The sequence below is a fragment of the Lissotriton vulgaris genome, chromosome 1_1 (genome assembly GCF_964263255.1).
Source record: "Lissotriton vulgaris chromosome 1_1, aLisVul1.2, whole genome shotgun sequence".
Taxonomy (NCBI): domain Eukaryota; kingdom Metazoa; phylum Chordata; class Amphibia; order Caudata; family Salamandridae; genus Lissotriton; species Lissotriton vulgaris.
The window spans coordinates 855,487,625-856,641,057 of NC_141685.1; the positions used below are offsets into that span (position 1 = coordinate 855,487,625).

Here is a 1,153,433-nt window from a genome sequence, read left to right on the forward strand (position 1 = left end):
GATTCTATTCAGCCCTGTCCTACCCAAAACACAAAACCCTGTCTGGGGTGGTGCTCGCACCTCCCAAGGCAGGAAACCCTTTGTCCAGGCCACCATCTGCCGAGTTTCGGTCAGCAGCAGGAGGCCAGACTCGTGTCTGTGGTGGCAGCATCCATTTTGTGATGCTGAGGCTCTGGTTAACTTTAACCGGGGTTAAGGCTACACACATGTCGTGTCCCTCTAGAAGGGTGGAATGCTATCCCCGTCGACAGAACTGTCGAGGGGATAGTATTCCAATTCGTATGACACCTTACTCGGCATGTTTTGATAAAGCCAAACCAAAGATAGCATTTAACCGCGAGGATTATAATGCACTTAAGAGGATATGGTATGGCAATATCCCGGAACAGCTTAGGGAGTGGTTCCCGACAGCTGCAGACAGGCTCAGCTCATGCTAGAGCACCATCTCACATATTTCCAAGCACTCTGCCTCCAGGATTGAAGAGGCCTTCCATAGGAGTGGCTGATAGGAACATATGTGTCCAGTTTAAGGGTAGATATAGGGATACTATATCTAAGTAAGAGGTGATTACACCAACTTACCCCAGCTGAGTGATCAGCCAGTTGTGTCAAATATGGAGGCCAGGCCAGGGGTGGCACAATACATGCTGCAGCCCCTAGTAGGCCTTGGAAACACCTATGCCCTGGGTACCTATGGTACACTGTTACAGGGGCCTATAAGGTGAACCAGTTCCAATTGTGTATGCACCTAAGGTACATGGAGTCCATTTTAAGGAGAGAGCAATCAGCCTGGGGCCCTGAATAGCAGGATCCCAGGCCAACTATGTCAAAAACCAGCTAAACACCTGGCAAAAAGTTTGGGGGTAACCATAGTCAGATATCCACCTTCCTACACTGCCAACTTAGGGCGAGACAGTGATACAAAAGGGGATGATGGACGGAGCGTTTGAGCAAATCAAACACTCACCCCCATTCAACTGATCTGGGTTTAATCCATCACCATTCTTTAGCTCACTCAGCCATCCCAGTTCAGACATGGCCATATTTAAATCAGTCTGACCCTGTGCCTCATGAGAACAGTCCAGCCCGAACTGCCAAGCCATGTCTTCCCTGGACCGGAAACAAGCATCCTGGGACCGGTTTTGGATTCATAATCCTCATCAGCCAGGCTATCTTGAATCCAGTGGCCAAGTGATCAAGGGACTCACGTATGAGCATACCCTGCCAATTTAGGGTGAACAAAGCGATACAAAAGGGGATGATGGAAGGAGCGTTTAAGCAAATCAAACACTAACCCCCGTCAACTGATCTGCGTTTAATCCATCACCATTCTTTAGCTCACTCAGCCACCCCAGTTCAGACATAGCCATATGCAAATCAGTCTGACCCTGTTCCTCTTGGGAACAGTCCAGCCCGAACTGCCAAGCCATGTCTTCCCTGGACTGGAAACAAGCATCCTGGGACTGGTTTCGGATTCATAATCCTCATCAGCCAGGCTATCTTGAATCCAGTGGCCAAGTGAGCAAGGGACTCACGTCTGAGCATACCCTGCCAATTTAGGGCGAACACTGCGATACAAAAGGGGATGATGGACGGAGCGTTTGAGCAAATCAAACACTCACCCCCAGTCAACTGATCTGGGTTTAATCCATCACCATTCTTTAGCTCACTCAGCCACCCCAGTTCAGACATGGCCATATGCAAATCAGTCTGGCCCTGTGCCTCATGGGAACAGTCCAGCCCGAACTGCCAAGCCATGTCTTCCCTGGACCGGAAACAAGCATCCTGTGACCAGTTTCGGATTCATAATCCTCATCAGCCAGGCTATCTTGAATCCCGTGGCCAATTGAGCAAGGGACTCACGTCTGAGCATACCCTGCCAACTTGGGGCGAACAAAGCGATACAAAAGGGGATGATGGACGGAGCGTTTGAGCAAATTAAAACACTTACCCCAGTCAACTGATCTGGGTTTAATCCATCACCATTCTTTAGCTCACTCAGCCACCCCAGTTCAGACATGGCCATATGCAAATCAGTCTGACCCTGTGCCTCATAAGAACAGTCCAGCCGGAACTGCCAAGCCATGTCTTCCCTGGACCGGAAACAAGCATCCTGGGACTGGTTTCGGGTTCATAATCCTCATCAGCCAGTCTATCTTGAATCCAGTGGCCAAGTGATCAAGGGACTCACGTCTGAGCATACCCTGCCAACTTAGGGCGAACAAAGCGATACAAAAGGGGATGATGGACGGAGTGCTTAAGCAAATCAAACACTCACCCCGGTCAACTGATCTGGGTTGAATCCATCACCATTCTTTAGCTCACTCAGCCACCCCAGTTCCGACATGGCCATATGCAAATCAGTCTGACCCTGTGCCTCATGGGAACGGTCCAGCCCGAACTGCCAATCCATGTCTTTCCTGGACCAGAAACAAGCATCCTGGGACCGGTTTTGGATTCATAATCCTCATCAGCCAGGCTATCTTGAATCCAGTGGCCAAGTGAGCAAGGGACTCACGTCTGAGCATACCCTGCCAACTTAGGGCGAACAAAGCGATACAAAAGGGGATAATGGACGGAGCGTTTAAGCAAATCAAACACTAACCTCCGTCAACTGATCTGTGTTTAATCCATCACCATTCTTTAGCTCACTCAGCCACCCCAGTTCTGACATGGCCATATGCAAATCAGTCTGACCCTGTGCTTGTTGGGAACGGTCCAGCCCGAACTGCCAAGCCATGTCTTCCCTGGACCAGAAACAAGCATCCTGGGACCTATTTCAGATTAATAATCCTCATCAGCCAGGCTATCTTGAATCCCGTGGCCAGTGAGCAAGGGACTCACGTCTGAGCATACCCTGCCAACTTAGGGCGAACAAAGCGATACAAAAGGGTATCATGGACGGAGCGTTTAAGCAAATCAAACACTAACCCCCGTCAACTGATCTGCGTTTAATCCATCACCATTCTTTAGCTCACTCAGCCACCCCAGTTCAGACATAGCCATATGCAAATCAGTCTGACCCTGTGCCTCATGGGAATAGTCCAGCATGAACTGCCAAGCCATGTCTTCTCTGGACCGGAAACAAGCATCCTGGGACCGGTTTCGGATTCATAATCCTCATCAGCCAGGCTTTCTTGAATCCAGTGGCCAAGTGAGCAAGGGACTCACGTCTGAGCATACCCTGCCAACTTAGGGCAAACAAAGCGATACAAAAGTGGATGATGGACGGAGCGTTTGAGCAAATCAAACACTCACCCCCAGTTAACTGATCTGAGTTTAATCCATCACCATGCTTTAGCTCACTCAGCCACTTCAGTTCAGACATGGACATATACAAATCAGTCTGACCCTGTGCCTCATGGGAACAGTCCAGCCCGAACTGCCAAACCATGTCTTCCCTGGACCGGAAACAAGCATCCTGGGACCAGTTTCGGATTCATAATCCTCATCAGCCAGGCTATCTTGAATCCAGTGGCCAAGTGAGCAAGTGACTCACGTCTGAGCATACCCTGCCAACTTAGGGCGAACAAAGCGATACAAAAGTGGATGATGGACGGAGCGTTTGAGCAAATCAAACACTCACCCCCAGTCAACTGATATGGGTTTAATCCATCACCATTCTATAGCTCACTCAGCCACCCCAGTTCAGACATTGCCATATGCAAATCAGTCTGACCCTGTGCCTCAGGAGAACAGTCCAGCCCGAACTGCCAAGCCTTGTTTTCCCTGGACCGGAAACAAGCATCCAGGGACTGGTTTCAGATTCATAATCCTCATCAGCCAGGCTATCTTGAATCCAGTGGCCAAGTGAGCAAGGGACTCACGTCTGAGCATACCTGCCAAATTAGGGTGAACAAAGCTATACAAAAGGGGATGATGGATGGAGAGTTTTAGCAAATCAAACACTCAGCCCCAGTCAACTGATCTGGGTTTAATCACTCACCATTCTTAAGTTCACTCATCCACCCCAGTTCAGACATGGCCATATGCAAATCAGTCTGACCCTGTGCTTCATGGGAACAGTCCAGCCAGAACTGCCAAGACATGTCTTCCCTGGACCAGAAACAAGCATCCTGAGACCGGTTTCGGATTCAGATCCCTCATCAGCCAGTTTATCTTGAATCCCGTGGCCAAGTGATCAAGGGACTCACGTCTGAGCATACCCTGCCAACTTAGGGCGAACAAAGCGATACAAAAGGGGATGATGGACGGAGCGTTTTAGCAAATCAAACACTCACCCCCCGTCAACTGATCTGGGTTTAATCCATCGCCATTCTTTAGCTCACTCAGCCACCCCAGTTCCGACATGGCCATATGCAAATCAGTCTGACCCTCTGCCTCATGGGAAAGGTCCAGCACGAACTGCCAAGCCATGTCTTCCCTGGACGGGAAACAAGCATCCTGGGACTTCTTTCAGATTCATAATCCTCATCAGCCAGGCTATCTTGAATCCAGTGGCCAAGGGAGCAAGGGACTCACGTCTGAGCATACCCTGCCAACTTAGGGCGAGCACAGTGATACAAAAGGGGATGATGGACGGAGCGTTTGAGCAAATCAAGCACTCACCCCCATTCAACTGATCTGGGTTTAATCCATCACCATTCTTTAGCTCACTCAGCCATCCCAGTTCAGACATGGCCATATTTAAATCAGTCTGACCCTGTGCCTCATGAGAACAGTCCAGCCCGAACTGCCAAGCCATGTCTTCCCTGGACCGGAAACAAGCATCCTGGGACCGGTTTTGGATTCATAATCCTCATCAGCCAGGCTATCTTGAATCCAGTGGCCAAGTGATCAAGGGACTCACGTCTGAGCATACCCTGCCAACTTGGGGCGAACAAAGCGATACAAAAGGGGATGATGGATGGAGCGTTTGAGCAAATTAAAACAATTACCCCAGTCAACTGATCTGGGTTTAATCCATCACCATTCTTTAGCTCACTCAGCCACCCCAGTTCAGACATGGCCATATGCAAATCAGTCTGACCCTGTGCCTCATGAGAACAGTCCAGCCGGAACTGCCAAGCCATGTCTTCCCTGGACCGGAAACAAGCATCCTGGGACTGGTTTCGGATTCATAATCCTCATCAGCCAGTCTATCTTGAATCCAGTGGCCAAGTGATCAAGGGACTCACGTCTGAGCATACCCTGCCAACTTAGGGCGAACAAAGCGATACAAAAGGGGATGATGGACGGAGTGCTTAAGCAAATCAAACACTCACCCCGGTCAACTGATCTGGGTTTAATCCATCACCATTCTTTAGCTCACTCAGCCACCCCAGTTCCGACATGGCCATATGCAAATCAGTCTGACCCTGTGCCTCATGGGAACGGTCCAGCCTGAACTGCCAAGCCATGTCTTCCCTGGACCGGAAACAAGCATCCTGGGACCTATTTCAGATTCATAATCCTCATCAGCCAGGCTATCTTGAATCCCGTGGCCAGTGAGCAAGGGACTCACGTCTGAGCATACCCTGCCAACTTAGGGCAAACAAAGTGATACAAAAGGGGATGATGGACGGAGCGTTTGAGCAAATTAAAACACTCACCCCAGTCAACTGATCTGGGTTTAATCCATCACCATTCTTTAGCTCACTCAGCCACCCCAGTTCAGACATGGCCATATGCAAATCAGTCTGACCCTGTGCCTCATAAGAACAGTCCAGCCCGAACTGCCAAGCCATGTCTTCCCTGGACCGGAAACAAGCATCCTGGGACCGGTTTTGTATTCATAATCCTCATCAGCCAGGCGATCATGAATCCAGTGGCCAAGTGATCAAGGGACTCACGTCTGAGCATACCCTTCCAACTTAGGGCGAACAAAGCGATACAAAAGGGGATGATGGACGGAGCGTTTTAGCAAATCAAACACTCACCCCCCATCAACTGATCTGGGTTTAATCCATCACCATTCTTTAGCTCACTCAGCCACCCCATTTCAGACATGGCCATATGTAAATCAGTCTCACCCTGTGCCTCATGAGAACAGTCCAGCCCGAACTGCCAAGCCATGTCTTTCCTGGACCAGAAACAAGCATCCTGGGACCGGTTTTGGATTCATAATCCTCATCAGCCAGGCTATCTTGAATCCAGTGGCCAAGTGATCAAGGGACTCACGTCTGAGCATACCCTGCCAACTTAGGGCGAACAAAGCGATACAAAAGGGGATGATGGACGGAGCGTTTGAGCAAATCAAACACTCACCCCAGTCAACTGATTTGGGTTTATTCCATCACCATTCGTTAGCTCACTCAGCTACCCCAGTTCAGACATGGCCATATGCAAATCAGTCAGACCCTGTGCCTTATGGGAACAGTCCAGCCCGAACTGCCAAGCTATGTCTTCCCTGGACCGGAAACAAGCATCCTGGGACGGTTTTGATTTCATAATCCTCATCAGCCATACTATCTTGAATCCAGTGGCCAAGTGAGCAAGGGACTCACGTCTGAGCATACCCTGCCAACTTAGGGCAAACAAAGTGATAAAAAACGGGATGATGAACGGAGCATTTGAGCAAATCAAACACTCACTTCAAGATATGGCTTGGCAGTTCAGGCTGGTTCAGGATGCTTGTTTCCGGTCCAGGGAAGACATGGCTTGGCAGTTCGGGCTGGACTGTTTGTTCACCCGAAGATGGCAGGGGAAGCTCAGACGTGAGTCCCTTGCTCACTTGGCCACTGATTTCAGGATAGCCTGGCTGATGAGGATTATGAATCCGAAACCGGGCCCAGGATGCTTGTTTCCGGTCCAGGGAAGACATGGCTTGGCAGTTCGGGCTGGACTGTTCCCATGAGGCACAGGGTCAGACTGATTTTAATATGGCCAAGTCTGAACTGGGGTGGCAGAGTGGACCAAAGAATGGTGATGGATTAAACCCAGATCTGTTTACTGGGTGTGAGTGTTTGATTGGTTCGAATGCTCCGTCCATCACCACCCCCTTTTATACCTCTTTGTTTGCCATATGTTGGCAGGGTATACTTAGACGTGAGTCCCTTGCTGACTTTGCAACTGGATTCAAGTGAGCCTTGCTGAAGACAGCTGTAATGACAAAAACCGGTCCTAGGAAGCTTGTTTCCGGTCCAGGGAAGGCATGGCTTGGCAGTTCGAGCAGGACTGTTCCCATGAGGCGCAGGGTCAGACTGCTTTGCATATGGCCATGTCTGAACTGGGGTGGCAGAGTGGGCTAAAGAACGGTGATGGATTAAACCCAGATCTGTTGACTGGGTGTGAGTGTTTGATTGATTCAAATGCTCCGTCCATCACCACCCACTTTTGTACCACTTTGTTTGCCATAAGTTGGCAGGGTATGCTCAGACGTGAGTCCCTTGCTCACTTTGACACTGGATTCAAGCAAGCCTGGCTGAAGACGGCTGTAATGCCAGAAACTGGTCCTAGGAATCTTATTTCCGGTCCAGGGAAGTCATGGCTTCGCAGTTTGGGCTGGACTGTTCCCATGAGGCACAGGGTCAGACTTATTTGCATATGGCCAAGTCTGAACTGGGGTGGCAGAGTGGGCTAAAGAACGGTGACGGATTAAACCCAGATCTGTTGACTGGGTGTGAGTTTTTGATTGGTTCGAATGCTCCATCCATCACCACCCCCTTTTGTACCTCTTTGTTTGCCATATGTTGGCAGGGTATACTCAGACGTGAGTCCCTTGCTGACTTTGCAACTGGAATCAAGTGAGCCTTGCTGAAGACAGCTGTAATGACAAAAACCTGTCCTAGGAAGCTTGTTTCCGGTCCAGGGAAGGCATGGCTTGGCAGTTCGAGCAGGACTGTTCCCATGAGGCGCAGGGTCAAACTGATTTGCATATGGCCATGTCTGAACTGGGGTGGCAGAGTGGGCTAAAGAACCGTGATGGATTAAACCCAGATCTGTTGACTGGGTGTGAGTGTTTGATTGGTTCAAATGCTCTGTCCATCACCACCCCCTTTTGTACTGCTTTGTTCGCCATAAGTTGACAGGGTATGCTCAGATGTGAGTCCCTTGCTCACTTTGCCACTGGATTTAAGCAAGCCTGGCTGAAGACGGCTGTAATGCCAGAAACCGGGCCTAGGAAGCTTGTTTTCGGGCCAGAGAAGGCATGGCTTGGCAGTTCGGGCTGGACTGTTCCCATGAGGCACAGGGTCAGGCTGATTTGCATATGGCCATGTCTGAACTAGTGTGTGTGAGAAGTTGGCCTGGTATATAATGCTCACTAATTCTTAGTGATCACTTTGTACCATGCCAAGCAACCCTTATGATGATTGGTTGTAATTCAACCTTGTAGACCAGTTATCCTAGTGGTAACGTGGACAAAGCAGTCTTAGGCTAAACTCTGAAAGGCATGTGAAGCCAGCTGTATTACCATACACAACCCCCTTGAATACCAAATGAAAGGGACACCACACAGATATATATTGAAAATATATATTTAGATTTATTAACTACAAAATCCCCTGGACTCTTTATGAGCACAGAAGCACAGGCGTTAAATCTCAAGACAGTTTAAAATACACAAAAATTACACAATATGGATGAGCCCTAGGGGCCACCTAAACCATATACTAAGAAAGTGGTATAAGAGATACCAATCGGAAAGGGAACAGGCCTAGGGCCTTGGGAATCGCTGGAGCTATTCGAGACTAGCAGTGACTACGTCGGGAAAGGCCCGCGGGACTCGGGTGCAGTGTTCAAAGTGCGCACGCACTTTCCAATGTAAAGTCTATGGTGCGTAAAAAGTACAAAGTTAGTTAGTTCGGAACCTTCCGAGTGACCTAGAAAGCTGAAACTTGAGACACAGGCCCTAGAGATGTGTACCAGTGTAGGAACACCGGCAGAGCTGAGTTACCTCACCCACAGGAAGCGGGTGCACAGGGTCGAAGTAGTGTCGGGTTTCGTCACGCTGGTCGATGGTGCTTGGAGCTGAAGATGCTGCAGGCGGCTCGATGTGAAGAGTTCCGGTGGATCCAAGGGTGGATCTGAAGATGTGAAGACCTGAAAGCAGAGGGGACAATGTTCAAAGTCACTAGCCAGTGACTACCGTGGAACCAGATTGGAACCATGCGATGTCGGGTGCAAACAGGCGTTGAGGTGTAGCTTCTCTCTGCAGCCACGTGGACACCGGGGGTCGAGGACGTCCACGAGTCAGTCACGAGCTGTCCCACGTAGCCTTCTCGCTGTTGGCGGTGTCGGCAACTTGATTGTAGCAAACAGGCCTTGGCTAATGCAAGCCACGCAGGAATCAAAAGATGCTTAACACTCGGACCAGCAAGGTCATAGCGAGTGCTCCTTTTCACAGGAGCTTGGGCAAGTCTGGAGCAACTAGACCCGCTGTGTAGTTTGTCGGTTTCGTCGCCAAGATGGCCGCTGACCACATGGCTATTGGCCGGGATGGCGCGTCGAGTGGCACAATGCAAAAGGGCCCCACGCAGATCGTGGAGATGCTGGGGGGCTGATCTTCGGTGCAAGGGCTGCTCGGTGTTGGGGGTTCTAAGTCCGCAAAGCACAATGTCGAGGATGCCTAAGATGCTGCGCAGTCAGCTTTTCGATTGTCTTCAAAGAGGTCCGGTCCCACGTCACTCGGTGCCTCCACGGGTCCCTTCTTTGCAGAGACTGTGGATCTTGCTGTGAGAGGTCTGGGAGTCTGGTTTTGTCGGGCTCTGGGCTCAGGCTCCGGCGGGAGGCAGCGGCAAAGCAGACGTCGATTCGCTGGTTGGTACCTGCTTTCACAGGGTGGCCACTCCTAGGCCACAAGGGAGATTCTCTTCAGTCTTCTGAGCAGCAGAATGTCGAAGTCCAGTCTTCTTCTTCGTGTAAAGTTGATTCAGGATGATCTGCTGTGCAATGGCACTGCTCCCACTCTTATTCCCTATCTGAGGGGTGGATCACCTACTAGGTCCCTCCTCTGGGAGGATCCAGGAAGGGGGGCGGTTACACCCCCGTTCCTTTGTCCAGCTCCTCGCCAGGCCTGGGTCTGGAAAGTCCCAGGACTGGTTTGGACTGGCTTATGCACGGGGACACCTTGTGTGCCCCGGGCATGTCTGATTCTATTCATCCCTGTCCTACCCAATACACAAAACCCTGTCTGGGGTGGTGCTCGCACCTCCCAAGGCAGGAAACCCTTTGTCCAGGCCACCATCTGCCGAGTTTCGGTCAGCAGCAGGAGGCCAGACTCGTGTCTGTGGTGGCAGCATCCATTTTGTGATGCTGAGGCTCTGGTTAACTTAACCGGGGTTAAGGCTACACACATGTCGTGTCCCTCTAGAAGGGTGGAATGCTATCCCCGTCGACAGAACTGTCGAGGGGATAGTATTACAATTCGTATGACACCTTACTCGACATGTTTTGATAAAGCCAAACCAAAGATAGCATTTAACCGCGAGGATTATAATGCACTTAAGAGTATATGGTATGGCAATATCCCGGAACAGCTTAGGGAGTGGTTCCCGACAGCTGCAGGCAGGCTCAGCTCATGCTAGAGCACCATCTCACATATTTCCAAGCACTCTGCCTCCAGGATTGATGAGGCCTTCCATAGGAGTGGCTGATAGGAACATATGTGTCCAGTTTAAGGGTAGATATAGGGATACTATATCTAAGTAAGAGGTGATTACACCAACTTACCCCAGCTGAGTGATCAGCCAGTGGTGTCAAATATGGAGGCCAGGCCAGGGGTGGCACAATACATGCTGCAGCCCCTGGTAGGCCTTGGAAACACCTATGCCCTGGGTACCTAGGGTACACTGTTACAGGGGCCAATAAGGTGAACCAGTTCCAATTCGTAATGCACCTAAAGTGCATTGGCAGTAATTTAGAGAGAGAACAGCAGGCTGTGGGTCTGATTACAGGCCCACAGCCACATTAAGTCATAAACCAGTGAAGCAAAAAGCAAAAATTTGGGGTGACCATAGGATAGCAGACCCTACTCTCCTACAGTGTGGCAGAGTGGGCTACAGAACGGTGATGGATTAAACCCAGATCTGTTGACTGGGTGTGAGTGTTTGATTGGTTCAGATGCTCCGTCCATCACCACCCCCTTTTATACCGCTTTGTTCGCCATAAGTTGGCAGGGTATGCTCAGACGTGAGTCCCATGCTCACTTTGCCACTGGATTCAAGCAAGCCTGGCTGAAGACGTCTGTAATGCCAGAAACCGGTCCTATTAAGCTTGTTTCCGGTCCAGGGAAGGCGTGGCTTGGCAGTTCGGGTTGGACTGGTCCCTTGAGGCACAGGGTCAAACTTATTTGCATGTGGCCATGTCTGAACTGGGGTGGCAGAGTGGGCTAAAGAACGGTGATGGATTAAACCCAGATCTGTTGATTGGGTGTGAGTGTTTGATTGGTTCAGATGCTCCGTCCATCACCACCCCCTTTTGTACCGCTTTGTTCGCCATAAGTTGGCAGGGTATGCTCAGATATGAGTCCCTTGCACACTTTGCCACTGGATTCAAGCAAGCCTGGCTGAAGACGGCTGTAATGCCAGAAACCGGTCCTAGGAAGCTTGTTTCCAGTCCATGGAAGGCATGGCTTGGCAGTTCGGGCTGGACTGTTCCCATGAGGCACAAGGTCAGACTGATTTGCATATGGCCATGTCTAAACTGGGGTGACAGAGTGGGCTAAAGAACGGTGATGGATTAAACCCAGATCTGTTGACTGGGCGTGAGTGTTTGATTGGTTCAGATGCCATCACCACCACCTTTTGTACCCCATGGCGATGGTTGGTCAGGCCCACCAGGAGTTAACCCTCAGACCCCGATCTTCTGTACTCGTGTAAAATACCTTTCTTAGCACTGTAGGTTAGTCTGTGTCCTTATATCTTCCCCAGAGGTGCACCCGCTGTCCCACCTGTCAGTGCATTGTGTCTTTGCGGCCTACAGGGAGCACTGCATCACTTTGATAGATAAAGGGCTTGTACATAGCCCTCGGCATCGGCCCACATCCCTTTCAATGTTTGAGCTGTCTGAATACCTCCATGCCACCCCTTTGTTTGGGTTCAGTGTGGATGTGCATGAAACGGCCCCCGGTGCCACCACTCTCCTTCTTTATTGGGACTCCGTTGCTCAGCAGGAGTATTTGAAACTGCTCTGGGCCCCCTCAATAGCCACCTCCCAGTGGTGTGTTATCAACTATCTCACCACAAATGAGTTCAGTTGTAGGCCATGCACAGCATACACTTCTACCTAAGCAGGCGTTGTGTGTAATCTGGGTGGGATATGTCACCTGTGATTGTCCTATCCTGGGAGAACGGGCCTCGCTGTATCTTCTTTCTTCGGCTGTGTATGTCCCCAGCAGCTCTCCTGTCTCAGAGCCCAGCTTGTACCATGTAGGCTGCAGGGCCCTCTCGGTGTCGCTCCTCACCACCGCCACTAGACTTCGATCACAAGGCCTTTGTAGTGTGAGCAACCCAGCTTCACTTTGTGACCTCTGTTTTTCAGCGGTGCCGGTCCAGGGCATACCGCCCGTAGGTGGCCACTCCTAGCCTCAGCTCACCTCCGCTTTGTCACAGCCGCTGCCTTCTGACTGTTTGACACTGCTAGCCCACCAGTCGCGCCGGTCCCAGTCCACACTTCAGAACCGGTGCAGAGCCAGGCTGCCATCCCCAGAGACTCCGCCCAGAGCCAAGGCAGCTGCCCGTCTTGTTTCCCAGAATCCTGGAGGTGACCGGATCACCAATCTTGATGCCAGGGAGACTTTTCTTTACCCGCTCCAGTTCCCCAGCGAGGATCTCCAGAGGCAAGGATAATGGTGGATGTTAAGGACTTAGACGGAACCTCTGCTACTCTGTGGCCATCTTGTTCTGCGACCAAGCCACGCCCTCTTACAGTCAAAATTTTAAACATTTAAAAACATCACCATTTCTGGCCATTTGGAGAAAGTTTCTAAGGTCTGGGGTCATTGTTTTTCATCAGAAAATTTATTTTTTGGACTAAACAAAAAATTATTCAAAACGTCAATTGTATCGTGCCTCATGATGAATAACAACTTTTATGGTCTCACAATGACCAAAATTGCAATTTTCATAGACTCTTCCTCTTGTTCTGAAGCTTTTATTTTGTCCAGTTTTGAGCGTGAAAATGACTCTAAACATACTTATTTTAGTTCCTCAAGTGATGATTCACATATGACAGTCATTAACAGTCAAAAGATTAAACACTGAAAAAAACATTAATGACCATTTGTAGTATGTTCCTAAGGTCTGGAATCATTGTTTTTTTATCAGAAAATTGATTTTTTTGACTGTTCAAAAAACTATTCAAAATATCAGTTCTTTTGCGCTCATGTTGAATAATCATTTTTTAAGGCCTCACAGTGACAAAAATTGAGATTTTAATAAACTTTTCCTCCAACTCAGAAGCTTATTTTTTTGCCTGATTTTGACCATGAAAATGACTATAAACACGCTTATTTTAGTTCCTAGAGTGATGATTCACACCGACAGTCATTTAAAGACAAAAGATGAAACATTCAAAAACTCATATATGTCAACAAAAGGAGAGGTAGGGAGTGGTATGAAACACTCTTATTCCCCGGTTATGTTCAGTAAGCAAAAAAAGGGTGTCATATGGTTTCAATTGAACCACACGAAGGAGACTTTTCCTCCTACTCTGAAGCTTCTATTTTCTCAGATTTTGAGCGTGAAAATGACTCTAACACACTTATTTGAGTTGTTAAAGTGATGATTCACATCCGACAATCATTTACAGTCTAAAGATAAAAAACATTTCCAACATTACCATTACCGACCACTTGAAGAAAGTTTCTAAGGTCCGGGGTCACTGTTTTTCATCAGAAATAGATTTTTTGTACCGTACAAACAATGATAAAAATGTCAAATGTATCACGCCTCAAATTTTTAAGTCCTCACAGCACCCATACTTGCCATTTTTATAGACCTTTCCTTCTACTATGAGTGTGAAAATGACTATAAACACACTTATTTTAGTTTTATTAGGATTTATGAGGATTCACTCCAATAGTCACTTTTAGTCAAAGATTAAAAGTTTAAAAAAACATCATTGTTGACCATTTGGAGAAAGTTTCCAGGGATCTGGAGTCATCCTTTTTCATCAGAAAATTGATTTTATGGACAGTAAAAAAACATTTTCAAAATGTCTATGGTAACTCGTCTCATGTTGAATAACCTTTATTCAAGGACTTAGGGGCCAAAATGTTAATTTTGATAGACTTTTACTCCTTTGCAGAAGCTTTTGAGTGACATTGAGCATGAAAATGACCTTAAACACACTTATTTTAGTTCCAATAGTGATGATTCACATCCAACAGTCATTTTCAGTCAAATGAATAAACATTCAAAAACATCACCATTGTTGAATATTTGAAGAAACTATTTAAGGTCCAGGGTCATCATCTCTCATCACAAAATGTTTTTTTTGAATAGCACAAAAAACGATTCGAAATGTCAATCATAACTTGACTCATGTTGAATAACCACTTTACAAGGCCTAACAGTGACCAAAATAGCCATTTTTAAAGACTTTTCCTTCTACTCAGAAGCTTGTATTTTGCCTGCTTTGGAGAATGAAAGGGACTCTAAAAACATGTGTTTTACTTCCGAAAGTGATGATTCACATCCGACAGTCATTTACAGTGAAAAGATTAAACATCCAAAAAATCATTACTGACCATTTGGAGAAAGTTCCTAAGGTTCAAGGTCATCGTTTTTCATCAGAAAATTGCCATTTTTATAGACTTTTCCTCCTACTCAGAAAATTTTGACTGATTTTGAGCTTGAAAATTTCTATGAACACAAATATTTTGGATTCTCAAGTCATGATTCAAGTCCAACAGTCATTTATATCTCCAAGGGTCAGTTGACTGACCTCCTGTTCTGAGCTACAGGGACCAAAAAAGCTCCAAGGGCCTCCCTGCATCTGCCCAGCTGATCTACTGCCTGGACCTGCAACTGGAACTGCGGCTGTCCTCTGCTGGAGTGAGTTCCTGATCCCCAAGAGGTGCCCTTTCCTGCCCCTGCTGCCCCGCGGCCCTGTCCCCACTGACGCGTCCTTGTCCTGCCTCCGCTGTGCACTTTCCCTCCCCTCCCCTATTTAATGGAGGCTGCTGCGATGGTAGTGGAGCAAGACCTCTGACCTCCGAGTCAGGGACCTGCTCTCACCCCCGCAGCTCTGCTGGTGTGCGGCTTCTGCTGTGGTGATACTGCCCTGATTAGCAGAATTCAAGTCCGCTCTCTGCCGGTCCTATAAGTATTGTGCCCCTTGTTCTTTGAGCCCCTGTATTGTGCCTGACTTGTTGACTTATTTGACGTGTGCCTTTTTTCTTTTTTTTGTGCCCCTGTATTGTGTATTTGGCCATGCCTACTCCGCTGCCCTTTCCCTGCCGCTACTTTCCCAGCGGCCCTTCCCCCCTGCTGCTTCCCACTCCCAGCTGCGCTTTCCCTCTCCCCTCCCCTATTTAATGGCAGCTGCTGCGCCGAAGGCTCGCCAAAGGCAAGCCCGTCTACGATTGACCGCGACCAGCGCTAGGTACCCTGGACCTGCGACTTCTCACCGCTATGACTCAGCAGCCCTCTTTGCACTCAGCCCCAGAAGTAACAACTGCCAGCTGTCCATGCCAAGCACCACCCATGGGGCACCAGGGAAGGTTAGGGTCCTGTCTCTGACTGGCTTGGACCACTACAAACTGCCAAACAAAGAAATAGCCAATCAGGTTTTACTTGTTTCAAATTTGATCACACTCAGCCAGGGATAAAGAGGAAGGGTGCAACTAGGGATACAAACAATACCACACTTTCTGTCCCTAGCAGTGCAACCATATAAATATAGAATCACTGGCTCAGCAAGATTGGCAGGCAGTATTTACGAACTTTGTTGTCCGCCCGTCTTCTGTTTTATAATCTGAAGGAGTGGTGCCTACTTTGAAAATTGTTGTTAGGCATTGTATTAATGTAATTCACTTACTTTTCTGTTATGTATTTTTGGTGTGTTTGAAACTCAGTATTGATGATGTACATATTGAACACATGTATATATTGCGCACATTGTTTTCTGAATGCATTCTTTATTGTTTGATAAACTGTCTTTTTTTCTATGACATACAAAAAGAATATATAAAAAATTCTAGAAGAGAAAAAAACGTAAATAAAACTCTGACCGCTCAGGACTTGTAGGCTTAGTGTGATCAAATTTGAAACAAGTAAAACCTGATTGGCTATTTCTTTGTTAAGCACCACCCATGGACAGTTCTTCTGCCATCACTGCCGCCAGACCTTCACTACTAGCCGCTCCTCTAGGCCGTACCCCAACACCTCCGAAGTCCTGAGGTCCATCCTCCTCAACGTACGCTCCCTAAACAAACACACTGTAGAGATCTGGGAATTCCTCGACAACCTCTCACAAGACGTCACCTTCCTCACACAAACTTGGACCAACTTCACCTCTGCCACAACATCGCCACCGCCATCCCAGACGGATACACGATCCAGAGGAAAGACCACCCCAACCGCCCAAGAGGAGGACTTGCCATTGCACAGAAGAGCTCCCTCCAATGCACGATCTACAGCTCAAGCGACAGCCCACCCACCACTGAACACCTCCATTTCCAGATCCGGGCCAGCCCCAGAATGACCCTAAGAGGCACCCTCGCCTACAGACCTTCTGGACTTTGAACTGCATTCACCACCTCCATCGCCTTCCTCAATGCACCCCACGCCATCACCTCCATGGACTATATACTCATACGAGACTTCAACTTCCACCTTGACAACCTCAGCAACCACAACTCCACCACCCTTCTGGACAACCTCGCCAACCTCGGACTGAAACAACTCATCACCACCCCCACCCACAAGGCAGGACATACCCTCAATCCCATATTTGCAGGAGGTAACAGCATCTACTTCAGCCACACCACGCAACCCACATGGACGGACCACCACTGCATACACTTCCACGTCAACAAACCCACAGTGCCCAAACCGCACCCTGCCCTCCGTGAAGAAATTGGAGCATGATCACAGAGGAGGTGCTCAACTCTGCCTTCTGCCGTGGTGCCCTCGTCACCTCGACCGACGCCAACCTCCTAGCCAAGGAACTCCACAAATGGAACTCCAACTGCGCAGACAAGCTTGCAACTGACAGCGCCCAAGGACACCGACCTCCAAGACTCCAGGTGTACCTACAGACATCTCAAGAAGAACTGGAGAAACATCAAATCCCTGGAAGACTGGACAATCTACAAGAACACCATCACAGAATACCACCAATGCATCAGATCCACCAAAAGGACCTTTATTCAGAACAAATTCCTTGCCAACTCCAGAAGCTCCAAGGAACTTTTCAGCGTCATCCAGGAATTCCCCAAACCTCCCAGTAAAACCACAGACATACCCCCTCCCAGGATTTCTGCAACAAGCTTGGCTCCTACTTCCATCTGAAGATCAAGGGCCTCTAAGACAACTTCAATGACCAGACACCAGACTCCAAAACTGCTGCATCCTCCAGCAATGCCAGCAAGCCCACCATCTCCTCTTGGACCCCAGTTACCACTGAAGACACCGCATTGACCATGAAAGGCATAGGCATCCACTCAGGAGCCCACACATACCCCTGCCCTCGCACATCTTCCACGGAGCCACCGCAATCGCTCTGGAACTACGATGCACCATCAACGCCACCTTCAAAACCCGCATCTTCCCCGAGGACTGGAAATGCACAGAAGTCAGACCCCTGCTCAAGAAGCCATCAGCAGATCCCACGAACCTCATGAACTACCAACCCATCTACCTACTCCCCTTCGTGTCCAAAGTTTTTTTTTTTTCGGCGGCGTTCAATATCAATACAAAGCGATATGGTTCCAGATATGTTCAAGGTGAAATTGCAGTGGAATCCTCACAATATATGTGTCACCTTCCTATGTGTCGCTCACAGGCCCTGAACCCGTCTATCCCGAAAAAACTGTAGGCTATGTACACCCTTAGTTTGTAACAGTACCCCTAAAATACAACCCCAACAGCCCCTCCCTCCCGCAAACCACCTGCAATTCACCTACCTAAGTTACATCTCAAGGTAATGGTGTCAGACCTCCCACCTCCAAAAAAGGGGGGAGGGGAAGGGGGGAAATTTGCCTCGCCCATTCTCCTACTCTCCACCCCTAGCCTGCATGGTCCCCCAGATTGGGTCCCAGACTGCGTACCTCGTTCACTCCTAGAGTGGTCCCTGCGCCCCGGCCCCCCTCCTCCCGTGAAGACCCATCTCCTCTATCCTAGGTCCCCCTACTCCATGCCATCTCCAGACCGCGGTGCAGTTCCTCCATCATGTTCCTCTAGTGCATTCAGCTCGTCGGTGTCCCGCCCTGCTCTGTCTCATCCTCCACCTCATTAGCACTAATGTATGTCTGATACAATGTCCAGAAGTTCTTGGGGCGACTCTTGGGAGGGAGCAGTTCACTATATGCCTCAGATTGTGTGCAGCAGTACAGCATATCCCTAGCCCATCTTTTCTTTGTGGGTAGTGGGCCCCTCATCCAACAAGCGGCTACCACTCGCCTGGCTATCAACATGGCCATATCAGTCAATCGTCTCAGTGCTACTGGCAAGACTTTCGAATATCCCAGCAGTGCTAGGGCCAGGTCCACCGTGATCTCTTCACCTAGTATCAGACTAAGTTCCGAGAAGACTTCCCCCCAGAATTTGATGACGCCGGGACAGCTCCAGGCCATATGGAGAAAATCAGCTGTTGGCGTGCGGCAGCGTTCGCACTCCGGAGATTGCCGCAGCCCGTACCTGTGTAAGCTCTCCGGGGTATAGTAGACACGGTGCAGATATTTAAAATGCACTAATCTGTGCCTCCCATTCAATGACACCCATTTAGTGCTGAGGCAACAATACCTCCACATGTCGTCCTCTATTTGTATGCTCAGGTCGCGCTGCCAGGCCATCCCAGCTTTAGAGAACTGGGGTTTATTATGCCGGGCTCCCAGCTTGTTTGAGTTGGTCACTAACTTGCGTGAGGACACTGTTTTTAACACGTAGGTGAGTTCCGGTACTTCAGCCGGCTCCGCCAGGCCCGGGCCCAGAAGGTCCCGCAGTGCACCTCGGACATTATGATACTGGAAACGCGTTAAGAGTGACGTGTCCGCCTGCGGGGGGGGCTAACTGTTCCCATGTCTTCACCACCCCATCCTCGAACATGTCCTCTAGTATCGAGATTCCCAGCTTATTCAATGTTCTTGTGACTTCCCTCTCCGCCAGTAGTGGGAGCCACACCGCCCATTCAACACGCATTTGTGGTGAATACAGCAGGTCACAGTCCTGCGCACGCGCCAGCTCATGCCAAGCATGGTTCGTCGTCTTTATGGAGTCCAGTTTACCTACCCCACGGTCCACGGATAGGCAGATCGTGGCAGGCAATGGTGAAGGGTCCGCAAAGAGGCGCTCGAGGATGACATGCGGGATTTGCGGATTACCATGTATCCATGTATGCAGATGCGCTGCCTGTGCCACCCTATAATATCTTTCCATATCCGGAGCTCCTAAGCCCCCATCTCATATGGTAATGTCAGGATCCGCCACTGAATCCTAGGGTGTTTGCCCCCCCACGCAAGTCGTATGAGTGCCTGTGTCAGTTGTTTGAAAAACGCCTTCGAGAGGACCACCGGAATGTTTGTGAACAGAAACAAAAATCTCGGCAAAACTACTATTTTCATGATGGCTATCCTGCCCAACAGTGACAGGGGGAGTTTGCACCATTTGTCAATGTCGTCTAACAGCCTGGAATAGGCGGTACCGTAATTCTCCCGAATCAGTATCTCGGGATCCGTGTGCAGCTGTATCCCCAAGTATCGAACCGGGTCTGTGGTCCACTGCAGGGGGTATTCCATCTCAAATGGTTTGGGGACAGGGGTCAACGGGAACACTACCGATTTGGCCCAGTTGACTTTTTGCCCCGATAGTGCCCCAAACCGCACCACTTCCCTGAGCACTGACTTGAGGTTCGTCTCCGGATCTCTAACGTACAGCAGGGTGTCATCTGCATATGTGGAAATGCCTATCTTGTACATCGGAAAATTGATACCCTCAGTGGCATGATATTCTCTAATCGCGCAGGCCAGGGGTTCAGCCACTAGTGCGTACAACAATGGTGAAAGAGGGCATCCCTGTCTCGTTCGTTCCCCTGCTGATTTCAAAAGGGTCAGTGACTGTGTTTCCCATCCGCAATCTGGCCGTGGGTTTATAATACAGCGCCCCCAGCATTTGCAGGAAGGGTTCGCCCAGTCCCAGCTTCCGCAATACTCTCAGCATGAAGGGCCATTCCACTGAATCGAATGCTTTCTCCATGTCAAGGAATATAGCTAACGCCTTATTTTCCTGCCGGACATGCTGCATTGTTCCTAACACCGTTCTGATATTATACGTTAGGTTTCGTTCCGGGACGAAGCCAGCCTGCTCTGGCGCCACAAGGTCTGGGACGAGCAGTGCCAGCCGTGTGGCTAACACCTTGGCATACAGCTTTGCATCCACATATATTAGGGAAAGCAGTCTGTAGGAGCCGCAAGCGTCCGGAGGTTTCCCAGGCTTCAAGATAGTGATCAGTAGGACCTCGCTCATGGTGGGTGACATGTTCCCGTCCGCGCATATATCATCAAAGAGGGTGATCAGGTGTGGCATGAGCTTATCTATAAAGGTCTTGTAGAAGCCCACCGTGAGGCCATCTGCCCCCGGGGCACTACCCGCACGCATCCCTCCCAGAGCCTCCCGTATCTCATCCTCCTGTATTGGCGTTGCAAGGAATTCCCTCATCGCATCTGTCAGGAAGGGCATCCTGATGTAACTGAGGTAGTCCTCTATCTCCTCTCCCATATGGGAAGACTTTGATTTATAGAGAGTGGCATAATAACTTTTTAACTTAGCCACAATCTCTGTTTCATCCGTAAGAACTTCCCCAGAGGCTGATGTCAATTCGTCTATCACCAGAGGTTTCCTTTCCTGTCGCATTATTCTGGCTAGTAATGAGCTAGGTCTGTCTCCCTCCCCGTATACCCGTGCGGTAGCATACTTGCCCATATGTTGTACCTCCCTATCAGCCTCCCCATGGTATTCAGCTAGTAGTGTTTTGAGCTGATCAGAGGACTCCGCGTCCGGGCTGTCCCGCTTCTTTGCTTCAAGATCTTTCAGTTGGGCCTCGAGGTTTTTCAGCCGCTGTCTGATTACTTTGAGTACACTGGAGTGTTTGGCCATGGCCTTCCCTCTGATGTAAGCTTTGAACGCATCCCATAAGGTCAGGAAACTATCCACCGAGCCCATGTTGGTATCAAAGAAAGTGTCAATGTCTTCCCCTAGGTCCCCCCTGAACACTTCATCTAATAGAGAGTAGGGTGGAAACCGCCAAGTAAATGGGGGTATTCTTTTCGTCGGGGTCACCAGTGTCAGCAGCAGGGGGGAATGGTCCGAGAGCGTTCGGGGCAGCACCACACAATTCCTGACACTGGGGAGCACCGACTGTAAGGCCCAGAAGTAATCAATACGAGTGTGTATCTTGTGGTAGGCCGAATAGTGAGTGTACCCTCCCTGAGTGGGGTGTCTGGTGCACCAAACATCAGCAAGGTCTAGTCTCACCATTTCAGCCTGCATGAGGAGGGCGCAGCCGCTGGTTTGCGAGATGGCCCCCTCGATCTGTCTATATCAGGATTGAATACAAAATTAAAATCGCCTCCCCATAGCATTTTAGAAGTCTCAAAAGAACGGCAACGCGAGGACAGGCCCGCATAGAACTCGGGGTGATCGTAATTGGGCCCATAAACATTAACCACTATGAGGTTGTGCCCCTTACCGACACATCTTGCGATCAGATATCGCCCTTCCGAGTCCGCTTCAATCAATGTCAGCTTTAATTGTGATCGTGGGTTGACCCAAATGATTAGCCCTCTAGAGTGTGTGGTGAATCCAGCTGCTAGGCTAGTGTCCCTCATGCCTTTGGTGTTGAGCATGTTGCTCTGAGAGGGGAGGTGTGTCTCCTGTATGAGTGCGAGATCAATCTGGTGCCCATGCAGGTAGTTCAATACCTTCCGAATTTTGCGGTGGTCATTTAATCCCCTCACATTCCAGGTCAAGGCGTGCAGTGTGTCTGAGCCGCTGTCAGCAGCCGCTCTACTTATGTCAGCCGTCCTATCAGTGAAATCAGAGTGGCAGCCAATAGCATTTTTCCCCCATCTCCAGACAGTCTCTGCAAATCTACTCCAATCTCAATGTTACTTCTACATGTAAATTCAGGCAATACTCTGCATGGCGTAACTGTCAATCCCCCTTTAATACAACAACAACGTCCCACAACTTGCAGTACCCCCCTTCCCACAGCAGACCACCCCCAACCTGGCCTGGCAGGACCCAATCCCACCCTCCAGCAACATAGATCCGAAAAAGTGGTTTCCCCCTGAGTAGCTCACCTACGGGCGTTTGGAGCTATAAGCGCTAGGGCAGAGGTCGCCATAAGAATCACACAATAGGCCCACATCCGTGTACCGTGCGCCTTCGGCCCCAAGCGCCATCACCCCAGGTAATTTCTAGCAACGGTCAGTCAAACCAGAGCACAGCGTGCCACCATACAGGTCTACACCCATCCAATTCCCTTCACATTCCCATCATAAATCTCTGCAGACAATGTTCTATGGCTGTGAGGGAAGGTTACATAAAGAGCCATTGTTACATATCATAATGGAGTACTCTCACCCAGCCGCTTATCATCAGGAGACCACCTGCCGCATCCGCCTTTTCACTCCTGTTTGCCAGCACACCAAAGAGTCTCAGTAACGCAGCATTTCAGCAGCATGGCACAGCTTAGAGTCAGGCGTCTCCGAAGTCTGGGCACTCTACCGGTCACTGTGGTACTATTCCTGTTCATCCAGAGTGCTCCTTTCTGCTTGGTCTCTGGCCAGTCTGTGTGGACTGCTCCTCTGTTCCTTGGTCCATTCCTTTAGGGATTTCTGAAGTTCCTTAGGATCTGTGAAGAAATGCGAGTGCCCTTGTCGGTTAATCCGCAAGTTTGCCGGGTAAAGCATTGCGTAGTCGAGACCCAACTCTTGCATTTGTTTCTTGTACGGAGCAAAGTGTCGCCGCTCCTCCTGGACTTTTGCCGTGAAGTCGGGGTACAGGGAGACTTCCATACCTTCAAATTGCAGCTTCCCCTTGTCTCTGGCTACCCGCAGCGCTGTGTCTCGATTTCTGTAATTTAACAGTTTTGCTATTATCGGCCTTGGCAGCGCTCCAGGACGTGGTCGCGGGCCCAGTGTGCGGTGCGCTCTCTCCACGATGAACATCGGGGAAAAAACATCATCACCCAGCAGGGTGACTAGTAGTTTCTCTACAAACAGTTCCATCCTCCCCGTTTGCGTCGTCTCCGAAATCCCCGTGATGCGTATATTTGAACGCCGCGAGCGGGCTTCCAAGTCTTCGGACTTATCCTGAATCACTTGTAGGAGTCTGGAAAACTGTTTACGGTCCTTGTCCCACTCCATCTGCGCCTCCTCCACCTCTGTGATACGTCTTTCAGACATGTCGAGTCTCTCACCATGTTTGTCGACCCTCTCCGACATGCGATCCATGCGGTAGGTGAGCGCGTCTATCTTCGTGCTGATGGACGCCATGCTGTCCTGTAGACCCTTCTCCATAGACACAAGCATGTCTTTGATGTCGGTGTACAGTGTGTTTTCGGGGCCCGTACTCCTTGTAGGCAGGTCAGGTGCTGGCTCTTCGGGGGCCTTGGTTCTGCGTTGTTCAAACGTTAGTTTGGTCTGGGTTCTATCGCCTTTGCCCATATTTCGTTGTTAGGAGCGACCCGGGTCCCGCTTCTCAGTGTTGGTATTAACTCTGCGTCTGCAGCGACCAGGGGCAGTAGGTCCGCAGTGGCATTTTTTCCCCACCTTACAGGGTCCCCGCCTTCGCCAACGCAGCACTGCCGCAGGACTCACTTACAGCATTACACCGCTCCGTCACAGTCTGCTTCACTGCTCTGCTTCCAAGCGGCTCGTGGCCGCGGGTCTCGTGTAATGTGGATGAGGCCTGACCGCTCCTCTCGGAGAGCGCCCGCGCCCGTTACTGGTCTAGCTGGTATTCAGGTTCCCCCAGCTCTATTGGAGACACCCACCATGGGTATGTTTTTACTGGGGTCCAAGGGCAGCCCTGTACGTTTCGTAACCTCTCGCAGTGTGGTAGCTCCTGCCCCAGTGAACCTTGCAATTGCTAGGGCACCCCTCCAAGCTCGTACAGTAAGGTGCCCACTCCCTGAGGGCCACCGCTATTCAGTTCCAGCAGAGGGGGAGGGTCCCAAATCGCAGCACTGACCGCACTATCCAGGGTCCGGGGGTATGCACGTCAATGGGAGATCCCTTAATCAATTGCCCCCCTGTCCAGTGCAGCCCCCGCCGTTCCGCCTCTGCAGTGCTCTCGTGTTCCGACTCTGACGGGCCTCCAGACGCCAGGCACGTGGACAATGGGACAGTGCCTTCAGCACCAGGTTATACACAACGCGATCTGCAGGGGCGATCTCGCCAGCCGTCCCGGCCTCCGTCCGCCGGCCCTCACAATCCGGAGTAGGCACTCAGGGGCCAGGGACAATGACCTCAATGTGCAAAAAGGGGGGATCACCGCCGAGGTTTTCTTCCCCAGTCACCCCTCTCTGTCACCCTCGAAGACAGCAAAGGAAGATGAAGCCTCGGTCGCCGGTCACAGCAGGGCCTCCCTCTGTAGGTGTCGGCGTCCGCTCCTCCGCCCGTACCTGCTTGCTGTTACGGTAGGTGACAGGCGCAGTCTCTGCTTCCGGGGAGCCTCCACAGGTGCAGGCCGAAATCCTCCGATGTCGCGCTCCCTCACTGGCCGCACGCCGGAGCACACACACCGGCCAGGCTCATAGGCGAGTCCGCTGCTTCCAGGCCCTGGGTGGTTGCTGTTCGCGGGGCTCGTAATTTCTCCAATTTTCAGCTAAACTGCACCAGATTTTAGTCGGGTGCTCCGAATGGGCTTGAGCAGCGATGGCACGCACCGGTGAGACCGTGAGCCCGTCTGGTCAGGATACATTAGCTAATATTGCTGGTGATTGCGCGGAGCTCAGCGCTCACACGTCCGACATCAACTCCGGCAAGCTCCGCCCCCCTTCATGTCCAAAGTTACCAGAAGACAATCAACGTCCTAAATTCATAGAAGAGAACTCCATCCTCGACCCCTCCCAATCAACATTCTGCAGCAACCACAACATGGAGAACGCTCTACTTACTGCCACGGATGACATCCACACCCTCCATGAGCAAGGACACTCTGCAGCCCCGAGCCTTCTCGACCTCTCTGCAGCCCTCAACACCATCTTCCACTGCACACTCACCACCAGACTCCATGAAGCCAGCTTTTAGGGAATTGCCCTCGACTGGCTCTGCTCCTCGCCAACACCCTGCACATCTGCAGAGCAAGAACTTGTGGAAGAACCTTCTCCTACATCGCGGCCAAGACTTGGAACAAGCTGCCTATCAGCATCAGGTGTGCCCCCACACAGAACATCCTCAGGAAGACCCTCAAGACCTGGCCCTTCGACTGACCAGAGCTCGCCCCCCCTCCCACCAGCACATTGAGACCCTCACAGTGAGTAGTGTGCTTACAATTTCCTTGATTGATTGATAGACAAAAGGTTAAACATTAAAAAAAATCATCATTACTGACCATTTGGAGAAAGGTCATAAGGTAAGGGTTATCGTTTTCAATAACAAAGTATATTTTTTGGACTGAACAACAAATTATTCAGAATGTCAATTGTATCACACCTCATGATGAATAACCACTTTTAAGGCCCCAAAATCCCCAACATTTCCATTTTCATAGACTTTTTCTCCTACTCTGAAGCTTCTATTTTCTCAGATTTCAAGCGTGAAAATGACTCTAAAACACTTATTTTAAGATCCTAAAGTGATGATTCACATCTGAAAGTAATTTACAGTCTAAAGATTAAACACTTAAAAAATCACCATTACTGACCATTTGGAGAAAGTTTGTAAGGTCCGGGATCATCGTTTTTCAACATCAAATTTATTTTTTTGACCGTACGAACAATGATAAAAAATATCTATTGTATTGCGCAATCATGCTGAATAACCACTTTTTAAGGCCTCACAGTCCCCAAAATTGCCATTTTTATAGACTTTTCCTTCTACTCTTGTATTTTGACTGATTTCATGCATGAGAATTACTATAAAAACACTTATTTTCAGTTCCAATGTTGATTATTCACTCCAACAGTCACTTTCAGGTAATAAAGAAAACACTTAAGAAAAAACACCATTCTTGACCATTTGGAGTAAGTTCCTAAGGTTCAGGATAAACATTTTTCATCAGAAAATTGATTTTTTGGACTGGACAAAAAATGATTCAAAATGTCAATTGCATCCTGTCTCAAGTTGAATAACCTGTTTTTAAGGCTTCACAGTGACCACATTTGCCATTTTTATAGACTTTTCCTCCTACTTAGAAGCATGCATTTTGACTGATTTCGAGCATGAAAATGAATATAAACACAAATATTTTAGATTCTAAAGTAATGATTCAAATCCAGCAGTCATTTATAGTCAAAAGATTAAACATTCAAAAAATCATCATTATTGACCATTTGGAGAAAGTTTCTAAGGTCAGGCAGGGGTCATTGTTTTTCAGCAGGAAATCGATATTTTGGATTGTACAAAAAAAAATATTAAAAACGTCTCTTATAACTTGCCTCATGTTAAATAACCACTTTATAAGGCCTCTCAGTGTCCAAAATTGCCATTTCTATAGATTTTTCTCCCCCTTCAGAAGTTAGCATTTTGCCTGATTTTGAGCATGAAAATGACTCTAAACACATGTATTTTATTTCCAAAAGTGTTGAATCACATCGGACGGTCATTTACAGTGAAAAGATTAAACATCCAAAAAATCATAATTACTGACCATTTGGAGAGAGTTCCGAATGTTATGGTTCAACGTTTCTCATCAGAAAATTGATTTTTTGAATTGCACAAAAAATTATTCAAAAAGTCAATGGCATCCTGCCTCATGTTAAATAACCTGTTTTTAAAGTTTCACAGTGACCACATTTGCCATTTTTATAGACTTTTACTCCCACTCAGATTTACTCCACTCTACCTTTCATCAGTGTAGTTCCACTCTGCCACTGTTTCCTCAACCCAGTGTCTGCATCCTCAGGCTGACCAGGGGTCATGGGTGAGGCTCTCCTCCCCTACCCCTCCTTCTGGGGCTCAGAACCATCCTCCTAGGAGAGGTATCCTCAGAACCTAAAACTGTCAGGGTGCTATCAGCCCTCCCACAAAATTCTCCCACCAGGTCAGGATTTCTTCCCTGCAACTGGTCTACCAAGCCAGGGACCACACCCTCAGGTTGTGTGGAAAATGAGCCCGCATTGCTATCGATGCCCAGGCTGCTGGCGCAAGACGCCTCTTAGTTCCCATTCTGAATAGCTATCAAATAAAGAGACGGGCGCTGGATGCAGGAATCAAGAACAGAGTTTAATTCTCATGAGGAGAGCCAGTCATTTCAGACACGAAACAAGGTGTCATCGGGAGGTGCTCTAACAAGTGAGCTGAGACTCTGGCTTTTATATCTTACAAAACACTTGAGAGTACAATCAGGACAGTATGACGCAACGGAAAAGACATCCCTATAATCCTCGTGTCAATCCTACCCCACATGTGTTCACAATAGGGACCCTTGACCTGCTGATAAGAGGGGAGGGCAATCACGCAGCTGAGTGTTCCGTCAACTGTTTAGGATGTGTGCGTCTAATCATGGCCCGGGGGGGGGGGGGTGGCTAGGATCAATAGTGAGTCCTTTGGAGAGGAGTGACTTCATACAATAAGGGCAGTAAATGATATCTCCTGGTTTAGGCGATGGCCTCGGACATGTGTGGTCAGCTGGGCTCGGGGAAAGGGGGGTCATCAAAGGAGCGGCATTCATGCTGCGTGGACAATCGAGCGCGGAGGGAAGGCTTGTCAACAGAGGGGCATTCATGGAGGGAAAGGAGGTGTTGGTCAGGCGCGGTCGTGGTTCTCAAGGACAGGGTCTTGCAGAGGAAGAAGGTTTACGGCCTGCTCATGTGAGGAGAAGGGAGGGGGAGCCAGGGCGGACACGGGGGCAGAGTCACATAGAGAGAGAGAGATCTTATGACCCGTACGAGGGAGAGCGGGGGCAGTCAGGTGCAGCTGGGGAAGGCTATGTCAGCTGAGGCGAAGGATGCTTCTTCGAGAGGGAAATGGGGAATGCCTGGGTCAATGCAGGAGGGTTGCCTTTCACCTCAGGGTCGCGCAAAGGGAGAGGGTTTCATGGTCTATGCATGTGAGAGTGGGAGGGGGGGGGGTGCTCAAATGCGCGCAGGAGGGAAGCCGGGGAGTTTATAAAAACGGACAGTGAGGCCATGGCCTGAAATGGCTGTCATGTACATATGGGCACGGGCTTTCATTGGCAGAATGATGTGGTCAATATTTCAGGGTATACGTGGTGCCTACAGGGAGGGGGACGGGAGAGGGCAAATGAACACCGCTTAGGTACATTAATTTTTGCTAATTTCCACAGTCGCCGCTTTTAACATAAGCGCGTTCATTTTCCTATTCTTCCTAGTTGAGGGGCGGACATATAAACATGTAGTTGATGAAATAGCATTTGTCAATACTAACATATTTGCACAAAAATCATGAACAGTTGATGTGATGGGCAGAATGCAGCACATAGGAAATTGCATTTTCGTTGTGTTCCTGACAATTAAACGCACTACATAGCATAAATCTTCCTAACTTAAAAATGTGACCAATGAACATTTTTGACCAAGCGGTTGAGGGCGGAATTCAGTTCAATATACAAGATCTCTTCGTCACAGTGTCTTTTTATCATTGAGCCATCACTGGTAGGCTCTAGTCCGAGTACTGTCGTTGGCGCTGTTGAGCACCGGCGGTGGAGCTATAGGTCCAGCTCAGTTCTATCCTTTCGCGTTGCAGGGTGCGGTCCGTCCTCTGCTGTTAGACCACAGTCCTGTTCCCTAAACAATCCGTTTGGCGGCGCCTTATGCTCGGCACCTATAGTTCTGTGGCAACACCCTATTCCCATATGAATGCAGTTCTTTCCTTTGGCAAAAAGTCACGTGGGAAAGAGGGTGAATGTTGTTCAAATAGTCAATAGGAGAGAGAGAGCGGAGTTGGGTCAGAGTTCCTGGGACACACAAAAGGGACCAAGGGAGCAAAGGATAACAAGCAGGCAGGCCCATCAATCGGGCCCAAAGAAGGCGGACGGAGACTCCAGGCACACGTGGGTTAGCAGTCGGAGGGCTTCAAGGCGGCCCGTCATTTTTCATTTTCCACGTTGAAATTGCGGTCTCGTCCCGTATCTTGTTGCTCTGCAGCTCCACCTTTGGTCGAGGTCATACGTGTCCCAAGATCTGCAGTCAGGCTGTACGTCACATCTGACCCATCTCCTTCGGTGATCGTGAATCTCTGAATAGGTACAAGAAAACTTTTTAGAGAAATGGCAGAAGAAGATATCTACGCATGTGAATTCCTCCCTCAATTCTACGCATTTGGGAGATACGCTCACTGGTCACAGTCAGAGGTCCATTACCAAGCAGTGCATGTGTCAGCATTCCTACTGAGTTTATGGCAGGTTTATTCATCGTCCTATTTATAACTCAAGTGAGGATAAATGAGATTCCCATCAACTGTGCATTACATCATATTCAATATTACGGAGCATTTCCCTTCAGGACTGGCTAACCTTTTCAAACAGGGCGGGGGTGCCATCTTCGAGAGTCAGGCAAAACAAGGTTTTCTCGAGGGTCAACAGCTACTCATGGTCATCATGTTTATATCCGGGACAGCAGCTGGGGTCTATCAATGGGCGGGGACGCTTCGGGCATTCGCGCTTGGGTGCAAAAGGGGTGGGGTAATCTGGGCACTGGGGGTCAAGCTGGACGTTGGCGTTCGCCTCTGATGAACAAAAAATAGGGTGCCATTGACATACGGTTCCCCTATGAATGGCCAGATTTGGGGGACCTTAGCCGTCTTACCTGTCCTTTCCTTCTCAGCCAATTCAAGTTCATTCATTTCGCAGAAAGGAGAGGCAGTAATATGGCGAGATACAATCATTTTAGTTTTGGTCAATTTCGCTGAACACCTTCGCGTTCAATATGTATCAAATCAGACTGGTGCCGGTGGGGCACAATTTTATCAAAAAGAGGGAGAGAAAATAGGGAGACTCTCATAGAGAGTGAGAGTCGTCCGCAATCTAAACGAGCCATTCAGTACACGTATGACATGTAGAGAGAGAGAGAGAGAGAGAGAGAGAGAGAGAGAGAGATAAGGGGGTGGCGAGAGAGAGAGAGAGACGTGTACGAAAATAGGTCATTTAGTGCGCTCACAACACAGAACAGCAAAGGTCAGGTAACACGCAAATACAGACAGAGGGAAGACATAAATCCGTACATTACACACACACAAACTCAGACAGGGAAGACGGCACATGCATTACACATATATAAGACATTCACGACAGGACAGGAAACAACAGGTGGCCAACAAAATCCATATTATATCCTACGTATCTTTACTATCCTATTTATCTATGTGCTTAGCTCTTTCTACCCTTCCCTCCTTTTCCTTCTCGCTAGTTATGTCGGCCAGCGTTCTCAGTTGCCAATACTTACACCTCAGTTGGTCGGTCAGAAATTAGCCTGGTCGTGCTATTTACCCATGGTTGGATCTTAAACCATTTTTCAGTTCCTTCCTTTGGTGGGAAGTTCTCCAGGCTGAGGCAACGGCAAGTATTGATCGGGAGAACAGTCGGACAGCTTGGCTACATCTATAAGAGTGTGAAAAAGGGGGCAGTGCATTTTGAACACCAGCAACATTTCTAACTTCCCAGACGGGTGGTGCCGTGGTAACCCTTACCCGTATATTTTTCTTCGTCCTTTCCCTACCTAGTCAAACGTCCAGTTACATTATTTAACGCGTCATTTCTTGTCAATTTTTTCGTCATTTAGTACCTGTCAAGTCTCTATGTCAGTCCATTCTCCCAGTCACCATGTTCTGGGGAGATACAGTCATGTCAAATCTACATCCTTTTAGGAACTTATCGCTATGAGGACTATGCACATATTCCCTCCTTCCCTTTTTCGTCGGTGGTTCGACCATCGCTCTCCCACACTTCAGCTGACGTTCTGACGTGACCTGCAGAAGGGAGGGAAAAGAAGGGGTGGGGGGGGCAGCATTCAAAGTACATCAGCATGCAGTAGTCCGTAAATGTTTTTACCTACCACATACTCGACCTATCTCCACGTACTGCATTTCTTTACCATCTCGGCGTTTAAGCCCAGAGGGACCAGTAATGTCAGATAGATAATCATTGACGATCTGCGTATCTACATGAGTTACTCGGTCGTAACCCTCTTTGTCGGGTGCGAGGGTGACGGTCAGGTGGCATGTCTGTGGTGTCGTTTTAAGGGTGTCTAAAACACCTTTCTGGCTGCCTGTGATACATAATGTAGCTGCTAAATATCTGATCCTTTTGATCTACATCTTTCATCATACTTATTCTTCGCTCACAGTAGTAAGACATCCAAAACTCATTAATGCAACTGCTACAACCATGCTTTCTTTTTCAAAATACTTTTAATAAAAAGTGTTGAGGTACAAATACAGGCCTACAATCCCGTGGACCAGCCATGGAGCAGATTGGAACTGTACATAGGAAGAAAGAAGTTGATGGCAGTTCACTGCATAAAGTGCGGCAGTGCAATAAAATCGTATCGAACTTTACCACAGAGCAAGCATGATGCATGTCGAGTATTCAGTCAAAAATAAATTAATTCATTATCCAGATGCTCGTTCACTGTCTAAATTACACCAATTCATTGTTCCCATTCCCAATCAGTACCCACCCTAAATCAGTTCATTTTCAAAACACATGATCAATATCTGTATTGCTTTCTTCTCTAAGCACATAATCACTATCCATCTTATCGACTTTCATTTGTCCAAAAATACATACATATCTTAGAGCATCAATATTCGGGCAATCCGGGTGAACAGGGAGTTCGAAAGTTCCGTTTTCGTGTGTCGGCGCCATTTTGGGCGAGGTCAGGCAGGTTCCGGTATAGTCAGAATGTCTCCAATGACTCATGGCTGGACCAGAACCTTTCCGTTGGCAGTTTCAAAAAGTTGTTCGCAATATGGTAACAGCCTAACAAATGGACCACCAGTCAAAGAGTGGGGAGGGCAACAACAAGTTTCCTACCGGGTCATTCTGGAGTTCCACCGGAACTGAACAAGTCTGTACTTTGGCTGCGTTTTAGCCATTTCCAAACTGAGGCTGGCGCCGGCAGGAGTGTCGATGTCGCGGGTCCCAATGAGGGGGGACGGGGGCACCCATGCAGAGGGGTCGGGGGCCCCCCGGCTCTTATAGAATCTTCAAGGTCGAGGAGAGACGGTATGGAGCGTGTGCCCGCCCCGGGCAAAAGACCGCTTTTTGATGTGGACCCTCTTTAAGTAAGAGCGTTGGGGTGTCGCTGGAAGCCTCCACCTGGAGGGAGGTGGGGGAGGCTCGTTCGCGCCACCTCCCCCTTCCAGCGACCCCTCGCCGATCCTCGGCTCCGCCGTTTCGATATTGGCTGTGCCGGCTATTGAAGATGGGGGGGGGTGGTCGGTGGCTGAAGCAAGACAGCCCCCCCCCCCCTCTCTTGACATGTGGCGGGACTACCTGTAACTTCCAGGCGTGGACATGTGGTGGGACTACCTTCAACTCTCCAGGAATTTGAAATGTGGCGGGACTACCTGTAACTATCCAGGCGTCGGCATGTGGCGGGACTACTTGCACTTGTCCAGGCATTGACATGTGGCGGGACTACATGTAAGCGCCGCCGCTCTTGTTTGTGGCTTCGGCCTTCTTCGCGGGCCGGTCCAGGCGAGAGACAGAGGAGGGGGGGGGTGGTCGGTGGCTGAGGCAAGACAGCCCCCCCCCCCGTGGCCCGCAGGGCAGCAGAAGAAGAGAGAAGGAGAGGCCATCACCGTTTTCTGGGCCGTCCGCCCCACAACCTCCCCTTCCGACTGCGTCCAGGCGAGCCCCGCATGCCTCGAGGCCTCGCCTACCGGATGGGCGTAACCGCGGACCTGTGGCACTTCGGGAGTTTCCGGGTGCATGAGAGTAGGTACCTATTGATTTGTATCTATTTCATGTGACCGTTATTTGGGCGTGGTGGGCAATGAGGCAGACATGTTTTAGGGCAGGAATAGGCAACGGAACCTAGCTACCTCGTGGCTTGCCTTGGTGTCAAGCTTGTCTTCCCTCGCCATTTTTATGTTTCTTATTACGGGTTATTTCTAACGTTTCTTATTTTATTTTTAGCGAAGTTGATAACTCCTCAGTGGCCTACTGATTTCGCTCAACTCCTTTTCTTGTATTTTTATGCCATAACCTATTATAAGCTATAGCGACTAGTCCACACTTTAATGAACAGGTCCTTATTAGGTGTGTCCTCCAGTGGAGCTGGATGGTTCGACTCTAATAAGCGGTCCGGGCTAAACAGGCTACCAACCAATGGGGAGAAGATAGGCATGACGGATTACAACGGGGACAAAAGTCTGCATTACCTATCTTATCACGGCGGGCAAAGACTAGGCAGAATATTTCTATTCTCCGTTGTTTGGCGGCGGTGAATACCTCAAACAAACCAATACCGAATAATCGGCCAATCAAACAATCCAGTGGGGAGAATAAGTGGGCACGAAAAGTTATTGTTGCCCACTCTTTCTCTACCTGCAAAGCGAGACCTTGTTCTTCCCTGTTTGCAGACAAAGAATCTCCAGACAATAATCCACGAACGACAGTTCGGGAAACAGTGGGGGAGGAAGATAGGCACGACGGATTACAATGGGGACAAAAGTCTGCGTTACCTATCCTTCACTGCTTGCAAAGAGAGAGCCTGTTGTTTTCTCCGTTTGCAGACAGCGAATCTCCAGAGGGTTTCAACAAAGCGTAATACTAGTATTATCCAAAACAATCATTTCACAATTTGTCGCATTTACGCGACCTTACCCGGACCGGACCGTGTGGGCAGTTCTTCGCCTTCCTCCCTCCAGCGCCCGATCGTTCTCTTACTCCGTGTAGCATTCCTGTGGGATTCCAGTCAGGACAATAGGTCACTCAAGAGAGGTCCGTTCAGAATTGGCGAAGTTCTTTTGGTCGGCAGCCGGGCTAGGGCCCTCTCAAGGCAGGTATACTCCGATTATTTTAGATGTTCGCTTCTTCGTCTGGATCTCTCTTACCGAACCTTATGTCACTGATGGACCCCGCGTTGGGACGCCAATTGTGGAAAATGAGCCCGCATTGCTATCGATGCCCAGGCTGCTGTCGCAAGACGCCTCTTAGTTCCCATTCTGAATAGCTATCAAATAAAGAGACGGGCGCTGGATGCAGGAATCAAGAACAGAGTTTAATTCTCATGAGGAGAGCCAGTCATTTCAGACACGAAACAAGGTGTCATCGGGAGGTGCTCTAACAAGTGAGCTGAGACTCTGGCTTTTATATCTTACAAAACACTTGAGAGTACAATCAGGACAGTATGACGCAACGGAAAAGACATCCCTATAATCCTCGTGTCAATCCTACCCCACATGTGTTCACAATAGGGACCCTTGACCTGCTGATAAGAGGGGAGGGCAATCACGCAGCTGAGTGTTCCGTCAACTGTTTAGGATGTGTGCGTCTAATCATGGCCCGGGGGGGGGGGGGTGGCTAGGATCAATAGTGAGTCCTTTGGAGAGGAGTGACTTCATACAATAAGGGCAGTAAATGATATCTCCTGGTTTAGGCGATGGCCTCGGACATGTGTGGTCAGCTGGGCTCGGGGAAAGGGGGGTCATCAAAGGAGCGGCATTCATGCTGCGTGGACAATCGAGCGCGGAGGGAAGGCTTGTCAACAGAGGGGCATTCATGGAGGGAAAGGAGGTGTTGGTCAGGCGCGGTCGTGGTTCTCAAGGACAGGGTCTTGCAGAGGAAGAAGGTTTACGGCCTGCTCATGTGAGGAGAAGGGAGGGGGAGCCAGGGCGGACACGGGGGCAGAGTCACATAGAGAGAGAGAGATCTTATGACCCGTACGAGGGAGAGCGGGGGCAGTCAGGTGCAGCTGGGGAAGGCTATGTCAGCTGAGGCGAAGGATGCTTCTTCGAGAGGGAAATGGGGAATGCCTGGGTCAATGCAGGAGGGTTGCCTTTCACCTCAGGGTCGCGCAAAGGGAGAGGGTTTCATGGTCTATGCATGTGAGAGTGGGAGGGGGGGGGGTGCTCAAATGCGCGCAGGAGGGAAGCCGGGGAGTTTATAAAAACGGACAGTGAGGCCATGGCCTGAAATGGCTGTCATGTACATATGGGCACGGGCTTTCATTGGCAGAATGATGTGGTCAATATTTCAGGGTATACGTGGTGCCTACAGGGAGGGGGACGGGAGAGGGCAAATGAACGCCGCTTAGGTACATTAATTTTTGCTAATTTCCACAGTTGAACAGGGTCCAGAGGCAAATATTCCCTCCCCCTGTACCCCCTTTCAGAGTTCTGCAACCCCCCCACCACCACCTTGAGTGGAAAGGCCCAGAAGACAAAATGGTAGGGACACTGCTAGCAGATAACCTTCCCTCCTGGTCAGAATTTACATCCTGAACCTGGCCTCCCAACCCAGTGACTACACCCTGTGGCTGACCATTTGCCTGGAAAGCCAGGACTTCCTGGGGAGCGTGCATGCCCCCCTCAAGGCTAACAAATACCTCATGTGTTATGTGACGGACTGCCTGGCACTGATCTACCAACTCCTGCCCTTCTGACAGTGTGTGAAGACCCCCAAACTAGAAGCATTGTCGCCATGGTCATTCCCAGAGAGCTCTGCTCTCAGAGCTAGCCCCTGACCCACTGGTTCTCTCACTGGGGACCTCATCCCCCTCTCACCCCTCCATCTGGGCTTCTGCACACTCCACTCAGGAGTGGTGCTGCCAGACACTAGAACTGGGGGAGTGCTGCTTACATACTTCCCATTAAGTTTGCCTAACACTAGAAGATCCCCCTCAATGAATGGCCTTCCAGTACAGCCTTGTCTTCCTACCTGGTATTCCCAAGCCCTGGGACTGGTTTTCGGGCACCTTGAGAAACATCCCATTCTCACTCATTCTCCGCAGAGACCGGACGTGAGTCCCTACAGCCCTCCCATTACCTTGGGACCTATCTGGGCTACCACAAACATTTCCCACCACCCTTGGTTGGGAAATACCTGAGCCACTCCCTTTAGGGTCAAGCCCAAATGCCTTTCCAGACCCTCTGGCACTCACACAGGGATCTGCTTCCCATGCAAGTTCCCTCTGATCAGAGAACTCACACTCCAAAAGGTGTTGGCTCAGTCCTTGAAAACATTGGAACATAGGCTCTCTGACAATTAGATTGAACAGCCCTTCAAAATTGTCTGCTGTGCTATCCGTCACCCAATCTTCCAGTGCATCACACCATTCATCCACAAACTCCCCCCAGGACTGGTGAGACAGTTTCCTAATGCCCCTGAACTAAGTCTGGGCAGTGAACTCAACCCCACTCATGGAGTTTGCAGAGTTTCCCGCACTCCGCATTACGCGGAGCTGGTGGAGTTCCAAAAAACTCTGCTTTGCGTTGCAGAGAGTAGTTTTTTTCCTCGCTTGTGTTCGTCAACGTCAAGTTGGCAAGTGTGAGCCAGGAGAATCCACCTATTGGTGAGATTTTTCCTCTTTCGCAATCGTCAACATAAATTTGGTGAGCGCGAGCGTGGAAAATCTAACTCCTGACGAGATTCCTCAACGGGGGCAGTCAGATTTCTCATTGCGAGTGGTCACGTATGCTCGCAACCGATTGCGCTGAGAAAGCACACGCTCGCGTTGAGAAAGCTGCAGCTCAAGTTAAAATCTACTCGAGCGACAGAAAAGAAGCAGCGTCCATTTGTGCTGTGCATGGTGCCGTTCGGGATGATTGCACAGTGCGTACAAGCACCTGGCACTGACAATCACCGCAAACTGCATTTATCTAAAGAAACTCCGTCGCTCGCGGATCTCTACGTAGTGCAACAGAGTTTTTTGTGCACTTCGCGGAGTTCCACGTAGCGGTATTTGGCAAACTATGCCCAGGGTTACCCTGAACTGCAACCTATGCCCTTCAGATGTGACACCCTCTTCCTGCGAACTAGGTACCTTGATCCGGGGTCTGGGAGTGGAATTTTCTACACTGGACATATCGTTGCTGCCACCACTGGACTCCACTCTTTCTGGTGAATCCAGACCACTGAAATACACTCAAGGGACAACCTATCTTAAACAGCTAGTTTCTCTCTGGAGAAGGCCCTTTCTGCCTCCGCCATCCTATCCTGCGCTAGGATCATTTTAGTCTCTAGATTTTTCTCCTTCACCACTAGCTGCGCTTGCTCTGCACCCAGCTTGGCATGCTCCAATTTGAGCTTCTCTAACACCAGCTGGTGCTCCCTTCCCTTCTGCCTGTCCACCAACTCCTCTGGTGACCAAGAGAGGGATGGGGCACTACCCCGGCACTATACGCAGCAAGGGACTCCCTCTCTACAGGGTCCTCATTAACTACTGGCGTCCCTGACCTATAATTTCCTTCCTCCCCTTTAGACTCTTCAGGATTGTCCTCAAAACCACCACTTAGGTATGCGGAGGGGTAATCGTCAGGGTTCCCCAAGACCTCTCAGACTACTCCTCTGTGAGCTGCTTCAAAGAGGAAAAGTTTTCTGCTGAAGTTCTCTTCTATTGGTATTCACCTTTCTCTGCAGAAACCCTTTAACTCCTCCTCGGTGTACTCCATATTTCATCCTCATTATAGACTAAACCCATCCTTGCAAGATACCCAACCAACACTGCAAAACAAGAGACCTAGGAGTAAAACAATTCAAAATGACAATTTGAGGAGAGAAAAAAAATCAGGTGAAATCCAAAACTCGTGATTATCTAAAATGCAGAGTTTGTAGTGCAAAAATGCGTCACTGTGGTACTGCGCAAACGCAAGCCCTATCCTCAGCGCTGACAACCGATGTTAGAAATGGGATTTCTGGTTGGCTAGGATAAGAACCAAAATCAGGCAGAACCCACCACTCTAGTCAGGGCAAGGGAGTTACATACTGTAGGTAACCCATGCTCACCCACTTGGTAGCTTGGCAGATCAGTCAGGCTTATCCCAGAGGCAATGTGTAAAGCATTTGCGCGACATACTCACACAGCAGCAACACACTAGACACACCACAAAAGGAAACTCCACACAAGTTTATATAACAATAACCTTTGTTTTTTCCATAAAAACACAGTAGAACACAATCACTTATATATCACTGTGCCATTAGGCAATTGTCATGACTACACGGCGAATACATAACTCAATAAGCCAATCGGGCCATGGTCATAAAATTACATAAATCACAGTTAGTTAGGATTACCAGTAACTACTGGTAAAATTGCCAATAGCAAAACATGTTATATATACATCTAGTCAGTAGTGCATCTTAGTAAGCACTTGCAGTAGAAAACCTAGCATCTAATTACATCATGCCCACCTTGTAACCGCATCAGGCATTAGGCATAAACCTAATCTGCAGTGCACTGTAGCGACTACCTATAGAGTGCACACATACCAGAGTAATGTCACTGGCAATGTGGAACTCAAAGCATAAGCACATCAGGGCATAACACAGACCGTTGACCCCTGATACAGTGATTCTTCACACACAGTGGGGCACAGAGGCCTCTGTCAGTGGTCTTGCCATGACCTACACTAAGGTCTGGTGCGGCTCCTTCTCAGCGGTAACCCTCCACTACAGGGCTCGCCCCTCGAATACCAACAAAAATGCCGCCAAACATCTGATAAGGGTGCAGTTGCCCACGGCCATGCAGACCTCATTTCTAACACCTGCATATATACAATGTTTTAGCACCATGGTAGAAATGTGTCTACTATTTACGCTGGTTGTGATCACCTTTATCTGCTTCTCTCTACTAATCATTGCAGCATATGTATTCTATGCAAGAATAGCATTGGTTCAATAAATATTATTGAAAATGTCCCACTGTGTATTCTCTGAAGATTACACATCCCAAAAATCATAATTACTGACCATTTGGAGAGAGTTCCGAATGTCATGGGTCAATAGATTTTTTTGGATTGCACAAAAAATTATTCAAAATGTCAATAGCATCCTGCTTCATGTTAACCACATGGCTGCTGGGCGTTTTCCCCCCCCTGTGCTGGAAAATGCCATTTTGCTGTTTCCATGACGAGCTCAGCTCGTCATCAGCACATGACACCCGTGGGTGATGACGAGCTGAGCTCGTCATCAGCATCGAAAGGGTTAAATAACTGCCTTTCTGACAGTGTATGAAGACCCCCCAAACTAGCAGTATTGTCACCATGGACATTCCCAGAGAGTTCTGCTCTCAGAGCTAGCCCCTGACCCACTGGTTCTCTCACTGGGGACTGCATCCCCCTCTCACCACTGCACCTCGCACCTCACACAGCAGCAAATTCACACGTTATGGCATGGCTGGTAGGAAAAGTGGGGACCTCCAGCAGGGTACACACTGGATAATCGGGGTGAACAGCGGAGCTTGCCTAGAGTACATCAGTGTCAGACCTCTGGGTCACCTGGCACATGCAGTGTGTGCATTACTAAATCTAAGGCATTGGGTTAAAAGGAGAAATCGGCCTTTGAATAATAATTAAAAAATTGCAAACATTTGTGATAAGAATTTTCAATTCTATTAAGGACACGGAGGCGAGGATTATGCTTTCTCTATTTCTTTACTGAAAAACAGCAGCCAATAAGAATACAGTAAAGAAAAAAACAACTACAATACCCATGAGTACCTGGGCAACCATAGAGACTACATTGCTATATAAAGGACTATAGAGGGTATTACTTCCTCTTTCTTTGTCCAAAAACAGTAAATAATAAAAATCAAAGTCTTAATGAAAACTCAAGGATCCATGAAGAACATCACAGCAGAAAAACCATCCATAGGCGGAAGAGAAGAATGAGCAACAGAAGACTTCCACCACGAATCAAGGACCAGGAGACTGGAGAATCAGGAGCCAACCGAGCTAGGATCCGAACCGTTGAAGGCCAATGAAGGATCGAACAGAAGAAAACTCATTTCTGATCAGAGCATGAAAAGAAAAACAGAGTCATAATACACAATCCCAATACCATGGAAGAAATCCAAAGGCAACAAGGGAGGGTAACAATGCAAGAAACACTGTAGAATGATGCAATACACAAAGGTATAAGAGCATACATGAGAAATGCAGGTAAATAATTTGGGTGGGATAATCCTCGCCTCCGTGTACTTAATAGAATTGAAAATTCTTGTCACGAATGTTTGCAAATGTTTAATTCTATGGCAGGACAGGAGGCTCTGATTATGCTTGTTCAAAGCTGAGCCACCACAACAGAAGCAATATCTACAATAGGCTTGAAATAAAACATTTTGAACACTGAGTCGGAAGACCAATCAGCGGCCTTCATGATGTCATGCAGACTCACACCCACAGAAAAGGCCTTAGAAGCCATGGCTCCCCGAGCGGAGTGCACTCCAAAAATGGAAATATCAATGCCAGCCTCGGAGATGAGCCAATGCACCCAGCGCGCTAATGTAGCAGGAGTCAGAGGCTTAAAGGGCTTCTGTAAAGCAATCAACAATTGGCCAGACAAATTTTGTCTAAAAGGAGCCGTACTCACCTCGTAATCCTTAATGCACTGAACGACACACAACTGCGGGTGTTGAGGAAAAGCAGGATACGTCACAGAGGACGTATTACATTTGGTGCGTCTAGAAATGCAGAACGTGACCCCGTCCGGAGAGAACGTCCAACCAGCCAGGTCTAAAACCCGCACATCTGAAACTCGTTTGCAAGACACCAAACACAGCAACATTGTCAACTTTGCCGAAAGCTGTTTTTACGAGATATCAATGAGTTGGGAGGCCAAGATTCTAGAAAACGTAGAACAATCGAAATGTCCCAGAGAGCAACATACTTTGGGCAAGGCGGATTTCCCAGTCGAATGCCTCTAAGCAAGGGATGTTCCCCAACTGATTTCCCATCAACAGAGACGTGACCTGCAGAAAGAGCAGAATGAAAAGAATTGACGGTCCTATAAGCTGAACCAGAAGAAGCCAGGGAAGCCAGGAAATTAACAAATAAAGCAACATCCGCTGAAGTGGGATCCACTTCCCGTTCTGAACACCAACCACACCATCGGCACCAAGCCGAAGCATAACGTTTGTGTGTGTTGGGGGCCCAAGCTTCACCGATAAATCGTGCAGCGTCCCCAGATAAGCCTGGGACTTGCCAGCGTTACCCGAAATCCACCACGCAACCAACGGGAGCTGACCCAATTGAATCAAAGGATGCGGATTGAGCAGAGGGTCCAGCAACAGATTCCACTTCTGGGGAAGAAGGAGCAGCGTCGAACAACTCATCTCCAGAAGATCCGAGAACCAAGCCTGAGCCCTCCAAAGAGGAGCAATCAGAATGAGTTCCGACTGGAAGTGCTTTGTGCGAGCCAAAACCCTGGGAATCATCGCGAACGGGGGAACACATAGCAGAGATGTTGAGGCCAAACCTGAAGAAACGCATCCGTGGCAAGAGCCTCCGGATCCGGACGCCAACTGTAAAACTGGGGCAACTGGGCATTGAGGCGAGATGCGAACAGATCTATCCAACACCGCCCCAAAATCCGGGAGAGGCTCCGGAACACCCTGGGGTGAAGCCTCCAGTCGCTGAAGTCCATCAGATGCCGAGAGTTCCAATCGGCTACCTGATTGTTCCGACCCGGAAGATACTCTGCAATAAGAGTGATCTTCCGCTGAAGACAAAAGTGCCAAAAATCCTTTGCAATACCTGCCAGAAGCCTCGACCTCGTCCCTCTAAGTTTGTTGACATACCGAACTGCAGATATATTGTCCATGCGTAAGTTAAAAACATATAAAAAGAACATTTACAATACATAAACTATACAACACATAAAACATTAATATATTCACATATATAAAGTGTTTAGAAAACATTGAATAAACCACATATATACAAAAACTTTTCACATGAAATACAGACATATCCAACATATATATCAGACCATACCCAAGATCTAACACATATAAAAAGATTAATCAGACAATCATAATTCAGAAACATAAACAAATAGCAAAAACCTTCATAGCATTTATTCAGTTGCAACAGAACAGAGAGAAGGGAAAATAGACAGCACCTAAAACAGTGAGACTAAGCAAACAATATTGTGACCAAGATCAATGTTGGATATGTGTGTATTTCATGTGAACAGTTTTTGTATATATGTGGTTTATTTGATGTTTTTTAAAAACACTTTATATATGTATATATTAATGTTTTATGTGTTGTATAGTTTATGTATTATAAATGTCGTTTTTATATGTTTTTAAGTTACAGCCCTGAAGAAAGCTTATTCTACAGGACGAAACGCATTGGCTGTTGCTTTTTAAGAATGAAATAATAAAGAAGAAATTGTCTCAATCTGCGCCTTATTGAACAATAAATATTTGGATGGACTTGTTCACTTTAAAGTGGTGCAACTCTGATCTAATTTTTCTGCTTGTTGAAATAACGTGGTTAACAGACACTCGCTTTGGTGCCTGTATTAAGGGCTCTTACTCCAAGTTAATTTTCAACCCCGACATTTAGGGACAAGATAATGTTTAAACATGTGAGTTGAGGTACTATCCCAAAGCCCCACCATAAGGAGGGGTAAGAATGATTATGCAATGTCATCAAGAAGTATTGTTTTATCAGCATGTGGATATTTGTAAATTGCAGCATAGAGCTGAGTAGTGTGTGTGCAATACATGTACTTTTTCTTTTTCAAAAGAAAGAACACAGACTGGACAATAATTTATGGAGTGTTACTATTGTGGATCTGTGAATGGTGATTACAAGTCCACACCACCTCTCATGAGTAGGCATTGGACTGCTCAGCTTTGCTATCCTATGAGAGTCAAGCACTATAATGGGCCTTTGGCTCCCAGTGATGGACAAATGTAGACCCATTATTGCATATGCCACATGACTAATGATTAATTTTCTAACATATCATCACTCCCTGACTCCCTCACTTTTGGGCCAAATGCTGATGGGTCCGTACTATTTAATATATACCAGATACCCATAAGGTAGGCCTCCTGAGCCCAGGAGGCAGAATGTAGTATATTAAAGGTATAGAGTTATAAATACAAGGTTATATGTCCCTATAGTCGCCTCTTTCCATGACTATTAGTGATCAGGGGGCCATAGAATAACATTGGATTGCCCCTTGGCACCTCAAGGTTGCCAGTTCAGTTTTGGCCTCACTGAAATATGTCATGTTTGATATCATACAATTTGTCTCATCACCACTAACATGATTCCCATTTCGGATTTAATAATAATAATAGAATATAAGTCAAATAAAACCATAAATATGATCAAACATACAATTTAAAAGATTAAAAATGCATACAAGAAAGACTAAATGAATTGTCTACTTCAGCCATTGGGCATCTTGTTGCATGTCTTTCACATTTGTTTAACTTTCCTTCCTAAATATATAAGTAAAGAAGCCAAATGCAGATAATAAATGTATCAAAATGGCTGATCAGTGGCTGATCTTTTCCCTAATGTGTGAAATGTAAAATTACCATATGAGTGGCTGGAGTTCACATAAGTAAATCACTATAGATAATTAAGGTGCTTATATGTAAAACTGAAGCAGGTATATGTACGGTGCTAGAGGGACCATGGTTTTTCCCGCTGTGAAAGTGTAGGTGTGCAAAACTATGCGTCATTAAAGTGCCAAGTTAAACAAATTGTCACCCAAGCATAGCGGGAAAGGGAACAGGTATTATAGTGGTCCCAAGCAGCCTGCCCTTAGAGTTTGCCTACTCAATGGCAGTTTACCTTAGAAAGTAGGCATTTGTTACATCGGATTTAGGACCCCCCCCCCCCCCCAGATTACTCAGCACTCAACCTATATGCTGATCAATTTTTTGAAAATGTTCAAAAACTGGGCTAGTCTAATGTTCAACATTGCATTACTTGGGTTCATAGACTCCACTAGTGCAGACCTACATGACCTAATTCCCCGGTCAAGGAACTCCCGTCTTAATAGAGATCTTAGATGGTCCATCAATACTGGACAAATGGATACAATGTGGAGCAGTGTCTCATTCCCTGATGGCATAAGCTACAGGAACGAACTTCCCTCCAAATCTTAAGGCCAAAAATGACTGTTTGATCTTCTGGAGGAAAGGTGCTGCCAACAGGGGTGATTCTCTTAAAATGGAATATGATTTCAGCACCAGCCACCCATGACGACCTTTAGACAGGCTTTCCTTTTCTGCCAATCAGCTTTGCAATTTGGTTGATTTATTTACCAATTTCTTAAGAGTTTTCCCAGAGATATTGGAGTGCCACAGGTCACCCAGTTTGAGCATCCGAATGCTATTTTCAAGATATTGGTGGCCATTTCCACGTTGTAAGTTGATTTCCGTCCAGACTAAGTTAGCCAGAGTGTTTTCAGTTGCTGCACGCAGGTTATAACAAATCTTTACATATGCCACCGGCCTAGAAAGTGTCTGTTTTATAAGTAGAAATTGTAGCCAGCACTGTGCAGGTGATTCCGAACTGGGGAGCCTAAAGGTTTGTTTATAGGCTCTTATCAACAGTTTATCTAGCTGAGGAGTCCCATAACTTAACATTATCTCCAGTCAGTATGCAAGAGTTGGCATCAATTTAGATTTCATAATTGTTCCAAACGGTTTCAGCTCATGGCCTCAAATGGATCTGGCTAGTAACGAGAAGTCATAATTTCACCCTTATCGCCTTCTTCTGGGAAACAAAGGAGCCGAATGCATCTATTTTCACTTCTAAGTACACATAGAGTTTAACCTCAACAATTCTATTTCCCTTAACAAGCCATTTTTTATTTTTCTTAGGTGCACGATTACATACCATCACACTTGTTTTCATAAGATTTACTTCCAGGCCATTCTTTTTGGTGTAAGTCCCAAGGGAATTGAGCAGCCTTTGAAGGCCTATTTGAGTGTTACTAAACAGTACTAGATCATCAGCATAAAGGATGTGCGACATTTGTTGTCCTGCAACTTTTGGAGCAATCTGCTCGTGAAGCTCTGTAGAGAGATTAGTGCAAAAATAGATTAAAAAGAAGGGGGCTAGGACACAGCCCTGTTTTATGCTAGTAGTTGTTTGCACATTCTTTGATACACACAAGCCATCTCCAATTTTGATCTTGACCCATGTATCCGAGTATACCAGCCGAATTGCTGGTAAGATGTTGGGTGGGATACCCCATCGCTGAATTTTGACCCATAGTTTGTCTGAAGGACACAATCAAAAGCCACCTTAAAATCAACATGGCACATGTAAAGAGGTGTATCAGTTGCTTTTGCTCTATTTGTAATTAGACTCAGAGTCATGAGATTGGTTAAAGTGCCTTGGCTCCTTAGAAAGCCAGTTTGATTTAGTGGCAGCGTTCCATTGTCATGTGACCAAGATTCCAAATCATGTAATAACAACATTGAAAAATATTTTAGCTCAACATCCATCAATGTTATTAGTATATAGTTACTGGGTGAGCATGCCGAGCCTTTTTTGAAAATTGGATGGGGTATTGAGCCCCTCCAGCTGTCAGGAATAACGTTGTTTTCCAGAATGAAGTTAAAAATTGACGCTAGGAAGCCGGCTGATTGTGGGGTGAGGTGTTTAAACAATGCCTGAGGTAGCCCATTAGGGCCTGGGGCACAGTCTGCCCGAGAATTTTTGATAACCTTCTCTACCTCAGTCGCTGTGCTTATCCGCTGTGCCACACTGGCTTTATTGAGACTGTAGGGGCTAGTTGTGGGAGTCAAACCGCTCTTGAAGTGTGACTTCAAATAATGAGCCCTTTCCATCTCACTGATATTAGCATTGTGTTTGCAGCTGCAGTGCCTTTCTCGTTCAAGTTGATTATCCACCAGAATCTTTTTGAGTCATGAGTTTTACAGGTGTGAAGTAAATTGGGGAAAACCAAAGGAAATGATGGATGGAGCGTTGACAATACAAGCACTCAGCCCCAGGCAACTGATCTGGGTTTAATCCATCACTGTTCTTTAGCCAACTCTGCCAGCCCAGTCCAGACATGGCCATATGCAAATCAGTCTGACCCTGTGCCTCATGGGAACAGTCCAGCCCGAACTGCCAAGCCATGCCTTCCCTGGACCGGAAACAAGCTACAGAGGACCGGTTTCTGGCATTTCAGACGTCTTCAGCCCGGCTGCTGTAATCCAGTGGCAAAGTGAGCAAGGGACTCACGTCTGAGCATACCCTGCCAACTTATGGCGAACAAAGGAAAACCAAAGGAAATGATGGACGGAGCATTGACAATACAAGCACTCACCCCCAGTCAACTGATCTGGGTTTAATCCATCACCGTTCTTTAGCCCACTCTGCCACCCCAGTTCAGACATGGCGATATGCAAATCAGTCTGACCATGTGCCTCATGGGAACAGTCCAGCCCGAACTTCCAAGCCAAGCAGTCCCTGGACCGGAAACAAGCTACAGAGGACCGTTTTCTGGCATTTCAGCCGTCTTCAGCCCGGCTGCTTGAATCCAGTGGCAAAGTGAGCAAGGGACTCACGTCTGAGCATACCCTGCCAAATTATGGCGAACAAAAAAAAACCAAAGGAAATGATGGACGGAGAGTTAACAATACAAGCACTCACCCCCAGTCAACTGATCAGGGTTTAATCCATCACTGTTCTTTAGCCCACTCTGCCACCCCAATTTAGACATGGTCATATGCAAATCAGTCTGACCCTGTAAATCATGGGAACAGTCCAGCCCGAACTGCCAAGCCATGCCTTCCCTGGACCGGAAACAAGCTACGGAGGACCGGTTTCGGGCATTTCAGCCATCTTCAGCCCGGCTGCTTGAATCCAGTGGCAAAGTGAGCAAGGGACTCACGTCTCAGCATACCCTGCCAACTTATGGCTAACAAAGAAAAACCAAAGGAAATGATGGACGGAGCGTTGACAATACAAGCACTCCCCCCCAGTCAACTGATCTGGGTTTAATCCATAACCGTTCATTAGCCCACTCTGCCACCCCAGATCAGACATGGCCATATGCAAATCAGTCTGACCCTGTGCCTCATTGGAACAGTCAGGCCCGAACTGCCAAGCCATGCCTTCTCTGGACCGGAAAGAGTTACCGAGGTCCGGTTTCTGGCATTTCAGCCGTCTTCAGCCCGGCTGCTTGAATCCAGTGGCAAAGTGAGCAAGGGACTCACGTCTGAGCATACCCTGCCAACTTATGGCGAACAAAGAAAAACCAAAGGAAATGATGGACGGAGCATTGACAAAATACAAGCACTCACCCCCAGTCAACTGATCTGGGTTTAATCCATAACCGTTCTTTAGCCCACTCTGCCACCCCAGTTCAGACATGGCGATATGCAAATCAGTCTGACCCTGTGCCTCATGGGAACAGTCCAGCCCAAACTTCAAAGCCAAGCTGTCCCTGGACCGGAAACAAGCTACAGAGGACCGGTTTCTGGCATTTCAGCCGTCTTCAGCCCGGCTGCTTGAATCCAGTGGCAAAGTGAGAAAGGGACTCACGTTTCAGCATACCCTGCCAACTTATGCCGAACAAAGAAAACCCAAAGGAAATGATGGACGGAGCGATGACAATACAAGCACTCACCCCCAGTCAACTGATCTGGGTTTAATCCATCACCGTTCTTCAGCCCACTCTGCCACCCCAGTTCAGACATGGCCATATGCAAATTATTCTGACCCTGTGAATCATGGGAACCGTCCAGCCCCAACTGCCAAGCCATGCCTTCCCTGGACCAGAAACAAGATACTGAGGACCTGTTTCTGGCATTTCAGCAGTCTTTAGCCCGGCTGCTTGAATCCAGTGTCAAAGTGAGCAAGGGACTCACGTCTGAGCATACCCTGCCAACTTATGGCGAACAAAGAAAAACCAAAGGAAATGATGGACGGAGCATTGACAATACAAGCACTCACCCCCAGTCAACTGATCTGGGTTTAATCCATCACCGTTCTTTAGCCCAGTCTGGATCCCCAGTTCAGACATGGCTATATGCAAATCAGTCAGACCCTGTACCTCATGGGAACAGTCCAGCCCGAACTGCCAAGCCATGCCTTCCCTGGACCTGAAACAAGCTACCGGTGACCTGTTTCTGGCATTTCAGCCGTCTTCAGCTCAGTTGCTTGAATCCAGTGGCAAAGTGAGCAAGGGACTCACGTCTGAACATACCCTGCCAACTTATGGCAAACAAAGAAAAACCAAAGGAAATGATGAACAGAGCATTGGCAATACAAGCACTCACCCCCAGTCAACTGATCTGGGTTTCATCCATCACTGTTCTTTAGCTCACTCTGCCACCCCAGTGCAGACATGGCCATATGCAAATCAGTCTGACCCTGTGCCTCATGGGAACAGTCCAGACCGAACTACCAAGCCATGCCATCCCTGGACTGGAAACAAGCTACAGAGGACCGGTTTCTGGCATTTCAGCCATCTTTAGCCCGGCTGCTTGAATCCAGTGGCAAAGTGAGCAAGGGACTCACATCTGAGCATACCCTGCCAACTTATGGCGAACAAAGAAAAACCAAAGGAAATGATGGACAGAGCGTTGACTATACAAGCACTCACCCCAGTCAACTGATATGGGTTTAATCCATCACCGTTCTTTGGCCCACTCTGCCACCCCAGTTCAGACATGGCCATATGCAAATCAGTTTGACCCTGTGCCTCATGGGAACAGTCCAGCCCAAACTGCCAAGCCATGCCTTCCCTGGACCGGAAACGAGCTACCGAGGACCGGTTTCTGGCATTTCAGCCGTCTTCAGCCCGGCTGCTTGAATCCAGTGGCAAAGTGAGCAAGGGACTCAAGTCTGAGCATACCCTGCCAACTTATGGCGATCAAAGAAAAACCAAAGGAAATGATGGACGGCGCGTTAACAATACAAGCACTCACCCCCAGTCAACTGATCAGGGTTTAATCCATCACTGTTCTTTAGCCCACTCTGCCACTTCAATTTAGACATGACCATATGCAAATCAGTCTGACCCTGTGCCTCATGGGAGCAGTCCAGCCCGAACTGCCAAGCCAAGTCTTCCCTGGACCAGAAACAAGCTACGGAGGACCGGTTTCTGGCATTTCAGCCATCTTCAGCCCGGCTGCTTGAATCCAGTGGCAAAGTGAGCAAGGGACTCACGTCTCAGCATACCCTGCCAACTTATGGCGAGCAAAGAAAAACCAAAGTAAATGATGGACGGAGCATTGACAATACGAGCACTCACCCCCAGTCAACTGATCTGGGTTTAATCCATAACCGTTCTTTAGCCCACTCTGCCACCCCAGTTCAGACATGGCGATATGCAAATCAGTCTGACCCTGTGCCTCATGGGAACAGTCCAGCCCCAACTGTCAAGCCATGCCTTCTCTGGACCGGAAACAAGCTACCGAGGACCGGTTTCTAGCATTTCAGCCGTCTTCAGCCCGGCTGCTTGAACCCAGTGGCAAAGTGAGCAAGGGACTCACGTCTGAGCATACTCTGCCAACTTATGGCGAACAAAGAAAAACAACAGGAAATGATGGATGGAGCGTTTACAATAGCAGCACTCACCCCCAGTCAACTGATCAGGGTTTAATCCATCACTGTCCTTTAGCCCACTCTGCCACCCCAATTTAGACATGGCCATATGCAAATCAGTCTGACCCTGTGCCTCATGGGAACAGTCCAGCCCGAACTGCCAAGCCATGCCTTCCCTGGACGGGAAACAAGCTACTGAGTACCGGTTTCTGGCATTTCAGCCGCCTTCAGCCCGGCTGCTTGAATCCAGTGGCAAAGTGAGAAAGAGACTCACGTCTGAGCATACCATGCCAACTTATGGCGAACAAAGAAAAACAAAAGGAAATGATGGACGGAGCATTGACAATACAAGCACTCACCCCCAGTCAACTGATCTGGGTTTAATCCATCACCGTTCTTTAGCCCAGTCTGGAACCCCAGTTCAGACATGGCTATATGCAAATCAGTCTGATCCTGTGCCTCATGGGAACAGTCCAGCCCCAACTGCCAAGCCATGCCTTCCCTGGACCGGAAACAAGCTACCGAGGACCTGTTTCTGGCATTTCAGCCGTCTTCAGCTCAGCTGCTTGAATCCAGTGGCAAAGTGAGCAAGGGACTCACGTCTGAGCATACCCTGCCAACTTATGGCAAACAAAGAAAAACCAAAGGAAATGATGAACAGAGCATTGGCAATACAAGCACTCACCCCCAGTCAACTGATCTGGGTTTCATCCATCACTGTTCTTTAGCTCACTCTGCCACCCCAGTGCAGACATGGCCATATGCAAATCAGTCTGATCCTGTGCCTCATGGGAACAGTCCAGCCCGAACTGCCAAGCCATGCCTTCCCTGGACCGGAAACAAGCTGCGGAGGAGTGGTTTCTGGCATTTCAGCCATCTTCAGCCCGGCTGCTTGAATCCAGTGGCAAAGTGAGCAAGGGACTCACGTCTCAGCATACCCTGCCAACTTATTGCGAACAAAGAAAAACCAAAGGAAATGATGGACGGAGCGTTGACAATACAAACACTCACCCCCAGTCAACTGATCTGGGTTTAATCCATAACCGTTCATTAGCCCACTCTGCCACCGCAGATCAGACATGGCCATATGCACATCAGTCTGACCTTGTGCCTCATTGGAACAGTCCAGCCCGAATTGCCAAGCCATGCCTTCTCTGGACCGGAAAGAGTTACTGAGGACCGGTTTCTGGCATTTCAGCCGTCTTCAGCCCGGCTGCTTGAATCCAGTGTCAAAGTGAGCAAGGGACTCACGTCTGAGCATACCCTGCCAACTTATTACGAACAAAGGGAGGGGCGCTAGAGGGCGCACTGCGGAATGGCTGGCTGAACTGTCGGCTCCGCCGGATGGACGCCACCATAACGGCCCTTTCGCCCTTCTAAACCACCGACCCAGCTAAACAGAAGTCAGCTCCGGGTGTCGGAAGGTAAAGCCGACGAGATGCTCTGACTACGCACAGTGACCCACGCAGCAAGAAAGCAACCGAAAAGCGGGACGCCGCCGGGGAGCTTTCAAGATGGCCGCGCCTGACGGCTGCCGCTTTGGAGCGAACAACTGGCCAACGGAGCGATGAGGATGGCAACATCATGGCCCCAAGACGCGTCGGAGCAGCTGTAGGAGCAGCGAGGCGGCAGGACAACGGAGACCGGTTGATGCGGCGAGAAATGGAGTCGACAGAGGTGCGTTCCACTGAATCCAAGATGGCGGCGGTGCTGGAACGCATGAGACCGGCGATCTCGGCTGCCCCCGGGACAGGCGAAACGGGACCCCAGCGAGAGCGGAAATAGCGGCGGACGTGAGATCGAGGCATAACGAGGTGAGCCAGCCCAGCGCAAAGCACCGCATGACCAGAACGGCTGGCCCTCCAGATCAGCGAGGAGGTGCATGGGGTTTCCCTTGAAGCCACGGGCTCCAGCTCCTAAATCCACACCGGGCGAGCTCTAGGCCGGTAAGCGCCACTGAACGCTCCCCACAACGGACACTGTCACCAGTCCAATATAGAACAGCAGACTCTGCGACGTCCCTTTCCTGCCGCACCCGGGGGTCAATGAGCAGACGCACCCAGAGGTGGGGGGCCCAGGCACCAGCGGGAAAAAGCACACAGACGGCCGGAAGCCCAAGAACGCCTGAACACATCTCGCCACTGCCACAGCGGACTATGGGGAAGCCGGACAAACAACAGTCCAAGCTCCCCTTCGAAACAAGGAAGCAGCCCAAAACAGTAACGGCCACCCCTGAGACCGAGGGTGACGGTGACATGGCTGAGGGGTCTGCCATGGAATCGGTGCTACGCGCAATCCAACAGAGTTTGCAGGAAATGAACGGGAAACTGGACAGCGTGGTACAGAGGGTGGACAATATGGCGGCTAAAATAGAGAAACACGATGAGCGCCTGGATGAAGCAGAACAGAGGATCTCCAAGGTAGAAGACGAACATAAAACCACGTCGAAGGTATGCGGAGGATTGGAGAAAACTGTGGAGACCCTTCGCGCGAAGGTTGAGGATCAGGAAGCTAGGTCCAGGCGGAACAACATCCGAATTTCCGGCCTGCCGGAGTCCACCAACACAGGGAGGATGGAAACGTACGTCGAGAATCTCCTAACAGAAATATTTGGTGCCGACAAACTATCCTCAGTGTTCCTGATCGAGAGAGCGCACCGCTCCCTGGCGCCAGTTCCGAAACCAGGGGCCGCTCCACGAATGATCATAGCGCGAACCCTAAACTACAGGGACAGAGACTCAGTCCTCCGACTCGCCAGAGGCATGGGAAAAATCACTCACCAGGGTAACACGCTGGAATTCTACCCTGATCATACTATGGCGGTGCAGCAGGCGCGGAAGGAATTTGCGCCGGTGAAAAAGAAACTACGAGACCATGGCCTTGAATATGCCATGCTGTACCCGGCTAAACTTAAGATCACGAACCTGGGCAAACCGGTCATCTTGCAATCCGTACAGGCGGCACATGACTTTCTCAAGCAACAGGGGAAGCGACGGAAGGAGCAGAACAGAGCGGAATCGACCAGCGATGTGGAATGAACGGAGGAGTAGGACTGGAACCTCGATACACATGAAACGTCTCAGGGACCTCGCAGGGCTCTAGAAACATGTGGTCTGCACACATTGACTCACCACGAGACACTGGAACTGATGGTGCAGTACCGCAAAACCCCTTTTTTGAACATGGCGGCGGCGGACCTGTGATGACTGTCCTCGCAGTGAGTATTGGGGGAACTTGAGGCCAATGGCGGCCGCCCGGAGAGACATCATGGCCGGGGGGCTGTGAGGCTCCCCTGGAAGCATTATGTACTACAGGGATACAGACACTAGACCTAGGACCTGCCTTCATTGCTAGCACTGTAATGAACTACCACTACCAAGTGGCCCTGGGGTATATCGAATCTATGCTATGTGGAATTATTCACTGTTGCACTCTCACTATTGGTAGGTGTTTGGTGGGTGGAGGGTGAAGGACTTTGCACACGACAAAATAAGTCGACATAGGCGTCTGTCCACGTCCACTACGTGGATGGAGATGTGTGAACCTGGCGACACCCCCAAGCGGGTGCGCCCCACACTGAGTTTACAAGTTCGGATTCAGTTAATTCAGGGATGGCTTTGGCAAAGTTCGGGCGCTGAAGTGGGTGGGGGGAATGGGGGGGAACTGGGTTTGTTTAATTCATTAACTCTGTGTCTGAGAAGCATGGCAAACTCCATGACCATACATAACCATGCACATTGTCTTAACGGTTTCACCGATCCGGGGGGGATCGCACATCACGTACTCCAATGTTTACTGCCTGTTCGGAACTGTACAAGGCGGCCACACCTCAAAAAAGACGCCAGGATGAACACATATGGCAATGTCGAGAGTTGATACGTTAACCCTGCTCACATGGAATGTAAGAGGGCTGGGTAACCCGAAAAAGATCAGGCAGATGTTTGCTTACTTTGACAGATTACATGCAGATATAGTGTACTTACAAGAAACACACCAAGCCGCTACGCACACATCTACACTGGGGGCAAGATGGGCTGAATCAGTCACATGCTCTAACTACTCAACGTACTCCAGAGGGGTTTGTATCCTCATACGCAAAGGGACACACTTTGACATTACTAATGTGAACAGAGACTCAGAGGGCAGAAGTGTAATGATAGAGAGGAGGGTCAGGGGGCAGAGACTCCTGTTACTGAACACATATGGCCCTAATGTGGATGACCCGGGGTTTTACAGGAAAATCTGGCAGACGCTCGCAGATAAACATGTAGATCACATACTATGGGGGGGTGATTTCAATGTCACGCTGCAAGACCAGTTAGACCGGGCAGCACACACCACGGAGCACCATAGCAATGCAAGACATATGTTGCAGGACGCGATAGAAGACCTCCAACTGACTGACATTTGGAGGAATAGTAACGCTGGGGTCACCGCTGCGACTCACATTAACGCTGCAAACAACAGCTGGGCGCGACTAGATTATTGGCTAGGTACCCGAGAGACACTAACCTGGGTTCGTCATGTCTCACATCCACCCAGGACACTGTCAGATCACAATCCAGTCTTGCTACGATTAGAGGTCCCTACATATGAACCGCCGCCCTTCACTTGGCGTTTCAACGCGACTGCTCTGAAGGACCCGCTATATGTCACCACAATCCAGGCGGCAATAGTAGACTACTTTGACATAAACGGCCCGTCGACGGACGACCCAGGTCTCCAGTGGGAAGCGTTTAAGGTCACAATCAGGGGGGTATGCATTAGCACATCCTCAGGTATACTGAAGGACATCAGGTGACAACTACGCGCACGCGAAGCAACGATACAGGAGCTGGAACACAAATACACGCACACTGGGGACACTAAGATACTAGGAGATATACAAACCCTTCTAACAGAACACAGACAGTATGCCACAGACGAACTCAAGTACGTCACTAAACGGGCGACGGCCAGGCGCTACGGGGAAGGTGGTAGACCGGGTAAGGCTCTGGCAGATAAGATATGCACGGGGAGGGCCCCACAGAACATAACAGCCATCTGCAAGGCCACGGGTGAAAAGGTGACCGACATTAAGGGGATTATGACAGAATTTAGGACACACTATGGCGCCCTATACCAAGCTCGCCCCACGCCCACGCAGGAAGAGTTGCTAGCATACATGGAGGATGTGGAATTAGCCTGGCTGTCAGACGGGCACAGAGCATACCTGGCGCGCCCTGTCACGGTCGAGGAGGTTACGGACACAATCAAGCGACTGCCAAACAACAAAGCACCGGGGCCAGACGGGTACGTGACAGAGTTTTACAAAGAATATGCAGACCTGCTCGCACCTCACTTGGTGAGGCTCTATGGGGCGGCACACGAAGCTCAAACCCTACCAGGCTCCATGAGGGAAGCCTTGCTCATTGCACTCCTAAAACCGGGTAAGGAGGAAGATAAATGCGACTCATACCGTCCATTGTCCCTTTTAAACGTAGATACAAAAATAATCGCCAGCCTACTGGCAGACAGACTGAAACCACTCATGCCTCTTCTAATCAGGCCAGACCAATCTGGATTTATACCGGACAGAGCTACCACGCATAACACCCGCACACTCTTTGCCTTGGCCCATTACCTATCCCCAGATACGAAAGCAGTGGCAGTGCTACTGGACGCTGCCAAGGCGTTTGACACAATAGGTTGGTCCTTCATACAGGCAGTCCTGGTGCGCATGGGATTTCCCCTGATGTTCTTGGGCTGGATTTCTATGCTATATACCAATCTGTCAGCACGCATCAGAATAAACAAACATATCTCAGAACCCATCCCGATATGCAGAGGGACGAGACAGGGCTGCCCGCTTTCGCCGATGCTCTTTGCATTGATCCTGGAGCCACTAGCATGTAAAATTAGACAGCACCATCACTATTCAGCCATACAGATGCCATCGCGCCCCATCCACATATCATTATACGCAGATGACATGGTACTTTATGTCAAAAACCCAGCACAAAACCTAAATCCACTAATGAGGGAGTACATCAGGTTTGGGAGCCACTCCGGCTTACAAATTAACTGGGACAAATCGCTCATTCTAGCCCTGACGGATAGCACACGCCCCATACCCCTAGACTACCCGCTCGAATGGCAAGAGGAACCTACAAAATATTTAGGGATATGGTTTCACAGGGACCCAGAAATTGTTATACGCACCAACTATGGGCGAGCGATAGCGGCCCTGGAAGATAGAATAAAAAGATGGAATAAACTCCCATTATCCCTGGCGGACCGGACAGCAATTGTAAAGATGGTGATACTGCCCAAATTCCTGTATCTATTCAACAACATCCCAATAAAGCCGCCAGCGGCAGTGTTCCGCAATATCAACTCCTTAGTCCTTAGTCTGATATGGGCCGGTAAGCAAGCACGACTGGAACTACACACCATGACACTTCCATATGCCCAGGGGGGCTTCAAGGTGCCGGACTTCTATCTCTATTATTTGTGCGCTCAAGCGCAATTCGCGCATTACTGGCATCACGAAGTACCCTTCTTGACCCACGTGGCGGTAGAAGCGGGAGACGCAGACCCGATACCGCTGGCGAACATATTGCTACATAAGCGCCCCAGGCTGCATGACAAAGACATAAACACCGTGGACACCACCACAGAAGCATGGCGATTGATGGGCAAAGCGGCTAATGCACTACCATTGTACGCCCCGGCTCTACCTTTGGCACACAACCCCTATGTCTCAGTAACACAAGAACGGATAGGCATGGATCAGCTAAGGTGGGTGGGTATAGATAAAATGGGTGACTTGTATCCAAATGGGGTCTTTCAAACGTTAAACACAATGCAATACATTAGCAACCCGTCCCTACTATTCACATTTAACTATTATAGGCTCCAGAGGGCGCTTAAGGAGCATTACCCGACACACCCGGAGGAGCCGAAGCCGCTAGCACCCCTGCAACTCCTTCTCACAACGCCTACGGCATCACACCTGGTGTCCAAATTATACACTAGTTTACAGGGAGCGATAGGGGGTGGTACGGACAAAGCTAGGGTTAGGTGGAGCGAGGGACTAATGACACCCCTCACTGAGGAGGAATGGGCATCAGCATGCATGCTAACAGACATGCTGACGCCGAACGGTAACCTGCGAATCATACACTACAAATACCTACATCAAGTATACTACACACCGCAAAGATTACAGAAATATGGGCTACAAGAGGATTCAAAGTGCAAAAGATGTAAGCAGGAGGGGGCAGATTTCATGCACCTGGCGTGGCATTGTCGTAAGGTGGCGGGCTACTGGGAACAGGTGGTGCAAACGCTGAATGTCATGTTAGACTCTTCTTTGATATGCGATCCCAAACTGTGTCTCTTGGGTATTGAAGCGACATTGAGGGCGACGAGGCGAAAGTTCTGTGCAGTGGCGCTGTTACTGGCAAAGAGAAGGGTCTCCCTACATTGGAACGGTACACGAGGGCCAGAGGTTAAGAGATGGTTAGAAGATATGGTGTACTGCCGTGATACTCTGAACACTTATGAGGAGGAACTGCCTGCTAGGTCAAGGCCCAAGGACTATTGGGAATATCTCAGAACCTACTTATTGGAACAGGGGGCAGAAGAGGAGGTGAATACGGATAATTAAGAATGATACATGCAGGGTGAACAACAATTGTACGCTGAACACGTGGTATGGAAAGGGAGGGAGGATGCTGTGACACAGAGAATAAGTTTCTGATGGACACGCCGAGGTTAATTGAGGGGTGAGACCATCCAGTTAAAGTTGGGAGAAAAGTAACCAAAAAAGTAAGAACACTGGCAGGAGTATACATGGCTATAGCACTTAATTTTGTTATTCTTTTTGTGATTATGATTCCGATGTAAAGCGCCGCCGGTCCTATGGATGTCGGCTGATGGGCTGTGTACATAACCAGAAGAGCCCGTTCGGGCGCGCACTACTGTAGCCGGCCAATACTGGTTGTAGGCGAATCACATGTAATGCTTTTTCTAATGTGGTAAGTGCAAATAAACCTCTTACACCAAAAAAAAAAAAAAAAAAAAAAAACTTATTACGAACAAAGAAAAACCAAAGGAAATGATGGACGGAGCGTTGACAATACAAGCACTCGCCCCAGTCAACTGATCTGGGTTTAATCCATCACCGTTCTTTGGCCCACTCTGCCACCCCAGTTCAGACATGGCCATATGCAAATCAGTTAGACCCTGTGCCTCATGGCAACAGTCCAGCCCAAACTGCCAAGCCATGCCTTCCCTGGACCGGAAACAAGCTACCGAGGACCGGTTTCTGGCATTTCAGCCGTCTTCAGCCCGGCTGCTTGAATCCAGTGGCAAAGTGAGCAAGGGACTCAAGTCTGAGCATACCCTGCCAACTTATGGCGAACAAAGAAAAACCAAAGGAAATGATGGACGGCGCGTTAACAATACAAGCACTCACCCCCAGTCAACTGATCAGGGTTTATTCCATCACTGTTCTTTAGCCCACTCTGCCACCCCAATTTAGACATGGCCATATGCAAATCAGTCTGACCCTGTGCCTCATGGGAACAGTCCAGCCCGAACTGCCAAGCCATGCTTTCCCTGGACCAGAAACAAGCTACTGAGTACCGGTTTCTGGCATTTCAGCCGCCTTCAGCCCGGCTGCTTGAATCCAGTGGCAAAGTGAGCAAGGGACTCACGTCTGAGCATACCATGCCAACTTATGGCGAACAAAGAAAAACAAAAGGAAATGATGGACGGAGCATTGACAATACAAGCACTCACCCCCAGTCAACTGATCTGGGTTTAATCCATCACCGTTCTTTAGCCCACTTTGCCACCCCAGTTCAGACATGACCATATGCAAATCAGTCTGACCCTGTGCCTCATGGGAACAGTCCAGCCCGAACTGCCAAGCCATGCCTTCCCTGGACCAGAAAAAAGCTACGGAGGACCGGTTTCTGGCATTTCAGCCGTCTTCAGCCCGGCTTCTTGAATCCAGTGGCAAAGTGAGCAAGGGACTCACGTCTGAACATACCCTGCCAACTTATGGCGAACAAAGAAAAACCAAAGGAAATGATGGACGGAGCATTGACAATACAAGGACTCACCCCCAGTCAACTGATCTGGGTTTGATCCATCACTGTTCTTTAGCCCAGTCTGGAACCCCAGTTCAGACATGGCTATATGCAAATCAGTCTGATCCTGTGCCTCATGGGAACAGTCCAGCCCCAACTGCCAAGCCATGCCTTCCCTGGACCGGAAACAAGCTACCGAGGACCTGTTTCTGGCATTTCAGCCGTCTTCAGCTCAGCTGCTTGAATCCAGTGGCAAAGTGAGCAAGGGACTCACGTCTGAGCATACCCTGCCAACTTATGGCAAACAAAGAAAAACCAAAGGAAATGATGAACAGAGCATTGGCAATACAAGCACTCACCCCCAGTCAACTGATCTGGGTTTCATCCATCACTGTTCTTTAGCTCACTCTGCCACCCTAGTGCAGACATGGCCATATGTAAATCAGTTTGACCCTGTGCCTCATGGGAACAGTCCAGCCCAAACTGCCAAGCCATGCCTTCCCTGGACCGGAAGCAAGCTACCGAGGACCGGTTTCTGGCATTTCAGCCGTCTTCAGCCCTGCTGCTTGAATGCAGTGGCAAAGTGAGCAAGGAACTCACGTCTGAGCCTACCCTGCCAACTTATGGCGAACAAAGAAAAACAGAAGGAAATGATGGACGGAGCATTGACAATACAAGCACTCACCCCCAGTCAACTGATCTGGGTTTAATCCATCACTGTTCTTTAGCCCACTCTGCCACCCCAATTTAGACATGGTCATATGCAAATCAGTCTGACCCTGTAAATCATGGGAACAGTCCAGCCCGAACTGCCAAGCCATGCCTTCCCTGGACCGGAAACAAGCTACGGAGGACCGGTTTTTGGCATTTCAGCCATCTTCAGCCCGGCTGCTTGAATCCAGTGGCAAAGTGAGCAAGGGACTCACGTCTCAGCATACCCTGCCAACTTATGGCTAACAAAGAAAAACCAAAGGAAATGATGGACGGAGCGTTGACAATACAAGCACTCCCCCCCAGTCAACTGATCTGGGTTTAATCCATAACCGTTCATTAGCCCACTCTGCCACCCCAGATCAGACATGGCCTTATGCAAATCAGTCTGACCCTGTGCCTCATTGAAACAGTCAGGCCCGAACTGCCAAGCCATGCCTTCTCTGGACCGGAAAGAGTTACCGAGGTCCGGTTTCTGGCATTTCAGCCGTCTTCAGCCCGGCTGCTTGAATCCAGTGGCAAAGTGAGCAAGGGACTCACGTCTGAGCATACCCTGCCAACTTATGGCAAACAAAGAAAAACCAAAGGAAATGATGAACAGAGCATTGGCAATACAAGCACTCACCCCCAGTCAACTGATCTGGGTTTCATCCATCACTGTTCTTTAGCTCACTCTGCCACCCCAGTGCAGACATGGCCATATGCAAATCAGTCTGATCCTGTGCCTCATGGGAACAGTCCAGCCCGAACTGCCAAGCCATGCCTTCCCTGGACCGGAAACAAGCTGCGGAGGAGTGGTTTCTGGCATTTCAGCCATCTTCAGCCCGGCTGCTTGAATCCAGTGGCAAAGTGAGCAAGGGACTCACGTCTCAGCATACCCTGCCAACTTATTGCGAACAAAGAAAAACCAAAGGAAATGATGGACGGAGCGTTGACAATACAAACACTCACCCCCAGTCAACTGATCTGGGTTTAATCCATAACCGTTCATTAGCCCACTCTGCCACCGCAGATCAGACATGGCCATATGCACATCAGTCTGACCTTGTGCCTCATTGGAACAGTCCAGCCCGAATTGCCAAGCCATGCCTTCTCTGGACCGGAAAGAGTTACTGAGGACTCGTTTCTGGCATTTCAGCCGTCTTCAGCCCGGCTGCTTGAATCCAGTGTCAAAGTGAGCAAGGGACTCACGTCTGAGCATACCCTGCCAACTTATTACGAACAAAGAAAAACCAAAGGAAATGATGGACGGAGCGTTGACAATACAAGCACTCGCCCCAGTCAACTGATCTGGGTTTAATCCATCACCGTTCTTTGGCCCACTCTGCCACCCCAGTTCAGACATGGCCATATGCAAATCAGTTAGACCCTGTGCCTCATGGCAACAGTCCAGCCCAAACTGCCAAGCCATGCCTTCCCTGGACCGGAAACAAGCTACCGAGGACCGGTTTCTGGCATTTCAGCCGTCTTCAGCCCGGCTGCTTGAATCCAGTGGCAAAGTGAGCAAGGGACTCAAGTCTGAGCATACCCTGCCAACTTATGGCGAACAAAGAAAAACCAAAGGAAATGATGGACGGCGCGTTAACAATACAAGCACTCACCCCCAGTCAACTGATCAGGGTTTATTCCATCACTGTTCTTTAGCCCACTCTGCCACCCCAATTTAGACATGGCCATATGCAAATCAGTCTGACCCTGTGCCTCATGGGAACAGTCCAGCCCGAACTGCCAAGCCATGCCTTCCCTGGACCAGAAACAAGCTACTGAGTACCGGTTTCTGGCATTTCAGCCGCCTTCAGCCCGGCTGCTTGAATCCAGTGGCAAAGTGAGCAAGGGACTCACGTCTGAGCATACCATGCCAACTTATGGCGAACAAAGAAAAACAAAAGGAAATGATGGACGGAGCATTGACAATACAAGCACTCACCCCCAGTCAACTGATCTGGGTTTAATCCATCACCGTTCTTTAGCCCACTTTGCCACCCCAGTTCAGACATGACCATATGCAAATCAGTCTGACCCTGTGCCTCATGGGAACAGTCCAGCCCGAACTGCCAAGCCATGCCTTCCCTGGACCAGAAAAAAGCTACGGAGGACCGGTTTCTGGCATTTCAGCCGTCTTCAGCCCGGCTTCTTGAATCCAGTGGCAAAGTGAGCAAGGGACTCACGTCTGAGCATACCCTGCCAACTTATGGCGAACAAAGAAAAACCAAAGGAAATGATGGACGGAGCATTGACAATACAAGCACTCACCCCCAGTCAACTGATCTGGGTTTGATCCATCACTGTTCTTTAGCCCAGTCTGGAACCCCAGTTCAGACAAGGCTATATGCAAATCAGTCTGATCCTGTGCCTCATGGGAACAGTCCAGCCCCAACTGCCAAGCCATGCCTTCCCTGGACCGGAAACAAGCTACCGAGGACCTGTTTCTGGCATTTCAGCCGTCTTCAGCTCAGCTGCTTGAATCCAGTGGCAAAGTGAGCAAGGGACTCACGTCTGAGCATACCCTGCCAACTTATGGCAAACAAAGAAAAACCAAAGGAAATGATGAACAGAGCATTGGCAATACAAGCACTCACCCCCAGTCAACTGATCTGGGTTTCATCCATCACTGTTCTTTAGCTCACTCTGCCACCCTAGTGCAGACATGGCCATATGTAAATCAGTTTGACCATGTGCCTCATGGGAACAGTCCAGCCCAAACTGCCAAGCCATGCCTTCCCTGGACCGGTAGCAAGCTACCGAGGACCGGTTTCTGGCATTTCAGCCGTCTTCAGCCCCGCTGCTTGAATGCAGTGGCAAAGTGAGCAAGGAGCTCACGTCTGAGCCTACCCTGCCAACTTATGGCGAACAAAGAAAAACAGAAGGAAATGATGGACGGAGCATTGACAATACAAGCACTCACCCCCAGTCAACTGATCTGGGTTTAATCCATCACCGTTCTTTAGCCCAGTCTGGAACCCCAGTTCAGACATGGCTATATGCAAATCATTCTGATCCTGTGCCTCATGGGAACAGTCCAGCCCCAACTGCCAAGCCATGCCTTCCCTGGACCGGAAACAAGCTACCGAGGACCTGTTTCTGGCATTTCAGCCGTCTTCAGCCCGGCTGCTTGAATCCAGTGGCAAAGTGAGCAAGGGACTCACGTCTGAGCATACCCTGCCAAATTATGGCGAACAAAAAAAAAACAAAGGAAATGATGGACGGAGAGTTAACAATACAAGCACTCACCCCCAGTCAACTGATCAGGGTTTAATCCATCACTGTTCTTTAGCCCACTCTGCCACCCCAATTTAGACATGGTCATATGCAAATCAGTCTGACCCTGTAAATCATGGGAACAGTCCAGCCCGAACTGCCAAGCCATGCCTTCCCTGGACCGGAAACAAGCTACGGAGGACCGGTTTCTGGCATTTCAGCCATCTTCAGCCCGGCTGCTTGAATCCAGTGGCAAAGTGAGCAAGGGACTCACGTCTCAGCATACCCTGCCAACTTATGGCTAACAAAGAAAAACCAAAGGAAATGATGGACGGAGCGTTGACAATACAAGCACTCCCCCCCAGTCAACTGATCTGGGTTTAATCCATAACCGTTCATTAGCCCACTCTGCCACCCCAGATCAGACATGGCCTTATGCAAATCAGTCTGACCCTGTGCCTCATTGAAACAGTCAGGCCCGAACTGCCAAGCCATGCCTTCTCTGGACCGGAAAGAGTTACCAAGGTCCGGTTTCTGGCATTTCAGCCGTCTTCAGCCCGGCTGCTTGAATCCAGTGGCAAAGTGAGCAAGGGACTCACGTCTGAGCATACCCTGCCAACTTATGGCGAACAAAGAAAAACCAAAGGAAATGATGGACGGAGCATTGACAAAATACAAGCACTCACCCCCAGTCAACTGATCTGGGTTTAATCCATAACCGTACTTTAGCCCACTCTGCCACCCCAGTTCAGACATGGCGATATGCAAATCAGTCTGACCCTGTGCCTCATGGGAACAGTCCAGCCCAAACTTCAAAGCCAAGCTGTCCCTGGACCGGAAACAAGCTACCGAGGACCGGTTTCTGGCATTTCAGCCGTCTTCAGCCCGGCTGCTTGAATCCAGTGGCAAAGTGAGCAAGGGACTCACGTTTCAGCATACCCTGCCAACTTATGGCGAACAAAGAAAAACCAAAGGAAATGATGGACGGAGCGTTAACAATAGCAGCACTCTCCCCCAGTCAACTGATCAGGGTTTAATCCATCACTGTTCTTTAGCCCACTCTGCCACCCCAATTTAGACATGGCCATATGCAAATCAGTCTGACCCTGTGCCTCATGGGAACAGCCCTGCCCGAACTGCCAAGCCATGCCTTCCCTGGACCGGAAACAAGGTACGGAGGACCGGTTTCTGGCATTTCAGCCATCTTCAGCCCGGCTGCTTGAATCCAGTGGCAAAGTGAGAAAGGGACTCACGTTTCAGCATACCCTGACAACTTATGGCGAACAAAGAAAACCCAAAGGAAATGATGGACGGAGCGATGACAATACAAGCACTCACCCCCAGTCAACTGATCTGGGTTTAATCCATCACCGTTCTTCAGCCCACTCTGCCACCCCAGTTCAGACATGGCCATATGCAAATTATTCTGACCCTGTGAATCATGGGAACCGTCCAGCCCCAACTGCCAAGCCATGCCTTCCCTGGACCAGAAACAAGCTACTGAGGACCTGTTTCTGGCATTTCAGCAGTCTTTAGCCCGGCTGCTTGAATCCAGTGTCAAAGTGAGCAAGGGACTCACGTCTGAGCATACCCTGCCAACTTATGGCGAACAAAGAAAAACCAAAGGAAATGATGGACGGAGCATTGACAATACAAGCACTCACCCCCAGTCAACTGATCTGGGTTTAATCCATCACTGTTCTTTAGCCCAGTCTGGATCCCCAGTTCAGACATGGCTTAATGCAAATCAGTCAGACCCTGTACCTCATGGGAACAGTCCAGCCCGAACTGCCAAGCCATGCCTTCCCTGGACCTGAAACAAGCTACCGGTGACCTGTTTCTGGCATTTCAGCCGTCTTCAGCTCAGTTGCTTGAATCCAGTGGCAAAGTGAGCAAGGGACTCACGTCTGAACATACCCTGCCAACTTATGGCAAACAAAGAAAAACCAAAGGAAATGATGAACAGAGCATTGGCAATACAAGCACTCACCCCCAGTCAACTGATCTGGGTTTCATCCATCACTGTTCTTTAGCTCACTCTGCCACCCCAGTGCAGACATGGCCATATGCAAATCAGTCTGACCCTGTGCCTCATGGGAACAGTCCAGACCGAACTACCAAGCCATGCCATCCCTGGACTGGAAACAAGCTACAGAGGACCGGTTTCTTCCATTTCAGCCGTCTTTAGCCCGGCTGCTTGAATCCAGTGGCAAAGTGAGCAAGGGACTCACATCTGAGCATACCCTGCCAACTTATGGCGAACAAAGAAAAACCAAAGGAAATGATGGACGGAGCGTTGACAATACAAGCACTCACCCCAGTCAACTGATCTGGGTTTAATCCATCACCGTTCTTTGGCCCACTCTGCCACCCCAGTTCAGACATGGCCATATGCAAATCAGTTTGACCCTGTGCCTCATGGGAACAGTCCAGCCCAAACTGCCAAGCCATGCCTTCCCTGGACCAGAAACAAGCTACCGAGGACCGGTTTCTGGCATTTCAGCCGTCTTCAGCCCGGCTGCTTGAATCCAGTGGCAAAGTGAGCAAGGGACTCAAGTCTGAGCATACCCTGCCAACTTATGGCGATCAAAGAAAAACCAAAGGAAATGATGGACGGCGCGTTAACAATACAAGCACTCACCCCCAGTCAACTGATCAGGGTTTAATCCATCACTGTTCTTTAGCCCACTCTGCCACTTCAATTTAGACATGGCCATATGCAAATCAGTCTGATCCTGTGCCTCATGGGAGCAGTCCAGCCCGAACTGCCAAGCCACGTCTTCCCTGGACCGGAAACAAGCTACGGAGGACCGGTTTCTGGCATTTCAGCCATCTTCAGCCCGGCTGCTTGAATCCAGTGGCAAAGTGAGCAAGGGACTCACGTCTCAGCATACCCTGCCAACTTATGGCGAGCAAAGAAAAACCAAAGTAAATGATGGACGGAGCATTGACAATACGAGTACTCACCCCCAGTCAACTGATCTGAGTTTAATCCATAACCGTTCTTTAGCCCACTCTGCCACCCCAGTTCAGACATGGCGATATGCAAATCAGTCTGACCCTGTGCCTCATGGGAACAGTCCAGCCCCAACTGTCAAGCCATGCCTTCTCTGGACCGGAAACAAGCTACAGAGGACCGGTTTCTAGCATTTCAGCCGTCTTCAGCCCGGCTGTTTGAACCCAGTGGCAAAGTGAGCAAGGGACTCACGTCTGAGCATACTCTGCCAACTTATGGCGAACAAAGAAAAACAACAGGAAATGATGGACGGAGCGTTTACAATAGCAGCACTCACCCCCAGTCAACTGATCAGGGTTTAATCCATCACTGTCCTTTAGCCCACTCTGCCACCCCAATTTAGACATGGCCATATGCAAATCAGTCTGACCCTGTGCCTCATGGGAACAGTCCAGCCCGAACTGCCAAGCCATGCCTTCCCTGGACCGGAAACAAGCTACTGAGTTCCGGTTTCTGGCATTTCAGCCGCCTTCAGCCCGGCTGCTTGAATCCAGTGGCAAAGTGAGAAAGGGACTCACGTCTGAGCATACCATGCCAACTTATGGCGAACAAAGAAAAACAAAAGGAAATGATGGACGGAGCATTGACAATACAAGCACTCACCCCCAGTCAACTGATCTGGGTTTAATCCATCACCGTTCTTTAGCCCACTTTGACACCCCAGTTCAGACATGACCATATGCAAATCAGTCTGACCCTGTGCCTCATGGGAACAGTCCAGCCCGAACTGCCAAGCCATGCCTTCCCTGGACCAGAAAAAAGCTACGGAGGACCGGTTTCTGGCATTTCAGCCGTCTTCAGCCCGGCTTCTTGAATCCAGTGGCAAAGTGAGCAAGGGACTCACGTCTGAGCATACCCTGCCAACTTATGGCGAACAAAGAAAAACCAAAGGAAATGATGGACGGAGCATTGACAATACAAGCACTCACCCCCAGTCAACTGATCTGGGTTTAATCCATCACCGTTCTTTAGCCCAGTCTGGAACCCCAGTTCAGACATGGCTATATGCAAATCAGTCTGATCCTGTGCCTCATGGGAACAGTCCAGCCCCAACTGCCAAGCCATGCCTTCCCTGGACCGGAAACAAGCTACCTAGGACCTGTTTCTGGCATTTCAGCCGTCTTCAGCTCAGCTGCTTGAATCCAGTGGCAAAGTGAGCAAGGGACTCACGTCTGAGCATACCCTGCCAACTTATGGCAAACAAAGAAAAACCAAAGGAAATGATGAACAGAGCATTGGCAATACAAGCACTCACCCCCAGTCAACTGATCTGGGTTTCATCCATCACTGTTCTTTAGCTCACTCTGCCACCCCAGTGCAGACATGGCCATATGCAAAACAGTCTGATCCTGTGCCTCATGGGAACAGTCCAGCCCGAACTGCCAAGCCATGCCTTCCCTGGACCGGAAACAAGCTGCGGAGGACTGGTTTCTGGCATTTTAGCCATCTTCAGCCCGGCTGCTTGAATCCAGTGGCAAAGTGAGCAAGGGACTCACGTCTCAGCATACCCTGCCAACTTATTGCGAACAAAGAAAAACCAAAGGAAATGATGGACGGAGCGTTGACAATACAAGCACTCACCCCCAGTCAACTGATCTGGGTTTAATCCATAACCGTTCATTAGCCCACTCTGCCACCGCAGATCAGACATGGCCATATGCACATCAGTCTGACCTTGTGCCTCATTGGAACAGTCCAGCCCGAATTGCCAAGCCATGCCTTCTCTGGACCGGAAAGAGTTACTGAGGACCGGTTTCTGGCATTTCAGCCGTCTTCAGCCCGGCTGCTTGAATCCAGTGGCAAAGTGAGCAAGGGACTCACGTCTGAGCATACCCTGCCAACTTATTACGAACAAAGAAAAACCAAAGGAAATGATGGACGGAGCGTTGACAATACAAGCACTCACCCCAGTCAACTGATCTGGGTTTAATCCATCACCGTTCTTTGGCCCACTCTGCCACCCCAGTTCAGACATGGCTATATGCAAATCAGTTTGACCCTGTGCCTCATGGCAACAGTCCAGCCCAAACTGCCAAGCCATGCCTTCCCTGGACCGGAAACAAGCTACCGAGGACCGGTTTCTGGCATTTCAGCCGTCTTCAGCCCGGCTGCTTGAATCCAGTGGCAAAGTGAGCAAGGGACTCAAGTCTGAGCATACCCTGCCAACTTATGGCGAACAAAGAAAAACCAAAGGAAATGATGGACGGCGCGTTAACAATACAAGCACTCACCCCCAGTCAACTGATCAGGGTTTATTCCATCACTGTTCTTTAGCCCACTCTGCCACCCCAATTTAGACATGGCCATATGCAAATCAGTCTGACCCTGTGCCTCATGGGAACAGTCCAGCCCGAACTGCCAAGCCATGCCTTCCCTGGACCAGAAACAAGCTACTGAGTACCGGTTTCTGGCATTTCAGCCGCCTTCAGCCCGGCTGCTTGAATCCAGTGGCAAAGTGAGCAAGGGACTCACGTCTGAGCATACCATGCCAACTTATGGCGAACAAAGAAAAACAAAAGGAAATGATGGACGGAGCATTGACAATACAAGCACTCACCCCCAGTCAACTGATCTGGGTTTAATCCATCACTGTTCTTTAGCCCACTTTGCCACCCCAGTTCAGACATGACCATATGCAAATCAGTCTGACCCTGTGCCTCATGGGAACAGTCCAGCCCGAACTGCCAAGCCATGCCTTCCCTGGACCAGAAAAAAGCTACGGAGGACCGGTTTCTGGCATTTCAGCCGTCTTCAGCCCGGCTTCTTGAATCCAGTGGCAAAGTGAGCAAGGGACTCACGTCTGAGCATACCCTGCCAACTTATGGCGAACAAAGAAAAACCAAAGGAAATGATGGACGGAGCATTGACAATACAAGCACTCACCCCCAGTCAACTGATCTTGGTTTAATCCATCACTGTTCTTTAGCCCAGTCTGGAACCCCAGTTCAGACATGGCTATATGCAAATCAGTCTGATCCTGTGCCTCATGGGAACAGTCCAGCCCCAACTGCCAAGCCATGCCTTCCCTGGACCGGAAACAAGCTACCGAGGACCTGTTTCTGGCATTTCAGCCGTCTTCAGCTCAGCTGCTTGAATCCAGTGGCAAAGTGAGCAAGGGACTCACGTCTGAGCATACCCTGCCAACTTATGGCAAACAAAGAAAAACCAAAGGAAATGATGAACAGAGCATTGGCAATACAAGCACTCACCCCCAGTCAACTGATCTGGGTTTCATCCATCACTGTTCTTTAGCTCACTCTGCCACCCCAGTGCAGACATGGCCATATGTAAATCAGTTTGACCCTGTGCCTCATGGGAACAGTCCCGCCCAAACTGCCAAGCCATGCCTTCCCTGGACCGGAAGCAAGCTACCGAGGACCGGTTTCTGGCATTTCAGCCGTCTTCAGCCCGGCTGCTTGAATCCAGTGGCAAAGTGAGCAAGGAACTCACGTCTGAGCATACCCTGCCAACTTATGGCGAACAAAGAAAAACAAAAGGAAATGATGGACGGAGCATTGACAATACAAGCACTCACCCCCAGTCAACTGATCTGGGTTTAATCCATCACCGTTCTTTAGCCCACTCTGCCACCCCAGTTCAGACATGGCGATATGCAAATCAGTCTGACCCTGTGCCTCATGGGAACAGTTCAGCCCGAACTGCCAAGCCATGCCTTCCCTGGACCAGAAAAAAGCTACGGAGGACCGGTTTCTGGCATTTCAGCCGTCTTCAGCCCGGCTTCTTGAATCCAGTGGCAAAGTGAGCAAGGGACTCACGTCTGAGCATACCCTGCCAACTTATGGCGAACAAAGAAAAACTAAAGGAAATGATGGACGGAGCATTGACAATACAAGCACTCACCCCCAGTCAACTGATCTGGGTTTAATCCATCACCGTTCTTTAGCCCAGTCTGGAACCCCAGTTCAGACATGGCTATATGCAAATCAGTCTGATACTGTGCCTCATGGGAACAGTCCAGCCCCAACTGCCAAGCCATGCCTTCCCTGGACCGGAAACAAGCTACCGAGGACCTGTTTCTGGCATTTCAGCCATCTTCAGCTCAGCTGCTTGAATCCAGTGGCAAAGTGAGCAAGGGACTCACGTCTGAGCATACCCTGCCAACTTATGGCAAACAAAGAAAAACCAAAGGAAATGATGGACGGCGCGTTAACAATACAAGCACTCACCCCCAGTCAACTGATCAGGGTTTATTCCATCACTGTTCTTTAGCCCACTCTGCCACCCCAATTTAGACATGGCCATATGCAAATCAGGCTGACCCTGTGCCTCATGGGAGCAGTCCAGCCCGAACTGCCAAGCCACGTCTTCCCTGGACCGGAAACAAGCTACGGAGGACCGGTTTCTGGCATTTCAGCCATCTTCAGCCCGGCTGCTTGAATCCAGTGGCAAAGTGAGCAAGGGACTCACGTCTCAGCATACCCTGCCAACTTATGGCGAACAAAGAAAAACCAAAGTAAATGATGGACAGAGCATTGACAATACGAGCACTCACCCCCAGTCAACTGATCTGGGTTTAATCCATAACCGTTCTTTAGCCCACTCTGCCACCCCAGTGCAGACATGGCCATATGCAAATCAGTCTGACCCTGTGCCTCATGGGAACAGTCCAGACCGAACTACCAAGCCATGCCATCCCTGGACTGAAAACAAGCTACAGAGGACCGGTTTCTTCCATTTCAGCCGTCTTTAGCCCGGCTGCTTGAATCCAGTGGCAAAGTGAGCAAGGGACTCACATCTGAGCATACCCTGCCAACTTATGGCGAACAAAGAAAAACCAAAGGAAATGATGGACGGAGCGTTGACAATACAAGCACTCACCCCAGTCAACTGATCTGGGTTTAATCCATCACCGTTCTTTGGCCCACTCTGCCACCCCAGTTCAGACATGGCCATATGCAAATCAGTTTGACCCTGTGCCTCATGGGAACAGTCCAGCCCAAACTGCCAAGCCATGCCTTCCCTGGACCAGAAACAAGCTACCGAGGACCGGTTTCTGGCATTTCAGCCGTCTTCAGCCCGGCTGCTTGAATCCAGTGGCAAAGTGAGCAAGGGACTCAAGTCTGAGCATACCCTGCCAACTTATGGCGATCAAAGAAAAACCAAAGGAAATGATGGACGGCGCGTTAACAATACAAGCACTCACCCCCAGTCAACTGATCAGGGTTTAATCCATCACTGTTCTTTAGCCCACTCTGCCACTTCAATTTAGACATGGCCATATGCAAATCAGTCTGACCCTGTGCCTCATGGGAGCAGTCCAGCCCGAACTGCCAAGCCACGTCTTCCCTGGACCGGAAACAAGCTACGGAGGACCGGTTTCTGGCATTTCAGCCATCTTCAGCCCGGCTGCTTGAATCCAGTGGCAAAGTGAGCAAGGGACTCACGTCTCAGCATACCCTGCCAACTTATGGCGAGCAAAGAAAAACCAAAGTAAATGATGGACGGAGCATTGACAATATGAGCACTCACCCCCAGTCAACTGATCTGAGTTTAATCCATAACCGTTCTTTAGCCCACTCTGCCACCCCAGTTCAGACATGGCGATATGCAAATCAGTCTGACCCTGTGCCTCATGGGAACAGTCCAGCCCCAACTGTCAAGCCATGCCTTCTCTGGACCGGAAACAAGCTACAGAGGACCGGTTTCTAGCATTTCAGCCGTCTTCAGCCCGGCTGTTTGAACCCAGTGGCAAAGTGAGCAAGGGACTCACGTCTGAGCATACTCTGCCAACTTATGGCGAACAAAGAAAAACAACAGGAAATGATGGACGGAGCGTTTACAATAGCAGCACTCACCCCCAGTCAACTGATCAGGGTTTAATCCATCACTGTCCTTTAGCCCACTCTGCCACCCCAATTTAGACATGGCCATATGCAAATCAGTCTGACCCTGTGCCTCATGGGAACAGTCCAGCCCGAACTGCCAAGCCATGCCTTCCCTGGACCGGAAACAAGCTACTGAGTACCGGTTTCTGGCATTTCAGCCGCCTTCAGCCCGGCTGCTTGAATCCAGTGGCAAAGTGAGAAAGGGACTCACGTCTGAGCATACCATGCCAACTTATGGCGAACAAAGAAAATCAAAAGGAAATGATGGACGGAGCATTGACAATACAAGCACTCACCCCCAGTCAACTGATCTGGGTTTAATCCATCACCGTTCTTTAGCCCACTTTGACACCCCAGTTCAGACATGACCATATGCAAATCAGTCTGACCCTGTGCCTCATGGGAACAGTCCAGCCCGAACTGCCAAGCCATGCCTTCCCTGGACCAGAAAAAAGCTACGGAGGACCGGTTTCTGGCATTTCAGCCGTCTTCAGCCCGGCTTCTTGAATCCAGTGGCAAAGTGAGCAAGGGACTCACGTCTGAGCATACCCTGCCAACTTATGGCAAACAAAGAAAAACCAAAGGAAATGATGAACAGAGCATTGGCAATACAAGCACTCACCCCCAGTCAACTGATCTGGGTTTAATCCATCACCGTTCTTTAGCCCACTCTGCCACCCCAGTTCAGACATGGCGATATGCAAATCAGTCTGACCCTGTGCCTCATGGGAACAGTCCAGCCCGAACTGCCAAGCCATGCCTTCCCTGGACCAGAAAAAAGCTACGGAGGACCGGTTTCTGGCATTTCAGCCGTCTTCAGCCCGGCTTCTTGAATCCAGTGGCAAAGTGAGCAAGGGACTCACGTCTGAGCATACCCTGCCAACTTATGGCGAACAAAGAAAAACTAAAGGAAATGATGGACGGAGCATTGACAATACAAGCACTCACCCCCAGTCAACTGATCTGGGTTTAATCCATCACCGTTCTTTAGCCCAGTCTGGAACCCCAGTTCAGACATGGCTATATGCAAATCAGTCTGATACTGTGCCTCATGGGAACAGTCCAGCCCCAACTGCCAAGCCATGCCTTCCCTGGACCGGAAACAAGCTACCGAGGACCTGTTTCTGGCATTTCAGCCATCTTCAGCCCGGCTGCTTGAATCCAGTGGCAAAGTGAGCAAGGGACTCACGTCTCAGCATACCCTGCCAACTTATGGCGAGCAAAGAAAAACCAAAGTAAATGATGGACGGAGCATTGACAATATGAGCACTCACCCCCAGTCAACTGATCTGAGTTTAATCCATAACCGTTCTTTAGCCCACTCTGCCACCCCAGTTCAGACATGGCGATATGCAAATCAGTCTGACCCTGTGCCTCATGGGAACAGTCCAGCCCCAACTGTCAAGCCATGCCTTCTCTGGACCGGAAACAAGCTACAGAGGACCGGTTTCTAGCATTTCAGCCGTCTTCAGCCCGGCTGTTTGAACCCAGTGGCAAAGTGAGCAAGGGACTCACGTCTGAGCATACTCTGCCAACTTATGGCGAACAAAGAAAAACAACAGGAAATGATGGACGGAGCGTTTACAATAGCAGCACTCACCCCCAGTCAACTGATCAGGGTTTAATCCATCACTGTCCTTTAGCCCACTCTGCCACCCCAATTTAGACATGGCCATATGCAAATCAGTCTGACCCTGTGCCTCATGGGAACAGTCCAGCCCGAACTGCCAAGCCATGCCTTCCCTGGACCGGAAACAAGCTACTGAGTACCGGTTTCTGGCATTTCAGCCGCCTTCAGCCCGGCTGCTTGAATCCAGTGGCAAAGTGAGAAAGGGACTCACGTCTGAGCATACCATGCCAACTTATGGCGAACAAAGAAAATCAAAAGGAAATGATGGACGGAGCATTGACAATACAAGCACTCACCCCCAGTCAACTGATCTGGGTTTAATCCATCACCGTTCTTTAGCCCACTTTGACACCCCAGTTCAGACATGACCATATGCAAATCAGTCTGACCCTGTGCCTCATGGGAACAGTCCAGCCCGAACTGCCAAGCCATGCCTTCCCTGGACCAGAAAAAAGCTACGGAGGACCGGTTTCTGGCATTTCAGCCGTCTTCAGCCCGGCTTCTTGAATCCAGTGGCAAAGTGAGCAAGGGACTCACGTCTGAGCATACCCTGCCAACTTATGGCGAACAAAGAAAAACCAAAGGAAATGATGGACGGAGCATTGACAATACAAGCACTCACCCCCAGTCAACTGATCTGGGTTTAATCCATCACCGTTCTTTAGCCCAGTCTGGAACCCCAGTTCAGACATGGCTATATGCAAATCAGTCTGATCCTGTGCCTCATGGGAACAGTCCAGCCCCAACTGCCAAGCCATGCCTTCCCTGGACCGGAAACAAGCTACCTAGGACCTGTTTCTGGCATTTCAGCCGTCTTCAGCTCAGCTGCTTGAATCCAGTGGCAAAGTGAGCAAGGGACTCACGTCTGAGCATACCCTGCCAACTTATGGCAAACAAAGAAAAACTAAAGGAAATGATGAACAGAGCATTGGCAATACAAGCACTCACCCCCAGTCAACTGATCTGGGTTTCATCCATCACTGTTCTTTAGCTCACTCTGCCACCCCAGTGCAGACATGGCCATATGCAAAACAGTCTGATCCTGTGCCTCATGGGAACAGTCCAGCCCGAACTGCCAAGCCATGCCTTCCCTGGACCGGAAACAAGCTGCGGAGGACTGGTTTCTGGCATTTTAGCCATCTTCAGCCCGGCTGCTTGAATCCAGTGGCAAAGTGAGCAAGGGACTCACGTCTCAGCATACCCTGCCAACTTATTGCGAACAAAGAAAAACCAAAGGAAATGATGGACGGAGCGTTGACAATACAAGCACTCACCCCCAGTCAACTGATCTGGGTTTAATCCATAACCGTTCATTAGCCCACTCTGCCACCGCCGATCAGACATGGCCATATGCACATCAGTCTGACCTTGTGCCTCATTGGAACAGTCCAGCCCAAACTGCCAAGCCATGCCTTCCCTGGACCAGAAACAAGCTACCGAGGACCGGTTTCTGGCATTTCAGCCGTCTTCAGCCCGGCTGCTTGAATCCAGTGGCAAAGTGAGCAAGGGACTCACGTCTGAGCATACCCTGCCAACTTATTACGAACAAAGAAAAACCAAAGGAAATGATGGACGGAGCGTTGACAATACAAGCACTCACCCCAGTCAACTGATTTGGGTTTAATCCATCACCGTTCTTTGGCCCACTCTGCCACCCCAGTTCAGACATGGCCATATGCAAATCAGTTTGACCCTGTGCCTCATGGCAACAGTCCAGCCCAAACTGCCAAGCCATGCCTTCCCTGGACCGGAAACAAGCTACCGAGGACCGGTTTCTGGCATTTCAGCCGTCTTCAGCCCGGCTGCTTGAATCCAGTGGCAAAGTGAGCAAGGGACTCAAGTCTGAGCATACCCTGCCAACTTATGGCGAACAAAGAAAAACCAAAGGAAATGATGGACGGCGCGTTAACAATACAAGCACTCACCCCCAGTCAACTGATCAGGGTTTATTCCATCACTGTTCTTTAGCCCACTCTGCCACCCCAATTTAGACATGGCCATATGCAAATCAGTCTGACCCTGTGCCTCATGGGAACAGTCCAGCCCCAACTGCCAAGCCATGCCTTCCCTGGACCGGAAACAAGCTACCGAGGACCTGTTTCTGGCATTTCAGCCGTCTTCAGCTCAGCTGCTTGAATCCAGTGGCAAAGTGAGCAAGGGACTCACGTCTGAGCATACCCTGCCAACTTATGGCAAACAAAGAAAAACCAAAGGAAATGATGAACAGAGCATTGGCAATACAAGCACTCACCCCCAGTCAACTGATCTGGGTTTCATCCATCACTGTTCTTTAGCTCACTCTGCCACCCCAGTGCAGACATGGCCATATGTAAATCAGTTTGACCCTGTGCCTCATGGGAACAGTCCCGCCCAAACTGCCAAGCCATGCCTTCCCTGGACCGGAAGCAAGCTACCGAGGACCGGTTTCTGGCATTTCAGCCGTCTTCAGCCCGGCTGCTTGAATCCAGTGGCAAAGTGAGCAAGGAACTCACGTCTGAGCATACCCTGCCAACTTATGGCGAACAAAGAAAAACAAAAGGAAATGATGGACGGAGCATTGACAATACAAGCACTCACCCCCAGTCAACTGATCTGGGTTTAATCCATCACCGTTCTTTAGCCCACTCTGCCACCCCAGTTCAGACATGGCGATATGCAAATCAGTCTGACCCTGTGCCTCATGGGAACAGTCCAGCCCGAACTGCCAAGCCATGCCTTCCCTGGACCGGAAACAAGCTGCGGAGGACTGGTTTCTGGCATTTTAGCCATCTTCAGCCCGGCTGCTTGAATCCAGTGGCAAAGTGAGCAAGGGACTCACGTCTCAGCATACCCTGCCAACTTATTGCGAACAAAGAAAAACCAAAGGAAATGATGAACAGAGCATTGGCAATACAAGCACTCACCCCCAGTCAACTGATCTGGGTTTCATCCATCACTGTTCTTTAGCTCACTCTGCCACCCCAGTGCAGACATGGCCATATGCAAAACAGTCTGATCCTGTGCCTCATGGGAACAGTCCAGCCCGAACTGCCAAGCCATGCCTTCCCTGGACCGGAAACAAGCTGCGGAGGACTGGTTTCTGGCATTTTAGCCATCTTCAGCCCGGCTGCTTGAATCCAGTGGCAAAGTGAGCAAGGGACTCACGTCTCAGCATACCCTGCCAACTTATTGCGAACAAAGAAAAACCAAAGGAAATGATGGACGGAGCGTTGACAATACAAGCACTCACCCCCAGTCAACTGATCTGGGTTTAATCCATAACCGTTCATTAGCCCACTCTGCCACCGCAGATCAGACATGGCCATATGCACATCAGTCTGACCTTGTGCCTCATTGGAACAGTCCAGCCCAAACTGCCAAGCCATGCCTTCCCTGGACCAGAAACAAGCTACCGAGGACCGGTTTCTGGCATTTCAGCCGTCTTCAGCCCGGCTGCTTGAATCCAGTGGCAAAGTGAGCAAGGGACTCACGTCTGAGCATACCCTGCCAACTTATTACGAACAAAGAAAAACCAAAGGAAATGATGGACGGAGCGTTGACAATACAAGCACTCACCCCAGTCAACTGATCTGGGTTTAATCCATCACCGTTCTTTGGCCCACTCTGCCACCCCAGTTCAGACATGGCCATATGCAAATCAGTTAGACCCTGTGCCTCATGGCAACAGTCCAGCCCAAACTGCCAAGCCATGCCTTCCCTGGACCGGAAACAAGCTACCGAGGACCGGTTTCTGGCATTTCAGCCGTCTTCAGCCCGGCTGCTTGAATCCAGTGGCAAAGTGAGCAAGGGACTCAAGTCTGAGCATACCCTGCCAACTTATGGCGAACAAAGAAAAACCAAAGGAAATGATGGACGGCGCGTTAACAATACAAGCACTCACCCCCAGTCAACTGATCAGGGTTTATTCCATCACTGTTCTTTAGCCCACTCTGCCACCCCAATTTAGACATGGCCATATGCAAATCAGTCTGACCCTGTGCCTCATGGGAACAGTCCATCCCCAACTGCCAAGCCATGCCTTCCCTGGACCGGAAACAAGCTACCGAGGACCTGTTTCTGGCATTTCAGCCGTCTTCAGCTCAGCTGCTTGAATCCAGTGGCAAAGTGAGCAAGGGACTCACGTCTGAGCATACCCTGCCAACTTATGGCAAACAAAGAAAAACCAAAGGAAATGATGAACAGAGCATTGGCAATACAAGCACTCACCCCCAGTCAACTGATCTGGGTTTCATCCATCACTGTTCTTTAGCTCACTCTGCCACCCCAGTGCAGACATGGCCATATGTAAATCAGTTTGACCCTGTGCCTCATGGGAACAGTCCCGCCCAAACTGCCAAGCCATGCCTTCCCTGGACCGGAAGCAAGCTACCGAGGACCGGTTTCTGGCATTTCAGCCGTCTTCAGCCCGGCTGCTTGAATCCAGTGGCAAAGTGAGCAAGGAACTCACGTCTGAGCATACCCTGCCAACTTATGGCGAACAAAGAAAAACAAAAGGAAATGATGGACGGAGCATTGACAATACAAGCACTCACCCCCAGTCAACTGATCTGGGTTTAATCCATCACCGTTCTTTAGCCCACTCTGCCACCCCAGTTCAGACATGGCGATATGCAAATCAGTCTGACCCTGTGCCTCATGGGAACAGTCCAGCCCGAACTGCCAAGCCATGCCTTCCCTGGACCAGAAAAAAGCTACGGAGGACCGGTTTCTGGCATTTCAGCCGTCTTCAGCCCGGCTTCTTGAATCCAGTGGCAAAGTGAGCAAGGGACTCACGTCTGAGCATACCCTGCCAACTTATGGCGAACAAAGAAAAACTAAAGGAAATGATGGACGGAGCATTGACAATACAAGCACTCACCCCCAGTCAACTGATCTGGGTTTAATCCATCACCGTTCTTTAGCCCAGTCTGGAACCCCAGTTCAGACATGGCTATATGCAAATCAGTCTGATACTGTGCCTCATGGGAACAGTCCAGCCCCAACTGCCAAGCCATGCCTTCCCTGGACCGGAAACAAGCTACCGAGGACCTGTTTCTGGCATTTCAGCCATCTTCAGCTCAGCTGCTTGAATCCAGTGGCAAAGTGAGCAAGGGACTCACGTCTGAGCATACCCTGCCAACTTATGGCAAACAAAGAAAAACCAAAGGAAATGATGGACGGCGCGTTAACAATACAAGCACTCACCCCCAGTCAACTGATCAGGGTTTATTCCATCACTGTTCTTTAGCCCACTCTGCCACCCCAATTTAGACATGGCCATATGCAAATCAGGCTGACCCTGTGCCTCATGGGAGCAGTCCAGCCCGAACTGCCAAGCCACGTCTTCCCTGGACCGGAAACAAGCTACGGAGGACCGGTTTCTGGCATTTCAGCCATCTTCAGCCCGGCTGCTTGAATCCAGTGGCAAAGTGAGCAAGGGACTCACGTCTCAGCATACCCTGCCAACTTATGGCGAACAAAGAAAAACCAAAGTAAATGATGGACGGAGCATTGACAATACGAGCACTCACCCCCAGTCAACTGATCTGGGTTTAATCCATAACCGTTCTTTAGCCCACTCTGCCACCTCAGTTCAGACATGGCGATATGCAAATCAGTCTGACCCTGTGCCTCATGGGAACAGTCCAGCCCCAACTGTCAAGCCATGCCTTCTCTGGACCGGAAACAAGCTACAGAGGACCGGTTTCTAGCATTTCAGCCGTCTTCAGCCCGGCTGCTTGAACCCAGTGGCAAAGTGAGCAAGGGACTCACGTCTGAGCATACCCTGCCAACTTATGGCGAACAAAGAAAAACAAAAGGAAATGATAAACGGAGCGTTTACAATAGCAGCACTCACCCCCAGTCAACTGATCAGGGTTTAATCCATCACTGTTCTTTAGCCCACTCTGCCAACCCAATTTAGACATGGCCATATGCAAATCAGTCTGACCCTGTGCTTCATGGGAACAGTCCAGCCCGAACTGCCAAGCCATGCCTTCCCTGGACCAGAAACAAGCTACTGAGTACCGGTTTCTGGCATTTCAGCCGCCTTCAGCCCGGCTGCTTGAATCCAGTGGCAAAGTGAGCAAGGGACTCACGTCTGAGCATACCCTGCCAACTTATGGCGAACAAAGAAAAACAAAAGGAAATGATGGACGGAGCATTGACAATACAAGCACTCACCCCCAGTCAACTGATCTGGGTTTAATCCATCACCGTTCTTTAGCCCACTCTGCCACCCCAGTTCAGACATGGCGATATGCAAATCAGTCTGACCCTGTGCCTCATGGGAACAGTCCAGCCCCAACTGCCAAGCCATGCCTTCCCTGGACCGGAAACAAGCTACCTAGGACCTGTTTCTGGCATTTCAGCCGTCTTCAGCTCAGCTGCTTGAATCCAGTGGCAAAGTGAGCAAGGGACTCACGTCTGAGCATACCCTGCCAACTTATGGCAAACAAAGAAAAACCAAAGGAAATGATGAACAGAGCATTGGCAATACAAGCACTCACCCCCAGTCAACTGATCTGGGTTTCATCCATCACTGTTCTTTAGCTCACTCTGCCACCCCAGTGCAGACATGGCCATATGCAAAACAGTCTGATCCTGTGCCTCATGGGAACAGTCCAGCCCGAACTGCCAAGCCATGCCTTCCCTGGACCGGAAACAAGCTGCGGAGGACTGGTTTCTGGCATTTCAGCCATCTTCAGCCCGGCTGCTTGAATCCAGTGGCAAAGTGAGCAAGGGACTCACGTCTCAGCATACCCTGCCAACTTATTGCGAACAAAGAAAAACCAAAGGAAATGATGGACGGAGCGTTGACAATACAAGCACTCACCCCCAGTCAACTGATCTGGGTTTAATCCATAACCGTTCATTAGCCCACTCTGCCACCGCAGATCAGACATGGCCATATGCACATCAGTCTGACCTTGTGCCTCATTGGAACAGTCCAGCCCGAATTGCCAAGCCATGCCTTCTCTGGACCGGAAAGAGTTACTGAGGACCGGTTTCTGGCATTTCAGCCGTCTTCAGCCCGGCTGCTTGAATCCAGTGGCAAAGTGAGCAAGGGACTCACGTCTGAGCATACCCTGCCAACTTATTACGAACAAAGAAAAACCAAAGGAAATGATGGACGGAGCGTTGACAATACAAGCACTCACCCCAGTCAACTGATCTGGGTTTAATCCATCACCGTTCTTTGGCCCACTCTGCCACCCCAGTTCAGACATGGCCATATGCAAATCAGTTTGACCCTGTGCCTCATGGCAACAGTCCAGCCCAAACTGCCAAGCCATGCCTTCCCTGGACCGGAAACAAGCTATCGAGGACCGGTTTCTGGCATTTCAGCCGTCTTCAGCCCGGCTGCTTGAATCCAGTGGCAAAGTGAGCAAGGGACTCAAGTCTGAGCATACCCTGCCAACTTATGGCGAACAAAGAAAAACCAAAGGAAATGATGGACGGCGCGTTAACAATACAAGCACTCACCCCCAGTCAACTGATCAGGGTTTATTCCATCACTGTTCTTTAGCCCACTCTGCCACCCCAATTTAGACATGGCCATATGCAAATCAGTCTGACCCTGTGCCTCATGGGAACAGTCCAGCCCGAACTGCCAAGCCATGCCTTCCCTGGACCAGAAACAAGCTACTGAGTACCGGTTTCTGGCATTTCAGCCGCCTTCAGCCCGGCTGCTTGAATCCAGTGGCAAAGTGAGCAAGGGACTCACGTCTGAGCATACCATGCCAACTTATGGCGAACAAAGAAAAACAAAAGGAAATGATGGACGGAGCATTGACAATACAAGCACTCACCCCCAGTCAACTGATCTGGGTTTAATCCATCACTGTTCTTTAGCCCACTTTGCCACCCCAGTTCAGACATGACCATATGCAAATCAGTCTGACCCTGTGCCTCATGGGAACAGTCCAGCCCGAACTGCCAAGCCATGCCTTCCCTGGACCAGAAAAAAGCTACGGAGGACCGGTTTCTGGCACTTCAGCCGTCTTCAGCCCGGCTTCTTGAATCCAGTGGCAAAGTGAGCCAGGGACTCACGTCTGAGAATACCCTGCCAACTTATGGCGAACAAAGAAAAACCAAAGGAAATGATGGACGGAGCATTGACAATACAAGCACTCACCCTCAGTCAACTGATCTTGGTTTAATCCATCACTGTTCTTTAGCCCAGTCTGGAACCCCAGTTCAGACATGGCTATATGCAAATCAGTCTGATCCTGTGCCTCATGGGAACAGTCCAGCCCCAACTGCCAAGCCATGCCTTCCCTGGACCGGAAACAAGCTACAGAGGACCTGTTTCTGGCATTTCAGCCGTCTTCAGCTCAGCTGCTTGAATCCAGTGGCAAAGTGAGCAAGGGACTCACGTCTGAGCATACCCTGCCAACTTATGGCAAACAAAGAAAAACCAAAGGAAATGATGAACAGAGCATTGGCAATACAAGCACTCACCCCCAGTCAACTGATCTGGGTTTCATCCATCACTGTTCTTTAGCTCACTCTGCCACCCCAGTGCAGACATGGCCATATGTAAATCAGTTTGACCCTGTGCCTCATGGGAACAGTCCAGCCCAAACTGCCAAGCCATGCCTTCCCTGGACCGGAAGCAAGCTACCGAGGACCGGTTTCTGGCATTTCAGCCGTCTTCAGCCCGGCTGCTTGAATCCAGTGGCAAAGTGAGCAAGGAACTCACGTCTGAGCATACCCTGCCAACTTATGGCGAACAAAGAAAAACAAAAGGAAATGATGGACGGAGCATTGACAATACAAGCACTCACCCCCAGTCAACTGATCTGGGTTTAATCCATCACCGTTCTTTAGCCCACTCTGCCACCCCAGTTCAGACATGGCGATATGCAAATCAGTCTGACCCTGTGCCTCATGGGAACAGTCCAGCCCGAACTGCCAAGCCATGCCTTCCCTGGACCAGAAAAAAGCTACGGAGGACCGGTTTCTGGCATTTCAGCCATCTTCAGCCCGGCTTCTTGAATCCAGTGGCAAAGTGAGCAAGGGACTCACGTCTGAGCATACCCTACCAACTTATGGCGAACAAAGAAAAACTAAAGGAAATGATGGACGGAGCATTGACAATACAAGCACTCACCCCCAGTCAACTGATCTGGGTTTAATCCATCACCGTTCTTTAGCCCAGTCTGGAACCCCAGTTCAGACATGGCTATATGCAAATCAGTCTGATACTGTGCCTCATGGGAACAGTCCAGCCCCAACTGCCAAGCCATGCCTTCCCTGGACCGGAAACAAGCTACCGAGGACCTGTTTCTGGCATTTCAGCCATCTTCAGCTCAGCTGCTTGAATCCAGTGGCAAAGTGAGCAAGGGACTCACGTCTGAGCATACCCTGCCAACTTATGGCAAACAAAGAAAAACCAAAGGAAATGATGGACGGCGCGTTAACAATACAAGCACTCACCCCCAGTCAACTGATCAGGGTTTATTCCATCACTGTTCTTTAGCCCACTCTGCCACCCCAATTTAGACATGGCCATATGCAAATCAGGCTGACCCTGTGCCTCATGGGAGCAGTCCAGCCCGAACTGCCAAGCCACGTCTTCCCTGGACCGGAAACAAGCTACGGAGGACCGGTTTCTGGCATTTCAGCCATCTTCAGCCCGGCTGCTTGAATCCAGTGGCAAAGTGAGCAAGGGACTCACGTCTCAGCATACCCTGCCAACTTATGGCGAACAAAGAAAAACCAAAGTAAATGATGGACGGAGCATTGACAATACGAGCACTCACCCCCAGTCAACTGATCTGGGTTTAATCCATAACCGTTCTTTAGCCCACTCTGCCACCTCAGTTCAGACATGGCGATATGCAAATCAGTCTGACCCTGTGCCTCATGGGAACAGTCCAGCCCCAACTGTCAAGCCATGCCTTCTCTGGACCGGAAACAAGCTACCGAGGACCGGTTTCTAGCATTTCAGCCGTCTTCAGCCCGGCTGCTTGAACCCAGTGGCAAAGTGAGCAAGGGACTCACGTCTGAGCATACCCTGCCAACTTATGGCGAACAAAGAAAAACAAAAGGAAATGATAAACGGAGCGTTTACAATAGCAGCACTCACCCCCAGTCAACTGATCAGGGTTTAATCCATCACTGTTCTTTAGCCCACTCTGCCAACCCAATTTAGACATGGCCATATGCAAATCAGTCTGACCCTGTGCCTCATGGGAACAGTCCAGCCCGAACTGCCAAGCCATGCCTTCCCTGGACCAGAAACAAGCTACTGAGTACCGGTTTCTGGCATTTCAGCCGCCTTCAGCCCGGCTGCTTGAATCCAGTGGCAAAGTGAGCAAGGGACTCACGTCTGAGCATACCCTGCCAACTTATGGCGAACAAAGAAAAACAAAAGGAAATGATGGACGGAGCATTGACAATACAAGCACTCACCCCCAGTCAACTGATCTGGGTTTAATCCATCACCGTTCTTTAGCCCACTCTGCCACCCCAGTTCAGACATGGCGATATGCAAATCAGTCTGACCCTGTGCCTCATGGGAACAGTCCAGCCCCAACTGCCAAGCCATGCCTTCCCTGGACCGGAAACAAGCTACCTAGGACCTGTTTCTGGCATTTCAGCCGTCTTCAGCTCAGCTGCTTGAATCCAGTGGCAAAGTGAGCAAGGGACTCACGTCTGAGCATACCCTGCCAACTTATGGCAAACAAAGAAAAACCAAAGGAAATGATGAACAGAGCATTGGCAATACAAGCACTCACCCCCAGTCAACTGATCTGGGTTTCATCCATCACTGTTCTTTAGCTCACTCTGCCACCCCAGTGCAGACATGGCCATATGCAAAACAGTCTGATCCTGTGCCTCATGGGAACAGTCCAGCCCGAACTGCCAAGCCATGCCTTCCCTGGACCGGAAACAAGCTGCGGAGGACTGGTTTCTGGCATTTCAGCCATCTTCAGCCCGGCTGCTTGAATCCAGTGGCAAAGTGAGCAAGGGACTCACGTCTCAGCATACCCTGCCAACTTATTGCGAACAAAGAAAAACCAAAGGAAATGATGGACGGAGCGTTGACAATACAAGCACTCACCCCCAGTCAACTGATCTGGGTTTAATCCATCACTGTTCTTTAGCCCACTTTGCCACCCCAGTTCAGACATGACCATATGCAAATCAGTCTGACCCTGTGCCTCATGGGAACAGTCCAGCCCGAAGTGCCAAGCCATTCCTTCCCTGGACCAGAAAAAAGCTACGGAGGACCGGTTTCTGGCATTTCAGCCGTCTTCAGCCCGGCTTCTTGAATCCAGTGGCAAAGTGAGCAAGGGACTCACGTCTGAGCATACCCTGCCAACTTATGGCGAACAAAGAAAAACTAAAGGAAATGATGGACGGAGCATTGACAATACAAGCACTCACCCCCAGTCAACTGATCTGGGTTTAATCCATCACTGTTCTTTAGCCCAGTCTAGAACCCCAGTTCAGACATGGCTATATGCAAATCAGTCTGATCCTGTGCCTCATGGGAACAGTCCAGCCCCAACTGCCAAGCCATGCCTTCCCTGGACCGGAAACATACTACCGAGGACCTGTTTCTGGCATTTCAGCCGTCTTCAGCTCAGCTGCTTGAATCCAGTGGCAAAGTGAGCAAGGGACTCACGTCTGAGCATACCCTGTCAACTTATGGCAAACAAAGAAAAACCAAAGGAAATGATGAACAGAGCATTGGCAATACAAGCACTCACCCCCAGTCAACTGATCTGGGTTTCATCCATCACTGTTCTTTAGCTCACTCTGCCACCCCAGTGCAGACATGGCCATATGTAAATCAGTTTGACCCTGTGCCTCATGGGAACAGTCCAGCCCAAACTGCCAAGCCATGCCTTCCCTGGACCGGAAGCAAGCTACCGAGGACCGGTTTCTGGCATTTCAGCCGTCTTCAGCCCGGCTGCTTGAATCCAGTGGCAAAGTGAGCAAGGAACTCACGTCTGAGCATACCCTGCCAACTTATGGCGAACAAAGAAAAACAAAAGGAAATGATGGACGGAGCATTGACAATACAAGCACTCACCCCCAGTCAACTGATCTGGGTTTAATCCATCACCGTTCTTTAGCCCACTCTGCCACCCCAGTTCAGACATGGCGATATGCAAATCAGTCTGACCCTGTGCCTCATGGGAACAGTCCAGCCCGAACTGCCAAGCCATGCCTTCCCTGGACCAGAAAAAAGCTACGGAGGACCGGTTTCCGGCATTTCAGCCGTCTTCAGCCCGGCTTCTTGAATCCAGTGGCAAAGTGAGCAAGGGACTCACGTCTGAGCATACCCTGCCAACTTATGGCGAACAAAGAAAAACTAAAGGAAATGATGGACGGAGCATTGACAATACAAGCACTCACCCCCAGTCAACTGATCTGGGTTTAATCCATCACCGTTCTTTAGCCCAGTCTGGAACCCCAGTTCAGACATGGCTATATGCAAATCAGTCTGATCCTGTGCCTCATGGGAACAGTCCAGCCCCAACTGCCAAGCCATGCCTTCCCTGGACCGGAAACAAGCTACCGAGGACCTGTTTCTGGCATTTCAGCCGTCTTCAGCCTGGCTGCTTGAACCCAGTGGCAAAGTGAGCAAGGGACTCACGTCTGAGCATACCCTGCCAACTTATGGCGAACAAAGAAAAACCAAAGGAAATGATGGACGGAGCGTTAACAATAGCAGCACTCACCCCCAGTCAACTGATCAGGGTTTAATCCATCACTGTTCTTTAGCCCACTCTGCCACCCCAATTTAGACATGGCCATATGCAAATCAGTCTGACCCTGTGCCTCATGGGAACAGTCCAGCCCGAACTGCCAAGCCATGCCTTCCCTGGACCGGAAACAAGCTAAGGAGGACCGGTTTCTGGCATTTCAGCCATCTTCAGCCCGGCTGCTTGAATCCAGTGGCAAAGTGAGCAAGGGACTCACGTCTCAGCATACCATGCCAACTTATGGCGAACAAAGAAAACCCAAAGGAAATGATGGACGGAGCGTTGACAATACAAGCACTCACCTCCAGTCAACTGATCTGGGTTTAATCCATCACCGTTCTTTAGCCCACTCTGCCACCCCATTTCAGACATGGCCATATGCAAATTAGTCTGACCCTGTGAATCATGGGAACCGTCCAGCCCCAACTGCCAAGCCATGCCTTCCCTGGACCGGAAGCAAGCTACCGAGGACCTGTTTCTGGCATTTCAGCAGTCTTCAGCCCGGCTGCTTGAATCCAGTGTCAAAGTGAGCAAGGGACTCACGTCTGAGCATACCCTGCTAACTTATGGCGAACAAAGAAAAACCAAAGGAAATGATGGACGGAGCGTTGACAATACAAGCACTCACCCCCAGTCAACTGATCTGGGTTTAATCCATCACCGTTCCTTAGCCCACTCTGCCACCTGGAGTTCTGGACTAAATAAGGTCCAGAGGTGCCAGGGATTCAACACCCGAAGACCCCTGAGTTCTGCCTGTCTCGGTGCACAGATAAACAGAAACACGGGCTTCTCGATGGTGGCGTCAAAGACCAAACGTTTATTACTGCAGGGATACAGAAGTCACAGAAACTACACACGGGCAGGTTCTAGGAGCCTGTTCGATTTGTACTAAATGGGTTGCTTCTTAAATACACAATTTTTAGCTGTAGGCAACATTCTTCACATTATTCGTACATTTCTTAAACTTTGTATCCTAAACAATAAATATTTGGCGTCAAACAGGAACAGTCAACGAAGTTCTGATGTCAAACATTACAGATGAGGGGTTTCCACTGTTCAATCATAATCCTGTGTCATCTTCTGATTCAAGAGCCGGACCGCCTCATCGTAAATTTCGTTACCTCCCCATAGTAAAAGCCCAGAAGGAAAGGAGCAGAGCCAGGTGTAGGAGATAGGAAAGCAGGATAAGAGATGTTTGTGGGTCGTAAATGGGCAAGGCTACTGTCTTCGGCCGCCTAATCATGATCAGGCAACGAGCACCAGAACCAGTATAGCAGGACTGGCCTCAGGCAGAGGAGACAGCTTCTGTCGAGTCATGCAGCCACAGCGTTTCTGAACCAAGGTTTACGTGTCATTAACAAGGTGCATCGCCGGGCTAAAGCCTACGTGTCTTTTAGCGAAGTGAATTGATCAGAGGTCACTGTTTGTTCATTGACTATGTGAGGGCAAGAATACAAGATGGATGCCGTATTCTAAAATGGATACCATTGGTGTACCGGAAGTGTGCTCATAACATGAGTGATCTTGCTCATAGCATAGCGAAAACACCAGGATATACTATATGGATCATTTACGGTTCACTGGTACCGGAATTATAGGTTTACGACAATGTCGAAAACACGGGTTCGAATCGTCACGGAACCTCAGCCCCTCCTTTTGCCCTTACATAGGCAATTACTCACTCTATGTCAGGGTCTATCTCGATGTTCATCAGGTCGGTGATATGTAGCTGTAGCATTATTCTTTCTCGTACCTTGTCTCCCAACTCAGGCGGTTTCCTTAAACAAGTTGCAGCACAGAGGCTACACAAGGCAGGACAACACTGGATAACCAGACAACATGAGAACAGGAACACTAGGACAATACCGATGACCATCAGAACCTTCCATCCCCACGCTGATAACAGAGTCCAAAGCCATTCCATTAATGACCAATTTCCCTTGTCTACATGAATAGAGTCGGAGATCTTGTGTAGCTTAGAGATCGCTTCGTACACTGTTGGAGCATTATTAGGGATATAAACACAGCAGCTCGATTGGATCATTTTGCATACCCCACCTCGATCTGCAAGTATCACATCAAGAACCATACGATTCTGTAATGTCATGAGACGCTGGAGCTCAGCTGTTAAGTTACTAAGGGCACCAGCAGTTTCTGTAATAGTAGACTCAACTACCCGTGTTAGCTGACGTAAATTTCTACTATTGGCCATAGGCCCCCAGAACGGAAGGAAACCTTTGAAGAAGTCTCCTGCTTCCTGACCAGCAGTATCTTCCTTGTCAAAGACACCTCTTACAACTCTGGTTTTCTGATAATTTGGGGCAGCTGTGTATGTCGGAGGCAACAGTCGAGCAATATAACATGAACCTGAAAAGTCAGCAGGCAACCATGTATATGCTCTATCTCGACAGATGAAGTAGGTACCCTTAGCAGTTAGGAAGGCAGGGGAAGAGTTTGATGGATACACATAAGTTTCAACACAGTCACTCTTCCCTAGCCGAGCTCTTGGATTCCTCCCATTACCTTGCAAACAGACTTGACCTCGGTGAGGTACGACCCACACTGGAGTGGAGCTCTTACGCTTGTTTTCACCCAAACTAATGCTATACTCCGTAGCATTCCAACTCAAATAAACTCGTAGCTCATCCTTAGGAATAAATGGGGTGTTATTGACGTCTTTAATCATGTCAGTTATTCCCTTTATCAAGGCTTTATTAGCGAAGTTATACTTGGTGGAACGTGGAGGACGCGGGGATAGGTCTCGAGGGCATAGACAAATACAGTCTGAAAGGCCCGATGTGATCCATTGTAGCTAAAAGGCAAGACCAGGTAGGGGATGCCCTTATCCATGGTATGTGGTATCAAACCACACACCCAGCAGTCTGTTGTGTTAACTACCAGTTGGTGTTGGTGCAAGAGCAGTACAAAAGTGTTATTTATAAATTCTGAACGTCGAGCTTGCTCATGTTTAGGAAACGGATGAAAGGAATGGAGAGAAACAACAGTAGGAGAAACAGGGACATGGGGAGGTACTGTAGTCGTGATCGGTGCAAAAATTAAATGAATACCAAAGGCAATTCCACCCACCAACGTTATTAAAACAATCAAAAATGTAATTGCACATTGCATCAGAAAGCATTTGTTATGTAAAATTTTGTATAATCTATTCCTGCGAGCATAAATTACATTCTCTCGACGCAGCTCAGGAAGCTCCATCTTCTACAACCGCTCGTGACCACTGATGATTTGTACGTAGTTGAAAATGCCTCTATCAGCCCTGGGAGTTCCCAAAACCAACAGAAAGACCGACCTTGTGTCTGGCCCCCGCAAATTCAACTAGGCACAAAGCCACGACCCTACGGCGACCCAGACGGCAAGGTAACAGAAACAACAGAAATAAACAGAAAAATACAAAAAATGTTTAGTAAACTTCCTGGCCGGAGGTAATGTAATAGATCGAATATGAAAAATGCAGTTTCCTGCTTTTATTTGTCCTTAGAATGAGAAGGAAGGTTGTATCTCAGTCTTCCTGGCTCCGTTTGATCCGGGAATAGTCTATTTTCAGCAGGAGCAACAATGTTCGAATTCGCAGGTGGCAAATGTTCGTTCGATGCAATGTTCTGGTCAGTAATCAAAGAAACAGCTTCAGGGGGGAAGTCAGAGTTCGGTGAATCAGTTGTCAGTTCTCCATCACTAAAGGGAACATATCTAGGAACAGGTTCTGAATCAGAGGCACCAATTCCTTGTCTAACCCAATTGTCATAAGGGAGTGGAAGGGGTACACGCTTAGTGTGAGTGGCGTGGACCCAATTTTTTCGGCCAGCCACACGTACAGCAGTCCTTGTTGCCAAGAGCACCTGAAAGGGGCCCACAAACTTTGGTTGGAGATTCCTGGTCCGTCCGAAGTTCCGGATGAGGATGAAATCTCCGGGTTTCAGCTGGTGACCTGGACTTTCCGGAGGCTTTGGCAATGCATCGAAAACCTCTTGGTGAATGAGACTCAATTTAGCAGTCAAGTCAAAAAGGTAATCAATTAACATTGGGCACTCTAGCTGCTTAAATTCTCGTGGTCTTGGTACCCCCCAGACATTTGCAGGGCGACCGAACACAATCTCATATGGGCTAAGCCCTACTCGAGAGTGCACAGTCGCTCTAGTGGATAACAAAGCCAACGGCAGTGCGTCTGGCCAGGACAAACCCATGGAAGCTTGGATCTTAGCAAGTTTCAGTTTAAGAGTACCATTGTACCCTTCAACTAAACCTGCTGACTGGGGGTGGTTCGCACTGCGAAATTTTTGTTTAATCCCTAATCCTGCACACACACTCTGCATAACTTTCCCTACGAACTCACTCCCATTGTCTGACCATACAATCCGTGGCATTCCATACCTGGGGAAGTATTCTTTTAGGAGGATTTTAGCAGTGGACAAAGCAGTGTTATCCTTTAACGGATATGCTTCAATCCACCTCGAAAAAGCGCAGACTACCACTAGGACATATTTAAGGGTATTACATCGGTCCATGTGGATGAAATCCAACTGAATCACTTCGAAGGGACAAGAAGGAGGAGTGAAATGTCCAGCGGGTGTGGGGGTTCCCTTACCAGGATTATGCATTAGGCATACCATGCAGTTCCTAACCACTCTTTCTGCACACTTACTGATTCCATCATTCCTCCAGACTGGGGCCAACATTTTACAAATCCGTTTTGAACTGATGTGCGCTGCTCCATGCGCCATCGTTACCACCGCAAGCACATACGCATCAGGCAACATCCAACGCTGATGCTCCGACAAGTCAATCCAACATCCACTCGAGTCCAATTTACCCGTTTTCTCTTTCCATGCAATCTTTTCTTCTTCAGTCGCTTCTTTCTGTATTGCTTTCACACTTTCCACTGTGTCCTCACACATTCCCGATTCAGCAATCCATCTCGCAGACGTCGCAACGTACATCCCACTCATCGTATTTCTGGCTGTCTTTTTAGCTATCTCATCAGCAAAAGCATTTCCACGACCAATATCATCCGTAACCGCTCGATGAGCACTGCACTTTACAATCGCAACTTCAGTCGGTAAGGTTAGAGATTCCAACAAGTCATTGACTAACTGACCATGCTGGATCTTAGTCCCATGGGACGTAATAAAACCTCTTTCCTTCCACAGTCGACCAAAACTATGCGCTACGCTGAACGCATACTGACTATCTGTAAACACATTCACTCTCTTTCCCTTAGCTAAAACACACGCTCTAGTCAATGCAATTAATTCTGCAGCTTGGGCAGAATTCTGACTCACTCTTGCAGTCTCCACAATCGTACTCAAAGTCGTTACTGCGTAGGCAGCTGTCACATCAGCATTCTCCAATTTAAAACAAGACCCGTCAACGTATAACGTGCCATCTGGATTTAGTAACGGAGTGTCCTTAAGATCAATCCGTCCTTTTGTCTCCTCCTCGGTTCTAAAACAACAATCATGAGGTTCAGAATCACTCGACTCCTGGCTAGTCGGCAATAGTGTTGCTGGATTCAGTACGTTGCATCTTTTAATCTGAATGTGACTCGCTAGAAGTGTCAGCTCATAGCCTGATAATCTAGCACTGGTGAGGTGCTGAGTTTTTGTTCGGTTCATGAGTGTATCCACGGCATGTGGAACCATGACTACTAGCATATTGTTCATGACCAGACCAGCAGATTGTCGAATGGACACTGCAGCTGCTGCTGTAGCTCTTAAGCAACTCGGCAACGCTCTGGCTACCGGGTCTAATGTTGATGAAAAATACGCACAAGGACGTTGTTTATCACCAAATCGATGCGTCAAAACACTCAACACACAACCTTCTCTTTCATGAACATAGAGTGTAAATGGCTTGCTGTAGTCAGGTGTACCCAACACAGGAGCTGAACACAGTGCATTTCGTAACTCAGAGAAACTCTGCTGACATTCGTCAGACCATGACACCGGACTCGGAACACCTTTTCCAGTCAAGGCCACCAATGGTTTTGCCAAGAGGGAAAAATTTGGGATCCATTGCCTGCAGTATGAAGTAATGCCTAAAAACGCACGCACTTCTCTCTGTGTGCTAGGAACATTCATCTGCGTAATTGCTTTTATTCTCTCCGGGGTCAACCTTCTTCCCTCCTTTGACAAGAGATGACCTAAGTAGGTCACTTCTTGGCAACAATATTGCAGTTTGGAAGGTGACACCTTGTGATGTAAATCCGACAAATGATGCAGTAGGGAAATTGTAGCTGTTTTGCAAGTTTCCTCGTCATCAGCAGCCACTAGAAGGTCATCTACATATTGCACCAAGGCAGAACCAGGAGGAAGCACAAAAGAATCTAACTGACTTTTTAATGCCTGACTGTAAATGGATGGGCTTTCACAATAGCCTTGTGGAGCGCGCTTAAACCTAAAACTACGACCTCCTAGAGAGAAGCCGAAAATATCCCTGCTTTCCTCGGCTATCGGAATGCTGAAGAAGGCATTCTTCAAGTCGATCACTGAAAACCACGTGGCTGTAGCAGGAATCAACGTCAATAATGCAGTAATGTCTGGAACCACAGGAAACTGTGGAATCACAATTTTGTTAACCTCTCTAAGGTCAATCACGAATCTGTAGACTGGAGGTTTTGAAGGATCAGTGCGTTTCAGAATCGGCAGGACAGGACTGTTACAGATATTTCCTCTAGTTTCTTCTATTACGACTTTATGGATCAAATCTTGCACTATCAATAAAAGCGCACGTTCACCTTCGCTAGAGATCCTATATTGTGGAATTCGTGGGAATTTAACATTTGCTTTCAAACTTACTACATAAGGAGGAATTTCCAAAAGACCTACATCATTAGGACCAGTCGCCCAAAGAGTATCAGGGAGAGAACGCAGCTCCAGTGGGAGCGCATCCTTTGACAAGTACATTGGAGAGATGACTCTCTTACCCAACGTAAGCTGTACTCCTGAAGGAGAACAGTACAGTGTCGCATACAGACGTTTTAACAGATCTAAATCAAGCAGATTTTCATTGCAACCGGTCGTCAAAATCAGGGGTGCTTTTAATTGACAAGGCCCAACAGAAATAGACAAAGGACCAGAAACAGGATTGTGAACAGGGGCGCCTGAAAAACCTACTGAAACGTTTGTTAAGCCAGACAAAGGTGCGCCAGGGAGTTTTGCATGCATGATAGAGCTTTTTCCGCACCAGTATCCAACAGAAACTGTTCAATCACACCTGATGTAGCTACTGCGACATAAGGCCCACTCTGATCTACTGGAACTGATACTACTCCCTCTCTTTGTCCATGGCTGTCCTAGTACTCATTTTGTCGAATTTCCTCGCTAACCTCACAATAATCTTCAACATGGTACTGTTGAGATCTACCAGGCTGTACATATTGTCCGTTTCGCTGATCGAAATGATTAGAAGGACAATCATTAGTCTGCGGAGGCATAGTACCTCGTCCTCGTCCTCGGCCTCTAGGGGTTTGCGTAAAACCACCACGACCTCTCTGAGCTGGAACACCACTAGTTTGCGCATTTAGGACTGGACACTCATTCTTATAATGACCTTCCTTTTTGCAGTAAGCACACTGATTCCATTGTACCTGCTGTCTTTGGTAACCGTAATCAGTCCTCTGATATGGTCCTTGTTGTGAGTTTGTCTGATTCGTGCGAGGCGGATATGCCTGTTGCAAAAGGACTTTAGTTTTTAAATCTTTTGTTTTCTTTTCTGATTTTTCTTTCTCTTCTTTATCCCTATTTTCATAGTACTGAGCGGTTGCAAGGATTTGCGCAGTCGTAGAGACAGCCCACGCACTTTCAGAATCTTTTAATTTATTACTAAGCTCTGGTAACAAATTATGCACAAATTTATCGACAAACAATCTCTGGCCTCCCTCCGTGCTCATATCCTGACCACTGTGATCTACGAAAGTTTCTTCAAATCTAGTGAAGAAGTCGGAGACGCTTTCGTCTTTCTTCTGCTTACATGCGGACAGTTTGTCCCAATTAACGCGCAATGCTGGCATCAAAGTTTTCATTAAATCGATTATCCTGCCAGGTAAATTAGCAATCAGAGGTTCGGGCTTAGAACCACCAATTTGTTGACCATCTGCCGCTACTATAGCTGCCCAATCACCACCTAAGGCAACTTGATGATTTTCGTTACGAATTTTAGCCCAAATAGGTTGTGGCACTACATTGCCAAATAGCATGTCGATGTCTGCTAAGTTCATAACACAAGCTTGAACCGTCTGAGTCAGCTCTTTATAATATCCGGCTGGATTCTTACGCGGATCTGGCAAAGCCTGTTTTACTGCTAACACTTCAGCTCGTTTCCACGGAATGTGTATCCACACTCTCTGGAACTGTGCTGGAGCGGCTGCAATACCATTGACCGCATCAGCTTGAATGGCTTCGCGCCATATTGGCGGAACCTCCCTCATTGGGTACTGACGACCTTGTTTTGTGCTACGTTTCTCTAGGTCCCTTGGTGAGCGGAGAGAAGGATCAGACCTATAACCTAAAATCAGTTCCATCGCTTCTTTTACGTCCTGACCTACTATCATTCCTGCAGCGAATTTTTGCTGAACATGAATTAAATCATCCGGAACTGATTCAGAGTCGTCCTCATCCCAATCCTCACGCAAAAGGGAACACATTACATCGAACACATAGCGCTGTGTCGGTTCATTCCATTGCATAAATGTTTCCAATACATCTCGTACATCATACCTTCCAACTTTCGAAATCCACCTAAGGGCTGTAGAATCTAATATTCCTCGTTCTTCAACATTAGGAAGCTGACTACGTCTCTGAGTAGATTCAGAGGCAGGAGTCTTAATTAGAGTTTTGTAAAAAGGAGATAGAATATTAGTGACAGATTCGGTGATTTTCCGACGAACAGAAAGTGGAGACAAAAAGCTTGCAGAAGTCTTGAGTAGAGTAGTAGTTGGAACAGATGAAACAGTAAGAGTAGGGGTAGCAGGCAAAGCAACTTGCGAAACAACAGGTATAGGTGGAGCAGGCATAGGCAGAGGAGCAGGCAACCCTGGAAGAGGGGGTGCCGGAGGAACGTTGTTAACCACAGGGAGTGCAGGAACAGGATTCAAGGGAACAGGAGCAGGTATCCCAGGCTGTCCAGCAGCTGGTAACAAAACATGTGGCAAAGGTGGAGCCGTAGCACCCTGAGCATACGGTGGAGGTGACCTCAACAAATAAGACAACAGGGGATCCTTTTCAGGGTCCCCTACTGGCTTAGCGGCACATGATGGAAAGGCAGGGTAGCACTTGTCAATCGCCAAATTATGTTCTCTATCAGATATCTCTAACGCTTTCTCAGTTTCATTGAGTTGCAGCTGCCTAGCAGACTGCATTAAGGTCAACCCTTGCTCTTTTTGCTCTTTCTTTAATTTCCTAAGCTCTCTTTGTTTGGATTCTTTTCGCCAACAACGGAAAGAATCAAACATTGCCGGCCGGGCTTTCTTCTTAAACAGTTTTATTTCCAAATTATCAAGGATTTCAGGTTCAAAACTACCATGTAGTGGCCAACTAAGGACACCATCCTTTTTCGTGTAACGGACCCACACCGTGCTTGCAATAGAGCTCATATGTAGGAGTTCCAATCGGAGGAACCGGACACGAATCCTCCAACCGGGAATTCCTGTTGCAACCAAAACACGAAAACATACAGTTTTTCCGACTTACCATTTTGACAAACTGGAACACAGAACAAACACAAACAAAGATGCGCAATCGAACTTAGAACTTTAGGCCTACCAAATGAACAAATGTATCGATACCCAAACCAAACCAAAGATTATCGTAACGAAAACAACCAGTGATAATCTACAAAACCAAGTCAAGTCAGAGAACTGAAAGGATTATCCGAACAGAAGCAACCACTCGATAAATCCTTACAAAGTAACCAAAAAACAACTAGCAACCACTTAATACTTAACTGAGGCACTGAAGACGTCACCAAGGAGAAACCCGTCTACGTCTCGCCGTACTAAAGTCTGCACCTCGGGTCCAAGACAGGGCGACAGTCAAGGCAGCGGTCCTCTGCAGCCGTCTGAGCGGGAACCCTCGTGGAAGAGAACGTCGGGCCACTTTTGCGATATACCGGGATCGATGAAGTGGGGCGCCTCCCTCTGGAATCTTCACACGAAGCTTCTCGAAATCTTCAGGCTTTTGGACCGGTACCGAATGACGTCGCCCTACGTTGGGCGCCAATTGGAGTTCTGGACTAAATAAGGTCCAGAGGTGCCAGGGATTCAACACCCGAAGACCCCTGAGTTCTACCTGTCTCGGTGCACAGATAAACAGAAACACGGGCTTCTCGATGGTGGCGTCAAAGACCAAAGGTTTATTACTGCAGGGATACAGAAGTCACAGAAACTACACACGGGCAGGTTCTAGGAGCCTGTTCGATTTGTACTAAATGGGTTGCTTCCTAAATACACAATTTTTAGCTGTAGGCAACATTCTTCACATTATTCGTACATTTCTTAAACTTTGTATCCTAAACAATAAATATTTGGCGTCAAACAGGAACAGTCAACGAAGTTCTGATGTCAAACATTACAGATGAGGGGTTTCCACTGTTCAATCATAATCCCGTGTCATCTTCTGATTCAAGAGCCGGACCGCCTCATCGTAAATTTCGTTACCTCCCCATAGTAAAAGCCCAGAAGGAAAGGAGCAGAGCCAGGTGTAGGAGATAGGAAAGCAGGATAAGAGATGTTTGTGGGTCGTAAATGGGCAAGGCTACTGTCTTCGGCCGCCTAATCATGATCAGGCCAACGAGCACGAGAACCAGTATAGCAGGACTGGCCTCAGGCAGAGGAGACAGCTTCTGTCGAGTCATGCAGCCACAGCGTTTCTGAACTAAGGTTTACGTGTCATTAACAAGGTGCATCGCCGGGCTAAAGCCTACGTGTCTTTTAGCGAAGTGAATTGATCAGAGGTCACTGTTTGTTCATTGACTATGTGAGGGCAAGAATACAAGATGGATGCCGTATTCTAAAATGGATAGCATTGGTGTACCGGAAGTGTGCTCATAACAGAAGAAGAAGTGGAGAAGTGTGGCTCACTGGTTAGAGCAGGCAGACCCTGAAGCAGAGGTCAGACCCGGGACCAGGGTTCGATTCCCGACGCGGCAGGGTGTTGAGCTCAAATGTCCACGGACTCGATAATTCTCGCTTCGGTGCCTGACCTAATCATGGGTTCACACTATGCAACTCTGGGCATTAAGCTTGCTTAATCTCCACAACGGCCCCCCCGCGGCGGGATGCCTGGCTTTCACCTTGGGGATGCCCTGTAGGGGCTATCTCACAGGGAAAAACCAGGACGGGTTCCCAAGGCAAGCGCGGAGATACCCCTTCGGGGGTCGATTCTGGCGCTATATAAGAAATGCAATAATAATAACATGAGTGCTCTTGCTCATAGCATAGCGAAAACACCACGATATACAATATGGATCATTTACGGTTCACTGGTACCGGAATTATAGGTTTACGACAATGTCGAAAACATGGGTTCGAATCGTCACGGAACCTCACACCCCAGTTCAGACATTGCCAAATGCAAATCAGTCTGACCCTGTGCCTCATGGGAACAGTCCAGCCCGAACTGCCAAGCCATGCCTTCCCTGGACCGGAAACAAGCTACTGAGGACAGGTTTCTGGCATTTCAGCCGCCTTCAGCCCGGCTGCTTGAATCCAGTGGCAAAGTGAGCAAGGGACTCACGGCTGAGCATACCATGCCAACTTATGGCGAACAAAGAAAAACAAAAGGAAATGATGGACGGAGCATTGACAATACAAGCACTCACCCCCAGTCAACTGATCTGGGTTTAATCCATCACCATTCTTTAGCCCATTTTGCCACCCCAGTTCAGACATGACCATATGCAAATCAGTTTGACCCTGTGCCTCATGGGAACAGTCCAGACCGAACTGCCAAGCCATGCCTTCCATGGACCAGAAAAAAGCTACGGAGGACCGGTTTCTGGCATTTCAGCCATCTTCAGCCCGGCTGCTTGAATCCAGTGGCAAAGTGAGCAAGGGACTCACGTCTGAGCATACCCTGCCGACTTATGGCGAACAAAGAAAAACCAAAGGAAATGATAGACGGAGCATTGACAATACAAGCACTTACCCCCAGTCAACTGATCTGGGTTTAATCCATCACCGTTCTTTAGCCCAGTCTGGAACCCCAGTTCAGACATGGCTATATGCAAATCAGTCTGACCCTGTGCCTCATGGGAACAGTCCAGCCGCAACTGCCAAGCCATGCCTTCCCTGGACTGGAAACAAGCTACCTAGGACCTGTTTCTGGCATTTCAGCCGTCTTCAGCTCAGCTGCTTGAATCCAGTGGCAACGTGAGCAAGGGACTCACGTCTGAGCATACCCTGCCAACTTATGGCAAATAAAGAAAAACCAAAGGAAATGATGAACAGAGCATTGGCAATACAAGCACTCACCCCCAGTCAACTGATCTGGGTTTCATCCATCACTGTTCTTTAGCTCACTCTGCCACCCCAGTGCAGACATGGCCATATGCAAATCAGTCTGACCCTGTGCCTCGTAGGAACAGTCCAGACGGAACTACCAAGCCATGCCTTCCCTGGACTGGAAACAAGCTACAGAGGACCGGTTTCTGGCATTTCAGACGTCTTTAGCCCGGCTGCTTGAATCCAGTGGCAAAGTGAGCAAGGGACTCACATCTGAGCATACCCTGCCAACTTATGGCGAACAAAGAAAAACCAGAGGAAATGATGGATGGAGCGTTGACAATACAAGCACTCACCCCCAGTCAACTGATCTGGGTTTAATCCATCACCGTTCTTTGGCCCACTCTGCCACCCCAGTTCAGACATGGCCATATGCAAATCAGTTTGACCCTGTGCCTCATGGGAACAGTCCAGCCGAAACTGCCAAGCCATGCCTTCCCTGGACCGGAAACAAGCTAACGAGGACCGGTTTCTGGCATTTCTGCCGTCTTCAGCCCGGCTGCTTGAATCCAGTGGCAAAGTGAGCAAGGGACTCATGTCTGAGCATACCCTGCCAACTTATGGCAAACAAAGAAAAACCAAAGGAAATGATTGACGGAGCGTTGACAATACAAGCACTCACCCCCAGTCAACTGATCTGAGTTTAATCCATCACCGTTCTTTAGCCCACTCTGCCACCCCAGTTCAGACATGGCCATATGCAAATCAGTCTGACCCTGTGCCTCATGGGAACAGTCCAGCCCGAACTGCCAAGCCATGCCTTCCCTGGTGTTGGTGTTGCGGTGTTGTTGTAATAGATCTGGACCTCCTGGATATTGACAATTGCTGGAAAAGATTGCCTGTTTCCTTTTTTATTTTCCGAATATGGGGGGCATAATTGATGATTTACAACAGTCAAGTCGAGATCCGTTTTTGTGGCTGTTCTTGCTGTGGCTTTTAGTCATTTTATTGGTCAGAATTTCCCTAGTCATTATTGGATTGGGACCCATTCAAACGAGGACCTGTAGACTTGAAACTGCATCCTCTGCTATGGAGTTGATAGAACAGGAGGTCCACTTCAGGCGTTTCCGATTTTCTGAGCAAGTTTCCCCCAACAACGTATTATCTACCTTGAGTTTACACAGGGTAGCATTCACCATGATGACCTGAGGATTGTGATCACTCTCAACACAATGGAATATCCTAAAATAGCAAATCATTTTAGATTTAATGTGGCATGCACCCAGGTGGCTACCTTAGGAGTTTTCCACTTGGGTACCCTATCCTTTCCTCTATTCTGGCTGCAAGGCTGCAGCTGCTGCCACCAAGACAGGAATCTGACCCCCTGCCTGGAGGTGTAAACAACCCTAAGAGTCAGAAACAAAGGCCTGGAAGGGAAGGAGGTGACACCTCCATCCCTGACAGGATGACTAGTGATCTGGCACATGAAGGTGGTGAGCTTTAAAGCTTACACAACCTCTGATATGCATCCAGGCTACCTCCCAAGAGAGGAAATAGCCACCCCTTGCCCCAGGTGCATTTGCACCTGGTCAATCAGGAAAAGTATGTAGTCAAGAGGTGCACACACCCAGAGGGCTGGCTATATACCAGGGGGGGGGGGAGGTGTAACTATTCTGTATAGACAAAGGTTTCTGACATTTTTAAAGGTGACAGAATAGAATGCTCTGGGTAGCAAAGGTGGCACACATTTTCAGATGTGGTCATTCAGAGATGGATTAGCCGCTGGGGCTAGTAGGCAATTGGCAGATTGCACTGATTTATTTTTCCTACTAAAATCCAAAATTCCACTTGTTCTCATCCGATTGTTTTCGTTTTGGTGTCTATATTTTTTTAAAAATCTGCTTCATTTTTATGAATTGGTATAGGATTTCGTTCGAGTTGTGCCAATGACTCATCATCCATGTTGGCACTCTGAATTGCTTAGCGCATGTTTCTCTAGTAAAGCCTGACTGCTCTGTGACACACTACCAGGACTAAGCTAGTGATTTATTAGTGAGAATTCAAAGGGCTTATTTTGGGGTATGGTGAGAGTATTACACAGTGAAGCCTAACCAGCCTTACTGCATATTACTCCACTTTCCTACACAAATGTGCTTATATAAAATAATTACACTTTAGCTCACTCCAACAAGACATTGAGTGGTCACGCCCTTACAATGCCCATCCTTCGCAATGTACATACGTTTTCAGATAGATCCCTTGTCTCCAGAATCTACGGGCCCGATGCGCAAAGGCAGTCTGAGACAAAAGTCTAACTTTACGATTATGTTATTCACCGATGTTGTGTGGTTCCTATAAATCTATATAGAATCTGCATGTTTGACAACATAAACTGTGGGATTAGTGTCCAGATTGATTCCAGACACCCCCACTGGGTATGTACGCCTGTATATCTAGTTAACTCACAGTGCCACTGCAAATTCCTCTTACCAATGAGAGAATAGTTTCTGGCAACTATCGAACATTACAAACCTGTCAAGTCAAGTCAAGTCAAGTCAATTAATTTATATAGCGCGCTACATACCCAGAGGGTCTCAAGGCGCTTGAAGAAGGGTGGGGAATTACATGTCGAATATCCAGGTTTTAAGTTGCTTTCTGAATGCTAGGTGGTTCTGAGTGAGGCGAAGGTGAATGGGAAGTGAGTTCCAGGTTTTAGCTGCCAGGTAGGAGAAGGATCTTCCTCCCATGGTGGATTTGTTGATGCGAGGTACAGCAACAAGGGCTTGGTTGGAAGAGCGTAACTGGCGGGAGGGGGTGTAGAAGGAAAGTCGTGTGTTGAGGCATTCGGGTCCAATTTCGTAAAGTGCTTTGTGTGCGTGGGTCAGGAGGCGGAATGTTATCCTCTTATTGACGGGGAGCCAGTGGAGGTTTTTCAGGTGACCAGAAATGTGGTCTTTATGCGGGATGTCTAGTATGAGTCTGGCTGATGCGTTCTGGATGCGTTGGAGTTTTTTCTGAAGTTTTGCGGTGGTACCGGCGTAAAGGGTGTTTCCATAGTCCAGGCGGCTTGTAACCAGAGCGTGGGTGACCGTTTTTCTATTTTCGGTGGGGATCCAGCGAAATGTTTTTTTGAGCATGCGAAGAATGTTGAAGCAAGATGATGAAACGGCGTTGACTTGTCTGGTCATCGAGAGTGAGGAGTCCAGGATGACGCCCAGGTTCAGTGCATGGTCCGTCGGGATGGGTGCTTTTCCAAGGGCCACTGGCCACCAAGAGTCGTCCCAGGTGGAGGGGGAGGTACCTAAGATAAGGACTTCTGTTTTGTCTGAATTCAGTTTCAGACGGCTGTGCTTCATCCACTCGGCTACTTCTTTCATTCCTTCATGTAGGTTGGTTTTGGTGGTGTTAGGGTCTTTGGTGAGTGAGAGGATCAGTTGAGTGTCATCAGCGTAGGAGATGATGTTGAGGTTGTGATGGCGTGCGATGGCCGCGAGGGGGCTCATGTATACGTTGAAGAGGGTGGGGCTGAGTGAAGATCCTTGTGGCACGCCGCAAATGACTTCAGTGGCCTCTGACTTGAATGGTGGGAGGCGGACTCTCTGAGTTCTTCCGGCAAGGAACGAGGTGATCCATTCCAGTGCTTTTCCTTGGATTCCGATGTTTCTGAGGCGTTGTAACAGGGTGCTATGACAGACTGTGTCGAAGGCTGTGGAGAGGTCGAGGAGGATGAGGGCGACTGTGTCTCCATTGTCCAGTAGAGTTCGAATGTCGTCTGTTGCTGTGATGAGTGCGGTCTCAGTGCTGTGTTTGGCTCGGAAGCCAGACTGTGAGGAGTCGAGTGATTTGTTGGTTTCGAGGAAGGCGGCAAGCTGGTTGTTGACAGCTTTCTCTATGACTTTGGCCGGGAATGGAAGGAGCGAGATGGGGCGGTAGTTTTTGAGTTCGGTGGGGTCAGCTGTGGGTTTTTTCAGAAGGGCGCTGAGTTTGGCGTGTTTCCAGCTTTCCGGGAAGGTGGCGGAGTTGAGGGAGCAGTTGATGACGTCTCGGAGGTGTGGTGCTATGATGGAGTCTGCTTTGTTGAAGATGTGGTGAGGGCATGGGTCTGTTGGGGATCCTGAGTGGATGGAGTTCATCAGGCGGATGGTGTCCTCAGTGGAGATTGGGTTCCAGTCATTAAGGATGTTCAAGGGGGGTGAAGGTACGGCAGAAGGTTGGGTGGGTTGGTCTCCGGGTTGGTTGTCGAAGCTGTTGTGGATGTCTGCGATTTTGTCATGGAAGAACGAAGCTAGGGAGTCGCAAAGGGTTTGAGAGGGAGTGATGTCATAGGAGTTGGCAGTAGGGTTGGTAAACTCTTTGACGATGTTGAATAATTCCTTGCTGTTGTGGGCGTTGTTGTCTAGTCGGTCTTTGAATGCTGCTTTCTTGGCAGTCCGGATCAGTTGGTGGTGTATGCGGGTGGCGTTTTTGAAGGCGTCCCTGGTGCTGGTGTTTGGGTCTTTTTTCCAGGCCTTCTCAAGGGAGCGACAGAGTTTCTTGGATTTCTTAAGATCATCGTTGAACCAGGGGCGTTTTTGCTGCCTAGTTTGGTTTGACGTTTTTTCAAAGGTGCTAGGTTGTCGGCGCTGCTGGTTAGCCATTGAGTGAGGTTAATGGCTGCTTGGTTGGGGTTCGATGAGTGGGCAGGGGGGTTTTGAAGAAGCAATGAGGGGATCTGGTCGATGGTGATTTTGTTCCAGTTTCTTCGCAGAGTAGGTTGAGGATGGTTGTGTGTTGTGGTCTTTTTGTAGACAAAGTGAACGCAGCTGTGGTCCGTCCAAGGGAGAACTGTGGTGTGACTGAAGGAGATATGTTTGCTGGAGGTGAAGCTAGGGTCGAGTGTGTGACCTGCGCAGTGAGTGGGGGTATTAACAAGTTGTTTGAGTCCGAGGTTGGCGAGATTGTCCAGAAGGGTGGTGGCGTTGCTGTCGTTGCTCTTTTCCAGGTGAAAATTGAGGTCTCCCAATAGAATGTAGTCGTCGGAGGGGAGGGCGTGTGGGGTGATAAAGTCAGTGATGTCTTCACTGAATTGTGCACGGGGTCCTGGTGGCCTGTAGAGGAGGGTGCCTCTGAGGGTGGACTTGGGGTCGGTGTGGATCTGGAAGTGAAGGTGTTCGGCGCTAGCGAGGTTGACGTCTGAGCTGGTTGAGATGCGGATGGAATTCTTATGGACGATGGCGATGCCTCCTCCTGTTTGGTGGGTGCGGTCTTTTCGGATGATCTTGTAGCCTTCCGGGATGGCAATGGTGATGTCTGGGGCTGAAGAGGCGTTCATCCATGTTTCTGTTAGGAAGGCGACGTCCGGAGAGATGGTGTCTAGTAGATTCCAAAGGTCGATGGCGTGTCTGTGGACCGAGCGGGTGTTGAGCAGGATGCATTTTAGGTGGTTGGTGTCAGGTCTCTGTTTGGTGTTAGTGGATGAGGAGTTGGTCTTGGTGCCGTCATACTTGCAGGAGTTGCATGTGAAGGGTCCATGGGTGTGTCCAGGAGCGGCTTGGGCGCAGTTGGGGAGTCGACCGGGGTTTAGGGCTAAGAGGGTGGAGGCGTCGTATGTAATGCGGGAGGGGTTGGTGGGACGGACGCCAGGGGGTCTGGCGCTGGGCGCGGTCCAGGCGCGGACGGGCGTAGACGGGCTTACCTTTGGCGCACCTTCGGCGCGCATGGGGCGCGACTGCTGTGCGTGGACGCTGCACAACAATGCTTCTGACATATATGGATATAGGATAGGGAGGGGCGAGGGAGGAGCAGCTGGGAGGCGGGTGCGTGGTGGAGGGGGCGGGCTCCGGGCAAAACAACAACACTGATAATGGCGGTTAAAACGCGAGTGCAGACCGGGTTGGGGGAAAGTGATTAAGTTATTAGCAATAAATAGACCAACGATGCGGCAATGCGGGCTAAGCAACACAGGCAATCTGTCGAGCAAACAAGCAGGCACGTCTAAATAATGAGATAATGCTAATGCAAACAATAAAATAATGCTACAGGCACGTTCAAGCGCTAAATGAGGTCAGCAGCGCAATGCAGACAATACCAGGCAGATTTAGGCAGGAGCCAGCAAGGGCAGCAGGGAGCGACCGCTTCTAACAGTACAGTGCTTTTTGCTCAGTCTCTCGTGCTCACTTTGTCTCAAAGAGATACACAAAATAAACGGTGGGGACATATTTCAATAAGCTTTTATTGAACCTGCGTCACTCAAGACAGAAACAGATAGAAATGATTAAAAGCATCAACAGAATAAATGGATGGTAGATTCCTACCGTATTGCTAAAACAATTTAAGTACATGACAGTAGTAATGCATACTCCTGCGATGCAACCATAAGTAAATATACCTAAGAGTACCTAGCATGTATGTAGGTGTAAAACCAAGAATCCCCCTATCATGAAGCCAACTCTATTACCTGGTGTAAGAGAATGAAGGACCCCATCTTGGTCTTGAGATTTTCACCCAGAGAGGGATGTCAAACCACTGCCTGGTAGAGTGTCTGCATGCAGGTAACTCAGCGTCGCGAGTCAGTGTGTCAGCATGAAAGCCTTTCTACCCCAGAAAGATATGGTGTATATATACCCAAAAGGTACCCTCAGGCATTCTACCTTGCTGAGTCATGCCAACCGAGAATGAAAGAAGGTATGACCTTCGGACATAGTTATTATGAAGAAGATGGTAATCCTGCTGTGATTCTAAGAATCCTCATGCATAATAAATGAGGCTAGTTTACTGGTAAAACCACACAACATAGATGCAGCACCTAAATAGGTAAAAGGTTAATACCAAAAACCGTTATGTAGTACATGAATGGCAGGGAAATGTAGGTCAAAGGTTATGTGACTACCCAGATCTATATTGGGGTACATTACAATATATAACACCAAGTTCATTTATGAATTGTATCTTTATGTCTGTCGCCTGTCAGGTGGAATATCCAGCTTCGGCCCTACTCTCTGCACCCGGGTTGTACTCTGGCTCGGGCTGTACTCTATAGCTTAGGTACATGTAGTCTACAATTTGCGCTCCCAGAGGAGCGCAAATTGTGGACTACATGCACCATTGCCGAGTTGTTCCTAGGACCCCCACGACCTGTGCATTTTGGATGACCTAAACTGAGGGCTTGGTGTACAGACAGACTCTGGACACCCCCACAGGAGTCAGCCGTTAGACCAGCTAGCTATACAGTGCCACTACCACCCCCCGTACTTTACAGTGGTGTGTGTAGTTTCTGGCAACCACTGAACATGACAACCCTGATTCCTCAGGAATCGTGGAAAGAATACAGTGTTTTGTGCTCAGTCACTCATGTTTACTTATCTCAGATTACACATAGAATGACGATTAAACCAGTTTCAATAAGTATTTATTGGTCAATTGTCAGTTTACTGTGAAACATATTAGCTGCGACAATCAAAAGACAGGAACAGACAAATGTGATCGCTAGAACCAATATCATAAAAAGTAGATACATTTCTACCACAGTGCTAATCAGATGAATACAAACAGATTATATTAAAGAAAAGAATTGGCTAACCCCTCAACTGATGGTTCTGAATGAAGGACCATGTCTCCGCGTCGACTATGGTACCCCGCAAGGGGTGTCAGGTCTCTGCTTGTTGAAAGATCAGCCTGCAGAGTCTCAGTCCAGCCTGGAAGGAATTATCCTCTGTTCTGTAAGGGAGAGTGAGGGTCTTTTATACTAAAGTGGTCACTTCTAGAATTGATACGTTTTGAAAACATTCACTAATCCTCTGCTAATCCTTCTCTAAACAAACATGATCATGCACATCTGGCTGTTGGCCATGGATTAAAAAAGTGTTGACCCTTATACAGAATAAATCTGCCATGCCTGGGGACATGTTTATGTACGTTAGGTGCAGGGATTAAGATATTGTACCAAGTGCTTGCTGTTGGATGGACAGAAGTAAACTATTAGGTAAAAGGTCACCTGTGCAGAAACGTTATGTCGTTCGGATGGGACAACATTTATGCAATTGGTATGTACATGAAGGAACTAACCTTAAGGACATGACACCCACTCCTCATCAAAAGGTCAACAAGGTCAGCTAGGTAATGATATTAAATGCTAAAAAAGGCATAAAATCACTTATAATGAAAACATACTAAAAGCAATTTAAAAGCCAGAGAAAATGTCTATAAAGGTGAGGTCTGTATCGAAAGCATTCTTCCATAAAAAAAAACATTCATAAAAATTCCTCTATATTTTTGCATTGTTTCTCTGAGCACCTTGAAAGCCACTACACTCAGATAGAGCAGAGAAGAAAACAAAGTCAGTTTGACCTTCATCTTGGTAAATGTTTTTAAAACTTGCCAAATGGTTCCCTGCACAGCAGAGGCCAGATTATTTAAGAATCCTGAGCTGAAGACTCAACATCACTGTACATGTTATCCGCAGGAGGCAGTCCTTCTAGTACCTTCAGTATGAGATGCAATGTGCAGAAGTGGTCTTGACTATTTCCCACGGCAGCCATAGGGGAAGAATTAGATGCCTGTGTGACTGAGACTGATGCCTGCACATGCGTAGTGGAGGCGATCTCCGTTCAAACAAGAGCTGAAGCATCCCATGGAGGCTCTAGGAAAGCCATCATCAACATGGCAATACACTGTGGACAGATGTGCACATGGGTCCGCAAAGGTGCCAGGAGCATGTTTATGTCTGGCGGCGCAACTGATGGAAGTGTCAGACAGAGGTCCAACATGCGTCTGAATCTGCAAAAGAGGCAGCGGAATACTGGCAGAATGCAGTCAAGTCAGTCCGGTCTGAAAGACAGGAACCAATACTCATTCAGCTTTTGAAGTCAAGGATACAAAGGAAGAGCACCAATCACTCACAACAACTTCGCTCCAGTAGTGTTCTCTCCATGTCTTGAGTGATGTTGACATCCATTGCGAAGCAATAGGATTAATATCAGGATACCTGCCAATGAAAGCAGGACCAAGGAAAGCCCTCCAAAAATGCTTCCAAATACGGAATGTATAAATGATGGAATCACTCCGAAAATTGTTTAAAAGGTGTTTAACAGACCTGACCCAATGCTCTTAAATAGGTGTACAATCCCCGTCGTATAAGACATGTTAAAGATACGATGGACCATTTCTCCGAAATGGACCGGGAAGTTTGTACGGACCAGATCCTGAATCTCTGCTGAGGACCTTGCAACTTGGAGATCAAAGATCACTCAAGCTGAAGTAAAGATCACATTTTGCTGAAACTGAATGGCTTTCAGTCTGCTCAGAGAATCAAACCTTATGTTAGAAACATTCAGTGAAAGCCACAGTGGTGCCTCCATAACTGTACGAGTTGGGGGAAACAATACTTGCTTACAACAAACTGGATAAGCAATGCTTTGAACATTCAACATCAAGTAACTCCTGCTTGAAAGTAACTCGAAAACCCAACAAATTACTCCAGCTGGAAAACCCTTCAGGTAGCAGGACAAGTTTGCTATTGACCCATTACATGCGCTGTGCAGTAACACTTCCTTACACACTAAAGACCCACTTAAGGCCTTTTCTCAGGTTGAACCACTCAAGAAAACTTCCTTGTCCTTGTTCAAGCACCTATACGTGTAAGGCAACTCCTAGGTTTCTCGTATGTACCCTTCGCCCACCGACTCATACCTGCCAACTGGGTAATGCTTCAGGCTGTATTGGAATTGGAATGTCGTGATTGGCAGTGTGATATAGCCATGACACCTCCGGGTATTTCTACACTTTGTAAATCCCGTTAACATTAACATTCACAATAACATGAATTAGCCATTCCGTAGATGGTGACTCTGTTGCAGTAAAAGTTAACTACTCTAGTTTTTCAAGGAGCAGCATGGTGTACTTCGCATCTATGCGTGCCATGGTCATTTGTCTGTCCGTCAGATCGTAAGCTGAAAACTAAGCATGGGTGAATTTTGCGAATTCGCGATTCGCGAATTTGCGTATTCACGAATTTGCAATCCGCAAACTTTCACGAATTTGCGGATTTTTTCATTTTTTTGTGTTCGCAAGGGTTTCTGCCAGTTCGCGAACTTACTCGTCGGGTCGCAACGGTCGCGACCATGTTGTTTCTATGTCTGTTTCATCACAGCACCCACTGTTTCACCACTGCCACCCTCTGGTTCACCCATGCCACCCTCTGATACATCACTGCCACCCTCTGGTTCATCACTGTAGATTATGGGGGGAAAAGCACACCTGCTCTGCTTCAACTGACATGAATTAATTAGGGGCTGATTAATGTGTCACTGAATTTGAGCTGGCACCTCCTTCCTTAGCTGTAAGTGCTTCCTGAATAATGATGAGCTTGAACTTTTGCACCTGCTAAGTTCATTTTTGTTTTGCAAAATTTGTTAGCACACCTGCCCTGCCTCAACTGACATGAATGAATTAGGGGTTGATTAATGTGTCACTGAATTTGAACTTGCAGTCTACCACCTGCTTCCTTATGTGTAATTGCTTTCTTTTGCAGTGTAATTTTTTTTAACAAGACCTTTGTGGCATACTTTTAGTTATCCTCTGAGCCTGCTGTGAGGGTCTGAACAGGGTCATAGAATAGTTGCAAGTAGGCAACTGAACTCTTGTGGGGGCCCTCAGGAAGCACTACAGGGAATGGTTACTAATGATGAGCTTGAACTTTTGCACCTGCTGAGTGCTTTCAGTTTTGCAATTTCGCGGGATTCGCAGGGCGCGGATTTGAGCGAGATCGAATATGGAAGCCGCGAATTCGTGCGAATATGCAATTTGGTTTTTTGCGGCGTGTTAGTTTGTGTGTTTTTTTTCGTTTTTGCAAGCTGCTGGTAGCGCAACGATGCCAAGTTACCCTAGCGGTCGTACATGGGCACGGCCATCTTGTTTGCTTAACGTATTTCCGTTTCCGGGTGCTCTGTGTTATCCCGTAAAGTGTGCGGCTCGCTAGTACAAGTTCGCGTGTGATCGTGGGGGAAATCTCGCGTGCACTTACCCACGCGGTCCTGAACAGGCGCGGCCATCTTGTTTTTCATTCATTGCTATGGTTCTGGGCATGCTTTCTGTATCCTCTCTCAATCTCTGCCATCCTTTGCTTGTTTGAAGTTTTTTTTTGATCTATTTTACTTATTATCTATCCCTCTATTATTCTAGCTCTATATTTTTGTGTTTTCTGCTACTTTTGGTTAATTTTAAACTACTTTTTTAAACTCTTTTCTTTTCTTCTTCCCTATTCTATTTCTTATTTATTATTTACCTTCCTTTCTGCCCAGACCATGGTAAAGGGAGCCAGGAAGCAGCCCGAGAAGGGGAAGGGTCCAGCACCCCGTGCCCGGCTCCCGTGCTGGCGTTTGAGGGGAGAGCTAGTGATGCCACGGGAGATCTTTAGCACGGAGGAGGTGGCTGCACTAGTGTTCTATGTACAGCGCCGCCTCCCCAGGACCATCATGGCAGGCGGCAAGATTGCAAGCAGCTACAGGCTCCGGGAGCGCCGGAAGCAGTGGGAGAAGGTGTGCCGGGTCATGTATTCTCACTCTCGGGTCCGGCGCACCTACAACCAGGCCACCCACCGTTGGACGGATCTCCTGGACTGGGAACACGACTTGCTCGACCTGCTCGGCATCGAGATCCCCGGGCTTGGTGAGTAGTAGTAGCTATTTCATCACTACTCTGTTTTCTCCTGCTCTGTGTGTTATTATATTGCAAATTTTTGTTTTTTACCAAGAGCAATAATGCTGCCGATTACATTGTAGGTAAATTATATTTCAAAATCTTCTGTGCATTTCAGGTGCACTGCTCTCCTTCTCATTAGCGTTGCTACTATGATTATTTGTTTTCGATTTTGTGTTCATTTTATTGGCCTGAGAAATTATGTATGAGTGTAGTTTACAGAACTGCGTAATGCTGGACACTAAGGGGCAGATTTGCAATTACCGGCGCATCCCTGCAAAGTAGCAGGGATGCACCAGTAATTGTGCCCCACGCCATCACCACCCGTGGTGCGCCGTATTTACAATGCGGTGCACCACGGGCCCAAAACGTCACCGAAGCGTTACGCATCTGTGCCGTAAAGGCGGCGCATTGCTGGAGTTGCGTCGCAATGATGGCGCAGCTCCAGCAATGCTCTGGGGTGCCCTGTCTCCCCAATGCTGCGTCAAGCGGTACGTCTGCTTCAAGCAGGCGCAGGGTTTGAGTGACACATCATTGTCCTAAAAGTGACTGATTGAAATCTTGTAGATTTCCCTTAGCCACTTTTAGGAAGCGTTCCTGTGCCAGAACGCCCCCTGATGGCGCAGGGCTTTACAACGTGATGCATCTCTCATATGCGTCCCGTTGTTAATATACGCCGCACCATGGCGCCTCTTTTGTTCTGCCGCTGCGTCACAAAAGTCACGCAACAATGGAGCAAAAGAGCTGCAAGGGGCTTGTAAATCTGCCCCTACAGACTCAAGTCCAGTCCTTCCTTTGTACACCTGGCAATAAGAAGAAATAGTGGTGGTGGATTGATAGTTTGAGTATTTTAATGACTGGTTAATGTAGTAGGAAACATTTTAGGGTTGTCACTGATCTGCAATCACAATGGAGTTTGTCTGTCACTTTGCGTGCTGCGGACTGCTGCCTGCCAGTCCTAGGCGAACCTTTTTAGTAGTTTGTTTAGTGAGTTACATAACTTTCCAAGTCGACGGTCCGCAAATCAAGCAATACTAATATTGTAGTAGGCCACATGAGATAGGTCAGTATATCCCATGGAATAGTTGTCTATTTGCTATTTCGCCAAAATATTTTGTTATTGTTCTTTTGAAATGTTTCATTTGGTTGACAACAATCATCCATGTTTTCGGGTCTTTCTTTGTTTCATGTTGTACATCAGCTCCCCCCAGGGGCAAGAGGACAGAGGAGGAGGGGGTATCGGCTGCTGCTGCTGTAGAAGGCCAGGATCTGTCAGGCGAGGGTTCCTTTGCTGGCCCCGGTAAGTTTTAATTTTAATATAGAGTACCTATTTTTTCCTAGCGTTCCTCATTCGATTTTTTCTAAATCGTCTTTGATCTTCTTGTAGACTGTATCTAAATCCTTATCCTGCCTCTACGATGACTCCCTGTGGTATTACTAGATTATTCTTATTAGTCTGTCTGTGTAGCTAACTAAGATTGCTCATTTGGCAAAAGGTGTTAAACTAAACTCCCATTCTAGTCAGCAATAGCTCTATGCACTGAGTGCAGTCCTCTGGGATTGTCCATAATGTCTTTTCAAGTCTTCTAAATGTTTATGCTTTGACAATTACCATCAATAAAATGTGAATGACCACCAAGAAAGAATAAGATACTACTTCACTTTTGGTTTGGATAGGAGGACAATCCATACTACTACTGTTGTAGGGACAAATCTGCACAAACAGAACTATGGACACTGAATAGTGCATTGTTTATCAATTATAATAGGCGCAGGTAGTCCTTCCACATACCTCAGTGATATCAGTCTTTGAAGAACCCCCAATCTCCTTACTGACTAGATAGTGTGGCAGAGTCATTTAGCTCCCGAATTCATCAATGATTGATCCCCAATGATGATTATCCAACGCAGGACAAGAGTACGAAGTCAGAGTCCAGAATTGTCAGAGGCACGGACTCATGCTTGCAAATTGCAAAACCTTTTGCTCATTCACTCTTGCCAAAAACCACAGAGTCTATTTAAGTTTTAAAGCTTTATTAAAAGTAAAAATATTTATTAAAATCAAGCTTGTCATAAAACATAAACGGTTGATTAAAAATGGAAAAGTGCTTAGTGATTTATGTCACACATTTATTGTGGGTGAGCCGAGCCCTCACCTGGTTTGAACTTTCATTTTTCTTTTTGGTGCTGAATCGTTGGTCACTCCGTCCTATCGATGATGATTTGTTCTTAGAAATGAGGCTTCTGGCTGTTATGAGAAAAATGGTGCATGTTAAAAAGCAAGCATTCATCAGTTGTGCCAAAAAGTGCAGCAAGACAACACCCTTCCCTGGAAAAAGGGACATTTTTACTTCATAGTAAAGAGTCACAAATTATTAGATTGGTTTCTGTATTCACACTTCTTCATTCCTAGACACAATACTAGTGAGTGGTGTATGTCTATGACATCGAACATTCTTAAATGTACTATGTAGGTGGAACATCTGGTGCTGGGCCCAGCACGGAGGTGGAGGAGGACACTTCTGGGGAGCAGGCGGTGCAAGTGCCGGAGTAAACTGCTGTGCGGGTTGCCACGATGGTGGCGGGCAGTGGTAAGCTCTTATATTTCTTACTTATTGAGATTGCAGACTGCAGAGTGTGCTCTCTGCACAGGTGTAGTATATATGTCCTACAGTTAAGTTACAATACTGTAAAGCAGGCTTTTAATTTTAGAACAAAGTTTTTATCAACCAAGTAGTAGCCTCCTCTAAATTTACTTCAAGTCAGCTGTGAATATTTTTTCGAGAATCCAAATCAGATCTGAGATGAACTTGATGGATGGGATGAACGAAAAGCGAAAGAAGGGTGTAAGTAAGTGTGGAAGGATGAGCAAGTTAAAAGTAATGATGACTGACAAAGAAGAATGATACGTGTTTGATTGGTGCCCGAGGTGGCTGGGAAGGAATGTGATGCATGGCTGGGTGAAGGATACAGCAAGGATGGGTGGAAGAACAGCCTGGATGGGTGAAACAGAAACTGTATGTGTGCGCAATATATGCATTGGTTGAAATGCAAATGCGAGTCAAGCACGGATGTATGGCTTGCGGTAATAAAATGAAAAGGTTGTTTTCCCGTGAGAAAACGTAAAGTTTGTCCTGATGAGAGACATGAAGAAGAATGATTGACATATAGTTTGAATGGATGGATGCCTGGATCATGGTACTATCTGACTCTTAGATAGGATATGTGTATCTAGAGAGAGTAGACGGTCACTGGATGAACTAAGTGTTACTTTGAAGAGCATGTAACACCGCACCCGCACGTCCGTCCCAGTGTAGGGTAGGCAAGGAAAAGAAGTTGCAATTTTGTCCGAATACTACCATGAATAGTAGCAGTAGTTTGTATTGCATGCACAGCATATATCCGGCTATTACGATGGCCACTCACTACCTCTGTTAATAAGTTTAGTAGAACTCGGTCATTCATGTGTGGATGTATCACTGTTCACTCAATAAAAAGCAAAGCACCTAAAGTCATCCCATATGTAAGCAAATACATACCATGTGCAGTGATAGATAAACAGATTATTTATCTTCTTCATTATCCTTTTCTAGTATTCATTGGCACTGTAGGGTGAAAGTTAAATTAATTAAGCAGTAGCCCTTGTAACAGAGTATTCTCAGTGCCACCCGTAATAGAAAAGTAAGAGCATCACCACCTGCATGTACTGGACTGGTACTGTAACGCAAGTCTGTCTCACTCATCATAGCGGGCGTCTGTTTTTCTCAGGTGCAAGTTGACTGCGCTGGCATTATGCCGGCTTGCAGAAGTTAACGTACCAAATTTTGCTAAAAAAGAGAGAAGAATAAGACTGGTGTACTGTCATAGTCGGCTCTAATGGAGTGAGTCCATAGTGCTCGTAGAATTGATTCCTTAAACTCCCACTAATGTTAGAGCAAGGATGAAGAAGTGGGAGGTTAGATAGATACTGGCCACAAGAGTTATGTACTGCGCTTGCAAGTTGCTAGTTCTACTGTGACACAACATTCTGCTGAATCATTTTGTTTTAATCTTAAAGAGCATTGGTTACAGACTATGTCTTTCTTTCTTCATATAGATGCTCCTTCCAAACCAACACAGAAGGAGCTGGCTAAAAGGGCCTGGCAACGGAGGCTGGAGGCAACTGTCGCCGAAAATCTGTGGCTGGTGGCCGAGGAGGAGGGGGACACGCAGTCGATCACAACATCTACCGGGACTGCTGCATCCTCCTCCGCGCTCCCTGGGTCAGCCAGTCAGCGCAGCAGGTCTCCAGCGGTACAGAGCCGGGGTACCGCAGCCACCCGCCACCGCTGAGCAGCAAACAAATCAGCTGCCCCCCACAGCAGTACCAAAAAAAGGTTGCACCGCCTTTCACTTAGGGTGATCAACCAAGAGCAGGAGCTGTTGCACACCAAAACCTGCTCGAGACACTCCGCAAGGAGCATACCGACCTGGCCCGAAAAGTGAACAGCAGCCAGCAGTAGGAGGAGACTGTCCCTTGCCCCTTTTTTAAAGACTTCTGGGGGTGGGAATTGGGAGTTGGGTTTTTTGGACTTTTCACGAACATTCGTTGGGGTTAGGGATGGGGGTGGTTGGGTCTTGCGGGAGAATATTTATGTTAGGGATATAAATATACTTTAAACTTTATCTTAGCATACATGTTTTTTACTGCTTTTGAGGCTGGTGGGTGGGGGTTTAACAGTAAGTTTGTTTTCCTGAAAAGTAAGTGGCATCTTGATTCAAGTTGTGTAAGTAATTACTAATTGCCCAAATGTTTTCAAAACTAAGTGCCTCTCACAGAGTAAGTGAATTCAATAGTCCTAGGACTTTACTAGTACTACCGTCAGTCTCTCGTCTCTCCTAATACTCCATTATACTACCTCCCCCCAAACGCTTATCTTACCTGTAATTTGTGTTTGGAAATAGGGCTAGGCACAGGGCTGGCTGCACGGGAAATGGCGATTAAGTTTGCCAATCCTGGGTGGATGAAATTTCATCATTGCAGTGGTACTAGTGGGGTTACACAGTGGCAGTTGCAGCATATGAAAAAAAAGAAAATGAAACCTTGTTTGTCCTTACCGTAGCATTAGAACGGTACGATAGAGAATATAGCAGGTGACAGTAACCTAGAACAGTGCCACAATGTAGCCTAACAAATGGTAAAGTATTGAAAGTATAACTTGTACTTCCGTTACATTTCTTTGACATTGGCTACTACTACAAGAAATAGTACTGAAGGTGAAGGACACAGCAGCGTAATAATTTGCCACGTCTAGAAGGAGGATATTCTTGATGACCAATCAAGTTGATGGCGCACATGAAAATCTGCTTTCATTTGTCAATAGTGACTCTGTGTCAAGCTGAGTAAGAATATATCCTCGGATTCCTTCACCAGCCTGTTGCTATGAGCTTATCCTCCCCAGCAAGTGTGTGGAATTATTGCTGTCATTTAGTCACACATCAATCAAAACCACACAGCCCGGGGGAAGAGAGTTAGGGTTTCGAACATGGATGGGAATGGGGGTTTTTGGGAAAGTTTTGTTGAGAGAATAAAAAAAAGCACAGCATGGACAAACAATAATTGAAGAAAAACAAATCTTTGGGTACAAAGCTATCCATAAATCTTTTAAGTGACATAAAGGAAGTGCATGCACTACTGCATGCATGGTTACTGAAACGTAAGTAGTACTTTCGACAACCGTGAATGAAAGAATGCGACAGTACAGGGCTGCAGTAATAATTATGCATTTTCACTTGCCTATCTCTGCACTCAGAGAAACACTTCGTACATTAAATTAGGTTTGAAAAATAGCAGAAGTTAAACCTATACAATGGCTGTAGGGATGAATTTAGAAGCAGAGATCAAAGAAATGCAGAGTGACACTCATAGAAGTTCACAGCAATAACATTACTTAAAAGATAATTAGAAAAGAACGGATACTGTATCTGTATGTTGTTGTAGTTGTCCTGTTGAATTTGGTAAGTTGCATCCATCCAACCATTCCTCTTATTAGCGGGACGCCTCCATTCCATCTGACGCTCCGTCCCTCAATGTTGGTGACCAGAAGACACCCTGTCCACTGCCTGCCTGGCGGATGCTGAATTGCGGCTCGCTAATGTGAAGCCTGACTTCATCCTTTTTTCCAATTGCACAGGCTGAAACCCGGCCTGTAATTATTGCTGGAAAAACAGGAAGTGATATTACAACACCACTGACAAATAAATATAAGGTATGTACGCTGTGTAGTGCAAAAAGTCACCCTTTGAGTTTCCTAATAGACAGTACAATATTTTTGAAAGTGCGTACTCTGTATGAGTCTCCTTTTGAAGGATAAATAAGTATGGGCGAATTAATTTAGTGTATCTTTCCCCTCAAGCTAGGTGTACTGTAAACTGTGTTTTAGAACAAAATTAGACCTTCTCAGCAGTGCTCCCAGACCCTTACTAAACCCAGTCGCAAAAATGTAGAAGACCCCCAATCAGATCTCCAAAAACGAGGCCTAGTAGAAAATGGTGACAAAACGTACTTTGAAAGTAAAGCAGTCCCAACTCCCCCCTTACCCACCATGGATTGTATTCAAACCACTTGCAAGCAAGGAAAAGTATCTATACCCTGCATTGCTCCAAGACTCGCAAACCCCCCCACAAACACCAGGAACCCCCACAAACAGCCCCCCGAAAACGGTAGAGTGAGCGAAATCTCAGAAAATGCAAAAACTTTTTCCTCAGGGATTGTCTCCAAAACACTTTCTTTCGGGTATTAGACCTTCCCATCAATGGCCCCAGAACTGTCAACCCGGGCGAAATCTACCCTCACCTCTAACTGCAGCATCCCTATCTTAGCAACTGAAATCCCGGTTAAGTCTTACCCTCTTTTATGTTTCCCTCCCCCCTACTCCTGTAGGAGACGCCATTACCTCTCCCCCTGATCCCTTTGGGAACCCGTAGGGGAGTGAACATTTCACCCGCTGTCTCCAATCATCCCGACTTTGCTGCTCTCGACCGTGCCAACCCCGACGGCCCTAGAAAGCCCTCGTAGAGCCTTGCTCCGTTCCTCAAACAGGTAAGCTAGAAAAAACACACGCTGTTCATCCGCCCCAGACCCCCCTGAAGCCGTTCACCTTAGAAAGACCCACACTGAGCTATACATAATGTAGTAAATAGATAAGCCTAAAAACTCTACATAAATGCGCGCCCGCTATTTTCCTCTTCATCTGTCGATGCATTAGCCAAAAAAAAGCTCCACTTAAACACTTCCTGCTCGACCTTCTATCGGCCAGATACCTAATCCATCCAGGCCACGCTCTCATCGTAATTGATATCTATACCTTTGTTTTCAGAAATTCTAATTTCTCCAAAATGCGGGCAGTGAATACGAACTTACCCTGAGAACTGCCTCCTGTCTGACGTTTCACAGACCTATTTAGGTACGAGTATACCTTTTACATTCTCAGGAACTAGAATCTGAAGGGAACTCCCTAACTAACCTTCAGACCTTCATTTTCTACCCCCAGTTAAACTTCCCCTTGAATCTGATCCCCTAGCGAATTGAAAGATTCAGCTCGCCTTCCTACGGCTCCACCAAGGTATAACACTTGTTAGAAATGGGATCTCTATGTCCTATGAATGTGTGAATGTTTTATGTAAATGATACGCTGCTATGTTTGTCTTGGCCATACTGATCACTGGAACTCCTGGTTGTCTATGATAATATATTGTGTATTTTTTTGAAAATGTCCGTATTTGGAATCATGCAACTCTGAACCCCTCCCTGGATATCCTCTAAATAAATGCTATTTTAATATATCTTCCCTACAGAGAACTACCTTTCTCCTGTGGCCCCAGTTTCCCTCCTCTTCACCTCCGCCCTGATGAAGGTGTAGCCCAGCTTGGGCTACACACCGAAACACGCGTCGGCATTTGTTCCACCTTTGGAACCCACTAAAAAACCTGTCTGGGACTTTATGCCATCTGTCCCATACTCATCCATGGCAACTCTGGGAAGCAAAGTGTGAATGACTGAGAATGACTGTCTGTGTGTCTGGTGATATGTCTTGCGGAAATACGGGCCCTTTTTAGGAAATAACCCTAATGTTTTATTGTATATTTATATTTGTCATTGGTGCACAAGTTTACCTGTATCTAAAAAATACTAAAAAAAGAAAAAAATTAATTATAATAACCTATAATAAACTTTTTTGATACAATTCTAGTTGTGATGCATTTATGAGACATCACTTAGGGTTCAGAGTGACACTTAATTTGGACCTATTATAGGCCAACCTCTTAAACCTTTGGGCAGGTTCCTTTCCTGTTTTGATACTTTAATTTTCCCCATCTACCTGCCTTCTATTGATGTGGGGTCCCCCGTTCTTTTGAAGTTTCTTCACAGCCCTGTGCTGTGGGGGTGTTTTTTGCAATCCTTTGTATCTTATTGTCTTTTGACTCCAGAATTGTTCCTAGATCTTTTTGGCCTTTGTGTGTATGTATGTGTCTAGCATTTTATCTTACATCCTCTATTCTCTTTTTCTCCCTCTGAGTGAACACGTCCACATACCTGTTATTTGTTAGCTCTAAAAATCCCTGGCTACCTCCTGTGATCATGGAGAGCATTAAAACCTTTGGTTATTCAGAGGCAGAATTTGCCAATATGGTAGGTGTCCCCACCAGTAATGGCCCCACCCTTACTCTATCTAAAGGATTGGAAGGAGAATGAACCAAGTTACTCAACCTTAGAAAAAAATCTAAACGAACGGAATTCCATGCCAAGTTCATACTAGATTACCTCAGAGCAGGAACCATACCTATTGGATTGAGGGTACGCAACATCCCTGGCCTCTTTGTTGAGATCAGACAGTTCCTGGAAAAATGGGCCCTTATCTCCAACCGTTGCTCCAGGGACTGGATGATGCTCATCATTGAGACCGCCCGGGAGGTAATAGCCATCCTTAACAAAGAAATTGAGGCTCTTGAGGAAAAACGTAAATCTGATAACTCTGTAGAGCTTGGAAAGAAAAAACAGGAAGAGATTGAGGCCGATCTTGACTCCTTCTCTGAATATTTACTAAAAAGAAAAACAGAGAAATTCTGCAAAGATATCCGTTTTTTCTCCCAAGAAAAAGCATACCCCTACCTTACAAGCAATTTTTATAGCTCTCAAGAAGGTCCCAACCAACAAAATCCCAACCAGAGATGGGGCAACTGACGGGTAACCACATTTTCCGACACAACTGACTCGGATGGTGAAAACCCTCCTGATTTACACTATGATCCCAACTTTGACTATGGCCATCAACAACCTGCTAGGCAGGAAAACGTTGATCAATCCACTCACCCTAATCGTTTTTTAGGGAACCGCCGGGGGAACAACAGACCGAGGACGCAGAACCCCCAGGGAGGGAATTACCATCAGGGTCAACCTCAAATATATGTCCAAACCAGACAACGTCAATATTGGACAAGGTAAACAACATCCCAGTTTTTAACCTATCCAGCATTGAAATTGACCCCAACACTGTGGAATTACTATCCAGGGGATTGTCGTTTGTCCCCACATCTAACTTCAATAAATTTGAATTTTTGAGAGATCTGTACTTATTTTTCAGAAAAATAAGACTTAAAAAATTCTTCATGACCCGACAATCTATGGACACTACCACTAATAGATCTGGTCTAAAACCTCCCTCCTCATTTACCCCCAAGTTGGAGGAGATTGGAAATGAGGTTGACATATTTGAAAAAACTGTAACCCTAAAAATCAACAAAGTGTTGAAATTTGTCCCGATGGAACCGGCCAACCTAACCAGAACAGAAAAAGAGACTCTGAGATCTCTCAAGAATAACAATGCACTCACCATTAAACCGTGTGACAAAGGTGGGGGCATTGTTATCTTTGACTCCCCCACATATATCAAAAAGATGAACACCCTGCTAGCCTCCTCTAAATAGTATCAGAAAATCTCCAGAAACCCTGAACCGGCTTTAAAAAGTCGCATTCTTCGAATGGTTGGGAGAGCTGTTGAGGAGGGATACATTTGTGACAAGGAGGCCGAATTTTTGACCCCTACCTTCACTAGGATGCCCATCATATATGTGGTCTCCAAAACGCTTAAGGACCAACTTGACCCTCCGCTGAGACCTATCGTGTCCACAATAGGATCCGCTACTGAGCCCTTGTCGAAATATATCGACCAATTTCTAAAACCTCTGGTCTCCTCCTTGGACTCATTTATCAAAGACACTGGTCACTTTATAGCCAAAATTGAGGGAACCCCATACCACCCCAACAGAGAACTCCTGGTTACCTTGGATGTGGAGTCTTTATACTCTAACATCCCCCAGGATGGGGCTATTGAAGTCCTTCAGGAAGTGCTTACCTCTAACCCTGAAATTGACGATTCCAGATTTATCATGTAATGCCTGGAAATTGTCTTGTGAGAGAACTATTTCGAGTTCAATAATGAGTTTTTCCATAAGGTCGGAGGAGTCAGCATGGGCTCTGCCTGCGCCCCAGTATTGCCTGCCTATATATGGGTGAATTTGAGCGAACCCATATCTACAATGAAGTTGCCCCCTTCCAAGAAAATGTACGAGCTTGGTCTTGTTTCATCGATGACGTCTTTTTCATCTGGGAGGGGGACCCAATCACCTTGGTGGAATATGTAGCCTGGCTCAATGCAGCGGATCCGAACCTCAGATTCACCTGTCATTCTAGTAATGACAAAATTGCCTTTCTGGATATTTGGGTGGAACATCTCAATAATGAAATCCGTGTCTCCCTATTTACGAAACCCACCGCCCGGAACACCCTCCTCCAATACAGCAGCTACCATCCGCGCTGTCAAAGGGATAGCATCCCCTTCAGCCAATTCCTCTGCATTAGGAGGAATTGTACTGAAATGCGAGATTTTCTCACCCAGGGAGATATCCTTAAGGACAGACTAATACAACGGGGGTACCCTTACCGGCTGGTTAAGGATGCCTTCAAACGAGCCCGCTACTACAATCGGGAATCTATGTTCCAATCCAAGGAGAATAACACCAAGGAAAACATTGTCTGTATTATCAAACACTCCAGTATTAACAACAAACTACGACAGGCCATCAATTCTAGCTGGTTCTTACTCAATCTGAACCAACAACAGAACCCCCTACCTAAACCCATTTTTGCGTTTAGACAAAACAAAAATCTTAAAAACCACCTGGTCAAAGGTAAACTACCTGAGAAAGGACTCGCCATCCAAAGCTCCCTAACAGGACCCAACCGGGTGGTTGGTAACCACCAATGTGGTTCCTGCCAAGCCTGCCCTAATGCTATGATAGGCCCTACTTTCTCCATCCCTTCCCGTACCATCAACCTCAACAAAATGACTAATTGCCGCTCCTCCAATGTCGTGTACATCATCCTCTGTCCTTGCAACCTCCCGTATGTTGGAGAAACAGGTAGAGAGATTCAACTCCGCATTGGGGAACATAAGTCCAATATAAGAACTGGAAGGAGGGCTGCCCCACTGGTGGAACATTGGGTCACTAAGAATCATATGGATAAAGACCTCAGGTGGTCTATTCTGGAAAGAATATGAGTGGTTCCTGGGGTTAACCCCACCTCCCTATGGAAAAAAAAGGTATTCTGGATTGTCTATCTTGATAGCGTAACCAAGGGTCTGAATGAGGAATGCCCCTGGATTAATGCCCTCATGTAGACACCTGGTTCCCCCCACATTCTCCTGACCTTCCCATTCTGTCTCCTTTTAGAGCTGTGAGACGTTCTATCTGAGTCTAATTTGATTTATTTAACTTCTTTACCCCTCCTCTGTGAGGATTAATATTCCCCCCTTCCTTTGAGATGGACTAGACACCACTGTTCGATTGGATCCAGGGCCCTTCCGATCTTTATTTACTCTTTGTCCCCTTCTGCCCCGTCCATTACAGAAACCACATTTAATTTAGAATTGATCCGGTTTTAACTCGTGACCCTCGTCAATTTTTCACAATTCTGTGTGGCCGCGTCAATACTCATTTTTGTTGGTATTTTCAGCTGTTTGACGCTTATGCGCCTCTTATGTCCTACTTTGAGTTCAGCTTGTCTCATATGGGCCATACTTATAAACTACACCCCAATATGGCCGCCTCATTACCTATCCCCGTCAACACCCGCAGTCCCTAGCGCTTATCTGCCTATGATGACCTGCCTCCACCCCGCGATTCTTCGTCCGGGCCACACTTCCAGCAACCATATAAACAGTCCCCTTAAACCATTTCCAGTTACCTGTCCCACCCCGGGTGTTTGGGCCGCACATCGATTCGTAGAAACGCGCTTTATTACAACCTACAGGTAAGAGAATCTACCCTCACCTCTAACTGCAGCATCCCTATCTTAGCGTCTGATATCCCGGTTAAGTCTTACCTTCTTTTATGTTTCCCTCCCCCCTACCCCTGTAGGAGACGACATTACCTCTCCCCCTGATCCCTTTGGGAACCCATAGGGGAGTGAACATTTCACCCGCTGTCTCCAATCATCCCGACTTTGCTGCTCTCGACAGCGCCAACCCCGACGGCCCTAGAAAGCCCTCGTAGAGCCTTGCTCCGTTCCTCAAACAGGTAAGCTAGAAAAAATGCGCGCTGTTCATCCGCCCCAGACCCCCCTGAAGCTGTTCGCCTTAGAAAGACCCACTCTGAGCTATACATCGTGTAGTAAATAGATAAGCTTAAAAACTCTACATAAATGCGCGCCCGCTATTTTCCTCTTCATCTGTCGATGCATTAGCCAAAAAAAAGCTCCACTTAAACACTTCCTGCTCGACCTTCTATCGGCCAGATACCTAATCCATCCAGGCCACGCTCTCATCGTAATTGATATCTATACCTTTGTTTTCAGCAATTCTAATTTCTCCAAAATGCGGCAGTGAATACGAACTTACCCTGAGAACTGCCTCCTGTCTGAAGTTTCACAGACCTATTAAGGTACGAGTATACCTTTTACATTCTCAGGAACTAGAATCTGAAGGGAACTCCCTAACTAACCCGCAGACCTTCATTTTCTACCCCCAGTTAAACTTACCCTTGAATCTGATCCCCTAGCGAATTGGAAGATTCAGCTTGCCTCCTCCTGCTCCACCAATGTATAACACTTGTTAGAAATGGGATCTCTATGTCCTATGAATGTGTGAATGTTTTATGTGCATGATACGCTGCTATGTTTGTCCTGGCCATACTGATCACTGGATCTCCTGGTTGTCTAGGATATGATATTGTGTATTTTGTTGAAAATGTCCGTATTTGAAATCATGCAACTGTGAACCCCTCCCTGGATATCTTCTAAATAAATGCTATTTTATTATATCTTCCCTACAGAGAACTACCTTTCTCCTATGGCCCCAGTTTCCCTCCTCTTCACCTCCGCCCTGATGAAGGTGTAGCCCGGCCTGGGCTATACACCGAAACACGCGTCGACGTTTGTTCCACCTTTGGAACCCAATAAAAAAACCTGTCTGGGACTTTATGCCATCTGTACAATTCTCATCCATGGCAACTGTGTAAAGCAGAGTGTGAATGACTGAGAATGACTGTCTGTGTGTCTGGTGATATGTCTTGCGGAAATACGGGCCCTGTTTAGGAAATAACCCTAATGTTTTATTGTATATTTATATTTTTCATTGGTGCACATGTTTACCTGTATCTAAAAATACTAAAAAAGAAAAAAATGAATTATAATAACCTATAATAAACTTTTTTGATACAATTCTAGTTGTGATGCATTTATGAGATATCACTTAGAGTTCAGAGTGACACTTAATTTGGACCTATTATAGGCCAACCTCTTAAACCTTTGGGCAGGTTCCTTTCCTGTTTTGATACTTTAATTTTCCCCATCTACCTGCCTTCTATTGATGTGGGGTCCCCCGTTCTTTTGAAGTTTCTTCACAGCCCTGTGCTGTGGGGGTGTTTTTTGCAATCCTTTGTATCTTATTGTCTTTTGACTCCAGAATTGTTCCTAGATCTTTTTGGCCTTTGTGTGTATGTATGTGTCTAGCATTTTATCTTATATCCTCTATTCTCTTTTTCTCCCTCTGAGTGAACACGTCCACATACCTGTTATTTGTTAGCTCTAAAAATCCCTGGTTACCTCCTGTGATCATGGAGAGCATTAAAACCTTTGGTTATTCAGCGGAAGAATTTGCCAATATGGTAGGTGTCCCCACCAGTAATGGCCCCACCTTTACTCTATCTAAAGGATTGGAAGGAGAATGGACCAAGTTACTCAACCTTAGAAAAAAATCTAAACGATTGGAATTCCATGCCAAGTTCATACTAGATTACCTCAGAGCAGGAACCATACCTATTGGATTGAGGGTACGCAACATCCCCAGCCTCTTTGTTGAGATCAGACAGTTCCTGGAGAAATGGGCCCTTATCTCCAACCGTTGCTCCAGGGACTGGATGATGCTCATCATTGAGACCGCCCGGGAGGTAATAACCATCCTTAACAAAGAAATTGAGGCTCTTGAGGAAAAACGTAAATCTGATAACTCTGTAGAGCTTGGAAAGAAAAAACTGGAAGAGATTGATGCCGATCTTGACTCCTTCTCTGAATATTTACTAAAAAGAAAAACGGAGAAATTCCGCAAAGATATCCGTTTTTTCTCCTAAGAAAAAGCCTACCCCTAACTTACCAGCAATTTTTATAGCTCTCAAGAAGGTCCCAACCAACAAAATCCCAACCAGAGATGGGGCAACCGACGGGTAACCACATTTTCCGACACAACTGACTCGGATGGTGAAAACCCTCCTGATTTACACTATGATCCCAACTTTGACTATGGCCATCAACAACCTGCTAGGCAGGAAAACGTTGATCAATCCACTCACCCTAATCGTTTTTTAGGGAACCGCCGGGGGAACAACAGACCGAGGACGCGGAACCCCCAGGGAGGGAATTACCATCAGGGTCAACCTCAAATATATGTCCAAACCAGACAACGTCAATATTGGACAAGGTAAACAACATCCCAGTTTTTAACCTATCCAGCATTGAAATTGACCCCAACACTGTGGAATTACTATCCAGGGGATTGTCGTTTGTCCCCACATCTAACTTCAATAAATTTGAATTTTTGAGAGATCTGTAATTATTTTTCAGAAAAATAAAACTTAACAAATTCTTCATGACCCGACAATCTATGGACACTACCACTAATAGATCTGGTCTAAAACCTCCCTCCTCATTTACCCCCAAGTTGGAGGAGATTGGAAATGAGGTTGATATATTTGAAAAAACTGTAACCCTAAACATCAACAAAGTGTTGAAATTTGTCCCGATGGAACCGGCCAACCTAACCAGAACAGAAGAAGAGACGTCTGAGATCTCTCAAGAATAACAATGCACTCACCATTAAACCTTGTGACAAAGGTGGGGGCATTGTTATCTTTGACACCCCCACATAAATCAAAAAGATGAACACCCTGCTAGCCTCCTCTGAAAATTATCAGAAAATCTCCAGAAACCCTGAACCGGCTTTACAAAAGTCGCATTCTTCGAATGGTTGAGAGAGCTGTTGAGGAGGGATACATTTGTGACAAGGAGGCTGAATTTTTGACCCCTACCTTCACCAGGATGCCCATCATTTATGGGGTCCCCAAAACACATAAGGACCAACTTGACCCTCCGCTGAAACCTACTGTGTCCACAATAGGATCCGCTACTGAACCTTTGTCGAAATATATCGACCAATTTCTAAAACCTCTGGTCTCCTCCTTGGACTCATTTATCAAAGACACTGGTCACTTTATAGCCAAAATTGAGGGAACCCCATACCACCCCAACAGAGAACTCCTGGTTACCTTGGATGTGGAGTCTTTATACTCCAACATCCCCCAGGATGGGGCTATTGAAGTCCTTCAGGAAGTGCTTACCTCTAACCCTGAAATTGACAATTCCAGATTTATTATGTAATGCCTGGAAATTGTCTTACGAGAGAACTATTTCGAGTTCAATAATGAGCTCTTCCATCAGGTCGGAGGAGTCAGCATGGGCTCTGCCTGTGCCCCAGTATTGCTTGCCTATATATGGGTGCATTTGAGCGAACCCATATCTACAATGAAGTTGCCCCCTTCCAAGAAAATGTACGAGCTTGGTCTCGTTTCATCAATGACGTCTTTTTCATCTGGGAGGGGGACCCAATCACCTTGGTGGAATATGTAGCCTGGCTCAATGCAGCGGATCCGAACCTCAGATTCACCTGTCATTCTAGTGATAACAAAATTGCCTTTCTGGATATTTGGGTGGAACATCTCAATAATGAAATTCATGTCTCCCTATTTACAAAACCCACCGCCCGGAAAACCCTCCTCCAATACAGCAGCTACCATCCGCGCTGTCAAAGGGATAGCATCCCCTTCAGCCAATTCCTCCGCATTAGGAGGAATTGTACTGAAATGCGAGATTTTCTCACCCAGGGAGATATCCTTAAGGACACACTAATACAACGGGGGTACCCTTACCGGCTGGTTAAGGATGCCTTCAAACGAGCCCGCTACTACAATCGAGAATCTATGTTCCAATCCAAGGAGAATAACACCAAGGAAAACATTGTCTCTATTACCAAACCCTCCAGTATCAACAACAAACTACGACAGGCCATCAATTCTAGCTGGTTCTTACTCAATCTGAACCAACAACAGAACCCCCTACCTAAACCCATTTTTGCGTTTAGACAAAACAAAAATCTTAAAAACCACCTGGTCAAAGGTAAACTACCTGAGAAAGGACTCGCCATCCAAAGCTCCCTAACAGGACCTAACCCGGTGGTTGGTAACCACCAATGTGGTTCCTGCCAAGCCTGCCCTAATGCTATGATAGGCCCTACTATCTCCATCCCTTCCCGTACCATCAACCTCAACAAAATGACTAATTGCCGCTCCTCCAATGTCGTGTACATCATCCTCTGTCCTTGCAACCTCCAGTATGTTGGAGAAACAGGTAGAGAGATTCGACTCCGCATTGGGGAACATAAGTCCAATATAAGACCTGGAAGGAGGGCTGCACCACTGGTGGAACATTGGGTCACTAAGAATCATATGGAAAAAGACCTCAGGTGGTCTATTCTGGAAAGAATACGAGCGGATCCTGGGGTTAACCCCACCTCCCTATGGAAAAAAAGAGAGGTATTCTGGACTGTCTATCTTGATAGCGTAACCAAGGGTCTGAATCAGGAATTCCCCTGGATTAATGCCCTCATGTAGACACCTGGTTCCCCCCACATTCTCCTGACCTTCCCATTCTGTCTCCTTTTAGAGCTGTGAGACGTTCTATCAGACTCTAATTTGATTTATTTAACTTCTTTACCCCTCCTCTGTGAGGATTAATATTCCCCCCTTCCATTGAGATGGACTAGACACCACTGTTTGATTGGATCCAGGGCCCTTCCGATCTTTCTTATTTACTCTTTGTCCCCTTCTGCCCCGTCCACTCCAGAAACCACATTTAATTTAGAATTGATCCGGTTTTAACTCGTGACCCTCGTCAATTTTTCACAATTCTATGTGGCCGCGTCACTACTCATTTTTGTTGGTATTTTCAGCCGTTTGACGCTTATGCGCCTCTTATGTCCTACTTTGAGTTCAGCTTGTCTCATGTGGGCCATACTTATAAACTACACCCCAATATGGCCGCCTCATTACCTATCCCCGTCAACAACCGCAGTCCCTAGCGCTTATCTGCCTATTATGACCTGCCTCCATCCCGCGATTCTTCTTCTGGGCCACACTTCCAGCAACCATATAAACAGTCCCCTTAAACCATTTCCAGTTACCTATCCCGCCCCGGGTGTTTGGTCCGCACATCGATTCGAAGAAACACGCTTTATTACAACCTACAGGTAAGAGAATCTACCCTCACCTCTAACTGCAGCATCCCTATCTTAGCGTCTGATATCCCGGTTAAGTCTTACCCTCTTTTATGTTTCCCTCCCCCTACCCCTGTAGGAGACGCCATTACCTCTCCCCCTGATCCCTTTGGGAACCCATAGGGGAGTGAACATTTCACCCGCTGACTCCAATCATCCCGCTTTGCTGCTCTCGACCGCGCCAACCCCGATGGCCCTAGAAAGCCCTCATAGAGCCTTACTCCGTTCCTCAAACAGGTAAGCTAGAAAAAACGCGCGCTGTTCATCCGCCCCATACCCCCCTGAAGCTGTTCGCCTTAGAAAGATCCACGCTGAGCTATACATCATGTAGTAAATAGATAAGCTTAGAAACTCTACATAAATGCGCGCCCACTATTTTCCTCTTCATCTGTCGATGCATTAGCCGAAAAAAAGCTCCACTTATACACTTCCTGCTCGACCTTCTATCGGCCAGATACTTAATCCATCCAGGCCACGCTCTCATCGTAATTGATATCTATACCTTTGTTTTCAGCAATTCTAATTTCTCCAAAATGCGGGCAGTGAATACGAACTTACCCTGAGAACTGCCTCCTGTCTGAAGTTTCACAGACCTATTAAGGTACAAGTATATCTTTTACATTCTCAGGAACTAGAATCTGAAGGGAACTCCCTAACTAACCCGCATACCTTCATTTTCTACCCCCAGTTAAACTTACCCTTGAATCTGATCCCCTAGCGAATTGGAAGATTCAGCTTGCCTCCTCCTGCTCCACCAAGGTATAACACTTGTTAGAAATGGGATCTCTATGTTCGATGAATGTGTGAATGTTTTATGTAAATGATACGCTGCTATGTTTGTCTTGGCCATACTGATCACTGGAACTCCTGGTTGTCTTGGATATGATATTGTGTATTTTGTTGAAAATTTCCGTATTTGAAATCATGCAACTCTGAACCCCTCCCTGGATATCCTCTAAATAAATGCTATTTTAATATATCTTCCCTACAGAGAACTCCCTTTCTCCTGTGGCCCCAGTTTCCCTCCTCTTCACCTCTGCCCTGATGAAGGTGTAGCCCGCCCTGGGCTATAAACCGAAACGCGCGTCGGCGTTTGTTCCACCTTTGGAACCCACTAAAAAACCTGTCTGGGACTTTATGCCATCTGTCCCATATTCATCTATGGCAACTGTGTGAAGCAAAGTGTGAATGACTGAAAATGACTGTCTGTGTGTCTGGTGATATGTCTTGCGGAAATACGGGCCCTGTTTAGGAAATAACCCTAATGTTTTATTGTATATTTATATTTGTCATTGGTGCACATGTTTACCTGTATCTAAAAAACACTAAAAAAGAAAAAAATGAATTATATTAACCTATAATAAACTTTTTTGATACAATTCTCGTTGTGATACATTTATGAGATATCCACTTAGGGTTCAGAGTGACACTTAATTTGGACCTACTATAGGCCAACCTCTTAAACCTTTGGGCAGGTTCCTTTCCTGTTTTGATACTTCCTAGCAATGGCCCCAGAACTCTCAACCCGGGCGAAAACAAGTTTAACACCCCCAACAAGCCAAAAGGCAAAACCCGGGAAAGGCCACACTTAGAAAACTTTGGGCCTACCTGGAATTCAGTCCAAATGCGCTCTGCAGCTAGGCCCCAACTCCCCTTTTCCACCATGGATTTCCTGTAAAACAAATGCAATCAACATTAGACTGTGCCAGTAGCGCTCCCAGACCCCAAAACCCACCCACAAAAACCTGGAAGCCCCCCAAAGACAGACAAGTGAGCAAAAACGCAAAAACATTTTCACCATGGATTTGGTCCAAAACACTTGATTCCGATAATAGACCTTCTGAGCTATGCCCCCAGACCCCTGCAGCCACCCGCAAAAAAACAGGACACCCCCAAACAGGCAAAAAGCAAAAATGGGCCTACCTTCAATTCAGTCCAAATACGCTGTGCAGCTAGGCCCTAACTCCCCTTTTCCACCATGGATTTCCTGAAAAACAAATGCAACCAACATTAGACTGTGCCAGCAGTGCTCCCAGACCCCAAAACCCACCCACAATAAACCTGGAAGCCGCCCAAACAGCACCCCAAAAACAGACAAGTGAGCAAAAACGCAAAAACTGTTTCACCATGGATTTGGTCCAAAACACTTGATTCCGATATTAGACCTACTGAGCTATGCCCCCAGGCCCCTGCAGCCACCCGCAAATAAGCAGAACACCCCCAAACAGGAAAAAAGCAAAAATGGGCCTACCTTCAATTCAGTCCAAATACGCTCTGCAGCTAGGACCTAATTCCCCTTTTCCACCATGGATTTCCTGAAAAACAAATGCAATCAACATTAGACTGTGCCAGCAGTGCTCCCAGACCCCCAAAACACACCCCCAACAACCTAAAAGCCCCCCAAACAGCACCCCAAAGACAGGCAAGTGATCAAAAGAGCAAAACCTTTTTCTGCTTTGATTTTCTCCAAACCACTTTTATCCGGTATTAGACCTTCACAGCAATGCCCCAGACCCGTCAACTCACCCGCAAAGAAGTAGAACACCCCCACAAGTGCAGAGTCTTTCTTCATTGGGCGTAATCCAGCCATCTGCTTTGAGGGAAATAGGAGTCTGGAGGAGGAGGATAGAGGAGCATGTTCTTGTGAACTTGTGAACCTGAGGAATGCAGACTGCGGCACCTTCAAATCAATAAGCAAATAAGTGAAGACAGTTCTGCTGATGGGCTTGTTTTTGTGATTAAGTGATTAAAGTTTTTTTATATAGATTTTGCAAAACAAAGAAAGACAGACACACAGGAATAAAAGTGAATAAGCACGAAAAAGAAGGTTAGTGATTCATTGACTCACTTTCAGGGCTCGGTGTCAGGGAAGAAGAGCTCGTACTCAAACTCTGCGAATTCAGACGGGAGTTGGTCAGTTAACAGAGAAGAACTTCCCTCATCTAAGTTGGTGTCCTCCTTGTCTTCTTCCTGCGTGCATTCTCGTATTTTGTAATCTGGTGGTATGAGGTGCTGATTCATCTTGATCATTGTTAACCTCTCCACATTTCTGGGCGAGAGGCGGGTCCTTTTGGAAGTTACAATGCCACCAGCAGCACTGAAAACACGTTCAGAAGACACACTTGCGAGTGGGCAAGACAAGTCATTTATAGCCAGGTTGGTGATCTCTGGCCACACATCTATTTTCCCATGCCAAACCGCCAATGGGTCATCATGAACATAGACCTCTGTTGAGTCATTCAGATAGTCCTGCACCATCAACTCAAGGTTCTCCAGGGTTCCTCCACTTTGCTTACTTTTTTTCTGGGACCTTTTGAGAAGCAAACCCAAGCTAAGTTAGCCAATCCACTTCTTCACACAATGTTACTGTTGTGTCTGGTGCAGATGATACGGCTGCTGGTGTCGTTAACGGCTGAGAGGGAAAATCACTCACTTCTGCCACAGATGCAGAAGTGGATTTTTTTGATGGATGGCCTGCTGATGCTGATGTACTGCCTTTTCCTTCAATTTCCTGCTGTTCTCCTTCAAACTGACTGGCTGACACAGCTAGCCAATGTTTGTATTCTGTAACATCTGCGTCATCAAAAGGAAAGAATACTCTGCCTGCTACTGCCTTTTTGTACCGTGGATCCAGAATAGTAGCAGAAATTTAATGCTGTTCTGTGTGGATCTTTTGAAGACGTTCATCGCAAAGTAGGCGCTGTAATAACTTCTACGCCAACTCAAATGCTTCTTGCTTTCCATCTTTTTGAAACGTAGTAAACACCGCCTTCAGTTGGTGCTCTAGCATGCGCAACAATGGGATAGCTTTTCCCAAATTACAGTCCTCCCTGCTGACTGCACGTGTGAAGACCTCAAAAGGACGAAGCATGTCTGTCAGGCTTTTAACTAGCTGCCATTGCTCCATCTGTATCCTCAGGTCAATCATAGGGGTACCCAGTGTAAAGAAAAACTGATCGACTACCGCATACTGCTTATACAGATGCTCAAGCATGTAGAAAGTTGAGTTCCAACATGTTACCACCTCCTGGATGAGTGCTTTCACTGACACTTTGCATTCATATTGCAGGCACCTCAGCTGCTTCCAGGCCTTAAAAGAATGGTTGAAATGTGTGCACATTCTTCAGCAGGTGGTCAGTAACTCGCACACACTCAAGAATTTTTTAACAACCAGGTTTATACAGTGCGCCAAACACGGCACTCTGAAATAGTAACCCTTATCCATGGCCTTAACTACATTGGCGCCATTATCCGTGGAAACATAACCAATCATGCGTTTTCTTGGGGACAGCCATTGAAAGACCTTTGTGTTAAACTCATGCAAAATGTTTTCTCCTGTATGATTTTTCTCCATGGGAAACATGGCTAGTGTTGCATGTTTCCGAGCAGATTTATTAACTTTGTCCGTGTCAACACCTGCGGTTACCTTTGCTTTAACCCCTGAAAAAGAGACCCAGTGTGCAGTGATGCACATGTAATCAACGGCTCGGCAACTGGTCCACATGTCTGTTGCCAGATGTACAGTGTGAACAGCACTCTTCTGCAAAGCTGCCCCAATCACCTAAAACACATCTTCATGTAGTGCTGGAACCGCAACTCTGGCAAAATAGAACCGGCTAGGAACCTTCCATTTAGGGCAGAGCGTTGCCACTAATTCAAGAAAACCCACCCTTCCACAAAAGAAAAAGGGAGAAGGTCCAGCGCAAGCATTTTAGCCAGCTTAGTGTTATACAGATGCGCTGTTGGGTGGTTGCGTTCAAATGGCGCATCTGAAAGCAACATGGTGGGCTGGACCATTTTATGGGATGATGATGACTTCTTCGACCCAGTTACGCTCGGTGATGATGAACTTTTTCGCATTGGTGTCTCACTCTCTTCCACACTCTTAGGGTGGCTCATATATCTTGCAGGGGGTGTGCTGCTGACAGGGGTACTGGGTGTAAGTGAAGAAATGTTTGACGCTTCTTCCTCCTCGTCATCATCAGATGAAACATCAACGGATACAATTTGTTGACTTGCAATTCAGGCTGCCTTGATCTCCTTTAGGTGCGCATGCCATTTGACAGTGTGCTGTCTCTCAAGATGACGTCTCTGGCATACGGTACCATAGTTGGTACCAAGCTTACCACGACTAACTCAAACCTTACAAATGGTATAAATGGCTATGTTTTCCCTTGTTGGGCTAACACTAAAGAAGTCCCAAACTGCGGACTTCAAATGTCTGTGGGGGGCGGAGGAGGCAATACTGGGAATGCTAATGCCAGATGCAGTGGAGGATGTGTGTTGCCGAAATTTACTACGTTGTGCACTTACAGCACCACTAATTGAGGAAATGGAGGTCGAAGTGGATGGAGGTCCCTTCTGGCGATAAAATATGGTAGCGGTAGGTGGTGGTGTACTAGTTAACTGCATTGGTGGTGGTCCCATTGCCACGTCGCCAACATCACACTCAGCAGCATTTCGGGATAGGGTAAAAATGTCTGTTTGATGCATGCCCGCTGAGCCTGGAGTGACGTTTATGATTACTGCATCATCCTCGTGAGAGTCTTCATCAGCAGGAGTATACGCCACTTCTTATTCAGCGTCATCATCACACTCCATAACTATGAAACTTTCGGGACCTTCCTTTTACGCTTAGCTACCTTTGTCAGATCATGGTGTGCCTCACTCTCAGACAGCAGTGGTGGTTCCCAATTTTGATCCATATCATCAGAAGGAAGGGGGCTTGAAGAAGATGTAGACACCATCCTTGATCTTTTCCTTGCCGGTGGATCTGGAAGACAATGAATCATCAGGAGGAGTGGCTCCCTCAGATGATACCTCGGCTTGAATTTCGATTTCCTGATGTGCCCCTACTTCGGGAGGAACAACTATTGTGGGCACTTGTGCCGCTCCGTGTACCTCTGCTTGCGCCTCTACTTGCGCCGCCTCTCCTTCCACATATACTTGGGCTTGTACTTGCCGCACTTGTGGTTGTTGTTGCGGCTGTGGTTGTTGAACACTCGTCAGATGAGTTACAACAACCTGTGTTGATTGAGGGATGCTGCTACTTTCTTGTGATGAGCCAACATCACTGGTCGATGGTGATTGAACAACTATACTGGCTGCCTTTGCAGCACTCAAGGGCTTGGACCTAAGTTGGCGTGGTGGTGGTGGCACTGAGCCCAATGGAGCGGAGGTGCTGCTCCCAGCTTGGTCCCCAGCAGACCCCGCTGCTGCTGCAGGCGTACTTTTTTTTCCCAAAAAAATGCGGCGGTCGGCACACCAGTCTCCTTGGTAAGTGGCGCCACTTGCTTCTTCTGTTCCTTACTGGCAACTTTCTTGCTAGAGTAGCTACTGGCAACTTTTTTGGGGGCCATCTTCTTCAGATGTCAGAACAGCAGGCCGCAGTTGCACAAGTTGAAGAGTTGTCTGTGGCCACACGTGACATTGTGCAGCACACACCACAGCAGGACTTGATCCTGGCACTGATGAGGAACGATGAGGCAGATGATTTGTCTTTCTGTACCTAAAAGCAAACGAAGCCAGAGGAACATCAGTTAAATAAATGTTGAATATGTAGCGCTTCAATTAATAGTTTGCAAGTAAGCATTTTTATTATACCCACCCCCCAAAATGGAAAGACCAATAAAATGCACCACTGACAGAGTACCCCTGGACATAATGGATGAAAGCATGGCAGACTGGGTGCAGGCCTATGGCACAACAAAGCACACTGCCTGGCTTCAAAATGGCCCCTAGACCCCCACCCACATGGCCAGGCCCTGCCTGGACCAGGCCTCAAAATGGCCCCCACCCACATGCACAGGCCCCAACACCACCCCAAAAAAATCGAAAAACACATAAAAATCACCACAATCCAATGCCATCCATGCCCTCAATTATGTTTACATTCAAGACACCCCCCAGAAAGACTAGGCCCATGCACCACTGAGTAACCCTGGGCAAAAGGCCCCAACAACAGCCAAACAAATCGAAAAACACACAAAAATCACCATAATCCAATGCAATTCATGCCCTCCATGATGTTTACATTCAAGAGACCCCACAGAAAGACTCAGTCCATGCACCACTGAGTACTCCTGGGCAATTGTCCCCAACAACAGCCAAAAAATCGAAAAACACACAAAAATCACCACAATCCAATGCCATCCATGCCTTCAATCATGTTGAAATTCAAGACACCCCACAGAAAGACTTGGTCCATGCACCACTGAGTACCCCTGGGCATAATGGATGAAAGCATGGCAGACTGGGTGCAGGCCTGTGGCACAACAAAGCACACTGCCTGGCTTCAAAATGCCCCCTAGACCCCCACCCACATGGCCAGGCCCTGCCTGGACCAGGCCTCAAAATGGCCCCCACCCACATGGACAGGCCCCAACAACAGCCACAAAATTGGAAAACACACAAAAATCACCACAATCCAATGTCATCCATGCCCTCCATGATGTTTACATTAAAGAGACCCCACAGAAAGACTCCGTCCATGCACCACTGAGTACCCCTGGGCAATAGGCCCCAACAACAGCCAAAAAAATCGAAAAACACATAAAAATCACCACAATCCAATGCCATCCATGCCCTCAATCATGATGAAATTCAAGACACCCCACAGAAAGACTCGGTCCATGCACCACTGAGTATCCCTGGGCATAATAGATGAAAGCATGGCAGATTGGGTGCAGGCCTATGGCACAACAAAGCACACTGCCTGGCTTCAAAATCGCCCCTAGACCCCCACCCACATGGCCAGGCCCTGCCTGGACCAGGCCTCAAAATGGCCCCCACCCACATGGACAGGCCCCAACAACAGCTAAAAAAATTAAAAGCACACAAAAATCACCAAATCCAATGCCATCAATGCCCTCCATAAAGTTTACATTAAAGAGACCCCACAGAAAGACTCAGTCCATGCACCACTGAGTACCCCTGGGCAAAAGGCCCCAACAACAGCCCAAAAATCGAAAAACACACAAAAATCACCACAATCCAATGCCATCCATGCCCTCAATGATGTTTACATTAAAGAGACCCCACAGAAAGACTCAGTCCATGCACCATTGAGTACCCCTGGGCAAAAGGCCCCAAACAAAAGCCAAAAAAATTGAAAAACACACAAAAATCACCCCAATCTAATGCCATCCATGCCCTCAATCATGTTGAAATTCAAGACACCCCACAGAAAGACTCAGTCCATGCACCACTGAGTACCCCTGGGCAAAAGGCCCCAACAACAGCCAAAAAATCGAAAAACACACACAAATCACCCCAATCCAATGCCATCCATGCCCCCAAACAAACAACATCAACTTACTTGTGAAATTTCTAATCCAAAAGTGATCCAAAGAAAGTCAAAAAGGCCTCAAATCCAAATATCCAGCAGCATCCACAAAAAGTAATCCTTCCAGGTCAAGATCCAAATCAAAGTGACCAGGACATGAACAAAGCACTGGGAGGAGCCTGCTGGGCAGGAACAGGAAGTTGGAGACTGTGGGGCACTTCCTTCCTCCCACCCTCCCCCAAAATGGACTCCTTGCAAAAAAAAGTGCAGGCAAATGTCAACCTGAGAGTTATTCTGATAAAAATCATCATTTTCAGAAGGTTTATGCTGCCTGCTGGTGGATTTCATGTGTAGAATTGCAAATTTTGCAATTTCGCGAGTGCGAGATTGTTGCTGCCCGCCGCATCTACGAGTTCGCAATTGTTTACTCCCGCTATACGTGATCACGAGCCTTTATGACATACTCGCAATGACAAACTCTCGCTGTTCAAGGCGGCGAGCCGCGATAACGTAATCTCGGTCGACAAACTCCCGCGGGATCACGCAGCAAGATCCAAAATGGCGCAGCACACGCAAACATGGAGAAAAACAACTCTTCAAATGCTGAATGACGGTAAGTGAATGCCGCGCGCAGCAATATTGTATTTGTCAAGCGCGACCAAGCAAAAAAATCCGGTGTGCGCAAATTCGCGAATTGTCGGCAAATTCGCGAGAATTCGCTGATTGCGAATTTGCCAAAAATCCGCAAATTCCGCGAGCGGAACGGATTTTACGCTCATACCTACTGAAAACAAATTTGTGTCTTTAATGTATCTCCATAGAACGTGGCCAGAACGCAATGATTTAAGCGTCCAGCTCATAAGCATAATAGCGCGTAGCTGAGATTGCCCAATGTTTAGAATAGACAAATCTTGTTCCACTATGTCGATAGCTGAGGACACAATGTTTCTCAATGAATAAAAACGAGACGAGAGTGTGGTCATGCCGTAGTCTACCACAGCTAAGGCATTTTCTATGTTAATTCTATCAATCTTACAAAGTCTCTCTACAGCTTCCTGTTGAGAGATTTTCCATACCTCATTATGAATGGCATACAAAAAGCGTTTACTTCATGGTTTCTTGGGACCAAACAAGAAATCCCTAAAATCCATGTTGTCTGACAGAAGGGACAAGTGTTGTTTCACCTGTGATAGTGTTGAGGTCTTTAGCCAATCTAGGCACAAATTCCCAAAACTATAAGTAGTCACTTCCCCATGGTTTCCTGTGTGTACATAACGTGGGTCTGGTCTATGGATACTAAACCCTTTGGTGGCACCCTTGAATCTTGTATTACACATATTCATGTCTACATGCCAAACCAACCAACCCTTCCAATCGATAGATGATGAATTGTACGTACTTGTACCTTCTGTTCCTTCACTTATTAGTGTGTTATTTGTGAAACCCTAAATAGTGTTGGTGAAGGGCTGCTCAGTGTTTTCTGGTCAATGACTTTTACAAACCAGTAACAGGTAGTCTGTTGTACTGGTCTGTTCAGAAAAATCATCTGTAAAGGTATGAGGCAAACTCTGAATAAAGCCTCAGTTCCCTGAACCTGTCAATCTCTTGTCCCCCAGATGGCTTTTGTGTCAATGGTGTCTCTCCAGTAGTTGAAACCTGGAGATAAAAAGTGCTGAATATATCAGCTTTGTGTATGTTAGCATAATTTTCTACGCTGTTGCATTAGATTGTGCAGGTTTGTAGTAATACAATTCGGGGTCAGATGTATTGAAGCCTGAAAAGTATGCAAACTTCTGTGAAAATGTGGCAGAACTACCTTTTGGTGGTGTTGGGAAATGTTCCCATAGATGGTAAATGTTAGCAGTGCATGGTACACTTGCTCAATGCAAAAAATGATGACCATAATGCTGGTAACAAAACATGGTATTATAGTCGGTTGTATCCTCATCAAGCATGGGCGAATTTTGCGAATTTGCGATCCGCGAATTTGCAGATTTGCGAATTCGCGATCCGCAAAATTCGCGAATTTGTGCGAATTTGCGTATTTTTGGTTTTTCCGTGTTCGTGGGGTTTTTTGCGTGTTCGCGGGGTTTTTTGTGTGTTTGCGGGGCTTTTTGCGTCTTCGGAACCGCTTGCATAGCGAAGTTACCCATGCAGTCATTTATGGGAGAGGAGAGAGAGATAGATAGATAGATAGATAGATAGATAGATAGATAGATAGATAGATAGATAGATATATAGATAGATAGATAGAGAAAAAGAGGGAAAGAGAGAGGGAGAGAGAGATCGAGAGAAAGAAAGAGAGGCCGGATCTCTGAAGGGCCAGATTCCTGAGTTGCCCCTACGGAACATACAGCTTTTTATTTTTAGCAAAATGCATATGAAAATTGTGCTGTAAAGGTCTCTTTTAGTTTAACCCCTCCTGACAACTCAAAATGGGTGTATTTGCCATCCTCTCCCTTCTTCCTGTTTTTTATATCTGTAAGTGCTTCCTGATGAGGTTTAATTCCTTGGACAGGTGCCTCGTTGCCTACTTGTAACTATTCTCTGACCCTGCTTCAAGGGTCAGAGCAGGGTCAGAGAATAGTTGCAAGTAGGCAACGAGGCGCCGTGAAGCAATTAGCAGCAGGTGTCCAAGTTGAAGTTAATTTGTTTGTAACCCTTTTGTAAAAGGTTACAAAGAAATTAGGTTCAACTTTTGCACCTGCTGCTGTAACCCTTGCTTGACTGAAAATTCGTCCCCGCTGATTCGCGGATTTTACCGCGATTTCGCGAGATTCGCGGATCGCGAAATCGGGGAAAATCCGCAAATTCGCCCGCGAAACGGATTTTACGCCCACCCTTAGTCCTCATACAATTCCCTGTAAGAAAATGCAGCAGACTGTACTAAATCTGAAAGCATAGTATTCACAGTTTTAATGTCCCAATCATCAGAGAGTGTACGGGGGTAATGAAATTATTTAAAGAAATTTAAAACAAATGTTGAATTTTTAATGTTCAGTAGGGCCAAATACATCATATGAAACTTTATCCCAAACTATAGCATCAGGTATTTGAACTGCTGTAATGTTCACCAGGGACAAGTCTCTTTGTTCACCCTGTGATGAAATATGTGGTTTCAGGACCAAGTTCACTGATTGTACTGCAAAGCGTTTTGGGAGGTAATGTCCATTCAGAAGTAGAAAAAAGACAGTCACTGTGCCAATCCAAACTAATAGGTATACTACCCCTATTGCCAACCAAATATGTAGCCAAGGTGACACTAAGTTAGTCTTTTTGAGCAAAAGATAGAATGCAGAATGTTGCCTTTCTTTGAAATGGGTGGCGCGTGATAAGGTTCAATTGGATCTGAAGAGAAATCATCGAAGTTGATGAAGTAGCTAGACGCAGTTCGATCTATTTTTGGTAGCTTCGCAGGTTTTCTAGACCTGGCAGATGTGTTATTTGAAGGCACATTAATGTAGACATCATTGTTGGGCTGAATTATAACTTGCATTGTTGTTTCTTATTGATGTTTTTCAATTTCAACTGGTGTACTCCATTATTCGTTACTCCTTCACATTGTTAAGTGAAGTCTTGAATGGTTATTAGTCATTCCATCTGAATTTCCTGTATAGTAGCAAGTGGAAATCTGAGGCTACTCAGGACCCCACATGGCCTACTGTTGGTAATCACCCACAAGATGTGGTTTGATCCGATCAATGGAGACAAATCTTTTCTCTTTTTTGCCATCAAGAGGCGGAAGAAGTATTGTTCTTTTTCCCACAACTGTTAGGACAGGTACAGGTGTTCTGTAAGATGGCCCAAACTCTCTTCTGTCCACGTTCTTTTCCCTGACCAGGTCCCCAATCTGCGGAACCCAGGCAGGTTTTACGTCCCCAGTGGCGGTGCGTTTGACTTGCACATTGCTTGTAACACCTAGAATTCATTGAATTCCTGTAAAACAGGCAAAAGGTCATTCAGTTCAAATAGTTTTGCATCCACCACTGTGCTGGCACAATCAAGATCAAGTACCCACATTCTTGTCCCAAACAGGATTTCATAAGGTGTACGCCTCCCAAGGATTTTCTTGGCATATTATAGAGTGCCCTCTGGACTCCATATAGTTGATTGAACCAACTACCAGCCGTGCTTAATACCCGAGCTGTTAAGAATTGCTTTAGGTTCCAGTTTTTCCTCTCCACCACCGAATTTTCCTCAGGATGGTAGGGGAGGAGTACCGCAATGCCACACCCATACTTTCCATGGCTTATTTGTAAGCCCTAGAACTAAACGCAGGGTCACGGTCGGAATGTAACATTCCAATTGCATATGTCCCAATGAAGACTAAAAAATCCTTTATAACAGTTCAAGACCGTTGTGTGCAGCTAGAATTAAACCTAATTTGTTTGGTATTACTCTATCCCCCACTCCTTGAATTTGAGCATACGGTGTTTTGTGCGCACCTAACTTGTTGGAGTACTTAGTGGAAAGCCTTCTGACAGGACGGCAGAGCCATTCTTTGTAGCGTTGATAGCTACTAGTATATCTCCCTCTATTCTTGTGTGTGAACAAGTGATTGCAGTGATGGCAGCAGTTCGCACTGTTGCCTTGGCAGCTTCATCAGCCAGTGAATTCCCTTCACCTTGTATGCAGACACACTGATGACTCAAAGTGTGAATAACTTGAGCCCGTGGCAGGCATGCTTTCAGCTTTGCCAGTTGTTCCCATACCAATTAGTGTTTTATTGTGCCACCCGTGGCATCTTGAAAACCATTCTGGCTCCAGTAGTGAAGATGTTCATTGTAAGATTGCACACAACAAAATGAATCGCGCTCAATCAGTGTGGGGAATTCCTGATCCGTATACTGTAGTGCTAGCATCAGGGCTTTCAGTTCTGTCAGCTGCACTGTACAATCTCCTAGAGAGTGTAGTCATATTGCTGTGATGGAACTTACCATCCTGCATCCAACCCTTCAATATAGCACACGCAGTGCTATATTGCTGTTTACTTCCAATGGCAGGTTTAGCAGAACCATCAGCTTAAATGATGTGTTCATACTGATTTAGAGGCAAGATTTCATTTGCGAGAGGGTATTCTTGTTGTACTTCAGGAATACTTGAGTTCTCAGTGTAGGTTCGTATCTATATTCTACATCTGTTGCAGTGAGAGAATTAGGCTATTGTGTCCATCATGGATGCAGTGCCTTTTCATTTTGAATGCTGGCTTTGGTTATCGCTTCTAAAATGGGCATTGAGGTTAAAACAATAATGCGTTTTCCCTGTGCTAGTGCTCTTTCTTTCCCTACAGCAGTCTGAACTGCCGTCAGTATTTTTTCTGTTGCTGCAAATCGATTTTCAGCATTCGTGTACAAATGAGATTTATATTCGATTAGAACAGTCTCACCTTCATTGAACATGAAATAGGTGTACCCTGATAACCCGGGGACGACCCGTATAACCAGATTGCAGATGTTTACCCGTGTCTGCAGGTGTTTTGAAGCTATCATGTCGGCTTGAACTAAACGTAGATTGTCTGCATGTTTTTGAGTCCACTTGTTTGCTGTGAAAGCTGGTCTGATTGGATCGTAGAAAGGTTTGACTCTCACTGTGTAGTCTTGAATGTATGTTCTGCCGAAATGTAGAAAACCTAAAAAGGATTGCAAACCCTTCAGAGTTTTAGGAGGCCGGATTAGTGTGCACTTTTCTAAAAAGTTAGTGGCCAGGCTTTTGCCTTCACTTGACAGCTCATATCCCAAAAATAGGATGCTGAGATGGGCAATTTTTGATTTTTTGAAATACAATTTGTAGCCCAAATTGGTGAAACCAACAATTATGTTGTTCATCCTGCTCAAGTGTTCAAATAATTTGTCATCTGTCAGATATATATTATCTACGTAGGACACTGCCTCTTCATTGCAAGTTTGTTATAGCTCTGACACTCTTGCCGAGAATAAACTCGGGCTGCTCTTATAGCCCTGAGGCAGGCGACAAAACTGACTCTGAGTACCGAGGACAGAAAATTCCATCAAATATCTGCTTTCAGAAGGTATTTTGGCAGAAGAATCCATTCGAGGTATCTAGTGTTGTTTTGTATTGCTTCCGCACTATGTTATTCAGTAATGCAGCACTATGTGCGTTCTGAACTGCAAATGCTTTTGCGCATGTGTTCAAATGTCTGTAATCTAAAACCGAATGATATGTGTTGTCGGGTTTTATGATGAAGGGTTGTTCATTGAGGAGGTGCAAGTTTAAATAACACCTTGGTTTTCAAGTTGGTCTGAGATTTCTTTGACCTGTTTATTCACCTAATTTTTTCTGTGTTCAAAACTTTTTATTGGTTACTTTCATGAACAAGAGAATACATCAAGCACATACCTCAGTTTCAATGGGGTACTAACTCTGTGGAGTTGGAGTAGTTTTTAATGGGATTTCGGGGTGTTTGGACTCCACGTCCTCCCTACATGGTTGCGGTATAATGCCAGAGCTAGCGCTTGTGCCCACTCCTGCACGTATGAGTATTTTAAGGTAACAGGAGGGAGGTGAGAAAAAGCTGTCAAAATGACGATTTCGTTGTTTTGGGCGTGTGTTGGGAAAAATAAGTCGATTAGATCACCAGATTTGATTCTTAAATTCTTTTATTCTTTTATTTCGTATGCATGGGTAAGAAGTTCTTTACAGTCCAACCAACGCGTTTCGTTCTCTTACCGAGAACTTCATCAGGGCTTTAATGTATGATGAACCTCCAGAGTTTCCTTACTAGCTGCCTTCTGTGCAAGGAAAATTGTAAAGCGTGATTCAGACGTGTCCCAAGTAACTCTCCTATAGGCAACATCTGGTATGTCAAATATTTAGAGGTCGAACGTCCACGGTAGAATATCCAATTGTTTACCAGGGAAATTTCTTTTATAGGGAAAAATAACTTCAAACTGTGCGTCAGCGAAGGATAAGAAGCCTTTTTTGAGTTATATGAGTAAAACAATGATCCTCAGTGCCTCAACCAGACCTTGTCATGGTTGAATCAAGTTCAACAGATAAAAACACTGTTAATCAGTACTCCTTGTTTTGTCAGTGCATGTATCCCAGGGAACGTTCCCATAAGGCAGTGTAATGCCTATGCAATGATCCAAATTTCGTGCTCTGTGGGCGCCCACAACCAATAAGCACATGTCATACATCACTAATACTGTGCATGAATCATCCATCAACAGTGCTCTGATCTATCAATGCTATAGTACCATATGCACAAACAATGACCCATTGTTCAGCCATGGGGCAACTGGGAAGGCATCAGCACTCAACAATGTGTATGTAGGACTATGGACATGGCAATGCAATGGCAAGAAGGTATTGAAGTAACACACACAACAACATTGGTGTGGCATGGCAATGAAGGTGGTGAATGGGCTACATTCTCATGAAATATCACTTACTCTGTGTTGACACCCCCGAGACATAGAACAGACATACACATGAGTGAAGTGCTACAGGGAAACCAATAAGTACAGCAAAAACATGCAAGTAACATACAACCAATTACCCCAGGAATGAACATTGTATTTGGTGAGAAGGACATAAACAAAATTGCAGCACCATGAAGTTGCACCACCTATCCCTGGATGGTCACTACAAGTTTACTCATGTCAGTTGCATGTGTAAGTTACTAATGTATCACAACTACGCCAATCAAAACACCCACACATCTGCATTCACAGTTGAACACATAGACAAACATGCATCTAAAAAAATGTGTCAATGTCACATATTATTGTATCTCTCAAGGAATGCAAAACATAATCTGTAGAAAACATTGTTGTACAAGATGGCCAGCCATCATGTATGACACGTGTTGCAGTCCAGTGTTGATAACCAGCCCCTCATATCCAGTCATCTGTATGCTAGACCGAAACTATGTCTGGATAGAACAAAGGGAAATCCACCATAAACCCAAGAGATCCATAACATGTGTTGAGGAAAAGCAGCCCCACTTGGTTACCTTCTGGATGTCAACTTTGGCAAGCAGATAACATGTGAGACATACACCCTGTAAGTCTGGGTTTACAAGCAGTGTGCCTATGGTTTTTGGCAAGATAACATCCCTGGGCCTCATCCGCTCAAAAAACCATCTCACAACCTGGACAATGACACCAGGCCTCAAAACACATCACACTTTCCTAATCAGTGACTCACCCTGCTGAATCCTTGGTCAGCCTGGATTATGCAAGCCTGTGTACAGCAGGACACTCCGAGTATGCAGTGGAACCAACAGATGCTGGACATGTAAATGGCCCCTCTAAGTTCCCCGTTACAGCTCCCCTGCCAAATAAGATTTGTCTAGGTCAAGTGCCTCACCCTCCACAGCTAAAGGGCTGCACAAAATCCTCATTCATGGTGATGTTGAGAGGCGCTGTACATAATTGGATGTCTCCCCAGTCACCCCAGTGTAGTGTTGGTATGTGCCATGCAATGCAGACTACCCTTTCTACCTGATCAGGAGCACCTTGATAATTTACCCCTACAAGGTGCACCATGCGGGCTTATCGTGCCAGCATTGGGTCTACATCTGGCATTCCAGACTTTGCTAACAGCTATGGGTCATTGCTGACACAAATGTCCACTGCCAGGGCCCACAGGATTGTACATGAGGCAGGCCCAGCCTTCAGCATCATTTTGCAGTAACTCTGCAGTACCTGTGTCTACCACGATGGGTTGTATACTAAAACACAGTGTTGTTTCAAGTCAGTGGTGACTGTCTATGCTTCCCTGCATTGGACGCCAAGCTGTTACAAAGAGTGCACATTGTAAAGTGCTGCATTGCTGTTTCTAGCCAACAATGTCTTGTCTGGGACTTTGGGTCTACAACATGTTTTTAGAAGGCTTTGTTTGGATTGTTGACCTCTGCATATTTTGCACCAGGCTGCTCCATTCTGCAATCTGGCGCATACATTTCTGCAAACAACATCAGAGCTGCTACCACAAGCTCATGTCGCCTACAGAGGCTGAAAAATGACAACGTGCTTACTTGCATAAAATGTTTGGTCCTCTACCTGTCCAGCCATCATATTGTAACTCTCCTAGCTTCAAGCTGTGTATCGCTGTCACACTAGACTGCTGGCCAATTGTGCCTGACACAAGCTGTTATTTATGCCATGTGACAATGCATTGTACATATGTTGCTAACATGACGATGAATCTACCTGATATATACACTGTTTGCAAACATCTTCAGATTTGCTAAATCTCTATTGCGCCCCACAACCTCCTTGAATCATGCCTGTTGTAAATGTGCACATTTGCAATTACAGCAGAGCAAATACTCAAATGTGAATCTGTAGTGAAGCTTTTGCATTGTTTGCTGCTTCATAAATCTGTTTTTCAAGTACTGAATGCCTGATGTTCATGTCCATGTGTGTTGCAAGCCCATAAAACAGGTGCACACATCACAGTAATTTGTAATGTGACAGTCACATATGTGGTCACACATATAACCTATGCCAATTATAATGACTACCACTGATGAATGCATGTCTTATCATACATGAATCGATGTGGATAGGCATCAATGTGAGGACCAATAGCATGTTGACAGCTATGTATTACTAAAATCATGACATCAGAATGACTGAAGTCACCTACACCATACCGATCACATCCCATAGTCAAATGATGTCCTTAGTCATGCTATTTCATTAAATCTGGGACATCTGATGATCAACTTGCATTTAGCGTTAAAAAAAATTCCGCCTAAACACGTAGACGATATTTCTTTTCTTAAGCGCCATTGAAAAAAATCACAACATACATGTCACAACACCAGAATTACCAGAGTGTGGTGTTGAGCCAAGGAGGCTAATGCAACACTCCGGCACTTCTCTGGACAATATGCCCCTTTGCTTGTTAATGTAGCCCATAGTCATGAGACATATGAATGGTCAATTGTCTATATATTTACATTTACATTTATATGTGCATGTGTGCTGGATTACAAGTCATTCACAACACCATTATGTGTCTTTATATGTATTCGACAACTAAAGTGACATGTGGATATACCCCCAAGTACCTATGTATCCAGAATTTGATCTGCCCACAGTGTGGGTGGGCACTGAGACATATTTAGATGGACAGAGGCAACATTGGTCCCCACCCCCAACCCCCATCCCTGGTTGTTACTTACCCTGTTACTGATGTAGCTGGTCATATTCAGGACTATCCTGTCCCTCATCTCCAACCACCAACTCCTAGCAGATGACCGCGGACACCTGTTCCTCCAAATCATCCATCTGCTCCTGTGGTGCTGGCCCCAGCTCCGGTCTGCAGTGCTGCCTGCTGATTGTTGGACAGTTTCCGCTTTTATTTGCGCTTGGTATCATGCCAGCACTTCTTGCAATCGGCCACTGTCCTCTTAACCTCTGCTACTGCATTCACCTTGGCCACAATGGGCTGCTACATGGTATTTGTGGTCCCCAATAACACCCTGGAGGTAACAAACAGCTGGTTTCTCTGTCACCGCCGCATTCAGGATCTCATTTTCCTGCTGGCGGAATCTGGTTTTCCTCTTCGTCTTCCCCCAGGATTCTGGCTGGTTCTCTTGGCTGTTAGGAGAGTTAGGAGGGATGTGGTCTCCTGCTAAACTGGGTCCAGCCGGCTCCATTTTGCTTCCAGGTAAAAAAATGTTTTTCTTTTTTGGTGCTTTGCGGGCGTTTTGTTGTTTATTTTTCCGGCAAAGCATGAAACAAGTGACGTGACGCTAACTAACGTGAGTTTTCTGGCTGCCGACTGGCCAGCTGTCACTTTTTCCACGTTAACAGCAAGAATTTTATGGCTGTGACATTGGTGCTAATGACAACATTAGCCGCCGCGAGCAGATCCTATCGCCATGTAGCGACATATTGTAAATATGTCGGTACCATGGCAATAGTTTTCGGTGGTACACAGTGGTAAGAAATTGCTTCTAACTAACATTGGCCTTAGTTAGCAGCAGTTCTTGTAAATATACCCTTCTATGTCCTAGCTCCAAATCGTACGTCTTGTGAAAACACTCCCAGAATGAGCTTGCTTACGATTTTGTTTATGTTTATCTTCTGATCAACACTTTTGGCCAAAAACCAGGCCACAGATACAAAGCAAAGGGGTAGATGAAACATTTTCTATATTTTCAAAAGCAGAATGAAACAGTCACTTGTTACATTTAAAATGAAGCAGGTTGGCATATCACATTAAATAGTAGTAGTAGTAGTAAAGCTTTATTTCGATATAGGAACATATCATAAAAGCAAAACATGGCAACATAAAAACAATAGTCGAAACAAAGCAGTTTACAATTCATATTACCATTAAAAACATTTCATAATTACATGAGAGAATCTTAAAATTTATGAAAAATGAAAAAGGGACACTTTACTGTATCATCAGTTGTTTAGCAGATCTTATGCGCCAAGCCCAGCCTAGGAATTTAGCCAAACAAATGGCAAAAAAGGGTCTTGTATCTGAGAGCAGTATTCTTATAGCTTCCAGATGTGAGCGGGTTCCCAGGCTCCTACAAAGAGGCTTCAACCACCTCCGTCTAGGGGCCATATAGACTCGACACTCAAATAGAAAGTGTGCGACAGATTCAATTTTTAGCTCGCAGAATGGGCAATAGGGTGAAGTTTGCAGTGGTGGTTTCCAAGTACAGGTAAACTGACATAAAGGTAAGACCCCAACCCTGAATTTAAAATATAATGCCCTATCATGTGAACTGTGAATCAAATCCAAATATGGTTCTCTGGAGGGGATATCTTTAACCATCAAGAAATTGGCAACAGATCTTGGGTGATTTGATTTACCAAGTCTCTCGCTATCCACCCAAGACCAGTAAGCCTTCTTCAGTTCTTGTTTAGGAGGTGCTGTTTTATTTTCCCACGCAGCTCCTAGACCGAGCTTGTACAATGCCCTCTTAACCTCTCTGAGCCAGGCGATCTTATGCCAGCCAGGTAAGGACAGTACATCTTTTAGGGCGTCTGCATAGCTGTGGAGTTCGGGAACGTTCCAAATTCTAGACCATAATAGTAAGGGGCGTAATTTAGCTTGCTCGCAGATTGGACGAGTGCCTGCGTCGAGCAAGAGGGGGATTGTGGGGGTGCTCTGGGGTAGCCTCATCAGGTCTTTATGAAATTTGTTTTCTAGGTGGGCCAAAGTATCCACTCTCTGGGTACCCCAAAGTTCTGAGGTTCCGTGACGGTTCCGTGACGACTTGAACCCGTGTTTTCAAGTTTGTCGGAAATACATAAAATTAGTATCAGCGAACCGCAAATGATCCATTTAGTATATCCTAGTGTTTTCGCTACGCTACGAGCAAGAGCACTCCTTCCACTGACACATTTCTGATATACACACGGCATCCATCTTAGATCATGGCCGCCATTTTGTGGTTCCTTGCCCTCACATATGCAATAGCCTCTGATCATTTCATTCACTTCACTTTGATTAAAGACACGTAGCCTTAGCCGGAGATTCACCTCTTACATGACACGTGCATCTTAAACCAGATCACGCTGAAGCTGCATGACTCGACAAAGGCTGCCTCCTCTGCCCGAGGCCAGCCCACCTGAACTGGTTTTCCTGTCCATTGTACCTGATCATGATTAGGCGGCCGAAGCCGGTAGCCTTGCCCATTTACAACCCACAAACATCTCTTATCCCGCTTTTCTATCTTCTGCACCTGGCTCTGCTCCTTTCCTTCTGGGCCTTTATTAGGGGGAGGTAACGAACTTTACGATGAGGCGGTCCGGGTCTTGAATGCAATATTGACAAGGGATTGTGATGGACTGGTGGGAACCCCTCTTCGTGATGTTTGGTATCAGATATTATCGACAGTTCCTGTGTAACGCCAAATATTTATTGTTTAGAGACACAAAGGTTTGGGAATGTACCGACATGTGAAATATTTGCCTAGAGCACAATTTTTAGTATATAAGGAGCAACCCACTTTGTACAAATCGAACAGTCTCCTAGATTCTGCCCGTGTGTAGATTCTGTGACTTCTGTGTCCCTGCAGTAATAAACCTTTGGTCTTTGACGCCACCATCGAGAAGCCCGTGTTTCTGTTCATTTGTGCACCAAGGCAGGTGGGACTCCGGGGTCTTTGGGTGTTGTACCCTGACACCTCTGGACGGAACCAAAAAGTCCAGAACTCCAATTGGCGCCCAACGTGGGGCGACGTCATTCGGTACCGGTCCAAAAGCCTGAAGAGTTCGAGAAGCTTCGTGTGAAGATTCCTGAGGGAGGCGCCCCACTTCATCGATCCCGGCATATCGCAAAAGTGGCCCTGAAGTTCTCTTCCACGAGGGTTCCCGTTCAGGACGGCTGCAGTGGGCCGTTGCCTTGACCGTCGCCCTGTCTTGGACCCGAAGTGGTGCAGTCCTTAGTACGGCGAAACGTGACGGGTTTCTCCTTGGTGACGTCTTCAGTGCCTCAGTTAAGTATTTAGTGATAGCTAGCTGGTTACTTTTGTGAGGATTGTTAAAAATCCTTGATCGGTTCTTGGTTTGGTTTGGTTTTGTAAGATTATCACTAGTTGTTCTGGTTACGATAATCTATTTGGTTCAGTTTGGGTATCGATACATCAGTTCGTTTTGGTAGGCCTAAGTTCTTGGTTCAAGTGCACAATTTGTTTCGTGTTTTGTTTGTTTTGTGTTCCGGACTGAGAATGGTAAGTCGGAAAATGTTGTCTTGTTTTAGTTGCAACAGTGACTCACAATTAGAGGATTCCTGTCTGGTTCCTCCGATTGGGACTCCCCTATATGACCTATATTGTAAGTATGGTGTGGGTCCTATAACTTATAATGAGATATGGGTCCGTTATTGTAAGAAGGATGGTGTCCTTAGCTGGCCACTGCATGGTAGTTTTGAACAAGAGATTCTCGACAATTTAGAAGCGAAATTGTTTAGGAAGAAAGCCCGGCCGGCAATGTTTGACTCTTTTCGTTATTGGCGGAAAGAATCCAAACAGAGAGAAATGAAAAGGTTGAAAAAAAGAGCAAAAAGAACTAGAAGAGTTAACTCTAGAGCAAGCGACTAAGCAGTTGCAGGCTAACGAGTGTGAGAAAGCCATAGATGTAGCCATTAGAGAGCGTAACTTAGCGATTGACAAGTGCTATCCTGCCTTGCCATCGAAAATGGCTAAGATACTGGAGGATTCCGAAAACGATCCTCTGCTATCTTATCTGTTACGGTCGCCTCCACCGTACGCACAAGGTGCTGCGGCTCCACTTATACCGAATGTTCAATTGCCGGTTGCTGGACAACCTGGTGTTCTTGTTCCTCAGAATCAAGTTCCTATACCTCCTGTGGTGAATGTAAATGTTCCTACAGCTCCTCCTCTTCCTGCACTGCCCGCTCCTATACCTACCACTGTACCTATTGGTCCTCAAACTATTTTCCTCGATACTCCTACTGTTTCGTCATCTATTCCTACCTCTACTGCGTTCTCTATGTCTGCGAGTGTACTAACTCCACTTTCTGTTCGTCGAAGAATTACTGATTCTGTTACTAATATGCTGTCTCCTATATATAAAACCTTGATTAAGACTCCTACTCCTGACTCTGTTCAGAGACGGAGTCAGCTTCCAAGTACTGAGGAACGGGGAGTTTTAGACTCCACGGCTCTCAGATGGATTACAAAAGTTAGAAGATATAGTACGAAAGATGTGTTAGAGACATTTATGCAATGGGGAGAGCCAACACAGCGATACGTCTTCGACGAGATGTGCTCGTTGTTGCATGAGGAAATAGAAGAAGACGATGTCGAATCAGATTTGGAAGATTTAATTAAGATTCAAAAAGAGTTTGCTGCTGGAATGATAGTGGGCGATAATATAAAGGAAGCGATGGAACTCATTTTGAGTTTTAGGAATGATCCATCTCTTCGTTCGCCGAGAGATTTAGAAAGAGGTAAAATGAAGCTAAGTCGCCAATATCCTATGAGGGAAGTTCCTCCAATTTGGCGCGAAGCAGTACAACGTGATGATAATGCGGGTATTGCAGCTGCTCCAGCACAGTTCCAAAGAGTATGGATACATATTCCGTGGAAGCGAGCAGAAGTGTTAGCAGTGAAACAGGCCTTGCCAGATCCACGTAAGAATCCAGCCGGATATTACAAGGAATTGACACAGACAGTTGAGGCTTGTATAATGAACTTAGCCGACATTGATATGTTGTTTGGTAATGTAGTTCCACAACCAGTGTGGGCTAAAATTCGTAGAGAGGATCATCAGGCTGCTTTAGGTGGTGATTGGGCAGCTATCACTGCAGCAGATGCTCAACAAATAGGTGGTGCGAAACCCGAACCCCTAATTGCTAATCTTCCTGGCAGAATAATAGATTTAATGAAGACTCTGATGCCAGCATTGCGTGTTAATTGGGATAAATTATCCGCATGCAAGCAGAAGAAAGACGAAAGTGTCTCCGACTTCTTCACGAGGTTCGAAGAGACTTTTGTAGACCATAGTGGTCAGGATATGAGCACTGAAGGAGGACAGAGATTGTTTGTCGATAAATTTGTGCATAATTTGTTACCCGAATTATGCAATAAATTGAAAGACTCAGAAAGTGCGTGGGCTGTATCTACGACAGCGCAAATACTTGCGACTGCACAGTACTATGAAAATAGGGATAAAGAGGAAAAGGAGAAATCAGAGAAGAAAACGAAAGATTTAAAGACTAAAGTTCTTTTACAGCAGGCGTATCCGCCTCGCACGAATCAGACTAATATGCAACAGAATTCGTATCAAAAGACAGATTATAATTCGACCAGGCCTCAATATCAATGGAATCAGTGTGCGTACTGTAAGAAAGAGGGTCACTATAAAAATGATTGTCAGATTTTAGCGCAAAATAATGCGGCAGCAGCTCAGAGAGGTCGTGGTGGTTTTGCACAGAATTCTAGAGGTCGGGGACGAGGTGCTATGCCTCCACAAACTAATGATCGTCCTTCTAATCACTTTGATCAGCGAAATGTACAGTCAGCTCAACAGAATAGATCTCAGCAATATCTTGTTGAGGATTATTGTGAAGTTGAAGAGGGATTTCAACAAAATGGGTACTAGGACAGCCATAGACAGAGAGAGGGAGTAGTATCAGTTCCAGTGGATCAGAGTGGGCCTTATGTCGCAGTAGCAACATCAGGTGTAGTCGAACCGTTTCTGTTGGATACTGGTGCCGCAAAAAGTTCTATCATGCATGCGAAACTCCCTGGCGCACCTTTGTCTGGCTCAACAAATGTTTCCGTAGGTTTTTCAGGCGCCCCTGTGTACAACCCGATATCTGGTCCTTTGTCTATTTCTGTTGGACCGTGTCAATTGAAAGCACCCTTAATTTTGACGACAGGTTGTAATGAAAATCTGCTTGGTTTAGATTTGTTAAAACGACTATATGCGACATTGTACTGTTCTCCGGAAGGAGTACAGCTTACTTTGGGTAAAAGACTCACCTCTCCGATGTACTTGTCAATGGACAAACTCCCGCCGGAGCTACGTTCACTCCCTGATTCTCTTTGGGCGACTGGTCCCAACGATGTAGGTCTACTAGAGATTCCACCGTATGTAGTAACTTTGAAAGCGAATGTAAAATTTCCAAGAATTCCTCAATATAAAATATCGAATGAAGGTGAGCGTGCACTCTTATTGATTGTGCAAGATTTGATTAAAAAAGGTGTGGTTGAAGAAACGCGAGGAAATGTTTGTAATAGTCCTGTATTGCCGATTTTGAAACGAACAGATCCTACAAAGCCTCCAGTCTATAGGTTTGTCATAGACCTTAGAGAAGTTAATAAGATTGTAATTCCGCAGTTTCCTGTAGTGCCAGACATTACTGCTTTGTTAACATTGATTCCTGCTACAGCTACATGGTTCTCAGTCATCGACTTGAAGAATGCCTTTTTCAGCATTCCGATAGCCGAGGAAAGTAGGGATATTTTCGGCTTCTGTTTAGGAGGTCGCAGTTTCAGATTTAAACGCGCTCCACAAGGCTACTGTGAAAGTCCATCTATTTACAGTCAAGCTTTAAAAAGCCAGTTAGATTCTTTTGTCCTTCCTCCAGGTTCTGCCCTAGTACAATACGTAGATGATCTTTTGGTGGCTGCCGATGACAAGGAAACTTGCAAGGCAGCTACAATTTCACTATTGCATCATTTGTCTAATTTGAATCATAAGGTGTCACCTTCCAAAATGCAATATTGCTGCCAAGAAGTAACCTACTTAGGTCACCTCTTATCAAAGGAGGGAAGGAAGTTGACCCCAGAAAGAATAAAAGCAATTACGCAGATGAGTGTTCCACGCACACAGAGGGAAGTACGTGCCTTTCTAGGTATTACCTCTTACTGTAGGCAATGGATCCCAAATTTTTCACTTTTAGCAAAACCGTTGGTAGCTTTGACTGGGAAAAATGTTCCGAGTCCGGTGCCATGGTCTGATGAATGTCAAGAGAGTTTTGCTGAATTACGAAAAGCTTTGTGTTCAGCTCCTGTATTGGGCACACCTGATTACAGTAAGCCATTCACGCTCTACGTTCACGAAAGAGAAGGTTGCGCGTTGAGTGTCTTGACACAGAAGTTTGGTGATAAACAACGCCCTTGTGCGTATTTCTCATCAACATTAGATCCGGTAGCTAGAGCATTGCCTAGTTGTTTGAGGGCTACAGCGGCAGCTGCAGCTTCCATTCGACAATCTGCTGGTTTGGTGATGAACAGTATGCTAGTGGTCATGGTTCCTCATGCAGTGGACACACTCATGAACCGAACGAAGACTCAACACCTTACTAGTGCGAGATTATCTGGTTACGAGCTGACGTTATTAGCGAGTCATATTCAGATCAAAAGATGCAATGTATTGAACCCAGCAACATTGTTGCCGACTGATCAAGAGTCGAGTGATTCTGAGCCACATGACTGTTATTTCAAAACGGAGGAAGAGACAAAAGGTCGTATCGACTTGAGAGATACTCCTCTATCCGACCCAGATGGTACGCTGTATGTGGACGGGTCATGTTTTAAATTGGAGAATGGTGATGTGACTGCTGCCTACGCGGTAACGACTTTGAAGACGATTGTGGAGACTGCAAGAGTGAGTCAGAATTCTGCCCAAGCTGCAGAGTTAATAGCTCTTACGAGAGCGTGTGTTTTAGCTGAGGGAAAGAGAGTGAATGTGTTTACAGATAGTCAGTACGCATTTGGCGTGGCCCATAGTTTTGGCCGGTTGTGGAGAGAAAGGGGTTTCATTACGTCCCATGGGACTAAGATTCAACATGGTCAGCTAGTTAACGACTTGTTAGAATCTCTAACCTTACCGACTGAAGTTGCGATTGTGAAGTGCAGTGCTCATAAAGCAATCACGGATGATGTTGGTCGGGGAAATGCCTTTGCTGATGAAACCGCTAAACAGACAGCTAGAGACATGATGAGTAGAATGTATGTTGCTACGTCTGCAAGATGGATTGCTGAGTCTGGAATGTGTGAGGACACAATGGAAAGTGTGAAAGAGATTCAGAAAGAAGCGACTGAGGAAGAGAAACGCGTATGGAGAGAAAGTACGGGCAAATTGGACTCGAATGGATGTTGGATTGATTTGACAGAACAGCAGCGTTGGATGTTGCCTGATGCGTATGTGCTTGCAGTAGTGACGATGGCGCATGGAGTGGCGCACATAAGTTCTAAAGGGATATGTAAGATGTTAGCTCCGGTTTGGAAGAATGAGGGAATCAGTAAGTGTGCAGAGAGAGTGGTGAAAAATTGTATGGTGTGCTTGATGCATAATCCTGGCAAGGGAACTCCAACTCCAGCTGGTCATTTTGCTCCTCCTTCCTGTCCCTTTGAAGTAATACAGTTAGACTTCATTCACATGGAACGCTGCAACAATTTAAAATACGTCCTGGTGGTGGTTTGTGCTTTTTCCAGGTGGATAGAAGCATACCCACTAAAGGACAACACTGCTTTATCAACTGCCAAAATTCTTCTCAAAGAATTTTTCCCCAGGTATGGAATGCCACGGATTGTATGGTCAGATAACGGAAGTGAGTTTATAGGGAAAGTTATGCAGAGTGTGTGTGCTGGTCTAGGATTGAAACAAAAATTTCATAGTGCGAACCATCCCCAATCTGCTGGTTTAGTCGAGGGTTACAATGGCACCCTCAAGCTTAAAATAGCCAAAATTCAAGCATCCACAGGTTTGGCTTGGCCAGACGCACTTCCTTTGGCTTTGTTATCAACGAGAGCAACAGTGCATTCTAGAATAGGGCTTTCTCCATATGAGATTGTATTTGGCCGCCCGGCAAATGTCTGGGGTGTGCCAAGGCCTAAACAATTCTGCTCCATTGAATATCCTATGTTGATAGACTATCTTTACGACTTGACTGCTAAATTAAGTCTTATTCATCAACAGGTCTTTGATGCTTTGCCAAAACCTCCGGAGAGTCCAGGGCATCAGCTGAAACCCGGCGACCACGTGGTGGTCAGAAATTTTGCGAGGACAAAGAATCTTCAGCCTCGCTACATCGGCCCCTTCCAAATCCTGCTGGCAACGAGGACAGCTGTACGTGTTGCTGGTCGCAAGCACTGGATCCACGCTTCTCACGTAAAGCGTGTTCCACTGCCGCTGCCCTACGACGACTGGGTGAAGAAGGGAATTGGTGCCTCCGAATCTGAAATAACTCCAAAATTTGTCCCTTTCAGCGATGCCGATTTGATTTCTGACACTTTGAAACGTGACTCTCCTCTTGAAAAGACTACTTTGAACATTGAACATTTGTCTCCAGCATCAGAAGAAACTTTGCCATCTGCGAACGTAAACTCTGCAACAGCTGCTAGTGATACACTATTTTCCGATCAAACAGTACCAGCGAAGAAAAGATACCACCTTAGAAGCCATAAAAAGGACTAATAAAGCAGGCAACTGCATACTGTGATTTTGATATATATATATATATATTGAACTTTTGCCTTCAGCCAGGAAGTTTGTTATTGTTTATTGTTTTTAAAATTGCCTTGCCGTCTGGGTAGCCGTAGGGTCGTGGCTGTGTGCCTAGTTTGAATTTGCAGGGGTCTGACACAAGGTCGATCTTTCTGTTAGTACTGGGAACTCCCAGGGCTGACAGAGGCATTTTCATCTACGTACACATCATCAGTGGTCGCGAGCGGATTGTAGAAGATGGAACTTCCTGCGCTGCAACGAGAAAATGTGATTTACGTTCGCAGAAACAGACTAAATAGAATTCTTCATAGCAAAAGTTTCTTGATGCAATGTGCCGTTACATTTTTGATTGTTTTAGCAACATTGGTGGGTGGAATTGTCTTTAGCATAAATTTGATTTTTGTGCCAGTATCTACAGTACCTCCCCTTGATCCTGCTATTTCTACTGTTTCTTCTATACACTCTTTTCACTCGTTTCCGGAACATGAGCAAGCTCGACGCTCAGAATTCATTAATAATACTTTTGTACAGCTCTTGCACCAACACCAACTGGTAGTTAACACGACAGACTGTTGGGTGTGTGGCTTGATACCTCACACTATGGATAAAGGTATTCCCTATCTGGTTTTGCCTTTCAGCTACAATGGATCATTTCAGGCCCTTCAAACCATCTTTGCTTATGCTCTTGAGACCTATCCTCCACGTCCACCACGTTCCACTAAATATAACTCTGCCAACAAAGCTTTAGTCCAGGGAATTATTGACATGGTCAAAGACGTCAATAATACTCCATCATACCCTAGAGACGAATTGCGAGTATATTTAAGTTGGAATACTTCAGAGTATCGCCTTAGTTTAGGAGAAAGCAAGCGTAAAAGCTCAACTCCAATCTGGGTCGTACCTCACCGAGGTCAGGTCTGTTTGCAAGGTAATGGGAGAAATCCGAGAGCTCAGCTAGGGAGGAGTGAGTGCGTAGAGACTTATGTGTTTCCGGCTAACTCTTCCCCTGCCTTTCTTACTGCTAGGGGTACCTATTTCATTCGTCGAGACAGAGCTTATACATGGTTGCCTGCCGACTTCTCAGGATCATGTTATATTGCTCGATTATTGCCTCCGACATACACTGCTTCACCTGATTACCACAGAACAAGAGTAGCGAGAGGTGTCTTCAGCAAGGAAGATACCGCTGGTCAGGAAGCTGGAGACTTCTTCAAAGGCTTCCTTCCGTTCTGGGGGCCTATGGCCAATAGTAGAAACATACGTCAGCTAACACGGGTAGTTGAATCTACTATTACCGAAACTGCTGGTGCCCTTAGCAATCTGACAGCTGAGCTTCAGGCGGATAGGCTCATGACATTGCAGAACCGTATGGTTCTAGATGTTATACTTGCAGATCGAGGTGGGGTATGCAGAATGATCCAATCGAGCTGCTGTGTCTTTATTCCTAATAATGCTCCAACAGTTTACGAGGCGATCTCTAAGTTGCACAAGATTTCGGACTCCATACATGTAGATGAGGGAAACTGGTCCTTTATGGAGTGGGTTTGGACTCTGATCTCAGCGTGGGGATGGAAGGTTCTAATGGTCATTGGTGTCATCTTAATATTACTATTCTCATGTTGTCTGATTATCCAGTGTGGTCCTGCTCTGTGTAGTCTTTGTGCTACAACCTGTTTTAGGAAACCACCTGCATTTGGAGAAAAGACACGAGAAAGGATGATGATACAACAGCATGTCACTGACCTGATGAGCATAGAACTAGATTCAGACATAGATTGAGTAATTGCCTATGTAAGGGCAAAAGGAGGGTCTGAGGTTCCGTGACGGTTCCGTGACGACTTGAACCCGTGTTTTCAAGTTTGTCGGAAATACATAAAATTAGTATCAGCGAACCGCAAATGATCCATTTAGTATATCCTAGTGTTTTCGCTACGCTACGAGCAAGAGCACTCCTTCCACTGACACATTTCTGATATACACACGGCATCCATCTTAGATCATGGCCGCCATTTTGTGGTTCCTTGCCCTCACATATGCAATAGCCTCTGATCATTTCATTCACTTCACTTTGATTAAAGACACGTAGCCTTAGCCGGAGATTCACCTCTTACATGACACGTGCATCTTAAACCAGATCACGCTGAAGCTGCATGACTCGACAAAGGCTGCCTCCTCTGCCCGAGGCCAGCCCACCTGAACTGGTTTTCCTGTCCATTGTACCTGATCATGATTAGGCGGCCGAAGCCGGTAGCCTTGCCCATTTACAACCCACAAACATCTCTTATCCCGCTTTTCTATCTTCTGCACCTGGCTCTGCTCCTTTCCTTCTGGGCCTTTATTAGGGGGAGGTAACGAACTTTACGATGAGGCGGTCCGGGTCTTGAATGCAATATTGACAAGGGATTGTGATGGACTGGTGGGAACCCCTCTTCGTGATGTTTGGTATCAGATATTATCGACAGTTCCTGTGTAACGCCAAATATTTATTGTTTAGAGACACAAAGGTTTGGGAATGTACCGACATGTGAAATATTTGCCTAGAGCACAATTTTTAGTATATAAGGAGCAACCCACTTTGTACAAATCGAACAGTCTCCTAGATTCTGCCCGTGTGTAGATTCTGTGACTTCTGTGTCCCTGCAGTAATAAACCTTTGGTCTTTGACGCCACCATCGAGAAGCCCGTGTTTCTGTTCATTTGTGCACCAAGGCAGGTGGGACTCCGGGGTCTTTGGGTGTTGTACCCTGACACCTCTGGACGGAACCAAAAAGTCCAGAACTCCAGTTCTGCGCCATATAGTGCTGCACTCACAACCCTACCCCTATAAATATCAAGAAGTGCCCCAATAGGCTTTATGGAGGAAGCACGCTGCTCTTTAAGTAAAGCACCAACTACCCTCTTATGGGTTAGAAACACTTTTTGGTGGTGCGCCTTCCAACTCATACTATCACAAAGACGTATGCCTAGATAGTCAAATTCTTTGACTCGTTCTAATGTAACAGAGTCTAGAGTGGGGGGTTTAACAGATTTCTTAGGGGGGTTGAGGACAAGAAATGTGGTCTTGCCAATATTTATGGCCAGTCCCTTGGTGTCACAGAAGGCCTTGAAGCTGGAAAGTAGTGATTGTATGCCTGCAGGTGATTTCGAAATCAGGAGGGTGTCGTCCACAAACAGGAGCGTCGGGATTTTCCTTCCAGCCAGGGATGGTGCATCTGCAGGATGTTGAAGAAGGTGCTCCACCACTCCATTGACGTAAAGTGAAAACAGAGTGGGGGCAAGCACTCACCCCTGGCGGACGCCCCTGTCTACTGGAATACACGGGGTTTTTTCACCCTGGGCACCCCATCTGATTTGGGCAAAGTTGTTTTCATGGAATTTTATCAGCAAGGCCAACAAGTAGGGAGGTAGACCTAACTCGTCAAGGACCTTCCACAATAATGCTCTTGGAACCAGGTCGAAGGCTGTTTTTAAGTCTATAAAGACTAAGTATAAACTGCCCCCTCCTAGCACCACTACCTTCCAATAGAGCATTAAAAGGCGGAATGTCTGCTCGACGGTGCCTGTCCCTGATCTAAAACCCGCTTGGAAATCAGACAATATCTGATTTTCATCCACCCACTCCAGAATCCTGCCCAACACCACTTTCCCCGCTACCTTTTGCGTCGAATCCAGCAAACTGATGGGGCGGTAATTGGCTGGGTCTTCCCTGCTACCCTTCTTGAAAATGGGAACTACTTCAGCGCCCCTCCAAGAGTCAGGGAAAGACCCCCCCAACATAACCTCATTAAGAAGAGCAGCGATTAATCTGCTCCAAAATGGGGGATTATTTTTTATCAGGTCGCCCGGGACCCCGTCAGGTCCTGCCGCTTTGTTAGAAACAGTACACCTGATTGCCTTCTCTACTTCCAAGGAGGTAAATAGGACTTCATTTGGTGGGAAATCTGTGAAACTGAGCCTTGGGAGCGGGTCTGGTTGCGGAGGCCCTGGCTGAGCCGAATACAATTTCGAAAAATGGGCAAACCAGGCAACACCAGGGATATTACAAGTCAGTTGTTGATCAATGGGCTTGTCTCTTGATCTTAGCAAGTCCCAGAACCCCTTAGCATCTTTCCTTGTGCTCGCCTCCGTTAGGTCACGCCAAAAGTTAAAATCATATGTCCGCTTAGCCTCGGTCACGGTTTTCCTATAAAGTTTCCTTGCAGACCTAATGGTAACTTGGTCTTTTCCTTTTACTGCAGCAACAAGATCACCCTTAGCAAGTCGACACTTGGCTGTGAACCACTTTTCACTTGTTCTCAGGGCCCCCTTTGCAGCAGTTCTGGAGCTGGGTTTGGAAATGATGAACAGCCCACTTAGTGCCGTTACAGTCTCCGTGAATAGCGATAAAATCATCTTGCTATCGCTATTAGTGCTGTCAAGCCTAGATTCAGCCTCTAGTAAGATGGTTTCAGCTTGTGACATCCTAGCCTCATCCGCTGAGACTCTTGCCCATTTAAGACGTCTTCCACAGTTTGAGGGAAGAATCTCATGTGAAGCTTTCCATAGCTGATTGGTAGTTTCTTGAAACCCAGTTTGCCAGGGGACAGAGATGGTTAAAGCGAGAGGGTTGTGGTCGCTGTCACAGGTCTCTATATCCTCCATGTCTTGATGATATGGCCAGAGGTTATAGTTAAGCATAACAAAGTCAATTCTGGATGAGTGGCCCGTCCTATTGTATGTATGGGCACCCGTAGGATCTGATTTAGAACGCCCATTCGCTGCTCTCAAGTTATACTCCATACAAAGAGCATTTATATCGATCGCCATTTGAGTCCATTTAGGGATCGGTTCGAGATTCAAAATAGGGATGCCCCTCCTGTTATCCTCATCGTTGGTATCCAGAATATCTTCTTTGGCTAAGGGCTCAAAACAGCAATTAAAATTGCCTGCCAGCAGGACGAGAGAGTCGGCGTCACAAGCAGACAGATTGTTACTTAAGCCCAAAGAGTTCAGAGATCCTCCGTTCCTGTTGCCCCTTAAGTAGAGATTAAATAGTTCTAGTTTCCTTCCCCCTTTGTAGTGCAGTGTTAGCCATTGAAGGTCGGATGTTTCGGTGGTCCTTTGAGAAACACTGAGATCTAGTGCTATGTTGATCCAAATAAGAAGACCACCGGATGGGCGTCCTTTAGAACCTTGGTGACATACAGCCGGAACATAGAAGGTCGAAAACCCCACTCTATGTCTAGGTTCCTGGCACCATGTTTCCTGTAGCAAGCAAATGTCATAGGGTGCCAGGAAGGTGTTCCATTCCGGGTTATCAAAGTTACGTGCAAGGCCAGCCACATTCCAACTTAAGACCCTCAGTGAAGAATCGCCTGAGCAGGTATCAGGCAGGTCGATCTCCATTGGATTAGATTGTACAGGAGGAGGGGGGATCGGACAGGGGCTGTCTGGCCTTGTTTCCACTCTTTTGCAATCTAAAATAGCCGTTTTGATCGGTTCCATGGCCCGGGGCAAGAGAGTCAGAAGCCCGGCTTGGCTAGTTGAAGGGCCATTGGTTGGATTTCCAACTATGTCTGTAACCTGTGGAGACGATGCTTTTTCTAGTTGTGGACATGGTGGAAACATAGAAAGTCAATCGACCTCCTCCAGGCCTCCAAATCTATTATAGGTTGAAAGGCCATTCCAGTGTAAAGGAGTATTCTTTTGCCTCGTGGGATGGGTGTTCCATGGGTGGTGCTGCACCAAGGACCAGTTGTCCACTTGGGTATGCACTTGCCGTGGGGGATAAAAATAGGATAGCGGCCTTGGTATGACTAAAGAATCTTCACTAATTGGCCAGGAACAGATATGGTGCGCCGTTTGTGGGTCTTCAAAAGTTACAACTACACAGTCCCCTTGCTTAGATTTCTTGGTTGGGCCCACCCAAGGTATTCTACGGACCATCATTACTCGGCTTCTTTTGCCATTGGGAATCGGTCTGTTGACGTTAAGCCAGTACATAGTTTTATTTTTCAATGACCAGTGGTTTTCGTGTTGATCAGTGCCGATCACAGGGACGCCTGTCAACACGACCACGTAGTCATTGGCCTCTGGTGGAAGGTCTATATAGCCTCCTCTAAAATTTTCTTTTGGACGGGGACCCTGGATTTCGGCAGGATGGGGTCTGGCGGATGCTACCAGGTTTAGATTTACTTTTTCAGGCTTAGAGTTCCGTATGGGAATCTGCAGTTTGGTAGCCTGAGGTTTAGCGGTTATGGAAACTTGATCCACAGCCACAGTCCTCGGCTTAGGAACAGGCCTTACAGCAACAGGTACTGGTGGGGGGTGCTGCTCAGCTTGCAAAACAGAGGCTGGCGAATGTGGGTCAGATAAGGACACGCCCTGGTTTTCAAGACTTCTCAGGCCAAGAGTGGCCAGAGCAATAATGCTCTTCTCCATCTCGAGTAGATTGTTTTCTATCCTAGACAATCTTAAGTCGAGTGGTGAGAGAAGTTTTTTTAATGTTTCCCAGACTTGATCTATAAATTCCTTATCATTCCTTCCCTGGTTCTGTACCTGCGCCCCCTCGACTTCTGGGGTGGTGTTGACTGGACCCTCTCCCATACTATGGCATACTGGCTGTGTGCTCGAGGAACCCTCAGGTAAAACATTACATGCCTGAGCGTTGGTCATTGTGAGCTGGTGGGAGACTGCCACCTTTGCCTTTTTACGAGAATAGGCTGAGCGTGATTGGCGTTTTCTTTTGGGTTGTGCACCACTAACACGGGAAGTAGTTGGGAATACATGGGGAAGGGGATTAAGGGTGGGGGTCTGGGCGTGAGAAGGTGCGGGAAAGCTTTGCTCTTCTGTAATGCGTGATTGTTCTAGGGGGGGGAGTGAGGGTGGAAGTAATCGGGGGCTTGTGTAAATCAACCTGAGTAGTAATACTATTTGGGCGGGCGGGGCGTGCTGGAGTGACAGCAGAGGCTATATGTCCTAGGGATGATTTTTTCGAGAGGGCAAGTACCTCGGACAGCCTACGTGCAGCTACCAATTCTAGGGATACCCGGGTTTGAAGTTTGGATATTTCTTCATCGATGGCTATATTTGTGCGGGTGATGAAGTCGTCCATAGGGCCACAGATTTGTCAACCACCTTTGGAGGCTTTGCTACGTGTCATCCTAGTACTCATGGTGCTTACGATGAGATTCGGTTCGTCACTCGACTTACCAATTAGGGGGCTTCAGTTTCAGCTAACCTGTCTCAGCACGATGATACAATTAGAAGCAGGTTTAGGAGCAATAAGGGGGGGTGGGCCGGGCCGTCCTCTGCCGTCCTCGAACGGCCTCAAACGGCCCGCTCTTAGCCCGGTCTTTGCTCCGGGCTGCGTCCCGCGCTGCGGGAGGAGTAACCCCAGATATAGCAGGGTCTGAGGGCAGTGGGCGGGCCGGCAGGGAGAGCGGACCGGAAGTGGTCAGCGGTCTCTCAGGGACTCCTGGGAATTGGAGTCCCTGATACGCTCGCAGCCCTGCAGCCCTGCAGCCCTCTGTTGGCGTTTGTCTCCCACTCCACTCCTCCTCTCCTTAGCAGGCGAAGCGGCACCCACAGAGCGGGTGCGGCGAGCTTCAGGCCGAGTCCTCCTCCAGAAATCCAGGCACAAGTGGCAGTTAAGCGCGACCCAGCTAAGCGCTACACAGATAGGGTGTCCCAATGATGATGATGCTGGCGGGGCTTTAAGAATCCCTCCGGTGGGCAGTGGGCGGGCCGGCAGGGAGAGCGGACCGGAAGGTGTCAGCGGTCTCTCAGGGACTCCTGGGAATTGGAGTCCCTGATACGCTCGCAGCCCTGCAGCCCTCTGTTGGCGTTTGTCTCCCACTCCACTCCTCCTCTCCTTAGCAGGCGAAGCGGCACCCGCGGAGCGGGTGCGGCGAGCTTCAGGCCGAGTCCTCCTCCAGAAATCCAGGCACAAGTGGCAGTTAAGCGCGACCCAGCTAAGCGCTACACAGATAGCGTGAAATAGAGAAACAATGCTGCACAACGAATTGAACAAATGATTTTCCACACTTTTCAACAAAGTGCTTGTCTTTGGACATCATATGAAGCATAGATATATAGAGACATACATGTACACTACTTCTTTTACCGATCCTATCAAAAGCTATAAGAACTTTGATCGCAGGTATGATAATTCAGGCCTCAACTTACTCTGCAAAGCTTCACTATTGCTCATATATTGATTAGCTACCTCTGTATGAAAGCTAAGCAAAGTCTCTATTCTCATTGCAATAAATTGCCATTGTTAGCCCATAATATCAGAAGCAGCTACAATAATCTCTGATCTTAACCATTGCCCACTGTTTTTAATCAGAACTCTATTCATGAAAACTGAATGTTCGATTTGCAATCAGGGACCATCGTTAGCCCTATACTGGTGCAAGATTAAGAATGCTCGTACTTCTACAGCCATTAAAAAAACTCAAGAAAGCAAAACCTGCATTCCTTAAATCCCTGTATTCTTAAATCCATAGTTATATCCTTTTCGCTTTTTTCTACTAATAAGACTCAGACAGTAAAGCCCAGTAATGTGCAGGCTCCTTTCAATCAAAATGTCACTGTTTGAAAATACATATTGTTTTCATAATAACTGCACTGAGACATTAGAGATCATAATACATACATGTAGCAGAAAGTAGTTATTTTGATCATGTTCAAGACAAACGGTCAGCAGTTAGTTGAAGCAATAGTTGAAATGATGATTAAATATGTGATAGATCAACTCACAGATAAGGAGTACTTTCGATACTTGCAGGTCAGGCACGTACTAATGTCGAATCTCCCCACAGGTGCCCACCCCCGGACTCCTCAACGCTAGAGGACAGGCTGCTTGACGGTCCTCTACATGACAGAGTGAAATCCCGCACATATAAAAACTGGTTAACAACACCCCGATCCCTTGGGACTCCTTAGACAACGCTGGGAGGGTGATGGGCTAGTGATGGATGATGAAGAATAGCAGGAGACAGTGGCAGCCCCACGAGAGGTGGAGATCTCGTCCAGGTTACGTGTAGTCCAGCTGAAGGTCCTCCACAGAATCTATATTTCTGGACCCACTGTCAACAAAATGGGGAGGGCAGATGAGAGTAATTGTAGAAGAGGGTGCGGACTGGTGGGATCTTTCCTGCACATACCATAGGAATGCACGTGTATCGAGTCAGATTGGAAGAAGATACTCGATGATATGAGTGAAGTGTTAGAAATCAGCATCCAACCGAAGAACAAAAGGTGCCTCCTGAATATCTGGGAGCCAACTGATCTTGGCCAGAAAGACCAAATCTGGGCCATCCTAGGACTTATGGTGGCTAAAAGGAACATTGCACAATTGTGGGGAGCCAGAGAACCACCTAAAATAAAGGCCTGGAGGGCGGACATGGATTGGTGTATGTTCCAGGAAAAAAACTGTCTATTTAGCACATGGGTGCCCCCACAAATGTCCTCTATATAGGCCAAATGGAATGCTTATAGAGGTTACATATGTATCTGTTAGAAATGGGATCTCGGGTTGGCTAAGGCTTGTGCCAGAGCCAGGCAGAGAACACCACTCTAGTCAGGGCAAGGGAGTTACACGTCAAAGATAACCCTTGCTCACCCCCTTGGTAGCTTGGCACGAGCAGTCAGGCTAATTCCGGAGGCCATGTGTAAAGCATTTGCGCACGCACACAACAGCAGCAACATCCCAGGCACACTACAAAAGGAACTCCACACAAGGTTATATCAAAAATAGCCTTTGTATTCTCAATACACATTAGAATAGTAAACACATACTGTACACTGTGCCAACTGGCACTGGGCAATATTTACAAGGGATTATGTACACCTGACAGGGCCACATGGACCACTGTCAGAACCATGACAGAGCGAACTTGGTCAAAGTAAATTAGATCATAAAACGTACAACCAGTAAACACTGGTAATCACTGTACTTTGCATCAGTCTGTGACATAAACTACATTATGCACAGTATCAAACAAGTGTAAATACATTAGACCCTAACCACCTAAGTATAAATCACAATAGGAGCGTAAATCACACTGTGAAGTATAATCTCACTAACACAAACCAAAATAGGCAAAACAACCTCATAATCCTAAACATTATTTAGAGGTATCAAATAGGGTGCGTAAAACATACTACACACAATACATTTCATAGCACCAAAAGCATATTTTAGCACACAAATCACATTAGGGCCTGGCGCCCTATAAAAGTAACAATCCCCCATGGCCAACTGGCCATCTCAAATAGGGGGGCTCAAATGCCCTATGTCCACAAAGTCAAGGCTGCTGCCTAGGCAGCGAAGGTCAAGGGTGCGCCACTTCACAAAACTTAAACGTTGCAGCTGTCCACTACTTGCTGGGCTGCTGGGAACCTCAAAGGAAGGGCCTAAACGTAGCAGCTGGCACTAAGTGCTGCGCAGCTGTGGAAGGCCTGGCACCCCGGTGCCACTTCTGTCCCTCTCAAAAACTCTCTCAAGAATTGCGCCTAAACTGTGCAGCTGGCACTAATTGCTGTGCAGCTGTAAATATCAAGATGTGGGCAGGGACTACCACTGGCCCTGGCAATGACTGTGCCCATCGTTGGAGCCCTCCGGCTCTGCAAGACAAACATGTCTCATGGAGCACTCTGGCTTCTAAACTAACTATGTGCCCAACATAGACGAAGCACAGGCCCCAAAACACTGGCGCTTTAAATAACTGTGCCCCTGGGAGCTACTCAGGCTCTGGAGGTAATGCGGCCAAAAATGTGGGAGCCACTCGGGCTCTAGAAATCAAATATGCGGGGCGTTGGAACCATCTGGTTCTGGGAATAACTCGGCCCCTAAGGAGCGTACTGGCTCCGAAAGTAATACTGCCCCCAAATAAGGAAGAAGGACTTGCCCCCACTCTGGGGCACGGAACAAGGGGTCACGGGCCCCTCTGGCTCTCTATCATAGAAACAGGGGCCCCTCTGGGCCCTCGATTCGCCACTGGCAGCAAAGGTAGGGCGGCCCGCTCTCTGGCCGGACCGTTCGGGGTCAGGGCCTCGACCGGCACCACCCCGCCCCCCTCGAGCCCTCACTCACAGGCTCTGGGGGCAGGACTCGGGTCTCCTCTCGCAGGGGACTCCTCTATCCACGCGGTGGGGGCAGGCACCGGCAATGTGCCTCGAGCCCCCTCTGCTTCAAGCTGCAGTTGCTGGTGCCTGCGGGCTCTCCCTCCGCCATGGGAGCCCACACAGGCAGGCACCAGCTTCCTGACTCCCGGCAGCTTCTCTCCTTCCCTTGCGGCGACGGGCGCGGGACTTCGAAATCAGAAGTCCCACCTGCTGTCAGGCACTATGGTGCCTGACTTCCTGTTTGGCAGTGGGCTGCGGCGGTGATTTCCTTACTCCAGCCATAAGAGGGGCAGGCTCCCTCATAACTATAAATATACAGCGGGGTGGGCACCCGCTATGAGGCTCACACAAGCGGGGTCGGCACCCACATTAAGTATAAAATAATAAAATGGAGCAGGGTGGGCACCTGTGCACGATCACCACCAAATAGACGGGGTGGGCACTTGGAAGGCTCAAGAGGAGGGGTGAATCCCTATGAGGGAGATTCCCTAAGCCCGGGCTGCAGCTAATGGCTGCTTAGCCCCCAGGCTCTCCCTCACTGGGAAAATTAAATCAAAAGTGCGCCCAGTCTTCAAATAAGGCGCAGGAAGGCTGGAGCAAGCCTTGGTAAGAGCAAAACACAGAGCAATAGGTCCAAGAAGTCCTGGGCATCAGGAAGGGCAGTGTAGGGCCCAGGGGCCAGCACACAGGGCACTCCAGCAAGGAGACAGCCCCCATGGAGGTCCCTCCTGGGTGCCACCAGCAGCAAGCCCCCCTTGGTCAGGATCCAAAAGTAGAACATTTTCATGGGGTCACAGCCCTTTCTTTTATACACCATTTTCCCTTTGTGACACAGCACAGGGCTAGGAGAGAACTAGATACAACTGGTTCAGGAGCACTTGAGCACTTTGTTTTGATCAGCTCCTCTCCTCTATTCACAGGACAGGCCAGAGACATCATACGCACCACAGGGGGTGGACCCAGCTTTGTGGAGGGGAGGCCCAGCCCTATTCAGGTCCCAGGTGAAACTCCTCCCTCCCATCCACATGCAGATCTCCCTATTCACCACCGGGCAGACTCATCCTGACTCCTGGAGCCAAGCACACCAGCCAGCCGCTGTCAATCACAAGCCAGACATACAAATCACATCAGGCAGGCAGACACTGCACAAAGAAATGCCAACTTCTAAAAGTGGCCCTTCGCCACTAGTCACAATAAATCTGCGCACACCATTGCGCAGAATTTATTCTCACAAGTTTGCACATACCAAACTCGCCCCTGCCCTACTCTCACATCAGGAATTACCATGGACACTCATATACCCCATGCATTCCTATGGGAGGGCAGGCCTATCTCACCAGACGCACTCAGAGAGCGCACACACTTTACAATGGGCCACAGTGCGCAGGAGCCTAAAATTACTACCATCAAGTCATATTAAAAGGAAAAAAGTTCAGGGGTGAACCTGCCAAAAGAGCCAAGTCCAACAATATCCCTCCAGCTCCCCCGTCCGTAGAGGATCCATCTACAACATAGAAACTATGTTTTGCCTGTCTCAACCTGTGTAACTTTTGTGCATAAATGTATATCTTCGTTACCGGCATAATCCCTTTGTATGTACCTGAAATGTCGACTTACATTGTTAAATAAAAAGATTTACACAGAAAAAGAAAGAAATATAAGATAGATAACTTCTCTTGTGGTCCATGTAATGCCGAGAGACAAGCCTGGTAAAGAAATTCATATTTCCAAAAGTCATGGGTGAACTCTTCAAAAATAGGAGTAGGTCTTTGTCCTGGCCTTAAATCAAGGTCTGCAGTTTTTTAGTCGCTGAAAAACGGGCCCTAAATCATAATTTGCTGCATAAGAACTTCAGGTTTGCTTAGTTATTAAACCTTTTGAAAAAAAGCAAGGCTGTTATTTTCCAGGAGCCAGGCTAAGTTTTGTGCTTGGCACTATTTCTCTTCATATTTCTGGCCTGAATATAGTAAGTTATCCCTTTAACGAGTAAGGTGGACACCAAAATATCAGGGAATGGGCTTGGTTTCAATACTACACAAAATCTACTATTACCTTCATGCACCCTGACTTGGTCAAGATAAACAGAAGTTGTTTGCCACGATTATTAGATTATTTGGATGGGTGTCCTTGTTGTTTCTGATCTCCCAGCTAAGCGTAAATGTAATACAATTAATTTCTATATAATACAAACTGCAAAGCAGAAAGTGTGATCAGTATAACAACATGGCATACAGTGTTAGCATCAAATCCCTTCACGAAACAGTTGTTATTAATGAGAAGTAGGTTTTGGTGGAATGTCAGTGTGAAAAGCGAAACTCTAGAACTGCGCCCATTTTTCCAACCATGGAGCAGAATTGGACCCGATCTTCTACTTTGTTGGCAAAAATATCCATATATATTAAACTAGCAGCCCGTCCCGACGTTGTCCGGGTATGAAATAGAATGTGTGCAATGTGTGTAATAGGCAAGGGAAATGTATTTTAAAATCTTGCGGTAGACAACATTTTTAGCATGAAGTGTCACAATAGTTAGGCATGTGTGTGGAGATACTGTGTGTGCCTCTGAGTAAGAAGTATTAGCAGATGTCTCTAGTGTGTATGTACTCCACTTCTGTAGGTAAGCGTGTGTGAAAGTGCAATCAGTTGTGTCCCCGCAGGCACGCTGAATCGTGCCATCCCCCGCTTGAGGCCCGGCTCCAGTTTTGTTTGATGTTGTGCTTGTGGTGTAAAGTCGTTGATGCAGAGAGTTGAGTGGGTGACATCGCACGCTAGAGACGCTGCGCATGTGGGAAAGTGCAGTCAGTTCAAAGGTTAGTGTCCCAGCAGGCGCGCTTAGTCGCGTCATCCGCCGCCTGAGCCCGGCTCCAGCCCTGGTTGATGTTGTGCGCCTGGTGTCAATTCGTTTATGCAGAGTTGAGCGTGTGACAGCGCTGGAGATGCTGCATTTAGTGCCCCCGCAGGCACGGTCCTTTATGCAGAGAGTTGACTGGCTGACAGCGTGCAGTATACTGTGCAGTTATTGTCCCTGCAGGCACGATCAGTCGCATCTGCCCCCGCTTATGCCCCGGCAATTGCTGCGCCCATTGGCCACGCCCCTTGCTCCCACGCAATTGCCGCATCCATTGGCCTTGGCCACGCCCCCAGCCCAACGCACACATTTGTTTTATACACGCCCTCAAGGCATGTTTTTTTTTGTTGGGATGTGCCGCGCGAATGTTGCTGTTTGTCGCGCCCATTGGCCACACCCCTTGGTGCCGCGCAATTGCCGTGCCCATTGGCTTTTTTCATGCCCCCAGCACACGCCCCAAGCACAACGCACACGTTTAAGGAATGTTTTTGTTTTGTCGTCATGTCGCGCCCCGCCCACGCCCACAAGGGACTACTTTGCTGGTAAGGTTCTTTTACCTTTCAAAAGTATATGGTGGGCATCTGTATAGCCTATGTCCTTCTACTGCAACTGCTCTTTCCAATGCAGTATTGGGTGTTGTGATTGGTGCTGTGGTTCCTGAGATTACCCGCCTCAAAGGTTTGGGCTCTCTTTTTATAATATTAGAATGGATAAAAGAAGAATATTTGCTTTTTGATGCATGAGAAGTGGCTGGGCGATAGATAAACTTTAATGCTAACTACAATAAGGCAAATATATTCCATGAACCGCTCCCAGTACAGTTCAAAGAAACTTCCCCAGCAGCGAAATCGGTTTTCAGTACCTGATGCATAACCGTCGGGAATCCCCCCAATCGGTAATGAAGAACACGTTTTGGTCAGGGGGGGCATAATTGGGTTGTGACACTTCAGTCAGTAACAGCTTTATTCGATTTAAATTTTCAAATCATAAAAGCATAACAATCATAAAACATACATTGCAATAACACAAAATATTTACAAGTTAAAATATGAGCCCATCCTTTGGATGCAATTTCCTATCTAATTACGTTCATTTTATAGGATAAGCATTTGAGACAATACTGTTACAGCTAGTTGTCCCTTAATTAAAACAATTAATGACAAGCAAGGTGAATCTATTGAAAACTTTCCATATGTAAGTCAAGGATAGCTGTTATACAATGGTTCAAACGGTTAAAAGTGGAGATATTGCAGCCACTCAATGAGCGGACACTTTTGCCCATCTGCAGCAGGATCTGGTACTATCGAAGTTCACAAACTACAATCCATTGGGGAGGTCCGTAAGTAAGCATAAATGTAAAGTCCAAGGGGCAGATTTATGAGGCTCTTGCGCCACGTTTACGCCGCTGTTGCGTCACACAAGGCGGCGTAAACGTGGCGCATCCCTACGAACGATTTACAACGTGACGCATCTAGGCAGATGCGTCACGTTGTAAAGCCCTGCGCCGCTTGTGGGCGTTCCGGCGCAGGGTGGGCGTTCCGGGGCAGGTGCGCCTCGCAAAAGTGGCTGAGTAAAATCTATGAGATTTCACTCAGTCACTTTTAAGCCAATGCTGCGTCAAAAGCCTGCACCTGCTTGAAGCAGGCGTAGGTCTTGACACAGCATTGTTAAAATGGGGCACCCCGAGCCTTGCTGGAGCTGCGTCGCTCTTGCGACGCAACTCCAGCAATGCGCCACATTTCCGGCACAGATGCGTCACGCATCTGTGCCGTTTTTGCACCATGGTGCGCCGCATTATATATGCGGCGCACCATGGCTGGCGGAGCTGTGGCGCACTGTGGCGCATGTTAACTGGCGCATCCCTGGGGATGCGCCAGTTAACATAAATCTGCCCCCAAGTCTCTTTACCTCCTCTTTTTGAGGTGCCAAGGGGGTGGCCCGTCCCGTCCTCCTCGGGCCTTGCTTCGCTTGGCGTCCTGCTCATGTCCCGCGACGCGGTGCAGAGCGCAGTTTAAAGGCGCCTCCTGGCGCCCTCGTAGCGTGGCAAAGCAGCGCCGCCGCTGGGGCAGCTGGGTGATGTAGTCCCGGGGCGGGGGTGCTATCCTCAGCAGTTAGTGACTCCTGGCGGTGGCGGCTACAATGGAGGTCTTCCTCGCCTCCCCCCTCCGCTCCTGGTAAGTGTCCCAGTCATAAGTCTCTCTCTCAGTTTTTGAAAATAATAACGATTTGCCAACTCAATACCTTCAATAAAAGAAGCTGATATAGATTTTGTTTACAGGACTTGCAATTGCCTGCTCACTCCAGGATGGCTTCGCTCTTTCCACTTCTTTTAGTGAGCGTTGAAAAATACCCGTGTCCTTTTCCAGTCCTCACGCAGCCTGACTGGGCAAGCACCACCAAGAGTTCAACGAAATTTCGGCTGAACCGTGTACAATGCCTGTCCACCGCCGTCAAAGGTGTGACACTTGTTCTAATAATGTTCAAGATTAAAAACATTGTGGGGCAGATTTACAATAACTGGCGAATCCCTGCCTATCAGCAGGGATACACCAGTTAATGTGTGCCACAGCTCCGCCACCCTGGATGCGCCGCATTTACAATGCGGCGCACCATGGGGCAAAAACTTCACAGATGCGTGACAAATCTGTGACGTAAAGGTGGCGTATTGCTAGATTAACTTCGCAAGCGCGACACAGCTCCAGCAATGCTCTGGGGGGCCCCATCTCCACAATGCTGCGTCAATCCTTCGTCTGCTTCAAGCAGGCGCAGGGTTTTGACCCAATATGGGCTCAAAAGTGACTGAGTGAAATCTTGTAGATTTCACTCAGCTACTTTTAGGAGGCGTTCCTGCGCTGGAACGCCTACTTCTGGCGCAGGGCTTTACAACGTGACGCATCTGCCAGATGTGTCACGTTGTAAATACCCCGCACCATGGCGCATCTTTTGCGCCGCTGCTGCGTCAAAAAAGTGATGCAACGGCGGCGTAAAAGTGGTGCAAGGGGCTTGTAAATCTGCCCCGCAATTGTAACCCTGAGAAGGTGGGGGAAAATAAAATGCTGTTAGTTGACTGACCTTCCCCTTCACCTCTGACCAGCATCCTCACTTAAGGAATTCAGAAACGGATTCAAGACCTGGCTCTTCCACAGATCCCACCAAGTACCTAGCGCCTGGATACCCTATTGGGTGAATAGAAGCGCTCTATAAATCTGAGTTGATTGATTGAATAATTGCCTGATGTCAGGAAAGCCAAGTACTCAAAAACAGCATTATGCAGCACATATAGAAAGAGCAAAAAGCCATTGATGATTGTTTATGCGCTGGAAGGTATCCCTTTCGCTACAATGTGTACTTCACAAGGCAGCACACATCGAAGTAACAAGTGGCCATTATGAATTGCTTATGTGCAGGAAGGGACATCTTCTTGCACAACGCAGGCACCCGGGCAATTTGGTGAAAGGGTGCTTGCGTTAGCGTTGGCGTTGGCAGCTAAATTTGGCGTTAGCACTAGGGAAAACACAGGGGTGTGCTGTAATGTAGAAAATGTTGGAGCGCGCTGCTGCCAAATTTAAAGTAAGCATGGGCGGAAAATCCATTCAGCTTGCGGATTTTGCGGATTTTTGGTAAATTCCCCGCAAAATCCGCGAGCGGAACGGGTTGGGTCAAAAGTTCAAGCTGACTTTTGTAACTCTTTTAGAATGGCGCCGGCAAGCTGCCAGAGCCATTCTAAAATAGTTACAAAAGTCAGCTTCAACAGGAAGCTCTAATAGATAAAGTAAAGCAGGTGCTGCTCAAATACAGTTACACAATCATTAATCACCCCAAACGTGGGGTGATTAATGATTGTGTAACTTAATTTGATCTTCAACTCGAGCACCTGCTTTACTTTATTTATTAGTGCTTCCTGTTGAAGCTATTTGTAGTTATTTTAGAATGGCGCTGGCAGCTTGCCGGTGCCATTCTAAGTGGGGCTCAGGGCAGAAGGGCACAAAAGTGGGACAGATGGCAGAAGGGGATAAAAAATGAGTGGGGCAGAGGGCATAAGGGCACAGAAACGAGTGGTACGGAGGGCAGATAGGCATAAAAAACGAGAGGGTGGCAGTGATTAACCAAGCAAAAAAAAAAACCCAGCGAAAACGCAAAGCGCCTTGCGAACACCAGCGAACACGCAAAGTGCCCCGCAAACACCCACGAACTCGCAAAAATAAAAAAATCCGCAAATTCGTACGAATTCGCGAATTTTGAAGATTGCGGATTCGCAAATTCGCGAATTGCGAATTTGCAAAATTTGCCCATGCTTAATTTAAAGCAGCTCTGTGCTTCGACATTTTCTAGTAAATATGCCCCCTAATTTTTTGCCTTGGAGAAGAGGTTTATAATGGCTTACATTCAAAATAGTACTGCCTTTAAGGTTTGGACCAAACAGTTAGCTGCTAGTGACTCACCACAGTGGTTACCTCAACAATTGTTAAACAATAAATCTTGGTGGTGTATGTGCCTCTTAGCTGCTGCCAACCATAAAGCAAACAATGTTTATAAACTGGGACTCCAGGCCATTTATTTTATTTATTTATTTTATTTTTTGCATTTGTATGGCGCTCAGCTACCCAACCAGGGTTTCCCGGCGCCTTGACATTCAGCTGGTCAAAGGATTGGTCAAAGGATAATGCTGAGTTAGATGTTTAGCACAGTTGTTTCTGAAACAGCCAGGTTTTTACGTGTTTCCGGAATTTGGTGTAGCTATTCTCTTTCCGGATGTGAAGGGGGTGTGAGTTCCATAAAATAGGTCCTCTGACAGAAAAGGATCTCCCGCCAGTTCTTTGTAATTTAAATCAGGGTACGGCGAAGTTCGAGGCCGTTTGGGAGCGGAGGTTTCTTGTTGGCAGGTAGGGGAAGGCTAAGGCTTGTAGATAGGAGGGGGCCGTTTTATTTTTAATTTTGAACATGTAGCTCAGGGTTTTTTAAGCTGATCCGATGTTCGACCCTGAGCCAATGTAATTCGTTCAGATGTTTTGATACTCTTTCAGACTTATGAATCCTACACAAGAGTCTTGCAGCGGAATTCTGAATCATTTGGAGTCGCTTGATTACTGCTAAGTTAGAGCCAAGGTAGAGGATGTTTCCGTAGTCGATACGCGATGTTACTAGTGCGTTGACTACGGTTTTTTGCGTGTCAGGGGGCAGCATCCAAATGATTTTTTTTAACCATTTTATTATGGTGAAGCAGAGCCCTGCGACTTTATTTGCCTGCTGTTTCATAGACAGTGTATTGTCTATAATGACCCCTAGGTTTCTCACCTGAGTTGCTGGCAGGGGAATGTTACCCAGCTCAGGAGGCCAGTGGGATGGGTTCCAGAGTTCCTTGTTTCTTCCCAGTAGGAGTACCTCCGTTTTATCCCCGTTTAATTTCAACTGGATGGTAGTCATCCAGTTGAAAATTTTCTGGAGTCCGGTTTTGAGTAGGGAGGGGGCTAATGGGTTTGCCTCAGAGAGGGAAAAGATAATTTGTGAATCATCGGCGTAAGTCATTAAAGTCAGACCTACGCCATCTGCCAGGTCTGCCAGTGGTCTAAGGTACAAGTTAAAAAACAGCGGGCTCAGGATGGAACCTGAAAGGCCATGAAAAAATAGGTAAATAAAAGAAGCTTCAGAGTTGGTCCAGAACCTCAAGGAACCTTTAGGCGTAGGAAACATCCAGGAGGAGCAACTTGTAACCAGGCCAGTTGTGAAGAAGGAGGTATCCTTCTTTTACTGGTCTATAGACGAAGCTATAGGTGGAAATTTTAAACTTGCTGAAGAACTCTGGGGTACCCTTATGCCAAATGAACAGTGAGAAGAGCTGTGGCAAAACTCTTTCAAAACCTTTTACGCTACCGTCAAACCTGCCTGGCTTAAAAGGAATCACTATTTTACTATCCACAGCGCTTATCTGTCTCTGGCAAGGTTGTCAAAAATATGAAAGGGTCCCCCTGTCAGTTGCAAGAAGTGCGGTTAAGCAAATGCTTCGGACATTCATATGTTTAAAGACTGCCCTGCAATACCTGAATATTGGGGGGAAATAGGGACAACTATATCGGACATTCTGGGATTCCCTGTACATATATCTGTCCCATTGGGCATCTTTGGTATACCCGATGAAGTAATAGGGCCTGCTAGGGGGTTCCTTTTCTATGCTATACTGCTCGCCAGGAGAGAATATTGCAGGAAATGGGTAGATGTTACACCCCCCACACACACTGACTGGCTGACTTCCCTGTATAAGACTTCCAAGACTGATCTGGTCGGACTGAAGAGTAGCAGAAAAAAAGAAATATGGGATTGTTTATTAAAGTGGTCCTAGCTAAATTTATGGTTAATTTTCTGAAAACAACCTTCTCGGATCCTATGATTAAGCCTCTTGGATGCTATCTGGCTGCACTGGGCTACTCCCCCCTCGAAGCTTCAAAACAAGCAGGCCAGCACAAATAGCCTTCGGTCACAGGGTACCAGAGGAGAGCGTGACCAACCCCTTAACTTAGAAAGGGGGACAGTGACATCATGGGGGATTGTCGTTTACCGGTAGGCAGGTTAAGTCCCCCGTTTCCATTCTTGATGCCTACATCTCCTTAAAACCGAGTAACGGTAACAGACATCCTACTTTTTGTCAACTGACGTCTGAGGCAAATAAGGATAGAAGATAAAGAAAAAAAATAATAATAAAAAGAACGCCATGTATGAAAATCTCAGCTACTGCCTATTCATCGTGTCTAGTTCAATTTTAAACACTGGAAAAACCATTGTTCCATGATTCGTTTAATGAGGATTTTGATCATACACAAGCCCATAAATGTTATGTTCACAACCAGGAAATGTATAATTCAGTACGGAATTCAGAAACAATATGCTCACTAATCTATTGTTAAAATGTAATTTACAACTTTATATCCTTATAAAATAACATAATTTATTTTTTCTCAAGTGTGTTAAATACTCTCCTGTTTTATTGTCATTGCCAAATGTGCATGCTCTTTCTGCAATAACATAAAAAGGGGGGGTTTAAAGGGTGGATCTTTTAAATTCCAGCTATCATTTCCTGAAAGAACCACCAATTACTTCATTGCTTCAGATATCATCGTGGTGAGATGCATGCCAAGCAGGATGAATTTCCTTCATCTTACTTCGGCGCATAACTGGTAAGGCGTGGGAGCTCTCATGATACTACCGATGGTCTCCTCACTTGGCCTTGGCTGCTTCTTTGGAACAGAGAACGTGAACTGCTGAAGAAAATTGGTGAAGAAGAGGAAGAGCTCCATCCTGGCCAGCTGCTCCCCCAAACAGACGCGGCGTCCTGTGAGACAAGGGCAAAAGGGAAAAGAAATGTTTCAAAAAGTGGAACCAACCTGAAGCTTTTTAATATTTTTTTAAGATGATACCTTTCCACCATCCAATCAATCATCAGATCAGTGTATAATATGGTGATAATAACGTGTCCTAAATCTAATACTATTGATGTTTTAGAAAATTGGGTTTAATGTTCAAATTCTTTTCATTTTTGTCAGCATTTAATGTATGCTATTGCCTCTGAATACCAACAATAAAATAAGATTTTGAAGAAAAAAAGACTTGATGAAAATAAAGAGAATAATTGCAAAACATAGGGCTTAATTTAAACTTTGGCCAAGCTGGTGATTATTTCTAATGCATTGGCAGGAACAGCTGTCACAGCGGTTCATTTAAATACTGTTTAAAGTTTAGTGCAGGTATCCCATGGTGATGGAGGATTTAGCAGTTTTCACAGCCCCTTACCCCATGTACCTGAGAATCCTAGGTCAAAAAAGGTATCACTACACTGATTCTGGGCTCAAATCCCATCCGCCATGGGTGTGATCATCATTCCTGCTCTGCTTTGAGAAACAAAAGTAGGAGAAAGGTATTGTAAGCTTCAGTGTCTGAGCCAGTGGGCAATCAAAAAATGGTACTCTCACAATATTGACTGTGGGTGCTCTAACCAGCCAGATTGCTATAGGCCTTGACATGCATTTCAAATTACAAAGTTCGGCGTGGGATCATTCTCCTGGGTCTTTACTTATGTGTGGCTAAGCTACTCTGACTGTCCTGTTTGGTGGCTGAAGCATGTACTGACCTACTGATCTTTTATTTTTTTTTGTGCTATGCCGGATCACCTACAAATCACAAGACTGCTCTGGTACATCAGAGCAGAGTGGGAACAGACAGAGGCATCTACCCGCATCCCAATGAGGTCAACTGCTTTTCTGTCTTACTCTTTGATGCAATGGAAAAGGCCACAGTTCTGAAGAAACAATCTGGGCAGATGCACTCATTTCGTGGTAGCAGCAGAGGGCCTCTTTTCTAGCAATCAATGTTTTGACCAGAGAAATACTTCTCCTTGTGTAAAACCCAGGAACTCCCTCTCAGTCTCCAGACTAGGCTCTTTTACACCTTATACATTCTGGCATTCAGGCACTTCCAGGGAGTCCCATCTGTCCCTTTCTTGCCATCAAAAGTAGCAATTATTCTATAGGTCTGTTTGTAGCACTGCCATATATGGTGCGAATGGAAGGCATACAGGGCACCTTCACAATACTAGTCCACTTAATCGCCAGCTACTTTTCACTCATTCACTCCCTGATGGGATGCCCTTACAACGTTTTCTATGAACGGGTAGCACATGGACACAATTAAACATTTTTCAGCCTCAAATGATGCCCAGACTTCTAAGATGAGGGGTATAGCCCTTAAAGTACTCAAAGAGGTGGGGCTAGAGAATATATCTGCAAGTAATCGGTCCTCATTCTGTCATAAACTGCACAAACATTTACTAGTAATCATTTATATATAGTTTTGTGATTTATTTTTTAACTAGAATTACATTTTATGAAGGATATTCTAGAAGCTATCAGAGGATCTTGGATCTTTACCAAGTCAGATCCAGAGGGTGCCGATACTCTGCCCAAGGGGTGGCTATAAATAGGAGATAGCTTTTCGGACACACTTTTGTCATTATGATTACTTGGTCAGGGCCTTTGGAGTCAGCAATGCTCCTTTGGTATTCCATCAATCAATCAATCAATCAATCAATCAATCAATCAATCAATCATGACACTTGTATAGCGCACTACTCACCCGGAAGGGTCTGAAGGCGCTGGGGTGGGGAGGGGTACGTTACTGCTCGAAGAGCCAGGTCTTGAGTTGCTTCCCGAAGGAGAGATTGTCCTGGGTTAGCCGGAGGTGGATGGGAAGGGAGTTCCATGTCCTGGCTGCCAGGTAGGAGAAGGATCTTCCACCGGCGGTGGCTCTGCCGATGCGTGGAACGGCGGCGAGGGCGAGGCTGGTCGACCGTAGCTGGCGAGTGGGCGTGTAGAAGGTCAAGCGGTTGTTGAGGTACTTGGGGCCCAGGTTGTGGAGAGCCTTGTGTGCGTGGGTGAGGAGTCTGAACGTGATCCTCTTCCTGATGGGGAGCCAGTGCAGGTCTCTCAGGTGGTTGGAGATGTGGCTGTGTCGGGGGATGTCCAGGACGAGTCGTGCGGAGGCGTTCTGGATGTGTTGGAGTCTTTTCTGAAGTTTGGCTGTGGTTCCGGCGTAGAGGGTGTTTCCGTAGTCCAGTTGGCTGGTGACGAGCGCCTGGGTGACAGTCTTCCTGGTTTCATTGGGGATCCATCGGAAGATCTTTCGGAGCATGCGCAGGGTATTGAAGCACGATGATGAGACGGCGTTGTTTTGTCTGGTCATTGAGAGGGAGGAATCCAAGATGAAGCCCAGGTTATGTGCGTGGTCCGTTGGCTTGGGCGTGGTGCTTGGGAGTGGCAGGGGGCCACCAGGAGTCGTCTCAGGCGGAGGGAGATGATCCTAGGATGAGAACTTCCATCTTGTCTGAGTTCAGTTTCAGGCGGCTGTTCTTCATCCACTCGGCAACGTCTTTCATCCCTTTGTGTAGGCTGGCTCTGGCGGTGGCTGGGTCGTTGGTGAGGGAGAGGATCAGCTGTGTGTCGTTGGCGTAGGAGATGATGTTGAGGTTGTGTTTGCGTGCGATGGCTGCGAGGGGCATAGATTTATGGCCAGTGTATTCACGGATATGTTAAATATAATTGTCATCATACAACTTGATGATATGTTGATGTTGTTCAAGACTGCACCAGATCATTACAATCTTGTTCAAGAAGTTTTATGTCAATTTTGATTCAATCAATTACGTTGTAAACCCGAAAAGTTCCAATTCGAGGTTGAGGAAATTGAATATTTAGGGTATATTTTAACTCTTGAAGGACTAACAATGGACCCTAATAATTTCTTTGCTATTATGGAAAGACTATCACCATCTGTTATCAGCTTTCTAGAAATTGTAACTTTTTTTGTGGTGCTTAAAAACCTTACAAATAGAACATAATGGATTCTGCTGGTGTTCTCTAACAGAAAATACATTTAAGAAGTTAAAGGCTAACCTAACTGGGGCACCAGTTCTCTGGCATCCAAACACAACCAAGATATTTGTGGTTGAAACAGATACCTCAGAATTAATTAAAGGGCTGGACTTTTAGAAGAGTAGAATGAAGATAACCAAGAACACCCCATCTTTAACCTCCCCTACATACTTTCTTCAGCTGAATGCAATCACTACATGTTAGACAGAGAACATTTAGCAATGAAAGCAGCAGACATGGATTGGAGATATATACTGCTTTGTGGAAGACACCCCTTTAAGATCAGAATTGACCATAGGAACTTGAAAACCTTATCAACTGTAGGACTAGTCAGCAAGTTTATTATTCTTACTTCTTTTCCAATAAGATTTCACTAAAACCTACAGTTCGGAAAGCAGTTTGCGCATTTTTTTCCCAGGAGGTATTCAGCAGAGAAAGAATATGAGACTCAAGTCATCATTCTCATTGAATGAGTGATCTATGTAATCTGAACCATTCTTGAAAAAGTTTGTTGAACAAACCAAAATGTTAACAGTGAGTAGTTTAAACAATTGACTGAAAAACATGCACCAAATGGTTGGGTTGTATTTCTTCGTTCAACATTATGGGGCTGATTAGGATGTCGGTTGGGGTTTCCTCTGACCAAATTCCCTGCGATTTTGAGACCGACCGACCTCGGGTCAGCAGGTTTGAAACTGCAATTACCCATTACCCATTACCCTATGGAAGTTTGTGCATTGGTTGTAAAACAGCTGCAGCACATGCTCCCATAGAAAAATGGGAGTCACTGTAAATCCCTGCACCGTGTGCAGCCACCAAACTGTGCCTGCCACAGGGTGCAGGAGTTTACAGGGTGCCTCCTCCCCCACTCAGAGGCTGCAGAGATAGTGAAGCCCTGCCAGTGGCCCCTAAAGTCGCTTTCCAAAAGGCTTTCCATGTTGGAAAGCCCGACGTGGAAAGCCTGTCAGACCCAACATCATAGACACGACGGCAGAAAAGTAAGGGAATATGTTTCGGTTTCCAACTGGCCTACGGGCTCCTTGAGCTCGTCCGAAGCCAGTCAAAATGACCGGCCAGTTTGAATTCCAAACACCATAATCGTAATACAGGTGTTGGAATTCAAATGAAGGATGACAGTCAGCAGGTCGATGCCTTTCCCGACATGCTGACATCCTAATTAGGCCCTATTTGTTCCAACCACCTCTTTACAAATGAGTGCATTAAAGTTATGTCACTGATCCCATTGCGTAGGGCGCCGAGCAATTACGAACACCTTAGAGCTTGTCTCCAAATCCCTTTGGTGACTGGCTATGGTGGAAAGCTTTGAACATTATGTTAAGCTGTGCCCAAATAAGGACTACTCATAACTGACCTGAAAGACCCTTACAACCTCTTCCTTTGGCACACAGCCACAGACATCTATCATAGTGGTTTCATCTTCTGAAGAATTTACAAAGATCATGGTCATGCTGGACACATTTTCAAAGGTGGCCCATTTTTTGGTATTGCCTAGTTTATCAAATGCCAAGGAAGAAGCAAAGTACTTCAACATGGATTTCTTGTAACAACATATTCTGACACAGACCGCAGTTTATATAAAACATTTGGGAAGCATTTTGTTCTATTTTGTGAATTTTATTGGCTTTATCTGTGGAATTTCATCCCAATTGAATGGTTTTATGAAGATGATCAATCAAACTGTTTCTTTTATGTTGTTATGTTTATTTTAATTCACACAGAGAAAGACATAAAGAAGCATGACATTTATCAACATTCTTAAGATACCCTAACTAAACTTAGAGCTAAGACAATTCAACCTTTTGAGCAATATTTCAGGTGTTTTCACAAGATAACCTGCAACAACTACTACCTTACACCTAGTTTGCTTATAATGATGGAATTCATAGTGCCACAAATCTTACTCCTTTGTTTTGCAAGCAAGGGTTCCACCCAAGATATGTCTGTGAAATACTCAGATCACCAAATTTAGGATCAGCTGTATGTTTCAAAATCTGGCTGCATCTAGGGATCTAGGTAAGAAAACCTGCAAGCAGACTAAGACTATCAGAAAAAGAATTTAGATAAAGATAGATAACATTAATCTGATTTTGTAATTAGAGATACCATTTTATCACCATGATTTTTGCCACCTAGCTGTGGGCCCAGATGGAAAGATGCTGGTTGCAAAAAAGGTTTTTCTCACCCATTGATGATGGCAATCTATGAAAATGATCAATCTAAATCACTCAATTCAATCATTAATTACATATCTTGATCCTCATGATCATCTTGCGATGAACTAGCAAGATTCAGATGCATTCTAAAAGTTATTTGACAATATTAGGTTTCCCTATTTTGTTAATTAGGTAAAAGGGACTTAAAGAGTGTGTTTAGTTTCATTGCTCCCTCTTATGTGTTTCACCTATATAGGTGGTTCTCTTTAATATGACTAGTTTTCACCATCTTAACATTACTTCTCTTAATGTATACCATTTTTGACATTCAGTGAAAACAGAAATGTTTGCAATGTGTTTGTCAAGAGATACATCTGATATAGGCCTTTGGCAGGGAATCCATATAAATGGATATATGATTGGGTTGGTGACATGTCAACTAAAGGGCGGAAAATGGTATTACAATAACATTTTTAAAATGTTAAATGGTCAAATTTTACAACAATGAAGTTGTTCTGATGGGAGATGTGTTCATGCTAAAGAGAACATTGCTAAACATGTTCTTCATTTAATTAATGCATATGATTCGACTGTTGATAGTACTATTTCCTGGAGAGTACTATTTCCTGGAGAGACAAAACCTTAGAAATGATATGTTTTGGAAATGTACCACTTACAGTCTGTTTAGCTTCTAAGCTAATATATGAACCACTGCTAGACAGAAAGACATTTATTGAAGTCAGAATTGTAAAATTCTTTGAAAGCCTCAAACCTTTTTTCAAAAATCTTTAAACATTTCAAACCTTTTCTTCAAAATTGTAAAACGTATTGATGCCTCGCAATGGCCTACAGAGAAAGAATTTACTTTTTACTCTAATAAATACTCAATTTAATCTCGAATTTATTATATTTTCACAGCAAGAAATTTATGCCACTCCATGTCTACACTCAGAATTGAACTAAAAAAACAAGGGAAGGAGAAAGGGGTTTAGGACGCTGAGGACTCAGCCTCCTTAGGAAATTATGAAAAACAATGTCAGTCCACCCTTCATTCATGGAAAACCTTCTCTCAGGAAAAAACTGTCCTTCCAGTGATTGCTATAAGTATTACCAAGGAAAAATTGTAATTTTCCTGTAGGGAAAAATTACGAGTTTCCTTACAATAACCATCACACACCAAAAAGGGCATTTAAACATTTATGAATACAATACCCAATCAGTATAACTTTTTGAACCAGTTCGTCTGAGCCACGTGCAGGCAGTGAATGGGTGAGAGCGCAGCTTTGATGATTGTTTGACTACAAACGCCTCCCCCTTCCCATGAAAAGCTCATGGGGCTCTAGTTAAGCAACAAACATATTGCATAGAAAAGTTATACCGATTGAGTATTGTATCCAAGCATGTTTAGATGCACATTATACCTTGACAATAATCAGGGGGACCGATAAGGTTAACATGAAGACCAGGGAGAAATCCACTCATCATAGTGCATATTTCTCTACCCTCAATTTAAAGATACTAGTTACAGGAATTAATAAAGTGTAGGTTCCACGTAGCCAGGTATTTTTAGACTCAATCTTTCTTCTGACCCTGCCACCTTACCATAACACATAGCCTTACTTCACAAAAGTACTCCCACGTCTCCGTCGGTCGTAGCACGCCCCGTCCTGCATCAGGGAGGGAAGAACCCGATGATGAAGCATGCCACCAAGGGACCTTTTGGTGGGTGAGAGTTATTTTAAGAAAACTCATTGTTTTCCTAAGGAAACTTGCCATTTTTCCTTGGTAATACTTATAGCAATCACTGGAAGAACAGTTTTTTCATGAAAGAAGGATTTCCATGAACGAAGGAAGGACTTCCTTTGTTTTTGATGCACTCAGAGTTGAGCACATAGATATTCTATTTTTTTCACTGATCCCATACATATTAAACTGAAAGACATCAGAAATGGCCAAAGATGGAAACAAAATACTGATGTTAATGTCAAAGAAAAAAAATTCAAATAAACTAATGTCTGCTATTAATGATTAATTATTTCTCTCAAAATTCTCCTACTTATACTGCTAGAATAATTAATTGGTATATATTTAGTGCATGGGTATATAAATTATTTATTTCTACCATTGCATCTTTGGAGCAAATTATGACATTGGGAAGATTGTTCATTTATTCTAATATGCTTTTAAGTATAGTTACAAAACTTAATATGGATACAATATAATATTTATGAAAAGAGAACGTATACAACTGTTGACAGAAAAAGCTAAATGCTCTATTACTTACCAGTAATCTTTATTACTCCGGCTCCCGATGTCCTCGTCTCATTCATAGCAAAGTGGAGATGACCATCTCCCAACAGAAAAAAACAAGAGGAATGCTGGGACCCTAATATTGCCCCTCCCACCGGGAGTACATAAGCAGTACTTACCCAGCATCCCGCCTGTACAACCAAGCCCAGACAGGAAGGCTGGCCGTCAGGGAGGGAGGGAGGGGCGTATGAATGGGACGAGGACAACGGGACCCGGAGTAATAAAGATTACCGATAAGTAATAGAGCATTACCCCCAGCTCCCTTATGTTCTCGTCCCATTCATAGCAAAGTGGAGAATACCAACGCAGAAATCCAGCCTTCCGCACCCACAAGCACACCCAGGAAACCACAACAAAAGCAGCAACCCAAGAGAGCACCGAGAAGGAGGGAAAGGGTGACCGCAGAAAACAGCAGCCCGCAACCCAGAACAGGACAGCAGGGACAAGGATCAGAGACAAACAGAAGGCCAGGGCCCCAACAAGGAGGCCGCCAACCATAAAAACCAGAGACAGGGTAACAGGGACCAAGACCCAAAGGAAACGCTAAAGCAACCCAACGGACAAGGCCGCCTAGCCCAGAACCAACAGGAAGGCACACGGGACCGGGCAGCCACACAGACACAGAGCAAACCAAGACAGCCCGAAGAATGCCAAAGAAAAAAATGGCCAACAGACCGCAGGCACAAGCACCCAGACCAACAAGGAAGGAGAAAGCAGAGGCCAGAAACTGGCCCAACTCACCAAACTGAAAGACCCGGCTCCAGACAGTCCAGGAGGAAAACACACAAAACCCCGCTAAGGAGCCCCAGAAAGCAACAAGATCCCAGGAGCCGAACAGGACCGAAAACCGTACCAAACAGTAAGACAGGGAAGGGGAAAGATACCCAAAAACCCCAGGAGACCAAAAACCCCCACAGAAAACAGGCCAAAAACCAAACCAGGAAGGCCACCAACCCCAGAATCGCACGGACAGAGGAGGCCAACCCAAAGACCACCGGTCAGAGACGCCCCAGAAAGAACCAGCCGAAAGCCTACCAAGAAAGGAGAGGCCAACAAGACCGGAAACCAACAACAAACAAGCCCAACAAGGGCGGGGATAGAGCCACTGGCCACAACCCCTAGAAAAACCCCAACCCCAAAAGGGAGGTAATACAAGGCAGGAGCACAGAGCAACCGGGAAACCCCTGCTGCCCCCAAACCAGGCATAGAGGGCAGAAAAAAACAGGTGCCAACACGACAGAGGACCGCACAGGCACCCCACACCCAGGCCAAGCAAGCAGCAAGGGATGAGCAGCAGAAAAAAGAAACGCCCCAGGGCACACAGCACCCAGACCAAAAGACCACAAGGCCTGAACCCAGCAACGCCGGAGAGGAGCCAAGAAAACAGCACAAACCAGGGCAACAAAGGCCAAAGGAACCAGGAAACCAGGACCAGAGCCAAGCAACCCGACCACGCAGGAGGACCCGCAGGCCCCACCAAACCCCGGAAGGATCCCATGCAGCGCCCAGGCCAAAGCAAAGGGCAGGGAGGAACAGAGAACCACCAGCACACCACTGCCGGACCACACCGAAGGCCGGAAAAGAAACAGAGGAAACCCCCAAAGCAGAAGCTGGAGGAAGTAGAGAAGGCAGAGGGCCAAGCAGCAGAAAACCTCAGACAACCCACAGCCAGGAGGGAGGGCCCCACAGAGGTAAGAGCAACACAGAACTGCACCACAACCAGAGAGGAAGGTGGGGCACCCAAACAGACCCACACTGGGAACAACGCAGAGGGAAGCAAGGGAGGCAGTAGTGAGCCAGGACACCAGAACCAGGAAAGAACCAAGAAACGCCCAGCAAAACACTCCCAACAGCAGCCCAAAAAGGGGCAGCACAGCCAGAAAGCGCAGGAGGCACAGCCCAAGGCCAACCCGAACAAGCAGGAAGCGTACAGACCGGGAGCCACAGGACACCTTAAGGACCCACCAGGAGGCAGCCACAACAGCAGAGTACCCCACCAGGACCAAAAGGCGAACCGCCACCGGTATACAAACCGGGGTGAGGGGGAGAGGGGGGACGCCAAGGAAAAGAAGAGCCGGCGTCCAATCACACCAGCCAGAAAAACCTCCACCAGGCACCCCCACGAGGCCCCAGCCAGAAACAAACCAAGCAGGAACTATGACAGAACCAGGCGGGTGGTCAGGAAACACCAGAAGCAAGCCAAAGGCAAGCACAGGGAGAGCCAGGGCAGAAGAAGCCAGACCCCAGAAGGAACCCAAGCACACAGAAGACCCCGGGGTAAAAAACCCGAAGCCCCCAGCCGGAGCAAAGGAGAACCGAACAGCCGCACCCAAGGCAGCATGAGCCACCCAGGAGCAGGCAGAGGGGGCAGAGAGCACCAGGTATGACACCTGGAAGGAGCAAGAGGAACCAGGCGCAACCCAAGAGACGGGAGGAACAAAGCCAGGAACCAGGAGCCCCAAACGCCGACCAACCATGCAGAAGCCAGGAAGCGGAGGTGAATAACCAGTACACCCAAGCGGAGCAGGGGCCACAACACAACAGCCGGCCCACAGTGGAGGCAAGGTCACCAGAAAAAAGGGCGGACACAGCACACCCAAGGCCAGGCCACGATACCCGCGACACTCTGAGAAGCAGGGATGCAGAGGGGCAGCAAAGAAAAGCGGAGAAAACCGTGGCAGACCAACAGGAACCCAGGGGAGACAACAGGACCACCCCCCCCCCCACAGCCGCCCAAGGAGCAGGAACACCGACTCACCACCACCTGGGGGAAGGGAGCCGCAGAGGAGCCAGAAGCAGGGGGGTACAGACTCGCACCCCCAACAGGCCGCCGCCGAAGAAGCAAGAGGCGACCCAGACACAAGAGCAGCAGAGGGCAATTGGCGCAAGCAAGCAGGCAGGGAGACACCAACAACACAGCGAACCTCAGGAGTAAGCACAGGCAGAGACAGTGAAAAAAGGAATCAGCCACCACAGAAGCGACAAGAACCCATGCCAATCAGAGGCAGGTTTGGCCAGGAGCAGGGGCACCACCCGAAGAAGCGACCCAAAGGGAGAAGTCCCCTGTTACACCCTACCCCATAGAACAGACGAGAGCAGGGGCGAGCAGGAGCCAAGGCCGCAGTCAGAGTCAGAAACCCTAACCACTAAGACCAAGAGAGAGGAGCCCAGGAACCAGCGCTGACGACAAGCACAGAACCTGGAACCACAGCGCCCGACTGCAATATAAAAACCAGGACAGCAGCTCAATACATCAACACCTGCGTGCATTTACAAGAAGCACCCGGAGGTAGACGGTCAGTGCCAAGAAACGGGCAGTATGGCACTAGATAAACACACGCAGCTCCTACACGTAAGGAGACGGCCACCACACAACAATGCAGAGAATGTGTCTCCACCCAAACATATCCTGGGCCAGACATCCACGTTCCGAAGGAGGGGGCAGGGGCAGAGAGCACCAGGACGGAGAGCACGGAGGCCGCAGCAGGCAACCAGAGAGGAAGAAAGCTGCCCCCACAGGAAGCCCCCTGAGAGGAGCCAACAGAACGCGCACACACAGGAAGCACAGACCCAACCCAAAGCACACGCGACCAGAGCAACAAACTCCGGGAGCAGTGGGGGGTGCGGTGGCAGCAGCAGGACATGTAGATGATGACAGAAGCAGGGATGTAGCTCAGTGGCAGAGCGCTTGCAACGCATGCATGAGGCCCTGGGTTCAAACCCCGGCATCTCCAGGAGTCCCAGTTGTAGCGTGGCAAATACCAGGAGGCCAGCCCGCCATCAATCCAGGACCGGCACCAGCAGGCAAACAGAGGCGCCAGAAGAAAAACGAGTGAAAAACATCCAGGGCGGGGGCCAACAGCACAATAAGGCCCCCACCACCACCTGGAACAAGAACAGCCCATGTGCATTTATATTGTAAAACATCCTGAGAAAGACTGGAAACGAACACGCTACCCCAGCGCTCGTCACCATACATTTGCAAGAATGGCAAAAACCCTGCAAGCGGGACTCACCCGGAGTGGGGGCCAACCCCAGGAACAAGGCCCCCACTCCAATCTTCAACACATCCAGGAGAACGGCAGGAGCCCATCCAGCGCGGCACGTCTCAACCGGCCAAGCTCGGGAAGGCGAGCCCGCGACCCGGATGAAACCGGGAACTGCAGCCCCAGCCGCAAAGGACCGGGAGGACATGCAGATCAAGCAGGACTCCAGCTCCAACAGAGACAGACTCCCCAAGCCCGGCAGGCCAGGAGAAAGTCAAGGGAACCCCCCCACCCGCACAGCCAGGCAACCGGGCCGGGGGAGAAGAGAAGTACCACCACTCCAACCCAGCAGGTGCAGCACCAGCACACCATCCATTCTTTTTTTTTTAAATTGTTATAGAAGTCCTAAAATAACAAAGCATTAAATCCATTACAACCCATACATCCATCCAAAAAAACTACATTTAGGCAAGCATAAAATTTCCACAATAACCTAAATAGAACACAAAGCATTACATGATCAGGAACTGATAGACAGAAACCCAAAAAAGACAATTTTTTTAACCACATAAATAAGGTAATTCCCCGCTCAGTCTCAGTCAAAATAAGTGGCCCAGATTTTCCCAAATTTCCTAAGACCCCCCCACCCGCAGTACATAAGTACATTCACTTTTTCTAACTGCTTTCGTTTTATGGGCCCATTCCAGGAAGGAGGGAATCACAGCGGTGTGCCACCTTTGCAGTATAAGTGATCTAGCTACTGCCATTGCAATATATAAAAATGTAACCAAATGGTGAGAAAGAAAAAGGTCAGGATCATAACCAATAACTATTAACTATTAACAAATCACTTGCTGCTAATTGAGTGCCACATTCAATTTCCAAATAACAAAAGATATCCTTCCAGAATTTCTGGATCATAGGGCATTGCAACATTATATGTGACCAATTGGCTAAGGGAAAATTGACACAATGAAAGCAGTGCGATGATTGATTGGCATACATTTTCGACAAAGATAAAGGGGTTCAATAGAGTTGCCATTTACTAAAAAAAAAGCATCCTACGCTAGGTCTCACCTCTAAGCGTGTTAAAATGAATTAGCTGAGATTTCTAGGTCTTCACAATCCTTCCATCTTTTAATAGGCTTCTGCCCAAGATCTGGGGCCCTAACTGAGGCTAAGCGCTTTTTCCATGCCCCTGGTTTCCTCACAGATGGACCTTGTAAAAGTTAATTAGTTAGCTGATGTTGTTCACTAATTTGAGAGGCGTCTAGCTCAGCGAGGAATTTAAGGAAGATGTTAGATGACCCCAAAAGAATAAAGTCATTGGCTATTAAATGTGCCATTTCAATCATGGTCAGCCATTTTCCTTTCCTCAGGAAGTCTAAAACCTTACAAAATCCTACCGACGCCCACTTTAGGGTGAGTTCTGAGGATTGTGTGATCCCTGCTAATGGTAAAATATCAGCTAATTAAGTGGTTGAATTAATAACTGGAATAGATTATCTTTTATAGAGTGCCGGTCGTTTTTAAAAAAAACAGTGAAGGTACTTATAGCGAACCCGCTTAGGGGATCGGAAAATAAACAATGGGGAATGGATTTGACTTTCCTTACACAATAATTCCAAAAAGCAATTAATAAAAAGATTTGACTGAGGTTGAGATACTGAGCAAAATAAGCATAGTAATAAGCCCTGAGGTTCGGGAGGGTTAAACCTCCTTGCTCCTGTTCTTCATATAAAGTGCTGAGTGCGATACGTGATGATTTTTTTTCCCAAAGAAAAGATGTAAACATAGTCTTTACTTGGGAGAAAAATGTGCTTGACAAACAACAAGGGATAGTTGAGAACAAAACATTAAACAGAGGAAGAACTGGCCCAAAATAGATAACGGCAAAGAGTTCCAGTGTGAGAACAAAGCCTGGATTTTCCGCAAAAGCGGGAGAAGATGTAGATGATATAAATTGGAAACTCTTTCAGAGAAGTATACTCGAAGATATCTTTTAGGGTGGGAGTATGCGCAAGCAAGGATATCGGGGTGCAGATCCAAACCTGCACCCCCGCATTGTAAAATTTCGGTCTTCCTTTTATTAATGTGATATCCCCCAAGCGCCTCAAAGTATTCAAAAACCTGGAAGACTTTGGCCTGAACCTCTATTTCTGGTTTGATAATAAGCATGATATCAACGGCTTATAATTTCAATTTCTCCATAGATGGAATAGGGGGACGGATATCAGAGCAGTTTCTAATAGCCATTGCCAAAGGTTCGATGAAAAAGGCGAACAAAACCGGTGACAGAGGGCACCCTTGCCTTGTGCCCCGTTTTACTTTGATCCGTCCGACCACTACGTTGTTAACAATTACATTAGCTTCCGCATTATTGTACAATTTATGGATCAAGGCCGTAATCTTTGAGGAGATACCAAATTGATCTAAAATCTTAAACGGGGTTTCCCTGACAACAAGGTCAAAAGCCTTCTCGGCGTTTAGCACGAGGACTAATGCGGGTATCTTTTGAGTCTCTAAATAATCTAGCGCCTCTGATAGATAGTGTGTGTTAGATGCTAATTACCTCTTAGCGACAAAACCGTTCTGATCCAAATGTATCAATTGTGCCGCATGATGGTTAAACCGAAGTGACAGCAATTTAGTAATGATTTTATAGTCAGAGTTTAGCAACGTAATTGGCCGATAAGAACTCGGATCCTCGCTGTTCTTGCCTTTTTTCGGAAAGCTGACTATATTTCCTTGTCTAAAGGACTCTGGTTTTTCCCACCTTCAAGCATAGAGTTCGCCAAACGAAGAAAAATGTCCGCCACTGAGCTAAAGAAGACTTAAAGCAATTCAGACAGAAACCCACAGGCCTTCCCATTTAGTAGATTTTTAATACCGCCCTCCAACTCTTCCATAGTAAAGGGACTTGCCATAGAGAGTTTCTCAGAATCCTAAAGTGTTGGGGGGCTGTTGTTCTGCACATATTTGTTTAACAAAGCCATATCTACGGTCTGGTGTTGACCATAAATGGACTCATAATGTCGTAGCATTATTTCCCCACTTTTAACTGGGTCGTCTATGCATGAGGCAGTTGAGGGGCATTTCAGTGTCTTAATATGATTTAAGGCTGCTTGTTCCCTAGCCTGCCAAGCTAAGAAACTGCCCGTAAAACTGCTTTCCTCATAAGATTTTTGGCGATATTGTTGAAAGGAAGCATCGCTCTGAGCGTAATAATTGGCACTAAGAGCACGCTTAGCCTGATCCAACTGCTGCTGATTAAAGATGGAGGGGTTATTTAAAAAAACTCTTGGATCTTCTGCTCCAAAATTCTCTTATCTTCCTTAACGTTTTTAACAGTTTCTGCATCTTTACCAATAATTAACCCCCGAATGAAGGCCTTAAGTGTGTCCCATTCCACACTCAGAGGTGCATACATTTCGTATTAAAATCTCCTTAATCTCTATCCCCATAGAATTCACCCAGTCCTCTTCATTCGAATATTGTCTATTCAACGACCACCGTTTAGGGGACCTAAATAAGCATGGGCGTAAAATCCTTTCCGCTCGTGAATTTTGCGGATTTTCTGTAAATTCGTAATCCGCGAACTCTCGCGAATTTGCCGAAAATCCGCAAATTCGCACACGGCGGATTTTTTTGCTTGGTGATACAATATTGCGGCGCGCGGCGTTCACTTACCGTCATTCAGCGTTTGCCGAGTTGTTTTTCTCGATATTTTGCGAGTGCTGCACCATTTTGGATCTTGCTGCTGGATCCCGCGGGGTTTGGCGACCGCGATTACGTAATCGCGGCTTACCACCTTGCACAGCACTCATTGCGAGAGTTCGCAATTGCGAACACGTAGATGCGGCGGGCAGCAACAATCTCGCACTCGCGAAATACAGAATTTGCAATTCTGCACAAGAAATCCACCAGCAAGCAGCATAAACCTTCTGAAAATGATGATTTTTATCAGAATAACTCCTCAGGTTGACATTTGCCTGCACTTTTTTTTGCAAGGAGTCCATTTTGGTGGGGGGGGGTGGGAGGAAGGAAGTGCCCCACAGTCTCCAACTTCCTGTTCATGTCCAGCAGGCTCCTCCCAGTGCTTTCTTCATGTGCTGGTCACTTTCATTCGGATCTTGACCTGGAAGGATTACTTTTTGTGGATGCTGCTGGACATTTGGATTTGAGGCCTTTTTGACTTTCTTTGGATCACTTTTGGATTAGAAATTTCACAAGTAAGTTTGTTTGGGGCATTACAGTTGCTGCAACTACAATTTTGGAATTTTCGATTTTTGGGCTGTTGTTGGGGCCTTTTGCCCAGGGGTAGTGAGTGGTGCATGGACTGAGTCTTTCTGTGGGGTCTCTTTAATGAAAACATCATGGAGGGCATGGATGGCATGGGATTGTGCTGATTTTTGTGTGTTTTTCGATTCTTTTGGCTGCTGTTGGGGCCTTTTGCCCAAGGCTAGTGAGTGGTGCATGGGCCTAGACTTTCAGTGGGGTGTCTTGAATTTAAACATGATTCAGGGCATGGATGGCATGGGATTGTGGTGATTTTTTGTGTGTTTTTCGAATTTTGGGCTGTTTTTGGGGCCTTTTGACCAGGGCTAGTGAGTGGTGCATGGGCCTAGTCTTTCTGTGGGAAATCTTGAATTTAAACATCATTGAGGGCATGGAAGGCATGGGATTGTGGTGATTTTTGTGTGTTTTTTCTATTTTTTGGGGTGTTCATGGGCCTGTCCATGTGGGTGGGGGCCATTTTGAGGACTGGTGCAGGCCGGGCCTGTCCATGTGGTGGGGGTCTAAGGCCCATTTTGAAGCCAGGCAGTGTGCTTTGTTGCGCCATAGGCCTGCACCCAGTCTGCCATGCTTTCATCCATTATGCCCAGGGGTACTCAGGGGTGCATGGGCCTAGTCTTTCAGTGGGGTGTCTTGAATTTAGTTTTAAATATGTTTATTATGTGAAAGACAGTACAAGGCAGTACAATAAACAATTCGATCACGCCAGATACAGAAGATGAGTGCGGTAGAGGTGCAGCATTAAAGGCAATACTGGCAAGAGCTGCGACATTCAACTCGCTGGAGTTGGGAAAGGCATTACACTAAAAGGACAACAGAACTAGAAGAAGCTGTAACAATGCCCCCCCCTCAACCCAACCCCCCATCAAAAACTTGCATCCGTCCCCCCTCCCCCACCCAGTCCAGAGCTCCCAGCAGTCTCCTTACAGTTTATGCTTTCTACTTCTAAGTGTCTTATGCCTCAAGGACCATAGGATCCGCTGTCATGGGTGCTGTCAGGCGCAACAGTCTGAGATATTTAGGACAAGTTATCTCCGTGAATTCAGTTAGAAGTAGGGCCCTGAAAGGCTGCCAGAGTTCCTCATATTGATCACCCTTCCCTGCTGCAATGAGTGACAGCTTTTCCATACCTAACACATGCCACATCCGATGAAGCCAGCCGGTAGTGGTAGGGATGGTGGCGGTACGCCAGTGTGCCAGAATGTTCTGCAGAGCCAACCCAAGAGCTATGGCCATTTGATGGCCTCTGCGGGAGCGCAGCGGGTAAGTGAGTGCATTGGGGAGGCCTAGCAGTATGTAAGCAGGGAAACGAGGTATCTCTGTCTGGAAGTGCGTGTCAACTTCACCTAAAATATGTACCCAATATGAGCGGAGGAGTGGGCAGTCCCATAAGATGTGTATCAGAGTTCCGATGTGGCCGCAGCCCCTCCAGCAGAGCTTATCCTTGGAAGGGTCCATTTCGGATAGTCGCTCGGGGGTGTAGTACCAGTATAGGGATATTTTGGTGAGTGTCTCGGTGAGCCCCATGTGGTATGCTGAGTGTCTAGCTCTATATGCAATGTTCCCCCATTCTTTATGACTCAGGGACCTACCCAGCTCTCTTTCCCACCGCACCCTGCCCGGATTGTAGATGTGTGAAGTTGGGGTCTGAATCAATTTATAGAGGTCTGAGATGAGCTTGGTGTTGGAAGTGCGTGAGAAAAGCCATTTCTCGTACGGAGTGAATTTCCTATCAGCAGATTCTTTTATCTGCGGCTGCAATGCCCAGTGACGCACCTGTAGATATCTCATACGTTCCGTTTCGGGGAGGTTGTATTCTTGCTTAAAGTGCTGGAAAGGAATCACCCCCTCTGAGCTATACATATGGTCAGAAAGCGGCACCCCGCGGGTCTCCAATGCGTGAAGGCTCCTTTAGCCATTCTGGGGGTAAAGTCAGGGTTATCCACCAGAGGTGTAAGCGGAGAGGGGAATGTCGTCAAACCGTGGAGCGCGTTAGTCGCGTTCCAGACTTCCAGGGGGGCCCGAGTTATAGAGGACGCGTAGAGGTTGGCAGGTCTGTATGCTTTGGTCAAAAACGGAATCTCCTGCAACGGGCGCCCCGCCACCGCCTGGTCCTGAAAGAGCCAGTGCTTCTCGGACTCCCACTTACTCCATTCTACCAAATAGCGCAGTTGTGCCGCTTGGTGGTATTTATTCAGGTCAGGAATGCCCAAGCCCCCCTCTTCAGGAGCCAAAGTGGCGAGTGTCCTCTTTAGTCGGGGTTTCCGACCTTGCCAGATGAAATTAGCTAAATCCGATTGAGTTTGTCATATCCAGCCGGCTGGAGGCCGGAGGGGTAGGGCACGGAAGAGATACAAGACTTGTGGCAGGATGGTCATCTTAATCGCCGCAATGCGACCTAGCCAGGACAGGGGAAGATGTCTCCACCGGTCCAACTCCCCACGGATGCGGGTACGCAGAGACGCGTTGTTGACTGTGATCATCCTATCCAGGGTTGGGGCGAGCTGAATTCCCAGGTAGGGAACAGTATCCGTGGCCCAACGAACAGGCACGAGGGTCTGCAGATAAACCCGTGTTGAAGCTGTAAGAGACAGGTCTAACGCTATAGATTTGTCCGTATTCATCTTGAAGCCGGATACCATAGCAAATGCCTCAAGCTCAGCAACACTCGCCGGTAGCGCCGTCCGCGGATGGTCCAAGGCGAGCAGGACATCATCTGCGTAAAAGATAATTGTATGAAGATCACCACCGAATTTGATGCCAAGAGCGTCCTGACGCTGCCTAATTCGATAAGCGAGGGGTTCCATGTAGAGAGCGAAGAGAAGTGGCGACAGTGGACACCCCTGTCTCGTCCCTCTCTCGATGGGGAACGTAGTCGATGTGTAACCATTGACTCTCACCACTGCAGAGGGCGCACTGTAGCAATTGAAGATGAGGGTTCGGAATTTCTCCCCCACTCCAAACTTGGCTAGCACCAATTCTAGATAGGGCCAGTGAACACGGTCGAATGCCTTTTCGGCGTCAACCGCCAATATCATGAATTCCCCAGGTATTCGGGGAGCCTTTTCAATTAGATGGGTGACCCTTTTAGTATTGTCAACCGTTTGGCGGTCAGGGATGAAACCCGCCTGATCGGGGTCCACCAGGCCCGGTAGGTGCGCAGCCAGACGCGTGGCAAGGATACCGGTGTACAGTTTGAGGTCAACATTGAGGAGGGAAATTGGTCGATATGCCCCGCATTTAGTGCCATCCTTCCCCGGCTTTGGAATAACCGAGATAGAGGCACGCAGGAGATCCGGTGGGATGGCTCCTGAGTCTGCAAATGAATTGAATAAGCGAGTCAGTAACGGCGCCAGAGCGGTGCAGAAAGTCTTGTAAAAGGAAGGTGAATAGCCGTCCGGTCCAGGTGCCTTCCCCGCCCTAAGTTTAGCGATTGCAGCGATCACTTCCTCGATGCAGATGTCTCTCTCTAACCATGCCGACTGTTCCGGTGCTAAAGATGGGAATGTGACCGAGTTTAGAAATTTGGACGCGGCTGTGACATTCGGAAGCGTGCCCCTATAGAGATCCGCTTAAAAATCTCGGAATGTCTCCACTATTTGCGCATCATCTGTTACGACGGATCCATCCGTGCGGGTGATTTCTTTCACCTTCTGACGCTGTTGGGCTACCCTAAGCCGGTTGGCTAGTAACCGCCCGCATCTATCCCCGCCCGCGTAGTAGGTGGGTTTCAGTCTAAGTGCCGCATATTCCGCCCGGTCGTTATCTAGAGCTGCGAGGTGCCCAATTGCCACTTTGAGCTGCTTCCAGACTCTCGGGCCCCCGTCCGCTGGTGCATGTGCTCGAGTTCCTGCACTCTCTGAGTGAGTTCCTCTCTTTTCTCTGCTCTTAAGCGGTTGTCAGCTGATGAAATTGCTATGAATATTCCCCTAAGGACTGCTTTTAGCGCGGCCCATTGGGTTGCAAGCGTGGTATCCGAGTTTTCGTTATGTTGTAGGAAGTCCTGTATGGATTCCTGTATTTGTTTTACTACAGCCTGCCTATGTAGGAGTGTATCCCGGAGGCGCCACACTCTAGAAGGTGGTAGAGACGGCGGGGTGTTAACAGTCATGGAAATCGGGGCATGATCTGACAGGGATATGACTCCCATATCAACCGCCGACGTAATAGAACATACCGGGCTCGTCACCAGAAAGTTATCTATGCGGGCGTAAGACTTGTGTGCCGCAGAGTAGTGAGAATATTCTCTCTCTCCGGGGTGCCGTAGGCGCCATAGGTCATGTAGATCAAGGTCCCGTAGCCTGTCGGTGCAAGCGGCCGAGAGGCCTCAAGCATGAAAGGTGCGTGGGGAAGAGCGATCTAAGGTTGTGTCAAAGACGACATTCATGTCTCCGCCAAGTATAATGTGCCTATCTGCAGTAGCCGTTGTTTCTGTGACAGCAGTGTGTAGGAATTTCTCCTGACCCTCATTGGGACTATACAGAGAGCCTATTGTGAATGTCACCCCTCCCAAGGCCACTCGGTAAACCAGGAGTCTGCCCCTTATCTCTGCTAGTTTGTGGAGGACTTCCCCCTTGAAGTGTCGCGCTACAAGAAGTGCTACCCCGGCCGTTTTAGTGGCCCCACAGGAGAAGTATTCGCTCGGGAACGCCCGCGTGCGTAGCCTATGACAATCCCGGGGCAGCATATGCGTCTCCGGGAGGAGGCAGATGTCTGCACGTGTATTTTCCAGATAAGAGAGGATCACTCGTCTCTTAATTGGATTGTTGAGCCCCCGTACATTGAGTGTCAATACCGTAAAAGTGTTAGGCATCGTAATGTGGGAAGTTGTGAACCGAAGCTATGGCACCTTGTAGGCGGCCCTCAGCAGGGACGGAAGAGGATTCCCCCCAGATGGTAAATGCCTGGCACTGTTGAAGCGCAACAAATGTGTGTGTACAAGACTTGAGCTCTGGACTACCCTCCCCAACCCCCCCCCACTCCCAGTGGTATCCCTCCCTAGCCCCAACCGATAAACCCCCAAGGAACAAAAGAGTCCCGGACCAATCACAAGTTTGTGGAGGCCCATAGGTCAAGTCAGTAACGGGAAACGTAGCGCTGGCTGACTCGCAGCCCCGGATCTCAGATCAGCCAACGTATAGTCCAGATCCGTGGCAGGTCAATGTAGAGGAATGTGACAATAGCAGCCCTAGTGGCTCCCCGGCCCCTTCCTCCCCCACCTACATGAGTATAATGCGAAATCTCTACCCCCAAACCTCGATGCGTCAATCAGGACTCGATGTATCTTTCACCACCTCCTGGATAGCTGCTGCTTGTTCATGGGCCACTGTCTCTGGGTCGGGTTTGAGGCCTTTCTAGGGATGACGACGCCTTCGCCGTCCATTTGTGATGAAGAGGGCCCCTCGCGTGGTTTCCGTGGCGTTTGTCCTCCAGGTGAGTCTTTCTCCACTAATTCAATGTCCAGCAAGGTGCAGGTGACGCGGAGGGAGCGCATCTGATTTAGGGTTCCCTGCCATTTGAAGATAAGCCGAAACAGATGGCCCCAGGAGTATGGTATGCCTCTATCCTGGAGAAAGTCTGTAACTGCACGGAAGGACTTCCGTTTCTGGAGCGTGATGGCCGAAAGATCCTGAAATAATGCCACCGAATGGCCCCGGAGGCTGAGAGGCTGTTTCTGGCGTGCCTCCCGTAGGATGCGATCCTTCAAGGGGAAATCCGGAAGAAATGCCAAAATGTCCGGTGCGGGGGCTGAGGCCCGTCGTGGTAGTCCCACCCTGTGCGCACGGTCGATAAGGATCTCGAAGTCAGCTGGTACTCCGAGAATCTCTCTGAAGAGGTCTTGTAAATAGCAGGCCACGCTGTTCCCCTCGGCTTTCAAAGGAACACCCCGCACGTGGATGTTGTTTCTCCGGGAGTGGTTCTCAAGGTCCTCTGCGTGCGCTTGAAGGTCCACCTGCTGCTCCCGGAGCTGGAGTACCTCTTGCCGCAAAAATTCAACCTCCTCGCTGCGAGCCTGGTCCGCAGACTCCACCGACGCCACTCTCTCACCCAGTCCATCCACATCATTGCGCAGTTTCCGTTGCTCCCCAGCCAGGTCTTGCCTTAAAGCCGTGAAGTCATCGCGCAAGGTGTTAAATAGTGATTCCAGAAAGGCCTTGGTGATAGGGGCACTCCCATCATCCTGTGCCATGGCGTCGGTTGGGGCCGTAGGCGAGGGAGGCGTGCGGGTCTTGTCCCCCTTTGCAATACTTTTAGCTAGCATATCTGGTATTGTGCGACCAGTTCTGCGGTTGGTGTTAGCCATAGCCCCCGGCCGCCAACGGGTGTGAGGCGGGGTGGGGGTCCCTTCGTCAGACAACCAGGAAAAGTGAACAGCCTCTTGGGGTTCAAACGGCAGGGAGCGGATGGGTGCAGGGGGCCCCCCTGACGCAGCACCCCCGAGGCTCGTCTTGATAAGGACCAGATGGAGTCCGGCGGCGGGATGGGAAGAGAGGGGGTGTCACTCACCGCTCGTCTCAGTGTTTTGGAGAGTGGGGGCGCAGCGCGGGCAACAAGAGTCAGCTGCGGTAGGCACTGTCGGGGGCACACCACCCCCAGTGTCGGGCACCCCCTTTCGCCCACCCTTCAGGCCGCAGGAAAGGCAGGTAGAGCCACGTGGGTGGCTGGGCACGTCACCCGCGACGTCTCTAAGCAGGCCTCCTCGGGCGTGGGACCGGGCTGGGTGGGCTCAGTCAGGTAGGTTCAGTTCACTGGCACTGGGGTACTTGTATCTGTCCGGGGGTGTAGGGCAGAAGGCCCACTATCGGGGACTTGATCCTGAGGCAGCCGCCCCACTTGCTCTCAGTCTGGCCACAGGGGGACACCGGCACCAGCTAGGTGGGTCACGGTATAGGTGGGCTGTGACGGTCGAATCGGACACTCGGGCCTATCAAAGGGCAGCCCTGCCCGGCGTCGCTCGTGGGGTCCTCTCCCTCTCCTTACCGGCAATCAGCAGCAGGTCAAGTGTGGGTGTGCAGGCCATGTCTAGGCCCCCAGGTTCCACAGCGCTCCAGTCAACTGCCGCTCACCACAGGCCTCAAAGCAGGGGCCGCGAGTTTCGTGCTGGGTCTCTCACCGCAGGCCTGCTCCGCGTACCCGTTCACCAGAGCGACCCATCCACGGCAGCGCCAGTGTTGCCGGTGCGGGTGCGGCTCCGGACCCTCCAGACCGGGTCCCCCGCTCCCCGCAACCACAGTGCAGATGTCTGTTCCGCTCCGCCCAGGCCCGAGACCGGGGCCTCGATTTCCGCCACCAGCTGCGCAGCCGGAGCCGGTCCCTGTTGCCACCTCCGAGGTTGTCGCTATTGGCCCGCTGGCCTCGGCACGGGTCCGCTCCTAGCCGCCTTCGCTCACCAGTGTTCTCTGCGATTGGAGTCCCCCCCGGGGGGCCCGTTGCTGAATCGCTCTTCCCTGCCCGGGCGGGAAGGCGGCGCGGCCTCAGGCGGGGCTCGGCTTGCCCACAAGGCGGTTATTTGGGCAACGCCGGTGTCTGGAGCCCGTCTAAGCTAGGTCCGCCGATGGGAGCAGGAAGATGCTGGTTCGAAGGGGGAGACAAGACGGTGATTAGGAGCTAAATCGGGGTTCAGGGCCGGGGAGCCTCACGATCCTGCATCTTGCTATGTCGCCATCTTGGCCACACCCCCCTGTCTTGAATTTAAACATCATTGAGGGCATGGATGGCATGGGATTGTGGTGATTTTCGTGTGTTTTTTCGATTTTTTGGGGTGTTCATGGGCCTGTCCATGTGGGTGGGGGCCATTTTGAGGACTGGTGCAGGCCGGGCCTGTCCATGTGGTGGGGTCTAGGGGCCATTTTGAAGCCAGGCAGTGTGCTTTGTTGTGCCATAGACCTGCACCCAGTCTGCCATGCTTTCATCCATTATGCCCAGGGGTACTCAGGGGTGCATGGACCTAGTCTTTCTGTGGGGTGTCTTGAATTTGAACATGATTGAGGGCATGGATGGCATGGGATTGTGGTGATTTTTGTGTGTTTTTTGATTTTTGGGCTGTTGTTGGGGCCTTTTGACCAGGGCCAGTGAGTGGTGCATGGGCCTAGTCTTTCTGTGGGGTGTCTTGAATTTAAACATCATGGAGGGCATGGAAGGCATGGGAGTGTGCTAATTTTTGTGTGTTTTTCCAGTTTTTGGGGGTGTTCATGGGGACAGGCCATGTGGGTGGGGGCCATTTTGAATGCTGGTACAGGCAGGCCCTGGCCATGTGCTGGGAGGCAAGGGGCCATTTTGAATGCAGGCAGTGTTCTCAGGCCTGCACCCATTTTGCCTAGCTTTCATCCATTATGCCCAGGGGTAGTGAGTGGTGCATGGGCCTAGTCTTTCTGTGGGGTGTCTTGAATTTAAACATCATGTAGGGCATGGATGGCATGGGATTGTGCTGATTTTTGTGTGTTTTTTGATTTTTTGGGGTGTTCATGGGGACAGGCCATGTGGGTGGGGGCCATTTTGAGTGCTGGTACAAGCAGGCCCTGGCCATGTGCTGGGAGGCAAGGGGCCATTTTGAATGCAGGCAGTGTTCTCAGACCTGCATCCATTTTGCCTAGCTTTCATCCATTATGCCCAGGGGTAGTGAGTGGTGCATGGGCCTAGTCTTTCTGTGGGGTGTCTTGAATTTAAACATCATTGCGGGCTTGGATGGCATGGGATTGTGCTGATTTTCATGTGGTTTTCGAGTTTTTGGGGTGTATAACTGAACTGATTTTCCTCTGTCTTCCATTGCTTTTAGGTGCACAAGACTCAAGAGAACCACCAGTGCCAGGAAGAAGTCCTGCAGCGGTGTGTGTGTGCAGCATAACGTCACGCGACGTCACATCTGTCCACAGACAACTCTGCAACTCGTGCAACTGCGGCCTGCTGTTCGGACCTCTGAAGAAGATGGCCCCAAAAAAAGTTCCCCGTAGCTCCTCTAGCAAGAAAGTTGCCAGTAAGGAGCAGAAGAAGCAAGTTACCAAGGAGACTGGTGTGCCGCCCGACACAACTTTTGGGAATAAAAAAAAAAGTATGCCTGCAGCAGCAGCGGGATCTGCTGGGGACCAAGCTGGGAGCAGTACCCCCGCTCCATTGGGCTCAGTGCCACCACCACTACACCAACTTAAGTCCAAGCCCTTGAGTGCTGCAGAGGCACTTAGTCTAGTTGTTCTATCACCATCGACCAGTGATGTTGGCTCATCGCAAGAAAGTAGCAGCAATGTCCCTCAATCAACACAGGTTGTTGTAACTCATCTGACGAGTGTTCAACAACCACAGCCGCTACAACAACCACATGTGCAAGTACAAGCCCAAGTACATGTGGAAGGAGAGGCAGCGCAAGGAGATGCGCAAGCAGAGGTGCATGGAGGGGCACAAGTGCCCACAATAGTTGTTCCTCCCGAAGTAGGGGCACATCAGGAAATCGACAATCAAGCTGAGGTATCATTTGAGGAAGCCATTCCTCCTGATAATCATTCATTGTCTTCAACATCCCTAGCAAGGAAAAGATCAAGGATGGTGTCTACATCTTCTTCAAGCCCACCTCCTTCTGATGATACAGATCTAACTTGGGAACCACCACTGCCGTCTGAGAGTGAGGCACACTATGATCTGACAAAGGTAGCTAAGCGTAAAAGGAAGGTCGTCGAAACTCTCATAATTATGGAGTGTGATGACGCTCAACAAGAAGTGGCGTATACTCCTGCTGATGAAGACTCTCACGATGATGACGCAGTCATCATAGGTTTCACTCCAGCCTCAGCGGGCATGCAGCAAACAGACATTTTGACCCTAGCCCGAAAAGCTGCTGAGTGTGATGATGTTGTCGACGAGGAGGCAATGGGAACACCATCATTGGAGTTAACTAGTACACCACCACCTACCGCTTCCATATTTCTTCCTCGCCAGAAGGGACCTCCATCCACCTCAACCTCAATTAGTGGTGGTGAAAGTGCACAACGTAGTAAAGTTCGGCAATACACATCCTCCACTTCATCTGGCATTAGCAGCATGACCACCACCAGTATCGACTCCTCCGGCCCCCACAGACATTTCAAGTCCGCAGTTTGGGACTTCTTTAGTGTTTGCCCAAAAAAGGAAAACATAGCCATTTGTAGCATTTGTAAGCTTGCAGTTAGTCGTGGTAAGCTTGGTACCAACTATGGGACCGGAGGCCAGATAGGTCATCTTAAGAGACAGCACGCTGTCCAATGGTTTGCGCACCTAAAGGAGATCAAGGAAGCCCGAATTGCAAGTCAAGAAAACGTTGATGTTTCAGTGATGATGACGAGGAGGAAGAAGCGTCAAACACTTCACTTCGACCCAGTACCCCTGTCAGCACACCCCCTGTGAGCCACACTAAGAGTGTGGGAGAGAGTGAGAACCCAATGCGAAAAAGTTCATCAGCGAGCGTAACTGGGTCGAAGAAGTCATCATCATCATCCAGTTAAATGGTACAGGCCAACATTAGAACCATGTTGTTTTCAGAAGCGCCATATGAACGCAACCACCCACTGACGCATCTGTATAACACTAAGCTGGCTAAAATGCTAGCTCTGGACCTTCTCCCTTTTTCTTTTGTAGAAGGAGTTGGTTTTCTAGAATTAGTGGCAGCGCTCAGCCCTAAATGGAAGGTTCCTAGCTGGTTCTATTTTGCCAGAGTTGCGGTTCCAGCACTATATGAAGATGTGCTGGAGGTGATTGGGGCAGCTTTGCAGAAGAGTGCTGTTCACACTATACATCTGACAACAGACATGTGGACCAGTGGCGCAGGCACTGATTACATGTGCATCACTGCACACTGGGTCTCTTTTTCAGGGCTTAAAGCAAAGCTAAACGCAGGTGTTGACCCGGACCAAGTTTTTAAAGCTGCTCGGAAACATGCAACACTAGCCATGTTTGGCTTGGAGAAACATCATAGGGCAGAAAACATTTTGAATGAGTTTAACACAAAGGTCTTTCATTGGCTGTCCCCAAAAAAACGCAAGATTGGTTATGTTTCCACGGATAATGGCGCCAATGTAGTTAAGGCCATGGATCTGAGTAACTATTTCAGAGTGCCGTGTTTGGCGCACTGTATAAACCTGGTTGTTAAAAAATTCTTGAGTGAAGACAGTCCAGTGTGCGAGTTAGTGGCCACCTGCCGAAGAATGTGCAACCATTTCAGCCATTCTTTTAAGGCCCGGAAGCATCTGAGGGGCCTGCTACATGAACGTTGAATGCCAGTGAAAGCACTCATCCAGGAGGTGCCAACACGTTGGAACTCAACCTTCTACATGCTTGAGCGTCTGTATGAGCAGTTTACAGTACTCGATCAGTATTTCTTAACACTGGGTACAGCTCAGAAGGACCTGAGGCTAGATGCGTCGCAATGGAAGCTAGTTAAAAGCCTGACAGACATGCTTCGTCCTTTTGAGGTCTTCACGCGTGCAGTCAGCAGGGAGGACTGTAATTTGGGAAAAGCTATCCCATTGTTGCGCATGCTGGAGCACCAACTGAAGGCGGTGTCTTCTATGTTTCAAAAAGATGAAGAAAAGCAAGAAGCTTTTGTTTTGGTGGAGAAATTATTAGAGCGCCTACTTGGCGATGAACGTCTTCAAATGATCCACTCAGAACAGCATTACATTTGTGCTACTATTCTGGATCCACGCTGCAAAAAGGCGCTGGCAGGCAGAGCATTCTTTCCTTTTGGTGATGAAGATGTTACAAAGTACAAATGTTGGCTAGCCTTGTCAGCCATGAGGTTTTAAAGTGAACGGCAGAAAATTGAAGGAAAAGGCAGTACATCAGCATCAGCAGGCCATCCCCAGTCAAAAGAATCCACTTCTGCACCTGTGGCAGAAGTGACCTCTCAGCTGTTAAAGACACCGGCAACCGGATCATCTGCACCAGACACAACAGTAACATTGGGTGAAGAAGAGGATTGGCTAACTCAGCTTGGGTTTGGTTCTCAAAAGGTCCCAGCAAAAAGTAAGCAAAGTGGAGGAACCGCGGAGAACCTTCAGTCGATGGTGCAGGACTATCTGAATGACTCAACAGAGGTCTATGTTAATGCTGAACCATTGGCGTATTGGCATGGGAAAAAAGAATTGTGGGCAGAGATCTCCAACCTGGCTATAAACTACTTGTCTTGCCCACTCGCAAGCGTGTCTTCTGAACGTGTTTTCAGTGCTGCTGGTGGCATTGTAACTTGCAAACGGACCTGCCTCTCGCCCAAAAATGTGGAGAGGTTAACAATGATCAAGATGAATCAGCACCTCATACCACCAGATTACAAAGTACGAGAATACACGCCGGAAGTAGACTAGGAGGACAGCAACTTAGATGAGGGATTTCTTCTCTGTTAGGTGACACTGACCTACTCCTGCCTGAATTCGCAGAGTATGAGGACAAACTCTTATTCCCTGACACCGAGCCCTGAAAATGAGCCAATGAATCAATAACTTTCTTTTTCGTCCTTATTCACTTTTATTCCTGTGTGCCTGTCTTTCTATGTTTTGCACAGTTAATATAATTAAAACTTTAATCACCTAATCACAAAAACAAGCCCATCAGCAGAACTGTCTTCACTTATTTGCTTATTGATTTGAAGGTGCCGCAGTCTGCATTCCTCAGGTTCACAAGTTCACAAGAACATGCTCCACTATCCTGCTCCTCCAGACTCCTATTTCCCTCAAAGCAGAGGGCTGGAATACACCCAATGAAGAAAGACTCTGCACTTGTGGGGGTGTTCTACATCTTTGCGGGTGAGTTGGCGGGTCTTGGGGCATTGCTGGGAAGGTCTAATACCGGATAAAACTGGTTTTTGACTTTTTGCTCACTATCATGTTTTCAGGGGCCTGTTTGGGGGGCTTGCAGGTGTTTGTGGGTGGGTTTCGGGGTCTGGGAGCACTGCTGGGTATGGATACTTTTGATTGCAAGAGGTTTGAAGCAAATCCATGGTGGCAGAGGGGAGTTAGGGCCTAGCTGCAGAGCGCGCGCGGAGTGATTTTTGAAATTGCCATGAAAATGACTAAGTCCCCATTTTTGTACTTTTGCTTTTTGGCTGTTTGGGGGTTTTCTACTTGTTTTCGCCTGGGTTGACGGCTCTGGGACCGATGCTCTAATACCGGATAAAAGTGGTTTGGACCAAATCGGAGGCGAAATTCTTTTTGCGTTTTTGCTGACTTGCTTGTCTTTGAGGTGCTCTTTGGGGGGGTTCTGGGTGTTTGTGGGTGGGTTTTGGGGTCTGGGAGCACTGCTGGCACAGTCTAAGTTTGATTGCATTTGTTTTTCAGGAAATCCATGGTGGAAAACAGGAGTTATGACCTAGCTGCACAGCGCGTTTGGACAGAAGGCCAAAAAATAATGTAAGTATGAGATTTTCCATTTTGGCTGTTTGGGGGTGTTGTGCTTTTTCGCGGGTGGGTTGGCGGGTCTCTTGGGGCATTGCTGGGAAGGTCTAATACCGGATAGAAGTGGTTTGGACAATATCCATGAGGAAAAAGTTTTTGCTCTTTCTGACATTTCGCTCAATGTATTGTTTTTGGGGGCCTGTTTGGGGGGCTTCCTGGTGTTTGTGGGTGGGTTTCGGGGTCTGGGAGCACTGCTGGGTATGGATACTTTTGATTGCAAGAGGTTTGAAGCAAATCCATGGTGGCAGAGGGGAGTTGGGCCTAGCTGCAGAGTGCGCGCGGAGTGATTTTGGAAATTGCCATGAACATGACTAGTCCCCATTTTTGTACTTTTGCTTTTTGGCTGTCTGGGGGTCTTCTACTTGTTTTCGCCTGGGTTGACGGCTCTGGGGCCATTGCTGGGAAGCTCTAATACCGGATAAAAGTGGTTTGGACCAAATCGGAGGCGAAATTCTTTTTGCGTTTTTGCTGACTTGCTTGTCTTTGAGGTGCTCTTTGGGGGAGGTTCCGGGTGTTTGTGGGTGAGTTGTGGGGTCTGGAAGCACTGCTGGCACAGTCTAATTTTGATTGCATTTGCCGCTCGAGAGAAGCTGTTGAAATCGGATTCTCTTCGCTGCTACAGGAGTAGCTTGCTAAGGTCCTTGCTTCCTTCTGGACCCCTGGGGGAGTGTCGAACGCTTGTGGCCACAGAGGAGGTGAGAGGCGCTGCGAGCGGGACTGCAAGGACCAGCATTCCTGCTGACATCCACAGCTGGTTCCTCTTCCCGCCCGAGCCGCGCCCCCTCCCAGTGCCATGCCTCCCGCCAGACTGCTTTTACCTCTCGCAGCCCCCGCTCCGCGGGCGCTGCTCGAGAGAAGCTGTTGAAATCGGATTCTCTTCACTGCTACAGGAGTGGCTTGCTAAGGTCCTTGCTTCCTTCTGGACCCCTGGGTGAAGTGTTGAACGTTTGTGGCCGCAGAGGAGGTGAGAGGCACGGCGAGCGGGACTGCGAGGACCAGCATTCCTGCTGACATCGACAGCTGGTTCCTCTTCCCGCCCGAGCCGCGCCCCCTCCCAGTGCCACATCTCCCTGTACATCATAAGCAGGCCCGGTAACGCGCACCGCGGGACGTGCGCGGGGCGAAGACCGGGGAAAGAGCGGGCCCTCTACGGCCCTCCAAGGCCAGACAAGGCTCGGCTTGGCCATCCCTTCAACATCCTCGCCCTTGTACCTGGGATCAAGTTCTCCACTCTGACCGTTTAAAAATTCTCAGATATGTCTATGCTCCACTCGGACGATCTTCCATCTAGGGTAGGTGTGTCTATCTTGGGTCCTTTGGACAAATTTTTCTCGAGAGCCATTGCTGAAGCAGACAGAGACCTGGCTTTGGCAGAGCGCCGGGCCGCTCGTCGGCTTTCCATTGAGCAACTCAAAAATACTGCCATAGACGCCTTTACCAAACCTGTCCCTGAATCACAATCAACCAATCCGAATCTGGAAAATACAGACGCTGATCTGTTTAATACGGATTGCATTTGCTTTTCAGGAAATCCATGATGGAAAACGGGAGTTATGACCTACCTGCACAGCGCATTTGGACAGAAGGCCAAAAAATATTGTAAGTATGAGATTTTCCTTTTTGGCGGTTTGGGGGTGTTGTGCTTTTTTGCGGGTGGGTTAGCGGGTCTTGGGGCATTGCTGGGAAGGTGTAATGCCGGATAAAACTGGTTTGGAGAAAATCCATGCGGAAAAGCCTTTTGGCACTTTTTGTAACTTAGGGTTCGTTAGGGTTAGCCCTAGCAGCAGGATTGCATGTGTTTCGCGGTGTTCTAGATTTTTGCAACTGAGTTATGGGGTCTTAGAGCACTCGTGGGAATGTGTAATTTTGGTTGCAAGTGATTTGAAGAAAATCCATGGTGGGAAAGGGGGGATTTGGCATAGTTAAAGAAAGCGTTTGCCACTATTCTTATCTTAGGGCTCGTTAGGGTTAGCAGTATTTGTATTGCATGTGTTTGGGTGGGGGGCTGTTTGTGGGGGGGTTTGCAAGTCTTGGAGCGATGCTGGGTATGGATACTCTTGCTTGCTTGCAAGTGGTTTGAATACAATCGGTGGGTAAAGGGGGATTTGGGCCTACTTTTACTTTCAAAGTACGTTTTGTCACCAGTTTTCTACTAGGCCTCGTTTTGTGAGATCTGATTGGGGGTTTTCTACATTTTTGCGACCTGCTTTAGTAAGGGTCTGGGTGGGAGCACTGCTGGGAAGGTCTAGTTTTGTTCTAAAACACAGTTTACAGTACACCTAGCTTGAGCGGAAAGATCCACTAAATTAATTTGCCCATACTTATTTATCCTTCAAAAGGAGACTCAGACAGAGGACTCACTTTCAAAAATATTGTACTGTCTATTAGGAAACTCAAAGTGTGACTTTTTGCACTAGACAGCGTACATACCGTATATTTATTTGTCAGTGGTGTTTTAATATCACTTCCTGTTTTTCCATCAATAATTACAGGCCGGGTTTCAGTCTGTGCAATGGGAAAAAAAGGATGAAGTCAGGCTTCACATTAGCGAGCAATTCAGCATCCGCCAGGCAGGCAGTGGACAGGGTGTATTTTGGTCACCAACATTGATGGACGGAGCGTCAGCTGGAATGGAGGAGTGCCGCTAATAAGAGGAATGGTTTGATGCGTGCAACTTACTTACCAAATTCAAAAGGACAACTACAACAACATACAGATACAGTATCCGTTCTTTTCTAATTATTTTGTAAGTAATGTTATTGCTGTGAACTTCCATGAGTGTGACTGCATTTCTTGGATCTCTCTCTGCTTTTAAATTGATCCCTACAGCCATTCTATAGGTTTTACTTCGGCTATTTTGTAAACCTAACTTAATGTAAGAAGTGTTTCTCTGAGTGCAGAGATAGGCAAGTGAAAACGCTGCAGCCCTGTACTGTTGCATTCTGTCATTCATGGTTGTCGAAAGTACTACTTACTTTTCAGTAACCATGCATGCAGTAGTGCATGCACTTCCTTTATGTCACTTAAAAGATTTATGGTTAGCTTTGTACCCAAAGATTTCTTTATTTTCAATTATTGTTTGTCCATACTGTGCTTTTTTTTTCTTCTCTCAAAAAAACTTTCCCAAAATCCCCCATTCCCATCCATTTTACAAACCCTAACCCTCTTCCCCCGGGCTGTGTGGTTTTGATTGATGTGTGACTAAATCACAGCAATAATTCCACACACTTGCTGGGGAGGATAAGGTCATAGCAACAGGCTGGTGAAGGAATCCGAGGATATATTCTATACTTACTCAGCTTCACACTCAGTCACTATTGGCAAATGAAAGCAGATTTTCATGTGCGCCATGCCACCATCAACTTGACAGGTCATCAAGAACATCCTCCTCCTAGAAGTGGCAAATTATTACGCTGCTGTGTCCTTCACCTTCAGTACTATTTCTTGTAGTAGAAGCCAATGTTAAAGAAATTAAACGCAAGTACTAGTTATACTTTCAATACTTTACCATTTGTTAGGCTACATTGTGGCACTGTTCTAGTGTACTGTCACCTGCTATATTCTCTATCGTACAGTTCTAATGCTACGGTAAGGACAAACAAGGTTTAATTTTCTTTTTTTTCAGATGCTGCAACTGCCCCTGTGTAACACCACTAGTACTAACGCAATGATAACATTTCATCCGCCCAGGATTGCCAACCTTAATCGCCATTTGCCGTGCAGCCAGCCCTGTGCCTAGCCCTATTTCCAAACACACAGGTAAGATAAGCTTTTGGGGGGAGGAAGTATAATGGAGTATTAGGAGAGACGAGAGACTGACGCTAGTACTAGTAAAGTCCTAGGACTATTGAATTCACTTACTCTGTGAGAGGCACTTAGTTTTGAAAACATTTGGGCAATTAATTACACAACTTGAATCAAGATTCCACTTAAGTGTCAACAAAACAAAGTTACTGTTAAACCCCCACCCACCAGCCTCAAAAGCAGTAAAAAAAATATGTATGCTAAGATAAAGTTTAAAGTATATTTATATCCCTGACAAAAATATTCTCCCACAAGACCCAACCCACCCCCACTCCCTAACCCCAACGAATGTCCGTGAAAAGTCCAAAAATGTGAAAAAACCAAACTCCCACCCCCCAGAAGTCTTTAAAAAAGGGGCAAGGGACAGTCTCCTCCTAAAGCTGGCTGCTGCTGCTGCTGTTGAATTTCTGGGCCAGGTCGGAATGCTCCTTGCGGAGGGTCTAGAGCAGGGTTTTCGTGTTGAGCAGCTCCTGCTCGAGGTAGGAAACCCTCAGGGAAAGGCGGTGCATGCGTTTCTTGCAACTGCTGTGGGGGGCAGCTGATTTCTTTGCTCAGCGGTGGCGGGTGGCTGCGGTACCCCGGCTCCGTACCGCTGGAGACCTGCGCCGTCTGGGTGACCCAGGGAGCGCGGTGGAGGATGCAGCTGTCCCGGTAGATGTTGTGGTAGACTGCGTGTCCCCCTCCTCCTGGACCACCAGCCGGTGATATTCAGTGACAGTGGCCTCCAGCCTCCGTTGCCGGGCCCGTCTAGCCAGCTTCTTCCGGGTTGGTTTGGAAGGAGCATCTATATGAAGAAAGAAAGACATAGTCTGTAACAAATGCTCTTTAAGATTAACAAAAAATGATACAGCAGAAAGTTGTGTCACAGTAGAACTAGCAACTTGCAAGTGCAGTACATAACTCTTGTGGCCAGTATCTATCTAACCTCCCACTTCTTCACCCTTGCTCTAACATTAGTGGGAGTTTAAGGAATCAATTCTACGAGTACTATGGACTCACTCCATTAGAGTCGACTATGACAGTACACCAGTCTTATTCTTCTTCTTCTCTCTTGTTTAGCAAAATTGGTAAGTTAACTTCTGCAAGCCGGCATATTGCCAGCGCAGTCAACTTGCACCTGAGGAAAACAGACGCCCGCCATGATGAGTGAGACAGACTTGCGTTACTGTACCAGTCCAGTACATGCAGGTGGTGATGCTCTTACTTTTCTTTTACGGGTGGCACTGAGAATACTCTGTTACAAGGGCTACTGCTTAATTAATTTAACTTTCACCCTACAGTGCCAATGAATACTAGAAAAGGAAAATGAAGAAGATAAATAATCTGATTATCTATCACTGCAGATGGTATGTATTTACTTACATATGGGATGACTTTATATGCTTTGCTTTTTATTGAGTGAACAGTGATACATCCACACATGAATGACCGAGTTCTACTAAACTTATTAACAGAGGTAGTGAGTGGCCATCGTAATAGCCGGATATATGCTGCGCTTGTAATACAAACTACTGCTATTATTCATGGTAGTTATCGGACAAAATTACAACTTCTTTTCCTTGCCTTTCCTACACTGGGACGGACATGCGGGTGCGGTGTTACATGCTCTTCAAAGTAACACTTAGTTCATCCAGTGACCGTCTACTCTCTCTAGATACACATATGCTAATTAAGAGTCAGATAGTACCATGATCCAGGCATCCATCCATTCAAACTATGGGGCAGATTTGGATTGCGGATTTCCCGCATCCTCCGGGCCGGCGGAATCCACCGCCGGCCCGGAGGATGGGGGAAATCTGCAGCGGACTGAAAAAGACCCCCGCCAGATTAGGATGGCTGGGGGATCGCGCGGTGCCTGCCGCTTTGTGCATGCAAATGCACAACTTACATTTTTATCATTGTGGTGGGTGCTGCTTCAAGCAGCACCCACCGCAATGATAAAAATACAGGATGTGACTGCCAGGGTGGCGGTCACATCCTAACTACCACGGAGGGACCGCCACTACCCCTGCGGACGGTCCCTCCTACTCTATGGTGGCGGACGGACTCCGGTCCGTCCGCCATCATAATAGGCCCCTAAATGTCAATCATTCTTCTTTATGTCTCTCATCTGGACAAACCTTATGTTTTCTCGTGGGGAGCAGCACACTATGCAGTCTGCATTCTCAATAAGTAAGGAATATAAGAGCTTACCACTGCCCGCCACTACCGTGGCAACCCGCACAGCAGTTTGGTCCGGCACTTGCTCTGCCTCCTCCCCAGAGCTTCCCTCCACCTCCGCCCTGGGCCCAGCACCAGATGTTCCACCTACAAAGTACATTTAAGAATGTTAGATGTCATAGACATACACCACTCACTAGTATTTTGTCTAGGAATGAAGAAATGTGAATACAGAAACCAATCTACTAATTTGTGACTGTCTACTCTAAAGTAAAAATTTCCCTTTTTCCAGGGAAGGGTGTTGTCTTGCAGCATTATTTGGCAGTGGCACAACTGATGAATGCTTGCTTTTTAACACGCACCATTTTCCTCATAACAGACAGAAGCTTCACTTCTAAGAACAAATCATTAGGACAAAGGGACCAATGATTCCGCACCAAAAAGAAAAATGAAAGTTCAAACCAGGTGAGGGCTCGGCTCGCCCACAATAAATGTGTGAAATAAAAAATGAGTATAACACTTTTCCATTTTTAATCAACCGTTTATGTTTTATGACGAGCTTGATTTTCATAAATATTTTAACTTTTAATAAAGCTTTAAAACTTAAATAGACTCTGTGGTTTTTGGTCATGAGTGAATGAGCAAACGTTTTTGCAATTTGCAAGCATGAGTCCTTGCCTCTGACACTTCTGGACTCTGACTCCGTACTCTTGTCCTGCGTTGGATAATCATCATTGGGGATCAATCATCGATGAATTCAGGAGCTAGATGACTCTGCCACACTATCTAGTCAGTAAGGAGATTGGGGGTTCTTCAAAGTCTGATATCACTGAGGTATGTGGAAAGTCTACCTGCGCCTATTATAATTGATAAACAATGCACTATTAAGTGTCCATAGTTCTGTTTGTGCAGATTTGTCCCCGCAACAGTAGTAGAATGGATTGTCCTCCTATCCAAACCAAAAGTAAAGTAGTATCTTATTCTTTCTAGGTGGTCATTCACCTTTTTATTGTTGGCAATCGTCAAAGCATAAACATTTAGAAGACTTGAAAAGACATTATCGACAATCCCAGAGGACTGCACTCAGTGCATAGAGCTATTGCTGACTAGAAGGGGAGTCCAATGGAATTGCCAAATGTGCAATCTTACTTAGCTACACAGACAGACTAATAAGAATAATCCAGTAATACCACAGGGAGTCATAGTCGAGGCAGGATAAGAATTTAGATACAATCTACAAGAAGATCAAAGACGATTTAGAAAAAATCGAATGAGGAACGCTAGGAAAAATTAAGTACTCTATATTAAAATTAAAACTTACTGGGGCCAGCAAAGGAGCCCTCGCCTGACCGATCCTGGCCTTGTTCAGCAGCCGCCTCCAATGCCCTCTTGCCCCTGGGGGGAGCTGATGTACAACATGAAAGAAAGAAAGACCAGAAAACATGGATGATATTTGTCAACCAAATGAAACATTTCAAAAGAACAGTAACAAGATATTTTGGCGAAATAGCAAATGGACAAGTATTCCACAGGATATATTGACCTATCTCATGTGGTCTACTATGATATTAGTATTGCTTGATTTGCGGACCGTCGACTTGGAAAGTTATGTAACTCACTAAACAAACTACTAAAAAGGTTCGCCTAGGACTGGCAGGCAGCAGTCCGCAGCATGCCAAGTGACAGACAAAGTCCATCGTGATTGCAGATCAGCGACAACACTAAAAAGTTTCCTACTACATTAACCAGTCATTAAAATACTCAAACTATCAATCCACCACGACTATTTCTTCTTATTACCAGGTGTACAAAGGAAGGACTGATTTAGAAGCCCCTTGCGGCTCTTTTACTCCATTGTTGCGTGACTTTTGTGACGCAGCGGCAGAACAAAAGAGGCGCCATGGTGCGGCGTATATTAACAACGTGACGCATATGGGAGATGCATCACGTTGTAAAGCCCTGCGCCATCAGGGGGCGGTCCGGCGCAAGGGAGGGCGTTCCTGCGCAGGAACGCATCCTAAAAGTGGCTGAGGGAAATCTACAAGACTTCAATCAGTCACTTGGAGGACAATGATGCGTGACTCAAACCCTGCGCCTGCTTGAAGCAGACGTACGGCTTGATGCAGCATTGGGGAGATAGGGCACCCCAGAGCATTGCTGGAGCTGCGCCATCGTTGCGACGCAACTCCAGCAATGCGCCGCCTTTACGGCACAGAAGCGTAACGCTTCAGTGACGTTTTGGGCCCATGGTGCGCCGCATTGTAAATACGGCGCACCATGGGTGGTGGTGGCGTGGCGCACAATTACTGGCGCATCCCTGCTACTTTGCAGGGATGTGCCGGTAATTAAAAATCTGACCCTTAGTGTCTAGCATTACGCAGTTCTTTAAACTACACTCATGCATAATTTCACAGGCCAATGAAAGGAACACAAAATCGAAAACAAATAAGCATAGTAGCAGCGCTACTGAGAAGGAGAGCAGTGCACCTGAAATGCACAGAAGATTTTGAAATATAATTTAATTACAATGTAATCAGCAGCATTATTGCTCTTGGTAAAAAACAAAAAATTGCAAGATAATAACACACAGAGCAGGAGAAAACAGAGTAGTAAAGAAATAGCTACTACTACTCACCAAGCCCCGGATCTCGAGGCCGAGCAGGTCGAGCAGATCGCGTTCCCGGTCCAGGAGATCCGTCCAACGGTGGGTGGCCTGGTTGTAGGTGCGCCGGACCCAAGCGTGTTGGTACATGGCGCGGCATACCTTCTCCCACCGCTTCCGGCGCTCGCGGATCCCGTACCCGCTAGCGATCTTGCCGCCTGCCATGATGGTCCTGGGGAGGCGGCGCTGAACATAAAAAACTAGTGCGGCCACCTCCTCCGCGCTGAAGATCTCCCGGACTGTGACTGTCTCCCCCCTCAAACGCCCGCACGGGAGCCGGGCACGGGGTGCGGGACCCTTCCCCTTCTCAGGATGCTTCCCGGCTCCCTTTACCATTGTCTGGGCAGAAAGGAAGCTAAATAGTAAAGAAGAAATAGAATAGGGAAGAAGAAAAGAAAAGAGTTTAAAAAAGTAGTTTAAAATTAACCAAAAGTAGCAGAAAACACAAAAATATAGAGTTAGAAAAATAGAGGGATAGATAATAAGTAAAATAGATTAAAAAAAACCTCAAACAAGCAAAGGATGGCAGAGATTCAGAGAGGATACAGAAAGCATGCCCAGAACCACAGCAATGAATGAGAACCAAGATGGCCGCGCCCGTTCATGACCGCGTGGGTAAGTTCGCGCGATATTTTCCTCGCGATCACACGCAAAATTGTACTAGCGAGCCGGACACTTTGCGAGATTACACATCGTGCCCGGAAATGGAAATACGTCATGCAAACAAGATGGCCGCGCCCGTGAACGACCGTGAGGGTAACTTCGCGCCGTTGCGCTACAAGCAGCTCGCTAAAACACACAAAACCTTGCGAACTAACACGCCGCAAAAAAACAAATCGCATATTCGCACGAATTCGCGGCTTCCGAATTTGATCTCGCGCGAATTCGCGCCCCGCGAATCCCGCGAAATTGCAGAAAAACGAGTTTTGCAAAACTGAAAGCACTCAGCAGGTGCAAAAGTTCAAACTCATCATTAGTAACCATTCCCTGTAGTGCTTCCTGAGGGGCCCCTCCAGAGTTCAGTTGCCTACTTGCAACTATTCTATGACCCTGCTCTGACCCTCACAGCAGGCTCATAGAATAGCTACAAGTAGGCCACAAAGGTCCTGGGAAACGAAATTGCACTGCAACAGAAAGCAAATTACAGATAAGGAAGCAGGTGCCAGACTGGAAGTTTAAATTCAGTGACACATTAATAAATCAACCCCAAATTAATTCATGTCAGTTGAAGCAGGGCAGGTGTGCTTGCTTTCCCCCCCCCCATAAATCTACAGTGATGTACCAGAGGGTGGCATGGGTGAACTAGAGGGTGGCAGTGGTGAAACAGAGGGTGCTGTGAACCTGTGATGATGAACCAGACATAGAAACAACATAGTCGCGACCGTTGCGAGCTGACAAGTAAGTTCGTAATTGCGAACTGGTACAAAACCCTCGCAAACTGGCAGAAACCCTTGCGAACACACAAAAAAAATCTGCAAATTCGCGAAAGTTCGCGGATTTAGCGGATTGCGAATTCGCGAATACGCAAATTTGCGAACGCCAGATTCGCAAAATTCGCCCATGCTTAGACCTAATGCAGTTACCTAAAAATAACTCCGGAACCAACAAGGCATGGTCAGATAATCCATTATATAGAAATCTTTGCTGACTAAAGCTCAACTTACGTGAAACCAAGAAAAAATCAATGCGTGAGGAGGAGCGAAATCTTCCTGACAAACAGGTATATGCTGTTTTGGTAGGAAAAACCAAACTCCAAGGATCCTGACGATCCAAGGTTGCACCATAATGTTGCAGGGTTCTCAAGGATTTAGGTTTCAACTACTTTTTACCCTTCACTGACGAATCTATTTTGGGGTTCATTAAGATATTAAAATCGCCCACTACAACCAACTCCCCAGGTACCTGAATTAAGGACTGAAAAAGGACCTCATAGGGCTTATGATTATCCTCAACCGGGGAAAAAATACTAACAAACGTTAACAGTCTCTTGCTTTGTCTAAGAGAACAGGTAACCCAACACCAGCACCCGTACAGATCTTTATCAAAATTAACAACTTCTGATTGAATTTTTTTGCTTAAGAATATTGCTGTCCCTCTATGGGAGGCTGAGGACGAGGAAAATCTCCTATAGGCAGCCCAGGATCTGAACATCAAAAAATCGTGCAGCTTTACAACTGATATATGAGTCTCTTGTAACAAAATCAATGCCAGGTTTTCTGTTCTAATCCATGATTTGATTGCCCACATTTTCTTTTTGTTATTAAGACCGTTAACATTGAAATATGCCACTTTCAGCAGTTTTTTACTAGCTATAATCGAAACCTAATCCCGTTTTGAGCACCCTAAACATCCTACCAAGAGTAAAGCTATCAAAACAGGGGTATAGGACCTGAATGGAATCAACAAACAAAAAAAGGACTTCATTCATTAGCTCCTTATGCTCTCCACCCCACTTGTGACCCACCCCCTTGAAATGTGGAGCCCCCCCAACCACACCAACCACATTTCACCCCCCCTTAAACCTGGGTGTCATGTAATTACACCCTATGATATAGCCCCCGACTCCCCCAGCAAAAGTGTAAAAAAAAGCCAATTTGATATACAGACAAGCTGGCATGCACAATAAGAATACAGCATCTACTATAATCAGATAGTAGCTAAACAAACCACATAGCCTTAGCTGGGCCTACCAATGAGAGAGATGACGGGTAAGCATTGCTCAACCCACCTAACCCCCTGAGTCCATGCCCGTAGGGTTATCACAATAAACAGACTCTCCTCCTAGGCCCCAGAGCCCTGCGAGATCTCTTTTAATAATTCTTGGGCTTCATCCAAATCGGAAAACATGAACAATTTGCCCTTCACCAGGACCCTCAATTTGGACTGCTGGGCGATGGAAGCTTGTGCCCCATTAGCTTTAAATAAATAAAGCATCTTCACAAATTCTTTCCTCCTACGTGCTGCCGCAGCTGTTTTATCGGAGAAAATGCAACATTTTGCAGCCTCATTCACAGGAAATTGTCTCTGCTGGATTGCTTTAGACAATATCCTCTCTTTTATGCAATGCAAAATTTTACAGAATCGTCCATGGTAGCGTAGAATTTGGAAACGGGTGAGCAGGAACATGATGAGCCCTGGTGATGGTAAGATCACCTTCAAACTCTGGAATGACCTTTTGTTTAATAAACGAGTTAACCCACTGCAGGGTTTGGGAGCCCTCAATTCCTTCCGGAATTCCCACTACCCGAAGATTGGCCCTCCGAGAGTAGTTTTCTAACTACTCCAGTTTCTTCTCAAGGGCATGCTTGCTTTTAACCGTCGCTTTGGCCTCGCCCATTACGATGCTCATCTGGTCCTCTAAGGCTGAAATCCTGACTTCTGCCTCCTGCAACCTAACTGGGAGGGATGACATTGTGCCTTCAATTTTCTCTAGACGTTGATAAATAGAGGCAAGTTCGACTTTCTGGGTTCTTTTCAACTCAAAGATTTCTTCCAAGATTAGGTTTAGCATGTCTTTGACACCTATCTGAAATTCACCAATTGGTTCCAGATTAGGGCTAGAGATAACATGGACAGGGTCCATAGCCGAATAAGAGCACCCTTCCAAAGTCTTGTCAGGGGACCATACGTGAGTTGAGGGTAAAGTCTCTCGTAAAGGGGCCTGAGCCTGAGCTTGGATCTGAGGCTGTAAATTCATTTGAGGAGTCAAAGTTATACTGGGGGGAGGAGATGTGATCACGGTCAGATCTAGGACATCAGAATTTTCTGGAATCTCCACAGACTCTAAATGCCCCACTGTTCCCACTAGTCTCCCTTCCTCAATGAAGTTAAAGCTGTTGTCACGGACACATTGGGTGTTTGGCCCGGGTGTGGCTCAGTGGTTTTGGGGAGACCAGCTTTCGAATTCGCTTGGGATTGAACCAATCTCGAAGGGATCAAATCTGCTGCTGCTGATGTTGTTAGAGCCGATGGAAAGATGGCACCTGAAGGCTTCTTAGGGAGTTTACGGGCGGGACTTACGCCAGGAAGAGGAGACTGCAAAGTTGCCTTTTTCAGGAATAATGCGAATTGTTCTGCCTCTTTTGCCTCCTTTGTTGCTTTTGCCTTTTTGGGACCTTTGGACCCCAAGATCTCTTGTGGAGCTGATTTAGGCGTTGCTGTGTTCTTGACCGCCAAACCCGCTATTCTAGCTTGATCCAAAGACACAACAGAGGGTGGTTCCTAATCCTCTGAGCTTTCAAAAGTCGGGTCTAGGTCAAGCAGATTCTCCTTACAGGCCAGTTTGGCTGCCTCTTTAGCCGCCTTTGCCTTGGCTCGGCGGGTTTTGGTTTTAAGGCGGGCATTAAACAGCTTCCCCATACTGGCACCTCCTAGCCACTTCTCACAACACCTCAGGATAATGTAGAGAGAGCTTGTAGGATATTTACCCAGTAACACCCAATGGGGTACTTAATGTCCTTCTATGCACTACCTCTCCCAGAATGCAGCATAAGTTTAAATCAGGATACAGTCAGCATAAGCCAAACTGCTAGCGAACAGGAGAGGCACTTTGCAAAAAATATTTTGGGGTCAGTGTCTGTACTGTTTCCCGTCAAATCAAGGTGTGCCAAGGTATCTTATGGGAGCAGACAAACAATTGAGGCCAAATTCAAAACTGTTGCTGAACAAATGCAGAGATGTTACAAAAGTGTCTGTGCCAATTTCCTCCCCCAGCCAGCAGCCAGCAATGGTACAGCAAGGACTCAAGAACTCTGCACCTGCAGCGCAGCCAAGGAGCGAAACACCCAGTGCGCAAGCATCAAAATGCTGCTACCGCCGTCATAGCCTCTCTCGCCTGCCTCTCCTCACCTCCCTGGCAACGACCGCAGTTCGGGAAAGAAGCAGCTCCAAGACGTTCAAGAGGGGGCACAAATGCGCTCCTCTGCATTATTCCCGGGGCCAGGCTCATCCGCGATGCAACACAGATATCTCAACTTCAGAGGCCGAGAGGAGAAAACGCCAGCCTCCCGCACACATGCCAGGTACAATCCACCATTACTGGGGGGCGGGGCTCCGATCACCTGAGGCGACGCAGCGTGGTGTTCCGCAGCCATCCTCGAGGCACAGACCATGAGCAGGATAGCAAAAGGTTCTCTGATCCTTGGCAGAACACCATCCATTCTGTCGACAGACAGAAAAAAAGAACAGGCGGGAGGCTGGGTAAGTACTGCTTATGTACTCCCGGTGGGAGGGGCAGTGTTAGGGTCCCAGCATTCCTCTTGTTTTTTTCTGTCGGGAGATGGTCATCTCCACTGTGCTATGAATGGGTCGAGGACATAAGGGACCTGGGGGTAATAGTAGTTTAAAGCTAATGGATCTTGAAAGCTCTTAGATACTTATCTGTGCATAAAAAAATATTAAGAAATAAATATATGATACTAGATAATTATATGGTAATATTTTAATTTTTTCTTGGGATACATCTGATGAATTTATGAAATACTATGCTAAGATTTTGGATAAACCACAAGAAATTCACCCTGATGATATTGGTTTACTTCTAAAAGCTTGTAATTTATCTACAATTCATTCAGATGAGACATATATGCTAGCTGCTCTGATAAACTTGAATGAAACTGCCACAGCAAAAAGTACTTTTAAGTCAGGTAATTATGTGGTTCCTTTATGCCTGAACCATGTGTCCTCTAGTGTAACCTGTGAACAGCCTTTAGTTCATTCCATGGAGCCTTGAGATACCCCATTGGCTTTCTCCTTGTATAAGGTTATCAGAGAGGCAGATGGTCCAAGAACAATTGACCATATCCAAATCTGTTGCATTGTTGCATAGAAATAAACATTTAAGCTCCAGGTACATGCTTCCATGACTGGCATGACACTAACTTTGTATGTGGCCCACTGGTGGATTTTAAGATATTGTGCTGAAAATTAACTATTGCTCATGTGGTGAATACAGTGAATGTGCACTGGATTTAGTAATAGCCAACAATAGCCATTGGACTTGTCGACTCCTACAGTATTGTGCCTTGACACTGAGAAATAGACATTGTCTATTTCACCCCTTTGTTACTGTTGGTAAGTTAGGCTTTGCAGGGCTCTTCTGACTATTTTTGGGAGAGTTTGTGGGTATTGCATTGGCCTGAGCGATTTTATGGCAGGTATTAGAAACCTCATAAAAACATGGTAACTTCAAACAGTAGCACAAATTACGGACCGGTGGCCACATCCAACTATATCAAGAGGGTATGCACTGTACTATTTACTGCCAGAACTCATTCTTCTGAGCACATTCTAAAAATTGTCCACATTGCTTTCATGGGGCAATTATAAATTATCCTTGTACCATGCTCATAAAGTGAGCTTGGTTTAATTCCTAAAAAGTAAGAAACTGATCATAAACACATGAAAACCTAGCACTTGATGCTTTGGCATTATAGTACTGCTTGAGGTCAAAGTTCTGTTTTTGTTTTTGTAAAAGCCAAGCACTGAGCCTACATCTATGAAGGGGTATGCCAATGCTTTACTGTATTCTGATTGTCGACACTTTCATCACCTCCTTGAGTAAGCATTTGACTACTCTCTGCATTGTTATTAATAGGACGGTGTGCTAAAAGGGAGAACTTTGGGGCATATTATCAAGGGATTTATCTCCGCTTTTTTGGCTTTAAAAGCCAAGAAAGCGGAGATAAAATGATCTCCCTATCAGCAACAGGGTGCTAACACGCAAATTTGCATGTTAGCACCCTTTTTCTCTACGCTTCCCCTTGCATCTCTAATGAGATGCAAAGGGGGCGTTCCAGAGAAAAATAATAGGAGAAATGTTCTTAAGCGACATTTCTCCTATTATCAAGGATTTGGAAATATTTGCGCTAAGCGCGAATATCTCCAAAAGCTAACACCTGCCCTGAGCTGTTCTTAGCCATGTTATCCAATGGTAGGTGGATAACATGGCTAAGAGCATTAGCTCGGTAATGCATGAATATCGCTGATTTTTTAGCGATATTCATTGCGGCCGATTTTTATCGCTTTTGCGATAAACCTTGATAATAGCAAGGTTTATCTGCGATAATTTCTGGCGATGCTTAGCGTTATAAAATTCGTTGCTAAGCATGGTTAGCGACAAATATCGCTTAGCGTTGGTAATATGCCCCTAGGTTATTTAAATTGGTTGTAATAGAACATTGGGCCCATGACACTTGAGTAAATTTATCATAGTTCACCACTGGGTTCCATTTATTTCTGATAGCCCTGGTACCACCCAAATTCGCTCTCACAAGGAGTAAAAAAAATACTGGACATATGCATGACATAGGTGCTCATGGTGGTATTGGGTCTTCAATATCTTCAAGGATATTGCCAGAAAGGAGAGATGGGATGGAAGCTCCCGTTTATAATTCCTACCTGCATAACATATCTCAGCTGTTATTGTACCACAACATTGTCACCAAAATATTGTTAGATAGAACTAGCATGTTTTAAATATAATTTGCAAAAATATTGCACCATTAAAGGTATTAATAGAAAATCTGGACTCAAAGGGGCAATATTTTGGTAAACAATATATAGGATATACTATTTCTCTTAAATAATATTTTTTCTAACAATATTCTGACATGCTATGGCCACGGTAAAGCCTTATTTAGGGTTTATGCATGGGTTCTTGCAACCATATAGAGGTTCAGGCATGCATTTTATTCTTTATTCTTCTTTTTTTAACATGAGTGATTGTGGTAATATAGTGTGTTTATCAATGTACTGACTTACCCTGGCGACTGAAAAGAAAGTAACAATGGTAGGATTGTCAAAAATATTAAACTCAGAGCACTTTCCATCTTTCTTAAATTGAGTACTCTGTGTCGATGCCATCTTTTATATGCACATAATATTAGCATTATTGTCCTCATCTACAAGTAGATTTATGTTATGGTCACCTAGCCTATATTTGACAAGTTTCCTCACTTAACCCGACTGTGCATACTACACCTGCATCGCCTAACAAGCATGTATTTACCTGCAGAAAAAGGCATGAAGGCATCTTGTTTGATGAATTGACCATCTGCATCCAAGAAGTGTTCTGGATAAAACTGGTATGGCCTTGCCCATATGGACTCATCCTTCAGGACGGACGACAGGTTGAACATGAGCATGGTGCCCTAGAAGTAATAACTGACTTGTTAAACAATGTAGGTGATCCATTTTTTCTGTTTCTGCAAAAACATATAAAGGCTACATGAACAACACAAAAAGAACATTTCTGGTTTGCAGCAGGCTCGTCTTACTTTAAAAATGCAATGTTCTGTTCAGGGATAACTGTGAGGAAATCAATGTATTACATGGCGTGGGTGTGCAACCTCACCATGCAATAAACTCAGGAGTCTGTCTTGGGTCCAGTCCGGCTTATTTGCAAAACCTTAGCTCAACCTTGGGTAGCTGTGGCTTCAGGCAGTCAGGAAAAGCATAAAGCATTTAGGAGTACCAAAACAGTTGAACAGGAAAACGACACAAAGGAAATCTGACCCCAATTTATGAAAAAGGATCTTATTTTTATGAATTTCTTGATACTAAATGGGAACACAATCCTCCAGAGATATAAAGTAGTAAGTAAATAATAAACCACTGCTCTTCATTCAAATCACAAACATGCATTGGCAACTACTGTGGTTGGCGGTTACTTTGAATACTTTAGTAAAGTTGTAAACAACTACTCTGGTCCCCTTTGGGTGACCAACTCCAGCAAGGAGTAAGTCACAGGGGCCAATGGGGCTTACTTGGGCAATTACCTCACACTCAAAGCAGTATTCTTCCAGGCCAGGTTTTATTTGGAAACTGCCTCAATGGAGTGCTCCTGATGAAAGGTACACAGGATGCTGAAGATGCTGAAGGATGCAGATGCGGTAATAGAGGTATTTGCTTTGTGGGGCTACTCCTCAGTCCGCAGTCATGGTGGGGTGACTTTGGTCACAGGGGTTAATAAACTTGAAGTCCAGCCCCAAAATATCTGCCACTGGTCTCCGATTACAATGAAACATGTGGTTCCCTTTAACTGGTGGTAACTCCCAACCGGTGTGACCAAACTGCCCTCCGACAACTCTCCTAGACTTGGTTGTACTTTTGAGGGTCAGGAATTGGTCTCCCAGGCTGCACTTCGACTGAAAACGGCAGTCAGGCAATCTTGAGTATCCACTCACCAAGGCAGTCTTCTTTAGCTTTTATGGCCTTGTAGCTGTAACACGAAGCCAGTAAACTGACTCTTGAAGTTCCTCAAGCGGGGCCTCACAGGCATAGTTCTCTCTTTTCTAGACGAATGAGCAGCAGGTGCAGTCCAATCTCGGTGCAGCATCTCTTTGCTGGGCCCAAGGAACAGTAGGGACAGACCTTTTTTTCAGTCCACCTTCCAGTACAGTTATGATCTGAGGTACTAGGGGTGCCAATGTTATGCCCAAAATTTGCACTATGGGATGCAGTGACTACTGGCCAATGGGCTACCAGTTCAACTCCTGAGTGATGTCTACTTCCTGAAAACGGTGGCATCGTGCTATCACACAATGTAATATTCTGCCAATTGCCAAGATGGCAGGACCCCTTTCTCGGTGTGTGGAGTTTAGTAGCCCATCCTGGACGTGTAGCTACTTAAGGGCTAAACGCTCATGGGAAACAGGTTTGGCAACCTTTTCCCCCTCTCTATTCCCTTTGCCAACCTGTGCACAACAGCCACCCCTCCACCATTTGCCCTTCAAAGATGGCTTTTCCTTATCGGCGCGCCTTATAGGCTCACACCCTGTTTGACTTTCCTGCTAGGAAGGGCTTACATCTCTTCCAGAAGAAGGTACTGCCAAACATCTTACCATCTCTGATCCTGGTGATCAATACATTTCTCAGTACTGCTACGGTGCCCAGGGTCTGGAAACAGGCTAAAATTATTCCGCTGCTCAAAAAGCCTGCTCTCGATCTAACTAAAGCAGAAAGTCATCGGTCCATTTCTCTTCTTCCTTGGGCAGCTAAGATTACAGAGACGTATGTTAACTCTCTCCTGTCAGATTTCCTTACCCTCAACAACATACTGGAGCCCTCTCAAAATGGCTTTAGGCCAGGTCACAGCACAGAGTCAGCTCTCCTGGCTGTGACAGAAGATCTCTGGTCTGCCATGGATGCGGGGCAAACGCTGGCACTGATCCTGTTGGACTTAAGCGCCACGTTTGACACAATGTCGCATGACATTCAGTTGAGACGCTTGGCGGAGGTTGGAATTATGGGTCGGGCATTGGAGTGGCTTGCCTCATTCGTTCACGAGAGGTCATTCTCAGTATCAGCCCCCCGTTTGTGTCCAGTGAATACTGTATCAAACAAGGGGTGCCACTGAGTTCCTCCCTTAGCCCCCTACTGTGTAATATTTATGTTAAACCTCTGGCTGCTGTAGCCTTGAGTAGGGGCCTGACCATGGTCTCATATGCTGACGACACTAAGCTAGTGGTGGTTCTCTCTAATAACACAGAGCAAGACTCCCTTAAGTTTCGGTGCGCTCTTGCGACAGTGGCCGAGTGGATGACTGCTAACTGCCTCCAACTTAATTCCAACAAGTCAGAGGTATTGGTAGTAGGCAGAGACTGTGGTCTGTGGAGTGACCTCTGGTGGCCAGCAAGTCTGGGCACGCCCCCCTCCCCAAGCAAGTGGTAAAGAACTTGAGGGTATTGTTGGACTCATCTTTAAACTATCGAGTCCAAACCAAAAAAACAGCAGGGATCTGCTTTGGACTCCTACGGGGGCTCAGGCCATTGATGGGCTTCTTTGATGCCTCTATACGTCAGGTCATTATTCAAGCAATGGTCTTGTCTAGACATGACTATGCCTGTTCCCTCTATTTAGGCTCCAATAAAGCAGAGGTTCAGAGGCTGCAAAGGATACAAAATGCAGCAGCCAGAACACTTCTAGGCTTGCACAAGTCCTGCTCAGTGTCCAGTGCCATCCGTCGCCTCCATTGGCTTCTGGTGGACAGGCGCATTGAATTCAAGGCTCTATGCACCTCTTTTAAGGTTTTGAAATCTGCCACCTCGCCTATTTTGGCCATTCTTCTCCCACCGTAAGTTCCATCATGCTTCTTCGGTCAGAGGCAGGGACGGCTGGTGACATTTGAATGTGGTGAGGCGTAATCTTTCTGTTGGAGAGCACCTTGGAGAGCGAGCGCAGCGATGGAGCATGAACATCTTAAGAGGGGCTCGGGGGGTGAACCCCCGAGAAAACTTTAAAAAAAGAGTGGGTAAATGGTGCATTTTTTGGCAAATTTGAGAAGCACAGAGACTAGAGCTGCAAACACACACAGAACCTGCTGCAGCACTGTGACTAGGACTGGTGCCACACACAGAGCCAGCTGCAGCACAGAGACTAGAGTAGTAGATACGTGTGAGAACTAGAAACAAATCGAAGGGCCATACATACACTAAACAGTACACGCTTTCAAATAACAGACACCCCAAACAAAGGATGCTCCATACCCAGATATTTACAACAAGGGGTGGTGAGGGACAGAGTCTCTGAATTAAGCAGAAAGCTCTCACCCAGTCAAGAGATCAGGGCTAGATCCAACACCGTTTTTTTAGCTCACTGCACCATCCCAGTTTCAGAACCTGGCTGTATGCAAATTAGTCTGTTCCTGTCCCAGTGCATGATGGGAACAGGGCAAACCAAACTACAAAAGCCAATTCTTACACTGGGAAGGAAACAAGCTCCCGGGGACCGGTTTCTGGCATTACAGCCGTCTTCGGCCCGGTTTGCTTGAATCCTGATGGTGCAATGAGCAAGGGACTCATGTCTGAGTATACCCTTCCACGCTTAGGGTGGCCAAAAATATTTACAACAAGGGGTGGTGAGGGACAGAGTCTCTGAATTAAGCAGAAAGCTCTCACCCAGTCAAGAGATCAGGGCTAGATCCAACACCGTTTTTTAGCTCACTGCACCATCCCAGTTTCAGAACCTGGCTGTATGCAAATTAGTCTGTTCCTGTCCCAGTGCATGATGGGAACAGGGCAAACCAAACTACAAAAGCCAATTCTTACACTGGGAAGGAAACAAGCTCCCGGGACCGGTTTCTGGCATTACAGCCGTCTTCGGCCCGGTTTGCTTGAATCCTGATGGTGCAATGAGCAAGGGACTCATGTCTGAGTATACCCTTCCACGCTTAGGGTGGACAAAAATGTTTACAACAAGGGGTGGTGAGGGACAGAGTCTCTGAATTAAGCAGAAAGCTCTCACCCAGTCAAGAGATCAGGGCTAGATCCAACACCGTTTTTTAGCTCACTGCACCATCCCAGTTTCAGAACCTGGCTGTATGCAAATTAGTCTGTTCCTGTCCCAGTGCATGATGGGAACAGGGCAAACCAAACTACAAAAGCCAATTCTTACACTGGGAAGGAAACAAGCTCCCGGGGACCGGTTTCTGGCATTACAGCCGTCTTCGGCCCGGTTTGCTTGAATCCTGATGGTGCAATGAGCAAGGGACTCATGTCTGAGTATACCCTTCCACGCTTAGGGTGGACAAAAATATTTACAACAAGGGGTGGTGAGGGACTAATTTGCATATAGCCAAGTTCTGAGCTGGGATGGTGCAGTGAGCTGAAAAACGGTGATGGATCAAGCCCTGATCTTTGGACTGGGTAAGAGTGGTCTGCTTAATTCAGACACTCTGTTCATCTCCACCCCCTTTTCCATACCCAGATAAGCGCAACGGGCAATTGAATATCAAAATAAAGGGCACATAGTGTATACACATGGAAACAGAAATACCCGAAATACCACACACACACACTCAGCAGCAAGAAGAACGTGGACATCAAATACAAACAAAAGGCAGGCCCAAATACAGAAATTGTCACAGTCACAGACACTCCGAAACGCTAAATGTCACATACATAATAAATGGTATAAAGGACAACTGCCACAAACATACACACACGTACCGTCTAGAATATAAAGATAAGCAGCAAACGCAATATATGCTATACCACTGGTACTCATAGTACGGCCCGCGGGCCGGTGGCGGCCCGGCAAGCCTTCCCTGGCGGCCCGCGGACCTTGTGAACATGTAGCCATGTTTTAAAAATTTTTTTTTACAGTGTCAGCAAACACCTCTGAAGCAGCGCGACTCAGACTGCTGCTCTGTGGGGGCCGGGTGATTCCCTTCGTAGTCAGAGTGGGGCTGCAGGGGGGCTAAGAGGTGACAAAGCCTCATTAACAAACTAATGGTCTTTTGAAGACCCGTGAAGTGCTCCGGTGAGGCTGTGTTTGTGTGTGTACCTGCCCAGAAGCTGTCTCGGCCTGGCACACACGGGCAAGGTGGAGGGAGGGAGACAGGGAGGGAAAGGGAGGGCGAGAGACAGGGAGGGAGAGTGATGGCAGGAGAGCGAGGGCAGGAGAGCGAGGGCAGGAGAGTGAGGGAGAGGGAGAGCGAGGGAAGGAGAGCGAGGGAAGGAGAGCGAGGGAAGGAGAGAGCGAGGGAAGGAGAGAGCTAGGGAAGGAGAGTGAGGGAAGGAGAGAGCGAGGGAAGGAGAGAGCGAGGGAGGAGAGAGTGAGGGAGGAGAGAGTGAGGGAAGGAGAGAATGAGGGAGAGTGAGGGAAGGAGAGGGAAGGAGGGAGAGGGAAGGAGGGAGTGGGAAGGAGGGAGAGCGAAGGAGAGAGCAAGGGAAGGAGAGCGAGGGAAGGAGAGCGAGGGAAGGAGGGAGTGAGGGAAGGAGAGAATGAGGGAGAGTGAGGGAAGGAGAGGGAAGGAGGGAGGGGGAAGGAGAGAGTGAGGGAAGGAGAGAGCGAGGGAGAGAGTGAGGGAAGGAGAGGGTGAGGGAAGGAGAGGGTGAGGGAAGGAGAGGGTGAGGGAAGTAGAGGGTGAGGAAGGAGAGTGAGGAAGGAGGGAGAGGGAAGGAGGGAGAGGGAAGGAGGGAGAGGGAAGGAGGGAGAGGGAAGGAGAGTGAGGGAAGGAGAGTGAGGGAGAGAGTGACCCGCTAAGAGTAAGGGAGCCCGCTAAGAGTGAGGGAGCCCGCTAAGAGTGAGGGAGGGAGACAGAGTGAGGGAGGGAGACAGAGTGAGGGAGAGAGAGGGAAGGAGGGAAAGGGAAGGAGGGAAAGGGAAGGGGAGGGAAGGAGGGAGAGGGAAGGAGAGAGGGAGACAGAGGGAAGGAAGGAGAGAGAGAGGGAGACAGAGGGAGGGAGAGGGAAACTGAGGGAGAGGGAAACAGAGTGAGGGAGAGGGAAACTGAGGGAGAGGGAAACAGAGTGAGGGAGAGGGAAACTGAGGGAGAGGGAAACAGAGTGAGGGAGAGGGAAACTGAGGGAGAGGGAAATAGTAGGGGAGAGGGAGACAGAGATGGAGAGGGAGACATAGAGAGTGAGACATTCAGAGTGAGTGAGACAGAGGGAGAGAAGGAGTGAGACAGTCGGAGTGAGTGAGACAGAGGGAGAGAGGGAGTGAGCGAGACGGAGGGAGAGAAGGAGTGAGACGGAGGGAGAGAGGGAGTGAGACAGAGGGAGGGAGGGAGGGAGGGAGCGAGACGGAGGGAGAGAGGGAGTGAGACAGAGGGAGAGGGAGACAGATGGAGAGAGAGAGAGAGGGAGGGAGAGGGAGGGAGAGAGAGGGAGGGAGATTGAGTGAGAGAGAGAAAGAACGAGAGAGAGAGAGAGAGGGGCCTGGTCTGGTGGCTCAATGGACGAAGGCGTCCGCTGCAGGGACCTGTGATCAACCTCATGGTCACATTTTTGTTGTTGTTGCTCTAGCCCCGCCCCTTCCCCCACTGACCCCGCCCCCACCGGTGCGGCCCTCGGACATAAACCACACTGTAAATTTGGCCCCCGAGAGAAAGTTTGTGAGTACCCATGTGCTATACGTACAAATGAAAGGTAACACATCCATCCAAATGACAACCACCACGCATCAAAAACTCAAACGTACATAATACCAAAGAGGAGACAGAAACTAGTTAACAGATATACAAATACAAGTAAATTAAATAAACTCCCAATAGCACAAAACAAGTGAAATACATACAAACCAAAAGGCACACAAGCGACACCATTAGCAAATGGACCTAAAAGTCGCCTAAATGCACATTACACGTACATATCAAATGGTACTCGAATGCAGCTAAAATGCCCACCCTGATCATTAATCTGTCAATGAAGCACAAATGATAAAACCCACAGGTCAGGATAAGTATCTTCCCACCAGCGCTTATTAACTGAAGGCAAATATTGCTGTGAAACGATTACTTATTTCCCGGCAGAAGGGATTATTCCGTTTTCAATGTGAAACAAGACCCCAATTCTTGTCCTCTTAGAAAAGCGCACAAAAAGGATCTCAATGCCAGCCAATGTACAGAATAGAACACGTGGCCAGCTCTGTCACACTACAAAGCAAAAATCTGTTTCTCATTGGAACACAAATGCAAGTAAAATTCCTGACGTCGAGAATATTTTCCAACTGGGCTGGACCTGCCCACTTCCCTCCAGCACCATTTCACACTTCTTTTTCTGCGAAGAACTTGATAAATGCTCTTTCGCATTGGTAATGGAAAAACATAACACCCCAAAATACTTGCAAACGTTTGAAATGTGCTGCTGTGCAGCAAAAACGAAACTAGACCGAGACAGGGGAGCCAAAGTGGCAAAAAAAACATGTCTGCAAGAGCCAAACATAGCCATGGGCCGCTTGAAGTCACATTACTATGTCAGTCACATCATAGTGCTGCACTGAGAAGTCCTTAGTAAAAGTAATAGTTTTGAAACAAACGAGCAGTCAGTGCACTAAGGCAAGAGATGTCAAAGTTTCAGGTCAGGGTGGGTCTGGCCCCCGCGTAAATGTTCACTTAACAACATAATGCATGACGTATTACATTTGGTTCATCTGCTTGAACATGATTAATAATAAGACTACAGCCACAGTCTGCTGCATTAACAATCCTGTTTCCATTTGAGAACCGTGTATACATCAGTCAATTCTGTTATGACTTTAACAGGCCGCATTCAACAATGCACACATTTTCCTCGTTATTTAGGATAAATGGTACCTTTCAACATGATTATGTTTCCCATCTGGGGTTTTTCTGCTCCCTCCCTCGTCTCCTCTTCCCTCATGAACTGCAAGCCTAATTACGCTGCCTCATAAGTTTGATAAAAGTGGGAATAAACCCACAATCTGTTAAACAGGCTGCATCTGGGTATGGAGTCTTAGCAGTGCAGTCACCATGTGTTTTTTCCTAGAAAGCAAAAATTCAGCATTGTGCTTCGCGTGAAGCGAAAAAAAAGACCCATTAGTTTCTGCGTCACTTGCATATAAAATTCTTAATCGAGGAAACCCTTCAACCATGCCTGCAGTACTCGATCTTAGAGAGTTGTAATGTGCTTTACTCAGCCTTATAAGTGTAGACGTTGCCTATCCATGACTTGGTTTTGTCCTGTTTGATTTTCGAAATGTAAATGTAAGTGGAAAGTATATTACACTGACAAGGTAAAATACTGTACTTGTTAATCTGTTACTATCAATGACTATAATTAAAGCATGTGATTTTTGCTGCACACAATGAATAAATAAAAAAAATCACAGGTGTATTTTCTTTGGGAAAATCAGCAGAAAATAGCACTACAATTTACTAGCTCCCACATACCAGGTGAAAAATATCAGAAAAATATAATTATCTGTAATTAAATGAAACATCTAACCAAACACTACAAATAGACCTTAAAAAATATAAACACCAATTGTACTTTCAAAATCTTGAAATTAACATCCTACAGCAACTGCCATATAGTAATCATATACACCGGTCGACACACCCAAAAACATGAATACAAGTGAGGTAAATACCCTTACCGAAAGCTGCAATCAAACTACTATTATCGCAGCACAGCAATTGGATGCAGCATTTGGGACACTTTACGGTGTTGAGCCAGGGAACCAAAAACTGCAGCAGCACACAATGTACAGGGCACACAGTGCCAGGCTGTGCCCTAACGTTCAAGGAAGACAGCAGGTAAAAGGGTAACTTATATAACCAGGCTAGATCGACTCGACTTGGCACGAGTATAGGTACTTCCAACCTACAGACTTGACATTCTCACCTTATGGCATTTGGTGGACTCCATGGTTCGAATCCCGACATTGGCATACATATTTCGGTAACTTAACTCTTCAAAGATTTGGTAGTTCTCCAAATCCTTGCAACCGGCAGCATATACACAATCACACACACAAATACAAACAACAAATCACACACCTGCGCAAACTCACGCACCCAAGGGCACGCACCATATACACAGTGGATCTTAACGTTTACCTGGAGGAAAACTGACGTGCATAAACCAAAACACAATGCAAGATGTACTTTTACAACTTTTAAAATGCCATTTAAGTTTGGAATTAATACAGTGAGTCTTCCGCACAAATAGTGAGCACGGTGTAGCGTTTCTGATAACTTAGGTGGATAGATGAAACGAAGACTACTAATAGAATAAAAAATGAACTGTTTTACACCATCTTGGTGAGAGCCGAGCTCTGCCTTACAGCCCTGGAAGCCTGCTTCGCTCCTCTCGTGTGCCCTAGCACCGTCCCAGGTTTTGTTCTATTTCGCACCCTTGTTGAATGGGAACCCTTTCTTGCCTCTCCCCCAGAAACAGAGATGGTTCAGGCGCAGCATGAAACAGCATGAAACAAAAAGAAACCCCTGGTGGTGTCCTCCTGGGGCCGTGCTGAGCTTTTGTGCGCCTTGGTTCCAGTCACGGCTCGCACTCGAATACTCGCGCGGGGCGGTGTGGGGGGGATTGTGTTAGGCGTCGCGCGGGGGAGATTAAAATATTTACTAAGCATAAGCAAAATAAACTTACCAGATCCGCGCCACCTCTGCAAGTCCTCCTGGACCGGGGTCCCACTCCCGCGTTTGCGCCTTGGCAAGCGCCTCCTGCTCTCAGCCAATCCTGGCGCTGCTCCAGCAGCAGCGCCAGGATTGGCTTGAGTAGTAGTGCACATGTTGTGTTTAGGGCTTAACATTTTTTGGCGACAAGCCCGAGCATGCGCACTAGGCTGCTCATTAGAAGAGAGTCACGGAACATCTCTCGTTCTTCTAATGAGCAGCCTAGTGTGCGCATGTTCAGGGCTGGTCGCAAAATGTGTAAGCCCTAAACAAAACATGCACATTCTAGCTGTGCGCTCCACTGGCCGACCACCTGTGATACTTGGGTGTGGGTTGTGGATGTCAATCACTGTAGTGCTGCCCCGCCTCCTTCTAAGACGACTGCATCCGGCGACCTGGGATTCGGAGGGATTATTTTGCTTTATCTGACTCCTGAGAGAGTCAGAGTGTGAAGGCAACGCTCAGTGGGGCAACGCCCACTCGCCATAATGGACGTACCGCCTCTGGTCAGAGGGCCAGCATTTGGTGGTAGTCCCTCGGATTTGAAGAGTTTGGGCTGGTGGCCGCTCTTTTCGTTATAGAGCTGCCTCGTTATGAAACACACTTCCTTTGCCGATTCGGGGCCTTAATAACTACCTGGAATTCAGGAAGGCCAGTAAGACTAATCTTTTTACCACTAACTAGCTGGTGTTGCTCTGCGATTTGTCAGTCTTCCTTCTAGTGCCGGGACGCCTTTTTGCTATGGCAACTGTCGCGCTGTATAAGACACGTTAACATAACATAACATAACATAACATAACATTACATCAGAGTCAACTTGAGCAACAGGCGGAGTTTAATGCAACAATTTGTTTTATATCTTGAAGTACCAACTTTAGTAGTCCCATTCAGAAGTTAGAACAGCTGAGTGGTCAGTGTGTAACCCTGTACTTTCCAATGGGGCTAGAAGTCTTTCCACAGTAAAAGTGACAATATGTGGCTTTTACTGGAAGAGCATGTAAAAACACAAGCACCACTTTTTTTATATAAAGCACTCCTGACTTGAGGCTTGATAGGCCTACCTTAGGGATGACATATATATTAAAAAGGAAGGCATGGAGTTTGTCATTCTTTTAAATGGCAAACTTGAGTTAGCAGTTTGAAAACGTTTCTGCCGGCCAGCAGTGTGAGGCTAGGAGTCATGCTTTGCTTTGTCACACTCTTGGTGGATAATAAGTGCTGCAGTCCACAAGGGATACTTTAACTGACAGTCCCTAATTCTAGAGACTTATAAGTAAGTTTACTTGTGCTAATTGTGGGTGAACCAATCACACATGCATGTTTTAATGGTCAGAGTTGAGAAACCAGCAACATCGGAGGTGATCATGCAAAAAGAGACATTTGCTTACAGTAACCCTAAATCTTACTGAGGGCTAAAATATGTTGTCCTTGGGTATATTTAATTGGACATCTGGCCAGCTGAACCATGCACTCTGAGGTAGCCCATCCTGAACGCATAAAGAACAGAGTCTATAAAAACTGAAGTGACATATTCTTCCCATCATCTCCATACTTGCAGACGGTACCAATTTCAGCACTGAGAGCTCTACTGCCTGTGGATTCCACAAGGGAATTCCCAGTTTATTTTGGAATCTAACATATTGACTACCTGTCAATATGTTACCTTGAAAAAAGAGACTTGACAGAATGACGCACTGGATTTTTTGGCCTCTCACTGGTCATGTGCTGAGACTTGATCAGCCAATTGTGGCAGTAGGGGTGAGTCCGGTCCCCTGTCACTCTCATTGTGCTGTCATGGAGTCTTTAAAAATGTCGTACCAGTTGAGTGTGTACAAACTCTAATGCAGAAGTAAATTTAAGTGACATATATAACTTTATTTAAGGCACAACACTGCTTAGCAAAACAGCTTCAAACTGGGCACATGCCTAAGTATTGTGCCAGATAGCAAATAACATTACAATGTGAGTCATAAAATCAAACACATAATGGACGGAAGGAATGAGTTAGCTCAACTGCTTGGCTCCTCAGTAGGCTTCTTACTACTTAAGTACAGCTCTTCCTTCTTTCCATCTAGCATCTACAGAATGTGAGTATTGGAAGGCGTTGTGATGTGTACGTCATCCCCACTGCCATTCCTGTGATACCAGACCTCCTCAAGTTAATGAATAACTTTGACTTAATATATTTAAATTGGATTCTCTCAAGGGGTCTGACATTAGGGGCAGGGTGAATAGGTAATGTTGATGGAATTGAAGGGGAGGTAAGAATAAGTCCTGAAAGATCCTGTTTTTTTAGAGTGGGGGTTGGGCTCTTGTAATTAGTTGTCAATAAAAGGTTCCTAACCTGGGACTTTATCAATCTCTGACAATATATCCATTGATGGAGTCACATCCATTTATATATAATTAAAACTACATGTGTAAAATTGCTCCTACATTTTGGAGTAAATGTACACATTTTGGTTATTGACAATTTCTGAGTGCAAAATTACTACAAAGTGTAGACCTACATGTCTCCACCCTTTGAAATAGGGAATGGACCCAAGTTTACTAGTGTGTGGTTACTACAGACAAAAGGACTCCGAAGTGAGTCCAGCTCCACACATGACCAACCACTGGTACTGCAGTCGACAAAAAAGTGATGGACAAAATGACTGAATTAATCTCAACCACTGGTAATTATATGGGGTCACATCCCAGTCCATCATTATTTTGCACATCATTTCACCTCTGTTTGTACCCAGCCATATGCAAATCAGTCTTGCCACTTCTCTATTTGAAGCATTTCCACCCAAACAGCCACATCAGGCCTGCACTGAACGGTACGGTACAAAAGCTTTATTCGAGGATTAGACTCATAAAAGCACAAACATACATTTAAAATACATCGTTAAAATTGTTTCCTCAATAAATACAGTAATTTTAAGAAAAATTGTGCAGACATAGACAATTAATCAGAGCAAAGAAGCAATATAAAACTTTGGTACATAATTGCACAGATGCCAGATAGGATACCCCAATCGGTGTACTCTAGAGAAGAGCCCTCCGTCTGATAGACCATGCCCACCCCAGGTACTTAGCTGTTCCTAGGACTACAGGCATATGGGTAGAAGTGCAAATGATTCGTAAGGCCTCGACACCCCTGGATGTCCCTACATTTTTACAAACAGGGACTAACCAAACTTTTCTCGGGGTGGCATAAGCTTTACAAGAGAATAAAAAGTGGCCTATACTTTCATTTGATGCACCACAAGCTGGACAATATGAGGTGGAGGAACTCCTCCACCTACCTGTCAGTGATCTCAATGGAAGAGCACCTGATCTTAACGGGAAAAAAAGCTTCCTGTCCCCAGGGTTAGTTATGCTGTCCCAATAAGGTTCCAATACTAGATACAGTTTAACTACCACAAAGCGCCCCGTCATGGAGTCGGATTTAGTTTTGTTCCAAACTCTTTCAGCAACCTGATCCCAATATAGATCTTTAATCGCTTTTTTGCTTGGAAAGAGTTCCCCGGTTGGATTATCCCATAAATTTGAGAGACCAAGATCGCCTAAAGCAGACCTGAGATTTTTTAGCCAAACTATCTTATGGAAGGTATCATTTATTATGGCTAAAAACCCCTCTGCATAGTGCCGGATCTCCGGGGTAGTCCAGAGGCGTCTCCAATAGAGAATCGGGCACAACCTCGCTAGGTCACTAAGTGCTCTTCTCCCCAGGTCAAGACCAGGGGGAATCAGTGGGGTACTCTGCGGGAGTCCTGTGATTCCCCTTAGAAACCTGTTCTCAGAAGTCTGCAACTGGAGGAGCTTCCCAAAACCCCACAGCTCTGCCCCATAAAGGGCAGACCCAAGAGCCTTGGCATCATATACTGCCAAAGCGGGTTTTATTGGATTAGCCTTAGATTTTTTGTATTCCACCCGAAGTGCCCCCGAGATCTGTTGGTGCCTCAAGACCGCCATTTCTATGTGCTGGGACCATCTCGAATAGTTTGTTATCTGTATCCCAAGATAGGTAAATACAGTAACCACCTCTAACAGGCAGTTGTTCAAGAATATTTTTGGCCTGGGTCTATGTTTTGATGCAAAGGCCATCAGCTTGGTCTTATCCACATTGACTTCCAGGCCGTGCTCCCCGCAAAAAGAATCGAAAATATTCAAAGCTTGCTGCAGACCGCCTGGAGTTTTGGATAGAATTAGCGTATCGTCGGCGAACATCAGGATCGGAACCCTGAGGCCCGCCAACGAAGGCGCATCTACACTGGCGTCTAGCATTCGAGCTACTATCCCATTTATGAATAATGAGAAAAGCAGGGGAGCCATTGCGCACCCCTGGCGCATTCCGCTTTCAACCGGGAAGTCAACAGAGGATTCACCATGCATGCCCCATTGGATTTTGGCGAAGTTGCACTCATGCAACCTCATTATCAGGGTGAGTAGCTCTACCGGAAGACCCATTTCGCTCAGAACTGCCTAGAGCTTTCTCCTTCGGACCAGGTCGAAGGCAGCCCGCAGGTCAACAAAAGCAACAAACAGGCTGCCTTCGCCAAGCACCACCGCCCCCCACTGTAGCAGAGCAAAACGAAACACCCGGTCAACTGTAATGGTGGCCCGCCGAAAACCAGCCTGGTAAGGGGACAGGGCATTGTTCTCGTCAACCCAATCCATCAATTTGTTGACCACCATCCTACCAACCAATTTTTGAACGGTGGCGATCAATCTTATCAGCCTGTAGTTAACTGGAAGAGACCGGTCCCCTTTTTTGTATATGGGTATGATGATCGCTCCCCTCCATAATTCCGGGACGGCCGATCCCTTCGCAATGGCATTTCCCAGAAGGAATATATATCTGGCCCACCTCGCCTTATCATTAATGAAAACATCAGCTGGTACGCCATCTAGACCCGGGGCCCTTACCCCGGGGACAGTGCATAGAGCGTCTTCAGTTTCTTTAAGAGTGAATACATTCCCAGTAAAATATACAGCTAATATTGCTTCCACATCCTTATACTGTGCAGTCTCAGCATATTGGGGTTTAAAGTGATCTACCCAGGCACCCTCTGGAACGTTGTTACCGGGTTTATCTGGAATTCCACCTCTACCCCACTTAACAATATTCCAGAATAACCTAGAGTCCTTAGCCCCCGAGGCCTCCTTTAGTTCGGCCCAATGCTGTTCGTCCCATAACTTTTTAGCTAGGGATAGGCTGGCCTTATAATGCTTTCTGGCACCACTAATCACTACCGTATCCCTACTCCGAATTGCTCTACCCAAACTTAGCCTAGCTTCCCTACACTGGTGATTATACCACTTGGCTAGTCTAGGTGGTTGTTTGCTATTTGTCATGAGGGGGCCTCAGGAAGTGCGGTTTTAGAAGGGAAAAGAGTCTATCATGAATATCAGTTATTTCCCTAGACCCTGGGATTACTGGGGTTGCATCCTCCATAGCGGTGATTGTAATATCCACCTCAGAGATTATAAATGCCATGGATTCCACATTAGCCAATTCACTCGGCCAGTTCAATCTACGCATGTCGTTAGTCATATCAGGCAGCGGACCTTCGGTCAATTGAAGATTCCCTATTGTGACAGGCCACCATGGGCCACGCAGAGAGGATTGTGATCACTCTCCAATCTACCCTTTATTTCCATGTCGCATACTGACTGCCACAGGTTCAGGCTACAAAGGACATAGTCTATCCGGCTTTGGCTACGACCATTGTTGAATGTGCAGACGCCTCCCCTGTCACTCTTCGTTCTCCCATTTAGGGCTCTCAGTCCCTGCTCCAGGCAGATGGCATTCAATCGTATTATGTTGTTTGTCCACCGCCTAACCGGGGCCAGATCTAGAGTTGGGATGCCCCAAAGGATCGTCAGAGATATCTAGGGGTTCAAAAGTCCTGTTTAGATCGCCAGCAACTATAACTTTGTTGCCCAAGGACTGCTTTTCCAAAAGAGAGGACAAGGCCTCTAGGATAGGTGACTTCCCTCTAGTACTGCCCCTGACATAGACATTATAAATGTCTAGTCCTCCCCAATGTTCTGATACCATTCTTATCATTTGGATATCATTGCAACCCGATTCCACCACTTTGATTGTTACGGGTAGGCCTTGACATATCCAAATTGTTAGACCCCCCATAGGTCGACCCTTGCCGCCTTTACTAGCCGGAATTGAGAAGTTTAAGTAGCCAGGAAGGAATATAGGATCGCAAGCCCATGTCTCTTGGAATAGGCATGCATCAAAACCGTTGATGAAGTCTATCCAATTTTGGGATGCCAGCTTGCTACTTAGTCCCGCAATGTTCCATGAGACCATCTTACCTGAACTGGAACCATCTATGGGGGCTGATCCTACAGGGGGCGCCCCAGAATGACTAGTTAGGATTCCTACGTACCCCTCCTCATCTAGGTTTTTGTCCTCATAATTATACACAACCTTCTGGATGCCAACAATGCTAGTTTCATTTAGATCCTCATTTTCCAATACCCCAGGAATTGTTACAGACTCCCCACACATTGCCTCTAAATTCATGCTTTCCCGATTAGTACTAGTTTCATTTAGATCCTCATTTTCTAGTACCCCAGGAGTTAATACAGACTCCCCACACATTGCCTCAACATTCATACTTTCCCGATTAATCATGATATAATCTAAGTTAAATTCTTCATAGCCCGATCCCTGGATATTATTACCATTTTGTCAATCAACCCACCCCGGATCTGCCATCGCTTCAAAATGGTTAAAGGTTGGTACATTGTAATGGTTTCCCTGCTGGTAAGGTACAGTGAAAGGGTCAAATCCTGGAGAGGGGAAGTTATGATAACAACCTGCTTCTGGGGTTATACCAAAATGAATACCTGGTGGTCTCGGGTAGAAGAAGGTTAGGTCGACTACACCAATTCCAGCACTGCTTGTGCTCAAGTTCTGCCTCGTAATTAGATGTGCTACCCTGGGATCTTTAAAGTTAACAACTATACAATCCCCCTCCAAGCGCTTAGGGGTGCAACCTACCCAACCTGTCCTTCTTACACCAATAATCAACCCATCCACTTCCCTGGGCAGTGGTCTGTTGGTCCTTAACCAGTGCATTGCCTTGTTTTTCAGCATCTGGAAGGATTCTCTCTGCCCAACCAACAATGGTGGTACGTTGGTGAGGATAGCGAGAAAGGGATAGGAGTCTGGAGGCAGATTCATGGGTGGTATCCTACGGGGAGCTCTAGTAGGGATTGTGTCAGCCAGACTAGGGGCGAGAGCAGCAGGGCGAGTCGTTGGGATTTGAAGTGAGGTGTGGGGATTTTTGGGTCCAGGATTTCCAGTTTTAGATCTATTGTTAGTACCCGTGACCACAGTATCTGAGCGCTTTTTGGGTTGGGAAGTATTATCCCGTGAGTGATCTGGTGGGTGGGAAATAATCTTAGGGATTTGCCCTGGAAGACGGGGCCCCATTTTTGTAGTAATAACAACAGGGGGAAGAGGCTCTGCAGCAGGTACACTACTTGCCAGCCAACTTATTTTAGTAGGATTATTACTGTCCCCAGTCCTAAGGTGGGTTTTAATTAGGGATTTAGTTGAGAAGAAGTTGTCTAGGGTAGCCTGCTCAAAGCAATCTAATCGGTCAGCTTACCTTTTGGCTCGTTCTTCGATGGAGGTCAGTAAAGACTTCATCAACTTCTCCAACTGCAGAAGCAAGGGTAAATCTAGGGATGAAATCTCAGCCGACCCTGTCACCGGAGGATCACTAGGGTTAGATGCAGAGTTAACCGGGGTGACTCCATCCTTAACAACCTGAACCCCACCGGAGCCAACCCCATTAGGCTTGCAAGGAGTTCCCGAACCTATTGCAAGTTTCCTAATTTTCTTGGGATGTTTAGGAAAACAGCTCTTCCTCTGGGTAATGTGTCTTTTTCTTTTAATGCGAAGTTTGTTAAAAACCGCTTGGGGTGACACACCCGATTGGGCAGTATTTTCCTCACCAATAGAAGAATCAATTGAAATAGTAGGCGAAGTGGGAGGCAAGGTGGTCAAGACAGCGACCGAGGGAGTGTTAGTGGTCTGGGGGTCTGACCCTAACTTGCCTTCCACCCTATTAAAACTAGGTGACTGGGTAGAGGCATGGGGCTTTTCTACTACCACTGGCAGGGTTAAAGGTGGTGAAGAGGGAACCGATGCCAGAAAACCCAGAGGCGGCCGTTTCTCCAAAGGAAGTTTGAGGAGTTCAATAGATTGCCTACGCTCGGCGCGTCTCTCAGCTAGAGCAATCTCTTTGTCAATATCTCGAGTTGCCCGGCTAAAATACTTGTCTAGGGGACCCAAGATTGTTGGCCCTACCTTGGGCTGGAGAGGAGTCTGTACAGGGGTAGTTGCGGGGGAAGACATACTTAGCAGTCAGTGACGCTTAAAAGGGGAAAGAAAACGATGTAAACCAGGGCAGGACCTCTCGAGGCAAAGGAGCAGACTATACCAACGGACCGTAAATTAAACAAAACAAGAAGTCAAAATGTCTCGCTAGTTAGAATGATGTCCGTGTGGCAAGAAACGATGACAGAGAGTGGACCCAGCCCAGCCTCCTGCAGCCCCTGACGGCCACAGACGGCCTGCCCTTGTCCCGGGCTTCTCCCGGCGCGCTCCCGCGCGCTCCCGCGTCGTGGGTAGTAGTCTGCTTCTTATAGGGTGGGGACCATGGAGGGGGCAGGGCTAGCAGGGAGAGCGGGCCAGGTGGTTCCAATCGGCCAAGCAGGGACTCCTGGGAGATGGAGTACCCGCACACCCGCTCGCAGCCCTGCCCTGCCCCTGGGCTCCCCTGTGACAGCAGTTGTTTCCTCCTCTACGAAGCGGGACCCGCGAAGCGGGTTCCGCGAGCAGTTGCCCAAGAACACAGCAACCAGCCCAGCAGGATAGTCCTGATATGCAGCAAGCTTCCAAGGGCACAAACGTGGTAAGAGTCCCGCCGGTCAGAAGCCAAAGAGGGTTTCTTTAAAGACCTGTGTGCAGGGGCGGGGCTAGCAGGGAGAGCGGGCCAGGTGGTTCCAATCGGTCAAGCAGGGACTCCTGGGAGATGGAGTCCCCGCACACACGCTCGCAGCCCTGCCCTGCCCCTGGGCTCCCCTGTGACAGCAGTTGTTTCCTCCTCTACGATGAGGGACCCGCAAAGCGGGTTCCGTGAGCAGTTGCCCAAGAACACAGCAACCAGCCCAGCAGGATAGTCCAGATATGCAGCAAGCTTCCAAGGGCACAAACGCGGTAAGAGTCCCGCCGATCAGCAGCCAAAGAGGGTTTCTTTAAAGACCTGTGTGCAGGGGCGGGGCTAGCAGGGAGAGCGGGCCAGGTGGTTCCAATCGGCCAAGCAGGGACTCCTGGGAGATGGAGTCCCCGCACACACGCTCGCAGCCCTGCCCTGCCCCTGGGCTCCCCTGTGACAGCAGTTGTTTCCTCCTCTACGAAGCGGGACCCGCGAAGCGGGTTCCGCGAGCAGTTGCCCAAGAACACAGCAACCAGCCCAGCAGGATAGTCCAGATATGCAGCAAGCTTCCAAGGGCACAAACGCGGTAAGAGTCCCGCCGGTCAGCAGCCAAAGAGGGTTTCTTTAAAGACCTGTGTGCAGGGGGCGGGGCTAACAGGGAGAGCGGGCCAGGTGGTTCCAATCGGCCAAGCAGGGACTCCTGGGAGATGGAGTCCCCGCACACACGCTCGCAGCCCTGCCCTGCCCCTGGGCTCCCCTGTGACAGCAGTTGTTTCCTCCTCTACGAAGCGCGACCCGCAAAGCGGGTTCCGCGAGCAGTTGCCCAAGAACACAGCAACCAGCCCAGCAGGATAGTCCAGATATGCAGCAAGCTTCCAAGGGCACAAACGCGGTAAGAGTTCCGCCGGTCAGCAGCCAAAGAGGGTTTCTTTAAAGACCTGTGTGCAGGGGGCGGGGCTAGCAGGGAGAGCAGGCCAGGTGGTTCCAATCGGTCAAGCAGGGACTCCTGGGAGATGGAGTCCCCGCACACACGCTTGCAGCCCTGCCCTGCCCCAGGGCTCCCCTGTGACAGCAGTTGTTTCCTCCTCTACGAAGCGGGACCCGCGAAGCGGGTTCCGCCAGCAGTTGCCCAAGAACACAGCAACCAGCCCAGCAGGATAGTCCAGATATGCAGCAAGCTTCCAAGGGCACAAACGCGGTAAGAGTCCCGCCGGTCAGCAGCCAAAGAGGGTTTCTTTAAAGACCTGTGTGCAGGGGGCGGGGCTAGCAGGGAGAGCGGGCCAGGTGGTTCCAATCGGCCAAGCAGGGACTCCTGGGAGATGGAGTCCCCGCACACACGCTCGCAGCCCTGCCCTGCCCCTGGGCTTCCCTGTGACAGCAGTTGTTTCCTCCTCTACGAAGCGGGACCCGCGAAGCATGTTCTGCGAGCAGTTGCCCAAGAACACAGCAACCAGCCCAGCAGGATAGTCCAGATATGCAGCAAGCTTCCAAGGACACAAATGCGGTAAGAGTCAGCTGTTGTACTCATTGCCAGCAATAGTGACCTGCACTGAACTGGATCACATGCGGGCCAAGGCAGGTTTTAACCTGATTGGGACTGATCATTCATTTGCAGCTTGGCTCCAGTGGCAAGGTGAGCATGGGACCCATGTCAGGGGATACCCGTTGCACCTAGGGTGTTACACTGATATATAAAAAAAAGTGATGGATGAAATGCTTGAATCAATCTTAGCCACTGGTAATTGAAAAGGCCCACTTCCCAGTCCATTGTTATTTTGTACATCATGCAATCTCAGCTTGGACCCAGCCATATGCCAATCAGTCTTGACTGCTCAAATAGGAACAGTCCAGGCCAGGTTCTCCATGAACTGAAACAGAAGAAACCCAAGATTGGTTTCATCCTAATTGGGGCTCTTTGGTAAGGTGTAGCTTGGCGCCAGGAGCACTTTGACCATGAAACCCACATCTGAGCATACTCATTGCAATTAAGACGTCACGCTCAGGTGTACAAGGTTTGGACCCAGCCATATGCAAACCAGTGTTGACCCTGCTGCAGTAGCAATAGTCCAGTGAAAACTGCTGGGGGAGGTCCTCCTGAACCAGAACCTAAGCCTACCTGAGAGTTATTATTTATTCTCCCCACCAGCTCCACTAAGAAAGGGATACCTAGGAGAAGGTGAGGGATTTTAATCTCTAGTTAAGCTCCCTGGTCACCCATCTATTAAGCTCTCCATGAAATATGGTTGAGCCCACCCTGACCTCTAGGAGTCAGGGTGGAGCTGACGATGAAGCATGACACCACTAGGTGTATGAGGGCTATATATTAAAAGGATTTTTCCTTCCTCGTACAAGTCATGCGGAGCTAGCATACCCACGAGAGGTGACCAACCCCCTACACCGTGTCCGCTGCTTTATAGGCGATAACTCCTTTGAACTCTGGTGGGAAACCTTTTTGTTATATCGATTTATCCTGGAAGGACATATCTCTTCCACTCCCTTCATAGCCGAAGGGCCCTCTCAACCCTCCAGATCACGCTCCGTAAATACCTCTGTGCAGGGGGAAGGCTGTGTCTAAATGGTTTTGATGTGGGACTGGCCTGTCCATCAACACCAAGAGCTCTATACAGGACAAAGGCTGAGCGAAGTGGGGTTTAGAAAAGGACAGGTCTCGGGCCACACAGACCTCAGTGCAGAGTCAAGGCAGTGCATAGAAGGGTTTAATGTGTGACTGGCTTGTCTGCCAAGCCCTATGTGCAAGGTGAAGATTGTGCATAGTGGGGTTTGGTGAGGGACTGGCTTGTCTGTAAAGATCTCTCTAGAGGGAGAAGCATGTTTGCTGTAGGATTTGGGGGGGTGACATTTGGCAAAGATCTCTGTGTAGCGCAAAGGCTGGGCGTAGAAGGTTTTGGTGAGGTACAAGCCTGCCTGCAAAGGCCTCTGTGTAGGGCAAGGGCTGTGGGTAGTAGGGTTTGGTGAAGGACTTACCTGTCCATAAAGACTCTCTATAGGGTTAAGCTTGTGCATAGTAGCATTTTAGTGCGGGACTGAGCTGCCCACAAACACATATTTGCAGAGCGTGGGATGTGTATTAGGATTTTGTGAGGGACTAACTTGTCTGAAGACCTCTGTGCAGAGTGAACACTTTATGTTGTAGGGTTTGATGTAAGACTGATCTGTCTACTAAGATCTCTGTACAAGGTGAAGGCTGCGTGTAGTAGGGTTTAGTGATGGACTGACCTGACCACAAAGACCTCTGTGCAGGGTACGTCTGTATGCTGTAGGCTTTGGCAAAGGACTGGCCTGTTCACTAAGACGTCTCTAAAGAGCAAAAGCTGTGAATAGTATGTTTTGTTGGGGGACTGGCCACCACAACCTCTCTACAGAGTGAAAGTTGTGTATAGTAGAGTGCTAGTGAGTTACTAGCCTGTATGTAGGGCAAAGGCTGTGAATACTAGGGTTTCATGAGGGGCTGAGCTGTTTGTTAATGCCTCTGTGCAGGGTGAGGGCTATGTGTAATAAAAAGCATTACAATGTTTATAAATAAATCTTCAAACCAAGCCTTTCTATTTAAGACAACATTAAATGAGTGCCGGAATATTTCTTTCACACTTCTCAGACCACATATTGCAACCATAAGACCAACCACAATGTATTCTTGCAATCTCCAACTAAAAACCAAAAGCTCTAGCAGTATTCATGTTTCCTGGGGTCACATTCTCTAAAATCCAGGAAACATAAGGTTATTTTCAAAAATAATTTTGGGGGAGGGGCTGCTGTTGCATTCCATGCTGGCCCCACATGTTTTTAGAACATGTTGGTGGTGTCCTTGGCCAGACTTGGGCACTACAGAGAGGAACAATATATTCAAATAGGCTGATGAAGGGCATTATTGGGTGCTCCTGGCCAGGAGCTGTGAATAATAAATGAGGGGTTCCAGTCACCCTGTGCCAGTATCTTTATTGTGTCGGGTGCCTCTGTCCCACACAATGGCACTCAGGCAGATCTTTATTTGTTGGGGCTACTGGAGTCCCACAGCCCCGCAACCCCACAGGCTCACTGCACTCTGCTGAAGTCATAATTGAAATTCTTGTATTGCCGCCCAGCGGGAGCAATTTCTTTTTGTTCCTACAATGAGCGGGAGCAAAAGAATCCCTTGCCCTTCCTCGTGGGCATGGAGGAAAGCTCTGGGGTGACACATTCAGGGACAGGCAGTGCACCCACAATGACTGTGTTGTCCCAGCGGGATAATGTCATGTATATATATTTTAAACAGAGGCAGCTGCTACTGTGTTGGTATAGTTAGGTAAGAGTTTCAATAGGTAAGGCATCCTTTGTTTTGCTAATAACCTTTGGCGCTGTTACATGAACATTTCACAAACAAAAGTTCACCTGGGCGAAAGTTTCCTTTTTGGCATGGTCACACTCACTTTATAATGGCCTGATGTTGCTTTGTTATGCCCTGTGGTCCAAGTCTCTTCTAGTCAGGCCCAATTAATCGACTCTGAGCCCTAAAATCTGATAAAATTGGTAATACTCTAATTGACATAGCTAATTTTCCTATAAAGCCATAGTATATGGTGCAGAAACACAAACATGCAATGAAAAGTTAAATATCAACTGTGGACTCCAGCACTTTTTGTGCCACCCACTAGTGTAGCAAAGGAAAACATGGTTCCAGGCCTACCACAGTAGCTTGTCTGCTGAACTTCAAACTTGCGCCCAGCCCATCAAAATAACCATTTTGACAGGGAAAAAACCTTTCTTTAAAATCTTGATAAGTCACGCCTATGTAGGCTTTGCGGCTCGGAAGGTAGAGTGCAAGGTATATAAAATGTAGAAATGTTAGGTTGCGTGTTCCTGCAGTGACAAGCTCTCATACGCTATTTTCACTGTGGAAGGCTCTGGATGTCGTATGGGGAAAACTATGAATTCTGCTTTCTGGGTTTGGGACAAGCTAGAGAAATGTTACAACCACTAATTCTAATATTTATAAAAAATTCAATGTAATGTTTAGGAAATATTTGTAATACATATTTTGGAATAGTACATTTTAGAAAGATGCTTTTTTCTTTTAGAAGCTCCTGGCCCATAAGTTTCATTAGCATTAGCTTGAGGCAGCTTCCCTGTTGATGCTTGACTTAAGGAGACATGAAAACTGCTACTAGAACAGAGACAATGGCTTAGTGAACCCCGTCCATTCCTAGTTTAGAGTAAGGGGAGAACTGAGGAAGGGGTAGACTTTGTTCTTTAAGCCAAGGTAGCCAAAGTGGCATCAGCCCAGTGTGATGGGGAGCTAATACCAGAGCAGGTTGGTGTAGCTTACAAGGAGGAGACTGTTCATTTCCCTAAACACACCCTCACCTAGCACACAAGTTCCATCCAAGGATAAGACGTCTGTGCCTTCTTGGATTTTCACTAGAGTAGTTCATTCCAGGCTTATTTGCTGTATAACACACAGAATATGTTGCAAAATTCGATGGGGTTTCTCCTGAAAACGTTTCCCCCATTGGTTAGGGAGTATCCAGAAGTCACCCTCTTCCCTAGTGGCTACTGAACTGTACAAAAATGGATCTTACTATCAGCTCCTCAGAACACTCTTTGTATTTTTGGAAGAACAGAAGAAGGGATGCTCCTGCTATTTAGGACATGTGAGAAAATGTGAAGGTCTGGGCTTGCTCCCATTTGTACCCAGGACAAGGAAGTGGACTCTAAGGGTTAGTTGACACCTCATATGTGGCATTAGGGACACAACAAGTGTCCACCTGACTAGTTGCGACTGGACCTAGACTGAACCCTGCTGGCTGCCTTTGTTGGAGTAAGTACTGGCTAAAAAGTACTGCCCCGAGGTCCTGGGACATTTGACTGCATTAAGCTGGATATCTCCATCAATCATTGAAAAGTTGAGATGTAGAATAACTTTGGACTTGTAGACTTTTGGAGGAGTGAAAGCAAATACCCAATCAGCGACATGATGGGTGAAGACTTCAAGATGGCCCAGCTTGGATCTTTTTACCACTCAAGCAACCTATTTAGTGGACCCTAGGAGCAAGTCAGTGTAACTTAGGTGTGACCGTGTTATAAACAGATGACCGTCTTGCCCCACTGGAGGATTCTGAGGCCCAAAAAATATACTAAGTCAAAATGAATAAATCTTGACCAGGCAGAGGTGGAAAAATATCCTACTAATAAAAGGACATTCCTAGGTGCAAAATGTGAACTTTCCCCACTTGGAGCTATTCCTGCCAAAACCAATGGCTTCCACTGGACCTTGTCCAATGACTTCATCATGTCAAAGGCAGAGATAACTCAGTCATGGCCATTGAAATGAACCTCTAAAGACTGGACACAGTTAGGGTTGTCAGTGTTTTGACCATTTGTCTACTCATCTGATTTAGAGTGGCCAATATATTGTCAGTTTTTACTGTCCATCACCACCAGATAATTCCTGGAAGTAAGGGGCAGTGCAAACTGCAAAATGCACCCCTTGTCATGGGTGACAACTATAAGTTTACATGCGGCTGTGTCATGTAGACAGAGCCATTAGTCCAAATTATTATTTTGTTGACAGGATCCACCATTACAGCGGTTCCTCCCAATGCTAAAGTATTTTTACTCCATCACGCTAATGGAGTAAACACCTGCCCGCCAAACTCTGAGGGGCATATTCTCAAGGACCTATCGCCGATTTATCTGCACTTTAGCACCGCAAAAGTGGCGATAGATTTATTGCCCTATTCTCAAGCTGGTGCAAACTGCCGATATCGCCAGTTTTCCAGCGATAGCTGCCGCAAAAAACATTGCCACGGATAAGAGCAGCAACTAACACTAATGAGATGCAGAGTAGGTGCTCCCATGCAAAAACACACAAAAACACAACTTCTCGACATTCTCAACGACCAGCAAGATCTGCGATCCAAAAACAGGTGCTAAGGCGCGTTAGCAGCGGGGATTTAACACCTACCTTTAACTGGTGTTAAGAAGGACGACAACGTGCAGTATGAAAGGGAGCCCAGCCCAGAGCCACATCCGAAGACCAAGAGATGTCATGAAGCCAATGATCATGCAGCTTGAAGACCCAAGAGGGTCACAACACCCATCGCCATCATCCCCAGGATCCCCCCGCACCACCCCCCCTGTACTACCACAGAGGCAGCGCAGAACAAGACAGTGGACCTTCCGAAAACAGTATGGCCCCCCAGCCACACATTTGCAGAATGTGGGAAGTGGTGGGAACCAAGTATGTGTGAAAGGGGCAACCCACCCATGAATACGATTCTACACAATGCCAAGTGTGGCGGTGATGTGCTGGACAGACTACAGTATGCAGAGCACAGACATATCCATGCGGACATATACTGCTGGTGTTCGTAGTGTTGTGGACAGTGGACGCAACCATGTCAACCATGTCACCTCAGGCAGTGGGGAAGACCTTGGACATGTAGCATTGTTGTCATCCCCTGTAAGCGTAAGTGGAGTGGACTGGTCCGGCGTACGACAGTCATGCGTAGGAATGTGAATAAATAGGCTGGGGCTCTGGGAGTGGTTCACTTCTTGGATGGCCAACGCGTCTGCCAGGTTTGCGCCCCTCACCCTGCCACAAGGATGGCGCCATGACTGCCAGCCTCCTCAGCCGATTGCTGGCTTCCGCAACACAGGCCCTGTAGTGTAGTTCCTAGTTTCCCACTAGGCCCTGCGCATTGGAATAACATAAACAGTAGTATCGACGTGGAACTGCGGATATTCCAGGCCTCCACTGACTGTGCTAAACTTAATTGGGTGTGTTACCAACTAGCTCAGAGGTCACTGGAAACTTTCTTCTCTGCATAGGAAGTGATCAGCTTCCCTGGCACAGACAAGAAGGGATTCAGTTTTCCAACAACCGTGCAACATGACAACTTTGCTCCTCAGATCAAGAGTCAATCTCTAGGGTCGTGTGAAACAATAGACATGTATTTCACTCAGTCAGTCTAGTGCAGTTTACTTTCACGAGATGTAGAGAATAGAGAGACGGGCGTTTGTCAATAAAGGGTTAACATTTATTGAACAGTCTTTCTTCTCGTACAAGAGAAATGTATTGCCACAATTGCAAGACTTGTTATTATAAAAAGTACGTACAGTAAGATAAGGATTGCGAAATAGAACTGTAAAAGCATTGATATGGTTTCTTAGCCATACAATGGTTTAAAAGTAATAAAACATATATACAGTCATATATACATTAGGCTAAAATACTCAACTGGTGCTTCTAACTAAGCCTACCCCAGTGTGCCTGACCTAAGCCTAACACGTGGAAGGGGAGTAAGTAAGTAGCTTTAAGTTAAGTTGGTTTTGCCTAGGTTTGCTTCAAGAATTCTCGTCTAAGGGTTTAGTCAACACCATACCTCTGAATAGAATGATGGAGGATTGGTATCTCCTTCAGGGGTCACTCTCGATATCCCAGTCACCCGCAAGGGTAGACCGGAAACGCTGGAGCTGGATTTCTCTGCACGAGAAAGGCAGCGGCTCTCTTCAGCACGTCGAGGAAGGAGGGGGGACAGCGTCCGCGGGCAGCTGGAATCTGCTGGATGTCTTCGCAGAGGGACGGCTGTTCAGCTCCTAAGCGTACTGCACCATCGTTCGCGCTTTAGCAGCGATAATGGTATCAGTAGCTTCACCACCACAGGGACAGCAGGCTGCAGCGACAGGGTGCTAGCTTCACCAACACGGGGTCTTGCAGGCAGCTAGTATCAGCAACAGTAGCTCATTGCTTAAGGCAACGTTGGTAATATTTATACCTGACAGGTGCCGGGTTTGACGCAAGTTTGCTGGACATAAGACGTCAATTAAAGATGTCACTAGGAAGTGATAGTTATCAGTTGCTCATTAGAGTTCCATTACTAATCAAAACACAGCAAGCGGGGATTTCCAGGTTTGCTGAGTTTTTATCTTGTTGAAGAACTCGGAGTGTTAATCTAGGAATATCAGATAGTGACTTCTGCTCTGTCATTGCACTAATTGGTCGCAAAGGAAGTGGCAGAGAGTTATGCTGGAATGTGGCTCTGTTCGTGTGAGGCCAGAGATGACATTTCTGAAAATCGCACTTGAACGGTTATGCCAATATAGGGAATAAATGGATTTACAGCCGAATAGGGGCATAAGGTCACAGTATCGATCAGGAACCTAGATAAACACATAACACCCACTCCACGTATTCATGTCCATCAAAATTACTAAAACTAAAGCAATTAGATGCATGTGTAACATTGCCCACCCCAAAATACATAAATGCATTCGAAATAGGCGTATTTGTCATACGTGAAATTTAGGTACTGTATGTTTTTTGAAGCATAGAAATCATTCAAAAAATTATTGCATATGAAATCAATGAACGAGTATGCAAAAGAATTACACATGAAGTATCTCTGACAGAAGAAAGGCGAGATAAATCATCACATATAAATGCATTGTAATAACATGTGCTAGAGGCTGATGTAATGTTGTTATATCTCTAGATGTGTTTAGAAATAGAAGTGTGAAGCTTCTGTTCTCTAAGAATAGTTTTTTATGTTAAGCAAAGAATTGTTCGTGCCAAAAAAGGGTGAATATTAAAAATGTCCAATTCAAAAGAATTAATGTTTGAACGGGGAAAAATAGAGTTCCAAAGCTTTTAGCAGTTTTTGTTGATCAAAACTGAAGGCCGAATTCAGAGTTCATGGGAACGCTGTGTGTCGGAAAGCTTCTCCAAAAGTTATTGTTTCTGTATGGGTGAGAACATCGTATCAGATAGGCTCTCAAAGAATTGGTCTACAAATTCAGGTGACAGTTCAACCAAATTAGATAGCGCTGTAACTTGGCAGGTGTGAGAATGATTGCTGTCATCATAGTCGGGAGCAGCAATGCTCACAGAAGGTTGTACCTGGATGATGTTGCTTTTGTCACTCGCTCCACTGTTACCACTTGGCTGTAGCACAGGAGTCTCCACGAATGCTGTCATCAGGATTGGTAGCCGCTGGGGACAACACAATGCGTGAGCCGTTATTGGACTGAGCAAAGTATCGACATCCATTGGTACTGCTGATGGAAGTGAAAGACAGATGTCCAACACGCATTCATCGCCGCAAAGCATACACCGTAGCACAGGTAAAATGCAATTTTGCCATATAGGTCTGAATGAAAGGAACCAGGTCATGTTTAGATCTCTCAGCCTGGCCAATCCAAGGACGTTAGTTATCCTGTCCCGGTAGCGCATTGCTAGGATTGTCTCTTCCATTCCCGTGGGAGCTATGTCTGAGCCGAGGCTTGCCATAACGAAGCAGGAGGGTCAAAAATAAAATCCCTGCTACAAGTCCCAAAAATAATGGTATCCCGCCAAAAACAGAGTGTACAAAATTAGGAACGATTCCCAAAATTGCCTGGAAGGGTGTTAGCAGTCCCGTAAAGACTGTCTTAAATATGCCTGGGATGCTTGTTGCACTAGACATGTTAAGGAGTTGGCTCAACATTTCTACGAAATGCACAGGGCAATTTGTTGATAAAAGGTCATGAACTTCAGTAGCTGTCCTTGCAACTAGAAGATCATACGTCTCTTTTGATGACGTTATAGGCACTGTTGTCTGTAAAAGTACAGATTTCATTTTGCTTAAAGTATCAATTCGTATAGAATAGAGATTCAGACGAGGCCAGATGGGAGTCACTGTGTCTGCAGGCCCACTCGGAAACAATGCTTGCATACAGCATTTGACCATGGATGTTACTTTCACTAGATAACTTTTCCCTGGCACGAGGCCACAACATCTGTGATCCGTTCTAAGAATGTAACTCCCGTTCGAAAGTTGCATAAAGAAGGGCTCTATCTGAGTTGCAGGTGTGACTAGCTGGTGGCATGAAAGGTTGTTTGAATTTCCATCACATGCTCCGTGTAAATTAATACCCTGACACAAAAGTATACCGCTTAGTGAATGTTTACAGTTCTCACCACTAAGAAATACATTTTTGTCGCTGTCACTATAGCAAGAATGAGTGTATGGTAATTTTCATTCAGATTTTACATATCCTTTACCCAATTGTTCATACTGGCCAGTAGGTATGTATTCAAGGCACTTTTTAAATCGGAAAGTTGTTATCGGAATTGTGATAATTCCGTGTATTATCCATTCAATGACAGGACTCTCTGACATTGTCAATGGTAATCTCTCGAGTTTTTCGATGCTCAGGATTGTATAGTCTGCTCCTTTCTGTGCCAAACTGATCTGTTTATCAGTAAGGTTAAAAATGGAAAATAATGACGTTGTGTTGATTAAACGCCAAGGCACATAGCCTGAACGAAGATTTTGCAGCGTCCAGCCTAATTCTATAATAGAACGCAATTGCGACTGGCCATGTTGTAACATTAGCAAGTCTCTGTCTATCACATCAAAGGCAGAGGATACAATATTGTCCAACGAATATATTCTGGAAGACAGAGTCATTAACCCGTTGTCTACTACAGAAAGTGATTTCTCCAAATTAATACGATCAATTTCTCGTATTTTTTCAGCAGTTTCAATTTGTTTGACTTTCCAAGCCTCGTTGTAAGCAGCATAGATACTGGTCGCTATGAAACGCTTTTGACGCTGTTTGCGTGGTCCAAGAATGAAATCGCGCAAATCAGCACCATCTTTTAGTAAAGACAAGTGTTGCTTAATTTCAGCCAGTGTGGATGATGTTAGCCATTCAAGGCAGAGTTTCCCTACACTGTATGTTGTTATTATCCCTGGATGTTGTCTCTGGGAATATCTCGAGTCTAATCTGGTCATTTTTAACCCCTGTGTTTTATTCAGGAATCTATCTTGACAGCTGTTTGTGTCTGTAGGCCAGATTAACCACTTTTTCCAATCAGGATGTGATCTGTTCAAATGTAAAATTTGTGATACGTCTAATTCAATATCTGTTGTTGTATTTTCAGGTATTGGCTTTGGTATAGACGGTGTTTTAAGGTCTTTGATCTTAGCTAGGCCAAGACAAGATGTTTGGTGTATTGTGTCATTTAAAAACAACATTTGTTCTGGTATCATGCAGGTTCTAAATAGTTCTTTAATGCCTTGCACCTGCCAATCTTTTGTACCCCAAATTGTTTTCGTTTCAATATTATTTTTCCAATAATCAAAACCAAATGTCATCATTTTGTCATAAAATGCTTCTGAATATATCAATTTAGAATTTGTCAGCATTGTTTTCATTCCTGTTTTATCTAACAGTTTGTAATAAAATGTTTCTGCATCACTGGTGTTAAACCCTGAGAAGTATTTGAATTTCTCAAAAAATGCTTTAGAACTGCTTTTAGGTGGTGTAGAACAATGTTCCCATTGATTATACATAAAAACATTTCTAGGCTGTGCAGATTTATGCAAGTAATGATCCCCATAGTGGGTGTAACAGAATAACTGCTCATAACTAGATGAACCTTGTAAATAATCATGATCTGTGAATCTAGCTGACATTACTAAATCAGACATCATGTCATTAATACTGTTAAAGTCCCAATCATCAGAGAATGTACTAGGTTTTACAAAGTCACTTAAGGAAACCTTCAGTTGATGAGGATACTTCAGGATTTCGACCGGACCATAGATCTCATAGTCTGTTTTCTCCCATACTACCCCACCAGGTATTGGAATTGCTGTGACATTTACTGTTGACAGTTCTCTTTTCTTCACGTGGGATGATCTGTGTGGTTTCAGGACTAGGTTGATGTTCTGACTTGCTGTGTCTATTCAATTGTAATAAACTTTCCTAAAATTAAAACTAAAATTAGGCATAGTAGGAGTATGAATACCCCTGAGATAATCCAATGCTCAATCAACGGTGAATCCAGATATAATTCTTTGATTTGTTGAAGGAGTCCTGTTGTATTTTCTTTAGAATACTTTTTTGTTTCTGGCATCACTTCGGGGTCGTTTTGATCTTCAGAGAAGTTGTCGAAGTTGATGATATAACCAGAGGCAGTTCAATTGATGGGATTGTTCTTTCAATCTGTCTCTCGGTAGCATTTTCTGATGCCACATTATTGTAGACTGGTGTTGTATCTTGACGAACTGTTTCAATCTGTGTTTCAAGAGGCACGAGTTCCATGGCATTATTGCATAGTCCTTCATTGTGCACTGCAGGCTGATCGAATGTGATTAGTCTTTCAGTTTGAACCTCTTGGATTGTAGCTAGTTTGGGTATTCTGTTGTTTCTTGGGAGTCCACTGGGCCTACTGTTTATTATAGGCCACATGCTTGTGGTTTTACCAGGTCGATGGACACGACTCTGTTCTCCTTTTTACCAGCAAGGGGCGGTAGCACAACTGATCTTGTTCCGGTGACTGCCAAGACAGGTACTGCTTTTCTGTAAGAACCCAAATTCCTTTTTAACCGCGATCTTTTCTCTGACTAGATCCCCAATCTTCGGAATCCAGACAGGCCTTGCTGGGGCTGTTGCTGGTGGTGCCTCGTCAGTGGTACTTGGCTGTTGCTTTAACTTTATGTTGCTTAAGGATTTCCTTGTTTCGTTCAGTTCCTGTAAAACAGCCAAACGATCCTTTACATCAAAGTGTGTTGTTTCTTCTTGTACCACTGACATCTGACTATCGAGGTCCTGAATACGCATTCTAATTCCGAACAATAGTTCGGATGGGCTGAAACCTTTTAGAGAATTTCTTGGCATGGTATTAAGACTAGTTTGGACACTTATCAAATGTTTGACCCACCCAGCGCCTGAACCTAATACCTTCGCTGTTATAGATTGCTTTATGTCCCTGTTTTTTCTTTCTACCACACTGTTCCCTTCAGGGTGCGACGGACAAGAATACCGCAACCCAATTCCCATGCTAGCCATGGCCTCCTTATAAGCTCGAGAGCTGAAAGCAGGACCCTGGTCAGAATGGAACGTGGTAATTGCGTATGTGCCGATATGGACTCGCAAATCTTTTATAACCGTTCTAGCGTCAGCCGAGCGCTGGGGCCACATCCATATGAACCTCGTACAGGAATCCACTGCTACCATGATATATCTATAGTTTCCGTCCCTTTGTAGGGGACCACAGTGGTCCAGGTAAACACATGCAAATGGTTTATCCGAGATGAGAAGGGGTGTCTGCGCTGGTCGTTTTACTGTTGATACTTTTATCCTTTGGCATATGTCGCATTCTAATACATACTTTTTAGTTTGTATTCTCAAGCGAGGCCACCAATATCTCTGTTTTAATAGTGATATTGTTGCAGAAACGCCAGCGTGTGCAGAAGCAAGCCCTTCGTGTGCCGCTTTGATTAGTCCTAATCTGTGTTCCCTGTTTGGAATTACTCTATCCCCCACTCCAGGGATTCGAGCAAAAGGAACATTATTCGTATCCGTCAAGTATAAGTACTTTTCTGGAAAACCTTTTGGGAGTGTTTTCTTATCATTTTTTACTGACGCACTGACAGCTTGTAGAATATCGCTGTCTATTTTTGTTTGTGACCGAGTTATCGCAGCTACGGAAGCCGTTTGCACAGCTGCCTTCGCGGCTTCATCAGCCAATGAATTCCCTGCAACGTGAACACCATCACGTTGATGACTCAGAGTGTGTATCACGTGAGTCTTTTGTAGTTCTTTTTGCAAAAGAACTACCTGTTCCCAAAGCATTTTATGCTTTATTGTGCCACCTTTTGCATCTTTGAAACCATTTTCCACCCAATTCTGCAAGTATTCATTATAAGATTGTACGCAATAAAAAGAATCGCACACTATTAGTGTGGGGAATTCGCGATCGGTATTTTCTAGCGCCATCTTAAATGCTACTAATTCAGCTCGTTGAGCCGAGCAATCTCCTAGAGATTGTGTTTTGGTGACCATTGGTCTAAATTTAGCTTTGTGCCAGCGACCTTTAACAATCGCGCACGCAGCACTGTAAGCTTGCTTACCCCCAACTGCGGGTTGTGCTGATCCGTCAGTATATATAATACTTCCGTATTCTTCGAGAGGCAGGACTTCAATTGGCAGAGGACATTCATATTCATATTGTAAAAATTCCTGTGTTTTTAAGTTAGGATCAAATTCGTAAACTACGTCTGTTGCAGCAAGAGAATTAACCTACTGGATCCATCTCGGATGCAAAGCCTTAGCATTAGGAATGCTTGCTTTAGTTACCGCTTCTAAAGCCGGTATAGGTGTTACGATTATTATTCGTTTACCTTGTGCTAGGGGCCTTTCTTTCGCTACAGCAGGCTGAACCGCAGTTAGAATTTTCTCAGTTGAACTGAATTTTATTTCAGCCTTTGTGTACAAATGTGATTTGTAAGCTATTGGAACCTTTTCTCCCTCATTAGAGGTTAGGTATGTAAATCCGCATCTTCCTGGTATGACTCGGATTACAAGATCACGTGTGTTGTCACGTGTATCTAATTTTGTTTTTGCTAACATGTCTGTTTGCAGTGATCTCAAAATTTCTGTGTGTTTTTGAGTCCAATTGATTTGTTTAAAATCAGGTTTAATTAGTTCGTAGAGAGGTTTAACCCTCTCTGCGTAATTTATAATGTAAGTTCTTCCGAAATTCAGAAAACCTAGTATGGATTGTAAATTCTTCAGCGTTTTTGGAGCTTGGAGTACAGCGCACTTCTCTAAGAAGTTGTCCGCTAGGCTTTTCCCTTCACTTGATAATTCGTACCCTAAGAATAGTACTGTCAGATGGGCAATTCGAGACTTTTTAAAGTTGAATTTGTAACCCTCTGCTGCGAACCCAAGTATAATGGTGTTCACTCTTTTCAAATGAGTATCCAAGTCGTCGTCTGTGAGATAAATATCATCTACGTAAGATAATGCCTCATCATCATATATTTGTAGTAACTCTGTTACCCTAGCTGAGAATAGTCCTGGGCTGTTCTTGAACCCCTGTGGGAGTCGACAGAATTTTTTCTGCGACCCAAACGCGGAGAAAGCGGTCAAATATCTGCTTTCCGGTGCAATGTTTTGACAAAAGAAACCATTAGATATGTCTAATGTCGTTTTATATTTTTTCCTAACTATGTTATTCATTAGGGCTGCACTATGCGAGTTTTGTACTGCAAAAGTTTTGCAACATGTATTAAGGTGTCTGTAGTCCAAAACTAGACGATATGAATTGTCTGGCTTGGAGACAGGAAACAAAGGATTGTTCATTTGAGAGGTGCATGTTTCAATCACCCCCTGGTACTCAAGTTGATCTAAGTTCTCCCTGACCTGTTTTTTAGCTTCTTGCTTTATGGGATACTGCCGTTGGGCAGTTGGTTCACATGATTTTTATACAATGCCGGAGCCTGGGCTACTGCCCATTTCCTTGCATATGTATATTTTTTGTGAATCGGAATGTGATTCGAGAAGGCAGGCATAATCACTTCTTCGCCACGATGGCACTCCCTGACAAACTCTGGGGGCCAATCTTTTTCAGCTAACAGAATATCATAGCCTTTTGAGAGCTTATCCCAAAATAGACCCTTAATTTTCCTAGTCTTATCACCCTCTATACGCAATGTTATTTCATATATTTTATGGGGCTCGCTAAGTCTGGCGTCGGCAGTTTCAACCTGAATGTATTCATTCGTGTCCACTGTCTCCAGATGACTCATCAAGATCTTGCGCGCTATACTGATTTCTGCTGCACTGTCCAACATTGTCAATGCCCACTCCCCGTTTTTCAACTGTGTCCTCAGTATCCTCGGCATGGTTGATTACTCTACTACTGGCTACCTTCTTTTTCTGAAATTGGGATTTTTTACTCTGAGCAGGTTCCTTGTCTTTGGACTTGGTGTGCTCTCCTGGGTCTGACCGTCCTCTTCTTTCCGAATTCTGTGGAAGAGATCGAGAGGGACGTGTATCAATACTTTGATATCTATCAGGTTTTTTCAGATTATCCCTATTTCTAAGGTTATATCTTTTCTCAGAGGGCTCCCTCTGGGGAGACTGGCGTTCTCGAGTCGGAGTTCTTTCCCTCCGTCGAGGAGACCTTCCTCTGGACTGGAAAACTTTTTCCTTGGGAGTGGATTGTTTATTTCCATCCCAGCTCTTTTTAGGAGTGTTTAAATTATTTTTAATAAATAATTTTTCTGGATTTTCGAGCAGTTGGGGCTTTACCGGTTTCCCACCCAAGCTGTCTCTACCTAATTCTTCATAGCACTTTTCTATGATTTTTGCAAGCTCAACAGGATCTTTTATATCTGTTTCCTTCAACTTCTGGCGGATCGCCACAGATGCTGCTTCTCCTTTTATGTTGGCTAATAATATAGCCGAGACCTGCTTGAAGTCTTTCAGTAATTTCATACCTAGATTTAAAGCTGGCTCTGGACCGAATTCATTTTGAATCTGTTTTAGCACTTCTGGTACTACCGCCATAGACGGAACACCGTGTGTTTTTGTGTAAATGGAAGCAAAGACTGTACCCCAAGTGTCACAGTCCTCCACATGTGGTGCGATTCCCATAGGAAGGCAGATGGTCAAGATTCTGTGTTTCTCAATAGGGGTAGTATCAGGAAATACTGCCTCTATTTGAGTGATTTTCTGTGCTAACCAGAAAGGAATTTGTTCCCGTTTTATGGGTGTTTTACCAAGACACGACTGTATGTTCTGTGGTGTAATTTTATTTGTGTTCCCCTGATGAGGGGTCGGCTGTGGTGTATTTACAGCTGGTTGGTCTGTTGCAGTCCGCATTACATATTGGACTAATTGCCTATGTATTTTTATTAGTGTTTTGAGCTGTACTAACAGCTCTTCTCTAGACATTTTTACAATGTCCGGATGTGGTGTGTAGCTGGCTAGAACCGGCCACGTTGCTCCTGATCTACCTAGTGGACCGAGCCTGGTAATGTGATCAGTATGTTTTAGGGCGCCATTAAACCAGAGCAGGTGCTCTTGAAATTTAAGTGGAATTTCAATCTCCTCGAAAGGAGCGTACTCTTCCGGAGGTTTCTCTATTTTGTAATAGTGAAACTCTTTTGTTGTAGCGTTTACCGCTGGAAAGTTTATCCATGAATAGAATACCTCTGTCTGCCGATACTCGTGAGCCTCTATCACGAAAATTACTGTACCACCTTGTGGTGTCAGTCCGTTCTCTATAAGTTTTAATGTTATAGATCTTCTTAAGTGGACCGGGATGATAATAGCATCCGGGTCTGTGTGTTCGGGACCTTGCTGAGTCGCATCTGCTGCGGCCCCAGTGGTTCCGTTATTTTCTGGCATTGTTAAAATGCAAGGTTTGCAGAGTAGGTCTCCAAGGAGACAAAGATTAGGTGCACAATATTTTGGGACACTGTATCCTTCAACGTTGAATAAACCGGAGCTTTACATAGGAATCTCTTCCTACTAAGGTCGGGCGGATTTTAACCTTTCACCCACTCCAGACGTCTATTGGAGTATTTACGGGAGAAAGGGGTCTGTGTGAAATATGCACGACTGAGTTACTCTAACTGTCTTGTGTTAGTTTATCGCCTTACCAAACGTTGGGCGCCATGTAGTGTAGTTCCTAGTTTCCCACTAGGCCCTGCGCATTGGAATAACATAAACAGTAGTATCGACATGGAACTGCGGATATTCCAGGCCTCCACTGACTATGCTAAACTTAATTGGGTGTGTTACCAACTAGCTCAGAGGTCACTGGAAACTTTCTTCTCTGCATAGGAAGTGATCAGCTTCCCTGGCACAGACAAGAAGGGATTCAGTTTTCCAACAACCGTGCAACATGACAACTTTGCTCCTCAGATCAAGAGTCAATCTCTAGGGTCGTGTGAAACAATAGACATGTATTTCACTCAGTCAGTCTAGTGCAGTTTACTTTCACGAGATGTAGAGAATAGAGAGACGGGCGTTTGTCAATAAAGGGTTAACATTTATTGAACAGTCTTTCTTCTCGTACAAGAGAAATGTATTGCCACAATTGCAAGACTTGTTATTATAAAAAGTACGTACAGTAAGATAAGGATTGCGAAATAGAACTGTAAAAGCATTGATATGGTTTCTTAGCCATTCAATGGTTTAAAAGTAATAAAACATATATACAGTCATATATACATTAGGATAAAATACTCAACTGGTGCACCTAACTAAGCCTACCCCAGTGTGCCTGACCTAAGCCTAACACGTGGAAGGGGAGTAAGTAAGTAGCTTTAAGTTAAGTTGGTTTTGCCAAGGTTTGCTTCAAGAATTCTCGTCTAAGGGTTTAGTCAACACCATACCTCTGAATAGAATGATGGAGGATTGGTATCTCCTTCAGGGGTCACTCTCGATATCCCAGTCACCCGCAAGGGTAGACCGGAAACGCTGGAGCTGGATTTCTCTGCACGAGAAAGGCAGCGGCTCTCTTCAGCGCGTCGAGGAAGGAGGGGGGACAGCGTCCGCGGGCAGCTGGAATCTGCTGGATGTCTTCGCAGAGGGACGGCTGTTCAGCTCCTAAGCGTACTGCACCATCGTTCGCGCTTTAGCAGCGATAATGGTATCAGTAGCTTCACCACCACAGGGACAGCAGGCTGCAGCGACAGGGTGCTTGCTTCACCAACACGGGGTCTTGCAGGCAGCTAGTATCAGCAACAGTAGCTCATTGCTTAAGGCAACGTTGGTAATATTTATACCTGACAGGTGCCGGGTTTGACGCAAGTTTGCTGGACATAAGACGTCAATTAAAGATGTCACTAGGAAGTGATAGTTATCAGTTGCTCATTAGAGTTCCATTACTAATCAAAACACAGCAAGCGGGGATTTCCAGGTTTGCTGAGTTTTTATCTTGTTGAAGAACTCGGAGTGTTAATCTAGGAATATCGGATAGTGACTTCTGCTCTGTCATTGCACTAATTGGTCGCAAAGGAAGTGGCAGAGAGTTATGCTGGAATGTGGCTCTGTTCGTGTGAGGCCAGAGATGACATTTCTGAAAATCGCACTTGAACGGTTATGCCAATATAGGGAATAAATGGATTTATAGCCGAATAGGGGCATAAGGTCACAGTATCGATCAGGAACCTAGATAAACACATAACAGCCCCCGGGGGAGGAGCTACGCGGGCATCCAAGATGGTCGCGTGAGCAGAGAGCTCCCGAGACCCGCGCCACCCTTCTTTATCTATCCTGCAATTATCCTGATCACTTCGACGGGCTTTTGAAGTGCTACTCTCACTGATGCTGACGATCCTTTTTTGGTCGAAATCGGACCTCAGGGACCATTTTTCTGTCGTCTTCAACTTTCTGGCCTGCCCACGGACGCAACCGGGGTCTCGGCTGCCTACTATGGCCGAGCTGTAATGCAACAACAATGGCTGCCTGGCATCTGGCCCACAGGTGGTGTACCACTTTCACTTTCGGTTTCCGGCCTCATTGTCTCTGTCTCCTCCTACTCTGTCTTCGCCTGCTGCCCTCACAGTGCACACTTTCCATCCTTGGGCTGGCAAGGAGGCCTGCGGTATTCCCTCTTCGGACTACACTTCGGAGTTTCTGAACTTTTCTCCGTCCCACTGCCCCTTTTGGGTTCTCAGCCGCCACTGACTGCAACATGGCGACAAAACCCGAGGTCGAAAAACGCAGGAAGACTGTAACCCGGGGGGGGGTCGATCCAGTCCAATATGATCGAACGCTACACCCAGCCGAGAGGCTCCCCCGGTGTCACCAGCGTGGGCGCTGAAGGACCTCAAACGGACATGCCGTCTTCCTCTGAAGTATCGCTCCAAGACCTATTGGCTGCCATCTCTGGACTTAAGGCCGATATGAGTCAGCAATACGAAGCCATCGTGTCCAAGATAGACACGGTGGCTGTGGATGTTACTCTTATTCGAGCCGACCTAGCCAAAACGAACGAGAGAGTGAAGGCACTAGACCTGAAGGCGTTGAGCCTGGTGACGGACATGGCGGAGGCGCAATCTGAGATTGGGAATCTGCGTTCCTCGCATGATCTGCTGCTTAAACGTATGGAGGACTACGACAACAGGGCCAGGCGGAACAACATACGCCTAGTTGGAGTGCTGGAAAGTGATGGTGCTGCCTCGATCGACTTATTGGTCGAAGAACTTATCGTTGCTAAACTTGCTCCGGTTGGACTCAGTAAGTTCTTTGCCGTAGAGCACGCCTATCGTTTCCCAGGAGGACAAGTGAAACCAAGGAGGCCCGCCGAGGCCTATCATTGCAAGTCTATTTCACTATCGAGACAGAGACGCTATCCTGCAGGCCGCCCGTAAACACGGCCCGTTGAAATATGACAATAACTCTATCTCCATCTACCCTGATTTCACTCCCCAAGTGCAACGACAACGATCTGGGTTTCTCGGAGTGAAGCGTCGCCTGAGGGACCGGGGACTGAAGTATGCCTTGTTGTTTCCAGCCCGACAGCGGATTGAGTTCAGAGAACGTGCCTACTTTTTTGATCAGCCGGAGCGTGATGCCGACTGGTTGGACTCGTTGCCGACAGATGACTCTGAGAGCGGTGGCCCTGGCGGTGCGGAAGGTGGTGCAACGGCCCAGGAGTAATATGGGCCCCCGGAGGTCCGAATTGAGACTACGTACTGTACAGAGTAACTTAACTGTGTGTTCTATGTTTATGCCCGTGGCGGTGCGGGAACGGGTGATTTCTCCCTTCCTCCTCGGGGGGTTCTTTGTGTAGATCAGATGGGGCGACAGGCACACTGCAGTTGGGGGTGGCTTTTTAGTCAGCAGAGGTGCAGGGAGGGGGGTGTTGTAACGGGTTTCTGTTTGGGGGCTGGTTCCTGGGGACTTGGTTGTGTTTCGTTTTGTTTGTTGTGTTTCATTTTTCATGGTATTTCACTGATTGCAATTATTCCGAACTTGGGGTTGTGGAGGGGGGTTGGGGTGGATTGCCTTTGCCGCGATGGGGGGGAGGTGAAATGCGGGTTCTTTCTTGGAACGTCAACGGGTTGGGTGACAGGATAAAGCGGGCATTGTGTTACAATTTTTGAGGCGCCATGCCCCTGATGTTGTGTTCCTTCAGGAAACCCTCTTAATCGGTAATGCTTGTAAGGCCCTCGACCGCCGGGGATACCGCCTGGTCGCACATGCTGGTTTCACCTCTGGGTCCCGGGGAGTGGGTATCATGGTGAAGTCCTCCCTAGCTCTTGCTATTGACGAAGTTATACTTGACGACCGCGGGCGGTATGCTGCTGTCTCTGGGAGGTGGGAGGGCAAACAAATTGTGCTGGTTGTTGTTTATATTCCCCCGGGACTGCAGGCTACCACCTATGCCGATCTTGGCAGGACTCTTCTTGGCCTTCCTGATGGATTGTTAATCATGGGCGGGGACTTCAACTCTGTTATGTCTGGTGAATGTGATCGGCTTCCCCCTAGAGTCCTGCTGCCATCCCAGATGTGGCTCAATGAGATGGCTGATACTTTTGGCCTGGTGGATGTTTGGCGCTCACTACACCCTTCACTCCTGCAGTATACTTTTCACTCTGGTGCGCATGGCAGCCTCTCTCGTATAGATTATTTTTTTATGTTAGATTCCACTCTGTCCACTGTCCGGGAGGTACAACATCTTCCCCGGGGTATCTCTGACCATTCCCCCTTGATGATTAAGATTTCGGTGGGTGGTCTACTTGGTAACAGGATCCCCCCGGTCCCTTCCTGGCATTTCCGAAGCCCCCGGCTCCGCTCAGATTTGGTGAAGGCAATTGATTGTTACTTTGATGAGAATGTGGGCTCGGTCACCTCCCCCTCTGTTCTTTGGGAGGCCTTCAAGACGGTTATCAGGGGTTCCGCTCTATCACTCATTGCTGCTGAGCGTAGGGTAAAGAGGGAGGCTGTTCTGGTCCTTGAAACTGAGATCACTGCGCTTGAAAGTGAGCTGGGTGGGGATGACACGCCTGCATTGTTGCACACTTTGGAACTAAAACAAGCTGACTACAAAGCTTGTGTCACTGATGCTGCTAAGTTGATGCGAGCGAATCAACTAGGCCGACTGTATGATGTGGGTGACAAAGCTAGCAAGCTCCTGGCATGGCTGGATAAGGCTGAACGAGCGAGTCGTGTTGTGCCTGTCATTGTTCGCGAATCCGGTGAGAGTGTCTCCGACCCTGGTGAAATTGTTGATTGCTTTGTGGATCACTTCCGGAAGGTTTATACGCCGGTTAGTGATCGGGATGAGGCTGATTCCAGGCTGCTACTGCGAGATATAGCCCTGCCTACTGTTTCGGAGGAAGATGGTCTTGTCCTGGAGGCCCCTTTTACCGTCGATGAGATTGCCCTTGCTATCCGATCTTTACGCTCGGGAAAGGCGATGGGCCCAAATGGGTTGCCCATCGAACTTTACAAACTTTGTCCGGACAAAATGGCCGCCCATCTGTGGAAATTTGAGAAATTGATGTACATAAACAGCGTTCATTATTCAATTTTTCCCGCTCCTCTCCCTGTAAGCACCATGAATACCGTAAACTATTGACCGCATCACTCTGCCAGTAAAAGCCCGCACCCATATGTACATGACAGCCATTTTAGGCACCCTGGCCTTTTTCCTGCTCATTAGAATCACCGGCTTCCCTCCTGCGCGTATCTGAACCCCCCTCCCTCTCTCACATGCATAGACTATGAAACCCTCTCCCTCTGCGCGACCCTGCCCTGAAAGGCAACCCTCCTGCTTGACCCACGCAAACCCCCCATTTCCTCTCGAAGAGGCATCCTTTGCCTTAGCTGACATAGCCCTCCCCAGCTGCACCTGACTGTCCCCGCTCTCTCACGCATAAGTCATAAGATCTCTCTCTCTCTCTGTGCGACTCTGTCCCTGTACACACCCTGGCTCCCCCTCCCTTCTCCCTCACCCGGGCAAGTCATAAACCTTCTTCTTCTGCAAGACCCTGTCCTTGGGAGTCACGGCCGCGCCTGACCAGCACCTCCTCTCCTTTCATGAATAACCCATCTGTTAGTAAACCCTCCCTCTGCGATTGACTGTCCACACATGTCTGAGGTCATCGCCTAAGCCAGGAGATACTGTTTACTGCTTATTGTATGGAATCACTCCTCTTCAAAGGACCCACTATTGATCCTGGGCACCCCACCCCCTGGGCTATGATCAGGCGCACACATCCTAAAAGTTGGCGGAACACTCAGCTGCGTGATTACCCTCCCCTCTTATCAGCAGGTCAAGGGTCCCTATTGTGAACATATGTGGGGTAGGATTGACACGAGGATCATGGGGATGTCCTTTCCGTGTTTCACAATGTCATGATTGTAATGCTAAGTGTTCTGTAAAGTATAAAAGACGACGTTGCAGCTCACTTGTTAGAGCACCTCCCGAAAGACACTGTGTTTCGTGTCCGAAATGACAGGCTCTCCTCATGAGTAATAAATCCTGTTCTTGTGACTCCTGCTTCCAGCGCCCGTCTCTTTATTTGGTAACTATTCAGAATGGAAACTAAGAGGCGTCTTGCGCCAGCCATCCGGGCATCGATACTAGTATGGACCCACATTTCACAATTGGCGTCCCAACGCGGGGTCCATCAGTGACATGAGGTCCAGTAAGAGAGATCCAGACGATGAGGTGAATATCTAAATGATCGGAGTATACCTGCCTTGAGAGGGCCCTCGTCCGGCTGCCGATTAAATGAACTTCACCGATTCTGAACGGACCTCTCTCGAATGACCTACTGTCCTGACTGGAATCCCACAGGAATGCTGCATAGAGTAAGAGAACGATCGGGCGCTGGAAGGGGAAGACGAAGAACTATCCGCATGGTCCGGTCCGGGTAAGATGAAGTAGGGTGTTTTTACGCCTGATTGGTAGGGTGGTTCTATCCACCTGATTGATTGATTGATTGTATTGGAATCGGTATTTGAATACTGATATTGTTGTTATTGGTTCATTTAGCTTTGGATGCTACTTGAAATATTGGTTCTCTTCTTGAGAACGAGACATTCTCTGTTTGCAAACGGCGGTGAATAGGAACGTTCGCCCCTCTTTGCAGATAGAGAAGGGTAGGTAATGCAGACTTTTGTCCCCGTTGTAATCCGTCATGCCTACTTTTCTCCTCACTGATTGTTTGAAATCGATTAATAATCAATTGTTGCTCTTTGAGATCTTCCCTGTCTACAAACAGAGACGAATAGAAATATTCTGTCTTCCTTTATGGATAGCGAAGGGCAGGTAATGCAGACGTTTGTCCCCGTTGTAATCCGTCATGCCTGTTTTTCTCCCCACTGATTGATTGGTTGCCTGGACATTGTTGTTCCAGGAATTGTTTCGTTTGAGGTATTTTCTATTTGCAAACAACGTGGAATAGAAATATTCTGTCTAGTCTTTGCAAGTAGTAAAGGGTAGGTTATGCCCCTTTGTGAATTCGTCAGTCCTACCCACTCCACACTGATTGTTTATTTGGGGGGTAGCTCGCATGGTCCGTCCAGGAGGCTACCCTTATGGAGGACATATGCTCCCCACTCATGGGCCATTTAGTGGAAGTAGACCATCTGGTCCGTCCAGGAGGCTACCCTAGTAAGTGGAAGTACATCGTTTGGTCTGTCCAGGATGATACCCTAATGAAGGAATATATGTTCCCCTTTTGATCGATAATCTAGTTCCACCCCGGACCATTTATTGGAGGTAACTCGTCTGGTCCGTCCAGGAGTGCCCCTAATGAAAAGGACACATAAAAATATGAAGTGATCACCGTACCCTATTAACAAGAAACTTTAGCTCGAAACACGCTAAGGAAAAGAAGAATAAAAATAAAAAGAAATCAGGCTAAGTCAGTAACCCCCTGATGAGCTTTTGACTTCACTAAAAATAAGAAACATTAGAAACAGTTCGTAATAAGAAATATAAAATGGCGAAAAATTTGACAGCAAGACAGCCACGAGGTAGCTAGGTTCCGCTGCCTACTCCTGCTCCAAACATGTCTGCCTCATTGCCCACCACGCCCAAATAACGGTCACCTGAAATAGATACAAATCAATAGGTACCTACCCCCATTCCGGAAACTCCCGAAGTGCCACAGGTCCGCAGTTACGCCCATCCGGAAGGCGAGGCCTCGAGGCATGCGGGGCTCGCCTGGCCGCAGTCGGAAGGGGAGGCTGTGGGGCGGACGGCCCAGAAAACCGTGATGGCCTCTCCTTCTCTCCTCTTCTGCTGCCCTGCAGGCCACGGGGGGGGGGGGGCTGTCTTGCTTCAGCCGCCGACCACCCCCCCCTCTCTCTCTCTCGCCTGATCCGGCCCGCAAAGAAGGCCGAAGCCGAGGCGAGGACGGCGGCGCTTACAGGTAGTCCCGCCACATGTCGACGCCTGGACAATTGCAGGTAGTCCCGCCACATGTCAACCCCTGGATAGTTTCAGGTAGTCCCGCCACATGTCAAAGGGGGAGGGATGTCTTGCCTCAGCCACCGACCCCCCCCCCCATCTTCAATAGCCGGCACGGCCAATACCAAAGCGGCGGAGCCGAGGATCGGCGCGGGGTCGCTGGAAGGGGGAGGCGGCGCCAACGAGCCTCCCCCACCTCCCTCCAGGTGGAGGCTTCCAGCGACACCCCAACGCTCTTACTTAAAGAGGGTCCACATCGAAAAGTGGTCTTTTGCCCGGGACGGGCACACGCCCCATGCCTTCTCTCCTCAACTTTGAAGATTCTATGAGAGCCGGGGGGCCCCCCGACCCCTCTGCATGGGCACCCCCGTCCCCCTCACTGGGACCCGCGACATCGACGCACTCCTGCCGGCGCCAGCCTCAGTTTGGAAATGGCTAAAAACACAGCCAAGGTACAGACTTGTTCAGTTCCGGTGGAACACCAGAATGACCCGGTAGGAAAATTGTTGCCACCCTCCCCACTCTTTGACTGATGGTCCATATTGTTAGACTGTTACCACATTGCGAAAAAACTTTTTGAACTGCCAACGGAAGGTCCTGGTCCAACCATGAGTCATTGGAGACATTCTGACTATACCGGAACCTGCCTGACCTCGCCCAGAATGGCGCCGATACACGAAACTAAACTTTCGAACTCCCTGTTCACCCGGATTGCTCGAATATTGATGCTCTGAGATATGTATGCATTTTTGGACAATGAAAGTCGATAAGATGGATAGTGATTATGTGCTTAGAGAAGAAAGCAATACAGATATTGATCATGTGTTTGGACAATGAACTGATTTAGGGTGGGTACTAATTATGATTGGGAACAATGCACTGGTATAATTTAGGCACTGAATGAGCATTTGGATAATGAATTAATGAATTAATTGAAAAACTGAAATCTTGACATGCATCATGCTTGCTCTGTAAGAAAGTTCGATACGATTTTATTGCACTGCCGCACTTTATGCAATGAACTGCCACCAACTTCGTTCTTCTTATGTACAGTTCCTATCTGCTCCGTGGCCGGTCCACTGGGTTGTAGGCCTGTATTTATACACCAGCACTTTTTATTAAAAGTATTTTGAAAAAGAAAGCATAGTTGTAGCGGTTGCATTAATGAGTTTTGAATGTATTTCTACTGTGAGCAACGAGAAAGTATGATGAAGGCTGAAGGTTAAAAAGGACCCGATATTTAGCAACTACATTATGTGTCACAGGCAGCCGGAAAGTGTTTTAGACGCCTTAAAACGACACCACAGAAATGCCACCTGACCGCCACCCTTGCACACAACCAAAAGGGGTCGCGACCAAGTAACTCACGTAGATACGCAGATCGTCAATGATTATCTATCTGACATTACTGGTCCCTCTGGGCTTAAACGCCGAGATGGTAAAGAAATGCACTACGTGGAGATAGGTCGAGTATGTGGTAGGTAAAAACATTTTCGGATTACTGCATGCTGATGTGGTTTGAATGCTGCCCCCCCCCACCCCTTCTTTCTCCTCCCTTCTGCAGGTCGCGTTGGAACGTTGGCTGAAGTATGGGAGAACGATGATCGAACCACCGACGAAAAAGGGAAGGAGGGAATATGAGCATAGTCCTTATAACGATAAGTTTTTAAAAGACGTAGACTTAAACATGACTGTTCCTCCTTAGAACATAGCGACTGGGAGGATGGACTGACATAGAGACTTGACGGGTACTGTATGACGAAAATTGACTCGAAATAACACGTTAGAGAATGTAACTAGACGTTTTGACTAGGTAGGGAAAGGACAAAGAAAAGTGCACGGGTGAGGGTTACCAAGGCACCACCCGTCTGGGAAGTTAGAAATGTTGCTGATGTTCAAAATGTACTGCCCCCCCCCCCCCTTCTCACACTCTTATAGATCTAGCCAAGCTGTCCGACTGTTCTCCCGATCAATACTTGCCGTTGCCTCAGCCTGGAGAACTTCCCACCAAAGGAAGAAAACCGAAAAATGGTTTAAGATCCAACCATGGGTAAATAGCGCGACCAGGTTAATTTCTGATCGACTAACCGAGGTGTAAGTATTGGCAAATGAGAACGCTTGCAGAAATAACAAGCGAGAGGGAAAAGGAGGGAAAGGTAAAAAGAACTAAGCACGTAGATAAATAGGATAGTAAAGACATGAAGGATATAAAAAATATAGATCTTGTTGGCCAACTATTGTTTTCTGTTTTGTTGTGAATGTCTTATATATGTAATACATGTACTGTCTTCATTCATCTGAGTTTGTGTGTATGTACTGTAGGGGTTTATGTTCTCTCTTTGTTTGCGTCTCTCCGTTACCTGACCCCCTGCTGTCCTGTGTTGTGAACGCACTAAATGACCTATTTTTGTACACGTCTCTCTGTCTTTCTCTATCTCTATCCCCCCCCCCTTTTTTCCTCTCTATATCTCTCTCTCTCTCTCTCTCTCTCTTTCTCTCTCTCTCTCTACATGTCATACGTGTACCAAATGGCTCGTTTAGATTGCGGACGACTCTCACTCTCTATGAGAGCCTCCCTATTTCCTCTTCCTTTTTATGGTAAAACCGTGCCTCGCTGGCACCAGTCTGATTGGATACTTATTGAACGCGAAGGTGTTCAGCGAAATTGACCGAAACTAAAATGATTGTATCTCGCCATATTACTACCTCTCCTTTCTGCAAAATGAATGAACTCAAATTGGCTGAGAAGGAAAGGACAGGTGAGACGACTAAGGTCCCCCAATCGGGCCCTTATGGGGGAACTGTATGTCAATGGCACCTTATTTTTGTGTTCATCAGAGACGAACGCCAACGTCTAGGTTTACCCCCAATGCCCAGATTGCCCCCCCCCCTTTTTTTTTGCACCCAAGCGCGAGCGCCCGAAGCATCCCCGCCCCATTTGATAGACCCCAGCTGCTGTCCCAGATATAAACATGATGACCATGAATAACTGTCGCCCCTCGAGAAAAGCTGTTTTACCCTGACTCTCAATGATAGCGCCCCCGCCCTGTTTGAAAAGGTTAGCCAGCCTTGAAGGGAAATGTTCTGAAATGTTGAATATGATGAAATGCACAGTTGATGGGAATCTTATTTATCCTCACTTGAGTTATAAATAGGACGATGAATAAACTTGGCATGAACTCAGTAGGAATGCCGACATATGCACTGCTTGGTAATAGACCTCTGACTGTGACCGATGAGCGTATCTCCCAAGTACGTAGGATTAAGGGAGGAATTCACATGCATAGATGTCTTCGTCTACCAGTTCTCTAAAAGATTGTTTTGTACCTATTCAAAGATTCACGATCACCGGAGGAGAAGGGTCGGACGTGACGTACAGCCTAGCCGCAGATCTTGAGACACATGTGACCTCGACCAAAGGTGGAGCTGCAGAGCAACAAGATGCGGGACAAGACAGCAATTTCAAACGTGGAAAATGAAACTTGACGGGCTGCCCTGAAGCCCTCCGTCTGCTAACCCACGTGTGCCTGGAGTCTCCGTCCCCCTTCTTTGGGCCCGATTGATGGGCCTGCCTGCTTGTTACCCTTTGCTCCCCTGGTCCCTTTTGTGTGTCCCAGGAACTCTGACCCAACTCCGCTCTCTCTCCTATCGACTATTTGAACCACACCCACCCTCTTTTCCATGTGACTTCACGCCAAAAGGAACGGCATTCAAGTGGAAAAAGGGTGTTGCCACGGAAATATAGGTGCCGAGCATAAGGCGCCACTAAAAGGACTGGTTAGGGAACAGGACTGTGGTCTAACAGCAGAGGACAGACAGACCGCACCTTGCAACGCGAAAGGTTGAATACGAGCTGGACCTATAGCTCCACCGCCGGTGCTCAACAGCGCCAACGAGAGGATACGGACTAGAGCCTACCAGTGATGGCTCACTGCTAAAAAGACACTGTGACGAAGAGATGTTGTGTATTGAACTGAATTCCGCCCTCAGCTACTTGGTCAAAATGCTCATTGGTCGCATATTTTTTTTTTTTTAAGTCAGATACATTTATGCTATGTAGTGCGTTTGAATGTTAGGAACTCGACAAATGCAATTTCCTATCTGCTGCATCCTGCCAATCACATCAACTGTCCATGATTATATGCCAAATGTTAATATTTGACAAATGCTAACTCTTCAACCACGCCTGTGTATTTTTGTACCCCCATCAATTACAAAAATGAACTCTGTAATGTAAAAAGGGGCGACTGTGGAAATTTGAGAAATTGATGTACATAAACAGCGTTCATTATTCCATTTTTCCCGCTCCTCTCCCTGTAAGCACCATGAATACCGTAAACTATTGACCGCATCACTCTGCCAGTAAAAGCCCGCACCCATATGTACATGACAGCCATTTTAGGCACCCTGGCCTTTTTCCTGCTCATTAGAATCACCGGCTTCCCTCCTGCGCGTATCTGAACCCCCCTCCCTCTCTCACATGCATAGACTATGAAACCCTCTCCCTCTGCGCGACCCTGCCCTGAAAGGCAACCCTCCTGCTTGACCCACGCAAACCCCCCATTTCCTCTCGAAGAGGCATCCTTTGCCTTAGCTGACATAGCCCTCCCCAGCTGCACCTGACTGTCCCCGCTCTCTCACGCATAAGTCATAAGATCTCTCTCTCTCTCTGTGCGACTCTGTCCCTGTACACACCCTGGCTCCCCCTCCCTTCTCCCTCACCCGGGCAAGTCATAAACCTTCTTCTTCTGCAAGACCCTGTCCTTGGGAGTCACGGCCGCGCCTGACCAGCACCTCCTCTCCTTTCATGAATAACCCATCTGTTAGTAAACCCTCCCTCTGCGATTGACTGTCCACACATGTCTGAGGTCATCGCCTAAGCCAGGAGATACTGTTTACTGCTTATTGTATGGAATCACTCCTCTTCAAAGGACCCACTATTGATCCTGGGCACCCCACCCCCTGGGCTATGATCAGGCGCACACATCCTAAAAGTTGGCGGAACACTCAGCTGCGTGATTACCCTCCCCTCTTATCAGCAGGTCAAGGGTCCCTATTGTGAACATATGTGGGGTAGGATTGACACGAGGATCATGGGGATGTCCTTTCCGTGTTTCACAATGTCATGATTGTAATGCTAAGTGTTCTGTAAAGTATAAAAGACGACGTTGCAGCTCACTTGTTAGAGCACCTCCCGAAAGACACTGTGTTTCGTGTCCGAAATGACAGGCTCTCCTCATGAGTAATAAGTCCTGTTCTTGTGACTCCTGCTTCCAGCGCCCGTCTCTTTATTTGGTAACTATTCAGAATGGAAACTAAGAGGCGTCTTGCGCCAGCCATCCGGGCATCGATACTAGTATGGACCCACATTTCACAATTGGCGTCCCAACGCGGGGTCCATCAGTGACATGAGGTCCAGTAAGAGAGATCCAGACGATGAGGTGAATATCTAAATGATCGGAGTATACCTGCCTTGAGAGGGCCCTCGTCCGGCTGCCGATTAAATGAACTTCACCGATTCTGAACGGACCTCTCTCGAATGACCTACTGTCCTGACTGGAATCCCACAGGAATGCTGCATAGAGTAAGAGAACGATCGGGCACTGGAAGGGGAAGACGAAGAACTATCCGCATGGTCCGGTCCGGGTAAGATTAAGTAGGGTGTTTTTACGCCTGATTGGTAGGGTGGTTCTATCCACCTGATTGATTGATTGATTGTATTGGAATCGGTATTTGAATACTGATATTGTTGTTATTGGTTCATTTAGCTTTGGATGCTACTTGAAATATTGGTTCTCTTCTTGAGAACGAGACATTCTCTGTTTGCAAACGGCGGTGAATAGGAACGTTCGCCCCTCTTTGCAGATAGAGAAGGGTAGGTAATGCAGACTTTTGTCCCCGTTGTAATCCGTCATGCCTACTTTTCTCCTCACTGATTGTTTGAAATCGATTAATAATCGATTGTTGCTCTTTGAGATCTTCCCTGTCTACAAACAGAGACGAATAGAAATATTCTGTCTTCCTTTATGGATAGCGAAGGGCAGGTAATGCAGACGTTTGTCCCCGTTGTAATCCGTCATGCCTGTTTTTCTCCCCACTGATTGATTGGTTGCCTGGACATTGTTGTTCCAGGAATTGTTTCGTTTGAGGTATTTTCTATTTGCAAACAACGTGGAATAGAAATATTCTGTCTAGTCTTTGCAAGTAGTAAAGGGTAGGTTATGCCCCTTTGTGAATTCGTCAGTCCTACCCACTCCCCACTGATTGTTTATTTGGGGGGTAGCTCGCATGGTCCGTCCAGGAGGCTACCCTTATGGAGGACATATGCTCCCCACTCATGGGCCATTTAGTGGAAGTAGACCATCTGGTCTGTCCAGGAGGCTACCCTAGTAAGTGGAAGTACATCGTTTGGTCTGTCCAGGATGATACCCTAATGAAGGAATATATGTTCCCCTTTTGATCGATAATCTAGTTCCACCCCGGACCATTTATTGGAGGTAACTCGTCTGGTCCGTCCAGGAGTGCCCCTAATGAAAAGGACACATAAAAATATGAAGTGATCACCGTACCCTATTAACAAGAAACTTTAGCTCGAAACACGCTAAGGAAAAGAAGAATAAAAATAAAAAGAAATCAGGCTAAGTCAGTAACCCCCTGATGAGCTTTTGACTTCACTAAAAATAAGAAACATTAGAAACAGTTCGTAATAAGAAATATAAAATGGCGAAAAATTTGACAGCAAGACAGCCACGAGGTAGCTAGGTTCCGCTGCCTACTCCTGCTCCAAACATGTCTGCCTCATTGCCCACCACGCCCAAATAACGGTCACCTGAAATAGATACAAATCAATAGGTACCTACCCCCATTCCGGAAACTCCCGAAGTGCCACAGGTCCGCGGTTACGCCCATCCGGAAGGCGAGGCCTCGAGGCATGCGGGGCTCGCCTGGCCACAGTCGGAAGGGGAGGCTGTGGGGCGGACGGCCCAGAAAACCGTGATGGCCTCTCCTTCTCTCCTCTTCTGCTGCCCTGCAGGCCACGGGGGGGGGGGCTGTCTTGCTTCAGCCGCCGACCCTCCCCCCCTCTCTCTCTCTCGCCTGATCCGGCCCGCAAAGAAGGCCGAAGCCGAGGCGGGGACGGTGGCGCTTACAGGTAGTCCCGCCACATGTCGACGCCTGGACAATTGCAGGTAGTCCCGCCACATGTCAACCCCTGGATAGTTTCAGGTAGTCCCGCCACATGTCAAAGGGGGGGGGATGTCTTGCCTCAGCCACCGACCCCCCCCCCCCATCTTCAATAGCCGGCACGGCCAATACCAAAGCGGCGGAGCCGAGGATCGGCGCGGGGTCGCTGGAAGGGGGAGGCGGCGCGAACGAGCCTCCCCCACCTCCCTCCAGGTGGAGGCTTCCAGCGACACGCCAACGCTCTTACTTAAAGAGGGTCCACATCGAAAAGCGGTCTTTTGCCCGGGACGGGCACACGCCCCATGCCTTCTCTCCTCAACTTTGAAGATTCTATGAGAGCCGGGGGGCCCCCCGACCCCTCTGCATGGGCACCGCCGTCCCCCTCACTGGGACCCGCGACATCGACGCACTCCTGCCGGCGCCAGCCTCAGTTTGGAAATGGCTAAAAACACAGCCAAGGTACAGACTTGTTCAGTTCCGGTGGAACACCAGAATGACCCGGTAGGAAAATTGTTGCCGCCCTCCCCACTCTTTGACTGATGGTCCATATTGTTAGACTGTTACCACATTGCGAAAAAACTTTTTGAACTGCCAACGGAAGGTCCTGGTCCAACCATGAGTCATTGGAGACATTCTGACTATACCGGAACCTGCCTGACCTCGCCCAGAATGGCGCCGATACACAAAACGAAACTTTCGAACTCCCTGTTCACCCGGATTGCTCGAATATTGATGCTCTGAGATATGTATGCATTTTTGGACAATGAAAGTCGATAAGATGGATAGTGATTATGTGCTTAGAGAAGAAAGCAATACAGATATTGATCATGTGTTTGGACAATGAACTGATTTAGGGTGGGTACTAATTATGATTGGGAACAATGCACTGGTATAATTTAGGCACTGAATGAGCATTTGGATAATGAATTAATGAATTAATTGAAAAACTGAAATCTTGACATGCATCATGCTTGCTCTGTAAGAAAGTTCGATACAATTTTATTGCACTGCCGCACTTTATGCAATGAACTGCCACCAACTTCGTTCTTCTTATGTACAGTTCCTATCTGCTCCGTGGTCGGTCCACTGGGTTGTAGGCCTGTATTTATACACAGGCACTTTTTATTAAAAGTATTTTGAAAAAGAAAGCATAGTTGTAGCGGTTGCATTAATGAGTTTTGAATGTATTTCTACTGTGAGCAACGAGAAAGTATGATGAAGGCTGAAGGTTAAAAAGGACCCGATATTTAGCAACTACATTATGTGTCACAGGCAGCCGGAAAGTGTTTTAGACGCCTTAAAACGACACCACAGAAATGCCACCTGACCGCCACCCTTGCACACAACCAAAAGGGGTCGCGACCAAGTAACTCACGTAGATACGCAGATCGTCAATGATTATCTATCTGACATTACTGGTCCCTCTGGGCTTAAACGCCGAGATGGTAAAGAAATGCACTACGTGGAGATAGGTCGAGTATGTGGTAGGTAAAAACATTTTCGGATTACTGCATGCTGATGTGGTTTGAATGCTGCCCCCCCCACCCCTTCTTTCTCCTCCCTTCTGCAGGTCGCGTTGGAACGTTGGCTGAAGTATGGGAGAACGATGATCGAACCACCGACGAAAAAGGGAAGGAGGGAATATGAGCATAGTCCTTATAACGATAAGTTTTTAAAAGACGTAGACTTAAACATGACTGTTCCTCCTTAGAACATAGCGACTGGGAGGATGGACTGACATAGAGACTTGACGGGTACTGTATGACGAAAATTGACTCGAAATAACACGTTAGAGAATGTAACTAGACGTTTTGACTAGGTAGGGAAAGGACAAAGAAAAGTGCACGGGTAAGGGTTATCAAGGCACCACCCGTCTGGGAAGTTAGAAATGTTGCTGATGTTCAAAATGTACTGCCCCCCCCCCCTCTGACACTCTTATAGATCTAGCCAAGCTGTCCGACTGTTCTCCCGATCAATACTTGCCGTTGCCTCAGCCTGGAGAACTTCCCACCAAAGGAAGAAAACTGAAAAATGGTTTAAGATCCAACCATGGGTAAATAGCGCGACCAGGTTAATTTCTGATCGACTAACCGAGGTGTAAGTATTGGCAAATGAGAACGCTCGCAGAAATAACAAGCGAGAGGGAAAAGGAGGGAAAGGTAAAAAGAACTAAGCACGTAGATAAATAGGATAGTAAAGACATGAAGGATATAACAAATATAGATCTTGTTGGCCAACTATTGTTTTCTGTTTTGTTGTGAATGTCTTATATATGTAATACATGTACTGTCTTCATTCATCTGAGTTTGTGTGTATGTACTGTAGGGGTTTATGTTCTCTCTTTGTTTGCGTCTCTCCGTTACCTGACCCCCTGCTGTCCTGTGTTGTGAACGCACTAAATGACCTATTTTTGTACACGTCTCTCTGTCTTTCTCTATCTCTATCCCCCCCCCTTTTTTCCTCTCTATATCTCTATCTCTCTCTCTCTACATGTCATACGTGTACCAAATGGCTCGTTTAGATTGCGGACGACTCTCACTCTCTATGAGAGCCTCCCTATTTCCTCTTCCTTTTTATGGTAAAACCGTGCCTCGCTGGCACCAGTCTGATTGGATACTTATTGAACGCGAAGGTGTTCAGCGAAATTGACCGAAACTAAAATGATTGTATCTCGCCATATTACTACCTCTCCTTTCTGCAAAATGAATGAACTCAAATTGGCTGAGAAGGAAAGGACAGGTGAGACGACTAAGGTCCCCCAATCGGGCCCTTATGGGGGAACTGTATGTCAATGGCACCTTATTTTTGTGTTCATCAGAGACGAACGCCAACGTCTAGGTTTACCCCCAATGCCCAGATTGCCCCCCCCCTTTTTTTTTGCACCCAAGCGCGAGCGCCCGAAGCATCCCCGCCCCATTTGATAGACCCCAGTTGCTGTCCCAGATATAAACATGATGACCATGAATAACTGTCGCCCCTCGAGAAAAGCTGTTTTACCCTGACTCTCAATGATAGCGCCCCCGCCCTGTTTGAAAAGGTTAGCCAGCCTTGAAGGGAAATGTTCTGAAATGTTGAATATGATGAAATGCACAGTTGATGGGAATCTTATTTATCCTCACTTGAGTTATAAATAGGACGATGAATAAACTTTGCATGAACTCTGTAGGAATGCCGACATATGCACTGCTTGGTAATAGACCTCTGACTGTGACCGATGAGCGTATCTCCCAAGTACGTAGGATTAAGGGAGGAATTCACATGCATAGATGTCTTCGTCTACCAGTTCTCTAAAAGATTGTTTTGTACCTATTCAAAGATTCACGATCACCGGAGGAGAAGGGTCGGACGTGACGTACAGCCTAGCCGCAGATCTTGAGACACATGTGACCTCGACCAAAGGTGGAGCTGCAGAGCAACAAGATGCGGGACAAGACAGCAATTTCAAACGTGGAAAATGAAACTTGACGGGCTGCCCTGAAGCCCTCCGTCTGCTAACCCACGTGTGCCTGGAGTCTCCGTCCCCCTTCTTTGGGCCCGATTGATGGGCCTGCCTGCTTGTTACCCTTTGCTCCCCTGGTCCCTTTTGTGTGTCCCAGGAACTCTGACCCAACTCCGCTCTCTCTCCTATCGACTATTTGAACCACACCCACCCTCTTTTCCATGTGACTTCACGCCAAAAGGAACGGCATTCAAGTGGAAAAAGGGTGTTGCCACGGAAATATAGGTGCCGAGCATAAGGCGCCACTAAAAGGACTGGTTAGGGAACAGGACTGTGGTCTAACAGCAGAGGACAGACCGCACCTTGCAACGCGAAAGGTTGAATACGAGCTGGACCTATAGCTCCACCGCCGGTGCTCAACTGCGCCAACGAGAGGATACGGACTAGAGCCTACCAGTGATGGCTCACTGCTAAAAAGACACTGTGACGAAGAGATCTTGTGTATTGAACTGAATTCCGCCCTCAGCTACTTGGTCAAAATGTTCATTGGTCGCATATATTTTTTTTTTTAAGTCAGATACATTTATGCTATGTAGTGCGTTTGAATGTTAGGAACTCGACAAATGCAATTTCCTATGTGCTGCATCCTGCCAATCACATCAACTGTCCATGATTATATGCCAAATGTTAATATTTGACAAATGCTAACTCTTCAACCACGCCTGTGTATTTTTGTACCCCCATCAATTACAAAAATGAACTCTGTAATGTAAAAAGGGGCGACTGTGGAAATTTGAGAAATTGATGTACATAAACAGCGTTCATTATTCCATTTTTCCCGCTCCTCTCCCTGTAAGCACCATGAATACCGTAAACTATTGACCACATCACTCTGCCAGTAAAAGCCCGCACCCATATGTACATGACAGCCATTTTAGGCACCCTGGCCTTTTTCCTGCTCATTAGAATCACCGGCTTCCCTCCTGCGCGTATCTGAACCCCCCTCCCTCTCTCACATGCATAGACTATGAAACCCTCTCCCTCTGCGCGACCCTGCCCTGAAAGGCAACCCTCCTGCTTGACCCACGCAAACCCCCCATTTCCTCTCGAAGAGGCATCCTTTGCCTTAGCTGACATAGCCCTCCCTAGCTGCACCTGACTGTCCCCGCTCTCTCACGCATAAGTCATAAGATCTCTCTCTCTCTCTGTGCGACTCTGTCCCTGTACACACCCTGGCTCCCCCTCCCTTCTCCCTCACCCGGGCAAGTCATAAACCTTCTTCTTCTGCAAGACCCTGTCCTTGGGAGTCACGGCCGCGCCTGACCAGCACCTCCTCTCCTTTCATGAATAACCCATCTGTTAGTAAACCCTCCCTCTGCGATTGACTGTCCACACATGTCTGAGGTCATCGCCTAAGCCAGGAGATACTGTTTACTGCTTATTGTATGGAATCACTCCTCTTCAAAGGACCCACTATTGATCCTGGGCACCCCACCCCCTGGGCTATGATCAGGCGCACACATCCTAAAAGTTGGCGGAACACTCAGCTGCGTGATTACCCTCCCCTCTTATCAGCAGGTCAAGGGTCCCTATTGTGAACATATGTGGGGTAGGATTGACACGAGGATCATGGGGATGTCCTTTCCGTGTTTCACAATGTCATGATTGTAATGCTAAGTGTTCTGTAAAATATAAAAGACGACGTTGCAGCTCACTTGTTAGAGCACCTCCCGAAAGACACTGTGTTTCGTGTCCGAAATGACAGGCTCTCCTCATGAGTAATAAATCCTGTTCTTGTGACTCCTGCTACCAGCGCCCGTCTCTTTATTTGGTAACTATTCAGAATGGAAACTAAGAGGCGTCTTGCGCCAGCCATCCGGGCATCGATACTAGTATGGACCCACATTTCACACATCTGCGCAACATGTTTCTCTAGGCGGTAGAGGCTGGAAGCCTCCCCCTCGAGCAGCGCCTAGCTACCATAGTGGTCATTTATAAGGATGGCAAGCCTCGTGACCGTTGCACCTCCTACCGCCCCATCTCTCTGCTGAACGCGGAACCCAAAATCCTGGCCAAGGTTCTGGCCAATCGGTTGCTGAAGGTGATTTGCGACTTGATCCATCCGGATCAATCCGGTTTCATCCCGCATAGGAACACGGCCCTTAACCTGCGTAGGCTCCACAGTGTTCTCGCGAGGGCTCCAATTCTCGCCGAACCGGCAGTGGTCGCCTCCTTGGACGCCACTATGGCTTTCGACACTATCGAATGGCCCTATCTCTGGGCGGCTCTTGCTAAGTTTGGCTTTGGTCCTAACTTCATCGCATGGGTCAGGCTCCTTTACGAACGACCATTGGCTCAGGTTGTGGTAAATGGTAGATGCTCTGACCCCTTCCCATTAGGCCGTGGCACTCGTCAGGGCTGTCCGCTCTCCCCGCTTCTATTCGCATTGGCGCTTGAGCCCCTTGCTGCGTGGCTTCGGTGGGAACCCTCTATTAAGGGGATCCGATGGTCTCCAGATCTTGAGGATCGTGTCTCCTTGTACGCTGATGACATCCATCTCTATCTTACTTCCCCTCAAAAGTCGCTTAACGTCCTCTTCGATGTTCTTACGTCCTTTGGTAAGAACTCGGGATTAGTCATCAACTGGACCAAGTCCTGTGTTTACGTTATAGCCGGGGCGTTGCCACCTCTGCCTCGCAGGTTCCCCATATTGGTAGCTACTGACGGCTTCAAATATTTGGGGATCTATGTCTCTACGGTCTCTTCGGTCCGCTATGAGCGGAACTTGTATGCTCCGCTCCGCAGACTCAAGCAGGACGTGCGACGGTGGCGTGAATTGCCCCTATCCCCATTGGGCCGAGTGGCACTCTTCAAAATGATGTCGCTCCCCCGATTTCTTTACGCCCTGCAGAATTTTTTCGATCCTGTCCCTGCTCGCTACTTCCGTGAGGTTGAGAGTTTACAGCGACAACTGATTTGGGATGGTCATGCCCGTATTGCCTTGTCCAAGCTCACCCTCTCATGGTACGATGGCGGTATTGCGTTGCCGGATATTAGACGCTATTACTGGGCCTCGCACCTGAGCACTATCAACCATGCGACGTACTCTTCGGAACCTGCCCCCGCCTTTGCTTTGGATAAACTATTACTGCCCGGTGGCAACTTTAATAGGGCTCTGTACTCAAAGTCACCCTTTCGACTCCTTACAGGCCCGACGAAGTGTGCAGTGCGGGCATGGAGAGATGCTACTGTGGCCACGGGCTGGGGTGGTAAGCTGACGCGTATGACGCCACTGTATGACTCGGATCGGTTGGGTAATCTGTGGAAGACGAAAGGATTTGAGAAGTGGGACATGATTGGGATCAGTAAGGTGGAGGATCTGTGGGCATGGGGCGCTGTGAAATCCTTCGAGGTATTGAAACTGGAATACCGGCTCGATGATAGGGAGCACTTCCGGTATATGCAGGTTCGACATGCCCTGTCCTCCGTCTTTCCCTCTGCTACCGATATCCCGCAGTCCTCCCCTTTGGAGGATCGTGTTTTAGACGGCCATGTCCCCGATAGCACTATTTCCTTAATATATAAAAAGCTTGTCAATAACAGGGCTGACCAACTTGAGAAACTTCGTGCTTCCTGGACGGCTGACGGGCTCGAACTCGACGACGAGGACTGGCAGTCAGCTGTATCCTCCCCTAAGGAGGTGGCTATCCCGGCTCGGCTTCGTTTTGTCCAGCTGAAGATCCTCCACCGCGTGTATCTGACCGGAATGCGTCTGGTACGAATGGGTTTGGTTTCGGATGGACGGTGCAGGCGTGGATGTGGTATGGATGGTACCTTCCTTCATGTTCTGTGGGAATGCCCGATGATTGCGGCCTTTTGGTCTAGAGTGCATGATGTTATGGGTCGTGTCACCGGAATCCCTCTCCTTCCCGAAGCACGACGTTGCCTGCTCAATGTGTGGGAACCTTCGGATTGCAATGCTGCCCAGACGCTTTGGGTTACTTTGGGCAACATGGTCGCAAAGAGAGATATAGCGCAGCTCTGGGGCTCCTCTAGATTACCATTGCTCAGTGCCTGGAAAGAGAACATGGACTGGTGCATGTTCCGAGAGAGAACTGTATATGAGGCACGGGGGCGTCCCAAGAAATGGTCCAGGGTCTGGGCTCAGTGGAATTCGTACCGCGGAGACATTTGCTCCCCTCCACTTGACTATGAGGTTCCTCTCCCCTCTTCTCCATGATTAACGTTCCGTTTCCAATTTCCAGTATAGCCTTTGCTTTCTCCCTCGTGCTCAACCCCCCCCCTCGCCATATGCGTTCCTTTATTTATTAGCGTTCTTTCCCCCCCCTCCCCCCTCCTGCGACCCTTGCCAGTATGATACCATGTGTTTGTGTGTTGTTGTTCTTTTCGACAAAATCATAAAATTAAACCTTTTTTATCCTATTTGATATGGTGCTATGTTCCATTTAACAATGTAGACTCGAGAGATTGCTTTAACAACGTACTGTCTCCAAATTTCCTTTTCAACCATCCGTTTATGTCATAGCGGCCGGCCCCGCGGGGTTGTAGGCAGACGCTGTGCATTGTGCATTTATAAATAAAGGTTTTCAAAAAAAAAAAAAAAACACAGGCCCCCAACGCACCCAGTGGCACAGCACAACAGAGTCATTTGTGTGATGACTACTGCGTACGGCGTACACCGTGGTGAGCAGGTCTCCTAATTCCAATTCAGTCTTGATTTATTAATTGCAGAGTCCAGTATGCAACAGACCTTGCATCCAGTGCGGCCCGCCCGGACTACGCATCATCGCTGGCTGAACACACGCTGAGTGCTTCAGGTGCCACTAACTGTGTGTACCTTAAGTCAACATCACATGGCTGTGGGCCCTTACTGACCGCTGCCTCCGGCCTACACTGCAGACAGCAGGGCTCACACATATCCAATCCAATCCTTACCTGCAAGGACACGCCATCATCGCTGGCTGCACACATGCTGAGCTCTTCGGGTGCCACTAAATCTGTGCACCACAACTCATGGACCCTTTATGATTGAGTTTCATGCTGTGGACAGCGGACGCACTAATGTCACTTCAGTAAGCAGGAATATCCCGGAGGGACATGAACAATTTCTTCACATGAGCATGCTCATCTCTGGTGCCCCTACCTCAGTGCAGCTCAAGTCATGGACCCTTTATGATTGAATCTGTGTGTGTGATCCGATGATCACTGTTTAGTTGTTGCCAGCACCAACCACTCCCTGGGGGCTGGCTTACACTCACCCCACACCCATCAAGCACAAGCGTCACTGGACATGTGACCCTGGTAATAAAAAGGGGCTGGGTGCACGTGCCCATAGCCAGTTCCACTATCTATCTAAGTGTGTCCATGTGTTCATTATATATGCATGATGGCCCCGGGCCAAACCCAATTACATTGTGCTGTGGACACTGGACGCAACCATGTTACCTCTGACAGTCGGGAAGACCTTTGTTATGTAGCATTGTCCCACCCCTGTAAGCGTAAGTGGAGTGGGCAGGGCCAACGAACACAAGTACAGTGTAGGGGTGTGCAGATTTTGCCTGGGGCTATGTGCGTGGTTAAGTTCTGGACTGGACAAGGAAGTAACTAATGCGTGTGTCTGTGTTTTAGGGTCGGCGCCACCTGGCCCACAATCAACAATGTTGCAATGTAGCATGCACCCGGAGGCCGGGCTCGCACAAACGGAGAAATGAAGGAGAGCAAAACCCCTGGGGGTCTTGGCTCATATATGCCAAGTGTTGTGTGTATCTGTATTGCTCCAGCATGAGCCAAATTCCTAGCCTTACTCACAGCGCAAGTTCCGCCAGTAATGAACTCTACATCTGTGTCAGCCCTATCATTACCATAGGCCTACAGTCACATGGCCACCCAGCTTTGACGGCCAACATCAGTGCGTCATTGTCAGGCTTGTGGATATGCGCAGAAAGGCATGACAATGGTGTGCCTTAGGAGTGCAAGTGATGCAACCGCACAGAGCACAAAAGTATATAGGCTCGGAGGAATGGAGGAACAGCTGTGAGGCAACGTAACACACAGTGATGCTGCACATTTGCCACATGCAAGACATGTCAAACATGAATCCCAAAGTCGCACACATCTCAAACCCCACCCCCAACAAGCAACATTACATTTCCTGAAGGCAAGCAGATGACAAACTAACATTAGGGATGAAAGCTCCTTTGTTTGAACTATCAGGCGGGAGCACATCTGCACCTCTGAACTCTGAATTGTATGTGCCCGGCACCCCCTGATAGATACCATAGCAGCTGATGATGACTCCCACACTACACACAGCCCGACGAAAGAACAATGTATATACACCCCACAGACAGAAGTCCTTGCTCAAAGTTATCTTGCATGGAATAGCCTTCACACTTACTCCCACACCATCCCAGGCGTACAACCGTTGCACACTAAAACAACTTATTGATCTGAGCTGTGGCATTTCATCCACAGAACTGGCGCAGGTCAGAACAGTGCTGCTTCAACCAGAGCCACTGACGCAATGTCAGAACATACCGGACACATGCACATGGGGGCACTGACATTGGCAGTGATGTGGATCAGTTACCGGCTAAACGTCCGCCTTGCCAACGTCACCTGGGTTCAGCCTCTGTTGCATTGCGGATCGTGCCTATTCGAGTGGTGCATGGATGTCTGCCTATCCAACAGTAGTAGCTGAACTGGATTTTGACATGTGTGTGCACCCCTGTTGGCACACAACCAGGAGTGTCAACGTGATACCCATTTATGGGATGCCTTGCTACTTGGCATATATGCTGGCAGCTGGAGCTGGGAGATTGCATAAATCCTCATGTGCCGTGACCTCATTGAACCGCTCCCCTATTGGGCTTTAGTGCTAATTGGTGAAAGGGGGTGGACGCAGCACATCCGTCCGGACCTGCTTATGGACGGACTCACAGCCCTGTTTGATGAAGTCGACAACAACCTCATGTTGGAAATGATACCCTAAGATGCTGCAATTACTTTCATGGACGAGTAACTACGTACCTGCAGCCACAACTGATTTGAACCCATTGCACATGTCCCAACACCTTGTTGCATCTTGGAGATGTGGTCACATCTCCTACGACAACAGTGGACAAGGCTGCATTTGCCTGGAATCTTACAACATGAGCAGAAAACAACGCCGGTTAACACACACCTGTGAAAGGTGAGGTACTCCCCCGGAGTGGACAGCGGTGCTTGGCAATGTTCCTCATTCTGACATACTGCTGCATTGATCTGCATGTTGTGGCACTTATCTTGCTCTCACTGACACGCATATGCTAATAAAGTCTACACATCTTTACTTGTATTCAACTAGCTAGCTGGGTCATGGCCATACATGCGCATTGATAGCATTACCCAGGGAGAACCTTTTTGCTGAATCACTGTCCCTACATTCATCCTTACTTACATGCTTAATTGATCATAGCCACGAACATCTGTGTGAATTAGAATGTTTTAGTCACATTCAGTGGTGTGTTGAAGCTGGAGCTGTACAGGGCCGTGCAAACCTCACATTGTTGATCCATGGAGGGCCAGCCAGAGTCCTTTAGGTATTGACAAGTTCATCGGAAGTGGAAGACTTCAGTCCGCAGTGTGATTGCTGTGTCACTGGTGACCAGAAAAAAAATGTCAGTCCATGTTGAGGTCCAAGGTGAGTGTCGCTGAGTGTATCAGGGGACAGTGGAAGGTGTTATTCCAGGGCATGATGCAGAGGGCAGAACCACGCTGAAACTGGCCATATGGCAGAGCTGAATGCTACCACTTTATTCTGACCACACAGCCAAATTTATCATCATCTTTGTCCTCTGATGTATCAGGTGCCTCACATGTTGGTGGTGGTGTTCTGTCTGCCGCAGTGTGTGGCACTGACACTTCAGGGAAAGGAGATGTGGATGGAGTGGTAGCAGCAGCATTCCTCCGTACTAGGCCTTGTGGTGACACCTCTCCCAGATCTCCATCATTCTCCTTATGTGTCCCAACTCCCGGGTGACATTGCTGGAGCCACTCTGACTAGACAGTTGTTCTTGGCTCAGAGTCATGACTCTAGCGATGTCAGCCATGGATTGTTGGAGATCAGGGAGTGGACAGTGGGTGTTCGTTAGCGACTGTAAGTTGTCCCTGATGGGACTTAAACACCCACGTATGGCATCTAGTTTGGCTGCCATGATGTCGAACCGCACCCGCAACTGATCAGCCATCTTCTCCTGGCACCCTAACACACGGCGTTGAAATGCCATGTGTTGGTCGTAGAGGTCCTGGGAGACAGCTGTGGTGCAGTGTGCTTCCTGCTGTGTGGTCTGTGCAGGGGATGGGGTCTCCTCGATGTAGCTTGGCTGCCCTGCGACTGGAGGTGGGGTGAAGGAGCTGTCCATAAGCTGTTGGAGGGCATCAGTTTCGATGTTGGGGAGGTCCTCTTCATCATCAAAGCTTTGTTGTTGGGTCTGCTCTGCAGGAAGTGTTGATTCTCCCTCTGCAATGTGAAGGGGGGATGCAAATTGACATTGTGTTCACATGTATGTTTACACATTCTACAAGTTTACTAACAGACTGCATGGCAATGTACATTGTGACTTTTGTGGGAAGATGCCTATTTGATGCGGGACAGTTAACATCTCTAAACCATCAGGGATATGAGGTCACCTCACACTGTACTTGTACATTGTCATGTCACAGTATCCTGCTATGCCAAATGCGAATGGCCATTTCCTACACACAAGCAGGCGCAGTTGTGTCCTCTGTTCTGTTGTGAAAGTGATGCAGTTTGTACCACATTGTTGCCAATGTTGAGGTGCTCGGATTCTTATGTGTGTGTGCTGCATTGTGGGTGAGTTGCCCCTTCAGCTCTGAATTTGCGGGTACTTATCCCTTTCAGGCACACCGGTGTGGCTTTCACTTCTGTGCTTCTACAGTGCTGAGATGTTGCAAACTTGGGTAAATTGGGTTCTTGGTCAGAGTTGTGACTCTTGGGCATGGTTTGTCCGCAGATGTGCTATACTTAATTGTGCATGTGTGCCATTGTGCCCATCTCCACACATGCCCCCAGTTTCTGGTCGTTACTCACCCTGTTGCTGTTGGCTCAGGTCCTGTTGTGTAGTGTCCGGTCCACCAACTCCTGGCACTGTCTCCCCAATGATGGTCCCAGGCTGGTCCTCCATGGGGGCTGTGGGGTTCTGGTTGTCCTCTGTACTTGCTCCAGCTATCTCCATGGTGCTTCGCAGTTGTATGTGTTTTGTTTGTGTTTTTTGTTGCCTCTTTTATAGTGATTTTTCCCGCCTGACTTGTAGGACTTGCAAGCGTGGCGCTGCTTATCGCAGCATTTTTTATCTCAGCTGGGCCCAACGCAACTTTTTTACGTTCGGGTTTAGATTTTTATCGCCGTCCCTGTGATTTTATCACTGACATTTGACGCGTTATCTGGAGACTATCGCATGTTACTAACGTGTTGTGAATAGGACGTTCGAAAAACAACACAAATGCCAGTACTGGATAAAGTTTTTCTGAGGGGGGAATGTAACCTCATAGGAGCTGCTATGAATTAAACATGGCAGTCTCATATAACTTTTTGTTGGTAATTTATTATAACCATTATTTTTGGTCAGAGAACTTTTTCATTTTTTCAAGAACATTTCTGTGCATGTACAAATATAAATATACAAAATATGCAAATATATACAACAATTACAAACACAAATAAGGGACAGTTCCTTGTTACATTAACAACACACCCATCATAAGCCGTTCTCACCACAATCGCTCTATACACATTCAAATTGTGCACTTCTTGTGTCCCCCTTTGGGTGTGCATGAGTTAACAAATGAAAGGGTAGATCAGTTTCTGTGATTTCCTTGGGGTACCAGGGTTGTTTTGTTCTGAGGTTGCAGACACCATCTGATACCTTGTGAGGTTTAGAATTCCAGAGGTGCACTATGAGTTAGCCAGGAATTAGGTCAACATGTTCTGATGGTATGTGTGAGCTTAGTACCACATTGTTTCAATGGTCATGCTGCTCAAACGCTCAGTCTTACCGAACTAGTAGGCACAGCTCGACATAGCACCACCAACATTCTAGGTTAGGTACCTATTTAATTGGTCTCCTGAGTAGTTTTCTTTCATGTGCCCAAAGACCCTACTCACCATTTAACCGGAAACGTCCATGGAGTAAGAGATAAATCCTTCTCAGCAAAATAAGGAACCATTATTTCTGCCTGTAGGTGCAAGCTTGAACTTTTAAAAAGATCACCCCGCCATAGGTACCCTCTCTGAATTCCACATATTTAGATAATTAATCCAGTAGCAGTGATCATACCACTTAACTGCATACATGTAGTAACACAGATGTTGCTGCAACATGGGCTCCCTCAAACAGGAGATGATATTACCTTCATGGTAGAGGCCCATGAAACGTATAAAGCATTTCAGGAACATGCAAATTGGTTTGAAGAAGCTTTCCCACAACTATTATCTAATATCAGACTGGGCCCCCTCAACAATGATAGGAGAACGTGGTCAGTCCTAGCCGGCTACACACCATATCGACATTTAGCAACACTCACAGCAGCAGTTCTACGTATACTTTACAACGGTCTAGTTACATTATAGAGACGTATGACACAGTTCATTATGTGAACAATAACAACAAACCCAGTGAGGACTGATCAAGATTCGCAGATCTAACAAACCGCAACTTAGGGGTAATTTAAAAAGGATAACCCAAACAGGCATCAGAGTCGTCTAAAAAACGCTAGGGCAATAAGAACAATAAAGAAAAGACTAACCCACATGGTGGATCTCCTCAACAGTAGTCCTCTGAAAAGCTCTCGAATCTGCACAACCATGAAACAATTCAACAGCTTGATAGGTATCAGTATACTGATAAACATCTTTCTCGTTCCTTGTAAGAGTTAACCGAAAAACGATCAAAGAGAGGAGCTCGATCAGAACACAGATTGGAGGAGTTCATGAAACCGAAGGACTCACAATGCTTTTCTGACTTCATAGGAAAAAAAGGAAGAAAAGCTTCCACAACAAAAGCCTCAATTTAAAAAGAAGAAAGTGGCTGGGATTTCACTTAAACATGCCACTCATATTGAAGACTCTGTTTCTGAACAAGGAGAGGGCTCTGTCCCTGCTAGAGAAAGAGACTGGAGTCAATATAGTTTGCCAGAATCTTCAAGAGTTTGCGGTTGTGAGAGCAACTAATGAGTTTGTTCAGGTGGAAACACTGGATTAGAGTATTAGCGCTCTAGTCAGATTATGCAAGTCAAAATGGAGAGTGATATAGCTAAAGTTCTCTTTTCGGAGAACCTAACATTTGCCTATGACGTTCTCTTGGCTGAAAAGTATTGGCCATCAGAGTTTGTACAGAAATATCCCACAAAAAGAAATTGTGATATTACCAGCCTTCTCTGCTCTTTTTCGGTTAAACATTCATATGCCAAGGAGTGGGCTCCAGCATGAGCCATGGTATTATATCGCAATTACTTGGGTTGGGATAGAGATTCACCCTGCCATGAAGTACCCGTAAAGTCCAGCCTGCAAGTGCAATCACAATATCCTATTAAACATGAAGTAAAAGTATAGGTTGGCGAAATTCTTGTACAACTTGAATACAAGGGTGTAATCAAGACTTGCACTTCACCTATGAACAATACTGTGTTTTCCGGTTGCAAAACCAGATCATTCATACCACCTAGTCTTAGACTATAGATAATTACTCACGCTTGCATATTTGTACAAAATGGACACAGAGTAGCGCTAATGAACAACATAGTGTGCAAAAATAAAAAACAGCATTAGACATTTCAAATGTCTTTTTGGGCAACATAAATGCCTTAAAGACAGTATTTTATAGCATATATCACCCTCGGGTCACAAAAACCATTCTGTTGATTGCCACAAAGGTATAAGAATAGCCCCAGGTTGGTGTCAGTCGTGTAACAGGACTGTAAAAAAATGTTGACCATGAGGAATCTCATATGCCGATGACAAATATCTAACGGATGATGACTTAAAAACATATCTAACAAGAGTAGATCGCATGTGTAGAATTTGCTCAAATTGGCTATAAATTCAACTTTAAGAAATCCAAGATTGACTTTTTAAGTGTCCTGTTTCTGGGTTACGAGCTAGCTAATGAAGGCAAGAGCTTAGCACCACATTTCCTTGAGAACCACCAAACACAATAATAAAGCTGCAATCACTTTTGGGCTTTTTACATTTTGGTAGTTCATTTATATCAGATTATGTACAACGGGTAAAACCATTTTCTGAAATAATCAACCCTACTTTTCAAGCATACAGTGGACACCAAACAACATACACATATCTTACATTCAGTGCAAGCAGACATTCAAGCTTCAAACCACGTTCACACATGTCAACACCAAAAACCTGGTGATCTGTGTAATTGCGGGGACTACAGGCTACACATGTCTCTTCAGCGAGGCTGAAGCGAGGAGAGTGATATAGCTAAAGTTCTCTTTTCGGGGAGAACCTATCATTTGCCTATGATGTTCTCTTGGCTGAAAAGGATTGGCCATCGGAGTTTGTGCAGAAATATCCCACAAAAAGAAAATGTGATATTACCAGCCTTCTCTGCTCTTTTTCGGTTAAACATTCATATGCCAAGGAGTGGGCTCTAGCATGAACCCTGGTATTATATCGCAATTACTTGGGTTGGGATAAAGATTCACCCTTCCATGAAGTACCCGTAAAGTCCAGCCTGCAAGTGCAATCACAATATCCTATTAAACATGAAGTAGAAGAATAGGTTGGCAAAATTATAGTAAAACTTGAATACAAGGGTGTAATCAAGACTTGCACTTCACCTATGAACAAAACTGTGTTCCCGGTTGCAAAACATGATCATTCATACCACCTAGTCCTAGACTATAGACAATTAGTCACGCTTGCATATTTGTACAAAATGGACACAGAGTATCACTAATGAACAACATAGTGTGCAAAAATAAAAAACAGCATTAGACATTTCAAATGTCTTTTTGGGCAACATAAATGCCTGAAAGCCAGTATTTTATAGCATATATCACCCTCGGGTCACAACAACCATTCTGTTGATTGCCACAAAAGTATAAGAATAGCCCCAGGTTGGTGTCAGCCGTGTAACAGGACTGTTAAAAAATGTTCACCATGTGGACTCTCATATGCCGATGACAAATATCTAACGGACGATGACTTAAAAACATATCTAACAAGAGTAGATCGCATTATTGTAGAATTTGCTCAAATTGGCTATAAATTCAACTTTAAGAAATCCAAGATTGACTTTTTAAGTGTCCTGTTTCTGGGTTACGAGCTAGCTAATGTAGGCACGAGCTTAGCACCACATTTCCTTGAGAACCACCAAACAAAATAATAAAGCTGCAATCACTTTTGAGCTTTTTACATTTTGGTAGATCATTCATATCAGATTATGTACAACGGGAAAAACCATTTTCTAAAATAATCGACCAGACTTTTCAAGCATACAGTGTAAGCATGGGCGTAAAATCCATTCGGCTTGCAGAATTTGTGGATTTTCTGCAAATTCGCAATCCGCGAACTCTCGCGAATTTGCCGAAAATTCGCAAATTCGTGCGTAGCGGATTTTTTTTCTTGGTGTTACAATATTGCGGCGCGCGGCATTCTCTTACCGTCATTCAGCGTTTGCGGAGTTGTTTTTCTCCATATTTTGCGTGTGCTGCGCCATTTTGGATCTTGCTGTGGGATCCCGCGGGAGTCTGGCACCGCGATTACGTCATCGTGGCTTGCCAACTTGCACGGCAATTGCAAAAACAACAAGTGATGGACCGAATGTGGATCAATGTCACACATTCCCCCAGTCAAAATATCTGGGCCCAAATCCATCGTTTTTTTGCACTCCACACCACCCTGGGTTAGACAATGGCGATATGCAAATCAGCTCTGACCCTGTTGCCCCATGGGAACAGTCCAGTCCGAACTACAAAAGCCATGTCCTTCCCAGAACGAATCAAGCATCCGAGGACCGGACCGGTTTCGAGGTAACACCTCTCATCAGCTCCAAGTGGTGTGGAGTGCCTGGGACCCACGTCTGGGCATCCCCAGCGCACTTAGGGCGGCAATTGCAAAAACAACAAGTGATGGGAAGGACATGGCTTTTGTAGTTCGGACTGGACTGTTCCCATGGGGCACAGGGTCAGAGCTGATTTGCATATCGCCATTGTCTAACCCAGGGTGGTGTGGAGTGCAAAAAAACGATGGATTTGGGCCCAGATCTTTGGACTGGGGTGAGTGTGTGACATTGATCCACATTCGGTCCATCACCTGTTGTGTTTGCATATTCCGCCCTAAGTGCGCTGGGGATGCCCAGACGTGGGTCCCAGGCACTCCACACCACTGGAGTCAAGCTAGCCGGGCTGATGAGAGGTGTTACCTCGAAACCGGTCGGGTCCTCGGATGCTTGATTCCGTTCTGGGAAGGACATGGCTTTTGTAGTTCGGACTGGACTGTTCCCATGGGGCACAGGGTCAGAGCTGATTTGCATATCGCCATTGTCTAACCCAGGGTGGTGTGGAGTGCAAAAAAACGATGGATTTGGGCCCAGATCTTTGGACTGGGGTGAGTGTGTGACATTGATCCACATTCGGTCCATCACCTGTTGTGTTTGCATATTGCCAACTTGCACAGCACGCATCGCGAGAGCTCGCAATTGCGAACACGTAGATGCGGTGGGCAGCAACCATCTCGCACTCGCGAAATTGCAAAATGTGCAATTCTGCACAAGAAATCCACCAGCAAGCAGCATAAACCTTCTGAAAATGATGATTTTTATCAGAATAACTCCTCAGGTTGACATTTACCTGCACTTTTTTTTCAAGGAGTCCATTTTGGGGGCGGGGTGGGAGGAAGGAAGTGCCCCAGAGTCTCCAACTTCCTGTTCCTGTCCAGCAGGCTCCTCCCAGTGCTTTCTTCATGTGCTGGTCACTTTCATTTGGATCTTGACCTGGAAGGATTACTTTTTGTGGATGCTGCTGGATATTTGGATTTGAGGCCTTTTTGACTTTCTTTGGATCACTTTTGTATTAGAAATTTCACAAGTAAGTTTGTTTGGGGCATTAGAGTTGCTGCAACTACAATTTTGGAATTTTCGATTTTTGGGCTGTTGTTGGGGCCTTTTGCCCAGGGGTACTCAGTGGTGGATGGACTGAGTCTTTCTGTGGGGTCTCTTTAATGTAAACATCATGGAGGGCATGGATGGCATGGGATTGTACTGATTTTTGTGTGTTTTTCGATTTTTGGGGGTGTTGGTGATGGGGACTGGCCAGTGGGTGGGGGCCATTTTGAGTGCTGGTACAGGCAGGGCCTGGCCATGTGCTGGGGGCAAGGGGTCATTTTGAAGGCAGGCAGTGTTCTCAGGCCTGCACCCATTTTGCCTAGCTTTCATCCATTATGCCCAGGGGTAGTGAGTGGTGCATGGGCCTTGTCTTTCTGTGGGGTGTCTTGAATTTAAACATCATTGAGGGCATGGATGGCATGGGATTGTGCTGATTTTTGTTTGTTTTTCAATTTTTATGGCTGCTGTTGGGGCCTTTTGCCCAGGGGTAGTGAGTGGTGCATGGACTGAGTCTTTCTGTGGGGTCTCTTTAATGTAAACATCATGGAGGGCATGGATGGCATTGGATTGTGCTGATGCCCGGAAGCATCTGAGGCGCCTGCTACATGAACGTAAACTGCCAGTGAAAGCACTCATCCAGGAGGTGGCAACACGTTGGAACTCAACCTTCTACATGCTTGAGCGTCTGTTTGAGCAGTGTGTGGTAGTCGATCAGTATTTCTTTACACAGGGTGCTGCTATGGAGGACCTGAGGATACATGCGGAGCAATGGAAGCTAGTTCAAAGCCTGACAGACATGCTTCGTCCTTTTGAGGTCTTCACGCGTGCAGTCAGCAGGGAGGACTGTAATTTGGGAAAAGCTAACCCATTGTTGCGCATGCTAGAGCACCAACTGAAGGCGGTGTCTTCTACGTTTGAAAAAGATGAAAAAAGCAAGAAGCTTTTGATTTGGCGGAGAAATTATTACAGCGCCTACTTTGCGATGAACGTCTTCAAAAGATCCACACAGAACAGCATTACATTTGTGCTACTATTCTGGATCCACGGTACAAAAAGGCACTCAAAGGCAGAGTATTCTTTCCTTTTGATGACGCAGAAGTTACAAAGTACACACATTGGCTAGCTGTGTTAGCCACTCGGTTTGAAAGAGAACAGCAGGAAATTGAAGGAAAAGGCAGTACATCAGCATCAGCAGGCCATCCGGAGTCAAAAGAATCCACTTCTGCACCTGTGGCTGTGGCAGAAGTGAGTGATTTTCCCTCTCAGCCGTTAAAGACACCAGCAAGCGGATCATCTGCACCGGACACAACAGTAACATTGTGTGAAGAAGAGGATTGGCTAACTCAGCTTGGGTTTGCTTCTCAAAAGGTCCCAGCAAAAAGTAAGCAAAGTGGAGGAACCGTGGTGAACCTTGAGTCGATGGTGCAGGACTATCTGAATGACTCAACAGAGGTCTATGTTCATGATGACCCATTGGCGTATTGGCATGGGAAAAAAGAATTGTGGCCAGAAATCTCCAACCTGTCTATAAATCACTTGTCTTGCCCATTTGCAAGCGTATCTTCTGAACGTGTTTTCAGTGCTGCTGGTGGCTTTGTAACTTGCAAAAGGACCCGCTTCTCGCCCAAAAATGTGGAGAGGTTAGCAATGATCAAGATGAATCAGCACCTCATACCACCAGATTACAAACTACGATAATACACGCAGGAAGAAGACAAGGAGGACACCAACTTAGATGAGGGAAGTTCTTCTCTGTTAGGTGACCTACTCCCACCTGAATTCGCAGAGTATGAGGACGTACTCTTCTTCCCTGACACCGAGCCCTGAAAATGAGCCAATGAATCAATAACTTTCTTTTTCGTCCTTATTCACTTTTATCCCTGTGTGTCTGTCTTTCTTTGTTTTGCAAAATCTATATAAAAAATACTTTAATCACCTAATCACAAAAACAAGCCCATCAGCAGAACTGTCTTCACTTATTTGCTTATTGATTTGAAGGTGCTGCAGTCTGCATTCCTCAGGTTCACAAGTTCACAAGAACATGCTTCTCTATCCTCCTCCTCCAGACTCCTATTTCCCTCAAAGGAGATGGCTGGATTACGCCCAATGAAAAAAAACTCTGCACTTTTGGGGGTGTTCTACTTCTTTGCGGGTGAGTTGACGGGTCTGGGGCCATTGCTGGGAAGGTCTAATACCGGATAAAAGTGGGTTGGAGAAAATCGGAGCAGAAAAAGATTTTGCGCTTTTGATCACTTGCCTGTTTTTGGGGTGCTGTTGGGAAGGCTTTCAGGTTGTTGTGGGTGGGTTTTGGGGTCTGGGAGCACTGCTGGCACGGTCTAATGTGGATTGCATTTGTTTTTCAGGAAATCCATGGTTGAAAAGGGAGTTAGGGCCTAGCTGCACAGAGCGTTTGGACAGAATTCCAGGTAGTAGGCCCATTTTTGCTTTTTGCCAGTTTGGGGGCGTTCTGCTTTTTTGCGGGTGGCTGCAGGGGTCTGGGGCAATTGCTAAGAATGTCTAATACCGGAACAAAGTGGTTTGGACAAAATCGGTGGTGAAATTTTCTTCGCGTTTTTGCTGACTTGCTTGTCTTTGAGGTGCTGTTTGGGGGGCTTCCTGGTGTTTGTGGGTGGGTTTTGGGGTCTTGGAGCAACACTGGGTATGGATACTTTTGATTGCAAATGGTTTGAAGAAAATCCATGGTGGCAAAGGGGAGTTAGGGCCTAGCTGCAGAGCGCGCGTGGAGTGATGTTGGAAATTTGCCTGAAAATTACTAAGTCCCCATTTTTGTAGTTTTGCTTTTTGGCTGTTTGGGGGTCTTCTACTTGTTTCCGCCTGGGGTGACGGCTCTGGGGCCATTGCTGGGAAGGTCTAATACCGGATAAAAGTGTTTTGGAGAAAATCAAGAGTTGAAAAAGTTCTTGCCTTTTTGCTCACTATCATGTTTTCAGGGGCCTGTTTGGGGGGTTCCTGGTGTTTGGGGGTGGGTTTTGGGGTCTTGGAGCACGCTGGGTATGTATACTTTTGATTGCAAGTGGTTTGAAGAAAATCCATGGTGGCAAAGGGGAGTTAGGGCCTAGCTGCAGAGGTCGCGCGGAGTGATTTTGGAAATTTGCCTGAAAATTTCAGTCCCCATTTTTGTAGTTTTGCTTTTTGGCTGTTTGGGGGTCTTCTACTTGTTTCCGCCTGGGTTGGCGGCTCTGGGGCCATTGCTGGGAAGGTCTAATACCGGATAAAAGTGTTTTGGAGAAAATCAGAGTTGAAAAAGTTTTTGCATTTTTGCTCACTATCATATTTTCGGGGGCCTATTTGGGGGGGGGGTCCTGGTATTTGGGGGTGGGTTTTGGGGTCTGGGAGCACTGCTGGCACAGTCTAATGTGGATTGCATTTGTTTGTCAGGAAATCCATGGTGGAAAAGGGGAGTTAGGGCCTAGCTGCACAGCGCGTTTGGACAGAATTGAAAGAAGGCCGAAAATTTTCTAAGTATGAGATTTTCCATTTTTGCTTTTTGCCTGTATGGGGGTGTTCTGCTTTTTTGTGGGTGGGTTGGCAGGTCTTGGGGCATTGCTGGGAAGGTCTAATACCAGATGAAAGTGGTTTGGAGAAAATCCATGCTGAAAAGCGTTTTGACAACTTAGGGCTCTTTTGGGTTAGCACTAGCCGCAGGATTGCATGTGTTTTGGGGTGTTCTAGATTTTTGCAACTGAGTTCTGGGGTCTTAGAGCACTCGTGGGAATGTGTAATTTTGGTTGCAAGCGGTCTGAAGAAAGTCCATGGTGGGAAAGGGGGGATTTGACCTATTTAAAGAAAGCGTTTGCCACTATTCTTAACTTAGGGCTCGTTAGGGTTAGCAGTATTGTATTGCATGTGTTTGGGCGGGGGGCTGTTTGTGGGGGGGTTTGCGAGTCTTTGAGCGATGCTGGGTATGGATACTTTTGCTTGCTTGCAAGTGGTTTGATGCAATCCACGGTGAGTAAGGGGGATTTAGGCCTACTTTACTTTCAAAGTACGTTTTGTCACCATTTTCTACTAGGCCTCGTTTTTTGAGATCTGATTGGGGGTCTTCTACATTTTTGCGACTGGGTTTAGTAAGGGTCTGGTAGCACTGCTTGGAAGGAATTTTGTTCTAAAACACAGTTTACAGTACACCTAGCTTGAGGGGAAAGATCCGCTAAATTAATTCGCCCTTACTTATTTATCCTTCAAAAGGAGACTCAGACAGAGTACGCACTTTCAAAAATATTGTACTGTCTATTAGGAAACTCAAAGTGTGACTTTTTGCACTACACAGCGTACATACCTTATATTTATTTGTCAGTGGTGTTCTAATATCACTTCCAGTTTTTCCATCAATAATTACAGGCCGGGTTTCAGCCTGTGCAATGGGAAAAGGATGAAGTCAGGCTTCACATTAGCGAGCCGCAATTCAGCATCCACCAGGCAGGCAGTGGACAGGGTGTCTTCTGGTCACCAACATTGATGGACGGAGCGTCAGAAGGAATGGAGGAGTCACGCTAATAAGAGGAATGGTTGGATGCATCTTACAACTTCCCAAATTCAACAGGACAAGTACAACAACATACAGATACAGTATCCGTTCTTTTCTAATTATCTTTTAAGTAATGTTATTGCTGTGAACTTCTATGAGTGTGACTCTGCATTTCTTTGATTTCTGCTTCTCAATTCATCCCTACAGCCATTGTATAGGTTTTACTTCTGCTATTTTTCAAACCTAATTTAATGTACGAAGTGTTTCTCTGAGTGCAGAGATAGGGAAGTGAAAACGCATAATTATTACTGTAGCCCTGTACTGTCGCATTCTTTCATTCACGGTTGTCGAAAGTACTACATACTTTTCAGTAACCATGCATGCAGTAGTGCATGCACTTCCTTTATGTGGTTAGCTTTGTACCCAAAGATTTGATTATCTTCAATTATTGTTTGTCCATGCTGTGCTTTTTTTTTCTTCTCTCAACAAAACTTTCCTAAAAACCCCCATTCCCATCCATTTTCCAAACCCTAACCCTCTTCACCCGGGCTGTGTGGTTTTGATTGATGTGTGACTCAATGACAGCAATAATTCCAAACACTTGCTGGGGAGGATAAGGTCATAGCAACAGGCTGGTGAAGGAATCCGAGGATATATTCTATTCTTACTCAGCTTGACACTGAGTCACTATTGGCAAATGAAAGCAGATTTTCATGTGCAACTTGATTGGTCATCAAGAACATCCTCCTCCTAGACGTGGCAAATTATTACGCTGCTGTGTCCTTCACCTTCAGTACTATTTCTTGTAGTAGTAGCCAATGTCAAAGAAATTCAACGCAAGTACTAGTTATACTTTCAATACTTTACCATTTGTTAGGCTACATTGTGGCACTGTTCTAGTGTACTGTCACCTGCTATATTCTCTATCGTACCGTTCTAATGCTACGGTAAGGACAAACAAGGTTTCATTTTCTTTTTTTTCAGATGCTGCCACTGTGTAACACCACAAGTACCACCGCAATGATGACATTTCATCCGCCCAGGATTGCCGACCTTAATCGCCATTTCGCGTGCAGCCATCCCTGTGCCTAGCCCTATTTCCAAACACAAATTACAGTAAGATAAGCGTTTGGGGGGAGGTAGTATAATGGAGTATTAGGAGAGACGAGAGACTGACGGTCCTAGGACTATTGAATTCACTTACTCTGTGACAGGCACTTAGTTTTGAAAACATTTGGGCCATTAGTACTTACACAACTTGAATCAAGATGCCACTTAAGTTTCAGGACTGTTAAACCCCCACCCACCAGCCTCAAAAGTAGTTAAAAACACGTATGCTAAGATAAAGTTTAAAGTATATTTATCTATCCCTAACATAAATAATCTCCCGCAAGACCCAACCCACCCCCCTCCCGAACCCCAACAAATGTCCCTGAAAACGAAGTCCAAAAAAGTAGAAAACCCAACTCCCAATTCCCACCCCCCAGAAGTCTTTAAAAAAGGGGAAAGGGACAGTCTCCTCCTACTGCTGGCTGCTGTTGACTTTTCGGGCCAGGTCAGCATGCTCCTTGCGGAGGGTCTCGAGCAGGGTTTTGGTGTTGAGGAGCTCCTGCTCGAGGTAGGAAACCCTCAGGGACAGGCGGTGCATCCTTTTTTTGGTACTGCTGTGGGGGGCAGTTGATTTCTTTGTTGCTCGGTTTGTGGCGGGTGGCTACGGTACCCCGGCTCCGTACCGCTGGAGACCTGCTGCGCTGACTGGCTGACCCAGTGAGCGCGGAGGAGGATGCAGGTGTCGCCGTGGATGTTGTTGACGTACTCTGCATGTCCTCCTCCTCCTGGGCCACTAGCCGCCGATATTCGGCGACAGTTGCCTCCAGCCTCCGTTGTCGGGCCCTTTTAGCCAGCTCCTTCCATGTTGGTTTGGAAGGAGCATCTATATGAAGAAAGAAAGACATAGTTAATGTTAATGTTAAAAATGCTTATAAAGCGCATGGCTACCCCAGTGACGGGGCGTCCCAGCGCTTGCAGACAACTTGAAAGTAAGACAGACTTTGAACCAAGGGGGAGACGTGTAGTGCCACTAGGAGCACTAGATTGAAGGGAACAACCAGGTTTTAATGAGTTTTCTAAATGACAGGTAGTTATTTGTAGCACGTGCCTCCGCGGGGATCGAGTTCCACAGTTTTGGAGCCAAATACCTGAAGGAGCGGCCGCCAGCTCTGCTCCTTCGGATTTTGATGGTACAGGCAAGATGAAGGTCCGCCGAGCGGAGGGCACGTGAGGGGACATAGGACGAACACAGACCTTGTAAAACTCGGGGGCCAGAGCCGTGAAGGATTTTATGCATTAGGCAGAGGGACTTAAATTGAATACGTTGTGTGACTGGAAGCCAGTGTAGACTCCGTAGAATATGGGATGTGTGACAGTATTTTGGTAGGGCAAACAAAATGCGGGCAGCTGCATTTTGGGCTCTTTGGAGTCTGTTGATGGCTGTTTGATTAGAGCCCAGCATTAAGACATTGCAATAGTCTATATGCGATAAAACAAGGGCTTGGACAATTGTCTAGCGTACAGATGGTTCAAAGAAGCCCAAGATTGGTTTGAGCGACCGTAGGCGACCATAACACACGCCCGCCACTCTTTTTGCATGAGATTCTAGGGAAAGAGAGTTGTCCATAAGCACGCCCAGGTTTTTTACTTCCTTCTTAGGGATGGGAGGTGGACCTAACGTAGAGGGCCACCAGTGATCATCCCACTTGTTTGTTTCCTTGCCAATCAGGAGTACCTCAGTTTTTGATGAATTTAACTGCAGGCAATTCTTGGTCATCCATCTAGAGATGGCCAGAATATCATCTTGAAATTTGGCTTGGTCCGTATCCGTGTCCTTCGAAAAGGAGAAGATAAGCTGCGTGTCGTCCGCGTATGATATTAATTGGATCTTACGCTCTCTGGCCAACACTGCCAGAGGGCGGACGTACACGTTGAACAACGTAGGGCTGAGCGCCGACCCCTGCGGGACACCGCAGCTCAGCGGAAGCCTGCTGGATGAGTACGGTGGAGCATGGACCTGGAAGGAACGGTCAGATAGAAAAGACGCGAACCAGTCCAGGGCACCATCTCGGACTCCGATCTCCCATAGTCTTCTAAGTAGAATCCCATGGGAGACCGTGTCGAACGCCGCACTCAAATCCAGCAGGATTAGAGCCGACGTGCCACCCAGATCTTGTGTTGCCCTTAGTTGTTCAGTGACGGCCAGCAGTGCGGATTCCGTGCTGTGGTTAGGCCGGAATCCGTTTTGTGAGTCATCTAGAATCGCATTGCTCTCCAAGTAATTGGTCAAGATGTCATTAACATGCGTTTCTGCCACCTTGGCCAAATAAGGTAGCAGGGAAATCGGTCTAAAACTTTCAGGCCTGGAAGAATCCAAGGTGGGCTTTTTTAGTAAAGGGACAACCTTGGCGTGTTTCCATGATTTAGGGACGGTGGAAGACTGAAAAGATCTATTAATCAGCTCCCGACCCTCTGCCAAGATGGAATCCTGGAATAGTTTGAACATTTCAGGTTTAACGGGGTCTTCCGGCGACCCAGACTTGACTTTAACAGCCAGAAGTTTCATATTAGCCTGTGTGATGGAAGGGAGGGAGTGAAGAGAGTAGGGAAGTTCCGAAGAGTCTGGGGATTGGTGAGGGGTCGAGACAGACCCATCAGACCCAAAAGAGTTATAAATCCCTTGGACTTTACTTACGAAAAAGCAAGCAATCTCTTCACATTGCAAGTCAGATGATATTGTGCAATTAGGATCCTCTGGTGGTTTAGTCATGTCCTTCACTAAAGAGAAGATGGTTTTAGATCGATTTGTGCTCACACTGATCTGGTCCGTAAAATAGGTAGCTTTAACTTTCTTTATAAGTTTATGGTAAGCTTTGGTAGCGGATCTGAAGGTGGCTTTCGCCTGGGGGTCATACGATCGTCTCCAGATGCGCTCTAGTAACTTACATTGCTTTTTCTGTTCGGCCAGTGCCACAGAGTACCAAGGGTGAGAATGCTTGCGCTTGGGCCTGGACAGTTTCTTGGGTATGAGGTAGTCAAGTGATGTATTGACCCAGTCTCTGTATGCTGTATCAGCTGCCTCCAGATCCTCTGGCCAGTCTGGGCGGGAGTTTTTCAGTCTGGTCTCGAATATGGCACCATCTAGTTTGTGCCATGATCGCCTCCAACGCGGTGGGGGAGGCTGTTTCCTGGAACCAGCTGAGATCTTAATATAAATTTGAACCAGGAAATGGTCCGACCAGCTGAGGGGGCAGGGAGTGGAGGCCGATATTTCGGAAATGTTCGAAAATACCGGGTCAAGTAGATGGCCTGCCAAGTGGGATGGGCCTTTGACTAGCTGAATAAGTTGGCAAGCCTCCAGATCGCCCAGAAGATCTCGTACAGCGGGGGAGTCACAACACTCCAGATGGAGATTCAGGTCCCCCAGTATACTGAAATTAGCAGACTGAAGCGTTAACGTAGAAATAGTAGAGACCAGTGATTCCTGAAAGGTGCTTGCAGGGCCGGGGGGGCGATAGATCAGGAGCCCTGTAAAGGTAAAGGTATCCGAGACCCTTATCTTAAAAAGGACGCATTCACAGCCAACTATAGTAATGGGAGAAAGAGAGCAGGAATAGGTGGATTTGAAGATCACTGCTAATCCACCCCCTCTTATTTTGGGTCTGTTCTGGATAAGAGCCAAATAGCCAGAAGGTAGGGTCAGGGTCAAGATGGCAGACGAATCATTTGTTAGCCACGTTTCTGTTAAGAATAGCAGATCGGGGGATTGATCTACCAAAAGGTCATGGACATCCTCATGATGCCTAACTAAAGATCGGCAGTTCAGGCTCAGTATATTTAATTTCGTAGACTTTACAGGCGGTAAAGACAGAGGGACTTCGGTGGTAATAAAACCACAATGATGGCATCGTAGGCAGTGCGAGCCAGGGTGTAGCAGATGGACCGCACACGGCACCTCAGACCGTAGAGCGAGTAACTCTTCCCCGGTATATGTGGCCATGTGACATAGAACTCAACCAGGGGGTCGGGCAACGGGCAACGGACCAGCGCGGACGGGCGCAGACGGGCTAGTCTTTGGCGAGTCTTCGGCGTGCTGAGGTCGTGCCCGCTGCGCTCCCGCCCCGCCTTCTCCTTTAACTACTGAGGGCCCGTCTAATTGGTGTAGGATGCACGGAGGAAGTCGCAGTCACTTCCGGTGTGCTCCTCTTCTAATCTTCCCTCCACAACAAGCTGACCGAGTCAGTGGAGGACCGGGGAAGCAAGGAAACAATTGCTACAAAATACGGCGAGTGGACAGGTTTAAAAGTAGACACAGAAATAATGCATGTGAACAAGTGATTTTAAAAGCAGAATACAGCGCAGCACGCATCTCTTACTAGTTATCAGCTACAGAGTGAGATTGTGGCTGCAGTCTTTTGTAGTGCCGGGCCCCTAATTGGTGGAGGATGCACGGAGGAAGTCGCAGTCACTTCCGGTGTGCTCCTCTTCTAATCTTCCCTCCACAACAAGCTGACCGAGTCAGTGGTGGACCGGGGAAGCAAGGAAACAATTGCTACAAAATACGGCGAGTGGACAGGTTTAAAAGTAGACACAGAAATAATGCATGTGAACAAGAGATTTTAAAAGCAGAATACAGCGCAGCACGCCTCTCTTACTAGTTATCAGCTACAGAGTGAGATCGTGGCTGCAGTCTTTTGTAGTGCCGGGCCCCTAATTGGTGGAGGATGCACGGAGGAAGTCGCAGTCACTTTCGGTGTGCTCCTCTTCTAATCTTCCCTCCACAACAAGCTGACCGAGTCAGTGGTGGACCGGGGAAGCAAGGAAACAATTGCTACAAAATACGGCGAGTGGACAGGTTTAAAAGTAGACACAGAAATAATGCATGTGAACAAGTGATTTTAAAAGCAGAATACAGCGCAGCACGCCTCTCTTACTAGTTATCAGCTACAGAGTGAGATCGTGGCTGCAGTCTTTTGTAGTGCCGGGCCCCTAATTGGTGGAGGATGTAACCAATGCTCTTTAAGTCTGTAACCAATGCTCTTTAAGATTAACACAAAATGATTCAGCAGAAAGTTGTGTCACAGTAGAACTAGCAACTTGCAAGCGCAGTACATAACTATTGTCGCCAGTATCTATCTAACCTCCCACTTCTTCATCCTTGCTCTAACATTAGTGGGAGTTTAAGGAATCAATTCTACGAGCACTATGGACTCACTCCATTAGAGTCGACTATGACAGTACACCAGTCTTATTCTTCTTCTCTCTTGTTTAGCAAAATTGGTATGTTAACTTCTGCAAGCCGGCATAATGCCAGCGCAGTCAACTTGCACCCGAGAAAAACAGACGCCCGCCATGATGAGTGAGACAGACTTGCGTTACTGTACCAGTCCAGTACATGCAGGTGGTGATGCTCTTACTTTTCTATTATGGGTGGCACTGAGAATACTCTGTTACAAGGGCTACTGCTTAATTAATGTAACTTTCACCCTACAGTGCCAATGAATACTAGAAAAGGAAAATGAAGATGATAAATAATCTGATTATCTATCACTGCACATGGTATGTATTTGCTTACATATGGGATGACTTTAGGTGCTTTGGTTTTTATTGAGTGAACAGTGATACATCCACACATGAACGACCGAGTGAGTGGCCATCGTAATAGCCGGATATATGCTGTGCTTGCAATACAAACTACTGCTACTATTCATGGTAGTATTCAGACAAAATTACAACTTCTTTTCCTTGCCTTTCCTACACTGGGACGGACGTGCGGGTGCGGTGTTACATGCTCTTCAAAGTAACACTTAGTTCATCCAGTGACCGTCTACTCTCTCTAGATACACATATGCTATCTAAGAGTCAGATAGTACCATGATCCAGGCATCCATCCATTCAAACTTTATGTCAATCATTCTTCTTCATGTCTCTCATCTGGACAAACCTTACGTTTTCTCACGGGGAGCACACTATGCAGTCTGCAATCTCAATAAGTAAGGAATATAAGAGCTTACCACTGCCCGCCACTACCGTGGCAACCCGCACAGCAGTTTGGTCCTGCACTTGCACCGCCTCCTCCCCAGAACTTTCCTCCTCCACCTCCGCACTGGGCCCAGCACCAGATGTTCCACCTACAAAGTACATTTAAGAATGTTAGATGTCATAGACATACATCACTCACTAGTATTTTGTCTAGGAATGAAGAAATGTGAATACAGAAATCAATCTAATAATTTGTGACTGTCTACTCTAAAGTAAAAATGTCCCTTTTTCCAGGGAAGGGTGTTGTCTTGCTGCACTTTTTGGCACAACTGATGAATGCTTGCTTTTTAACACGCACCATTTTTCTCATAACAGACAGAAGCTTCACTTCTAAGAACAAATCATCATCACTAGGACGGAGGGACCAACGATTCAGCACCAAAAAGAAAAATTAAATTTCAAACCAGGTGAGGGCTCGGCTCGCCCACAATAAATGTGTGAAATAAATCACTTTAAGCACTTTTCCATTTTTAATCAACCGTTTATGTTTTATGACGAGTTTGATTTTAATAAATATTTTTACTTTTAATACAGCTTTAAATTTTAAATAGACTCTGTGGTTTTTGGTCATGAGTGAATGAGCAAAAGGTTTTGCAATTTGCAAGCATGAGTCCATTCCTCTGACACTTCTGGACTCTGACTCCGTACTTTTGTCCTGCGTTGGATAATCATCATTGGGGATCAATCATCGATGAATTCGGGAGCTAAATGACTCTGCCACACTATCTTATCAGTAAGGAGATTGGGGGTTCTTCAAAGTCTGATATCACTGAGGTATGTGGAAAGTCTACCTGCCCGTATTATAATTGATAAACAATGCACTGTTTAGTGTCCATAGTTCTGTTTGTGCAGATTTGTCCCTGCATCAGTAGTAGTATGGATTGTCCTCCTATCCAAACCAAAAGTAAAGTAGTATCTTATTCTTTCTTGGTGGTCATTCACCTTTTTATTGTTGGTAATTGTCAAAGCATAAACATGTAGAAGACTTGAAAAGACATTATGGACAATCCCAGAGGACTGCACTCAGTGCATAGAGCTATTGCTGACTAGAATGGGAGTTTTGTTTTACACCTTTTGCCAAATGTGCAATCTTAGTTAGCTACACAGACAGACTAATAAGAATAATCTAGTAATACCACAGGGAGTCATAGTCGAGGCAGGATAAGAATTTAGATACAGTCTACAAGAAGATCAAAGACGATTTAGAAAAAATCGAATGAGGAACGCTAGGAAAAAATAGGTACTCTATATTAAAATTAAAACTTACCGGGCCAGCAAAGGAGCCCTCGCCTGACCGATCCTGGCCTGGTTCAGCAGCAGCAGCCTCTTCCAATGTCCTCTTGCCCCTGGAGGGAGCTGATGTACAACATGAAAGAAAGAAAGACCCGAAAACATGGATGATTGTTGTCAACCAAATCAAACATTTCAAAAGAACAATAACAAAATATTTTGGCGAAATAGCAAATAGACAACTATTCCACAGGATATATTGACCTATCTCATGTGGTCTACTACGATATTAGTATTGCTTGATTTGTAGACCGTCGACTTGGAAAGTTCTTATGTAACTCACTAAACAAACTACTAAAAAGGTTCGCCTAGGACTGGCAGGCAGCAGTCTGCAGCATGCGAAGTGACAGACAAACTCCATTGTGATTGCAGATCAGAGACAACACTAAAAAGTTTCCTACTACATTAACCAGACATTAAAATACTCAAACTATCAATCCACCACCACTTTTTTTCTTCTTATTGCCAGGTGTACAAAGGAAGGACTGGACTTGAGTCTGTAGGGGCAGATTTACAAGCCCCTTGCGGCTCTTTTGCTCTAATGTTGCGTGACTTTTGTGACGCAGGGGCAGAACAAAAGAGGTGCCATGGTGCGGCGTATATTAACAACGTTATGCATATGGTAGTTGCATCACGTTGTAAAGTCCTGCGCCATCAGGGGGCGTTCCGGCGCAAGGGAGGGTGTTCCTGTGCAGGAACGCATCCTAAAAGTGGCTGAGGAAAATCTACTTGATTTCAATCAGTCACTTTTAGGACAATGATGCCTGACTCAAACCCTGCGCCTGCTTGAAGCAGACGTACGGCTTGACGCAGCATTGGGGAGATAGGGCACCCCAGAGCATTGCTGGAGCTGCGCCATCGTTGTGACGCAACTCCAGCAATGCGCCGCCTTTACGGCACAGATGCGTAACTCTTCGATGACGTTTTGGGCCCATGGTGCGCCACATTGTAAATACGGCGCACCATAGGTGGTGGTGGCGATGCGCACATTTACTGGCGCATCCCTGCTACTTTGCAGGGATGCGCTGGTAATTAAGAATCTGACCCTTAGTGTCTAGTATTACGCAGTTCTTTAAACTACACTCATACATAATAGGCCAATGAAATGAACATAAAATCGAAAACAAATAAGCATAGTAGCAACGCTACTGAGAAGGACAGCAGTGCACCTGAAATGCACAGATGATTTTGAAATATAATTTACCTACAATGTAATCAGCAGCATTATTGCTCTTGGTAAAAAACAAAAATGTGCAATATAATAACACACAGAGCAGGAGAAAACAGAGTAGTGAAGAAATAGCTACTACTACTCACCAAGCCCGGGGATCTCGAGGCCGAGCAGGTCGATCAAGTCGCGTTCCCGGTCCAGGAGATCTGTCCAATGGTGGGTGGCCTGGTTGTAGGTGCGCCGGACCAGAGAGTGTTGGTACATGGCCCGGCACACCTTCTCCCACCGCTTCCGGCCCTCCCGGATCCCGTAGCCGCTAGCGATCTTGCCGCCTGCCAAGATTGTCCTGGGGAGGCGGCGCTGGACATAAAAAACTAGTGCGGCCACCTCCTCCGCGCTAAAGATCTCCCGGGCTGTGACCTGCTCCCCCCTCAAACGCCAGCACGGGAGCCGGGCACAGGGTGCGGGACCCTTCCCCTTCTCAGGCTGCTTCCCGGCTCCCTTTACCATGGTCTGGGCAGAAAGGAAGGTAAATAATAAATAAGAAATAGAATAGGGAAGAAGAAAAGAAATGAGTTTAAAAAAGTAGTTTAAAATTAACCAAAAGTAGCAGAAAACACAAAAATATAGAGCTAGAAAAATAGAGGGATAGATAATAAGTAAAATAGATAAAAAAACTTCAAACAAGCAAAGGATGGCAGAGATTGACAGAGGATACAGAAAGCATGCCCAGAACCATAGCAATGAATGAGAAACAAGATGGTCGCCCCCTTTCACGACCACGTGGGTAAGTTCGCGCAAGATTTCCCTCACGATCACAAACAAACTTGTACTAGCGAGCCGCACACTTTGCGAGATTACACATAGCGCCTGGACACGGAAATACGTCATGCAAACAAGATGGCCGCACCCGTGAACGACCGCGAGGGTAACTTTGCGCCGTTGCTCTACAAGGGGCTCGCTAAAACGCACAAAACCTTGCGAACTAACACGCTGCAAAAAAACAAATCGCATATTCGCACAAATTTGCGGCTTCCAAATTCGATCTCGCGCAAATTCGCGCCCCGTGAATCCCGCAAAATTGCAGAAAAACGAGTTTTCCAAAACTGAAAGCACTCAGCAGGTGCAAAAGTTCAAACTCATCATTAGTAACCATTCCCTGTAGTGATTCCTGAGGGGCCCCTCCAGAGTTCAGTTGCCTACTTGCAACTATTCTATGACCCTGCTATGACCCTCACAGCAGGCTCATAGAATAGCTACAAGTAGGCCACAAAGGTCCTGTGAAAAAAAATTGCACTGCAACAGAAAGCAAATTACAGATAAGGAAGCAGGTGCCAGACTGGAAGTTCAAATTCAGTGACACATTAATCAACCCCAAATTAATTCATGTCAGTTGAAGCAGGGCAGGTGTGCTTTTCCCCCCCATAATCCACAGTGATGAACCAGAGGGTGGCAGTGATGTACCAGAGGGTGGCATGGGTGAACCAGAGGGGGGCAGTGGTGAAACAGAGGGTGCTGTGATGAACCAGACCTAGAAACAACATAGTCACGACCGTTGCGAGCCGACAAGTAAGTTCGCGTTTGCGAACTGGTACAAAACCCTTGCGAACTGGCAGAAACCCTTGTGAACACAAAAAAAGAAAAAATCCGCAAATTCACGAGAGTTCGCGGATTTTGCGGATTGCGAATTCGTAAATATATGCAAATTCGTGAACCGCGAATTCGCAAAATTCGCCCATACTTAATACAGTGGACACCAAACAACATACACATATCTTACATTCAGTGCAAGCTGACATTCAAGCTTTAGACCACTTTCACACGTGTCAACACCAAAAACCTGGAGATCTGTGTAATTGCGGGGACTACAGGCTACACATGTCACATTCAGCGAGGCTGACACAGTGCCAATTGCATAGAAAATGGTATTTATATTCCAATGCAGGGATACGCTTTGCACCAACAGAAAAAAAAATCACAGCAATATAGACAGCTGCAGTGAAAGAAAGATCATTGGCTCAGGGGAAATTAAATTTGTCATGACCCCTCATTCCAGACTTAGAGGCTGTCACAAAGGTCAGCATCCTCAACTCAAGATGGATGCAGTGGGCCAACTCAGTAACAACAATAGACGTAGACTATGTCTTTGGCTCTACATTATAAACCCAAGCATACCTACAATATGTATTAGAATGCTCTGTGCTCAGTGAAATAATGCCCCCAGATCAGTAGGACTTCATAGTTCATACTGATGGTTCTGCCGAGCCCGCATTTGAAATGAAACACCAATACTCACTGCACTGCACAGCTGGCTGAACTGAATGCTATAATTCTTGCACTCGAGAATATGATCCTGAATTCTCCACACTTATAGTGTATTATTCATATTATTGTACCTAGTCCTACAACAAGTTCTTACACTATTGGAACCAGAATGGATTCAGCAACCCTAAAGGGTATACTATCAAGTACAAGCAGCTTTGAAGACAGGGGGAAAACTAAGTTAAACACAGGCTCATGTTATCCACACACAGAGCCACCAATGTGTTGGAATACATGTTGCAGGGAGTTCAGTTGCTGATAAAGCCGCCATAAGTGCGCTGGGGATGCTCAGACGTGGGTCCCAGGCACTCCACACCACTGGAGTCAAGCTAGCCGGGCTGATGAGAGGTGTTACCTCGAAACCGGTCCGGTCCTCGGATGCTTGATTCCGTTCTGGGAAAAACATGGCTTTTGTAGTTCGGACTGGACTGTTCCCGTGGGGCACAGGGTCAGAGCTGATTTGCATATCGATATTGTCTAACCCAGGGTGGTGTGGAGTGCAAAAAAACGATGGATTTGGGCCCAGATCTTTGGACTGGGTTGAATGTGTGACTTTGATCCACATTCGGTCCATCACCTGTTTTGTTTGCAATTGCCACCATAAGTGCGCTGGGGATGCTCAGACGTGGGTCCCAGGCACTCCACACCACTGGAGTCAAGCTAGCCGGGCTGATGAGAGGTGTTACCTCGAAACCGGTCCGGTCCTCGGATGCTTGATTCCGTTCTGGGAAGGACATGGCTTTTGTAGTTGGGACTGGACTGTTCCCATGGGGCACAGGGTCAGAGCTGATTTGCATATCGCCATTGTCTAACCCAGGGTGGTGTGGAGTGCAAAAAAACGATGGATTTGGGCCCAGATCTTTGGACTGGGTTGAATGTGTGACTTTGATCCACATTCGGTCCATCACCTGTTTTGTTTGCAATTGCCGCCATAAGTGCGCTGGGGATGCTCAGACGTGGGTCCCAGGCACTCCACACCACTGGAGTCAAGCTAGCCAGGCTGATGAGAGGTGTTACCTCGAAACCGGTCCGGTCCTCGGATGCTTGATTCCGTTCTGGGAAGGACATGGCTTTTGTAGTTCGGACTGGACTGTTCCCATGGGGCACAGGGTCAGAGCTGATTTGCATATCGCCATTGTCTAACCCAGGGTGGTGTTGAGTGCAAAAAAACGATGGATTTGGGCCCAGATCTTTGGACTGGGTTGAATGTGTGACATTGATCCACATTCGGTCCATCACCTGTTTTGTTTGCAATTGCCGCAATAAGTGCGCTGGGGATGCTCAGACGTGGGTCCCAGGCACTCCACACTACTGGAGTCAAGCTAGCCGGGCTGATGAGAGGTGTTACCTCGAAACCGGTCCGGTCCTCGGATGCTTGATTCCGTTCTGGGAAAAACATGGCTTTTGTAGTTCGGACTGAACTGTTCCCATGGGGCACAGGGTCAGAGCTGATTTGCATATCGCCATTGTCTAACCCAGGGTGGTGTGGAGTGCAAAAAAACGATGGATTTGGGCCCAGATCTTTGGACTGGGTTGAATGTGTGACTTTGATCCACATTCGGTCCATCACCTGTTTTGTTTGCAATTGCCACCATAAGTGCGCTGGGGATGCTCAGACGTGGGTCCCAGGCACTCCACACCACTGGAGTCAAGCTAGCCGGGCTGATGAGAGGTGTTACCTCGAAACCGGTCCGGTCCTCGGATGCTTGATTCCGTTCTGGGAAGGACATGGCTTTTGTAGTTCGGACTGGACTGTTCCCATGGGGCACAGGGTCAGAGCTGATTTGCATATCGCCATTGTCTAACCCAGGGTGGTGTGGAGTGCAAAAAAACGATTGATTTGGGCCCAGATCTTTGGACTGGGTTGAATGTGTGACTTTGATCCACATTCGGTCCATCACCTGTTTTGTTTGCAATTGCCGCCATAAGTGCGCTGGGGATGCTCAGACGTGGGTCCCAGGCACTCCACACCACTGGAGTCAAGCTAGCCGGGCTGATGAGAGGTGTTACCTCGAAACCGGTCCGGTCCTCGGATGCTTGATTCCGTTCTGGGAAAAACATGGCTTTTGTAGTTCGGACTGGACTGTTCCCATGGGGCACAGGGTCAGAGCTGATTTGCATATCGCCATTGTCTAACTCAGGGTGGTGTGGAGTGCAAAAAAACAATGGATTTGGGCCCAGATCTTTGGACTGGGTTGAATGTGTGACTTTGATCCACATTCGGTCCATCACCTGTTTTGTTTGCAATTGCCACCATAAGTGCGCTGGGGATGCTCAGACGTGGGTCCCAGGCACTCCACACCACTGGAGTCAAGCTAGCCGGGCTGATGAGAGGTGTTACCTCGAAACCAGTCCGGTCCTCGGATGCTTGATTCCGTTCTGGGAAGGACATGGCTTTTGTAGTTCGGACTGGACTGTTCCCATGGGGCACAGGGTCAGAGCTGATTTGCATATCGCCATTGTCTAACCCAGGGTGGTGTGGAGTGCAAAAAAACGATGGATTTGGGCCCAGATCTTTGGATTGGGTTGAATGTGTGACTTTAATCCACATTCGGTCCATCACCTGTTTTGTTTGCAATTGCCGCCATAAGTGCGCTGGGGATGCTCAGACGTGGGTCCCAGGCACTCCACACCACTGGAGTCAAGCTAGCCGGGCTGATGAGAGGTGTTACCTCGAAACCGGTCCGGTCCTCGGATGCTTGATTCCGTTCTTGGAAGGACATGGCTTTTGTAGTTCGGACTGGACTGTTCCCATGGGGCACAGGGTCAGAGCTGATTTGCATATCGCCATTGTCTAACCCAGGGTGGTGTGGAGTGCAAAAAAACGATGGATTTGGGCCCAGATCTTTGGACTGGGTTGAATGTGTGACATTGATCCACATTCGGTCCATCACCTGTTTTGTTTGCAATTGCCGCCATAAGTGCGCTGGGGATGCTCAGACATGGGTCCCAGGCACTCCACACCACTGGAGTCAAGCTAGCCGGGCTGATGAGAGGTGTTACCTCGAAACCGGTCCGGTCCTCGGATGCTTGATTCCGTTCTGGGAAGGACATGGCTTTTGTAGTTCGGACTGGACTGTTCCCATGGGGCACAGGGTCAGAGCTGATTTGCATATCGCCATTGTCTAACCCAGGGTGGTGTGGAGTGCAAAAAAACGATGGATTTGGGCCCAGATCTTTGGACTGGGTTGAATGTGTGACATTGATCCACATTCGGTCCATCACCTGTTTTGTTTGCAATGGCCGCAATAAGTGCGCTGGGGATGCTCAGACGTGGGTCCCAGGCACTCCACACCACTGGAGTCAAGCTAGCCGGGCTGATGAGAGGTGTTACCTCGAAACCGGTCCGGTCCTCGGATGCTTGATTCCGTTCTGGGAAAAACATGGCTTTTGTAGTTCGGACTGGACTGTTCCCATGGGGCACAGGGTCAGAGCTGATTTGCATATCGCCATTGTCTAACCCAGGGTGGTGTGGAGTGCAAAAAAACGATGGATTTGGGCCCAGATATTTGGACTGGGTTGAATGTGTGACTTTGATCCACATTCGGTCCATCACCTGTTTTGTTTGCAATTGCCACCATAAGTGCGCTGGGGATGCTCAGACGTGGGTCCCAGGCACTCCACACCACTGGAGTCAAGCTAGCCGGGCTGATGAGAGGTGTTACCTCGAAACCGGTCCGGTCCTCGGATGCTTGATTCCGTTCTGGGAAGGACATGGCTTTTGTAGTTCGGACTGGACTGTTCCCATGGGGCACAGGGTCAGAGCTGATTTGCATATCGCCATTGTCTAACCCAGGGTGGTGTGGAGTGCAAAAAAACGATGGATTTGGGCCCAGATCTTTGGACTGGGTTGAATGTGTGACTTTGATCCACATTCGGTCCATCACCTGTTTTGTTTGCAATTGCCGCCATAAGTGCGCTGGGGATGCTCAGACGTGGGTCCCAGGCACTCCACACCACTGGAGTCAAGCTAGCCGGGCTGATGAGAGGTGTTACCTCGAAACCGGTCCGGTCCTCGGATGCTTGATTCCGTTCTGGGAAGGACATGGCTTTTGTAGTTCGGACTGGACTGTTCCCATGGGGCACAGGGTCAGAGCTGATTTGCATATCGCCATTGTCTAACCCAGGGTGGTGTGGAGTGCAAAAGAACGATGGATTTGGGCCCAGATCTTTGGACTGGGTTGAATGTGTGACATTGATCCACATTCGGTCCATCACCTGTTTTGTTTGCAATTGCCGCCATAAGTGCGCTGGGGATGCTCAGACGTGGGTCCCAGGCACTCCACACCACTGGAGTCAAGCTAGCCGGGCTGATGAGAGGTGTTACCTCGAAACCGGTCCGGTCCTCGGATGCTTGATTCCGTTCGGGGAAAAACATGGCTTTTGTAGTTCGGACTGGACTGTTCCCATGGGGCACAGGGTCAGAGCTGATTTGCATATCGCCATTGTCTAACCCAGGGTGGTGTGGAGTGCAAAAAAACAATGGATTTGGGCCCAGATCTTTGGACTGGGTTGAATGTGTGACTTTGATCCACATTCGGTGCATCACCTGTTTTGTTTGCAATTGCCACCATAAGTGCGCTGGGGATGCTCAGACGTGGGTCCCAGGCACTCCACACCACTGGAGTCAAGCTAGCCGGGCTGATGAGAGGTGTTACCTCGAAACCGGTCCGGTCCTCGGATGCTTGATTCCGTTCTTGGAAGGACATGGCTTTTGTAGTTCGGACTGGACTGTTCCCATGGGGCACAGGGTCAGAGCTGATTTGCATATCGCCATTGTCTAACCCAGGGTGGTGTGGAGTGCAAAAAAACAATGGATTTGGGCCCAGATCTTTGGACTGGGTTGAATGTGTGACACTGATCCACATTCGGTCCATCACCTGTTTTGTTTGCAATTGCCGCCATAAGTGCGCTGGGGATGCTCAGACATGGGTCCCAGGCACTCCACACCACTGGAGTCAAGCTAGCCGGGCTGATGAGAGGTGTTACCTCGAAACCGGTCCGGTCCTCGGATGCTTGATTCCGTTCTGGGAAGGACATGGCTTTTGTAGTTCGGACTGGACTGTTCCCATGGGGCACAGGGTCAGAGCTGATTTGCATATCGCCATTGTCTAACCCAGGGTGGTGTGGAGTGCAAAAAAACGATGGATTTGGGCCCAGATCTTTGGACTGGGTTGAATGTGTGACTTTGATCCACATTCGGTCCATCACCTGTTTTGTTTGCAATTGCCGCCATAAGTGCACTGGGGATGCTCAGACGTGGGTCCCAGGCACTCCACACCACTGGAGTCAAGCTAGCCGGGCTGATGAGAGGTGTTACCTCGAAACCGGTCCGGTCCTCGGATGCTTGATTCCGTTCTGGGAAGGACATGGCTTTTGTAGTTCGGACTGGACTGTTCCCTTGGGGCACAGGGTCAGAGCTGATTTGCATATCACCATTGTCTAACCCAGGGTGGTGTGGAGTGCAAAAAAACGATGGATTTGGGCCCAGATCCTTGGACTGGGTTGAATGTGTGACTTTGATCCACATTCGGTCCATCACCTGTTTTGTTTGCAATTGCCGCCATAAGTGCGCTGGGGATGCTCAGACGTGGGTCCCAGGCACTCCACACCACTGGAGTCAAGCTAGCCTGGCTGATGAGAGGTGTTACCTCGAAACCGGTCCGGTCCTCGGATGCTCGATTCCGTTCTGGGAAGGACATGGCTTTTGTAGTTCGGACTGGACTGTTCCCATGGGGCACAGGGTCAGAGCTGATTTGCATATCGCCATTGTCTAACCCAGGGTGGTGTGGAGTGCAAAAAAACGATGGATTTGGGCCCAGATCTTTGGACTGGGTTGAATGTGTGACTTTGATCCACATTCGGTCCATCACCTGTTTTGTTTGCAATTGCCGCCATAAGTGCGCTGGGGATGCTCAGACGTGGGTCCCAGGCACTCCACACCACTGGAGTCAAGCTAGCCGGGCTGATGAGAGGTGTTACCTCGAAAACGGTCCGGTCCTCGGATGCTTGATTCCGTTCTGGGAAGGACATGGCTTTTGTAGTTCGGACTGGACTGTTCCCATGGGGCACAGGGTCAGAGCTGATTTGCATATCGCCATTGTCTAACCTAGGGTGGTGTGGAGTGCAAAAAAACGATGGATTTGGGCCCAGATCTTTGGACTGGGTTGAATGTGTGACCTTGATCCACATTCGGTCCATCACCTGTTTTGTTTGCAATTGCCGCCATAAGTGCGCTGGGGATGCTCAGACGTGGGTCCCAGGCACTCCACACCACTGGAGTCAAGCTAGCCGGGCTGATGAGAGGTGTTACCTCGAAACCGGTCCAGTCCTCGGATGCTTGATTCCGTTCTGGGAAGGACATGGCTTTTGTAGTTCGGACTGGACTGTTCCCATGGGGCACAGGGTCAGAGCTGATTTGCATATCGCCATTGTCTAACCCAGGGTGGTGTGGAGTGCAAAAAAAAGATGGATTTGGGCCCAGATCTTTGGACTGGGTTGAATGTGTGACTTTAATCCACATTCGGTCCATCACCTGTTTTGTTTGCAATTGTTGATAAAGCCACAAAGGCATCTGTGTAAACTGCTGTTCTAGCTGCAATTACTTGTTCAAACACGGGGATAGATGGATTCATAATGATGGCTGTCACAGCTTCATGCTATGTCACCACCTTAGCAAAATCTTTTCCAGCCAACTGCTCTTAAAGGCAAAGTGTGCAAAACATTCTGTTTGCTCGTCTTGCCTGAGTGGGGGATAGATGTAATTCGAAATTTAGAACGCAGACCAGAATTAATCATTGCAGAACATGTGGGTCTAGCATCTGCTCACGCAGGGGTGATGGCTACAGTTTTACTATTGCAGGAATGAGACTGGTGGTCAGTTCTATATGAACAGACTAGAGACAATGGGGCACATGCATCTAGCACACATTTTGCGATTCTAAAATAGTAATTTTTACCGAATCGCTATTAGGTAATATGACTCCATTCATTCTTATGGGCGTAAAGGCCCATAGGAATGAATGGTTTTGCATTTGCTGATTTGCGATTATCAAATTGGTAATCATAATTAGCAAATGCAAATGCAAGGATGTCTGGGGGGCCTAAGGCCCTCCTGAATCACACCTAAAAAAAGAAAGTCGGCACATGTAAAGCACACACATGCCCTAGGGGAATGTGTGCTCTACATGGCACTTTGAAAAATACATTCCTGGGCATTTTTCAAAGTATGCGCATGGTTACCATCAACTTGAAGTTGATGGTAATTAGTGTTTCCTAAATGCACAGTTGGTATTTAGGAAAGGCTTCCCGCATGTGCATTAGGGAATCGCAAATTGTGATTCCCTATTTGCATTTGCAATTTAGGTAATCGCAAAAAATGGTGATTACCTAAATTGCGAATGTCAAGCCTTTGATACATTACAAATGGCCTTTTTCTGTTGGCAAATGGGCCGATTCTGCAAATCGGCCCATTTGCGAACAGAAAACGGCTTGGTACATCTGGCCCGATGTCCTTAAATGTGACATTCCACCACAGCGCATCCACCACAGACACCTCTACTAATTTGTATAAGCCTATAGCTTGCATTTATCTGGACCACTGCACACTGATGGCTCTTTTAAATACAATTTGTTAGCAGTGGATCCCTGTTCTCGATTCCTATGGGTATGGCCACGGTAATCGGCTGACGCTTGAACTGTAAAAGATTTGCAAGTCATCATCTGCACATATGCAGTAGCCAAATTCCATGCGGACCAGGGCGCTTTGTTTATCTCCAAGCTTTGCTGAGATACTGAGGGAACATTGAGTGTGACTGTGCACTTCTCCTCCCCTATCATCCTGAGGGAAATATGATGGTGGAGCAGAATATATGACTTAAAACTAGCTTTAACACCTGGAATATTAGGTTCAAGTCACAGTTGGGTCCACAATCTGTATGTGGTAAAGAGATCCTTAACAATCTGCCAATAAGATCCTTCGGTAGTAGTAGTCCCTATGAGGTCCTGTTTGGGGTCAAGATGTGGGTTCCAGACCTTGACAATCCTAGTACAGTGGTGGCAGAATTTTCTTTTATATCAGTGAATGTTTGGCTGTTGTACAGGAACTGAAAAATGAGCAAAGCTACAAGCTTTAGAAGCGTTCTGCCACTGGCGAAGTAAAGGTACAACCAATAACTCTTTGCTGAATTCCAAAGATCAGTGATCTGTTTGAGAGTCAACTGAGGGCAAGAAGGAATTTGACCCATCTTTCTGAGTGCCTGTGCCAGCTCTGGCTGTTGAAAGTACCAGAGCTATACTTTTATAGTAGTTTGCTGGTTGTAAACTCAAGAGATATGTGTTATTGATCAGATCAAACCACACCATGTGGCCAGTCCTACACAGTAACCCCCAAAGGCTCCTGGGTAGTTACCTGCCTCCTCTCACTGCCACACAGGAAATCCTGTTACAAGCTTTAGCCAGCATTGAGGTTTCAGCATCCTTGCTGGACATATCTGACACTGAAGTTTATCTACTTCCAGTCAAATCTACCAACACCATACAATAACGGTATGTAAATTCACAGGTTTCAATAAAAAGTTATTATTATCCAACATTGGAGTTAACTACCAGTTCCACACAACTCCAAGAGATCCCTGCCTTTGCACAAACTGGCTGTGGCTATTTTGTTCATGACGTTTCCTCATATTCTTCAGAATGATCACCACATGGAACTTGTGCATTTAAAATGTTGTTTAAGAGACATATTTTATTCCACCTTTGATCTACATTTGGATTTCTATTTAATTGTTTTTCCTTTTCCTTTGAATTGGTTTAGTGAAAGTATTCTTTTTGCTTTCTGAATGGACACTATATTCCAGAATGCTCTGCAGTTTAACTGGTAACTGAGGTGTTAAAACCTCATTCTTCATCACACAAAGTGCAAAGACACTTGTCCCATGTGAGCACTTCGGAGGTTCCAGCAATTGATGGAATTGTTTGGGATAAGGTACCATATGATATTTTTGGACTGACAGACACTTTACAGATACTGTATGCATTTAAAATACTTTTGATTGATATTATTAGTCTTGGCAGTATCTCTGATGATTGGGGCATTAACACAGTCAGGTCTTTGCTCTGTGAGTTAGAATATTATACTGTATTTGAGCGTGAAGATATGTATCGTGGGCATGTAATTATGATGAAATGTTCTATTTTTACCATAATGCACACCATTTCTTACACAGAGGCAGCACTCATGTGCAATATTACATTAAACACAATGGGAAAATTGCCTTACACCATCTCCGGGTAGCTCCAAAATACTTGCACAGAAGTTTGCATATTTTTCTGACACTAACCCCTTAGACCCAGAGTCTTATTATCATAAACTTTTCAAATTTCCAAGAAAAGAAAAATATGCTAACCAACACAAAATTAATTTATTCAGCACCCTTTGTTTCCCAGCTGCCAATACAAGGCTATGACTTTTGGAAGGACAATCCTGATTTAACATCTGTTTGGGAAACTAAGGACTTGCAATTTCAAGGCAATGAGACTGTGTTTAGAGCAGGTATTGTATCAAAACAAATAAAGAAAACTGTACAGTAAACATCCTGCCTCAGCCTGGCCAAGATAAAGGATATCAACACACCAAACATTTCGCCATTTGCATGCTTTAAGAATTGGCAACAATTTACAAATTGCACAGAGGAAATGTTTAACAATATGCTTAAGAATGGTACATATTATTCTTCACATTCCAGTCCTGAGAGATAGCTAGTGTGGCCCTTACATACTAATGGCTGTCATGAATGTTTTCTAAACAACAGGAAGGGATTTAGTATAAATAGGCAAGACCCACGTAACATGCAGAGACAATACTTAGAAGTAGTAACAACAGATAGCATGGGAAAATGATGCCTCAAATGGCTCAAACATTCCAGGTTAGCTAAGATGAAAGGACATTGTCTCTCCTTTTAGATGACATGGATTTACTGGAAGTTTTGTTAGGTCCTAGAAAGACATGTCAAAAGAGCTTTTTGTATGCTATATATAATGAATTGTGGAAGGTTTCACAGCAGGAAGCGGCTGAACAGATTTGTGCAATTGACAGAGTACATTTTGAAAAGGCCCCAACAGCAGTTAAAAATGGTATGACTACATTATACACTAGAATTTATTTTCTGACTAACATTGTGTCATGTGCTATGGAAATCATACAAAGTGACAATTCCATTTTATATTATGGACAAAGTCACTTTGATACATCATGCTATTGAGCTGGACTTTACAGACTCTTAGCAATGGTGGAGTTCCAGGAAGCATTTGAACACAACTGATTTATTTCTGCCATACAATTTAAGTAAAAAAGCAGAAAATTGTGGCAAAGAAGGACGTGACATACACAATGTTAAACATAGAACATATAGAGAAATTACTGTTCACTATGGCAGAAACTCAGTCAGCAGATTGGATAGTTCATGGGTGTATTTTTCAGCAAATTTAAACTTGACGAACTTCTTACAACACCAACGAGTAGGCAGGTATGTATACAAGACATTGGCCCTACCTTTTGATTACAGATATAAAAATGACGATACTGAGGTTTTTTTTGGTGGTATAAACTGTGAGAACAATTTTGATAATTCTCCGGTATGCAGGAAGGTTACATTTCACAGAGTATGTAATGCGTGCAAAGCAAACTTTGCTTGTTTTCTGAGGGGTTCCCCAGCTGCTGTAGTTCATCCGGCATTCAGATTATTTTTGAAGGGGAGTTATTTGATGTTGAATGACCAAGGTTGCTGTGGAATGAAACCGGGAGTACCCTATGTGGTGACGGTTTCTAAGGTTGTGAACTGCTGTACAAATGTGCTTTTTCTATCAGCCCATACAATTAGTGAAGTTACAGTTTAGTCTTCAATTTCTATTTTAGATGTGAACCTTGATAATCTGAGAAGACTAAAAGCCTTATTGTTTCAGAAGGAAGTTTACTTAACCTCTGCAATGGAGACATTTGATCTTCAAGTTGCAAGGTCTTCTTCTGAAATCCAGTTGCTACAACCCACTAACTTCCCATAACATTTTAACATTTCGGAGAACTTGTGCACTGCTTTTGTTAGCATCTCAAATACTGCATGTGGGTCTGGGTTTGTTAGTACTTCTCAGACTGTCCTCGCAATGATTCCATCTATCAAACACTCCTTGGTTTCCAGAGTCTTTGGGGCATACCACATGTCCTGTTTCTGATTTACGGGAACCTATGTTCTATTTTTGTTGCTCCACAATGGACATTTTGCCATACGGACAAATGGGAATAGCACTACCACATGTGCTACTGTGTCGTGAACACATGATGCAGTATTTTGGTGCACCCTTACTTTAAGAACTGAATGACAACTGGTCCATGTCCTTTTTGCTTATATGCTTACAGTGTGTGCAACCTGTATTCCACTGTCTACAGTGCACTTTTGAGTGAGCCCTGGATATATGGGGAGAGGATGTGACCTTACAGCTAGAGCTGTTGACCTAGAAGTTGGAGAACCAGATTTGAGTCTCTGCAACGACGCTCAACATCCTGTGATTCTGGGCAAATCACTTAATCTCCCCGTGACTAACAAAAAATGAATGTGTCCTCATGTTACAAAACTGGTGCTCATGTAAAGCGCTCCGATACCCGTTGTCTCGGGTCGAGTTCGCACTATATAAAACTGAAACAAAAAGAAAATATATATATATATGCCTTGGAATGCACCTTGTCTAATCTATGCACATAGAAATGCTGATAAGTCCATTAAAAATACATGTGTGAAGTTGTCCTGTGCAAATGATGTTGCGGCAAAATGCTAATTCTTAACATTTCTTGAATGCTTGGCTCCTACATTTTTTAATCTTGGCTTGTCCTCCATGAATACACTACTGGCTGTCACACCTTTAGTGGCTGCCTTCAGCAGCTGCTGATTAGGTTAGGTATGACCATGTTCGTACTTTGGAACTTGTGAACAGGTTGCCAAAAGAAAAACCATCTGCAGTAGCTGGAAACAAAATTGTTTCATCTTACTCTCTGAACATTTAAACAATCATGCAAGTTCAAGAAGAAATTTTCAAATTCAGAAATATTTTCAAAGGTAAAATTGTTTTTTATGCCAATTTTAAATGTGCATTTTAAATTGTCTTTTAAAAGGCAATTTGGCTTCCCTTCTGCTGTTAATATTAAAGATCATAGTAGTTTTAAGATTTTTAGGTTCCATGACAAAATTAAACTTAGATGTCAGTATATGTCGTAGGAATAATATGAAGCTTTTTAGTCACCTTACAGACAAGGAGTTGGTGCTATGAAGTCACATACGCCCGGGCAGAAACACGTCCATTTGAAATGTTCACATTTAACGCTGACATCTCTCTAAATGATGACTTTTAACACTCAGTTGCTTGCGCACCCATATGCGATAATGGTCTTAGGAAATGGTTTGTTTACATTTACACTTCTTCCTAGGCACATTCTGTACAAGGACTAGGTTCACTGCAATAAATATTGTTGTTTGTTGTTGTCCATTCAGTGACAACTCAGGGTGGGTAGAATTAAAAATGGCAGGCAAGTTTATTATATAAACTGCACAAAGCCTTTGCTTAGCCAGGGGAGAATTTCGATGGGTTGTTGAGATCATCCCATGCTGGTATTCTAGCTCGTCTGAATCCCATCACCATCCTGAGAATGGCGGCAATCTGTTTTTCACCAAGACCGGCTCCCAGATGACACACACACTCTGGTAAATGGGGAAGTGGACCACTCTAAGGTTTTCTGGCAGATCTTCACACCCTATGGTTCATCGGATAGGCAGTGCTCGGTAGTAGTTCAATTATATGTACGCATAAAATCAACGCTACTGCACAATGGTTGAATTGTTTATTCTGTTTACTATTCTTGTAACACTGGTAACATCATTTTGCTTCTATCTAGTAATCATTATATCACATGAATTTTGCACAAGAGTCCAATTGCTTCAATAAATATTTGAAATGTCGATTTGTTTACTTATTGTGTCTCCTTTTGGACATGCCTGGGTTAACAAAAAAAATGGTAGATCTGTTTCCATGATTTTCTTGGGGATTCGGGGGTGTCATGTTCTGAGGTTGCAGACACCATCTTTGTGAGGTTTAGAGGTCCAGATGGTGTCACCCTCAGTTTGAAAGGATTTAGGTCAACATGTTCTGACGGTATGTGTGGATTTAGTCCCCCATTGTTTTGACGCTATTTTTGCCCAAATGCCCACATGCGCAGCCTTACTGATATAGTAGGAACGTATGACAGTGGAACACTTCTTGGGACTGCAACAGTGCAAACCTGTAAGAGCAGATCAGACTGGTCCCAGGGCTAAATACCAAGGGGAACTTATTCTGCCCCTTAGCACCATGGGTGCAGAAACACTTTTGACCTTGAAATGTCTGAATGTCACCTATCATGAATGGTCCATAACCACTTAAATTAGAGAGAGGGAACTGAGACTGGCCTCAGGAGGTCTTAGTGCATTATTTATGTTTGCCATATTTCACTTTGTGTTTGTATAACAATATTCCTTATTTAATAAAAGCAAGTATCTGACTGGCCACTCATGTATTGTTTGCTACTTAACATATTGTGAGCTGTTATCCTGTGTTCAGCCCCTGCATCTACCTCTCCTGGAGAAGCCTTGGACCTCTCAACCTGCGCTACCACTGAGGGTCAAGTGATGAAGGGGTGCTTGGCCCAGTCGTTCAGTATCTATAATAGGTTGTGCCCTGGGACATCAGGAGTAAGAGGCCTCAACCTCCAATGTGGGGCATAGCAGCTCCTGCTTGCCCGGGGGCCATGTGAAAGCGTTCAGACAATAGTTAAATTGGCCAACGCCTAGTTTTTTTTTTTTTTTTTTTTTTTAAAACCTTTATTTGTAAGACGCACAGTACACAGCGTCTGCCTACAACCCATCAGGGCCGGCCGCTATGACATATGACAAAAGGATAAAAGAAAAATAAGGAGACAGTACGCCGTTGAAGCAATCAATGAGCGTGCATTATCATACTGAACATAGAACCATAGCAAAAGGATAAGAAAGGTTTAATTTTATAATTTTGTCGAGTGCGATTTTACGAGACAAGGAAGAGAGTTAAAGCTAATCACTGAACAGGAGAGCAATCATAAGTCACGAAGCGCATGGAGGGAAGCATAGAGGAGGAAGGCATATGTCAGAGACGCATTTTCCCACCATCGAGGCACTAGGACCAGCAGCTATGTCACACAAAGATACGATATAGTAAACTCCCCACTAACATCAGACCCCGACCCCAAATTAGGTGAAAAGGTGTTTAGGAAAAAGGAAAAGAAAAAGAAGAAAGAGAAAGAGGGCCATAGAGACAAAGAAGAAACATAAAACACATCCCATCCCCCCACCCTGCATACCAGCGGAAGGCCACGGCCCACCCCCCCCATTAGGCATGCCTGTCGCCCCAAGAAGACCCCCAAGCGGGAAAGAGCGGAGGAGGGCCATAGCTCCAGCCCCATACTCACCCCCAATCCCCCAACCCCCAAAAAGCGGAAGTCCACTAAGAGGGAGCGTAGGCAACATTGTAAGATCATCCCAGCCATTGTAAAGTCTCCAATTCGATCAACATTCCGCTTCGGCACCAAGAACACTCAGGAGATATCGAAGCAGCGGTCAGCCCTGACCGGACAGCAGCCAACGCCTAGTTGACACATTTATTTTGCTTAAAAGTCTGTAGTATTTGATAATATATGGACATAGGGCTAGTAAGTTAAATGCTGCAGCACTCTATGAACCATTCAGTAAAGTACCAGTTAAAAATGTGTCTCAGGCCTGTTATAGCTGGCTGTAGTGCAATTTTATACTACCTTTGGACGTGGTAAAATAAACCTATTTACAGGCCTAAACCTCTCATTTTAATACTTGTAAGTTACCCTAGGGTAGACTCTAAATTTCTATAGAGCAGGCCGAATGGTATTGAAAAGCTGGACATGTGACTTAGGTTTTACATGTCCTCATGGTGAAAAACCTCCAATGTCATTTTTCACTGCAGTAATTCTAGCTCTGCAATAGAAAAGCACTGTGTTACAATATAATTTCTTATAATGCATAACTTCAGTTTGGGAATGGATAGAAAAATTATTCAAGAATTCAAAATGACTATTTAAAAAAATGCCACTTTTAAAGAAAGTTGTGCACAACAGTGGACCCGGCTACTCATTGATTTACCTGCTCAACAGTTGAAGCAAAGATTACTGGAACCAATCCAACTAGATCTGGTTATTTATTTAACCTTTTTATATCTAATTTTATAGATCTTTTTCTTTGTTTAAATAGTCTGATATGAGCAAAAACACTTCATTTTTGAATGAATAAGTGTTAAATCAGTGAGTAGCCGGGTCCACTGTTGTGCGCTACTTATTTGGGCCCTACCTGGCTGCTTTCTTTTGGGCCACACTCTCCCTTTCCTGTTCTTTTTTACGTGTGTCAAGGGCCACCTGACTGATCATGACTCGCCAGTGGTATGATGTGTTTTCCTACCAGACAGTGGACAAAGAGCCTAGGTGTGGAGGGTAGGGGTCTTTCTGATAGGATGGCTGGGGAGGAGCTGTGTCCTTGCCCTGATGGCACATCAAAGAATACCATGGGGGCTGTACCCATCACTTTCTGACTTCAGATGAAGCCTACCCTGTCACTTGCAGATGCAGAATACACCTGGGCCTTCCTGCCCTTTGTCTCACTAGCCAGGCTGGATCCAAACCCATGGAAAAGGGAAGAACCGAACAGAACCAGCTTCAGGATTAGACAAAGGGGTGTCCCCCCCCAGAGTTTTACATTTGGCATAAAACTAGTATCTCAAGATCATGAAATCCTCCTGGGCTTGTGGAGACTCAGATGGGGGACTGTCCTGTTGTCTGAAGCCTGAAGGAAGACTAGAGCTGCTTGCCTTGAACCGAGGACCCCAGAAGTGACTCTAATGGTCAGTCGGCTGGCCTTCAGTTTGAAATACTGGTACAAATCAAGCTTCCAGAGGCCCTTTCCTGCAAATGCCCAACTAACCAGCCCCAATTGGATCTGACTCAGTCCCTTCTGCTGGCCTCTGTGGGAATACGTCCTGATCCCCAGGTGCAGTCCTAAAGACCCTCGTCCTTTGGCTGGAGGCAGAATGTGCTTCTCCCTACCTAACTAAAGGTTTCATTAAATCCATCTTGGAGTGATGAAGAGCCCTGCAGAGCCGCACAGCTCAGATCCGAAGGCTTCACTGGATCTGATGCAGAGCAACGCAGAGCCCTGTAGAGCCACACTGCGTAGCTCCTACCTGAAGGCTTTACCGAATCAGGCACTGAGTGACACAGAGCTCCTCAGGGCTGTACAGGTGCCAAATGAAAGCTTCACCTGATCCAGCCTGGAGCAATACAGGGGGAGACAGAGCCTCACAAAGCCCTGCTGCAACATTCTGGCATCAAAGTCAGAAGGTAACACCTCTAGTGGAATAAAACTTCTCCTGTTTACGGCCAGTTCTCATCACAGTCGACATGAACTTCTGATTCTGTCCTGGTCCTGCATCACCAGATACCCACAGTTGGGGCTTTGTGCAGTTTGCCACTATTTGCTAACTAAGAATTTAAAAGCTCATAACTATGATTTTACTGATTGAATTTTTGTCGTTTTGGTGTGATTTTATTTAATAAAATATTACCTATTTTTCCAAATTGGTTTGGTATTTTTCTAATGTTGTGTTTCACATTATTACTGTTTGAGTGCTGAATACATTCTTTAGACATTCTCTTTAAGGTAAGCCTGATTTTCTGTTTTTATGCCAAGCTACCAAAGGGTTAAGCACAGGTTTATTCAGTGACTTTTGTCGCATGCTGACAAGGACTGTGATTATTCTTTGAAGTGAGGTTTCATCCCATTCAACAAATAATTCAATTCCTTGCAGGATCTAAAATAGATAATTGATAATAAACAATAATTAATTATAAATAACTTTTTTTCAAAAAGAAACATCCAGCAACACTGTACTTCATGCTTACAGCAAAATCCGACTAGAGTGATGACACAAAATGGCACCTCTCCTTCTTTCTCTTTACACCCATGATTTGCCTAGTAGAGTTGGCTCAGTAAAGGGTGACCCTCCTAAACTTTGTCCAATGTGTTTTGGTTGTCTTCTATATGCAAATGATATTATTTTGAAGGATCTAACCCCAGTAGGCCTTCAAAGACCCCTTCATGCTTTGGGAAAATATGCTGAGGAGAACTTTTTACAGTATATTGCAATGAGCAAATTGATGCTATTCAGACCCAAGGGGGCTAGATCGAGGAAAGCTTTAAATTGGCCTGTGGGGGATTACGAAATGGAAATAGTACATGCTTACACTTATCTTGGCAGAATTTTTTTAGCAATTGCTTAAATGTTGATCACATAAATCTCTTTAGAAGTAAGGCACTGTCTTGGGCCTTGGCTATTTGTACACTGTATACATGTTGTGGGCAGAGGTATTTCACTCATGTCTTATCTGTCTATAAGACAATACAAACGCCCACCTTGAGTGATGCCTGCGAAGAGAAGAATGTCTGGTGCTGGGCTTTGTTTGAACACTGAGGGGCACATATGGCGACATATTTGCAATTTCAACTCGTTGGCTTCTCTCTCTGCTCTTTGGTTGGAATTCGGCCTACCTTCCTCATTTGTACTTCCATTAGCTGTGGCTCTGAGGTGGGGGAATGGTACACCGAGTGGCGAATTGAGCTCTTTTCGAGCTGCACTGAGAATTGAAATTTTTCAAATTTTGAAATAAAGAAGTCGCCTTATACTCTACTTATTTAACAGCACTCACTGGGGCTCCCTTTCCCAAAAGTTATGTTTAGAAGCTTGATTAAAAAAATCACTGTACAGAGTGAGTAGGAATAGGGACATCTCACTCTACATTCAGTTTATGAGGAATGAAATCACATTTGGAAGTAGTATGTACACACAAGCACAACCCTAGCTTTTATGGAACCTTCCGCATGGAGTCCTTAGAATCATTTTGCCAATCATGCTAAATCCATTACCACTACGTGTTATTACGAGTGCGTTGGAAGGCATTTCAAAGGATGAGAGGTATTGTGAGCTCTGCGTCACCAATGTCCAAAACCTGAACCATATAATTTTAGTTTGCCTGTATTTACACTCTGCACGTCACCACTTTCTGGGACCAATTTTCTTGACGCACAATATACCATTGGCTGGTGAGGCTAGGCTTTGCTTGTTTGCACCTCCCTCTGGAATGGCTTGTGCACATTTTTTTTGTAGTTGATATTTTCTACATGTGTTTTAATTGTTTTTCTTTTCTTAGTTATTGTGCAATTATTTTTTGTACCCGATTAAATTGGTGGAAATTGCAAATTGCATCTGCAAATTGCCGGTAATATGAGCTTTGGTATGTTATGAGCGAATATGTGCGCTCAAAATGTGATTCCCTGATACCTTTTTTCTTTTTCATCTGAATGGACAGACCTGTGTATTTTTTATTCTAGTTAAGTGTCTCTCTTGTACTTTACCTGTACATTTGCACTTATTTCTGCTATGTATAAATAAAGTGTAATGACTTGGTAGTACTCTAGCGCTTTTAGCTCATGATTTGTTTTAATTACATTCTCTTGCACGTTTGCTTTATTTTGGCTTCTGCGCTTTCTGTTGGGATACTGTGGGGCATATTACCAAGCAATAGCGATAATTATCGCTATTGCTTGGTTAGAGACAAAAATGTACCGCTGAGCTGCGGCGATTTTTACCGCAAATAAACCTTGGTATTACCAAGGTTTATCGCAAATGCGATAAAAATCGCCGCAATGCATGAATATCGCTGAAAAGTCAGCGATATTCATGCATTACCGAGCTAATGCTCTTAGCCATGTTATCCACCTCCCATTGGATAACATGGCTAAGAACTGCTCAGGGCAGGTGTTAGCTTTTGGAGATATTCGCGCTTAGCGCAAATATCTCCAAAAGTTGGTAATAGGAGATAGCGATGTTAGCGACTGTTTCCAGTCTCTAACATCTTGGCACGCCCCCACTTTGCATGTCATTAGTGATAAATATCACTGACATGCAAAGTGGTGCCCAAGATGGTCGCTATCTCCTACTAGCTGTCGCTAACTGGTGTTAGCGACAGCTAGGTAATAGGGAGATCATTTTATCTCCGCTTTCTTGGCTTTTAAAGCCAAAAAAGCGGAGATAAACCCCCTTGATAATATGCCCCTGTATTTTATAATTGCACATTAATGAAACAAAATTTTTACTTTTTTTATGGAGTTTACACTTTTTATGCCGTTTCAAAAAAATATTTGATTTTGTGTATGAATTGTTGCATTAATGCTGTCACATGGATGGATTTTATATGGATCTCGGTTGAGTTCCAAAACATAAATAAAACAAATGAAAATACTATATTTAAAGGTTCTAATCCATATGCAAATTTATGAGAATTAAACAAAACTGCAGCACTTAAGCCCAGTACAAAACATAAGCAAACTGCATAGATAAGGGGTTTCAAGCAATGGGCTGTTTCAAGGAAGTGGTTCATAGAGCCTAAACAAAAGCAGTCACAAAAACAAGGAACTCAAAGTATTTTTCTTTAAATAGAGACGAATAGGAAATATTTTTAAAAAGCACTGGAGTGTTCTCGTGGTAGATAAAAACACTGGTAGCTGCCTAGACAGAGTTCATGTTTCATTACCCCCAGCCCCCTCCAGTCCTCGTCCCATTCCTTACTTATGGAGATGACCATCTCCCTGACAGAAATAAGAACAGAGGAATGCTGGGACCCCTAACCCCACCCCCTCCCACCGGGAGTACTTAACCAATAACTCCTACGCCAAGAGAGGTAGACATTGTTTGCAGTACTCCCTCCAAAGTAAAACTCAAACCTTTCATCCTTCATACCAATTCAAGTGCTTTAGTAAGGCGCGCAAACAATCTCTATTTTTTCCACATCCATAGAGGGCTCTTTGGGTTCATGTTCTGCCACTGAGCTAGTTTTTGGAAGGCATCATTTCTTGGCCTTGTTTAAAGCATCTATATGTTTAGAACATGAGCAACCACGGAGGCTTGAGTACGTGAGAAGAAGGTAATTGTGATTTCAGTTGAGTTTCAAACAGATCGATCCTTTAATAGTGGCATTGATGTATTGTTTTTGAGCATCCTGCTAATAATCAACAATGGCTGTCAATGGCTCACCTTGTCTTTTGATCTACCAATTAAATGTGCGCCTGTCCTTGGAGGGGGAGGTGTATCTGAATAGACTGAACTCTTTTAAAAGAAGACTTCAGGTTTTAATGCACTGAAATTACCTTTGGTATGAAGAAGCCATTGACCTCGGTGTCTCTTGATGTCTTGTGAGGTGCGCCGAGGGGGACAATGTCGCTAAAGCGTTGAATTTCATGGACCACAGCATTGGTGTAAGGCATGTTGGCCCGGTCGTCCATCGTAGGCTGCCTCTCTCTTCCGATCACCTGATCAATTTCTTCTTGCACCTTGGCTAGACACAGAGGAAGTAGTAATTGAAATATGTACTTCCTTTAGTGGTTAAGTATCAGGCATTTTAGGCGAAGAAAGTGTTTTTAAACAGAATTCTGGACAGTATTCAATTGGATGCAAAATGTAACATACAATCTGCTGAATTATTTTCCTCTCAAAATTTTAGATGTTATTCATATTTTAAAGAATCCCTGCTTTGGCCTTTGCCGTACTGGTGATTAGAATTTTCCCTTCACAATCCGGTTGCAGATCAGAATGTGTTAGTGCAGATATGTCCCCCGGAGATGGTATGATTTTTTAGGGATGATGACTTTAGGGAAGCATACTGAGGAGCGTCAAGATGCTTGAATTCACAACTACACCCATGTGCTGGCACTAAACCTATGATTCCTCAGCATGTGGAAAACAGTGTTGTCTGGTACGACTAGACTGTACACAGTTCCTGTAAATCATTTTCATGCACATTTTTGGCATTCCTATATTTTTGGGTGAGATTATTTCTTGACTTTTGTCTGTGAACTGAGCTAATGTATCAGGAACACGGTAACAGAGAGCTGGGAAACGGTGAAACATAAAAAAGTCTCTGAAACAAGAATGCTCCTTATACCCAATGATAAGATGTAAAACATCCTGGGACATATTTATGTACCTTTCACACAGTGCAGCAAGCCACCTTGCAGCGCTGCGTGAAAGGGCAGGAATATGCCTTATTTAACATACCACACCGCATTCCTGTCCTTTCCTTGCGCTGCCACCCTTTTGTCTGCCTAGCACCAATGCAGGCACCCATGCATCATGGTACAAGAGTGCCTGCTTTGTAAGCAGGATTGTTTTTGTGCATGAAGGGGCAACTTCCTGCACAAAAACAATCCCCTGAGCCATTTACCTCTTTCTTTGTGTGCTACAGAACATTACTCTGTATTTATCAAGACATGCAAGGTCACGCAAAAAAGCAAACTTAGGGGTCGTGTTGCTCTTCTGCCCCTTTGCATGGCAAAAGGGTGACACAACTCCTACATAAATACACCCCACTGGCTTAAATTGTGCTCCTGCTGCAGATTCCCAAGGGTTGGAGCTTAACCTGCAGGTGGATCAAAGAGGATAGTCCTCCAGTAAGTGGTATGAGGAAAGATGCCCCTTGGCAATACAAAGCACCTGCAAAACAAGAAGAAGATGGACCATTTAAGAGAAGAAAAGAACTGGTTTGCTTTCCAGTGGAGAAGTGGAGAATGATATGGGCCCTCCATTGCTAGTAAGCAGAAAAGTGAGAAATAAGTATAGCTACTCAAAAGGTCAAACCTTTGATCTGATTTACATGCATTAACAAGTAAGGCATTTGAATTAATACTACAATTCAGTTCAGACCAAATTATATGCCTATCATTTTGCCATCAGAGTGGTAATGAATGCAGCATGTTCTTCAACATTTTTGGCAAACGATTTTTCTTCTAGAAATAGGAATCTAGGGCAAAGGTACAAAGGTGGATGAGGAGTTAACTATTTGGTCTAAACATTGCTACTCCAGTAAATCAAGTGAAGGGGGGATTACCAGGAGGTCTACTATTATATATCAAATAGTCTGCTTGTGTTTGCACAAGCCAGTGTTTGCCTGATTAGAACTTTAAAGTCAGATCTATTGGCGTTGCTAATGCTTGTTTGAAATAATTGAGGTTTCTACACCAGGATTCTACATTCTACCATTTTGGAAAGGTTTTGTAAAGTTCAGTGTGAGAAACCAGGACTCTTTTGCGGTATCCTCTTACTTTCTGCCCCAAATTGAACAACTAGGGCCTGAGGTCTCATTAAAAGTGCATTATAATTAGGTATAATCACAAGTGGTATTGACAACCTACCTGTAAGTCTCTAGTATATGGTAAGACATGTGGGTGTAGAGGCCCAGTAGATTTAATACACTTAAGTGTGCACTACTTTGGTGTCTGCTGTCATTTTCAAGGCGAAACAAAAGGGGATGATGGACGGAGCGTTTGAGCAAATCAAACACTCACCCCCAGTCAACCGATCTGGGTTTAATCCATCACCATTCTTTAGCTCACTCAGCCACCCCAGTTCAGACATGGCCATGTGTAAATCAGTCTGATCCTGTGCCTCATGGGAACAGTCCAGCCCGAACTGCCAAGCCATGTCTTCCCTGGACCGGAAACAAGCATCCTGGGACCGGTTTCGGATTCACAATCCTCATCAGTCAGGCTACCTTGAAACCAGAGGCCAAGTGAGCAAGGGACTCACGTCTGAGCATACCCTGCCAACTTACGGCGAACAAAGCGATACAAAAGGGGATGATGGACGGAGCCATGTCCATTAAAGACAGTTCGGGCTGGACTGTTCCCATGAGGCACAGGGTCAAGGCTGATTTGCATATGGCCATGCCTGAACTGGGGCGTGTGGAGTGCAAAAAAACGATGAATTTAGGCTCAGATCTCTGTACTGGGGTGAATGTATGACATTGTTCTGCATTCTGTCCATCAACTGCTGTTTTTGCATTTGTCACCCCGAGTGGGATGGATATGCTCAGACGTGAGTCCCATGCTCTCCACACCACTGGAGTCAAGCTATCCTGGCTGAAGACTGCTGATAGCCAGAAACTGGTCCTAGGATGCTTGATTCCGGTCCAGAAAAGACATGGCTTGGCAGTTCTGGCTGGACTGTTCCCATGAGGCACAGGGTCAAGGCTGATTTGAATATGGCCATGTCTGAACTGGTGTGGTGTTAAGTGCAAAAAAACGATGGATTTAGGCAAACATTTCTGTACTGGGGTGAATGTATGACATTGTTCTGCATTCTGTCCATCAATTGTTGTTTTTGCATTTGTCTCCCCGAGTGGGATGGGTATGCTCAGACGTGAGTCCCATGCTCTTCACACCACTGGAGTCAAGCTAGCTTGGTTGAAGACAGCTGATAGCCAGAAACCTGTCCTAGGATGCTTGATTCCGGTCCAGAAAAGACATGGCTTGGCAGTTCGGGCTGGACTGTTCCCATGAGGCACAGGGTCAAGGATGATTTGCATATGGCCATGTCTGAACTGGGGTGGTGTGGAGTGCAATAAAATGATGGATTTAGGCCCAGATCTCTGTACTGGGTTGAATGTATGATGTTGTTCTGCATTCTGTCCATCAATTGCTGTTTTTGAATTTGTCACTCCGAGTGGGATGGGTATGCTCAGACGTGAGTCCCATGCTCCTCACACCACTGGAGGCAAGCTATCCTGGCTGAAGACGGCTGATAGCCAGATACCGGTCCTAGGATGCTTGATTCCGGTCCAGGAAAGACATGGCTTGGCAGTTCGGGCTGGACTGTTCCCATGAGGCACAGGGTCAAGGCTGATTTGCATATGGCCATGTCTGAAATGGGGTGGTGTGGAGTGCAAAAAAACGATGGATTTAGGCCCAGATCTCTGTACTGGGGTGAATGTATGACATTGTTCTGCATTCTGTCCATCAACTGCTGTTTTTGCATTTGTCACCCCGAGTGGGATGGATATGCTCAGACGTGAGTCCCATGCTCTCCACACCACTGGAGTCAAGCTATCCTGGCTGAAGACTGCTGATAGCCAGAAACCGGTCCTAGGATGCTTGATTCCGGTCCAGAAAAGACATGGCTTGGCAGTTCTGGCTGGACTGTTCCCATGAGGCACAGGGTCAAGGCTAATTTGAATATGGCCATGTCTGAACTGGTGTGGTGTTAAGTGCAAAAAAACGATGGATTTAGGCAAAAATCTCTGTACTGGGGTGAATGTATGACATTGTTCTGCATTCTGTCCATCCATTGTTGTTTTTGCATTTGTCTCCCCGAGTGGGATGGGTATGCTCAGACGTGAGTCCCATGCTCTTCACACCACTGGAGTCAAGCTAGCTTGGTTGAAGACAGCTGATAGCCAGAAACCTGTCCTAGGATGCTTGATTCCGGTCCAGAAAAGACATGGCTTGGCAGTTCGGGCTGGACTGTTCCCATGAGGCACAGGGTCAAGGATGATTTGCATATGGCCATGTCTGACCTGGAGGTGTGGAGTGCAAAAAAACGATGGATTTAGGCCCAGATCTCTGTACTGGGGTGAATGTAAGAGATTGTTCTGGATTCTGTCCATCAATTGTTGTTTTTGCATTTGTCGCCTCAAGTGGGATGTGTATGCTCAGACGTGAGGCCCATGCTCTCCACACCACTGGAGTCAAGCTATCCTGGCTGAAGACGGCTGATAGCCAGAAACCGGTCCTAGGATGATCTAGGATGCTTGATTCCGGTCCAGGAAAGACATGGCTTGGCAGTTCGGGCTGGACTTTTCCCATGAGGCACAGGGTCAAGGCTGATTTGCATATGGCCATGTCGGAACTGGGGTGGTGTGGAGTGCAAAAAAACACTGGATTTAGGCCCAGGTCTCTGTACTGGGGTGAATGTATGACATTTTTCTGCATTCTGTCCATCAATTGTTGTTTTTACATTTGTCACCCCGAGTGGGATGGGTATGCTCAGACGTGAGTTCCATGCTCTCCACACCACTGGAGTCAAGCTATCCTGGCTGAAGAAGGCTGATAGCCAGAAACCGGTCCTAGGATGCTTGATTCCGGTCCAGGAAAGACATGGCTTGACAGTTCGGGCTGGACTGTTCCCATGAGGCACAGGGTCAAGGCTTATTTGCATATGGCCATTTCTGGACTGGGGTGGTGTGGAGTGCAAAAAAACGATGGATTTAGGCCCAGATCTCTGTACTGGGGTGAATGTATGACATTGTTCTGCATTCTGTCCATCAATTGTTGTATTTGCTTTTTTCACCGCAAATGGGATGTGTATGCTCAGACGTGAGGCCCATGTTCTCCACACCACTGGAGTCAAGCTATCCTGGCTGAAGACGGCTGATAGCCAGAAACCGGTCCTAGGATGATCTAGGATGCTTGATTCCGGTCCAGGAAAGACATGGTTTTGCATTTCGGGTCGGACTGTTCCCATGAGGCACAGGGTCAAGACTGATTTGCATATGGCCATGTCTGAACTGGGATGGTGTGGAGTGCAAAAAAACGATGGATTTAGGCCCAGATCTCTGTACTGGGGTGAATGTATGACATTGTTCTGCATTCTGTGCATCAATTGTTGTTTTTGCATTTGTCACCCCGAGTGGGATGGGTGTGCTCAGACACGAGTCCCATGCTCTCCACACCACTGGAGTCAAACTATCCTGGCTGAAGACGGCTGATAGCCAGAAACCTGTCCTAGGATGCTTGATTTCGATCCAGGAAAGACATGGCTTGGCAGTTCGGGCTGGACTATTCCCATGAGGCACAGGGTCAAGGCTTATTTGCATATGGCCATTTCTGGACTGGGGTGGTGTGGAGTGCAAAAAAACGATGGATTTAGGCCCAGATCTCTGTACTGGGGTGAATGTATGACATTGTTCTGCATTCTGTCCATCAATTGTTGTATTTGCTTTTTTCACCGCAAATGGGATGTGTATGCTCAGACGTGAGGCCCATGTTCTCCACACCACTGGAGTCAAGCTATCCTGGCTGAAGACGGCTGATAGCCAGAAACCGGTCCTAGGATGATCTAGGATGCTTGATTCCGGTCCAGGAAAGACATGGTTTTGCATTTCGGGTCGGACTGTTCCCATGAGGCACAGGGTCAAGACTGATTTGCATATGGCCATGTCTGAACTGGGATGGTGTGGAGTGCAAAAAAACGATGGATTTAGGCCCAGATCTCTGTACTGGGGTGAATGTATGACATTGTTCTGCATTCTGCCCATCAATTGTTGTTTTTGCATTTGTCACACCGAGTGGGATGGGTATGCTCAGACGTGAGTCCCATGCTCTCCACACCACTGGAGTCAAGCTATCCTGGTTGAAGACGGCTGATAGCCAGAAACCGGTCCTAGGATGCTTGATTCTGGTCCAGGAAAGATATGGCTTGGCAGTTCGGGCTGGACTGTTCCCATGAGGCACTGGGTCAAGGCTGATTTGCATATGGCCATGTCTGAACTGGGGTGGGGTGGAGTGTAAAAAAACGATGGATTTAGGCCCAGATCTCTGTACTGGGGTGAATGTATGACATTGTTGTGCATTCTGTCTATCAATTGTTGTTTTCGCATTTGTCATCCCGAGTGGGATGGGTATGCCCAGATGTGAGTCCCATGCTCTCCACACCACTGGACTCAAGCTATCCTGGCTGAAGACGGCTGATAGCCAGAAACCGGTCCTAGGATGCTTGATTCCGGTCCAGGAACTACATGGCTTGGCAGTTCGGGCTGGACTGTTCCCATGAGGCACAGGGTCAAGGCTAATTTGCATATGGCCATGTCTGACCTGGGGGTGTGGAGTGCAAAAAAACGATGGATTTAGGCCCAGATCTCTGTACTGGGGTGAATGTAAGACATTGTTCTGGATTCTGTCCATCAATTGTTGTTTTTGCATTTGTCGCCCCAAGTGGGATGTGTATGCTCAGACGTGAGGCCCATGCTCTCCACACCACTGGAGTCAAGCTATCCTGGCTGAAGACGGCTGATAGCCAGAAACCGGTCCTAGGATGATCTAGGATGCTTGATTCCGGTCCAGGAAAGACATGGCTTGGCAGTTCGGGCTGGACTTTTCCCATGAGGCAAAGGGTCAAGGCTGATTTGCATATGGCCATGTCGGAACTGGGGTGGTGTGGAGAGCAAAAAAACACTGGATTTAGGCCCAGGTCTCTGTACTGGGGTGAATGTATGACATTTTTCTGCATTCTGTCCATCAATTGTTGTTTTTACATTTGTCACCCCGAGTGGGATGGGTATGCTCAGACGTGAGTCCCATGCTCCTCACACCACTGGAGTCCAGCTATCCTGGCTGAAGACGGCTGATAGCCAGAAACCGGTCCTAGGATGCTTGATTCCGGTCCAGGAATGACATGGCTTGGCAGTTCGGGCTGGACTGTTCCCATGGGGCACAGGGTCATGGCTGATTTGCATATGGCCATGTCTGAACTGGGGTGGTGTGGAGTGCAACAAAACGATGGATTTAGGCCCAGATCTCTGTACTGGGGTGAATGTATGACATCACATCGTTCTGCATTCTGTCCAACAATTGTTGTTTTTGAATTTGTCACCCCGAGTGGGATCGGTATGCTCAGATGTGAGTTCCATGCTCACCACACCACTGGAGTCAAGCTATCCTGGCTGAAGATGGCTGATAGCCAGAAACCAGTCCTAGGATGCTTGATTCCCATCCAGGAAAGACATGGCTTGGCAGTTGGGGCTGGGCTGTTCCCATGAGGCACAGGGTCAAGGCTGATTTGCATATGGCCATGTCTGAACTGGGGTTGTGTGGAGTGCAAAAAAACGATGGATTTAGGCCCAGATCTCCGTACTGGGGTGAATGTATGACATTGTTCTGCATTCTGTCCATCAATTGTTGTTTTTGCATTTGTCACCCTGAGTGGGATGGGTATGCTCAGACGTGAGTCCCATGCTCTCCACACCACTGGAGTCAAGCTATCCTGGCTGAAGACGGCTGATAGCCAGAAACCGGTCCTAGGATGCTTGATTCCAGTCCGGGAAAGACATGGTTTTGCATTGCGGGTCGGACTGTTCCCATGAGGCACAGGGTCAAGGCTGATTTGCATATGGCCATGTCTGAACTGGGATGGTGTGGAGTGCAAAAAAAGATGGATTTAGGCCCAGATCTCTGTACTGGGGTGAATTTATGACATTGTTCTGCATTCTGTCCATCAATTGCTGTTTTTGCATTTGTCACCCCGAGTGGGATGGGTATGCTCAGACGTGAGTCCCATGCTCTCCACACCACTGGAGTCAAGCTATCCTGGCTGAAGACGGCTGATAGCCAGAAACCTGTCCTAGGATGCTTGATTCTGGTCCAGGAAAGACATGGCTTGGCAGTTCGGGCTGGACTGTTCCCATGAGGCACAGGGTCAAGGCTGATTTGCATATGGCCATGTCTGAACTGGGGTGGTGTGGAGTGCAACAAAACGATGGATTTAGGCCCAGATCTCTGTACTGGGGTGAATGTATGACATTGTTCTGCATTCTGCCCATCAATTGTTGTTTTTGCATTTGTCACACCGAGTGGGATGGGTATGCTCAGACGTGAGTCCCATGCTCTCCACACCACTGGAGTCAAGCTATCCTGGTTGAAGACAGCTGATAGCCAGAAACCGGTCCTAGGATGCTTGATTCTGGTCCAGGAAAGATATGGCTTGGCAGTTCGGGCTGGACTGTTCCCATGAGGCACTGGGTCAAGGCTGATTTGCATATGGCCATGTCTGAACTGGGGTGGGGTGGAGTGTAAAAAAACGATGGATTTAGGCCCAGATCTCTGTACTGGGGTGAATGTATGACATTGTTGTGCATTCTGTCTATCAATTGTTGTTTTCGCATTTGTCATCCCGAGTGGGATGGGTATGCCCAGATGTGAGTCCCATGCTCTCCACACCACTGGACTCAAGCTATCCTGGCTGAAGACGGCTGATAGCCAGAAACCGGTCCTAGGATGCTTGATTCCGGTCCAGGAACTACATGGCTTGGCAGTTCGGGCTGGACTGTTCCCATGAGGCACAGGGTCAAGGCTGATTTGCATATGGCCATGTCTGACCTGGAGGTGTGGAGTGCAAAAAAACGATGGATTTAGGCCCAGATCTCTGTACTGGGGTGAATGTATGACATTGTTCTGGATTCTGTCCATCAATTGTTGTTTTTGCATTTGTCGCCTCAAGTGGGATGTGTATGCTCAGACGTGAGGCCCATGCTCTCCACACCACTGGAGTCAAGCTATCCTGGCTGAAGACGGCTGATAGCCAGAAACCGGTCCTAGGATGATCTAGGATGCTTGATTCCGGTCCAGGAAAGACATGGCTTGGCAGTTCGGGCTGGACTTTTCCCATGAGGCACAGGGTCAAGGCTGATTTGCATATGGCCATGTCGGAACTGGGGTGGTGTGGAGTGCAAAAAAACACTGGATTTAGGCCCAGGTCTCTGTACTGGGGTGAATGTATGACATTTTTCTGCATTCTGTCCATCAATTGTTGTTTTTACATTTGTCACCCCGAGTGGGATGGGTATGCTCAGACGTGAGTTCCATGCTCTCCACACCACTGGAGTCAAACTATCCTGGCTGAAGACGGCTGATAGCCAGAAACCTGTCCTAGGATGCTTGATTTCGATCCAGGAAAGACATGGCTTGGCAGTTCGGGCTGGACTATTCCCATGAGGCACAGGGTCAAGGCTTATTTGCATATGGCCATTTCTGGACTATGGTGGTGTGGAGTGCAAAAAAACGATGGATTTAGGCCCAGATCTCTGTACTGGGGTGAATGTATGACATTGTTCTGCATTCTGTCCATCAATTGTTGTTTTTACATTTGTCACCCCGAGTGGGATGGGTATGCTCAGACGTGAGTTCCATGCTCTCCACACCACTGGAGTCAAACTATCCTGGCTGAAGACGGCTGATAGCCAGAAACCTGTCCTAGGATGCTTGATTTCGATCCAGGAAAGACATGGCTTGGCAGTTCGGGCTGGACTATTCCCATGAGGCACAGGGTCATGGCTGATTTGCATATGGCCATGTCTGAACTGGGGTGGTGTGGAGTGCAACAAAACGATGGATTTAGGCCCAGATCTCTGTACTGGGGTGAATGTATGACATCACATCGTTCTGCATTCTGTCCAACAATTGTTGTTTTTGAATTTGTCACCCCGAGTGGGATCGGTATGCTCAGATGTGAGTTCCATGCTCACCACACCACTGGAGTCAAGCTATCCTGGCTGAAGATGGCTGATAGCCAGAAACCAGTCCTAGGATGCTTGATTCCCATCCAGGAAAGACATGGCTTGGCAGTTGGGGCTGGGCTGTTCCCATGAGGCACAGGGTCAAGGCTGATTTGCATATGGCCATGTCTGAACTGGGGTTGTGTGGAGTGCAAAAAAAACGATGGATTTAGGCCCAGATCTCCGTACTGGGGTGAATGTATGACATTGTTCTGCATTCTGTCCATCAATTGTTGTTTTTGCATTTGTCACCCTGAGTGGGATGGGTATGCTCAGACGTGAGTCCCATGCTCTCCACACCACTGGAGTCAAGCTATCCTGGCTGAAGACGGCTGATAGCCAGAAACCGGTCCTAGGATGCTTGATTCCAGTCCGGGAAAGACATGGTTTTGCATTGCGGGTCGGACTGTTCCCATGAGGCACAGGGTCAAGGCTGATTTGCATATGGCCATGTCTGAACTGGGATGGTGTGGAGTGCAAAAAAAGATGGATTTAGGCCCAGATCTCTGTACTGGGGTGAATGTATGACATTGTTCTGCATTCTGTCCATCAATTGTTGTTTTTGCATTTGTCACCCCGAGTGGGATGGGTATGCTCAGACGTGAGTCTCATGCTCTCCACACCAATGGAGTCAAGCTATCCTGGCTGAAGAAGGCTGATAGCCAGAAATCGGTCGTAGGATGCTTGATTCCAGTCCAGGAAAGACATGGCTTTGCAGTTCGGGCTGGACTGTTCCCATGAGGCACAGGGTCAAGGCTGATTTGCATATGGTCATGTCTGAACTGGGGTGGTGTGGAGTGCAAAAAAACGATGGATTTAGGCCCAGATCTCTGTACTGGGGTGAATGTATGACATTGTTCTGCATTCTGTCCATCAATTGTTGTTTTTGCATTTGTCACCCCGAGTATGATGGGTATGCTCAGACGTGAGTCCCATGCTCTCCACACCACTGGAGTCAAGCTACCCTGTCTGAAGACGGCTGATAGCAAGAAACCAGTCCTAGGATGCTTGATTCCGGTCCAGGAAAGACATGGCTTGGCAGTTCGAGCTGGACTGTTCTTATGAGGCACAGGGTCAAGGCTGATTTGCATATGGCCATGTCTGAACTGGGGTGGTGTTGAGTGCAAAGAAACGATGGATTTAGGCCCAGATCCCTGTACTGGGGTGAATGTATGACATTGTTCTGCATTCTGCCCATTAATTGTTGTTTTTGCATTTGTCATTTTCAAGGCAGCACTGCTTTTAAGGCTACCTTTACATTAAATGTGTAGGCAAACTGGAGTTTTTGATTTAAAGATACTTCTTAAGTCTCAAACAACCATATGTTTACACATTAGTTACCCCCTAAGGTATACCCTAGGGGTAGGGTGTGTTGTACTTAAAAGCAGGGACATTATAAAAAATGCTTTATGACCCCTGGTTAGGGGACAATCTATAAATTTCATTTTACCCATTGTAGAAAACTAGGTCTGTCGGCTAACATGGTAATATTTTATTTAAGTATAAATATTGATAGGAGTGAGCTAGAAATGTCAAAGACTCTAAATGATATTTATAATAAATCCAAAAACATGTGACTGCTTGAATTATAATAACTATTACAGAAAAAAGTTATAGAACTTCCTTTTCTGTCAGCCAAAATCCAGCCTTTCAGATGCCCTCTTCTGATTGGCCAACATCTGCCAGACTGAGCCAAGCGGTCTTAATGAGGTCAGGTAGCCAGATTAGTCTTCAAAGGGATGATAACACTTAAGGACAGCATTGGCTCACCTTAGATCCTGCAAGCCCAGCCATCCAGGAACCCATGTAATTAGATTAGTAAAGGGTCTGGAAGTGGAGCTGGTTTAGCCAGATCTAAGCCTCCATGAGAGGGTTTTTCATTCTTAGATTTTGGAAGAATAATACTTTCATTGAAAAGAATATGGCACACTTTGGAGGAAGTGGCCATACCTGAGGGTGGGACCCTGCATCCCTTTGGACAGGAGTGCCACCCTGCTTGACACCCAGGAACACTGAATAAATATAGGAGTGTTATCAAGCAATTCAGATCTACAGCCTAAAACAAGAAGAACTGTCCTGCTAGTACCCTGATCTGCACCCACAGAACTGCATTCTGAAGGACTGCACCTGATGCACTATCTGGTACTACAGCCCTAATGACTTTGCCTGGTTTCAGAAGGATTAAGGCGTGGACTCCTTGAAATGTACAGGTGAACAGAGCCCACTGCATTATCTCTACCAAGAATTTCCCATCTTAGAGTGTGTCCAGTGAACCTTTAAGGATTTGGCCAGGTGCATTGTGGGAATTATAGTCCAAACATCACAAGGACCATCTCAGAGTCTCTAGACAATTGGATTGGTGTTTTGGACACTTTGAACTCACAAGAGGAACTTCAGGAAGTTCCAGACGTTTGGAGAAGTTTGGAGCACCATTTGTAAAAATCTTCATAAGTTGGTCAGGTGCATTGTGGGAGTTTTAGTCTCAGACTCCAAGAGGCACATCAGCATCTGAACCCTTGGCTCGTGCTGTGGACCACTTTCCTTCAACAAGGTAAACTTCTGGAAGTAAGTGTAAAAGTGTTACATCATGGGTCATCAGAACTCTGGACTTTGTCCTGGTCTAGCGCAATTTTAACCCTTTGAGCACTATTTGCTTCTAAGAGCTAGTTTTACTTTTAGTCTTTAAAAATTCATATTTCTGGTTGCCAACATTGGATTTTTGTCCTTTTTGTTCCTAAATTGGTATTGGATTTCTAATGTGTATTTTTTTCTCATTTTTTTATCCTCATTCGCCTCAGACCCCCGTTTACAAAGAGTAGGATGTCATTACCGTTACTCGATTTTAAGGAGACATAGGCATCAAGAACAGAACCAGGAAACAACACCCACCTACCAATAAGCGACAATCCAGCAGAGTGTCGCTGGCCCCTTTTTTAAAAAAGGGGTGGTCTCACTCTCTCATGATGAACTGTAACCGAAGACTGTTTATGTTGGCCAACTGAGTGTGGAAACTGAGGAAGGGTCCCAACACAGTCAGAGAGCATCCATATAGGCTTCATCATAGGATTTTCAAATGTGCTAACATTATAACTTAAACCCTCTAATTAAACTCCCCAAAAAACTAACAGTGAGACCAATTTAATAAACAATCCCATACAGCTTTTTTCCTACTGTTCTGCAATCTATCCAAATCAGTCTTAGAGGTCTTATATAAGGCGAACAACCATTCTGTATTTGTGGGTGGTGTAACATCTACCCATCTCTTACAAATTTCTGTCCTAGCCAGCAAAATTGCATAGAAAAGGAACCCCCTAGCAGGATCTGTTACTTAGCTAGCTATGCCAAAGATGATCAAGGGGAGAGAAATGTGGACTGGGGAACCCAGAATGTCTGTTATAGATACCTCTACATTCCCCAGTATTCAGTTCTCACAACAGGGCAATCTTTAAACATGTGAATATCTGTGGCATTTGCTAGATCACACTTCTTACAGCTGACTAGGGGGCCCTTCGCTATTTTAGACAATCTTGCTGGAGATAAATAACCCCTGTGGGTGGTGAAATAATGGTTCGTCCTAAGCCAGGCTTGTTTTACAGTAGCATACAGGGTGTTAAAGGAAGTTTGCCACAAGTCTTCCCACTGTTCGCCTGGCATAGAAGCTCCCCATAGTTTTTTGGCTAGTTTAAAATCTCCATCAATGGCTTCCTCTAAGGACCAGTAAAAGAAGGAAACCTCTTTCCTCCCCATCGGCCTCAAAACTTGAGCTGCTCCTCCAGAGCGATTCCTGTGCCTATAGGTTCATTAAGATTTTGGGACCAACTGTGAAACTGAAGATACTTAAACCTAGACATACCTTCCTCTAGCCTGTTATGGAGTGATAACCATGATCTCAGTGAGCCGTCAGAAGCCAAATCCCTCCACACATTCAATTCCCCTGTTCTACGTGGGGTGGCTGATTCATCTTTCAGACAGTCTGGACACCCTGGAGAATCCCACAGGGGAGCCATACTGGATAAGTAATTTAGGCCGGGGCATTGTTTGATTCTAGCCCATGTATGAGCTATCCCCAGCCGAACTTTCAACCTGATCTTTTAAAAAAACTTCTGGTGATCATATTTGAACAGAAATCCCTCCTGGGACAGACCCACTCCTTTTAGCAAGACGGGGATCTTAGCAGCATTCTTGAATGTGATAACTGAAAAGCCCAGGAGTAGTACTGTATATCTGGAAGTGTAAGACCACCTTTCTACCTCCTGCACCTGAGCTTCTTCCAAACTATCTTCGTGGCCCTGTAAGCCCATACAAATGAGTTGATTGCTTGCTGAAGTTTGTCAATCACCTGTTTATCAAAGTGTAAAGGAATAGTGTTAAAAAAAAAGGGATTTTTGGTAATATGGCCATTTTTTTCAAATTATTCCTGCCCGAATGGTCAATGGGAGATGGGCCCAAGATTTCATAAGTTTCTGGCATTCTTTGGACACGTTTGCAAGGTTAGTCCCTGAGAACTTATCTATATTCTGGACAATCCTGACCCCCAGATATCTTATTTCACTCTTGGTCTGGTGCCGACAGTCCGGCAGGTTGCACAACATGATTTCCGTCTTTCCAGCATTAACCTCATAGCCGGAAACCTGCCCGAAGTCTTGTGCCAGCCTATTGGCCTGAGGAAAGGATGTCTCCAAGTTGGATGAAAGGATCAAAACATCATCCGAATACAGCACTACCTTCATCTCCCATGCTCCAAATTTAAAGGATGAAATGCCTGGCTCTTCTCTCAAATGCTGAGCAAACGGCTCAATGTACAGATCAAAGAGGAGCAGGGAGAGGGGGCAGCCCTGTTAAGTTCCCCTGGTGATCTTAAAAGGGTTGGTCAGTTTGCCATTGACTAGGAGTCTCGCTTAGGGATTGCAGTAAATAACCTTCATAACTCGACAGAATTTCTCACTAAAATTAAACGTATCCATTACTGCCAAGAGATATACCCAATTAACCCTATCAAAGGCTTTGGTGGCATCAAGTGTCATTGCTGCAAGAGGTAGTGAGAAGGTTCAGGCCACATCAATAGCACCAATACAGTCATAAGTAAGATCAGATAGGTTTCTGCCCCTTACAAAACCCTTCTGATTGGGATGCAGCAGTCCACCCGCTACTACTCCCAACCTGTCTGCTAAGATCCTCGCAAAGACTTTATAGTCTGTATTTAAAACCGAGATGGGTCTATAAGACCCATAATACGCCAGATTCTTCCACGCTTTCAGAATCAATGATATAGTGGCTTCTCCCCAAAAAGTGCGAAGCCTGGCACCTTCAGATAGTATCTTGTTAAAAAGTGCTGTCAAGGTCGTGATTATTGCCTCCCCTAAAGATCTATACAGTTCGGCTGGAAGCCCATCAGGCCCTGCAGCCTTCCCTTCCCTCCCTTAAAGGCCAAGATAGCCTTGCAGACCTCCTGCTGGGATATATCTAGCTCCAGATTTCCTCGCTGGGAAGAATTTAGGGAGGCAAGATTACTTCCTCTTAACCACTCCCTAACACTGGTTCTATCCATTGTATTATTTTCTTTCATATAGGTCCTATTAGAAAGTGAAGACGGCATCTCCATTCTGTTCATCCGTGGATACCGAGATAGTGTTATCCTCGCTATAAATTTGCTTTATCACATTTCGCGTCCTATCAGCCTTGACCTTCCATGCCAAAAGTTTGCTGGCCCCCTCTCCGTATTCAAAGTGGGCAAGCTTGCTAGCCTCCCATCTTTTTGTGATCCTCGACTGAATAAAAGTGTCCAGCTGATCATTCAGACTACCTAATTTCACCAGATGTTCTTGGTACTTTGCGGGGACAATTTCTCTATTTAGACTCAGCTCCACTGGCTTCATCTCGGACTCTGCATGCGCCACCTCCTCCCTGTACTGTTTGTTCTTATAGGATTCCCTGCTTATGACCATACCTCTTAGAAAAGCCTTCTAGGCACCCAACACACAGAAATCTCAGCCAAACCAATGTTCGTATTAAGAAAACACTGTTTCATGAGATAAATACTTAACTTGAGGTACATCAAGAAGTAGAGAATGATCAAACGTCCACACCCTTGATTGTCCTTTCCCTGCCAGGACTAAATCCATCCATACAGCCGCATGGTCTGACATGTGGGTAGTAGAATATCCCATATCCTTGATTTTACCCCTCAGGTCATGGCTAACGAATATGTAGTCAATGCGTGACTTATGGCCATACTTGTTGTTATAGAAAGAGACACCTAGTTGAGAACCCGATCTCTCTCTTTAAACATCGCACAGTCCAGTCTATGCCATCATCGTTTGAAGATATGTCCGGGAGGTAGGCGATGTATTCGCTCTGCTACTTGGAGACTTATCTAGTAAAGGATTAAAAACTATATTGAAGTCACCAGCCATGATAATTGGTTCTGGGAAATCCAAAAGTTTTAAAAAAATTGTTTTCAGAGAAGGGGGGTCATCTTGGTTGGGGCCATAGTACCCCACCACTGCCAGCAAGAGGCCTTGAATAGACAATTTAGCGATGACCCACCTGCCACCTGGGTCTACCATCGAATTTAATACCTGAGAGTTTGCTTGCTTTTTAATCAAAATAGCTACACCCCTGATGCTAGCACCCTGAATAGAGCTGATGAGGTGTTCGACCCATTTTACTTTTCCGAAAATTCCAGAGATTTCCTCCTTTAAAAGATGCGTCTCCTGCAGAATAATGATCTGTGCAGGAGAATCTTTAAGATAATGCAGAATTTTTGCCCTCTTGTTTCCCACTCGCAGGCCATTGACGTTCCAGGATAGAAACTGAATACTACTCATGGCGGTTTACAGTACACACCAGAACCCATAGTGTGCCACATCTCCCAGAGTACCAATCCCAGACCCAGACTAAACATAACAAATGTGAGTCAATCAAACTAAAAGGTGAATGACAATTTATTTTCTTTTTAACCCCTCTGTGCCCCACCCAGAGCTCCCCCCTTTCCCTACTGAACCCCCTCACCCCTACTTCCCCCCTGGAGAACCCTACCCCCATTTACCTGAACTAATAATACAGATTCTGCCCACCAGGGCACCTACCAGGTCCCTCTGTGCCCAAAATACTGCAAAAAGAAGAGGTGAATCACTGAGGCTCTACAAAAGAAAAAAAGACCCTACCTCTAATTTCTTATAAATATGCTTGTGAATGCAAACGCATCAGCTAAAGCTTAGCTAAAATTACCTGATAAGTTGGCGTATCATACCTATTTCTCTGATGTCTAATATCTCAGAGCTCTTAAGGCCTAAGGTGAGATTGAACCCTCCCCCGAGAACCCCGGGAAACCTAATGCAGTAATATGTATGTATCTCCATAACTAAGCTACTTTGTGAATTTGCCAAGGCTTTCCAGAAGCTCATCTGCCTTTTGCACTGATTTTAGATTATACAACTTATTATTATGCATAACTTTCAAAAGATGCAGGGAACTTCAACTGGGCAACCGCAACAAGATTCTTAAAATCTTCCATTTTCATGCCCAGCTCCCATTGTCTGTCCAAAATGGCGCAGGTCAGGTCAAAAATAATTTCATAGGCAAAGTCTCTGGGTTTCAAGTACTTTTGCGTCAAAGCACAATTAAGGATCTTTTCCTTCAGGGAAAACATGAGAAAATGTATAAGAATCTTCCTCGGTTCGGACAGATTAGGTTTCCTGAAGGGGTCCCTGTGAATCCTCTGTATATCTTTCTTCAAGTCCTCCTCTGATTCTTCTATCTGAACTGATTCTTTTATAAGGGTCAGAATGAAGGATTTAATGTCTTCCCCTTCTCTCCCTTCCAGGACATACAAAAGACATAAATTGTTTCTCCGTGAATTATTTTCTCACATCTCAAGCCTGTCCCGGAGCAACACCTCATCTTTCTTGATTAATGCAATATCTGATCTAGCAACTCCCATATCATCCCTGATTTCTCCCACTGAGTTTTCTAAGGCCACTGTCCTGGAATTTAGGAGATCGATTGTCTTCCCAGCGACTCGCAATAAAGCTGGATCTCCCCTTGATTTGCCTCGGAGACAGGAAACCCCTTCCTAATATCCACGGATAGAGAAGAAAAGAGCGCCTCCATGGAAGCTGCTGAGGACCCAATAGTTCCCTGCTCCTCAGAGACTATATCCTGCTCTATGCTGTCGTCTGCCCTGGCTAGACGGTCTGGGGTTACCTCTCACAGGGAGACAAGGTTTGTGGCAGAGGCCCTTATTTGGGCCGGTCCAGAAACTGCCAATACCATTTCAGGAGAGGACTGCAAAGCAGAAGAGGGGCTACCCAACACTTCCTTAAAGCCTTCCCCCTGTTTGGCCACGTCCAACACTAATGGTTGCACTTTAAAATAGGACCTCAGAGACGGTATAATCTTGATTCTCGAATCCAAGGAATAACTTTTGGCTCTGACTGATTTGATAATCCTGCCTTTACCTCACAATGCTGGAAAGTGGAGTAGCTGCTATCAGCAACTATAGCACGTTAACCTTCTTCTCCTCCCCTTAGATTATACTGTCTCTTGTGCCAAATTCTCCATCTTGGAGATCTTTATTGATTTTACCATCAAGCTTTACTTTCTTAGCCCCACGTGTCCCGCCACTGTGTCTCTTACCTCTCCTGCTACATGTTATCAAAAGCACTATGGGCACAGTGTTATTACTAGAAGTGCTACTAGGGCTTACTCCCCCCCTTCTGCACCTTCTGTTACAATTGTTTAGACTGCACTATGGCTGTGGCTGTGTGGGAAAAAGCACTAGCTTACCACCCTCTATGGACAACGATGCACTTGCTAAAACTGCACCCTCCTGCGTGCCCCCCTGCACGTGTTCTTGCTGCAGTGATTGTCGTTGTCTTTGTTGCAGTGGCTGTGGCTGCAGCAGGAATGGCCAGGGTCCTCTGTCTTCTGGAGGAAAAAGCACACTCGACCGCTTCAAAGAAGCAGCCCTCTGCAATGTGGGAGAAATTTGTCCCGTGCTGCCTCTGCCAGTGTCAGCCTGGAGGAGCCCACGAGCCGCTGCTCTGCAGCCCCACCTCAGCTCCAGGGCATCAGCAGCCCAGCGAAGCAGGTTGGTAAACGCGCCAACGCACATCCCACGGGGTAGAGAAGGTGAAAGACCATGGACACCAAGTAAATGAAAAAGGCAAATGGAGAGGGACGCGGAAAGAGCATCGCAGGTCTCAGCCTCACCTACATCAAAATGCAGGACATAAGTGCCTCCAGTAGCAATCGACCGCTCAACTAGCGGCTGCGATGTTCTCCCTCTCTCACTATTGAGTATTGTGACCTGCTTATTAAATGTATTGGCGCTTCACAAGTTAAGCCTGCCTGCTTATTTCCAGCTACCAAGAGTTGAGCAAGGCAGTAATTTATGGAGACCTTGACTGAATCTTTTATTGTGTTTGTGACCTTGGTTCTGGGTCCCTACTTATCACTACTAATAAACCACTTTCTATCAGCCAGGTTATAGAAAGGAGTGAGCAAGTAGTCAGACCAATCCAATTTGAAAAGATTGTGAAGGTTTGTATGTGGTGTTTCTTTACGTGATTCTGCTTCAGACTGATATCAAGCAAGTAATTTTGTGCTATAGATATGAGGTTTGAGATCTGCCCAATAGTAATTGTCTGTAATGAAACCTGTGATGAGTAATTGTAATTTTAACATGAATCATGCCTATGAAGGGTCTGACCCTTTGGCCTAGAGCTAATTTGTGTGCTGTTGATTCGGTAAAACTAAACTGGACAAGGAATTATGTTGACAACGGGAGATGGGATTTTGGGAAGAGAGGTTGGTGGCTATAGGGAGGACTGTGGGCATGGCACTTGACATGATTTAATTCTGAGTACAAATAGCTTTGTTCCTGGTTTTGGTCTTAACTTCCTTGATTTAAGTTGGCATTATTTTGACTAGTTTCATTTTCCAAGATGTGTGTGAATGATATTGGGGCAATGGGAGCAAGAGGATGATAGCTAGAGGTGTAGTCAGCCCGGATGGTCAGTATGGTATTAGTGTTAGTTTCTCTAGCCATGAGCCTTTACGGTACAGGGATGAATAAATGGAAGTTGATATTCAAAAATTTAATCATGCACTTCCCATCTAATTCAGTATGATGTAATGTGTCACTTTTCTGGGCCGGGAACCGGCCCTATTTTCTTAAGGGAGTAGGGTACATGGCCCCCTCCTCTAGCTGTTTTTGGTCCTGGGGACCCCATCCCAGAGACCGGTCATATTGAAAATGGAGAGGGAAGAACATAGGCCCCGCTTCCTTGCCTGATTTCTGCCCCCATCTCCCAGGACCCAGACATATTCTCAAAAGGGGAGAGATGTTTGCAGCTGCCCGCCCGAGGCCAATTTGTCCGGGGACCCTATCCCTCAGGGCCCTCCATGTTTTTAAATAAGGAAGGGGCACATAGTCCCCCTCCTTGGTCCAATTTCAGCCCCAATGACTCCATCCCGGGCCCTCCATGTTTTTAAATAGGGAGGGGGCATACAGTTCCCCTTCCCGGGCTGATTTCTGCCCCAAGGACCCCAGGGGATGGAGTCCCTTGAGCCAAAATCCACCTGGGAGAGGTGACCACGCACCACCCTCCCTTTATATTTTAAAGGCCAGGCCCCGGGGGATGGGGTCCCTAGATCCGAAATAGGCTTGTGGAGAGAGGGGGTGCGAGCCCCCCTCCACTCAAATCTATCTATTGCCCGTCCCCTGGAATTGTCCCACCTGGGTGGTGGCATAAAAAAATAAGCTCAGGAAACTGATCCTCTACAAAATTGTGATAAACTTTTTAAAACGCCACCAGGCCTTTTGGATCAGGGTATTCCTACCCTGTCCCCTTATATATTTTGTTTGCATTTTTTCCTGGGACTCTGAGTTCTAAAATGACTGCCACCACTTCCTGGTTGAAGTAGGGTCAAACAAATCAGATCTGTTGTATTCAAAGATTTGCGTCACTAGATATACATAAATCTTTTTCGTTTAATAACTCCAAAAACACTTAATGGTTTATAGCAAATTACAAAAAGGAGAATTTCTGGACCATTAAGTAAGACACAATTAATCACTCACTTATTCAGTCAGTCACATACCTATTTAATCATCAATCCTGAATCTTATACACCCATTCATTCTTTAATACACCTTGGCATGTATATATAAAACATATTTACATTTTATAGAAACATATAGTCACTGGATGATGTCAACAGTGATGTCATTTGAGATGTCAGCAGTGATGTCATCAGTGATGTCACTGACCATGTCATGAAGGATGTAATATGTGACATCATCAGCAGTGCATTGCGGGGGCGCGAGTTATAAGTAAGTAAGTAAGTAAGTAAAATTTTTATTTGCACAATTAATTAAAATCATTGCAAAATACACGTACAAAATTGGCAGTTATAGGAATTGAATTTTCAAACCAGTTTAAAAAACAATGGGTTTGTTGATTTAAAAGAACAGTGAAAATGTCTCTTAAAAGGAATAAAGCTCATACTTGGTCAGATGGTAAGGTCAAGGAGTTAATTTCTGTAATGAATTTTACAAAGCGTGTCGCCATCTGAGCTGAATTCCCCCTCATGCATGCATCAAGTGCTTCTTGACATGTCCTGATGCCATGGAGAAGCCAGATTGGTCTCAGCCAAAAGATTCTTTGGGCTCGTAGGCGATGACAAATACACAAGATATGAAAGAGATTTTCCTCTTCCAAGTTGCAAAAACTGCATTGGGAGGAGGCTTCTTTCTTGTATCCTTGACCAAACTTGTATGCATTCAGCGGTATTAAAGCGAAGCGGAATCTCATTAATTGAAGTTTTATATAAGGATTAATTGGCGATGCGAGATAAAACGGCAGAGATTTGGAGGCGTACAGTTTAGAAGCCCAGGAGCCGTGGAAGAGCTGGAGAACCTGTTGGTCGTCAAACTCATTCAATAAGATTTTTTCTTGTTTGACTAAAAGCTTTGATTTCGCCTACATCGGCAAGGTAGCTGACCATATGACCTTTGCTTTGAGAGATTCAAGGCAGAATGTCAAATATTTATTCCACAATGTTTTTGGGTTGTTGACCATTGACCATATGCGCGAGTTATAGTTAGCTCAACTAACTAGAACAGGGGAATTTATATGGTTTTCTATGAGTGAAATGTCCAACTAACTATACCTTCCCTGAAACCTATGATTGTTTCCAGTGAATTTTGAAGGTTTTTTAAAAGCTAATTCCTAACTATAACGTGCCTGAAACCTATGGTTTTTTCAGTGAATTTCAAAGGTTTTTTAAAAGCTAATTTCTAATTATAATGTTCATTAAACCTATCTTTTTTTCTGTGTTTTTTAATTATCATCCCATTCTCAACTCGGTGAAAATTGCAAATCTCACCACTCTTCCATCGATACCTTCTGCCAACAGACGAGAGCAAAAACGAAAGCTAATGATATGCAAAGAAGGCGTTCCTGTGCACAAAAAACACGAAAACACCACTTCCCCATATTTTCAATGACCAGCCAAATCTGCAATGCGATCCAAAAAGCAGGCGATAAGCTGAGTTAGCAGTAACAAAATGTTAACATCAACCTTTAATTGGTGTAAGGAGTTCGACTACTGCGTGAATTGGACCCAACTCACAGCCACATCTAAAGACCAACAAGTGATACAACTACTGATCATGCAGCTCCGATATCCAACAAGGCCCGAACACCCAGGGCCACCACCACCAGTACCCCCCCCCCGGACCAACCCCCCTACCACCACAGAGGCAGCGCAAAACAGGACAACGGACCTTCCCAAAACACCATGGCCCCTCAGCTGCACAATAGCTGATTGTTGGGAGATGTGGCAACCAACTATATATGAAGGAGGAAAGTCACCCATCAATATTAATGCACACAATGCCAAGTATAATGCTGATGTGCTGCACAGACCTCAGTATGCAAAGCACAAACCTCTCCATGTGGAGATATACTATTGATATTTGTAGTGTAGTGCACAGTTGACGCAACCATGTTACCTCAGGCAGTGGGGAAGATCTCGGTCATGTAGCTGTGTGGTCTCCCCCTGGAAGCGGAATCTAAGTGGGCTGGTCCAAACGTATGCCAATCCAGCGTGTGAGTATGAATAAATAGGCCAGGCCCTGGGAGTGGTTCACTTGTGGGAAGACCAAAAAGTCTGCCAGGGTGGCTGCCCTCATCCTGGCACGTGGCTGCCGCCATGACCGTGGGCCTCCTCCACACAAGACCCCTGCGAACCCAGTGGCACAGCACCGGAGACTTATGTCCGTACCGACTACTGCCTTCGATCTACACTGCGATAGCAGGGCTCATAATTCAGATGCAGTGGCGATTGCAGGTGACGCAGTCCAGTTCGCAAGACACGCTGCTCCCAGTGCGGCCCGCCCGGACCACACAAGATTGCAGACTGCGCACACGCTGTTTGCTTCAGGTGCTACTAACTCACTGCACCACAAGTCATCGCCACATCGCCTTATTGAGGCAGAATTCGTTAGACAAAAGACATTGATACCAGTGTGACCCGTCTGGACCACGTATCATCGCAGGGTGCACCCACGCTGTGTGCTTCAGGTACTACAAACTCACTGCACCACAAGTCACCCCCACGTCGCCTTATTAAGGCAGAATTCATTAGACAAAAGACATTGATCCCAGTGCTTCCCGCCGGGACCACGTATCATTGCAGGGCAGACACACACTGAGTGCTCCAGGTGCCACTAACTGTGCAGCTCAACTCAACGCCACGTGGCTGTGCACCCATGCAGACTGCTGCCTCTGCCCTACACTGGGGTTAGCACGGTTCACAATTCAAGATTAGTAGCAACACAAATTGTGTAAGAGACTATAATGGGTTAAGAAGACCAAATGCTCCCAATCTGCGCAGCTCAAGTCAACATCACATGCCTGTGGGCCTTTGCTGACCGCTGCCTCCGGCCTACACTGTGGAAGACTGGCGACACGTGGTCTCAACTAACCCTGTTCAACATAAGCCAATCCCACATGTGTAACTGTGTCCTGAGTCCTTAATGGCAGTGACCCCAACTTTGTGGTAGTGACCATAGCACCAGACTCCCTTCAATCAGAGAGGGATATTTGCATATGGAAGGCCAGCGACACGTGGTGCTACTGAACCTGCACTACGCAGGTCGGTGGGGCCACCAATGTATGCACGTGGCTGTGGGCCCTAGCTCACCGCTACCTCCTCTGGCCTACACTGTGAACAACTGGCGACACATGGTGCCACTAACCGTCTTCAACACAAGCCGATCCCACATGTGGAACTGTGTCCTGAGTCCTGAATGGCAGTAACCCCTTCTCCATTAGACAACCACAGCAGCGGACTCCCTTCGATCAGTGAGTCATATTTCCATATGGAAGGTTGGCGACAAGTGCTGCCATTAACTCTGTTCAACACAAGCTAATCCCACATGTGTAACCATGTCCTGAATGGCAGTGACCCCAATTCTGTGGTAGCGACCACAGCACCAGAGTCCCTCTGATCAGTGAGGCATATTTCCATATGCAACGGCAGTGACACGTGGTGCCACTATCCCTCTTTAACACAAGCCGATCCCACAAGTGTAACTGTCCTGAGTCCTGAATGGTAGTGACCCCAAGTCGGTGGCACTGACCACAGCACCACACTCCCTTCGATCAGTGAGGCATATTTCAATATGCAAGGCTGGTGAGACGTACTCCCACTAACCCTCTTTAACACAAGCCGATCCCACAAGTGTAACTGTGTCCTGTGTCCTGAATGGCAGTGACCCTAAGGCCATGGCACCGACCACAGCACCAATCCCTTCGATCAGTGAGGAGTATTTCCATATGCAACTACAGAGTCCAGTAGGCAAGTGCCTATCACAGTCCTACACCCTACATATTATCCTTTTAGTCTCCTTGCTTCCAGAACTTCATATATCAGTTATAGCTTTACTACAATGACCAAATTAATCTTCAACTGCAAACCAACATGCAATAGCAGTCTACACTGCGGGCAGTACAACCTGCAATTCCAATTTTAAATGCTAATTTCTAACAAGATTGTACTCAGAAAATACAACACTTCGTCAGTGTATTCTATACTTATTTCATCTTTTCATGCTATGCCTACACTGCACTCAGTAGGGTTCACAATAAAAATTATTTCTTCATTCATTAACTACAGAGTCCACTAGGCAAGTAACTCTTACAGGCCTCAAATCCACGTAATATCCTTTTAGTATCCTTTCTTCTTGAACATTTTTTATATCAGTTATAGCTTTAGTACAAATACCTAATTCATTTTCAAATACAAACAAACACTCATTAGCAGTCTACACTGCGGGCAGCAGAGCTCACAATTAGAATTTTGGACATGTGATGCCAACTAACAGTGTTCAACAAAAGCCGATCCCACCTGTGTAACTGTGTCCTGAGTCCTGAATGGCAGTGACCCCAAGTCTGTGGCACCGACCACAGCACCACACTCCCTTCGATCAGTGAGGCATATTTCGATATGCAAAACCGGCGAGGCGTACTCCCAATAACCCTCTTTAACACAAGCCGATCCCACATGTGTAACTGTGTCCTGAGTCCTGAATGGCAGTGACCTGAACTTCGTGACAGCGACCACAACACCAAACTCCCCCGATTAGTGAGGGGTATTTGCATATGGAAGGCTGGCGACACGTGGTGCCACTAAACCTGCACTACTTAGGCCGGTGTGGCCATCAACGTATGCACATGGCTGTAGGCCCTTGCTCACAGCTACCTCTGGCCTACACTATGGTCAGCACGCCTTACAAATCAGATAGAGTCCTGATTCCACATGACCCAGTCCAGTCGGCAACACACATTGCTCCCAGTGAGGCCCTCCACACCAAGCACCATCACAAGCTCATACAGTCTCAATGCCTCCGGTGCCACTAACCCTCTTTAACACAACCCAATCCCACATGTGTAATTGTGTCCCGAATCCTGAATGGCAGTGACCCCAACTTCGTGGCAGTGACCACAGCACCAGACTCCCTTCAGTCTTATTTGTTGTTCTTTTCTTTAAGTAATTATTTCATATGTAAATCTATACATGACTAAGATTCTTCTTTTTCCAACCGTACAGGGACACTTCCGGGCCCAAGAAGGTTGTTGGGGGCATGTTGGTAATGCGGCAAGACGGTGCGTTCACTGCTGATATGGGAAGAGGCAGCATCAAAAGGGTATATCTCACAGAAAAAACTCCGATATGTTTTCACAAATGCCTCGGACAAATGCCAGCTGACGTACTGAATCACAAAATGATTCTTCAATACTTATGTAGTGTGAGTTATGAACAGTTTGCCCACAGGCTTGCAGAGGGACAGCTGCGGCCCGTCCGCTCGACTCAAAGACGCAGTACTATGAGCCGTCCACGTCATTGTGGCTATCCCTGCCCTGTTCCGTTGTACGCCACGCCACTCCAATTATGTTCCAACGTTGGTCCCACATAGCTACCTGTCGCAGACGTACTCGCTATTGGTGCGCAGGTCAGTGGTCTAGTTATCAACATCCCACGGCCACTCCCTGAGGGCAAGTTTCCACACACACCAAACCCATCCGGCACATACGTCACAGGCCATGTGACAACCCAAATATAATGGACCAACAACGTCATATCCTTTATTGCCGGATGCTCCAAGGTTCTGAATTATAAAAACTCCATGAAAAGATACGCAGAAGGTTAGTCGCACCCTGAACTGTATGCCGGTCAGGGGCCTACAATCCCCTTGGCGCGGACTTCAGATGCACAGGGTTAGTGCCACCTGAAGCTCATGTGGCCTTCAGGGGCCTACCACCACGCGGCACAGACTTGAATTTCCCAGGCTTAGCGGCACCAAAGCTAATATGGTCTCCTCCATTGATGACTCAGGACTCAGCGACATGTGTGAGATCTACCGGGCTGCAGAGAAGCTGATAGAGTCTCTGCCCTTGATGACTCAGGACACAGCAACATGTGTGAGGTCTACTGGGCCATGGAGAAGATGATGTGGTCTACGCCATTCATGACTCAGGACTCAGCAACATCTGTGAGAAGCTTATGTGGTCTCCGCCATTCATGACTCAAGACTCAGCTACATCTCTGAGATCCGTGGAGTTTAGACAGGCACGTGGAGTGCCCACTGCTGCGCACTCCTGTGGCACCAGGTAATTATTTGCTCATGGATGCGTAGGGGTGGCACTGTCTCACTCTCTCTCTCTCTCTCTCTCTCTCTCTCTCTCTCTCTCTCTCTCTCACACTTCCCTCTCTTCACTCTCTCTCTCACTCTCTTCATTCCTTTCCTTCCATCTATCTCTTCCTTCGACCTTTCTCACTCCCTTACTTTCCTTCCCTTTCTTTTTCTCTCAGGATTTTTTTCCTTCTCTCTTTCTCTGTGTCTCGCTCCTTTGATATGCACATTACACACATCCCTATTTTGTGCTTTATTTTCCAGGCTCTGTCGTCCACATCCATGGTCCCCACAGGACTGTTCTGCCTTGTTGTTTTGTATTATTGTTGTTACATTTCGTTTATTAGTTTATCGTTTATATATATGTTAATAAAAAATAAAGTTTGAAAATAGTTTATCGTTTATATATATATTTGTTTATAAAAAAAATTAAGATTGAAAAAAACAATTAATAACGTTTTTGATTGTTTTCCTAACTGCTGTGTGACTCTTTCTTGTTCTTATTACTTCTATTTGGTGGTGTCCACCATGGTGTTAAATTTTGGGGCACTTACAGAGGGAATAATGGTGATGTCTGCAGCTTGCACCAACTTCTGAATAGTGTGTTAGATTTATCTCAACTTTAGTTGCATTAAAGTGCTGATAATGAAATGCAGACTAGCCGTTCCCGTGCAAAAAGACGGGAGGTGCACCTTTGCGATTTATTCTAAATACTAAAATCCTGTATTGAATTGCATGAAGCTTGGGGCTGCACTTGCAGTGTACACACAAAATCAATGAAAAAATCTCACTGTATTGATATTGATTGGGAATAGTGCGTCAGGTGCTGGATCTTGACGGGATACACTGCCCAATTTGTTTATTCTTCTGCACACGAAAAAATCACATCACAACTTTCGCAACAATTGCAAAGCGAAACAAATTCCGGAAATAAGCCACGTTAGCACCAGAGATTTTACACCTGCTTTCTGCTGGTGTTAAGCAGGACGACTACCTGCAGCATGAAAGGAAACACAGCCAAGAGCCACACCGGAACACCCAAAGGTGCCATAGAGTAAATGAGCATGATACAGGGATACCCATGAGGGCCACAAGACTCATCCCAACAACCCAAGGACCGCCAACGCTCCCCAAACCCGCCTCTGAGCACGTGTGTCCATGTTGTCATTTGGTTAGAATGAGAGGCACGGGCCCTGCAACATCACAGTGTGCTGTCTTCAGCAGGCGTTATCATGTCACCTCAGCGTTGGCAGTGACCCTGGACATGTAGCTATGTACACATCCTCCTGCATGCACAGCCAGTGTGTGCTGGTCCGGCGTACACAGGTCACAGCAGGGGTGTGCCTATCCGGCAAGAGGAACAGAGTTTCCCAGAGATGTCCGTGTGTAGTAAGTGCGGTAAGTGTGTCTCTGTGGCCTGCCAGAAGGGCCGCAGCAGTCGATGTTGTAAAGCGGCATGCACCACCTCCAAACGGCACTGTCATGGTGTAGTTGGAATGCCGCAGGACATGCGTGAATAGGCATTACAATGGTGTGCTGTACAAGTGCACGGGAAACAACAGCGCACGTACAAAAGTGTGGGGGCTCGTGGGAGGGAGGAGCAGCTGTTTGGCAATGTAACACACAATGAACCCATCCATTTGCAACGTGCTGGGCATTTCATCCATGATGACCAGGTCCGCAGACATTTCACAACACCCACAACCGGCCTTTGTCCACATCCTGTATGAATGAAGCTGGAGAAGTTACTGTAGGGATGAAAGGTTTTTTGTCTGAGCTATCTTGCACTAGTACATCGGCTGCTCCAAGAAGGAACTTGCAAGTGGCCAGCCCCCCATAACAGATATGATAATATTTGCATCCATCTCCCACACTACGCACTTCCTGATTTGAGAACAACGAGTACACATCCCACACGCAAAAGTCCTTTGTCATAGTTAACAAGCGTGGAATGGCCTTCACACTTACTCCTAACACACCCCTGCCCTGTACCCGGCTCATTGGACCAAGCTGTGCCATTTCATCCACAAGACTGGCACATTGCAAGCCCGTGCAGCTACAAGCAGAGCCACTGATGCAATGGCAGGGCGTCCGGAACACATGGTCAACTCCATTCACGTCCACCTATACCTTGCACGTCTGCTGCATGTCCTGGGTGCACTGCCTTTGGCAGTACTGTGGATCACTTACCGGTTGAACTTCCGCATTGCGGACGTCACTTGCGTTCAACCTGTATTGCAATGTCGCAAGTGCCTATCCGAATGGTGCATGGACGTTTTCCTCTCCAACGAGTGGGTAGCTGAAATGGATTACAATGGATGTGTGTACCCCCCTGTTGGCCCACGACCAGGAGTGTCATGGTGATGCCCGTTTATGGCATGCATGGATTTTTGGCATGCATGTTGGGAACTGGGTCTGGGACATTGCATGTGTTGCAGTATGCAATGACCATTTAGGGCATAGATGGCATTGGATTGAGTTGGGAAATGTTTTTTTTGGGGTGGGCTTTCTGATGTTGGGCTGGGCCGTGTGGCTGGTGGCTATTTTGAAGCCTAGGCTTGCAAGCTTGTCTGGCCTTGTCTGCCAACAGGCCTGCTTTCATCCAGTAGGCTCAGAGCAGGTAGCCAAAGCTTTATTAATCAAGTGTTTCTGTGTGGTCTGTTGAATTTAGACATCACTTCGGGCATGGATGGCTTTGGATTGAGTTGGGAAATGTGATTTTTTGGGGTGGACTTTCGGAGGTTGGGCTTCTTAAAGACATGCCTTTGTTGTGTGTGTCTGGTGTGTGTCGATGTTTGTATTTTGTTGCATTAAAAAGGCAGAGTAGTGTGCTTTAGCATGCATCATTTGCTTGACTTTTATAGACCTTTTGTCAGTTCCTGGTGTTTCCAAGGCCCACTGCTTGTTGCTTGTAATATGCGAGTGTCCATGTGGCGGTGGCCTTTTCCTTTTTTTGTGGTGGGAGTTATTAGTGTCCTGCTTTTGCCATATAGGCCTGCATGGTTTTCCTATTGCCTTACTGCTTCCATCCATCTACCCCATTTGCCAGCAGCAGCTCCATTAATGATGTGATGCTCAAATAATTAAATGGCAAATATGGTCCACCCCACTTCCATTACATTTTTATTTTGGTGGTTCTAATTCTCTTTCCTATCCTTCCTGAGAGTGTAGTGAATGTACACACTAGTATAACATAGCCCTTGTTGACAAAGTCTCAGAAATGGCTAGACTACATCTTGTGTTTGTACTAGTACAGTAGTAACTGAACCACAATAACAAATGCAACATTTCACTGATGTTCTTCTCCTGGCTTATTTGCTTTTAGGTGCACAAAAAGCAAGAGGAGGAGGTGTCATCATCATCACCAGTTGTACTGAAGCCAGCCAGAAGTCCTGCTGTGCATTACTTCCGCGTGTGACCACAGCTTGTTGTGCATCTGCGTCCTGAAGAAGATGGCCCCAAAGAAAGGTACTGGGTCCAGTACCAAGAAAGTTGCCGGTGAGAAGAAGGAATAGAAACAGGAAGTGCCATTTACCACAACTGGTGTGACGGACAATGTTTTTTTAGACCAAAAAAATTACGCCTGCAGCACCGTTGTCCGGGAACCACGCTGGGAGCAGCACCTCCGCACCAGCGGTCAAACCCCACCAACCTAGGCCCAAGCCCTTGAGTGTCACAGAGGTAGCCAGTCTACTAACGAGCAGCGATGTTGAAATGTCATTATCCTAAAGTAGTACACAATCAACGCAGGCGGAAACTCAGGAACAACAACAACAGCAGCTGCCGCAACAACAACAGCAGAAGCCGCAACAACAACAGCAGCAGCCGCAAGAACAGCAGCAGCTGCAAGAACAGACCACAATAGTATTTGTTGCTCCTGAAGTAATGGCATTTCAGGAAGTTGAGCTTCCTGCAGACAAAGGAGCGCAAACCACTGTTTCGGAAGATCTATTGTCTTCCAGACCACCAGCAAGGAAAAGGAAGCTTAGTCGATCATCTTCTTCTTCAAGTCCCGCTTCTGATGATCGTTATACCACTTGGCAGCCACCAGCTCAGTCTGAGAGTGATGCACACCACAAGACAATGCTTCTGAAAAGGAAGGTTCTAGAAAAACTTAGAGGTATGGAGGTAGATGTAGAAGAGGGGGATGATGTTGATGAAGACGAGCCAGTCATCACGCACATCACTCCCGCCCCAAAGGGGATGGAGACTGACTTTCTCACCCTATCCGGAAAGGCTGCTACTGAGCTGGATGTAGCATGGATACCACCAACACAGGTTACACCACCACGACCTTCAGCCGCCATATTTTCAAAGGCCCGGCAGGGACCTACATCCAGCTCAACCATCTCAGTGGGTATTGATAGTAGAAGTCATATTGTAGCTGCACAGAGTCACATTCCAAGCACACTCTCCAGTTCAAGTGGTACTGAAATTGGCACATCCAGTAGTGCCAGAAAGTTTGACTCTCCAGTTTGGGACTTCTTTTCTGTTAGCACCAAGGAGGAGAACGTTGCTAAATGCTCAATTTGTCGACAAGGTGTTCGGCGGGGTAGGCTTGGTACAAACTATGGTACCGGAGGCCAAGCAAGTCATCTCAGAATACACCACACTATCGTGTGGGAGAATCACCTACTTCACTTAAAACAAAGTAAAAAAAACTCAACCCATTGAAGTTGCGCATGAAGAATAAGGGGACGATATTGCGGTGGAAGGTGAAGAAGAGGGAGACATTTCTAGCCCTGTCCCCAGTAGTGTAGTGGTACCACACACATCCTCCTCAGTAACATCGGAGGGGCACCGCACAAAGAGCCATACTCAGAGTCAGGCTGAGACACCAAGGCGACCGAGTACTGCAATGAGACAAACTGCGTCATTGAGCCTAAGTGGGTTACTGAAAACAACAGCACCACAAAGGAAAGTAATCCAGCCTACCATTGAGAGCATGCTTAGGTTGGAGGGGCAGTTCCAACACAACCACCCAACGGCACGGTTGTACAATGCGACGCCGGTTAAAATGTTAGCACTGGACCTTCTTCCTTTTTCATTTGTGGAAGGGGTGGGTTTCCTTGAATTTGTGTCAGCCATCTGCCCTAGTTGGAAGGTTCCCAGCTGGTCCTATTTCGCAAGAATTGCTGTTCCGGCACTACATCATGATGTGCTGGAATTGATTGGACAAGCTTTTCAGCAGAGTGCTGTTCACAATATCCACCTGACAACAAACATGTGGACCAGTTGCCAAGCCACAGATTACATGTGCATCACTGCACAGTGGGTCTCCTTTGTGGGGGTTAGAGATAAGCTATCTGAACGAGGTGCTGTTGACACAGCTGAGATTTTTAAAGGTACTCCGAAACATGCAACTGTAGCCATGTTCGCCATGGAGAAATATCATACTGCTGTAAACATTTTGGAAGAGTTTTGCAGCAAGTTGTTTGAATGGCTGCGCCAAAGAGGGCTTAGTATTGGTTTTGTTGCAACAGATAATGGCAGTGATGTACTTAAGGCCATGGAGCTTGGTTCCTATTTCAGGGTTCCATGTTTAGGGCACTGCATAAACATTATAGTTCAAGACTTTCTGAAAAAAGAACCCATAGTCAGCAACTTACTGACCACCTGCCGAAGAATATGCACTCATTTCAGCCATTCTTTTAAAGCTCGGAGGCAGCTGAGGATCATTCAACGTGACTATAAAATGGCAGTCAAAGGACTCATCCAGGAGGTGGCAACATATTGGAACTCAACGTATTACATGCTTGATCGTGTGTTTGAGCAGTACAGGCTACTCAATGAATATGTCATGCAAAGACTGGATGCTACTGTGAAAGGCATGACCCTTCAGATGGACCAATGGTGCCTAGTTAAATGCCTGACTGATATGCTTTGTCCTTTTGAGGTCTGAATCATACAAAGGTGTAGAGGAAAAAAAAGAAGCCTATGACTTGGTGGAGAGCTTAGCCCGTCGTTTAGCTGAAAATACAATAGTGCAAAATAAGATTTTCTCACAAGAACATTATATTTGTGCCACAATTCTGGATCCACAGGCAAAATTGGCACTGAAGACATTAATTCATTTTTCAGAGATGGATGTTGCCCGCTACAAAACTTGGATAGCTAAGGCAGCGAGTAAGTTGGAAAATGAACGGCTGCTAATTAAAAGCCCGCTAGATCAACCCACAAGAAGTACTGCAGCAGGGCATCCGGCATCAAGTGCAACTTCGGAGGCTGAAGGCAGTGCGTTTGCTTCAGAACACTCACCATCACTATTGACAACAGCAACAACAACTGGATCATTAGGCCCAGTAGAATTGTTACACAATTGGTATTTACAGTTAGGCATCGGTATTAAGCAAAGTGCTGATGCACAGAGAAAAGAGCCTGAAAAAAAGGTTAGCAGCAGCACCCCTGAACATTGAGTGGATGGTCCAGGCCTATCTGGATGACCCAACAGAGGTGTACATTGATCAAAACCACCCATTGCAGTACTGGTATAGGAAAAGGGCTGAATGGCCACTGCTCAGCAGGCTGGCGATAAGCTATCTGGCTTGCCCTGTCGCAAGTGTCTCTTCGGAACATGTTTTCAGTGCTGCTGGTTCCATTGTAATAGTGAGAAGGACCAGTAACTCGCCCAAAAACGTAGAGAGGTTAACAATGATCAAAATGAATCAGCATTTCATACCACCAAATTATACAATACATGAAGCAAGGGAGGAAGATGAGGACACAGGCTCAGGTGACGGAAGAAGTGTGTTACATGATTACCAACAACTGGCTGAACCCCCAGAGTTTGAGGATGAGCTAAACTTCCCTGACAATTAGGCTTGCACTTACTGTCTTTCTCCCTTATTTTCCTTTATTTGTTTGTCTGTCTTCCCAGTTACAAACTTTGAATCACTACAAATCCATCACTACAATCTTCTACTCTTCTTATTTCAATATACAAGTTTCAGGTGTCTGCATTTCACAGTACAGTCCTCTGAATCCAGCTCCTCCGCTCCATCCTCCTGAATCTCCCTAAATCCATTGCCCTCAAGACAGTTGATGATTGGATGATGCAGAATAGAAGAAAAAACAAAATCGTTCCTAGTCTCGCCGAAAGAAGTGGAACATGATGACTACTATAGCTATCCTCCTTTCAGAGCCGAGAGAGACTGCCCATTAGCTGAAAATGAGATGGAACAGAAAATGAATGATTGATGCCATGCATTGGACGCAGACTGAGTGATTTTGTTGTTGTTTGTTGTGCATGAAGTTATTTCACTGTGCACTAATCATCTTTCTACAGTACACACTAAACGTAACTCAAGGCAATTTTCCCCTTCTTGCAACTATTTTTAATAAGAAATTTGTACTTCTACTGCAGCTTGATACACTGCTTTTGATTGAATACAGGAAGGGGACAAAATCTGCACACTGAGTTTTACAACAGCACCGTCCATGCTGATGATGGCGAAAATTACTTAAGATGAGAAGGAACAGGTAATGAAAATGAATGTTATGCATTGAACACCTGACTCTGAGCGATTGGTGTTTGTGGTTTTGTTGTTTGTTTGTTGTGCATGAAGTGAAGTCAAAGTGTACTAGTAGTCTTACTGTACACACTAAAGAGTGGCTCAAGTCAATAATATTTCTACTCTTGTTGTGTAATACCAAAATTGTGCTTCTACTGCAGGCCGATCTTCATAGTCGGTCAGTACAAGTATCGGAGATGATTGATGGAATAATAACAAGTCAGGAGGACATTTCATAAATAGCATAAAAGGTAAACACGTCAACAACAACCACAGCAGACCTAAATGTCTGTGTAGAAGTGGAGTCGAGTGTAGCGGTGGGATGACTGTGGTGCATTGATTTACTCACTTAAATTGTAAAATGCTATGTTGCTGGATATGTGCTTTGTCCAACTCTTTAAAAAAAGTACTCTAAACGGAGGATGTGCTAAGCGACGTGCCGTCACTGTGGGCCTGCTAGGTCCTGTTGTTGTTGAAGGTCAAGCCTGGAAACAGACTAAAGTAGAGATGATGCATACATGCCGCCTCGGAAAGTGTTCTTATTGCACTACACCATAACTTGTGCATTTCTTTCAACTTTGTTTCTCAATATCCCTTTTGTTTTTCCATCTACAATTACAGGCCAGGCCTTGCCCTATACTTGGTAACACATTACAATGCACACTTACCTTACCAATAAATCTAAATTTTCCAGGCGGGCAGTGGCGACTGGCGACACCCAAGATTGATGGACGAGAGACCAGGGGGAATGCCGAGATGCAAATCCAGTCCACATTTTTGACCAGGATAACACAGTAACAGTATCAACTTTCATCATCTTTTTAATAATTTTATTCATTTTTTGTCTACAATCTTCTCAACAGTGTGTTCTTCTTGTTGTTATTATTATCATTAGGTTTGCTCTCTGTTTATGATTCATCCCTACCAATATTTAAAAAATGTATTTGCTATCTGTGAAAGTATTAAGCCCGGAACAACTGAACAAGAAGTGTATGTAATCCGGGTCTCCTTATCAATCATCATCATGCATGCATTTCCTTTTTCTCCCTTAACATATTGATATTGATATCGATATGGTAGTCTACAGAATTTGTTGTTTGGTGTTTGTCCATGCATACTGTCTGGTTTTCATTTTCAAACCTTTCCCCAAACCCTCCTTCCCATCCATTTAACAAACCTTAACCCTCTTCCCCCCGGCTGTGTAACTTATTGAGGTGTGACTAAATTAAATGTACTCCAATCATTTATCACACGCTTGCTGGGGCGGATGTGGCAAAAGCAACAATACTTCAATTTCAAGGCACTGCGATGATCTTCTTCTGCTTGCCCACCCATGAGCAGTATATTTTAGAGGTGATTTTTATTTACCAAAGGAACATATAACTCCGCATTAATTGCCGGCATTGATTGGATTTGTTGTCATCCTCATACACAGCACTAACTGTTACGCTGTAGGCCTAGACAAGGGACTCAATACATCTATAGTTTGTAACTCTGTCTAGTAGGCAATCCCCACCACCATTATGTTTTGTTGTAAAATATTTTTGCATTTTATTGTTGCTCGGTAAGTTCTGTACTGTACTTCATTCTACTACTCCTCGAACAGTCTCTCAAAGGCGACTGACTGTCTCATTTTCTTTTTTTGCAAATGCTGCTGCCTTTCCAGTGTCTACTACTACTACTACCACCACCACCACAATCATGGCATGTTAGGAAAAGGAAACCATTATCACCATGCAGCCATCGCTTTGCCAAAGTTAAACATCAAGCAAAGGTAAGAGAAGTTTGGGGGAGGCATAATTAATAAATAATGGACATGTTTTCAATCAATTCACACACACCTTTGAGTCCAGTTAAAGAATGCACAGACTAGAAGAGAGAGACTGACAGTACTAGTAGGACACCTCAATCAGTGAGGGGTGTCACATCTATCTGATTGTGTCTTACACAGTTAGCCAATTATTTAAATCAAACATTGGCTATGGGTGGACCTGAACCAGCAAGGAAACAGGGTGATGTAAAACCGCACCTACAAAACATTAACAACATTGTATGTAAAGTAGAAATATAGATTTAATATAACCCTAACAAAAATAAACTATGTAAAAAAACTCAAAACCTGAACCACCCCTCTCCCTAACCACGACCAATGTCTGTAACGAGAAAGTCCAAACAAATGTCCAAAACCCCAACGCCCAATTCCCACCCACCAAAACAAGAATTAAAAAAGGGGCAATAGACAGGGTCTCCTATGTCCGGCGGGATTGTCGTTGGAGAACACGCACTGCCTCCTCTAGTAGGGCGACGCAGCGCTTTAGAGTGCGGCAGTTGCATCCACAGTGGGGGGGCACCAAAGATGGAAAACCAGCAGCGGGCGGCCACCAGACGGTGGTGCTGTATCGCTGAACGGCGGTGGCTGGGGCCTAAGGTACTGGAGGAGGCTTCAGCTGCTGCCACCTCCTCCTCATCCTCCTCTTCCAGGACCACCAGTCACCAATATTCTAGTTGGATTGCCTCCAGCTTGCGGCATCGTACCTTGGCAGCCACTCCTTCCGATCTAGCTTGGAAGGATTAACTGTATATCAAAAAGAAAAAACAAGACAAATGATACATATAGTCTTAGAAACACAGTAAGACAAGTTAATTATACACATAGGGGCATGGTAGCACTATAAAGCACAGTACATAACATTTGTGGTATGTATCTATCCTCCCACTTGCTTGGGCTTTAACATTTGCAGGATTTTTTTCAGGCATTCAACCAACCATGCATCAGATTCTTTCCTATCAGCTACCTTTGCAATTTGCATGCTTTCATCACATGTATCCTTCTCTCTGTCAGTCATAAATATTAAATCTAGCCCGTCCTTCTTCCTTCAACCCGTCTTTCACTTTTTAGTTCATCACCAGGTGATCTGATCTGACTTTTAGTCTTCTCCATAAAACTTTCAAAACGGAGTTGAAGTAAACCAAAACATTAACAAGCCACTTTTTTATGAAGTTCTGGTGTACTGTTAGTCCATACTGCTTATCCATAAATGCTACACTTTTTGGCACGGCTGAGAAATGTTTACAATATACTAACGCGCACCATTTTTCTCATTACAGACGGAAGATTCCCTTCTACAAACCAGAGCTTTGCAGAGCTTATGATGTAACAACTACCAGTACTAGGTTCTTCTAAGGTGAGGGGTCCCTAGAATTCACTCAGAGATCTTCATTTATAAATTTATATAAACTATATTCCTACCTAGGGGATGGTGAGGCTTCCACCACTGTACAGGTATCATGATTTATTACCCAACTGTAAGTAAGTTTAACAATGTTTAATGTTTTAATGTTGTTCATTTTCCTATTGGTGCTGCATTATAGAACAACGTATAGATCTTGTCAATTCAAAATAAAATTTTGGAAATTACATAGACTTGGTGGTATTTGGTGTGGACTTACACAAGTGAGCGAAAGGGTGTGCATGTGCTTTGCTTCCACGACTGAGAGGTTGGGTGTGTTATGTTCTGGGTTGTCTACTTGTTGGGTATCTTGGGGGGAGGGTTCGCAGAGCTAATAGTTATGACAAGACACTACTATAACTAGTCTGGCAGGGGATTGTGGTGGGTTCTGAACTTCTGATCGTGGTGTGTGAGGAAGGTCCAACCTCCCACCACCAACATCCTATTTTCTTTTGCAAAGTTCTGTATGTTCAAAATCCCTACAACAGTAGTAGAATGTCCTATCCTATCAAAATAGTAACAAATCTGGTTGGGCATTTGTTGGTGGGAATTGTCGAAAAGCCTCAAGATTAACAAAGACACAAGATCAATAAGACTAGAAGTAGTACAAGAGGACGACCCAAAGGACTGGACTCAATGGCTAGGGCTACTGGTGAATCTGAATTTTATTTAAAACCTTTTAAATAAAGAGTGGCCAACTGGGCAAGCTTAGCTACTACAGTACAGACAGATTAACAGTAGTAGTACAGAGAGTCATCATAGCAGAGGAAGGGATAACAAGATTTTCGAAACAGTACAGATCGAAGGATAATTGTTGGTAAAAAATAGCATTAGGAAATGGAAACAATAGTTCCGGAAAAATATGGTGCAGTAAAAGTTATGGAATAAGAATTATTCTTAAAAACAAGAAGACTTACTAGGGCCAGCAGAAAAGCCCTCGATGGTGTTATCCTGTTGCTGGTGTTCTCAGATCAAATGCGCCCCTGTCTACCTGCCCTGGGTGCTGAACAGGAAAGATATAAGAAAGAGACAAACATTGATGAGTGGTGTGATTGTGAAACAAATAAAATATTTTTAAAGAAAGGTCAAAAAACACTTATGTAAATAACAATTGCAATAACTAAATTGACTGATCTCATCTGGTCAACAAGTAGTATCGGGGGATTCGCGAATCAACTACTTACTATTTATCAACACTAATCCAGCCTTCCATTCGGATTCCAGTATACTAACTAAGCCTAAGTACGACGTACCACCTGACCTAGCCCACCTATTCCAGGCGTGCCAATTGTACATTAAGTTTGCATTTCCACTTCTTTTAGTCCTCAACAATGCATATGGTCAAATGGAGGACACATGACTACATTTTTGTATACACCAATTTTTTGGATGATTTATTGATGTTTGCTGTTCGTTGAACAAACTAGAAAAGGTTCTAACAAAGACTGGGGTACTAGCAGCATGTGACGTAACAGAGGGGGCATCACGCCTACCACAAAAAAATTGCGAACTCATACAAAGTAACTAAACCTATGTATCAAACTGCCCCTATCTCTTACTGACAGGACAAAGTAAGGACTAGAGTCACTAAAGCATTTCGTAACTTGATTTCTGTAAAATAAACTCTTACATTAATCACGCTAAGCGAGCGCAAATGCAAAGTTGCAAACAAGTAAGATTAGTAGCGCAGAAGAGCATCTGTGTCAGAACAATCACAGCAGACTTTTAAACATAATTTTCCTGTAATGTAAGCAGCAGCATTCTAGCTGGTTGGAAAAAAAAGATATTCACAATATATAACACAGAGCAGAAGAACAGCCACAAAGTAGTAATAATTAAATAGTTACTCACCAAGACCTGAGACCTCCACTCCTAGCAGGTCCAGCAGGTCCTGCTCCCGGTCCTGGATATCGGCCCACCGGTGCGTCAACTGGTTCTGGGTGAGCCGAACCCCAGAGCATCGAAACACTGCCTGGCACACCTTCCCCCACCGCTGCTGATGCTCCCGGAGCCCGTACTCGGTCACAGGCCTGCCACCTGCTGTCAGGGTTAAGGGGAGGTGGCGCTGCACAAAGAAAACGAATGCAGCCAACTCCACCTTCCCTAATAAGGCCCGTGCCTGTGGCTTTGGCTCCTGCGGCGAGCCCTACCCTTAGACATGGTTCTGGGGCAGAGAGTGAGACGGGGCGGGGAAAAAAAGGTAAAAATGTTTAAAAAGTAAGTAAAAGAAATGAAAAGAGCAGGCAATAGAAAAATAGTGAAACAGTAGTTAAAAAATACACAAAAAGTAGACAAAAAACAAAAATATATAAGCAGGAAAATAGTCAGAGAGATAATAAATAAAAAAGATTTCTAAAAAAGTGTCTAGAAACAAAGGATTGGAAAGATAGAGAGAGGATTAAAAGCAGGCCTCAGAACCATATCAATAGAGTGAAAAACAAGATGGCTGCGCCCATTGCGACCGCGTGCGCAAGTTTGCGCAATATTTTCTCCCTGAGCACGCAAAAAGCATAGCGAACATTTAAAAGCGTTCCCGAACAGGAAATAGGTACTGCGAACGGGTGCGAGCATGCATTGCGTGACCCGGAACAGGAAGTAAGCATTGCGAGCGGGCGGGACAAGTGAAAACAAGATATCCACGCCCATGAGCGACTGCATGTGTAAGTTGGCGAGACATTTTCAATGCGATCACGCAGAAAATATCGCGAACAGGCGGGAAAAAAACTTCTGCGTCTTCTCGATATTTCCGCGTGTTCGCAGAGACTTTTAACATTTTCGTGATGGTTTGCGAAAGTGAATTTCGCAAATTCTGCCCACCCTTAGTCACACACTTCCTGGCTGCCTGCCATACGTGAATTGCTACCCCATCTGGACTGTGTCTCTCTACCTATGCGTCCTCATGTGCCTCTTCCGTACTGACGTTTTTGGATGCTTATCGGCCACAGACGAGTGCATTCTCTCCTGTGTTCGATTGTACAAATGTTTGTATTTGGATAACATTGTGTTGGATGTTGATGTACTCTGCTTTGTATGTGTGTCTCCTGCATTATGTTTGAGATGTCCCTTCATGTGAGTCTTTTGAACCCCCTACACTAAACAAACACCACTGCACTAGCCTAAACCCTAAAACACTACCCAAGCACAATCCCCTACACTACCCAAACACAACTGCATTACCCTAAACCTTAAATCATGACCCCTTCACTGCAGAAACACTACTGCCCTACCCTAAACCATAAAACACTACCCCCAGCCCAACCCCCTACAATACAGAAACACCACTGTACTACCTTAAACTCTAAAACACTACAGCCAGCACGACCTGCTACACTACAAAAACACCACAGCACTAACCTAAACCCTAAACATTACACCCAGCATGACCCCCTACACTACACAAACACCACTGCACTACCCCAACCCTAAAACACTACCCCCTACACTACACAAACACCATTGCACTACACTAAACCCTAAATGCTACCCCCAGCACTACCCCTACACTACACAAACACCACTGCCCTATCATAAACCCTAAAACACTACACCCAGCACTACCCCCTACACTTCCCAAACACCAGTGCAATACCCTAAACCCCAAAACACTACCACCAGCTCGACCCCTTACACTATCCAAACATCACTGCACTACCCTAAACCCTTTATCTACCCCCAACACATAACACTAAACTACCCAAACACTACAGTAATACCCTAAACCCTAAAACACAACCCCCTATACTACACAAACACCACTGCACTACCCTTATCCCTAAAACACTATCCCCAGCATGACCCCCTACACTACACAAACACCACTTCACTACTCTAAACCCTAAAACACTACCTCCTACACAAAACAAACACCACTGCACTACCTTAAACACTAACACTAACCCCAGCACGACCCGCTACACTACACAAACACCACTGCACTCCCCTAAACCCTAAAACAATACCCCCAGCACAAACCCTTAGTTACTACACAAATACCACTGCACTACCCTAAACCATAAAATGCTACCCCTAGCACTACCCCCTACACTACACAAATACCACTACACTACCCTAAACCCTAAAATACTACCACACGTACGACCTCTTACACCACCTAAACAACACCTCACTACCCTAAACCCTAAATCTACCCCAGCACAATCCCCTACAGTACCCGAACACCACTGCACTACTCTTAACCCAAAACACTACCCCCAGCTCGAGTCCCTACACTACACAAACACCACTGCTCTACCCTAACCCTAAAACACTACCCCTACACAACACAAAAACCACTGCACTACTCTCAACCCTAAAACTCTACCCCTAGCACGACCTCCTACACTACACAAACAACACTGCACTGCCCTAAACCCTAAAACACTACCCTCAGCACCACCCACTACACTACACAAACACCACTGCACTGTATTAAACATTAAAACACTACCCCCAGCATGACCTCCTACACTACACATACACCACTGCACTGCCCTAAACCCTAAAACTCTACCCCCAGCACGACCCTCTACACTACAAAAACACCACTGCACTACCGTAAAACCTAAAACACAACCCCCAGCATAACCCCCTACACTCCCCAAACAACACTGCATACCCTAAAAACCCTACAACTCTACCCTATCACGATCCCCTACACTACCCAAACACAACTGCACTACCCTAAACACTAAGACACGACCCCTACACTGCACAAACACCAATGCACTACATTAAACCCTAAAACACTATCCCCTGCACGACCCCCTACACTTCACAAACATCACTGCACTACCCTAACCCCTAAAACACTACACACAGCACAACCCCCTACACTACACAAACACCACTGCACTACCCTAAACCCTAAAATCCTACACACGGATGTATGACATTACAACGCATGCTTTTACCGCGCATGCTTTTACATCGCAAGTTTTACAATGCATGCCTTTACAACGCATAGTGTTGAGGGGTGCTGGATAGTGAATAGTTTAATTCACTATTCCAACTCCAGTCCCCGTGGATAGTAGGGAAGGTGTTGGATAATAAATTAAATCTATTCCATATCCTAGAGCGCCCCCCAGCGCAATGCGTTGTAATGGTTTGCGTTGTAAAAGTTGCGATGTAAAGGCACTGCGTGGTAAAAGTTGCGTTGTAAAGGATGTTTCCCCTACACACAGCACAACACCCTACACTACAGAAACACAACTGCACTACCCTAAACCCTAAATCTATCCCCAGCACGACCCACTACACTACCCAAACACCACTGCCCCACCCTAAACGTTAAAACACTACTCCAGCAAGACCCCCTACACTATACAAATACCACTGGACTACTCTAAGCCCTAAAGCGCTGGCCCCAGCACTACCCCCTACACTACCCAAACACCACTGCACTACCCTAAACACTAAAGCACTACCCCTACACTACACAAACACCACTGCACTATCCTAAACCCTGAAACACTACCCCCAGTATGACCCTCTACCCTATACAAACACAACTGCACTACCCTAAACCCTACCAGCGCTACCCCACCACGACACCCTATACTACACAAACACCACTACACTACACTAAACCCTAAAACACTACCCCAGCAAGATCCCCTACACCACCCAAATACCATTGCACTATCCTAAACCCTCAAACACGACACCACCACAACCCACTATACTACAAAAACACCACTGCACTACCCTCAACCCTAAAACACTACCCACAGCACAACCCCTACACTAAACAAACACCACAACCCTATCCTAAACCCTAAAACACTACCCCATTACTGCCCCTTACACCACCCTAACAACAGTGCACTACCCTAAACCCTAAATCTACCCCAGCACAACACCCTACACTACCCGAACACAACTGCACTACTCTTAACCCAAAAACACTACCCCCAGCTAGCACCCCTATACTACACAAACACCACTGCTCTACCCTAACCCTAAAACACTAAACCTACACTACACAAAAACCAATGAACTACCCTAAACCCTAAAATACTACTCCCTGCACGACCTCCTACACTACACACACACCACTTCACTCCCCTAGACCCTAAAACACTACCCCCTGCATGAACCCCCAAACACTACACACACACCACTGCACTGCCCTAAACCCAAATCTACCCCAGCACGACCCCTACACTATACAAACACAACTGCACTGCCCTAAACCCTAAAACACTACCCTCAGCACAACCCCCTACACTACACAAACAACACTGCACTGCCCTAAAATCCTTAAAACACTATCCCCGGCAGGACCCACTACACTACAAAAACCCCACTGCACTAGCCTAAACCCTAAATCTACCCCAGCACGACCCCATACACTAGCAAAACACCACTGCACTACCCTAAACCGTAAAATCCTACCCCCAGCATGACCCCCTACACTACACAAACACCACTGTACTACCCTAAACCCTAAGACATGACCCCTACACTGCACAAACACCACTGCACTACATTAAACCCTAAAACACTACCCCCTGCACGACCCCTACACTTCACAAACACCACTGCACTACCCTAACCCCTAAAACCCTACACACAGCACAACCCCCTACACTACACAAACACCACTGCACTACCCTAAACCCTAAAACCCTGCACACGGATGTATGACATTACAACGCATGCTTTTACCGCGCATGCTTTTACATCGCAAGTTTTACAACGCATGCCTTTACAACGCATAGTGTTGAGGGGTGCTGGATAGTGAATAGTTTAATTTACTATTCCAACTCCAGTCCCCGTGGATAGTAGGGAAGGTGTTGGATAGTAAATTAAATCTATTCCATATCCTAGAGCGCCCCCCAGCGCAATGCATTGTAATGGTTTGCGTTGTAAAAGTTGCGATGTAAAGGCACTGCTTGGTAAAAGTTGCGTTGTAAAGGATGTTTCACCTACACACAGCACAACCCCCTACACTACACAAACACAACTGCACTACCCTAAACTCTAAATCTATCCCCAGCACGACCCATTACACTACCCAAACACCACTGCCCCACCCTAAACGTTAAAACACTACCCCAGCAAGACCCTTTACACTATACAAACACCAATGCACTACACTACCCTAAGCCCTAAAATGCTGGCCCCAGCACTACCCCCTACACTACCCAAACACCACTGCAGTACCCTAAACACTAAAACACTACCCCTACACTACACAAACACCACTGCACTACCCTAAACCCTGAAACACTACCCCCAGCATGACCCTCTACCCTATACAAACACAACTGCACTACCCTAAACCCTACCAGCGCTACCCCACCACGACTCCCTATACTACACAAACACCACTGCACTACACTAAACCCTAAAACACTACCCCAGCACGATCCCCTACACCACCCAAATACCATTGCACTATCCTAAACCTTAAAACACGACACCACCACAACCCACTTTACTACAAAAACACCACTGCACTACCCTCAACCCTAAAACACTACCCACAGCACAACCCCCTACACTAAACAAACACCACAACCCTATCCTAAACCCTAAAACACTACCCCATCACTGCCCCTTACACCACCCTAACAACAGTGCACTACCCTAAACCCTAAATATACCCCAGCACAACCCCCTACACTACCCGAACACAACTACACTACTCTTAACCCAAAAACACTACCCCCAGCTAGCACCCCTATACTACACAAACACCACTGCTCTACCCTAACCCTAAAACACTAAACCTACACTACACAAAAACCAATGAACTACTCTAAACCCTAAAATACTACTCCCTGCACAACCTCCTACACTACACACACACCAATTCACTCCCCTAGACCCTAAAACACTACCCCCTGCATGAACCCCCAAACACTACACACACACCACTGCACTACCCTAAACCCAAATCTACCCCAGCACGACCCCTACACTACACAAACACAACTGCACTGCCCTAAACCCTAAAACACTACCCTCAGCACGACCCCCTACACTACACAAACAACACTGCACTGCCCTAAAATCCTTAAAACACTATCCCCGGCAGGACCCCCTACACTACAAAAACCCCATTGCACTAGACTAAACCCCAAATCTACCCCAGCACGACCCCATACACTAGCAAAACACCACTGCACTACCCTAAACCCTAAAATGCTATCCCCAGCACTTCCCCTACATTACACGTACACCACTGCCCTATCATAAACCCGACAACACTGCCCCAGCACTACCCCTACACTCCCCAAACACCAGTGCACTACCCTAAAACCTAAAACACTACTACCAGCACAACCCTTACACTACCCAAACACCACAGCACTACCCTAAAGCACTACCCCCAGCATGACTCCCCTAAACTACCCAAACACCACTGGACTACTCTAAACCCTCAAACACTATCCCCAGTATGACCCCTAAACTACCCGAACACCACTGCACTAGCCTAAACCCTAAAGCACTACCCCCAGCACGACAGCCTACACTACCTGAGTACCAGTGCACTACACTAAACCTTTGAACACTACCCCCAGCATGACCCCTACACTACACAAACAGCACTGCACTACCCTAAACCCTAAAACACAACACCCTCCACTACACAAACACCACTGCACTACCCTAAACAGTACAACACTACCCCAGCACTACCCCCTACACGTCCCACACACCAGTGCACTACCCTCAACCCTAAAACACTACCCACAGCACAACCCCCTACACTAAACAAACACCACAACCCTATCCTAAACCCTAAAACACTACCCCATCACTGCCCCTTACACCACCCTAACAACAGTGCACTACCCTAAACCCTAAATATACCCCAGCACAACCCCCTACACTACCCGAACACAACTACACTACTCTTAACCCAAAAACACTACCCCCAGCTAGCACCCCTATACTACACAAACACCACTGCTCTACCCTAACCCTAAAACACTAAACCTACACTACACAAAAACCAATGAACTACTCTAAACCCTAAAATACTACTCCCTGCACAACCTCCTACACTACACACACACCACTTCACTCCCCTAGACCCTAAAACACTACCCCCTGCATGAACCCCCAAACACTACACACACCACTGCACTACCCTAAACCCAAATCTACCCCAGCACGACCCCTACACTACACAAACACAACTGCACTGCCCTAAACCCTAAAACACTACCCTCAGCACGACCCCCTACACTACACAAACAACACTGCACTGCCCTAAAATCCTTAAAACACTATCCCCGGCAGGACCCCCTACACTACAAAAACCCCATTGCACTAGACTAAACCCCAAATCTACCCCAGCACGACCCCATACACTAGCAAAACACCACTGCACTACCCTAAAGCCTAAAATGCTATCCCCAGCACTTCCCCTACATTACACGTACACCACTGCCCTATCATAAACCCGACAACACTGCCCCAGCACTACCCCTACACTCCCCAAACACCAGTGCACTACCCTAAAACCTAAAACACTACTACCAGCACAACCCTTACACTACCCAAACACCACAGCACTACCCTAAAGCACTACCCCCAGCATGACTCCCCTAAACTACCCAAACACCACTGGACTACTCTAAACCCTCAAACACTATCCCCAGTATGACCCCTAAACTACCCGAACACCACTGCACTAGCCTAAACCCTAAAGCACTACCCCCAGCACGACAGCCTACACTACCTGAGTACCAGTGCACTACACTAAACCTTTGAACACTACCCCCAGCATGACCCCTACACTACACAAACAGCACTGCACTACCCTAAACCCTAAAACACAACACCCTCCACTACACAAACACCACTGCACTACCCTAAACAGTACAACACTACCCCAGCACTACCCCCTACACGTCCCACACACCAGTGCACTACCCTCAACCCTAAAACACTACCCACAGCACAACCCCCTACACTAAACAAACACCACAACCCTATCCTAAACCCTAAAACACTACCCCATCACTGCCCCTTACACCACCCTAACAACAGTGCACTACCCTAAACCCTAAATATACCCCAGCACAACCCCCTACACTACCCGAACACAACTACACTACTCTTAACCCAAAAACACTACCCCCAGCTAGCACCCCTATACTACACAAACACCACTGCTCTACCCTAACCCTAAAACACTAAACCTACACTACACAAAAACCAATGAACTACTCTAAACCCTAAAATACTACTCCCTGCACAACCTCCTACACTACACACACACCACTTCACTCCCCTAGACCCTAAAACACTACCCCCTGCATGAACCCCCAAACACTACACACACACCACTGCACTACCCTAAACCCAAATCTACCCCAGCACGACCCCTACACTACACAAACACAACTGCACTGCCCTAAACCCTAAAACACTACCCTCAGCACGACCCCCTACACTACACAAACAACACTGCACTGCCCTAAAATCCTTAAAACACTATCCCCGGCAGGACCCCCTACACTACAAAAACCCCATTGCACTAGACTAAACCCCAAATCTACCCCAGCACGACCCCATACACTAGCAAAACACCACTGCACTACCCTAAACCCTAAAATGCTATCCCCAGCACTTCCCCTACATTACACGTACACCACTGCCCTATTATAAACCCGACAACACTGCCCCAGCACTACCCCTACACTCCCCAAACACCAGTGCACTACCCTAAAACCTAAAACACTACTACCAGCACAACCCTTACACTACCCAAACACCACAGCACTACCCTGAAGCACTACCCCCAGCATGACTCCCCTAAACTACCCAAACACCACTGGACTACTCTAAACCCTCAAACACTATCCCCAGTATGACCCCTAAACTACCCGAACACCACTGCACTAGCCTAAACCCTAAAGCACTACCCCCAGCACGACAGCCTACACTACCTGAGTACCAGTGCACTACACTAAACCTTTGAACACTACCCCCAGCATGAGCCCTACACTACACAAACAGCACTGCACTACCCTAAACCCTAAAACACAACACCCTCCACTACACAAACACCACTGCACTACCCTAAACAGTACAACACTACCCCAGCACTACCCCCTACACGTCCCACACACCAGTGCACTACCCTAAACCCTAAAACACTACCACCAGCACAACCTCTTACACTACTCAAACACCACTGCACTACCCTGAAACCTAAAACACTACCCCCAGAACGACCCACATACACTACCCAAACACCACTGTACTACCCTAAACACTACCCCCAGCAACACCCCCACACTACACAAACACCACTGCACCACCCTAAACCCAAAATCTGCCCCAACACTACCCCTACACTACCCAAACACCACTGCACTGCCCTAAAACACTACCCCAGTATAACCCCTTACAGTACACAAACACCACTGTACTACTCTAAAGCCTAAAACACTACCCCCAGCACAACCCCTACACTAAACAAACAGCACTGCACTGCCCTAAACCCTAAAACATTACCCTTATCATGACCCCGTACACTACACAAACACCACTGCACTACCCTAAACCCTAAAACCCTACCCCCAGCAGGACCCCATACACCACTCAAACACCACTGCACTACCCTGAACCCTACAACCCTAACCCCAACACGACCCCCTACACTACTCAAGCACAACTGCACTACCCTAAACACTACCCTCAGCACAACCCCCTACACTACCCAAAACCCTAAAATACTAACACCAGCCCGACCCTTTAAACCACCTAAACAACACTGCACTACCCTCAACTTTAAATCTAAACCCAGCACAACCCACAAACTACCTGAATACCACTGCACTACCCTAAACCCTAAAACAATACCCCCTACACTACATAAACAACACTGCACTCCCCTTAACCCCAAAACACTACCCCCAGTACAACCCCCTATACTACACAAACACCACTGCACTACCCTAACCCTAAAACACTACCCCTACACTACACAAACACCACTGCACTACACTAAACCATGAAACACTACACCCAGTACGACCTCCTACACCAAACACCACTTCACTCCCATAAAATCCAATCCAAAAGACAACGTAAACGAGCACGGAAAGCCAGGAAGAATGTTTCCAGAACCAACAAAGAAAGTAAAAATTACCCCATATTCACACAAAGAAGGATTTCGAGCTCAATAGATCAGAAAGAAGAATCAGATATAATAGAAGCTATAAACCAAGAGGTAGATACAGAAGAAAACACTGATCTGTTAAAAAACACAAAGCAAGCAAAGACAAAGCTTTCTCTCCAACGAACTCCTAAAGATGATAGAATCACAAAAATAAATCCTTCAAATAAAATAAAAAGAATAGTGGACGATACAGCAAAAACACAAGGAGGATCAGGAAACAAACAACAAAAACCACAGGTTATAGTGCAAACAAAAGACAAACCACAAGAACCTAAAGCGCAAGATAATTCAAAGTCGATTAAAGGGGAATGCGATGGAAGCAAATCAAATCAATTTAACTACAAAACCCAAACAGAGCAATTAGAGCAATCAATGAGTATGAACACCAAACTAACAATCACGGTAGGAATCTACAAAGGAACACATAATGCCCCTCAGAAGGAAACGCAAAGAAATTTTGAGAGGCGGATTACAACGTATAGGCCAGTCGAACCAGCATCATGGTCCCAAAGAGAAGCAGTGTCATCATTCAGATACAATTTAGTTGAAATAGCCAGTGCTAATCTCCCAAGGCAAGACACTCACCGAGATCAAACAGAGGAAAGAAGTTAACATAGCGAGACTCGGACAACCCAAACGGTTACCTTAGAGACCGTAAATTACTATTCAGGCCAGAATATCCAACAAAAGGTAAAACGGACAAGTTGAACCGGGGGAATATACTAAGGCTATTCAAGGAGATTCCGAAATTAAGGGAAATAACAACTAAAGACCTCATAGCAGTAGAGTTTGTCCAAACAAATAAGGACCCCGACTGTGAAATGAGTTGCACCACATGGGTTTCAAAGGAGACAACGGACCCAGCTGAGTCCTTTATGCAAGGTGATGCCTAAATAAGTAAATGCATCAACCTGCTCCAATGGTTGCCCCTCCATACCCCCCTCAAATGATCTGTGTTGGTTAAAGGTCATAAACTTTGTTTTGGCAGTGTTGACTTGTATACCACGCAGTGTGCAAAATTCTTCAAAATGCTGCAGCGCACTCTTTAACGCTCTTAGTGATTTGGATAATATAAGTGTGTCATCCACAAACATTAATATCGGAATTTGTTTACGTGCTAGAACTGGGGCGTCTGTGAGAAAGGAAGCTAAAAAACTGATAATGACATTAATAAAAAGTGAGAATAGTGTAGGCGCCAAGACGGAGCCTTAGAGGACTCCCATCTCAAGTGGGAATTGGTCAGTCTTGTTTCCATGAACCCCCCAGCGAATTTGGGCAAAGTTATTTTGGGGGCTACTCAAGATGATCGGTCTATGTCTACTGGTAATTCTGGGCTGTTGTACTTAAAACGTATTTTGGTAGTTACCAAATGTTGGGTACCTAATTCAAAGGCCACCAGGTTTTCGACCGAGGTCACAGTTCGTCAAGGTAAGTGCTATTACGTCATGAGCGTCCCCTGGCCCCCCCAGACTATATTGCCTTTTAGCCCCCAATAATATCTTCCCTAATGATGGACCAGCATCCTCTACTCTCCGTATCCAATGGGTGCATTTGTTAATTAGGAGGCACTTGTCCACTATTTGTAACATAGCTTTGGGACATTGACTAGATAGAGTGTTTTTCTTGTGTCTGTACTCTTATATATGCTAGGTATCGCTTGTGTGTGATTTATTGAGAGGCATACAGGTCCTGTCCAAGGTCTTTTGATATTACTTAAATTACCAGGCTGCGCTCTATCTGGCTTAGATTGGTCTACCACTGTGCTGTGGCCAGAAGGACTACTAGTGGATGGATCAATGGTAGTGGTCTGGGCAATATGTTCATTGCCTAGCCTTCCCAGATTGCGACTGGTGTTGTCCCCTTTCAGCTGCTTCATGCTGCTTGTTCCCCCTTGGATATGTTTCTGTGTGGCAGCTTGTGCCCGGAATTGGTTCTGAATACTCTGAACATCAGTGTGAACCTTACTCAAAGAGGTTACCTACAGCTGTTTTAAATATTTTGATTTCCTGGACTATGTCTGTTATTTGGTGTGCTAACGATCTTTGGGTGGGGAATTCATTGACAAGGGTTAATGGGTTACTGGGTGAACTGACCACACACTTGGCAGCTGTCCTATTGGAATTCATAGCTAGCCTGTCGATGATATAGCATCCACATTTGGGCATGTGTCAGTCAGTAGCCTTTTTGTTAGCTCTATGCTAGCTAGGGTATTAGGTGCATCCTCTCGATCTACATACTCCAGCAGTAGTGAAAAACTATTGCGGCAGGAAAAAGAACACAGATCCACCATGGTCAGTGGCAAATTTCCATCCTTGCAGTCTAGCCTGAGAGGAGACAGATTGAATTTGTCAGGTACTTTATTCCTTTCACCAACTTTTTTTAACATAGCTGGTATGTGGTGCAAAGATGTAGAACTTGATGGGGATTGCACATAGGCAGATTTGGGGGGAAGCAGAGCTGGGCGGGCCAAGAAGAACCTCAAATTCTGTCAGGTTATCAATACGATCGAGTACCGCCAAGCCTGGAGTTGGACTTAATTACTTTGGCTTTTTTTTGCTATTTTGACGGGAATTTCCCTTGATCCTCCCTCTGTAGTTTTACGCTTTCTCTTCCCTGCTACGACCAATTCTACAGATGAAAGAAGAGTCCTGAATAGTAGCAGAGAAAAGTACTCAGATGGTAAAGGGCCTACAAATAACAATATAAATAGTTGCTGCCAGGGGCACAGAACCTTACGTTGCTTGGTAATATCAGTTCAACAAGAGGTTTGCAATGAATGTCAAGGGGTAACCCAGCCCATCCTCCTCCGGGCTCTGACGGGTACAGACGGGCCCGCCCATGGCCCAGGCTTCACCCGGGCATGGCCCGGGTATGCCTGCGCGCATCCCTCGATGCGGGAGTGCTGGCTGGTATTAGTTCGCCTCTTGGAGCGAACAGCAAATGCTGTCGGCGATCAAGCCACGTAGCAGGCTGGGGGTTCTGGTTCTTGGCTCCCCTGCTGCGATAACAACAGCCCTGGCCCGTATTAATGTACCTCCTGCCGCATACAGCAAACGTTGGTGGCGTTCAAGCTGCTTGGCAGGCTGGGGGTTGTGGTTCTGGCCTCCCCCACGGCGATAACAACAGAAACGGGCTTCCTCGCTGCGGGAGCCCTGGCTGGTATTAATGTACCTCCTGGCGCGAACAGCAAATGTTGGCGGTGACTAAGCTGCTTGGCAGTCTGGGGGTTGTGGTTCTTGGCTCCCCCGTGGCAATAACAACAGAAACGGGCTCCCTCGAAGAATTGTGACCAAGTTTGGTGACATGGGATAAAAGAACAGATCATATCACAAGCAGTAGCACAAAAAACAAACCTTTTCCACAGCAAAGAATTTGTAATTTCGAATTTTTTCAGACATGTCGATTCTAGCTGACCAGAAGCACCAAGAGTGTGTGGGTTTAATTGATGGATTTTACCATTATGTGGCACCAGCTGGAATTATGCATCAATCTAAACTGAGATCTTCATTTAAAGGATGATCGGATTTATTTTTGTCAGTAGACCGAGCTAGGGAGTTTCTCTGTACAGGAAAAGAAGGAAAAGAGACCTAGTGCCTTCAAATCAATATTACAGTTGGGAGATCTACATGAGGGGAACAGAAGGGTGTAGGATGATCAAAAAAAACTTTTCCCTTTTTTATATTTTTATTTTTTCTTTAGACAATACCCCTTAAATAATTTCAAGCCATCCAGCTCCTTCTTATGGAAATGAGCTTACAAGAACCATGCCAGGGTACTCACCTAAGGGAAAGGGAGGGGGAGGTTGTTTTTGGGGCATGTGATGGGTAGGGTCCGCAAACGGTGGAATTAGGAGGTTGAGGGTGCACAGGTATTTGGGGGTGATGGGAAAGAAAAGAGAAAACTTGTAGTTCGTAAAACCTTAACATTTTTTATCCAAGATATTAGGAAATCTCAGAAGATCGATTCTAATTTATTCTTAGCACTTTTATCACTTTTTTTCGATGAGGGAAGACAAGATGAAAGAAAAAAAATCTGTCAAAATTCAGGCTCTACTTTTCACCACTATGGCCTGTCAGCAAGTGATCCGGTTGGCATCATGTAAATTAATGGGGCTAACAATCTCACAATCAGAGTAAATTGAAATTTACACTCCACAGATCATTGTGCTCCAGGAGACACACTTGACAAAAAGGCCCCCCCAGGATACCCAGCTATATCACTCAAGCTTTTTTTCAGCAGTTGGGGCAGCTATTAGGGGGGTTACAATATTATTCACACGTTACTGCCAAGGGGAAGGTTTACAGATTATTAGAGATCCCAGTGCTAGATGGATTATAGTAAACTGGAAAAGGGGCAAGCAGATTTTCCAAATAGCTAGTTTCTATGGCCCAATAAAGGATGACATGGCGGCCCTTGAGGGTCTCAAGGACATTCTTTGGAAACTTCTGGGCTACGTTATCATAGGAGGAGACTTTAATGTATTGCAGAATGTATATTTAGACTCTTCATGTAAGAATAAAGCTCAAAATAAGCCCAGGGCAGCCAGGGGCTTGACTGCTTGACTGCTTTAATTCACAATGTAGCTTTAATTAATCCTTGGCAAGCACAACAGCCCCACCTACGGGAATATACATGCTTCTCTACAAGATTTATTCCACATCTAGGATCAATTTTGTTTTAACCTCTCATCAATGTGAATGGGGAAAGGCTTATATTCTCGCAAATCCTTTATACGACCACCCAGTCCGAGTAATTGGAATTAAAACTAATTCCACTAGGCAGGAATGTCCTCACTGGGCTCTAGAGATAAAACTTTATTAAACGGAGAAGAAGCGGTCACAAATAGGCCAGTCAAGATTAAGGAATTTCAAGAAAGAAATAAGGGATCAGCTTCCTATTTCTACACCTGGGAAGCCTGTGATGCCTATGTTAAGGGTCAGATAATTTCATACAAAGCTCATATATCAAAATTAAAGAAGAATATTGTTATAAACTTACAACGCGATTTAGATTAAGCTGTTCAGAGATACATAACTTATGATTCTTAAGTATCTAAATCTAGAGTAGATTAAGTTAGACAAGATCTAAAAGATTATTTGGATTTCAGACTATTGTCAACCAGAATACATGCTTCCTAAAGCTTTCTGAAGAAAGTGATCATCACATGAATATTCGCAGCTAAATTAATTTAACTACGACCCAACACTTCTTAAAGCTAGGAGCCTCCTAAAGCAGTGGCAGGCCTTGCCAATATCTACAATTGGGAGAGTTGCTGTGATAAAAAATGACGATTCTCCTTCTTTTTCTTTTTTCAAATGTACTAATTAAAGTCTCCCAAAAAAAAGTTTTAGGAGGTAGATCAAATGCTGTGAAATGTTGTCTGGTCAGGCAAGAAAACTCACACAAAATTAGGGACTCTACAACTATCTGTTCATGAAGGCGGTATTGCACTCCCTCATTAAAAAAAATATTATTAGGCAGCATTTATTGATTGGTGCACAAGATTAGTGTCAAGACGCAATTTTGGCAACAACATCTATATTAAACAAATGCTACTAGAAAGTGGCATCCAGCTTGTTCCATTTATCGAATTCCCTAAACTTCCCAAACGCAGCAGATATAAGACACCTTCGGCTATTTCGGTTAGATTTTTCCAATTGAAGGAGAGTACCAGTTTAGTTACTTTCATCCCAAAATCCTGATGGTACAAAGTAGTGAGGTAGGTCTTCAGATAAGTAACAAAAATATAACAACTAGGAGGAAGGCGGGGTATGTTGTTTTCATGATTTTTTCAAATTCGAAATTTTATAAACGAGTTCCAACTCCCGAAAGATGCTTTAGTGAATCTAATTTGTACCACAAGCACTACAAAAGATTGAAAATGATACAGGTTGCGGGCTAGACTTGCAATCATGGAGAGTGTAGAAGCTATAAGAGGAGCCAATTTTAAACGCATGGCATTTTTATGTAAGTGGCAACTTTATTATACTCCATCTCATCTTAATAAAATGTATTCTTCCATATTGGGAACATGTTTTAGATGTAACTGCTCTAATGGGGATTAGCTTCATATCTGCTTTACATTCTTTGCTCTAACTGAATTCTGGAAGCAAATCTTTCATTGGCGTAGTGAAAAGCTTTGAATAGTTTTAATCTCTCAACCCAAAACTGTTCTTTTTGGAATCGTTGATACACGCAACTTAACTAATAGACAGCAACAGTATATTTTTATTGCATCCCTAGTTGCCAAGTCTTTAATTCTCCAAAAATAGAAGATGGCAGAGCCACCAACCTTTTCACAATGGCGATCTCAGATGATTCAAATTGAAGCTAAAGAAAAATTATACCCGCAAAGAATTGGAGCCATAGTCAAGGTTTCTGAAATTTGGGGAGGAAAGCAAAGTTGTAGCCCATGTCTATATTTACATTTGATCTACATCTATCTTATTCAAGAATGTAACTAGTATTTTGATGAATTATGTGATTTGTATTTCTATATCTCCTTTTTTGTTAACTGCAATAAAAAAAGAAATATAAATATTAAAAAACAGAAATTCACTGACAAAAACACAGGTTACAATAGTGTTATAGTTAGGAATTAGCATTTTAAATAAACTTTAAAAATTCACAGAAAAAAACCCAAAGGTTACAAGGAAGTTATAGATAGGCTCATATTTCACTCATACAAAACCAGTGAAATTCAGCCGTTATAGTTGGTTGAGCTAACTATTACTCCGCCCCCACAATGCAATGCTTATGACCTCACACATTATGTCACTCATGACATGGTCAGTGATATCACTGATGACATCACTGATGATATTATATATTCCAGTTTCTAATCTTTTTAGGACGGTGTTCCACAATATTGTTGACACAATATTTTCGTACTTTATGTATGCACAGTGGCAGTGTTTTCTGCTGGATGAAGCAACAAAAAGAGAAAATAAACAAGATCAAATTGAAGAATATGAACCAGTGTGGACTCTGTGTATTTTAGTATGATCTAGACTCTTGAATAGGATATATTTTTTGAGCGATTAACTAATCTATTGATTTGTTTGTGGTATTTTGTTATTTAGAGCTTTTTACATATCCAATACTTGGGAGATTATAATTGCTAAAGGGTGTGCTTATCGATGCTCTATTGTCTATAGCTTGTAAACACATTGAGCTTCTTCTATGTGAATCACATCTTCTGGTAATAGGTACTTTAGAGTGATGAAAGCACCCCTGAATGTAATTGATAGATGCTATTATTATTCATTCCCACTACTGTATTGCATATCATGAAATTGATTCAGTTATTGATGTGCTGTTCCTTTTCCTCCTGAGGAAAACACTACTACTAATGTGTTTCTAGCTTATGATTCAATAAATACTGATAAAACCAGTGGTATTGCAACTTCAAGGTCTTCAGGAATATAAACCTAGTGTAAAACCCTTTTGTGACTAGATATCATTTTAGTATCTGTTGCTGGGGGTCAAAGCTTCATCTGGTCATGGGAACAGAGTGAAGATATTCACAAATACAGAAATCTTACATTATTTACATGAATGTGAAGGTCTTATAATAATTTTGTTAAATATGTGAACATACTGTATATGCAATTAAGTGATTGGGCAAATAGTGTAAGTTCCCAGTGTGAGGTAATGGGGTTTGATAGCCAGTAGCCTCACTTGAACATAGTTCATGAGGGAGGGAATTTAAAGGGTCGACTGATCTCAAGCCGTCGATACAGGAAGATCTTTGGTAACTGCATTTTGATATAAACCTTTTTATCAAAATGTTATTTTGCAAGAGGAAAGATGGATCCCTGATATGCACTAAGATCATTTAATCCTTCCAAACCATCAGTATTAAAAACAAAAATGTACACTTACTTTGAATGTCTGGGTAGAGAATCATGTACAGCAGACCAAAACGTAGAGTTGTAGAAGTGGTCTCTGTGCCTGCTGAGAACAGGTCAGCCACTGTCAAGAGGAGATTGAGTTCACAGAAGGAGCTATTAGGGTCACCTTTTTCCTAAAAGGGAGTTAACAAAGACAGATCTTCATCAAAATGGATTATTGTTATAAATATCGATTCAATAAAGATGACAGAGAGAATCAGTAACAGTGAGCATAATATTGCAAATGATGTGCCTATGTTAGCTGAGCCAGGAATTTTGGGTACTGCTGACAATTATTTCACAACAGAGGTCCTGGTAAAATGCGAACCGTGGTGTGTGCCCTGCCCACTCCATGTACTTCATATATTCTCAAGCAAGTCCACAGATGTTGTAGGGGCAAGAATCTTTTGTTTGCCCCTTGGAGGCCACACAGCAAACACAGGCACTTTTACACACTTGATTTGTAGCTCAACACACCCAGATAACTGCTGGAGTCTGCCCTTCAGCAAACTGTGAAACTCACTACGAAGCCAAACAAATCTCTGCTACCAGAGTCATTGGTACCTTGTGAAAGAAGGTAGGCTGTACATTTTGCTACCCAGATTATTCCTCCTAAGTGTTATTTACAGCATCATGTTGTTAGCAGGAATGCATCTAGGAAAGATAAGGACCAGATTTCTCCTTCTATCCACACAACATTACTCAAAGTACCAAGTAAAAAGCTAGGGAACCCACTAAGCAAATATGAGAAGGTAAAATGAGACACTTTCATTTAGAAATATATGGTGTTGTAGCTTCCTTTATCCAGATGGGGGTATGCCAGTAGCGAGTTGATGTGGATCTGGTTGTACAGAAAGAAGTCTATTAAATTCAAGACATTTTTGGGACTATCCACATTCAGAGAACAGTAGCATTGGGTGACAGGCTGTTCCAAATGCAAGAGAGGGTGCAGCAGGAATAAAGTAGGGTCTTCATTTGAATTTGAACTGGTTCTGTGCTCATCCTTAACAGAGATTTTGGTTCTCCCCAAGGGCTGAAACTAGTCTGTGCATCTTGAAGAGTGTTTCTATTTTCATTAATTTCCAACCTCACTATATATGGTTTGCTTTAGAAATTAGGGGACCCATTAGGATGGCGGGCGGATCGCCCCCCTCGGGCCGGCGGTAGTCACCGCCGGCCTTGGGGGGCGATCAGCTCTCCATCCGTGCAGAAATGACCCCCCACAATATTACAATAGCTGGGGGGGGGGGGTCCGCGGCGGACGGAAAGACCGTCTGCCACTTTTCCATTCGGTCGACATGTCAACCAGGCGGAAAAGGGTACTATATGGTAGCCATATTAGAATGTGGGGTTTGCAATGCTTTTCCGTGGCGGCATTGCCGCCATGGAAAGGCATGCGGAGTCTGCTTGAGCGGCCCTTTGCGGGCCCCCAGGGACTCCGGGGGGTGCACATGGGGGGTACCTATGGTAACCCCATGCAGTTCCATGCACAACATGGCAGGCACCGCGCGGTGCCTGGCATGTTGTGCATGGAAGTGCACAACATGCCTTCCTGGCATTGTGGCGGGCGGTGCTGAGTGCACCGCCCGCCCCAATGTTAGGAATGCAAGATGCACCCACCACTGTGGCGGGTGCATCCTAATGGCAGTCACCGGACCCCCGCCCTTATGGCGGGTTGTCCATTTGTACGACGGGATGGTGGGAGGACAAAGTCTGCCCGCCAACCTAATGTGCCCCAGAGTCACTGGAGACTGTCTGATGCAGCCCCTGGAATGCCAGGAGGGTTGTAGAGATAGAGAGCAGATGGTGACCACTTCTGACCCTATGTAGGACCTTCATATCATTTACTGAGTGCCATTCTACAAATGTATGTAAGGAATTGTTGATGAGTTGCACCTTTGTCCACTATGAAATGTGTTTGGAGCTTTTTGGTTCAATCTGGTGTGACTGTTGAGTGCAATTAGGAGGGTGTAGTCATTATAAATATTGAAAACGATTTTGCCATTTCCAAATATTATTTGCTGCAGCTTCTTTCCAAGCTCCGTGGCATGATGGTTGAGGCCGCTGGGGCAATTAAGGTACATGTAACTAATGCCCCCTTCTGCCTACTTTTTCATTACTTTTGGTTGCTGGTGTGTGCAGGGATATAAAACCATCCACCAGCATACCTTCTAAGGCCCAGGTATCTTGAAAGCAGTGTATATTATAATTGTTGATCAGTGAGATCAAGTCACTGCCAACTATTTTCAGCCTCAGTTCTTCTTGGTATTTGCTTAGTAAATTAATGAATGACTCTGGTGGTTGATAGTGTGATACTTGATTCAAAGGTCTTTATCTGCTGGTCCTATCCATGTGCTAGTAATTTCGAGTAATCGCTACTAGTGTTGTTTACTAGGGCTGTGGCTTGCAAGTTCCAGTCACTATATGCAGCTAGTTTTTGTCTCCTAGTGCTCCAGTGATTGGCCATTTCATTCTGCTATTTGTTACTTGAACTTTACCTTTTACCTGTAGATTCAATGCCTCTTCTTTTGAAATGGATTTTCACTTTTCTCTGACCTAGGCCATTTGGTATGAATTGTGCTACTATAAGTGAGATGGCATTTATGGTGTTTTATTCAGTCATCTGAAATTTCCATTCTGATTGAGACTAAGTTTTCCAGGGACATCTTTATTGTCAGTAGTGTGCTGTTCTTTGGCCTTTCCTGAATAAATGAGAGATCAGAGCATTCTTGAGTGTCCAGTAGCACTGTAAGATCGCGAGATGTGTAGTTGGCAGGCGTATCAATTTTGGCTGTCCTGGCCTGATTTCTAATTTCTTACTAACCAACAGGAGGGAAGGCCCTCAGCTTTCATTCTTTCCACCTCAGTAAATCTATCCAATCCAGATTCGCCCCTTCAATCAGAGACTGGAGGAGCCATTGATCAGTTCTCAAGCTTCCTAAGAAAATACTGTGGATATCAATCCTTCCTCCTCTTCACATCTATTGGACGTATTCCTATTCAGGCCGAAGCCCCTGCAAGGGATTCTGGAGACTTTGGTCATGATGAACTCGGACCAGTTGTTACAATGTCCGGTCCTGAGGGATTTTTGCAGGCCCCAAGAGGGTGTACTGCATTGAAGGCGGTGTGCCACTGCTGCGATCACCCCCCTCACCGGGACCCATGATGTAGTTAGTGACTACATTACATAATTAGCTTGGTTCCTCCCACCGCGAACAATACCAGATTTCATATACATTATTGTATATTTTTTCACACTCTGGTTAGGGTGGGCCTTAGCGCGCCAATACCTCCGAATATTTTACCTTACGGTCCTGACAAAAGCCTGTTCAATTCACAACACATAGGCAGAAACATGTTGACCGTTTCATAGCAGACTTTGCTGAACAATTTATTCAGCCTTAAATGTCCCACACTTTGTTTTTAACCATGTCAGATTGGGTTCTAATTAAATGTATTCTTTGACACAATCGTGACATTTTTAACACTCACTTTTTCACTACTCCACTGAACATAAGCTACCAGCTCCGCAGTAACTCTGCGTTGAAGCACACCAGGGTGGCATTCGGCCTCTCCTGGTGGGTCCCGATGATGAAGCATGTCACCAACCAGGTTGGTGAGTGAGGACTTTATTAAGAAACTAGTTGGTTTCTCCTGTTGTGCTCTACTTGAATTATATTAATAGGCACACTCTCCTGTTGTTAAGATTATAAGGGAAGGGGAAGAAAGCAAAACAATTATGTCAGTTGAATAGTTTGACACTCCACCTAGCTTTAAGCAGATACCTTCACTCCAAGAAGCAGCATCTGCAGACCTTGCGCATGCAGGCTTCCTGATGAGCAAAGGGGGACGAGTGTTAACAAGGGTGAACTTTATGTCCTTCCTAATAGCCAGTATTGTGTGCAGGGCTAAGGCAGATCATTTAGGTTTAGGTCTGTGGATAGCAACTGAAGTGGAAGTTTCTATTGAATATTTGCTAATAAAAACAGAAATGCCAGTGTTGGATCACCAGGATGGCCTATTTTCTAGAAGGAGAGCTATTATTATGTCCCCCTCAGCAACTAATGCAGGCTACCCTAGTTTCAACCAGGTGTCGAGAAATTTACACCAGCATTTTAATAATAATTTAAGGATTGCTCCTTCAAATGATATGTCTCCCTATTGTGCAGGTTGTGACCAAAGATGCGTAACTTTGAATCGCTACCCCTACTCCTGAGCCATCAGGGTAACCATGATTCGGGGAAGTGGGGGAATGAAGCATAGATCATGGAGTTCTCCCGCAACCTCTCATTGGTAAGTTGGAACAAACACTGCTTTATACTCCTAAAAAAATGTGGTTATCTGGATGAATCTTCAAATTGTGCTTATGGAAGAAACATGTTTGCAGCAGAACACCAACCATTAGGGTTGTGTAACTATTACTAGACTGGGGTATGATCGAGAAAGGAGTAGCTTATCAGGTGGGCTACTGATGACCCTTATTCCCACTAAAATTGTAACCAAAACTATGGAATTCCTCAAATTGCCTCTGGGTACACAGTTGAACATAGTTGAAGTTTGTACAAAGAATAAAGAATAACGTTTTTTGTTTGTTAGTGAAGTTGTTTATTCATAAAGAGGTGTTTAATACTTGGAGAATATGGACTGCTGTACCTGACAACATTATAAATAATGCGTTGTTGAAATATCTGTATGCATTCTGATAATGGACTTAAAAGCAAGGCTATTCCCGCACATGCTGAGATTGTACTCCAGGATTTACTTCATCAATACAATGTGCCTGTGGCTCTATTCCCTGTGGGATGCCTCTTTAAAGATGGATATCTTGTTGTTTCCATAAGAAAGCCTATTTTAAAGAAAGATGATGCAAAGTGCCCTGCTAATTTTATATGAATTATTCTGTTAGATATCTCAGAGATATCTTTGATACAGGTGACTGTGGGCAAAGTTGAGTGGCAGGAGAATCTCCTTGGATTTGCTTTCTGCAATTTAGGAGTTCCACAGTTGTAAATGGGTTCAGGTGGAACTGGATAAATCAGCACGACTGTCGGAGAGAATAGATAGTAGAAAAGGGCTGAAGCAAGGTTTTGTTCTTGCCCCAACCTTTTTAGTCTTTATGTGGCTGATTTACCAGCTTTATTAAGAGGATCAAAATCATCTATGTTAGCAGACATCAAGACTAACATAATGTGACAAACACCTTAGGTGCTGGTGAACAGAGCCATTAGACTCCATCCAGGTACTGCGTGCAGCTGTGTGTGAACAAACTTCTGTAGCTAATAGACATTGATAGTGCTTTGTGTTGCTGTAATTTAATGGCATAAGTCCAATTGTAAGAACTAATGTGATTTTTTTCTGTTATAACAATTTTATGTTAGAAGCAGCCTAATCCTATACTTATCAGGTTTCTGACTATATTCTGAAAATACCGTTTTTCACTGTAAAGCATTGACGTTTACTTTAGAGATGTCTTATTTGACACTGTAACCTATGCGCCATTACTAACTTTAAATGTGAACAATGTGTGAATGTAACTCCTGTTTTATGATGAATTCTTATAACATTTTTCTAGAAATCAAGAAACACATTTAAGCAAAAAAAGAGGAACAACATCATTCCCCTCTAAAATGGTTACCACTCACATCCTTTGTTTATTATATACAGAAGACTTGGTTATGTTTTACTTTACGGTCATGGGTCTTCAGAGAAAATTAGACAAATTAGGTCTTTATTGTATGGAAAATAAATAAATGAACATTTTGAGAAAATTAAGATTCTGATCTTTGGAATAAAAGTAGAGAACTTCAAATGGCATTTGGGTGCCAATCAGATTGAGATTGTGAGCCAGTACTATTATTTTGGCATCACTTCTTAAGTAATCTGAGATGGCATCACATATGGGCTATGCAAAGGCCATGATCTTGATTCAGACAGACTCACTTGCTAAATTCAATCTAATCTATGGTGGATTCTGGAGGGCTCCCTAAATAAAAGCGTATAGTAGCATACTTTCTCCTTTTGCTCTGTACGTGTTGGAGGTTTTTTGCTGAGAGTGTAAGCATTCCTGGGATGTCCTTGAAGGGGCTGCCTTAAAAGAATACTGTGCTTACCAAAATCTTTAATTGTTCAAGGGATCAGGCATCAATTTAACGACATGGTATTTTATGGCCAGTCTCTACTTCCTAAGGTTTTTTAACCAATTAGCTCTGAAGTATCGGCCTCCCAAAATCTCAAGGTTGTGTTAGGAAGAGATCCTTGATAGTGAAAGGGAATGGGCCAGAACAGTTGTCAATAGGTTTAATGAATTTAAAATGTGGTATACTTCTTCGGGAGGAATTATCAAATTGAGATCTCTTCCCCTTAAAACACTCATTGAAGGTTTAAGCAGCCCATGTTTTCACACCCACAATCATTCTTACTTATACATCCTTAGGTCATGACGATCTTTTCCTACATATTTTCTGTCTGCCTGATCAGAATTATCGTTTAGAATTGCTAAAAATTTGGCTTGGGTATAATCCAGTCTATTCCTATCAACAGTGGATATAAGCTGGCAAATGTATAATGGGGTGTTCCTGTGTAGCCTAGAGATGAAGTGATCTATATCATATTTTGCTAGATTGTTTGTATTTTAAATAGGCGTGAATCATCTTTTTAAAACTTCTACTTAATATATATCAGACATTGAGCTGGATGGTCTGTTAGTACAAAATTTCATTTTAAAAATACCTGGGGATCGCTATATGGGAAATTAAATATTTTGACACACAAATATCTTTCTGCACAAATATCATTGACAAGAATTTCTTTGTTGTGGTAAGCAATATAGTTGTAAATAATATCTATGTTTTTAATATCATTATCAAAAACATAGTGGTTAGAAATATTGCTTTTTTATAATATTAATGTGTTTTAGTTGATATATAATTTTATGTGTTACTATTGTTTCTATAAATGTTACTTTTTTGAATATAGTTTGTAATTTTAAGTGATTTAAAATTTTGTATTAATTATTACGTTTTTATAGTAGTTAATAGTGTCAGTGGCTAGTTGGATTTGTAGGAAGATAGGGTGGGATGTTAATTAGGTAATAAATAATTTGGAATTATTTAATACATTGTATTTAAATATATAATTAGTATTTAATATGTAGTTTATGTAATATTGATATTTTATATTATATTATCGCAGGCAGTGTGTTTGTATAGGGTGGGTAGTTTATTAATCATAAATTATTAGCCAATTTGTTTATTGATTTGTAATTATGATAAACATTGAATACTGATTTATTTTACTTATATTTTGAGCTACAGGCTGTTAAGTGTGTATGGGTACAGGATGGAAAGTCAATTGCATAGTAATTAATTAACTAATAACTATTATTTGTGAATTATTTTTTTAATGAATTTTAAATATGTAAATTGCAGAAGACTTATATAATTTCTGTTTCTTTTAGTTGGTGGATGCTAGCTTTGTAGGGGTCTAAGGTGGGAAGTCAAATAAGTAATACGTATTTAACAATTATTCATTAAGTGCAATTATTTTTTTTTTATTTTAAATATGCAAATAATGGAATTGTTATTTTTTCACTATATTTTAGGCTGCTAGGTTTTTAGGGGTAAAGGTTGGAAAATGAATTAATAATTGAGTAACAAATATTTATTAATTGATAATTTTTTTAATAAACAGTAATTTGTAAATTGACTAATTGTTTATAATTTTTTAATATACAAAAATTACCCAGGGGCAGTCACCACTGGCTAGTTATAGTAAATATTGTGTTTACATAGGAAATACCTTTTTTGTGTTGCTAATAACTTTGGCGCCGTTTGACGAATCTCCACAAGACTTTTTAAAAAAGAGCTACTTTTTGACTAGTTTGTGGACGGAAAGTTTTGGATTGATTCATTAAGTGGTGGTTAAAGAAAAAGGGGGTCTCAAAACTTGTTTTCCACATTAATTTTTCCATAAGAACTTTAGACACTGCTACAGCCCAAACCGCTGACCATATTTACACTACATTTGGAAGCACAATAGATTTTGGTCCAGAGCTTTTGTGTTTTGGTGTAAATCCAGTCACTAGTGTTGGAGAAATCAAGGATAAAAAACAGTATAGTTAATGCCTTGGAGCCATTGTATATCCTTTGTGATGGATCTGCAAGCCACACCTTGCACTGTGATTGGCTGTCTGAAACTTGAAAAGCAACCTATGACCGCTATCCTAGGACTTGGTCCCCGGCTCCATAGAAAAACATTTTTTAAAAGTGGAAAGGCGCAGGTAGAGGTACCCTGACCCCCTGGATCGCTTGTGGATGCTGGAAAGGAAACCTCTGTGTGGGTGAACCAAATACTGCACTTATTTTTTGATTGTATTGTGGATTCACAGATCCTTCACAGTGCTCAGTGTGACCCCTAACACTTTGCAGTGGATCCACAAATCCATACACTGTTTAAAAAAAAGAATGTACACACATGCACATGCACTCCTACAAGTGACTTTCACTCACACAATCATGCACACACATACATATACACACTCCCACATACTTAGATAATCTCACACATAGATGCTCACCCACACACCAATGCTCATGCATCCTCTATGCAGAGTAACACCCAGCTTCACAATTTCATAGACACAGTTATCCACATACTTATGTAAGCTCTCATGCACACATACAAACACACACATGTGCAGAATCACATGCATACATAGGCCATGATTTAGATCTTGGCTGTCAGGTTACTCTATCATAACAGTGATAGATAGCCCTTCCACAGAAATATAAATCCCATAAAATGTAATGGGATTTATATTTCAGTAGATGGGATACCTGTCACCTTTGTAACGGAGTTACCCATCTGCCAAGATCTAAATCAGGCCAAAAGTTACTTATACAATTTTTGTAACTTTCGCAAAAAAACACAAACAATAGCATACTCAACTACATAAACACACTTAGATACACATGCACATAACCTCAGACTAACAGATATACCTATACCCTCCCCTAAAATATATAAACATACCCTACATATAAAGTTATATGCACTGTAAATACTATGCGCAAAATTAAACCCACAAGCACAGAACTCCATGTCCTGATATGGACAGAGACACATGTACACAGCCTCACACACACATACTCAACTACACAATCGGACAGGAGCTCTCCCTCACACAGAGTGACATCTACCCACACAATGCACAACAGAGTCACACAGACAATTTACTCAACCTCACATACTGAATGCTAATGATGAATGTAAATAATTATAAACACACACTTACTCACCCACACAATCTCTCCACAGATACCAAGACTTACATGTATGCTCACAAGAGAGACACACGGAGTAATACACACAAACACACAATCTCATATTTCTTTATTCACACACACACACCAGGTCAACCTCAGACCCCTAGAACCTTAGATACTGACATATATATAAAAGGTTACTCATCACATATACAACCCAACACATATTCACATAGACAGACATACAAGTATAGATATATACATATATACACTTAGAAACATACATTTACATGTCAGTATAGACACAATTACATATTAAGACAAACACCAAGTCATACATAAAGCCTCAGACATTCTTGTACAGATGTATATATATTAACATAGACTAGAATACATGCTCTTTTGCACACACACATACATTGTCCTACAAGCCTCTGCAGATACAATTTTGAAACAATTTTTTTTTAAATTACATTTGCCAGGATCTACCATGAGGTTTTATTTAACCAAATACATGTTATAGCCCTGGTAATTGGCTCCTAAATGGATCCACGGATCCAGTTGAAACATTAAAATAATTTGTGAAATTCAGAAATGCTTTTTTCTCCAAATAGGGTGGCTCTAAAAACAGCATTTGTTTGTATACTGTGTTGTGCACACTTATAGATAGAACTGGATACAATCCATGATGTTGTTAAGGAAGATACAGTTCCCTTCTGCTGTGAAATGGACTCCCTCCTTCCGAAACATACATGCCATATCGAAGCGGATGTTATTTTGGTAAATTGAGCCCATGTTATGGTTACTGAGATATGCAGAAATTGATTTGTTGACGTTTGCTAGATCTTGAGACAAAATTCAGATGACCACTGCCACTTCTGCCTTTGACATTTGTTGGACTATATATAAAGGCAGTATGAGGATATAGAGTCATTAGTTGTCCCAGTGTCTCAATCATTTGCATTTCTAGTCCAACCCCTATGATCATGCCCAGAATATTGCCACTGCAGTGGGTCTGGGTGATCACAATCCAAAATGGTCTTTTGCATAGGCAAACAATTGATGCTACTTCATACCTCTCTAGCTGATCCCAGTGATGTCCACTTGGGAAAATCCTAGATTTTTGTCAATGCCACATCTATTTGCACACTCTCTAGCCTAAAACACAAAGCTGTGTCCTGCAATCCACGCTCTGACTACAATGCTGGTATGGAGGAACTGGATACAGGAGGAATCAATAGCAGATTGGGAAATTTCAATATTGAGTGTGGAGAGTTATGAGAAATAGGGAAAAAACAGCAAAGATTGTGATTGGTTAAAGTTTTACTGTAGCACATTAAGTTAGGTAGTGATTAACTGTCATTTGAATGTTTTACTATGATTGGGAGATAGTAAAATGTTTCTGTTATACTTACTGAAATAGGTTGACATTTATTTTGTGTACACAGTGATGTCAAATGATATTGGTTTTCAGACTTACAGAGCAACCTATCAATTATGAACCTTTAACCTGAAGGTTGTTTCTAGAGGTTTTGAAATAGGTTGCTATGGGAACTGGGTTTGTGGAAAAGTGTATGGGTGAAGGGAGTAATAGAGAGTTCATACATTGGAAGGAAAAAAGTAAGTGGCTTGCCAAACCCTTGATTAGTACATATGTATTTTTACCGAGTGCAAGTTACTCTACATTGAAAACTTTCTATACAAGTTTAAACAATGTGTTTAATCCTACAATTTTTAATAGCTGTTGCTCAAGTAATATGCAGTTAAGACATCTCTCTTTTTTATTTATATATTGTCTCTGCCTATGATCTGCTAACCAATTTCCAACAAGTAAAATATTTAGGTATGTCTTTAAAGAAGCAAATGTAGTGTTTAAAAAAGTTAGTATCTACTCTCTTATAATGCTAGGTAAACTTAGATGTACTACATTAAAATTAGTAATACTATTTGAAAGTTATTGTTTGTAGGAAAAATATGTGAAACATTGGACAGAGGAGGGAGCACACATTTTTCCCTTTGAAGGATGTATTTATAATATGGTTTCATCTATGTAATGAAATTTAGTAGTCGGTTAATCCTTTATACGGTAAATTAAATGGGGTTGCACTATGATATTTTTAAATAGGAGTTTCCAGGGGAAAACTATATCTAATAGAAGTTTGGAAAATAATTTCTACTGTTGCACAGATTTCTGTACAATGAGCTGTGTTCAAGGAAACTGCCATATGTGGAAGAGGGTGGATTGAGTGTCCTGTGGGAGACTATAGTTATAAGTTTGTTTGGATAATCATATATAACATATGTGTGGTACAATGCTGTGTCATTGTACCACACATCTCTCCATTCTGCAGCGACCACTGTGCCCTCGGCCTAGTTGCCCCCTCGCTCCCCGCCTGCTGCCTGCCACCTACCTGCTGACGCCTTCCCAGCCCGGTGCCCCAGCCACCGCAGGGCCGCCCACCTCGAACGCCGATCCAGCCCGGCGCCCCAGCCGCCGCAGGGCCGCCGGACTCGATTTTCGCGCCGGTTTTTGCCGCGACCCCGCCCCCCCGCCTGCTGATAGGACAACGCGCTCCCCGCCTCACAGCTGACCCGCCCTCACGGATTCCTTCTTATGACGCCCCCTCAGCGACCGCGCAGCGGACGCGCGCAGCGGGAGCGCCGATTGAGCGCCGAAGGTGCGCCAAAGGCAAGCCCGTCTGCGCCCGTCCGTGCCTGGACCGCGCCCAGTGCCAGGACCCCTGGCCCCCGCAGCTCCCAGCCCACCCGCCGGACGTACGATGCCGCCACCCTCAACGCACTCAACGACGGACGAGTCCCGGGATGCTACCGTGCCACCCCGAGACGCTCCCACGGACCCTTCTGCTGTACTGCCTGCAAGTTCACCTGCATCCGGACCGGCATCGCACAAGCACCCGCCAAGACGAACACCAGCAGCAACCACCTCAAGTGCATCCTGCTCAACACCCGCTCAGTCCACAGACACGCCATCGAACTCTGGAACCTCATCGACACCACTGCTCCTGACGTTGCCTTCCTCACGGAGACCTGGATGAACGCCTCCTCAGCGCCCGACATCGCCATCGCCATCCCAGAGGGCTACAAGATCACCCGGAGAGACCGCACCGCCAACCAGACAGGAGGAGGCATCGCCATCATCCACAGGGACACCATCTGCATCACGACCTACACCGACGACATCCTGACTACCGCCGAACACCTACACTTCCAGATCCACACCGACCCGAAGACCACCCTCAGAGGCACCCTGATCTACCGACCCCCGGGACCACGCACCCAATTCAGCGAGGACATCGCCGACTTCGTCAGCCCGCATGCCCTCCCCTCCGCTGACTACATCCTCCTGGGGGACCTCAACTTCCGCCTGGAGAACAACAACGACCGCAACACCACCACCCTGCTCGACAACCTCGCCAACCTTGGACTCAAGCAACTGGTGACCACCCCCACCCACCTCGCCGGACACACACTTGACGCCGTCTTCTCATCCAGCAAAGACATCGCCTTCAGCCACGCCACAGGACTCCACTGGACGGACCACAGCTGCGTCCACTTCACCTTCAGAAGAACAACGACCCACCACCACCAGCAACAGGTCGCCCGCAGAAGCTGGAGCAAGATCACAGCCGACCAGCTCGCCGCTTCCCTGAGCCAGCACCCTCCCGCCAGCTCAGCGAACCCCAGCCAGGCCGCCGACAACCTCACGAAGTGGATCAGCAACTGCGCGGACGAACTCGCCCCACTGAGGACCCCGCCCAGCAGACCCGGCAGCAAGAAGGCCCCGTGGTTCACCGACGAACTCAAGAGCTCCAAGAAGAACTGCCGAGCCCTCGAGAGAGCCTGGAGAAGGGAGCCAACACCGGACAACATGACCACCCTCAAGCTTGCCACCCGGAAGCATCACCAACTGATCCGCGACACCAAGAAAACTGCATTCAAGGACCGGTTGGATAACAACGCACACAACAGCAAGGAACTCTTCAACATCGTGAAAGAGCTCTCCAACCCCAACGCCGGAAACAACGACATCACCCCATCGCAAGAACTCTGCAACTCCCTCGCCTCCTACTTCCACAACAAGATCGCGGACATACACAACAGCTTCAACACCCAACCGACGAACGCCACGTCCAACTCGACCGAACCACCGCCCCCCACCACCACCCTCCGCGCCTGGACTCCGATCTGCACCGAAGAAACTGTCCGCATCATGAACTCCATCCACTCCGGATCTCCGACCGACCCCTGCCCTCACCACGTCTTCAACAAGGCCGATGCCGTCATAAAACCCCACCTGCGGGACATCATCAACACCTCCTTCACCACCGCCACCTTCCCTGAGAGCTGGAAGCATGCCGAACTCAGCGCTCTACTCAAGAAACCAACAGCGGACCCCACCGAACTCAAGAATTACCGCCCCATCTCGCTGCTCCCGTTCCCAGCCAAAGTCATCGAGAAGACCGTCAACAAGCAGCTGGCCGCCTTCCTCGAGACGAACGGATCCCTCGACCCCTCACAGTCTGGCTTCCGAGCCAACCACAGCACCGAGACCGCCCTCATCGCTGCCACCGATGACATCCGAACCCTGATGGACAACGGAGAAACAGCGGCCCTCATCCTACTAGACCTCTCCGCGGCCTTCGACACTGTCTTCCACCGCACCCTAGTGCAGCGCCTCAGCAACGTCGGAATCCAGGAGAAGGCGCTGGAATGGATCATCTCCTTCCTCGACGGAAGAACACAGAGAGTCCGTCTACCACCGTACAAGTCAGAGGCCACCGAAGTCATCTGCGGCGTCCCTCAAGGATCCTCGCTGAGCCCAACCCTCTTCAACGTCTACATGAGCCCCCTCACGGCCATCGCACGCCAACACAACCTCAACATCATCTCCTACGCCGACGATACCCAGCTGATCCTCTCCCTGACCAACAACCCCGCCGCCGCCAGAGCCAACCTTCACGAAGGAATGAAAGAGGTAGCCGAGTGGATGTCGACCAGCCGTCTGAAGCTGAACTCGGACAAGACGGAAGTCCTCATCCTGGGATCCTCGCCCTCCGCCTGGGATGACTCCTGGTGGCCCCCCGCCCTGGGCACCGCACCCAAACCGACAGACCACGCACGCAACCTGGGCTTCATCCTGGACTCCTCCCTCTCCATGACCAGACAAGTCAACGCCGTCTCCTCGTCGTGCTTCAACATCCTGCGCATGCTACAGAAGATCTTCCGGTGGATCCCCATCGAGACCAGGAAGACTGTCACTCAGGCACTCGTCACCAGCCGACTGGACTACGGCAACGCCCTCTACGCCGGAACCACCGCCAAGCTCCAGAAGAGACTCCAACGGATCCAGAACGCCTCAGCCAGACTCATCCTCGACATCCCACGACACAGCCACATTTCCGGACACCTAAGAGACCTGCACTGGCTCCCGGTCAACAAGAGAATCACCTTCCGTCTCCTTACCCACGCACACAAAGCTCTCCACGACCAAGGCCCGAGCTACCTCAACAACCGCATCAACTTCTACGCTCCCAAACGACACCTCCGATCAGCCAGTCACGCCCGCGCCGCCGTCCCCCGCATCCGAAGAGCGACAACAGGAGGAAGGTCCTTCTCCTACCTGGCCGCCAAGACCTGGAACTCCCTCCCTCCCGACCTGCGCCTGACCCAAGACCACCTCGCCTTCAGGAAGAAGCTCAAGACCTGGCTGTTCGGGTAGCAGCAGCACCCCCCCCCCCTAGCGCCTTGAGACCCTCCGGGTAAGTAGAGCGCTCTATAAATGCCTATGATTGATTGATTGATTGTCAGTAAGCAGGTCTGTTCATTTGTTAAAGTGTTAATTATAGGGCCTTACATAAGATCCTGTAATTTTCTGGGAAACTGGTCCATCTCTAAAGACTTCAATTTAGAGTCAGCGGTTTACGTCAAACACCCTTTTAAAGCTAGCAAGTTTGTTCTGTTATGGGATGGTCACCGAATTCTAAACATTAAAATATATTCTAACTTTTATTTTGCTGTGGATTTTCTGTCTATAGTTCTCTCTCTTTCTAGGTTAGGTTGAAGAGTCTAGTGTCTCATTATACATATTTATTGTTTACTTGAAATACATCTGTGTCTTTTTGGAACAGAACTGAGGATTCATAGTTTAGTTGCAGCTCTATATACCATGTACTGGTAGGTGAGGTTACATCTACACACACTTCTCACTGTAAAACAAGCTTTGCATGAAATGGCCAGTCCCTAAATACAAGCATTACCAAATACTAGGCCTATCTACTTCTACGTATTAGTCTCCCCCTACTGACAAAAGTATACTAACTAGACACATCATACATTCAATGGCATAAGCTTCTTTGATAGACACATTTCTGTCTGACCAGACCTGAGCATGATGAGTCCAGTCCTTACCACACAGCTGACATTTACAGAATGTTTTGCATCAAAAGGCCAGTTTTTCGATACACACATCACCTAATACTAGACCTTGGAACTTCTACATAAAGGTCTCCTATTGAAACTCAGAACCAAGTGTGTACTAACTTGAGGCATTATGTGTTCAATGGCGAGAGCCTCTTTAATATACCCATTTCTGTCTGACTGGGACCTGAGCATGAAGAGCCCTGTCCCTTACCTCAAATGCCATGTAATGGCAAGAGAAAGATCTTCTAAACACAGCTCTCTCTACAATAAACAAAAGCTCTGCATCAAAACTCCACTTCATCATTGTGCACATAACCATTTCTGCATACTTCTGTCCCTGAAGCAAAGTTAGTTATGTCTTTCCATCTTCCAGCCCTCTAGTATACACGTTAGGTGTTTAAAGGCAGGAGCCTCTTTGATATACACGTTTCTTTGTGATCTACCCTCAGCATGAAGAGTCGAGGCCCTGAACACATGTACCATGCAGTGACAAGAGAAGTCTTTTCTACAAACAGCTCTTTCCCTACCGAAACAAAGCTCTGCATCAACAAGCCAGTTCCTCACTGCACACATCACCTAATTCCAGGCTCAATCATTTCTGTATACAACTGTCCCCTAAACAAAGCTCAGAACTAAGTGGTTAGCGCTCTAGTATACATGTTATGTGTTAAAAGGCCCCAGACTACAATTTTCTTTGTGTTCAAACTTCAGCATGAAGAGTCCAGGACCCTACCACAGATAATATGTACTGGGAGATTAAGCAACTTGTAACACAGCTGACTGGCTAAACAAACCTTTCGCCAAAAGGCAAGTCCCTTCATACACACATCACCTGACACTAGGCTTATCCACGTCTTCAAATAGGTGTTCCCGTATGAAAAGCTCTGACCCAAGGGTGAACTGTCCAACTATATACATTATGTATTAAATAGCATGAACCTCCTTAAGACACAAATTTCTCTCTGACAAGAGCTAAGGATGAAAATCCAGTACCCTCGCACACCTACTGTGCACTGGTAGGTGAAGCCACTTCTACACACAGCTTTGCCCTTACCTATACACAGCTCTGCATCAAACCAATGTACACCACACCTAATACAAGGCCAAGCCATTTCTGCATACAGCTGTCCCCCTTACCAAAGCTTAGAACAGTGAGCCTGATTCACAAAGGTAAACTTAGATGTTTGGTCTAAACTTATACCAAACATCTATGTTTACGACTTTGGGAGTTCCACCCCAAGTGCAGACATTAATGTACTTCTCGTAATTGTCCTTGGTGAATTCTCAAAGTCATCAACTTAGACGTTTGGTCTAAGTTAGGACCAAACATCTAAGTTTACTTTTGTGGATCGGGCCCAAAGCGTCTAGTCCACTTCTAGACACATTTGTGTTAAAACATACACGCCTCTTTAATGTACAAGTTTCTCCCTGAGCAAAATTCAGCATGAAGATTCTAGTCCCCTATCACAAATAACTTGTCTTGATAGGTGAAGGCACGAGTACACACAGGTGACTGCCTAAATAAAGTTTTGCATGAAAAGGCCAGACCCTCAATACACACACATCACCTAATACTAAGCCTAGTCACTTTTACATATAGCTGTCCACCTATGGAAAAGGCAGAACTAAGTGTGTGCTCTCCAACTAGATGCATTATATGTTCAATGGCATGAGCCTCTTTGATACACACATTTTTGTCTGACCAGACCCGAGCATGAAGAGTTCAGTCCCCTAACACACATGCCATAGAGTGGCAGGTGAAGACACTTCTATGCACAGGTTTCTCCCTACCTAAACAAAGCTATACATCAATAGGCCAGTAACCCACTGCCCACATCACCTAATTCCAGGCCTAACCACTTCTGCATTCAACCACCCCCCTAAGCAAAGCTTAGAGAACTAAGTGCCTGATTCGCAAAGGTAAATTTACACTTTTGTGTAAGTTTACCATTGTTTGCTATTCACATGTATACTAGAGGGTTAGACACATTTAGGCCTGATTCACATAGATCAATTTACAAAGGCATTTACGAATAGTACCTTTACGAGTTCAGAGTCTCCTCATATAAAAAGACCTATCTTTTTATGTGTGGAGACTCCACACTCTTAAAGATACTACTCACAAATCCCTCTGTGAATCACAAACAATTCTAAATTGATCTTTGTGAATGAGGCCTAAATGTGTCTAAACCTCCAGTACACATGTTAGATGTTTAAAAGTTTGAGCCTTTATAATATAGAGGTTTCTCTAGGAGCAGACCTCAGCATGAAGAGTTTTGTCCCATACCACACATAACATGTACTGGTACGTGAAGGTACTTTAACACCCAGCCAACAGACTAAAGAAAGCTATGCATCAAAAGGTCAGTCGCTCAATACACACATCACCCATTACTAGGCTTAACTACTTCTACATATTGGTGTCCCCCTATAGAAAACACAGAACCAACTGTATACTCTTCAACAAGACACATATACACATTTCTGTCTGACCTGACTTGAGCATTAAGAGTCCAGTCCGCTAGCACACATACCATGTAGTGAGGAGAGAAGGCACTTCTACAGACAGCTATCTACCTACCCAAACAAAGTTCTATATCAATAGACCAATACTACACTTCACACATCACCCAATTCTAGGCCTAACCACTTCTGCATAAAACTGTCCCTCTAAGTAAAGTTCAGAAGTATCAATTTCTCTACTACAGACAGTATGTGTTAAATGGTACACACCTCTTTAGCATACAACCTTTTTCCTGAACAAAGATGAGCATCAACATTCCGGTCCCTACATCATATACCATGTACTGATAAGTGAAGCCACTTCTATCTGCAATTCTCTCCCTAAATAAAGTTGTGCATGGAAGGGCTAGTACCCAAGTGCACACATAATCTAATACCATGCCCACCTGCAAATGCATACTACTGTCCTATTAAGGAAAACTACTAATAAAGTGACTTTTCCCCTACTACAAACATTTTCTATTAAATGATGGAACCTCTTTTCTATGCTGTGAGGTGGCGGCCCCGCGGGCCTCCCAGGACGGCTGTTCTACCCCGCACCTACCTCGGGCTCTTCCACTACCGGGACTACAAAAACGCACCCCATATCCTATGGCAAAGACAGAGCTCGGCAATCCGGCCATAACCCACGAGGCTCCGCCCTTCTCTCTTCCCCAGGGACCAACCAGAACCAAGAGCCCGGAGGAAGTATATCCCTCCGACCCCGGAAGTCCCGCCTTAGCGGCAGAGTCAGCACAGGATAAAAGCGGGATCCGAGCAGAACACCCTGTCGGAGTTTTGTGGCAGGAGATTCGGACTGGAGCTGAAGAAGGAGAGAAGACGTGTGACGGAGACGTGTGGACCGAAGAGTGGTGGAGCCCACAGGAGGTGGCTGAAGAGCGGCCGTAACTCACTTGGAGAGTTACGGCGGACCGGGTGAGTGTCTTAAGCCTTCCTTACCCCTACTCAATAGGAGTCCTAGTAACGCCCTGTAAATACACCCTTCTCTTTAGCATCACGTACCCCACACTGTAGCATTTTTGTATAGCACTTGCACTGTTTGAAGTGACCCCGTGTCCCCGTTCCCACACCCCCCCTTCCCGACACCCTTTCTATAAACCCCCTTGTGTTCCGACCTCCCTACACCCTCCTTTCCTCACGATATCCTTTCTCTTCCCGCCTCCTCACGACCCGGGTGACGGTGTTCGATATAACATCTGATCAAGGATAAGACTAACGGTCCTTTGTTTCTTCTCTTACTGCCCTCCGTGGACCTCCCCTACACCGGAGCTGTCGGAGAATCCCAGACCCAGGACTACACCCAAGACCCGGAGCGGACTGCGAACCCGGAACCCTTCTTACCTTCCTTTTTGTTGGGACATTGATTCTGCCTCCTTGTATAAATAAACCTACAGAATAGCACACTACATACGGCCTCCTCGCCTGCTTTTCCGGCCCGCAGATCGCCCACCCTTACATCTGGTGTCAGAAGTGGGATCTGATGGAGGCATGGAGGCCGTGGTGAAACAGATGGCGGAATCCCAGGAGCTATTCGGGAAGCTTATGGAACAATTTCTCAAGACCGCTGAGACCGACAGGGGACAGCTCCATGACGTCCTTAAGGGTCAGGGGGTGGCCCATGAACAAACAATTGAGAAGCTAACTACCGTCCTGGGACAACCTAGACCGGTCTCCTCTTTCCCGTCAGTCGTTTTACAGAAGTATGTCCCGGGAGAGGACCCGGACTACTTCTTCACCAACTTTGAAAGGCTAGCCCAAGCCGCCAACTGGCCTGCGGATCGATGGGGTCAATACCTAGGTCCCCTTCTGACCGGCGACTTACAAGCGGCCTACCAGCAGGCCAACATCCAAGGCACCACCCCGTATGCAGATATCAAGCGGTGTATATTGGAACGTTTAGGTATCGATGATGACACCTACAGGGTTCAACTGCGACAAGCAAAGGAGAAGCCTCAGGAGAATCCGAGAGCTCTCTCCTTTCGGATCAAGGATCTCGCCAACCGATGGCTCCGACCCGAGACATCCACCAAAGACAATATCCTTGAAAAAATATATCTTGAACAATTTCTGAACTCCTTGCACCCAGCCACCCAACGATGGGTAAGGCAACACTCTAGACTCACTCTTGAAACCGCCATAGAGATAGCCTCTGCCTATAGCCGGGCTCAAGAGCTCCAACGGGGAAAGGAGGAACATTCACACAAGTATTCCCACAGTATGGTCTCCCGTCCCCCTCGTCCCCAAACAACACGAAGACCGGAACCTCCACCTCTTCTGCCCTCACCGGTCCTGTTCCGACCCCCCAACCCCGGTCCCCAGTGTTACTCATGTGGTGGGTTTGGGCACATCGCCCGGATGTGCCCGCAGAAGGAGGAGCCAATGGAGATCGGCCTGGTACGGAACTACCTGTGTCACCCTCCCGGGGCCGCTCCCCCGCCGTTTCACTGTCAGGTTTCTGTGGATGGACGACGATTGATGGCCCTGGCTGACACTGGGTGCCGTCAGAGTGTAGTAAGACCCCAAGATCTGGCCCATCCTGTCCAACACCCTACGGGAGTAGTGGCCATCCAATGTGTCCATGGGGACACCAAGCACTACCCTACCACTCAAGTACGGATCCATCATCAGAAGGATCCAGGAACCAACCTCACCGTAGGCCTCGTACCTGCTCTCCCTGAACAAGCCATCCTGGGGAGTGACTATCCGGGATTACCCACACTACTTCAGGAGACCTCGGATTCTCTGACCCAATGGTGGAAGGATGCTCCTTATCAGGGACAGTCTACCCCGGAGTCTACACCCAAACCACATAAACCCAAAAGCCAGAGGAGAAAAGAAAAGAAAGAGTATGTCAGCGCCTATCCCGTGTTAACCGAAGACCATCCCTGGCAGACCGATAGAGAATTCAGGGCGGCACAACAGGAGGATCCCCTCCTGCAGGAAGCCTGGGGAAGGGCCCTTGACCACGAAGATCCCTTGCAAGTAGGTCCTTACTTTTTCAAGAAAAACGGGTTGCTGTACCGGGGAGGGGGGACACAACAGAACGCCCAGTTGCTCATCCCAGGTCCCTTCCAGCACAAAGTCCTCTTCCTTGCTCATAGCCACCTTTTAGGGGGTCACTTTGGGGATGAGAAAACCAGTCAAGCAGTCCTGGAGAAATTCTATTGGCCGGGGGTACACCAAATGATAAAAACCTACTGTAGGGAGTGCGTGGTCTGTCAGAAAAACAGCCGTTACCGACCACCCAGAGTCCCTTTACAACCCCTACCCCTCATAGACGTCCCGTTCAGTAGGATAGGAATGGATATCATAGGCCCCCTCCTGCCTTCCCGCAGCGGGTGTCGCTATGCGTTAGTCATAGTCGACTATGCCACCCGCTTCCCGGAAGCCATACCCCTGCGCCAACCCACTACCCAGGCGATAGCAAAAGCCCTGATCACCCTGTTCTCTCGCGTAGGCTTTCCCAGAGAGATCTTGACTGATCAAGGTACACCTTTCGTGTCAGCCCTTATGAAGCGGGTCTGTGCTGAGCTGGGGATTAAGCAAATCCGTACCTCTGCCTACCATCCGCAAACGGATGGTTTGGTCGAACGGTACAACGCCACCCTCAAACAAACTCTCAAGAAGCTTTTGGGTCTGGAAGCAAAAAGGTGGGAGGATATGTTGCCACTGGCTCTGTTCGCCATACGCTGTAAAACGCAGAGCAGCACCGGCTATTCCCCTTATGAGCTGCTGTATGGCCGGCCTCCCCGCACCCTGTTAGACATGGCACAGGAGGCCTGGGAAGCAGAGCCGGATCGCACTCGGCCGCTTCCAGAATACTTGGATAACCTCAAAACACATCTAGCCATGATACGGGACATAGTCCGACAGAACCTCGAAAATGCCCAAACCAGCCAGAAGAAACAATATGACAAAGGCACCCGTCCCAGAGTTTTTGCTGTTAACGATTTGGTCCTTCTTATGATGCCCTCGTCCGACCAGAAACTTCTAGGTCGTTGGCAGGGCCCTTACACCATTCTACAGCAGGTCACGCCGGTTACCTATGAGGTGGAACTGGATGCAAAACGCGGTGTCTCCCAGATATTCCACGTGAATCTGCTTAAAAAATGGGAAGGGCCCCGGCCGGTGTTGACAGGAACCAGCCCAACCCTGACCTTTCCTTTTGACCCTTGTGTAGACCCTGAACTGCCTCCTGCTCTAGTCCAGGAACTCCGCAAAGCCCTAGGACCCCTTCAGAGAGTCTTCTCCTCTTCCCCAGGTCGAACCAGCATCACTGAGCATGCCATCGAAACTGAGCCAGGAAAGGTGGTCCGGCTACGACCCTATAGAGTACCCGAGGCCCGTCGGGCGGTCATAAGGCAGGAGATAGAAGACATGCAAAGGATGGGAATCATAGAACCCTCAGTAAGCAACTGGAATTCCCCTATAGTCCTTGTCCCAAAACCCGACGGGTCGGTCCGCTTCTGTATCGACTTTCGAGAGGTCAACAAAATATCCTCATTCGATACCTATCCCTTGCCCAGGGTGGACGAAATGATAGAGAGGATAGGGAAGGCGAAGTATATTTCCACCCTGGACCTCTGTAAGGGGTATTGGCAAATACCCCTCAGGGAACAGGACAAGAAAAAGACAGCTTTCTCCACCCCTGAGGGGTTATACCAGTTCCTAGTCATGCCCTTTGGTCTTCACGGGGCGCCTGCCACCTTTCAGCGTGCAATGAACCATGTTTTGAGACCCCATGCACAGTACGCAGGCGCCTATCTAGACGACATCGTCATATTCAGCGACAATTGGCCACAACATGTGAAACATCTATGTAGCGTTGTCACTTCCCTGGGTTCTTTTGGTTTCGCCATAAATCCCGCCAAAACCACTCTAGCGGCAAAGACGGTCAAATACCTGGGGTATCTTCTGGGGGAGGGGCTAATAAGACCTCAGGAAAGCAAAACCGTGGCTATCAGTTCCCTATCCTTTCCACAAACAAAGAAAGACCTTCGAGCCTTTTTAGGGCTTCTCGGGTATTATCGGCGGTTTGTGCCCAACTTCTCCCAGAGAGCCGCCGCCCTGACGGATCTTCTCAAGAAGACTAACCGTTCTGATGAGCTGTTACGAAACCCCTCTCCCGAAGCCTGGCACGCATTTGTTGATCTGAAAGAAGCCTTGACCTCAAGCCCTGTTTTGATACCCCCTGACTACTCCTTGCCCTTTATCCTGCAGACCGATGCTTCCGAACATGGGCTGGGGGCGGTGCTGTCACAAAAAGATCCCCTAGGTAACGAAAGGCCCATTCTCTATGTTAGCCGTAAACTATTTCCCAGGGAAAAACACTACGCAGTGGTGGAAAAAGAAGCCCTGGCCATAAAGTGGGCGATTGACAGCCTAAGGTACTACTTGGAGGGCCGGGACTTTATCCTCTATACTGACCACGCTCCCTTGGAGTGGATGGCCCGGAACAAAGGCCAGAACGACCGGGTCCTCCGCTGGTTTCTGTCCCTTCAGCCCTTTCACTTCAAAACTCTACACAGAAAAGGGGCAGATCAGGGCAATGCCGATTATCTGTCACGATACCCTCATACTCCCTCCAGTACAAGAAGGACAGCTAGGGGAAGGGTATGTGAGGTGGCGGCCCCGCGGGCCTCCCAGGACGGCTGTTCTACCCCGCACCTACCTCGGGCTCTTCCACTACCGGGACTACAAAAACGCACCCCATATCCTATGGCAAAGACAGAGCTCGGCAATCCGGCCATAACCCACGAGGCTCCGCCCTTCTCTCTTCCCCAGGGACCAACCAGAACCAAGAGCCCGGAGGAAGTATATCCCTCCGACCCCGGAAGTCCCGCCTTAGCGGCAGAGTCAGCACAGGATAAAAGCGGGATCCGAGCAGAACACCCTGTCGGAGTTTTGTGGCAGGAGATTCGGACTGGAGCTGAAGAAGGAGAGAAGACGTGTGACGGAGACGTGTGGACCGAAGAGTGGTGGAGCCCACAGGAGGTGGCTGAAGAGCGGCCGTAACTCACTTGGAGAGTTACGGCGGACCGGGTGAGTGTCTTAAGCCTTCCTTACCCCTACTCAATAGGAGTCCTAGTAACGCCCTGTAAATACACCCTTCTCTTTAGCATCACGTACCCCACACTGTAGCATTTTTGTATAGCACTTGCACTGTTTGAAGTGACCCCGTGTCCCCGTTCCCACACCCCCCCTTCCCGACACCCTTTCTATAAACCCCCTTGTGTTCCGACCTCCCTACACCCTCCTTTCCTCACGATATCCTTTCTCTTCCCGCCTCCTCACGACCCGGGTGACGGTGTTCGATATAACATCTGATCAAGGATAAGACTAACGGTCCTTTGTTTCTTCTCTTACTGCCCTCCGTGGACCTCCCCTACACCGGAGCTGTCGGAGAATCCCAGACCCAGGACTACACCCAAGACCCGGAGCGGACTGCGAACCCGGAACCCTTCTTACCTTCCTTTTTGTTGGGACATTGATTCTGCCTCCTTGTATAAATAAACCTACAGAATAGCACACTACATACGGCCTCCTCGCCTGCTTTTCCGGCCCGCAGATCGCCCACCCTTACATATGCATATGTGATAGTGTGTAGAGATCAGTCCAAGAACTAGTATTCCACACCATAGATACCATGTTTTTGTGTACTGAGCCATGTCTACAAACACTTATCCCTCAAAAGAAATTTTGCCTGTAGAGACCAGGCATAACTATACACATCTTCTATTACTATAGTGAGAGTCATACACAAACAATTTTTGATGTGATCAAAGCTGAGCACGAACAATATTCTCCCCTATAACACATAATATATAGTGATAAACTAAACTACTTCTGCATACTGGTGTTTCCCTAAGGAAAGGTCTGAATAAAGAGCTGAGTCCTCCAGTACACACATCACCTAATGGTATATCTACCACTTAAACAAAGTTGAGAATGAAGATAGCATGAAGATGTTTTTAATGAATAAAATGGAAAATATCTTTATTGAATATATGTTTATTTTCCAAATATTCAAGAATGTTTTATATGTATGCCTTTCAATTGTGTCATCCTTCTTCTAAAGGTACTTTTAGATCTTTCACAATGCCTACTAAGCAGTGGAAAAATATGAAGATGAAATGTGCCTACTGCAGGGAAGAAGTGAGACGACAACTGAAAAAGTGTAGGAGAAAAGCAGCAGACAAAATACAATATTGGTAAGAGTAGGCAAAAATTAATTAGGAAAATCTGACTTTCAAATAAGAAAAAAAAAATAAGGGCGAGCTACATTAAAATAAAAAAAGAACGTAAAGTGGAGAGTATTGTGCAGAAGACGTGTGACCACTCTAATGACGCTGTATGCTGTGAGCTATTTGATGTAGCATATGAATTGTAACAATTGTAACTGCTGACTGAATTTTAAATAGCGCTGGATTTTTTTTAACGTACTTAGTACATTTCTTTGTTTATTTGCGCTACAATCAGGGGTTTACGCGCATTAGAGATAACTCACTGTAACACAGCCTGGGCTCGATCGCTCGTCCTGCCCGCCCCGGTCCGACTCGGCAACCAGTGCCGTTGAGCGGAGGGCGGGTCAGGCAGAGCCAGGTGACTTCCGCCCACATTGAGCGGTCAGCGCTCTAGCTGCAGCACGCAGAGGGGTATTTAGCCCCCTCGTCACAGAAAGCGCGCAGCGGTCGCGCGCAGCGAAGCGCCTGAGACGCGCCAGAGAGAAGCCCGTCTGCGCCCGTCCGCGACCGGACGGGACCAGGGGCCATGGCAGAAACTTCTGTGGAATCTTAGGTACCTAGGCTGATCTATTCTCCACAGGCTTTAATGTGTTTACGTTACAACTTGCCAACAATCTGTAAGCAATTATACCACTGCTCTCCAGAAGGGCCATTTTCGTGTAGGTTCTGTCATATTCAATTCCAAACAGAAAAATATATATCTCCCCAACAATGTACTAATAATATTCCTACTGTATTAGTCCAGGGAGGAAAGAACCTAATATGCAATATAAGATCCTTAGCAAAGCACTATATTGAGGTCTGGGACCTCATCTCTACACATAATGCCGATCTGTGCTTTCTAATGGAGACATGGCTTAAACCCCACTCTACTCCAGCCATTACCCTTAGTATACCGGAGGGTTATAAGATTATTAGAATGGACAGACCCAAAAAAGTCGGTGGGGGAATAGCAATTGTATTTAAAGATAACATCTTGGTTTCGGTTCTCGATCAATGGTGTAACCCGGCCTTTGAAATGTTGATCTTTAGGATTGGCTCATCAGCCAAACACAGTAGAAAAGGAGCTCTGGTTTATCGCCCCCCAGGCCCCATAAAAGGTACTTCTAAACAGTTAGTGGAAGCACTAGCACCTCATGTGCGCCCAGATAAAAATGTTCTGCTGCTTGGGGAATTCAACATTCATAGTGAGAAAGGAAATGATAGTGAGGTACAATCCTTCCTGACTGTTCTATCCTTAATAGGATTAAAACAATGTAACAGTGGACCCACACATCAAGCAGGGCACACTTTAGACATGATAATCTCCAATTTTTCTGGTATTGAATGCTATGCACCTAAACAGTACCACTGGACAGACCATTTCGTGCTTGAGTTCTCTATGCCTGAGAAGGGCTCATGTCCCATCCCCCCTGTTCGAATCCCACCTAAACGAAGGCAATGGCACAAAATCACCAATGCAAATCTTGAACAGGAATATGTCCCCCTCTCATTCTGGCTACAGATGACATAAATACTGCTCTATCAAAATGTGACCTAGCTATTAACACTGCGGTACAACAAATTGCCCCGCTAAAAACCTTTAAAAAGTGTCTTGCTAGGAAACAAGAGGTCTGGTTCTCGGAAGAATTGCGAAGCCTTAAGCGCAGGACTAGAAAGACAAAAAAGATATGGAGAAAATCCTATTTGGAGGAAGACAAAACCAACTATCAGAAGGCCATAAACATCTATCACAAAGCTATTCGATCTGCATGTTAGAACCATGTTACCTCACAGTTAGAGGCAGCTGGCAATGATTCGAAAGTACTTTACCAGATTGTCAATACTTTTTTAAAACCTGTAGCATGCGAAAGCGCAGACATGGCATCACAACACAATTGTGATAGCATTTCAAGTTTTTTCACTTAAAAAATCGATACCATTTATGAAAAGATAGAGGCACTTATCAAAGCCACGACCAGTCAGGATAATCAAACTTTGGTGCAAACAGTGCCTACCAATTTCTACTCCTTTAATGATTTCCCTGAAATATCTCTATCAGAGGTTCAGAAGCTGCTCACTGACATCAAAAGTGGGAGCCCGGCTGATTCACTTCCAGCCAGGCTCATGGGACCTTTAGGGAGAACACTTGGTCCTGATATTCAGAGACTGGTGAATCTCTCACTAACAACAGGAAATGTCCCACAGCAATGGAAAAAGGCCCTAGTTAGACCTATTAGGAAGAACACCTCTTCCCCTTGGACCAACATGTCTAATCTCAGGCCGATTTCCCTGCTACCATTTTTAGGGAAAATCATCGAGAAGCACACTAATAAACATCTATCCAACTACCTTGAGCAATCAGGCAGCCTTGATCCATCACAGTCAGGTTTTAGGCCAAAATATAGCACTGAAACGGCCCTGCTGTCGATAACGGATGATCTACGTATGTACCAGGACAATGGTTACTCCGTTGTCCTGGTGCTGCTGGATTTATCGGCAGCGTTCGATACCATCTCACACAACATCCTGATCGAACGACTGACTGTGAGTGGAATCGGCGGCAAGGCACTGGACTGGATTAAGAGCTTCCTCTCCAACCGCACCCAATGCGTCACCATGGGTGAGTTTGGGTCGGAAGAGGTTAAGATCACCAAGGGGGTCCCGTAGGGATCCTGTTTGAGCCCAACCCTGTTTAATACCTATGTAGCTCCCTTGGCAGATATAACCAGAGCCTTTGGCTTTTGTCCAGTGTCCTATGCTGACGATACGCAGCTGCTCTTTCCCTTTAAACAACTAACACCGGAGATTATACAATCTTTCTCCGAGGGGATGAAGGCAGTAGCGCGGTGGATGTCATCCAACTTTCTTCAATGTAATGTTGGGAAGACAGAGGTGATGCTTTTCGGTGAAGCCAGGATCCAATGGTCCCCTGATTGGTGGCCACTTGACTTAGGCCCAGTCCCTGAACCTAAACCAATAATCAAGAACCTGGGGGTACGATTGGAACCGGAGTTGACTATGAAACAACATGTCAACAGCACTGTGGGATCTTGTTTTCACATGATAGGTCTCCTTCGTAGGATATTCCCTTTCCTCCCTGACTCCCATAGGAGAACTTTAGTTCAGGCTCTAGTAACCAGCCGTCTTGATTATTGCAATGGTCTCCTGGCAGGTGCAAATGAAGAGGTACTAGATCGTCTGCAGGTAGTGCAGAATACAGCAGCTAGGTTGGTGGTCAATGCCCCTCCCAGATCTCCATCCAAACCTTTATTACACAAACTTCACTGGTTGTCTATACGTCAACGAGTGAAGTTCAAGACCTGCTGTATTATTCATAAAGGTCTTCATGATCTAGGACCAGAATATCTGGCAAGAAAATTTGTCCCATATGTTCCTACCCGCACCCTTAGGTCCTGCGAACAGCTGCTACTGAACGTACCTAAGATTAGTAGAACTAGGCTAGGTGGTAGGGCCTTTTCTGTGGTGGGTCCTAACTTGTGGAACGCGCTCCCACTTTCACTGAGACAATGTCCCAACCATCTCCATTTCAGAAAGAACTTGAAAACTTTTCTGTCTAGTTAATTTAGCTAAGCATTTTGTTTCTGGATTTAGGTTAACTTTCTGAATTAATTTGACAATTTCATTGCTACCTTCCATAGTCCCTCAGGCTGGCTGTCACAAGCGCGGAGATACTCCCACGGGAGTTTATTCCTAGCGCTATACAAACCTGCAAATAAATAAATAAATAAATAAATGGAAGGAGGAATAAATTCAAACTGCTTAAAGAAAAGTTTTTTCGTAAAAGAATAATAAATAATATTCTTAAATTAATGAACCAAGAGAAGAGGAGAGGAAGTCGAAATCATCAAAAAAACGTGCCAGAATTGTCGAGAAGGCCTTTGCATTCAAAAGGTAGTTAATTATTCTCATCCTGGGCAGAATTAAAACTTTAGGTAGATTACTGTATTGTCTAAAAAAGAAGTAGCAACAAAAGGTGCAGATTACTAGGACCAACCTTTCCAGCATTTCTGATGGTGAGTGGAAACATCCGTCGATTAGTGAGGCATACTCAAATGAAAAAAACTATTTTGATAGAGATATTTGGTCTTATGAGCTAAAAGAGGGTACGGCCATACCATAGAAAAAAGTTGTAGTAAAAATACAGCTGACGTAATCAGGGATTACATTTTACAGCACATCCACAAGCTCCATTACATGAGTGGCAGTGCAGTAGTTTTTGTAATGTAAGGCAAGAATCAATTGACAAGTTTAGATTATTCCTGGGAAAGTGACATAGAGGAACTTTGAAACAAAAAATCTGGATTTTGTAAACTCTTGATCCATGTAGAGTGAGAAAAATTTAAAAACTTCAAGGGCATTCACTGGATTGCCTATCCAAAGACATGTGATAGTCATTTTCCATTACTTTCGAATGTTGGCTATCCATCATTCAAAAATGTGCAATCTAGTTAGAAGGTTGTGTTTTGTCAAATATACAGCTCCCCATTTAGAAGCTTTCAAATCAAATCAACTGGATTTATAAAGTGAAGCTTGTCACCCACGAGGGTATCCAGGTATTGAGATCCAAACGGCCTGTTTGGCATCAATTGAATAGCTAGATCTTGAGTCCATTTCTGAATTCCTGGTGGGAGGGTGAGGTCTGAAATGGAGGGGGAGGCCGTTCTAGGACTTTGAAGTGAGGTAGGAGAAGGAGCGTCCTCCACTGTGTCTTTAGCGGATGGGGGTGTGTTTACGAAGGAAAGGGAGTCACAGCACAGGGTTGTGCAAGGTTTGTAGAAGCTCAGGCTGTGGTTGATATAAGTTGGTCCTTTGTTGTGCAGGGCTTTTTAGGGATGGGTCCCAATCTTGAATTGGCATCCCTTGTGGACAAGGACCCAAAGGAGTTTCTGAGAAGTGATGTGGGCCCATCTATGGAGGTTGTGGATGAGTCTGGCTGCTGAGTTCCGAATGGTCTGCAGTCTCTTCAGGAGGTGTGTAGTAATTCCTGCATTGAGTATATTGCTATAGTCCAAGGAGCTGGTGACGAGGGTTTGAGTGACAGTGCATCTAGTAGAGATTAGGAGCCATTTGAAAATCCTTTGTAACATGCACAGGGTGAGAAAGAAGGCAGAGGAGTCTGTGTTAATTTGGTTCTTTATAGTGAGTTTGTTGTCCAGTATAATTTCAAGGTTCTGGGTATGGTTAGTGGGCATGGGAGAGGGTCATAATTCAGCAGGCTACCAGGAGTTGTTCCCGAATTCTGTCTTGTCTGTGTTGAGCTTGAGGCAGTTGTTTTACATCCAGTCGGTGACACTGGTCATGCACAGGTGGAAGTTGGCCAGCATGGTGGATGGGTCTTCGGATAGAGAGAAATTAGCTAGGTGTGATCTGCATAGGAGATGATGTTCAGTCCATTTTTTCTAACGATGTTGGCCAAGGGGTTCATGTAGACATTGAACAGATTAGGGCTGAGGGATGAACCTTGAGGGACACCGCAGATGATGTTCTTGGGCTCTGAAGTGAATGGTGGAAGTTCTCTGCGTCCTTTCAGTGAGGAATCCGTTTTAGGGTGTTCTCTTGGATTCCGATCAGGGTGTCAAAAAAGCTTTAAATAAAGCTATTTTTTCATGGCGCTGTGTTTGAAGCTACTACTGCATCTGAAGATATTAAAAGTTCTTATTTTGGACCAAAAAGTCAAACAAAAGTACATGAAGTAGTAGTACCATCTATGTTAAAGAGTAACAGTACTGATATTAAATTAGACAACTTCAGGAAAGAAATAAACCAATTTGGGTGTACATCTGCTGAGATTCAAAACACGATATGTACACACTAGAAAGCAAAAAGTTAAGAGGAAGATCTTATTTAGTGGTTCAAACTTGCCCTATATTTAATTGCAGAGGCATGGTTTGATTTGTGTGTTAATCATGTAATCTGCAAAAACTGCATAACTCGTTGTTTATAAAATTCCTGCTAGAGGTATTCACAATAATTTAGGAATTTCTTTCAATTCTTCCCGAACTTATAGAGCAAAATATCTAGGGGATTATTTTAATTCAAACTGTGCACCCTTTTAAAGCAATAGTTAGAATGTAGGCAAAAAGGGCAAAATTAGCTCAAAGTGAGTTAGTGATAGGTCTTAAAGGAAAAGTTGTTTATCTACAGCTAGATTTTAAGCAAAACATTGAACCTCTTGGCATAGATCGAGAAATAGAGGAACCATTAGTAAGTTTAGTAAATGGTGTCCCAACGAGGAATACAATGACCTGGCAGAAATTAGTTTAGTATAGAGAAAGTAGAAAAAGGCATGGATTATCTCCAAAGAGATAGCATTTCTAGGAAAATGTAAATGTAGATCACCGTGTGACTCTTCAGGGGACACAAATTTCAAAGTCTACTGAGAGTGGGTAATTTGAAAATATAGACTTTTCTAAAGCTGAACAGATATATGAGCACTACAGTGTTCCTTCTCTTTGCTCTAGATATATAATAGGTGATGCTTTGGAATTATACCAAATCAAACAAGCTACAGGTGAACTTATTAGTGTGTTGGAAAAGAGCTTGGAAGCTCTTTGTTTTCCACATCTGTTCCCAACTGGAGAAGGAGGTTGTCATGATGATCAGCCAGTTCAGATTCCTGCTTCAGACTACAGACCAAGTAAACTGGATTCAGAAGATCCCAGATTTCGACAAAATATTCCATTGCTCTTTCACCTTCTGTTTGAAATTGAACTGTCTATTTTGTCACAAGCTGTTGCACATATTGTGAAAACAGGAGCACATTTTCAAACTATGAGTGCAAGAGATTTTTTTGACAAAGTTCAAGAAAAAGATGAGAATCTTGATTGTAACCTCATAAATCTCATGGCATGCCAACATGCTGCCAACGAGCATGGTTAACTGAGGTGCATGTTACGAAACGTAGGTGCACCTACCAGGTTAGTAAATCTAACTTGTGCAGAATATTGATGGGATGATTTCCGTGAGTTACTTAAAGAAGATAATTTCAACATCGAGGTATTACTTTAAAACACCAGGTGAAATATGCTCAATGAATCCCATAAATCTATGCAGCTACTTTAATCGTAGAGTTCAAGACACACCTCACTTCATCTGCAATAAAAGAAATCATCCTCTTGGTGTGGGAACTGATTACTTTTGGAGGAAAGAAAACCTAGCTAGGTGTTGCCCACACATTCATATGTTGCTGTGGGTTAAAGGTGCACCAAGATTAGGAGAGGATGCTGATGAGTCAATACTATCATTAATTGAGAAGTATATAACATCTGGGATTTCCAATGACAGTATCAACAAAAGGCAAGTGCTGTGATTTGAGTCATATAGATGTGACAAATACTGTTGTTGCAAATACAGAAATTAAGGTGAATATTACACAAAATGTTGCTTTGTTTTTTAACTGCTTGTTATCACTAAATGAAAAGTAAACAGTTTTATTTCTGCTGTCTGACATACAGTTACAGGTAAATTTACGAGGAACACATACAACATAAAGAGAAGTGAGGCTTCTAAACTCATCAATGGCTACATCTCTGTCATTTTGTCTATATGGAATGCAAACATGGATATTCAGGGGCATATGTACAATGAAATGTGGGATCGCGGCGCTGCACATAATTTGGCAGCGCGGTACTCTGACATTTCCAAAATGCAAGGATTTGCCATATTTACAACAATACAGTGCACCCACTGTTTTCCCTAGTGCTGGCCCTAGAATTAGCTGCCTAACTCGAATGGCGGCACCCTTGCATGGGTTCCGGTGTGCTGCAGAATGTAGCGGATATAGAAAATGGAAAAAACTAGGAGGAATAAAAGTTTTTCTCCTCGTGTCTCCAGTCTAACACCTGGCATTAACTTTTGACGCTTGTTAAGTTTTACACCTCCTTGTAAATTTGTGGCAGCATGAAAGAGGTGTGGGAAGATATTCCTAAAGAAAAAACTTTTACAAAGAAATATATTCCTTCATTTTTATGATGCTTTCTCACAGAGAGGTTAGTTCTTATTAGGTTTGTGACAGATTGAGCTCCTATTGTTTATATGAAAAATCTTAATCCATCATCTGGATTAGTTTAGACTTTGCTTGTAACATAGTATTAAAGTTGTTTGATGAGATTAAATACCTTGCACACTCAGATCCTGATAGTACAGAAATTGTAAAAACAAATATGCTGGACACTTACTACCAAAACTGAATTTTCCAATTAAGAAATCTTTGTCTGTATGAAGTAGTTCAGTTCTACACATGCACAAACAATGTAGAAGAAAACATTGAAAGTGGCAAATTCTCTGTAACTAGGTGTAATGGTTGTCTAGTTAGACACAATAAAGGAAGTCTGTCTTCCCAAAGTGCTGATAAAAGAGAGCTATTTTTGTGTCTCTTTTCAACTGTTTAAATCTTGGTGCCATGAACAAGAACTGTTAGGAAATTATGACTGCTATGAAGATGCTTTCATTGCAGTTAAAGACCAGATTGAATGTCCAGTATTACCTACTTATTTGAAAATGCTGAATGGTGAGATTCAACAAGAGGAGACTGTAGCAGCCAACATTGTTAAGGATAGTTCACAAGGAAACCAAAGTTGAGAATCTCATAGTCAACTCAAGATCCACTTGGGCAGCCCATTATGGACAATGAGGCAGCCATTGAAATGAATGAGGTGCAGAATGTTATGGACCAGGTCAAGATTCAAACTATAGACTTGGATGAGTTGGTAGGTCAACTAAGTGAAGAGCAACTATAAATATATGAGGTTTTAACTGCATCAGTGGACCATGGAATTCAGCATGATATTTGTGAATGTTCGTGCACCAAATGTAAGCCTACACTTCTATATGTGGACAAGCAGAGACTGGGATCGGTTTCCTGATAACAATGATTATTGTATATGTCCACAAAAAAACTGGTTGCATGGGCGTGGCCTAGATAACGTCATGATGAGACGCTTCCTCCGAGCTCTCTGCTCCCACTAGCTCTATTAAAGCGATCCAAACAGAGCGGGAGGGCTGTTTTCGATGAGGAGGCTCCCAGTGGCAGCGCTACATTGCTAGGAAGGTGTGTAGGTGGCGGCTGCACCCTGCGACCAGCTTTAGCACGGTGGCGAGATCATCTTGGCACGCTGTGGAGAGTCCGGGAGATCCGTGGGGGCTCAAGCAGTGCTCACGAGGGTCTGGTGCCTCCCAGCAACCCCAGCGCACCTTAGGGAGTCACTGCAGTACATCAGCTAAGCACAGACCACTCCAGAGGCACAGAGACTGGCCCTGCCTGAGTTGGCAGGGGAGAACCTGGCCCGTGATCACTATGCGAGGCCCTGGCACTGCTGACTGCGCACAGGCCTCATTTTTGCAGACCTGGTGGAGGTGAAGCGACCACGTTGCCGGCCGAAAGGGAATGTTCTACTAGCATGATATTTGTGAATGTTCGTGCACCAAATTTAAGCCTACACTTCTATATGTTAGTGGACAAGCAGAGACTGGGATTGGTTTCCTGATAACAATGATTATTATATATGTCCACAAAAAAACTGGTTGCATGGGCGTGGCCTAGATGGCGTCATGATAAGACGCTTCCTCTGAGCTCTCTGCTCCCACTAGCTCTATTATAGTGATCCAAACAGAGCGGGAGTGCTGTTTTCGATGAGGGGGCTCCCAGTGGCAGAGCTACATTGCTAGGAAGGTGTGTAGGTGGCGGCTGTACCCTGGGACCAGCTTTAGCACGGCGGCGAGATCATTGTGGCATGCTGTGGAGAGTCCGGGAGAACCGTGGGGGCTCAAGCAGTGCTCATGAGGGTCTGGTGCCTCCCAGCAACCCCAGGGCACCTTAGGGAGTCACTGCAATACATCAGCTAAGTACAGACCACTCCAGAGGCACAAAGACTGGCCCTGCCTAAGTTGGCGGGGGAGAACCTGGCCCGTGATCACTAAGCGAGGCCCTGGCACTGCTGCTGCGCACAGGCCTCATTTTTGCAGACCTGGTGAAGGTGAAGCGACCACGTTGCCGGCCGAAAGGGAATGTTCTACTATCATCGCAGCCACTTGCCTTTGCAGCATTCGAGGGGCCTCCGGAACGGACACTGGGACACTGGAGGCGCTATTGATTCATAGCTGGACGGTCTCGGAGGTAGGAGAATGACTGAAGGGTGCACATTCCTCTGGGCCTGCTGCAGCCGGCCTTGGGCCCTAGCCTAGCTTCTGGCGATCTCCCGGCAGCAAGCACAGGTAGCGGGGGCAGCAGATCTGAGCCTACCGCACCTTGATTGCCGGGTGAGGTCACCAGGATTTGCGCCTACAGAGGCTAGAGCTTCCCATTGCCAATAGGCCTCATGCTGGCGTAGTGCATTGCATGGCGGCCAGCTGGGCGGTGGAGGGTGCTGCTGTGTGAGGGTCTGTCTGTGGAGCCATAGTGGATGCCCACACCTCGCGACCGGGCCTGAACTCATTGCTCCCCACAAGAACTGTGCCCTTGGTGGGGTACCTGTGTAGAACCCAGGCAGACAACAGGAGGTTGAGCACTTGTGCCTACTCCAACTTTGATGCCTCCGTGGCACTTACCCCTATTGCTGACCATGTCGGGACCTGCCCCCACCTGGACAGATATACCAGAGGTCATAGCTTCTATGGCAGCTCTTAAGGGCAGGAAGGACCAATCGGTCAAGAAGCTGCTACTTGAATCCTCTCAGCAGCCTGATGGTCAGATGGGCTTAGGGCGTGCAGATGACAACTCAGGGAGTGAGGATCCAGAAGGCCTTATCAGCCTCTCCTTCCTGGAGTACCTCTTTTCTTCCCTTCGGGATGATCTCACCACAATGAAGCGCAACCTCCAGGCAGATCTCCGGGAAGTGAGCCGCGATGTGGACTCTTTAGGGGAGTGAGTTAACACACTAGAAGAACGTGAAACAGGGCGGGATGAAGGAATTGCACATCTCCAACAAGATTCAAATCCATGGTTTGGCGCACACTGATAGTGCAGGCGATCTCGTAACAGGCCTTTTTCGATCCATCCTGGGAGAGTCCCAGGAGTTCTCAGTCAAACTGTACCGCATACACAAGGTGGGCCCTCGAAGATCGGCCTCTGCACCCCCAGTGTACATCCTGACTTGCGTTCACGATTTCCAACTTAAAGAAAGGATCCTTCGCGAATAAAGGTGGACTCAGGACTTTACTTACCAGGGACAGAAACCCACATTATTTCTGGACTTGGCCTCTTCACAAGTCCTTCCGACCGATCACACTCCACCTCCGTGAATAAGGCATAAAATATTCCTGGGGACATCCGTTCCAGTTGATCTTTTCCTATAAAGGGGAGCTGAGGTAAAACCACTCACTCCAGGCGGCCTACAAACTTTTGGACATTGATGAACCCGCGCCGGAACAGTCCAATCTGAATCAGCGCCCCCGCTGGCGCAGCAGCAGCCACAGATGAACTACTATTAAGCCCCAAGTCCAGCGATGTGCCGTGATCCAGACATCATCACTAAAGAACGGCAAGCAGTACTATCGACTCTCACTGGGGCATCCTCGGAGAGATGCACACATTCTATTGACCGCATCTTGGTATAGTATGGCTACACCCTCGCCTCCGGAGGATGATGTTGCAAAATTCTGGCCACTGTGTACGCTCCTAATGAGGGCCAGGAGACCTTAGATAGCCTCAAGGTATTTGCACCTCGTCTAGACTACGTCGTCTTTCCGATTTTGCACACCACAAAGGCGCTGCACATTTTCTAGGTGGTTTCCCCAGCTTGTTCATTTTCACTCATTTTGGTTTGAGCACGCTTCCAATATCTGCTTCCTTGGTGTCACTATTATTCCATATCCCACCATGTATTTTAAACATCTTATTCTCCTTGATTCCCCCTCCTTTTTTCCTTTTCCTTTCTTGAGCCCTGGCATTAAGCCATTGTCAGCCCATCATTCTAGTATAAGTATTGAGAATGTTTACTTAGATCATGTACTAATTATGTATCCATACATGTTATAGATTCCCCTGACGAAGGGCCAATGTTTTAGGCCCGAAATGCATTGGGAACATGGGAACATCCCATGTCAATCAATCAATCAATCAAATAATTTGTAGAGCGCACTACATACCCGCAAGGGTTCCAAGGCGCTGAGTGAGGGGAGAGGGGGGTGCTGTTGCTACTGGTCGAACAGCCAGGTCTTGAGTTGTCTCCTAAAGGTTAGAAGGACTTCGGTAAGTCAAGGATGAGGGGGAGGGTGTTCCAGGTTGTGGCGGCGCTGTGGGAGAAGGATCTGCCTCCGGCTGTGGTTCTACGGATGCGTGGGACGGTGGCCAGGGAGAGGTCTGCGGAGCGGAGTTTCCTGTTGGGTGCGTAGACGGAGAGTCGACTATTGAGGTAGGCTGGGCCTGTCTTGTGGAGTGCCTTATGTGCGTGGATCAGGAGCTTGAAGGAGATTCTTTTGTCAACAGGGAGTCAGTGCAGGTTCCTGAGGTGGGGGGTGATGTGGTTGCAGCGCGGGACGTCGAGGATCAGGCGTGCAGAGGCATTCTGGATTCTTTGCAGTCTGCTGATGAGCTTGGTCGGGTACCGGCGTAGAGGGCATTTCCGTAGTCGAGTCTGCTGCTGACTAGGGCCTGGGTGACTGTTTTCCTTGTGTCTGTCGGGATCCATCTGTAGATGTTGCGGAGCATACGGAGGGTGTTGAAGCAGGTTGAGGAGACAGCGTTGACTAGTTTGGTCATGGTGAGTTTCGAGTCGAGGATGACTCCCAGGTTGCGTGCGTGGTTGGTGGGTTTGGGGGGTGTCCCCAGTGACGCGGGCCACCAGGAGTCGTCCCATGCTGAGGGGTTGGGCCCGAGGATGAGGCTCTCCGTCTTGTCTGTGTTGAGCTTAAGGTGGCTATCCTCCATCCATTCGGCGACGGCCTTCATTCCCTGGTGGAGGTTGGATTTGGCAGTGAGAGGGTCTTTGGTGAGGGAGCGGATCAGTTGCGTGTCGTCGGCGTAGGAGATTATGCTGGGGTTATGATGTCGGGCGATGTTTCGAGTGGCACCATGTAGACGTTGAACAGCATTGGGCTGAGGGAAAAGCCCTGCAGGACTCCACAGATGATCTTGGAGGGTTCGGATCGGAACGGGGGAGTTGGACTCTCTGGGTTCTGCAGGAGAGGAAAGAGGAGGTCCAGTCCAGGGTCTTGTCTCGGATCCCTGCGTCGTGGAGTCGTGTGCGTAGTGTGCAGTGGCAGATGGTGTCGAAAGCGGCAGAGATGTCCAGAAGGATGAGGGCCGCCGTCTCACAATAGTCCAGTAGGATCCTGATGTCGTCTGTGGCAGTGATGAGGGCGGTCTCGGTGCTGTGGTTGCTGTGGAATCCTGACTGGGAGGGGTCTAGGATGCTGTTGTCTTCGAGGTAGTGGGTGAGCTGGATGTTGACTATCTTCTCGATGACCTTAGCTGGGAACGGAAGCAGGGAAATGGGCCGGAAGTTTTTGAGTTTGCTCAGGTCCGCCTTGGGTTTCTTCAGTAGGGCGTTGATCTCATCCTGTTTCCAGCTCTCAGGGAAGGTCGCTGACTCGAAGGAGAGGTTGATGACGTTGCGCAGGTGAGTTGCGATGGAGCTGCCGGCTTTGTTGAAGATGTGGAGTGGAAAAGGGTCAGACGGCGAGCCGGAGTGGATTGTGCCCATGGTCTTGATTGTTTCTTTGATGCTCACATTGGCCCAGGTTGTAAGGGGGTCATGGTCGGTGGGTCCGGCGTGTTGGGGCATGTTGGGGTTGTCCGGGGGTTAAGGACATTGAAGCGCTCCTTGCTGTCGTGTGAGTTGTTGTTGAGGGGGTTTTTGAAGGAGGTTCTCTTGGCCGTCCTGATGAGGTGGTGGTGGTTGCGGATGGCGTCTTTGTGTGCTCTGCAGCTGGTTGGTGACTTCTCGCTGTGCCATATGTTCTCCAGGTTCCGGCAGCTGCGCTTAGACGCTAGGAGTTCCGGGGTGAACCAATTGGGTCTCTTGCTGGTGTCTTTGAGGGTTTGTTTTTTTCAGCGGACTAGGGTGTTGGGGCAGTCGTCCATCCATCGTGTGAGGAAACGGGCACCGGCGTCGGGGTTTGTGGGGTTGGTCGGAGGATTGAGTGCGAGGTTTGTCTGTAGTTGTACGTTGGTGATTTTGCCCCAACAGCGATAGGGGATCTGTGAGGTGAGGTGATGTGTGACGGGTTTCCGAAAGGTGAAGTGGATGCAGTGGTGGTCGGTCCAGGTGGGTTCGGAGACATGGCTGAAGGAGACGTGGGGTCTTAAGGAGAAGATGTCGTCTAGCGTGTGTCCTGCGATGTGGGTCGGCGTTGTGGTACTGAAAATTCTGAACCTGTGTTTTAAATATCATGATTCTGTTATGAATTTGGTAACAGCAGACCGTAAACAGTGAGTTCAGCAAGTGCGAGTGTTTTCGTCATGTTACACCAATGGATTCACTGTGTATTTGAAGATTTTGTTTTGAACCCTCGGGTTCCATCTTTTGAATAGCAGCCATTTTGTGCATTGCCCTTACAGTAGGCTCTCACCATGGCAGAACAAGTATTTAAGGACATAACCTTAGCATGGGTTTGTGCTGACTTCTGCATGACCTGACGAAAGCTGACCCTGTTGCTTGAGGCTAACCTTGACAAGCCAGTTTCTGCCCTTTAGCTGATCAAGATTATAGATCAGAGCACAGGACATTGTAAAGATTTACTACACACAAATAGAAATTTGAAAAAAAAAATATTAATCTTAGGAAAAATTTCCAAGTTTAGTCTTTGTTTTGAAAAATGAAGGCCAAATTCAGAGTCTTCCCGGTACACTGTGTCCTGAATCAATGGGGATGGAGAAAACATGAACTCTTCTAATCCTGTAGACAAAAAGTCGTCTACCGTTGTAGGTGAAAGTTGGATTACCTCGTTTAGGAGACTAACCGCACATATATGAGAAGCATCACCTTCAGCATTGGTCGCATCAGCAATGTTCATTATTGGATGTTACCTGCGTGCCTGTTATTTCCTCTCGTACCTCAGCAGTAGCAATTTGCATCTGTGAGATCTCAATGAATGATGTCATCAGGATTGGTAGCCGCTGGGGACAACACATAGCATGGGCCGTTACCGGGTCCAGCACAGTATTGATATCCATAGGCATAACTGATGGAAGTGTTAGACAGATGTCTAGCATGCATTTTTCACCGCAAAGCAGGCAGCGTAGAACAGGTATGATGCAATCATGCCTGATTGGTCTGAATGACAGAAACCATGTGGTATTTAATTCTCGTAGATGAGGTAAACCTAAAATTTGGACGATGTGCTCACGACACTTCATCTCCAGTAGAGCTCTCTCTATGGTGCTTGGAGTGACGCTGGTGATTTGGCTTGCCATATCATAGCAGTAGGAGCAAAAGCAGGATCCCTGCAATGAGTGCTAAAAGTAGTGGCAGTACGCCAGACACAGAGTGCACAAAGTTGGGAATTATTTGGAGGACTGCTTAAAAAGATGCTAACAGTCCTGAACACACATTCTTAAATTCATGTACAATACCGCTCGCTCAGACATGCTTAAGATACGTTCCAACATTTCTGAGAAATGCATAGGGTATTTTGTATTCCAAAGGGCTTGTATCTCGGCTGAATTCCTTGCAACTTGCAGATCATAGGTTTCTTTGGTCGAGGTCAGAGGCACTGTTTGTTGTAAAAGAATGGCTTTCATTCTGCTTAGAGTATCAATTTGTATAGAAGAGATGTTCAGTGAAGGCCATAAAGGCTTACATACAGCAAGTGACCCTGGATGTAACTGTAACTAGATATGAGATACCTCGCAAAATGCCACAGCAGCTGGATTCATTCAACATAATGTAACTTGCCTTCGAAAGTTGGCCAAAAATTGGATTAATCACTGGAGCTGGTGTACCTTGCAGGTGGCAGGATAAGTTTGTAGTGGAAGCATCACAGGCCCCGTGTAAATTAATACCCTGGCATAGGAGAGAACCGCTTAGTGCATTTTCACAGTTTGTACCGATAAGAAACACTTCATGCCCCACACTCCAACATCTGTGTGTGTAAGGTAAATCCCAGGATGTATTGATGTATCCTTTACCCAACCCTACAAATTTGCCTGCTGGTATATGTTTTAGGCAATATTGAAAATGGAAAGTTGTAACAGACAGAGTAATTTTACCATGTATGATCCACTCAGTAGCTGTTTTTTCTGCCACAGTGAATGGTATTTTTTCCAATTTTTCAATGCTCAGCACCGTATAGTCTTCTCCCTTTTGTGCCAGTTTGATCTGTTTATCAGTGACACTGAATTCTGAAAACAGTGAGGCAGTGTTGATTAAACGCCAAGGCACATAGCCTGCACGCAGGTTTTGTAGCTTCCAGCCTAATAGCATTATAGAACGTAGCTGAGACTGACCATGTTGCAACATGACCAAGTCTTGTTCCATAATGTCTATGGCAGAGGATACAATGCTGTCAAATGAATATATCCTGGACGACAGAGCCGCTAACCCATTACCTACTACAGCGAGAGATTTCTCTGAATTAATACGATCAACTTCTCATATTCTTTCTGCAGTTTCTGCTTGGGTAACCTTCCATATTTCATTATAAGCAGTGTAGATACCAGCATATATGAAACATTTTTGACACAGTCTTCTTGGACCTAGCAAGAATTCCCTAAGGTCCGCGCCTTCTTGAAGTAAAGTTAGGTGTTGGGTCACATCCTCTAGTGTAGCTTTCTGTAGCCAATCAAGGCAATTCCTACACTGTATGTTGTTCTTACCCCTGCATGCGGTCTTTGAACATAGCGTGGGTATGGCCCATTGATAGTGAAACCCTGTGTTTTGTTCAGGAATAGATCTTGACAGTTGTTTGTGCCTGTGGGCCAGAGCAACCAATTGTTCCCATCTGGATCTGATCTGTTGTGATGCAAAATAATATGTATGTCGACCTCCCCCTGTGTAGTGCTATTACTTGCAGGTGCAGGTATGGACAGAGTGTTAATGTCTTTGATCTTGGCTAGCCCAAGGCAAGACGTTTAATGGACAGTGTCATTCAAAAACATAATTTGCTCAGGGATGATACAGGCTCTAAACAAAGCTTCTACCCCCTGCACTTGCCAATCTTTTGTACCCCAGACAGACTTTGTCTCAATGTTGTCTTTCCAAAAGTTGAAACCCTGTCTAGACAGTTGGGCAATAAAGGCTGCAGAATACATCTGTTTTGTATTGGTTAACATACTTTTTGTTCCTGTCTTGTTCACATTTTTAAAGAAAAAAGTTTCTGGATTTGACAAGTTGAACCCTGAAAAATATGGAAATTTCTTTGCAAAAGTTTTTAAGCTACCCTTTGAAGGTGTAGGACAATGTTCCCATTGGCTATACATAAATACATTTCTAGGTGTTGCAGTCTTATGCAACAAATGATTACCATAATGGTCATAACAAATTATTTGTTCATAGTCTGATGAACCCTCCAAATATTCTTGATTTGTGAATACGGCAGACATTTCAAGATCAGACATCATGTTATTAACAGTCTCGAAGTCCCAATCATCAGGAAGGTACTATAGGTAATAAAGTTACTTAAAGAAATTTTAAATAAGTGTGGAATCTTCAAAAGTTCAGACGGGCCAAAAATGTTTTATTCGGTTTTGTCCCAAACTATACCATCTGGTATAGGAACAGCTGTGATGTTCACTGCTGACAAGTCTCTTGCTTCATGATGGGATGATTTGTGTGACTGTAGAAGTAAGTTCACTCTTTTACTTGCTGTGTCCATTTGAATATATCTTCCATTTATCAGCATACCCAGTGTTATTACCAGAGCTAACCAAATTAGAAAGAAGAATATTCCCAAAACAATCCAAAGTTCAATCCATGGTGAAACCAGATAAGCCTTTTTCAGGAGATAAAAAAAATCTGTTGCTTGTTCTTTGAAAGTTCTTTGTGCTGGTGTCACTTCAGGTTCGCTGGGATCCTGAGAAAACGTATCAAAGTTAATGAAAAAGCCAGAGGCAATTCTGTCAATGGTTGGAATTGCATCGGGATTCGTTGAAATCGCTGGAACCAGTTGATCACTTGTTACTACGTTGTAGACAGGTGTATCAGGATGAACTGTTATTTGAGTTTCAAGAGGAACGAGTTCCATTGCTTTATTGCTTAGCCTTTCATTTCTCACTGCAGAATCTTCAAAGGTGATGAGTCTCTCAGTTGTAACCTCTTGGATTGTAGCTAGAGGAGTGCATCTGCTACATTGTCGGAGTCCACTTGGCCTACTGCTTAGTATCAGCCACATAGTGTGGTTTGATCAGGTTGATGGGCACAAATTTTTTCTAATTTTTACCAGCAAGGGGCGCCAAAAGTACTGTTCTTGATCCGTGTAAGGAGGCCCAAATTCTTTCTTGTCCGCGATCTTTTCTCTGACTAGATCACCAAGCTTTGGGATCCAGACAGGCCGGCTGGTTTTTCCCCAGTGGTGGTTGGTTTCAGGAACACGTTGGTTTGTTTTGATCTTAATTCATATAACTCCTGTAAAACCACCAAACGATCTTTGATGTTAAAATCTTTATTTTCCACTACTGCGCCCTTCATGTCAAGGTCAGGTACCAACATTCTGGTCCCAAATAGGACCGCATATGGAGTGACACCCCCTAGAGAACTTTTGGCAAACTGCTATTGAGCATTGGGCCCCATTAAGATGTTTTACCCACCCATCACCCAAACCTAATACCCTAGCTGTTATAGACTGCTTTATGTTCAGTTTTTGTCTTTCCACAACAGAATTTCCCTGAGGATGAAATGGAGAAGAATACCGCAATACTACACCCAAACTGGCCATGGCTTCTTTGTAAGCTCGAGAGCTAAAAGCAGTGCCCTGGTCAGAGTGTAGTGTGACAATTGCGTATGTGCCGATAAAGACTCGCAAATCTTTTATAACAGTTCGAGCGTCAGCTGAGCACTGAGGCCACATTCATAGGAACCTTGATTTAGTGTCTGTGGGACTGCATTCTTCCAAAGGGACGCCTGCATGTAGATAGTCTAATGCTGTCTAATAACGGTGTCTGTACTGGGCTGGCTACATTGTAGTCAGGTGTCTGGTGGCGTTCTGGACTGCGATCTCTATTGCAGTCTATGCAGTTCTTGATGAAGACATGAATCAGTGTATTCATTCTTGGCCACCTGTACATCTCTTTTAATGTTAATATTGTTTTAGAGATCCCCTGATGAGTCAGACCCTCTCCAAGATGTCCTTCATAAATTAAAGCTGTTCTTCGTTCCATGTTTGGAATTACCCTATCCCCCACTCCAGGGATTTGAGCAAACGGAATGCTGTTCTCATCAATTATATACGAGTATTTGAGTGGAAACTTTCTAGGTAACGCTGCACCACTGCCTTTGCTTGAAGCATTGACAGCCAGTATTATTTCACTGTCTATTTTTGTTTTTGAACGAGTGATTGCAGCTACGGAAGCCGTTTGCACAGCCCCCTTTGTGGCTTCATCAGCCAATGAATCCCTTCAATGTGAACACCATCAGGTTGATGGCTCAGCGTGTGTATCACGTGAGTGTTTTGTAGTCTGCTTCGCAACTGAACTACCTGTTCCCAAAGCGTTTTGTGCTTTATTGTGCCACCTTTTGCATCTTTGAAATCATTTTGAAGCCAGTTCTGTAAATATTCATTATAAGATTGAACACAGTAAAAGGAATTGCACACTATGAGTGTGCGGAATTTGCGATCCGTATTTTCAAGCGCCAATTTAAATGCTTGTAGTTCAGCTCGCTGAGCTGTACAATCTACTAGAGATTGTGTGTTTGTGACATTGGTCTGGATTTGCCATTGCACATACAAACTTTAACAATGGTGCATGCTGCTCTATAAGCTTGCTTATCCCCCATAGCGGGTTGTGCAAATCCGTCAGTATAAATTATAAATTCGTACTGATCAAGAGGAAGAATCTCAGTAGGCAGAGGACATTTGTGTTCGTATTGCAGGAATGCTTGTGTTTTCAAATAAGGATCAAAAACATTCAACATCAGTTGCAGCAAGTGAATTAACCCATTGTATCCATCTTGGATTTAAAGCTTTTGCATTCGGAATGCTCGCTTTTGTAACTGCCTCTAAGGCTGGTACAGGGGTTACGACCATAATGCGTTTCCCCTGTGCTAGGGCTCTTTCTTTTGCTACACCGGTTTTAACTGCTGTCAGATTTTTTTCTGTTGATGTAAATTTCATTTCTGCTTGTGTATACAAATGTGATTTGTATGCAATTGGTACTTTTCACCTTCGTTAAAAGTTAAGTAGGTGAATCCGCAATGATTGAGATCACTAAATTAAGTACGTTTACACGTGTTTGTAAGTGTTTTGTTGTTAACATGTCAGATTGAAGTGAATGCAGGATATCTGTGTGTTCCTGTGTCCAATTTGTGATGTTAAAATAATTTTTGATGAATTCGTAGAGAGGTTTACCCCTTTATGCGTAGTTTAGAATGTATGTTTAGAGGAGGCAAGGCGAATCTTAGATCAGGGAGGAGCAGTGGCTGTGATCCTCTTTGATCTGAGCGCCGCATTTGATACGTTGAACCATCAAATCCTCCCCCACCGCCTGCTAAGTCTGGGAATATCAGGAGAGGCCCTAGCCTGGCTTAAGTCCTTCTTAGAAGACCGTACTTTCAGTGTCTCCGAAGGAGCCTCAGTCTCCTCAAGCAAGACTCTGGGGTGCGGGGTGCCACAGGGCTCCTCACTTAGCCCCACGCTTTTTAACGTTTACATGAGACCACTGGCAGAGATTGTTCGTCCGCATGGCATCACGATCGTCACCTATGCGGACGACACTCAGCTAGTGGTCTCCCTTACGCACAAGGACAACCAGCAATCACAGACCAACCTTATTCCCTGTCTGGAGCAGGTAAAGAGCTGTATGACAAGCTCATGCCTAAAGCTCAACGGGGCAAGACCGAGCTGATGGTCCTCGGCCCTCTGGCCCCCTCCACCCTAGAGCTTCTGTGGCCCCCCAGCCTAGGCACCCCCCCTGCACCCAAAGACAACATAAAGAGTCTTGGAGTATGGCTAGACAAATTCCTGACATTTAACATGCAAGTCACTAAATTGTCAGCAACATGCTTTGGTCTGATTAGACAGATGAAAAAAATCCTGCCACTCCTCCCTTTTGAGGCAAAACAGGTAGTCATCCAGGGCCTAATCCAGTCTCATATAGACTACAGCAAAGCCCTGTATTTGGGGGCTCCAGAATACTGCCTAAACAAACTTCAGCGGATCCAGAACTTCGCTGCACGCACCCTTCTTGGAATTCCCCGCAGAACCCCTATAGGGCCTGGTCTGAAAACTCTGCACTGGCTCCCTGTTAGGGAGAGGATTAAATTCAAGGCCATGTGCATCACTCACCAAGCCTTCTGGAAATCTGGGCCGGCGATCAATCACTCCTTGATCACCCCCTACCATCCCAAAAAAGAACTCCGTTCATCGAAAGCCTTCTTAACTGTTGTCCCACAGATACGAAGAGCCAGATCAGGAGGCCGCTGCTTTTCCTATAACGCATCCAGGTTATGGAACTCTCTCCCCCTCCATCTAAGGTCCAGCCCTAACCTACTCAACTTTCGCAAACAACTGAAAACCTTCCTTTTTAACCAAAAAATTTATAAATAATCTCACCCCAGCAGCGATCCACCCCAGCAGAAGTTTCCTTTACCTACCAGCGCCTGGACGCCTCAGGGCAGATGTTCGTGCTTTATAAAACTCCTTTCAATTTCAATTCAATTCAATGTTCTTCCAAAATTCAGGAAACCTAGAATCAACTGTAAGTTTTTCAGCGTTTTTGGAGGTTGGAGCAGCGCACACTTTTCTAAAAAGTTGGCTGCCGGGCTTTTGCCCTTACTTGATAGTTCATATCCTAGGAATAGGACTTTGAGATGGGCAATTCTTGTTTTCTTAAATTGAATTTATAACCCTCAGAGGTGAAGCCCAGTATAATGGTGTTCGCCCTGTGCAAGTGCCTGTCCAGGTTATCGTCTGTCAGATAGATAATATCGACATATGACAATGCCTCTTTATCATAAATTTGTAGTAACTCTGTTACCCTTGCTGAGAATTACCCTGGGCTGTTCTTGAACCCCTGTGGGAGTCGACAAAATTGACTCTGGGTCCCCATTATCAAATACCTGCTTTCAGGTGCTATGTTTTGCCCAAAATTCTTTTTTACGCACAATGTTATTCATTAATGCTGTACTGTGTGCATTTTGCACTGCAAATGTTTTACAACATGAGTTTCGGTGTCTGTAATCCAAAACTAGACAATATGTATTGTCTGGTTTGGAAACAGGAAACAAAGGATTGTTCATTGATGAGGTGCATGCTTTAATCACCCCTTGGTATTCAAATTGATCTAAGATCTCCCTGACCTGTTTTTAGCTTCTTGCCTAATCGTGTACTGCCTTTGCACAGTTGGTTGATTTTTTAACTGGATCTTGTAGTGAGGTGAGTCCTCTTCCCAACCTACATGATTTTTGTATAATACTGGGGCTTGGGTGACCGCCCATTTTCTGGCATAAGTATATTTTAAATGTACTGGAACATGGTTGGAGAAGGCTGGCATAATGATGTCTTCGCCATGTGGGCCCTCCCTGACAAACTCTGGTGGCCAGTCCCGTTCTGCTAGAAGTATGTCATAACCCTTTAAAAGATGCTCCCAAAAGAGTGCTTTCACTTTTCTTGGTATGTCTCCCTCCATCCGGAGTGTTAATTCATATAACCTATGTGGAGAACTAACCCCGGTGTCTACAGTCTCAACTTGAAAGTCTTCATTCAAGTCCATTGTCTCTAGAAGTACCTTCAGGTTCTGGCGAGCTATTGTTACTTCTGCTGCACTGTCCAACATTGTCTGAGCCCATTCTCCATTCTTGAGTTGTGCTCTCAGAATTCTCGGCATGTCTGATCGTCAAACCTGCTACCTTCTTCTTGGAGGATTGAGGTTTTGGTTTGTTTTTCTGAACGTGTTGATTGTCTTTGGACTTCACGCGTTCTTCTTTTAGTTCTGACCGTCCTCTTCTTTCGGATGTCTGTGATGATATCTGAAAAGTATGAGAGGAACGTGTATTAGTATCTTGATACCTGTCAGGTTTTCTCAAATTATCCCTATTCCTGAGGTTATACCTCCTTTCAGGTGCTCCTTTTGAGGAGACCTACCTTGGGATTGAGAGCGTTTCTCTTTTGAATGTTGTTTGTTATTTTCCCACTTCTTTTTAATAGAGTCCTTCTAAGGACCTTCAGACAGTTGTGGTTTAACTGTGTAATTCTATTTATTTTTGTATCTGATTGAGTAATTCTACATCTGACATTGCTTCAATGTCAGGATGAGGTGTATAGTGGATAAAATCAGTCATGTTGCTCCTGATCTACCGAGTGGACCAAGCCTGGTAATGTGATTGTAATGTTTTAGGTCGCCTTTAAAGCAGAGATCATGCTTCTGGTGTGCAAGTGGAATTTCAATATCCTCGAAAGGAATATATTCCTCAGGTGGATCATCTTCTTTGTAGAAGTGAAACATTTTAGTTACTGGATGTGATTCAGGGAACACTATCCATGAGTAGAATACCTCTGTCTGTTGAGATTCATGTGCCTCTATCACAAAAACTGCTCTACCACCTCATGGTGTTAGGCCATGTTTTATACGTTTTAGAGTGAAGGTTCTCCTTAAATTTGGAGCGATGATTATTGCATTTTCATCATTTTCATCAAAACCTGTATAATCAAAAGCTGCTGTGACATGGTCGGGTACAGCTCCACTGGTTCCAGTGTTAGTCTCGTTATTAGACATTGTTTAATGAAAGTTGCAGAGCAAGTTTCAAGGGAACAAAGATAAGGTGCAAAAATATTTTGGAACACTGTATTCTTCAACGTTGAACAAACCAAAAAGCTAATACATAGAATTTCCGTCCTACTCAGCTATGGCGGATATTATTCCTACCCACTCCAGATTTCTTATGGAGTATTATGAGTAGGGGTCTCTGAGAAAAGGACGACTGAGTTACTTCAGTATCTTGCATTAAATTAGTGCCTTACCAACCCGTTGGGCGGCATGTAGTGTAGTTCCTATATCCCTGATAGGCTCTGGGCATTGGAATAATATACACTATAGTTGTGGAATAGGACTAAGGTCAGTATGCCTCTATCAAGTACATTACAGTTAATTACTTGTGTGTGCCAGCTAACTCAGAGGTCACTAGAAACTTCTTGAATAAACAAGAAGGGATTAGCTTCTGACAACCGCATAAACATGACAACTTTATTTCCCTTGGAACGGAACAGTCTCAGAATCGTGGAAACAATAGATAACAGTTTTGCTCAGTCAATCGTACAGAAATAGGTAGACGGGCGATTCAATAAAAAGGGTTTATTGAACAGTCTTATTTCTCGTGCAAGAGATATGAACTGCTACAATCGTAAGACAGAATAATACGTACAGAGTTAGCAGTAAGATAAAATAATACTGCAATAGCATGGTTTGTAGCTATGACATATATTCATAAAAATACATACATAAATAACACAGGCTAAAATGTGAATGCTCATCTGGTGCTTCTAGCTAGTTCTACCCCAGTGTACCTAACCTAAGTGTAGTACGAGGTAAGAAATAGGTCCTTTTTTTCTATAGTCTAGTTTAGCTATAGTTAGGATTGGTTTTGCCAAGATTTTCCAAAAGTCCCTCTAGGTTCTAGTCTGCTCCATACCTTAGAATGAGAGAGGTTGGAATCTCTTTTTGGGTCTCCATCTCTAACACCCTGCAAGGGGAGTCAGATACACTGGAGCTGGATTCTCTGCGAAGAGGATGACAGCGTCTGGTCAGTGCGTCATGCAGGGACTCAACTTCCCTCCGAACTTGCCGTGGCGAGCCATGCAAGTATGCAGCCGTGACTTGCCATGGCAAGTGAGGGTATATTTATACCTTGAATGCCAGTATTGACATAAAAGTCGGGCAGAGGAACGTCATGAATGAACCTCGACGGAATACATGTTCATGCATAATAAATGAGTTCTTGGAGCAATCAATGATCCAAGCAAGGGGAAGTCCTAAAGGCTTCAGATTCTGGTTTTCCAAGAACTCGTTGTGACGTGGATGGATGGATGTAGGTGGCCATGCCTGTATTTGGTTAGCATGGTTAATGCCTAAATAAGGGTAGGATTTCCATGCCTAAATAAGGGCAATACGAGTTGTGCCTATATAAGGGCGTAAAACGGAAACCTATATACAGTATCTAAATCGACACACAACAATGCAAGATGGGTCGGTGCTCCCCGAATATACCCCACTGGAAGACAGACTTCTACTAGACCCCATGATCCAGAAGGCTGTGTTGCTAATATATAAAAAAAACTTGCAAATCACTCCCCTGATTGTTTGGGTTCCCTGATTGAGGCGTGGGAAACGGATGTGGGCCTGCTGGAAGATGATGACTGGGTGGGGGCCCTCCAATGCCCCAGGGAAATAGCCATTAGAGCTCGCTTTCATTTGATCCAGCTCTGCATCCTTCACAGATCGTATGCTTCAAGAATGGCGCAGGTACACGTTAGGGGTGGGGGCTTAGAGGGATGTGGCAGGCGGTGTGGTGAGAGGGGATCATTCTTTCATATCCTATGGTCCTGCCCCAGGCTTAAGAAATACTGGAAGAGCACTGCTTGTGTGATGGAGGCAGTAGTGGGACCACAGGTTCTCCTAGATCCCTATGGCACATTCTTGGCATCACTGGTGAGCCCACATGGCCAAAGTGGTCGAAATCATGGCTGGCATTGGCAGGGGGGTAGCCAAGAGGAATATTGCACATGCATGGGAAGGGGCAGAGCCCCCGACAGTGGCTGCATGGCTACGCAACATTGACTGGTGCTGGGGTGCAGACAGGGGGTGCATCAAAGCTGGGGATGCCCTCACAAGTGGGAGAAAATATGGGGATTGTGGACATTATATAGGGGTCTGTGAGGGATTTTACGTGACACCTTTTCGGGTTTTCTGGGAGGGCTTCGGGAGGGATGTACATTATTTGGGGGTGGAGGGGATTGCGACTATTACTCTAAGATATTAATGTGACATATTGCTTAACCATTGTTAATTTGAGGTTTGCTCTCTACAAATGTATAATTGCTTGCTTGTATCTGAAGCTTTTTTTGTGTTAATAAAAAGAAATAAAAAAAATAAAAAAAATCAGATGGTACATGCTGGTGGTGTATAGGAAGGGGTAAAGGAGCCATTAGAGTTCGCATGGTCAGCAGATCTGGCTCTAATACCTAGGGAAGACCTCGGACTGGTGTATGTAAATAGCAAGGTGGCCCAAGGTGGCTCAATACTTATGTTACATCGCTAGTGGGCACATGACCTTGAAAAGTAACTGAGGAAAATAAAAAAATGTGGGTCATGAAGGAACAGAATGGAAATATAATGGAATGGAATGTGTAAATAAAATAAAAAAATCTTACTATTATGTGCTAGGCCACTGCATAAGTCTGGTGCCCAGTATCTCGTGCTAGACCCATGAGTGTGTGAGTCAGTTTGTGAGTGAGTGCATGAGTTTCTGAATGAGTCTGTGAGGGGGTGTGTGAGTCTATGAGTGGGTCTGGGAGTGGGTGTGTGAGTCTCTGAGTGGGTCTGTGAGTGGGTGCATGAGTCTCTGAATGGGTCTGTGGGTGGTTGTGTAAGTCTCTGAGTAGGTCTGTTAATTAGTGCGTGAGTCTCTGAATAGGTCTGTCAGTGGGTGTGAAAGAGTATGAGTGGGTCTGTAAGTGGGTACATGAGTGTCAGCTTGGGTCTGTGAGTGGGTGTATGAGCATTTGAGTGGGTCTGTCAGTGGGTTTTGAGTGCCAAAGTGTGTGACTGGTATCTAAGTGCCTTGTGCGTGTGTCCGTACCTGTGTAAGTGACTGGGCCACATGCCCCTTTAGCCAAAAAGAGTCCACAGTTTGCACAAACTATTTACTCAAGTGGAGTACTTTCCTCTGGTTAATTAGTAATTGGTACCTTGTTGGGTGAATGCCCAGTGCATAATCTACACTACAGCTGCATAATGGACTACAAGAAAAAAGTCTCCAGTGACCTAGTGCACATTTCACTAATGTGATTATTCCTTGTGCGTCTTGATACAGAAGTCTGTGATAACATGAATCGTCCTATAGAGAGGAAGACAAGACTACAATGAGGCAAATCTATACAAAACAAGGGTACTACCTCTCAGCATTATTAAGCAAGCATTTCTTTGTTTGGTGGTGATGTCCTCATAGTCCTTGGCATGGTGAATGGTGGGAAACACTCTGGGGGGGCCTTTTGGTAAGCTGTCCGTCATCCTGACAGAAGGCTGGAAAACTGTTGCATACTACTAAGGAAGAAAGGGAGGCCTGCCCAATTATTATAAGGGGAGAGATGCCACGCGGCTCCGTTCCATGGGCAAATTTTGGCCCCTGGGACCCAAAACCCTGGGCATGGCCATGTCTCCCTGGGCACTTTGGCCCCACCCAGGACATCCAGTGTACATGTTGATGACCACCGGGGATCCTCAAGTCCACTGTGATCCCAGGATCCCCTAGAAATGTAGCTCACTGTGCACAGGAGCAAACTCTCATCTCTTTCCCTCACAGCATTTCTGCAGGCAGGGAAACAGATGAAAACTCTGTTTCCAGCAAGCAAGAACAGTTTGAAGCTTCCTCACTTGGTAGAAGCTATCACAGCTCCCAACAAGCAAGAGCTAGCAGTTATGTCCCATGGGTGGGCACCCCAGAACATGGAGTGGGGGTCCCATGGCCCTTAATGACTCAAGGAGGGGGGCTACACAGCTCCTGTCCTTCTGTTTGTACATGCGAGGCCTAGGGATGCTGTGGTCCCTGGAGCCGCATAGGGCCTTGGAGAGGTTTGCAGCTACTCTCCCACTGTCAAATTGGGCATTTCCAGGGAGGTGGTGGTCCCCACGGCCAAATAGGTCCCAGGATTGGGGCTGAGCAGTCCATCTCCCTTTTACACCCTCCTTCTGTGGGAGGTGGCGGTCCAAAGACAATCCGGAAATAGGAGTGAGATCTGCGAGGCCCCCCTTTTTCTTTCATTACAAAGCCCTGGGGAGGTGGTGGTCCAAGGGGACTATACAGGCCTATAGAGGGTGCTGAGCACCCTTATCCTATGCCCTACTTGCGCCGTGACAATGCACAGTTTTCTCATTAATAATTTTACTACAAACGTTACAGTGATACTATCAATGATGCCATCAAAGATGTCATGAATGATGTAATATCTAGGGTGGTTAGCGGTACACGGTGAAGGTGCGAGTTATAGTCATCTTAGGGCATGAGTTATAGTTACTTGCAATAACTGTTTCTATAACAGCAGAATTTTCTATGATTTTGTGTGTTACAATATGAACTTAACTATAATGACCCCATAACCCTTGTTCTTTTAGTGAATGTTTAGGGTTTTTTAAACATTAAGTAAGATTCCCATTGCAATGCACAGTTGGGGGTTGGACACATGATCTGACCTGACATTGTGCTGCCTAAACCCAAGTTTGCTGCTCCTGGCCCCACTCCTTGCCATCCATTGTTCAAGTCTATGCCCCTGCTCCCTCATTAAAGCACTGTGTGGCTATTGTTCTGCCACAACCCTTTCAGCCTGCCCTGAAGTTAACTTGCTGCCCCATCCAGATCCTCCCTACCTTCTCTTGTCCAAGTTCATGCAAGAGCCCCTACCTCTTGCCCAACATGGTCCGATGTGCTGCCACTAGCCTCCATTTAGCTTCATCTCCCTGCCCACTCTTCCTGGCCTACTTTTCCCAATTCTATGCCACATCATTGCCCTTCTGCTTCCCTTCTGTGCTTAGCTTGCTGCCCCTACCCTCCTCCCCCCTGTTCTCCAATGTCAGTGTGCATGTCTCTGATCCCTCCTTTGTTCCCACCATGGACCTGTGACTGCCCCTCCTAGATCCTCAGAGTGTTCTGTTGGACTGCTCCCTTCCTCATGCCCACCATAGCTGTTGTGCTGCCACTAACCCTCCCACTTGCCATGCATGTTCTTCTGTGCGACCACAGCCCATTATAATTGTCCTGTGTGGTCACGTTGCTGTCCTTGACCCCCTCCCAACTTCTTTCCATTGCCTGTGTGTATGCCATTATAATCTCACTATTGCCCTCCATGATGTGCTGTACTTCGAGTGCCCATCCCATCTGACGTCCAAGATCAGTTTGCTGCTCTTGCGCAGCCGCCTTCCCCGCCCTCTGTTTTCTATGTGCAGGCCCCTATCCACTCCCTCCTGCCTTGTCAGGTCTGTTGTCGTGCCCCTGCCTCCTTCCTCCTGCCCTTCATGGCACAATATGTTGAAATTCTCTGTCTTGTTTGTCCAGTATGGTCAGTTTGCTGTCCTTCCCTCTTTCTCCTCTGCTCTCCGTTGTCCATGTGCATGGCTCTGTCCGCTCTCAACTGCTTTCCATGGTCAGGTGTACCTCACGTCCATCCTCCTTGCCCTGTGTGGTATATTGTGGTACTGAAAATCCTGATGCCTACCCTGGAAGGTCAGTTTGGTTCCCCTGCCCATCTCCCTTCTGCCTTCCATTGTACCTACCCCATTCCTCCCTCCATGATCCAATGCACAATACGTGCCAACATTTTGAACTTGGTATGCAGGAGATTTAGAAAAAAAAACAGAGGTATCGATTTTCTCCATTGACTTACATTGAAAAAGATGAGATTTCAGTTCAAGTTCAAGTTCCAGTTCGGGCATTTGTATAGCGCACTACTCACCCAGTGGGTCTCAAGGCGCTTGGGGGAGGGGCTCATTATTTGTCGAAAAGCCAGGTTTTAAGTTCTTTTCTAAAGGAGATGTGGTTTTGAGTAAGGCAGAGGTGAGTGGGGAGTGAGTTCCAGGTCTTGGCAGCAAGGAAGGAGAATGATCTGCCACCCATGGTGGATCTTCGGATGCGCGGGACTGCAGCGAGGGCTTGATTGGACGATCTAAGTTGGCGGGTGGGTTTGTAGAAGGACAGTCGAGTGTTGAGGCATTCGGGTCCTAGATTGTAGAGGGCTTTGTGTGCGTGGGTGAGAAGGCGGAAAGTAATTCTTTTGTTGACGGGAAGCCAGTAGAGGTCTTTTAGGTGTCCGGTGATGTGATCTTGGCGAGGGATGTCTAATATGAGTCTCGCTGATGCGTTTTGGATGCGTTGGAGTTTTTTCTGTAATTTTGTTGGGATTCCGGCGTAGAGGGTGTTTCCATAATCCAGTCGACTTGTGACCAATGCGTGGGTGACAGTCTTTCTTGACTCGATGGGGATCCAGCGGAAGATCTTTTTGATAATGCCAAGTACGTTGAAGCAGGAGGATGAGACTGCGTTGACTTGTCTGGACATCGAGAGAGAGGAGTCTAGGATGACGCCAAGGTTACGTGCATGGTCTGTAGGAGTGGGTGCTGTGCCCAAAGCGGGGGGCCACCAAGAGTCGTCCCAGGCAGAGGGGGAAGATCCTAGGATGAGGACCTCGGTTTTGTCTGAGTTGAGTTTTAGGCGGCTATGTTTCATCCATTCGGCTACTTCTTCCATGCCTTCGTGAAGATTGGATTTGGCGGTGTTGGGGTCTTTAGTGAGGGAAAGGATTAGCTGGTTGTCGTCGGCATAAGAGATGATGTTGAGGTTGTGTTGACGCGCGATGGGGGCGAGAGGACTCATGTAAACGTTGAAGAGGGTGGGACTGAGGGAAGATCCTTGTGGTACGCCACAGATGACTTCAGTGGCCTCTGAGTTGAATGGGGGAAGTCGAACTCTTTGAGTTCTCCCAGCGAGGAATGAGATGATCCAGTCCAAGGCTTTTCCTTGTATGCCGATGTTGCTGAGGCATTGTATAAGGGTGCTGTGGCACACTGTGTCGAAAGCGGCAGAGAGGTCGAGTAGAATGAAGGCCACAGTTTCTCCGTTGTCTAGTAGTGTTCGGATGTCGTCGGTCACTGCAATGAGGGCGGTTTCGGTGCTGTGTTTGGTTCGGAACCCAGATAGAGATGGATCGAGGGAGTTGTTGGATTCAAGGAAGGCGGCGAGTTGGTTATTGACGGCTTTCTCAATGACTTTGGCCGGGAATGGGAGGAGGGATATGGGTCGGTAGTTTTTGAGTTCCAAGGGGTCTGCTGTGGGTTTCTTCAAAAGGGCGCTGAGTTCGGCGTGTTTCCAGCTATCTGGAAAGGTGGCAGAGTTGAACGAGCAGTTGATGACGTCACGGCGATGGGGTGCGCTGATTGAGTCCGCTTTGTTGAAGATGTAGTGGGGGCAAGGGTCGGTTGGCGAGCCAGAGTGGATTGAGTTCATTAAGCGGGTGGTGTCTTCAGTGGTGATTGGGTTCCAGTTGCTAAGGATGTTAGTTGGCGGAGTAGGATCAAAGGGGGGTGGGGAGGGCTGATCCTTGGGGGTATTCTCGAAGCTGTTGTGGATGTCGGCAATTTTGCTGTAGAAGAAGGAGGATAGCGCATCGCAGAGGTCTTGGGAGGGAGTGATGTCGTTAGATGCTGCGGTGGGGTTGGTGAATTCTTTGACGATGTTGAAGAGTTCCTTGCTGTTGTGAGAGTTGTTGTTGAGGCGATCCTTGAATGCTGATTTCTTGGCGGATCGAATCAGTTGGTGGTGTTTGCGCGTGGCTGCCTTGAGGGTGGCCATGTTGTCGGTGGTTGGGTTTTTTCTCCATGTTTTCTCCAGGGTGCGGCATAGCTTCTTGGATTTTTTAAGGTCATCGTTGAACCAGGGAGCCTTTTTGCTGGCTGATTTGATCTGGTGCTTTTTCAGGGGTGCTAATTTGTCGGCACTGTGGGTGATCCATTGCTTGAGATTGGTGGCTGCTTGGTTTGGGTCCAGTGAGAGGGAGGTAGATTCAGGCAGGAGGCAGATAAAATAAAGCCCTTTTTGGGCTTTAAAACACGTCTGTTGGCAAATATGGGTGTACTGCCACTGCCTCTGCCTTCCTTGGTCTGTTGTGATGCCACTGCCCCTCGCCTGCCCTACGTGGTCAACTTGTTGTCTCTGCACTCTCCTCCCTGCCCTTAGTTATTTACGTCTGTGGTACATGTTTCCGTATGTAGGTCACAATGTTTTAGTGATATAGAAGAGGAGGATATTTGAAAACCTACTTAAAATGTGTCCTGATTTTTTTTTCAAAAGCACTAACCATAATTTCTATGACAAAATGAACACTCTCATTTTGTTCCTTTCTCAACTAAATGTTTTAAGTTTCACGAGTTTGATTCACACAAGATGGCTTCAGGTGTTCCATACGTTTGTCAAAGGTAAGAATGTTCTTAAGAATACTCTGGTAGACTGCAGTAGTACAGAAAGGAATCAACTAACTGGCTGCTCCTGTTGGAAGTACATGTTTTACTGAGAATGTCAGACTTCATTCTCCTATGGCTCAGAAAGATATTGTCAATTTGCAGAAAATATGTTCTTCTTTTAGCTTTTGGACACCTTCCATAACCTCTATGGGAAAATCATGATAAAACTGTTTTCGCTCCAACATTTTTAATGAAATCCCAGTAGAAGGTTTTCTCATAGGGTAAAATCACCTTAGAACATACCACAATTCATAAAATTAGTATAGTACCATCAACATTTGAGCTATATTATAGCTAAATTCTGTTGCCACCCGCCGATTTATACAAGGGAAATGTCAAACTTTGGGCTACAATTTTAACAAATGTTTTAACTCTACTGTTTCTCATGGTTTCCCTGCCTCTTGGGCCCATTCCATCATCATCCCTGTTTTTAAAAAAGGACAGCGAGGGGACCCGAGATGCTACAGACCTATTTCCCTTATAGATTCCTCTGTCAAAATTCTTGGAAAAGTCATATTATTTAAAGTGTCTGAGTGGGTCACAGAAAAAAGTATCCTAGCAGAAACCCAATATGGATTTAGGCTGGGCAGAAGCACTGTGGATCAGTATCTTAACCTGCATCTATTAATTAATAAATATACAGTAGCTAGTAAGGGGTCTGTTTATTTGGGTTTCATGGACCTGTCCACAGCTTTCGATCTAGTTAACAGATCGAAGCTGTGGACAATTTCATTGGACATGGGGATTGACCCCAGCCTGGTATTTTTGTATGGCAGATCTTCACCGGGATCTATATGCGACTGTCAGGATGACACAAGAAGGCACTTGCACAAGGCACTTTAAATCAGGGAGAGGGTAAGGCAAGGGTGCTTCCCGGCCCCTCTACTCTTTACATTATACATTAATGCTTTAGAGAAAACCCTGGAAACTGCTACTTTGGACGTCCCGCATATAGGAAGTAGTACCATCCCAGTTCTCCTATACGCGGACGATGCCATCCTACTAGCACGTACCCCGATAGGTTTACAGAGGCTACTGCACTCTTTTGGGGAATTTATGACCTAATTGGATCTGGTGGTTAATACTACCAAGTCCCATGTTATGGCCATGGGCCTCAGAAAGAATAAAGTGAAAATCTTTTATTGTAGAGGGGTTGAGATCCAAAGAGTGAGGGCCTTTACATACCTAGGGGTCCTGTTTGACACAGCTGTACATGGACGCCCCAGAGGTTAGCAAAAAAGAATGCCTTAGTTCGAGCGGAATCAGCCCTGCTAAATTTGACACAGCGTTTAGGGGGAAGACCATTTGAGGCAATTCTTGCAATTTATAAAGCAAAATGTCTTGCATTAACACTATACGGTGCTGCAATCTGGGGATATACACCGATGGTAGATGTGCAAAGGGCCGAAAATAAATTGTTTCGTTGTCTTTTATCTATCCCTCAATCCACCCCAACATCCGCTGTACACCAGGAGCTAAGAATGGGGTTTGTTGGTGATTTCATTAGCATGGCCCCCCCTTATTTGCTGGTTAAAAACTTGGCTTAATCCTGAGTTAACATTAAACTGTCGTATTTTAAAAGACTGTATTAGTTTAGATAGGGGAGACAAAATACAGTGGCTCTCTTATGTAAAGGTAATGTTTTCGAAACTAGGGCGACCAGAAATCTATGAAAGCCCCAAATCCATTGTTAAAGGAGACATAATGTGTGTTAAAAAGCACTTTCTGTCCTTAAGGATCCAGGAACGAGAGGCTAAGGAACTATTAAAGCCCACGGTGAGAGCTCATTTCCTATTAGTTACCTCCCCATCTATAGAACCGTATTTAAAGGTAGTAACAAGACCATACCATCGTTGGTTGTTAACTAGATTTCGGTTCAATCAGATACACCTTTTATTGGGAACATATCACTTTATGTTCTTTTGCAAACATTTTCCCACAATATGGAAAAAGTTTATTATCCCACTTTTTTTTTTTTAAGAGCCTTTTTTGCACCATTAAAACCTTACGCAGCTTCTGGCCTACAACACCTGGGGCCGGCGGCAACACTTTCGCCTGCGTGCGGTACTGTCTGGATTACACAGCCCATGGGCCGACATCCCGGGGGTACGTCGGCGTTATATAGCAGTGCGTGTACATAACTAGCATTTGGCTTGCTGATTCGTATAGGTCAGATTTAAAAATTTTATAACAGTAAACAACAGAAACAAGAAGTTATCACATACAGTCGTGATGCAAATGAGGGAGTAAGTGCGCAACCCCTACCCCGGCTAACATCTTTAGAATATCTGTTATAGGTGATAAGAACCAGTACCACATGATCTGTTGTTGCTACACTCCTTCACAGGTAGGTGCCTCTGTATAACAATCTGCATATGTTGGCTAATCCACCCACCATCACCACCCCCTCCCACCCCGGCGTCTGGGTATGTCCCAAGGTCCCCAACCCGTCCCCCCACTGTCTCACCTCCTAATATTCTTCCCCCTCCTCGTCTGATGTCAGTGCGTCGTCTTCCTCCAGGGGCTCACATATTTCCCCCTGAACACATTCTACGGGGTCCATATCTTATTCCATTTACGTGGACATGCTCTACTGGTGTAGACTGCTCTCTCTGTTATCATGACCCTGTCCATGTTTGTGCACCATTGTGCCAATGTGGGGGTCTCTACCGCTACCCATTTCTGTGCTATTTCGCGTTTTGCTATTATCATGCCTATCATGGACCACTGTTGTCCGTGTCGCGAGAGGTTATTCGGCTCCCATATATTTAACAAACACTTCCGTGGTTCAGGGACCAAGGATACCCCCAACGTTTGTGATATGGTTTGCATTGTTTGCCTCCAGAACTCCTGGATGTGAGGGCATTCCCAGATAGTGTGGAACAATGTTCCCTCCTCCCCGCAGCCGCGGAGGCAATAGGGATGTTGTGCCCTCTGTATTAAGTGTAGCGTCTTCCTTGTGTAATACACCCTGTGTAAAATTTTAAGCTGCACGAGCCGAAATTTCGCCGATATGCCCACTTCCTCAGGCGACGCCAACGCTTCATTCCATTCAAACTCGTCCATTTCCCCCAGGTCCTCCACCCATTTGTCTCTCAATTTTACCGTTGGGTCTGCTAGGTTATTAAGAAATTTGCGATAAGTGAGTGACGTTGCCCGATCCTGCATGTAGTCTGTGAGGAGGCGATCTTCAAGGGGAGAGGCCTCTGGGACCTCTGCGTCACGTAGGATGGCCGTGAGTAGGGCGTGCCAGACCTGTATGTACCGGAACGATTCCGTGGGCCCCAGCTCGTACTGCTGTTGCAACTGGTCGAAGGGGATCACTGCGCCTTTTTCCCATAGGTCTCCCACTGTGGATATACCAATGTTGTCCCATTGTGTCAAGCCCTTACTGCGTCTCAGATTGCCCAGTGCCCGCGTGTCCCACAATGGGGTGAGCTTAGTGAGTCTCCCCTTCCACCCCAGTTTTGCCTGTGCTGTGTGCCACAGTGTGGCTGTACGTTTCATGGGTCCCATAAGTTCGTGCACTAGGCGTTGGTCGTAAAGAGGCGCCAGTATGCTGTTGGTGACCAATTGTGCCCTATCCGCCCTGTATGCCGGGTCTTCCTGAGGAGCGTGTAGCCACCGGTTAACGGGCTTTAGTTGTGCAGCCCAATAGTATAGTTGCAGGTTCGGCAACGCAATCCCCCTGTCGTACCACCCCCTGTGCAATTTTGACTGAGCTATGCGTGCCGGGCGATTGCTCCACATGAGACCAGCTACCAACGCGGACACCTGCCTGAAGTATCCCGGAGTTACCGGGTATGGTGTATTTTCTAGGATATATAAGAAATGTGGCAGCGACATCATCTTATACAGCGCCGCTCTGCCCAACAGTGTCAGCGGCAGCGGCAGCGCTGCCCAAAATTTAACGTCCTGTTTCAGTCGTTCTAACGGCGGTGTCAGATTTTTCCTAAAGATTTCCGTTTGATCCATAGTGACATGGACGCCCAGATATCTAAAGGAGGACCCTGCCATTGTCAAGGGGCAATCATCGCTTAGCGTGGGGACCAGGCCCTGCAGAACATACAATTCCGACTTTGCCCAGTTCAGGGTGTAACCTTATACTCTCCCCTGTTTGTCGCACAGCGGCAGCAGCGCCGGTATGCTGTGTTCCGGCTCCATCAGGTACACAAGCATATCATCCGCGTACAGAGAAATGCGGTCCTCCCACCCCTCTGTCCAGGTGATTCCCTTCAATAATGGGGTCGTGCGTATCAGAGTTGCCAGCGGTTCCAGTGCGATCGCAAAGAGCAGCGGTGACAAGGGGCATCCTTGACGGGTACCTCGCTCCAGAGGGAATGTTCGAGAAATGTGCCCGTTCACCACCACTTGTGCTACAGGTTTGGTGTATAGTAGCCGGGCCCATGCGATGAATTTAGGGCCGAATCCCAGATGCGCCAGGACCTCGAATAGATATTGCCACTCCACCATATCAAATGCCATCTTTGCATCAAGTGCCATTATGACCGCCGGCTCCGATAGTGAGTGTGCTCTAGTCAGCACCCCGTGCACCCTGTGTAGGTTGAGGGCGGTGTTCCTGTGTGGCATAAAGCCTGACTGATCGGGGTGTATGAGGTGTGGGAGGTGCGCAATCAATCAGGTGGCGAGCAGCTTAGCCAAGATTTTAACCTCGGCATTGAGAAGGGAAATGGGACGGTACAATGTGCACTCTTCCGGCGGTTTCCCGAGCTTGGGGATAGCAACGATCGTCGGTGTCCGTTGATCAAGCGGAAGTTCGGCTCCCTCCAAACTGTCCGCATACATGGCCAACAAGGGCCCACTGAGCCCCTCCGATGCGGTCTGATACCACTCTGTCGGGATACCATTCGGTCCCGATGCCTTACCCGACTTTACCGCATGGATAGCCGTTTGTATTTCCTCCGCTGTGATGTCTGCCTGCAGTTCCGCGACCGCTTCCGGCGTCAGTGTCGGAGTAGGAATGTGACCCAGTGCTGCACGGGCCATGTCCGCTGACACTGCATTGGCCGAAGTGTACACTCCCTCAAAATAGTCAGCAAGGGCCTCCACTATCTCTTCGGGGCTTGTGTGCAATGTCCCCTCCCTGTCACTTATCTGCTGTATACCCCTGGCGCTACCCCCTTTCTTGTCTAGCCAACCAGCATTTCCCCTGCCTTATACCCTATGCCATACACTCTGTGAGTAGTCTCTACTATCTGAGTCACCGATTGCTGCCTCAAGTGCTCCCTATACTGCTGCTGTCTGAGGAGCAGGGCTTGGGACTGTCACAACTCGAAACAGATTGACCCACCTGTAGATTCAGACACGGCAGGAGCGAAGCAGATGCTAGGTTCACTCTTCCCTAGGAGCGGTACTCCAAGTGAGCAATACAAAGAACGTGCCACTGAGAGGACCCTGCCCAGGGAAGGGGAAAAATGGAGAAATAAAATATAATGGACTGGCAGCCAGAAATCATCCACAGCACAGAAGGATGGGTGGAACTCTCACCTTGGGTTTGAGGTCTGTGTACTGGGATAAGCTGCCACAAACGTCCACACAAAAACAGGTGCATTAAAAAAGGCAAAAATAAAGAAAAGAGAAAAGAATATTGAACCAGCAGAGCTTCACAGTCTGAAGAGCAAGAGTCTAGTAGTAAATGTCAATACCAGAAAAAAGGCTGCTAGCTTACAAGCGACTGGCGTTTCCATGGAAGTAAAAATACATTCAAAGTTCCAGAGCGCAGCCTGAAAGCAATCCCTCTTGTCTCCTCACAAGTCTCTGTAAACCAAATCTCCGAGCTGCACCACCGCTCGTAATTCCACAACCCACAAGGTTGGTGATCCAAATGTAAACTCGAGTGAATAACAAAATTAAATTCCCAATGAACTGTTAATTCAAAAAGGCTCACAGTTCACGGTTCGTGCTCAATGAAAGCTGAAAGTGTCTCTCCTAACTTCCAGCACGGCTCCTCACAGCGCAGCTTAAGAGGTCAAATGTCAAGCATACCGCGAAGGCTGAAAGTGTCTCTCACTGCTTCCAGCGCAGCTCCTGATCGTTTGTGTCCAAGTACAATTCCAGGACACAAATCACGGAACACCATGTAAGGAGAAAGCAACCTCCTGCTTCCCGAGGCTACAATGTTCCTTAGCCCGATTCACGGACCCACGATATCGGACTCTCTAACGCCCCAAACTCCAGACAAATCAGCAAGGGCTAACACTACAGGTGACAAGCACCGAGTGCACTGGAAATGAGGCAGATATAGAAAAGGGAGGGGAACAACATGACAGACACAAAGAACGGACTAACACACAGGCATTCTGGGATATGGAGTCCAAGGCACACAGCACCTAAACCGTGACAGGGACGTGTCGGGCGTAGGGCTCGCCTCATGTGCCACTGTTGCGTCGTGCAGAGCCAGCTCTAGCTCGGACAGTTCACGCTGCCGCTCTCGTCTGTGACCCGTGATTGACGTTATAGCCTGTCCCCTCAACACCGCCTTGTACGCCTCCCACAGGATAGCGGAAGACTGCACCGACGCGGTCTTCTCAGCAAAGTAATGCGATGTCGTTGCTTTGAGCGCCTTTCGAACTTTGGGTACCTTGAGGTATGATGCATGTATTGGATAAATTCTTCTCCGCCATTTCTCCTGAGTGGATAGTGTTAGTGTGACCGGTGAGTGATCTGATATCCCCCTAGGGTGTATCTCAGTAGCATCTACGTGTTGCAGACCGTCTCCCAGTCCAGGAAGTAGTCGATCTGTGACAGACTGTTATGTTCTGTGGAGTGATACGTGTATTGCTGCGCAGAGGGATGCGTGTGGTGCCATATGTCAACTAGGCCCATGGCTGTCAGGAATCTCTGAAAGCGGGAAGGACCACCCGTCTGAGGTATTGCCGGGCATCTATCTCTCAAGGCATCTACAGTTTCATTGAAGTCCCCTCCCAGCAGTATGTACCCTTCAGGTAGGGTCAGGAGAAAGTCACCCAGTGCTGGAAGCATGACCGAGTGGAGCGCCGGGGGGATATATACCGACACTACATTCAGGAGCCTCCCCTCCCACTGGAGCGCTGCAAAACATCCCTGTGTGTCTACTTTAGTGCTCAATGTGATGAACTGTGAAGCTTTCTTGACTAAGATTCCCGTGCCCCTGGAACCCGTGGTAAACTCTGAATGTACCGCCATCCTGTATCCCTTTCTGTCAAGAGCCTTGGATGCCCCCCGGTGAGGTGTGTCTCCTGGAGAAGCACCAATGCCGGGCCCTGCCTCTTCACCGCGTTTATCACCAACCCCCTCTTTATCTTATCACCCAACCCTCTCACGTTCCATGACATTAGTCAGAGAGGCACTACCTGTGATCTAAGTGACCCACCCTCAGGTGTATGTAGTTGGGAGTCTTGCATGTTCGGTCTTGTGCCTAGGGTTATGAAATCCGGATCCTACTCCCGGGGTGCACCCACCGCCTGCGTGGCCTAAACAGAGCGCGTATGTAATAGCATGATACGACCTTACTTGTGGAACTTCAAAAACAACTAAACAAAGCCCCCCACCTCCCCCCTCCCTTCCTCCCTGCTTAACAGACTTTCAACCGCCCGCCTCCCCAACATAGCAGAGTGCTTGACCCATCCCCGTAACAGTGTACTTGCGCGCTGGGGTGGAGTGTCCTCCAGTGCAGGCGGCATCCCTGCCCTCTTCCGAGGTCCCCAGGCCAGTGTCCAAGTGCGTCCATTCGGCAGAGTTCTTTAACAGACATCCCTCAGTCTAGTACCGGGAGTTCAGGATTCTACACCCCCTTCCGCTCCCAGGTGTCTCTGCGTTGGCGACCTGTCTGCCCCTCCTCTACCTGACCTCTGTGATCCCGCTTGGCTGTTCTCTCGGTGGTTCGGGTTATTCTTGTTCGAGCGGCGGGATTGCCCAGCGGTCCTCCAGCCCTCTAACCAGTCCTGGGCAGCATCCGGCGTATCAAAGAACCAGACCTTATCATCCGCGACCACTCTAAGCCGGGCCGGGAATAGCATGGAATAAGACAGTTCCTTCGCCCGCAACGCCTTCTTGACATCCAGAAAAGTCCTCCTCCGGCGCGGCACCTCAGCCGTATAGTCCGGGAAGAAGGCCACCGTGGAGTTTTGGATTTGGACTGCTGGAGACACCCTCGCCGCCTGCAGAATTGCGTCGCAGTCGTGAAAATTGAAGAGTCTAACAGGATCGGTCTTGGGGGGGCCCCCGGTTTCGGTCTTCCACCTGGTACTCTGTGTGCCCTCTCCACCGAGAAAAAGTGCGAGAGTCCCTTGGGTTTTAATTGCGTCTTAATCAGCTCCTCCACATAGAGGTCCATAGCGCATTTACCTTCTGATTCCGGAACCCCCAGTATTCGGACGTTGTTCCTCCTCGAGCGCCCTTCCTGATCATCCAGCTTTTCTCTGAGGGATTTATTTTCGGCCTCCATTCTCTCCATCGCCACTTGCAGTGCCGACACGCCCTCCACCAAGGATTTCATCACCACCTCCACTTGTTTCACTCTCTTATTAATTTTTTGGTAGTTCGCTTTTATCAGGGTGACCTCCGTGGCTGTAGATCCCACTGTGGCTTGCACCTGTGTCAGGGCGCACATCACATCCTCTAGCGCTGCCTTTTTTGCCCCCTCACTTTCTGGTGCCTTCCCCGTGGACGTGCGGGGTTCCGCCTGGGGGGGATTATGTCTATCATAAGTGAACTTGTCAAGTTTGGACTGCGTTGAACTGTTCTTAGGGCCCCTGCCCGCCATGATCCTCTCTGAAACGGCCTCGCCCCTTGCCGCTCTTCCGCCGTATCCTGAGGACCCTCCTGCCCTCTTTTCCAACCGCAGCCTCAAGGTCGTTCAAAAGCCCTTACTTTGCCCGTGCCTGACTTGGGGTGTGCGGGCACTATGAGGGATGGGCAGGGTTCTCAAAGGGTGCGCCATCTCGCGTGCTGAGGTGGCGCGGTGGTACCGCTCTCACAGGCATTCCCCCTTCAATCCTGTGTGGGAGGGGAGGCTCCTATGTAGCTGTGCCCCTTTGATGCGTGTTACAGTGTCCTCTTTATAGAGTATGGGGCCAACAGTGATCCCCTCGCGCTATGCTCGCGCTTGATCCTCCAGACCACCTTCCACAATGGCTGACCGTACCTTAACCCTCCTCCTGTGTGCGTGGTAGAGCGTTACACGCCCCTGGCCAGTTAATCGTCACCCACTTGACACCTCCCGTTACTGCCACAGGTAGCACTATGCGGCGATGCACACATCCGAGTCCCCCAGGCCACCACACCGTTCTTGGCCTCACGTTGCGGGCCTCCGCTGGTTTCCGCCCACACTCAGGGTACTGCTCAGGGTAGATTGTGTGCCCCTTCGGTCCCACTGCCTGCTCGTACCTCCTTACTGCCGCTTCACTGTAGTCCTCGGTCCGCCGTCCCAAACTGGAAACAGAGGCCCGTGGTGCCGGTGCTACAGTGTTGTGGTGCCCTGCACCATGTCAGCTGGGCTTGAGGATTCTCGCGGGTCCCCGCGCTCCGCCTCTATTGCAGCGCTCCAAGTCGCACACCCCCACCTCGGTGCCTGCACTGTGATACCATGCGGGGGGGAGTGATGGCGCGTCCATCCCCCCTGCCGATAGTCAACCTCCCGCTGGGACACCTCCCGATTCCAATGCGGGTCGCGCTGCACTAGTCCTCCATTCCTGGAACCCTTCGGGCCGCTATGCCACTTCCTTGTCACCCCGCAGGCCCCGGTGTTGGCCGCTCCCTCCCCTGCTCTTCCGGTTGGCAGCAGTCGGTGCTTGTCCCCCTTTGTTGCCTGTCTCTGTCGCGATTGCGCCTCCTGCGCTGGCTTCCGGTTTCCGATCCCCACCGCACCACCACTTCCGCCCGGCCTTCCACTGAATGACAGTCCGCTGCCTGCAGCCTCTTCCAGGCCCCGCCGTGCAGGAGTTCGCTCCGGCGCTTCCCGGTATCGTGCAGTGTTAAACTTGCCCTGCTGGAGGCCGCTCGGTCCTCGACCCGGTTCGCCCCTTCAGAGTAATTATTTTGACGGATTTATTAACCGGATTGCTGGGGGATGCCGCCTCACTCCCGGAGCCTCTCTGTTATGCTGCCGCCATGCTCGGCTGCTAGCCACGCCCCTATTATCCCACATTTAAGAGGTCTGGGGTTCCAACAGGTTAAACCTGCTTTATTGTATTTGCAATTGTTGCACAACACATGGAATATTTGTAATATTGCTAGTTATCTTGTAGCAGCCGTAAGATCTAAGAAATTAAGAGGCCTAAGTACAAGCGAACCATGAATTTTACTGTATTTTTCCAGACTTGTATATATATGAAATGTGTAAATAATTACTATAAGGACTTCTCTATGACTCTTTCACTGTTTTAATATTGTATTTATTGAATGTGATTTTTATGTGTACTTTTATGATTTTAATTAATCAAATAAAGTGATTTAACTTGACTTGACCTGTTACCACCCTTTATGCGGTCTCCTTTTTGTGACCCTCAAAACCTGCCATTTAGTACAATGCATTTCAATGGGGCGCTCTCATGCATATTAGTCCCAAGATGGCTGCTAGCACTTCCTGGTTGAAGGAAGACAGCCAATCTGATCAAGCCATGAGATCTGTGATTAAGCTCCACCCAGATATACAAATTTAGATTTACTTTAATATCTCAATAACTCCAAAATAGATTTACTCCAAATGACAAAAAGTGTGCTTATTGCTCATTAGCTATCTTTCTGCAAAATTTGGTGTAATTGCATCCAGAGGTTCAGGCTGTTTTCATGTCTAAAATATATATGGGCACTAACATGGGAAATACACTTTTTATGACTGCCCCCTTTTCCTCAGCCCCCACTATACGTATCACCCTGAAACTTTCCATACACAGCTAGAATCCCCACACAGTTTTGGGAAAATTTCATAAGCACTCGTTAAATGGAAAAGATAAATGCTTTTCCTATGGAAACACAGTCCCAACTATAACTACCTAAGATATATACACACACATACACACATTTATATAAATACGAACAAACATATATATGTGTTTGTGGGTTTATTTATGATATGCTGTATTAAATATTAGTCGTATATATTTAATTTACATTATATTTAATGTATATATTCAAGTATTGAAAATTTACTAGTTTAAACTCCATATTGAAAAATGTATATTATTAGATGACATTACTATGAAACATATTTTTTGTACTGACCATTTAAGTACAAGAGCACAATTTGCAGTAAACTGTATTTTTGACAATATTTTTGCCAATGATTATTTTCCACAATATTGTGTCAGTGATCCCTGGTAAGGATTGCACTTTTGACGAATATGACCTTTTTTGATATGGCATTTATTTATTCAGTATCAAATATAGGGAGTAATATTAGACAATCAAGCTGTATTTCAACGTGAAATGATCCTGTTTGGCCTAATAGGGTTGTGGATTTCATTAGTTTTATTGTTTTTTTTTAATTAAGCTGTGTTGTTTGGCTACATTTTAAGGACATGCCTCCCAATAACCGTTGTTATCTCTCCCTAATTTCTTTCTCCATATGTGTTAACCCATTCAGCGCGGCACGCTGTGCTGAAGGTTCTATTGAGCCAACGGACTCATGACGGAACGGTTCCGTCAGGAGCACAGGCCAAACGACGCTCATGACGGAACCGTTCCGTCATGAGCACCGAAGGGGTTAAAACACTTTGCTCATAGCTTTGAACCATGGGTCTGTCAGGTTGGGTTCCTCAAAATAGATAACAATAGTGGACATAGATCTTTAAATGAGAGGGATAGCAAGGTCTCGTCATGGTCAGCTGCTAAGGTACACCATGTGTAACAGAAAGTAGGAGGTGACCAAAATATCCTGTCCTCTCCCCTAGTAAAAGATCTCAGCTCTTATCTGAGAGATATAAAGGATTTTTAAGACTCATTGAAGGCATACAGTGGGAAGAAAATATGCTACGTATTACTCTAGACACTGAAAGTCTTTGCACTTGTATAACACTTGAAAATGGACTCATAGCAACACAATTCTTTTAAAACAAGATTATTTTTTCAGGGTAACTATGTTTACATAGACAAGGGACTTCCATGGGTATGTGCTTCACCCCCAGCTACGTGAACATATTCCTTAGCTGGGGGAGAAACAAGTAGCCTGGGCAGGAGAGAACAAACATTGGATGGATAGCATGGCCCTGTGGCCCTGCTATATAGATGATTTATATATCCTCTGAAATATACATAACAGCCTTAAATGATAATGATTTAAACTTGCACTTCATGGGCTGTATTAGCGATACACATGTAGTGTATTTGGATTTGACAATATATGTAGAAAATAACATACTTCGTGCAACACTAAATCACAAACCAATGGCAAAAAACTCTATACTCCATGCTGGTAGTTGTCACCCTCGCAGTGTGATTGACAACATTCCATAAGGAGAGTTGGTACACATCAACCACAACTGCTCCACACCTATTGAGTATAGTAAAGTCAAAGAGAGTGCACTGAGGAGGTTCAGATTGAGAGGATACCCCAATGGAGTCTTGGCAAAGACAGAAAAGAAAACAGAAGAAACAGCTAGAGGCCAGCTGCTCTAGACAGGGACGAACAAGGAAGGGCAGAAGAAATACAAAATAAAAATACTGTAAGATTGATTTCTGATTACGCAGTAAGTGCATCAGAGGTTTATAAAATGTTCAGAAGGAAATGGCGTATCCTTAAATCTGATAATATCGTTGGGAAAGATCTATCTGAATCACCATTGATTAAGTACAGAAGAGGCTCCTCGATAAAAGACCACCTGGTGTGAAGCCATTTCATGGAGAAAGCAAGCAGAGAGCATTCCTTAATGAGATTCTTCCTATGCATACTTTGTGAGGCCTGCAAGAATAGTCAGAAGGTATACAATTACACAGTTCCAGGCAGAAAAACCAAGGTGAAAATTAAGAAATTACTCACCTCTAACTCCTAATTTTATGTATATTGTCTGATGTGTCCCTGTGGAAAACAGTGTGTAGGAAGTACCACACATCAAGCAAAAAAACAATATTTGAGCATATGCAGGCAATTATGAATAAAGATCAACCATACCCAGTGGCCCGCCATTTTGAACAGGAGCACAATAAGCAATTGGAGTCTCCTGAAATATTTCTGTTTACACCAGATACAAAAAGAAGAGAGGGGAGAGGATCGAGTAAGGAATGTCAGAACCCTGGAGTCCAGATACATAATACAATTATTGAGCAAAGCACCTAGAAGATTGAACAATGAGGAGGAGTTATGAATACATATAGGGTGAAGGGGTCACTACACAATAGACAGAATTCCCCACATTAAATGTCATAATAAAACATACATACAAAAGTAAGATCTCGAAAAAATAATATGCTTATTCAGGGCCAAATTATACAGGGTGGGGGCAATGAATATGAATCGTCACTTTTAATTTGATTAAATATTGATGAAATTTAATCAGGAATGAGGAAAATCATGTGGCATTCTTTTTCTTTACATTTTGATATTGATTGAGTGTTACTACCGCTCCTAGCTGGACATTGATATTTATGTTCAGTATGGAGAATGTATTTAAATGTATTTAAATCAAATGAATTTGCATTTTTGAATGCTAAAAGATGACCACTACAAAACCTATGATTGAAGCAGTTTGTTTAATCCCTCTTTTGTTTTGATAGAACCATTAAATAAATTGCCTCGCTCATTTTTAAATGGGTTGATTGCACACAATCGCATTGACATTGAAAAAGGAGGTGCCGAAAGTTGTGTGAAGTATAATTTAATGCTTTGTGGAAATACATTTCAATTTAATTACCTAATTCAGCTCCAGAGTGCCCTCCATTTTCTTGTACATTCAGGATTGAATTGCAAAAACTTTACTACACTACATTACACTAGCCAACATCACATTGTCTCATAAACAGCATCCCCTACGGGAAGCTGTTACACCTCAAAAGGAATAGTACGACAAGAGAGGACTACAATGTAGCCGCTGAACATGCAGTGAGTCATTTTGTACAAAGGGGCTACCCTCAGATGGTGCTACAACCGGCATTAAAAAAGGTGAATCAACAAGATAGAGAAGAGCTCCTCAATAAAACAGCCCGAACTGGTGAGGATGAGACCACCAAAATGATATTGACATATTCCACAGACTCTGGAAAAATCTGCCAGATTCTAGGGAAGCATAGGAATATTCTTCAATCGGATGGGGTGATTGGAAAAACCATCACACACCATCCGAATATAACATACAGGAAGAATATCTCTCTAAAAGACATGTTGGTGCATAATCACTTTAACAAAACAGAAGGTAGCCTATGCAATGTAAAGGGCTTTTCCCCATGTCTCAAATGTAAGGCTTGCAAAAACAGTAAAGTAGTGAAAGAGTTTTAGGTGCCAGGCAGAGACTAGATCAGATGTGTAGGAAAACTCCTAAATTTCAACTCAGAATTTACTGTGTATTGTCTGTTGTGTCCGTGTAACCTGCATTACGTGGGAAGCACGATACACCAGACGAAAAAAAGGATCTTTGATCACATGCGCGCCATAACAAAAAAAGATAATAGTTATCCCATTGGTAGGCTTTTCGCAGAACACCACAATAGTAACAACCAACAGTTGAAATTCTTCTGTATAGATCAGGTGCCTCTGCCCAAAAAAGGAGGGTACAGAGTCAGAATGTTGAAACAGTTTGAGTCAAAATACATAGTGGATCTGCGTACCCTTACCCCCCCATGGTCTGAACTGTGAAGAAGAACTATGGGTACATAAAGGGTAAAACAAGTTGGATCTATACGGTGATTCTATTTCAGTGAATGGAAAATGAGCCTGCCACCTATGTCACTAGAAAAAGAAGGTAATAGTGAAGTAATAATATTGTGAACAATAGGAAGCATAATCTAAAATATATTGGAACAGCCATGTGATTTTATTATGTAATCTCATACTTAATTGATTCTAAAATGTCTCCCTCCTCCCTCCAAAGAGTTTTTCTTCCCCTCCCTCCTGTCTTTTCCCTCATACTTCCCAACACTTCCACTAATCAAGTGACCAAGAAGAAGAAAACATCATATATATAAAAATGTAAAAAAACGCAGTGAAAAATATTTTAACAAAATTAAAACAAATACTTTGCTATAACTCTTCTTTCATCCCCTTTTTTATTAGCTTTGTATTAGCTCTCTTTTTCTTATCTGAAATGTTCTTTTATATGGTTTTATGGTTGACACGTCAGAAATGATAACATGGAAATGTTACAATCAAAGATCATGCTTAACAGGTGTCAAAAGTGGACTCAATTTAGCCCATCAAGGGCGTAATTGCGGCTATCTATTGGCTTGTCATTTTTTGTCGAGATCTTACTCATGGATGTATTGTTTTTACCCATTTAGTGCTCAATTTTGACCGAGAAGATATCAATTACACTATATTCAAAGTATTTTAGATTGTAACTGAGCATTTATCAATATTTAATGATATTAATTAATCATTTATATTTTACATTTTTTATATGAATTGATAACCATCTATATTTATTGATAGTTATGGCTATTTAGTAACAGTGAATGACATCCATTCAGCCATGATGTAATATGTATGGTTTAAGGAGATGAATACCTATGATTTATGTGAAATAGGCTCTCTCTATCATCCCTCTTACGATGGCCGCCACAGTTACCATGAAATAACATGCTTTTAAGCAAGTACTCTTTCCATATTGATCTTAAGTTAACCGATTGACGTGTGTTTAAACTTTATGAATCCATTGTTGTGCTGACATTGATGAAGGCCATCATGGCAGAAACGCGTTTGTCTAGCTATGGGACTACAATAAAGTGATTTCAACATGTGTCATGCAGAGTGTTTGGAGTATATATATATATATATATATTCCCTGAGAAAACCATAGGTTTCAGGCCTTATATAGCTAGGAATTAGCTTTTAAAAAACCTTTGAAATTAACTCAAAAAACTATAAATTTTAGGGGTGTTATAGTTAGCTGGACATTTCACTTATATAAAACCATTGAAATTGCTCCTATATAGTTAGTTGTACTAACTATATTTCGCGCACCCGCAATCCACTGCTGATGATGTCACATATTAGATCATTTATGACATGGTCAGTGACATCACAGATGACATCTCAAATGACATCACTGATGACATCACTGATGACATCATCCAGTGAATGTGGTTTGCTTCGTTATTCAAATATGCAATATATACATAGCAATTTGCACTGAAGAATGAGTGGATATATATAAATAAATATTTGGATGGAGGATTAGTTTCAGGCCTTATATAGTTAGGAATTAGCATTTAAAAAACCTTGCAAATTCACTTAAAGAACCATAGGTTTCAGACCTTATATAGTTAGGAATTAGCATTTAAAAAAACATTATAATTGCTCCTATATAGTTAGTTGTACTAACTATATTTCGCGCACCCGCAATCCACTGCTGATGATGTCACATATTACACCATTCATGACATGGTCAGTGACATCACTGATTCAGACAGTTTAGTCACTAACCCATGCAGGAAATTCGAGTAAGCAGCTTACGCTGGGCGCGAGATGTGAAGAAAACCCTCCAGACGGTAGCTGCAAACTTGAAATTGAGCCTTTCCCCACCACTGTTGAATATAGTGTGTACGAAATAGATGCTTAGAGACCAAGGGCTTGAATACTTTAGATCAAAAGATATGGACTATCTAAGGCTAAAAAAATCAGTGAATTGGGTAAAAAATGAGTGGGAAAAGAAGGTCCGGTTCCCATACCTGGATTTACTGCCTAGTAGATGGCTAAGACATGAAATTTTGAAGATTCGGGTGGGACTAAATCCATGGAAGATTGAAAGAAAAATAAGTGTGGTCCTGATCCATCCGGATGGAATTTGCAAATGTGGTCTAGGTGTAAGGAATAATATTTTACATATATTGTGTGATTGTACGTGTATTTTAGCAATTCGGAAAAAAAATTTACGTCCAATTTTTTTAAAAAATGAGGTGTCCTCACGGGCTGATGCTATTGATCTCCTCACAGAAATGTCTTCTTTGGATACTACAATTGCGTTAGGGAAATTTCTGAAAGCAACACGAGAATATGTAATTGAGACAACAAAGGAGAATGGGAGAGTTTGAAATTATAGAGTATCCCAATTTTATGCGTATGGCTCTCATAAGTGTTGTAATTGTATAAAATGAACTGTGGTTTTAAATATTGTATGCTTATGGTTTTACAAGTGCTGTAAATGTGTAAAATGAATTGTGGTTTTAAATGTCTTATCACGATATGTGATCCATTGTTCCATGTATTGTTTATAGACTATGGTCTAAATAAACTTTGTGTGTTAACAGGAACAGTTAACACAAGCATACAGTCAGTTCACGCACCTACTAAATCCTTCATCCAGACACTTATACATCCACTCATTCTTCAATATGTAAAACATATTTAAACTTTACAGAAACACACAGTCACTGGATGATGTCATCAGTGATGTCAAATGAGATGTCATCAGTGATGTCATCAGTGATGTCATTTGAGATGTCATCAGTGATGTCATCAGTGATGTCACTGACCATGTCATGAATGATGTTATATGTGACATCATCAGCAGTGGATTACGGGTGCGCAAAATATAGTTAGTACAAATAACTATATAGGAGCAATTTCAATGGTTTTTTAAATGCTAATTCCTAACTATATAAGGCCTGAAACCTATGGTTTTTTAAGTGATATATATATATATATATTTATATATATATATATATATATATATATATATATATATATATATATATATATATATATATATACATATTCACTGAAAAAAAAACATAGGGTTCAGGCCTGTTATAGTTAGAAATTAGCATTTAAAAAACCTTGGAAATTCACAGAAAAAAGCATAGGTTTCAGGGGTGCTATAGTTAGCTGGACATTTCACTTGTACAAAAACATAGAAATTCCTCCGTTATAGTTAGTTCTACTAACTATAACTCGCACACCCACAATGCACTGCTGACGATGTCACATATTACATCATTCATGACATGGTCAGTGACATCACTGATGACATCACTGATGACATCTCAAATGACATCACTGATGACATCATCCAATGAATGTGGTTTAGTTTGAAATTTAAATATGTATTATATGCACACCAATCTGTATTGAAGATTGAGGGGATATATAACTGTCTGGATGGAGGATTTAGTAGCTGTCAGACTGTCTGTTTAAATGAGTATTTAAAAGTGTCTCACTTAATACATGGACTAGTAACTAAACTATTTGAATGTGTGCATCATTGTCTCTGTTGTTGTATAACATGCTGCATCAGTTGGTCACTAACTACATGAGTGTTTATATTAGCTATTGATTAGTTGGGTGAGTATTTGTATAGGACACTGAGTTTGTGTGTGGTTAGATGGGGTGTGTGTAACTCTATGCATAGATGTGTTAATGGTTGGTTGACTAGGTGTATTGGTTTTAGAGTGCATGTGGAAACAGTTGTTTGGGTGACTGAGTGTATTCATTTGTGTGTTAGTGAGCGAATATATGTTTTAGTTGTACATCTTCAAAAAAGTGAAAAAATAAATGGCATTGTAAGTCAGAGTTGGTGTATAGGAATAAGTATATGTAAGAGTCAGTGGTTGTGACAGTAACTATATGAATGAGTGTATACCTGTAATGGTGATTTTTTAACATATTAACTACGAGCTATTATGTGTTTGAATAAATGAGTTGTTGTGTCTATAATTGTGTAAGTTAGTAAATGTAAGTGGGATTAATTTTTTTATGAGTGAGTAGGATGACTGCATAATCGACTAAGATGACTGATGATGTGTCAATGTCTATATATATGTATAAGTGCATTTGATAGTGTTCTAATAATTAGTGACTGCATTTATAAGAGATTCTGTTGTAGAATGGGTAGTTGTGTGTGTAGACTTAGGAATCAGTGAGTGGGTATGTAGTAACTGGTATTGGTGTGTCAATGGTTTCAAATATGGTACACTGTATTTTACAGTGAGTGATGAAAGGTTATACTAGTGTATGATGAGGTGTATCACATTGTCACGTGGATGATGTCATCAGTGATGTCATCAGTGATGTCATTTGAGATGTCATCAGTGATGTCATCAGTGATGTCACTGACCATGTCATGAATGATGTAATATGTGACATCATCTGCATTGCGGGTGTGCAAGTCATAGTTAGCAGAACTAACTATAACGGAGGAAATTCTATGGTTTTGTACGAGTGAAATGTCCAGCTAACTATAACATCCCTGAAACCTATGTTTTTTTCTGTTAATTTCTAAGGTTTTTTAAATGCTCATTTCTAACTACAACGTCTCTGAAACCTATGTTTTTTTCAGTGAATTTCAAAGCTTTTTTAAATGTTTATTTTCACTATAACGTCTCTGAAACCTATGTTTTTTTCAGTGAATTTCAAAGGTTTTTTAAATGCTAATTTTTAAGTGTAATAGTAGTTATACCTATTGTTTCGGACTGATTTTCTACAGTATATTAACTATTTATTTATAAATATTTCATTCATTTAATAACATTATATATTTTTCTGAAAATTGCAAAAAAATACAAAATTCAAACAAATATTGTTTTATTTTTTTGTTTTAATATATTTATATTATTTTCTTTTTTTTCATTTTTTTTTCAGAGTCACGAACTTAAAGCGTACACATCACGGTGGGTGCGCGGATTCTAGTGGATTGTTGTTTTTGGAATAAGTAATTCCAAAAGTTTCCTCTGTTGGTTTTTTTTTTGGTCATTTTTTGAGAAAAAACACCAAAAAAATACCAATTGTTCAAAAAAAAGAAAGAAAAGTTCTTATCAGAACTACCTTATCTGGTTAAAGAAAGAACTATAATTGCAAGGTAATGTGTGAAAGTTTGGTTGAATATATGTATACAGCATGATTGACTGAAATAATGCATTAGTAGTGTATGGTGAGTTTATAGGTCAAGACTTATGAGGAAGGACTGTAGCGTGACATTGCAAGCTCTTTAGCTGCACTGCACTGTGGCACATCCGAAGCACAGGGATGTGACATATGTACATGAATATGTTGCAACTCAGTGCTTCCCTCTGCACTGCTGGACAAACTGCAGCCATGCGGTGACACAGGCACCCTTGCACGATGGTGCAAGGATGTCTGTGTCGTGCGGAGATTGTTTTTGTGCAGGAAGGGACACCTTCCTGCACAAAAACAATCAGTAAAGGCATTTTCCTCTTTCAATGTATGCTGCGGAATGCAGCATGCATTGAAAGAGAAAAAAATTAGGAGAAATGAAAACAATTCTCCTGAGTGCGCAACTCTAGGATGGCGCAGCATTCACACACATCTCCAGATTTACGATTTCGCATAAATCTGGATATGTGTATGGGTTTTGCTTGGGAACACCCAAAGCAACACTTATGGAACGCCCCTTCAACGCAAAGTTCTGTGTATGAAGGGGTCATATTTACAAGGAGAGGAAAAACCATGCACAGTGGCTTTTCCTCTCCTTGTAAATATGAAGGAGTGCCTGGCGCCATCACTATGTTACAAAAAGTGACATACTGGTGGTGCATTGTGCTTGTTAATCTGCCCCATAAGTGCTTAGTGTTAGACCTGTCAGCCCTTTGGGTGGTCCCTCCTATTTATTTATTTATTTTTGTCCCCTTTTTGCCCCTCAATCTTTTTATTTTTGATGCCCACTGGATTTTTGAGGTGTTGACCTAGGGGCTAGATGCTCTTTGCCCTCATAGTCCTTCTTTTTTCCTGAGGCCTAGGTGCCTTTTCTGACTAAAAAGTATGGGATACACAAAATGGTGGCTATTAACTGCCATAACTGTCATTTCAGGAAAAAGGCCCATAGGATAGTATAGGAATGATCTAGAACCTTCTAGCCAGTTCTAGTAGCCTGAGACCTGCCTATATAAGGTCAGAATCTAGGCAGCCATTTTGTGTAGTGACCGGTGATTGCACGGGGTGGAACTGGTGAGGAGAGAGGTGGCTTGAAGAGGAGGATAGCGCACTATAAGGAGACAGATCGACCTGAGGATTGGCTGTTCTCCTGTAATGACCTGACCCCTCTTGTGTTGACCGAACCCTGCCAGGGTAGTCCACAAGTAATTTTTCCATAGTTCCCCCTATAAATCCTAATTCCCTTGGGGGCTCGTGCTCTGGTGCCCTCGTGGAAGCTGTGGACACCTATTTCAGAGTGGACTTCCCAAGTGACTGTGGAACTTGACTCTCCCTCAGTATTGCCTGAGGAGAGTTAATACAGCCCATCTATCTGAGGACTCACCGTGAGTGGGACTTGTGGAGCCATCTGGCGTCCCTGTGGTGCCGAGGCGTCCTTTTCCGGCGGAGGTGCAGCCCGTGTGCTGATGGAGGCGGGACCTGGTTGAGGCTCCGTGCTTCCTGAGGGAAATCCGACGCGGCATCGGAGGAGGCGGGCCAATGCTGGAGAAGGGCTGGACGAAGGCGGAGACTTCCTAACGTGAGCAGACGGCATGGAGGAGCTGCCGGGAGTGCCGCCTGACGCCGCGAAGACTAACGTGGCGGAAGCCGAGGAGAATAGCTGTGGCCGGACAGGCGAGGTAGATCGGCTGTGAGTATAGCCGTCCCTCAGCCCCGACTGCGGTTCTGTGCCGCGGCGCTACAGTCCTGACTGAACTGCTTGAGAAATACAGTAAGCTGGGGGGTTCTTGGCTGGAGGGAGGTGAGGAGCGAAGCTGGGACTAAATCAGTCCTGATTGCGATCCTTTAACCAGGCTGCCTGATAGACCCAGTGAAATGAACTGAGACACTTATATGTCCCCGCAGAAATTGGCCTTTTTGGGTTTTTCAGGGTTCCCCTGCTGGTGTTTTATTGAATTGCCATAAACAAGAACCCTGAAGTCAAAGCTGTGACTGGGCTATGTAATTGTGGGCTCGAGTGGAGAAAGTAAGGGGTCCTAGGAGTTGGTGAGATTCCAAAGCCAGTTCGTTAATTTGATTCAGCGAAATAGCAATTTGACTGTCTCCAGTCAGAACCCTAGCTGCATGCACTGCGAGATAATAGTGCTAGTACGAAAACTGTACCATCCTGATTATAAAACTCTTGAGACTTTAGGGGTAGTGTGCAGCTTCGCCTTCCTGTAGAACCAAAATCTGACAAGTGGTGAAACTTCTCCTAAGGCAGTGAAGTGTATGAGATGTTTACTTCAAGGAAAGAATAGATTGCACAGTTCCTTCCAATTGAACCAAGAAAAGGGTTATTGTTAATTACCCACGGAGTGTGGCATGATATAATAACTGTATGTGGAAATAATACGAGTACTGATATTGAAAACTGTTGGGAACCATAAATCTAACAAAGAGGTTTATAAAAGTCAACCAGTCCTGTCATTTAAAAGTGAAAGACGGGGAATTCTGTACCAGCAAATGCAATGTACTGTGAAGTATTCTTTTTATTGAGGCAACCAGACGGATGGTGGAGTTTCTGATGTGAACAGTGCCTCAATTGTCAAATGAAATAGGCAAGAGTATACAGAATTATTTTATAAAAGTGACCCGTATTTTTCTAAACTGGTGTAGTGTCCTTATTTTTGAGTGGATGAACATTATGTTGCTGAAGGGTGTGACGCAAACTTAACACATGTACCTTTGGGATAAGCCTGCCTAGCTTGTGCCAAGCTACCCTATGTAGACTGGTAACCCCAGGTCCAACATAATTGGTGTCTAGCGGTGGGATCAGAACTGTGTTTGCGTCCACTCTGAAGTAACAAAGTGTACTCCACAGGCCTACACCTGGAGTTTTCTCCTGGCAGACTCCCTAATTATATTTTTGGTTTTCCAAATTTACTCCTGGTGGTGGGTGGAGGAAGCTTCTAGTTACCCTCTGAGTTAATTCCTTCCAGGTGGCTGTCCCGCACTCTTGGTGGCAAAATGGAATTCGCATTAAAGGAGTTAGAAACCTATAATGTGGCTCAGCTCTGTGAATTTTGTCAGAATATGGGAGTGTTCTTCAAGCGTGGTACTAAGAAGGGGGAACTTCAAACCAGCTTGAGGGCATGGGTGGCAGCTCTCCCGAATAGGAAGGAGGAGGAGGAGACGGACCGGGACACAGTTATAGGGGTAGATGGATTGTTCCAACCTGAGATGGAAAACCTACTCAGTACAAAATTGGGAACCAATTGTGGAGAATATTTAACGGGGTCCAGAGTAAGTGTCCAGTCAACTATGATGCAAATGAATACAAAGTTCCCCAGGGAAAGTAAAAGAAGTATGTGTGAAAGTATGGAGTAGAACAAAAGCAGGGAACAGGATGTTCCCTTATTAGAACTAGAAGACCTCACACACCCAGAAACCTAGGTGTCATGCTTCATCATTGGTCTCCTGCTCCTCGTCAGACTGGCGCTGCAATGTCTGACGGGCACCATAGGTGCTCTTTGATGGAGATCTTTTGTTCCAGCCAATGGTTTGAGTGCGTGTAAGGGGTCTGGTGGGGGTGTAGTCGTGAGGGAGTGGTGTGATTTAAAAGAAGGTGAGTCAGTCCACAAGGGACTTTATTCACGTGGCTGACTCCCTTGATTAAAATGGTGGGAGGGGAGATAGGAACTGCTTAGTCTACAGTGGGCTAACTCAACCCTCTATAAAGGTCAACATGTTTCTTGCCTGTCTGGCAATTCTTCAGGACCTCGGCTATTATGTACTACACAGTGAAAATAAAGTAAACACAAAAGAAAAAGAGAAAGATACAACCTCACTGGGTCAATCAGGGAGCAGGCCAATAGGTCCTGCTCTAGGGGGGGGAAACCTAAAAACAATGCATGAAGATAAGCCAGTTAGCATGAATAGTGGCATTATCACACAGTTCTAAGTTCCCTTTAGTGCTCCATAAAACACACATACGTGAAACATTAAAAATTGAAATTTCCAGAATTATACACTAGTGGACGTATTTGCGGTAGTACATCCATTCCTGAAAATATGGGCAGTGTAATCAGGGTCAGAACGTATTAAGCAATTCTGTTAATAGGACAAAGAGGTTTATCACATTGTAATAGAATACTGGATCAGTGCTTACCCTAGCAGAAACACTACAGGGCCCGCAGTCTGTTCCCGTGGGGCTGTTTGACAAGGTAAGATACCTGGAAGAGAGGAACACATGCAGGCACCCGGATGGTGTGTTGAATGAAACATGCCAGGGAAGCAGGCCATGACTAGATAAAGGAACAAAATCCGAACATAAGGCGGGATTGATGGGAGAGACCTCTCTGAAAGATAGAACCGGAGCGGCTCGTCGTGGTTCTCCCCTCTGTCCAATGGGTTTAGCCCAGCCATGGTGTAACCCAGTAGGGAAAACAATCGCTCGCAAAAGGGATTGCGTGTGAACAGTGGCCTACCTCCGGACCAGGAACCGGGCGGGCCGGCGGGGCCAGCGTGCTCCAGCCTCTCACAAGCTGCGCCCGTGTAATAGCTCTCCCCGGGGGGGACAGCCACAGCAGAAACCAACCCGGAAAGGGGTTAGCGGTCAAGTCAAACCGGCCCGATCACCGGTCCCAAGGCGTGTACCACCGCCACTACAAGTGCCTAGGCGTAGGCGATTATGTAGGGCACACGTTAACTAAAGGCATGCCCCAAGAGTCAAAGTAGAGAGTCTCGATCGAGTGACGGGCATAGTATTACCAATCACATCGGTGCAGCAATCACCTCAAGTTGGTGCGGAAGCATAGCGGCGCTGCTTACCTTAGATACGAGCAGCCAGGGTGAGCAACCTACCCCCATGCAAGGCGCCCCAAACGGTGGCGCGGAACAGCTGGTCACGGATTTGCGTGTCCACCGGGGTTAAAAGCTGTTTGCACCTTGTTCCCGCGTGATGACGCCCCACCAGTGGGCGTGGTCGCAATCACCCCGACCGCGCATGCGCCGGGCTGCAGACGCGCTCGATGCGTTCCGTGCCAGTGAGATGATGCTTAATGTGGCGGCCATCTTAACAAGGGGTTTAAACGGGTGAGAAGGATTGGGAGAGATACTAACCCCCAATTTGCCGATTGGCCGAATAACAGTCCCTTCATCGGTATAGTGGAAATCGATGTTGCTGGTGGTGGTCCCTATGGTTTTACCCTACGGAGCTGGGGGAAGAGCGGTAGAGGTGGGATAGTGGACCTGGGTAAGTCAGACACTAGCAAAGGTAGTCCGAGGGATCTAGTTGGCGAAATCAGATAAGCCAAAGCAGACCATAGAAGCCCGACACAGGTGTATGCTGGTGATATCTGGTGGCTAGGATGGCAGCTGAGTAGCAGCAAGCGAGTGTGCCTGTATCCAGACAATTGTGTATTGGCTGAAGGTATCCTATACTGTCAGGAGCGCATAGGTGTCATCCTAGAGGACTGTAGTCCAGAGTGGTGTGATTGGAAGAACAAAGATGAGGGTGGGGATATGATCTATCCCTATGAGCGATATCCACAGTAGATTAATGTGTCTAAAGACTGTGGTAGCAGTGCATGCTGTACATCCGTGTATGTGAGCCATGCTGAATAAAACTGAAGGAATATCCAGTATGGACTAAGGTCATAATAGTTAATGGGCAAAAACTTAAGGTTAGGATAGGTGGTTTATCTCGCTAGTAGTGTCCAAGGTCCAGAGTCATTAAGGCCCAGGGTGTCCAACTGAAGGCGATATATCCATCGCTGTTCGATTCTGAACAGTGCTTGGTGGGTGATGGAAGCGTGGGACTCTAGGACCAGCCATTTGATGTTGTCGGCATGGTGGCCATGTTGGACATAGTGTTCATACAATCTGGTATGGGTTTTGGAACAGCGAATGTTGCTCTTATGTTCCATAATCCTAAGTTTTACCTGTCTCATCGTCATGCCAATGTAGTGTTTGCCACATGGGCAAGTCAGTAGGTAAATGCATCTTGAACTATTGCAATTGGTATGCTTATTCATATGCCAGGTGAAAGTGTTCGAAAGTTTAATCTCTTTGCACTCTATCGTTTGTTGGCATACAACACAGCCTCCGCATGGGTAGTGACCTACCACCTGTGGAAGCCTCCGCAGGGTACTCTGGTTGGTGGTAGATTGTTTTCTGGGGCGTGTGTGAATCAGAGAGTCTTTCAGATTGGCCGTGCGCTTAAATGCAAAACGGGGGCGTGGGATATCTAGGTCCCCTGTGTTCAATAGACCCCAATGTTTATTGACTGTTTTCTTCAAGAATGTGGAGGTTTGTGTGAAGCAAGTGACGCAGGTAATCACGTCATCAGGTTCTTTTGGACGTGTCCCCAATAAGGCCTCTCTGAGGTTGTTGAGGGCTCTTTTGCAAGAGTTATTAACCAATCTGGTGGGGTAACCTCTGTCTTGTAGTTTGTGTTGGAGCATCACAGATTCTTTTTTGTAGTCAGAGATAGCGGTGCAGTTCCTTCGAATCCTAAGGAACTGCCCGAACGGGAGGTTTTCCCGTAAGGATCTTGGATGATGGCTACCAAAGAGGAGTAAGCTATTCCTGTCCGTCTCTTTTCTGTACAAGGAGGTGCTCAGTCCTTCTTGGTTCAGACTGATGGTAAGGTCCAAGAAAGGTATCTTGGTGTCTGACATTGTAGCTGTGAACTTAAGGAACTGATTCTGACGGTTGATCCACAGGCAGAAAGCTTCACAGCTTTCCCGGTTTCCATGCCACAAAACCAGAACATCATCTATATACCTGCGCCATAGTGTGATGTTCTGGTTAAAGGAATTGTTTTCTGAGTAGATGCAGAGGTTCTCAAAGGTGGCCATATAGATGCAGGCTAGACTAGGGGCAAAAGTCGAACCCATAGAAGTCCCCTGTATCTGGTGGTATACCTGGGACCCATATTGGAAGAAGTTTTCAGTAAGTGCAATGCTGGCGCATGCCATAATGAAGGAAATTGGTGTGGGTGAGATCCAATCCTCCAGGCGGAGGGTCTGCTCAACTGCTTCAAGGGTGGCCTGCCGTGGAATGTTCGTGTAAAGGGCCTCCACATCTAAAGTTAGGAGGAGGTCCACATTCTCTCTACCCTCGATGGATTCAATGAGGCGGAGTACATCACGAGTATCCTGGAGAAAGGATGGTATCTTTCTCACTATAGGCTGCAAGAACACATCACAAAATTTAGATAACGGTTCAAGAAGTGAGCCTATGGCGGACACTATCGGACGCCCGGGGACCGGAGTGGTACCCTTATGAATTTTGGGAAGAGTGTAGAAATACGGGACGACCGGGTCCTTGGTGAGCAAAAAGTCAGCTTCATTCTTAGAGATCCATTCATTGGTCTCTCCTTCCAAAACCAGGCTGGTGATTGCAGTGGTTAGTCTGGGAGTAGGATGGCTTGTATTCGCCAGCTGGCGTTTGCATTCAGTGTCATAGTCTGGTGTTTTGAATTACAGTAGTTCCCCCTTTGTCAGCTTGTTTAATGACGATGGAGCTATCATTGCCTAAGTTCTGTATGGCATGCCTTTCCATATTGGTCAGGTTTTTGAAAACAGGTTTTTTGGGCTTTTTGTCCAGGGTCTTTCTCAAAAACCAGGATCTCTAGTGCAACCATACTATCAGTGGGAGTGAATGTGGATGGTTTACGCAACCCAGTGTCCACAGGGTCGTTCACAAATCTTTCTCCAAAGTAGGAGCGTAGGCGTATTTTCCCGAAGAGTTGCTTCACCTCACACATCTCATTGAAGTTATCAGGAGTGGGGGTGGGTACGAAGCCCAAACCCTTCTCAAGGACCACCGTTTCAGTGGGGGTCAATGGTCTTTTGGAGAGGTTAACTATTAAACCCTTCTCCCTCTGGTTGTGCTCCTTGTCTCCATTGAGGTGGATGCTGTTTGTTGGTCTTGGAATTGTACCCCTTTCTGATTTCCTCACTTCCGCCCTCTTCCTCTGCGCCAACCTCTGTCGTGAAAAGGGGGTTCATGGGGAAGAACTGTGGTGGCGGACCCTGGGGATAGAACAGATATTGCCAACGAGGTATCATTTGTGGTGGTCCCTGTAACATTTGGCCTTGATTAAAACCTTGGTTTCATCTCTGTCGCTGCTGGTTCCATTTGTTGTTAGTCGGATGGCCCCCGCTGGAGTCACTGCTAGATGATCCCCTGCGGTTACTGAATTATGAGCTCTCATCAGAAGAGTAGCTATTTTTCTTGTTGGTATAACCTTCCTTGAGATAAGGGTATATCTTCTCCTTATCGAATTTAGACAGATCCTTTTGGAGTTTTGTCATTTTCTGTTTGAGCACAAATTCTTGGTTATCGGAGATTTCTTGATTAATTTCCGCCAGTTTGGTAGTGAAAGGAGTCTTTGTTAGAGTACCCCTGATGGCCGTTTCCATGGCCGTGATTTTAACTAGAAGAGCATCCGCCAATCTCTTGGCTGTTTTTACTATCTAGAATAGTAAGTCCTTTGTGCACTTCCAAGACACTTGACACCAATCCCCCTTAAACTGACTATCCTCAAGAAAGAGTCTTGGTATGATGGTTACCAGGAGCCCCTGTGGGGCTATGTGGGCCCTAAGATATTCTGTCATCATGATACCATGGACAGTTATCCTCAGCCCTTCCTTTTTCAATCCAGTAAGTGTGATCCAGTCATCATTTTGTGAATTAGAGGCAGTGGCACCTCCAGATCCGAAAGGTGGAGGTGCCGATCTTAATGCCTCGGCTATAGCCTCTTCGTCGAAGCTCAGGCCGGGGACGTCCTCCATATTGGGAAGATCGTCACTGGTGTGTGTATATTACTGCTGAGCTGCCAAGATTTTGGAAGGAATGATGTTGGGAAACCCTATGTGGTAACCAAGGTGTGGTTCCAGGGGCCCGTTGGTCCTCACAGTGAGATGTCACTGAATGCAAACGCCAGCTGGCGAATACAAGCCATTATAGACCACTGGCATCAGACCCTACTCCCAGACTCACCACTGCAATCACCAGCCTGGTTTTGGAAGGAGAGACCAATGAATGGATCTCTAAGAATGAAGCTGACTTTTTGCTCACCAAGGACCTGGTCGTCCCGTATTTCTACACCTTTCCCAAAATTCATAAGCGTACCACTCCGGTCCCCGGGTGTCCGATAGTGTCCGGCATAGGCTCACTTCTTGAACCGTTATCTACATTTTGTGATGTGTTCTTGCAGCCTATAGTGAGAAAGATACCATCCTTTCTCCAGGATACTCGTGATGTACTCCGCCTCATTGAATCCATTGAGGGTAGAGAGAATGTGGACCTCCTCCTAACTTTAGATGTGGAGGCTCTTTACACGAACATTCCACAGCAGGCCACCCTTGAAGCAGTTGTGCAGACCTTCCGCCTGGAGGATTGGATCTCACTCACACCAATTTCCTTCATTATGGCATGCGCCAGCATTGCACTTACTGAAAACTTCTTCCAATATGGGTCCCCGTTATACCACCAGATACAGGGGACTTCTATGGGTTCGACTTTTGCCCCTAGTCTAGCCTGCATCTATATGGCCACCTTTGAGAACCTCTGCATCTACTCAGAAAACAATTCCTTTAACCAGAACATCACACTATGGCGCAGGTATATAGATGATGTTCTGGTTTTGTGGCATGGAAACCGGGAAAGCTGTGAAGCTTTCTGCCTGTGGATCAACCGTCAGAATCAGTTCCTTAAGTTCACAGCTACAATGTTAGACACCAAGATACCTTTCTTGGACCTTACCATCAGTCTGAACCAAGAAGGACTGAGCACCTCCTTGTACAGAAAAGAGACGGACAGGAATAGCTTACTCCTCTTTGGTAGCCATCATCCAAGATCCTTACGGGAAAACCTCCCCTTCGGGCAGTTCCTTAGGATTCGAAGGAACTGCACCGCTATCTCTGACTACAAAAAAGAATCTGTGATGCTCCAACACAAACTACAAGACAGAGGTTACCCCACCAGATTGGTTAATAACTCTCGCAAAAGAGCCCTCAACAACCCCAGAGAGGCCTTATTGGGGACACGTCCAAAAGAACCTGATGACGTGATTACCTACGTCACTTGCTTCACACAAAACTCCACATTCTTGAAGAAAACAGTCAATAAACATTGGGGTCTATTGAACACAGGGGACCTAGATATCCCACGCCCCTGTTTTGCATTTAAGCGCACGGCCAATCTGAAAGACTCTCTGATTCACACACGCCCCAGAAAACAAACTACCACCAACCAGAGTACCCTGTGGTGGCTTCCACCGGTGGTAGGTCACTACCCATGCGGAGGCTGTGTTGTATGCCAACAAACGATACAGTGCAAAGAGATTAAACGTTCAAACACTTTCACCTGGCATATGAATAAGCATACCAATTGCAATAGTTCAAGATGCATTTACCTACTGACTTACCCATGTGGCAAACACTACATTGGCATGACGATGAGACAGGTAAAACTTAGGATTATGGAACATAAGAGCAACATTCGCTGTTCCAAAACCCATACCAGATTGTATGAAAACTATATCCAACATGGCCACCATGCCGACAACATCAAATGGCTGGTCCTAGAGTCCCACGCTTCCATCACCCACCAAGCACTGTTCAGAATCGAACACGTTGGATACATCGCCTCCAGTTGGACACCCTGGGCCTTAATGACTCTGTACCTTGGACACTACTAGCGAGATAAACCACCTGTCCTAACCTTAAGTTTTTTCCCATTAACTATTATGACCTTAGTCCATACTGGATATTTCTTCAGTTTTATTCAGCATGGCTCACATACACGGATGTACAGCATGCACTGCTACCACAGTCTTTAGACACATTAATCTACTGTGGATATCGCTCATGGGGATAGATCATATCCCCACCCTCATCTTTGTTCTTACAATGACACCACTCTGGACTACAGTCCTCTAGGATAACACCTATGTGTTCCTGACAGTATAGGATAACTTCAGCCAATACACAATTGTCTGGATACAGGCACACTCACTCGCTGCTACTCAGCTGCCATCCTAGCCACCAGATATCACCAGCATACACCTGTGTCGGGCTTCTATGGTCTGCTTTGGCTTATCTGATTTCGCAAACTAGATCCCTCGAACTACCTTTGGTAGTGTCTGACTTACCCAGGTCCACTATCCCACCTCCACCGCTCTTCCCCACAGCTCCGTAGGGTAAAACCATAGGGACCAACACCAGCAACATCGATTTCCACTATACCGATGAAGGGACTGTTATTCGGCCAATCGGCAAATTGGGGGTTAGTATCTCTCCCAATCCTTCTCACCCGTTTAAACCCCTTGTTAAGATGGCCGCCACATTAAGCATCATCTCACTGGCACGGAACGCATCGAGTGCGTCTGCAGCCCGGCGCATGCGCAGTCGGGGTGATTGCGACCACACCCACTGGTGGGGCGTCATCACGTGGGAACAAGGTGCAAACAGCTTTTAACCCCGGTGGACACGCAAATCCGTGACCAGCTGTTCCGCGCCACCGTTTGGGGCACCTTGCGTGGGGGTAGGTTGCTCACCCTGGCTGCTCGTATCTAAGGTAGCAGCGCCGCTATATTTCCGCACCAACTTGAGGTGATTGCTGCATCGATGTGATTGGTAATTCTATGCCCGTCGCTCGATCGAGGCTCTCTACTTTGACTTTTGGGGCATGCCTTTAGTTATCATGTGCCCTACATAATAGCCTACGCCTAGGCACTTGTCGTGGCGGTGGTACACGCCTTGGGACCGGTGATCGGGCCGGTTCGACTTGACCGCTAACCCCTTTCCGGGTTGGTTTCTGCTGTGGCTGTCCCCCCCGGGGAGAGCTATTACACGGGCGCAGCTTGTGAGAGGCTGGAGCACGCTGGCCCCGCCGGCCCGCCCGGTTCTGGTCCGGAGGTGGGCCACTGTTCACACGCAATCCCTTTTGCGAGCGATTGATTTCTCTACTGGGTTACACCATGGCTGGGCTAAACCCATTGGACAGAGGAGAGAACCACGACGAGCCGCTCCGGTTCTACCTTTCAGAGAGGTCTCTCCCATCAATCCCGCCTTATGTTCGGATTTTGTTCCTTTATCTAGTCATGGCCTGCTTCCCTGGCATGTTTCATTCAACACACCATCCGGGTGCCTGGATGTGTTCCTCTCTTCCAGGTATCTTACCTTGTCGAACAGCACCACAGGAACAGACTGCGGGCCCTGTAGTGTTTCTGCTAGGGTAAGCACTGATCCAGTATTCTATTACAATGTGATAAACCTCTTTGTCCTATTAACAGAATTGCTTAATACGTTCTGACCCTGATTACACTGCCCATATTTTCAGGAATGGATGTACTACCGCAAATACGTCCACTAGTGTGTAATTCTGGAAATTTCAATTTTTAATGTTTCACGTATGTGTGTTTTATGGAGCACTAAAGGGAACTTAGAACTGTGTGATAATGCCACTATTCTTGCTAACTGGCTTATCTTTATGCATTGTTTTTAGGTTTCCCCCCCTAGAGCAGGACCTATTGGCCTGCTCCCTGATTGACCCAGTGAGGTTGTATCTTTCTCTTTTTCTTTTGTGTTTACTTTATTTTCACTGTGTAGTACATAATAGCCGAGGTCCTGAAGAATTGCCAGACATGCAAGAAACATGTTGACCTTTATAGAGGGTTGAGTTAGCCCACTGTAGACTAAGCAGTTCCTATCTCCCCTCCCACCATTTTAATCAATGGAGTCAGCCACATGAATAAAGTCCCTTGTGGACTGACTCACCTTCTTTTAAATCACACCACTCCCTCACGACTACACCCCCACCTGACCCCTTACACGCACTGAAACCATTGGCTGGAACAAAAGATCTCCATCAAAGAGCACCTATGGCGCCCGTCAGCCATTGCAGCGCCAGTCTGACGAGGAGCAGGAGACCAATGATGAAGCATGACACCTAGGTTTCTGGGTGTGTGAGGTCTTCTAGTTCCAATAAGGGAACATCCTGTTCCCTGCTTTTGTTCTACTCCATACTTTCACACATACTTCTTTTACTTTCCCTAGGGAACTTTGTATTCTTTTGCATCATGGAAAACCTACTACCAGGACCTAGGACCTTCTCAAGGGAGGGCAGCAGTGTATCCGGAAGAAGCTTAACCGAAGCTAAACTAGTGGACAGGAGGGAAAAAAGACAGCTAAAGTGGGAGTAAGCCAGGTTGGAAAAGGAGAGGGAGGAACAGAGGATGGTTCACGAGTTGAAACTTAGGGAGCTAGAACTCAAGGCCCTACAGATAGGACCCTCCAATTCTCCAAATGGTGGCAGCGAAACAAAAGAACTGACCAGGGAACCCAGACCCTACCTACCTAAGGATGTAGTTGCCAGCTACAGCCCAGGGGATGACATAGCCAAGTGGCTGGCTGCCTATGAGGTCTCCTTAAGAGCCCATGGGATCAAGGAAAAACACTGGGGGGGTGGTTTGTACAAATACATGCCTCCTACTGGACGGGACACACTATTGGCCCTGGAATAGGAAGAGCAGACCCACTACCCCGCCATGAAAGTGGCGCTACTTAAGAAGTTTGGACTGACCCCAGAGAAGTACCGGCAAAAGTTCAGGGGAAGTCACAAATTAGGCACACAGAATTGGGTGGATTTCCTGGACTACGCAAGGAAGGCACTAGAGGGTTGGATACAAGGCAGCGAGGTGAGGGATAATGAGGGGTTGTACGACCTTATTCTCAAAGAGCACCTACTCGAGAAATGTTTTCCTGAGCTGCGTCAACACCTGGTGGACAGCAAGCTGACCAACCCCAGAAAGCTTGCAGAGGAGGCGGACATCTGGGCAAGTACCCGGGTGTCCTCAAAGGGGACTGGAGGGGATTCCCAAAGGGCCATACAGGGTGCCCTTTAGAAGAAGGAGGGGGGAGATAAAAAGCGGGAGTTCTCAAAAGGTCCCCAAAACAGTTTCCAGGGAAAGGGAACAGGATTCACCCCTAAGGCTAACCCGCCCAGAAACCCTCATCCTGGCCAAAGCCAGGAGCCAGGGATTGTCCACTGCTTTGAGTGTGGTGATGTTGGACATTATAAGGGAGATGTCAAGTGCCCAAAGAGACCACCCCCTCCCACCGGAGGAAAAGCTTCGGGAGTAGCTAGTGTAGTGCTCGGGGAGGAGTTGCCCTACAGCTGGTCTCAGGTTTATCCTGGTACTGGTGGATCATGCCACACGGTACCCAGAGGCAATTCCTCTGAGGACTGTCACTGCACCTGTAGTGGCTAGGGCCCTGATGGGGATCGTTACCCGAGTAGGTTTCCCCAAGGAAGTTGTGTCCGACAGGGGGACCAACTTCATGTCAGCGTACATGCGGGCTATGTGGAAGGAGTGTGGAGTTACCTACCGGATTACCACTCCTTATCACCCACAGACCAATGGTCTGGTGGAAAGGTTCAACAAGACCTTGAAAGGCATGATAAGAAGTCTGCCTGAGAGCCTGTGGAGGAAATGGGATGTCCTCCTAAACTGTTTGCTGTTCTCCTACAGGGAAGTGCCACAGAAGGGAGTGGGTTCCAGCCCCTTTGAGCTTCTGTATGGGCACCCTGTGCATGGACCTCTCAGCCTGGTGAAGGAGGGATGGGAAAAAACTCCCATGAAGCTTCCCCAGGATGTGGTGAGCTACATGCTGGCTTTCCGGAGCCAAATGGCAAAGTGGTGGAAGCAAGCTTCTGACAACTTGGAAGCCAGCCAAGCAGTCATGAAAGAGTGGTATGACCACAACGCTCACCCGGTGGAGTTGGGGCCTGGCCAGAAAGTATGGGTGATGGAACCTGGGGAGCTAAGTGCCCTCCAGGATCGCTGGACAGGCCCCTTTGAGTTGTTGAAGAAGAAGGGTAAGGCCACCTATCTGGTGGATCTTAAGACCCCTCGACAGCCCCTATGGGTGCTGCATGCCAACCGCCTCAAACCCCACCATGAGAGGCCCGAGGTCATCTTGATGATGGTGACTGATGGTGCAGAGGAAGTAGAAAGAGAGCCTCTCCCTGATCTCTTTTCGTCTCAAGAAAAGGATGGGTCGGTGGAGGGAGTGATTCTCTCCCCATCCCCAACTCCTGAGCAGCGAGAGGACTGCCGCCAGGTCTTGGAGCAGTACTCCTCGTTGTTCTCCCTTGTCCCGGGAAGGACCCACCTGTGTACCCATGATGTGGACACAGGAGACAGCCCACCAGTGAAGTCTATGACCTACCGGCTGTCAGACAAGGTGAAGGCCAGCATCCACGGTGAGGTTACCAAGATACTGGAGCTAGGAGTCATTGGACCTTCCAGTAGCCCCTGGTCCAGTCCGGTGGTTCTAGTACCAAAAGCTGCCCCACCGGGCACCACTCCAGAACTGAGGTTCTGTGTGGATTACCGGGGACTGAACTCAGTAACCAAGACTGATGCACATCCGATCTCTAGGACGGATGAACTTATTGACCGGCTGGGAGCTGCCCAATATCTGAGTACATTTGACCTTACTTCAGGGTACTGGCAGATCTCCCTTACAGATGGAGCAAAGGAAAGGTCAGCCTTCTCCACGCCTGAGGGCCACTACCAGTTCTGTGTGATGCCCTTTGGGCTCAAGAACGCCCCTGCCACTTTTCAGCGGCTGGTGAACCAGGTCCTCTCTAGAATGGAGGCTTTCTCCGCTGCTTATCTGGATGACATTGCCGTCTTCAGCAGCAGTTGGGAGGACCACTTGTGTCACTTGCAAGCTGTTCTCCAGGCCCTGAAACAGGCTGGCTTGACAATCAAGGCCAGTAAATGTCAGATCGGGCAGGGGTCGGTTGTGTACCTAGGCCACTTGGTGGGTAGGGGAACAGTGCGGCCTCTCCAGGCAACGATTGAGGCAATAATGGCCTGGGAACCCCCCAAGACCCAGACTGAGGTTCGAGCTTTCCTGGGCCTCACAGGTTACTACCGTTGCTTTGTGAAGGGGTATGGCACTATTGTAGCACCCCTCACAGAGCTCACATCCAAGAAACAACCTTGACGGGTAGTCTGGACAGAGGCTTGTCAGCAAGCCTTTGAGAAGCTGAAACAAGCGATGTGTGCAGCACCGGTCCTGAGGGCCCCAGACTTCTCCAAGGAGTTCATTGTCCAGACAGACGCATCAGAGCATGGCATTGGGGCAGTGTTATCACAACCCAATGAAGAGGGTCTGTATCAGCCTGTTGTCTTCCTGTCTAGGAGACTGCTTCCCCGGGAACAGAAGTGGAGTGCAATTGAGCGGGAAGCTTTTGCGGTGGTATGGGCTCTGAAGAAGTTGCGGCCATATCTGTTTGGCTCGCACTTCCTGGTTCAGACAGACCATCGACCTCTTCGTTGGCTGATGCAAATGAAGGGGGAAAATCCCAAGTTGTTGAGATGGTCCATCTCCCTACAGGGAATGGACTTCCGGGTGGAACATCGGCCTGGAGTGGACCACGACAATGCAGACGGTCTCTCTAGGTATTTCCGCCTTAGTGATGAGGACTCCCAAGGGGTTGGGTAGCTCTCCCCACTTTCAGCTGGGGGGGGACGCGTGTTAGACCTGTCAGCCCTTTAGGTGGTCCCTCCTATTTATTTATTTATTTTTGTCCCCTTTTTGCCCCTCAATCTTTTTATTTTTGATGCCCACTGGATTTTTGAGGTGTTGACCTAGGGGCTAGATGCTCTTTACCCTCATAGTCCTTCATTTTTCCTGAGGCCTAGGTGCCTTTTCTGACTAAGAAGTATGGGATACACAAAATGGTGGCTATTAACTGCCATAACTGTAATTTCAGGCAAAAGGCCCATAGGATAGTATAGGAATGATCTAGAACCTTCTAGCCAGTTCTAGTAGCCTGAGACCTGCCTATATAAGGTCAGGATCTAGGCAGCCATTTTGTGTAGTGACCGGTGGTTGCACGGGGTGGAACTGGTGAGGAGAGAGGTGGCTTGAAGAGGAGGATAGCGCACTATAAGGAGACAGATCGACCTGAGTATTGGCTGTTCTCCTGTAATGACCTGACCCCTCTTGTGTTGACCGAACCCTGCCAGGGCAGTCCACAAGTAATTTTCCATAGTTCCCCATGTAACTCCTAATTCCCTTGGGGGCTCGTGCTCTGGTGCCCTCGTGGAAGCTGGGGGCACCTAATTCAGAGTGGACTTCCCAAGTGACTGTGGAACTTGACTCTCCCTCCGTATTGCCTGAGGAGAGATAATACAGCCCATCTGTCTGAGGACTCACCGTGAGTGGGACTCGTGGAGCCATCTGGCGTCCCTGTGGTGCCGAGGCGTCCTTTTCCGGCGGAGGTGCAGCCCGTGTGCTGACGGAGGCGGGACCTGGTTGAGGCTCCGTGCTTCCTGAGGGAAATCCGATGCGGCGTCAGAGGAGGCGGGCCAGTGCTGGAGAAGGGCTGGACGAAGGCGGAGACTTCCTAACGTGAGCAGACGGCAGGGAGGAGCTGCCGGGAGTGCCGCCTGACGCCGCAAAGACTAACGTGGCGGAAGCCGAGGAGAATAGCTGTGGCCGGGCAGGCGAGGTAGAGCGGCTGTGAGTATAGCCGTCCCTCAGCCCGACCGCGGTTCTGTGCCGCGGCGCTACAGTCCTGACTAAACTGCTTGAGAAATACAGTAAGCTGGGGGGTTCTTGGCTGGAGGGAGGTTAGGAGCGAAGCTGGGACTACATCGGGACATCAGTCCTGATTGCGATCCTTTAACCAGGCTGCCGGATAGACCCTGTGAAATGAACTGAGACGCTTATATGTCCCCGCAGAAATTGGCCTTTTTGGGTTTTTCAGGGTTCCCCTGATGGTGTTTTATCGAATTGCCATAAACAAGAACCCTGAAGTCAAAGCTGTGACTGGGCTATGTAATTGTGGGCTCGAGTGGAGAAAGTAAGGGGTCCTAGGAGTTGGTGAGATTCGAAAGCCAGTTGGTTAATTTGATTCAGCGAAATAGCAATTTGACTGTCTCCAGTCAGAACCCTAGCTGCACGCACTGCGAGATAAGAGTGCTAGTACGAAAACTGTACCATCCTGACTTTAGGGGTAGTGTGCAGCTCTGCCTTCCTGTAGAACCAAAATCTGACAAGTGCTGAAACTTCTCCTAAGGCAGTGAAATGTATGAGATGTTTACTTCAAGGAAAGAATAGATTGCACAGTTCCTTCCAATTGAACCAAGAAAAGGGGATATTGTTAATTACCCACGGAGTGTGGCATGAGATAATAACTGTATGTGGAAATAATACGAGTACTGATATTGAAAACTGTTGGGAACCATAAATCTAACAAAGAGGTTTATAAAAGTCAACCAGTACTGTCATTTAAAAGTGAAAGATGGGGAATTCTGTACCAGCAAATGCAATGTACTGTGAAGTATTCTTTTTATTGATGCAACCAGACGGATGGTGGAGTTTCTGATGTGAACAGTGTCTCAATTGTCAAATGAAATAGGCAAGAGTATACAGAATTCTTTTATAAAAGTGACCCGTATTTTTCTAAACTGGTGTAGTGTCCTTATTTTTGAGTGGATGAATGTTATGTTGCTGGAGGGTGTGACGCAAACTTAACACATGTACCTTTGGGATAAGCCTGCCTACCTTGTGCCAAGCTACCCTATGTAGACTGGTAACCCCAGGTCCAACACTTAGGTATTGGCTGACTGATACAATAAGAACATAGTGCTGGATGGGTGATTGAAGAAATGCATCAATCAATCAGCGTACTTGTAAAGCGCACTACTTACCCCTAAGGGCCACAAGGCGCTGAGGGGAGGGGGGATGCTGCCACAGCTCGAAGAGTCAGGTCTTGAGGAGCCTTCTGAAGGTGAGAAGGTCTTGGGTCTGCTGTATATGGGTAGGGAGGGTGTTCCAGGTCTTGGCGGCGAGGTAGAAGGATCTGCTGCGGGAGGTCATTCGTTGGATGCGGGGGAAAGCTGCGAGGGTGGGGTTGGCGGAGCGGAACTGGCGGGTGGGGGTGTGGAAGCTGAGTCTGCTGTTCAGGTAGGCTGGTCCGGCGTTGTGGAGTGCTTTGTGAGGGTGTGTGAGGAGCTTGAAGGTGATCCTCTTGTAGACGGGGAGCCAGTGTAGGTCTCTCAGGTGGGGGGTGATGTGGCTGCGGCGGGGGATGTTGACGATCAGTCGGGCGGAGGCGTATTGGATGCGTTGTAGTCGTTGTAGGTGTTTGGCTGGGATTCCTGCATAGAGTGCGTTGCCATAGTCCAGTCTGCTGCTGACGAGGGCTTGTGTCACCGTTCTTGTTTCAGTGGGCGCATGCGGAGTGTGTTGTAGCAGGAGGAGGAGACGGCGTTGACCTGCTTAGACATGGAGAGGGAGGAGTCGAGGATGAATCCTAGATTGCATGCATTGTCGGTGGGTGTTGGTGCTGTTCCCAGTGTGGTCGGCCACCAGGAGTTGGACCAGGCTGAGCGGGTGGGCCGGAGGATGAGGACCTCCGTCTTGTCCAAGTTCAGTTTCAGACGGCTGCTCTTCATCCAGTTGGCGACGACCTTCATTCCCTTGTGGAGGTTGGTTTTGGCGGTGCGTGGGTCCTTTGTGAGGGATAGGATGAGCTGGGTGTCATCGGCGTAGGAGATGATGTTGAGGTCGTGATGGTGGGCCACTTGTGCGATGGGGGCCATGTAGACTTTGAACAGCGTCGGGCTGAGGGAGAAGCCCTGGGGGATGCTGCAGATGATGTCGGTGGCTTCAAATCGGAAGGGTGGGAGGCGGACGCTCTGGGTTCTTCTGGAGAGGAAGGAGACGTGGTCAGTCAAGAGCCTTCTCTTGGATTTTGGCTTCTAGGAGGCGTGACTTTAGAGTGTTATGGCAGACCGTGTTGAAGGTGGCTGACAGGTCCAGGAGGATGAGGGCTGATGTTTCGCCGTTGTCTAGTTGGCACCTGATGTTGTCTGTGGCAGCGATGAGGGTTGTCTCAGTGCTGGTGTTTCGCCTGAATCAGGACTGGGACAGGTTCAAGATGTTGTTGTCTTCCAGGTGGCGGGCCAGTTGCATGTTGACAATATTCTCGATGACCTTTGATGGGGAACGGGAGCAGGGAGATGGGCCGGAAGTTCTTGAGGTCCTTGGGTCCGCTTTGGGCTTCTTGAGGAGGGCGTTGATTTTGGCGTGCTTCCAGCTTTCCGGGAAAGTCGCTGTTTCTAAGGAGATGTTGATGATCTTCCGTAGTTGGGGTGCGTTGGCAGCGTCTGCTTTGTTGAATACTTGGTGTGGGTACGGGTCAGACGGAGATCCTCAGTGGATGGAGTTCATGACCTTGCGTGTCTCGTTGTTGTTGGACCAGGAGGTCAGGCGGTTGGAACTGGTGGTGTTCGCAGGGGGGGTGGAGTCTGGCGTAGTCAGGGTGGTCATGGTGTTGAAGCTGTCGTGGCTGTCAGCAATCTTGCGGTGGAAGAAGATGGCTAGTGAGTTGCACAGTTCTTGTGAGGGCAGGATGTCGTTGGCGTTGACGACTTCCTTTACAATGCTGAAGAGCTCTTTGCTGTTGTGTGCGTTGTTATCCAGGCGGTCTTTGAAGGAGGATCTTTTGGCTAATCTGATGAGGTGGTGGTGTCTGCGGGTGGCTTCCTTGTGGACTGCGTGGTTGTCCGGTATGCGTTTGTGGAGCCATGTCTTCTCTAGTTTCCGGCATGCGCCTTTGGAGGCCTGGAGCTCGTTGGTGAACCAGGTGGGTTTCTTGTTGGCGTGGCTGTCAGAGGGTTTCTTGAGCGGGGCGAGGGTGTTGGCGCAGTCGTCGATCCACTGTCTGAAGTTGCGGACTGCGGCGTCTGGGTTGGTGGGATCGGTGGGTGGGTTCTTGGTGAGGGAGATGATCAGCTGGTCTTCAGTGACTTTGCTCCTGCAACAGTGAGGCAGCTGTTGGGTGCGGTGGTGCGTGGTTGGTTTCTTGAAGGTGAAATGGAGGCAGCAATGGTTGGTTCAGTGGAGTTCGGTGGTGTGGTCGAAGACGATGTGGGAGCCTGTGGAGAAGATGGTGTCAAGCCTGTGGCCGGCAGTGTGGGTGGGTGAGGTGACGAGTTGCCTGAGGCCAAGGTTGTCGAGGTTGTCGAGGTTGTCGATCAGGGTGGCGGAGTTGGCATCGTTGTTGTTCTCGAGGTGGAAGTTCAGGTCCCCAAGGAGGATGTAGTCCATGGAAGCGAGTGCGTGGGTGCTGGCGAGGTCAGCGATGGATGAGACTGACAGGAGGTATCCTATGCTGCATGGGTACTACTTCAGTATTTAATGGAGTGGACCAATAGTATGTATCTGCTTAGAGATTTGTAGGGATTATGCACAGAATATTTTATGTGTACTTGTGTTGGTGCCTAGGTCATTTTATAAGAATACCACTAGTAACTAGAATTATGACATTAGTGCAAACAGAGTGAACACTTAATTTATAGGTGCTTATGTATTGGTGGAGTGATAGGATAAGTAGATGTGGTAGATAAGTGATTAAAGAAGTGCATGGGACATACTGCCGAATACTACACTGCATGATTATTAACTGGGTATTTAGAAGAGTGTATCAATAGTATGTAGCTAGTTAGAGGTCTGCTTGGATAGTGCACAACATATTATAGCTGTACTTGTGTTAGTAGCTAGGCCATTCCATAAGTTCATGACTAGTAACTAGAATAATTACAGTATTACAAACAGAGTGTATAGTGAATTTATAAGTGTTTAGGTATTGGTGGAGTAATAGGATAAGTAGATAGTGCTGGATGGGTGATTGGAGAAATGCATGGGACAGACAGGAGCATTCCTACACTGCATAGGTACTAACTGGGTATTTAGAAGAGTGTATCACTAGTTTGTAGCTGGTTAGAGGGGTGCACGCATAGTGTACAAAATAGTGTACCTGCACTTGTGTTAGTGACTACGCCATTCCTTAAGTATACAACTAATAACTGGAGTAATTCAGTGTTGCAAAGAAAGTGGATGCTGAATTTATAGGTGCTTAGGTGTTGGTGGAGTGATAGGATACGTAGATAGTGCTGGATGGGTGAATGGAGAAGTGCATGGGACAGACAGAAGGATTACTAGACTGCATAGGTACTAACTGGGTATTTAGAAGAGCGTATCAATAGTATGTAGCTGGTTAGAGGTCTGCATGCATAGTGCACATAATATTGTGGCTGTGCTAGTATTGGTGTGTCTGTGGTTTCGAGAATGGTAGTCTGTATTTTACGGTGAAGGAGGTGCATCAGATGATCACATGGATAATGTCATTTGAAATGTCATCAGTGATGTCACTGACCATGTCATGAGTGATGTAATATGTGACTTCATCAGCAGTGCATTGCAGGGGCGTGAGTTATAGTTAGCACAACTAACTATAACGGCCAAATTTATCTTGTTTTGTATGGGGGAAATGTCCACCTAACTGTGACGTCCATAAAACCTGTGTTTATTTCAGTGAATTTCTGAGGTTTTTTGAATGCTAATTTCTAAATGTAATGTCCTGAAAATTGTGTTTTTTTCTGTGAATTTTATATATAGGTGTTTAATCTCCTCTCACTCTTACAAGGAATAAATCAGCACTCAGGTTGTAGTTTGGAAGTATTTAATCTGCAAAGGATGTGATCCCTGTGTTTCGGCTCGTCTGAACCTTGATAACGATACAAGACGTCATTGTAGCATCCTTATTTAAATGTACAAATGCCTAAAGTTGCCAACATTAGCAAAGGACTACATACTACTTTAATCCAAAAAGCTGACGGCCATATTGGCCTGGTCACGATGTGAAAATTCAGGAACTGATACAATAAAGAAAAGAAAACAAGTGTTAATATGCACACAATGTCATTTCAGCATATCTTGCCCCGTGATCGCCATACCTGTATGTTCGTCAACGTGACTTATTCACAATAAACATACTTAGGATTACAAACATCAACATAAACAATGAACTATACATTACTTAGAAGTGAAAGGCTATCGGCCATATTAATCTGGGCACATTGCGTGTTATAATGGTTCTTACACGAAAGAAAAGAAAAAAAGAGGTGTTAATATACACACACTATCCTTAAATAAAGTTCTAGCGATTATAGCTCAATTCCATTCACGGCTCATTGGAGATGTCATGAGTGATGTCATGAGTGATGTAACTGACCATGTCATGAATGATGTAATGTCTGAGGTCATTAGCAGTACATTTCGGGGGGGGGGGTCATTAGCAGTACATTTTGGGGGCATAAGTTATAGTTAGCTCAGTGAACTATAACTGCTGAATTTCACTGGTTGTGTATGAGTGAAATCTGAGTCTAACTATACCGTCCCTGTAATCTTTGTTTTTTTCAGCAAATTTCTAGTTTTTTTTAAACGTTAAGTAAGATGCATATCACAATGGATGGTGGGGGTTGGAAACAGGGCCTGGCATTGTGCTGCCCCCACCCAAGGTGGCTGCTCCTGACTTCCCTCCTTTTTAGCCATCCATTGTCCAAGTCCATGTCCCAGCTCCCTTATTACAGCCCTGTGTGGCCGTTGTTCCGCCACTGGCCTTCCCGCCTTCTCTGAACAGATAGCTTGCTGCCCCATCCACCTCCTCCCTATCCTCTGTTGTCTGAATCCATGGACTAGCCTCCTCCCTCCTGCCATGCATGGTCTGATGTTCTGCCACTGCCATCCATTTAGCATGTTGTACCAGTCCCCTCCTCCTGCCCTCCCTTGCCCAATTCTATGCCCCATCATTGACCTCCTGCTTAGCCCCTGTGCTTAGCTTGCTGCCCCTATTCTCCTTCACCCTACCCTCCGATGTCTGTGTGCATGCCCCTGCTCCATCCTTTTTTCCCACCATGTTCTATGGACCAGCCACTCCTATCTACTCTGAGTGTTCTGTTGAGCTGCCACTCCCCTCCCACCTGCCTAGCATTGTCAGATGACTGTAACTTGTCTCTGCCTCCTCCATCCTGCCTGTCCACATTCCATGCCTTTATCCCCTTACTCCTGTCCTCCATGGTCCATTTTACTGCCACGCCCGTCTGCCCTCCCTGGTCTGTTGCACTGCAACTGCTCCTCCTGCCTGCCCCGCATGGTCCGTTGTGAGGCCCCTGAACTCTCTTATCTGTGCCATGTCCTGACCCTTCCTTCTATCCTCCATGGTCCTTTGTGCATGCCCCTTCACCCTCCTTCTTGCCCATCATAGCCATTGTGCTGCCATGGCCCCTCCCACCATCCTTGTGTGGTGAGCTAGCTGCCCCTGACCCCCTCTCACCTTCCCTCCATGGTCTGTGTGTATGCCATTATAGTCTCACTGTTGCTCTCCATGGTGTGTCTTGCTTCTAGTGCTCATCCTGCCTGACCTCCTGGCCCTCTTGCCCCAACCCTCTGTTTCCATTTGCAGACCCCTATTCCCTCCCTCCTGGCTTGTCTGTTCCATTGCAGTGCCCCTGACCCGTCCCTCATGCCCTTTATGGTCGGTTATGCTGCAGCTTTCTCTCCTGTCTATCCATTATGGTCCGCTAGCTATATTCCCTCTTTCCACTCTGTTCTCTGTGGTCCATGTGCATGGTCCTGTCCCCTCCCTATTGCTTTCTATGGATTGTTGTGCTGCACTCCCGTCCTGCATGCCCTGTGTGGTGTATTGTGCTGCTGCAAACCCTGATGCCTGCCCTGTAGGGTTAGTTTGGTGCACCTCTCCATGTCCCTCCTGTCGTCTGTTATCCGAGTCCATGTCCCTACCCCAATTCCTCCTGACTTCCATGATCCAATGTACCATACTTGCTAATATTTTGAACTTGGTAAGAGGGAGATTTTGAAAAAAAACTGGAGTATTGATTTTTCACTTTGACTTGCATTGAAAAAGAGGTGATTTTAGACAGTAGACCGATCAAATAAAACCCATTTGGGCTTAAAAACATTGGACGTTTCCTGGCTAAATCAGGTCTGTTGGCATGAATGGTTGAACTACCACTGCCTCTTCCTTCTGCCCACAATGGTCAATTATATTGCCACAGCCTCTCTTGCCAGTCCTGTATTGTTGGTTTGTTGCCCCTGACCCCTTTCCACTGCCCTCCATAGTCTGTTGTGCTGCCACTGCCCTTCCTGCCTGCCCAGTGACCACTTGATTAAATGTTGCACTCAGGGGAGAGGATGTGGTGTTACTTCCAGAGCTGCAGACTTTGCAACTGGGTAACCATGTTGGAGTTCCTGCTTCAGCTCGACATTCTGTGATTCTGGTCAAATCACTTAATTTCCCCATGTCTAAAACCAAATTGAATTTGTTCTTGTGTGATGTAACCAATGTTCATGTAAAGCACTCTAATGCCTGACAAGTCTGCACTATATAAATCTGCAAAAACACAACAAATAAAAAGTGTGTTGCACACTTCTGTCATTGGGCTACATGTGGGCTAAATCTGGGTGATATTTGTGCTACATTTAGGCTCTTTTGTCTCTGGTGGCCATATTGGGAAATGTATTTGTTATATATTCAGATATGTCACACATTTGCCATAAATTCTGAATGCTAGCACTCTAGTTGCTCATTAGATCACTGTAGTAAGGCTACTGCTCACCACGGAAGTCTGCTGCTGGTATTCAAAGTGTAAGTTTCAGTCTGCATGTTAGAATGTTTTAATGAAATAGAATAGGATTTGAGAAGTTAAAATGTGCCCTAATTTTTCTTTCTGCAGCACTAATCACAATTTCTATGGCAAAATGAACCCCCTCATTTTGTTCCTTTGCAAATTAAATGTTTTAAGTGTTACCACTTTATTCCAATCAAGATGGCTTCATGTGTGCCATACTTTTGTCATAAGTAAGACTGTTAGCGCTCTAGTAGTTCTTTAGAACACTCTGGGACATTCTGTCATTGGGCTATACCTGGGCTACATCTGGGTGATATCTTTTGCTACATTTGGGCTCTTCTGTCTCAGGTGGCCAAATAAGTCTTGGGAGACTTATTTGTTATGACGTTTCCTAATTTCCTCATTTATTACAGTCTCCTCAGTAGGAAATACTTTCAGTTTTTTACTTTGATTCCATCAAGAAGACATTCAGATGTGTCACACATTTGCCAAAAATTCAGAATGTAAGTAATCTAATTACTTACTGGATCACTGTAGTAAAGCTACTGCTCACCAGGGAAGTCTGCTGCTGTTATTGAAAGTGCATGTTTCAGTCTGCATGTCAGAATTGTTTGATGAAATAGAAGAGGATTTGAGAAGTCACTCAAAATGTGCCCTATGTTTTCTTTATGCAGAATTAACCCCTTCGCTGCTAGGCCTCCCTCCCTCCCCCGTGCTAAGCCTTTTTTAGGCTATTTGGGGTAGTGCGCGCTTAGGCCCCTATAACTGTTTGAACAAATAAGGTATCCAAGCCAATTTGCATCCTTTTCTTCCAACATAATGGGGATTCTAAAGGTACCCAGGGTTTGTGGATTCCCTTGAAGGGGTCCCAGAAATTAGTCAAAATACAGCAAAATTGTGGGGGGTTTTCGGAAAAACGGGCTACAAATGAAAGTGTCTAGGTTTTTCCCTGCCAATGTTATCAAAAAAGGGTTTGTGGGGCTGAAGTCACCATTTTCTCAGCTTTTAGGGAATGACAGACTTTTGTAAGAAAACCAATACATTTTACACAGTGTTGCCATTTTTTTGGGACTTTGCCTATTTTTGCTACTTTATGTGCTTTCAACCTCCTTCCAGTTAATGGTACAAATGAATGTAAAAGCAATAATTGATCCTGGAAAGCTATACATTTAGAACATTAGACAAAATTCTGAATTCAGCAAGGGGTCATTTGTGTAGATCCATCAAGGTTTCGTTATAGAAACTATGAGTTAAATATTGGAAAAATGTATAATTAGTTGTAAAAAACAGCCTTTTGTGTCAACGTTTTCACCTATAACTTCTTGTAATTATGACAGCTCTTTGAAAGCAATATACCGTTACATCTGCTGGACCTTCCTGGTTGAGGGGATATATAGAACTTGTAGGTTCACCAAGAACCAGACAAACCCAGAGTCAAAAACTGAGCAACAATTTGCAATGGCTTTTTATTATGTACCGGGTATATAGCAATTATTGTGGGAAAATGTTTATATGGAAAAATCGGTATGAAAGACACCTATGTATTTCTGAAATGGGAACAAATGATAGAGTTTAGAAACAGTACATATTTGCACATTTTCAAAATTGGGAATACTCATACTAGCATGAGAATTAGCGGTCATTTTTCAAAATTACTTCTTTTTTACACAATGTCTTTCATTTGGAAGGCAGAAATGCATCAAAAATCAATAGGTAATAACAGTTGATTTACAAATATGAATTACCCTGAGTCTCCCGATAAAAATGGTACCTCACTTGTGTGGGTAGGCATAGTGCCCACAACAGGAAATGGCTCAAAACCCAACGTGCACACACCACATTTTCACAATGAAAATTTGCCCTTTTTTTGCGAAGTGTCTAGCTGTAGTTTTTGAACACTAGCTCTGCCAGCACAGGTTCTGTTACCCAGAATCCCTGGCAAACCTAAAAAATTGTCAAAAAACCCCACATTTTCCCCACATTTCTGTGGTGGAAAGTCCTGGAATCTGCGTGGATCCACAAAATTCTACCCACCCCACGTTTACCAAAGTCTTACGAGAAAAATGGTACCTGACTTGTGTGGGTCGGCCTTATATCTGCGACTAGAAATGGCGCAAAACGCAACGTGGTCACACCTCAATTTCGCAGTGAAAAATTACCCTGTTTTGGCAAAGTGCCTAGCTGTAGTTTTTGAACCATAGCTCTGCTGGAACCTAGGGAAACCTAGCAAAACTATACATTTCTGAAAATTAGACACCCAGGCGAATCCAGGATGGGGTGACTTGACTGCCTCCCACCAGTTTCTATTACCCAGAATCCCTTACAAACCTAAACAATTGTCCAAAAAAATATTTTTCCCCACACTTGTGGTGGAAAGTTCTGGAATCATCGTGGACCCACAAATTTCCACCCAACCCGCGTTCCACAAAGTCCTCCAAGAAAAATGGTACCTTACTTGTGTGGGTCTGCATAGTGCCCGCAACAGGAAACGGCGCAAAAAGTAAACATGGTCACACCTCAATTTCGCTGTGAAAAAATTACCCTTTTTTGGCAATGTTCCTAGCTGTAGTTTTTGAACCCAACTCTACCGGCACCTAGGGAAACCTAGCAAACCTATACATTTTTAAAAACTAGATACCCTGGAGAATCCAGGATGGGGTGACTTGACTGCCTCCCACCAGGTTATGTTACCCAGAATTCCTTGCAAACCTAAAGAATTATCAAAAAAATTAATTTTTCACATATTTCTGTGGTGGAAAGTTCTGTAATCTGCGTGAATCCACAAATTTCCACCCACCTCACGTTCCCCAAAGTCTTCTGAGAAAAATGGTACCTCACTTGTGTGGGTCGGCCTACCGCCCGCAGCAGGAAAAGGTGCAAAAAAACAATGTGGTCACACCTCAATTTCGAAGTGAAAAATGACCCTTTTTTTGCAAAGTGCTTAGCTGTAGTTTTTGAACCATAGCTGTGCCGGCACCTAGGGAAACCTAGCAAACCTGTACATTTTTTAAAACTAGACGCCAACTGGAGAATCCATGATGGGGCGACTTGACTGCCTCGCACCAGGTTCTGCGACCCAGAATCCCTTGCAAACCTAAACATTTTAAAAAATAAAACATTTTCCCCACATTTCTGTGGTGGAAAGTTCTGGAATCTGCGTGGATCCACAAATGTCCACCTACCTTGTATTCCCCAAAGTCTTCTGAAAAAAATGGTACCTCATTTGTGTGGGTCGTCGTAGTGCCCGCAACAGGAAATGGCGCAAAACACCACGTAGACACACCTCAATTTCATACCCTTTTTTAGCAAAGTGCCTGGTTGTAGTTTTTGAACAATAGCTCTGCCAGCACCTAGGGAAACCTAGCAAACCTATACATTTTGGAAAAGTAGACACCAAGGGAAATCCAGGATGGGGTGACTTGACTGGCTCCCACCAGGTTCTGTTACCCAGAATCCCTTGCAAACCTAAAAAATGTCCAAAAAAACATATTTTTCCCCACATTTATGTGGTGGAAAGTTCTGGAATCTGCATGGATGGACAAATTTCCTCCCACCCAGCCTTCCTCCAGGTCTCCTGATAAAAATAGTACCTAACTTGCATGGATGGGTCAAGGAACCGCGACAGGCAAGGGCCCAAAACCTATTCAGGTGACAGCAAAATTACCTATCACAAACCACTCTGGTTTTGCAAGGGGGGTCCCATGAGTTTTTGGCCCGCGGCTCAGCGGCCATCTAGGGAAACCTACCTAACCCACACAATTTTTGAAATTAGACACCCAATGGAGTCCATCGAGGTATGGCTTGCGTGGGCCCCCCATCATTCTTCTACCCAGAATCCCCTACAAACCTCAAATTTTGCAGAAAAATTCATTTTTTTCTCACATTTTTGTGGTGGAGTATTCTGGAATCTGCGTGGATCCACAAATTTCCTCCCACCCAGTGTTCCCCCAATTCTCCCAATAAAAATGGCACCTCACTTGCGTGGGTGGGTCAAGGACCTGCGACAGGCAAGGGCCCAAAACCTATTGAGGCGAAATCAAAATTACCTACCACAAACCAACCTGGTTTTGCAAGGGGGGTCCCATGAGATTTTGGCCCGGGACTCGGCAGCCATCTAGGGAAACCTACCTAACCCATACATTTCTGGAAACTAGACACCCGGAGGAGTGCAGCGAGGTATGGCTTGCGTGAGTCCCCCATCATTCTCCTACCCAGAATTTTCAGCAAACCTTACATTTCGCAGAAAAATTCACTTTTTCTCAAATTTCTGTGTGGGAAAGTTCTGGAATCTCGTGGATCTAAAATTTCCTCACACCCAGTGTTCCCACAGGTTGCCCGATAAAAATGGTACCTCACTTGTGTGGGTAGGTATAGTGGCTGCAACAGGAAATGCCCCAAATCGTACAGTGGAGACTTCAAAATTACCTATAGCAAAACCACCTGGTTTGGGGGGCACCTGAGATTTTGGCCTCGGGCTCGGCGGCCATCTTGGAAAAGTACCAAACCCAAACATTTCTGAAAACTAGACACCCGGGGGAGTCCAATAAGATATGGCTTGCATGGATCCCCCAACGTTTTCCTACCCAGAATGCCATGCAAACCTCAAATTTTATTTTTGCAGGGGGAGGGGGTGAGGGCATGGACATGCCTATTTTGGAGCCCCCACCATAATTCAAATTTGCTCCAAAAAAATCCCTGGTGTCTAGAGCGCTTTTTGTCCCCCCCCCCGGCGTGGCAGATTGTAGGCTAATGCCCCCATTTGCCCCCCAGGGAGGGCAGAAAATCCACTAGACGCCAGGAAGTTTTTTGGGCACATTTTAGTTAGGGTGGGGCTGCCCAAAACAGGCATGCCAATGCCCCCACCGTAATTAAAATTTGCCCCAAAAAATCCCTGGCATCTAGTGGCCTTTTTCCCCCCCGGGGGGGCTGATTGGGGGCTACTGCCCCATCTGCCATCCAGGGAGGGCAGGAAGGCTGTTATTTTTGCGGGGTGGGATTAGGGCATGGGCATGCCCGTTTTGGGAACCACCACCCGAAATCAAATTTGCCCCCAAAAAATCCCTGGCATCTAGTGGGCTTTTTGCCCCCCCGGTGTGGCAGATTGGGGACTAATGCCCCCATCTGTACCCCAGGGGGGGCAGAAAGTCCACTAGACGCCAGGGAGTATTTTGGGCAAATTATAATTAGCGTGGGGGCTGCCCAAAAGGGCATGCCAATGCTCCCACCCTAATTAAAATTTGCCCATAAAATCCCTGGTGTCTACTGGGCTTTTTGCCCCTCCGGGGTGGCAGATCTGGGGCTAATACCCCATCTGCATCCCAGGAGGGCAGAAAGGCTGTCTTTTTTTGCGGGGGTGGGTGGGGGCATGGGCATACCCATATTTGGCAGCCCCCACCACAAATTATATTAAAAAAGAATCCCTGGCGTATAGTGGGCTTTTTGCCTCCCGGGGGGCAGATTGGGGGTACTGCCCCCAACCGCCCCACAGGGGGGGCAGAAAGGCTGTAAATTGTGCGGGGTGGGGGCATCGACATGCCCTTATGGGCAGCTCCCACCCTAATAAATTATGTGGCATAAAAAAAATCCCTGGGGTCTAGTGGGCTTTTTGCCCCCCCAGACGGGCAGATTGGGGGCTACAGCCCCTATCTGCCATCAGGGGGGGCAAAAAGACTAAATGCCACCAAAACAATTTGGGGGGGCAAAAGCCCTTGCCCAAGGCGCCGCTCCCCCTCCCTAGTATCTAGTGGGCGGATCCCTGCTTAGGGATCGGCCTCCTGGGGCGATCCCCATGCATGGATCCACTGGGGTGGGGTACCATTGGAAAGGGGAGACTCTCCCCTTTACAATGATACCGCTCCTGTCTTTCTATGTGCCCGGGGGGCTGAGATAGCCCCCTGAGCACGTAGAAACTGAAACTGAAATGAGCCTCTTGGCGGTGGTGGGATAGATCCGAAAATTACTGCATCCTCGACTAGGGTGTATACAACTATTTTGGGCTCTGGAGCCGAGAATGCATTTCTTAGTTGCACTGACTCCTCCTATTTTAAACGGACAAGGTTTAAGACGGTCATGGCAGCCCATAATATCTGGTCGGCTTTTTTAAAGAAATGTGGCTGGGGGAGGTATACCCGGTTGTAAAAAAATAGGTCTATAACCCCTTCAATTTTCGCTGATGCAAATATGGCAGATTGGGCAAGGATGGGGATTGTCAAGATAGGGGATTTATTGGGCCCGGATGGGGGAATAGTACAATTCTCCACCCTGGAGACAAGATTTCATATTTGCAGACGGAGTTTCCTCAAATATGTGCAGGTTAGGAGCTTCCTAGGCAATAAGAAAGGCGGAGTTGCAAGATTTGCCAAAAATAACATCTTGGAAGCTATAGAAGGGGGTGGGGAGTGTTCTATCCGCAGTTTTTATGCTGCCCTGGCAGGGTTTAAGCTGGATGACATGGAAAAGCATGCAAGTAAGTGGGCTACAAAGTTAGAAATTGACACAAGCTATTTCCTCGAGTCTTTAGAGCTAGGGTGTTCAGTTCTTTGCTCTGCTTCACTACAATCACAGCTTTACAAGACACTCTACTCACTTTATTATACCCCGGCACGAATTGCGCAGTGGGGGGGGACCGCAGGGATTGCTTGTCCACGCCCCAGTGGGCTGGAGGCAGACAGTATACATATCTTCGCTACCTGCCCTCAACTCCACACTCTTCTTAAAGCCATGGAGGACTTCTTGGTTCGATCACTTGGTTTGAATGTTACTCTAACGCCCCCCTTGATTTTATTGGGGGTTGGGGGGGAAGGGTTCAGTGAGCATGGAGAATTTTTGTTTGTGGCAATGGCGGCTTACAGATTGGTGATCGCTAGGGCTTGGCTGGACAAAGCACCCCCGGTGTTGCAGCAGTGGTTGGCTATGCTTATGGGGGTCTTCAATTTAGAAAAAGGCATCTATGCCAGGAAGGGCAGAAGAGCAAGGGGGCTAGCGAGAAAAATTTGGGAGCCAATTCATGGGTGGAAGGAGAGGATTAGGGAAAGATGATACTGTATTTCCTTTTCGCAGGGAGTAGGTCGAGTATATGTATTCCCTGCCTAAACCAGGGCAGACATTTCTTTGGTTTGTAAAGTATCTTGTAAAGTATTGTGATTATTGTTCTTTGTTCCGTTTTCTTTATTCTGTTTTGTGGTGCTTTTGTGTTGTGCTATGTGAGCTAAAAAAAATTAATAAAACTATTTTTTTTTTAAAAAAGGAAGATCTTCATGTCTTTATTTCTTGTATCTGAATTTTGCTGCATTCCCATTGCTGCGACAATGCTTGTCGTGAAAGCGCAACACAACCTAAGGTACATTGACACAAAGTGTCGCATCTAAGAACTAAACTAAACTAAGCTTAATCTACCATCTTAAAGTAACAGTATTGAGTATTTTTGTCATTTATGGTCTGGTGGTACCTCTATATAAAGCCTGTGTGGTGTTCATTTGTAGCGTTGTCACTGGGTTACTGTATGTGGTCACAAATGCTTAACACACAACGCCTCTGAGATAAATCCTGTCTGCTCGTGCCAAGCTACCAAGGGGGTGAGCAGAGGTTATTTTAGAAGTGTAATCCCCTTATCCTGACTAGAGGCGAGGGCCCCTATTTGGAACAAGTACCTACCTGTGCCATCTAGAGACCCCCAAATCTAACAATACTCAAATGCGAAAGTTAGTCAGAAGATTGTGTTATGCAAAAAGTCCAGCACTAAAATTAAATGAGTTGAACAGTGCTCTTTTGCGTGGGTCAGTTTCAGATGTGTAGAAGATTTGTGATGACACTGAGTTTTGTTACTTTGGTCCTGAACAAGGGAGTGCAGAAACTGAGGCATTAATAGAAGAAAATGTTGAAGAGAATGTGCAACTTAGTACTACCAGACATTTTGAGGAAGAAATTAGAAAGTTTAAGTTGATTTCAGGTGAAAGGCCAAATTATTATTGTATTTGTTGTAGACAAACTCACTATAAAAATCAGACTAGGAGTGTTGATCTGTATTTAAAAAGTGAAAGAGAAAATAATGATATTTGGAAGGAATTTGCAACTTATTTGTTGGTAGAGAATTGTTTTGATTTCGGTTTTGATCAGCGTATTTGTAAAGATTATTATAATAAATTAGATGAGAACAAAATCCCTGCTAGAGCTGTCCATGATAATCTAGAGTTGGTAACTATTCCTCCTGAACTGATAGATTTAAATACCTATGAGTCTATTCTCATTCGATGTGCGCACCCATTTCAGGCTATTGTTCGTATGGAGCCTAAAACAGGTAAATTGCCTCCTTCAGATTTACAGAGAGGATTAAAAGGAAGAGTTGTATATTTACCTCTAGATTTAAAGAAGAATATTGAAACTATTGGTGTAGAGTGTGTAGAAAATGAACCACTAGTTATTCTAGTTAATGGCGTACCTACTAGGAGTAAGAAAATCTGGCAGGAATTAGTGAATGTTAGAAATGTGCAAAAGGCAACTTTGCATCAAATAAAAAATGAGTACTATAAAAATGTGTATATGGGAGAAAAAGAAATACTTTTAGCAGAAGATACTGAAACGTCAAGTGGACAAATTGAAAAAGTGGACATGTCCAGAAGTGAAGAAATATATGAACATTACAGTGTACATCCACTTCGTTCAAAAGAAGTGATGGGGAATACTATTGAGTTATACCAAATGAAAAAAGCGAAGGGAAGTCCCATGAGTGTATGGGAAAAAAGCTTGGAAGCTCATTGTTTTCTGCAGTTATTCCCAACAGGAAAAGGAGGATGGTATGATGAGCAACCTGTGCAAATTCCTGCATCTGAATTTCGGACAACAAGATTGTATGCAGAAGATCCAAGATTTCGACAATGTATCCCATATATACTTCATCTTTTGTTTGAGAGTGACCTGTCTGGATTTTCATATGCAGTCAATCACATATTGAAAAAGGGAGTACATTTGCAAAATGTTTCTGCAAAGGACTTTATGGATAAAGTGCACCAGAGAGATGATCATTTAGAATCTCAGCTGATTATTCTGATGGCATGTCAGCGTGGCACTAATGAGTATTGGTATTGTCGTCATGGAGAACTTAAATGTATGCTAAGGAACTTAGGAACTCCTACATGGTTCCTTACCCTAAGCTGTGCTGAATACGCTTGGTATGATTTACTTGGCTTTCTTCGAGAGGCAAATTTGAATATAAAAAATATTGAATACAAGACACCTGGAGAATTGTGCTCTTTGTATCCAGGTAATGTATGCAGGTATTTCAATCATAGATTTAAAACTATGATGTCTTTTATCTGCAATAAAAAAATCCTCCTCTTGGAGAAGTTGTGGATTTCTTTTGGAGAAAGGAGTATCAAGCAAGAGGTGCTCCTCATATACATATGCTAATATTGATCAAGGATGCCCCCACATTTGGAATAGATTCGGATGATACTTTTTTGTCTTTTATTGAAGAATATGCCACATGTGCTATACCCAAAAGCACAGAAGAAAACAACTTAAGAAAACAAGTCTTATGATTCCAAAGCCATCGATGTGTAAAATACTGTTGGCGAAAGTACAAGTCTAAGGAAAAGTTTTATGCCAAATGTCGCTTTAGATTTCCACGTCCTGTAATATCCAAAGGAAGAGTAAACAGTTTTATGTCAGCCAATCAACATACCATCACAAGAAAGTCTCCAAAAAATACCTCAAATTTGAGAAGAAGCAAAGAATCATAGGGCCAGATGTAGGTAGGCCGTTACCGATCGGTAAAGGCCGAAATTCCCGATTTTGGGCCCTTACCGATCGGTAAACAGCCATCGAGATGTAGGGCAATGAAAAAACTCAAAATCGGAGCGAAAACCGATTCGGAATGAGTACCGAATGGGAAAGAATCTGATACGTACATACCGAAAATCGGATATGTAACGAATCGGTAATACACCGATTCGGATGCAAATACCGATTCGGTCCACGTACCGAATCGGTACGTGGACCGAATCGGAAATTATCCGATTCGGTCCACGTACCGAATCGGTAGTGACACCGATTCGGAAATTATCTGATTCGGTCCACGTACCGAATCGGTAGTGACACCGATTCGGAAATTATCCGATTTGGTCCATGTACCGAATCGGTAGATGAACCTAATCGGACATAAGCCGAATCGGAGAACCTACCGATTCGGTAGAATCACCGATCGGGAAATTCCCCGATTCGGACAGATGGGGAGATGTAGGGAGGCACAGAAACACCGATTTCGGCTCAAAATCGGTAGAATTCACTCGGTATTTACCATGGATTACAATCAGGTGGTAACCAACTCCAACCCATAAAAACAGCCCCAAAATGCATTGCAACTTGCAGGATGGCAGCTTTTTATGTCATTGCGAGGCGGCTACGGCTACAGCAGGAAGGACAGAGGGAATGGCTAAGAAATGAACAGGTCTACAGACAGAGGATAACCCTGTTCATGCTCACTGAGGCTGAGATCCTACAGAGATACAGGCTGGACTCTGACACCATACTTGAGCTCATCAGGGACCTCAAACCATTGTTGGACCACCCCACCCCAAGGGCACACGCCATCCCAGCACACGTCCAGGTGCTATGCAGCCTACACCTGCTGGCGTCTGGCAGCTATCAAAGTGGAGTTGCAGCGGCAGGAGGAGTGACCCAGAGCAGCCTGTCAAGGTTCTTCCACACATTCCTTGACGCCATGATACACAGGATGGACCAATACATCTCGTTCCCTGCAACCCACGCAGAACTGCTACAAACCAAAGCTGACTTCTACCAGATGGCACAATTTCCCCAAATCATTGGCTGCATAGATGGCACGCACATTCCGATATGCCCACCAGCGGACACAGAATACATATACCGCAATCGGAAATCTACACACACCATCAACGTGCAGGTGATCTGCAATGCGAAGTGCACCATCACAGACCTGGTAGCAAAATTTCCAGGGAGTACCCACGACTCCTATATTTTCCAACAGAGCGGCATCTATGCACGGCTGATGGCTGGCGAATTTGGTGAAGGATACCTCCTAGGTGAGACACATCATCAGACCCCCATAACACAAAGTAGCTAGGTGTAATACATGTATGCATGTGTGTAATGTTACTCCTTTCCCTTCCAGGCGACAGTGCATATGCCCTCCGCTCATTCATACTCACCCCCTACCTCAACCCCTCCACACCCAGCCAAAGGAGGTATAACCGGGCCCACAAAAGCACAAGGAATGTCGTCGAACGGACCTTTGGCATCTGGAAAAGTCGATTCAGATGCCTGCACAAGAGTGGAGGTGCAAGGCAGTATACCCCATTCACCTGCTGCAAGATCATAGCTGTATGTGCAATGTTACACAACCTTGCGGTGAAGAAGGGCACTGAGGTGGAGTTGTCTGACTACGAGGACCATGACGACGACGAAGCTGTGCCACCAACACAGCCAGCTGGGGTGTGTACGCCAAGTGATGGCAGATACAGACGTGAGGAGATTACAGAAAACTATTTCTGAGTAAGTACAGATGCACAGACAGGTAAATGGTTGTGGTGAAAAAGCAATTTTTAATACTGTTGCAACACAGTTACAGCACTGATGTGCAACAAAAAAAAGGTGTAATAGCAAAGAACACAAAAGTCTAAGGTCCAGGTTGCCTCACCCGCCCTTGCAAGGCTATTTCTTTGAGCGCTTGGCAGCCCCACTGGGGTGTCCCTCACCCCCTTCAGGATGGCCAGCGGCTTCTGCGGAGCGCCTGGTGCTCCTGCGTGGCTCTGACGCAGCGCTGACCGGGCTGCTGCGGCTGCTGCTGTCCCCAGCATCCCCCAGGTCCAGGGCAGGATTTGCGGCAGTGTTAAAGATGATCATGGCCTCCATTGCCGTGGTGATGCGGGCCATTCCCCTTGTTAACTCCGCCGTATTTTGTGTGAGGCTTGACTCCATGTTTGCACTGCGCTGACAGAGTTGGGCCATTGCAGCTGCAAGGCGGCTCATGGAGCGGTTCAGCACCCGGGCATCCCGCCTGCGCACCAGCTCATGCTCCTCCAGTCTGCCACATAACTGGGTTATGGCAGTGGTTAGCCTGCCTAAACCTGCTGCTACCTCCTTGTTTGAATCCACAAAGGACTGAAATCCTTTCACCATTTCCCCCATCTGCAGGTTGTGCTGCAGGAGCTGGCGTTGGCAGGCCATGATGGATTTCGCCTGCTGCCTTTGGATCTTTACCATATTACCCTCGAGGCCCAGGAAGACACTGCCCTCCGGTGCTGGTGCTGCAGTGGTTGGAATGGCACGGCGCCGGGTACTGCTGCTGCCGGCCTGCTGAGTGGGCTGGGGTGCCACTGGTGGGGGTGTGGTGCTGGCCGGGGCCTGAGCCCCTGCTCCCAGGACAGGGTGTACTGGTGCCACAGCTATGATCGTGGCAGGAGCTGGTGTAGGTGGAAGGAGGTCCCTTGTCGGGGAGTTCTCTGGGGAGAACTGCAAGGGGGGTGTGCTCGGCATTTGTGGGGAGTGCAGTGCTTCAAAGTCTATTACCAGGTCTCCCTCTATACCAAGCCCTATGGTGTTTTCGTCCTCCTCCTCCTCGGCAGCCTGACTGGTGCTCGGCCCGGCGAGTGCAGTGGTGGATGGTGCTGCTGCCTCTGTTGTCATTGTTTGTCCGCCTGATGGTGCCCCTAGGTACAAAGAAGCATTTGTAAATTGAGTGCCGATGTATTACAGTCAGTACAATTAAAGCATTCCACATGTCCTTGCATCTCCTTAGAATGTGTTCCACTGTTTCCTCTCTTGTGATTCTGCACTGCCATATTTTGCTGACTTCTGCTGACTACATGTACCATGATGCTTGTCTCTTGTATGTTGGTCACAGTACTGGGCTGGGGTTTGGCTATGCATTGTGTCTAATGGGGAGGTGTCTGGTAGGGTGTGTCATGATGCGCATGCTTCTTACCTGTAGCTGTAGCTCTGGCTGAGCTGTCCAGGGTCCCAATTCCGGTTACGCTGTCCCTCTCAATGGTGCTGGAGACCAGTTCCTCCAGGTCGGTGAGGGGTGGCGCCGAGTTCCTGCCTCCACCAGTGCCTCCAGCCTGCCTCTGGATCTCTGCCATCTTCCGTTTGGTGAGGCTGCGGATGTCATAGAATCGCTTCTTCAGCTCATCCAGGGTCCTGGGGGTGACACCTGCAGCATTGACCTTTTCGGCGATTTCTGCCCAGAGCCTCCTCTTGGTGCTGTCTGGCACATTGAGGGACAGCTTACCGAATAGCTGACGGTGCACCCTCACCACCTCCTCAACCAACACCTGCAGCTCGGTGGTGCTGAATTTTGGCTTCCTCTTCTGGCTGCACTTCTGGCTCTCACTAGGGTTTGCCATCTTGATCAGAACAGTTCACTACCTCCTACTCCCACTGCTGCTAACTGTGAGTGTTCAGCTCAGGCTGGCTCTCCAGAAAGTTCTTCATTAGCTGCACCTGCCAGGTTTGCCACTCCCTGTTTTGGTGGGGGAGGGGGAGCCACCTCATTGGCTGAATCGGCTTTTACCGAATCGGCTTTTACCGAATCGGCTTTTACCGAATCGGTAAAATCCGATTCGGATTTTACCGATTCGGTTTTTTCAATGCATTCCTATGGGCTTTTTGGCCATGGGTGTGTTTCCATTCCTCCGATTCGGTAATTGCCGAATCGGATTTCACCGACTCGGCTATTTCTGAATCGGTGGTAGCCGATTCGGCTATTTCCGAATCGGTGGTAGCCGATTCGGTACTTTCCGATTCGGCCCGTGCCGATTCGGTACGTAGCGAATCACATTACCGATGCCGACCGATTCGCTATTATTTCGCGGTTTGTTTGCTACATCTCGTTTTCCGATTTCAGAATACCGATTCGGCCCGCCTCGGTATTTTGAAATCGGAAAATCCCTTTTACCTACATCGGGCCCCAAATGTATTCATGATTACAATCCGGTTATTCCGTCAATGTGGAATGCTAACATAGATATTCAGTATGTTGCAGACAATTCAATTGCTGTTGCTCGATATGCAACGCCCTACAATTACAAAATCAGAAAAGACGGAATTGAAAGAAATGTGGGAAGAGATTTCTCATGAGAAGAGTCTAAGTAAGAAATTATACAGTTTCAGTTTGAAGATGTTATATCATCGAGAAATGCTCAGATCGGTTATCATCTGCAAGTCTATACTTAAAATGTAGAAGAATTATTTAGGTGAGTCTAGGTCTTGCTGCAAATCGAAATCGGATTCTTAAATCTGTTCAAGAAATCAAATATTTAGCAGAAAAATATCCAGAAAGTATAGATATTCTGAAAACGAATATGTTGGACACATATTACGCAAACAGAAAAGATCAATGAAGGAAAATATGCAGGTATTGGTTCTGAAGGATGTTTGGTGAAGCAAAGGAAAGGACATTTATGTAATCACAGAAAACTGAGTTGCAACATTGCTGGTAAAATAATTTTACTATTTAGCCCTTTTGCAACTGTTCAAACCGTGGCGTTCAGAATAGGAATAACTTGGAGATTTTCAGAGCTATGAAGATTCCTATAGAATGTACTGTTTTTGCAAATTATGTGAAAATGTTGTACGATGAAATTGATCAAGAAGCTACTATTGCAGCTGAGATTGCTAGAAACAGATCTCAAGACAGTCAAACTTCTGCTCCGCTGAGTCAAGATCCATTAGGACAACCAATTGTTGAAAATGAAGCAGCAATTGCCATGAATGAGGTGGAAACAGCAATGCATCAAGATCATGAAGGTATTATGGACTTAGCAAACTTGGAAGAACAACTAAATGTTGAACAGAAAGAAATATATCAGCAAGTGAGAGAAAAGATGGGGCATGGAGCATGAAAAGAAAGATTGCACATGCACATCATTTCAATCTATCCGAATTTATGTCAGTAGTCAAGCTGGAATCGGAAAAAGTTTCTTAATTAAAGTAATGACCAGTTATCTACAGAAAAAAAGTGACTCGCATTTGTCTTGTATTGTAACTGCTCCAACTGGGTTGGCAGCACACAACATTAAAGGAATTAAATTGCATCATTTACTTATGCTACCTGTGGAGCAGGAAAACAAATTGGAATATCATAAGTTATTTGGAGATGCTTGTTATGAAGTTTCAAGAGTCCTTAAAAAATGAAACTTCTGAATATTGATGAGGTAAGCATGGTCTCAAACTTAATGCTTGCTTTTGTGCATTTAAGAATATAGCAAATTCTTAAAACAGAGTACGATGTCTTTTTTGGAGGAAAACATATCATAGTTTTTGGAAATCTACTGCAACCACTGCGCCTTCCGGCCTGGTCACCCCCACACTCCTGTGCCTGTGCCTGCTCCCGCAGCCCCACCCACCCACCCGAGGGCCGCCGAGCCCACACCAGCCTCCCGCAGCCCCAGCCACCCGAGGGCCGCCGAGCCCACACCAGCCTCCTGCAGCCCCAGCCACCCGAGGGCCGCCAAGCCTTCTCCAGCTTTTCCCGCCGCCCTAGCCCACGGCCCCACCCCTGCCCCCTGCCATACGATTGGCTCTCGCTCCCGCCCCCCGCAGACCCTCCCTTCTTATGACGTCCCCAGAGCGACCGCGCAGCGGCCGCGCGCAGCGGGAGCACCGATTGAGCGCCGAAGGTGCGCCAAAGGTAAGCCCGTCTGCGCCCGTCCGCGCCTGGACCGCGCCCAGTGCCAGGACCCCTGGCCCCCGCAGAGGCCACCCCTCCCACCGGACGTACGATGCCGCCACCCTCAACGTACTCAACACCGGCCGAGCCCCGGGATGCTACCGAGCCACTCCGAGACGCACCCACGGACCCTTCAGCTGCCACGCCTGCAAGTTCATCATGCATCCGGACCTGCACTACACCAGCACCCACCAAGCCGAACACCAGCAGCAACCACCTGAAGTGCATCCTGCTCAACACCCGCTCCATCCACAGACACGCCGTTCAACTCTGGAACCTCCTCGACACCACATCTCCAGACGTAGCCTTCCTCACGGAAACCTGGATGAACGCCTCCTCAGCGCCGACATCGCCATCGCCATCCCGGACGGATACAAGATCACCCGGAGGGACCGCGTCAACCAGACGGGAGGAGGCATCGCCATCATCCACAGGAACACCATCTGCATCACGACCAACACCAACGACACCATGACAACCGCCGAACACCTGCACTTCCAGATCCACACCGACCCCAAGACCACCCTCAGAGGCACCCTGATCTACCGTCCCCCGGGACCCCGCACACAATTCAGCAAAGACATCGCCGACTTCATCAGCCCGCACGCCCTCCCCTCCGCTGACTACATCCTCCTCGGGGAAGTGGATCAGCAACTGCGCAGACGACCTCGCCCCACTGAGGACCCCGCCCAGCAGACCCGGCAGCAAGAAAGCATCCTGGTTCACCGACGAACTCAAGAGCTCCAAGAAGAACTGCCGAGCTCTTGAGAAAGGGTGGAGAAGAGACCCAACACCGGACAACATGACCACCCTCAAGCTCGCCACTCGAAAACACCATCAACGGATTCGCGCCACCAAGAAAACAGAATTCAAGGAAAGACTGGACAACAACGCACACAACAGCAAGGAACTCTTCAACATCGTGAAAGAGCTCTCCAACCCCAACGCCGGAATCAACGACATCACCCCATCACAAGACCTCTGCAACTCCCTCGAATCCTACTTCCACAACAAGATCGCTGACATACACAACAGCTTCAGCACACAACCAACGCTCCCCACGACCACACCAACGCCCCCCACCACCACCCTCAGCGCCTGGACCCCAATCAACACCGAAGACACCATCCGCACAATGAACTCCATCCACTCCGGATCTCCAACCGACCCCTGCCCTCACCACGTCTTCAACAAAGCCGACGCCGCCATTGCACCCCAGCTACCGGACATCATCAACGCCTCCTTCGACACCGCAACCTTCCCTGAGAGCTGGAAGCACGCCAAACTCAGCGCTCTACTAAAGAAACCAACAGCAGACCCCACCGAACTCAAGAACTACCGCCCCATCTCGCTCCTCCCGTTTCCAGCCAAAGTCATCGAGAAGACAGTCAACAAGCAGCTGGCCGCCTTCCTCGAGACAAATGGATCCCTCGACCCTTCACAGTCGGGCTTCAGGGCCAACCACAGCACCGAGACCGCCCTCATCGCTGCCACCGATGACATCCGTGCCCTGCTTGACAACGGAGAAACAGCGGCCCTCATCCTCCTAGACCTCTCCGCGGCATTCGACACTGTCTGCCACCGCACTCTAGTGCAAAGCCTCAGGAACGTCGGAATCCAGGAGAAGGCACTGGAATGGATCATCTAATTCCTCGCTGGAAGAACACAGAGAGTCCGCCTACCCCCGTTCAGGTCAGAGGCCACCGAAGTCATCTGCGGCGTTCCTCAAGGCTCCTCGCTCAGCCCCACCCTCTTCAATGTCTACATGAGCCCCCGTGCAGCCATCGCACGCCAACACAACCTCAACATCATCTCCTACGCGGACGACACACAGCTGATCCTCTCCCTGACCAACGACCCCGCCACCGCCAGAGCCGACCTACACGAAGGGATGAAACACGTAGCTGAATGGATGATGACCAGCCGCTTGAAACTGAACTCAGACAAGACGGAAGTTCTCATCCTGGGCTCCTCGCCCTCCGCCTGGGACGACTCCTGGTGGCCACCCGCTCTGGGCTCAGCACTCAAACCAACAGACCACGCACACAACCTGGGCTTCATCCTGGACTCCTCCATCTCCATGACCAGACAAGTCAACGCCGTCTCCTCGTCTTGTTTCAACATCCTGCGCATGCTACGTAAGAACTTCCGGTGGATCCCCACCGAGACCAGGAAGACGGTCACCCAGGCCCTCGTCACCAGCCGTCTGGACTACGGCAACGCCCTCTACGCCGGAACCACCGCCAAGCTCCAGAAGAGACTCCAGCGAATCCAGAACGCCTCAGCAAGACTCATCCTCGACATCCCCAGATGTAGCCACATCTCCAGACACCTGAGAGACCTGCACTGGCTCCCGGTCAACAAGAGAATCACCTTCCGCCTCCTCACCCACGCACACAAAGCCCTGCACAACCAAGGCCCGAGTTACCTCAACAGCCGCCTCAACTTCTACGCTCCCACACGCCACCTTCGATCGACCAGCCACGCCCTCGCCACCGTCCCCCGCATCCGAAGAGCCACAACAGGAGGAATATCCTTCTCCCACCTGGCCGCCAAGACTTGGAACTCCCTCCCAACCCACCTCCGCCTGACCCAAGACCACCTCGCCTTCAGGAAGCAGCTCAAGACCTGGCTGTTCGAGCAGTAGCGGACCCCCCCCCTCCCCAAGCACCTTGAGACCCTCCGGGTGAGTAGTGCGCTATATAAATGCTATGATTGATTGACTTACTCACTTAAAAGGACAACCAGTATTTAAAGCACTTGCGCATGAAGACACCAGAAAGTCTTTGGGTAGCGTTGGAAACGTTAACATTTGGTCATATTTTGAATACAAAGAACTTATTACAAATATGCGACAGGCAAATGATGTTGATTATGGAAGTATTCTTCAAGATATAAAAATTGGACTACTGGCAGAACATAGCAAAGAAGCTTTGCAGACACGATTACTTTCCAATTTGTTTCCAAATGAAAATATAGTTCCTGAGAAAATATATATGAAAATTGCAGAAAGCAAATCTGTAATCTGCTTAATACCAACAATGTGTGAGTGTTCTATATTCAATGAAGACCTGTTGAAGCTGAAAAATGAAGAAATAATAAAAATGGAAGCTATTGATAAAATAGAGCATAAAGGAATCACTATTATTTTGACAGAAAAATTGAAAATAATATTAGATTCTTTAGAATAATCGATATCCAAAACTCCTGGTTTAGAAAATAATCTATATGCATGTATAAACTGGCGGGTAATTCTAAGGCGTAATTTGGATGTAGAAAAAGGTTTAGTTAATGGAGCAATGGGCAAAGTTGTGGATTTTGTTAATTATCAGAATAAAATTGGAATTGAATTTTTAAAAATTTAATTTGATCAGATTAAAGAAATGAAACAAATTGGTCATTGTTCAGTTTGTTTTCTGCTTGTTAAAGATGTATATGTCGGTAGAAAATAGTTTCCAGTTTCTCTGGATATGCAGTGACTATTCATAAATCGCAAGGTTTAAGTTCAGACAGTTCTTTGGTGAACATTGGAAGTACCGTTTTTAAAGAGGGTATGACATATGCTGCTTTGTCCCGAGTCAGAACTTTATCTGAATTGTTTGTAATTGATTTTGCTGATACACAAATTACTGCAAATGCAAACTGTGTAAAAGAGTATAATAGCTTAAGAAGAGCATGTGCTCCCAATTTAGGTCTATATCCTGTGTTTGAAAAGCGTGCGGTAGGTCGTAAAAGAAGGTATGACAATATCTGTAATGAAGGTATAGAGAAGGAAAGAAAACAAGAACATTTTGTGATTGCAAGCAAAAAGAAAATTGATACTCTTGAAGATTTTCTTGGTTATCAATTTGAAAATAGTTCAGGTGTCAACTGCTATGCTAATGCAGTGGTCAATGTTGTTTTGTTTCTTAAAAGTTTGCAACAGCAAATTATGGAGAATCAGGAAAAAATATTTTGTTCTTTGTTGCAATGTATTTATGAAAAATTGAGAACTGATAGAACCAAAATACAAAGCGTTTGTGATATTCGTAATCTTTTGGATGTATGTTCTGGTTTAACACAATTTACGCGGAATACCCAACAAGATGCTCAAGAATTTCTAATGTATATGCTTACCGTATTGAAAAATGAAGGAATAGAAATTGAAAATCTTTTTGACCTTTGTTATAAATGGGAACATTATTGTGAAAACTGTATGTATACATATAGCACTAATATAGACACTGAAAGATTTATATATTTGACATTACCAGACTGTAAATCAGTATCTTTCAATCAACTAGTCAATGCCGCAAATCAAAACATGGGAGTGTAGCCAATGCAAATCAGAAATGTTATCAACATTATGTACACAAAGATATGGACAATATATAATTTTAATGATCCAACTCTGTACAGCAGATGGATGAAAATTTGAACACTTTAATAAAACATTTTGTAGCAAGTCAACTATCAATATCAGGAAGGACCTTTGTAGCAGTAGCAATATTTTCCACGATGGTCCTTCCACAACATCTGGACATTACACTGCCTATCTAAAATGTGGGCTGGACATATTGTAATGATCAGTTGGTTTTTAAACAAGGTTTTCCTAAAGAATTACCAAATTCCTACCTAATATTTTTATAGCCAAAGTTTGGGGAACACAATTTGTCCTCTGAGGAATGTATTAATATGCATGAATATGATTACTGTTGGACAATTTCAATATAAAGGATATTAAGAATACCATTTGGCCAAAAGGAAAAAGTGTTTGTTTGAATTATGGATTTTTCTTGCACATTCTCCCAGCGTATATTTTTAAACAATATTTACTGTGTATATAAATTTACATTAGAAAAAGTTGTTAGGAGTAAACATTTTATTTATGTGTGATTTGCCTTATATGGTATGTTATTGAGTATGTAGTCTTGGTTTTTTTTAAACAATCTTATTGATTGTTTTTTTCCCCCGCTGTTATGTGATGAGTATGATTGAAATCACTGTTTCAAGTGAAATTCAATATATTCTGAGAACAGCAAAAAAAAGCAAAGAAAATTATTTGTAAAATGTTAAAATTATGCTGTATTGTAAAAAATATATTATATATTATAACTATATTTTTTCTTCTTTCACAGATCCTAATTCTAAAATTTGAATTTTTCTGCAATTTAGATAATAAAAAACAACTGAAAAAAATGTGTAGCATTTTTTATTTCTATTACTGTGAAAGTAAGTTTAACTAAGTATTAAAATGCACAATGGCCGGTGTTTGCACACAGTTGAAGAAAGGGTAGATGGATGGAGTAGATATGTGTGGAAAGATACTTTGTGGGTGTTTTACGTTGCAGGATAAAGTTAACATAAATACTGACAGTCACTAGGGGTCAACTAACCACCAGATATGTGCAGAAAGTGCCAGAAAGTTGCACTGCAGAGAGGTATCAAATAGGACACGCCTTCAGAGCACCTCTCTGCAACACAACTGTATAGTATTTAATAGAGACACATGGTGGACTAGTAGGGCCCAAGGACTTTCAGGATTAAAAGATGCAAAATTCCTTAACTTAAAACACGTCACAAGGTGTGTTTGCACATGTCACATCAGGCCCCCTCCCTTCCTTTCATTAATCTATAAACATGTCCTATCAGTTTGCCAAAACGTAAGTACTTATACATTTATCTCGTTCTCTGTTTGCAGAACTGAAATCACTCTACTTATTACTCATATACTTAGTGACCCGCAAGAGATAGTGGGTATTTTTCATGATTTTTATCAAGATCTCTAAAAGTCCAGGCATCAAGCCGTAGTAGAAATTGGTACTAGCCCCCCGCTTCTAATACAAGCGCTAGAGGAAGATATTTTACTTGAAGAGGTGAATGAGGTACTGCTATCTATGGCTTCCGGGAAGGCGGCAGGCCCAGATGAGCTACCTATGGAAATCTACAAGTTACTGCATAAGGAACTTGCCCTTTTGTTATGGGATTTGTTTTTAGCAGTTCAACAGAAAGGCATCCCTCCCAAATCATGGCAGGAGACTAGTATAGTCATTTTTCTGAAAAAGGGGAAGGTGGCTGACAATTCAGCCTCCTACAGACCTATTACATTGATAAATACAGATGAAAAGCTTTATTCTAAAAGCTTAGCGAGGAGACTATCAAAGGTCATTGACTCTCTGGTTAGTCTGTAGCAACACAAATTCATACCCGGCCGAAGTACAACTGACTACATAAATAGGGTAATTTCATTATTTAACATCGCCGAGACTTCTGGGCAACAAATGTCACTAATACTATTAGACGCTCAAAAAAGCGTTTGATCAAGTGGAATGGGGGTATCTCTGGCAGAACTTAAGATCAAATGGCTTACTTACTGCTCTAAGAGCAATGTATGTACAGTCATATGCAAAAATACAACTGATGGGGCAGCAATCCGGACAGGGTAAGATCGCAAGGGGGACAAGGCAGGGCTGCCCATGTTCCCCTATCATCTTCGCATTATATATAGATCCGCTAATTAGAGCTATTTTAAACGATCCTGCAATTCAGCCTGTGGTGGCAAGGGGATACAGCACTAAAGTGCTAGCGTACGCAGATAACATTGCAGTAGTCACGCCCAACCTCCAGGCGTCATTTGATAGAATTGAAGATTTGGCCCGAGAGTTCAGGGAAGAATCCGGGTATGGGCTAAATACCGACAAACCCAAGATTATTTGCTCTACATCAAATCTTTGGCAGAACCTTAGGAGGTCAGATGTAGCAACCTATTTAGGGATCTCGATCGCAGCAGATGTTGACACTGTTTGGAATATTAATGCGGACCTTCTTCTTAGCAAAATAAGTGGCGATCTAAAAAGAATGGACAATCTACACTTATCCATCATCCGTAGGGCAAATGTCATAAAAATGACAATGTTTCCGAAAATACTTTTTCTGCTACACGCTATACCACTGGAGCCTCCGAATCTCTTGTTTAAGAAAAGTGAGGCGATCTTTTCTCACTTTATCTGGGAATATGGGAAGGTAAGGAGATCTTTGAGATTTATGTCCCTTCCCCAAAATCGAGGGGGGCTGGCAGTGCCAAATATTTTATTTTATCACTGGGTCATTATGCTCCAACAAATGACTATACTATTTAGACCAAAGCCAGTAACACAAGATGTAGAGACTCCACCATCCATTTTTGAACTTGCTGTGGGTAATCAAGCTCCGGGGCTACTACTCAGACAGTTGGAGAGTAGCTACTATAAGAAAACCTGTTTCAAACCTCTTTGAGCAGCATGGAGGGTTTGACAAAGAACCAGTAAACTGTTAAATATTAAAAAAATTCATTGTTACCTTTTATTATGGTGGTCATTATTCCTCCCAGACTTCCTGTTTGATAAGATTGGAAGCAAGTGGGAACAGGCAGGAGTTACCTATGTTGGAGATATTATACATTCATTTGGCATTATGACATTTGCTGAGATTCAGGATCGGTATGAGATAGACCCACAAGGTTTATTTAAATATTTACAGCTAAGAGAAACTACTAAAACAGTTATGACACACTTTACATCTCATGTAAGAATTCCACTCTTGGATATTCTGGTCCATAAACAACTCCAAGTGAAGGAAGTATATGCCATGCTGATGGAAGCTTGTGATGATGATATAGTCAAAGTAGAAAGTGCGTGGGCAGTTAAATTTGGAAATCAAGATGCAGACCTATGTAGGTCCCTGGAATTGTCCAAGAAGGTTTTCTTATCAGCCAATTTAAAGGCTGAACATTTTAAGACTATATACAGATTATACTTTACACCGGCTAAACTATGGGCCTGGGGGAAAAGGGAGACAAACGAGTGTCCAAGATGTGGGCAAGGTCCTGCCAATATGATTCATATGTTCGCAGAATGCTCTGAATTGGGGTTGGTAAAACAGGGGATTGAATCCTTCCTTAGCAAGACCACTGGACGCTCAGTTATATTAACGCCTACTTGAATTCTTTTTGGGTGGGATGAGTCCCTGCAACTGGAATTAGCTCAAGCTTACTTTTGCTTCATGGTTATAGCAGTTCTGCGCATAATGATAGCCTCCAAGCGGAAGGATAGGGACCCCCGACCTATCAGGCCTGGTAAGCTAGACTGTTCCATATATTTAAACTAGAGTTTGCGCTATACAAATGCAAGGGGAGCAGAGCAAGGAAAAAAGGCCAGCAAATCTGGGGAACATTGTTGGAGCTGCAGAGATAGGGATGAAAATGGAAGCGGGGGTAGGAGAGGGGAGGGGGGAGAGGGGGGACTCGGTAAAAGCTTAAATGTTTATTTTTTGTTGTGTCTCTGTTCCTGCTCTCTTCTTCTCTTCTTTCCCCTCCTCCTTGTTTGCCGTATTCTCTCCATTTTGTTGTTTTTTGTATTTTTTTCTTCTCTCTCTGGCTTCCATCCCTTTTTTCTTTTTCTTTCTTTTTTTTCTTTTCTTGCTCCAATTAATGCTCCAATTAATGTATGATGCTCTTTTTGTATTTCATTAAGTGTATGTTTTTAATTACGAACCCAGTGTAACCTTCCTGAAATAAACAAAAAGAAATAAAAAAGGAAATTTTGCAGTTATAGGTACCTGACCGCACTATAACCTATGCCCCCAGGAATTGGTCAGTGACATCTCTGATGACATCACTGATAACATCACTGATGATGTCTCAAATTACATAACTGATGATATCATCCATAGAAGCACTCACACATCCACTCACACAACCACTCACACACACATTGTAGCATTCATAAACCCACTTACTTACCCATACACCTACTCACACAGCCACTCATGCACCCATACAGTCACGCATATAGCCACTCACTTACCCATACAGCTACTCACACACCCACCTATTCACCCATACAACCACTTACATATCAATTCATTCATCCATGCAAGCACTCACATGTCCATTCACTCACACATACAGCTGCATACACAAATATTCACTCTCCAATACAGCCATGCATACACCCACTCAGATAACGAAACACCTACTTAAAATGCCACTCACTCACTCATACAGCCACCTTCACACCCAATCACTCACTCATACAGCTACTCATGCCACTCAGTCACTCACAGCCATCCACGCAGCTACCTACTTAACTATACGGCTACTCACACACCTGCTTATTTACCCATACATCCACTCACATGCCCATGCAGCCAACCAGACATTACCTCACACACAGATACACATAGCCAAACAAACACTCACATAATAAGTGTTAGAAATAGTATTATTCATTAGTAGCCCACAAAGTATACTAATTTAACTTTTGAAATATCTTAGTATATATGTTTAACACTCATGAATGTTTGGAAAACACTCACAATCACTGTATGATCTAATCAGTTATGTCATCAATGATGTCACTGACCATGTCATGAGTGATGTAATATGTGAGGTCATAAGCAGTATATAGTGGGTGAGTATGTTTTACTTAACCATAACTGATGAATTTGAATGGTTTGGTGCATGTGTAATATGTGCCTAACTATAATTTTCTGTAACCTTTGTTTTCTCAATAAATCTCTAAGTATATATATATATATATATATATATATATATATATATATATATATATATATATATATATATATATATGACGCGTCATGTGACCAAGCCCCGTTCGCGGGGCGAAACGCGTCATGGAGGGCACTTGCTCTGCACTATTCACTGCCTATTAAATGCACTGCTACAACTGAATATCGTTGTTTGCTGGCTTATCTTTTTTGATCTGAGGGATTGCTGGAGGTCTGCGCCCGCTTTAACTGCGTCCAGAGCAGTTGGGAGTTTGTTGTTCATATATATATATATATATATATATATTCACTGAAAAAACCATAGGTTAGAGACCATATATAGTTAGCTGGACATTTTATTGACATAAAACCAATGAAATTCCATATATAGTTAGTTGCACTAACTATATATCGCGCACCCGCAATCCACTGCTGATGATGTCACATATTACATCATTCATGACATGGTCAGTGACATCACTGATGACATCACTGATGACATCTCAAATGACATCACTGATGACATCACTGATGACATCTCAAATGACATCACTGATGACATCATCTAGTGTCTGTGTGTTTTTGTAAAGTTTAAATATGTTTTACATATTGAAGAATGAGTGGATGTATGGAAGACTGAGTGTGTGTGTGGCTGGCTGGGAGGTGTGTGACTGTGCATATCAATGTGTACTTGTATCAGTGATTGTATAAGAGAGTAAGTATGTGTTAGTATATGTGTGAAAAGTATGGTGTTCTGTGTTTAACTGTATAGATGAGGAAATCGAAGTGTAATTGATTCTTCACAGGACTGACTAGGTGTATGAGTGCATATGATAGTCTTGTAATAATGAGTGACTGTATGTATGAGTGATTGTATGGGTGAATGAGTGAATGTGTGTGTAGACGTAGGAATCAGTGAGTGCGTATGTAGTAACTGGTATTGGTGTGTCATGATGTCATCAGTGATGTCATTTGAGATGTCATCAGTGATGTCATTTGAGATGTCATCAGTGATGTCATCAGTGATGTCACTGAAGTATGGTGTTCTGTGTTTAACTGTATAGATGAGGAAATGGAAGTGTGATTGATTCTTTACAGGACTGACTAGATGTGTGAGTAACTCCATGGATGAGTGGCAGTGTGTGAGTGTCTGCATAGGTGTATGAGTGCATATGATAGTGTTGTAATAATGAGTGACTGTATGTATGAGTGATTGTATGGGTGAATGAGTGAATGTGTGTGTAGACGTAGGAATCAGTGAGTGCGTATGTAGTAACTGGTATTGGTGTGTCATGATGTCATCAGTGATGTCATTTGAGATGTCATCAGTGATGTCATCAGTGATGTCATTTGAGATGTCATCAGTGATGTCATCAGTGATGTCACTGACCATGTCATGAATGATGTAATATGTGACATCATCAGCAGTGGATTGCGGGTGCGCGATATATAGTTAGTGCAACTAACTATATATGGAATTTCATTGGTTTTATGTCAATAAAATGTCCAGCTAACTATATATGGTCTCTAACCTATGGTTTTTTCAGTGAATTTTCAAGGTTTTGTAAATGCAAATTCCTAACTATATATGGTCTATAACCTATGGTTTTTTCAGTGAATTTCATTGTTTTTTTAAAAGCTAATATCTATAGCTGTAAAATATATTCTTTATTACGTGACGTATCACGTAGCCACGTGAGACGCCTCATGACGCGTCGCATAACCGTGACGTATCGGCTCTGCAGCGCAAACAAAACCCGTAACGTAAGCGTGCCGGAGCACGCTTACAGATATATATATTTTTTTTAACCTTAATTAGACAAAATCCACACGTGCACATATCTTGAGGCCTTGCAAAGGCACATCAAACAAACAGTCCCTACAATTTTGTCAAGTTTGCTGGAAATCTATTCCCTTAATTTTTTTTTTACTGTTTCTCTTGGTTTTCCCCTTGTTACGCTTACCGGGACGCTACCCGGTACGCGAACCGGATGCTCCAAAAACACAAGATGGCGGACTCCCGTTGCGCTGCCGGTTAGCTGCCCGGTTCGCGTACCGGGAAGCGCCTCTACCGCGAAAAATCGCGGGGGACTTTAATATCCCCCTCATCAATCCTAGGGGGTCAGGAGGGGTTTACCTTGCCCCCTTTCCTTCATTTCCCCCTTCTTTTTTCACCACATCTTGTCTCTCGAACCTACCGAGAGACAAGATGGCGGCCGCTCCGGACTGTTTACAATGTTGACAGCTACGCTGCCGGTTAGCTGCCCGGTTAGCTGCCCGGTGAGCTGCCCGGTTCGCGTACCGGGACGCGCCTCTACGGCGTAAAATCGCAAAAAAATTATTATTTATTTTTTTCCCCGCGGGGCACTTTAATATCCCCCTCATCAATCCTAGGGGGTCAGGAGTGGTCTACCTTGCCCCCTTTCCTTCATTTCCCCCTTCGTTTTTTACCACATCTTGTCTCTCGATCGTACCGAGAGACAAGATGGTGGCCGCTCCGGACTGTTTAGAATGTTGACAAACACCGGAGAGCCAATCAGCTTCGCTTCGCGAAGTTCCGTTACGCGTCAGGTACGCAAACCGGGGCGCTAACCGGTACGCTGTCACAGATATATATATTTTTTTAAACGTTAATTTCTCAAAATCCACTGGAGCACATATATTGAGACATAGCAAAGGCACGTCGGGCAAACCATATCTACAATTTTGCCAAGTTTCATGTAAATCTATTCAGCCGTTCGAGCTAAAAGTGAGTCCAACCGCCCTATGGAAAAATGAATGGGAAAAACGTGTTTTGGGACCCCCCTTGTTTCTCGGCCCCCCCTTGACGAAACCCCCCAAATTTTCAGGGGCTGCTCAGAAACAAAATGTGCCATTGTCCTGAAAATTTCAGCCAATTCCGTCCACAAACGCCAAAGTTATTAGACATAGAATTTTCAGAAATCCCATAGAGAAAAAATCCTAACTATATATACCCACTGGCTATCGCCAGTAGGTAATATACATATATAAACATATATAATCTGCATATCTATATAAATATAAATGCATGCATACATATACATATATGCATACATATGCATGTTATTTACATGAAAGTTTTAAAAACACTAATATAAGCAAAGCTAAAAAGCCACCTCATTACAAACAGAATGGCTTTAACTTAAACGAGGGCGAGATCTATTGCATTTTCAATGCTTGTTTACTTTGGTTCTATCAAGAAGGCATTCAGATGTTTCACACATTTGCCATAAATTCTGAATGTTAGCACTCTAGTTGCTCATTAGATCACTGTAGTAAAGCTAGTGCTCACCAGGGAAGTCTGCTGCTAATCATGGTTTGCAGCCATTTTCCCGCATTTTTTATCCCGCAGACTTTCAGTCCGCATACCATTATCCCGCAAGGTCATTGACCTCGCATACCATTATCCCGCATTTTTTCAAAACGCATGTGCATTTATCGCGCATGCCTTTACAAAGAATTACGTTTTAAAGGCATGTATGGTAAATGCATTTGCGTTGTGAAAACCACGATGACGAGAGAGGTAAGTGGGTTTGTGTTAATTTTTTCGTGGGTTAGTGATTGTGTAGTGTAGTGTAGTGTTGTGTAGTGTAGTGTTGTGTTAGTGTAGTGTAGAGTTGTGGTGGTTGTTTAGTGTAGGGTCATGCTGGGGGTAGTGTTTTAGGGTTTAGGGTTGTGTTGTAGTGTTTGAGTAGTGTAGGGTCATGCTGGGGGTAGTGTTTCAGAGTTTAGGGTAGTGTTGTAGTGTTTGCGTAGTGTAGGGTCATGCTGGGGGTAGTGTTTTAGGGTTTAGGGTTGTGTTGTAGTGTTTGCGTAGTGTAGGGTCATGCTGGGGCTAGTGTTTTAGGGTTTAGAGTAGTGTTGTAGTGTTTGCGTAGTGTAGGGTCATGCTGGGCGTAGTGTTTTAGGGTTTAGGATAGTGTTGTAGTGTTTGCGTAGTGTAGGGTCATGCTGGGGGTAGTGTTTTAGGGTTTTGGGTAGTGTTGTAGTGTTTGCGTAGTGTAGGGTCATGCTGGGGTGTAGTATTTTAGGGTTTAGGGTAGTGTTGTAGTGTTTGTGTAGTGTAGGGTCATGCTGGGGTGTAGTGTTTTAGGGTTTTGGGTAGTGTTGTAGTGTTTGCGTAGTGTAGGGTCATGCTGGGGTGTAGTGTTTTAGGGTTTTGGGTAGTGTTGTAGTGTTTGCGTAGTGAAGGGTCATGCTGGGGGTAGTGTTTTAGGGTTTTGGGTAGTGTTGTAGTGTTTGCGTAGTGTAGGGTCATGCTGGGGGTAGTGTTTTAGGGTTTTGGGTAGTGTTGTAGTGTTTGCGTAGTGTAGGGTCATGCTGGGGGGTAGTGTTTTAGGGTTTTGGGTAGTGTTGTAGTGTTTGCGTAGTGTAGGGTCATGCTGGGGGTAGTGTTTTAGGGTTTAGGGTAGTGTTGTAGTGTTTGCGTAGTGTAGGGTCATGCTGGGGGTAGTGTTTTAGGGTTTAGGGTAGTGTTGTAGTGTTTGCGTAGTGTAGGGTCATGCTGGGGGTAGTGTTTTAGGGTTTAGGGTAGTGTTGTAGTGTGTGCGTAGTGTAGGGTCATGCTGGGGGTAGTGTTTTAGGGTTTAGGGTAGTGTTGTAGTGTTTGCGTAGTGTAGGGTCATGCTGGGGGTAGTGTTTTAGGGTTTAGGGTAGTGTTGCAGTGTTTGCGTAGTGTAGTGTCATGCTGGGGTGTAGTGTTTTAGGGTTTTGGGTAGTGTTGCAGTGTTTGCGTAGTGTAGGGTCATGCTGGGGGTAGTGTTTTAGGGTTTAGGGTAGTGTTGTAGTGTTTGCGTAGTGTAGGGTCATGCTGGGGTGTAGTGTTTTAGGGTTTTGGGTAGTGTTGTAGTGTTTGCGTAGTGTAGGGTCATGCTGGGTATAGTGTTTTAGGGTTTAGGGTAGTGTTGTAGTGTTTGCGTAGTGTAGGGTCATGCTGGGGGTAGTGTTTTAGGGTTTAGGGTTGTGTTGTAGTGTTTGCGTAGTGTAGGGTCATGCTGGGGGTAGTGTTTTAGGGTTTAGGGTAGTGTTGTAGTGTTTGCGTAGTGTAGGGTCATGCTGGGGTGTAGTGTTTTAGGGTTTTGGGTAGTGTTGTAGTGTTTGCGTAGTGTAGGGTCATGCTGGGGGTAGTGTTTCAGGGTTTAGGGTAGTGTTGTACTGTTTGTGTAGTGTAGGGTCATGCTGGGGGTAGTGTTTTAGGGTTTAGGGTAGTTTAGTTGTTTAGTGTATGCTAAAGGCATATTCGTTCTAAAAGTTTTCGTTATTTTAATTTGCGGCCTAATAGTACATGCAGGATTTTTTTTGCGGACTGATGGTATGCGGGATTTCGTCATATATTCGCTAATCATACTTTCTATGGCAAAATGAACCCCCTCATTTTGTTTCTTTTTAAATTAAATGTTTTAAGAGTTACCACTTTATTCCAATCAAGATGGCTTCAGGTGTGCCATACCTTTGTAATAAGTAGGACTGTTAGCACTCTAGTTGTTCTTTAGAACACTCTGGGACATTCTGTCATTGGGCTATAGTTGGGCTACATCTGGCTGATATTTGGGCTACATTTGTTTTTTTTGTCTCTGGTGGCCATCTTTGGGCTACATTGGGCTACATTGGGCTACATTGGGCTACATTTGGGCTCCAACATATATATAGCCCAATGTAGCCCAATATATATTTTTCAAAGTTAATTTTCGTAAAAACCACTGGAGCCTATATCTTGAGACATAGCAAAGGCACATCGGGCTACCAGTCCCTACAATTTTGCCAAGTTTGGTGTAAATCCATTCAGCCGTTCAGGCTAAAAGTGAGGCCAACCGCCCTATGGAAAATTGCATGGGAAAAACACGTTTTGGGACCCCCCTTTTTTCTCGGCCCCCCCTTGACGAAACCCCCCCAAATTTTCAGGGGCTGCTCAGAAACAAAATGTTCCATTTTCCTGAAAATTTCAGCCAATTCTGTCCTCAAACGCCAAAGTTATTCGACATAGAATTTTCAAAAATCCCATAGGAAAAAAATCCTAACTATATATACCTACTGGCTATCGCCAGTAGGTAATATATATATATATATATATATATATATATATATATATATATATATATATATATATATATATATATATATATATATATATATCACTGAAAAACCCAAAGGTTACAGGGACAATATAGTTAGGCTCAGATTTCACTCATACTAAACCAGTGAATTTCAGCAGTTACAGATAGCTGAGCTAACTATAACTTGTGCCGCCTGCAATGCACAGCTTGTGACCTCACATATTACATCGCTCAAGACATTGTCAGTGACATCTCAAATGACAGGGGTGTGGAATTTATTAAAATATCTACTTGTCCATGGGGCAGGTTGCTTCATAAATCTACTTGTCCTGTGACAAAATCCACTTGTCCCTTTAGTGCCATGTTGTGCGGCGACAAATTATGGTAGCAATCTCATTATACAAGAGCTCTTATATAGCCTCTCTGATTATGCCAGGGCTCATACCATACTAGTGTTTGGATACTAGCAATCCCTTTATGTTGCTACGTTTGCGCAGATCTACATACTGGGACTGAAGATAGTGGTAAAGAATAGTTCCAGGGTTGGAATATCCTTTTGAGTCTGTGCAAACCTACTAACTTGCATATTTTAAGGGTTTTTAACAACTCTTCTCTAATCTTTTCCAATACTGAGAAATGTTGGAAATTTACTCCTGACAAATGCAGATGTAACCTTCTTCCAGGGTTGGGAAAAAAGGGGTTGGAGGGAAAATAAACCTGCAAACACTCAAGTGTTCGCATGAGCAAATCTACACATGCATATTTGCTCATGCTAAAATGCAGTTCACAAATATTTTTTAGGAGTACTATTTCTTGCCCTACTGATGTAAATTCTGGAATTCACGAAAGCCATAAAGCTGCCCTTAATGCAAGGACATATACCAAGGGTGCACTATTGTGACTTTCTTTAATAATTGGGCCCCTAATTTGGTTGGGCGTTACCCATGACCTTTTGTGTTTATTAAAATTCTCTCTCTGTAGCGGCTGGCTTGACGGTGAGTGACAGCATTCTACTCTTTCACACGGAGTATATTGGCACACAAAGTAGTTTTGTTCAGTGCCAGTAACTAATGTGGCAGTGTGCACTTTTTTTTAAGACCAAAAATAATTTTTGCTTTTGCCAATGTTTGTTATATTGGTGAGGGTCCGGTAGCTCTCACATCAATAAGGTTTTACAAACACCATGCCGAAACAAGTCACGCATTGCCAAAACTAAAAAGCTGACTACCATTTCAGACCTACTGGCTTTACCAATGCTTGTTCATTTTTGTTTCCCAAAATCTTATTGAAACTAGTTACACTGATTTTCTAATATGAATATCTTGGGGGAATACTAGAATGCATCAACACATTTTACGAAATGATGCTGAAAAGAAATGGTAACTGAAATTTTACAGTAGTTTAGCAAAAACATTTTTTTCCTACCTTAATTTTTTAGGAACATTTTATATTGAAAGCCAAGAATCATTAATCTGGCTTTCAAGCTTCTGCAAATATTTGCATCTAACCAGAGAGCATTCTGGGAGCATTATGCATAGCCTCATATTGCTAAACTTTGAAACCGTGTCCACATTTTTATCCTGGAACCACTGTCAGTAGTGCAGTCAGAACTTACATTTACTGAGAGCGTTCAGCCTAATAATAAAGGCTCTCAATTAATGAACCATAAATACAAGTTTGAACAGCATTAACATATGAACACAAATATTAACTTAACTGCAGGCAGTGCCCTTCCCTGAGCCTTAATGTGGTACTGCAAACTGGCAGCCAAAGGGTTTGCGCAGCAGGACGTTGGGCCTGCTTGTCCCACGGATAAAGTGTACATTAAAACTTGTTACCCTTGACCCCAAACAATATGTCCTGGGCGTCGGTCTATAGGAATTCCACATCCCTAAAATGACATCACTGATTACATCATCTGGTGACTGTAAATGTTTTTAAAAGTTTATGAGATTAAATATCTATACACCAAGGTGCATTGGTGAATTAGTGGGTGTATGAGTGTCTGTAAAGATGGTTTGGTGGATGCATGCCTGACTGTAAAGGTGAGTTATAAGGTGTCTCAGTGAATGAATGGGTGGGTGGCTGGTTATGTGAATGTCTGTATCAGTCTGTCAGTTGTTGTCTAAGTGGCTGTATGTGTGTATAAGTGGGTACTTGAGAGGGTGTATTGGTGAGTGATTGGTTGACTGAGTATGTGTATGGTTTTCTGAGTGCCCGTGTGGGAGGGTGTGGGGTGTGTGACTGCCTGTATGGATGAGTCAGTAGATGATTCAGTGGATGTATGGGTTAGTGAGTATGTGTGTGAGGGACTGTATGGGTGAGTGTGTGTATGGCTCTGTGGGTGAGTTAGTAGATGTGTCAGTGGTATATGGGTGAGTAAATGGGTATCTGAAAGGCAGTACATGTGAGTGACAGGATATGAGTGACTGTATGGTGAGTAAATGTGAGAGTGGCTGAATTGGTCAGTTTGTGCTTATGTCAGTGACTGTATAGCTGAGTAAGTAAGTGTTTATATCTGTAAAAGTAAGCGTGTGTGTGTGTGTGTATTGATATGGGCGAGTAAGTGGCTGAGTGATTGACTGTACGGGTGAGTGACTAGGTGTGTGAGTAGCTATATGGGTGACTGACAGTGTGTGAGTGGCTGTATGGGTGTATGAGTGGATATGTCAGTGACAGTATTAGTGATTGAGTGGGTGTACGAGTGGCTGTATGGGTAAGTAAGTAGATATGATTGAGATCTATGAATCAGTGAGAGGGGTGTAAGTACTGGTATGGGTCTGTGATTGGGTTTGTGAATGGTTGTGTGGGAGTGGGTGTATGAAAGCTTCTATGGGGTTGTGAGTGAGTGTGTCAGTGGTTTTGTGGAGGATGTCATCAGGGATGTCATTAGAGATATCATGAGTGATGTCATGAGTGATGTCACTGACCATGGTCATAAGTGATGTAATATGTGAAGTCATAAGCAGTGCACTGAGGGGCCCGCAAGTTATAGTTAGTTCAGCTAACTATAACTGCTAAATTTCACTGGCTTTGTACGAGAGGAATCTAAACTTAACTCTAATGTCCATGTAATCTTTTTTTGCTGTGAATTTCTCAGGTTTTTTATATGCTAATTCCTAACTATAACGTTCCTGAGACCTTTGCTTTTTTCTGTGAATTTTTAAGGTTTTCTAAATGCTAATTCCTAACTATAACGCTCCTGTAGCCTTTGTTTTTTTCAGTGAATTTCCATGGTTTTTTAAAGTAGTAGTTACATTTGCAGAGTGATGGAGAAAGGGTGCAGGGCCTCCGACCAGCTCTCAGAAATCCAGCTGTGTAGGACTTACAGGAGGTACCGGGAGGACTTCTTAGTCCCCAAGGTCCCTCATGATGAAAGTGGACTTCATCCCCCAACCAGTAGTGCACCAGAAAGAACATTTGCAGAGTGTTGAAGAAAGGGGGCATAGCTTCCAAAGGCATCTTATCAATCCCAAAATGTTGGACTTACTGGAGGTAAATGAAAGGTAGTTGGCCCCCAAGGATATCCTCAGCAGCCAAGGGGACTTAATCGCCCAACTAGTACTGCGCCATAAGGCATGTTTGCAGTGTGGTAGGGAAAGGGGGTGGGCCCCTGAAGACCACTCAGCAATCCCGCAGTGTAGGACCTACTGACGGTAAAAGGAGGGGTAGTTTGCCCACAAGGATATCCTTGCAGGCCAACAACTCCTGTTACCTCCAGTAAGTCCCACACACTCAATTGCCCAGAGGTCTTCAGAAGGTGATGCCCCCTTTCTCCACCACTCTACAAATGCATCTTTTGGTGCACTGATGGTTGAGGGATGAAGTCCCCTTGGCTCCAGAGAGTACTTGGGTACCAACAGGCTCTCCTGTTATCTCCAATAAGGCCCACACAGCAGAATTGCTGAGAGGTCTTTGAGGCCACGCCCCCTTTCTTCACAACTCTGCAAATGCATCACCTGGTGTACTGCTGGTTGAGAGATGAAGTCACCATGCCTCCAGAGAGTCCTTGGGGACCAAAAAGCCCTGCTGTTACCTCTAATAAGGCCCACAGAGTGAGATTGTTAAGAGGTCTTCAGAGGCAACGCCCCCTTTCTCCACCACTAATGGTTAGGGGATGAAGTCCCCTTGGATCCAGATGGTCCTTGGGGGCCAACTACCCCTTCTGTAACCTCCAGTAAAGATCACACAGCAGGATTGCTGAGAGGTCTTCAAAGGCCATGCCCCCTTTCTCTACCACTCTGCAAACGCATCTCCTAGGCACCCTGGAACATTGCTGGAGCAGGTCCTGGGGGTGGCAGTCCCCATGGCCAAGTATGGCTCATGGAGGGGGCCTGCCCTGGGAAGGTGGCCATTCCCGGTGACGATCATGGCCCTGGAGGAGTGGCCCCATGACCTCCCTCCCATTTTGAGTTTATCCCTGGTGAGGCGGTGGTACCCAGAGCCTGGCGGGAATCTGTGAGGCCCCCCAAGTGAAATACAAAAAGCCCCAGGGAGGAGGTGCTCTCCGGAACAGGCAGGTCTGCAAGGTCTTCCCATATTATTGTAATTAGCCCTAAGGAAGTGGGGGTTCCTGAGGAAGGGATTCCATGAGGCCCCCATATTATAATTACTGCCACTCAAACACCCACTCACTCACCCACACACCCATTGATGCATCGAGACAGCCACTCATATACCCTGTCACTTGCCCACACAGACACTTAAGTATCTGTCCAAACACCAACTCAGCCTTTCATGCACCCTCTGCTGCAACATTTACAATCACTGAAACACCAACTCAGTCAACAATACAGTTATTCACACAGCTATTATCTCATGTATACAGTCGCCTAAAAATAAATAAATCCGTATTTGTAAAGCGCAAACTACTCACCCTCACCCTCACGGGTCTCAAGGCGCTGGGGGCTGTTGTGGAAATTAAGTGACCAATTGCCCAGAGTCACATGGTGCTGAGCTGAGCTGCCGCCGGAGCTGGGGATCGAACCATGAACCCTGCTCCAAAGTCAGCTGCCCTGGCCGCTGCACCACACCTCTCCACAGTCTCATATGCACCCAGTCAAAATTCTAGAACATATCAGAGTAACCAAAAACAATGATCGTACCAATGCCATTGCAAAACACATGGAGAAATCGCACAATAGCAAATGAGAAGATCTAAGATTCTATGCCATTGAACAAGTACCTGTATCAGAGAGAGGAGGTAATCCGGAAACATTGTTATGGCAGAAGGAATCTAAACATATTGTGTCAATAAGAACACGAAATCCAAGGGGTTTGAATCTGGATGAAGAACTTTACGTACATCTTTAAGGAATACAAACATGTCAAGCAACTCAGAAATTAAGGTAACAAAAAGAGAACAAGTAGGCCTACTAGAGAGCAAAACGTCCAATAATAACAAACCATCGATTCCACTTGAAAAAAGAACAAAACACCAAAAAAACCTAATAAACATTTTAAATAACGGAAAACTGCTGTGTATAAAGGTGTTTGGTAACAAACAAACCAGCTCACTAGAGAGCCACAATTTTGGAAATAATTGCGGAACCAATTAAATACATTTTAATCTGCAAAAAATTGAAACGGTAACTAATGCGATAATAAGCAAAACATTACTTTTTGAATCATGCTTCAGAAATACACAAAATTTAAATATATTTTAGGACACTCTTTTGCACAGATCGGCACTTTGAGCACTTTATAATTAATTGCACTATGCACATTGTCACCATATAAGTGTGCCAAACTACATGTACCAGCATGCAATGCCGCCAGGAAATAGCTGTGGCTTTAGAAATAGATGATGTCTGTTTATTTCAAATAATTATTCCATGATCTAGTTCCGAAGAACAGACCGAAACGCGTTGGGCATGGCAATGGCCCCTTTGCACAAATAAAAGAAAATACAAGCAAATCCTGGGTGAGTGCTTCTTCAATCTTTCCCTGTGGCGAAAAGCGGATGTATTAACTACTGGCTTGGCCATGCTGGAGAAATGTGCAGCTCCCCAGGAAGAAGCACGATGCTCGATCAAGGGCTGAGAATGGAATATATATATGTATATCCCAGATTCCACAACTGAGCAGAAGCAAGTCTTCCTCGCCACAACCACCACAACCGCCACAACCACAGCAAGTACAGACATGGACCAGCAGGTAGGTGCAGAAATTTTTATTTGCTGTATGTCGCCATAAAATTTTGGGTCGTCCGAGCCTTGTTCACATGTAAAATAACAGATGTGAAGTTTTTTCAACAACATACAAATAATTTGGGTTACAACATACACTATTGGGTGAATTGCAATAGTATGGTTTCTGCCCACTAGAGGGCTTTAATACAGGTTTTCATCCGAGAATGGGTGACTAAAAGCAACAAGGAGATAAATGTAAAAGCGCTCACCAGAGAGCTGTGTTTGTATAGAAATAGCTGCTCAAACCCCAATTGCCCACTAGAGGGCTTTGATTTAAATTGCCACTGTGCAACGTATCGTACAATTACCCAAATATAGAATGAATTGTTTCGTTAATTCTTTGCATACAATCACCACCTTTATTAGATGAATTGCAAAGTGTTATGTATTTGTGAAAGCGTAACCTTTTGTTAAAAGCGATGTCTAAAATAGATAATTGAATGGAAAACTACATTTCCCATCCAACTTCCTGCTTACGGACAGGAAGTGAGATTAGCAGCATTTGTTTGTGGCGTTTTTTTTCAAAATATAGGAGGAGTCTGTGACCCTGTACCCTTACCGTGAACAAGCAACAGTGGGTTGCGAAACGCATTGGTATTGTGCGTAGATGCTTATAATCTGACGAAATAAATATTGAAACTTGGGAAGTAAAATCCTTTGTTAGTGCGGACTTTCTCTATGGGATGATGGATTTGTGGATTATTTAAAAGCGGGGCTCTGCTTTGTAGTCAGCACCGGTGGAAGAGCGCCATAGGACTACGAAAATTTGAGCCAAGGCTGTGGAATTTACGTGGTGGTCCTGGTGAACGCCAACCTTGTGAACGCTTCATCGGAAACGCAGGACGCCTGAAGAGGGAAACGCACACGACCTGGCGGACCAACATCGGAAGGTGGAGGAAAGCACGGGAAGTGTGGCGCGGTACTTTGATAGGCGTTTGTGCTAAGTATGCTGTTCTAAATGGACTAAGGTTTGGCTACATTGTGAATTGGAACCATTTGAAGTACTGTATAGAATAACACCGCATTTGCTTTTGTACGATACACAGAAGCGGAGTAAAGATTTTCACAGTAACTTCTCAGTATGTGTTTTTCTCACACAAAGGACTCCCAGAGAAATATGAACCTTTGTTAAACAAATACTAGGGTTCATTTAAAAAAACATCAACTTCATCAGACTTAAAAGGGAGAAGAAAAAAACAGTGTCTTTTTCTTCTAGCATTCAGGCACAATTGTTTTTGAGGATTAAAATAGATAAACGAGACGCCGAGAGAACGGAACTACTAGACTCTCGCTTCTTTGAACAAAGAACGACTGGAAATGACAAAACTAAAAACAAAGATGACAATCAAAAAACGGATACTAAAAGCAAGCTTAAGATGTGGGAAAGACTAAGTAAGAAAGAAATTAATAAATGGTGGGAACTGATTACTTTGAAAAAATACATTGAAGTTCAAAGAGTCCCTAGAGGACTAAGGATCTCTCTAATGCCAAATCAACAAGATATATCGGATGAACTATTAAATGAATGGGGAGAATTTGTGTTGGAATCATCATTGGGTTTAATTAAAATCTTAGTTAAACATCTGGAGGTTGCACTCACGAAAATAAAAGAAGAATTGGCAGAGTTAGAAAAAGAATTAGCCTCATTGGAATTAACCCCAGAACAAACTAAATTCAAAGAAGATTTGGAAAAGTATGTGAGCAAACATGAGGAAGTGGTAAGAAATCGTAAACAGTCTAAATTCCAAAGAGATAAGGAAGACTATACCAATAGATGTATTTTCACATATGCCAGAAAATTTGATATTTTCAAAAAACAAGGTGGTAAAAGTTTAAGTAACCAAAGTGCATCAAGTGCAACATCATTAACATCTACTGGTACAAGTGAAGATGGAACAGAAAACCTCAATCAAACCAATAAGGATTTTTTAGGAGATATGAGACTGGTTTTGCAACAACGAACATGGGAGTTCAACCAAACCAAGGTACCAGAGGAAGAGGTCGAGGATGCAGATGGGTACCCAGATCAGGAATATCTCAAAAAAAAATTAGAAGGGGACAAAGAAAGAAATGGCTCAGAAAATGTAGGTACGGAAACGGGATCAATGCGTCAGAAGAGGCAGAAATAAATAACTCAATGGAAGGTGAACTGGTGGTTTTGAATCTATCCAATAGAAAAATCAACGAACATGAAACATCATTACTAAAAAGAGGAATAACTTTTTGTCCATCAGAATCAATGGATATGGCACAAACTAGAATTGATATATATGAATATATCAGGAAAATCAAGTTAACGAAAACTTTTGAGGAAAACGAAAAAATGGCAATGTATGCGAAAAATAAAAACAAGTCACGTATGGATCAGACAATTACAGATGAAGGCCTGACCTCAGCGGATCTACCTACATTGGTAGCAATTACAAATTTGGATATAGACAATGAAGATGATAACATTTCGGAATCAGAAGTAGCACCACAGAAAGGAGCGGGTCTAAGTGGGATGAAAGTGTCTTCAAAATTCTACCCTCAATTACCTCAAGGGAATAGAATTGATCGTTTCCAAGAGGCCGTCATCAAAGATATTTATAAAATTAAAGGACTAAAGTACAAAGACAACCTATCAAAAGATAAAAGAACTGCCTTGATTAACCTAAAAGATGATAAAACAATAACGATAAAAACCGCCAACAAGGGCGGAAACATCGTCATCCTGAATACAACGGACTATGTGGCGGAAGCACATTTACAGTTGGAAAATAAAAAATACTATAGAAAATTAGAAACTAATCCAACAAAAATGTTTAAAGAGAAACTAGATCAAAAACTTCAAACCTGGAACAATCAAAATCTAATTTATCTAGATGAAAAGAAATTCTTATGCACGGAACATCCAAAAACAGCCACAATTTACTTTTTACCGAAAGTGCATAGGAACCCACTAAAACCACCAGGGAGACCCATTGTGTCATCCAAAGGGTCATTAATGGAACCAGTGGCGAATTACATAGACTTCTTTCTTATGCCGTTTGTTACCAACTTAAGCTCATACTTACGAGACACAACAGACCTCCTTAAACACCTAGAAGATCTACCATGGCAAACCAATTATCTATTGGTCACAATGGATGTTGTATCCCTGTATACAAATATTGATAATGATATTGGTTTGAATGCCTGCGCTTTCTTTTTGAAAGAACGTGACATCCAGTTCAATCGACACAATCAGATGTTGATAGATATGGTGGAGATGTTTTTAACCCAAAATGTTTTTTTATTCGGAGATGAAATCTACCAGCAAATACATGGCTGTGCTATGGGTTTTTCCTTTAGCCCAGCATACGCCTGTCTCACAATGGGTTGGTGGTAACAACAGATTGCTTGGCACACAGACAATGATTTCTTTGTGGAAAAAATAGCAAAGTGGACAAGATATATAGACGATCTTCTGATAATATGGGAAGGAACAGCCCAAGAATTTGAAAATTATTTCCAGATCCTGAATTCCTCTACTTCAAACATACGCTTTACATACCAAATTAGCAAAGATAGAGCGATTTTCCTTGACACGGAGATTTATATTCAAAACAATAAGGTGGAGACAACACTTCACAGAAAAGACACTGCGACCAATTCAATCTTACATTTTAACAGCTTCCACAAACCATCTGTAAAGGAAAACATACCGTATGGGGAGTTCCTCAGATTACGAAGAATATGTTCAGAGGAAAAGGAATGGGAAAAAACAAGTAAAGACATGGCACAAAAATTCAGTATCAGAGGATACCACAAGATATTATAAAAAAGGGATGGCAAAGAGCAAATATGAAAGACCGGAAAGATGCCTTGACCACTAACAAACACCACCCAGAATAAAGAACTGAATGAAAGAAAGGTGAGATTGATTCTTGACTACACCAGGGAATCTAAACAAATTGTAAATATTTTGAGAAAAAACTGGAAATTACTACAATTAGATCACACAATGGGCAAAATAATGGGGAATCATCCACTTGTCACATATCGCAGAGCTAGAAACCTAAGAGACAGACTTATACAGAGCCATCATCAAGACTAGACCAAAAGGAAAAAAGGAATCCAATGGTTAAACACAAAAGGATTCATCAAATGTCAACGTTGCAAAGTGTGCCAAATTGCAATCAACAAGAAAGAAGTAATGCTACCAAATAAAAAAATGTGGAAGATCAATCAACTGATTGATTGTTTGAGCACACACGTAATATTTGTGATTGAATGTCCGTGTGCGTTAAAACACATCGGCAGCACGAAGAATGAATTTAAAAAACGGATCCTGGAGCACATTAGAGCAACAGTGAATAAAGATAGAAGTAATGCTGTCGCAAAGCATATGGAGTTGGCTCATAACAGTGACTGGAAACACCTAAAGACATATGACCTGGAATGTATTTTGCCACACGAAAGGGGCGGAGATCAGGAAAAACAACTAAGATGCAGAGAATCTAGACAAATCCTGAACTTTCGAACAATGAGCCCCTGTGGACTAAATCAGAGCGAAGAACTTTATGTACATTTGTAAATAATTGGACACATGGAGATTTGTTTGTGTACTTGAAATATTTCTTTGTAATGGAAGCAAAAGATAAGAGTAGAAATCCAGATATGAAATTTTGGCAATATAGAAACATGGGTGGAACTATGTTTTGGTGATATTTAACAAGCTAATGGACAGTTTTTTTTATTATGTGCCCCAGGGACTGCCACCTCCCTGGGGCACATACTTATTTAAATTTGGGGGTCTGTAGCGGACCTTCACCTCCAGGGCTATTTTGAAAAAGGGAATGGAGCTGCACAGCTCTCCTCCTGGAGCACTAGATGGCCCTAAGGACCACCACCCCCCAGGGCTCCTGCAGTGTCCCGGGGAGCCCACACCGGGACACTGGTGTTTGCAATGACAGGGCAGAAGCTGTGCGGCTCCCACCCTGTCATTGCAAACACTGCTTTGTTACATTAAAGTGAGAGCAGGGAAACCTGCAAAGCAGGATTGCTTTTCCACAGGGGGAGCTGCATGTCAACAGCTCCCCTTGCGGAAAAGCAATGCCGGCTCTCGCAGGAGGCGGGGAGCCGGTGGGATCGTGGGGTCATTGGGGCTCCCCCCATGGTCCCCAATGTAAAGGGCCGGCCCCGGGTAATGGGGTCCCCGGGCAAGCCCAATTGAAAAAAAAAAGAAGGAGGAGGCAGAGCCCTGGGGGATTGGGTGCCAGGGGCTAATAGAGGTCTCAGGAGGGGGGCCACGCAGCCCCGCCTTAAAAAAAGTTTTTAAAAAAATAGACATGGCCATGCCCTGGGGATGGGGTCCCCGGGTCGCAAGTGGCCTCGGAAGGGGGTGCCCGCAGCTCCTCTCCCATTTTTTTTTTTTAAAATAGGGGTCAGGCTCTAGTGGTGGGGTCCCCAGAGCCACAAAAAAGGGAAAAGAAGGGGGCCACACAGCCCCCCTTCTTAAAAAAAAACTTTAAAAAAGCTGGCATTGTGCTGGAGGCCCCGCCCCCTCCCTGCATTACTCTGTAAACACGCCCTCTGGCGCGTTGTAAATTGGGGGATTAAGTCCATAGGTTTCAGGGACGCTATAGTTAGAAATTAGCATAACCTTACAAATTCTCTGAAAAACTATAGGTTTCAGGGACATTATAGTTAGTTAGACATTTCACTTGTACAAAACCACAGAACTTTTTTATTTACATTTTTATTTACATTTTAACTTCGGCAATTATAGTTAGTTCAGCTGATGACGTTACATATTACATCAGTCATGACTTGGTCAATGACATCACTGATGACATCTCAAATGACACCACTGATGACATCATCCAGTGATTATAATGTAAATAAAGCAATCTCAGCCGATGCACAACATTTCCCCCCAAACCACTATCCACACGATTTTATTTTGTAAATATTATGGTGAGGAAAGATCAAGATGGATTATGCCCCTATTAAAGGTGGGGGGGCGGAGGCAATGTCGTCCTGCCTTTTTGTATCTGAAGCTGCTGGATAGCATGTATTGTACAGGTGTTATGGCCAGCTTTCGAAAGAACATCTTGAAAGCAAGGAAAAGAACAAATAGTTAAAATTTCTATGTAAATGAACTTGTCTGTACTAATAACTATAGGGTTGCCCTGTTCTTAAATGTATTATTATGATCAGCTTAGCATTTTTTTATCAAATGAATTGTGTAATATGTGTATATTTGTATTTTATCTGTTTGCTTTTGTGATTTTAATGGCTAAAATCAAATAAAGTATTCGGATTCTACCAACAAGGTGCCAAATCAGCTTACATTAATGTGAGTGATAAGTATTTTAAGAAACAACACTTAAAGTGTAAACTTAGAGGGTATGTCTTTAGCTGACATTGAGGGGCATGTCATGTTAAAAAGCCATAGTGTGGTAGAATAAATACCGAACAATAGCGCCAAAAATCGAAGAAAAAAAACATAAAATAGAAAATAGAAACGTGCTGAAAGTGACGATTTAAAACATTTGAAGGAGACAGCATTAGCCCGTTATTGATCAAATCAGACTGTGACTTCTCTGCCGGGCTTGACCTATGACCCCATCAGTGCTGCATACCGGGAAGATTTTCAATATTGCAATTAGTCCAGTTTCAATTGCACCAGTAAGCACATAAATGCGGCTGAATGCCATAGGGCTGAAAGTCAAAACCTAGAGGCTAAAAATCACATAATGTGTACTTATCAGACATAAATGTCAGTCTCCAGGTTCTCGCTAGGGCACTGTCAGCGCTCGGATTCTCCTACAAAACCACGGACACAGACCACAAAGTATGTTCTTATTCTTGATGTTTATTCAGATGCCGCCATTACGCTTTTCAGATCCTCAAGAGCCTTGATCACATGTCAACGTTGCAGCGCTATTTTTTCATTTTGAAAGTGACATGGGGGCAGATTTATGTTGGACTTGCGCCACGTTTACGCCGCCGTTGCGTGACGCAATGGCGCGGAAACGTGGCTCATCCCTGGGACCTATTTACAACGTGACGCATCTAGGCAGATGCGTCACGTTGTAAAGTCCTGCGCCACATGGAACCTGCGTCAGGTTTCATGTGGGTGTTCTGTCGCAGGATGGGCGTTCCCTCGTAGGAAAGCTCCGTAAAACTGACGCAGTGAAATCTACAAGATTTCACTGAGTCAGTTTTACGACGCTGCTGCGTCAAATCCTTACGCCTGCTGGAAGCAGGCATGAGGAGTGACGCACCACGTTATGTATGGGTGGCCTCTGTACATTGCAGGAGTTGCGTCGCACTTGCGACGCTACTTCAGCAATGCGCCGCCCGTACACCACAAGATGCGTCATGCATCTTCCCTTCCTTGCACCATGGTGCGCCGCATTGTAAATGCGGAGCATCTGTGGTGCCGCAAGGAGGGAATTGCGTGACGCATCAGTTCTGGCGCATCCCTGCTGATTTGCAGAGATGCGCCAGGACAGGACTCATAAATCTGCCCCATAGTGCTTAGTGCAAAGTGCAAACGTAAAGACAGGTATAGAAAGGGAAGAAATATCTTACATGTAGTTCACATAGTGTGAAATCTGTTCATAGCAAAATTCCGGCATCATTGCATTTCTTAACTTTTTAACTTATTTGACTTTTTTACTTCGGCAAAATCTAACAACTGATTTTAGGGTTTTATTAACATTTGCAGGCAATGACTATAAATAAATAAATATATAAGTATATAAAGAATTAATTACACATGGTGCGCCTAAAATCTGTTGCTATAAAAATAACATGTAAAACCTAAAATACCATGAATTTTGAGTTTGACCAGTTGCCTTGCCATGAGGGTAGATATTAATTTAATAACGCTACTTCCCTCTCAAACACTTATTTATTTGTAAAGTACCACTCTAATAAATATGCGCAAATGAGCAATGTGCAAAGTGCCTATGTGCCATGATATTTGCTATTGTTGAAGATTAAGTCAACCTTCCCTATTCGAATACCTGGACTAAAGTGCTAATAGTGCAAATGAATATAGGTGCCTTAGTGCTGTGTGTTTGATAAAAAAGGAAATATTCTCACTCTTATGTTACAATTCATGTGCATGTTGTATCTGCTCATATTGTTGAAATTACAATGTGCTTTTACCTTTGTCAGGATGGTGTTGGTTAAATACCCATCATGTCAGCCATAATCATGGTTTAAATAGCACAAGATCCCTACTTCCTCATTTTACCCTGGATTTATATAATTCTGTGTATTAATACTATGCATCATATTTGTCTTCTGTACGATATTGTTATCAGATGTAGAATCTGTATTGCAGCTGTTAAAGGTTTAAAAGGTCACATATGTATAAATATTAAATATTGAATATTAAATATATAAATATGTATAAATATATAAATAACATAAAACATCCAATATAAAACATAAAGGGCCAGATGTAGGTAATCTCAATTTACCTATTCTTAAATACCGAATTTTACCGATTCGGTATTTAAGAATAGGTAAATGGGATGTACATAAATTACCTAATCGGTAAGATTCGGTATTTCCCGAATCGGTATTTACCGATTCGGTAATTGCCATTCATTCCTATGGGCCTGGAGGAATGAATGGCAATTACTGAATCGGTAAATACCGATTCGGTAAAATGGGGGAAACATTCAAGGGTGCCAGGGTGTCACTTTGACACCCTGTTGCAGCTCTGAATCGTGCTTGTGTGCAGATGTGGCACACATACATGCCCTAAGGGCATGTATGTCTGCCACATGGCACAGTTGAAAGTGCACAGATTTGCTTTTTCAAAGGTAGTCCTTATTTACCACCAACTTATAGTTGGTGGTAAATAACGAATCCTAAAATGGGAAAAGCACTCATTTGAGTGCTCCCTACATTGCAAATTCGGTAATTTACTGATTCGGTATTTTAAGGAATTGGGGCCTGATGTAGGTGGCCAATACCGGTCGGAAACGGCTGAATTCGGCCGTTTCCGACCGGTATTTGGCCTTTCGAGATGTAGGGGACATTTTTTTCTCCGATTCGGTATTTTACTCATTCGGTAAAATTACCGAATCGGAAAAATACCGAATCAGTAAGTTTACCGATTTAAAAAAATCGGGATGTAGGTGGGACTACTTTCAGTCCCACAGGCCCTTCAGATTCGGTATTTTAACACCCAATCCAATTGGGTGTTAAAATACCGAATCCAGGTGTGCATGCACATGTGTGCATGCACACCTATGCCATGTGACAGACAGACATGCCCTTAGGGCATGTCTGTGTGCCACATGGCACACAAGCCAGTATTGGGGGTGCTAGAGGGTGTCAAAGTGACACCCCCTGCACCCTTGCAGAAATCGGTAATTACCGAATCGGTAAATACCGATTCGGTAATGCACATTGATTCCTATGGGCTTCAAGGCCCATAGGAATCAATGGGGGATACCGATTCGGTATTTACAGAATCGGTAAATACCGAATCTTACAGATTTGGTATTTACCGATTCTGAAAAACCCACATCTCCCCCCCTCCAATTTACCACTTCTTAAATACCGAATCGGTATGATTCGGTATTTAAGAAGTGGTAAATTGGAGTTTACCTACATCGGGCCCTTGGTAATTTACTGATTCCTTAAAATACCGAATCGGTAAATTACCGAATTTGCAATCTAGGCCACCTACATCCCAAATGCCCAATACCGGTCGGTAATGGCCGAAATTCAGTAATTTCGGCAGTTAACGACTGGTATTGGGCCACCTACATCTGGCCCAAAATCCTTTCAACCTGTGATTACCAGTTTTAATTATTCACTGTAATTTCCTAGAGGCAGGTATGTAAATCATCAGTCGTATTAAGCCCCCCTGGTTGTTTGGAATCCATTTCAAGGATGTACCTAGTTCTAACTTGCGTAACCTAACCTCCCTTCTTTCCTCCTCTCCTGCTTGGAGGAACAGAGTTGATGAGGAAATATTTCAATTCCTGACTTTTTGAGTCGTGGTACTCTTTGAAATGTCTTGCTACTTGATATGTGTTGTCTTGGTTGGTGATTGCTCTAATGTGTTGAAGTACTCATTTATGTGCTTGGAGTTTGGTCCTTCCAACAGTGTAAACCACAGGGAAAAACCAATACATAAACCACATACTCCGTTTTGCATGTTAGGAGTTTGCTAATTTTGTACTCCTTGGGGCTGAAGGGGGTTACATAGGTAGTTGTGTTTATCCCCTGTTGGCATGCTTTGCATGTTTTGCATTTGTAGAATCCCTTATGAGTCTTTAACCAGCTGCAGTTTTCTATCAGTTCTGAGCTTGTTTTAACAAGTTTGTCCCTCATGTGTGTAATCGAGGATTTGTGAGGTAAAGTGGTTCCGATCACTGGATCATTTAATTCAAGAGCCAATTACGTGTAATGATGCTACACAATTCCCTATTTTGCTAGCTGTAGACCATGATTATCCTAAAATCTTTTTTTAGGTATATTAGGGATTTCGTCCTGTCCCTGCTGATTTACAGTTTTTTAGGTTTATCTTCAATCAGTTTTAATCTGTCTGGGATCATGGATTTTGTTATGGCCCCCTCAATAGTCTTAAGTGAATATCCCCTTTCCAGGAACCTAGCTTTACCCTCATCCTGTGCCTTTTTGAGAGTTAGTTGGTCACTGTTTCCCATGTTAATTCCTATAAGGATTTTAAACACAACTACAGACTTACTGCTGGATAGAATTACACCAGAAAACTAGGGTTGTCATTTTGATGTCATACAGACTGCCACTGACAGAGCCATCGGTGATGGTCCGCCAGCCATCCATGGCATGGGGGGTAGCAATTATATCGAATGGAAGACCACCCACTCTGACAGGCTCAAGGAGTCATTGGGCGGTGGTCAGACTCTAATCAAAATAGTCGTATCGAGATAGGTCGGGCAGGAACGCCGACGTATTGTCGAGCAGTCCCCTGCCCTCGCCGATGTGGTCGGACGCTCATTTGACCGTCATCGTAATCAGGTCCAAGGTCTTGGTCCAGAAGGAGTGTTGTTTGCTATTTGGTGTAAGTAGTTTTGTTCAGTAGTTTTTGAGATATAAACAACAATTATTTATATATATAGGGACACAGATCTCTCGAGGATCAGACATTCCATGTGTTGAAATCTGATCGGCTGCCAATACTTCAACCAGTAAGTTTTGACAGCCAGCTTTGGACTCGGATTCAGCCGAGTCCCCCCAAAAAGTTTATAAAAAAAGAAAAGGGGTCAGGGTAGGAATATCCTAGCCCCCTAACTTTGGTCCTGGGGTCGCCCTGTGACCCGAAAAGCGGCAAAATGCACCTTAAAAAAAATTGCCTCAAAAACACGATGGAGCCATGAATGAGTAGAAAGAGGCAAAATAAAGATCAGCAACTAGGAGAAAGAGGGAAAATAGCAATCAGTAATGTGCAGAAAGAGGTAAAATAGAGGTCAGAAGCTAGCAGAAAGAGGCAAATTAGAAGTCAGAAACTTGCAGAAAGAGGCAAAATCGAGGTCAGAAATGAGTAGAAAGAGGCAAAATAAAGGCCAGCAACTAGGAGAAAGAGGGAAAATAGTGATCAGTAATGTGCAGAAAGAGGTAAAAAAGGGGTCGGAAATGAGCAGAGAGAGGCAAAATAGTGATCAGCAAAAAGCAAAAAGTGGCAAAATAAAGGTCAGAAATGAGGAGAAAGAAGTAAAATAAAGGACTGCAATGAGCCGAAAGAGGCAATATAAAGGTTCAAAACTACCAGAAAGAGGCAAAATAGAGGCCAGATAAAAGCAGCAAGAGGGAAAATAAAGTTGAGAAATGAGCAAGAGAAGGCTGAATAAAGGTCAGCAAAGAACATGAAGAGGCAAAATAAAGATGAGAAGCAAGTAGAAAGAGGCAGAAAAAAGGCCAGAAACAAACAGAGTGAGGCAGAACAAAGGTCTGCATTTAGAAGGAAGAGGCAATATAAAGGTGAGAAAAAATTGCAGAAAGAGGCAGAATAAAGGTAAAGAACTAGCAGAAAGAAGCAGAATAAAGGTCAGCAACGAGCAGAAAAGGCAAAATATAGGTCAGCAACTAGCAGAAGGAGGCAAAAGAGTGATCAGAAATTAGCAGGAAGAGGCAAAATAAAGGTCTGGAATGAGGAGTAAGAGGTAAAATAAAGGTCACTAACGAGCAGAAAGACGAAAGATAAAGGTAAGAATGAGCATTAAGAGTCAAAATAGAGGTCAGAAATGTGCAGAAAGAGGGAAAAATAAAGGTCAGTAACTAGCAGAAAGAGGCAAAATAGTGATCAGAAATGAGCAGGAAGAGGCAAAATAATGGTCAGAAATTAGGAGTAACAGGTAAAATAGAGGTCAGCTATGAGCAGAAAGAGGCAATATAACAGTCAGAACCTAACAGAAAGAGGCAAAATAGAGGTCAGAATCAAGCAGAAGGAGGCAAAATAAAGGACAGAAACGAGCAGAGGAGGCAAAATAATAGGCCAGCAATGAACATAAAGAACCAAAATATAGGTCATAAAGGCAAAATAAAGGTCATCAATGAGCAGAAAAAAGGAAGAAAATGAGCAGAGAATGGGCAAAAACAACGCAGACACTCATGCACCCACTCACAGACTCAGTCCGACACTCATGTAACCACTTACAAAAAAGTTTTCACTCTCATACCCACTCACAGATCTACTCAGAGACCCATGCCTCGACTCACAGACCTACTCAGAGACTCACACAGACACTCACAGACCCACTCAGAGACTAATGTACCTACTCACAGGCCCATTCAAACACTCATGCAATCACTTACAGACTGATTCACTCATGGAGGCACTCGCTCACCTACTCAGACACTCTCACACCCACTCACAGACCCACTCAGACATCCATGCACCCACTCTGACAGTCACACATTCACTCAGACACTCACACACTCACCCATACATCCAGTGAGACACTCATGCACTCACACACACACACACACAGAGCCACTCATGCACTCAATCACACTCACTCTAAAAAATTACAGGTCACAATTCGAGAATAACATTAAAAAACATAAATATTCACTAAACACAAAAAGGTTACAGGGATGCTGTAGTTAGGAAATATAATTTAAAAAACTTTAGAGATTCATAAAAAAAACAGTTACAGGGACGTTATAGATAGGCTCAGATTTCACTTGTACAAAACCAGTGAAATTCAGCAGTTATAGTTAGGTGAGCTAACTATAACCCCTCAACTCCTAAACCTGTGTTCACAGCTATTGCTGTGAATGTTCTACAGCTAATAGCCGCGTGCAGGGCCACAGCTGTTATCTTTTGAAAATTCACAGCAAGCGCTGTAAAAAGGGGCTGAAGTCAGCCCCTGGTTCTCCCTGGCTTGTCTGAACTGCTTTTCGTAGTTCAGCCATACCAGGAAGACCCAGGACCTGGGCTGCATTCACTGCTTTCTCCATCTGAAGTCCTAGTACTACTGAGCTACAGGAGGAGGAGAGAGTGAAGGCTGGGTGTGTCCTCCTGCATGGCCTGCGTTTTATTTTTCCTCTGCCTAATTAATATATTTCAAGAGGCAGGGAAAGAGAAAGGCAGAGACTGTGTATTAGGACATTAAAATGTTGAGAGCAGCTGGCCTATACCAGTCCATATAGGTCACTGCTAGTTCATTGTCTTCAATAGAGCTCTCAACATTCTAATGTTCTAATATTTGTGAACCTTGGAATAAGCCTAGAACAACCTGAAACCAGCAAGGCACAGAACAATTAATTACTAATGTGATATCCAATGTTGGTTGGCTTTTAGCTACTGATTTTAACTCTGAAGGATATTATTACTGTTTATGCAAATGGAGGATAATACAACATTATGCAACCACTAAATATGCATTATTTTAAGTTGTTTAAAGGTGTTTACAAGCCTAAGTGTTTCTGAACATGAGAATAAGATAACAAAACAACAAATCCAATAGCAACAAATGCACCATGGGTACCTACAAAGCAAGGGCCATTCTCTTAGAGTTCATACTTGCACATAAGTATACAGAGAAGGTATGCCACTGACACTAGTGCCTGTGGGCATAATTGGGCAATCATGTAGGAGTCCAGACCACAGGCCAGAGAGTGGACCACAAGGGTCCTGGGATTGAGTAAGCTAGCTAATCGACAGGATGATGGACTGCCCCACATGGCATGCCAAATAAAGAAAACAAAGAAATTAATAAAATGATAATAGGTAGCGTAGAGGCATCTCCTGGCCAGCTCGAATCAGCAATGTGTCATTCTTCTGTATACTTGAACACAATAAATATTCTAGTAATATAACATAAAGGTAGGCCCTACCACTAGTAAAAAGCCTATCCATGTCAGTGTACAACACTTACCTTCTCCACTTCCTCCAAGAAGGCATCAATGAAGTCTCTCTTCATGTTTGGGTCATAGGTCTTCTTATGCTCTGTGATGATGTCCCTTAGGAAGTCAAAGATATTTTCTTGTGCTCTGAAAAGGCCAGACGCAAATCCAGGGATGTAGATCAAGGCAGGGATCACATTCATCAACTGAAGGACACAATAAGAAGAAAGATTTATGATGGAGCAATTTCAATGGAATTTTCATAATGCTATTCTCACTGCATACTAAACAAATACTAGAGTTCTATTAAGAAATAGTCAATGGCTCTTTTGAGAGGAGGGGTGAGAGAAACAAAAAATAGGGAATTTATCTATTTTGATGGACATTTCTCAATGCAAATGGGATTCAAGTAGGTGGAGTCTAAAAATCTCCAAGATCATCCTTTAACTTGCCTTAGAACATCTTCTATTTTGAAAATAGTCAACACTGGAGCGATCTCAAGAATGTAAAATTCAAGTCCAAGTCTGAAAATTATACCTGTGACACACAAGACATGCCTATTTTCTCTTACCCCTAATTCATGAGAAATAATTGCCTCAGTAAATTGTTAAAAAGTTGTTATTAAATTGCGGTACAAAAGGGGGTGGTGATGGACAGAGCATCTGAATCAATCAAACACTCACACTCAGTCAAAAGATCTGGGTTTAATCCATCACCGTTCTTTAGCCCACTCTGCCACCCAAGTTCCAACATGGCTATATGCAAATCAGTCTGACCCTGTGCCTCATGGGAACAGTCCAGCCCGAACTGCCAAGCCATGTCTTCCCTGGACCGGAAACAAGCTTCCGAGGACCGGTTTCTGGCATTCCAGCCGTCTTCAGCCCGGCTTGCTTGAATCCAGTGGCAAAGTGAGCAAGGGACGCACGTCTGAGCATACCCTGCCACACTTATGGCGGCCAAAAGCAGTACAAAAGGGGGTGGTGATAGAAGGAGCATCTGAATCAATCAAACACTCACACCCAGTCAAAATATCTGGGTTTAATCCATCACCGTTCTTTAGCCCACTCTGCCACCCCAGTTCCGACATGGCTATATGCAAATCAGTCTGACCCTGTGCCTCATGGGAACAGTCCAGCCCGAACTGCCAAGTCATGTCTTCCCTGGATCGGAAACAAGCTTCCGAGGACCGGTTTCTGGCATTCCAGCCGTCTTCAGCCCGGCTTGCTTGAATCCAGTGGCAAAGTGAGCAAGGGACTCACGTCTGAGCATACCCTGCCACACTTTTGGCGGCCAAAAGCGGTACAAAAGGGGGTGGTGATGGACGGAGCATCTGAATCAATCAAACCCTCACACCCAGTCAAAAGATCTGGGTTTAATCCATCACCATTCTTTAGCCCACTCTGCCACCCCAGTTCAGACATGGCTATATGCAAATAAAAAAAGGACTCAATAGACTGTCATTGGAGAAGCTAACAAAAGAAGAACAAATGGCAGACCAAGGTCAAGCACATCTAGTCCACATGTACAATATATTAGAAAGTGGTGCAATCACTTCCTGCACGCACAGTTCGGAGGTGCCAATAGTAGCCACATTTTCAAGAAAAATGGAAGGTGCACTCGTTGCGGAGTCAATCAAGCAAGCAAAAATCTGTTCTAAAATTGCTTCTTTAATTCAGTCAGTCTTTAAAACTGGCACACAGCCAACGCTTTTCGTTCCCAATTTTGCCAGAGGGAACTTTGTCAGGGCTGTAACATTATAGACAAAACATGACATCAATAACACATTAACAAACATCAAAAATACATTAATAATTTCAGACGGCCCACAAACTCATATGACAAACCTCACATAAATATTACATACATCAAATAAACATGAGGAAGACATCAACAAAACGACACACTTTCACATCGAAAATAAAACTTCACAAACAAGAATAAAATTTGTTTACAAAGGGACACATTATTTTTTATATTTTGCGTTTTTTGGTTAGTTTATTTAATCATCCCCCTCCTATATTGAGGCACATTCAGCACATACTAGCCACTCTAAGATGGCCGGCGTCTTCCTTTCCTTGGACCACTGATTTAAGACGTTCCTCCCATGTCTTTTCCTATGCCCACGTGACCAGAATTCGCGACATTACGTAGCGTATGCATTGGTGTTTAAATATTGGTGCCACTCTGCCCAGACCAGTCCTGCTGGTTATGCCGCTACACGAGATTACGCTGGTCTAAAGGTAAGATAAGCGCTGGTTGACCTTTAGCTTAAGCACTTATTTATTTAGTCGATCTTTAATTAATCTCTTCGCTATTTTTACGCCTTAAATATACAGTAACACGGGGCTTTCTGGGGGTCGACACCAGTTATTACCATGGATAACAGGCCTTGATACTGGGGCAATGGGTTCACTGCAATACTTTTTATGGCTCTTTTATTTTGGGCATGCCGCAGGACATTTAATATAATATCTATTAATTGAGCTGTTTAGTAGTTGACACTCTACATACTTTCCTTCAAACTTGCATACGCCTATTGATGCAATGGGAACGCTGCATTGCCATCATAGCTCCCTCAGCTTTGGCTACCCTGCATTATATTCATTATAATACTTCTCAGTTTAAGCATGCTGCGATGCTCTCACTGTTCCACGGCTGTTGTTCTGTACTATGGCATATATTATATATATCGTTTATAATTTTTACAGGCTTAATCTAATGCGGCTCTGCTACCCTGCTTAAGCCTTTTGAAACTTATATGTGTTTGTGTTAGTGTCTTAATAATATGGATGTATGACTGTCATAGTAACTTGTCATGGAGCGCGCACAATGGCCACAGTAGCGTCATGCAAGTGGTTACCCACCACAGTATCCAGATACCCCTCCCCTTTTTATAATATCTTATTCTCTATGAAATTTGGAGCATTATTTTGAAACAAGTATCTGCGGGTGGTTTTCGTGTAGACCCTTCTCCTTTTGCACTTTCTCTTCTCCTCTAGAATGTGGCGCACAATTATCAGATGTACAATGGTCTTGCTGGGGTGCATCCTTTTTAGGTTTTGCCTAGCAAATGCGTACGAAGTACGAAGTACGCATGCGCTAGGAAAACCTTATGTTTTTCTCTGTGGGGTCGGGTATCCGCCCCCTCCTCCCATTGGCTAGCTCCATAAATGGAGGCTAGCCATTGGGAGAGGGCTCTGTCCGTCAATCTCGGACCAGATTCGGGGGCGTTCCCGAGAATTTTTCCCTTCTGGCTACGTCACGCTATGTCAGCCGAAAGCCAATTCTCGGGAACGCCTTCGAATCTGGTCCGGCATTGCTGGCACCCGCCTTCCTGCTCGGGGCCGGGGAGTTTTGTGAAAAAGAATGGCCGACAGGAAGCGAGGGCGGGAGCCTACCCCGCCTCGCAGGACATCCTGTGTCCCGCACCCGCCACCAAAGAGAGAGAGGAGCATCCGCCTGAGAGCCCGGTGAGTGTAAGTGCTAATGTTTTGCTTGCACTAGGGACACGGCCCGTGGTATGCCACTGGATCTTATGCGGGTGCGGATCTTAAAGTAAACCTGACTTTGCTCCCTCCCAACCTATCATTTTAAGCCCTTTCATCCATTCATTATAGCGATCCTGGGAACTGCCCCTTTCTCAGCCAATCACAGAATAACTGGCTCTTTCCCAGGACATGTGGGAGCTGCCTGGCGGGTTGTTTAAAATGCACGCGCCGTATGTTCAAAAAGGCTACTGTATATTTAATGTGTAAGTGCAAGTACGAGATAACGGTCACTTCTGCGAGGTCAAAAACTGAATGGGCATAGTCTGTCGTATTTAATATGAAAGGTGGGTTCAAACAATAACTTTCAGTGTCAAAGGATGGCACTACTGTGCAGGAAATCACATTGTGTTTAAGCATGAGCGGAAAATCCGTTACGCTCGCGGATTTTGCGGATTTTCGGTAAATTCGCAATCCGCGAGATTCGCGAATTTCCCGCAAAATCCGCAAATTCGCACGCAGCAGATTTTTTTTCTTTGCGGTGTAAGTTTGCAATTGCGAACATGTAGGTGCGGCGGGCAGCAACAATCTCGCACTCGCGAAATTACAAAAATTGCAATTCCGCACAAGAAATCTACTAGCAAGCAGCATAGACCTTCTGAAAATGATTATTTTTATCAGAATACCTCCTCAGGTTGACATTTGCCTGCACTTTTTTAGATTTGAGGCCTTTTGATTTTCTTTGGATAACTTTTGGATTAGAAATCAACTTTCTCATATAAGCTTGGTGGGGCATTAAAGTTGCTGTAATGCTGCTCTGCAGAAAAACGAGTTTTGCAAAAGTGAAAGCAGGTTCAAAAGTTCAAACTCATCATTAGTAACCGTTCCCTGTAGTGCTTCCTGACAAGGGCCCCTCCAAAGTTCAGTTGCTAGTTGCAACAATTGTTCAGTTGCTAGTTGCAACAATTGTATGACCCTGCTCTGACCCTCACAGCAGGCTCATAGAATAGCTACAAGTAGGCCACAAAGGTCCTGGAAAAAAAAATTGAACTGCAACAGAAAGCAAATTACAGATAAGGGTGCAGGTGCCAGACTGGAATTTTAAAACAGTGACACATTAATAAATCAACCCCAAATTAATTCATGTCAGTTGAAGCAGGCAGGTGTGCTTGCTTTTGCCCCCATAATCTACAGTGATGATGAACCAGAGGGTGGCATAAGGCATTGATGTACCAGAGGGTGGCATGGGTAAAACAGAGGGTGGCAGGGGTGAAACAGAGGGTGCTGGGAACCTATGATGATGAACCAGACGTAGAAACAACATAATCGTGACCGTTGCGAGCCGACATGTAAGTTCGCGATTGCGAACTGTTACAAAACCCTCGCAAACTGTCAGAAATCCTTGCGAACTGGCAGAAATCCTTGCGAACACAAAAAAAAAAAAATCCGCTAATTCGCGAGACGCCAGATTCGCAAAATTCGCCCATGCTTAATTGTGTTGCTTTCAAGGAAGCCCGCTGCATGTCTTTTCCCATGCCTGATACATACGAGTCTGACACTACCCCCTCCCACTGTCCGTTCCTGCCCCCCCTCCCGCTGCAGCATTTTGTTACCCACTTGTAAATTCTTGTTTGTTTTTCCAGTGGTTATTTGGGTTAGTCTTGTGCTCTCAAAGAAACCACTTGATGCATCTACTTCTGTTCCTGTCTCGCAGATTACATTTGTAGACGTTAGGTGTGATCTTTAGTGGGGCTGGTTATGCGGAATCATGTACTTGTTTGCAGTTATAATAGATGAGTTACAGGGCATTAGGTACTGTTGAATTGCAGGGATGAGATGTTTAAAGGAGAGATTGTGTTTTTCATCCTCCATTAAGTTCCAGCCCAGATTCCACGAGCGACGAGTGAAAACAAATGCAGGCATCGGCTAAAATACGTATGACGCAACGATTTTTTTTTTCAAATGAACAACTTCTATGTGTAATTGTCCTATTTCAGCTATATATTTTTTTTCTCTGGGGGTAAATATGTATCCCTGTTGGGCAACCTTTTACTGTACACTGCTATAATTTTGTTGCCGTTCGTATTACTTGTCACTTACATTTCCGGGAAGTATGTGCTATATTTGTACAGTTCCATCCTACAGACCTTCCAATTAATATTTTTTCTGCAAGAGCCCCTTATCTGGAAGGTCGTAGGCAGCGTCCTCTGTATTCCCACCCTCAGGCCATGCATCTGTGTTCTTCGGTTCATGGTTCAAGGTGTAGCGCTAACATGACCATCACAGATCTGTAATGGGGCTTTCAGCCTGCTAGGAAGGTCTGTCTAATAACACTGGTAAAAACTGTCTGACTACGGGTGTTGCCCTACATCTCAAACCAGAAGGCCACTGAAAGTCATGGCATGAAGCACGCAGATATCTAGAAGTGCTGGGACCTCTGTAAATGAGTTACAAACGCGAGAATCTGAAATTGTGTCCTTCCTGGCCATTTCTTTAGCACAAGAGGCTGACCTTGGTTGTTCTGGGTGTGTGTGGCTCTGGGTGTGTGGGTGTGTGTGGCTCTGGGTGTGTGTGGCTCTGGGTGTGTGGCTCTGGGTGTGTGGCTCTGGGTGTGTGTGGCTCTGGGTGTGTGTGGCTCTGGGTGTGTGGCTCTGGGTGTGTGTGGCTCTCGGTGTGTGGCTCTGGGTGTGTGTGGCTCTGGGTGTGTGGGTGTGTGTGGCTCTGGGTGTGAGGCTCTGGGTGTGTGGGTGTGTGTGTGGCTCAGGGTGTGTGGGTGTGTGTGTGTGGATCTGGGTGTGTGTGTGGATCTGGATGTGTGTGTGGATCTGGGTGTGTGTGTGGCTCTGGGTGAGTGTGTGTGGGGGGCTCTGTGTGGGTGTGTGTGGCTGGGGCTCTGTGTGGGTGTGTGTGTGTGGGGGGCTCTGTGTGTGTGTGGGGGGGGGCTCTCTGTGGGTGTTTGTGTGTGTCATTTGCGAGAGATTAAGCTAGTGGCATTGTAAATGACAATGCCATTTATTTATGTTTAAAAAAAACATAAATCAAAATAATGTCAAGAGCAATGCCAATAGCTCTAACTTTAACAAAGGCAAAACCATTGCATTGTAAATGCTTGTAGTACTTTCTTCTCAATTTCTTCTTTCCTGCTTACTTGGCCTATTGATAAACACTCTGACTTATCTTTATGTGACATATTGTTTACATGTTGTGCCTTTTCCGGTCAGAGAGATGTTTGATAAATCACCATGGGTGATCTACGTTGAACATGGTGTTGGTTGTTATATGTTTATATCATTTGTATATTGCAGCAAAGGAATACTGGGTGTTATCTTTGATATTGGTCATTCTTAGTTGATAGAACATACGCTATGGTTTGTGTTTACGTGATATGTTGTGAACCGGTTGTGCCTTTTCCGGTCACAGAGGTGGCTGGCATATCACTATGGGTGACCTTTGTTGAACATGGTGTTGGTTGCTGTATGTTCAAATCATGTTAGTTTGGACACAAAGGAATACTTGGTGTTATCTTTGATATTCGTCATCTTTACTTGACAGAACATACACCAGGACCTCATAGCAAATAAAGTCCCCTGACAGAATAGTGGTGACTGGGACCTTGCCTTATTTCCATTATATTATTCAGGCTACTTGAAATGCTGCAGTTCTTGGGCGCAAGGTGAGTCTGCCTTTTTTATGATTAATATAAGGCACTACTTCGGGAATATGTAACTTGATGGAGCCAAAAGCGTCTTATTATTATTTTTGCTTCCGTTTATGCATAACTATAAGGCTGTACTTCGGATAGTACATTTTGGCATTTATATCAGGGTACTACTATTAGGTTACCATTCTCTATGGTCATCTACTTTTAAGTTTTATCACCAGCTTATTACTCTGATCTTTTCCTTGTCTTAGATTTTGCAATACATACCTCTATTGAGGCCACATTTGTCCTCTGAGGTCCTAATTCACCATACATACTTCTCACAACTATCAACTAGCTGGATATTTAAGAGGTGAGATACAGCCTACACCATTATGTACACCAACCTGTAGCTTTTTCTCATTTGGAACTGGCAATCCTTTTGAGTCCCACTATAATTTTTTCACTACTTCGCAAACTGGGCAAGGACTCCTGCCAGCTGAACTACCCATTTACCAATAGGGTTACTGTTTTCTATAGTCTGGGGTAAACAACAATTCTTATAGGAATGTTTTCTTCGGTTCCATTAATTGGGAGGGTCATTTTATGGTATAGGCTTGGCCAATTCACACTGTTTTAAATATGGCTATGTGATTGGATAAACCTGGAGCTGAGATTGTGGAAAAACAGGTGAGAATGTAATACTATAGGAAACACTAGTAATGTCTTAGAAGAGCAACCATAGATACTGAAACACATTCTCCTGCTAGCCTGCTCTTGTTACATAATAAAATATGACCAGCAAGAGGCAGCATAGCTACCTCTAGGGAACAACGTAAGGAGAGCAGATAGGCACTATTGTGTACTGGGATAAAATTAGTGATATCCAAGATGGCCTCTGCACTGCCTCTGATATGAAAATACCAGAAGTAATCACAGCAGCCTTCCAGCTTGTGCGGACCAGCCAACAAAATCCTAGGAGTAAACACTCTCAGAATTTAGATAATTCTGCATGCTCTTGAGCCAAATGTAATAACATTTATAGCAAGTTGTTTTCTAATTTCTACCTGGTGCTGTATTAATTCAGAAACGGTTCTCATAATTACCCATGACCTAACAGCCTTTGGGAATATCCTAGGGTGAACCCTGCAATACAGAAAAAGGACTAACCTTGATAGGACTCTGAATACTATTCTTGTACACACAAAGTGCTAAGTGGAGTAACAAATGCCAGTTGTCATGAGAAATGCTACTAAAATGTGTTGGATAATGCTCCAGAGTCTGATTAGACCTGTCCATGAGTCCATTAGTTTGAGGATGAAATCTGTAACTCAATGCTGATTCAGTCAGTCAGTCAAAACTCTTTATTTCGATTAATTAAAATCATAAAAGACAATGCAGAAGACATACATCCACAAATTATTAAAATAGTTAAAAATATAAATAAGCCTTCGTTTGTTACAGTTCATACGTACACTATTTACAATACAAAAGTCAATCATTAAATATATCATATACTGTTTGCTTGGACTACCCTTTGCCCAGTAAGGGAAGAGAGTCAGGGGTACACAGTGTACGATTTAAAGTGCATCATTGGGTTGCTCAAATAAAACCATGAGCCCCCTGTTGGTCCTACTATCTAGTTACATACAAATAGATCTCTTATTGTTTATCCGGGCCGCAGCCACCAGGAAGCTTGCTACTCTATAAGTGACACGCAGACTACTAAGCATTTGCAAATATAAAAGGGCAGGCCTCACTTGTACAAATCCAGCTTCTCGTAGTATTGGGTTAAAAAAAATGTATGAGCCTCTGAGAAATGCTCACAGAACATAACAAGATGAAGGGTGTCTTGTGTAGAGAATATATCACAGGAACATGGTGCAGCATTTTCCGGTTTCCCCCATTTGGGGAATGTACCCAAAGTAAGGTGGATTAGATTGAACTGAAATCTAACCAACAAAAAGTGATGAAATGGCTTAGTAACGATCTTTAGATACGGTTCAATGGATGGGGAAGTAAATAAATCATAATTACTTCTCACACCTGGTTTCCTTAACTCCTGCTCCTCCCTTTCCAACTCCAAGAAGTTCCGGAAGTTATGTTTAATCCAACCTATATCCTCTTTCTTTAAACCCTCAGAAGATGTGTATATATCCGGTCGTCCTAGTCTGGCGCACACCGCTCTAACTTACGACAACCATGGGACCCTATCTGCCTTCTCGAGGGCTATACAGTCTTTTAGGATCAGGTGATTAAGGGTAATTTCCTCATTTAACCACGTTTTCGCCCAACAAATGAATGTGGCCATTTTTTTGGTGCTCTGAAATATAACCCAAGCCTAATTCAGTATGTATGGAATATGTCGGAGTTGACTGGGGTAGTGACAGAAGAGATCTAAGAAACCTGTTTTCAACAACTTGTATTTTACTCAGAGGAACTAAGCCCCATATGGCTGCCCCGTAAGAGGCAATCGCTAAGCACTTAGATTTGTATATCTTTAACAGAGCCTCCATGGGCCTTGCTCCCAACCTCTTAGAGAAGCTCAAGAGGGCTGTTGTTGATCTTGCTACATTGCTCTTCAGCTTCTGCCGGGGCCCCCAATTACCCTTCTCATCAAAGAGGACCCCCAGGTAGGTGAAAACTGGAACCTGCGTTAGTTCCGCGCCATTGCACGTGAAGGTTTTGACCTTGCTATTCTTGCTTCGTACTCCAGCCACCATTACATGAGATTTTTTAATATTTACTTTTAGGTCAAGGGACTCCATGAAGCTGCCAAAGTGATCCAACAGCCTCTGAAGTCCCAATCCTGTGCGTGCAAGTAATACAGCGTCATCCGCGTACAGGAGAACCGGGATCCCCGATCCCCTATACGCGGAATGTCCAAAGTAGCCACACCCAGGGACTTTTCTAAGGCGTTAATATAAATCATAAAAAGAAGTGGGGTCAGTATGCATCCTTGTCTGACCCCCCTCCTAGAACTCAATTGATCTGTACACCGGCCTTCCCGCGTAACCCTGACAGAAGCAGAGAGGTCCTGGTGAAGGTCACTTAAAAAATTAACCAAAGAAACATCTATTCCTATTTCCCGCAGGATTAACCATAGTTTTGAGCGATTAACTGAGTCAAACGCAGATGATAAGTCCATGAAACCCAAGTACAAAAGTCCCTCCTTAGCAACTGTATATTTGCTTACGAGGAGGTGTAAATTTAGACATTGGTCCATGGCACTCCTGTGTTCCCTAAAACCATACTGAAGGTTAGAGAGCACCCCCCTGCCCATCAGCCAATCCCCTAGTTTCTGAAGAATGACTCTGCCCAAGATTGTTACTGCAGAGTCTAACAGGGAGATTAGCCGATAGCAGGGGGGGGGTCCCCTCTATTCCCCTTTTTAAAAATAGGGACTATGACTGAGGTGGCCCAAGAGGGTGGGAAACCTACTATGGATGAGGCCTTAAAAACATTGGTCAAGATATTTGCCCAGAAGTTTGAGTACAAAATATATAAGTCAGCAGGTACTCCATTGGGGCCTGGGGCCTTGTGTTTGGAGGTATCTCTAATAGCCCTTTCTACCTCAGCTAACTCAAACTTGACAGGATGAGCATACCGAGTGGTAGCTGTGATAACTGTCGGTGACTCCCTTTGCTCCTTATCGTAAATATTCTTAAAGTGTTGAAGCCAGCTATCATCAGAAATTACACAATCTGTGTCTAGGTTCTCCTGTTCAGAGAAGAACGGCTGGTTTATGGTAGACCAGAACTTCCTGCTATCCCTTAGCACGTCAATGGATTGGAGATTGTCCCACGCCTCCTTTTTAATGTGGTGTTTGCGTATGCCGATGGCAATTTTATACTCCTTATGGAGGGAAGCCACTAGGGCCCTGTCCCTCGGCCTTTCTTTAAGTGCCATGAGTAGAGCCCCATGAGCCCCCGAACAGTTACTGTCAAACCATTTGTAGGCCTTCCTTGTGTGCACTCTACTGTCTTCCTCTAAATTCTTGGCAATCTGCTTACACACCGCTACATATGCCTCTATAGTATCAGCGCCCGAAACAGAACTGTCGAGGCAGATAGCGAAATTAGCCTCAGCTTTAATGGCGAGGTCCTCGAAATAAGCTTCCGGGACAACCCTATCTCATTTAATCCATCTTCCTAGGTCTTTTGTAGATAAGTTCCTGTGAGCCCCACCCCCCCATGATACATTGTGGTCAACTTCCAGCAAAACCGGATTATGGTCACTGAACGTTGACGTCACCACTCAATATGCTAGTGTCTTGGCCAGAACTACGGGAAATAAACAAATGTCGTCAATGACTGAATTTGATCCCCGTCCTATGAAGGTGGGAGCCCTCTCCTCCCCCTCTTCAATGCCAGGTTCAAATAAGTTCATATTGGAGAGAAGGTCCTCAAGAGCTTCTCCCGGTTTGCTATGCTCAAAATGGGGAACCCCCCCGCTCAGTGACCCACCATATTCGCCTCCGTAACAGTCCCAAATACAAGGATGTATGTTAAAATCTCCCAAAAGGAGCACCTCTGGTACAAAAATCTCATTGAGTTTATAAGCTGACAAGAATTGATCCAAAGCGCTAAAATGCTCATTCTGCTGTGAGCCTTCTTTAGAGTCATATAAATTTATTACCAAATATTTCTGCTGGTCAGAAACGGTCCATTCAATAATTAAAAAATTACCAGAATCCGCCTCGAGTTTTTTAAAGATGCCAGCGTGATTAAGCGAGAAAAGAAAAAGTAAGCCCCCCTTTGTTCTCCCCACGGTCCCTGGGACAGCTGGAATGGCAAAACTAAGGTAACCATCCAATGTAAAACTAGACGCAATGCCCCAAGTTTCCTGGAGGGCGAGAATGTCATACTGCCTAACAAACTCCAGCCTTATAGGATCCGTACTCTTAGATCTAATACCTGCCACGTTCCACCTTAAAATTTTACATGAGGCTGTCTGGATTTGACCACCAACCACATCCCTATGCCCTACTGGACTGGCGGGTAGTCAGTCATTTGACTCCATCTGAGACAGAGGAGAAAAACGATTTGAGACCTATCTCCGTCCTAGATTGATGACGGGGCGGAGAAACTGGTGTTGTGATTGTAGGAGCCCTTTCCACCCTCCGTGACAACCCCCTTGCTGGTCTAAACTGTAAGATGACAGTATCCCGGTAAAATGTCATCTGCAGACTGGATCGAGAGGGCCGTTGCCAGTTTGACATCCGGTGATTTCCGTTTGGCCTGACTGGGGGATAGAAGAAACCCAGAGGAAGTGGTCTAATACCCTTATTATTCAATTCTGAGGCATCCCAGAATAATCTTTCGGCACTCGCCGGATTATTAAAGTTTACCACCACACAATCCCCTGGGATATTTTTGGGACAGCGCCCAACCCAACTGACCCTCCTTGCCATGATAACAGAGCTTGTAATATCGGCTCCTCCACTACTAGACTGTAAACACCACTGCCTGGCTAACTTCATAAGGTCATGGGTTGTTTCATTTGTACCAACCCTAGCTGGGGGGACCCCTGTGAAAACAGCCACCAGAGGAGCAGCCTCCGGGGTAACTCCAGATATCTGCCCTGCTGTAAATCCTGCCTGTAACCCTCTGGTACAGATCATCTCATATTGCTGACTCCACAATTAGTGCTCCCCAACCCATCCGTCTTGGGCGCATGCCCCACACTATCCAGAGCCTTGTCAGAACTTTTCTCCATGATAGCCTGGTGCTCCATATTCACAACGTCAACCATAGACCTATTAGCAATTAATACTTGAGGCTGAACAGAGCACCCCTTTTGACTTGTACGCTGTTTGATAAATAAATCAATTTTTTTACATTTACTCAACAAGCCCGCTACACAGGTATTGAGTGTGTCCACAATGCCTTTAGCGATAGCCACAAGTGCGGGTTCCAGTCGCGATGTAAATAGTTCCGCTACAAGTTTTCCAACATAATCCCTAAAACTAGGGTCCATTGGATTAGCCTCAACCAAGGAATTTTTCCTCCTAGATGATTTTTTAGGTGACTTACGCTTCCAAAGAGGCTTCTGTGGAGGAAAATGGTGGGTTGTATCCTTCTGAGCACCGGGTGCCTCCAATGGGCTTGACAGGGCTGACTGGGGCTCAGCTACAGAGGGGGGTTTTATAATCACAATATTCGGCTCCAGGGGTATAATCGGGTTTTGATCTAGTACCGATTGCCGGGTCAGCATTAGCGGGTCCCAAACCCAGTTCTTTGTCAGCGTTCACAATTTCTTTAGATAAAACCCCCACCGCTGAGGTTAAATACGTAATTATGGATTCCGATTTCCTGGGAACCTTAGCTTGTTTCCCCTCGTGTTCCCCAAGGCGTTGCTGTTTTCTCTTACCCATTGTAGATGTCAGGGGGTGGCCCAGCCCGGCCTCTTCTGGCCCCTGATGACCACAGACGGCCCGCCCTTTGCCCGGGCTTAGCCCGGCGCCGATCGCGCGCGTCCCGCGGTGCGGGAGGGCGCGGCCACTTAAATCCTCTCAGTGATGGGGATGAAGGGAGGGGCTGCTGGTCACGCTGCTGCTACCCTGCTGGACACTGGGACTCGAAGTCCAAGAGCCTGCCCCCGCTGGTAAGTGCCTCGCCTGCTGCCGCGAAGCGTTTCCCGGGAAGCGGGAAACGCGAGGTCCAAATATACCCGGTGGGGGAGGGAGGGGCTGCTGGTCACGCTGCTGCTGCCCCGCTGGACACAGGGGCTCGAAGTCCAAGAGCCTGTGCCCGCTGGTAAGTGCCTCGGCTGCTGCCACGAAGCGGGAAACACGAGGTCCAAATATACCCAGTGGTGGAGGGAGGGGCTGCTGGTCATGCTGCTGCTGCCCCGCTGGACACTGGGGCTCGAAGTCCAAGAGCCTGCCCCTGCTGGTAAGTGCCTCGGCTGCTGCCACAAAGCGTTTCCCACAATGCGGGAAACGCGAGGTTCAAATATATCCGGTGGTGTAGGGAGTGGCTGCTGGTCACGCTGCTGCTGCCCCGCTGGACACTGGGGCTCGAAGTCCAAGAGCCTGCCCCCGCTGGTTAGTGCCTCGGCTGCTGCCGCGAAGCAGGAAACACGAGGTCCAAATATACCCGGTGGTGGAGGGAGGGGCTGCTGGTCATGCTGCTGCTGCCCTGCTGGACACTGGGGCTCGAAGTCCAAGTGCCTGCCCCTGCTGGTAAGTGCCTCGGCTGCTGCTGCAAAGCCCGAATAAAGATCTCCCAAAAGTTGATATAAAGTATGGGTCTCTGTCTGAGATCATCATTTCTGGATGTCCATGGAGTCAATATATCTTTAATAACTCATTAAGTCATTTCCTTTGTACTTACTTAAAAGATTAAGTAGGTCAGAATGTCTTTTCTTTGGAAAGAGGCAACTCTACATTAAAATCTATGGTGATTATTCTGTATTTGAAATGCCTTTCGGGAGTCGGGAATGCTGTCTTCCATTCACTTTGATTTCTGACAAGTTACAAATTATAAGTGCTTCTTATGTCTAACTAGCAATTGTTTACCCCATACCAGCTCCAGTATATCCCAGATCAAGGGAAGGGGATTTGCGTCTTTGACTATTATTTCGTTAGGCCTCCTCTCATCTATGCAAGGCCTTAAATCATTAGACGTTTTGGGCACAAAAAATAAAGGAGCTTCTACAGGAGTCAGAGATGAACCAATAAGACCATTTTCTAGGTTCTCCTAGAGATACTGCCTTAATACTGTCTGTCTCTGACAAAGTATGCATCTGACTAAGTGGGACTTAAGAGTCCAATTTGAGATTGATAGCCCAGTTTTATGAGCAATGAGGGGGAAGTTGTTCAGTGTGAAATAGAGAAACAACATCAATTGTTTGATACTATACAGGAACTGTATTCAAAATGGGCAAAAAGGAAGTTAGTACCTCATCCTACTGGTGTCCACCTGGTTTGTGTTCAATTCCCACCCCCATAGACCACACCAGAAACCTCAGCATCATTCTTGAAGGCAAATTCACAATGAACAATGAGGTCACCATTGTGACAATATCCTGATGCCTCACCTTCAGAATGCTTCATAAGATCCACATCTACAAGGTGCATGGTTACCCAGGCACTCATAACCAACAGACTTGACTCCAACAATGCACTTAACATCGGCATCTCCATCCAGCTCAAGCAAAGACTCGAGATCATCCAAAACACAGCTGCCAGAATAATCTACGATGTCTCCAGAAGAGCTCACATGACTCCCTACAGCACTGAACTACATTGCCTACCCATCTACAAACATTGCAAATTCAAGCTGCTCATCCAAAGCCCTCGACAACACCAGACCAGCATACCTCAATGACCACCTTCAACTCTCCCAACCCTCTAGACAGCTATGCTCTACCTCTCTCTCCCTCACACAAAACCCATACATCTGCAGAAGCAAGTCACGAGGACAAATTTCCTCAACACATCGGGACTTCTCCTCCACTTCTCATTTTCCTCAAGAAAACTAAAGACCTGGATGTTCAGCTAGGAGCACCGCCTGGCCTATGTTCCCCCTGCAGCACCTGGATATCCTCATGGGTGATAACCTGAGCTATACAAATTGACATAAAATAACATCTTTCCTTAGTGCTTCTTGAGAATGGTTCACTGGCAACTTTATTGTACCCCAAATAACTCTGGGTGCCATAAATGGAGCTAAGAAATGGTTTGAGTTTCCCAATTGATAAAAGGACTATGAAGGCAAAGTCAAGGAAGTTGAATCTTAAGCTTTCTTAGTAATTAAACATGGTGACCACTGGGGAAGATGTACAGTCAGTGATAGGTCTGTAAATTAACATTGTGCCATCAACTAAGTGAATAACTTCAGCTTTCTCTATTGAAAACCTTGTAACTTCAAGCCCAATTCCAGTCCAAAATGTTGCAGGTAAAGCCAAAATTCAACAAAGCCATAACAGAAATCTTTATTTTCTTGTCCTAGATGCAAAGTTGTTAAAAGCAGGAATAACTGGGTACCAGTTTCTGGAACAAACTGTGATTTCAAAACTTAAGGAAGAATCAGAATAGCCTAACAGTCCTTCATCTTCAAAGTTGAGTTTCAGCATTTCATGCAATCTTATTAGGTTAGATAGGACATGGTTTTAGAAGGTTACCACTTTCACCATAATGTAGGCACAATCCCTTGTGGCAGTGTGTTCATCTTTCTCACTGTCCATGTAAGGGTCCTTTGATGGAGCCTATCTGCATTTGTTTTTCAGCGGACTTGTACTCTTGGGATCATCCTGTTTAAGGGGTGAGAAGGGCTTAGCATCAGAAAATGGAGGACTAGGATACTTGACCCTCTTTACCTTCTTTTAAATTACATTCTATAAATATTGCTATCTTGATTGCCCCATTCACAGAGCTTGGGTTAAAAACACATACTAGTTTGTTCCTGGTTTTCTCTTTCAGCCCATGTTAAAACAATGTGAGGTGAGAATGCTCAACCCACTGTGTTTTGGAAGCATGCAACCTAAATTGGGTAGCATAGGCTGTTACTTTTTGAGAGCCCTACTGGATGTCAAAAAGGGATTCTATATAACCTAAGCTTTGAGGAAAGCCCCCCCACCTCGCGTGGTGTGGGCCTGGGCAAAAGAAACACAGAGAGCGGAGGTGGGTTTAGGTGGTTTATTGCATGGAATGACAACTGTACTACAGTATTTTAGTCCAATGGTCTTGGTCGTCACAAGCTGTCTCCTTTAGAATGTGCTTTCCATAGATACGTGGACGGCAGGCACTCCTGAGAAACCAAAAGAAAAGAAAAAAATAACTGGTGAGAGCATTGTCTGGTTGGACTATCAATGTAAGGGATAAGGTGTGGGGGAGAAACATTGCCCTGTTTCCATCACCAATGTGTATGCCGGCATAGAGTAGAGGGTTCCTGACAAACAGCAGTAGGTTGCAAATATTCAGATTTGGGCACCCTTCTATCGTTGTCTCCTGAAGTTAGCTAGCAGCCCAGGCTCCTTTTCCCAGAAAGCCTCTGAAGAGTGTACGTACCTCCAAAAACCACGCTTCTCCAGGTATGTGGCTGGCTAGTTCATGGCGTCGGATGGGGTCTGACTTCCTCTTTTCTTCGGATACAGGAGTCTCTGTTCTCATCTCTCAGCCCTTGGTGTTGCATCGTTTTCTACACTCCCTCCGGTCCAGGGTCTCTGTTGTTCCTCCGCTTGGACTCTCAAGTCAGAGTCTGGCATCTCGGCATCCTCTCCGCGGGGGCGTCCTAATTCAAATCCCTTCCTGATCGAAGACCGGCGTTCAGGGGACCATGTAACCCAATCACATTGGTTACGTCCTGAAGTGTCAGATCCTTAAAGGAGCCGTGCAGGTATTTCTTAAAGGACAGAAGAGGGGACTGAAAACAGAGGAGAGGAGAGATATAAGGGGGGTGTTTTTGAAAAAAGGAGGACCCCTACGGAACAACACTGTATCTTGCTAGCTGTAGGGCATAGTATATGAAAGGGTAAACAACAAGCTAGACACAAGATCCAAAACAATTATTTACAGTAAACAAAGCTAGGCCTTAACTAATTCAGAAACAGTGCATATTCAACATACTCATATATCAATTAATCTAACGAAAAATTTTCTTTTGATATGAAAATATTTTCGTTTTTATTCATTTATCTTTGTTTTATAAATTCATCATATATAACGTGTGTATATCTTTTTGGGTCGATTTTTTAGATAGTTTCTTTTTTACACATATATATCAAACAAGCATAAATTATTTTTTACCTTCACACATAAACCAACATTATATACAGTTAAAAACCTAAAGGAGGGGTTAACAAATAATTTGAGGCTGACAGTCGTTGTAGAGGGAAGAGAAACACGACATGCGTTTCGGCATAAAGCCTTTGTCAGGCAAACCCGTCACGACTTTTTCTAAAAAATATAGAAAAGACACACAATCAACTACTATAATTATATCTCATTACTGGCCTAGCTTTACATTTCTGATACTCATTTGAGCTTTTAATGCTTCTACTTAAGTTCAAAACCTTGTCCATGAAAGCCTAGAAAGGTATTTTACATATGTGTACTCCACATACTGTGTAGCAGACCACAAATATTCCTACCTCTAACCCACCAATTTAGATGTGCAAAAAGATAGCCATAGAATAATCCAGAAAGATCCAAGAACATAGTTTCTCACCCGTGATTGACAGAAAAAATGATAAAAGAAAGAGAAAAAGTTAACTGTGACAACAAACATTTTAAAGAGAAGATTCTGTTGCACGAGCTACCCTAGAAGTTAGCAAAGACTGATGGTTCATTGTCTTATGGACAATCTATATTTACTTATTCATAGTAATGATAGAAGAATAGATACCTATTTATTCCCTTTTGGACCTCAAATTCTTAACTGAGGCCACATAAATGGCAAAGCCTTCTCCTCAGTGGTTGGTCGCTTTATTGATTGTAGTATCTGATGGAAGGCATAACAATGAAGAATCATACATTGTTCCAATTATGAAGTAACCTTTATAGTATATACACTATCTCAAGTGCTGTGATTATATGGCCACTAATGAAAAGATAGAATACTATATACCTTAATGGTTGTAGCCAAAACAGGGTGGGCTATAATTCTGTTGTTTAAAGTTCACAAACAAAAGCATAACAATGTGAACGCCCATATTAGCAACTTCTTTTACTTTAAATCATCCTCCATTTTATTCATTTATTACATGCTTCTCCCTTTATTTCTATATCTATACATACACTTTCCTTTAGATATTCACTATTTTCACATGATTCCTTAGAAGCGACAATCTAAATAAGATGTCTCAAAAGTGCAATGATAGCTCAAAAACGAGGATCTGAAAAGAAAATAATAGGACTATTTCAGCCTATGTACGGTTGTTTGTATATCTCCTAAGCGTTCCTTATTTCATAGCACAGGCTAGGTGGAAAAATAATTATGTTATTTTACTTACTACAGAAATTAATGCCACAATATGTCAATAAGTGGCTTATAAAGAGCCAGAAAATCAAGGGAGGAAAAGGATCTGAAAATGCATGGAAGAGATGTTTAGACCCTTGTTTTAAAATCTTAGAGGGTCATACTATTTTTCTTTTCTATAAGTTATTTTACAGCTATTCATCCCATCTAAGCACAAGTATTACCATGCACTCAGTAGGGTATTCAGACTTCTTTTTTAATTATTATGCCTGCTCGTTTCTGAATCTAAGTATCGTTTTCAGTATGAGTACAAGCTTACTAGCTTGTACTTTCTAGCCTCGGAGTTCTTGTAGTTTGTGTTGAAAGCGTACATGTAGCCTTGTTTGAATATATGTATTTGAGTACCAAATCTGGCCTACTGTAGTCCTATTTATGAATTACTATCATGAACCTGAGCCCAAGGTATTTCTTGATTCAGGACTTTTTTGTAGGTGTCCAGAGTAAATATCCAAAATACCTCTCTCTTTTTACGAATGTGTTCACTACTTTGAATGAATTTCGGTGTAATGGACTCCACAATGAACCATTTTATATCATTTTCAGTGTGGTTCATTTGAACATAGTGTTCTACTAATGGTGCAGACATCTTTTTAGTTCGGATTGCAGAACGATGCTCTGTAAGCCGAGTGTTGAAATTTTGCGATGTTTCACCTATGTAACCAAGGGTGCATGGACAAAGTAAGAGGTAAATAACGTTTTTTGTTTTATAGTTTGTCATCTGTTTAGCTTTGACAGTTTGTCCATTTACCTCTATACTATCTTGTTCCATTGCTAGCGGGCAGTTTCACAGGTGCCACACTTGAAGTTTCCGATTACAGACCTGTTCCCCACAATGCTTCTCTGCATTGGCTGTTCAGCAGGGGGCATACGTGATCTCACAATTAGATCTTTCAAATTCCTATTTTTAAGGTAGGCAAATAAGGGTTTGCCGATTTTGTCTCCAGAATCCCTACCAGCATTCAGAATCGACCAACTGGATGTAATTATTTGTCTCATTTTTGGCATTCATCATTGAGTGTCTTGTCACGAACACTAGTGTTGAGGTTTCCTGATTTCTTCTTCCTGTCAGAAGATGTTGTCTATCATAACATTTTGCTCTTTTGTAAGAGTTTCTAACTAGTTTCCGTGGATACCCCCAAGCCAAGAATTTTTCTTTCATTTCATTGGCTCGTATATCGAAATCTGCAATTGTACTACAATTTCTACGAACCCGCAGAAACTGTCCAAAGGGGATACTAGTAATCTGTGACTTTGGATGAAAAGTATTATTGTGCAAAAGTGTGTTTCACGCCGTTGGCTTTGTAAACAAGTCTACTAATAGCTTTCCATCTATGTGTTTAATGGAAATGTCCAAAAATTTAATTTGATTGTTACTTACGGCCGATGTAAATCGTAAATTTGGATCACATAGATTGAGCCATGTAAGAAATTCATGTACACTCTCTATGTAGTCTGCCCATATTAAAAAAATATCGTCAATTAAGCGCGACCATTTCCAGATTTGTAAAATGGTGCAACATCATTGTAGATATGTATGAGTTCAAATCTTGCCATATATATGTTTGCCACTGAAGGGGCGCAAGATGCGCCCATACTCACGCCCTTTGCTTTTTGGTATAGCTGTCCGTTGAACTCAAAAATATTGTCTTCCAAAACTATTTTGAAACATTTAATAATGAAGCTCTTGTTACAGTCAATGTTCATAAGTCCAATGTACCAATCTACTGCCTGCATGGCTCCTTAAATGGGTATGTTTATAGCAACATACCCATTGAAGGAGCCTGACCTTGTCCTTCCCACGTAATGCAGGCTGCAAGAGCAGGTCATCATATCCATCACCTTCTTAGTTTTGCAACTGACCTGTCATCTCAATTGCCAGATCAAATAATTTCCAAATCTCTTCAATGTCCAGTAAATGGGCAAATCATGCAGTGGTTGAAAGGGTAATGGCCCCAAACTTGTGGGAGGCCCCAGATTGTTTCTCTGGGTTTGGATATGATTTAGTTTTTGGGTTTGGTATGGACAAGAAGATCTCCCAGGTTGGTACCCCACTTGAAAGAGGAGAGTGGTACATCCTGTGAGTTCTGGTTAGTATTTGGAATCTTCCAATTGTTTGTTAATGATCTTTTCAACCTTTTTTGGGATGGTTGCAAAAGATTTGATGCAATTGATCCTCTTATTATGTGCTTGTTTGTTGTTTGTTAGAAATGCCTTTCTATTGGTATTACAAGTCTGTTTCCTGGCTCTTCATAAAATCGTAGATGGATAATGTATGGTTTCTATTTTTTTCTTCCCCCTAATTCTTTTACTTTAGAGCAATACTATTGAAGCTGAAGGAATTGTCTGTCTGACATATTTTTCCTGAGAGTCCACGGATGATGACTATTGAATCTTAATAGACCCTTTCTATTTGTGGCTTTTTGATATACATCAGTGAGGAGATCCCCATTTTCTAATATGATTCACAAGCTAATGAATGACAATTCTTAATTTCTCATGGGATGCATACATTTTAGGTGGGAGTCTCTGGTGTTGATCCATTCACTAAATGCAATTGCTGTTGTAGTGTCCCATCTCCATAGGATGAAATCATCATCGATATAGCTACCTCATATTCTAAGATTGGCATAGAAGGGGTAAAAGGAGTCAGACTATGTTCTTGATCGAAGTTTTGAACACTGAGACATGCTAGACTCAGTGCAAATGTACTTCCCATAGTGGTACCTTGTTCCTGCTGGTAAAGCTGTACTTCAAACTCAAGGAAGTTTGACGTTAATGCTAATCTGGGATGGTTCGCAATGAAGGAAATACGCGTTATAGACTGCTACTTTTGCTCATGTAATATAGATTGTATTTCTTCTAAAGGCAGCCCTCAAAGTTATCGAGTTTATAGTCTATGAGTGAGAGTTGCAGTCTATGGCAGTATTATCAAAAAAATCAAAGGCAAGTGAAGCAAAACTCAGTGTTAAAGCCTGCGGTCCTCCAATAGTCCTGATACAATTAGTATTCAGGACGGGGAGGATAACACCGGCACGGCGTGGGTCTTACCTGCTATAAGTAAGCCGGCCAGAATAGCCATACTGGGCATCAGACATTTCTGCTGTAGGCTGGAGACCAGGGGGTTGATTTTCATCCAAGGTTAGTTTCACCTATCCGGGCCGGTCTCATTAAAGGATTGGACAGGTCACAGTAATTCCAACAGCAAAGTACAATGAAAACACAAGCCTCAATGTAGCCGAACTGAGCTGCCTGACACTGACTATGCAGTGAGTGGGCTCGTCTGACAAAATTTGCCAGGGCTGCTTTTGGCTCCCAGTCCGGCCCTATAAGTAAGTGAACATGAACAAATATCTTAGCTGTTTTTAAAAATGAGTTTTGCTGTGTACTGGACATTGCCAATTTGATATACATAATTTTGATATTCTTTTTGTTAATTAAGTGCCCCACCGATAGACTACCCACCTCACCCAGCTTCATGTGGGGCGGGTCCAGGCCCGAATTAAGGTAGGCCTGCATAATGAGGGACCACGCACATCATAGGTCAAAGAGTGCTTTATTTTAGTGCCACATTTTTTCACTCCCCATATGTTACAAGTTCAAAATATAAATGCTGTCTTTATTTTGGAACATTTAGCGTTCCAAAATTTAACCGCATCATTGTCATCCACTGCTCATTCCTAGGTCACGTCTTGCTTGAAAGTATTATTGACCACCTGACTGACCCCACTTCTCATGTTTTCCTTGTGGTTATATAGCTGGAACAAACCGCTTCATGGCTCATGTCTATACCAGCAGCAGCCTACTTCCCCATAACAAATATTGTTTTTGGCTGCTTTGATGAGAAGGGATGCACATTTATACGCACCTAGCCCAAACGTAAGACCACAAAACATCACATCATACAAGACCCAAAATCACCCTCTGGTTGAGAGCAACTACACATTAAAACACAGAGACTTCTTGCACTTCTGGAGCATTATGCTTGGATAGTAGGACCTCTCCTACTAACTAGTCACCAGAAAAAGTGACAGCACCTATCTACATTACTCCAAACCAAACGAGACTAGACTGCACTAAACGAGTAGTGACAAAGATCTACATGCGTCTGCCCCCAATCTGTACAAAAATATTACACAATCCCTCGCCAAGGCAAGTTAAGCATTATGCACTCTATGTTTTTACCCTATGTTATTGCTTTTCATTTGCCTTTCCATGGCCATGGAAAGGCATACAGAGTTCTCTCTGTGGGTACCCCCCTACATTGGCATGCACAAGATGGCAGGCACTGTGTGGTGCCTGTCACGTTGTGCATGCCAATGCACAACATGCATATTCAACATTGTGGCGGGTGCTGCTTACAGCACAGCCCGCCACAATGTTGAATATGCGGGATGCGACTGCCAGTATGGCGGTCGCATCCAAACAGGCACAGCGGGACCGCATCACCTCTGGCGGTCGGCCATATTTACTGGTACGGTGGCGGTGGAAAAAGTCCGCCCGCCATCATAAAGGCCCCATAGTCGTGAAATTTGCTAGGTAACATGGGATTTCCCCATATTACGTTATATACATGCAGATCTGGTAGTCTATATTCCTTACAGATTTCGTGCTATATCCTGGTAATATCCCTAACTAGCTTGAATCGAACCCGCTTATAGTAATAAGGGTAAGATGTTTTATACAATAAAAACCCCGTATTTGGCCCAAAGGTCAACTGGTATGAGAGCCAATTGTACTAGTATTGGGCACCTTGAGTAAGCTCTGTATTCGACCAGCAAATGCAGACCAAAAATACAGCTTTAATTCTGGGAGTTTAAAGCTCCCTTGTTTGTAAGATAGTTTAGTATACCGGATGGCTCTACTTACACGCTGGTTGCCCCAAATAAAGCTACCAATGGCCCTGTCTAAACGTCTAAAAAACATCAGCGGCACCATTAGGGGGATTGTGTAGAAAAAATACCAAAACTTCGGAAGAACATTTATTTTAACAACGTTACATCTCCCATAAATACTAAGGGGAAGCCGGTGCCAACATCGCAATTTTCCCACCACGTTCTTCAACAGTGGTTTATAGTTTAATGTGATCACATTGTCAACCTGGCTACTGAGACAGACTCCCAATTATATTGTTGTTTTAGCAACCCCTAATGCAGCTGAGGGGGTTTCAAGTTGAAAATTCAAAATAGTCTGTGTCTTATTCAAGTTTATACCCGGAAAAAGAGCCAAATTTTTGGGCCCCATGTGTAATTTCGGCTAAGGCCATTATTGGACTGGTAGAAAAAATAACAATGTCATCTGCATACGCAGTAAATTTTAGTACCAGCTCATTAAAAAGAACCGGTGTTTAATAAAAGGCTCAATATAAAGAGCAAACAACAAAGGGTATAGCAGGCAGGCCGCGTACCCCTTTGAACAGCAAAGTGAGATTAAGAATGTCCATTAAGCTTAACTGCAGCTATTGGGTTCCTATCCAGTTTTTGTACTGCCAAGATAAACCTTTGACCGAAACCTATTCATGACATTGTTGCCCATAAAGCTCCCCAAGTTACTCAGTCAAAGGCCTTCTTGGCATCTAACATAAGCATCCCGAACTGCTGATTTAATTGGCTAGAAACATCAAACGCAGTAATCTCCGTATTAATATGCGCAGCTGTGTCTTTACCAGGGACAAAGCCATGCTGCTGTTCCGAGACTAAAAGATGAATAACTGGGGCCAAACGAGATGCAAGAATTTTTGAAAAGAGTTTTCCATCAGCATTAATCAGCGATATGGGTTGATAAGAGCCCATATTGCCTATTGGTTTACCCTTTTTGGGAAGACAATAATATTAGTAGTATTCCAAGAAGAGGGAACATCTTCCCCATGAATAATCTTGATACACCGTCCAAGAAAGATGGCATTCAATATATCTTTAAAAATGTTATAGAATTCGAACGGAATGCTGTCCTCACCAACTGCTTTGCTGGCAAAGCATTAATTGCTCCCACGATTTCCCCTAAATCAATATCTTTTTACAAAGACTCGGAGAGCAGTGGATCTAAAGCAGGCATTGCACTCTCCTGTATGTAATCCAGGGCAGTTTGTTGGTTAAAGCATACTGAGTCGCCATATAAGTCAGCATAAAATAGCCTGAATTGTTCTACTATATCTGTAGATCTAGTATACACCAGACTGTCTATCCCTTTAATTGCTTTAAGATGTGATCTGGCCTTTTGATCAGCAATCTGGGTCATTATGAAACCCATCAAGAGGATCATGTTCGTAGGAACAAGTAATTACAGCACAAGGCTAACATTAAGTACCCACTTGAAATGACACCATAGGCAATGGAACACGGGCTGTATGCAGGTAAACCAGGTAGGTCGGAATGACAATGACGAGTCCACGTTCAGTTCCTGAAGCAGAGGGACTCCAAACAATTGTATCATGCATTCACAACATAGCTGGACTGGTGGTAATTCGATTACCAGTGCACTTCGGAATGGAACATCCATTGCGGAGTAGCAAAAATAGAACCAAAATATTGCAAATGAGAAATAACATTATGAGTATGCCCCTGAAAACACTTGGAAACAGGGAATTTATATTGGCCAATATCACTCTAAAGAAATTCTGGAAGGTACTGACTTAGCTAGTCCCCATTGATTTTTTTAAATGTGCTATACCGGCAGTATCGGAAGCTGCAATGTATAAGCTTGCCTAAGTGTAATGGCAGAATATAGCTTAAAAGTGACCATATTTGACTAGATTTCCTTGCAACCTGCAGTTCAAAGGTTTCACTTTTTGAAACAATAGGCTTTGAGTCAGATCAGCTTGCTGAAATCTGCCTTCAAAAGTTGTAATTGAAGGCCATAACGAACCATCAGAAACCTCATGTTTGGAGGAAAAAGCATATTATTGCATCAAGTCACTATCTGGGAAACAAAAGGGCATATGGGATTCCGACCTTCACCCCACAACAATCTTAGTCACTTAACATCAAATAACTCCCATTGGAAAGGACAATAATGAGGGGGAAACCTTGAAGGGGCTGGTATTCCTTTAACAAATAGGCAACATTTGCTACTGAAGTATTATTACATGCCCTGTGAATGGTAATGTGATTACAAACAAGTGAATGGCTGACAGAAGAATCACATTCATTTCCAGAGAGGAATACCACTCTGTCCACCTGTTCACATCAGTAATCAAAAAGAAGTGACAATAGTTCATGAATAAAGCTTCCTCCCAGGGGTTCATATCTACCTATCAAGAAATGTTTCATGCAAGATGTAATCTGGAATGTTGACATTGACAAACATATTATGCCATGTATTGGCCACGGAGGGTGTAAGCTACTGTTAAAGGCAGTTGTCCCAACTTCTCAATGTGTAACATTGTGTAAGTATCATCTTTTTGGACACGGGTCTCTGTTTATGTGTCTGGTTGAAAGGTAAGAATAGCTGGATAGAATTTAAATAAAGCAATGGCACTGGTCATTTTCTAGGACCTGAAGTGTCCAACTAAACTGCATAATAGATCTAAGCTGACTTTGCCCATGGTATAATAAAGATATGTCATTTTGCATAATCCCATGGTATAATAAAGACATGTCATTTTGCATAATATCGATAACAGATGACACAATGTTATTCAAACTATAAATTTGAGAAGACAAAATATCAATGCTATTGTCAACAACAGCAATTATTTTATCCCAAATAATCCTGATCAATTGGTCATAAAAAGCAGCAGGTTCTATTTGTGCCAATTTCCAAATTTCATTATAAAATACATAAATATGTCTTTTAGAATGCGGAGGCTTAGGACCCAACAAAAAATCAGCTATATCTATGTCTTCCACCTGCAGGGAGTGTTGTTGTTTTACAGCAGATAGTGTAGAATGTTCTACCCATGCTGGTACAATTTCACTACTGAACAGATGGTGACTAACCCTGAGTGTTGTGACTGGGAATAACCAGGGTAGGGACTACTGGCCTTAAACCCCAGTGTAGAATTAAAAAAAACTAGCAGAGCAACCATTTGTGTCCACTCACAACTATAAGCACCCATTTGGAAGTGTGGAGTTAAATGTACCACTCTACAATATACTATTGAGCTGTTCTTCACTATAATTTGTTAAATGTTGCCAATTATCAAATTGGGCAATAGAAGTAATATTGGGTTAATTCATGTCTTTAATTTTAGCAAGTCCTGGGCAAGTAGTCTGTTGAACTGTGTCATTTAAAAAATCATTTGTGTTGAAATTAAGGAGGCTCTAAACAAGGTGTCTGTTCCCTGAACCTGCCAATATTTTGTACCAAATTGATTTCATTTCAATGGTTTCCTTCTAATATTTACAACCTTTCAATTCTAGTTGTGACAAACAAATCTGTATACATCAGCTTGGTTTGAGTCAGCATATATTTCTCTGCCGAAGTGGAGGAACATTTAAAAGAAAATTATTTAAGGCCTAATGAATCATGGACAGAAAAATATGTGAATTTATCCCTTTATGTTTTTGAGATCCCTTTGGGGGGGAGTCGGACAATGTTCCCAATTGTATGTAATTAAAAAGTGTGCGTTGAACACTAGCTCAATGTAAAGAATGATTTCCATAATGATGATAACAGAATATTTCACCATAATTAGCAGAATTTAGATAGAGGCCTTCACTTTCAAAAATAGTTTAATATTTCAGCTCTGAGAGCGAGGAGTTAACAGTGTCAACATCCTAGTCATCAGAATGCAACCCAGGCACAATAAAATCACCCATTGACACCTTGAAGACATAGGAATCTTCAAAATTTCTGTAAGACTGAAAATATCATAGGGGACCTTTTCCTGAACAATTCCAACAGTTATTGGGACAGCTGAAATATTCACTAGGGACAGATCTCTTTACAATTTATGTGAATATGAGTAAGGCTCTAACACCTCGTCTACCAGTTCTGTGGCAGAGCGTGCAGGCAGATAGAGACTATTGATTAGCAAGAAGAAAACAGTAACAAATTCATTCCAAAGAAATAGAAAAATCAAGGAAAGTGTTAGATGGCTGAGTCTCAGCCATCTAAGGACGTGTCTAGAATGATGAAATTGTCCGAACAGTCTGATGAAAAATTATCTGTTCCCAAGTAATACCCAGAAGCAGTTTGCTGTAAAACAAGAGCCACAGGTTTAGCAAGAAAATAGGTAACTTCCATAAAAGGTTGATCAGTATAAATGACATCATCTGGAGGAAAAGCAGTGGCAAGTACAGTAGCTACTTCCATTGTATGATTGGCATTTGTGGCTGCAATTCGGAATTAACTGAAGTTTATTCTCCACCCCAGCTATGGAGAAACAGCTTTGATGTTGCTCAGAAGCTATACAGGAATTTTCTGTATGGTAGCTAGAGGAGTTACGGGACTATTAAAGATTCCTCATGACCTAATGTGTAGAGTCAGCCACATGGTTTAACTTGATGTAATCAATGGAGACAAAACGATTGTCTTTAGAAGCATCAAGCTGTGACCAAATGACAGTTCTTGTAGCTTGAATATCAATGACTGGCACTGGTGGACGGTATGATGGGCCAAATTCCTTTTGCACCCCAACATTTTCTTGAACAAGAACCCCAGTTTGTTGAATCCAGCCAGAATGTTCTGGAGGCTCCTTGATTTCGGTAGATGCAGAAGTCTTCAACTGTTCATTAGATAGGTCATAACGGAGGCGGTGCAAATCAAGTAAGACAGCGGAACGATCATTTATGTCAAAGGACGTGGCTGCCACCATTATGTCTGGACTGTCAAGGTCTGGAACATATATTTTAATCCCAAAAAGGAGCTTGTGTGAGGTTTGTCAACCCAGAGATCATTTAGGGAGATTATTAAGTGCTCTTTATACCCCATATAGGTGATGGATTCAGCTACTCCCTGAACCTAACACTACAGCTGTTAAGGATTGCTTCAAGTCACAGATCATCACCTCCACTATCCATATTTTTCTCAGGATGATAGGGGAAGAGAAGTGCATCTCTACACCCAGGGATGCCATAGTATCCCTATATGCTTTTGAGGCAAAAGCAGAGCCCGGGAACTAATGGGATGTAGTTAATGCGTATGTTCTGATAAAGATTTGCACATTTTTATTAACAGTGCAATGTCTGCCGAACATTGTGGCCACACCCAGAGGAACCTTGATCAAGAATCAGCTACAAGGAGCATACATTTAAATGCTCCATCTGAATGAAGGTGACTGCAATGGCCCAAATATATGCAGCTGAAAGGTTTGTTGCAAATTAACAGGTGTGTCTGCAGTGGGCATGACACAATAGAACTTTTAATTTGTTTACAAATGTCACAACAAAGTGCACATTTCTTGGCCTGTTTTATAAGTCAGGTCACCAATAATGCTGCTGTAATAACTAAAACTGTGGCTGCCACACCTGTGTGTGGCGTGCAGCAAATGTAATTCCTGCTATTACTAAGGCTAGCCTGTGGTCCTGGTTGGGACTCAAATGATCACCAACGCCTGAAATACTAACAAAGGGAACATTTTGTTTGCTTAAATGGTATGTATATTTAGCAGGAAAGCCCCTAGGCAAAGGGGTGCCATAGTGCATAGAGCAATTGGCTAACAGTGTATTGTTATCTACCCTTGTATGAAAATGAGCAATTACAGCAACTGTCACAGTCGAAACTGCAGATTTGGCAGCTTCATCTGCCAAAGAATTCGGTAAAACATGTGGTCCACATGCTGACGACCCAATGTATGAATGACATGGGTCTGTGGCAACCTATCTTTTAGGTCTGCCACCTCCACACAAAGCGATATATGATTTATAGAGTTGCCTTTAGAATCCTAGAATTCACTCTAGTTCCCATAATGTAAATCATCATTAAAAGACTGGCCACAATAATATGAATCATACACTAAAAGTAAATTTAAGTTCTGTATGCACTAGTGCAAGAAGCAATGCTTTTAGTTCAGCCAACTGTGCAGTGCAGTCGCCTAAGGACTGAGTGTGAGTTTTCTGTGGTTGTAATTTACCATCCAACATCACACCATGAGCAGAGGCACATGATGCCGAATATTGATGCTTGGTCCATATAGCAGGTTGGGTTTTATCATCAGTATAGACAAAATATTTATACTGCTCAAGAGGCAAAACATTACTGGGCATGGGATAGACATGATCATATTGAAGAAATTCTTGTGTCTGTAAAAGACGAAAGTCTACATCCGCAACTGTTAAGGATGCTGGCCATTGTATCCATCTGGGACGGAGGGTTTTAGCATATGGAATGCTTGCTTTTGTGATAGCCTCCAAGGCTGGGATGAGAGTAACAACAATAATGTGTTTCTATTGTGTCTTTCTTTAATTATAGTCAACAACAAGAGAGAAGACCCCACAAGTTCCAGGGAACAGGGTGCTATAAACAATAAGTATACAGAGAATCCCTGGAAGGCACAATTCATTCACTCCTTCATACTAGAAACAATCATTGGTCATAAACTATTTTATACCGTTCACAGACTTTTTTTATTAAAACAAAAGGAAACATACATAAATAGATAAAACACAATGCATTACATAATTAATGTTGTCATTTAAAAAAGTAAAGTATACGAGTGACAGATGTAGTCATGCACATGAATTTTAATAACAGCATTATTTCTGCATAGGGACACACAACTTATGTAGAAGTGCCAATCGTTTACATTGGTCGGCACTGTGTTATCTCTGGACCATACAATTAGACTGTATAATTATGAAAGTCTGAATTAACAACAAACTAAAAAATAACACATTCTCCCTCCACATATAGGGTCCTACCATCTCCCGGTGTGACCGCTTTACCATTATTAAATGGCGCCCATGAAAATGGTTTTCCTATGCCCAGTTTAGAATTCGATGATTGAAACTAGATGAAAGAACGCTATAAGGATATCTTTAAATAAGTTGGATATTATTAGACCAAAATTGGCAATACATAATATCCCCGGGCGATCGGCACACTGGTACCCTTTGGCACTTAATAATAAACCCCAACATTCCAAATGTAGTTCTTTAATGGCGTATGGAAAAATCAAAATCTTTATTTATATACCATGCAGTACAGTATTAACCCAGCAAGTAGACTCAAGTCAGTCTATGTAAAATAGATTATACCCCTCGAGACCCTATTTCCTTTAGTATACCGAAACCATTACAAAATGGCGCACGTTTTCATTGGAAACTGGGGCGCTTCTACGCATGCGTGTGAGACTAGTTGTCTTGCACACCTGCAGCAAATAGAAAATGGACCGGCATATAAACGCGAGCTGCGCATCAGTCTTTTATCCGAGCTACGCATAGAAGCAGACGTACCCGTGGCGATTCTGGATGCAGCTGAATATCAAGGTAAGCCAGAGGGACACGTATAGTGTAAACGGGAGTAGGTTGAATCCCTTCCCTTCCTGGAATACGGGCGGATTCCCCTGACAATGCGATTTATTCTCTCCCCGATAACTTAATTCATCCCTACGTGGGACAGCATATACCCTCAGCTCTAATCTAATTTAACTTCTGTAGAGCAGTGTTATTGTTGTTAAAAAACGGGGAAACACTATATGGCCAATAGGGTATAGTAAGAAGAGTAGAGTATGACAAAGGGAGATCTCTATACTCCACATTCGGATAGAGTCTTTGCTACCACAGACACGAGTCACCCCTTCTCGTATTATAAAAATACAAGAGTCCTGCTCAGCTATAGTAATAAATAATCTAATGTAGCGGGGTAGGACAATATTTGATGGATAAGAGATAAGATTCTTACATTATCGTCACGACGAAAAAGTTTTTTCCCAATATACAACTGGTATTTGTACATAAAGCTGTCCCTATGTTCAGTATCTCCTGGAACAAACACTACCACCTTCAATTTACCTTCCATATAGGTCAGGCATCACTCCTGACAAGCCACTCACCGCCATTCAAAGGTGTGGGGATAATCTTCAAAAGGGAGACGTACGCCACGGGGAAAAGGCTATCCATAAGAATACAGGTATGAAGTGAGCCATAACCTAACAACTAAGACTATGTAGATTTATAGAATGAGAGAGTTATGACCATAATAATAATTGACCTCAATGGCCAACAAACTACGTAATATCACCCTTTACAGGGCCTTACACTGAACAAGGTATAATCCCGTATCCAGAGGAAACGTAATGAGATTCGAACCTTGAACAGAAGTTAAGAGAAGAGAATAGAAGAGAATATCCTACTTCCTACGGTAATTAATTAGAAAACCGATAGAAAGCTTGTTTCAGGAGGCTTATGTATGCCTCAGCTGGATATCTATAAGCTTTACAAACTACTAAAATTGTATCTTTCCAGACCACATATTCTAAAGACACTGACTTCAATGTGGATCTGATGCCTGCATAATCCACGAAGATAGAGACCTTCTTTAAAAAAAACCACCTTCTTTAAGGTTAGTAGTTGTGTGAATGAATGGTCTAATAGTATGTTTGAACGTCGTAGTGCCCCGATTCCAAATTGGTCATTAACTAGGTTATAACGGAGGGTTGATTATATAGATCTTTACGACTTTAGTAAGTAATGCACAAATGAACAAAATGTAATGAGAAAATGTATACATCTTGTACCCCAAACAGAGGACAGAGTAAAATGTTTTAAGATAATTACACCGCAGAACTAAGGAGTGTTTTCTCTTGTATTCAGAAATGTCCTTATAATATATTGAACCACTGCTTTTCTAACACGCAGGAGGATACGTGAGTTTTACCCCAAGGGACTTCAATTATTGTCCTGAGGAAGGTGTGCCGATATCCAATGGCAGTGACACCGAAATGCGTCAACGCTTTTTTCTTTGCTCATAGAATTCAAGCCCAGTAAATCTCTGGTATAAGATCAAAAAAGAAAAAAAAGAGATTTGTTCCAAAATCATCAGCAGGGCTCTATGAATCTTATAATCAACAATAGAAACAGTTGTTTTTGACTCTTGGGGGTTTAATTCTGAATTCACATGATTGGTATTGTTTTCTTTACATTTAACTGCTATGTATAGGGTTAGGATCTGTTGACACCTTTTCATGTGTTAGGCCTTATATTGATTTACGCATATACATTGGTGAATTAATTTGCAATTGTGATCTTTATCTACTGTATGGACTGTTTTCTTTGTGTTTTTAAATGACAACATTAATTATGTAATGCATTGTGTTTTATCTATTTATGTATGTTTCTTTTGTTTTAATAAAAAAAAGTCTGTGAACGGTATAAAATAGTTTATGACCAATGATTGTTTCTAGTATGAAGGAGTGAATGAAATGTGCCTTCCAGGGATTCTCTGTATACTTATTGTTTCTTTGATTATAGCCATCTCCAATGCAGTTAGTATCTTTTCAGTGGATGCAAAACACATCTCCACATTGGAATATAAATGCGATTTATGTGCAATTGGTATAGTTTCACCTTCATTAAAGGTGACATATGTAAAGCCAATGGCAATCACTACTATTTGGATGGCCAGGTTTGAAGTATTTACATGTACATGAGAGCACGCGCGGTGGATGTGTTGGGTCTCTGCCTGAGATTCTACCCGATTGCTTGTACTCGGCACTAATTTTAAAAATAATTTGCAATTTTTAAATATCAATTGTTTTACCTGTCTGCTCTTTTGCACTAGGCATTGCCTCTGCCTTAGACTCTCCCGAGCCCCGTTCCGTCGCGGCTTCTGCCGTTTGCTGCGGAGGGCTAGAAGGGAGGAAAGTTCCACTTCCGCTGGCTCCACCTGTGCCACTTCCGGGAGGGTAACGCTCTAGTCCTGGAGCACCCTACCCTGCAAAAGCAGAAAGGCGGGAGCACTCGCGGTGGATGAGGTGGGTCTCTGCCTGAGATTCTACCCTATTGCTTGTACTCTGCACTAATTTTAAAAATGATTTGCAATTTTTAAATATCAATTGTTTTACCTGTCTGCTCTTTTGCACTAGGCATTGCCTCTGCCTTAGACTCTCCCGAGCCCCGTTCCGTCGCGGCTTCTGCTGTTTGCTGCCGAGGGAAAGAAGGGAGGAAAGTTCCACTTCCGCCGGCTCCGCCTGTGCCACTTCCGGGAGGGTAGCACTCTAGTCCTGGAGCACCCTACCCTACAACAGCAACAAGGCGGGAGCACGTGTGTTGGATGCGGTGGGTCTCTGCCTGAGATTCTACCCAATTGCTTGTACTCTGCACTAATTTTAAAAATGATTTGCAATTTTTAAATATCAATTGTTTTATCTGTCTGCTCTTTTGCACTAGGCATTGCCTCTGCCTTACACTCTCCCGAGCCCCGTTCCGTCACGGCTTCTGCCGTTTGCTGCGGAGGGCTAGAAGGGAGGAAAGTTCCACTTCCGCCGGCTCCGCCTGTGCCACTTCCGGGAGGGTAGCGCTTTAGTCCTGGAGCACCCTACCCTACAAAAACGGCAAGCCGAGCACACGCGCAGCGGACGCGCGTAGCAGGCGCGTCGGCGGCACGCCAAAGGCGCGCCGAAGGCAAGCCCGTCTGCGCCCAGTCGCGACCAGGGACCATACCCTCTGCCCCGTTCCCTGAGTTACAATCTGTCTGTATCACGTATGACTCTAGGTCCCTCCAGAAGCTAAAACCCCTAACTAAGGCCGCTTGTCTTCATTCCATGGGCCCGAATGAGGCTAATAGGAAATGTCCCAACTGCCACTTCGATGTTAGACCCCCGCCAGGACCAACGGGAAACCTCCGACCTCCCTTCAAAATGTTCCTCCTAAATTGTCGATCCTTGACTAAACATGCAGTAGAAATGTCACTCCTCCTAGATAACCTTGACCCTGATGCCATATTCCTCACGGAAACCTGGCTAAAGGAGGAGGTGGATTTGGACATTAGTTTCATACTGCAGCGTGGCTATGGACTGCAGAGAGTCGACAGGAATGGGGAAGAGGAAAAGGGATCATATTCAGGAACTGCTATCAATGTAGAGCCTATCCTGCTGAAATTCTAAACTGTGAAAGCATGAGCTTTGCCATAGATTTCTCTGCCACCTTCTTCTTTTCAGGGCTATTACTCTATCGCCCCCCGGGCCTAGTAGGAGAATTTATGGAATCCCTGCCCGCCCATGTTGCCAAGCTAGCCATATGATCGTCACATTTTACGGTGTTAGGAGATATAAATATCCATCTGGATAATCTTACGGACCCCCTAGCAAAGACCTTTTTAAATAATTTAGCCGCCCTTCAATTCACCCAGAAAGGCTTTGAACCCACACACAATAAAGGCCATTTGCTAGACGTGGTGCTAAGCAATGATCATAGGCTTGAGGCTGGCGCCCCAATTCCCCTCCCATGGACGGACCATTTCCTGGTCCCTCTAGTTTGGGAGACTCTAAACCCCCACACGGCTCGCTCCCGTGCTATCTTAAGAGGAAGGAACTGGGCGAAGGTCTCAGCCAACCGTAGGGCTATCTCCCTCTCAGCAACCCCGCCGCCAACAGGAACTGACCCTGACACTCTCAACAATCACTTCAATGAATGGGTACAGTCCGCATTGGATGAGGTTGCTCCCCTGAAACCCCTTAAGGAAAAAACCAAGTCCAGAGAGGCACCTTGGTACACCCCCAAATTGAAAGAGCTAAAGCAAAATTGCAGAAAGCTAGAGGGGTCGTGGAGACGTACACTTACGATGCAAGACAAGAACCTCCACCGGGAATCCATCAAGAAATATAAGGCCGAAATTGCATTGGCACAATCCGTGTTCTTTGAGGAAAAAATCAGGACCGCAGCTAATGCCCCAAGGGAAATATTTCAGATTGCTAAATCTCTGATTAGTACCCCGTCTATCCTGCCCGACCCCAGCGAAGCTCAAAGCCGCTGCGATAGGCAGGCAGAGTATTTCTTCCAAAAAATTCAGTCCATTTCCCTCTCATTTAATTCCAATGAACATGACTCTTTGGAGACAGTCAATACCCATGTAGATTCATCCTGTCAGTTAGTGGAATTTCCCCTGCTGAATGAACACTCCCTTAAGTCACTGATGCCTAAAGTTACATCGGGATCCCCCACCGACCCTGCTCCTCGACGCCATCTACTGAAAGTGGCAAACTCTATCAGACCAACCATTCTAAATATTATGAACACCTCGATCACCACAGGAAACGTCCCGAACGCCTGGAAGTGTGCTCAAGTTAGGGCCCTTCTAAAAAAACCTAACCTTGACCCTGCAAACATGGCTAACTATCGCCCCATCTCCCTCCTCCCCTGGATAAGTAAGCTGCTTGAGAGACACATACATTCAATCTTGATGCAATACCTGGAGACTAACCATCTACTCCATGACTCTCAAGCAGGTTTCCGCCCAAAACTGGGGACAGAGGCCGCCCTGCTAACAGTAACAGAGCTAGCCCGGAAGCACATGGATCAAGGCGGCACCACAGCAATTATGCTGCTAGACCTGAGTGCTGCCTTTGATACCGTGAACCATAGCATTCTAATCTCCTGTCTGAAACAGCTTGGAGTGGCAGGACAAGCCATCACGTGGCTACGATCTTTTTTAAGGGATCGGAAGTTTCAGGTGGCGGAGGGAGCCACTCACTCTAAAATCTGGCCCCTCAACCAGGGAGTGCCCCAGGGCTCCTCCCTGAGCCCTACACTTTTTAACGTTTATATGGAGCCTCTAGCAAAGCTTGTGCATCCCTTTGGATTTGAAATTGTAACCTACGCTGATGACACCCAATTAGTGGTGGCCATGAACCAGCCAGGAGACACTCCCCACAACCTGGCCAGATGCCTTGAAGAGGTAACAAAATGGATGGCCTTGTCCCACTTAAAGTTGAACGGGGACAAAACGGAGCTAATGTTCCTGGGAAAAACAGCTGCACCAAGACCCAACATTGACTGGCCACTTTGCATGGGTACTCCCCCCGAGCCAAAAGAACAGATTAAAAGCTTGGGCGTATGGCTGGATGACACCCTGAGTTTTAATCAACAAGCCATCAAACTCTCCACCACTTGCTTTGGGCTAATGAGAATGCTGAGGAAAGTTCTCCCCCTCCTCCCTTTTCAAGCCCAAAGGATAATGGTCCAGGCCATTATCCTGTCCCATCTTGACTACGGGAATGCCCTTTACTTGGGTGCACCTGTCAGCAAGATAAAAAAACTTCAAGTAACCCAGAATGCGGCAGCACATCTTCTTCTCGGACTAACCCGAAGACACTCGGGCGCCACCGCCTTGAAGGAATTACACTGGCTGCCTATTCAGGCAAGGATATGATTCAAGGCGATGTGCATAACTCACAAAGCCTTGCGGAAAACAGCCCCCGCAATGATCAGCTCCCTAGTCACCCCTTATCACCCATGGAGAACACTGCGCTCCAGCACAACCTTTCTGGCCTCAACTAAGAAAATTAATCGGGCCAGGTGGGGCGGACGCTCCTTTTCATGGAACGCGGCCGCTGCCTGGAATTTCCTGCCGCTCACACTGCGCAGTGAACCCGATCTTCAAACATTCCGCAAGAGTCTAAAAATGTTTCTATTCCGTCAATAGCCTGAAGGTTCTATCCGGCCCCACCTATCCACAGCGCTACGAGGCCCCCGGGTAGCAACGCGCTTTACAAAACCCAATTTCATTTCATTTCATGTGTATGTAAGTGTAGTGAAGCTAGTAAGTAAGATTGTAGTGATCTGTGTATGTCTGTATGTTCTGATGTCCAATATAAACTGGAAAAATGAGGATGAATTAATAATGATTTCATGTGCTGTGCATACTCAGGTATGTATTCTCTGCCAAAATTGAGGAATCCTAAAAAGGATTGCTTGGTGGTTGTAGCAGAGCACACTTCTCTAAGCGTTTTCAGTCACAGGTAAGTTTGTATCCTAAACATAAAACACTTAGAATTGTTATATTAGATTTCTTGAACTTGTAGCCAGATTCAATAAATCCCAATATTATACCGTTTACTCTGGCTAAACGTGTGTTTAACTCATCCTTTGCCAGGTAGATATCATCTACATAGGACATAGCGTCTGTGTCAATATTATATACAATTGATACAATGCAGGCAGAAAACAGTCCAGGAATATTCTTGTACCCCACGGGAAGTCGCCAAAAGTGACACTGAAAGCCTAGTGCAGAGAAGGCAGTCCAATCTGTGCTTTCAGGTGCTATATTCTGGCAGAACAGAATATTGGAAATATACAAGGTTGTTTTATATTTTTTACAGTCTATAATATGTATCAGTCTCAGCTGATGTTTTGAAGTCCTATCCAAGGGTATGGGTGCCCTACTTGACTATGGCCCCCAATGCCATTGCGGCAGAGGGGGTGATACCCACCTCTTTGAAGGTGGTACAAATTGTGCAATTTTCAAAAAGGGGACGCTAGTGTGCCTGCAAACTAGTTGCTTATTTGCCTCCTAGACGATCTAAAAAAACACAGGTACTGGAGAGAGTATTAAATTCGTGTGATGGTAATAAGAGCATCTCCAACCTTCAGGCAGGTCTTAGGCAAAAGGTTAGTGCAGTTGAACAGGTCTTTTGGTGTCTCTTGACCAAGTGGAAGGTGGTAGATCTGTCCAAGGGCGACCTTTACGTGGCGTTCATCAACCTGCCTGCTGCCTTTGACCTGGCACCTAGGAAGAAGCTTTGGGAAGTCCTCTAGGAAATGGGTATCCCACCTGATCTTTTCCAACTGATTAGACTTTTGCACAAGGGGAATTTTGCAAAAGTGATATATGGAGTGAAAGGACAGCTAACTGATGCCTTCCCTGTCAAGCAAGGTGTACGGCAGGGATGCGCACTTGCATCAACTCTTTTTCTAGTTTATATCAATAATTGTATTACCTATTTAATGGGCTTTATGAATGATTACCCTTCCTTGGCGGGGTTAAAAATACCAGCTCTCTTCTTAACGGGTCACACATTGATGCTGTCCAAAATTAGGAGGGGGTTGCGGAATTTGGCCTTGAAATTAACACTAACAAGACCAAAAACATGGTGTATTCCAAGAGAGGTAGGTTTAGAGAAACCATCAAGGTTGGGGCAGAGGTACTGGAATGGGTTCAGCAGTTCGACTATCAGGGCATCAGGATGGATGAGACTGAATCATGGAACCTGCTGATCTCAAAAATCATTCCTATTGTGAAACATCAGGCTGGCACCATATAAAAAATTTCAAAACAATCGGCCTGTTCACCTGCCTGTCCTGTGGTGGAAACCTATGGGGCACAGGCCAGGGCTGCTACACTGTACGGGGCAGAATTATGAGGGTACTGTAATACTAGCTCCCTCTGCACTGCAGAAAAAAAATGTATTAGGGGCTTCTGGGTGTAGGAAGGGACACACCATTGGATCCCCTCTGTTTAGATCTGGGATTGCATGAGTTAGAGACAGTGCTTCTATTAAAACCCTTGTTGTATTGAATTTGAGTGTGGAGTACTGAAGAACTGAGTCACATAAAGGAGGGCTTGAGGGATATGATTGCAGCCAATGGGGTAGACAAGTGGGCTGGTTAAGGGTGCTCAAAACAAACCTGGTCTGATGTGGGCCTTGGGAAATTCTGAAGCGAGCCACAAGCTATTCAGGGAGGGGATGTTGTTGCAGTAAGCAGATGGAGAAGGAGAAAGGCACGCATCTTAGAGATCGCAATGCATTGCTAGGGAGTGTGACAAGTGCATCTCTCTGCTACAGGTCTATGTGTGAGGGAAAGGTGTTCTTAGACTTTACATGCCCCCCACAGGCATAAGCCTTATACCTACAATTTAGATATGGGTGTTTACCTGTAGCATGAAGAATCCTACTCAGAGTGCACACCTCAGGGATGGGGGACACTCAGTGTTGTGAAAAATACCCCTCACACACCAACAGGCCCCTTGGTGTCATGCTTCATCATTGGGGTCTTCGCATCCCGCTAAAAGGATGCGGCATGCTGCGACCAGCGACTACGCGGGAGCACTGTCGAAGTTGACTATGTCGGGTGTGTGTTAAGTGCAAGTGATGGGATATGTGAGTGAAGGGTGTGGTGAGAAATTAAAAAGTACCTGACTAGTGGGTTCTATGAAAAAACTTTATTCGAGACCCCTAGCTGGTGCTATTAAAAAGAAGTGCAAAGTGAGGTCAGTTGTCTTTATTATGGACACTACCTCTGGTGTGTGTCGACATGTTTCGGAACTGGTGTTCCTTCTTCAGGACGGGGGCACAACTTCCCAACCCTACTCACGTATTTTTAAGAAAAAAATGTTTTCTCTTAAAGTAGAAAAAAAAGTGAAACTATTTACAGTGAAGAAAAGAGGCTAAAATGTGCCTAAAGCGGTTTTTTGGTTCATGCAGTTGCATGTCCTAAAAAGAAAAAGAAAAGGCGAGTCAGTTTGGTTGCCACAAGGGACTGGCTCAGACAGGTGCAGTCACCTGGAGCCCCAAACGGTTAAATAAACCTGTAAAAAGAAAGACAGACATAACACACAACATAGATGACACACTAATAGTTTGTAATGGTTCTGTAAAGCATACTCATAGTGACTGTTGTGTCCTGCCTCATGAGCATATCCAGAACGCCAGGGTGGGTAGGTGGATTCATAATCTGTGTGGGTAAAGAGTTGGTTTCAATATTTTTACTTTTTACTCACTGTCTGGGTTCGTGCTAGGTAGGTCTCTGTAGATTTGTCTACTGAATACTCACAAAATCCGCCTGAGTCGGCCTCCTTCTACCACCCTACGCTGCTCCGCTGGTAATGCTTAGCGTTCAGGGCTTTGTTATATATGGGCCTCAAGGTGCTTTCAGATTCGTTGATTGACGGATATGGTGCGCAGACCAAATAAGGAGCGTCCGCCCCTGCGCCTATCATAATCATGGACCTGTTCTCAGAGTAACATGTGTCATTCTGAGCATGTTAGATCCGGTAGTGACTGTTGAGCCAGTTGGGCGCATGCGCGTCAATCATTGATACGGCCGTCAGTCGCTACTTCTGGACGCATGGGTAGATGGTGTAGTCTATGAGATATGCGCTTCGGTTGGTTACACTATTCTGATAGTAATTTAAAGTAAATGCCATAGGTATACTTCAATATGATTGTAAACAAAAATAGGAGTGGGTTATTGGGAAACTTGTGATGCGGTACTTGGAATAACGCATGGGATGGATCAGTGAGTGTTTACATGGGTTTTTAAAAACAGAGATTAACCGGGCACACCCCTACGGTTACAGTTTGATAAGAACCCTTTGTTTCTCAAAATAGAATTACAGCCATAAGTTGCAAACCCTTCAGGTTTTTCAGATTTTACCCGGACAGATGGCCCCATGGAATATCATCATTTAGGCCTTCAATGTGGGTGCCCAAACGAAAAACCCATTGTTGTTCTTTTTGAAACAGGCCGGTTTCTGATTGCAAACGTTCAATTATGGTCCAACGTAGATCATTGACACAATGTTGTTGTTCCAGGAAGTGAGATGCCATCTTTGTGGTTGTTTTTTTGCAGCGTATATTGCTTTTATGTTCTCCTATTCTCACTTTTGCAGGTCGGGTGGTCATGCCTATATACTCTAGGCCACATGGGCATGTTATCATGTAGACAATATTTTTTGTGTTACAGTTAGAAAATTGTCGTTGTTCCCATGATGTACCGTTTCTAAAAGTTAACACCTTGCTTTTTTGAGTTAGATGGCAACTGCTGCAGTCTCCACAGGGGAAGTGTCCTTGGACTCCAATGGTAGTCTGTCTGCCGGTTGGATTTTGACGGGGTCTTGTATGTACCAGTATGTCCTTAATATTTCTGCCCCTGCGGTGTGCATACATTGGTTTTTCGAAATCCAAGTTCCCACAGTTCAGTATCCTCCAATGTTTGTTTATCACTTTTGATACTTCGTTGGACATGGTTGTGTAGGTCGTGACACATATTGGTCTTTTGCTCACTCCTTTGTTATGTGAATTGTCTTCAAGGAGTGCGTCCCTGTGATTGTTCCTGGCCCGTTTCATTGCCTTGTCAATGGTTCTGACGGGGTATTGTCTTTGTATTAGTTTCGTTTTCAGATCTTTGGCCTGTTTGTTGAATTGGTTCAATTCTGTGCAGTTTCTTCTGAGACGCAGGAATTGTCCATACGGTAGATTCTCCCTGAGGTGTCTGGGATGGAAACTGTCGTACCGTAATAAGCAGTTCCTGGAGGTGGGTTTAAAATGGGTAGTACTCTTCAACCTACCATCCTCCGTGTATATGTTTAAATCCAGGAAAATCATAGACGTGCTGGAGACAGTGTTCATGAATTTCAGATATCTGTTCTGGTTGTTGAGCCATGTCACAAAATTGGAAGCACTGTCCAAATCGCCATCCCAAATGATGAAAATGTCGTCTATATACCTTTTTCCAGGTATTGATCTGGGAGTGATATGGGTTGTCTGTATGTAGGATTCTGTGTTGTTCCAGGTGGTAAACATACAGACCAGCCAGACTAGGAGCAAATGTACTACCCATGCTCGTTCCATGGGTCTGTAAATATAAGGTCTGGTTGTATTGGAAGACATTTTCTTTCAAGGCCATGGAGATACATTCCAGGACCAAATTCCTCGGGTTTGGTATTTCCATATATTGCTGAAGAGTACTTCCTCTATGATTTGCAGTGTCTCTTCATGAGGAAGGCTGGTATATAAGCTCTCTACGTCGAGGCTTAGTAGGAGCTGTTTTGATGGATCAAATTCCTTGTCTTCAAGTAGTTGTAAGACTGCCTTGGTGTCTTTCAAATAAGTGTTAGTGGATTGTACCAAAGGACGGAGAAATGAATCCGCAAATTTCGACAGGGGCTCCAGAATGGACCCAATCCCGGAGACGATAGGTCTCCCTGGTGGGTTGTTGATGTTTTTATGGATTTTAGGGATGCAATAGAAGTACGGTGTTCGCGGTGATGGTTGTTGTAAAAACTCAGCCTCTTTTTTGCTTAGCCAGTCGTGGGCTAGGCCTTCCTCCACCATACCCCCAATCCTGATGCGTAGTCTTTCAGTTGGGTCATCATTCAAAATTTTGTAGTTACGTTCATCAGATAGTAAACGTTTGCACTCTGCATCATAAGCCTCTAGGGTTTGTAGAACAATGGCACCCCCTTTATCCGCTGGTTTAATAACAAGTTCGCTGTTGTTTGTTAGCTCCCTCAGTGCTTGTTGTTCATCACCACTAGTGTTGTGGAAGGGGTTCCTTTCTTTCGTGTTGAGTTGATTGACCTCAGTGATGACCGCTTTTTCAAATGTTAGAATTTCTACTGGTATCGTAGAATCCGGTGGGGTGAAGGTTGATTTCAATTTTAAACCAGTATCTGTTTTGTCCTCAGACGGTGGTTTGTCTTTAAAGAAAGCTTGTAGCTTCAGTTTCCGAAAAAACTCTTGCAGTTCCATGTTGAGTCTGAAGATGTCTGGTTTTTAAGTCGGTGCAAACCCTAGTCCTTTGTTCAATACACTTATCTGTGTCGTTGTTAGTGACAACGGTGTGAGATTGACTACTAGGTCCCTCTCTTGCTTGTCGATGGCTGGTTGGGGAGGGACCCGGTCATGCTCCTGGTTGTCCGGGCATTGGGCTGGTCCTGATCCTCCCAAGCCACGGTGTTGCCTTTCCGGTTCCTTCCTCGTGTGGTCTGGTGTGTGCCTAAAAAAGGCTGTTGCTGGCCTCCATAAGGCTGTTGTTGACCATAGTAACCTTCGTTGTACTCCGGGTTCCATTTGGGAAACCCAGTGTTCCTGGTGGTGGCCCAAATTGAAAAGGGTTGAATTGCGGTGGGCCTAAGTATTGTGGATATTGGGTTTGTGGTTGGTAACCCCTCCATCCCCTTTGTCTGGGGAATTGCTGTCTCCTTTGTCTCCATCCTCCTCTGCGTTGTCTGGATCCTCTATTGCTGCTTGAATTCGATCCTGAGGAGCCGTTATCCGAGACGTCGCTATCTGCGTCACTGTAAGTACTCCTGGAGACATAATCCGCTTTTGTATATGGATATGCATTTTCGGGGCCTGTTGGTGTGTGAGGGGTAGTTTTCACAACACTGAGTGTCCCCCATCCCTGAGGTGTGCACTCTAAGTAGGATTCTTCTTGTTTATTTATCAGTGCCTGTGGAGTGAGAATCCTATCTCTATACTCTACCTCCCCCCATTGTTACCTTTTGTTCTAGGCAGCGCAGAGCTGCGGGAGTTTTTTCTCCGACCATATCACACATACATAGAGACACACATGATAGTTGAAAGGAGCCAGCGGTCCTTTCAAAATGGAAGACGAACACGGCCTCACCTTTGCAGAGGACAAAATTGACAAGATTCTATCAGACGCCAACCTTTTTGAAGGCTTAAGCAACCAGGAAACTGTTCCAAACACTAACGATTGGAATGAGTTGCTCAACTTAAGACGCAGCCAAATAAAAGCAGCCCTTCATGGTTTGTTCATGACCGAGTATCTTCGCAATAAAATGGCACCACCAGGCCTAATTGTTAAAAACGAACCACTCATTTTTCAAAATGACTTGGTCTTTAAAAAGGAGTGGTCATTGATATCCTGGCACTGCTCAAGAGACTGGCTAGTACTAATAGTCAAAACTGCTGCCAGAATAACTCAGGAACTCAAAATTGAAATTAACAAAATAGAGGTTCAGCTCAACACGTACATTCCCCCAGCAGAGTTGAAAACCAGACTGGACGAATTGAACCAACAAATGACAGATTTCGAATTCACCTTGAAACAGAGCAAAATGAACAAACTGGCCAAGGATGTGGCAAAGTTTACACCCGAAAATGCATATCCATATACAAAAGCGGATTATGTCTCCAGGAGTACTTACAGTGACGCAGATAGCGACGTCTCGGATAACGGCTCCTCAGGATCGAATTCAAGCAGCAATAGAGGATCCAGACAATGCAGAGGAGGATGGAGACAAGGGAGACAGCAATTCCCCAGACAAAGGGATGGAGGGGTTACCAACCACAAACCCAATATCCACAATACTTAGGCCCACCGCAATTCAACCCTTTTCAATTTGGGCCACCACCAGGAACACTGGGTTTCCCACAATGGAATCCGGAGTACAACGAAGGTTACTATGGTCAACAACAGCCTTATGGAGGCCAGCAACAGCCTTTTTTAGGCACACACCAGACCACACGAGGAAGGAACCGGAAAGGCAACACCGTGGCTTGGGAGGATCAGGACCAGCCCAATGCCCGGACAACCAGGAGCATGACCGGGTCCCTCCCCAACCAGCCATCGACAAGCAAGAGAGGGACCTAGTAGTCAATCTCACACCGTTGACACTAACAACGACACAGATAAGTGTATTGAACAAAGGACTAGGGTTTGTACCGACTCAAAAACCAGACATCTTCAGACTCAACATGGAACTGCAAGAGTTTTTTCGGAAACTGAAGCTACAAGCTTTCTTTAAAGACAAACCACCGTCTGAGGACAAAACAGATACTGGTTTAAAATTGAAATCAACCTTCACCCCACCGGATTCTACGATACCAGTAGAAATTCTAACATTTGAAAAAGCGCTCATCACTGAGGTCAATCAACTCAACACGAAAGAAAGGAACCCCTTCCACAACACTAGTGGTGATGAACAACAAGCCCTGAGGGAGCTAACAAACAACAGCGAACTTGTTATTAAACCAGCGGATAAAGGGGGTGCCATTGTTCTACAAACCCTCGAGGCTTATGATACAGAGTGCAAACGTTTACTATCTGATGAACGGAACTACAAAATTTTGAAGGATGACCCAACTGAAAGACTACGCATCAGGATTGGGGGTATGGTGGAGGAAGGCCTAGCCAACGACTGGCTAAGCAAAAAAGAGGCTGAGTTTTTACAACAACCATCACCGCGAACACCGTACTTCTATTGCATCCCTAAAATCCATAAAAACATCAACAACCCACCAGGGAGACCTATCGTCTCCGGGATTGGGTCCATTCTGGAGCCCCTGTCGAAATTTGCGGATGCATTTCTCCGTCCTTTGGTACAATCCACTAACACTTATTTGAAAGACACCAAGGCAGTCTTACAACTACTTGAAGACAAGGAATTTGATCCATCAAAACAGCTCCTACTAAGCCTCGATGTAGAGAGCTTATATACCAGCCTTCCTCATGAAGAGACACTGCAAATCATAGAGGAAGTACTCTTCAGCAATATATGGAAATACCAAACCCCGAGGAATTTGGTCCTGGAATGTATCTCCATGGCCTTGAAAGAAAATTTCTTCCAATACAACCAGACCTTATATTTACAGACCCATGGAACGAGCATGGGTAGTACATTTGCTCCTAGTCTGGCTGGTCTGTATGTTTACCACCTGGAACAACACAGAATCCTACATACAGACAACCCATATCAGTCCCAGATCAATACCTGGAAAAGGTATATAGACGACATTTTCATCATTTGGGATGGCGATTTGGACAGTGCTTCCAATGTTGTGACATGGCTCAACAACCAGAACAGATATCTGAAATTCACGAGCACTGTCTCCAGCACGTCTATGATTTTCCTGGATTTAAACATATACACGGAGGATGGTAGGTTGAAGAGTACTACCCATTTTAAACCCACCTCCAGGAACTGCTTATTACGGTACGACAGTTTCCATCCCAGACACCTCAGGGAGAATCTACCGTATGGACAATTCCTGCGTATCAGAAGAAACTGCACAGAATTGAACCAATTCAACAAACAGGCCAAAGATCTGAAAACGAAACTAATACAAAGACAATACCCCGTCAGAACCATTGACAAGGCAATGAAACGGGCCAGGAACAATCACAGGGACGCACTCCTTGAAGACAATTCACATAACAAAGGAGTGAGCAAAAGACCAATATGTGTCACGACCTACACAACCATGTCCAACGAAGTATCAAAAGTGATAAACAAACATTGGAGGATACTGAACTGTGGGAACTTGGATTTCGAAAAACCAATGTATGCACACCGCAGGGGCAGAAATATTAAGGACATACTGGTACATACAAGACCCCGTCAAAATCCAACTGGCAGACAGACTACCATTGGAGTCCAAGGACACTTCCCCTGTGGAGACTGCAGCAGTTGCCATCTAACTCAAAAAAGCAAGGTCTTAACTTTTAGAAACGGTACATCATGGGAACAACGACAATTTTCTAACTGTAACACAAAAAATGTTGTCTACATGATAACATGCCCATGTGGCATAGAGTATATAGGCATGACCACCCGACCTGCAAAAGTGAGAATAGGAGAACATAAAAGCAACATACGCTGCAAAAAAACAACCACAAAGATGGCATCTCACTTCCTGGAACAACAACATTGTGTCAATGATCTACGTTGGACCATAATTGAACGTTTGCAATCAGAAACCGGCCTGTTTCAAAAAGAACAACGATGGGTTTTTCGTTTGGGCACCCACATTGAAGGCCTAAATGATGATATTCCATGGGGCCATCTGTCCGGGTAAAATCTGAAAAACCTGAAGGGTTTGCAACTTATGGCTGTAATTCTATTTTGAGAAACAAAGGGTTCTTATCAAACTGTACCCGTAGGGGTGTGCCCGGTTAATCTCTGTTTTTAAAAACCCATGTAAACACTCACTGATCCATCCCATGCGTTATTCCAAGTACCGCATCACAAGTTTCCCAATAACCCACTCCTATTTTTGTTTACAATCATATTGAAGTATACCTATGGCATTTACTTTAAATTACTATCAGAATAGTGTAACCAACCGAAGCGCATATCTCATAGACTACACCATCTACCCATGCGTCCAGAAGTAGCGACTGACGGCCGTGTCAATGATTGACGCGCATGCGCCCAACTGGCTCAACAGTCACTACCGGATCTAACATGCTCAGAATGACACATGTTACTCTGAGAACAGGTCCATGATTATGATAGGCGCAGGGGCGGACGCTCCTTATTTGGTCTGCGCACCATATCCGTCAATCAACGAATCAGAAAGCACCTTGAGGCCCATATATAACAAAGCCCTGAACGCTAAGCATTATCAGCGGAGCAGCGTAGGGTGGTAGAAGGAGGCCGACTCAGGCGGATTTTGTGAGTATTCAGTAGACAAATCTACAGGGACCTACCTAGCACGAACCCAGACAGTGAGTAAAAAGTAAAAATATTGAAACCAACTCTTTATCCACACAGATTATGAATCCACCTACCCACCCTGGCGTTCTGGATATGCTCATGAGGCAGGACACAACAGTCACTATGAGTATGCTTTACAGAACCATTACAAACTATTAGTGTGTCATCTATGTTGTGTGTTATGTCTGTCTTTCTTTTTACAGGTTTATTTAACCGTTTGGGGCTCCATGTGACTGCACCTGTCTGAGCCAGTCCCTTGTGGCAACCAAACTGACTCGCCTTTTCTTTTTCTTTTTAGGACATGCAACTGCATGAACCAAAAAACCGCTGTAGGCACAGTTTAGCCTCTTTTCTTCACTGTAAATAGTTTCACTTTTTTTTCTACTTTAAGAGAAAACATTTTTTTCTTAAAAATACGTGATTAGGGTTGGGAAGTTGTGCCCCCGTCCTGAAGAAGGAACACCAGTTCCGAAACATATCGACGCACACCAGAGGTAGTGTCCATAATAAAGACAACTGACCTCTCTTTGCACTTCTTTTTAATAGCACCAGCTAGGGGTCTCGAATAAAGTTTTTTCATAGAACCCACTAGCCAGGTACTTTTTAATTTCTCACCACACCCTTCACTCACATTTCCCAATATCCCATCACTTGCACTTAACACACACCACATATAGTCAACTTCGACAGTGCTCCCGCGTAGTCGCTGGTCGCAGCACGCCGCATCCCTTTAGCGAGATGCGAAGACCCCAATGATGAAGCATGACACCAAGGGGCCTGTTGGTGTGTGAGGGGTATTTTTCACAACACTGAGTGTCCCCCATCCCTGAGGTGTGCACTCTGAGTAGGATTCTTCTTGTTTAATTATCAGTGCCCGTGGAGTGAGAATCCTATCTCTATACTCTACCTCCCCCCATTGTTACCTTTTGTTTACCTGTAGCAGCCTTTATGGCAAAATAGAGGGAGGCAAACTAGGAATCTGAGGTTTGTCCATGCTGCCGAATTACTAGTGAAAGTGATGATGCTGTTTTTATTGTTTTTATTGTTTACCCCCTCTATTCGAAACCAAGGTCCTAATCGATTGCCCCATGTGTAGATCCCTATGTTTGTTGTCGAAAGGAGAGGCATATAGGAAATGCAAAAGTGACACAATATTGATTGTGGTGGTGAACGTCTCTAAAATCTTGTATGCTGCTTGGATAATTAGATGTAAAGTGTTAAAAGGCACACAAAGCCAGGTTGTGAATCCCCCTTGTGATTTTACATCCCTTTGATTGGTTTTATGGATGTTTAATGTTATTTTTATGTGTGTTTTATTTTTTTAAGATCTTCTTATCTGATGTATACTATTTTGATTGTGAAACAATGTTTTGAAATATCAATAAACTAAGCACTACATGCAAAAACGATGACTATTTAAGTGTCTATAGTCCAAGACTGAATGATAATATTAATCCAGTGTTAAGGCAGGAAAAAGGGTTCAATTGCTCCTTGATACTCTAAGTGTGAGAGTATTTCTCTAAAAGGTACTTTGGCATCCTTTTTTATTGGGTATTATGGATGCACTTGTGGGCTGTACTGTACGCTATTACATGATAAGGATTGTCCTTATCCCAGCTGACTTGATTGTGATATAAAGCTGGGGCTTGTGCAATAACCCATTCTGCTACATAGGCTTGTTTGGCCTCATCAGGGATAATCACAGAAAATTATGGTACTGTAACATCCTCACCTTGTTGGCATTTTCACACAAACTTCAGCGGCCAATCAACTTCTGCTAAAAGAATGTTGTATGATAATGTTAACTTTTCTTGGAATATTACCCAAATGGTGAGCTATATGTCACCCTTAATTTGTAAATTCAAATAATATAATCTATCTGGAGGGGTTGCACACCTGTCTGGGGTTTCCACTGTTACATATTGATCAGTTGGTTTCACCGCCTATACTACAGTGCCTTCTGCAGTGCTGTCGAGGGGAGTCACTGCCCAGCTCCTGTTCAGGAGGAGGGTTCTCAGTGTTATTAGCATATTTTGGGGTTACACCAAAAAGTTTATTTTTCTGAAATTGGGGTTTGAACTGAGGAAGTGTCACTTCCTTCTTTATCTTTACGTCAGACAAACGTTGCGAGTCCTTTTTTGGTTTCAGGTACGCTTCCTGTCTATGCTCAGATTGTCCTCCTCCCTCCTCCCTCGAATTGTTTTTCCAAAGAAAGAAACAAAAAGGATGAGTATCAGAATGCTGATAACTATCAGATGCTTTCAACTGTGTGCGATCACGTGGAGATACCCCTCCGGGGGTGGTTCCAGCGCTCCACAAATTCTTCATTCATTCATATTATATCATCTGCCTGTGGGCTACGATGGACGGAGAACTTCCTTGTGACCTAGCCTTCTCTTTAGGTTTGGGCTTGTTCCTTCGCTTTTTTTTTTAACAAACTACGGGCTCTGCTCGGCAGTGTCCTTGGCAGAACCAGGTTTACCAAGTTGTGGTTTATTTGGTCTGGCCCCCAAATTACTGCGACCTTTAGAAGTATTTACTTCAGCAATAACTATATGTAGCTAAAGTTCCTGGTTGGCTGGTGCAACCTGCACGGGCCACTGGCATATAGCCAAAGATGCTGTTTATCTTTTAAGGTTCGACTGAATCACAGAGGAAACCACAGGAAAATATCCCATTAATGTCATCCCCAGAAGCTGTCCTATGATTGTTCTGTATTCGTTTTAAGACTTCTGTAAAGACTGACGTAAACAGAGTACCATGCGTGATGGTATAGACTGCAGCAAAGATGGTGTCCCTAGTGGGGCAGTCAATTATTTGAGGAATCAGTCCATTGTGTAAGCACATAGTCAAGATTCTGTGCTTATCTTGTGGTCCCGTAAGGGGAAACACAGCTTCAATCTGATCAATTTTTTGGGCTATCCAAAAAGGATTTTTCTCACAGTTTGTGGGAATTTTACTCATAATTGAATTAATAATTACAGGACTTATTGCAAATACTACAAGCAACTGTGGTTGCCCTGTTAGTGCAGCCCATGCTGGGATAGCAGTCAAGGTGTGCGAAACCTACTGAGTTAAGCGTCTATAAGGTCTAACTAGTCCATTGTGTAATTGCCAGAGTTTATTAACATTGAGGTTTAGTAGTTCAGGCTCAGGTGCATAACCAGCTAGCACTGGCTAGGTGGCTCTTTATTACTACGGGTCCCATGAGCACAGGAGCAAGTACGTCTATTAAGGCACCTTAGAACCAATTTTGATGTTCCCAATGAGAAAGTGGAATTTCTAAGAGCTGATACTTTCTGAATTGCTGTGGTGGTGCAACATCAGTGTTTTAATGAAATGTATGCATCCACAGCTGTAAAATTGACTCAAAAATAAAAAGCATCCAAACGATAGGCATCATGGGCTTTAACAACATGGACTGTGTCACCACCTGCATTGCCAAGGCCATATCGAAGTAAATGTTCATGGACTGCAGGTGCCATCATTGATAAAAATGTAATGGAAACAGAGTGCAAACACTAATATGGGTAATCCTTTTAGGTGTTCAAGCTTGAACAACCAACAGAAAAAAATAGGTACATACAAAAATATTGTGGAGGAATACCCCCAACACCACAGAGGTCTCTGGAGGAGGTGTATGGGTACTATGGGTACACACAAGTACTTCTCAGGAGACCTGTTAAATAAGTGCCAGACCAATGTTTGTAGTGCCATGTCACAGGGATTCTGCTGGTAAAGCAGAACTGTGCCTTGGGATGACCGAATGTCACAATGCATGGACTAAGTCTGTCTATGTCAGTGTCTGTTGGCCCAAATCCTGTCTAGCTCACAGTGCCTCATCTGAGCTCCTAACCTTCCCAAAGTAGCAGGGGATTTTGGCAACCTAGAACATGACCCTCTAGTCCCCAAGAAAACCATGGAAACTGATCCTCAATTTTCTTCACTTAATCATGAATGCCCGTAGTAAACACACAGAACTTTTATAATACATGTATTGAAACTATCATAGTTTATTATGAAGCAAATGTGCTGTGACCACTGGGCAGATGAAACTAAACAAAGTAATTAGCATTACTATCAGGCAGCATAAAATAAGCATCCCCACCATGGCAAATTCTCTATCTGTCTAGGCCTACCCTTACCGTATGAGCACAGGAATATATGCAGGATTGGCAACAGGCCCCCATACCTGGTGTATGTAGTTAGGTGGTCTGCATCATGAGTGTAAAGTCATTTATGAAAGGCTGCATGTCAAGCTCTGCATGCATTCGTTCCAGGACAGGACTTTCTGTTGGAGTTCTCCTCTCTGGTCCCCAGCGGGACGAGACACACATTTTATATGATAAGAACTACTATGTTGCACAGCTGCAGCTGTGCAACTGTTTTATGTCTAAAACATTAGGAGATGTTGCTGAACGAGTAAAGAAAACAGTACACCATGTTGTTATGTATTCCAGGCAACCTTGTACAAAATGTGCAGAATGACTCCCAAGAAGAATCACTAAATAACAGCGAATTTCTAAAATAATGTCACAAAAAGAAATATATTATGTGTGGCTGTGCCAAGCAGAGGCAGCCTAAAACATATAATATGCAAAAATAAGCAAGAATCAAAGCAGGCCAAGAAGGGACATCACTACAATTCCATTGGTCTACCATGAGTGCCTACTACTCCCTGTATAATGTAAGCTTTTTAGAATTAAAGGATTCTCAGTTCTTCACTTTTGAATGGTGGCTGTGAATACTCCCCACATTACAAGGTTTGTGTACTTTTTCTCCAAATTAATCCATATTCCATGTGATTATTGTATGAAAATTAGAAATTACATTTTATATTTGATGTATACAATTTTACAATAGATAGACAATGGAATGTCAAGCTGTGGTGACATGAGCTATCTGAGCCATTATTCTTGATTTGTTGGCATGTATTTGTCCATTCCTTTTCGGTGCAACTAAGACTAATGTATTCAAGGACCGAGTGGAATTAGGTAAGTCATTTGAGATGTGCGATACTTTTCTCTGCTGTTGTTGCAGGTACACTCCTATCTGTAGGTTCAGGTGTTAGCATCTACATTAGAAAATCTGAAACATCACAAAAGAAAAAAGTATGCATCTACTAAGGTAACCCACATCACCTGAAAACTCACTACATTTGTCTGCGATCACAGAGCTGTAAATGCCCCAATTAAATCCTCATATCATCTTATAGTGTTTAGCTGTGGCACATATTGATTGTAGTAGACTTGGAACATAAGAACTCATCATAATTTCTGAAACAAGAAGAAATAGGAGTTTTTCAGTACTAGGAAATTTTTTGGACTGAAACTATCTATTAGAGCTTTACCAACCAGATAAGCACAGGTAACATTAGCCTACTCCTTACCCTTCTTATCTTTTGTCAGAGACTTACTTTTTGATAGCTGTGCTGTCCAAGAATAACAGAGATATGAGAGGCTGATGTCAACACTTCTGAAGCCTTAGCAACCGTGCATGTGTCTTACATTATATATTTGACCATTTGTAGAAAGGAGGCAATGACTTGTGGTAAGCTACTGCATCTGTGGTGACCCTGCCTTTTGATCACTTGCAAAGTAGCTTGAGAAGATTCTAAGTGGCCAAACACATCTGGGCACAAAATAACCACTAATGTTGGGTGCACTTCAGAACTCTTTCTAGAGGTTACAGCATCCCAGATCCCAGGGCTATGGTGCTAACACACACCTTGAAACATCTTCTCTGGAAAACAGTGTGCTTCTGCAAAGGTAAAGAAGGTCACTACAGCCACTGGTGTCAGTGAACAATTTTGGCATTTAACAGTAGCATCTCAAACACAAGGTAACAAAGAAAATGATAATATGTTTGAGGTGCAGTGGAGGCCAGATGACAGGAATCAGGATGTGATGGAAAGGGAGAGTAGAAACATGCAATTGGAAAACTAGTAGATAGCACACTATAAGTTTATTTTTGCATAAAATTAAATATGTTACATGATCACATGTATTTATGTTATGTATATGATCACATATATTTATGTTATATATACAGTTTCAGAAACAGAGTCAGAAAGTTTTTATCAATTGCCAAAGCCATGGTGTGACCCAAATCTCTGGGTTTTCAAACCTGCAATGGAGAAAGAAGAGCACTCACATTATTTGTTGTGCTGAATTTTTCTAAAATTCCCATTGCCTTGCTAAGGAAGTGGTTGGGATATTTTAAATCAAATAGATGCCCTTTTTTTCCAACATATTTTTATTGGCATTTAATTTACCGACAGTAGTACATATTGATTTTACCTTTGCATTTGACATATTTAAATAGACATTAATACATACCTGTGGCTAAGTATGTCAGACTTATTTTATACCCCAACCTTTCCTAGTGACATCCCATTACAATGCAGTTGCATGCCCTGGTGGTATTGTTTCATATCTCTGATATTATAACGGTACAGTCTACAGACAGTCTACAGTTTGTGTCTCTTGTGCATTTTCTGTCACACCTTTGGGTCAACACACCTCTGGGGGTATCTGCAGGAGTATCCTCCGTTTGATGTTTAATTGAACTGAAATCAACTAAACAGGGGCAATCACTACAGTAGCTCATGTGATCAACCAGGAGGGGTAACTCACAGGAGGGTGGGTGAGGTGCCAAAGGTTAGCCTTGTAATTACTTGTAGGTTATATACTTAGCTCGTACTATCGTATCCATTCCTTATAGTGCATGGAGGAGGGGAGGAGAGTGACAGGCACAAATGTGCAGAGTTCCCTCTCCGTTGGCCATCACTCCCTCTACCCCTCTCAGGTCTAACGGCCATTGTCAGTCTGACATTGGGGTATCATGCAGAGATTCATACCTATTATGTACCCTCAGGTCTCGTCAACATCCGTCAGTGTTTTGTCCCCTTTTAGATTCTCATCCTCTTCTTCCTGGCCCTGGGTAGACTGCTCCCAGCTGGGCAACATTCCCATCCATTCCTTAGCCATGGGTCGGTGTCTCAGAGCTCTTGACTCTTCCCGAACCAGGACTCTACCCTCTGCCACCACCCAATAAGTGAGATCTAATTTCCAGAGTCCTACGCAAGGCCCAGTAGGGGACTTCCAGGACATGGCTATTCTTCTTTTAGCCAGTGCCATGGCCAAGTCAATAAATCTACTGCCCACCTTTCGCTTAGGTTGTCAGAGGAGTAGCCCCAGCAGGCACACCTTGATTGTGGAATCAAGCTTGTGTCCCACTGAGGTGCTTATCTTTAATGAGACCTCATCCCAGAATGGGCACAGTCTGGCACAGTCCCAGGTCACATGTATGAGGTCTGTGTCATTGTGACTGCATCTTGTGAATCTACGTGATTCACCTCCATATGTGACCTGAAGTCGGTGAGTGGTCATGTACCTCATGTGCACATAGTTAAACTGAATATATTTCAGCCTAGTGTTACTGGAAATCTTCTTGTGGGAGGACAGAATTCTGTCCCATTCCTAGTCAGACAGTTCCCTGTTCCCTGTCCAAGATCACCTCCCAGTGTCTCCACAAATTATGTAGCCTGTTAAGGGATGCTCTGATCAGCAAAGTATAAAACCATTTCACCTTGTGGAGGACAGTACCCACTGTAGGTAGTGAGTGTAGTACAGCTTGAGTCTCTGGTTCCTCTCGGCCCTTTCCCCACATGCCCCAAAGGTACAAGCCAGAGCTTAATAGTGGAAGAACTGCCCTGACTCATTATTCAAATAGATCCTCAAAGGGCATTACAACTTCAAACTCTATCAAAAAGGTTCCCCCTGGGTTCATCCCCTTCAGCCATTGTGCTAGCTATTGCATCTGCAAAAAGGACAATTTATGGACAGAATGCAGAACAATGTCACACATTCACCCCAGTATAGAGATCTGAGCCTAAATTCATCATTATTTGCTCCCCATGCCATTCCAGTTTGAACCCAGCCATATGCAAATCAGTCTTGACCCTGCAACCAATGGGAACAGTCCAACCCGAACTACCAGGTCAGGTCTCCCTGGACCGGAAACAAGCACACTAGGAACGGTTTTGGGGTTTCACCCCTCATCAGCCAGTACAGCTAGACTCCAGTGGAATGTAAAGCACAGGACCAACAGCTGGGCATACCCGTCCCATTCTGGGTGACAAATGCAAAAAGAATAATGGATGGACAGAATGCAGAACATTGTCATATATTCACCCCAGTACAGACATCTGGGCCTAATTCCATTGTTTTTTTACTCCCAATGCCATTCCAGTTTGAACCAAGCCATATGCAAATCAGTCATGACCCTGCACCCAATGGGAACACTCCAGCCTGAACTGCCAGGCTAAGTCCTCCTTGGACCGGAAACAAGCATCCTAGGACAGGTTTCGGGGTTTCACCCCTCATCAGCCAGGATAGTTTGACTCCAGAGGCATGGAGAGCACAGGACCCACATCTGGGCATACCCGTCCCACTCGTGGTGACAAATGCATAAAGAACAACTGATGGGCAGAATGCAGAACAATGTCATACATTCACCTCAGAACAGAGATCTGGGCCTAAATCTATCAGTTGTTTGCTCCCCATGCCATTTCAGTTTGAATCCAGCCCTATGCAAATCAGTCTTGACCCTGCGCCCAGTTGGGATCGTCCAGCCCGAACTGCCGGCTTGGCAGTTTGGGTTGGACTGTTCCCATGAGGCACAGGGTCAAGACTGATTCGCATATAGCTGTCTCTGAACTGCGGTGGCAAAGTGAGCTAAAGAATTATGATGGATTCAACCCAGATCTGTGACTGGCGAGAGTGTATGAAAAGTTTCAGCGCTCCGTCCATCATCTCCTTATGTTTGCTTTGTTCACCCTAAGTTGGCAGGGTATGCCCAGCCGTGGGTCCCTTGCACACTTTGCCACTGGATTCAAGCTAGCCTGGCTGATGAGGGGTGTTACCCCGAAACGGGTCCCAAAATGCTTGTTTCGGTCCAGGGAAGACATGGTTTAGCAGTTGGGGCTGGACTGTTCCCATGAGGCATGGGGTCAAGACTTATTTGCATATAGCTGTGTTTGCACTGGGGTGGCGAAGAGAGCTAAAGAATAATGATGGATTCAACCCAGATCTGTGACTGGGGGTGAGTGTCTGAAAAGTTTCAGTGCTCCGTTCATCATCTCCTGTTGTTTGCTTTGTTCGCCCTAAGTTGGTAGAGTATGCCCAGACGTGGCTGAGCTCACTTTGCCACTGGATTCAAGCTAGGCTGGCTTGGGGGTGAACGTCTGAAAAGTTTCAGCGCTCCATCCATTAGCTCCTTGTGTTAGCTATTGCATCTGGGCAGCTACAAAATAGAGTTCAAAATTCGGCACTCTTAATCCGCTCTCTATCATGGGATGTTGCAAAGTCTTTAGTGAGACCCTCCATCGTCCCTTCTCCAAATGAGGTCAGTCAGCAGGGAGTCTAACTGTCGGAAATATCCTGAGATCGGGAGGTTGACGAAAAAGTATAGTAAGTGTGGTAGCATGACTATTTTGGTCAGGGATATCCCAGCCATAAGAGGCAGGTGCAGCAAGCACCAAATAGGAACACTTGTCTAAAGGGACTGGAGAACCCTTTCTAAGTTACCTTCCCTTAGATCTTCCAGGGAATGAAAAATATGAATACCTATATATTTAAACATATTTGGTGCCCAATCAATTAAAATTGCTGCGAGGTCCTGGGGGCACAGCAGGCCTCTGGCCACAGGAAACAGGTTGGTCTTGCCTTTATTGACCCGGAAGCCTGACAGATGTTTGAATTGTCTCAGGAGGGACAGCGCCGTATAAGAACCCACTACAGAGGCCTCCAAGTCGATCAGGAGGTCATCAATATGAAGAGATATTATGTGATTCTACCTGTCCACCCCTAGACCTAGTCCTTCATCCCCTTGTCTACATTGTGCAGCCAGTGGCTCCATCACCAGAGCAAATAAAAGAGGTGACAGAGGGCAACCCTGCCTGGTGCCTCGGAAAATTGCAAATTGGGCCAACACTGTTTTACTTGTCCTAACTCGGGCAGCGAGAAAGTCATATAGCAATTTCACCCATTTTACCCAGTCATCTCCAAAACCCATGTGTACCATTACTGTGAATAAATAGTCCCATCCTATAGAATCAAAAGCTTTCTGCAGGTTGGTAGATAAGATAGCAGCTTGCGGTGGGATCGGGCCTCAGGATGAAATACTACCAAGTTGAAGGAGGTGTTCTGGGATGGTATAAATCCATTTTGGTCGCATGGTTCGCGATGGGCATATAAGGTAGCAGATGCAGCTCCAGGACCTTACTGAGGATCTTAAAATTCACGTGGGAGTCGTATTCCTAGGGAGTGGGATCACAGTTGCGGCCTGCATGGATGAGGAAAGCCACCTGAGTTTCAGAGATTCAGCATAGAGTCACCAATCGGAGTGCCAACTTGGAGGCATAGACTGAGTAGAATACTCCAGGGAGACCGTCAGGTCCCGGAATCTTGCCCGTAGCCATGCTACTGATAGCTCCCCATATCTCCCGCAGTGTCACCGGGACTCCCAATAGCTCCATGCCTCTCTGCTCAGAATCTCTGACCTCCTCAGGTGTGGTGATGGCGGGGCAGTAAACAAGGTTTCGCAATACACTCATAGTACTGATTTAATCTCCTCTGGGTAATGAGTAGACGTCCCAGTACCCCAATATCATAGACTCTGTCGGCAGGGTAGCCATATGGGCCGGAAGGTCATGGAGGAAAGTCGCCTAATCTTGGCTGGGGGCATGCACACTACCAAGTGGTATGTCTCTGCCAGACAATTTCCCACTGATCTAAGCATGCCTGCCCTCTTTATCTATCATCTATCAAAGTGTATGTTGGGTCAAAGGGGACCCCGGCCCTCACTTAGATTAAGACCCCTCTGGCATAGGCAGAATAAGAAGTTGCAAAAATCTGCCCTCTCCACCTTCTGAATAGTTTCTCCACTTCTCCGCTCAGGAGGTGTGTCTCTTGCAACAGAGCTATCTCTATGCCCCGCCGCCTAAGAAATCTGTGCACATTGTGTTTCTTCACTGCTGAACCCATGTTGCATGTCAATATGTCAGTTCATTATGTGTGGGTGTTATGATGTGACATATTCATACAAAGATTATCCACCACCCGCAGCCCAATAGTGAATACTTTTCATCCCTGCAAAATGTAATAAACCAAACTCTGAATAAAACACCTTCATTCAACAACTCCCCGACCCCAGAGCAGTCGGGCAACGGCCAGCTGCCCAAACTGTGGGCAAGACATCCGTGACTTTGAAAGGAACTAAACCCTATAGAGGGGTGGTCCTACTGTGTGAGGGGGGAAGCTGGACTCTTAGAGGTACAAACTCTCAATCAAATCCAAATTGTGCCGGCTCAAACAGATCCACAGCACCGACAGACCATAGGGCAGTCATGTGAAGCTCATATCATCCCAGAGAGAGATGCGACGCAATATTGTACATGCTGTTCTTTTAGATGATGCCATCCATGGGGTCACTATTGTGAGATTGACACTATCCCCACATGAGGATTCCAAGTCTGAGCCCCCGGTACCCTTCCTTGAGTTGGAGCCGACCTCTGGAGCAGCTCCCGCAGTTTGCACAATTTTGGCCACCGCTCGGAGTGCAACACCCTCTCCTTCTCGGTTTGTGACAGGTTTGGTTTCTTTGGTGGGTCCCTTATGTGTCTTCCTCTGGATCTCTTCTGTGGCCTCAGGGCTCGAGGTTCAACTGTGGTTCTTGTTCTAGGGGGTGGCCCTCCAGACTTATAGGCCTCCAGCCACTCCCCCGCAATCTTGATATCACCACAAAAGTATGGCTTCCCATCCAATGCAATACGAAGACGGGTAGGGAACTTCAAGGAGTATTGCAGGCCCTCCTAACACAGGGCCTTCTGTGCCTCAAGAAAAGAGCCTAGCCGCTGTTGGACTTCAATGGTGTAGTCAGGGAATATGGAGACATTACAATTGCCTACAACAAATGGGCCTTCGGTGTGTGCCTTTTGCAGCAATATATCCCTGTCTCTGTAATGCAGGAGTCGGGCTATGACCGGCCGCTAGGGATGCCATGGTACAGGCAGGTGTGTCAGTACCTGGTGGGCTCTCTCGAGTGTGTAAAATGGTGACAGACCTTCAAGCGCAACAGCGGAACGGAGCCAGTGTTCAAGAAATGCCACCATATCTCTGTCTTCCATCCCCTCAGTAAGGCACACCACTCTTATGTCGTTGCTACGGTTGCAGCCTTCTGTGTCTTCAGCCCTATATTCCAGCATGCGGACCCTATCAGTGAGCTCCGTGACTTGGAGTGATTGCACTTGTTGTGTAGGGTGGAGGCCTGCAATTGAGGACTCTGCTGTTTTAACCCTCTCTGCCAACTTCTGATGTTCCACCCGGAGGAGCCCTAGCTCCACTGACACATGGCTAATGTCTTGGTGTAGAGTATCTGCAATAGCTTCCAATATATTGGTCAACTGTGATTGCACTGGGTCTGCCCCAATTGATTGTTCGGTTTTTACCTGTCGTAGGTCTGTCGATTTGCTTTCCTGATCCGGCATCACTCCAGATGTTTTAGCCTTAGCCTAGCCTATCTCTGCCTCAGATGTGGCCTTGGTAGGGCTATTGGAATACCTCACTTGGATAGTGCCTTGAGGAGAGGCAATGCCCATGACCGAGGGCTGGGAGTGCACAGGTAGTTATAGTGTCACTTCCATACCCCTAGTCCTCAATAATATGGCGAACTGGTCAAACCGCTAGTCGTCAGCTAGGGCTTAGGTCACCACAGGCACAGCCCTGGAGCATGACAGTCTCAGAGGGTAACCCCCACAGGGCCACCTCATGGAGCAATTATGTGTCTCCTTCTGGGGGTGGGTCTGAGGCCCATTCACATTGCCGAGCAGCAGGTGGGGATGGTCGCCCACAAAAGAAAAGGAGTAGTTGCTGCAAAATTTTCCTGGTGTGCAAGCTTCCAATAAAATTCTTAGGGATTTCACGTTGGGCACACCTTAGGAAGGGAGTAAGTAGCCCAGTGGCAGTCTGGCCTGGTGTTGGTGGTGTTCCTGTCCCGAATGCACTAATTCACCTTGAGGGTCTATTGTCTGGGTGCCCCCACTTTTTATCTGGTAGTGCCAAGTATGTGTCTTCACATATTTATGTAAGGGGGGTGCTAGAGAAGCTCAGGCCAAGGAATTCCAAGGGAGACATCTCCCTAATGAAATAGAAACCCTTATTGTTTGTTTTGTACAATTTTGTTTTATATCAGAACAATTTGTGGCCAAACAGATTAAGAGTTCATTATCAATAGGCATTTTGCAACATATCTTTTCTGCATATTATTGTACAGATTTACTTCTAATAGTACTAAATTGACTTGGACATTACAGTGATTATTTCTCACCTGATTAGCTTTTTTTTGCTTTATATCAGCACACCTAAACAGTTCCTACAAATAAAGTAGTAAAACCTTCCACTAATGCTACTTTTACCAAAATTTGACACATTGGTACTTTTCAGACGTCTGCGGTTTACCTCTAATAGGTATCTATGGCAAAGGCACTGTGCTACTTGAGCCAGAAAATATACTGAGGTTATCTAATTACCAAACTTCATAGGTTCAGTTGTGTGATAACAAAGAAGGAAACAGGCACATTGGATGAACAGGGTGATGGCGAATCCGGTCTTCTGCTTTAACTATGGACTAGATGAAGGAAGCTTTTGCGACTCCAAAATCAGCCGCAAAATGGTTAGCCACTCTGAAAAGGTAAGTATGAAATGTATTGAAATTGTTTTTAGTTCCATTCACAAAAATAGTAATGCAAACCAAAACTTAACAACTCGCTATTTTTGGACTGGAAATGGTGATCACCTATTTACGATCCAATTGTTCATTTCGTACATCCAGCACTGATTTTTCTATCTGCATGAATTCCTCTATTGAGTGTGTTGCACCTGCCTAATCATGTTTTAGAATATCCCATTCTCTAAGTGATATGAATCTTTGCCTTCTAAGTCTTTGGATGTAGAAATTGGCTGTACATGAAGCACACAAGAGGTGTTGCACTTTGTCTATTCAATGGCAACCACTCAGGGTAGCATCTAAACCTGTTGAGCTTTTGCTCACCATGCCACCTCAGTTTGGACCCAGCTATATGCAATTCAGTCTTGACCCTTCTCCTCATGGGAGCAGTCCAGCACGAACTGCCAGTCCAAGTCCTCCCTGAACTGGAACGCAAGCAACACAGAGTAGGTTTTGTCATAGTTATGGGCTTATCAGCAAGGTACAGCTTCGTTCAAGTGACACACTGAGCATGGGACTCTCATCTGGGCATACCCATACCACTTATTGCGGTACATGAAACAGACAAAAGGTGATGGGAGGATGGCTTGCAATTTGTCTAACCACTGACAATCGCTCGGGGTAGCATCCCAACTCATCATTCCTTTGCTCACTATGCCACCTCTTCACCAGCTTGAATCTGTAAGACCTTTTACCTATGGGCATCTCTCTACCCTGATCCCTTTCCACAGCGCCTTGATGCCCCTGGGCTAAGTTTGCGCTTTATAAAGCTTTTATTCATTCATTCATTCACCTCAGTTTAGACCCAGCCATATGTAAATCAGTTTTGACCCTGCTCCTTATGGGAAAAGTCCAGCTCAAACTGTCAGGCAAGTTCCTCCCTGAACCAGAACACAAGCAACCCAGGGCCGGTGTTCACCCTAGTTATGGGCTCTTCAGCCAGGTTCAGCTTGGTTCCAGGGACACAGTGAGCATGGGACCCAGGTCTGACCATACCCATGCCACTTAGGACGGTGCATGAAACACACAAAAGGTGATGGGAGGTATGCTTGCAATTTGTCCATCCGTTGGCAATCGCTATTGCAAGCATACTACAAGCACTGGATGAAGGATGGATTTGTAAGAAAGAATACAAAATTCTGAACAATGACCATTGTATGCCTGTTTTATACATTTTTCATTAATCCTCAAGGGAGAACTATTTTCTTAGCCTGCTGTACCCTTCTCAAACCTCTGGCCCAATATATAGACTTTTTTCCTTACACATACGTTAACGATGCATACATGAGAGATTCTATGGAGCTCACTAACACAATATAGGGGTTTTTTTAACACCTCAAAAGAGCTTTTTGTGACCTTTGACATCGAGGCCCTTTATACCAACATCCTTCAAGATTAAGCAATTGCAGCTCTCACTGATGTGAAAAATTCAAGGATACATCATACAGAGTACCCACAGAGTTCTTATCTATTTGTTTTAAAATAATGTTTTTCTCCAACTATGAGTGGCTTCTGTACATTAAAGGCATCACTATGGGCTGTAGGCTAGTACCAGAAATAACTATTCTGTTTAACACCTTGGCTGCTAGGTGTTTTCCCGTCCTGTGCTGCAGGCCACTGTTTCCCATTGTTCATGACGAGCTCAGCTCGTCATCAGCACAGCTCAACCGTGCATCATGACGAGCTGAGCTCGTCATCAGCATCGAAAGGGTTAATAAGCACGGAATACTTGTGTGCTCGATTGTGAGAACGTAACTGTTTGCTGCGTTTGGACCAACAAAGCCATCAAAAGTATTTAATAGTCGCGCTGTGAATAGCACAGGGTTCGCGATAGCGGTATTTTAATACAACCTGTATTCAGGGGATTTCGTTTTTATCATACTGAAGCGCCACTTACTTGCACGTTAAAAATTTTAAACTCACACGCTGCTTGGCGAACTTTCACCCCGATCTCAGGGACATAGAGAGGGTACTTTGGGGCAGCCATCTTGGTTGACAGTCTAGTTGCTGACCAGCTGCACTAGACAGCCTAATTAAGATAGCCAATGCAGGCGCGCAACGGGCGCGCCGATGGCGCGCCGGAGGCACTCCAGAGGCAAGCCCGTCTGCGCCCGTCCGCCACCTTTCCGCGCCTAGTGTCGGTCCTGCTGCTGAAAATTCCCCAAACTCTGGCACCCAGGGTACCCCATCCCTCCAACGGCGACTTTTCTATTCTCGTGAAGAGCTGCTGATTATAGACAATCGGGAGACCACGCCGATGAACTTGTTAACAGGCTAAGGCAAGCACTGAAACTGTGGCCTAATTAATTGCAGGTCACTCATTAAACACCACCTCGAGATACCCTGTGCGGTCGAGGATTCGGATCTCGACATGCTGTTTTTAACGGAGACCTGGACCAATGATAATTCTTCAATTGAACTAGGATTGGCGTGCCCACCTGGCAATAACTCACTGCACAGCCCTAGACTGACGGGCAGAGGGGGAGGTGTGGGGATGATTTTTAAGGAGAAGTGGAACTGCGTACCCCTAGCGTTGGGTGAAATCAGCGGAATTGAACTGATGGGATTTACTGTTCAAGGAACTAAGGGAAACTTACTTTTAGGGATATTGTGTTATAGGCCCCCGGGACAATCTACAAATTACCAGAGCCTATTTGAGAGCATTACGAACTTCGCTCTGACTCACACTAGAGTAATTATACTGGGGGACTTTAATCTCTGGGAGACTGGAAATCTGGCGAAGCACCAGAAAGAATTACAACAGACATGTGCGAATTTGAATTTGCAACAGCTGGTACTTCAGAGCACACACCAAGGGGGGCACACACTAGATTTAGTATTTGCCAGAGAGAATGGAACATTAATAAAAGATATTTTACCCCAAACATGGACCGATCACTATCTGGTCTTTTTCACAACTAGGATAGGGGCTCAACAGGAAGGAGAAAGGGCCCCAAAAACATACAGACTGGACAGGAAGTGGGCCAGACTAGATAGTGACATGGCGCAAGCCCTGATTGAGGAAAATGATCACCCGACCTCCACTGACTCAGTGGAGGAGAGTTATCAAAAGTATTGTAGCACTATGGTCAGGAATCTAGATCGCTTACTCCCAAAGGGTAAAATTCAAAATAAGGAAAAGAATTCAGCCCCATGGTTTAATGCGGAGCTAAAAGAATTCCGCCTCCTTCGTAGAAAGGCAGAAAGGAGCTGGAGGAGACAGTACGAGAATGCAGGTAGGAACCTTTTTAAGCTAGCCCAACTCCATTATAAAACAGCTATTGCCAAAGCAAAAGCCAGTTTTTATGCCACTACAATCTTGAACTCCACGAACAGTACCAAAACTCTTTTTAGGATTTTTAAGGATATTACTTTGCCCCCAAGTCAATGTAACAAGACAACTGCTTCACAACAGCTTTGTGATGATATTGCAAGTCACTTTCAGGAGAAAATTAATAATATTGATGGGAATTTAGCCCCTCATAATACTCAGCCACTAAATACTGAACAGAATGAGCTAAGAATCGAGTTAAATGACAATTCGTTATTAACTTCGTTTCAATTATTCACGGAGGATTCCTTTGCCAACATGGCTCTTAGTGTTACATAGGTTCCCCGGCTGACCCTATTCCTCACAGATTTTGGAAACAATTTGGCAGAACGTTGTTTCCACAGCTACGTATAATCTGCAATCAGTCTTTGGAAGAAGGTGTAGTCCCAGCTGCATGGAAGCAAGCAATGGTTTTTCCGTTGCTAAAAAAGCCATCGCTGGATCCTACACTACCTGCCAGCTTCAAGCCGATCTCCCTCCTCCCTTTCCCAATAAAGATCTTGCAAAAGACAGTCAGCAGAACCCTATCTAAACATCTAGAGGACAATCAGTTGCTGGACGCATTCCAATTTGTGTTTCGTCCAGCACATGGGACTGAAACGGCATTGACCACTGTGATGGACAATCTTCGATTGCGCGCCGACAGAGGGGCTGCGCCGATCCTAGTCCTTCTGGATAGGTCAGCGGCTTTCGATACTGTGAGTCATGCCGTGCTGCTACAAAGACTGTGGAACAACGGAGTGAGAGGAAGAGCCTTTGAGTGGTTACGGTCCTACCTCCTGGACCGCCAACAGACGGTGACTCTAGGCCAGTTTTCATCAGAAGTTCTCTCCTGTCCTTCACGGAGTCCCACAGGGGTCTTCAGTTAGTCCCATTTTATTTAATGTGTACCTGAAACCCCTTCTGTCCATCATTAAATCCTTTGGTATCAGCGTCATAAATTACGCAGATGATACCCAATTGATTTTTTCCTTGGAGGGCAAGCAGGAGACCTCTCTAGAGGCCTTCCAGGAGTGTATGCGGAAAACTGCGGGCTAGCTCAGGACTAATACTCTACAACTGAATAGAGGGAAAACGGAGGTGATGTATTGCTCAGCAGCAAAAATTTTAAAGCATCCCATGACAGACTTTAGGCTCTCTCCAGAAGAAGACACTCTGAATATGACGAATACAGTACGAAACCTGGGAGTGCAAATGGACGCCAATCTTCAAATGGTGTCACAGGCCAACAAAACCATCCAAGCTGGCTTTAAGCTAATCCGCATGCTGAGAAAGCTCCTCCCGTTACTACCATCCGATTCTCGAGCCCTGGTAGTGAGGAGTCTAGTGCTAAGTAGGCTGGATTACTGCAATGCCCTGTACCTGGGGGCCCCTCAGTACATCTTTCAAGGGCTCCAAAGGGTGCAGTCGGCAGCAGCTAAGGTGGCTTTGAAAAGACCATGGAGCTCCTCAACATCATTGGCATTGAGAGACCTCCATTGGCTACCAATAAAAGAATGGGTCAGCTTTAAATCACTGTGCATCTTCTTTAGGGCGGCTCATGGACAGGGACCTTCACCATTACAGGACAAATTCGATTGGTATGAACCCCCTAGACAGTTACGGTCTGCTAACACTGGCCTAATCCTGGTCCCCAGATTTAAACGGTCCAGAATGGGTGGCAGGGCTTTTAGCGTGGCAGCTGGACAATTATGGAACGGGCTGCCATAGTATCTTAGGGTAGCCAACAGCTTGTCAGAGTTCAGAAAGGGTTTGAAGACCCTATTGTTCCCTAGATGCTAGTTCTCTGCTTCAATCTGGAACTGCAGGTATAACCGTCACTTCCTGTTTGAGCGCCAAGATGCCCGTAGGGTGATAGTAGTGCTATATAAGAATACAATACAATACAATACAATAATATAAATGTAGAAATTAAAGTAGATCTTCGGGATAGATAACTCTGACATACAGGCTATAACATTTTGGTAATGCTATATTGATCCCCGCTTCCCATCATAAGAACGGCTACGGCGCTTCACACTCTGTTCTACTATCAACTGTGTGCTACCTGTAGGGTAGCATACTATACATTCCCAGTGTACCCCTGGCACTTGAGGTACTGGAACAGCAGTATGGCGCGGCGACGCGACAGAAACTAGTCACAAGAATTTACTCCACTTCTATAAAATGACCTTAGGAGGGCATGTCTAGTACGCAGGAGTGGGATCCGGATCTTGGCAGCGAGATAACAGAGACAAGCTGGGCTTTTTGCTGCGGGCAGATGGAAAAACGTTCCCCTAAGTATAAGCTGCGCTTACATAAGATGTACTGCATACCTGCTCAGCTTCATAGAATGGGGCAACTCGATTTGCTGCTGCTGTTTAGCAGGGAGGGTCTGATTCTTGCAACTGGCCTGGAATTGCCGGGCAATGGCAAACTTTTGGATACAGGTCTGCAATACTATTGCCTCCAACACAGGCACTAATCTAGAGCCGCATCGCATAACATGCCTGCTGGGGGATGTTGCAAATATACCAAGAGCGAGCCAGTGCCTTGCGGGGATGCTGTTGCTGCTGGCCAAGAGAAGGGTAGCTATACATTGTGGAGGGGGGTCCGCGCCGTTGCACGCAGCGTGGCAGTTGGACGCAGCACATTGCCAGGAGCAGCTTGATGCATAATGGGAGCTTACTAGATATTTGGGAGCGCTTACCACTTAACTTTAAAGCCGGGTAGATGCTACAACAAGCTAAAAAGGAGCATAGATGGGGGAACTGTATGCAGAGGAGGGAGGAGGTGGCGGTTTGTGACTGACAATTGCATGATTACTGCACACCCATGTTGGAAGGGGGGTGTCGAGAGAGGAAATTGTGTTACAGGTGTACGTCAGTCATATCATGTGTATGGTGACTTAATGCCTTGCTTTGACAATTTTTTCACTCACTGTGCTTTTAACTTGTATGTTTTGTTTCAATACAAAAATCAATACAAGTAAATAAATAAAATAAATAAAAAAATACCATGTGCCACACGAGCACTGGTGACAGGATGCTTGTTACTTCAATCAAAGAATTATACACTCAAATGAAGGTATGGTTTATGCTGATTATGAGTTTGAAGTGAGCAAATGTATAAATGTGCTTATAATACTCTGTGTTCTGAAGTGTTGATATTAAAGTGAAATATTGAGAAAGTCATCACAAAGCAACAACAACAAAAAGAAATTCTACAATGATGATGTCTTCATGGTTTGGACAGACACCTAGCCAGCTCTGATGAGATTCCATGAATGGTTAAATCAGAGAACCAAGGATCTGAGATTTACCCCAGAACATACAATTCTGCAGAAGTGAATTTCTTAGATCATTGGATTAAAGTTAAACAAGAACATTTAGCTGTCAGTCTATACACTAAACCGACAGATCAGAATATTTTATTCTATTTCTCTAGTGGCCATCCTAGAACGCTCAAAGAAAACCTTCCTTTTGGTCAAGTCCTCTGTATTAGAAGTAATTGTATTTCAGGAATGATAATGTCTTGGCAGACAAATTCATGGATAGAGGTTACCCTAAAACAACTTGTTAATGGAACATTTAAAACAACATGGTATTCTCCATGAGAAGTATTCCTGGTGTCTAAAAATAAAAATAACATCAACCCACTGATACAGATCATAGCCTACACTGTTAAGTGGATCATACAAAAAAGTTAGAGTATATTATAACATTTTTATATCCCAAAACCGATGTTTTCCTTTAGAAGAGGAAGGAATCTCCACCAAGAACTAGTCAAAGCAGCCAGACCACCACTTAAACTGAAAAATCTGCCTAAAATGTTGGGTTTGTAATAGGGCATGTTTGGATTTAAATATTGTAGGAAAGGGCCCTTTTGTATGGTCACCCCCACACTTTCTCCCCAATGAAGATGGTTATGATTCTGAAAGTGCACTGGAGCCAGAGAAACAGGCCCCAGTGCTAGTACCCTCTCCCTAAATATGATACATGTGAATCGGTAACCCCAATTGGCAAGGGCTATAGCTCTCTTATAAGTCCATTGTAATTGGTATTAGTGGTACCCAGGTCAAGGGAGTTAAAGAGGTCACCATGGCCCAAAGCACTGCTTTTAAAACACTGAGTGACCCATGTAAACAGCTACCAGTAGGTCTGCCATTGCAAATTGTGTGAGCAGTGCAAACTGCTCAAACACAACGTTGCCCTTACAATGAGTGGGTAGGTCACAGCACTATTTTTAATATATGTTATTTTCCCCTAAGGTAGGCCTCCTGAACCCAGGAGGCAGGATGCATTATATTAAAGGAGTAGACATATAAGTGCAAGCTTATATGTCCCTATAGCAGCCCCCTTCCATTAGTGGCTAAAATAAGTGTTCAGGGGCCCATAAGATGACATGAACTGTCACCTAGGTAGCTGCTGGTTTCCAGCTGCATTATGAGCCCACTGAAACATGTCATGTTTGGTTTCAAACAACTTGTGTCATCAAACCAGGCTTTTCCCCAAGGTCGGAGTCGATGCAGGGTGCTTCCAGGTACCAAAGACAAACACAGCAATGCAATTGTTTTACACTTCAGATAAAATGTTAAATTGCAATAAAAAAATATTCACACGTTTCATAATTTCATAACATTTCGCAGCATGACTTGTTAAGATCCAAATATGAAATCCCAACAAATTAGCAATGAAGTAAAATGATATTTAAAAATCACACAAACCTTGAGAAGACAGTAGAGCCATAACAACAGTTAACGAAGTCATTACGCTGTTGGACTGAGAATGCGTCCAGCCAACTCCTAGCATTGTGCGAGTTAAGTTAGCATTTGCTGCACCATTTTGTATTCAGCCGCCATTTTGTACTATGATCGAAAGTAAAATCAAGGTGAGCTTTACTGTACTAATGAATAGATTGTTCTGTCTTCGCATGCCTTTCCCAGTAGGTAGCCCTGCTCCCACTCTCAGAGAGATGGGCACGGCTGTGTAACCTGGAAACTAAGATAGCATGTAGCTGGTCTCAGGATGGTTGCTCGTCTTTCTGTACCTCCTTTGTTCATGAGCGCCCAGAGTGGAATTTTCCAGTCTGGGTGGGTCTATAAGTGTGTTGGAAATGCATATCTTGTGTTATCATGTGGACGGGGGTCAGCCCCTCTACAGCATTCTAAGGAGGCTGGTCAGATTGGACTAGCTGTATGACTAATAAATAACTTTCGTTTGTATTCTCTACTGTCTGACTGACTCTTCATTTTTATGGAAGGCTGAGAGGCGGTCCCAAATGACCATGGTGGCCCTAATCGGGTCACTTACTTCAGTTGGCGCCCAAACAGGAACTCCATTGGGTGACCCATCCTCACCCACGGATGGGTGGAGAGGACGGGGCCACGTTGTGTCGGATGGGCACATTGGGGATCCCTGCACAAAAGAGTCTAGTGCTTGCAGCTGCCCCGCTTGTCTGACCGGGCAGTACCTCGCCCAGTGGTCATCCCGTATGGTGTCCTGTAAGGCAAAAACCTTGGATCTGACCCTTTGGTCTGAAGAGTCGGCAGTGGAGAATAACTTTGTTTGACCTGTGTGCACCATTTGAGTTTACTACGGTTTGTTTTGTGGCTATGGCACCACTTTTGTTTGTGTACGGTACGGTTTGAGGATTGTTTTTGGACAAGCACTTGAATTTTTTGAGTTCTTTATTTGTATTTATATTTATACTTATATAGCACCTATCACCCAAGGTCTCTAAGTGCTAAGATGTTAACATAGTTCAAAATACATGTGCACTACAGTGTCTAGCAGAGAAAAAGAAACTCAAGAACCACGAGAGGCGAACGGAGACCACAGAAAGAGGCTAGCCGTAGGCCTCTCTAAATAGTACAGTTTTCAGGCACTTCCTAAAAGGTAAGAGCCTAGTTTCTTTGCGAAGAGTCTCTGGTAATTTATTCCAGAGTTTAGGAGCCACTACGGAGAAGGATCGGCCACCCAGTCTAGCTCCCGTAAACCGTGGACAGACTAAAAGACTAGAGTTTGATGAACGGAGCAGAAGTCTGGGTGCATAAGCCTTCAGGCGGTCTCTGATATATTCTGGGGCCATGCCATACTGTGATTTATGTGTAATACATAAAACCTTAAATTCAATACGTTGTTTCATTGGGAGCCAATGCAGCTGCATCAATACTGGGGTAGTATGGGCGCTTCTAGGCAGCATATAGATTAACCTTGCATCATCATTCATAACAACCTGCAGTTTTTTGATGAGTACATCAGGAAGCCCAAGATAGACTGCATTCCCATAATCTAAACGGGAAAGAATAAGTGCAGTCACCACAATCTGTCTAATTGAAACAGACAACAGATGTACCACCTTCCAAAGTTGCCGCATTAAACCAACACAGCTCCCAACTACTGCTGAGACTTGCTGCTTTAATGAGAGGTCAGTGTCCAACGTGATGCCCAAACTCTTACCGGCAGATACTGGCAAGGGCACTGTGCCTAGCTCTAAAGGCCAGCAACAGCTAGACCAAGGTGAAACCACTGCGGACAGAACCAGGACCTCCGACTTATCTGGGTTTAACTTCAAAGAGTTAAAAGTTATGAACATGGAACCACTTTGATTCGGATTTGGTGAGGTCTGAGGACCTACTTTGGTAAGATATTTGCAAATATCTGCTCGGCATAAATAGTGAACATTTTGTTTGGAAAAAATGCCCTGCTTGAGTAAATTCTGCTGTGTGAGTTGTCGTTGTTGTTCTGCTGATGCTCAATTGGAAGAAAGTCAGCCTGAGCTTCTGGAAGGCACGCCGAACTTTGAGATGTATGTGAAATACGGCCTTAGCCATATTATGTTTAGTACATTGTGGAACAAATATACAAGGGACAATGCCGAGTTGCAGTGCCACTCATGGCCCTTTTAATGTAAAAAAGCATAATTTTCTGCTGGATAAATTGCTTGCGAACAGAAGTAGCCAGTCGATGTTTAATTCCCTTAGAGCTTGGCAAAAGAAAGCTAAACAGAAATGAATGAAAGCAGAAATGGAGGCCCGAAAAGTAAGGATGCAGACAGTGACTCAGCAACCTGTTGCATATAATAAAGAGAAGACTGAGAATGGGATAGAGTGGGCCGATAGGAGGTTTCGATTGCAATGTGAAAAGTCTTATGTGGTTCGAGAAGAAAATTATACATTTGTGGAGGAGTTGTTAGACACCCAACCTTCACCTCCATACGCCCTGCAGAGAATATACCCTGCTGTACCACAACCTCAGTCATCTAAAACTTGTGCCCCAGTTGCTTCTGCTTCTTCTGTTACTGACCCAGCTGCTTTGACCACCACGCTTCCTTCTATTTCTGTGGCCTCACCTTTTGTGCCTGTGATAACTGTTAGCCTCCCTGCTACACCTATTGTGTAAATGTCGCTCCTCTCCCCAGCCCTCACACCCACAACCCAGCCATTGACAACTTTGGTGCCTGCTCCTTCTGTCACTACTCCTTCCCTTGGCCTTCATTCCCGGGCAGTACTGGGTAGCAGAACACCTGTATGGAGATCAGGGGATGGGGACTGGGCAACTGCTAGAGAGCGACTGGGATGGATATTGATACGATTGATGTGGGAGATGAAGAGAAAAAGGTGGTAGCCAATCAGGCCGCTCAGTGGGCTCGGCACCCCATCTATAGTACGGAAGATGTGTGGAGTGTGATGGGAGATTATGAGCCATTTGTGCAACAGCATGCCCTTAAGCACATGTCGGCTACTCTGATTGGATTGTGGGAACAGGGGTTCAATGCTGTAGTGCCTCAGAATATTTATGATATCAGGGACAATGCGTATGCTGCTTGTATGGCGCCTGAGGAAGTTTTCAGTATTGTTGCAACGTTGTTAGCTTATTTATGTAGGCTGTTTGAGAAGAGCCCGAAGATGGTCCCAGTTCCAATGAGGGAAGCTCACCTTATATATCACCCTGTACTACCTGAGCTACGGAATCAGCAGAATACTTTTATTAGACAGAGAGTAGAGGATTGTTTCCAAGAAAAATGGGTCTACACTCCTTTGAAATAATGTTTTAAATACACCTTTCTGAAAAAGTGATGTAGCTCAATCTTGAGGTTAAATGTATTGGGCAGAGATGTTGGTACAAAAGACAGACCTTTCTCTAGTACTCTCTCTTCTTCTGGTTTCAAAACATAGCCTGATAGGTTAATCACAAAGTTCCCTGATGCGTTGTTAGGGCGATTTACCACCTATAATGCTGACGTCTGGTCCTTATCTCTTGATGTGCCTCCTGTGGGAAATGTACTTGTTCTGCTGGCCTACCTCTGCCTCTGTTCCAAGTTGTTCCTCTTACAGTCCTGGATCGACCCCAGGGCCGTACCACACGTACTCCAACCATTGTTCTTAAAAAAAGTTTGTTGAATAGGGTATATATATCCAGGGGTGTATGTGTGTGCCTGTGCTGGTACCTGGTCTCTCGGCCTCACTATCCGAGCCACTTGCAACTGAGGAATCGGAGAATGTGGTGTATCTCTTGTATCCCCCACTGCCTCTGCTGGAGAACCTTGCCTGTGTGTCCTGTCTATAACATTCTACCTGTAAGTAGGGCTAGGTTGACTTTTTATCAAAATATTTGATATCCCTTACCAACTTGTCTAGTTTAGTGTTCTGTGCGTGAGTATCAAATTCTTTGAGGGTTCACTCTAGGCACTCCAAAGCCTCCTTTGCATTGATCAAAGCTTTGTCATCAATGATCTCTTTCTTCAGATCTAGTATCTCCTTCATTAACCTTTTTATTTCTTCTAATGCTTTTTCTATCCTGAGCACCATCCACTGGCGGGAACAGTTGTTAGAGATAAAACTGAAGTTTTCTTTAAACTTAGGGTTGTCAATAAAGATTGCAGGCTCATTCTTTATTTGCAAACCAACAGGGATGACATTAGCCTGAAGATATTTAGTCGGAACATAGCCATGCAGTCTAGCCCTAATCAACTTCTTTTCCAGTCTTTCCAATGTATTTATTTGTTCATTTAAAGGCACATCTATACTTGGAGTAGCTGAACCTAGGAAACTGGTCCCGCCCTGAGCCTGTAACAAACTGTCAATATAATCCTCACTATATGATAAAGTTTCCTCATCAGACATAGCATCTATGAATGTATTAGCCAATACAATATCACATTTAGAGTGTATAGAAAAACAACGCTGTGCAAAAAATATATGCAAGTGTATGACAAACAATATTTAACATACACCCAAAAATTGATTTATTACATAACATAACAATCCCTCGGATGAAGAACCTGTTCAGAAATAACCATTATAAGCTAACGGGGTAACCCAATCACTGTCCAATGGACCTGGGTATCATATGGGATAGAACACAATTGATCCTAGGACTCAGTTAAACTGCGCATTGAAGTCGAAGAACATGAGTAATTCAAAATATGCAGAAATATATTCAGCAAACAGTACAAATACAATTCTGCACCTTGGGAAAATAATAAGGTAACCACTGTATTTAGAAGAAATGGTCTATTTTATTTGCAGTACCAAAATCATAGGTAAAAACATTACCAAGCATATACTTGTGAAGAGGTTGCTCCAAGAGAAAGGAGGTTTGAAAAAGGGGGGTGCTCATGTGTGGACATTACAATTGGTTTCCAAATACAACTGGATATAACATTAGCACCAGTTGTTTGCAGCTTGTCCAAAAAATATTGTTTTTCATCAAATTCAAAATAATTCACATGGAGTGTAGCAGAGAAATATCATCTGTTCAAAAGGAGTGGGATGGTACTGTTTGCTGAATATATTTCTGCATATCTTGAATTATTAATGTTCTTTGACTTTAATGCGCAGTTAAATGAGTCCTAGGACCAATTGTTGTTCTATACCGTGAACATTTGGAGGCAGGTGCACATGCAGAACCACATCATGGAATTGGGTGGTACCTGTGATCAGATTAAAGAGTGGGATAAGGACAGGAAACATGTGAAAGTCTGGGGAGGGTAGGAGGTCGACCCCTGAGCGCATAATTGCCATTGTTAAAATGCCTATCCCTAAAACGCAGAGGGATGTGCACGCTTTTATTAGCATCACTTCCTACTGTCGCCATTGGATTCCTAATTATTTGTTACTAATGAAGCCTTTACAGGTATTAACCACTAAAGATGTGCATGAGCCCCTGCCTTGGCTGCCTGAATGTCAGCAGTCTTTTGAGCAATTAAAGGTTGCACTTTGCTCTGCTCCTGTGCTTGGCACCCATGATTATGGAAAGCCGTTGGTGCTGTATGTACATGAGATGGCTGGTTGTGCACTCTCTGTTTTAACACAGGCATTTGGAGGTAAGTAATGGCTGTGTGTCATTTTTCTGCTTTGCTTGATCCAGTTGCCAGAGCCCTCCCGAGCTGTATAGGAGCGGTCGCGGCTGTGGCCATCTCTATAGGAAAATTATCTGGGCTTCTACTTGATACTGACCTCACAGTCATGGTGCCTCATGCTGTTGATACCTTATTAAATAAGACAAAGACACAGCACCTTACCAGTGCACATGTGACTGGTTATGAGCTGAAATGAGCTGACCCTCTTTTTAGCCCCGCATATTATGATAAAAAGGTGTACCACTCTGAATCCTGCCACATTACTACCCCTCTTTTCTGAGAGTGAGGAAAGAGACATACATAATTGTCTTTTTTAGAGAGAGGAAGAGACAAATGGATGGGTAGACCTGACTGATGTTCCCTTATCTGACCTCCAGGGAGAACTATATGTCGATTGCTCTTGTTTCAAATTACCAGATGGCACCACTACTGCAGCATATGCTCTTACTACACTACGTATGGTAGTTGAGACATCACAAGTTCCCTATTAGTCCGCCCAGGCAGCTGAACTGGTCGCCCTTATTAGAGCTTGCAAGTTGAGCGAGGGACTGGCTGTTAATATTTATACTGACAGCCAGTACGCCTTTGGGTGGCTCTGGACAGAGAGAGGGTTCCTTACTTCACAGGGGACGCGCATTCAATTTGGCCCTCTTATACATAGGCTTCTGATCGGCGTGATACTTTCTAAGAAATTGGCTATAGGTAAGTTTAGTGTCCACAAGGCAGTTACTGATGATGTGGGAAGAGGAAATGCACTTGCAAACCGGACAGCTAAGTAGACAGCTCGAACACAAATGAAAAAGATGTTTGTAGCGGGTCCTGTCAGGTGAGTGCCCAAGGTCAATATGTTTGAGGATACTCTCGACAATGAGAAAATAAATCAAGAGTGAGGCAACGATTGAGGAGTAAGCAGTATGGCAGGAAAGCACATCATGCTTAGATGAGGATGGGTGTTGGACAGATAGGTCAGGTAAACTGAGATGGATGTTACCAGCCGCACATGTCCTCCCTGTGGTCACTATGGTGCAAGGATTCAGAAAAGGGGGTGGTGATGAACAGAGTGTCTGAATTAAGCAGTCCACTCTTACCCAGTCCAAAGATCAGGGCTTGATCCATCACCGTTATTTAGCTCACTGCACCATCCCAGCTCAGAACCTGGCTATATGCAAATCAGTCTGTCCCTGGACCAGTGCATCATAGGAACAGGGCAGACTAAACTACCAAGTCAATTCTTCACCAGAAAGGAGACAAGCTACCGGGGACCGGTTTCTGGCATTTCAGCCGTTGTCGGCCCGGCTTGCAGGAACAGACTAATTTGCATATATGATACTAACAAAGATAACAGTAGGTCAAGGAAAGTGTAAACTGTCTAGAACTATGTGCAAACTATAGGGTACAGTCACGTAGTCCATATAAGAATGATACGTGGTGACAATCAATGATTCCCATCAGATACCCATCCTGTGCCGCCCTACATCATTTGGGATCCTTCACCCGAAGGAAGTGATGTACAACCTCTCTGGATTAGGTGAACTGTAGCCTAATCAAGTGGAAGAGAACTCAAATGTGGTGGCTTAGTTTGTGTGGCATAAGGAGGGTAAAACTGACTAGCAGTGCAAAAAGTGATAAAGTAACAGTGCTAAATCTAAGAAGTGAGTGGTTTAAGATTGGGTTGTGGAAATGGAAAAATTGTTTTAATAGTATCCTATCCGCACCCAAAAGTAAAAACAGTACAAAGTAGTGTCAAACAAATAACTACTCAGATGGATTTAAGGTTTCCTTCCCAGTGTAAGAATTGGCTAGGTAGTTTGGTTTGCCCTGTTCCCATCGAGCACTGGGACAGGAACAGACTAATTTGCATATAGCCAGGTTCTGAGCTGGGATGGTGCAGTGAGCTAAAAAACGGTGTTGGATCTAGCCCTGACCTCTTGACTGGGTGAGAGTATTCTGCTTAATTCAGAAACTCTGTCCATCACCACCCCTTGTTGTTAAATATTTTGTCCACCATAAGCGTGGAAGGGTATACTCAGATGTGAGTCCCTTGCTCATTACATCATCAGGATTCAAGCAAGCCGGGCCGACGACGGCTGAAATGCCAGAAACCGGTCCCCGGAAGCTTGTTTCCTTCCCAGTGTAAGAATTGGCTTGGTAGTTTGGTTTGCCCTGTTCCCATCATGCACTGGGACAGGAACAGACTAATTTGCATATAGCCAGGTTCTGAGCTAGGATGGTGCAGTGAGCTAAAAAACGGTGTTGGATCTAGCCCTGATTTCTTGACTGGGTGAGAGTATTCTGCTTAATTCAGAAACTCTGTCCATCACCACCCCTTGTTGTTAAATATTTTGTCCACCATAAGCATGGAAGGGTATACTCAGATGTGAGTCCCTTGCTCATTACACCATCAGGATTCAAGCAAGCCGGGCTGACGACGGCTGAAATGCCAGAAACCAGTCCCCGGAAGCTTGTTTCCTTCCCAGTGTAAGAATTGGCTTGGTAGTTTGGTTTGCCCTGTTCCCATCATGCACTGGGACAGGAACAGACTAATTTGCATATAGCCAGGTTCTGAGCTGGGATGGTGCAGTGAGCTAAAAAACGGTGTTGGAATAGCCCTGACCTCTTGACGGGGTGAGAGTATTCTGCTTAATTCAGAAACTCTGTCCATCACCACCCCTTGTTGTTAAATATTTTGTCCACCATAAGCGTGGAACGGTATACTCAGATGTGAGTCCCTTGCTCATTACACCATCAGGATTCAAGCAAGCCGGGCCGACGACGGCTGAAATGCCAGAAACTGGTCCCCGGAAGCTTGTTTCCTTCCCAGTGTAAGAATTGGCTTGGTAGTTTGGTTTGCCCTGTTCCCATCATGTACTGGGACAGGAACATACTAATTTGCATATAGCCAGGTTCTGAGCTGGGATGGTCCAGTGAGCTAAAAAACAGTGTTGGATCTAGCCCTGATCTCTTGACTGGGTGAGAGCATTCTGCTTAATTCAGAAACTCTGTCCATCACCACCCCTTGTTGTTAAATATTTTGTCCACCATAAGCGTGGAAGGGTATACTCAGATGTGAGTCCCTTGCTCATTACACCATCAGGATTCAAGCAAGCCGGGCCGACGACGGCTGAAATGCCAGAAACCGGTCCCCGGAAGCTTGTTTCCTTCCCAGTGTAAGAATTGGCTTGGTAGTTTGGTTTGCCCTGTTCCCATCATGCACTGGGACAGGAACAGACTAATTTGCATATAGCCAGGTTCTGAGCTGGGATGGTGCAGTGAGCTAAAAAACGGTGTTGGATCTAGCCATGATCTCTTGACTGGGTGAAAGTATTCTGCTTAATTCAGAAACTCTGTCCATCACCACCCCTTCTTGTTAAATATTTTGTCCACCATAAGTGTGGAAGGGTATACTCAGATGTGAGTCCCTTGCTCATTACACCATCAGGATTCAAGCAAGCCGGGCAGACGACGGCTGAAATGCCAGAAACCGGTCCCCGGAAGCTTGTTTCCTTCCCAGTGTAAGAATTGGCTTGGTAGTTTGGTTTGCCCTGTTCCCATCATGCACTGGGACAGGAACAGACTAATTTGCATATAGCCAGGTTCTGAGCTGGGATGGTGCAGTGAGCTAAAAAACGGTGTTGGATCTAGCCCTTATCTCTTGACTGGGTGAGAGTATTCTGCTTAATTCAGAAACGCTGTCCATCACCACCCCTTGTTGTTAAATTCTATGGTGCAAGGGCCAGCCCACATTAGTGTGAAAGATATCTGTAAACTGTTAGATCCTGTATGGCAGAAAAACAAAATTCCCAAGTTTGCTGCTCATTTAGTAAAGTACTGTATGGTATGCATGATGTATTATCCTGGGAAAGGTACCCCTACACCTCCTCGTAACTTTGCACCACCTTCCTTCCCTTTCCAGGTTCCCCAGATGAATTTCATAGAATCGGAACAAGTCAACCTGAACTATATGTTACTAGTTGTTTGTGTATTCAGTAAATGGGTTGAGGCTTACGCCCGCGTTTTTGTTTGCCCCTTTTGATTTGGCATGACAACCGAAGTCACAGCGAATGATCGGGGCGTCCCTTGACCTCGACGGTTCTCAGACATTGAATACCCTTTACTTGTGGATTACTTGTATGAGTTGACTAAAAGCTTGCGGTCTATTCAAAACAGATTTACGAAGCCTTACCACAAGCTCCCGAGGGGCCAGGCCATTATATTCGGCCTGGCGACTATCTGCTGACTAAGCATTTTCAGAGGCAAGGTCGATTTGGAGCCGCACTGGAAGGGGCCAACAAAGGTCCTCCTCACCACTTGCAGGGCTGTGAAGTTGACCGGCCAGAAGACTCAGATTCACTCTAACTATTGCTGTAAGGTGCCCCTTCCATTACTCTATGATCAGTGGGTGCTTGATGGAGTAGGTGACTCCGAAGCAGAGCAGGTGCTTCATTGTGTTCCTTTCTTGGATGCTCGACTGATGTGGGTACAAACAGAAAAAGAAAATGATGTTGTGTTGAACGAGGCAGCGTCTCCTGCTGGCTCATCTGTGCTCGATGTCCAGTCCATTGACCCCTCTGTGTCTGAGCCCCTATTTGCAGACTCCTCTGTCCCTGGATAGCTAGGTACAATTTGCAGCCCTGATGGAGGAACAGTGAACCCGAGGGAAAGTTAGATTGGCAGGGATGGACTCGATAAGTCAGGCAACAGTAGCATAGGGAGGGATGATATTGGTGCATTGTTTGGACAGTGGACAGGAATCTGGATTTATTGGGTGTGCTCCCCTAGGAGTGGGGGGTGCCTCATCCAGAGCGACATGGGATTCTTCAAGGGCTGGTCCGACATCTCTAACGCTGGTGCTCAACAGCGCCAACTGATGAACAATAGGAGCCTGCCAGTGAGGCTCGGATGAAAACTGGGAACATTTGCCCTTTCCTCTGTTTTCTTGTCATTGGCTCCATCATATGAACTTTCCTCTGGTCACAATGTATCCATTTGGTCGTCCCCTTATGGAGGAAGACAACCATGTGCAGCCCCACGTGTTGGGCAGAGTGAGTCTGGTTGGTTCAGTTGGTCTACAAAGAGTAAAATAGTGTTTGTGGTAATTGCCCTGATATCCCTGATAGCAGTACTTGGAATAGTATGGTTTCTTGAAGAGAAATATCCTTGCACTCTTTGTTTGTTACAACACCTGTCCCTCCTGAACATATGTTTGTTACTTTGGCCCCCCATAAAGGTGAAGATCGAAAGACATATGTAAAAAATGCATTTTTGCAAACACTCTACCAAGCACATGACACGTTGAATGTAACAAACTATTGGATCTGTAGACTCCTCCCTTCTGTTACGCATACGAGTGACAGCCTCGTGTTGCTGCCTATGTATTATTTGGGCAGCTGTGCGGGCTGGTTTGAGTTGTTCTGTATGGTATCCATCCATTATCATTCTTGTACTATGAATATGACATCTGCCGATTATCTCACTGTGTTAGAATATAAATGAGTTCACAAAGGATTTATCCCAGGAGAAAAAGGGACCCCTGATACATTATCCCCAACAGCCTGCATGAATGTATATGAAAGAGAGAAAAATGTAACATGGCTTCAAAATGAAATGTTGGATTTTCAGGGATTTAATGTCACTAAATACTTTTGTTCATTTCAGATGCGCAATATGCGCAATATTACTCACAATGAGGCAATACTTGTGCCGGTAGTCAACACAACAGCTGGGTTCTGTGTTCGTGGGTTTGGCATAGTAAAAGTGGGTGAGAGTAATTGCAACTACACCTACACATTGAGCACGAGTAATAGCCTGTCTCTGCTCCCACCGTATAATATTTGCGTTGTTTGTGGATCTCAAGTTTATGTGTGGCTTCCTAGTGGGTGGTATCTCTCTTTCCTCCTTCCCCCAGTGTATATAGCACAGCGCAATTATCATAGGGACCATCAACTGCAACCTAGAAGTACCCATTTGTCTTGAAAAAAAAGGGTCATTAACATAGCGGACATAGACCAGACAGACACTACTCTGCAGCAGTTCACAGATGCTATGAAGTGTATTTTACCCTTTTGGGGCCCTAGGTCCAATTGCCTTAACATTCGTCAGCTCACCATAGTTGTGGAGGGGGTCATTAATGCCATGGCAGGGATTTTGACAAATATTACAGCTGAATTCCAGGCTATGAGGCTTGTTGCTCTTCAGAACAGGATGGTGTTAGACGTCATCTTTGCTGATCGGGGAGGAGCCTGTCGCATTATTGGTAGCAGTTGCTATGTTTACATACCGGACCACGCCCCTGATGTATACACTGCTATACAGAAGTTGCACAGGCTCGTATTTGACATCCACCAAAACAATGGTATCAGGACTCTCTCTGGTTGATTCTGGGGTTTGCTAATATCCTGGGTGTGGAACATTCTTATTTTCCTAATAATAATAACAGGCATCATCGTCACATGTTGCCTATGAGTACATTGCCTTCCTGCTTGCTGTGCTAACTGTGTTGGAAAGTTGACACCAACACCAAACGCCCCAATACATGATGCTAAGTCCTCAACCATGATGATGCAGGCTGTCCAAGATTTAATGTCTATTGACAAAGATATTTTGGAATATTGATAATGTGTGTATCAACATATAAAAACGAATTTCTTCAAATGCATGTCGTTATTGGCATCCTAGCACTAGAGAAAATTGTTAGCAAATGCTGAAAGAAGGGTTTGATGGACTGAAAATGCGTCAGGCTGACTCCTTCTAGCATTTTGTGAGTTAAATTAGCATTTGCAGCACCATTTTGTATTTAGTCGCCATTTTATACTTTGATCAAAAGTAAGCTTCTGTCTCATATTGTCTGCCTCAGCAGAAAGCAGCCTTGATTGTTTCTCTTTATTACTCAAGGTTGAGCTTAACTGTACTAATGAATAGATTGTTCTTTCTTTGCATGCCTTTCCCAGTAGGTCAGAGAGGCGGGCACAGCAGTGTAACCTTGAAACTACGATAGCATGTACCCGGTCTCAGGATGGTAGCTCGTATTTCTGCCCCTCCTTTGTTCATCAGCATCCAGATTGGAATTGGGTGTTGGAAAAGCATATCTTCTGTTACCATGTGGACGGGGGTCAGTCCCTCTACAGCATTCTAAGGAGGCTGGTCAGATTGGACTCTGCTAGAGTGTATGACCAATAAATAACTTTGGTTTGTATTCTCTACTGTTTGACCGACTCTTCATTTTTATGGAAGGCTAAGAGGTGGTCTCGAGTGACCTCTGTGGCCCTAATTGGGTCACTTCCTTCAATCCCCATGGTAAATAAAAACTAATTACCCAGAAGCATACATAAAATCCACATAGCAGGGATCAATCCATAAAAAATACATGGTAATCATTTGTTTCATTTGTTCCAATAATGTACAACTCAGATAGCAAAGCAAAAGCAGCTAATATTCCCAACATAACATTTTGACTCATTATGATTAAAGTGCACAGAAACCTTTTGCATGTAATACCAAGTATGGAATATCATTAAGCAATGCCTATTTGTGGGGGACTGCAAATCAGAAAGAATAAGAAATGTTGCCCAAGGTAAGTCAAGTTAGCCCAGCACTTTAGTTCTAATGCTGCTGAAATCACTGTGGGGCACTGCAACTGCCCATAGGTGCTGTGAGTTTCTACTCAAGGCCACCCCATGCTATAATGGGGACCACCTAAAAAGCTGAAAGTAGAGCGACAATCACTGAGAGCCTACCTTGAAAGGCACGTGGTGCTTTGGTGTAAAATCCCAGTCTGAACCAGGAACCATCTCCAAGTACAAAAGTAAACTGATCACTCATCATCACCATGTTACAACTCAATCACTTAAAACTAAGCCAAGGAAATTCCCTCTGTCTATTCTTTCATTCACACACCCTCAGCTCACTATCTATAAACATGCATTAAAAGACTAAAGGTTATTATCCACAAAGGCCATGCAGATACATCAATTGTAGATCTCTTTTCTAGCATAAAATCTGGAATCAGTAAAACTGACAACCTCTTCTTTGCCCATTACTCAGAGCCTTGGATCAAGATATTCTATTCAAAATGCATTTCTTCCAAACTACAGGAGATCTCAGGGGGACAGAGAGTCAACTTAGTAACCAAGCTCACCACTCATTGTTATGTTATGTTATGTTATTATTTTCTTGTATAGCGCACAGATGCCGCAGCCAAGAGGCGTCCCGGCGCTTTAGGAGATGGAACACACAACACAACAATGAGGACCAGAACACTGAACTATACAGAGGAGAATAAATGGGTTTTTAATTGTTTCCTGAACTGAAACAAATCGTGGATGGAACGAAGTGAGGCAGGCAAAGAGTTCCATAATGTAGCCGCCATCACCGAAAAGGAGCGTCCACCCATTCTGGACTTTTTAAAACGAGGAACAATGGCCAGATTGGACCCTGCAGACCGAAGAGCTCTTGAGGGGACATAATGGAGAATGGTCTGGGTGAGAATAGGAGGGGAGGCCAAATTGAGAATTTTAAAAGTAAGGCACAAAGCCTTGAACTTGATTCTTTGGCCTACTGGGAGCCAATGGAGATCATGGATAGTGCTGCGAGCAGAAACAAATTTAGGGAGGCCGACCAGCATCCTGGCCGCCGCATTTTGTACCCGCTGGAGGCGGGCAAGCTCAGCTTGATTAATACCCAGAAACAGGGAACTGGCGTAGTCCAATCTGGTCAGCACCAGAGCTTGGACTATGATCTGCCTGGTGTCTGCGTCAAAAAATTTAAAAATAGGCCGTAGGCATTGTAGAGCACCAAAACAAGTTCCCGCGACACGCTTGATGTGGGGAATAAAAGACAATTGATCGTCAAGCAATACGCCCAAGTTTCTGACTTCGGCGACTGGAGTAGGGATAGGACCCAATTCAGGAGGCCACCATTGGTCTCCCCAGAGCTCGCTGTCTCTACCAAAAAGAATGACCTCCGTCTTGGTGGCGTTGAGTTGTAAGCGATTGTTCGCCATCCAACCGGCAACAGCTTTGAGGGCTGCCTGAAAGGTGGGGGCGTTCATGTTGGAATCGCATTGAAAACATATAATCAGCATATTCAGCAAAGGAAAAACTATGACTCAGTTTTGATTCAGGCCAAGGATAAGAATCTCAGATCTTTTTGATGAAGTCTTCAGCAATGTGATCACTCATAAGGACAGCATTTTCACGTGCAACCTTTGAAATACATGCAATAGCAATTTCTGCACAACAAAGTATTCATTGCCACATTTAGAATGATACTCACTTTATGAAAACTGGAAATTACTGTAGGTGCTTATGGACAAAACACACTACTAAATTTCAAGCTTTACTTATACTGATTATCCTGAAATGATGTGCCAAACTAAATCTGGGTATCTGAAAATATGGTGAATTCCATCTTTTATGAGAGACATTTATGAAACTATAATTCTACCATTTTTAATTAATTTCATTTTAGGGTTTCCCTGTGGCAGTCCTGAATATATTTTCACTTCAATTGTCTTTAAATATCCATGTCTGGAGAAATAAAACAGTGCTGCATACTTGAAGAAAGAGGTGATGATGAGAATGGTCTGTGGTTTACTTTGACTGCCACTCCAAAGAGAACGAGTTTGCTTTTAATCTGCTCATTGGAAGTTTTTATAAACCTTCCTGATATGAGGCTAGGGTTGATCCCTACTGATTTATGCATTTTTTTTTTTTAATTCTCAGATGAGCCTTTTCTTCAAAAGTTCATTGAATGTCAGTTGGTTTGAACAGAAAAACCTTTTCTGAGAATAGTGCTATCTCGTTCCTACTTTAGCTGTGATGCACTCCTGAATTCCTAGAAATAAGACACTCTCCTAGAACATTCTTTCTGAATCAGGACCCCTTATATGGGAACTAATATCCCCAGATTTCAAAATTAAACACATGTGGAAGTTAAATTGTTCAATTATCACCTAAGACCTAAGAAGAAGATATCTTATAGCTGATGAAAAGCTTTTATTTCTTCAATTTTGGTAGCTTGGATCTCTATCTCCACAAAATGTTCTCAATTTTCTCAATCTGAGAGGAGACTCTCATAGGCATCCTTGCTTTCCAAAAATACTGGTTTAGAGTTGATCGCCAGATGCTATTGTTTATAATGTCTATAATTGTCCACAATTGGTTGATTTCATAGGAATCAGTCGAAGGAATTTGCTACTGAAACAGATACATAAAATGCAGGGAAATATCATGAGCACTGGGGATTCTTGACTACAGCTCAATTCACTAAGAGAATATAAAAATAAACATTGAAGGAAGATGATTTGAGTTTGTAAATTCCATTGCCATATTGTTTGTTTACAGTTAGATATTACACACCTATACCCTCTGTGTTTGCCAAAAATGTTATCACTGAATTAAAACAATAACAGTTACAATGTTACAGGACAGCTGCAAAACAATTTTTAATGGTCGCACAAATAAGTTCTCCAATAGTATGCTTCACTTACCTCTGCACGTAATCCAGAGATTGCTTTTACTAGATCCTCAAATCCTACCAGCACTTTTAGGAAATTTTTGTCATCATACTTGAAGCGGTCCCCAAATACGATGGAGCAGATCATATTGCTCACAGCATTGTGTATCAAAAGGTGTGGGTTAAATGGACAGCCTGGAAAGAGAAATCACAGGAGAGACAACATTAAGTAGATGTTATGGGCCTGAGTTTACAAAAGAGCCCTTGATTACCAAAGATGGGGGCAAAAACTCCTGATTCGAGTCCTGAAGAGAAAACAGCTGTATGCTCTGGACCAGATGCAAAATAGGGAGGCAGGCCTTGGCTTGGAAAATAAGACACATTGACTACCTTCCCTGGTAAAATGGATATACAGCCTCAGGTTCCAGACCTTTAGGAAAATGAACTGAGTACTTTTGACTTAGTATCCTTTGGCTCATCAGTAGCTGATCTAAAGACGGGTACCTGTTCTAGACATGCTGGGGAAGTTGTAAATCAACCATGACACTCACCATCATGCTAAGACTCAAAGTACATAAATGCCCAGATATAAGAATTTCAAAATATATTTTGCATGTAAAGACTACTTGGAAGGAACTGCTTCTTTTTGCATGATCACGCCCAAGTTATTGGATTGCTGCTGCTGTTTTTTTTACTCCGTATGTGCACCGAGTCCTGCCAAATAGGACCCAGTGCCAGTGCTCCTGCCCCTAAAAAGGAATATGTCTTATTGGCTCCCCAGCAATTGGCATACATTAACTCATTAACTTCCTTATAATAAGCTAGTATACGGTTCTACAGATACTCTGGGCCTGTTAAAGTGTCCCTTGTGGACTGCAGCACTTATAACTAATTTGGAAACTCAAAGCATGACCCCACAGCCCACCATTTACGGCTCTCATAGCTGTTTTTAACTTACTAATGACTAGTTTCAGTGCTGGAGGTGGCCGTGGTGTTCTTTCGAGGCGAGCTTTTACCCTTTGCGAATTTTTCTTGACACGGAGCCCTTGTCATTTGTCATCGAGGAGCTGCTGGGAGGCAGAGTCGGAGAATAGCGCCCTGATTGGAAGAGGCGCTTCCAGGACACTTTCCACCTTTCTGGGGGACTGCAAGTCCCAAGACTCCCCTTGTCCCTGCACACCTGCCCCGGACTAGTGACACGCCCACAGCCTCAGGCGTGATTTAACCGCCCCTCCATCCCCGCGGCGCGGGAGCGTCCCAGGAGATGCGTGGGACAAGGACGGGCCCTCTTAGGCCCTCCGAGGCCAGAGGAGGTCTGGTCAGGCCTCCCCCCTTTTACCCTGGACATATGGACTGAAGTAAGCTGCCGTCATATAACTGCTTTATGCATTTTGTGTATGTATTCCTGAGGACATTGTTTGTGGATTCCACTTGATTACCTCTAGTGACTATAAGATTTTATACACACGATAATTGGAACTATATTATGGCCATGAAAGGGGTCCCTAAAAATATTATATCTCAGGGGGGGCCACGAACGGGTACTCTAGACCATTACCTTACTAGGGCTAACTCGGCCATTGAACGGGAAATAAAGAGGGCCGAATATTGCCTCTCTTTAGACTCTGCATCCATTAAACGTACATCTATGGTCTTAAATGAGTTAGCCCCAAACTCTTCAACAGTAGAGGAAGAAAATGATGTTCCTGACACTGTATGCACCCCACTTGAGGAGGGAAATGGGAAACTCCTGCTATTACTTGTCCCACTGTAGATGTAAGTGATGAGATAAACCCAGTAACGCAAGTGAGTGAAAGTTTACAGGGCACTCCCCCCCCCCGTCACCACTAAAAGATATCTCAACACTTATAACCCCAGTTCAAGCACCACCTGCAAAAAGAAAGCGCGAAGGGGCAAAACATAGAGGGAGAATAGCGAAGCAGCAAAAACTGCATCTTAGCCCCTCACTGCCTATCATTACCGCCCCCACAACACCAGATCCCCCCCCCTGAGTTCGGAAACACTGGTAACTAACCAGTCAGTGAACCTACTAGCACAGATTGAACAACTGATCAAATCTGCAATATCCCTGCTAGTTGAAAGAATGAAAAGAACAGGGGAAAAGGTTGCAATTATAGAGAATACAACACATGCAAACGCCATACTCATAAAAGCTATTCTAGGGGGCAATCAAACCCAAAGGTTGACAAATACTGATGTGCCAAAATCTGTAGGAATAGGCGACATTGTTCAAACAACTGCTAATTCAAATGTACTGCCCCCAAATACCAATAAAGTAAGAGAAGTACAAAAGCCTGCAGTAGTAGGGAGAGAACCACAAACTGTGAGGCAGAGCAATGAATATGTGACCCTAGAGGGAGCAAATGTTAATCATGGAAGGCCTCCAAGAAAATTTAACCGCATAGATCTACCACCGGAGGCCGCACCATTTGTGTGCCTGCTGTCGGGAGTACCAGCACTTACAAACGGGAAAAATGAAGGCTACCAAGAATTAAAAAATAAGGATTAAAAAAAATGAAAAATGAAGGCTACCAAGAATTAAAAAATAAGGTGTCATACTGGCTAACCAGAAATAGACCTCTCCCACCTGCAGAACGTCAGAAGAGTGGGTTGGTTAGGACACTTGCCAAAGGATACACCTGGTGATCTGATAATAAATTTTTTTAGAGATAACCACGTTGTCCCCTTCTTCAGGAGTTGGCAACCTCAAATAGGTGATGGCCCAATAGTAATTTGGGAACTATCCGATTTTTACCCAAGACTTAATTACCTGCCAAGTGTAAACCCTAACTTTGAAAATAATTACCTGATGGGTAGTAGAGGACGCATTCCAAGTGCCTATAACGTGATAACTCACAATCGTTATGATCTTTTGTCTGGCTTAGAATTGGTGGACTGACTGAATAAGGATATCCCTTTGATTACTTCGTCAAGATTACAGGAGAACCTTGATGTGATTGACACAAATTTAAATGATCAGAAGTTCTTACAGGGCAATGAAACAATTAACCCAATAAAAACGTTGGCTGTAGAGATTAATACATGCAGCAGGGGGAAAGGCTTTAAGATTAGGAGTAACCGGGAAGCTGGGACCAAAGGAACTAATGGTAAAACCAACTCCCTGATATGTAGGAGGCAAATGGGCAATGCCCTCATGGGTGAGCCGGCAATGAATGATAATAAAGAAACCTGCAGTTTGATGTTTTGGAACGTGGCAGGTTTAAAACAGAAAATCACTAATCCATCGTGGGAAAGTGTCATAAACCGTCTGGATGTCTTGGCTCTACAAGAAACTTGGACTGTTGACCCCATACATTTAAATGGCTATAAAACCTACTTTACGCATGCAGTGGGGGGCGCACATGGGAGAGCAAAGGGCATTCTAATTACGTACCTCTCCAATCAACTTATATGTGAGCGGGTACACTTTGATTCAAAATGCAGCTTCTATCAGAAAATGGTAATAGATACTAGGAGGGGAGCTAGTGTTATTATTATAAATTTTTATAATAACATTCCGAGTAATGCGATCCACGGCACCTTAAAAATGCTAAGTGATGATTTACAATATGAAATAGACAGTAAGGAAAAGGAATTAATGACTTTGTGGGGGGGGGGATTTTAATTTTTCACTTTGTAAACAGGGTCAAAAAGGCATTTGTGGTTTAATGTTAGAGCAGGACATTAACCTTACTCATTTTGATCACACTCTGATCGGGGATTAATTAAATGATATATTATTTAATTATGACCTGGGATATGCAAATGAAATTGCCCAAATACCAACTCCCTTTGTCCCGACCTTTATTGGTAGGGGAGCATTGACTACTATTGACTTTAGTATCTGCTCGAATAGCTATGGTCATAGGATAAGTAGGCTCAGGATTCTTGATTCACCAATGACCGATCACCTCCCACAAATATTGGAGATTGATAATCCATTCGGAGTGAACCACAACAAACAGCCCCTAATCCAGCCAGTGACGGATGTGACGCTGGGAGGCAAAATGGGTATACACTTAAGTGGAGCAAGCTGGTCCCTGAGAAATTTTTAGGCCATCTGGTGGAAAAGTGTACAGATAGCTTCAGGATTTTTCTGGATGAGCACTTTGAGTGTGAACAGATAATAGAACACTTTAAGATTATAGCAACCACCATTAAAGAGAGCCTGAGGGTGGAATCAAAAAATCGGGCCAAAAATAGTAGAAGATGGTTTGATAATACATGTACAAAGGCCCTTACTGAGCTTAAACATGCCATCCACCAGGTCCCCCGAGACTTCGTATTAATAAGAGGGTTAAGGAAAATAAATAATATGGCCTTGAGAAATAGGAAAAATTCCATAAAGAGGGAGGCCTTGGAAAACCTATGTGCAGCTTCACAGTCTAAGGATCCATCTGCATTCTGGAAGGTGGTAAATACCCCCTTTCTTTATGATAACACTAAAGCACGCATGGAAATTGTGATTACTGAAGATGACTGGGTTGCCCATTTTTCTACTCTTTACGTGCGCTTAGAGGAAACTCACAAAATAGGACCAAACTTAATGCATGATAAAGGGGTAGAGGCCCAAAAACTGGTGGTAACATTGCCTGAGGTTTTGATGAGCTTGAAAGCAACAAAGGGTGGAAAGGCGGCAGGACCAGATGGGATCCCAGCAGATCTGTATAAAGCAAATAGTGTTTTCTGGGGTCCCATGCTGGTACAGCTTTTTAATGCAGCACTAGCGAGGGGTTTAAGTCCTTCATGGTTTACCTCGATCATTGTTCCTATCTACAAAAAGGGGGATAGGCAAAACTGTGCATTTTATAGGCTAATATCCCTGCTAGATTCATCTATAAAGATTCTGGAAAGAGTCATTTTAGCCAAACTTCAAAACTGGGCAGAGGATAACAGGATAATAAGTGACCTACAGTTTGGATTTCAGAAGGGCATAGGAACAATCGAACAGCGCCTAAATTAATTTATTGTCCAGCAAAAATATATAAGGGTAAAGGGGAAACGCCTATATCTCACGTTTGTCGATCTCACATCGGCTTTTGATTGTGTGTCCCATAATAAATAATGGGAAATATTACAAAGGTTGGGCGTGGAAGACCCCATTATTTGCTTCCTGAGGGAATTGTACTCAGGGACCACAGCTACTGTGCGTTATGGAAAAGGGGGTGAATGTACGAGATCATTTGGGATTGAACGTGGGGTATGTCAGGAGTGCGTTTTGGCACCATTTTCCGTCTGCTGCAAGAGTGTAGGGATATGCCCATGATTGGCAAAAGATCTATCCCTGCAATCTTGTATGCAGACAATGCTGTCCTAATGGCTCGCACCCCCTTGGCCCTCCAAAACTTGATAACATCCTTCAACAAGTTCATGCTCAGTTTGGATTTAAAAATCAACTGTAGTAAAACCTTTTCCATGAACTGTGGGTCACGAATAAGGAAGCAAATGAAAACTATGTTTATAAATAATATTCCCCTGGAAACCACTTCCACCTTCCCTTATCTGGGTATCCTGTTCCATGAGACCGGCTCCTGGACAAGCGCTGTAAAGGCTAGAACTCTTTTGTTCTCGAAAACAACAATGGCCCTAAGGAGCTTTATAAAAAAGCTGGGCAAGAAGCCAATAAGAGAAAGTTTTACTATTTATAATGCAACATGTGTATCACTGGCCCTATATGGATTGGGACTCTGGGGGTATACTAATGTAAAATCAATTCAATTAGTCGAAAATAAGTTTATGAGGCACATTCTGTCCTTACCTGAAAGTATTGCGACTCACATTTGCCATGCAGAATTGGGGCAACCGTATATATCGGATATAATTAGAACGCAGCCCATCCTCCTGTGGCACAGGGTATGGACTATAAACGAGTGTGCCGTAAATCGGGCCATTCTGCGGGATGTGTTAAAACAGGAAAATGTGAGTGGTTTTAAATGGTTAAACTATGTCAAAACTTTCTTGACATAAATTGACTGTCAACAATACTATGAAGACCCACTCAAAATGACAATTATACCTAGAAAGTTGTTAAAAAAAACTGTATATGGAACACCTCAGGGAAAAAAGAATGCTAGAGGAAGTAAAGAAAAATACGGTCTCCTCGCACCAGCTGATATTAACTGAAGATAAATTACAGCCATATCTAACCCTGTCTATATCTAAATATGACAGATTTCTCCTTACACCTTTTAGATTAAATATTGTTTTTAGACTTTTGACTTTCCCGCAAATGAACTCTTGGTCGAATGAATTGTGTATGTGCCCATGTGATGAATTATCCCCTCAATCTGATATCCATGTATTATTTTTCTGTAAATTTTATACTTTACCCCGTAGGAAATGTATTATACCTATCCTCAAGGAAATTAATTTAAATGTCGCCCAGCGTTTTTAGAACTGCAAAGAATGGATACTGTTTTAATTGTCGCGATAGTTTCAGAATTTTTAAAACATGTTTTTAAATTACGAAAATCAATTGGTATGTATGATTTTTAAATGTTTTTTAAGGGAAACACGTTCCTTTCTCCCCTGCGATAAAAAATCACTGTAATATTTTGCTGTAAATTATATTTTAATTTTGTGACTTTTATGGTTATTGTTCTTTTTAACCAAATAAAGTACTTGAACTGAACTGACTAGTTTCTGACTTTGCTATTTAAAATTTTGGCTATATGGCAATGCCCAAACCTTCCTTTTCAATATGTATAAGACATCCCTAATCCAGGCCTACTGAGCCCAAAGGCAGGGTTCATTATCTTAAAAAGATGGATATGTGGTTTAATAACTTACATGTCCTGACATGTAACCTTTGCACAAATGGCAACATTAAAAAGTTGCCATTTTGATGCTCAAAGTTTCCAGTGACCCTTTACGGTTGCAAAAAAAGCTCTTGCCCTCAAGACAGCTTTCTGCCCTTCTGGGAAGAGGTGTGAACAAACAGCAGGAAGGACCACAAAGGATCTGTTGAGAAAAGAGTTTTCACCTGCTCCTGGCAGGATGGCCAAACAGGGTGTGAGTCCAAAAAGGCAAACTTCAAAGGGGAAACAGCCTCTGAAGAGTAAATTGTTGTCACATACAAGAGGAGCTTCTTTGTTGTTAGCAGACAGGCTGGCGTCCGGCACAGAATAGGAGAACCAATTGCCAAACTATTTTATTCCATGGGAGTGAAGCCCCAGTTAGCCATACCTCCGGGATGGGCTAGGGAGCTCCACACACCAAGATAATGGTTCTCCTATATCGGGAGTGGACATAATGGTGCAATCTGGACTATGGACATTCCACACTTGATTGGAAAAATCTGTAGGCAAGAGGGGACCTAGTAATCCATTGTCTAGTAGTTGCCACATCCCTTCAGGACAAGAAATAGAATTCAGACCTCAGATCACATCTACAGTAGAGAGAGGACTAAAGATGACTGCCCTCCTAGACCCAGCATATTGGAGCCGCACCAATGACTGGACTGCACCCACTGCACCTTGGGCTAGCAAAGAAAGGACTGGGCCTGTGTTTCTAAAATGTTTCTAAGTTTCAGGTTACAGGAAAATGTAGGAGGAGTACACTCCAGTGGCATAGCTAGCTGTTGTGCCGCCTGTGGCAGTGCCTGAAATTGTTGCCCGGTGACCGCATGTGGATGGGGTGCTGGCGATACTGGGGGCTGCATGTAGGAGTGGGAGGGGTCTGGTGATTCCCAGGATATCACAGTGCTGCAATGGGCAAACCACTCCTCCACTGCCCTCCTCCCCTGCCCTGCTCCCTAAGCGGAGCAGCCCCGCCACTCCCCCCCACAAAGGACAACATAAAATGATAATGACTCAAAGTTATTATCATTTTATATATCCTTTCATTCACACTGCTCAAAAGCAGTGGGGTGACGCTCACCCACAATAGCGGAGGAGCCATCACTGTTTCCCATGAGAACATTTGGAGGGTGCTTGTAGAAATGAGAGTTCCTGGCAGTTTGGTTAGTCTTGTCACCAAGGTTTATGATAAGAACTTTGCCAAGGTCCGTTGGAGGAGAGGAGGAAAACTGACTGCCTGTATTCCTATTTCACATGAGATTCATCAAGGTTGTGTTCTCGATCTTACTTTGTTTACACTGTATAATAATGATGAGGTTAAGGCATTGATGGCCTGCACAAATGAATTCACTATGTTGAACGGAGAACATATTCCCATTTTCCTATTTGCAGACAACTTGCTACTAATTTCAAAAACCCCCTTTGGGTTACAAAATTTAATTGATACGTTCCTTGAATTTTGTGTGCCAAGGGTCCTTGAATTAAACACTCCGAAAATGAAGTATATGGTTTTTGTCAAAAATCTAGCGAGAAGCTGTATAATAAAGATAGCCAACAACCCCCTTGATAGAGTTTTCTGTTTGAACAATTTAGGGGTTAAACTATTGGACAAGTTTAAATGGGAACCACAAGCTACTAAAAGCTCCCTTTTAATAGCCCAAAGATATACCACCATACTCTGATTATAAAAGAGGACTTCCGACTGTTTAATTTCACCTGCCCTTGATGTCCATCATCTCTAGGCTCAAAGTGTGGCACTGCTTAGAGACGAAATATGGGGGTATACCAATGGAAATCAGAGAATATTTTTGTAAGATAGTTGGTCTTGGTACCGACCAGTACCTTCCTCTTCCAACTTTATTATGATCTAGGAGCCAGGCGTATATCTGATATGGCACAGCTAAAGCCACTAATATACTGGACACACATCTGGTCAACTCCTGAGTTTTTGATATATAATGGAAGGTTACAGGAGCGGATGAAAACAAATGGAGCCATGAAGGTCCTGAGCTTGCCTTTCATCTACAAATGGTTTAACAAGCAGGGCTTATCCAATTTGTTGGAGAATCCTGAGAATTTTAGTAAGCCAGTGACTGTCCTGGTGAAGTTGACTTACTGGGCTTTTGTGTACAACCAGCAGGGTATGAGGGGGACACATAGGCAGCTAATGGAGCAGTTCCCTGATTTTATACCAAGCCTTCATTTTAAAATATACTTGGATACCATCATACCACCCCATTCCAAAAGCCTACATGTAAAGTTCTGCCTAGGTTGTCTACATCTGCAGTCATTCAGTAGTAAAAGGGGCAAACATCACGCTTCCAGTATGTGCCCTGCTTGTAACCTGGTTCCCAAAAAAAGGAACATATTTTGTTCTCTTGTTTGGGACTGTGGCTCACAACGAAGGTGAATACACCCAATATGTTTGTATCTAGGGATTTTTAGCTTTTTGGTTGTCCTAAGGATTTTAAGTATTGATACCTCTGGCCCTGTTGTCTTTTCAATTAGCTGTATTTTACTACATGTTTTGTACAAATGAGCAAAGCTTCTGGCCTGGACAAGAATTTAGTTTTTGTTTTTTTGGTGGTACTACAAACTATGCTACATTATTCTGATTAAGATGCTTTCTTGAGTTCCAAACATCAGGCACCGATTGAGATGAACTTCTGATTTTATTTTATTGGTACGTTACAAACATTTTTAACATTTAGCTATGTAAAAAGTGCTATTTGCTGGTATGCTCTGGGTGGGCTATTGGTCTATGTTGATTTTCAATACACGTGCATTCTATGAATGCTGTATTTTATCTTGATTAGTTTCATTTTTATGTCGCACTTCATATTGATTCGCCATTTTATTCTTCTTTTCTTTCTTGATGTTTAAAATATCATGTGATAATCCACAGCAAAGTTTTTTTTGGTCCTCATTTGCCATCAATCTCACTTCAAATCACACCCTAGGTGTCTGTTCTCACTCTCAGGAACTGAGGGAAATAGGCTGTTGGAAGTGACACCCACCTACTAGTACCAGAAACACCTTGGGGATCAATGAAGAAACTGAGATACCTCCTCTGCCAAGCTCTAAGAGCTAGATGACTTTTGCAGATGAACCGCAATGGAATCTGGCAATACTGACTTAGCCCGAAGAGTATTAACGGCATAATCATGGGAATCAGGGGAAAAAAAACAAGATTTTATCTCGTCATCTCAGAACCCCATCTAAGTTGCAGAAGATTCCAAAATGCCCTCTTCTTACTACTTCCTGGTCTGGCCAAATCCAATTTAGAGACTGCCAAAACTGAAGACTATCAATCCAGAAAGGTGGGGGGACTTGGTTCCACCCATTTTAAGCAATTTTGCCTCCTTGCTAAGAGGATTGCATAAAAGAGCAGCACTCCAGCAGAGCCAGTAACTTTTTCTGCAAGGCCAAATATAATTAGGGGTAGAACTATGCAGATGGTACAGCCCAAAACACTTGTCAGAAAATCACCCACCTCGCCCCAGAGCCGGCGAAGGACATTCCATAAACATGTGTATATCTGAGTCATAAACCTGACATCATTTTTTACAACTGACCGGTGGCCCATTGGCGAGTTTTGTCAATTTATAAGGAGTGAAGTAGGACTTATGGATGGTAAATCCATAAGTTGGTTTCTTTTTAGTCAAACTGGTTTCACAACTTCATCGTTTAACACAGTCGTGTGTGGGTAAAGGTGTGGGACAGGGCAAGGGTTTTTACGAAGGTGGCGCACAGCTTAAAAGTATCGCTAGTAAATGAGTAAGGATTCTAGTTATGAGAGGTGCAAAAGGGACGAGGGCTTATCCGGCTCGCTTTGGAAAGTTTTCCGGGCGCACCAGTCCTCTTACTCGCTCTACATAACGATCACCAGGAGTCACGTGCCTTTACTCTGCCGTGCTCCTTACCCCACGGAGACATATTTACCACTTAATCTGATTACCACGTATTATTTACCCCATTTTGGATGTTTTTGACTTGGATTCTCACTCAGATTCCGCATGAGAGCCTCTACATACAGACGTGAACTCTATTTTCATTGGTCCTGGGCCCTATCGGGTCGGAATTATCACCGATAGAGCGACCTTTTCCATTTGTACCTGTTCGGTACAGCCCTGAAGAGTCGTAGGCTGACTGTGCCACATACGACGAAACACGTGTCGGCTGGTTCTCTTCATGTCTGAACACTAAAGACACCACATCTACGCTGGAGCACTCGTATTATATACTGTTCACATGTGTTTTTTTCAGTAACCTTTGTCTCTACAAAAAATGCTAACTAAGACTACAATTTTTATGTTTATCTGTTTATCATATGTTTTTATGTGTGCATGGGCGCCCTGTTTGTTTGTGTGGGTAAAGGGCCCCCCCACAGTTTCTCGGCTAGCTTGAATTCGCCTTCTACATCGTTCAACAGGGTTTGGTACCAAAAAGAAACTTTTTTCCTCCCTGGGTGCTTGCAAGATTGATAAGGGGAGTAGGGCCCAAGATCTCATTTGCCTCTTACATTTCTTTACCACTATATCAAGGTTGGTCTCAGCAATCTTAGCAATGTATTGAACAACATGGACTCCCAATTATCTCATTTTGGAGATAGGTTGGTCGCACTGCTGTGTCTCTACCAAAGTCCAGGTCATAATTTCCGTCTTTGCGACATTCATCTTGTATCTAGAGACAGAACCAAACTCCCAGGCTAAGCTGAATACTGCCGGGAAGGCTGACTGTAAATCAGTGGAAAAAACTAAGATATCATCAGCGAACCTGGCTACCTTCCTCTCCCACTCCCCATAATTAAATGGCTGGATGTTGGGATCAGCCCTAAGCCGTTGAGAAAATGGCTCGATGTAAAGATCAAATAAAAGAGGGAGAGTGGGCAGCCCTGTCTGGTCCCTCTTGTAATTCCAAAAGAGTATGTGATATTCCCATTAACCAACAGCCTAGCCGCGGGCTTCTGATAGATCAGCAGGACCATGTGACAAAATCTGTCCCCGAGGCTGAACTTCTTCGAGACCTCCGACAGGTAGATCCAATTCACTCTGTCGAAGGCCTTGGTGGCATCCAACGTCATGGCTGCTAATGGGAGGGAGTATGTAGAAGCAAGATCAATGGCACCAAATAGATCATACGTGAGGTCAGAAAGCTGCTGGTTCCTATCAAAGCCCTTTGGATCTAAGTGGAGGACATCCCCTACCATAAGACCCAATCTAGCTGCCAAAATGGAAGTAAAGATTTTATAATCTACATTTAAGAGCGAAATGGGTATATATGACCCGCAGCTTGATGGAAGTGTCCCAGGTTTCCAAATCAGGATTATTAAAGCATCATTCCATGGGAGCCCTAGACCAACCTCTAGCACGTGATTAAACAACAAAGTAAGGACTGGGATGATCTTATCTCCCAACACCTTATAGATCTCCGCTGGGAGGCCATCAGGACCCGCTTCTTTCCCGGTCTTACAACAATGAATGGCTTCTCTTACCTCAGTCTGAGTAAAAACTTGGTCTAAGTATTGCTGTTGTGGTACAAAAGGGGGTGGTGATGGACGGAGCATCCAGTCGCAAAGTGAGCAAGAGACTCACGTCTGAGCATACCCTGCCAACTTATGGCGAACAAAGCGGTACGAAAGGGGGTGGTGATGGACGGAGCATCTGAACCAATCAAACACTCACACCCAGTCAAAAGATCTGGGTTTAATCTATCACCGTTCTTTAGCCCACTCTCCCACCCCAGTTCAGACATGGCCTTGTGCAAATCAGTCTGACCCTGTGCCTCATGGGAACAGTCCAGACGGAACTGCCAAGCCATGCCTTCCCTGGACCGGAATAAGCTTCCTAGGACCGGTTTCTGGCATTACAGCTGTCTGCAGCCAGGCTTGCTTGAATCCAGTGGCAAAGTGAGCAAGTATTGCTGTTGATCAGGCCCCAAAGAATGGAGGGGGATATCCCTCAACCAATTCTGAGCCCTAACGACATCTAGCCTTTTATCCTCACCAGAGATCTCCTGAAAATAAGTCTGAAAGGCCTGGCTAATTTCCCCATCTGAGCAGAAGGTGTTGTTCCCGCTTATGATCTCATTAATATGATTTATTGCCCGATCAGCTTTAGCTTTCCAGGCGAGGAGCTTGCCTGCACTTTCTCCATATTCAAAATGGGCAATTTTGCTGGCCTCCCATCTGCAGATAAGCCTAGAGTGGAGGATGTTCTCCAACTGCCCTTTTAAGCGATTCCACTTGACTTTCCGTTCCTGATAGATTTCAGGAGAGGCTTTAAGGGATAATTCAGCCTCTACGTCCTTCCTCTTTCCCTCAATAGAAGATACCTCCTCTTTATATCTTTTTTTTCTGAAGTACGGCCTGCTGGTGATTTCGCCCTGGAGGAAAGCTTTAAAAGAGTCCCACAAATTAGTTATTGATGTTGACCCCAGATTTGTTTTGAGAAACCATTCGGATTCTTGTAATAAAAAAGCATTTTTTTCCTCCACCAGGAGTAAAGAACGGTCAAATGACCAAGTCCGCGTGGGCTCTGCTGATGGACCAACCAAACTTAGGAGAACCCCTGAATGATCTGAGAGATGGTTAGCCAGGTATAAAATATTGTTAACTCTGTCTCTCAACGAGTTGCTTATCAGCACATAATCTATTGTAGATTAGTGCTGATATTTATAATTTCTAAATGATAAACCTGGCTGAAAACCCGATAATTTCTCTAATATATCTAAGAACGCAAACTGTTCCATTGCCTCTAAAAGGAAATCCCAGGATTTTAAAGGGGCCACAGCTCTACTATTTGGATTTTAGTCCAGCCCAGGATTTAGGACTATATTAAAATCTCCGGCTAGAAATATTGGCTCAGGAAAATGCAATAAATTAGACAAGAAGGTCTCAAGACTAAGAGGGTCCATAGTAGTCAACCAGAGTATATGAGGTCCCCCTTATCGTAACTTTAGCTATAACCCATCTGCCACCTGGTTCAACCAATTGCTGTAAAACATACGCTTTGGCTGATTTTTCTTGAAAATTCTAAAGACTCCTCTAATATTAGCTGTCTGGTCGAGCATACATATGAGCTCACCTATCTTTTATTTTTAAGAAGAGAAAATATCTCTTCTTTCAGAAGATGTGTTTCCTGAAGTATCAGAACCTGAGCCTGTGAATCCTGTCCCTTCTCGGTCTGGTTCGCAGGCCATTAACGTTCCAGGACAAGATCTGTGTGAGACTCATATTAAATCAACAGAGAAGCCGCACATAAAAATAGAAGTTTACAATCGAAGTGACCTGCACCAGCATTCAAACCAGCCTAGCTCCAAAACTCTCATCCTAAAAGTAACATAAGTACAAAAAACACGAAAAAACAGAGAGTGAGGATTTTTTTTTGTTTTTTTCCTGCTACACCAATCCCAACCCCTACCCAGTGTTCTCCCCAATCCCTCCCCCCATCTCTGGGAATCCTTATCCCAATTATCTGGACAGATGGACTCCAGGCAATTGCATCCCGGAGGGATGTACCCAGCCACAACCCTAAGAAAAAGAGAAAAAGTACCCGAAGAGAGAAAAAAGAAGGCTGAGGAAGCACTGACTATACTTCAAAGCCGATGGGGTCAGTTAGAAGAAACATGAGACTTAAATAATTATACTCTCACCCAGATTCTCAAATATGTTAATTTCCCTATATGGAGGAGAGTAGGAAATACAAACTGCCCCTACCCTGAAGGATACCACACCCACTAGACCCTCCAATTGCATTCAGCCATTATTGACCAACTTGTAAACCAAGTATGGGCGGAAAAGTCATTCCGCCCGCGGAATTTGCAGATTTTCTGCGATTTTGCAATCTGAGAATCGTGCGAAATCACAGCAAAATCCGCGAATTCGTGAGCGGGAGAAATTTTGCTCAGGAAGTACTTACAGGGTTACAGCAGGTGCCCAAATGGAAGCTAATTTCTTTGTAACCATTTACAAAATGGTTACAAAGAAATTAAGTTTAACTTGGGCACCTGCTGTAACCCTGTAAGTGCTTCCTGAGCGGTGCCTCGTTGCCTACTTGCAACTATTCTCTGACCCTGCTCTGACCCTCGAAGCAGGGTCTGAGAATAGTTATAAGTAGACAACGAGGCTCCGTGAACAGGAAGCACTTACAGGGTGCCCGAGTTGAAGGTCAAATTCAGTAACTCCTTAATCAGCCCCTAAAAATTGTGCACTTTGTCGAGGCTGGGCAGGTGTGCTTTCTCCCCATATCTACAGGCGAAAATTAGCTATGATGCTTTACGGAGGCCTTTGCATCCTTGACTTTCACAAGTGCAATCCCTGTGCAGTTCCTGTAACCAGTAGCTTCTTTCTCCTCATCTGCTGCTCTGATCTGTGCCTGACCTTTTATACACACAAGAGGCATGTGAACTTGCAAAGAAGCCCCCCCTGTTTGCCCCCCCAAAGACTAGCTGTGTGCACCGTCTTCCTGCCCTTTACACACTATGATGGACAGCTCACTCGAGGTACCCAGGCGCCCTTCGGTGCAATGGCAAAGTTACACACACATGGTCACTGGAGGCAACTCTTCTGGCCCTACGCAGCTGTAGTGCAGGAAAAGCACTATACATTTAACCAACGAGGTAGCACTTACTGATTAGCTAGTAAAAAGTACTCCAGTTAAGTATGGTGCAAAATCGCAAAAAAATCCGCGATTTTGCGGGGAAATTCGCGAATTGGCATTTTTTTTGCAATTTCGCACAAATTCGCAAACCGCTGATTCGCAAAATTCACCCATACTTATTGTCGATCCTTTATGGACCCCATTTACTAATGTTTTTGAGCACCTCATCTGCTTCCTGCACGATCTTATATTCTGCATTTTGTTGTTATGCATCACCTTTGAAAAGGCCGGAAATATTTATTGGGCTACCCCCCCTTGCTTCTTAAACTCTTCCAGCCTCTTGCCCAGTTCCCATTACCGCTCCAAAGTGCACCTCGAGGGATCTGACCGGATCTCAAATGAGAAATCTTTTGCCAGCACTGATTTCAATTTCAGTGCTGAATTCAAGATTTTATCCTTTAAGGTAAATGTAAGGAAATTGATGAGACTTTTTCTGGGTCTGGGTCTTTTAGGGTTCCTATGAAAAGGATCCTTTTGTACCCTCTGTATATCCCGAGTAAGTTCTTCCTCAGAGTCCTCGAGCTGTAAAGAGGTCTTAAGTAAGGAAACAATATAGGACCGGATGTTGGAGCCTTCGCTGCCCTCCGGTACATTCAATAAGCGTAGAATGTTTCTGCGTACGTTGTTCTCTAACTTCTCCACTCTATCTCTGAGGTCCCAGTGTTCAGACTTTAGCAGTTAAATATCCGACTTTTCCTGTCCCAGGTCTTCTTTCAGTTCCCCCACTGTGTTCTCAAGAGTTATCGTCCTGGAATGTATACGGTCTACTTTCTTTTCCAGGGATTCGCAGAAGTTCCTGTATCCCCTTGGTTTACTGCGGATACTGCAAATCCTTTTTTAATATTGATAGTGTAGCAAAGAGACCCTCCAAACCTGTGGGTGAAGATAAAGATGACAACACCGATAAGGTATCCCTGTCTCGTTCCTCCCCAGGACTGCTGTTAAACCCTGTCAGTGACTGTAGGCCATCACTCGGAGAACTCCAGCCCCCTGTAGGCTCCCCCATATCCCTTTATTGGGAGACTGAGTCTGTCGCTGGTTCTAATACTACTTCAATAATGCTCGCAGTGACCGTATCTGAGGAGGGTGTTAATGCCATAGGAGAATTTAAGCTTACTGAACACTGCCCCGGGGGTTCAGACCGCGCACCAATAACCAGTACCTCTGGCTGAAGTCTAAAATAAGAGTGCAGAGACAGGGTCACTTTAACTACACTGCTAACTGCCCTATTCTTTTGCCTCTTAGGTTTAAAGGACTTTCCCTTCACCTGAGACCTGAAAAGCAGAGTCACTGCTTAGAGACTTAGTTCCAACAACTATAGAGGGTGCTACTCCACCAGGGGAAAACCCAGCAGTGGTAGAAATTTGTGATAGGTCAGCGTTAACGGTGTTCCTCCCAATAGCTGTTTTGCCGGAGGTAGTTTTAGTGTTAATGTTGATATTTACTTTATATCTCTTATTGGCCAAGGTAGCCCCCTTTTTTTGTTTTTGTTTGTCCTCTCCTAGCTACTATTTGTGGGTTTGCGACAGCAGGCGGGAGACCTATTGTGCCTTTAGGGGACTTTGATGGTCTTGGCTACCAAAGCCCTGTACTAATGGGGAAATTAACGCCCTTGCCCCTGGCTCTCCCCCAATGCCTTGTTCCAAAACACCGGCAGCAGCCTCCCCGCCCTCTGCAACCTTACCGCTGCTGTCACCGTCACCCTTCTGAGTGAGTCCTCTACTACTGTCCACTGCTCGCCGAAAAAAAAACACTGATGCAAGCTCTGTCGCCCCTCCCCGAGGTGGCCTCGCGCAGCCGCCTTCTGCCCTCTCCGAAGATCCAGGGCGGCTTCCAGCAAACGGGGAGGCGTAGGAAAATGTATCCCTGCTTCCTCTCTGCACATTCTTGGCGTCTCGTGTCTCACGCTTCTCTCGAGCGGTGCTGGAATCAAAGGAGAAATGTCACACCGACAGCAAATACCGGTAAGATTTTCACTAAAAGATGCCGGTAATTAGAGGACGAGCCCTCCGATCTTCATATGGTCAGTTCTGGTCGGTTCTCTCCCCCGGGTTTCAACTCATTGGGTGGCTGGTGCGGGAGCTAGTGGCCGCCATGTTCCTGTCCACAACAAAGTTTTGTATTATGGTTAATACTGAAAAACGCTGATTTTTATGATTGTGTTTTTACATTTGTATAGATGATGTTAATGTATTCCTTGTTTTTATGAGTATTTTGATGGTCATGTAATTTCTGATTGATTAGAATAAATGAATTGTCATTGGTAAAGCTATTTTTTATGCTGAGAGGCTACTAAATGCACATAATGCCTATTAAGGACTATTTTCTGTTTTGAACCCCTTGCCATGGCCGTCTTGCCTTCCTCAATATATTGCCAACATACAACAATGTTCAACCCTGTATCAATTATGATCGAACTTCGTAATTTAAACAATACCAAAAATATATCATACGCCCTACAGGCAGTGCTTAATTTGTAACAAATTAAGTGCCAATGCCCTTCTCGGAAGGTCACCTCCAGCCTGCCTCACCCATACCCTGCCAGTGTTGCCAATGATGGTACCAAATTAACAATTAAGCATCAACATCCTACAAGTGTGGTAATTCAGACTATTTTAGGTCACACAAAGCTATAATAATGGCTGGTATTATTCATTTTTAACATATATTGTCTTACTAAACACGGTTGCTGTGTCCATCTCAAAATTAAAAAGACAGCACCACCATAATAGACTGTCACTCGAGGTGGCACTGACAATTAAGTGCTGGTGCCGAGTACCAGAAACCACGGGCACAATTTAAGAACTGCCCACGGGTCACAAAAAGGGAGAGAATGTGACAAACTAATTATTTTCATATCAAATTTATGAATCAAAATATATTTTAAAGTACCACATTTATGCTTTCAAATCCTGAAGTAGATGCCCAGTGTCAAGTGAACACACAGGGCCTGATTCACAAAGGGACTCAGTATTTGTGGTTGAAGTTCCACAGTCGTTGGGGGAGAATTCTCATTGCAGACATACCCCCCACAACTGCTAGGCCTCCACCACGAGTACAGACGCTCTTTGTAAATGAAGCCCACAGTGCTAATGAATTCTTGCAAAAGGCACAAAAAGAAAGTGATCACAAACAAGAGGCAGCTGAAAGAACAGAATAGTATATTGTAGATTTAAAGATATTTCTGAGTTTCAAAGTCCAAAAAGGAACATAGCGATCTCTGCACATTAACACCATCGCTGCTGATGGTATCCTTCTCCTGTGCCATGCCCTAATGTAAATGGGTGTGGTCATGACGAGCTAAGCTCGTCATGAGCATCGAAGGGGTTAATGAGAGTCTCTCTAAGTCGAGGGATTGCTGACAATGTTTCGATCCATACCTTACCTTGACCTTACAAGATAGCAGCCCGGGCTCCCCATTCATCATGCAGCTTCTGTTGCATCTTCTTCCCGCAGGAAGTCCTCATCTCCTCATACCCTGTTTATTCCTGACACACCCTAAAAATCTTAGTTTTTTCATCCAATGTTCCCTCTTATTTCATACTGTTTATTTTTTTATTTTTTTATTTATAAAGTTTTATATAGTGTGAACTTGACCCAAGAGGGTATCAGAGCGCTTTACATTTAGGATTGTTGCGTTAGAAGTTACATCAGTTACAACTTAGTCTCCCCTTTCCAACGAGGCTTGCCTGAAACTATTTCCTGGCTGTGGATAGAGGTTGCACCATTTTTAACAGCCAGGAAATACACTAGGCCACCATTGAAGTTTGTGTGGGGGGTTGGCCCTCATGGTAACAGGTCAACCAATCCCCTGGTGACATAGTTTCGAAAAATAGTGTTTCCACCCTGGGGAAAGCTATTGTGTCCATTTGCAGTGGCATTTGTTTGCAGGCAGTGGATGGGTCTGTGCAAATATTGACTGGTCATATTTCAGCTGCTTATTTCTGCATTTGGTAGCTAAAGTGGTACTAATGAGGTGAAATGTTTGCTCAGACAGTATTACCATGTTTACAAATCATAAACTAATGAATACTTTTTTTAAATGTGCCTAATTATGTCACAAAATTTGGTTTTTGTTGGTGCATAATTTAGTCAACACTGTCACCGAACTTGGGGATCTCCTGCCACATAATTCCAGTGACCCTGGTGATAGCACATAAGGAGCATGCCTGTGCAAAAATTTGCAGGAACTACTATGTGAATGTGTCCTTTCTGAAATCAAAGGTAGATTGGCATCTTTGGGAAAATACTTCTATACTAGCAATGGCCCAGAATATCCCCCAACAATAAAAGTTTTGCATAAGCCATGACAAAATTATCCGGTGAAGCTGGGTATGTGGCAAGGTGAAGTAATGCTATGCCTTTTATGGGTCTTTTTTTTCAGTGTCTTCGGAGAACCTGCAGATTCACCAAAAAAGAGGACATTTTTTGTTGATTTCCTTATGCCCATGTCTCAAAGACGCACACAACCACAGACTGATTTGAAACAATACTTTTTCCTTTTACATAAGACAGTGTTTTAGATGGCAAGTTTTACCTAGTCAGCAGAGATGGTGTCTCGTGGATGACTGCTACCCAGGCTCTAACTCAAGTTTTTGAGGGCATCTCAAAGGCAGGATCATATACTGAGGCAGCATCTGAGGAAGAGGAAAATGGAGCAAAATCTGGAAGTGACTTTTCATTCTGTGGAGTTCTACCAGACAACCCATCTTCCAGATATTCTGAGGGACATCATGATGGCAGTCATGTTGTTTGTTGGCAAGCACAGTCTGTGCAGTGGAGCAACCATAGCAGATTAGACCAACCTAGGAAACAGGCACCTGTGGCAGCAAGCACAGCCGGAATGCTCTCTTGGGAGCCCCCCAATTTAGCACAGCCCTAAATTCCCCCATTTACGGGCAACACTGGATGTAAAGTTGATTCAGCAAATTTATTTCTGATTTACTACATCCATCTCTTTTTCTATGTTGACTTCCTTGAGGGAATTGTGCAGCAAACAAATTTGAGTTCAGAACAATTCTTCTAGGGCATATCGGTAGACCCTGGCTTCACTTGAGGATTTGAAGACATTTTTGTGTCTTTCTTTCAAGATGGGGTTAGTGCACAAACCAAGCTTGCAGTCCTGTACGAAGGGCGGATGTTGTTCAGGCAATACATTCTGAGCAAAAGAGTTCATTATAGCATCAAATTGGGTGTATATTCTGTATGAGGTCTCTACTGGCTATGAATACAGCTTTAGAGTGTGTATGTTGCCCTTCCACACCAGGAGTCACGGTAAAGATGGTATGAAAGCTTGTCCAGCCACTCCTTCATAAAGGCTATAAATGTTATGGGGACAACTTTTATACAGGGGTAGAACTGCTCAGTGAGCTGTACAAAGCTGGCACTGTGCCATGCCGTACAATTTGTTGCTGCTGCACAAGATTTTTGTAGGAGCTTCTTTGTAAGAACTCTCTCTTTGCACAACTCTCTCCTGAGGCGGAAGCCGGGAGATTTTACGCTCTTTTAAATTGCTTTTACTCTGTGATACTTTGTGTTTAAAACTTGATTGACCTACCAGCCGCTACGAGCACTCTACCGCCCAGCCGATTGAAAGCTGACGTGGACCAGGGTTGCCATAGCAACGCCGCTCTTCGGCAACAGACCACGCCCATTTGCGCAGGCCACGCCCCCAGCCACTCTGCTCAAAAGCTCGCGCTGATCACAAGCGCTTGTTGCACAACTCTCTCCTGAGGCGGAAGCCGGGAGATTTTACGCTCTTTTAAATTGCTTTTACTCTGTGATACTTTGTGTTTAAAACTTGATTGACCTACCAGCCGCTACGAGCACTCTACCGCCCAGCCGATTGAAAGCTGACGCGGACCAGGGTTGCCATAGCAACGCCGCTCTTCGGCAACAGACCACGCCCATTTGCGCAGGCCACGCCCCCAGCCACTCTGCTTAAAAGCTCGCGCTGATCACAAGCGCTTGTTGCACAACTCTCTCCTGAGGCGGAAGCCGGGAGATTTTACGCTCTTTTAAATTGCTTTTACTCTGTGATACTTTGTGTTTAAAACTTGATTGACCTACCAGCCGCTACGAGCACTCTACCGCCCAGCCGATTGAAAGCTGACGCGGACCAGGGTTGCCATAGCAACGCCGCTCTTCGGCAACAGACCACGCCCATTTGCGCAGGCCACGCCCCCAGCCACTCTGCTTAAAAGCTCGCGCTGATCACAAGCGCTTGTTGCACAACTCTCTCCTGAGGCGGAAGCCGGGAGATTTTACGCTCTTTTAAATTGCTTTTACTCTGTGATACTTTGTGTTTAAAACTTGATTGACCTACCAGCCGCTACGAGCACTCTACCGCCCAGCCGATTGAAAGCTGACGCGGACCAGGGTTGCCATAGCAACGCCGCTCTTCGGCAACATACCACGCCCATTTGCGCAGGCCACGCCCCCAGCCACTCTGCTTAAAAGCTCGCGCTGATCACAAGCGCTTGTTGCACAACTCTCTCCTGCGGCGGAAGCCGGGAGATTTTATGCTCTTTTAAATTGCTTTTACTCTGTGATACTTTGTGTTTAAAACTTGATTGACCTACCAGCCGCTACGAGCATTTGAAGACATTTTTGTGTCTTTCTTTCAAGATGGGGTTAGTGCACAAACCAAGCTTGCAGTCCTGTACGAAGGGCGGATGTTCTTCAGGCAATACATTCTGAGCAAAAGAGTTCATTATAGCATCAAATTGGGTGTATATGCTGTATGAGGTCTCTACTGGCTATGAATACAGCTTTAGAGTGTGTATGTTGCCCTTCCACACCAGGAGTCACGGTAAAGATGGTATGAAAGCTTGTCCAGCCACTCCTTCATAAAGGCTATAAATGTTATGGGGACAACTTTTATACAGGGGTAGAACTGCTCAGTGAGCTGTACAAAGCTGGCACTGTGCCATGCCGTACAATTTGTTGCTGCTGCACAAGATTTTTGTAGGAGCTTCTTTGTAAGAACTCTCTCTTTGCACAACTCTCTCCTGAGGCGGAAGCCGGGAGATTTTACGCTCTTTTAAATTGCTTTTACTCTGTGATACTTTGTGTTTAAAACTTGATTGACCTACCAGCCGCTACAAGCACTCTACCGCCCAGCCGATTGAAAGCTGACGCGGACCAGGGTTGCCATAGCAACGCCGCTCTTCGGCAACAGACCACGCCCATTTGCGCAGGCCACGCCCCCAGCCACTCTGCTTAAAAACTCGCGCTGATCACAAGCGCTTGTTGCACAACTCTCTCCTGAGGCGGAAGCCGGGAGATTTTACGCTCTTTTAAATTGCTTTTACTCTGTGATACTTTGTGTTTAAAACTTGATTGACCTACCAGCCGCTACGAGCACTCTACCGCCCAGCCGATTGAAAGCTGACGCGGACCAGGGTTGCCATAGCAACGCCGCTCTTCGGCAACAGACCACGCCCATTTGCGCAGGCCACGCCCCCAGCCACTCTGCTTAAAAGCTCGCGCTGATCACAAGCGCTTGTTGCACAACTCTCTCCTGAGGCGGAAGCCGGGAGATTTTACGCTCTTTTAAATTGCTTTTACTCTGTGATACTTTGTGTTTAAAACTTGATTGACCTACCAGCCGCTACGAGCACACTACCGCCCAGCCGATTGAAAGCTGACGCGGACCAGGGTTGCCATAGCAACGCCGCTCTTCGGCAACATACCACGCCCATTTGCGCAGGCCACGCCCCCAGCCACTCTGCTTAAAAGCTCGCGCTGATCACAAGCGCTTGTTGCACAACTCTCTCCTGAGGCGGAAGCCGGGAGATTTTATGCTCTTTTAAATTGCTTTTACTCTGTGATACTTTGTGTTTAAAACTTGATTGACCTACCAGCCGCTACGAGCACTCTACCGCCCAGCCGATTGAAAGCTGACGCGGACAAGGGTTGCCATAGCAACGCCGCTCTTCGGCAACAGACCACGCCCATTTGCGCAGGCCACGCCCCAACTCTCCCCTATGTACAATGTACCGGATCCGGAAGCGCAGCGGACGAGCGCAGCGGGCGCGACGATTGCGCGCCGAAGGCGCGCATAAGGCAAGCTCGTCTGCGCTCGTCCGCGCCGAGACCGGGCCCAGGGCCACCCCCCCTGATCCATCACTCCCCGGTCCCGTCACCAGCTCCTCACCAATAACTTATACCTCGGCCCAACTCCTTAGCATCAAGCAGACAACAAGGGTCCCTCACTCCCTACCTCACTTCAAATATAACAATCCTAGGATCGGACCACTCAAGTGCCCCACTTGCACTGAGACTACGCCTGCTCCTCCTGTAACAACCCCCTTACTAGTGTCAGCAGCACTTATAAATGTACGATCCCTGCCAAAACACAAATTTGAAATCGCTGATTTCTTAGATTCTCAACAAATAGATATATTATTTATCACCGAGACGTGGGGAGAGGAAGCCTCCGGCCCTGACTTCAGAGACGCTACGCCTAACAACTATTGTGTGGCCAAGATAGACAGACCAATAAGGAAGGGTGGAGGAATTGCGATCATCTACAAAAAACACCTTAAAATAACTACAGCAGAGACAACCTACTCTGAATGCGAGGCTCTCCTTTTTTCGATAGGCCTCTCTAGCAAATCAACATTTAAAGGTATGTTGATTTACCGCCCCCCAGGATCCAGAGCTAAATTTCTATCACACTTGGATCACATCATCGAGACGTCAATTGGATCACCACATTTTACCATCTTGGGTGACTTCAATTTTCATCTCGAAGTCTCAGAAGACCCAGACACCACAACGCTACTCGGTGACTTAGAGACAGCCGGTCTCATACAAATAGTTAAGAAACCCACGCACAAAGCAGGACATACGTTGGATGGACTTTTCACCAACAACCCTGAGATCTCCATTACCGAGGTTATTCCTTTGGTCTGGACAGATCACTCTGCAGTATGCTTCTCTATTTCCACTAAGCCCAGTCCCCCCCTCTCGACGTCTTCTCCTCCCACCAATTTCAGAGACTGGAAAAATATAAACCTCGAACATCTCACTCAGATGATACAGGACAGCCCAATGCCTAATGAGCATGATCCCACAGCAGTCTCAGACACCTACATGGAGAATCTGATTGAAGCCTGCAACAAACTAGCACCGACCAAAACTTCCCACCGTGGTAGAAAACTTCCCTCAGCCCCTTGGTTCTCTGAGCCGCTCAGACTTCAGCGCCAGTACTGCAGAAATCTAGAACGGCAGTGGCGCCGCAATTTTAATACTCCTGACAAGATTATTTATAAAAGCGCCCTCTCCAACTATAAAAAACTCTTAAAAACAGAGAAAACCACATACTACACTAATCAAATTAACCAGGCCAAAAACTCCTCAGGGAAACTATTCCAAGTAGTAACATATCTGTCTAATCCTCTTGCACCCCGGTCAGAAGGATCACAAGCCCTCTCTGACGCACTGGCTAAATTCTTCGAGGACAAAGTCAGAGCCATCTTTAACACGTTCTCACCCGACTCGTCGCTCACTCCTTCCTCGCATTCTACCGCCGATAGTGGCCCTATATTTGCAGCTTTTGAACCTACCACCCATGAACTCATTCAACCCTTGATCGCCCGAACCAAATCCGGTTCACCTCTAGATCCATGCCCTCCAGGCATTCTTAACCTCATCCCGGAAGTCATTGCCCCACCACTAACCACCATCTGCAATGCGATGTTTGCATCTGGTGTCTACCCCTCGGTATGGAAAAAAGCCATAATCAAACCGCTACTGAAAAAACCCAGCCTAGACCCTCTCCTTCCTGCCAGCTACAGGCCCATTGCCTGCCTCCCATTCCCCGCAAAGATCTTTGAAAAGATCATGAATTCCCAGCTGTCAAACTATATTCACCACAATAATCTACTGGATGACACCCAATTTGGGTTTCGACAGGGCCATGGAACAGATGCGGCACTGCTAAAAGCAGCAGACGAGATCAGGTCCACGATGGATAACGGAGGAGCCGCAGTCCTGATACTCCTGGATCTGTCTGCGGCCTTCGACACGGTCGACCACGCCACTCTGATCGACCGTGTCGAGGCCATAGGAATAACAGACAAAGCAAAGGACCTCCTGGCCTCATTTCTGTCAAACCGCCCGCAAACTGTGAAGTTAGGCAACTTCACATCCCAGACCTTCTCCTTGCCATGTGGAGTACCGCAGGGATCCTCGCTAAGTCTGACACTATTCAACATTTATGTGTCCGACTTGGCGAGGGTCATAAAATCCTGTGGAATCTCCCTCACTACCTATGCTGACGACACCCAACTGGTGCTGTCAATATACAATGATGGCATCTCGGTGGCAGCCAATTTCCAAACGGGAATGAAGGCAATAAGCTCCTGGATGTCATCCAACTGTCTTAAACTCAATTCTGATAAGACAGAAGTGATGACATTCGGGAGGCTACAACCTACCTGGTCCCCACAATGGTGGCCCCACCAGATGGGACAACCCCCAGAACCTGTGACGAAGGTACGCAACCTGGGCGTTATCTTCGATAATAAGTTGTCATTCCAGCAACATGCCAATGCGGTGGTTTCCTCTTCCTTCCACATACTAAAAAGGATAAAAAAACTAATCCCATATCTACCTTCATACGCAGGCAAAACACTGGTCAGTACATTAGTATTCTCCAAAACTGACTACTGCAATGCATTGCTACTTAATGCACAACAAAAAGTCCTCAACAAACTGCAAACAGTGCAAAATGCAGCAGCTAGGACTCTGCTATCCATCCCCAAATTTGCATCTGTCTCCCCCTACATCCGACAGCTACACTGGCTACCGGTGAGGAGCCGTATCAAATTCAAAGCTCTATGCATAGCATACAAAGCTATTCACAACCACGGCCCTCTATTCCTAAAAAAAGCCTTCCGCCCGCTTGAGCACACAAGAACCCTACGGTCATCCTCAGCGCACTTACTCACAGTCCCCCGTACAAGAAGGGCCAATTGGGGCGACAAACGCTTCTCCGTTGCCACAGCTAAACTGTGGAACGCACTACCTTTACACATCAAGTGTGCTCCGACCCTGCTCAACTTCAGGAAAAAACTAAAAACATGGCTGTTCCCTGCCTAAACCTCCCATCCACCCGAGAGTTCTGCAACTACAGCGCCGAGACACCCTAGGGTATTTGCGCGCTCTAAAAATCGCCAAAAATAAATAAATAAATAAATAAAATAAATAAATAAGAAACTCCAAAACTTCAGGGCATGGAGTTGCATTACCACAAGCTGCTCACAGTCAAGTTATCTGACAACCGTGATGTGTCAGTGCTCACTGCAGTTCATAATGAGAGCACTTCCCCCATAATGGTATGCATGTAGTGTACTGGAATTTGTGAGTTATTTATTCCTCTGCTTCACCTTATGTTGTGTTAGAAGGCATGTGAAAGGCCTGTTTTTTTAAGTAGCTTGCAATGGAAGGCAATAGAAAGGTTCATATGGCAAGTATACAGGATTAGTCAGGGCTTTGAAGGAAACAGAGACATTTACTGGTAGGAATATCTTAGGCTAAGTGTGCTTTCACAGGGATATTGCATAGGTAGAGGTCAGATAGGGAAGGTAGTACAAATACATCTCCCATTACTTCATCTTCACCAACTGATTCAATCCCATCAGCACCACACACACCCTAATACTGAATTACTCTCTCAGTCAACTATGCAGATGACTCCAAACCATACAGAAGGCAGCAGGCAGCCTCTTCCCTCAATCACCAACCATGTGCACACAATGCACCTCAAACAGCTTCACTGGCTTCCCATGAACAGCTCTTTTAAATCTTTTGACACACACACATTCAAAACCTTAAACAACAACCCTAGCATACCTCAAAACCACATCAGATTTTAGAGACCTTTCAGGCAGGTTTTCTCAGCTGGACTCGTTCTCGCACACATCCTATGCATATGCAGCACCAGCACAGAGAGAGGTGACTTCTCCTAATTTTCCTAACACATCTGCACAATCTTTAAAATGATTGCATTCCATACAAAGCTGAACACTTGGCTCTTGAACTAGGGGAATTCATGGATCAGCCCCGACTGCTTCTGGGCGATACTGTACTTTACCAACACACAATCCATTACAGGGAACTCTGCACCCAATTCTACATGTATGAGTGACATATGTGTCCTGCTTGCCACATTCATCTTCCCTCATAACATAGTAGAGGTTCAGTGTGCTGTATGACAAGTGCATTACAGTCACAGCACTACACATAACAATTGGCAGACTTATGCCATGTTCTTGCTGACGTCACACGCGCAAAACATACAACGCAGGGTTTTTTCATAAAAGAGGACGGCAAAGAGCAGGAAGGAGAGAGGCCAGGCAGCGGAGGAGGCAGCCACGCAGGTAAGCATCTTCTTTTTTAGTTTTTAATTAATTTGGGTGGGGGAGGGAGCATGTGGTTCCACGTAGAGGCACCACACCAGCTCCGCCCACTCTTACTTTGTGCTGTACCTGGAAGGATTGCTTTACTGCCTGGAGCCTGTCTTGAACCCTCAGAGGTCAGGCCTGTTGTTGAGCCCTGCATCTCCACCCGAACCCAGAACTACCAAAGTAACTCCAAAGGCTAGTTTGCTCGCCTCCAGTTTGTAGCCACAGGGAAATAAAAAGCTCCTACCTCTTTGAACCCACATCTGGACCCAGGCTGAGTGAGTCCTGAAGCATGAAGCGGTGTTCCATTCATCTTGGACTCTTGGTTGTGGTGCTAAAGGCACCTAGGTGGCCAAATTCCTAAATCGAGGCCTTAGCAGGAAATGTTTAGTCCAGAAACTGCTCTGAGAACCAGGTGGAGTCTCGGACCAACCTGCATGCCTATTCGCCCGAAGTGCATCACTGGTTGGATTAACTTTGCGTGCCACAGCAGCCAATCCTATTCGAAAGTCTTTCACTTAAAGTGTATACAGCTTTTGCAACTGGCTTCCGCTGCAGCCGTCTGCCTCCTCCCGCTGGAGATTTAAAATTTCCAAAAACTAGACTAAGTCCAAATATAGAAATCTTCCCTGCAGATCGGCGTGGCTAAGGCGCGGATCAAGATGGCCGCCTAAAGGGATTCCTCCTTCATACCAGGACGCCTTCGAACATTTAATTGCACTTTCCGGAATTTTCTTTGTTGGCTTCCATCTCTACTGTGCATCGGAATGTGAGGAGTCTTTGGTGAGACATTTCCATCATTTCAAAGTGCCCGCATGCTCGGTTTCTATGCAGCGGTGCTCTCACCTCAGAGCAGCTTCCGCCATTTCCGACACAAGTGTTTTTCTCGTTCTGGGATGGCTGTGCTGCTGCCCTCTATATGCCGCTTCTGACCCCCATGTCCCGCTACGTTTGTTACTCATTGTAACGGTGATTAGCGGTGATTTGTCGACGTCATATTACGTGTGCACCGTGCGCTTGTGAGGCTTTGGGCTGCTTTGATGTCGCCTGCAGCGTTTACCTTACAACGCCACTCCAAATACTGGCGCGAGTGTATGTACGCCCACAGTTCTTCTGCCTGAACTCTGCTAACGCCCTCTCCATCCCGCCTCTGATCTTCTCATTCCACCGCATCTGTAATGGTGCTTTACAGGACTGCCTATCATTTGTTTAACGCTCATTTATGAAGTTTGTAGCACCTCCAATACAGTCTGCAATGTTTATTTCACAGTGCCACCATTTTAGGATTCTTCGCATTTTTCTCACACCTAATACATTCTAAGAGCCAGCTTGCTTGTTTTTTTAGCAAATTTTTCTTTTTCCTTGACACCTTACAGAATGCCTCTACCTACTTTGCCATCTACTGGAAGTTGTTTTGAGGAATTTTTGTGGAGTGGTTAACTTTAAGTTTGTCAGATCTGTGTCAGCTGGACATGCTGTTCTTCTGAAGTTCTCCTGTTCATATTGCTTTTCAACTCCGAACATTTAACCTTCTTTGACATGATGATTATTTGCCTCAGACATTTTTGTTTGGCATATTTTTATAATCTAATTACAGTTTACCATCCAGCTTCACTTCTCTACATTTTTGTGTCACTCATAGACTAATATAATATTACTGTATTGGAGATATTTTGTTTTCTATGGTTCGGCTGCGTAAACCAAAGTTCGTTTTTACACCTTACACAGTAGTCCAAACATCCTCCTCTTCAGCTGCTCATCCTACTAGCTACTCCTAACCGTTCTTCAACTTCCCAAGCCACTTCTAGCAAATCTCCTCCTAATGTTTCATCCAAACGCCTGAAGCATGATCCTCCTTCCCCTGACAAACCTGCCTCTCCTATTTCAATGGAACTAATTTTGGAGGAAATTCGGGGATTGCGTCCCTTTATTGAGGAACCTAATAAAGACATGCAGCTTTTGAAAGACAAATGGTCGACTATGGGTACCCGGATCACTCCGGTGGAACAACAGGTTTTGGAGGTACAAACGAATTCACAACGCATTTCTTCTCTAGAAAAGTCTGTTCTCTCCCTGCAGCAACATACTGAGGACTTAGAAAATAGAAATAGAAGAAATAACCTCCGAATTTACGGCCTTCCGGAATCTCTGGAGGGGGAGGACCCTGTAACTTTCTTTACATCCTTTCTATAGAAGCTCTTGGATATGCCGTCTACCACTTCTCACAGTATTCAGAGAGCTCATAGACTTGGTCCTCGTTCTACCACCTCAACGAAACTCTGCGGTGTTATTCTTCTTTTTCTGAAATTTACAGACTTGTTATCAGTACTCTCAGCAGCTAGAACCAAACGGCAAGTATCCTGACTTGGGCAAAGAGTCTTCTTCTCTCAAGACGTTTCCAATGCCACTGCAGCACGACGAAAGGAATTTCTGTCTCTACGTCCTCCTTTGCGTTCCGTTGGAGCTCGATATGGTTTGTTTCACCCCTCATCAAAATCGAACATGGACATTTCAGGATCCTGGAGAACTCAAGAACGTCATCATCTTCAATCTAATAGTGGCATGGATACCTCTGCTCCTCCTACTGGTTGAATTATATGCCATTAATACTTGCTGGTTTTTTTGATGTCTTTTATTGCAATGTTCTAGGTATTGTTTTATATATTAGCGTGTTTCTTACGTCTTCGTAATGCTGTTCTATATATAGATCTGTTTATATTTATTGCGTGTTCCTACAGTTACGTCTTTGTTGACAGTTTTTCCTTGTATTCCCTTACATAGAGTTACGCCGTTTACCCCATACTTCATGTGATCCCCTCACTGTTGTCTTCAAGTCCTGGTGTGGTCGTAATCCTGCTCTTCATACGGTTCATCTTGTTAAGTGTCACCACTACCCCACTTCCCTCTTGTATCTCCCCATCAGGTATGTTTTCTACAGTCATCCCTTTGGATATGTACTGTCTGTCCTTTTTTCTTCTTTTTCCCCTCCTAACAAACTTTTTTCTGCTCCCCCTTTCTCTACCCTGTCCTCTTTTTACTATTGCTACATACTCTTCTCTTACTATTCCTTTTCTTCTTTCTTTCATTGGCTGCATTTGTCATACATCTTTCATATGTTTTGATCTTCTGATGTATACATATTGTATTTCATTTATTGCTCTCTTTGATTTTTGCTTAGTTACCATTTAGAGTTATCTCTTGGAATGTAAACGTTTTTGTTAATCCCATTAAACGTCAGAGAGTTCTCTCTCACTTAGCTTCCTATACCCCTGACATTGTCCTTCTTCAAGAGACTCATCTTAATGAACTTGAAACTCTTAAATTAAAACGTGGTTGGGTTGGTACGGTTCTCTTTTCCCCCCTCTCATAACAAGAAAAATGGAGTTGCAATTCTTCTTCATAAAAAGTTGAAATGTAAGGTCTTGTCTGAAGAGAGGGATTAGGATGGCAGGTGGATACTTGTTAATTTACTAGTTAACTCAATTTCTCTGTTTTCAATGTTTATGGCCCTGCCCAGCCTGATTGTACATTTTGGCCTTTAATTACAAGTAAGTGCATTCAATATAAAAACGACTTGTTCCTTTTAGGTGAAGACTGTAATGAAATTATGGACCCATTTCTTGACCCCAAATCCACAGTTCGATTTACTCCTCACAAATCACATAAACAATTTCTTGATACCATTTCACAAGCTCATCTCATTGACTCCTGGAGACTTTCACATCCAGACACTTTGGACTACTCTTTCTTTCCTCCTCCTCACTCATCTCACTTTCTCGCCTGGACTATATCTTCCTCTCTCAATCCTTATCTCAGTCCTTATTATCTTCATCAATTGAGCCTATTGTAATTTCTGACCATGCTCCCATTGTCACAGACCTTAAATTGCTCTCACCATATCCCAAATCTTCTTGTTGGCGCTTCAACTGTTCTCTCCTTTCTGACCCTAACTTCTCATCCTTCTTTCAATCCTTGGCTAATGATTTCTTTCAAATAAATTCTGATCCCCATACACCTCCTTATATTCCCTGGGATTCATATAAAGCTACGGCTAGAGGTTTCATTATTGATTTTGTTTCCAAAAAGAAGAAACAATATCTTCAGAAGCAGAAACTTTCTTTAGCACATATAAAACAATTAGGACATCAATTTTACACCTCTTCAGACAAATGTATATCATCAAGACTTCTTTGTGCTAAAATTGAATTGAACACATCTACGACTGATTACGCTGCTTCTATTCTTCTTCGCAGTAGTGCCCGCTATTATGGTGGCAGGAATAAATCTGGTAAATTTCTGGTTAACTATCTTAAGTCTCGTAAAGAACGTACTCTTAAAGACTGCATCTACTCTTCTGACAATGCCCTTCTTCATAAAGATAAAGGCATACTTGATCAATTCCAATTTTTTATCAACAGCTATATACTCCTGAATCTCCCCCTTCTTCTTCCCTTATTCAGTCCTATTGTGAGAAACATCCCAAACCTTCAACTTCCCATCTTAACTTTCCTGCTCTTGAATCCGATCTCTCACTAAAAGAAGTTTCTGCTGCTTTGTCTTCCCTCACTGCAGGTAAAACTCTGGGTCCTGATGGTTTTCTTGTCGAGTTTTATTTACATTTTACTGACCTTTTGTTACCCAAACTTCTGTCGCTCTTCCAATCATTTTATTCCACTGGAAGGGCTGAAGGTTCTTTTCAAGATGATACCATTTGTTTGATCCCTAAGGATGGTCGTGACCCTTAGCATTGTAAAAATTACCGTCCAATTTCATTGGTTATTGTTGATTATAAACTTTTTGCTAAATTGCTTGCTTTACCTTTAGACCCCCTTATGCCTCATCTTATTGGTAAAGAACAATGCGGTTTTGTCAAAGGTAGACTTACTTCTGACAATTCCCAGCTCTTTCTTAATGTTCTGAATAAAGCCTCTTCCCTATCCATTCCCCTTGCTGCTATTTCTATTGACGCTGAGAAAGCCTTTGATAGAGTCGATTGGTCCTTTTTATATGCTTCATTGCGTTGGCATGGCTTTGGTCCTAAATTTATCTCTCTTATTTCTTTGTTATATTCTGCCGCCAAAACCTCAGTCCTCGTGAACGGTCAACTGTCCTCTGCCTTCACCCTCCAGAGAGGTGTTCGTCAAGGTTGCCCACTTTCTCCACTTCTCTTTATTTTGGCCCTTGAACCGTTTCTTACCTCTATACGTAATAACAATTCTATCTCTGGCTTCCCTTACAGTGATGATCACTTAAAGCTTTCTACATATGCAGATGATATCCTTTTGTTTATTTCCAACCCAGAATCTTCTCTTCCCCCTTTACTAGCCTAATTTGATAATTTTTCGTCTGTCTCTGGCTATAAGATCAATTCTGACAAAACTGAAATACTTCCCTTGACCATTTCTTGTCTTCTACATATGTTCTCTTCGACTGGTTTTGCTTGGAACACAACAAAGATCAAATATCTTGGCATTTTGTTCTCTAAGTTCAATTCTTCCTCTATCACATTAAATATGTCTGCAGTTTCATCCCGGAATGAGAAATTCTTCTCCTCATGGAATCCTCTTTTTCTTTTCTGGTGAGTCGTCTTGATTCTATCAAGATGATGGTTGCTCCTATTCTTATTTATACTTTTTTCATGTTACCTGTTCATATCCCCGCTCTTTATTTTAAACACTTTAGATTCTTCTCTCTCCAAATTTCTCTGGAAAGGTAAAAAGTCTAGAATCTCTTTGTCTATTCTTCATAAATCCAAATCGAATGGTGGTGTTATTTTTCCGGACTTTCGTCTCTATCATAAATCTTCTTCTCTACGACAAGCTTCCAGATGGCTTTCCCCCGATACTTCTCCCTTTTCTCCCCTTTGGCTTGATATTGAGCGTATTTTGTTGCTACCCTTTTCTTTCAAATAATTTTTCGAATTCTCTACTAAGAATCCCCTTTCTTCACTTCCTCTATTCAAGCATGCCTCTTCTCTCTTAAAACCTTTGCTCTTTCTACATGATATTTCATGGGAATCCTTTCTAAATACTCCAATTTGGCAGAATTCTCTTATTCTTTTTAATAATAGGCCCATTTACTAGTCTTCTTGGAGATTAAAAGGTAATTTGTGGGTCAATCAACTCTTTGACGGTATTTCACCTTGCTTTTTTCCCCAGTTTCAGCTTTTGTTCCGTTGTCCTAACTCTTTCCTACATAAATTTACTAGTTTCATAGAGATAATTCTTGATCGTTATTATTCTCCCCCCTCTTTCATCCTGTTACTTTCTCAATCTCCTCTTACTATTATTCTTTCTACTTTTCCTAAAGCTTCTTTAATTTATAAATTATTTTCCTCTCCTAACCCGGAACGTTCCAAAACTAAAGTGGAACTTTCTTGGGAACATGACTTTGATTGTATTTGGCCTGTTCAACTTTGGGATAAGTTCTGGTCTCGATCCTTAAGGATTTCTCGTTCTGCTTTTCTCACCCAATCTTTATTTTTTCTATACCATAGGCTTTATCTTTCTCCTCTATCTTTATCTCGGTTTTCTTCTTCTACTGATTCTAAGTGCTGGACCTGTGGTTTTTTCAATGCTGATCTTTTCCATCTATTTTTTCTCTGTCCCCCTGTCTCTTCCTTTTGGAATAAAATATAGTCTTGTCTTTCTCGCATTTTCTCACTTTCAACTCCATGCTCGAACATTCATCTCTTTTTGGGCAGCCTCTCAGAATCTTTAGATCTTCCTCCACACTCGCATGGTCTTTATGATCTAATGTTAGCACTTGCATTCCAACATATTTCCGCCAATTGGAAATCTCTTTCGAAGATTTCTGTACAACACTGGTGTAACTCCTTATGCTATTTTCACAGACTTGATGTGGCTTATGCCTCTTCTTGTAAACCATGTCGTAATGTGGACCTTTACTGATTACCCCTTACTACATATTTAGACCAACTAGCTTGTCCATTATCTACTCACATTACTTCAGAGAATTTTAAACCTCCTTGAAGGACTTACACTCTCTTCCTATGTGCTTATTTGATGTTTTTGAGATTCTTCTGTTTTATATTATTTTTCTTTTTTGCATATTTATACTGTTATTTGATCACATGTTTCTTTTTACAATTTGAATTGCCGCCATTATTCTTTTATATTGTTCTATTGTAACATTACACCTTTTCCCCCCTCTTTACCCCTCCTCCCTTCTAATTTTAAAATCCCATAAAATGCTTTAGTATTCTGTTATGACATTAGCACTTATATTGTTTTAGATTTTGTTCTTGTATCTTTTTTTTACTTTCTGCTGATGTCTCTTTTTGTTTATTATTATATTGCATTTAATAAAGCTTTCAAACATAAAAAAGAAATCTTCCCTGCAGCTTTGTCCAAAGGCTATCTGGTGACTACAATCCCCCCTCGAAACCTTCTGAAGCCTTGCCCTTCTGAATTTTACCTCCTCAGAAAATAAATTCTCAAATTACTTTTAAGTAGAAAGATAAGCAATGACCAAACCTAATCCACTTCTTCTATCTGACCCACGCTAATGGCGAGATTTTGAGGTTGGTGCTTTGATCTTTTAAGTGCTAGCTTTAACTAAAAACTCTAAAAATGTATAATGCCAGTTCTACTGATTGTTTTTTTGTCATTTTGGTGACAAATAATTTATTAAAATGTTCTCTATTTTCCTAATTTCATGTGGGATTTTTCTTGTGGTGCATTTTCATTTTATTACTGTTTGTGTGTTATATAACTACTTTACACATTGCCTCTAAGTTAAGCCTGACTGTTTTTGGTGCCACGCTACCCAGGTAAGCAGAGGTTAATTTTAATGACTTTTTGTGCTCTACTCAGCAAGAGATTGTGACTTTCACCTGATCACAGCTCATTCCCTAGTCTCTCAACAATCCAATTTCTCACCCTTCTCCTGAATGTTCATCTTAGTTTCAAAGGTAGATATGCTCACTCAGTACAAGGACTGTTGGCCTCAAATGAAAGTCTTGGACACCCAAAACTTGCATCTGCAAACTAGGAGTTAGATTTAGAACAGAGAGTGTTCTAAAGACAAATGAAAACATGTCTTCCTGAGCCTCAGGTGGCTTTTACAGGAGCTGTGAGTAAAGTTTCTCCTGGCCTGCTGACTGTAAAGATCAAAATATCAACGGAGGTGAATACTTGACAGGTTGTAAAAACGTGTTTAACTTTTTATTCATTTGTGAAGATTGTAGAAGCACCAACCATCAACATGTCTGGACATATGTGTTTATACATGTTTTGTTTGTGATTTTATTGTATGCAAGTTAGTTGATGACTGGTTCTTTTGAATGAGGATTGTGTCCTGTGGTGCATGATGATGTAAGTGCACTGATCTGTTGAATTAAACACATGGCCGGCAGTATGAAAGTCTTGCGTGTGGTGATGAGTGGCATGTGACTGGACCATACAGTTCCTTGGTCCCTTGATGCAGCTTTATGGCTCACCTCCAGTAGTCTTGGTTTTAATATTCTGGTACTATGATTAATATCTGTTCTTTGAAACTAACACTTCTGGAGGCGGCAAAACCAACCTGTCTAACTGGTGGATAAATGTATAAATTAGTGCCAGATTTATATCTGTGGTTATATTGACAACGTATCTATACCGCCAAAGATAAAGGTGTCACCCGCCCGATTACGTGCAGGCCCTGACTGAATAAGGGACGTTTGAGGCTGACCTCCATGTATGCCCACTTGATTTAGATGGCGGACATACAGGCCAGTTTTCACTGCCCATCACCAACTGAAAATTGAAAAACCCTGCCGGTGAAGAACAGGGAAAACTGTATAATGCCCCCTTCGCAATGGGGGATAACCTCCATGAAGGGAGGGGCAATTTTATTTTATTTTCCCAAAAGAAATTCAGCATAAGTGAGGTAACGCTAGGTGGTAGGAAGTTTCCATCACAGAAATGTAAGGAAAATATGTGATTTCAAGCAAAGTTTGAGGTTTTCAGGGATTCTGGGTAAAAAAACTGGGGGAGCAGACATTGATTCCCATAGCTGTCTAGTTTTCACAAAAGTTTCAGGTTTGCTAGGTCTCCCACGGTGGCGCTGGGCTAAGGCTCAAAACACACAGCTACCGACATTGCAAATAAAGGGTCATTGTTCAGTGGAAATATGTGATTGTCCATCTTGCATTTTGGCCCCTTCTCTCATGCAGGCAAATAGAATACCCCATAAATAAGTTATTATTTTTATTGGGATATTTGGGGGAATGCGAGATGGACGGAAGTTTATGTCTCCATTCAGATTCCAGACTTTTTCATCACACAAGTGTGAGGAAAATGTGTTTTCTTAGTTGAGGTTTGAGGTTTGCAAGGATTTCTGGGTAACAAATTCTGGTGTGAGCAGCCACACACAGGATTCCCCTGGATCCGTTTAGGTGTCTGGTTCTCAAAAATGTTCAGGTTTGCTAGATTTTCCTAGGTGTCACCTGAGCTCGGGCTATTAATCCACTGCTGACTACATTGAGCAAAAAGGGTACATTTTCAGTGGAAAAATGTGATACCCCCATGTTCTGTTTTAACCTGTTCCCTACTGCAGGCATTAGGCCTACTCTCACAAGTGAAGTACCATTTGTATCAAAAGACATGTGGAAAGATAGAATAGTAGAGTATTTGTTATTACCAGTTGGATGTTAATGCATTTGTACCTTCCAAATGTAAGCCAGTCTGTAAGAAAGAAGACATTTAGAAAAATACCCTCTAAATCATATTCCAATGCTGGTATCCACAGATTCAGAGATGTATACATAACCACTGCTCCTAAACTCCATATCTTGTGGCCATTACAGAAATAGATAGGTTTCACATTTTTCACTCTACCTGTTTTACCATATGAATTAGTCAATTCTTGGAACACAATGAAAAATCATTGTAGAGGGCATCTCAGTTGTTGGTTCTGGGTACCTAAGATTCTTGAAAAATCTACAAATACTATATATCCCCGCAACCAGAATAATCTAGTGACCATGAGAGTATCTTGCCATCACGATAAAAAGTTATAGATGAAACCCTTGTCACAAATGGTGTTTTCTTCCAACTAATTTTCGAATTTTTATATTTATACAGTTAGTTTCATTGAGATAACTTAAAGGGATCTACACATATGACCTCTTGTTGAATTTGGAATTTTGTTTATGTTTACTTTTCAGAAATCCATAGATTTCCTGTATCACACTGGGTCCACCACAAACTGGAAGTAGGTTTAAAGCACAAAAAAATAGGAACATTTGGATACATCTTAAAAAAATGTCAACACCAAGGTAAAAATGTGTTTTTTTTCTTTAACTCTGCATGTTCCTGCATGCTGGGAAGATGGTGACTTTAGCAAAGCATTCAGTTAGTTGATGCAAATTTTAGGAAAAGCCACAAAAAAGTCTCAGCACATGGGGGGCTGGGGGTTTGAATTACCAGCAGTTAAGGGGATAACATTAGTTAACTTCTGTTTCACATCTTTCACTGTTATTTACTTGACTGTGAATCCCCGATAGTCCCACTCAAATCTTTTATTTTGGTTGTGCTGTCTTTTGTTATCTTTCTTTGTAGAGTCTTACCGATCAGAGTTCCGCAGTGCCAAGGGCCGTTGCCAGATTCCCGCTTGGCTCCTGGCTCATAGTAGCACCATCCTCTGCTAGAACCAGTAAGACTTTTACATTTCTTTATTTGTTCTATGTTACTTGAATAGTTATATTCATCACCATCTGTCCTTTGTCTTCCAGCTAGTCCAATTTACCTACCCATGCAATATCATGTCAGAGCAGTACTGCCCCTTGAAACAGGCAAACTCAAAGGAGAGTAGGCTTCAGACTCAGATTTCTCACTCCTTTTCCATTTTCTCCCAAGATTTCCATGTTTTATGGCACATTCTATTATACTCACCAGCACAAAGAGTTCAGCTGGTTTGCACTTTCAAAAACCTGATGGTGCACCATACCACAAATTTACCTGTTTGCGAGTTCCCTTCAGATGATGGCTCAAGCATTTAATTCAATTCATGAAGAGCTCAGCAGGAATCAGTTATTTTGCTTAATCAACTGAATGAATTACGGGCTGAGTGGTCGCTCCCAGTGTCCCTTGCAGACATCTGGTATCGTAGCGCTGCATTGCTTTGATTGCTTTGAAAATTGCCATTTCATTTCGCCTGCTGTGTGCTTGATTACCGCTTTGCTTCATTTGCGCTCTGTTTATTTCTTACTGCTGTTTAGACTTTGTCAGCGCGTTTGCCTCTAGCGCTCCGCTGTGCTCCCCCCTCCGCCTCCATTTTGTTTGTTGTTGTCGTCCTCGTGTGCCCGCCCCGCCTCCCAGCTGAGACGCCCTCCCACTGACCAGAAATAGCGCTCCTCTCCCTGAAGGCGCCGTGACTCGCTCCTCTCTCACGGGCTGAGTGGTCGCTCCCAGTGTCCCTTGCAGACATCTGGTATCGTAGCGCTGCATTGCTTTGATTGCTTTGAAAATTGCCATTTCATTTCGCCTGCTGTGTGCTTGATTAGCGCTTTGCTTCATTTGCGCTCTGTTTATTTCTTACTGCTGTTTAGACTTTGTCAGCGCGTTTGCCTCTAGCGCTCCGCTGTGCTCCCCCCTCCGCCTCCATTTTGTTTGTTGTTGTCGTCCTCGTGTGCCCGCCCCGCCTCCCAGCTGAGACGCCCTCGCCCCTCCCCCTCCACTATCCATATATGACAGTTGTTCCCGCGCGCAGCGTTCACGCGCAGCGACCGCGCCCCATTTGCGCCGAAGGTGCGCCAAAGGTAAGCCCGTCTACGCCCGTCCGCGCCTGGACCGCGCCCAGCGCCATACCCCCTGGCCCTCGCTTTGCCCAGCCCTCCCGCATTACCTACGATGCCACCACCCTCCTAGCCCTTAACCCCGGCTGCTCCCCCAACTGCGTCCAAGCCGCTCCTGGACACACCCATGGACCTTTCTCATGCTACTCCTGCAAATTCATCGGTACCGTCACCAACTCCGCTACGCTCACACCTCAGATTCCCGACCCTACCCGCCTACAATGCATCCTTCTCAACACCCGATCGGTCCACAGGCACGCCATTGACCTATGGAATCTACTAGACACCATCTCTCCAGACGTCGCCTTCCTAACAGAAACATGGATGAACGCTTCCTCCGCCCCAGACATCACCATTGCCATCCCTGAAGACTATAAGATCACACGCAAGGACCGTACCGGCCACACAGGAGGAGGAATCGCTGTCGTCCATAAAAAATCAATCCACATCTCAACCAGCTCAGACGTCAATCTCGCCAACTCTGAACACCTTCACTTCCAGATCCACATCGACCCCAAGACCACACTCAGAGGCACCCTCCTATACAGACCACCAGGACCCCGCGCACAATTCAGTGAAGACATCACGGACTTCATCACTCCACACGCGCTCCCCTCCAAAGATTACATCCTTCTGGGAGACCTCAACTTTCATCTTGAAAAGAACAACGACCGCAACTCCACCACCCTGCTGGACAACCTCGCCAACCTCGGACTTAAACAACTGGTCACTTCCCCCACCCACATCGCAGGTCATACTCTCGACCCTATCTTCACTTCCAGCAATCACGTCTCCTTCAGCCACACTACGGCTCTCCTTTGGACTGACCACAGCTGCGTTCACTTTACCTACAACAAGCCTAAACCCATCAACCACCCCCAACCAACTCTGCAAAGAAACTGGAACAAAATCACCATCAACCAGATCTCCTCATCGCTCCTTCTAAACACCCCAGCCCACTCTTCTAACCCAGACCAAGCCGCAACCAACTTCACCCTATGGTTATCCAACAGCGCTGACATCCTAGCACCACTGAAAAAACGTCAAAGCAAACCTGGCAGCAAGAAGGCCTCATGGTTCAACGATGATCTTAAGAAGTCCAAGAAACTCTGCCGCTCCCTTGAAAAGGCCTGGAAAAAAGACCCAACCACTAGCACCAAGGACGCCTTCAAAAACGCCACCCGCAAACACCACCAACTAATCCGAAAGGCCAAGAAAACAGCATTCAAGGATCAACTAGATAACAACGCCCACAACAGCAAGGAACTTTTCAACATCGTCAAGGAATTTCGCCGCTTTCCTCGAAGCCAACAAATCCCTCGACTCCTCACAGTCTGGCTTCCGAGCAAAACACAGCACTGAGACCGCCCTCATCGCAGCAACAGACGACATTCGAACTCTACTGGACAATGGAGACACAGTCGCCCTCATCCTCCTCGACCTCTCTGCAGCCTTCGACACAGTCTGCCACAGCACCCTTTTACAACGCCTCAGAAACATCGGAATACAAGGAAAAGCACTTGAATGGATCACCTCGTTCCTCACCGGAAGAACCCAGAGAGTCCGCCTTCCACCATTCAAGTCCGAGGCCACTGAAGTCATCTGTGGCGTACCACAAGGATCCTCACTCAGTCCCACCCTCTTCAACGTATACATGAGCCCCCTCGCGGCCATCGCCCGCCAACACAACCTCAACATCATCTCCTACGCGGATGACACTCAACTGATCCTTTCACTCACCAATGACCCTAGCACCGCCAAAACTAACCTACACGAAGGAATGAAAGAAGTTGCCGAATGGATGAAACACAGCCGTTTGAAACTGAACTCAGATAAAACAGAAGTCCTCATCTTAGGTACATCCCCCTCTGCATGGGACGACTCTTGGTGGCCGGAAGCCCTTGGAAAAGCACCCATCCCGACAGACCACGCACGGAACCTGGGCGTTATCCTGGATTCTTCACTTTCAATGAACAGACAAGTCAGCGCCGTCTCCTCATCCTGCTTCAATATTCTTCGCATGCTCAAAAAAACATTTCGCTGGATCCCCACCGAAACCAGGAAAACAGTCACCCACGCTCTGGTCACGAGCCGACTGGACTACGGAAACACCCTCTACGCAGGTACTACCGCTAAACTCCAGAAAAAACTCCAACGAATCCAAAACGCCTCAGCCAGGATCATATTAGACATCCCGCGTAACGAACACATCTCTAGTCACCTGAATAACCTCCACTGGCTACCCGTCAATAAGAGGATCACTTTCCGTCTCCTAACCCACGCACACAAAGCACTCTACGAAATCGGACCAGATTGCCTCAACTCACGACTGTCCTTCTACACCCCCTCCCGCCAACTACGATCTTCCAGCCAAGCCCTCGCCACTGTACCTCGCATCAACAAGACCACCATGGGAGGTAGATCCTTCTCATACCTGGCAGCTAAAACATGGAACTCACTTCCCACTTACCTTCGCCTTACCCAGAACCACCTAGCATTCAGAAAGCAACTTAAAACGTGGATATTTGACAAGTAATCCTCCTCCCCTCCCTAAGCGCCTTGAGACCCTCTGGGTATGTAGTGCGCTATATAAATTTTATGACTTGACTTGACTTGACTAGTTTAGGCATTACTATTATGCTGTACTGAAAACTCTACGAGAAGCATTTCTAATGAAGAAGAAAATGCAAAGAGTAGCATGGGAGCGGAACTAGATCTGCTTGCCACTCCTTATTTGGCTTTAGCTCCACCTGGGGGGTTCGGAGAGAATCCCTATAAATTTGAAAGCTTTATGGCCCAATGCCAACCGCATATATTAGCAAGAATGCAGTTATTCCCAGATGACACAGCTCAAGTTAAGTTTGTAATCTTATTTTTTAACAAAGGTGCATTAATGTTGCAAACACCCTTTATATTGAATTAGATCACCCTGTTTCTTAGCTAGACCTAGTTTATGTCTCAGTTAATTTCTGTTTTTGTTATGGGTCATACAATCCAATCGGCTCATACTCGCTTGTTAACTCTTAAACAAGGTTGTCAAGACCCAGTGGATCACATGAATAATTTCCAACTAACATCTGAAGCTGCTTGGATGGATGAGTCAGCAGGTGCAACATGTTACCTGATCTATCAAATACCATGAAGGCAGTAAAAATGTGGCCCCTGTAGAAGAACCCATGCAGATTGGAGAGCTACAAAAGTCCCTGCCCATAAAAGAAAAGGAGTGTGGTAGAAAATCAGGACTTTTATGTGTAAAAGTTGTGGAAAGAAAAGACAATAGGTGAGAGTTTGCCCTACATGTAGGGAAATGAGTAAGTTTGTCCTTGAATAATGGACCCTGGACAAATCGATCATAGATAAGCGAAGTATTTGTTACAGATAAAGCTCATTATTTCTAGTAAGTAATGATGTCTACATCTCAAGGGCCAGTCATTGTCATCACCCCACTTGATTCTGAAGTGTTCAGAGGTTTTATGGACAATCAGCTTCAAGCAGACCAAAATATTCTAATCAAGAAAAACAAGTTAAGGAAACAATTTAAGGAATTCATGGAAAAGCTTCACATGTAGGCCTCTGTGTTGTGAGACTTTTCTCTTACTCATGGCCACTCAGATGGGATACATGGAAGAGAAAGTAATTTGGACATAAATGATGATTTCCCGTTGTTCTGGGAACCATAGGATTTAAGAAACATAGTAATCAAACAGATTATAACAATAAAGAGAAGTATTTTAATCATTCTACTCTGAGAACTTTGATTTCCAAAAATAGCAACCAAAAAGATCCAGATAACTCACACTTTTAGTAATTTAAACTTTTGAGTAAGTTTACTACTTTTTGTTTATCCACAAAATCCGAGTGCAAGTTACAACTAAAAATAAATAAAAACGATTTCCATTAACATTGCTCATGACTATAAGAAATTCGATGTCATTATAAAACAGATAAAGGCCCTTAATATGTGTGTGCTTTCTCCTACATTTCCCAAATGGATATTTGATAGCAAGTAATTCAGTCGCTGTAAATAGAACTATTTGCACACAATGAGATATGTGATCTCTGATATATTTTAATTAGAACATATTTAGAAATAACTGTGATTACTCTCGTTTTTTGCTCTGGAAAAGATTGATATTAGATATCTTGTGACATGAAGTTTATGATTTTGAGAATTAAGTAACACATGAATTTCTTCTTATGAACTCTGGACTGATGCAATATAAAACAATTGTGAAAACAACTTATGACTTTTATGAGGTACGCTGTCATAATTTATCACCTTAGTCGTTTAATGAATACAATAAGTATTTAGATGGTTTCTTTGCTATACACTGTGCTTTGTTTCAGATGCAGTACATCTGGCTCACAAGGGGTTCAAAGAAGCTTTGAATTGCATTGCTATAATTATGCAATGTATTGCATTGTTGCAATTGATTTCATTAATATTATGCGAATGTTCCCCATCCAGTTACTAAGAGAAATGAAGCAGTATCATATACGATTTGTTGTAAATGTTTTTGTAAGATGACAACACATTGTAAGATTCAAAAATTGCTATAATTATGCAATGTATTGCACTCTTGTACTTGATTTCATTAATATTATGCGAATGTGCCCCATTGAGTTACTAAGAGAAATGAGGCTGTATTATATACGATTTGTTGTAAATGTTTTTGCAGGATGATGACACAATGTAAGATTAAAAAACAGTTAACATTTGAAATCATTTGAAATCTGAGTTATGTGTCTTTTTAATTAGATTTTCTGCATGTAGAAACTGTGTTTTTGATCAAAGTTTGCATATATGTTTTTTCTATAGCCCTTAAGAAGTCTCTTTTCGAGACTAAACGCGTCGGCTATGGTCCTTCTGAGTTTTAATGAACATTGAATAAAGAACTAATTGGAATGAAAAGAAAACACTTGGAATCCCAGAATCTTCTTTATGTGCTTACTATTATGGACTTTTTTTGATTACACTGTATTGAGTGCTGAAGCAATTGTTGTAATCAAAATAAATAGTAGTAAGTCCGGTATGACACATGGCCAAACAATGACACTGCAGCACCCTCCTGTAGAAAATAATGGAGGAAGTGATGTCATCAGTGATGTCACTGACCATATCATGAATGATATGATATGATATGATACGGTTTTTATAGAGCGCGACTTACACTCCAAGGAGCATCTTGGCGCTAGTGGTAAAAGTGTGACAGAGGAGGGGAGAAAAGGAAATGTACGGGCGACTAGTAGGGGGAGGGGGGAGAGGGGGCTGAACTAAATTATGTTAAGTTAAATTAGTGTTAGGACGAGAGTGTCAGATGCATTAAAAATCCAGGTTTTGAGAGCCTTACGAAACAGGTTTTCTGAAGGGATCAGACGCATCTGGGTGGGGAGCTTGTTCCAGGCTCTAGCTCCCAAAAAACCTAAAGATTTTCCACCTTTGGTTGAGAGCCTGAATCTGGGGACCACCAGTAGGTTCAGGTTGGAGGACCTGAGCGATCGAGAGGGGGTGTATCTTCCAAACCTTTGGGACAGATAGGTGGGACCTGACTGGTGGTAGGCTCTGAAAGTGATAAGTAGGATTTTAAAAAGTACTCTCTTATGAATAGGCAGCCAGTGTAGGGTTCTGAGTGCTGCTGAGGCAGATGACTTCCTGGGCAGCCTCAGTACTAGGCGGGCTGCGGTGTTCTGCACCATCTGCAGTTTGTGCAGGACACTTTTGTTGGAACCTGCGTAGATGCTATTGCAGTAATCCAAACGGGATGTGATGAGGGCCACTGCTATTGTCTTCCTGGCCGTCAGGGGGAGGAGGTCAAAAAACCATGAATGATGGAATATGTGAAATCATCGCCAGTGGATTGTGGGCGCGAGAGTTACAGTTAGTACAACTAACTATACCATGATTTTGTATGAGTGAAATGTCCAGCTAACATTAACATTCTTAAAACCTATGGTTTTTTCAGTGAATTTCCAAGGTTTTTTAAATGCTAATTCCTAACTATAACCTGCCTGAAACCTATGTTTTTTCAGTGAATTTCAAAGGTTTTTTAAAAGATAATTCCTAACTATAGCCTGCTTGAAACCTTTGGTTTTTTCAGTGAATTTCAAAGGTTTTTTAAATGACAATTTCTACTTATTATGTTGACCACTTCCCCATATTTTCAACCAGAAACCAAATCTGCAATGCTACGTAACAAATCAGGCAATAGTTCCACTTACCACTAACAAATTAACATAAACACTTAACTACTGTAAGAACGTTGAACATATACTACATGAATTACATCCAACTCACACCCATGTTTAAAGAGCAATATGTGTTAGATATTGTAATTATTCACTACCGACACCCAACAAAATCACAATACTCAGCGCCACTACCACTACAACCACCCCCACGGACCTCTCCTTCCTACTACCTCAAAGGCAGCGCAAAACAGGACAATGAACCTTTCCAAAATAATATATCCCCTCAACAGCACACTAGCTTAATCTACAGCGATGTGGCAACCAAGTATGTATAAGGGAAAGAACTCGAACATCAACAATAATGTACACAACGCTAAGACTACCGGTGAAATACTATACACAATTCACTATAGAAATTAAAAACTTTTCAGTGTGTAGATATACCATTGATACGTGTAGTGTACTGAATAGTGAACGCAACCATATTATCTCAGACACTGGGAAATATTTCGGTCATATAGCTGTGTTCACTCCCCCCCCTTTGAAACAGAAGCAAAGTAGGCTAGTCCAACGTAAACAACATCAACGTACAACTATAAATAATTAGGCTATGCCTTGGGCGTGGTTCACTTCTGCACGGAGGCGCAGCGAAGGTCCCCACCCTGCCACGTGGCTGCCGCCATGACTGCGTGCTTCCTTGATACAGGCCGATTGCGAACTCAGTGCCACAGCACCACAGACTTATGTCTGTATCGACTAGTGGTTTCCATCGACACTGCGGACAGCAGGGTTCACAACTTGAATTCAACTTTAGATCTAAATTTGTCTTTAGTATCTGTCCTGAGAACTGCCTTCAATCTATTCTGTGGTCAGTAGTGTTGACAACTTGATACCAGTTGAATTCAGCTTTGCATCAGCACTACGGACAGCATTGAATCCAGCCTTGCTTTATTCAAGGCTGAGACAATTGTACTGTGTCCTCAGATTCTTTTACCTGTGACAAAATAGCATTCATCGATCTTTGTGTCGACTACTGCCTTCAATCTACACTGCATACAACAGGGTTCACATCTTGAATTCAGCTTTCCATCAACCTTACGGACAGCATTGAATCCAGCCTTGCTTTATTTAAGGCAGAGACAATTGTACCGTGTCCTCCGATTCTGTTAACTGTGACAAAACAGCATTCATCAATCTTTGTGTCGACTACTGCCTTCAATCGACACTGCGTACAACAGGGTTCACAACTTAAATTCAGCTTTCCATATACACTATGGACAGCATTCAAGATATCCTTGATTTATGTAAGGCAAAGATTATTTTGTTTAAGGATGCCACAAAAAACATTCCTCAATGACTGATGTAAGTTCTGTTTTCAAATGTACACTGTGATCAAAAGTGTTTACCGCTTGATACCAGTGGCGGATAAGCACTACAGACAACATAAAATTCAGTCTTGATTCATTTAGGGCAGAAAAATAGTACTGTGTCATCAGATTTTGTTTAAGTACGTAACAAAAAAAGGCATTCCTCGATGTCTGTGTCAACTACAGCCTTCGATGTACTCTGCGGACATCAGGGTTCACAACTTCAAGTCACCTTTGCATGTATACTACGGACAATAAGAAATTCAATCTTGATTAATTTAATGCAGAGACAATTGTATTGTATGTGTTCAGATTTTTTTAAATGGAATGACGATTGTACATGACGCATCCAGTAGACAAGAGACATTATACCACTGCGACCCCCGAACCACGAATCATCACAGTTTACACACATGCTGAGTTCTTTCGGTACCACTAACTCACTGCACCACAAGTCATTTCCCAGTAGCCTTATTAAAGCAGAATTCACTAGGCAAAAAACATTTCTCCCAGTACAGTCCCCCTGCAATACGCATTATTGCAGGGTACGTACAAGCTCAACGCCAAAGATACTACTAACTCAGTGCACCATAAATCATCAGAAAGAAGAGTGAACAGTTTTATGTCAGCAATGAAGCATACTATCACTTTTAAGTGGCATTCATGCAGAATCCAATTGACAAAAGACATTACTCCAATTGCTGTGCCCCCCTCCCCCCCAGACCACGCATCATCGCAGAATATGTGCACGCTAATCACCAAAGATACTAGTAATTCGGTGCACCAAAAATGATTATCATGTGGACTTATTAAGGCACCATTAACAACACAAAAAACATTACTATCTCAATACAGCCTGCCCGGACCACGCATCATCGCAGGCTCCACAGAACCTTCTTGTTTTAGATACCACTAACTCAGTAGAAACCAAACTAAGTATAACACCTATCAAACCCTACACAATATCCCTTTATTATGCTTCATTGAAAAACATATTTTATATCACTTATACATTTAGTTGAATAATAAAATGCACGTGCATACATGTTCGATCTTCCACTTTCACTGATTGCTGATGATGCACTCCACCCTACGATCTACACTGTGGACAGCAGGGTATACAACTTGATTTCACCTTTGCATCTACACTATAGACAGTAAGAAATTCAACTTTGATGTATTTAATGCAGAGACAATTATACTGTATGTATTCAGATTTTGTTAAAATAAGTAAAAAAAACATTGTTTTATAACTGTACTGACTACTAGCTTCTATGTACACTGTGCACAGTAGGGTTCTCAACTTGAATTTACCTTTTCATCTACACAACAGACAGCATTAAATTCAGCCTCGATTTATTTAAAGCAGAGAAAAAATTGTGCTGTTGCACTGCTAGTATGTGCAAACACCTTCAATAGCTGCATCATGTAAACTATGATAACAAACAATGTACAAGATTGCGCCAAAATGTACCTCCACCACCAGCAATACCAAGTACTTCTGGGGTATCACCATCAACATCGCCACCAGACATACGTCCCCAATTTGTGAAAGTTACAATGCACTGCGTGAAGAGGAATCATTTAATTAGTTATGTGAAGCAATCAGTACATCTAGTTTTCACAGCAATTGATAACCATCGATGCTAGGGATTTTTTTCCCCCTCGAAGTTTATATACTCCAGTATGCAACAGTGAATGATTTCAGTGCAGCCCGTTCACACCACGCATCACTGCAGGGTGAGCACACGATAAACACCAGACATTCCACTAACTCAGTACACCATAAAAAATTGCCACAAGCCCTTGTTAAGGCAAAATTCAATAGTCAAAATACATTTTTACCAGTGCGGTCTGCCTGGAACACGCATCATCGCAGGCTCCACACAAACCGCTCCTACCTCAGTCCACCACAACTCATGAACTCTTTACGATAGAATCTTCTGTGTATTATTTGACATACAATGCTCCTACCTTTGTACAGCAGAAGTCATAAACCGTTTATGATGAAATATCTGTATATGATATTATGATTACTATTCTACTTCTTACCAACAACAACGTAATAAAATGGAGTTGAGCACGCGTGCCCGTACCCACTTCATCTATCTATCTGTGTCTGTGTATTTATTGTGTTTGTAAAATGCTGCTCACCCGCCTTACCACATTATATTGTGCTATAAATAGCGTATGCAACCATCTTACCGTTGACAGTAGGTGTGGGCTATTCCTCCTTTTTTTCTTTTAGCATACTTATATAGCGAAAATCAACCCAAAACTAATACATTTTCAGGCATGCGTACATTACGTCATTACTCTACAATAATAGAATGTGGATGCAACTCCGAGGCTCCAACACTGATTTCCAGCACCAAGTTCTACAGTGTACCTGAATAACCACATACATATATATATATTAGCTGCGCTTCATGTGCCAAAAACTGCAACTTAAACCTTTCACAGTCCTGTATTACTACAGCTACAACACTCCACTGAATGCACAACAAACATTCATAATCACAGAAATGCGCCATGTCAACCATCTTTTATGTGTGCAACTATGAACGAATATAGAGTCAGTAATAACCCGTACCTTCCATGTTGGCCAATATGTAGGACTTTACAGATATAATGACACATTTCTTTTTAAGACCCGGGTGACGTCAGCACTACAAACCGGACACCCAAATCACTTGATTTCTCATATAGCTCATGATGGAACCACGCTCATAGCTCCAGGAATCATGGTTCAGAGCCTCGCGTAGCACTGGAATACGTCAGGCCAGCCCACTCCACTTAAGCTTCCAGGAAAACATAACAACAAAATATTGCCCATATTTAATTGCAGTGATTTCTTAGTTCAAGGTCTCGTCAGAACGGCACACACACACACTCCTCATGGCTGGTATACACCCACACCACACCCATCCAGCACCTGCGTCACAACACACATGACCCTTTCAATAAAAAAGACTGGGTGCACGTGCTCTACGCCATTTTAAAGTTGCTCCCATCCCAAGTGCTGTGATGGCCCGTCCTAGTGATTCAAACGCCTCATGTAGGCCCGAACCACCTAGTAGGAGGGCCCACCACTACGTCTGTGGCCTCTTTGGTCACTGAGTTAGTGGTATCAGAAGCACTGAGCGGGTGAGGAACCTGCAATGATGATGGGAGCACGAGTATGTCGTTAGCCATACCGATATCAAGACTCGGCACCATATATGAGTCGTCTTAGTGGCAGATCGGGACTACATGATGCAGAAGGTGTACTGTCCACGAAAAGGTGAGTATTGAGGCCTGGGTGCGCATCGAAGGGAGTCGAAGGGCTGTAGCAGACTGGATACAAAAAAGCAACGCAGAGATTTAGACAAATGCAATCCTATATAGTGTATCAAATAATTTTTTTTCCAATAGTAGAAACATTTTTATAATCGCTCAAATGTCCGGAATTTAAACTATACAATTAGTTCTTTTAAATGTGAAAGGGAACATGTGTGAAAGTCCGATGTTATTCAACTCCACATTAAGATAGTAACAATTACCAAACATAACATCTTTCTTTTACTATCTTTTAGATGTAGAGCTTCAGGGTGCACCAAGTCCCAGCACGTGGTGAAAAACACACTGGTGACAGAAAGTTGAGCTCCAAATATTCTTTGCAGTCACTCTCTCACTTCCTCTCTCCTTTGATAAAAAAGTTGCACACAATGTTAACTTCCTTTTTATCTTACAGGCTGTGTTTCACAAATTGCCGTCCCCCTCCCCCAACACCTCTAAAACTCAGCGTTCGAGGATTCTGCGATGATGCGTGGTCATGGTAACAACGTGGTGCACCCTCTTTGAATCACAGCAATGGCACAGGTGAGCAAAAAAGCTTCTTTCCGAAACAATGACAAGTTATCTGTGAAAGGAGAGAGTGGGTAGTGTGCAGCAGCTTCACTGCGTCGGAATGTACAATTACCTCCGAGCAGTGGCAATAGATAGATTACAACAGTCTGAGAGGCAAATCTACAAGCCCCTTATGCAACTTTTGTATGTACTATACTATGACTAACTCTATATACTATATTTCAGATCACTAAACTGGAGGGTGCACTATGAACCAGCACATACTTCAACATACAACCAAGGCAAAGGGTGAGCTATGAGTATTTTCTCCACTATTGACTGCTCCATCTATAACTTTCAATCTCTCACAGTTTTAATGTTGTTTTCTCTCTCTTTCTCTCTCTCCCTTTTACATAATTTCTCTTTCTCTTTAAAAGTTATGGACACTGCTGTCCACTCTGCCGTATTCAACCAAAGCTGAGTTCAAGTTGTGAACTCTGTTGGCCACAGTGTTTACACAAGGTAAGCAGAGCAACCTAGATATACAATGCCTCTGATTAAATGCATTAGAATTGAAAGACCTTATTTACAAGCCCATTGCGCCACTTTTGCGTCACTTTCAACATGAGAAAAGTGGCGCAAGAGACTTGTAAAAAAGCCCTAAAGAATATTGTCCCGCATAATGACTTTATCTCTCACCTAATTCTGTCTCATCTCTGAATCATTTTAAAGACCTGTCTATCCGTAATGTAAATCTGACGCAGTAGGCTCTTCCATACAGACATTGCTTGAACACAAGCCTATAAGACAAGTGAAATGTATCAGGCACACTGCATATTATAATTTGAAGTATAATTCTGAGGCTAACTCTTTACCAGATCTTTACCAGAGTCTATACCTACGACTAACGGTTCCTATGGAAAAGTTAAAAAAAACTCCAGCACAGTTATTTTTTTTCCCATTACCAACATAGTGTGGTGAACTTCTAACCTCTGTGCTCATTTAAGTGTTCCATGAACTGTTACTATGGTAACAGGCAGAAAGCTGTTTGGGGGTAGAGTTGAAAGGTACTGGCTGTACAAACACCGTTATATTAACCCTGGATCCTCTACAAGACCAAAAAGGAAAGCAAAGTAAAAGAAAAAACACAGTGTGCCAGATTTACAACCCCCTTTCACCACTTTCGCGTCCAAGCCCCCCACCTACAAAATTAGAAGTGTGTGGGCCTAAACGACCCCCCTCAAGCCCCTGGAACTACCACCCCGGAAATTTGCGTATTGTGAGAGACAGACTGCGTGACCCTATGACTAGCGCCCTCGAGAGCCCTGGAGGCCGCATTGCCCAACGGCCGGCTCATGCAGTGTCCAGGGGTCCCTACCCCCGGGACACTCCTATTTGCTTTGAGAGGGCCGGAGTCTCATGTCTCCCGCGTTCCCATAGTACAAGTTAGCATCTTCCCTTGCGGAAAAGCAATGCAGACTCCTGATGAACGCGGGAAGGCGGCGGGACCGTGGGGGCATTGTAGCTCCCCTCACGCTCCCCAACATTTTTTTATATGACCCGGCGGATAGGGTCCACGGAGATATTAGAAATTACTGATAGGGGCTATTTTTTTACGATAAAATTATAAGTCGTGCACCCAGCGTAGTACTCAGTATGGCCCCCTGGTGTGCACGCACTGGATGCACGACTCATAATCTTTAGGGTGCGTGACTCCAGCACCTTTGATGCACAACTTCTACGCGTTTGGTACTCAGCATTACTTTTCCACATCACGAGCTACTAACATACAACTCCCCATGTGAAAAAGCAATCGGATTTTGATTTTTAAAGAGAGAACAGATTTCCTTGCTATGGGAGGGCGGGATGGACACCCGGAACACTGCAAGAAAACAGGTTTCCAACCGCTTTATTACAAGAAACGGCACAATATGTCTGTCCAATTGAAGAGCCCCGACAAGTTTCGAAGCAACCTGCTTCTTACTCATGGGACAGCATTGTTACAAGTGACGAGAAGCTGTTTCCTGTGATAAAGAGGTTGGAAACCTGTTTTCTTGTGGAGTGGCGTCTCTAAAGATCTGGGGACCCTTGGAATGATGTTTGCGCGGCAGCCTCAAGCCGCAAGAGATGCACCGCCCGCTGGGAATGAGAAAGCGGGGCTGTATGTTTGCCATTTCGACAGAAGCAGCGCGTGAGAGCCAACAATTGAAACTGAACATTATGCCTTCAGCCCACTGGAGGGCCTGAAAAGCATAGAAATGGCAGAAAAACAGTGTTCATGTCATGGACTCCACCGAAGGAGAATAATTGACAGCAACTACCAGCATGCTGCTCACCAGGGAGCGCATGCATATTGTAGATAAATGGTTGCAGCTTCCTGTCACTTGCAACAATGCCGTCCCATGAGTAAGAAGCAGGTTGCTTCGAAACACGTTGGGACTCTTCAATTGGACAGACATAATGTGCAGTTTCCTGTAATAAAGAGGTTGGAAACCTGTTTTCTTGAGGAGTGGCGTCTCTAAAGATCTGGGGACCCTTGGAATAATATATATATATATATATATTTTTTCCCTATGGATCGCATTCAATACATCCTATCCACCATCAGAAATAGCTGTTGAACACTGAGCTCAAAAACTCATCTATATGGCAACTTACATACTCCCTAAACTCTCATTCTAATAGGCATGACCAATCCAGAATAATACTTACCCTTTCTAGCCATCCTTATTCCATCCACCTCCTCTCATCTCACAGATCCATTGAAAAGTGTCCAACTCCTTTTGTTTGCACTACAAGAAGCCTATCTAAGAGAAAATAACTTGCCCTGGCAAAACACCTCTACTTCTCAGAATATAAAGTAAAACATGTCTTTGCCTTTTGCTTTCAAGCTGTGCTAAGGTGTAAATTTTGATTAAGGAACATTAAACATTCTTGCATGCTAGGCTCATGATAGTTATACAGGAATGGGAACAATTCTACAACATGGTTGTCAGACCCGTTCATGGGTCAGGGGGCAAGCAGTGGCTACTGGGTCGTCAATCGTTGAAGTGTGGTTCATTTTCTTCTGATGTCCTAAGACTATCCTATCATATCTCTGCAAACTGGGCCAAGTACAACCCCTTTAGCACTGCATTCTCAGAGGATGAATCGTCGAGTAGTCACATATTTCTCAGGCAGGTAGTGTGGGGGTACCTGAGCTCAGCATTCAATATACACTAATCCTTATAAAGGATTGTATAACCCAGTAGTTGACTTTCAAAAATAAAAGTAGATTTATTACACACTAGGACTAAACACCACTCCCCGATATAATTAAAATTCAAGTTAGTGTCCTAGGACTCCGCTGGATCTCCCTTGGGTTATGATGTAGCAAGAATGAGCTCAGAGCAGTTTTTACTCCCAATACTTCTAATACTTCATAGTTGCAGTCTTTGTACAGTTTCTCACATAAAAAACAGATACAAGGCTTCTGATCAGGCTAAGTCTTTTTTCCCTGCTAGCTTTGCTGCTTTCTCACGTCTGGGAGCAAGTGAGTCAATTTAGGCTGGGCTTTCTTGCGGTCATGTCTACAGCGGTTCAGCTGATCAACAGCTTCTCAGAAGGGCCCTGGATCTCAGTAGTCCCAGAGCTGTGTCTTGCAGTCCCACCCAGCTGAGCAGGTCTGCAAGGTTACAGCAATGGATCAGCTAGGCGCTTGACAAGGGGAACGAGATGGGTTGGCCCTACTGAGTGTGTCCCCGGCTCAGGTCATGCTGCATTCAGGTACTTCATGGCACAGCAGCTCTGCTCATGCAGGACTCAATCACTTGGCCCAGAGGCTAAACAAGCACAGAAGTGCACTTTGAGCCCCCAAATCCTCAGGGCGACCACTTAGAAACTCTCAGGGAACCAGGCAGACGACAACAGCAAAGTCCAGTCCAGGTCTAAATGCAACTTTTCATCTCAGATTCTTCACATGAAGGTCCTCTTCAACTTTTGTATGTTCATGGAGGCACCCAGGTGATCATCCTTAAAGAGAATTCTGTCACATATGCCAAGTGCAGCAGGTTCAGTTTGCCTGGTGTCTTTTCTCATGTCCAACAGCCTATGGAAGGTTTGGTGAGGGCCCAGCCTTGTAGGGTACTTCAACCTATGGGGGGGGGGGACACACTAGGACACTTCTAGTTACTCTCTAACTAACAGATTAAAGGTTCTCAGTTCTGACTTTCCTACTTTTGTAGTAGTTTACGTTTGCAGTACTGCAAACCACCTAAGATGCAATGTATAGGGCATTTTCAAGATGGTGAAAGTGTTTGGCCACACTAAACTTGGGATCTGAGGGCTGGGAGTGTGCATGGGAGAATCATATGAAAATCATCAGTGTTCTCCACCTCTAACTCTAAAATACAGTTTGAAGCAGACACTGTACCAACTTCAAAATCAGAGATGGGAAGTCTGATAGGACAAATGCAAGGTCCTTCAGTAACCAGACAGGGGATACACAAGAATTGTCTTAAAATATTATTCTTTCACTTTAAAGTGCTCCCCAAGTGCAACATGTGGCTCAATACACCTATCAAGCGGATGTCAACTGCCTGCGTTCAAAAGAATTGCCTCTGCCTATTCAAGTCAGACCGTTTGCTGGGAGGCATTTCACACCTCTTCCATACGTGTTCCCAAACTTAAACACAGGGTGGAAGCTTGCAGAGGCTTATGTTAATAAGCCTTTTGACAGTTCAGGTAGGTAAATGGCAGTGCTTAATTTGAGCAGGTGCTTTCAGGTAATCAGCACCTGCACTTCTTTCACAGGGCCAGGGCTACAATTTCTGAACCTGCAGGTGGATGGTTTTAATATAAATTTTTCATGTCAAAATAAAAAGAACAACATACATTGCATGGTGACTGGCTGGTAAATGTTCATAGGCAGGCCCGGATACCCCTGTCCAGGCAGGCATGATTGTGTATCACTACGTTAGATCGGCTAATTTTAGCATCATAGGTGATCTCAACCTTCACTTAGATATTCCACTCTCTACTACCGCTAGTAGTTTCCTTGCAGACCTTGAGGCCCTACAGCTGTATCAGCTTATTAATCATCAGACTCATGTGGGTGGCCATATCCTCGATCCCTTTCTGACGAATCTTCACAATGTTATCACTCTCCCACCCAGACCCATGGCCTGGACAGATCATCACCTGATAGAAGTTCGGCTCATATCCAACACCTCTCCTTTTAAGAACTCCACTCCGCCGATTTTTAAGCGGCCTTGGAGAAAATTGAGATTGGCTGACTTCCATCAGCTTCTGTCATTGCATCCTCTTGACCCTCTTAAAGATGCCTCACTGGGATACGACCACTTCTGTGAGTGGCTGACCCTAGCCTTGGACTCCCTAATCCCTGCAAGATGGAGCAAAGTTCGACCTGGTCCTTCTAGCCCGTGGTACGATGATTCCCTCAGGCTTCTTAAGACTGCTTGTAAACGAGCGGAAAGAGCCTGGCGTAAGTCTTACGATCTTGACCTCAAGCAGACTTACTTGACTAGTATTAAAGTATACCATCGAGCCATCTGCAAAGCCCGAGCCACGTTCTACTCCGAGTAGTTTAAGAATAGCCCTAATCTGATAAAACTCATCTTTAAGGTCTGTAAAGACCTTACCAGCAAGAAAACGGCGGCAATAGAAAAACGCTCCTTGAATCATTGCGAAACGCTAGCGGCCTTCTTTGTAGAGAAAGTCGAGGCGATCTACCGATCATTCCCTCCGCAAACTCTACCTGTAATGAACTTAGGAAGCAATCCCACGATCACTAGATCTCTTTCGCTTATACCTAAGCCATCTCAGGAAGAGTTCAAAGCCCTTACTATAAAAGTTAAATCAGGCTCACCCGCCGATCCCTTAAGACCTGCACAATTCAAAGAATCCGCTGAGATTTGTTTGCCTCCTGTGCTTGATCTAATTGGGCTATCCTTTGAGTCCGGGACTGTTCCCAGTAAATGGAAACAGGCTACGGTTATCCCTATTTTAAAAAAGCCCACCTTGGACCCTTCAAAGCCTGAACATTATCGACCCATTTCTCTCCTCCCATGGGTATCCAAACTTGCGGAGGCACATGCCAACAAAATCCTGTCTAACCATCTTCAAAACTCAGGCATTCTAGATCCATCTCAGAATGGTTTCCGTGCAGGCCATAGCACGGAAACTGCTTTGTTGGCCATGGTGGAGCATCTGCGGAAGATGATAGACTCAGGACAGACGGCGGCACTGATCCTTTTGGATCTCAGTGCCGCTTTCAACACTGTCTCCCATCCCATCCTTCTTCAATGGCTGCAAGAGGCCGGTGTGGAGAATACCGCATTTGAATGGTTTTGTTCCTTTTTATCTGGACGCACCTCTAAAGTCTCCACCCCCCCATTTGAATCTGCCCCTCGCAATATTTCCCAAGGGGTCCCGCAAGGCTCGGCACTCAGCCCGACTCTTTTTAATTTATATGTGCAGCCGCTAGCCACTATTGCAAAAAGCTGTGGTTTAACCATGGTGTCGTACGCTGACGACACCCAGCTAGCGGTTGCACTAAATGGGGACCCTGCGGTTGAAGCCCCGAAATTTCAGAAGGCCCTAAAGGAGGTGGCCAGTTGGATGACGAAGAACTGTCTCCAACTTAACGCATCAAAAACAGAGGTCTTAGTTCTGGGCAAACAGGCTCATCTTTGGGGAGACCACTGGTGGCCACCGGAGCTAGGCCAAGCCCCCACTCCTGTGACAGAGGCTAAGAACCTCGGGGTCTGGATTGATTCCAACCTGACTTTCATCCCCCATACCAAAAGAGTTGCTGGCACCTGTTTTGGGGTTCTGCAGAGCCTTAGACCCATTTTGAAATTTTTCGATGCTCCTACAAGACAACTTGTTGTCCAAGCTACAGTACTCTATAGGTTGGATTACGCCAGTTCGCTTCTTTTGGGCGTTAACCAAGCTGAACTAACACGCCTTCAGCGTGTGCAAAATGCGGCCGCCAGAATGCTGGTAGGCCTGCCCAAATTCTGTTCTGTCAGACGCACCATTTACGATCTTCATTGGTTGCCTGTCGGACAGAGAATGAAGTTCAAAGCTCTGTGCCTGGTCTTTAAGATTCTAAAGGCCTCTTCACCTCCCATCCTTGCACAGGCAATTACCTACTACACCCCTGCTAGAGTACTACGTTCGACGGGTCAATTTCTGGCCTGTGTTCCTCGCTTCAGGAAGGCCAGAGTGGGTGGTCGCTCCTTTGGCGTTCTGGCAGCGAGTCTCTGGAACACATTACCCGTTGACATCCGTGCCATTCCTGACATACTGTCTTTCCGAAGAGCTATCAAAACTTTTCTGTTTCCACTACTCTAATCTTGGCTCTGTCTAATTTCCTCTTCTGGTTGTGTTATTTTGTCCAATATAGCGCCGGGACGCCACTTTGCTGCGGCAGCTGAGCACTCTATAAATTTTATAACATAACATAACATAACATGATGTCATCACGCTGACCACAAATTCAAGAAGTCATCGACAAACTATGGCTTGCATTCTATTCCCCTAGTTTGCTGCACCCTGCCACTGCCTGAGCCTAAACCTTCCATTGGATAATTGTAGCTGGGGGCTGGCTCATGACGGAGTTAAGGCAAGGAAGCTGCAAGAGCGCATTTGGAACTTGGGAGTGAGGGATCTTGAGGAAGAATAAATGAAAGTAAGTTTGGACTTTCCACTTATTGAGTAGCCAGAGTAGCATATCCGGCAGCCCTGCATTGCTGCTATCCTCAATGTGCTTGATGCGGCTGTGGCCCAACACAACTTTTGTGCGCCATGGCGTCACCTGTACAATCTGTGTGCTGCACCCCAGCACGCTAATTGCTGAGCATGAGTGAGTCCAGTAGGCACCACAGCCATACTTACCGGCATTGGCAGCATTACTTCTGGGGACAATACCTGTGCTGTAGCAGGCAAGGTCACAGCAAGCTCAGCAGTGGATGCCGTTGCCATCCCTGGACCTACTAATTACAGGCAGCAAGCAGTGACATGGCCTGCTGTGCTCGAGCAGCCGCCTGTTCCACAATAAACCCAGTCATACCACACTGATTAATATATGCAAAAAAGCATTTTCATTTGTTGTACATTTTGTTTTTGCACTCGGTGTAGGTAAGAAGGTAAAACACGTAATCTGCTTTTTTAGGAATGACAACAGGAAAACGCAGAGTTCAAAATATCAGGGACATGTACGGGCTGACGACAGGGGTCACAGGCAGCAGCAATGTTAGAGATGAGAGACAGCAAGAGTAAAGAGGAGAAGAAACAACAAGCGAGGAGAGAGATAAAACAGAGCAAAGTACAGGACAAGGAGGAGAGCAAATCAGATACAAACTGAAAGCACGTATCTAGAGAGAGGGCACCCCACTTTCTCCAGGGAACAGGGTACAGAGACAATAAGTCAAAAGGAAATCCCTGGGGAGCACTAGTTATACTTTCGTACCACTGTGGATACACATACAGACTTAAACAGGGAAATCTAGTTTGCTATACTATAGAGAATACATATTAATTTCCACAACCAAATTGAATCGTTTACAATCTATTTTTAATAAAACCATATACATAAAAAACATAAGCGCTTGGACATCACAATTTAAAATTTCAAAGAGATATTCTTTGAAAGCAAAAAGTAAAAACAATTAATCACAATATTTCATCACAATGTACAACTCAAAATTTAGAATTAAAAGCAGAGGAAAACGCATATAGGACATCTCAACAACTCATACATAAAAGCGATAAACAAGAACCTATTAGTAAACAACCCCTAGTTTAAATGTGGCTACTTGGTCTCTATGCCACTATTTGTCTCTGGATCCAAAGGCCTACAGTTTTTTTATCACTATAAACAACAGTAACAGTAGTACATGTACATCAGTTGTTTACTGGGCCCTGATTGGATTCTCTGTGTGTACAAAAGTGTGTCGACGCGTTTCGGTGCAGAGCAAGGGATACTGTGGCACCTTCTTCAGGACTTCTTTGATCGGGGTTTCTCGCTTCGATAAGTGGTGACTTGCACCCTCTCCCTTCTATATGAGGGAAGATCCAGATTAGTACATCTATGGTGTTCAGTAAATTTCTTCAGAATTACTCCTCATAGTCCTCTCTTTTTTAAGAAGAGCTCCTTGTATTGGGGTATCTTTTCTTGTTGTTCCAATCTTTTATGCTGTTTGGCTGAATATCTTAAAGTTTTATAAAACTCTCCTCGAACGGGCATAAATATTCAGCCAAATATCAATTTACTAAACACCATAGATGTACTAATCTGGATCTTCCCACAAGTTGTTGATTGGAACCAAATGACAAGAAATTAATGTATAATTTTGCTAGAACATGCATAGTGGAAAACATCACCAAGGTCCCGGTAACAGTGAGAGCAGGGCTTACTATTGCTTCATGTGATTCCGGGGGAAGCTTGCAGGCAGTTAATGGAAAACAACACCAAGGCCTAAAGAAAAGCAAGAGTATTTAATCCATTGGTTCACAGGGTATGGGAAAAGCTTGGAGGGGTCAAAGCATTATACAAATTACGGGTGCTGGGGTAGCATAGGTCATGAGGGTGCTGGGGAAGCATACGTCATGAGGGTGCTACAGGAACAATAGCTATGAGAGATGCTGGGGGAGCTTCAGTCATGACGGTGCATGGGGAACACAAGCCATGAGGAATGCTGTGGACACATCAGTCATGAGGGAATATCAGTTATGAGTGATGCTAGGGGGGCATCAACCATGAGGTTGATAGAAGAACATCAGTTATGAGGGAAGCTGGGGGTGCATCCGTCATGAGGCAGCTGGGGGAACATAAATTCTGACGGATGCTGGAGGAGTATCAGTCATGAGGGGTGGTGTGAAGAGTATGGGTCATGAGAATGCTAGGGAAGCATCGGCCAGGAACATCATGGGCAGGCATAGACCCCATAGGGGAAAAGCAACATAAACCCTGCGCTCTAAACCACTATATGAAGCAACATTAGCCTTGCGCTCTAGACTCCACTCAGATTACACAAGAGGGGTTGTGACAGAGAGGGAACAGAAGGGGGTTGTGATGTTGTGGCCTTACTAGGAGTCCTCCAGGACCTGCACATTTTGGATGACCTAAACTGACCGCTTCTGGACACCCCACCGGATATATCAGCCATTAGACCAGCTAGCTCTACAGTGCCGCTACCACCCCCCTTCCTGTATTGTATAGTGGTGTAGGTAGTCTTTAGCAACCACTGAACATGACAACCCTGATTTCTCAGGAATCATGAATAAAAGTACAGTATGTTTCGCTCAGACACTCGTACGTGCCTACTCTCAGAAAATACACAGGATGGTGATTAGGATGTTTCAATAAATATATATTGGTCCAGCGACAGTCTTGTGTAAAACATATGTGCAGCAACAATCAGGAGACAGAAGCATACAAAAGAGATGGCTAGTACCAAAATAGTTATTAATAGATACCTTTCTACTATAGTGGTAATAAGATGAACATCAGGAGTTTGGATAAAAACAGTAGCACTTACATATTCCAAAAATGTGCACCCTAAGTAGTCTGCCTAAATGTACCTAGCTTAGATCTATATGTGTAGCATGTATAGGCATGTAGCTTTGTGTATCTGCAGCCAGGAAACCCCTACGGAAGAACTAGTTCCCTCTCCTGATGGTTGAGAATGAAAGATACCATCTCTCTTTCGAGGATGACACCCCGCAAAGGATGTCAGGCCGCTGCGTGTCAAAGATTCAGCATACAGGACCCCGAGTGGTCACTCAAGGGATTTTTCTAGAATCAATATGTTTTTTAATCAATCATGGATGCTTTGAAAACAACCATAAATGTTTTGAAAACAATCACCAATGTTTTTGAAACAAATGTGATCATGCACAGATGGCTGTTGGCCATATAAAGAATAATTTTGCCATGCCTGGGGACATGCTTATGTATGTTAGGTGCAGAGATTATGATAGAATACTAAGAGCCTGGTGACGAAGAGACAAGAGCAAGCTACTAGGTAACAGGTCACCTGTTTAGAATCATTACTGTAATGTGGATGGGACAAATGTATGTAATAGGGGTATACATGACAGAACTAGCCTTACGGACATGACACGCACTCCTTATCAAAAGGTCAACAAGTTCAGCTAGATAATGATAAAGCTTAAGGCCATTAAAAAGCATACAAAATTATTTAGAATAAAAAAATACTAAAATCCTGAAATCATGTCCATAAAAGAAAAGTCATTTCCCCCTAAAAAAAGTGTTCAACAGGTCCTCCAAACTTGTATATGTTCTTATTATTGCACTGAGCATCTTGGAAAGCCGTTAAGCTCAGTTAGAGCAGAGAAGGAAAACAAAGTCACACTCGACTGTGGTAAATGTTTCAAAAGTTGCTGAACATCATATTCATAGGTGGCAATCCCCTCAGAATTTATAGTATCATGTTGAGTGAGCAAAGATAGTCATCTCTGGTTCCCACAGCATTCACCATGAAGGAATTACTAAAATCCTGAAATCATGTCCATAAAAGAAAAGTCATTTCCCCCTAAAAAAAGTGTTCAACAGGTCCTCCAAACTTGTATATGTTCTTATTATTGCACTGAGCATCTTGGAAAGCCGTTAAGCTCAGTTAGAGCAGAGAAGGAAAATGGAAAGGGGCGACCAATCGGTCCCCCCGAACGTATGGTGGAGTACCCCGATCCCCCCGGGAAGCCATTTTGGGCGGGAGGCGCGTCTCGGCTGGTATGCCCGAAGCGGCGTAGCCGGGGCGCGCTTTTTCCCGCCCAGAAGTGGGTTGTCCTAGACACCGAAGCCATCCGCCACGCCCAGGGAGGCGGAAGGAGGCGGGTCCACGCCCGCCCCGAGAAGAATAAAAGGAGCCACAAGCCAAGAAAGCATCCTCTTCTTCCTGTGCTCTGAAGCTGCACCTCCTCGCTGCACGTGAGCTCGAGACGGAACGAAGAGCCATTTTTGAAATTTGTAATTTCTCTCTTTTCTCTTCTAGCGCTGCAAATCATGCCGGGCAAGAGAGTTGCGAAGAAGGTCAGCACCGACCAGATGCTCCGGATGTTGGTGAAAGACATGGCGGAAATGAAAAGGAAAATGGCGGCCAGGGACGGTGCGGGAAGGCCAAAAAGACCCAACCTGACGGAGGCCCCGGCCGGCAGAAGGAAGAGGGCCAGGAACGGGCCAAACGACGACGAGGTCCCGGTTCCGGAGGCTCCCCCAATGAGCCCCCCGAGACCGGCGGAGATTCCCGCGCCGGCCCCTGCCGAGGGTCAACAGATCCCCGTTGTGGTTACCCCAGTGGACGAAGGGGACATGCCCCCGGAATTGGCCGCCCAGTTGGCAGCATGGCTGGGTAATAGCAGCGGGCGTCCCGCTGCTCCGGGGGACACGGCCGAGGAAGCCAAGCAATTGATGAGGCAGTTGCGGCAGTCTCGCGAGGCCGCGAAACCTACTTATCCGTTTATTTCCCTGCAGGCCCCAGTAGAGCAACCCGCAGCGGGCACGAGTTCGGCAGCAACGGCGGTTACAGCCTCTAGCTCAGGTAAGCAGCTAATGCCGATTGCAGGGAAGGGGTCGGTACCCTCGAGGTGGGAGAGATTGGCTCAACATATCCCGATGGAGGTAAAAGAACGGATATGGGCTGAGAAATATGTAAACATGTTCTCCTTACTAACCGACCATTATGAGATCGAGCATGTGAAAGTTCAGAAGGAACTCATGCATCCGAGTGTTTGGCGCGCAAAAATGGCCGCCTTTAGAGTCAATGAGACGATAGGTAACTGGGGTAGGGCTTTTGGCATATTTACTTCAATTATGGGGGAACGGAGACCCGATTTATTGACCGAGTTACCTGTGTACCAGTCACGTATTATGGAATATTCGCAGACATATAGCGGCAACGAGTGGTTTTGTTATGATAATATTTTTCGTAAAGCCAAAGAGTTCGATGCATCTATGACGTGGGATTGTTATGACTCCATTTCTTGGCAAAAGATGGAGCAATCAGGCATGTTGAAGGCGCCACTAGTAGGGGAGGGCGGGGGTGAACTTTCCCGCCAACCAGCCGGGGCGCCCTTTCGGGCGGGAGCAAGTAACGAGCATCACCCTAAGCCGAGTGGCAATACAGGTAAAAAAGGGGTATGCTGGAACTTTAACAGGGGAAAGTGTACGAGGCCCCACGGGTCATGCAAGTTTAGACATGAATGTGGGGGGTGTGGACAATCTTCGCATCCCGAGACCATGTGCAGAGCCAAAACGGGTGATAGCGGCAGTAAGGGAAGCGCCAAACAGGTCTGACATAGTCCGAGGGGCGGCTTTACCTACACCGGTTGATACCATGGCAATGATTCCCTGGCTCAGCGAATACCCTGATCATGTCTCTGCTGGGGTGCTGCGAGATGGTTTTTCTTACGGTTTCCGCATCCCGGTGGGGAATTTTCAGGGGAAAGCACAATGTAGGAACCAACTCTCGGTCCTACATAATACGGCAGTGGTGCAAGCAAAGATTGGGAAGGAGGTGGCCCGGGGTCGGGTGGCAGGAACATTCGACACGCCACCAGTTCCTAACTTCATTTGTTCACCTTTGGGAGTGGTCCCCAAGAAGGACCGGGGTGAGTTCAGACTGATACATAATTTGTCAGCCCGAGGGATATGTCAGTTAATGATGCAATAGACCCAGGGCTGTGTTCGGTGAGGTACGCATCCTTCGATGATGCAGTCGCCATGTTGAATCGCCTGGGGCCCGGAGCCCTGATGGCCAAGTCCGACATCGAGTCCGCTTTCCGGTTGCTCCCAGTACACCCGGACGACCAGCGCCTCCTGGGCTTTATGTTTCAGGGGCGCTATTACATTGATAAATGTATGCCAATGGGCTGTTCCATATCGTGTGCTTATTTTGAAAAATTCAGTTGTTTTCTGCAATGGGCATTCACAAGGGTTACGGGGTTTCAGCATGTCATGCATTATCTGGACAATTTTCTGTTTCTGGGGGCAGCTGGGGACACAGAATGTGCACAGGCCCTAGACGAATTTTGTGATTTGATGAGACAGTTTGGTGTGCCATTGGCACCAGGTAAGACTGTGGGGCCCTCAACTTCGCTCGAGTTTCTTGGAATAGAGCTCGATTCCGAAGAAGGTTGCTTCCGCTTGCCAGAAGAAAAAGTGCGCAAATTCAGGGCTTCCCTTGAAGCATGTATTAGAGAAACTAAGGTGAACTTGCATCAATTACAGCAGACTGTGGGACAGTTGAATTTTGCCCTTAGAGTGATGCCAATGGCCTGCCCCTTTTCCCGTTCGATTGCACAAGCCATGGTCGGTCTTAAAGAGGGGCATCACCGCACGAGGCTCTCGGCCGAAATTCGCCAGGACATGCGCATTTGGTTGGCATTCCTGGCGGACTTCAATGGTCGGGTTGTCTGGACGAAGCCGGCGGTGTCCTCCGGAGAATTGGGGTTGTGGACAGATTCGGCGGGGAGTATAGGCTTTGGCGCCATCTTTGGCAATCACTGGTCGGCTCAAAGATGGCCGTCATGGTGGCACGAGTGTGGACTTACAAGTAACATTGCTTTTCTTGAACTGTTCCCTATTCTGGTGGCTTTGAAGACATGGCCTGAGGGGTTTAGGGATCACTCTGTGGTGTTCTGGTCTGATAACATGACCGTTGTTGAGTGTATCAATAGTCAGGCAGCACGATGCAAGTGGATCCTGAGGTTGCTCAAGGAAATTGTTTTACTATGTATGCAATTGAACGTGCTCTTTAGAGCTAGGCATGTGCCAGGGGTACTGAATCAGGCTGCTGATGCGCTTTCTCGTTTCCGTATGCAGGCCTTCTGGGGTTTTCTGCCCACAGCGGACCCGGTGGCGGCACCATTTCCCGAAGCTCTCTGGTCTCTCGGTGCCCCGAACTACAAAACCTCGTGGGAGAGAGTTTAGCACCTAGGACAAGGAAGGCATATGAAGGGGCGTTCCGTTCCTATTTGTCCTTTTTGGGTTCAGCTAGGGGAGAGCTTTGGGGTCAGGAAGAATTGGTCTTAAAGTTTTTACTGTCTCTACGCAGGGCAGGAAAATCGGTGGCCACGGCCCAGAGGCATCGGGCTGCCATTTCCTTCATGGCGCGGGCTCATGGTATCCAGGACCCTACAGCGTCTTTTGTGGTTCAGAAAGCGCTGCGTGGGTGGCAACGCCTTGAGGGTCGCAGAATAGATGAAAGGCACCCTATAGGTCTGGATAGGTTGGCTCTATTAATGTCCGTACTCCCTGCTACTTGTTCATCCCAGGCGGAAACAGTGTTATTCCGGGCCGCTTTTGCATTAGCATTTCATGGGGCTATGCGGGTAAGCGAACTGGTGGCAAAGAATAAGCAGGATACGGGGGTGGACTGTGCCGAGAGCACATTCAGGTAAAGGGGGAGACGATGATTGTCTCGTTTGTCAGGTCCAAGACTGATCAAGGCGCGATCGGGGACAGTGTAGTAGTTCAGCGGATCCCCGGATCTTCCATGTGCCCGGTTGCATGCGTCGAGGAATATTTGGCGCAGAGGGCGGCATCATGGGGAGGGACCTTGCTGAGGCATACAGATGCCACCCCACTGACGAAGTTTCAGTTCCAGCGGGTGCTTGCAATGGCAATCTCGGCCGCGGGCCTAAACCCGGCCGAGTTTGGGACTCATTCCTTCGGGATAGGGGCTGCCACAGAAGCTACAGCCAGGGGTCTGAGTGTTGATAAAGTGAAACAGTTGGGGCGTTGGTCCTCGAATTGTTACAAAAGGTATGTGCGGTTGCACATGTTGTGAAGCTGATATCATGTACTCACGCTTCTTGTTTTTGTTTGGTTACAGTTTCGCAAACCTACGAGGCGGGGCGGACTGTGCAGTCGGCCCGACACCTGGGAACCAGCGGTCAGAGACCACCGGCTGATGAAAGAGTGGTGTGGGTCGTGGGCCACTCATACGTGAGGCGTGCCGGGGACGTATTCAAAGCAGGTGACACGATTCACACAGCTGGGGAATACGGGTACAGGGTGACCTTCTACGGAAGGGGCGGGCTCTGTATTGACCAGTTTCAACCTTTTCTTGAGGGTTTGTTAGGGCGGACAAGGTCACCGCCAGCTATAATCATAGTACATCTTGGGGGCAATGATTTAGTGACCACTGGTAGACGACTACTTCTCGATGCGATACTATCCACAGTGAGTTGGTTGGCGAGGAGAGTTCCAGGGTGCACAATTGCATGGTCCCATATGATTCCACGAAAGGTGTGGCGGGGGGCTAATTCAGTGTCTGCTATAAATCAGTCTGTGAAAAAGATTAATAACAAGCTTGGTAGACTGTTCCGTACCAGTACTTTGCATTCGATTCCTCATGGTTGTATCAGGGGGGACAATATGTATCTAGAGGATGGGGTCCACTTGTCCCGGGTGGGGAACTCTTTACTAATAGGAGACCTCGTAGCATGGCTAAGGAGTTTACAACATGACCTTTAGGTAGGGGTTTTTGTGGGGGGTCCGGATAGCCGGTCAACTATCCGGCCTGTGGCGGTAAGGTCATGATCGGTGAGCAGTCATTGGAAGATCCCTAGGGGGGGGCGTCACCCATTACGGATGGGAGCGCCCGGGGGGAGGTGGCCATTGGCCCCTCAACGGGGAGGCGGTCCCTTCTAAGGACAGGACGCCTAAAGGAAAGGGAAGGCGGTCAAGGCCCCTCCCTGGATAGGAGGGGCTACGTTGCCCCTCCTGGGAATTTCCCGGGGCCAGGACATCTGCGACGGCAGATGTGGTAAGTTGTGTAAGGTGGGGAGGGGGGTCTACGCTACCTTCTAGACACCTCACACGAGTCCTCGGACGACCACGTACATGGCGTCGAGTTAACAGGGGCCCCCGTCAAGACAAGGGAAATTGGTATGGCACACGAGGTGAAGTCCTCTGTGCGACCGCCCCTCACAAGTGAGGGGGGAGTTCTGGTTTAGGGATCTGACACCGGTTACGACCTTGCCGTTGGCCCTTAACGTTAGGATGTACAATTTCAATTTGAAATGCAATGTTGTAAGGATGTTAGTATCGGCTAGGAGAACCTTTGTATTAGATATATGTTAAGGTTAGCCAAACATCGTAATGTTGATATGAAATTGTACATGATATGAAACTGTTTATTTTAATGTTTTGATTTTGTTGCATATTTTAATAAATACGGCCGGGAAGGGTAACTCCCTTCCCGACTTCCAAAAGTTCAAGAACTGTTTCCGGTTTCCCGATTCTTGGGGATTGTGTTGAGAGGGGGTGGCGGGTATCTCAGCCATATGGAAAGGGGCGACCAATCGGTCCCCCCGAACGTATGGTGGAGTACCCCGATCCCCCCGGGAAGCCATTTTGGGCGGGAGGCGCGTCTCGGCTGGTATGCCCGAAGCGGCGTAGCCGGGGCGCGCTTTTTCCCGCCCAGAAGTGGGTTGTCCAAGACACCGAAGCCATCCGCCACGCCCAGGGAGGCGGAAGGGGGCGGGTCCACGCCCGCCCCGAGAAGAATAAAAGGAGCCACAAGCCAAGAAAGCATCCTCTTCTTCCTGTGCTCTGAAGCTGCACCTCCTCGCTGCACGTGAGCTCGAGACGGAACGAAGAGCCATTTTTGAACCCACCCACCATCCCCTGAAGACAGCAAGTTGTTTGGGTGAAAAATTCGTTTTTTCATAATTGGTTTTTTCTTGCAGGTTGTTTCGAATAAAGTTTATGATTCGATTGCAATAAAGTGGATAATTTTGTACGTATACTTGATTAAAGATATTCATCGGAGTGTTTTTTAAGGTTTAGATGTTTTAGGTAGAGATGTGATCCGTTTCCATTAGGTATGTCTCTTGTTTTTTAGTCATTTCTCTTGTCGTATTTATTGTCGGGCGGTAAGGTCATGATCGGTGAGCAGTCATTGGAAGATCCCTAGGGGGGGGCGTCACCCATTACGGATGGGAGCGCCAGGGGGGAGGTGGCCATTGGCCCCTCAACGGGGAGGCGGTCCCTTCTAAGGACGGGACGCCTAAAGGAAAGGGAAGGCGGTCAAGGCCCCTCCCTGGATAGGAGGGGCTACGGGCCCCTCCTGGGAATTTCCCGGGGCCAGGACATCTGCGACGGCAGATGTGGTAAGTTGTGTAAGGTGGGGAGGGGGGTCTACGCTACCTTCTAGACACCTCACACGAGTCCTCGGACGACCACGTACATGGCGTCGAGTTAACAGGGGCCCCCGTCAAGACAAGGGAAATTGGTATGGCACACGAGGTGAAGTCCTCTGTGCGACCGCCCCTCACAAGTGAGGGGGGAGTTCTGGTTTAGGGATCTGACACCGGTTACGACCTTGCCGTTGGCCCTTAACGTTAGGATGTACAATTTCAATTTGAAATGCAATGTTGTAAGGATGTTAGTATCGGCTAGGAGAACCTTTGTATTAGATATATGTTAAGGTTAGCCAAACATCGTAATGTTGATATGAAATTGAACATGATATGAAACTGTTTATTTTAATGTTTTGATTTTGTTGCATATTTTAATAAATACGGCCGGGAAGGGTAACTCCCTTCCCGCCTTCCAAAAGTTCAAGAACTGTTTCCGGTTTCCCGATTCTTGGGGATTGTGTTGAGAGGGGGTGGCGGGTATCTCAGCCATACAAAGTCACACTCGACTGTGGTAAATGTTTCAAAAGTTGCTGAACATCATATTCATAGGTGGCAATCCCCTCAGAATTTATAGTATCATGTTGAGTGAGCAAAGTTAGTCATCTCTGGTTCCCACAGCATTCACCATGAAGGAATTAGATGCCTGCACGCCTGATACCGATGCCTGTACTTCTGCAGCAGAGCCGATTTCCATTCAAAAGGTGGCAGTATCCCATGGAGGCTCTAGAAATTCCATCCTCAACATGGGAATACGCTGTGACCTAGTGTGCAAGCGGGGCTGCAAAGGCTCCAGGAGCACATCTATGTCTGGCGGCGCAAAACAGGTCCAACACGCAGACAAATCTGCAGAAGAGGCAATGGGACACAATCTAGTTAGACCAGCAGATTCCAGAACTTTCCACCACAGAAATGTGAGGAAACTGTGTTTTTTTGGACACATTTTGAGGTTTGCATGGGGTTCTGGGTAACAGAACCTGGTGAGAGCCAGACAAGTCAACCCATCCTGCATTCCCCAGGGTGTCTAGTTTTAAAAAATGTATAGGTTTTCTAGATTTCCCTAGCTGCTTGCAGAGCTAGGGTTCAAAATCTACGGCTAGGCACTTTGCAAAAAAAGGGTCAGTTATTACTGTGAAAATGTGTTGTGTCCACGTTGCGTTTTGGGACGTTTCCTGTAGCGGGCACTAGACCTACCCCCACAAGAGAGGTACCATTTTTCTTGAAAGACTTTGGGGAATGCAGATTGGGTAGAGTTTTGTGGATCCACCCACATTCCAATACTTTCCACCACAGAATTGTGAGTAAAATGTGGTTTGTTTTTTAAAAAGTTTGACATTTGCAAGGAATTCTGGGTAACAGAACCTGGTGAGAACCAGACAAGTCACCCCATCCTATATTCCCCTGGGTGTCTATTTTAAAAAAATGTACAGGTATGCTAGGTTTCCCTACGTGAGGGTTGCGCTAGGGCCCAACATCCACAGGTAGACACATTGCTAAAGATAAGTCTTTGCCTTGTGGGCTTTCTGCTGCCCTAAGGTGGAATCGGGGGGGGGGGGGGAGTTTGCCCCGATATGGCCTCAAGGGTGGCAGAAAGACTCTGGCTATTTTTTGGGGGGGTCGGGGAATTGGTATGTCTATTCTGGGTAGCCCCCACGCATAAAAAAAAGCCAGTGTAATTGTTGGCGCCTAGTGGGCTTTCTGCCCCCCGGATGGGCAGAAAGACTGGAATTTCTCTGGGGAGGTGGGTTTATTGTCATGCCCATTTTGGGCAGCCCCCACCCCTAAATGAACACAAATAAATCCCTGGCATCTAGTGGGCTTTTTGTTCCGCCGGGGCAGATTGGGGACTACTGCCCCCATCTGCCCCCGAGGAGAGGCAGAAAGACTGTAATTTTTTTGGGGGGAGGGGGGCATTGACATGCCCGTTTTGGGCAGCCCCCACCCTAATTTAAATTGCCCAAAATCAATCCCAGGCATCTAATGAGCTTTTTGCACCCCCCCCCCGGTGGGACAGATTACCCCAAGGGGGGCAGAAAGACCGTAATTTTGGTGGGGGGGTGGGAGCATTGGCATGCCCATTTTGGGCAGCCCCCACCCTAAGTAAAATTGCGGAAAATAATCCCTGGCATTAGTGGGATTTCTGCCTCCCATGGGAGCAGAAAGACTGTAATTGTTTTGGGGGGCATTGGCATGACAATTTTGGGCAGCCCCCACCCTAGTTTCATTTGCCCAAAATAATTCCCTGGCATCTAGTGGGCTTTTTGCCCCCCCCCGGGGCAGATTGGGGCTTCTGCCCCATCTGCCCCCTAGGGAGGCAGAAAGGCTGTACGTTTGGTGAGGGGGTGGGGGAGTGGAGATTCTCCCCTTTCCAACAGTACCTCTCACAAGTGTTTCGATGCTTGGGGGGGTTGAGATAGCCCCACAAGCACTGAAACTGAAACTAAGTTTAAGTTTCATTTTCAAAGTAATGAAGACAGCGTGCCATGCGCACGATTGTCATCACATTGAAAATTAGGGAAGGGTATTCGGAGGTTGGAGAAGCTCTTCCCCACCTCCCGAGGCCTAAAAAAAAAAAAATGGAAATCTCTCAGCTGTTTATTTCGTGCCCCTGTCCTCATGACGGAATGGTTCCATCATGAGCACAGGAGCACCGGTGCCCACGACGGAACCATTCTGTCATGAGCACCAAAGGGGTAAAGATACGATGAATCGTTTCTCTGAAATGGATTGCAAGTTCGTACGGACCAGAGCCTGTATTTCTGCTGAAGACCTTGCAACCTGTAGATCAAAAGTAACTTGGGCTGAAGTTAAGGCCACATTTTGTGGAAACAACACGGCTCTCAGTCTGTTCAGCAAATTAAACCTTATAGTGGAAACATTCAATGAAAGACACAGTGGTGCCTCCCTAACTGCGAGCTGGGGGAAACAATACTTGCGTACAGCAAACAACCCTGAAGTTTACTGTGACTAGATATGCGATGCCTGATGCCATTCCGCAACAGCCTTGATCATTCAGCACTGAATAACTTCCCTTCAAAAATAATTTAAAAAACAGATGAATCACAGCAGATGGGAAGCCTCCCAAGTAGCAAGATAGGTTTGCTTTCTACGCGTTATACGTTCCATGAAGTGACACTTCTTTGCACACTACAACTGACTTAAAGCCTTCCCGCAATCAGTACCACTTTTAGAAAAACTTCAGTGTCCTTATTTCTGCACATATATCTATACGAAAACTTACAGGTTTCCTATATGAACCCTTCACCCAACGCTTCATACCTGCCTGCTTGGATGTATCTAAAGTAGCATTGGAACTGAAATATTGTGATTGTCAGTGTGATATAGCCATGAATTAACCATTCCAAAAACGGTGACTCTGCTACTGTAAAAGGTAACTTCTCTAATTTTCAATGAGCAGCATGGTGTACATTGCATCTCTGTGTGCCATAGTCAACTGTCTGTCAGTTAGATTGTATGCCGAGAACAAACTTGTGCTGTTTATTCATCACCATGGCACGTGGCCTGAACACGATTGGAGCATCCAGCTTAAAAGCATAATAGAGCTCAAGTGAGATTGCCCATGTTGTAGAATAGACAAATCTTGTTCTATTATGTCAATTGCCGAGGACAAAATGTTGCCCAGTGAATAAATATGTGAAGAACGTGTGGTCATACTATTGTCCACCACAGCTAGGGTCTTTTCTAGGCTAATCCTATCAATTTCAAGTAATATCTCAGCAACATCCTGTTGGGAGACTTTTCACAGTTCATTGTAGATGGCATATAAGAAGCGTTTCTTATGTGGTTTCTTGGTACCTCACAAGAAATCCCTAAGACCCATGTTTTCTGATAGAAGGGACAAGCATTGTTTCACCTATTGTAGTGTTAAAAGTTTTTAGCCATTCTAGGCACAATTTCCTAACACTATAAGACATCACTACCCCTGGGTCTCTGTGTGTACATAGAGTGGGTCAGGCCTATAGATACTAAACCCACTGGCGGTACCCTTGAATATGGATTGCCATCTGTTTGTGAAAATAGGCCAAACCAACCATCCCTTCCAATGGGGAGCTGAAGAATTGTATATTTCATTCTGGGTCATTGTACTCTGTAGCTCCTCACTAATCAGTGTGTCATTCCATATACCTTCAATAGGTGTGGGTGAGGGGATGCGTTCTGTTTTCAGGTCTTTAATTTTTGCAAATATGTAGCAGGTAGTTTGTTGCATTGTTCTTTTCAGGAATGTTATCTGTAATAAAATGAGGCAAGCTCTAAATAAAGCCTCTGTTCCCTAAACCTGCCAATCTTTCATCACCCAGCTAGATTGTGTGTCTATTGTGTCCCTCCAATAGTCAAAACCTTGTATAAACAGTTGGGAGATGAAAGGTTCTGAATATATGATCTTGGTATTTGGCAGCATCATTTTCTTCGCAGTTGCATTTGTCTGTCCTAGCTTATAGTAGTTTGACATTGGGTCTGATATATTGAACCCTGAAAAGTATGCACATTTCTATGAAAATGTGGCAGACTATCTGTTGGTGGAATTGGCAATGTTCCCCCTGATGGTAAGTATTTACAGTGAGTGGAACACTAGATCGGTGCAAAAAGTGATGACCATTGTGCTGGTAACAATACATACTGTCAAAGTCAGGTGTATCTTTGTACAATTCAATATAGGAAAATACAGCAGATTGTTCAAAATCTGAGAGCATAGTATATACAGTCTCAATGTCCCAATCATCAGAGATTGTACCTGGGTAATTAAACCATTAATTAAAATTTTAAATACGTGTAGAATTTTGAAATGTTCAGTAGGACCAAATACATCATATGAAATCCTACGCCAAACTATACCATCTGGTACTTGAACAGCTGTGATAGGGACAAGTCTCTTTGTTCAAGGTGTGATGACGTATGTGGTTTCTGGACCAAGTTCACATGCTGTGCTGCAGAGCATTGTAGGAGGTAATGTCCATTCAGTAGTAGGAAAAAAACAGTTACTATATCAATTCAAATGAACAGGAACAGGATCCCTAATGCAAACCAAAGAGGCAGCCAAGGGGACACAAAGTAAGTCTTTTTCAGCCAGAGAAGGAAATGTCAAAATTGTTCTTTCTTGGAAATTGGAGGTGTTTGCTCATGTTCACTTGGATCTGAAGAAAAGTAATCAAAGTTGATGAAGTAGCCAGACGCATTTTGATCTATCTTTAGGAGCTCAGCAGTGTTTGTAGAACTGGCAGTTGCTTCTTGTGAAGGCACATAGATGTAAAGTTCATTATTGGGCCGAAATGCAATTCGTGTTTCAAGATCATCCAGATGTTGCTCAGTTTCAACAGGTGGGATTCGAGCTCTGTTGTTTGCTACTACGGTATCTTGCACAGAGGAGCATTGAACCATTTTAAGTCTTTCCATCTGAACTTCCTGCATAGAAGCTAGAAGAGATCTGCTGCTACTTAGGACTCCACGCGGCCTGCTGTCGAGAATTGGCCATATAGTGTGGTTTGATCATATCAATGGAGACAAATGTTTTTTCTTTTTTACTGGCAAGACGCGTAAGAAGTACTGTTCTTGTTTCTTGAACCACCAAGACAGGTACAGGTGTTCTATAAGATGGTCCATACTCCTTCTTGTCCACAATCTTTTCTCCGGGACCCAGACAGGTCTTGCCGGAACCAGTTTCACTTTTCCAGTGGCAGTGCGTTTTACTTGGACATTGCTTTGTAATGCCCGGTATCCATTGAGTTCCTGTAAAGCAGCCAAACGATCATTCAATTCAAATGGTTTTACATCCCCCACTGTGCTGGTACAATCGAGGTGAGGTACCCACATTCTTGTCCCAATCACAATCTCATAGGGGGTATGTCCTCCCAAGCATTTTCTTGGCACAATATTTAGTGGGAAACAGCATTTACAATGCTGATATCACCATGCAGGTAGGTAACAACGCGGTTGTTACAACGACCTCGTTGATACCACACGTGGCTTTACATTGCAAGTCGCTAGGTGGCATACAACACCAGGGAATGTGTTGGATTTTAAATCCAACACCTTCCCTGCTGTTGCGCTAACTGGAGTAGGAATAGTAATTTATACTATACCTATGTCCAGCGCGCCACCTAGCGCAAGTCATAGAAACGACTTGCGATGTAAAGCCACGTGTGGTAACAATGTGGTCATTGTAACGACAGCGTTGTAACCTACTGCGTGGTAATAGCATGCGTTATTACATCCTATATTCTTATTTAGTGCCCTCTGGACCCCATTTAGGTGATTGACCCAACTATCACCCGCACTTAATACCCTTGCTGTTAAGGATGGATTTAGGTCCTGGCTTTTCCTCTCCACCACCAAATTTCCCTTGGGATGGTAGGAGGAAGTGTGCAGCAAGGCCACACCCATACTTTCCATGGCTACCTTGTAAGCCTAAGAGCTAAACGCAGGGTCACGGTCGTACAGTAACGTGCCAATTGCGCATGACCCAATGAAGATTTGCAAATCCTTTACAACAGTTTGAGCGTCAACTGAGTGATGAGGCCCGAGTCATAGAAATCTAGAGCATGAATCCACTGCCACCTAGATGTACTTGTAAGCCCTGTTTAAATTTAAGAGGCTGCAATGATCCAAATAGACAAATGCAAGAGGTCTGTCTGAGATGAAGAATGATGTTTATGGTGGTCCTGCTACAGTGAAACCTTCCATCTGCTGGCAGATGTCGCACTCTAAGACATAAGCCTTTGTTTGTTCAGACAAGCTTGGCCACCAGGAGCGCACCTTCAGTAACAAAACAGTTAGTATTAAACCTATTTTGCGATCCATGTTTGGTATGACTCTATACCCCACTCCTGGAAATTGAGTATACAGTGTGTTTTGATCATCTAATTTATAGGAATATTTTAGCGGAAAGCCCTTCGGAACGGCAGAGCTGTTCTTTAACGCCTTGACAGCTATCAGTATGTATCCATCTATACTTGTGCTAGAACGAGTGATTGCAACAACAGCAGCAGTTTTTACCATTGTCTTGGTAGCTTCATTAGCCAGTGAATTTCCTTCAACATTTACACCAACATGCTGGTGACTCAAGGTGTGAATAACTTAAACCTGTGCCAGGCATGCTTTCAGCTTTGCCACTTGTTCCTATAACAATTTATGTTTAATTGTGAAAACCTTGGAATCTCTAAGCTCATTCAGGCCCCAGTAATGAAGATATTCATTATAGGACTGCACACAGTAAAACAAATCGAACACTCTCACTGTGGGGAATCCCAATTTATGTATTGTAGTGCTTGTATGAGGGCTTTCAGATCTACCAACTGTGCTGTACAATCTCCTAGAGATTGGTAGTCGTATTGGTGGGATGGATCTTACTGTCCCACAAACGTCCCTTCACTGTAGCATGTGCTGGGTTATACGGTTCACTGACACAACATCGATGTAAAAAATATCAATGTAAAAAATATTGAGTGAAAAATGTAGACAACAAAAAAATGTACTCCAATACTAAAGCAGGTAAGTACAAAAGTAGTGTATCAAAAACATTGATGTAAAAAATATAGATGTAAAAAATATAGATTTAAATATATATTAAATAAAAGTATATATATTACATATATTAAATATTATTAATGTTAACAAAATAAATTAGATTTAATATACATTTTTACAAAATATTTGAAATAAACTTAATATTAAAAATTAAACACAAACAGAATAATTTATACATATATATTTACTTGAAAATAATTAATAAACTGTTATCTTTAATTTATTTTAAAACTTTAAAATTAAATACAAATAATATATATATCTATATATATATATTACCTACTGGCGATAGCCAGTAGGTATATATAGTTAGGACCTAGCTACCATAGGAAATGCGCAACATTCTATTGGGAATAAACTTTGGCGCCGGTTGAGGAATTTGCGTGTAATTTTCCAAAATTTTGGCCACCTCCGCTGCGCTCCTTCCCTGAAAGTTTCGGGGGGATTTGTGAAGTGGGGGCTGAGAAAAAAGGGGGGTCCCAAAACGTGTTTCCCCATGTTAATTTCCATAGGACGTTCTGACAAGTCAACAGCCCGAACTGCAGAACGGAATTACACCAAACTTGGCAAAATTGTAGGGATTGGTACGCAGAAGTGCCTTTGCTATATTTGGTGAAAATTGCTCCAGTGGTTTTTATGAAAATTACCTTCAAAAACACATATTTATCTGGGCGGAGCCTAACCACACATCTCATCATGAGATCTGATTGGATGTCAGCACTTCATCCAAGAAGTGTTGGCAGCCATCTTGGGACCAATATACATGATAGCACCTCATTAAAAAGCATTGTAGTTAATAGAGGGTTTTAGGACTTTAGTTACATTATAAATCATTTGTTGATGGTACCATACTCATTTTAGGAATTGTGGTGTGTTCTAAGGTGATTTTACCATGTGAAAAAGCCTTCTGCTGGGATATCATGAATCATGTTTGAAAGAAAACTATTATCTCATGCTTTTCCCACAGTGGTTTGGAAGGGGATCTATAAGCTAAACTGAAAGCATATTTTCTGTAAATTTACATTATCTTTCTCAGTCATGTGAGAATGAAGTCGTACATTCTCAGTAAAACATGTACATCCAACAAGGACAGAGACTGTCAGTTGATTCCTTTGTGTTCTACTGCAGCCTCCTAGAGTGTTCTAAAGAACAACTAGAGCGCTAACAGTCCTACTTATTACAAAGGTATGGCACACCTGAAGCCATCTTGATTGGAATAAAGTGGTAACTCTTAAAACATTTAATTTAAAAAGAAACGAAATGAAGGGGTATATTTTGCCATAGAAAGTATGATTAGTGCTGCAGAAAGAAAAATTAGGGCACATTTTGAGTGACTTCTCAAATCCTCTTCTATTTCATTAAAAAATTCTGACATGCAGTCTCCCAAGATGGCCACCAGAGACTAAAGAGCCCAAATGTAGCCCAAATATCACCCAGATGTAGCCCAAGTGTAGCCCAATGACAGAATGTCCGAGAGTGATCTAAAGAACAACTAGAGCGCTAACAGTCCTACTTATTACAAAGGTATGGCACACCTGAAGCCATCTTGATTGGAATAAAGTGGCAACTCTTAAATGTTTAATTTAAAAAGGAACAAAATGAGGGGGTATATTTTGCCATAGAAAGTATGATTAGTGCTGCAGAAAGAAAAATTAGGGCACATTTTGAGTGACCTCTCAAATCCTCTTCAATTTAATTAAAACATTTTGACATGCAGTCTCCCAAGATGGCCACCAGAGACAAAAGATCCCAAATGTAGCCCAAATATCACACAGATGTAGCCCAAGTATAGCCCAACGACAGAATGTCCCAGAGTGTTCTAAAGAACAACTAGAGCGCTAACAGTCTTACTTATGACAAAAGTATGGCACACCAGAAGCCATCTTGATTGGAATGAAGTGGTAAGTCTGAAAACATTTAATTTAAAAAGGAACAAAATGAGGGGGTTCCTTTTGCCATAGAAAGTATGATTAGTGCTTCAGAAAGAAAAATTAGGGTACATTTTGAGTGACTTCTCAAATCCTCTTCTATTTCATTAAAACAATTCTGACAAACAGACTGAAACATGCACTTTGAAAACCAGCAGCAGACTTCCCTGGTGAGCAGTAGCTTTACTACAGTGATCTAATGACCAACTAGAGTGCTAACATTCAGAATTTATGGCAAATGTGTGACACATCTGAATGCCTTCTTGATGGAACCAAAGTAAACAAGCATTGAAAATGCAATAGATCTCGCCCTTGTTTAAGTTAAAGCCATTCTGTTTGTAATGAGGTGGCTTTTTAGCTTTGCTTTTATTAGTGTTTTTAAAGCTTTCATGTAAATAACATGCATATGTATGCATATATGCATACGTATGCATGTAATTATTTTTGTATTTATATAGATATGCAGATTATATATCTTTATATATGTATGTATATATATATATATATATACACATACATATATATAAATGCATATGCATATATATGCATATATATATATGTGTAAGAAATCCACGCACGATTTCCAAGAGGTGAGGCATCCTCCCACACCTTAGAAAGACGCAGACACGGTCCAAGTTTGTGCAGATCAATTTATAACGAGCAGGCACATCGCATGACGTTTCGGCTCCGGGGAGCCTTGTTCACATGACAGTGTCATTCATCATGAGCCGTTCTTTTAAAGTAACAGCCATTGGTTGAAAAAAAGTTTGTGATCACATGCTCTGTTTGAAAATAGACATGGAAGAAATATTTTCCGCTTTGACTTGCATGACAGAATATCATATTTGTGTAATTGATGGCAAATCTGAAGCACAATTAATTCTTGATATTACGGTAAAATACTTTTTGGAATATAATGGTTAAAATTATCTGAATTTGATAGTCCTAGGTCAAATACAAAAATATAAATCACTCTATAATAGATAATTGCCTCATAACACTTCCAAATACAAAAATAGAATAAATACTATTATTATACATCCATATTTTTACATATTTCTACAACTTTACATATTTACATTATTAACAATAAGGTGCTTGTGCTACACGACTTCAAGGCCTGATTAAACTTTCTGCTTTTTATGCAAAAATGAATACCTTTGTGATAATTGTCAGTCGATAGATTGTACCATCAGAAGTGCAAATCAAAGCAAGCTTATAATGTAAATGTAACTGTGTTTTAATCCTGAGGCGCTTCATTTAATTCATTCTTCGCTACCCACTAAAAAATCATTAATTAACCATTAAATCAATTTCTAATTGTAAAACATTTATTTACTCCCATGTCAACAATAAAGTGAAAATAAAGTGCAAAACAAATCAGAACAATTCTATCTGAATTAGATCACACCCAGGAATAAGGACCTGCTAGCTGAATCATTCAGATAATTTGTATTTATAGTGAATATTCTTTTTGTTATTTGTTATTTACTTTTTTTATCTATTTTTTAACTTTTTTTCTTTTCTTATCTCATTGTTATCTTTCTGTTTTGTAGCAGCTACAATTTCATCCTGCAGTACCTGATTAACTGATGTAGGGCGCTACCTGTTGTCCTATGGATGTAATTAGGATACATTTCTGTCCCAGCCCAGATTTTTCCCATATTGCCATAGGGGAGCGATGAAATATCCTAGGTGTCAGAGTGTTAAATCATTTATAGTAAACATGTATACAAATCTTCAGTGATATTCAAACCTGTTGGGGCCTTAGTATTTAGCATGAGGATATACTTGGTTTCAAGTTTTCTCAAACTTGTTTCTCTGTCTCCTCCCCGCCTGTTTGTATTAACACTATCTATCACAAAGTACGACAATGTTTTGTTGTTACTCTGGTGTACTTCCCGATAGTGGCGGGCAACAGGATAAGTGTTGTCCCCATTTGAGATCGCCCTCAGATGCTGGAGGATTCGCTGATGTACAGGGAGTTTCGTACTTCCTACGTACATCAGCGGACAAGGGCATTGTAGGACGTACACCGCATGGTCGGTCTTGCATGTCAATACCTGTGATATTGGGTGAACTGTGTCACTAAACCCATCTTTGTATTCTTTAGTATTGACACCATGGGTGCAGGCTTTGCATGTTTTACATTTGTAAAAGCCTCTCCCTGTTTGCCACCAGCTACTGCCTCTGATTGGTTCAGGATTAGTGTTCACAATTTGGTCCCTCAGGGAAGGTGCCCTGCTGTAAGTGAGAGAGACCCTAGTAGGCAAATCCTTGCCTATAACAGGATCTTTCCTGACCAATGGCCAATGCTTGTTGACAATCCTATAGATCTCTTTTGATTGTCTACTGAATCCTGTAATTATCCTGAACTCATTTTGGTTTGGATCAGTTTGTTGTTGTCTTTTTTGGTGATTGCCCGTTAGCAACTCATCCCTGGACATTAAATCAGATTTAGCAATAGCTGTGTCCACAATTTTAGCTGAATATCCTCTGTCTAGGAATCTTTGTTTGCTTTCTTGTTGTGCCAGTTTTAATTCTACAGGATCACTGCATCCTCTTTTCATCCTCAGCATTTCCCCATAGGGGATGCTAGCTATGAGGTGCCTGGGATGGCCGCTCGCAGCGTGTAAACTGCTGTTTCCAGCTGTTTTCTTTCTGAAAATTTTAGTGTGCAGTTCGTTGTTTTTAGTATACACCTCAGTATCTAAAAAGGTAACATCACTTTGACTTAGTGTTGCAGTGAACTTTAAATTTAATTCGTTTACATTGATTTCAGTGATGAACTTCTCAGCAGACTCCTTACTGCCCCGCCAAATAATAAACAAATCATCAATGAAACAAAACCAAACAATAATGTTGTCCCTCATCTCATTCAGGTAGGTGGTTTCAAGGACCAGCTCCTCCCAAGCTCCCATGTGCAAATATGCGAAACTTGGAGAGAAGCTGGCCCCCATTGCCACCCCCTGTATTTGACGGTAAATCAAATGATTAAACATAAAAATGTTATTGGATAAACAAAAATCCAGCATGTCTAACAACATAGCATTGTGGGCTTTACATTCTTCAGATCTCCTAGAGAGATAATATTTAACCGCTTCCCTACCCTGAGTATGAGATATGCTGGTATACAGCGATGTTACGTCCAAGGCCAAAAGCCAATCTCCCTGTCTCCAATCTGCCTCTTTGAGTTTTATCAAAAAATCACTGGTATCACGTACATATGATTTTTATTTCTGTACATAACCCTGTAGGAAATAATCAATATATATTGATGTCCGTTCCAATAAACTTCCCCTGGCAGAGATGATTGGCCTGCCAGGGGGTTTGATGGGGTCCTTGTGAATTTTTGGGATGAAATACAAGATTGGTAATACAGGATTGTTGACCTTCAGATATTTGTATTCATCCCCACTTATCAAATTTGCTGATTTCCATCCAGACAATTTTTTATGATAATCAGTTTTGATTGTGGTCATTTTTTGGGGAGGAATACGTTCATAGCAGTTCCTGTCGTTGATCTGAGTATAAGCCTCTTTATCATAGTCTGATTTAGTCATTAGTACTATGTTGCCCCCTTTATCACTACCACGGATCACAATGTTTTTATCCTTGGTTAGGCGGGATACCAGTGGCTTATAGCCATGGGATAGTCTGTTGAATTTCCATTTGGGCAGGTTTGACTTAAGGTCTTTCAAGTCACTTACCACGTTCTCATGAAAGATATCTATTGAGTCTCGTGGGAGTATTGGTGTGAATGGAGTAACCTTCACAATACGATTACCACATTCATCCATGTCCCTCTGACTTTGTGTCTCAATATTGTCACCATATCCTGCTCCATATGTTTCCCAAAGCTCAGTGATATCACGTGTGCCCTGGCTCAACATAGATACATGCTCACTCATTGGGTCAACAATAGTAGATGGTGTCTTCTCTTTCTGTCTGGTCTTAGTTGCAAAGAATTTGCGTAATTTTAGTTTTCTCACTGCTTTATACAAGTCGCACCTGGTTGCTGGGTAATTGAAGTTACATTGTGGTGCAAAAGATAGGCCAAGTTGTAGTATTTTTTCCTCCTCTGTTGTTAGTGTTGTAGGAGTCAGATTCACTATGGTTTTATTATTAATAGTGCTTAATTGGATTGGTTTCCCGGGTTCCTGTTTTGTCCTTTCCCTCGCTTTTTCCCTTAATAACCTCTTTTTGCTGGCCCTTGTCCTTTGGCGCCTCCTGAAGTTTGCTCGCTGCTTATATGTTTTTGCTGCGTGCTTGCCCTCAGTGTTTGCAGTCTCTGCTGACATAAAAAAACCATCTCCTGCCCAGGTGACGGTTTAACATTTCCAGCCCTTTGTGCTTGGTTTATGCGCTCTGATTCTGAACCTGAATCTGGGTCCGAACTGAATGTTGAGTTTGTGGTGTCATTATGCTCCCTCAGTTGTTTATTGGGTTTGCGTTTGGGCTGAGGCTGAGTTTTATTTCCTCCACCTCGCAGGGCATCGTATTTTCTGGCAAAAGTAAATATTTGACCAAGTTCGTAGTCATTACGATCCCTTTGGAATTTAAATGTCTTTCTTTCAATGATCTTAGCCTCCTCCTTTTTCAGGCGGGTCTGCATGACCTTTAGAAGCTGTTCTTTCTCATCACTTTCACCCAAACTCGCCAATTGTTCATTGATTTCATCTATTTCAGTTAGCAATTTAGCGCGATCTATGTCAGCATATTTGATTAGAATTAATACTTGGCGTCGAGAGGCATCAAGATTACATTCTGCCCACTCTTTCATTAGCTCAGGGTTGGGGTCATCGTATGTGGGTGTTGTTAAAATACGCAACCCCCGCGGGATTCGATTAACTTCCACATACCTTTGCAAAGATTTCGACTCCCACCATTTGGATTGTTCGCTTCGGGACTTCTTTTCCAAGGTCTTAATCAGGTCCCGCAAGACGTTACTGCCGCTGCTACTGGCTGCAATGTCAGGTGTCTCCCTGTTGTCGGACGGGAGCGGAGAACTGTCGGAGAACATTGTAAGTGCCAATGCCTCCCGGTCTCGGACACTGTCAGCCGACATGCCTGCTAATGCTGTAAACGATATTCGCGGCGCTTCTGGAGTTTGACAATTTCAATCGTTGCTTTACTCCTCAGCGTCGTTGCACATTACCCCTTTCCTGATAAAATCCGCTTGTCCGTTGATTAGGTTTCACAGAGTCAATTGCACTGGCTTGTTACCGCTGTTCAATGCGCAACTTGTGCTGTTTCTGTTTTCCGCTTCAAAGTTCAATGTAGTTTGTTTGGCGGACTCAGGGGTCAGTTAGCCTTACTCCTTCCGGGGTACAATCCAAAATCCAGGCACAGGGTCCAGAAATGTTTCCGATTAGGCGCCAACCAAGACAAGGGGGGTCCGTGTAAAAACCAGCTCGGAAGCTTGCCGGTTAAACATCCAAGAAATCCACGCACGATTTCCAAGAGGTGAGGCGTCCCCCCACACCTTAGAAAGACGCAGACACGGTCCAAGTTTGTTCAGATCAATTTATTACGAGCAGGCACATAGCATGACGTTTCGGCTCCGGGGAGCCTTGTTCACATGACAGTGTCATTCATCATGAGCCGTTCTTTTAAAGTAACAGCCATTGGTTGAAAAAAAGTTTGTGATCACATGCTCTGTTTGAAAATAGACATGGAAGAAATATTTTCCGCGTTGACTTGCATGACAGAATATCATATTTGTGTAATTGATGGCAAATCTGAAGCACAATTAATTCATATGCATATATATGCATATATATATGTGTATATGTGTGCACGTAGAGAGAGGTAGAGAGGTAGAGGTAGAGAGGTAGAGAGGTAGAGGTAGAGAGGTAGAGACTAGTAGAGAGAGAAGTAGGGAGAGGTAGAGAGGTAGAGAGTAGAGAGTGAGTAATAGAGAGATAAGAGTGAGTAGTAGAGAGTAGTAGAGAGCAGTAGAGAGAGTAGCAGAGAGTGAGTAGTAGAGAGTAGTAGAGTGAATAGTAGAGTGAGTAGTAGAGATTAGTAGAGAGTGAGTAGTAGAGAGTAGTAGAGAGTAAGTTGTAGAGTGAGTAGTAGAGTGCAGTAGAGAGTGAGTAGTAGAGAGTAATAGATAGTGAGTAGTAGAGAGTAGTAGAGAGTGAGTAGCAGAGAGAGAATAGTAGAGAGTAGTAGAGAGTGAGTAGTAGAGGGTAGTAGAGAGAGAGTAGTAGAGAGTAGTAGGGAGTAAGTAGTAGAGTGAGTAGTAGAGAGTGAGTAGTAGAGAGTAGTAGAGAGAGAGAGTAGTAGAGAGTGAGTAGTAGAGAGTAGAGAGTAGTAGAGAGTGAGTAGTAGAGAGTAGTAGATAGTGAGTAGTAGAGAGGGAGTAGTAGAGAGTAGTAGAGAGAGAGTAGTAGAGAGTGAGTAGTAGAGAGTAGTAGAGAGTGAGAAGTAGAGAGTGAGTAGTAGAGAGTAGTAGAGAGTGAGTAGTAACGAGTGAGTAGTAGAGAGAGAGTAGTAGAGAGTGAGTAGTAGAGAGAAGTGAAGTAGTAGAGAGTAGTGGAGAATATTCCAAAGTTTGGCACAGCACCACTTGCACAATAAGTACAATAAAATCATATCACTTAGAGGCCTTATTGAAGCGCTGAATCTTGGTGTATATTCAAATGCTTTTATTTTCTTTAAGTTTATGTACCACAGCCAGCCGACGCGTTTCGTTCTGTACAACAGAACTTCTTCAGGGCGTTCTTATTTCCTTCAAGTTATGTCGGTATCCTGTTGTCATATAACTAGATATTTCTTCCAAACGTTAGACGAGACGTAAGTACATTCTTATTCAAAGTGACTAGGTATCAATTTTACCCACACAATTCGGGCAGACTTGATTAATTTATTGCATCCTCAAAGTCAGTCTTGCAAAAATTCCAAAGTATAGGACATGATAATCCAAATCCAAATGTTTCTCAAGAAAAGTCATTTTCAATCGTTCGGAATATCGGCGTTTGGGCAGATATGACCCAGGTACCCCCAGTAAACGCGCCAGTGGCCTGCGTTGCAGAGAGGTGTAAAAAGGGGCATAGCCTCATTACACCTCTGTGCAATGCAGCCCCCTGGCGCATACTGGAGGTTCCAGGTGGGTTAGTTGGCCCCCAGGGGCCCCCTGTATGCAAGGGGAATTAGTTCCCCCTCTTCAAACATGCACGGGGGCTGCGTTACAGAGAGGTGTAAAAAGGGGCGTGGCTTCATTACACCTCCCTGCAATGCAGTCCCCTGACGCATACTGGAGATTCCTGGTGGGCTTTCAGGTCTTATATAGTTAGGAATTAGCATTAAAAAAACCTTTGAAATTCACTGAAAAAAACATAGGTTTCAGGCCTCATATAGTTAGGAATTAGCATTTAAAAAACCTTGCAAATTCACTGAAAAAAACATAGGTTTCAGGCCCTATATAGTTAGGAATTAGCATTTCAAAAACCTTTGAAATTCACTGAAAAAACCATAGGTTTCAGGCCTTATATAGTTAGGAATTAGCATTTAAAAAACCTTTAAAATTCACTCAAAAAACTATAAGTTTTAGGGGTGTTAGAGTTAGCTGGACATTTCACTCATAGTAAACCATTGAAATTGCTCCTATATAGTTAGTTGAACTAACTATATTTTGCGCACCCGCAATCCACTGCTGATAACGTCACATATTACATAATTCATGACATGGTCAGTGACATCACTGATGACATCTCAAATGACATCACTGATGACATCACTGATGACATCATCCACATGACAATCACATACACCTTTTCGTACACTAGTAACATCTTTCATCACTCTGTAAAATAGAGTATCATATTTGAATCCATTGTTACAGCAATACAAGTATCTAAAAACCCACTCAGTGATTCATAGATGTATACACACATCTAATCACTTACCTGAAGATTCACTCATACATGCTGTCAATAAACAATAGAACACTATCAAAAATACTTATACACCTAAATCGACATTACACACCAGCACACATCCTATTCACATATGAAGTCATCCTACTCACTTATGCAAACAATGGATCATACTTACATATTTACTTAGCTACACACTTGTACAAACACAACTTCATCTATTAATTTAGATGATAAGTCATACTTAGTGAATTATAAAATCATTATTACAAGTATAAAGTTATCCATACAGTCACTCACACAATCATTGAGTCTTATGTATACTTATTTATATACAACAACTGACACATACACTACCTTTTATTTTTCTAGTTTGTTGGACATGTACCATTGAGAAATATATTTGCTCATCACCACACCCATAAAGATATTCACTCACCCAAACAACTGTTAGAACATGTAGTTTTAACTTCATATATCTAGTGAATCAACTATTCACACATCTTTGGGCAGTCACACACCCCCCACTGAACCACACACACATGAAAATTTCATCAAAATAGCCTCGTCGAGTTCCGGTCCTTCCCTGAAAGTTTGTGGGGGATTCGTCAAGCGGGGGCCGAGATAAAAGGGGGTCCCAAAACGCGTTTTCCCCATGTTAATTTCCATAGGGCGGTCGATTTCACTTTTAGCTCGAACGGCTGAATGGATTTACACCAAACTTGGCAAAATTGTAGGGACTAGTAGCCCGATGTGACTTTGCTATGTCTCAAGATATGTGCTCCAGTGGATTTTGAGTAATTTAGGTTCAAAAAAATATATATATCTATAGGCGCGCCCCGGTACGCGCACCGGGGAGCGCACCGGGCGCGCCACGCGACTTGCACGCAGGAAGCTGATTGGCTCTTGGGTGTCTGTAAACATTTGAAACAGTCTGGAGCGGCCGCCATCTTGTGTCTCGGTAAAATCGAGACACAAGAGGTGGCAAAAACAAAGGGGGAAATTGACCATAAGGGGGCAGGGTAGACCCCCTCCTGACCCCCTAGGTTTAATGTGGGGGCTAAAATAGGGTCCGAGGGGCATTTTAAAAAAATATTTTTTTTCGATTTGCGCGGGGGGAGCGCCCGGTACGCGCACCGGGAAGCGCACCGGGGAGCGAAGTAAGGGGAAAATCCAAGACCATATTTATGAAGGCCTTGCGCCGCCAGTTTTGCGACGCCTGTGCGTCACTTTTTGTGACGCACCAGCGATGTAAAAAAATGCGCATCGTTACGCTATATTTAAAAAGTGACGCATCTAGGTAGATGGGTCACTTTTTTAAACCCTGCGCCACATTATGCTTGCGTCAGGTATAATGTATGCAGAGGGGGCGCTCCCCGGCAAAAAGCTTGGTAATAGCGACGCAGTGAAATCTATGAGATTTCACTGCGTCACTTTTAGGATGCTGTTGCGTCAAAATCTTGCGCCTGCCTCACAGCAGGTGTAAGACTGACGCAAGACCTTTCACATGGTGCTTTCCCCATGTGAAAGGACGCATTACCGGAGTTGCGTCACTTTTGTGACGCACTCCAGCAATGCGTCACTTTTGTGTGTATAGATACGTCAGAAATACTGACGTATCTGTAACTCCTTGCGATATGCAGAAGTTTGGAGTGTTCCGGATATATATATATATATATATATATATAAATAATTAAAATATAAAAATCATTCTAGAATAAATTAAAAGTTTAAACTATGAATAAATATTTGAACTTAAATTGCCAATGCAATCAGTGCAACAGTAGGAAAAGTGCTGGATGGCAAAATTATTTAATTTACTATTCCAACTCCATTGAGTGCAACAGTAGGGAAAGTGTTGGATAGCAGAGAGCTAAATAATTACTATTCCCACTCCAGTGAGAGCAGTAGTAGAGAAAGTGTTGGATAGCAGAGGGGAAAACATTACTATTCCCACTCGAGTGAGTGCAACAGTATGAAAAGTGTTGCATTGCAGAGGGGTAAAAATTACTATTCCCACTCGAGTAAGAGCAACCGTAAGAAAAGTGTTGGGTAGCAGAGGAATAAAAATTACTATCCCAATCCAAACAGTGCAACAGCAGGTAACATGTTGGATAGCGGAGGGGTAAAAATGACTATTCACACTCCCTTGAGTGCAACAGTAAGGAAAGTATTGGATAGCGAGGGGTAAAAATTACTATTCCCACTCCAGTGAGTGCAACAGTAGGGAAAGTGCTGGATAGCAGAGGGGCAAAAATTACTATTCCAACACCAGTAAAAGGAACTGTAGGGAAAGTATTGGATAGCAGAAGGGTAAACATTTCTATTCCCACTCCAGTGAGAGCAACAGTAGGGAAAGTGTTGGATAGCAGAGGGGCAAAAATTACTATTTCCACTCCAAAGAGTGCAACAGTAGAGAAAATATCAGATAGCAAAGGGGTACAAAGTAGTATTCCCACTCCACTGAATGCAATCGTAGGATAAGTGTTGGATAGCGGAGGGGTAAAAAACAGTTTTCTCACCCCAGTGAGTGCAACAGCAGGGAAAGTGTTGAATAGCAGAGGGGTAAAAATTACTATTCCCCCTCCAGAGAATGCAACAGTAGGGAAAATGTTGGATAGCAGAGAAGTAAAAATTACTATTCTAACTCCAGTGAGTGCAATGGTAGGTAAAGTGCTGAATTAAAATTAATTAACAACAAATTATTATTTCATAAATTAAAAACAAATTACTTCCCACCCTATACACCTATAAACACCACAACAAACACCTAAATTAATTACACAATTACCATAATTAATTACCAATAAATGAATTAAAATAATTAACAAACAACTATTAATTAATAATAAATCACTTTACACATTTAACACTATAACATCTCAATTAAACAAATCTGAATAAATAAAAATCAATCAATACATTTGAAATAATTACATTACTCCCCACCCTATTTTGCTATAAACCCACAACCCGGTATGGAAATTAAAATGCAAAATTCAAGTAAAACAATTTAAAACTATATAATAAAATTACTTCCCACCCTATTCTCCTATAAGCCCACAACCTGCAATAGAACTAAAAGCGCAAAATACAAGTAAACATTTTTTATCAACTATTAAAAATTGAACACATATATTAAAAATACAAACAATTCCTATACAAAAAACATATAGCACATAAATATAAAATATATACTAAAATACATAATAATAAAAAAACAATACTTTTAACAACTATATTTTTGCAAACGATATTAAGAATTTCGATATTTTTAAAATGTATATAAATTACCTTAAGTCGATATTCTTGACCACGATATTCTTGTTGGCGATATTTCTGACCCACGAAATTAACAACTCGATATTTGTGCAACTCAATATTTTGTACTCAATAGTCTGTCTCTGCACAGCGCTATACTGTTGTTTACTTCCTGTGGCAAGCTGAGCGGATCCATCACTGTAAATGATGTATTCCTATGTCTCTAGAGGCAAGATTTCATTCAGGAGAGGGTATTCTTGTTCGTACTGCAGGAACGCTTGCGTTTTTAATGTAGAATTGTATCTCTAATCTACATCTGTTGCAGTGAGAGAATTAGCCCATTGTATCCATCGTGGAGGCACTGCTTTTGCATTTTGGAATGCTTGCTTTGGTAACAGCTCCTAAAGTTGGTACCGGGGTTACAACAATTATGAGTTTCCCCTGCGCTAGTGCTTCCCTACAGCAGTCTGTACTATTGTCAGTAACTTTTCTGGGGCTGCAAATCGAATTTCAGCATTTTTGTACAAATGTGATTTGTATGCAATTGAGACTGTCTTTCCTTCATTGAAAGTGAAGTAGGTATATCATGATAAACCCGGGACCACCCGGATCACCAAGTTAGTGGTATTCACACTTGTGTGTAAATGTTTTCATTCTATCATGTCAGCCTGAACTGAATGCAGAGTATCTGTGTGTTGCTGTGTCCACTGATTTGCTGTGAAATCATGTCTGATTAAGTTGTAGTAAGGTTTTACTCTTTCTGCACAATCTAGAATGTATGTTCTGCCAAAATGTAGAAATCCTAAAATGGATTGCAAGCCTTTGAGAGTTTTTGAAGGTTGGAGCCAAGCACACTTTTTAGCCTTCACTTGACAGCTCATCCCCAAAAATAGGGCATTGAGATTGGCAATTTTAGATTTCTTAACATTTTATATGTAGCCCAAAATGGTGATTCCCACAATTATGTTGTTCACCCTGCTCAAGTGTTCAAGTAATTCAACGTCCATCAGATAGATGACATCTACATAGGACACAGCCACCGCATTGCATATTTGTAGTATTTCTGACACGCTTGACGAGGATAGCCCCTGGCTGTTATACCCTTGCGGCAAATATTGGAAGTGACGCTGAGTGTTGAGGGCAGAAAATGCTATCAAATATCTGTTGTCTGAAGCTATATTTTGGCAGAAGATTTTTGTGTGCTCGCCACTGTAACAGCAAAAGAGACACCCGCTGCCGGTCCCGTGATGCAGATTAGGATGCGTCCGCCACACAGGCGGGCGCATCCAGCACTTTTTACATTGCGGGGGGCGGTGCTTTCAGCAGCACCTGCCGCAATGCAAAAAAGGCATTTGCATGAACAATGTGGCAGGCACCGTGCAGTGCCTGCCACGTTGTGCATGGGGGTACCATCCCATGTGAACCCCCCAACTCCATGGGGCCCGCAACAGGCCCCCACATGTAGACACCGCATGCCTTTCCATGGTGGTAAATCCGCCATGGAAAGGCACATCACCACCTGCATTATAATATGGATGGCGGAGTCTTGCAGACACCGTCACCATACTATACCCCTTTTCTGCCCGGTCAACTCGTCGATGGACAGAAAACTGGTGGACAGTCTTTTTGTCCGCCGGGTCCATCCCGCCATCTTAATATGGCGGGGGTGAATGGTAGACGGGCGGGGAGGAATGGCGGGCGTATCGCCACCACCATACGGGCGGTGGCGATCCGCCCGCTTTTCTAATAGACCCCTATGTGTTCTCAGGCTTCATTACTGGAAGCAAAGGATTATTCATCGGGGAGGTGCAACTCTCAATTACACCTTGGAATTCGAATTGGTCTAAATTTTCTTTGACCTGCTTTTTGCATCATTTTTCATAGCATACTGTCTCTGTGGATTTGGAGTAGATTCTAATGGGATTTCATAATGAGTAAATTCCACGTACCACCCTACATGGTTGCAGTATAATGTCGGAACTAGTGCTAGCGCCCACTTCTCGTGTATGAATATTTTAGAGTTTCTGGAACGAGGACGGAGAAAGCAGGCAAAATTACGCTTTCCCCTTTTGGTCACTCCATCACAATCTCAGGCGGCTAATCTTTTTCTGCTAACAGAATGTCATATCCATATGTTAAGTTCTCCCAAAACAGACCTTTTACCTTTCTTGAGATGTCCCCCTCTATTTTGAGCAAAATTTCAAATAGTCTATGTGGGACACTAACTCTTGTATCAGGTGTTTCCACCATGATACGCTCATTCAAAACTGCTGTCCTTCAGGTTCCAGCGATCTATTGTTACTTCTGCTGCACTGGCTAGCATCATCAAAGCCCATTCCCCGTTCAGAAGCTTAGTCCTCAGTAACCTGGGCATGTCTCATTTTTAAGCCAGCTCCTTTCTTCTTTGTAAAGTGAGGTTTTGCTTTAGGTTGCTCTTCCTGTTTGATAATATAATGTGAATTTCAATGTGTTACCCTTTTTCTCTTTGGTCAATCATCTTGCTTTTGTTCTGATTGCCCATCCCGCTCTGTGGTTTTTGATGAAGCCTGGAAGGAACTAAAGGAATGTGTATCAGTAACATGATACCTATCAGGTTTCCTAATGTTATTACGATTCCTAAGGTTGTACCTCTTTTCAGAGTACTCCAGTTGGGGAGTTCCACCTCTTGATCGTGAATTTTTTTCTTAATTGTAATTTTTAGAATTTTGTTTTCCCATTTCTTTTTAAAAGAAGCAGGTGCTTGCTTAGAGTTGTCTTTGTCTGGACTACCCGCCATTTTTTGCTTCCCTGCTTTGGTTCCCAAATTATCTCTACTTAATGCAGCATAGGTTTCTTTGATAATTTTTTGTAATTCTCACTCCCTATTGATAGAAGTTGTTTCCCTTAGGTGGCTGAGTAAGGTCACTGCTGACGCCTCTCCCTTTATATTGCTCAGCACAATTGCAGAGACTTGGGCAAAATTACCCATCAGTTTCATTTCCAAGTCCAGGGTAGGTCCTGCCCCATACTCGTTCTGTATCTCATTTTCATTTCATATATCTTTATTTTGGCAAATTTAGCCATAAAAGATGTTCGAGGCATGTTTAAAATACAATATACATGGATGACACATAAATTCATTTAACAAACAGAATAAGTTAGCAGCAGTGTTGGAACAAGTAAATATCTAAAATACACCGTAAGTGTTATAGCATAAAAACATAAAATTTGCAGTATGACCCTTGAGTCATCTGTGACTATTGATTACAATGTGCTCTTGTAAACAATTTTATGGAGTATTAATTAAAACCCTACGCTTGTGCCACATAGCTGCCAGAAATTTTGATACAGCAAATACAATGGGTCTGGTTAACTCTGTTTTAAAAAGTCTGTAAGCTTGCATACAGTGAGTAAAACCCAGGTGTTTGCACATAGGTATGAGCCAGTACCACCTAGACTTTCGATAAGCTGGGCAAAAGAAAAGAATATGTAAATAATTTTCTAATTCAAAGTTGCAACCAGGGCAATTTTTTGGGGAGGATGGAGACCATCTACTGGAAAAGGCTCTAATCGGTAAGGTGCCGTATCTCCATTGTAGGTACAATTTTCTGGTAAAAATAGGATAAATGCCATCCATGACAGACTCACAGTGATAAAAATCTTTGACCCTTAAAAAGGATTCAGTTAGAGTGCTGATCTGAGGATTATGAAAAACGGCAGTTAGTTTACTGTCGTAGAACAGTCTAGCCAGGTGCTTGCGTGAGACCGCGTTACAGCCAGACTCAGGGTCGGACCACAATACTGGAACTCCCAACTTCCCACATTCATTCTTGATGTATATAAGCCATGGGATTTTCCCTGCATTAGGTAGACTTAGAATTTCTTGGAGTTCCTGCCTATAATTTAGAAGCTCAGGTGTTGTCCAGAACCTATGCCAGAACCTTAACGGTTTGAGGCCTAGTTCCTCATCTATCGATCTGAGGCCCAAATCGAGCCTCAGGGGTAGGAGAGGAGTACTAGGTGGTAGGGCCAGCAGTTGTCTTAATAATTTGTTTTTAATATTAATGATCCCAGACCCACATGAATAGCCCCAAAGTTCGCCGCCATAGATGACCGCCCCCCCCTTGCTTGCGTTTTATAAATCTCCAGGGGTGGACCAATAGGTTTAAAGGTCGACGTGTTGGAGAGCTTGAGGATACCCCCTGCAAGTTGGGCCAGTTTCAGTTGGGATTTAATTTGATGGGGTGCCCACGTCATGCTCTCATTTATGGTTACCCCCAAATATTCGAAAAATCTGGACCCTTTCCAATCTGGTGGTACCTATGCTAGGGTTTGGGCGGGTGGTGGCAGGGGGATTAAAGATCATAAATTTGGTTTTGACAGCATTTATCTCCAAGCTCAGCTCACCACAGAATGCCTCAAATCCATCCAACACACGTTGTATCCCCATTGGAGATTTGGACAGCAAAAGGGTGTCATCTGCGAACATAATCGCAGGCACCCTGCTACCTGCAAGCTTAGGGGCATCAGTGTTCAGTACGCCATTCAAATGGGCGATTACCCCGTTGACATAGAGGCAAAACAGGGTAGGTGCCAAAACACACCCCTGCCTTACCCTCCTGTCAACGGGGAATCTGGATGACAACATTCCATTCTTCCCACACCTAACCCGTGCGAAGTTCGCCTCATGGAGCCTCATCAGTATATTCAAACTTTGAGGTGGGATGTCCAACTCAAAGAGCACAGACCATAGTTTCCCACGTGGGACCAAGTCAAAGGCAGCACGTAGGTCCACAAAGACCGTGTAGAGGCTGCCACCCTCTATCCTGACAGTTCTCCAAAACAATAAAGTTAGGCGAAAAATTTGATCCGTGGTAGATGTATTTTTTCTGAACCCTACCTGGTAGGGACTAAGAATTGAATGGTCATCTATCCAGTCCTGTAGGCGATCTAAAATCAGCCTCGCAAAGATCTTCTGCGGCACGTCAATAAGGCTGATAGGCCTGTAGTTGGCTGGGATTAGAGGAGAGCCCTTCTTAAATATAGGGACTATCTCTGCGCCCAGCCAAGTACAGGGTACCGCCATTCCTCTCAGGACTGCATTAAAGATAATGTGTAAATATGGGCCCCATATCTTAGGTTCATGTTTGAAGAGGTCGCCCGGGAGTTTATCCAAACTCGGGGCTTTTCCAACCGCAAGTTTGGATATCGCAACACAGACCTCCTACGTAGTAAAATCAACCACCTCGAACTGTGGGATAGATGGTAACTGGGTCAGTTCTAAGTCCCCAACTGTCCCACCATCGTCCACTGAATACTAGGCACGGAAATGGTCTTCCCACTCTTCGGCTGCTATGTTTGGTTCAATAGCCGATAGTGGCTCACCAGACCCTGTGTTCACAATTGACCAAAATTTCCGAGAGTCTCTGACGGCGAGGGTAACAGTTAAATTGGCCCACTTGTCATGGTCCCATTCTGCCTTAGCACAGTTAATCAAGCGTTTATATTCTGTTCTCCTGGCTTGTATTTTTGGTTCATTATTGTTTTGCTTCAAAGCCATTACCAGCTCTGCTTTGACCTTTCTACAGGCGGCATTATACCATGAACTTATGTGACCCCTTGTGTTCCGTTTGGTCACGCGAGGATTGAATACATCTGCTAAGGTGCTTGTTAAATTCACATGAAGGGCCTGAAGCTTATTATGAAAGTCTGGGAGATGAGGTTGTGAAATTAGGGCACCAACCTCTTCAAGTGCAGGCACTATCCATGAGTACAGTTTACAAACATCCTCGGGGTGTGCTGCTAGTTTGTCCCACCTGACTCTACGTCTAATATTGGATAAAGTCAACCTAATATCAGGGTCATCAGACCCGTTAGAGGTATCTTTGCCAATTCCAGGCAGGGTCAATTCCAAGATTAGCGCATTGTGATCACTCTCGACTCTTGGAGTAACCCTAAAGTCAATAACCCTGGGCCATAGTCTGGTTTTGACTAGTATATAATCCAGCTGTGACTCCTGTCCAGGCTTATTAAACGTACACTTGGGTGGGATGTCCGATTGCACACTACCATTACAGGCCCTAATTGAATGGCTGAGAGTTAATGCCGTAATTTGAATGGCTAGGGGCGTCCATGACCTAGGCGAAGGCGCCTCAGTTGCTGGTATTGACCAGTAGTCATCTTCTTCCAAGGATGCGCCATCCTTCATGTTTGTTAAGGGCTCAAAATGGCAATTCAGATCGCCCCCTACCAAAAGAAAAGTATCACTAGTGATGGTATTTAGGAAGAGGGACGATTCCTCAATAATTCTTGACTCACTAGTTATACTAACAGGTCGAGAATATACGTTGACCAAAGCGAGCTTAAAGGCATTAGGCCATTCTAGAACTACACATTGGACATTGTCAGAGAGAGTATTCACTGACTTAGCCTTGCATCCCAGGTGGGAGCCCACCCAGATGGTAAGGCCCCCTGATGGGCCTCCCCTCCCCCCCAGCGTGCCGGTACGTTAAATGAGGCAAAACCAGCACGTATTTGGTCCTCTCCGGCCCAAGTCTCCTGAAAGAGACATACATAATTTTTATCTAGAGCGATCCCCACTCTGGGCAAGCCATTTTGTTGGGCAAGCCTGCTAGGTTCCAAGACAGTATCAGTAGTGAACCTTGGTTACCACTGCTGGGAGAACACCCTCCCAGGCCCTGGAACCAATTTCATTTGATCTAACAATAGTAGGACAGCCTGGTGGAATAGATAGGGTATGTGGGCCTGGGACCGGGTTGAGCTGGTCTGTAATAAGGGAAAGTGGGCAAACCTGTGGCAGTGGGAGATTAATGGATTCCGGACTACTACCTACAGTCCTAACTCCTTGGCTGCTAATGGGACTCCCACTGAACGCAGTCGCGAAGTTCTTGAGTCCAGCCGCTTGCCTGGGTCCCGGAGAGCCCCCTTGCTTGTACTGCAGTCAATCGACCATATCCAGACAGCTGTACCGATTATAATTTGAAAAGTGGGTAGACAAGTGAGGGCTGATCAAACCTATCCCTATTCGTCCTGCGCACCCCTCCCGCTTTCACTCTCACCCTGTCCGCCTCTGTCCCTAAATTGAAGCACTGAGAAGCAGGTGGATAAAAGTGAGATAGTGGGAGTGGCCGTATAGTTGACCCGGGATCACGATACGGCCAGTCACATATATGGGTTACAGTCCTTGAGTCCCTGAAGTTGACCAAAATGCAGTCGCCATTAATATTTTTTGGCCTATGGCCCACCCAGGACACCCTTCCAACCATCAGAATCTCACTGCAAGTGTGGGCTGGGAGAGGTGTATTTTTGTTCAGCTAGTCAGCAACTTTGTTTTTAAGTCACATGAAGGATTCCCTGACCGAGTCATTTAACTCGGGAACCCCCATTAGGACCACTACGTAGGGACTTGAGTCTGGGGGTAAATCAATTATAGGTTTCTTTGTTGGAATACTCATCACTTGTGCATCAGGTATGTTGTTTTAATTAAGTATTTTAGCCAGTTTTTGGGCACTAGCAGGAAGAGTAGAAGGGGGGGTTCCTATTGGTAGTACACTCCACTATGTGACCCGGAGTCGATAAAGGGTTAGGATTTTGTGTTGTTGCTCCCCCCCTGGGTATTGTTAGCCTGCCCACCCACCAACATGATCTTATCGGTTTTCAGGCGGTCTGCAGTAGCTATTGTTACTTTTTCAATTTTTGTTAACCTTAACTCTATCTGAGAGAGCCTAGCTTCCAAGGGATTAAGTAAAGACCTCAGGAGGGCAACCAGATTCATTTTAGATAATTCCTCCCTTCCGGGTGTTGTGAAACTAGTATTTATCTCAACTAGAGTTGGTGTAGGTGAGATTAGTACTGGAGGGGTAGCTGGTGCAATAGTATCTATAGGAGCCTCCTTAGCCTTGCCCAGGCCCGTGGGGTCAGAATTATTAAAATGTTTAGCATGCTTTGACTTCCTTCCACCAAATGTTTGAGCACCTCGTTTCCTCTTTGGAATTGCCCCTTCCCGATTCCCTCGTAACTGCCGGGTATTAGGCCTTTCTGGGCTATCAACTACCAAAGTGTCAACTGGATTAGATACTGTATTAGTCTCAGGTATAGGTGGTAGCAGAGATTCACCAGATGACGCTACGGTGCCCAGGACCCGTGTAGTCTCAATAGTCAATGAATTTTCACGGGGCTCGGGGGCTTCATTTGCAAGCAAGTTTGATCTTCGCTCCGGTTTACTTGCATCCGCTATGTGTCCCAGCGAGGATCTCTTTGCTATAGCAATTTCTTGGGAGAGCCCTCGCTCCATCAAGGTTATTTCGTGTGATAACAGTGAGTTGGCTCTAATAATAAAATTATCCAATGTTCCTGCTACAGAGCCACCCGAAGTCAGTGCCTTACTCCTGCTCTCCTGCCCAGCCATTCCCCCTACTAGAGATATAATAAAGGTTGAGGACTTACAAAGAGCCCGCTACACCTCCGGGTGAGCCAAACAAGATGAAAGAGGGATGGCCCGGTCCGGTCTCCTCGGAGCTACAACGGGCTTAAGCGGGCACTCCCTTGGCCCGGGCTTCTCCCGGCGCGCGCCCGCGCGAGTTCCGCGAAGCGGGTTGAGTGCACAAAGATATACAGTGCTTGGGGGGGCGGGAAGAGGCGCACAGCGTCAGGAAACACGGGCTGCTGGTCCTCGCAGTCCCGCTGGTATGAAAACTGCCCCAAAGCTCTCAATCCTCAGGTAGCAACTACGAGTGTCACCCCATTCTGTATCTGTTTCAATACATCAGGAACAACTACTAAGAAAGGGGTACCGTGTACTCTGACGTAAACAGAAGCAAAGATTGTTCACCAAGTGGTGCAATGCTCAATCGAGGGAACCATCCCCATTGGCAAGCAAACGGTTAGCATTCTATGTTTTTCCTGCAGACCCGAATGGGGACATACTGTTTCCAGCTGTGTACTTTATTATACTATCCAGAACAGAATCTTCTCTGGTTTGGAAGGGATTGTCCCTATTACAGATTTCAGTGTCTCAGGGTTAATCGTAGGTGAGGTCTGATGTGGACCAGCTGGAGCATTTCTCTCAGGTTGGATGGTTAATGTTAGCAAGACGAACTGGACGATGTGTCTGTATAGCCTGGCTATGTCTTTGTATATTGCACAGACTTTATCCACTGGTAGTGTATCTATCTCTGGATGTGGAGTGTATGTCGCTAAGACCGGCCACGTCACTCCTTCTATGCTGAGTGGACCGAATCTCCTGACAGAGATTATGTGTGGGAGGGCACCTTTAAACCAGTTTCTGTGTTGCTGGTAAGTTAACAGGACTTCAACGTCTTCGAATGGGATGTATTCATCTGGTGGTTCAACCACAATATATGTGTAGAACAATTTAGTTTGTGGAACTGCAGGCTGGAACTGAACCCAAGAATAGAATACCTCTGAGCCAAACTCATGGTGTGCCTCAATCACGAAGGTAGACAGCCACCTGTTAAGGGTACACCGTGTTCCACCAATTTCATAGTCACTGAATGTCTGCAGTTCTCTGTAATGTTAAGAGCATTTTCAAATTCACCTTTCTCGGAGCTACTCGCGTGGTCATTTTTAAAAGAGAAGAGAGAAAAAGTTAAGAGGTAGGGTTTTGTACAATGCTAAACCACCAGACAATACACAGAGTATATTTTTTCAGCTGAGGCAGATTCTCTTCCCACTTCAGACATCTCTGAAAATGTGAGTAGGGCTTTCCGAGAAAGCATGACGGAACTACTCAGATTTTCACTGTTAATATAAGAATTAAACCAACATTGGCTGTTCCATGTCGTGTAGTTCCTAGGAGTTCCCCAGGAGCTGAGAGTTTTGGATGACCTAAACCGAGGGCTTGGTGTCCCCACCGCTTCTGGACACCCCCACAGGATATGTCAGCTGTTAGACCAGCTAGCACTACAGTGCCACTACCACTCTCTCCCTGTATTTTAAAGTGGTGTAGGCAGTCTCTGGCAACCACTGAACATGACAACCCTGATTCCTCAGGCATCGTGGAAAACAGTACAGTACATTTCGCTCAGACACTCGTGCTTGCATACTCTCAGAAAAAACACAGGATGGCGATTAGGAAGTTTCTATAAGTATTTATTGGTCCAGCGACAGTCTTGTGTAAAACATATGTGCTGCGACAATCAGGAGAAAGAAGCAAACAAAATAGATTGGTAGTACCAATATAATAAATAGTAGATACATTTCTACCATAGTGCTAATAAGATGAACATAAGCAGTTGAGATAAAAACAGTAGCACTTGCATATTCCTAAAATTACTGCCCTAGGTAATCTGCCTAAACATACCCAGACTAGATCTGTATGTGTAGCATGTATATGCTTGTAGCTATGTGTACCTGTAGCCAAGAAATTCCTAGAGAAGAACCAGCCCCCTCACCTAATACTTGAAAATAAAGAATCCCATCTCTGCTTCGAGGATGACACTAACCCTGGGTGTTAAAATCCGCCCCGCTCGCGGAGTTTGTGGATGTTTTTGCAACTCTGCATTCCGCGTAACACAGGGAGTTACCGAAAACTCTGCCCCACAGTTTCTTTTTAGTGTTTGCGCTTTCAAAATGCATTTTCGTGTGCACGGTAGCCGATGAGATTTCCTATCCGTTCGCCTGCGCCACGAGATTTGGTAGCTGGCCACACGATCCCGCGAGAGTGTGCGATCGCGAACACGTCATTCGGACGCAGCATCGGCAGAAGTTTCTATGATGATCGTGATGCCGAACACGCAGATTTTGCAATCTGGAGAAAACTATCTCTCGAGCAGCATAACACTTTCTTGAAAATGATGATTTGGATGAAAAAAACTCCTCAGATTGACATTTGGCTGTACTTTTTTGTGCAAGGAGTCCTTTTTCTTTTTTTACTTTTTTTTTTAAAGCGGAAGGAAGTGCCCCAGAGTCTCCAACTTCCTGTTCCTGTCCAGAAGGCTCCTCCCAGTGCTTTATCCATGTCCTGTTCACTTTTCATTTGGAGGTGGAAGATCTTTTTGACTGCTGCATCATATATCATTGATTTTTTTTTTTTTCATTATTTTTTTTAAATGCATTGTTGTGGGTGGCCTGTAGTTTCAGTAAGGGCCTAGATGTTTTTCTTTGTATGTAAGTATTCTACTAGTTTTGTTTTATAAAGGAAACATGTTGCAGAATTCACTTCATTTTCTCCATCTTTTGCAATCAATTTGGAATACTTATTTAATTTACTAGCCCAGTTGTGTGGCCCAATAAATAGGCCTTACAGCCAGTAGGCCCAGAGCTACTCATGGGTGCATGAAACAACTATTTATGTTAGGGGTCTCCAAACCGGTCCTGGAGGGCCGGATCCCTGCCAGATTTGTAAAGTTACTACATGTATCTCAATGGGGATATCCAAAAAATATGGCATGGATCCGGCCCTCCAGGACCGGTTTGGGGACCCCTGGTTTATGTGGTGTCGGTTGAATTTAAACATCATTTAGGGCATGGATGGCATTTAATTGAATACCAAAATGTGTTTTTGGGGGTTATTTCACTTTTTTGGGGTGTGTTAAATAAATGCCATTGTTGGATGTGTGTATGTGGTGTGATTGTTGTGTAACTTGCAAACCTTTCTTAGCCCTGTGGATTTTCGTTTTTGCATTTTTGCATTAAAGTTGTGTTGTTTTGTTTAGCAAGTATGCCTCCTTTGTCTGGCCATATAATAGGCCTGCTTGAATTCATTGTTTTCCAGGCCTCCTGCTTGTTGTGACTGCCAGTGACCATGTGGTTGGTGGCCATTTTGTGGTGGTAGTTTAGTAGTGTGAGGCGTTTGCCATATAGGTCTGCATGCCTTTCCTTTGTTCTTCTTGGCTTATGCTTCTTGTTGTTGTGGCCTGGCCATGTGACTGGCAGCCATTTTGTGAAGCCAGGCACCGTGAGTGACCATGTGGCTGGTGGCCATTTTATGGTGTAGTTTAGTCGTGTGCTAATTTTGCCATATAGGCCTGCATTTCTTTCCTTTGTTCCTCTTGGCTTACTGCTGCCATCCCCTTTGCCAGCTGTAGCTCCCTGAATGACGTGATGTGCAAATGAATGCCAAACAGGTTCCAACTCCATTACGTTTGTATTTTTGTTTTTGTTCTTCTTCTTTCCTATCCTTTCTGAGTGTACACAGTATACCATGAAAGCCCTTGTTGTCAAAGTCTCATAGATGGCTACACTGTTGTTATTTTTGTAATAACTGAGCTAATAAAATTTTATAATATAACACTAACAAGTGTGACCACCAAACACTAAGTTATATAATATATTTGTTCATTTGTACAAGTAGTAATTGTACCACAACAACAAATGCAACATTTCACTCATGTTCTTCTGGCTTCTTTGCTTTTAAAGACTGAGGAGGAGGTGTCATCATCACCAGTTGTACTGCCAGACAGTAGTCCAGACATCTCTGCAACTTGTGCAAGTGCCTTCTGCAGACATCTGAAGAAGATGGTCCCAAAGAAAGGTATTAGGTCCTCCAGTGCCAAGAAAGTTGCCAGTGAGAAGAAGGAACAGAAGAAGGAAGAAGTGGCACTTACCAAGACTGGTGTGGATTTTTTTGGGGAAACAAAAAATTAAGCCTGCAGCAGCGGTGTCCGGGGAGCAAGCTGGCAGCAGCACCTCCGCATCAGTGGGCCCACCCCACCAACCTAGGCCCAAGCCCATGATTGTCGCAGAGGTAGTCACTCTAATCGCGAAACCATCAACGAGCAGTGATGTTCAAATTGCCTTATCGTTATCGCAAAGTAGTACCCAATCAATGCAGGAGGAAACGTAGCAGATAAAACCGCAACAACAGCTGCAACCACCGCCCACAATAGTAGTTGTTCCTCCCGAAGTAGGGGTAGTTCAGGAAATCGACCTTCCTGCAGAGGAAGAAGAGCAAACCACTCTATGATCCATTGTCATTCTGATCCCCAGCAAGTTAAAGGAGGGTTAGTCCATCAACTTCTTCTTCAAGCCACCCTTCTGATGATGTAGATGCCACTAGGAAGCCTACAGCTCAGTCTGAAAGTGACACACGCCACGAGAAAAGGGTAGGGAAAAGGAAGGTTCCAGAAAGCCTTAGAGTTATGGAGGTAGATGTAGAAGAGGAGGATGATGATGAGACAGTCATCATGAACATCACTCCCGCCCCAGTGGAGATGGAGACCGACATTACCCCATCCCAAATTACTGTGAGGCATGTGGCATGGGCACCACCAACACAGGTAACACCACCTCCAGCTCCCATATTTGCATTTGTAAAGGCCCGGCAGGGACCTACATCCAGCACAACTACCACCTCAGTAGGTAGTGGTACTGCACAGAGTGAAATTCCAGGTACACTCTCCAGTTCATCCGGCATTGCAAGTGGCACCTCCAGCAGTGCAAGAAAGTTCACCTTCCAAGTTTGGGACTTCTTTTCGGTTAGCAGTAAGGAGGAGAATGTTGCTATATGCTCATTTAGTCGACAAGGTGTTAGTCGGGGCAAGCTTGATACAAACTATGGTACCGGAGGCTAAACAACCCATCTGAAAATAACACCACTTGATCCAGTGGGGGGCACACCTTAGAAGCCCAAAAACGGCATCCATTGCTGTTGGTGGGGATGAAGTAGAAGAAGATACGGAGGGAGACATTTTCTCTGGTACACAAAGTAGTCCTGTCTCCAGCAGTGCAGTGGTACCACTACCGCCCACATCGTCATAAGCCTCAGCAACATCTCAATGGCACTGTAGTAAGAGTCAGGCAGAGACACCAAGGAAACAGAGTACCACAATGAAAAAATATGAGGGGTTGAGCCTAACAACAACTGGGTTCAAGAAGTTACCTGCATCAGCGGCACCAGAATGAAAAGAATCCAGCCTACCATTCTCTCAGCATGCTAAAGTCATAGGGGCAGTACGAATGCAACCACCCAACGGCCCGTTTGTACAATACAAAGCTGGCTAAAATGTAAGCGCTAGGATTTCTCCCTTTTTTTTTGTGGAAGGGGTTTGGTTTTCTGGAATTTGTGCCAGCCATCTGCCCAAAATGGAAGGTTCCCAGCCGGTCCTATTTCGTCAGAGTTGCTGTTCCAGCACAAAATCACAACGTGCCGGAATTGCTTGGAAAAGCTTTGCAGCAGAGTGCTGTTCACAATATCCACCTGACAACAGACATGTGGACCAGTTGCAAAGACACTGATTACATGTGCATCATTGCACACTGGATCTCTTTTGTGGCGGTTAGAGAAAAGATGTCTGCAGCAGGTGTTATTGACATGGCTGAGATTTTTAAAGCCTCTCGTAAACATGCAACTGTAGCCATGTTCGCAATGGAGAAATATCATACTGCTACAAACATTTTGGAAGAGTTTAACAGCAAGGTCTTTGAATGGCTGAACCCAAGAGGGATTAACATTGGTTTTGTTGCCACGGAAATGGCAGTAATATAGTTAAGGTCATGCACACTGTAGGCTATTTCAGGGTCCTGTGTTTGGCGCACTGCATTAACATCACTGTTCAAGACTTTCTGGAAAAAAAAGACTGAGTCAGCAGCCTACTGACCACCTGCAGAAGAATATGCTCACATTTCAGCCATTCTTTAAAGCCCGGAAGCAACTGAGGATCATTCAACATGAGCATAGAGTGCCAGTCAAAGCCCTCATCCAGGAGGTGCCAACACATTAAAACTCAACTTATTACATGCTTGATCGTCTGTTTGATCAGTACAGACCAATCAATGACTGTATCATGCAAAGACTAGGGGACGCTACTGTGAAAGGAATGCCTGTTGAGAGGGACCAATGGGGCCTAGTTAAATGCCTGACAGAGATGTTACTTCCTTTCAAGCACTTCACATGTAAAGTCCGCAAGGAGGACTGTACTATGGGCCAAGCTATCCCATTGTTGCACATGCTAGAGCAACAGCTGAATGTGGTGTCTGAAATGTAGGCAGAAGCATATGAGTTGGTAGGGAACTTATCCCTTCACTTACCTGAAAACATAATGGTGCAGATTAAGATTGTGTCAGACAAACATTACATTTATGCCAGAAGTCTGGATACACTGTACAAATCAGTACCAATTACTAAGACATCAATTTCCTTTTCAGAAGTGGATGTTGCCAAGTACAAAACTTGGATAGCTTTGGTAGCCAGTGACTTTGAAAAAGAACGGCTGGTAATTAGAGGCCCACTACTCCAGCCCACAAGTACCTCAAGGCATCCGGCATCAAGTTCAACTTTAGAGCCGGAGGGAAGTGCGTTTGGCTCACAGCAGTCCCCCAGAAAATAACGCTAGTTATAGGAAACTTATAGCTATTAGTCCAAAGGAAACCCTCTTTGTGACATCACAGCAGTCACCAACACTATCAACAGCAGCAAGAACAGAATATTCAGCCCCAGTAAAATGGGCACAGGATTGGTATCTACAGCAAGGGCTTGTTAGATCCAGTGCTGATGCAAAGGCAAAAGAGGCCCAGCAAAGCGGAGCACCCCTGAGCATTGAGCAGATGGTCCAGGCCTATCTGGGTGACCCAACAGAGGTCTACATTGATCAAAACCTATTGGTGTATTGGTATGAGAAAAGGCGCCAATTGTCAGCCCCCACACATGCTGGTGATAAACTATCTGGCTTGCCCTGTCACAAGTGTCTCTTCTGAGCGTGTTTTTCAGTGCTACTGGTACCATTTTAACAGTGAAAAAGACCAGTCTCTTGCCCAAAAACGTGGAGAGGTTAACCTTGATCAAAATGAATCAGCACTTTATACCATGGGATTATAAAATACGTGAATCACAGTAGGAAGATAAGGACAGCGACTTAGGTGACGGAAGTAGTGTTAGAAGACCTTCTTCTGGTTGAACCACCAGAATTTGAGGACGAGCTATACTTCCCTGACAACTAGGATTTCAACTTGTTACTTTCTTTCTTCCTTATTTACTTTTATTATTTGTGTGTGTCTCTGTCTTTCGAGTTCGAATCACAACAAATCCATCACCACGTCTTCTCTTTTCATTGCCATATTGGAGTTGCAGCTGTGTGCATTGAACTCCACTCCTCCGAGTCCTACTCCATTCTACAGGTTAACCCTGAATCATTTCCCTCAAGCCAGACATTGGATAGAGAATAGTACAAGAAATTTTGCCTCGTCGAGTCCCTCCAAAAGAAGTGGAACATGATGACTATAGCTATCCAACCTTACGACCCGAGAGGGACTGCCCCTTAACTTAAGGTGAGAAGGAACAGGTATTGATGACATGCATTGGATGCTGACTCTGAGTGAGTGCTGTTTGTGTTGTCATTGTGCATGAAGTTGAAGTGTACTAGTATTTAATCTACACACTAAAAATTATTCAAGTCAATGTTTCCCTTCTTGTTGTTTATTAACAAAATTGTACTTCTACTGCAGGCCGATCCATAGCATTTATTAATATGGAATCTGGACTCACTCTGTACACTACAGACTGAGTTGGACAGCACCATGATGATGACCACATAGTATCTTCACAGTCAGTCACTTGGATCCGAGATGACTTATAAAATAACTCAGGGCGTTTCAAATCACGAAGTGGCATAAAAGGTAAACAAGTCAACAACAACCACAGCAGACATACATGTCTGTGTAGTGGTGGAGTCGAGTAGTCACGAGTGTAGTAGTGGTATGACTGACAGTTGTGCATTGGTTTAGTTACTTACTTTGGAACATGCTATGTTGCTGTATATGTGTGCTCTGTGACTGTCTGGCTCAGTGTAAGCTAAAGTCTAAAATCAAAGCTAAGTGGAGGTTGGGTGGGCGCCATGTGCCTGCTCTGTCCTACTCTGTCCTGTTGCTGTTGCAGGTTAATGCTGGAAACATACAACAGAGTAGGCATGATTTAGCCATACCGCCTCTGAAAGTGTTTGCACTCCTCCGTAATTCATGCTTATTTTTTCTCCTTGATTTTTCAATATCCCTTTTGTTTTTCCATATACACTTACAGGCAGGCCTTTACCCTGTGCTAAACAGAGAAAAATAACTCACTCTCAACTACCAATCGGCATCCGCCAGGCAGGCAGTGGCACCCAAGATTGATGGATGCAGCGTCCATGAAAGGGAGGACCAATTGGAATGCTGAGATGTAACTCACCAATTTGACCAGGATAACATACAGAAATTTAGTATCATTCATCATCTTTTAAATAATTTTATTTATCTCTTCTCGCCAATCATTACGACTGTGTGTTTGTTGTTGTTGTTATTATGTTTGCTCTTTGCTTATAATTGATCCCTATAGATATTTTTTATTTTCTTTGTTAGCTTTAAAACAAAGCCCAGTACAACAGAACACAACATTTATGTAATTTGGGTCTCTCTGAGGAGCATGCGGTGCTTAAAAGCTTGACAATTGCATCCGCATGTGGACAGCAGTTCTGGATGTATTGCGGCGGGTGACTGCCAGACCACAGTGTTGTACCACTGGAGGACCTGGCTGGGGCCCGGGGCATTGGAGGAGGCTGCTGCTGCTGCTGCTGCCTCCTCCACCTCCTCTGCCAGAGCCACCAGCCACCGATATTCCATGAGGATGGCCTCAAGCTTCCGGTGCCGGGCCATGGCTGCTAAATCCTTCCTGTCTGGTTTTGCTTTTGGTTGGGTAGGAGTAGCTATGTCAAAAAATAAAAAAGAATATTGTAACCAATACTGTTAGCAAAATAGTAACACAAAATAAATTCTATACACAGTGGCACAGTAGCACTAGCAAGCACAGCATCTAACATTTGTGGTATCTATGGACTAGAGTACACCAATTTTCTTGTAAATTAAGTAACCTTGTTGTAGCCGGCATGCCAGCTCAGTCAGCTTACACCCAAGACAAACATAATCGTGACGCAGACTCACATTATTTCTATTACTACTGTTTGCGGGTGGGGAAGCTGACTACACAATCATCAGGTACTTTGTTTTGATTGATTGTGTAACCATGCAGCCGATAGGCCACCCATGGCAGGCTGACACAGTCAAAAATAAATTAACATGGGTAGTGAGTGGGCCTTGGTAGTCGGAGGGAGGCGCTTGATAACAACATACATACACAATATATATGCTGTGCTTGCAAACTACTGTGAGTCAAGGGAGTATTCTGAAAATACAACTTCTATTCTCCTTGGCTATTCTACTCTGGCACAGTTTATTTTCTTTTACATTCTCTTCAAAGACTCTTCATCCAGTGACAGTCTCCACCTATGCTATGATGAATGCCATCCAGGCATCCATCCTTTCAAAGTAAACATGCCTATTATTCTTCCTAACCTCTCAAAAACCTTAGTTTGTTAAAAAAACAACAAACTTATTTTTCAAAACACCACCTATGCGTCCTTCCTTCCTTGCTTGCCTTTGAGTTTAACCCATGAAACACCCCAGAGGATTCTTGCTATCACACATACAATTTAACCCACCCAGGCAGGCATCTTTTCTTTCACCTTCCATCCATCCTTCAATAACCCATGCATCAGATTCCTATCAGCCACCTATGCATGCATCCCACGAATACTTTTCTGCCAGTTCTATATATTACATCTCGCCCCTCCTTCCTCCTTCCATCCTTATTTCCCTTTTTGTTCAACCCATCCCGCAAGGTCATCTGACTCTCAGTCTTCTCCATAAAACTTTCCCAGCTGGGTTGAAGTCGGATAGAAGAGGCCATTAGTTACTCAACTACTACTCCCACTGCTAATGCTATTGCTCTAATGCTAAGTAAAGGTTGTGTTCTTTAACAGTTGTTCACAACAACTTAGTCTCTCTCAACATACAGTGTAAAGCCTAGCAGCTAGTGTGTAACTGTTGTTAATAAGTAAGGAATATAAGTATAACTTACCACCGTCCACCACTGCTGCTAGCTCACCCACCCCTGTGGCAACTGCTGCATTCACTGCTCCCTCCTGGCTGGCGTTGCCTGCCCCGCCGCTGGCCCCGGCACTGGTGACCGGATCGCCTAGAAAAAACATTACACATTTTTTAGATGTCCTATACACCTCCCCCAATTTATTCTGTTTCACTAGCAAGATTGAAAAAAAAGTTAAAATACACATAAATACCACATACATCACTAGTACAAATCGGGTACATGAGTAGAGTAGACACTAGTAGAAATATGTCCTATCCTATAAAAAATAGTAAAATATCTGGAAGGGCATTTTTTGGAGGAAATTTTCAAAAAGCCTCTCAAGATTAAGAAGACTGGAAGAGGGGAACCCAAAGGACTGGACTCAGTGGCTAGAGCTATTGATAAATCTGAATTTTAAACCCTTTTAAATAAAAATAAAGAGTGGCCAACTGTGCAAGCTTAGCTATAGACAAAAAAAGTAGTAGTACAGAGAGTCAGAGCAAAGGCAGTTAGAGGCAGGGATAACAAGAATTTAGAAACATAGTCTAGATCGAAGAAGATTTGGTAATAAATAGAATTAGGAAATGGAAATAATAATTCAGAAAAAATAAGGTGCAGTAAAGTTAGGGAAATATAATTATTACTATTAACAACTGGATGACTTACTGGGGCCAGTAGCAGAGTCCTCAATAGAGGGGCGGTGCTGGCCATGGGATTGGGAGGCATCTTGTTGTCCAGCTGCTCCCCCCGCCTCTGACCCCAAATTCTTGCCCCTGGGTGGTGATCATGTAAGATATATTAAAGAAGGAGACAAACATTGATGACTGGTATGAAACAAATAAAATATTTTTAAAAACGCTCCCAAAAACATTTTTGGAAATAACAATTGCAATAAAATTGACCTATCTAATCGGATCGACTAGTAGTATGGTGGGATTCATGGACAGTCTAGTTATTATTTATGAACATTAATCCAGTGTTCCATTCTGATTCCAGAATCCTAAGCCTAAGCACCAACTGACCTAGCCCACCTATTCCAGATGGGCCAATTGTTCACTAAGTCTGCATTTCCACTTTATTTTAGTCCTCAAGATGCATTGCTCGAGGACGCATGCTTACATTTTTGCATACACCAAATTGTTGGTTGGTTGCTGCTGATGTTCTGCTAGGCCTATTACTCACCCTCTAACAAACTACAAAAGGTTCTTCTAAGGACTGGAGTAAGCAGCACTCAGCAGCAAGTGATGTGACAGAGGATGCGTCATGCAGACCACTAAAGAATTACCAACTAATACTAAGTAACTAAGTAACTAAACTACCTATCAATCTACCACTATATTAGTGACAGGAGGACAAAAGAAGGACTAGAGTCTTTCTAGCATCACCTAACTTGAATTCTCTAAGGTAAACTCAGCCCAAGCGAGCTCAAAGTTGCAAACAAATAAGATTAGTAGCACCTGTATCTAGAAGAATAACAATCACAGAACATTTTCAAACGTAATTTACCTGCACCTAGGAGGCTCAGCAGGTCGTGCTCCCAGTCCAAGATGTCTGACCACTATTGGGTCAGCTGGTTATGGGTGCACCGGACCCCAGAGCAGCGAATCATTGCCCGGTGCAACCTCGTCCACCGGCGGTGACGCTCCTGGGTAGCGTACCCAGAGCCAGGCCTGTCGCCTGCAGCCAAGGTCAATGGGAGGTGGCGCTGCACAAAAAAAAATAAGGGCGGCCACCTCCGCCTCTCTAAAAAGGGACCAGGCCTGCACTCTTTCTGGGTGCAGTCTGCCACAAGGAAGGCGGCTCTTCTTGGGCAAAGGCGCCTTGTTCTTGGAGCCGGTACCCTTAGCCATGGTTCTGGGGTGGGCGGGGCGGAAAACAAAATGCATCAGTAAAAAATAAAGTCAGGGAAAGAAGAAGGAGAGTAAAAAAGAAAGTAATATAAATCAGTAGAAAAAAGTTTAAAAAACACAGTAAAAGTAGAAATAAAATGCAAAAAATACACTTAGGGAGAGAGAGGGATAGATAATAAATAAAAAAGATCAGAAAAACTGTGTAAAAAACAAAGGACTGAAATGATTGGAGAGGGATTGAAATACAGGCCCTAGAACCATGCAAAGAAATGGAAAACAAGATGGCCACTCCCACTGGCAAACGCGTAGTTAAGTTCACGCAATATTTTCCCCTAACATGCCATCCCTTGCCTAACATCAAAAACATCTTGCGAGAATGCGCAAAGTAGCAACTCTGCATGCTGGTGTAACTCCGTGTAGCGTTGCAGAGTTTTTGGGCCGCTTTGCGCAGCCTAGTGTAGCCTTGCATAGCATGCCTGCGCAAACTTTGCCTAGGGTTAGATGACACTTCACAAAGGATGCCAGACTGCTGTGTATCAAAGATTCAGCAACAGCATAACGGACCCTGTGTCAGCTTGGTAGGAATTATCCTCTAATTTGTAGGGGGCAGTAAGGGTCTTCTGTACTAGAGTGGTCACTCCAGGGTTTTTTCTCGAATCAATATATTTTTAAAAAAATCATGGATGCTTTTTAAACAACCATAAATGTTTTGAAAGCAATCACCAATGTTTTTCCAAACAAATGTGCTCATGCACAGCTGGCTGTTTGTAAATGATGAAAAAAGTGATGACCCTTCTGCAGAATAATTCTGCCATCCCTGGGGACATGTTTATTTACATAAGGTACAGGAATTATGAAAGAATACTAAAAGCGCCTGTTGTCGAAGAGACAGGAGCAAGCTACTAGGTAAAAGGTCACCTGTTTCGAATCATTATTGTCGTGCAGATGGAACAAATGTATGTAATAGGGGCATACATGATAGGACTGGCCTAAATGACAAGACCGTAACATCTTACTCCAGTTTCAGGCATTTCAGCAAAGCACTCCCACTGATAAGGAAAACAACCTCACCTCCATTATGTGGCAAAGGCTAGGACTGGGCGTCCAAAATGGATTCCACAGGTGTCCATTACTCTGATTCACTGGTACATACAATGTATGTACTAGGCAGGCAACACACACAAACACACACAACATAGACTTTCGATATTAGTGCTTGCACTAGTGGTTAAGCACATAGAATCAGAACTGTAAACAAGTAGGTCAGACAAAAAGGTATGGCTGCAACTTATGGATTCACAAAACACGTTATGCCCCAACCACCACTCTATGTAATAAAGACCAAAACTACAAAAATCCAATCAGTAGAACCAGAGATATTCAGTTTTAAGATTTAAATAAAAATAGCACCAAAAAGCACAAAGTGTCAACTGTGGGCATCTGGTTGCGCCGTACCAGGACAATGTCACAGGTTCAGGCTGAGGGCAATTGAGTGTGAACTGGCTACAGGGACCCAGTTAGGCATGCAGAACAAAGTACCTTCATTCCTGGTTTGCAGAGCATTGCGTGATCTGTATCAAATATGATTTCCGCAGTCGGGGTGATGCATTGTTTCCAAAGAGCTGTGAGCATCATCATTGAGGCTGCTTTGATAAGGGATGAGGGGGTCTGCAACTTGGATGTGTCGTGCAGTTGGGGTGATGCAGTAGTTCTGAGGAGCTGCGATGCAGGTCTTTGCGATGGGTCCAATCCATGCAACAGCACAATGCTCAGGTTCTGATCAGGTTTGCACCATACAGCTGAGAAGGTGCCTCAGTCCTGCTGGATCCACACAGGCTGGCAGAGCACCTTAAGGTCACATCCAAGGGTCTAGCAATTGGGTGGCTTGACTTAGCAGGGTAGACTCACATATAACACTTGCAGATACAAGGTGTTTAGAAGGCTGTTATGTCCCTGAGGCTTCAGATTAGGAGGCCAGCCAAGTAGCCTTTGGAGTCACGCTGGGTTTTGGTTTCCAGAGATTCAGGTTCAGTCCATCTCACCCAGGTAGGGAGGCAGCAGGCCAGCACAGGAGGGCAGCAGTTCCTTTAGAGCAGCAATCCAACAGAACAGCATCCTTGTAGCAGCACAGCAGTCCCTCTTCCTTGCAGATTATCCATAGGTCCGAAAGTGTACTTAAGTGGTGGTGGTTGCGGTCCAGTATTTATACTCATTTGTGCCTATGAAGAGGGGTAGAAGCTTCTAGAGGTTCTCCTTTGAAGTCCCCAGGCACCCAGCCTTACCTGTCCTGTCTCCAGACTAAGGTATGCAGCCCTCTTTGTGGAGGCAGGACACAACCTATTCATGTGTAAGTGGGACTGTGCTCAGCTTCTTCCACCCATCCTGCCAGTGATGCCCATCCTAGCACAACTAAGATCCATATTGTGTGTGGCTGTTTAGGAGGAATACACAAAGCCCAACTCTTAGGTACACCAAATCATGTGACCATAGATAGGCTACAGGCACTAAGGGCCATATGTTTCATACCAAATCGTGATCGCAATTTGGCTCAGTCGTATGTTTGAAAGCAAAACTGCCTCGCAAATTAAGGAATCACAAAATTTGCGATTCCTTATTTTGTAATTGCATTTAAGGAATCGTAAATTGCTATTCCTTAAATGCAATGTAAGAAGCACAGAAAAAGTGCAATTTGGCCATGAGGAATCACAAATTACCACTACCTTGAAATTGGTGGTAATTTGCGATTTCTTTGAAAAATTCACTTTTTTTGCATTTTTCAAAGTGCCATGTGGTGCACATACATGCCCTTGGGGCATGTATGTGTGACACATGTGCACACATGTACATTTCAGGGTGCAACAGGGTATCCTTTTGACACCTTGGCACCCTTGAAATTGCATTCTCAATTTGTGATTCTCTAATTGAGAATCGCAAATTGAGAATGTCTTCCTATTTATTTCTATGGGCCTCTAGGCCCATAGGAATGAATGGGGAGGTATTCCTTAATTGCAAATTGCAATTTGCAAATATGGAATATATAGGATTCGCTAAATGATTTGCAAATCCTAAATACATAGCGTTTTGCGATTCTCAAATAGCGATTCACTAAAAATCGCTATTTGAGAATCGCAAAACCAAAGTTTCATACATATGGCCCTAAATGGGTAAGGCTGGAAAATGCCAACTTCCTAAATGCCACTACACGAAAAATTCCAATACTGATCGACTCTTTGTAAACATCAAAAAAATTCTGAACACTCTATTTAATAATAGTGATCACATGAATATTCTTTTCCACTTTTTTCTTATCAGTCATAAAAAATCATCATATACAGAAGCATATTACAACAGCATCTATCAAAAACAGTTCACATAAACCCAACCAACAAACATATACAATTTTTACAACAGTAAATCCGAACTAAATCATAAAAAGCTATAAACATACAAATGACAGTACACAAACATTCACAGTTCTGAAATGTTCTTGCCCAAACAGGAAGACACATAATTCAACAACAATTTCAATTACTTGTCTATTCCTACATTAATGGACTACACAACCTAGAACTTTCTCAGATTTATTATTGTTTCTCTGATTGGAGTGCCTTATTTATTCGCATGTAGATTGCAATGTAGTCTTTCTAAATGTGGCATTTTCAGATTTGTAATTTAAAATCTGACTGCACCCTAAGTTAGGATTTTAAATTGTTATTCCAGAGACACTAAACATGAATCAAGTTTAATGTTATCCTACGGCAGAGATGAGCCTTGCAGTAGTGAAAATGAATTTAAGAGTTTTTCACTACCAGGACACGTAAACCTTAAAGGTACATGTCCTACTTTTAAATATATTGCACCCTGCCCTCCGGGCTATCGATGGCCTAAGCTGGAGTGACTTATATGCATTAAAAAGGTAGGTTGGGGCTACTGCACACACACAGGCTGCAATGGCAGGCCTGAGACATTTCTAAAGGGCTACTTAAGTGGCTCAACCATGCTGCAGACCCACTTATAGCATTTCATTTACAGGCCCTGGGTAACTGAAGAGCCACTTTACTAGGGGCATACATGTACATTAAATAAGCCAATTGTGAATATGCCACTGTTACCATGTTTTAAGGAGTGAGCATGTACACTTTAGTGTTGGTTAGCAGTGGTAAAGTGTGCAGAGTCCTAAGCCCAGCAAAAACGAGATCAGAAATATGGATGAGGAAGGCAAAAAGTCTGGGGATGACCCTGTAGAAAGGGCCTGCTGCATCACATCCCTTCACCAGCGTAATGCCTGAGGAGTCTAATTAATACCTTGATGGACTCCCCTTCTTAGGTGATAGAACTTGGATAATAGCCTTCTACTGCAGTGGCCCATTCTCCTCTCTTCTCTTCTGAATTCAGCTGTCTTCCTCTGTCTCCACTCTCCTGAGCCACTGAAGTGACCGATGAGGTACCCTGATCCTCACCCCTGGACCATATCTGTTCAGCACCTAACCTAAACTTGCTAACAGATGCATCCCAGATGTTAAACAGTACCATCATGGCCAACAAAGTAATGTGGCCCATTCCACTCCTTGAATCAGACTTCTATCCCAAACCCAAGGAAAATTCTGCCTATAAGGACAGCAACCAACAGAGGCCACTGACAGCTGTCAGGAGCCAGACCCTGTGCCATGCACTGTCAGGTGGAGGTACTAAGAGGGGATATTGGGTATGCCTCTCTTCTAGCCTTGGGGTTGGCAACAAATTATTTATGGCCTCCTGGGGGTCATCTAACCCCTGAGGTTTTTTCTCAGTGTGCCGCAATAGCTCAGGTGTTTTTCATCCTACTTCCACTCTACCTCCCAACAGTACAGGGGTGGTATCCTGACACTGGACAATGAACCACTGTGACCCCTGACCCTGCTTCAGGGCCGGACGCTCCACATACCGCGCGGCTCCCCGTGAGTGTACCCAAGCTCTCCCCGCTACTGCCGCGAGTTCGCCGCTGCCCCGCAGCTGAGGAATCTGGCACTGGTAGTCTGTGCCTGTTTCCTGCCCGTGAATCGCCGCTGCTCCTGCAGCTGAGGATTCTGGGCTTGCTTTTTGTTTTTTGTGCCTGTATTTGCCGCCCATGAATTGTTGTTTTTGTTTCACCCCCTCGCCTCCGTTTCCCGCTCTTTTCTCCCCCAACTCCCCGCTCCCCGCCGCTGCTCCCCTGCGGCCCGCCCCTTTCTCCTCTGTGCCCCCTTCCCATTTGCCGCCCAGCTCCCGCCTCCCAGCTGCTCCTCCCTCCCACTTCGCCATTTATGGCGGAGTCCACGCGTACGCGCAGCAATCACGCGCAGTGGGCTCACCAATTGCGCGCCAAAGGCGCGCCAAAGGCAAGCCCGCCTATGCCCATCCTCGCCTGGAGCGCGCCCAGCGCCACGACCCCTGGCCCTTGACCATGCCAGCCCACCCGACGGACTTACGATGCCGCCACCCTCCACGCACTCAATGCCAGCCGGAACCTCGCCTGCCACCGAGCCACCCCGAAACGCACTCACGGACCCTTCACCTGCCAAGCATGCAAATTCACCTGCCTCCGAACCTGCACCGCACCCGCCAAGCCAAGCGCCAGCAACGATCACCTCAAGTGCAACCTGCTCAACACCCGCTCCGTCCACAGGCACGCCGTCGAACTCTGGAACCTCCTCGACACAACATCACCAGACGTCGCCTTCCTCACAGAAACCTGGATGAACGCCTCCTCAGCCCCCGACATCGCCATAGCCATCCCGGATGGCTACAAGATCACCCGGAAGGACTGTGTCAACCAAACCGGAGGAGGTATCGCCATTGTCCACAGAAACACCATCCGCATCACGACCAACTCCGACGACACCCTCACCGCCGCCGAGCACCTTCACTTCCAGATACACACCGACCCCAAGACCACCCTCAGAGGCGCTCTCATCTACAGACCCCCGGGACCATGCACACAATTCAGCGAAGTCATCGCAGACTTCGTCAGCCCGCACGCCCTCACCTCCTCAGACTACATCCTCCTGAGGACCTCAACTTCCACCTGGAGAACAACAATGACAGCAATACCGCCTCCCTGCTGGAAAACCTCGCCAACCTCGGACTCAAGCAACTGGTGAACATCCCCACCCACTACGCCGGCCACACGCTTGACCCCATCTTCTCCTCCAGCAAGCATATCTCCTTCAGCCACTCCACCGGACTACACTGGAAAGATCACAGCTGCGTCCACTTCAACTTCAGGAGAACCACGACCCACCACCACCCGCAACAGGTTCCCTGCAGAAGCTGGAGCAAGATCACCGCCGACCAACTCACCACCTCCCTCAGCCAGAACCCTCCCACCAACACAACGGACCCCAACGAAGCAGCCCGCAACCTCAGCTCACCAACTGCGCCAATGACCTTGCACCACTGTAGAACCCTCACAGCAGACCCGGCAGCAAGAAAACCTTGTGGTTCACCAACTAGCTCAAAAACTCCAAGAAAACCTGCCGCACCCTCGAGAAAGCCTGGCGCCGCGACCAGACAACAGAAAACATGACAGCCCTCAAGAACGCCACCCGCAAACACCACCAGCTGTTCCGCACCACCAAAAGGACAATATTCAAAGAACGACTGGACAACAACACCCACAACAGCAAGGAACTCTTCAGCATTGTTAAAGAGCTCTCCAACCCCAGCGCAGAACATCACACCCTCGCAAGACCTCTACGACTCACTTGCCTCGTTCTTTCACCGCAAGATCGCCGACATACACAACAGCTTCGGCGAACAGACCACGCACCCAACCACGGAACCAGCGCCCCCCACAACCACCCTCTGCACCTGGACCTCGGTCAGCACCGAAGACACCACCCGCATGATGAACACCATCCACTCCGGCTCCCGAACAGACCCCTGTCCACACCACATCTTCAACAAAGCCAACTCCATCATCGCACCCCAGCTCCTTCGCATCCGCCACCTTCCCGGAGAGCAGGAAACATGCAGAGCTCAGCGCCCTCCTGAAGAAATCCACCGCGGACCCTGCGGACCTCAAGATCTTCCGCCCCATCTCGCTACTCCCTTTTCCTGCCAAAGTCATCGAGAAGACCGTCAACAAACAACTCTTTGCCTTCCTCGAGACCAATGGATCCCTCAACCCCTCGCAGTCCGGCTTCCGAGCAAACCACAGCACAGAGACCGCCCTCATCGCAGCTACCGACGACATCAGGTCCCTGCTTGACAATGGGGAAACAGCTGCCCTCATCCTCCTGGACCTCTCGGCAGCCTTCGACACCATATGCCACCGCACCCTGATACGGCGCTTCAGCAACACCGGAATCCAAGGAAGGGCCTTGGAATGGATCATCTCGTTCCTCGCCGGAAGAACCCAGAGAGTCCGCCTCCTCCCCTTCCGATCCGCTGCCACCAAAGTCATCTGCGGCGTTCCTCAAGGATCCTCCCTCACCCCCACCTTCTTCAACGTCTACATGAGCCCTCTGGCAGCCATCGCACGCCAACACAACCTTAACATCATCTTCTACGCTGACGATACCCAGCTGATCCTCTCCCTCACCAACGACCCCGCCACTGCAGCAGAGCCAGCCTCCAGGAAAGAATGAAAGGGGTTGCGGAATGGATGAAGCTCAGCTGTCTGAAACTGAACTCAGACAAGACGTAAGTCCTCATCCTGGGACCATCCCCCTGTGCCTGGGACGACTGCTGGTGGCCCTCTGCGCTGGGCACCGCCCCCAAACCCACGGACCATGCATGCAACCTGGGCTTCATCCTGGACTCATCCCTCACAATGACCAAACAAGTCAACGCCGTCTCGTCATCCTGTTTCAGCACCCTGCGCATGCTCCGAAAGATCTTCCAGTGGATCCCCACCGATAACAGGAAGACGGTCACCCAGGCCCTCGTCACCAGTGGACTGGACTACGGGAACACCCTCTACGCTGGAACCACAGCCAAACTCCCGAAAAGACTCCAGCGCATACAAAACGCTTCTGCTCCACTCATCCTGGACATTCCTCGTCACAGCCACATCTCTGCCCATCTGAAAGACCTGCACTGGCTCCCTGTCAGCAAGAGGATCGCGTTCAGACTTCTCACTCACGCACACAAGGCTCTCCACGACATGGGCCCCAAATACCTCAACAGCCGCCTCACACTCTACACACCTACCCGCCAGCTCCAAACCGCCAGCCTCGCTCTCGCCGCCGTCCCACGAATTTGCAAAGCCACCGCCGGAGGAAGATCCTTCTCCTACCTGGCGGCCAAGACATGGAACTCCCTCCCCACCCCCCTACGGCTGACCCAGGACCATCTCTCCTTCAGGAAACAACTCAAGACCTGGCTGTTCGAGCAGTAGCGACTCCCCCCCCTCCCAGTGCCTTGAAACCCTAGCGGGTGAGTAGCGCGCTCTACAAATGTACTTGATTGATTGATTGATTGTACCCTGGGGATGAACAGGGGTGAGTGCTCCCTCATCATGCCCCTTCATCTGGGCTCCAGTACCCTCCGCTTGGAAGCTACGTCCCCTCTAGGGCGCGCGCGCACGCACCAGCCCTGACGTCATGCGCGCACCTGCCCTGATGTCACCAGGCACCGCCTCGCGTGGAGCGCGCACACAGGACATCCCGCGCGAAAGGCGAGCGGCGCAAACATCAGGCACTTTTTAAATGCGGTGGTGGCGGAGTGCAGGTAAGGAGGCGGGGTGGCTGGGGGGGCTTGTGGTTTTGTGTGAGCACGTGGCAGACTGTGGCCTTTTGTTTAAGTATTGCTGTTAATGAGAGCCCCTTCACGGGCTCCGATTAACAGCAATACTTACACAAAAGGCCACAGTCTGCCCCGCGTTTACTAACAAAAACGTAGTCAGTTTCCAAACACAGCGCGTACTTTAGCACACGCTGGGTTTGGAAACTGACTACGCTTTTGTTAGTAAACGCGGGCAAGACTGTGGCCTTTTGTTTAAGTATTTCTCCCCCCTGCTCCCTCACCACCTACACCACTCACACGATGCACGATGGGCCTAAAGAAAGCCCACTCACCTATTTACCACTTGTTTCAACGTGGTGGTAGATAGGTGTAGATTGTGGTTTATGTGTTGTTCCCAGTTCCAGTGGAAATAACTGGTAATTATTAGAATTAGATTTAGGTCCAACAATACCAGTCAAAATCACAGATTCCAGACCCACAGTGTCACTGCATATAAATCTGAGGGAACTCATAAAGAGGCACTGAGAAGCTAACTAAGTGGTTTGCAGTAATGAAACATGTTTACTGTCCATTGCGTGTCCTGTCATAGCCACATCCAAGCATAGAAAATGTTGGGCTGAAACCAGAGGCACAGGAGAAGCTCATTTGATCATGGATCTCAGACTGCTCAATTCTTGACTCATCCCAAATAAAAAGCAAACCGTTCAGACATGATTTTATGTACAATAATCCAAGAATATGATTTTAACAGGAAGTAGTAGAAGCAATGTCAAACGCTTTATGCCCCCTGCCTAATTATGATGACATCTCATGAAATTACATTGTGGGACCTTTTCTTCCAATCTCATTACAAGGCATATATTCCTATAATCTTGTAGCCTAATAATATAATGGGATGAGACATCATTAAATGTAAATACTGCTATTATAATCGTACAGTTAACAAATGAATACCACTTTTTGTTATAAAGCAGATAAACGTTAGCTTAAGTTGCCAAACATATGATACGATGCTCCCATAATTCTCTGGGGGTGCAGCCTTGATATGGTAGGAGCATAGCAACCATACAAGGCTAGATCTAAAAATCACATAACATACGTAAGCATATAACACCAAACAAAACCTTAAACCCTCAAGTACACCAGTGTATGACAAATAGTCGATTTCAGCCTCACAAGCGTAAACACAGCCCCAATGCCCGGTCTCGGTTTTACAGGCGTGGGCAAAACAATGATATGCCTCCACACAACCACCACATATGTACATCTGCATATTCATTAGTTTACATACACCATCAAATGATCTACAGTTGTTTGCAATAATTGCTTCTTATATCTCTTTAAGGTCTCTAATACCCAGATATATAGCTACCTATGCCCTGATACAGTCCTGTGCACAGGTGTAGCCTCCTATGCACAGGAATCGCCTCAAATGCCTAAGCACAATCACAGGAGCCTAAATCGGCCAGGTTTTACCTTCTAATGAACAAAATATCCTATGGACCCTGAGCAGTAGGGCCTGTGGAAGTCTGTGAGAGTGCCAGGCAGAGAAGAAATTAGTGTAGCTCTTCCAAAGCATTTATAACCTTTCCCCAAAAAACTCCGGTACAGGTATAGCACTGCTGAGGTTGAGAGCTTTTGCAGTGTGTTCCACTGTGGAATGGTAGTAGGACCTGCAGGGCCAGGGCCAGGGGAAGAGGACCTCTCAATAGTAGATCTGCTTTAATTTTGAAGCGACTTCAGCACAGGTACAACAGAAGAAGCTGAAGCTCTTGAGTCCTGTCCCACAACCCCCTCCTATTTGAAGCTGATGAGCTGAGGGTCACGAGAATAAGAATTCAGAAAGTAAACATTGGTCTAGGAGAGTCCTGTTTGATTTCTGTCCTTGCCACTACCCTTTCGATCTGAGAACCTGAAGTCACAGTTGTAATAAAAGGGTTACCATCAGTTGAATCATAGTTACTGGTTCTATTCTCTGGTGGCCCAAATGGTATCCCTGCAACAATCTTCTACCAGAGGGAGCCTTAAAACCAATTGATTAGCTGTTCGATGTGATGCTCTTCAACATTAGAAACTTACCACCCTTGGACTTGAAGGCGGAGCAGAGAAACTCAGCCTCTTCTGTCACTCTCTCCGCCAGGGACTTCTTTCCCAAACCAAAATCTCTCAGAGTAGAGAGCGAGAACCTCCTTATATCCTTCCATGTCTGGCCATATCTTGCAAACACCACTCCTGTTGAAACAAAACACAATAGTCAATGTACAAACAGTCAGTCCTTTCAGGGTACATTAGAGTGCTGCGCTGTCCCCTGTATGATAATGACATAAAATAACATCTAGGAGAATCTAGGAAAATAATGCATGGAAACATAAATATGTAAATCATACATATTTGATAAACTGTATGCTAGTGTCATCATGGGCATTAGTGCTGGTTGGATGAAGCCAGTCGCAGGTAATTGGTTACAAGAGAGATAGTCAAAGGTTTAAAAGGACTGAAAAAGGGCAGATGTACTGTATGTTCATTAGATTACAAGCAAACAGTTTCTAGAAATTACTATTTTGTAGTTCAGTTCAAATCTCTTTATTTCTGCCACCTGGGCCGTAAAAGTACAATTCACCACACTGACGACATATGTCTAAAACTGTATAAATTCATCCAATAGTACCTAAAAACCTATAAAAAATGTAAATATATATAATTATACACATGTACTAATAAAAATGAAACATATCATTAAAATGAAATGTTAAAAGGATTACCCCAATACGGTCCTGATGGGACACGCAGAAATATAAGTCATCAAGGGAGAGTGCGAAATAGGGGCCGGATGTATCAAGATATCGTTTTGCGATTTCTAAATAGCAAATTTTTGCGATTTGCTATTTAGAAAACGCAAAACGGTATGTATGTACAAAATCGCTATTTTTTTGCGATTACTCATCATTCTTTATTTGCGAATTTGCAATTTGCGAAATCGCAAATAAAGAATGATTTCCAATGCATTCCTATGGACCAAGAGGCCCATAGTAATGATGGTGCAATAATTCTCAAATTGCGAATTCGCAATCTGCTAATCGCAATTTGAGAATTATTACAAGGGTGCAGGGGTGTCTCCTGCTGCACCCCTCAAATCTACATGTGTGTGCATGTGGCACACTATGTGTGTCACATACCACCCTCACGGATGCCAAATAGGGCATTATTATGAGAAATCGCAAATTACGACCAACTACAAGTTGGTGGTAAATTGCGATTCCTTAACACAAATTCGCACTTCAAAAATGTGTCATACATATCATTTAAGGAATCGCTAAATTTCCGATTCCTTAAATGCTATGGCAAAATAAGGAATCGCAAATGATTGCGATTCCTTAAATTGCGATTGTATGATACATTGGAAATAATGCAAAAAGGCCGTTTGCAAATTTTGGCCTTTGCGATTCAAAAACGGCTTCATACATATGGCCCTAGGTCTTTTTTTGTAGCACCCACATTTGAGCCCAAACAATTAGTAATAGAGATAAACATTGACATGGAAAAGTCTGATCTAAAGATAAGGAGGGCGTCTATAGTTCCAGCCTGGGCAAGCAAACATAAGTTCTACACTTTCCTTTTGGTGATCACATAAGTGCTAACTTCCTTCGCCCTTCCAGCCTGATGTAAATGACTTGAGGGGTAGAGTGCCTAAAGGAAACTGAAAATAAAGTTTTCGGTGCAGTGGAACCGTCACTACATCCCAGAATAATACCCTCCACAGCATGACTTAATGTCCATGTAATCGCTTGTTAGCTTAGCAGCAGCTGACCTCGAAACATCCTCAGCCTCTTCAAATGACTGATTTTTCATCTGTCTGAGATGGAAAGACAGATGTATTTGGTTGGTTCCACAAATCATGGGGTCCTAACAAATGCAGGGCTGACTTCATGTTTGAGAGCCATGGAATTGAATTAAATTGGTCAGCCTTCATAGCCTCTAGTACAATAAGGGCCATAGGCAAATTTTATGTGTGGCCCTAGTAACTCCTAGATCAAAGGACGGTGGGTATAATGGAGTGCTGATTGGGAGGGAAATCAGGTTCCTAATGAACTTGTTCTCAGATTTTACGATGTCATTGTGTTTGGAGAACCCCCACAGCTCAGCCTCGTACAAGACTGACCCAAAACCTTAGCTTCATAGCTTTTAAGTGCAGGAAAAATAAGTTTAGAGTTGGATGTCGAAAACTGTTTAATTGTTAAAGTATTACACCAGAGATCTGTTTTAACATGGTGGTGTCCTTACTAATGTGTGGCTGTCAAGACATACACTCTGCAATGGTAATACACAGATAAACAATGGAGTCAGCTTGTTCTAAGGGGGGGTTCCTCCCATGAATAGTTTGCTTTTGAAAGATTTAATGGACATCACCTTAGTCTTTGAGGTGTTAATTTCCAGGCCCGAGCCACCCAAAATTTGTTAAAACGCTCCAAATGTTTCTGGAGGCCTGACGGGGTCTTGGAAATCAAAAAGGTGTCGTCAGAAAATAGGAGGATTGGCGTTTTAAAGCCTGCCGAAGATGGACCATCAGCTTCCATTTGTAGCAAATGTGAAGCAATATCATTAATAAAAAGTGAAAATAGGGTGGGTGCCAGCACACAAATCTGCTGAACACCTTTGCAGACAGGTACTCGTTCTGTCAACTGAGTCTGATCCCCTTCCCATCTTATGCATGCATAATAGCCTCTTTGCAAACATATTAGAAGAGAAACAAGCATTGGCATAACCAGTAGGTCTCGCCTTTGGGACTTTATAAGTGTTTAGCCATGCAACAGTTGATGTTGCACCAGTGATATTGTGCTGCATAACTAAATACTTATAATGTTCTAAAGGCGAGACCTATTAGCCATGCCAAAGTTTGTTTAACTTTAAGATGCCTAATTATACAAGAGCACACAGACAGATGATGGCGCTTAGTAAGGGTGAGCTGTAAAGCATGGTTTAAGACAGATGATGGTGCTTAGTAAGGGTGTGCTGTAAAGCATGGTTTAAGCAGATGATGGCGCTTAGTAAAGGTGAGCTGCAAAGACAAACAGTAAAATACCAGTCGGTGCGGCACACTATGCTAAGCACAGATTTTAAGTTTACGAGTTTTAAGCCACGTCCTAAATTTCATCGGCCACGTCCCTCTGAGAGACCCCCCAGTTTTTTTATGTCACTTAAAGCCCTGGTACATGTACTACTGTTTATCCAATTCTATACTTAGAGCTAAAAGTTTAAGAATATGGAGAAGAAAGACAGGACTGGACGATGAGCTGGGAAGCTTGGGAGCAGTATAGTCTTCTACTAGAATACATAAATGTACATGGCATACCCATGGGCGTCCGAAGGGAGGGGCAAGGAGGGGTGCTTGCCACCACCCCCCCCCGAGCACCCCTCCTTACCCCCCCCCCTCGAGTGTGTCAGCCGGGGCTGGCGACCGTCTTGTTTGCAGCTGCCCCCGAGTACTTCACAGGTCTTTAAATGGCCATTTACGTGTTGACGAGGCTTTTGGTGAGGCTTTGTTGTTTTTTCACCCCTTCTTCACCACTCTGCATTTTGCTGGAAGAATTACTCCCCCCCTCCTCCCCCGAAATTTGTAGTAGCCTCCCCCGACTCTCCGCCCACGAACTTTGGGCTCTAGTTGCGCTTCTGGGGGCTCATTTATGAGGCCTTGCGTCACTTTTACGCCGCTGGTGCGTCACTTTTTGTGACGCACCAGAGGAGTAAAAAATGTGCCTTGTTGCACCACATTTACAAAGTGACGCATCTAGGTAGATGCGTCACTTTGTAAACCCCTGCGCCACATTATACCTGCCCCAGGTATAATGTATGCAAGGGGGCCATATTGACGCAAGAAAGGGTCGCAGAAGTGACGCAGTGAAATCTATAAGATTTCCCTGCGCCACTTCTAGGACACAAATGCGTCAATTTCTTACGCCTGCCTCACAGCAGGCGTAAGACTGACGCAGGCCCTTTCACATGGGGCTTGCCCCATGTGAAAGGACACATTGCTGGAGTTGCGTCACTTTTGTGACACTCCAGCAATGCGTCACTTTCGCGCCATACAAATACGTCAGAAATACTGACGTACCTGTAACTCCTTGAGCCATGATGCGTCATACTGTAAATATGACGCATCATTGGTCTCGCAAGGAGGGCGCAGTTAAAAGTGACGCATCGCTGTTTTCACGCAGCGATGCGTCACTTTTCATAAATGAGGCCCCGTATCTGGGACTAAATACATTTTCACCACCCCTCCTGCTGTGCTCCGAATCCGCTCCGAAAATAAAGCTAATTTCGAAGCTTCTACCAGGCCAGAGAGTGGCGTGTGTTGTACACCACGGATCACTGGAATTTGTATGTGAGGCTAAGCGGCTATGAGTATGACGGTGATTACAGGTGCAAGTAACACTACTTGAGAGGCAGAGTGGATGTACTCAGACATTTCACGATGATCTGAGACTAACTAACCATATTGTGTACTGCTTACTATTGCCAATGATTTCGTACTGAAGCTTTCTGACGGAGTGGGTGTTCTCTTTTTGTTGAATCCACTGCTCTGAGTGCTGACATAAGGGCCAACAAACTACAGCTGCTGTCTGATTGTGAGGAAGGGGTGTTTAATTTCCAGATCATTCGGGGTACTTTTCTCAGTCCTTGCACTGGATCTGGCTTAATTACTGTACAATGTGCACAAACTACATAAAACCAGGAAGAATATTTTTCTATTCGATCCTCCCACTCTTCATTTCTCTTTTGGTCGTCTTATAGTACTGTTTCCAGTGCTATTTCCAGTACTTAATTTGTAAAACAGTAAATAAATAGGTTTAGGGACTCAATGTTTTTTTCTTAGAAGCTGCTAGCAGCACTGCTGAACACCAGGGTGGCTAAATACCAAGGTTGCTTACTCTTGATTCCAGCTCATGCCTCTTCTTTTCACCACCTTACACTTCTCTCTCTTTCTCCGAGTCTTGCCCATTCTTTTTCATCTCTGCTTCATGAACCCAGTTCATAAGTGGGGCCTCTTATTTTGGTATCCGGGCCTTTTCTCCTCATTCTGACACTGACTGAGTCTCCCAACATTTCTCCCCCTCCTTAGAACTCAGAGAGGGATCTACCCTCAACTCTTAAACCTCCAATACGTTTTGGGTTTTGTCTCTCCCTTGTCAGTTGAAACATTAGATCTGTTCTCTGTTAGTACAGACGATTCGAGTCCTGCAGTTATGGTAAGTTGATACTCACTTGGGCCATGTGCCAAAAAGTCCACTGTAGAACTACAGGCTGCATGGCAGTAGTCACGCTAGTTGCAGAGGCAGCAGTAGATGGGCTTGCTAAACAGATTTATGTAGCATCAGCCAGTCAAAAAAATGTATATATAGATGTTAAATCACGCAAACAACCACTATATGGTGGCAGATACCGAAGGTGCCTGCATTCTCTTTCCTCAAGGACATTTTATTAACTTACAAACAGGTGCTTCTGAGTCACCTCTGTCACTCATGGTCCAGGTGATGCTGTCTTTCCAGAGAATGTTTCTAAAAGGCAGAGCAACAACCTGCTGATCAGACAAAAAGGAACCATTTACTGAAAACAAGCTGAACAAGATAGAGCGCTATGGGGTCTTACACACTGCATAAGTGCCCTGTGCAAATGTTGATGACCTAGTGTCCTTGCACTTTGCTATAAAGAGGCCCCAGTTGAGAGACTTATCACTGTGAGTCCTGGGGTTTTAGCCAACAGCAGTTTGGATTCTGCAAATCTGCTGTGATGCAGGCAATTTCAGAGTTTTAGGCAAAATTACATTTTATCTCTTGTCAAAGTATTTCCCATAATAACAAGGCAAATTTAGGCCATTTGTTGCAGTTTATCACTTCTTCCTGTTTATTTGTGATAGTGCTGTCAGTTAAATGCCTGCAACAGCCTTAATTTATATCTGGCAGCCGTAGCCTGTGCAGGTAGGAGCAGTGGGGGTGGTGGGGGATTTCGATGGACAATGACAAGTGAAAATTAATTAGTTATTTAATTTGCTTTCGTCATCGTCCGTCGAAATACCACCACCACCACACCCGTCCCGGCCGCTTTTACCTGCACGGACAGCAGCTACATCCGGCTCATCAAACCCTGATAATCTCAGCTTTAGTCCAGAAGGCCATTTTCATTGCTTGCACCAGGGCCCGAGGCATCTATACTGCTTTAGTGGGATAATACAAAATAAACATATATGGCAGTGGGAATTTCCATAGATTGAGTTGTATTTTCAAAGCAAAGACCTTTCCCAGAGAATGATGTGGTTGCCAAGTCTGCCAATATTCTGATTATTTGCTGGATCGGGCTGCACAGTACTAGATGGGGTCCTGAAAGTTGGGGTTGCATGCACTGACCTTGTGGCATTTATGGGCATTCTTATATACAGACCCCCTGGGTCCAGAGCAGATTTTGGACTGCATTTGCTTAGTATCCAGGAACCTTACTTTGGCTGTGAGCATGTCACGGTTTTGGGTGACTTGAATTTTCATTTAGAAAATCTAGAGGTGAATGAAACTCTCTCTCTCCTTGATACCCTATCATCCTGCGGCCTGCAGCAACTAGTTAAGGGTGTTACCCACCAGGCGGGCCATACGCTGGACGGGGTTTTTTCGAATGATAGTCGGCTGACCACCGATGCCCCTATCCCGCTCACCTGGTCGGATCACTCGGCAGTCCCGTTGAAATTGGATACCACCCCCATAAACAACAGTCCGAAGGGCCCTAGCAAAATGGAATCTAGACGAAACTTGAGGATGACCTATTGGCTCCCCTAATTCCCACCATGGCGATCTCTATGGATGAGGATGTGGTCTCAGCGGTACGTAAGTTTGAAAACGCTACCACAGCCGCCATGGATGAGTTAGCACCTGCCTCCCTACGCTATTCTGCCAGAAAAAGGCCATCGGCTGCTTGGTTTTCGGAGTCGTTAAGACATCTAAGACAGGGCTGCAGGAAGCAGGAACAACTTTGGAGGACTAGCTGGAATACCCAGGATAGGGAAACCCACAAAATTCTTTTGAGGGAATATAAGGCTGAGATCATAAGAGCTAAGCAGGAATACTTTTCGAATCTCTCCACGGCCGTCACTTCCCCGAAAGAGCTATTTAAGATCGTGGATTCATTGACTAACCTGCAGACTCCGGATCCCGTCACCTGCACTCAACAGCTGTGTGACGATATTGCCCTCTATTTCCATACCAAAATTGCTGATATTGTCTCGGCCCTAGAGCTACAAAGGGCCTCAATATCTTCCTCCACCTTTCAAGTGTCTCCCTCCCCAGTACCTGTCAGACCTGCTAATCCTGCTCGCCGGTCTAGCTTTCCCCCCCTTTCCCAGCAGGAACTGGACGTCCTCCTGGCTAAGACTAGGTCGGGTTCCCCCCTTGATCCTTTCCCTCTTAAATTCCTTAAACAGTGTAATGCCTCCCTTACTTGAGATCATGAACAGGGCAATGAGGGATGATATTTTTCCCTTTCAATGGAAGAGAGCAGTGGTCAAACCCCTCTTGAAAAAGCCTACCTTAGACCTGGAGGTTTACAAACATTTTCGCCCCATTTCGCTACTCCCAGCCCCAGCAAAGATGCTGGAAACCCATCTGAACCAGCACCTTACATCCTTTCTGGAAACCTCTGGTCTCTTGGATCATTCGCAGCACGGCTTTCGAAAGGGTCACAGCACGGAGTCGGCCCTTACTGTGGTGCTTGATAACATCCGCACCACAGTTGATAAGGGCTTGAGTACCCTGCTGATCCTGCTAGATCTCACGGCTGCGTTTGATACCCTGTCTCCCCTTGTCTTAACATCTCAACTGAGGGAGATAGGGGTGGAGGGGCCTGCGCTAAGTTTGTTGGCCTCCTTCTTGGACCAGAGGGAACAGAGAGTGAAGCTGGGGGAGTTCCTATCTCCATTCTTGCCGGTGAAATGTGGGGTCCCACAGGGGTCGGCGTTAAGCCCGACCCTGTTCAATATCTATGTGACCCCACTGGCCAGGCTCATAAGATCGTTCGGGATGGAGGTAGTTTCCTACGCCGATGACACCCAGATCTTGCTGTCTCCCGCCCAGTCTGTCAGCTCTTCTGCCTCCAATTTTAGACACTGTATGGAGGCAGTTGCTCAATGGATGATTGACAATTCATTGAGGCTAAATGGCGAGAAGATGGAGATCCTTGTGTTTGGTGGGAAGGAGGACATCTGGTCGACGGAATGGTGGCCCTTATCTCTGGGGACCTGCCCTGTACCTACCCTCTTAGCACGAAACTTGGGGGTCATGATTGATTCAGCCCTTGCTATGGGTCATCAAGTCAACAGGACAATCTCCACCTGCTGGGGTATTATCAAGATCTTGCGGAAGATTAAGCATTATTTGACCATACAGGCCCGGAAGCAAATTGTGGTTGCATTGATAGCCTCTCGGCTTGATTATTGCAATGCCCTTTATGCTGGAGTAAATAAATGCTTGCTACAACGACTTCAAACGGTGCAGAACGCCGCGGCTAAGTTCGTTCTGGCCTTGCCTAGGAGGTCATCGGCTACTGCCGCCAGGAAATCCTTGCACTGGCTTCCAATTGAAGCCAGGATCTCTTTTAAGGTCCTCTGTTTGGTTTACGGGGCCTTGAATAGGAAAGAGATAGGAGGAGTAAAAGATCTTCTGATTCCTTACGCTCCCCCGAGAAACCTTCGCTCTTCAAAGAAGTTCTTCTTTCAGTACCCCGAGTTCGAAGAGCCAAGTGGGGAGGCCGAGCCTTTTCCAGCCTTGCTCCTAGATGGTGGAACACTGTGCCATGTGAAATTAGGACATTGCCATCGATGCAAATTTTTAGAAAGGCCCTGAAGACATGGCTCTTTGCCAAAGCTTACCCTTAGTCTGCTGGTTCTTGCCTTTTATGATTCTTTTATAGGCGCCTTGATGCCTCCGGGCAAAGTTGCGCGTTATAAGTTTTTATTTCATTCATTCTTTCATTCATTCATTTGTGGCAGTTTTCACTCAAAAGAAAGTTTCCCGTCAAACAGTATTGCCGGAGTTCTGTCACTTTTGGCCAGATTTACAACTCACAAATCTTTAATTTACAAAACACTGATAATGTTGTTTCGAAATTGTGAAAATTAGTTGTCAGATAACACTTTGGGGTAAAAATGGTTGCCAAAGATGCTAAATCCCAACTTCCAGAAATTTAAGTGATTGGGGGGCCTCCACTCCTAAAAAATATTGTCAGGTGGGCCAGGCCTAAAAAAGTTTGAAGACCTCTGATCTACACAGTGAGACCTTCGGGAGGGGCTGGATGCCAGGACGACAGTGCTGCTGATCAGCCTGACTCCACTGAATAGTATCAGAAGAGCAGGCAGCAGTTTTTAGGTAAGTTCCAGTAACTTTAATGCATTCTACAGCATCAACATTACCTACTGGCTGCATAGCTAGGTTACTCTAAGTGAACGTGTACTTGACTTACATGCATGGAAATGTCAAGGAGGACAGTCCCCCCCGAATAGGTAGTGTAGTGTTCAGCTTTTGGGGTGCCAGGGGGTAACTTTAGGGTTCAGGTTTGATGTGGGTTTTAGGGTGACAGGGATTCATTTTAGGTTTCATGGTGGGTTAGTGATTGGGGTGCCAGGGGGTGATTTTAGGGTTCCGGGCGGGTATGAGTTTTGGGGGGATAGGGGTAATTTTAGGGTTCAGGGTGCGTATATCTTTTGGGGTGCCAGGGGGACAATTTTAGGGGTCAGGCGGGTATTGGTTATGGGTTTTGGGGTGCCAGGGGACTAATTTAAGGGATCATGGAATGTATGAGTTTTAAGGGGCCAGGGGGGGGGGTAATTTTAGGGTTCATATGTGCTCTAATTGTTGTCCAGTTTCAAATGCAGAATTCACCACTTCTTTTTCTCAGCTTGGCCTGAGCATTACCCGATCCTGATTGTCTGCCATTTTAGCCCACCCCTATTGATTAACATTATCCACCCCCCTTCATTTGCCAGGTTAGCCCCCCCTGGAAAATGTCTGCGCCCGCCGATGGGCATACCCCACACGAGATCCCATCATTTCCTCGCCTCAGCTATTTGCCCATTGGATACGCAGCGTCCAGGGGAGACCCCAGCAGTTATCACCTTGCTCCAATAGGCTTGTCTTACTTACGTCTGACCTCAGCTCCAGGTTGCAGTGCATACAAGGACTTTCGTGCCAGCCTTGGGAGGGGGTTCTGGTTTTAAGCCACCAAGTTGCACACCTCGAGTTACCAGATAACTCCATCCCCTGGGGTGTTTTGATTCCTGTCCCAACTCCGAGCTTGAATTGAATAAATTATTGCATTGTGTGCACTGTAATGTAGGTGCACCTCATTGGTTGGGGAAGCACACCCAAAAACAATGACTTGTATAATGTAAGAACAGGTTTAGAACATGTGTGTTATGGTGACAAGGCACACCTCGAGGGAACCAGATATAAGATTCTGTGCACTTCACTGTTTTGTTTTACACGTTCAGATTTCGGGGTGCACCCCGCCGCCTCCCGTCCTTGCAAGACCAATGTCTTAAGAAAGCCATGTCTTGGGGTTGCCTCTAAACTCTAAAGCACACCTTTAACTTGGCTACAGGCTTTCATTTAAAAATGCATTGCATTCTGGGAATTATAGTCTTTCCTGGGCCATTTTAAGTACACCAAATAGACTAAAATACATAATTAAATTAACCGTAGCAAGTAAGGGCAACACTACCAGCCCACTGTGCGTGATCTGGACACAACATGATAAATCTTACGTGTATTTATGTCAGCCCTGCAGGTCAGTGGGGCCTTTGGAACCGAACAAGACCCGCACCCGGCACGTCCATGCATAAGAAGCATTGTGGCACAGAGTCGGACTGGCCCACCTGGCAATCAAGCATTGCCAGATGGGCTGGTCCGACAGCTTATAAAGCGCTTCTTTACAGGGCCAAACTGGCTGATTTACAAATGTGGCACTTTTATTTCGGTGCCCGGGCCTATACGGCGCCCACTCCCAGCCTGAAATGGCAAATGGTCCTGTTGCAGGGTATACCAACGTGCCAGGGAGGGAGTGTGTGCTATTTCAGGCTCCTGTCACAGCAAAGGGGTCACGGGTTAGCACTCCTTCTACCTGGGTTCGTTTAAGATTATAACTCACATGCGCTTTAATTGTATTCCCTCGACTTGTGTTGGAAGTGTCATTTCTATGTAATTATTAGCAGTGTGTACAGTCATTTACACTTCCCTCCCCTTAAGGAATGTGCCAGCACTCAGGTCCAAATACTCCCTTTATTCTACACAAACCACACAGATGACACAGTCTGCATCCATTTTTTCCCAAGCCTGTTTTGATTATCAAAACTGATTACACATACTGGCACTAACAGAATATCGTACATTTCAGATCAGATCCTTTCTATCCTCAGAGGCACAGATCGCGCGCTCTGGAGTGGCATCTATCTCTATCTGGTGTTCACTCCTGTGGATACAAAGCTCTGAGCTGGGTGCACTCCTCCCACGTGGAAACAGAGCTCCAATGATCTATTACAATGACATGTCTGATCCCCTCACACACCGTTGGGTACCGCCTCATGAGATCTGTGATGCCACATGATGCCACTATGCCCAAGCCAGGCTAGTGCCTGGGTGGCTGGTGTAGAGTTATAGACGCAGCTGGGTGGCATCTGACGTAAGGTTAACATGAATAGCGCCCCTCATCTCTGGCACATGATAAAGGTGCTAGAATGTGAGTTCTGCAATTGTTTCAGCCCAAACCTTGTACATATCCCTTCTCCCTGCTCCTGGGCAGAAAACCAGACATCCATTACACAAACCGGGGGAGGATGATGAGCTTCCAGACAGGCCTCATTACGGCCGCAGTAGCAGCTGAATGGACCGGAAGAAGCCTATGCGGCAGGTCCACACCTGAGCTATGATTATGAATGGCCCCACAGGCCGGTCGGTGGGAGGCCCATCACATACACAGTCCTCAACGGGAAGCCTCCATCAGGCCTCAGGGGCATGTCCTGGCGACGAGGCTTGCATCCAGAACTTTCCGGCACCACATCTGTCTAAAGTGCATGTTGTAGGGGAGGGATTCAAAGTGGGCCAACAAAGGGACCGCATGTGGGTGCCATGGACACCGAGGAATCCACAAAACCCAGTGCAGAGAATCCGAGCGGCATTTTAGTTTTTGAGTTGTCTGGTTGTGAAAACCCACATCCACGATGGCCCGATGCGCAGAAAGGTTTCTCCCTACACGTGAGGGTCGGGGCTTGATATAGAGCAGATTGAGAATCTGAACAGCGTTTCCACTGAGCGATGCAGGGCTGATTTATCATAGCCATGCTCGGCTTGCAGCATGCATCATCGTAAAAAAAGGACACACTGTTTCAGCGGAAAACAGTTACAGTTGATTCCCCTTCTGAAATGGAGATTTACCCCTTACCCACAGTGCCGTTCCGTCACACCCGAAGTCCCGCCTTCAGCAGCACACATTGCTTGCAGAGATCTGTGTCTTCTGCTCCCTACACAGTAAAACTGCAGTAAGCCAGTTCCAAGTGCAGACAAGCACGCGAGTGGTGCGCGCACCACAGCGAGTCATCTGTTTTCAATTATCGCGCCTGTGTCTGTTGAAAACAGATTTGGCCCGTGCGGGTAACCGCAAGCAATAGGCCGTGGGCGGAGCAAAGGCGGGACATGGGGACATGCACGTGCCTTTGCCCAATTGCGTGCTGTCTTTATTGGAAAGATGCACGCAAAGCCCATTAGCCTGTGAGGAAGCGTGTGGTGAGCTTGGGGAGCTTTCTGAAGCCCCTTACTAAAAGTCAAGCAAGCAGCGCTTGCGCGCTGCTCTAGGCTCGACCTAAAAATCATGGGGGGTGTTAGACCTGGTGTCTTTTGGCGTGTTTCCCCTATCTTTTTGCTTTCTGTCCTCCAGGTTTTGACTCTGTTTTTGCTGGTTTAGTGTCTCTACCCACTTTCTCACTGTAGTCAGTGTTAACGTGCATGTGCTCCTGTTGTAAATTATATTATGGAGTGGTGTTTTCATGACTGGCATATTTGATTTAATAGTAAGTCCCTAGTACAATGCACTGAGAGTGCCAGGACCTGTAAATCAAATGCTACAAGTGGGCCTGCAGCACTGATTTTGCGACCCACAGAAGTAGCCTTGTAATTGTATTTCAGACCTGCCACTGCAAAGTCTGCACACAGAATGCAACTGCCTTGTTGACCAGGCAAGTGCACCCATTTGTCAGGCCCTAATCTTCCCTTTATCTACATATAAGTCACCCCTAAGGAAGGCCCATGGTATCCCTGTGGGCAGGGTGCTGTGAATGATGATGGATTAACCCCAGGTCAGTTGACTGGGGGTGAGTGCTTACAATGTTCAACACTCTGTCCATCATCCCCTTTGGTTTTGCTATGTTAACTGTAGGACATGCACTGGTGTGTCTGACATGTCATGGTAGAGAATTACAGTATATTTCGTTTTTTGACAATGGAACTGCTATCTGTTCCATAGGATAGAATGGGAGATTTTCTTATAACGGCTTAGAAGCATTAATTCTCATTGGGGCAAGATAAGGACATTGAGTTTAGTATGCCTGGACTCAGAATGTTAAAATGCAGCTTTTAGTGAAGATGATTTTTATGTTCTGTGTTTGAAAATATCACTTTTAGAAAGTAGGTATTTTCTTGCTTACCCATTCTGTGTGCCTCTGCTGGGTTTGTGGATTGACTGTTTGGCTTTGGAGGGAAAGGGGCTGGGGATGTGCATTCTCTTCAGACAGCCACGGGGGGGGGGGCTGAGGTGTGTCCTGCCTTTCCTGGATGAGTCAGGGCTGAGCTGGATAGGCCTGGGCTGCATTTAAAGTAGTGGGAGGAGATTTCCTTGCACCTGAATTGGCCTGGTCTGCTGTACACAATGCTGTCTCCACCTCCTGCTGGGAAGCTGGGCCAGAGAGGACCAAACTGGTTTGGACTGAGCACAGGCTCTCCCTGCCTGAGAGAACAAAGGAATTTTGAGTATAAATATTGGGGCCCAGACCCCAGAACATTAGAACTCACTGGAATCAAGGAACCTGTCAAAAGGAAAAGCTGGAAGAACTGCTAGGAGGAGCACTGCACCTTTGCTATGTTGTTGCTATGCTGGCTTGGCCTGCAGTTGCTGCTTCTGACTGAACTTTCTGAAACTTGTGCTGAGTATCTCCAAGGGCTTGAAGTATAGCTTGCCTTCTGTTCTGAAGTCTCAGGGACTGCAAAGACTTCACAGACCTCTGGGTACCGCCTCTGGCACTATGGTTTCATTTGCCACAGAGAAGGGTAAGCTGCTGACTCTGACACCGAGTCTGTTGCTGGCTCCTTTGCCTGACAGCACCACAGAGGGCACTGTCCACATCTCGCACCACAACCTTGGTCTCACCTACGACAACTGCCACCACCAAGCAGCTGCTTGCACAGCAACCTGTGGGCACCACACCCGGTACCGCCTCGCTTCCCTTCCCAACCCTTGTCTCACTGATGCTGTTGCTGCACAGTGACAGTGACTTCCGTGACTGCAAGGTGGCTTGGGGGCAGCACTCATAAGTCTCACAACGCACCGCCCCATCACACACCGCAGTCGAGAAGACCTACGCCAGCTCCACACAACTGGCTCTGTCACCTGCACAGTGATCTGTCAGCACAGCATTGAGCTCTGCCTTCACTCTGCACTGCAGCCCTCGTCTCACCGGTGCTGCTGGCTGACCGTCACCGAGCCGCTGCCTGCACCGTGCCTTGAGGGCACCACAAGCTGCACTGCTACGCTTCGCAACAGCAATGGTTGCCATGACCAGCTCTCACCAACGTGTTGGCCGCAACACAAAAGGTACTGTTCACGAGTCTGTCAACACCCCTGACCTACAGACGCGGTCAGACAGAACTTTTGGGTTCTGTTGTTTTCAGTACCGCAGTAGCACCGGACAGAGCTACCAACTCGGAAGAGGTGTGTTTTTGAGATATTTCTGCCATTTTAAAGGATATCTTGCAAAGTATATATTTTTAGGTACTGTATGTTGGATTCTTATTGTTTTGGTCTTGTTTTGGATATATACAAATATTGGATATATTTATAAACTGGCGTGGTGTCTTTTTGAAGTGTTTTCACTGTATTACTGTTGATTATGTGCACATGATTTACACATTGCCTCTGAGATAAGCCTGACTGCTTGTGTCAAGCTAACAAGGGGGTAAGCAGGTATTATTTTAGGATATTGACTCCCTTACCCTGACTAGAATGAAGGGTCCCTACTTGGACAAAGGTGCAAACCATTGCCAACTATAGATCCCATTTCTAACAGGGGGCATACCCAGGTCATCCAAAATACTCCACAATTTTGGTCTTGGTATCCAATCGAAAGCAGATTTTAGGTTGACTAACGCGATGTACAAACTGCTGCCATGGATCAAAACAGTTCTCCAGTATACTTCATGAATCGAAAGGCCTGGTCAATAGTTGATACTATGGTGCATAAGCCTGCTTGAAAGGGGCTAAGGATGTTATACTCATCTATCCAATTTAGCATCTTATTCAGTACACACCAACCAAAAATCTATCTTCTGAATGCAATCTATAAGGCCTATTGCTCTGTAGTTAGATTTTAAGGAATAGTCGCCTTTTTAAAATATGGGTAAGACTATAGCACCTTTCCAAGCAATAGGAGCCCCAGCTGCAATTGCATTAGCCAACGCTAAGATGTAATGAGACCAGGATTCTATATTAGTTAAAAAAAAATTGGCAGGAATGCCATCCGGGACAGCTGCTCACCCACGAGTTAGAATTCAAAGTCTGAATGACATCTGCAATTTCAAACGTCGGCATTTTGCTAAATAGTGACTTGGATGGTATAAAATCTGTTGGTACTGGAAGGTCCACAAAATTGGCAGCACATATATATGCTGCCAAAATATTTCACTCAACCAGAGGCGACCACATTATTATCCAGGGTCTGTGTGGCTCTCGAAAAATCCTGGGCAACCAAGGCCCAGAAATTAGAGGAGGTTCCAATAGAACATGTGTCCAACAGGGACCTCCACCTTTGTTTGTCCCACTCTTTTTTAGCAAGCAAAATAGCCTTTTTATAAGCTATTTTTAGAATTGGTATATGAACCATATTTTTGGTATTTACAGGCTTAACTAATAAATGTCGTATGGTACAAAATTCATTGTTATACCATGAGTGCTGCTTTTCTTTTTATGCTTCTTGAGCGATGCATTAGGAAGTATGAAAAGGGATGAAACCTGTTTGACAGGTGCCTTGTGGGTCGTGGTCATTTGGTTTTGTGCACTTTTATGAGCCTCTTTAAGCTGTATGAGTGCTGTTTTAAGGTTGTTTTGAATCGCAGCCAAAATGTGTGGGCGTGCAGCAATTTCAGGTGGCGTTTATCTCCTGAGAGGACAGCCTCTTTAGTATCTGTAGGTAGTACGCAGTCTAAATTAATAGGTTCCAAAAGGCAGTAAAACTTGTGGATAAAGGATTGTAGTCACTGTCTGCTCTTTTTATAACTATCATGTCAATAACAGTTGACCACAGCCTCAAATCGACCAAGATGTAATCTATATGGCTTATGTGGAATGGTTTGTGGTAAGTATGGACGTCTCTAGTATCAGATTCAACACGACCATTAAGAGCTCTCAAGACATACTCAATTGTTAGTGCCTTTACATAGACTGCTGTACGAACCCAGGTGCGAATAGGTGGAATCTTGAGGAGTGGAACAGCCCTGGGTGGAAATAGAAGCTAGAAGGCTTTATGTGTTTTGCAATTTTTGCTTTTTATTCACTAAGTATTAATACGGAAGCGGAGGGATGTTCCTTTGGCTCCTCTTTTCCTTTTTTTGGAGTTCCAAAGGCTTCGGCTTGATCGCTTTCTTCTTCTTTTTTCCAGACTTGCAGGCACGGAATCCGCCCAGGGTACTTGGAGGAAGAGGACAGTGGAACGGTGATTATCTTGTGGTTATTTTCAGTTTATAAGAGTACCTTGCACAACACCCAAAGGTGTCATGAGCGAACTTGGACACTTTCTAGAGGTTAAGTGATGGTTATGTAGGGTCAGGGTTAAAGGGGGTTAGATCCCAGGGTCCTCTCGTTTTCACTCACTCGCACTGGAAGGAAAAACAAATAAATGGCAATATATTAATGTAAGAAAGAGTAGAGAAATGGGAGAAATAAAAAAAACTGATTTTCTAGGGCATCTCTATTGTCCTTCTTTTCACTTTTAAAGGGACTCTCTATGGTCCTTCTTTTCACTCTCTACCCTCTGTGAGTTCCGAGGGGTTAGCAGCTATGACCAGGACCAAAAGAAAAGTTATTTAGTCTAAGGGCAAAATCCTAAGATTCCCACTGGTGTGCCCTGTGCCTGACTCTGCCCCTTTTTGGCTCAACTTATGCCACTCTGTTTTGTTTTCTCTATATCTTGTGGCCACTTTGCCCATTCATGCTTTATTTTCATCTCTTTTCCCTTGGCCCATTTCTATCCCATTGTAGAGTGGTGTGGCTCACTGGTTAGAGGTGGCAGACCCAGAAGCAGAGGTCGACCCGGGACCAGGGTTTGATTCCCGACGCGGCAGGGTCTTGGGCCATGGTCAGCGGACTCGATAATTCTCGCCGCGGTGCCTACTCCAACCATGGGTCCCACTCAGCAACTCTGGGCAATAGCTTGCTTAATCTCTACTAACGGCCCCATGAGAGCCGGGGATGCTTGTCTTCACCTTGGAGATGCCCAGGAGGGACCATCTCACAGGGAAAAGCCAGGATGGGTTCCCCAGCGGTATACAGTGCCCGGACGCCCCTTTGCTGGGGCAGCTGTGCGCTTTACAAGTATACGACATTTAACATTTATTTATCTGGCCGTGTGAGGTGGTAGGGAAAGTTTGTGTGCGTTCCCCGTTTGGCCCAACTCTCCCCCCTCCAGTAGGGATGTATGACGTTACAACGCATACTTTTACTCCGCATACCATTACAACGCGGTATTCACAACGCATACCACTACAACGCATAGCGCTTTGGGGTGCTGGATAGTGGTAAGTATAATTTACTATTCTAACTCCAGTCCCCGTGGACCCTAGGGAAGGTGTTGGATAGTAAATTAAACTTACCTCTTATCCTAGAGCGCCCCCCAGCGCCATGCGTTGTAATGGTATGCGTTGTAATGCCTGCGTTGTAATGGTAGTGCGTTGTAAAAAATGCGTTGTAACAGGTGAATACCCTCCAGTAGTCTTCTTTTACCGTCCTCCCTCTTTCATCCTGCAAAACTAAACCTGAAAAAGAAAGAAAAAGGAAAGAAAGGCTCTCGCTCACTCATTGCCCCTGGACGCAAACCTCCTGAGTTGTGGCGGTTGTTGCCCTACTCCTGGGGGGACCCATCAGTCCTCGCTCCACTCTTTGGGTAGCTCTTCATCCCCAGATTTGCTCTCCTGCATGTCTTTTCGGCTTACCAGCATCTTGTCCTGTCTTCTTCCTTGACATTTTCTCACGTTCATTGGCTCTGCCTCTCGACATCTGACTCTGGCGCTTCCTATTCCGGAGTGGGGCCTTCTTCTCCTCCTTGCTGGCTCTCTGATTGGTGCTCTCCCTGATGGACTCCTCCTACCTCCTGCATGGGAGTTGATGGGAATACTTTAACTTTTTTTCCCCTCTTCAGTTTTGGGACGCTCTTTGGCGGTAGGGTCGGCGGATCTTTTTCAGGTAAGTGGTGGGCTGTCATAGAGTCGATGTCAGGCTCTTTCCCACACCAGGCTATGCCCTAGTCCTCTGCTGTAAGCTTGTCTTGGTCATCTAATGTCTCAAATGCAATGTTGAAATACCCCCCAATGCTGAGGTAATATTGTTGGGGAAGTGGGTCGAGAAAATGGTCAAGGGCTTGAGGGTATTTGAGACTGAACCCTTGCTGACCCCCCTCGCATAGATGTTAAGAACAGTTATCTTTATACGATTATCAGTGAATAACTGAATAACCAGTAAATCAAGGGAATCAATCTTAAATTGGCCTGTTGTGCAATTTACAGAGTTCCTAATCCAAATGATCAAACCCCCTGCTCCCCGACCCCTTGAACGGGAAATGACAGGAACAAACACATTGAGATAACCTTGCCTGTGAACAGGATTGACAGACCAGGTTTCTTGCAAAAGACAAATATCATAATTGTTCATTAACATATTCCATTCTGGGAGAGATATTTTTGATCTAAGACCAGCTACATCCAAAGAAGTAAGCTGAAAGTTGTTGTGAATGCAACTTTTTCAGTCTGGCTGGAAAATGTAGATTCAAAAAGAAAGGACTTGGGGCTGCCTGGTGGATTAATAGAGCTGATGTTAATGGTGTTGGAAGTAGACACATTACCAGTCGATATGTCTTGCTAAACACACGGATTGAGTGAGGAAAGGATGGTACTACTGGACTGGCTCCCTAGGAGCAGTGGTTGACTCAAATGTATAGGCCCTTTGCTACCATCAAGCAAGATTGTTTTGCTTAAAATTGCTAATTGCTGACAGGGTGGAGGAGACAGGGTACAGCCTCACCACCGAGTCAATCAATGTCGCTAATCTTTGAGGGAAGGGACCTGGCATCCTATTATTCATCGAACAAGGATATTTAAACTGAATGTTAGAGGAGCCAGGAGGAGTAGTTCTAGCATCCAAGGCCACCAGATTGTAAACTATGGTCTTTGATGTGAGTATCAATTCCAGTGTGTCGAAATTAGAGGTGGAATAGTTTAGTCAATTCACTGTAATGATGTCATCCTAAATGAAGGATCGACAGCGCCTAACATGAAGCATCCAGTAAGTTACTTTATTCTTTAGTGACTCACCCCCCTCATGCAATCTTGTGCTAGTTAGTTTGGGAACGTTGGTCACCAAAATATGCCTATCCCTCTGAAGCCCTCTATGCTGTTCAAAGTGATCGTTTTATATTAACGGGCGTATAAACTCCCTAGCTGGAGTAAGGAGATTACTTCATGACTGCCTGCTGCTGTTTCTAGTGCCCTGTGAATTCTGGAGACCACCCCCGGACAATAGGTAACTGCATGATGTAGTTTAAATGCTATATTGTTAGAAGAATGTTATACATAACAGTTAGTTTCAGAACCTTGCAATGGTTTGACAACTCCCTCTGACAAACAACCTTGGACGTTACCATCCTGTGTTGAAATAAGCTGTTTTAGAAACTAACAGCAGGTAAAGAGCATCCTTCATCATTAGATCCAACAATATGAGATCCTCAACTTCGGCTTTTAGACCCAAGATGAGACTGTCAAGCGGTTCCTGGTCAGTTTGGGTAGATAAAGAAACACCTTGCGATGTGGAGGAAGGATCAGGACTACCAACCTGCCAGTCCATATCCTCATCTGCGAGCAAAGCCTAACGAATGCTACGCAGTGAGTAACTTTCAAACAGAGAGTCCTGGCCCTTTTCTGAGTCGGCTAAAGTTGGGCTATAGGCAAATGTCAAAGAACTAGGGGCCTCGGGTAGTGCACGCTTGTTATAATCATTAAATAAGCTAGGTATCAGCCGGAGTTTGTGCAGTTAACAGCGGAGGGGCCACGTTGGGGGGGATTTTGGAGGACGATGCTGTGGGCAAAATTCATTATTTATTTCATTTTCCCTCAGCATTGTCGCTCAAAATCCTCCCCAACGTGCCCCCAACTCCCCACCGCTGGCACTTGCACCTACCGTGGTTGGGTATACTGGTTATTTTCAGTGAGTGATTGTTGGATGTGGGTGATGTGTTACCAATGGGCAGACCCTCCAGGATATCGCGATTTCGCGATTTCGCGATTTGCCGCGAAATCGGCACTTTTGTAAATATGCCGCGATTTTTACTAAAGTGCCCGCGAAATCGGCACTTTCGTAGAAATCGCGGCATTTTTACAAAAGCCGCTATATCCTGGGGGGTCTGTAAACAGTCCAGCATCGCCCAAGCAGCGGAATGTGTGATGTGATCGTCGGCAGTCGTCCGGATTCAGACCTGTTGCAGAAAACAAAATGCAGCGCCCAGTTAGGATATCTATGCATTTACACCACCCTCTGCCAGCCTCTTTTATAAACGCTGCCCCGCCTCCTCTCCACTCGGAAAGTTAATGATTTAACACACAACCCCCCCCCCCCCCATTACCACGCAGCGAGTTAACTCTCTCCTCCCCCCTGATACCGAAGCCATTACACAAAGGAGAGTAATGATTATCTGACAGGGGCCCTCGTTATCCCTGCAGGAGCTGAATGTGTCCAAGATCAGCCAGTGAAAGAAACTGCACGGCCGGCCTGGCCCCGGAGGCATGTCCCGGCACACAGTGCACGGGAAATAAAGACACCGCGCAGCAGGTCTGGCAGGGGAACCTGAGCCTCTGCACAGCTGTCCGGGGTCCAAGCCCGGGGACAGGCAGAAGAAAAGAAACCAAGACTGCTGGCCTGGCTCCGGAGGCATGCCCATGGACAAGCTGAGAAAGGGAACTAAAGTCACTCCAAAGAGAGCCTGGCTCTGGAGGCATGTCCAAGGACAGGCTGGGAATGGGAACTAAAGAGTTACATCTAACTTAGATGTAACTCAATGAAACTCGCAATTTATGATTTTGCATGACCGTGAATGAGTTGTTTTTGATGAAGTCCCTTTCTTTCCATTATTTTATTTCTGGCGTGCTGCAGCCTTCTGCAGTGGATGCTTAACGCTGCCACAGCCTTGTTCCTGTTTATGTAACTTGTCTAGTTGGCCATCGGACTCAATGGGCTTTACATTTTCTTATCCCACGGGGACATCCACATGTATTGGCCGTTTGGAGACATACATTCCATTTCGTTTGATTTTTCACCTAAATCAAAACCTTGCACTTGAATTCCTTTCTCTGTGGTTGTGCCTGAGGTTTGTGTGCACTTCGTAGTCCCAGCAAGCATTGCCTTGAAATATCGTTTTTTTTTTTTGCCAGGAGGTTGTGTTGTATGCTTGATTCCATTTCCTGCATGTAATAGAGAGAACAAAGTGAAATAGTTATGCAGCAGCATAACCATCCTCTGGATTCATCATAATCCTTGTTTGCTTTTTTCAGAACACACAGCTGCTCTCCAACGATTCTTTGCTTAATGGGAAGTCAGTGCAGGTTTTTTATATCCAGAGACACTGAGCAGAATTTGGGAATCTTTAGCAGAAATCAAGCTGAAGAATTTGGAGGACCTGCAGTTTGCTGATATTGTCAGGGCTTTAAGTGGGCCGGGTCTCATGGGTGATGAGCATTGGCCAGACCCTCCAGTCTTCAAAGATGTTGGTTACTTTACAAAATATTGTGTTTTCCCTCACCTTTAACAATCATGCACAAAATGCAGCAGTGCTAGCCAAATCATGTTGGCTGATACAACAACTCTGCTTCTCATTTAGCGCTTAAAAGATCAGAGAGCATGCAGATTACATCAATCTAAAATGATGAACCCCAAACAGTAGTGATATCATAAAACATTTTTCCAGTATAGATGATGAAATGCCTTCCCACAAGTCATGAAACAAATGCTGTTTTAGTAAGTGATACCAATTACAGTGGCGGCTCCTCTGCTATGCGGACTACTTTCTAGGCAGATACAGACATGTGCTGGAGCAAAATGCCATCACTGATAACGCAGCTAGGCAAGGGTTAAAAGGGCAGTGTCTCAGGCCATATTCTATAGGTGGGCGGGGCCGAAACGTGAATGACATTTGAAAAGATCACTAGATGGAGACGGCCTGAAAGTCACTCTTTAGGTATATATGTATTTATTTCTATTACGTTTTTTTTTTATTGAACATGTTAACATTATTAAACATGAGTCTTATTAGCTACAGCTGTGTCTATGCCAATATAAAGTGTCTACATTGTAAATAAACCAAATATACATAGATTCATGTGTTAAATAACTCAAAAAACTAAGATATCTGTGTTTGTTGTAGGAAAAGTAGCCAAATAAAATGCCGCAAAATTGCCGCTAAATTTCCATATTTGTGCCGCTAAATTTCCATTTTTGTGCCGCTAAATTTGCTAATCCATGCCGCTATATCCTGGGGGGTCTGAATGGGGGGCGAACGTACATTGCCTGGTGTAAAGGGCAGAATTGCTTGACACTCCCCCACCAAATCCACACATCTCTCCGCCGCGTGCTTCTTGCTTTTTTTTTCTTTCTTTTTTTTAATTTAATGACATTTAATTGAGTTTTCTTACAACACAAAAAAACATAAAGAGCGGGCGAAGTATTGTATGTACATCACATCATTCATGTAACCAATGCTAGAAGAAACGAGTGATGGAACAGACAACATATTACAATCGGACCGGTCGTCATGCACAGTATATTATCCACCCATTTGCTGGTAGATCAAATTCTAGCAATGGTCAAATTCTGCACAGTACAAGGCCCGCAAAATAAGACTAGAAAAACAGAAAAAGAAAAGGAAAGGAAAGCGGAGAGTGAAGAGGTACAGGAGGAGGAGAAATTGAGAGGAGGTAGGCTAGAGCTCGGTGCCAAAGAACTTGAGGTAGTGAATTAAGTCATATCAAAAAGGGGGTGGCCTTCAATTATATCCAGCGGGAGATCGCGAAGGACAGTGAGGGGCATGAGGTGATATGGAGCTAGATCATTTTGATCTAGCAGCTCAAGGGGGTTTAAGAACCTGCGGGTTAGTGTCAAGAGCCTTCCATAGTTTCCTGTGTCTGGGTTTCCAGGGGGAGGTATTTAGCACAATATTATCTGCTCCTATTGTTTTCTTTATAGCCTTTTGCTTCCCCAGTCACTCAGGGGGTAAAGAGTGGAGAATTATATAGTTACACTGTGGGTAAAATAAACCACGATCTAAAAAGTACAGAACATAATTAGAGGAGGTGGTAGAATTAAAATAACTTGTCCAAGTGTTTTTTTTGTTTATGTTTAAGCACATGTCCAAAATATTAAACAGTTGAACAATACCCGTCAGAGGGGTGGCCCAGCCCAGGTTCTTCCGGGCTACGACGGTAGTTTGTAGTTTTGAGATCAATGTCAGATGAAGGCTTGAATAATGAGGATTATCCTGATAGCACAAATCTGTGTAAAGTTGTCAAACCACTTCACATACAAACAAGAAATGCTCATTGATCTGGGGTGAGATCACGTGATGACAACTTGCATTTCCCTGATCCTTTTATCGTAAGTAACAGCCCAAGGAAGAGAACTCGTGAATTTAAAGCTTCCTGTAATATCAAAGTTTCAGTACCTTAAGAGAAGCAGACACCAGTTTGTACGATTAATGACAATCTATTGATATTGCAGCCCAATAACGAGAAATAAAGCGAGGCGGGGCACAAACATATGCATGACAGCAGTCCCTAAAATACAGACCTGAGGACAAAAGACACCAAAGTGACGATGACAGGTGAATTATTTCTTAATATAAAAAAAGGATTTAGAAGAGAAAAGATTGTGGTCGACTGCTACAGCCATCAGAGCTCTTGTGCTAATACTCTCTCGTGTGCGTATTCCCTCACATATTAATAGCACCCACCACTTGTTAGCATACCTGGATTGATGAGACGTTTCCACGGTTCAAGCTGCCATTGTTACTGTTTGACTGTGCCCTGGGAGTGAACCATAAACCTCTCTGCTTCCTACATATTGGGCCAGCTTGCAGTGGGCCTCCTAGCAGTGCATGTTGACAAGATATTTATGGAGCTGGACTCTCAAGTATCTGCTGAGTGGGATAAAGCTCTCCACAAAACCTGTGCAGGATTCTGATCATCTGGAAGTCAGGCAGGAAGGGATTTGTTGTAGGGTCTGTGGATGATCCAGAACCCTGCTCGGTCACAGTGATAGCTCTACACACCTCAAATTAAGCCGAGACCCTCATGACGCTACAAGCTCCCAGATGGACAAAATCAATCATCTTTATCCGTGAAGTGTCCTCTAATTCTGGGAAGGCAATGCCTCTTCCTTTGCCACCTAAGTTTCCTACATGGAAAACTGCGTCCAAGCTGCCTCCTCTAGTACTTTCCTCATGTATTATGAATTTAAAGTGGCATCTCAATACCGCAGGGAAAGCAAAAACGAATGTGGTAACTGACATACCATTGCCAGAGGTATTTCTGTCGGCCTGTCGCCATAGATGAGCAACCTTTCTTTCCGTCAGATACATAAAAAGTAAACAACAGATCTTGATGTCACTTTGTGGCTTTAGCCATAGCCAGAAACCTCAGCTCTTATTGTTGGTAATGTACCAAATAAGGTGACTCCTAGGCGTCGCTCTGAAATGTAGCTTTCTGAGCGCTTTTAACAGTTTGTTTCCTTCCCACTTCTGATAATTCTCTTCTGATAATTTTGTATTTATTAATTTCCTCTCTCAAGAAATCTTTGCTTACTTAGTGTTGTCTAAGTGATCATTTTGCCGTCACTCCACAAGTTATAATATCTTGCACATTAAAGTCATTTTGATGAAACACAGACCAATGTCTCTGTAGAGAGCTTTTTACATATTTTTGTGTATGTGAATACTAGATATAGTAAATAAATTACCTTTTTTTGTTTTGTATTTTTCTTTCTCTTTCATGTTTGTTGCGTGGGGTTTTCCTATCCCTTTTGCCTCTTGGGTCTCTTTTTCAGCCGTAGTTTACTTTTCCTCTTTTGCTTCCCGTTTTGCACTACATTCTTGGCCGCCCTTCCCCCACCCCCTCCCACAATTGCTGACCTAATTTCAGGCCAATTTATTTGCTTTAGAAAATGTACTTACCTTTTGGCTTTCGCCTGAACTTGCCTGTTCTACCTTTCTGACTCGCTTTTCTGCCGCTCTTGCTTGCACTCTGCCATGGTAACTCCGGATGCTTTGCAGCAGTGGTTCTGTTACGTGTTAACTGGCACAGCCAATAAGGATATGCCTCTATGGCTTTATGACATATCTGCAGCTTTGTGACGTGCTCGGTTGTCAAACTTGCACATTCCATGTTACCCAGGTTGTCTCGTAGCAATTACCACATCACATTCTATATTGGGAGAGCCAATGAGCATATACGAAACGAAACAACATCCCCTCCAATAAAAGGCAGGGTTTCCTGGCAAACTGATAGAAGAACTTCCTTGTCATCAATCTCCTAAAGTCAATACATTTCTAGTATGTAAATGATGAGGTCACAGGACCAAGTTCACAGAATGCACGGTCTATGGCAATACGATGTTGAACAAAACAGCTGAAAATCCTTCACTTTCCTTAAAACAACCTTAATTCGTAAGAAAAATGACTGTGGATGCCGCCTACCTCCAATTTTAAAAGCATGGTAGGAGAATCCTAAAATGAATTGTGTTGTTTCTTCCTTAAATTTGTCAGAAACATTTAACTGACATTTTAGACTAAATACATTGGGCCATATTCACAAGAACGTGCGATAACTATCGCCATAGTACTTTATCGGCAGAATAGTTAATGATGCCTAACCCTGATTAATATCGCCATGTTAAGGGGGTATTTTCAAGCCTGTGGTACATGGCGATAGAAACAGGGAAGGGGTGTCAACACCCACGTACTAATCATCACAATGGCGCATTAAAAAACTGCGTTAGCCGGCGATACGTTTTTAATGGCCGATAATCGGCTGCAAAGTCCCATCTTGACTACTTTTAGCTCCCTGCCCAACACTGCCCCTGCTGGAAGCCAGGTGTCACTGTGAGACTGGCAGCATTGTGACCGCGGCAATCAGCTTCCTCGAAGTCTGAGCATTTGTTTTAATCAAAAATATTGTCATTTTAGTGGTGCTAACTTAGGCAGACACCTTCCCTCTCGAATAACTGAATCTTAAAAGGCTCCTGGCAGTTTTCCCTTCCATGCTGCAGATAGTCGTCCTGCTTACACCAGCAAAAGGCAGGAGTAAAATCCCTGGTGCTAACATGGTTTATCTCCTGTTTTTCCTTTGCTTTGCAGATATGGTAGTTCGTTGTGAATGTAGTGTTGTGGCTTTCTCGTGTGTTTTTGCACGGGAACGCCTACTCTGCATCTCATTAATGTTGGTTGGTGGTGTCCACCGTGGAGATACATTTGGGGGCAGTTATCGCGGGAATACTGGTGTGGTCTGCAGTTTGCACCAGTTTGTGAATGGAGTGTTAATTCTATCACCACTTTTGATGCGTTAAAGTGGGGATAATTTGGAGTTAAATCCTTGTGAATATGTCCCTGAGTTTTAAACTAGAGAAGCCGTCATGGCACTTCGTTTAGACATGTAAAAACTCCATCGAAGATTGTAGTTAGAAATATAAAAAATGGAACAGTAAGGGGCGACAATATCATGACCAAAATTTCAAAAGCTGGAATATGTAGGAGGTAGGTGCATATTCATATATTAATATAAATGTATTAAAATATATATTATCCAGTGGTGGTAACTTGGTCAGCAGTTCCATTGGAAAAGCGTGTTTTGTGTTGCTAATTATTTTGGCACTGCCTGATGAATATCCACAAAACCTTCCATAATGGTGCTACTTTTTGACTAGTTTTTGCATGAAAAGTTTTGGGGTGATAAAAAGAAATGGTGGCTAAAACGCATTCATTAAGTTTAGGCCCTAGAGAGCCCACCCCCAAGTATGTATTGGATAAGCGGGAGGAGTGCTTTGTGGCCCCCGTCACAAGCCATTAATGGCCCTGAGGAGCCCACCCTTAGAGCAAGAATTTGCATATGTGGAAGGAGGCCGATTTAAATAATGAAATGGAGGGGGGCACCTGGCCCCCCTCTCCGAGCCATGATTTGCCCCGGGAAGCTCACACCCAGGGCCACAATTAATGTATATTTGCGGAGAACTACAATGCGGCCACACTCCAGGAGCCATCGAAGTCACTGGAGAACCCACCCCTGGGGCCCAAATTTCTAAAAACAGGTAGGGGGGCCGCGTGGCTGCTCTCCTCAAGCCCCTAAAGGCCCCGGGGATCCACCCTTATGGCCTAAGTTATTCAAAATGGGCCTCCCCCCCCCCCCTGAGCCACTAATGGCCCCGGTGACCCCATTCCCCGGGGCCAGCTCACATGCTATGTCCCAGGGAGCCAAACACCACAACATAGCAGCTTCCCTTCTCGCACCGGCGTGGGCAAGGAAACTTGTGTTTGCTCTCTGGTGATGAGAGCATTTGTTAATATCCTGCCAAGCGGGAGCAAACACAAACTCTGCTCTCAGCTGCCAGGAGCTTTAAAAATGCACCAGCCCTCTTGGAACAGACTTTTTCTCTGACGCAGGCAGGGAAACAGATCAAAATATTGCTCCCACCCGGAGGGGCACTCATTAGTAGCTACTCTCTGCAGACTAGAGCAGTTCCGGCCAATGCTGAGTGAGGGGAGCTGGCTGGGGCTGCAGGGGCCTTAAGACTTGCCCTGCAGCCCTCAATCAATACATGGAGGGGGCCCAGGGTGAGCACCAGGTCACCCACCTTTGACGGAGTTGGTCTCGGGAATGGGGTCCCTGGGCCCACAAAAGACTCAGAGAGGGGGGGGGGCGACATTGCCCACTCCCCTTTCATTAAACAAGCACTGGCGTTGCCAATTGGTCTCGCAGTAGGAAAGTTTGAGCTATTGGTTTTCTAAATGACATTTTATTTTTTTGTTTTGTGATTTACAATGCCCATACTTTTAACTTTTTGCATTAGGAAAGTTTGAGCGATTGGTATTGTAAATGACACTTTTTTAATTTATGTGTTGGTGTTGAAAATAGCAAAATTAATAGCTTTGTCAGTTACAATGTCAATAGTTTTAATTTTCGCAAATGTGACACCTATAGCATTTGTAATGCAATGTGTGTTGTATTTACGTGACTTAGATGTATTGATATTAAGAAATAACAATGGCTTTTAATTTTGTAAATAATTAATACTTAAATAAAAGTTATTGTAATTTATAATGGCAATAGCTTAAACGTTTGTAAATAAATTTTGTGAAGATTATGTTCAGTGTATTTTATTGTGACGAAAATCCAAGAACATTGCATTTGCACCTACACACACATATGTGTTGTAGCACTGAGGGGTGTGAGGGTGAGGGGGTGTGAGGGTGAGGGTGAGTGGGTGTGTGAGTGTGTGAGGGTGAGGGTGTGAGGCTGAGTGATGGTGAGAGGGTTGTGAGGGGGGTGAGGATGAGGGGGTGAGTGAGGGTGTGAGGGTGAGGGGGTAACGTTTGGAAAACAGGTTCTGGGTTGGAGGGGAGATTGTACCAATCAATTGCAGTGCCGTGTAATCTACGCTCTCTGTCATAATTTTCTTTGTCACTTACAGTATCCCCTTTCCCTCGTTGTTAAATAGCTAACAGTATGAGTGCATCAGCATTGTTGCAATGCCTTGTGCACTCTTCTTTTCTCGCACTTTTGTGCTTTAACCTTGAAAAATATTTGTATTCAATGCATAAAATTACATATGTGCTGAGAGCATATGCGCAGTGATTGAACTGGATGGCTGTCAAAAAAAGAAACTAGCCCTCTGCAGGTACATAAACAGCCCTGGCCTGCAAAGAGCAGTAACAGGCAAATGGCCAGCCATCACCCATGGGTTATTAAGGCAGCCAGCAGCAATCTATCAGGTCAACACTAGGGCATACATCTTGTGTCAAGCATGGAAACGATGCATGCAAGGGCACAGGCTTAAGGTGCTGCAGAGACCTACATGGCTAACGTGTTGAGAAATGGTTGTGCACGAGGTCAAGGCCGATGATAACACGCCAAATCTGCATGCGTCGCAAGCCTCTCCCTTTACAGCGTCCAGTGTCCCGTGCTATCGGGGAGTCACCAGATTGGTTGAATTATGCGGCCATCTTGGAATGGGTGAACTTTCTGCAGCGCCAATTAGCACAAAGTAAAATGTGAAGGGCGGCTGTCAAAAGTAATATTATTAAAACAGCTTCATAGAATACCTCAACTGGCCAACCCAAACTTATTTAGGAGGCTAATGGGAAGATGGCGTGGTGTATACCGATTGTTCACCTCACTCCAGGTCTCCACCGACAGAGAGTCCAGTGCGGGATTTATGAGTAGCAATATAACTCCTTCTGGGAGTTGTATTTTTTTGTTGCTTTCCTTTTCCTAATGCGACTAAAGTACTATAGCGATCACTTGGTGAAAATTCCAATACTGAAAAAAGCTTGCGTGGTGACAATAAAGCAGATGGCCCCCAAATCTTCAAGCGGGGAGATTTAGAAAGACTGGATTAAAAGGGAATTTTGTGGATGATAACGCAATAGTACCAACGTTGTAACCATTTGTGTGTCGCCTCATCAACCTAAAAAGTCAGGTACTTTTGGATAAATCCAAATACTAAATTACCTAAAACGAAGTGGTGTGCTTTGACTTTATAAACTGTTTCCTTGGCAGCAACAGACTATGTATCGGCGACTACATGGATAATCGAGGGGATGATATAGGGCAATCAGGGTGGGGACAAGAGGCATATGAGAAAGTCACAACGAAAACAATGTTGTAACTGGGTGAAGATTGGGTAGGATAGCGGCGAAGGGTGGGGATGGGGATTTAAGGTGAATGAGGAGATAGATAGTGGCAGGGTGGGTGTGACTGTCCGCGAGAATGAATGTCGAAAAGAGTGCATGGGAAGAGAGGATGGGCAGAAAGGAGGAAAGCATGAGCTGGTGCGCGGATAAAACGAAGGTGAGGGTGTGTGAGAGGAGGATGGACGCTGGTCCTGGGATGAGAGGAACCTTTCATCTTCCCTCTCCGCTGAGATGGAGGTTGTAAGAGAGGAGAAGGGAGGAGGGGGAGGGTTGGAGGGAGAGTGAATGACGGGGAGATTAAGGTGGCTATGATGAGTGTATAGGGCTATGTCAATGTAAATCAAACACAGTTCAAGGGTAGCAAAAGAACTGAGCATACAGGCGAATAAAAGGGAACCGACAGAGTATGACGGGAAGGATAAAGAGTGCAAGGGGGGTGGGATGGGTAATATATCATATCATTGAGTCCTCCTGAAGTAAAAGGGGACACAAATGTCGAGGAGGGTGAAGGAAAAGGATGCGCAGGATGGTGAGAAGGGAAGAAGACTGAGTAGGAAGAATGGGTGGGATGGAGTCGGAGGATGAAGGAAGAGAAGCAGGGATGAAAGGGTAAGGATGAAAGAGTGGGTCATGGGCGGTTGATGGGAGAGGGAGGGCAATGGTATGGGAGAGCGAAAAATCAGGATAGGGAGTATAACGAAGTTGGTAAACAGAGGGGGATTCGGGGGGGCAGCTTAACAGCATGAATGATGAAAGTGACCGAAATTATACGGGGGAAAAAGCTGGAAATGAATGAAGTGGAAGAAATGGTGGCGACGGAAAAGGAGGGAGGGGTGGCAGGAAGTGAGGAAAGGATGTGCAGGATGGTGAGAAGGGAAGAAGACTGAATAGGAAGAATGGGTGGGATGGAGTCGGAGGATGAAGGAAGAGAAGCAGGGATGAGAGGGTAAGGATGAAAGAGTGGGTCATGGGCAGTTGATGGGAGAGGGAGGGCAATGGTATGGGAGAGAGAAAAATCGGGATAGGGAGTATAATTAAGTTGGTAAAGAGAGGGGGATTAGTGGGGGGGCAGCTTAACAGCATGAATGATGAAGGTGACCGAAATTATACGGGGGGAAAAGCTGGAAATGAATGAAGTGGAAGAAATGGTGGCGACGGAAAAGGGGGGAGGGGTGGCGGGAGGTGAGGAAAGGATGCACAGGATGGTGAGAAGGGAAGAAGACTGAGTAGGAAGAATGGGTGGGATGGAGTCGGAGGATGAAGGAAGAGAAGCAGGGATGAGAGGGTAAGGATGAAAGAGTGGGTCATGGGCGGTTGATGGGAGAGGGAGGGCAATGGTATGGGAGAGAGAAAAATCGGGATAGGGAGTATAACGAAGTTGGTAAAGAGAGGGGGATTCGGGGGGGGAGTTTAACAGCATGAATAATGAAGGTGACCGAAATTATACGGGGGAAAAAGCTGGAAATTAATGAAGTAGAAGAAATGGTGGCGACGGAAAAGGGGGGAGGGGTGGCGGGAGGTGAGTACAAGATGAAGCGCGGGGGAAGGACAGCGGATGAGACTGGAATAATTAAATAGAGTAGATAATGCAGAGTGGCTGACCGAAATTATACGGGGGAAAAAGCTGGAAATGAATGAAGTGGAAGAAATGGTGGCGACGGAAAAGCGGGGAGGGGTGGCGGGAGGTGAGTACAAGATGAAGAGCGGGGGAAGGACAGCGGATGAGACTGGGATAATTAAGTAGAGTAGATAATGCAGAGCGCCCGGGAAACTGAAAGTACGGCCGGCCGGCCAGCCATGATTAATTAGGGGAGGAGAAGCGTGTTAGGGGAGGAGAAGCCGCAGAGCGCACGCTGGGCGAAGCCCTTTGAAGTGCTGTGCCGCCGTGAATGCGCGTGAACTTATTGAAAACCACAGCAAAAAGCCCTTGGTTTGACGAGGATTTTGAGGACATGAATTCTCGCTCCGCTCAATGCGCTTGCGCACATTGATAGGTCGCGAGACCTAAAAATTGCCCTGCAGGATGGGGTCTCCAGGGCCTAATCAGGCTTGGGGAGGTGGGCCACTTGGCCCCCTCCCCTTTTCCCCTTTAAAAAAGAAAAGGACTTGGGGATGGTTCCTAGGGCCTAATAAGGTTCAGTGAGTAGGGCACATGGGCTCCTCCCCTTGCACAAATATAGGGTCCTGTGGTCAACTTCCCAATATACACAGGGAGTTGACTTTACGTATGATAATAAAATATTTATTTGTACAAAAAAACTGAAATTCACATAGAAAAACAAATGTTAAAGCAATGTTATAGTTAGGTATGATAAACAGATCTGTTTTTGTTTGAAAAAAAAAAAACATAGACATTCACCTCTTTTACCCTTAGCAACACACAACCTCGATCAAAAAGTACATCCTACAACAACAAAGAACACTGCAGCAATGATTCACACTAATGGCAGGGATCAAGCACCTACTGAAAATAATGGCAAGGTATCTTCCAGGGGCGACAAGTTGTTTTTCCAAGTTAATCATGAACACATGGCATAACAGTCAACGCAATGCAAGCAGCTGATGACACATCAGCGCTTTGCACAAAGAAGGAACATAGCTGTCAACAAATGAAACATCAATCCGCCCACCAGACGGACAACAATATGGAGCAAGTCTCCTCCTTACAATACACATCACTGGACAGCTTAAATAATGCTTCAAGCTCCGCTCCGCATCCTCATTTGTGCAGGCCCACACCTGAGATCTCAATGGATTCATCAGTTCTAGCAACTTTAATACCCCAGCGGCAGGAGGGCCCAACATCAGGTTCAGATCTGCCAGATCCTCAGAATCCTCATGAGACTCCTTCTGCAGCTGCTCAAACTCCAATTGAGGAAGCTCAAACTCCCCCACAACAAATAGACTCAGAACAAAGACCAAAGGAGCATGAACCGCACTTAAAAACCTCCCCCTTCAACTCTTTGCAACTATTAGCCTAGACACAGCAGCACCAGGGTCTCAGGCAGGCCTGACGCCAATGGATAAACTCTATGGAAAATCGTAAATAGGTAATGGACTACCACTCCCCAGAGAAGACCCGTCCCCTTCCAATGGAGACATGTCCTTTTTAGCTTCCTAAGAATGGGAGGACTTAGTTGCCTCTCATAGTCAGGACTCCCATACCCTTCCAAAAACAGTCCAGACAGATAGAATCAACATTAACCATAGTAACAAAAATCTAATATGGGAATCATTACTAAGTACTATGCAATATTCAACCGCGGCCTTACAATACCAGTCCCACAAACTGGATCTTCAGCTCACAGTACCCCAAAAACTAGCTGACTTCACCTCTGGGATTGACAGGAAGTTAGCCGATTTGAACGGCCTAATAAGGAGAGAGCAAGAAGCGCCCTTTAACACGCCGCCTGTGCAACAAGAATGTTCTTGCCCCCCAATTGTTGACAAACTACTATTGCTTCGGACAATTTTTGGAGACCAACTAACTGCCTTGAAACCAACAGCTATAACCTTGAATACTGATAGCAAGGATAAAATGACAGTATATAATACAACACTGGGCCCACAATTGACAGGGCCACCACAGTTAAACAGCAATTACCTAATAGGAGGAAATGCTGTCTTGCAAGTCTCTAAAACCGGATCACAAAATGGAAATAATTTGTCATTAAAAACAGGCCTCAAGCAAAAAAGGAAAGGCAGGAAAAAGGCATCAACTACACAGGTTCGGTGTCCGGCTATCCATCTCCAGTCTGTTCTAGTCTTAACGGACCGAACAAGAGAGGAAGTTCCAGATTCAGCAGCTGCAGTGCCAGACACTGAGACAAAGGATCCAGTGAATGAAAGACCCAACCTCAAAAAATCACAGTATAGGTCTTCCTGCCTCCCAGATAGTGCCAGTACCTATCTTGAAGTTGATTATGATTCAACTAGGAAACTATCTGGCAGCATCTCCCTTCCTAGCCCTTCTACTAAATGCACCAACCAGGTAAGCACTAATCCAAGCCAAGAGTCATTCACAACTACTTCAGACAGAAAGGCACCTGCTGAGGACCCACAAGTAACAGATTTGAAAGGCCTAGTCTTGCAGGACAGTTCTGTTGAGCCTCCATTATTGTTAAGGCAAAATCGTGAGCAAGCCATCAGAACGCAAGACAATGCTCGTTCCTCTTCTAGTCAACCCATATCTTCCCACACCAGTTACAACGAAGGAAGAGATAAAGTTAATCCTCTACATCAAGGGGCCCTCGGAAACACATTATACAACAGTACTGCCTCACACCGCCACCATCATGAAACATCTGCCTTGTCAGCAATTAACAGTGAAGGCACAATGCTTCCAGATAAGGACTCAATAAAGGAAGAAGAAATTGATACAATAATATCCATCCCTCAATATGAAACACGGGGGTGTGAGGACACGTTAAACAGAGGGAATGTTCTCTGGCTCTTACATTCCATCACATCTTTAGGCAACATTGATACCTCGGACTTACTGTCAGTTGAATTTATGCCATCCAACAGCCAGAGCTCTAAAGTGACCAAAACAAGATGGCAAACCCGGAGGTAGAAGGCAGAATTTTGCGAAAAGAAATAGATTTCAAAGTTGGGGAATCATTTTGAAATCAATTGCAAAGCCACTATATCCAACTCCTTTTCTTAAGATAGATGCCAGCAACCTCTGGCTCTTACATTCCATCACATCTTCAGGCAACATTGATACCTCGGACTTACTGTCAGTTGAATTTATGCCATCCAACAACAGCCAGAGCTCTAAAGTGACCAAAACAAGATGGCAAACCCCGGAGGTAGTAGGCAGAATTTTGCGAAAAGAAATAGATTTCTAACCTCTGCACGACTAAATTGACAACAGAAGGCTGAAGCGCAGCCAATTCATACAGGACAACATGGTACCTCAATTTGCATGTGGAACATTAACGGCTTGGCGTCTAAAATGAGTGAACAAGAGATTTTAGACTACCTGAAATCATTTGATATGATTTTGCTTCAGGAAACCTCGGAAAACAAGCCTTACAATCTGCAAGGGTATACCTCCTACTCATTATCTGCAATCAAGGTATCTGACTATGGCCGTCGCTCGGGGGGGGGTACTGTTTCTAGCATCAATAACAGAAATAGGGGACCTTCTTCCTATCACAAGTCACTTAACACCTCCAAGCTGTATTCAAGCTGTAAAAGTTACACTCAAGTTTAACCAGCTCAACAACGACATAATAATAATGAACGTTTATGTGCACCCAAAACAAAAATCAAAGGCAGCAAAGGAGTTGATAATGGAGCTGAAGAGAATAATGGATGAGGAGATGACAGACCTCTTTATCCTGGTCGGAGATTTCACTATCCAGCTTCTAGGGTCAACCCAGGCTGATGACATAACACAGGCTCTTTCGGATACTTGGGAAATTCCAACACAATGTCAATTAGAGACCAGCAAGGCCTCAAGAACAGCGAAGAACTTGCTCCAGGAATTGGAGCACTTAAATATGAGAGCTTTAAACGGGCGGTTTAAGGAGGATATCCCCCCAGCTGCAACGTATCATTCGACCATAGCATCATCTCATCTAGATTATACCTTCACGACTCTGACTCTGATCAATAAAATTGCAACTTTCAAGATTTGCAACAATGAATTCAGCGACCATCTCCCTCAAGAACTGTGTCTTCAAACAAAATCATGCAACCCACCAGAAATTACTTGATCAATTGTGCAAGACGAGAGCAGTAATCTTAAAAGAATAAGGTGTAACTCCAGTAACATAGACGAAATAACAACAACAGCTAAAACCCTATAAAACCAGGTAGGAGTAAATTTGGAACAGCCCATGGGAAGTTGGGTAGAATTTGTCACATCTTTAAGAGGTAAATTCACATCGAGGCAAGGCCCGAATCAGAGGAAAGCCGCAGCAACCACTATTAAAGCGGTAAAGAGCCCTGTCTCTAAAAAATTAAAGCAATCTATAAATCGAACATTAAAGCTACAACGCAAATTTCCAAACAACCGGCGCCTGCACGGTACCCTCCAGTAATTAAGGGCATCACTTAAACGGCAGAGATGGGTGAACAAAAGAGTAAAGGAAAACGTACTATGGGCACAACTTCTTCATGGCGCAAAACAGCAAAACAGTGCCAAATTTTGGCACTCAGTAAACAAACTACAGCGGCCTACCCAACTTGGCATAGACTCCAATATTACAGAGGCAACTTGGGCTGATTATCTCTCCAAACACTTTAATGACTTCTTACCAAGCCTCCTCACCCCTCTGGTCAATTCTGGAAACGTCAGCGCTGATAATTCAACGGGGGCAGTAGCAACCCATCATCACTTAAGTAAGGGCATACAATTAGAGCCCACGCAGCAGGAGATAGCACTGCTACCAGATTTGCACAACCAATCTAGTGCCGTAGACGAGCAAAATGGACCCCTGGCTTTAGCAATAAGGAAACAAATAGCCAGAGGTAGAAGGGCGGGCGCATCAGGCCCAAACGGGATACCTCCAAAGCTGTACAAACAGGACCCTGATTTTTGGAGCAAAGCATTAGCTCCAGTGATAGGATATGCTTTAAGAACCTCTGCATTTCCAGAGTCATGGAGAGGCTCAATCATTAGCCCAATACATAAGCAGGGGACAAGGACTGCTCCAAACAATTATTGACTGATAGCCCTCATAGATACTGAGGCCAAATACTATGCGGGCATCATCTTAAATTATTTGGCTAGATGGTCCTCAGCGAGCAACATTATACCCATAACTCAAACAGGTTTCCACCAAGGACACAGCACCATCACTAACATTATGGCCTTAACCATGCTTATGGATGCTGCAAAGCAGGGCATATATCCTCTATACCTCTGCTTCATGGACTACACAGCTGCCTTTGACCACGTTTACCGTAAGAAGCTCTGGCACCAGCTGGACAGATGTGGTATACCAGCACCCCTTTTAGACCAGCTCATTAAATTGCACACTAATACGTGGGTAAGAATTAAGTTAGGCGCTTGGACCCACCTTTCAACCAGAATTACTACAACAAAGCGCCTAAAGCAAGGATGCGTCTTGGACCCCCTGTTATTCAGTCTTTTCCTGGCAGATCTACCGGACAAGCTCAACAGTTGCTTCACATGCTCCGAAATTAAGGGGCATAACACAGACAAATTTGTTATATGCCGATGATCTAGTCTTGATCAGCCGGGCCCCTATTAGACTTCAGCGCCTCCTAGATGCGACTCAAAACTTCTCGCAACAGAATGGCCTAAAAATAAATTTCCAAAAACCAAAACCATGGCAGTAAACCATCATAAGAAGGCAAATCCGGGTTGGTATCTGGCCGGCAAACGTCTAGACCAAGTAACAAGCTACAAGTATCTAGGCGTGTTGTTAGATCACAACAACTGATTTAAGCCGCAACTGCAATCCTTGTGAAGGAAAGGAGTCACGATCTATCTAGCGCTGAAACCCCTGAAGAAGATGCTCCCGGATCTAACTCTCGACCCTTTCTTAAAAGTCCTCCGAGCCAAACTGAAACCTACAATCACCTACGGAAGTGAATCTTTGAACGGTAGAGACGCTGCAATTCTGGATAACATAATGGTATCCTCCTACAGAGCAATTTTCCAGCTTCCCAATTACGCTTCACCAGCTAAAAATAGGCTGGAATTTGGCCTTCAAAAACAGGCAGTAGAAAGAAAGGGAGCCTTCATTAACCCCTTGTATGCTGGTGACGAACCCCAGCCGTCACGCTCCGCGGTGCTCGTGTGCTGATGACGGCTGGGGTTCGTCACGGCCCCGCCCTGTTCGTTTGTTTACCGCACTGCGGCGGAAACGGGCCAGCAGCGAAGGGGTTAAAAGCTGACATAAAATTAGAGCTACTGAAAAAGGGTCCTTAAATCACCAACTCTGGGTTAGAGCTCACCGCATTGAAAAATTGCCAGCCTACATATACCTCCAAGAATCCATTAAAACCCTAGGCTTGACAGACGCCTGGAACATCTCAATTGGTCACTTGGAGTTTAAAAAACTAGTAACAAAGACACCAAGAATAATATCATCAATAGAGGACAAGAATGCATTGTCCAAACGTACTCATGGCTGGGCTGTGCTCAATAATTACGATGTCCTTAAACCCCAACCCTACCTTACGGTATATACAAAGATTGCCACCAAGGAAAAGTTCCTAAGACTTCGGTTGGGAGTCGGCCTGATTAATCCATTCCTACTGCCTTGAGAAAGGCAAGTTATAGTTAGCTGAACTAACTATAACAGGGGAATTTCTATGGTTTTGTACGAGTGAACTGTCCAACTAACTATAGCGCCCCTGAAACCTATGGTTTTTTATGGTTTTTTAAAGGCTTATTTCTAACCATAAAGTGCCTGAAACCTATGGTTTTTTAAAGAGAATTTCTAAGGTTTGTTAAATGCTAGTTTCTAACTATGCCTACAGAGGTAGGACATGTGAAGAAAGAAGAAAAAATGCACAGAAAGAAGCAAAAGATATGCAGAAAGAAGCAACAGAAATCCTCAAAGATGAAGAAAAGTGCAGGAGGAAGCAAGACATGTGCAGAAAGAACCAACAAAGGAGCAGATAGAGGCCTTTTTACAAAATCATCCTGTGCCCACAACTTTTTCAGACGGGTACTGGTGTTAACTGACTCTGACTAATCAGGCCTAAAGCCAGTGCTATCTTAAAAGTCTCTTAGAATACATTGAAAACACCTACATATATCAGGGAACACTATGGGTTTGGGGTACCCCTGTGATTAGCATGACCTCCTCTGTAAGCCCCTGGTATATAATAGGGCAGGGGGATTAAAACTACCTCTTAAAATGCTCCACAGGTGCGTTTACACACTGGTGAAGGGAGGGGGGAGCCTGAGGTAACATGTGTACAAACACGCCCTGTGGGTGTTTTAAGTTAGGGGATAAAAGTTCCCTTGAATCGCAATGCAATGCAAGCAGCTGATGACACATCAGCGCTTTGCACAAAGAAGGAACATAGCTGTCAACAAATGAAACATCAATCCGCCCACCAGACGGACAACAATATAGAGCAAGTCTTCTCCTTACAATACACATCACTGGACAGCTTAAATAATGCTTCAAGCTCCGCTCCGCATCCTCATTTGTGCAGGCCCACACCTGAGATCTCAATGGATTGATCAGTTCTAGCAACTTTAATACCCCAGCGGCAGGAGGGCCCAACATCAGGTTCAGATCTGCCAGATCCTCAGAATCCTCATGAGACTCCTTCTACAGCTGCGAAAACTCCAATTGAGGAAGCTCAAACTCCCCCACAACAAATAGACTCAGAACAAAGACCAAAGGAGAATGAACCGCACTTAAAAACCTCCCCCTTCAACTCTTTGCAACTATTAGCCTAGACACAGCAGCACCAGGGTCTCAGGCAGGCCTGACGCCAATGGATAAACTCTATGGAAAATCGTAAATAGGTAATGGACTACCACTCCCCAGAGAAGACCCGTCCCCTTCCAATGGAGACATGTCCTTTTTAGCTTCCTAAGAATGGGAGGACTTAGTTGCCTCTCATAGTCAGGACTCCCATACCCTTCCAAAAACAGTCCAGACAGATAGAATCAACATTAACCATAGTAACAAAAATCTAATATGGGAATCATTACTAAGTACTATGCAATATTCAACCGCGGCCTTACAATACCAGTCCCACAAACTGGATCTTCAGCTCACAGTACCCCAAAAACTAGCTGACTTCACCTCTGGGATTGACAGGAAGTTAGCCGATTTGAACGGCCTAATAAGGAGAGAGCAAGAAGCGCCCTTTAACACGCCGCCTGTGCAACAAGAATGCTCTTGCCCCCCAATTGTTGACAAACTACTATTGCTTCGGACAATTTTTGGAGACCAACTAACTGCCTTGAAACCAACAGCTATAACCTTGAATACTGATAGCAAGGATAAAATGACAGTATATAATACAACACTGGGCCCACAATTGACAGGGCCACCACAGTTAAACAGCAATTACCTAATAGGAGGAAATGCTGTCTTGCAAGTCTCTAAAACCGGATCACAAAATGGAAATAATTTGTCATTAAAAACAGGCCTCAAGCAAAAAAGGAAAGGCAGGAAAAAGGCATCAACTACACAGGTTCGGTGTCCGGCTATCCATCTCCAGTCTGTTCTAGTCTTAACGGACCGAACAAGAGAGGAAGTTCCAGATTCAGCAGCTGCAGTGCCAGCCACTGAGACAAAGGATCCAGTGAATGAAAGACCCAACCTCAAAAAATCACAGTATAGGTCTTCCTGCCTCCCAGATAGTGCCAGTACCTATCTTGAAGTTGATTATGATTCAACTAGGAAACTATCTGGCAGCATCTCCCTTCCTAGCCCTTCTACTAAATGCACCAACCAGGTAAGCACTAATCCAAGCCAAGAGTCATTCACAACTACTTCAGACATAAAGGCACCTGCTGAGGACCCACAAGTAACAGATTTGAAAGGCCTAGTCTTGCAGGACAGTTCTGTTGAGCCTCCATTATTGTTAAGGCAAAATCGTGAGCAAGCCATCAGAACGCAAGACAAAGCTCGTTCCTCTTCTAGTCAACCCATATCTTCCCACACCAGTTACAACGAAGGAAGAGATAAAGTTAATCCTCTACATCAAGGGGCCCTCGGAAACACATTATACAACAGTACTGCCTCATACCGCCACCATCATGAAATATCTGCCTTGTCAGCAATTAACAGTGAAGGCACAATGCTTCCAGATAAGGACTCAATAAAGGAAGAAGAAATTGATACAATAATATCCATCCCTCAATATGAAACACGGGGGTGTGAGGACACGTTAAACAGAGGGAATGTTCTCTGGCTCTTACATTCCATCACATCTTTAGGCAACATTGATACCTCGGACTTACTGTCAGTTGAATTTATGCCATCCAACAGCCAGAGCTCTAAAGTGACCAAAACAAGATGGCAAACCCGGAGGTAGAAGGCAGAATTTTGCGAAAAGAAATAGATTTCAAAGTTGGGGAATCATTTTGAAATCAATTGCAAAGCCACTATATCCAACTCCTTTTCTTAAGATAGATGCCAGCAACCTCTGGCTCTTACATTCCATCACATCTTCAGGCAACATTGATACCTCGGACTTACTGTCAGTTGAATTTATGCCATCCAACAACAGCCAGAGCTCTAAAGTGACCAAAACAAGATGGCAAACCCCGGAGGTAGTAGGCAGAATTTTGCGAAAAGAAATAGATTTCTAAGTTGGGGAATCATTTTGAAATCAATTACAAAGCCTCTATATCCAACTCCTTTTCTTAAGATAGATGCCAGCAACCTACAACAGACTACCTTTTCAGTTCTGAAAGGAGCAAGGAGCAAGGAGCAAGGAGCAGAGCACCAGGCAGAACAACTGCAGCGAATTTGACAATTGCAGTACTTCCAACTCAAGGTCGACCTGCTCCAATTCATCCTTTAACAACTGATAACTGGACAGGCATCCAACAACTAATAACCTCTGCACGACTAAATTGACAACAGAAGGCTGAAGCGCAGCCAATTCATACAGGACAACATGGTACCTCAATTTGCATGTGGAACATTAACGGCTTGGCGTCTAAAATGAGTGAACAAGAGATTTTAGACTACCTGAAATCATTTGATATGATTTTGCTTCAGGAAACCTGGGAAAACAAGCCTTACAATCTGCAAGGGTATACCTCCTACTCATTATCTGCAATCAAGGTATCTGACTATGGCCGTCGCTCGGGGGGGTACTGTTTCTAGCATCAATAACAGAAATAGGGGACCTTCTTCCTATCACAAGTCACTTAACACCTCCAAGCTGTATTCAAGCTGTAAAAGTTACACTCAAGTTTAACCAGCTCAACAACGACATAATAATAATGAACGTTTATGTGCACCCAAAACAAAAATCAAAGGCAGCAAAGGAGTTGATAATGGAGCTGAAGAGAATAATGGATGAGGAGATGACAGACCTCTTTATCCTGGCCGGAGATTTCACTATCCAGCTTCTAGGGTCAACCCAGGCTGATGACATAACACAGGCTCTTTCGGATGCTTGGGAAATTCCAACACAAGGTCAATTAGAGACCAGCAAGGCATCAAGAACAGCGAAGAACTTGCTCCAGGAATTGGAGCACTTAAATATGAGAGCTTTAAACGGGCGGTTTAAGGAGGATATCCCCCCAGCTGCAACGTATCATTCGACCATAGCATCATCTCATCTAGATTATACCTTCACGACTCTGACTCTGATCAATAAAATTGCAACTTTCAAGATTTGCAACAATGAATTCAGCGACCATCTCCCTCAAGAACTGTGTCTTCAAACAAAATCATGCAATCCACCAGAAATTACTTGATCAATTGTGCAAGACGAGAGCAGTAATCTTAAAAGAATAAGGTGTAACTCCAGTAACATAGACAAAATAACAACAACAGCTAAAACCCTATAAAACCAGGTAGGAGTAAATTTGGAACAGCCCATGGGAAGTTGGGTAGAATTTGTCACATCTTTAAGAGGTAAATTCACATCGAGGCAAGGCCCGAATCAGAGGAAAGCCGCAGCAACCACTATTAAAGCGGTAAAGAGCCCTGTCTCTAAAAAATTAAAGCAATCTATAAATCGAACATTAAAGCTACAACGCAAATTTCCAAACAACCGGCGCCTGCACGGTACCCTCCAGGAATTAAGGGCATCACTTAAACGGCAGAGATGGGTGAACAAAAGAGTAAAGGAAAACGTACTATGGGCACAACTTCTTCATGACGCAAAACAGCAAAACAGTGCCAAATTTTGGCACTCAGTAAACAAACTACAGCGGCCTACCCAACTTGGCATAGACTCCAATATTACAGAGGCAACTTGGGCTGATTATCTCTCCAAACACTTTAATGACTTCTTACCAAGCCTCCTCACCCCTCTGGTCAATTCTGGAAACGTCAGCGCTGATAATTCAACGGGGGCAGTAGCAACCCATCATCACTTAAGTAAGGGCATACAATTAGAGCCCACGCAGCAGGAGATAGCACTGCTACTAGATTTGCACAACCAATCTAGTGCCGTAGACGAGCAAAATGGACCCCTGGCTTTAGCAATAAGGAAACAAATAGCCAGAGGTAGAAGGGCGGGCGCATCAGGCCCAAAAGGGATACCTCCAAAGCTGTACAAACAGGACCCTGATTTTTGGAGCAAAGCATTAGCTCCAGTGATAGGATATGCTTTAAGAACCTCTGCATTTCCAGAGTCATGGAGAGGCTCAATCATTAGCCCAATACATAAGCAGGGGACAAGGACTGCTCCAAACAATTATTGACTGATAGCCCTCATAGATACTGAGGCCAAATACTATGCGGGCATCATCTTAAATTTTCTGGCTAGATGGTCCTCAGCGAGCAACATTATACCCATAACTCAAACAGGTTTCCACCAAGGACACGGCACCATCACTAACATTATGGCCTTAACCATGCTTATGGATGCTGCAAAGCAGGGCAAATATCCTCTATACCTCTGCTTCATGGACTACACAGCTGCCTTTGACCACGTTGACCGTAAGAAGCTCTGGCACCAGCTGGACAGATGTGGTATACCAGCACCCCTTTTAGACCAGCTCATTAAATTGCACACTAATACGTGGGTAAGAATTAAGTTAGGCGCTTGGACCCACCTTTCAACCAGAATTACTACAACAAAGCGCCTAAAGCAAGGATGCGTCTTGGACCCCCTGTTATTCAGTCTTTTCCTGGCAGATCTACCGGACAAGCTCAACAGTTGCTTCACATGCTCCGAAATTAAGGGGCATAACACAGACAAATTTGTTATATGCTGATGATCTAGTCTTGATCAGCCGGGCCCCTATTAGACTTCAGCGCCTCCTAGATGCGACTCAAAACTTCTCGCAACAGAATGGCCTAAAAATAAATTTCCAAAAACCAAAACCATGGCAGTAAACCATCATAAGAAGGCAAATCCGGGTTGGTATCTGGCCGGCAAACGTCTAGACCAAGTAACAAGCTACAAGTATCTAGGCGTGTTGTTAGATCACAACAACTGATTTAAGCCGCAACTGCAATCCTTGTGAAGGAAAGGAGTCACGATCTATCTAGCGCTGAAACCCCTGAAGAAGATGCTCCCGGATCTAACTCTCGACCCTTTCTTAAAAGTCCTCCGAGCCAAACTGAAACCTACAATCACCTACGGAAGTGAATCTTTGAACGGTAGAGACGCTGCAATTCTGGATAACATAATGGTATCCTCCTACAGAGCAATTTTCCAGCTTCCCAATTACGCTTCACCAGCTAAAAATAGGCTGGAATTTGGCCTTCAAAAACAGGCAGTAGAAAGAAAGGGAGCCTTCATTAACCCCTTGTATGCTGGTGACGAACCCCAGCCGTCACGCTCCGCGGTGCTCGTGTGCTGATGACGGCTGGGGTTCGTCACGGCCCGCCCTGTTCGTTTGTTTACCGCACTGCGGCGGAAACGGGCCAGCAGCGAAGGGGTTAAAAGCTGACATAAAATTAGAGCTACTGAAAAAGGGTCCTTAAATCACCAACTCTGGGTTAGAGCTCACCGCATTGAAAAATTGCCAGCCTACATATACCTCCAAGAATCCATTAAAACCCTAGGCTTGACAGACGCCTGAAACATCTCAATTGGTCACTTGGAGTTTAAAAAACTAGTAACAAAGACACCAAGAATAATACCATCAATAGAGGACAAGAATGCATTGTCCAAACGTACTCATGGCTGGGCTGTGCTCAATAATTACGATGTCCTTAAACCCCAACCCTACCTTACGGTATATACAAAGATTGCCACCAAGGAAAAGTTCTTAAGACTTCGGTTGGGAGTCGGCCTGATTAATCCATTCCTACTGCCTTGAGAAAGGCAAGTTATAGTTAGCTGAACTAACTATAACAGGGGAATTTCTATGGTTTTGTACGAGTGAACTGTCCAACTAACTATAGCGCCCCTGAAACCTATGGTTTTTTATGGTTTTTTAAAGGCTTATTTCTAACCATAAAGTGCCTGAAACCTATGGTTTTTTAAAGAGAATTTCTAAGGTTTGTTAAATGCTAGTTTCTAACTATGCCTACAGAGGTAGGACATGTGAAGAAAGAAGAAAAAATGCACAGAAAGAAGCAAAAGATATGCAGAAAGAAGCAACAGAAATCCTCAAAGATGAAGAAAAGTGCAGGAGGAAGCAAGACATGTGCAGAAAGAACCAACAAAGGAGCAGATAGAGGCCTTTTTACAAAATCATCCTGTGCCCACAACTTTTTCAGACGGGTACTGGTGTTAACTGACTCTGACTAATCAGGCCTAAAGCCAGTGCTATCTTAAAAGACTCTTAGAATACATTGAAAACACCTACATATATCAGGGAACACTATGGGTTTGGGGTACCCCTGTGATTAGCATGACCTCCTCTGTAAGCCCCTGGTATATAATAGGGCAGGGGGATTAAAACTACCTCTTAAAATGCTCCACAGGTGCGTTTACACACTGGTGAAGGGAGGGGGGAGCCTGAGGTAACATGTGTACAAACACGCCCTGTGGGTGTTTTAAGTTAGGGGATAAAAGTTCCCTTGAATCCTGAGGGTCACTGGGGGCCAACTAACCCACCAGGTATATCCACTAAGTGCCACAGAGTGGCATTACAAAGAGGTGTAAAATGGGGCATGGCCTCGGACCACCTCTGTGCAACGCAGCTCTGTGGTGCTTACTGGAGGTACATGGTGGGCTAGTTGGACCCAGGTATTCTCAGGATTAAAGGGGACCCAATTCCCCAACTGTAAATGTGCCACAGGCTGTGTTTGCACACGTCACCTCATGCCCCGTCTCCTCCCTTTACCACTGTGTTAATGCGCCCTGTGGCTGTTTTAAGTTGGGAGATTAAGTCCCCTTGATTCCTGAGGGTCCCTAGGGTCCAACTAGCCCACTTGGTACCTCCAGTAAGCACCACAGAGCTGTGTTGCAAAGAGGTGTAAAAAGGGGCAAGGCCTAGACCACCTCTCTGCAACGCAGTGCAGTGACACTTACTGGAAGCACCTGGTGGGCTAGTTGGCCCACAGGGGCCCTCAGGATTGAAGGGGAATTATTTCCCCAACTTAAAACACACCACAGGGCGTGTTTGCACACGTCACGTCAGGCTCCGTCCCCTCCCTTCACCACTGTGTAAACATGCCCTGTGGCTGTTTTAAGTTGGGAAATTAAGTCCCTTTGAATCCTGCGGGTCCCTAGGGTCCAACTAGCCCACTAGGTACCTCCAGTAAGTGCAACAGAGATGTGTTGCAGAGAGGTTTAAAAAGGGGTACGGCCTAGACCACCTCTCTGCAATGCAGCGCCTTGGCGCTTACTGGAAGCACGTGGTGGGCTAATTGGATCCCAGGGGCCCTCAGGATTGAAAGGGAATAATTTCCCCAACTTAAAAAGGGCCACAGGGTGTATTTGCACACGCCACCTCAGGCCCGGTCCCCTCCCTTCACCAATGTACAAACACGCCATGTGGCCGTTTTAAGTTGGGAGATGAAGTCCCCTCGAATCCTGAGGGTGCCTAGGGTCCAACTAACCCACTAGGTCCCTCCAGTAAGCTCTACAGAGCTGCGTTGCAGAGAGGTGTAAAAAGGGGCATAGACTCTCAACACCTCTCTACAAGCAACACCCTGGCGCATACTGGAGGTACCTGGTGGGCTAGTTGGCCCCCAGGTACCCTCAGTATTGAAGGGGAATTAATTCCCCAACTTACATCTCGCCAGGGGGTGAGTTTGCACAGTGGTGAAGAAAGGGGCGGGCCTGAGGTGACGTGTGCAAACACGCCCTGTGGCGCGTTTTAAGTTGGGAAATTAATTCCTCTTCAATCCTGAGTAGACCTGGGGGCCAATTAGCCCACCAGGTACCTCCAGTATGCGCCAGGGAGCTGCATTGCAGAGAGCTGTTCATAGGCTACCCCCTTTTTTACAACACTCTGCAACACAGCTCTGTGGCGCTAATTGGAGGTACCCAGTGGGCTAGTTGGCCCCCAGGGGGCCTCAGGATTGAAGAGGAATTAATTCCCCAACTTATAACGCGCCACAGGGCGTGTTTGCACATATGTCACCTCAGGCCCCTATCCCTCCATTCACTACTGTGCAAACGCGCCCCGTGGGCGTTTTAAGTTTAGGGATTAAGTCCCCTTGAATCCTGAGGGTCCCTGGGGGCAACTAGCCCACCAGGTACCTCCAGTAAGTGAGTTTCACTTACCTGGCATTCAATGAGGGAAATGCAGTCCCCATTGCCTACAAAGCACATTTGTACACATCAGCAGAGATGCGTTTTTCCCCCATTGAAAAAATTCTAACAGCAGCACTGATGGCGATCCTGAAGGAATGCTCTTTGGCTCAGCGGAAACGTATTCTTATTGTATCACCAGTACCTACTCTAGATGGGGTCAAAAAGGCGAGTATACCGAATTCTAAGGCCTCACACCCGCGTTGGATTCAGTGGGCGAGTTCTTTGACATCAGCTGGTTCACTTTTATCTTTTACCCATCCTTGCAGACATAGGAGTTTTTACAGTATGAACAGGTTCATCCTGCACCAAGGTTTTTGCTCCTCTTGACCAATACAAATGCATAGTTTCTTCCGACGGATCTGCGCAGCCGGCCGTTGGTTCCAAACATGCTTACTTGGCCGCCTGTGCTATTGTGGCAGGCTCTATGGACAATGGTTATTTTAAGTCTTCCTTGGTCCACACACAGTCTCTCCGTGACTGCATGGCTCAGTTGGCTGAGTTGCGGGCTTTAGTTTTGGGTCCCGAATTTGCTGAGTCAGCTGTACCTACACTTATAGTGTACAATTCTTTCTATTGTGTACAGTCCTTTAATGACAATCTATTATTTTAGTCTCAGAACGATTATCAGGATTCTAAAGGTAGTGCCATTAAGCATAAAACACTTTAGGTTCCAGTGGCAGCTCTAAAAGAAAGCTTGCCACTCACACATGTTATACATACTCTTGGCCATCAGCATATGGGAGCACATGCTGTTGGTAATTCTATGGCTAATCAGGCAATCAAATCTCCAGTGGCCATATATTTAGTAGCAGCAGCTACAAGGTCCATGGCAAAAATTGATAATGAAATTCTGGCAGCTATAGCTGCTACGAGGGATGGGACAGTGTTCCCGCAAGGTTTCACTTCTAAGTATTCTTGTCATTTATCACCGGAACAATTTCCCTTCGCTTCCATTCCGTCTATTGGGAATCGCCCGATTCCCAACATGGACTGCAAACTTCCGTTGATCGTTGCTGAACTTGAAGGCAAGGCATCTGCACATGCTGGCGTTTCAGATACTGTGTCTCTTTTGCAGAAGCGTTATCAGTGGCATGGTTATGTACTTTCTTGTGACATTCGTCAATAGATTAAACAGTCGACGCGCGGTTGCACCTCCACCTCACACGCAGCTATACATCTTCAAATCAACCATTTGGATGTATTTATCTTAATCACTGCGGTCCTTTGGCGTCTGACGCTGCCTAACAACATATTCTGGTACAGTGTACTAGATTTCTCTGTGTTTGGTCGCAAAGGAGGGCTGATGCTTGAAATGTCATTAGAGATTTGCGTGTCTTTATCGGGATATTTGCTTGTGGTAACTTCCATTCAGACCAGGGTCTGCCATTTGCCTCCAAGGCTACAAGGATGCAATGAGGTCTCTAGGGGTGCTAATGCAATTTTCATCTCCATACAGGCCTGAGGTCACTTCTATAGTGGAGAGAATGAACTGTGACTTAAACTAATTTTTGACAGCCAGAGTCTTAGGCCCTGGCAGGGGTTGGCTGACTCATTTGTATGGGGTTCAAAGTGCACAAAATAATCTCCCAGGAAGATCTCTGGGTGGGTGGACTCTATACTAAATGCTCTTTGGCATAAAAAAGTTTGTGCCAGATTTTGATGGTTAAGAGGTTGTAGAGGCTGCCGTAACATTTGACATAGATAACCATTGTGCTATGTTACAGGATCTATAAAAGACTAGAGACACTCTTGCTAAAGCTGAGTTGCACTAGTCGGAAGACACAGCAGTGCTGATTCCAGTCACGGGGGGCTTCCTAAAGTTGGAGATCTGATCAGGGAGAAGATATAGAACTAAAAAAAAATGTAGTCCCTCCTACCGAGCACCAATCCCAGGTATTGGATTAAAGGGCATCTGAACTGTGATTTTGTCTCCACTACCTGGTCGCACGGAAAATTGCCACATTTCCATTGAACATGTCAAGTTGCACCATTTGGCAGGTACTGAATATTATGCCTAAACCCCTCCCATGGAGAGATTTCACTTCTTGTGAGGTTTTCACAGATGACTACCGTACACCAGGAGTATGAAGTAGAAAACCCAATTGATGTGCTCCCAGTTTTGTCATCAGCATCAATGACTACAGAAAACTACCTTTCACAACGCGGTCAAAACACTGCAATACATTTACATCACTGTTTTTACAATGCAAGTCGTTACAACGACTTGCACTGGAGGGCTCTCTAGACTAAGGAATAGTGTGAAAAAACTATTCCAACACCTTCCCTACTGTATGTAGACTGGAGTTGGAATAGTAAATCATTCTATTCCTAAGTCCAGCGGACTCCAGCGCAAGTCGTTGTTGTAAAAACAGCGATGCAATGTACTGCGATCGAAATGATCGCGTTGCATCATAATACATCCATGACTACACCTCAAAATCATGACATGCCGTCTATGGAGCTTACTGTGGATATTCCTACATGTGCACGCATATCATCTTTTCATGGTGACTGACCTCCTTTGCATAAACTGGGAACTGTTGGTAATACATGGACAGAGACATCTTTCCTTTAACTTCATCATCCTCTTCATCGAATTCTACTGCGGAGGAACCCCATAGTCGATTTTTCATTTTCTTATCCTGGTTTCACAGAACATATCTGGTTCCTTTTTGGAGCTATAATTAGATGTCTCTCTCTATGGTATTTCTCTTCATGTGGATTGGATTTGTGACAGTCTTTTTCCTTTTGTTTAATGGTCATTATTTGCCTGAACTCTCTGATGTACATTTGGTTGATGGTGTCTTAGCCCCACACACCTCATCTCATCTAATGAAAAGACATCAATCCCATGTTAACATTTCTGCTGTGCCAGTAGTGGATGGAATTGTTTGAGATAAAGTTAAATACGAAATATATGGCCCGACGGAGACGATTTGAATGCCATACGTCTTTTGTGTCTCATTGGGTGACGTTATCACATCTGGGATGCATTCCGACGACTAGGATGTTAATGCTGTACAATCGTTATTTTCAGATTTCAAATATTAGATTAATGGAAACTGCCATGGCATTATTTGAACACAACTGCCCTGTTTTTGCCTTTTAATTTGACAGATAAACCACAGCTTATATCAATGAAAGATTCAATATACACCTTGTTACATATTGAGAAGATAGAACTACCATTCTCAATAGCAGAGACCGATTGCTCTGTATTGTTAATCCACGGGGTTATTTATTTTCCCATTTACCTCTTTAAATTTACTGCATGTACAAAACATTATCCAATAAGGAGATTTGAACCCCTGGGTAGTACTTTTCTGCACGGAATGTAGTTGTTTCTGTTTACGTTTCACTGTCTACGTGAGGATAATTATGTTTTCCTGACATGGGAGGACTGTGATTCTACAGTAGGATACGTGTTTGTCTGTACACAAGTTCAGCTTCACAGCGCTTGCAACGTATCAGTGCCCGATTTGGCCTGTTTTCTAAAAGGAACACCAGTTCCCTCAATAATTCCCATGCTCATGTTGCTTTCTAACGGTAGTTATCTTATCCACAAATTCCCACAACTGCTGCTGGTTACGGGCAGGCCTTCCATATATAGTAACGGTTTCCAAAAGAGTTACTGGTTGTAACAATGTTCTTTTCCCCCCCTGCATGGGAATGTAGATATCTCTATGTTGCCTTTCATTCCCACTTTGAAAACAGACTTCAATAAACTAAGCAGACTCAAAGCGCTATTGTTTCAACAAGAAATTGCTCTAACTTCTGCTGGAGAGACCTTCAAATTGCAGGTGGCTAGAACATCTAGTAAGATTCAGTCACTACTGAATACAAATCTCCCACTACATTTTGGGAAACTGATTCATCAAATCTTTAATGCATCTGATACTGAAGGACTTGCACATTTTTTTTACCTTGTGGGTTCTGTCCTTGTTTAATCTTTTCAGACAATTTTTGGAGTAATAACGGCCTTTATACATTCTATTTTTTCCAACGCCTTCAGTGGTTTTTCGCTTATTATCTTGCTGGCATGTGGAGGGCTTGTACTTCTACTCCTGTTACACAATGGATGCCCATCCTGTGGTTCTGCACAGACCAGGTCCATGGCGCCTAAACCGTGAATGAATGCACAACTTTTTGGATGCTTGCTGCTGGCAATGCTCAGTGTGAGCTATGGGCTTACCTTTTGCTTACTTCACTAGTGTGCAATCTGTGTTCCACTGCCAACGGTGCCCTTTCTATTGGGCCTTGGATATCTGCCTCTCCACAACATCAGGAGCTGACCCGGATTATGATCTGTTGGTGGGTCCCTTGCTGGCCCATGACCAGGACTGTTCTGGTGACTCCAGTATGATGCTTGTGGCTGCACTTGGAGTATTGGCCTGTTTTAATACCTGAGAGGCTGCACAGCGCCTCTTGCAGGAAGAGTTTCATCGAATATCACAGAAGCTGCACTATTCTGCTGCTGGATGCACTGGATTATGAGGTTCATGAAAGTTCATTCGCTCTGCTGAATTGGATGGTATCTCTTTTTTTCTTAACAACAATGATGCCCTTTTGGAGCACCTTGCATTCCACAGTGCGCGCAATCTTTTGGATTTTTCTGACTAAACCCCAAATATATATATATATAATCACGAATTTAGAATCATTAAGAAAATTGGTGACATTGTTGGTCAAATACGCCAAATCTGACAGCCAAGAACTACAGGAACAATCGATACCTTAAATGAAGACATAAAGACATTGGGACAAAGTTATGAGGATAATAAACTTAGAAATGAAATGACACAGCGATTGAAAAAAGAGGAGGACAAAATACAAGAGCGAAAGACATACAAATATCACAAGACAAAGCTGATTATGATTGTGGAAGAATTTTCGCTTTCGCTTAAAAATACGAAAGAATGAAGATTTCCAAATTCAGTGGTGCCCCTAAGACTGTATTGAGGGGCAACAGAGGCTCAAAACAAGCTGAATCGTCCGCCTCAGAACTAAGCTCTGCAGTTGAAAGCAAAACAGAAAGTGATACTCGGGATAAAAGAGTGCCAATTGCGATCTCACTTGTGGAGGAACTGGATTTTTTAGTAGAGGAGTGCAAACAAACCCTGCGCCCAAAAAAGCAACAAACAAAACCAGCACCCACAAGCGTCGGAAAAGGAGAAGGGCAACGCAAAGGAGAGCCCACCAGGAGATATCAAACGCACAGATGGATTCGCAAATACACACGCCAACAAATATGCAACAACCCAATGGGAGCAGCATCACATTAACAAATCTATCTACAACAACCCTAAAACAGGCGGAGTTACAATTACTGTCATTGGGTTTATCATTCTCTCCTGAAAGTACCTATGACTATACTGCCACTAGAATGGATATACTTAAGGGCATAAGAAAATTGAAACTTAAAAATGTTCACTTCCTGAAAAACGCATCAGGTCACCTTGAAAATACCGAAGTGACTAACATACCTCCTCTGGATGACCCAGTACCTGTGTTTGACCTCCAAAGCCAAGACATGCCGCTTCTTAACGATCTGCAATCACTGGCACAAATGGAATCACAATGTGAAAGTGTTGAATTACAAATCAATAAAGATATTGACAATACCAGGCAAAGAAAGACATTCAAACCTCGCTGAACCTTTGTCCCAATTATGGCTAGGGATGGCATTGACGTTTACCACAAACAGATCATTGCAGGATTAAAACAACTAAATCATAAGATCAATAAAAAGAAAAGAAATAAGAAAAACAAGCAGGAAATCAAATACCATCAGTTAATGAGTAAACTATCTAACAATAAGGACAATATCATACGGAACGCTGATAAAGGCTGTATTCTGGTAATATGGGGCAAAGCTGACTACATCACAGAGGCTCTAAATCAATTATCAGATATGGAATGTTACTGTAGAGGTGACCAATCAGTGCTAAAGGCAACATATGAGAACTTTTACACAAAACTGATGGCCTGGAAGGGTTGGGTTTAATAAGTAAAGACGAATATTTGTTTTTGAGGAACAATTCACCAACAACGCTGGTTCTTTACTTCATACCCAAGTTACACAAAGACCCCATTAAACCGCCAGGACATCCCATCATTTCTGCCAACAACAGTTTAACGGAACACATGTCGCAGTATATACATCATTTTCTACAGGACTTTGAATCTCCCCTCATGTTTAAAGGACACTGGCGAATTTTTAGCCAAGATACACAACTTTGAGTGGCAGAGCGATTATCTATTAATAATAAGGGACATAACAGCTCTATATAGGAGCATCAGCTACAACGATGGCTTGAGGGCAATTGAATATTATCTGGTGCTGCAAGCACGAACAAACTTTCAAACTTTCAGAGTGGACGGTATAAATTTCATTAGATGACAACAAGAGCTAATATGCACTATGGCTAATATGCATCAAGTATAGAGTTAGTACATGTGATTGCATCTACTGGCCCACTTTGGGCGTGATTTGTCATTTATGTGATTCATTTAATACAACATATAACAGCTGATCTTGGGATAATAGAATGTACTTTGCCCACATGGGAATGATTTCATTTAATTCAATCATTTTATTTTATGAATTGCAATGCATTACAAGATTGATTTGCCCAAAGGGGCATAATTTAATATGATTCAGTTAATGTACATAATTCGGGATAGTCCGACGATATGAGAATGCAATGAGTCTGGAGTCCGTCATTTATTTTTATGGCCGACAATGATGAAGTGCAACCCATGAGTTTAACACTCGCTGATTTATATTGTCTTAAAACGGTTCAAGAGAAAAAGTATGATTTTTTTCTTGTTGTCATCTAATGAAATTTATACCGACCACTCTGAAGGTTTGAAAGTTTGTTCGTGCTTGCAGCACGATAAGTATTTAGTTTATTTTCATTTGAAACCATGTGACTATGACTATATCATGTGTATACCAATGAGCATTCACTGACTTGTGACTAAGGGAAGGAGCCCCGAAACGCGTCGAGTGATGTTTTGCTGCTAAAAACGCGAAATAAATGAATCTTTGAAATACGCCGTTTGGAGTCCGTACTTCATACTGTTCTTGAAGCTTAGGACGGGAGTGTGAACACTTTGGATAATTTGGGCTCGCTGCCCAGTACGGACCGCTGTTGCAAGTGGAGGGGTCATAGCGAGGTGCGGCAGCCGCTTGCACCGTGAAGGATATATATATATATATATTCACTGAAAAAACCATAGGTTATAGACCATATAAAGTTAGGGCTTAGCATTTACAAAACCTTATTTTACTCGCACAAAACCATTGAAATTCTCATATATAGTTAGTTGCACTAACTATATATCGCGCACCCGCACTCCACTGCTGATGATGTCACATATTACATCATTCATGACATGGTCAGTGACATCACTGATGACATCACTGTTGACAACTCAAATGACATCACTGACAACATCACTGATGATATCATTCATGTGATAATACGATGAACCTCTTCAGACTCTAATATAACCTTAGATACACTCAGTGTAAACAGACACTCACAGACGGTCACTCATCCATGGAGTTACTCACACACCTAGTCAGCCATGCAAAGAATCAATCACACCTCCATTTCCTCAACTATACAGTTATACACACCTTACTTATTCAAACATATACTAACACATATTTACTCCTTTATACAATCCTTGATTAAAGTTCACAATGATCCATACAGCCACTCACACATTCACTTGCTCTTATGCACAGTTATTTATATATGTCAACTCTCACATGTACTGTGTTTTACATATGTACTTACTTTGACATGTAGCACTGCGATATCCATTCACTCACCAATACACTCATGCACACAGTCAACTGCCCATACAGCTGTTTCCACATGCACTTTTGAACCCATACATCTAGTGAATCAACTGCTCACACATCAATGCACAGAATCATACACCTCCCAGCCACCCACACACATACTCAGTCTCCCATACAAATACTTGGGCAACCAATCAATAACCCAACTATCTAGTTACGAACGTGATTTGGAAGTAGCGATGTTCTTCAGCGAGGTTTAAAAACGTGAAAAGAAGTGAATTCAAACACATACGGATTTCACATATTTTTAGAGCTCGATTTAAGTATACAATTGTTAAATTATAAAACCTTTTATATTTTTTTAAGAAAATATTAAGGTGTGTACAACCAGTCACGTACGAACGATTAAAAAGAAATTCAGCTCCATTTAATTAAAAGGTTTATATGACAAAAAAAAGCCTAGGTTCAGTGTCTTTAACGTACTATAAGTTCTTTCATTGGTCTATGAAGAAATTCATTAGGTTTAAATTGCAAAGCTTTCATGAAATAAATAGGTGGGTGCGTGCACTCGGTTGTGCACGTAAGATTAGTATGTCGATATTTATTTCAGGTATATCCTTCATACTTAGGAACTAGCATTCAAAAAACCTATGAAATTCACTGAAAAAACCATAGGTTTTACACACGTTATAGTTAGGAAGTAGCATTTGAAAAACCTATGAAATTCACTGAAAAAACCATAGGTTTTACCCACGTTATAGTTAGGAAGAAGCATTTGAAAAACCTATGAAATTCACTGAAAAAACCATAGGTTTGACACATGTTATAGTTAGCTGGACATTTCACTCATATAAAACCAATGAAATTCCCCGTTATAGTTACTTCAGCTAACTATAACTCGCGCGCACGTAATGCACTGCTGATGATGTTACATATTACATCACTTATCACATGGTTAGTGACATTACTCTTGATATCACTGATAATATCTAGTATCTCACATATGCTGCCTACAACATATAGGAATAGTATGTCACTGACTCTTGCATGAATGGAATATGTAAAATCTCCTAATGTAGCATATTAACACTTAGACACTGAGATACTTTTGGTAATAATAAAGAAACAATAACCTATATAGATATAATGTATCAGTGATAAAGCTACTTATCAACACATTTAGCCACTAAAAAAGAAACTGATAGACAGACACAGATAGGTATATATTTAAATATTACTCAGTAACCCATGTACTTATTAAGATATTTTTAATCAGTCAGTTATAGATCTATTTTTCACCCAGATAGCAACCGATTATACACTTATATACTACAATTTTTTTTCAACCAACTTTCAGATCTACATATATAAAATATATGTAATTTTCAAAACTAACCCATTTAATAGATGATGTAATGAGTGATGTGATGCGTGACATCATCAGCAGTGCATTGCGGGTGCGTGAGTTATAGTTAGCTGAAGTAACTATAACGGGGAATTTCATTGGTTTTATATGAGTGAAATGTCCAGCTAACTATAACATGTGTCAAACCTATGGTTTTTTCAGTGAATATATATATATATATATATATATATATATATATATATATATATATATATATATATTACCTACTAGCGGTCGCCAGTAGGTATATATAGTTAGGATTTTTTTGAATCGGGATTTCTGAAAATTCTATGTCGAATAACTTTGGCGTTTGTGGACGGAATTGGCTGGACTTTTCAGGAAAATGGCACATTTTGTTTCTGAGCAGCCCTTGAAAATTTGGGGGGGGGTTCGTCAAGGGGGGGCCGAGAAAAAAGGGGGGTCCCAAAACGCGTTTTACCCATGTTAATTTGCATAGGGCGGTTGGCCTCACTTTTAGCTCGAACGGCTGAATGGATTTGCACGAAACTTCGCAAAATTGTAGGGACTGTTAGCCCGATGTGCCTTTGCTAGGTCTCAATATATGTGCTCCAGTGGATTTTGAGAAATTAACGTTCAAAAAAATATATATATCTGTGACAGCGCTCCGGGTAGCGCTCCGGTTCGCGTACCTGACGCGTAACGGAACTTCGCGAAGCTGATTGGCTCTCTGGTGTCTGTCAACATTCTAAACAGTCCGGAGCGGCCGCCATCTTGTCTCTCGGTAGGATCGAGAGACAAGAGGAGGCCAAAACAAAGGGGGAAATGACCATAAGGGGGCATAGTAGATCCTCCCTGACCCCCTAGGTTTGATGTGGAGGCTTTGAAAGGGTCCCGCGGGTCAAAAAAAAAAAAAGAATTGTTTTTTTTGCGTGGGGTGCGCCCGGTCGTTTTGTTGTTTTTTTTTTTTTGTATTTAAGCAGCAATATGTAGGTACCAATGCAGAGTCAAAAAATTAATATACACCGTCTCCTTTGTAGATATCTTGCATGTTGTTTCAGAAGTTATTGTGGAATATGGAATTCATACCATAGTGTGTCAGGAAAGTGGAAACAATATGGAGGCAGGAGATGATAAAGAGATGTTAAATACACATTGGAGATAATATAGTTGGAGAAAGGAAGTAACTATGAGCAAAATTATTGTGTAACATAAAAAAGTTGCACAGTATACTATAAGTCTCACTTTACATTATAATCAATTTGGTACTAGTTAATGAATTACATAAAAAAATGATTAAAGACTCGAACAATTTTTGATTATTAAATATAAATTTCTTCTTCTGATTCTTTTTCAAAATGTAATAGACTGTCTAACATTTGACTGTACGAAATGTCCTCTTGTTGAGTGAACATAACTTCCCACATTTTATCGTCCTCATAATGAAGTAACAAATCCACAGATTCTACACATTGTAGAAGTTCTTGGTCTCGTGATTCGTCCATGAATTCCAAGTCAATGCGTTCAATGATTTCCTCATTGTTCATCTCTAGGGCAATTTCAAAGGAAACGTTCTGTTCTCCTTCCATTTTTGTGCTGAAATTTGCATAAAAAATAAATATATCAGTAGAAATAGGGCAATGTTGGGTTTAAGTTCAGACAGGTACTTGTGAGCTTATAACAGAGAAGTTATCTATGGGCACTGTATGGTTTCAGGCGTGAAGTAGTACTATTAAAAAGTGTCTACGAAAAAGTCTAAGTAAATTCATAATTATAACACAGAACCGTAAATCAATCCATAATTATAATAAACAAGCCTTTCTCAATGTCTAACTCTTACAGAGGGATAGTATATAACTATCTGAAAATGTTTTCTAAATTAATTTAAATTGTATAACATAGTTCTCCGGTCAAATTTATAAAATAACATCTTACCTTTTAAACACAAGTTTAAGTTGTCAGTGAAAATGTTCTTGCAATGTACTTCAGGAAGTAGTAGTCAAAATGGCTGTGTTTTTCTCTCTTTCTTTATATATATTCAGGTACATAATCAATCAAATGTCAGGTAAAAAAAGTAGAAAATGAAAGTAACATTTTAATTGGTTGTCAATTCTAACACTCCAGATGTGTTTTGTGAAGTAATTTACCTCAGGGAATTTAGAGAGGTCTACATGCTAAATGGCTAAATGGAATTCCAACCAAATTTGTGAAAATGGTAGGGATTGTTATGTAGTATGAGCTAATGTATATTTGGTGAAAGTGTTTCCAGTGGGTTTTCTGTAAATTACTTTCCCATCTTTTTTAAGCGAGCGCTTCTCAGTGCGTGCCCCGGTACGCGAACCTGTAGCATTACTGGAGTCCTCCATTTTGTGTTTCGGTAGAATTGAGATACAAGATGGAGGGTAAATAATGTTCAGAATGGGTAGAAGGGGGCACGGTAGACGTATCCTGACCCCCTAGGTTTTCTGAGGGTGGCTGAGGAGTCCCATATGTGCGAGAAAAAAGAATTTTTTGCGCGGTTAGCTGCCGGTACGCGAACCGAGTAGCGAACCGGGAAGCGAACATAAGTGAAAATTCGTGAAAAAAGGTACATTCGAAATTTAAAAAGAGTAATTTTAGTTAAGGTAGCTCTGAAAAGAGCTTTTGGGTTCTGTGTAAGTTCTAGGTACTTATAAGTAGGTACCAATACACAGTCTTAAATTTTGTATGAAAACTCTGTTCCCCTCATCTGAGAAGTGCACGCCATCTCCTCTGTAGATATCTTGCATGTAGTAACGCAAGTTATTGTTGTAGATGCAGCCCATTCCATGGTCTCTCATGTAAGCTGAAACAGACTTATTTACGTGCTTCCTCGATTTCTCAATTTGTGGACAAAATTGATTGGTCCGCCTCCATTTTTGTCTTTGGCATATATTGGAATATACCAAGGCAGTTTGAAGAAAAAGTGCCATCAATTGCTCAAAGGTGCCCTTTAAAAGCATTTCCAGACCTACCCCAGTCAAAGTGCCCAAATCATTTCCTCCACAGTGCACTATTTTGAGGTCAGGGTTTGGCAAATGCAAAAAGGTTTTCACCAATGGTATCAATTGGTGACATCTCAATCCTCTTTGCCCAATCCATTTGATTTCCACATTTTGTAAATTGAGGTTGTGTAAATTTCTGTTATCAGCATACCTGTGAGCCCAGTGGATGTAGCTATGTCCAAGAATCCAGACAGAAAACATGGCGAGAGGAGGTTCTGTTGCATTCAGATAAAGTGTGGGAATGAAATGGCAGTTGAAATAGTGGAGTTTGTAAAGATTGATTCATTAGCAGTGGTTGGTGGATTTTCATTGCTGAAAACAGAAAGTTAGGGTGCATGGATGTGTTCTTTGAAAGATGTAATGGTGAATGGTTAATAAAAAATGATTTTAAGAAACACTGCAGTGGATTAGCAGGTGTAGTGAGAGTTCAGAGTTCATTTGAAACATTGTTGTGTGAACTTGTAAACATGAGAGGTCTGTCAGGAGGTAGTTGCGATGGAAAAAGAGCAGAAAGGGCAGAGGGGGGAAGGGTGTTGATTTGAAAAAAGTGAGGGAAGAGTTTTGATTGGATGACATGAGAGATATGTGTCATGAATATCAGCATTTCTGTGCCTTTTTTGGTTCCAGCCTCTGGAGTGCATACCTTTTGCTCTGCTTTTGTAAAATTGGTGTGTTTCTGAGACTGTTTTGAAATTCAAAAAGCATTTGCTAAGGTGAGATATGGTTCCTTTACTTTAGAAAGAGACAAGTATGCTTTTTAGAGAAAATAAGGAAGCCAGTTGTGCATTTAAAATGATGTTTTGTGTCAAGTGTTTGCGTTATGTTTTCCAAGAAGATTTTGCTTCTTTTACAAACTGTAATTGGTGATAATGTGAAATATTAGTACTGACAAGGTGTGGTTGTACATAGGAGCTGTGCTGTGTTTTCAAATTATGACCAGAAAATCGTTTTTAAGGAAAAGGAATGCTTTTTAAATTTATGAGAATTTATTTACTTGCGATGTGACTCCTGCAATGCGTCGCTTTTGCGGAACAGATGCATGATGCATCTGTGTTGTTTTTGCCCCATGGTGCTCCACAGTGTACATGTTAAAAGTGATGCATACGTGGTGCAAGGGCCTTGTAAATACACCCCTATGTGTGCTTGGTCATTTTAAGTCACTTCCCCCTGGGGAAAGGGTCTTCTAAATATGTCCTCATGTGTGCTTTGCAATTTTAAGTCACTTCTCTCTGGTGCAAGGTCCTTGTAAATACGCCCCCATGTGTGTTTGGCCATTTCAAGTCACTTCCCCCTGGTGCAAGGGCCTTGTAAATACGCCCCCATGTGTGCTTGCCAAATTTTGATTTTGATTGTTTGAGTTACATAGCCATGCTAAAAGTGATGGAAAAAAAGGTGCAAGGGTCTTAAAAAAACGCTTTCATGTGTATTAGGGCATTTTAAGTCAGTTCCCCATGAATGTAGGTATATAACTGTTTTACATAAAAGGTTTAAAAACGTTTTTTGAAATCAATTACGTTTCTTGATATGTACTGCTAGTATTTCATAGGTTGTTTGGGGCATATTTACAAGGCCTTTGAGTCCCTTTGATGTTATTTTTCCAATTTTAATTTAAGACATTTCCCCGTGGTGCAAGGTCGTTGTAAATACGCCCCCATGTGTGCTTGGCTAATTTAAGTATTGGTAGGGTGTGCTTCTACATAGGACGTAGACTACATCTGCACAATGAGATAACTAAGCTGAAGAAATACAGGTGATGTGATTGTTAAATGTGTAAAAATATTTGCACGTTTTTCAATTATATCACCTGTGTTTCCTAACATTACGAATCACATTGTGCAGATGAGGTTTAGGCGTGTTCAGGGAGATAGAGGAGGTCTGGCCTTTGTTCAAGAGTGCAGTGGACATGATTCACTTCATTGGTAGGCCTGCACATGTATTATCACCTCTGTACTCTTCAACAAGCCTAAATTTCATCTGCAACCCTGAGTAGGCCTCACCTCAAACAAACCTCTGGATAGGCCACACCTTATCGCCATCCTGAACCAATCATTTAAAATGTTAGGGGCAGATTTATGATGGCTGTGTGCCTCTTTTGTGCTGCTGTTGCGTCACTTTTTGTAATGCAGCAGTGATTTACAAGATGTACCATGTTGCAAAATAGCAGCCGCGGGCCATGGAGGGAGTTACGGTGGGGCGGGGAGGGGGAGGGGCAGGGTGGAGGGACCTAAACACTGGCATATGGATTATTGCAGGTAAGTACACAATTTAACGTGCGTCAGGTTTCATGTGGGCGTTTTGTTGTAGGGTGGGCAGTCATTTGCATGAAAGCCCTGTAAAACTAACACAGTAAAATTAAAAAGATTTCACTGAATCATCTTTATGGCATTGCTGAATCAAATCTTTACTGTTATTGATTTACTGTTTGGTAATAGTGGTTAATAACATTTTTTATTATATTTTACCACAGATTCAACTGCAGATCATTTCGAAATTAGACAATGCCGTCTAAGGATAGAATCCGAAAGGCTACAAAACGTCAAAGACAGCAGATTACTAAATGCTTGCAGCAGTTCTCTACAATAAAATCTCGCCAAGTCACGAAGAAAGCTCCGGGTAAGAGAACGAAATCATTCCTTAGAAACATTTGTAGAAACAAAAGTATAACTACAGAACAAGTTTTAGTCCAGAAAAAGAGAGCCAATTTAAACAGAAAGGAAAGGCCAATCAAAAATGTTACTGGTAGAGCAGGAGATAACTCTGTGCATGGCAGTAGAAGGAAAAATCAGTTTAGGGACATTCGTAGACGAATGTTCCGCAACAGGATAATTGGCAATTTGTTAAAAAATTTAAAGAAAGGTCAACAGAAAGTGGCTTTTTATAAGAGAAAGAAAAATGTAGAGAAAATTATTGATCAGGCTTTTGAAATTAAGCGAAAGTTATTTATTTTGGTAATCAATAGAATTAGGAAACTAAACAAGGTAATTTCTGATTTCAAATCAAATAGTAGATTGAAGAGAGTAGTTAATCAAAGTAATTTTTGTGAAGTTTTCTCAGGAGAATGGATGCATAGTTCAAGTTGTGAGGCATTTTTCAATGAGGAGAGTTACTTTCAGGACAATGAATTGGTGCATGCAGTTGACACCAGTGGTCGAGCTTATGAGGTGAAAGATGGTTGTCAGGTTGAAAAAGAAAAACTTGTGTCAACAGAGGCAGAAGAGGTGTTAGGTAATGAAGTTTTAGGGAGACGTCCTAAGGGACCAGTGTATACCTGGAAGTGTAGTTCTATTTGCAGTGTGCGACAGGATTCCATCAATTTTCTTTGTGATTTTGTACGGACATTTAATAAGAAAAGTTTAAAACAGAAAATAAAATTGTTGCAAGAATTAGATCCTTGCAGAGTGAGAGAAGTGACAGGTTTGCATGGTCATTCATTGGCTTGTCTTTCCAGGAGAGTATGCCAGAGTGTTTTTCATCATTTCAGGATGCTAGCAGTGCATCATAGTAAAGTGAGGAAATTAGTTAGAATGTCGTATTATGGTAAGAGTCCAGCAATTATGCTTAAACAAATATGCACTGCTCTTTTGCATGGTTCTGAAGTAGATGTGAAGAATATTTGTGAAGAAATTGGTTTTGTTACTTTACAAGTAAAGAGGAGAATGTTGAAATTGACCCAGAAGAAGAAGGTAATGTGGAAGCTAGTTTACAGGTTTCCAGTACAGATAATTTTCAAAAGGAAATTGCCACGTTTCAGAAATAACAAGTGACTAAATTAACGAAAATTATAAGGTAAGTGTTTAGTATTGTTTACGTTACATCTCTATCACATTTTACTTTTATTAGTTCCACTGCTTCATTTCTTTAACCCTCGGTTTTCTGCCTTTGCTACTTCCCTTATTTCTTTTTGTATTACTTATTTATACTACTCTTTCCACTCCTTTTCTCAGTTCCTCTTTCAACAGTGTCTGTGTGTTACTCCCTCTATTTGTCTTTCTTTTAACATTACTCTCTGTTTACTTACTCTTCTTTTTAAAAAAAAAAATAGAGGTTGCCAGAATGCTAAACATTCTAGCAATTTCTTATAAAGGGGAGGTAGTTCTGAAAAGAACTTTTTTTTATTATTTTTGTTGTTTTTTATTTTTTTTATTGTTTTTCTGAACATTTTGATAGTTTTTTTGTATTTTTTGAAAGGTTTTATATTTTTTTGGTTTTTTTCAGGGGGAAGAACGAAAAACAGGCATTAGAAACGGCTCAACAGGAGCAAAAAAAAAAATCACTTTCTGGGGCGTTTTGAGCACTTGTGATTTTCATATGCTCTGTTCATTAATGTAAAGCTCATCTCGCCGTAACAAAGCAAACCCCCACAATAAATGCACACCAGCTTGATATGTTGAAAATTAGTTTGAATAGTGGGGACCGTCTCCCTCGCCTCTGGTCCCGAAAGACTTTCATGGGATGAGGTGGTGGCCACAAGAGTTGGTGGATTTTCACGTAGGTTACGCACCTCCGCCATACTATAATTTATTGGATGCCGCCTTTGCATGTGGCGATGCATAGTATAGTTACCAAAGCTATACTTTTTATCCGTGCCTCGAGACAGAGGTTCTTTACATATCAGGCATGTAACATAACGTGCATTCACCTTTTTTTGGCCTGCAGGAAATGAAAAAACTGCCAAATAAAATTGTCCTTGCGGTGTGATTTCCGGGGCTCTTCAGGGAAAAATTCTATTTGATGTACATCTTGTTCTTCTTCTTCCTCCTCGTCTTCAGGGTTGGGAATAAACTGGGGAGGTGGTCCATCCTTCCTAGGAGGTTGTGGTGGTGGTGGGGGTCCACCAGCTGCAGCTACAATTGAAGCCATCTTCCAATAATGAAAATAGTTCTTCCTCTCACAAAGTTGAAAGTCAGAGTGAGAAAAATAGGAGGGGGCTTTCATCATTTTGGAAAAAAAAGTTCTAAACCAATGAAAAGTGTAATTTTTAGGTCACATGACCTAGCTTTACATCATTCAGAAACAAAAAGTGAAATCAACCAATAAAAAGTGTTATTTTCAAGTCACATGACATGTTATGCTTACGTTACGCGTCCCGCTACGCGACCCGGATCGCTTCCGGGTAGCTGCGCTTCGCGCCTCGGTTCCAGTTCCAGAATGCTTCCGGGTGCGCTAACGCGGCGCGTCATAAGACGTATTACGCGGTAACGCGATATGTCGCGCTTACGCGACGCGTCACAATGTCGTTTTCTAACGCGGTGGTTGCGCTAATGGAACGTTTACCGGTTCGCGGACCGGGTCGCGGAACCATATTAAGCTAACAAATAAATATAAAAATAATATTACAAAAATATAAAATATATTTTTGAATTAGAATACGAATACATTTTACAGCTTTTGATATTTGCTATTAAAAAACCATTGAAATTCACTGAAAAAACCATAGGTTATAGACCATATATAGTTAGGAATTAGCCTTTACAAAACCTTGAAAATTCACTGAAAAAACCATAGGTTATAGACCATATATAGTTAGGGATTAGCATTCACAAAACCTTATTTTACTCGCACAAAACCAATGAAATTCCATATATAGTTAGTTGCACTAACTATATATTTTGCGCACCCGCAATCCACTGCTGATGATGTCACATGTTACATCATTCATGACATGATCAGTGACATCACTGATGACATCACTGATGACATCTCAAATGACATCACTGATGACATCACTGATGACATCTCAAATGACATCTCATTTGACATCATTGATCACATCACATCACTGATGACATCATAATACGATGAACCTCTTCAGACTCTAATATAACCTTAGATACACTCAGTGTATACAGACACTCACACACTGTCACTCATCCATGGAGTTACTCACACACCTAGTCAGTCATGCAAAGAAACAATCTCACCTCAATTTCCTCAACTATACAGTTATACACACCTTACTTATTCAAACATATAGTAACACATATTTACTCTCTTATACAATCCCTGATACAAGTTCACAATGATCCTTACAGTCACTCACACATTCACTGGCTCTCATGCACAGTTATTTATATATGTCAACTCTCACATGTACTGTGTTTTACATATGTACTTACTATGACATGTAGCATTCAGATATCCATTCACTCACCAATACGCTCATGCACACAGTCAACCGCCCATGCAGCTGTTTCCACATGCACTCTTGAACTCATACACCTATTGAATCAACTGCTCACACATCTCTGCACAGAGTCACACACCTCTCAGCCACCCCCACACACACTCAATCTCCCATACAAATACTTGAGCAACCAATCAATAACACATATAGCCTCTCGTATAGCTAATGATCAACACATGCAGCAGTTTACACCACAACAGACATACTTATGCACACATTCAGACAGTTTAGTCACTAACCCATGCATTTAGTACGACACATTTATTCACTCACTCATACAGTCAGTCACGCACCTACTAAATCCTTCATCCAGACACTTATACATCCACTCATTCTTCAATATGTAAAACAAAATTTAACATTACAGAAACACACAGTCACTGGATGATGTCATCAGTGATGTCATTTGAGATGTCATCAGTGATGTCATCAGTGATGTCACTGACCATGTCATGAATGATGTAATATGTGACATCATCAGCAGTGGATTGCGGGTGCGCGAAATATACAGTTAGTGCAACTAACTATATATGGAATTTCATTGGTTTGTGCGAGTAAAATAAGGTTTTGTGAATGCTAATCCCTAACTATATATGGTCTATAACCTATGGTTTTTTCAGTGAATTTTCAAGGTTTTGTAAATGCTAGTTCCTAACTATATATGGTCTATAACCTATGGTTTTTTCAGTGAATATATATATATATATGTATATATATATATATATATATATATATATATATTCCAAGAAGTTCAATGCGAGCGCAGCACAAAGCACAGCCACGCCACGCCACGCCACACTGAAAATTCGAGTAAAGCCACAGACTCCGTGCTCGTTGTTAGTGCATTTATTCGTGGAGAATAAACAGCCCACCAGTCGCCATGACGCGTTTCGCCTCAGCCGAGGCTTGATCACATGTCATGAGAAGGAGGAAGAAGGTACTATTTGTATAGCATTCCAAATCACATGACTAATAGCATTTCCTGTCGACATTTAAAGGAGTATGCATCATATAACAATACTGGGCGCAGTGCCCTTATTGACCTCCAAAATTATGTCATATTTGCATCATTGTCAGTGGAATAGATCGTCAGTCAATCCAATAAATTTCATATTCCTATGTATAAAGAAAATTAAGTTACGTAATTCATTATTTACAAGACAGAGATATGTATCATACATGGTGCAAAAAGTTCAAACCTCTACATACTTATAAATACATAAAATCCATATAAAAATAGATATATAGAACTATATGTACAAAAATAGAAATATAGAAGGAGTATAGAAAAAATATATATATATATATATATAACCATAAATATAAATATGTATAAAAATATATATAACATTCCTGATTTCATATATATACATCATGTGAAAAATATACATAAACATCTGCACCATTATCAACTTGTAGATATATTCATTTTTGGACAGTGCCTAATGAAACCTGTAATTGATTGTCAATTATAAGAAGTAATCAAAGAAAAAGGGGGTTCCAATAAGCCCTCAATTTCAATTATTGGCATGACGTCAAAAAAATATATAAGACCCCAGTGGGTGAGAAATGCATCATTCTTAGTCATATATTGCAAAAAGTATACATTCTATGCACCTTCCAGCGGGTTGTTAAATAGAAAGAAAGAATAAAGTGCTCGTGCAGAAAATAATATAACTTTTTTTATAGTTTCAATTTTAAATTTTAAAATCTACAGGCTGCTATAACACAACTTGTGTATAAGGTCGTTACATCATAATGCTGTCCACTCAAGAATGGGAAAATGGGAACCTATTACAAACAGGTATGTAGGTCCTCAGTGCTGTTAAGCCCACCCGGATGTTTACTGTTCATCTCAAGTATATAACGGGTTTCCAGAAGACGCAGTTTACTGTCTCTGTCACCCCCTCTCCTCAGAGGTAGGACTGAGTCCACCAAGTAATACAGGAGCTTTTCGGGGTTGCTGTTGTGGTGTTTCTCGAAATGTCGAGCAACCGGATATGCCTGGTCTTTTCCAGAGATAGCCCTCAAATGTTGGAGGATGCGTTTATGTGCTGGGAGGCGAGTACTGCCCACATATTGGAGGCCACATGGGCACACCAAAATGTACACCACAAATTCCGTTTTACATCCCAACTTCTGTTTGATTTTAATGGGTTTCTTATGGAAAGGGCTCGTGTAGTGGGTCTTGTTGATGGCTTGTTTGCAGGCTTTACAGGTCTGACACTTTTTGAAGCCTGTAATACGCTCCCACCATTTCTTAGGGGCTTCTAGGGTATTGCTGACAATAGCACTGCCTAGGGAAGGAGATTTTCTAAATGTGATCTCAGGTTGTTTTTCTACTAGATCACCAATAGTATTATCACCCTGTACGAGATTCCAATTTCTGAAAAAGATTTTACGGATTTCAGCATGTTGTTGGCTATATGTTAGTATGGCCCTGCACTGGATCTTTTCTGTTGTTGGCAAAACATTAGATTCAGGTATCTCAGATTGTTTCTGTAATAGACGCTCTCTGGTTACTTTAGAGGTTTTTAGGATTGCGTCATCTATCATCTTGGCACTATACCCTCTGTCTAGGAAACGCATTTTGCACTGTAGTTGAGCTGTTCTACATTCATCATCATTACTGCAAATGCGTTTTATCCTTAGCATCTCCCCATAGGGGATGCTATGGATAAGGTGACGAGGGTGACTACTGGAGGCATGTAACACCGTGTTTCCAGCGGTACTTTTTCTGTGCAGCTTAGTCTCAATTCTTCCATTGGCAACATAGACCTCAACATCCAAAAAGTTGACAGAGACCTCACTTATAGTAGAGGTGAATTGTAAATTAAGGTCATTCACATTCAGTTTGTTGACAAACTCGGTGGCACTTTCTATGGAGCCCCTCCAGATAAAAAACAAATCGTCTATATATCTGAGGTACAGAATGGCATGCTGTTCCATCATCTGTCTGTGCTGCCCCATAAGGGTTTGCTCCTCCCACAGTCCCATGTGCAGACACGCGAAACTGGGGGAGAAGCAAGACCCCATGGCCACCCCTCTGAGCTGCTGATAGATTTGGCCCCCAAACATATATATTCCAGCCAAGTTTTTGGCGCTTAAGCTGTGTTGGCCCCTTACAGCGGCGGGCTTTGGACGGGATCGCCAGTCCCAAAATACTCCAACCTTTCGTCCCCGTTACAAAGAACGACGTCCAAGCCTCCAATGTATTTCGAACTGGATTTATTTCACATCCCACTCGACGCGTTTCGGGAATAGCCTTCCCTTTGTCACGAGTCGACTTGTGACAAAGGGAAGGCTATTCCCGAAACGCGTCGAGTGGGATGTGAAATAAATCCAGTTCGAAATACATTGGAGGCTTGGACATCGTTCTTTGTAACGGGGACGAAAGGTTGGAATATATATATATATATATATATATATATATATATATATATATATGTATATATATATATATATATATATATATTATTCACTGAAAAAACCATAGGTTTCACACCAGTTATAGTTAGGAATTAGCATTTTAAAAACCTATTAAATTCACTGAAAAAACCATAGGTTTCACACCAGTTATAGTTAGCTGGAAATTTTACTGATATAAAACCATTGAAATTCCCACGTTATAGTTAGTCGGACTCACTATAACTTGCGCGTACAATGCACTGCTGATGACATCACTCATGACATCACTGATGACACCATCCAGTGAATGTGTGTCTTTCTGAAAAATAAATTTGTTTTATATATGTATTTGTAAAGGTCGATGGAAGAATAAATGTTTAAATAAGTGTGTAAATGGATGTTTTTTTAAAAAAAATTGGTTGGGTAACTGGCATATTATGTGTATCTTAGTGAATACATATATTAGCGAGTATTGTTTAAATATTTAAATGTTTGTATCAGTGTTTCTCTTTGTGTATAAGTGGCTGCATGGGGTTGGTGACTGACTCACTGTTTGTATGTGTTTTGAAGTCAGCATATGTGCAGGACTGTATGGGTGGATGAGTGTATATATGTGTGTGTTAGTGAGTGAATGACTGTCTCACTAGTGTCTTCATTAGTAACGACATATGTTTTAATCTAGTATATGTGAGTATTGATGTATATAAGTGAGTATAGTATATATAGTGAGAGATTGTAGGAGTTCCTGTTTAAATAAGTATGTGTTTCTATAAGTGATTGTTTAAGAGAGTAAGTATGGGTAAGTTTCCTTAGAAGTAAGGTGGCAGTGTGTGTATAAATGTATATGCAAATAAATGGATGTTCAATAGTTTATTTGCATGTGTGAGTATGTGTGTGAGTAACTTTTGGATGATTGCTGATGTGTAACAGGATGTATAGGTGTATCACTACATATGATGAGTGAGTATATATGAGTGACTATATAGAACTGTTGGTGAATGAGTGGATGTGTATATAGATGGTGGAATTACTGAATTGGTTGTTGTTACTGGTTTGGGTATCTCCATTTTTTTGAAAATGTTTGTTTCTATTTTTGAATATGTGTTTCAAGCGTTACATTACACTGAAATTAGGTCTGTCACTCTGTCACAAGGATGGTGTCATGAGTGATGTCATCAGCAGTGCATTGTACGCGCAAGTTATAGTGAGTCCGACTAACTATAACGTGGGAATTTCAATGGTTTTATATCAGTAAAATTTCCAGCTAACTATAACTGGTGTGAAACCTATGGTTTTTTCAGTGAATTTAATAGGTTTTTAAAATGCTAATTCCTAACTATAACTGGTGTGAAACCTATGGTTTTTTCAGTGAATTTCATAGGTTTTTTAAAAGCTAATTCCTAACTATAACTGGTGTGAAACCTATGGTTTTTTCAGTGAATTTCATAGGTTTTTTTAATGCTAATTCCTAACTTTTTATACAGACTCATACCTATGTGTTTTTTAGTGAATTGCTAAAGTATGTTTTTGTAAAAATGAACACTATAATGTATATTGAGATAATATTTTTAATTTAAAATATTTTTTTTTTATATTTCACTTTGGTGCGCTTCCGGTGCGCGCACCGGTGCGCGTACCGTCAGCGCACTAACAAAAAAAAAAGAAAAAAAAAATGAAGGAGTGACTGTGTAATAGATAGTTAGACAGATAAAAAGTTTAAAAGGAAGTAACTGAGAAAAGAAAAATGAATAAGGGAGCAAAAGAAAGAAGAAATAGGAAGAACACTAAAGTAGAGGTTAAGGGAGAATATAAATGGATATTGAAAGTAAAAAGAAGGACAGATAAGTATGAGAATGACAGGTAGTGACGGAATCAGAGGAAAAGAATAGCAGTGATTGAGGGAAAGTAAATATCAGTGAATATAAGTAAAGAGGGGTGAAAGAGGGTACATATAAGTGAATAAGGGCAACACATGGGGAGTAATAGAGAGAAAGAAGAGAGAGAGTAAAAGAAAGACAAAAGGAAGAACTAACTGAACTACAGTACAATGAGTGTGAAAGAAAAAAAAATGGAGAAAGAGAAAGAGGGTTAGGAAACTAAAGCAGTGGTACTAAGAGAATATAAAAAAGATAAAAAGTGGTGGAAGGAACTGAGGAAATGCAGATAGTTCTTATTACATTAAGAAGTTGTGAATGAAGTACAGTAAAGAAACAGCAATGAAAAAAGAGTGTAAATTAGTAAAGAGAGGTAAATAAGGGTGAAGAGGAAAATGAGTGCATAACAATGTGAACACAATATAAATTACATAATGCAAACTACACAATAACTTCTACAATATGTTACATTATTTATTTTTGCTGTTCTCAGAATATATTGAATTCCACTTAAATTAGTGAGTTCAAAGTCTTCATCATATAACAGCGGGAAAAAAAAAACACAATCTAAAAGATTGTGTTTAAAAAAACCCATTCAAACATACATCTCATATATGTACACTAATCTTTGATTCACTTACTTTTCCATGAGGCCAAGTAGAAGATAGTGAAGGTCCTTTTGGTAGAAAAAAAGTCTGCTGTTCCTTATAAGTTCCATTTCATCGACTTCCTATGAAAAAAGATCTAAAAACATCATACCATACACAATCCTCACGGCCAATTTGTGTCTGATATATCGGTATTTTTTACTTTGAGATCCACTTAAAGTATCTACATGAGATAAATAATTTAAAATATTAGATTAACTAACTAACTAACTAACTTTTATTAACTATTCCCGTCTTCAAAGGCCAATTCCCCTTACTAAAACTTTGGTTTTAAAAACACTAGATAAGAATTTGTAGAGTCATAAGGCAAACGTTGTTTATAAGTTAAATGAGAATCATTGCAGTAACTCCATCCATTTTCAGATTTTAAGTAGCATGTATAATGTCCTGAGGTGGTCGAAGGTCCATCATGATAAATAATAGCTTCAGTTGTAAAGGTCCTTCCAGAAATTGATAACTGAGAAGCCACAAATTTTTTTATAGAAGTTGTCAATTTAGTTCCATCAGGTCTACATCGTTGGAAAACTAAAATGATATACTGCCCATACCTTTGTATAAATAATGTGGACAGCATTGTACAGTTACATTGGGTACACACCATATTATGATCTGCTGCTTTAACTAGATTTTTAAAAGACACTGATTTACAGTCTGGTAAAGTCAAATATATAAATCTTTCAGTGTCTATTCTAGTAGTACTTGATAAACTACAATTGTGGCAGTCATGCTGCCATTGATAAGAAAGACTGAAAAGATTATCTACATCTACTCCTTCATCTTCCAAAACACCAAACATATACATTAAAAATTCCTGACAATCCTGCTGAATGTTTTGTGAAAATTTATCTTGACCAGAACACAAATCTAAAATATTTCGAATTTCCGTTACACTTTCTATTTGTGGTGTACCACTGCTACATTTCTGAAACACAGAATTCAATAAACCACACAATCTTTGATCCCGATTTTCAACAATCTGTTCTTGTAAACTTTTAAGAAAAAAAACAACATTAACCACTACATTAGCATAGCAGTTGACACCAGAACTATTTTCAAACTGAAATCCAACAACATTTTCTCCACAATTCTTTTTCTTCCTGTTTTCAATTACAGTTTTCTCTACTTTTTGTCTTTTTGCAACTACCTCACTACAATTATCCTCATTTCTTCTTTTTCGGCCTACCACACGTTTTTCAAACAGAGGATATTGAGGCAAATGTGGAGCATACTCTCTTCTTAACCTATTGTATTCTTTAACACAATCTAGATCGGCAGAAATCTTTGTCTCATCACACGCAATCAAGTACAATCCTGATAAAGTTCTGACTCGAGATAATGCCACATATGCCATACCCTCTTTAAACACAGATCTTCCAATGTTCACCAATGCACTATCTACACTTAAACCTTGAGATTTATGAATTGTCACCGCATACGCTAAACAAACAGGAAACTGTTTTCGGCGAACATATAAGTCTTTTACAAGTAAAAATCTAGCAGAACAACGACTTATTTGTTGTACTTCTTCAATGCCATCAAATTTTATTTTTAAAAATTCAATTCCATCTCTATTTCTGTAATTCACAAAATCAACAACATAACCCATTGCTCCATTTACCAGACCGCTTTCAACATTTAAATTCCTTCTCAAAATGATACGACAATTTAAACACACATTCAGAGTCTTTTCAAAACCAGCTGTTTTTGAAATACTTTTCTCCAATGAATGCAATTTAGTTTTCAAATTTTCTGACAAAACAATTGTTGCACCCATATGCTCTATTTTATCTATTGCTTCCAGTTTCACAATCTCTTCATTTTCTAAGTCTAACATTTTTTGATTGAAGATGGAACATTCTTGCAGAGTTGGCATCAAACATATCCCAGATTTCTTCTCAGTCATTTTTTTAAAAATATTTTCTGGAAGAATGTTTTCATTTGCATACAAATTTGAAATTAATCGACTATGCAAAGCTTTTTTCCCTTTCTCAGTCATTTTTCCAATTCTTACATCTTGTAGAATATTTTTATAATCTTCATCCTTGGCCTGTCGCATATTTTGAAGCAGTTCAGCATATTTAAAATTTAGCCATATATTAACATTTCCAATGCTTCCAAGGGACTTCCTGGTATCTTCATGCGTGAGCATTTTAAACACTGGTTGTCCTTTTACTGGAGTCAACTGCAATAGATCTCCAAAAACAATAATGTGTTTTCCTCCAAATAACACATCATAGTCTGTTTTAAGAATTTCTTGCATTCTCAAATGCACAAAAGCAAGCATTAGATTTGAGACCATGCTTACTTCATCTATGATAAGAAGTTTCATTTTCTTCAAGACTCTTGAAACTTCAGAACACGCATCTCCAGATAGCTTGTTGTAATGCAATTTATTATCATGTTCAACTGGCAGCATCAATAAACGATGTAGAGTAATCCCTTTAATATTATGTGCTGCCAGACCAGTTGGAGCAGTTACAACACAAGACAGTGGTGAATCAGTCCTTTTCTGCAGATAACTTGCAACGGCTTTAATTAGAAAACTTTTTCCTGTCCCCGCTTCTCCACTTACATACAGTCGGACAGGGTCAAATAATATACATGAGCACTCTTTTTTCTCATGTCTGAATCCATGTTCAATCTGCTCTGTGACTTCATCATATATCTTTTTCTGCTCAATGTTTAGTTGCTTTACCAAATCTTCTAAGTTAACTCCATCTTCTTGAGCTTGTTCCATAGCTCTTTCCACCTCATCCATGGCAGTGGCAGCTTCATTTTGGATAATTGGTCCTCCTAGTGGATCCTGGCTCAATGAAGTAGAACTCTGACTATCTTGAGAACTGTTTCTAGCTATCTCTTCAGCAATTGTGGTTTCTTGCTCCATTTCTTCATTCAACATTTGCAGATAATTTAGAAAAATAGGACATTCTATGGTATCCTTAGTTGCATTAAAAGAGTCTTCATAACACAGAAAATCTCCAAGTAGTTCCTCTTCTGTACGCCATGGCTTAAAGAGTTGCAAAAGAGCTAAATAGTAAAATTCTCTTTTGTCTGGAACTTCACAACTCAATTTTCGATGATTAATCAAATGGCCTTTTTTCTGCTTCACTAGACATCCTTCATTGCCAATGAGTGCATATTTTCCATTATTGATATCTTCTGTGATGTTCCTCTTATAACTGTAGTTTTGAAGAACTTCATACAAACATGTGTTCTCAAGGTGAGTACTTCTATTTGGATAGTATGTATCCAACATATTTGTCTTCAAAATATCTGTACTGTTTGGTTCTTTTTCCGCCAAATATTCAATTTCTTGTACAGATTTCAAAACTCGGTTTCGTGTTGCAGCAAGACCAAGACTCACCCAAATGATTGTTCTTGATTTGGCATAGAGACTTGCTGATGATAACCGATCAGAACATTCATATGCTCCAATTTCTCGATGCGACAACATCTTCAGACTGAAACTGTATAATTTCTTGCTTAGACTCTTTTCATGTGAAATGTCCTCCCACATTTCCTTCAGTTCTGTCTTTTCTTTTTTGGTGATGTAAGATGTCACATATCGAGCCACAGCAATAGAGTTGTCAGCAACGAACTGAATATCCATGTTAGCATTCCACATGGACAAAATCACTGGGTTGTAATCGTTGATGTACTTAGATTCTTCATTTCTTTTCAAATTATATGTGTTTTTGGGAGATTTTCTCGTCACAGTATGTCGTAGAGATGACATCAAATTATTTACTCTTCCCTTAGAAATCACTGGTCGAGGAAATGCAAAACGACATTTCGTGTAGTACTTTTCCTTGTTTTTAAATTTTCGACGACAGTACTTTCCACAACGATGAGATTGAAAACGTAAAACTTGTTGCCTTAAATTGTTTTCTTCAGTAGATTTTGGAACAGCACATGTTGAATACTCTTCAATGAAACTCATCACTGTTTCATCTGAATCTGATCCAAATTTGGGTGCATCTTTAATCCACAACAACATATGTATATGAGGAGCACCTCTCGCTTGATATTCCTTCCTCCAAAAGAAATCCAAAACCTCTCCAAGGGGAGGATTTTTTTTGTTGGTAATAAAAGACATCATAGCTTCAAATCTATGATTAAAATATCTGCAAACATTCACTGGATCTAAAGAACACAGTTCTCCTGGTGTTTTAAATTCTATATTTGGTATGTTTTCATTTGCCTCTCGTAGAAATTGAAGTAAATCGTCCCATGCATACTCAGCACAGCTAAGAGTGAGGAACCATGTAGGAGTTCCTAAGTTTCTTAGCATACATTTCAATTCTCCATGACGACGAAACCAATACTCGTTGGTTCCACGTTGACATGCCATGAGATTGATTAGCTGAGATTCCAAAATACTGTCTTGCAGATTAACTTTCTCCATAAAGTCCCTCGCACAAACATTCTGCAAATGAGGTCCACTTTTTAATATATGATTAACTGCATAAGAAAGCCCAGACAAATCACTTTCAAACAGTAGATGAAATAAATAAGGAATGCATTGACGAAACCTTGGATCTTCTGCATATAATCTTAGAGTCTGGTATTCAGCTGCAGGAATTTGAACTGGTCGATCATCATATCGTCCACCACAACCTGTTGGAAATAATTGTGGAAAACAACGAGCTTCCAAACTTTCTTCCCATACACTAATGGGACTTCCTTTTGCTGCTTTCATTTGAAATAAGTCAATTGCATTTCCCATTACTTCTTTGGAATGCAAAGGATGAACAGTATAATGTTCATATATTTCTTCAGTTCTAGACACATCAACTTTTTCAATTTGACCAACTGAAGAATCACTATCTTCTTCTGTAGCTGTTTCCTCTACTCCAACACTTACATTTTTGTAGTACTCATTGTTTTTAACTAAATACAACGTTGCCTTCTTGACTTTTTTAACATCCACTAAATCTTGCCAAATTTTCTTACTCTTTGTTGGAACCCCATTAACTAGAATAACTAAAGGATCTTCTTCTACTCTTTCTACACCAATTGTATTAATATTTTTCTTTACATCTAGAGGCAAATAAACAACTCTTCCCTTTAATCCTCTCAGTAAATCTGATGGAGGCAATTTCCCTGTCTTAGGCTCCATGCGTACAATAGCCTGAAAAGGATGGACACATTGAATCAAAATAGATTCATAAGTATTTAGATCCATCAATTCAGAAGGGATATCTATCAACTGAAGATTATTATAAACTGCTCTTGCAGGCATTCTATTTTCATTTAATTTTTTCAAACAATAATTGCAAATACGCTGATCCAAACTCAAATCAAAAGAATTCTCCACCAACAAATAACTTACAAAATCCTCCCATTCACTATTATTTTCCAATTCACTTTTTGCATATAAATCAACTAACCTAGTCTGAATTTTATAATGAGTCCGTCGACAACACACACAAGTTACATTAGGCCTCTCACTTGATTTCACCTTAAACTTGATAATTTCCTCATCAAACTTTTCAATACTTGAAATTTGTCCATTATCTTCTGCATTACCATCCATTACTATATCTATTTCTACACTGTCCTCTTTGTTCCCAAAATAACAAAACTCAATTTCTTCACAAATAGTCTTCACATCCACTTCAGATCCATGCAAAAGAGCACTATTTAACTGTTTAAGCTTAAGTGCAGGACTTTTTGCATAATACAACTTCCTCACTAATTTCCTTACGTTATTATGATGCACTGCTAACATCCTAAAATGATGAAAAACACTCCGACAAACTTTTCTAGAAAGACATGCTAGTGAATGCCCTTGCAAACCTGTGCTTTCTCTCACTCTGCAAGGATCTAACTCTTGCAGGATCTTCATTTTTTGTTTGAGACTTTTTTTACTATATGTACGTAAGAAATTTCGAAGCAAATCAATTGATTCCTGTCGCACACTACAAATACTACTGCATTTCCATGTGTACACTGGACCCTTAGTACGTCTCCCTAAAACTTCATCAGCTAACACCTCTTCTGCATCTCTAGATACAAGTTTCTCTTTTTCCATCACACAACTATCTTTCACCTCATATGCACGACCACTGGTGTCAACTGCATGCACCAAATCATTTTCCTGAAAGTAACTCTCCTCATTAAAAAAAGGCTCAGAACTTGAACTATGCATCCATTCACCAGAAAATACTTCACAAAAATTACTCCGATTAATAATTCTTTTCCATCTACTGTTCGATTTGAAAACATCCATTGCCTTATTAAGTATCCTAATTCTATTGATTATTAAAATAAATAATTTTTTCTTAACTTCAAAAGCCTGATCAACAATCTTTTCTACACTTTTCTTTTTCTTGTAAAAAGCAGCTTTTAGTTTACTTTTCTTATCATTTTTTAGCAAATTTAAAACTACCCTATTGCGAAACATTCGCCTACGAATGTCCCTAAAAACATTTACCCTTCTATTGCTAACCATTCTCTTCTCTCCTGGTCCAATGGAAACATTTTTTGTGGGCTTCTCTTTCCTTTTTAGATTTGTTGACTTTTTCTGTATATTCACATTAGCAATTTCATTTTTTTTCCTACGACATATGTTGCGAAGAAAGGACTTAATTGGCTTACCAGAAGCTTTTCTGGTGTTTTTTGAAGTACTTGTTGAAGAGGATTCCATAAAGTCTGTTGTTGATGTTCTCCTTTTCCGTATGGTATTTTTGATATTTCTTTGCCTTGAAGGCATTTTTGCTTCCTTTTCAGAAGTTGATTTGAATCTGTTGTTCTGTTAAAAAAACACATTAAAGACCACTATTAGCAAACAACAAAGTAATGTTAAAAAGCAAACAATATAAACAATAAATTGCAACATATTTAAGTTTATACAATAGCAACTCATGGCTTTATTTTTAAAGGCCTTGCGCCACCAGTGCGTCACTTATTACCCATGTTTAAAGTGATGCATCAGCTGCACATGGCATTCATAAATAAGGGCCAAATGCAAATACCAATCAATTGCACCCAAAAATCGATTTTTGAATAACATGTAAGAAACACTGCGCAGAACCTATGTACAACTACTCAATATCATCAAACAAAGTCAGGGTCTGATTTATAAAGGCCTTGCGCCACCAGTGCATCACTTATTACCCATGTTTAAAGTGATGCATCAGCTGCACATGGCAATCATAAAAAAGAGCCAAATGCATATACCAATCAATTGCACCCAAAAATCGATTTTTGAATAACATGTAAGAAACACTGCGCAGAACCTATGTACAACCACTCAATATCATCAAACAAAGTCAGGGTCTGATTTATAAAGGCCTTGCGCCACCAGTGCATCACTTATTACCCATGTTTAAAGTGATACATCAGCTCCACATGGCATTCATAAATAAGGGCCAAATGCATATACCAATCAATTGCACCCAAAAATCGATTTTTGAATAACATATAAGAAACACTGGGCAGAACCTATGTACAACCACTCAATATCATCAAAGAAAGTCAGGGCCTTATTTATGAAAGCCTTGCGCCACCAGTGCATCACTTATTACCCATGTTTAAAGTGATGCATCAGCTGCACATGGCATTCATAAATAAGGGCCAAATGCATATACCAATCAATTGCACAAAAAAATCGATTTTTGAATAACATGTAAGAAACACTGCGCAGAACCTATGTACAACCACTCAATATCATCAAACAAAGTCAGGGCCTGATTTATAAAGGCCTTGCACCACCAGTGCATCACTTATTACCCATGTTTAAAGTGATGCATCAGCTGCACATGGCATTCATAAATAAGGGCCAAATGCATATACCAATCAATTGCACCCAAAAATCGATTTTTGAATAACATGTAAGAAACACTGCGCAGAACCTATGTACAACCACTCAATATCATCAAACAAAGTCAGGGTCTGATTTATAAAGGCCTTGCGCCACCAGTGCATCACTTATTACCCATGTTTAAAGTGATGCATCAGCTGCACATGGCATTCATAAATAAGGGCCAAATGCATATACCAATCAATTGCACCCAAAAATCGATTTTTAAATAACATGTAAGAAACACTGGGCAGAACCTATGTACAACCACTCAATATCATCATAGAAAGTCAGGGCCTTATTTATGAAAGCCTTGCGCCACCAGTGCGTCACTTATTACCCATGTTTAAAGTCATGCATCAGCTGCACATGGCAATCATAAAAAAGAGCCAAATGCACATACCAATCAATTGCACCCAAAAATCGATTTTTGAATAACATGTAAGAAACACTGCGCAGAACCTATGTACAACCACTCAATATCATCAAAGAAAGTCAGGGCCTTATTTATGAAAGCCTTGCGCCACCAGTGCATCACTTATTACCCATGTTTAAAGTGATGCATCAGCTGCACATGGCATTCATAAATAAGGGCCAAATGCATATACCAATCAATTGCACCAAAAAATCGATTTTTGAATAACATGTAAGAAACACTGCGCAGAACCTATGTACAACCACTCAATATCATCAAACAAAGTCAGGGCCTGATTTATAAAGGCCTTGCACCACCAGTGCATCACTTATTACCCATGTTTAAAGTGATGCATCAGCTGCACATGGCATTCATAAATAAGGGCCAAATGCATATACCAATCAATTGCACCCAAAAATCGATTTTTGAATAACATGTAAGAAACACTGCGCAGAACCTATGTACAACCACTCAATATCATCAAACAAAGTCAGGGTCTGATTTATAAAGGCCTTGCGCCACCAGTGCATCACTTATTACCCATGTTTAAAGTGATGCATCAGCTGCACATGGCATTCATAAATAAGGGCCAAATGCATATACCAATCAATTGCACCCAAAAATCGATTTTTAAATAACATGTAAGAAACACTGGGCAGAACCTATGTACAACCACTCAATATCATCAAAGAAAGTCAGGGCCTTATTTATGAAAGCCTTGCGCCACCAGTGCGTCACTTATTACCCATGTTTAAAGTCATGCATCAGCTGCACATGGCAATCATAAAAAAGAGCCAAATGCACATACCAATCAATTGCACCCAAAAATCGATTTTTGAATAACATGTAAGAAACACTGCGCAGAACCTATGTACAACCACTCAATATCATCAAAGAAAGTCAGGGCCTTATTTATGAAAGCCTTGCGCCACCAGTGCATCACTTATTACCCATGTTTAAAGTGATGCATCAGCTGCACATGGCATTCATAAATAAGGGCCAAATGCATATACCAATCAATTGCACCAAAAAATCGATTTTTGAATAACATGTAAGAAACACTGCGCAGAACCTATGTACAACCACTCAATATCATCAAACAAAGTCAGGGTCTGATTTATAAAGGCCTTGCACCACCAGTGCATCACTTATTACCCATGTTTAAAGTGATGCATCAGCTGCACATGGCATTCATAAATAAGGGCCAAATGCATATACCAATCAATTGCACCCAAAAATCGATTTTTGAATAACATGTAAGAAACACTGCGCAGAACCTATGTACAACCACTCAATATCATCAAACAAAGTCAGGGTCTGATTTATAAAGGCCTTGCGCCACCAGTGCATCACTTATTACCCATGTTTAACCGCTTCGCCGCGGCGGCTTTTCCCGCTGTGCGCGGCAATTTCAAAATTACCGCGTTACGTGACGAGCTGGCCTTGTCATCCGCGCAGGACAGGTAAGCGCGATGACGAGCCCAGCTCGTCAATAGCCCCGAAGGGGTTAAAGTGATGCATCAGCTGCACATGGCATTCATAAATAAGGGCCAAATGCATATACCAATCAATTGCACCCAAAAATCGATTTTTAAATAACATGTAAGAAACACTGGGCAGAACCTATGTACAACCACTCAATATCATCAAAGAAAGTCAGGGCCTTATTTATGAAAGCCTTGCGCCACCAGTGCGTCACTTATTACCCATGTTTAAAGTCATGCATCAGCTGCACATGGCATTCATAAATAAGGGCCAAATGCATATACCAATCAATTGCACCCAAAAATCGATGTTTGAATAATATGTAAGAAACACTGCGCAGAACCTATGTACAACCACTCAATATCATCAAACAAAGTCAGGGTCTGATTTATAAAGGCCTTGCGCCACCAGTGCATCACTTATTACCCATGTTTAAAGTGATGCATCAGCTGCACATGGCATTCATAAATAAGGGCCAAATGCATATACCAATCAATTGCACCCAAAAATCGATTTTTGAATAACATGTAAGAAACACTGGGCAGAACCTATGTACAACCACTCAATATCATCAAAGAAAGTCAGGGCCTTATTTATGAAAGCCTTGCGCCACCAGTGCGTCACTTATTACCCATGTTTAAAGTCATGCATCAGCTGCACATGGCAATCATAAAAAAGAACCAAATGCACATACCAATCAATTGCACCCAAAAATCGATTTTTGAATAACATGTAAGAAACACTGCACAGAACCTATGTACAACCACTCAATATCATCAAACAAAGTCAGGGTCTGATTTATAAAGGCCTTGCGCCACCAGTGCATCACTTATTACCCATGTTTAAAGTGATGCATCAGCTGCACATGGCATTCATAAATAAGGGCCAAATGCATATACCAATCAATTGCACCCAAAAATCGATTTTTGAATAACATGTAAGAAACACTGCGCAGAACCTAAGTACAACCACTCAATATCATCAAACAAAGTCAGGGTCTGATTTATAAAGGCCTTGCGCCACCAGTGCATCACTTATCACCCATGTTTAAACTGATGCATCAGCTGCACATGGCATTCATAAATAAGGGCCAAATGCATATACCAATCAATTGCACCAAAAAATCGATTTTTGAATAACATGTAAGAAACACTTCGCAGAACCAATGTACAACCACTCAATATCATCAAACAAAGTCAGGGTCTGATTTATAAAGGCCTTGCGCCACCAGTGCATCACTTATTACCCATGTTTAAACTGATGCATCAGCTGCACATGGCATTCATAAATAAGGGCCAAATGCATATACCAATCAATTGCACCCAAAAATCGATTTTTGAATAACATGTAAGAAACACTGCGCAGAACCTATGTACAACCACTCAATATCATCAAACAAAGTCAGGGTCTGATTTATAAAGGCCTTCCGCCACCAGTGCATCACTTATTACCCATGTTTAAAGTGATGCACTAGCTGCACATGGCAATCATAAAAAAAGCCAAATAAAAATACAATTCATTTGCACCCAAAATCGATTTTTGAATAACATGTAAGAAACACTGCGCAGGACTTATATACTAACATACAATTTCACTTCTAAAACATAACTATCTGCTTCCAAATATTCTCCATAGAGCAAATAAATCTTTATCTAAATTAAATGAATCATTACTTACCTTTACAAATGCTTTTGGAGATTGAAAACAGTGTCAGACACACACACCAATTTTTCTTTAGCAGAGGAAAAGGTGTGCTCTCAATACACTGAAACCAAGACTGGCATAGAAAATCTCTATCTTTGTACACATATGCCTTAATTCAACCAATGAAAACTCTTCCCTCACTATTTTCAAACCAAAACCCATCCCCCTCTCAAACCTTTCTATCTGTTACCATAGCAACTCCCTCCTAACTGAACTGTAAGGTTCAAAAGTTTATCTTACAATGTTGCAAATTAACTCAGCAAGGATGTTTGACCTCTCAATACAGCAGCCTATACAGGGTATTTTTGCTTTTGGTGACTTTTTTTGAACCATTCAAATTGCTTCTTTCACACAACATAACCATGCACCCTAACTTTCAGTTTTCAACTATCTGAATCCACCAATCATTGCTTGTGATTCAAGAGCAGAGAAACTCCACAATTATTTTTTTGTAAACTCCTACTGTTCCAACTACCATTTCATTCCCACACTTCATCTGACTGGACCAGAACCTTCTCACATCATGTACTCTGTCTGGATTATTGGACATAGCTACATCCACTGGGCTCAAAGGTATGCAGCTAGCAGAAATTTTCATAACCTTGATTTATCAAATGTGGAAATCAAGTGGATTGGCCACAGAGGATTAAAATGTCACCAATTGATACCATTGGTGAAAACCTTTTTGCATCTGCCAGAACCTGACCTTATAATTGTGCACTGTGGTGGGAACGATCTAGGCACATTGACTGGGGTAGGTCTGGAAATGCTTTTAAAGGACACCTTTCATCAATTGATGATACTTTTCCCCACACTGCCTTGGTATATTCCAATATATGCCAAAGACAGAAATGGAACTGGTCCAACCAATTTTGTCCACAATTTGAGAAAGCACGGAAACATGTGAATAAATCTGTTTCTGCTTACATGAGAGACTATGGAATGGGTTCAATATACAATAATAACTTGCGTTACAACATGCAAGACATCTACAGAGGAGATGGAGTGCACTTCTCAGATGAAGGGAATAGAGTATTCCTCCTGAATTTAAGAATGTGCATTGGAACCTACTTGTAGGTACCTAAATCAACCACAGAACCCAAAAGCTCTTTTCAGAGCTACCCTACCTCTGATCATTCAAAACGTTTATTTTTTTTAACTTTTTTCACTATTTTTCACCAAAGTACGCTTCCCGGTACGCTCCCCGGTGCGCGTACCGGGCGCTTCCCCCGCGAAAAATATCACATATTTTTTTTTTGTTTTCACCTTTATGAGCCTCCTAAGACCCCCTCAGAAAACGTAGAGGGTCAAGAAGTCTCTACTGTGCCCCCTTCTAGCCATACCGAACATTGATTGCCCTCCATCTTGTGACTCGATTGTCCCGAAACACAAAATGGAGGGCTCCCGTTACGCTGCCGGTGCGCGCACCGGAGCGCGCACCGGTAAGCGCACAATAAAAAAGGGGGGGAAAGTAAATTACGGAAAACGCAATGGAGACACTTTCATCAAATATAGAATAGGCCCTACTACATAGCAGTCCCTACCATTTGCCCAAATTTGGTGAAATTCCATTGAGACATTTAGGCTACAGGCCTGTCTAAATATCCTGAGGTAAATTACATGACAAAAACACACTTGTAATGTTAGAATTTACAACCAATTAAAAAGTATCTTTCATTTTCTACGATTATTTCCTGGCGTTTGATTGGTTAAGTACAAGAATATATATAAAAGAAGAGAGGGAAACACAGCCATTTTGACTACTGCTTCCAGAAGTACATTTGAAAACAAATATCACTGACAACTTCAACTGATTTCTCTAAGGTAAATTGTTATTATGGAAGTATATTGTACCCTTTAAGTTAATTTCTGAAAAAATATTCTGTTAGTTATATGCTATCCCTCTTTAATACTTAGAGATAGAGATAGACTTCTCTGTAATAGTTATGGATTGAGTTAGGCTTCTCTGGTATACAGTACCCTAACTCTACTAATATAGTTATTTTCTATGCAATTTTCAGAAAGAAAATGGAAGGAGAAAATAAGACAAATGATACTTCTATCAAAGTAAAGGTGGAAAAACCAGAAGAGCAAAAAAAAGAAGTTGATTTCATGGATGACTCTTTGGATGAACAGTTTATAGAATGTTTGGAACAAATGGAATCATGTACTTATAATTATGAGGAAATTCCGGACAATATTATGTTAGAAATTTTATTAAATTATGAAAAAGAATCAGAGGAATAAATTTATATTTAATAATTTCAAATTGTTTGAGACAATATTCATTTTTATATGTAATTCATAAAGTATTACGAAAAAATTTTAAAATATAAAGTGAGACTTATAGTATACTGTTCAACTATTTTTCTATTATTACATAGTAAGTTTACTCATAGTAACTACCTTTCTCACACTATAGTCTCTCCTATGTATATTTTACACCTCTTTTTCATAAGGGAGCAGGATAGACTACTCATGATCCCCTAGAAATTCTCAGGGAGTGCTTAAAAGATCTGTTTCTGCTTTCCAGACAGACTATGTTATAACTTCCATATACCACAAGAAATACAATAACAACATGCAAGATATCTACAGAGGAGATGGTGTACATTAAATTAAAGTCTCTGCATTGGTACCTACATGTAGGTACTTACAAAAAATAAAAAAAACAATTAATAAACATACAATTTTTAAAAGTGATTATTTTTCCAAAGTACCCTCCTTGGAGCGCTCCCCGGTGCGCTCCCCGGTGCGCGTACCGGGCGCTTCCCCCGCGAAAAACGCAAAAAAAAAAAAAATTTTTTGAGGCCCCGCGGGGCCCTTTAATGGCCCCCATATCAAACCTAGGGGGTCAGGGGGGGTCTACCCTACCCCCTTATGGTCAATTCCCCCCTTTGTTTTTGCCACCTCTTATGACTAGATTTTACCGATAGACAAGATGGCGGCCGCTCCGGACTGTTTAGAATGTTTACAGACAACTAAGAGCCAATCAGCTTTCTGCGCGCAAGTCGCGTGGCGCGCCCGGTGCGCGTACCGGAGCGCGTACCGGAGCGCGGCTACAGATATATATATTTTTTTGAACCTTAATTACTCAAAATCGACTGGAGCACATATCTTGAGACATAGCAAAGGCACATCGGGCTACCAGTCCCTACAATTTTGCCAAGTTTGGTGGAAATCCATTCAGCCGTTCGGGCTAAAAGTGAAATCGACCGCCCTATGGAAATTAACATGGGGAAAACGCGTTTTGGGACCCCCCTTTTATCTCGGCCCCCGCTTGACAAATCCCCCCCAAACTTTCAGGGAAGGACCGGAACGCCGCGAGGCCATTTTCAGGAAATTTTCAGGCAGATTCGTCAACCGGCGCAAAAGTTATTCCAAATAGAATTTTGAGATTTAACATTGAAAAAAATCCTAACTATAACTACCTACTGGCGACCGCCAGTAGGTAATATATATATATATATATATATATATATATATATATATTCATCCAAAGCTATCAACCGATAGCGCAAGTCAGCACTCAGACAAGGGTAAAGTTTCCCAAAATTCACGATTTATTCCAAGATAGCAGCATACATCGCACAACACCAACGCGTTTCGCAACCCACTGTTGCTTGATCACGGTAGGGATACAATGTTGCAAGTTACTTTTGTATTTTAGAAAAAAACGCCTCAAAACATTCTATTGATGTCACATCCTGTACCTCGACAGGAAGTAGTCTGGGAATTGTAGTTTTTTCAAAATAAAATTAAATGTAAGGGGTATGAGTCGCGCTATTGGACAGACCCATTGTTGTCACATGTCAGGACATTACAGTTTCTCATTATTAACATAGTAACTTAGCCATCCAATTCTTCAGATTCCAATTTGGTGGGCATTGCTAGTGAGAGGTCATATCTCACTAGCAATGCCCACCAAATTGGAATCTGAAGAATTGGATGGCTAAGTTACTATGTATACAAAAGTAACTTGCAACATTGTATCCCTACCGTGATCAAGCAACAGTGGGTTGCGAAACGCGTTGGTGTTGTGCGATGTATGCTGCTATCTTGGAATAAATCGTGAATTTTGGGAAACTTTACCCTTGTCTGAGTGCTGACTTGCGCTATCGGTTGATAGCTTTGGATGACTATTGAAAAGCGGGGCTCTGCTTTGTAGTCAGCACCGGTGTCAAGAGCGCCATTGGACTACAAGTTTTGGAGCCATTTCTGTGGATATATATATATATATATATATATATATATATATATATATATATATATATATATATATATTACCTACTGGCGGTCACCAGTAGGTATTTCTAGTTAGGACCTAGTTTCCATAGGAAATCCTCAACATTCTATTGGGAATAACTTTGGCTCCGGTTGTTGAATCTTCGCAAATTTCTCAAAGAAGATGGGCCGTTCCGCTCCACTTCTTCCCTGAAATTCTCGCGTAGATTCGTCAAGAGGGGTCCGGGAAAAAAGTGGGGTCCCAAAACGTGTTTTCCCAATGTTAATTTCCATAGGGCCTTTAGACACGGCTACAGCCCGAACCGCTGGAATGATTTACACCAAATTTGGCAAAATGGTAGAGTCTGATTCGCAGATCACTCTTTTGCTTAAATCGTGTAAATCCCTTCAGTAGTTCCTGAGAAACTTAAGAGAGAAAAAATATATATATCTATAAGCATGCACCGTGCGTGCACGGTACTCGTACGGTACGTGTACGGTACGCGTACCTTCCCGTTCACGAGCTGCATGCTGATTGGCTGCCACTGTCTGTCAACACACCAAAACAGAAGTTGTTGACTGAGGCAGAAGAAAGCAGACAAACAAACGTGTAGAACTCAAAAAGAGGGCAGGGTAGAAGCACCCTGACCCCCTAGGCTTGCTCAGGGGGATGCACAGGACCCCCAAGGCAAAAATTATTATTATTTTTTTTTTAAATCGCGGGGTATAAGTACCGTACGTGTACCATATGCGCACCCCGCAATTTTTCAACACAAAAACATTTATTTCTTTTTGCCTTGGGTGTCCTGTGACCCCATGAGCAAGCCTAGGGGGTCAGGGTGCTTCTACAATGCCCCCTTTTTGAGTTCTAAAACTTTCCGAGCACGAGCTGCATGCTCATTGGCTTTCAACACCTGGAAGTGTTGGCAGCCATCTTGTGCTCGGTAGACCGAGGCACAAGAAAGCAGAAAAACAAACGTGTAGAACACAAAAAGGGGGCAGGGTGGGAACACACTGAACTCCTAGGCATGCCCACTCTACATGGCGCGTTTGCACAATTTAAGTTGGGGAATTAATTCCTGTTCAATCCAGAGGTCCCCTAGAGGGAACTAGTCCAACAGGTATCTCCAGTAAGCGCCATGGAGGTGCGCTGCAGAGTGTTGTTAAAAGGGGGCGTGCCCTCTGAACACTTGCCTGCAAAAATATAGTAAATCAGTATAAAAAAATAACAATTAATACATTTAAAAATTGTTATTTAAAAAATATTCGAAATTCAATGAACAAAACTGGTTTCAGGCTTGATAAAGTTAGGAATTACCATTTAAAAAACATTGAAATTCACTGAAAAAAACCTTAGGTTTCAGGCCTTATATAGGTAGGAATTAGCATTTAAAAACCTTGCAAATTCACTGAAAAAACCATATGTTTCAGGCCTTATATAGTTAGGAATTAGCATTTAAAAAACCTTTGAAATTCACTGAAAAAACTATAGGTTTCAGGCCGTATATAGTTAGGAATTAGCATTGAAAAAACCTTTGAAATTCACTCAAAAAACTATAAGTTTTAGGGGTGTTATAGTTAGCCGGACATTTCACTCATACAAAACCAATGAAATTGCTCCGATATAGTTAGTTGTACTAACTATATTTCGCGCACTCGCAATCCACTGCTAATGATGTCACATATTACATCATTCATGACATGGTCAGTGACATCAGTGATGACATCTCAAATGACATCACTGATGACATCCTCCATGTGACAATCACAAACCCCTTTTCATACACTAGTAAAATCTTTCATCACTCTTTGTAAAATACTTGAACCATTGACACAGCAATACAAGTATCTAAAAACCAACTCAGTGATTCCTAGATGTATACACACATCTAATCACTTACCTGTAGATTCACTCATACATGCTGTCAATGAACAATAGAACACTATCTAAAATACTTATACAACTATATCGACATTACACACCAGCACACATCCTATTTACATATGAAGTTATCCTACTCACTTATGCAAAAAATGGATCATACTTACATACTTACTGAGCTACACACTTATACAAACACCACTTCATCTATTCATTTAGATAGTAAGTCAAACTTAGTGTATTATAAAATCATTATTACAAGTATACAGTTATCCATACAGTCACTCACACAATGGATTTTATTTTTCAAGTTTGTTGGACATGTACCATTAAGAAATATATTTGCTCATCACCACACCCATAAAGATATTCAGTCGCCCAAACAACTGTTAGAACATGTAGTTTTAACTTCAAATATCTACTGAATCAACTATTCACACATCTTTGGGCAGTCACACACCCCCACCGAACCACACACACATTCACTCTCCCATACAAATACTCAGTTAACTAATCAATAACTGATATAGACTTTCACATACCTAGTAACCAAATGGAGAACCAGTTTACAGAACAACTGACAAAGTGCTACAGATATTCACACAGTTTAATCACTATCCACTATATTTAGTGAGACACTATAAATTGGTCAAGTAAACAGTCAATTACACTGCTACTAAATCCTCCATCCAAATCTTTATTTTTATATATCCACTCATTCTTCAATGCAAATTGCTATATATATAATGCATATTTGAATAACGAAGCAAACCACATTCACTGGATGATGTCATCAGTGATGTCATTTGAGATGTCATTAGTGATGTCACTGACCCTGTCATGAATGATGTAATATGTGACATCATCAGCAGTGGATTGCGGGTGCGCGAAATATAGTTAGTACAACTAACTATATAGGAGCAATTTCAATGGTTTTGTATGAGTGAAATGTCCAGCTAACTATAACACCTCTAAAACTTATCGTTTTTTGAGTGAATTTCAAAGGTTTTTTCAATGCTAATTCCTAACTATATAAGGCCTGAAACCTATGGATGTTTCAGTGTACCGCTTTTGGCCGCCATAAGTGTGGCAGGGTATGCTCAGACGTGAGTCCCTTGCTCACTTTGCCATTGGATTCAAGCAAGCCGGGCTGAAGACGAATGGAACGCCAGAAACCGGTCCTCGGAAGTTTGTTTCCGGTCCAGGGAAGACATGGCTTGGCAGTTCGGGCTGGACTGTTCCCATGAGGTACAGGGTCAGACTGATTTGCATATAGCCATGTCTGAACGGGGTGGCAGTGGGCTAAAGAACGGTGATGGATTAACACCAGATCTTTTGACTGGGTGTGAGTGTTTGATTGATTCAGGTGCTCCGTCCATCACCACCCCCTTTTGTACCGCTTTTGGCCACCATAAGTGTGGCAGGGTATGCTCAGACGTGAGTCCCTTGCTCACTTTGCCACTGGATTCAAGCAAGCCGGGCTGAAGACGGCTGGAATGCCAGAAACCGGTCCTCGAAAGCTTGTTTCCGGTCCAGGGAAGACATGGCATGGCAGTTCAGGCTGGACTGTTCCCATGAGGCACAGGGTCAGACTGATTTGCATATAGCCATGTCTGAACTGTGGTGGCAGAGTGGGCTAAAGAACAGTGATGGATTAAACCCAGCTCTTTTGACTGGGTGTGAGTGTTTGATTGATTCAGATGCTCTGTCCATCACCACCCCCTTTTGTACCGCTTTTGGCCGCCATAAGTGTGGCAGGGTATGCTGAGACGTGAGTCCCTTGCTCACTTTGCCACTGGATTCAAGCAAGCCGGGCTGAAGACGGCGGGAATGCCAGAAACCGGTCCTCGGAAGCTTGTTTCCAGTCCAGGGAAGACATGGCTTGGCAGTTCGGGCTGGACTGTTCCCATGAGGCACAGGGTCAGACTGATTTGCATATAGCCATGTCTGAACTGGGGTGGCAGAGTGGGCTAAAGAACGGTGATGGATTAAACCCGGATCTTTTGACTGTACACTCTTAGTGTTTGATTGATTCAGATACTCCGTCCATCACCACCCCCTTTTGTACCGCTTTTGGCCGCCATAAGTGTGGCAGGGTATGCTTAGACGTGAGTCCCTTGCTCACTTTGCCACTGGATTCAAGCAAGCCGGGCTGAAGACGGCTGGAATGCCAGAAACCGGTCCTCAGAAGCTTGTTTCCAGTCCAGGGAAGACATGGCTTGGCAGTTCGGGCTGGACTGTTCCCATGAGGCACAGGGTCAGACTGATTTGCATATAGCCATGTCTGAACTGTGGTGGCAGAGTGGCCTAAAGAACGGTGATGGATTAAACCCAGATCTTTTGACTGGGTGTGAGTGTTTGATTGATTCAGATGCTCCGTCCATCACCACCCCCTTTTGTACCGCTTTTGGCCGCCATAAGTGTGGCAGGGTATGCTCAGACGTGAGTCCCTTGCTCACTTTGCCACTGGATTCAAGCAAGCCTGGCTGAAGACGGCTGGAATGCCAGAAACCGGTCCTCGGAAGCTTGTTTCCGGTCCAGGGAAGACATGGCTTGACAGTTCGGGCTGGACTGTTCCCATGAGGCACAGGGTCAGACTGATTTGCATGTAGCCATGTCTGAACTGGGGTGGCAGAGTGGGCTAAAGAACGGTGATGGATTAAACCCAGATCTTTTGACTGGGTGTGAGTGTTTGATTGATTCAGATGCTCCGTCCATCACTACCCCCTTTTGTACCGCTTTCGGCCGCCATAAGTGTGGCAGGGTATGCTCAGACGTGAGTCCCTTGCTCACTTTGCCACTGGAATCAAGCAAGCCAGGCTGAAGACGCCTGGAATGCCAGAAACCGGTCCTCGGAAGCTTGTTTCCGGTCCAGGGAAGACATGGCTTGGCAGTTCGGGCTAGACTGTTCCAATGAGGCACAGGGTCAGACTGATTTGCATATAGCCATGTCTGAACTGGGGTGGCAGAGTGGGCTAAAGAACAGTGATGGATTAAACCCAAATCTTTTGACTGGGTGTGAGTGTTTGATTGATTCAGATGCTTGTCCATCACCAACCCCTTTTGTACCGCGTTTGCACACAACACCACATGTCTTTATTTTTACAAGGCTCTGTTAATGACTTTCACATGAGAACTCTAATCTGTGCTCATTCTCTGCCTGTTCCTGGAGTTTAATAACACATTTGGAGAGGGCCCTGCACCTGTGATGTAGAAATACAATCTATGGCTTGAGGTATGGGGTCTGCTGACAACGCCCAGAGATATTCTATTATACAATAATTCTTCTGCTTACCAAGGGGAGGGTGGTTAGGACTTATAGTTCTTTATGAACTATCTTTATAAGATGAAATCTCCCTTTATGATACATGGACTTGTTGCAATGTTAACTATATTGATATTATGCATTTTGCTGCTGGTTGTGGAATGTATACGGCATTGTAGAGCATGTTAATTAAACTAAATACTTAAAACTATCTTTGTGTCTCTGGCAGATCTCATAGTGGACAAGTACGAGAGTGTGAATGAAAAGGAATGTCTTGTTACTGCAATTCCTGAGAGATATAGGAATGTTGCAGGAATTCTAGACATACACAAAACAATGCGCAGGATTATGGGACCTCGGCATATAGGGGCTAAGCCTTCCTACCACCTTACTGCCCATGAGCTCAGGACCGACTAGCTATAGTGTCTCACTTGCTCTCCTACTCACAAACGGAGAAACGAATGATTAGACACCACAGAACACAAAACTCCCAGATCTCTCAGGAATCGCGGTAACAAGTCACACCTTTTCGCTCACACTCTCGTACTTGTCCACTATAAAGATCTGATAGAGACACAAAAATAGTTTAAAATATTTATTTTAACTAACATGCTCTAAAATGCAGAATACGTGCCACAACCAGCAGCAAAACCTACAAACTCCCCTTGGTAAGCAGAAGTATTATTATATAATAGAAGATCTCTGGGCTTTGTCAGCAGACCCCATACCTCAAGCCATAAATTGTATTTCTACATCGCAGGTGTGGATTGCTCTTCTCCCTGGAAAGGTCCCTCTCCAAGCAAAAGAGCTCCAAGAAGAACTGCCGAGCCCTCGAGAAAGTCTGGAAAAGGGACCCGACACCGGACAACAGGACCTCCTACAAACTGGCCACCCGGAAACACCACCAGCTGATCCGCGCCGCCAAGAGAACAGCATTCAAGGACCGGTTGGACAACAACGCACACAACAGCAAGGAACTCTTCAACATTGTGAAAGAGCTTTCCAACCCCAACGCAGGAAACAACGACATCACCCCATCGCAAGACCTCTGCAACTCCCTCGCCTCATACTTCCACAACAAGATCACAGACATACACAGCAGTTTCAACAACCAACCAACGCACACCACGACCGATCAGCCACCCCCCCCCACCACCACCCTCCACGCCTGGACCCCGATCAGCACAGAAGACACCATCCGCACGATGAACTCCATCCACTCCGGATCACCAACCGACCCCTGCCCTCACCACATCTTCAACAAGGCCGACGCTGTCATCGCACCCCACCTGCGAGACATCATCAACACATCCTTCGACACCGCCATCTTCCCCGAGAGCTGGAAACACGCCGAACTCAGCGCTCTACTCAAGAAACCAACAGCGGACCCCACCGACCTCAAGAATTACCGCCCCATCTCGCTTCTCCCGTTCCCAGCCAAAGTCATCGAGAAGACCGTCAACAAGCAGATGGCCGCCTTCCTCGAGACGAATGGATCCCTCGACCCCTCTCAGTCCGGCTTCCGAGCCAAACACAGCACCGAGACCGCCCTCATCGCCGCCACCGATGACATCCGAGCCCTGATGGACAATGGAGAAACAGCGGCCCTCATCCTCCTAGACCTCTCCGCGGCATTCGACACGGTCTGCCACCGCACCCTAATACGGCGCCTCAGCAACATCGGAATCCAGGACAAGGCGCTGGAATGGATCATCTCCTTCCTCGACGGAAGAACACAGAGAGTCCGCCTACCACCGTACAAGTCAGAGGCCTCCGAAGTCATCTGCGGCGTCCCCCAAGGATCATCCCTGAGCCCCACCCTCTTCAACGTCTACATGAGCCCCCTCGCGGCCATCGTACGCAAACACCACCTCAGCATCATCTCCTACGCCGACGACACCCAGCTGATCCTCTCCCTGACCAACAACCCCGCCGCCGCCAGAGCCAACCTACACGAAGGGATGAAAGAGGTAGCCGAGTGGATGACGACCAGCCGCCTGAAACTGAACTCGGACAAGACGGAGGTCCTCATCCTGGGCTCCTCTCCCTCCGCCTGGGACGACTCCTGGTGGCCTCCCGCCCTGGGCACCGCTCCCAAACCGACTGACCATGCACGAAACCTGGGCTTCATCCTGGACTCCTCCCTCTCCATGACCAAGCAAGTCAGCAGCGTCTCCTCGGCGTGCTTCAACGTCCTACGCATGCTACGGAAGATCTTCTGGTGGATCCCCACAGAGACCAGGAAGACCGTCACCCAGGCCCTCGTCACCAGCCGACTGGACTACGGCAACGCCCTCTACGCCGGGACCACCGCCAAGCTCCAGAAGAGACTCCAGCGGATCCAAAACGCCTCAGCCAGACTCATCCTCGACATCCCACGATCCAGCCACATCTCCGGACATCTCAGAGACCTTCACTGGCTCCCCATCAACAAGAGAATCACCTTCCGCCTCCTCACCCACGCACACAAAGCCCTACACGACCAAGGCCCGAGCTACCTCAACAGCCGAGTCAACTTCTACGCTCCCAAACGCCACCTCCGATCAGCCAACCACGCCCTCGCCGCCGTCCCCCGCATCCGAAGAGCGACTACAGGAGGAAGGTCCTTCTCCTACCTGGCCGCCAAGACCTGGAACTCCCTCCCGTCCGACCTGCGCCTGACCCAAGACCACCTCGCCTTCAGGAAGAAGCTGAAGACCTGGCTGTTCGAGCAGTAGCGGCACCCCCCCCCCCCCAGCGCCTTGAGACCCGACGGGTATGTAGCGCGCTTTATAAGTGTCAATGATTGATTGATTGATTGATAGAAAGAGGCAGGAGAAGTACAGACAGAAGCAACAGAAATGTAGAAAGGGATAAGAGAAGTGCAGAAAAAGAAAAAAGCAATGCAGAAAGAGGCAAAAGACGTGCAGAAAGAAGCAACAAAGGTACAGAAACAGGCTAGAGAAATGCAGATCAATACAAGAGAGGTACAGAAACAGGCAGGAGAGGTGCAGAAAGAAGGAACCGGGGTGCAGAAAGAGGCAAGTGAGGTACAAAAAGAGGGGGAATGGGTGCAGAAAGAGGCAAGAAGGGTATTGAAAGAGGCAAGAGGGGTGCGGAAAGAAGAAACAGGTGCAGAAAGAAGCAAGAGAGGTAAAAAACAGGCAAAAGAAGTACAGAAAGGGCAGGAGAAGTGCAGAAAGCAGCAACAGATGTGCAGAAAGAGGCAAGAGAGGTACATAAACAACCAAGAGAGGTACAGAAAGAGGGAAGAGGAGTACAGAATGAAATAAGAGAGGTACAGAAAAAAGCAATAGAAGGGCAGAAAGAGGAAAGTGAGGTGCAGAAAGAGACAAGAGAGGTGCAGAAAGAGGTAAGAGACGTAAAGAAAGAAGCAACGGGTGCAGAAGGAAGCAGGAAAACTGCAGAAAGAAGTAAGATAGTTTTAGAAACAAGCAAGAGAGGTGCAGAAAGAGGGAACAGGGGTACAGAAAGGTGCAAGAGATGTGCGAAAAGGTGGAAGAGGGGTGCAGAAAGAGGCAAGAGGGATACAGAAAAAGAGGCATGGGATGTGCTGAAAAACCCAACGAAGATGTAGAAAGAGGCAAGAGAACTGCAGATAGAAGTAACAGAAATGCAAAATGTGGCAAGAGAAGTGCAGAAAGAAGCAATAGAAATTCATAGAGACAATTGAAGTACAGAAAGAAGCAACAGAGGTGCAGAAAGGAGTAATAAAAGGGCAGAGAGAGACAAGAGAGGTGTAGGAAGAGACAAGAGAATTGAAAAAAAGATGCAAGAGAGGTACAGAAATAGGCAAAAGATGTACAGATAGAGGGAACAGGTATGCAGAAATGGAGAAGAGATGTGCAGGAAGAGGTAAGAGGGTACAGAAAGAGGTAAGAAGGGTGCAGAAGGAGCCAAGAAAAGTGCTGAAAGGAGCAACAGATGTGCTGAAAGAAGGTAGAGAAGTGATTAAAGAGACAAGAGAGGTGCAGAAAAAAGCAAGAGAAGTGTAGAAAGAGGTGAGGTAGACAAAGAGGAAGTGGAGATGTAGAAACAGCCAATAAGGGTGAAGAAAGAGGCAAGAGAGGTGTAGAAAGAAGCAACAGAGATGTAGAAGGAGGCAAGAGTGCTGCAGAAAGAGGCAATAGAGTTGCAGAAACAGGCAAGAGAGGTACAGAAAGAGGGAATAGGGATGCAGAAAGAGGCAAGTGAGATGCAGAAAGAAGGAAGAGGGGTGCAGAAAGAGGCAAGAAGGCTGCAGAAAGAAACATGAGAAGTACAGAAAAAAACAAAGAAGTGCAGAAAGAAGCATCAGCGCTAAAGAAAGAGGCAAGAGGGGTACAGAAAGAGGTAAAAGAAGTGCTGGAAGAAGCAACAAAGGTAAAGAAAGAGGCAAGAGAAGTGCAGGAAGAAGGAATTGAAATGCAGAAAGAGGAAATAGACGTTCAGTAAGAAAAAACAAAAATGTAAAAAGAGGCAAGAGAACTGCAGAAAGAAGCAAGAGAGGTACAAATAGAGACAAGAGAGTAGCACAAACAGGGAAGAAAGGAGCAGAAAGAGGCAGGCATCAAGGGTACAGAAAGAAGCAAGAGAGGAACAGAAAGAAACAAGAGAAGTGCAGAAAGAAGAAACAGAGATGCAGAAAGAGGCACAAGAAGTGCAGAAAAAGGCAAGATAGGTGCAGAGAGGGAAGAGAGGTGCAGAAAGAGGGGTACAATAAAAGATAAAAGGAGTGCAGAAAGAAGCAACAGAGGGACAGAAAGAAGCAAGATGGGTACAGAAAGAAGCAACAGAGGTGCAGAAAGGGGTGATAAAAGGGCAGAGAGGCAAAAGAGGTGTAGAAAGAGACAAGAGAATTGCAGAAAGATGCAATAGAGGTACAGAAACAGGCAAAGGAGGTACAGATAGAGGGAATAGGGATGCAAAAAGAGGCAAGTGAGATGCAGAAATAAGGAAGAGGGGTGCAGAAAGAGGCAAGAAGGCTGCAGAAAGAAATATGAGAAGTACAGAAAAAAAGCAAAGAAGTGCAGAAAGAAGCAACAGTGCTAAAGAAAGAGGCAAGAGGGGTACAGAAAGAGGTAAGAGAAGTGCTGAAAGAAGCAACAAAGGTGATGAAAGAGGCAAGAGAAGTACAGAAAGAAGGAATTGAAATGCAGAAAGAGGCAATAGACGTTCAGTAAGAAACAACAGAAATGTAAAAAGAGGCAAGAGAAGTGCAGAAAGAAGCAGCAAAGGTGCAAACATCTACAACAGAAGTAGAGAAAGAGGCAAGAGAGGTACAAATAGAGACAAGAGAGGTGCACAAAGAGACAAGAGAGTTGCACAAATAGGGAAGAAAGTAGCAGAAAGAGTTAGGCATCAAGGGTACAGAAAGAAGCAAGAGAGGAACAGAAAGAAGCAAGAGAAGTGCAGAAAGAAGAAACAGATGCAGAAAGAGGCACAAAAAGTGCCGAAAGAGGCTTGCGAGATGCATAAAAAGGCAAGAGAGGTGCAGAGAGAGGGAAGAGGGGTACAAAAATAGTTATTAGAGTACAGAAAGAAGCACCAGAGGTACAGAAAGAAGCAAGAGAGGTACAGAAAGAAGCAAGAGAAGTTCAGGAAGAAGCAACACGGGTGCAGAAGGAGTCAAGAGGGGATGTAGAAAGAGGCAAATATATGCAGAAACAGGCAGGAGAAGTGCAAAAAGAGGCAAGAGAAGTGCTGAAAGAAGCAGGAGATGTGCATAAAGAAGCAAGAAAGGTGCAGAAACAGGCAAGAGAGGTGCAGAACATCGGTGCAACAAGAGGCAAAAGAAGTACAGAAAGAGGGAATATCGGTGCAGGAAGAGGCAAGAGGGGTAGAGAAAGAAGCAACAGAGGTGCAGAAAGAAGCAACAGAAGTGATGAAAGAGACAAGAAAGTTGCAGAAAAAAACAGGAGAGGTGCAAAAAACAAGAGAAGTTCAAAAAGACAAAAGTGAGGTGCAGAAAGAGGCAAGAGAGGTGCAGAAAGAGACAAGAGAGGTACAGAAAGAGGGAAGAGGGGTGCAGAAAGAGGCAAGAGGTATGCAAAAAGAGGCAAGAGGTGTGCAGAAAGAAGCAAGAGGGATTGCAGAAAGATGCAAGAGCAGTGCAGAAAGAAGCAAGAGAAGCGCAGAAAAAAGCAGGGGAAGTGCATTAAGAAGCAAGAGAAGTGCAGAAAGATGTAAGCGAGGTACAAAAACAGTCTAGAGAGGTATTGAAGAAGGGAACAGGTGTGCAGAAAAAGGTAAGAGAAGTGCAGAAAGATGGAACAGAAATACAGAAAGAGGTAAGAGACGTGCAAAATGAAGCAACAGAAATGCAGAAAGAGGCAGGAGAAGTAGAGAAAGAAGCAACAGAGTTGCCAAAAAGGCAATAGAAGTGCCGAAAGAGAGGCAAGAGTGGTGCACAAATAGGCAAGAGAGGAACACAAAAAGACGAGAGAGGTGCACAAAAAGACAAAAGAGGTGCAGAAAGAGTGTACACGGCTGCAAGAAGAGGCTACAGGGATATAGAAAGAAGCAAGAGAGGTGCAGAAAGAAGCAAGAGAAGTGCAGAAAGAAGCAAGAGAGGTGCAGAGAGAAGCAAGAGGGTTGAAAAAGGAAGAGCAGAAATAAGAAACAATTGTAGAAAGAGGCAAGAGAATTGCAAAATGAAGAAACTGAGGTACAGAAATAGGCAAGTGAACTGCAGAAAGAGGCGAGAGAATTGCAGAAAGAGACAAAAGATGTACCGAAAGATAGAACAGTAGTGCATAGAGAGGCAAGAGAGGTGCAGAAAGAGGGAAGAGGGGTGCAGAAAGAGACAGGAGGGTGCAGAAAGAAGCAATAGAAGTGCAGAAAACACCAACAGAGGTGCAGAAAGAAGCAAGAGCTGCAGAAAGAGACAAGAGAGGTGCAGAAAGAGTCATGAGAGGTGCAGAAAAAAGGCAAGAGAGGTGCACAAAGAGATGAGAGTTGCACAAATAGGGAAGAAAGGAACAGAAAGATGCAGGCATCAGGGGTACAGAAAGAAGCAAGAGAGGTACAGAAAGAGGCATGAGAAGTGCAGAAAGAGGTATGCGAGGTGCAGAAAAAGGCAAGAGAGGTGCAGAAAGAGGGAAGAGGGGTACAAAAACATAATAGGAGTACAGAAAGAAGCAACAGAGGTACAGAAAGAAGCAAGAGAGGTACATAAAGAAGCAACAGAGGTGCGGAAGGAGTCAAGAGGGGATGTAGAAAGAGGCAAATATATGCAGAAACAGGCAGGAGAAGTGCAAAAAGAGGCAAAAGAAGTGCTGAAAGAAGCAGGAGATGTGCATAAAGAAGCAAGAGAGGTGCAGAAACAGGCAAGAGAGGTGCAGAACAGAGGTGCAACAAGATTGATTGATTGATTGATTTTGTGATTTATTGAGCGCTCGTATGCCCGAGGCCGTCTTGGCGCTGTAAGAGACCAGCTGCCTGCCAGTAGACGTACTGCCTTTCTGAATTAAGACGAGAACAGCCAGGTTTTCAGGTTTTTGCGGAAAGAAGTACAAGAGGCAAAAGAAGTACAGAAAGAGGGAATATGGGTGCAGGAAGAGGCAAGAGGGGTAAAGAAAGAAGCAACAGAGGTGCAGAAAGAAGCTTCAGAAGTGATGAAAGAGACAAGAGAGTTGCAGACAGAAACAAGAGAGGTGCAGAAAACAAGAGAACTTTAGAAATACAAACGTGAGGTGCTGAAAGAGGCATGAGAGTTGCAGAAAGAGACAAGAGAGATACAAAAACAGGGAAGAGGGATGCAGAAAGAGGCAAGAGGGGTAGAGAAAGAAGCAACAGAGGTGCGCCGCCATCTTTGAGCGGACTCGCGCGCCTAGGGCTCACTGGAGAGCCTATTTAAGGCGGTCTTTGGCGTGGCGGTGGTCTCTACCACCTACCACATTGCTGCGAGCGCGCTGGACTAGCGCTGTGTAATTTTAACTTGCCTTCGTTTTGTATTTGGGTTAATTTTTGTGTTACACTTACCCCTGTTTTTAAACTTGGTTGCCTGCAGCTTGCGCCCCGCTCCCCTCACTGCATTTAAAAAGTGCACCTCTGTGCCTCCAAAAGCACCACCACTTTGGTGGGTCCGGGTCCTGGGATTCCATTTCGGGCGCCATCTTCGTTTGGGGCTTGTTATTCGGCGGCGGCCGCCATCTTTGAGCGGACTCGCGCGCCTAGGGCTCACTGGAGAGCCTATTTAAGGCTGTCTTTGGCGTGGCGGTGGTCTCTACCACCTACCACATTGCTGCGAGCGCGCTGGACTAGCGCTGTGTAATTTTAACTTGCCTTCGTTTTGTATTTGAGTTAATTTTTGTGTTACACTTACCCCTGTTTTTAAACTTGGTTGCCTGCAGCTTGCGCCCCGCTCCCCTCACTGCATTTAAAAAGTGCACCTCTGTGCCTCCAAAAGCACCACCACTTTGGTGGGTCCCGGTCCTGGGATTCCATTTCGGGCGCCATCTTCGTTTGGGGCTTGTTATTCGGCGGCGGCCGCCATCTTTGAGCGGACTCGCGCGCCTAGGGCTCACTGGAGAGCCTATTTAAAGTCGCTCCCTACGCGCAGCGGGACGCGCAGGTGGACGCCTTCGCTTAGCCTGAGTCGTGCCGGAGTCCTGCCCGTCTGCGCCCGTCAGCGTCCCGGAGGCGGCGGGGTGGCGGAGGATTCTGGTCAGGCGTGGGTGAGGATGATACACTATACCTCGGCGACGCTTCGCGCCATGCGTACTACATGTCACTTGTGTCGCTCTGCATTCCCTGGTCGACACAAGGGCAAACGTCGCCCACTGGGGCACAGTGCAGCGTCCTTAGGACAACTGAGGCGCATGCTAAACATCTCTGTCTGCTGCTTAACACAAGGTCGGTAGGAAGACATGCCCTGCACATTTACGATCTTCTTGTCAGGGATAACCCTCTATGTCTGCTCCAGACCGAAACCTGGTTGGGAGAGGCGTCCAATCCGGATATTTTTACTGCGATTCCTCCAACCTACAACATTTTTTGCCAAGACAGAGCTAAGGGCAGGGGGGGGGCGGAGTCGCTGTGGTGGTGAGGAAGAACATTTCCTGCTCAGTTCTTCCCGTGAATTCCATCAAGGGCTCTGAATCCCTTGGTTTTATGCTTAAACTGTCTCCAGGTCAAGCGCTTAAGGGACTGCTGGTCTACAGGCCTCCTGGTCCGGTAGGCTCCTTTTGGGAGGACCTACAGACAGCTATTGCGGAGCTGGCGCTGTCTGCACAGCATTGCTTGCTGGCAGGCGATTTCAATTTTCATCTTGATGTCACGGATGATCCGGATGGGGCCAAATTGCTGGATATTACATCTCCACTTGGCCTGGCACCGTTTGTGTCAGGGCCTACACATGAGAAAGGGCACACCCTCGATCAAGTGTTCTCTTCTGTCCCAATTGTTGACATCGAAACGCGGCCGGTGCTCTGGTCGGATCATAGGCTTATTGGGTTTTCCGTGTTGGAGAATGGGCGGTCTGACACCTGCGCCCCCACGGTGCCCAGATCAGCCTCGAGAGCGCTGCATAGCGCTGCTATGTTGGAGCAGGCGCTCACGGAACATCCTTGTCCTCTCTCGGGGGATCCGGAAAGAGACACTGAGGCTCTGCAGCGATGGCTGACTGAGAGGCTGGATGATCTTGCCCCAAGGGTAACCCCCCGGTCCACAGCGAAACGGCAATCTGCGCCGTGGTTTATGGAGGCGTTGCGTGTGGCTCGCAGCCAATGTAAGGTTGCTGAGTGGGCCTGGCGCCTTCAATATGATGGAGAGGCTAAACTTGCCTATAGGTCGGCGGTGAAGGCCTATCACCGTGATATTCTTGGTGCCAAGCGGGAATACCTTGCCAGGAGGATTGAGGCGTCGGCGAACTCCTGTAAGGAGATCTTCACGATTGTGAAGGAGTTCACGTCCCCTACCTCCTACTCACCACCGCCTGTATCATCTGATGCGTGGGTGTGTGATCTTGCCACTTTTTTCACCGACAAGATTAAGGCAATTCAGGCCTCCTTTTCGGAGAGCTCGGTGGAGGGTTGCTGTGGCCTCGGGGCAGGACCTGGAACATCGTCCATGTCAACGGCAGTACTGGCGGACTTTCCACCTGTCTCCAGTGATATGTCCCGGATTCTGCTGGCCAGTCTTAAATCTGGCTCGCCACTTGACCCCTGCCCGCCAAATTCTTGGCTGGGATGGCGGCAGTGGTGAATCCCCTGGTCAACCCGTTCCTCAATGCCTCCTTGAGGGAGGGGAGTGTCCCACGCACCTGGAAAAGGGCGATGGTGATCCCCCTCCTGAAAAAGCCTGGTCTTGATGCCGAGGTTTTGGCCAATTATAGGCCAATTTCACTTCTCCCGGCTCTGGTCAAGATCACTGAGAAACATGTCCATGGCGTCTTGTCGAGCTTCCTAGAATCCAACAACTTGCTCCATCCATCCCAGTCCGGTTTCCGCCCGAATTATAGTACGGAAACGGCATTGGTGGAGGTCTCTGAGATCATCAGGTAGACCTTGGATGTGGGTGGCAAGGCCATGTTAGTCATGTTGGACCTGTCGGCGGCCTTCGACACCGTCCCCCACGAGGCGCTTCTCGCCAGGCTTTATGACATCGGCCTAAGGGGGACGGTGTTCAGATGGTTTACATCTTTTCTGGAGGGCCGCCGCCAGACGGTCTGGGTTTCCCAGAGCTCCGCCGAGATGCCGCCATTGGGAGTCGGGGTTCCACAGGGTTCTGTGTTGAGCCCGACATTGTTCAACATCTTTATGTCCCCCCTGGCGGCTGCGGCGTAGGCTTACGGAGCCCAGATCGTGTCCTACGCTGACGACATGCAACTCCTCTTCACCTGTGGCAAAGATCAGCCATTTGATGGGGGGAGAATCCGGGACTGTCTGGACATGGTCTTTGGCTGGTTCCAGCGGAATAGTCTGAAGGCCAACTCCAGTAAGTCGGAGGTTCTATTTTTCGGCTGTGCCATCGATCCCGAGTGGCGGCAGTGGTGGCCGGCTGCCATGTGTCCCCCGGCAAAATCCTCCTTGGTTGCCAAGAACCTAGGCGTTAAGCTTGATAACAAGCTCTCTCTGAGAGCGCACGTTCTCGGCCTGTCCGGCACCTGTTTCGGCATTCTGAAAATGCTCCGCAAGTTTCTTCCTCTACTATCTGCGGAGCACAGACGGATTATGGTGCAGGCGCTCATCGGATCCAGGCTAGACTATGCCAATGCCCTTTTCTTAGGCCTTCCGGACTACTTGGTCCAGCGTTTGCAGGTGGCACAGAACTCTGCAGCCCGCGCGATTTTTGGTCTGCATAGACGAGCGCGGGCCTCTGGGCTGCTGCAGACGCTCCATTGGCTGCGGATCCGGAAGCGGATTATGTTCAAATCCCTGACGCTGGTGCACAAAGCTCTGTTTAGCTCAGGCGCTGGATACCTGCAGAAGAGATTGGCTTTCTATCGTCCTGCTCGCTCACTGCGTTCTGAATCCCGTTTCATGGCTGTGGTTCCACGTGTGAGGAAGGCCCGCATTGGGGGACGCTCCTTCAGCCTCAAGGCTTCCCAGCTGTGGAACTCGCTCCCACTGGTACTTCGCAGTACTCCCAATTTGCTTCAATTCAGGAAGAATTTGAAGACTTGGCTTTTTAATCTTTCTGTTTAGGTGGGTGTCTCTCTTTTTCTGTCGGGATCTGTTCTTCTTGTTATGTTGTTTTACATTGTAGCTGCCTGTGGAAAGCACCGGGACACTCTTTTAGAGTAGCCGAGCGCTATACAAACGCATTTTAACATAACATAACATAACATAACAGCAAGAAGCAACAGAAGTGATAAAAGAGACAAGAGAGTTGCAGAAAGAAACAGGAGAGGTGCCGAAAACAAGAGAAGTTCAAAAAGACAAAAGTGAGGTGCAGAAAGAGGCAAGAGAGGTGCAGAAAGAGACAAGAGAGGTACAGAAAGAGGGAAGAGGGGTGCAGAAAGAGGCAGGAGGTGTGCATGAAGAAGCAAGAGGGATTGCAGAAAGATGCAAGAGCAGTGCAGAAAGAAGCAAGAGAGGCACAGAAAAAAGCAGGGGAAGTGCATAAAGAAGCAAGAGAAGTGCAGAAAGATGTAAGCGAGGTACAGACACAGGCTAGAGAGGTATTAAAGAAGGGAACAGGTATGTAGAAAGAGGCAAGAGAAGTGCAGAAAGATGGAACAAAAATACAGAAAGAGGCAAGATAAGTGCAAAAAGAAGCAACAGAAATACAGAAAGAGGCAAGAGAAGTGGAGAAAGAAGCAACAGAGGTGCCAAAAAGGCAACAGAAGTGCAGAAAGAGAGGCAGGAGTGGTGCACAAATAGGCAAGAGAGGTACACAAAGAGACAAGAGAGGTGCACAAAAAGACAAGAGATGTGCAGAAAGAGTGTACACGACTGCAGAAAGAGGCTACAGGGGTATGTAAAGAAGCAAGAGAGGTGCAGAATGAAGCAAGAGAGGTACAGAAAGAAGCAAGAGAAGTGCAGAAAGAAGAAACAAGTGCAGAAAGAGGCAATAGAAGTGCAGAAAGAGGTATGCGAGGTGCAGAAAAAGGCAAGAGAGGTGCAGAAAGAGGGAAGAGGGGTACAAAAACGTGATAGGAGTTCAGAAAGAAGCAAGAGAGGTACAGAAAGAAGCAAGAGAGGTACAGAAAGAAGCAACAGAGATGCAGAAGGAGTCAAGAGGGGATGTAGAAAGAGGCAAATATATGCAGAAACAGGCAGGGGAGGTGCAAAAAGAGGCAAGAGAAGTGCTGAAAGAAGCAGGAGATGTGCATAAAGAAGCAGGAGAGGTGCAGAAACAGGCAAGAGAGGTGCAGAACAGCGGTGCAACAAGATTGATTGATTGATTGATTTTGTGATTCATTGAGCGCTCGAATGCCCGAGGGCGTCTTGGCACTGTAAGAGACCAGCTGCCTGCAAGTAGACGTATTGCCTTTCTGAATTAAGACGTGAACAGCCAGGTTTTCAGGTTTTTGCGGAAAGAAGTACAAGAGGCAAAAGAAGTACAGAAAGAGGGAAGATGGGTGCAGGAAGAGGCAAGAGGGGTAAAGAAAGAAACAACAGAGTAGCAGAAAGAAGCTACAGAAGTGATGAAAGAGACAAGAGAGTTGTAGACAGAAACAAGAGAGGTGCAGAAAACAAGAGAAGTTTAGAAATACAAACGTGAGGTGCTGAAAGAGGCATGAGAGTTGCAGAAAGAGACAAGAGAGATACAAAAACAGGGAAGAGGGATGCAGAAAGAGGCAAGAGGGGTAGAGAAAGAAGCAACAGAGGTGCAGCAAGAAGCAACAGAAGTGATAAAAGAGACAAGAGAGTTGCAGAAAGAAACAGGAGAGGTGCAGAAAGCAAGAGAAGTTCAAAAAGACAAAAGTGAGGTGCAGAAAGAGGCAAAAGAGGTGCAGAAAGAGACAAGAGATGTACAGAAAGAGGGAAGAGGGGTGCAGAAAGAGGCAAGAGGTGTGCAGAAAGAGGCAAGAGGTGTGTAGAAAGAAGCAAGAGGGATTGCAGAAAGATGCAAGAGCAGTGCAGAAAGATGCAAGAGCAGTGCAGAAAGAAGCAAGAGAGGCACAGAAAAAAGCAGGGGAAGTGCATAAAGAAGCAAGAGAAGTACAGAAAGATGTAAGCGAGGTACAGAAACAGGCTAGAGAGGTATTGAAGAAGAGAACAAGTGTGCAGAAAGAGGCAAGAGAAGTGCAGAAAGATGGAGCAGAAATACAGAAAGAGGCAAGAGACGTGCAAAATGTATCAACAGAAATGCAGAAAGAGGCAAGAGAAGTGGAGAAAGAAACAACAGAGGTGCCAGAAAGGCAACAGAAGTACTGAAACAGAGGCAATAGTGGTGCAAAAATAGGCAAGAGAGGTACACAAAGAGACAAGAGAGGTGCACAAAAAGACAAGAGAGGTGCAGAAAAAGTGTACACGACTGCAGGAAGAGGCTACAATGGTATAGAAAAAAGCAAGAGAGGTGCAGAAAGAAGTAAGAGAAGTGCAGAAAGAAGCAATAGAGGTGCACAGAGAAGCAAGAGGGTTGAAAACGGAAGAACAGAAATAAGAAACAAATGTAGAAAGAGGCAAGAGAATTGCAAAAAGAAGAAACTGAGGTACAGAAATAGGCAAGTGAACTGCAGAAAGAGGCAAGAGAATTGCAGAAAGAGACAAAAGAGGTACCGAAAGATAGAACAGGAGTGCATAGAGAGGGAAGAGAGGTGCAGAAAGAGGGAAGAGGGGTGTAGAAAGAGACAGGATGGGTGCAGAAAGAAGCAAGAGAAGTGCAGAAAAATCAAACAGAGGTGCAGAAAGAAGCAAGAGCTGCAGACAGAGACAAGAGAGGTGCAGAAAGAGTCAAGAGAGGCGCAGAAAAAAGGCAAGAGTGTCACACAAAGAGACAAGGGAGTTGCACAAATAGGGAAGAAATGAGCAGAAAGATGCAGGCATCAGGGGTACAGAAAGAAGCAAGAGAGGTACAGAAAGAAGCAAGAGAAGTGCAGAAAGAAGAAACAAGTGCAGAAAGAGGCAGGAGAAGTGCAGAAAGAGGCATGCAAGGTGCAGAAAAAGGCAAGAGAGGTGCAGAAAGATGGAAGAGGGGTACAGATAATGGTAATAGGAGTGCAGAAACAAGCACCAGAGGTACAGAAAGAAGCAAGAGAGGTACAGAAAGAAGCAAGAGAAGTACAGAAAGAAGCACCAGGGGGGCAGAAGGAGTCATGAGGGGGTGTAGAAAGAGGCAAATACATCCAGAAACAGGCAGTAGAAGTGCAAAAAGAGGAAAGAGAAGTGCTGAAAGAAGCAGGAGATGTTCATAAAAAAGCAAGAGAGGCGCTGAAACAGGCAAGAGAAATGCAGAACAGAGGTATAACAAGAGGCAAAAGAAGTACAGAAAGAGGGAATATGGGTGCAGGAGGAGGCAAGAGGAGTAGAGAAAGAAGCAACAGAGGTGAAGAAAGAGACAAGAGGTGCAGAAAGAAACAAGAGAGGTGCAGAAAACAAGAGAAGTTCAGACTATACAAACGTGAGGTGCGGAAAGAGGCATGAGAGTTGCAGAAAGACAAGAGAGGTGTAAAAACAGGGAAGAGGATACAAAAAGAGGCAAGAGGGGTAGAGAAAGAAGCAACAGAGGTACAGAAAGAAGCAACAGAAGTGATAAAAGAGACAAGAGAGTTGCAGAATGAAACAGGAGAGGTGCAGAAAACAAGACAAGTTTAAAAAGACAAAAGTGAGGTGCAGAAAGAGGCAAGAGAGGTGCGGAAAGAGGGAAGAGGTATGCAGAAAGAGGCAAGAGGTGTGCAGAAAGAGGCAAGAGGTGTGCAGAAAGAATTAAGAGGGATTGCAGAAGGATGCAAGAGCAGTGCAGAAAGAAGTAAGAGAGGGACAGAAAATAGCAGGGGAAGTGCATAAAGTAGCAAGAGAAGTGCAGAAAGATGTAAGCGAGGTACAGAAACAGGCTAGAGAGGTATTAAAGAAGGAAACAGGTATGCAGAAAGAGGCAAGAGAAGTGCAGAAAGATGGAACAAAAATACAGAAAGAGGCAAGAGAAGTGCAAAAAGAAGCAACAGAAATACAGAAAGAGGCATGGAAAGTGGAGAAAGAAGCAACAGAGGTGCCAAAAAGGCAACAGAAGTGCAGAAAGAGAGGCAGGAGTGGTGCACAAATAGGCAAGAGAGGTACACAAAGAGACAAGAGAGGTGCACAAAAAGACAAGAGATGTGCAGAAAGAGTGTACACGACTGCAGAAAGAGGCTACAGGGGTATGGAAAGAAGCAAGAGAGGTGCAGAAAGAAGCAAGAGAAGTGCAGAAAGAAGCAAGAGAGGTGCAGAGAGAAACAAGAGGGTTGAAAAAAGAAGAGCAGAAATAAGAAACAGAAATGTAGAATGAGGCAAGAGAATTGCAAAAAGAAAAAACTGAGGTACAGAATCAGGCAAGAAAACTGCAAAAAGAGGCAAGAGAATTGCAGAAACAGGTAAAAGAGGTACAGAAAGATAGAACAGGAGTGCATACGGAGGCAAAAGAGGTGCAGAAAGAGGGCAGAGGGGTGCAGAAAGAGACAGGAGGTGTGTAGAAAGAAGCAAGAGAAGTGCAGAAAAAACCAACAGAGGTGCAGAAAGAAGCAAGAGCTGCAGAAAGAGACAAGAGAGGCGCAGAAAGATTCAAGAGAGCTGCACAAAAAATGGAAGAGAGGTGCACAAAGAGACAAGAGAATAGAACAAATAGGTAAGAAAGGAGCAGAAAGAGGCAGGCATCAGGGGTACAGAAAAAAGTAGGAGAAGTGCAGAAAGAAGCAACAGGGGTGCAGAAGGAGTCAAAAGGGGGTGTAGAAAGAGGCAAATATACACAGAAACAGGCACAAGAAGTGCTCAAAGAAGATGGAGATGTGCATAAAGAAGCAAGAGAGGTGCAGAAACAGGCAAAAGAAGTACAGAAAGAGGGAATATGGGTGCAGGAAGAGGCAAGAGGGGTAGAGAAAGAAGCAGCAGAGGTGCAGAAAGAAGCAACAGAAGTGGTGAAAGAGACAAGAGAGTTGTAGAAAGAAACAAGAGAGGTGCAGAAAACAAGAATAGTTCGGAAATACAAATGTGAGGTGCTGAAAGAGGCAAAAGAGTTGCAGAAAGAGACAAGAGAGGTGCATTAACAGGGAAGAGGGATGCAGAAAGAGGCAAGAGGGGTAGAGAAAGAAGCAACAGGTGTGCAGAAAGAAGTAACAGAAGTGATAAAAGAGACAAGAGAGTTGCAAAAAGAAGCGGAAGATGTGCAGAAAACAAGAGCAGTTCAAAAAGTCAAAATTGAGGTACAGAAAGAGGCAAGAGAGGTGCAGCAAAAGACATGAGCGGTACAGAAAGAGGGAAGAAGGGTGCAGAAAGAGGCAAGAGGTGTGCAGAAAGAGTCAAGAGGTGTGCAGAAAGAAGCAAGAGGGATTGCAGAAAGATGCAAGAGTAGTACAGAAAGAAGCAAAAGAGGCACAGAAAAAAAGCAGGGGAAGTGCAGAAAGAAGCAAGAGAAGTGCAGAAAGATATAAGCGAGATACAGAAACAGGCGAGAGAGGTATTGAAGAAGGGAACAGGTCTGCAGAAAGAGGCAAGAGACATGCATAAAGATGGAACAGAGATACAGAAAGATGCAAGAAAAGTGCAAAAAGAAGCAACAGAAATGCAGATAGAGGCAACAGAAGTGGAGAAAGAAGCAACAGAGGTGCCAAAAAGGCAACAGAAGTTTAGAAAGAGAGGCAGGAGTGGTGCACAAATAGGCAACAGAAGTACACAAAGAGACAAGAGGTGCACAAAAAGACAAGAGAGGTGCAGAAAGAGTGTACACGCCTGCAGGAAGAGGCTAAATGGGTATAGAAAGAAGCAAGAGAGGTGCAGAAAGAAGCAAGAGAAGTGCAGAAAGAAGCACAAGAGGTGCAGAGAAGCAAGAGGGTTGAAAAGAAAAGAGCAGAAATAAGAAACAAATGTAGAAAGAGGCAAGAGAATTGCAAAAAGAAGAAACTGAGGTACAGAATTAGGCAAGAGAACTGCAGAAAGAGGCAAGAGAATTGCAGAATCAGACAAAAGAGGTACCGAAAGATAGAACAGGAGTGCATACAGACGCAAGAGAGGTGCAGAAAGAGAGAAGAGGGGTGCAGAAAGAGACAGGATGGTTGCAGAAAGAAGCAGAAGTGCAGACAAAACCAACAGAGGTGCAGAAAGAAGCAAGAGGTGCAGAAAGAGACAAGAGAGGTGCAGAAAGAGTCAAGAGAGGTACAGAAAAAAGGCAAGAGTGTCGCACAAAGAGACAAGAGAGTTGCACAAATAGGGAAGAAAGGAGCAGAAGGAGGCAGGCATCAGAGTTACAGAAAGAAGCAAGAGAGGTGCAGAAAGAAGCAAGAAAACTGCAGAAAGAAGAAACAGAGGTGCTGAAAGAGGCACGAGAAGTGCAGAAAGAGGCATGCAATGTTCAGAAAAAGGCAAGAGATGTGCAGAAAGAGGGAAGAGGGGTACAGAAAAAGGTAATAGGAGTGCAGAAAGAAGCAACAGAGGTACAGAAAGAAATAACATAGGTGCAGAAAGAGGTAAGAGAAGTGCAGAAAGAAGAAATTGAAATGCAGAAAGAGGCAATAGACGTTCAGTAAGAAACAACAGATGTAAAAAGAGGCAAGAAAAGTGCAGAAAGAAGCAGCAAAGGTGCACAAATCGGCAACAGAAGTAAGAGGCAAAAGAGGTACAAATAGAGACAAGAGAGGTGCACAAAGAGACAAGAGAGTTGCAAAAATAGGGAAGAAAGGAGCAGAAAGAGATAGGCATTAGGGGTACAGAAAGAAGTAAGAGAGGTGGAGAAAGAAGCAAGAGAAGCGCAGAAAGAAGAAAGAGGTGCAGAAAGAGGCACAAGAAGTGCAGAAAGAGGCATGCGAGGTGCAGAAAAAGGCAAGATAGGTGCAGAAAGAGGGAAGAGGAGTACAGAAAAAGGTAATAAGAGTGAAGAAAGAATCATGAGGGGTTCAGAAAGAAGCAAGAGAGGTACAGAAAGAAGCAAGAGAAGTGCAGAAAGAAGCAACAGGACTGCAGAAGGAGTCAAGAGGGGGTGTAGAAAGAGACAAATATATGCAGAAACAGGCAGGAGAAGTGCAAAAAGAGGCAAGAGAAGTGCTGAAAGAAGCAGGATATGTGCATAAAGAAGCAAGAGAGGTGCAGAAACAGGCAAGAGAGTTGCAGAATAGCGGTGCAACAAGAGGCAAAAGAAGTGCAGAAAGAGGGAATATGGGTGCAGTAAGAAGCAAGAGGGGTAGAGAAAGAAGCAACAGAGGTGCAGCAAGAAGCAACAGAAGTGATGAAAAGACAAGAGAGTTGCAGGAAGAAACGAGAGGTGCAGAAAACAAGAGAAGTTCAGAAATACAAACGTGAGGTGCTGAAAGAGGCAAGAGGCAAGAGAGTTGCAGAAAGAGACAAGAGAGGTGCAGAAACAGGGAAGAGGGATGCAGAAAGAGGCAAGAGGCGTGCGGAAAGAGGAAAGAGGGGTTGCAGAAAGAGGCAAGAGCGGTACAGAAAGAGGGAAGAGAGGTGCAGAAAGAAGCAGGGAAGTGCAGAAAGAAGCAAGAGAAGTACAGAAAGATACAAGAGAGGTGCAGAAACAGACAAGAGAGGTGCAGTGCAGGGTTGCAGAAAGAGGCAAAAGAAGTACAGAAAGAGGGAAGAGGGATGCAGAAATAGGCAAAAGGGGTGCAGAAAGAGGCAAGAGGGGGTGAGAAAGAAGCAACAGAGGTACAGAAAAAAGCAACAGATATGATCAAAGAGACAACAGCCTTGCAGAAAGAAGAGAGGTGTATAAAGAGACATGAGAGGTACAGAAAGGGGTAAGGGAGGCACGAGTAATGCAGAAGGTTAAAGAGAGGTACAGAAAGACTCAATAGAAGTGCAGAAAGAAGCAACCAAGGTGCAGAAGGAAGCATCAGAGGTGCAAAAAGAAGCAAGAAGGGTGCGGAAAGAGGCAAGAGATGTGCTGAAAGAAGCAACAGAGATGCAGAAAGAGGCAAGAGAAGTGCAGAAAGAAGGGGCAGAAATGCAAAAAGAGGCAGGAGAAGTGCAGATAGAAGTAACAGAAATTCAACATTTTGATTGCTTCACAGACTCTAAAATGTGTTGTTACATCTTAGTATTTCCGTGAGGTCAGAGCACACTTGCTAGGACAGAGTCTGACAATTGTCCAAAGGAGACCAGTGTACACATGAGGTAGGCAAAATATGATAGGAAAAGGGTAGTTATACAAGACCATGGGGACAGAAGTCTATTGAATGCTTTAGGTAGGTTGTGTAGCATAGACTGAAGTGTCTAGGCAGCACCAGGCATATGCGAAGAGGAGGTAATGCTAAGGTTTGCTATGCAGGGGTCATTGGAGTCTCTGCCATCAATTGGATTCTCAGCCTGCTTTTCATGATGTTGATAACAATGTTCACGGGACACTCCAACAGCTCCCATAGGCACTGTATCCAGGGCATGAAGGAGTGTGTCTGGTGATCCAAATGCACTGCCATCAGGCTCCGGGTGGGCTGTGGCAAAGCACGCTGCTTTTCAAGAAGTGATGACTGTGCCCTGGAAGAGGAGTAGAGTACTGCTTGCCAGGGAACTCCACAGTGTGTAAGAGTATTGTGCTGGCAATTGGACAGTGAGTGCTGCCTGAGGAGGAGGCACAGAGCACCCAACCAACAGGAATTCCGTCTCCAAGTAGCACTGATTGGGCTGGAAGGGAGAGAAGATGTGAACCAGTACATAAGGTCTTTGGTGGTTCCACAGCTATGCTTCGGACTGAGGGGCAACCCTGTCAGAGACAGATCATGGGGCATTTACCACATATGAAGACCCTTTCTTGATGCCGGCAGACTTGTGCTCCACTCTGGCTCGGCTTATGGTGCATGCGTGCTTCCTCATAGAGCTCTGTAGTTCCAGGCCCCTATTGGTCCCAGCTCAGGCTGCAACCTCTTGGGCTCACATCCACCTATTCTTCTTGGTCTTGTGATGATGATGGAAGTCTTTCTACCACAAATGCTGGTTGCAGAGTCGCTTGAGTGTCTCCAGGGCTGACGCAAGGATGGGATTCTGCTCCAGAAGCTAGAGAATTTTAACTGGATTGTCTGCCAGAGGCTACAAGTGAGCCATAAAAAAGGTGAAGCCCACCGTGGGTCACATAAGTCATCTTGGAAAGGTGGCTCCTATTTCTTAAACCAATACAATCCTCATAAAAAACAAATGACTACTTAAAGTATGACCTAAATAAGTAAGCAAATGAGTGTTATACTTGTTAGGATTTATTTTTTCATAAATTTAACTTGTATTTACAAATAATAAAGTAAAGTTCCATTATAATAGATAACATTCAAGTAAGCACTTGTTTATCCTACGAACTGTGGAGCTTTTAGGTGGGAAAAACTTTTCAAGGGGATTAATGCACTGAAGCTCTACAATTTATGCTGCTCCTCAAAACAATGCACATAATTCATTGTAAGGGAAGCATTCTCTAGTGGTATAGTAATACACTTAAAAACAGGAAATATATTTGCTGGCTAATCCAAAATCTGAATGACATGCTTATTAAGTAATCGCTGAAAGGAACTGAGCAAAAGAAATCAATGCCAAAAGAGAACTAAAGTTATCCTAAGCCAAACTGATAAAGGGATGTGTGTAAGAGTCTTGTAATTATAAGATGTTGGTAATGATCACTCTCCAGTTAATATACAGTATGTCTATTTGGTTACTCCAAAAGGACAAAATATGGACTTTGCCAAAGGGTGACTCAGGTAGAAAGAATTTAGTGTTAGAAATTCAATCCATTCAAATGTCGTGAGATTGAATTGGGTTTTAATTCTTCCAATAGACAGGGACTCCAATCAGACATGTTATAACAGCGTTTGGTGTATAGCACTGACACCTACAGCTTTTTGGTGATTTTGCCGAAGGTACATACATTTTAGATTAATTGTGGTGAAGGTCATGCAGCAGGATGGACACTAGCAATGAATAAAGTTAAGCCATGCTCGCACTTAGGACTTCAATCTATTTTTAAGAAGAAGTTGAGCAAAATATGCATTACTTTCAATGACAATCATATGAGGTCTAGTCTTCATATTTTGACTCGGCTTTGAGGCAAGTTAGTACTTTTGTATTCTTAAAGGTACAATATTTCTTGTTTTTTCCCACTTCCCGCCCTTGATGTGTGCAAATGACTCACATTTTCCAGGTTGTAAATGGGTAAGAGAGAAGCTTGTGAATGTTTACAAATATGTAGGTTTATAGAATTGCACAAATTCCCAGTTCATTCGAGCTCTTGAGCACCTAATCCAAACCAATGGAAGATTTTCCTACATGAAAATGTTTGAATTAGTATTTCCTTAAACCAACTTTTTGAAATTCTGAATGTGATTTTGCACTGGTAAAACTGGCTATCTGTGGAGTCATTCCTTAGATCAACTTCTTTCAATTCCAAAAAGTGATTTTACTATGGCAATACAGGGTATGTGCTACAGAGAACAAACATAGAAATTTAAATAGTTTTTGGGGAACCCGATCCAGAGAGTTTAGCTACATTACTAATTATGGTAGTTGTGTTCATTGCAAAATTCCTGCAAAAGACTTTAGTCAATTTCAAAATTTTCTACAGCGATAACCTGAAACACAAACCTGAATTGCTCTCCTTGAAGCCATACTTCTTAGTGAGTATTTCAGGCGGGCGGTCAGAAGTGTCGTCGGATTTGGTAATGAGCCCCTCCTTCACTGACTTCATCCCGTTGATGATCACCACATTTTCCCAGCAGAATTGCAAGCTGAAGACATCACCATAGGTTTTCCTCAGCTGCAGCAAAGAAAGCAAGCAAATAAAGGGGAAAGCATTTAGGTCAGTTAACAAAACAATTTTGAATGGTGCTATTGGATGTTCTTAATGTTAAGTGAGACAGTGGGTGGTCCTTTGTGTTTTGTTATTGTTTTGTGTTCTGTTGTGCTCTGCAATTACTTTTTTTGTTAAATACTGCAAGCCAAAAGCATCACATTCTTTTAAAGTTCCAGTGACAACAAACATTTACCACTGTCTACAGTATAAGGTGGTAAAATACCACTATTCCAGCTCTTCACCTATTTAAGACACTATTGTGCTCAAAACTATAGCAGAGACACGTCTTAAATAAGCACTTTCAGTGATCACTTGTCATCGATGGATCAAACACGGAGAGAGACATACATTATAACATGTGGAGAGATGGGATATAGAAAATAATTGAGATCCTGAATAGAGAACAGAAAAGAGAGAAAGGCATACTCACCATTAGATACAAGCACAGATATTACAAAGGCTTTAGTAACAGTAAGTTGTTAACTCAAACTGAGTTTTTAAGCTCGGGCAAAAGCAGTGGAGTACAAAGTGAGCAACTTTACCAGAGACTAAATCAAAATTATAAAATGCCCATGCTCAGTGTGACAGGAAATTAATCCTAAGGGTCCTTTCATTTCCACTAAAAATCAATGTTTCATATAATCACTGATGTTGGTGACAATTTCTCTTTGTTGACCCTTTAATGCTTTGCAAGGCATGGGCAATACCCCAAGGGTGCAAATGACTCCTGCAAAGTGAATAAAGAAGCACCCTGAGAAATTTAAGATACCATACTGAGAAAATAGATATAATCTCTACTCTTTAGAAGATTGCAGAAGAGAAGTGGGAGTGCACAGGGTGGACTCGTTGACCAGACACCTGTGAGTGCTGGACTTCTGAAGTGGACTACATTAAGTTAAGTAGGGTGAAATAATCGTGCTGGGACTGCCTTTCTATGTTAACACACCCTAAATGATGCTGTAAGTAGACATGGTCTCCAGAGACCTGGCTCAGAAGTCCTGAAATAAAACAATTTGAATGCTTGTGATGTTGCTGCAGAGAATCCGTGTTTATCAAGGTAACCAACTTCAGCCATTACCTTTTTCATCTTCTGTGAAGCCTCGGGTTGAGGGTCTTTAGTAAAAATTATCTGGAAATTCCTGATCCTTAGTAGGATTTCTTTTTAATTACAATTTTTTCTTACTGTAGTTATATATTTTTTTTCCCCTTTTAAGTAAATGAATCCTTTTAACACCTTGGCTGCTAGGCGTTTTCCCCCCTCCTGTGCTGGGAATTGCCATTTTGCTGGTGTCATGACGAGCTCAGCTCGTCATCAGCACACGACACCCGTGGGTGATGACGAGCTGAGCTCGTCATCAGCATCGAAAGGGTTAACCAGACCTTCTAGTCTCTTCTCAAGGTGTCTGCTTTGCTTTAAAATTATTTCTATGCAAATGGGTCAAGAGTTAGCTATCTCTCTAAGAAACGATTTGCCTGTCAATTGAAACACTTTTACATTCACAAACCCTGAAATTTAGAGAATCAAACAGTTTTCAACCATAACATGGCATTTGAGTATGTAAAAAACGCTTTTGTGAGTCAGAAAAGCCTGTCCAACTCACAAAGAGGGTTGTAAATCATGCTCATTTGCAAATAGGTGGTGTGAAAGAGATGTTTCCTCCTAATCGCAAATAGCAATGACATCTAACATTGGTTTGAGACTGAAATATAGCTCCCAACCTCTGAAAAGTTATGGACACCTCAAAGGGTGTGTAACTGACCCACAAAGTGGAAGCTTTCATCATGCCTTTGGGTGTTTTTGGTAGTGGTGTTATAATTTAGACTGTTAATTTGTAGTAAAACGGCATGATGGGCTATTCTCCTTTTACTGAGATAAAATCCTCTGCTATGAATATGGTGTCAAAAGTATAGACTATATCATGTGTTACCCTAATGGCAAGTTGGACACTTTAAGGTGATTGAGAATCTTGACAGTCAGTTGCAATAAAGATCTGGTAAACCAGGTATTGGGGTCTTCTAGTTTGCATAGATTAGAGGAGTCAATTATGATATCTAATAGAGAGTTCTGGAGGGTGTTAGTGAATGTTGTGTTATGTAGAGGTGGTAAGTAAATTAGAAAGAATGAGGTGGTAAGGGTTAGGAGTGCTGATCAGCAAGTAAGTAAGGATTCACACTCTAATGTTAGGTTATTGGTATATGAATGTCCCCTGCATGGCTTGCAGCCTTCTTCACCAACCTGAGTGTCCAACTGCGGGTATCTGGTATCTTGTTCATTTGAGTTTCACCCCAGCCTCATACCAATCTTGTTTTGCATGACGGTCTGTGTCTTCATGTGTTTCTGGACCACAAACCAATCAAGTGAAAAGAGCGGGACAGAAGTACAATCGATTATAAGGCATGTTTGCTCCTGAGATTAGATTATTATTTTGACTACTTGAGGCTAAAATATTTCTCATGACATTACTTGGTTGTGATGCTGTTGCCTGGGCCGATGTTTCTCCCATTTATAATACGAACTTTGGAAGAGAATATAGGTATCGTACAAACTCTCACTCATTATCACTTCACTGCATGTCTTTACCTAGAAATATAGGGTGGGCATCACACAATTCATATAATTTTAGGCACTCGTAGAGGTAACTCACAGAGAGATTCTTGTATTAGAATGTCATCACTTGCTTCTGATTTATCACTAAAACAGAGACACAATTGTTATGTGTTATAACCATGGGTTAAGTTAGATGCGGTTCCTAATTTACGAATATGTCTCCTCATATGATCACGAGAATTTAGCTATATTTGTTCTAGTACCTTGAACTGGTATATGCTTTATATTTTGTGCATGGGTTTCCACCATCTGAACGCCACTAAGATTGCCTAAATCTGAATGATGATTAAAGTCACAATGCTGTGATGAATAATGATACACGAATGCAATCTACTGTATTACAGTGGATGTTATTTCTGTACTTCTTTTAGCCCTGAAGAAGTTGCGGAACATTTTCTTTTTGAGCGACGGCAAACATGTTGACTCTTTTAAGGCTAAAGATTTTCTCAACTGAACAAAAGATCAGAAAAGGAATAAAAAGAAAAAGACAACTGCTAACTTTTGATTGTTGGTAATGACATCATATATTAGCGTGTGCTGGAGGTCTGCTTGTACATTGTTATGTTGTCTTAGACCACATATTAGGGAGTAGGGTGGTTCTTCCCACCTCATTAGCACCGCATTTTCTTATAGCAATAAAAAGGATTTCTTGTGAATTGTCTGCACAGTAGCAATTTTTTTAATTACATCAAGAATTGACTACTGTAATAGTCTGTATGCAGGGGTGGCAAAATCTACCCTGCATAAATTACAGATGGTTGAAAACTCGGCAGCTCGACTGGTCCTGAGGTGGCCCAGAAAATCATCAGCGTCAGCCGCCTTAGACATGCTGCACTGGCTTCCCATCCAGAAACGTATACTATTCAAAATCCTCGTGATTACATTTAGATGTTTTCACAAGCGCGGCCCAAAATATCTGTCCAACAAATTTCACAGACCCCACCCCATTAGAGAACTCAGGTCAGCCACGGCCAATTTGATGACTGTCCCCAAGTTCAGACTTGCCACCAAGGGCGGAAAATCACTGGCAGTTCTAGGAGCTAAAGCCTGGAACACACTCCCTGCTCACCTTCGCTTAATTACATCAGACCAGATCTTCAAAAAATCCCTAAAAACTTGGATTTATGGATTAGCCGAATCAACGTGCGAATCTCTTGTTTAAACTACATACAACATCTATAATTCAGCTAAAACATCTGATAATCTACTAGCAATGAAGTCGCAGAGCCAGGATGCTCCCTGGAGTGACAGTGCGCTACATAAAAACCCCAAAACATCAAACATCAAACACTTTCCTCCAACCTACCACCTATTTTAAGACAATATCATCCAGTTTCTTATCTGGAATCATGTATGTCCACTTGATAGATGGTAATGTGTTTCTAGTTTTACTCTTTCTATGAAGTTGAGTTCAACCACACAACATTACAAACTAATTGTCACAAGATACATAAGTGCCTATTTCCCAAGAAAATCTTTCAGAATCTAAAACCGCCACTCTGCAAGCTATAACCCGAGCCAATTATAAAGCCAATTTTCAATTGCAGAAAATGTCAGTCTCACATCATGGTTTTCATTCCTTTGAATAGCACTGAAAAACTACCTGTCAGCCGATATCTACTGGTGCCTTTATGTGCCACAGGTATGAATGCCCTATTACTTACTGATAATTTTCATTACTCCTGTTGTCCTCATTCCAATCAATACTTGTGGAGATAACCTTCTCCCAGACAGAAAAAAAGAACAGTGTAATGCTTGGATCCGAACCCCACCCCCTCCCACTGATAGTACTTAACAAGTACTCACCCAGCATTCTTCCTGAACTACCAAGCCATCAACAGGAAGCCTGGCCGCACGGGAGGAAGTGAGGGGCATAATAAATGGAACAAGGACAGCGTAACCAGGAGTATTGTAGGTTACCGAAAAGTAATAGGGCCCTGCCCCCAGGTCCCTCCAGTCCTCATCCCATTTATTACTTGTGGAGCATACCAAAGCCAGAAATGTTGCTTCCAAACCCCCAAGCACACCCAGGATAACACACAGAAAGCAGCTTCCCAAGTGAAGCAAATGGAGAATCGCAAAAACAACTAGCAGGAGCACACAGCCCACAAAAGCACCCCACCAAGCTGCAGGGTCGCACCCCCTAGAACAAGCAGGAAACTACCAAGGTGATCAAACAAAAATAGGAACCCCTTGATGTTGCCATCCTGAGGGCTGCCAACCCACACCAGGAACCCCTGAGCCAACAAAAGAGGAGAACCTGCAAAGCAAGCACCAGAACTACCCAGGAACAGGTCAAAAGCGAAACAACCAAGGACTGGAAACTAGGACCCCAGAAGCGGAAGGTTCCAGCTGCACCAAGGAAACAGCCAACCAAAGAAAAAAGGACAAGCAGGGCACCCAGGCCCCGCCGACACCAACTCCCAAAAACGCCAAGCGGAAGGAGGCCTGAAACAAAGGAGACCAGAAAAAGATACCAAGGCCAGAAAAGAGGCACACACTACGCCAATAGCAATAAGCCCAGCACCACTGAGCAGTCACACAGACTCGGCAGCAGAAACCACAGGGAGCATGCCCAAGCAAGAACTGAAAGAAAGTCCCCTGAAGCCAAGAAGACAACCAATCCTAAATTAAGCCAAGGGGAAGCAAGGGAAGAACCCACAGCCCCAACCCAACCAGGTTTTAAGGGCAAAAGGGCCAACCACAGGACAAACCCCAACACCACCGGGGTGATCCGTCGGAGACCAACCCAAAAAAAGAGGACAGGGCCTGCCAACAAGACAAAGGCAGAAACCCAAAGGACCAACCAAGAGCAGGGCCACACAGACGAACCCAGGAAGAGAGGAAGCACCGACCAAGAGCCAGCTCCCACCAACCAGACTAATCCGGCCACCAGAGAGCCTGTAGGACACAGCCACTGAAACTCTCAGAGGAGGACCAGGCCCAAGCAGGAATGTCCAGCACCCCTCCCCCACTGTCCAGTCCTGAAGTAGACCCATAGCAGAGGTGTCAATCTACCCCGTATTGCGCCAGGGTCGAAACATCGACGTTTTTTTCCCCCACCATTTTGAGGCCTGCACCGTGTTATTATTTTCCCGTGTCCTTGTCACCCCTTACACTCTGCCCCTGTTTAAGTGGTTTCTGAACAGTGTATGGGCAGGCCTCTTGATAGTTCAACTAGAAGAATTACATTTTAGCTGAGCCAAAATTATCTGAATTTTTCCCTTTTGAATCTTTCCTTTTCTAATCACTTGAGCACTTTCTTTGCACCAACTTACTGCATCTGGCCGTCTTCCTCATTTTTATTTAAAATTGTTTTTGTGTACATATGTTTTATAAATATTGTAAATAAATTGAGATATTGTAATCAAAAATAGATGTACTTTTTGAACTAAGAAACTTGGGTACTATGAACGATTAATAATTGTATCTGGCTGTTCATTGTTTTTCTCTCTCCCCTTGATTTTCTTTACAGGATTTGTTCCTTTTTTCAATAATTATTCATACATTGATTTGTGTTTTTGTATAAATGTCTACGACCACCTTGTTTTCATATACTAATTGACACCCAGGTCCTTTGACTTGTAGGGTTAACCCCATTTATTTAATGGTCAGCACCAACCACCAGCACAGACACAGGAAGACCACCCAGCACCCACACCAGGAGAAGGAGCAGGAGACAAGGGACAGGTCAAAAGGCAAAAGCTAAGGAACCCACAAGAACACAGGGGACCCCAGGACACAATGTGATAAGAATGGAGGGATAACACTCGGTCCTATGCCATCTTTTTCACATTCATAGAGCGGGGCCTCATTGCCTGAGCGAGCGCCAGGAGAGGTGAGGTCTGATCCCAAGATTCTTCTGGGTGAGTTCAGTTGATATACCATATGGATACCAAACCAGAGTACTGATAAAATATATATTTTTACAGTATATTTTCTGTGGCTTCTTACATGTTTCTACAGTGGCATTTTTTCATATTTTCTGTGTTTGTATATGTATACATGTTTATCTTTCAGGAAAAGAATCCAATCACAGAGATGTCACTCCTACACTTTGGAACTTGACACAGGGTAGGGCATATCTTTGTTATTTATATTTTTCTCACTTTACTTTGCAGTAGTGTTCTATACTTGGTCCTGAAGAAAGCCACTGTTCTACCTACCGACCTTGGATGGCTGAAACATGTCAACCTCCTTAAACATCAGAAGATAGTTACCATTTTTTCATACTATCTAACACTATTTTTAACCTTGACATTATAATGACCCCATAATAAATTTGTTCTTTGGCATCTTAATAGTCAATTTTATCCTCACTTTTTTGTCTTGTTTTTACAATTATAACACTGCAAATTATCTTTCAGCACCACCGAATTTCAATTCATGGTCTTTCACATCACTGGTGGATCTATACTAGGATATCTCACAATAACAACAAGTGAGATACCTAAAACAGATACCAGTTTTTCTATAAAATCCCAGATGATGATGCTCCGCCATTGGGTGGGCTGATGGGTTTCTTTTCCACTCTTTGTGCAATATAACACACACATTTTTCAAGACACAGGTTTTGCCATTGTAGGTTCTCTTTTTAGCCTCATGTTAACACCCAGAAACACCCCTCAACCAGACAGAAAAGGCAGAGGAAGAGCCAGAGGCCAGAACCAAGTGCAGCCCAACACCCTACCAGGAACGAAGCCCACAACAGGGCCCAACCCAAGGAAAGCCAAGGGGCAGACACCACCCAACCCAGAACAAAGTAGGGCCTGGACACAAAATCTAGAGAACCAAGATGGGGTGTGGCAAACCCCCAAGGCTAACGAGACCAGGGCAACAATCCCAAAGACCAAACAGGCACGATTGGGTAGAGCCCACCCCAAACAACACACACGAAGTAGGACACCCCAACCACTAATCCGGGGGTCAACTGAAGGAGAAAAAACAAAAACACTTGCGAAGACGTAAACAATGGCCACTGGTGAAGAGACATACACCAGACAACACAAACAGCGAATTGCCACCAGACATCTCATATCCAACAGACTGGACAAGATCCAGGGAACACACTGTCATCCAGGATCTGGGAGGGAGGAAACCCTCTGACGAACAACTAGCTGACCAACTGGCCCAGAGAACAAAGGACCACACCAAGGGACCACCCAAAGCGAGCCTTGGCACCAGCTGTAGAAGAGGGAAGACCAAACCCCACGACAGCACCAGAGCAGAAAGAGGCGCAGACAACCATTGGCCCCAGAAAAAAAAACTGCAGGAAACAAGAACCAAGCCAGGAAAACAGGAACAGGAGAGATAAACACGGCGGCCCACAACCCAACCCTGCTGACACCCCCACAGGTCCATAGAAGCCAGCCCACCAAACTACGGACAAGCCTGCAAAGACAGGAGGCAACCAACATGGCACCACCACAGGCCCGGAAGGAGTGGGACAGGTCCAACAGCCACAACCCTTAAAGCCCTAACCACCTAGGGGAGAGAAAAAGCCACCAGAACCATACACTTAGGCAACAGAAAACAGTGTGAAACCAGAGCGGAAGACAAGCAGCCTGCACTGCCTCACCAAAGCCAAAGCCCAGCATGTACCTGGCGAGGGCAGGTGCAGAAGAGACACCGATAGGAAAGGGCAAGGAGGTCTAATTGCTCCAAACCCAGACACAAAACTGCCGGACCACCAGAGGGCCCAAAAATCCCACCCCTAAGCAAGGAGCCATTTGACCTGGAAAAGGAAAAAAAGGGAATCCAGAAAAGCACACTGACGGAAACCCAGAAGGTGACTACCCAAGCCCCAAGGATGAAGCCAAACTCCCCCGGGAGGCAAACTTCACCCCCCCCCACCCACAACAAGGAGACAAGGGCTGAAAAAGGACGGCAACCCCACCTGGCCCAGGCCCCCAAGGGCCCATCAAGGGTACATCGAGGCCACGAAAAACAGAAACAGAGCCAAGGCCCCATAACCAGTCAGGAAGACCCGGGGCAACACCATAACCAAGGAAAAACAAACCCAGGGGACACAAAAGCACAACCCACAAAGGGAGCAGACCACGGTAGAGGAAACTGGCAGAAATGGACCCTCGCAAAAAAAGCAACAGCAGGGTCCACCAGAAGACTAGGCCAAGCAGGGATCAGAGACACAAGAGAAGGCGTTCAGGAACCCCAAGGGACCAAACCAAACAGCCAGATCCCAAGATGAAAAAAACGAGACACAGCCACCACTGCAGGGACCCAAACCCCGGTCACAGTGACGCCAAAGACCCAGCCCACAGAGACTCAGTTGCAGAAAACAGACAACTTAAAAGCGATCACCAGAGGCCAGGACCAGACAGCCCCCCCAGAAGAGAACATAAGGCAAAGGAGCCAGCTACCACCAAACAAGAAAGCAGAGTTGACTCACACACTCCCCAGGCACCAAGCAATGCAGAGAGGAGACATAGCACAGAAAGCGCAAATAACGAAGAACCCGGGCACAACTGAAAAGGACCCGCGACAAAGCAGGGAGAAGGCAACTGAAAGTAGGACTCACACCCGGGGCTAGCAGACACCAACATGCACTGGCAGCCCTGACAGAGCCCCTTCCCAGGCAGCCCTGGTGCAAACACCAGTAAAAGCACCTAGGCACACAGCAGAAAATAAAAAAACAAGAGAAAAACACTATGCGGTACTCACAATGGTGCATTAAAATGCAGCGGGAACCGAAAGAAATGCCCCCACACACAGGCACGTCAGCCAAGACTGGCATACCTGGAAAGAGACCATTAGAACAGCTCCCAGACACACGAAGCCAGGCAGAACTGGATCAACCTAGAACAGAATATAGCAGCCCCAACAAAGTCCCCACCAGCCAGCCCAGGCATGCCCCCATGCACCCTAGCCAAAGTGCCTGGGCACAAATCAGAAATAAAACACGGAAGAGAAACCACTATGCATTACACACCATGCGGGATGAACAGGCAGCAGGAACTGAACAAGCATTGGCATTGCCAATAGGTCTCACCTTTGGGGCACTATAAGATTTTATCCATGCATCAGTTGATGTTGTTGCACCAAGGATATTGTGCTGCATAACTAAATACTTATAAGGTCCCAAAAGCAGGAACTATTGGCATAGCCATAGCGTAAAGCTAAATACCTTTTGCAGATAAGCGTTCCGGCAGACACCTGCTGAAATGAAGCCTATGTATGGAATACATTGTATATAGGTCAGCGAGTTAAACATGCTGTGCTGACATCTGAAATGATCAGCAGGTCAAAAATAAATTCAAGGAGGGTCAAGAGATGGAAATGAGAGAAACAGATCGAGTGGGATGGATGTAAGGAGTGTGAGAGGGAAGCAGACAAGAGAGAGAAAACATTAAAGCAGTCTTCGTCTGTGGTGTGACTGAGCTGCCCGAGTGACTGGTGTAAGAACCCCTGCTTGGAAATAGGGGAAACAAATCTTTCTTCTTCTGGACTTCCCTTGGCTCCAATGTTGGCAGCTTAGACAAACATAAAGGCTGGTGTTTGGAGATATACAGGGTCTGCGCAAGGCATCAGCAATTCACACTACAAACATCAAACAGATAGAAAGCTTCGAGTTCCAAACCCCATTTATGTACCGCCCTATCGCACGGTATATGTTTTACACGTAAATTTGCATGTTTAAATACCTTTTGCAGATAAGCGTTCCAGGAAACTTCTGTTGAAATTGAGCCCCTGTATGTCACTCATTCAATATAGATCGGCCAGTTAAATGCACGCTGCTGACATCTGAAATGATCAGCAGGCCATAAATTCAGGGAGGAACAAGAGATGGAAGTGAGAGAAACAAATCGAGTGGGATGGATGGAGCATGGGTGAGAAGAAAGCAGACAAGAGAGAGAGAGAAAATTAAAACAGACTTTGTGTGTGCTGTGACTGAGCTGCCCAAGCGATTAGTGAAAGGACCACAACTTGTAAATGGGGGAAAGAAATCTTTCTTCTCCGGGACTCCCCTTGGCTCAAATGTTGGCAGCTTAGACAAACATGAAGGCCGGTGTTTGGAGATATACTAGGTCTGTGCAAGGCAGCAGCAATCCACACTAAAACAGCAAACAGATACAAAGCTTCAAGTTCCAAACCCCATTTATGTACTGCCCTTTCGCATGGTATATGTTTTACCTGTAAATGTACATGTTTAAATGCCTTTTGCAGATAAGCGTTCATTCTATAGCATTCATTCTATATAGATCGGCGAGTTAAATGCACGCTGCTGACATCTGAAGTGATCCGCAGGTCATGAATTTGCGGTGGGACAAGAGAAGGGGGTGAGAGAAACAGATCGAGTGGGATGGATGGAGGGAGTGAGAGAGGGAAGCAGAAAAGAGAATGATAGAGAATTAAAACAGACTTTGTCTGTGCAGTGACTGAGCTCCCGAACGACTAGTGAAAGGACTGGTGTTCTGCTCTACTAACCTCCTCCCACCTCTTAGTCCCTTCTAAACAGAGTAGTGTGCAGCCACAGTGCTGGACCCTTCAGGCATCTGATTCCTTCGAACACCCTTCAAAACCTCGCAGTAGGTAGTCTAGATACTTGGCATGCACAGTGAATGCAAAGTGGATCAAGTTGAGCTCCTGCGTGGTGCAGCAGGCTAGTAGAAACCCTGAACCTTCCTGTGACACATAGACTTTGGCTTGTTGGTGTGCGGTCTCATGAGAGAGACTGGCCTGGAATACCTCACTCAACTTGAGTGGAGAACAGGTGCCGTAGGCATAGACTTGCACTCTGGTAGAGCGTAGTATAGGAGGGTTGGGCAAATTCCTGTAGACGCTGGCAACCATGAGATTAATGGTAGCACCTGTGGCGATGAGGGCAGCCACAGCATGTCAGGCATGTCCATGCCTGATGGGGGTGCTCTGCTGTGTGGCACCATGCGTGGCCAACCAGAGGCAGCTTGGAAGGCCTCTGGGGAAGGGCAAGAGGAAGGAGCTTGGCAGGGCTATGGCTGAAAGCACATGGTGTGGAGAGTGTCACCCTTACTGGGAGCTTGAGGGTGGCAGGAGGTTCGTAGCAGAGAGGTCCGGGTGCCGGAGGGCACGGAGTGACATAGCACGCGTGTGAGGTGGGGCGGCCAGCGGAGCGGCTACACATGGGAGCGAGGGCGCCGGCTGTGGCGGCTCTGGTGGCTGGTGCAGGGCCTTGTGGAGTCGGTGGCAGGTGTGCGGCTGAGCGCACGGTGTGCCTGGCGTAGGGCGCAGAAGATGGGGCTGGAGCCGTGAGATGCAGCTTGAGCATCCTCGCGGCAAAGGGGAAGGCAGCAGGTGCAGTGAGTTGTGGCGGGGTGAGGAGACCACCTCATCGCCAGTGTAGTATTGTTATACTGGGCCGAGCGGCGAACACCCATGTAGCCGTACAATATGACTCAGATGGTGGCCAGTAACTTACTTAACCACGCCCAGCAAGTCTGGGATATTTATTGGCATTCATATGTGCTGGCCAAGCATACGCCGGGCCAGCCCATTGCATGGCGTAACAGGATCCAACTGGGTGAGCACCCCTTACCCTCTGGGCTGTGTTGATTGGCCCACCGGACAACATTACACTGCTCTACTAACCTCCTCCCACATCTTAGTCTCTTCTGAACAGAGTAGTGTGCAGCAAGCATGAGACTCTTAGCTAAGCAACAAAACCACAGCCAATAGATACAGCAATCTGTACCCAGGCCCGTTCTTAGTAGTCAATCACAAATAAAGTCATCAGCCATTCAGAAAGCACACTCTGGCCATTGCCTCCACTACAGTCCAACCCACAGCTCACTTTCAATTAATTACACCAATCAGAAGCTAGCAACTGAGTCTCAAAAGTACCTGCTTTCTCTTCGTAACGTCTCCAGTGGCAACAAAGAAGTAGAGCAGTGCTCTCAGTGCATTCATCATCTGAGTGACACAATCAAAGGGTGCACTTAAGCCTAAGTTTGTATATGTACACACATTACAGCAAACGAGTAATAAGACATGCTTGAGCAGTTCCATTATATAGCAATAACATCACGTAAATAGTCCGTTAAATACTTCCAATAATCTTTCGGCCTAGATCGGGCAGGTAGTTCTTCCTCATAGGTGCGTAAGATATCCTGACAATGTGACATATCACAGATCCATTGTTCAGCATCAGGTACATTTTTGCTGTCCCAGCACATTGAAATTCTTCGTTTGGCTAGTAGCAGCACCACCATACAAAACTTACGTGTCAGAGCCCGGACATTGGGTAAAAGCCCCAACAAACAAACTTTAATGCTACAGTCAATATCAATCCCAACCATCGCTGCCAACAGTGATGTGACTCTCTCCCAGTATGTGTGTATTTTCTCACAATACCATGCCAGATGAATAGTCAGCCTGGTCGAGCCAGCAGCGTGTACATCTCGCCTCTGAGCGGAGGCCATATCTATAGAGTTTCAGGGGCGTGTAATATGCTTGGTGCAAATATTTAAAGTGGACAAGTTGGAGGTTGCCATTAGGTGTCAGCATTTGGATCAGAGTACATGTCGTGTGCCAGTCTCCTTCTGTAAGGGGATCGTCTAGAATAGCGTTCCACCTTTCCATGGCCTTGAGACTGTTGCCACCGATTTCATCCTGTGCAACAGCGTACAGTCTGGAGACTAAGTGTGTGGTGTTGGAAGACGTCAATATGAGCTGTAGGGAATTTAACTGTTTTGGCTCGTTTGGATTGCTCGGATATAGCTTTTTAATTGCCCGTTGTAGCCTGTGGTAGGTGAAACGGAACAGTAGTGTCTGGTTTTGGATATATGATAAGTCTTGCGTTGTTTTAAATATCCCATTGGTATATAAGTCACCTAAGGTATCTAGCCCCACCTGATGTAGAAGCCCTATTCCCACCTCCTCGTTGGTAACCGATATGTCAGGATGATGATGCAGAGGGAGGGCTGGAGCATACAGGGGTAGTTTATTTGCCATTTGACCCAGTCGCTGCCATGCCATACTGGTAGCATCAATGGTGTTGATGTCTTTGTCATGCAGAGGTGGTCGGCGATGAGTGATAATCACATTTAAAGGGATGGGCAGCGCCTCCCCCTTCTCTGACGCTCCGTGTGTCAGGTAAGGAATCTCATGATACCAGTATGTGGCATATTGTGCTTGGGCACATAAATAATATAGCAGAAAATCAGGTACACAGAGTCCGCCCCGTGAGTATGGCAGCGTAAGAGTATGCAGGTTTATGCGCGCTTGCTTACCCGCCCATATCAACTTTAATACCACCATTGATATCCGTTTAAAGACCTCCCGAGGGGGAAAAATCTGAATATTGTTGAAGAGATAAAGTAGCTCTGGCAATATTACCATTTTGACAATTGCTATGCGTTCCGCGAGGGATAGCGGCAATTGTATCCATTGGTGTACTTTATCCTCTAATGAGGTTATCACCCTTCCGTAATCTTTTCTGATGACGATTTCGGGGTCTCTGTAGTACCACACGCCAAGATATTTAATAGGATCAACTTGCCACTCCAATGGGAATTCAATAGTATGCTGTGTGGTTGTATCAGTAAGTGGTATAATAGAAGATTTTTCCCAATTAATGTTCAAACCAGAGTTACCTCCGAATTTAATGTATTCGCGAAGCAGAGGGGCAAGATGTCATTCAGGGTCACGGACATACAACAACATATCGTCCGCATAAAGCGAAATGTGTAGAGGCCTACTTGGGAATTGCAGTGCCGATGGGTGATGGAGCTGTCTGACCTTACAAGCAAGCGGTTCAAGGGCCAGAGCAAATAGTAAGGGGGACAATGGACATCCTTGCCTCGTCCCGCATTCAATAGGTATTGCTTCAGATACATACCCATTCACTCGGACTTTAGCTACTGGTTTGGTATATAATAGTTTCACCCATTGGACAAACATCGAAGGGAAGCCCATCCTGTTAAGAACTGTAATTAAGTATGACCACTCAATGGAATCAAAAGCCTTGGCGGCATCTAAAATGACCGCCACTGCTTTAGTATTGGGAGTTAGATAATGGGATAGAGCACACAATGTTCTAGTGTTATGCGTGGTGGCTCTGGATGGTATAAAGCCCGATTGACCTGGGAGGACTAAGTTGGTCATAAGGGGTTGCAAACGTGTGGGCAGTATTTTAGCTAAAATTTTAGAATCTACAATGATCAATGATAGGGGTCTATAGGAGTGGTATGCCTCAGGGTCCTTTGCAGGTTTTAAGAGTGCTATCAACACCGCTTCTCGAAGCGTTGGTGGAAGTATGTTTCTCTCAAAGGCATCACCAAATATTGCAACCAGTCTGGGTGCAGGGAGATCAACGTATGCTTTGTAAAATTCACATGTGAACCCATCGGGTCCCGAGGCTTTACCGTTCAGCAATGATTTAATTATTTCTGTGACCTCTTCAACGGTGATCGGAAGGGATAAATAAGCTCTCTGTGTGTCTGAAAGCCACACTATGGCTCCATCTTCAAGATAAGTGAGTATTTCAGCGGGTGATGCTGTGGGTTGTGAGCGATAGAGCCTGCTATAGGTTTGTACAAAACCTTGCAAAATTCCCCGTGGGTCTGTGCATAGGGAACTGTTATCGTCCCGTATCTGCAACACGTTTGCGTTTTGCGCCGTTCACAAATATTTGACGCGAGCACCCTGCCCGGTCTGCCACTTTCCACAAACTTCCTAGCTGTTGGGTGTTTGTGAATGTATTTAACCTCATCCGTAGCAAATGTTTGGTGTTCCGTGAGGGTCTGCCGTATTTCTTTCAGCACACGTGTCTTCATTCTTTTCATATTTAGTTTCTAGCAATTTTAGTCGTGCCTCACAACGTGTTAATTGTGCTCGTATATCACGCAGTATCCCAACTGTGGTGCTCCTTCAGACCCCACGCAGAGTGGATTTAAAAGCTTCCCAAAGAAGGCAGGGGTCGTCTGTGGAATGTTCATTTAATAAGAAATATTCTGTGATGGCCTTTGCTATAGTGTCTGCAAATACTGTATCTGTGAGTGCAGTGGCATTAAATCTCCAGCTGCACCGAGGTGGTAAATAATGTGGTATTGTAAGGGTCAGCATGATGGGGTTGTGGTCTGAAAGTGTTTTAGGTAAATGCTTGATGCCCGTTGTCCACAGAAAAGCTGTCTCAGATCCTATCCAATAATCAATGCGGGACCAGCTACTATGCGCAGCCGAAGTGTGTGTTGCCTCTCGAACCCCTGGATTACGTACCCTCCATATGTCATGCTGTTGTAGCTCAGTCTTAATATCTAACACCTTTGTCCGTGCTTTCTTGTGAGGCTCCGTAGTCATACCTGATCTATCCATCTGGTCGTGTAACACTTGATTCAAGTCCCCGCCCCAGATGAAAGAACTATCAGGGTCCCCATGTAAATGCTGCCACACTTTTTTTACTAGTATTGAAACCCCTCTAGAATAGGAAGAATATGTTGAGTTATGAATTGACTCTGCCCATCTTCGGCCAATATTAGCTGGGGTGTGAAGGGCTATGTGAGTTTCCTGCAATAGCACAATGTCAATACGCCATCTATCTATACATGCAAACATTTGTCTTATTTTCTTCGGGTTTGTGAAGCCACATATTTTCTATGTAAGTAGATTTAACTATAGTCTACCAGGTATGCTATTAGCCATATTCAACGATTGTGTGTAGAAATGGAATCATCAATCCTGCGTGTGCAGCATCCTTCTATAGTGTAGTGCCAGGAGTGCATACTTATAAAAATAATAGCATAGGTATAATCATCATCTCGGATCTCAGCAATGCATCTCAAATGTCGTGGTCCATTAAACAGAACAGTTCCCCAACCCCTCCGCCCCCACCCACATCAGCAGCCCAATCCTGCCGAAGTCATACCCCAACTTGTAATCCCCTAGAGTACATAAACTGTGTGGGCTTCACCCATGTGGAGGTCAGCCTAGGGTACACATCTCCATCCAAACTAATGGATGTGGACGGAGCATATCTTGGTTGTAGGCAAAAACAAAATTAAAACTACGCAAGTCATTTTGAAGCAGTATTGGCATATGTGCAGCTGCAATGTACATTATACCAGATCATTATGTGCGGCGCATTGTCACAACCTCAAACACAGGGGGGATCGTAATACACCCGCCTCTTAACAGTCAACCATCCCACATTTTGCATCTTCAGAATATAACAGACAGAACCCTACCACCTCACATGGTAAGAATGACATCCTGTAGCTGTGTAGGTACAATCTGTTAAAGAATGACAATAGGGGCCAGGGTTTAGTGTCTCTATGGCCCCGCAGCATGAATCTCCCAGCCAGGCAGTGTCAGTGGGCAATTTGTAAGTCTGCTGTAGTCCCGAGCAACCATCAGCAACTATACATGCAGGAACATGTACAGCAAAGCAATATAGTACAGAACATCAGATATATAGTCTCTAAATAGCGGGGTAATGCAGCTTAAACCGTCTGTTCTGTCCCCATACAGCTTAGTAGGATTTTTCCCTCTCCACAGTCTGAAGCTGATAGCTTCGCGTATATCAAATTCCCAAGTTGTGGTTACAGAGCACCAATCCTCATAACGGTGCCATCTATGTAGCGTGTCTCTGTATGGTCTACTTGCGGCACTACGCAGAACAACAGTCTATCTCAATGTATGTTTTGTAGACAAAAGACCAACTTACCACTGAAAAATTGGCCTACGCCGAGCAAATGCAATGTACCTGTCAGTGGCATGCTCCTGTTGCGCAGCACAGCAGTCCTATTTGCAGACAGTAGCACCAGAAGAGGGTGTGCGTCCGTGGATTCTCATTCTGAGTCATGTGGTTGATCGGCCTTTCTCTGCTCTTTCCGGTGGTTGTGAATCTTCTTTATGAAATCCTGAGCTGCCTTTGGCGTGGGTAGTATCGTAGGTTTCCCGTCCCATGTTACTTTCAGTCGCGCGGGATACAGCATTGCATAGTCCACCTGCATGCGTCTCAATTTTGCCTTTGCGTTTGCAAACTCTTTACGGGCCTGCTGTACCGCCATTGTGTAGTCAGGAAAAAATTCTAGTCAGTTACCCTGGTAGGTAATGTCCTTCTTTTCCCTCGCCATCCTCAATATACCATTGCGGTCTCGATAATTTAGAATGCGAGCCACTATAGGTCGGGGTGGAGCACCTGGCGGGGGATAAGGCGCCAGGGATCGGTGGGCACGTTCAACTATGAAGATCGATGATGGTCGGCGCCAAAGATCGCACAGCAAAGTTCCTCCACATACGTCTCCATGCGGCCCATGTTGGTTGACTCCGGGACACCTGCAATTCAGACGTTGTTTCGTCGCGATCCGGCCTCCAAATCTTCAGCTTTGCTCCTAAGCAACCTCCAAAACGTTCTCCATCCCGCTGCATTTAGTAGTACTGGTATGCGCCTCGTCCTCCACGGCCGATAGGCGGGTTTCCACGTCGTCCAGCCTTTCACCCTGTCGTTCCATCTTTGCTGCCATATTATCCATACAATAGGTGAGATTATCAAGCTTGCCGTTGATGCCCTGAAGGCTGGTTTGAATTGCCTTCAGGATGGTTTCCATACCATTCTCTGCAGCACCACCCGCCTCCGAGTCTGCATCTGATTGATTCATCGGGCCTCAGGTTGATCTTCGCATTTCAAAGGTCAGTTTTGGATGCTGTTTGTCCGGTTTCCCCATCGTACAGAGGTGGGCCTACTTGATGAGAGTGCTGTATTGGAGTGTCGTTAGGTCGCAGGTGATGTCCTCCAATCAGCTGTGAGATTCAAACTGATGTTACCACAATTGCTCCGATGGGTGGGCAAAGAACGATGTTTTGAAATGGAGAAAGTACAAGACCGCCAGAGTCACGTGTTCAGAGGCTCAGACGTGGCATTTCTGTGCGTGTTTTAGCGAAGCTGTCAAATGCACTTGTATGTTTATCTTTCGGGACAGCATGCAGTAGCTTCAACGTAGTTTATGGCTATCTGAAGATCAGGAGGGGGTACACCGCACAAGCCTGCCGCTTCAGAGATGTGAACTGTGTAGGAGCGCCTCCATGCAGATGCAGCGTAGTGAAGATCACGAAATTGAACACAGCACGGATTCAGGCAGGACGGTACAAATGCAATATCGTGTAGCAGGCCTCACAGGATATTAGTGCTCGTCCTCGGCATGTACAAAATGGCCGCTCACCCCCACCATTACAACTTCATCAGCCAGGTCAGCAATAATAAACATATCCCTGTGCATCTCGCCAGGCAGTGCATACAGCATAGTGGAGCAATGTCCACAATGTTAATCAGGTACATGTGTGCACAGTGTGGGGGTAGGCACCCACTTTGATTACTGGCTAAGTACCATAGTATGGGAATTGGCCAACATCTTCACAGGGCCAGGTGACGCTCATGGCATGACATTTACACCGTGGTACATAATGAGTCCTCGCCCGTGTGCTCAGATGAGCGGGCAGTCCAGTGCGTAAGGATCGTGCGGCAGGTGCCCTGAGCAAAGCTGGTACAATTCGCGCATCAGTGCTAGATACGCACCGATGCAATAGGAGCCGCCATTTTGGGTTGTCCGGTCTCATGGGATATAGGCGTGGAGTTCTGGACTTTTTGGTTCCGTCCAGAGGTGTCAGGGTACAACACCCGAAGACCCCGGAGTTCCACCTGCCTTGGTGCACAAATGAACAGAAACACGGGCTTCTCGATGGTGGCGTCAAAGACCAAAGGTTTATTACTGCAGGGACACAGAAGTCACAGAATCTACACACGGGCAGAGACTAGGAGCCTGTTCGATTTGTACAAAGAGGGCTGCTCCTTATATACGGTTTTTTATGCTAGGGGCAAATTCTTTACATGTAATACATTCCCAAAACCCTTGTGTCTAAAACAATAAATATTTGGTGTTACACAGGAACCGTCGATAATATCTGAGGCCAAACATTGCGAAAAGAGGGGTTCCCACTAGTTTGTCACAATTCCCTGTCAATATTGCATTCAGGACCCGGACCGCCTCAACGTAAAGTTCGTTACCTCCCCCTAATAAAGATTCAGAAAGAAAGAAACAGAGCCAGGTGTGGAAGATAGAAAAGCGGGATAAGGGATGTTTGTGGATTGTAAATGGGCAAGGCTACCGGCTTCGGCCGCCTAATCATGATCAGGTACAATGGACACGAAGACCAGTTTGGCAGGACTGGCCTCGGGCAGAGGAGGCAGCCTTTGTCGAATCATGCAGCTACAGCGTGATCTGGTTTAAGGTGCACGTGTCATGTAAGAGGTGAATCTCCGGCTACGGCTACGTGTCCTTAATCAAAGTGGAGTGAATGAAGTGATCAGAGGTTATTGCATATGTGAGGGCAAGGAAACACAAAATGGCGGCCATGATCTAAGATGGATGCCGTGGGTATATCAGAAATATGTCAATGGAAGGAGTGCTCTTGCTCGTAGCGTAGCGAAAACACTAGGATATACTAAATGGATCATTTGCGGTTCACTGATACCAATATTATGTATTTCCGACAAACTTGAAAACACGGGTTCAAGCCGTCACGGAACCGTCACGGAACCTCAGACCCTCCTTTTGCCCTTACATAGGCAATTACTCAGTCTATGTCAGAATCTAGTTCTATGCTCATCAGGTCAGTGACATGTTGTTGTATCATCATCCTTTCTCGTGTCTTTTCTCCAAATGCAGGTGGTTTCCTAAAACAGGTTGTAGCACAAAGACTACACAGAGCAGGACCACACTGGATAATCAGACAACATGAGAATAGTAATATTAAGATGACACCAATGACCATTAGAACCTTCCATCCCCATGCTGAGATCAGAGTCCAAACCCACTCCATAAAGGACCAGTTTCCCTCATCTACATGTATGGAGTCCGAAATCTTGTGCAACTTAGAGATCGCCTCGTAAACTGTTGGAGCATTATTAGGAATAAAGACACAGCAGCTCGATTGGATCATTCTGCATACCCCACCTCGATCTGCAAGTATAACATCTAGAACCATACGGTTCTGCAATGTCATGAGCCTATCCGCCTGAAGCTCAGCTGTCAGATTGCTAAGGGCACCAGCAGTTTCAGTAATAGTAGATTCAACTACCCGTGTTAGCTGACGTATGTTTCTACTATTGGCCATAGGTCCCCAGAACGGAAGGAAGCCTTTGAAGAAGTCTCCGGCTTCCTGACCAGCGGTATCTTCCTTGCTGAAGACACCTCTCGCTACTCTTGTTCTGTGGTAATCAGGTGAAGCAGTGTATGTCGGAGGCAATAATCGAGCAATATAACATGATCCTGAGAAGTCAGCAGGCAACCATGTATAAGCTCTGTCTCGACAGATGAAGTAGGTACCCCTAGCAGTAAGAAAGGCAGGGGAAGAGTTAGCCGGAAACACATAAGTCTCTACGCACTCACTCCTCCCTAGCTGAGCTCTCGGATTTCTCCCATTACCTTGCAAACAGACCTGACCTCGGTGAGGTACGACCCAGATTGGAGTTGAGCTTTTACGCTTGCTTTCTCCTAAACTAAGGCGATACTCTGAAGTATTCCAACTTAAATATACTCGCAATTCGTCTCTAGGGTAAGATGGAGTATTATTGACGTCCTTGACCATGTCAATAATTCCCTGGACTAAAGCTTTGTTAGCAGAGTTATATTTAGTGGAACGTGGTGGACGTGGAGGATAAGTTTCAAGGGCATAAGCAAAGATGGTTTGGAAGGCCTGAAATGATCCATTATAGCTGTAAGGCAAAACCAAATAGGGAATACCTTTATCCATAGTGTGAGGTATCAAGCCACACACCCAGCAGTCTGTAGTGTTAACTACCAGTTGGTGTTGGTGCAAGAGCTGTACAAAAGTGTTGTTGGTGAATTCTGAGCGTCTGGCTTGCTCATGTTCCGGAAACGAGTGAAAAGAGTGTATAGAAGAAACAGTAGAAATAGCAGGATCAAGGGGAGGTACTGTAGAAACTGGCACAAAAATCAAACTTATGCTAAAGACGATTCCACCCACCAATGTTGCTAAAACAATCAAAAATGTAACGGCACATTGCATCAAGAAACATTTGCTGTGAAGAATTCTATTAAGTCTGTTTCTGCGAACGTAAATCACATTCTTTCGTTGCAGCGCAGGAAGCTCCATCTTCTACAATCCGCTCGCGACCACTGATGATGTGTACGTAGATGAAAATGCCTCTATCAGCCCTGGGAGTTCCCAGAACCAACAGAAAGATCGACCTTGTGTCAGACCCCTGCAAATTCAAACTAGGCACACAGCCACGACCCTACGGCTACCCAGACGGCAAGGCAATTTATTAAAAACAATAAACAATAGCAAACTTCCTGGCTGAAGGCAAAAGGTTCAATATATCAAAATCACAATATGCAGTTGCCTGCTTTATTTGTCCTTTTTATGGCTTCTAAGGTTGTATTTCTGCTTCGCTGGTACTGTCTGATCGGAAAATAGTGTATCACTAGCAGCTGTTGCAGAGTTTAAGTTCGCAGATAGCAAAGTTTCTTCTGATGCTGGAGACAAATGTTCAGTGTTCAAAGGAGTCTTTTCAGGAGGAGAGTCAAGTTTCAAAGTGTCAGTAATCAAATCGGCATCGCTGAAAGGGATAAATTTCGGAGTGATTTCAGATTCGGAGGCACCAATTCCCTTCTTCACCCAGTCGTCGTAAGGCAGCGGCAACGGAGCACGCTTTACGTGAGAAGCGTGAATCCAGTGTTTTCGGCCAGCGACACGTACGGCTGTCCTCGTTGCCAGCAGGACCTGGAAGGGGCCGATGTAGCGAGGCTGAAGATTCTTTGTCCTCGCGAAGTTTCTGACCACCACGTGGTCGCCGGGTTTCAGCTGATGCCCTGGACTCTCCGGAGGTTTTGGCAAAGCATCAAAGACCTGTTGATGAATAAGACTTAATTTAGCAGTCAAGTCATAAAGATAGTCTATCAACATAGGATATTCAATGGAGCAGAATTGTTTAGGCCTTGGCACACCCCAGATATTTGCCGGGCGGCCAAATACAATCTCATATGGAGAAAGCCCTATTCTAGAATGCACTGTTGCTCTCGTTGATAACAAGGCCAAAGGAAGTGCGTCTGGCCAAGCCAAACCTGTGGATGCTTGTATTTTGGCTATTTTAAGCTTGAGGGTGCCATTGTAACCCTCCACTAGACCAGCTGACTGGGGATGGTTCGCACTATGAAATTTTTGTTTCAATCCTAGACCAGCACACACACTCTGCATAACTTTCCCTATAAACTCACTTCCGTTATCTGACCATACAATCCGTGGCATTCCATACCTAGGAAAAAATTCTTTGAGAAGAATTTTGGCAGTTGATAAAGCAGTGTTGTCCTTTAGTGGGTATGCTTCTATCCACCTGGAAAAAGCACAAACTACCACCAGGACGTATTTTAAATTGTTGCAGCGTTCCATGTGAATGAAGTCTAACTGTATTACTTCAAAGGGACAGGAAGGAGGAGCAAAATGACCAGCTGGAGTTGGAGTTCCCTTGCCAGGATTATGCATCAAGCACACCATACAATTTTTCACCACTCTCTCTGCACACTTACTGATTCCCTCATTCTTCCAAACCGGAGCTAACATCTTACATATCCCTTTAGAACTTATGTGCGCCACTCCATGCGCCATCGTCACTACTGCAAGCACATACGCATCAGGCAACATCCAACGCTGCTGTTCTGTCAAATCGATCCAACATCCATTCGAGTCCAATTTGCCCGTACTTTCTCTCCATACGCGTTTCTCTTCCTCAGTCGCTTCTTTCTGAATCTCTTTCACACTTTCCATTGTGTCCTCACACATTCCAGACTCAGCAATCCATCTTGCAGACGTAGCAACATACATTCTACTCATCATGTCTCTAGCTGTCTGTTTAGCGGTTTCATCAGCAAAGGCATTTCCACGACCAACATCATCCGTGATTGCTTTATGAGCACTGCACTTCACAATCGCAACTTCAATCGGTAAGGTTAGAGATTCTAACAAGTCGTTAACTAGCTGACCATGTTGAATCTTAGTCCCATGGGACGTAATGAAACCCCTTTCTCTCCACAACCGGCCAAAACTATGGGCCACGCCAAATGCGTACTGACTATCTGTAAACACATTCACTCTCTTTCCCTCAGCTAAAACACACGCTCTCGTAAGAGCTATTAACTCTGCAGCTTGGGCAGAATTCTGACTCACTCTTGCAGTCTCCACAATCGTCTTCAAAGTCGTTACCGCGTAGGCAGCAGTCACATCGCCATTCTCCAATTTAAAACATGACCCGTCCACATACAGCGTACCATCCGGGTCGGATAGGGGAGTATCCCTCAAGTCGATGCGACCTTTTGTCTCTTCCTCCGTTTTGAAATAACAGTCATGTGGCTCAGAATCACTCGACTCTTGATCAGTCGGCAACAATGTTGCTGGATTCAATACATTGCATCTTTTGATCTGAATATGACTCGCTAATAACGTCAGCTCGTAACCAGATAATCTCGCACTAGTAAGGTGTTGTGTCTTCGTTCGGTTCATGAGTGTGTCCACTGCATGAGGAACCATGACCACTAGCATATTGTTCATCACCAAACCAGCAGATTGTCGAATGGAAGCTGCAGCTGCCGCTGTAGCCCTCAAACAACTAGGTAACGCTCTGGCTACCGGATCTAATGTTGATGAAAAATACGCACAAGGGCGTTGTTTATCACCAAACTTCTGTGTCAGAACACTCAACGCGCAACCTTCTCTTTCGTGAACGTAGAGCGTGAATGGCTTGCTGTAATCAGGTGTGCCCAATACAGGAGCTGAACACAATGCTTTTCGTAATTCAGTAAAACTCTCTTGACATTCATCAGACCATGGCACCGGACTCGGAACATTTTTCCCAGTCAAAGCTACCAATGGCTTCGCTAAAAGTGAAAAATTTGGAATCCACTGCCTACAGTAGGAGGTAATACCTAGAAAGGCACGTACTTCCCTCTGTGTGCGTGGAACACTCATCTGCGTAATTGCTTTTATTCTTTCTGGGGTCAACTTCCTTCCCTCCTTTGACAAGAGATGACCTAGGTAGGTCACTTCTTGGCAGCAGTATTGCATTTTGGAAGGTGACACCTTATGATTCAAATTAGACAAATGATGCAATAGGGAAATTGTAGCTGCTTTGCAAGTTTCCTTGTCATCGGCAGCCACTAAAAGATCGTCTACGTACTGTACTAGGGCAGAGCCTGGAGGAAGGACAAAAGAATCTAGCTGACTTTTTAAAGCTTGACTGTAAATGGATGGACTTTCACAATAGCCTTGTGGAGCGCGTTTAAATCTGAAACTTCGACCTCCTAAACAGAAGCCGAAAATATCTCTGCTTTCCTCGGCTATCGGAATGCTGAAAAAGGCATTCTTCAAGTCGATGACTGAGAACCAATTGGCTGTAGCGGGAATCAATGTTAGCAAGGCAGTAATGTCTGGCACTACAGGAAACTGTGGAATTACAATCTTATTAACTTCTCTAAGGTCTATGACAAACCTATAAACTGGAGGTTTTGTAGGGTCAGTTCGCTTCAGAATCGGTAAGACAGGACTGTTACAGACATTTCCTCGCGTTTCTTCAACCACATCTTTCTTAATCAAATCTTGCACAATCAATAAGAGTGCACGTTCACCTTCACTCGATATTTTATATTGAGGAATTCTTGGAAATTTTACATTCGCTTTCAAAGTTACTACATATGGTGGAATTTCTAGTAGACCTACATCATTGGGACCAGTCGCCCAAAGAGAATCAGGGAGTGAACGTAGCTCCGGCGGGAGTGCGTCCATTGACAAGTACATCGGAGAGGTGATATTTTTACCCAATGTAAGCTGTACTCCTTCCGGAGAACAGTACAATGTCGCATATAGTCGTTTTAACAAATCTAAACCAAGCAGATTTTCATTACAACCTGTCGTCAAAATTAAGGGTGCTTTCAATTGACACGGTCCAACAGAAATAGACAAAGGACCAGATATCGGGTTGTACACAGGGGCGCCTGAAAAACCTACGGAAACATTTGTTGAGCCAGACAAAGGTGCGCCAGGGAGTTTCGCATGCATGATAGAACTTTTTGCGGCACCAGTATCCAACAGAAACGGTTCGACTACACCTGATGTTGCTACTGCGACATAAGGCCCACTCTGATCCACTGGAACTGATACTACTCCCTCTCTCTGTCCATGGCTGTCCTAGTACCCATTTTGTTGAAATCCCTCTTCAACTTCACAATAATCCTCAACAAGATATTGCTGAGATCTATTCTGTTGAGCTGACTGTACATTTTGTTGATCAAAGTGATTAGAAGGACGATCATTCGTTTGTGGAGGCATAGCACCTCGTCCCCGACCTCTAGAATTCTGTGCAAAACCACCACGACCTCTCTGAGCTGCTGCCGCATTATTTTGCGCTAAAATCTGACAATCATTTTTATAGTGACCCTCTTTCTTACAGTACGCACACTGATTCCACTGGTATTGAGGCCTGGTCGAATTATAATCTGTCTTTTGATACGAATTCTGTTGCATATTAGTCTGATTCGTGCGAGGCGGATACGCCTGCTGTAAAAGAACTTTAGTCTTTAAATCTTTCGTTTTCTTCTCTGATTTCTCCTTTTCCTCTTTATCCCTATTTTCATAGTACTGTGCAGTCGCAAGTATTTGCGCTGTCGTAGATACAGCCCACGCACTTTCTGAGTCTTTCAATTTATTGCATAATTCAGGTAACAAATTATGCACAAATTTATCGACAAACAATCTCTGTCCTCCTTCAGTGCTCATATCCTGACCACTATGGTCTACAAAAGTCTCTTCGAACCTCGTGAAGAAGTCGGAGACACTTTCGTCTTTCTTCTGCTTGCATGCGGATAATTTATCCCAATTAACACGCAATGCTGGCATCAGAGTCTTCATTAAATCTATTATTCTACCTGGCAGATTAGCGATCAAAGGTTCAGGTTTCGCACCACCTATTTGTTGATTATCTGCTGCAGTGATGGCTGCCCAATCACCACCTAAAGCAGCCTGATGATCCTCTCTACGAATTTTAGCCCACACTGGTTGTGGAACTACATTACCAAACAACATATCAATGTCGGCTAAGTTCATTATACAAGCCTCAACTGTCTGTGTTAATTCCTTGTAATATCCGGCTGGATTCTTACGTGGATCTGGCAAGGCCTGTTTCACTGCTAACACTTCTGCTCGCTTCCATGGAATGTGTATCCACACTCGTTGGAACTGTGCTGGAGCAGCTACAACACCATTCGGTGCGTCAGCTTGCACAGCTTCGCGCCAAATTGGAGGAACCTCCCTCATAGGATATTGGCGACTTAGCTTCATTTTACCTTTCTCTAAATCTCTCGGTGAACGAAGAGATGGATCATTCCTAAAACTCAAAATGAGTTCCATCGCTTCCTTTATATTATCGCCCACTATCATTCCAGTAGCAAATTCTTTTTGAATTTTAATTAAATCTTCCAAATCTGATTCGACATCGTCTTCTTCTATTTCCTCACGCAACAACGAGCACATCTCGTCGAAGACGTATCGCTGCGTTGGCTCTCCCCATTGCATAAATGTGTCTAGCACATCTCTTGTACTATATCTTCTACCCTTCGAAATCCATCTGAGAGCCGTGGAGTCTAAAACTCCCCGTTCCTCAGTACTTGGAAGCTGACTCCGTCTCTGAACAGAGTCAGGAGTAGGAGTCTTAATCAAAGTTTTATATATAGGAGACAGCATATTAGTAACCGAATCAGTGATTCTTCGACGAACAGAAAGTGGAGTTAGTACACTCGCAGACATAGAGAATGCAGTGGAAGTAGGAATAGATGAGGAAGCAGTAGGAGTATCGAGGAAAATAGTTTCTGGACCAATAGGTACAGTGGTAGGTATAGGAGCGGGCAGTGCGGGAAGAGGAGGAGCTGTAGGAACATTGACATTCACCACAGGAGGTATAGGAACTTGATTCTGAGGAACAAGAACACCAGGTTGTCCAGCAACCGGCAATTGAACATCCGGTATAAGTTGGGCCGCAGCACCTTGTGCGTACGGTGGAGGCGACCGTAACAGATAAGATAGCAGAGGATCGTTTTCGGAATCCTCCAGTATCTTAGCCATTTTCGATGGCAAGGCAGGATAGCACTTGTCAATCGCTAAGTTACGCTCTCTAATGGCTACATCTATGGCTTTCTCACACTCGTCAGCCTGCAACTGCTTAGTCGCTTGCTCTAGAGTTAACTCTTCTAGTTCTTTTTGCTCTTTTTTCAACCTTTTCATTTCTCTCTGTTTGGATTCTTTCCGCCAATAACGGAAGGAATCAAACATTGCCGGCCGGGCTTTCTTTTTGAACAATTTCTCTTCTAAATTGTCGAGAATCTCTTGTTCAAAACTACCATGCAGTGGCCAACTAAGGACACCATCCTTCTTACAATAGCGGACCCATATCTCATTATAAGTTATAGGACCCACGCCATATTTGCAATATAAATCATATAGGGGAGTCCCAATCGGAGGAACCAGACAAGAGTCCTCCAATCGTGAGTCACGGTTGCAACCAAAACAAGACAACATTTTCCGACTTACCATTTTCAGTCCGGAACACAAAACAAACAAACACGGAACAAATTGTGCACTTGAACCAAGAACTTAGGCCTACCAAAACGAACTGATGTATCGATACCCAAAACTGAACCAAATAGATTATCGTAACCAGAACAACTAGTGATAATCTTACGAAACCAAACCAAACCAAGAACCGATCAAGGATTTTTAACAATCCTCACAAAAGTAACCAGCTAGCTATCACTAAATACTTAACTGAGTCACTGAAGACGTCACCAAGGAGAAACCCGTCACGTTTCGCTGTACTAAGGACTGCACCACTTCGGGTCCAAGACAGGGCGACGGTCAAGGCAACGGCCCACTGCAGCCGTCCTGAACGGGAACCCTCGTGGAAGAGAACTTCAGGGCCACTTTTGCGATATGCCGGGATCGATGAAGTGGGGCGCCTCCCTCAGGAATCTTCACACGAAGCTTCTCGAACTCTTCAGGCTTTTGGACCGGTACCGAATGACGTCGCCCCACGTTGGGCGCCAATTGGAGTTCTGGACTTTTTGGTTCCGTCCAGAGGTGTCAGGGTACAACACCCGAAGACCCCGGAGTTCCACCTGCCTTGGTGCACAAATGAACAGAAACACGGGCTTCTCGATGGTGGCGTCAAAGACCAAAGGTTTATTACTGCAGGGACACAGAAGTCACAGAATCTACACACGGGCAGAGACTAGGAGCCTGTTCGATTTGTACAAAGAGGGCTGCTCCTTATATACGGTTTTTTATGCTAGGGGCAAATTCTTTACATGTAATACATTCCCAAAACCCTTGTGTCTAAAACAATAAATATTTGGTGTTACACAGGAACCGTCGATAATATCTGAGGCCAAACATTGCGAAAAGAGGGGTTCCCACTAGTTTGTCACAATTCCCTGTCAATATTGCATTCAGGACCCGGACCGCCTCATCGTAAAGTTCGTTACCTCCCCCTAATAAAGATTCAGAAAGAAAGAAACAGAGCCAGGTGTGGAAGATAGAAAAGCGGGATAAGGGATGTTTGTGGATTGTAAATGGGCAAGGCTACCGGCTTCGGCCGCCTAATCATGATCAGGTACAATGGACACGAAGACCAGTTTGGCAGGACTGGCCTCGGGCAGAGGAGGCAGCCTTTGTCGAATCATGCAGCTACAGCGTGATCTGGTTTAAGGTGCACGTGTCATGTAAGAGGTGAATCTCCGGCTACGGCTACGTGTCCTTAATCAAAGTGGAGTGAATGAAGTGATCAGAGGTTATTGCATATGTGAGGGCAAGGAAACACAAAATGGCGGCCATGATCTAAGATGGATGCCGTGGGTATATCAGAAATATGTCAATGGAAGGAGTGCTCTTGCTCGTAGCGTAGCGAAAACACTAGGATATACTAAATGGATCATTTGCGGTTCACTGATACCAATATTATGTATTTCCGACAAACTTGAAAACACGGGTTCAAGCCGTCACGGAACCGTCACGGAACCTCAGGCGATCACTGCAGCGTTAACAAATCACCAACTCCCATTATCTGCCAGATTGCTGTCCGTGCTCATATTTTTAAGACCTCACGGGCAGTCGCGCCTGCATTTATCAGCGCTGCGGAGGGTATCCCAGAGCCAAACCGCTCACCACCACATCGCAGGGGACGCCATCTTATCGTTCTCTTGAATGCTCCGTTGCCAGCCCTAAATTCTATTTTTCACTGCGATGTTGCAGCGGAGCAGAGCGCAGCCAAAGTCCGTAGCTGCCTGGCACCTTCCGATTACATATTTTGCCAATTTGCTTACGATTGATGCTTTAGACACAGGAAGTTAGACAAATCATGGGTCCATCCGGCGGAGCTGCTTTCTCAGCCAGCCATCCCGCAGTGCACCCTCTAGCGCCTCCCGATGATATAGTCTTGATCAGTAAAACGAGAGTAGGCCTCCAACATATTACAAATGCCACACATGAGTACTCAAATAAAATGATCTAACGATAAACCTCGATAAAACTAAAACCATCACCGTGAGCAAAAAAAGGGAAAAAACCCTCAGTATGGTTCTGGGGTAACACCTGAATAGAGAGCACCACGGAATACAAATATCTGGGTGTAAAGATCGACAAAGGAGGTCAATTCCTTGCACAGAGAAACAGCATTAGGCACAAAGGAATCGCTCTGGCAATCTCCCTAAAATCTTTGAACTTCAAATTAACCAGTCCATCAATTCTGCCCATAGTTGAGGTGATACGTGCAAAGTTATTGCCAACAATAACTTACGGAAGCGAAGCCCAGAAAGGAAGAGACGCCATATTACTGGACTCCACAGTTACAAGCACGTTTAGGATTATATTTGGGTTACCCAAATACACGTCCGCCTCGCAAATAAGGCTCGAGTTTGGCATCCAGAAGCAATCTCTTGCGAGACATGGGGCATACATCGTAACGTGGGATAAAATACGAAAAGTTGCTTCAGGGTCACTAAACGCACAGTTATGGAAAGAGATAAGCAGGCACACTACCTCACCTGCAGCGAGATACCTCAAAGAAGGGCTACACAAATTGGGACTGAACCAACTATGGGAAACTCCCACCAGCACCGGTGTACTCAATAAACTTGTTTGGAAATCAGTCAAATACCTGTCGTGGCTGTAGGACAAAGCCTCACTCGCTGAAAGGTCTCATGGTTGGATGACTGAATACATACTGTGAGCAAGCAGCCCAAAAGTATTTTAACACGAGTTATGCCAAGCATACAAAAATTAGCTTCATGAAGTTTAGACTTGGCTTGTTACCTGGCACTCAGCATTCTCCACCCTGGCTGAAGAAGAAGATGGACCCTAGCTGCCGCCTATGCAAGTCAACATCAGAAGACCTGCTGCATCTATTATCTTCCTGCAAACAACTCCCACAAGAATGGCTACAAATATTAAAAGTAAAATTCAACCAGCATGGAATTCGAACTAGGAGGCAGGCTGTTCTGGCTTGCCTTGCTCCAAGTGACCCCCAACTAAACTGCGCTTTGGTAAAATTTCCGACAGCATGCCAAAAGAAATTGCCGGAAATCAAAATATTGGCAGAAATCTAACTTTTAAATTTACCTGTGCATTTATAAACAAAGTATTACATCTAAGAATTACCGTGGGGTAAACAAACGTGACATGTATTTCTGGTTATAACGTGCCTAAATAAGTAACTTTTAATATCTGCATTTTTATTGTACAGTTTTTTTTTAATTTAATTTTTATCCTCTTACAACTAAGGAGTTTTTATATACAAAAATTGGTCTGTAATGAAATATTTTTGTGTTGTAATGGTTTTATCAAACTATGCAAATAAAATAAACTTGAAACACATAAATGTCTTAATGATTAGCAGCATAATGGTAAGTCATGTGCCTGTCGCGTGTGGTGAAATGCTCCTCCTGAATCTAAGTAATGCTGGTGCACAAGTGCCACTAATTCGTAGGTGATGGACCGGGCCAGAGAACGAGGTTATCACTTATGACTTGTGTCTCTAAAAATGAGAAAGTGGCTAGATCTGTTCTGCTCCAAAACCATGAAAGAAGCAGACATTCATCAGCATGGCTGCGCTGTGACATTTCTGGGTACACTTTTGTTGATGCAGCTGAGGAAATGTTGAAAGCAAGGAAAGGTGCCAAGCCTGGAACAGCTAAGCAGGCAACTTCAAGCTAAACGTGATCACGAAAATGGGTTTATATCAGAAGAGAATAAAGGAGCAACAACGTTCTTGTCTATATCGTGGGGTGCCTGGACGCACTGATGTCAACCTCTGGGGTTCTATTGCTTCTTTGAGCCCTTAATCATGTGCTATTGTTCTCTGCAGAGTATCATAAGCCACTGGCAGTTCATGCGGGCACTTGGAGCACTGTAAAGAACATCCAAGAGTGAAATTACGCCTATGAAAAACCCCTTTTGATGATAAAGCAAAACAGCACAACTAAATGGCAGTCACAGGGGTTCCTTTGCCTAGGATAACTGCAAGTTAATTAAATAGTATAAAAAGTAAAAATCAGTCATTAGCTAAAGTGGAAAAATGATTTATTCTGGCACCAGCAAAAACAACAACAATAGCTACGCCACACCAGTGTGTAGTTATCTGAGAAGGCTCAGCAGTTTGCTGAGACAGCCCTTTGGTGAGCAGCTGCATGCAAAACTAAGTGCTCTGCAGCCATCTGCTCATTCACAGAGGTGATCCTCCAAACATGTGGCTTAATTTCCATTCATGCAATTAAAAGAGGACAATTACACTCTTTGTTCATTCGGGACATGCGTGTTCCTGCAACCTATCGCATTTTACTCAGAGGCATCCCGCTGTGGCATGACTGCCTGCACAAGACTTCTCACACTGGATATATTAACAAGGGCATCCTGTTGGAGATCCATTCAGCACATCTAGGGTAGTGTTAGGGTGATACTCCCACGGAGGAGTGCAGCAGGGGGTACCGGAAATGTCACCACCCTTGGAGTCATACACAGGAGATATGCCTCCCACTTTACCTCCCAGCCTGACCCAAGCCCATTGAGCAGAGTGAGCAATAGAGGAGGGAGAAGGGGACTGATTGGATTGGGGTGGGTGGAAATACTGCCAAACTGTGGTGGGCAGAGATTTTGCCAAACTGTGTACTTCAAGTGGAGCACGGAGGGAGCAAAACTTTGTCAAATCTGCCAGCGGAGCGGAGTTTACCGCCCACCCAGAGGCGAAACTTCATGAACTTCCCCAGCGAAGTGGAGTTTACTGCTCACCCTTAGTAGTGAAGCAAAATTGATATTGAGCTATAACCTTTAACTACACTTCCACAGCTCTGTGATTCATATCATACACATTCCAAAACCATTCTTTGCTGTAGACATGCTTTCAAAATTCTGTGATTTACCAAAATAACATACTCTTTACAACTGTTTGCACTCCTCTCTAGCATAAATCATTTGTAAATGCTACAACCATGACCACGCGCATCAATATGTCTTTATTTGACTGTGGACAAGATATTGATCTGCCCATAAAATTGCCAGATAGTGAACTGCACTGGAGCTGGGACACTTTTCAGAATAGGGTGAAGACCTGTGGCATCTTTTTTCTAAAATCCCAAGGCTTCTGAAAAATCTTGGTTTTATACAAGTGAGTACAGCAAATTCAAAAAGCCCCTTCTGCAGCAGAGTATAGGGTAAGGCCTACTATTTATTTTTGTGTTAAAACAAGGCCCAGTGGTGCATTTTGGATTATACATATTTATATTGAAGTTTATATAATCCACAGGCATTGGAGCACTTTATATGAGCACCAGATTACATATATAAGCACTAGAGATAATGTGTTTGCACAGAGCCTATGTTGGGACCCAAACCTAGTTCTTCAGATCCCAAGTCGGCAGCTCTGGTCATTCGACCAAATCTATAATTCTCAATCTATGTTTGAAAGTCCTATACAAGTGGGATGATTGTATGTGATTGAATGTAGTGAGCCATTCTCTGTTGAAATAACTTTGTGAAGTACAAAAACAGCAGCAACAATGCTGGAAGGTTTACCCGGAGACTTGCTTGGGAATACTTTCAAGGGGTTGTTTTGAAATTGGACTTAAGGACATAGTTGAACATCTTTGCACCTGTGGTGCTGGGACAATTTTCAGAGTGGAGGTGCTGACATCAAAGTTACATCACTAAAGATAAGGGTATTGTGAACAATCCGAGCATGACACAAAGTGTAGTAATTGTATTCATCAGGAGAGTGGTAAGGGTTTAATATGTAACTGGTGGCACATTTTTAAGCACTCCTTTGCTGCAGTGCACTGTCATTTACAGACAGCACATGTTCCACTGAAATGGTCATTACACTTGCACAAACATAAGTTTTATTTCTAAAACTATGTTTCACACATATTATGTGTGGAAATCGGATTTCAGTGAATATCTTTCATTTGGGCATTACTAAGCAAAAGTGTCTTTATTAGTGTTGATCATATTAAAATATTTCTTTCCACCATGCTTAGAATTACAAAAGAATGTGGGTAATATTTGCTGATATATTCTGAAGTATGTCTATAGTTCATTTACAGGTATTTAAATTGTGTTGGGATTGTGAAATAGTCTGTTTTAAAAACTCCTTGCACTTTGTATTCAGAGAAAGAAAAGTAAACACTATTCTCTGTGTTAAAAGAAGAAACAACAATTTGACAGAAGACATATGCACAGCAAACTTGGCAAGATAAATTTGCTCTTTCAAGATCAAAGAGAAGCTGGCGGGTGACCCACCATTGTGTCACAACCCACAGTTTGGGAAACTCTTAGGGGCATATTCAAAAGGGGCTATCGCCGAGTTAACAGCACTTTATCGCAAACAAAGTTGCGATAAATGTTTCACCCCATTCACAAGCTGGTGCTAACAGCCCATAGCACCAGTTTACCTGCGATAGTAGCCACAAAAAACATTGCCACAGATGACCACCGCAACTATGGCTAATGAGATGCAGAGTAGGCGTTCCCGAGCAAAAAGCCATGATAACACCACTCTGCAACATTCTGAACAAACAGCCAGATCGGCGATAAGATAACAAAATATTTGATAAGGCGCGTTAGCAGCAGACAACAGCCTGCACCACAAAAGGCAGCCCAGCTCAGAGCCACACCTGAAGAAAAACAGATGCCATGGAGCCACTAATTTTGCAGCCTGAACACCCAAGAGGACCACAACAACCCCCAGGACCCTCCCTCCCCGGGTCCCCCGGACAAAGATATGCCACATCAACTACACAGAATTGTGTATCAAATAATCTGCCTGATGTCACAAATCACATCTGGTTACATGCATGTGTCGACACAAAAATGAGCATCGCACATTCACCTTGAAAGCAACAAATGAAAATGTATTAAAACAAACACAGAACAGAAATGAAGACACATGGCGGCACCACTCAGGACAATCCATAGTTCACAGCCTGCAAGACAAAAATCATGATGAGAAGGTGGGTTCTGCGCACATCAAGAGACAGAGGGAGAGTAAAGGCGAAAGAGAGAAATAGAGGGAGAGAGAGATAGGCGGACAGAGAGGGGGAGAGAGAGAGAGAGATGGACAGAGTGGGGGAGAGAGCGATAGAGAAAAGAAGAGAGGGATAGGGAGAGAGAGTGCCGACACTGCGCACCCAGGCCACTCTGCTCACCTGCTGCCAGTGGTGTGTCTCCAAGCACATCCCGGTATGTAGTACAGTTCACCAGGCCCCACATCTGGGACAGACCCGTCATCTGAAACAGAGTCCAGATACATGAATGGCAAAGTACATACAATTGCACACGACATCCTAGCCTGTCTGCCCCTGCGCACCCAGGCAGCTGCACCCCAGCTGCCCAGCGGTGCATGCCTGCCCCTACGCACCCAAGCAGCTGCACACCAGCCCCTCCCACTGCCCTGCGGTGCATGCCCGCCCTGGCACACCCAGGCCTCACTGCTCACCTTCCACCACCGGCGTGTAGAAAAGAGGACCCACCACGTGCTGCTGCAAGCCACAAGCCCCTCCACATCATGCAGCTCCACTCCGCAGGCCACCAGGTCTCACTTTTGATGCTGGGTCTTGACATCGCCATGGCAGAGGACATACCAGTGCACAGGGCATCATCGCAGGCTGCACAACCGCTCAGCCCTTGAGGTGGCAATAACTCTGTAACCCCCAAGGCTACACAACGTGGCGGTAGGCCCCCACTGTCCTCTTGCTCAGGCCTACACTGCGGTCCAGCAGAGCACACAAAACCTGAGCAGTCTGGACTGCCGGGATGGGGCATCATTGCAGGCTGCATACCCACTCAGCACTTATGTTGCCCCTACCTCAGTGCACCGAAAGTCACCGTCCCGTGGCAGTGTGCCTGTGCTGGCCACAGTATATCCGTGCCACCAAGTCTGTGCCCTGCTAGTCATGGACCCTCTATGATTGGGTATCGTGGTGCGGACGCCATCATGTCACCTCCGAGTCTGCGGAATGTGATGTTGCAGGCCCTGGGCCCCATGCCTACATGCACACCACAAGGATACACCCCGAGAGAGGTTGAAAATGGCGTCGAGCACGTGCGCCTGGCCCTTTTTATAGGCAGGGTCACATGTGCCGTGACGCGTGTGCTGGATGGGTGGGGTGTGGGTCTAAAACAGCCATGAGGGAGTGGCTGTGGCATGCTGACAACTAGACATGTGAGCAGCAGATCACTACAGGGAAGTCCTGGCACATGTAACTTTGTTGTCCCCCCCTGGAGTGTAAGCATAGTGGGCTGGCCTGGCGTATGCTGGTCCAGCATAAGGGTTTTAACAATGACCCCGGGGCTTTGGGTATTGTTCCGTACAAGGCTGGACAAGGAAGTAACAAATGTGTGTGTCACTGTTATTGTGTCGGTGCCACTTGGACAACATTCAGCAATGTGTCACCCTGTGACCCAAGTCCAACGAGATGATCCACATGAACGTAGGAGGAATTCACTGACCCACATTCATCAATACTACCACACTTGAAAGACCATAGACACAACACATCTGTGTGATTCGGAATATTTAATGCACATTCAGTGGAGTGCTGCACCTGGAACAGTACAGGGCCATGCAAACCCCACTTTACAATGTTGGGCCATGGAGGGTCAGCCAGAGTCCTTCAGTAAATGACAAATCCAATGGAAGAGTCTGTTTGCTGTGTCATTGGTGATCAAATAAAATATGGCAGTCCATGGTGAGGTCCAAGGTGAGTGTCGCAGAGTGTATCGGGGGACAGTGGAAGGTGATGATGCAGAGGGCAGAACCAAGCTGAAACAGGCCATATGGCGTAGATGAATGCTACTGCATCCTTCTTACCACAATGGCGCTTTCATCCGCCTCTTCGTCCTCTGCTGTTCCATGTGCCTCACGTATGGGTGGTGCTGGCCTTACTTCAGCACTGTGCGATAGTGACACCTCAGGGGCCAGTGGTGGAATGTCTGCCGCACTGTGTGGCACTGACACTTCAGGGGGCAGAGATGTGGATGTAGTGGTAGCAGCAGCATTCATCAGCCCCAGGCCTTGTGGTCATTGAGGAACCCAGCTACCACTCGCTGGTGTGCAGCCGTAGCAGCCGCTCTTTCCGCATCGGCCCGCTCCATGGTCTTCATGAGCCTCCGAATGTTTCCCACCTCCAGAGCGAGTTCCCTGGAGCCACTCTGACTAGTCAGTCATTCTTGTCTCTGAGTCAGGACTCTGGCAATTTCAGCCTTGGTTCGTTGGAGAGCATGGAGCGGCCCGTGGGTGTCTGTTAGGGACTGTGAGTGGTCCCTGATGGGACTTAGACACACAGGTATTGCATCTAGTTTGTCTGCCATGCGGTATAAACCCACCCACACCTGTTCAGCCAGCTACATTTGGCATCTCAACACACGGGGTTGGAAGGCCAGTTGTTCTTCGTGGGGGTCATGGGAGGCAGCCATGGGGGTGGGTGCTCCCTGCTGTGTGGTCTGTGAAGGGAGTGGGGTCTCCTCATTGCAGCTGGGCTGCCCTGCTCCTGGAGTTGGCCTGCGGAGGATGTCATTGAACTCATAGAGTGCATTGAAGTCAAAGCTCAGAGAAGAGAGGTTCGGGCTGCTCTGCAGGAGGTGTTGATTGTCCCTCTGCAATATGAAGGGGAGATGCAGTTTAACAATAAGTTCACATGTGTGTTGTCGCATTGTACATGTTTACATACAGACTGCATGACTGTGTACATCGTGGCTGTTTGGGAGGAGCTGTCTATTTGATGGGGGACAGTGGACATTTCGCCAACAGCCTTGTGTGTGTTTGTACTTGTACATTATCATCTCACATTTCCCTGCAATGCCACTTGTCATTGGCCAGTGTCTACACCCATTTGGCACCAGTTGTGTCCTGTGGTCTGTTGTGGAAGTGTTGCGGTTTGTGCCACATTGTTGTCAGTGTTGATGTGCTCTGCATGTTATGTGTGTGTTCTGTATTTTGGGGGTGTGGCTCCTGCTGCTCTGTTTTGCTACCCCTTATCCCTCTTCATCGATATGCCTTTGACTTATGTGCTTATACAGTGTTGAGATTTTGCATACTTGGGTACATTGGTCTCCTGGTGGGAGTTGTGGTGTGGGTCATGGTTTGTCCTCAAATGTGCTCAGCTCAATTGTGCATGTGTGATATTGTGGCCATCTCCCTCCGTCCCCCCAGTCCCTGGTCGTTACTCACCCTGGTGCTGTTATGTCAGGTCATGTTGAGCAGTGTCCGCACCCCCGACTCCAGTCACCGTTTCCCCACTGATGACTGTGGACACCATTTCCTCCATGTCATCCAACTCCTCCTGTGGTGCAGGACTACCACCACCAGTCTGCATTGCTGCCTTCCAGTTGTTGGGGAGTTTCAGCTTAGGTTTGCGCTTGACGTCATTCCAGCGCCTCTTGACCTCTTCCATTGGCCTCTTCAGCACTCCGACTACATTTACCTTGTTCACGATGGACTGCCATAGTCCATTTTTTGTTCCCAATGACACAGTGGTGGTGATGAACAGTTGTTGATGGTGTTCGACCGCCTCGTTATCAGGTTCCTGTTTTACTACGGACTGAAGCGCTTCTTCCTACTCTTCCACTCCTTGGCCTTCCCTGACCTTGAGGTCCCTGGCAGGTCCTCCTTGGGGCTTGTGGGGTTCTAGTTCTCCTCCGAACTTGCTCCAGCATCATCCATTGTGCTTCTCTGTTGTATGGCATTTGTTTTTTAGTTTCTTTTCTACTTTTATGGTGCTTTTTCCTGCCTGACCTGTGTGAATTGAAGGCCTGTAGCTGGTTTTTGCTGATTTTTGTTTCGCGATTGGCCTCCTCTCATCTTTTTTTCCGTTTAAATTTTTGCGGAGGGGCGTTGATTTTACCACGGTCAGTTTACGCGTTATCTGGGGAATAACGCATGGTGCCGCCATGTTGAGAATGCTTCGTTGACACAGCATTATTTTCCCGCGATAGACTGCGATGTTGGAAGTTTTGTTAAGTTACTTTTCCGATGGTTATCATACGTTCTAAAGAATATGCCCCTATGCATTTTAATGGTCTTTTTCCCATGCTCTGCAGGTCCAAGGGCTATCAACACGAGGCCAGAGGACCAAAATCCATTTATTTCACAACAAATGTTTATGAAGTACAGGCTGAAGGGTACTTCTGCATTCTCTATTTCTGTCTTTATGTCAACGTCTTGAATAAAAATAAAGTCAAAATAAGGAAAACAGCTTCCCTTTCCCATTTCTTCCTTAATGATTTTGCTTATTCAATATGGAGTTTGAAAATCAACATTTCCTAACAAAACCAATTCTTTCAAAGGGATGCTGGAATCGGGTACGGTAAGACTGGCCTATGGGGCAATCAGGCAGTGCCCGAAGGGCTGGTCTGTCAGGTCAGTGTATTGGCTATTTGTTTGGTTGTTTGTGAGCCTGCTTTCCTGTCCGCCTGCCAGGTTTTTACTGTTCATTTCTCTGATATTAAAACAATCATTTCCTGCAGCAAGTTCAAATCCATGTCGCCTTCTCCACAACACACATATACAGGATGCCTGTACAAGTTTAAAACTGCACCAATTTGCATACGTGGGCCACTTTGTTAGCACTCTAATTTACTAATGGGAGTAGGAGCACCTTTATTTCGGGGCCCTGGCCTATTTTCTTTCCCAGTCCGACCTTGGAATCAGACCTTAAATTACACAGCGCATGGTTCGGAGTCATACAAACTTACAGGACATGGCAGTACAATTAAGCAATGATGCAGAAATTAATTTTTGCGTAGGTTTGGTGACCTCAAAAATTCCAATTCACACAGTATAACGCAACAATTATACCACCCAAATATCTTGGTGTTGATACGAGTGCACACTGAGTAGAGATCCTTGGTAATTGAAGACACTGACAATGCGTGGCCAAATGTCTCAATTCCCCTTCCTGCATGCTCCTTTTACCTAACAATTTACTTAATGTTTGCCCTTCATATCGGTGGCTCATCTGCTATGACAGAGGAGAGTTGCCCCTACTGCTTTCAAGCAGTGCAAAAAGGAGGAAGCATAAGATGATAATGACTTTCAGGTATTATCATGTTATGTTTCCTTTGCTGGTGGGAGGGTGGACGAGCAGGGCAGGGGTGGAGTGGTTTGCCCACTCCAGTGCTCAAGGACTGTATGGTCCTCCCTCTCAGGCCACCCAAACCAGTCATGCAGACTTTTCCCTTCTCCATGCAGGCTGCATTACAGCCTACATGGAGAACATGCTCACCCCTACAGCCCCTGGCTGAGCTCCGTGTCACAGCGCTCAGACCAATCACAAGGCTTCATCACATCCTTGTGATTTGCTTAGGGAAGGGAGTCTGGCTGCTTGCTTCCTGTTCCCTGAAGCGGACTCAGGAGAGCAGGAGCAGAGACGATGGACCCTGCCTGAAGGAAGGTGTTTTTTTAAAATTTCTAACCCCCGTTCTCAATACACTAGCCGTGGTCAGTACCTTAGCATGGCTATTAGGGCACCAATTGAAATGTTGCTCCCTAGGATAAGTGACTGGGTGAAAGACAATTAGTGTCCTACCAATTATGAGAGTACGTAATAGAGCTGATGTTCTCTATTTATTCATATTTTGACAAGTTTTGTAACTCACCCGATATGTAATGTGTGCAGCCAGGGTCTCAATGAATGGAATTAGTCATAAGATGGTGCAGACTGAGGGAGGTAATGGTGCTAGAAAGGAGGATCTCACCTCTCTTCAGTGGTATCTGGCTGAGATAAGAAATAGTCGTTGAACAGGTTTTTAAAAAAAAATAATTGTAAGTTATTTTTTCAGGGATGGCTTCCAAAACTTCATAAACCTCTCAATCAATGATCCGGAATATCAGAGCTGATCACACAGAGCCCTTACAGTTTTACGTTTTTGCTTTATGCTGCTGTACTTAGTTTCATCATTAATCTATGTAACAAAGAGAAGACATACAGATAGGACAAATTACTAGCGAAAGTAGTTATCTTCAGTGGGCTTTACATGGCTGCAAGCCGGTAGCATGGTATGCAGGCAATTATGCTGGAAGAAACCCACCTACTGGAGGTTAAGATGTTATCAGGCCACCTTCCATGACCTCTCTGAATGAGCCTATTTGATAGCAGTAGAAGACACCAGGTGAAACTCTGGAACTTGATTGCACGATTCACACCAAACACTGGAGCACACACTCATGCATCGAAAGGGACAACACAGGATACAGCGATCTGACTTTGCTTGATCTCAGATTAAATGTAGACACATGGTTGGATCCATCTTCTTTAGGAAACCTGGGCTGATAAGCCTGAATATATTTTACGGAGTGCACAGAACCCTAACATGGATTTGAAAAGGGGGGGCCTTCGGCCCCCCCGCCCGCATGGCGGTGCTGCGATCCCCTCTCCCCTTGCCTCCCGGTGGTGGGGGGGCGTGATCTCCCGGCGTCCAATGATTACGCGGGAGGTGTGCGCCACACCACCGGTTGGCCATCGCCCGATCCCTGACCCGGAAGGCGTTGTGCAGACTTCCGGGTCAGAGGGGCGGGCGGCTAGAGGCGGGGGGGAGAGGGCGGCCCGCCCTCTCCCCACGTCCCCGGGAATAAAGGAGGGGGGAGCGCTCAGGTGGTCCTTCTTGTCGCCTGACGCTCCCCCACACTGGTCGTGCCCCGCGCTCGGGGCCTCCTAATTTTCCCCACCAACCATCCCTGGAACAAAGCTGTGTTGTGCATTATGTATACCTGTTCTGATATTAATTAATTTGTCTTTCCCGTTTAGGATGTTTTATTGAAGTATAAATGTCGGTTACAATGTTTGGAGCATACTGTTTGTTGTGTATATGTCTCGTGATTAAATATTTGCTTCCCGTTTGGGGAGTGGTGTTAAAGTATGAATAATGTTTGCAATTTTCTTTACGCCTTTTTTCCCCTAGTAGACTGATGATGGTATGTCATAACATGTTGATTTAGATAGTGTAGTTGTCCTTTAGTTCTTTTTCCACAGGTCGTCGTATTTATTAGGGTATTGGACATGCAGTAAGGTCAGCTATTTTAAGGTCTGAGGGGGCGGCATCATCCTTTGGAGGTCTCCGCCGAGGGGGAGGAGGGGTCACTGGCCCCTTCTAGAACTTCAGGGGCAGGTATAACTGGTGACGCAAGTTGGGGCCCTCCTTCAGTAGTTAAATGGAGTTCACGGTGGTGGACCGAGTAATTAACGGGCTCGGCTGCATGGGTGGACCGAGTAATTAACGGGCTCGGCTCCATGGGTGGACCGAGTAATTAACGGGCTCGGCTACACGGGTGGACCAGGTAATTAACGGGCTCGGCTGCTGCGCATGCGCACCTGCGGTAAGGGCACAGCTTGTAAGACCTGACACCGGTTAGCGACCTTGCCATATGGCCATAAATGTTAGTATGCAAAAATTTTCAGATGAGGATGTTAGATTCGGTTTGGAAACAAGCTGTATTAGAATCTTGTTAAGGATAGCCGATCATACTTGTTGATATGATTGTATCTAATGTTCCTGAATATTTTTTCATAAAAAATTGTATATTTTGTTTAACAATTTTATTATTTTGTATCTTAATAAATACGGTCGGGGGGTCTTGCGATCCCCCGCCTTCCAAAGACAAATCATGTTCCGTGTCAATATGTTCTGGGTTCATGTGGGTACACAGGGAGGGGGGCGGTAGCTGTCACTGACCATGTGCTACTCAACAGATGCTCAACTGAGCCCTTACTGCCTAATTCTGTAGCCTTTTGAGTTCTTCTTTAGTGCCAAGTCAAAGATTGTATTGCAAGCATCCAGGAGAGAAGGGAAAAGTATTTGTGAATTTTTAATGCAATGCATTTTAAGCTATGAAAGGACGTCCAGGAGCATCACAGGGCCTTATCTTTCCAATGCTGGTTATCCTTGCTCCCAACTTATCATGCGTATTCAGCGGCAGCTACAGAAACTCTACTGTTCTCTTCGTCTATTCGTGAATTCTTAGTAGTTCTAAACTATCACCCTACTCTTGAGGTAAACATCGGGTATCATGTGCATCACGTTAAAAACCCAACCTTGGTCTTTTTAAGACATCCATCTTGACTACCACATCCGGTATGCAACTGGCTACTGATCATGCCAACACTTGAAAGTTCAGTGAAAGGACATGTGGGATATGGAGTACAAGCTTTTGAATAAGTAATTGTGATATGATTTACATAGAAACAAAGATTGGGGATTGAAAATGTATTCTAACAATAATGAAAAGCCCATAAACAGAGCAGTAAGGAGCATGGTCCAGGAAAAAGTCGTCTTGGATTGTATTAGGCGGACCCTGGAGAGATCACCTAACTTGTTGCATAATATCATATGAACATTAAATTGTTCAGTAGCTAGGAAAATATGATTTTGTAGACCGTTTCACTGGAGCTGCTGATTTTTGTCGGTTAGTCTTATAATTCCAGGACCTTTGACACCTCACCCAACCCCCAACATAATGCTCATATATTTTATTTCGACTCTCGCACACTCATCCTATAAAATGCATAAAATAATTAACATAGGGGCAGAATTGCTGCTGTAAATTTATTTGAGACAAATAGACTTTTTTGGATTTTCGTCACACATTATTGCCTGAGCTTGTGTATATGATTTCTTGTCTTCTGTGTTTTGTGTCTCCACCCACCAATTTTGACTTATTTGTTAATTAAATGTGATTTTATTTGTTTTCATGGACATAGCATCTGGCCCTAATTGTCTCTTTCAGCACATTTATAATTGTGTGTTATAGAGGCCTTTGTTACTTTAAAGCATATATTTTATTTGATCCTATCAACATGTCTTTTTTCAGCCAAATACAAACAGTGACATTAATGCCGCACACATCACAGTCAACTGCTGCACTTTGATGTGACTCCCTTTGACTTTCTCCAATAGCATATATTATTATAATTCCGGTCAAACTTCTGCTGCTAAGAATAATATTGCAAGTCTTGGTCCAAATACCATTAAGAGGGGTCACTGCAATGTGCCACGTTGCCCTGGCTGTGTCAGTACGGAAGAGAAATGTACAGAGGCCCGAAATGGACAGCACTATCTTTGTGATACACATGCACAACTAGGGTGATACCTGTTCCTTAAAGATACATGTTCCTTTAAACTCGCCTTTAGGTGTAGGGCATGCTAGGTAGGTAATACATCTTATCTCGAATTTCCCATGACTTCGACCGTACCACGCAGATGCAAAGGGGCTCACAACTGTAGTATCCTGCGAGACATGTTCTAGTGTCCCGCAGGAAGTTGTAATGCCAGCCACTCCCTCGAGGGCTGGGCACACTGCACCAGGGTCGGATTGGGATCACAATTCGGCCCGGGCACAGGCGAAAAAAGTGGCCCACATTCAAGAGGCGTGGCCCATATTTATGGGGCGTGACCCACATTCAAGGGGCGTGCCCTTTCATGAAACACCATTTGCACAGACAAGGAATGAAAGTGGGAGGATACTGTTCTTGCACACGACACAGGGCCAAGGTGACAATGGCCTACATGCTGAGCAACTAAAAAAAATAGCAAGGCCCCTTTTTGTAACAAAATTATTCCAGCCCTCCAGCACAGGAGCACCTGAAAAGCAGCAAAACCCCTGCTATTACTAACCTACTCAGCCCTCCCCAGACCTTCAGCTCAGGAGCACATGAACAGAGGTAAGGCCCCTGCAATTAGTAAATTAATCAACCCTCCAGGCCTTGGGAAAATGTCCTGGCAGGGGAGCACAAAACACAGCTTTCTGGGTCATCCAAGGTAGCCAGGTAGCCAGGGGGGGAGGCTGAGGTGAAGCTGGTGCATGGGAAGTGCCTTCCCAGTGTGTTCTGGCAGTTTGAGTATTTACCATTTACTGTAGTATTACCCTTGTACCTGTGTATGGTACCCTTTTGTAACTTGCACAAGCCACTTTTCTCTTGTAACACACTGTTTGCTACCTCTCACTTTTGTATGCTTTAGATACTTGCACAAGTGCCACCATTGCCTACGTAACGTTTGTTCTTGTGCTGGAGTGTCTGCCATTAATTGCAGTATTATACCTCTACTTGTATTTTGTACGCTTTTGTAACCTGCACACATATCTCTTTTTCCTCCTGTAATGTATCGTTTGCTCCTCTTGTATTTTGGTTGCTCACTATTGTCACTTTTGGTTCATGTAACTTAACGTTTGCTTTTGTAATTTGTCCACTTATAATTTTCTCCTCATGAATTATTGCTGTTCCTAGTGTGAAGCGCTCTGACACCTTCGGGTAAAGTCCGCGCTATATAAACTGGCATAAATAAATAAATAAAACAAAAAAATTCCAAACATCACCAGGCCACCACAGCAAGACCCATTCTTCCTCGCCCACTATGCCCTGAATGTGAAGGGCTGTGGGTGAGGTGTTAAGACTAGCACCGTTTTTGGGCTGCATGGGCGACAGGGGGCTGAGGTGCAAATGGCTCAAAGGCCTTAGAAACACCTGGCCCCCAGGGAGGCTGATTATTGCAAACAATCACCCCTCCCCAGCCCAGCCTCAGCTTGATTGCTTGGCAGGGTAGGGGTGAAGGAGAGCCCACAGCTGACAATCGCTGTCTGGCCGCACAGCGAGGCTGCTTTCATTTTCTTAGTCTCTGTCTCCGTGCACTCTGTGGGCCAGTTTTTTTTCTCCCCTTTCCTAGTCCACTCTCTGTGGACTGGGACAGGGGAGAAAAAAAACGGCCCACAGAGGGCACTGAGGCACCGGCCCTTCGGCCCATTCCCGAATGCCCGCTTTGCCAATCCGCCCCTGTGACTGCACCCCCACACCCATCCATCACGGGTGTCACGAGTGACGTGACCCCGCTAATAAAAGGGCCCAGGTGCACGTGCTCGAGGCCAGTTGCTAAAGTAATTCTCCTGCTGTCAGTGTCCCTTATTTCTGGAATGCGGGCCTTAGGCCCAACACTACATTGGTGACGAGGCAGGTAGCTGACCCTGCCTGCCTCTCTGCTTCATCGCCCATCGTAGGGGAGAAATGAGCCTGACAAGCGGCCCCCTCACAGCTGTGTCCATAGCCATCAGTGATTGCTGTGGTGATCGGGCGTGACACCATTTTTCAATGCAGCCAGGGAACGACGACCAAGTCTAGCCGTGCCGCATTCCCCATGTCAGAAGCGGTAAAGGGGGACAGGCGATCCCGCAGAAGGCGAAACCCAAGCAACAAATCCCCGTTGCTTCCCGCCAGTGCAGCCGGCAGTCACCCAGCAGCGGTGGAGCATCCCTGGCAATCGGCATTCGCCCCAATGGTGAGATGCCACAGGAAGCACACAACAAGGACCTGAAGGCCGCGCAGTCAACGACGACGCCCAGGCTAAAGGTACCCAAGCAGCAGGCTACAGCCCAAGGCCGTGTCCGCAAGCATGCCCCACGATAACACAGTGCACAACCCGCAGCCATAAAGACACCTGTGACTCATTGCGCCTTCCGTGCCCCACAGCCCCGCTCACACTCACCTGCTGAGGCTCCAAAGTCCAGCACACCGACAGCCTCTACAGACAGGTGCTTGAACGGCGCTAGACTGCTGTCTGGAGGTACCGTGTGGAAATTAAGTGAGCGTATGCACCCGCCCGCCGAGGGCACGGCGTGATCCACAGCAACTGAGGAGAGCTGCGAGGTCGTAGGACAGCTACCCAACACTGCGCCAACTCCCCCGAGGTTGGTGCCACCTGAGGAAACAGAAAATAAGCCCTGCGCTGCGGCATCGCGGGAGCTGTAAGGCCCGGAGGACCGAGACAGGCATCTTGGAAAATGTTTGCCTCAGCGCCATCTGCTGGTCGCCCATGGCACCAGTACCCCCAGCCTTGATCAGAGCCTGCAGTTGGAGGACAAATTGCCATGGCCTATGAAGTCAGCCAGCACCGTTACATGGGGTGCATCAAACCGGCGGGCCACCCCTAGACCCCAACACGGACAACAAGCATGGAGAGGCACTGGGACTGTATGTGCCCCAAGCAGCCACGTCCCTGCTGCAACCAACAAACACAGGCATGCAATAGTGGCTCACCTGATGAAGCATAGGTGACTGCTACCCCACAGTGCGACACCCTGCTCATGCATGCCCAGACCCAGACACGTGGCCAGCAGCATCAACAAAGCACCCCACCACTTAATACCTGACTCCCTGGGACGGGAAACGGCTTTTACAACGAAGCCGTTTCCACGAAATCTTTAACCACGCATGCAGTACAACGCATGCGTGGTTACAACTAATGCCTTTACCACGCATGCCTTTACTACGATGTTTGTAGTAAAGGCATATGTGGTAAAAGTAAAAAAAAAAAGAGGGGGCTTGGGGGGGTCTCCCCCCCCAAATAAAACAACTCACCATAAGTCACGTCGGCATCAGAGTCGATTAAGAGAAAACGGTAAAAAAATGCCGTTTTTTTTTAACGACGTATGACGTCACCACGCAAATAGTCGGTGAAAGGTTTATGCGTGCTAAACGAATTCCGTTGTAACGCATGCGTGGTAAAGGCATGCGTTGCAACGGAATTTGTTGTATCATCATATATTCCCCTGGGACAGCAGAGCCCCGGTGATTCCAAGAAAGATTGCCAGGCCTGGGAGCTGAAACGCTGCACTGCCATCCTGTGGCCACAAAGCATACTGCACCCAAGCCAACTAAATACATCTCAAGGAAACCACAGTGATGAGTGGCAGACTGCGAGAATCCTTAGACTCAGAAAACAGATTACACTTGGAACAATCCAACTAACGGCCTTACAATCATATCCTGGAACATGGCCGGGCTCCAGAAAATGTTTAAGAACACCCCAGCTGTAGAGTACCTTCAAAGTGGCGACCTAATCTGCCTTCAGGAAACAAGGGCAACCACCACTACCGCCTTTCCCGGATACTACGAATTCCATGTCCCAGCTACGAGATGGAACATCTTTGGGCGGCCAATGGGCGGGCTCTCGGTTTACATAAAGCATTCTTGCAGACTGGAAGCAACTGTGATAGGATCTGATTCATCCGGAACACAAGTAGTACGCATTAAGGGACTAAAAAACTGCAACAACCCGCTCCGTTTGCTTCCCTTCAACTGCTATGTCAATCCTGCCCTGCACCCGAGAAACCAAGCCCCGGACGCCCTGGCCGCCACAATCGGAGATTTTCTCATTAAATACCCCAACCACAACCCTCTTATAGCTGGGGACTTCAACAGCAGATTGCTTGATAAATTAGTAAATGAAAACAATCCCACCAAAGAGGTTGAGCTCCTACAAGCACTATTTAAAGCCAGCTTTATATCATCTGCTTTTAACTTAAGAAAAGCAAATGACTACACATGGGCACCCCCTCCAACTTATAGAAACATCTCCACTATTGACTATCTGTTCATCGGAAACACGCTTGGCCACTACCTAACTGATTTTAACATTGACCATCGAACCGAGAGCGACCATAGGCCTTTAAGAGCTTCCTTTAGTCTTTCCCTCACCGCATCCTGCAGATTCACACCAATTGGTGAACCCACAGGCGAGGAAAATGAGCAATTTTCACGCAGGATTAAATGGTCCATCAACTTAGACTCAAAACTGGCCGATTGGGTTACGAGAAACACTCAACTAAAAAGTGTTATTGGCCCAGCAGCCATTTTAAATTACTGGCCCACTCTCCTGAGTGACTTGCATCAGGCTCTGGGGGGCTCATCCGCCGTTCAAAAAAAGGACGACAAAGGTTCTCAATCAACCCTCTAATGAGGAAACATCTGAAAACAAACGAAAGAGGCAAAATGGCCTAAAAAGTAGGAAAAAAGCAGAAAGAGCTGCCCAGCAAACCACAAAAGGGCTATATAGAGCAGCTCGCAAGAAACGCGCATGGGCCCAATGGAACAAACGTATAGAGGAAGCCTGGCAAAAAATGTTCTTCCTCTTAAAGGAAAGAAATCCGGCCCAATTCTGGAGGTATATTAACCAGCTTAGTAACAACGGTCACACTGGAGAAAATGGAGTTCCTGAAAACGTATGGGTGGAGCACATTAATCAACTTTATAATGGCGGGGCAAGGGAGCGCTCATCCACCCCTACGCCTCTAGCCCCACTCAACGGAAATACCCCGGGTCTGGCCTTACCTGAAAATGCAGTAAGTAAGATCATTAGCCGCATGAAGAACGATGGAGCATCAGGGCCAAATGGAATACCTTCAGCAGTCTTCAAAAAATTTCGGCAGTTTTGGGTAGAACTCCTTTCACCCCTTTTTGCATATGCCTTTCTCACAGCCAAAATTCCACCTTCCTGGCAGGGCTCAATTCTACACCCAATCCACAAAAAGGGCAATCTCTCAAATCCGCCCAATTATAGACTAATAGCCTTAGTGGACATTGAAGCCAAAGCTTACGCCCGCGTTTTACTGACAGAACTAGAAAACTGGGCCAGCGAAAATAACATCCTGCCTAACTCCCAGTCAGGCTTTAGAGCAGGCTGCTCCACGATGGACAACATAATAGCACTGTCCTACTTGTCGCAGAAAGCTACCCTGGCTAACCAGCTACCTTTATTCTGCTGCTTCGTGAACTACAGCGCAGCCTTCAACAGAGTCAATCGAGGGATGCTGTGGAACAAAATAAATTCCTGGGGAATACCTCCTCCTCTTCTCTCAGCCTTGATATCCTTGCACCACAAAACCTGGGTTAGGATTAAAACTAGCGCACAAACATTATCCCAAAAAATTGCAACTGAAAACGGCCTAAAACAAGGCTGTGTACTTGCCCCGCTACTTTTCAACCTCTACACTGCTGATTTGCCAAAGGAACTGGCAGGTGCAGCCCTGGCTGCCCCAAAACTGGGCGGGCTGCGTCTACAGACAATGCAATATGCCGACGACATCATCATCATGGATCACACGAAAATCGGATTGCAAAGATCGCTCACTGCTCTCAACAAATATAACACAAAGAACCATCTTGTGATGAACGAATCCAAAGCCAAAATTTTATTTGGAGAGCAGGGGGATCACAAATAGCGACCTGCACCAGCTACAACTACTTAGGAGTTTGGTTCAACGCTAGGGCAAACCAAGCAGCACACCTTAGACACTTAAGGCCTAATAGTATGGGGATCCTTCACACCCTGAGGCATTTGAATCATCATTTGCACAGCCCTTCAGCCGAACCAATCCTAAGGGTGCTACGGGCCCAACTACTACCTGCAGTGACCTACGGCCACTTGGCCTTTCCCGGGAAAATGGACGTATTTCTGGGAAACTTACAAATAAAAGCTTACAAGAAAATCTTCTCCGTTCCGCAGCACACGAGGAGGTTGAGGATGAGACTCGAGCTGGGCCTGACATGTTCAAACCTCTACTGCCTGGGAGACCTAATCAAATTCTACATCCACACCTTACGAGCACCAGGACAATCTCTGAAAGAGCAACTACAAGCGGCGTTTAAGGACGAACACTCCCTTTGGCTCCACACTAAAGATTGAACCAATCTCTCTCACTAACCCAACTATCCCCCTGTCAATGTGGAAAAAAACAATAACTAAACAAATCATCTCAGTTTCATTTCAGACAGACGTTGCCGGGCTATCTTAAAACGAGCTTTTCACCGCTTTGAATGAATCATATATCAAGGGGAAACCCCAACTATACTTTAACTACTCCCTCAACCCCCAGACTCGCAACAAAATATTATACATGAGGCTGCTAGCCCTACCAATCTTTGACTTTAACCCACAGTGGGCTTGGTGGAATGAGCAGCCCATTTGCAGGTTTTGGAATCATATACATGAGTCCTGGCTCCACCTGCTTTGCTGCTGTCCATTCTTTGCTACCGACGATGTCGCCTACTGATCCCTGTCTTTCGGGAACAATCACTGAGACACTGTAGGGAAGCATCGACTTTGTGCTTTAGCAACAATTACGCTCAGGCCCTAGCAAGAGCTGGGAAGTTTGTTAATATTATTTTAACTGCACTGCATAATGCTTAGCATCAAGAATCTGATCATGATTTTATACATTTTTAAAAAAATGTTTTATTCTATCATGCATTGTTATGTTTGTACATTACGGTTTTTATTAACTGTATAATAAAGAAAGAAAGAATGCTTAGACTCCCTGTGCTGCACCACTTACTGGAGATAACTTGTGGGAAGGAGCACAACCCAAAGTAGCACCAGGAAAAGGACTGGGGACGTGTTAGTACCACAAAACAACCTTGCAGCTGCATATACACCCCGGTGTGGCGGCCAGTCTCGACGACACTGCTAAGTCACAGAACGACGCCACAGCATCCCTAGAGATAGTGAGTAGTGCCGGGCCTATGCAGCGAGCAGCCATCCAGTGCCAGAAGTGACCAGGGATCATTCATCACACACACACACTCGCTCTCAAAATCATATAGCAGGGACATCAGCATGCAAGTGCTCAGCGCCTCACAGACGCACTACCACCACAAAGAGCTGAAGCAACCAGATGTCTGCTGAGCTATGTGGCGCTCAGCGCAAGGCCACTGCAGGTATTCTCACCTCACCTGCAGTGAGGAAACCCAAGAGTCATCCACACTCTACAATACCCGCACTGACTCTGGCAGGCAGTCACAGAGTGGCGGGTACCTGCAAACAGGACCAGCCCAGCTGGGCTGCAACCAAGAATCTCCAACACCCTCTCCAGAATGCTGCTGCATACACAACATGCCCCCAATGGGCTGCCTCTCCGTTGAAATGGGAAAAAACTACCACGCCACATTCAGGTCCCCCAAGGTGGCCCAACCAGCACCAGCACAAGAAGCATCATATAGGCAAGAGCTCCGCCTGCCACCTCTGCAAAGTACAAGGAGAGACTGACAAACCCCGCAAGGAACTGCAAGAAACTCAAGCATCAACACCGAGGAGGCTGCAACACAATCTTCATCACAAGAAGAAGGCCAGCCATAAACGGAATCCCCTCAAGGGAACTGTCCCCGTCGACAGGCAAGAAATACTGGTGCAGAGCTCGCACCGCACACGTGGCTGTCCAAAGCCACCGCCAGTGAAGAGGTCGCGTGACCCACCCCCGCTGGTGACCAGGCACACCCACCAACCACACCACAGGCACCTCAAGTGCCAGGAAAACATCCATGAAGAGAACCGAGCACGCAAAGCCAAAAGCGCGCAGGAAGCCGCTCAAGTGAACCTGACTGCACAGTCAGCCCCCAGGAGACCTCTCCACAAAGAAGCACTGCTGAACGCAGGTAGCAGAGCACCCACGTCTCCACCGCCCAGCAAAGCCCTGCAGTAGGCCGAAGACCACCCATGGTGTCCTCCCTCACACTGCTTCAAGACGGAGTCGGCCGCGACCCAAGATCGGCAAGAGAGGAGCCGCACACCCCACAAGGTAGGCCGCTACATCACCAGGCGCTCCAACAAACAGCGACACAAGACCGGACGTCTCGTCGCCCAGCAAGCAAGGAGCACGTCACCAAGTGACTAGTCCAGACAAGCATGCCAGAGCAAAGGCAGAAGCCAGCGCCATGACAGCGCCGCCTCGAGGTCCAAGAGCAACATCCTTGAAGACAAAAAGAAGAGTGACAGCCCTGTCACCCCTCAGACCGGATGAGCACAAGTGGGCTGAACACGCCAACAAAGGGAGAAGACCGACGACTCACAGCCAGCCAAGAACACACCCTGACACACCAGACAGCCACCAAGGTGGACCGACATCCCTGGATACAGCCTCATGGGTGAACCGAATGTAAGCCGCAGCAAGCGCCAACCGCGTCTCATCCTAATGCTTTCCCAGGCGACCGTCCGTCCCTGAGCATCGGCAGTCTAAGTCAAGCGCATCTCTGCACCTGTCTGCAAATGCCAAAGGTGAAGGTCAGCACAGTGTCCGTCCTCACATTGCTTCAAGATGGAGTCGGCAGTGGCCCCAAGCCAGGCAAGAGAGGATCCCCACACTCAATGTTTCAAGCCGCCACAGACACTCCAGCCCAGCAAGGTGGAGGCACATGGCTGCCAAGTCCCTCCGGACATCCAACACTACCAGCAAGTCACCACCACCTGTCATCCCAAGTCACCACATGGCTGGCAACCACCATCACGCCAGCCATCAGCACCTGCGTCAAACAACACCACTCCCAGAAGATCGGCGGACTGAAGTCCTTCACCGTCGTCACACCAGCCGACAAAAGAACCCAGAGGCCACCTGTGAACCTGGCCTACACCGAAACCGCGGCAGGGAAGGCAAGTCTTGGGCAAGACTCATCCACCCGTAAGAGTTGTGCGTGCGACTAAGTAACAGCTCCTCAGCGGCCCTGCAGCTGCCCACAGAAGGCACACAAGCAGCCCTCAGTGCAGCCCACCTACAGTCCCGCAGCAACCCCGACAACGGGCCTCCCCAGGAGGGAGAGCGAGAAGAGACATTGCCCCGCCGACAGGTTACCGGTCACAGCCCAGCCGTTCAACAGGGACAGTCGGCCCAGAAACACCTCTGTGAATTCTCACTTGGGACTCCATCCATGTTCAAGACGCAACCTACTATAAGGAACTGTTAGAACCCACCACGGACCATCACGGACGTCAGCAAAGTGGAAACCAGGCAAGGCAGCAAGACATGTCACCGTCAACGAATTGTCGGTATGCAGCGGACGTCTCCAAGCCAGGGGTCGTGTCCTGAGACCCTCAGGTTAAACTACAGGTGCCCGCCGCGAAGGTTCTGCTGCAAGCCAAGTGACCAATCCAGGTCTGCTGTCGTCCTGCCACTTGACTCTAGAGACTGATGGACCCTTTGGTAACTAGTTAACTGTTTGTTTTATCCCCACAGGTTGGACTAGCATTTTTGTTTGTTCCTCAATAAAGTTGGGGAGGAATGTAGTATCCTGCGAGACATGTTCTAGTGTCCCGCAGGAAGTTGTCATGCCAGCCACTCCCTCGAGGGCTGGGCACACTGCACCCCCACACCCATCCATCACGGGTGTCACGAGTGACGTGACCCCGCTAATAAAAGGGCCCGGGTGCACGTGCTCGAGGCCAGTTACTAAAGTAATTCTCCTTGTGTCGGTGTCCCTTAATTCTGGAATGCGGGCCCTAGGCCCAACACTACAACAACGAGTAGTGAGTTTGGTCTCAAATGTGAAAGGGTAAAGTTGTTCAGAGTCAAAGGTAGGCTTTAGAAACTTTTTTGAAACTTCCGAACTTCTGTCAAGTTTGCAAACACACATAATGTTCTTTGTGATACTTCATAGAAGTGTGTGATTCACAAAAGATACCAATGATTGTGATCCAAATCCCAACTTACATTATGCTAATCAATACTGCATGACAGATTATTATGACAATCGTATTTTCGCGTTGTTATAAAGCATGAAAAGCTGTACAGAGCTGTTTTTCCCTACGACATCATGTAATTATTATTTTATGGTAAAAATAGTTATCATGATATGAAACATCAAATACACATCAATGCAGCAATGACCTCAGATCTGGAACACCAATGAGAATGCTTAACTTGGATGACGCTCCCTTGAAAGATGGTGACCTTAAATAAACAAACTGGAATCATCTCCTCATAGCGACTGTGTAAGGACAGCCATTACTTCCCTATCAACTAAAAAGCCTTGTTCCCGATGGCTTCCCCTGCCTGTATTCAGGGCCTTTCAAAACGGTCCTGTTTATTTTTTCTTACAATGCTGGTTAACTATTTTGCAGGCAAGGAAAGATCACTGCTATGAAAGCAGATCTTAATTGACCACAGATTCCTAACTTTCTCCTCCTGTCACTGGAGAACACGTCTTGTGTGAGAGAGATATAGTGGGGAGCAAAGGGCCTTCCAGGAAAGGATGTTGCAGGGTGTCCATGTGTGGAAACTAAAATCGGCAGAACTAAAATAAGAAGTGTACTAGCAAGGGAATTAATTAATGAATAAATAAATAAGTGTAGTGCAGTATCTTGTTCCTTTAAGAATACTTTACAAAGTGACACGTCAGACCCATGGTTTATTAAAATCCTACAAACAACTATTCATGCTGGTAAGCACAGATGGAAATCGATAAACACCGCTCACCTTAACTGACCCTGTTAATAGTTACCTAACAAGGGTGTCTAATATCCCTGATAACATTTGTGTTGACTTTAGTGGCTATTATCAAAGGCTATTAGGAACAACCAATACAACTATTGTCTATCCTCTCCTGGATCACAAATACTCCAGCCATGTCTCCTTTCAATATCACGTAGAATACAGCTATGACACTTCCACATACATCCATGCTAATGGGTTGCAAAACAGCGTACGGCTTCAAAACACTAACGGACAAATATTATGCTGTAAACATCTTTACATAGTTAGAGGCAATGCAGAATATGTTGTGGTGATATGAATTCATCTTGGCATGACACAAGATTAAAATCAGTCTAGCCATGCCAGCCATGACTCTATACAAACATAACAGCCTAGAATTATTTAGCCCAGAGCAATTATTCACAGAAGTCCACTTACGGAGCAAACAGAAAAAGACCTGGATGTATTGTATTGTATTGTAATTGCATTTATTTAGAGCATACTACCCCTGACGAGGCGTCAAAGCGCTTTTTCGGCGAGTCGCACACTACTTCGGGACCCATGGAGGATTAGTGTTGAATTAGTATAGTGAAACATGCAAGTACTTTTTGAGTGGTGAATAGGTTAGTCAGTTATTTGGATTTGGATTGATAGCAGAAGGATTGAGGAGGACAAAGATTTGTATTTATATAGCGCTTGTTGATGCACGCTATTCAGGAAGCATACAATAGATTAGTGGTGAATTAATATAGTGAAATATGAAGTAGTTTCAGTGGTGGATATTAGTCCGTTACTTGGAGTGAGAAGGATAGCTGAGGGATAAAAGGGGAAGAAAGATTTGCATTCATATAGCACTTGTTACCCCTGATGGGTGGTGAATCGCTTTTCTGGCGAGTAGCACGCCACTCGGGAACCCATAAAGGATTACTGTTGAAAAATAGTATAGTAAAAAAAATATGAAGTAATTTGAGTAGTGGATATGTTATTCAGTTATTTGGGTAGTATATTAGCATAGCTTAATATGGAATTTGAGAAGTGAACATGTTAGTCTGTTAATTTTGATTGAAAAGGAGAGTGGAGGGATAAAAGAATGAAAGATTTTTTTTTAGCAATAGGAGGAGGCTTTTGGATAAGTAAAAAGGAGTTTTGAAGGGGAGGACTCAGAGGAAAGAGTTTAGAAAGGTCTGTTTTAAGGGATCGGTATAGTAAAAGAGGTGTCAGATGATGCAAGGAGGGGTAGAGTAGGAGAGAGTCTAGAAAGGGTTATTTTGGCAATCATAGTAGTGGTATGGGGTTTGGGATAAATGAGAGAGTGGATGTAGAGGATATATTGATAGATGTATAAGATGAGAGATAGGGTAGTGCATTGGAAGGAGTAGTAGAAGAAGTTTGAGATGAGTCAGAAGGTTGGGCTAGAAGATATATTGAGCGAAGAATAGGCTGAGAAATAGGGTAGTGCATTGGAAATGCTAAATTAGAAGAAAGTGATAAATATATAGATCCATAAATACATTGAAAGTATATAGAGGATGAGAAATAGGGTAGTGCACTGGATATGCTTTTTCAGGAGAAAAGTAACAGACACACAGATCCAAGTACATGGAAGGTACACAGATTCACAATGGGAGTATGTACATGTAGACCAAAGATGATATTTATTTATTTATTATTATAATTTTTTCTCTCAACAATATAATTATTTTACATGTTTATACAAAGTAATACACAAAGATAGGTACATATCTATAGTAGAAAAAAAATGCTTGTAAACAGAGGGATATGCTGTAAATTTCTGTTTGCGTATGGTGCTTATGTGGGGAAGAGCCAAATCTTGAGTAGTTTTCTGAAGATAAGGTGGTTGTCGGTGGACCTTATGTTGGGGAGTAAAGAGTTCCATAGTTTGGCTGCTTGAACAGAGAAGGATGTGCCACCCATGTTTTTTTTCTTGTATGGTGGGATTTTGAGGCGAGATGCTCCTTTAGAGTGGAGGTTCCTTTGTTGAATGTGTTTGGTGATTTTATTCCTGATGAAGAGCGGTCCCATTCCATGTATTGCTTTGTGGGTGATACAAAGCAGCTTGAACGTGGATCTTCTTGCAACCGGTAACCAATGCATGGATTTCAAGGCAGGGGATATGTGGTCTCGCGGTTTGATCTGCAAGAGTAGTCTGGCAGCCGAGTTCTGAATCCGTTGTAGTCTTTTCATGATTGTTAAAGGTGATCCATGGTAGAGGCTATTGGCGTAATCGAGTCTGGACAGAACAAGGGAGATGGTAGCTTGGACCTTGTGTGGAAATCCCAAATGAGGGAAAATTTGTCGCAGCATTTTTATAGTAGCAAAGCTTGATCTTGCTTTTTTATCCACTTGGGCATTCATCAACAGCTTGGAGTCCATGGTCATTCCGAGGTTTCTTACTTCCTTCGATACTTTAGGCAGTGATCCCAGTTCATCAGACCATGCAGCAAGCGAGTTGTAATGTTTCCAATCGCCACACATGAGTATTTCAGTTTTTGAAGCATTCAATTTGAGATGGCTCCAGGTCATTCACCGATCCATGGCTCTGAGACAGTTGAAAATTGGTGATTTTCCAATGTCTTTGTGGCATTCCAGTTGAAGAAGTATTTGCGTGTCATCTGCATAGTTATTGCACGTGAGGTGAAATTTATTGATCAGCACTGGTAATGACTTCATGTAGATGTTGAAAAGCATGGGCGAGATGATAGAACCTTGAGGGACCACTGCTTTTGTGGAGTATGGTTTGGATGAGAAAAGTGGGGTATGGATGACATTAGTTCTGTTTCGAAGGTAGGACACTATCCAGTCTAAAGCAGTTCCCTCTATGCCGGCTTCATAGAGTCTTTGTTTCAGAGTGGCATGGTCAACCGTGTCAAAGGCAGCAGAGACGTCCAAGAGGAGTAGCGCAGCAACCCCGTTGCGGTCAAATGTATTCTTTAGGTCATCCCAGATGACAAGGAGGGCAAATTCAGTGCCTCTTCCCAGACGGAATCCTGCTTGGAAGTCTGAAAGTATGTCATTCTCTTCAATGAATTGTGACATCTGGGCGAACGCTGCTCTTTCTATCAGTTTGCCCAGGAACGGTCCATTTGTAATGGGTCTTAGTTGTCAGGGTTCAGCGGGTCCAAGTTTGTTTTCTTCAGTAAAGGGCGTATGTATGACTTTTTGAGTTCTTCTGGAAATATTCCAGTAGTTAAGCAATCGTTGATGATTCATCTTACTGGAGTAGCAGCAGAGGTTGTTAAAAGAATTGTCTTGAAAGTATGTGACAGACAGGGGTCAGAAGGGCTGCCGGCAGCCCTGCTTGCTTTGACCAGGTCCATCAATTCATTGTGTGAGATGGGTTGGAAGGAACAGAGAGGCTTGATTAGAGCATTCTTGGATTGTTGTTTTGTACAAGGGTTAGTGCTGGTGCTTTGTTTCTGTTTTAAGTACGATTCCAATGTGTCTGCTTTGTCCGTGTAATGATTTGCCAGTTTGTCTGTGAAATCTTGAGTAACAGGATGAGTTCCTTCTAGGCAATTTGGTTTGCGAATTTCATTGAGTATTTTATACAATTCTTTATTTGCACATTAAGGGCCAGATGTAGGTAAAATAGATTTACCGATTTTTAATTACCGAATTTTACCGATTCGGTAATTAAAAATCGGTAAATCTAAGGGGTGGATATGTAGGTATTCCAGATGTGCTGGAATACCGATTCGGAAGAATTCGGTATTTGCCGATTCGGTAAATACCGAATCGGTAATGCCCATTCATTCCAATGGGCTTTGAAGCCCATAGGAATGAATGGGCATTACCGATTCGGTATTTACCGAATCGGTGAATACCGATTTTCACAAGGGTGCAGGGGGTGTCACTTTGACACCCTCTGGCACCCCCAAAACAGGCTTGGGTGCCATGTGGCAGGCATACATGCCCTAAGGGCAGGTCTGGCTGTCACATGGCATAGGTGTGCATGCACACATGTGCATGCACACCGGAATCGGTATTTTACCATCAAATTGGATTTGATGGTAAAATACCGATTCAGTAAGGCCTCTGGGACTCTGAAGAGTCCCACCTACATCTGGGTGCCTCAGAATCGGTAAAATTACCGAATTTTTATTTTACCGAATCGGTAAAATTACCGAATCGGTAATTTTACCGATTCGGTAAAATAATGCCCTCTACATACCTGTCACCCATTTACCGATCGGTAACGGCCAAAATCGGCCGTTACCGCTCGGTAAATGGCCTCAAACGGCCACCTACATCTGGCCCTTAGCGTTTTGAATTCTGTCTGAATAGTACCTTTTCTTAGCTGTTTTGATAGCCGACTTCTACAATCTGTTAATTTTCTGTAGGTGAAGTTTGTCTTGTTTGGCGTTTGTTTTGAGCCAGGTACGTTGCAGCTTTCTAATTTGTTGTTTTATGTCTTTTATTTCTATGTTTCTCCAAGGTGCTTTTTTTCTTTTGTTCTTTTGTGTGGCTTTGAGTGGTATCAGGATGTCAAAAGCTTCCTATAGCCACTCATATAGATTTTGAACAGAATTTATGCTTTTCAGATTTGTACTGGATGTTAGTTGTGTTTCCAAGTGTTCCAAATTGAGTTTGTTCCACGGCCGATAGGTGGATGGATGTAAGGTAGTTTTAGGTGAGTCGCTTAGCGTTGTATTATGTTGGAAGGCAAGCAAGTGGTGGTCTGACCATGTGACTGGAGTTATAGTTTGAAAGGTAACTAGTTCAGTATTAGCAAAAATGACATCTAGGATATGTCCAGCGGTGTGTGCCGGATTGTGGACAATCTGATGCAGGTTCAATGCGTCTTGGATGGTGATTATAGTTTTTGGAGGGGTCATATTGGGTTTATCAAACCAAATGTTAAGTTCACCCAGAACGCATAGGTTGGAGTGTATTGTTATCAGGTTTCAAACTGTGTCTAGAAGTGCATCTGGAAATGTTGCCTTGCTAGGTAGAGGTCTTTAAAGCAGCAGGAAGTTACAGGAGGAAGACAGTGTAGGATTGCATCTTATTAGAAGAGCCTCACAATTCTTTACGGAGATGTTGTCAATTTTAGTGATGTGTATTGTTTGCTTAAATACAACAGCTAGACCACCTCCTTTTTTGGCTATACGATTTTGGGTGATTATTTGATAGCCTAGAGGAAGGGCTTTATGCAGGATTGGAGCCATATCTTCTCCCAACCATGATTCGGTTATGAATAGTATGTCTGGTTTTGCATCGGTGAGAAGGTCATAGATGTGATGATTGTTTTTAGAAAGGGCTCGAGCATCTATTAGTAGATAGTTTAGGCCTTTGGTGATAGTGGCACTTTGTTTGGTAGAAGAGTGATCAGTAATGTGTGGGTTTGTAGCAGGTGTGTTTTTAGTGCTGGTATTAGCTGTATTAGGATAACAATCATGTATCTGTTCTGTATGGTGTTCCTCATACAGCATGCTAAGAAGGTATTTTGATGAGTCGGCATGTGTATGTGTTGGAGATGGTGTTTGAGAGTGAGTTGGAGTGCTGTGTTGCGTTTGTGACGTGTACCATGTTGCTTATATTTTTTGTGTGTGTTTAAGGTGGAAGGTGTATGAGTCAGGGGAGGTGGTGCCGCATGTGGGTCATGTAGTAATGTTCTAAATTGTCCAATGGATGAGAGGCGGTAAAGAAGAGAGGTGCAGTATTGCTGTATCTGTGTTAGATTTGGGGGAAGAGTGAGAGCTTGGCATTGGAGTTTGTTCCTTTGTGTGGTTTGAAAGGTAGGTATATGTTTGTATTTTGTGATGTTAAGTATTATGATGTGTTGTGCTTTGACGATCTTGTTGTGCTGGTGTGTGTGATATGTTTTGCTTTTGAGGAAGGGTGAAAAAGAGTGCTGATGTATCTGTTTCAATGAATGGATTTGGTTGTGTAGTATTGTTTGTGAGAGGAGGATGTGACGTAGAGGGGGTAGGTGATGTGTTTATGAGTAGAGTGTATGTTGGGTGTAGGAGGGAATGAAGTAGAGGTGAGATTGTTTATCTTAGACTGATTTGTTGCAAGAGTTACAAAGTGTAGTGGTGTGCAGTGTGTGTGTAAAAATGTAAATTGATACTTGTACAGCGCACTACTCACCGGCAAGGGTCTCAAGGCTCTTGTACAAATACCGCTGTGGAACCCATCCTGGCTTTCCCTGTGAGGCGTCCACTCCTGGGCACCCCCAAGGTGGAGGCCAGGCATCCTTAGCGTTGTGGGGGCCGTTGTGGAGATTAAGCAAGCTATTGCCCAGAGTTGCAGAGTGGGACTCCATGATTGGAATAGGCACCAAGGCAAGAATTATCAGGTCCGTGGAATTTTGAGCCCAAGACCCGCCGAGGCTGGGAATTGAACCCTGGTCCCGGGCTAGACCTCTGCATCAGGGTCTGCCGCTCTAACCATTGAGCCACACTTCTCCACCCGTTGTGCGTTAGTGTCATTATGGTAAAAGGGAGAGGAGGGTGTTTGTTAGACAACTGATGGAAAGGATGATTATACGTTTGTTAGTGATAAAAGGTGGTCTGTTAGGTGTAATTACAGTAGGGAGAGTGTGTCTGAATGGGATGTAGTTATGTATGGTGTTGATTGGCGTTGTGTTAGTGATGAGTGTATTGGTTAGTGGTATATGATAGAGTTGTGTACTGTTTGTAGGTGATGGTGGATATGTGTGGTAGTTGGGATAGTAGGGTGTGTAGATGTAGTTTGGTTGGGTTTGTAGTGCAGGCTCGTACATTAATCTGTGCATAGTGTTGTGTGTGGAGTACATTTGGTGTGAGTGTGTTGCTCTGTTTGTGGATGTGGATGGTGTGGGCTGGGTATTGCTAAATGAGAAAAAGGGCAGTATTTCTTGCCCTAGTCCCGACCAGTCTCGAACAGGCTCAAACAGGAAACTGCCCTTGTCCTCTCCGCCCTTATCAGGCTCAAAAAGGAAACTGCCTTTGCCCTCTCTGCCCGATGCCCGGGCTGAGACGCCCTAAGCCTGGGCTTTTTTATAGCCCTAGTAATCAGGTGACCCCTTCAGCCAATGGGTACCCTAGCCCTAACACTATCCAATCACAACACTAGCTCTAAAATCTAGAATCAGTAGGAGACCGGGACCTTACTGCTAATCTTAGCCCTAGTCCAAGCCCCCAATCAGTTCAAAAACCCTGATCTCTACGTCCAATAAAGGCCCTAGCCCTACCAATAGTCCCAAAACAAGTCCATGCAACCAATGACACAGGTAGCCCTAGTCCCTACTTCCAATAGGAAGCCTAACCCTACTCTAAGTCCCACACATAGTCCAGCAAACAATCACACCAGAAGCCCTAATCGCTACTTCCAATTAAAGGTCTAACCCTAGCCCTAGTCCCACACTACTCCCAACAACCAATAACATAGGAAGCCCTAGTCCCTACTTCCAATAGAAATCCTAGCCCTTGTCCCAACCCTACAATGATTGAATCACAGACCCAGAAACCAATCAGAACCCTCAAATACCCAACCAATGAGGACATTAATCCTAATCCAATAGACACACCAGATACAACTACCAATCAGTGTAGACATGTACCAACCACTAGCAGACCATATAATGTCCCAGCGACCTCAGACAAGGTTTGCTGGTCAGGGAGTTGGAAGCTGCTTCTTCGGTTCAGAATCTTCTAGGAGACAGGCTCAATCCACACTTTGGACTTCAGCAGGTAAGGGCCTCACTAGCTTGAAATCTAACAATACTGTTTGAATAAAACTTTACTCCCCCTGTTGGCCAAAAAACTAAGTGCACAGGCCTAGTAAAACACAGTTTAAACAGCTCACAGAAGCACCCTCTTATGTAGAGAAATCGCTGTTGCTGGGGGGGGGGACAGGGGGGTAAGCATGGGCGAATTTTGCGGATCTCGCGTTCGCGAATTTTGCGGATTTGCGAACTCGCAATCCGCGAATTCCCGCGAATTTGCGGATTTTTTTTTTTTTGTGTTCGCCCGTGTTTCTGCCAGTTCGCAAGGGTTTTTACAATTTCGCAATTTGCGAACTTACCTGTCGGGTCGCAAGTTTTGCGAACTTGTTGTTTCTACGTGTCCAGCCTGTTTGGGACACTCTTCTTCATCACTGCCACTCTCTGTCACCACTGCCACTCTCTGACTACTCATGCCACCATCTGGCCCACCCATGCCACCCTCTGTTTCATCACCACACCCTCTGGTTGTCCAGTGTACATTATTTTCGGCAAAGCAAAGCACACCTTCCCTGCCTCAAGTGACCTGAATTAATTTGGGGCTGATTAATGTGTCACAGAATATTTTTTTAGCTGGCACCTGCTTCCTTAGTGCGCCCTGATTAGTGATCTTTTGCACTTGCTAAGTGCTTTCATTGTTGCAAAATTAGTTACAATACCTGCCCTGCCCCAACTGACAATAATGAATTAGGGGCTGATTAATGGATTTTAACTTCCAGCCTGGCTCCTGCTTGTCTCCCTTAGCTGCAATTCAGGACCTTTGTGGCATATGTGTAACTATTCTGAGGTTCAGAGCAGGGTCACATAATAGTTGCAACTGGCAACTGAACTCTGGAGGGGCCCCTCAGGAAGCACTACAGGAAATGGCTACTAATGATGAGCCTGAACTTTTGAACCTGGCAAGTAGTTTCAGTTTTGCTAAGATCGTATTTCTGCAATTTAGCACTTATTCGCGGGGCGCGAAGTTGTACTGGGAAGCCGCGAACTCACGCGAACAGTGCGAGCAGTGCGAGCAAAATCCGCTGCTCGCGGATTTGCGGATTTTGCGGGAGATTCGCGAATCTCGCGGATTGCGGATTTCCCGAAAATCCGCAAAATCCGCGAGCGGAACGGATTTTCCGCCCATACTTACAGGGGGGCTGGTTTCACTGGCTTGTGTACACAAAATGGTGGCTGGGAGTGCACTGTTTTAACATACAGGTCTTAGCACAGAGCAAAGGAGAAATGTGGAGGGTAAAAAGAATTTTCACCAAGGAATGAGAAGGTCAAACTACAGAGGTTGGACTGCAAATCCCACAATTCAACACACTAAATGGAGGCAATCATGGGCAGGGACAACCACAAATTTAAAACACAACACAGGTGATAAAATATGCAATTACAGGCAGGCTAAAACTACAATTTCTAACTTTAACCCCTTCACTGCGGAGGCAATTCCGCCGCAGTGCTAGGGGGTGGGGGGGTCGCATGGCTCACCTGCGCTTGTGACGGAACCGCTCCGTCACGCGCCTCGGGTGAGCTGTGCTAGTGACGGAACGGTTCCGTCACGAACGTGCCCGCTCAATAGAACGCGCCTCGCAGGCGCGAAAGCAGCGCCGCGCAGGCGCGTCGAGCGGGCCGTGACGGAACCATTCCGTCACTAGCACAGCTCACCCGAGGCGCGTGACGGAACGGTTCCGTCATAAGCACCGAAGGGGTTAACAACCACAGGCATAGACAGTAAATACAGAAAGTGAAAATCATTTTTTAAACAACTTTTTGTCTTCGGAAAGACAGCACTAGTCTGCCTCCTTACCACTTCCTGGACTCTGCTCACTGCAATCTGGGGCAGAGGTAGGCTGCAACTCACAAGATGAAGGAGAATGATTTGGGGTGCACCGAGCAAGGCCTTAAGGGGCCTGGGCAGGTGTGAGAGGAGGGCTCAGACTTGCCTGGTAGCTGAATAGCCAATGGTCTGCTGGTCTGGGGTTGGGGGCTGGGCAGCTGCTTCTCCTGTTCAGAATCTCCTAGGAGACTGACAGGCTCAATCCACACTTTGGACTTAAGCTTGTACGGGCCTCACTAGCTTGAAATCTAACAATACTGTTTGAATAAAATTTCACTTCCCCTGCTGGCCAAAAAACGAAGTGCACAGGCCCTAGTAAAACACAGTTTAAACTGCTCACAGAAGCACCCTCTGATGTAGAAAAATCCCTGTTGCTGGGGGGGAGGCAGGGGGGGCTGGTTTCACTAGCTTATGAATACAAAATGGTGGCTGGGAGTGCATATGTTCCTTTACTTCTTAAAAGGACACGATTGGTAAACGTGAGCAAACAGGTATAAACATATTGAAATAGGCCAATAGATGTCTGAGAATTTCCCATGATGCACTTTGCAGACCTTCAGACAAAGCACTCCTGGCACTCGTGTACATTTACAATTAGCTAACTGCAGAGAATTTGGTTGCCATAATCTACTAGATGCTTAACAACCCACAAGAACAGTGAACCCAACTAGAATATTCATGGAAGTGGATACTCCTACACCACTTGCCATACATTTCTTTAATAAGCAGACTTAAGACTCCCAAGTTTGTTCCATGACACTGGCAATTGGGGTGGCCATAATCAAGAGGTTCACTATGTTGTATTACCCATCACTAATAAGATCATGTTTGGTCAACTAGGAATTCACACCCGGCCCCAACATGGCCAGGTTGCATTGCTAGGTAATGGAAGGTCATACGCACCTAGTTTACGTTTTTCTATATATTCTCACTGAACAGTTTACAATGTCCTAGAACCTCACAGAAGACAATTTCATTTCCACCCCACACAATTGAGGAATTGGGTGTCACACAAAGAGGAGTGGTCAAAATGATTTGGATCTGACACCATTTCAAATGGTTATTTAGACACAGGACTTTTCAAAGTTCTTCTGGATATTGTCCAGCATGTGATAAATGGTATACTCAATTTTATATGCACCACATGGGAATTAGACATGGTGAGGGATATCTCAGTGACGTTCTGCAATTTAGTTCAGAGTAGCCTCCTGCTACACTCAAAACAATTATAAATAATTTAAAGTATCATATAGCTAGTACCCTCCTCTACCAAGGATAGGGAAAACATTCCCTGGTCTACCATTAACCTTTTGGCTCAACTGTTATAAGGATATCCTTCTCATATGGTGGATCTGTACTGTTGCCCAGAATTTGGGAGAGAAATACTATTCCCAATCAAAACCATAAGCAAAGTTTCTTGCCACCTGATCTGATAAGTATCCTGCTATTTGCTCCTGAAGAGACAACACATACCTGCTAAGTTCATGAACAAGCAAATTGATTCTACACTTTATATTGTCAATAATATTCTTCTTGGCTGATATTTTGTTGGCTCTTAAAACTGAGATGACGACTAGGTTTACAGTCTCAGAGGCGAACCAGGCTGCGATTCAAGCCTCTTGTGTAGAGTTAGGTCAGAAGTTGGATGAAGTGTCTTTAAGAACGGACACCCTAGAAATGGAAATCCCAAAAATTAAGGAGGCATTACTTACCTCATCAAAAGAAATGGCCAATTTGGCTGCCCAAAATAAGGAATTGAAGGAAGATTTGGAGCGTCTTGAAAATCATGCAAGAAAGAACAATTTGAGACTTATTAATGTCCCTGAAGCACTAGAGGGTGAGGATATTTAGGGTTTTGTGATTTCTCTTTTAAAAGGAAACTGCCCTAAAAAACTCCCCTAGTATCGATCTTGCCCGGGATATACAAAGGGTGCATTGTGATCCGTTTAGAAGGAATCCAGAGAAACAGAAACCAAGGAAAATACTAGTAAACTTCCTCTCCTACACTGTAAAAGAGGAAATGTTATCTTTGGCGCTGAAAGAAGGAACAATATCTTCCAATTCCTTCTCCAATTCGTTTTCCTTCTCTATCAGGTCCAATGTTTCACCATATTACAGCCACAAAACAGTGGGAACAGGGCAGGCTAATGGAAATTTTGATTAAGTTGGGGGCAAAGGCTCAGTAGAGGTTTCCTGCATCTCTGCGTATAATGTGGAACAACCATATGTATACTTATCGTTCGGTTGAGGAGGTTGATGCTTTAATCGAAAAAATTAAGAATGAGAAGGGGGAGCTGTGGGGAGCTAGTGGGTGAAAAGGGGGCCCCATTTAGTGAGAACTGGGGTTGTTTCATGTAAACTAAGGTTTGTTTTCTAAACTGACCCGAGAGATGGAGGCTGAATAGCTTCAGCTTAGACGGTAGGGTTCCCAAGGGAGGTTCATGGTGGATGGATGGGGGTGGTGGTGGGCTGCACAGGGTGGGGAGCAGTGGGAGAAAACAAATAAAAAGAGTTCCTCAGTCTTATCCGTATATTAGTCCGTCTGTTTTGAGATACTTATCGGGATGGCAAGAAGAGGTTTTTTGAATAGTGAGATAAAGTTTATCTCATGGAACATCAATGGGTTGAGATGCCTCCGAAGACAAAGATTGGTGATGAAATATCTGCAGCAATCTCCGGCCCAAATCTGTCTCATCCAGGAGACACATCTAAGTTTTTTGGAGTGTAGAACTACTTTCGCTAAGTACCCCTGGGTAAAATCTTCCTGCTCATCTGAGCAGGTGGCGCACAATAAAGGTGTGGCGATCTTGGTCAAACAAGGGGCAGGCTGTTCCATCAAAACGTCCTATACTGATCAATCTGGAAGATAGGTAGTGGCAGTATTGGATTTTGGAGGTTTAGAGCTGGTATGTGCCTCCTTCTGTGAACCAAACATAGATGACCCTTCATATATTTTTAGATTACAGTAGAAATTACTAGAAGTTGAAGCACCTATAATTGTAGGAGGTGATTTGAACGTCCTGTTGGATCCTTTAAGGGTTAGAGCCAATCAGAGTCACTATGTAGGGGCCCGCGAGTTTGTCGTGCCTTGAAAAATATGCTGCTAGACTTGTGTCTGGCTGATGTATGGAGGGTCAAGATGGGGGAAAATTTGTTTTTACCTTTCATAGTAAGAATTATGGCTACTCCTCCAGAATCGATTATTTGTTAATAGATAGGCATTGTTTATAGAATGTCTTCCATTTTAGTTCTGCCTAGTCATATATCTAACCATGCCCCAGTGTTGGCCGCCCTTACACAAAAAAGGCATAATCTTAGGCCTAGATGGACGCTAAAGAGGTCTATGCTCGCGGATATTGAGATTGGGAGGGCTCTCAGGTCCGCCACTTTAAAAAATTTTGATCTGAATGTGGGATTGATGTCCATCGACTTTGTCTGGCATGCCTTTAAGGCTAGTCTTAGGGGCCTGCTCCATAGTCTTATTTGTTCCAAGAACAGGTTGGAAGCTCAGGAGCTCCAAATCATGGAAGAAAATATCTCTAAACTTGAGATGGAGCGCATTTAGTCTCGCGGGGAGGTCCTTGATAGGTTATCCAAAATACAGAGGGATTTAAATAATGCCAGTCACTAGTATAGAGGAAAGCTGGACCAGAAGTGTAGGGCTCGATGTTTAACAAAGAACATGGAAAACTTTGAGTATGGTGAGAAAGCAGGAGCCCTATTGTCTTGGAAAGCAAGAGTTGACTAGGTTAAAAATAACATTGATGAATTAATTATTAATGATGAAGGGGAGAAGTCAAGCAGTGTAGAGGACATGCAAGCCTGCCTGTTGTCATTATTTTTGGAGCTATATAGAGAGGTGATAGTGCCCAACGTTGATGTTCTTCAATCTTGGTTGAAGGGTAAATATATACCATCATTGACTAATGACTGTTGTGAAATATTAGATGCCCCAATTACTGAGACTGAAATTAGAACCCAAATAAGTAAATGAAAAAACAACAAAGCAGCCGTAACAGATTCACTTCCAAGTGAGATTTATAAACTCCTCTTGGAAGAGTTGGTTCCAACGCTGGTTACATTGTACAACTCCGTGCATTGTGTAGAAGGTTGGGTCCCAGGGCCTTGGAAACTACTGTTTTGATCTTAAAACCTTGGAAGGACCCCCTAAAAGCTGACTCTTATAGATAAATCTCCCCGCTGCATGCAGACTACAAGATCTTTATGAGTATTCTGACAGGGAGATTGGTCAAGACTGCCTCCCAGTTGATCAACATTGACCAAAAAGGCTTTATACCTGGGAGATACATCCAAGAGCATATGCATCTGCAAATTGGCAATATTGATCTGACTACAGTAAGATCTGAACCCTTGGCCGCAGTGGCACTCAATGGTGTTCGACAGAGTTTGTTGGGTCTATCTATGGGAGGTACTTAAGGTAATGGGCTTTGGCCATGTTTTTATACAAACCATGATTAATTGCTATCAGGGGGCCTTCGCAAAAATATTGTTAAATGGTTTGTTAACTTCCAGCTCTAACATCCAAAGAGGAACAAGGCAGGGTTGTCCCATGTCACCTCTATTGTTCGATATATATATAGAGCCTCATGCACAAGCCATAAGACTTGATGACCAGATTCCACCTTTTAGGTCACATCAATACTGTAGTAAGCTGGCTCTCTATGCTGCTATCAGGGGGCCTACACAAAAATATTGTTAAATGGTTTGTTAACTTCCAGCTTTAACATCCAAAGAGGAACAAGGCAGGGCTGTCCCATGTCACCTCTATTGTTCGATATATATATAGAGCCTCATGCACAAGCCATAAGACTTGATGACCAGATTCTACCTTTTAGGTCACATCAATACTGTAGTAAGCTGGCTCTCTATGCTGGCAACCTGTTACTTTATACCAATAATCAAGCGGTAGCCATTCCCAGGTTTGAATTTTTCTGACAGATTTTGGTTAATTCTAAGGCTACTTAGCCAACATGTCCAAAACTGTAGTGATGTGCTGGAACATTGACAATTGGGTCAGCAGATCCTCTTGTGAGCTTAAATATCTTGGCATCATGATAGTTACAAATTTAGCGAAAATCCCCCAGATTAATCTGAATACAGTAATCAAAGAAGTGGACCGTTTGTTTTCCAGATGGAGCAGCCTTCCCCTTAACATTTTTGGTAGGGTTAACCTGGTGAAAATGGTTATTCTCCCTAAGTTGACCTATTTGTTTAATAAAATTCCCCTTAATTTTGCTAGTCAAGATATATGTAAAATTCAAGGGAAGATCAGGAGTTTTATCTGGGCAAATAAGGGGGCTAGAAAGAGCTGGAAAAAACTGAGACATAAGCATATTAAGGGGTGGCTTGCCCTTCCGGATATGGGCTGGTATTCAGTGGCTTTCCAGTTTAAAAATATCGGGATGCTGTTGGTAAAACCTGATGAAACATCATGGGGGATGCTTCTTGGGGAAATGATTAAGGTAGAAGGTGGAGGGGTCGGCTTCCTCTATAAATTTTGGGCTCCGAGGTACCTTAAGAAGGTTCATTTGAAAGTCCTGGTCTCTGCCCTTAGCTTGTGCTTCAAGGTCAGATGTAGATTAGGGATAGGTTATTACTCGGATTTTGCCCCAATTTGGGATTCCATGGGGACCTCCATATGTCTGAAGGAGAGCCTGGCAACTCCATTAAAAAAGGTTGGTATCTCTATATGGTCTGATTTTCTTTCCCTAGATGGAGTTTACCCCTGGTAGGTGTTAAGAATCAAGGTAGGAAGCTCCTTTTCTAGATTTAAATTCCTGCAACTGGTCTCCTGGTTTTTCTCAGAAGAGGGTGATATACAAGGCGACTGGGAGAAAGAACAAAAGTTGCAGGATATACGTGGTCTGAGGAAGGAGGTCTCGCTCTCGTAAAGGAAGTTTCTGGAGGTTGATGATGTTGATATCCTCCTTCAGTCTGCAGTATGGAACCAGTCTCCCTTTTCTCGGATATTGATATCTTTTTTGATTCTTCCCTGAAAATTCTGTACAAGTATGTGAAACCAGATAGTTAAAAAAAAGAAAGAATTGTTATTAACAGGTTATATTATACCCCGGCTAAGATTGCCAAGTTTGCACCATTGTCTTCCTCTAAATACCCAAGATGGGATCATCCTTGTGCTAATGATATTCATATTTTTTATGAATGTCCGAAACTTTGTGATTTTTGGAGGAGCGTGGAGGAAGTCTTAAGGGGTATATTCGAAGTTAATTTTAAGGTTAATCTCACTCTGGTCCAATTTGGGGATGATGGAATGTTTTGTAAGGTGCTACAGCAATCTTCAAGGGGCTTGCTGTTATTTTTGATTCTTATAGCGCGGAGAGAGATATGTAAAAACTGGAAAAATTCCTGCCCCTCAAAGTGTGAGGATTGGCTGAAAAGTGTTTTTTCTATGGCCCGGCTTGATCAGGGGGATGTTAACATGAGCGATTCTAATCTGTGGCAGGCCTTAATGGTTTGGGGAAGAGACTTGGGTCTGGTATAGTTTCCCTGGTCCTATGAATACACCAAAACTTAGACGAAGAGGTTGGCCGGGTTTGAGCCTAAGCGAATGCAGTGGCTGTGGGGCGCCAGTTTGGAAAGACAGCTTCTTTGCATAGAATTGCAGACCTTTTGTTTTCAAAAATATGGGATCTAGCACAAACGGAAAGTTTTATCTCGACAGCCAGGTGCTAGTGTGACATGTTTAAGGCTATTTGATCACCCTTCATTGATGATGCAACAAACCACAGTGAAAGTTAGAAGAGTTTTTGGCTTTCTGATGTTAGGGTCTGGCTTGTGAGAATATACACTAGGCATAAACTCTCACCACCATGTTGCGGCAATCATCGGCTTAGCGCTCTAATATAGGGCATACTGATCAAAGTTCCTAACTATCTTACTCCTCTGGTAATCCTCAGGTCTACTTATTATTGCAATTCTGCTGTACACACTTTAGGTCTACAAACCTCTACTAATATGACCAATGTATTGCTTACAAAAGTTCCTGGTTGTCTGTACATCTGTCATTCTACTCATTGAAAGATGTATATTAATTCCCTAAAGATTACAATTATAGCCTGGTTAATCTCTGGTAACTACAGACCTTAGTGCAAGTCAAAGTGAACTACCCCTTCGGCACTAGCACAACACAACTCTAAGGACGTGGACACAAGGAAATTTACAATTTTTCTCAGAAATCTGATTTTACTACTTTGTACTCCCCTGCCCCCTAACTACGTTTGTTAAGCCTAAATAACCAGAAAGTGGGTTCACTGCCACAATAGCCCTGTCAAAAACAATGTGGGCCATTTATAGTTAGGTAGAGCAGGAGCACCACTATAAATGAAAGACACTCCCACAATCCCTAATTCACAGTTCCTCCGACTCTAATCAGGGTCAAGAAAAGCACTGGGTTTCCGACAGTGGAGACTCTGCTGGCTCCAATGTCAGAAACCCTAATTTATGGAACATCTGCCAAAGGATGGACAGGATATAGAGAGAGTTGTCCTGCTTTATTTAGGGCTGGATGACCATTAGTAGATTTCCCTGCCTGTGACCAATATGCAAGGCTTGGTGGCTCCAGGCATGAATACTGTGCAATGCCTCCCCCCCCACCCCCATTACAACACTCCTTGAATGGCAGGATCAACAATGTGGGTTTTTTACTAATCATTTTGGGAGTGTATTCTTGGCGAAATTTTATTTTTATAGTGGACATATTAAATAAGGCACCCGCTTAGAAAGCTACACTGCCTTCATTGATGCTGCCACAATAATGGCTCCTTTGAAAGCAAAGAGATCCTTCATTGCCTGGAGGCGCTCGCTATGTGTGAAAAGCAGACTTCTGCTAGGAAGACAGAGGCGAATGCCACACCAACCTGCCATCTTGACAGACCTCTATCCATGTATAACAACAAGTGGAGGAGTGCCCTCGTGGAGGTTGATTACAACCTCAGAGTTATAAGGTGCTTTTCTTGTACCCCGAATAAGGGACAACCTTTGTCCTTAGAAGACCCCTCACTCACCAACCTAGTTGGTGACATCTTCATCATCGGGGTCCCACCCAGACAGCAGAATGCCATCTGGGTGTGCTGCGACACCTGACTACAGTGGAGCTGGTTTCCGTAATTTTTATATGTGCAATTAACATTAAGTGAGTGTGTTTAAAAATTGCCCAATACTACCCACTCGTGGATTTTATTCCGGAGTGATTGGACAATGGTTAAAAAAACAGTGGGACACCTATTGAATGATTAGGTAGGCTATTGGTGTCGATAAAGACGTGTGCTAAGAAGAAGAAAAAGTTAAAATGGTCTACATGTTTCAACCTATGTGTAATTGTAAGGTTTTCGTCAGGACCAGGGTGGGGGAATCTGGGTAGTGTACACACCCTAAGGTGTACCCTGCCCTCGATTCCTTAGTGTGGAAATCACAAAATGTGATTAGTTCAAAAGATGTTCTTCTCCTAGATTCTGGAAAAAACCTGAAAAGAAATAGGGGGGGGGATTTTGGGAGAAGCAAGTAAACATTACAAGTGTGATATGCTACTTGCTTCTCTTTGCACCTTATGTCAAAAACGCTCATGACTTATTCTCTCATGAGTCAAACACCCAGTATCAGCTGTAACTCATGACTCTTCCCAGTCAGACGTGCTGAATACTGTGTGACTCAGAAGGCTCAAGGACCGCAGCGGGACCGTGCACAAAGTGATGGCGTGCTCATAAGTAATCCTGTTGCAATTTTCACAGTCAAACGTGCTGACAGCTATCTCAGACAAACGTGTTGTTTGTTCAAAAATGGTCCATGATTGGTCCGTGAAAATAGTGGTAACGCACTCACACATAATCCTGTTGTGTCACGGAATGTGAGTGTAGCGAGGTTACGTGCATTAAAAACGCGCTGGATTTTAAACTTCATACACATGGTGTATAAAAACATAGCGTTCCAAATACTCAAAACACACATGACATACAGAACATAGAGTTACTCAGGCAAGGTTTCATGCTCAGAAAAGAGAAAGGTACATATGTGGGCTTCTTACTTAAAGCGCTCGAATTTTGGGCTTCATGGGTTCCGACCTGCCGTGGTGCAATCCACGATCTGAAAGGGTGGGGGGTGGTGGAAAAATCGGGAAATTAAAGCCCCTGGTAATAGTGTCGTAGGCTGCTAATCAAGTGAGGCAGGTCATGGTCTGGGCACTTACTTGCGAATGGTAGCACAGAAGCGGTGAGCCTGGAAAGTCTCTGGCTGGAACCCGAAAGTGCGGGATGCCTCCCGGTGGTGTACAGATAAAGGGAGGTAGAGACTTCCCGGTATGCGGGTCCGCCCACGTCATGTGGGGCGTGGTTGCTATGGGAGCTGCGCATGGTGTCGTGGGTGTCATGGCGCGGGGGCTCCTTCTTTTGGGGATATGCGCTATGATGCAGATTGCAGCCAATGTATTTATTCTGTGCCTCAAAAAAAGGGGTTATTATGAGCGTGAATATTAAATGAAAAATGATAAATAAAAAATTACGAGCGTGAATTTTACAGTTAAAAGGAATAGAAGGAGGGTGCCCCTGTCTCGCTAAAATTCTGAAACTGCCTAACTTGGAGGCATAGAATGAGGAGTTATCGAGCTCATGTATCTGTGTTTCAGGAGACTATTCATACAATGTACACCACTCGAACCATACGTATGCCAGTCATGCCAATTCGTCAAATCACACATATCCACTGTAGAAAAAGACCCAGACCAATCAGGTATAGGTCTTATCTTGGGAGCACTGAATTCCAGGGGATATTATCATTGAAACATAATCTATTTGTGGAAAGCCTATAGATCCAACGTTCCTCTTTTTCTAAAAGTCTTTGTTGTAATCTTTCCCCAGCATTTATCTGTTCAATGATAATCCAGCTCAGGTCATTGGGGGTATGGTTAGATGTTAGGAAATGTTCCGTGAGCTTGGTTATGGATTTTTTGCACCTGATTGTGCTTCTGTGTTCACATATACGTTGTTTTATTTTTCTGCTCGTCATCCCTATGTACTGGAGGTTGCAAGGGCACATTATTCGATACACCACATTGGTGCTATTACAGTTTGTGTGGGCTCGGAGAGTCCACGTTTTCCCTTGTTCTAGGGACAGAGTCTTTGTGTTCGTGGTGAGGTGGCACACACTACAGTTCCCACATCTGTAATGGCCTGTGATTGTTGGTAGTCCACACGCATTCAGGACTGTTGGCGGTGTGCTTATTGTATGTTTGGGTCTAGTGTTGACCATATTGTCCCTTATGCTCCTGGCCCTTTTGAAGGAAAACAAAGGTTTTTCCCATCTCAGATTTCCAGTATTCAGCATTTGCCAATGTTTGTTAATTGATCTCGTAACACTGTTGGATGCTGCGTTATATGTGGTCACACAGGTTAGGGGAATGCCTGTATCGTCTTTACTTACATTCTCCAAAAGCGCTTCTCGCGGCTGATTCCGTGCCCGTTTCTAGCCTACCTAATCATTCAATAGGTGTCCCACTGTTTTTTTAACCATTGTCCAATCACTCCGGAATAAAATCCACGAGTGGGTAGTATTGGGCAATTTTTAAACACACTCACTTAATGTTAATTGCACATATAAAAATTGCGGAAACCAGCTCCACTATAGTCAGGGTTTCACAGCACACCCAGATGGCATTCGGCTGTCTGGGTGGGACCCCGATGATGAAGCATGTCACCAACTAGGTTGGTGAGTGAGGGGTCTTCTAAGGACAAAGGTTGTCCCTTATTCGGGTTAAAAGAAAAGCTCCTTATGACTCTGAGGTTGTAATCAACCTCCACGAGGGCACTCCTCCACTTGTTGTTATATATCCAGTCCAAGGGACCAGGAGTTCCCTCCCCACCCTTGTGGTGGAATTACCCTTTCTCTCCCCTTTGTTGATTAGTAAGACCTCTATCCATATCATAAATGAAACTCAAAGTTTCTACCTAACTTGCATTTAGGGAAACATTTGATACATTAGATCTCTCCCCTCTTTTTCAGCAGTTTAAGCCTATTCAAAGCCTTTTCAAAAGTTAGAAATATGCTTATGCTTCTTGCTTTGGGTTGTATGACACTCACTATATTTAGACAAAAGTATGTCCTGTGGATAGGTATTCATTGTGTCTCATTCACAGTGGAAAAGATTTCATGGGCATGAGCAGCTAGTGTAGAGATTGCCAAAGTGAATGCTGATTGATCAGTGTCTCTCAGAAGAGTGAGAGTTTTGCAGCTGATATAGGAATAGATCAGTGACAGCCAAAATTCAGCAAGAAAACGTATCCTGTGACTTAGTTGTAATTTATGCAAAAAAGGCTGGTAAGGAGGACTGATGGGCCATGATTTCCAGAAAAAAAGAAGGATTTTTCAGTCGGATTTCTGTCATACGTTCTTGAGAAACAACTTTGTCCAGTAATAATTTCAAGTAATTGGGATGGGATAACATTTTACAGTGCATATTGTTGCAGTTGGAAGATGAGAAAATGACTGAAGAAGATGGGGACTGTGGAGAAGATACTGGGGAACTGTTCCTTGGGCATAAGGGCTGCAACAGAGGCGTCTAGGATAGGGCTGCATATTGACTCCTTGATGGAAGCAAATATTCAATAGATTTTTCAAGGCTATTTATATAATTCCTAATCCCCCTTCCTATCAGACCTCTGGTATGAGATCTGCTCTCTCCCAAGCAACTTTGCTGTGTGTGCCTCGCTGCTGACCCTGTTCACCTCCACCTGGTAGTTGTTCGAGGCTGCTGTGGTCCGCTACGGTGCTGTGCCCATTTTTCAGCCTGGTCAGGGCCCCTTGTTTGTGCCTTGTACTGCTTTTTTAAAAAAGTTGTTGTGCCCTGTACTGTTCTGTTTTAGCCAGCTTTGCCACTTTCTGCCCCCCGTCTCTTACCCGCTGCTGCTGCCCCTGCGGGCCCTGCCAGTTCCAGTACCCGCCTCCTGCTGCACGTCCCTCCCCTTCCCCATTTAATGGCGGCCGCCGTGCGGTCATGTCGTTGGTGGGCCGAAGGCGTGCCAAAGGGAAGCTCGTTTGCGCCCGTCCGTGACATTACCGTGACCAGCGCCAGAACCCCTGAATCTCTGACCACTCACCGCTATGACCCAACCGCCCTCCTCACACTCAAGCCTGGAAGAAACAAGAACTGCCACGCCAAACACTATCCACGGTCAGTTCTCCTGCCGCCAGACCTTTGTCTCCAACCACAACCCCCGGACACCACCCACACGATCAATGTCAACTCCTTTGGTACCCTAAATTGCATCCTCCTCAACGTGCGCTCCTTGCACAGACATGCCATAGAGATCTGAGACCTCCTCAACACCCTCTCACCAGACGTCGTCTTCTTCACGGAAACCTGGATCAATGCCTCCTCTGCTCCAGACACCGCCAATGCCATCCCTGACAGATAAAAGATCCAGAGGAAGGACCGCCCACACCGCCCAGTAGGGGAACTTGCCATCACACACAAGAGCTCCCTCTGACTCTCCACCTCCAGCACGAGAAACTTCCTCTCCAACATTGAACACCTCCACTTCCAGCCCCAATACAGGCTCCAAGGCAGCCTCGCCCTACAGCCCCCGGGCCTTGCGCCTCTTTCACCACCACCATTGTCGACCTCATCGTTCCCCGCACCATTGCCTACATGGACTACACTCTCATTGGAGACCTGACCCTCCACCTCGACAACAACAATGACCCTGACTCCAAGAGCACCTATATAACCTTGCCAACATCAGACTGAAGCAGCTCGTCGCCACCCCCATCCACAAGGCAGGACACACCCTCGACCCCATCTTCACAGGAGGGAACAAGGTCCACTTCAACCACTCACAACCCATCTGGACACACCACCACTGCATACACTTCACCTTAAACACCACCAAGGCGCATCTGCCCATGCCACGCCCACCACGGAGACACTGGGCAAAGTCACTGAAATCCTCCACTCCATCCTCATCCATGACCCCGCCACGTCCGACACCAACTCCGCAGCCAAGGAGCTTCACTGCTGGATCTCCAGCTGGGCAGACAAGCTCACACCCTTCCCCACACCCGAAAGACAGTGCCCTTCGAAGGCCCCCTGTTTCACCACTGGATTCAAGCAAGCCGGGCTGAAGACGGCTGGAATGCCAGAAACCGGTCCTCGGAAGCTTGTTTCCGGCCCAGGGACAACATGGCTTGGCAGTTCGGGCTGGACTGTTCCCATGAGGCGCAGAGTCAGACTGATTTGCATATAGCCATGTCTGAATTGGGGTGGCAGAGTGGGCTAAAGAACGGTGATGGATTAAACCCAGATCTTTTGACTGGGTGTGAGTGTTTGATTGATTCAGATGCTCCGTCCATCACCACCCCCTTTTGTACCGCTTTTGGCCGCCATAAGTGTGGCAGGGTATGCTCAGACGTGATTCCCTTCCTCACTTTGCCACTGGATTCAAGCAAGCCGGGCTGAAGACGGCTGGAATGCCAGAAACCGGTCCTCGGAAGCTTGTTTCCGGTCCAGGGACGACATGGCTTGGCAGTTCAGGCTGGACTGTTCCCATGAGGCGCAGAGACAGACTAATTTGCATATAGCCATCTGAATTGGGGTGGCAGAGTGGGCTAAAGAACGGTGATGGATTAAACCCAGATCTTTTGACTGGGTGTGAGTGTTTGATTGATTCAGATGCTCCGTCCATCACCACCCCCTTTTGTACCGCTTTTGGCCGCCATAAGTGTGGCAGGGTATGCTCAGACGTGGGTCCCTTGCTCACTTTGCCACTGGATTCAAGCAAGCCGGGCTGAAGACGGCTGAATGCCAGAAACCGGTCCTCGGAAGCTTGTTTCCGGTCCAGGGACGACATGGCTTGGCAGTTCGGGCTAGACTGTTCCCATGAGGCGGAGAGTCAGACTGATTTGCATATAGCCATGTCTGAATTGGGGTGGCAGAGTGGGCTAAAGAACGGTGATGGATTAAACCCAGATCTTTTGACTGGGTGTGAGTGTTTGATTGATTCAGATGCTCCGTCCATCACCACCCCCTTTTGTACCGCTTTTGGCCGCCATAAGTGTGGCAGGGTATGCTCAGACGTGAGTCCCTTGCTCACTTTGCCACTGGATTCAAGCAAGCCGGGCTGAAGACGGCTGGAATGTCACAAACCGGTCCTCGGAAGCTTGTTTCCGGTCCAGGGACGACATGGCTTGGCAGTTCGGGCTGGACTGTTCCCATGAGGCGCAGAGTCAGACTGATTTGCATATAGCCATGTCTGAATTGGGGTGGCAGAGTGGGCTAAAGAACGTGATGGATTAAACCCAGATCTTTTGACTGGGTGTGAGTGTTTGATTGATTCAGATGCTCCGTCCATCACCACCCCCCTTTTGTACCACTCTCCATCAACAGCTTGCTCGCCGAGACCCAAAGTAAGCTTGCACCCCCAGTCCCTCCGGCCCACCCTCCATTGTCAGCTTGCTCTCCAAGTTCCTTTGTCAGCTTCCCCATCTTCTCTCACCACCCTCTATTGTCAGCTTGCACTCCTAGTCCCTCCGGCCCACCCTCCATTGTCAGCCTACTTACCCAGCCCTTCCTCCCTAACCTACATTGTCAGGCTGCTCTACCAGCCCCTCAGCTTGCTTCCCCAGCCCTTCCTGCTCACTATCCAATCCCAACTGCTGCCTAAGCCCCTTCCTCCCACCCTCTGTTGTCAGATTGCTCTTCCAACCCTATACATAAACCCTTAGTTGTCAGCTCGCTTCCACACACCCTCCTGTATTGTCTGTGTGCTTCCCCATTCTCTCTTGTGTCTTCTCTCGTCCCACCTCGTCCTTCTCTTCTGCCCTCCCTCCAGTCGTGTTGCCTCGTTCCTTAACCCGCTACCCTTATTATTTCTTTAATTATTATTTTTTTAACTTTCCTTATTAGGGATTTCAGTAAACAAAGAGAAATACAAAATCAGGACGGCATATTGAAGACATTGGCATGGTCCAGACATCATCGTACATGAGCATCAGTACAATGATCACACATTGTGTCAATCTAAAAAATAGAACACAAGACTATTAAGCCCTCACCGCAATTGACATGTAAATAGTTACATCCTCAGGTCTATACACTATTCAACCTTCCTAAGTTCCCGGCTGTGCAGGATTTGGGGTACTCTGGACTGTTGTGTTCGAGAGTAGGGGGTCGTCACTGTCAGGGGTTGGCGATTCAGACCTCCTGGATATGCAGAGGGACCAGAAGTTTTTGAGCCTCTTGCGGGCGGTAGTAATTCGCTGTAATGTTCTGTTTGGGTGCAGCAGTAAAGCATGTCCCTGGACCTCTGCGCCATTGTCGGAGTCGGTCCGCGAAGCCAGCACAGTGCGATGCTCCTCTTCGCCAGAAGGAGAGCCATATCCACAAGTCATCTATGCATCTTAGGGAGCGGCTTAAAATAACCCAGTAATGCCAAGAGAGGATCAGGTATCAATGCCATATCCGTGACTCGGTTAATCTTGGCAAAGATCTCCCCCAGAAGCTATCAACCCCCGGACAAACCCATGCCAAGTGAAGGAAGTCTGCCACCAATTCTCCACACCTTTCGCACTGTGAGTTGTCGCACGGGCCATAGCGATGAAGTCGTTCCGGGGTGTAATAAACCGTGTTAAGGAATTTAAAATGGATTAGTCTCCGTCGACCATTTAACGAGATACGTTTGGTGCTTGTGCAGCAGTAGAGCCATTTCTCATCCGTCAACTCTATCTGCAAATCCCTTTGCCACATGAGGCGCAGTTTAGTATACCCACTGTCCCACGAGGTCATTATTGCCTGATATATGTTGGAAAGCAACTTCGCGGGTGATTTCACCTTGATACTCGCTGTCAGTGCCAGCACCTCTGGGGGTTCCTCCATATCATCTCCCAGCAATTCTCTAAGCGCGTGTCTAATTCTGTGAAATTGAAATTTGGCTAATAGCGGTCTCGTCTCCACCCCTTCCACTATATCCTCCCAGAGTCGGACAGTGCCATCTGTAAAGAGGTCTCCAATAGTGTGTACATTCAGTGCTCACATTGCAATCAGGACTCCCTTGTCTGTGCACGGCGCAAGCCAGTGACACCAGTCTAGGAGGGCTAATGGAGAGTATAATATGTTACCGGCTTGAGCGTCTATTATATAATGCCATGCATGTGTTACTGAATTCAGAGAATCCAATATTACGGTGCGTCTGTCCCGAGGTGAGAATAGCAAAGCCGGGAGAGGTTTAGGATCAGCGACTATGGTCTCGATCCGTATGTGAGGTATATCAGTAGGGCTGTGCATCCAATGATAGGCATGGGAGAATGGTGCCGCTCTATAATATAGCTCGTAGTCGGGGGCACCGAGTCCCCCCATCCTGGATGGCAGTGTCAAAATGTTCTAGGCCACACGGGTCTGCTTGCCTGCCCAGGCTAGCTGAACCAGTATAGAGTGCAGACGCTGAAAAAATATTTTGGATAGGACCATATGTATATTAATGAAGAGGAAGAGGAGCTGGGGTAAGACAATCATTTTCATTAAGGATACCCTGCCCAATTGAGACAGTGGGAGAGTGAGTCATCGCTCCACATCATCCTCCAGCTTGGAGACGGCTACTCCGTAATTTTCCCTGAGGACCACTTCCAAATCGGTATGGAGTCGTATGCCTAAATAGCGCACCGCCTCCGTAGTCCATATTATGGGATAAACCGGCTCAAACTGGTTTGTAGCTGGGGTGAGGGGGAACATGATGGACTTGTTCCAGTTAACCTTGATGCCAGAGAGGGAACCAAAGAGAACCACCTCCCGCAGAACTGGTGACAAATTGACCGCAGGTTTTAGGATATATAGCAACGTATGGTCTGCATATGTGGAGACAATGAGGAGGTAGTTTTGGGAATCGTATACCTCTCTGCCCATGATACTCCCGTAGTGCACAACCTAGGGGCTCTGCCATAAGGCCGTACAGCAAGGGGGACAGGGGCAGCCCTGTCTCGTGCCACAAGCTAGGGGCTCTGCCGTAAGGGCGTACAGCAAGGGAGACAGGGGGCAGCCCTGTCTTGTGCCCCTCCTGATCGGTATGGGGTCAGTAACCAGGGAGCCGATCTGTACACGGGCCTTGGGGGAAGAGTAAGGTGTCACTAGGAGCTGCAAGAAAACTGCCCCCACTCCCATCCGGCTAAGAACCTGCCTCATGAAAGGCCATTTGACTGAATCGAAGGCCTTTTTCCATGTCTAAAAACACAGCGACTGCAGCAATCTCCGAACGGGTGTGTTGGTAGGCCGCAAAAACCGTGCGAAGGTTGTAGGTTAAATTCCAGCTAGGAACAAAGCCCATTTGCTCCAGAGCCACCAGGGTGTTGACCAGAGGGCTCAGCCGATTGGCCAGTATTTTCGCAAAAATCTTTGTGTCCACGTTCATGAGGGATAAGTGTCTGTACGAGGTGCACTCCTCCAGAGGCTTCCCCAGTTTGAGGATGGCGACCAGAATCGCCTCATGCATGTGGGAGACATCGTTCTTGAGGTGCAGATGTCCCCGAATAGCATGCGTAGGTGTGGACATAGGAGATCCTGAAACGCTTTGTAGAAGGCGACAGTGAGGCCATCGCTCCCCAGCCTACTCCCAGCCCTCATCCCTCATCCCCGACAGAGCCCAAGTCAATTCCTCCCTCTCAATGGGACGCATCAGGAAATTGCGGTGAACGCCTGTAACCACGGAAGCTTAGTGTAAGACAAATAGTCTAAAATGCGCTTATCTGAGGTGCTGTCCCATGAGGAATATAGCTCTGCATAATACCTACGGGACTGCTGTGCCTCTGTGAGTGGAGGTTCTCTAGGCGCTGGTGTAATGTCCAGAATCGTAGTTCAATCCCTACGCTGTCTAAGGGTCCATGCAAGAACTGTCCCCGGCCGTTCGCTCTCGCTATAGGCACGAGCGGTGGCATACTTCCCGAGGTGCTTCAGTTCCGCGTCTGGCTCCTTGTGATACTCCCAAAGCAGCTGTGCGAGCTCCCATGCTATATCCTCACATTGGTTCGACACCCGCATGGACTCAAGTTTCTTCAGTTTGCGTTCTTAAGCCGTCAACCTATCTCGTATCGATTTGAGGACCCCTGCGTGCTTTGAGATAGTTATCCCTCTGACAAATACCTTGAAGTTCTCCCATACTGTTTGAAAAGAGTCTACCAAACCTATGTTCAGGTCAAAAAAAGACTCAATGGACGCAGCAAGTTCCTCATTAAATACAGGGTCCAGAAGGGAATAGGGCGGGAAGCGCCATAAGAATGGGGGAATCCGTCTCCTAGGTGAAACTATTTTCAACAATATAGGGGAAAGATCAGAGTAGGTCCGGGGGAGGATCGTGCATGCCTGTATGTGTGGAAGTAAGTGTTTTGACGCAAACCAATAATCAATCATTATCGCCACTTTAGCTGCAGTTTTCTACCGCTAAACCGGCGTTAATTTTTAACGCCGTCCTTGATAATATGCCACTGAGTTTTTGTTTCAATGCTCTCTACAGCTTCTCTGCCCCTTTCCCACTCTATATGTACCGCGCTCCTTAAATACCTTTAAGTAACGTTTGGCCCAGCCCGCAATTGATTTTATCTGGTTCACTCGACAAGGAAGTCGTCAGGACAAGCTCTTACCTTCCCTCGAAGTTGGTGCCAGATTGTGATTCTCCGGCACAGGAACATCACGTAGACTGGTCTGACCACCTCCTTATCCCATTCTCTCTTCACCTAGCACACTCTATAACTCTTGGCCAACCTAAGAGGGCTACCTCCTGGTTTCATGACACTAAAAATATTGACACCGTCTCCCTCCGTGAATCAGCTTTGCTGTTACTTCCAAGGCTGGACCCAAACCTAGATGTTGACGTTCTCACCTGCCAATGCCTCTCAGTTCTTGCAGTCAAAATTAATAACGTCGCTCCTCTCCAAAGCAAAAAGAAAAGGCCCATTCCCTCAGCACCTTGGTTCAACAAATCCCTCTATGAAGAAAGGAAGAACCTAAGACTCCTGGAGAAACAATGGAGGCAACCGCCCTCCACCGATAATTGGCCACGCTTCGCTCAGCAAGATCCAAGTACCTCAAGCAGGTCTTCCTTGGGAAAGCATCCCACTTCAGAACCCTCCTTGACTCAGCCAAAAATAGACCCAAAAAACTTTTTGATCTCATCAAGAATACTAACTGCTCCCCCACAACCTACAAGTTGGAGGGTTCTTCAAAGAAATCTGCGATTTTGCTGTATTATTTGACGAAAAAGTGAAATCACTTGTGGATCAGGTCGCTCATCCTACCCCTCCAGAGGAGCGTAAATCACTAACCATTTGGCAGAACTTCAACCCCATCTCTGAAGATGTCCTCCTCAAGTGCATCCTCGAAACAGAGCCCTCCAACCATTCTCTTGACCCCATCCCCAGTGCCATTGCCATTGACTTCCATACCCATTCTCTTCCCTATTGGACCACTCTGGTCAACCTCTCCCTCTTTCAAGGCTCCCTTCCTGTTCCCTTCAAAACTGGGCAGGTCAACCCTCTGCTTAAAAAACCCACTGCTGATACGAATGACCTCAACAACTTCCGCCCCATCACTAACCTACCCTTTCTTGCGAAGATCACAAAAAAATGTGTTGCGAAACAGCTCTCTCGTCATATCAAGGACAATGATCTTCTTGACAATTTTCAGTCCGGCTTCATCCAAAACTGCAGCACTGAAATAGCCCTTCTGCAAGTGATTGATGACGCGCTGCGGATACTCGATTCGGGGGGTCTTGTCTTCTAATTCTCCTTGACCTTTCTGCAGCCTTTGACATTGTCAACCACAACACCCTCCTCAACACTCTTCAACAGAGAATGGGCATGGAGGGCACTGTGCTTAAATGATTTGCTTCCTTCTTCTCTGATAGATCCCAAATGATCAAAATAGCGGACAGTCTTTCATCTCCTTTGGCGGTGGGTCAAGGTGTTCCTCAAGGTTCTATACTTGCACCCACATTGTTCAATCTCTATTTGGAACCACTGGGAAATCTCCCCAGTAAATCTGGGGTCCACTATCATCTCTACGCAGACGACACTCAAATCTACCTCAAGGTTGCCTCCACTCAGGATCTCTCCGTCCTAAGCTCTACTCTGGACTCCATTCAAAACTGGATGTCAACACATCAACTGATTATGAATCCCTCCAAAACAGAATTCCTCCTCCTCTCCTCCTCACTTTCTCCTCTCCCGGTTCAATCATGGATAGACCAGGTGAATCTACTGAACAATAAACCCATCATTGTCGACAGCGCAAAATCCCTTGGTGTTCATAGTCGAGACAAAACTCAATCTAATCTCCCACGTTAATTCAATTGCAAAGTCTGCTCGATACCAACTGCGGCTTCTTTGGGGGATTCGTCGCTTCTTCCTGGAGCATGTAAATGTAAATGTATTTGAGCTTATATAGCGCACAGCTACCCACAAAGGGTTTCCCGGCGCTTACTTAGGGAACCCGTCCTGGTATTCCCCTGTGAGATAACCCCGGCAGGGTATCCACAAGGTGAAAGCCAGGCATCCCGCCGCAAGGGGCCATTGTGGAGATTAAGCAAGCTATTGCCCAGAGTCGCAGAGTGTGAACCCGTGAGTCGAGAAGGCACCGGAGCGAGAATTATCGAGTCCGTGGAATTTTTGAGCCCAAGACCCGCCGAGGCGGGGAATTGAACCCTGGTCCAGGGCCGATCTCAGCTTCCGGGTCTGCCGCCTCTAACCCCTGAGCCACACTTCTCCAGCATGTCCTTAAAACCCTGGCCCAATCGCTGGTCCTCTCCAGACTGGACTACTGCAATTCTCTTCTTACTGGACTCCCCTAATCCCACCTACCCCCCCTTAAATCTGTTCTCCATTCAGCAGCTCGTTTCATTTACGGGGCCAAAAGAAGCGACCACATCACACCCATGTTATCCACCCTCCGCTGGCTTCCCATCGAGGCAAGATCTATCTACAAGACTGCCTGCATCACCCACAAAGCCTTGCACTCCTCCTCTCCTCGCTATCTGGTTAATAAACTGAAACTCTCTGGAGGCTCTAGACCATCACGAAATGCGGAAAATCTACTGCTTGAACCTCCTACTTTCAAGAAGGAAAGATCGATGGCCCAATCTTTTTCAGGCAACGCAGTGAGAATCTGGAACTCACTTCCGCCTCAGCTCCGGACCACCACCTCCTCCCAGGCCTTCAAAACTGACCTCAAAGTTCTCCTCCTTCAAAGACACTTCCAAAGTTAATACATGCCCTCTCTATTATCTGGAGGAAGACCTTTTAGTGTAGAAAATCTCTATTTTCCATGACTATGGAAGTGCCTTCCCAGTGTGTTCTTGTGGTTTGAGAGACTGGCATTTATTGCAGTACTACCCTTTTACCTGTGTTTGGGGCTCTTTTGCAACATGCACATGTCACTTTTCTTTTGTAACACACTGTTTGCTACTTCTTACTTTTTGTTTGCTTTCGATACTTGCACAAGTGCCACCATTGCCTACGTAACGTTTGCTCTTGTGTTTGAGTGTCCTCCATTTATTGCAGTATTATACCTCTACTTGTACTTTGTTCGCTTTTTGTAACCTGCACACGTCACTTTTTCCTCCTGTAATGCACCGTTTGCTACCTCTTGTATTAAGTTTGCTCATGATTGTCACTTTTGCCTCATGTAATGTAACTTTTGCTTTTGTAATTTGTTCACTTGTAATGTTTTCTTGTATCAGTTCTGTTCCTATTGTGAAGCGATCTGACACCTTCGGGTAAAGTCCGCGCTATATAAAAACGCATAAATAAATAAATAAATAAATAAATAAATAAATAAATAAATAAATAAATAAACTAGTATGTGGTATTTTCTTTCGCACCGAGTGTGCTTACTGCGCACCTGCTGTATTCTGGCAGCCGCTGGCACAGCTTCTGAGGGAAGCAGCATTCGGACCTGTGCTTTCATGGAGCACAGACTCATTATGACGTCATAACACGCTTGTGACGAATTATCACAGGGGAATTGTGGCGTAATGTATGTTCTTATCACATGCACGTCATACCGTCAGAAGGAACCTGGCATAAGAAAAGGAAGTACCAAACTGACACAGAGGTAATGCTTCGATTCGCACTTATGTAGCTTGTTTCTTCTTCCTGCTCTTCACTTTACAACACATTCAAACAACATGCGTTGGCTGAAAGCGTTCTCTAAAACCAAACTTACCCGAGCAAAGTATTTGGTGATACTATTGAAATCCACCTCGAAAATATTCCCAAAGAAGGGCAGGGAGGTGGGGCCGGGTGGGTAGCGGCTCCAACTCCTCCGACGCTTCATGAAGTCAAGGATCAGCGCGAAGACGGTGAAGAAGAGAGCCAGCATCGTCAGGAAGGTACCCGAGGGCAGCAGGGACCAGGGTGCGGAGAGCAGACCCATGCTTGCTATCTCCGACTCGCTACTAAAAAATGCCCTTTCTGTCTCTCCTTCCACTCTCCTCGGGCGGTGTTTTGAATGGCAGTTCCTTTATTACATTTAGCGTCACAATTCCGGCACAGTCTGCTCCCGGTCTCCGTCTCTCTCCTCCTCACTTGCCTGCACCAATGAGCGCCCTCTCACTGTAGATGTTCTTGCCCCCACCACTTCGATATCTTTCTCTCTCTTAGATTGCCCACCTTGCAGTGTTTCTAGTTCCCTACGCCCCGCTCCTCTTTAACTCACTTCCACGATTTTATCTCTTCTCGCTTTTCCATGCTCCCCACAATTTCTACTTTCATTCTCCCCTCCCCTTTCGTTCTTGCCCAGTTAAAGGCAACTTGTTCCTATTTACCCCTTCCCTCTCTACTCGTCTCTCTTGTCTCCCCCAGTCAAATGCTGATTCTTACTTTTTACGTCTTCTCTCTCTACTCGCCTCTCTTGCCTCCCTCCTCCCAGGTGTATGTAAGCTCTATCTTCAGCCTCCTCTCTGTGCTGACCTCGGCTCACCTCCGTGTCCTTCCAGTTGTACACGGCCTGTACCTGTACCTCTGCTCTCCTCCCCTCTATTTATCTCTGTTTCTGCAGGAACGTGATCTGTTGGACTGATTATTTACTCACTCATTGGCCATGAAAGGAAAGAAAGAGGTGGGGTAGTGTAAACGAGCCGAGTCAGTAAAAGCTTGTAAGCACCTGATGTTCCAGTTCCAAGCAATGACATAGCCAATAGGCAGGGCCACTGGAATCATGATATACATTAAATAATGATGACAGATTAATGAACATTTATCGTGAAGTTTATGTTTATCAATTCATTCATACTTAACAATGTCAATGGTTGCTCCAGTGAAATGAAAATAAGTGGTCAAGGAAGTGCTCGTGGTGGGATGGGAATAATAGGTGCAGCTATTTACAGTTTGTACAAGAATTTGAATGACCTGCTTACAATATTGAATTGCTGACTAATCGCACTCCCAAGTAGCAAGACGCTATCAATATACGCATTTCATCATCCGTATCTGGGCATCAATTAAAGTACAGGTCAAGGGGAAAGAATGTCAGCGTTTCGACCCCAGAGAATCACGGAATGCCAGTAGTTTATTTATTTATTTTTATTTATTTTATCATATGCGCTTTTATATAGCGCTGACTTTACCCGAAGGTGTCAGAGCGCTTCACAATAGGAACAGTAGTGAAACATGAGGAAAAATTGCAAGTCAGCAAGTTACAAAAGCAAACGTTACGTTACATTAGGCAATTGTGACAATTGTGTATGTATCAAGAGCAAACAAAATACAACAGCGTCTTCCCGAGGACCAAGAAAAAGAGCAACCTACAAGGTAGGTAAAGGTGCCATGAATAAGTCCTTTTCTTTGATATATATAAGGGTGGGCATAAACAAAAAGATTATTGAGCGGCTCGTCTGCTCACCTTAGTATAATGCCGCTACACAGGCAGTAACAATCTCATTGGGCTGGGATGTGAAGCTCCAATTCCAGAGAATGAAACATGTGGTGCATAAACACAGAAGTCCCATGTAAAGCTTGAATTTCTGTACTGCAAAATTAAATGATTGGCTCGTGCATAGTAGCCACTTTCAGGTGACCAATCCCAGTCCTTCACATTTAATAACAAGGTACATACTGAAAAGTGATTGTAACCGCTAAGGCCAAGAGGTCTGAAGTTATTGGTGCCAAATGCATCTTGGGAACGGTGCATTACAGTCCCTAGGATCATTAAATGAAAAGGTAATCTCCACGTAGATTGAGCAGGCGCCCTCCACGGCTAGGGGAGTGGCGCCCTTAGTAGCGCCACGGGACTGAGCCTCCGGGACCCTGAAAAGGGGAGGGCTGGTTATGGAAAGGCTGCCATGGTAATGTCATCGGGAGGTGGCACAGGAAATAAAATGTTGCAGGTATTTAAGGCTGTGCCCGGGGTGTTTTATCCTCTTTGCGGCTGCCCGAGGCCACGCAGTGGCCATCAGGAGGGCGGCCCCTTAGACACAGAGGGCTTCCCACCGCCCCTCTCTAGCCTCTCTCCTCCCCCGGGCAGGCGGAGTCCCGAGGGGAGCTAGGAGGAGCTAAGCGGGCACGTCCGGTGCGGCAGGCAGGGCGAGGGGTACTTAAGTCCCCTCGCCATCTTCTCTGCTGCTTTGCCGCACCGGACGCGTCGTAGGGTCCTCGCGGGGTGACACACATTTTCCCTCACCCTGGTGCCTTTGGTGTGTCCTCTGGAGGTCGTCTGGAGGCCTGTCTAGCGTCGGGTGCTGGGCTTTCCGCCTGCGTTTTTTTTAACTTGTGGTGAGTCGGGTTGTTTGGGGGTGTCTCAGCATTTTCATGTAATTGGGCAGCGGTGGTGCATTTGCCCCTGCGCGCGTCATGGGTGCATGCTGCTGCCATGCGACCCGGGAGATTCTCCGTGAAAGAGCCTCGGTATTACGAGGGCTCGCACAATAACCACTCCACGCATCAGTTTGCGTAAAAGGCCATTTATTAGGACAGGCATGACATCTTACAATAATCATAACATCATTAACTTAACAATCCCCCCAACATCCTGCCTTTCAACTGCCATCCACTCACGTGCTCCACCAGCCATTCCCAAATCACACCACAACCTCTTTGCATCTCATTCACTTCCCCTTTTCACTTTCCAACTCCTCGGTCATTTCCATCCATCGCACTCCCGTCTACCACTCTCTCCCATCCTGCACCTGTAACCCCCTCCCTGGAAGGGTGATTCTGCCCGTCATGGACTCCCCACTCCTCCCAGTTCCCGCCACCCAGGGAACCCCCGGAGGGCGGTTACCTGCCCCACCAAGCGTGCAACTTTCAAACTCAGTCCCTCTTACACCAGATTGATTAATTCCATAAAAACCTAATCAAATCCCGCTGCTCCATCAGGTAAAATGTGTTTCCCATGTGAGAAAGGTGCACGCCGTCGTCCCTGAAAAGAAGAGGCTGTTCCAGCTGAAGCCCGACATGAGCCAGCACTTTGATACCCCGATCCGCACAAAAGAGTCTCATCGCCCTGTTCAATTTCCTGCAGGCCCTTTCAACGGCCGCAGGCTTGAGTGCACCCCTCCAGATCCTCCGTGGCACAAATTCAGTCCACACAATGCAGACGCCAGCCAGATTGCGTTTCTTCACCTCCAAGTCCCTCTGCATCAAATGCAACAGTGACACCCCCGATTGTTTCACCAAGACATTTTCCCCCAGGTGGACGATAAGCATGTCCGGGCAGCCCAGCTGCGACACTTTCTTTGTTAGCCACGACAACAGTTCACCCAATCTCATTCCACTCTTACCCCACCATTGTACTTCGTAATGGCTGCTCCTCAGGCCCAGGCTACGGCCGTACACCTGCCTGTCAGCGTATTTCGAAGCCCAGTGTACAAAAGAATGCCCAACGACCCAAGTGACCATCTTGGCCCCCGGTCCACGAACACAACCTACGAAGAAAAAGATATTAGTACCAAGGCATGACAAGAAAAACACCAAGCAGTGCAGCCGTCCAAGCATTGCGCCCCACGCCCTCACTTGCGCACATAGCGCTCACAGCACCGCGACCGCCAGCGACCAATCCTCCTGATCTCCTCCCACGACCAACCCAAACCCGCCGCTGCCGTAGCTACCCCAATTTGAAACGAATGCGTGCCAAAACGAGCCGGATCCCTGCCACGCCTCCTCAAAGCAATCCGCAAGACTGCCAACAACTGGAATGACGTCAAACGCTTCCGCGACGCATGCTAAAAAATTTCCCCTTCTGACCTCCGGACTTGCCCACCAAAACTCAGCCACTCACGCACCGGGCCCATGCTTGCACACCCACTCTCCGACAACCAAACCCACTTGCCCCGCCCCAGCTGGTCAGTCTTGGAACGCCCCAACCAAATGCCCAAACGCGACCCATCCACTCGCACATCAGCAAACAACCAACCCGACACCCCACGGGTCCCCAGCAATTCTGACACACGAAATGCTCCAAAGAACATCCAGATCATGCACAGGCGAAACAGCGCCACCTCCTCCCCGTCATAACAACAGAAATGCAATTCCTGCAAAACCCTCTCCAATAAGTCAAACGTGACAGCCTCCCGTGGCAACTTCCTCCACCCAACTCTGCCCGCACCGCCCCCAACCCTTCAACATTCGGCTCAGCAGATCCGATCTTGCCGGATCAAAACCCAAATACACCATGCAGTAGAAAGAAACTCCCGCCAACTTGCCAGCGATCGTCGTCTGCGACAACCCCCTATCCATGCAGTCCAACACAAAGCGCACCACCCTCTGTTCACACTCCTCCTTCGGCAACCTCCCCACATCCGTCCCCAGGCCCGCAAAGTCCCTAAACTCAGTCCAAACCAATCTGTATGCCCGCCTAGTAGACTCCGCCAAAGACCTCTCAACCAAACCAACCACTCTCACTCCCCCCATGCCCAGATACCCTCTGGCACCTTGGTCTTGCAAGCCTCCGCTCCCGGCGCCAGCTCCCTGAAGCGCTGCCACTGCGAACGAGATAACGCATCCGCAATTTCGTTACTTGTGCCAGGCACATGTTGCGCGTGAAACAGCACATTGTAACGCAGACACAGCAGCATGAAACTTCGCAGAAAGCGCAGCACTCGCAGGTCCCTTGCTTTCTGGTTGTTAACCAAGTCCACCACCGTCATGTTGTCCACATGAAACAACACCGACCTGTTCTTGAATTCTGGGCCCCACACCAGCAGCGCAACCAACAAGGGAAAAAACTCCAAGAACGCAATGCTCCTGCCCTGGCGCAGCCAGTGAGCCGGCCACTGCTCCGCACACCAGCGACCGTCCCAGAAGATCCCGAAACCTGCCGCTCCCGCCGCGTCCGAGTAGAGTTGAACCTGCCACACCATCCTGTCCCGCGCAAAATCCAAGGACATGCCGTTGAAGTCTTCCAGGAACACCAACCACACTTGCAAGTCCGACCGGACTCCCAGCTTGATCCTGACCCTGTGATGTGGGAGGGCCACGCCCGACATGGCCATGCCGAGCCGCCTACAAAACGTCCTCCCAGCCCGCACCACTCTGCAGGCAAAGTTCAACAAACCCAGCAAACGCTGCACCGACTTCAAATCCAGTTTCCGAACCTCCAGCGTGCCTCTCAAAGCATCCTGCATCTCAGCCACCTTCGTCACTGGTAAACGCGCCTGCCAAGTCACCGAATCCAATTCAATACCAAGGAATGTCAAGCAACAACTGGGCCCTTCCGTCTTCTCCGGTGCCAATGGCACCCCAAAATCCTGTGCCAACAACTGAAACTGCCGCAGAGCCGTTCCACATTCACCAGAGCGCCCCGTTCCCACAAACAGAAAGTCATCCAAATAGTGAGACACCAGCCGGTGCCCACTGCGGTCCACGAAGGACCACTGCAAAAAGGAGCTGAAAGTCTCGAAGAGCGCGCAGGAAATCGCACAACCCATTGGCAACACCATGTCCACAAAAATGGCCCTGTCAAACTGCATGCCCAACAAAGGAAAATCCACCGGATAAATGGGGAGAAGGCGAAAGGCCGACTTGATGTCACACTTGCCCAATTCTGCCCCCCTCCCCCAGGAACGCACCAGACCAATGGCATCATCTACTGACGCGTACAACACTCTGGAGTCTTCCTCCGCAATGAAATCATTCACGACCCACCTTCCGGCCAAGACAAGTGATGAATCAATCTGAATTCCCCTTGCTCCTTCTTGGGCACCACCCCCAAAGGTGAGACAATGAGATCGGACAGCGGCCAATCAGAAAAAGGACCCGCAATCCTGACCTCCAAAACCTCCATCTCCTATTTACGCATCAAAACCTCCGGCAGTTCCTTGGCGGACCGCAAATTCTCAGCCCAACGCCACTCCCTGGGCCCCTGATATCCAATCCGAAAACCTTCAACAAATCCCCAATACAAACGCAACGCCACCTCCTTATCAGAGTACCAGGAGAGCCAAGGACCCATGGCCTCCACCTTAACCAAGTATGGGCCCTTCGGCCAAGGCTGCCCCCTACCCTTGGCAAATTTCCACTGCTCTGACGGCGTAGCCAAGGTGAGGCACTGTGTGACCAGGTGATGCCCCCCGCACTTCGAACACTCATGTTTAAATTTACAGGAGGGGCGGTTGCAGAAACCTTTATTGAACCCCCAGCAAGCCCCTGAAGCGACTGGCTTGTACTGCTGCCCTGCTGATCCAGACCACACAGCCTGGGTCCCTTGTCCACTGGCAGTTCCCTGGTTACCCGCCCCAGACTGGGCGGGGCGTGGCTGAAAAGACCGATACGTGACCGGAAGACCACTGGCCGTATGCGTAGACGCCGCCGCCTGCGTCTAAGACATCTACTGAATCCAAAGTTCCTGATCTACATCCCCCCATGGTTTGTCGGGATTAACACTGACCCTGGCCCGAAACTCCTCATCGTAGCTCAACCATTCAAAACCCCCGAAATGAATCTGTGCCTTCCTTATCACATCCATATACTTGAACAAGGCAATAGCCCGATCCCCATACTTCTCATAATAAATACTCGCATAAATCAAGAAGGCAGACGTCCAATTCTCCATCGTGACCGGCACCCTCGGCCGCCTGGTCAATTCCCACTCCTCCTCCTTAGACCCCTCCTTCGCCTGAATCTCCCTATGCAAGAGCTTAAACACATCCACATGTTCATGCCTCCAGATCCTCGCCTTCATCTTGTCCGACAAATGTGACCCCAGGGGCATCGCCAGCCCCATGTACGGCAATTTCTTCCGAAGCTTCTCCACCCCGTCATCCTTCCCCTCCAAGTCCTCCACCTTGTCAGTCTGCGCGCTGGCCGTTGCGACCTGCTTACCCCCATCAGCCTTCACAGGCACCACCCCACCTGGGGTCCCAGTCCCCACAGACCTATCCCCTACCCCCACCGACCGGCATGGCTTTTTCCTTCCCCCACTCACCCCTTCCAACCAGGCGTCCCACCAAGGGCCCTCACCTGACAAAGTTGCAGGAGCGTCCCGCTCCTGTCGCTGTGCGTCCGCCGGCTTCGACATCCCTCTACTGGCCCGACTGGCGCCGTCCCGTGCCTCGTGGAAAGCACCAACTCACCCTCCTCCAAATCATCCTCCTCATCCTCATAGTCCAACCATTCATCCTGCACATCCAGCGGCACCACTTCAGTCACAACTCTCTTTTCACCTTTCCCTTTCACTCCAGCATGGACGGTGCCCACTCCCTCGATGGAGGGCAGGCCGCCGCGGACCCCCCTGCTTCTTCGTCCCGGCGTTTGGAGGCTGTTTTGCGCCCTGCTGACCCACCCCGGCCTCTGCCAGCTGTCCCTGCTGGCCTGGCCCCCCCCGAGCTGTATGCGCTCGGGGGGGGCCCCGGTGCCACCAGGTCTCTGATCCATCACGGCAGTCCCTGAACTTTCCACCCAGACATACTGCCCTTGAGCCCCTGGGGCCCCCTGTCCTCGACCCCCAGCAGACCCCCGGCCACGCCCGGGTGCCTGGGCCCCTTCGCCCTTGGGCACCCCACCCTCCTTCCCCTCCCTGGCGGCACATAAGCGCTGCCACTCCCTCTCATATTCCGCTATGACGCGGCGCTGGTCGCAGGCCCTCTCCTCCTCGGTCCTGTGGGCCCACCGGTCGAACATGGAAGACTGCCCTGGCTCCCCCAGACCTCCCTTCCCGGGCAAGGGTGCCACAGCACTCCCCGTCACCTGCCCTGCCCCCACCTGCTGCTGCACCTTCAGAGGGCCCTTTCCCTTGGAACCCTGGGATCTCACCACCCCCTTCCGGCCCCCCGAAAGGTCGACCGGCTGTTTGACAACAGCGAACCTCTCCTCACCCCCTGACTCCTCCCCGGACAGCGTGAGGGCAAACTCCTCTCCAGCCGTCACCTCTCAGCCATCCGAGTCCTCCCCCCCACTGCCTTCGCTACTCTCGCCATACCCTGCCAACTGACTCAAGCTCCTGGACAACCTGGCCTGCGTGCCAGCGGAGCCTGGCCCTGCCCGGGCTCCCTCAACTGCAAACTTGGGGCCCTCAGACCCCTCCCCTCCGGCACCCTCCCCCTCCTCCGGGACCACATCACCTGCCCCCACCTTGACAGGGAGGCTCAGCCTCCTCCCCCCTTTCTTGGGGGCCTCCTGCGGTTTCTTGCCCTTCCCTTTCTTGGGCCCCCCCTCACGAGCCCCAGAGGGCTCATCCATGCAGGCTGCAACCACTGCAGCCACCCCCGCAGACGCTGATCTGGTCGGGCGGGTCATGCCGACCTATGCCTGGTCCAGGACACCGGGCTGGAGGAGATCTGCCCTCCCAGCCCGGCCAAGCACAATCAGGGCAGCACGCACAGCCTCTGAGTCAGGAGTAGCCATCATCAAAGAACACTGTACACACCCTCCGCGAGATGCGTGAGGTTTGGCACCCGCTCGTCCGTCCGCGAGATGCGTGAGGTTCAGCACCGGAGCACCTGCGACGAGGAAACTAAATTAACGCTAAATAAAACCCCACCTAAATGTAGTAACAGGAAACTGGCCGAATCGTCGCACTGGGGCACCAGTCACGACGTCTAAAACCACCTAAATCACACTCCGCCTACCTAAGTCACACACCGCCTATGTTCAAGACTAACTTCTCCCTGAGGCACCGGGGACAGGAAAAGGAAGTTGTTCCCCTCCTGTCCCCCTAAATAGCCTCCTACCTAACCCCTCCCACCCCTGACCTAACCCCCTACCTAACTTCCTGCCTGTCCTTGCCTCGCGCGAACACCCCGGGGAAAAGACTGGTTTGCCGACTTGCATTCCCCCGGGGCCCGCATTGTGGAAACGCGTGTATTTTGCCCGAATTTTGTTGCCTGGGCATTGGTGCGGGGTACCTTGAGAGGTCCTTGTGTAGGCTAGCAATGATTTCAGGTTAGCCGGGGTAGGCAAGGAGGCTTTTTAGGCCCAAGCTTCACGGGCAGAGGGCAGCAGTCATGAGAGCATTCAGTTTAGCGGGCGTGAGAGTCACGAGGCACGCTGAGCGACAGTTCAATAACATTGACAATGTTTATTAGGTCGTTAACTGCTTTGTACTGGTATTTTCTTTTTGTGTGTCAACAATTTTATGCCTTGCCTCTGTTGCGTCCGACTAAACAGATTTGTTCATCCAGCAGTCACTGGACACATGGTATGACGTTTCAAACATGTTTTGTTTGGGCGATAGAGGTGCCAAGAGCGAAATTCAAAAAATGCAAACAATAAGTTTTATTAGGCGTTTCACGAAGTACTGTGTTCTTCATCGGGTAACCGTAGCAACTTTCCCTGCATCCTATAGTCAATACTTCATACCGATCAGTTACCTGCATTGGTTTGCTGTATCAGCAGTGCTCTGCATTGGGCCTTCTGCTCTGGGCAAAGTTAAGTTTGTTGGCTATGCTTGGGTCCGGTTCGATGTTCATACCTGGTTCAACGGCTTCGTTGGTGCGGGGGCCCGGAACGGTGATGGATCACTGCATGCATGTTGTATGCATTGCAACACACACACTAACCCTATCACGGGACTGGGTCACGATTTGACCCGGAGGCCTACCGTGGTTGTGTCGGAGTTTCCATACCCCCACCCCCTTCACCCCCGTGGCTATTTCGGGAGGGTTGGCGCTCCAGCGGTGGTGGTCTCCTCAGTCGGGGCAGGCCGAGCCTAACGTTTCGGTTACCCCTAGTAAGGGGAGTTGGGGTCCGGGCCGTAGTGTCCTATGCCTGTTGTTCGCTGCATGATCTGCCCCCTGATCCCCACGCTGCCTGCATATTGCTGCTCGGTGTTTATAATGTACCGTTCTGTCGGCGCAGTACATACACCGTGGAAGAAAGCTAGGCCTTGTGTGCCTAGGGTTTTGTTTTCTCGGTAACATTGGTTCTTTTTCCCTATGGTACCTGGGGCTGACTCTGCACGTCTGTTGTAGGTTGGTTGTGCTGGCACACTTGGGTCAGTGTCCCAACGATCAAGGAACGGCACGGTTTTATACCGCAGTGTTGTTTTATAATGTACATGTGCAAATCAGAATTCCGTGGCGTTTTCTGGAGTGTGTATGGGGGTGTGCAGGCCAAGTTTATGGGCCCGCGTTTGGGTTGCGTGTGCACGGCATTGGGCATACTCGGCGTCTGCGGTTCAGTCGTTGATTTTACGATTGTGATTTTTATGATTGTGTGAAACAGGGTGATGGCCATTTTTGGGGAGGGCCGTTGGTGCTGGGGCAGGCGCGTGAAGCCCGAGCTGAGACAATGTGTTCTGCGGCAGGGGTTGTGCCTTCTATGATGGCATGCCTTTTCCTTCGGTTTCGTGTACCCCTTAATGGGTGCGGTGGGGGTCAGGGCTGCTGTGTCCCAGGTCGGCCGGTGGCCGCTCGGTTTTACTTTCATTTATTAGGGTGACCAGTTGTCGCCGTTCCGCGCGCTGCTTGCAATACACTTGGTTGCGACATGCCTCCTCGAGCATTTGTCATGTGTGGGGCCCCGCAAGGTGAGTAATCCTATCCGGTATGTCTTGTGCGTGTTCAGTGCCCGGCAACGGTAAAGCGGCCGTCTAAATGTATGTAAAACGCTTAGTCGTTGTAACTTTGCTCAGCACACGACAGATCCCGGGGAAAGTTCCAGGTAATTCTAAGTGAGCGGGCGAGCGGATCGTTGTCTGCTTCTTGGAGTAAACTGCTCTAACCAATACGAGTGACCACATAGAAATTTATTAACGGTATATACATTTCTTATGTATAAGTTTTGCTGTGGTTGGTGCTGCATAGCGCTTTACTTATTTATTATTGTTATTGTCTCCCTCATAAGGACGGAGAGGGGTGAGGTGACCATCCGGCGGTTTGTATTTCGACCAGATTGTTGCAAGAACTGTTGTACACTAGGAGCTTCCTGCCATGGTTCGTGGCAGCTTTTGTACATTTAATTCAATCAACACATTTGTTTTCTTTTGTTATGTTGTTCTTAGGCGAGTCCTGGTTTTATGGTTTACTGTGAATGGAAGGTATATTCTCTGTCTGCTGAAACATAGAGATTACAATGCCCCTGGGTCAGCTGGCCATTGCCTAGGCAGTATGTCTTACACTGTCCGGCGCGTAATAACCCGGATAAGACTGACTTAGGTGTTTCCCCCATGCTGTAGGTTAGTGGAACGGAAGTACTGGTGTGTGCATGCATGGTGCGCAGAACACGCAACGCTGCATGATGAAATGTGTTAGTTTGGGTCACTCAGATATTCGCTTAACCTTCTTACCTCCCTCCCCATGGGGCCCCACTACTTTGCATATATGCCACGAGTGTTCCATTGGGGAAAGTGAATATAGGGGTCGTCTTCGGGTGTTGCTTTATTTCTACAGAATGAACCGGTCTATGGTGTCTCTACACTTGGAGTCCTGTGTGGACCCGTCTTTTGTGACTTTTGTGATGTGCACTGCTGTTTTAGTGGCAGGATTTGCCCTCCGCTTTATCCGTATTGTATACATCAGTTCCTGGCGTCTAGTCAATTTTGACTAGGTATTGACCACTCAGTACGTTGCTGGGCAGACCTGTCCCTAATTTTTGACTATCCCTATATGAGCAATTGTCCCTATATGAGCGTTTTCGATTTTGGTCAGTTCAAAAGGTAGTCTATATGTGTGGTTAATTTCCATCGAGTCCTGCACTTCCGTGATACTACATTCTGGTGGTTCTGCAAAGAGTTTGCTGTTTAAAGTCTGGTCCTATGAAGGTTCCTTTGTCGGTTAACATGGGTCCATGGTTGTGAGTGTCTATGTTTCTGTATGGACCACTCCAGTTTTGGTTCTCTTCCACAGGTCCTAATAAAATGACTGCTGTTTAGGGTCTCTGTTTGGGACCAGTCTTGTGGCACTTATATACCAGATAGCCAATGTCAATCACTCTTGTTGACCGGGATGAGCCTTTACGCGCCAATTCTATTTGATTGCTGGGTGAATACAGGTTCCTGTTGTAGGTTCTATGGAGGCCTGTCCTATGCTTGCTTTGTGATGAAAAAGCACAGTGGGCGCTGGCTATTCACCTCAGTAGGTTTGCATGAGTCGTTTAACCCAGCACCGGGGGTCCCCAGACCCCCCGTATCTACAGGTAAGGGATTCCTTGTGGGGTCCCCTGAATCTTTCTTGGTTCTACATCCCGCTGGGGTGGCGTCTGTGCCAGCGTTGGTGGCCGGTTCAGGGGTACCGCGGGGTTTTTTATGCCAACGCGAGTAGGGCAGGCAGTTTGACCGGCACCGAGGAGGAACTTGGCTTCTCTTCGCAGTAAGTCTAGGAGGTTATTAGGAATTTTCCGAACCTGTATTCGCTTCATGCTGTGCTACCTTTCCCCAGCATAGAAAGCGCTCTGGGGTAATACTCATCAGAATTCATTAGCATGTTGCACTAATTAGGTCCATGGGTGGCAGTCTGGCTTCCAGTGTGGCGGTCTACATTGCGGAACCGGCAGGCACATGGAGGCCGTAAGCTGATAAATTCCTAATATGTAGATCGATATCCACGAGTATTATAGAAGTCTATCCGGAACTTTGTTCCTGCCTTCGGAATGTAGTACCTGGTGAGGCATGTCTGTGGCTTTATTTATTCATGCTATACCAGATGTAATAAAAGGCTTTTACTGGAAGGAAAGTGATGGGGGGGATGTAGCTAATTGGTAGAGCACCTGCTTGGCGTGTAGCAGGCCCCGGGTTCTATCCGCGGCATCTCCAGATCTTCTAATGCAAGCTACAAGAGCTTTCAATGTTCTAGTAGAGGTTAAGTCTTGTATGCATGGCAGGCAGTCAAAGACATGTTCAAAGGATTCCCAGGCAATGGTGGCACATGTGCAACACTGGAATCAAAGTCTATGTTAAGAGATAGTAAGGTACGTCTTAAGCGTCACGTGACATGTGCATGTTAAGACGTATCTTTCACTCCTTCCAATGCACCAGGCTTTCCCTAACTGTGAATCCTATTAGTGCTGGTTGGCATGCCCTCCTCAATCTCCTTGCAAGGGGCAGCTATTGGCATGCTCCTTCCTGTGTCACCACGCAAACACAATGCATGTTGGAGGGGCAGGGTGCGTCATTCAATTCAATTCAATTCAATATTTCTTTATTTCGGCGTTCTGTTGCCATAAAAGATTTGAACAACAACATTTCATAATAAAACAACCCAATTCAATTTACATACAATAAAAATACAATAATAGTATATCATTTATAAAATTGGTAATTTAAAAGTCATAAAGAGTTTCCACATATAAAAATTACGACATTGCTGTCTAGTTCATCAGCTCAGCCTGTTATTAAAATGCATGAATAAAGGCACCCCATAGCATTACAACTTCAAGCCCTTTTTCCTACGAACAAAGTAAATGGAATAGAGATATCTGCTGGCACTGAATACAATAGTCTGTGATGTATCAGATTTAATTATTCTAAGTGCCATCTTACATGACCTAATTCCATATAGATTACACAAGGGTTTAATCCATTTTTTTCTGGCCAGCATGTATGCCGGGCAGAAGAAAAGGATATGCATATCATCCTCCTTGTGATTGCCCTCGCAGTAGGTACATAGATCTCCTATGGTTGGAATGTCATTAACATTTTTCCTAGACCAACGGGCAAGGGTTGAATTAGTCATGAGGTTGCCGTATCTAAATTTCCTAAAAAGGATTTTAGCAAGTGGGGGCTCAATTTCATCAAGGAAACTCTCAAATAGGGGAACATCCTTGAAGGTTAAAAAGTTGCTAACAAGTGATCCACCACTATTGCCATTGTATAGTTGGTTATTTATAAAACCCCAAAAAGCCTTTTTTACCACATTTTTTCAATTTGGCGGCAACCTATCAGGTCTTTCCCAGAAATGATGAAGACCTATTTTATTGAACCATATTTTGATATGTTTTTGCCAGATATTGGAGTTGGATACATCTAAGCATAGTAACTCTTTTAACCCATTCCTGTAATCAAGCAGCTCTGGAGTCTGCCATAGTCTGACCCAGAACAACAGCGGGCGGACAATGTTGTAATGATCTGCCCTCTTGAAGTCCAAGTCTAACTGAAGAGGTACCAGGGGTGTGCCTTTTGGGACCCTTACAAGGCTATGCACACATTTATTGTCCATAGTATCAAAAGCATCTTTTGACATCGGCCCACAAATTTCGGCACCGTAAAGAGCGGCTGGTTGTACTTTATATTTAAAAAGCTCTATAGCTGGTGATACCGCTTTACTGGTACTTGAATTATGTTTTGTAATTATGGGTTTTAAGTTCTGTGTGAATATTACCTTACTTTTTTCAATCTGTGGGTTCCATGTGAACTTGGAGTCGAGCGAAACCCCCAGATAAGAAAAGAAGTCAACTAATTCCAACTTTTGGCTATTTAAAAACAGGGATCCTTTATCAGATTTGGCAGGATTTAGGGTCATACATTTCGTTTTTTTGTGTTAATTTCTAACCCTTTCTTGCTACAGTATTCACTAAATGAGTCAAGTAGTGCCTGGAGACCTTTCATGGTTTGCGGAATTAGAATGGTGTCATCCACAAAAAGTAACGCGGGCACCCTTTCTCCATTTAGTTTTGGTGAATCATTCAGGCAGCCATCTAAATGCTCGGGGATATCATTCACAAAAAGCGAAAATAATGTCGGTGCCAGAACGCAGCCTTGGCGAACACCACATTCAATGGGTATATTCTTGGTGAGTTCGCCATTCGGACCCCACGTCACTTTGGCAAAGTTCCTAGCATGCAGCTCGACTATCTGGACTAATAGACAGTCAGGTAATCCAGCTTCATGGAGGGACCTCCAAAGTATTTCTTGCGGTACTAGGTCGAATGCCGCTTTAAGGTCTACAAAGGCGACATACAAACGGCCCTTTTTAATGTGGACATATTTCCAGTATAGGCAGCAGAGCCTAAAGACTTGGTCAATGGTGCTCACTTTTCTCCTAAACCCAGCCTGGAACTTAGTAAGGACCATTTTGTCTTTTTGCCATTCATTTACACGATTTAAAATGTGTCTTGAATACATTTTTTGAAGAATGTCCATAAGGCTGATAGGTCGATAGTTCGCCTTTTTTGAAAATTAGGACAATCTCGGCTCCCCGCCAGCTGTTAGGGAAGTCCTTACTGTGAGACAACATATTGCATAAATGGTTTATGTAGGTTGCCCATATCTTTGTAATGTGTTTATAATGGTCCCAAGGTACTTTATCTAGCCCCGGCGCCTTACCACTTTTCACAGAGTTTATTGCCGACTCTGTTTCCTCAATTGTAAACTCCAGAGGATCAGTGAGGGCTGTATGCCATGGCGTTTCTGCGCTAATCTCGCTGGGGTTCCCATTGTGTTTTTTATATAAGGTTGTAAAATGATTGACCCACGTCATTTCATCAAGATGGACATCTTTTACAACCTTCCCCACATGGATGGTTCCCATTCGCAACTAACCGCCAGAACCCTACTGTGTCCTTTGCTTTTGCAGCTTCCAACATTTCAGCCGAGCTGCCCTCCTCCCACAGCTTCTTTGATACTGCCTGCACTCTCTTATAATCCTGCGTTGCAATTCTGACCTCTGCTGGTGTTTTAGTTTTAATTGCCAACAGAAGTTTCCCCTTAGATACCCTGCAAGACCTGTCATACCAAGGTTTACTATGGGACATATTGCTCAAATTCTGGTGGCTTTTTTTTGGCATTTTTGTCACTAGTACTTTTAATGCCTTAAAAAACTCGTTATGTAGAGCAATAAATTGTTCAGGGGTGCTGCTCTTAGGTGGGGAATCCGCGAAGGTTTCAAAATACCCAGCAAGCTGTGAATATATTGCTGCAAGGATGTCACCATGTTCTAATATATGAGACCATTTTAGTGTGCGCCTATTATTGCTAACCAGGGCCTCATTGCTTGCAGAACTATAAGTATTGAACGGTTTTATAGTCCCATCCTCTGCAACCAGACATTCTTTTATCAGTAAGTCCAAGGGGTAGTGGTCACTCTCTGATCTATCTTTCACCTCAAGGTCAACCATGTGGTGCCAGATGGACAACGAGACAATTATAAAGTCTAGATTACTTTTACAGTTGTTTCTAGAGAAGGTCGAATTTTTCGAGATATCCGACAGGAGGTGACCATTACAGGCCCTAAGCCCATGTTCCGCGGTCAACTTTACTAATTGTACTGCCAAAGTTGTGCAGTTTACAGACTCTATGTTATCCAACGGAGGAATATTATTTACTTGGTCTTCCTCCTCAAATATCTCACTAAGCCCTTTAACCGGTTCAAAATTGCAATTTAAGTCACCGGCTATAATAGTCGCTTCTTTGCCAACTGATCTACCTAAAAAGTAATCCAACTTTGTTATGCATAGCGATTCCTTAGATGTAGAGGCAGGTCTATTGTAAACATTAATTAAATAAAATGGTTTCCCTACATCATTAATACTTTTTAAAGCTAATAAATCTAAAGAACCAGTGTCTATGACTTCAACTCGGATCTTTAGTGTTACTTTAACCCAAGTAATTAAGCCACCTGATGGTCTTCCCCTTGTAGAAGGGACTGCTCCAGTCCCATACGTTGTAAAGCCCACCCTATGTGGTATGTCTACTGCCCACGTTTCCTGTAATAGGCAAAAATCACTAGAGTCAATAAACTCTGCCCAATCGGGGTCCCTCAGATTTTTGGTTACTCCAGCTATATTCCAGGATATTAGTCTCACAGTTACCTCGCTGCTAATATTTGATGATACTAGTTCTAAGTTGGATCGCCTTGGATTTGGGAGGGTCACTCCCGTTTTGTGTATTATCTGTGAATTCTGTAGATCATGTGGTATAGTGAGTGTCCCGTTTTTTCCAGTATTATAGGGTCCTTTTTCCCACCCTGCTCATTTCCTTCAGCATTCATCACATTGGCCTCATCTGTCAGACAGTCCCTGGGATCATACACAGGGATAGGGCTACTAGTGCGAGACGAGCCATTAATGCTGGTTATGCAACTCGTCACAGGCCTCAGTCAGTCCACTGCTTCCAGACAGCTGAATCTCTTTTGTGTTAGGGCACCCATCCATCGTCTTCGATTGCCCTGTCTCTCACCAGTTGTCTCTCCATGGCCTTGATAGTCAGCAGTAGTCCATCTCCCTCCCCCATCAGTACACCTATGTGGCGGATAGAAGAAGGAGAGTGGTCTAGTGGCAATTCCAAAGGTTCCACCCAAAGAATTCCACGCACAGATGTGATTCACAGTACGTGGCTCTTCGAATGTTACTATAATACAGTCACCAGCAATGGATTTGTTTGTGGGGCCTATCCATGGTGTCCTACGGACCATTAAGATTTTACTCTTTTCATGATAGGGTAATGGTCTATTGAGATTCAACCAGTGTGAAACTTTGTTTTTTAGTGACCAGAAGGTTACCTCATGGTGATTATTTATTTCAGGAACCCCTGTCAACACTACAAGAAAAGGACTAGCATCAGGTGGCAAGTTGGTGTATTCTCCCTTCACTTTGCCCCCTTTTTGACTCCCCTTTAGGTTCTGTTGATCTGGTTTAGTGGTATAAGTACCCTGTCCTAGGATTCCCTGGTCTGTTTGATTGGTGGCTACATGGTTCAGGGTAATTGCTTTTGGATTATTAACAGTCTTATCCTTTGCCGGAGGCTTAAATTTAGTCACATGTGGTGTTGGTAAAGACAGTGAACTCTGAGCACCATCTGGAGTGCACTTCGGCGTTGGTCCCACTATGCCAAGACTTGTTAATGTTATTATACTTTTTTCCACCTCAAGTAACTGATTTTCTATAGACGTCAATCTTGTTTCAAGAGGGGTTAAAAGTGTCCTTAAAATGTCTCCTATGTTCGTCAATAGGATTTCATTCCCACCATCCACATTACTAGTTTCAGCACCTCCCAAGATTCCCAAGTTTGCTATGTCTTGCGAACCCTCAGGCACATCTAAATTTACAACAATTTCAACCTCTTTACGCCTTATTACTGAATTGTCAGGAACCGAACCAATCCCATTTCCTTCATTATTTACCACATTTACCACATTTCTTGTCGCCAATTCTTTTACAATTTTGGATTTTTTCCTAGCATAAGCTGAGGCATTAGAGCGTTTCCTTTTTGGTATCGCGCCCTCCTTCCTCCCTTGTAACTGCCTCGAGCTAGTCTCCTCTCCCCGGGCCTCTATTTCATTGTTTGCCTCCAAAGTTTCATCCGCCACAGCTAGCCCTACAGAACTTGTATTGTCTACAACAGATAGCATGGATGTTTCTGAGGTAGTTGGTATTCTGGAGTCTGAAGCTGGGGTATGATGTATATCAACAAGCGTGGTAAGGAGAGCAGAGTTAGTCACGCGTTCGGGAGTTCTGGCCGATGCTATATGACCCAGCGACGACTTTTTTGACATTACAGGATCCTGTGACAATCTTCTTGCTGCTGCTAAATCCAAGGATACTCTCTGTTCCATTAGATGTATACCCATATCTATTACAGAATTAGACCTAGTGATAAAATCATCAAGGGTGCCTGTAAGCTGCTTCCCCCCTTTAGCAGCCCTAGTTCTGCTTTCTCTGGTGGCCATCTTTTGCTACCCTGTCTATGTTTATATTAAACACACTACAACAATACTGATATATAATACGAACACGAAATATAGTGTGCAAAAAGTCAAGTAAAAAGTAAAACCAAGGGGGTTGCCCGGTCCGGTCCGGTCTGGATCGGTCAGGAACGAGCCCGCCTGGCGCATGCCCACGAGCGATGCGGTAGCTAACACCAGTTAAGTAGGTAAAGACAGGTGAGCGTGTCCAGCCGGGAAGAGGCCGCAGCTGTGACAGTATCCGGGCTGCTGGTCCTCGCAGTCCCAGTATGCTCCGCATCAATGTCCGCCCAATGTCCGCCCAAGGCACACAAGCAAACTGCTAGCACCCCAGGGAAGGCAATATGCAATATGCAATGTGGTTCGATTTTTTATGCGTTGTCCGGGCAGATTTTTAATCCCAATCCAACCCTGGGCCCAGTCCAGACACTCCACGAACAGGCACAAACCTGTCCCGGGCTTTGTCCTGTCCTGCGGGGGAATGGCTTATGTACACACGCCCCCCCTGAGCCAGAACAGGTATGCGGTCACAGGTGCACCCTGGGGAGAGTGGTCCTGTCCCCGGGTGTAAGCGCCTGTGGAGTCAGGTCCATAGCAGCAGGCAACCCCCTCTGTCCCTCGAAAACCGCACTCCTATCAGCTCCTCTCAGCGTCAGGAGTGAAAGTTGGCAAGAAGGAGCCCCTATAGTTAAATAATTTCCCCGTGCTCCAAGCACTCACTAGCCAGGCTCCTCAGGCTTCCTTATCCGAAACTGCGCTGGTAACAAGGTAACAAAGTAACAAAAAGGAACTTCCGCGGAGCAGTAAAGACTGACTCTCTACCGGCAAAACCTTCATGTTTTTCCCCAACACAAGACAAAGCAGCCAGCTCGCGGTCGTCCTCCGATCCCTGAGCACCGCGCTCGGAGCCCGCTTCCAGGTGTTCCCAATTAGACTGCCTCCACCTCCTGCCGCTCCTGCAGATCCGATTCACTTGCGGCTCTGGCCTGCGGCTCGCGCCCCCCACCACCGGGTTTGCAACTCGTGGCTCCCGCGACCACTGCCTCGCCGCCCCCCACGTTCTCCACTCCGTGGTTGCTACCGCATCTTGGCTGTCTTCCCTGACGGCTCCTGCTGCGATTCTGTTTTCAGCAAGGTGCCCGCTTTCATCAAATGTGGCAGCTGCCAATTCTTAAATGCACTTGTAGAGACACTGAATGCAGGGAAGGACATTGATACGCCCAAGATAGCGAACCATCAAGTCATTCAGTAATAAAATATTACACACATGCACCAGCACCTCAAAGTTCCAGGAATGCCCACTTTAACACTACGGATGGTTTATCTCTTCCGGGCCGCTTCTGAACCAGGACACAATAGTTCTACAACTAGGGTCACTCTTGGGCAGCAGGTAGGGTTACCTGTGTAGGACCACAGCAAGTAAGCTTTAGGGGTTTGTTGGGCCCAAACACCCCCATGGGAGAATGTTGCTGCCTCTGTCTTCTGCAACGGGATTGCAACAGGTTTTTGACTGGACAGGGGAAGACTACACTTACTTTCCACTTTCTTTCAGACCAAGCAATACTCATGTTTGGAACATGCTGGGAGTAACTGTCTCCCGGATTACAATATTGTTATTACCTGGGCCCGGTTGCACCAGGGGGCATAGCAACAACGACGGGTATAGTTTAGCGCCCTGTAGATTGGCGGGGCAAGTCCCGGTGACTCGTACTAAGAGTAGTTTGGGCATACAAGGGGCTAATTAGCTCGAGCGCATTTCCGGCAGGCACCACATTGGCCTCGGCTTTCGGCCATTTTCTCCCATCACTTCTCCAACCAATAAGTCGTGCTTTGGCTTTCCCCTATGTGGTGGCTCCTAGGAGCTAAAAAATTCGATAGGTATCAATCATTGGATAATTTTTAGCCCTGTGAGAACAGCCTTATGAATATAATAGTGGGCGCAGTGCCGGTCGATAGGTGGCTATAAATCGAGTTGTGAGTTGGACACAGGCACTGCGCCCACTATTATATTCATCTTTACGATCATTGTTCCAACTGTTTCACCTTCGCCGTGTCAAGTTCACAACTCGATTTATAGCCACCTATCGAACCGAGGTCACACTCGACCGAACAGGCACTATGTGGAGCGCTGCAAGCATAGCCAACCTCTCAAAACGTTTGTAAAAGGTTATTTATTAATGGCACCTTCACATATACTCCACAATACTGGTTTAAAATCGTGAGGATGAGTCTTCTTTAATCAAAATGCTTGGCACCTTCACCTTTACAAATACTTCACAATGTTTTTTTTTAAAAATAAGTATGAGGATCAGTCTTTTTAATCAACATGCCTAACATTATGCTTCATTTGTTCTTTTTTCCCTCCTTTATTTTACTTTCCTTGTAATTTCTTCTCGTTTAAGTAATGCAGAAAGGCATAGTGAAAATAATGTTTATAATAAGACAACAATGACTATCGCTCTGTCCTGATGATGATGGCCATAATTAAATAAGGCATCGAAACGTAGTCGACCTGTAAAAAACCCCTTATGCAATATGATACTGAAATATTGTAAAAAATGCAAAGTTGTGGTTATGAAAATTCGCGTCTGTAAATACCCAATACAAGTACACAGACTTATTGTAGCCTTGCCCTTTTGGCAATTGCTTTCGTTGTTTTGTCTTGTATGTTGTGGGTCACGGCTGTGCCCACTTGTTATTTCAGTGTCTTTACATCTTTGTTTTACTGACTTGAACGCTAAAATAAAACCTCTTGTCCGGCTGGACAAAACACATTACACTTATTAGGTGTTCTGATTATTTGTTTGCAATTCATTCTGTCCACATGTAGGGACCAGTGTTCTATATAATAGGTTACTCCTGTGTATTCAGCTATTGGTATTGCTCTTATCAGCTTGTTGGCAGCCTTCACTGCTGTGCGATAATTTCCTGGCCACCTTAAATTATACAATTTTCCTACTTGCCGTCAGGGCGCTTTGCCGGTGGCGCTCATTGGGAAGTCGCCGTCACATTTTTTCTCAGCTTTTGCAGGGGATCTAATTGTTCTGTCGGGTAACTTTTCACCCCCTTTTGCTTGTTTCACACAGAGGGGGGGGGGTGGCTTTGCTCAGTGTGTTTCTTTCAGGATTAGGACGCGCGGCGTCACAAACACGTTTACGTGTGGCTGGGCTCCGCTGGCCTGTTTCCGAACAGCCTCGTGAGTAAACGGGAGTATCCTTGGAGTCTCGTGGAGCCCCTCCTAATGTGAGCTGTGGCCTGATGTTTGATGTCTCCAATTCCTGGAGGCACCTTGTACCAGTCTAAGCTATCCCTTACGTAGGTGGTTGTAAGTCAACTTTAGACAAGCTATCTTGTGGTAGCATGGACTAAGCAGTCTCCAGGCGAAACTCAAGAGGGCATGTGGAGCCTGCTGTTTATTCCTTTCAATCCTGTTATATCTAATGGAGGTACACCTCACCAGTTATTTATTATAATACTTTGGTATTTATCCTTACAATAATCGCCTGTATTCTTCAAGTATAGAATCTCAAGCGTTTAAATTAAAGCACAGGGTACGCCAGCCTCACCCTGAAGCAGTTGTGTCTGGGTCTTGGCCGGCGAATATGTCTGTTTAACAGGAATCAAGCAAGCGTTGTTGGCAGTTGTATGTGTACGAGGCTCGAGTGAAGCAGGAGTACATGACGCCCCCGGCTCTCGTGGACTGACAGATATCTTGGGCCTTCTAATGCCGTTTGCCTTGGAATAAGTGAGATGCCTGTGCAGGCATTAACTTTAAAATGTAGGTTATGCTGCATATCTCACAGGTATGTTAGAGATGACAGGGTGTGCTACAAGCTTCTAACGGGGGTCAGAGTATGATCCATATGGAACTTAGCTGCATAACTTCCTAGCGCAGAGGGATAGCATTAACCCTTCAGTCTCATGTAAATAAAGTGTGCACAGAGTAGGGTCTACATAGTCCTCTAGGTCAGCTTGAGTGGCTTTGGCCAACAAGAATCTTTTGTGTTCCAGCTTCGGCCTATTTTGCGGGGATAGGTTCTCTGCCCTCTTGTGGGAGGGACCTTTCTTCGGATCGGCAGGAAGCAGTCCGGTTATAAGGATGCACTGCTAACCGAGAAAGGTTATTTGAAAGACATACGTACAAAGGTTGCAGGTAGGAAGGAGGTTAAGTAGTGGGGGGCCCGGGCGGCGGCGGTGGTCGCCGGCCAGACTGTGGTGGAGTTACAGGGCAATCCGGAAGCAGAGAAGTTCAGCACTGGACCTCAGCGGGCACATAGGGGTGCCAGAGCCTAAGACCTGGGGCCTCATGGAAGGTTCCGGGAACACGTGTCGGCGTCCCATTTGTCCTTCGGGCGGTTGTGGGCCTGTGCAACCGGGGGTTTACCTAGTACGCCCCACAAGGGGCGTGAGTATTATGTTTACCATAAGGGGCAGCACATGGTAGTTCGCCACGGTGCTGCCTGGCTCATCAGGCGGGCAGGTGGCGAGAATGCGGCCTGCCCTTGGATTGCCCGTAAGATAACCCACTATGATTAAATAACGTTGTATGTAATAAAATAAACCTGCAGCAGTTTCTTCCCAATGTAACACTGGTGTCTAGTGTGTTATTTGCGGGATGCATGCTAAGTGTGGGGTGGGGGTTCCTGTTGCCCTGAAGTGTCTATGTCCTTTCAGACCACAGCAGGGCTACAGACGCTTGCTTCGTAAATGGAGAGAGAAGTGTCCGGTTGGCAGCTGGCGTTGTGTGGCAAGCTGGGTTTGAGGGGGCCGTGGCGTAGTGTGTCGCCCTCTTAAAGGGCTTTTTTAGTAATGGAACTTTTATGTAAAATTGGGGCACCGCTCTAGAGGTGCCGCGCTCTACATAGCCAAGGGATTTAGTCTTGATGGGAACCGGGTTCTGTCCGTTTGGGAATGGGTTCATGTCCGTGCACGGTCGGATGGGGAAAGGCTTCAGGTCTTGGCGTCGACGCTCCCCATCCTGTGGCTCTGGGTGGGTCGCGTGGTCTTCCTGTTCCTGCCGGTAGTGGATGTGTCCGACTGTAACGAGCCTGGTGCTCATGTGTAGTGCTTTAATGCTTTGTATTGCCCGCATAATGGGTATTTCAATCATAGATGAATATAATACATGTTAATTGACCGCTCAGGTAGAGGGGAGCGGTTAGTGTGGCCTGGGACAGCAGCGTCCTTCTACCGGGATTGTTGCATCGAGGTAGGTACGTGAGGCCGTTATCTATCTGTATCTTTGCTGCCGTACCTATAGATGGAGAGTGCGCACGGGTGTAGGGGGCGTGGCTTTGCAGTTTGGGTTTTGATTCCAACAAGCTGCAATGTCTTTGTTGCGGTCCCGGATGGGAGGAGAGCGCACCTGAATGTAGGGGGCGTGGCCCCATGGTATAGGTTTCGATATAGGCTCGGGGTCACGCGGATATACAGTAGCGCTGTATGATGCCTGTTTCCTAGTTATGTGTTATATAAGTCCTTTCCTTTACTAAAGTAGTGATGGATCGAAGAGAGTATGATTGTGTTGACTCCTAGACTTCCGATTTACCAGACTGAACTGCGGGGTCGCATGCTAGAATTCCTCAGTCGGCACCTGGTGTGGGGAATCATGGGAAGGGTATACTCATTGAGAGCCAGAAGGCTGGTGTACACTGCACGGTGCAGATTGAGTACTTTTTCTAGTATAAAACCTATATGTTTAATAGACAAATGTAAATATTTACGATCATATAGTTCGGATTGTCAAGGAGGCTTAACAACTTCTTGTTCCACAGGAGTCAGCATGCCATAATTTTGTGAAAGGGGGCCATAATAATAATCGCTTCATAGCAAGAGTTGCAGGATAAACATAAACTGTGTCTAATCTGTGGTTATGAGTTTAAACAATGAGAGAGTAAGTGTTTATTTGTCGGAACACAACTCCCAGTCCCCTAGGGTCATATATCAAAAAACAAAGAGAGAGTATCCCCAGGACACAACGTCCTAGTGATCAGTAGAAGCGGAGAGAAATACAGTAAAGAAAGAATTCTTAATTTTTTCAAGAAACCCCTCACTAACCAACCTGGTTGGTGACATGCTTCATCATTGGGGTCCACCCAAGTGACCGAGTGCCACCTGGGTGTGCTTCGACGCCTGTAACTACAGCGGAGCTGTTTGTTTTTTTTTAAGTGTGAAGGTGTTGTAAGTGAGTGAGCTAAAAGTATCTTTGATGTACTCTCTAAAAAAATTATTTTGGAGTCATAAGACACTGTTAAAACCAAGTGAGATACTTATATCAGTTTAATTAACCAGGAAGTATCAGTGTTTTCGTAAAAATATGGTCAACATGTTTCAACCTTTAAATTGACAGTGCAAGGTTTTAGTCAGGACCAAGTGTATGAATCGGGAAGTCTGCGCCCGCTAAGGCACACCCTTCCCTGGATCAACAGATCGCCAGACCGTGTACTTGTTGTACACACTCAATCAGCAAATGATATCACACACTCAAAGACTGAACTTCAGACTAATTGGTTTTGTATAAAAATATTCTTTTAGTTATTTTATTTTTTGGGAATCAAGCACGTCTGGCAATGGTAAGCAATAAAAACTTTACAGTAGTAATGCAGTTTGTAAATAGTTTGAATTGCAATTGTATATGGACTTTGATTTGATTACAGTAGAGCTACTAGCAATGCAATTCTTTTGGTATAGTGTGCATGTTTTGCATTGGCTTTTTAGTAGAATGTCAAGTATATTACTTTACAGATTACTTTTCTTACCCGGTGCGGTATACCTAGATACTGCATTGGGACATTTTGTGTAAACAGGTAAGTAAAAGCGTTTTTGTTATTTAGTTACAGTTTTAAAGGGTTTCTTAGATTTTCCAACTCCACACTTAGAAACTTTTCACAGAAAGACTGTCAATGTTATCCTATGGATGAAAGTAGGATTATCAGTTCAAAGGTAAGTATTCGGTTGTGGGTGTTGGTATTCTGTGGGTAGATTCAGGGGTCCCCCAGTGTAAAAAATGCACTCTTTTTACACTCTCAGCAGCACTAGAGCGGCCAGGTGCAGAGTGTTGAGGCCAAATGTTATCAAATGGGGTATAGGCGGCCTCTGGTTGGTGGCTGCTGACGTGCAGGCCACTGAGTTGTGGGAACAAAGCTCCTGTGCTGAAGCTCAGGGCAAATGAGGGTTCTAGCCAGCACTGGGGCAGCCAGATGCAGAGTGCTGTTTTGGCGTTGGGCGCCCTTTAGCTTTCAATTGGGAGTTTCCCGTTTGCAACACACTGCAGGCTCGTGGACAAAGGTCTTTTGGGTGCGACCACCACTTGGAGAAGTAAGTTGGGATGCTGTGGGTTGGTAAGGCACTGTCGGTTGGTCCACCCAAGGCCATGGGGCATCTGGTGCAGAGGTGCCTTTTAGGGTCAGATCTTCTTACCAGCTCCTGGTCGTGATTGGGGGGAACTTCCTGTCTGAGGCTACATGCATTGGCTGGAGGCTTGAGGCAGATCAGGAGTCAAAGGATCTTTGGTCAGGATTGCCGGGGAGACCTCCTCGTGGTGTGGGCCACTCAAACTCGGGTCGTGGGTATCGGGTACAGAATGGCGCCGACTTTGCCAGACCTGGAGTTTGTTGGTGAACAAATCCAGTGTTCATGGGAGATAGAGTATTTTCTTTTAATGGCAGGGCAGGTCCTCAGGGCTCTTGAGGCTGCTGGCTGCAGGACACCCTGGAGTTTTGCTTCTGCAGGTTTGATGTGGGGACAGGCCGGTAGGGCTGGGGCCAAGTTAAAGGGTGTCATCATCTTCTTAGCTTCGGCAGGGCTGTTAGGTCCTTCATCTTCTTTTCTTCTTATAGTTTCTTGGCTAAGGAAGCAAGATTCAGGGGTGCCCCTAAATACTAGATTTAGGGGCGTTACAGGTAGGTAAAAGGTTGGGACCAATGGGTTCCTTCCCTGGGGTGGGTACACCCCCTAATATGCCACCCCCAGTGCGAGTGGGACATAAGCCTCACCCTGGTTTGCTGGGTCCCCCAATCTGCAAGATGGCTGGGACTGGGAGTTGTACTTCACCTCGCCTCTCCCACCTGAGGGCTGGGGTTGGCAGAGGTGGGCAAACCACCCTTTCTCACTTGGTTTTCCCGCCACTTCTCCTGCCCAAAGTGGGGGTCTGAACCAGTGGTGACCAGTTGCTGGAAGCAGAAAAAGGCCTGGAGAAACTCACAAAGGCAGCAAGCCTTTGAAACTTCCCCTTCGTGGACTCTGGCCACCCTGGGGGAAGAGGCTTGGCACCCCGTCCCAGGTTGTGCATTGTTTCAGACCCCTGGGAGCAACACGCTCTCGGCCCAGGGGTCCAGAAACATGTCTGGTGGTGGCAGCTGAAAGCAGCCACTCAGCCTGGACACTACTGGTAGGTCTTTTTTCAGGGTGCATCTCTGAGAGGCCCTTTTTGGCATTTTTCATTAAGTCCTACACTGGCAACAGGGTAGGTCTAATGTGCTGAGAAGTTTGATACCAAACTTCTCAGTTTTCAGTGCAGCCATTATGGTACTGTGGAGTTTGGAATGACAAACTCCCAGCACCAGATACTCTTAATGGCAGCACAGCACTTACAATGTCTAAGAATGGACTTAGGTACTGTAGTGGTATAGGGCTGAAGCAACTGTACCCTCACCACTGGTATAGTGCACCCAGCTAGAGGGGTGGCTGATCTTTGACAGGGCAGTGAGTTGTAGGCATGGCACAAAGGGATGTGTGCCATATCCCCTCTGCACTTTATTCTGCACCAAAACACGCAGCCTGCAAAGGCAGTGTGTGATTGTAAAGTACAGGACCTCTAAGGATGGCACAATAAGTTCTGCAGCCCTAAGAGGCCTTCAATGGTCACAGAGCCCTGGGTACCCGTGGTGCCATTTACCAGGGACTGACCTGTGGCCAGAGAGTGTCATTGGGTTTGGTCTACAATGCAGTTTTAGGGAAAGAACATAAGCCTGGGGTACCTGATTGTCAGGAAACTCCTCAAAGCACATCAGCTGTTCAGCAAAAAGTGGAGCCAACCATGCAGAAAGAGGGCACTTTCTCACAGTATGTAATTTTCTTAAAGGATTTAGAGGATATGGCTATTGGATTATTGGAAATAATGTAGAGAATAATAGGTGATAACATTATTTTGATAGTATCTAAGCATCCTCACCATGAAAGATAAAGAGGATGCCATCTATATTAACCCTGGGTGGAGTTTGCGTAGTCGCTCCACGCTCCACGCTCCACGTAGTCGCTCCAAGCAGAGATCCACAAAGTGGTAAAAAACCCTCAGCCAGCTACGCGGAATTCTGTGAGCACGCAGAATTGCTTGTCGGCCAGTTCGAAATGCATTTTTCCTGTTCAGGAACGCGTATTGCGTGTTCAGGACGCTGTTTGCGTGCTTGGGGGAGAATATCTTGCGAACTTGCCCATTCGGTCGCTAATGGGCAAGGGCATTGCCATCTTGTTTTTCACGTTTCCCACCCATTCGCTATGCATATTTCCTGTTCCGGAACGTGTATTATGTGTTCCCGCCCATTCACGATATGTATTTCCTGTTCGCGAACGCGTTTTGCGTGCTCGAGGGGGAAATATTGCACAAACTTGCCCATGCGGTCGCAATGTGCGCAGCCATCTTGTTTTTCACTTTTTTGCTATGGTTCTGGGCCTACTTTTCTATCCTCCCTCTATCTTGTCAATCCTTTGTTTCTTGAAACTTTTTTTTTGATCTTTTTTATTTATTATCTATCTCTCTATTTTCCTGATTCTATATTTTGAGTTTTTTTCAAATTTTTGGTGTTTTTCACTACTTGTTCACTCTTTTTCTATTACTTGCTTTTTTCATTTCTTTTACTTACTTTTTAAATTCCTACCTTTTCTATTCTGCCCCCCGAGTACCAGAACCATGGCAAAGGGCAAGGTGCGCAGCCGCAGCCAGGGCCGCGACCACCTCCCGCAGGAAGGCAGCGCCCAAAAGGGGTGCAGGCACGGCCCTTATTTGGAGAGGTGGAGGTGGACGCACTTGTTTTTTTGTGCAGCGTCACCTCCCCTTAACCCTGTCAGCAGGTGGCAGGGCTGGGTCCGGGTACGGGCTCCGGGAGCATCACCAGTAGTGGGGAAAGGTGTGCCGGGCATGTTTCGCTGCTCTGGAGTCCGGCGCAACCCTAACCAGTTTACGCACTGAACATCCGATATTCTGGACCAGGAGCAGAACCTGCTGGACCTGCTAGGAGTTGAGGTCCTGGGGCTTGGTGAATAGCTATTTAATATTACTATTTTGTGTTCTTCTGCTCTGTGTTATATATTGCGAATATATTTTTCTGAATAGCTAGAATGCTGCTGCTTATATTGCAAGTAAATTACATTTAAAAATCTTCTATGATTGTTATGCCACAGGTGCTCGGCAATACTAATCTTACTCGTTTGTAACTTTGCGCTTGCTTGGGCTGATTATGTAAGAGTTTACTTTAGAGAACTTAAGCTAGGTAATTCTAGAGAGACTCTAGTCCTTCCTTTGTCCTCCTGTCACTAAGAGATAGTGGTGGATTGATAGGTTTAGTTACATATTAGTTGTAGTTTAATAATTTGTTATTGGTCTGTGTGATGAATGCTCTGTTATGTCACGTGCTGCTTACCCTAATCCTTAGCAGAAGCTTTTGTAGTTTGTTTAGTGAGTGGTAATAGGGTTAGTACTAGCAGAACATCAGTTGCAACCAACCAACAATTTGGTGAATGCAAAAATGTATGCATGTGTCCTCCATCTATGCTTTTTTGAATACTAAAATAAATGGAAATACAGACTTAGGGGGTCATTAGGATAGGGGGCGGATCACCACCGCCCATATGGCGGTGGTGATCTGCCAGCTAAAAACCTCCACCCACTTCGAATTTCCCCTGCCACATCACCATGGCGGGAGGACCCCGGCGGACGTAGAATCGACCGGGTGGAAAAGCTGTTAACATGGTGGCGGCGTCTGGGAGACACTGCCATCCATATTCAGCATGTCTGCGGGGACATGCCTTTCTGTGGCGGGAACGCCGCCACGGAAAGGCAGGCAGTTCACGCAATTGTGGGCCCGTAGTGGAACCCCAGGGGTTCTGGGGGTTGGGGTGTACATGGAGGATACTGGGGGGTACCCCCTGCAGTTCCATGCACAACTTGGCAGGCACTGCGTGGTGCCTGCCACGTTGTGCATGGAAGTGCACAACATGCCTTCTTGGCATTGCAGCGGGCGGTGCTGAGAGCACCGCCCACCGCAATGTCAAGAATGCAGGATGCGCCCACCAGTGTGGGGGGCGCATCCTAATGTCACCAATGGGACCCCTCACCAATGGCGGGCAGTCCCATTCCACGAAAGAATGGCCGGCGGACAAAGTCCACCCGCCATCCTAATGACCCCCGTAGTGAACAATTGGTCTTGTCTTAGGCTTAGTTAGTATTTCGGAATCTAAATGGAACACTGGATTCGTGTTCATAAATAATAACTAGATGGTCCACGAATAACGCATTACTACTAGTTGACCAGTTTAGGTAGGTCACTTATATTGAAATTGTTGTTTCTATAAATGTTTTTTTGAGCGTTTTAAAAAATATTTTATTTGTTTCACACCAATCATCAATGTTTGTCTCTTTCTTTCTTATATCTTTCATGATCAGCATTCAGGGGCAAGAAGACAGGGTCATTGGAGTCGGCAGGAGCAGCTGTACAAGATTCTGTCCAGGACCGCTTCTCTACTCAAGGCTCTGCTGCTGGCCCCAGTAAGTCCTCCGGTTGTTAATAATAATAATTATACTTCCCTAACGTTTACTGCACCTTATTTTTTCTGAACTAATATTTCTGTTTCCTAATTCTATTTATTACCAATTCTTCTACGATCTAGACTATCTGTTTCTATATTCTTGTTATCCCTGCCTGTAACTTCCTTTACTATGACTATCTGTACTACTACTATTAGTCTGTCTGTAGCTAGGCTTGCTCAGTTGGCCACTATTTATTTAAAAGGTTTTAAAACTCAGATTCACCAATAGTTCTAGCCACTGAATCCAGTCTGTTGGGTTGTCCTTTTCTAGTCTTCTTAATCTTGAGGCTTTTCGACAATTCCCACCAATTAAATGCCCAACCAGATATTTTACTATTTTTGATAGGATAGGACATACTACTACTAGTCTACTCTACTCTAGTACCCGATTTGTACTAGTGATGTATGTTGTATATGTATGTATTAACTTTTTTTTCAATCTTACTGTGAAAAAGAATAAATAGGGGGAGGTGTATATGGCATCTAAAAAATCTGTAATGTTGTTTTTAGGCGTACCGACCACCGGTGCCGGGGCCAGTAGCCAAGGCCACACAGCCAGTAAGGAGGGAGAAGAAGATGTGGCAGTTGTAGGGGGTGAGCCAGCTGCAGTGTCAGGCGGTGGTAATTTATAATCCTTCCCTATTGACATTATACTCGCTGCAAGTGTATACACTGTACTGTTGAGAGAGGCTAAGTTGATGAAGACACCCTTTACGTAGCATTAGCGATAGTATTAGAGGCAGGAGTTGAATAACTAATGGCCTCTTCTATCTGACTTCAACTCAGCTGTGAAAGTTTTATGGAAAAGACTAAGGGCCCTATTAGGATGGTGGGCTGATTGCCCCAGCCGGGCCGGCAGTAGTCACCGCCAGCCCAGCGGGGGCAATCCGGCCATCAGCCCTGTAGAAAAAGAAAACAGCCATATTACAATGGCTGGGGGGTGTGCGGCGGACGGAAATACTGCCACTGCTTTTCTGCCCGGTTGACATGTCGACCGGGCGGAAAAGTGTTCAATATGGTGGCGGTGTCTGAAAGACACCGCCAGCCATATTAGAATGTGCATTTTTGAATGCCTTTCCGTGCAAATACTGGATGTGCCCACAAGTGTGCGGGACTGCTGCTAGCATTGCGGGCGGTCCCATTCCCCACTGGTATGGCGGGCAGACAAAGTCCACCCGCCATACTAATGTGCCCCTAAGAGTCAGATCAGATAAACTTGATGGATGGCTTGAATGAAAAGGGAAAGAAGGGTGGAAGGAGGAAGGACAGACGAGATGTAATATTTATGACTGGCAGAGAAGGATATGCGGGATGCATGCATAGGTGGCTGATAGGAAGGAATCAGATGCATGAGTGGTTGAAGGATGGATGGAAGGTAAAAGAAAAGATGCCTGCCCGGGTGGGTGGGTGAAACTGTATGGGTGGATAGCAAGAATCCTCCGGGGTGTTTCATGGGTCAAACTCAAAGCCAAGGGAAGCAAGGAAGGAAGCATAGTTGGTGGTTTAAAAAAAAGAATACATGTTTGTTGTTGGTGAAACAAAGTAAGGTTTGTTGAGAGATTAAGAATAATGATAGACATGTTTACTTTGAATGGATTGATGCCTGAATAGCAAAGGTGGGGACTGTCACTGCGTGAAGAAACTTAGGGACCGATTATGATGGTGGTAAATCCACGACCGCCAGGCTGGCAGTGAGGACCGCCGGCCCAGCGGTTGCGGATTACCGCCATCACCCTTAAAATTCAAGGTGGGAAGGGGAAAGGTACCTCGGCGGACGGAAAGACCGTCCGCCGTGGTACCGCAAGGCGGGCCTTTTCCGCCTACCTTGCGGGACCAGGTACAGGGGTCTATAGAGGCAGTGCTGTGCAGGCACAGCCGTGGGTATTTGGATGCCTGGCTTTTGCAGCGGAGTTTCCGCCGCAAAAAGACAGGCGGAAAATGCCCTTGGGGGCCCTTTGTGGGCCCCCAGGGGGGTGGGGTGCTACACAGGAGTACCTATGGTGCCCCTCTACATTTGCATGTACAAGGTGGCAGGCACTGCATGGTGCCTGCCACCTTGTACATGCAAATGTGAAACATGTATTTTTATATTGTGGTGGGTGCTGCCACCCGCCACAATGTAAACATACAGGATGCGCCCGCCAGTATGGCGGGCACATCCTAATTTGTTTTCCGGGACTGCCACACCTATGACGGACGATCACTTTTGCACCACGATGGCAGGCGGTCGTAATCGGCCCCTTAGTTTGAAGAGAATGTAAAGGAACCGCCCCAGAGTAGAAAAGCAATTTCGCTAAACAAGAGAGAAGAAGATGACTGGTGTACTTTGTACTCGAGTCCATAGTGCTAGTATAATGCCTGAAACTCCCACAAATGGTAGAGGCCAAGGAAGTGGTAGGGTAGATACATATCACAAATATTATGTGCTGTGCTTGCTAGTGCTACTGTGCCAATATGTGTAGAATTCATTTGTCTTACTGTTTTGCTAAGAGTATATTATTACAATAGTCTTTATTTTCTACTTGATATAGCTACACCTTCCAAAGGAAAATCTAAACCTGACATGAAGGAATTGGCAGCCATAGCCCAGCGCCAGAAGCCAGACAAACCAAATACCATTGGCTGGTAGTTCTGCAGGAGGAGGAGGCAGCAGCAGCTGAGGCCTCCTCCAATGCCCCGGGCCCCAGCCAGGTCCAGTCCCCTCCAGTGGTAGGGTACCAAGGTCAGGCAGCCACCTGCCACCGCACTAAATCTATCACTGCTGCCCCCCATGGATGCACTTCTAGGGGATTCAAGCACCACACGCTCCTCCGAATGGCATGCCTAGAGGAGCACCTTGAGGAGTGGCTAAATGTCTTGGTGGACAAGCAACTCAGAGCCCACGAATCCGATAAGAAAGACCCTGTTGGATTGCGCCTTTTCTATTCCTTTTTTTGGTGGGTGGGAATTGGGTGTTGGGGTTTTATTATTCCCAGGACATTGGTTGGAATTTTTCTTGGTGGACATTGGTTGGGGATTAGAGAGAGGGGTGGGTCAGGTGTTGTGGTATTTTTTACATAGTTTATTTTTGTTAGGGGATTAAATTATATTATACTTAAAATTAACATACAATGTTAATGTTTTGTGGGGGGGTTACTCTTTTACATTACACGGTTTCCTTGCTGCTGCAGGGCCACAGCCAGTGTATGATTTAAATAATCTGCTGATTTTGTAACACACAAACCGATAGATGTGGTACTCCTCACTGAGTGACTTGTCCTACTAGTACTGTTAGTCTCTCCTCCTAGTCTATGCATGCTGCAACAGGAGGACTTAAGGGGTGTGTGAATTAATTAATTTCCATTATTAATTATACCTACCCCAAACTTCTTCTCTTACCTGTTATTGATGTTTAACTTAGGCACAGCGATGGCTACATGGCGATGATGGTTTGGTTTCCCAAGATGCCATGGTTGTGATGATAGTAGTAGACACTAGTAGTAGCATTTGCAAAAAAAAAGAAAATGAGACAGTCAGTCACCTGAGAGAGACTCTGGGAGGAGTAGTACAACAAAGTACAGTACAGTACATTAGAAGACTGCCAAACAATAATAATAATGCTGATTAGCAATGCTAAAGTAAAAAAAAAACAAGGGTGGCGAGGATAGCCTAGTACAACATGTCACAAACTGTAGTTGTGTCGAGTTACTCGACACGAGCAAAACCTTTAGTGCTGTGTAGGAGGATGATGAATCCAATCGATGCCGGCAATTAATTATGATGGATTATTTTCCTTTGGACAAAAAATTGACTTGCAAATATACTGAGCATGGTGGGCAGGCAGAAGAAGATCCTCGCCCTGCCCTGAAATTGAATCAGTGTTGCTTTCACAACATCCACCTCAGCAAGCATGTGACCAATTATTGGTGTACATTTAATTTAGTAACACCTCAATATAAATCACACAGCCGGGGGGAAGAGGGTTAGGGTTTGATGAATGGTTGGGAATGGGGGATTTGGGGAAACGTTTTACAAATAGAAACACTACGCATGGACAAACAACAAAACACAATCTTGGCAGGTGACCATCCTATCCATAAATCTGTTAAGGGAGAAAAAGGAAATGCATCCATGATGATTATGACTTGATGGTTAATGATGAGTAGTACTAACTAATTAGACTAGTAGACAGTACAGAGCAGCAGTATATTATTCGTTATTATGCAATTTGCCATGCCTGTCTGCCCACAGAGAGATCCAAATTACATACATTTTTACTTCTGTTGTTTGTTGGCTTACTTTTTAAAGCTAGCATAGAAAATTAAAAAATAGCTGTAGGGATCAATTATAAGCAGAGAGCAAACAACAACAACACACAGTCATAATGAGTGAAGAGAAAAAATTAATCAAATTATTTAAAAGATAATGAATGTTGATACTAAAGTGTTACAGTATGTTATCCTGATCCAATTGGTGAGTTTCATCTCGGCAGTCCTCTTGGTTCTCCCTTCCATGGACGCTACGTCCGTCAATCTTGGGTGCCACTGCCTGTCAGGTGTATGCGTATGGGTAGGTGAGTGTGAGTTGTTTTTCTCTGTTTAGCACAGGGTAAAGGCGGGCCTGTAAGTGTAGATGGAAAAACAAAAGGGATATTTAAAAATCAAGGGAAAAAAAGCATAAATTTAGGAGAAGTGCAAACACTTTCAGAGCGGCATGGCTAAATCATGTCTAGTCTGTTGTCTGTTTCCAACATTAACCTACAACAGCAACAGGACAGAGCAGGCCCATGGCACCCACCCAACTTCCACTTAGCTTAGATTTTGACTGAGCCAGACAGAGCACACATGTTACATTTACAGCAACATAGCATTTTCCAAAGTAAGCAACTAAATCAATGGCATGCACATCAGTCATTCATACCACCACTACTACACTCGTGACTCAACTCCACCACTACACAGACATGTAGGTCTGCTGTGGTTGTTGTTGACTTGTTTACCTTTTGTGCCACTCATTAGATGCCCTGAGTATTCCATCAATCATCTCCGATTCTACTGTCTGACTGCGAAGATATTATGTCACTGTGGTCATCATCATGGTATTGTCCAGCTCAGTCTGCAGTGTACAGAGTGAGTCCAGATTCCATATTCAAAAATGCAATGGATCGGCCTGCAGTAGAAGTACAATTTTGTTATTAAACAACAAGAAGGGAAAGATTGACTTGAGTCACTTTTAGTTTGTAGATTAAATAATAGTACGCAATCAATTCACTTCATGCACAATAAACAACAACAACGCAAACACCAATCACTCAGAGTCAGCGTCCAATTCATGCAATCATTACCTGTTCCCTGTTCTCATCTTAAGATAAGGGGCAGTCTCTCTTGGCTCGGAAAGTATAACAATAGTAGTCATCATGTTCCACTTATTTTGGAGGGAATCGACGAGGCAACATTTTCTTGTACTATGGTATTCTCCATCCAATCATATTCTGGCTCGAGGGAAATGGATTTAGGGCGAGTCAGGAGGATGGAGCAGGATTCGAAGGAGGGGCCTTAAGTTAAATGCACACAGCGGCAGCTCCAATATGGCAATAAAAAGAGTAGAAGATGGTGGTGATGGATTTGTTGTGATTTGAAATTTTGAACCAGAAAGACAGAGACACACACAAATAAAAAGTAAATGAGGAAGATAGTAAGAAGTTAAAAGCCTAGCTGACAGGGAAGTATAGCTTGTCCTCAAATTCTGGTGGTTCAACCAGAAGAAGGTAATCATCTAACACATTACTTAAGTCGTTTCGTTTCAAAAACTTTATTTGATTCAAAACAAAAGAATCATAAAAGTTGAACAATTACATTTACAAACATAATTTAAAATTCATTTTTAAAGAGAGTCTTACAGTTATAACACTATAAAATTCATTAGTTAATATAATCACAAATAAAGCCCATAGTTTTACTTTCAATTAATTCAGATGGTTCATGAATTCTTCGTACCGGGGTATATATTAGAGGGCAGGTAAGATAAGTAATAGAAAATCACAATGCAACAGTATACGATATACATAATCGAAGGGTCAGCTTCTTGGGGCCATATTTAGCCATACCGTTTTCTAATCAAGAGTGACACTTGTATAAAGTTTAACATTGCACAACAAACACCAGATGATGACAAAGATAATAAATAATCATAACCCTCTTTATAATGGCATGGTTGTTTTTCCTTGAGGATCGGCTTAATAAACCAGATTCTCGGGTCCTTGTATAGAGAACAGAAAAGAACAATATGCATCGTGCTTTGGCTGTCTTTGTTATTACAAGGACAGGGGGGCAGTTTCTCGCACCAGCCCCCCTGTTTAGGAAACGCATAAAGGAAGTGCAGGGTGTGTAACCTAAACCTTGTCAAATAAAATCGCCATTGCACATGATTTGTCAAGGTTAGATAAAACTGGTGCTGCAAAGTGGCCTTAGGAACATAAGGGCTAACCAGGGAGTTCGCAAGCGGTGGTTTCCAATAATTTGTTTTAATTACAGTTTTGATATCTCCCTGTATATTTTCGGGATTGTCAAATATATCTCCCAAGCCTATTCTATGGAGCATTTCTTTTACATAAAATAGCCAGGGGATCTGATTCATATTTGCCAGTTCTAAGCAGTCCCGGAGGATATCTCTGGTAAGCTGTAAGTCCTCTGATAGCCATATTTTGCCCCATAACAATAAAGGGGAAAGGCGAATGATGTCACTCACATAGGTTAGACCTATTTCGTTATGGGTAAATCTGTTTGAAGAGCCTGATGGAATAGCCAATACACGTTTTAAAAATTTATTCTCCATAATCTGTATTGTGTCAGGGCTATCGGTCCCCCAAACCCCTGCCCCATAGGTAGCAACCGACAAACATTTAGCTTTGTACAAGGTTTTTAGATGTATGACAGGTTTTTGGCCTAATTTGCCACAGAAACGAAACAGACCCTCTATTGAGCGACTAGCACTCTGAACTCGTGTCTTCATTAACGGGGCCCAGCTTAGTTTGTTGTTGAAAAGGTTTCCCAGATAATTACAATTTTCAACCTTTTCAATAATGGAGTTACTTACTACAAACTTTCTACTTTTGGTGCCCTTTGGGCCACAGACCATAACAAAGGATTTGGCAAAGTTTACCTTGAGGTCTAGGTCCAACATAAATTTGTGGAAGGCATCAAGACAATGCTGCATACTATTTGCTGTGAGTGTCATGAGTACCGTGTCGTCGGCCTAAGAAAGCATTGGAATGCTCCTGCCGTTGACCTTTGGGAAATCATGACAGTGGTCCAACAGATATTTTTCTAGACCATTGGTGTATACAAGAAACAAAAAAGGAGCTAATATGCATCCTTGTCGGACGCCCTCAGTTGAGAGGATAGACTTAGTTTTCTCTCCCCCTGGCCCAAACCTTATGGCTACAGTAGTAGATTCATGGAGTCTACGGAGCAAAGTGACCAAGGGTTCCTCGAAACCCATGACCTCCATCATTTGCCACAGCTTGCTCCGACACACAGTGTCGAATGCACTTGAGAGGTCCATGAAGGCAAGATGAATTGAAGATTTCCTTGCCTTCATGTATTTCCCTATGATCAGGGCCAGGTTCAGGCACTGTTCGACAGTACCTTTGCCTTTTCTGAATCCATATTGGGAATTCACAATAAGGCCCACAGAGTCTGCCCATGATTCTAGTCTGGCTAAAATGACCCTACCCAGAATCTTACATGATGCATCAATTAATGAGATTGGGCGATAGCATCGGGGGTCTGATCTATCGCACTTCTTAAAAATTGGCACCACTACTGCCTCCTTCCATGATGCCGGAATACGGCTAATGACAACTGCTCTAAAAACGTTTAACAGCATGGGGGCCCAAGCCTTAACATTGTGCTTAAAAAAGTCCAAAGGCACTAGATCAGGGCCAGGTGCTTTTAATGGTATGCCTTTCGACAGAGAATCTTCCACTTCTTGCAGGGTGAGCGATGAGCTCAAGGACAGGGAGGATTGAGAGACCACCGTTTCCTTTGCATCTCCTGGTGATAGTTCGTTGGGTAAAGTTCCATGGGGATTAAAAATGTTCCCGAAATGTGATTCCCATGTTTCACATACAATCTGCATCACAATATTGTCCTTGCCATTATTTGTAAAAAGGGGGCGATTGATGACTTCCCAGAAAAGCCTGCTATCCTTCAGTTCCGAGGCCTTTTCTAGATCTTCCCAGGCTTGATTTTTTGAATCCGACTTTCTTGTTTTTATGGCTTCTTTATAGGCCAATCTGGATGCTCTAACCAGTTCTATATCCCTAGGTTTTTGTTTTAATGCCACTTTCAGACATCTGTTTGTTGCCGAACATGCAGCATCAAACCATCTTGGGCCTAGCCTTTTGTTTTTACCAATTGGTTTTGTGAGGCGTTCGGCTACATGCCTACATAAAGATTCAAAGTTTCCTATGACCTTTTCTGGGTTAGTTGTAGGTGTTAGACATGCCTCGTATTCAGAGCTATATCCATTTAGGATCTCTGCCTCAAGACCCACCACATCTATTTTACCCCATTTAAGAGTAATGCCTTGGTTCCTGCTATACTTTACAGGTTGCTCCCAAACAGGGTGTGTGGGTTTAATAGGACAAAGCAGGGATAGGATTAGAGGGTTGTGGTCACTGGCAGCATTAGCAATTACTTCCAACTTATCAACATAGTAAAAGTGCCCACTGGAGACAATTACAAAGTCAATAAAACTCATCGTACCTCTGGTACCCTGAAACGTCGGTATTGGAGTAGAATTTAGGCCAACCCAGGGCTCCGCTATGCATAAATCATTTAGAATAATGATGTTGTTTAAGGCGTCCCCCTGGGGTGTATGTTTGAAGTGTAACAGGGGTTGATCATGGGAGTCTCTCAAGCCACACACCTTCGAGTCCCCATAGGTGCATAATGAACAGTTAAAATCTCCCACCCAGATGACAAATAATAGGGGTTGCTCTTGGCGTGCCCTGGCTATGGCCTCCTCCAATTTCGACATTACGAATGTCTCATTGTTGTCAAAGATGTTATAATACCAGTTAATCAGCAACAATGGTTCAGGAAACAAATTAACCAACATCAACACTTGAAACCATAGGGAGTCAACTATCATAGAAGTTACAAGTTTACATAGTTTTAAGGAGGTTGCTGTCATTAGGCCACCTTTTGCCCTACCCACTTGTGAAGGTATCGCTAGGGTATTAAAGGCTTGGAAGCCCTCGATGTTCTGGGTGGATCGGCTCCATGTTTCCTGAAGGCACAAGATGTCAGAGTCACCCACAAAGTCTAACCATGCCTCATCCTCCAACCTTGAGGCGAGCCCAGCAATGTTCCAAGAAATTAGACGCATCCTTAGTTCATTTTGGTTCTTTCTGACTGGTTCAGGTAATACTTCCAGGTTATACCTTAAGATGATTGAACTTGGTTCACTTTCTTTAGTAAGGTCTGCCTCAGGGGCTTGGGCGTTAGAAGTACGATCGTCACCAACGGAAACATTCTCCCGTGAGTTATCGTTACAACTTTCTCCCTTCTCCCTCTGGCTGGGCTCACCTATTGTTAAGGTATTAGGAATACAGGGAGGATTTTGTGATGGTCAATCTATCTCTTCCATACCTGCAAGTGGATCAAAACGGTTTCTTAAGGGGATATTGCTTGGGAACCATCCTAGGAAATCTTCCCCCTCATATCTTGGTCTTAGGTCGTTCTGCCAAGTTTGCGAGGGGTTATTATTGTTATAAATTGATCCCCAATGGAAGCCATCACTCTGTTGCGGAGGTCCCCAGTTGTTTTGATTTGGCCATACGGCTCTATTTCTCCGGGCCCACCCAGGGTGTGTTTCACAGTTGAATGCCTGCCCAGTGTTCTTGTAAAGCAAAGTCGGGGGAGAAAAATTCAAATTTGGGTAAAAGTATTCTAGACCTAAACATTGAATATCCCCAACTCTAGCAAATCTCGGTTTACAGCAGATAATATTTTTTACCCAGGTATCACTGAAGTTGATCAGGATACAGTCCCCCTCTAGGTCCTTCTCGCTTGGGCCCACCCAGGGGACTCTGCACACACTAAGTATTTTTGTTTTGGAATCAGGAGGGAGTGGTCTGTTAGTGTTAAGCCAGTATAATATTTTGTTTTTTAGTTCCTGAATTGATTCCGTTTTATTGGGCAAAACTGGGGGTACTCCAGTGAGTATTACCTTAAAAGGGGCTGAGTCTGGGGGCAAGTTTACAGGTGGTAGTTTCCTTTTGTGTGCTCTCTCGTTGTCGTTACTTACTGCAGGCCCCTGTGAACATGTTTGTTTGGGCCCTTGGGTAGTTCCCTGTTTAGCGATAGTAGCTTCTGGTGTTGGTGTTGGTGTTGCACTACCCATATTTTTACTAGGGGGCCCCACAGTGACCGCCACTGCAGGTTTAGTACGAGCTAATGGTACAGGTTTTGTGCGTACTAAGGGGACCGGTGCTGCCCTAGGGTCACCAGTTGTGAGTGCTTTAAAAGTTTTACTCACATTTTTATTCTCTCCCCCTTTTTTTGGATTACTAATGTTGGTGTTACCATTTTCATTGTTGTTATTAATGCCCCCCTCCTCAGGTAATTTATTCTTCAGTGCTAAAGTTTCAAGGGAATTGGTGTTAAGAGAGATGAGATGTTCCAATTGGTCTAATTTTAAATTAACAATTTGAATTTTCTCTAGGACGGGCAGCAAGAGCATCTGCACTGTTTGCTCAATTTCTCCCAGAAGTCGGTCATTATTATTGATATTAAATGAGAAAGTTTTCTGACCCGCATCAACTAGGTGGGTGCCTTTTTGCTTGGGAGGAATTGTCAAAGCTTTAGGTGGTGCTGGCTTCGCTGACTTAGATCTAGTTCCTTTTCTATGGTTTCCCCCTCTTTTACGTTTATTTGGATTGTTAGGTTCCCGCTCACAAAGTACTACATGATCTTGTGGAAGGATAGGCCCATTGTTGCTCAAGTTACTCAAGTTGCCATCTAAGGCATTTTCCCCCGTAATACCTGATGGAATAGGTATAGGAGTGGGTATAGGTGCTTCAGCTTGAGAATCCCCTGGGTCTACTATCGTAGTTGTCTGTGAATCAGAAATTATCACTAAATTTGGGCTAGCCTCTAGGTTACTATCTGCACTATCTGCACTTTGCTCAAGAGTAGGTGGCTTATTGGGGGTGATTTTAGAGGCAATATCTCCCAGGGATGAGCGTTTTCCTGTTACTAAGTCTAGGGACAGACGCTTTTCTGTAAGGGCAATTTCTTTTTCTAAGATCACAGTTGCCCGACTTATAAAATCATCTAAAGTTCCAGTGGCTTTCCCATTGTTCGTTTTTACAGTAACCTGTCTACCCTTCCCTGAGCGCAGGGACATCATGTGAGTTCTGGGAAACAGCTAAATATATAGTGCTATAACTTACAACCAAACAGTTTAAAATATGAGATCTGTGATCACTGATGAAAGGGAGTAGCCCCGACCCGACCTTGATCGGCCTTGGACGGCCTTAGACGGTCCCGCCCTTGTCCCGGGCTTCTCCCGGCGAGCTCCCGCGCAGCGGTATTCACACGTTATTTTATGGCTCTTACGGTGATCACCCGGTCGTTGGGGGCGGGGCGGGGAGGGAGAGCAGCCCAGGTGGAACGGGCGGGGTTACTGGGACTCCTGGGAAATGTAGTCCCAGCCCTCTTGCTTGCAGCCCTCAGCCCCTGTCTTACCCCAGCAGCAGCTAACAGCCCACGAAGGAGAGCGCCCCTTTGCGAAGCGGGACCCGCGCAGCGGGTTCCGCGAGGCGTTGGTGGAGATGCAAGGAATCCACGGGCAGTCCAAACAGCAAGGCAGGTTTGTCAAGGTCTTAAGTCACATAAGTCACTGTCCTCATCTTCCTGCATTGATTCACATATTTTATCATTCGGTGGTGTAAAGTGCTGATTCATTTTGATCATGGTTAACCTCTCCACGTTTTTTGGGCAAGAGACTGGTCCTTTTCACTGTTACAATGACATCAGCAGCCCTGAAAACATGCTCAGAACAGACATTTGTGACAGTGCAAGCCAGATAGTTTATCGCCAGCCTGCTGAGCACTTCCCATTCGCCCTTTATTCCATACAAATACAGCAATGGGTTTTGATCAATGTATACCTCTGTTGGGTCATCCCGTTAAATACTGGACGGATTTATTAGCATGAGCTGAAAGCCATTTTGTATTTCTAGCAGCCATTTTAGTTGGCCATGTGCTGCCACGTGCTCGCCATGTGCTCTGCCTCCCTCAGTGTTGATTGCTCTTGTAATCTGCATTGAAACGAACTATATTCAGCATCTTCGACCTTCGCACATTCTCAGTTGAGCTTGTGGCTGTCCTTGCAACTGTTTCTAGTCTGGTAATGTCAGGGTGTGTTCACCAGAATTAGCAACTGTTAGCTCCTCCCACTTTGTTGAGCAAGCAGATCTTGCATGCCCATATTAGTCATTTTGCATGCTTACATGAGCCAGGACTGCCCCTTGGTCTTATGCTGACAATGTAACCCTAAGCATATATAAGGCCCCAGTTTTCTTTCTCCTTAGACTGCCTCATTCATTTGCTAAGGCTTCTGTGTGACGTAGTCTCCCTCATTAGAGGTTAATAAAGATGTTACTTTTATATTTCAGCTTCTATGACAATTTCTTCTTTGTTGGTTTAAAAGGACCAAGTACAGTGGGACCCCTGAGAAGGTTTCTATGTTCTACAAATGGCACCCTCGTGGGGCTCATCAGAGAAGTGGCTATTAAGTATGGGCGGAAAATCCGTTACGCTAGCGGATTTTCGGTAAATTCGCAATCCGCGAGATTTGCGAATTTCCCGCAAAATCGGCAAATTCGCACGCAGCAGATTTTTTTTTTCTTGGTGATACAATTTTGCGGCGCGCGGCGTTTATCATCGTTTGCCGAGTTGTTTTTCTCGATATTTTGCGAGTGCTGTGCCATTTTGGATCTTGCTGCGGGATCCCGCGGGAATTTGGCAAGCGCGATTACGTAATCGCGGCTTGCCAACTTTTGCAGCGAGCGTTTGTCAACGCGAGTACGCCGAGATCACGTCTCGTGGTACTTCGCAATTGCGAGCTTTGAGATGCGGCGAGCAGCAACAATCTCGCACACGCGAAAATATAAAATTTGCAATTCTGCACAAGAAATCCACCAGCAAGCAGCATAAACCTTCTTGAAATGATGATTTTTATCTGAATAACTCCTTAGGTTGATATTTGCCTGCACTTTTTTTGCGAGGAGTCCATTTTGGGGAGGGGGGAGGGGGGTGGGAGGAAGGAAGTGCCCCACAGTCTTCAACTTCCTGTTCCTGTCCAGCAGGCTCCTCCCAGTGCTTTGTCCATCTCCTGGTCACTTTTCATTTGGATCTGGAGCTGGAAGTATTACTTTTTGTGGATGCTGCTGGATATTTGGATTTGAGGCCTTTTTGACTTTCTTTGGATCACTTTTGGATTAGAAATTTTACAAGTAAGTTTGTTTGGGGCATTACAGTTGCTGCAACTACAATTTTGGAATTTTCGATTTTTGGGCTGTTTTAGGGCCTTTTGCCCAGGGGTACTCAGTGGTGGGTGGACTGAGTCTTTCTGTGGGGTGTCTTGAACTTAAACATCATGGAGGGCATGGATGGATTGGGATTGTGCTGATTTTTCAGTGATTTTCGTTTTTTGGGGCTGTACTTGTGGCCTTTTCACCAGGGGTATTTGAGTCTAGCATGGGCCTAGTCTTTCTGTGGGGTGTCTTGAACTTAAACATCATGGAGGGCATGGATGGAATGGGATTGTGCTGATTTTTCAGTTATTTTCGTTTTTTGGGGGTGTTCATGGGGAGGGACAGGCCATGTGGCTGGGGGCCATTTTGAGTGCTGCTACAGGCCCTGGCCATGTGCAGGGAGGCAAGTGGCCATTTTGAATGTAGGCATTGTTGTTAGGCCTGCAACCATTTTGCCTACTTTTCAACCTTTATGCCCAGGGGTAATGAGTCTTGCATGGGCCTAGTCTTTCTGTGGGTTGTCTTGAATTTAAACATCATGGAGGGCATGGATGGAATGGGATTGTGCTGATTTTTCTGTGATTTTCGTTTTTGGGGGCTGTACTTGTGGCCTTTTCACCAGGGGTATTGAGTCTAGCATGGGCCTAGTCTTTTTGTGGGGTGTCTTGAACTTAAACATCATGGATGGCATGGATGGAATGGGATTGTGCTGATTTTTCAGTGTTTTCCGATTTTTGGGGGTGTTCATGGGGACGGACAGGCCATGTGGCTGGGGGCCATTTTGAGTGCTGCTACAGGCCCTGGCCATGTGCTGGGAGGCAAGTGGCAATTTTGAATGCAGGCATTGTTGTTAGGCCTGCAACCATTTTGCCTACTTTTCAACCTTTATGCCCAGGGGTAGTGAGTCTTGCATGGGCCTAGTCTTTCTGTAGGGTGTCTTGAATTTAAACATCATGGAGGGCATGGATGGAATGGGATTGTGCTGATTTTTCAGTGATTTTCGTTTTTGGGGGCTGTACTTGTGGCCTTTTCACCAGGGGTATTTGAGTCTAGCATGGGCCTAGTCTTTCTGTGGGGTGTCTTGAACTTAAACATCATGGAGGGCATGGATGGAATGGGATTGTGCTGATTTTTCAGTGATTTTCGTTTTTTGGGGCTGTACTTGTGGCCTTTTCACCAGGGGTATTGAGTCTTGCATGGGCCTAGTCTTTCTGTGGGGTGTCTTGAACTTAATCATCATGGAGGGCATGGATGGAATGGGATTGTGCTGATTTTGCAGTGTTTTTCGATTTTTTGGGGTGTTCATGGGGAGGGACAGGCCATGTGGCTGGGGGCCATTTTGAGTGCTGCTACAGGCCCTGGCCATGTGCTGGGAGGCAAGTGGCCATTTTGAATGTAGGCATTGTTGTTAGGCCTGCAACCATTTTGCCTACTTTTCAACCTTTATGCCCAGGGGTAGTGAGTCTTGCATGGGCCTAGTCTTTCTGTGGGGTGTCTTGAACTTAAACATCATGGAGGGCATGGATGGAATGGGATTGTGCTGATTTGTCAGTGATTTTCGTTTTTTGGGGCTGTACTTGTGGCCTTTTCACCAGGGGTATTGAGTCTAGCATGGGCCTAGTCTTTTTGTGGGGTGTCTTGAACTTAAACATCATGGAGGGCATGGATGGAATGGGATTGTGCTGATTTTTCAGTGTTTTTCGAATTTTGGGGGTGTTCATGGGGAGGGACAGGCCATGTGGCTGGGGGCCATTTTGAGTGCTGCTACAGGCCCTGGCCATGTGCAGGGAGGCAAGTGGCCATTTTGAATGTAGGCATTGTTGTTAGGCCTGCAACCATTTTGCCTACTTTTCAACCTTTATGCCCAGGGGTAGTGAGTCTTGCATGGGCCTAGTCTTTCTGTGGGTTGTCTTGAATTTAAACATCATGGAGGGCATGGATGGAATGGGATTGTGCTGATTTTTCAGTGATTTTAGTTTTTGGGGGCTGTACTTGTGGCCTTTTCACCAGGGGTATTGAGTCTAGCATGGGCCTAGTCTTTTTGTGGGGTGTCTTGAACTTAAACATCATGGAGGGCATGGATGGAATGGGATTGTGCTGATTTTTCAGTGTTTTTCGATTTTTGGGGGTGTTCATGGGGAGGGACAGGCCATGTGGCTGGGGGCCATTTTGAGTGCTGCTACAGGCCCTGGCCATGTGCAGGGAGGCAAGTGGCCATTTTGAATGTAGGCATTGTTGTTAGGCCTGCAACCATTTTGCCTACTTTTCAACCTTTATGCCCAGGGGTAGTGAGTCTTGCATGGGCCTAGTCTTTCTGTGGGTTGTCTTGAATTTAAACATCATGCAGGGCATGGATGGAATGGGATTGTGCTGATTTTTCAGTGATTTTCGTTTTTGGGGGCTGTACTTGTGGCCTTTTCACCAGGGGTATTGAGTCTAGCATGGGCCTAGTCTTTTTGTGGGGTGTCTTGAACTTAAACATCATGGAGGGCATGGATGGAATGGGATTGTGCTGATTTTTCAGTGTTTTTCGATTTTTGGGGGTGTTCATGGGGAGGGACAGGCCATGTGGCTGGGGGCCATTTTGAGTGCTGCTACAGGCCCTGGCCATGTGCAAGGAGGCAATTGGCCATTTTGAATGTAGGCATTGTTGTTAGGCCTGCAACCATTTTGCCTACTTTTCAACCTTTATGCCCAGGGGTAGTGAGTCTTGCATGGGCCTAGTCTTTCTGTGGGTTGTCTTGAATTTAAACATAATGGAGGGCATGAATGGAATGGGATTGTGCTGATTTTTCTGGCTTTTTTTCGATTTTTTTGGGGTGTATAACTGAACTGATGTTCCTCTGTCTTCCATTGTTTTTAGGTGCACAAGACTCAAGAGAACCACCAGTGCCAGGAAGAAGTCCTGCAGCGGTGTGTGTGTGCAGCATAACGTCACGCGACGTCACGTCTGGCCTCAGACAACTCTACAATTTGTGCAACTGCGGCCTGCTGTCTGACCTGCTCTGAAGAAGATGGCCCCAAAAAAAGGTCTCCGTAGCTCCTCTAGCAAGAAAGTTGCTAGTAAGGAGCAGAAGAAGCAAGTTACCAAGGAGGCTGGTGTGCCGGCCGCCACGTTTTTTGGGAGCAAAAAAAAAAGTACGCCTGCAGCAGCAGGATCTGCTGGGGACCAAGCTGGGAGCAGCACCACCGCTCCATTGGGTTCAGTGCCTCCACCACCACGCCAACTTAAGTCAAAGCCCTTGAGTGCTTCAGAGGCAGTCAGTGTACTTCTCCAATCACCATCGACCAGTGATGTTGGCTCATCGCAAGAAAGTAGCAGCAATGTCCCTGAATCAACACAGGTTGTTGTAACTCATCTGACAAGTGTTGAACAACCACAGCCGCAACAACAACACCCTGTGCAAGTACCAGCCCAAGTACATGTGGAAGGAGAGGCAGCGCAAGGAGATACGCAAGCAGAGGTGCATGGAAGGTCACAAGTGCCCACAATAGTTGTTCCTCCCGAAATAAGGGCACATCAGGAAATCGACAATCAAGCCGAGGTATCATTGGAAGCCACTCCTCCTGATGATCATTCATTGTCTTCCACATCCCTAGCAAGGAAAAGATCAAGGTTGGTGTCTACATCTTCTTCAAGCCCACCTCCTTCTGATGATACGGATCCCAATTGGGAACGGATGTATGACGTTACAACGCATACTTTTACTCCGCATACCATTACAACGCGGTATTCACAACGCATATCACTACAACGCATAGCGCTTTGGGGTGCTGGATAGTGGTAAGTATCATTTACTATTCTAACTCCAGTCCCCGTGGACACTAGGGAAGGTGTTGGATAGTAAATTAAACTTACCTCTTATCCTAGAGCGCCCCCCAGCGCTATGCGTTGTAATGGTATGCGTTGTAATGCCTGCGTTGTAGTGGTAGTGCGTTGTAAAAAATGCGTTGTAACAGGTGAATACCATTGGGAACCAGCACCACTGCCGTCTGAGAGTGAGGCACACCATGATCTGACAAAGGTACCTAAGCGTAAAAGGAAGGTCGTCGAAAAACTCATAGCTATGGAGTGTGATGAGGCTCAACAAGAAGTGATGGATACTGCTGCTGGTGAAGCCTCTCACGATGACGACGATGAGGCAGTCATCATAAAGGTCACTGCAGCCCCAGCGGGCATGCAGCAAAGAGACATTTTGACCCTATCCCGAGAAGCTGCTGAGCGTGATGATGATGTCGACGAGGAGGCAATGGAAATGGAAACACAACAATCATTAGATTTGGAGTTAACTAGTACACCAACACCTACCGCTTCCATATTTTTTTCTCGCAAGAAGGGACCTCCATCCACCTCGACCTCAATTAGTGTTGGTGAAAGTGCAAAACGTACTGAAGTTCGGCAATCCACATCCTCCACTTCATCTGGCATTAGCAGCAGGGCCACCACCACCAGTATCGCCGCCTCCTCCGGCCCCAAAGACATTTCAAGTCTCCAGTTTGGGACTTCTTTAGTGTTTGCCCAAAAAAGGAAAACGTAGCCATTTGTAGCATTTGTAAGCTTCGAGTTAGTCGTGGTAAGTTTGGTACCAACTATGATACCGGAGGCCAGAGAGGTCATCTTAGGAGAGCGCACCCTGTCCAATGGTTTGAGCAACTAGAGGCGGTCAAGGAAGCCCGAATTGCACGTAATGAAAACGTTGATTTTTCATCTGATGATGACGAGGAGGAAGAAGACGATTCAAACACTTCACTTACACCCAGTACCCCTGTCAGCAGCACACCCCATGTGAGACACACTAAGAGTGTGGGAGAGAGTGAGACATCAATGCGAAAAAGTTCATCAGCGAGCGTAACTGGGTCGAAGATATCATCATCATCCCGTAAATCTTTGGTCCAGGGCAACATTAAAAAGATGTTGTTTACAGAAGAGCAATATGAACGCAACCACCCACTGACGCGACTGTATAACACTAAGCTGGCTAAAATGCTAGCTCTGGACCTTCTCCCTTTTTCTTTTGTAGAAGGGGTTGGCTTTTTAGAATTAGTGGCAGCGCTCTGCCCTAAATGGAAGGTTCCTAGCCGGTTCTCTTTTGCCCGAGTTGCGGTTCCAGCACTACATGAAGATGTTCTGGAGGTGATTGGGGCAGCTTTGCAGAAGAGTGCTGTTCACACTATACATCTGACAACAGACATGTGGACCAGTGGCGCAGGCGCTGATTACATGTGCATCACTGCACACTGGGTCTCTTTTTCAGGGGCTAAAGCAAAGCTAAACGCAGGTGTTGACCCGGACATTGTTTTTAAAGCTGCTCGGAAACATGCAACACTAGCCATGTTTGGTTTGGAGAAACGTCACACAGCAGAAAACATTTTGGATGTCTTTAACACAAAGGTCCTTAACTGGCTGTCCCCAAAAAAACGCCAGGTTGGTTATGTTTCCACGGACAATGGCGCCAATATAGTTAAGGCCATGAAGCTGGGTGAGTATTTCAGAGTGACGTGTTTGGCGCACTGTATAAACCTGGTTGTCCAAAAATTCTTGGGTAATAAAGACAGTGCAGCGTACAGAGTATTGGACACCTGCCGAAAAATGTGCAACCATTTCAGCCATTCTTTTAAGGCCCGGAAGCAGCTGAGGAGCCTGCTATATCAACGTCAAATGCCAGTGAAAGCACTCATCCAGGAGGTGGTAACACGTTGGAACTCAACCTTCTACATGCTTGAGCGTCTGTATGAGCAGTATACGGTACTCGATCACTATTTCTTAACAGAGGGTACAGCTCAGAAGGAGGACCTGAGGATGGGTGCAGCGCAATGGAACATAGTTAAAAGCCTGACACGCATGCTTCGTCCTTTTGAGTTCTTCACGCGTGCAGTCAGCAAGGAGGACTGTAATTTGGGAAAAGCTATCCCATTGTTGTACATGCTGGAGCACCAACTGAAGGAGGTGTGTTCTGTGTTTGAAAAAGATGTAAAAAACCAAGACTCTTTTGTTCTGGCTGAGAAATTATTAGAGCTCCTACAAGGTGATGAACGTCTTAAAATGATCCACTCAGAACAGCATTATATTTGTGCTACTATTCTGGATCCACGCTACAAAAAGGCGCTGGCAGGCCAAGCATTCTTTCCTTTTGCTGTTGAAGATTTTACAAGTTACAAACGGTGGATAGCCTCCTCAGCCAAGAGGTTTGAAAGAGAACGGCAGCAAATTGAAGGAGAAGGCAGTACATCAGCAGGCCATCCCCAGTCACAACAATCCTCTTCTGCACCTGTGGCTGCGGAACAAGTGACCTCTCAGCCGTTAAAGAGACCGGCAACCGGATCATCTGCACCACCAGATTCAACAGTAACATTGGAGGCTGAAGAGGATTGGCTAGCTCGGCTTGGGTTTGGTTCTCAAAAGGTCACAGCAACAGCTAAGCAAAGAGGAGGAACCTTGGAGGAGAACCTTGATTCGATGGTCAAGGACTATCTGAATGACTCAACAGAGGTCTATGTTAATGCTGACCCATTGGCGTATTGGCATGGGAAAAAAGAATTGTGGCCACAGCTCACCAACCTGGCTTTAAACTACTTGTCTTGCCCACTCGCAAGCGTTTCTTCTGAACGTGTTTTCAGTGCTGCTGGTGGCATTGTAACTTCCAAACGGAGCCGCCTCTCTCCCAAAAATGTGGAGAGGTTAACAATGATCAAGATGAATCAGCACCTCATACCACCAGATTTCAGAGTACGAGAAAGCGCGCCGGATGAAGACGAGGTGGCCAACAACATAGATGAGGGAATTTCTACTCTGTCAGGTGACTATGAGCTCACCCTGCCTGAATTCGCAGAGTATGATGACGAAGCCTTATTCTTATTCCTGGACCGTGATACCGAGCCCTGAAAATGAGACAACGAATCACTAACTTTCTTTTTCATCCTTATGCACTTTTATTCCTGTGTGTCTGTCTTTCTTTGTTGTGCACAGTTAATATAATTCAAAATTTAATCAGATAATCACAAAAACAAGCCCATCAGCAGAACTGTCTTCACTTGTTTGCTAATTGATTTGAAGGTGCCGCAGTCTGCATTCCTCAGGTTCACAAGTTCAGAAGAACATGCTCCTCTATCCTCCTCCTCCAGACTCCTATTTCCATCAAAGCAGAGGGCTGGTTTACGCCCAATGAAGAAAGACTCAGCACTTGTGGGGGTGTTGTTCTACCTCTTTGCAGGTGAGTTGACGGCTCTGGGGCCATTGCTGGGAAGCTCTAAAAGTGGTTTGGACCAAATCCGAGGCGCACATTTTTTAGTGTTTTTGCTGACTTGCTTGCCTTTGAGGTGCTCTTAGGGGGGGTTCCGTCTCTTTGTGGGTGAGTTTCGGGGTCTGTCAGCACTGCTGGGACATTCTAATATTGATTGCATTTGCTTTTCAGGAAATCCGTGGTGGCAACCCCGACTTATGGCCTAGCTACGCAGCGCGTTTGGACCGCAGGCCGAGAAATATTGTAAGTAGGAGATTTTGCTTTTGGCCTGTTTGGGGGTGTTATGCTTTTTGGCGGGTGGGTTGGCGGGTCTTGGGCCATTCCTGGGAAGGTCTAATACCGGGTGGAAGTGGTTGGGACAAAATCCAGGTTGATTTTTTTGTTGCTATTTCTGACATTTTGCTCAATGTAGCGTTTTCGGGGGCCGGTTTGGGGGGCTTCCTGGTGTTTGTGGGTGGGTTTCGGGGTCTGGGAGCACTGTTGTCTATGGATACTTTACATTGCAAGAGGTTTGAAGCAAATCCATGGTGGCAGAGGGGAGTTAGGGCCTAGCTGCAGAGCGCGCGCGGAGTGATTTGGGAAATTTGGGAAAAAATGACTAAGTCCCCATTTTTGTACTTTTGCTCTTTGGCTGTTTGGGGGTCTTCTGCTCGTTTTCTCTTGGGTTGACGGCTCTGGGGCCATTGTTGGGAAGCTCTAATACCGGATGAAAGTGGTTTGGACCAAATCCGAGGCGCAAATTTTTTAGTGTTTTTGCTGACTTGCTTGCCTTTGAGGTGCTCTTAGGGGGGGTTCCGTCTCTTTGTGGGTGAGTTTCGGGGTCTGTCAGCACTGCTGGGACACTCTAATCTTGATTGCATTTGCTTTTCAGGAAATCCGTGGTGGCAACCCCGACTTATGGCCTAGCTACGCAGCGCGTTTGGACCGAAGGCCGAGAAATATTGTAAGTAGGAGATGTTGCTTTTGGCCTGTTTGGGGGTGTTATGCTTTTTAGCGGGTGGGTTGGCGGGTCTTGGGCCATTCCTGGGAAGGTCTAATACCGGGTGGAAGTGGTTGGGACAAAATCCTGGGCGATTTTTTTGTTGCTATTTCTGACATTTTGCTCAATGTAGCGTTTTCGGGGGCCGGTTTGGGGAGCTTCCTGGTGTTTGTGGGTGGGTTTCGGGGTCTGGGAGCACTGCTGGCTATGGATGCTTTACATTGCAAGAGGTTTGAAGCAAATCTATGGTGGCAGAGGGGAGTTAGGGCCTAGCTGCAGAGCGCGCGCGGAGTGATTTGGGAAATTTGGGAAAAAATGACTAAGTCCCCATTTTTGTACTTTTGCTCTTTGGCTGTTTGGGGGTCTTCTACTCGTTTTCTCTTGGGTTGACGGCTCTGGGGCCATTGTTGGGAAGCTCTAATACCGGATAAAAGTGGTTTGGACCAAATCCGAGGCGCACATTTTTTAGTGTTTTTGCTGACTTGCTTGCCTTTGAGGTGCTGTTAGGGGGGTTCCGTCTGTTTGTGGGTGAGTTTCGGGGTCTGTCAGCACTGCTGGGACACTCTAATCTTGATTGCATTTGCTTTTCAGGAAATCCGTGGTGGCAACCCCGACTTATGGCCTAGCTACGCAGCGCGTTTGGACCGAAGGCCGAGAAATATTGTAAGTAGATGTTGATTTTGGCCTGTTAGGCGGTGATGTGCTTTTTGGTGGGTGGGTTGGCGGGTCTTGGGCCATTCCTGGGAAGGTCTAATACCGGGTGGAAGTGGTTGGGACAAAATCCACACCGAAAAGCCTTTTGGCACTTTTTCTAACTTAGGGTTTGTTAGCCCTAGCAGCAGGATTGCATGTGTTTCGGGGTGTTCTACATTTTTGCAACTGAGTTCTGGGGTTTTAGAGCACTCGTGAGAATGTGTAATTTTGGTTGCAAGTCATTTGAAGAAAATCCTGGGTGGGAAAGGGGGGATTTGGCATAGTTAAAGAAAGCCTTTGCCACTACTCTTAACTTAGGGTTCGTTAGGGTTAGCAGTATTTCTATTGCATGTGTTTGGGTGGGGGGGTTTTCGAGTCTTGGAGCGATGCTGGCTATGGATACTTTTACTTGGTTGCTTGCAAGTGGTTTGAATGCAATCAACGGTGGGTAAGGGGTATTTGGGCCTACTTTTACTTTTGAAGTACATTTTGTCACCAGGTTTCTGCTAGGCCTCGTTTTTTCCGATTTGATTGGGGGTCTTCTACATTTTTGCGACTGGCTTTAGTAAGGGTCTTGGTGGGAGCACTGCTGGAAAGATCTAATTTTGTTTAAAACACAGTTTACAGTACACCTAGCTTGAGGGGAAAGATCCGCTACATTAATTTGCCCATACTTATTTATCCTTCAGAAGGTGACTCAGACAGAGTACGCACTGTCAAAAATATTGTACTGTCTACTAGGAAAAGCAAAGTGTGACTTTTTGCACTCCACAGCCTACATACCTTATATCAGTGGTGTTGTAATATTATATCACTTCCTGTTTTTCGTTGAATAATTACAGGCCGGGTTTCAGTCTGTGCAATGGGGAAACAAGGATGGAGTCAGGCTTCACATTAGCGAGCCGCAATTCAGCATCCGCCAGGCAGGCAGTGGACAGGGTGTCTTCTGGTCACCAACATTGATGGACGAAGCGTGAGATGGAATGGAGGAGTGCCGCTAATAAGAGGATTTTTTTTCTGCATGCAACTTACTTACCAAATTCAACAGGACAACTACAACAACATACAGATACAGTATCTATTGTGTTTTTCTATGACTGTGACTGCATTTCTTGGATCTCTCTCTGCTTCTAAATTGATCCCTTAACACATCACTTAGTCCACTCCACTAGCACATCTGCACCACACATAGTCATTTGTAAGTGCTCCTATGTAATTCGTAAGTCGCAGCACGCCCCAGCCCGTAGAGGACTGGGATGGCCCCAATGATGAAGCATGTCACCAAGAGGCAACCCTGGTGAGTGAGGGGACACCTGGAAAAAGAGCAATTTCTCATTTTCTATCTACTACACCTTCCAGAACAACCCCATTGAGTGTTGTGAATGGATTTATAGTGACCAGCAAGGCTCTCAGGTATCTGGCAACAGAGACCTTATGTTGAATATAGTTATCAATAATTCCACACACGCCCTGTACTGTCGCATTCTTTCTTCCACAGTTGTCGAAAGTACTACTGACTTTTCACTGACATGCATGCAGTAGTACATGCACTTTCAAAGATTGATGGATAGGTTTGTACCCAAAGATTTGTTTATGTTCAATTGTTTGTCCATGCTGTGCTTTTTTTACAGGGTGTCTTCTGGTGGTGACCAACATCGATGGACGAAGCGTCAGCTGCAATGGAGGAGTGCCGCTAATAAGAGGATTTTTTTTCTGCATGCAACTTACTTACCAAATTCAACAGGACAACTACAACAACATACAGATACAGTATCCATTGTGTTTTTCTAGGACTGTGACTGCATTTCTTGGATCTCTCTCTGCTTCTAAATTGATCCTTTAACACATCAATTAGTCCACTCCACTATCACATCTGCACCACACATAGTCATTTGTAAGTGCTCCTACGTAATTCGCAAGTCGCAGCACGCCCCAGCCCGTAGAGGACTGGGATGGCCCCAATGATGAAGCATGTCACCAAGGGGCAACCCTGGTGAATAAGGGGACACCTAGAAAAAGAGCAATTTCTCCTTTTCTATCTACTACACCTTCCAGAACAACCCCATTGAGTGTTGTGAATGGATTTATAGTGACCAGCAAGGCTCTCAGGTATCTGGCAACAGAGACCTTATGTTGAATATAGTTATCAATATTTCCACACACGCCCTGTACTGTAGCATTCTTTCTACCACAGTTGTCGAAAGTACTACTGACTTTTTACTGATATGCATGCAGTAGTGCATGCACTTTCAAAGATTGATGGATAGGTTTGTAAAAAAAGATTTGTTTATGTTCACAATTGTTTGTCCATGCTGTGCTTTTTTTTCTTGTCTCACAAAACCTTTCCCAAAAACCCCCGTACCCATCCATTTTTCAAACCCTAACCCTCTTCCCCCGGGCTGTGTGGTTTTGATTGATGTGCGACTAAATTACAGCAATAAATCCACACACTTGCTGGGGAGGATCAGGTGATACCAACAGGCTGGTGAAGAAATCCGAGGATATATTCTTACTCTGCTTGACAAAGACCCATGGCTAATGTCAAAGAACTTCAACCGAATTAGTAGTTATACTTTACCATTTGTTAGGCTACAATGTGGCACTGTTCTAGTGTACTGTCACCTGCTATATTCTCTATTGTACCGTTGTATTGCTCAGGAGGACAAACCAGATTTCATTTTCTTTTTTTTCATAGGCATGCAACTGCCACTGTGTCACACCAATAGTACCACCGCTATGAGGAAATTTTATCCGCCCAGGATTGCCAACTTTATTCTCTGTTTCCCGTGGAGCCAGCCCTGGGCCTAGCCCTACTTGCAAACAGAAATTACAGGTAAGATAGGCGTTTGGTTGGAGGTAGTATAATGGAGTATTAGGAGAGACGAGAGATTGATGGTAGTACTACTAAAGTCACAGGACTATTCAGGACAACAAACTTACTGTTAAACCCCCACCCACCAGACTCAAAAGCTGTAAAAAACAGGTATGGTCAGATAAAGTTAAAAAAATTATAATTTTATAGCCCTAACAAAATAATCTCCCGCAAGACCCTCCCTAACCCCAACGATTGTCCTTCAAAAGTCCCCAAAAAACCCAACTCCCAATTCCCACCCCCCAAAAGTCTCTAAAAAAGGGGCAAGGGACACTATGGCAGGGTGCTGTTGCCTTTAGCAGCCAGGGCATCATGCTCCTTGCGGAGGGTGGCAAGTTCAAAGCGGAGGCCCTCCACCAAGTTCTTATAGTTCAGGACCTCCTGCTCCAGGTAGGACAGTCTGAGGGATAAGCGGCGCCGGTGTGCCTTGCAAATCCTGTGGGGGGCAGCTGCTGTCTTTGCTGCTCGGCGTTGGCGTTGGGCTTTGGTAGCCCGGCTCCGTACCGCTGGAGCACTGCGCTGCCTGGCAGCCCGCACGGAGGAGGATGCAGCTGTCCCCGTGGACGTTGTTGTTGTACCAGACTGCGTCTCCTCCTCCTCCAGGGCCACCAGCCGCCGATATTCAGCGACAGTGGCATCCAGCCTCCGTTGCCGGGCCATTCGAGCCAGCTCCTTCCTCCTTGATGGTGTCTTGGATTTGGAAGGAGCAACTACATGAAGAAAGAAAGACATAGTCTGTAACCAATGCTCCTTAAGATTAACACAAAATGATTGAGCAGAAAGTTGTCACAGTACAAGTAGCAAATTGAAAGCACAGTACATAACTATTGAGGACAGTATCTATGTAACCTCCGACTTCTTCATCCTTGCTCTAACATTAGTGGGAGTTTAAGGGACAAATTCTACAAGCACTATGGACTTCCATTACAGTCGACTATGACAGTACACCAGTCTTATTCCTCTTCTTCTCTCTTGTTTAGGAAAATTGGTACGTTATCTTATGCAAGCCGGCATAAAGCCAGCGCAGTGAACTTGCACCCGAGAAAAACAGACGCACACCATGGTGAGTGAGACAGACTTGCGTTACTGTACCGGTCCAGTACATGCAGGTGGTGAAGCTCTTACTTTTCTATTACGGGTGGCACTGAGAATACTCTGTTAAAAGGGCTACTGCTTAATTAATTTAGCTTTCACCCTACAGTGCAATTGAGTATTAGAAAAGGAAAATAAAGAAGCTAAATAATCTGATTATCTATCACTTGACATGGGATGTATTTGATGACATATGGGATGACTTTAGGTGCTTTGCTTATTATGGAGTGAACAGTGATACCCCCACACATGAATGACGTACTACTACTAAACTAAAGTTATTAAGAGAGGTAGGGAGTGTCCACCGTAATAACCGGATATATGCTGTGCTTGCAGTTGCAATACAAACTACTGCTACTATTCATGGTAGTATTTGGACAAAATTACAACTTCTTTTCCTTGCCTTTCCTACACTGGAACGGACGTGCGGGTGCGGTGTTACATGCTCTTCAAAGTAACACTTAGTTCATCCAGTGACCGTCTACTCTCTCTAGATACACATATGCTATCTAAGAGTCAGATAGTACCATGAATGATCCAGGCATCCATCCATTCAAAGTATATGCACACATACAGTTTCTGTTTCACCCACCCAGGCTGTTCTTCTTACACCCATCCTTGCTTCATCATTCACCCAGCCATGCACCATACCATATTCTTTCCTTCCCAGCCACCTCGGGGACCAAGCAAACACATATCATTCTTCTTTGCCAGTCATCATTACATTTCTCGTCCTTCCACACTTACTTACACCCTTCTTTCGCTTTTCGTTCAGCCCTTCCATCAAGTTCACCTCAGATCTGATTGGGATTCTTCTCGCCAAAAACTTCACAGCTAAGTCGAAGTACATTTAGAGGAGCCTACTACCTGGTTTATTTATATAATACACCCGTGCAGAAAGCACACTCTGCAGTCTTCAATCTCAAATGAGTAAGGAATGTATAGCTTACCTCTGCCCGCCACCACCGTGTCATCCCCCACAGATTTGTCCGGCACTTGCACCGCCTCCTCCCCAGAGTTGTCCTCCTCGTCCAATGCCACCACCACCTCGACGCTGGCCCCGCCTCCAGATGTTCCACCTACAAAGTACATTTAATAATGTTAGAATACACCACTCACTACTATATAATATTTGGTCTATGAGGAAGAAAGAAATGTGAAAAAAACTGTATACAATTACTAATTTGTGACTGTCTACTGTAAAGTAAAAATGTCCCTTTTTCCATGGAAGGCTGTTGTCTTGCTGCACTTTTTGGCACAACTGATGAATGCTTGCTTTTTATTTTTAACACGCACCACTTTTTCTCCTAACAGACAGAAGCTTGACTTCTAAGAACACGAGCAGGATCAAGTTCAAACCAGGTGAGAGCTCGGCTCGTCCACAAGAATGTGTCCAATTAATCGTCAGCACTAAGCACTGTTCCATTTCCAGTTAAACGTTTACTTTTATGACAAACTTGATTTCAATAAATGTGTTTACTTTTAATAAAGCTTTTAAACTCAAATAGACTCTGTGGTTTTTGGTCCTCCAGACTAGAGTGGATGAGCTAAAGGTTTTGGAAGTTTTGCAAGCATGAGTCCATGCCTCTGCCATCGGTGACTTTGGGAGCAAAATGACTCTGCCACACAATCTAGTCAGTAAGGAGATTGGGGGTTCAACTACAAAGTCTGTTATCACTGAGGTATGTGGAAACTATTCTAACAGCACCTATTATAAATGATAAGCTAAGCAATGCATTTTTTAGTGTCCATAGTTCTGTTTGTGCAGATTTGTCCAGGCAACAGTAGTAGAATGGATTGTCCTCCTATCCAAACTAAAAGTAAAGTAGTATCTTATTCTTTCTTGGTGGTCATTCACCTTTTTATTGTTGGCAATTGTCAAAGCATAAACATTTAGAATACTTGAAAAGACATTATGGACAATCCCAGAGGACTGCACTCAGTGCATAGAGCTATTGCTGACTAGAATGGGAGTCCAATGGAAATGCCAAATATGCAATCTTAGTTAGCTACACAGACAGACTAATAAGAATAATCTAGTAATACTACACGGAGTCATAGTCGAGGCAGGATAAGAATTTAGATCCTGTCTACAAGAAGATCAAAGACGATTTAGAAAACATCGAATGAGGAACGCTAGGAAAAAATAAGTACTCTATATTAAAATTAAAACTTACTGGGGCCAGCAAAGGAGCCCTCGCCTGCCCGGTCCTGGCCTGCATCATCAACAGCACCCTCCTCCTCCTCCTTTGTCCTCCTCTTGCCCCTGTGGGAAGCTGATGTACAACATGAAAGAAAGAAAAACTGAAAACATGGATGATATTTGTCAACCAAATCAAACATTTCAAAAGAACTAACAAAATATTTTTGCGAAATAGCAAATAGACGGGATAAATTATTGACCAATCTCATGTGGTCGACTACGTTATTACTTTAGTATTGCTTGATTTGCGGACCGTCGAATTGGAAATTACCTTATGTAACTCACTAAACAAAGTACTAAAAAGGTTTGCCTAGGATTGGCAGGCAGCAGTCCGCAGCACGCAAAGTGACAGCCAAAGTCCATTGTGATTGAAGATCAGCGACAACACTAAAGTTTCCTACTACATTAACCAGTCATTAAAATACTCAAACTATTAATCCACCACCACTATTTCTTCTTATCGCCATGTGTAAAAAGGAAGGACTGGACTTGAGTCTGTAGGGGCTGATTTAGAAGCCCCTTGCGGCTCTTTTGCTCCATTGTTGCGTGACTTTTGTGACGCAGCGACAGCACAAAAGAGGCGCAATGGTGCGGCGTATATTAACAACGTGACGCATATGGGAGATGCATCACGTTGTAAAGCCCTGCGCCAATAGGGGGTGTTCCGGCACAAGGGAGGGCGTTCCTGCGCAGGAACGCATCCTAAAAGTGGCTGAGGGAAATCTACAAGATTTCAATCAGTCACTTTGAGGACAATGATGCGTGACTCAAACCCTGCGCCTGCTTGAAGCAGACGTACGGCTTGACGCAGCATTGAGGTGATAGGGCACCCCAGAGCATTGATGGAGCTGCACCATCGTTGCGACGCAACTCCAGCAATGCGCCGCCTTTACGGCACAGATGCGTAACGCTTTGGTGATGTTTTGGGCCCATGGTGCGCCGCATTGTAAATACGGCGCACCATGGGTGATGGTGGCGTGACGCACAATAACTGGCGCATCCCTGCTACTTTGCAGGGATGCGCCGGTAACTAAAAATCTGAACCTTAGTGTGTAGCATTACGCAGTTCTTTAAACTACACTCATACATAATTTCACAGGCCAATGAAATGAACACAAAATCGAAAACAAATAAGCATAGTAGCAACACTACTGAGAAGAAGGAGAGCAGTGTACCTGACATGCACAGAAGATTTTGAAATATAATTTACCTACAATGTAATGAGCAGCATTATTGCTCTTGGTAAAAAACAAAAATTTGCAATATAATAACACAGCAGGAGAAAACATAGTAGTAAAGAAATAGCTACTACTACTCACCAAGCCCGGGGATCTCAAGACCAAGGAGGTCGAGCAGATCTCGCTCACGGGTCAGGACATCCGTCCAGCGGTGGGTGGCCTGGTTGTAGGTGCGCCAGACCCGAGAGTGGTGGTAAATGGCCTGGCACACCTTCTCCCACCGCTTCCGGCGCTCCCAGACCCCGTACCCGGCACTGATCTTGCCGCCTCCCATGATGGTCCTGCGGAGGCGGCGCTGAACATAAAAAATTGGTTGGCCCACCTCCTCCGGGGTAAAGATCTCCCTGGGTACGACCTCCTCCCCCCTCAAACGCCCGCACGGGAGCCGGACACGGGGTGCGGGACCCTTCCCCTTCTCGGGATGCTTCCCGGCTCCCTTCACCATGGTCTGGGCGGAAAGGAATAAAGAAAATAGAATAGGGAAGAGAAGAAAAGAAAAGAGTTAAAAAAAGTAGTTTAAAATTAACCAAAAGTAGCAGTAAACACAAAAATATAGGGCTAGAAAAATAGAGGGATAGATAATAAGTAAAATAGATAAAAAAAAACAACAAACAAGCAAAGGATGGCATAGATTTAGAGAGGATACAAAGACCATGCCCAGAACCATAGCAATGAATGAGAAACAAGATGGCCGCGCCCGTTCACGACCGCGCGGGTAAGTTCGCGCGAGATTTTTCTTGCGAACACGTGCAAAACTGTACTGGCAAGCCGCAGACTTTGCGAGATTACACTTCGCGCCCGGAAACGGAAATACATCAGGCAAACAAGATGGCCGCGCCCTTGAACGACCGCGAGGTTAACTTTGCGCCTTGCGCTACGAGCGTATATATTTACAACAAGGAGTGGTGAGGGACAGAGTCTCTGAATTAAGCAGAAAGCTCTCACCCAGTCAAGAGATCAGGGCTAGATCCAACACCGTTTTTGAGCTCACTGCACCATCCCAGTTTCAGAACCTGGCTGTATGCAAATTAGTCTGTTCCTGTCCCAGTGCATGATGGGAACAGGGCAAACCAAACTACAAAAGCCAATTCTTACACTGGGAAGGAAACAAGCTCCCGAGGGCAAACCAAACTACAAAAGCCAATTCTTACACTGGGAAGGAAACAAGCTCCCGGGTAACTACAAAAGCCAATTCTTACACTGGGAAGGAAACAAGCTCCCGAGTTAACTACAAAAGCCAATTCTTACACTGGGAAGGAAACAAGTTCCCGGGTTTAACTACAAAAGCCAATTCTTACACTGGGAAGGAAACAAGCTCCCGGGTTTTAACTACAAAAGCCAATTCTTACACTGGGAAGGAAACAAGCTCCCGGGTTTTAACTACAAAAGCCAATTCTTACACTGGGAAGGAAACAAGCTCCCGGGTTTTAACTACAAAAGCCAATTCTTACACTGGGAAGGAAACAAGCTCCCGGGGTTTTAACTACAAAAGCCAATTCTTACACTGGGAAGGAAACAAGCTCCCGGGGTTAAAAGCCAATTCTTACACTGGGAAGGAAACAAGCTCCCGGGTAAAAGCCAATTCTTACACTGGGAAGGAAACAAGCTCCCGGGTAAAAGCCAATTCTTACACTGGGAAGGAAACAAGCTCCCGGGTAAAAGCCAATTCTTACACTGGGAAGGAAACAAGCTCCCGAGCGGCTCGCAAAAACGCACAAAACCTTGCCAACTAACACGCCGCAAAAAAACAAATTGCATATTCGCACGAATTTGCGGCTTCCGAATCCGATCTCGCGTGTGTTCGCGCCCCGCCAATCCCGCGAAATTGCAGAAAAACGAGTTTTCCAAAACTGAAAGCACTCGGCAGGGGCAAGAGTTCAAACTCATCATTAGTAACAATTCCCTGTAGTGCTTCCTGACTGGGGCCCCTCCAGAATTCAGTTGCTAGTTGCAACAATTGAATGACCCTGTTCTGACCCTCACAGCAGGCTCATAGAATAGCTACAAGTAGGCCACAAAGGTCCTGGGGAAAAAAATGCACTGCAACAGAAAGCAAAATTACAGATAAGGAAGCAGGTGCCAGACTGGAATTTTAAAACAGTGACACATTAATAAACTAACCCCAAATTAATTCATGTCAGTTGAAGCAGGGCTGGTGTGCTTGCTTTTCCCCCCCATAATCTACAGTGATGATGAACCAGAGGGTGGCATTGATGTAACAGAGGGTTGCAGTGGTGAAATAGAGGGTGCTGGGAACCTGTGATGATGAACCAGACGTAGAAACAACATAATCGCGACCGTTGCGTGCCAAAATGTAAGTTCACAATTGCGAACTGGTACGAAACCCTCGCGTAATTGGCAGAAATCCTTGCGAACACAAAAAAAACAAATCCGCAAATTCGCCAGAATTCGCGGATTTTGCGGATTGCGAGTTCGCAAATCCGCAAAATTCGCGAACGCGAGATTCGCAAAATTCGCCCATGCTTAGTGGCTATCTAAGGAGTGATCTTGTCAGGATACAGAAATCTACTGAGGAGGACAGGACTCTACTAAGGAGGTACTCTGTGCAAGGAGATTCTGGGTATTCTCTGGCTCTGCAGCCCAGTATATTGCTGGTCTTCCTGATTTTGATCCTCCACATGATGTCACTTTTGACTGAGAACCTTTGTGGCACGAGTATTCTAAAAAGACCGTTAGGTCATTCAGAACTTGGCAGTTATAATTTGGACAACCATTTGTTTGGTAAGAGTCGTTCTGCTGCACTTGCTGTTGGTTTGATGCCTTGGATTGGTAAGGTAGTTTAGTAACGCTTACTGTGGCTTTGGAATTTTGGAATTTGTGTTGGCCAACTTTGGATTTGTATGGGATAGATATACGAATTGCAATTCGTGTAGGCAGGTAATTAGGAGATTTTTCTCTGTTTGAATTTGTCTGAATGGCGCAACGTACGAAGAGTACCTTAAGCACTACTTTGATTATAATATTTGCATATTCTGCAATATTTTTGGCATGCCTGTTTCAAGCATACATCGAAGAATGTGTTGCTTTCTGGAGGTACCATAGTGAGATGTGAATTAAATTAGCCGGATCCCCTGAGGGAATACCTAAATAGGTTTAGGTATGAAAACATATTTCTTCCTTGGTGATTCTGTATCCCCATGGAATTCAAATATGGACATAATACAAACAAGGATCCTTTTTCTGCACACTTTTTTAATTGGAGATATGCAGAGCGATTTTTTGGTGTTCTGCCAGACAAAGCTAGTGAATTGAGTGTATTTTGGCTTCTTGGAAATAAAACAGTTTGTTAGGCTGTTTTTTTGCAGTCTTTTGGAATACTATTGAGAATCTCTTCTTGTAAATATGACTTACAAGTAGTATTTACAAATGGTTTGGTTTAAGTACAGTCTGTGGGCTGTCCTTTGTTTCTGTCCTAAATGTTTATCTGTGGGTTAAATGTGTGTTTAAATGTCTATGTGGTTTGTGGTTTTCACATTAGTGATACTTCTGTAAGTAAATAGTGATTGCGCTCTTTGTGTAACACTTGCTAGCCTTAAGCACGCTGTATTGTGTGTCCTGAGTGTTTTACCCCCTTCTGTATATGTCTGGAATGAGCTCAATGTGTGTGTTTGTGTTTTCTTGCTGTCATCAGTCTGTTATGCAAAATGTCATTTAATTATTATTAAATAAAAATTAAATAAAAATCCAGAAATGAACCATATGATATGCTAAATAACTGCATGTTACTATTAAAATTGATAAGAGTAAGCAACCATGCACATGTACAAACTGCTAATGCTTAAAAGATAAAATTAGAATTCACATTGAATTGAAATAAAATAGGCCTCAAAAACGAAATTGTGTGTTTTGTAATAAATAAACAATTATAAAACATTTTCCTTAGTGGAGAAGCGTGGCTCAATGGTTAGAGCGGTAGACCCCGATGCAGAGGTCTGGCCCGGGACCAGGGTTCAATTCCCGCCTCGGCGGCTCTTGGACTCAATCTCCCCGGACCTGATAATTCTCACCTCGGTGCCTAGTCTAATCATGGGTCCCACTCTGTGACTCTGGGCAATAGCTTGATTAATCTCCACAACAGCCGCAGCCATTTTCCGGGCTTATGCCACTTGGCACCATGGAAAAGATCAGACGAAAAATGCTTATGTAGACTATGTAAGTCAGGTCAAGAAGCTATTCTACACTTATTGTGTCTTTGTCTGGACTTGAAAGTGGAAAGAAAAAGTACACTCAAGAAAATGTTTAATGAACGTTGTGTTAGGACTTGTAGGCAGGCACTAGTGGCAAGCTTAAACCCTGATGACTTGCCAATGAACTCAGCTTTTGTTACATTTCTATTTATGGTCCAAAAAAAGTTGGAAGTTTGTGCTTGATTAATTTACGAGATGTGTGAATATGAACCTATTGAATTAACCAAAAATCCAATTTTAATCCATTGACTTTTATATCAGATTGATGAAAATTATTTGAACATATGGATAGTTTCTATTATTTTTATTGCAAATGTTTTACCTGCTTTTTGTATGATTTTAAGTAATCAAACAAATACTATTTAATAATTAATTAACAGCCCCAGCAGCGCTTTTAATGCCTGGCTTCACCTTGGGGGTGCCCAGGAGTGATATCTCACAGGAAAGCCAGGAAGGGTTCCACAGCGTATGAATACAGCGCTGTGAGACCTCTGGGTAGAAGGCGCTATATAAATAAAAACACATTTACATTTAGATACATTGTATTAGATATAAACAGGCAACCACATCATCTAAGTAAATTGGATTTTGCTGAACTAAAACACATATTATAAAACATGCATTGAAATGCCTCAGTTTTAAATAGACTGCCACCGTGCCTACTTTTCAACACTAAAAAAAGCTTTACAACAGCTGTGTTTTAACTGCCGCTTAGCAGAAGCTGTTGTTTTGATTGTAGGCCATGGAGAGACAGGAATGTTGACTCAGCCAAGATTTTTTCAATTAAACACGGGGTAAAATCCCCCATTTCAGACTGCTGTTTTAAAAAGTTACAAAAATGAGGTTCATTATTTGAGATACCAGGAAAACATTTAAAGTAGGGATTTCCTTTCTTAAGCATATTCTTGGTTCTGATGTTAAATAATTGTCCTTTTAAAAAGTGGCGCAAAATGTTTCATGATTCAAGTTAGGCTTCTGTGCTTAGGCTTGTGAATGAATGCGTCAAAATATGATAGGCAAGGAATGAAGCTTGCTTTTCCTATATGGAATCATCAAAATGATTGGTTTTATAAAAATATAATATATATTATTAATAATGAAAAATTATTAAAAACATGAGTGCTTTTGTGCTTTTGTCTGCAATTTGCGCTTTTATTTGTCTCTGGCTGTTGAGGTTGGACTGAGTCATCTGGCTGGCTGCCACTTGGATTGCGGGACTGTAGCTGATTGAGAGCCTTACCCTGCTGCTGCTCATTGCCAACCTTTCAAGACTTCACCGGGGCGCTTGCGGGGGAACGGGACTGCGAGGCCCAGAGGTCTTTGTGCTGCTGGAACATCGCGTACCTGGTGCCTCTTCCCACCCCTCCTCCTTGCTGTTAGGTTGCCTGTGCTTAAATACGACTGGTGGCCCCCGCTACGCGGGAGCCGCTCGCAGTCATGAACTGACTCTACCTTGCCCTGTGTCTCTTTTTTAAAGGCTGCCACTTGGATTGCGGGACTGTAGCTGATTGAGAGCCTTACCCTGCTGCTTCTCATTGCCAACCTTTCAAGACTTCACCGGGGTGCTTACGGGGGAACGGGACTGTGAGGCCCAGATGTCTTTGCGCTGCTGGAACATCGCGCACCTGTTGCCTCTTCCCACCCCTCCTCCTTCCCCTCCTATTTGAGGAATGCCCCTAACGCTTCTGCGGTATGCGCGCGGGCCTACGCCGGGCTAAGCCCGGGTAAAGGGCAGGCCGTCTGTGGCCGTCTGTGGCCAAACGAGGCCAGGCTAGGCCCTATCCTTTTTATTTTCACAACTTTGACTATCTTATTCAATTGTGGACATAATGGTCCTCTGCTCAGGAAAGGGGAGGAAGGTAACTCTTAGTATTTCAGGTAGGGTAGTAACAGGGACCATGGACCAATTCCTTAAAAGGGCTACGGATATATTAGAAAAAGAAATAGCCCTGACGGAAAAAAGATTGTCCCAAGACTTAGTGACAGGGAAACGTTCATCTTTGGGCCATATTGGAGAAGCTGCCTCACCTGACCCAGGACCACCTGATCTAACTGCTGCCCAACGCTCCAAGTCTGACACTTTGCTACAAGAGTTAGACGCTGTAGATGCCACCTTGAACTCCACCAGAATTAGAATAGTCGCTGGTGGCCCTCAAGAGTCCCTATCCCTGCAGGGTATCGCTATAAATTCCCCATTTTCCCCTACCCCCTCTTTACTATTTAGTCCTCCGGAAGTAACACCAAGTCCGGTCCCGAGAGCAAAACCCAAGCCTAGTTCTAAGAATAAAAATAAAAATAACAACACTAACAATAAGAGGAAAAAAGGAGATGGGGCCCAGAAGGGGAGTTCGGCCAAAATACCTAAACTAACCCATTTAGCTGGAAGCCCCCAACCACCCAGCGTATCGACTGGCGATACCATCCCAGATTCTGAATTCTGTACTAACAATGAGCTCCTGGGGAAAATTGAAATTATGGTGAAATCTTTTATATTGCCCCTTATTGAACGGTCTAGAATGATTATCAGTAAACTAGACCAGCTAGAAGAATTAGTAAAAGGGAATGGCAGCGCATTGGTTAAGTTATCTACTGCCAGAGAGCCCGCTATGACACCTAAGACTCCAGCGACTGTTAACCAGCCACGGGGCACCCATGGTGCTGTACTGGCTTCTACTAAGACATCTGTAGATAAAAATGCAGCTACCTCTAATGTCGCCCACCAGCCAAGTCAGGGTGGTAATAAATCTGCCCATACTGATAAAACTGTAAATAAACCGCCTAGTGGCCCGCCTACGGCAGGCCGGGAGATAACTAAGGAAGCTGTTTCTCAGGAAACAGGTCCCCGCAAGAACGGGAGATTGCTAATACCGGATCTCCCATCCGAAGCCAGCCCCTAGTGGTTATTCTAGCTGGTGTGCCAGCATTGAGGGAGCAAGTGCAAGAGTCCTTTGCTTCACTTAAAAACAAGGTTATCAACTGGCTTAGCATGAATAGACCGTTGCCCCCCCATCCCATTGGTGAGATTGTAATGATAAAGAGAACACCCTGGATTGGTAGAACGGCCAGAAGAATAAAAGGTGACTGTATAGTGGTCACCTTTAGAGACCCAAGAACTGTCTCTCACATATGTGCCTGGCCTAATCAAGGATTAGATGAAATTATCCAGACCATTTCATTTACCTATTTCTATCCTCCCTTTAATGCATGGGTAGCCATGGGAGGCTTTAATGAATGGACAAGTGTAAATAGGAGGGGAATAAACAAGGGGAACTGGAATAGACCGACCCCCTCTTTAACCCAGATATGTTCCTCAGTTATAACCGCTTCAATTGTTTAGAGGCGGTAGATTGACAGTACTGAACAGAAGAAATAAGACCTCTTCAGGAACCGGAAGGTGAGGGTAGGGACTCCCTGAAATTGACAGAGCCTCTAAAACAAGTATGGCCTAACCCAGGGGATGCTGATGGCCCTAAAGATAGTACGGACCCAGGTGTGCCAGAGAAGGAAGATCACGGGGGGGGGTTGTTTACAGGTTTGTTTACAATATAACCCCCAAACTAGAGCGATTAGACTGCCAGAGTGGTTATAAACTAGCATGCTGGAACATCGCATGCTGGAATAGTAAAATAGAGTCCCTGTTATGGAGAGAACTTATGGATAGATTTGATATCCTTTGCCTTCAAAAGACATGGAGTCTCATAGATATAAGTTACGAGGGATTCGTTTCATTCAATCTCCCAGCACAGGGATCATGGATCAGGATCTATGGGTAGAGCTAAATGAGGCCTTCTAATCTTGCTTTCAATCGATCTCCTGGTGAAGGTTATTTCGTACAAAAAGGTTGGATATCATTCACAGCTGTTATGGTTGCAACATTCTAACGGCCGTAATGTTCTGTTGATTAATTATTACAATAGCTTGCCGGACCCCCTGCGTTTAATTGCAGTAAATGAACTGGAGAAGGCTTTGGATAAAATTTGTAATGTTAATCATGCTAATTTTGTATGTATTTGGGGGGGATTTTAATCTTCAAATGTGCCCACTATTGTTAACTAAGGCGTGTGGGTTCAATGACGACAGACGTGACGGGTGTGTCCATTTTATTCATAATATGTATGGAGAGTCATTGAACTCAATTTTAGCGAAATATGACTTGGTACCCTTGCAAACAGCACTGGATAGTGAGGGCAATACTGTCCCCACTTTCACTGGTAGGGATGCTGCCACGGTTATCGACCACCTGTTGATCTCATACAACTTCAGTGGGTTCTGTAATGCTCCCGTTGTGTTGGATCTTGCGATCAGTGACCACAACTGCATTACACTAGATTTGAATATTTAGGGTTATAAAGTTCCGTTAGCTAAATCTATTGTCACTCATATTGTCCCATGCCGACCAAATGGTTTTAGAATTAAATGGAGGGGAAAAATTGCTGAAAATCTGCTGGCAAAAATTGTGACGGCTTGTCTGCCCTACCTGTATTGCTGCTTGGATGAGAATGCAGACCCGATTAGCATTCTGAATGGTTTTAGCGACATTAACACCATAATTGGAAATGTCATGACTGTCTCCAGGACCAGTCGTAAGAAACCGAGGTCCGGTTGGTTTGATACCGCTTGTTCCGTGGCACTATGGAAGTTGAAGAAGGCTCTAGCGAGCAGGCCTAGGGATAGGTTGCTTATCAAGAACCTCAGGGTTACCTACAAAGAGCAATTAAAACGTAGGAAACATAAATTGCAGGAGGAAGCATGGGACAAGCTGACCAAGGCTGTTGAACATTTCGACAGTAAACTGTTTTGGGACACCGTCGATAGCCCCTTCCTCAAGTGTGATAATATCCCTGCCCTCACTGCCCATGTCAATGGAGATTGCTGGGTATCGCACTTTACTAGCATTTTTGATCCAGAGGAGGAGGGTGTTCTGGCGCCATCGGCGTCTAATTATTGGCCAACTGTTCCTTTGAACATCACTGTTCCTGAGGTAGAGCATGACATTAAACTTAGCAAGGGAGGGAAAGCACCGGGCGCTGATGGGGTTCCCATCGACCTGTATAAGGCCGACATAAACCTATGGGTCCCCGTCCTGACTAAAGTTTTCAACGCAGCAATTGTTGAGAGTACCCCACCTACCTGGGGGGAATCAATAATTATACCAATATACAAAAAGGTGTAGTGTAGTTCCGATTTTCCCAATAGGCTCTGCGCATTGGAATAACATAAACCACAGTGTAGACGTAGGACTGAGGTCATCTAGGTCTCTACTGACTATGTTAAACTTAATTAGGTTTGCGCCAGCTAGCTCAGAGGTCACTGGAAACTTTCTCAAATGAATAGGGAGGGATGAACTTCCCTGGCTCAGACAAGAAGGGATTCAGTTTCCGACAACCAACATGACAACTTTTCTCCCTCAGAATAGGAGTGTATCTCCAGAGTCGTGTGAAAACAACAGACAGCTATTTCACTCAGTCAGCAGTGCATACTTAGTTTCACCAGAATGCAGAGAAATAGAGAGACAGGCGTTTTCAATAAAAGGTGTTATTTATTGAGCAGTCTTCTTCCTCATGCAAGAGAAATGAATTGCCACAATTGCAATACTTAAAGTAAAGTAAAGTGCGTACAGTAAAAGTAGTATTAGGAAATAATACTGTAAAAGCATTGATATGGTTTCCTAGCCATATGATACTTTAAAATAGATAAAATATATACATACATAAATACATTGACTAACGTACTCAACTGGTGCTTCTAACTAAGCCTACCCCTGTGTACCTGACCTAAGCCTAATACTTGGGAAGGGATGAGTAAGTAGCAGTTTAAGTTAAGTTGGTTAAGATGTGTTTTGCCACGAATCTGCATCAAGAATTCTCTTAAGGGTTTAGTCAGCTCCGTACCTTGGTAATAGAATGTGGGATGACTGGTATCTCTTTCCTCAGGACTCGATATCCCAGCAACCCGCAAGGGTAGGCTGGAAACACCGGAGCTGGATTTTCCCGGCTGGAGAAAAAGACAGCGTCTCTCTCAGTGCGTCAAATGGGAAGGGTGGCTTCCGCTGGCTTCTCGCATCAGCTGTGCTCTCGGGCAAGTAGATAGCCGCTCTGCTCCAAACCACTGTGTGTTTTCTTAAGGCAACTGTTGGTATTTTATACCTGGAAGGTGCCGGGTTTGACGTAAGGTTGGACAAAAGACGTCACTAAGAACTAACAGGGGGGATTTCCCGGGCTGCTGGAGGCTTGGTTTGTTTAAAGAACCCGTTGTGCTTTCTAGGAGTCAATGGGAGTAGCCGTGCTGTGCTTTGGACTGCATGGGCTATTACTGAATATGGATCTGATTCTTATGCCTTTATCAGGATATTATTGATTATAACCTCACAAGGGCATGTATCGGGAATATTGAATTAGGGTCCTACATATAAGCACGACAAAGGGAGATAGGTCGGAGGCGAAGAACTACCGACCTATCTCCCTTTTATACTCATCACTTAAAACTATGAGTCGAATAATATTGGTAAGGTTGGAGGAATGAGTCAAGGGTTGTGGCATTCTTGCGAAATCCCAATTTGGGTTCTGAAAAGGTTTAGGAACAATAGAACAGTGCATTAATCTAGACCTTTTAATAGGGAAGTATACCCGCGCAAAACAGGGATCACTTTTTCTATGCTTTGCGGACCTTAGCAGCGCGTTTGATCTTGTCGATCACGCGCTGCTACGGCCTACCCTATTGGAACAAGGCGCTCCAGCTGGGATTATCTACTTTTTGGCAAGATTGTATACAAAGTTATCTGCCCGTATAAGATATGGACAAGAAGGAGAATGCATGGACAACATTAAGTTAAACCCGGGCATTAGACAGGGGTGCCTTCTCGCCCCACTCCTTTTTTCTCTTTTTAATAATGCTATTGATAGTGAAGTCAAGGAGGTTAACTCTGATGCCCCTCAAGTGGATGGCCTGGCCACCCCCGTTCTGCTTTATGCCGATGATTCGGTGCATCTAGAACTCCCCTCGGCTTGCAGAGGCTAATGGATAGATTCTTGGGATTCATCACGGGCAGGAAGTTGAAAATCAACACTACAAAAACTTTTATCATGCAGTGCTGAAAGAAAATGAGGGAGACAAAACCCTTTTAGATAGATGATAAGAAAATTGATATATAGTGAAAAATTTCTGCTATTTGGGTATGACGTTTAATTGTAATGGTAGTGGTCTCAGGAGGTAACAAATGTTAAAGCTAAAATGTCTAGAAGTATCCATGGTGTTTTTAAATTTGCAACCAAACTTGGGGACCGCAGCATCCTTGACATGCTGCATATTTATAGGTGCAGATGTGCTTCAATTGCATTATATGGATCCGGTGTCTGGGGGCATTGTCACCATGTGGACCTACAGATAGAGGTGAACTGTTTTATCAAAAAGTTGTTATGCCTACTAAAATTGGCCTCAACTGAGATAACGCATATGGAATTGGGGTTGGAGTATTTATCTGATCTGATAAGTTTAAGACCTTTGTTGGTGTGGAGAGCAATTTGGTCTAAAGAAGAAACCGGTTTCACTAGGAGCATTATTAGTGACTGTCTCCGTCTAGATAAATGTTTAATGATACCCTGGATTGATTATATAATTAAAACAGCTAAGGATGCATTTAATTTAAATGTCCAGGCAGATCCAGAATGCCTATCTGATTTCCCCAAGAAAGAGCTAAAGAGCCATTACATGGATAAGAAAGCGAAAGCGCGAAGAAATGATAATATTTTGTTAACGACCACACAATTTTATTATTCCAACAAACCTGTGTCTGCTTCTCAAACTACCTGAGAATAGTTACTAGGCCATCCCATTGGTTTGCTCTAACTAGATTACGTTTGGGAATTGTCCACCATTTGGTGGCCTTTTCACAAATGAAATATCATCCATCCGTACCTTGCCCTTGCAACAGTGTTACCAAACAGAGTACCACACATTTTTTTCTGATTTGTGATTTTTTTTACCCTTTAGTTTTGCATATCTGAAACCTTTATTTAAAAAAACGGCTGTTATAACGATAAAATCTGCAATGAGTTTGTTATTCTCCCTAGAGGATCCTGATATTTGCTTTTTTACAGCTTAGTTTATTTTAAAGTCAATGGCCGCTAGGAAGAGTATGGTCTTTTAACTAATTAATCAAGTGGTTTTCCTCTTCTTTTTACTCATCCTTTTAAAAATTGGTAGTACATTTGTATCAGAACGTATTGAGAAGTATGTGTGTATTTATTTTATGTATTCTCTGTATGCTTTTATGATTATTGTGCAATAATCAAATTAAGTTCTGAAACGAAACAAAACGAGTGCTTTTAAATTCGTTTTTTTATTATTTATAAAGCTTAATACTCATACTGTGAACTCCTAGCATCAAAATTTAATTTAAGTTGTGTTGTATCACATAATGAGGAATTTTGCATATGAAATATCACTCTGCGCAGGCGTAATAAACTGATTTTTATAAGGGTATATATGATTATTTTTGATTTCTTATTCCTGGGCTATCTAGAGAACATTCCTAGGATGACTATTATGCAGCTTTTACAGTGCCTTAGGCTTCAGTAATGCATACATTTAGGTATAATACAAAGAGCTGACTTCTATATTGTTAGCCAAGTCTACTGCACACTGCTTGTAATTAAAAATATGTATCAAAAATAAGCAGAAGTTATTTTCTTAAAACTGACTAACAGGAGAATGGGTCTGCTGTTCAGCCTTGCACACAGAATAGGACAGCTGGGAAGAGTTTAAAGTCAGCTCTATATTTAGAAGCCTGGCAGGGCTACCAGAGCAAGGTCTGCTTTGACTTTTTTGACATCTGAAACTTTTTAAAAGACAAGATGGCAGCGCACCGGGAAAGAAGGAGGAATTGTGCTTATTTTTAGTTGGAACAATCAAGTTTTTATGCACTCATATGAATATACCACAAAATAATTGTATATGTGAGCTTGGTCATATATACAGCACTAATGCTTTTAGTTTGGTGCTTACTAGGGCTGAGCCAATGGGATTTAGTTTGAATTCATTCGCCCTCATGTTTCATTTGTACATTTGCTAAAGGGGTTTGGGGTTTGTGTATTCATGTTTATTTAGTTCTCTCAAATGTGCTATCTACCTCCTATAACTTTGTTTATTCCTAGTTGCTACAAATAGGGGTTGATAGTGTTGACAGAAGTGAAACCTGTTTCAGGTTTCCAACTGTCAAAATGGGGGAAGGAGTCTAGCTCCTCTACAAATTAAGGCTAGGTAATATGTATGTAGCTCTCTCGTTTTCTCAATTTATTTTTATCCTGTCTAAGCTGTCTGTGAAATAGCAATAAGACATTTAATTGGCGATTCAGTAATACTGTTTTAAACATTGTTAGCATTAATAAAATGAATACAAATATATGTTATGTTACTGCCCATCCTGTTTGATGAAATTATGACAGGATAAATAGTCTAGATTGTTGTTCCCTTATTTGACCTTTAAGGGGAGCTAGTAGTGGGTAGTTTTTGGTCTAAATGTCTTAGGTGTGAACACCATTATTGTATGTTATTCCATTGCTAGGGCATTGCTAGGTTTTTTTATTAGCTAGTCCGTGTAAATAAACTGACAGTTCTTATTAGAGCTGATGTTGCATAGTTTGGATTATAAAAAGTAGAACGCAGGGAAGATGCCCATGTGATCCTTTTTTTTCATTCTTTTTATATTGAGAATTCATGTGGTACAAAAGAGAGATACAATGTACAGAGGAATCAAATGAATAATACAGTAAATCTTCAAAATGTTAGAAAGTTAAGTCATATTAGAAAACAGTTCATAAAAAACATCGCAGATAATCCATAAAAAGAAATATATAAATAAGCATATAAATAGCCATATAAATATGTATAAAGCTATCTGACTAGACAGGGGGGGAGCTTTTCAAATATTTTCACGGGATCCATAAAATATATCCAGGGAAATTTTACAAACATAGATTTCGGGTCCCCACAAACCCAAACCTGATTAATTATAGCTGACCCTCACTCCAAGCTTTCAGGGGAGCCCAGATTTTACATCCAATATCACGCAATTCCCTACCCTTGTACAAATTAAGCATGGGCTGAAAATTCGATCCGCTCGCGGACTTTGCGGATTTTCCGCGATTTCGCAATCCGCGAATCTCGTGAAATCGCGGTACAATCCGTGAATCAGCAGGGACGAATTTTCAGCCAAACACTTACAGGGTTACAGCAGCAGGTGCAAAAGTTGAAGCTAAGTTTTTTGTAACCTTTTACAAAAGGGTTACAAAGAAATGAACTTCAACTTGGGCACCTGCTGCTGTAAGCCTGTAAGTGCTTCCTGGCTCTTCGTTGCCTACTTGCAACTATTCTCTGACCCTGCTCTGAGCCTTGAAGCAGGGTCAGAGAATAGTTACAAGTAGGCAATGAGGCACCTGTCATGAAAATTAAACATCAACAGGAAGCACTGACAGATATAAAAACAAGCATTTGCAATGCAATAGGTCTCGCATTAGGAAAGTTTGAGCTATTGGTCTTGTAAGTGACATTTTATTTAATTTATGTGTTGGTTTTGAAAATAGCTAAATTAATAGCCAATAGTTATAACTTTCGCAAATGTGACACCTATAGCATTTGTAATGCAACATGTTTTGTATTTACGTGACTTAGATGTATTGATATTACAAATTACAATAGCTTTCAATTTTTTTAAATAATTATTACTTAAATAAAAGTGATTTTAATTTATACTGGCATTAGCTTCAACTTTTGTAAATAACTTTTGTGAAGATTATGTTCAGTGTATTTTATTGTGACGAATCCAAGAACAGAAGTGAAATATTAACATCTTTTTGTGACATTTGTAATAAAGCTTGAAACATTGAGAGAACATATTTGAACCAGTTTTTGTTGAATGGTTTCGTAGATTGATGCTGGGGTGTCGCTGAGTGGTGCTGTGGTGGTGCTGTGGTGATGCTGAGTGGTGCTGTGGTGGTGCTGAGTGATACTGGGATGGTGCTGAGTAATGCTTGCGTGGTGCTGAGTGGTGCTGTGGTGGTGCTGAGTGATGCTGTGGTAGTGCTGAGTGATGCTGTGGTGGTGCTGAGTAGTGCTGTGGTGGTGCTGAGTGATAAAGTGGTGGTGCTGAGTGATGCTGTTGTGGCGCTGAGTGGTGCTGATTGGTGCTGAGTGATGCTGTGGTGGTGCTGAGTGATGCTGTGGTGGTGCTGAGTGGTGCTGTGGTGGTGCTGAATGATAATGTGGGGGTGCTGAGTGGTGCTGTGGTGGTGCTGAGTGGTGCTGTGGTGATGCTGAGTCGTGCTGTGGTGGTGCTGAGTGATACTGGGATGGTGCTGAGTAATGCTGGGGTGGTGCTGTGGTGGTGCTGAGTGATGCTGTGGTGGTGCTGAGTGATGCTGTGGTGGTGCTGAGTAGTGCTGTGGTGGTGCTGAGTGATAATGTGGTGGTGCTGAGTGATGCTGTTGTGGCGCTGAGTGGTGCTGATTGGTGCTGTGGTTGTGCTGAGTGATGCTGTGGTGGTGCTGAGTGGTGCTGTGGTTGTGCTGAGTGGTGCTGTGGTGGTGCTGAATGATAATGTGGTGGTGCTGAATGAAAATGTGGTGGTGCTGAGTGGTGCTGTGGTGGTGCTGAGTGGTGCTGTGGTGATGCTGAGTGGTGCTGTGGTGATGCTGAGTAATGCTGGGGTGGTGCTGAGTGGTGCTGTGGTGGTGCTGAGTGATGCTGTGGTGGTGCTGAGTGATGCTGTGGTGGTGCTGAGTGATAATGTGGTGGTGCTGAGTGATGCTGTTGTGGCGCTGAGTGGTGCTGATTGGTGCTGTGGTGGTGCTGAGTGATGCTGTGGTGGTGCTGAGTGGTGCTGTGGTTGTGCTGAGTGATGCTGTGGTGGTGCTGAATGATAATGTGGTGGTGCTGAGTGATAATGAGGTGGTGCTGAGTGATGCTGGGGTAGCGCTGAGTGATGATGTGGTAATGCAGAGGGCAGAAAGGCACAAAAAGCAGTCTAACAAAGGGCAGAAGGGCAGAAAAACAAGGGAAAAACGAGTTTAACAGAGGGTAGAAGGGCACAAAAAACAAGTCTAACAAGGGGCAGAAGGGCACAAAAAACGAGTCTAACAGAGAGCAGAAGGGCACAAAAACAAGGGAAGAACAGAGGGCAGAAGGGCACAAAAACAAGTCTAACAGAGGGCAGAAGGGCAGAAAAACAAGGGAAAAATAAGTCTAACACAAGGCAGAGAGGCACAAAAAACGAGTCTAACAGGGGGCAGAAGGGCAGAAAAACGAGTCTAACAGAATCCAGAGAGCCCACCACACCCCATTCAAAGTTCGCTCTGGGGCAGGAAGTGGCGACAAGCCAAGAGCAGTTTTAATATTTCTAGGGAACTTCATCCTCCATCAAATGATATCTGAAAAGGCTCGACCTGATGCAAGAAGATCCTGTGAGGGAATGTCCTTTTTTTGTTAGACCGGACTATTGCCATGCAACTGTCGAGAGGCGCTGAGACTCCGACAGCTGATCAAGCCTTTCCAAGATAAACATATGCAGGTTTACTTAATTATTCCAGCACAGCTTAAGGTAGTGAGAGATGGTACGACTCAATTCTTCTCATCTGAAGTAAAGGCAAAGGAGTTCCTAGACTCTCTGTAACCTATTTAAGATTGCTTAAGAGAGTGCTTGGTACTGGTCCAGGGACGCCAACATTACAAATAGTATTTGTCTTTCGTACTTGACAATTGGCTTAGGTAGACAGTTTTCTGACTTTCTACTTGGCTGTTTTTGTATTTCTGCAGGTGTTCCTTTTCTTCTTTTTATATTTCTCCTGGGGGTCGGGGGGGTTTGGTTACGGTATTTATGGTATATATGTCTCAAATGGCAGTTGCACCGATCTACCACGCTACTGCACATATCCATCACAAGCCCAGACCTTGGTCTGAGCGCTCCCAGTGGGAGGAGGGGAGAAAAGGGGGAGGGAGGATGGGGCGGGCTCTCAGGGAGGGGTTGGGGTCACAGGGTGGTTGGGTTAAGGGGGATGAAAAGCATTAAAAAAAGAGAATTTATGGAACAAAGCTGTTTTTTTTGCTCTGTGGGGACACAGTGTACATGGCATGGAAAACCCTTCTTTTTCAGTCTTTGTTGACAAGATAGTGGAGACTATTGAAAAATAAGGATGTTGAGTCTTAATATATATTCAATAAATATTGGGGGTTGAATGATTGGAGAAAGAGAGCTAGATTGGCAGAGTTTGTTAAATCTGAGCCCATAGATATTCTGTGCCTTCAGGAAACGCATTTACCAATTAGCAAAAAAACAGCTTCTTAGGGTTGGTGGGTTTGATATTCTGGCATGCTCCTCTCAGACCTCAACAGTAAGGGGGGTAGCGATATTAGGCAAAACAATGCTGGTGGGAGCTAAACGGGTTAAATCAGATGCATTGGGTAGATGGGCCCTGGCTGAGTTGGAGTGTGGTTTAACGATCTGTGGGATATATGGGTCAAACCTGGATGATCCAGAAGTATTTGAAATACTGGAAGGGGAATTGTCAACGTGGCCCTTGCCTATTTTGATGTGTGGGGATTTTAATATCGATATTGATCTGACCGAGAGAAATCCAAATCCATATATTGGTAGTAAGCAAAGGGTTTCTCGGGCACTCCGCTCAATGATGCAGTCATACGGGCTAATAGATGTCTGGGGGGCAAAAGAGCCTGATTATCCAGGGTTTACATATTTCTTGTGCCCCCAACAGAAGTATAGCAAGTTGGATTATTTTTTAATTTCATCAGCAGAGATTAATAGGGTTGATCCAGAAGTATTTGAAATACTGGAGAGGGAATTGTCAACGTGGCCCTTGCCTATTTTGGTGTGTGGGGATTTTAATATCGATATTGATCTGACCGAGAGAAATCCAAATCCATATATGGGTAGTAAGCAAAGGGTTTCTCGGGCACTCCGCTCAATGATGCAGTCATACGGGCTAATAGATGTCTGGGGGGCAAAAGAGCCTGATGATCCCGGGTTTACATATTTCTTGTGCCCCCAACAGAAGTATAGCAAGTTGGATTATTTTTTAATTTCATCAGCAGAGATTAATAGTGTTAATATCAGGAAGCATCCTAAGGTCCTCTCGGACCACAACCCATTGGTAATTAGATACAATGGCGTAGGGCCAGTCAGAAAAGCAAGGGCATGGACATTTAATCGGAAACTCCTAGCTGATCCCACGTTTGTTGAGCACCTGCAGAAATGGTCTCGAGAATTCTTTGACGCCAATCGGTTTAGCTCATCAAGGAACTGTTTCTATGACTCCTTAGAGCTGCACTGAGGGGAGAGGTCATCAGTTATACCGCTCAGTCTAGGAAAAAATTGCAGGCTGGTAAGAACAAGCTATTAGCATATGTAGTTAAGGCAGAAGAACAGCACTAGTAACAAGAAGAGGGTACAAAGTTCCCCGGGAAGAGTGACAAAGTAAAGAAGTGTGTGTGCCAGTAAGAGGGGGGAATCCCCTAGTTGGCACTAAAACCCTCACACACCCAGCAAGCTAGGTGTCATGCTTCATCATATGGGTTCTGCTCCTCGTCAGACTGGCGCTGCAATGTCTGACGGGCTCCCGAAACCGGGGCTCTTTATCGGAGATCTTTTGTTCCGGCCATATGGTGCATGCATGTGAGAGGGCAGGGGGAGTGTGGTCGTGACAGGAAAGTGAGGATAAAAAAGGTAAGCCAGTCCACAACCTATTTTATTCTCGTGGTTGGCTTCCTTGATTAAAAGCGGTGTAAGGGGAGGTAAGTTGCCCTGAAACTATCAGAGCCGGCTTAACTACTACCCTTAAGTATGGTCAACATGTTTCATGTCTGATGGCAATTCTTCAGGACCTTAGTTAAACAGTACCACACAGTGAAAGCTAATAGTGAAGGATCAAATTTGTAGTGAGGCATTCAACCTTATGTTGTTGATAAAACTGGATTGGCAGGCCAATTTGTCCTGCTGTAGTATTAAAACCCCAGAAGATTCCCTGAGGTACCTCACAGTCTGCTCCCGTGGGACCGGCTGAAAGGTAAGGTACCTACGTTAGCATCCGGTCCTGGCCGGTGCACCTACCCCACGAGGGCGTCTTTGAAAAAAAAGAAGAACAGCACTGTCACGATCTAAGGCAAGGGAAGGAAGGCAAGGAGAGCCAAACTAGTATCTGCCTCATTAGGCAGAATTACAAAAACAGTTGGCCGAGAAAGCGGCAACAGAATATTGGACGTCTAGGAGGAAACTATATGAGACGGGGAGCAGGCAGGGAAGGCACTGGCACTGAGAATTAGACAAGATAACACCAAAAAAATAATAACCAATATCCATGCGAGCGGACGGGATTTTGTGGAGCCCCAAGACATCCTTTCAGTATTTGCAGAATACTATCAAACCCTGTATAAGGAGGAAACAGGGGGTGAGCGTCCACTTGGCTAATATCCGGTTACAGGGCCCAAATTGGGTTCATCCGAGATAGAAAACCTAGAGCGGGATGTAACGGCTGGTGAGATTCGGGAGGCTCTACTTGATATGGCTGTCGGTAAAGCCGCAGGGCCAGATAGCATCCCTCTGGAGCTGTACAAGTGCCTATCGGTCGAGGTGGCTCCGATGCTGCTAGATTTATTTAACGGGATCATCTGTACAGGTAAAATCCCGGAATCATGGAAGGACACTAACATAGTGGTCTACCATAAAAAGGGAAAGCCAAGAGAAAGCCCTTGGTCCTACAGGCCAATATCCCTTATAGCTTCGGATAATAAGCAATATGCAAAGATCTTGGCTACGCGGTTGGGGAGGGTCATTGGTGGGCTCGTCTCCCCCTGGCAGCATGGGTTCATCCCTGGACGAGGGACAACGGAACATATTAGAAGAGCAATTATGCTGTTCGAGGCTCATGCTGCGGGGAGGAGGGGAGTTGCTAAGATCCTCCTCGATGCGGAAAAAACCTTCAACCGCGTCAGATGGCAGTATTTGTGGGATGTCCTCGCTGGTAGAGGGTTTGGCCCAGAAATTCTGAAGGCTATAAAGGCTATGTATTGCGACCCAGTGGCCAGAATTCAGATGATGGGTCAAAGTTCAGAAAAGATCACTATAAGTAGGGGCACCCGTCAGGGGTGCCCCTGCTCGCCCATCTTGTTCCTATTGTATATCGACCCGCTGGTCAGGCAAATACTGGGGAATCATGAAATCAAGCCAGTGACTACCAGCGGATTCGAGAGTAAGATATTAGCATATGCTGATGATTTGCAAGTGATCACACCCGAGCCTGCCGAGACTATGCAAACCTTGGTGGAAGTTACTAGGGAATTTGGATGCCACTCCAGATATCGCCTCAATGAGGCAAAAACCCAGATAATATGTTCAAAGGATATTGTGAAAGGTGATCAAAGGTATGTCGATTCAGCGACATATCTTGGGGTAATAATTAATGCATCAATAGGTTAAATTGTCCAGGATAATTTTAACCCACTCCTCAAAAAAATAGAGATAGATTTGAAACGTATGGATGTACTACATCTGTCCCTTATAGGAAGGACAAATATGCTAAAAATGACGATGCTGCCCAAGCTTCTCTATCTGTTTAGATCCATTCCCTATTTGATCGAGGAGAAGGTGTTAAAAAAAATGGAGTCTATTTTTAATAGCTTCTTTTGGCAGTCTGGCAAGACCAGGCGGTCAACAAGATTCATGACTCTCCCTCAGGAACGTGGAGGTTTAGGAGCCCCAAACATAAAGTTCTACCACTGGGCCTGTCTGCTGGCACAGATGCCCATTCTATTTGAACCAGCACCTAAGGAAAGATCTACTCAAGACCCATCCTCCGATCTATATGTTATCTCATCATTTACGAACTATTGATGGGAAAGGAAGCTGTGGGCCTACTACTGAGAAAAACTGGCCGCAGATTTTTTAAGATGCCCATGTGATCCTTAGCAAAACAAATGTTTTGAAGAAATTTTTTTATAGATAAGAAACCCTGTTAAATTAGCAGTTTTAGATTTTCCTGCTGCTCCTATAACATGAGAGCATGGTCCTAAGCTTACAATGTAGGTATGTAGGTGCTTTTATTAAGAAGAATCATTTTAGAAGTGTCTGCAGTCCTGTACAAGTAATGTAAAATGTATGAGAAAAAGTGTAGATCATTTCCTTTTTTTAGGGTTTTCAGGTTAGTACACAGGAATACACCAATGTAAGGATGTAGGGTATGTCTGTGTTGTTTTTCTCTTTTCCTCTGCGTTTAGTAAATTAATACAGACTTCCTTGGCTGCTTGGGATTGGGTGATGTTCCTTTTATACTTGCCAATAGGTCCAGGCTGTTGTTTTTTTAGTCTCACATAGATAAATGGAAGTGGTTCTTGGGTACCTTGCTAATATATGGGGCGTCCCAAGACCAGGAAATATTTTGAGACTATCCACTCTGTTGATACACTGTTTCTGTGCCTTGTCTAAAGACCTTTAGTTCTGTCCACCAATAGATATTTGCTGCCTTACAACCATTGCCAGAGGGGCCCAGACATCAGATTCAGCCTGGAGAGTCAGCGTCAGCACCAGTCCAGCTTGAAGCCAAAGTGAAGGAAACCAGCACAGGCATTGCTCAGTGATCACCTCAGTGAAGGCGGATGCTCTGTGATCAAATGTGCACCCCTGCCACTGTCTTGGGCAAAAGACGGGGTCACAAATCAGAAAGGAGAAATCGTGGAAAATGTTTTTTGATGCCCAGCTTGAGTCACAGACCGACCAGAATAGCGAGGAGGCTTTGCTTGAGGTGACCCCTTTTGAAACATGGGTTGCTTCAGAGATCCTAGCATCATGCCTCTGAATCCTGGTCCTAAAGTGAATGCAAGTTTGCTCCTTTGTTTGTTGGTCAAGAGATACCTGGGTACACTGGATGCAATGTGTGGCCCCAACGAATAAGCAGTGTGCCAGCAGAGCAATACAGGAGTTAGGGAGGACTTGAGATTAGGGTACAGGTGCTTTGTCTCTGGTGCCTGTTAGATTGAAGTGAAGAAAACTGGGGCACTGCCGTTGACACTTGACAGGATCGCTGAGAGCATTTGCTTGGTGGGTGACTGCTCTATCCTGAAAGAAGAGACTCTTTTTTCCTTGAAACTGGGCTGTGATTCTTGAGTTACAAGTTGTGCAACTCCACCGTGGAAACAACAAGAGCCTGCCTGTGAGGCTCAAATGGACAAAGGGAGAAGACTCCCCTCTGGTTGGTTGTACAGCGGCTTCAATTTCCCCAAGGACTTCTTCTTTTTTGTCAATAATGTACCCCTTTGGTCGTCCCATTTTTAAGGAGGAGCAGCCCTTTGCAGCTCTTCATCCTAATACCTATGGCCCTGTGTGGTCCTCCTGGTCCCTTAGAGCCAGGATTGTTTTTGTAATAATCTGTTTAGTAGCTTTAATATTTGCATTAGTTATATTTATTATGCACGAAAAATATTTTTCTGAGCAATTGAAAAATTTGACTTTGCCCTTTCCTTGAATGTATTAAATTGATGTTCGAGCCCTCATAAAAGGAAAATGTAAAAGTTAATTAGAAAATGTTTTTATCAAGCATGGGCAAAATTTGCGAATCTGGCGTTCGCGAATTTGTGTATTTGTGAACTCGCAATCTGCAAAATCCGCGAATTCTCGCGAATTTGCGGATTGTTTTTTTTTGTGTTCGCAAGGGTTTCTGCCAGTTTGCGAGGGTTTTGTACCAGTCCGCAATTGCGAACTTACTGGTGGGCTCGCAACGGTCGTGACTATGTTGTTTCTATGTCTGGTTCATCATCACAGGTTCCCAGCACCCTCTGTTTCACCACTGCCACCCTCTGTTTCACCCATGCCACCCTCTGGTACATCAATGCCACCCTCTGGTTCATCATCATTGTAGATTATGTGGGGGAAAAGCAAGCACACCTGCCCTGCTTCAACTGACATGAATTAATTTGGGGTTGGTTTATTAATGTGTCACTGTTTTAAAATTCCAGTCTGGCACCTGCTTCCTTATCTGTAATTTGCTTTCTGTTGCAGTGCAATTTTTTTTTCCAGGACCTTTGTGGCCTTTTTGTAGCTATTCTATGAGCCTGCTGTGAGGGTCAGAGCAGGGTCATTCAATTGTTGCAACTAGCAACTGAACTCTGGAGGGGTCCCAGTCAGGAAGCACTACAGGTAATGGTTACTAATGATGAGTTTGAACTTTTGAACCTGCTGAGTGCTGGTTTCAGTTTTGCAAACTCGTTTTTCTGCAATTTCGTGGGATTCGCGGGGCGCGAACTTGCGCGAGATCGAATTCGGAAGCCACAAATTCGTGCGAATATGCGATTTGTTTTTTTGCGGCATGTTAGTTCGCAAGGTTTTGTGCGTTTTAGCGAGCCGCTTGTAGCGCAACGGCGCGAAGTTACCCTTGCGGTCGTTCACGGGCGCGGCCATCTTGTTTGCATGACGTACCGTTTCCGGGCACGATGTGTAATCTCTCAAAGTGTGCAGCTCGCTAGTACAATTTCGCGTGTGATCGCGAGGAAAATCTCGCGCGAACTTACCCACGCTGTCGTGAAAGGGCGCGGCCATCTTGTTTCTCATTCATTGCTATGGTTCTGGGCATGTTTTTTGTATCCTCTCTGAATCTCTGCCATCCTTTGCTTGTTTGTTGTTTTTTTTTATCTATTTTACTTATTATCTATCCCTCTATTTTTCTAGCCCTATATTTTTGTGTTTACTGCTACTTTTGGTTAATTTTAAACTACTTTTTTTAACTCTTTTCTTTTCTTCTCTTCCCTATTCTATTTTCTTTATTATTTAGCTTCCTTTCTGCCCAGACCATGGTAAAGGGAGCCGGGAAGCATCCCGAGAAGGGAAAGGGTCCCGCACCCCGTGCCCGGGTCACGTGCGGGCGTTTGAGGGGGGAGCAGGTCGCACCCCGGGAGATCTTCAGCCCGGAGGAGGTGGCCGCACAAATTTTTTATGTTCAACGCCGCCTCCCCAGGAGCATCATGGCAGGCGGCAAGATCGGTAGCGGGTACGGGATCCGGGAGCGCTGGAAGTGGTGGGAGAAGGTGTGCCGGGCCATGTACCACCACTCTCGGGTCTGGCGCACCTACAACCAGGCCACCCACCGCTGGACGGATGTCCTGGACCGGGAACGTGATCTGCTCGACCTGCTCAGCCTTGAGATCCCTGGGCTTGGTGAGTAGTAGTAGCTATTTCTTTACTACTCTGTTTTCTCCTGCTCTGTGTGTTATTATATTGCAAATTTTTGATTTTTACCAAGAGCAATAATGCTTCTGATTACATTGTAGGTAAATTATATTTCAAAATCTTCTGTGCATTTCAGGTGCACTGCTCTCCTTCTCAGTAGTGTTGCTACTATGCTTATTTGTTTTCGATTTTGTGTTCATTTCATTGGCCTGTGAAATTGTGTATGAGTGTAGTTTAAAGAACTGCGTAATGCTAGACACTAAGGGTCAGATTTTTAATTACCGGCGCATCCCTGTAAAGTAGCAGGGATGCGCCAGTAATTGTGCGCCACGCCACCACCACCCATGGTGCGCCGTATTTACAATGCGGCGCACCATGGTCCCAAAACGTCACCAAAGCGTTACGCATCTGTGCCATAAAGGCGGCGCATTGCTGGAGTTGCGTCGCAACGATGGCGCAGCTCCATCAATGCTCTGGGGTGCCCTATCTCCCCAATGCTGCGTCAAGCCGTACATCTGCTTCAAGCAGGCGCAGGGTTTGAGTCACGCATCATTGTCCTCAAAGTGACTGATTGAAATCTTGTAGATTTCCCTCAGCCACTTTTAGGATGCGTTCCTGCGCAGGAACGCCCTCCCTTGCGCCGGAACGCCCCCTGGTGGCGCAGGGCTTTACAACGTGAAGTATCTACCATATGCCTCACGTTGTTAATATACGCCGCACCATGGCGCCTCTTTTGTTCTGCCGCTGCGTCACAAAACTCACGCAACAATGGAGCAAAAGAGCCGCAAGGGGCTTCTAAATCAGCCCCTACAGACTCAAGTCCAGTCCTTCCTTTGTACACATGGCGATAAGAAGAAATAGTGGTGGTGGATTGATAGTTTGAGTATTTTAATGACTGGTTAATGTAGTAGGAAACTTTAGTGTTGTCGCTGATCTGCAATCACGATGGACTTTGTCTGTCACTTCGCGTGCTGCGGACTGCTGCCTGCCAGTCCTAGGCAAACCTTTTTAGTACTTTGTTTAGTGAGTTACAAAAGAACTTTCTAAGTCTACGGTCCGGAAATCAAGCAATACTAATAACGTAGTAGATCACATGAGATCGGTCAATATATCCCGTGGAATAGTTGTCTATTTGCTATTTCGCCAACATATTTTGTTATTGTTCTTTTGAAATGTTTGATTTGGTTGACAAATATCATCCATGTTTTCTGGTCTTTCTTTCTTTCATGCTGTACATCAGCTACCCACAGGGGCAAGAGGACACAGGAGGAGGAGGAGGGTGCTGTTCAACAGGATGCAGGCCAGGATCGGGCAGGCGAGGGCTCCTTTGCTGGCCCCAGTAAGTTTTAATTTTAATATAGAGTACCTATTTTTTCCTAACGTTCCTCATTCGATTTTTTCTAAATCGTCTTTGATCTTCTTGTAGACTGGATCTAAATTCTTATCCTGCCTCGACTATGACTCCCTGTGGTATTACTAGATTATTCTTATTAGTCTGTCTGTGTAGCTAACTAAGATTGCACATTTTGCAATTCCATTGGACTCCCATTCTAGTCAGCAATAGCTCTATGCACTGAGTGCAGTCCTCTGGGATTGTCCATAATGTCTTTTCAAGTCTTCTAAATGTTTATGCTTTGACAATTGCCAACAATAAAAAGGTGAATGACCACCAAGAAAGAATAAGATACTACTTTACTTTTGGTTTGTATAGGAGGACAATCCATTCTACTACTGTTGCAGGGACAAATCTCCACAAACAGAACTATTGACACTAAATAATGCATTGCTTAGCTTATCAATTATAATAGGCGCTGTTAGACTTTCCACATACCTCAGTGATAACAGACTTTGTAGTTGAACCCCCAGTCTCCATACTGACTAGATAGTGTGGCAGAGTCATTTAGCTCCCAAAGTCACCGATGATTGATCCCCAATGATCATTAGATTATCCAACGCAGGACAAGAGTACGGAGTCAGAGTCAAGAAGTGTCAGAGGCTCAGACTCATGCTTGCAAAAATTCCAAAACCTTTAGCTCAGCCACTCTAGTCTGGAGGACCAAAAACCACAGAGTCTATTTAAGTTTAAAAGCTTTATTAAAAGTAAACACATTTATTAAAATCAAGTTTATCATAAAACTAAACGTTTAACTGAAAATGGAAAAGTGCTTAGTGTTGACGATTAATTGGACACATTTCTTGTGGTCGAGCCGAGCTCTCACCTGGTTTGAACTTGATCTTGCTCGTGTTCTTAGAAGTCAAGCTTCTGTCTGTTAGGAGAAAAAGTGGTGCGTGTTAATAATAAAAAGCAAGCATTCATCAGTTGTGCCAAAAAGTGCAGCAAGACAACAGCCTTCCCTGGAAAAAGGGACATTTTTACTTTAGAGTAGACAGCCACAAATTATTACATTGTTTGCTGTTTTTTTAACATTTCTTTATTCCTAGACCAAATATTATATAGTTGTGAGTGGTGTATTCTAACATTCTTAAATGTACTTTGTAGGTGGAACATCTGGTGGCGGGGCCAGCGCGGAGGTGGTGGTGGTGGACGAGGGGAACACTTCTGGGCAGGATGCGGTGCCAGTGCCGGACGACACCATTGTGCCTGTTATTGAGATTGAAGACTGCAGAGTGTGCTATCTGGGGCTCTGGGAGGGGGAGGGGGAGGGGGCGCACCAGCAAGTGCAAGGAGCCTGCACCCGCTATCTGCACGGGTGTATTATAAATCAACCAGGTAGTAGCCTCCTCTAAATGTACTTCGACTTAGCTGTGTAGTTTTTGGCGAGAAGAATCCCAATCAGATCTGAGATGAACTTGATGGATGGGATGAACGAAAAGCAAAAGAAGGGTGTAAGTAAGTGTGGAAGGACGAGAAATTTAATGATGACTGGCAAAGAAGAATGATATGTGTTTGCTTGGTCCCCGAGGTGGCTGGGAAGGAAAGAATATGGTATGATGCATGGCTGGTTGAATGATGAAGCAAGGATGGGGGGAAGGAGAACAGCCTGGGTAGGTGAAACAGAAACTGTATGTGTGCATATACTTTGAATGGATGGATGCCTGGATCATGGTACTATCTGACTCTTAGATAGCATATACTCTTAGATAGCATATGTGTATCTAGAGAGAGTAGACGGTCACTGGATGAACTAAGTGTTACTTTGAAGAGCATGTAACACCGCACCCGCACGTCCGTTCCAGTGTATGAAAGGCAAGGAAAAGAAGTTGTAATTTTGTCCAAATACTACCATGAATAGTAGCAGTAGTTTGTATTGCAACTGCAAACACAGCATATATCCGGTTCTTACGGTGGACTCTCCCTACCTCTCTTAATAACTTTAGTTTAGTAGTAGTAAGTCATTCATGTGTGGGTGTATCACTGTTCACTCAATAATAAGCAAAGCACCCAAAGTCATCCCATATGTAATCAAATACATCCCATGTGAAGTGATAGATAATCAGATTATTTAGCTTCTTCATTTTCCTTTTCTAGTACTCATTTGCACTGTAGGGTGAAAGCTAAATTAATTGATCAGTAGCCCGTTTAAAAGAGTATTCTCAGTGCCACCCGTAATAGAAAAGTAAGAGCTTCACCACCTGCATGTACTGGACCGGAACAGTAACGCAAGTCTGTCTCACTCATCATGGTGTGCATCTGTTTTTCTCGGGTGCAAGTTCACTGCACTGGCATTATGCCGGCTTGCATAAGATAACGTACCAATTTTCCTAAACAAGAGAGAAGAAGAAGAATAAGACTGGTGTACTGTCATAGTCGACTGTAATGGAAGTCCATAGTGCTCGTAGAATGTGTTCCTTAAACTCCCACTAATGTTAGAGCACGGATGAAGAAGTGGGAGGTTAGATAGATACTGTCCTCAATAGTTATGTACTGTGCTTTCAATTTGCTACTTGTACTGTGACACAACTTTCTGCTCAATCATTTTGTGTTAATCTTAAGGAGCATTGGTAACAGACTATGTCTTTCTTTCTTCATATAGTTGCTCCTTCCAAATCAAACAGACCATCAAGGAGGGAGCTGGCTCGAATGGCCCGGCAACGGAGGCTGGATGCCACTGTCGCCGAATATCAGCGTCTGGTGGCCCTGGAGGAGGAGGACACACAGTCTACCGGTACAACATCCACTGGGACAGCTGCATCCTCCTCCGTGCCCCCACGGGCTGCCAGCCAGCGCAGTGCTCCAGCGGTACGGAGCCGGGCTACCAAATCCAACCGCCACCGCCGAGCAGCAAAGACAGCAGCTGCCCACCACAGGAGTCGCAAGGCATGCCAGCACCGCTTATGCCTCAGAGTGTCCTACCTGGAGCAGGAGGTCTGAACGTATAAGACCTTGGTGGAGGGCCTCCACTCCCACCATGCCACCCTCCGCAAGGAGTATGATGCCCTGGCCGTAAAAGTGAACAGCACCCTGCCGTAGTGTCCCTTGCCCCTTTTTTAGAGACTTTTGGGGGTGGGAATTGGGAGTTGGGTTGTTTTTGGGACTTTTGAAGGACAATCGTTGGGGTTAGGGAGGGTCTTGCAGGAGATTATTTTGTTAGGGCTACAAAAATATACTTTTTGAAACTTTATCTGTGCATACCTGTTTTTTACTGCTTTTGAGTCTGGTGGGTGGGGGTTTAACAGAAAGTTTGTGTTCCTGAAACTTAAGTCTGTGTCATTTTCTTCCTTTAAGTGTAAATGGCTAAATGTTTTCAACACTAAGTGCCTCTCACAGAGTAAGTGAATTCAAGAGTCCTAGGACTGTAGTAGTACTACCGTCAATCTCTCGTCTCTCCTAATACTCCATTATACTACCTCCCACCAAACGCTTATCTTACCTGTAATTTGTGTTTGAAAGTAGGGCTAGGCCCAGGGCTGGCTCCATGGGAAATGGCGATTAAGGTTGGCAATCTTGGGCGGATGAAATGTCCTCATTGCGGTGGTACTAGTGGTGTGACACAGTGGCAGTTGCATGCCTATGGAAAAAAAGAAAATGAAACCTGGTTTGTCCTTACTGTAGCATTACAACGGTACGATAGAGAATATAGCAGGTGACAGTACACTAGAACAGTGCCACAATGTAGCCTAACAAATGGTAAAGTATTGAAAGTATAACTAGTACTTGCGTTGAATTTCTTTGACATTGGCTAATACTACAAGAAATAGTACTGAAGCTGAGTAAGTCTAGAATATATCCTCGGATTCCTTCACCAGCCTGTTGCTATGACCTTATCCTCCCCAGCAAGTGTGTGGAATTATTGATGTCATTTAGTCACACATCAATCAAAACCACACAGCCCGGGGGAAGAGAGTTAGGGTTTGTAAAATGGATGGGAAAGGGGATTTCTTTTTGGGTAGGTTTTGTAGAGAGAAGGAAAAAAAGCACAGCATGGACAAACAATAATTGAAGATAAAGAAATCTTTGGGTACACAGCTAACCATAAATCTTTTAAGTGACATAAAGGAAGTGCATGCACTACTGTATGCATTGTTACTGAAAAGTAAGTAGTACTTTCGACAACCGTGAATGACAGAATGCGACAGTACAGGGCTGCAGCGTTTTCACTTGCCTATCTCTGCACACAGAGAAACACTTCTTACATTAAATTAGGTTTAAAAAATAGCCGAAGTAAAACCTATAGAATGGCTGTAAGGATCAATTTAGAAGCAGAGAGAGATCCAAGAAATGCAGTCACACTCATAGAAGAAAACAATGGATACTGTATCTGTATGTTGTTGTAGTTGTCCTGCTGAATTTGGTAAGTAAGTTGCACGCATCAAACAATTCCTCTTATTAGCGGCACTCCTCCATTCCAGCTGACGCTTCGTCCATCAATGTTGGTGACCAGAAGACACCCTGTCCACTGCCTGCCTGGCGGATGCTGAATTGCGGCTCGCTAATGTGAAGCCTGACTCCATCCTTTTTTTCCCATTGCACAGACTGAAACCCGGCCTGTAATTATTGACGGAAAAACAGGTGATATTAGAACACCACTGATAAATAATGTAAGGTATGTACTACGTGTGTAGTGCAAAAACTCACACTTTGAGTTTCTTAATAGACAGTGCAATATTTTTGAAAGTTCGTACTCTGTCTGAGTCTCCTTTTGAAGGATAAATAAGTATGGGCAAATTAATTTAGCGGATCTTTCCCCTCAAGCTAGGTGTACTGTAAACTGTGTTTTAGAACAAAATTAGACTTTCCCAGCAGTGCTCCCACCCAGACCCTTACTAAAGCCAATCGCAAAAATGTAGAAGACCCCAATCAGATCTCAAAAAACGAGGCCTAGTAGAAAACTGGTGACAAAATGTACTTTGAAAGTAAAAGTAGGCCCAAATACCCCCTTACCCACCGTGGATTGTATTCAAACCACTTGCAAGCAAGCAAAAGTAACCATACCCAGCATCGCTCCAAGACTCGCAAACCCCCCCACCCAAACACATGCAATACAAATACTGTTAACCCTAACGAGCCCTAAGTTAAGAATAGTGGCAAAGGCTATCTTCAACTATGCCAAATTCCCCCTTTCCCACCATGGATTTTCTTCAAATCACTTGCAACCAAAATTACACATTCTCTAGAGTGCTCTAAGACCCCAGAACTCAGTTGCAAAAATCTAGAACACCCCGAAACACATGCAATCCTTGCTGCTAGGGCTAACCCTAACGAACCCTAAGTTACAAAAAGTGCCAAAAGGCTTTTCCTTATGGATTTTGTCCAAACCACTTCTATCCGGTATTAGACCTTCCCAGCAATTCCCCAAGACCCGCCAACCCACCTGCAAAAAAGCACAACACCTCCAAACAGCCAAAAAGGAAAATCTCATACTGACAATATTTATCGGCCTTCGGTCCAAACGCGCTGTGCAGCTTGGTCATAACTCCCGTTTTCCACCACGGATTTCCTGAAAAGCAAATGCAATCAAAATTAGACTGTCCCAGCAGTGCTCCCAGACCCCAAAACTCACCGACAAACACCCGGAACCCCCCCAAACAGCACCTCAAAAGCAAGTAAGTCAGCAAAAACGCAAACAAAATGTCGCCTCCGATTTGGTCCAAACCACTTTTATCCGGTATTAGACCTTCCCAGCAATGGCCCCAGAGCCGTCAACCCAGGCGAAAACTAGTAGAAGACCCCCAAACAGGCAAAAAGCAAAAGTTCAAAAATGGGGACTTAGTCATTTTCTTGGCAATTTCCAAAATCACTCCGCGCGCGCTCTGCAGCTAGGCCCTAACTCCCCTTTGCCACAATGGATTTGCTTCAAACCTCTTGCAATCTAAGGTATCCATAGCCAGCAGTGCTCCCAGACCCTGAAACCCACCCACAAACAGCAGGAAGCCCCTCAAACAGGCCCCCGAAAACGCTACATTGAGCAAAATGTCAGAAATAGCAAAAAATAATTCTGCATGGATTTTGTCCAAACCACTTCTATCCGGTATTAGACCTTCCCAGCAATGCCCCAAGACCCGCCAACCCACCCGCAAAAAAGCACAACACCCCCAAACAGCCAAAAAGAAAAATCTCATACTTACAATATTTATCGGACTTCTGCGAATTCAGGCACGGTGAGGTCAGTGTCACCTAACAGAGAAGAAATTCCCTCATCTACATTGCTGTCCACCTCGTCTTCATCCGGCGTGCTTTCTCGTACTTTGTAATCTGGTGGTATGAGGTGCTGATTCATCTTGATCATTGTTAACCTCTCCACATTTTTGGGCGAGAGGCGGCTCCGTTTGGAAGTTACAATGCCACAAGCAGCACTGAAAACACGTTCAGAAGACACACTTGCGAGTGGGCAAGACAAGTAGTTTATAGCCAGGTTGGAGATCTGTGCCCACAATTCTTTTTTCCCATGCCAATACTCCAATGGGTTAGCATTAACATAGACCTCTGTTGAGTCATTCAGATAGTTCTGCACCATCGACTCAAAGTCCTCCAAGGTTCCTCCACTTTGCTTACGTTTTGCCGTGAGCTTTTGAGAACCAAACCCAAGCCGAGTTAGCCGATTCTCTTCTGCATCCAATGTTACTGTTGTGTCTGGTGCAGATGATCCGGTTGCCGGTGTCTTTAACGGCTGAGAGGTCACTTGTGCCACAGCCACAGGTGCAGAAGTGGATTCTTTTGACTGGGGATGGCCTGCTGATGCTGATATACTGCCTTTTCCTTCAATTTGCTGCCGTTCTCTTTCAAACCTCTTGGCTGACAAGGCTAGCCAACGTTTGTACTTTGTAACATCTTGATCACCAAAAGGAAAGAATGCTTGGCCTGCCAGCGCCTTTTTGTAGCGTGGATCCAGAATAGTAGCACAAATGTAATGCTGTTCTGAGTGGATCATTTTAAGACGTTCATCACCAAGTAGGCGGCGAATAATTTCTCCGCCAAAAGAAAAGCGTCTTTCTTTATTTCATCTTTTTCAAACATAGAAGACACCGCCTTCAGTTGGTGCTCCAGCATGCGCAACAATGGGATAGCTTTTCCCAAATTACAGTCCTCCTTGCTGACTGAACGCGTGAAGATCTCAAAAGGACAAAGATTGTCTGTCAGGCTTTTAACTAGGTTCCATTGCGCCGCATCTAGCCTCAGGCCCTTCTGAGCTGTACCCACTGTTAAGAAATAGTGATCGAGTATTGTATACTGCTCATACATATGCTCAAGCATGTAGAGGTTGAGTTCCAACGTGTTGCCACCTCCTGGATGAGTGCTTTCACTGGCATTCGACGTTCATGTAGCAGGCTCCTCAGATACTTCCGGGCCTTAAAAGAATGGCTGAAATGGTTGCACATTCTTCGGCAGGTGGCCACTAACTCGCAGGCTGGACTGTCTTCATCACTCAAGAACTTTTTAACAACCAGGTTTATACAGTGCGCCAAACACGGCACTCTGAAATACTCACCCAGCTCCATGGCCTTAACTACATTGGCGCCATTATCCGTGGAAACATAACCAATCTGGCGTTTTTTGGGGGACAGCCAGTGAAAGACCTTTGTGTTAAACTCATTCAAAATGTTTTCTGCTGTGTGACGTTTCTCCAAGCCAAACATGGCTAGTGTTGCATGCTTCCGAGCAGCTTTAAAAACTTGGTCCGGGTCAACACCTGCATTTAGCTTTGCTTTAACCCCTGAAAAAGAGACCCAGTGTGCAGTGATGCACATGTAATCAGCGCCTGCGCCACTGGTCCACATGTCTGTTGTCAGATGTATAGTGTGAACAGCACTCTTCTGCAAAGCTGCCCCAATCACCTCCAGCACATCTTCATGTAGTGCTGGAACCGCAACTCTGGCAAAATAGAACCGGCAAGGAACCTTCCTAGGAACCTTCCATTTAGGGCAGAGCGCTGCCACTAATTCTAGAAAACCAACCCCTTCTACAAAAGAAAAAGGGAGAAGGTCCAGAGCTAGCATTTTAGCCAGCTTAGTGTTATACAGACGCGTCAGTGGGTGGTTGCGTTCATATGGCGCTTCTGTAAACAACATGGTTCTAATGTTGCCCTGGACCAAGCATTTACGGGATGATGATGACTTCTTTGACCCAGTTACGCTCGCTGATGAACTTTTTCGCATTGGTGTCTCACTCTCTCCCACACTCTTAGTGTGGCTCACATGGGGTGTGCTGCTGACAGGGGTACTGGGTGTAAGTGAAGTGTTTGACACGTCTTCTTCCTCCTCGTCATCATCAGATGAAACATCAACGTTTTCTTGACTTGCAATTCGGGCTTCATTGATCTCCTTTAGGTGCGCAAACCATTGGACAGCGTGCTGTCTCTCAAGATGACCTCTCTGGCCTCCGGTACCATAGTTGGTACCAAACTTACTACGACTAACTGCATGCTTACAAATGCTACAAATGGCGAGGTTTTCCTTTTTTGGGCAGACACTAAAGAAGTCCCAAACTGCGGACTTGAAATGTCTTTGGGGGCCGGAGGAGGCGGCGATACTGGTGGTGGTGGTCCTGCTGCTAATGCCAGATGAAGTGGAGGATGTGGATTGCCGAACTTTAGTACGTTTTGCACTTTTACCACCACTAATTGAGGTCAAGGTGGATGGAGGTCCCTTCTGGCGAGGAAGAAATATGGAAGCGGTACGTGTTGGTGTACTAGTTAACTCCAATGATTGTGGTGTTTCTTCCATTGCCTCCTCGTCGACAACATCATCACGCTCAGCAGCTTCTCGGGCTAGGGTCAAAATGTCTGTTTGCTGCATGCCCGCTGGGGATGCAGTGACCTTTATGATGACTGGGTCATCGTTGTGACAGTCTTCACCAGCAGCAGTATCCGCCACTTCTTGTTGAGCCTCATCACACTCCATAACTATGAGACATTGGACGAGCTTCCTTTTACGCTCAACTACCTTTGTCAGATCATGGTGTGCCTCACTCTCAGACGGCAGTGGTGCTGGTTCCCAATTTTGATCCGTATCATCAGAAGGAGGTGTGCTTGAAGATGATGTAGACGCCACCCTTGATCTTTTCCTTGATAGGGATGAGGAAGACAATGAATGATCAGGAGGAGTGGCTTCCCCAAATGATACCTCGGCTTGATTGTCGATTTCCTGATGTGCCCCTACTTCAGGAGGAACAACTATTGTGGGCACTTGTGACCCTCCATGCACCTCTGCTTGCGCATCTCCTTGCGCTGCCTCTCCTTCCAGAAGTACTTGGGCTTGTACTTGCACATGTGGTTGTTGTTGCGGCTGTGGTTGTTCAACACTCGTCAGATGAGTTACAACAACCTGTGCTGATTGAGGGACATTGCTGCTACTTTCTTGCAATGAGCCAACATCACTGGTCGATGGTGATTGAACAACTAGACTAAGTGCCTCTGCAGCACTCAAGGGCTTGGACTTAAGTTGGCATGGTGGTGGTGGTGGCACTGAGCCCAATGGTGCGGGGGTGCTGCTCCCAGCTTGGTCCCCAGCAGATCCCGCTGCTGCTGCAGGCATACTTTTTTTTTTACTCCCAAAAAATGTGGCGGGCGGCACATCAGTCTCCTTGGTAACTTGCTTCTTCTGCTCCTTATTGGCAACTTTCTTGCTAGAGGAGCTACGAGGAACTTTTTTTGGGGCCATCTTCTTCAGAGCAGGTCAGAACAGCAGGCCGCAGTTGCACGAGTTGCAGAGTTGTCTGTGGCCAGACGTGACATCACGTGACGCTATGCTGCACACACACACCGCTGCAGGACTTCTTCCTGGCACTGGTGGTTCTCTTGAGTCTTGTGCACCTAAAAGCAATGGAAGACAGAGGAACATCAGTTCAGTTATACACCTCAAAAAATCAAAAAACACAGAAAAATCAGCACAATCCCATGCCATCCAGGCCCTCCATGATGTTTAAATTCAAGACACCCCACAGAAAGACTAGGCCCATGCACCACACTCACTACCCCTGGGCATAAAGGTTGAAAGCTAGGCAAAATGGTTGCAGACCTAAGAACACTGCCTGCATTCAAAATGGTCCCCTGCCTCCCAGCACATGGCCTGCCTGTGGCAGCACTCAAAATGGCCCCCACCCACATGGCCTGTCCCCATGAACACCCCAAAAAATCGAAAAACACAGAAAAATCAGCACAATCCCATGCCATCCAGGCCCTCCATGATGTTTAAATTCAAGACACCCCACAGAAAGACTAGGCCCATGCACCACTCACTACCCCTGGTGAAAAGGCCACAACAACAGCCCAAAAAAACGAAAATCACAGAAAAATCAGTGCAATTCCAAGCCCTCCATGATGTTTAAATTCAAGACACCCCGCAGAAAGACTAGGCCCATGCAACACACTCACTACCCCTGGCCATAAAGGTTGAAAGCTAGGCAAAATGGTTGCAGACCTAAGAACACTGCCTGCATTCAAAATGGCCCCCTGCCTCCCAGCACATGGCCAGGGCCTGCCTGTATCAGCACTCAAAATGGCCCCCACCCACAAGGCCTGTCCCCATGAACACCCCAAAAAATCGAAAAACACAGAAAAATCAGCCCAATCGCATGCCATCCAGGCCCTCCATGATGTTTAAATTCAAGACACCCCAAATAAAGACTAGGCCCATGCACCACTCACTACCCCTGGTGAAAAGGCCACAACAACAGCCCAAAAAAACGAAAATCACAGAAAATCAGCAAAATCCCAAGCCCTCCATGATGTTTAAATTCAAAACACCCCACAGAAAGACTAGGCCCATGCACCACACTCACTACCCCTGGGAATAAAGGTTGAAAGCTAGGCAAAATGGTTGCAGACCTAAGAACACTGCCTGCATTCAAAATGGCCCCCTGGCTCCCAGCACATGGCCAGGGCCTGCCTGTAGCAGCGCTCAAAATGGCCCCCACCCACATGGCCTGTCCCCATGAACACCCCAAAAAATCGAAAAACACAGAAAAATCAGCACAATCCCATGCCATCCAGGCCCTCCATGATGTTTACATTCAAGACACCCCACAGAAAGACTAGGACATGTACCACTCACTACCCCTGGTGAAAAGGCCACAACAACAGCCCAAAAAAACGAAAATCAAAGAAAATCAGCACAATCCCAAGCCCTCCATGATGTTTAAATTCAGGACACCCCACAGAAAGACTAGGCCCATGCACCACACTCACTACCCCTGGGCATAAAGGTTGAAAGCTAGGCAAAATGATTGCAGACCTAAGAACACTGCCTACATTCAAAATGGTCCCCTGCCTCCCAGCACATGGCCAGGGCCTGCCTGTAGCAGCACTCAAAATGGTCCCCACCCACATGGCCTGTCCCCATGAACACCCCAAAAAATCGAAAAACACAGAAAAAATCAGCACAATCCCATGCCATCCAGGCCCTCCATGATGTTTAAATTCAAGACACCCCACAGAAAGACTAGGCCTATGCACCACTCACTACCCCTGGTGAAAAGGCTACAACAACAGCCCAAAAAAACCGAAAATCACTGAAAAATCAGCACAATCCCAAGCCCTCCATGATGTTTAAATTCAAGACACCCCACAGAAAGACCAGGCCCATGCACCACACTCACTACCCATGGGCATAAAGGTTGAAAGCTAGGCAAAATGGTTGCAGACCTAAGAACACTGCCTGCATTCAAAATGGCCCCCTCCCTCCCAGCACATGGCCAGGGCCTGTAGCAGCACTCAAAATGGCCCCCACCCACATGGCCTGTCCCCATGAACACCCCCAAAAATCGAAAAACACACAAATATCACCACAATCCCATGCCATCCAGGCCCTCCATGATGTTAAAATTCAAGACACCCCACAGAAAGACTAGACCCATGCACCACTCACTACCCCTGGTGAAAAGGCCACAACAACAGCCCAAAAAAAACGAAAATCACAGAAAAATCAGCTCAATCCCAAGCCATCCAGGCCCTCCATGATGTTTTTATTAAAGAGACCCCACAGAAAGACTCAGTCCACCCACCACTGAGTACCCCTGGGCAAAAGGCCCCAACAACAGCCCAAAAATCGAAAATTCCAAAATTGTAGTTGCAGCAACTGTAATGCCCCAAACAAAATTACTTGTGAAATTTCTAATCCAAAAGTGATCCAAAGAAAGTCAAAAAGGCCTCAAATCCAAATATCCAGCAGCATCCACAAAAAGTAACCCTTCCAGGTGAAGAATCCGAATTAAAGTGACCAGCACATGAAGAAAGCACTGGGAGGAGCCTGCTGGACAGGAACAGGAAGTTGGAGACTGTGGGGCACTCCCTTCCTCCCACCCCCCCCCTAAAAATGGACTCCTTGCAAAAAAAAGTGCAGGCAAATGTCAACCTGAGGAGTTATTCTGATAAAAATCATCATTTTCACAAGGTTTATGCTGCTTGCTGGTGGATTTCTTGTGCAGAATTTCAAATGTCTTACTTTCTCGAGTGCGAGATTGTTGCTGCTCGCCGCATCTACGGGTTTGCAATTGCGAACTCCCGCGATACGTGATCACGGCGTACTCGCGTTGACAAACTCTCGCTGTGCAAGGTGGCGGGCGCGATGACTTAATCGCGGTCGCCAAACTCCCGCGGGATCTCGCAGCAAGATCCAAAATGGCGCAGCACTCGCAAAATATTTAGAAAAACAACTCGGCAAACGCTGAATGACGGTAAGTGAACGCCGCACGCCGCAAAATTGTATCACCAAGAAAAAAAAAATCTGCTGCGTGCGGATTTGCGGATTTTGCAGGAAATTAGCGAATCTCGCGGATTGCGAATTTACCGACAATCCGCAAAATCCGCGAGCAGAACGGATTTTACGCCCATGCTTAGTTTTTATTAGATATGTGCTGTTGGCTATTCTGAAATTAAAATGAATAGTCACTGAAATGCATAGGAGCCCTGAAAATGTTTACTAGATGATTTTAGGATTTGCTTTTGCTTAGGACTAGAAAAATGATAATTCTGTTTGTAATAGTGGTCATTACTTTCTCCTGCTATCTGAATGTTAATTATGACCCGATGCTTTGTTTGCTTTGTATTCCTGCTTATGCTTATATATACCCTATTAATGAAATGTTTAGAATGGAAAATTACCACCTAGCAATGAATTAGGAGATTTATAAATTTAAGAAAATTATTATGCAAATATTTTCTATGTTCCTACTGGATCATAGGAATGTCTTTAGCTCATGCTAAAAGGACCATCTGTTAAATATTGGACGGATTTGTTAGCATGAGCTGAAAGCCATTTTGTATTTCTGGCAGCCATTTTAGTTAGCCATGTGCTGCCACTTGATCGCCATGTGCTTTGTCCTCCCTCAGTGTTGACTTCTCTTGTAATCTGCCTAGAAACTAACTATATTCAGCATCTTCCACCTTCGCACATGCTCAGTTGAGCTTGCAGCTGTCCTTGCAACTGTTTCTAGTCTGTAAATGTCAGGGTGTGTTCACCTGAATTAGCAACTGTTAGCTCCTCCCACTTTGTTGAGCAAGCAGATCTTGCATGCCCATATTAGTCATTTTGCATGCTTACATGAGCCAGGACTGCCCCTTGGTCTTATGCTGAATATGTAACCCTAAGCATATGTAAGGCCCCAGTTTTCTGTACTCCGTAGACTGCCTCATTCATTTGCTAAGGCTTCTGTGTGACATAGTCTCCCTCATTTAAGGTTAATAAAGATGTTACTTTTGTATTTCAGCTTCTGTGCCAATTTCTTCTTTGTAGGTTTAAAAGGACCAAGTATCAGTGGGACCCCTAAGAAGGTTTCTATGTTCTACAATCCAGATAGGCCTGGACCATCAGTTCAATGTTCAGGGGTGCTCCACTTTGCTGGGCCTCTTTTGTCTTTGCATCAGCACAGGACCTAGCAAGCCCTTGCTGTAAATACAATCCTGTGTAGATTTTACTGGGGCTGATAATCCGGTTTTTGCTGTTGTCGATAGTGTTGGTGACCGCTCTAAGCCAAACACACTGCCCTCAGTGTCTGAAGTTGAACTTCAAGCTGGATGCCCTGCTACAGTACTTGTTGTGGGTTTGAGTAGCGGGCATTTAATTACCAGACATTCATTTTCCAAGTCACTGGCTGCCTCAGCTACACAAATTTTGTACTGGGCAACATCCACTTCTGAAAAATGAATTAATGTCTTAGAGCTCAGGGCTGATTTGTACATTGGATCCAGAATTGTGGCACAAATGTAATGTTTTTCCGAAACAATGCGAGTTTGCACCTTTGTATTTTCAGCTAAGCAACCAGATAAGCTCTCCACCAACTCATATGCTTCATTTTTTTCCTCCACACCTGTGTACGTTTCAGACACCTCTTTCAGTTGTTGCTCTAGCACGTGCAACAATGGGATAGCTTGGCCCATAGTACAGTCCTCCTTGATGACTTCACGCGTGAAGAGCTCAAAAGGAAGTAGGATCTCTGTCAGGCATTTAACTTGGCCCAATTGTTCCATCTGTACGGTCATGCCTTTCACAGTCGTGTTCCTTATTCTTTGCATGACATAGTCATTGATTGATCTGTGCTGATCAAACAGATGTTCAAGCATGTAATAAGTGGAGTTCCAACATGTTGGCAACTCCTGGAGGAGTGTTTTGACTGGCATTCTATGCTCATGTTGAATGATACTCAGCTGCTTCCGGGCTTTAAAAGAATGGCTCAAATGTGTAAATATTCTTCTGCAGGTGGTCTGTAAGTTGCTGATTCTGGCTTCTTTTATCAGAAATTCTTGAAAAATAATGGTAATGCAGTGCGCCAAACACAGGAACCTGAAATAGTCACCATCCTGCATGGCTCTAACTATATTACTGCCATTATCTGTGCATAAAAACCCAATGTTAAGCCTTCTTGGGTGCAGCCTTGCTGTTAAACTCTTCCAAAATGTTTGCAGCATTATGAGATTTCTCCATGGCAAACATGGCTACAGTTGCATGTTGCCAAGTAGCATTAAAAGTCTCAGCAGTTTCCACAACACCTGCTTCAGATACCTTTTCTCTAACCCCCACAAAAGAGATCCAGTGATGCACATGTAATCAGTGGCTTGGGAACTGGTCCACATGTCTGTTGTCAAGTGGATATTGTGAACATCACTCTGCTGCAAAGCTTGTCCAGGCAATTCCAGTACATCGTGATAAAGTGCTGGAACAGCAACTCTGGCAAAAAACGACTGGCAGGGAACCTTCCATTTTGGGAAGATGGCTGTCACAAATTCATGGAAACATACCCTTTCCACAAAAAAAAAAGAGAGAAGGTCCAGCGCCAACATTTTAGGCAGCTTCACATAGTGCAAACGTGCCGTTGGGTGGCTCCATTTCCGTAGTTTGTACCAAGCTTACCCCAACTCCTTGTTGACAAATTGAGCATATAGCAATGTTGTCCTCATTACTGCTGACTGAAAAGAAGTCCCAAACTGCGGAGGTGAACTTTCTTGTGCTGCTGGAGGTCCCACTTGCAATGCCGGTTGAACAGGAGGGTGTGCCTGGAATTTGACTCTGTGCAGTCACAGTACCACTACCTACTGAGGTGATGGTTGTGCTGGATGTAGGTTCCTGCCGGGCCTTTGCAAATGCAAATATGGAAGCTGGAGGTCGTGTTGGTGTTATCTGTTTTGGTGGTATCCCTGCCACCTCCATCTTAGGAATTTGGGTTGGGGGTAATAATAATGTCTGTCTACATCTCCACTGGAGTGGGAGTTATATTTATGATGACTGGCTCATCATAATCCTCTTCTTCTACATCTTCCTCCATACTGCTAAAGATTTCTGGAACCTTCCTTTTCCTTAGCCTTGTCACATGGCGTGCCTCACTCTCAGACTGAGCTTGTGGGTTCTAAGTGGTATCTAGATCATTAGAAGGGTTGCTTGAAGAAGTAGTTGAGGGACTAACCCTCCTTTTCCTTGCTGGGGATCTGGAAGACAATGGATCTTCTGAAAGAGTGGCTTGCTCTTCTTCCTCAGCAGGATGCTCGATTTCCTGAACTGCCCCTACTTCGGGAGGAACAACTACTATTGTGGGCTTTTGTTGCAGCTGTTGTTCTGGCTGTTGTTGTGGCTGTTGTTCCAGCTGTTGTTGCCACTTATCTGCTGAGTTTCCGCCTTCATTGATTAGGTATTAGTTTGCGATAATGACATTTCAACATCACTGCTCGTTGACATTTGCGCAAGTAGACTGGCTACCTCTGCGACACTCATGGGCTTGAGCTTAGGTTGGTGGGGTGGGTCCGCTGATGCTTAGATGCTGCTCCCAGCTTGGTCCCTGGACACCGCTGATGCAGGCGTTATTTTTTGTTTCCCAAAAATTATACTGGGTGGCACACCCGTCTTGCTAAGTGGCAGTGCCACTTCCTTCTTCTGTTCCTTCTTCTCACTGGCAACTTTCTTGGTACTGGAGGACCTGGTACCTTACTTTGGGGCCATTTTCTTCCGATGTTAGCAGGACGCAAGTGAACAATTTAAAGAGATGTCTGTGGTCACACGTCACGTGACGTGGTGTGAAGCAGGACTTCTGTCTGGCAGTAGAAAGGGTGATGATGACACCTCCTCCTCAGTCTTTTTGTGCACCTAAAAGCAAAGAAGCCAGAAGAACATCAGTGAAATGTTGCATTTGTTGTTGTGGTTCAATTAGTCCTAGTACAAACAAACAAATATAATATATAACTTAGTGTGTGGTGGTCACACTTGTTGGTGTTATATTATTACATTGTATTAATTCAGGGTGAGTTATAAAAAAAATATAACAGTGTAGCCATTTGTGAGACTTTGACAACAAGGGCATTCATGGTATACTAAGTACACTCACGAAGGATAAGAAAGAAGAAGAACAAAAACAAAAATACAAATGTAATGGAAGTGGAACCTGTTTGGCATTAATTTGCGCATCACACCATTCAGCGAGCTGCAGCCAGCAAAGGGGATTGAAGTAGTAAGCCAACTCTATGACAAAAGCGCTAAACACAATAGAGCCACCCAATAATCCCATGGGGACTGGGTATCATCAATAACAAGAGCATAAATTGTCCCCCAGGGAATTATTTAAGAGTAATTACAATTTAAAGATGTCGCAACAGTGATCATAAATCCACAAATGCAGAGAAATTTGCACAAATACCAAAAGATTATTTAATTATACCTTTGTGCTTTTTTACTTCTTTATAATTGTAACATGGCAACAAACATACTACTAAGATTCTAAAAACAATTGGTAGTTGTATATAAAACACCTTTTGCTTAAAGTATGGATGAGAGGAATACCATACAAAACAAAAACTCCACGTTACAAATCATCAAATTCAGAATCACAAAAATCAATACATAAGCAAAACGATGTTGGGCGTCGACGTTTCGGTTCCCTGTCGGTCTATAAGATCCTCAGGACCATTATCAGGAAAAAAATGTTGCACATATACGGATTTTAGGGGACTTCCAGCCGGAAGTGACAAAAGAAAGAAGGGTCTAAATACCCAAAGTAGGTGTTCTGAATTTATCTCACTCGGTCTTCTGGAGTCGGGCGTGTGTGGAGCTAACGTCGCGGGTTTCTACACAAAGCAATTGATACGCTTATGTAAGGAGTCTTCTTATAATACAGGATACTCGATTCATCTTCGTGTTGTAGGTGGTGAGATAAACGTCGACACCCAACATCATTTTGCCAATATATTGATTTTTGTGATTCTAAATTTGATGATTTGTTACGTGGAATTTATGTTATGTATGGTATTTCACTCATCCATACTTTAAGCAAAAGGTGTTTTATATACTACTACCAATTGTTTTTAGAATCTTAGTAGTATGTTTGTTGCCATGTTGCAATTATAAAGAAGTAAAAAAGCACAAAGGTACAATTAAATAATCTTTTGGTATTTGTGCAAATTTTCCTGCATTTGTGGATTTATGATCACTGTTGTGACATCTTTATATTGTAATTACTCTTAAATAATTCCCTGGGGGACAATTTATGTTCCTGTTATATATGACAAAAGCAGCGCACTACTAAACTACCACCACAAAATGGCCACCAGCCACATTGTCACTCACAGTCACAACAAGCAAGAGGCCTGGAAAACAATTAACTCAAGTAGGCCTACATAGCCATACAAAGGAGAAATGCTAAACAACACAGCGTTAATGCAAAATGCAAAAACCAAAAACCACAGGGCTAAACAAGGTTAGCAAGTTACACAAACACCACACCACACACATACACATACACACAGAGCAAAGGCCTTTATTTAACACACACCAAAAAAGTAAAATACACATTTTGTAATTCAATTCAATGTCATCCATGTCCTAAATGATGTTTACATTCAACAGACACCACAGAAACAGTTGTTTCATGCACCTATGACTCGCTCTGGGCCTACTGGCTACCCACAAATTATATTTTTTTTAAATGATGAAAAGTACAAAAATTGTAATTGCAGCAACTGCAATGCCCCAATCAAATAAACAACATAAACTTACGTGTACAATCTCAAATCCAAAAGTCCTCAAATCCAAAAGTCCTCAAATCCAAAAGTCCTCAAATCCAATGATATATGAAGCAGCAGACACAAGGAGTGATCCTTCCAGCTTCAAATCGAAATGAAAAGTGAACAGGACATGGAGAAAGCACTGGGAGGAACCTGCTGGACAGGAACAGGAAGTTGGAAACTCTGGGGTACTTCCTTCCATTCCCCAAAAAAAGTAGAAAAAAAAATTACTCCTTGCACAAAAAAGTACAGCCAAATGTCAATATGAGGAGTTTTTTCATCCAAATTATCATTGCAAATTTTTCGTGTTCAGCATCGCAAGCTTCACTAAATTTCCGCCGGCTGTCCGATGGCACATCCGGATGACGTGTCTGTGATCGCACACTCTTGTGGGATCGCGCGGGTGGCTACCAAAATTTCACAGTGCATGCGAACGGATAGGAAAATTCATTGGCGAACGCAGAGATCCCGGTAAGTCGCTACCACATGCTTGAAAATGCATTTTGAATGCACAAACAAGAAAAAAATTCTGCTACGCCGCCGATCGCTGAGTTTTCAGTAACTCTACATTCTACACGGAACGCGGAGTGGTAACAAATCCACAAACTCCATGAGCGGAGCAGATTTTACCGCCCAGGGTTAATCTATATATCAGAGCAGACAATTTGAATAAACATTTTTCAATGTTTGTAGAAATGGAAGTTTTAATTGATGGTATGATATATAACCCCAAATATTTAATAAATTTTGGATTCCAAATGAAACTAGATCTAATAAAGTAATATTTAAACGAAATTTGGTTACGGGCATGATCTCATATTTGTCATTATTTAATTTATAACTAGAGAAAAAAGATTAGGAATTTAGGTGCTCATTAGGATGGCGTAACAATCACCACCCCCGGGGAGCACTTGGGGGGTGCCCATGGTACCCCCTGCACTTCCCTGCACCAAGTGGCAGGCACTGCTTGGTGCCTGCCACGTAGTGCAGGGAAATGTTGTGCGTGCCCTTTTACCATTGCGGATGGTGCTGCAGCCAGCAGCACCGTCCCCAATGGTAAAAGGCCAGGATGCGCCCTCCAGTCTGGCAGGCACATCCTAATTGGGCTGGTGGGACCACCACACATCTGGCGATTGGTCCCATCACAGTTATGGTGGCGGTGGACTGATGTCCGCCCACCATCATATAGAGCCCCTTTCTTCTTGTAAAAAAGCAGGAAGGGAAGAATGGGGGTTTGAAATAAATAACAAAATATCATCAGCGTAAGCTATAGTTTCACTTGTAACTTATTAGACTTAAAACCGTTTATTTCCTGGTTTTGATGTATTCTAGACAGGAAAGACTCCACAGCTAAATTGAAAAGAAAAGGAGACAAGGGACATCCCTGCCTGACCCCTCTGCCGAAGGTGAAATATGAGGATGAATTCTCATTGACAAAAACTAAAGCTTTAGGATTTGAAAAGAGAAGAGAAATCAGAAATTTTATTTTTGGCCCAAATACAAACCAATTCCGACTGAAAAATAACAGGCCAGTGGACCCTGTTGAATGCTTTTTCTGCATCGAGTGCAATTGCCATTAAGGAGTCAGATATATGGGAGGATTTGGGTAGAATGTAAAAAAAATTAAAACGGATATTATCTGTGATAAAATGATCTGTGAATAAAACATCCCTTAACAAAAACTGAGTGTTGCCTGTCAAGAAGATCCGGCAAGAAGGAATCCATTCTCAAGGTCAAGGCTTCAGAAAAGATTTTATAGTCTATAATGATGTAAGTCTTTAGATTGTTTGGGAATGAGGCATATCAAGGCTTCTAAAAAAGATCCTGAGGCTTTGCATGTATGTAAAAAAGAAGAAATAAGAGTTGTCAGGTTTGGGAGAAGTAGTTGAGAAAAATGTGTAAAAAATTCTACAGTGAAATCATCCTGTCCTGGAGCTTTATCCTTCTTGAGTATATGTAATGCTGTATTCAATTTCCTTTATGACACATCTAACTGTAATGGATCATGATTTAGTTGTGTATCAAAGGACTTCTTTATGTTAGAAAGATAACCTGTAATGTCGGTATCCAAATGAGTGGTATCTGGCATGTATAAAGATTTGTACAAATGGTGACATTCTTCTAAAATCTCTGAATACTTATATTTGAGATTTTGTTGAATATCTAAAATGGATTCAATATTAAGTCTATTATGCTTAGCCTTAAGATACTTTGCCAGTAGTTTGCCTGATTTATTCTGACCCCATAAGATTCTGCACTGGATTTTAATAGATTTAATCAAACATTGTCTGTGGATTCTTTAATGAATTTGAATTTGGTGGCTATCAGTTCAGATAAACTTTCCTTTGACCTAGAAGTGAAATAAGAGTGTTAAAATCTCTTTATTTTTGCAAAGAGTTCAGTGGCAGTTTTTCGAGCATTGTGGGGCATATTATAAACAACTAGCGATATTTATCGCTAAAGAAGCTTAGCAGCATTTTATTTATATCCAAGCATCGCCGGATTTTATTGCAGAGATAACGTGCTATTAGCAACGTTTATCTCCAATGCGATAAAATATCCGGCGATAGCGGCGAAATGCGTGAATATTCAGGCATTAACGCCAATAGGGTCTTAACCTGAATATCCACCTCCCATTGGATATACAGGTTAAGAACTGGTCTGAGCAGGCGTTAGTTTTCAGCAATATTCGCGCTTAGCGCACATTTTTTTATCGCTAAGCCTGCCTTGCTAATAGGCGATAGCGACGTTAGCGACTGCTTTCATTTGCTAACTGGTTGGGTACGCCCACTTTGCATGTCATTAGCGATAAATATCTCTGACATTCAAAGCGGGTCCCAAACGGCTTGCTATCACCTAAAAGCTGTCGCTAACTGATGTTAGCAACAGCTTGCTAATAGGGCGATGAAATTATCACTGCCTAGCGGCCAAAAAAGGCCGCAATAGAGGCAATAATTTCATTTTGTGTGCCTGGATAATATGCCACTGTGTTTTTTCTTTGAGACATAATTATTGATCAAGTCTCATGCTGCTGCCTTAAAGGTGTCCCATATAGTGCAAAAAGGAAATACATCTGCATCATTAAAATGAAAGTATTCATTACAAAAAGAGATAAAAGAGGAGGTAAATGTAGGCTCCAGAAGTAAAGAGTTGTTAAAATGCCAACGTTTAGGTAAATTGGGTTTATTAAGTATGCCTAATTGAATGGACACTGGGGCATGGTCCGAGATAAAAATAGAACCAATATCAGCGGATTGTAAGGATTGTGAAACATTATGAGATATGAAAAGGTATGCGTGACTGGGTCTTATGCACCGGGGAGAAATAAGTATATTCTCTTGTAATGGGGTTACAAAGTCTCCAAGCAACCAGCAATTTCTGCTGCTTGATAGTCTGAATAAAAAGCTTATGAGCTTTATTTGGTATGAAGAAGGCCGAGGAATTGCGATCAATAAAGGGATCGATAATCTGATTGAAATCTTCCGCCAAAATAAAGTTACAATGAGGATATTTCAGAAGGTTTTTTGTAAGGTTGGTCAAAAATAAAGTATTGCCAGTGGGTGGAGCATAAATGTTAAATAGGGAAAGTGGATCACTGACAGAATATCGACAACAACAATATCGACCTACAGAAATATCGTGACAAAAATACAATTGTCAAAAATATCGACCTCCTATCTAATTATCAAAAGTATCGAAAAAAATAATATTGTTGTAAAAGATATTGATGAATAAAATATAGTTTTTTAATTGCCATAACAAATGTAAAACACATTAAATAATAAAATAAACTTTAAAAAACATTACTTAGATTTATTTGTAATGTTAACAATTAAAAGTAATATTTTTTTTTATTAAACAGACCTATGTAAAATGTAATATATATATATATATATATATCTTTACTTAAAAACAATCAATAAATAATAATCTTAATTTTTAAATGTTATAAATGTATTAACAATTATGAATAAATATATATACATACACCGGTGACATGAACATTAATAACTAAATAAAATTCTATTATAAATTAAAATATAAAAATATTTAATATTTTTTAAACCTACATTTTATACTACATTGAGGGCGACAGTAGAGAAAGTGTTTGAGAAAGGAGGGGGAAACATTACTATTCCCACTCCAGCAAGTGCAACAGTAGGGAAAGTGTAGTTTAGTGGATAGGTAAAAAATACTATTCCCACTCCAGGAAATGCAACAGTAGGGTAAGTTTTGGATAACGAATAGATAAAAATTACTATTCCCACTCCAGTGAGTGCAACAGTAGGGAAATGGTTGGATAGTGAAGGATAAAAACTTACTATTCCAACTCCAGCAAGTGCAACAGTAGAGAAAGTGTTGGATAGCGGAGAGGTAAAAATTAGTATTCCTACTCCAGTGAATACAATAGTAGGAAAAGTGTTGGATAGCAGAGGGGAATACTTTACTATTGCCACTCCAGCTAATGCAACAGTAGGGAAAGTTTTGTTTAGTGGACAGTATAAAATTACTATTCCACTCCAGTGAGTGCAACAGTAGGGAAAGTGTTGGATAGCGTAGAGGATGAAATTACTATTCCCAATCCAGCGAGTGCAATAGTAGGAAAAGTGCTGGATAATGGAGGGGGAAAATTACTATTCCTACTCCAGCTAATGCAATAGTAGGGATAGTTTTGTTTAGCGGATGGGATAAAATTATTATTCCCACTCCAGTGAGTGCAACAGTAGGGAAAGTGTTGGATAGCGTAGAGGATGAAATTAACATTCCCAATCCCGCAAGTGCATCAGTAGGAAAACTGCTGGATAATGGAGGGGAAAAAATTACTATTTCCCCTCCAATGAGTGCAACAGTAGGGAATATGTTGGATAGCAGAAGAGTAAAACGTACTATTTCTACTCAAGTGAGTACAACAATAGGGAAAGTCTTGTACAGTGAAGGGAAAATAATTACAATTCCCACTCCAGTGACTGCATTGGTAGGGAAAGTGTTGGATAGTTTAGCGGTATAAATTACTATTCCCACTCCTGCGAATGCAGCAGTAGGGAAAGTGCTGGATATTGGAGGGGTAAACATTTCCATTCCCACTGAAGAAAATGTAAATGTAACTACAAACAAAATATCAACTACAATATAAAATATAATAAAACGTATATAAAAATATAAAAAGCATAGCAACAATGTAATTTTGAAAAAATCTAAAAATTACATACAAAGATAATATAAAAAAATAAAAAATTATTTACAAACACATAAGCATTTTGCTATAGAAATTATTTATAATCAAAACCATTATTTATTACATAAATATATCATTTTCTTACCTAACCCATAACACCACACAATTTACAAAATTACATCTAAATTCTATGTACCTCCATAATTAACACAATTGTTTATCAATTAAACACATATTATTAATTAAAAAACATTAAAACATATAAAAATTAATATACTAACTAAATGTTATGCCTCTATAACCAAAAACCACAAACAAAATTTAAAGAAAACAATTACCAAAAATATTTCTCAAGTAATAATTAAATATTAATGATCAAGTAATGATTAATTAATTTAAAACAAAATATTTTCACCCTCTACCTCAAGAAACACCACCAAAAACACCTAAAAATAATTTCACAATTTCAATCAATAATTTTACACTAATAAATTAATATCAATTACCACAAATCATTAATTAATTTACAAACAATTACTTCCCACCATTTACCACTATAAACCCCAAAACTCACACATCAAATTAATTACACTATTACTATATTTAAATTTTTATTAATTAATTAGCATTAATTAACAAATAAACCCCACCACCAATTTCTAAAAACATGACACACTTAGCATAATTAATTAACAATTAATTAATTAATTAATTAATACCTATTAGCAAGCAAATTATAAATATTTATTAATAAATTAACTCCCAAAGTTAACACTATAACTAAAAATAAATACATATTTTATAAAATAATATTATTAAATATATTAAAATTAAATTACTACCCACCCTACACCCCTATCAACCCACAACCCGCTCCTAAAAAAAGTCACAATTAACATAGTTAATAATGAATTAATAATAATTAACAACCAACTCTCATAAATAATACACTAATTCCCATAATCAACCGTATAACATATTGAATAAATAAATATTAATACATTTTTTTTAAAGATTTAATTATAATTAAATTACTTCCCACCTTATATCCCTATAAACCCACAACCCACTACGGAACTAAAACACAAAATTAATAACTAGAAAAAAAATAGCACATAACACTAATTAAAAAAATAATAGTTTTAGCAACTATACTTTCGCAAATTATATCAATGACTACGATATTTAAAAAAACAATATTTCTTACCTTAAACTCGATATATTTGACCACAATATTCTTACTGTCGATATTTCTGTGTCTCGATATTTCAAAGTCGATATCAGTGCAAGTCGACATTTCCAACTCGATATTCTGTCTCTATAACAGGGAAAGTGGGACTTTTCTGATCGTCAATTCAGTAAACAGCCATCGCCCCACATCAAAAAATTCCTGGGAAATTCGTTTAACACAGAGATTTACGACAAAAAGGGGCTGATTCTGATTCTGTACAATCCAGTCCGAATCGCTGTACGGAGCTTTTTTTTCGTACTGTACGAACGCAGAACCGTACCCGTACGTAAGATGTAGTACGATGTGCACTCAATGCAGTTCTCCATACGAATCGTACAAAAGACCGTACGATTCCAGGAACCGTACGGATCGCACTCAGAACACGCTGTACGCGATGTTCGTACGGATCGCAGCAGTCTTTTACGGCCCAGCAAGTACAATTTGTGTGGAAACCACTCCATACGACTCTTTTTTACAGGAGCTGAAAACGTCTGGAAAAGCTGATTTCGCCTTGTAATGCGTACGGAACGGACCCCCCGGGTACGGTGCATACACCCCCCAGGGGTACGGTGTACGGTGTGTACAACCCTGGATTTCAGGGGTATGGTGCTTATATCCCCCTGCGTACAACCCATGAATGTCGGTGTACTGTGCCTAGGGGTACGGTCCGTACCCCCCAAAGACGTAGGTGTACGGTGTGTACACCCTGTGCATACACCCCTTGAATTCAGGGGTACGATGCGTATGTTATTGTGTGGCTCTCTGTATAAATTGCCTATACGCACCGTTTACCGCACAAATCACGTACACTGTCCCCGGTCCGGATCGTACTTGGTAGGGTATGCAGCATGTTTACGAATCATACGGTTCACTGTACGGGTGTATGTCGTACGGATTTTCCCTTGTCTTTCATACGGTTCGCAAGGATTCGGACGGAGTTTTGACCTAAGGATCGTACTACGTGATTCATATGGATTACTACGATTCGTACAGAAACGGCTATGTATCGAAATCGTCATACGGATTTGTTTCCCGAATTGGAATAGGCCCAAAAGTGGCAACTCTATTTCTTTTACCATCTCTAGAAGAGAAGAAAACTGAACACGCCCAATCTCTTTTTAATTTTAAAGATTCACTTCCAGTGAGATGTGTCTCTTGTATTAGGCCTATGTCAGCTTCCAGCTTAGATGAGTGAGTTAAGACGCGTTGTCTTTTAATGGGAGGATTCAAGCTTCGAACATTTGATGAAATAATTTTCAATGACATAGAAATTTCAATGTGAAGGGGAGATAAATCATGATAAGCAAGTGATAAGAATAATGCATACCATATAAAAACAAATAAAAACACAAGTATCACAGAAGATGTTTATAAGATGATATAATCATATTAGAAATAGAAAAACCAGGGAAAATGTTGTATCATGCTGAGAGTCGCATCACTCACTAAACCCGGGGGTACTCGGTCAAGTTACTGGGTAGACAAAAGAGTGGAGAAAAATGTTCTAGCAAAAAACTCAGAAAGGGTAAAGCATGCTCGGTCAACCCATTACCTCCAGTTCATGGTGAGTCTCTGGAAAGTGTCTTGTGTCTTGACGAGCATCTGTGAATGAGTGTATAAAAAATAGACACCACGCAGCCGTGCACTCTGTTGCCTCCACTTCAGGGATGCAGCAGCTAGCTAGTGCTTGTGGTGACTAAAGGCACTCTCACTGTACCGGCACGAAATGGGCATTGCCCGGTAACCAGTGTAAACAGTAACTTAGGAAGCAGGCTCTGCAAACCTTCAAGGCTTAGGAGCCCCCAGCATGAATTAATGGGAGAGACGTCCTGTAAAATGATATAATTAAAACCAGACCCTCAAGAGGGGAGGTAATATGAAGGCATGGTAATTACGATTCAGGCAGCAAAAAGGCCTAATACTTGAGCATTACTAGAATGTGGAGCAGCCTGTGAGTCAATTACACTGAAACCATAAATGTACAACAGGAAGATTTCAGATCATACAATAAAAACATACAATGGCAATGCATAATACATATGGGAAAACAATATGTCACACAAGATAAATAGAAACAAGCACAACAGAATCTTGACCTGCATAGCTGCAATATTAGGAAGAGCGAGTACACACAAATTCGACGAGGCAAGAACATCAATAATAGTTAAGGGTATCACAATTAGATTCAGCATGGCAAGAAACAGGTGAACATATAGTGCATGCTTTATGGGGCTGAGTTTCCATCAGATACACACCTCGTGGGAAGAAGACAATGCGAGGCTGAACAACCCATTAAGCCATGATAGAATAAAAAGGGCACCCTTCTCAAATGAGAGTTGAAAGTGAATAAAGGTGTTCTCCAATCTCTTATGAACAAGGGTAACTGTTTGGCTGTCTCTTATTGTTCATTTAGACCATGTCGTACAGTGTCCAAATAATGCATTCACTTACATCTACGCAGGCTCATGATGTCAGAATTATTCCCCCCTCTGGGCCAAGTCCTGTTTTGTTTGCAAATTTCGCCCTAAGTGCGCTGGGGATGCTCAGACGTGGGTCCCAGGCACTCCACACCACTGGAGTCAAGCTAGCCGGGCTGATGAGAGGTGTTACCTCGAAACCGGTCCGGTCCCCGGATGCTTGATTCCGTTCTGGGAAGGACATGGCTTTTGTAGTTCGGACTGGACTGTTCCCATGGGGCACAGGGTCAGAGCTGATTTGCATATCGCCATTGTCTAACCCAGGGTGGTGTGGAGTGCAAAAAAATGATGGATTTGGGCCCAGATCTTTGGACTGGGGTGAATGTGTGACATTGATCCACATTCGGTCCATCACCTGTTTTGTTTCCAAGTCCAACTTTTTCCAGAACAGCCCATTTGAGACTCTCCACAAGGTGGTGAAGGGACTGGATACATTCGAAAAAGGGCACTCCTGGGATGCCACATCTCACACGACTGCAATGCTGAAGTATATGAGTTTTGACTTTCTGACTTATTTGTCCAACGTAAAGTATACCACATGGGCACATGATCCCATAAATCATATTGGCTCTGTTGCAATTTGTTTGACTTTGGAGAGTTATGTGTGAACTATTTAGTCTCAATAGTAAGGTCACAGGCTTTGCACCAGCCACATTTAGAGTGGCCCACAATTTGAGGTAAATAGCACATGGAACATGAGGAAGGCTGGGTCAGAGGTTATAAAAAGCAAAAGACTATGTCATCCCTGACACTCTTCCCTTTCTTAAAGGAGTGCATTGGTGGCTCTGTTGTTCCTAGGTCGCCTGCAATCAATCTCCAATAATAGTTGATGATATCACTAATATCATTGCTACGTGTGCAGTAGGTTGTTACACAGATCATTCAATCCTCTGCATTATCAGTACATGATTTAGGTACTAGTAGGGATTCTCTAGGATTGTACCAAGCTCTTTTTCAGGCTTTTTTTAATAAGGATAGCCCCTCTCCATTAGTCTGAGCATGAGATACTCTGATTCCTTAAAATAATCAAGTCTAAGGGTCCCATTAGGATGACGGGCTGAAAACCACCCCGACTGCCATGGAGGTGGGAAACAACCGCCTACCGGGACCGTGGAAAAACCGGCCGCCGTGGGCGGTGACGTCCAAAACCCGACCGTGGCGGTCGGAAACACAGCGGAAAAGATACAACCCGCTGCAAGCATAGCGGAGACTCCGCATGGGAAATTATTATATCCCCGATGGCCCCGTAGTACGATCCACTGTTTCCGACTGACGCGGTCGCATACAGGAGTGGATGTGAGAGACAGCGGAAGAGCTGAAGCATAGCCACTGCAGCGGATGATACATGAAAAACATGGCGGACGATGAAAAAAACACAGCCGCAATGCCAAACATTGGACAAACCAAAGTAGCCATGCCCCCCAAATACACAAAACACAAACAAATGAAAAGGAAATATGCCAAAGAGAAACATACAATTCCAAGGACAACCCCCACAGCATACCTGACAGCAAAATCCCATGTGAACACACCCACACAGCTGTGTATAAAACCAGCCACTTCACTGACCACAATCCTTTGCAACACTCCAGAAGAGATGCCATCCACCACATCTGACAGGTGAGGCTAGAGAACACAGCACACCCACCACCACCACCACCATCACACCAGCACCAACAATCCCCCAGCACATAACATACCTATCACAAAAACACCACACCCACCACCCACACCCCTGCACCCACAAACACTTCAAACACCGCACGCCATGACATCACAGAAAATGCCGAAATTCACAGACAGTGAGTTAACAGTCATGGTAAATGAGATAGTCAGAGTGGAATCACAACTGTTTGGTAGCCTGGTCCAACAGACACCATTAGCCACAAGGACTCAAATGTGGGAAAGGATAGTACAAAGGGTCAATGCAGTAGGGTCCACCCCATGATCCAAGAAGGAGATCATGAAGCAGTGGCATGATCTCAAGAGGGATGTCAAAGAGAGGAGGAGCAAGAACTGGGAGCTGGCTGAGAGGACTGGTGGTGGCCCTCCCATCCCACAGAAAGCATGCACACCACGGGAGGAGAAGGTGCTTGCCAGACTGCATCCTGAGAGTCTCACAGGAGTATCCAGGGGAGCGGAGGATGGTAAGTACAAACAAATGTCAACCAACACACTGATATGTACTATTTTGCACATCCAAAAACAAACACCACACCAGACAAATCACATCCATCTACACCACACACACACTAAAACCTGTGTAACAGATCCAACAGACACCCACTCCCATGTACCATAAACGTAGCTAGCAATATAACCAAGGGAGCATGAGCACAGTCAGCCTGCACTACTACTCCCACCATGCCCCCTGTCCCACACCCCAGCAAGATGGGGCCCTCCCCCACACCACCCAGGAGCACATGGAAGCCATTGCATTCTTCACCCTCACCTTACAGGTAGGTAGCCATATTGTTTGGAAAGCCTGTATGTGGGAGGGAGGACTGTACTCCTACTCCCACCATGCCCCCAGTCCCACACCCCGGTGGCATGGAGCACTTCCTCCCTCTCTCCCACAAGCACTGTGAGGCCTTTGCATTGTTTACCAAACAAACTAACAGGTAGGTAGCCATCTTGCTTAGGAGGCCTGTATGTTTAGGGAGGCCTGCACCACTACTCCCACCATAACCTCTGTCCCATACCCCAGCAGCATGGAACACTGCCTCCCTCGCACAAGCACTGTAAAGCCATTGCATTGTTCACCAAACAAACTAACGGGTAGGTAGCCATCTTGCTTGGGAGGCCTGTACGTGGGAGGGAGGCCTGCATTTCTACTCCCACCATGCCCCCTGTACCACACCCCAGGAAGATAGAGACCTTCCCCCACACCACCCAAGAGCACATGGAAGCCATTGCATTCTTCACCCTTACCTTACAGGTAGGTAGCCATCTTGCTCTGGAGGCCTGTATGTGGGAGGGAGTCCTGTACTCCTACTCCCACCATGCCCCCTGTCCCACACCCCAGCAGCATGGAGCACTCCCTCCCTCCCACAAGCACTGTGAATCCATTGCATTGTTCACCAAAATAACAGGTAGGTAGCCATCTTCCCTGGGCTGGCTGTTTGTGAGTGGGAGACCTGCATCACTACACACACCAATTGCATGCAATGCATTGATACCTGACATGTACGAGTAATTTATGTACCACTACATCATGTAATGAGGCACAGTATTGCACCTACTAAAAATTGTGAAGATCATTCAATTGTGTAGTGTACAGACAGTGGATGACACACAGCTAACAGAATTATTGCACAGTGCACAACACTGACCATTCCCCATCTAATCCACAGATGACCAAGAACTCACTGCTGAGGACAACAACAACAAACAGCAGAGCCAGTCTCCACCCCGGTACATGGACAATCGAATGTAGACTTCCAGGATTCTCTAGATGATGAGCTTCAGGCCGGCTCATCTGGTGTGCCAGGGAGTAACAGGTCCCAGGCCCCCATCCTCCCAACCAGCACTTCTGCTGCAACAACAACTGCACAGCAGACCCCTGCAGTTACGTCCTATGCCCCCACCGCCACCACCACCACCACCAGTGCCACCTGCAGCATCATCCCTGTCCCAGGGGATGACCAGCCCACACCAACAACTGTGGACGGCAGGGAGAGTGTACGTGGACCCACAGTGGCAAGTAACAGGTCTGTGGCAGCAGGGCAGGTGGGAGGGCCAGGGTCAACCCCAGACCTCAGGGGGTTGGGACACCATCCCAGGACCTCTTCACCAGAGTCATCGGGCCTACGAATAGGTCCAGGGACAAAGTGGCCTTCTGAAGAACTATTACGTGAGCTCATCCTGCTGATGAGGTCCATCGACACCCGCATGGGACAAATGGTGGCCCTCATGGGCCAGCAAGTGGCTTTACTGAGGGACAGGCCCGCGTCCCAAACAACACCTCCGCCACCCTCTGTCGTGCTGTAGGATGACAGTGCACCATACTCCCCTGTGGCCACAGAGAGGGGTGAGTCCTCAGATGCCGCTGGCCTTGCAGCAGGGTCCCCCCGGCCAAGGGACCAAGGGGGTTTCCAAAGAAGAGCCTGGGATTCCCTGGAGGCAAATCATAAGCCAAACGCCAATCATCGAGCCAGCCCTGATGGCAACCCTCTTCCCCACTGCATTGGCTGATTGGACTGTCCTTCCCCACACTGCCTTGTGAATGTCAACTGTCTGTTGGACTGGGTCACCACATCGATGTGGTGTCTACTCTTACATCTCATTTACCATGACTGTCTTATTCACTGCAAATAATAAAGGAAGAGGGAGAAGGAAGAAGCTATGATCCATTTAGCTTTCTTATGCTATATCAAAAAATCAAGTGGGGAATGGATCACTTGTCCTGCATAACCTGGGTTAGCATGTTGTCGTGTTATCACGTGAATAGAAGGCGGAGAATCAAGATATACCGCCATATCCATCCTTTACATGTGAGTGAGGGTTTTTTATTGGGATACAGAACACGGCGAAATGCTAACCCAGGTTATGCAGGACAGATGATCCATTCCCCACTTGATTTTTTGATATAGCATAAGGAAGCTGAATGGATCATAGCTTCTTCCTTCTCCCTATTCCTTGATTATTTGTACTTAGCAGCGCACAGCTGGGGGAGCCTTACCCCAAAACACAATTGTGAACAAAATCTACTGAATCGCCAAGTAGAATAGAAATGGCAGAGAACTTTGACCACAGCTACTCAGCAGAAGAAATCGATGCAATTCTTTCACGACCACCACTATTATTGGACAAAGACCTCACCCAGACCCTAGTTCAAACCAACGACTGGGATGAATTAACAGAAAACAAGAGAGAACAAGTCAGAATGGCTGTTCATGGAATCATAATGACCAAATATTTATGAGCAAATGCGGCACCTAGAGGGCTATGGGTGACCATTGCCCCTGCATTTTCCGGAAAGACATACACTTTAGGAGAGATTGGCCAGCCATGTCATGGAAATGTACAAGAGACTAGTTTTAATAATAAAAACCGCCACAAGACTAACAGATGAACTCACAATAAAAATACAAGTTATTAAAAGCAAATTGGAGTACATGGTTCATATCATGGTATATAAGAAAAGATTGGAGGAAATCAATTGAGGGATGAGTGAAACACAAGAATACCTCACACAAAACAAATTACAAAAACTGGGAAAAGAGTTAAAGAAATTCTCCCTGGAATGTATACATCCATACAGGGCAGAGGACTACACAGCAACTGATAACGCTTCAGATAACACCTCAAATACAGGGTCATCAACAGAAGGATCTGATTGGAGCGGGACAAATTTCAAGCACCAATAAGAAATCGAGGCCAAAATAGAAAGGCAAACCGACGAAGACCCAATATATGGCTCACACCAAATTACAATAGCCAACCACAAGGAATACCATACCAACCATTCAACCCACACTTCCATGGTTGGATGAACCCTTTTTTCCAAGGACAACCACAAATGGCCCCCCACATACAACAGCAAATGGGACCAAACTATCAACAACAACCTCATTTTTTAGGGAGAGGCCAGATGAAACAGAGAACGAGACGGAAAGGGGTCACGTGGTCAGACCAGGAATGACAGGTCCACACTAGGAGCATGACAGGAGAGAAGCCAGGCATGAGCACGACACCCTCATCATAAATTTAACAAACAAGACCCTAACAACTGAATAAGAACAAGTCCTGAACAAAGGACTTGGATATGTTCCTACATCCAACCTGGACATTTTCAAGCTGAAGTGTGAAGTGGCAGAGTTCTGTAGAAAGCTAAAACTCAAAGTTTTTTTCAATAGCCAAGAAGAACATACACAAGATGGAGACACGTCTCTACACGACTCTACACAGAAGATCAACATTTTGTCCTTTAAATACCCAAATCCCAATTGAGATACTGACATTTGAGCAGGCCACTATGAAAGAAATAGATGACCTTAATGACAATATCAGAAAACCTTTCAAGAACATTTCGAGAGCAGAAAAACACGCCCTGCATGAACTACGAAATGATGGGGAAATCATAATCAAGCCGGCAGACAAGGGAGGCGGAATAGTGCTGCTAAGCAAGGAAGGTTACGACTCACAGTGTAAAGAATTACTTACAGATCAGAAATTCTACAAGAAGATTGCCACTGACCCCACACCAAGTCTACAAAGAACCATCGCACTATGGTAGAGGAAGCGGAAGTCAATAAAAGTATCTCTAAACATGAGGTAGAATTTCTTAAGACCCCAAAACCGAGGACGCCATATTTCTATTCACTCCCAAAGATTCACAAGGAACGGACACCACCACCTGGGAGACCAATCGTCTCCGGTATAGGTTCCGTCCTAGAACCGTTTTCCAGTTTGCTGATCAATATTTAAAACCAATGGTACAAAAAACACCCACGTATCTCAAAGATACCAGAGATTTACTGAATAAATTGAAAGACTTGAACTATTCAGAAGAGACAATGATACTGGTAGGACTAGAAGTCTCTACACTAGTCTCCCCCAACAGAAGACCTTGGATACCTTAGAAACAGTAATATTCAGCACACGTTGGGATTACAAAACCCCAAGACACTTCGTCCTTGAATGCTGCAGGCAAGCAGTGACCGAAAATTACTTTGAATACGATAACACACTATACCAACAATGTCATGGAACTACCATGGGCAGCACATTTGCCTCCAGTGTTGCGGGTCTTTACGTCAGTGACTTTAAAGAAAAACACATACAGAACAGCAATAATCCATTCGAACACCAGATATTATTTTGGAAGCGCTATATAGACGACATCATCCTCATCTGGGAAGGTGATATGGATAGTCTAAAAGAATTTCACAGATGGATGAACACAAGAGATGAATGTCTAAAATTTATGTACACGGCTGACAAAAAGAACCTCAATTTTCTGGACATAACCATCTACGCTGACAATAACACCCTACAAACCAAAACATTTTTCAAACCAATGGCTAAGAATAGCTTACTCTCGTACCAAAGCTTCCACCCACGACCACTGAGGGACAACCTCCCTTACAGCCAGTTTTTACGGCTGAGGCGCAATTACAGCAAAGTCAAAGGATATAAAAAACAAGCAGGTGAACTCTGTGACAAACTCAAAACCCGGAATTATCCAGAGAGAGTTATCAACAAATGCAAAAAAGGGTGCGTAATCAACATAGAGATAACCTCCTAGAGACCACACAGAAAACACTGGAAAACGATCTGATGATTTGTGTCACAACCTGTAATATTGCCTCTAACAATGTGAAAAAAATAGTGAATAAAAACTAGAAAATCCTCACCTCCGCCTCAATCAAGTGGCCTAAACAAAGATTTGCCAATAGAAGAACACACAATCTCAGAGACATGCTGGTACACACCAGACCTGCCCCCAAGAGGCAACAAGATGAAACATTCCAACTGTGGAACCATCCACGAGTCACAGGTCATTATCCCTTCGGCTCATGTTGTAAGCAAACCTCAGCCAGGCCTACTTAGTGCAAGGGTTCGCCCTTCTCTCCACAGAGTCCTCAGACCTTAGGAAGAAGTTGGCAATGAAACTGGAAATATAAAAGCAAAGTTTATTAAACTTTAATGGTGGTACTACAGCCCACACACCACCCTTCGGTATTGTATCAAGTAGCACAACGAACTAAAGCAAATGGTCCCTTTTATACACAATAAGGGGGCTCAAGAAAAGGCGGTACAAAAGACAAGAGCAGATTCATGACCATACAAGGACATTTTGGAAGGCACAATCGATGAGTGGACGGAGTTAATAGTCTCTGATCACATTCCTGTCTGGAACCAATTAAGTAACGGTCACTGATCCTACTGCGCATGTCTGGGCATGTTGGAAGCGAGGACTACTAAAAATAGCCTGTTGCCGGGCAGACTCCAAGCGCAATGAACAAGAACATGACGAGCACATGGCAATGTATGGCGTACAAAATGGCCGCAACAAAAAAAAGGGGGAATTGGTTCCTTTCTGTGGTTCCTAAATCAAGACGCAATATGCTTTATGGAGTAAGACACCAAAACTTTTCTGACCTCAATAGTATATATACTAACATGTCCCACAATTATTTCAAAAAGGCATAATCTTCATTAAAATCATATTTATTAAAAACTTAATCAAAAGCAGCATGATATAGTCAAGAGTTTTGCATATAAAAACATAATCACATTACATTAAAGTTCAACACATTTACATGTAAACAATAGTTAAAAGTAGCCAATATTGTCGACGCGTTTCGGTGTTTAAGATTGATGGTACACCTTCCTCAGGACTACAGTAAAATTATTCAATCTAAAAAGTATATGGAACAATCAATTAGTATACATTCATTGAGGGATTTAATTTACAGAAAGTTTTTAGTCTAATGGTGTCTAAGCTGTAAAGGGAAGATTCCTTACACAATTCGCAGTATTCAATTTGCGGCGCCAGTCTTAATCCTGGGGATAGATAGATCTTATCCACTGTTATAATTCTGTTTTGTTCCTTTGAGTAACCTGTGTACACACAATCATGTTTGGTGTACAGTTAGTGTGTTAATTTATTACACCAAACTACCAATAAGCCCCTTACAAAACTAGATGATCACATGCTTACTCTGTACTTTATAGTAGGAGCATTGGGTTTCGTTCTTTATGTCGATTTGGAAGACTCAGGGTATTCATCAGGTTCAGTCCCCAGGATTAAGACTGGCGCCGCAAATTGAATACTGCGAATTGTGTAAGGAATCTTCCCTTTACAGTTTAGACACCATTAGACTAAAAACTTTCTGTAAATGAAATCCCTCAATGAATGTATACTAATTGATTGTTCCATATACTTTTTAGATTGAAGAATTTTACTGTAGTCCTGAGGAAGGTGTACCATCGATCTTAAACACCGAAACGCGTCGACAATATTGGCTACTTTTAACTATTGTTTACATGTAAATGTGTTGAACTTTAATGTAATGTGATTATGTTTTTATATGCAAAACTCTTGCCTATATCATGCTGCTTTTGATTAAGTTTTTAATAAATATGATTTTAATGAAGATTATGCCTTTTTGAAATAATTGTGGGACATGTTAGTATATATACTATTGAGGTCAGAAAAGTTTTGGTGTCTTACTCCATAAAGCATATCGCGTCTTGATTTAGGAACCACAGAAAGGAACCAATTCCCCCTGTTTTTTGTTGCTATATTTCCCAGTCCTTTCTGGGTTTGTTTGGGAAAACTCTCTTTTTTGTCTAATGTACAAAATGGCCGCTACAAATTCAAGATGGAGTCGGCACATTCGTTACGAAAATGGTAAAAAACAAAGCATGTCTTCTGCTAATGCTTAATATAACCGCTGCTGATTTACAACAGACGACCCTTTCAGCATTAGCTGAAGACATTCGACTTCCTAGGAAAGGCTAGATATTCATCTCTTATATCAATAGCCATCATACTAGCTATTTCCTTTTTCAGATCATTCTGCATTTTGACTTCTGTAATATTACTTTTTGTTGGTATACAAGCATTGACACACATAGAACAAATCATTGGGCTGCATTGAATACAGACCCAACAGGAAAAAATTATTACAATGATTATACATAGGACTGTCAATACTTTCCAGCCCCAAGCAGAGATCAAAGTCCAAAGCCATCCTGTAAAGCTCCATGTACCATTTTCTGTGTGGATGTCTTCAGCGATTTTATGAAGTTTATTAATCGCTTTATACACTGATGGGGTATGGTCAGGGATAAACATACAGCATCTACTACCAATAACACGGCATGCACCACCTCTATCTGCTAACATCACATCCTGAACCATTCGGTTCTGCAAAGCTACAATTCTTGCAATCTGTAATTCTTCAGTAATATTTCCTAAAGCTGCAGCTGTCTGTTCAGAAACAGCTTCCACTACTCTAGTCAATCGTCGTATTTTCCTGCTATTTAATGCAGCACCTACGAAAAAGAACAATCCTAAATTGAAATCTACATACTGTTGTAGGCTAGTGTCAGTCTGATCAACATCATCAGTAGTCAATGGTCTCCTTTACCTATTTACAGTAACATTATTGAACAATTTAATATTTTGGTGATACATTGGACGAGCTAAAAACATAGGGGGCAACAGAAAAGAGACATAGCAAATACCAGTCCTTCCGGCTGGCAATCGATAATATCCTCGATTTCCGCACACAAAATAGGTATTGTGCAAAGCTAAAAAAGTACTATTATTTAAACCATCTATATTTAATACAGTGATACAGTCACTAATTCCCACATGGATATATCCAATGCTCTGTACACATAGTTCTGCTTGTGTCTGTGTAACAGAAATAACACAATGTTCAGCCTCAAATGAGTCTCTCGTGTTGGTGAAGATATATGGTGTTGAAACATTCTCCGGTCGATATTCTTCCCACTCCCATATAGTTCCATTTGCTTGAGGATACCCATCTTTGTCCTGATGGCACTCTTTATTTAACCGGAAAAGCAGTCTGCCCACTGTAGGCTTCCTAGTCGCAAAGACCAAAGTATACCAGGCTCGACAAGAGCCATTACGCGAAAAAGAGAGAGGTATGAACGGTGTACCACCTTTCTTTTGGTGTGCAGGCATCATCCCACAAATCCAACAGTTTGTCGCATTAGTAGCAATGTGGGTATGATGTAACATTTGAACTAATGTATTATTCAGATAAGATTGTCGATGTTTCAATTCTTGATATGGGAGCGTAAAGAAATAATGCTCCTCTGGTGCAGGCGTAGTAACAATGAACAACTCACGAGCAGGAGTTGTTTCCTCAACAGACCATCAGACCATGGTATTGCTGCCACAATCATCAAGGCACAATAAACCCTATAACACAAAAAATCTTCTTCTTCTCCATTCTCAGTCACGGCACAAAGCAAATCTTGCTGAAACTAAAGTAGTTGTCAGAGCTCTTACCCCTGGGTAGCCATTGATTTCTTCACCACGGGCCAAGACGGGTATCACTACTCTAATGCAGGGCTGAACCCCCCCCCTTGCCACATCGGCTCTCTGTTTCACTGACCCAGGGAATGCTCAGACAACTTTCATAATACTGCTGATTTCTCTCTCATCCTCAAATTATATCTGGTTGCTCCAGGCACTGTCTGGGCCGGGAAGAACTCCTCAGATCCGTCAGGCGTCACAGCACGACCTCTTTCCGCAGTCAGAACCTCTCGGTGGTTGGTCAATACAGCAGGCTCTACCAAAGTCGGGAGTACTCGGCGACAATGGGTCCCATGAACCCAGTTCTTCCAATTCGTGACTCGAACGGCTGTTCTTGTAGCAAGTAGCACCTGCTCCGGCCCACGCCACCTCAGTTCCAAACTGCTCGACCTCTCAGAGGATTTCAGAAGCACAAAATCACCAGGTCGGAGGTTGTGGCCCTCTCCTGTGGATCTGTCGGGAAGTGTTTCTCGAACCTGTTGATAAATAGAAACCAAGTTATCAGTTAATTGTGCTAAATAGTAATTCATTAAGACACTAGGTACATCATACACAGAGCTTGGTTTAGAATTTCCCCAGATATTCATGGGACGGCCAACAAGGACCTCATAAGGTGTGAGGCCCATCCAAGAATGAGGTACTGATCTGATTGACAACAATGCCAGTGGCAATGCATCTGGCCAAGTCAGAGAAGTAGAAGCCTGTATTTTATGCTAGTTTCAATTTCAGAGTTGCATTGTATCTCTCCACCAAACCTGCTGATTGTGGGTGGAATACTGCATGAAACTTCTGTTTGATCCCTAATCCTTTCAAGACATACTTTATAACGTCCCATACTAAATGAGGCCTGATATCGCTCCACAAAAATCTGCAAACACCATAACGAGGAAAAAATTCCTTCAAAAGCACCTTTGCCGTAGTAATTGCAGTATTGTCCTTGGTATGGTACGCCTCAATCCATTTCCTGAAGGCACATACCACCACCAAGACGTACTTCAAAATATTACAGCATTCAAACTGGATGTAATCCATTTGAAAAACCTCAAAAGGTGCAGTTGGTGTAGCAAATCCTTCTGCTGGAGTTCATGTCCCTTTTCCAGGATTAAATCGTAAACAAATCATGCAGGACTGTACTACTCTCTTAGCTGTGCTAGCAATTTCTGGATGCTCCCAAACTTGAGTAAGCAATTTCACTATTGCTGAAGCTCCAACATGTGCTAGCCCATGTGCCATCTGAACCATAGGTTGTACAAAAGCTATAGGCAATTTCCATTTATCCATCTGCTTATTTTGCCAACAACCTTCATCATCCAACTCTCCATCTATGGACCATTGCTCCCGTTCTTTGTCAGAGGCGGTCCTTTGTATCTCTAATACTTCTTTCCTGGCATCGTGCCACCGCTCAGCTTGCGATTTCACTACATACATGGAAGTAGTGTCGGGCTGCATCGCAGTCTCACGTGCCACTCAATCTACAAACATGAAACTGGGACGTATCTTCGACCCAGACCCAACGCACAGCGAAATGTGCCACATTAGCAATGATTATTTCCTTTTAAACCACTTTGACTCATTTCATTCATCCTTGTCCTCATCTTTTTGATTTAACTCGCTTGGTTTGTTGTCTCCACTTTACGTCGTGCGCCTTTTTCCCACGTTTCTAATGTTCGGTCTGTGCCACTCCGGGCCTCTTGAAAGAACATGACTGATGCGAAGTATCGTAAAAGGCAGTGCTTTATTAAAGAAAACCCAATGCATTTCGGGCATGAAGTGCCCTTCTTCGGGGGTCACTGTAAATGAACAATAAAAATAACAGTCCATCAGAATACATCATGCTGCATCATCAAGTTATCTCACTCAATCTCATATTAACCTTAACCCACAATTAATATCTCTTTATGAAGCAATTTAGTCTTAACCTGCACCGCACCCTCCAAGATTCTACTCTCTACTTCTCCCCATTTTTAATTAATGCTTTTCACTCCAATGATCGCTCCCCCTCCCTCTCCTAGTTCAAGCACCGGTGATCAGTCATGGCAGTGAGTACGCGTATTTTACTTATATTTAACACTATATTTCTTAACTCTCCCACTGCTTAACATCTTTACTAACACTTTGCTTATGCAAGGTATTAAGGTATATACTGAATTCACGCTCCTAGATGTACACATACCTGCCAGAAACCATTTAAAAATCACCCGTTCTCCTCTACATTTTCAGAAAGCATTGTGTCTCCCACAATCCCTTACATTTTTAAACCCCTCCCAATCACTTAGCTGTTTGAAGTCTCCCTCATCAGAGTGAACTACAAAAATGGTTGTGCGCAAGCTAAATACTCCAAATCCCAGAATGCAATAAAATCAATATAAACTAAGTGTGACAATCGCAATGTCCAAGTAACATGATGATAATTTCATTATTTCAACTGTGACTGGTTTCAGAGTTCATTTCCTTCATGACTTCACACTTGCTCAAAATCGAGACTGATGTTCCAAATGACGTGTGGGGAACTGAATTTCCATCTTAAACTTGATCCTTTAATTCGGCGGGTGCAATCCCACGTTTTGGGCAGTCCCTAATGTAAACGTATAGGGGGTTGTGGAATGCACACCTGTTTACACTTTCTCAACTTTAGTTTGTCTGAACTTACTCCTTTATGCGTGCAGCTTGGTCACAGTGTCATGCCCAAAAGACACAGAAAAAATTTAACAACATGAAACTGGGACATATCTTCGACCCAGACACAACGCACAGCGAAATGTGCCACATAAGCAATGATTATTTCCTTTTAAACCACTTTGACTCATTTCATTCATCCTAGTCCTCATCTTTTTGATTTAACTCGCTTGGTTTGTTGTCCCCACTTTACGTTGTGCGCCTTTTTCCCACATTTCTAATGTTCGGTCTGTGCCACTCCGGGCCTCTTGAAAGAACATGACTGATGCGAAGTATCGTAAAAGGCAGTGCTTTATTAAAGAAAACCCAATGCATTCCGGGCATGAAGCGCCCTTCTTCGGGGGTCACTGTAAATGAACAATAAAAATAACAGTCCATCAGAATACATCATGCTGCATCATCAAGTTGTCTCACTCAATCTCATATTAACCTTAAACCACTATTAACATCTCTTTATGAAGCAATTTAGTCTTAACCTGCACCGCACCCTCCAAGATTCTACTCTCTACTTCTCCCCATTTTCAATTAATGCTTTTCACTCCAATGATCGCTCCCCCTCCCTCTCCTAGTTCAAGCACCGGTGATCAGTCATGGCAGTGAGTCAGCGTATTTTACTTATATTTAATACTATATTCCTTAGCTCTACCACTGCTTAACATCTTTACTAACACTTTGCTTATGCAAGGTATTAAGGTATATACTGAATTCACGCTCCTAGATGTACACATACCTGCCAGAAACCGTTTAAAAACCACCCGTTCTCCTCTACATTTTCAGAAAGCATTGTGTCTCCCACAATCCCTCACGTTTTTAAACCTTTCCCAATCGCTCAGCTGTTTGAAATCTCCCTCATCAGAGTGAACTACAAAAATGGTTGTGCGCAAGCTAAATACTCCAAATCCCAGAATGCAATTCAATCAATATAAACTAAGTGTGACAATTGCAATGTCCAAGTAACATGATGATAATTTCATTATTTCAACTGTGACTGGTTTCAGAGTACATTTCCTTCATGGTTTCATACTTGCTCAAAATCGAGACTGATGTTCCAAATGACGTGTGGGGAACTGAATTTCCATCTTAAACTTGATCCTTTAATTCAGCGGGTGCAATCCCACGTTTTGGGCAGTCACTAATGTAAACGTACAGGGGGTTGTGGAATGCACACCTGTTTACACTTTCTCAACTTTTGTTTGTCTGAACGTACTCCTTTATGCGTGCAGCTTGGTCACAGTGTCATGCCCAAAAGACACTGAAAAAATTTAACAACATGAAACTGGGACGTATCTTCGACCCAGACCCAACGCACAGCGAAATGTGCCACATTAGCAATGATTATTTCCTTTTAAACCACTTTGACTCATTTCATTCATCCTTGTCCTCATCTTTTTGATTTACCTCGCTTGGTTTGTTGTCCCCACTTTACGTCGTGTGCCTTTTTCCCACGTTTCTAATGTTCGGTCTGTGCCACTCCGGGCCTCTTGAAAGAACATGACTGATGCGAAGTATCGTAAAAGGCAGTGCTTTATTAAAGAAAACCCAATGCATTTCGGGCATGAAGTGCCCTTCTTCGGGGTTCACTGTAAGTGAACAATAAAAATAACAGTCCATCAGAATACATCATGCTGTATCATGAAGTTATCTCACTCAATCTCATATTAACCTTAACCCACAATTAACATCTCTTTATGAAGCAATTTAGTCTTAACCTGCACCGCACCCTCCAAGATTCTACTCTCTACTTCTCCCCATTTTCTATTAATGCTTTTCACTCCAATGATCGCTCCCCCTCCCTCTCCTAGTTCAAGCACCGGTGATCAGTCATGGCAGTGAGTCCGCGTATTTTACTTATATTTACCACTATATTCCTTAACTCTCCCACTGCTTAACATCTTTACTAACACTTTGCTTATGCAAGGTATTAAGGTATATACTGAATTCACACCCCTAGATGTACACATACCTGCCAGAAACCGTTTTAAAACCGCCTTTTCTCCTCTACATTTTCAGAAAGCATTGTGTCTCCCACAATCCCTTACGTTTTTAAACCCCTCCCAATCACTCAGCTGTTTGAAGTCTCCCTCATCAGAGTGAACTACAAAAATGGTTGTGCGCAAGCTAAATACTCCAAATCCCAGAATGCAATAAAATCAATATAAACTAAGTGTGACAATCGCAATGTCCAAGTAACATGATGATAATTTCATTATTTCAACTGTGACTGGTTTCAGAGTTCATTTCCTTCATGATTTCACACTTGCTCAAAATCGAGACTGATGTTCCAAATAACGTGTGGGGAACTGAATTTCCATCTTAAACTTGATCCTTTAATTCGGCGGGTGCAATCCCACGTTTTGGGCAGTCCCTAATGTAAACGTACAGGGGGTTGTGGAATGCACACCTGTTTACACTTTCTCAACTTTAGTTTGTCTGAACGTACTCCTTTATGCGTGCAGCTTGGTCACAGTGTCATGCCCAAAAGACACTGAAAAAATTTAACAACATGAAACTGGGACGTATCTTCGACCCAGACCCAACGCACAGCAAAATGTGCCACATTAGCAATGATTATTTCCTTTTAAACCACTTTAACTCATTTCATTCATCCTTGTCCTCATCTTTTTGATTTAACTAGCTTGGTTTGTTGTCCCCACTTTACGTCGTGCGGCTTTTTCCCACATTTCTAATATTCGGTCTGTGCCACTCCGGGCCTCTTGAAAGAACATGACTGATGCGAAGTATCGTAAAATGCAGTGCTTTATTAAATAAAACCCAATGCATTTCGGGCATGAAGTGCCCTTCTTCTGGGGTCACTGTAAATGAACAATAAAAAAAACAGTACATCAGAATACATCATGCTGCATCATCAAGTTGTCTCACTCAATCTCATATTAACCTTAACCCACAAGTGGTTTAAAAGGAAATAATCATTGCTCATGTGGCACATTTCACTGTGCGTTGGGTCTGGGTCGAAGATACGTCCCAGTTTCATGTTGTTAAATTTTTTCAGTGTCTTTTGGGCATGACACTGTGACCAAGCTGCACGCATAAAGGAGTACGTTCAGACAAACTAAAGTTGAGAAAGTGTAACTTGGTGTGCATTCCACAACCCCCTGTACGTTTACACTCGATCTACAAAGGCATTTCCTTGTCCCACCTTATCAATCACTTTCTTGTGTGCACTACATTTCACTATAGCTATTTTCTTTGGGTATGTTAATGCAGTCAAAAGATTATGCACTAATTCTCCGTGCATTATCTGTATCCCATGTGATGTCAAAAAGCCTCTTTCCTTCCAGAGCAGGCCAAAATCATGGGCCACTCCAAAAGCGTAGCGGCTCTCTGTATAAATGTTCACACACAATCCTGTACTAAGCTCACATGCTCGTGTCAAAGCTATCAGTTTGGCTGCTTGAGCTGACTTCTGTGGTATACGAGCTGTCTCTACTATCCTGTGAAGCGTAGTAATTGCATATGCGGCTGAAGTTGTACCATCCGGTAACTTCAGAGAAGATCCATTAAACCACAATTCTCCATCCACATCTGGAAGGGGCGTATCTTGCAAATCAATACAACCCTTTGTCTGTTCCTCAGTCAGAAAAATACAATCCTGTGTTTCCTGCGCCTCAGGGTGAGTCGCCGGATATGGCACCAACGTGGCTGGGTTTAATGTTGCACATCTCTTCAGTGTAATATGAGGAACCAGCAGCGTCAGCTCATATCCTGTCAGACGAGAACTAGTTAAATGCTGCGTCTTTCTTTGATTCAAAAGAGCATCAACAGCATGAGGTACCAACACCAAAGGTTTATGTGATAAGACTATCCCTTCACTCAGGCGTATTGACACAGCTGTTGCTGCAACCGAGCAAAAACATCCAGGCAACGCTTGAGCAACAGGATCAAGTGCTGCTGAAAAATATGCATACGGACGTTGCTTATCGCCGTGTGTCTGTACTAAAACTGACAATGCACATCCATCCCTCTTGTGTACATACAATGTAAAAAGCTTCGTGTAATCTGGAGTACCTAACACTGGTGCTGAACAAAGGGCTTGTCGTAACTGTCGGAAAGCATTCTCACATTCATCTGTCCAGGGGAGGGGTACTGGAGTATCTTTTGTCAATAGTGCTAACAAAGGTTTAGCGATGTGTGAAAATCCTAATATCCATTCCCTACAAAAAGAAGTAAGGCCCAAAAATGCTCAAACCCCTTTCTGTATAGCAGGTACTGGTGTATCTAAAATTGCTTGAATGCAGTCTGATGTGAGCGCACGCCCCTCCTTAGACAAAAGGTGACCTAAGTAGGTTACTTTTGGTCTACAATATTGCAGTTTCTTTCTAGAGACTTTGTGGTGGTGTGAAGCAAGAACAGAAAGCAAAAACAGCGTGCATTTCTCACATTGTTCGGGGGTATCAGCTGCTAACAGAATATCATCAACGCACTGAATGAGCGCCACACCCTCGGGTAGAACAAAAGAATCAAGTTGAATTTTCAATGCTTGACTGTAAATGCTAAGACTCTCAGTATAGCCTTGGGGAACTCTGCAAAATCTATACGATCGGTTGTTCAAAGTGTAACCGAACAAATATCGGCTATCAGGATGAATAGGGATCGAAAAGAAAGCGTTCTTCAAGTCTATGACAGAGAACGTTGTTGCAGTAGGCGGAACTAGGGTAAGGAGCGTTGTGATGTCAGAAACCACTGGATAATGTGGCACCACTATCTTGTTGACCTCCCGCAAATCGATAATAAATCTGTAGATCCTTGTATCAGTGTCTTTCTTCAAAATCGGGAGGATCGAACTTCAATAAGATCTTTTACAATTCGTGTGAGTGCTTCCTCACCCTCCTGTGAAATTCGATATTGAGGCAGGCGTGGCAACACAGCTCCCTCCTTGACACTAATATGTACTGGTGGAATAACCATCTAACCCACATCTGTAACTGAAGTAGCCCAAAGAGTGTTGGGTAGGGAAGCTAATGCAATATCTTCTTGAACAATACAAACTCTGTCTGTTATTGGGTGATCGTCATTCAAAATCACACGCACTCCTTCAGGTGAACATCGTATTGTGGCTCTGAAATACTTGAGCATATCAAGACACACAATATTATCTGGTGTGTTCGGGGAAAGCAAAAACGGGCATGGGGCAGTAAACTTATCAACATGAAAGGCAAGTGGTTGTGACAATGGGCTAAGGGGAGGAGTTCCATCGAACCCTATCGATGTAATCGTTAAGCTGGACAGGAGAGCCCTTGGAACCAATTGTTTAGACAAAGCGCTACGAGTAGCTCCTGTATCAACCAGAAACTGATCAGTAGAACCCAAAACATGTGCTGTAACATAAGGACCCCTCTGATCTAGTGGAACTTCAACTGATTCCTTACCCCATCCTACGCAATCCTATGCGAAAGCAGAATCATGCGACTCAGGCTGCGCATAATCAGACATTTGGTATTGGTTACACCTATCAAAAGCATTAGACCCATTTTGCACCCGCACATTAGAATCAAACCTAGTGCGATCATTCAACCTGAGTTCCCCGAGCGGTTCCTCATGGATCCCCGGCCATGGAAATAGCACTGTGAGCGCAACAATCGGCACTCATCTGCCCAGTGACCAAATTTGTTACAATACGCGCATTGATCATTAGCCAAAGAGTAACGAATAGAGGAGGAGTTAGAAAATCCTCGTCCGCCTCTATCATTACCTCAAAGGGGTGGACCATAAACCTGAGATAACATTACTTTTGTTTTTAATTCCTTAGATTTCTTTTCCTCATTGCCCTTCTCTTCAAGTTCCTGATTCTCGTAATATTGAGCCATTTTCAGGACGGATGCCGGAGAAGAGGTTGTCCAAGAGCTTTCGCTGGCTTTCAAGCAGTTAGCCACTCCTGGTAATAGGTTCATAACATACTTGTTTACAAATAAGTGACTGCCCGTATCGTCCGTTAACGACTGGCCACTAAAATCATGAAAAGCCTCCTCAAAACGTGTAAAGAAATCTGAAACCGATTCATCTGCCTTTTGTTTGCAGGATGCTAAAACAGTCCAATCAATCTTTTTAGGGGGAATAATTGTTTTTAACTTAGCTAATATTGCACCGGGGAGATTTAAAATCAATTGGCATGGCTTTTGCGCTGATTCCCTATCCACATCTTCCCCCTCATTCTCTTTCCATACCGCCCCATATGCTGCTCGGTCATCGATTTTACACACGGAGCACCACATATCGGGCGGCAATATGAGCCCGAAAAATACATCGACATCAGCCAGTGTCATGGTACAAGAATTTATGGCTCCCTCAACTTCTTCATAAAAGGCAGCAGGGTTTTTAAGCGGGTCAGGCAATGCAGCTTTAAGTGCCATAACATCTGCTCTATTCCAGGGAGTATACACCCAATTGTAAATAAAATACCCTTTTGCATCTACGGAATGTTTGTCATCACTGGTACCCGCTCCTTTAGGAGGTACATATAAAGGCGCGGCCTCACGCATAGGCTTTGCATGCACTATCGCGGTCTTATCTGTTTCGAAAATAGATGATTGTTTCCCGTTGATCAATCTCGTTCGGTCATCTGTTTTAGCTTTTCATTGCTCCTCCCGTAGCCGAAGCGCATCGTTTCGAAGTTTAACCAGTCGCCTGAAGATATCAGTCACCTGGGAAGGAGGGGAAGAACCTTTACGTAATTGCTTACAATCAGTTGCCACATCATCAGGTTCAAGAACATCAGATACTTTTCGAAACATTCCAACGACTTCATCTGCAAAATGTTCAGTAAAATACAACTGCTCTTTATCATGCCATCCCTTAAGAGCTTCTAAAATCTCTAAAACAGTAACCGTATCCTTGAGTGACTTCCGAGCCAGGTTCCTAAGTTTAACCGCCCGTTCGACCGAAATCATGGAGCGGGTACTCAATATCGTTTGATCAGCATCAGAATCCTCATCGTCGCTGGATGGGGCGGACGGGACGATATACGGAGGCGGAGGGTGATCTAACAAAGAAAAATCATCTTGCGGTTTATTAAGGACAGGATAAAGAGGTTGTCGAACAGCATATTGGCCAGATATCTGTAATCTACGCTCTTTTTCCTGTCTCTCTTCCAACTCTTTCGCCTCCTTTTTCCTCAATTCTTGCGCTTTTTCATACACATTCTTCCGTTGCTTTTTCTCAATCAGCGCTTGCTCACGTTTCTCACTCTCACGTACTTCTTTCACCCACATTCGCACACTTTCAAAAATATCTTGTCTAGATTTTCGCTTAAACATACACTGTACCACATACTCAATTTTTCGCATATCAAATGACCCATACTTCGTCCAACACAACTCAGGATCTTTTTGCGTGTATTTCCTCCACAACGTGCTGTACATTATAGAAGAAAGACCATATTTTACGTACATTTCTCGATGAGGCATCCCCTCAGGGGGAGCCGGCTGCGATTCCTCAAGTTTTAACCGGTTATTCCCACAAAAGCAGCACATTCTACAAAGTGCGCTAAATACAGGCATGCCAAAAATAGTGCAGAATATGCAATATTATAATCAAAGTAGCACTTAAAGTATCTCTAATATGTTGTGCCGTTCAAATCAAAATCGTATCATGGAGAAAAATCTCCTCATTACCTGCCTATATGTATTGCAACACATATATTTCACATACACATACACATACACATCAGGGACTAGTCCTTCCAAAATTGCCACAGCAAGCGTATCCTAAAACTGCCTTGCCACTCACAGACTTCCAAAACCCACAGCAAGTACTGTATAATGGATCTTACCACTCACAGAGTGTCCGGTCTCAAGAAAAGGTGGAAAAAAGGACAAGAGCAGATTCATGACCATACAAGGACATTTTGGAAGGCACAATCGATGAGTGGGCGGAGTTAACAGTCTCCGATCACATTCCTGTCTGGAACCAATTAAGTAACGGTCACTGATCCTACTGAGCATGTCTGGGACTACTAAAAATAGCCTATTGCGGGGCAAACTCCAGGCGCGATGAACAAGAAGGTAGGACCAAGCACATGACGAGCACATGGCAATGTATGACATACAAAATGGCCGCTACAAATTCAAGATGGAGTCAGCACATTTATTTTTTAATAACTCTTTTTATTAACAATAAAAGAAAACATGAACAAACAAGGCAATAAAAGGCAATACAGTTGGATACGTGTTCTGGGGGGGGAAGTGCTCCGTACAATTTAATATAAATCATCAATGCAGAAAAGGGGGGAGCAGGGGGGAAACAGTCACTGCAGCTTAGGACTAAACAACACTAGGGTTGTCGGGTCAGGGGGAAGGAGTCACATCCGGAATATCAGTGAGGGGAGGTGTGCAGACATCACCCCGGTACGAGTTCCACTGGCCCCAAATTTTGCCCCACTTCCTCGGTCTGCAGCGCGCCACATACACCGTTTTCTCCCAAAACATATACCAGTCCATATTCTCCTTCCATGCCGAGATAGTGGGTGTTCTCTGAGACCCCCACAACTGTGCTATATCTCTCTTGGCTATCATATTCCCAAGGGCAGCCCACCGAGTCTGCGCAACATCATAATCAGTCGGTTCCCAAACATTCAGCAAACAACGCCTGGCTTCAGGCAACAGTGGAACACCCGTGACTTCCTCCATTACTGCATGCAGTCGATTCCAAAACACTACCACCTCCAGGCATTCCCAAATTATGTGTAGGAAAGTACCAATTAAGCCGCATCCACGCTTACATAACCCATCCACAGAATAACCCATATGAATCAGGCGAGGGCCAGTCATGTAAATCCGATGCAGGATCTTAAGTTGCACAAGTTGGAGGTGAGCTGGAATCGCGACCTCCTTGGGAGAGGATATCGCGGCTTGCCAGTCCTCATCATCCAGCTCTAAACCGTCCCTGGTCCATACCTCTCTGAGGTGCACCAGCAGATCTGTACGGTCGTTGATCAATTTCTTATAAATCAGAGAGATAGTGCTGTCTGGAACATATCCGTCTAGCACCCGATCTTCGAGAGGGGATGATTCCGGGATTACGACACCGGCAGGAAAAACCGAAATCAATGCGTGGCGGATCTGTATATAGCGGAAGAACTCCTTGTCACTAAATTCCTATTCTACCTTCAACTCTTCGAAGGTCTTACTCCTATCTTGGGTCCAGAGATCCCCAACCTTACTAATACCAATCATGTCCCACTTCTCAAAGCCTTTCGTCCTCCACAAGCCGCCCAGTCTTTCAGACACATAGAGCGGAGTCGCCCGGGTCAATCGGTCCGACCACCTCATTGCTGCATTCGCACTCTGCCACAGTCGCACTGCTATCTTGGTGGGCCCGAGAGTTTCCCTCCATAAAGCGCCCTATTAAAATCTCCACCCGGCAGCTGCCACTTATCCATCTCAAACGCAGGATTTAACGTGGGGCCGTACATTGCATGATTAATTGCTCCCAGCTGGGAGGCCAGTAGCAGCGCTTGATATCCAGAAGTGCGATACCGCCGTCATACCAGGGAAGTGTCAGTTTAGGTAAGGCGATACGCGGACGTCTGCCCCATATCAACCGCCTCTGCAGAATCTCCACCTTCCGAAAGTAACTCGCCGGAATGACATCAAACGTGTTCTGAAGCGCGTACAAAAACCGTGGTAAAGACATCATTTTGAAAAGGGCTGCCTGCCTGAGAGGGGACAACGGCAAACCACACCAGGCCGCAACGTCAGACTTTAACCGCTGGAGCGGAGGAAGCAAATTACGCTCGTAACGGACAACGGGGTCTAATGAGATAAAGACCCCCAAATATTTGAACCCCACCTGCGTTACCTGTATGGGGCAGATGCGCGGCAAAGGTGGAGTGTCCCCTGAGAGTACATAAACACAGGACTTAGTCCAATTGATCACGAGGCCGGAGTTCCTCCCGAACGAGTTCAGCACATTAAACAATACTATCAACGACTTCTGGGGCGACGTAAGATACAGCAGGATATCGTCTGCATAGAGTGATATTCGGTCCTCAAAACCAGGGGTCCACCGAATACCCTTGAGCAATGGTTCCCACCGCAGGCAAGCAGCCAGGGGTTCCAAGGCGAGGGCGAAAAGAAGTCGGGACAACGGGCACCCCTGTTGCGTGCCCCTCCCCAGAACAAATGACTTAGAAACCCGACCATTCACCACAATCTGAGCCAGTGGTTCCTCATACAGGAGTTTTACCCAGCCGATGAAACCAGGACCGAAACCAAACTTTGCAAGAGCAGCGCAAAGATATGGCCATTCCACTGTATCAAAGGCCATTGTAGCGTCTAAGGAAACCAAGATGGCCGGATCACGCAGCAACGCCGCGTTCGCCAGAACGCCATGCAGGAGCCGCAAGTTCAATGCGGTATTACGATGTGGAATGAAACCAGATTGATCCGTATGGATCAGATCACCGATCACCTTTATCAATCGGTTTGCCAACAATTTTGCAAGGATCTTGGGCTCTGCATTCAGGAGCGATATAGACCTATAGGATGCGCAGCGATCCCGCGGTTTCCCCTCCTTGTGTATCACCACAATGGTCGCAAGTCACTGATCACGGGGAAGGGAACCGATGTCTCACGATTCCAAAAACATATGACGAAGAAACGGCGCCATTTTGTAAGGACGCAGCTTGTAAAGCTCAACTGGGAGACCATTAGGGCCCATAGCTTTTCCCGAGCGGATGGAACGAATAGCAATTGCAACCTCTTCATCAGAAAATGTTGCGTCCATCAGATCCCTGTCTGGGTCCGATAGGCGAGGCAACGTAATGTCCCTTAACAGCAGATGTGAGTCTTCCTCTGGTCTGTCGGAGACTGGGAAATATACATTTCGAAAATGTTCAGCCAAACACTCCACATTCTCAACCGGGTCAGTCACACGCACTCCATCAGCTCTTTCAATCACAGGAACCACACGACTCGCCCTCTCCTTTCTGTCTAACCAAGCAATCAGCTTTCCAGCTTTGTCTCCTACATCACACAGCTGTCCCTCCTGCTCTCTACTCATGGCTCTAGCAGCGTCCGTTACCAGGGCCCTGTAATCAAGTTGTTTGAGACTGAGGACATGCACTTTATCATGAGTGATACCCAACTCCAGATCCCCTTCCAGCTCGGCTATTTCGGTCTCCAGGCGGGCCACCGCCTAATTTTTGCTTTTCTTAGCGCCAGCAATTAACAAGAGTGCCTGACCACGGATAACCGTCTTGAAGGCCTCCCACAGCGAAACAGAAGAGGACCCAGACCCCACATTTTCAGCAAAATAGTGATCCAAAGACTTAACCAACTCTGCCCGGGTTTTGGGGTTACGGAGATGCCAAGGATTGATCGGAGCCACTCGACCCTCAGAGCCCATCTTCATGTCCATCAAAAGCCACAGTGGGGAGTGATCCGAAATACCCCTGCCCAGGTGTCTTACTTCCCTAACCGAAGAGGCCTGTGCAGCTGGAATCAAGACATAGTCAAGCCTAGAGAGACTACTGTGAGCACCGGAATGAAAGGTGTATTGCGACTGTCCTGGGTGCAGCAACCTCCAACAATCTACCAGTCCCAGCGTCTCCAAAAAGCCACTCAACTAAGACTGTGGTCTTGTGAGGTCCCTGGGGGGGCTGCGGTCCTCCCTACCAGAAACGACAGAATTAAAATCTCCACCCATCACCAGAATGCCCTCAGGGAGCCTCACCACTACTCTCCCCAGATCAGCAAAGGTCATAGTCTGCAGACCAGGTGGAACATACACAGAAAGCAATGAGATAGTCTTCCCCTCCCACCTACCAGTGATCGCGGAGTAGCGTCCCCTATCATCAAGGATTATGTCATCTAACTCCAGGGGGAGGGAACGCCTAACTAGGATACCCACCCCCCTAGATCCAGTAGTAAATCCAGAGTGTGCAATTAGATGATATCCTCTCCGATTCATAGCGTGGCATGTGTTACCGACCAGATGTGTCTCTTGCAATAAAACTACGTCAGGGGAGAGGCGTCTCAATAGCTGTAACATTACTCCTCGTTTATCCTATCCCCCAACCCGTTAACATTCCAACACAATACCTTCAACCCTCTACCCCCCATCCGAGAAGTTGGTGCAGTATCCACCCCACAGCGAACACAACTCCCAGATCAGGATGCAGAATAATGCGTTGCCTTGAAACGAAATGAAACACCCCCAAACCCCCCCACCCCCCAACAAATCCCGGAAACACCCCCCCACCCCTGCGTTAGACTCAAAAGCCACCCCAACTTGCAGTGTGCCTGTCGCCCTAACATTAAAACTAGTCTACAAGAAGAAAACCCGGAGGAGGCAGAGTCCCACCCCCCTCGCCACCTCTGGGTATAACACCATAAGTATCGCAAGTACAAAAGTCATCTAACCACAGCTGCCAGTTCTGTGTACTGTCCGGGAACCAGTAACCACTCCTCATTCTTGTTCCAACGGGCCACCTTCAGCACCTCCAGAATGTTCCGAGCGATAACGCTGTGTAGGCAACGTATCAAGCAAGTCACTCACTCTCTTGGAGCGGTCAAAGAAGAACGTCCGATCATTGTGTTTAACACGTAGCCGAGTTGGAAAAAGCATCGCATATCTCATACCCATGTCTCTCAGTCGCTGCTTCACCCCCTGGAACCCCATCCTTTGTTTCTGAACAAACTGGGTGAAGTCAGGGTAGAAGTTCACTGTTGCGTTTTCAAACTTCATGGGGCCACCCACCCGAGATGCCTGCAGGATAGCGTCTCTATCTCTGTAATTGAAAATTCTGGCAGTTATAGGCCGTGGAGCGGCACCCGGCTTTGGCTTCCCACCCGGTACTCTGTGTGCACGTTCCACTGCAAAAAAATTGCTCAGGCCTTTGGGGGCGAGATGGTTTAAGATGAGGTCCTCCACGAGGAGATCTTCGGTTAACTCGTCTGATTTTTCAGGGACCCCAATGATACGCAAGTTATTGCCTCTTGCCCGACTTTCAAAATCCTCCAGCCGGCGAACAAAGGGAACGTTGGAGGATCGTAAGTTGCGAACCTCCGTCTGTAAATCGGACACATTGTTCGTAAGGCTGGAGGTCTTCAAATCTAGGGATTTGACCTTTTCGTTAGTCTTTGATGAGTCTGCCCTAATTAAGTTGACATCGATTGCCACAGTGTCGAGCTCTAGAGTCAATGCCTCCTATTGTTGGCCAATGGAGGTCTTCATGCTAGCAATGGCGCCTATGACATCATGCAGGGTCAAATCATCCACTGCGGCGGAGCCGTCACCCGCATCTTCCAGAGACCTACTCGCACCACGGGGGACCCTTTAGGATGAGTATAGCGATCCATAATGTTCGATTGAATGGTGCCCACTCGGTGAGTGGTTTTGGCCTTCCGCTTCTCACTGTCGGGTTTGCCCTCCATATTAGATGTTGCGCCCGGAGGGGCCTTTGAGACCTGGTAAAAATGACTCCTCACGATTCACCCGCAGGGATATCAGAGTATAAGTCTCGGCAGGAGATCACACGATCAGGAACATTCGCCAGCTGGCACAAGATGAAGTCGCGGGGTCCGGATCACGGACTGTCAGAACGGTGCGGAGATAGGCCGAGGTGAAAGAACCAGGAACGAAACCGAATGTTGACTCAGAGGTCTATAGCCGAACCCAGCAGGCCGTTGTTGTTCAACTACCACCTGGGCACCACAGTGACTCGAGTCCCAGGCAGTTCCATAGAGCAGGCCACAAAAGTTCAAAGTATCGTAGTTTCGGTTCCCGGGGTCCAAATCAATTTCTGAAAACAGCTATTATATCAGCTGGGTTGCATCTTCAATAGCCCGTCGTCGTAGTCAGGATAAGTTTCAGGATAGATGCGGGAGGTGGCGAGGGTCTCAGGAGCCCTGTGCTCACGCGACCATCTTGGTTGCGCGCGAAGCTCCTCCCCGGAGTCGGCACATTTGTTACGAAAATGGTAAAAACCAAAGCATGTCTTCTGCTAATGCTTAATATAACCACTGCTGATTTACAACATCATGCTCTGTATGCAATTTGACAAGAACGACCAAATCCATCCAACTCTTACCTGATTTCGAATGGACCATAAGAAGTCACACAAATTGCAACACCATGCAGATGATCTACATGATCACATGCCCATGCAACATGCGATACATAGGCATGACATGCCACAAAAAAAAGCAGAGAATATGTGAACACAGGAGCAACGTCAAGTGTAAAAGGAACCCCACCAAAATGAGCAACCACTATATTGATGCAAAACACATGGTGAATGATTTAGAATGGATAATATTGGAAAATCTCACAACCAAAAGCCCCAACGCAGAAAGAATCCTGTTTGAAAAAGAACAAAGATGGGTCCACAGACTCAAAACAGATAGTGTGGGTTTAAATGACCATATCCCATGGCTGAGCCTGAATTATTGAACCTAATGATGAAAAATAAGACTACCAATGAACTACAATCTGATCCATGCACTGGTAACTCCACGTTAACATGTTATGTTATGTTATGTTATGTTATGTTATGTTATGTTATGTTATGTTATGTTATGTTATATGATTTATAAAGCGCTCAGCTGCCCCAGAAAAGGGGCGTCCCGGCGCTAATCCTGAGTAAAAGCAGAATTGAGAGCAGAAAGGAAACAAAGAATATTTTAAGGAAATAGGTGAGTTTTGATGGCTTTCCTGAATAGATGCTACTCCTTCATTTCCCGAATATGGACTGGAAGAACATTCCATAATTTTGCTGCTAAGAAACGGAAAGAACGTTCACACGCTCTACATCGTTTGAACCGGGGGACCTCAACCAGATTCTGACTAGCTGAACGCAGAGCCCGCGTAGGCACATACATCTTCAGCAATGGCCCTAGCATTTTAGGGGTCGACTGTTTAAAGATTTTAAATGAGATACATAAGTCCTTAAACTGTATCCGCTGGGCTACAGGAAGCCAGTGGAGTTTCCGAATAGTGCTGGAAGTAGGAAAGAAACGAGGCAGGCCTACTAAGGCTCTAGCAGCCGCATTTTGAATGCGTTGCAGGTGGGCAATTTCCACTTTATTGGCACCCAGGAGCAGTGAAGAGGCATAGTCCAATCTGGACAGCACAGTAGATTGAACAATTAGTTGCTTGGTGGCAGGGTCAAAAAATTTCAAAACTGCTTTCAAACTGCATAGTATGCCAAAACATGTAGCGGCAACTTTTTTTGTTTGGGTGCCGATTCTTAATGCTGAATCTAACCAAGCTCCCAAGTTCTTTACTTCTGACTTGGGTGTAGGCGCTTTCCCCAAAGTAGAAGGCCACCAATGATCTCCCCATAACTTCGTATTTCTGCCCACCAATAGCACCTCTGTCTTGGCAGCGTTAAGCTGTAAGCAGTTCACTCTCATCCACTCTGCTACCGCAGCTAGGGCTGTTTTGAACTTGAGATGGTCCATGGTGATACCTTCCGATAGGGCGACCACTAGCTGCGTGTTGTCGGCGTACAACAGGATCTTAAGGTCCCAGGCTTTGGCGACAGCAGCCAGCGGTTGAACGTAAACGTTGAACAGGGTGGGGCTCAAAGCCGAGCTCTGAGGAACACCCTGCCCAATAGAGTACGCCCAAGAAAGGAAAGAGGAGTGGAAACACGAAAAGATCTGTCGGTTAGGAAGGACCTAAACCAGGCAAGAGCCATATCCGTGAACCCTGCCTCTTCAAGCCGGCGAAGCAGGATCTGGTGGGAGACAGTGTCGAACGTGGCACTGAGATCCAGTAGGATCAGTGCTGCCGTTTGGCCCTGATCAAGGATTGCCCGAAGATGCTCCGTCATAGCCAGGAGCGCCGTCTTCGTGCTATGACCGGCACAAAACCCATGCTGAGTTTCATCAAGGGTGTCATTGATGTTTAAGACGTTGGTAAGAATTGAGTTTACATGGGTCTTGGCAATCTTAGCAGCCCAAGGAAGCAGCGAAATTGGTCTAAAATTTTCGGGCTTCAGGGGGTCTAAGGTGGACTTTTTTAGTATAGGAGAGACCCATGCCTGTTTCCACTTAACTGGCACATCTGCTGCTGAAAAGGACTGGAGGCGTTAATAAGGCTATGCAGCGGGGCAAGACAGTACAGAGAAGAATCTCTGAATTGGGCAGGCTTAAGGGGGCCCGCCAGGGAGCCAGATTTAATAAGCTTAATTAGCTGATAGAACCTTTCCTCAGAAATTTCGGGAATAGCCGATAGCCTAGAGACAGAACTAAGTCTCGGTTCTAAGCTACAACAAGGCTGAGTAGTCACAGGCTTGATAGATGCCTCGTATCTTCTCCACAAAAAAGGAGGCTATCTCTTCACAGTGAGCCGTCGAAGTAACAATATTGTTAGCAGATTTTTTTGTGTTGAGTTCCTAAGAATCTTAAAAATCACCTTGGCCGGGTTAGTACTAATTTTTATTTTGGTGGCATAGTACTCCGCCCGAGTCCTACAGGTGGCTTTGTGATATGTCTTAAGTTGTTTAAGGTAACAGGCCTTTTTCTCAGTGGAATAGACTTTTCTCCAGTCGCGTTCATACCTCTTGCAGGTCTTCTTGAGGCCCGCCAAAGTATTGTTGTACCAAGGATTGGCGCACTGCATGTGACCTTTACCCCATGTTACTGGAATAAGTCTATCCAATGCCTGGGTTAACCAAGCACAGAAGGAGTCATAACCTGTTTCCACATCAGTAAAAGGGTCCAAAGGATCACTTTCCAGGAAGGCATGAAAGTCCGCTAGGCGGAGCTTGTGCCAGGGTCTTTTGCGCACGGCTCTTTGAGTTTTACACGTATTAGGGGTAGAAATACAGAAAGTCAATTCAACTAGAAAATGGTCTGACCAGGCTATGGGTGTAGGGGTAGAGGTGTTTGATGAATCAATATTAGTAAAAATTGGATCCAACAGATGTCCTCCAATGTGGGTGGGACCTTTAACTAATTGAAAGAGCTGGAAGGCCGCTAGAACAGCGATCAAAGTGCAGATCATAGGATCATGTTCCAGCTCAAAATGAAAATGAAGGCCGCCCAAGATACTAAAATTAGCTCATCCCATAGCAAAGGCTTCTACAGTCTCCAGGAGAGAAGTATTGAACCCACACATAGGTCCAGGGGGCCTGTATATTAATAACCCTGAAAAGGTAAAATGAGTGTTAACAGCGATGTTAAAATGTCCACATTCACCCCCTTTCAGGTTAATCTTCTCAAAGAGGCAGGGGTAGGCCTGTTTAGTAATCACAGCAATGCCGCCCCTCTAGACGCCCTATTTATCAAAGTGATCGAATAGCCAGGCGGAAGTGCTAAATTTGGAATAGTCATCAGGTCATCATTCATCCAGGTTTCTGTAATGAAAAAAATACGTGGGGATTCGTCCACTATGAGGTCGAATTTTTCTGCATGGTGCTTCGGTAATGATCTTACATTTAGCAGGAGCACCTTTAAGCGTTGCTGCGCAGAAGATATACCAGAAGCTCTTATAGTAGTAGGGTGGGGAAGACTGAATAGTTCACAGGTCCATGTTACCGGGCCACTCATGGGATCCAAGGGGGCCCAGCAGCTCTGGCGTTTAGAGGAATGCAAACTAAGTAGCTCATCTCTAGAATAGACTCCCCCACCTGGCAGATCTCCATCAGCATCTCTGGCGAGAGGCGCAGGACTGGCGCCGACGGGCGCAGACGGGCTTGCCTTTGGCGCGCCTTCCGCGTGCCCCCTGTGCGCGTCCGCTGTGCGGACGAAATCCTAAGCACATTTATGGGGCGTGAGGAGGGTGGGATGATGAACAACTAGTCAGCACCCCTCCAATTTCCCCCAAGATGGCGGCTTGCCCTTTTCCAGTCCGGCGTCAGCAAGTAATCTGCTGCGCGAGGACAAGGGATTGGGGCACAGTGGAGCTAGGGCAGATCAGCCCTCAAAACGAAATGCAGGTAAGAGCGCTAGTGCACTTCACAAATTTAAAATACAACAGTTAAAAATTTGAGGGTTTCAACATGCAGTCTCCCGGCTTCGGCCTCAGGAGCGATTAACACAAGATAACACTCAGTTTGGACACACCTAACCAACATCTATAGCACCACTGCCTAAAGTTGACAGATGCAAGTACACAGTGTCTGAAGGAACAAGAGGGCGTTCTGCCACCACCCCCTAACTACAAATGATATAAGTTTTAGAAATATAATTACACGTTCCTCTATTTCTATTTTTATTTTTATTGTTTATCTTTAAAACATTCATACTAATTTCTCATAATTTTTATGATCAATTTAGTAACAATGTAAATTGATAGGTAATAACATCTTGCTAGAAAAGAGACTACTCGTCTCCTGCCAGACAGTCTTTTTTCCACTCCCACTATTCCAAACACACATAACATCGACCCGGATACACACTACAATACCCGGGGCCAGGACGGAAGAGTCAGCACAAGTCGTGCCGACCGCAAGCCGCAGGTACCAGCCACCGCATGGAGCAGAGTCGACAACAAAACCGTAACGTATACCAACACTTGCCTAACTAGATCCATTCTTTTACTCAGTAGGCTGCTCAAAGACTCACTGGCAGCCTGCTGAAGTTCAAATGAAAAACTTCAAAGGTATATCTGAGTCCATTGCTCAAGGGTATGTGTGCGTCTGTTAACATGGGCACCCTGTGACGTTATAACTAACAAAATACCTAGCCGAGTGATCACATGAGAGCCACGATAATATATGCACGCTCATCTGATCGCGATTACTGTAATCACTCATCACCGACATTTAGTGATCTTTGCCAGGAAGATTAATGCCACGTAAAATTGCGAGCTAAATCACCTGAAACACTTATAGAGACTACGCGCTGTTCCCAACACGAACCGCGCTCCCTATTTAGACTCCAGAATCCATTTCTGATATTATAGCGGAACTCCCGAAATTGCAATGGATAGATCTCCCGTTTTTACACAACTAGACCCCCAACTCGTCCGTTGCCTCTGCTAGCAGCATGAAAAAATAGGGGGCTGATCTTTCACTACGAGATAGCGTATAGAATAAGCAGAGATATTTTGGCACAAAAAAATGATTTCTTTACATATAGCATTTTTCGCAATCCAGCTTTGTTGAGTGAACTAGTAGAGAGATTTTGCCAAAATTATATGTCGTGGTCCTGTGATTAAGTATTGCTATATTCTAGTTGCTGACCATTTAACCTCTAAGTACAATACTTACGAGAAGCATCATTTAAAAGTTCACTAAACCCTTGCATATATTTATATTTGTGTCCCCCCCTCCCCCTTTTTTTTTTATTACAGTTACCTGAGGACCTTATATGGAAACTGATTACTATATCTTTTTCCCACATTCCCTTGAAAATAAACTTTATTTTCTATGGTCAACTCACTTTGAGACACCTCTGTCTCACCACACTACTCACCCTGGTCCTGAAAAAGCCCACCTGACCTACATAGGTGTAACAAGGGCTGAAACATGTCATCCAATTTAATAAAGGACTATTAACCCCTTGCCCGCGGCCGGAATTCTGCTCCTGTGCGGCACAATCCGATCGCGGGCGTGGTCATGACGGCTGGGAGCCGTCATCAGCACATGAGCACTGTGTGCCATGACGGTTCCCGGCTGTCATCAGCATGGAAGGCGTTAAAGTGTGGGAGACCCGTAACCTAATCTCAGTATGCACTACCTCTTATTTTTAACTAATATCTCGAATCCAGAACCAATAAATCAACCACTGGCTGTACGAGTATTTTTAATTCACTTATGACCCCTATATCACTGATCACTACTGCACTAATCAGGGGCATATCTCCAGGTGGAGAAAGCACGATCACTAACCCTATGATGATGCTTTCACGAGAATAGAAGGGGGTGAATCAAGATATACCGCCATATCCATCTTTTACACGTGAGTGAGGGTTTTTTATTAGGATACAGAACACGACGAAATGCTAACCCAGGTTATGCAGGAAAAATGATCAATTTCCCACTTGATTTATTGTCAATTCACAGCTCCATCACCACCTTCATGTAAATCTGCCCGCACCCCTTCAAATGTCAACTTTGTAAATAAACTACCTTAAACACTTCAATTGGTTCAGCTTTGTCTTTAGTGCAATGTTTACAGTGTTCAAAATGTCCATAATGTATCCAAAAGGTGTACAGTATGTAGGCCAGGATAATTTCAAGGCACCTAGGGAGACACAACAGAACAACAGTCACTGGTGTGAGTGTGGCATCACAGATAGTACAATACACCAACCATCTACATAAGTTAGCAGGCAGATAACAAACTGAGTCCCGTATATGTTCACAGATGAAATGTCACTGCCACAGTTCCACACACAGGTGACTTTACATGTGCCTGTCTATACCATCCACACATAGCCCTTCATGACCACAGCAATCACACCATACATAGTACAAGTTGTACCTTGTCACCCACCTTCAAGTGAAAGTGAGCTGATGATGCATGTCAACTCCTTCCTCCTCTCCAGTTTCCTCATCACTGGACTCTGGTCCTTGGGCAGGCGGGGGCCTTAGGTTCTCATCATCATCCAGGAAGAGGGGAATACCCTTGTGAATGACCATGTTGTGGAGCATACAGCATGCCACAACGATCTTACAGACCTTCCCATGTGAGTATGACAGTGCACCTCTAGTCCTGTCAAAGCAGCAGAAACTTGACATGAGCAGGCCAAAAGTCTGCTCAATGACACAACGGGTCCTGCCATGGGCCTCATTGTTCCTGATATCATCTGGGGTCGTGGGATTACATAGTGGGCTCAACAGCCATGGACGGCTGAGATATGCAGAGTCACCTATAAATGACAAACATACATTGCAATGTTGCACAGGCAGAGGGCAGCAGGTCACACACACAGCACACCGTATTACTAGGTATACTCATCCACAATCCAAGCACACTCAGGAAGCAGATTTGCCATCATCCGGGGCACAATGCTGTTCCTCAGGATGTTCAAGTCATGGGCGGAGCTGGGTAATCTGGCACACATATGCGAAACAGTCATGTCTGCCAAGCACACCACCTGCACATTGATCGAGTGATAATGTTTTCGATCGCGAAAGTGTGTTCACTCGCCTGTGGTGGCACCAGACCAACATTTGTGCAGTCAATGACACCAACAACATGGGGGATGTTCTCAAGCGGATAGAAGTCTCCCTTCACAACGGCCAATTCTGCTCCCCATGGGAAATGTATGTATCTGTCCTTATAGATCATCATGGATGCAAGAACATCCCTCAGCACCAGGCTGAACATGGGTTGAGACATCCCTGCAGCGCTGGCCACGGTCTCCTGGAAGGAACCAGTTGCAAAAAAATGGAGGGCTGCCATCACTTTGTATGTTGGTGTGAAAGCTGTTGGCTAGTGGTGACGAGGCTTCAGGTGGGGCTCCAACAGATCACAAAGGGTCTTCAGGGTGGGTCTGTCAAAGCAGAATTTGAAAATAATCACAACATCCTCCATGTCCTCCAGCAGTGTCAAGTGACGTAGGAGATTAGGCCTCCTCCTAGTTGAGATGAAAATGGACACATATCAATGACAACCATCATGAGATGGCCACAGCACATCCCATTAAGGATGTCACAGAAAAACAAAGACTGCCCTGAGAAATGCATGACACACCAGGTTACATGAGTGGACGTTTGAGCCACAGAGAGGGCACACCTCTCCATTCACCATACACAGGTGCCTCAAACAACACATAAGTCAATGTGAATGCACACATCCTAAACCCCACATTTCACATCCATCCAGCCAATGTGTATAAAATGAACATGACTGTCTCATACTCATCTGCTGTACCTGTCACACCTCAATGCATCATGTAAACTTGGCACACATCCACAACACAATGATCACAGTAGTCCGCGAATTGTCAATTGTGTGTATGAGCAGATATAAAAGCACAAGTAAGTAACAACATCATACATTGAGACAAGCTTTGCCACGATCCTCACTGACCCACAACACATTGATTAGTGCACACATTGTTCAGTCAACTTCAACACTGTCATGCATCATCAACTATCAAATGCATAATTGATATGGCAGGGACTACAGACCAATGTACGTCACACATACCCAACCATTGCAAGTGCGGGCACCTGTGGATCCAATGGAATAATGGCATTGTGTGCACAATGATGTGCCCTTCACCATGTTACCACTGTGTGTGTGTTCAACTGTTCCTGTTGGACATTGCCATTGCATGCCACCCTACTAGCGGTAGTTACCCCCTGGCCACGGTGGTGTGTCACCAGTACCACCCCTTACACAAGTGCGGTAGTCATTGGCATGGAGACATGCCCAAATGGCGGCGGGCATGCTCCGTCACCGTACTCGCAGTAGCTACCGCCGGGTCACAGCGGTGTGTCACCAGCACCAACCCTTACACAAGTACGGTAGTCATTGGCATGGAGACATGCCCAAATGGCGGTGGGCATGCTCCGCCACCCTACCTGCAGTAGCTACCCCCTGGCCACGGCGGTGTGTCATCAGCACCGCCCCTTACACATGTGCGGTAGTTATTGGCATGGACACATGCCCAAAAGGCTGTGGGCATGCTCCGTCACCCTACTCGCGGTAGCTACTGCCTGGCCACGGCTGTTTGTCACCAGCACCACCCATTACACAAGTGCGGTATAAGCATGGGCGGAAAATCCGTTTCGCTCGCGGATTTTGCGGATTTTCGGTAAATTCGCAATCCGCGAGATTTGCGAATCTCCCGCAAAATCCGCAAATCCGCGAGCAGCGGATTTTGCTTGCACTGTTCGCGTGAGTTCGCGGCTTCCCAGTACAACTTCGCGCCCCGCGAATAAGTGCAAAATTGCAGAAATACGATCTTAGCAAAACTGAAACTACTTACAAGGTTCAAAAGTTCAGGCTCATCATTAGTAGCCATTTCCTGTAGTGCTTCCTGAGGGGCCCCTCCAGAGTTCAGTTGCCAGTTGCAACTATTATGTGACCCTGCTCTGAACCTCAGAATAGTTACACATATGCCACAAAGGTCCTGAATTACAGCTAAGGGAGACAAGCAGGAGCCAGGCTGGAAGTTCAAATCCATTAATCAGCCCCTAATTCATTATTGTCAGTTGGGGCAGGGCAGGTGTTGTAACTAATTTTGCAACAATGAAAGCACTTAGCAAGTGCAAAAGATCACTAATCAGGAAGCACTAAGGAAGCAGGTGCCAGCTAAAAAAATATTCTGTGACACATTAATCAGCCCCAAATTAATTAAGGTCACTTGAGGCAGGGAAGGTGTGCTTGCGTTGCCACAATAATGTACACTGACTGGACAACCAGAGGGTGCTGTGATGAAACAGAGGGTGGCATGGGTGGGCCAGAGGGTGGCATGAGTAGTCAGAGAGTGGCAGTGGTGACAGAGAGTGGCAGTGATGAAGAAGAGTGTCCCAAACAGGCTGGACACGTAGAAACAACAAGTTCGCGAAACTTTCGACCCAACAGGTAAGTTCGCAATTTGCGACATTGTACAAAACCCTCGCGAACTGGCAGAAACCCGCGCAAACACACAAAAAAAAATCCACAAATTCGCGAGAATTCGCGGATTTTGCGGATTGCGAGTTCGCAAATCCGCAAAATTCGCGAACGCGAGATTCGCAAAATTCGCCCATGCTTAGTGCGGTAGTCATTGGCATGGAGACATGCCCAAAAGGCGGTGGGCATGCTCCGTCACCCTACTTGCGGTAACTACTGCCTGGCCACAGCTGTTTGTCACCAGCACCACCCCTTACACAAGTGTGGTAGTCATTGGCATGGAGACCTGCCCAAATGGCGGTGGGCATGCTCTGCCATCCTACTTGTGGTAGCTACCCCCTGGCCACGGCGGTGTGTCATCAGCACCGCTCCTTACACATGTGTGGTAGTTATTGGCATGGAGACATGCCCAAAAGGCTGTGGGCATGCTCCGTCACCCTACTCGCGGTTGCTACTGCCTGGCCACGGCTGTTTGTCACCAGCAGCACCCCTTACACAAGTGCGGTAGTCATTGGCATGGAGACATGCCCAAAAGGCGGTGGGCATGCTCCGTCACCCTACTTGTGGTAACTACTGCCTGGCCACAGCTGTTTGTCACCAGCACCACCCCTTACACAAGTGTGGTAGTCATTGGCATGGAGACACTCCCAAATGGCGGTGGGCATGCTCCGCCACCCTACTCGCGGTAGCTATCACCTGGCCATGGCGGTGTGTCACTAGCACCACCCCTTACACAAGTGCGGTAGTCCTGGGCATGGAGACATGCCCAAATGGCGGTGGGCATGCTCCACCACCCTACTCGCGGTAGCTACCACCTGGCCACGGCGGTGTGTAACCAGCACCACCCGTTACACAAGTGCGGTAGTCATTGGCATGGAGACATGGGAAGATGGCAGTGGGCATTCTCCGCCATCCTACTCGTGGTAGCTACCGCCTGGCTATGGCAGTGTGTCATCAGCACTGCCCCTTACACAAGTGCAGTAGTCATTGGCATGGAGACATAGGAAGATGGCGGTGGGCATGCTCCACCACCCTACTCATGGTAGCACACCCCGGGCCCCTGCGGTTCATCACTGCCATGGAGCATTGCCTATAGCCAATGGGAGCGATGATTGCGGTGGCATGATGCATTTTTGAAAATCGCGGAAGGCGTGCCCCGCCACTGCGGAGGTGGTCATTGGATGCTTTTGAACGATGCACCATCACGGTAGCACACCCCGGGCCCCTGCGGTGCATCACCGCCATGGAGCATTGCCTTTAGCCAATGGGAGCGATGATTGCAGTCGCATGATACATTTTTTTTAAATCGCCAAAGGCGTGCTCCTCCACGTCATTGGATGCTTTTGAAAGAGGCAGACCTGGACAACCAATTCTTGCAGCTTGGGACCTAAGAAGTGACCCCAGAGGGCTATTAATCTGTGGGAGTGAGCCTCACATTTCCACTGCTCACAGAGCCTGCTGCCTGGGACCCTCTCCTGCTGCTGCCTACAGAGCCTGCTGCCTGGGACTCCCCACCACCCACTTCCACCACAGGTGTTTCATGTCCACAGGGATGGCAAGGACAGAGAAGATCCGTGCCAGTCCATTCACAAGCGAGGAGCTGGAGGTCCTGGTGGACGAGGTGCTTGCACAGCACCCAAGGCTGTATGGTGCCACAATGTTGTGGTAAGTCATCGTAAAGGGAGATGTAGGGGAGGGGGGGAAGACATGTAGTTGTACTGCTGCAGTATATGCCTGAGGGTGTGGGGTTGTGTAATACACTGACAAACATGCTGTCTCCAGGGCGAAGGAGTGTTTGTGTCCCAATGTCACAGTTTCCCTGCCTGCAGTTGTATGTCTGAGTGGAGTGTGTTACATTGTCAGCACAACAGCAGCCGCAGGATGTTGGACATGCAGGTGCCTGGACAGTTATTGCTCGACTGTTTGTCTCCGTGTGCCCCTGCTGTCTGACTCAATGTGAACCCAGAGGCTATGCCCAGTGCCCGTACACCAAGATGAGATCACATCACTGCACTTGCTGTGCCCTTACTCTTATTCATTCACACTGAAATAAAAATATGCACCATCTCAGCCCTGTATAATTGCACACAACCACACTTGTGTAGATGGATATTTTGTTGGTGAGTCCAAGTACCCCGATGCCACACACATTAAATATACCTATGCTCACGGGATATGCTCATTGAATGCTTCCCAGTCATGCACACAGTGATTCTATGCACAGACAGGTCGATATGTGATGTATGTAGTGGCCAGACATGCATAGGACTGGAGATGTGTGCAAGCCACAGAGGGGGTTCAGTACAGTCATCCTGCATGTGTGTGAGTTTATCAGGGACCCTGTACGCCCTCATAAATGCATACAATCACATCTGCTTTGGCCATGCAGATTGCCCTTATGAGGTGTACCCCAGTTTGGGATGGAGGGAGATTACAATTGGTAATGAGTCTGTTTCTTGATACTGTACTTATAGATGTTGGTACATGACACTGTGTCACTGATCATTTCCCCTTCTTTTCTCCCATGCCTGCAGCTCAAGGTACACCAGCGTAAGGCCATGTGGAGGGCCATTGCAGCAAAGGTGCGAGCCCTGGGGGTATCTAACCGACAACTCATCCACTGCCACAAGAGGTGGGACGACATCAGCCGGCAGGCAAAGAACGTGGCAGAGATGACCTGGGGCTGCTACCACGCACTGGCCGTTTGGCACGACGCAGCATGACACCACTGATGGGCCGCATCTTGGCAGTGACTCATCCTGAGCTGGAAGCACATCTGAAGGAGCATCGGCAGCAAGGCAGGGGTGAGTATTTGGGGAGGGTGACTTTAGCTGTGAGCGGATGTATGTGTACAGGGCCTGTGGCAGGGCTGGCCCATGTGATGTTTGTGGGGTGGAGCTGTGCAGTTTCATGTGAGTGGCTGCAGGGATGGGTGCCAGTGTCATGCATTGGCCCAAACTGACCTTACAAAAGAGATCCTCCTTGCTGTGCATTCCCATAGCCAGATGTGTTAGTATCTACATGGTCATTCAGCATTGGGATATTGTGGGCAATCAATTAGGTGGTGAACAGCAGTGTCCACTAGCTGAGTGTGACTTCAGGTACGCCTACTTTGCATGCACCATGATCGATGAGGCCCACACATCTGACAACAATGTGCCCCAGAGTACCACATTGTGTTTGTTATAGGCTACTTGCAATTGTGGACTGTCATGTCCTAATAGGTGTGTGTGTTGTCCCCTCCTGTTCCCTCAAGGTCTGTCAGTGGTAATAAGTGGTGTCCCCACATCATGTCCCTAAGTGTGGGCAGAGCAAGTTGTGTGTCTGCTACACTTCATCCACTGGCAGGGTGTTGTGCTGTGTGGTCTTAACATGGCTCAGTCATGGCAGATATTCAGGGTTACAGGCACTGTTGTGGTCTATGTAGTGTGTTGCTGCAATGTGATTGCAGTGTGTGGTGGTCACCATGTTGATTTAGGCATCTCCTGTACTGCATTGATTGAATTGCTTTGTCCTGCTGATGACAATAACACAACCCTGCATCTCTCTCTCATTCAGAATCACCAGTGGAAACGGAGGAACAGGAGCCGTAAACCAGTGGAGGAGAGAGTAGCACTACAGCTGCACCGGAGCCCAGTGACACAGAGCTCACCAGCACATCTGAGGGGGACCGGAGTATGCAGGAGTTATCCCTGCTTGAGACACAAAGTACTAAATCATCTGATGCCCGCGGTGATGCATCCATGTTGTCAGGCACAGGGAATGGGGACTCTGCATCATCTTCTACCACACAGTGGATAGTGGCCAGCCTCCCATCCACTTCCTCTGGTGCTGCATGTGTCCATGTCAGTAAGAGGGGACGAGTTAGATTCACACCTGGCACCGCTGAGCCTGCACCTGTCCCCCTTGCTGCTCTCAGTGTTGAGTCTGTAGAGCTCCTGCGCCAGCTTTGTGTGGGCCAGACAGCCCTGCCCAATGCCGTCAGTGACAAACAATTAGGCCAGGTGGTTGCCTACATGGAGGGCATACACTCTGACGTGGGTGGGCTCCACCGTACAGTCAAGGCTTTGTCGTCCACAGTGACGTCTGCCCTTCAACAGGCACATACTCCCATTCCTGCTCCATTGCCTTTGTCCACCCCCAGTCAGTGGCCACATCGGATGATAGTGACCACGGTCCCCATCCGTCACAGTCACGGTACAGCACAAGAAGCACCCAGCAGAAACAGCCCGAGCAGGCCCTCCCACAGACACCATCCCCACAGAAGAACAGAGCCACCCCAGAATTCAAGGCCGAAAAAGCAATAAAGAAGACATCAGACTCTCATGCCTCAGAGGCATCACCAGCGAAGGACTCTCCTGTCCCTAAAACAGACAAGACGGAGGTCCTCATCCTGGGCTCCTCGCCCTCCGCCTGGGACGACTCCTGGTGGCCCCGCGCCCTGGGCACCGCACTCAAACCGACGGACCATGCACGCAACCTGGGTTTCATCCTGGACTCCTCCCTCTCCATGACCAGACAAGTTAACGCTGTCTCCTCGTCGTGCTTCAACATCCTACGCATGCTACGGAAGATCTTCTGGTGGATCCCCACCGAGACCAGGAAGACCGTCACCCAGGCCCTCGTCACCAGCCGACTGGACTACGGCAACGCCCTCTACGCCGGAACCACGGCCAAGCTCCAGAAGAGACTCCAGCGGATCCAGAACGCCTCAGCCAGACTCATCCTCGACATCCCACGAAACAACCACATCTCCGGACTTCTGAGAGACCTGCATTGGCTCCCCGTCAACAAAAGAATCACCTTCCGTCTCCTCACCCACGCACACAAAGCCCTACACGATCAAGGCCCGAGCTACCTCAACAACCAAATCAACTTCTACGCTCCCAAACGCGACCTCCGATCAGCCAGCCACGCCCTCGCCGCCGTCCCCCGCATCCAAAGAGCGACAACAGGAGGAAGGTCCTTCTCCTAACTGGCCGCCAAGACCTGGAACTCCCTCCCGACCGACCTGCGCCTGACCCAAGACCACCTCTCCTTCAGGAAGAAGCTCAAGACCTGGCTGTTCGAGCAGTAACGGCACCCCCCCCCCCCCCCAAGCGCCTTGAGACCCTACGGGTAAGTAGTGCGCTCTATAAATGTCTTTGATTGATTGATTGATTAAAACCTCACACAGAGCAAGGCGTGCAGTGTCTATGCCCACTGAGGAGGTGTTATATGGCAAGGGTACACCTAGGAAGGGCTCAGGACCACATTCCCCCGCCACATCAACTCCAATTCCAAGCCTAATGAAGCAGGTGAAGGAGGGCACTCTAGGGGCTACACCTGGCAAACAGGCAAAGGAGGGCAGTGTAGGGGCTACTCCTGGCAAACAGGCATAGGAGGGCACTGTAAGGGGGACACCTGGCAAACAGGCAAAGGAGGCCACTGTAGGGGGGACACCTGGAAAACAGGGAAAGGAGGGCACTGTAGGGGGTACACCTGGCAAACAGGGGAAGGTGGTTGTTAGACCTGGCATCTTTGGCGTGGTTTCCCCCTATCTTTTTGCCCCTACCTCCCATATTTTTGATGCTGTGCTGGATATCGTTTTTGCTGGTTTAGATGCTTTGGGCACTTTGCTACTGCTGTTCAGTGTCAAAGTGCAAGTGCTCCCTCTGTAAATTGTTATTATGATTGGTTATCCATGATTGGCATATTTTTGTCACCAAGAAATCCCTAGTAAAGTGCAATGAGTGTGCCAGGGCTGGTGATAACAAATGCTACTGCCTGCAGCACTGATTGTGCCACCCACATGAAGAGCCCTAAAATGATGCCTCAGGCCCGCCTCCGCCATGCTTGCGTGCAGACTGTGTACTGCCATGTCCCCACTGGCCAGGCCTAACCCTTCCCTTTCTGTACACATTGATCACCCCTATGGAAGGACCAAGGTACCCCCTTGGGCAGGGTGCAGTGTATGTGAAAGGTAGAGCATGTACTAGTGCAGGTGACATGCTCTGGTAGTGAATTACAGCCATTTTTGTTTTTCACTATTGTAAGGCTATCTTGCCCCATAGGCTATCATGGGAAATGCTATCTACAGTGGCTACCAGCATATCTTCCCATAGGAGCAAGATAGGACATAAAAGTCTAGTATCCCTGAACTCAGAATTTAATAACACATCTTTTAGGAAAGGTTGTTTTTAAATCCTGTGTTTGAGAACAGCACTTTTAGAAAGTTGCTATTGTCTGACCTTTCTGTGTGCCTTGGCCTGTTTGTGAACTGACTGTCTGGTTTGTGAGGGGCACCGGCTGGGTGGCTCCCAGGGTCTGAGTGGGTCATTCCTGGGGTGAATAGCTCCATCTGCATCTAGAGTGGTGGGAGGGGGTAGCACCTGAGCCTGAATAGGGTTATGTCTGCCTTCCACAATGCTGGCTCCACCTCCTGCTGGGTGGCTGACGACCCTGCCCCTCTCTCTAAAAGGAAAGGAGAGGCCAGGAAAACAAAGTGCTCAAGGAACACCCAGAACTGGTTCAGAACGGGCTCAGAGCCCTCCTGCACAAAGGGATCAAAAACTTTTAGAGGTATAAGGAAAGGACCCCTGACTACAGAAAATTAGATCATCCTGGAAGCAAGAAGGAACCTCTGCCAAGGAGAAAGCTGAAACTGAAGAAGGAAGACTGTCCTGCTGTTGCTTTGCTGCCAAGGAGAGGGAAAGGACTTTGCTTTGTGCTGTGTCCCCTTGCTTGAAGGAATCTCCAAGGACCTGAGAAGAGGTGGCTCCCTGTTAAGAAGTCCCAGGAACAAAAGGACTTCACCCCCAGCTTCCCTGAACTTTGCTGAGAGAGTTCTGTCCTTCCTAGAGTGCTTAGGCCAGTTGTGGTGCCTCTGGAAGTTGTCCCTGTGTTGGGAAGCTGGAAACTGAAAATTTGAAGACTTTCTGCAAGTCTTATTGCATCGCTCGCTTGCGGAGCGCATCCCCGTCAGTGCGTGGACATTCCCACCGCTACGAAGGCCGAGGTCATCGCAGCGCCTGTTGCCGCTGCCAGAGCCGTTGCTTCCTTCGTTTGCAGGATGCACCAGACCAGTGCGGGAAGAGTATCATCGCTGCAAGTATTGTCGCAGAGCCTGTCATCACTGGGTGAGATCGTCGCACCGCTTGATTGCGGACCGCATCACGTCACTGCGAACATCGTCGCAGAGCCATCGCATCGATGTGGAGAAGCGTGGCACAATGGTTAGAGCGTCAGACCTTGATGCAGAGGTCTGGCCCGGGACCAGGGTTCAATTCCTGCCTCTGCGGCTCTTGAACTCAATCTCCCCGGACCTGATAATTCTCGCCTCGGTGCCTAGTCTAATCATGGGTCCCACTCTATGACTCTGGGCAATAGCTTGCTTAATCTCCACAACGGCCCCAGCAGCGCTTGGATGCCTGGCTTCACCTTGGGGTTGCCCAGGAGTGGACATCTCACAGGAAAGCCAGGAAGGGTTCCACAGCGGTATGAATACAGCGCTACGAGACCTCAGGGTAGAAGTGCGCTTTATAAATACAAACACATTTACATTTACATCGAGGAGCTGCGAGAGGAAGATCGCCGCTGGACCGCGCATTGTCACCCCAGAGATCATCGCAGCCCCAAAGATCATTGCATCGTGCCTTTGCAAGCTTTTTCACTACGGAACCTCTGCACCGGAATCCATACAAGGTATCACCTCCCTCCCCCTACAGACTGGAGTACCTGCAACACTCCCGCTACATCCAGCGGGGTTGTCGCATCGCCTCCCCATGGTCTCAGGAGTGATGCATCACTTGTTTTCCACCGCATCAGCTTCTATTTTGGAACTATGTCGCATTTAAAGGTACTGTTGGCTAAACGTGATGCAACTGTGAACTTTTCACGCAACTATGTATTATTTTATCGCAACTTTAAGAACTCTTTTGCAATCATATTCTTGAACGGTGTATGTTAGATTTTTGTCGTTTTAGTCTTGTGTAGTTTAGATTGAAATACCTTTATTTTTCTAAACTATTGTGAAGTCATTTTGTGGTGTTTTCACTGTGTTACTGTGAGTGTTGGTACAAATACTTTACAAATTGCCTTTGATAAGCCTTGACTGCTAGTGCCAAGCTACCAAGGGGGTGAGCATGGGTTATCTAAAGAGTGTATCCTTCTTACCCTGACTAGAAGCAAGGGTCCCTATTTGGACAGTGGTACCTACCTCGGCCAACTAGAGACCCCCAGTTCTAACAGTGTTCCAGAGGCATTGCCAGACAAAGTGTTCCGCAGGATCCAGCACATCACCAGAGGGAGTGTCAGTGTCTGCACCTGATGCGGGACTGTTGGTGTGTGTGCCTGTTGTGTCATTACCACTTCCCATTGACCCCAGTACAGGCAAGGCATTTTTAATTCCCATGAAGTGGAAAGGCACCCCTGAAACCTCTCCCACCCACACTGTGTCACAGGTCTGCATGACTCCACCTCCACGTGCCACTACACCACCTGGTCCAAACAGCCTTCCAGCTTGCCTAGCCACTGTTAGCCCTACATCACCTGTGCGTCTCTCTCCCCAGTCAAGTGGTCCTGCTGTCCCTGACACACAGCCGGCTCCAAGTCAGTCTGACAGAAAAGAGTGAGTGGTAGTCCCCCTCATAAACCTGTCTCTCATACAGGTATGCTAGTCCTGCCCATTGTTTACCACCTGGGTGTGTTGCTGGCCATGGCAGGGTACAGTCAAAACACACTCACTGTGCAGCTCCTCATGTCTTGACTCTGCACTTTGCCATGCCCACTGACCTTCTTGTTCTGGCCTTGCCTGTGAAGCTTCTCATGTCCTGACTCTGCACTTTGCCATGCCCACTGACCTTGTTATTGTGTTCTGGCCTTGCCTGTGCAGCTTCTCATGTCCTGACTCTGCAATTTGCCATGCCCACTGACCTTCCTGTTCTGGCCTTGCCTGTGCAGCTTCTCATGTCCTGACTCTGCACTTTGCCATGCCCACTGGCCTTGTCATTCGCTGCTGTTCTGCCCTTGCTGGTGCAGCTTCTCATGTACTCACTCTGCACTTTGCCATGCCTACTGGCCCTGTTGCTCTGCTGTGTTGGAGTCTCCCCTGTGCAGCCTCTCATGTACTTGCTGTGCCACCTGGCATGGACAATGTCCCTGTTGCTCTGCTGTGTTGGAGTCTCTCCTGTGCAGCCTTTCATGTACTTGCTGGGCTACCTGGCATGGATACTGGCCCTGTTGCTCTGCTGTGTTGGAATCGCCCCTGTGCAGCCTCTCATGTACTTGTGAGCTACCTGGCATGGACACTGGCCCTGTTACTCTGCTGTGTTGTACTCTCACCTGTGCCATGCCCACTGGCCCTGTTGCTCTGCTGTGTTGTACTCTCACCTGTGCCATGGACACCGGCCTTCCTGTTTGGAGTTTGCCTGTGCAGATTATCTTGCATATGATCAGCATTTTATGCCTTGCTCTTGTCTACTATTGTTCTACTGTCACATCTATGCAATATGTGAATAAAGACAGTTACTCCTGTTGTCTGTTTTGACAGTGTCCTTGCTGATTAAAGTTATTTTGGTGTGTGCATTTGGTTGCCTGTGGCCCATGCTCTATGTGTCACTTAAACATTGCCAAGCTCTTTGGCCGCATCACATTTCTAAACAGGGTGACAGGGTCTTCAGTCCATTCAGACACTAATACTAGTGTTATCTGTGATGGGTATTTTCCCTCTCATGCAGTTCTCTTTTTAGTGGTTTGCTATTGCTGGCTACATTGTTCAAATGTCAGTTGGGGGACACTGCCAGCACAGGGTGTGATGCTGTGCATAGGTTTGCATGCAGGCTGGGCAATGCCATGATGTATGTGTGTTATTTCATTATGTATGTCTAACTATGTATGTGTATGGTCATCTTGTGTTGGCCCTTAGTCCTGGTCCCATTTCCTACATGAGATGTGTGCTCTTGGGTAGTCAAGAGGTGTGCAATGTGAAGGGTGTGATTTTGTAGGGGGTGTGGATGTGTGTGTGCCTCTGGATTTTGAAAGACACACATGTGTCACCCAGGAGTTGTGTGCATGTTGTATGGATTGTTCTGCCCTGTGGATATGGTTGTATGCACATGTGTGAGTTGTCTGTTGTGCACTGTGCAGTGTGTTGGTGTGTCCATGCTGTTCTGTCTGACTCCTCCTTGTTGTTTTAGTCACTTATATGTGTGCCACGTGTGTGATTTGCACATCAGTATTGTGTTTGTTGGATCATCCATGTGTCTTGAGTGTGTTTGTGTAGACTGTGTAGCCCTGCTGCTCCACACTGCCATTGTGGTTGTGTTTCTCATGCATTGCAAGCACATGGTGCCTTTTATCCTCCTGTATGGCATAGTATGTGTGTGGTGATGCCATCCCCTATGTGTGCCACTTATGCCTACCTATTGTGGGCCTGCACTCCCTCTATTTGTGTATGGTACACCCCTTACATGTCTACTACTGACATGCAAGTCATTTAACTTTGATGTCAGCTGTCCCCTTGGTTTACATGTGTGTGTGCCTCCCCATCACTTCGTTTGTGACACTGTACTTTGTGGTGCAGTTCTTGGGCCAAGAGTGATGTTCCACTCTAGACATTGCCCAACTGGTTTATGTGTGGTGTTCTTGTGCTATTAATCAGTGAGGATTGCTCATGTGCACTTCAGCTGTGTGTGCTGTCCAGTGCTCTGGTCAAGATGGTTCTGCTCGTGTATCCCAGAGTGGTGCATCTGTTGTTGTTGTGTTGGATGTATGTGTGTTGGCTGTGGTATTGCTTCACTTCCTGAGTGTGCTGTTGTGTTAGTGCTGTATTGATTTGTGTTGTGTGTGTTGATGTTGTGTCAGTCATGTATGTGTGTGACTGTTTTGCTTGGTGTACACATACTGCTTGTTGTGCATACAGTGCTGTGTGTATGTGGCCTTGGCATTGCCTGATGTGCATACCCTGATGTCCTGTAGTGTTTGTTCAGTTTTGATTTCATGTGCATCTGTGGTTGGTTGCATGTGGCAGTATAGTTCTGTGATGGTGCACTTTGTGCGTGATTTGTAGTATGTTGTGTGTGTTTTGTTCCTGAGTGATGGGGTTGTGAACTCCTGTTGTGTCTGTGCTACCATTGCCTTTCCACAGTTTGGCTGACAGGGTATATCTGTTTCTGACGGGGTTCTGTGTGTGTTTCTGTAGTGTATGTGTTGCTTTTGGGCAGGCATCTGTTCAGGCATCCCTGTGTGTGTGTTATGTTTGTGGCTACACCCAGGGTGTGTGTTTGTTTGTGTGTGTATGTACTGGCAAGTATTTGCAGCCTTCAGTGTGTTTGGCACTGGTGTTGTGTGTTCCTTGTCAGCCACTCCTGCAGTGGCTGTCTCCCTGGTTGTTTGTTGTGTGGTGCAGGGTGTGGATTGTGCTTGCTTGTTGCTGTGCTTGTTGCTGTGCATAGGGGTGCACAGGATGGGCACCAGGCTTTTGACTTGATGGGGTGTGTTGATGTGTGGTTGGGGGTGGTGTGTTCCTTTGGTCTTTGTGCCCTGCCCATGCCTTGGACTGGCCCTGCCTTCTTTATTGTCCGCATGTGTTGACCGCTGCGGTGACGTGACTGGGACCGGGACGTTGCTGCAAATTCGCAGTCGATGTGTGACCAGGATGCAGTGGGGTAACTTGGTGGCAGGTGGGTCATGTGTGGGTGCCCTTGTGAATGTGCTGTTGCCCCCAGTAGGGTGTCTGTTGTGGAATTGCACCCTAAGTCAGCCCGGGTGTTCTGTGTTGTATTGTGCAGTGCGTACCTGCTGCGTTATCCGTGGCGGCCCATTAGATGATAGTGCTGTAGCAAGTACAGCACCGGATACACATGTGGAGCTGGGTCCATGGCGGTCTTGACCAGGTGGTGTGGACCGGGTCTCTGCTATCGCGCTCCGCTGTTGAGTTTCCTCCGTCTCTGATTGGGTGGCGTCTCCGCTGCAGTGCATCTGCCTGTTTGGGCCATACTAATTTGTGGAGCAGGGCGGACGTCATTCCGCACGGCGGAGAGTCTCCATTGGCTCCCACTGCCGCTGTAGCGGGCGCACTTTGATGGCGGTGCGCGTTGCTCCAAGGCGGCTGGGATTTGACCTATGTTTTGCTATACTAATATGGCGGACATGTTTCCCGCTGCTCGCGGGCAGAAAAAGGTATTTTTCTGCCCCGCCAGCACCACTGTCTCTGCTATCGCGATCCGCTGTCGAGTTTCCCCCGTCTCTGGTTGGACGGTGTCTCTGCTGCGGTGCTTCTGCCTATTTTGGCCATTCTAATTTGTGGAGCGGGGTGGACGTCATTCCGCACAGCGGAGAGTTTCCATTGGCTCCCACTGCCGCGGTAGCGGGCACACTTTCTTTGTGGTGTCCATTGCTCCGCGGCGGACAGTATTTGACCTTTGTTTTGCTATACTAATATGGCGGACGTGATTCCCGCTACTCGCGGGCGGAAAAAAGCATTTTTCCACACCACCAGCACCGCAGTGGTGCCACCACCCGCCATCCTAATGGACCCCTAAGAGTACAGTTTCCACGGATTCGCAGAAATTGTCAAAAGGGCAAGTTGTCTCTGAGGCCCCTTGGGTGGTGACTGCTGTAGCGAAGAAGAGTTCCTTTCAGTGCCTTTCCTATATAGAGTAGTGTATAGTTGGTCATTGGCCACTTTAATGGAAAGATCCAGGAAATTAATGACCGACGAGCTATATTCAATAGTAAAGTGAATTACAGATTATCTGTTTTTCATCCATGATTGAAAGGACTTAATGTCTGTTACACTGCCAGTCCAAATTAAAAGAACATCATCTATGAAACGCCTCCAGAGTTCTATGTGGTTACAGGATATAAAAGATGGCCAGATTGGGCACAATAGGAGGGAATCCTCCCAGGAGAAGAGAGAAAGGCAGCTCAAGTATGAGGAAGCCCAGCTGAGAACTAGAAGACAGCAGGTAGCCTTCGAACAAGAGGCCCTACAGCTTCAAAGAGATAGAAAGAAGATGGGGCTAGAGTCCCATGGTGGCAACTACATCCTTAGTGGTAGAGAGAGATCTCATGATCATAGGAACTTAAGCAAGATTGTCCCTTCCTACCAGAGTGGGGATGACATCCACAAATGGATTACTGCACTGAAAAGGGCCTGTAAAGTTCAGAGGGTCCCCCAGGAGCAGTGGGCAGCAAGCTTGCAAGTCACTGTTAGATAGGAGGATGCTGATGATTATACAGTCATTCCTGAAGAGTGCTCTTATTGAAGGGTTTGGCCTAACCATTGAACAATACAGGATAAAGTTCAGAGATTCCCAAAAGGCTCAGACTCAGGACTGGGTTGACTTTGTTGATTGTGCTACTAAGGGTCTGGAGGGCTGGTTACTTCAATCAATCAATCAAAGACATTTATAGAGCGCACTACTTACCCGTAGGGTCTCAAGGCGCTTGGGGGGGGGGGGGTGCCGTTACTGCTCGAACAGCCAGGTCTTGAGCTTCTGCCTGAAGGAGAGGTGGTCTTGGGTCAAGCGCAGGTCGGCCGGGAGGGAGTTCCAGGTCTTGGCGGCCAGGTAGGAGAAGGACCTTCCTCCTGTTGTCGCTCTTCGGATGCGTGGGACGGCGGCGAGGGCGTGGCTGACTGATCGGAGGTGGCGTTTGGGAGCGTAGAAGTTGATTCGGTTGTTGAGGTAGCTCGGGCCTAGATCGTGTAGGGCTTTGTGTGCGTGGGTGAGGAGACGGAAGGTGATTCTTTTGTTGACGGGGAGCCAATGCAGGTCTCTCAGGTGTCTGGAGATGTGGCTGTTTCGTGGGATGTCGAGGATGAGTCTGGCTGAGGCGTTCTGGATCCGCTGGAGTCTCTTCTGGAGCTTGGCGGTGGTTCCGGCGTAGAGGGCGTTGCCGTAGTCCAGTCGGCTGGTGACGAGGGCCTGGGTGACGGTCTTCCTGGTCTCCGTGGGGATCCACCAGAAGATCTTCCGTAGCATGCGCAGGATGTTGAAGCACGACGAGGAGACGGCGTTGACTTGTCTGGTCATGGAGAGGGAGGAGTCCAGGATGAAGCCCAGGTTGCGTGCGTGGTCCGTCGGTTTGGGTGCGGTGCCCAGGGCGGGGGGCCACCAGGAGTCGTCCCAGGCGGAGGGTGAGGAGCCCAGGCTGAGGACCTCCGTCTTGTCTGAGTTCAGTTTCAGGCGGCTGGTCGTCATCCACTCGGCTACATCTTTCATCCCTTCGTGCAGGTTGGCTCTGGCGTTGGCGGGGTCGTTGGTCAGGGAGAGGATCAGCTGGGTGTCATCGGCGTAGGAGATGATGTTGAGGTTGTGCTGGCGTGCGATGTCTGCGAGGGGGCTCATGTAGACGTTGAAGAGGGTGGGGCTCAGCGAGGATCCTTGAGGGACGCCGCAGATGACTTCGGTGGCCTCTGACTTGTACGGTGGTAGGCGGACTCTCTGTGTTCTTCCGTTGAGGAAGGAGACGATCCATTCCAGTGCCTTCTCCTGGATTCCGACGTTGCTGAGGCGCTGCACTAGGGTGCGGTGGCAGACAGTGTCGAATGCCGCGGAGAGGTCTAGGAGGATGAGGGCCGCTGTTTCTCCGTTGTCCATCAGGGCTCGGATGTTGTCGGTGGCGGCGATGAGGGCGGTCTCGGTGCTGTGGTTGGCTCGGAAGCCAGACTGTGAGGGGTCGAGAGATCCGTTCGTCTCGAGGAAGGCGGACAGCTGTTTGTTGACGGTCTTCTCGATGACTTTGGCTGGAAACGGGAGGAGCGAGATGGGGCGGTAATTCTTGAGTTCGGTGGGGTCTGCTGTAGGTTTCTTGAGTAGAGCGCTGAGTTCGGCGTGCTTCCAGCTCTCAGGGAAGGTGGCGGTGTCAAAGGAGGTGTTGATAATGTCCCGCAGGTGGGGTGCGATGACAGCGTCGGCCTTGTTGAAGACGTGGTGAGGGCAGGGGTCGGTCGGAGATCCGGAGTGGACGGAGTTCATCATGCGGACGGTGTCTTCGGTGCTGATCGGAGTCCAGGCGCGGATGGTGGTGGTGGGCGGCGTTGCTGTGGTCGTGGCGTGCGTCGGTTGGATGCTGAAGCTGTTGTGTATGTCCGCGATCTTGTTGTGGAAGTAGGAGGCGAGGGAGTTGCAGAGGTCTTGCGATGGGGTGATGTCGTTGTTTCCGGCATTGGGGTTGGAGAGCTCTTTCACGATGTTGAAGAGTTCCTTGCAGTTGTGTGCGTTGTTGTCCAGCCGGTCTTTGAATGCAGTTTTCTTGGCGGCGCGGATCAGTTGGTGGTGCTTCCGGGTGGCATGCTTGAGGGTGGTCAAGTTGTCCGGTGTTGGTTCCCTTCTCCAGACTTTCTCGAGGGCTCGGCAGTTCTTCTTGGAGCTCTTGAGTTCGTCGGTGAACCATGGGGCTTTCTTGCTGGCGGGTCTGCTGGGCGGGGTCCTCAGAGGGGCGAGTTCGTCCGCGCAGTTGCTGATCCACTGGGTGAGGTTGTCGGCGGCATGGCTGGGGTTCGCTGAGCTGGCAGGAGGGTGCTGGCTCAGGGAAGCGGCGAGCTGGTCGGCTGTGATCTTGTTCCAGCTTCTTCGGGCAACCTTTGGCTGGTGGTGGTGGATCATCGTTCTTTTAAAGGTAAAGTGGACGCAGCTGTGGTCCGTCCAGTGGAGTCCTGTGGCGTGGCTGAAGGCGATGTCTTTGCTGGATGAGAAGATGGCGTCGAGTGTGTGTCCGGCGAGGTGGGTGGGGGTTGACACCAGTTGCTTGAGTCCGAGGTTGGCGAGGTTGTCGAGCAGGGTGATGGTGTTGCGGTCGCTGTTGTTCTCCAGGTGGAAGTTGAGGTCCCCCAGGAGGATGTAGTCAGCGGAGGGGAGGGCGTGCGGGCTGATGAAGTCGGCGATGTCCTCGTTGAATTGTGTGCGTGGTCCCGGGGGTTGGTAGATCAGGGTGCCTCTGAGAGTGGTCTTCGGGTCGGTGCGGATCTGGAAGTGCAGGTGTTCGGCGGTTGTCAGGGTGTCGTCGGTGTAGGTCGTGATGCGGATGGTGTCCCTGTGGATGACGGCGATGCCTCCTCCCATCTGGTTGGCGGAGCGGTCCCTCCGGGTGATCTTGTATCCCTCTGGGATGGCGATGGCGATGTCGGGTGCTGAAGAGGCGTTCATCCAGGTCTCCGTGAGGAAGGCAACGTCAGGGGCTGTGGTGTCGAGGAGGTTCCAGAGTTCGATGGCGTGCCTGTGGACGGAGCGGGTGTTGAGCAGGATGCACTTGAGGTGGTTGCTGCTGGTGTTCGGTTTGGCGGGTGCTGATGCAGGGCAGGTCCGGATGCAGGTGAACTTGCAGGCGTGGCAGCTGAAGGGTCCGTGGGTTCGTCGTGGGGTGGCTCGGTAGCATCCTGGAATTCGGCCGGTGTTGAGTGCGTTGAGGGAGGCGGCGGTGTACGTCAAGCGGGTGGGCAGGGGTCCTCGAGAGCCAGGGGTCCTGGCACTGGGCGCGGTCCAGGCGCGGACGGGCATAGACGGGCTTACCTTTGGCGCGCCTTCAGCGCACATTCGGCGCGCCCGCTGCACGTGACCGCTGCGCGTTCGCACGGTCGCCATATATGGCGAAGTGCGAGGGGGGGGCGGAGCAGCTGGGAGGCGGGAGCGGGTAGGGTACAGAATGAAGAAAGGGGCGGGGTTAGCGGCGGTGGCGGGAAGCGGGGAGCGGGGAGGGAAGAGACGGGGGCAACCAACAAAATAACAGGCAAACAGGCAATAGGGGAGACAGAATACAATTTGGAACAAAAGACAATTAATACAATTACAGTGGTACAATGCAGGAAAGCGAGCACAGACCACGCTGCTCGATGGCAGGGGGCGTGGTCACGCGGCGGCAGTCAGAGCAGAGAAGCAGGTAGGCGGGGAGGCACTCGCAGCAGCTGGTGGCCGTGCGGCGCGGGGGGTGTCCTAACTAGGTCACACTCACCTGCGTCGCACGGTCGCCATATATGGCCAAGTGCGAGGGGGGGGCGGAGCAGCTGGGAGGTGGGAGCGGGGAGGGTACAGAATGAAGAAAGGGGCGGGGTTAGCGGCGGTGGCGGGAAGCGAGGAGCGGGGAGGGAAGAGACGGGGGCAACCAACAAAATAACAGGCAAACAGGCAATAGGGGAGACAGAATACAATTTGGAACAAAAGACAATTAATACAATTACAGTGGTACAATGCAGGAAAGCGAGCACAGACCACGCCGCTCGATGGCAGGGGGCGTGGTCACGCGGCGGCAGTCAGAGCAGAGAGGCAGGTAGGCGGGGAGGCACTCGCAGCAGCTGGTGGCCTTGCGGCGCGGGGGGTGTCCTAACTAGGCAGTAAGGTGTGTGCTTTCAAAGGATTGTACAACTTAATTATGAGGAAGTAAATCATTAATAATTATCAAAATCAGCTGTTGCATCAGTACCAGGTGGACTCCGATTTGACCTCTCCCCAATAATTGGGGAAGAAGGCAAACAAATGGGTCAGAACCAGGGTGAAGCAGAAGGTTCAGAACAAAGGTGGTGATCAGAAGAAGCAATATTCCAAGAACTCTGATAAGGGTGGGGAAAAGTTTAAAGACCAGAAGTCTTCTCAAGGTCCCCAAAAATATTCATCTGGTGGGGAGTCCCTGTCAACTAAAGGAAAAGGCCAAAAGAAACCATGGTGTAAAATATGTAAACAGAAAACCCATTGGACTAGTGATTGCACTAGACCTAAAGACTCAACTCCAGCCACCATTGCCCCTAAGGCAACTGTTCCCCCCTAGTACAGCTCCAAGTGGTGGTACTCAGAATAAGGGTGTAGTAGGGTTAAACCTGGGTTCTGAGATGGACTCTGGCCAAGTCAGAGTTCCAACTCAGGCTTTACTAATCTGTGATATGGATATGTCCTCCTTTGTGACTCCCGATAATCTGGGCAAATTCGGACTGCAGCCTTTGATTAATGGAAAAGAGGCTTTGGCATTCAGGGACACAGGGGCAAGTGTCACAATGGTGACACAAGACCTTGTGGCTCCTGAGCAGATAATACTTGGTGAAGTATACCAAGTGACCAATGCTAGCAATGTCAGGACTGACCATGACCTGGTAGTCGTTAATTTCTCCTGAGGAGGGTTAACTGGAATCACGAAGGTTGTTGTAAGTGTAGACCTCCCTGTTGAATGCTTACTTGGCAATGATTTAGAGACTTCAGATTGGGCTGAAGTGGAGCTCAGGACCCACGCAAACATTTTAGGAATCCCTGCACATATGTTTGCTGTGGCTAAATCACAAGCAAAAATGTAAAAAACTGTACAGGCCCTGGATTCGGGAAGAATGGACCAGGTGCCTTCCAAGAAGAGGAGCAGTAGGGATAAGGCAGTGCCTTCCTCCCTGACACAGACTACAGATCAGTCTCTTGAGAGAGATTTTCTTAGCCCTGAAGAAGGAACTGTTCCAGATGATCTTGAGCATGATCAGATTTAGTTCTGGTGACAGAGGGCCATTCCAGGGCACATCCGAGCCAGGACAGCTGAGCTGTCCCTCTCTTGAACCCCCCAGGCAAGAGGGCTGCTGCTGAGGCTGCTGGGAATGCTAGTGGTACCCATAGAATCTATTGGGATGATGGACTCTTATACTCAGAGAGTAAAGACCCCAAGCCTGGTGCAGCCAGGAGGTTGGTTATACCTCAGAAGTTTAGGGGCTTCCTATTAACACTAGCCCATGATATTTCCTTAGCAGGCCACCTGAGCCAAAACAAGACTTGGGGCAGAATTGTCCCTCACTTTCATTGGCCCCATATGTCTGAAGACACCAAGGAGTTTTATTACTCCTGTGTCACCTGTCAAGCCAGCGGTAAGGCAGGTGGTGCAACAAAGGCCCCCTGATACCACTACCTGTGGTGGGGGTTCCCTTTGAAAGAGTGGGGATTGACATAGTTGGTCCCATGGATCCTCAAACAGCCCCTGGGCACAGATTTATCCTGGTGGTGGTGGACCATGCCACTAGGTACCCAGAAGACATTCCACTTAGGACCACTACAGCACCTGTGGTTGCAATGTCCCACTTGGGAGTATTCTCAAGGGTGAGTTTTCCTAAGGAGGTAGTATCAGACAGAAGTACTAACTTCATGTCTAGTTACTTGACTACAATGTGAAAGGAGTGTGGAGTGAATTACAAATTCACCACACCCTATCACCTATAATGCAATGGTTTAGTTGAGAGATTCAACAAAACCTTGAGGGGCATGATTAAGGGTCTCCCAGAAAAACGTAGGTGCAGATGGGACATCCTTTTGCCCTGCCTTTTATTTGCGTACAGGTGATGTGTTTTATCTCAGACCCCGATCAATATTGTGACCTCATGCCCCTATACGGCTATAATCAATACATATCCCTATAAATGGCATAATAATAAGAGCCATATTTCAGTAACTCGCCTCTGCAGTCCATGACAGTCCATGACACAGCAGAAGCCACTTTCTTAGATTCCTAGAAAGCACACCGAGTTCTTTCGACATACCAAACCCCCAGGAACCTGGGAAAGCCCCGCTTGCTTTGTTTTGATTAGTAATAGAACTCCTGCGAGCACTGTAAGAACGAGCAGTTCTTAGTGACATCTTTATTGACGTCTTATGTCCAAAAACGTACCTCAAACTTGGCACCTTTCAGGTATAATTATACCAACTTTGCCTTAAGCAAACACACGGTGGTGGTGAATACTGGAGCAGAACAGCAGTCCCCTTGCAGAGAGCCCAGCAGATGTGAGTACCCCACGGACGCTGCCCCTCCTCTTTGACGCGCTGAGAAAGACGCTGTCTTTTCTCTTGCAGAGAAAATCCACCTACGGCGTTTCCAGCCTACCCTTGCGGGTGACTAGGATATCGGGTCCTAAGAGGGAGGTACCAGACCTCCTACATTCTATTCTAGAGGTACGGTGCTGACTAAACCCTTAGAGAGAATTCTTGAAGCAAACTCTTGGCAAAACCAACTTAACTTAAACTGCTACTTACTTACTCCCTCCCAAGTATTAGGCTTAGGTCAGGTACACCGGGGTAGGCGTAGTTAGAAGCACCAGTTGAGGTTGTTAGCTAATGTATATATGAATGTATATATTTTTATTCATTTTAACTATCAAATGGCTAAGAAACCATATCAATACTTTTACAGTATTATTTCGTAATACTCCTTTTACTGTACGCACTTTACATAATAACAAGTCTTGCAATTGTGGCAATTAATTTCTCTTGCATGAGAAGGAAGACTGCTCAATAAAGAATATCTTTTATTGAAAACGCCCGTCTCTCTATTCTCTGCACCTTGGTGAAATTAAATCTGCACAACTGACTGAGTGAAATAGCTGTCTATTGTTTCACACGACTCTAGAGATTGACTCTTATTCTGAGGAGAAAAGTTGTCATGTTTATGTGGTTGTTGGAAGCTGAATCCCTTCTTGTCTGTGCCAGGGAAGCTGATCACTTCCTATTCAGTCAAGAAAGTTTCCAGTGACCTCTGAGCTAGCTGGCGCAAACCTAAATGAAGTCTAACATAGTCAGTAGAGACCTAGAAGACCGCAGTCCTACGTCTACACTGTTGTTTATGTTATTCCAATGTGCAGGGCCTATAGGAAAAATAGGAACTACACTACACAGGGAGGTTCCTCAAAAGGGGGTTGGTTACAGCCCTTTTGAACTTGTGTTTGGACATCCTGTTAGGGGTCCCTTGTGTCTGGTGAAGGAGGGATGGGAGTTACCTCTCAAACCCGCTAAATGGGACATAGTGGACTACGTACTTGGTCTCCGCTCCAGGATGGCAAAGTATATGGAAAACAACCAAAAACCTTGAGGCTAGCCAGGAATTAAAAAAGGCCTGACATGACCAAAAGGCTGTGCTGACTGTTTCCCAGCCAGGGCAGAAAGTGTGGGTGTTGGAGCCTGTGGCTGAACAGAAGGGAGAGGTTACCTATTTGGTAGTTCGTGGAACTCCCAGGAGCCCCCATAGGGTTCTCCATGTTGAAGGATTACAATTTCTTAAAGTGGGACTATACTTACCAAAAGTCCACGGATATATATATCTATGTATTCACAATTAAGGAATAACCAAGCAGTCGGCAATGGAGAAGGTCGAATCGTTTTTATTGAATCAAAATACAAGCCCTGACAGGGGAGCCTCTGTCTACACAACCCATGGAGGTGCGCAGAGGAGACTAACTAATACACATTACACAAAGTATATATACGTTTTACAGATTCTGGTTAACACCAAGAATGGAAATACACAAGCTGTCCGTTAGTCCACCTGAACACCCATTTAAGGTTCTTACACATGTATCAATAGCTAAGCTAAAAGCTATTCCAAGAGTAGGTCAGTGAGGTGCCCTTCTTGTCTATCTTGGACCCGTGGAGTACAGAAACAGACCCTGCTACAATGTATGCGTCCTACGAGAAGAGCAAGTCTGACCTTGGATTTCCCTGAACCATGTTCCATAAAAGAGAAGCAGACTTAAACGGTTTAACCTGTTTTTCGTGTTCTGTGTTATACCGTGAAGTATCAACACTCTTAAAGATAAACGAAGGGAGATAACACTTAGTAGTCCTAACTTCATCAATAGGACGGAACGACATTCTATAACCTACCATTAGGTTATCTTACAATAATGTTTTATTCTCGATTCATAGATATGAGTATGTGGTTATATATGGTACATAGTGGGACAATCATATTTATATATTTTATATTCCAAACATTTCAACAGACTAAAACCTTATGTTGACAGGGCAGATATGGGCTTGCTCATGGCTACTGATGAGGGACAGGAGGAAGAGAGTGATCCACTCCCTGACCTGCTCTCACAGAACCCTGATGATGGGTCAATGAATGGTGTAGCCTTGGCAGGCAGCCTCACTAACCAGCAGCAAGCTGTTTGCAGACAGGTGCTCAATCAGTACAGACATATGTTCTCTCTGACTCCAAGTCAGACTACCTGGTGCACTCATGAAGTGGCAACTGGGGACAGTCTGCCTGTTAAAAATAGAATTTATAGGCAACTTGACCATTTCAGGGACTGTATCAGGACTGAAGTCCAGAAGATATTGGATTTGGGAGTTATGGATAGATAGCCCTTGGGCTTATTCAGTGGTCTTAGTGCCTAAACCTCACACCCAGGGTGGTAAGAGAGAGATGAGGGTGTGTGTAGACTACAGGGGTCCCAATGCAGTCACTAGGACTGAAGCCCAACCAATACCCAGAGCAGATGAGCTTATGGACACTTTGGCCTCAGCAAAGTTTCTGAGCACATTTGATCTGACAGCTGGCTACAGGCAGATCATACTAGCTGATGATGCAAAGCCTAAGACAGCATTTTATACCCCTAGTGGGCACTACCAATTTGTGGTGATGCTTTTTGGTCGAAAGAATGCACCTGCCACTTTTCAATGGTTGGCGAATCAAGACCTAACAGGCCTGGAAGACTATAGTGCAGCATTTCTAGATGATATTGCTGTCTTTAGCTCCACCTGGGAGGACATCATGTGGTCCACCTGAGAAATGTTTGGGAGGCCCTGCAGAAAGCAGACCTAACTATCAAGGCTACTAAGTGCCAGATAGGGAAGAGTCAGGTTGTGTACCTGGGCCACCGTGTAGGTGGAGGCCAGGTTCAACCATTCCAGAGCAAAATCCAGACCATAATCGACTGGGATGCTCCAACTACCCAGACTCAGGTCAGAGTACTATTTTGGTCCTGACTGGTTACTACAGAAGATTTGTCAAGGGGTATGGATACATTGTGACCCCCCTGAATGACTTAATTTCCAAGAGAATGCCTAAGAAAGTTCAGTGGACAGTTAGCTGTCAAAAGGCATTTGATGACCTGAAGCAGGTCATGTGCACTGGTCCCAATCTGCAAAGTCCTAACTACCTCAAAGAATTCATTGTCCAAACAGATGCATCTGAGTTGGGGCTGTGTTATCCCAATTGAATGATGAAGGTCAGGACCAGCCAGTAGCTTTTGTTAGCAGAAGGCTGACTCCCAGAGAGAAACGTTGGTCAGCTATTGAGAGGGAGGCCTTTGCTGTGGTTTTGGCTCTGGAGAAGCTGAGGCCCTACTTGTTTGGCACTCACTTCGCTGTTCAGACTGACCAAATGCCCCTCTTATGGCTATAACAGATTCAGGGTGAAAACCCCAAACTTTTGAGGTGGTCCATTTCCCTACAGGGTATGGACTATACAATGGAACATAGACCTGGGAGTTACCATGCCAATGCAGATGGACTCTCCAGATATTTCCACTTAGAACATGAAGAATCAACTGGTCAAGGTTAGTTTAATGTCCCTGCGTGGGGTGGGGGGGTTGTGTAGGAGAGTAGGATCTACTCTTATGGTTACCCACACTTTTTGCTGATGTTTCACCGTTTTTCGACTTTAGTCTGGCTGGGGCCCTGCTATCCTGGACCCCAACATAGCTGCTTCCTCTCTAACTTGATTCCAAGTACTTTAGGTACACTCCAGTATGGTTACTGGGGTACCCTTATGAGTCCCTGGTATTTAGTACCTTAGGTACCAAGGACAGAGGTACCCAAGAGGCCTACCAGGGGCTGCAGCATGTGTTATGCCACCCCGGGGAAGTCTTCCAAAATGACACTACAGGACTGCTCCTGCAGTCTGGGTAAGGTGGTCCATGCACCCCCTACTTAGATATAGGTTACCTATATCTACCTTAAATCACTACACACATACACCTATCAGTCACTCCTTTGGCAGGCCTTATCAATCCTGAAGGCAGGGTGCTGGGTTTTGTGTGAGAGGGTGCCCATGCATGATCAGGGCCCCTTTGCAGTCTTCAGAACCTATACTCTGGGGCTGTCTGGTCTGTGATGCAGCCAGACCATATACTCTAAAGTGCATTATAACCTCGCGGCAATCACTAACTTTGGAATGGCTATATGGAACCATGTCATGTTTGGTGTCAAGCACTTTTAAATCATACCCCCCACCAGACCTGGCGGCGGGGATATGATTCCACCCTTCCAGAGGGAGAGACATGTATACACCGGTATACCAGGTACCAGTTTTAAAGAGCCCTGGCATCACAAAATGGATGCTGCAGCCACAGACACAGGTCTGGCCTCCTGCTGCTGAATGAAACTCCAGCAGGGGAGGCCTGGAAAATAGGTTTCCTATCACAGGGAGGTGTCACCACCTCCCAGACAGTCCTTAGTGTATTGCGGCTGTGTGGGTGCACTCTAAGAGTGCTTTAAAGTCTGCACTGGGGGCACATTTGGTGTCCCTGAACATAGCCCAGTTCAAACCGGTTGCAGGGGCTACCAGCCCCTGCTCTGGTGTGACACTAGACAAAGGAAATGGGTGTAGCCACCCCTCTTTCCAAACCCTCCATTAGGTGGCTCCCCAGAGTAAGTCCAACCCCTTCCCTGGGTATAAGAAAGGAAACCCTGACTACAGGACTTTAGATTACATGTGGATGAAACTCTGCTACAGATATCCTGGAACTTCTATGATCTACACGACTAGATGACTGAAGAATCTCCCTTGGAGTAAAGGAGTTACTCCCCTGCTTGGCAGGCACAAAAGACGCATCTGACCAGTTTGCATCTCCGAAGCACCCGCCGGACTCTGAAGTAATTGCAGCCTAGGAGGTGGATTTCCAGACTTCTCCGAAGGCCGACCTGAGTTCCCAGCATAGCTAAGACCCGCAGCCCTCATGAGTACCGTGGAACCAGAACCCCTGGACACCATGCACAGTTGCAAGTGCATCAGCTTGTAGACGTTCCTTGAGGCTGTGCATTGGTTTGCTTGTAGCCCAGAACCTGAGCACCTTTTCCACTGAAGATTGCGAGCCTACACTCCATGAGTGTTCCGTGATCCAGCCCTTTGCATTTTTCGCTTGAGGTACCTTTGTGATCCCTGGTCCGTTGACTGGTGGGTTCCTGAGAATGCAACTCTGACTTTAATTGGGTTTCTCTGGTTGCTACAGACGTGCCCTGACTCTCCACCCCTTGGTGAGTCCCTCGGACCTTGCTGGTCTGCACCGAAGCATGTCTTCTCTTTCTGCATGGGTTGCTGTTGCCAAGGCTTGTTGGGTTAATCCGGGCACCGACCCCACAGCACTCGACATCCTTTGTGGGACAGCTGGAATCCAGCTCGTGGTTGTCGTGGACACCTCCTGGTCCTCGTTGCTGCAGAGTCAAGCTTCACCTATTTCATCTGAAATCACCCGACATCGGTGGGCATTCTTCTATCGTGCCCCTGGTCACTGGCAAGTGACCCAGACTCTGTCCCCTCTGCTTTCAGGTTCTTCTTATCTTCGATACAGGCTTGGATCACACCGGACACTTTCCTCTTCGACGGCAGCGGCACTTTGCAGCAGATCCCCATTGAAATCAACGACGATTCCCGACCCCAAAAGACACCTATGCACCTGGCTTCCCTGGGTAAGGTAACTCGAGTACTCCGGTGCTCCCGTGGGTTCTGGCCCTAGAACCCCTTCATTCTAAAGGGGTTTGCTCAAAGTCCTCTCCTAATTGTCCTTAATATTTAAATTTTTAACCGCGACTTTCCCCATAGAAGCTAACGGCGTCCCGCGGCTGTGTTCTCACACTGCACGTGTCCCCCGTGGGTCCCCTGTGTCACTACCTTGGGTGGTTCCTTGTGTGCCTGGCGATTATACAGGCTCTAGGCCTTGTGTCTAGTCAAGTCATGGTTCTTATACCACTTTCTTAATATATGGTTTGGTAGGCCCCTAGGGCTCAAAGTATATTGTGCTAAATTACTGTGATATATTAAGTGTAATGTATGTGCTTTGACCTCTAGCCTCATAAAGAGACTAGTAGGTTGTGTTTAGATTAAATACATATATTTATATATATACCTGGTGTGGTTCTCCCTTCGTTTGGTCAGTCAGGAGATTATAGACTGGTAAAACAAGCTGCTTTACATTCCTTCAAGACTTAGCCTGAAGGCTGCTCTCCATAGCTACCACGAGGATAGCTCTCAAATAAGGTTGTCTTTAACCTATCACCTCTACGGGGCTGTTTGAAATGGTACAAGGTGCCCACTATAACTAGTGGACAGCATATACCAGGCCAACGTCTCACAGTGGGGAAACATAAAAAACGGTCTAAACATAAGAATGCCCTCCAACTAGAGACTGAACAAACCATTCTAGCGAAATGGGAATACAACCCGACACTTAATGACAGGTATGGGAAGGTAGGGCTAGTTCCAGGGAGGGGAAAAAGTCTTGCATATGCTTCATGATGACAAGAGGTAATTTTAGAAAATGTGAGTCCCCCTCTTAACACACTTTGTAAAGATCTTTACTGTTCTGACCGGCCCTAGTGCATCAGGAGCCTTACAGGTGACGACATTTTAGGATCATATTTGGTAAATTGGAGTTTTCAGTACGGATTATATATCTTTCTGTGGGCCTGCTTTTGGGCTCCATTGCAATGGACGGAAAAAAGGGGAATGGGAAAGTGATGTAAATAAACGTATTTGTTCAAGTTGTCCTTTTTTCCTTTTAATCTTTCGTAATTGTGATACATAATGCTGAATATAAAATAATAAAAACATAAATGAGCCAATCCTTTAAATTAGAGCTGAAATATGAATGGATTACGCAGGAGAGTCACCTGACTGAAGTTCTATAAAGCAATTCAGATGAGTAAAAATCTGTTCACAGTAAATGGAGGTACACAAATTGTGGTCCATAGTGTTAGCATGCAGCACCCCAGCTCACGTTCCCAGGTATATTCCACTCTTACCTTGCAGACAGGTGCCCTCCACAAAACACTTGCAGTGATTTGGTGTGTTGCATACATGTTCTGGTGCGCAGGTATATAGCACTCTTGCTAAAATGCCCTTATACATTCTGATAAAAACTCTGGTCTTTGAGCTGATAGATTTAAGCAGTGCCCAATTTCTGATATTTTACCTCTGGTGTGCAGACCCCATGGTCTGTTGACCTGATGTTTAGGTGCTGTACCCGATTACCACATTCACATGCATTACCCTATTTATATGCAGAACCCAAGCTTTCATACGCAGGTCCGAAGCAATCAAGGTTTTCCTTATGGTGCTGTTGTTTAGGGAAGAGGGCTATATTGTGATTTAGCAGAAGGAGCATGAAGTTCATCCTGCTTTATCCCTGCCTGGAGTTCTGCAAGTGGAGTGGAGGTGCATAGTTTGCAGCCGCATATAGGGAAACGGCCATTACAACGAAGCCTTTACAACGAAATCGTTAACCACGCATGCAGTACAACGCATGCATGGTTAACACGAAAGCCTTTACCACGCATACCTGTACTACGAGGTTTGTAGTAAAGGTATATGTGGTAAAGGTAAAAAAAAAGGGGGGGGCTTGGGGGGGGGTCTCCCCCCCATAAAGAAACTCACCTGGAGTCACGTCGGGTATCAGCGTCGTTTAAGAGAAAACGGAAAATAAACTTCCGCTTTCTCTTAACGACTATGACGTCACCACGCTAGTAATTGTGGTAAATGTTATGCGTGGTGAACGAATTCCGTTGTAACGCATGCGTGGTAAAGGCATGCGTTGCAACGGAATTCGTTGTAACGTCATATATTCGATATATTTTAATGTAAACATGAAGAAATCAACGTGACATTATATTTGGTTAGAAGAAAACATTAACTTGTACGGCTCACGTGTAATTAGCAAATATTTTCATGATTAGTGTGTTTACGTAATGCTTTGATTTGAACGTGCACAGTAATAAGGCTCATTTATACGTGTGCTTAATGAAAATATGTGAAATTCCTTATTTTGGCCGATTTCTGAAGGCCTAAAGGGTATGTCTCCCTGATCCTCCCATGTTACAGTTGCCAGTAAAATTCATGTGTATGCAGAATTTGTCTTTCTCACGTTTCTGTTGCAGGCGGAACAGATTCATCCTTGTTAGTTAGAAAAAAGTTATTTGTTTTAGGATCTAGGCTTAGGGGGGAGAAGATACATTGAACGGAAATGCTGATAAAGTGGGACAGTGTTCTTTCTCATTGGAGAGAGCCTGGGAATCAAGCTCATCGAGCAAAGGCCAGGGAGCATCGTTGCCGCATGGAAAGATACCTACAAGGAGGTGGTTTGCATGAATGGGGTGATGTCGCAGAGTATGATGGGACGATTTGTTTCAAGTTCATCTATTTGAGTTAGTGACAGAGACTTGGGGACTTCTGCCTTGCCACTAGAAAGAGAGCATGTTAGAATGAGCTTTGTAGCTTTATGCTACTTGACCCATTCATCATGAAAGTTCTTCTTAGGAAGGCCTCACAAGCGGACACCTTGCCTTGAGACATACTAAGTAGGGATATCACATTGGGGTGTGGTCAGGCTGCTATCCAAAATGGCGGCTCGACACTGAAGCTCCGCCGGTGGATCCCAATAAACTCCGCTGTATTGGGCCTCATGGCCCCCAAATGAGACCAGAGTGATGCGCTAGGCTTGACAGCAACATTGGTGGCCTGGGGCGTTTGGCTCAAGCGTAAATCGTGGGCTCCACTCTGTACAGCTCTGCAGCCAGGTATGGGTGGGACTCTCTACGTGGACTGTATGAGGCACTAGATCGCGGCCTGAATGAGGACTGCACTGATGGGTTTCCCTGGGCCGTCGTCATCGGATCACGGTTAAAATTGGCTCAATGTGCGGTTTATGTGGCCGGTTGGTGAAGTGAGTGACGGCTATGATTGAATCTTTCCCCCGCCGCACCTTCACTACATTAAGCTACACTACTGGTGGGTACACAGCCTGCCACTCTGCTCCCAGAGGCCCAGTGGTGACAGAGGCTGCGGGCGAGCCTGAGACAGAGCCATCCAGCTGTTTGGGGTGGGCCGCAAGGCGGGGGTACCTGGACCGGGGTTCCCTCGCTGACTCGCCATATGCACGAGCCTGCGCTACTGCCATAGCGGGCCTAAATTGGTCCCACTCATGACCGACTCCGTTTCCAGGCCCCAAGGTTGTCCTCACAATTTTTACAATGTGCGTGTATTTTTCCCACAAGTTGCCGGTCCAAACCATATTCGAACCTACAACTCTTTGGCTGCCAACAAGGCGAGCCCCTCTGGCACATGACACCGCTGTGGTTGGAATACCCGGGGCATGTATCTGTCCATGATGAGTGTTGCCTACTTTATAAGTACAAGGTGCCCCTTGGCGTGCAGATACTAGTCGTGGTGAGTGCACTGTGTTGACTGCATTGCAGTATCTCCTCCCCCACTGTCAGCCTGCAACCCATGACAGATGCGGCAACTCAACGGGTGAGGACGGGAGGCATGGGGCTTAAGGACCCCAGGCAGGGACTCCTGCAGTTCCCTATAGCGCTTGAGAAAGTGCCAGAGGCAGGCAGAAGGGGTCTCTGATGAGGTCACCACTGGGGGCCTACCTGCAGTTTCTGACTACCTACTGCAGGAACTGCAGGCTGGTTTCAGGGCCTTAGATGGCTGCTTCAATACGCTAGATAAGCGGCTCGTCAGTCTGGCATGAAACTTGACTTGCACGATAAACGTCTTGGCACATTTGAGGGGAGAGTGTCGGACCTTGAGGATGGTTCTTCACAATCGACCAGATGCCTGGACCAAGTTGAAAAGATCCTTAAAGAGGTTGCAATAAAAAATTAAGATTTAGAAGCACGCAGTAGGCACAACAACCTTTGCCTGCTTGGAGTTTCTGAGTTGGCCAACACTGGTTGCATGGACCAGTTTGTAGAAACCTTGCTGACTGACATATTTTTTAGAGACGCCTTCACCCCTGGATTTGTAGTTGAGCAAGCACATTATTCTCTGGTCCTCACCCTAATCCAGACTCTCCGCTGAACCATAATTGCTCGCCTCCTGAACTTTTGCGAAAGTGACAAAGCGCTCCGCTTAGTGCGTGAGCGGAGTGCTATCTCCTGGCAAGGATCGATGTTGTCCCTATATCCTGATTTTACAGCCATTGTGCAGGAGGTGAGGCACAACTATAATGGCATAAAGTCTATTGTTCAGAATCTGGGTACCATGCACGGCTGCGTGTGGATGTAGAGGGGAGGCCTCAAATCTTTGACTCCCCCATAGTTTTCCAGGTTTTCTGTAAGGACTATAAAAGGTCATCAAGGATGTTGTTGGCTCTACCCTGCCCCACAGTGGTTCAGTGGCCAGTGTTAAACTTTTTTCTTCACAATGACATAAGTGTAATGCAGAATTTGACTTGTATTAACACTGCCGTTTTATTCTGCAAAGTTGGGGGATCATTGGTTACGATAGATAATCATAATGTTGGGTCCCTGGGTGTTTAGCACACTTAGGAGTCTATTAGGATGGCGGGCACTGCCGGACCGGCGGCAGCCATCTGCCCACGATTGAAACCGGAAAACCGCCGGTCGGATTAGCATTGCAGTTGTGACCGCGGTGGTGTGGTTTTTTGCCGCCACTTTTCCACCAGTTGCAGTCCACCCGCTTGCCTGGCGGGCGGAGCTGGACCGCTACAATTGTGGCAGATCAGGGCCAGGCTCCGCCAGCATGATTATGATGCCGGAGGTAGCCAGCCTTTCCACGGATGTGGGACCACCATGGAAAGGCATGCAGAGAATGTCTCCAGGAGCCCAATGTTTTGGAGGGTGTGTGGGTGCATGTCCCTGTACCAGGTAGTAGGCACTGTGCAGTGCCTGCCACGCAGTGCAAGGACATGCAGGACATGCTTTTTTGGACATCACAGTGGTGCTGCTGGCAGCAGCAACTGCCGCAATGTTAAATGCCCCCATCCGACCGCCGCTGTCGGATGTCAACTGCAGAGCATACTAATTGGACCAGTGGTTTTCTTGTGGTCCTAGCGGGTGGTGATTTCCCGCTACCTTGGCGGTCGGATTGATTTTCCGACCGCCAACATAATAGAACCCTAAGTGTGTAGTTTGTCCATTGTGAAACGCGCTTTTTACATATTTACATTGTTGAAATGTTTGCATGAGGTATGTGAGCGTGTGTTCTTTGGGGATGTTCTCTGCGTAGGTTGGTGCAGAGATGGGTGGTGGGAGGCAGGCAGGGTTGTTTACGATTTATGGTTCTATTTATTTCCTAAACAGTTGACTCAACGTATGTTGTGCAGTGCTAGTTCCGCTACACAACAGAAATCTATGTCTTATATTACTTATGCCAGTTTCGGGAAACTTTCCCACCTATCACTCATTACATGGAATTTTAGGGGGCTAAATAAAGCCAGGAAGGGAAACATATACTACACTATTTACAGCGACACAGGATTGATGTAGCATTTCTGCAGGAAACCCAGCTCCCCAGAGCTGACGTTACTAAGTTTGCTACAAGCTTGGGCCCTCACCGAAATTTCTCAGGCTACAGTACATACACATGAGGGACTGAAATCTTAATACATAAACGTCTTCCCTTCCAAAGACACAAAGTGCACTACAACAAAGACGGTCCCTATACAATGGTAGCGGGGCAGTTAATGGGGCACCGCATTTCTTTGGTTAATATATTTGCCCCTAATATTGTTCATGACGTACATGCGCATATTCTGCAGCTAAAGGCCGAGTTTATCTGCAGGGAAGGCAACTTTAATCTTCTAAAAGATCCACTCCTAGACAGCTCTTCCTCCTCTGATACAAAGCTGCAAGCACGCAGGGCATTGCTAGACTTGTGCAATTCAAGTGGGCTAGTAGACATCTGGAGACGGGGTAACCCTTTGGAACCTGCATTCTCACATCACTCAGCCCAATACGAAACTTGGGCTAGATTAGATTACTGGTTACTCTCCCCTAATTCTTCTGCCTGGTACAAATCTCTCCAGATACTTCCTAGTACCTATTAGGACCACTCCCCGGTGGTCCTGAAGGTCCGCATCCCTAGGCCGGAGGGTAGTGAGAGACAGTGGAGATTTCCTTGGTGGGTCTTGCTTGGCGAACTCTTCAAGTCTGAATTCCGAGTTGCCATTGAGGACTATTTTGAGCTTAACACTGGATCCGTTGATACAAGGGCTATGCTGTAGGAGGCCTTCAAGTCCTAAATCCGTGGTGTCTGTATAGCCAAGCACGCTGGGGTTTTGAAAGATCTGAGGGATACGATAGCTAACATTGAACAGAAATTGAACACTGAGGACGAAGAGCAGATTTGGCAAGCTGACGCAGCCCGATAATGCCAACAGATGCCCATTTTATCTGAGTTTAGGGAAGCTGCGGAGCGGGAAACTCTTATTTTATCTAAATATAACACAGCCCGCCCTTATGGCGAAGGGGACACACAAGTGTGTACTTTAGAAGGACTCTTGAGGCTCCCTTCTGGACATTGTTATTTCACCAAAATTTGTTCTATTACTGGCCGGTCCTCACGAACACCTTGGACATACAGGATTAATTCCTATTGTATTACACCAACCTTTACACAGAGTGGTCAATGATAATGCAGATCAAGAGTAGTATCTGTCAAGATTGCTTAAGTTTGGCTTGAAAAATTTGTGCAAGAGTTCCTTCGCTGAACCTTTCGCTGCTGAGGAGATAGTCAGCGCGATTGATGCTTTGAACGGATCCAGGGCCCCCGGGTTAGATGGTTTCACTGGGGATTTCTACAAGGCATACACATATTTGCTAGCCCCACGCTTGCTAGAGGTTTACAATAAAACTCTTGAGCGTAATATTGCTTCCCTAACCGGGAAAGTACCCAACAGGATGTGGGTCATACAGACCCCTTTCCCTTTTAAACCTTGACTACAAAATATTGCCCATGATAGCTTTAAGGGTGGCCTTGTTACTAGACCGTATTGTATCCCCTGCCCAATCGGGCTTTATCCCTCACAGATCTACTGCACTCAACTTGAGAACACCATTCACAGACATCCACAGAATATCGTCTGAGGTGCCAGCCGCGGCAGTACTGCTTGACACTGAAAAGGCCTTTGACCGCCTGGAATGGTCTTTCTTTTTGGCTGTAATGAGACAGATGGGTATTCCAAGAGGCTTCATTGACCTTACCGCTTTACTGTACAATGGCCCCACTGCCTGGCTCAGATTGAATGGTAGCATTTCACATTCCTTTTGGTTATCTCGCGGCACCAGACAGGGTTGCCCACTTTCCCCCCTACTTCACATTCTAGCCATGAACCCCCTGGTACAACCCTTCCAAGAAAGTAACTTACAGAGAGGAATTTAGTTTAAGACAGGCCCTCTTCTCATTTCTCTGTATGCGAATTATCCTGTACGTCCGCACTCCCCAAGAGAATATGGAGCTTCTAATTAGGGATATAATACGATTTGGTGGCTATTCTGGCCTGGGCATTAGGTGGAGCAAATCAACAATATTCACCATTACTTCAGACACTAAGAAATGGAATAATGAATTCTTGCTGGAGTGGTGTGCAGATTCGTCTAAGTATTTGGGTATCCACATCCACACAGATACCAAACAGATTATTAGATGAAACTATGGTCCAGCGGTGCACAAACTTAAATCGCAAAAGGAACTGTGGCTGAGACTTCCCCTCTCCCTCACTGGTTGAGTAGCCTTGATAAAAATGAGTGTCCTTCCGAGATTCTTGTACCTATTTAACAGCATTCCTATCCCGTTCCCCAACAGTTTTTTTCGCATGTTGTGCTCTTACCTGATTAGACTTGTATGGGACAGTAAGAGACCTAGGGTTAGTTAGGACACCATGACCCTTCCAAATGACAGAGGGGGATTCGGGGTACCGAATCTGCATATATATTATCTTGTTGTGCAGTGCAGCTTTGCACACTCTTGGTATCACCCGGATGCCCGGATACCATACACCAGACCTGAAGCTGATTGGGTTATACCCGCACCCCTGAATACAATACTACCGCAGGGATTCCTACCAGACCCCGTGATATTCAAACAGTATCAACCACCAGTTGGGCTTCGCAGAAATTGGTGCGAGTCACTCGTGCACAGGCATTGTATTCCCCAGAGATTCTGATTTTGAATAACCCCAAGATTCCCATTACACAAGAAAAGTTGGTCCAGCGCACATTACTTAATTACTCCATAAGCAAAGTTGGAGACCTTTACACTGGAGGCAACGTCTTTTCCAGCAGAGAAGAGGGCAGATTCAGTGAGGCTACATTTATGGACCACCTTATCCTTACTGTGCGCTTTGGGCTGAGATTACTGCGTTTCCTCTGGAGCCAACTCCCTTAGTCCTGTTAACCACAGTAATTACTTACCCAGGGGGCAAACACTTAATTTAAAAAATTTACCTGGAGTGTATGGCACTTGTCCCCAGCAGGGATATCAGAATTCAGGCGATCTGGTAGCGCCATTTAGGGCATGAAATTCAAGAATCTCACTGGACTTTCTACTGCACACAAATTAAAGAAGTGTCTTTACAGTAGGTACACACTACTGCATTTTACATTTCTGTGGAGAGTTTACATGTCTCCAGAAAGAATACATAACATTGACCCAGATGGTACACAGACAAAATATCGAGTTTTAAATATCGATATACCAAAATATCGAAGTTTAAATATCGATATACAAAAATATTGAAGGTAAGTAATATCGACAGTCTAAATATCGATATTGGTATGATATCAGTAATATCGAAGTTGTAAATATCGATGTTAACAATATCGAAATTAATAACTTTGATGTTACTAATATCAATTTTTAAATAAATTTAGTGTATATTATATTGTATTTATTATGTTTTATTATTTATTTTTAATGTAATTTAATTAAATATTGTCTTTTACTACTGTAGCGGGTTGTGGGTTTATAGGGGAATAGGGTGGGAAGTAATTTAATTATGTTAAATTAATTATTAATTAGTAGGAATTATTAATTAATTAATTGAGAATTAATTTTTAATTATTTTTAATTAATTGATAAATATGTTCTGTAGCGGGTTATGGGTTTATAGGGGAATAGGGTGGGAAGTAATTTAATAATAAATAATTAATTGATATATATTTGTACATATTTTAATTAATAATTAATTGGTAATTAATTTCTATTAATTAGTTAATTAATTATTATAATTTTTTACATATTTATAATTATTAATTAGTTGGTAATTAACTATTATTAATTATTTTATTACATTACTTATAGTAATTTTTTATATATAATTTATTGTTATTCTTCATTAATTAATTCGGCAAAATAATATTAATTATTAAATTAAATTAATTACAGCAAATGAGCTAATATATTTACTTTATTGTTATTGTTAATTAATAATTAATTGGTAATTAAATAATATTAATTAATTTTGGGTACAGGGGTATTTTTAGGGTTCAGGGTCAGTTTTCAGTTCATGGGTACAGGGGTATTTTTAGGGTTCAGGGTCCGTTTTCAGTTCATGGGTAAAGGGGTATTTTTAGGGTTCAGGGTCAGTTTTCAGTTTTTGGGTAAAGGGGTATTTTTAGGGTTCAGGGTCAGTTTTCAGTTCATGGGTAAAGGGGTATTTTTAGGGTTCAGGGTCAGTTTTCAGTTTTTGGGTAAAGGGGTATTTTTAGGGTTTAGGGTCAGTTTTGGGTTTTTGGGGTACTGGGATATTTTTAGGGTTCAGGGTCAGTTTTCAGTTCATGGGTAAAGGGGTATTTTTAGGGTTCAGGGTCAGTTTTCAGTTCATGGGTAAAGGGGTATTTTTAGGGTTCAGGGTCAGTTTTCAGTTTTTGGGTAAAGGGGTATTTTTAGGGTTCAGGGTCAGTTTTCAGTTCATGGGTAAAGGGGTATTTTTAGGGTTCAGGGTCAGTTTTCAGTTTTTGGGTAAAGGGGTATTTTTAGGGTTCAGGGTCAGTTTTCAGTTCATGGGTAAAGGGGTATTTTTAGGGTTCAGGGTCAGTTTTCAGTTTTTGGGTAAAGGGGTATTTTTAGGGTTTAGGGTCAGTTTTGGGTTTTTGGGGTACTGGGATATTTTTAGGGTTCGGGGTCAGTTTTCAGTTCATGGGTAAAGGGGTATTTTTAGGGTTCAGGGTCAGTTTTCAGTTCATGGGTAAAGGGGTATTTTTAGGGTTCAGGGTCAGTTTTCAGTTTTTGGGTAAAGGGGTATTTTTAGGGTTCAGGGTCAGTTTTCAGTTCATGGGTAAAGGGGTATTTTTAGGGTTCAGGGTCAGTTTTCAGTTTTTGGGTAAAGGGGTATTTTTAGGGTTTAGGGTCAGTTTTGGGTTTTTGGGGTACAGGGATATTTTTAGGGTTCAGGGACAGTTTTGGGTTTTTGGGTAAAGGGGTATTTTTAGGGTTCAGGGTCAGTTTTGGGTTTTTGGGGTACAGTCGTACAGGGTAAAAATAAAATAAATTGAAATTAAATCAATTAAATGAAATTAAAAAATATAAAATTACATTAAATTATTAAGTTTTTAATTTATTTTAAATGTATATGTATTAGTTTTGATTTTTTAATTATGTTTTAATATTTTTATTTAATATTTGTAACATTATATGTATTTTATAATTATTTTTACATTATTATTAATACATTAAAAAAACGATATTTTTAATTTCGATATTTTTGTACTACAATATTAATTTTTCGATATTTTTGTACTTACCTTGTTAGGGATAGGATTCCTATATTTTTGACTTCGATATTTTTGTTCCGATATTTTTGTATTCCGATATTTTTGATTTCGATATTTTGTCAGACATTCGACCCAGATAGATCACACTCCTGCAATTAATGCGGAGCGACTCATGCTGAATTTGCGCATCTTGTCTGGAAATGAGTTAAGATTGAGGAATATTGGCGTTTGATCTACAAAGAAATAACTAAGAGGATAAATTTGGAGGTGCTGCCCTCCCCTAAGATCGCTTCTGGGATATGTAATGGGTTTCCCAGGGGCATGAGTAAAATCACTACCATAGCTTTTTTACTTGCACATAGAGAAATAGCTCTGAAATGGGGCTGCAGAGCCACCCCCACAGCCAAGGCCTGGCTCCAGAGTTTAACAATTTGATCAGTGAACTCTATACATCTACCCAGCCTACAATGTCTCGCCCAAGGGACATTTGGGGTCCCCTCAAGAGTTACCTACTTGAGCTGAACACACCTCCTACCTCACAAAGACCAGATGGAATTGTTCCCACAGGGGCGGGATAAATGTATGAGTGGGTTGTGAAATTGGTGTACATGTTAACAAAACACACGCTGTAGCATTGTAGGGAAGTGAGGTTCTTTGCATAGTGGGAGGGTCTACTAGGGTTAGTTTTGTTGTTTACAAAATATTACCACCTGGGGTTCATACTGTAATCTAGATGGGTTGGGTTGGACAAAAAAGACAGGCTCTGCATGTATGCATATTATTTTCGAATATGTAACTGCCATATCAATATGCATTGCAAAATTGAAGTGAGTAGCTTGTACTGATTGTACTGTATGGAAATGATAAACAAAGTTTTAAAAAGTAGGGATGATGGAGCAAGGATTCGCACGTTACGCGGCTTGCTTGTACTCATGAACCTCGAATACCATTAACGTCATAACCAAAACGTTTGTTTTATTAATATTGCCCTTTTACACTACACGGGGGTGTCCCAGTGACGCTTGCCTATGTGTTTTCTAATCCTAACTACGCTTGCATCTAAAATGGTCGCTGCTATGCGGGATTCTAGTCTGCGCATGTGTCGGTCATACCCATGTGATGTGACAGCTAAAGATGGCTGCCTTGTTTCTCACATGCTCTTCGCTTGCACTGCTGCTTCAGCACAGCTATTTCATTCTGCTTAACTCCTAATGCTATAGATATTATAAAGTAAGGGGTGTAGTATAGCCAATCATGGTATACAGTGTATTCAATTTTTTGTGTTTCTAAATTGTTTTCGCTTACTTTTCATGAATCGATCTTTGTGGGCCTGGGAGCGGTGCGCCACTCCATCTTTGAAGCCCGTGTGGTACTAATCACGTGATGAAGGAAAAGCGAGTCTTGCAGTAGTGGAACTCAGCCAGCTGGCTGCCAAAGCTAAGATGCTCCTGGGAACCTGAACTCCAACCCAGCGAGAAGAGACTGATTCGCACCTGAAAATGTTACATTGTGATGTTTTATTCTGTACGCTATTGTTTTCTGAATTTCTATGCCATGGGAACTGGAATGTAAGGGGTGGGTTCGAAAACTGAATATTTAGTATGGGAAAGTTCAAATTATAGGTGGTGTCATGACCTAACAGCCTCTCTTGTCCAATTCGAAGTTGGGGATCTTTTCACTTGCAACATTGATGGGTGGTACACTGACCCGAAAACAGTATAACTAGCCTAGGTTTAGCTAGAGAAATTGTCCGACTTGTCCGAATAGCTGACCTGTCACTGACCCTACGAACTCTATAGGTGATTGATACAGAGAACTCAGTCTGGGGTGGAGAAACCTTAAGTGCTGGCGAAGCACTTTGCTGGGAGATTCGAGAACCCAATCGGGGTTATTGGCAGATTCCTTGCAGAGAGGGCGTAGCGTAGGCGTTGCATCCGAAGCTGCAGGTGATGGTCGTACCCTTTGGTGAGCCCAGTCCTGATCCAAATCCTGGGGTGATCCTGTCCTGACTGTCCATGAGCTGTACCTGCTCGCCTACTGGCATCCTAAGTCCTTGAGGGTCCTTTCCCGCCTTCCCCAACTGACCCGTGGCCAGGGTTAGTCTTCATTCTGTCCTAGGTAAATATAATCCATGTGGGTGTTTGTCTATCTAAAATCTTTTCTCTTCCGATTCTCTAAATAAAGCAAAACTTGCCTATGTGACTTATCTCTGACATTTGACTCTCACGAAAAGTATTATTCTAGCATGTTCCTTATCTTCTCCCTACCTTTGCTCAAACACTGAACTGTTTGCATATCTAGTATGTTTCACTGTTACCCTCCCTATAAGAAAATAAGTGCATCTTGAAAAGTATTGTTTCTTCTAAACGGATTAGTATATTCAAAATCAGCATTTATTAGAATGTTCCCTTGTTCTTACCCACCCTTTAGTAATATGGTAAGTGTCTGTTAGACAAAATTAGCGTGTTCCCTTGTTTTCCCCATTTCCTTTATTTTTTCCGAGTAATAGATGATCCTTACTTTGATTCATAGTTACACTATTTTCCTGATCTTAGTTATAGATGTTTTGATCTGTGTGAATTTCATTCTCATGGCATATGAAGAAAATGATGATTAGATAAAGCTTTGAAAACTTCTTGTGTTTGTGGTTATTACAAAAGTATAAACAAAATATAAATGTACATGGTATTGGTGTTTTTCTGCTTAAATCTTACAGCTAGCTCCTGATCCATTGTGATCTTAGGTACCTGTTCTCGAGGATTGGTAAGTCAGGTGCACGGAAATAAATAGAAAGGAACTCGGATTGCTGATAGCGGTGTGTAGGTTACCTGATTTATGAAATATAGTGATAAACACGTTATGGGCCCAGGAGTGTATATTTTGTAAAATAAGAGTCGGGTGACCTGCTCGCTCTATCAGGGATATCACATTAGTAGTAGAGTAGTGACAGATTAAATGTTTTTTAACCTATGAATCTCCAATGAAGGGGACTCTTGATATCGGAGCTGTTATTTTCTGTGTCTTGATACTGGAATTGGTTATTTTTTGCATGCTGCACCATCTTAACTTCACTCATAGGTTTGGCTTTGTATTGGTTGCAATGTGTTTTTACACCATTGTCTTGAGGTGTTTGTATGATCAATTGTTCAGGGCTTTGTAATAAACTTACTAAACTTTGGATCTGGAGTCTGTGATTCTTCATAGTCATGGTTCATTGGAACAGTAATGCATAATTGGCTAATGATTTTTTCTCCCCTCCACACTTACAAGCAGACAAAAAGAGACGCTGCCAGTACTGCTACTTCTTGGAAACGTAAGATCTTCCAGAATCAAGCTCCGCAAGTCACTCAATCTAAGAGGATTGGGCACAGTCAGTGTCAAAACCCCAATAGCTTCTACTCCAGGGACCAACAGTTCAATTTTAATAACCACTCCCACAATTCACATGAATTGCATTGCTGTCCTTTTCCTACACATGTTACAGAGGGGTAGTAAGCGCTTCATAAATTCACAGTTCAAGCAGATTCCTTCTCTTCGTGTGCTATTTCAGTTGTCTAGTCTCTGTTGTTGTTTTTCTAGCATTTGTGCAATCAGCTGCCTCCCTTTGCTAAGGGTTTCTCTAGCCCCATGGCACCTACCCCAATGTAACCACTGAGCCTATGTTAGTGTGTCTCTACTGGGACATGAGAGTGCAAGCAAATTATCCTCAGCCATAGGAAGAAGAGACTTAAGAGGAAAGACCTCCTTATGCCTTGACTTTCACAAAATAAAACAAGCATTTGCAATGCAATAGGTCTCACATTAGGAAAGTTTGAGCTATTGGTATTGTAAATGACATTGTGGGTGTTTACTTTTTTTTTTTTTTTGGCCGGATGTTTGCGGCCGCAATTTTTTTCATGGAGCTGGGGCGTGTGGGATGATTCGAGGTGGGTGACTGTTGAATGTTCCGGGTTTACCCCATGAAATGTGGAGCTCTCTAGAGATTGGCTCGTAAGGGAGAATGCGGTTCCAAGTCTGGCCGGTGCCGTTCAGCTGCCGCTGTGTGGCTGGCACCAGAGGGTAGGTCCGACGACAGGGTATGTGGGGTCCGGTTAAACAGTTTTCGTTTAGCTGGCACCGATGGGTGAGGCGCACAGCCTGGGATGATGACGGGCTGGGTAGACCGGGTGTGTGCGCTGCTACCAGAGGGCGAAGTTCGAAGATTATGTCGCTGGCGGGCAGATATGGGGTCTGATGGTCAGGGTGCAGCTGGCATACGTCTGTGGCTTTCACTCGATTATTGTGCACCCCCTGCCTGCCATGCTCTCCTGCGCTCTTCTCCCTGGCAGGCTACGGCAGCCAGGGCAATGCCTCATTGTCTTTTGGGAGTGATTGGCAGGTTGGCGCTCTCTTGTAAACGCCAGGCGCGCCGCCCAGCGGCTGCTCTCTGAACTGCCTCCTGTTGAGTTCAGACGGAACCAGCCATTCCCTTTTCTGCCTGAACCTGGTGCCCAGAGCAGGCGCCCGTGGCCCGCCCGCGTCCGTCCCCCTAGGCCTGGGCCAAGACTGCGCCGGTGGAGCCGCATTCCAGAGGAGCCAGACCCGGCCGGGCCGGCTCCGAGCTCGGATTCCTTCAGAATGCAACTTCCGGTTGGGCGAAGTTTGTTGTGATGGAGCAGAGCAGCCAGGTGTTATAATTACTCAGTGAGTGTTTGTCTGTCGGAGGCGTCCTGAGCCGGGATATGGCGGACGGAGAGCTCACCCCCTCACTGCCACCCCTCCGGCTCACGAACAGGTGGGCGCTGGATTATTTTGTAATACTGGCCGGGTGAGATGCGGAGTCGGTGCTGGATGAGAGCGAGGTTTAGACAAACGAGTGGCTGGGATGAACCTGAATCTCTCACCCTGCACTGGACCTCGACACCCGTCACTCACACTGGACCCCGGCACCCGTCACTCACACTGGACCTGAGCACCCCTCATTCACCCCTGCACTCGTTATGCACCCCCGCACTTGTTATGCACCCCCGCACACGTTATTCACCCCGCACACGTTATTCACCCCCGCACTGGTCCTTGGCACCAGTCATTCACCCCTACACTGGACATTGCCATCACCACAGGACGTCTGCAGGAATCACTCACAACTACACCCTGTCTGCCTCCTGCCACTAAACACTGGATCTGAACACCCCCACTCACACCTAGATCTGAGCACCTGCTACTCACCCCTGGACCAGAGCACCCGCCACTCACCCCTGGACCAGAACACCCACCACTTACCCCTGGACCAGAGCACCCGCCACTCAACCCTGGATCTGAGCACCCGCCACTCATCCGTGGACCAGAGCACCCCCTACTCACCCCTAGATCTGAGCACCCGCCACTCACCCCTGGACCAGAGCACCTGCCTCTCACCCCTGGACCAGAGTACCCCTACTCACCCCTAGATCTGAGCACCCGCTACTCACCCCTGGACCAGAGCACCCGCCACTCACCCCTGGACCAGAGCACCTGCCTCTCACCCCTGGACAAGAGTACCCCTACTCACCCCTAGATCTGAGCACCCGCTACTCACCCCTGGACCAGAGCACCCGCCACTCACCCCTGGATCTCAGCACATGCCACTCATCCGTGGACCAGAGCACCCCCCAGTTGAAAATGAACTTGGGTGAATCTGAAGGAGCTACATTTTAAGGTGTATTTCAGAGTGCACAGTCTGTTACGATGAGGCCCAGGGGCTTATTATGTCTGTGGTGCATTGAACCTAGGGGGCAAGTCAGAAGTGCTCACTATATCCTAGTTGGCTATTATTACTAAACCTTAGGCTTGCATTAGAGTCTAATGGGCCTCTTTCACTTGGACGCGACGTGTTGCTTGCTTGTATCTGATTTAGGATATTACATAAAATGTGACAATCGTGGCAGATCTGGTATTAACATTGTTAAATATTTCAGGAGTTACTGGTGATTAAGTTGTGGAAACATGATTTCTGGTATTTATGATGCAACTCTCCCCCCAGCAGCAAAGGGAAACTGGAAACCGTCTCGTAAATTAGGTATATATGCTCGTTTGCTGTCCTACCTCCAGGCTATTTATAGCAATTATTGTTTAATAATTTTTTGAAATATTGATTTGTGACAGGAGGAACACGCTGTAGAAAATGTGACTCTAGTATGTAAGGCATTATGTATTGCGATAGGAATGGGGAGCTCACAGAAGTACGCACATACTACTTATCCTTTGAATACACACACACACCCACTAAGCAATCTGTATCCTGTGCTCTACTCATTCCCCACACACCAGCTTTCTACTCACCTTTCACCCTCAGCTCTTACCTGTGCCCTCAGCTCTTACCTGTGCCCTCAGCTCTTACCTGTGCCCACAGCTCGTACACCTGTGCCCTCAGCTCTTACCCCTTTGCCCTCAGCTCTTACACCTTTGCCCTCAGCTCTTACCCCTGTGCCCTCAGCTCTTACACCTGTGCCCTCAGCTCTTACACCTGTGCCCTCAGCTCTTACACCTGTGCCCTCAGCACTTAAACCTGTGCCCTCAGCTCTTACACCTGTGCCCTCAGCTCTTAATCCTGTGCCCTCAGCTCTTACACCTGTGCCCTCAGCTCTTACCCCTCTGCCCTCAGCTCTTACCCTGCCCTGTGCCACATATTGAATTGGAGATCTCTGCCTCGTTCACAGTTGCTAGATGGACCATATCAGTAATATTCATTGGCAGTCTGGGATGGGACAAAAACCTGACTGGAGGTGGTAGGGGGGTTTTGGGGAACTTGGACGATCACATTGTTTAAAGTTTGTCACTGTTAATGTGTACTCGCCAGCCTGGCACGCTGCTGCAGCCGGTGACTGCTCCTCTGAACTCTTCTCTCCTTCCCAGAGCTTAACACCAAGAAGCTTGGCTTTGACGAGTTCTTGCCCATGCTGCAGACAATTGCGAAGAACAAGGACCAGGGTACCTACAATGACTTTGTGGAGGGGCTGAGGGTCTTCGACAAAGAAGCCAATGGCTCTGTGATGGGCGCTGAGCTGCGGCATGTACTAGTCACTCTGGGTAAGAGGCCATTTTGGCACAGTACTATTTTCAAGGCAGAGAGTAATTGACTGCTGAACTCCCCAGCCCCCCTGCAGTGTTCAGAGCCCCCCTTTCTGATTCCGAGCTTAGATTTCTACCCGCGTCTGGATATTACAGTTAATGTGCCCTGTTTCAGCCTTACAAAGTGTCCTATCAATCTCATTTAACTGTACATTCTTTTGGGGCGAGGGAGGACGGGAACATGGTTGGGTTACAAGTGGTTTTTGGATTGCCCATTCTACAGGCTAGAGCTTTGACTGACTAATAGTTAGTCTTGGTGAGCCATGTCCTGGAAATTGGTGGCGTCCTTGTCTTGTGGGTAGCGGCCACTTCAGAACATCTGCTCTGTCTGGTTTTACCCTGGTGTCTGGCTAGTCTCACCAGCCAGTCCTGCTATTGTGGCGGAAGTGTATTTGGTGGGTAAGTGCTGGGTTTGAAGCTGTGCGTGCTGCTGCATTCTGGGCAGTTAATCTGGAAGGGGTTTGATCGAAGCCTGTGTGCATTTTTGTCCTTTCCTTTGTGCAGGTGAGAAGATGTGTCTGTGTGTGGCTCTGTCTGTGTGTGTGGCTCTGTCTGTGTGTGTGGCTCTGTCTGTGTGTGTGGCTCTGTCTGTGTGTGGCTCTGTCTGTGTGTGTGTGGCGCTCTGTCTGTCTGTGTGTGTGTGGCGCTCTGTCTGTCTGTGTGTGGCGCTCTGTCTGTGTGTGTGTGTGTGGCGCACTGTCTCTGTGTGTGTGGCGCACTGTCTGTGTGTGTGTGTGTGGCTCTCTGTCTGTGTGTGGCGCATAGCGCTCTGTGTAAAGCGCTCTGTGTGGATAGCTTCTTTTGTCGGTGGCTCTGTGTGTGGGTGGCTCTGTCTGTGTGAGAGTGGCTCTATATGAATGTCAGTGCAACCCATCACGTCATTAACAATTACAGACCTTCACATCGCCAACACCTTGGCATTGGTTTGATAGTTGAAATAATTGGGCAGTGTGGTGGTTATAATATTAATTATGGGTATCTCAAAATAAAGGCTTTGTCAATGTGAAGGGCATGTCTTTGAAATTGGATGGCCTCTTCTCCCTATTTCATTTTTTTCCAAATCCTTGGGCTCTCTCATTGACCAATCTGTGTCCTTTAAAGGGCATGTCCAGAAAAGAGCACAGACATCGGAGTCCCAGCTTACATTAAAGCACATTATCAAGCTTGCCCTTCATCTTAAACATTTGTGGTTCACGTTCCAGGTACTTGTCTTATCATTTGCCCAATGAGGCCCCACACTACTCTCACACAGTTCTCATTAACACCTGTCAAAGTTTCTCTTAGGCGGTCACTTTTCTAATCGCCAACAACAGACAATGTGAGCTTGTTTGCCCTTCTTTGAAATATTTACATGAGTTCCCTCTCCATTTCATAATCCACCTCGAAGTGTGTTGTGTGAGCTAGAAGGCACTTCTCTTGAGTAAACCTGAATACATTGCCTCTAAACATGGTTGGTGGACCAAACACTGCTGGGAGTTCATCTCTGGCTAGGTTCTGTTATCTGCCGACATTCCATTAAAATCAGAGGCTGCTGTTTCATGATACTTTGATTTGCATCTCTGCACCACCACTGCCATGCACACACACACCACCACTGCCATGCACACACGGACACCAAAAAAAAAATGTATGCAAAGCATTGTCATTTACAATGCCAGTAACTCAAAATTAAATGCTGCGAGACCTATTGCATTGCAAATGCTTGTTTTCTATATCTTTGCTTTTGAAGCAATTGCAGCTCCTCGTCTTTATCTTACGATGTTTACAGCTAAAGCACGCGTGCGTCAAAGGTCTCGCATTTGAGAGACTTTGATATGTTTGCATTGTAAATGACAATGTTTTTATATTTGTGTTCAGAAAATCTACCAGAGGTTTTTCCAACCATTCAATCAGACTCAGTGTAACCCGTTGCCTTGCAGTCTGCCTTGGAGTCCTGCTCGCCTGGTCTCTTGGCTGTGCTCTTTTCCCTTGGGGGTTTCAGGTCACGGCCTGCTTGGTGGGGTTTGATTGCTTGCTTGTGGAAGGAGCGAGATTGCGGGTCATTCCCTAATAAGAGTCCCTGGTGATTTTTAAATGCTTATCTGGCACACCCTGGTGGCAGAGTAGTTTCTAAAGGGTTTCTGTCCACATTGAATGCCTTCTCTTCTAGGTTCCAACCAAGTTATTGTAGTTGAACTAGCAGTATGTGTATAAATTAACCTTTATTTATCTAAAAAAAATTCCAGGCTTACAAGGAACAAATAAAAAGGGAGAGCGTACTCAGTGCTACAAGTATCCTAAACAACCCAACAGTCAAGTCCCGGTACGAACAGTATGCAAAGGTAAGATGTTTAGGAGCCATATCTGAAGACATTGAACCTATTGCCTCAAGTTGAATAATTGCTTGGCCAGTTAAATTGGCAGTCCAACTTTTTCTATGAGAGCTACCACAATGGTGAGTGACCATGCTTTCCAGAATTATTGTTCTGACTACTCAGATGTCTGTCACAATTAAAGTTTTACAACCCACTGAAAAAGCCAAAGGTTCCAGGGACGTTAGTTTCATTTTTACCCACACAACCATAGAAATGTCAGCACTTAAAATTTTAATAGGTTTTTAAAAAAAAGCAATTGCCCATGAGGGGGTCCCTCCATGTGTCCTATAGGTTCAGGATACCTGTATCCTGACTCGTGTTTTCACACTGTCAAACCCCCAATCTTCCAGGGTATTGGTGAGCTGCCAGTAGATTCAGAGCTATCCGTTGGAGATGTCTGCTTTAAATATAAATGTAATCCAGAAAATTCTTTATTGGTATTTCTAGTAGGTATATTTCTGTTGCAGTCTTGTATTCAACCAGAAATATGGCCATTCTGCAGTTCTACTTAAAAGCGAATTTCACACCACACATGGGTAACCCTTCAGCCACAGGCATAAAAGCATCAACAGCTTACCTTCTCTTTCAGTAAAACTTCTCAATCTGCCCAAACTACCTTCTCTTTAGGAATGCTGGAAATCTCACTGGATGGAAAGCAATTTCCTCCAGCTGAACGCTGCAAAAACTGAGGTTCTGCTCTTTGGAGATGCCCCCTCCTCTGGTCACCTTCTTGGTGGCCCCCAGAACTAGGCACACCCCGACCCCGGCAACCACAGTCAAAAACCTCTGTGTTCACCTTCAACAGTCCCTAAACATGAAGAAACACGTTACTCACACAGTCTGATCCTGCTTCCACACCCTTGGCTTACTAAGGAAAGCTTTTACTTATCTCCCCGACACAACAATGAAAACCCTAACACAGGTCCTGATACCAAGCAAGCTGGACTATTGCAACGCCCTATTGATCGCAGCAAATGAGTCCTCCTTAAACCAATTGCAAATGATACCAAACACAGCCGCCTGCACGGTTCTGAATGCTCCCCCCAGATCAGCTTCCTCTCCCCTCCCTCATCAGCTACACTGGCTGCCCATACAACAGCGCGTGAAATTCTAGATCTGCTGTCTCACACACAAAGTTATCTGGGGCAATGGCCCTCCCGATGTAGTCGAGAAACTTCGCCGCTATTACCCGGCTCGGACTCTGCGCGCCAGCTCCCAACATAAAAAAGGCTAGACCCAGAGGCAAGTCCTTCTCGCCCCCTTCATCTGGAATCAACTACAGCTGGCCCTAAGACAGTGTCTGGACCATCTTAAATTCAGAAGACTCCTGAAAACTGCCCTGACAGAGTGAGGGAGTGAGAGTGGAAAGGGAGACAGTGAGGGAGTGAGAGGGAAAGGGAGGGAAAGGAGGGAAAAGGAGTGACAGAGTGAGGGAGTGACAGGGGGAAAGGGGGAAAGGGAGACAGTGAGAGGGAAAGGGAGGGAGGGAAAGGAAGGGAGGGAAAGGGAGTGAGTGAGGGAAAGGGAGACAGAGTGAGGAAGTGAGAGAGGGAAAGGGAGACAGAGTGAGGGAGTGAGAGGGAAAGGGGGGAGGGAGTCAGAGAGGGAAAGGGAGACAGGGGGAGGGAGACAGGGAGGGGAACAGAGTATGGGCGAGGTAGGGAGAGTGAGGGAGGGAGACAAAGAGAGAGTAAGAGATGTGTGTATCCCGGGTCTGGTGGCTCAGTGGACGAAGGTGTCCGCTGCAGGGACCAGTGATCAACCTCATGGTCAGTTGTTTTTTTTATTGCTCTAGCCCTGCCACCTCCCCCACTGACCCCGCCCCCACTGGTGCGGCCCTCGGACAAAAACCACAGTGTAAATTTGGCCCCTGAGAGAACGTTTGTGAGTACCCATGACCTATGCTGTGCTTCCAAGCGCTGAGATACCCCCCTGGGGGTAATTCAAGAGCTATACAAATTAAATAAAATCATTAATTAAATCAAACAGGTACACATGCTGCAAACGGATAAGTTAATTACCATCAACAATTAGCTTGCAGCCTGTAATGCTGTGGATGCACTTCCACCCTTCCTGCCACCAGGGCTCACACTGCATATTGAATGTTCAGATCTGTTTACTCCTTCCTCAGCTTTGCAAATAACACTTCTTCCGTACTGAGTTTCACCCAACAAATTGTAGTTTCGCAGGAAATTAATTTCTTGGAAATGTGATGCCCACCCTCAATATTCCAGTCATCGCCCCCTCTGTACAAGGACTCCTCGGAGCTCATGGGCGTTCATAGACCTGGCATGGATTTTTCCATCCTACGGTCTGTCTGGACATACTCTAAAATTTAGAAGTCCTGCATATGTTCTCCCCGTTGTAAGATGCCTTTTCTAATAATATATTCTTTCTGCTTTTTTGTGATCTGAAATCTGAGTTCTTTACTTGCACTGTACACAAGACCTTTGCTGCTACTTTTGTAATAGTTAGTGTGCATTTGTTCTGGAAAATTTTGCTAAAGATGGTTTAAAACTTGTGTTTACTTTTAGGGTGATAATCCCTTTGAAATCGTTGAACAAACGGGAGAATCGGTAGTTGAGGAAACAACTGATGCGAATGATGAAGACAATGAGCAAAACGAAAAGGAGGACATTGATGGTGAAAACGATGAAAATGAGGAGCAGATAATGTGGAGGCAGAAAGTGCAGATGCGGATGATGCTGCTGACCCAAATGATTACTCTGGGGACTTAACCACCACTGATGAAAACTAGTTGAGAAACTGCCCTGAAAGACCAAACACTTTAGCACACTGCATTGGTGGACTTAAAGAACAATTTTCCGCAAAGTTGAGCAGTTCGTTCACCCTGCATGCATTCCACTTCTGTTTTAATTGCCTATGGGCAAACCGGTTTTAAGTTTTTTTTTGTTGTATATTACGCACAGCAAATGCTTCAGTATTCTTCCAGTGTAAATTGATTTGTTCATGGTTACGTTTTGAGTAATTTTGAGCAGTTGGGGTTCTAAACATTCCAATGTGATTTTTCCAGTTTTTAGCGCCCAATGTAGTGTTGTATATAATTCAAGCTGTTGTAGCAAAGAAACCCTGATTATGTCCTGCAGTAATAAAGGCTTACAACAAGATTATACACTTATTTTGCACCTCTCCTATATGGTACTGTCTACCTCAAAGAACGGGTACACTCAAGGTGGTGTATAATGTGTTTTATGTCCGGAGGTAGCGCCCCAGGGGGGAGCACTC

The 1,153,433-nt window shown here is 45.4% G+C and overlaps 2 protein-coding genes across 3 annotated transcripts; both read right to left on the reverse strand.

Moving 5' to 3' along the window:
• Nucleotides 1–176,891: 176,891 nt before the first annotated feature.
• LOC147748025 (cytochrome P450 2D15-like) lies at nt 176,892–954,289 on the reverse strand. 2 transcript variants are annotated; one of them, XM_086957972.1, is made up of 9 exons: nt 953,469–954,289; nt 866,283–866,454; nt 751,325–751,477; nt 630,011–630,171; nt 543,924–544,097; nt 388,787–388,928; nt 330,861–331,048; nt 223,346–223,487; nt 176,892–177,442 (listed from the first exon to the last, which is right to left on the reverse strand). In XM_086957972.1, the coding sequence occupies exons 1-9, from the start codon at nt 953,676–953,678 to the stop codon at nt 177,264–177,266; spliced, it is 1,521 nt and encodes a 506-aa protein (XP_086814098.1). In that variant the 5' UTR covers nt 953,679–954,289; the 3' UTR covers nt 176,892–177,263. The 2 variants fall into 2 exon arrangements, with proteins under 2 accessions (XP_086814098.1, XP_086814108.1); XM_086957982.1 differs by lacking the exon at nt 223,346–223,487.
• LOC147748026 (uncharacterized) lies at nt 503,750–505,179 on the reverse strand. Its single transcript, XM_086957993.1, has 2 exons — nt 505,023–505,179; nt 503,750–504,747 (listed from the first exon to the last, which is right to left on the reverse strand). Exons 1-2 carry the CDS (start codon nt 505,177–505,179, stop codon nt 503,750–503,752), a joined length of 1,155 nt encoding a protein of 384 aa, XP_086814119.1.
• Nucleotides 954,290–1,153,433: the final 199,144 nt, after the last annotated feature.

Bases quoted from the DNA above. Each gene is read 5' to 3' on its own strand.
- LOC147748025 (XM_086957972.1), bottom strand. From the start codon at position 953,678: ATGGGTCTGCTCTCCGCACCCTGGTCCCTGCTGCCCTCGGGTACCTTC. The intron at 630,172-751,324 runs GTAAGTTTCTAA...TTCTCTTTCCAG, and splicing joins CGCCTTCAAGTCCAAGGGTG to GCTGTCCATTTAACCCACAC. The intron at 223,488-330,860 runs GTAATTTCAGTG...TATTACTTCTAG, and splicing joins ATGGCTTCTTCATACCAAAG to GGCACCATGCTCATGTTCAA.
- LOC147748026 (XM_086957993.1), bottom strand. From the start codon at position 505,179: ATGGCAGAGATCCAGAGGCAGGCTGGAGGCACTGGTGGAGGCAGGAAC. The intron at 504,748-505,022 runs GTAAGAAGCATG...CTTTGTACCTAG, and splicing joins AGCCAGAGCTACAGCTACAG to GGGCACCATCAGGCGGACAA.